This window comes from Bufo bufo, chromosome 2 (genome assembly GCF_905171765.1).
Source record: "Bufo bufo chromosome 2, aBufBuf1.1, whole genome shotgun sequence".
In the NCBI taxonomy this organism is placed as follows: domain Eukaryota; kingdom Metazoa; phylum Chordata; class Amphibia; order Anura; family Bufonidae; genus Bufo; species Bufo bufo.
The window spans coordinates 264,734,714-265,888,146 of record NC_053390.1 but is presented as its reverse complement, the minus strand read 5'-3'; the positions used below and the strand labels follow the sequence as shown (position 1 = coordinate 265,888,146).

Genomic DNA, 1,153,433 nt, shown 5'->3' with positions numbered 1-1,153,433 from the left:
GAAAGCTATCCCACAATAGTAGACAGCATCTGCATACTAGTCGTCTGTCTCCTCATATTCCTCTGGCGCCTGGAAAGCATTGACGACAGAGAGGATGTCTTTCACGGCTAGGTCCTGGCTACTCACTGCTATTAATCTTTTGGCTTCTGCATTCATACCAGCCCCATCAACTTGTTCAGCAGAGACATCTTCCATCTTCTCTGCCTCAGGCGGCACCACAGGGCCACCATCTCCAGACTCATTCTTAACAGGCTCTGGCTTGGATATCTTGGCATCTTTCAGAGGACTCTCCTCTTCAGGTTTTTTTTTTTCCTTTGATTGAGCAAATATGTAATCTCGAGAAGCTCTTGCCTCTAACTCTTCAAGCTGAGTACTCATTTCTTCCACCTGCTGCTCGAGAGTACGCTTAGACTTCTCCAACTCATGGACATTATTCTTGACATCATCCTTTGAGCTCATGAGATCCTCCATCTCTGCTCTACGTTGCTTGTTCAGCCTCTCCAATTCATTTTGAGCCTCATGCACTTCTTCAAGGGCTCTAGCCAGAGAGAGGGCCTTGGTCTCCTTTTCCCGAGCATCAGTCTCCACTCGGTCACGTTCTCCGGCACATCGGGCAGAGATGTTTTTCTCTTCAGCAAGGAGTAGGTCAAACTTCTTCTGTTTCTTCTCCAGGTTAGACACAATTTGCCTTTGATGGTCCAGGTCCACCATCAGATCATCCAACTCTTGCTCTGCATGACATCTGGATCGCTCAGAAGCTGCAAGTTCCTCTTGAAGTTGGAGAATTTTTGCCTCTAATTGTGACTCTAGAACTTTCAGTTCATTCATCTCTTTCTGGGTCTCCTCCTTTGACTCCTTTGAAGCTTTCTTCAGTTTCTCTGTGAAGACAGCTAGTCCCTTCTCTATCATATCTAGGGACCATGTGGAGAGAGAGAGAAATCATCCTCCTGATTGCAGCTGTAGTGACATGTTATGGCATCTATCACTGCCTGGGCATGGGTCTCAGACACTAGGCTGACGTCTCCCCACTTAACTCTCGTCTCGTCAGATATAACTGTTGTCTGGTCGCTACTAGTAACCACCTTAGTTTTGCAGGACCTTGACATGGTAGCTTCACTCTCTGAGTTGCCATCGGTCACAGCACATACGTCACATTTACCGCTCGTGTCATTATTAATCCTGACCTCTAGGGGCACCAATGAGCTAATCCCCACCTAGGACATTTCCTTATTAACCATAGAACACTGGAGAGACTGCACACTCTCCTCTGGTATGTGTGGTACATACGCTAGCCCTGCCACATTTTCTATATTGAGTTCCCCCAGCGGCATTCTCTCAACATTAATCAACACTTCTGCATCCTTTATAATTTTTTTCCTAGGGGTGCTTCTCCCCTGATCACAACCTGCAATGGAAAAGGCATGTCATCATCACCACATAGTTCACATGACATCACATTTTTATTATCCATTTCTGCAAACTTGGCACAATCACTTTGCACCTTATCGGTCTTCAATGGTCATATCACTTAAAGGGGTTGGTACAAGTTCTGCAGGAGGTTCGTCACTAACTGCGGAAGTGGTTCCACTTCCCCCCAACTTACAGAGCAATGGGAAATCACGGCCCAACATTCCCTCATGCATGAGCGTATTTCTACCAGTAAGTCCATAAGTCCCAGTTCCCACTGGAGTCTCCCACTCAGTGAGAACCACTGGATAGTCCTTATTATCCGCATGACTGTCCAGCACATTTATTATTTTACCTGTCTCAGGTTTCACCATCGTGCTACCTCTTACCTGGGCAATCTCTGAGTTTTGCCATCCCAAACCTAGCTTTCGTTAATAGCAATTTATTCAACACAGTAACCTTTTCCCCTGCAGACTCCTGTGGGGGAGCAACCACAACAGGCTTACCCGCCTGTTCAGACACTGCTTTTTTCACATTGTCACATATTTTTGTAGCAGTTTCTCGACTGGGTGTCTTAACACCTATGGGCTCAGCAGGTAGCAACTGCTGCGGGCTCACTGTCACTTTATTTGCTACACAAGTGATAATCGGAATGATTTTACCGAGTGACGTCACGGGTTTGGCATTCACAGGAGATGAGGATAGTCCAGGAATATCTCCAGCATGGTCATCACCCTTCTCCTGGATATTAGGAACCTCCAGCCCTTTGTTCCTGGTCACCTAATCACATGCAGACGCCTCAATGCAGTGGTTGCCACGGGAAATGCCTTGGCCTTGACTCCAGTCTTTTTCCGGATGGTGAGTCACACACTCTGAAGACTGTTCCTTGGGTTCTCCAGCCGCACAACTTGAAGCACTTTCTCCACTCCATAGCTGCCAAAATAGCGGAAAGTCCTTGCCGAGTACAAATTCCACTTTCAGGGTCTCACATTTCAAGAGCTCCCATTGCACAGAGCCATAGTCCGTTATAAAGGTTAGAGACACGGTGGCATCTGTCTCTGGCCCCCACTTTAGAAATTCCAGTACTTCGGGCATAACCCGGGATACTTGTTGGTGGGAATCTAAAGTGACCCACAGCGGGATTCCCCCAATCACCAACTCGCAGGATCTTTCATATGTTTTTTCAGTTCTGCTGTTTAAACGATCATCCTCAGGCTTCCTGACCAAAGGACAATCAGGTGTACACCTTCCCACTTGACGGCATCTCTAGCAGCACTCTCTCTCTGTTGCCGGACAGCTGCATGCTGTCATGGTTGGTTGCTCTTAGCAACAGCATTACAGCATCTTCGCACATCCTCTCTAGGACTCTGTACAGTTGTGTTCAAAATAGCAGTGTGTTTAAAAAAGTGAATAAAGCTCAAACTCCTTCTAATAGCTTTTATTTCCATCCATACACACAAATGCATTGGGAACACTACACATTCTATTCCAAATCAAAACATGAAGAAAAATATATCAAAGTTGTGTTGTTCCTCTAAAAATTTTTTTTAAGAAAAGTGAATGTTAGACTGTTCAAAAAAAATAACAGTGTTTGTATTCTTCTTTAAAAACAAACATTCACTATATAAACTGAAAAATGTTTGAAGATTTTCCTTTCCTTTGAATCACTGAACTAATATTTAGTTGTACAACCACTGTTTCGAGAACTGCTGTCCACCCGTGTTGCATGGAGTCAACCAACTTCTAGCACCTTTGAACAGGTATTCTAGCCCAGGATGATTGGACCACATTTCACAGTTCTTCTCTATTTCTTGGTTTTGCCTCAGAAACTGCATTTTTGATGTCACCCCACAAGTTTTCTATTGGATTAAGATCCGGGGATTGGGCTGACCACTCCATAACACCAATCTTGTTGGTCTGGAACCAAGATGTTGCACGTTTACTGGTGTGTTTGTGGTCGTTGTCTTGTTGGAACACCCATTTCAAGGGCATTTCCTCTTCAGCATAAGGCAGCATGATCTCTTCAAGCTTTCTGATGTATTCAAACTGATCCATGATCCCTGGTATGCGATAAATAGGCCCAACATCATGGTATGAGAAACATCCCCATATCATGATGCTTGCGCCACCATGCTTCACTGTCTTCAGTACTGTGGCTTTAATTCTGTGGTTGGGGGTCGTCTGACAAACTGTCTCCGGCCACTAGACCCAAAAAGAACAATCTTACTTTCATCAATCCACAAAATGTCTCTTTAGGCCAGTCAATGTGCTCTTTGGCAAATTGTAACCTCTTCAGCACATGTCTTTTTTTCAACAGTGGGACTTTGCAGGGGCTTCTTGCAGATAGCTTGGCTTCACATAGGCGTATAACAATACTCACAGGTAACTTTAGACCTTCTTTGATCTTCCTGGAGCTGATTGTTGGCTGAGTCCTTGCCATTTTGGCTATTCTATTTATTTATTTTTATTTATTTTATGCACTTATATAGCGCTACTATATTCCGCAGAGCTTTACAGACATTAGCAACCAACTGTCCCCAATGGGACTCACAATCTAAGGTCCCTATCAGTATGTCTTTGGAGTGCTTCTATCCATTCGAATGGTAGTTTTTTGCTTTCTTCCACATCAGTCAGGTTTTGGTTGCCATTTTAAAGCATTTGTGATAATTTTAGATGAGCAGCCTATCATTTTCTGCACTTCTTTATATGTTTTCCCCTCTCCAATCAACTTTTTAATCAAGGAATGCTGTTCTTCCGAACAATGTCTGGAACAACCCATTTTCCTCTGAATTTCAGAGAGAAATGCACTGTAACCAGCATGTACAACATTTGCTGCCTTCCTTCCTCAAATAAGGGTAATAATTTCCACCTGTTTTTCAAAGAATAAATGACCTCACTCATTGAACTCCACACTGCTAGTGAATTATTTGCCATGTAGAAATATCATTTCTACCAAAAACAGTGATTTATCAGGTTAGTGATGTCTGACTGCTATTATTTTGAACAAAACTGTACACCTTGGCAGGGAACATTAGACCTCCTGAGAGCCGAATCTATCTCCATCTCACTTTGTGCCTGTTGTTTGCCCTTAGCAAAGGCACACATCACCATTTCCTATTGATCTCCAGGAATATCACCAACACCTTGGACCTTTGCAAAGTGTCCACTCAATGTTGAAGACTTTCTCTTCAAGGCCAACTGCAGTTGTGCCTCCAAAGCCTCCCGCTCTGCATCAAAATGCAATAAACCCATCTGTTTGGCCAGGTTTTCCTGCCGTTTTATCTGCCACAATCGTCTGACATATTCTTCGCAGAGAACCATGGCAACAGACTTTTTACCAAACAAGTCCACTTTAATCAGAGACCACAGTCTCGAGGTGTCTCTCTTTAACTAATGACTATTTCAGCATACTTGTTTCTTTTGCACCGCAGACATCACGGTCTTAACAGCAGAGATCTTTAAATTGGGCTTCTGGCCCTTTCAGCTCCAGTACAACATTCAGCAGCTTTCAGCAGCACCTGCTTTTTCTGCCATGCTGTTGCCCCTAGCAACGCTTTGCCTTTTTAGCATGGACAACATCCGAGTGCCCTTTTTGCAAGGACATTTGCTGTTTCCCGCATCCTCCACTAATTGGTAGAAATCGCTTTACTTCAGGGGGCCGTGCTCACAGACTTCTTCACCAGACACCAAGTTTAAGGTCCAAACTTGTGATTTATTATGGCACTTCAGCATCAACAAAACTAAATAAACACCTGCCTGTCTGGGCACTACCTATACAAAATATGTCACTACCTCTCTTTTAGAGCACCATTCACACATGCAAGTCGGTCCGGCTTTACTCAGCCAAATAGTGACCCCTCAGTACTTCTGACTGAGACCACGCAGAGCCTCGGCATGTCTCTTCTTCCAAGTCACTCTCTCCTCCCCCTAACTGACACCCTATATCCCAGTCTGATTATTACAGACCTCACCTGCGATCCTCTCTGGATCAAGGGAACACTCGTCCCAGAAGGGTGTGGATTGTCAGATCCCACTTCCAGTCCTATCTGCCAATCCAACTAAAATCCAGCCCAGAATATACCAAAAACAACTTTGTCTCAGCAACCTACATGCTGTTGAGACTATTGCATCCCGGATTTTAGTTATCCCACCCAGCTGAGGTATCTGAGTGGGATATATACACCTTCCCGCACTGTCCACCTTATCACAATACACTATATAAAAAGACACATATCCACATTTTTCTCAATATCTGACATGAAATCAGAATAAAGCTTTACTGTTTTTGGTCAATTAGGATTACCATAATTATTATTATTTTCAAAATGCCAGAATAATGAGAGAGAATGTTTTAAGGCATTTTTATTACTTTCTGCACTGTCAAAAGTTTACATACACTAAGATTACTATGCCTTTAAACAATTCTGGACTGCCCATATGATGATGTCATGTGTTTGGAAGTTTCTGTTAGGTTTGTTGCCAACATCTGAGTTAATTAGAGACACATCTGTGGATGTATTTAAATGCACACCTGAAACACACTGCTTCTTTGTGTAGCATCATGGAAAGTCTAAAGAAATCAGCCAAGATATCAGGAAGAGAATTGTGGACTTGCACAAGTCTGTCTCAACCTTGGGTGCAATTTCAAGATACCTGAAGGTGCCTCGTTCATCTGTACAAACAATTATACGCAAGTACAAAGAAGATGGGAATGTCCAGCCATCATACTGCTCAGGAAGGAGACGGGTTCTGTGTCCCAGAGATTAACGTGCTTTGGTCCGACATGTACATATCAACCCAAAAACAAAAGCAAAAGACCTTGTGAAGATAATAGCAGAAGCTTGCGTCAATATCCACAGTGAAATAAGTACTGAATCAACATGGGCTGAAAGGCTACTCTTCCAGGAAAAAGCCATTTCTCCAAAAGAAACATAAAAAAGCCAGATTAATGTTTGCAAATGCACACAGGAACAAAGATCTACATTTTTGGAGACATGTCCTGTGGTCTCACAAAACTAAAATTGAACTTTGTGGCCATAATGACCATCATTATGTTTGGAGGAAAAAGGGAGAAGCTTGGAAGCCTAAGAACACCATCCCAACTGTGAAACACAGGGGTGGCAGAATCATGTAGGGTTGTTTTGCTGCAGGAGGGACTGGTGCACTTTACAAAATAGATGGCATCATGAGAAAAGAAGATTATGTGGAAATACTGAAGCAACATCTCAAGACATCAGCCAGGAAGTTAAAGCTTGGGCAGAAAGGGGTCTTCAAAATGGACAATGACCCGAAGCATACTGCCAAACTGGTTACAAGTGGCTGAAGGATAACAAAGTCAATGTTTTGGAGTGGCCATCACAAAGCCCTGATCTCAATCCTATTGAAAATGTGTGGGCAAAGCTGAAAAGGCAGGAGCGAGCAAGGCGACCAACAAACATGGCTCAGTTACACCAAGTTTGTCAGCAAGAATGGGCCCAAATTCCGACCAAATATTGTGAGAAGCTTGTGGAAGGATATCCAAAACGTTTGACCCAAGTCATACAGCTTAAGGGCAATGGTACCAAATATTAATGAAATGTATGTAAACTGTTGACTTTGCAGAAAGTAATAAAAATGTTTTAAATCATTCTCTCTCTCTCTCATTAGTCTGCCATTTGGCAAATAATAATAATTATGGTAATCCTAATTGACCAAAAACAGGAAAGGTTTATTCCGAGTTCATGTTAGATATTGAAAAAAACATGCATATCTGTCTTTTTATATAGTGTATGTAAACTTCTGGTTTCAACTGTATGTATATATATAATCTGTATATATTTGATGTTTTACTGTAATCGTCCTGACCTAGAGAACAAAGTTATCATGTTATTATCAATATTAATATTAATAAATTAGTTAGGTGTACCGAAACATTGTGCCATTAAAAACAAAGTTGTAAAAAAATAAATAAAAAAAGACTTCAAATTGTTATGGCTTTTGGAATGTGACAAAAATATTGCTTGATCACTGTAGTAGCAGTTTGTGCCTGGTGACTATATGGGACCAGTGACAGTACTTACAGCACGTCTAATTAGAAAGACATAGGCAGCCACAACATTCAACATTACAACACCAAAGTTCTGTGTGTAGGCATTAGCTATATTAGCAGAATGAGATGCAGCCAAAAGAGTAGGTAGGACATCTTAATATTCTTCTAGTAGTCCTAATTTAAATAGATCTTCCTTATAATGCCCACCTAAACAAACCCAGTGGGTGAAATAGTATCAGCTTTATAACTCTTAGTTTTGAATGAGGAAAGCTAGCATGTCCCTTATGATAATTAGCATAACAAAGTCTTATTAGCACTCTAAAGGATATCATACCAAACCAGATTTCCCAAAATGAGTGTAGAAGTGTCCCCTCTCAGTGCTACTGATTGGACAGCTTTCTAGACATCTTACATTTAGACCATTTTCTACGCCCCCAAAACAGGCATAGAAAATGATGAATGACACGGGCCTTCTAGCCCACCCCCTTCCCCGCCCACACCCTGCCCACTTTTTTCAACCTGGCATGAGCGGGGAAAAGTCGCAGATTACGACTCAACTAACCATTGCGGCGCAATCTGTACTAGAAATACGCCTTTCACACTTGAAAGCTGGCCAGGTTCTTTAGTCAGCCCAACACTCGTTCAGCCAGCAGCTAATCCTCCTGACACCCTAAACACATACATGTGTGGCTCAGCTAGGGTGCATGTATACCTCTGGCAACAGCTTATCTCCCCTGAGAACAAAAGGACTGGGCATGTTTCAGCTCAATCATTTTTTCCTTTGATATCTACCACTAGGGGGAAGTGGGAAGACCCCTGCATACATTAAATATTTGGCTAGTCGTTCCAAAATCTGAAGGTTCAGCCAACATTTATCTAATGGGTAGTAATGGAAATCTTTTTACCAGTGGCCATAGTTGTGGGTTATCCAGTTTGTTTTGGTCCTCAGCTGTGTCATATGACCAACACTCTCTAGCTGACACAGCATCTTATGAATATAGAAACTGACTTCCTGTCCACACCTAAGATGCTGTGTCATCTGAGAGTCAGAGCTTGTCAAATGACCGATGACCAAAGGGAGTGAGTAACTCACAAATCAAGATTACCTTTAGTACAATTTACATCATGTACCTTTCTAATGGACCAGAGAATAAAAATGTTGGTGGGAGTCTGCTGTTCTTGACAGGTCTCTTTTACAGGTCAGTACCCACTGACTTATTGTGTGTATTCATACATCAGTGTTTTTTTAAAGGACCGTGGATCCGTGGTGACACCACAGAAACATGCCCTATTTTGTCCATGATTACGGATCCCTCATGCACATATATAATAGTTACAGTCTATGCGTCCATGAAAACCATAGATACAACATGGATACCATCTGTGTTTTTTCAGTGTTTTTCACAGAGCATTGGTAGGAGATGCTCTGGAAAACAATTTTCAACCTATATACATGGAATACTGATGACGCATGGAGGGCAAAAAATGGACACACGGACCAAACATGAATTCTTTACTGACATCTTCACAGATGAACCAATGACAATCTTATCACGGATGTCATCATGGACACGGACATATGAATGAGACCTTAGAATTGCATTTCATTCAATAGGAATAATAAAAATGTAAGCCTGGTAGATCCATAAAAATTTAATGGGGAAGGGGAAATAGTTGTAAGTGATCCTTATGGATAATACGATATGCTTTATATCCATTATGGGTCCTGTAAAAATGGAAGTAATGACACCAGTGTTCACTAAGCCTAATAGTTTTTTTGACCACAATCATTCATTAAAGGGGTTATGCAAGATTTGATATTGATGACCTATCCTTAGAATAGGTAATCAGTATTAGATTGGCGAGGGCTTGTTTCCCACCGATCAGCCGGTGAGTGCCGCTGCTCTTCATAGCTTACCAAACACAGCACCATACATTGTATAGTGGATGTGCTTGGTTTTGCAGTGCAGCCGCATTCACTTGAATGGAACCGAGCTACTCTTAAACCAGGTAACCAATGTATGGTGACGTCACTGGCCTAGAAACAGGCCTAAGCGCCCTTGGAGCACTGCAGCCTCTTCCAATAGCTTATCAGCAGGGGTTCTGGGAGTAAGACCCCCAACAATCTAATAATGATGACCTACTCTGAGGATAGATCATCAATATGAAATTCCTGGATAACACCTTTAAGGTGAATTTTTTGTCAATATTACGCATACACAAACATCACCATTAACATCATATTTATTGTTATTTAGTTTGTTGGTAAAACATATACAGATATATACAATATGCATGAATACAGAAGACTGCACTTTACAGATAAAAAAAAAAGAAAGAAAAAGGAAAAAAACTAAAATAACACTCGGTTTTATGAGCTAGTGTCACAGTCTTCCAAACAAGCGTTTAAAAATGAAATTTAACAATAGTCAATAAAAGATTACAGATTGCTTAACACACAGCAGAGTAACATTTCCATATTTTACATGTGCAATAACATTTTAAGAAGAGTTTGCTATGCAGTACTGATTACCAGTGTTTTCCCCCAGTTCCATAAAGCAAATGTTATGAAACATGAATTGCTCTCACATATATTTTAAAGCTGTACTGTTTGTGAGGAGTAATATGTGTTTACATTAAGATTAATCTGCTGCCTATCCTGTCTCCTGAAATGAGGGATTCATTAACCAGAAGTATAAAAAAAATCACTGAAGAAAAACATTCTTGGAGAAATGTCACAATCTGGACCTTTATCTGAATTTAACGTTACATTGGTTCGTTATTGAAATTACATTTTCATTTATAGTATACAAACAGAAAAGTCAGCTAAAGCTGCAAATCAAGTCAAGGTTTTTTTGGCCGTTGCAAATGCTGCAAGGTAGTAATGACCAAAAGTTTGACAGTCATGTATCTGTATTTATATGAAACGTGAGATAATTTTTTTTTTTGTAAAACCGATTGTCAACACTGTTCCTATTATCTAAATGACCACAAACAAGCAGATAAAGGAATAATTATGTAAGGGTCCTAGCAGTTTATTTAAACCAAATGTACGGAACATTTCTCATTGAGGACACAGGGAAATCTGTATTTTAGGGACATATGTGGCTTGTTCTAAAAAAAAAATGACTAACAAAAAAGATGTATATATTTACTTCTGCATCCCACCTTTCCCATATGAACTAACATTATCTGTACTTTTCATAGATCACTTTAAGTCAACTCACAAATCTTTGAAACAGCTAAAATATCTGAAATCTATTTTTGGTCTAAAAACTGTAATATGTTGACAGAAGAGCCTAACACATCTATAAAAACTTTTAAAGAAAAAAAAATACACAACACTGGTGGAGCCTGGAAAATGAGGTCTAAACTCTGATTGGTTGAGGACTGGACAACTTTTTGCCAAAGATTTTAGGGATCCAATGGTCCCTCTGCCACATAAGAAGACACCAGTATTATAAATGAAGGGCATATGGTAGATAGGGGCCCTCTTACATATTTTTTACTGGGGCCTAAGGAGCATCTGGTAACACCTTTGTAAACAACCTGATGAAATACAATAATATTTGCACGGCTAATCACTAGGAAACTGCTCACTAGTGGATTAGAAATGTTATATTTATATACCAAAACCAGATAATTGTTGATCCGTGCTAATGCTATAATTTGATAGTCTCTATTATACTAATATATTTTACCTTTCTATTAGAGCTGTTGCCTCTATATTATTTTATTAAGTCTTTTCTTATTTATTCAAGTCCACCACTTAGGATAGTGAAGGCATTTTTCCAGAACTATGGTAATGTTTTTTTTTTCTTTTCATAAAACATATTTTCAGTTATATATTGATGGGCAGGTATATACTAATGTGTGCATTTTTGCATCTATTTTCCTTACTATATATGTTTAGAACTTTTGTGGCAGTGCTGCACTCTGTGGTGTCTCAAGGAGGCATCCCAGGGTGCAGAATATGTCAATAGTGAGTATACTTCATGCACTGACGTATGCCTCCCTACATGCATGAGGCCCAAATAAAAGTGAATATGGATGAGAAGAAGGACAAAGAACTCTTTACATAACAGCACAAAAAGCTCAAGAACTATGGTCTGAGTTCCAGATATATTTTCATCATAATCTCAAGGTATCAAAATTTTGTTTAGATATTTTGGGAAATAAACCTAAAAATAAAAATGTGTCAAAAATCCAGTCTTTGACACTTAATGCATGGACTACTGCAACCACATACACAAACATGTCATTCATCTTTTGAAATTAGTGGAACATGGGGGGGAGATGAATAATAAGACTTTTTGAAAGTCAGTTTGCAGGAGTCTGCGTTGGTTGATTTGCACCAAAGTTACCAAATGTGGCATGCTGTTTGATAAATTTTTCATATCTTTAAACATGACAGATTTGTCTAAATATGTTACTCCAGTTTTTGCACGCCAACTCTCCAATAGAGTAAGATTTTTAGCAACTTTAAAAAAAAGTTACTGTGAAACTAGTTAACATAGCTAACTATGAACACTTTCCCACCAACTATCAAAACTGGAGTGAGTGGTGCAGGAATGCAAGATGTCACCAAGTGTTTGAAGTAACCCCGAAAAGTTGCAAAGCCCTATTTTGTAACTTTCTGAAGCCAGAATTCAGATGTGCAGATCTTGCTAAATTCCCTCCACAGGGTTTATTTAGATGACTGTCAGTTATACACTGCAGTCTTAAAGGGAACCTGTCACCGGGATTTTGTGTATAGAGCTGAGGACATGGGTTGCTAGATGGCCGCTAGCAACCCATGTCCTCAGCTCTATACACAAAATCCCGGTGACAGGTTCCCTTTAAATGAGGCTTATCGGACTAAAATATTGTCTGTCTATCCTCAAGATAGGCTATAAAGGTTTGAGTGCTGGTCAACATGGGGTTGAGATTCTGGTAAAGAAGAGCTGCTCTGTCTGTGTAAACTTCATTATGCTTATTGGTAGAGGTCTCTATTGGTCCAAACACCACTGATCCAAACATAAATGACCTATCCTAAGGATTCCCACTGATCAACAGCTCATCGTAAGGATAGATCCTTAAAGTTTAAGTTCTGGAAAATCCCTAAAGCATTTTTGCACTCATTACCATTTAATCAAGGGGTATTGCAATGGAAATTTTACCAGGTTGATATTAGTGAAAGAATACTAACATCTGCAAACTAGGATCGTATGCATGACTAATGGCTAAGTGACTACAAAAATGGCAGAAAAAAAATGACACCTTCTAAAAACAGAACTGCGATAAATATATTTCTGAAATCACAGAGACTAATTTTTCTATGGTTGTTTATAGAAAAAATACACTTTATATGGAAATACAATATGCTGACATGTTAAGCTTTGATATTTTTATTTTTTTGGTTTTATTAGCATGTTTATAGTGAGGTTTGCAAGTATAATAGAGTTATAGGCATGTATTTTTATAATACGCATATGTTTCATAGAATAAGGAAGTGGACTTGATGGCCTTAGAGACTGAGATTTTTTTTCTTTGTTGACCTGAATTTGTGTTAATTTCACTGTATACAAAGATGAAGTTCTGCTGTGATAAACCAGAACATCACTTCACTGGCCATGACCAGAATTGTATTCACCCATCTGTTCATCATTTGCATTGACAGTCCACTTAATAAAGAGAATGTCCTGCACTATTAAAGCTGAATTTACATGGACTAATTTTGGGGCCGATTATCAGGAATGAAACTTGCTATGAACGATACTTCCAAATAACAAGCCTGTGTGAATGTGCTGCCGATCATTTGATGAACCAACAAAACACTCATTCATCAGGTGACTTGAACATTGATGCAGCACATGAAATCATTGTTTCTGGGCAGATTGTGCTGTATGAACAGCTATCTTCTGCCTAAAAACAATATATTTGTACGAGCAGCCGTTGCTTGTCTCCATACAGAGAAGGTGACTGCTACATGTAAACACAGCTCTTCACCTCCACTGACGAGCAGCAATTATCAGGAAGGAACGGTTCCTTCTGGTAACTGCTTGCCATGATGGGCTGCCTAAATTCAGCATTAGACTTGGTTGTGGAAAAATTATAGGTTACCACAATTATGGAATTCTGATATGGTGATCTTCCTCTAAAAAAATTACAGGGACTGAAAGTTGCAATGAAATCTTGGCCTTATCACAACATCATAGAGAATGGAGTACACAGGACTGGATGACCGATACACGTAGTTCTCAATAAATCTGACAGCTATATACTTTTCTATGACTGTGTGATTAGGAGTTGTTCTACAAAACATCTGTTCAGCTACACTGTCGTTTTTCAGTACTATTTGGACATTACCAATTGGCAATATACTGTACTACTAAAATCCAGATCAGACAGGAAATGTGTGCACAGCTCTGTCAGTCCATTTAGTAAGTCATCCATGTTATTTAGTCAGGGTCCCCTGCAAATAGAAAGAACCATCTCGCTAGTGCCACCTATTGAAAGAGGTCAACTTTGGAAAATCACAAAAAAAGGCCAAGTCATAAGCTTAGTCATGATACCAATAGCTGTATGTGGTATAGTGTAATACATTAAAAAGCTATCCAAAGTCTCACAATCTGAACAGCTCATTGACAAGAGTTCTGCATGGTTATTTTGCAATGGAGTTCTGTTTGGAGAAGAAACCCTCTGCACAATGGTAGACATAACTGTCCTGTATCTTCTTCCAATGGTTTTGATTTCGGTCTCTTTACTTTCTAACTATAGCCCCTTCTAAACATAGATGCTGCTGACTACTGGACTGCTGTATTTTTAATTTAAGGTAATTCATGACTTCATTAGTCATGTAATGCAACACCCTCTAGCTCCAGAAATACTCAAAGATGTTGAAATGTTTCTTCAGAGACTTCAGGTACTGTCTGTTTTGAGAAGGCATATGTCCACCAAAGTGAAGCAATGGCTGTTTCGAAGTCCTGGGCTGTAAAATACGCCTCAAGATTACATATACTCCAGTCATTACCAACAGAATAGCAAAGTTAAAAGAAGGTGTACATTCTGTTAACCCTCAAAAAACATCAATTTTGGTAATGCAGCAATGACCACTGCATGTGAGAAACAGAGTAGAGTGAAATCATTATTTTGAAGAACTTGATAGAAATACCAGATGAAATAAGATTATACAGTTCCTTTTTTATTAAAGTTAATTTGTTGGCATTAGTTAAGATTCTGCAAATAACAAGTTGTATGGAAATGAATGGTTTTGCTGAACATGGAAAGATCACGAAACCTCAACAAGTAGCCATTAGATGTGTAGCCTGCTGTAGTCCATGACATTCCTAGAAGTGAACACTGTACAGTTCTGCACAATAATATCAAACATATGTAAATGATATTAATGTGAATATTGAAAGCAGACACCAAGTAGTCTTTGTGCAACAAATTCTGTTCATGGTTCGATAGATTCAGGCCTACAAATCAAGCTCACCAAACAAGTACCTTCAAAGGTAGACAACCTGACCAGTCAGGAGTCAGAGACTGATAACCCACTAACATGCCAATGGGAACAAATAAAAAATAAAATATATGCCCATTTGTTAACTTGGATTTTTTAAGCATGGGCTGCAGGAAATTCTTGCATTTTACCTCTATATGCATAAAATATCATCTATGTCATTTATCTTGCAACTAATCACCCAAAAATATAAGCTGGCATATAACCTCATGTGCAAACGAGCTGTGAGCATCCATTTAGAACTTGAGTTAGAGTCCCAGGGGGAAAAATAATAAATAAAACTAAAAAAGGTCACATAACATTTGCTTTGCAGTTAACATAGAGACCACAAAATAATGAAGAGGGTCCTAACAATATTATTTTGTTTCCCATGGATCAGCTGTGGTCTATTATGATACAAAAGATTAAAGGGGTTGTGGAGTGACTTAATATCAATGACCTATCCTCAGGATAGGTTATCAATATCAGATCAGCGGCAGTCCTACTCCCAGCACCCTTGCAGATCAGCTGTTTGAAAGGGTAGCGGCACCTGTGGGTGTCCTGCTTACTCTTCAAAATTATGTGTGAGCTGTTTCCTTTGCACTAGTGGTGCTGTGTAATTACAACCACTAGCAACTGTTACATTGTGTTACCGAGATGAAATGCAGGGAATTTCGAAGACAAGGCAGCGCTCGCACGAGCTGATAATGGGGGGAAGGTGCGAGGAGTCGGACCCTGCCGATGTGATATTGCTGACTTATCCAGAGGATAGGTTATCAATACTAAACCACTGCACAACCCTTTAAAAGAAATGTCAACTTCTTTACAATAGAAATATTTTATGTAGCACTAAAAAATGAAAAACAAAAGTAAATACATATATAATTTTGACATAAAAAAGCCCTTCTCTAGCCCAGATAAACCATACATCAGGTTTACAGAGAAACAGGGAAATGATGTAAATAAAAGTAAGAAAAGTGTGCTGGATGAAGAAGAATTAACACTGGTATCATACTGTGGCAAAAAGATCCAAAAATATGAGGTTTATTTCAAACTAACCCTTGCAAGTCCAAAAGCCACTAAGCAGGTACCAATCTAAAAAAAAATTAGTCCACCTATCATTAGCGGCCTCTTAGGAAAGTAAAAAGAATGCAGGTTTTCTTTCCATTTTTCAAGTTAGGGCAGCAACAAAAGTCCCAAATCTGTTGGAGATATCAGAATGAAGGGATCTCCACGTAGGAACAGGAGTCCTACCCTTTGACTCTCCAATATCATCTGTGCAGTGCACTGAGAGGCACTGCAAATGGCTTCCATTCTGTGCCGCTGCTGAGGTCTTGTTCTGGGGAAGTTCATGGGCTGCAAGATAAAAAATAAAGATATTATTTATAGTTAGTTATAAATGTAAAAAAATCTTCAACATCGCAAAGAACTTACAAAAAACGTTGGCTAACAATGAACCACTGAGAGTCATAGGGTGCTTTTAAAGATCTGTCAGCATTATCAACACTGTCAAACCAAAGATCCTGCCTGACAGGGTCGATCATGCTGAATTAAATGATTCCGCGGTAATCTGTTGAAATCGGTGGCCTCATTGTAGAGAGATAAGCACTTTATGTCATATGCTAATTAGGTGTTTCAAGCACCAAGTGGCAGGCCTAGCTCATCACTACTGCCTTTCCAGCCTAGCCACTACCAGCTATCCTTGAGTGAACTATGCGTGGGCTGGCTGATGCATGGGATTACAGGACCAGGCAGGAAGACAGTGAAGATGCCTGTAATCCCATGCATAAACCAGTGAATGCTGAAACGGCACATGCACTGTTTCAATCTTGGCATCTGGGAAAGTTAGGGAGTGGCTAAGGAGGAAATTTAGTGGTGAAGCGGTGCTCCGAGGTGTTAGGACTGGCTAAGAACACCTATTAGCATATTAAAGTGCATATTTATCTACAACAGGACCACCAGGATGTCTGGTTTAATAAGGTTGATCATGCTGATAGATGCTGTTTAAGGTGATATCCCAGCATAATCATGTTGCATTTACACTGACATTGGAGACATTGTCTCTCTTGCATGCCAATAGTCACCAAAGATGAGAAAAAATCACAACACAATCACATAAGTGATTCCTGGCTTTGGCACAAAAAACTGCACGTGTCATTCCAGCCTAACAGTAATGCAGAATAGTTGCAATCTTCCAAAAAGAAAAAGGATAAGAACAATGAACTGATGGGAGACCACATAGTTTACTTCAACAGCAAGAGTACAGTCCCTTTAAAGGGATAAACCAGACAAAACAGAGGATCTGCTTGATGTAAAGAATCCCAGTGGTGCACTGGGCCAAAAGGACCTGCCAGCTAATCACTTCTTTACTGCAGGCAGATCCTCTGTTTCTGTGTTATAGCTATTCTATATTGTCTTTTAATAAACCACTTTGTTGATATGAATCATGCAATTAGTATGTAATCCTTTTAGCATATTTCCCTTTCATACCAGCACTTTCATTTCTGTTTCAGAGACTCCATTATAGGCCTCTGTTTCAGGTTCCATCAAAAATACAGGACAAAATATTGTAGCGTGACACACTAGCTTATCCAGTAAAATGTCTGCACCTTTACACAGGGCAGTTATTGGAAATTAGCCTTCCCAGGAATGCACCTTTCCAATAATTGCCCCGATTGTCAGCCCATGTCAAGGGGCCTTAAAGCCAAATGTTCCATGAAATATTTATCCAACTCTGAAAAATAAACGCAATGCCCAGTTTCTATATAAAACTCTACTACGGATGCTAACACTCTGTAAACAGTCTGTCCTTGAACATATGTGTTTGTCTATACATGTACATGTAACATGGACCTGCTGCCTACACTGAACTTTATACATGCAAAGCAACCATAGATAGCGCTATACTAAATAAGAGAAATGTTGACAATACCCACTGATTCCAGTGGAACCAGTTGACTATCTTTAGTCTATGGGGGTCTTCTGACTCTCCTCCATCTGTCATTAGATTTGAACATGCCAATCCTTCTGTTTTCTGGCCAGTAGGCCACCACTAGAAGTGTCCAGCCACCGTTTATTCTTTTCTCCTTATTGCAAACACATGCAATGTGTGTGGGGGAGTCAGAAGGAATAGCCACTGGCACATAGCTATTAGTCCATGAACAATCACTCTTCATACACCATGGTCTTTCCAATCTAAATAGTACCACTTACATCATCCCCTGTGCCCTGGGGCTCATAATCTAATTTCTGTATCTCACATAAACTAAGACCAGTTTCAAAGGAAGTCAATTCACTTATCAGTATCCTGACCACTCTTCATTATACATTGGAATAACATGTTTTAATTGTTATAAGTACCTAAATATAATGCAATACAATGACTTGCCTAAGACAAAGGCAATGGAGCCTTGTGTAATTCTTCAAAAACCCATTAGCACGAAAAACAAATTTCTAAGATGTGGAGAAGGTTGGGAGTTAAGTTTTAATACAGGTCAAAAGTAGAACCCAAAAGGGAACTGTGCAGCAGCTATTCTGGTGCATTTGTAGGTTTATGGTTGCCATAAATGCCCTTCCATGATGGGACTCTAATTGTTATCTTTAATGTCTTGTCCAGTTTCACTATGTTGTAAAATATAAGGAAGCTACATAATTACAACTTAGCCTTTCAATATTGCTCAGCGTTTCCAGCAGACACCAGAGTAAATTAAGCAAGATATTTCAGCAGACTTCCTAATGGCATGAACATTAAGGTGACATTTTATCGCTATAGTGAATATAAAGGTATAGCCTGTACAAGAGTAAAAGAACGCATAAAAATATGATGGTGTCATTTTGCTGCATTATATCACGAAAGCCTAATATACTTGGCTAACAAACCTAAAAAATACTGACAGTGTGAAATATATACTTTGCTTCTACCCATCTAGAGAGTTAACTGGGACTGTTTTTACAAATAAAAGTGCTAATCTGAGATACTACCGCAGCACTTGGAGCCATTAAACAGTTAATATATATGTGGGTTTAAAACATTTGTTATCTCAGAGGCAGCAGTGATAAATTCATTTTACCGCATCTTTTAAATATGCATGGCATGTAATGTAGCATGGAACTGCAAAGGGGAAGGGAAGCCGAAGATAACAGCTTTACAGTGAGAGATAGCATAAGTACTTCTGCTTTTCTGCTCCAGTGAACTCAGTGAAATAAGGATTCCAGAAAAACCTTGGGATGTGTACTTCAGTCGTATTTTGTATAACAAGATGAACTTACATGATTATGGTGCCACATAAAAATAGTGAGGCTATGGGAAAAAAAAAAAAGATCTGACGTGCTGAGAATGAGAACAAAAAATAAAAATATACATAATAGATAGATAAAATAATCAGATTAAAGCATAATAATAGAAAAAGTGAATTGCTTAGTAGTTGCATCACGATCAGTATTGCCATCTTACTGGAGCTTTCTATCTATCGCACAGAGGACCCTGATAAGAGATTCCACACCATTAATGGAAGGCGAAGATGAATGTATGTTCTCAATTCTATTATATATGATATTATTTAAGGCGCAATTACATACAAAATACATAGACAAAAAGAGCAGCTATATAAAACGGATAGGAGCATATCATTCTGGATGGAAAACCGTGAGTTAAATACTAATCTACAAAAAATAAAAGTTGTAATCTTTTCAATTCCAGAGGACAGGAAAATTGCCCCAAGTGTCCATTGTTAATCAGAGCATGGATAATCAAGGTGTCACCCTAGCGAGGTGCATCAATCGCAAAGTTAACCCTTGCAGGGTTCCTTTAAAAAAAATTACAAAGAATAGAATTGAATTGTGACACATCCAGGCTCTGTAACAGCATTGTTTTACAATGATGTTAACATCCAACATAAGTTATCTATCCGGTGTACACACCTACCCTGCATTTACCCAACATAAGGGTAAGAGAGAACTGGCTACAAGTAGAGATGGGCAAAGAATCGTTCAAAATTCAATTTGGGTTTGATTCAGAAGAATTGCTCGACTGATTCGATTTGGGTCTCAATTGATTCTACCCAAACCGAAAGTGCTAAAAATGTCACTTATGGTTCATATTTTTCTCCCTTTTTAAAACATTTCTCATTAACTGTTATTTTCCCCCCTCTTTCTCTCTCCCCAACATTCGTACCGATCGAATCACCAAACATTCTGATCCATCTAAAATATTTACAAAATGTGGTTCACATCCGATTTATTAATAATTGATTTGCTCATCTCTAGTATTCATCAAAACAAGTAAAACTCCCAGGGGGAGAGCTATCAAAACTAATGTAAAGGAAAACTGGCTTAGTTGCCCATAGCAACCAATCAGATTTCACCTTCCATTTTCTAAAGGAGCCCTGAAAAATAAAAGGTAGAATATGATTGGTTGCCCTGGGCAACTAAGCCAGTTTTCCTTTACACCAGTTTTGATATCCCCACCCTCCGACTTGTTGCTACATCAGGGCCAGTCTTGGAATCTCACAGTGTGTAGCCGTTAACCCTCAAATGAGGTTTATAATTACGAAAATGTGGTTATTCTGACCAAAAGACCAGAAAAGAAAAAGACGCCCCAAAAGGCATAAGTGGGGGGAATATGAAGATATTTTGTTCATACGACATCCAATGGAACATGATTTTGTTTTCTGTTGGATTTGCTCAGGTTTACTACTGGAGGCACACAGAGGTACACTAGAAGCCCTGTACAAGGTTTGAGCACCGGGTAAGTGGAGTCACTCTGGTTCAGTAATCCAGATGGACATTTAGTTATCTGAGCTGACCGAAGTAAGGTCAGACGCAGATGAGCAGATGTCTAGAAGACATCAGCCGGCCACAAGCTTTCCTAAGAAATGCAGGAAGGTCTCATTGATCTAAGTAGCAGAGCATGAACAATACATACGTCTGTGTACAATGACAAAGAAATGTCCCAACATATTGTCAAAAGTCCTTGTGTGATAATAATCACTTCCAATTGCCTGAAGCAATCCCTATCTCTCCCATTTGTGACCTGATTTTTTTCCCCTCTGCTATGAGATTGAATCCTAGAATCAAGCCATATAGTGTCAGCATTAGCAAATAGTAAAACCTGGCAGGACACAAATAAGCAATTTTACAGTAAGCGGGATGTCACTCATAAGCTGCAGTCTGGCAGTAAAGTAGCATCTAAAAATATTAGTATTATATTGGTTCATAGCTGCCTCCATACAGTATCCCTACAGCAACTGATCATTTGCTAACCTTCACCTGCAACATAACACTTGAGTACTACAGTATATATAGTTAACATATTACATATAGTTACAGAGTTAATATGGTTGAAAAAAGACATCAAGTTCAACCAAGGGATAGGTGGGGACATGGGAGAAGGAAGTGAAAAAATATAGTATATAGTGTATATTGTATCCAGAGTATCTATCTATCTATTATCTATGTATCTATCTATCCATCTCATATCTATCTATCTATCTCCTATCTATCTATCTATCTATCTATTATCTATGTATCTATCTATCCATCTCATATCTATCTATCTATCTATCTATCTATCTATCTAAGAAACAAGATTTGCAGGCAGCACAGCAGAAAATAAGTAAAGAGGGGTGCCAGCAGCTGTAAAGGCGATCCACCAATCATATAACGAATAGGCACTTTGCGGCACTTCCCCAAAAAATGTGTTTATTCACCAAATAGCAGCAACGTTTCAGTCCTCTCAATGGGACCTTTCTCAAGCAGAAACACAATTTTTTTTGGGAAGTGCCATAGAGTTCATTTCCTATCTATCTATCTATCTATCTATCTATCTATCTATCTATCTATCTATCTATCTATCTATCTATGTAATATCTATCTATCTCATATCTATCTATCTATGTAATATCTATCTATCTATCCATCTCATATCTATCTATCTATGTAATATCTATCTATCTATCCATCTCATATCTATCTATCTATCTTATCCATTATTTATCTGTTCTTCCATCCATCTATCTGTCTATCTAAAGTAGCAAAAAGGCAGCACTCCAAAATCAGTAAAAAATGAAGAAAATGCTTTTATTCACCCATGTGGATACACCTATGACTGTCTATCAATCTTCTATGTATCTATCTATCTATCTATCTAGCTATCACAATGCAAAATGTGTTAACTGCAGCAAAGGCATGAAATCTATATGGGAAACACTGCACAAAAAATAATGAACTGGACCAAACATATCTACAGTAATACTGAAATGTCCAGATTTAATAGAGAATAATTGGACACTGCTTGAATAAAGGTAATATGGGCTCGGTGTGACCTTTTTATGCATGATAACCATCTTAGGAAGACTAGAGAAGGGGGTTTAAAGATGCTTCTCTGTCCAGAGCCCTAAAGAGTCACAACCCAGCTCTGTGTGACCATATAAATGGATAATATAAAGGCTGCAACATAGAAAACAGGAAAAGGTCACAGCATATATTCATATGTTACAATATATACAGTGTGTGTGTATATTATATAAGATAGATAGCATTATGCAAACACTGCAGATTCTTTACAATACTTTGAATGCAAAGACAAACACAAAGATTTTTGTTAGCCTTTGTGCACTGTTTTTGTCACAAGAAATCTGAATCAAAGGAGAGGACTTTAGGAAGAGTATTGCCCTGTAAAGGTCTGGTGAAGAATCAGTGCCCTTCTTTCAGCCTGCTCAGAAGATTAAAGTGACAAACAGGAGGTGAGGATCCCTAGAAAGGCTACTTGCCTCGGGGCTTGTCCCTTACACTTCTTCAAAGGCTCTGACAAACCATCAGCTACTGCTCCATGGCTGCCCATACCCTCACACAGCAGGAGACCAGTATGCAACAGCCATCCCCGAGAGGCAGCCAACCGTGAATCCCACTGCTAGAGATCTTGTTAAGGCAACATCAGTTCATTTGGATCATATATCTAGAACAGTTTATCAGGAACCAGCCAGGTCTCAGATAGCAATTAATATGGTTACACTCTCAGCTCCGTTTACTCATTTGCACAAATTACAAACTGCACCGAGAATGAAGCAAGAAGAGTGGTTGATGCCTTTCCACTGCCTTAGGACAGGACACCGCAATATGTCTGAATGGGGGTGGGGTGTTATTTTTTTTGCAAATCTTCAACATGACATTCTGACATATCAGTTTTGGCAGATAAGATTCTAATATTGAATAGATGGCCTTTACAAAGGGTTTTCTCTTAAAAAGGAGTCAATAGAAGATCCCAAATACGATGACTGTGAGTTTATAACTCGCACAATAGAGCCATTGACTAGATGCACAACGCAAGCAAATTCAGTTCTGCAACAGATGTTTACATTTCTAGTTCTCAAAAATAACAGGTTTTTCTCCATTTTCCATAGCATGACAGAAACTCTGGGTAGGATTTAGTTGGAGCGTTGTAACAGGTTCCAGCAAACAAGGTGGTAACAGCAAATAAGCCCTGACACTATATGAGCCTAGGAGTCCATGACAGGAGGACATATTGTGCATGCTATGGAATAGCATCATGACGCAGGGTAGCTCTCGAGGACATGCCTGTTTCATTTTATTGCATTGCTTTCACTGCTATGCTGTGGATTTCATTTGTTGAAATTTCATTCAATACATTGCTGCAAATTCTGTATTTATGCATATATTTTATATCTGACATACGCTAGTCTTAGGAAGCCACATTACCCAGAAAGACTTTTGCAACGGGAGCCATAAAATAAGCACATTGGCAGTGGTACCAGGACAATCACAGGATCAGGTGCCAGCTATGCCAGGAATAAAACCACCATCCCCTTATTGCTGTTTATTTTTGGTTACCTTGAATTATCTCTCAATCGTCTTTAGGGCATCCTTGTAATTTGTAATCCCAGAAGTAGCAAACTCCAGCTAGCAGCTACACAGAACCCTAGCAAATGTTCTTCCCTAAAATTAAAAGGAGTTCAATCAATTTTACCAGTCAGCACAGCAGGAGAAAATATATAACTGTACTTCTACTACCAGCAGAGATTCCTATCACAAATTCATCTTCCCTGATGTGATCTTGAGATGCAGATGTTGTGATATTTTAATCTGACTGTTCAAGGTGATTGTGGTTATTGTAATATAGCTTTATTTCTCTTTCTTACTTTAGCGTGTTATTTGCCTAGCCTACTTGCAGTGGTAAACTCATAACTGACTAAATCATTTTTGTTTTAAATTATGGCCTTTTTGAGGTCAACTTTATCTCAATATCTAAGCTAAAAAAATAACTTTCATAAACGTAAATGGAGCGAGCTGCATCCATGCACATCCATCTCTCCATTCAGTCTATGCCTGTATGCAGTGGCCACTTCACTTAGCTGAATATGGGTCAATGGTTCCCCTGTTATCCTTAGATGGGAACACCACCTTGGAATGAATACCCCTTTAAATAAAAAAATAAAAAACTCTAAAGATTTTATTTTTTGTACAACCAGCAATGTCAAGGCCAACACACCTAACAAAGGTAAAAAAAAAAATGAAAAGTTTTCAATAGGAGAAGCATTCTGGGATTTTATATGGTAGCCCCAGTTTGTAAACTACATGATGGCTAGGGCCGTACAGTGAATCACAGAACTGTCTGCTTTAGTGAGAAATAACAAACTCCATTCCCAGCCACCAGTCCTGAGACTGTGTCACCTGAGAGTAGGTCTCTCTATGCAAGTTTATGAGAGATTCAATCCAAAGCTTCAGGCTGACACCATAGACAATGTTGGGCTAAAAAGTGCTCTTTAATGTTTATTGGTCAGTTGCTTGCAATCCCTTAAACGGCTGGTAATAATACACTAAGCAAAATGTCCATCCATTTTCCCATTTTTCAGCTTTCTTTTCATAGTTTTGATCTAAGCATTAGAGGAACAGCCTTCTGGAGTTCATCGTATCCGATACTACCGTTCCCCGATGAAACCCATTGGCTATAACAGGACCCAGAAGGGATACGGCCTGTTTCTGGTATTAGTGCCAGGGTCCAGGTGGACTGAACCACTGCTTGAAGCAGTATTTGTCGGGCCCAAATCTCAGCACTAATGCCGAAAAGAGGCCAGATCCCCTGCTGGGTCCCATTATAGTCAATGGGGCCTGGCAGTACTCCGGCCCCTTCCAGCTATGCCGGATGCGATGAACTCATTTTAGCACTAGTGTGAAACTATTCTAATTACCGAATTGACTTCTTTGTCAGCATCTGATTGGTTGTGAATAGACATCTTTGGTCAGATATTGGATTGTACAGAAACACTGACAGCCAGTTGTTTTCTAATGTCTGTGCGGCGCTGGTCCATTCTTCACAAAGAGGAAGTTCTAAAGAATGGCCAGGACGAGTAATGGTTAATAGTCTTCTGTGTGCCATTTATCTCCTCTCTGCACTAAGGACATCATACCCTGACTAATGATAAACAAGTGAAGCACAATGGCATCTCCGGTGTCTTAATAATAAAGATCGGTAAAATCTATACGTATCAGACAAGACACGTCAGACATACAAGCCCAAACTTTGTAACATTTCAACGTAAAATTGCACATGAGAACATGATAGAGAGACTGTATCTGGTAACAGCATAAAGAATTACTCCTCAGATAGCATTTCACGCAGGGTCCACATAGGTGTGTATGTCACATCACTCGCTTCACATATATTACATTATAATCCAAGCAGTGTCAACAGGAGGAGTTAACACACATGTGTTATTGTGCTGGTAATGGGCCTAAACTCTCTGCTTAATGATCTGTGTCAAATGTAAGAAGAGATTTTCCTCTATCTGAACCAGCTGCAAAAACAGCTTTTCTGTGCCTCGATACAAAGACACAATAATCTGATGTCTCATAATGTAATACATAATAGTCAATGGCTAAAATAACAGCATATGTACTGTAGCGATAACAGCAACAACAGACACAGCGGGATGGGACAATTAAAATGATGTCTTGTCCCACTAACATGGCCTTCTTCCTAGATAAATACCACGTATTAGCATTCATTTGCAGAAGGATTTAGTAAGCGAGGACGTGTTGTACTGCACTCCACTGGTATTGATCTTCGAGATGTGTATTGAGCACCAGCACTATCCCACAACCTGAGTGCAATAAATTGCCTATACTGGAATAGAAGAGGACTATCTGCTAGGTTTTCATGGAGAATGGATGACTCTTTGTTCTGCTTGAGGAAGCTCTACACCTTCAGAATGCTTATAGCTATTGACTTCCATGTGCCTTCACCCAGTATATACTTAACTGCTTTTGATTTCTGTCTCCCTTAAATTTCAGCCATATCAATTGTATATTGCTGTATGTTTCATTTTCAAAGCATACTCTAAGACGCAATGCAAAAAACGTGGCACAGCTGCGTCCAAGTTAAGGTTGGACATAAGACATCCCACTGACATTGATTCTTTGTAACACATCTGACCACCGTTAAAATCTTTAGGACTCCAGTGTGCGATCCGTGACATTTCAAGGATCTCACCAGCAGTGCATTCTGTTTCATACCGTGAATAATTTCCAACAAGTTGGAAAATCCCTGTAGTTATTAGCAAGGCTTTCAGATGTTTAAAGGTGCTTGTTGCCTACAGCGAATTTCACATGCCAATTTTCACATAAGTGTGGAACTGGGCTTCATATAGATATGAGTAGGAACAAAGAGTTACAATCACAAACTGATTTAGAAAGATTGTTCCTGCTTGAAATCGTTGTATTCTTGTGAATATGGTTATGATCAAGTGTAAATTTTCAGCTAAAAAAACATACTATGGCAAAATTATAGTAAACCAAATTTAAAAACAAAGGACTTTCAAGTAAAAGTTGCAGGAAGGTATATTGAAAGTCTACAAATTTATTTAAGTGATTAGAAACTTGTTTATGGCAGTTACTGACTGATTGATTAAAGGAAGTCTGTCACCAAGAAATTCACTGTTAACCAAGGCATCGGGGGGACATTTATTCCCATATGCCAGTCTTGATCCACTGTGAACATATATATAAATACATTATTCACAGCAGTTAAGTGCACAGAGGGCGGACCCAGGCCACTATGTGCACCCTTGCTCCTCCTGCTTCCTCTTGAAGCCCCTCCCTCCCCTTCTTGATTGACAGGGTTAGGTTCTTGCAGAGTCATCTCACCTGGCCCTGTCAATGAGGAAGGAGAAGAAATTGTGGCAGAGGAAGCAAGAGGGGCAAGGGTACGCCAAGTGGTGTGTGCTCGCCTTAAATGAATTTCCTGGTAGCAGATTCCATTTAATTAGGTAGGTATGTAAATCTCTATATTGCTTATTGCTGATTAATATATTGTTAATATGAAAATTTACACACAATTATGTAAATGAAAACACATAAAACACAATAGAAAATACATAAGCCAAACTCATATGCCTAAAGATTGGTTGTTTATAGCAAGGTCAATCATGATCATCGTTTGAATAAAAGTTGGTGCACATTATCTGAACATATAGGGCAATCTTTTACCTTTTACAATAATTATCTGTACATTTCCTTTGTTCCTAAATACTGAAGCAAAGATCATGTGTTCTCCATCAGCCTCTATGGATTCTCTTCCAACTTTATAATATTCCTTTAACTGTTCAAATGAGCTTTGATTTGAGAGGTCCACGTGCTTGGACCCTACCAGTCCCAAAACTACTACTCATTTCTGGCATTGAGGTGGTCATGTGTTTGGTCATTCATGCTTCTTGAGGAAATTGGTGGTTCCCCTGAAGATCAAGTTGGCATGTTATGACGCTCAGTTCTCTACTTGAGAGGTTTCCACACTGAATTGCTACTCTATGGGATAATTACTAGTGACTATCTCACGGACTATTATTTGGACTCTACGGGTGATTACTTTTTTACATTCTTGCAAAATTTGCTAAATATTTTGCTAAAGCTAACAGAAATGAGAGAATTTGCAACAAACCATTTGCTGTGCCCATGCATGTAGTTACTCTCCAATACAGTCTAGGAGAGATATAGAGATAACTTATGCTATTCATGTATCTACTAAAAGCACTAAAAGGGTGATCAAGTAAGTACGATCACTTATACATCAGGAACCAGTCTAAAGACTATGTGCGTCATTTGTATTTCTGGCGCAAATTTCGGCGCAAAGGTTATTTGCGCAGCAATCTGCGACTTTTCCCTGTTCACGCCAGGTCTAAAAAGGGGGTGGGCGTAGATGGGGAAGGAGATGGGCCGGTAGGTATCATTTTTTATGTGTAACATAGAGCTCGGTGCCTCTTCATAACTTTGGCAGATCCACCGCTAGCGCACAGGGTTATTATATTTGGTGTGAAAATCTCTTTTTGTAACAAATCAGTGAAGAAATGGCTGATTTACATGGAGCGATCACCACTTTGTATGACGTCATAACTTTCAGCATGTTACATTTCAATTGTGATGGCAGCGACTACAGTCAACTGAAAATAATTGCTTTGGGTGATTTGCATGCTATGATTATCATTAGATGTGGTTGTCCCCCAAACTCTATTGTTAAAAACTAATTTCTACATTCGCTTCCTCATCATTAGTGCCGGAACTTATCATTATTACCCAAATTACAGGATAAGACAGCGATGATACCGCAGAGCTGCTCACAAAGCTGATTAGGAACTCATATATCCACATCACTATCTAATGCCAAAGCCCCAGCAGCTTAAAGGCTCCTGCACACTGTGCCATTAAATCTCACATGAGCCCAATCAAACACTCATATAATGCTTTCCCCACATTCACCTTCACATGTTATTGATGAGTTACCATGCGATAATACTTGCTCCTATGGAATAGGCATTGCGTCTTTAGCTACACCCATAATGCGTCACTATACCAAACAAAAAGCGTTCAACACATTTGCATATGTTAATTCATAAAGCGTTGCGCTTCGGTTCACGGTAAATGACACCTCCTCATATTTCAGCCTTCAATATGAAGTCACTGAGCAGGAGGAACGCCGTATAGATCCGATTTTAGTGGTCACAGTACTGTCTCAGTCCATTGCCAGTTTGCTACAATCTCCTCCTAATTGTTTGTTACCGTCATACAAATGTGACCGCAAACTGTTATCTTTACAGACACGAGTATCTTAACAGACATTACTTTTCAATAGATTTTGGATTATTCATCCAATTGAAGCGATTCACAAGTGTCTTAAGGCAGCGACGAATGCTCCCAGTATCATTTAGTATCTATTCTTGGAAGATGATCTGTTTAGCTATTCAGAACATAACTGCAAGGAGGTCACAGACATTTGGTTTTATTGCATTCATTTTATTACTTTTGAATATTAATAACAGCTTGAAAGAGCCATAATGTGATATTATATTTGTTGTTAAAAGGAAAACGGCTTCAGCTTGTAAAACCCAAGCGGTAATAATATGCAGGAAGAGAATCTATCAGGACATTTAACTTTGCATATTATCCAGCCTGCGCAGCTGATGTCTGGCTCGGCTGGGCGGCCGGAGAAGAAACAGTTAAGCTGCAGAACACGTTTCAGGTTTCTCACACTGGGGTAGTAGCTGCCTATGACCTGATCCTCCTCCTTCTGCCTGACCCTTGACATTTCCACTCTGCTTGTCTCCAGCAGACATACACACACTGCTCACAGACAAGGCAGCCAGCAAGAAAAGCTGCTGGAACAAAACAATCTCTCCTAGAAACTACTTCCCGCACATCACTCTAGAAAATCCTGTGGTCAGGAAAGCAGCAGCACCTTTGGGCAGGAGGGGATCAGGAAAGCTGTGAATGTAGATACCCCTCTTTTTAAAGATGTGGTGTTGTTTTGGAAATTTTGTGGCATTCCAGGAATACCAAGTACTAGAAAGTAACCCCCTCCTCCCCCCCCCCCCCCCTTGTCTCAAAGGTCTAACACAAATACAATACAGGTCTAAGAAACGTGATAGAGACTGGATTCATATTTGGATTGCATTTAGCACATACAAAGGGTTGGTTATTTGTGATTTGATATTATTTATTACTAAATGTTTGGGATCAACTCTTTTGTAGATGAAGCGGGTGTAGAGGGGGCTATTACACCCAGCCCCCAATGTTTAGGGGGCCTCTAGCAGTCCAATGTCAAATAAGGGTGAAAAGACATTTGGAGAAAAAGTCACAGAAGAAGTGTGATAGAGGACACTGAATATGGTGGCATGGAGAAATATCAGCAACTAGGTGAGGGGTCCATAGAAATAGTTTACAGGAGAGTAGCTCCGAGCTACATCTCTTCACACTATCCTGAGTGCATCCTACACATTTATTTATGTAGTCATTTTCATCCCAGTAAGAATGCTAAAACAGCAGAAAGAAACAAATAAAATATAGAAGTTCTGACGATGCCTGAAAGGAAACTATAAACTGAAGCTTCCACTTTTAGATCAAAGTATATTATTAACATGCTAGAGGTCTATACGCAGAGAAAGCCACATGCGTGGACCCTGAACGGAGGCACACGGGGCCCCTGCAGCTTCAAATTACAGATCTGTGGGCATTGTGTGTGGCAGCATATGGCGCCTCCATGCGACTTTATATGGTATACGGCATGTGTCGGAACATGCTTTCTACATATATGCTACAAATTGTTTTCTCACAGACTGCATATGAATTTTAAGGAAAAAGAACATCTGTGTTGCTACATATGAAATTAGAGGTACACAGATCAGAAATACGCAAGTATTCCCCAGAAATGATCTGAGGGGGAACAAGGGCGCACAGTAAAAATTGGGGAAAGGTACAAACGGAAATTACTCAAGAGATTTGTGATAGATAGATAGATAGATAATAAATAGAGATAGATAGATAGATAATAGATAGATAGATATGAGGTACATATGGGATGGATGGATAGATAGATAGATAGATAGATAGATAGATAGATAGATAGATAGATAGATAGATAGATAGATAGATAGATAGATAGATAGATATGAAATAGATATATAGATAGATAGATAGATAGATAGATAGATAGATAGATATGAGATAAATATGGGATGGATGGATAGATAGATATGAGATAGATAGATAGATAGATAGATAGATAGATAGATAGATAGATAGATAGATAGATAGATAGATAGATAGATATGAGATAAATGTGGGATGGATAGATAGATAGATAGATAGATAGATAGATAGATAGATAGATATGAGATAGATAGATAGATAGATAGATATGAGATAGATAGATAGATAGATAGATATGAGATAGATAGATAGATAGATAGATAGATAGATAGATAGATAGATATGAGATAAATGTGGGATGGATAGATAGATAGATAGATAGATAGATAGATAGATAGATAGATATGAGATAGATAGATAGATAGATAGATAGATAGATAGATAGATAGATAGATAGATATGAGATAGATAGATAGATAGATTGATAGATAGATAGATATGAGATAAATATGGGATGGATAGATAGATAGATAGATAGATAGATAGATAGATAGATAGATAGATAGATATGAGATAAATGTGGGATGGATAGATAGATAGATAGATATGAAATAGATATATAGATAGATAGATAGATAGATAGATAGATAGATAGATAGATATGAGATAAATATGGGATGGATGGATAGATAGATATGAGATAGATAGATAGATAGATAGATAGATAGATAGATAGATAGATATGAGATGGATAGATAGATAGATAATAAATAGAGATAGATAGATAGATAGATAGATAGATAGATAGATAGATAGATAGATAGATATGAGATAGATAGATAGATAATAGATAGATAGATAGATAGATAGATATGAGATAGATAGATAGATAATAAATAGAGATAGATAGATAATAGATAGATAGATAGATAGATATGAGATAGATAGATAGATAATAGATAATAGATAGATAGATATGAGATGGATAGATAGATAGATAATAAATAGAGATTGATAGATAATAGATAGATAGATAGATAGATAATAAATAGAGATTGATAGATAATAGATAGATAGATAGATAGATAGATAGATAGATAGATAGATAGATATGAAATAGATAGATAGATAGATAGATAGATAGATAGATAGATAGATAGATAGATATGAGATAAATATGGGATGGATAGATAGATAGATAGATAGATAGATAGATAGATAGATAGATAGATAGATATGAGATAAATATGGGATGGATAGATAGATAGATAGATAGATAGATAGATAGATAGATAGATAGATAGATATGAGATAAATATGGGATGGATAGATAGATAGATAGATAGATAGATAGATATGAGATAAATATGGGATGCATGGATAGATAGAAAATAGACAGATTTCTCTCTATACAAATAAATAGTTTTACATGTATTGTATGTAATTTCTATAATGTTAAACGCCTTGCAAAAAAACTTGACACTCGACAGATCACTTCCTAAAACCAGCACAGTAACAATATTATCCCTAGACTCACACATTGAATACAAACAAGGTTTAGCTTGCCAGATGCCGTAGAACTACAAGTACCAGCACATCACCCCAGCAGGCATCTTGCGGCTGTTTGCTCTATTTGGAACAACAAATCACAATGTGCCAGGACCTGTTTATACCATGACAGCTTGAAAACTGGAGGTTTCTTACATGTTCCTTTTAGATGCAAATAATGGTTACTGCAATATGCAATCTGTGATTTCCCTTAGTATTCCCATCATTTCCAAACCCACAGAGAGAGAAAGCGTCTTGCTTCCACTCATCTTTGTATTTACACTCAAAGACAAAGCCATGTCATCCATATGTATGAACGCACATATGCAGAGAAGGCATAGCTCATGCTACAACAATGTCTGCATCTTATGCTGTCTATTTCAGGAAGAAACCTGAAGAGACGCTGTTGTTTGTCTACAGTGAAATCATGTTTTATTCGCCCGTGGTATCATTACCACAGCAATTAAATTACATTCGTTTCTGCATTTAAAAAATGGCCTGGCCTTTTCTGGACATCCATGCTCAGTGCTTCCTGCTTTGCTTACTTACACAAATCCCAGAAAACACAACAGTGCTGCCACCAACCGATAGGCCATCACTGCTAAGTACCTAGCCAAACAAAACATGATGTGCCCCAGCACCTGGCACATGATATGTCCAAGGATTCTACATCTTTACATTATACTTGACAAGTAGTATCTCTGAAGACTTAACATGAGAGCATTATCTCAAGTGCATACTAAATCTCTTGCAATAACAGAGCTTGTGATACACTGTATGAACAAGGCGAGCTGATGTAACTTAGACGCTGATACTCTATAAGACACTTTATGCAGTGCGGGACAGGTTAGAGCCCACCCTAGTACTGAACATCAGTCCAGATCATAAAGTCTACATTTCATCTCATATTTCAACTCTTTCCGGAGTAAGATAAAATCATTTAAATTATCACCAAAATGGAACTAAAAACTGTGTAGTATATTACACTGTAGTATATTAATACCAAACTTCCTGCCTAGGAGGAGTAAAATACTGTCCTGTCTTTAGACAAGTATGGTCCGTACAACAGTCATAGTTCTGTGTTATGCCTGAGACATGCTGATTGGCTGAAACCGGATGACATACAAGAGCCTGCCTTCTAATGTCCTTTTCCGTTAGATGCCTGGCACAGTATAAATCACCAAACTCTGCTCCACTGAGCAGTGTTTGGCCATACATATTAGGCTACTTTCACACTCGGATCAGTCATGGATCTGCACATACGGGTCCGTTCAGATAATACAACCGCATGCATCCGTTCAGAATGGATCCGTTTGTATTATCTTTAACATAGCCAAAACTGATCCGTCTTGAACACCATTGAAAGTCAATAGGGGAAGGATCCGTTTTCTATTGTGCCAGATTGTGTCATTGAAAACGGATCCGTCCCTACTGACTTACATCGTGTGTCAGAACGCTTGGCTCGGTTTCGTCGAACGGACACCGAAACACTGCAAGCAGCATTTTGGTGTCCGCCTCCAAAGCGGAATAGAGACTGAACTGATGCATTCTGATGCATTCTGAGCAGATCCCTTTCCATTCAGAATGCATTAGGGCAAAACTGATCCGTTTTGGACCGCTTGTGAGAGCCCTGAACGGATCTCACAAACGGAAACCAAAACGCCAGTGTGAAAGTAGCCTTAGAAAATTGTCAGTCAAATCCACCAATTTCAACAGCACCAGCCAACCATCTGTTTGTGTATTGAAGCCCATCAACCATTCCCTGATGGCAGATGTTGGGGCAGATAAGGATAGAACAGTTGTATTTTCATTGCTTTAGCTCTGGAGGAGACAAGCCCCTGGCAGCAGTTTCCTAACCTCTCTCCGTTCTATACGCACACATGTTCGGCTGAGTCAGGAAAGATATACAAATATCTATATGGCAAGGTTTCAAATGGTAGAAGTACTGTAGCATGCAGGGGCTTAAAGGGGTTATCCAACCCCTATAATGAACCCCAAAATGCCCGGGCCCCTCATATAGATTATGCTTACCTCACATCGGCACCTGCGTCGCTTCTGAGGCCCCCACAGCCACCACTGCATCTCTCTGTCGCCCAGGTCAAAACATCAAGCAAGGGGGTGCTAGGGAGGCTGGTTCCCGTCGCGGCCTGCTATTGGCTGCCCCCTCCTTGTCAGATGTTTTGATCTGCACGATGGGGGATACAGCGGCGGCCGTGTGGGTATCAGAAGCAACGCGGGTGCCAGGGAGCGAGGTAACCTGTGTGAGGGGCCCAGGTGTTTTGGGGGGCATTATAAGGGTTGGATAACCCCTTTAACTTGATGCTTCTGGGCATTAATGCAAAATCTGAAACAAACCCCTAACCATCATATGCCTATTATTCGGAAGAGGAACCTCTTGGGTCCCCATAGGCTCCAGCTATCCTCAATACCCTTTGTAGTTAAACCAATGGGAGAGTCAATTTTTGAGTTGAAATAATGTATCGGTGATCCCTAACTCATGTCAGCTATTAAATCCTGTCTGACACCCCTTTACCCAAACTTCTCTGCTATTCTACAAATGAAGCACCACAGACACTGTGACCAATTTGTCCTCTATCCCATGGTTCCATGTTTGCATACATATTGGGTATGTTAGAAATACCAGTCAGAAATAAGAAAATTGGAGTTTAAGGGTCAGGGACTGCTTAGTTAAAATAATAATGAAAAAGTGCACGTTCATTGTGAGTCAGTCCACTCTCTAAATCTATCCTCCTGCATCCCAATAATGCACAAATGTTAATAGAATCTTCGACGCTTTTCCAGTTAATTTGGGTCCTTCAGGAGCTCAGATGATGGAAAAATATGCATTGCAATTTAAATACCTCTGGTGAGAAACCTGACACTCTCCTGGGAAAGTGAGGCCATTCTCAGTAATTAATGACCACTACCTGATTTCCATTTATATTAAAGCACCAAATATCAGTGGTGTTTGCATCACCATCCTTCTATGTATTAGGCTGAACCACAGCCGTATGCGGATGGCGGTGTACTGTAAGTCTGCTTCAGAAAAACAATCTAGACATAAGAAGTGCTGCTTTTTTACCTCTTGTTTTATGCTATCTTCCAAGGTATACATCATGAGTAATTGCTGCCATATACCTATGGCAGATGCCTCCAACATATGGGCATAGTTGCATATGTTGGCCATTGACTTCCAATGTGGAAAATGTATACCATATACTGTATGTGTTTAGTACTATGTCCCTCTGTATAGGCAGCCCATGCGTATTTCCAGGTATATACACGGAATTATTCAGCCATATAATGAAAAATACCCCCATATATAAAAAAATAATAGCTAAAATCTTTAGATATCTTCTTCTAATGCTGAACGTGACTTTCACACAAATATTACTTTCCTTCTACTTGTAAAATTTAAAATGCAAATTCAGATCTAAGCCGCCGTCTAGCTGAGGAGAAAGAGCAGATGACGCCTTTGGGTGAATAGAAGACTTTTACCTGTAGCTCGCTGATTAGCTGCAATTGCCCAGCAGTGGCCCAGTCTCATTAGGTCCTTGGCTAAAATCCATGGGCAAAAAGCTCTGAAAAGGTCACAAATAAAGAATTCAGAGCTATTTTTATAGAATGTGGTCGTGCTGCTGACTCAGTCTCATCTCAGAGGTGAATGTTCCTCTGGCTAAGAAGACTGATAGAGTATTACATATGGAAAGAAACTTTTGAGTTGTCTTATAGAAAAATGTACAAGTTTATCTGTGGAACTCAGTAGATTCGGATCGCAATAGTTATAATGTGATGGGCCATTCCAACAGCCTACAGTAATGTGTATGGGGACAGCGAGGTAAAAGGGATCAGGACGGATTTCAACCCATCCAGTCCTATTGTTTACCATGAGACAAAGTACCTGAAGCTACTTATCTCCCTCCTTCCATGGAGAGTTGGAAGGTATTAATGTTTCCAGTTCTTTGTTTCCCTGCAAGATAAGTGATGTATGGCAACCACTTACCTCCTGCTTCCCATTAAAATTTTTGTGGGTGTGTCAATTGTGTTCATGGTGAAGCTGGGCCTGATAAAGCACTATCTATGGTTAGATTTAAGGGTTTATTACATGGGCAGATTTTTTCGCCCGATGATCGCTAACAAGCGTTCGTAATACTGCCACGACTGCCTGATGAACAAGCAAACGCTCGCTCATCCGGCAATCCAGATCATGCTGAAAGATCAGTATTTACCGGCGGCAGATCATGCTGTCTATCTACGATCTGCCGCCGTCATGGGGATGAGAGATGGCTTAGCGATCAGTCCTCCCCATGCTGCGGAGGAGATCGCTGCATGTAATAGCAACTGTCTCCTCCAGTAGCAAGCAGCCGACTGCCGGGAAGAAATAATTCCCTCCCGACAATCGTCTGCCTGATCGGGGTGTCGCCGTTTCACAACCCAGCATGCACAGTAGTTGTAGCATCATCTTCCTAGCCAAGCAATTACAATCTAGTACAAACTGCCATAAATTGTCGATTTGTAAGTGATCTGTCTCCGATGTGATCAGGTATGTTCATGGAGCTTTGTGACCGAGGAGGAAGCCTGAGTTCTTGCGTTAGATTGCCTGAAGGTCATGGTATTTCTTTTACATAACAGGTGCTTACCAATGCAAACTTCTGAGGTGAAACCGGATATTTGTTTTAACAAGCGAGTCTCATCATTACAGTTTAATTAAATATAATGATCTTAACCCCTTCAGGACCGGGCCAATTTCTCTTTTTTCATTTTTTAATTCCCTGCCTTACCAGAGCCATAACTTTTTTATTTTTGTGGGACAAGTTGTGGTTTCTAATGGCGCCAATTACTGCATACGATGTAGTGGGAAGCTGGAAATTTTTTAAAATGCAGTGGAATTATAATAAAAAGCACATTTCCACTAGTTTTATGGGTTTTGTTTCCGATGCGGTAAAACTGACCTTCATTCTCAGTCAGTACGATAACAACGACACCACATTTCTATAATTTTTTTTTTAAGTTTTAATACTGCAAAAAAACTTTAAAAACGCTGCATTGCCATATTACGACCCCCCATAATTTTTTTATTTGTATGTGCACGGAGCTGTGTGAGGGCTCATTTGTTGCAGGACGTTCTGTAGTTTTTATTGATACCATTTTGGAGTGAGTATGACTTTGATTTTTATTCCATTATGCCATTCGCCGTATGGGATAAATATTTTTATATTTTAATAGTATGGGCATTTTCGGACGAGGTGAAGCCTATGATTTTTATATTTTTAAATGTTTATTTTAATTTTGGGGAATGGAAGCACTTTCACAAATATATATATATATATATTTTTTTTTTTCTTTTATACTTTTTAATAGTTCTCCTAGGGAACTTGAAGAAGCAATCATTAGATTGTTTCTCTCGTAGACTCAAATCCATTAATATTGCAGTCTGCGAGCATTTCACTGTTTTTCTATGTTATCTATATAAGTGATATATGTTGTTGTAGTCCTTCCTGTAATTATATACAGATAACTGCAGTAAAGGGATCTGTACAAACCAAGAAGTGACACCTATTATTAGGCTTAGTAACCAGTGCAAAAACTTTAAGGATTTATTTTTTAATACAGATATTAACATGGAAAATTTTAAAAACATCACCAAAAATTCTTTAAAAATAAGTTTAAAATAAAAAAATGATTTACACAAAACGTCATTTTCTAATGATACATTCCCTTTAAAACACTAGTGTAATAAGCTGCTATACAAATACCTTATAAATGAAAAAGTAACGAAATGGAAATGAATCAGCAGTAGGTTCTCATAAGTGACAATGGTTTGTATAAACTATTGGGGTCATTTACTAAATAATATACGCCACATTTATGCCGTATATCTATCACAGATTGCGGCGCAAAGGTTATTTGCACCGCAATATGCAAATTTTTCCTGCTCACGCCAGGTATAGAAAAGTAGGCATAGTGTGGGAAGGGGACGGGCCAGCATGTTCTAAATCGACTTCAGCAAGGACGCTGGCTTACCTTTAGACTGGCAGTAGATGCGCCGAAGTTATGTAGAGGTCAGTACCAGTCTTAATAAATGACCCCTATGTCCATAGTGTGTCACCTCAGTAGGCGGATCCGTGATTTGCTGACCACAAAACAGAGGACTAACGCTGCACATTTTTTCCACAGCATGTGGATGAGATTTCTTAAAATCTCAATCCCATTGTTGCTATGGTAAAACACTGCATATTTTCTGCTCGGAAATCCACAGCATTTAGGCCACATACCTTTAGGCTGGGTTCACTTGTGACTGAAAATCCAGTGGAAAATTCCACTGCTGTTTTTGTCGCGTTTCTGCAAAAACTGCATGTATTACATGCAATTTTTGCCATGGAAAAGCTAGCGGACTTCACCCTTTCCACTGCAAAGGGTGAAATCCTCTGGAGAGATCCGCAGCATAAACTGACATTCTGCAGTTTTCAAATCTGCACCGCAGACTAATTTACACTGTCTTTTTTGTATGCAACGTGTGGGCGAGGATTTGGAGATTCTCCTCCCCTTGGCTGGTACTGTACAATGCTGAGGATTTTCCGCACAAAAACGACAACGGCAAATCCGCAGCTATTTAGGAACACATGTGAACACGGCCTAAGGCTACATGCAAAAAACAGAAGCCGCCCGTGTGCCTTCCGCAATTTGCGGAACGGAACGGGCGGACGTTAATATAAATGCCTATTCTTGTCCGTAAAGTGCGGACAAGAATAGGAAGTTATATTTTTTAAGCGGGGCCGCGGCCCCGTTGAAGTGAATGGGTTCGCATCCGAGCCGCCAAAACGGCAGCTCGGATGCGGACCAAAACAACAGTCGTGTGCATGAGGCCTTAAGGTGCACATATGCATTAGGGAGAACTCAGCTGAAACCGGAGGAAACCGAGAGGGAAAGAAGAAAGAAGCACACTGGATTTAAACAGCTTGATCCTTTGTTCCCACAGGAAATAATCCACTGTCAAAAAGTGTCTGACTATGGTTCATATTTAGTGAAATACACATGAACTCTTTGTCTAGCCACGCAAGCTTATTTATTGAGAAGTCAGGAGAAACAACTCCAAAAAGAACATTCCCTGAAAGACCAAGTAACGCCCATTTTGCCAGTGTCGTCTGAATCAGTTCTAGCCATCTGCTGGATCATTCATCCAGTACAAGAGTCGTAAAATAGTTGCAGCAGAGCTTGTCACTTGTGACATAACAATTTACTACCTGTGGTTTTACATAGGGCTGCAGGTAAACCTACTTCACCATGCACAAATAATTTGATCTCAAATAAATGAAAAACTTAGCTCTGCTACATTAGTACATATACCTGTAAAAACATAAAAAGAAATCAGGGCTTATGAACGTATGGTGCATGTACCTCCATCTACTGATGTAGGAAACACTCCAAGAAGTAATAGTAAAAAAAATACTGCAAATATGTTATTAATAAAGTGGGTGAATGCAAATTTCTATCCGATTCTAGTAAAAACATCCTTTCATTGTTATGCTAATCAATTTGCAGGTTTATCTCAATGTTACACAAACCAAGAACAGGAAATACCAGTTCTGCACAGATGGAAAGGAACAGGATTCACTCCAAATTCAAAAACGTGGAAGTGTTGAATATATTATGAAGAGTAGTAAGCACTAATGATCCATATAGCATTGCCTTACCATAGGTCTGTACTTGATATTTGATTAGACTCAGTAACTACGAAGCAAGTGCATAATTAGCAAATTCCAAACGTACCGTTCTCATCAGAATCAAGTCCTTCACAATCAGGAATGATCCCATTATTACCCTGCAGGACATGACCCTGCCTCCTGCTTCAGCTCTACAGATGCCAGACAGGTGCTAGTTATGGCAGCCTGTATTTTAGTTTGGATTTTCCAAGAGTTTAGTAAATTAAAATATCTGCAGGAAATATATCATAAAAAAACTAACATTATTCACCTCAGACGCTCCAGCGCCATTGCTCTGGTGGTCCCTGATGGTCTATAGTGACGTGCTGATCCAGCACATGACCACTGCAGCCATTCATTGGCCATAGGTGCCATCATCACCGCTGAAGACGGTGACTGGATAGTTGGAAATGGGGTTACGGGGTTTCTCAGAAAGTCATCTTTTCTTAGGTACTGTATAGTTTTGCCAAACAATGTATAGTTGTAGAAATGCATGCTGGCTTCTCCAGAAATCTGCTGATAAATGGTGTGGTCCCAATGACCTACTGATCAAAACATTAAAGGGGTTGTACCAAGTATTAAAGTTATCCCCTATTCACAGGATAGGGAATAACTAACTGATCACTAGGGATGCAACCGCTCGGTCCCCCTCTGATCCCAAGAGCGGGGATCCCATGTCCCATCCTGATGGAACAGCATCCTTTAGCTACATTTATTCTCTTTGGGACTGCCGGAGAAAGCTGAGTACAGTGCTCTCCTAGTTCCACAGAGAATAAATGGAGAGGAAGGGTGGATGTGCGGGGTGCCACTCCATCAGGACAGGGACCCCTCTTCTTGGTATCAGTGGGGTCCTAGCTGTGGGACCCCCAAGGATCAGTTAGTTATTTCTTATCCTGTGGACAAGGGATACCTTCAATACTTTGCACAACTCCTTTAATCTTACAGCTGCATGTATTGTACAAGTACAGTACAGCTAAGTCTACTTTCACACTGGCGTTTTGGTTTCCGTTTGTGAGATCCGTTCAGGGCTCTCACAAGCGGTCCAAAACAGATCAGTTTTGCCCTAATGCATTCTGAATGGAAAGGGATCCGCTCAGAATGTATCAGTTTGCCTCCGTTCCGTCTCCATTCCGCTTTGGAGGTGGACACCAAAATGCTGCTTGCATCTGATGAAACTGAGCCAAACGGATCCGTCCTGACACACAATGTAAGTCAATGGGGACAGATCCATCTTCTCTGACACAATCTGGCACAATAGAAAACGGATCCGTCCTGACACACAATGTAAGTCAATGGAGGACGGATCCGTTTTCACTGACACAATATGGCACAATAGAAAACGGATTCGTCCCCCATTTGACTTTCAATGGTGTTCAAGACGGATCAGTTTTGGCTATGTTACAGATAATACAAACGGATCCGTTCTGAAGGGATGCAGACGGTTGTATTATCTGAACGGATGCGTTTGTGGAGATCCATGATGGATCCGCACCAAACGCGAGTGTGAAAGTAGCCTTAGACATAGATACACATTAGCTACCCTTCTATTGCCTTCCATTTGATAGTGAGAAGATGACATGCAGTCATCAGCACTGAATTATGGATTCTCAGGTCTGCTTGGTACGTCATTTAGTGTTTCTTAGTTGCTGAAGTTCATTGGTTAATGTTTCCTGGGTCTACACTATAGAACTCCTTCCATGCAAAACCACATCTTTCTGTAGACCAAATAAGTAAAACACAAAAAATAAAAATTTCTGATCGCACAGATAATTACTTAGTAGCATGGTTTCAAAAAATTTAGCATTTTTTAAATGTATAATAATTCTTAAGACTAAGAATTTGTTAAATTTGGGAAGTATAGCTGAAGGAGCACTGTTTCTTTCTATGTTCTCATCCACAAAAATGGAAGTAATCCATTGGCATTTATATGCAAGTATCACGTACATTTATCTACCGTAAGTATGCTTTACATATGATGTGGACGATATAACTCCTTATCCATTCAACATAATGGAATTTATTTTTAGGAATATTTCATTTGAGTAGGCATAAGTATTTACAGGGGTTGTCCACTTATGAAAACCAACTTTCATACACCCTAATATGGAATTCAGAATAGATAGAGAGGGGATCCTCTCTTCAGGATCCTCATTTCTTGGTCAGTGCAGAGAGTAGTTAACGAAGAGCATCCCTCTCTCTGCTGGACCTGCCCCGACTTGCATTACACAGACAGCCCACTGATATGAATGGACACTGTGTAATGCTTCATTTCCCCTGTGGGGGTGCTGCAGGAAAACTGAACACTTGCTGCCAGGTTTTCACACAGGTTACAGCTGATTGCTGGGGGGTCCCAGCAGAGGAAGCTCTGTGATCACTTTAATGTCAAGGGACACTATTGACAAGAAGGGATGTTCCAAAGCAGACAACCCCTTAAACGTGTAGCAATTTTGGCTACAACAAATGTAGAAAATTGTGTTTTTGGTTGTCCCAAGCCGTCCTGCCCTTAACTGTTCATGGCAATTTGACCTTAATCTTCTAGAGATTGGTTACTACCGATCTGATGCTTAACCACCCATCTGAAAAGACTTTGTTAGGAAGTGTATTTCTAGCAACCAGGCAGTCAGACATGACTCGTGTGATCAGACATTGGTAGTGCCCATTCCACTTTGAGCTGTGTTTTATCACATTTTTCTAAGTGATAGGCTTATTCAGGAAAGGCTAAATATCTGTGTACACAATGCTGAGTGTGCCCCAAGAAACAACTAACAAATGTACATACCAGAAGGTACAGGCATAGTTTTTTCCATAGAAATGAATACTGAATGCAATTCAGAGGGGGGGGGGGAAACTGTTTGCTTTGGGACTGCACTGTAGGTGCTAGTGATCAATGACGTAGTTTCTTACAAACGGTTGTCAATCAATGGAGCTAATTCATAAAGGAACCGCCATTGAGTTCCCTCAAACAACCTTACACTGGGTTACAGATTAATGGGCTGATTTACTAACAAGATGTGTTTGGCACAGTCATCTGGGTGTGAGTATAACCATCAGATTTTTCTAACCTCTGTAAACTTTTGTGTAAATATATAGGACTATTGGTAGGTCACTTGTCTTACAAAGTCTAGGTCTCCTTTATTATACTAGTGACACTGCATATGCCTTGCAGATATGCAATAACTGTGCTCTCAATATAAGTGCCCCCTTAATGTTAAAGTCCAAACCATGAACATATAATGTCAGAACCTCATAGCTGGTTAGCAGATAATATTCATGAAGTATTTAGCATCGGGTTTAAAGCAGAAAGCATACTTGGATCAGAGATATGCCTGCTAGAGTCATACTGGAGATGTGCTAGAGACAACTTACCATAGGTAAGGGCTAATTAGAATTAAAATGTTCCCAAAAAAAAACTAAGATTATTTTACATTTTAGTGCAATCTAAGGCCCACATTTAAATCAACCCCTGTGCACAAGAAAACTAAAATCCTGAATATGGCCAGGACTAAGTGCAAGATTTAGAGGAACTGTCTTAAATACAATAAATATACCTGATACAAATATCAACATTTTAAGGCAATCTAAGGACCATATTTATCAGAAGACTGGTGTCAAAAGTCGAAAATTTTGAGATGTGCCACAAATATTAAGAGGCGCACACCTATTTCCAGAACAGGGGACCCCTGGACCCCGCCCCAGCTTTTGACGTGGTTGCTGCACAGAAATGGCCGATCTTGCTGTGCTGTGCCTGTAACACCCAAAGAAGTGAATGCTGCTGAACTAACTCCCAAGTTACAGAAATGCCATAAATAACTGAGATCAGAATTTGCTGTTAAATTTGGCTTGAATTTGCCGTTCCCACAAGCAAGTGAAGGAGGAAGGGAGATCTTTTAGCCAGATAGAAAACTGGCCCATACTTTTGAAGCTTTGCTCAACTAAAATGCTCGTGGATTGGGACCCGAGGCAAGCCAACAGGGACTACTGTGTGCAAGGTGAAGTTTATACTATTAGTGATCCCATAATGACAAAGATGGCTTTGCAATTAAAAAAATATAGTGACACCTCTTTTAGACAGCTATTCAAAACTGTATTCAAAAATGGTGTCCTAGAGAGGTGGTCTTTCAGATACATACATTATGACAGCACCTACAAGCTTTCTGCGCCCAGAGAAGCAATGTTCAAGCTACCTGCAAAAATCACTGATCATAGCTAATTTTAGGTGTAGATCATAAGACTGAGGCTCACACTGTAGGTATGGAATTATATGTTATCATGTCTATCATGCACGGCACCTTGTCACAGTCAATGTCACACCTCATCCATATTTGACACTGAAAATGTGTCATTTCTTTACCTATTTACCCAAATATCCAATCTATATGAAGGTGATAAAAACCCAACGAGTGAGGTGTGAGCTGAAAATGTGTCAACAATATCAACTCTTGGTGAGACGTAATTAACTAATAATTCTATACTTTCTGTATATATTAGCAACGTTTATTTGCATAAATGAAAGTTTGAATGCTAATTTTCATTTCGGCAAATTTGCACAGAAATCTCGCAGATACCACAGATGGCCCGAATAATACACACAGTTATCCTGGAGTAAAACTGGTTTCTTTTAGACCTAAACAGACATAAATGCGAAAACAATGGTTCGAACCTCTGGAACGCAGAGATGCATCTGACACAACATAGACATATGGATTGTATTTGATTCCCCACTTTATATTCTATTTTAACTATAATGCTACAGGATTATACATATGGGCCTATTGATTGAGGGGAAGATATTATACATATTCGTAATAAAAATGTAATAGTCATTAAAAAAAAAAGTAAAATATAAATAAATAATGCAGCAACCCCTCTGCCCGTACATGATAATGTCGTACATGATGAAAAAGATGCTTATCCCCTTACTAATAGGAAATATAGCCTGGATCATCATTTAACCACAAAGAAGCAACTGCAGATACACATGCCAATATTGCGCCCCTCTGTTACCCCAATATTACAACCTAATATTTGAGTCTGTGAATATGGATCTATACAAATCATACAATATCATCTGTGACTTTACTTATCGCTCCAGGTAAATAAGTTCACTTTATGAGGGTGTATTCACAAGATGCTGCAGAAATTCCAACGATTCGCACAGTGGTGGAAAAAAAAACAGCCAAAAAAAATGTATGTATTTTTCACTGCAGTAATGGTAAGCCTTTCTGCCACACCAGGTGTGAATACATTCCATCATCTCTGAGGCTTCTGTCCCTGCATTAGAAGGGGGCACCATGCCCACTGGACATGGATATCATTTCCTGCATGAACTAGCCCATGCATTATCTGTAGCATATACTGTATGATCAGAAAACGCACTGCTTTACTAATCCTTTTCTATTCATATCTCATGGTTTCCCTTTGTTTTTTACTGAAATAATTTGTCAAGTAACCTCTTGGAAGGGAAAATGATTGCACTGGAGTAATCACCCTTCTGTGAAAATGTATTGATATAGTCTGCAGATTTACTGTAAAGCTAGGACAGCAGCGGCACAGACAACTGTAACCCCTTGCGCCTGGAGTCCTGAAGGAGCTGCTGCTTTTGCCCTGGTACAGGAGCACTTTTACTGCACTCTATTAGCTCCAGTTTAAGATGCATTAGTGTTTGTCACATGTTGGATGAAACGCAAGCTTCTTCTACTGTGTCACTTTTGTTTTTGACATGCAGCTTTTATTCCTTCCTTGCATCTTGATGCTTAGGAAACCGTTTCAGCACTTGCATTGAGGCATGTGACAGTTTTTTATGTTATTTTAATGGTGCCACCGCTGCCTTTACATGGAGATCGAGATTCAATAGACATCGACATGCGGTACTGAACACCAAACTGACACCTATACAAGAAAAGAAGTCCTATGATAACGTAGTGTGGCCATTTCTCACAGAGTAGGCACGGTGCAACTACACCAATGCCCCGCTATTTAAATCAAGACTTGGTTACTTTGCTGCTTTACTGAACTGCAAAGTCCGAACACATGATGAAATGTCTCAATCTAGTCTTCATTCTTGGAAAGTAGTCGTCTACTGCTTATAGCACTACAGCACATATGCTTGTCTCAATCAGGAAATAAAATACCACTTATTGGGGTGAGTACCCCAAACGATTCCAAATTATCAAAAGAATAGCCCCGTTCGACCTCACTGGAAGCCGTGCCGTTGTGTGTGACTACATCCCAGACAAGCGCTCCACTGCTGCCTGCTGCATTATGTAGAAGGGAGTCACCAGGTCGTCTGTCAGAATGGAGGAGGATCCATTGCTGAAGAGCATCCCAAAAGCTATATGGGCCATGTCATAGGAAGTCTCCATAGTTTCTCCCTAAATACGTTTAGCATAAGACACTAAAATCCACCTGAAAAATAATAATAGCAAGAAAAAAAAGGTACAATCCAGACGCCATAACTATCGATACCCGCCTAGTCTAACAGCACTCATTCCACTGAAAGCAATAACTACTTGAAAATTATTCGATTTTTTTTTTTAAGAGTGTCTGCGTGACTTATAGCAATATAACCTACAAGAGGAATATAGAAACAGCCTCATTGCCGGAAGTGTACATTATGTGTACCGTCATTATACCGGCAAATCTAAAAAGTACTAATAAATCAGGAAATAAGTGAGAAGAAACGAAAAAATAATTACAAATTACACAGTGATGGTTCATGCTCACAAAAAAATTGCTTGAGTACTTTACAGATGAGAAGTGGAGAATCCGATTTTCCTCGAGGAGGGTAAGAAAGCATAATATAAAAAAATGCTGAAGGTGAATAGTATGTGCAGCGTGGAACCATCTCGAGATATGACATTGTAGACCTATTAGGTCTTCATTCAAACGCTCACTCAGGCTATTTACACTATTGACTGGAATAAAGTGGATAATGGTTACCTAATTCTGCATAATAGTCATCCCTAAACTAATGGAAACCAATATGGATTATCAGAAAGACTGGGAAATGGATGATACAGAGAAGGAAGGTCACAAACCCCTCTTTACAACTCATTGTAACTACATAAAGGCAGTAAAAGGCGCAGGTCTGGGTTATACTCCCAAGCAGAAGACTACACAGATGTTACCTTAGGCGTAAGGGAGATTTTCATGTAATGTTTTTATTTTATTTTCACGTTACACAATTTCTTAACAATTTTTCTTCTACTTTTGAGTCAAAGTGGAATAAGTAAAATATATAAATGTAATATTGCACTGTAAGTACTAAAAGATTTCATCCGTGCACTGCTGCTTCTCATACCAGAAAGACACGAGTGTTCCCTATAAAAAAGCTGTATAGGTAGAATATGTATAATTGATTATATTGGGCTATACCATCTCAAAAATAGCTTGATATTAATATAAATTTGAAGCCATTTTAGAAAATGTTGCAGTAAATTATTATAATTTGCCTATTCACACAGTCCTAAAATCAACATTTCATCATCCCAATTTCAAAGGCATGCTCTAAGCATTTGAAATCGTTTTAATTTCAGCTATTTTTCAAAAAATTGTGAAAATAGTCCAGAAGAAAATTTTGCGAATAGACTGTGACGGATGAAACACTTTGTCCATGGGGATTCAAGCTATGAAGCTGCGTAGGAAAAAGGGTCGTCTTGTCTTACTGAAAACGGTCTCCTGTTCAGGTTACGTACAAATTCTTCTTTAACTTCTTTCTGCACCAGGTTATTTGTTTTGTGGGACTTTTTACTGTGACATTATGACATTACAATTGCATTTTAAGAGGTTGATGTCGTCAAAATGCTCTCATATAATGGAACATTTTTTTTCAACTGCTCTCAGCTAATCCTTGACAGCTCATTATACAGCAAAGCAAAGGCTCGGAATATTGAATTTTGACCTCTGCTTTTAATGACGTATAAGTGGGTGGAGAAGTGAGTGAAGAGGAGAAAATATATTCCTATGACAATTACTGGAACTCATGTATAAGGATACCTACCTCTTATGATCTGTCATCTTATCTGGTACTTGATGGTTGCCTGTGTTTTTACATGCAGTGTTATTTCTATAGTATTTATAAGAAGTTAACATTTTTCACCCAAAAAAGAAAAATCATCACAGCCACTTCTGGCTAGAATAAATACATAAAGGTATGACCATACTAGAATAGCAGTAAATACATAGTATATTTTATATATGCCATAATATACTATATTTTATATAGCTGTGCTGCTTTATCTTCTCAAATCAGCCATACCCCATATATAGTGTACCTTCTATATCTGTACAGCAAAATCATAGGGTGTGATTCCATGACAATAGGTGACAGGACCTACTCTAAAAATAAATATACCTATATTAGATAGATAATAGATAGACAGATAGATAAATAGATATGAAGTAGACAGAAATATAGATATTTATGAGAGATAGATAAATAGATATGAAGTAGATAGAAATATAGATATTTATGAGATAGCTATTAGACAAATAGATTGATAAATAGGGGATAGATAGATCGATAGATATTACATAGATAGATCGATATTACATAGATAGATCAATAGATATTACATAGATAGATCGATAGATAGATATTACATAGATTGATAGATATTACATAGATAGATTACCGTAGATAGAGGTATGAGATAGACAGATAATGAAATAGATACTGTAGATTCTATAGATAGATATAGATAGATAAATAGATATAGATAGATAGATAGATATATAGATATAAGATATAGATAGATATAGATATTACATAGATAGATTTCCGTAGATAGATAGAGATATGAGATAGACAGATAATGAAATAGATACTGTAGATTCTATAGATAGATAATAGATAGATATAAGATATAGATAGATAGATAGATAGATAGATAGATAGATAGATAGATAGAACAGATGACATATGTACATTTATGTGACAGACCCTGTAACAATGATAAACTCTACCTGCTATTTGACAGATCTAAGGGGGAGGATCACTCCCAGCAGTCTAGTGCGGCAAGGGATAAGTATTTATTTACAAGCGCCAGTTTTGGAGCTTCTTCAATTATTAATGAATACATCAAAAAATGTCACCTCGCCCATCAAAGTGCTGTGTAAGGAATCCGTTTGGAAGGTTGCTACTCAAGGCCTTACATTCTATGTTATTGTATTTTCAAGAACACACTACATGTACGGAGCAGTAGTAATCCACATCTGTCTCTTAAGGCAAAAAAATAAAAATAAATATTCTTTCAACATTTTTCTCTATTATGTATCCTATTGTTAAATCATAAGCACGATCTATAACAGCCAATAAATATAATAATAGAAAGAAAAAAAACGAAATATATTTCAAACTAGGCCCTGGATGATGAAAATGCATAGGTGTGGTTTTTCTTTCCCTTTCTATCTATTCACAAGAAACAATATGTAAAAATATTCAGCTTCTTTAGTCTTGAAAGTCAATAAATAAAAAGCAATTTAAATTACATTTAACAGCATTTTGGCTAATGACTATAATTTGTCACAGAGTATGCCCTGCCGCTATTGAAATTTAGACATACTTTAATTGCCCGTGGGGTAAGATGGCTAATTATGAAAAAAAAAAGTTTTGCGTGCGCCATCCAGTATGACATAAAAAGATCAGCGCTGAGCTCTTTGAAATGTTCACTGGGAGAATTCTCTGCGTCTGCTCTTTATCAGTGCAATCAGCTCATCTAGATCATTTATTAAAGGACATCAAATCCTTCATGGATGACTATTTTACATGTAAAAGATCTACAAAACCGCTTATTATCCGGGTAGTAAAAGAAGAGCACCCTAATCTGTGACGTAAAATCTATGCAGACTGCAGCCAATAAACTGATACTGATTGAAATCCAATATGAGTGCTGCTAAAAGTTATGGCCGAGGAAATAGCCTGCGTGGAAGGCAGGACGCATGTGGAAAGGGGACTGTTAGGGTTAAGATTTTGGGCCGATTTAGGGAAAGTCACACACAGGAGGCAAATGGCTGAAAATAAAGAGGCAAAATCCACGTGATAATAAACATCCAGAGTAACTTGTATCCATTTCCATCCAGCTCCATTAACACCTGTGTGGTTTTAAGTTACATGTTCCTGCAGAGCAAATGTCAAACCAAGGCATTCGCAGAGACCTTTGGAATTTTAAGGGAAAAAAAAACAAAAAAAAAAAAACATAATGGATTTAACCCTCACACTGCTGGAACCATCCCCCCAACCCAGCTCCAAGACAAAAAAAACAACCATTTCTTTGTGAAGCAGAATGAAGATTTCCTCCATATAAAATTGCCTGAAGGTATTACCTAACGTGTGTCCAAAAGGAAAGAATCAGGAAAAATAGCTCAGGCTATACCGACAATACATTTTATATATATATATATATGTATATATATATGTATATATATATAAAATATTTCATGTTTTTTTTTAAATATTTGAATCCCTCTTCTCAGAGCGGAATTATATGGTGTTAAATTAAAACACGCCACTGAAGTGCAAAGGTTATGGCGGAAGGTTAAACGCTGGTGGCCATTCCCGAAACAGAAGATGGCTTTGAGAAAGAACAGGGAGCAATTGTTGGACACGGCCCGAGCTGAACAATTTGTAAGGACTAAGTAGGGACTAACCTGGTTACTGGTATGAGGTGGATTTTACCACTGCCCTCTTTTGTGTCCCAGTATACCTGACCACAGCCGGTGCCTGGAATCGCTCTGCCGCCATTGGGCTTATTAAATATTAATCAATATTTAGTTCAAATTAATAGCTGGAAAGCAAAAGGGGGAAATAATATTTCATTTCACTGAATATTAATAATTATTATGGTCATTCCAATAGGAATTATTATCATGACACAGATCACCTACATCCCACACACTAGTTCAGTCTCAGTAGGTCCATATTAGACCGTCACATGCCATTAAACACTATGTATACCTGACGGTCACTCTCTCTCTCCTATGGAATAATTCCACTTCAATCACTGGATGTGATGCGCTGCAGCAGCTTTTAATAAAAATATAGCCATTATTATTATAGTTCATGCCTGACGTTTATTGATTTGTGTTGATTGATATTCTACTAAATGTGTGATGTGAAATAAGAAAATCTATCTATGTATATTCACAGCCATCAATGACTCAAGTGGGAGGGGGGCACTGCCATAGGAAGCCCCACTTAATAATCAAGATGAGGGGCCCCGAGCTCACCAATTTAAGAGCAGGGGGGATGATGATGTGCTCCACAGTCTGCTGTGCTATGCATGCTAAGGATTCATTCCTCAAACAGTGGCCCTCCTGAGCTGAGCATTAAACAGGGACAAAGAGGCGACCAGCGGGGGCTTCTATTCATGTTCCAAAACCCAAAGCTGTAAAGCCAACCAAGACCACGGCGATTAAATGATGCACTTTAAACCAGCCAAACTCTCTTTTTAATTCCCCTTAACCTATTCCCTAATATCTTAAGTCTTTTGATCCCCTAATGGTCTTCTTCAGTCGATGCCAGGCTGCAGCCCATCAGCGGCTCTTTAGGAAGCAGACTGGGATTGCCACACTCTTACAATATGGAATGAAGGGCTGCCTATTTAAAGACGAGATTGGATTAAACGCAATGCTTTCCTCGTGAAGCAATCTGAAATGACCAGTCACCAGTCCACACGCAGCCTTGCCAAATCCACTGCCTACAATTCACACCGGGCAAAAAAAAAAGAAACAAACAAACAAACAAAAAAGCAAAGACAATAAACTGGGACATTTGTGAAAATAAAGTTATATTAGATTCCATTTCAAGAACATACAAAATAGATTGATGCAAGAAATAAATACATTACAGAATTTTTTTTTGTTGTCTGAAACCTTGTAGGATTTTTTTTTTTTTTTTAGAATAACAATGCTATTCAACATGAATAAAAATATTCAAATGACACATCCCATAGAATCCAGAAACATCATATTGCACGTGTGCGCACATAGATATGCCCTATATATCAACACACACGCAATTCGACTGTACAATTTACATAGACTTCTGCATGGAGTCTTAACAGAGAGATAAATCATCCAGCGTCTTAGGTGACTAGCAGAAAATGAACATTGGCCCCCAAATAACCTCAAACAATGATGAGTTGTGTGAGTGCAAAGAGACAACCCTGCTACTCAGTGCACGCTATAGGGTGAAGGGCTATATATCTCTTGGAGGTTTTCTAAATTGAACTGTAAACATTGATTACCCTCTGTCCTTGCCCTGCAGGCGGCTCCTATTAATTAACTGATAGCATTTTATCAGGACTAGGATAGGATAGAATAGTTCCTCTTTTGTCTGCAACGAGATGTGGGTGGTGGGAGGAATCCGAGCTGGCACCCTTGTCACTTACCAACCAAGGGTGGTGCAGATCTGGAGGAGATATACAGCTACCTAGTGGTGGCTTCTTAAGTTTTCAGCCTGGTTGTAAATGTGATTGCTAGATGAGGCTGTTTAATGACCTATGTACAGTAAGCAATGCTTGTGCAGACTTTACGGGGGGGATATAAAATTAGAGGGATAATTGGCTGTAATTTATTTGCTGGTCACTGGCAAATGAATTCCGGTTGGCACTTTTCGCCTAAGCATACATACATGATGACAACACTGTAAAGATAGACCTGAAGCAAGGAGTGTATAATTAAATGTATATACCTTCTTTGTTGGTTGGTTGGCTCTTTGATTTATCCCAAGGTGTGATAGATTTGTCATCTTCTTCTCCCTCCATCAATGATTTCTCATTAGGCATGTACCAGGTAGAATTATGCTCTGCCATGAGAGAGTCAAGGTCTATCGTACTCATAGAATTTTTGACATTGTCAGAGCAACAACTGTTCAATTCACTGTCCACATTTTGAGCAGTACAGTCAGTTTTTTTATTCTTCATCCCCAAGGGTTGGTCTTCAGAAATGCTGAACTGCTGTCTCTGAAGTTGTATCTGTGCTTGAAGTATCTCTAGAGGGTGGATCTCATCCTGGGTTGATGTGCTAGTTGGAGTGCGGACCTGTTCCATCCCTGGAGTGCCAGGGTGGCCAGCCCCAGTACTGCTCAACCCATAACTGTCCGGGAGAGAGGTAGTGTTATTTAGCATATTTAGACCCATGGGTTTTTGTCCATTAAGAAGTCCATGTTCATTCCGTTGAATTTTTGGAGACCCTGTTACCAAAGGACAGTTACTTGGTTTAGATATGTTGTTATCTGAACTAGAGGAAACTTCATCTTCATTGCCATATGTAGTGTTGACATCTTCAGAGAAGTCAACATGAGGTGAGCTGCTATCTGATTTAGTCACACTTTGAATGCCACTGTCCAAAGATGACATGAGGTCAGGTTGATCACCAAGTAACAGCTCACCACCTTTAGCCCAAGACGGAGACGTCAGAGGCTTGTCGTGAGGAGTCCCACCGGGCTCTACTGCATTTGCAGACTGGCCCTGTTGCCCTGGGCTGACCACAGCGCCCCCACTGTCTGCAGAATATTTATCAAAATAATTACCTGGGCTCACATGTCCACTGTCTCTTTTTCTCCTACCCCTCCCACGTCCACCACCAGTAACTGGTTTGCCATCATTGCCAGGAGTCACTTCAATATTGTAGTTTGGGGAAAGGCTTGTTTCTCCCTGTGTGGGTTGAGATGCCCCATTTTGCCCTGCAGGTTTGCTGTTGTTATTGGACGTACCAGGCCCCTGATTGGCTTGAGAAGAGGCCCCAGGAAAATATTCAGAACTAGTGCCATTTCCACTACTGTTATTCAGTTCATTCTCTGTTTGACTCAGCTTTCTTTTCCCCTCCGCTTGGCTTTTTTTATTAAATGTTACGTTGAGGTTTGGGGCACCTAAGCTAGCAATCATATTCTGACAGGCTGTGGAAAGGGCAGCTAAACAGCTTTGTCCAAACATATTTTCCTTCGCACTAGTTTTATTGAATGACCCTAGGGACAGCGCCCCTAATTTGCTAGCTGTGGAGCGCTGGCTAGCTTGGAAATCTGACTGGGGTGGGTAGGAACTTGGGGATGAGTTTACTCCTGTTGGATTATGTGGTGTTGACTGTCTATTTGGCCCAACAAATGGAAATCCTGACTGCTGTCCTATACCAGGTGTTGCGAAATCTGGGGGTCCTCTCCTGTCACTTGTAGAACTATTTATGCCCACCCCTCCACCCGGTGACTGCATTTGAGTTAAGTTAGTAATGTTGTTTCCAAACTGAGAGTGCATACTTGGAGAATGCAAGGCCTGAACATGCCCTTCTCCTGCCATCCCCAATGACTCCTGAAGACCCATCCTATTAACACCTGGCCTAAAAAGCATATTTGACCCATTCTGCTGTAAACTAATGTCATGCGATGCAGGGTCTGCAGGGATACTGGACCCACCCATCCTCCTTTGCAGAATATCTCCTGGTGGATGAGGTCCAGGAAACCAAGCATTTTCCTGACCCACATGTGGATTCTGAGGGTCAAAATTTCCAATCCCTCCCCCCTCACGATCAAAGTTAGGCTGCGGCATACTCCCCACTTGACCTCCATGGACAATGCTGCTTTGATTAACATCCCCGTGATGGCCCAATTGCTGCAAATTAGCCTGTCTCATTCTCTGTTGTTGGTTTCTGGAAGCCATTTGTTTAATCATCATTGCTGCATTTTGTCTCTGTTGTATGGATTGGTGATCTGGGCCAGGGTGCTGCAACGCTGGAACAGGGGGGAAGCTTTCTGGCACTTGGGGAGTATAGTCACTTGGGAGTCCAGGATAGGTGGAAGGAGAAAGGTGACTGTCCATGCCAGCATTGTGAATGCTGCTGTTATTCCAGGCAGCACAGTTATCAACAGCATGGTTATTTGGAAAGTCAAACCTGGGCCTTTTGGTAACATTCATGTAAGGGGCATCAAAGTGTTGCAATCTTTGATTTGGAGGTTGCTGAGGAGGTCCCTGCTGCATGTTGAACATTGACTCAGAATAAGGATGCATATTTCTATTCTCCAGTCTTTGAATGGGATACTCAAACTGTGAATGCTGGGTCTGCATTACTGGTCCACTGTCGGGCAGGTTTGGGTTTGAGGTACTGCCTTCAGTCTGCTGCTGCTGCTGCCTGGTAATTGCTGGCGGACAAGAGTTTTGTCTGGCAAGTAAACCTGTCTGCTGCTGCTGTTGTTGTTGCAGGAGGGGATGCCTGGCATTCACTGCAGGCTCCATGCCCACAGGCATTTTTCGAGCACCTCCAAACCTCTCAAAGAATACCCCATGCTGTTGCTGTGGGTGAACCTTAGTCATGCCCACTATCCCAGGAGGTCTTGGCAAAACAGAAGCACCAGGAAAAGAACCGGCAGAAACCTGTCTCCCAGCACCATAATGCCCCTCAGAATCAGAAGGAGAAAACACAGGTACCTCAAAGTGTCCTGCTGGACCATCGCTGGGATAATTGTATTCCAGTGGATCAACACTCCCTTGACTGTGGATCCTCCTTTGTTCCAAACTATGAGTATCAGAAGAGGTGGATGAAGGAAGCCCATGGAAGGAGGCAGCTCGGTTAGGAGATTGGTCTAGGGGAAGGCAGGGAGCAGGGACAGCATGGTTAGAGGCAGTGGAGTTAGGATGTTGAAATTCAGGTAGGTTACCTGTTCTCTGCTGTCCAAAGCCTTCTCCTGCCTGGTTCTCCGCCAACTGTTCATACCCTTCACCAAAGGCTTGTGGATTTCCAAGATTATTGTTGTAACCCATGAGACGACCACCATGCAAACAAGAGGCTGTGGCATCAGGACCACCAAAGTTGCCACTGAAGTGAGGATGATGCTGGTGAGGGTGGCCGTGGTGATGCTGCTGCTGCTGCTGGTTGTTGAAGAACCCATGGACCGGCTGCATGCCACCCGCGTGGATATCTGAGTGCCCCCTGGCATGATACCCATAGGGCTCTCCGTTCATGTTGAGGTTCATGCCCATCATGGAAGGCTCGTTGAGAGGTCCTATGGTGGGGTCCACGGCAGCAGACGACCCCGCGGGGTGGAATGCAGGGCTCTTGAAGTGAGAGCTCATGTTCATGGGCTGAGAGAAGCTCCTGTCTCCTTGGCCGGCGCTTCTGCTATTGATCTGCGGCTCAAACTGCTCCAGCCCAAACATAATTCCAGCCCCGGATCAGGGGGAAGACATGCCAGACGGGTGTGCGGAGGAAGCCGTGTGTGGAGGAGCTCACATGGTGGAGGTGATAGGGCCCGGCCGGAGCTCACCAATAAGCGCGGAGCGACAGTCCCCGCTGCCCTCACTGCTCCCGCATCCAAGTGGCCGCAACTTCCATCCGCGCCGCCCGCATCCTAGCCGCTGCTGAGGCGTCTGAGTCCGGCCGCACTGTGTGTCTCCTCAGCCCCGCACGGCAGCAACAAGTTTTGCATTTCAGAGATGAATCCCTCTCAGCGGCTCCAGCCAATGTCAGCGCGCGGAGGGGGCGGGGCCAAGGCGTTAAGGTGGTCCGACCACAGTACACCTAGACCCCTCGGCTGCCACACAGCGGGCACAGGGCCGTGCCAGTCACGGGAGCACGACGTGGTCTTATTACTACACTTGTCTATAGAGGTGGATAGTTTCATGTCAGAGATATATAATACAGCAGCATGGAGGCACTGGCCGGCTGCAGGCACCCGATAATCCGCAGGGTAGTGTGAACATGTCCAGCACTGGCTGCAGGCACCCGATAATCCGCAGGGATCCGGTGTGTAGTGTGAACACGTCCATTACTGGCTGCATGCACCCGATAATCCGCAGGGATCCCGTGTGTAGTGTGAACACGTCCATTACTGGCTGCAGGCACCCGATAATCCGCAGGGATCCCGTGTGTAGTGTGAACACGTCCATTACTGGCTGCAGGCACCCGATAATCCGCAGGGATCCTGTGTGTAGTGTGAACACGTCCCGCACTGGCTGCAGGCACCCGATAATCCGCAGGGATCCTGTGTGTAGTGTGAACACGTCCAGCACTGGCTGCAGGCACCCGATAATCCGCAGGGATCCTGTGTGTAGTGTGAACACGTCCAGCACTGGCTGCAGGCACCCGATAATCCGCAGGGATCCTGTGTGTAGTGTGAACACGTCCAGCACTGGTCGGCTGCATGCACCCGATAATCCGCGGGGATCCTGTATGTAGTGTGAACACGTCCAGCACTGGCTGCAGGCACCCGATAATCCGCAGGGATCCGGTGTGTAGTGTGAACACGTCCAGCACTGGCTGCAGGCACCCGATAATCCGCGGGATCCTGTGTGTAGTGTGAACACGTCCATTACTGGCTGCAGGCACCCGATAATCCGCACGGATCCCGTGTGTAGTGTGAACACGTCCAGAACTGGCTGCAGGCACCCGATAATCCGCAGGGATCCGGTGTGTAGTGTGAACACGTCCAGCACTGGCTGCAGGCACCCGATAATCCGCAGGGATCCGGTGTGTAGTGTGAACACGTCCAGCACTGGCTGCATGCACCCGATAATCCGCGGGGATCCTGTATGTAGTGTGAACACGTCCAGCACTGGCTGCAGGCACCCGATAATCCGCAGGGATCCGGTGTGTAGTGTGAACACGTCCAGCACTGGCTGCAGGCACCCGATAATCCGCAGGGATCCGGTGTGTAGTGTGAACACGTCCAGCACTGGCCGCCTGCAGGCACCTGATAATCCGCAGGGATCCTGTGTGTAGTGTGAACACGTCCAGCACTGGCTGCAGGCACCCGATAATCCGCAGGGATCCGGTGTGTAGTGTGAACACGTCCAGCACTGGCTGCAGGCACCCGATAATCCGCGGGGATCTTATGTGTAGTGTGAACACGTCCAGCACTGGCCGCCTGCAGGCACCTGATAATCCGCAGGGATCCTGTGTGTAGTGTGAACACGTCCAGCACTGGCTGCAGGCACCCGATAATCCGCGGGGATCCTGTGTGTAGTGTGAACACGTCCAGCACTGGCCGCCTGCAGGCACCCGATAATCCGCAGGGATCCCGTGTGTAGTGTGAACACGTCCAGCACTGGCTGCATGCACCCGATAATCCGCGGGGGTCCTGTGTGTAGTGTGAACACGTCCAGCACTGGCTGCAGGCACCTGATAATCCGCAGGGATCCCATGTGTAGTGTGAACACGTCCAGCACTGGCTGCATGCACCCGATAATCCGCAGGGATCCTGTGTGTAGTGTTAACACGTCCAGCACTGGTCGGCTGCATGCACCCGATAATCCGCGGGGATCCTGTGTGTAGTGTGAACACGTCCAGCACTGGCCGCCTGCAGGCACCCGATAATCCGCAGGGATCCTGTGTGTAGTGTGAACACGTCCAGCACTGGCTGCATGCACCCGATAATCCGCGGGGGTCCTGTGTGTAGTGTGAACACGTCCAGCACTGGCTGCATGCACCCGATAATCCGCAGGGATCCTGTGTGTAGTGTTAACACGTCCAGCACTGGTCGGCTGCATGCACCCGATAATCCGCGGGGATCCTGTATGTAGTGTGAACACGTCCAGCACTGGCTGCATGCACCTGATAATCCGCGGGGATCCGGTGTGTAGTGTGAATACGTCCAGCACTGGCTGCATGCACCCGATAATCCGCGGGGGTCCTGTGTGTAGTGTGAACACGTCCAGCACTGGCTGCATGCACCCGATAATCCGCGGGGGTCCTGTGTGTAGTGTGAACACGTCCAGCACTGGCTGCATGCACCCGATAATCCGCAGGGATCCTGTGTGTAGTGTTAACACGTCCAGCACTGGTCGGCTGCATGCACCCGATAATCCGCGGGGATCCTGTATGTAGTGTGAACACGTCCAGCACTGGCTGCATGCACCTGATAATCCGCGGGGATCCGGTGTGTAGTGTGAATACGTCCAGCACTGGCTGCATGCACCCGATAATCCGCGGGGGTCCTGTGTGTAGTGTGAACACGTCCAGCACTGGCTGCATGCACCCGATAATCCGCGGGGGTCCTGTGTGTAGTGTGAACACGTCCAGCACTGGCTGCATGCACCCGATAATCCGCAGGGATCCTGTGTGTAGTATTAACACGTCCAGCACTGGTCGGCTGCATGCACCCGATAATCCGCGGGGATCCTGTGTGTAGTGTGAACACGTCCAGCACTGGCTGCATGCACCTGATAATCCGCAGGGATCCCATGTGTAGAGTGAACACGTCCAGCACTGGTCGGCTGCAGGCACCCGATAATCCGTGGGGATCCCATGTGTAGAGTGAACACGTCCAGCACTGGCTGCAGGCACCCGATAATCCGCGGGGATCCCATGTGTAGTGTGAACACGTCCAGCACTGGCCGGCTGCAGGCACCCGATAATCCGTGGGGATCCCATGTGTAGAGTGAACACGTCCAGCACTGGCTGCAGGCACCCGATAATCCGCGGGGATCCCATGTGTAGTGTGAACACGTCCGGCACTGCCTGCATGCACCCTATAATCCGCAGGGATCCCGTGTGTAGTGTGAACACGTCTGGCAGCACTACTACATGGAAACGTGTGGGGAGTATACCCTCCATGTAATGAAATCTCCTGAGGAGACAAATCCCAAACTGTAAAGTATTGGGGGAAATATAGAAAAAGCAGATGGCGGAGAAACACGATTAAGTCCTGTCTTCACTCACACCCATCATACTCTCTGTCCTGTCATGTAGATGGATCCAAGAGTGACAGCAGCCAACTACAGTGTACAACCGAATATCTACAGAAACATCGTTATCTATCTATTATCTATTGATCTATCTCATGTCTATCTGTATATTATCTACCTATTTATTTATTTATCTATCTATTATCTATGTATCTATCTCATGTCTATTTGCCTATTTATCTGTATATTATCTATCTGTCTACCTATCATCGGTCCATTTATATCCATATATTACATGGTATATTGTATTTGGAAGTATAGGCTGTATTTGTCTCCACATCATGTGTGTACTCATCAAAAATAGATAATGGTATGCAGGGCCGTAACTATAGGGGAAGCAGGGGAAGCGGCTGCTTTGGGGCCCTGACCCAGAAGGGGCCCATCCAGGAGGAGGAGGACTAAAGGATTTGGTCAGGGCCCCCTCAACAGTATTACACAATGAAATTATATACAGTGACAGTATAGACAATGTAGGAAACGGATGGAACAGCTGCCGGCCCTGGTCTGAGAAAGCCATCTTTACTGGCCACAGGAATGGGGGTGGCATGAAAGGAAGGGGTTGCGAAAAAATTACTGGGGGATGGAGCCCCATTCAAAAATGTGGTGTGGGGCCCAGTCATTTCTAGCTACACCACTGATGGTATGTATATGTTTGTTCACATACCTGTCTATTAGCTATCTATCCATTACACATCTATCTATTATCTATCTATCTATTATCTATCTGTCTATTATCTATCTATATAAATTGACTGAACTCCTATTTATCTATCTATCTCATATCTATCTATCATCTATCTATCTATCTATCATCTATCTATCATCTATCTATTATCTATCTATCTATAATCTATCATCTATCTATTATCTATCATCTATCTATTATCTATCAATTATCTATCTATTATCTATCATCTATCTACACTGCTCAAAAAAATAAAGGGAACACTTAAACAACACAATGTAACTCCAAGTCAATCACACTTCTGTGAAATCAAACTGTCCACTTAGGAAGCAACATTGAGTGACAATCAATTTCACATGCTGTTGTGCAAATGGGATAGACAACAGGTGGAAATTATAGGCAATTAGCAAGACACCCCCAATAAAGGAGTGGTTCTGCAGGTGGTGACCACAGACCACTTCTCAGTTCCTATGCTTCCTGGCTGATGTTTTGGTCACTTTTGAATGCTGCCGATGCTTTCACTCTAGTGGTAGCATGAGACGGAGTCTACAACCCACACAAGTGGCTCAGGTAGTGCAGCTTATCCAGGATGGCACATCAATGCGAGCTGTGGCAAGAAGGTTTGCTGTGTCTGTCAGCGTAGTGTCCAGAGCATGGAGGCACTACCAGGAGACAGGCCAGTACATCAGGAGATGTGGAGGAGGCCGTAGGAGGGCAACAACCCAGCAGCAGGACCACTACCTCCGCCTCTGTGCAAGGAGGAACAGGAGGAGCACTGCCAGAGCCCTGCAAAATGACCTCCAGCAGGCCACAAATGTGCATGTATCTGCTCAAACAGTCAGAAACAGACTCCATGAGGGTGATATGAGGGCCCGACGTCCACAGGTGGGGGTTGTGCTTACAGCCCAACACTGTGCAGGACGTTTGGCATTTGCCAGAAAACACCAAGATTGGCAAATTCGCCACTGGCACCCTATGCTCTTCACAGATGAAAGCAGGTTCACACTGAGCACATGTGACAGACGTGACAGAGTCTGGAGACGCCGTGGAGAACGTTCTGGTGCCTGCAACATCCTCCAGCATGACCGGTTTGGCATTGGGTCAGTAATGGTGTGGGGTGGCATTTCTTTGGAGGGCCGCACAGCCCTCCATGTGCTCACCAGAGGTAGCCTGACTGCCATTAGGTACCGAGATGAGATCCTCAGACCCCTTGTGAGACCATATGCTGGTGCGGTTGGCCCTGGGTTCCTCCTAATACAAGACAATGCTAGACCTCATGTGGCTGGAGTGTGTCAGCAGTTCCTGCAAGACGAAGGCATTGATGCTATGGACTGGCCCACCCGTTCCCCAGACCTGAATCCAATTGAGCACATCTGGGACATCATGTCTCGCTCTATCCACCAACGTCACGTTGCACCACAGACTGTCCAGGAGTTGGCAGATGCTTTAGTCTAGGTCTGGGAGGAGATCCCTCAGGAGACCGTCCGCCACCTCATCAGGAGCATGCACAGGCATTGTAGGGAGGTCATACAGGCACGTGGAGGCCACACACACTACTGAGCCTCATTTTGACTTGTTTTAAGGACATTACATCAAAGTTGGATCAGCCTGTAGTGTGTTTTTCCACTTTAATTTTGAGGGTGACTCCAAATCCAGACCTCCATGGGTTAAAAAATTTGATTTCCATATTTTTTTTTTGTGTGATTTTGTTGTTAGCACATTCAACTATGTAAAGAACAAAGTATTTCAGAAGAATATTTAATTAATTCAGATCTAGGATGTGTTATTTTTGTGTTCCCTTTATTTTTTTGAGCAGTGTATTATCTATCTATAATCTATCATCTATCTATAATCTATCATCTATCTATTATCTATCTATCTATTATCTATCTATAATCTATCATCTATCTATTATCTATCTATCTATAATCTATCTATCTATCAATCTCTCATTATCTATCTATTATCTATCTATCTATAATCTATCATCTATCTATTATCTATCATCTATCTATCTATCTATCATCTATCTATTATCTATCTATCTATTATCTATCTATAATCTATCATCTATCTATTATCTATCTATCATCTATCTATTATCTATCTATAATCTATCATCTATCTATTATCTATCTATCATCTATCTATAATCTATCATCTATCTATCATCTATATATTATCTATCTATCTATAATCTATCATCTATCTATTATCTATCTATAATCTATCTATTATCTATCTATTATCTATCATCTATCTATTATCTATCATCTATCTATCTATTATCTATCTATCTATAATCTATCATCTATCTATTATCTATCATCTATCTATTATCTATCATCTATCTATTATCTATCTATCTATCATCTATCTATTATCTATCATCTATCTATTATCTATCTATCATCTATTTATTATCTATTATCGATCTATATATTATCTATTATCTATCTATTATCTATCTATCTATTATCTATCATCTGTCTATTATCTATCTATTATCTATCTATCGATCTATCATCTATCTATCTCATCTATCTATCTATTATCTATCTATTATCTATTATCTATCTATCTATTATCTATCTATTATCTATCTATATATTATCTATTATCTATCTATCATCTATCTATCATCTATCTATCTATCATCTATCTATCTCATCTATCTATTATCTATCTATCATATATCTATTATCTATCTATTATCTATTATCTATCTATCTATTATCTATCTATTATCTATCTATATATTATCTATTATCTATCTATCATCTATTTATCATTTATCTATCTATCTATCATCTATCTATTGTCTATCTATCTATCTATTATCTATCATCTATCTCATCTATCTATTATCTATCTATCTATCATCTATCTATCTATCTATCTCATCTATCTATTATCTATCTATTATCTATCATCTATCTCATCTATCTAATATCTATCTATCTCATCTATCTATTATCTATCTATCTATCTATTATCTATCTATCATCTATCTCATCTATCTATTATCTATCTATCTATATATTATCTATCTATCATCTATCTATTATATACAGGGAGTGCAGAATTATTAGGCAAGTTGTATTTTTGAGGATTAATTTTATTATTGAACAACAACCATGTTCTCAATGAACCCAAAAAACTCATTAATATCAAAGCTGAATATTTTTGGAAGTAGTTTTTAGTTTGTTTTTAGTTTTAGCTATTTTAGGGGGATATCTGTGTGTGCAGGTGACTATTACTGTGCATAATTATTAGGCAACTTAACAAAAAACAAATATATACCCATTTCAATTATTTATTTTTACCAGTGAAACCAATATAACATCTCAACATTCACAAATATACATTTCTGACATTCAAAAACAAAACAAAAACAAATCAGTGACCAATATAGCCACCTTTCTTTGCAAGGACACTCAAAAGCCTGCCATCCATGGATTCTGTCAGTGTTTTAATCTGTTCACCATCAACATTGCGTGCAGCAGCAACCACAGCCTCCCAGACACTGTTCAGAGAGGTGTACTGTTTTCCCTCCTTGTAAATCTCACATTTGATGATGGACCACAGGTTCTCAATGGGGTTCAGATCAGGTGAACAAGGAGGCCATGTCATTAGATTTTCTTCTTTTATACCCTTTCTTGCCAGCCACGCTGTGGAGTACTTGGACGCGTGTGATGGAGCATTGTCCTGCATGAAAATCATGTTTTTCTTGAAGGATGCAGACTTCTTCCTGTACCACTGCTTGAAGAAGGTGTCTTCCAGAAACTGGCAGTAGGACTGGGAGTTGAGCTTGACTCCATCCTCAACCCGAAAAGGCCCCACAAGTTCATCTTTGATGATACCAGCCCAAACCAGTACTCCACCTCCACCTTGCTGGCGTCTGAGTCGGACTGGAGCTCTCTGCCCTTTACCAATCCAGCCACGGGCCCATCCATCTGGCCCATCAAGACTCACTCTCATTTCATCAGTCCATAAAACCTTAGAAAAATCAGTCTTGAGATATTTCTTGGCCCAGTCTTGACGTTTCAGCTTGTGTGTCTTGTTCAGTGGTGGTCGTCTTTCAGCCTTTCTTACCTTGGCCATGTCTCTTGAGTATTGCACACCTTGTGCTTTTGGGCACTCCAGTGATGTTGCAGCTCTGAAATATGGCCAAACTGGTGGCAAGTGGCATCTTGGCAGCTGCACGCTTGACTTTTCTTGCGACCCTGTTGACTATTTTGAATGAAACGCTTGATTGTTCGATGATCACGCTTCAGAAGCTTTGCAATTTTAAGAGTGCTGCATCCCTCTGCAAGATATCTCACTATTTCTGACTTTTCTGAGCCTGTCAAGTCCTTTTTTTGACCCATTTTGCCAAAGGAAAGGAAGTTGCCTAATAATTATGCACACCTGATATAGGGTGTTGATGTCATTAGACCACACCCCTTCTCATTACAGAGATGCACATCACCTAATATGCTTAATTGGTAGTAGGCTTTCGAGCCTATACAGCTTGGAGTAAGACAACATGCATAAAGAGGATGATGTGGTCAAAATACTCATTTGCCTAATAATTCTGCACGCAGTGTATTCCTATCTATCTATCTATCTATCTATCTATCTATCTAATATCTATCTAATATCTATCTATCATCTATCTATCTATTATCTATCATGTATCTATCTATCACCTATCTATCTATCATCTATCTATTATCTATCATGTATCTATCTATCTATCTATCTATCACCTATCTATCTATCTATCTATCTATCTATCTATCTATCTATCTATACAGGGCCAGGCATACATCTGTAACCCTGTAAAGTCTGATAGAATAAAATAATAATCTGTAATAAATAAAGAATATTCTAAGCCCTGGCATGTGTAAATTAAAGGAGGAGGAAGCCAATTTGTATATTGCAGTAGATTTTAAAAGGATTTTTTTCCCTGCAAGATCTGGATGCTGTGCTGTGATTAAATATTGATTTTATGTAATTAGTTTTCATGTGAACTATCCTCCTTGCTGATGGCTTAGAGATTTCACAAGTAGAAAAGAAATGGATTTGGACATGGAAATTATTACTTTGCAAAGTGACGGGGGAATGGGGACTTGTGATCTGTTTGCCTGGCACAGTTTATGGGATATATATATGAAATGGGATCATTATAAAACTCCGGTGTGATGTCCTGGCAGCGTCAGCACAGAGAATCAGTTACCTATACTAGCTGAGCCACATATAGAGGAGAGGGACATAGGCTGGTGCTTTATGAGGCATCTTTGGAACTTGTTTTCCTTTCACATAAAAAGGCATCAGATCTAAGACTAATTATGAGTAGCCTAAGTCCAAAAGGCTTGGATCTCATTATATGTAACAATGATTTTTTTTTTTAGTTCAAAGTCAGTTCAAGAGGATTTCTTACAAGACTGGTACAATGTGTAACTTAGCTAGTAGGAGGACATTCTTCAGAACAGCCACACTGCCCCCTAGTGGTCACCTCCTCCATTGGCCCCTGTATGGAAAAAAATGCTGGATTGATTAGTACTGTTCATTTTAAAGGAACTTTTCCTTGAATGCTTTATTTTACCATCATAAAGTCATCTCAGCTGCTACATTCCAATAACTTCATCACATTTCTAATGGTTCTGGGTGGGAAGCTTGAATGCAGCATGGTACGTACAGCAAAGATAATCTGTTTCTTCTAGAACTAACACTGGGGGGTTCTCTGGGGAAACACAATCCTTATGAATATTCCAGCAGTGTTTAGACCTTGTGGCCTGCCAGCTAGGAATTACATTCACCATCACATCTAATCGCATTGCCATGGTAGTACATCTATTTGCATAGCTGTAAGGAGGCCAGGCAGCACATATATATATATATATAGATATATATGTTACATTGTTATTATATGAGTGTATCCAGAAGGACAGCACACTATAAACTATTTTAGCACTCCCCTGGCTTCCATGAATGAGGACACTTTTCCTGTCCACTTCTACCACTCGCTCTTTAGTAACAGAATAGCACCAAGAAAGTGATGGTTGCTGAGGAGCCATCAAGGAGCTTCTGACCAATAGTAGCGTTTGCTTATGAAACATTTAATGTGCTCCCTAGTAAGAGGTGCAGCATGAAGCTCCTGGGCCCAAATGCTAAATCTGTAATGTTGCCCATCCCCCCATTCTTTATTTAATACTATTGTCTTCTTATGTGGGAAAGACGCTTTTGGGCCCCTCAAACACAAGCGTCAAGGTATGACTTCAACCGCTGTACCCACATGTGCACAGTCAAACCCCTGCCCCTAGTTATTTGAATGGAGAGCATATGGTATGCCCTTACCTATAGGGCATGAATGACATGTATAACTACAGGCCATACACAACCCCCTCAGTCTCCAGTAAGGGAGGCCGGATTGTTACATGTTTTATATGTAAATGGAGGGTTAAGGGCACTTTCACACTAGCGTTATTCTTTTCCGGAAGTTCCGTCCTAGGGGCTCAATACCGGAAAAGAACTGATCAGTTTTATCCCCATGCATTCTGAATAGAGAGCAATCTGTTCAGGATGTCTTCAGTTCAGTCTTTTTGACTTTTCAGGCCGGAGATAATAACGCAGCATGCTGCGGTTTTATCTCCGTCAAAAATCCCAGAACACTTTCCAGATCCGGCATTTTTTCCCATTGACATGCATTAATGCCGGATTCGGCCCCAAGTGTTCCGGCAAAACTGATCCGTTTTTGCGGTCTGCGCATGCTCATACTGCAAAAAATGTGAAAAAAATAAATGCCGGATCCGTTTTTCCGGATGACATCGGAGAGATGTATACGGCATTTCAATGCATTTGTCACACGGATCAGGATCCTGATCCGTCTGACAAATGCCATCAGTTTGCATACATTTTGACGGATCCGGCAGGCAGTTCCGGCGATGGAACTGTCTGCCGGAATCCTCTGCCCCAAGTGTCAAAGTGCCCTAAGCTTGGAAGTTTTTTTAGTTTTTTCACAAGTGCAGTCCGGGCTTGTAACCGTCTTGATTGCTGTGCAGATAGATAGTGATAGATAGATAGATAGATAGATAGATAGATAGATAGATAGATAGATAGATAGATAGATAGATGATAGATAATAAATTGATAGATAATTATATAAAAAGATACATGATAGATAGATAGATAGATAGATAGATAGATAGATAGATAGATAGATAGATAGATATAAGATATAGATAATAGATTGTTAGATAGATAGATAGATAGATAGATAGATAGATAGATAGATAGATAGATAGATAGATAGATAGAAGATATAAGATATAGATAGATAGATAGATAGATAGATAGATAGATAGATAGATAGATAGATAGATAGATAGATAGATAGATAGATAGATATAAGATATAGATAGATAATAGATTGTTAGATAGATAGATAGATAGATAGATAGATAGATAGATAGATAGATAGATAGATAGATATAAGAGATAGATAGATAGATAGATAGATAGATAGATAGATAGATAGATATAAGATATAGATAGATAATAGATTGTTAGATAGATAGATAGATAGATAGATAGATAGATAGATATAAGATATAGATCGATAGATAGATAGATAGATAGATAGATAGATAGATAGATAGATAGATAGATAGATAGATCCATAGATAGATAGATAAATTAGAGAGAGAGACAGATAGATAGATAATTAAATAGACATCTAGATAGATTATAGATTTATAGACATTTTGATTCTTTTCTACATTATCTTTATTATTGTGTCGCCTGCTCCCCTCTGTATTCTCTGTAGACAGTCATTTCAGGTCAGGGAAATGCTGATTGCAGTATACAATCTCTGCCCCATTCCAGTACGTCTTCTCACACACATACATGTCCATATACGTTTTATTATTTGAGATTTTAGCCAGGCATGGATGATACAGTCTTCAGTGCTGTGATTGCCATGTATAGAACACATTGGCTCCTTTTCTTTCGAGTCCGGGGCCAGTACATCAGTTTACTGTCAGCTCTTATTCCTGGCCATTCTGAAACACAAATTCACAACCCTGCAAGCATTTATATTTTCTGAGCCCTCGGTATACATTATGGAAAATGTTAGTCGTTTGTCTGTGAGATGTCCTCTTATGTGTGTTATTTGACCTAGTCTATGTATGTATAATATATATATATATATCTTTCCTGTATTATTATATATATACAGCATATTACAAGAACTTGCATGAAGCACACAAAGCTCAAGAAAGACCAGTTGTTACAGTAATTCTAAGCTTTTAGGGTACTTTCACACTAGCGTTTTTCTTTTCCGGCGCTGAGTTCCGTCCTAGGGGCTCAAATCCGGAAAAGAGCTGATCAGTTTTATCCTAATGCATTCTGAATGGAGAGTAATCCGTTCAGGATGCATCAGGATGTCTTCAGTTCAGTCTTTTTGACTGATCAGGCTTTTCAGAAAACCGTAACATGTTGTATTTTTACCTCCAGCCAAAAATCCTGAACACTTTGACTGAACGCCGGATCCGGTCTTTTTCCCATTGACTTGCATTAACGCTGGATCCGGCGCCGTGTGTTCAGTCAAACCGGATCCGGCTTTCGCATGTTAAACCCGAAAAATGTAAAAAAAAGTTAAAGTCCATAAATGGCGGATCCGTTTTTTCCAATGCATTTTTTCATTGTTATCAAAATCCTGATCAGGATTCAAATGTAATCCGTTTTCACACGTTTTTCCGGATCCGGCGGGCAGTTCCGGTGTCGGAATTGAACGCCGCATTTAAACAACGCTAGTGTGAAAGTAGCCTAGTGTTAACGTGTAATAACTGAATTTTTTTTTTAACAGATTTGCAGTGAAATATAGACTGTACCACACAGCGTTATTTCTTGCAGGGACAGCAGGTCTCCATTAAAGGAACACTAACATATTTTTGGTCCGCACCCGAGCTGCATTTTTCTGTGCAAATGGGCTTTTACCACCACTGCCGCCACTTTCCAAAAAGGGATCGTGACGGGGTGTGGTGTGGGTGGAGTCATTGGTCCCCACAGATTTATCATCATTTCCACTAGTTTCCTAGCGTAAATGATTATTGAAATCTACACCAGCTATGATCTGAGGGAGATGCGGTCAATCTCTCAGCTGGTCTAGATGGGTTTGTACACTGTATAGCAGCTGTGTAGCTAGAGTGGGCAAGCAAGGCTGAGCGGAAGGGGGCGTCAGACACTTCCATAGGGCACATGCCACCACTGCTTTCCTGCTTCCCGCTCCGGCTCAATGGGGGAGATATATCAAAACTGGTGTAAAGGAAAACTGGTTTAGTTGCCCATAACAACCAATCAGATTCCACCTTTTATTTTTCAGAGCTCCTTTGGAAAATGAAAGGTGGAATCTGATTGGTTGCTATGGGTAACTAAACCAGTTTTCCTTTACACCAGTTTTTATATATCTCCCCCTATGTACCTTCCTCCTTCTCTTTATCTTGGAGGAAGGGCTCCTTCCCCTCTGAGCATCTTTGTCATGATGATCGGTGTGCTGCTGCCATGGAAACCAGATAATTGGCCAGAATACTACGTATAAAGGCCTGATTTCTACACACTTCAGCCAAACCATGGCAATGCTGTCTATTGCAACCACACTTCGACTGGCATTTTTCAAGTGCCGTTTAGAAAGTGAAAGCAGTGATCCGATTGGTGGCTGTGGATAACCCCTCCCCTGTTCATCAGCGCTAGTTTCCATACATAAGGCCAAAATAATTTATACAACAAAATATAATAAAATGACATAGTAAACAGTAGAAAGTACAACGATATTGCCTTGTCTAAAGCAGTACATTGACTGAATATGGCTTGAAGTGACACATTGTGCCCTCGGAGAAGGAGGCCGACATTTCCCAAACATCCTCCCAGAAATGTTCTCGTCAAACACCAGACGGTGTTATTTAAAAGAAGAGCGATTATGTATCGAAAATGCAGGGGGACGGTATAAAATGATGGCTTTCACGTGCTAGCGTTTTAAGAGCGCAGCCTGCACTATAAAACCTAAAATAACTTGATCCTTAACCTGGAAAGTGAGCTGCAGAAGTTTCATTCTATAAACCCCACTGGTTAGAAATTCCTGTTTCGCTGGAATCCATGGTCTCGGATTAGTCATGCTTTGAAAGTTCCAATGAAATAATGGTTTAGAAAAACACAAAAAGGTCGCGCTGTGACCCCTACGCTTAAAGGATATATTCTTAATTGTTACCAATAGGCTTAGATCTGTAGAACTTGCTGAATGGGGAATAATCTGCAGAATTTAACATCACCCTTGAAGCAAGATTCAAACCATGGCTTCAACGTTACGTCAGATTGTCATGAAACGTGATATATTATTTAGAAGTCTGGAGGTTTACAAGCGTTTGTACAGTGCCATGTGGGAATGCATGCTGCACCTTTCTCATATTATTATGATTATTACTAGTATTATTACAAAGTTATGTTCTTCATTTTTGGGTGTCACGGGTTTACGGGTCATTACAAGTTAATTGACTATTACATGTATGTGCTATAAAGAGAATATATGGACGTCATCAGTGAACTTAGTGAAGAAAAAAAAAAAAAATATATATATATATATTAAAAATAATAGTGATACATATCAATATATTATAAACCATGTGAAAATGCCATATTACAACATGTAGCAGAACAAAACCGTATATTATGCATCACACTTCATACAGAAAAATGATAGTACGCCCATACACCCGCTCCCCTGTTCAAACTAGCATCTAGATTAATAGAATTTTATTAGATCAAAGTATGTGTATAGACCAACCTCGTAGAGAAACCAGCACTACATACAATGCAACTGTTCCCTAATGTCTCTCTATCAGCAGATTAGCTTTGGTTTTGGAGATGAAGGTCGCTACGAATACAGGAATAAATGGCCATTCTGACTATGGAGGGAGGAGAGGGTCTGTGCATCAGTTGGTGTCCTACATGTAGTGATTTGGGTAAAAATACATATGTAAGAATTACTAACAGACTAACAACTAACTCTCACTCCTGGATTCTAACACCGCTCTCACAAAAGGCATGGTAAAGGACAAAAAGCCATTGTAAAAAATATCTAAACAATGGATATCTAAGGCCTTGTCCACATTTCAGTTTTTTCCATGGACAGCACACGCACCCATTGATTTCAAAGTGTCTGTTTACACATCAGTACTGACCGTAGGCAAGTTAAAAAAAATCACATGCGCTACTTTAATCTGTGATACGGACCAAACACGCCCACTGAAGTCTATGGGTTCTTGAAAGTCAACATCCATGTTGCGTCCGTTTTTCACTGAAGACTGATAGGAGAGGCTTTGGAAATTAATTTTCAGATGAGCAGCGTCCGTGGATTTTGGATGACACACAATCCAAACACAGATCCTTCACGGATGAAACACGGACACTTTTTCTCACTGAAGTTATACTGACATGGAAATGTGTACAAGGCCTAAAATGCCAGCAAATGAGGGGAAAAAAGCCACAGCCAGTGTATGCTGCCATTGAAAAAAAAAATGCCATATAGACCCTTAAAAAGGAACTGTAAGTGAAATAAAAAACGAATAAAAAAATGCATGTATGGTGTTTACAGCTAACAGCTAATTCCCATTGATTTTACAGCTAACATTTGGAAGTGCTATTAAAAAAATTATGTAAAGAAAAAAAATCTAAATCCACAAAAGTTGACATAAAATGTCAGAAAAGAAAACTGTGTGACAACCAAACCAGCTTGAGCCCTGCAGGTTTGTTTAAATAAGCTTTAATAACAGTTATGTTTCTTAAGGTTTTTTTGTGATATAATATCTAATAAAGAAGGACGGTGAACAGCTACGACAAATGCAGAGGTCTACGGCCAGACCGGGATAATAACTGCACCATTATCCGATCACACAGAGTGTTCGTGACATTAAGGGTGCTTTCACATGTAGCTTATTTTTGTGGCAATTTTCTGCACTTTAAAGTTTTTTACAGTAAAAACAGCAGCTCCAAATGTTAGGCTAAAGCTCTATGGGAAATATGAAGCACAGGCTTTTTATTGCTCTTGTATTTTTGGTTAATTAGATGCCATTTTTTGTCTTTTATGCTCCTTTTTAAAAAAAAATGCAGCATGCTGGAGCTCTTGGCGTTTTTTTTTCAGTTATTTTTACATCTCTCACAGCCATTTACAAAAAAAAGGACCACGGAAAACACGTGTTACGGTACCTAAAAAAAAAATAAAAAAAAGGCAAGCAGTTAGTCTGGCATTTTTTTTTTTACTGGTAAATAAAGTCCAGAAAAATGTGAGTCTGGGGTCTCTGAAGGGGGGTGAAGGGCAGAAGCTTTGCTCTCCACTCAGACAAGCATATGGCCTAGCAGTATTGCGGGGGCTTACCCACACGCTGCTTATATCAAAGAAATTGCAGTGTATTGATTGGAGGGCGTTCAATCGGCGCCCCCCTAGTTTGTGCATTGGCTGCTCACAGTCAGTTTAACGAGGCTGTTTATTTCTGATGTTCAGAGGATCAATAATATGCAAATTATCTGACATAATCTCGCCACTTTGTCCATACTTGACCTTCTCTGAATTATGGCTATATTATAGCTCCTCGCCTCAAAGGGCACACAGTATCACATCCTCTAAAATAATAGGCAAGGCCTTAGGACTCCCAGAGGGATGAAGATTTCTGCTCACTTTATTTTTATAGGAATCCTGCTAAAAGCTCATTGCAAACGCTCTTTTCTGTACTTGTTCATGTCTTTGTCATAGGCTTTCTGATTACAGATCAGGAGCTGTGCTGACATGTACGTGCTTGACAGACATGGCGCACAATATACAGTGAACCGCATCGACAGCATGGTGGTATGTATTTCTTTTATCATCTATTATTTGCTCCTTTTTGGATTATATTATTCAGACATTATCATTTATAACGTTTACTATATGTATTATTATTATCAATACATTTATATTAGGTAATAATAAAAAATATTTAATATTACTTATGTATTGGCTGCATAGGAATTAATACTTTGATGTCGAAATCAAGGAAACACAAAAGACAATGTTGACTACAAAGAACATTTGGCATCTTTTTCCCAAACTCTTTACTTGTTAAATCTTTTACTTATCATTTCCCACTTTTACTACTAAAAACAAAATAAACCCCCTCCTTTACATGCCTTATAATTACTTTCACTTTTAAAATGGAAGAATGAGTGCCTACAGCTTGAGAAGTTGTACTAATTTGAAGGATATTTTGCTGCCATCTTGTGGATAAAAGTGGAAGTGCAGTTGGCTTACACTATGCTTGGTTCCCTTAAAAAATAATGCATGCATAAAATAATGTATTTATGTCATTTTTTTTGTTCCAAAACTATAATTTCGAGAAAGAAATAGAAAGTTCAGCAGCTCTCACCCGCCCCTCCTTCACCTGTGAGCACGGATAACCCGAGTCAGGCCCGGGCGACACAATGCAGAAAAAAGGGTTGAAGGAATCCAGCTTCACTTTGATAAAGGAATCTTTTATTTTGCTTGCGGTAAAATCTCATCCATTAATTACAAAAAATAGTATTAATCTTGTCTACGCGTTTCGGGCTACCAGAGACAATTCCAGCCCTTCCTCATGACACCTCACCTTGTCTCTGGTAGCCCGAAACGCGTAGACAAGATTAATGCTATTTTTTGTAACTAATGGATGAGATTTTACCGCAAGCAAAATAAAAGATTCCTTTATCAAAGTGAAGCTGGATTCCTTCAACCCTTTTTTCTATAATTTCGAAAAGTATCCATACATTTGAATCCATCTTCCATTGTAAAAAAAAAAATCCTTACACTTTAACATATAAATACGTTTTCTTGACCATTACATTTTTTAAAGGCTGTTCCATGATAAACCTGATATCCTGGTAAACCTGACATGTTTTGTCTATTTATGTCCTTCCAATTATCTATGTTCACACAGGCCTTGTGTCACGGGGTTCCGAAGGTGCACTCGGTCCCCCATTGCCCGCAGAACTGTTGCTTAGCTTTTGGAATGAGGTTCTGGGTTTGACCTCATTCCCAGGGCGGCTTTACTAGCTGGGTGGCTCCCTGCTCCTAGTCTGCCTTGAGCGCCGAGCTGATCACTCGGTGCTCGACTGGTTGGTCTGTCGGTCATGTGAAGCTGGCCACGTCACATGACCCTCACTCCCCACTATAAATACAGGCAGCCTGCTGGCTACAGGTTGCCTGTTAATTTCTAGGTTCCTGGCTATTTGTTGGACTACTGAATATTTACCTGATCCTGTTCCCTGACGATCCTCTGCCTGCTCCTCCTGTACTGCGCATCCATCCTGGTATTGTGACCTCGGCTCCCACCTGACTACTCTCTTAGGACTCCTCTTGTACTTCGCTACTCTCCTGGTATTTGACCCCGGCTTCTCCTGACCATTCTTTGCTTAATCCGTTGTACTGCGTAGCTCTCTTGGTTCTGACCCGGTCCGTTCTTGTTCCGTATTTTGTCTTGTCTGTCTTCCCTGCACATATCCTAAGTTAGGAACTGCCGTCCAGTTGTCCCCTGTCATCAGGACTCGTGAGGCAAGTAGGCAGGGCCAGGGGTGAGGGTGGAGCGCAGTGGTCACTACCCTTCCCCCTGTGTGTGTGTGGACATGACTGTTACACCTTGGCCACCATGCTGCAGCTCAGTATCAGGGTGTTGGCAATCTTCTTATAGCCTCAGCCATCTTTCTGTAGAGCTACAATTCTTTTTTTCAGATCCTGGAGAGTTCTTTGCCATGAGGGGCCATGATGAACTCCCAGTGACCAGTATGAGGGAGTGTCAGAGCGATAACACCAAACTTAACACACCTGCTCCCCCTTCACACCTGAGACCTTGTAACACTAACGAGTTACATGACGCTGGGGAGGGAAAATGGCTAATTGGGCACAATTTGACCATTTTCACTTAGGGATCCACTCACTTTTGTTGCCAGCTGCCTGATGCACAAGACCATATGTGTTTTGCAGTCTGTGAATTGCTGATCTGCAATACATGAATACCTTCCGTGTTGCATCTGCATTTTTTCAAGACCCATTGACTTCAGTTGGTTTGTGGTCCATGTATAGCATATATCCATACTTTGTGGCCAAGTATAGCATATATTCTAATTTTTGCAGAACTGACATATGGATGCGGAAAGCACAAAATGCAGACAACAGGCTCATTCAAGTCAATGGGTCCACAAAAAAGAAAACATGGATGGCAGACAGACTGCATCTGTATTTTGCAGCTTTACAGACCGCAAAACGGATATGATCTGTTCGGTGGAATATATTACTACAGACATTCAACTCACTGATGACAAAGACCATAAAACAAGGTCTCTAAATTTTGAAGGGCATCTGTCAGCAGATTTCTACCTATGAAACTGGCTGACCTGTCACATGTGCACTTGGCAGCTGAAGGCATCTGTGTTGGTCCCATGTTCATATGTGCCCGAATTGCTGAGAAAAATTAATTTTTAATATATGCAAATGAGCCTCTAGAAGAAACTGGGGCGTTGCCATTACTCCTAGAGGCTCAGCTTTCTCTTAACTTTACAGTAGTATTTGGACACATTAAGTGGAGATGAACACACTTTGGCCAGGTTCACATCACCGCTTATTTTTTCCGTTCTTCTGATCCATCAAAAGAACAGGAAGAAAAAACAAAATAAAAACGGAGGGAGTAAAAAAAATAAAACGCAAAAATGGAAAATCGCAAGGTCTTAAAGGAAATAATGGGACTTGACCTGCACAGCATTTGATGGGTGTCATACATTTTGTTCATGCTCTGTAAAAGTGTTAAAGGTAACTCAATAGTATTTCATGTAACAAAAAATCTTCAAAAACGTTTCAAATGTTTGCCCCTTTTTCTATTTGTATTAGGTTTAATGTGAAAGAAGTGCGCTGAATAAGATGTGCCAAATATATGAGGAGGCACAGGTGTCTTAATAAATTTGGTGCATTTTCTGGATTTCCATATGACAAGAACTGAAACCTACGTCAGCTAGAAGACAGCTATGATTTACGCCAGTTTCTGGAATACAGTGAATCCAGTGGGCTCTGGTAGATCATGACCCCTCTGCTAAGCACCGCCCATTTCCTCACTGCTTTTAAAAATTGGTGTTCGGCACGTGCCATATTCTGCAACTTTTTACATTGCTATTGACAAATCTCTTCCAATATATCTTCCTTGGGATAGGACTGATGAAAGTGGAGTCACTCTGAGTACATCCGGCAGGGTACGTTAGTGTTGCTGCATAAATTATCAGAATTCAATATCAATCAATAAAAAAATAAAATACGGATGTGAACCTTTTTTGAGGAAATGTGGCATATCAATAAATAGACCTTTCACTTTTGGAACGTTAACAGGTTGACACAGATTTAACAACATTCATGAGTGTTGGCGTATATATTACTTCACATTATAGAACGTATGACAATTATAGTAAGAGCATTAGAGATGAGCAAAGTTTACAAAAATTCCCTGAATTTCACAATGAAATTCGCTTCATATTTACTTCATAATTACTTTTTCATGAAGCGTGTTTCTTTATAAGTACCGGGCGCAATGACGGGGAACAGCAATGTGCAAGTGTTTTAGCATTAGATAGGCCCGGCAATGCTATAAAGTGCACCATTTTACTAAAGCGATCAACTACCACCAGAACAACTGTCTTTCCTGAAGAATTAGGTAGATCAGTGATAAAATCCATGGATAAGTGAGACCATGGTCTGGACGGGATGGGCAATTGAAGTAGAGATCCGGAAGGCCGAGTATCTGTTACCTTAGCGCGTGCACAAGTACTACAGGCTGACACATAGTCCTCAACACACTTATGCAACCCCGGCCACCAGAATCTACGAGAGATGAGGTCAGCAGTGGAGCTGCTCCCAGGACTCCCATAACAAGCCAGGACCATCAAACTCCTCTCCCTCTGGCTTGTCATGCTCAGCTGTCCAGGGTATACACTGTGCCATTTACCACCAGAGCGCCTGGTAGGCATCCTCCAGCCATAGCTCCTGCCATACTCGGTGCTCTAGTTCCTTCACCCACTCCTCCAGGGGCTGCTCTCCCAGGAAGGGCATCCGCAGGGCCACTTGCTTCTGCAATCGCTGCTCTTCACTGGGGAGACTCTCGCCTCGCTGGTATTGTACATTATCCAGGGCCTGGTACCAGATGCCTTTCCCTAATGCATCCCGGCCATCCAGGTCTTCCTCATCGCATGCCACTGCTGGTTCCATCCTGCTGCTGTCAGGGACGCTGTACTGGGACATGCGTTGCCCTCAAATTGTAATTCCAGGGAATGATGTTTCTTTGTAGCTGTCCTTCTGGGCTGTGAGAACGATCCCGCCGCTTGCCACCAATTGTAACGGCATACAAGAGAATACTCCAAACTCCCGAGCGGAATCCTCCCAAGAACGAGACGAGGCTCTGTGTTGAGGGTCAAGCAGTGGTCAGCCAGAACTGTGCGTTTTATTGATCTTATATAACATTGGTACACATCAGTACCACCCACAGGGTTTTGTAAAAACAACCAATAACCACGTACAATACAGTAAAACACTCCGACACAAAATCCTCCCCTCTGCCTGTGATATAATTATGGTACAATGGGTTGATGTAATTATCACAGGCAGGAGAATACACAATGTCCTCTGTCCTGGAGACAACCGAGGAGTAAGTCAATTATCTCTCAGGACAAAGGGAAATTGCCAATACACATTTGGAGACAATAGGACAGACATCACCACTCAAACATACAATGTCCCACCCTTTACAGTACACATAGACATTTAACATATCCCAAAATGGCACGAATTAGACCAGGGGTTCAAAATTTAGTAAAAGTCCTTTGTGAACAAAGGAAGCATGGCTGATGAGAGGGCCCATAATCCTGGGGCAAGAGGCTGGCAACCAGGCCCCTCCAAAACCCAGTGGCGAGGTTAGTTTTGCCACAACCACCCCTTCCGACAGTATAGGACTCGGATTTTCAAAATCACCACCTCCAGGAAAACTACGTGACAAGGCATCTACCTTGACATTCTTAACCCCAGGATGATATATGACAGTGAAACTGAATCTGGTGAAAAACAAAGACCATCTGGCCTGCTTCGGGTTCAGATGTTTAGCCTACTCCAGGTAAGCCAGGTTTTTGTGATCTGTAAACACCGTGATCGGATGAATCTCCCCTTCCAACGCCATTCCTCAAAAGCCAACTTAATGGCCAGTAACTCTCTGTTCCCCACATCATAATTTCTCTCTGCGGAAGAGAGTTTTTTAGAGAAAAAGGCACATGGACGCCATTTACCAGGTGACGGGCCCTGAGCCCACTTCCACAATGAAAGTTTGTGATACTTCCAGCTGCACCAATATAGGGGCAGAAGAGATGCACTCCTTAATCGCAGAAAAGGCTTGCAACGCTGAATCAGACCACACTGAAACATCCGTCACTTTCTTAGTCATGTCAGTTAAGGGTTTTACTATTGTTGAATACATTTTCGTTAATAGTTGCTGAAAACCAAAAACCGCATAAGAGCCTTCAGATATTTGGGTCGATCCCAGTTCAATACAGCACGGACTTTCTCTGGATCCATTCGAAAACCTGAAGATGATAGCAGGTAGCCCAAAAACTGCACCTCGTGTACAGCAAAAACACACTTCTCTAATTTTGCTTACAATTTATTATCTCTTAGGATCTGTAACACCTGTCTAACGTGATCCTGATGAGTCTCCACGTCTGTTGAATAAATTAGTATGTCATCCAAATACACCAAACCTCCCCACCAGGTGATGAAAAATATAATTTACAAATTGCTGGAAAACCGCAGGAACATTGGTAACCCAAAAGGCATGACCAGGTCCTCAAAGTGCCCCTCAGGAGTATTAAAAGCTGTCTTCCATTCATCCCCTTCCTTGATCCTAACCAGATTATATGCCCCTCTTAAGTCCAACTTGGAGAACACCTTGGCACCAACAATCTGGTTAAACAAATCGGGAATCAAAGGAAGAGGGTAAAGATCACGGACAGAAATCCAGACATGGCCGTAGACCTCCATACTTTTTTTTTTAACAAAAAAGAACCCTGCTGCCACTGGAGATTTGGAAGGTCTTATGTGTCCTTTAGCCAAACTCTCGGCAATATACAGTACTTTCTCATGGCCAGTCTTTCAGGTCCAGAAAGGTTATACAATCTAGATTTTGACAACTTAGCTCTGGGAATAAGGTTGATAGGACAATCATATTCCTGATGCGGAGGTAAATCCTGGCATCCAAAAATACATTGGCGAAATCAGATATAAAAGAGGGTAATGTCTTAGTAGTTAAAACAGAAAAATATGTATTCAGACAATTGTCAATGCAATAATCACCCCAATCCAAAATCTGTCTAGCTTGCCAATCGATGGTTGGATTGTGCTTGCTTAACCATGGTAAACCCAGAACCACCGGAGCAGGAAGACCCTCCAACACAAAACATGAGATACATTTTTGATGAAAGTCATCCACTCTTAATCTGATATCATGCACCACTTGAGATAAACACTTCTGAGTTAGAGGTGCAGAATCAATAGCAAAAACGGAAATGTTTTTTTTCTAATGCTTACGGTGACAACCTGTGTATACGGACAAACTGAGCATCAATCAGGTTCACCCCATCCCAACTGTCAATAAACACCTCAATCCCCACAGTTCTTGACTCTAGCGCCACCTCAGCAGTCAGGAGAAATCAGGTACTATCAGTCAAAGACAAATGCACGTTTTCTGACTCTCCTCTCACCCCTCCAAGAGTCAGATGGGAATTAAATGTCCCTCTTTTTTCTTTTTGCCGTTGAATGTGTGGACATACTCTGATAAAAAGTCCCTTCTGTCCGCAGAAAAAACACACTCCCTTCATATTACCAGTATTCTTAGAAGCAGATCCAGGAGTAGCTCCCCGTAATTTCAGACATTAGCTCAGGAGTATCTTCACCCAAAGTGTCAGAGGAGGACGATACAACATGTGATAGTACGTCCTGAGAGTGGGGGCCCCTAGATCTCTCTCTCAGGCATCTATAAATGCGTATATAAAGAGACATAGCAGCCTCCAGAGACACAGGGATTTCATGAAAGGCCAAAGCGTCCTTCAGCCTCTCTGATAACCCTTGACAAAACTGGCTGAAGGGCAGGATTGTTCCACTCCATATCCGTATCCCACCTCCTAAACTCAGAGCAATAAATGTCAGTGGAACGATAACACTGACGAAGGCCGCGCAGCTTGGCTTCAGCTAGAGAGGTCCGATCCGGATAATCATACATAAGACCCAAAGCTTCGAAAAATTTATCTACTGACCGGAGAGACTGCTATCCGGTCAGCAGAGAAAAAGCCCATGACTGCACATCCCCCTTAAACAAGGAAATAACTACACCGACTCGCTGTTTCTCATCCGCAGATGAGTGTGAACGTAGCCAAAAATACAGTTTGCATGCCTCCCTAAACAAAATGAAATGATCACGTGCCCCAGAAAATCTGTCTGGAAGGGCAATTTTAGGCTCCAGATAGGCCTGGTCTTCACCACTACCACCAGGACCAACAGCCTGTGATCTCTGCATCAGCAAGACGGTCCTGCGGAAGTCAGTTACCTCCAAAGATAGCCCTTGCAGCTGACCTGCCAGTGCAGCAATAGGATCCATGGCTGCACACAAACAAAAAAATGATGGTTTAGGCGGTTTATAATCTCACGCTTCGGTGTGGGAGGGAAACACCACACCGAGCATATGAGGGAAGGGGGGGACAGGGAATCAGGCCTGAGAACTAGGGAAGGAAAATGGACACCTCCTAGTGAAAACCCTTATCAAAATCCTGACTGACTACCAGTATGAACAGACCCCAAAGGTAGGTGAGTTCATATGCAAGAATACCTAGAGTTATATCAAGTCGTTTAGGACCCCGGTACTAATGGCAGGGACGAGACTACCTTTTCTTCCAAAAGGATGACGAACAGGAGTCTCCTTCAGGCCTAATACAAACAATAGGGAAATGCAACACAAAGAACCCAAACAAAATACAAAAGGGAAAGGGAAGACTTAACTTCAAAGGAGCAATGGAAGCACCAAGAACTCAGCTGAGATCCAATCACAATCTACTTAAAGGTCCAAACAGAAGCTATAAACCACACAGCATTGTGGGAAAAGCAATTATAAATAGAGAAGTTTAAATGACCCTAATAGCCACACCTGGGGAAAGAAGGTGTGGCAAGCACCAAAAACAACATAGACATCATTTGATCCAAATGGAAAACATGTCAGATCAAACCACGTGTTGCCAGTCTCACCGATCTCCTGCCACCTGTCACCGGAACGTCTGTGTTACTTACACATGCAGACACGTTCAGGACCACAGCACGTGAACACAAGAGAAGTACCTGTACTTGCCTACTACCAATACATCCGAGAGACCGGAACACCATCTCCTTATAGTGTATGGACGCAAGGGAGGGCGACATGTGCACTACATGCTACTTCTTTGGCAGGAGTACCATTCGGTGTACATCCAGAAGGGACACATGTGCAGTTCATCCACACAGATGCCACACGGACCTATAGAACTGATCCTCTCAATGCAGTCTCCAGAAGCATGGTTTGGGTACGTTTGGTGCACTATATCTTTTTCTATGATAACCCCCACTAAATCACAGTATTGTATATAACGTTATCTCTTGTGTATAATATTGACTACACTTGGATGTCACATGATGCATTTTTGAGAGGTGGGGCTGACCCCTTAGGGGTGGACCCTGATCCTCATGATATGTGAATATTATGTATATATATATATGTCATACACTGTTGTATCTCACAATGGTTAAAAAAAACTCACATGAGTCAAAACGAGTCGCATGAATGGTGAATAAACTCTGAAGTAACATTGAAGACATTGAGTGCCGCGGTCATCTCTTAATCTTTTTTATAGCCATACTCATTAACAATACCTTTAGCCATCTATCCACATTAAGGTCCTGATCTATAAGAACAAAGAGATGCGAATTCTACTAAAAACATTACTTTTCCAGGTTTTTTTACTTTTAATATCTTGTTTTCCCAGCTACACTTCAAACATAAAACTGACGGAGAGGTGAGTGGGCATCTGTCAGACAACAGCAGGAACTGGTGAATAAACTTCCTTAAATATAATCTGTCACCAGCGATTTCCGTCTCAAACTGTTTGCATAGACACATACCTGTGGTTCACCTGATTAAGGCCTCATGCACACAACCGTTTTTTTTTAAGGTCCGCAAAAACGGGGTCTGTAGGTCCGTGATCCGTGTCCGTTTTTTCTTCCGTGGGTCTTCCTTGATTTTTGGAGGATCCACGGACATGAAGAAAAAGTTGTTTTGGTGTCCGCCTGGCCGTGCGGAGCCAAACGGATCCGTCCTGACTTACAATGCAAGTCAATGGGGACGGATCCGTTTGACGTTGACACAATATGGTGCAATTGCAAACGGATCCGTCCCCTATTGACTTTCAATGTAAAGTCAGGAGTTAATATACCATAGGATCAGAGTTTTCTCCAATCCGATGGTATATTTTAACTTGAAGCGTCACCCATCACATGACTGCCCCCTGCTGCCTGGCAGCACCCGATCTCTTACAGGGGGCTGTGATCAGCACAATTAACCCCTCAGGTGCTGCACCTGAGGGGTTAATTGTGCGTATTATAGCCCCCTGTAAGAGATCAGGTGCTGCCAGGCAGGAGGGGGCAGACCCCCCTCCCCTGTATTTAACTCATTGGTGGCCAGTGCGGCCCTCCTTCCTCCCTCCCCTGTATTTAACTCATTGGTGGCCAGTGCGGCCCCCCTCCCTCCCTCCCCAGTATTATATTCATTGGTGGCCAGTGTGGCCTCCCCTCTTCCCCCCCTCCTAATTAAAATCACCCCCCCATCATTGGTGGCCAGATCGGCCTCCCCTCTCCCCCCCTCCCTTATTAAAATCACCCCCCCATCATTGGTGGCCAGTGCGGCCTCCCCTCTCCCCCCCCCTAATTAAAATCACCTTCCCCCATCATTGGTGGCAGCGGAGAGTTCAGATCGGAGTCCCAGTTTAATCGCTGGGGCTCCGATCGGTAACCATGGCAACCAGGACGCTACTGCAGTCCTGGTTGCCATGGTTACTTAGCAATTTTAGAAGCATTATACTTACCTTCGCTGTCTGTAACCGGCCGGGCGCTCCTCCTACTGGTAAGTGAAAGGTCTGTGCGGCGCATTGCCTATAGCACAGGCCTGTCAATTACCAGTAGGAGGAGCGCCCGGCCGGTCACAGACATCGCAGGTAAGTAAATGCTTCTAAAAATTGCTAAGTAACCATGGCAACCAGGACTGCAGTAGAGTCCTGGTTGCCATGGTTAGCGATCGGAGCCCCAGCGATTAAACTGGGACTCAGATTGGAACTCTCCGCTGCCACCAATGATGGGGGAAGGTGATTTTAATTAGGGGGGGGAGAGGGGAGGCCGTACTGGCCACCAATGATGAGGGGGGATTTTAATTAGGGAGGGGAAGAGGGGGAGGCCGCACTGGCCACCAATGATGGGGGAAGGTGATTTTAATTAGGTGGGGGGGAGGCTAGGCCGCACTGGCCACCAATGAATATAATACTGGGGAGGGAGGGAGGGGGGCCGCACTGGCCACCAATGAGTTAAATACAGGGGAGGGGGGTCTGCAGGTTAAATACAGGGGAGGGGTTAATTGTGCGGATCACAGCCCCCTGTAAGAGATCGGGTGCTGCCAGGCAGCAGGGGGCAGTCATGTACAAAGTTCTTAGTATATTCTAACTTGAAGCGTCCCCATCATCATGGGGAACGCCTCTGTGTTAGAATATACTGTCGGATTTGAGTTTTCACGAAGTGAAAACTCAGCTCTGAAAAAGCTTTTATGCAAACGGATCTGCGATCCGTCTGTGTGAAAGTAGCCTACGGCCACGGATCACGGACGCAGATGCCAATCTTGTGTGCATCCGTGTTTTTTCACGGACCCATTGACTTGAATGGGTCCGTGAACCGTTGTCCGTCAAAATAATAGGACAGGTAACACGGATCACGCCGCGGATGAACAACGGTGCATTTTCCGAGTTTTCAACGGACCCATTGAAAGTCAATGGGTCCGCAGAAAATCACGGAAAACGGAACAACGGCCACGGATGCACACAACGGTCGTGTGCATGAGGCCTAAAACACGGTTTTTCTATTGCTAATCCGAAGCTCCGTTCCTCAGTTATGATACTTTTTCTTATATGCAAATTAGGCCTTTGGTGCAATTAGGGCATCACCATTGCTCTTGCTGAAACCAAGCACCGCTCCTTTCTGTGGCCAGTCTCTCTCTCAATGCTTCAGCACTGAAGCGAGGAGGGGCTTCCACAGAAAGGAATGGAGCTTGACTGCAAGAAGAGCAATAGTGACACCCGCTGCACCAAAAGCCTAATTTGCATATTAATAAAAATGAAAGAAGAAAAATGGTATCAGTAAAAACTACGAATCGGCTCGCAAAAAATGAGCCCACACATAGCTTTGTAGACATAAATATAAAAGATTTATGTGGGTCAGAATATGGGGATAAAAAGTATTGTTTCAGTATTAAAATAGAAGAAAAAATATATAAATGTGGTATCATTATAATGGTACTTACCCAGAGAATGAAGGCAACAAGCCAGTTTTACCACATAGGAAATTATGGCGGAATAATTTGAATTTTTTTCCAATTCCACCCCACTTGAAATTTTTTCCTAGCTTCCCACTATATTAAATTGTGCCATTAGGAAGTACAACCTGTCCCACAAAAAACAAGCCCTCATACGGCTATGTGAATGGAAAAGTAAAAAAGCTATGGCTCGGGAGGGTTGGGTATAAAAAAAAGGAAACTAGTTCAGAAATATGTACAGTACTCACTAAGCCAACAATACACACTCTGCCCAGACACTGCCAAGATCGCAAGCACTGAACTTTTGATCAGTGCCAAAATCTTACTCTTAACCATTTGGTATAATAAAGACTAAACCTTAAAGTGTAACTGTCATGTTTTCATCAAAAACTCTATTTTAGCATATGCTACTGCTGCTGAAGCATTATGCATAAAGCAATCTTTAGTGTCTTCGCATACCACTGTTTTCCTTGAGCCTTTCCCTTAGTTACGGCTGTTTTGAACCCTTCTTCTCCTCAAGATGGCTTCTCTGCCAGTTCTCTGAGCCCAAAACTGCCTTTCCTCACTTCACATACACACTTGCTGCTATCAGATTGGATTACTGAGAGACACGCCTCCTGTGACGCCTGATGCAGACATGCCGTTTGAAGGACCGCCCCTCTGTCTTCTGTTTACACTTAAGGGAAGACAGACAAGCCATAGCAACGGTCTTTTAAGAGAGCAGTGGAAAGGGACTGAGGACATTAATGAAAGCTGTTATTATGAAGTAATTACAGATCTTTTGGCAATCATTGACAGACTAAGGCTACTTTCACACTAACGTTTTTAATTCCGCTATTGAGATCCGTCATGGGATCTCAATAGCAGTTTTGTCCCCATTCATTGTCAATGGGGACAAAACTGAACTGAACGAAACGGAGTGCACCAGAATTAATTCCGTTCCATTTGGTTGCATCCCCATCGCGGACAGAATACCGCTGAAAGCAGTGTTTTTCTGTCCACGGTGTGGTGCGGAGCAAGACAGATCACACAATGTAAGTCAATAGGGACGGATCTGTTTTCTCTGACACAATAGTGTGTCAATGGTGTTCATGATGGATCCGTCATGGCTATATAAGACATAATACAACCGGATCTGTTCATGACGGATGCATGCGGTTGTATTATTGTAACGGAAGCGTTTTTGCAGATCCATGACGGATCCGCAAAAAACGCTAGTGTAAAAGTAGCCTTACTCAAGTATGCATGCCTAATGCCTCATTCACACGTCAGTGTTTTGTTCAGTGATTTCCATCAGTGATTGTGAGCCAAAACTAGGAGTGGAGCCTCCACAGACATAAGGTATAAGGGAAAGATCTGCACCAGTTCTGTGTTTAGAGCCGCCCCTGGTTTTGGCTCACAATTGCTGATGGAAATCACTGACTGAACACTGAGGTGTGAATGAGGCTTAACTCTAATAAACTAGCAAATAAAAGAAATATGACAGTTACACTTTAAAGCTTTGAGGGCTGAAAAATATACGTGGGGGGCCGTTGGGAGCGCTGATATAGAAGGGGATAATCATGAAGTGACATGAGGTTCACTGGGACGTCCATCACATCCATTCATTTCTATGAGGCTGCATAAAATGCGGACATCCTGTCTACATCCATGCGGCTGAGCTGCCAACTATAGAACATGTACAATTCTCGTCTGTTTTGCAGACAAGAATAGGGATTTTTTTCAATGGGACCCACGAAAAAGTGCGGGATGCAAATGGACCAAAATGGTCGTGTTAAGTTATATCCATTTACAACATGGATAATGACCAACGCACGGCACAACCAGTGTTTGCGTGCCACAGATCTTACTTGCCTGCGCTGCTTTATTACTGGACTATAGATTTCACCCTACTAGTATGCAGAAGACTAAAAACAACAAGTACCAGCAATTCCAGCCGCCATAGCACCCACTGAACACATGTACTAGTAGCATAAATCAGAATGGAGAGAATTACCCAGTCACAATCTATATATATAAAGAAGGACGTATATATGGATGTATGTATATATGTATGTATGTATGTTCCGCGATCACTCAAAAACGCAACCATCGATTTCAACAAAACTTGGTATACACATCCCTTGCTACGTGGAAAGAAATCATGTGGGGGTCACAGCTCTCTAGCACGTACCGTTCCTGAGATATTTCTCAAAAAATGCTGTCGATATCTTTTAACGACACACAAACATTAAGTGAAATAGTTGAAATATACCCGAATGTTAGCGGGTGGCCTGGTGAACCCCCAGAGAGCTGAACCAACTGTACTGCCATGATGACACTGGCACGAGTTCTTAAGGTCAGCACTGAGGTATACTGTAATATGGGATCTACAGAATACAGAGAAGAAACAAACATTTTGTCCATTTTAAAATTCAGCTCTTACACAAGGTGGCGGTGCCCTTGTCTAGAGGATAGGAGCTGCCAGTAAGTATTACATCAAGGGTGAACGAAAACTGACCCAGAAGGACTAATTACACTTCTCGCTGTTATTTCTTCACACATTTTATAAATTCTTTTCAAAGGGAGAATTTCTCTTAAAATAATTCTTTTTCTCCACCCAAACCAGTAGAGCAGAAGCCCTTAGGTCAGAGGGACCAGCACCGTTACATACAGTTCTCTCATTAGCCACGTGAACAGGGAACAGTTAAGTTCATTTCATCCAGCAACCCTGCTGACCATTCAGATCTCAGAATATAATCACTTTAAGGGTCTATTCACACGTCCGTGTGTGTTTTGCGGATCCGCGGATCCGCAAAACACGGACATCGGCGATGTGCGTTCCGCATTTTGCGGACCGCACATCGCCGGCACTTAATAGAAAATGCCTAATCTTGTCCGCAATTCCGGGAACGGAATTGCGGACCCGGAAGTGCGGGTCCGCAATTCCGGATCCGGGCAGCACATCGTGCTGCCCCATAGAAATGAATTGGTCCGCAATTCCAAATCCGAGCAGCAAATGCGGAACGAAATTGCAGACGTGTGAATGGACCCTAAGGCATTCAGCAAAGCTTTTCTGATCAGCTGCACAATATTCTGTAATAAGGTAGCATTTAGATTTTGTCCCTAGTTGGAAGGTTTGTAGGGGCAGCCGAATAAGTCCATAGACAAAAACATAGGGGGACAGTTATCACTGGCGATTGTTTTTTTGTCATTTTTACATTTGTGCTCGGATCGGCTCATGCTGAGAGGATACCCTACCTAAGCCTATACTCCCCCGCCTACTAGAAGCAGCAGAGTTATGCCGGAACTGCTTATTGAAGGGTAGCCTAAAGGGGGCTACCCCAATGATGAGACCTGAAAGAAGGGAGGGCTCCTGGGTGGGTCGAAAGCGTTCGAACCGACAAGTGGGGGCAGGAGGGCCAGGTTTAAATAGTGAACGCCCCGCCTGCCCTCACACAAATGCGGCACTCTTAATTGCCTACCACTTGTGCTCGGATCGGCTCATGCTGAGAGGATACCCTACCTAAGCCTATACTCCCCCGCCTACTAGAAGCAGCAGACTTATGCCGGAACTGCTTATTGAAGGGTAGCCTAAAGGGGACAAAAAGAACCATGCGTAGGAGTGTTGAAAGCTTATAATAACAGAAATTACAACACCAAAACTTGGAAAGCCAGTGACATGTCGTTTTGCGGATCCGGGATATAACGCATGTAACATGCGGAACGCCAGCGACCCAACCGTTCAATAATATGTGCCGGCACCTTATGCATGGACGCCGCGGCTGCAGCGCCAATGCGTAAGGAATGTCCTGTGATCGAGAGGGGATCGACCCCTGACCCTGCCAACCGCACCCGAACGTACCTAAGAAAGGCCGCGGTGGTTAGCCGGGCATTGCCTAGTGCGAGTAGGGGAGAGGATGTCGGCTCGGATTCAATGCTATTGGTCGTGGGGAAGTATCTGACCTCCACCGATTCCCCCGGCCGTGACGTCTTGGATGAGGCCAAGGTGAGCACGTAGATGGACTCGCGCCGGACGAGCTGACCCCTCCGCAAGCACCCGGCCGGCGTGCTGGCGCCCATGAGCTCGCCTGGCCTGAGGAACCCATAGAAGGCCAGATACAAGGCTGTTACTACCAGCGCACTTACCTTTGGGCCGAATGGTTCGCCCTGTAGTTTGCCTATCACCAACCCGAACAAGCGGCCGGTAAAGGCTGACGCACCTGTCGTTTCGCAACAGACACCTTGCGCAAACCCTTCAACGCCGCTTTGATCGGGTGGGCAGAGAAGAGTGACGGTAGGTCCGGATGTAGCATGTACCAATGGTGCAGAATACCTGCCGGTATAGTTAACAGTGCTATAGGACAGGTTTAATTGAGAGTGGCAAAAACCCTGACGAAGCCCAATAGGTGAGTGATAGACCCCCGGCCAGTGGCCGGGTAGGTGTTCTCATATCTCTGAAACAGTCGCCAAGCTGTCTTGTAAGCCCTCAGAGTATTACTGGCCAAGGAATTGGCCATCAGTTTCTTAGCTATGGTGAGATGAGAGACTAGTCCCAGCGCAGCTAGGCCTGGTGAAGAATTTTATATATATTTTTTTTTTTTCCCCCATGCGTGAGAGACTCTAATGGCGGAGTCATCTGTGTAAACCTAAAGCGGAGAAGCCATGCGCGAGAGACTAATGGCGGAGCCATGCGTGAGAGACTAATGGCGGAGTCATATGTGTAAAACTAAAACGGAGAAGCCATGCGTGAGAGACTCAGATTGCGGAGTCATATGTGTAACTAAAACGGAGAAGCCATGCGTGAGAGCCTCTAACGGCGGAGTCATATGTGTAAACCTAAAACGGAGAAGCCATGCGTGAGAGACTCTAACGGCGGAATCATATGTGTAAAACTAACGTGGAGAAGCCATGCGTGAGAGACTCTAATGGCGGAGTCATATGTGTAAGCCTAAACGGAGAAGCCATGCGTGAGAGACTCTAATGGCGGAGTCATCTGTGTAAACCTAAAGCGGAGAAGCCATGCGCGAGAGACTAATGGCGGAGCCATGCGTGAGAGACTCTAATGGCGGAGTCATATGTGTAAAACTAAAACGGAGAAGCCATGCGTGAGAGCCTCTAATGGCGGAGTCGTATGTGTAAAACTAACGCGGAGAAGCCATGCATGAGAGCCTCTAATGGCGGCGTCATATATGTAACCTAAAACGGAAAATCCATGCGTGAGAGACTCTAATGGCGGAGTCATATGTGTAACCTAAAACGGAGAAGCCATGCGTGAGAGATTCTAACGGCGGAGTCATATGTGTAAACCTAAAACGGAGAAGCCATGCGTGAGAGACTCTAACGGCGGAATCATATGTGTAAAACTAACGCGGAGAAGCCATGCGTGAGAGACTCTAATGGCGGAGTCATATGTGTAAGCCTAAACGGAGAAGCCATGCGTGAGAGACTCTAATGGCGGAGTCATCTGTGTAAACCTAAAGCGAAGAAGCCATGCGCGAGAGACTAATGGCGGAGCCATGCGTGAGAGACTCTAATGGCGGAGTCATATGTGTAAAACTAAAACGGAGAAGCCATGCGTGAGAGCCTCTAATGGCGGAGTCGTATGTGTAAAACTAACGCGGAGAAGCCATGCGTGAGAGCCTCTAATGGCGGCGTCATATATGTAACCTAAAACGGAAAAGCCATGCGTGAGAGACTCTAATGGCGGAGTCATATGTGCAACCTAAAACGGAGAAGCCATGCGTGAGAGATTCTAATGGCGGAGTCTTATGTGTAACCTAAAACGGAAAAGCCATGCGTGAGAGACTCTAATGGCGGAGTCATATGTGTAAAACTAACACGGAGAAGCCATGCGTGAGAGACTCTAATGGCGGAGACATATGTGTAAACCTAAAACGGAGAGGCCAAGCGTGAGAGACTCAGATGGCGGAGTCATGTGTGTAAACCTAAAACGGGGAAGCCATGCATGAGAGACTCTAATGGCGGAGTCATATGTGTAACCTAAAATGGAGAAGCCATGCGTGAGAGACTCTAATGGCGGAGTCATATGTGTAACCTAAAATGGAGAAGCCATGCGTGAGAGACTCTAATGGCGGAGTCATATGTGTAACCTAAAACGGAGAAGCCATGCGTGAGAGACTCTAATGGCGGAGTCGTATGTGTAAAACTAACACGGAGAAGCCATGCGTGAGAGACTCAGATGGCGGAGTCATATGTGTAAACCTGAAACGGAGAAGCCATGCGTGAGAGATTCTAATGGCGGAGTCATATGTGTAAACTAAAACGGGAAAGCCATGCGTGAGAGACTCTGATGGCGGAGTCGTATGTGTAAAACTAACACGGAGAAGCCATGCGTGAGAGACTCTAATATATGTGTTAAGGCTGGCCGCAGGCTAGCCTGGATTTGTGGGAGGGGCCGGTACCTGTCTTAAGCAGTCTGGCTCTCCCAGGCAGCCTGGATTTGTGGGAGGGGCCGGTACCTGTCTTAAGCAGTCTGGCTCTCCCAGGCAGCACGTCGGCATTCGGACGTCTGCTACTTCCGGGTGTGACGTCATCAGCAAGTGTCCTGCACGAGTCGGATCTCAGAGAAGCCGGGTGTACCTTTCACTTCAGTCTGCAAACAGATGGGCTTACGGGCGGCCCGGCTGCGTGCGCAAAATGAAGATGGGTCCGCATCCTATCCGCAAAAAAAAATGCAACAGACACGGAAACAAAAAACGTTTGTGTGCATGTAGCCTAAGGCATTACAGACAACATGCAGTGGAATGCAACTTAGGTGGAAGGGAGACCCCTAGTGGCCATTACTTCAGGGTGCGAGCATGTGGATTTCTGCAAGCCCCATTCAGGTGAATAGAACTGATTTTCAGTCACAGAAATTTTTGCCAACTAAGGCCTCATGCACACGGCTGTTGATCGGCTGTTCCGTGCATTGGGGACCGCAATTTGCCATAACCCCCCCTTCATGGATGGAGAAATTTTTGACACGGAGTGGGGCACCAGCGATTGTTTCCTCGTCTCAAAGTGACGGCCTACATCGGGACACTAAGATGGCGGCCGCAGCAGAATGCACTGCACATGTCACTCGGTCCACCTCTCAACCACCACAGAGACCTACCGACACAGTGGAAGATGGCGATGGCACATCGGAGGTACTGAAGGGACTGGGCATCTCTTGCAAAAAAACTTGCGGTGGAGGTAGCAAAGCTATTAACCCCAGATATAAAATCAACCCTAGAGGCTACGGTCTCGGACGCATTAAACCAATTAGAAGCAGATGTGGAGCTGCACTTTAACCAAATAGCTGAACTAGAGCAAAGGATGAGCCAACTGGAGGATGAACTGGAAAGATCCCAGACTCAAGTCCAACACACTTTAAAAACGAACCGGATGCTTCTGGAAAAAGTGGATGACTTGGAGAACCGCTCTAGAAGGAGCAATTTGAGGATAATAGGACTTCTGGAAACCATCCCTCCAGATATGTGCCACAGACATTCCACAGGCACTGGGTATTTCTGACCCCTGCATGGTGGAGAGGGGGCACCATGTTGGTCCACCAAGAACCGCTAAAGGGGCAAAGCCACGTCCCATAATTGTTAAGTACCTAAACTATGCTGATACAGCAAACATTTTGAGCAAATTTAAAAAGGGAACCCCAATAACAATCAGAGGACAGAAAACTCTTTTATTTGGGAACTATTCAGCAGAGGTAATGAAAAAACTTAAAGCTTTCTCAGAAGTCTGCTCTCTGCTGGTCAAAAGGATACAGAAGTTCACTCTGCAATACCCAGCGGTTCTAAAAATATTTAGTGCTGAGGGAAAGACATTTTCCATACGCCAGGGGACGCTATGCACTCTCTGGACGCCCAAGATGGAATCCCAGAATCACCAGGAGGATCACCGCTGTCATCAAGTCGATCACAGGGAGAAGAGATACCTAGAAAATTGCAGAGGATAAGATCCCCAAGGCAACGGAGGAATGGGGAAGAACAAGAAGCACCTAGCGGAGATTGGGACTGAACATTCAGTCTTATTTGACAGTTTATTTGTTGGTTTTGGTTACTTTATAATAGTTTGGATTAGCCAGGAAGAGAGAAGCTAGTAAAACCAAGTCGTAAGGGATGTCCGGGATGGAGGGAGGTATTAGAGCTGGAGAAGGATATATGTGCGGGTGAGGAGGATGATATTATAGGTCTGTTCTACGAGGCTTTCTATTATTACAATATAAGGGCTGGAGATTAGGAGATGAAGATAGGAATTTTTTTGACAGCAGTTAAGAAAGATAGCGAAGTCTCCATAGTTAGATGCGTGAAAAAAGTGAGGTCCAGAAGAATCTAGCTTCGTAGTGGTAGATTATACTTTTTTCTTTTTGGGTTTTTGTTAATGTTTGTGGCGCTGTGGATTCCCCAAATCCTTCAGTTGCTCCCATACCGAAAGTATAGGAGACAATACATTCTAATATGTAGTGTCCCACTAGGTAGGCGTGGGCACTACACAAGGGTCAATTGGGTGACGTGTTACTCCTGCTCACAAGGGACAGAAATATTATATTTAACTATGCATTTAATGTATTTTTCTATGTGTTTTTACATGCAATGTTTCCCCTGTGTTAATGCTTAGCAGGCCTAGCTGGGTGTAATTAGACATCCTAGACACTAGAGGGAGATAGGGAGCCCCTAGTATAAATGTCCAGGCCCAGACAGGGAGGAGTTAGTTCGTAGTCAGGAGTCTGTGAAGACAGAAGTGAGAAGGCACCAGCCAGAGATATGCTGAGGGCCTCCTCCTGACATGCAGCTTGATAGCCCTGGCTGCTAGCTACGTCCAGGAGGCTAGTGAAGAACCCTAGCCTGCCTGCAGATCAAGTGAGCCTCAGTTAGCTCAGAAGATTACCCCAGTAGTAGGAATGGACCTCCTGGGAGAAATCTGCAGCTTCCCTACCAAGCAAGGATAATACAAGTTCAGATAAGTAACCTGATGGGCAGAAGTACTATAAAGTAAAGAGCAAGGGTCAATACTGGAGGAAGGATTTATATACCAAGGATTAAAGCCAGCAATTAGGCATCCAGGCCTTGGGATCCAGCCAGCTAGAATAGCTGAAGGGGATAGAGCAGCATTGCACTGCAAAGCATTAACTGTTTGCCCTCCATGTATCTTGCATGATTAATACCTGCCATTATTGAAAGAAAACCTGCTTGTGGAGTATTGTTTAAGGGACTGCATCATCATTATCAACTGTAATTTGCCTGTACAAAGTTGGATTGTACAGGCAATCCACCCCGGACTCGGCAACTGGTGCCCACCAAACCCGCCCGGGATGTAACTCCTGTGGACCCCGCTCCAATAATCTGCTGGTGGTGTCGGGAGCCTGGCCATGTTCGAGCTGACTGTCCACATCAGGGGGAACCCATGGACATGAACTATGGCTTCCGTCAATCATTGTATGCCAGGAAACTGTGTGCAGTGAGTGCTCCGGAGTCACTGAATCACCTGTGCCAGGTGGAGGTGGGAGAAACTCCAGTGGAGGCTCGGTTGGACTCAGGGAGTCTGGTGACCCTGGTAAGGGCTCCCCTGGTACGGAGTATACTGGCTGTAAAGTCGGAGTCATATGTATACATGGGGACTTAAAAGACTATCCTACTGATATGGTGGCTCTGTCCATGGTTTATGGCCGGTGGACCCACGAGGTGGCTGTCACAACCTGTCTACACTATGAACTTATAATAGGGAGAGACATCCCGGGCTTCCCGGCACCGTGGCCTGTTCCGAGAGTGACTGATACCCATGAGACAGGTGTAACCCTAGCAGAGTGGCCCAGCTCAGGGGGGAGACCAGAACCCTGGGAACCCGAGTCTGAAGGGCCAGCAGTAGGGGTGACCGCCACTTTGGTGGAAGAGGAGGAGACAACCCCGCTAAGTGTAATGGTGGGAGACCTGGAGGACTTGCCGCCAGGTCCTGAGCTGGCAGACCTCAATGTCTCCGGGGATAATTTCGGTACTGCACAACACCGAGATCCAACCCTATCCCGAGCCTGGGAAAATGTATTAATGGTAGATGGTGAACCACAACAACCAGGGACAGAGACAGTGTTCCCCCGTTTTGTCGTTCATCAGGGTATGTTGTATCGTGTAAACCAGCTGCGAGGTGAATCCATTGAACAGTTGGTGGTGCCCCAGGCTTATCGCAAACTCGTGTTAGAGTTAGCCCACCAGCATGTTCTCGGGGGTCATCTGGGAATGCAGAAAACACAGGACCGGATACTACAACGGTTTTACTGGCCCAGTGTGTTTAAGGAGGTGGACGAGTTCTGTAAGTCTTGCCAGACCTGCCAGGCAACTAGCCACCAGCACCTTTTCCGCAGTCCCTTGGTACTTCTCCCGATCATCGAGGTACCGTTTGAGTGAATCGCTATGGACCTAGTAGGCCCAGTATCGAAGTCCACTAGGGACACCAACACATCTTCGTTGTCCTTGATCACGCTACTCGGTACCCGGAGGCGGTGCCACTGCGACATACATCAGCGAAACTTATAGCTAAGGAGCTAATGGAGATGTTCTCCCGAGTGGGGCTACCTAATGAGGTTCTGACTGACCAGGGGACCCCTTTTATGTCCAAGGTAATGAGGGAACTCTGTAAGTTACTGCATATCAGACAGTTACGGACGTCCGTATACCATCCGCAAACGGACGGTCTGGTTAAAAGGTTTAATAAAACTCTAAACGCCATGTTAAAAAGGGTGGTGTGTAAATATGGGAAGGATTGGGACCTTCTTCTGCCCTATCTCATGTTCGCTGTGCGAGAGGTACCCCAGGCTTCTACTGGGTTCTCGCCCTTCGAACTGCTTTATGGCAGGCATCCTCGTGATCTGTTGGACGTAGCCAAAGAGGCGTGGGAACAGCAACCCACTCCGCATAAAAGTGTCCTAGAATATGTTGTCAAGATGCAACAGTGGATAGAGACCGTTTTGCCTCTTGTCAGGGAGCATATGGAGGCCGCTCAGCGAGCCCAGAGTCGGATCTATAATCGGCAGGCTCGGGTCCGGATCTTTAACCCGGGTGATCGGGTTTTGGTTCTGGTACCGACCATGGACAGTAAGTTCCTGCCTAGATGGCAGGAACCCTACAAGGTACGGGAAAAAATTGGAGAGGTAAATTACAAGGTACATCAGCCAGGGAGGCGAAAGCCAGAGCAAATGTACCATGTTAATTTACTAAAACCTTGGAAAGATAGGGACACCTCTACAGAAGACAGCCCGCGGCCGGGCTTGCTAGGGGAAGAGGTTCCGGTTCCGGCTCCTCTGTCTGATGCAAGGGAAGCGGTTGCCACAATAAAAATTGCTGACAGCCTCTCCTCTAAACAGGCTCAGGAGACCAGTGAGTTCGTTAGTCGGAACACGGATGTGTTCTCGGACCTCCCTAGACGTACTTCTGCAATCCAACATGACATTGTCACTGAGCCTCAGGCAAAAGTCCGGTTAAAGCCATACCAGGTACCCGAGGCTCGACGAAAAGCCATCTCGGAGGAAGTGCAGCTAATGCTGCAGCTAGACGTCATTGAGGAGTCTAAAAGTGAGTGGGCCAGTCCTATAGTCTTAATTCCCAAGCCAGACAGGACGTTACGATTTTGTAACGATTTTCGGAAGTTGAACGAAATATCTAAATTCGATGCATATCCCATGCCTCGGGTAGATGAACTTATTGAGAGGTTAGGCCAAGCCAGGTATTTTTCTGTTTTGGACCTCACCAAAGGGTACTGGCAGGTACCCTTGACGGAGGCTGCCAAAGAGAAAACTGCCTTCATTACACCAGAGGGGCTGTAACAATATAATGTATTACCCTTTGGCCTGCATGGCGCCCCCGCCACTTTTCAACGTCTAATGGATATTGTACTTCGTCCACATCGGCGGTACGCCTCGGCCTACCTGGACCATATTATCATTCACAGTACCGACTGGGAAAGTCACCTGCCCAAAGTACAGGCCGTAGTGGACTCCCTTTGAAAGGCGGGACTAACCGCTAGCCCAAAGAAATGTGCGATAGGGTTAGAGGAGACTAAATACCTTGGGTATGTCATTGGGCGCGGAGTCATCATCCCCAAGTAAAACAAAATAGAGGCGATACGGAATTGGCCCCGACCTGTCACCGCTAGACAAGTAAAGTCGTTCCTGGGAATGGTGGGCTATTATATTAGGGTTGTTCCCCATTTTGCCACTTTAGTGGCTCCGTTGACAGGGCTCTTGAAGGGTCGGAAGTCCGTGATAGTCAGCTTTGAGGTCGGCCCTGTGTGGGTCCCCGGTTTTGGTGACGACCGACTTCAAGAGGGAGTTTGTGGTACAGATTGATGCCTCTGAAGTAGGCCTCGGAGCTGTACTCTCTCAGGAAACCAATGGGGAGGAACATCCCGTTGTTTTCCTGAGCCGCAAACTTACCCCAGCCGAGACCCGGTACAGTATAGTGGAGAGAGAGTGCCTGGCCATCAAGTGGTCACTCGAGTCTCTCCGCTATTATCTGTTGGGGAAGAATTTACGTCTGGTGACCGACCACTCCCCTCTCAAGTGGATGAGCCAGGCTAAAGAGAGTAATGCTCGGGTCACCAGGTGGTTCTTGTCTCTACAGAACTTTAAATTCTCCGTGGAACATAGGGCAGGCAGGTTACAGGGAAATGCAGATGCCCTGTCCTGGGTACACTGTCTGGCAAGTGTTCACCCCCTCAGGGTTGAACAAAGGGGGGAGGTATGTAGGAGGGCGCAAGGGTCCATCATTGACGGAAGGTATGTGTCGCCGAGATTCCTAGTCTCGGTGAGATAAGAACTGGTAATTTCGTGTGTCAGCAGCAGCTAGTGCTGGCTGACATTGTTGTTTTACTTAGTATGGCTGTAAAGCCGATCCGGGCCGGTTCTTATTGGGAGCAGCCAAAGAGCAGGGTGGGTGGCTGTTCCCCACGTTTCCAGGCCGGGTTTTGGGCTGGGCTATAAAATCCCACCCAACAGTCTCAGCTATGTGGATTTGATCCTCCATCTGACAGTGGAGCTCGGTCAGGCTCTGCTTTGGGACCTAAACGTTTGGTACCGTGCTGGAGAGCCAAACGCTGGGAATCGGGCACCCTAAAGCCTGCTGGGGATGGCTGTGGACTGCCGTGGATAAATCAGCCTGCCAGGTGACATCTTTGTTCTGTGGACTTTGTGCTGTGTGAATTAACACCAGGACTCTGCAAAGTGTTTGTTTAACTTTTTTCCTTTGGTGTGAATAAACACTGAACTTTTGCTTTACTACCGTGTTCTTGCCTCTGTACTGCGTCTGCTTCCCCTGCCTACCAGAGCAAATCCCTACAGGTCTTATAGATGTGTGGCGCCATTTTAATCCTATGGAGAGAGAGTTTACACATTTCTCCCATTCCCAACAGGCCTGGTCTAGGATTGACTATTTTTTAAGTTCTAATCCTTTGTCACTAAAAATACAGGAGGTTGGGATTAACGATATGGTGATCTCTGGTCATGCCCCGGTTTTAGTACAGTTGATGGAGATGAGACCTAGAGGTCCTTTCAGGATATTTGTCAATGGATGAGGAATTTATTAGGAAACTCCTGGGTTAGTGGTGGGAGTATGCCCAAAACAATGAACAACATACAGTCCTGATCAAAAGTTTAAGACCACTTGAAAAGTGGCAAAAAATCATATTTTACATTGTTGGATCTTAACAAGGTTCCATGTTGAAGCTCTACTTGGAACCTTGTTAAGATCCAACAATGTAAAATATGATTTTTTGCCACTTTTCAAGTGGTCTTAAACTTTTGATCAGGACTGTGAGAAATGGGAGTGAGACAAAACATTTTTTGAGCATTCAATTAATTGAAAATAACGATTAAACTGAAACAGGCTGTTTTTCAGCTGATCCAAATTTTAGGACCACATCTGTGCAAAGATGTGGATTCATTGTCATTTTCTGTCAGGTAGTCACACGTTGTGATGGCAAAGGCAAAAAAACTCTCCCTTTTTGAATGTGGTCAGGTTGTTGAACTGCATAAGCAGGGTCTCTCACAGCGCGCCATCGCTGCTGAGGTGGGACGCAGTAAGACAGTCATTTGGAATTAATGATCCTGAGGGTTATGGAACAAAAAAGTCAAGTGGAAGACCCAAAAAAATTTAAACAGCACTGAGCCGGAGGATCCAATTGGCTGTCCCTCAAGACACTGGACGATCCTCGACCCAAATTAAGGCCCTTATTGGTGCTGACTGCAGCCCCATAACCATCAGACGCCATCTGAGACTGAAGGGCTTCAAAAACAAAAAACGTCTTCAAAAGACCTCGTCTCCTTGAACGCCACAGAAATGCTCGTTTGGACTTTGCAAGAGAGCACCAAACATGGGACATTCAAAGGTGGAAGAAAGTTTTATTCTCTGATGAGAAAAATGTAACCTTGATGGTCCTGATGGTTTCCAACGTTACTGGCATGACAAGCAGATCCCACCTGAGATGTTTTCTACGCGCCACAGTGGAGGGGGCGCCATAATGTTCTGGGGTGCTTTTTCCTTCAGTGGAACAATGGAGCTTCAGGAAGTGCAGGGGCGTCAAACTGCCGCTGGCTATGTCCAGATGTTGCAGAGAGCATTCCTCATGACTGAGGGCCCTCGTCTGTGTGGTAACGACTGGGTTTTTCAACAGGACAACGCTATAGTACACAATGCCCGCAGGACAAGGGACTTCTTCCAGGAGAATAACATCACTCTTTTGGCCCATCCTGCGTGTTCCCCTGATCTAAATCTAATTGAGAACCTTTGGGGATGGATGGCAAGGGAAGTTTACAAAAATGGACAACAGTTCCAGACAGTAGATGGCCTTCGTGCGGCCGTCTTCACCACTTGGAGAAATGTTCCCACTCACCTCATGGAAACGCTTGCATCAAGCATGCCGAAATTTATTTTTGAAGTGATAAACAATAACGGCGGAGCTACTCATTACTGAGTTCATGTTTGGAAGTTAGATTTCTGTTTTGGGGGGTTTAGTTTTTTTTTGGAGGTGTGGTCCTAAACTTTTGATCAGCTGAAAAACAGCCTGGTTCAGTTTATTCGTTGTTTTCATTAAATTGAATGCTCAAAAAATGTTTTGTCTCACTCCCATTTCTTCTTGTTGCATGTTGAAGCTCTACTTGGAAGCTTGTTAAGATCCAGCCATGCTAAATATGATTTTTTGCCATTTTTCAAGTGGTCTTAAACTTTTGATCAGGACTGTATGACAAACCCAGCTCTTTTTTGGGACACTGCAAAGGCTGTGTTGCGTGGTTACATCATATCATACACAACGGCCCTTAAAAGAGAGGCGAGAATTAAAGAGGACCTTTCATGGGTCCAGACATTATAAACTTAGTATCAGGATACGTAGGGCATAGTGCAGAGATCTAACTGCACTTTCTATTTTTTTTATCTGGGCGCAGCTCCGTTCGCTCGATGTGGCCCCCGTTGTATTCTCCTGCCCGGTATGCTAGTTTTAGTCTTTCTCCGTGGGCGTCTCCTTCTCCCTGGTTGTAGCGCTGTCCAATCGCAGTGGAGAGCATCATAGCCAGGGAAAAGGTGAGTTGTTTTTTTTCTCCCTGGCTGTGACGCTCTCTGCTGCGATTGGACAGCTCACAGCCAGGGAGAAGGAGACGCTGATGCGAAAATCAGCATACCAGGCGAGAGAATACGAGGGTTACAGCGTGCGAACGGAGCGGCGCCCAGAAAAAATAGTAAGTGCAGTCAGATCCCTGCACTATGGCCTACATATCCTGATAGTTTATAATGTTTGGACCCATGAAAGGTTCTCTTTAAGTTCCAACGTTTCAACTGAAGCCTTGAAACGATTGCACACGTCTTATTTGCACTGTCCCAAAGAAGAGAATAAAATAAGTTGAGTAACAGCGAAACACAATTTTGATCAGTACTCAGAGAAATTGGAAAAGATTTACTCAGATGGCAGATCGACAGAGTTTTTTAAGTATGGCAATAAAACAGGCAAATTATTAGCCAAGTTAGTGAAGGGACAAAGACCCCAGCAGTTAATGCCCAAACTTAAATCGGCTGAAGGTATTATCCTGGAAGATCCTAGACAAACTCTGCTGGTCTTTAGGCAATATTTTAAAAGATCTCTACACCCAAGGGCGATACGATGCAAGATGGGGTATGATTTTTGGGCTCAGCTAGACCTTCCAAGTGTGGTAGAGGAAGCTTTTGTTAATTTAAATGCCCCAATTACTGATAAAGAGGTGAGCTCGGTCATTAAATCCTTAAATAATGGAAAGGCCCCAGGACCAGATGGATATCCAGCAGAATTCTACAAAGGGTTAGGTAAGGACATCATACCCCCCTTAGGGCTCATTAAGATGGCTGTGTGCTGTCCGCAAAAATGCGGATCAATTTTTTCGTGGACAGTTCAGCATGTACGCAAAAAAAACGGATAGCATTCAGTATTTTTTGCGGACCCACAGACTTCAATGGGGCCATGTCCTGATTTTCACTGACAAGTATAGGACATGTTTCATTTGTTTTGCTGAGCTGTGGAATGGAAAAGGGCCCCATAGAAGTGAATGGGTCAGCATCTAATCCGCAAAAAAAACAGATCTTCATTTTTGCGGACAGCATATGCCCATCTGAATGAGCCCTTAGTGTCACTTTTTTATTCCATACTACAGGGTAAAGCTATCATGCAGTCAGAAAATGAGCCCAATAAAGACCCCACACACCTGAGCTCTTACAGACCAATTTCTTTGATTAATCAAGATCTAAAGATGTTACCACAATTGGTAGGACAATATCAGGTAGGGTTCATAAAAGGAAAATCAGCAGTCACCAATATACGAATGGTCCTAAGCAGTGCAGTATTGGGTGGCCAGGAGGCGGCTTAGGGCACACCCTGGGAGGGGGCGGATAAATTAATCTTTTTTTTTTTTTTTTTTTAATCACTTACTTGTGACATGGGGATGGGGCCAGGGCCGGCCATGGGGGACGACTGAAATGTGACACAATAGGGGGTAATGATGTGATCATGATGTGACAAGAAGGGGGTGATGTGACATGGTTTGGAGGGGGAGAAATGTGACATGGAGGGCTGATGTGACATAGGTGATTTGACATGGAGGGGGGAAAATGTGACAGAGGCCTTAAGCAGGAGAAATGTGACATTGAGGGGGTGAAATGGGACATGGGGGGAGAAATGTGACATGGGGGTGATGTGACAGAGGGATTATATAAAAAGGAGGGGGAGAAATGTGACATGGAGGGGGGGGAATGTGACATGGGGGCATGATGGCTGACATGGGGGCATGATGGTTGACATCGGGGTCGGATCTGAGGTCTGATTAACATTGGGGGTCTGATTGCTGTTCTGACCTGAGGTGTAATGGAAAATATATTTTTCTTATTATCCTCCTTTAAAACCTAGGTGCGTCTTAGAGGGCGAAAAATACGGTCCTCAAACCAGCGATTGTCTGAAGCAGAGAGAAGATACCAGAACCACACAGAGAATAAGCCAGCTTCTGCAGACTGGACCAGGGCCAGGTGAGCTGCGATTGGGGGGGGGGGGGGGGGGGGGGGGGCGCGCCAAAATGTAGCTTCGCTTGTGTTGGCAAAAATCCTTGCACCGGCCCTGTTAGGAGGGGTCATGTAAGAGGCGGGGGCCCGGCTTTATTGGCCTTGGATGCAGAGAAGGCCTTCGATAACTTAATTGGTAGGGAGTGGCTGGGGACGGTTCTGGACCGGATGGGTATTCAGGGATGCTTCCGGACTTTCCTCCAAGGATATATGCAAACCCACAAGCCAGGATCCTCTCCGATCCATCTCCTGTTTGATATAGCACTTAAGCCGTTAGCAATATATTTGTTGAGATCGAGTATATATCAGGGTATAAAGGTAGGTTCCCGGAAAATAAAGTTGACATGCTTTGCAGATGATAATCTGCTGTTCCTAGATACCCCAGCAGATCACTTAAATAAGATCTTAAGTGAATTGGAAAATATAGGGTCATTCACGGGATATAAAATAAATGTAACTAAATGTCAGCTGCTGCCTTTAATGGACAAGAATAGGACATGCTATATTTTTTTTGCGGGGCCACGGAATGGAGCAACGGATGCGGACAGCACACGGAGTGCTGTCCGCATCTTTTGCGGCCCCATTGAAGTGAATGGGTCCGCACCAGAGACGGAAAAACTGCGGCTCGGATGCGGACCCGAACATTGGTCGTGTGCATGAGGCCAAAGATTGACGGCCTTTCTTGTATGAGTATGCCTAGAGAGATAGCTGTCAATCACGGATTAGGACCACCTACTGGACTCCTAATCCCAGAATGAATAGATTGTAAATTGTACTGAATCTCTCCCCACAAAATTGTATATCAAACTGCTCAGTGCCTCCTGTTCCATAACAAGCTGCTGGCAGACCTGACTGCTTCTCCAGTGTGACAGGTTCCCTTTAAGGCTTACTTTACATTTACGGCCTCTATTTAATGCATAGGCTGGGATATATCGTTGAATGGATGCCTTTGACAGACCATAAAGTGACATCAATCACCCATAATTACATATAACAGCCAGTCAAAGGCCTAAAGGAAATTCTTGTGGCATCTGTCTGGCTAATGTAACACTATGGACACGTTTGTGTATGTCAGAAGTTTTCAGGATTCAAGACTAGGGATGAGTGAACCTGAACTGCAAAGTTCGGATACCCAGACCCGGACTTTTTCACTGAAGTCCAGGTGATTTATGAATTACTTTATTATTTTCTGTTATACTTCTATTATGACAGAATGCAAAATGGAATGCCTCTAAAGGTGTCCCTTTTGCATTCCGTCTTAAGTAATGTTATTTTCCGACATGTTATAACGGAAAATAATAAAGTGAAGTTTGGGTCCCCATTGACTGCAATGGAGTTCGAGTTCAGGTCCTGAACCCAAACTTTGACCTGAAGTTTGGCCAAACCCGGTTAACCTGAACTTCCACAGGTTCGCTCATCCCTATTTGAGATTCTAGTGGATCCTCAGTGAAATAAAAACTTGAGAATAGTCTTTGGGCTCATTTACACGAGCGTGTGTGTCCCAGGCCCGTATCGCGGACCACAAACTCTGACTTGAGTGGGTCTGCAATCCGATACGAAGTGGAGGCATGGAACGGAAGCCCACAGAAGCACTATAAAGCACTTCCGTGGTATTTCGGTCCGTGCCTCCATACCGCATAAAAATAGATGATTTGCACCGCAAAAAAATGTTCTATCGCAGATCACGGACACATTCAAGCCAATGGGTCAGCATCTGCAAACTGCATGCAGATTGATGTTGCCCGTGCATTGCGGACTGCTATTTGCAGTCCACAGCACGGGGGGGGAAAAACACAGTCATGTGCATGAGCCCTTTACAAGATTATTAACCAAAATGTGTAAGGAAGGGATTAATTAAAGCGGTGTTCCAGGACGACTCCCGAAAGCCCTGCCGATCAGCTGTATAAACAGGCCATGGTGTTCGGTGAGCACTTGGGCCTCTTCCTAGGTCATGTGACATGTTCATCGGTCACATGGCCTAGGCACAACTCAGTCCCATTCAAGTGAATGAAGCTTAGCACAATACCAAGCACGACCGCTATCAAATGGATGGCGCTCCCAGGAGTTGGACCCCAGCAGATCTCATATTTATGAGCTATCCTGAGGATAGGGTAGGAATAATCCCAGAATACTTCTTGGTGAAACAGACTATGTTATCACATTATACAGAAAATTCTGGAGCCAGCGCTCAGCTATTTTTGACGGCCCCATAGAAAATGAATGGAGGGGGGCTGCGCATGCGCAGTGCGGCACCTTCCTTCACCTCCGGGGCTCCGTTCTCAATAAGTTTAAGAGAAAATTATCAAACAACATGAGACATTTGATAAATGAGGCATAATGTACTCCAAAGCAGTGTTTTATTAACACATCCCACACAAATAATGCAATTTTACTCCAACATGACTGATCAAGACCTCTGCGTGGGTCGAAACAGAATTCTATGTGGGAAGTGTTAATAATACACTTTTATGCCTGTATCAGGAGCCTATCAGCTCCTTAACTATAGGCCTGCAGCGCTGTGAGTACGGGCAGGAGCGCACATTGCTAACTCTTGGCATAGCACATGGGTACTCTGTACCCATGTACTATGCCAGGATTAGCTGAGCGCAACAGGCTCCTGCTTCTGCCTGCTCCGCTAAGCTAAGAGAACTGCATGTCATGGCCCATTCATAAAAATGTACTCCATACACCGCTGAGCTCTCAGGGGTGTACAGAGAACAGTTTTATGCCTCATTCACACATCAGTGTTTGGTCAGTGATTTCGATCAGTGGTTTTGAGCCCAAACCAGGTGTGGCTATAAACACAGAACAGGAGCAGATCTTTACCTTATGTCTGTGGAGGCTCCAATCCTGGTTTTGGCTCAGTTACCGATGAAAATCACTGACGTGTGAACAAGGCTTTAAGCGCACAGTGAATGGTCCGCTTAAGGTATCAAAAATAGAAAATTCATTAATAAAGTATATTCAAGATAGTTTTATTAGGGACAACATATTAAAACTTCATATAAAAAGGTTGTTACTCTTTAAGAAGCTGATAGAGATGGAAAATAACTCATACACCCCTTATAGGGAGAGGCACTACAAATAACATTAAGAAGTCTCTGACTGCCAACCATTTAGTGACGGCTAGTCATATTAACCCCTTCTACTCCAGGTCATTTTTCACCTTCCTTCCCAGGCCTATTTTTGTAAATCTCACATGAGTCACTTTATGTGGTAATAACTTTGGAATAGTTTTACTTAACAGGTTCTGAGATTGTTTACTGGTGACATATTGTACTTCATGTTAGCGGTAAATGTGGGTCAATTCTTTTTCCTTTATTTAAAAAATTCAAACTTTACAGAATATTTTAAAACATTCACAATTTTCTAAATTTGAATGTTTTTACTTTTAAGACAGATAGTAATATCTCATAAAATGGTCATCAGTCAACATTCCCTATGTCTACTTTATGATGGCATCATTTTGTAAAGGTCATTATATTTTTTTAGGACGTTAGAAAGCTTCGATTTTTTTGAAGCAATTTTTCTAATTTTCAATAAAATTTCCAAAACCATTTTTTTTTCAGCACCAATTCAGTTATAAAGTGATTTTGAGGAGCTTATATAATAAAAACCACTCATTTTAGAAACAGCAACCAAATTATTCAAAACTGATGTTACAAGCTTTGTTAAGGCTAGTTTCACACTTGCGGCAGGACGGATCCGACATGCTGTTTAGCATGTCGGATCCGTCCTGTGGCTGTTCGCCGTGCCCCCGCTCCATCCCCATTGACTATAATGGGGATGGGGGCGGAGTTCCGGCGCAGCACGGCGGTGCACGGAGAAAGCCGCCGGACTAAAAAACCTGACATGCAGTAATTTTAGTCCGGCGGCCTTAAGCCGTGCACCGCCGGAGCTCCGCCCCCATCCCCATTATAGTCAATGGGGACGGAGCGGCGGCCCGGGGGCACGGCGAAACAGCCGCAGGACGGATCCGACATGGTGAACAGCCTGTCGGATCCGTCCTGCCGCAAGTGTGAAAATACCCTAACCCAGATGTTAGGTGCTCATGGACACAAATGTATTTTTGGTCCGCATCCTAGCCACAGGAGTTGCGGGTCGGATGCGGACCCATTCACTCCAATAGGGCCGCAAAAGATGTCCATTCCGCGGCCCTGCAGAAAAATAGACCATCCTATTCTTGTCCGTTTTACAAAATGTGGAATACACATGGCCGGTATCTGTGTATTGCTGATCCACAGCAATGGCTGTGTGCATAGCCCTTAAAAAAAATCTGCAAAAAAACTCAATCTTTCTTTATGTTAAACCCTACAACACAGCAAGGGTTAACAGTTAAATAGAACTGCTCTATGGGGACATGGCAGTGGTCAAAAGGGAAGGCGCAACATATGGTTTTTGGAGGGAAGATTTTGTTGAAATGGTTTTTGGGTGCCATGTTGTATTTGAAGAGACCCTGAGGTATCCCTACAGTGAAAACCCCCCCAAAAGTGACCTCATTTTGGAAACCACACCCCTCAAAGAATTTAGTAAGTGTACTAAGCACTTTGACGGAATTTAGAAACACTTGGCTGTGAAAATGAAAAATTTAACTTCTTCCAATAAAATGTTGCATTAGCGACAAATTTTTCATTTCCACAAGGGGTAAAGGGAGAAAAAGCACCCAATAACTTGTTACCCATTTTCTCCTGAATACAGAAACACCAAATATATGGTCATAAACTGCTGTAGGGGCACACCGCAGGACTCATATGGCTTTGACAGTGCATATTTTGATGGATTGGATTACGGGCACCGTGTATTGAACAGTCTCTGGGGTACCAGCACAGCTATTTTCTAACAGCCCAAAAACAACAAAAAACTGAACAGACACGAACAAAAAAATACATTTGTGTGCATGAGCCCTTAGTGACTTAATTTTAGCCTTAATAGGGTTATCCAAGACCTATAAATGCCCCCCCCCCCCCCCAAATGCCCGGCCCCCTCACACAGATTGTATTTACCTCGCTCCTCAGCACACACGCCGCATGAATGAAAACATCCGGCGTGGAGGGGGCTGCCAATAGCAGGCCACAACGGGAATGAGTCTCCCTAGAATCGAGTCGCAGCGGCCCGCTATTGGCTGCCCACCCCCCATCCCAGCCACAGATGTTTTCATCTGTCTGCACGACATGGAGATGCAGAGGCCGTACCGGCATCAGAAGTTATACTGGTGCTAGGAAACCAGGTAAGTACAATCTGTTTGAGGGGCCCTATAGGTTTTAGATAACACCTTTAAGGACGAGTAAAATTTCCCCCTTTCGTGTTCCAGCAGTCATAACTTTGAAATTTTTTCTTCTAAGCTTTTTATTTTGCAGGATTAGTTATAGGTTTTTTTTAGGAACCATTTTGGGGTATATACAATGTTAATTTATTTTTGATATTTATAATTACATTTTGATATTATTTTGTGGAATTTATTTAGTGTTCACTGTGTGGTATAAGTAACATAACTTTATTAGGTGGGTCACTACACTGATGATTATTAGGGATGAGCGAACTTATGGTCCATGGTAGCGGAATCCTTAACGTAATTTTTAGATAACCCGAACTTGAAACACAAGTTCACTCAACACTAATGATTATAGAAATTTGACACTTTTTTTTATTATATTTCTTTCCTCCTGCAGGCTGTCAACTGTCCAACTGCAGACTGAATGGGAGGGGGGCAGCTGCTTTAGCTGCTCATAACTCAGGATACATAGCAGCTAGTGATATGGGAAGATATTGCAGTTAGAAATCAGGATGTAGTGAATGCAGCTGAAAGTGAAAGTAAAAGCAGGTTTTAGTGATGTCCAACGATGATCTCTCATGCTTATGTTGTGCTAATGCTGTCATTTTGGTCTTGAATAAAAGCCTGGAATGGCAGCCAAACCCATGTCTCTAGCTTCTACCAATCAAGTGATATGAGCAGCTAAAGCAGACCACCCCCTCCCGAGCTGGGCTCGGACAGAACAGTTGAGTGCTTCAGCCCAAGCTGAGCTCAAGGAAAACGGTTAGGTGGTTAAAGAGGCCCTGAAAAAAAAAACTAAGTGGCCCCATGTTGTATGCAGGTACTGCCATTTGTGCACTTTACGACCTGCCTGTATTTCCCTGGGGACTTCCTGCAAAAGACTTGCATGTGCCTTGTACAACTTCCTTATAACTCATACTGGGAAAAGGAGTAAAGAACAAGCCTAAGTTCCCATATATGTGTCCAACCACTTTTACCCATGGTTTTCGATGTCATCATTGCAGACATCTGCTGCATCGGTTGTAAAGTCAGATGTCTCCCAGCACCAAACAGAAACTCAAAGTATGCAAATTTTTTCTGTGTGGACCTTTCAGGCTACAGATACCGGACTGGTCCACAAAATTGTCATCAGTAGTTCGGCTGAGGCATGAAAATTATTATATATGTGAACCCAGCCAGAGTTGTCAGGAGCAGAGCTCTGATGGATTTATGCCAGATCCTGCAGCACCACCAGCAACGTGAAGGACTTACACACACTCTGCAGAAGCACAACTTTTTAAAAGATTACTCAGAAAGTTGATTAATTTTACATTTAGGATGCAAATGAACAACAGGGAAAAAAAGAATCAGTGCAATGGTGTCCATAGCCTTTAATAGAGCTGTCCAGGATTTTGATGGCCTATTCTCAGGATAGCCTTATGAGATCAGTGTCAGACCTCCGCCAATCTGCTGTTACCTTGTAGCTCTGGCACCAAAAGTCAGCGACAAAATTATATACAGTTCTATCCAATGTGCAGTGGCCGGTGCTGGTACTAGCAACGGTGCTCCCATTGAGGATAGGGTAAATATCAAAATGATAGACTACCCCTTTAAGTAATTGATACAAATAGATTTAAAATAAAGAGTCCTCATTAAAATGTAGAACAGCTTTCATATTTGGTGATCAAATTTATTGGTTACTTACACTTAATTAACATACTGTTCACACCAGACTGCAATTCTTGACATTTTACATTCATTAAAAGTTCCCCTGAATATTAAAATCTGAACCAAGACTGCAACATTTCCTCATGTTTGACTCTGTAATTCCCACCAGAGGGAAACAATATCTGGATCATGATAATAAGAGCCATCAAGATGTATAGCTTTATGTCTAGAATAATCAGGTCGACCGAGGGGCATTTACTACAGGGCCGTAATGTAAAGGCAAGTGTGAACACACACTACGAGAGTTTAAGGTTGCAGTTCTAGCTAAACCTTTTGTAAAAAAATCTTTCCCATCGCTCCTAAAATATTTCTTTTAGATTTCATTTTAATACCCCAAATGCTAAGCATTCAACATGCTCCATTATAAAAATCTACTGCAGACATATCTACAACCGAACTGTATAACATTATCTTAACCTCTCTCACTCGCACAGTTTAACTTCTAGTGAAGGGTTTTATATATTAAATATTTGTTTTACACATAGAGCTGGAAAGCACAAATAACGTAGAAATGACACAGTATGCATAGATCCAAAACGGCAACATCTGAAATAAGCAACGTCTTTCAACGGTGTGTGTGAGCCTCGTTCCAAGAAAAAGGGGGAATCTAAGGATAGAAGTAGTGAAAGAAGGAACACACACACACACACCGGTGAAAGTGTCTGATGTCTACCAGACACCATCCAGAAAACTACTGGGGAAACGATACACCAGAACCACCAGGTCCTAGCGGATACTCTCACCTGATACATTGTTTCACCAGTACTTTTCTTATATTCTGCTCCATTTAGACAAAAGGGTGGGGGGGACAAGATCCCAGCAAGACAGACACATCTCCCTAAAATAAGCAATACGTCCAAAGTTGGGACGGAGATCAGCAAACCCAATAAAATCCCATCTTGTTCTACAAATTTTGACAAAAAAATGTTACCAATGAAACCAAAGCTATTCCCTGCAATAGCAAATGAAATCTGATAAAAAAAAAAAGAATATATGACCTACAGGGCATTTTGGCTTTAAAGAGGACCTGTTCCCTCTACCGACAGGTCTGTTTTAAATAATGGTCTTCAACATGGAGAATCTTTTCTTGTGCCTCTATGTTCCTCTATTATTCCTGCTCTAAGTCTGACAGTATCCAATCAGTTCCGGCAATATAGACTATATGGGACAAACCCCTAACTGGTAACACCCAGTTGTACCTTTATTCATAGGCAGGAAGGGCACAACATAGCGCAATAAGAATAGATGCTCCTCAATTGCTATGACATGGGGAATTCAAGCAGTTACTAAAATAGATATGTCAAGGGAGGTGATAGGTCCTCTTAAAATCAAAATTTACCCCAACAGTACATAGCTTATACCAGTGCTTCGGAACTATTTGATGACGTTGGCCTCCGCTCCAGTGAGTGTCAGGTAAAAGTTCATTCTAAGCCCAATTATACGCGACGTAATAACAATTCCATCAAATTATTACTATTTGATAAATTCTGTAACAGACCAAAATAGCAGTTTATTTGCCTGACATTGAACTAAAATAATTAAAAGTGGAACAGGTTTTGCAAAAACGATGGCCTGGCTGTCAGGAGTCCGTGCCTTACAATGCTAGTGACATTCATCGGGTTTGTAAACTAGTCATATGCAGTGCACCTTTACGGGTTGTTTTTTTTGCTCATGTCAGGTACAGTACACTTAAGTAGTTGATGCTCAGAGCGTGTTTATATAGCTATAACCCTACAGGTATATAAACACAGATGTAAATGACAATTCTGCATGCGGTTTGGTCAGGTCCGTCTTCATTCGTCATTGGCAGCACTTGTTCCTCTCACTTGACCTTGGTTGCGTAGCTGCATCAGAAAATAATAAAATTAAAAAAAATATTAAAACCATGTGATATGGTGGGGATTAAGACATAATCTTCAAGTAGCATGAGCCCAAAGTTGCAAATTCCCCCTGAATAAGAATATTAAATCAGTGCTTGGGAGAGAGGCGTTTAATACTGGAGCGAGCCATATCACGCTTCAACTCCCACAAGGCAAGCAGATATGCAAGGTGAAGATATGGAAGCCATTACAGAAAATCCAAAGAAACGTGCAGCAATAGACAGAGCAGAAGACTGGGCCAAGTGTTCTGGCATATGAAGTAGTATAGGACCACCACCATATTATGTGACCGCTACTTACTCACAGACCTCAATACTGCCCCCTGTAACTAGACTTGGCTTGTTTAGGTGTCTGCCGCAGATGTACCTCGAACAGGACCCTTCTTACGTATCTAAATGTGGAATGAAATTAAAAGCTGCTCAACAGAAGGAAATCACTGAAAAATAAACACAGATCGATAGGAGAGAGTATAGTCTTCCCATCTATGAGGAGCCCACCACGGAAAACTGGAAGAAGTACACGTGGCCAGGTATGGGCCAAACATGATGCTGTATATGCACGCTGTCTGTATAGGAAAAAAAACTGCTAGTTAGCGGGCAGAGGGAATCAATGTAAGTAATGAACATGCTGCAAATGATAAAATCCACGACATGGTCATTACTTTTTTTCTAAATTCAGATGCATTGCTGGGGGAATTGCTTCACATTTTGTAAAGATTCAGGAGCGGAAATCAGGCCAAAATCAGTAATCAGTATTTTATCCATATGCACCCTCAGCAGCGGTACAAATCTCAGACAGTGGAGCCCACGATGTTTAGTTTAGCCCGGACTCAGACGGCTGTGGTTTACATCCGTGTGCTATCCAGACTACACGCAATGCACATGGACCCATTGAAGTAAATGAGCAAATTCATACCTCCATTTTTTTGAAACATGCACCGTTCTTATCAGTTTTTCATCCAAGACTTAGGCCTCATGCACACCGACCATGTGCCCGCCGTCTGCGGACATGCATGCACAACTTTTTAGTGGTGAGGAGGCACGAACAGAAAACCCACGGGAGTACTCTAGTGCTTCCATTGGCTTCCGATCTGTGCCGTAATAAGGGTACATACCTGTTAGGGGCTGGTGTGCACGAGGCCCTATTCAAGAGAATGGGTCTTGGGGGGGGACCCGGGCACCATGCGGACATCCATGTGCATGAGAATCGGAACCGGCATCCAAATCCAGCCTAAGGCTTCATTCACACGTCCGCAAATGGGTCCGCATCTGTTCCACAATTTTGCGGAACTGGTGCGGACCCATTCATTCTCTATGTGCTCTCCGCATCCGATCTTCCGATCCGCAGCTCCGGAAGAAATAATACAACATGTCCTATTCTTGTCCGCAATTGCGGACCAGAATAGGCATTTCTATGGGGGTGCCGACCGGGTGTATTGCGGATCCACAAATTGCGGACCCGCAATACACTACGGATGTCTGAATGGACCCCAACAGTATACAGCCAGTACTGGATACACTTCTCAGCTGACTGACTCTACTGAATGCTCTCATTCACTGACAGCAAACAAATCTTGAAAATGGTAAGAAAGTATATATCACAAAGTTGTAGAATGTTTCATTTACAGAAAGATTAAAGGAGGTTGTCCCATCAAAATATTCTACATTTTTCAGACCAGGACCTGGATCTAAATACTTTTAATACTTTTGTGACTGAATGTAATTAATAAATTTACTATATCCACTGAGTTAGTTATTCAGCAGGTGGCACATGCTTCAATCCATCCTTCAACTGCAAACAGCCATAACTACTGTTAGAGGCGGAGAAAGGACTGTTTTAGGCTGTGACTGCATATTTTAAAATTGTGTCTGCTGGTTGTAACATCCAACCAGAATGCTGGAAAACATGAAATCTGAAGTCAAGACTCCATCAAGAGGTGGTTGTTCAAGATTAGCAAAACTAAGGCGTAAAATAACAAAATAAGCATGACTTGTCTGTTAAATCGCCCACTGCTGCCATTCCGATCCTCCCCATGGGCTGCTGCAGAAAATGCAGCCAGTCACTGGCCTCAACAGACTCACCCTGTGAAGAAATATTAACAGGCGGTGCTGGAGGAGTGGGCAATCGTCCGGTAATAATGCTTAGTTATTTTACACCATCCCTTTTCGTATCAGAATTGTTGCTAATCTCGGACAATATGCTGATCTAATGCATCCCCTTCCACTTTAGATTTAATCATAATCCTGTGCTTTTCCATAGTAAGGATAGGACCACACAGGACAAAAAAAAAAAAACTTGGATGCGATGTGGATCCTGCAAAATTTTTCCACTGACCTGCGGTGCTGATCTTTGAATCCACAGCATCTCCGTTTCAACCAGGGTGAAATCCACAGTGAAGTTGCATCAACATTTTGCTGTGGATTAGCAGTGTTTGGACCTGGTCTTAAAGTGGTTTCCCCCCTAACACTTATGAGATCGCTTTGGACTAAACTGCTGGGACTCCCATGAGAACGGGTGTCCCTACAGCTAAGCGAATGGAGCTGAACACCAGCAGACTATTCACTTCTATGGGACTGTCGAGTACAGCATTGGCAGTCCCACAGCAGTCAATAGGGAGAGACAGTCACTAGAGCTCATTTCAAATTAGAAAACTATAAGACCCCCTAGCAATTAGACACTTAGGCCCTCATCTGGGGAAAGAGAGAAAACTCATTTAAGCTTAAAGGGCTCTTTCCATCTGGGACATTGAAGGCATATCGCACGGATATACCATCAATGACCGATAGGTGCGGGCCTCATATCTGGGACCCCCGAAGTGAACAGAGCATTCTCCATTCACCGATATGGAGTTGGGGAAAGCATGCCATGCATGCATGTGTGCTCTACTTCACTTTGGGGGCTCCGTTCTGTAGATAGGAGCGGGTCCCAGAGGCCATCTGACATTGATGGCATATTCTAGCAATATGCCACCCATGTCCCAAATGGGCCAACCCTTTAAAGGGGTAAATCTTCCATAGGTTAAGTATAGTACAGCCCCATTCAGAACGATACCACTTCCCCATGGTTTCCCAGCATTCCTGGTGTGCACTTGAAAGAAAATACTGACGAATAAAAGTACAGAAATATTCATAGAAATTCTCACCGCTTCTAACTCTTTCTGTGTTTCATCCTCCATTCGCCTGATGTCTTCCATTGTTAGGTCAATCCATTTGTCAATCCAGCAGAACAACTGACGATGAAAGTTCGTAAATATTCGTTTTTCTTGCTTAAAAAAATATAAAATCCCATAAAGTCAAAATCAGGTTCACAGAATGCAGCGTTCTCTAACTTTAGAACCAGTCAGTCAGCCATCACTCCTAAGTAGGCCTTAGGCAAGTATCTGCCCAGAAAATAGATTCTTGAGACATGTCCAAAAATGACAGCTTTACACCTATCCACGGGACTGGTGATGTGTCTGATTGGTGTACCTCCACCGATCATACAGGGGTTCCGTGTCACCTTTTTGAATGGCGTGATGCTCAAGCATGCACAGTGACCCTATATTGACAGCCTATGGAATTGCTGAAGACATCCAAGTGCTATTGGCTATCTCCAATAGAATGCAATACAGTTTGCATGGAGTGGCAGTGAGCTTGCCCACTCTATTCAAACAAGGGGCATAAGCACTCTTGGTTTTGGGATTGTAAGGGTCCCACACAATCAGATAGTCATCTATCCTGTGGAAAGGTGATAAGCTGTCGTTCTTTGACAACCCCTTTAACCCCTTAAGGACTCAGCCCTATTTCACCTTAAGGACTTGGCCATTTTTTGCAAATCTGACCAGTGTCACTTTAAGTAGTGATAACTTTAAAACGCTTTGACTTATCCAGGCCATTCTGAGAATGTTTTTTCGTCACATATTGTACTTCATGACACTGGTAAAATGAAGTAAAAAAAATTCATTTTTATTTAAAAAAAAATACCAAATTTACCAAAAATGTGTAAAACATTGCAAATTTCCAAGTTTCAATTTCTCTACTTCTATAATACATAGTAATACCTCCAAAAATAGTTATTACTTTACATTCCCCATATGTCTACTTCATGTTTGGATCATTTTGGGAATGATATTTTATTTTTGGGGGATGTTACAAGGCTTAGAAGCAAATCTTGAACTTTTTCAGAAATTTTCAAAAACCCAATTTTTAGGGACCAGTTCAGGTCTGAAGTCACTTTGCGAGGCTTACATAATAGAAACCACCCAAAAATGACCCCATTCTATAAACTACACCCCTCAATGTATTCAAAACTGATTTTACAAACTTTGTTAACCCTTTAGGTGTTCCACAAGAATTAATGGAAAATAGAGATACAATTTCAAAATTTCACTTTTTGGGCAGATTTTACATTTTAATAATTTTTTTCCAGTTACAAAGCAAGGGTTAACAGCCAAACCAAACTCCATATTTATGGCCCCGATTCTGTAGTTTACAGAAACACCCCATATGTGGTCGTAAACTACTGTACGGGCACACAGCAGGGCACAGAAGGAAAGGAATGCCATACGGTTTTTGGAAGGCAGATTTTGCTGGACTGTTTTTTTTTTACACCATGTCCCATTTGAAGCCCCCCTGATGTACCCCTAGAGTAGAAACTCCAAAAAAGTGGCCCCATTTTAGAAACTACGGGATAGGGTGGCAGTATTGTTGGTACTAGTTTAGGGTACATATGATTTTTGGTTGCTCTATATTACACTTTTTGTGAGGCAAGGTAACAAGAAATAGCTGTTTTGGCACCGTTTTTATTTTTTGTTATTTACAACATTCATCTGACAGGTTAGATCATGTGATATTTTTATAGACCAGGTTGTCACGGATGCGGCGATACCTAATATGTATACTTTTTTATTTTATTTATGTAAGTTTTACACAATGATTTCTTTTTTGAAGCAAAAAAAAAAATCATGTTTTAGTGTTTCCATAGTCTGAGAGCCATAATTTTTTGGGCGATTACCTTGGGTAGGGTATGATTTTTGCGGGATGAGATGACTGTTTTATAAGCACTATTTTGGGGTGCGTGTGACTTTTTGATCGCTTGCTATTACACTTTTTGTGATGTAAGGTGACAAAAAATGGTTTATTTAGCACTTTTTTTTATTTTTTACGGTGTTCATCTGAGGGGTTAGGTCATGTGATATTTTTATAGAGCCGGTCGATACGAACGCGGCGATACCTAATATGTATACTTTTTTTTTTATTTATGTAAGTTTTACACAATAACAGCTTTTTGAAAACAAAATAAAATTATGTTTTAGTGTCTCCATATTCTGAGCCATAGTTTTTTTTTTTTTTTGGGCGATTGTCTCAGGTAGGGGCTCATTTTTTGCGGGATGAAGGGACGGTTAGATTGGTACTATTTTGGTGGGCAAACGCATCACGCTGCCTTCCATGTCATCGGGTCCCCCCTACAGCCCCCCATGGGGACCCGATGGCACCACCGCCGCCGCACCAGGTAAAAGCCGCAAACCGCAGGTCTGAATTGACCTGCGGTTTGCAGCAATTGCCGATGCGGGGGGAGGGGGGGGGTCCGTGTCGGCGCATTTAGCCAAGGTGCCTGCTCAATGATTTGAGCAGGTACAGGGTTCCGATCACCGCCCACCTGGCGGCGGTGATCAGAACTATACATGACGTACCGGTACGTCATGGGTCCTTAGGACTTGGGAACCATGCCGTACCGGTACATCATGGGTCCCTAAAGGGGTTAAAAAGGTCCACTCAGACGTCTGTAGTTCAGGTTCCGCATCAGTTCCACAATTTTGTGGGACGGGTGCGGACCAATTCATTTCAATTGGGCTGCAAAAGATGCAGACAGCAAACCTTCTGCTCTCCGCATCTGTAGTTCTGTTCCATAGCCTCGCAAAAAAGATAGAGCTTGTCCTATTCTTGCCCGCAATCGCGGACAAGAATATGCATTTCTATCACAGGCCCGGCCATGTGCGGTCTGCAAAATGCAGAACACACACGGCCGGTATCAAGTGTTTTGCGGATCCGCAAAACACTTGCAGACGTCTAAACGGATCCTAAGACCAAGTCAACCACAGTTTTTCTCAATAGTTTTATATAATGTTACAAACAGCCAACAATACATATTTGCTGCCACAGGAAGGTGAGAAGAAACCAACTGCTGCCAGACCCATTAGGGCTGGACAAGGATTGGGAATGAGGAAGATGAGGAGGTACTTATACCGCACAGTATAGACTCATGCACACAACCGTTGTCTGCCGATGCCCGTATTGCGTCCTTCAAACAGGTCAGCGATATACGGGCACCAGCCGTTTGTGCACCGTATCACAGACACAAACCCATTCACTTGAATTGGTCTGCAATCCGTAAGGTGCGGTGTGGAACAGAGGCACGGAACGCTTCTATGGTTTTCTCTCTATGCCTCCACACCGTAAAAAATAGAACATGGACCCATTCAAGTTGAATGGGTCTGCAATTTGCGATCCCCACTGCACGGAACAGGCGGCACTCGTTCGTGTGCATGAGCCCTATGAATGATACTTGGACTGAAGGATAAAACATAACTGGTATTTGACAAACACCAAAAATCATAATGGTCAAAAATTGTCACAGCATAAAAAAAGCAATGAGTACAACTCTGCATACATTTTCTGTAGGAACAAAACTCAAAAAAAGGGATATTATGGACGTTAGAAATTTACAAAAATAGTCTTCTGTGGTCAACTAGAGAGTCTTACCTTCTGAATAAAATGTTCTACTTTATTTTGAAGTCCCCACCATCTAAACTTAATAGTGACTAGTTTGTAAGCACACATTCGTGGACAGTCCTTTGCGTTTGCCAGTTCTTTCTGTAGATGAAAAGATATTGTTTTTCATTTAATTTTATCAAAATATATAGCTTGGCAAGGGTTAAGGGGTCTTCTAGGAGTACAATACTGATGGCCTAGCTTCAGGATAGGTCATCAATATGAGATCGCTGGCCATCCGACTCCTGGAACCCCCACTGATCAGCTGTTTGAAAGGGTTCTGCAGCCTCCACCTTTCTGCATCCCAAGTACAGCAGCATAAACTGTATAGAGCCTGTCCTTTGTATGGCAGCCCAGGCACCTCACTTCAAATGGGACTGAGCTGCAAGTAAGCCATATCTCTCATTGCAATGTCTATAAAAAGCTTTTTTTTTTTTTTTTCTTTGGGGGGGTAAGGATAGGTAATCAGTATTCAAACTACTCAGTAACCTAAACCCTAAATAAAACCTGCTCCACCAGATGTTGTATGTGAACCTCTGCCTCTCAGTAATCGTCTCTGCTGTTAAGCCCTGACAACACCGTCAAATAGCTATAATGGGGAGAATGGGACACTGACTATATTATAATCACAGATAGCGGAACTAGAAGAAAGAGCAAATTAAAGATGTTCGCCATGTATGTAAGGCAGATCTCAAAGTTAGTGCTATGCCATCTGGTGGCCAAAGAAGGTAATGCAAAATGCTTCAGTGTAAACCATAGGGTTTGTGTAGCGCTCACTTTTCCAAAGCTGAGCTTTATACACAAAACATAAAGGTTGTTCAGCCATGGGCATCTGCCCCGATTCCCTCGGACTGGCCAAGCAAGCAGACTGCCAGGGATAAGCTGCTGTTAGACACCACTGGCAGCCCTCATCTCCTGGAGGTCAAATTATCAAAAGTTTATAGATCTCATAGGACTATTTCCCAACATTCATCCAATATGTATGGTCACCTTAAAGAGGTATTCCCATCTCAGGACTCGATGGCATATCCCTAAGATATACCATCAATGCCAGATAGGTGCAGGTCCCAGGGCCTGCACCTATCTACAGAACGGACGGCATACCCTAGCGATAAAGTTCGAGATGGATACACCCCTTTAAAAGAAAGCTAAAAAGGAAAAAAGACCAGATTGGCCTTCCCTAGTTTTATACAAGAAATTGTGCACTGTACAGATTTCCTATACATGTAAAAACTAGAATTGTAACTGTATTGTGAATCGCCCCCCAACTACCAGTCAAGAGATTTAGAACAACTTCCACTGATTCCAATGGGGAGATTGACCACAAATAGTCATTCATTGCTAGTTTTACGATGTGTTCATTAAGGACATGCATGGGAATCCCCAAAGGCCAAACCCTTACTGGTGCAAATTATCAGTAAATTATTATTATAAAGATTTGATTGATTGACATGGCTGAGGTTGTTACAACGAGAAAATATTATAATAAAATAAAAATGGGCATCACAACAGTTTCATATATGCGTTAAAGGGCAGATCTGTACCTATGACACTGGCTGACCTGTTACATGTGCGCTTGGCAGCTAACGGCATCTGTGTTGGTCTCATGTTCATATGTGCCCACATTACTGAGAAAAATGAAGTTTTAATATATGCAAATGAGCCTCTAGGAGCAACGGGGGTGTTGCCGTTACTCCTAGAGGCTCAGCTCTCTCTGAAACTGCCGCGTCCTTTGCACTTTGCTTGAATTTAGGAGAAGTCAGGGACAGGTGTGATAACGTTTCCACTGCCTGACCCTGTCAAAGAGCAGAGGGCGCAGAAGCTGCAGAGAGCTAAGTCTCTAGGAGTAAAGGCAACGCCCCTGTTGCTCCTAGAGACTTATTTGCATGTATGATAACTTTTTTCTCAGTAATCCGGGCACATACACTGCGTGCAGAATTATTAGGCAAATGAGTATTTTGACCACATCATCCTCTTTATGCATGTTGTCTTACTCCAAGCTGTATAGGCTCGAAAGCCTACTACCAATTAAGCATATTAGGTGATGTGCATCTCTGTAATGAGAAGGGGTGTGGTCTAAGGACATCAACACCCTATATCAGGTGTGCATAATTATTAGGCAACTTCCTTTCCTTTGGCAAAATGGGTCAAAAGAAGGACTTGACAGGCTCAGAAAAGTCAAAAATAGTGAGATATCTTGCAGAGGGATGCAGCACTCTTAAAATTGCAAAGCTTCTGAAGCGTGATCATCGAACAATCAAGCGTTTCATTCAAAATAGTCAACAGGGTCGCAAGAAGCGTGTGGAAAAACCAAGGCGCAAAATAACTGCCCATGAACTGAGAAAAGTCAAGCGTGCAGCTGCCAAGATGCCACTTGCCACCAGTTTGGCCATATTTCAGAGCTGCAACATCACTGGAGTGCCCAAAAGCACAAGGTGTGCAATACTCAGAGACATGGCCAAGGTAAGAAAGGCTGAAAGACGACCACCACTGAACAAGACACACAAGCTGAAACGTCAAGACTGGGCCAAGAAATATCTCAAGACTGATTTTTCTAAGGTTTTATGGACTGATGAAATGAGAGTGAGTCTTGATGGGCCAGATGGATGGGCCCGTGGCTGGATTGGTAAAGGGCAGAGAGCTCCAGTCCGACTCAGACGCCAGCAAGGTGGAGGTGGAGTACTGGTTTGGGCTGGTATCATCAAAGATTAGCTTGTGGGGCCTTTTCGGGTTGAGGATGGAGTCAAGCTCAACTCCCAGTTTCTGGAAGACACCTTCTTCAAGCAGTGGTACAGGAAGAAGTCTGCATCCTTCAAGAAAAACATGATTTTCATGCAGAACAATGCTCCATCACACGTGTCCAAGTACTCCACAGCGTGGCTGGCAAGAAAGGGTATAAAAGAAGAAAATCTAATGACATGGCCTCCTTGTTCACCTGATCTGAACCCCATTGAGAACCTGTGGTCCATCATCAAATGTGAGATTTACAAGGAGGGAAAACAGTACACCTCTCTGAACAGTGTCTGGGAGGCTGTGGTTGCTGCTGCACGCAATGTTGATGGTGAACAGATCAAAACACTGACAGAATCCATGGATGGCAGGCTTTTGAGTGTCCTTGCAAAGAAAGGTGGCTATATTGGTCACGGATTTGTTTTTGTTTTGTTTTTGAATGTCAGAAATGTATATTTGTGAATGTTGAGATGTTATATTGGTTTCACTGGTAAAAATAAATAATTGAAATGGGTATATATTTGTTTTTTGTTAAGTTGCCTAATAATTATGCACAGTAATAGTCATCTGCACACACAGATATCCCCCTAAAATAGCTAAAACTAAAAACTACTTCCAAAAATATTCAGCTTTGATATTTATGAGTTTTTTGGGTTCATTGAGAACATGGTTGTTGTTCAATAATAAAATTAATCCTCAAAAATACAACTTGCCTAATAATTCTGCACTCCCTGTATGAACATGGGACCAACACAGATGTCTTCAGCTGCAACAGGTCAGCCAGTTTCAAAGGTACAAATCTACTGACAGATGCTCTTTAAAGGGGTTGTCTCATCATGGACAATGGGGGCATATCGCTAGGATATACCCCCATTGTCTTATAGATGCGGGTCCTACGGCTGGGACCTGCACCTATATCAAGAACAGAGCACCGCAAGTGAAGGAGGGCTCACTGCGCATGCGCCCTCCATTCATTTTCTATGGGGCCGTGAAAATAGCCGAGCACCATTTCCGTCAGCCCCATAGAAATTAATGGGAGCGGGGGGCGCGCATGCGCGATACACTCCATTTCACTTCTATGGGGAGCCAGCTTGGTGGTGGCCAGACCGGAGTCCTCCAGCCACCACCTTTTGGTTGGACCCGCACCTATAAGAGAATAGGGGCAATATCCTAGCGATATTACCCCATTGTCCATGATGAGACAACCACTTTAAAGCTATCCGACAGGCTGTTTTGGCAGAAGTTCATCATATCCAGCACAGCCGGATACTGCCATTCAGTTGGAGCCCACTGACTATAATGGTACTTGGAGGGGATCCAGACAGACCAAAACTAGCGCAAGCACCGTTTTTTTTGTCCGGCCGAATGCTGGCACTCATGGCGGAAACTGACCAGATCTCAGTCGGGTCTCATTATAGTCAATGGGGTGTGGTGATGCTCCATCCCTATCTGGATATGAACTCAGCAGGCTGTTCCTCTGCTGGATGCCTTTAACGTGTATGTGAAAGTAGCCTTAGAAGTGCTCATGTGTGTAGACTAACCTATTATAAATCACAGTTTACCTTCCAATTAGGTCCCAGAGGTCCTCGATTTGTTTTGAAGGATTCAAATATTGCTGGATCTTCATCAGCTTTGTAATCCTGCAACACACAAACAGTATATGCATGTAATATCCGACAGTACAGTACCACTATCATGTGTCCTAACAGCAGAAAATGTGATAAAAATTAAAAAATAACCATTATTAACCTAGGAAATCCCTGTTGGTCCTGTTGACTTAGTGTGCCGTAACATGTATGTGACTGCTACAGCCAATCACTGGCCTCAGCAGACACATGCCGTACATGCAGGATTCTTTTCTGAAGCGGAAGAGATGGTATGTGGCACATCATTGCTAGAGGGACCACCAAAGCAGCACTGAAATGGTGGGGGATTTACTGTAAATGGGGAGTTATGGTTAGGCTTTTGTATTAACACATTTAAGGATGATAATACACTGTAGGGCTTTGTTCACACATGGGTAGTATTTTTTTGCAGTTTTAAGAACTTTTGTATTTTTTGTAGCGTTTGTTGCACAGGTGTTCTTTGATGCATTATTTTTGCTTAAGAAAAAAAAACACAAGGTCCCGATGTTAGCTGAAAATTCCGGTCATACCAGCATTTGTTAGCTAGGGGTGTTTTTTTTTCCAACTGGTGGCACTGTTTGTTTTTTCCTATATTTTTTTTCAGCCATTTTTGCATCTCAATCAGAATAAAAGGCCATTAAAAAAAGCTATCCAATCATTTGTTTAAAAAAGAAAAAAAAAAAACACCATAAAAATACATGCAGTATGGAAAAGATTGCAAGCAGTTTCCATACACAAAACCGCCAGAGCAAATTCATCTGTGTAAGGCCCCTGGAACTTTAGAAATAAAACTTGGACAACCCCTTTAAAGACAATGTGTCAGCTCTCCGGACAGGTCTGCTTTAGTAAACACTTGTATTCTCCATGAAATAATTTGAGCATCTTTTTCCATAAATCTACGTTGTTGCATTTCTCTCTTATTCCTACTAGAAACGTATGAACGCATTAACAATTGGACGGAACCATTTCCCCTATCACAAGGGGAGTATCCCTACTCCACCTGACAATGGCAGCACTGACTGGACACTGTCGGTGTGCAGTGACAATGCACTCATACATCTGTAGTAGATTAGTCGTTTTTTCTTTCTCTCTCCTTTTTCGTGGGGAACCCCCCCCCCCCCCCCGCCCCCACTGGGGATGTGATAGGCTGGGATTAGAAACGTATTTAGTGATCATAAATTTATGTATTGATTTGAAATAAAATAAATAAAAAGGGGGAGAAACAATAAATTGGTGGTAGGAACAACAGAGGAATTGGAACAGCACAGAGTTCTTTGGAAGGAAGCTGCAGAATTGCTATGGGGAATACAATTACTTTCTAAAACAGACATGTCAGGAGATGTAACAGATCCTCATGAATTAAATGGACTTAAATGGCAGAAGTCAATATAAAGCCTACATCCCAGGAGCCATAATACTGGTGCCATCACTGGTGGGCAGTTTCCTCCGACAACCAATCCACTTCACTGAGAACTCCATAGCAATAAATGCACTTATTTCCATTTAGTTTGCAAAAAAAAAAAAAAAAAAAGCAGAAGAAAAGAGAAAAAAGGACTGTATGATACATGACAGGATTCAGCATAGGAAACCCAATGCACAGCTCCCAAATGAGCAGTGGTGTTGAAGGAGACAGCCTTCTGGCTTAGTTGGCGTGCCATCTCCTTCATGATCCCACAGGGCAGCGGAGCCACTGAAGGCCAGCCTTTGGCTGGTGGTTTGTTCTGGTTGCCACCAGCTGTAGACTTCTCATCTCATTAGGTTAGCTGGGACACTCTGGGGGGATGACAGCTGGAACCCACTCCAGTCTGCGGCTCTGAGGATTACTGGAGGCCAAATTCTGCTGCGCAGTTTCTGCAACCCTTAAACCAGAGCCTCCGCCACATATCACTGCACAGTACAAACTGGTTGAGCTCCTGAAGTAGGTTAAAAAGGCAACAGGCTAGGATGTCAGAAGAGATGAGAACGTCCCCTGTCCGTGGAGGGCCCGAGCAAAGGAAACAACTCATTAGGAAACAAGGGAAATGCAGACATGTCACACTGCTGGCTAAAGAGCTGCTCAGGAAAGCAAAGCAGAGAAAAGGGCTAGAATATTATTTTTATAATGATAGATAGATAGATAGATAGATAGATAGATAGATAGATAGGATAGATAGGATAGATAGGATAGATAGGATAGATAGGATAGATAGGATAGATAGCCTAACTGGGCACCTAATGTACGGTAATTGCGGGCACTCTATCGGGTAACATCTACTAATACTGCAGACGACTTCTTCACTTTCTGGATAAGGCAGTAGGTGATAACAATAATCAGTCTACCATATTAGGTCTCATGGGGCTAATAGAGGTCTCCCTGGCACAGAGACAGGTTTCATTTAGCCTGCAGGGTCTGAAATAGGAATACGTCCATCATGATGTGTGGGACTGGGCATGAAGCCTCGTTTATAGTCCGCAGATTTCCAAATAGTGCTGGAAAGTGTGCAGTCCAATGGTGACAAGTCCTCATACTTATGTGTCAGTAGCAGTCAAAGGGGGAGATTTATCAAAACTGGTGTAAAAGTAAACTGGCTAATTTTCCCATAGCAACCAATCAGATTCTACATTTCATTTTCCAAAGGAGCTCTAAAATATAAAAGGCGTCATTTGATTGGTTGCTATAGGCGATGGTATGTATATGTATATGTAAATGTCTGTCAGACCCTTTAAGTCCTTAATCTGTAACATCTATCACACCAGTTTTGATTAAAATAGTAAAGTGCAAGTGGAAGCAATAATAGGATGGTATTCTAAACACAGCCTAATAGTACAGCTCTGAAAATACATTAGTCATACTGGGTATACTGAAAAAAATTTATAAAGTAGAATACAAAATATATAAGCAAATAATTTATAAAACCAACCAAGATACATAGGCGTGGTGGTCTAATCTGAGGCTGGGACTTTATATCTTGGTTGGCATTATTCATTATTTGCTTATATATTTTGTATTCTACTTTATTCATTTGTTTCAGTATACCCAGTAGGACTAATGTATTTTCAGAGCTGTACTATTAGGCTGTGTTTAGAATACCATCCTATTCTTTCTTGCACTTTACTATTTTTATCCCGCTGTCCAGCCACCACTACTGTGTTGTTTTTAACCTTTTTAATCAGTTAGTGTATGCCAATCGTGTTGCTAATATATGTCAAATAAAAATTTATGGTACAATCATGACGAAAATGTGATTATTGGGCGATTATATTGAACCACATACTTCTATTGGTGTTGCAGTCTTATGTATATGGGTTAGGGCTCATGCACACAAACGTATTTTCTTTCCGTGTCCATCCATTATTATTTTTTTTGCGGACTGTATGCAGAACCATTCATTTAAATAGGTCCGTGTGCGTTCCGTTTCCATATGTCAGTATTTCCGTTCCGCAAAAAAAAAGGACATGTCCTATTATTGTCCACATTACGGACAAGGATAGTACTGTTCTATTAGGGGCCAGCTGTTCCTTTCCGCAAAATATGTAATGCGCACGGACATCATCCATATTTTTTGTGGATCCGTTTTTTTGTGGACCGCAAAATACATAAGGTTGTGTGCATGAGGCCTTAATGTTACCATAGCAGGGGATATAGGTTTGGCGTTTATCTCCAGAACGGGGCTCCTGAAGTGAATATGCAGCATGCTCTCCATTCACGGCTATTGGAGTTCGGAAATAGCTGAGTGAGCGCACTCTTCTGTTTTAGGTTAATAGGGGTAAATGCGAGACCACTGCTATGGAACTGACAAATATCGGAGCCAGTGCTTGGCTATTTTTAGAAGGGTGTAAGCTCACTTCAGGGGCCCCGTTCTGGAGACAGAAGCGGGTCCCAAAGGTGGGACCTGCACCTATCTGACACTTGTGCCATATCCTAGGGATATGCCATCAATGTCAGAGATGAGATAACCTCTTTAAAGGGGATTTCTATGTTGAAAATAGTCTAAAGATTTTTTACTTTTATAAGCCTGTCTGCTTCCCTGATCATTTTAAAAATGGTCCACCCCCTTAGTCATAGTGTGCGCGCAGGACCCTGGAGCCATCTGAACTGTGCCAGCTACTGTGCTGGCAGAAGGAGCCGCTTTACAAGCACATGCAGACTCCTCCTATGTCTGACTCCTGAAGGCTCATCTATATGCTGAACAGGTCTTACTTTTATAACACTATTGATAGGGAACAACTAGGTTTCCTCTGAGATAGAGGATTTAGGTGCAGAAACAGACATATGCATATCAGCTGAAAGTAAGTATCATGTAACCCTGCCAGAATTCTCCAGATCCAGCACTGCCGGATGCAAACTATAAACTATAATGGGGTCCAGCGGAGATCCAGAAGCAATATGGCGAATATGTTGAGAAACGGACGGACAGACAGAAACCACTGCGGTTTGTGGGCAGCCGATTCCCGGCATTCTTTGCCAGAAGTGGCTGCCAGATGACAATGCCAGAGATGTGAAACTAACCTTATCCAACATACCATCTAGTAAAACTGGATTAGTACTGTACTGATGGCCGACCTTTCCAGTGAGAAGGCACATTTCCTTTCTATTATACACAAACTACTGATTAACATCATTGGGGACACTAGCCTTTGTTAATGCACACGTCAGTTTCTTTCCGGCCGCCTCTCGGCACGTTTGCCGTGCTTCCGCCGGAACGCACCTTATTCAATGGGGCCGGAGCGTTAGTCCGGGGGCACGCGTGTACTAGAGGCAGCACAGATTCGACAGGCTGTTTACCCGCCGGAACAGCCTGCCGGAGTTCCTTGCCGCTAGTGCGATTTTCAGGAATATAGTTTTGTACTTCACCTGGCTAATCTCGGAGACTAACATGGGATAGGAACTATTTTAATAATTTTTTACACAACACAGGCTTGAAAATGTCATTTAATTTATGAAAACTGCAGTTCTCATCATGGCCACCAGAGGCCAGCACAGGAGTCCGATAGGAGAAAAAAAAAAGCACTTGCTCTTTAACCCTTCTGCAGACCAAACGTTACCAGCGCCTTATCACTAGTAGTGATGAGGCATTGGACCTCTTTAGACATAGTTCAGGGAATACCTGTGCACACTTACTATGCAGCATTTTCTCCCTCGTTTGCCACTCTACCAGCATCCATACCCATTTCTTTGAAAGGAGGAAAACAGGAGGCAAAGGCAAATAGATTTATTTTATTTTCCATTGGTTATAAGGAGCAGACACATTCCAGAGCGCTGCACACAGGCTGCTACCACAAGCCTGACCAAGCATTCTCAGGTTAAGGCCTCATGCACACGACCGGGGTGTGTTTTGTGGTCCGCAAATCGCGGATCCGCAAAACACGGATGGCGTCCGTGCGTGTTCCGCAAATGCCTATTCATGTCCACAAAGCGCGGACAAGAATAGGACATGTTATATATTTTTTGCGCGGCCACGGAACGGAGCAACGGATGCGGACAGCACACGGAGTGCCGTCCACATCTTTTGCGGCCCCATTGAAGTTAATGGGTCCGCATCCGAGCCGCCAAAACGGCAGCTCGGATGTGGCCCAAAACAACGGCCGTGTGCTTGAGGCCTAACCGGAAGTACATGGAAAGATATAGATATAGATATAGATAGATCTTTTTTCCACCCATGTCCTCCACAGTCTCCCCTTAGAAGAATCTGATGAGCATTGATTTCTCAAGCATACTAACTCCTTTAATATGAATATCTAACATCATGCGGATAAATGCCATACAAACCAGATGACATTACTGACTGTTGGGAGGCCGTCATCTCCTTGTCCTGTGCCCTCTAGTGCCACACACACCTCTCAGCTGCCCTCCTCATCTCAAAGCACTCAGTGATCAGAAGCGAGCGCCAAGTCCCTGCCATCTACAATCCTGTTACTTCTCAGAAGCTTGAATTCAGGATCTTCTATCTTGCTGGGCTAGGCTGTATTCAAAGGGCGCAGTCACACTGCATTTTCTGTGCATGTCAAAGGTACACGTCATGAAGATTTCTTATTGTGTTCCTCTGACATACACCACGGTATAGGTATACAGAGGCATATAAATCGCCCATAGTAACCATGTTAAAAAACAAATGAATACGGGTATACGCATTTCTTACTGGCTGCCTATGTATGGAATAGTGTAGCTGACTATTCTATATGGCAAAGAAATAAATAAAAATCCACTGACATATACTGGCCCGGCACAGGTTAAAAGACACTTTAGGCATCTTTTGCATGAATGGAGGCCTAAGGATACATTTGAGCAGGAGAAATCTTGGTACATATGGCAAAAGTACACTGCAGTGTGAATGCGCCCTAATACGTTCATGGAGGAGAGACACTCCTCTAAGTGTAAGGAAAGAAGTAAAATGATCCTCAACTTCTGTTATTCCTTCCTCATGCATTATAAGTAGGGTTCAGTGAATCGGGTTTCGGATTGCTGTTAAAATTCAAAACCGAACTTTGCTTTGTGCCTCATTAACAAAGCAATTTTACAGTAGGACAGAGCCGATATTCTTAACGTAGTTTAAAAAAATAAATCAGGTTCGGATACAGCAATCCGAACCCAACTCGCTCAACCCGTGTTATAAGAGCATATGACTGTCATCTCAGACACCATGTCATACCATTCTCGCCCATGAAGGGGGTTATGGATGGTCAAACAAATCCTTTAACCTTAACTTTTAATCCAATGAAGGGGCTTAACATTTGTGTTGGCAGATGTTTTGGCATACCCATCATGCCCTAAAGCGAGAGGGAAGGCTCCCAGCCTGGCATGTAATTATATATCCCATGGTAGTACAGTGAGGGTGGGGGCCAGTTCAGTAAATGACTATACAGAGTATTATACAGCGCAATGGTACAATAATTAAAGGGGTTGTCCGGGTTCAGAGCTGAAACCGGACATATCCCCATTTTCACCCAGGCAGACCCCCCCCCCCCCCACTTGAGTATCGGAGCAATTCATGCTCAGATATTCTCTTTTGCCCTGCGCTAAATTGTGCAGGGCAAAGGCACTTTCTGGAGTTCCAGTGACGAACCGGGCTTTCCATAGGGCTGCCAGGTGGAGGATTCCACCCAGCAGTAAGCCCGGTGTAAAACGGCTAGGGCAGCGCTAAAACCCGCCCATCAGAGCCGGTGATGTCACCGAACACACTGCTGGAAGCCTCCGCCCGGCAGTGTTTTATTGTAAATAAGAGCCCATGCCCTGCGCGATCCAGCGCAGGGCAAAGGAGAGCATCGGAGCATTAAATGCTCCGATGCTAACATCAGGGGGGCTGCCTGGGTAAAATTATGGGTATGTCCGGGTTCAGCTCTAAACCCGGACAACACCTTTTAAAAAATAAAAATAAAAAACTTAAAAAGTCCTCAGTTCTTTGACATGAGAATGTCTCTTTAAAAGGAACCTGTCACATCAAGCATTGTGTCTGAGCTGCAGGACCCTTTCACATGATTATTCCACGCGGGTGCAATGCGTGATGCGAACAGATTGCGCCCGCACTGAATCCGGACCCATTCACTTCAGTAGGTCTGTGTACATGAGTGTTGTTTTTTTCATGCATCACTTGTGAGTTGCGTGAAAATCGCAGCATGTCCTATATTCTGCATTTTTCACATTTTCAAGTGCGGATGCAATGCGTTTTTCACGGATGGTTGCTAAGAGATGTTGTTTGTAAACCTTCAGTTTATCACGCGGTTGATAAATGCATCAATGCGCATTGCTACCACGCGATAAAAACTGAACGCAATCGCAGACAAAACTGACTGAACTTGCGTGCGAAATCGCACTTTTTTAAATTGAACACATCCGGACCTAATCCGTCACGCTCGTCTGCAAAGGGCCTTATTGAGCAAGAGGAGCTGAGCAGATTGATATATTGTTTTATAGGAAAAGATTCAGTAAAACATGTATGTTGTTCTGGGCTGTGAAGTCAAGGAGACGGTCCTATCAGTGATTGACAGCTATCCGTGTATACACATGGAGTGAAGGATGTCAGTCACTGATAGGACCGCCCCCTTGATGTCAAAGCCCAGAATGAGTCGGAATATAAATGAATTTAGAACAAAATTATAATGAATCTTTTCCTATAAAGCTATATATCAATCTGCTCAGCTCCTCCTGGTCTATAACGTGCTGCCTGGGGACTATTTTGCATTTTCATGGAGACAGGTGCCCTTTAACAGAAACCTGTCAGATCCCTTATGCTGTTCTATCAGAGAATAATATAGTGTAGTAACAGACAAGCACAGGAGTGAGGAATCTGATGAGATTCAAGAGATAAATGCTCCCCCCTGCCCTCTAGACGCTGATTGACAGTAGTGCATATAGGGACACTTGTCAATCAGTGGCTGGAGGGCAGGGGGAGCCCACATCTCATGAAAGCACACATAAGCTGCTAAATAGTATAAGATCTCCTCCATATGCACTCCATAGCTTCCTGGACCTCTTTGACATGCTGCTGGGAAGGAAGCGCAATCTGCCATTACACCTGAATTTAGGACGCTAGGCTTAAAAGCACCATTTACTTTTCTTCTGGAGTCCACAAGCTCCCCTTTGATCCACATCAGATGAAACTCGAGTTTTAATATATTATTTACAGCAAATCACTTACTGCTGGTTCTACTTGGCTTCTATCTGCAATGTCGATATGGACCACTTCAACAGTCTTCCACACGTTGGGATCTAGACAATGTACCTGCGAGGAGAATCATTAATAGTCTTCTAAATTTGCATAATACTAAACTAAATGATAAGAAGCTTATGACAGATAATAGCAGATACAGTAATCTGGATTTTTGTGGCCCATAACACCACAAAAGTTAGGTTCATACGTACCATCAAATGGTAATAGATGCTTCCATTACTAACAGAATTGGCCACTTTCTTAGAAATATATTTACTTAAAGGGTTTTTTCAGGACTGCACTGTGGCCTCTTCCTCAGTCTGTTAAAGGGGTTATCCGAAACTATAAACTGCCACCCCATATGCTGGGCCCCTCACACAGAATCGCAAGTGACGCTAGGGAGGCTCATCGCCGCCTGCCATTGGCTGCTAAAAACCGCTGGTCACATGACCTTTGTGCAGCTCAGTCCCATTCAGGTGAATAGGATTCAGCTGCAATACCAAGCACAACCACTATACCATGTTTGGCACTGTCTTTGGAATACTATGAAGAGGCCGCAGCCCTTTCAAACTGCAGATCCCCTACCGATCAGAAATGGATGACATGCCCTGAGGATAGGTCAGCAATATCCAACTACCCGAAAGACCTTTAACATATGATACAAAGTCGTAAAAATTTCTAATATACCTATATTGCAACTTCTTGAGCCTAAGATCTGCTGCTGTTCCACCCATAAACAGCCCTCTCTTCACTGCTCATACAGTCAGGTCCATAAATACTGGGACATCAACACAATTCTAACATTTTTGGCTCTATACACCATCACAATGGATTTGAAATGAAACAAACAAGATGTGCTTTAACTGCAGAATGTCAGCTTTAATTTGAGGGTATTTACATCCAAATCAGGAGAACGGTGTAGGAAGTACAACAGTTTGCATATGTGCCTCCCACTTGTTAAGGAACCAAAAGTAATGGGACAGAATAATCATCATAAATCAAACTTTCACTATTTAATACTTGGTTGCAAATCCTTTGCAGTCGATTACAGCCTGAAGTCTGGAACGCATAGACATCACCAGATGCTGGGTTTCATCCCTGGTGATGCTCTGCCAGGCCTCTACTGCAACTGTCTTTAGTTCCTGCTTGTTCTTGGGGCATTTTCCCTTCAGTTTTGTCTTCAGCAAGTGAAATACATGCTCAATCAAATTCAGGTCAGGTGATTGACTTGGCCATTGCAGAACATTCCACTTCTTTCCCTTAAAAAACTTTTTGGGTTGCTTTTGCAGTATGCTTTGGGTCATTGTCCATCTGCACTGTGAAGCGCCGTCCAATGAGTTCTGAAGCATTTGGCTGAATATGAGCAGATAATATTGCCCGAAACAAAAGCAGCAGGATGAATTCTGAAGTGTCAGCAGTCACATCATCAATAAATACAAGAGAACCAATTCCATTGCCAGCCATACATGCCCACGCCATGACATTACCACCACCATGCTTCACTGATGAGGTGGTATGCTTAGGATCATGAGCAGTTCCTTTCCTTCTCCATACTCTTCTCTTCCCAACACACTGGTACAAGTTGATCTTGGTCTCATCTGTGCATAGGATGTTGTTCCAGAACTGTGAAGGCTTTTTTAGATGTTGTTTGGCAAACTCTAATCTGGCCTTCCTGTTTTTGAGGCTCACCAATGGTTTACATCTTGTGGTGAGCCATCTGTATTCACTCTGGTGAAGTCTTCTCTTGATTGTTGACTTTGACACACATACACCTACCTCCTAGAGAGTGTTTTTGATCTGGCCAACTGTTGTGAAGGGCGTTTTCTTCGGTCATCTACCACAGCTGTTTTCCGTGGTCTTCCGGGTCTTTTGGTGTTCCTTCTTTTTAAGACTGTTCCAAACAGTTGTTTTGGCCATGCCTAATGTTTTTGCTATCTCTCTGATGGGTTGTTTTGTTTTTTCAGCCTAATGATGGCTTGCTTCACTGATAGTGACAGCTCCTTGGATCTCATCTTGAGAGTTGACAGCAACAGATTCCAAATGCAAATAGCACACTTGAAATGAACTTTGGACCTTTTATCTACTCATTGTAATTGGGATAATGAGGGAACAACACACACTTGGCCATGGAACAGCTGAGAAGCCAATTGTCCCATTACATTTGGTCCTGTAACACGTGTGAGGCACATATGCAAACTGTTGTAATTCCTACATGGTTCACCTGATTTGGATGTAAATACTCTCAAATTAAAGCTGACAGTCTGCAGTTCAAGCACATCTTGTTCGTTTCATTTCAAATCCATTGTGGTGGTGTATAGAGACAAAAAAGATAGAATTGTGTCGATGTCCGAATATTTATGGACCTGACTATGTCACTTCTCCTCTATGAGACATCATGCCATGGGTGGTTCCCTGACCCTCAAGTCCCTGTCTCAGGGGCTCCCACTCTTTGCTTTCTACAGAGCATGTACTGAATCCCCTGAGTTTATAGTGCAAATTAGTGCTTGCACAACACAAGCTAAATAATGGTGGCACTAAGACACATCTACTGCGCATGCGCCAAATAGGGGGTTTTGGAAACACGTAGTACAAAGCAAATGCTAGGAGTACATACTGAAACACGCACATGTGGGTGAGGTGATTTCCCCCCCGCCCCTCTTTTCAGGGCATAATGTCACATGGACAAGAAGTGACATATGACCAGTAAAGAGAGGGTTCTTTATGGGCAGTACCGCATCTGGAGGTCTCCTAAAAGTGCCTGAATTCCAAATCCTAACTCTGAATCATATGTCTAAAATACATTCATAAGAAACTGGCCAAGCCCTTTAAAGGTGTATTATAGTTTGACAAGATTAACAGGTTAACATCATGTTTCAGAAGAGTACATCTGCAGAAAATAAAACATGAAGGCAGCTATATAAATGCTGACTAGGTGACACATTTCAGGCCTAAATCCGGTCTTTACTCAGAAATAAACTAAAATTGGTGGTGACCCTCATTGCTGCCTTGGAATCTACACAGAGTGGAGACACTAATGGACCCAACACCTGTGGGAGGTGAGCTGACAAGAGTTTCTATATATACCCCCAGATTCTGGCAATCCATGCATTGTATAGACATCTTGGATACAGATGGTTTACATGTGAGGTACAGACATTATGAAACAGGCAAGATACTATATTTGCCCATTGTACAAAGCAAATAACTTACGTTTTCTTGAGTCCCCAAGTCTGGTTTGTGACAAGTCTCAATTTTAATGAAGAAGTCTTCTTTCATGTATTCATTCTAGTAGAGCAAAAATACATAATAAAACACACAAAATTCTGAGGAACTTGAATGAAAGTCGGTTCTGAGCCCAAGTATAAAGGCAGCATTCAATAGTCCAACAATTACATGAATCCTGCATTGTCAGATCTGGAATCTGCAAAAGTGACATTACCATTATATTCAACTGGTATAAGGGCTCATTCACACGGCCGTATGAACGGATCCGCACCAAGGTCTGCGGATCCATTTATTTCTATGGGCCCTCAAAAGATGCACTGATCAGTTATTCCGTACCGCGGAAAAAACAGAACATGTCATATTCTTGTCCGCAATCGCGGACAAGAATAGGCATTTTCTATTATGGTTGCGGCCAGGTGCGGTCCGCAAATTGCGGAACACACATGGCAGGTATCCGTGTTTTTGCGGATCCGCAAAGCACTACGGCCGTCTGAATAGGCCCTAAGGTAGATCAGGGTTGTGTGGGAGGTGCTTGATGGAGGGTAGGTACCCACCTACACTGTACAAAGACGCAAAGCACTCTCCAATTTCAATGAAATAATATTCTTTATTGTAATGCCGCTCTGGTGGTCTCTGTTTACTTATCTGCAGCAATGACACCACATACATACACTTGATAAAGGCTTAAACTAGCCGAAACGTTGTGATTTTTGTACACTGTGCCTTGGAACTTCGCACAATAAAGAAGCTTGGTTGGATATGCTGCTGTGGCCTTCTATTTTCTCTACCACATACATCCACGTGACTGCTTCAGACAACTACTGGCCTCAGCGGTCTCATTTTGTACATGCCATCAGTGCGGCAGTCACATACACATATGGCACGTCATTGATGTAGCAAAGTGAATATAGGGGACCACCAGAGCTGCAGGGGTATTGAACAGGTGAGGTTTTTTTTTACATTTTAAACTTTCCTGCTGTTAGCCCAATTTTTCTAAAACCTGGACAACCCAGTCAACCATTAGTCTCTCTATGTCTTCCTGAAGAATAAATGTATTTTCAGCACCATAATCCAGTACCATGGATGCTAATATAAAAAAAGGGGTATGCAGCATCGGTAGACAGATTTACATCCTAGGCAGGGTGCTGGGTCTCCTTAATAAAGAGACCAGCTGTGTATGGAGACTTTTTAGCCGTGTTCCATGGAGAAAAAAAAAATGCAAAAATGCATCTCCCAGGGAAAGAGGACCATCTCGTTGGCGCCACCAAGGGAAAATAGCCAAATATACATCCGTAGAGAGATGTTTGGGGTGCTTGCCCCTCATCAGTAAAGAGTAGGACTCTGACTGGCTCACTAAATGCAGTTCGACGTACTCATGAGGGGCAAGCATCCCAAAATAGCTGTCTACGGATGGATATTTGGCTTGGCTATTTTACCTTTGACGGCGCAAGTGAAATTGTTCTCTTCGCATATTTTTTTTCCCATGGTGGTTTGCCAAATTTACAAAAATAGTACATAATACAATGGGTGGCCGCCAGCATAATTTGCCAGGATTGTGAAGATGTGTGCAAATGATGTTACCCTTCATCTTTCCCTGCCTGTGACCGACAGTTCTCTCTTTATATACAGCTTTATTATAGTGATAGGGTCACTTTAAAGCAGAGTTCCAAAAATCTTAATTGGGGGTGTTCAACTACAGGAATGCTAAAACAACTTAAAAACATCTCCATTTGAAAAGGTTACAACATCCACAAAAAATACTATACAATAAGTCTAATTCCGTAAACTCACCGTTACAACTGATCCATCAAGCGTAGGATAGCACATGCAGGAAAAATAAGAGGGGGGGGGGGGGAAAGAAAAAAGGATTAGACATGAGAATGGGCACCATAGAATTACACATACAACATTAACCTACTAAAGGCCATGGTCCCACCTTTGTTTTTTTTTTACAGTGGCCAAATAGTGAAATGTTTCATTGATACGATACGAAAATATTGTGCCTAAAAAAACCTCACTATACAACCCCCTCTCCTACGGTAGATTGGGGAGACTGTACACCATTTCCTCCATCCTGCTTTTGGGTCATACATTGAGGGTCCTGCAAAGCAGAGCTAAAGGATATCAGTCACTTGCTTTTGGGCTGCTAAACCACTGGCATGTTCGGCAGACTGCATTCAGCTTTCTAATGATACCACTGAAACTAGGCCATTGTGGGCTTAGTTAGAGAAAGAAGGCATCAGAACTACACCAGCTCACAGACGTCCATCAAAAGTGAAGAGACGAGATGGGACCATGGCAAGCTTGAGTTGAAGTATCAAGAACAACGCCCCTTGAAAGTTTGTTTGCATACAATACGAAGAGGGAATAAAGTGGCTTTTGTTCCAAAGCTATCCATCTGACAAACTACACTAAGACATAATTGGAGACATGATGACCAGGGCTTTGAAGTATTCCGAGTGGTTCAGGGGGCATTATGGTGGTGACAAGTCCCCCTTACAAAGACAAAGCAGATTACTAAGGACATCCCTAGTTCTGAAAGGTAACATGTACTGTGATGCAGTGAAATTTACAGGGATATGCTGTGGGGTTCACATTTCAGCTATTTTCCGTTTTCTTTCGAGTCATAGGAGCAGAAAACTGAAGATGATGTCGGGCCCGATCCAGCACAACACCTACGGCACCCTCAGAACCAAACTACTATATTCACTGCTATAAGAGGTTCATGGGAAAGTTCTAAAATAGTTTAAAGCATAGGCAAACCAGAACCAAGTTATTCTGCTGAGCTATGAATAGATAATATGCTATTAATGCATTCAGAACCCATCTCCACTAGGGAAACCAACTCAGCACCAAAGCGGATCTATATAACCAGAAGTAACAGTACGTGAAGTGTTCAACTTTCTAAATTACAACTGAAAGTCAAAAAGGAAATAACGGATTATACAGGAAATCCAGAAGATGAAGCAGTAGCAGGGTCCAGATCCCAAGGGACACTTAACTCTGCAGGAAAGACACCGATTAAAAGGTCCATAAAACTGCTCATCTGGAACTTGATGGCCTGGAATTACTGCTACCCCCCCCCCCCAAAAAAAGGCACAATACCGAATTAACAGCAATATACCCAAAAGCCTCAGTATCTACAAGGTCAGACATATAAATCACAGTGGAATCACTTTTTTAGGTGTGGTGAATCTCACTATACCTCTGTTATACAATATATTTAATATTTCTCCAAGGTCACATGTAAAATGGAAACTTTAGAACTGGAGCCAGCAAACCTTTCATGGAAAACTAGAAAGATTGCGCAGTTAGATAATACAGTTTATTCTCATTCTCTCTCAGGCACTCTGGGAGAAACGTATTACTATTGTCAGGATCACTATTACTGTGGTGGGCACCGTGGCACAGTATCAGCCTAACACTTATTTTTGGGGGACACTAAGGCGCCATTTGCTGGGTGAAATTATTTTTGAGGGCACTGTGTGTCAATTATTGAAGGAGGCACTAGATGTGTGGTATTAGCATTTCTAGGGGGACTGTTTCTGCAGTATACCATTAAGGCACAGTATTGGGGGTGGCAGGATGGGGTGTTCAGAAGGTGGTAGAAAGATGGAAAACCTAAGATGTCTGTGTGACAAACTCTGCAGAGATGAGACGCAGCTAAAAGACATCATTTTGGAGGTCTGGTCTGAATGGAGAAGATAAGGGAAGAGAACATCTATATCAAAGTGGACTTTTTTTTTATGGAATAGGTGAGTTGTTCTGTAGTCTTCTGTATGTTTGGTAGCGTGGAATATAATTTCAAAGTAATAGTCATCCATCATGGACCCTAATGTGCTGCATGCTGCGCTATTCTTTCTGTCAAATCTGAAGGAACTGCAGACAGAGGCTGAGAACACAGCAGTGTGAGAATGACCTCATTTTGGTAACATTTACCACCGTTTGCTTCCTTGGGGTACTCTGCGTGGACTTCTCACTAGCAGGCATGCGGCATGGAGAGAGGACAGATCAGTGTAATAAACAGATAAAAAGCTCTTCTGATCGAAGATCCAACTTCATAGTCGGCAAATGAAGAAGATAGCAAAATGTGCAAGAAACAAAACATGGCTTACTTGTTTTACAGTAAGGATATGCATTCCAGGCTTTCTCATGGAATACCAAGGATCCCTCTGGAGCAAACATCTTTACGAAGCCGGGGACTTTACTGGAAGAGAAAAGAATCCATCAATTACACCAAGGTCTCCACCTCATTGGACATTTGAAGCAGAATGTAGCTAGCATTTCTCATTAGGGATACTTCCCCATCCATAAATGCGAGGCTTGCACAGGCCTACAACGGTCAATGTCACTAGTGAATTTGGAGTTATTATCTGGAAGGTATGGCATATGATGACACTCTTCAGTGTGGGCACCACTGACCTTTCGACTTAGGCTACTTTCACACTCGCATTTGATGCGGATCCGTCATGGATCTGCACAGATGGATCCGTTCAGATAATACAACCGTCTGCATCCCTTCAGAACGGATCCGTTTGTATTATCTGTAACATAGCAAAGACGGACTCGTCTTGAACACCATTAAAAGTCAACGGGAGACGGATCAGTTTTCTATTGTGTCATAGAAAACAGATCCGTCCCCGTTGACTTACATTGTGTGTCAGAACGGATCAGTTTGGGTCAGTTTCGTCAAACGGACACCAAAATGCTACAGGCAGCGTTTTGGTGTCCGCCTCCAGAGCGGAATGGTGACTGATCGGAGGAAAACTGATGCATTCTGAACGGATCCTTTTCCATTCAAAATGCATTAGGGCAAAACTGATCCGTTTTGGACCGCTTGTGAGAGCCCTGAACAGATCTCACAAACGGAAACCAAAACGCCAGTGTGAAAGTAGCCTAATTTATGAAACCTGCATGGGCGAATATTTACTTCGCTGCCATATATTACCAAAAGCCAATGCAAATGCTTTTGAAAAGGATCTGTCACATCCTTCAGTGAAGGCAGCGCTCTGGTTCCCTCCCCATTGAGAATCGGCACCTGGGACCACCGCCTCGACAGTGCATGGTCTCAATAGTACACAGGGAGCCAAAGAGAAAGCCACTAATGGCTCAGGAACAGGGGGGTGGGGCACTAGGAAGAAAAAGTCATCTGAAAAGCCCTACAGGTCTTCCCCTGTCACGTCCTTAAGGCTTGACCTAGGGGCCACTTAATATGGTGATCTCTATAATGGGGACACCCCTTTGAGAGATATCTGGCTTTCCCTGTGTAGAAGAACCAGAACTGGGGCTCCATGGTTATCTTGCATATTACAGTCAGGTAAAGTCACCTGCCTCTATTGGAGTCTTCTTTGCTGTGAGCCCAAACATGAATGTACAGAATAAATTCTAGCAGTACATGGTGAATATTTCTAATCAAACCGTTAATATTCATTTCTCATCAGATTAGAAGAACATCTTGGTCGTTTGCTTTACACTTCGATAAACTAAGAAATATTCCCACACAATAAGTGTATAACTTAAGGGGGTATTTCAGTTTTATTTTGTATGGCTTTGTTTACACCATTTTCTAATATATTGTATACTTTCTTATATTAGGCAGTCGACCCCCTACATCCACAGCAGAATGCTAAAGTCCATGGATTAGTACTGTGCAATGCATACATGGCATCAGACATGTGACACCCCTGGCATTCAGTAAACAGTGTTACATATGACATACATGTGCTGCTGAACACACAGGACACGGCCATGTTATAACTACATAGGGGTAGTGGTGGGATAATGATTTTTTTTTTAGGTTATTACATCACTGTGTGTATTCACATGGCTGTCTGCTTCTACGTCAGCTGTAACGTGTGATGTCATCTCCTATATCATAAAAGCCCTCTGTGGCTGCGATGTGTCCGTGCGTGTGTGCCGAAGCTAAATGCGCGGCGCTCCTGCCAATAGAATCGCAGCCCACCAGTCTCAGTGCCAGCCCTCTCGGCGACGCCAGTCTCAGTGCCAGCCCTCTCGGCGACGCCAGTCTCAGTGCCAGCCCTCTCGGACACTGCTCAGTGCCACAAGCAACAGCCACCAGTCAGTGCCAGTCATATCACTCATCAGTCAGTGCCACCAGTCACAGTGCTAGCAGTCTCAGCAGCACCAGTCAGTGCCAGTGACTCATATTACAGCCACATATAAGCCAGTATTACAGTAACAGAATATATTACAAAAGTACAAGCCTATATTACTGGGACTTTTTACTAACTATATGCCACCCAAAAAAAAAAAAAAAAAAAAAAAAAAAAGAAGGACATGTCAAGTAGGACAAAAGACACAAACAATGAAATCCTACATAAGCAACTTCTCCTGGAGAAACGGTCAACTCAGCAAGTAAACATCAAAAAAAGAAAGGCTGAAAAACAAAGAGAAAAACGAGCAAATAGATCAATTCAAGAAAAAAAAAATATATATATATTATATATAGCGTCTCAAAAATGCTAAAAGAGAAAGACTCAGAAGAGGAAATAGATCTATACAAGAACTGGAAAATGCGCGTAAAAAAGAAAAAAAAAATCTCTAAGAGAAAGACAAAAACGAGCAAATAGAACAATTGAAGAAAAGGAAAATGAGCGTGAGAAACAAGGCAAACTGTTGCCAAATTCAGACAGAATATTTACAAGAAATGCTGTCTATAAAGAAATTTTTTAGAAAAATTTCAAGACGTAAAAAAATTTATTTTCCTGAATATCTGCTTTAGATATTGTATATTGCAGATTGTTACAAAGTTTTACACTAGGGCAATAATAATTATACTTCCTGTATTGTGATATATACCGTATTTTTCGCTTTATAAGACGCACTTCCCCCCCCCCCCCCCCCCCAAAAGTGCGGGGGGGAAATGGCCGTGCATCTCATAAAGCGGATACTTCTCTGGCCGCTATGCTGCACAGCGAAGTATCAGTGTGGAGGGAGGAGGCGGGGACACTCATGGCGGGGCCCGGTGCAGTGACTCTACTCTAATACACCTGGCCCCGCAGCTGTTAGGTACATTCAATCCGAATGGGTCCGCAATTACTGTACTTACTGTAGTACCTTATGTATAGCATTAATACGGCGCAGACCGCCAGCTCCCTCGGTCATGCGCCGCCTGCCTGTTCATTCATAAAGTGAGATAAGCTTGCAGGCGGGGCATGACCGAGGGAGCTTCCGGTCTGCGCCGTCTTAATGCTATACATAAGGTACTACAGTAAGTACAGTACAGTAATTGCGGACCCATTCGAATTGAATGTACTTAACAGCTGCGGGGCCCAGTGTATAAGGCCTCTTTCACACAGGCGTGTCCGGATGCGTCCCGGTGCATTGCGGCAAACCCGCATGAGTAGGAACGCAATTGCAGTCAGTTTTGATTGCGTTCCGATGTTCAGTTTTTATCGCGCGGGTGCAATGTGCACGCGCGTGATAAAAAACCAACTGTGGTACCCAGACCAATAAATAAATAAATATATATATATATATATATATATATATATATATATATATATATATATATATATATATATATATATATATATATATATATATATATATATATATATATATATATATATATATATTTTAACTCACCTTAATCCACTTGTTCGGCATCTCTTCTGTCTTCATCTGTGAGCAATAGGACCTTTGATGACATCACTACGTTCATCACATGATCCATCACCATGGTGATGAATCATGTGATGAGCGTAGTGATGTCATCAAAGGTCCTATTATTGCTCACAGATAAAGACAGAAGAGATGCCGGCTGCGCGAACAAGTGGATTAAGGAGAGTTAAATTTTATTTATTTTTTTTAACCCCTCCAGACCTATTTTACTATGCATTCTGAATGCTATTATTTTCCCTTATAACCATGTTATAAGGGGAAATAATAATGATCGGGTCCCCATCCCGATCGTCACCTAGCAACCGTGCGTGAAAAATCGCACCGCATCCGCATGCTTGCGATTTTCACGCAACCACATTCATTTCTATGGGGCCTGCGTTACGTGAAAAACGCACAAAGAGGAGCATGCTGCGATTTTCACGCAACGCACAAGTGATGCGTGAAAATCACCGCTCGTGTGCACAGCCCCATAGAAATGAATGGGTCAGGATTCAGTGCGCGTGCAATGAGTTCACATCACACATTGCACCCGCGCGGAATACTCGCTCGTGTGAAAGGGGCCTTAGAGTAGAGTCGACTGATGCATCTGATGCGGGATCTGTAGATGACACTTATGGGGATCTGTGGATGACATAAGTGTCATCCACAGATTCCCCCCCATAACAGTGCGTCATCCACAGAATCCCCCCCATAACAGTGCGTCATCCACAGATTCCCCCCCATAACAGTGCGTCATCCACAGATTCCCCCCCATAACAGTGCGTCATCCACAGAATCCCCCCCATAACAGTGCGTCATCCACAGATTCCCCCCCATAACAGTGCGTCATCCACAGATTCCCCCCCATAACAGTGCGTCATCCACAGATTCCCCCCCATAACAGTGCGTCATCCACAGATTCCCCCCCATAACAGTGCGTCATCCACAGATTCCCCCCCATAACAGTGCGTCATCCACAGATTCCCCCCCATAACAGTGCGTCATCCACAGATTCCCCCCCATAACAGTGCGTCATCCACAGATTCCCCCCCATAACAGTGCGTCATCCACAGAATCCCCCCCATAACAGTGCGTCATCCACAGATTCCCCCCCATAACAGTGCGTCATCCACAGATTCCCCCCCATAACAGTGCGTCATCCACAGATTCCCCCCCATAACAGTGCGTCATCCACAGATTCCCCCCCATAACAGTGCGTCATCCACAGATTCCCCCCCATAACAGTGCGTCATCCACAGATTCCCCCCCCATAACAGTGCGTCATCCACAGATTCCCCCCCATAACAGTGCGTCATCCACAGATTCCCCCCATAACAGTGCGTCATCCACAGATTCCCCCCATAACAGTGCGTCATCCACAGATTCCCCCCCATAACAGTGCATCATCCACAGATTCCCCCCCATAACAGTGCATCATCCACAGATTCCCCCCCATAACAGTGCATCATCCACAGATTCCCCCCCATAACAGTGCATCATTCATAGACCACCATTAGTTCAAAACCTACCAAAAGCACACCTTTTGGTTCAAAATATTTTTTTCTTATTTTTCTCCTCAAAAACCTCGGTGCGTCTTATCAGGTGCGTCTTATAAAGCGAAAAATACGGTACTTTCGATTTTATTTTTATTATTTTAAACAAAAATAAAAATACAATGTGGTCAAATTCCCTTGTTATTTAATATAGACTGTTCCTACAAATGTTTATGTACTACTGTTCTAGCGCCCGTTATTGTAACGGGCTTAAAGGAAAACGGTCACATTTAGACCCTTATTTTTAATTTTCATATATGTAGTTACTAATAACATGATATTCCAGAATCAGTTACTATTAGACTGACTTACCCCATATTTTATAAGATTTAGCCCTTAGCAAACAGTCTGCATAAAACTGCAATTTCACTTTTCAGTTAAGATGGCCGCCACTGCCCTCACCCTGAGGCTAATCCCGCCTGCCCTCACTACCCACAATGCATTGAGCTCCTCACATGCACTAGCCAGTAACAATAGCCCCCGAAACCAGAGCCCTCCCCCCTAAAGGGTTAATCTCCTGCAGCACAAAGGGGTCCCCTTACCACATGTTGCTTTCATTTATACACTGAGCAGATGGCAGATCTCCCTTCCCTGGTGTGCGCTGCTCCAACTCTGCATTCTCCAGCTCTGCTGAGTGAGGGAGCGTCTGCCAAGCGCAGGGACAGGGAGAAGTGCACACAGCCCAGGCACTGTTTTTAGCTGCTGGGTATGACCTGGCTTTAATCATTTACTTACAGTCCCTGGCTGTCAGTAATCTGACCCTGCACGCTGTGTGCTCCGTCCTTCAACAGATAGACAGACCATGCCTAGCAACCCTATTTTAAGCACAGGTAAAAGTAGGCAGTACAGGGAACAAAAATGTGGAATTAAGGGGTAATTGAATACACAGTGAAAAGTTGAAATAGGGCCACCAAGGTGATATTAATCACCACAATCCAATACAAAAAAAAAAAAAAACACGACAGTTATACTTTAATGTCTAGTGTTGTTAATAAAATGTAATACTAAACACCAACATACAATGCTGAGGTGCTGCTGCAGGTAGTAATGCTGAATATACTCCTACTAATAGACTACTATTCACCTTTGTATACCTGAGCTGATGACTGAATGCCAGAGCTCACATGACACATGAATGACACCATGTCTGGTCCTATTCAGCTCACACAGAACAAAAATGGGCCATACCATTTTTTTCTACAGAGAGAAGCTACTGTGCAGATATAATGTCCGCAATTTTAAATACAGGTACATTAGAAACCTGTATGATGTCCTGTTCTCTATAGAAATTAGTGTAATAAAACTAGAATATCTATTTCATCATTTCACGTGTATTTCCACTTAAACACTTTTTGATAAATCACTCGAACAAAAGCAAAGAAAACATAACTGTCTACTATATCTCACAGAGAAAATGGTTCTCTCTCTACTTATCAAACTCCTTTCTGCCCCTCCCCCATCTCCTGCACTGTTCAGTCACTCTGAATTCACATATAAAATCCATCTCCAGAGAGGCGAGAATGGAGTCGAAGTGCTGAAGGTTCTTGTAAGTTTTCTATCGTACCCCAGTGATAGATTCATAGCAACACTGCTTAATACTGCTGTATAGTGCTCTTCATGCTAGGAAGCTGTCTTACATTTAGAGGTGGATCTGCCAAAGTTATGCAGAGGCCGATGCCTCTACATAACTGGGTCAGATCCACCGCCAGTGCAGGGCTTTATTAAGACCGGCGTCTAAAACAATGGTCTTAAATGTGCCCCATATTTTAGCAATGATTTCAGAGTGAATTAAAAGCTTAAAACACAAGGAGAAAGGAGCCTGATAAGTGGAGAAAGAGGCTTTTACCTAAAACATAATATATTACGTTTCTAACCTTTGCTTGTACTATGGAATTATAGAAAGTTGCTCATAATCAGAGGTACTTTTAAAAATGTAAACAAGGCAGTAACCACGCAATTGTGAACTTCTCTTTTTCTAAGACTGTGAGCACCAGGGCTTACCTTTTCAGATGGTAGATTTTATGTGTATACTGGCCTTTTTCTCCATCTTTTTCATATGGTTCATTTTTCAAAACTTCAATTCCTTCACCGCCTCCTGTCTCATTTTTGCTGGCTTCTGCCACTGAATAAAGCTGACCAACTTGATACTGAAAAATACAACACAAAAGGAAATATATAAATGTTATATTATGAATAAATTAAAATACAGCTTTGCTGAATCTTTTCCCATAAAACTATAAATAGTGTTGAGCAAACTTGTGTTTTCAAGTTTGGCGTACAGGTTCGGTTTATCTAAGAATCCAGTTATGGATTCCGTTACCACGGACCATAACGGGATTCTATGACAGCATGCACCACGGAAGCCTATAAGAGGCATTCCGTCATAATGGTAGTCTATGCTGGCCATAGTCTTCTATTATGACGGAATGTAACGCGTGCCGTCGTAGAATTATTTTATGGTCTGTGGTAGCAGAATCCATAATAGGATTCTTAGATAACCTGAACTTGAAAACACAAGTTCGCTCATCCTTAACTATATATCAACCTGCTCAGCTACTCATGCTCTACAACATGATGATGGTCAGACTGCCTATTGTGACACAGCGGGAGGTTTTGTCTGGGAAAACAGGTATTTTCCTCCCAGCACGTGCTGCTGGGCTGATTTACAGCCAGGTGAGGTCAAATACCGGACTTTAAGTGCCGGTCCAGGTTTTGGCAGCACCTGGCTGTCCTTAAATAGGCAGCTGGGCTCAGAAACCAGGTCTCTGTGTTGGGATCTGGGAGCCTTGTATATGGATGAAGGCTTGCCATCTGCTTGGCGTGAAAACAGGTTGGTGCTGCTATCAGCAAGGACTCTGAGGCAGAATTGCCGCATGGTGTGAATTACCACCAACACCGCAAGGTGACTGTTTGATTGTGACTGCTTGTTTTGTCACTTGCCTAAAGTGTGACTAAAACACTGAACTGTTTGATCCAAAGAACTTGTTGTTGCCTCTATACTGCGTCCGCTAATCCTGTCTACCAGAGCAAAACCTCACACTATTCAATGTGACGAGTTCCCTTTAAAGGGGTATTCCGGTTGTTAGAAGTATTCCCCTATCCTGTGAATAGGGGATAACTATTAGATCATTGGAGGTCCTACCGCTGGGACCTCCATCAATCACGAGAATGGGGCCTCACACACCACCTGCAGTGAATGGAGCGGCTGGTCACACATGCATGTGGCCGTTCCATTAATTTCTATGGGAGTTCCGGAGATAATGGAGCGATGTACTCTGCTATCTCTGGGACTCCCATAAAAATGAATGTAGGAGCAGCCGCACGCATATGCGACCGGCCGCTCCGTTCATTTCAGTGGGACTGCAGGGGGTACGCGATTTTGTGATCAGTGAGGGTCTCAGCAGGAGGAGGATAGGGGATAACTTCTAATAACCAGAATACCCCTTTAACTTATCTAATCAGCAGAGAATCTGAATCGTTGCTTGTGTGCAGCTATTTTACCCATGTTTTTCTCATGATATTTTATTTTGATGTGTTGCACATTAGGAAAGATTGCAACATAAACATGAACATAAAACTTTCAAGGCATTTTCAGCCACAAATAATGATAAAGAATGTTATAGCAAAACTAACAATCAAATTGAAGCTATATGGGTTGCAAAGTGCATAACATTATTTTTAAAGGTGTTTTACGAGTGTTTAATAGTAATGATGTATTCTCAGGATAGGTCCTCAGTATCTAATCAGTGGGAGGGTCCAACTCCCCAGCACCAATGCTATGCAGCTTTTTGAAGAGGCCTCGCAACTTACCAAGCAGTGTCACCAACTGGATAGCGTCTGTGCTTGATATTGCAGCTCAACCCCATTCACTTGAGTGGGACTGAGCTGCGCCTAGGCCATGTGACCAATGAACATGACGTCACCGGCCTAGGAAGAGGCTGCGGCCCAAGGAGTTGGACCCCCACTAGTCTGATAGTGACGATAGGTCATCAGTATTAAACATTCAGACAATGCCTTTCGACTAGCCGACAACGGAGTATAAAAGAAAAAGCATAGTCATCTAACCGATCCATCGCCCCACTGGTCTCTGCTTCCTGGTCCATCTCAACATGCAGGAAATGCCTGAGACTGAGCTGGTTATTACCGAATCCAGTGATTGCTTGAGCAGGCATTTTGTGTGTATCGAGATGGACCAGGAACCAGAGCTGGATCGGGGGCGGAGAGGGATGGATGATGTAGGTTTTGTTGTTTTTTTTATGTTTTTTTCTTTTTTTTGTGAGCTGGTCTAAAAGTAATGTTTATTCACTGGTAAACCCTTCCATATATGGGGAGGTCAATGAAAACACAGAATAAACTGTTTAAATAGAAGAGTCCTGAACAAATATGTTCTTCATCTCCATAACCACTAAGATTAAGAGGTTGATGTGTGTTCCCAGAAAGCTCTCACTGCACGGGTCATTCCAAACTAGAGGAGGACCTGTCTACATTCCTGGCATGTCTACATTACTAAATGCTTGCATTTCTCAGGGAATTCTGGAGCATCTGGTATTCAATGTACTCATACTTTCCAGGAGGAATAACAGGAAAATGTGACAGCACATAGTTATAAGAAATGATTGCCCAGCATTGCCATTTCATGGGGAACACAACCATTTAGAAAACATTGTGATTGGTCCCTTTAACAGCATATGGAAATAGATGAAAACTACATGTGACCTGGATCTGAGGGGCAGGAACTTATCTGTAACTCTGTCCATACACTAAGGCTGTTTTAGGTGGCCACATTTCCCAGCCTGGCCGTGGTTGATGTGAGCTGCGCTCACTGTATCATAGTGATGTATGATGCTCGGTTCCAGCCAGACCACAGATCTAATGTCCCCTACTCGCAGCACCCATTTGAATATGGGAAATCAGACCCACAATTGGACTGAAACGCGTAGGTATTTTTTTTACTTTGTCTGTATTAAGTGGGACACCTTTTGCTTTCTGTAGCAGGAACATCCAAGGCCTGTATAATAGGGACAGGGCCACCCTTGTCAGGGGGATTACTCCATATTAGGGTATAATAGCTCCGTAAGGCATACTAGGGAGTGAAACTACCATTTTAGTCCCACTCACAAACTTGGAATACTGGACAAAGACCAAATAGTTCCACTCTATCAACAAGGTGCTGCTAGCTATGCCTTCATGGGGTTTGGTGTATAAACAAATTCCTCTCTTCTACACTGATAGGACCACTTTCTATTATATATGACCCCCTTGGAAAACTGGCATTCTATGTTTTGGGCATCTGGTGTGGCAAGTTGTTTTCACACATGACTTATTTTAATGGTACCGATTAAAAGTTAGGGTTTATAGTATTGATCCATTTTTTTTTCTGTGACTTCTTATTCTCATTAGTAGGGTATAAATATCTTTACGAAATGTCCAAAAATCTGCTTCCAGTGCTCTGATTTAGAGATGGGCAATATATTCTGACACCAGGAATACACAAACCCAGAGTAACAAGCATAATACATATACTGGGGCTTCTGTCCGTTGTAATTAGAGTCAACCTGAATATCATCCAAAAGAAACGCCAAACTTGGGCCAAGAGAACACAATATCCTGCCCCAAAAAGATGAGGCACCCAGCTCGGGCACCATTCTCGTCAACAAAGTGTCAGCAGAACACTGTATATTATCTAAATTAGACCTAAAAACGTAGCCCCATTTGCCCATAGAGTGTGCCAGCGGGTGCCACCTAAGTGCACATGCATTGTCATCAACCAGTGGACAGGGAAATGAGTAAATAAACCAGTAAGACATACCTCTTCTACGGAGCACGGCAAAACTACTCGGCTGAAAAAAACAAAAAACAAACATTGTTAAGAAAGGAAGAAAATCGATGCAGTGAGAGTCCTAATCTGTCTATTCCCAACTACCCAAAAAATCCATTGCACAGACAATATAACTGAAGGACTGTGATGGCTAAGATGGCTCAATGTGGGGTCATCAAAACAGATACTGGAATTTTTACTGATATTGTGCAGATACCATAACTATCAAGTTTATAGTATAAAAATAATTTGCTTAATAATTTAACCACTTCACGACAGACTTTAACCATCTGGGTGATCAGCACAACTCTGCAAGGACGTTCAATAGTTAGCAGCGGTATGCTTATAGTGCAGCTGCGGGAGCAGATACCGCCGTCAACGCTCCCCGTGGATAAGGCAGGAATGTTTTTTCACCATCGCCACCACCTGCATGTATACACAGCACACCATGAGCACTGTATATACAAACCAGGACACTGCAATGCTGCTTCCTGCTCCTAGCCTACAAAACATGTGATTGCTGGGGCCAGGTATCTGTACGAGCTGCAGAGTCTTAGCGGTTGCGGACAAGAATAGGTACTCTCTATATAGCGCCGGCCATGTGCGGTCCGCAAAATGCAGACTGCAGAACACTTACGGTCGTGTGAATGCACCCTTAAATGCTCCCCAAAGATCTTGTATGACCCAACGGGGGAAGAATGTGTAAAAAAAAAAAATATTTACTAAATAAAAATAAATGCATTGTGAATAAAATGAAAAGAAATTTACATAACTGAAAAAAAAAAAAAAAAAAAAAAAAGCCATGAATGACATTTAATTTATAAAAGAAATAAAAAAAATAAAAAACACACACAACAACCACCTGAAAAAGGATCTGGTCAAGAACGGGGGTAAATAGACTGGTCTTGAACTAGTTAAAGCTATTGAGGTGAAGCTTCTCCATACATTGAGGATCGCCAAATTAAAAAATGATGATAGGACACGCTCGGCAGACTCCTTGTGATAATATCTTCTCACCAGCAAGTACCAGCAGTCAGAGAGACATAGAAGATGGACAGCCCCTTGGTCCATCTAGTCCGCCACGTAGTATTACTTCTCTTAGGATAGACGTGTGTTTAGCCCAGGCATGTTCTAGTCACTTACTGGTGATTTCCCAACCATCTGCTGGGAGTTTGTTCCAAGCCTCAACTACTCTTTCAGTGCAAAAATATTTCCTGACATTGGTTCTGACCTCCCCCCCCCCGAATCATTTTTAATTCTCTTCACTTATATGTATCTACCATACAGTGAACCTATTACTAGAGGACTACTCGAGCCAGCAATATACTGACTGGGAGTGCACTAGAGAAGTAGCTCAAGCAAAATATTGCTTCTGCCTTGCTTTACTGTATTCATAAAAGCCTATCAGTGATGACAGCTGTGTATACAACCGTCATTGAGGGAAGGATGTCAGTCACTGATAGGACCACCTACGGGACTTCAAAGCCCAGAATGAGCACAGATACAGCCAGGTCCATAAATATTGGGACATCGACAATTTTAACATTTTTGGCTCTATACACCACCACAATGGATTTAAAATGAAACGAACAAGATGTGATTTAACTGCAGACTGTCAGATTTAATTTGAGGGTATTTACATCCAAATCAGGTGAATGGTGTAGGAATTACAACAGTTTGCATATGTGCCTCCCACTTGTTAAGGAACCAAAAGTAATGGGACAATTGGCATCTCAGCTGTTCCATGGCCAGGTGTGTGTCATTCCCTCATTATCCCAATTACAATGAGCAGATACAAGGTCCAGAGTTCATTTCATTAGGCTGAAAAAACACAACAAACCCATCAGAGAGATAGCAAAAATATAAGGCGTGGCCAAACAACTGTTTGGAATATTCTTAAAAAGAAGGAAAGCACCGGTGAGCTCAGCAACACCAAAAGACCCGGAAGACCACGGAAAACAACTGTGGCGGATGACCAAAGAATTCTTTACCTGGTGAAGAAAACACCCTTCACAACAGTTGGCTAGGTCAAGAACACTCTCCAGGAGGTAAGTATAGGTGTGTCAAAGTAAACAATCAAGAGAAGGAAGGCCAGATTAGAGTTTTCCAAACGACATCTAAAATAGCCTTGACAGTTCTGGAACAACATCCTATGGACAGATGAGACCAAGATCAACTTGTACCAGAGTGATGGGAAGAAAAGAGTATGGAGAAGGAAAGGAACTGCTCATGATCCTAAGCATACCACCTCATCAGTGAAGCATGGTGGTGGTAGTGTCATGGCGTGGGCATGTATGGCTGCCAATGGAACTGGTTCTCTTGTATTTTTTTGATGATGTGACTGCTGACAAAAGCAGCAGGATGAATTCTGAAGTGTTTCGGGCAATATTATCTGCTCATATTCAGCCAAATGCTTCAGAAGTCATTGGACGGCGCTTCACAGTGCAGATGGACAATGACCCAAAGCATACTGCAAAAGTTTAAGGGAAAGAAGTGGAATGGCCAAGTCAATCACCTGACCTGAATCCCATTGAGCATGCATTTCACTTGCTGAAGACAAAACTGAAGGGAAAATGCCCCAAGAACAAGCAGGATCTGAAGACAGGCACAGCATCACCAGGGATGAAACCCAGCATTTGGCGATATCTATGCGTTCCAGACTTCAGGCTGTAATTGACTGCAAAGGATTTGCAACCAAGTATTAAAAAGTGAAAGTTTGATTTAGGATTATTATTCTGTCCCATTACAAGTGGGAGGCACATATATGCAAACTGTTGTAATTCCTACACCATTCTCCTGATTTGGATGTATATACCCTAAAATTAAAGCTAACAGTCTGCAGTTAAAGCACATCTTGTTTGTTTCATTTTAAATCTATTGTGGTGGTGTATAGAGCCAAAAATGTTAGAATTGTGTCGGTGTCCCAATATTTATGGACCCGACTGTATAAATGCATGAATTATACTGAATCTTTTCCCATACAACTTTATATTAAACTGCTCAGCTCATCCTGCTCTATAGCATGCTGTCTGCAGCTCAGACACTGTTCCCTGTTACAGGTTCCCTTTACCAGTATTAACCCTTTAACCACCTCAGCCCCCTAGCTTAAACACCCTTAATGACCAGGCCACTTTTTACACTTCTGCACTACACTACTTTCACCATTTATTGCTCGGTCATACATCTTACCACCCAAATTAATTTTACCTCCTTTTCTTCTCACTAATAGAGCTTTCATTTGGTGGTATTTCATTGCTGCTGACATTTTTACTTTTTTTTATTAATCGAAATTTAACGAAATTTTTGCATAAAAAAAAAAAAGAAGCCATTTTTCACTTTCAGTTGTAATTTTTTTTTTCAAAAAACGACATCCATAAATAAATTTTTCTCTAAATTTATTGTTCTACATGTCTTTGATAAAAAAAATTATGTTTGGGTAAAAAAAAATGGTTTGGGTAAAAGTTATAGCGTTTACAAACTATGGTACAAAAATGTGAATTTCCGCATTTTGAAGCAGCTCTGACTTTCTGAGCACCTGTCATGTTTCCTGAGGTTCTACAATGGCCAGACAGTACAAACACCCCACAAATGACCCCATTTCGGAAAGTAGACACCCTAAGGTATTCGCTGCAAGAGAGGATTCTTTTAAAATGTTCCTATTATGTTCTCTTTCTTACATTCGGAAAAATCTTCTTGTGAGTATATCGCATACATCTGATGCGACAGGTGTCTGAACATACTACACCATAGTGCGTTTTTTTCACAGCATTTTAGGTTTCCATGCATCTGTTGAAAATCTATGATTGAATGTGGTCCATCTAACTGAAGATTTTTCCGAATGTAAGAAAGAGAAAATAGGAACATTTAAAAGAATCCTCTCTTGCAGCGCAATCCTTTCTCCTACCACTTTATCTAACAGACTTTTATCCACATTGTCCTGGGATCTGCAGCGCTTGAGTGGACCTATTTCCTATACAGAGACTTTGTGCTTTTACCCTAAGGTATTCGCTGATGGGCATAGTGAGTTCATAGAACTTTTTATTTTTTGTCACAAGTTAGCGGAAAATTATGTTTGTTTTTTTTTCCATACAAAGTCTCATATTCCACTAACTTGTCACAAAAAATAAAAACTTCCATGAACTCACTATGCCCATCACGAAATACCTTGGGGTGTCTTCTTTCCAAAATGGGGTCACTTGTGGGGTAGTTATACTGCCCTGGCATTTTAGGGGCCCTAATGTGTAGGAAGTAGTTTGAAATCAAAATGTGTAAAAAATGCCCTGTGAAATCCTAAAGGTGCTCTTTGGAATTTGGGCCCCTTTGCCCACCTAGGCTGCAAAAAAGTGTCACACATGTGGTATCGCCGTACTCCGGAGAAGTTGGGCAATGTGTTTTGGGGTGTCATTTTACATATACCCATGCTGGGTGAGAGAAATATCTCGGCAAAAGACAACTTTTCCCATTTTTTTTTATACAAAGTTCGCATTTGACCAAGATATTTCTCTCACCCAGCATGGGTATATGTAAAATGACACCCCAAAACACATTGCCCAACTTCTCCTGAGTACGGCGATACCAGATGTGTGACACTTTTTTGCAGCCTAGATGCGCAAAGGGGCCCAAATTCCTTTTAGGAGGGCATTTTTAGACATTTGGATCCCAGACTTCTTCTCACGCTTTAGGGCCCCTAAAATGCCAGGGCAGTATAAATACCCCACATGTGACCCCATTTTGGAAAGAAGACACCCCAAGGTATTCAATGAGGGGCATGGCGAGTTCATAGAAATTTTTTTTTTTTTTGGCACAGGTTAGCGGAAATTGATTTTTTTTTTTCTCACAAAGTCTCCCTTTCCGCTAACTTGTGACAAAAAATAAAATTTTACATGAACTCGCCATGCCCTTCACAAAATACCTTGAGGTGTCTTCTTTCCAAAATGGGGTCACATGTGGGGTATTTATACTGCCCTGGCATTTTAGGGGCCCTAAAGCGTGAGAAAAAGTCTGGAATATAAAGGTCTAAAATTTTTTTACGCATATGGATTCTGTGAGGGGGCAAAACACATACGGACGTCTGAATGGAGCCTTACAGGGGGGGTGATCACCCCATATAGTCTCCCTGATCACCCCCCTGTCATTGATCACCCCCCTGTAAGGCTCCATTCAGACATCCGTATGTGTTTTGAGGATCCGATCCATGTATCCGTGGACCCGTAAAACACATACGGACGTCTGAATGGAGCCTTACAGGGGGGTGATCAATGACAGGGGGGTGATCAGGGGTTAATAAGTGACAGGGGGGGGTGTAGTGTAGTGTGGTGCTACTTATTACAGAGCTGCCTGTGTCCTCTGGTGGTCGATCCAAGCAAAAGGGACCACCAGAGGACCAGGTAGCAGGTATATTAGACGCTGTTATCAAAACAGCGTCTAATATACCTGTTAGGGGTTAAAAAAAAAAATTGCATCTACAGCCTGCCAGCGAACGATCGCCGCTGGCAGGCTGTAGATCCACTCGCTTACCTGCAGCGCCTGTGTGCGCGCGTTCACAGGAAATCTCGCGTCTCGCTAGATGACGCACGGATGCGTCCAGGAGGAATGAATCGACCGCCGCCAGGACGCATCCGTGCGTTAGGCGGTCGGAAAGGAGTTAAGGACCCTGCCATTTTTCACCTTAAGGACCAGGCAATTTTTTGCAAATCTGACATGTGTCACTTTACGTGGTAATAACTTTAAAACACTTACTTATCCAGGCTGTTCTGAGATTGTTTTTTTGTCACATATTGTACTTCATGACAGTGGTAAAATGGAGTCAAAAAAAAAATTCATTTTTAAATTTATAAAAAAAAAAAAAACATTTACCAAAAATTTGCAAAAATTTTCAAATTACCAGATTTCAATTTCTCTACTTTTATAATAGATAGTAATGACTCCAAAAATAGTTATTACTTTACATTCCCCATATGTCTACTTCATGTTTGGATCATTTTGTGAATGCCATTTTAGAAGTAAATCTTGAAATGTTTCAGAAAATTTCCAAAACCCACTTTTTAAAAGGACCAGTTCAGGTCTGAAGTCACTTTGTGAGGCTTACATAATATAAACCACCCAGAAATGACCCAATTTTAGAAACTACACCCCTCAAGGTATTCAAAACTGATTTTAGAAACTTTGTTAACCCTTTAGGTGTTCCACAAGAATTAATGGAAAAAATGGAGATTAAATAATTTCAGTTTTGACAGATTTTCCATTTTAATCCATTTTTTCCGCTAACAAAGCAAGGGTTAACAGCCAAACAAAATATTTATTGCCCCGATTCTGTAGTTTGCAGAAACACCCCAAATGTGGTCGTAAACTGCTGTATGGGCACACGGCAGGGCGCAGAAGGAAAGGAACGCCATATGGTTTTTGGAAGGCAGGTTTCACTGGGATAATTTTAAGCTGCCATGTCACATTTAAAGACCCCCCTGATGCACCCCTAGAGTAGAAACTAGGGGTGGGCGATATAAACGATATACAATACAATAATCATCAGTTCAGCCGACGATATAGATTTTAGTTATATCGCGATAGATGACCACGGAGTGGTAGTGAAGTGAAGAAGCTTCTCACTCAACGCTCCGTGGCCTCGCAACTCTGCACCTCGCTGCAGGGCGTGCGTTCACACATGGTCAGTGCGCTGGCTGACGCTGTGTGTGACGTCAGGTCCCTCCCAGTGCATGCTGGGAAGAAGGTGTGGCCCGTCTCCTGCGGACTCCATCAGACAGCCGTGCAGGAAAGGTAAGTAGCAGGGGCCCGAATCTACCAGGGGAGGGTGATTGCTATGGCACATGGGGCTGATGGCACTGGCTTGGGGACATGATGGTGGTGGCAATGGCACATGGGGCTGATGGCACTGGCTGGGGGACATGATGGTGGTGGCAATGGCACATGGGGCTGATGGCACTGGCTGGGGGACATGGTGGTGGCAATGGCACATGGGGCTGATGGCACTGGCTGGGGGACATGGTGGTGGCAATGGCACATGGGGCTGATGGCACTGGCTGGGGGACATGATGGTGGTGGCAATGGCACATGGGGCTGATGGCACTGGCTGGGGGACATGATGGTGGTGGCAATGGCACATGGGGCTGATGGCACTGGCTGGGGGACATGATGGTGGTGGCAATGGCACATGGGGCTGATGGCACTGGCTGGGGGACATGATGGTGGTGGCAATGGCACATGGGGCTGATGGCACAGGCTGGGGGACATGATGGTGGTGGCAATGGCACATGGGGCTGATGGCACAGGCTGGGGGACATGATGGTGGTGGCAATGGCACATGGGGCTGATGGCACTGGCTGGGGGACATGATGGTGGTGGCAATGGCACATAGAGCTGATGGCACTGGCTGGGGGACATGATGGTGGTGGCAATGGCACATGGGGCTGATGGCACTTGTTGGGGGACATAATGATGGTCGCAATGGCATGGGGCTGATGGAGTTTTGTAATTTGTATACATACAGATGAAATTATTATATCGCAATATACCGTTATATCGCACATGCTTCAAACTATATTGCGATATAGATTTTTAGGCCATATCGCCCAGCCCTAGTAGAAACTCCAAAAAAAACAACAACTTCATTTTGGAAACTACGGGATAAGGTGGCAGTTTTGTTGGTACTATTTTAGGGTACATATGATTTTTGGTTGCTCTTTATTACACTTTTTGTGAGGCAAGGTAACAAAAAATAGCTGTTTTGGCACAGTTTTTATTTACAGTGTTTATCTGACAGGTTAGATCATGTGGTATTTTTATAGAGCAGGTTGTTACGGATGCGGCAATACCCAATAAAATTATTTTTTTATAGTGTCTCCATATTCTGAAAGCCATAGTTATTTTTTTAATTTTGGGCGACTGTCTTATGTAGGGGCTTATTTTTTCGGTATGAGATGACGATTTGATTGGTACTATTATAGGGTGCATATGACTTTTTGATCGCTTGGTATTACACTCTTTGTGATTTAAGGTGACAAAATGGCTTTTTTCGAAGAAAATTGATGGAATTCACTGATGGAAATGGACGTGGGACTTCAATTTGGATATTTTCTTTTTTTATTTAAAGAAAGTGCATGACCATGTAAACAACGCGTTTCGGGGACAAACAGTCCCCCTTTATCAGGTTAGACCTAACCTGATAAGGGGGACTGTTTGTCCCCGAAACGCATTTACATGGTCATGCGCTTTCTTTAAATAAAAATGTGAATTCGCGCCACTGCAGCAATTCTCTTCGTGACTAACACTCTCTGGAGGACTGGACCCCCTTTCCAGGAGAGACCCTCTCTGCGGCTGCAGTCCTGTGGAATTGGATTTTATTCGTATCTACAATATCGTTATAATACCTCAATTTGTCCGAACGTACTATACTATTGTGCGCCCCTTTTTTTTCCACTCTCTCCCACCACTCCACTTGCGGTCTGAGTGGATTTTAGAGACTTTTTCGACCGCTTGGTATTACACGTTATGTGATGTAAGGTGACAAAAAAAAAAAAAAAAAAACTGCTTTTTTTTTTTACGGTGTTCATCTGAGGAGTTAGGTCATGATTTTTATAGAGCAGGTCAGACGTGGCAATACCTAATATGTATACTTTTTTTTTTTTTAAAGTTTTACACAATAATATTTGTGAAAAGAAAATCATGTTTTAGTGTCTCCATATTCTGAGAGCCATAGTTTATTTTTATTTTTGGGGAGATAGTCTAAGGGCTCTTTCACACTTACGTTGTCCGGATCCGTCGTGTACTCCATTTGCCGGAGGTGCCCGCCGGATCCGTAACAACGCAAGTGAACGGAAAGCATTTGAAGACGGATCCGTCTTCAAAATGCGTTCAGTGTTACTATGGCAGCCAGGACGCTATTAAAGTCCTGGCTGCCATAGTAGTAGTGGGGAGCGGGGGAGCAGTATACTTGCCGTCCGTGCGGCTCCCAGGGCGCTCCAGAATGACGTCAGAGGGCCCCATGCGCATGGATGACGTTATCCATGTGATCACGTCATCCATGCGCGTGGGGCGCCCTGACGTCACTCTGAAGCGCCCTGGGAGCCGCACGGACGGTAAGTATACTGCTCCCCCGCTCCCCACTACACTTTACCATGGCAAACAGGACTTTAGTGTCCTGGGAGCCATGGTAACCATTCAGAAAAAGCTAAACGTCGGATCAGGCAATGCGCCGAAACGACGTTTAGCTTAAGGCCGGATCCGGATTAATGCCTTTCAATGGGCATTAATTCCGGATCCGGCCTTGCGGCAAGTGTTCAGGATTTTTGACCGGAGCAAAAAGCGCAGCATGCTGTGTTCCCGAACTGAAGACATCCTGATGCATCCTGAACGGATTTCTCTCCATTCAGAATGCATGGGGATAATCCTGATCAGGATTCTTCCGGCATAGAGCCCCGACGACGGAACTCTATGCCGGAAAAGAACAACGCAAGTGTGAAAGAGCCCTTAGATAGATTTTGTTTTTGCAGGATGAGTCTTACCGGCAATTCTGTTTCTATGAAATCACCATGATGGCATCACAAGGAGATTGACCCCTGACCTCTGTAGGGGCAGGAACAGAGAAGAGGTTAAATTGCCCCCTCCCACCACCATTCCCCAGTGTTTCATTACTAGAGAGCCTTAAAATAAAGACTAATGCAAATATATGGTATTACTTCATACCAAACATTAAGTTAAGTTAAATTTAAACTAAGGGGAGGGAATCATGTGCCGTCATGGTGATTTCATAGAAACCGAATTACCGGTAAGACCAATTCCGAATTTCCATATCACCACCATGATGGCATCACAAGGAGAACTGAAAAATTACACAACTTGGGGAGAAGGACTTTGCATCCAGAAGACAGGTCGGAAGACCTAGAAAAAAATCTAGTCTATAAATGTTTAATAAACATGTGCACATTGGACCAGGTCGCAGCCCTGCATATCTCGTCCAATGAAGCACCAGCTTTCTCGGCAAAGGAAGATGACACGGCCCTGGTGGAGCGAGCTCTGAGGTTTTCAGGAGGATGCAGACCCTGAAGCATGAAACAAAAAGGAAATGGTATCCTTGATCCATCTAGCAATGGAGGATTTAGAAAACTTCATGCCCCTATTTTTCCCTGCGAACTGGACAAGGTGGTTATCGGTATTCCTGAATTCTTTGGGGACCTCCAAATATTTTAGTACAATGTGTCGGACATCTAGGGTATGGAAATCCCTTTCTTTCTGATTTCTAGGTTGGTTAGAGAAAGCTTGGATCTCACCTAACCTCCTGGCTGAAGTAATTGCAATAAGCTGTCTTGAAAGATAGCAGCTTAAGAGAACAACCTTCTAAGGGTTCAAAGGGGCTCCCAGGTAGGGGTGCGAGATTTTAAAGGTCTTAATCTGGAAGCTGCCCTGAAACAGTTTAATCCACCTATGGCTTGCTAAATCAGTATCAAAGAAGGTACTTAGAGCGGAAACCTGGACCTTAAAAGGTGGAAGGTGTAAGACCCAATTCCAGACCATTTAGCAGGAAATCAAAAAATTTCTGGATACTAGGTTTTCCAAAATTTGGGTTCGTCTCCCCCGACCAGGAACAAATATTTTTCCATATCTTCAAATATATTGTGGAGGTCACTTTTTTCTGCAACATCTCAATGTAGATATAACACTGTCTGAAAGTCCCTGGCGGTTTAATACGGAGATCTCAGGATCCAAGCTGTGAGCTTAAATATCTCTGGATGTTGATGCAGAATTGGACCTTGATTTAAGAAGTCGTTCCTGTGGGGCAGCACCCAAGGATCCACAAGTTAGCTTCTGGAGAAGGGAGAACCAACTCCAACTTTTGGCCAGTAGGGGGTGACTAGAATGACAGTCACTCTTCCCTGGAGGATCTTCTGAATTACCTTCGCAATCAGGGGAAGAGAAGGGAATGCAGAAGCTAACTTCCAGTCCCAAGTTAGGGAAAGAGCATCTATTTTCCAAGGATTGTTCCTTAGGTTCAGAGAACAAAATATTTTTAGTTTTGTATTTCTTCTTGAGGCAAACAGGTCTATTGTTGGAGAGCCCCACCTGTCTTATGTTGAATACTTCTCGATTCAATGACCACTCTGTCTGATCTATTCTTTGCTGGCTGAGATAATCTGCTTCTTGATTTAAGGAGCCCTTTAGATGAATCACCGAGATTGACTTCACCCATCTCTCGGCCCAGGCAAATATTTTCTTTGGTATAAACAATAAATAAAGAGAAAAAATAAATAAATACAATGTCCCTCTGTAAGTATATCGTGCGGAACTCTTGCACTAATTAAAAATCAAATGTTCCACAGCATAGTAGATGCGGTATTATAATTATGCATGTTTTTTTATTGTAATGTCCTTGGCAGATTTCCAATTGCCACTTTTTAGACTGTATGTAGCGGTATTCAACCAGTTAAATTATTACCGTTTGGGTCGGCGGCACCGTTATAATGCAAGGTGTTCCAGCAATACGTCTATATGTGGCTACCTACTCCTTATCAAGTGGGTATCAATTATGGAGTGGTTACTCCACCGCCGTCCGACTCATCCACCTGGTTGTATAGTTGATACAGAAGGTAGTTTGGTAAAGTATATTATTGGCTGCTTACCAGGTCCATCGTTGCCCGCAATGTTTAGTAGTGCATACGTGGCTGTATTGAGCTTCGGGATCTCTTGTGAAGCACCTGTTGATTTTCTTACGTAGGTGCTAGTGCCGGCACTAAACATTCCTTAATATATCTAATAGTATATTTCCATCTTGTTTAGATCGTACCTGTACATTTGTTCAGACCTTATATTATATTGCCGTCAGCATATTGTTTAAAATTCAGCCCCTATACCTATTATATTAATAAGCTAGGTGGTATAGCAGGCAGAGTTATATTCCAGTGAGCACCCTTTTCTGTTATTGTCATATCTTCTTTGAAAGACCTAGAAGTTTATTTGATCTCGTTCCTCCCTAGTGTAGGAGGTACGCAACTGTAGTCACGTTGCCCGATAGCATCTTCACGTGATGATTTCGGAGACCTCGAGGCGGATTTTAGTGTCTCCCAGACGGCTCTCAACTCGCGCAAATTTGAAGACTGGTTGGTTACTACTTTGTCCCGAAAGCTGTCTCCGATTTTTGCTCCCCAACCTGTTCTGCTCGCATCTGCCAGGATCATTATAGAGGGAGATTTGTTCCAAACTACTCCTTTGGATAGATTTTGTGCAACTGTCCACCAGGAGAGATCTTGGGATCTTAGCTGTTTGTCCCATTGTTGTAAGATCTAGACCTGCATGGTGCGATAGTGGGATTAACACCATGCTACTGAAGGAATACAGGAGGTTAAAGAACCCAGTAGGCTCATTGCTTCGCTAATAGAGCAACTCCTTCTCTTTTGGAACCGTTTGATCTTCTGTCTGAGGGCATATATTTTGTCCTGGGGAAGGTAGGTTGTCCATTTCTGAGAGTGCAAGACCACTCCCAGAAATTTTACACTTGTAGAAGGTTGGAGACAGGATTTTCCTGGGTTCATCACCCAACCTAAGTCTGTCAGACGGGATAAAAATATTTTTAAATCGGAAGTTAAATGATCCACTGAGTCACCGATGACCAGAAAGTCACCTAGGTATGGTACTAGAATCAGGTCCTCCTGCCTCAGATGAGCAACCATCTAGACCACTAGTTTGGTGAATACTCTTGGGGCTGAGGAAATCCCGAAAGGCAGTGCTGTGAATTGGTAATGAAGAATTTGACCCTTTGTATCCCTGATCGCAAACCTTAGGAACTTCTGGTAACTGATGAATAGGAACATGATAATATGCCTCTTTTAGATCGACTGTGCACATAACAGACCCTAACTTTATTAGTGGAATGATGGATTTCAGAGATTCCATCCTGAACTTTCTCTATACGATAAATCTGTTTAGACTTTTTAAATTTATGACCGTACGAAAGGAGCCCTCTTTTTTCCTCACAAGGAATAGTGTTTAGTAGAAGCCTTGCTCTCTTTGAGAAAGGGGAACAGGAACTACTACTCCCAGTGTTATCAAATCTCAAACGCCTTGCAATACATTTTCCTGGGATCGCTGGAACCTAAGTTTGTGATCAGGAACTTTTTTGGGGGGACAGAGGAAAACTATTTTGTATCCTGATCTTATAATTTCTAGGGCCCAAGGGTTTGATGTTCTATTTTCCCAGGGAACTAGAAAGTTCTGCAGTCTCCCCCCCTATTCTGGCGTCATTGTCTGTTGCCAGATTTACCTTGAGGAAACCCCTTCCTCTACCCCCCTTTGGGTAGCTCCTGCAACCTAATTTTCCCTTGCCCCTGTAGGACTTGTCCTGAGTAGAATAGGGGTGAAAAGGAAATTTCCTTTTGTATGGCCTATCTTCAGGAAACCCCCGTTTTTTATTGGCCGCTTTCTCCAGAATCTTATCAAGAACTGGCCCGAAAACGTATTCTCCTGAGCAGGGGATAGAGCAAAGCTTCATTTTAGAAGTCTTATCCCCCCGACCAGGATTTCATTCAAAGAGCTCTGCAGGCTGCATTTGATAAGCTCGCATCTCTGGCAGAAAATATAACATTCTGCGGATGCGTCTGCCAAAAAAGCTGTTGCGGATTTTAACAGAGGCATAGAAGCTAGTATTTCCTCCCGTGGAGTTTTATTTCTAATGTGATTTTCTAGCTCCTTCAACCACAGATACATGGATCTAGCTACAGACGAGGCAGCTATATTTGCTTTAAGACTGAACATAGATGCCTCCCATGATTTACGCAAAAGGCTATGTGCTTTTCGTTCCATTGGGTCTCTGAGTTGAGACGCATCTTCAAATGGCAAAGAGGTATTTTTGTTTACTTTAGCCACTTAAACATCAATTTTCGGGGAGGGGGCAATTTAACCTCTTCTGTTCCTGCCCCTACAGAGGTCAATCTCCTTGTGATGCGTCATGATGATTATATTGAAAATGGCTTTTTTGACACTTTCTTTTTTTAACGGTGTTCATCTGAGCGGTTAGGTCATGTGGTATTTTATAGAGCAGGTTGTTACTGATGCATATATACCTAATATGTCTACTTTTCTTTTTTTCCCTATTTTTTACAATTTATTTTTTACTTTATTTTGGGAAAGGGACGCTTTTATTTATTTTTTTAACTTGAAACTTAATTATTATTTTTTTTAAACTTTATTCTTTTAACTTCTTTCTTCACTTTATTTTTTGTCCCACTCTGGGACTTCAACATTACAGGGTCTGATCCCTGCTTCAATGCAGCAGAATACATCTGTGTTGTACTGCATTGCCTATCAGTGTATTACACAGTGTAATACACTGATAGATTGCCTATGAGACCCAGCCTGGTGGCTGGGCCTCAAAGGCCTCCATGCATGCTGGGCCCCAAGGCCTTGGAATGGCTTGGGGCTGCCATGACAACAATCGGGTCTTCGCCACCGCAGCGTGGGGACCCGATGGCTAAGGTAAGGGAGCGCAAACCTCCCATATGCCGCAGCATATGAGGGGTTAATCCACCGGCATCAGTGTTATCACCGATGCTGATGGATCCAGCAGAGATCCAGCTGTCAGTAACAGCCGGATCTCTGCCGCTGAACGCGGCACCGCACGTGGGGGAAGAAAAGGATCGCAGGGCGAGAATGCTCGTCCTGGGGTGCAAAGAACCAGCCCTTTAGGACGAGCATTCTCATCCTGGGTCCTTAAGGAGTTAAGTAGAAGGTGACAACATGCATGTAAGTAAACACTGCACTACAATCTACATTCTATGAATGGGAATGAGGTTTTGATAACCCTGTTCACATGCACCAGAATAAAAATTTTAAAAAAATGTATATAAATTCTACCGTTTTTTGTCAGTGCTGAAAAAAAAAAAGCCATGAGAAAAAAAATAACGTTACTTAATCTTATGGACTCTGTATGGAGAAGGTGATGGACTGTCCACATGTGAGGCAAACTACACGTCTGTGGCTGAAATACAAGCGTCAGCCTGAGGCCTGGTTCACACTGGCGTTACTTGTTCTGGCAGAGAAACAGCCTGCCAGATCCGTAACTACAGAGTACACCCGTACGCTGCCTGAAGTCCGTCCGGCCCCATTCACTATAACGGAGACCGGCGAAGATGCCGAGAGGTGGCCAGATAAAAACCGCTGTAGCGCAGATACTGGACCACAAGAGAGCCCAGCGCCTTTTCCTATAGTGTGCAAGCACGGCCACCACTGCTGGATTACAAGGTGGTCGTAACCATGAATACAAGCAGTGTATAGTCTGATGGAAAAATGAAATCAAGCCAGCGAAAGAAGCAGTATGGACAATGACAGTACATTAGTAAGTGCCTTGTATTAACTTTATCTACATGATAAATACCACTTGCTGAAGTGAAACAACCCCATCTAGTTTCAGGAGGAAACCGGACAAACAGAAGTCGGTATAGGGTGTCTACTCATGCAGGTGGAGATCTGGGGCCATCGCTGACCATTGCGCCCCCATTTAGGTGTGTCCAGGAGACATAACCCTGACAACTGTTATCACAAAGTCTGAAGGGGCCTCACATTCCAATCAAAAGCTCAGTTCTTTAAACATTACCCTTTGGTCAAAGACATTCGAAGTATGTTGACCAAAGCCACCGATTTCAGCTGGACCAGACAACCCTCTAATGTGTAAGGGGTACTCTCCCCCAGATAGCAGAGGTCAGATCCATTTGTTCTCTGCTGCTGGTAATGGCTTCCTCCCCTCTTCCTACTGAGGACACACTGGGCAGGGTTATGGCCGTCCTGAGTTTATAACCAACCTTTAGTTGAATTCACACACAGCAGATTTCTTGCAGAAAGTCCTGCAACTGTCCCTGGAACAGAACCCAACATGGTTGCTGCCAAAACAACCCCATGGAATGACTTTCCAGTCTACACAATGTCAGCAATAAATCTGCAGTGTGTCTGCATATGGGTATAGAATCATTTTAGGAAAGAGCATGCAGCCAGACCCAACTGAAGTCACCACACAGGTGCACAGCGGGGGCAAAGTCTTACATGTCTAATATGCCCATAGAAGGACCAAATAAATGAGTGCCCAAATAAATAAATAAATTGTACTGAAACACATGGTCAACCTCACTTTACAACTCGTGTAATTATGACAAATGTTCATAACTTCCAGTCATTAAACTGGGCCAAAAGTTCAGCGGGACATTTGAAATAGTCCTGGCAGGTGGCACAGTCGTGCCAAGTGGTAACACTTTTGGGTCTTATACTACTGCCAAGAAAAGAGACACCGTGAATCGTGGCGTAGTCATCCAAAGTCAGGAGCGGCTGGGCAGTGCCCTCTCCCTGCATGTAGTCAACACTACTTTTTGGCACTCAACCTGGGACATCTAGGATCTCACACCCCAAACCCTTACCAAAGACGACCAGAGTACTTTTTGACCCCCAACCTGGCACCTCTAGGATCTCAAATTGAAAACCCTCATCAATGATACCCTGACTACTTTATGACCTCTGATCTGGCACCTGTAGGATCTCACTCCCAAATCCCTTACCAATGATACTTTTTGGCCCCCAACCTGGCACTAGGGTCTCACACTGAAAGCCCTTACCAATAATACCCTGATTACTTTATGACCTGATCGGGCACACCTTGGATCTCACACCCAGATAGCCCGAGCACTCAGTATAAGGGTCCACTCACATGGCCATGACTGTTTTGTGGACCCCAAAGGGCCGTGTCCACCCTCCAAGATGCAGCAAAGAATAGGACGTGTCTTCTCTTTTGCTGCATGGACCAGGAAGCTAAACAGACATGGTGGTGTGAATGGACCCCAAGTATTCTGCCCCCGAGAGGCACTGCAGAGAACATATTTCTTTCTATAGAGGAGGGTCCGCTTTCTATAGAGGAGACCAGACCTCCGCATTACAGGGGGATACGCTAATGTCTACTTTTACTTGCTCTTTTTTGGTTCTGCGCAGGAGGCGCACATTGGGTGCTGTAGGGATCGCGCCCAGTTTGTATGTTTTTTGGGAAAGCCTTTCCATTGCGGCCTGATGGAAGTGTGCCTTTTGGAGGGTGGAAGGGCATCCCCTACCATCTGTTAGTGGCAGCTGCCCCATAGTCCTATTTGTGCAGACAGAACGGACTACTTGCCATTAGTGTGCCAGCCCAGAGGTTAAACATGGCAGCATACCACTATGTGATGCCCACAGGCAGGAGCAGACTACAGATGGGTGCACAACACCATGCGACCCCAGCATTGGCCTGGTCCTCCTCATGTAATCTGTGTGACAGGGTAGAGAAGCAGCACTTACGTCACAGAAAGTGCTCCCCAACAAATGACGTCACCGCGAGCACCTACAGCTGGCTGGGGAGGGTGCCATACGGTAAGTACCAGGTCTCTGGTGATGATGCAACCTGCACTGGCCCGGGGAACAGAGCCAGAAAAGCCGGCACCTCCGGCTCCCTGCACGCTGACTAAGGGCTGGGGCCTGCACTACTTATCCTGCCTGATAACGGGCAGTCAGGTGGCTGTAAGCCGACCGCACTGCACCTCCTTGTGTCACGATTCCCGCAGCCCAGCCACGCTCCCACCCGCGCCAGCACTCACAATTCCTTGATCAACACCATCCTCCGCAGAGACCGCCGCAGCTCCTGTGCGGCACCGACGTCACACGACGCTTTCCGGGAGAGGGGACGCCGCGCTAAACCACGCCCCGGAATGTACGGAAACACGCCCACCATCCTGCCTATTGGGTGTAATAAACAGCCTGGTTTTGGAAGCCCCACCTACGGAGCGCTGATTGGCCAGGACGATGACATCTGTCAGAGCGCCGATGTGCGCCAGGTAGATAGTAGCCTGCTTTCCTAGGGATACCGCAGTCCTCGCGACCGATCGGGGCTCCTCCAGGTTGTGTGATGCCTGGATTTAAAGAGACAGTACATCTAAACTCTGCTTTCTCCGTAGAGTGAAGTCACTATAGCTATTTTCTACCTAATGACTCAGTAAACGCAAATTAGTTACTAAGGAAGTGCTTTTTCCACAGGTTTGTATCAAAAAAGTATTTATACAGGGAATGTATTAGATCTAACATTTTTAAAGGGACACTTCCATCAGTTTGTTTTTTTCATTTCAGCAGTACTATGTAGGGTTGCTAACTTTCCCAGCAAAAAATACTGGACAAGTTAAAGGGGTTATCCAACCTGTGAAATGCCGGGGCCCCTCATACACAATGTATTTACTTCGATCTTCGACACCCACGTCTCTTCTGAAGCCCGCATAACCGCCGCTGCATTTCCCCGTCGCACGGGCGAGCCTCCCTAGCATCACCCGCAATCAGGGCCGGATTAACGTAGGGGCGGATGGAGCTGCAGCTCCAGGTCCCTGCATGAAAATAGGCCCAGCAGCCCGCTAGGTTGCCTCGGCCCACTGGCGGATCCAGGGGGGGCAATTGCCCCCCCCCATCGAGCTGGCGGCGCGGCCCTGTTGAAAAGTAGGGGGCGGCAGGGCACAGGGAGATGAGCGCTTCCATTGTGGAAGCGCTCATCTCCATAGTCATCTGTATCGCCGTCCTCAGGACAGCGATACAGATGGCTGTGTTGCGGCAGGGGAGGGAGAGGCTTGTCCCTTCCCTGTGTCTCTAATAGGCTGCCCGCACTAGACCGGAAGCCTATCAGAGGCTGATGCAGGCGGCGCAATGATGTAATCGCGCTGCCTGAGTCGAACAGCACAGGACACAGGCCGGAAGAGGCCTGCATCGCATCGCTGACATGGAGGTCAGTATTAGTGGTTTTTTTTGTTTTTTTTTATATATGTACAAATACAATACTTTTACTGGCACATGATGAGGGGGGCTCTTGTTACTGGCACATGATTGGGGGGGCTCTTGTTACTGGCACATGATTGGGGGGGCTCTTGTTACTGGCACATGATTGGGGGCATCTATGGGGGCACATTTTACTGGCACATTATTGGGGGGCATCTATGCGGGCACTTTTTACTGACACATTATTGGGGGCACTTATTACTGGCACATTATTGGCGGACACTATAGGGGCATCTGCTGAGGCCACAAAGAAGGGGTATTTTATCTGGGGGGCTCTGTACAGTAGCATTTTATACTGGGACACATTATGGTGGGTACTGTGGGGGAGAGGAGTACTATGGGGTCATCTATGAGGGGCACTAAGAAGGGGTATTTTATACTTGCAAATTATGGGGGACACGGAGGGCATCTACTTGGGCACTATATATGGGGCATTTTATACTGGTACATTATGGGGGCACTATATAGGGGTCACTGGGGGCACTATATAGGGGTATTTTATACTGGCACATTATGGGGGCACTATGGGGACATTAGCTCAACTGGGGGCATTACAAGGTGGTATTTTTTACACTGTCACATTATAAGGAGAATTATTTCTACTGGGGGGGCATTATGGTGGGCTTTATTACTCCCCCATGGTATGAGCCCCCTAGTAGCAGCACAAGCCTCTCCCTGCTCTGTGACCCCAATGCCCCTATCCAAATTATTGTTATGAAATCTTTCTCATTAGGATAAAACACAACATTAGCTCCACCGAGCCCCCCAGCCAATTGTTAGGCCTCATGCACACGACCGTTGTGTGCATCCGTGGCCGTTGTGCCGTTTTCCGTTTTTTTTCGCGGACCCATTGACTTTCAATGGGTCCGTGGAAAAATCGGAAAATGCCCCGTTTTGCAGCCGCATCCGTGATCCGTGTTTCCTGTCCGTCAAAAAAAATATGACCTGTCCTATTTTTTTGACGGACAATGGTTCACGGACCCATTCAAGTCAATGGGTCCGTGAAAGAACACGGATGCACACAAGATTGACATCCGCGTCCGTAGGCTACTTTCACACAGACGGATCCGAAGATCCGTCTGTATGAAAGCTTTTTCAGAGCTGAGTTTTCACTTCGTGAAAACTCAAATCCGACAGTATATTCTAACACAGAGGCGTTCCTATAGTGATGGGGACGCTTCTAGTTAGAATATACTGAGAACTGTGTACATGACTGCCCACTGCTGCCTGGCAGCACCCGATCTCTTACAGGGGGCTGTGATCCGCACAATTAACCCTTCAGGTGCTGCACCTGAAGGGGTTAATTGTGCATATCATAGCTCCCTATAAGAGATCAGGGGCTGCCAGGCAGCAGGGGGCAGACCCCCCTCCCTCCCCAGTTTTAATTTCATTGGTGGCCAGTGCGGCCCCCCCGCCCCCCCTCCCTCTATTATATTATTTTCATTGGTGGCACAGTGTGCGGCCCCCCCCCCTCTATTGTATTATCATTGGTGGCCAGTGTGCACCCCCCCGCCCCCCCTCTATTGTATTAATATCATTGGTGGCCAGTGTGCGGCCTCCCCTCTCTCCCCCCCCCCCCCCCCCCCCATCATTGGTGGCAGCGGAGAGTTAGAAGCATCATACTTACCTGCGAGCTGCGATGTCTGCGACCGGCCGGGAGCTCCTCCTACTGGTAAGTGACAGATCATTAAGCAATGCGCCACACAGACCTGTCACTTACCAGTAGGAGGAGCTCCCGGCCGGTCACAGACATCGCAGCTCGCAGGTAAGTATGATGCTTCTAACTCTCCGCTGCCACCAATGATGGGGGGGCGGGGGAGAGGGGAGGCCGCACACTGGCCACCAATGATATTAATACAATAGAGGGGGGGGCCGGGGGGGGCGCACACTGGCCACCAATGATAATACAATAGAGGGAGGGGGGGCCGGGGGTGGTCGCACACTGTGCCACCAATGAAAATAATACAATAGAGGGAGGGGGGGCGAACGCTGTGCCACCAATGAAAATAATACAATAGAGGGAGGGGGGGGCGCACTGGCCACCAATGAAATTAAAACTGGGGAGGGAGGGGGGTCTGCCCCCTGCTGCCTGGCAGCCCCTGATCTCTTATAGGGGGCTATGATATGCACAATTAACCCCTTCAGGTGCAGCACCTGAGGGGTTAATTGTGCGGATCACAGCCCCCTGTAAGAGATCGGGTGCTGCCAGGCAGCAGGGGGCAGTCATGTACACAGTTCTCAGTATATTCTAACTTAAAGCGTCCCCATCACCATGGGAACGCCTCTGTGTTAGAATATACTGTCGGATCTGAGTTTCATGATGTAACTCAAATCCGATGGTATATTCTAACATAGAGGCGTTCCCATGGTGATGGGGACGCTTCAAGTTAAAATATACCATCGGATTGGAGAAAACTCCGATCCTATGGTATATTAACTCCTGGCTTTACATTGAAAGTCAATGGGGGACGGATCCGTTTGAAATTGCACCATATTGTGTCAACGTCAAACGGATCCGTCCCCATTGACTTGCATTGTAATTCAAGACGGATCCGTTTGGCTCCGCACGGCCAGGCGGACACCAAAACGACTGTTTTTTCATGTCCGTGGATCCCCCAAAAATCAACGAAGACCCACGGACGAAAAACGGTCACGGACCAACGGAACCAACGGTCGTGTGCATGAGGCCTTAAAGTGTTGTCCGAGATCCCCAAGGGCCAAGCCGAGTAATTGTAAGTTTTCATGTTAAATATGTTTGTTATACACATATAACATACACTGTGCCACACAATATACAGTATACCTCTACACTGTGCCACACAATATACAGTATACCTCTACACTGTGCCACACAATATACAGTATACCTCTACACTGTGCTCCACAATATACAGTATACCGCTACACTGTGCCACACAATATACAGTATGCCTCTACACTGTGCTCCACAATATACAGTATACCTCTACACTGTGCCACACAATATACAGTATACCTCTACACTGTGCTCCACAATATACAGTATACCTCTACACTGTGTAGTCTGTTCTATAAGCACCATTGTTTTTGCCCTGTGAGTTCATGCCTGCACCTTCTTTGACACACACACATCCCATATGCGCTGTGAATGGGGATTGCGATGCATGTACAGTCTCAGGTTCCTACAGACTTCACATTTGTGTACCGCAATACCCATTCACCCATTCATGGCACATGCGCAGGATCTCAACACGTCGCTGTCAAGTGAGCCGTTGGTGTCAACCAAAGGAGCGGGCGTGACTTCACATGGGAGAGGTATTACGGTCTGGAGGGCACAGAGGACCCCCTACCACACCTCTTTTGACACTCTGGGCCCCCATAAGTGTTTTACTTAAAAAAAAAATTTTTTTAAAGCAAAGTAAAGGCTAAAGAACAGATTCTATAAAGGTATGCAAGGTATCGATACATCAACATCTATTCAGCTATGCTGGTGATTTCATATGCATAAAACATATGAGAGATGCACTTTATTTGTGTTATAAAAAATTGCTCTGCGTTGCGTTTTCGTTTTCTATAAAAAGGCCCATTAAAATCTTCAGCACCAAGCCCATGATGCTCTTAATCCGGCCCTGCCCGCAATGCTAGGGAGGCTTGTCCCCATCGCAACTTGCTATTGGCTTAATACCCCCACACACTGTAGTTATACCCCCTTAGTCATAGGTCCCAACCATCCCAGATCTGGCTGGAGAGGCCCAGTCTTTCACCATCATCCCACTATCCCGGGTGGTTGCCTGCATGTCGATCTATGCCCGCCTCGCCATTAGTAAGAGTGCTCTGCTATTGGCTGATAACAGCCATTAGCAAGAGCGAGGTGAAAGACCACGTCTCCTCATGTGATAGGGTGGCCACATAAAGAAGGACATTGTAGGGCACGCCCCAACTCCACTAAGCCACGCCACCAACTTCACTACAAGACACCCCCCCCCCCCCCCCCCAGTAACATTGTCAGGCAAAAATAGGGGAGAAAAATGACGTGAAGACCTGAAGGTGTGCCTTAATACAGTTCCTATGTTTATGTGTTAAAGACAAAAGCAGAGTTATTTACTGTGACATCATGTTTTGGATGTCATATAACTATTATATTTTGTGTTCACAGAAGCAGAAAAAGATAATATGCCTTTAAGATTCATTTTGTAATGTAAGGTAAGCTCAGTGACACAGCAGAAACAACAGAAAGCATAGTGTTAATCTGTTATTGCTGGGCAGAAGTCTAGACAAATCACAGCCAGCCTCTCACACAACAAGAGTTTTCACCAATCACATCCAGCGTTTGGGAATTCCCCTAGCAGGAGCTGCTGGATTTATTACTCAGCAGAGAGAGGAGCTAAACAGACACACAGTTCCAGTCAGAGTCCAGTTTTATGGGAACAAGAGGCCAAAATAGGTATTTCAAACAGTTATATGATGTTCCTACTGTTAGTATAGTGATTCGAACTGTATACTGAACCAGTTATATGTGTGTTTACTTACAGTTCCACCAAATTGCAAATACAATTGCAAGCTACAAATTGCAAGCATTCAGATTCCATATTGCAATCCAAATTGCATACCATACCAGATCATACTCAACCAATCTGCAAATAGCCACTGCTGATTGCATATTGCACGTGAACTATTAGTTAGACCTCAGATATATCTCTCAGAGAGATCATAAAGTGCTTAAATAACTTAAAGTGAGAGTACAGATACTCAATATATCAACCATTTTGTGTTGAATGACAAGATTGAACAGTTGAACCACCATCTTAATCATACCGCCATTTTATGCTATCTTTTTAACTCGTGTTATGTACATTGGCTATCTGCTGCGGAGGCGGTAGTATTGTATATGAAGAAAAGTTGACGTTAATAAAGAAGTTATTTCAAGCATTTGGTGTGCTTTTTAAACCTACTGTTTCTATAGAACAGCGCTAGAGGAATTACAGAGTAATAGACCGTCTGGTTAGACAAAAAATCTGAGATCTCCAAATTCTTCTAATGCCACAGCGCAAAAGGCACTTTATAGTGCTGCATCTGCCACAGTCTCCTCTTATACCTCCTCCCTGTAATGTCCTCTGATATCACATAATAGCCTGGAAATGCTGGGAGTTGTAGTTTCTTCTCTCATACCTCCTCCTTGTAATGTCCAATAGCAATCTCTTGGAGGTGGCGAGGAAAGGCATTAAAGGGAACCTTTCACCTGGATTTTAGGTATAGAGCTGAGGACATGGGCTGCTAGATTGCCGCTAGCACATCCTCAATATCCATTCCCCATATCTCTCTGTGCTTTTATTGTGTCATAAAAACGATTTTATATATATGTAAATGAGGCAAATTACGTTTCCGGAGCCCAGCCACGCCCACTGTGACGGAGCCCCAGCACCGCCCCGCATACTCGAATCTCCCCAACGTCACAAAGCTAGAGCGCCGTAATCTCGCGATGCGCGAGCTAGTGCATGCACAGTGTCGGCATAGTGTTCCTTCCCTGTGCTGGCATCAGCCTCAGGGAACGAACTGTGCATGCGTTAGCTCGCGCATCGCAAGTTTACGGCGCTCTAGCTTTGTGACGTCGGGGAGCAAGAAGGAGATTCGGAGGAAGCATGGAGGAGACAGGACTCATCTAAGGTTCATTTACATATCTATTAAATAGTGGTTTTTTTTACACAATATAAGCACACAGAGCTATGGGGACTGGGTATTACGGATGTACTAGCGGTGATCTAGCAGCCCATGTCCTCACCTCTATACCCAAAATCCAGGTGACAGGTTCCTTTTAAAGGGAACCTGTCACCGGGATTTTGTGTATAGAGCTGAGGACATGGGTTGCTAGATCACCGCTAGCACATCCGCAATATCCAGTCCCCATAGCTCTCTGTGCTTTTATTGTGTAAAATAACCGATTTTATACATATGCAAATTAACCTGAGATGTGTCCTGTCCCAGAGATGAGTCCAGCGTAAAGTAGCCCAGCACCGCCCCGCATCCTCAGAATCTCCTCCTTGCTCCCCTACGTCAGAAAGCTAGAGCGCTGTAGTCTCGCGATGCTCGAGCTAGTGCATGCGCAGTTCGTTCCCTGAGGCTGATGCCTACACAGGGAAGGAACATTATGACGACACTGCGCATGCGCTAGCTCGCGCATCGTGAGATTACGCGCTCTAGCTTTCTGACATCGGGGAGCAAGGAGGAGATTCTGAGGATGCGGGGCGGTGCTGGGCTCCTTCACGCTGGATTTATCTCAGGGGCAGGACTCATCTCAGGTTAATTTGCATATGTATCAAATCGTTTTTTTTACATAATAAAAGCACACAGAGCTATGGGGACTGGGTATTGCGGATGTGCTAGCAGCCATCTAGCAACCCATGTCCTCAGCTCTATACACAAAATCCCGGTGACAGGTTCCCTTTAAATATCACAGGGAGGCACCAAATTTGAAGAGTAAGGCCTCTTGCACACGACCGTATGGCTTTTTCTGTATTTTGCGGTCCGTTTTTCACGGATTTCTGTTTTTCCTTTTTTTTTTCAGTAGTGTTTCTGTTTCCATTCTGCTTCCGTTCCGTTTTTCCGTTTGGTTTCCGTTTTTTGCAGATCGCAAACGAAAACGTAAGCATGGCATATACAGTATACAGTAATTACATAGAAAAATTAGGCTGGGCATAAAATTTTCAATAGATGGTTACGCAAAAACGCAACGGATACGGAAGACATACGGGTGCATTCCATATCTGTTCCGTTTTTTTTACAGCCCTATTGACTTGAATGGAGCCACGGAACGTGATTTGCTAGCAATAATAGGACAAGTTCTATATTTGAACGGAACGGAAATACGGAAACAGAGTGCATACGGAGTACATAAAAAAAAATTTGTGGACCCATTAAAATAAATGGTTCCATATACAGAACGCAAAAATCGGAACTTAAACAGAAAAAGACCCCGGCCTAAATCAATGATTTATGTGGAGATTTCTAGTGTCATTTGACTAGGGCCTCATGCACACGACCGTTGTTTTGGTCCGCATCCGAGCCGCAGTTTTGGCGGCTCGGATGCGGACCCATTCACATCCGTTACTCCATTCTGTGGTCCGCAAAAAAAATATAACCTGTCCTATTCTTGTCCGTTTTGCGGACAAGAATAGGCAGTTATATTAATGGCGGAACGCACAGGGACGCCATCTGTGTTTTGTGGATCCGCAATTTGCGGATCGGAAAACACACAACGGTCGTGTGCATGAGGCCTAAGGGCTTGTCCACGCGAATGAGACGTATTTTGCGGTCCGCAAAACATGAATGCCGCCTTTGTGCCTTTCCGCAATTTGTGAAACAGAACGGACGGCCCTTTATAGAAATGCCTATTCTTGTCCGCAAAACGGACAAGAATAGGACATGACTCATAATTTTAGCGGGGCCACGGAACAGAGCAACGGATGCGGACAGCACACGGAATGCTGTCCGCATCTTTTGCGGCCCCATTGAAGTGAATGGGTCCGCACTCGAGCCTCAAAAATTGCGGCTCGTATGCGGAACCAAACCATGGTCGTGTGAATGGGCCTTAATGCTTTCAGATCATGGGTGCCTGCTGTGCGTTTCTGCACCTAAGAGCACCAAATTCTAAGCAGGCATATTTCTAAGGGCCCTTGCACACAACTGTATGCCCTCCTAGACATATACGGTCCATTAGCGGGCCATATGTCCCGGAGCGGCATTGATCGTGCTCACGGGAGTACACGGCATCATAGGTTACAATGATTTGATGCAGTTTTGCCACAGATCTGACCCTTTATTAGAAAGGATTGTAATCTGCAGCTAAAACTGCAAACATAATTGACATTCTACAGATTTTGAAATCCGCACAGCAGGTCAATTTCTGCACGGAAAACATCCGCAAAGGGTACAGCGGTTATTGCAAAAAAATTAATGGCACAAAAAGAAATAGACTGTTTTATGATTATTGTAAGTTAATTTTGTGCCATTTTTTGCAATTCCTAAAAATACAAAGGGGGTCATTTATCAAACTGGTGTAAAGTAGAACTGGCTTAGTTCCCCATAGCAACCAATCAGATTCCACCTTTCATTTTTCACAGCTCGTTTGGAAAATGAAAGGTGGAATCTGATTGGTTGCTATGGGGAACTAAGCCAGTTCTACTTTACACCAGTTTAATAAATTTCCCCCAAAATGTCCTGATATGTATAGAAAAAAACTCCCATACAGTGTTCTGGTATATATATATAGATATATCTGTAGATTCTAGTAAATTGTACATCTGAATACATAATACATGGGAAAAATACTGCTGAGGTTTTTAAAGGAAATGTGTCACCACAAATACTGACCCGCCCACTTCCCCACCCACACCACACCCCCTTTTCTCGCCACTTCGGAAAAATGGCATGGGTGGTGAAATGTCGTTAACTTTGCAGCAGAATGGTGTGCGACAAAATCAGCGACTTATATATGCCACAAAAGTTAATACATATGACCCCCTTAGGCCCCTTGCAGACGACCGTTCCTCCCCCCAGCGAGTCCGCAAAGCAGCTCCCAGCCTGACCTCCCAGCACTGACGGGGTCACATATCATTATACTGATTTATGATGCTATGTAACCCTTACAGTTCTGGAATGTATTGGATAACACTAACATAATGCTGCCAGTGTTATCCAATACATTCTAGAACTGTAAGGGTTACATACAGGGCCGTTTCTTGGACCGGGTGGCCGCCCGGGGCGCTGTCAGAAGGGGGGTGCCGGCAGGGCACAGCAGGAGATGAGCGCTGCGCTTGCATTGTGGAAGCACTCACTCATCTCCATAGTCATCTGTATCGCCGTCCTCAGGACGTCGATACAAATGTCTGTGCTGCGGCAGGGGAGGGAGAGGTGTGTCCACTCCCTGTTCCTCTGATAGGCTGCCGGCCTAGTGCTGGCAGCCTATCAGAGGCCGGTGCAGACGGCGCTATGACGTCATCGCGCCGCCTAAACTAGCGAGGGACATAGGCCGGAAGAGGCCTGCCTCGTGTCGCTGGAGGAGGTAAGTATACGTTTTTTAGTTTTTTTTATATATATGTACAAATTACAATACTGGCACATAAGGGGGGCTACTGGCACAGACATAAGGGGGACTACTGGCACATAAGGGGGACTACTGGCACATGATAGGGGGCTACTGGCACATAAGGGGGACTACTGGCACATAAGGGGGACTACTGGCACATAAGGGGGGCTGCTGGCACATAAGGGGGGCTACTGGCACATGATAGGGGGGACTACTGGTACATAAGGAGGACTACTGCCACATAAGGAGGACTACTGGCACATGATAGGGGGGACTACTGGCACATAAGGGGGACTATTGGCACTTAAGGGGAGCTACTGGCACATAAGGGGGCTACTGGCACATGATAGGAGGCTACTGGCACATAAGGGGGACTATTGGCACACAAGGGGGGCTACTGGCACATGATAGGAGGCTACTGGCACATAAGGGGGGGGCTACTGGCACTTGATAGGGGGGCTACTGGCACATGATAGGGGGGCGACTGGCACATAAGGAGGCTACTGGCACATGATAGGGGGGCACTCTGGCTACTTGCACATGATGGTGGGGTGGCTCTTATTACTGGCACATGATTGGGGGGCATCTATGGGGGCTCTTATTACTGGCACATGATTGGGGGCATCTATGGGGGCACTTATTACTGGCACATTATTGGGTGGCACTATAGGGGCATCTACTGAGGCTAAAAAGAAGGGGTATTTTATATGGGGGGCTCTGTATAGGGGCATTTTATACTGGGACACATTGTGGTGGGTCCTATGGGGAAGAGGGGAGAGGAGCACTATGGGGTCATCTACGGGGGCACTAAGAAGGGGTATTTTATATTGGCACATTATGGGAACATTAGCTCAACTGGGGGCATTACAAAGGGGTATGTTTTGCACATTATAAGGAGAATTATTTCTACTGGGGGGGCATTATGGTGGGCTTTATTACTCCCCCATGGTATGACCCCCTAGTAGCAGCACCATCCTCTCCCTGCTCTGCTATCCCTCTGCCCCTTCTCCAAATCCTTATTATGAAATCTTTCTCATTAGGATAAAGCACATCAGCTCCGCCAAGCCCCCGGCCAAAGTGTTGAAGTGGCGTCCGAGATCCCCAAGGGCCAAGCCAAGTAACTGTAAGTTTTCATGTGGAATATGTTTATGTTATACACATATAGCCTACACTGTGCCACACAATATACAATATACCTCTACACTGTGCCACACAGTATACAGTATACCTCTACACTGTGCCACACAATATACAATATACCTCTACACTGTGCCACACAATATACAATATACCTCTACACTGTGCCACACAGTATACAGTATACCTCTACACTGTGCCACACAATATACAGTACACCTCTACACTGTGCCACACAATATACAGTATACCTCTACACTGTGCCACACAATATACAATATACCTCTACACTGTGCCACACAATATACAATATACCTCTACACTGTGCCACACAGTATACAGTATACCTCTACACTGTGCCACACAATATACAGTACACCTCTACACTGTGTAGGGGTTATACTGTTTATTGTACAGCATGGCACAGAGGTTATATTGTCCGGCATGGTGTAACCTCCCTACATTTTATGTACAGTATACAGTAATCCGCCTTGCCATCTATGCTTTGAATCTGGTTTTATATGTTACTTGGTTTTTGTACATTTACTTGCGTGTGCTAGTTGAGACCTGCTGTGATTGGGTTTTAGTTAGTTATTAAATGCTAACATGACAGTTTTTTTGTTTTGCACATTATTGATGATTGTATTTCATGACTACTCTTCTAAGGGTATTGCCTTCCTTTATACTGCAGTTCTCCTGTACCACTCTGCCTGCGACTTTTAGCAGTTTAAGCAGTAATTTATGATTTTCTTTTGCTCTCAATAAATCTTGTGTTAAGCATAAAAAAAATAAAAAAATAAAAATATGGTGAGACGGTTGCAAGTACTCTTCTGATATGATTTCATCAAGCAGTTTTGATGGGGGGGGGGGGGGGGGGAGTGACACTCGCCCTGAGAGAAATTTTACCTAGAAACTGCACTGGTTACATAGCATCATAAATTAGCATAATGATATGTGACCCCGTCAGTGCTGGGAGGTCAGGCCGGGTGCTGCGATGCGGACTCGCTGTGGGCGGAACGCTCGTCTGCAAGGGCCCTTGATGTTAAATACACAGGGGTGTGCTCCAACAGGGAAAAATTTTAATTTTACAATCTAGCCCTGTGATGGCTAACCTCTGGCACTCCAGCTGTGTTAAAACTACTACTCCCAAGATGAACACTTGCTTAGCTGTTCTCAGAACTCCATAGAAATGAATAGAGCATGCTGGGAGTTGTAGTTGTACCACAGCTGGAGTGCCAGAGGTTAGCGGTATATTGTTTATGTGAATACATAATACATGAGAAAAATACTACTGAGGTTTTTAGTAACTGAAAAAATTATTATTATTTTTTTTATCCTTCAGCTCTGTGGCTCAGTGGTTAGAGTCCTTGCCTTCAATGTAGAAGGTTTTAGGTTTTAGACCCTGCAGAGACAAATTGAAACCTAATAAATGTTAAATACACAGGCATGGAATGTCCCAGTAGGGACAAAATGAAGCTTTATAGAAATAAAAAAATTACGATCAAACCATACCCCCTTTTTATCCATGTAAAGTTGGCCAATATTTTTTGTTGGGAACCCTTGAGGGAGCACTACTGTAAGAATGGACTAAGGGGGCATAACTACTTTGTGGAGACACTAAGAGGGCATAACTACTAAGTGGATGGGGGGGATCTGATTCCTGTGCAGAAGGAGATGGTCAAGCATGGTCGTCATCACGCTTGGCTCTCCTGGCCCACCTCCTTCTGCAATTTTACACTAGCTGATTCATTATCTTGAGCGTCTTCTGCGGGGCTACAACCACAGATCTTGTGTCAGAAGACACTTGTTTGTGACCTCAGAAAAGCATTCAATCCCATGTAAGTGATGCTCCAAGCACTAGGGGGAACACTAGGTGGAGACGTTCAGTGAAGCTGCAGTAGCCATTTTGCTAAAGCCGGCGTGTATGATTTTACTCATTTTGTCAGATCTAGTGTCTGATCTAGAGGGCAATCTAATATCATATATTTATTAGAACCTAAGGGGGCATAACTACTGTGTGGGGGAACAAAGTAGGCATAACTTCTGTATGGGGAACTACTGTAAGGGGACACTAAAGGGGAAATTCTACTGTAAGGGGGTATTAAAAGGGGCATTCTACTGTAAAGCGGAACTAAAGGGGTCATTCTACTGTAAGGGGGCACTAAAGGGGCATTCTACTGTAAAGTGGAACTAAAGGGGGCATTCTACTGTAAAGTGGAACTAAAGGGGGCATTCTACTGTAAGAGGGCACTAAAGGGGCATTCTACTGTAAGGGGGCACTAAAGGGGCATTCTACTGTAAAGTGGAACTAAAGGTGGCATTATACTGTAAGGGGGCCCCAAAAGGGCTATTCAACTGTAACGGGACACTAAAAGGTGCATTCTGTTGTCTGGGGCATTAAAAAAGGAATTCTACTGTGTGGGGGCACTAAAGGTGGAATTCTGCCATGTTGGAGCACTATGGGGGCACTAAGTGGACATAATTACTATGTTAAGGCGCTAGGGGGGCATTATACGATGTAGGTGTAAAGATTGACATTGGGCAGAGTTAGAGGCGTAGCTTAGCATAAAAAAATATTCCTTTCTTTGGCTTTGTAAAAGTTGGAAGGTATGCCTTAGTGTCCCCACACACAAAAGAATGCCCCCTTAGAGTCTACCTTATAATACACTGCTCAAAAAAATAAAGGGAACACAAAAATAACACATCCTAGATCTGAATTAATTAAATATTCTTCTGAAATACTTTGTTCTTTACATAGTTTAATGTGCTGACAACAAATTCACACACAAAAAAAAAATGGAAATCAATTTTTTTAACCCATGGAGGTCTGGATTTGGAGTCACCCTCAAAATTAAAGTGGAAAAACACACTACAGGCGGATCCAACTTTGATGTAATGTCCTTAAAACAAGTCAAAATGAGGCTCAGTAGTGTGTGTTGCCTCCACGTGCCTGTATGACCTCCCTACAACGCCTGTGCATGCTCCTGATGAGGTGGCGGACGGTCTCCTGAGGGATCTCCTCCCAGACCTGGACTAAAGCATCTGCCAACTCCTGGACAGTCTGTGGTGCAACGTGACGTTGGTGGATAGAGCGAGACGTGATGTCCCAGATGTGCTCAATTGGATTCAGGTCTGGGGAACGGGCGGGCCAGTCCATAGCATCAATGCCTTCGTCTTGCAGGAACTGCTGACACACTCCAGCCACATGAGGTCTAGCATTGTCTTGCATTAGGAGGAACCCAGGGCCAACCGCACCAGCATCTGGTCTCACAAGGGGTCTGAGGATCTCATCTCAGTACCTAATGGCAGTCAGGCTACCTCTGGCGAGCACATGGAGGGCTGTGCGGCCCTCCAAAGAAATGCCACCCCACACCATTACTGACCCAATGCCAAACCGGTCATGCTGGAGGATGTTGCAGGCAGCAGAACGTTCTCCACGGCGTCTCCAGACTCTGTCACATGTGCTCAGTGTGAACCTGCTTTCATCTGTGAAGAGCACAGGGCGCCAGTGGCGAATTTGCCAATCTTGGTGTTTTCTGGCAAATGCCAAACGTCCTGCACGGTGTTGGGCTGTAAGCACAACCCCCACCTGTGGACGTCGGGCCCTCATATCACCCTCATGGAGTCTGTTTCTGACCGTTTGAGCAAACACATGCACATTTGTGGCCTGCTGGAGGTCATATTGCAGGGCTCTGGCAGTGCTCCTCCTGTTCCTCCTTTCACAAAGGCGGAGGTAGCGGTCCTGCTGCTGGGTTGTTGCCCTCCTACGGCCTCCTCCACATCTCCTAATGTACTGGCCTGTCTCCTGGTAGCGCCTCCATGCTCTGGACACTACGCTGACAGACACAGCAAACCTTCTTGCCACAGCTCGCATTGATGTGCCATCCTGGATAAGCTGCACTACCTGAGCCACTTGTGTGGGTTGTAGACTCCGTCTCATGCTACCACTAGAGTGAAAGCACCGGCACTCCTTTATTGGGGGTGTCTTGCTAATTGCCTATAATTTCCACCTGTTGTCTATCCCATTTGCACAACAGCATGTGAAATTGGACAGTTTGATTTCACAGAAGTGTGATTGACTTGGAGTTACATTGTGTTGTTTAAGTGTTCCCTTTATTTTTTTGAGCAGTGTAGTACAGCCCCCTTAGTTAATGCCCTCCCCCCCTTATAACAGTGAAGTCTGTGAAACACACCCTCAGCAGCAGGTGTGACAAAGTTACGTCATCACTTCTGATGAGCTGAACACGCTCTAATGCCTCAAACACAGAACAGGAGCAGATCTTTACCTTATGTCTGTGGAGGCTCCAATCCTGGAAATCGGGACCTACCTAAGGCCCCTTTCACACAGGTGAGAATTTCTCGCGGGTGCAATGCGTGAGGTGAACGCATTGCACCCGCACTGAATCCGGACCCATTCACTTCAATGGGGCTGTGCAGATGAGTGGTGATTTTCATGCATCACTTGTGCGTTGCATGAAAATCGCAGCATGTTCTATATTCTGCATTTTTCACGCAACGCAGGCCCCATAGAATTGAATGGGTCTGCGTGAAAATCAAGTGCGGATGCGGTGCGATTTTCACGCATAGTTGCTAGGAGCTGATAGGGATGAGCAACTCCGGACCCCATTAAAGTAAATTCACTGTATTATTTTCCCTTATAACATTGCTATAAGGGAAAATAATAGCACTCTTAATACAGAATGCTTACTAAAATGTGGATTTAGGGGCAGCTGGCATAGTCTTCTTGCTTCTTTCAGGACCTGCAAAAGGACCTTTGATGACGTAAACATGTGATGGGCACGGTGACGTCAGCGCAGGTCCTGCTGAATGAAGATAGAAGATTTCGTAATCAAAGGTCCTTTTGCAGGTCCTGAAAGAAGAAGAAAGAAGACGATGTCGGCTGCGCGATCAAGTGGATGAGGTGAGTTAATATATTTTTTTTTTAACCCCTTAATTGACATTTTAGTAATCATTCTATATTAAGAATGCTATTATTTTCCTTTATAACCATGTTATAAGGTAAAATAATAAAATTAATAGAACACCTAACCCAAACCTGAACTTCAGTGAAGAAGTTCGGGTTCGGGTCTGGGTACCACATTCAGGTTTTTTTTTCACGTGCGTGCAAAACGCATTGCACTTGCGCAGAAAAAAGTGAACATCGGAATGCAATCGCAGTCAAAACTGACTAAAATTGCGTGGGCACTCGCGTGGTTTTCGCGCAATGCACACGCAATCGCAGTCAAAACTGACTGAAATTGCGTGCGCAATCGCGCGGTTTTCGCGCAATGCACACGCGACGCATCCGGAACAAATCCGGGATGCCCGTGTGAAAGAGGCCTAAGGCTACTTTCACATTAGCGTTAGCAGGGTCCGCATCTCCCGCCTGTCCCCATTATAGTGAAGGAGGCCGGAGCGGACTTCCGGCAGCACACATGGGCTAGCGTTAGTATGGATCCGGCAGGCTGTTCCCCTGCCTGAACAGCCTGCCGGACCCTGCTAACGCTAATTTTAAAGTAGCCTAAGCCATCCCAGGACCGCGAGACGGCCACCAAAATCTGGATCTGGGACGGTTGAGAGATTTGCATTATGTGATGATGCCTGCATATATATTTCTTATACTCTGAAGTAGCCCAGGACAGCATTTTTCTGTCGTTATGGGCTCATGCACACGGCCATATGTATTTTGCGATCCGCAAAAAACGGATCTGCAGAAAATATGAATGACATCCGTCTGCATTCCGTATTTTGCAAAACGGAACAGCCGGCCCCTAATAGAACAGTACTATCCTTGCCCGTAATGCGGACAATAATAGGACATGTTCTATTTTTTTGAGGAACGAAAATACGGAAACGGAATGCACACGGAGTAACTTCCGTTTTATTTGCAGACCCATTAAAATGAATCGTTCCGCATATGGTCTGCAAAAAAAACAGAAAAGACACGGAAACAAAATAAGTTCGTGTTCATGAGCCCTATAGCAGCACCGGCTACAGCCTAGTAGGGGATAGCAGGGGATCTCTGTAATGGCACCATTCAGGACAATGAAACTTTGGGAGCATGTACAGCATCATGACTTTGGCTAAATGATTACCATAATTCTTAATTTTGTGCTGTCCGCATCCGTTGCTTCGTTCCGTGGCCCTGCAAAAAAAATATAACATGTCCTATTCTTGTCTGTTTTGCGGACAAGAATAGGCATTTCAATTTAACCATATATTGACAGAAATATATGGTTTTCCCATCAAAATAAATAGAGACACAATATTGTTGGGGTTAAATACTCAAGATTCTAGATTGGCAAAAGACAAACGACTTCCCTTTTTATTGACTACATTTAAAGCTAATATTCCAAGACACTGGATGAGCGACAAAGTCCCACAATAAAAGAATGGCTACTGGAAATAAACATGACCAATGGATTTGAAAAAATTAAATGGTCGACCATCGGAAATCATGACAAATATTTGAAGATCTGTTAAATATTTGGATGGATAGGATATTCTTGAAAAATCTTTGAGAAGAGGAATTTATTTCTGAATACATGTGACCAAGTTCATGTTATGTGTTAACATACCCCTGTCCCCTTCCCCCCTTCTTTTTCCCCATTATACTTCCCTCCCTCTTCCCCCTCCTCTCTTTCTTCTATTTCATCTTTGTTTCTTTTCCTTGAGACAACAGGTTCATCTATAGAATCATTTATAGTTGGTAGATTTTCAATAGATATTTACACACTAATGTAGAAGATAGGAAGTAATTATCATATACTTAAAAACTCAGTGTGATAAGGTTATTACGCCTATTTTAGGCACTAACACAGCCTAACTCAATAAAGTTACTAATACCATACAAAGTTTGTATGTTGTTTATATCATATCTAGATCTAAAAGGATTATTATATGTTTATTTAAAGGGCTTCTGTCACCCCACAAAACTCTTTTTTTTTTTTTTGGATAGTTACATTCCTTATAGCGCGATATAGGAGAATATAATCTTATCACTTACTTTCATGCGGCCGTTTCTTTAGAAAACGAAGTTTTATAATATGTAAATCCGGTCTCTACCTGCAAGTAGGGAGTCTACTTGCTGGTAGCCGCAGCAGAAAACCGCCCCCTCGCCGTGTTGATTGACAGGGCCAGCCGTGATCTCCTCCTCCGGCCGGCCCTGTCAGTATTTCAAAAATCACGCGCCTCTGTTCATTCGGCGCAGGCGCTCTGAGATGAGGAGGCTCGTCTCCTCAGAACTCCCTCAGTGCGCCTGCGCCGATGACATCACCGAAAGAGAAGACGTCATCGGCGCAGGCGCACTGAGGAAGTTCTGAGGAGACGAGCCTCCTCATCTCAGAGCGCCTGTGCCGAATGAACAGAGGCGCGCGATTTTTGAAATACTGACAGGGCCGGCCGGAGGAGGAGATCACGGCTGGCCTTGTCAATCAACACGGCGAGGGGGCGGTTTTCTGCTGCGGCTACCAGCAAGTAGACGCCCTACTTGCTGGTAGAGACCGGATTTACATATTATAAAACTTTGTTTTCTAAAGAAACGGCCGCATGAAAGTAAGTGATAAGATTATATTCTCCTATATCGCGCTATAAGGAATCTAACTATCCAAAAAAAAAAAATGAGTTTTGTGGGGTGACAGAAGCCCTTTAAGTTATAAGACTTTACTGATTAGGAGATATAAGCTATCTGTTGAAATCAGGTCAAATAGAATTGTATTTAAAAGGGTATTCAATTGAAAACACATTCTATTGAGAAAAACGACGTAATCTTGATAAGTGACAATGAAAAGATGTTTCTTTATACCCATGTTTTACGCTAATGTTGTAAATTTATTTTCTGAAAAACTCAATAAACTTAAATTTACAAGAATAGGCATTTCTACAATGCGCCGCCCGTTCCGCAAATTGCAGAAGGCATACCGTTTTTTGCAGATCCGCAATTTGTGGACTGCAAAAAACGGCACGGTTGGTCTTTAGCAGATAGAATATCCAACATGTGTTCCTGTACCCTCCTTCTGAGTTCTCTTGTAGTCATGCCAACATAGATTTTTCCACACGGGCATGTTGCGTGTTATATCACTCCAATTGTAGTACAATCGATCTTATGAGTGATTTTATACGTCCTTTGTCCCTTGTCCATCCGTAAGTGAGGGACACTGGATAGGTGATGTGACTGTTAATACGTTTGTTTGCAATTAAATGAGCTATTATATGTGGTTCCTGGTCTACCTGAGGCACTACTGCTATGTACTTTATTAGGCTCTTCGCCTGTGCTGTAGTATCTATTTCCTTCATTTTCTGTTACTAATTTGGGGCAACATTTATATTTGTGTATTTATTTATTTAATTACATTTTCTGCTTCCCCTATATGTATTCATATTTATCGGTCCCCTCCCCCCTGTGTTCCTCTTTTATACTTGTTTTACTCCACCCAATGATGTAAGACTCCATTATATGTGTTTTATTGTGTTGTTCTAATAAAGTATATTTTTTGCTTACATATGGTCGCTTTTTTCTTTGGTGATCTGGGTATGCACATAGTGTCATAGGTTGTGATTTAATCAATATATGTGGCCCTCATAGGTCGTCTGTGTATTTTATTTATTTTTTTATAATAGATAGTAATACCTCCAAAAATAGTTATTACTTTACATTCCCCATGTAGGTTGTGATTTAATCAATATATGTGGCCCTCATAGGTCGCCTGTGTAGTCTTATTTAATTTTTTATAATACATAGTAATACCTCCAAAAATAGTTAATACTTTACATTCCCCATGTCTACTTCATGTTTGGATCATTTTGTAAATTTCCATTTTTTGGGGACTTTAGAAGGCTTAGAAGTTTAGAAGCAAATCTTGAAATTTTCCAGAAAATTACACTCCTCAAGGTATTCAAAACTGATTTTACAAACTTTGTTAGCCCTTTAGATGTTCCACAAGAATTAATGGAAAATGGAGATGAAATTTCAGAATTTCACTTTTTTGGCAGATTTTCTATTTTAATAATTTTTTTTACAGTAACAAAGCAAGGGTTAACCGCCACACAAAACTCAATATTTATTGCCTTGATTCTGTAGTTTACAGAAACACCCCATATGTGGTCATAAACTGCTGTTGGAAACTACGGTATAAGGTGGCAGTTTTGTTGGTACTATTTTAGGGTTCATATCATTTTTAGTTGCTCTATATTACACTTTTTTGTGAGGTAACAAGAAATACTGCAGCTGTTTTGGCACCGTTTTTATTTTTTGTTATTTACAACGTTCATCTGACAGATTAGATCATGTGCTATTTTGATAGAGAAGGTTGTTACAATACCAAATATGACAACTTTTTTGGTTTGTTTTAGTTTAACATAATAAAGCATTTTTTTTTTTTTTTAAGACTTTTTTTAGTGTCTCCACATTCTGAACGCCGTAGTTTTTTTTTTTTTTGGGCGACTGTCCTTTTTAGGGGCTCATTTTTTTCGGTATGAGATGATGGTTTGATTGGTAGTATTTTGTGGTGCATAGGACTTTTGGATCGCTTGGTATTACACTTTTTGTGATATAAGGTGACAAAAAATTGCTTTTTGACACACTTTTTTTTAATGGTGTTCACCTGGAGGGTTAGGTCATGTGATATTTTTGTACAGCATGTTCTTACGGACACGGTGATACGATGTCTATGTTTTTAATTATTTAAGTTTTATACAATATCATTTTTGAAAGAAAAAATAATAATCATGTTTTAGTGTCTCCATAGTCTGAGAGCCCTAGTTTTTTTATGTTTTGGGCGATTGTCTCAGGTAGGGTATCATTTTTGCGGGATAATATGACGGTTTGATTGGCACTATTATGGGGTGCATGACTTTCTGATCGCTTGCTATTACACTTTTTGTGATGTAAGTGACAAAAATGGCTTTTTGACACCGTCTTTTTTTTTTTTTTTTTTTTTTTTTTTACGGTGTTCATCTGAGGAGTTAGGTCATGTGGTATTTTTATAAAGCAGGTTATTAGGAACGCAGCGATACCTAATATGTCAACTTTTTTATTTTTTTGTTACATTTAACACAATAAAAGCATTTTTTTTTTTAAAAATCATGTTTTAGTGTTGTCCATAGTCTGAGAACAATAGCTTTTTCATTTTTTGGGGCGATTGTCTTAGGCAGGGGCTCATTTTTTGCAGGATGAGGTGACTGTTAGATTGGTATGATTTTGGTGGGCATACGCCTTTTTGATCGCTTGATGTTGCACTTTTAGTGGTGTAAGGTGACAAAAAATGTTTTTTTTAGCACAGTTTTTATTTTATTTTTTTGACGGTGTTCACCTGAGGTGTTAGGTCATGTGATATTTTTATAGAGCCAGATCGGACGTGGCAATACCTAATTTGTCTACTTTTCTTTTTTTCCCTATTTAAAAAAAAAAAATTTAACTTTATTTTGGCAAAAGGATGCTTATTTATTTTTTACTTGAAACTATTAATTTTTTTTGTAAAAAGTTTATTATGTTTTTTTACATTTATTTTTTGCCACACTCTGGGACTTCAACTTTTGGGGGTCTGATCTCCTTTACAATGCATCACAATACTTCTGTATTGTGATGCATTGGCTGTAAGTGTATTACACACTGTAATACGCTTACAGCCTGCTTGCCTTTGACATCCAGGGGGCTGGATCTCACAGGCTCTCCCGGAAGACAGCCATGATGCCTAAGGAAGGCATCGACCTACCTTCCCTGCCATTGGGTCCCCGTCACAGCATCACGGGGACCCGATGGAAGCTCCAATCCCCGCACGGACATCACACGTGCTGCAGTCAGAGCTGACCGCGGCACATCAAAGGTTAATACGCCGGCATCGGTGATTTCCCCGATGTAGGCGCATGCAGCAGGGGTCCGGCTATCAGTAACTGCTGGACCCCTGCCACGGATCGGGCGGGCGAGTCTCCTGCACCTGCCTGATCACAGCGCCGGACATCGGCGCCGTACATGTACAGCTCCAGGCATCTACGGGTTATGCCATTTTTCTGGCATAAATAACGTCCTATGTGTTTTTACACAAAAATGAGCAACTTCTGTTTGCAGTTTTCAGCAAATTAGTATAAGTGGTCAAATATTGATGACCTATCCTCAGGATGGTATCAGCAATATGTGATCTGTTGGATCCAACTCCTAGCCTTGGAGCCTCTTCCTGGACCTATATTCATCCGTCACATGGCCTAGTTGCAGATCAGTCCCATTCAAGTGAACAGGACTTGGCTGCAATACCAAGCACTGCCACTATACAATATATGGCGCTGTGCTTGGTAAGCTGTGAGAAGGCTGCAGCACTCACAGGAGCACTGTTTGAACAGCTGATCGGCTAGATTTACTATTAAGCCAGAATATTCCGGCGCACATATAGTACATCATATAGTTCTAGACATATTTTGTCTGCTGTGTGCAACAAGGGGATCAGGTAAAATTGGCCGCCTTTCTCCTCGTGTTTGGGACTTGTTTTGCGAATCTTTCTTTTCTTTCTTTTCTGTACAATGTGAGAGCTGTGTGTGACCCTCTCCGGCCTCCGAAAATCTGCCTCAGTTGCAACACTCAACTTTCTCCAATAAAAGAATTCCAGGAGAAAGTAAGGGAGATGGAGGCTCCTTCTTTAACCAGCTCCCGACCGCCTAACGCAGGGATGCGTCCTGCGGGCGGCCGGGTTATTCCTCGTTGACGCATCGGCGCGTCATCTCGCGAGATGCAAGATTTCCTGTGAACGCGTGCACACAGGAGCGCGCGTTCACAGGATCGGAAGGTAAACGAGCTGATCTACAGCCTGCCAGCGGCGATCATTCGCTGGCAGGCTGTAGATCCGATTTTTTTAACCTCAGAAAGGTATATCAGACGCTGTTTTGTTAACAGCGTCTAATATACCTGGTACCTGGTCCTCTGGTGGTCCCTTTTGCTTGGATCGACCACCAGAGGACACAGGCAGCCCTGTAAGTAGCACCAAGCACCACACTACACTACACCCCCCCCTGTCACTTATTAACCCCTGATCACCCCATATAGACTCCCTGATCACCCCCCTGTCATTGATCACCCCCCTGTAAGGCTCCATTCAGACGTCCATATGTGTTTTGCGGATTCGCGGATCCGCAAAACACGGACACCGCAGAACTATATAGAAAATGCCTTTTCTTGTCCGCAATTGCGGACAAGAATAGGACATGTTCTATATTTTTGCGGAACAGAAGTGCGAACCCGGAAGTGCAGATCCGCAATTCCGGATCCGAGCGGGACAAAGTCTGTCCCCATAGAAATTAATGGGTCCACAATTCCGTTCCGCAAAATGCGGAACAGAATTGCGGACGTGTGAATGGGGCCTAAGGGTCCCTTATCACCGCAAGTTAGTTAGCCACTTGTTAGGTAGTTAGCGCCCACCGCACCGCAGTCACTGATTAGTAGCTGATTAGCGTCATCGCTGTCGCTAATCAGCACTAGTACTATATAGTATCTGTAAGTGATCAAGACTGATCGCAATCAGATCTATATCAGTACATTAGGGTCACCTTAGACTCTACAAAAAACGCAGTGTTCGCCCGATCAGGCCTGATCTTGTGCGCACACTTGCGTTCAGTCCGCCCCACCGCAGTGACAGAAATGGAGAATAGCAGAAACTCCTAATGCTGGCCATACATGTAATGATTGCGGAGACCCTGCCAGGGCAGTACAAACACCCCACAAATGACCCCATTTTGGAAAGAAGACACGCCAAGGTATTCGCTGAGGGGCATATTGAGTCCATGAAAGATTGAACTTTTTGTCACAAGTTAGGCCTAGTTCACACGAACGTTTTTTTTGCGAGTGTACGGGCCGTTTTTTTGTGTTCCGTATACGGTCCGTATACGGAACCATTCATTTCAATGGTTCCGCATTAAAAACGGAATGTGTTCCGTAAGCATTCCGTTTCGGTATTTCCGTTTTTCCGTTCCGTTCAAAGATAGAACATGTCCTATATTTGGCCACAAATCACGTTCCGTGGCTCCATTCAAGTCAATGGGTCCGCAAAAAAACGGAACACATACGGAAATGCATCCGTATGTCTTCCGTATCCGTTCCGTTTTTGCTGAACCATCTATTGAAAATGTTATGCCCAGCCCAATTTTTTCTATGTAACTACTGTATACTGTACATGGCATACGGAAAAACGGAACGGAAAAACGGAAAGGAAACGGAAACACAACGGAAATAAAAAATTGAACAACAGTTCCGTGAAAAACGGACCGCAAAAAACTATAAAAGCCATACGTTCGTGTGAACTAGGCCTTAGCGGAAAGGGAGACTTTGTGAGAAAAATAAATAAATCATTTTCCGCTATTACTTGTGCCAAAAACAAAATATTCTAGGAACTCGCCATTCCCCTCACGGAATACCTTGGGGTGTCTTCTTTCGAAAATGGGGTCACTTGTGAGGTATTTATACTGCCCTGGCATTTTAGGGGCCCTAAAGCGTGAGAAGTAGTTTGGGTCCCCTAAAATGCCAGGGCAGTATAAATACCCCACAAGTGACCCCATTTTGGAAAGAAGACACCCCAAGGTATTTCGTGAGGGGCATGGCGAGTTCATGTAACATTTTATTTTTTGTCACAAGTTAGTGGAATATGAGACTTTGTAAGAAATAAAAAAAAAAAAAAAAAACTTTTTCCGCTAACTTGTGACAAAAAATAAAAACTTCCATGAACTCACTATGCCCATCAGCGAATACCTTAGGGTGTCTACTTTCCGAAATGGGGTCATTTGTGGGGTGTTTCAGGAAACATGACAGGTGCTCAGAAAGTCAAAGTGCGTAAATTAATTTTTTTGCACCATGGTTTGTAAACGCTATAACTTTTACCCAAACAAATAAATATACACTTATTGCATTTTTTTTTATCAAAGACATGTATAACAATAAATTTAGAGAAAAATTTATATAGAAATGTAGTTTTATTTGAAAAATTTTACAACCGAAAGTAAAAAAATTTCATTTTTTTGCTAAATTTCGGTCAATTTCGATTAATAACAAAAAAAAGTTAAAATGTCAGCAGCAATGAAATACCACCAAATGAAAGCTCTATTAGGCTACTTTCACACTAGCGTTCGGGGCTCCGCTTGTGAGTTCCGTTTGAAGGCTCTCACAAGCGGCCCCGAACGGATCCGTACTGCCCCAATGCATTCTGAGTGGATGCGGATCCGCTCAGAATGCATCAGTTTGGCACCGTTTGGCCTCCGCTCCGCTCAGCAGGCGGACACCCGAACGCAGCTTGCAGCGTTTTCGTGTCCGCCTGGCCGTGCGGAGCCAAACGGATCCGTCCAGACTTACAATGCAAGTCAATGGGGACGGATCCGTTTGACATTGACACAATATGGTGCAATTTCAAACGGATCCGTCCCCCATTGACTTTCAATGTAAAGTCAGGATTATACCATCAGATCGGAGTTTTCTCCAATCCGATGGTATATTTTAACTTGAAGCGTCCCCATCACCATGGGAACGCCTCTATGTTAGAATATACCATCGGATTTGAGTTACATCGTGAAACTCAAATCCGACAGTATATTCTAACACAGAGGCGTTCCCATGGTGATGGGGACGCTTCAAGTTAGAATATAATGAGAACTGTGTACATGACTGCCCCCTGCTGCCTGGCAGGTGCTGCCAGGCAGCAGGGGGCAGACCCCCCCCCCCCTCCTGTATTTAACTTATTGGTGGCCAGTGGGGCCCCCCCTCCCTCCCCAGTATTAATTGTAAGCAGTGCGGCCCCCCTCCCTCTATATTCATCGGTGGCCAGTGCGGATATTAAATATGAGCAGTGCGGTCTCCCCCTCCCTCCCTCCCCAGTATTAAATATGAGCAGTGCGGTCTCCCCCTCCCTCCCTCCCCAGTATTAAATATGAGCAGTGTGGTCTCCCCCTCCCTCCCTCCCCAGTATTAAATATGAGCAGTGCGGTCTCCCCCTCCCTCTATTCATTGGTGGCCAGTGCGGATTCAAAGTATTGTGATCAGTGCGGCCTCTCCTCTCGACCCCCCCCCCCCCATCATTGGTGGCAGCGGAGAGTACCGATCGGAGTCCCAGTTTAAATCGCTGGGGCTCCAATCGGTTACCATGGCAGCCAAGACGCTATTGCAGTCTTGGCTGCCATGGTTACTTAGCAACAAATAGCAGCATTATACTTACCTGAAGAGCTGCGATCTATGTGACCGGCCGGGAGCTCCTCCTACTGGTAAGTGACAGGTCTATAGGCAATGCGCCGCACAGACCTGTCACTTTACCAGTAGGAGGAGCTCCCGGCCGGTCACATAGATCGCAGCTCTTCAGGTAAGTATAATGCTGCTATTTGTTGCTAAGTAACCATGGCAGCCAAGACTGCAATAGCGTCTTGGCTGCCATGGTAACCGATCGGAGCCCCAGCGATTTAAACTGGGACTCCGATCGGTACTCTCCGCTGCCACCAATGATGGGGGGGGGGGGTCGAGAGGAGAGGCCGCACTGATCACAATACTTTGAATCCGCACTGGCCACCAATGAATAGAGGGAGGGGGAGGCCGCACTGCTCATATTTAATACTGGGGAGGGAGGGAGGGGGAGACCGCACTGCTCATATTTAATACTGGGGAGGGAGGGAGGGGGAGACCGCACTGCTCATATTTAATACTGGGGAGGGAGGGAGGGGGAGACCGCACTGCTCATATTTAATACTGGGGAGGGAGGGAGGGAGGGAGGGAGGGGGAGACCGCACTGCTCATATTTAATATCCGCACTGGCCACCGATGAATATAGAGGGAGGGGGGCCGCACTGCTTACAATTAATACTGGGGAGGGAGGGGGGGCCGCACTGGCCACCAATAAGTTAAATACAGGAGGGGGGGGGGGGGTCTGCCCCCTGCTGCCTGGAAGCACCTGCCAGGCAGCAGGGGGCAGTCATGTACACAGTTCTCAGTATATTCTAACTTGAAGCGTCCCCATCACCATGGGAACGCTTCTGTGTTTAGAATATACTGTCGGATCTGAGTTTTCCGAAGTGAAAAATCAGATCTGAAATAAACTGTTATGCAAACGGATCCGTTCTGAACGGATGCAAGCGTTTGCATTATAGGAGCGGATCCGTCTGATGAAACATCAGACGGATCCGCTCCGAACGCTAGTGTGAAAGTAGCCTAAGTGAGAAGAAAAGGAGGTAAAATTAATTTGGGTGGTAAATTGCATGACCGAGCAATAAACCGTGAAAGTAGGGTAGGGCAGAATTGTAAAAAGTGGTCTGGTCATTAAGGGGGTTTAAGCTAGGGGGGCTGAAGTGGTTAAAGGGCCAGAGCTGCAGAAATCCAAGACCATTTTATAATAAATAAAGGTTTTTGTGTGTGTTTCTTTAAAAAAAAAGAGTTTTTTTCCCCCCTTAAAAATCTTAAATTCTGCCATTTCTCCTATGCCCCTGTTTTCTATGGGTATCCTTAGGGGTGTATTGAACAGGTACAGGGCTGAACCCTTGAAGCTGTGCTAAGCTGCTGTATCTAATCCTCTCATGAACCAATAAACTCCAGTGAGGAAATTTATTAAAGGGATATTCCCATCGGGTACATTTATGGCATACCGCTAGGATATGCCATAAATGTCAGATAGTTGCAGGTCCCACCTTCGGGACAGGTCCTGAAGTGAACAGAGAGCACCCCATGCATGCAGAGTGTCCTCCCTATTCACTGCTTTGGGACTTCCAAAAATTGTCAAGCAGATGCCCGGTGTTTCTAATCCCATCATATGTGATACTGTTTGCTGAGCTACTGTATCTAATCCTCTCATATATGATACTGTCTGCTGAACTGTCTATCTAATCGTCTCTCAGAGTGCCTCATTCGTAATGGTGCACCCATTAGTTATAGTGCCCTCAATATTTATAATGCCCCCTGTAGTGCCCCTAGTAGTTATACTGTCTCTTGTAGTGCCCCCAGTATTTATAGTGCCCTCCTTTAGTGCCCCCAATAGTTACTGCAAGGATGAAGTGCTAACCCATTATCTGTAGTCTGTATCTTATTACATTCAATATGGCTGCTCTCATGGTGAGACGCTGCTTGTGATGTCATCATTAGAATCCTCGCAGATCACTCACTTACTTGTGGTATCATAATGGGGGCCATGGATCATTTACATATGACGTCATAATGGGCAGTGGGTATAAATTGAGGTGACGCACTGACCCAAGCCTCAGTCTCCCAGGTTGGTGCTCACCATTAGGGGCCTCTGATGAGCAGCACAGGACCAGATCGGTTATGTTTGGACGCTTTTCTCCTTGTGTTTGGTACTGGTTTCGTGATCCTTATTTTCTTTTTTTTCAATACAATGTGAGAGCTTTGTGTGACCCTCTCCGGTCCCCGGAAATCTGCCTGAGGTGAGACAGTCAACCTTCTCCAATAGAAGAATCCCAGGAGAAAGTGAAGAAGGAGCCCCCACCTCCCTTAAAGAACCAGAGCTACAGAAATCCAATACCGTTTTATAATAAATTAAGATTTTTGTGTGTGTTTCTTTAAAAAAAAATATTGTTTTTTTCCCCCCTGAAATCTTAAATTCTGCCATTTCTCCTATGCCTCTGTTTTCTATGAGTATCCTTAGGGGTGTATTGAACAGGTACAGGGATGAACCCTTGAAGCTCTGCTAAGCTGCTATATCTAATCCTCTTATGAACCAATTAACTTAAGTGAGGAAATTTATTAAAGGAATAGTCCCATCTGGGACATTTATGGCATACCACTAGGATAAGCCAAAATGTCAGATAGATGCGAGTCCCACCTTTGGGACAGGCCCTGAAGTGAATGGAGAGCACCCCATGCATGCAGAGTGTCCTCCCTATTCAATGCTATGGGACTTCCAAAAATTGCCAAGCAGGTGCCCTGTGTTTCTAATCCTCTCATATGTGATACTGTCTGCTGACCTGTGCATTGTTTCGAAAGTGTCGTCATTAGTAATGGTGCCCCCATTAGTTATATTGCCCCTTGTAGTGCCCCCAATATTTATAATGCCACCTGTAGTTATACTGTCTCTTGTAGTGCCCCCAGTAATTATAGTGCCCTCCTTTAGTGCCCCCAATAGTAGGGGCAAGGATGAAGTGCTAAGCCATTATCTGTAGTCTGTATCTTATTACATTCAATATGGCTGCTCTCATGGTGAGACGCTGCTTGTGATGTCATCATTAGAATCCTGGCAGATGGCTCACTTACTTGTGGTATCATAATGGGGGCCATGGATCATTTACAGTTGCAAGAAAAAGTATGTGAACCCTTTGAAATGATATAAATTTCTGCACAAATTGGTCATAAAATGTGATCTGATCTTCATCTAAGTCACAACAATAGACAATCACAGTCTGCTTAAACTAATAACACACAAATAATTAAATGTTACCATGTTTTTATTGAACACACCATGTAAACATTCACAGTGCAGGTGGAAAAAGTATGTGAACCCTTGGATTTAATAACTGGTTGAACCTCCTTTGGCAGCAATAACTTCAACTAAACGTTTCCTGTAATTGCAGATCAGACGTGCACAACGGTCAGGAGTAATTCTTGACCATTCCTCTTTACAGAACTGTTTCAGTTCAGCAATATTCTTGGGATGTCTGGTGTGAATCGCTTTCTTGAGGTCATGCCACAGCATCTCAATCGGGTTGAGGTCAGGACTCTGACTGGGCCACTCCAGAAGGCGTATTTTCTTCTGTTTAAGCCATTCAGTTGTTGATTTACTTCTATGCTTTGGGTCGTTGTCCTGTTGCAACACCCATCTTCTGTTGAGCTTCAGCTGATGGACAGATGGCCTTAAGTTCTCCAGTAAAATGTCTTGATTAACTTGGGAATTTATTTTTCCTTCGATGATAGCAATCCGTCCAGGCCCTGACGCAGCAAAGCAGCCCCAAACCATGATGCCCCCACCACCATACTTCACAGTTGGGATGAGGTTTTGATGTTGGTGTGCTGTGCCTCTTTTTCTCCACACATAGTGTTGTGTGTTTCTTCCAAACAACTCAACTTTGGTTTCATCTGTCCACAGAATATTTTGCCAGAACTGCTGTGGTACATCCAGGTGCTCTTGTGCAAACTGTAAACATGCAGCAATGTTTTTTATGGAGAGCAGTGGCTTCCTCTGTGGTATCCTCCCATGAAAATTCATTCTTGTTTAGTGTTTTACGTATCATAGATTCGCATATGCCAGAGACTTTTGTAAGTCTTTAGCTGACACTCTAGGATTCTTCTTCACCTCATTGAGTGGTCTGCGCTGTGCTCTTGCAGTCATCTTTACAGGACGGCCACTCCTAGGGAGAGTAGCAGCAGTGCTGAACTTTCTCCATTTATAGACAATTTGTCTTACCGTGGACTGATGAACAGCAAGGCTTTTGGAGATACTTTTATAACCCTTTCCAGCTTTATGCAAGTCAACAATTCTTAATAGTAGGTCTTCTGAGAGCTCTTTTGTGCGAGGCATCATTCACATCAGGCAATGCTTCTTGTGAAAAGCAAACCCAGAACTAGTGTGTGTTTTTTATAGGGCAGGGCAGCTGTAACCAACACCTCCAATCTCATCTCATTGATTGGACTCCAGTTGGCTGACACCTCACTCCAATTAGCTCTTGGAGATGTCATTAGTCTAGGGGTTCACATACTTTTTCCACCTGCACTGTGAATGTTTACATGGTGTGTTCAATAAAAACATGGTAACATTTAATTCTTTGTGTGTTATTAGTTTAAGCAGACTGTGATTGTCTATTGTTGTGACTTAGATGAAGATCAGATCACATTTTATGACCAATTTGTGCAGAAATCCATATCATTCCAAAGGGTTCACATACTTTTTCTTGCAACTGTACATATGACGTCATAATGGACAGTGGGTATAAATTGAGGTGACTCACTGACCCAAGCCTCAGTCTCCCAGGTTGGTGCTCACCATTAGGGGCCTCTGATGAGCAGCACAGGACCAGATTGGGTAAGTTTGGATGCTTTTCTCCTTGTGTTTGGGACTGGTTTGGGTGATCCTTATTTTCTTTCTTTTCAATACAATATGAGAACTGTGTGTGACCCTTTCCGGTCCCCAGAAATCTGCCTTAGGTGGGACACTCAACCTTCTCCAATGGAAGAATCCCAGGAGAAAGTGAAGGAGCCCCCACCTCCCTTAAAGGACCAGAGCTACAGAAATCCAAGACCATTTTATAATAAATTAAGTTTTTTTGTGTGTGTTTCTTTAAAAAAAAAAAGGATTGTTGTGCTTTTTCCCCCCATAAATTTTAAGTTGTGCCATTTCTTATGCACCCTGTTTTCTATAGGTATCAAGGGGTGTATTGAACAGGTACAGGGCTGAACCCTTGAAGCTCTGCTAAGCTGCTGTATCTAATCCTCTCAAGAACCAATGAACTCTAGTGAGGAAATTTATTAAAGGAATATTCCCATCTGGGACATTTATGGCATACCACTAGGATATGCCATAAATGTCAGATAGATGCGAGTCCCACCTTTGGGACAGGTCCTGAAGTGAACGGAGAGCACCCCATGCATGCAGAGTGTCCTCCCTATTCACTGCTATGGGACTTCCAAAAATTGCCAAGCAGGTGGGCTGTGTTTCTAATCCCATCATTTGGGATAATGTCTGCTGAGCTACTGTATCTGATCCTCTCATATGTGATACTATCTGCTGAAATGTGCATTGTCACGCAGAGTGTCATCATTAGCAATGGTGCCCCTATTAGTTATATTTCTCTTTATAGTGCCCCCAATAATTATAATGCCCCCTGTAGTGCCCTATAGTAGGTATACTTTCTCTTGTAGTGCCCCCAGTATTTATAGTGCCCTCTTTTAGTGCCCCCAATAGTTACTGCAAGGATAAAGTGCTAAGCCATTATTTGTAGTCTATCTTATGTGGCAATGTGAACATTGAGGTGTTGTTTCCCCAGGTTCCAGTCCGGGACTTGAGGCATGCTCATGTCCAGGGATCCTATTTAATCCTGCTACTGGATCTTGGGTGTGGCTCACTCTGGAGAGTCTGTGTGCAGCAGAGGCCTGGGAAGGCTCTGGGTGAGTGGTCTCAGCTGGGCAAGGCTGAGGGACCATGAGGCTGGGAGATAGCCTGGAGTTGGGGGGACTACTGAGCCCCAATCCCCCACAAGAAACAGTGAACTAGAGACAGTGGGCATACTGTGCTCTGTACAGCCAGGAGGCTGTGGGACATTGGCTGACAAAGCCGCACGAGTTCACAGGGTGTGAACTGTGACCTAGGTAAGTCAGGAAACTCTGTGTTAGTTAGAGCCTAGCCGGGCAAGTGTTTGTTATTTTATGTGGATGTCACATGTGTTCGGTGAAGCTGCGACTTCATGATGACCTATATTGGTTGGAGTGTAAAATAAATGTACTGTTTGGACCTGAAACCTGGTGTTCTAAAGTCGTATCTGTGAGAATGACCCCCGAATAAGAGGCGATCCCTTACAATTGGTGTCGGATGCGGGCAGGTGTCCCTGCTGATAAGTAAAAGTGCTGGAAGCCTGCTAGTTTGCAGGAGCAGCGGCTGCTGGAAAACTGCTGGTGTTAATCTGGACATTTTTTTTTTCTGTGGTGCACACTGTGCAGGATTTAAAGGGCCAGAAGCCAGTGAGAGAGACTGACCTGTTTGGAAGGACTGTCAGTTGATATGGGGTGGATGGAGGATTTCACCAAGCAGCTTATGCGGGCCAATCTGAAGGATAGCCAAAGGCAAATGATGTGGCAACAGGAGCAGGAAAAGCTCATGTGCGGGTTGGACAAACAAAGAGACGTCCTAACCCAAGGCGTTTTCCATGGTAAACGCTGTGCGGAGGAATTGGGCAGTGACCTCATGACCAGGAGCCAAGAACTGCAGGTTCTCGGGATGCAGAGGTGGTGTATGCCGTTGCCAAGGGAAACCGACGGGAAGAGAGTGAGATGGAGAGCAGTGCGGCTCTCAAGAGTTCAAGTGTTTTCTGCCAGGGTGTACAGAGTCCGAGAGAGGATGTGCGAAGATGCCGTAATGCTGTTGCTAAGAGCAACCAACCTCGACAGCATGCAGCTGTCCGGTAACAGAGAGAGTGCTGCTGGAGATGTCGCCAAGTGGGAAGGTGTGCACCTGGTTGTCCTATGACCAGGAATCCAAGATGGGAGGTTACCAACATCCTGGAAAAGGATGTCTACTGTGGAGATGGACGTATCGCACGTGAGAGGGACGAACCCGAGGCGACAATGGGTAAGATCGTTCCTGTAATTGCTGGTGTAGCAGGCCACGTGACAGTGAGCACGGCTCTGGAGGTTGGGCATGTTACTGACCGGGGCCCTGGTACCTCAGAGACCGTGAACTGTGGTGTGAGCCGGCGGCAGTTGCTATATGCTGGGCCAGGAGGTGTTGAGACACTGGGACTAGAGACTGCGCCGAAAATGTGCAACATTGTGGTGAATGGCAGTTCAGTCCAGGCGTTTTTGGACACAAGGTGCCAGATGAGCCTGGTACATGCCAGCTTGGTAGCTGGGGACTATGTGCGGAACAATCATGCGGATAGTAAGGACTATCTGGTGGCTCTCACTGAGTGTGAGACTCCAGTGGGAACTGGGACTTATACGTTTGGGGTTGCAAACAAGCTTGCGCATGATGTAGATTTGGGCCGTGATTTCCCCTTGTTTTGGGAGTTGTGGAGTAATGGAGACACTTCTGCAGAGAGTCCAAAAACTCCTGCAGAACTTGTACCTGTCCCTTTAAGTGAACGTGAAGTGCCGAAGAACGTGACCGAGCTGAGGCTGATGCTCGGGAGAAGGAGACCAAGGCCCTCTCCTTGGTTAGAGCCCTTGAAGACGCGCTTGAGGAGCGAGGTGAATGTGAGAGGCTGAATAAGCAACCCAGAGCAGAGATGGAGGATCTCATGAGCTCAAACGATGACGTCGGGAAGAACGTCTATGAGTTGGAGAAGACTAAGCTTGATGGGTTAGAGGCAAGAGCTTCTCGAGATGACAGGTTGGCTCAATCAAAGGAAAATGAGAAACCTGAAGAGGAGCAGCCTTTGAAAGATGCCAAGAAGTCAGAGCCTGTTAAGAATGGGCCTGAAGATGGTGGTACTGCACTGCCGGCCGAGGCAGAGAAGATGGAAGAAGTTTCTTCTGAACAAGTTGATGAAGCTGATGTGGAGGCAGAAGCCAAGAGACTCATGGCAGTGAGTAGCCAGGACCGGGTCATGAAGATGTCCCCTCTGCCGTCAATGCCTTCCAGAAAGCCAGCGGTCTGCTGGGCAAGAAATATGAGGAGACAGACGGCCAGTATACAGATGTTGTCTACTACTGTGAGATGGCTCTCCTAGCGCCTGCCCGAAAGGAGAACAATATCCTGGGTGATCCTCTGGAGGGAATGCCAGAAGAAGAAGAGTCTGATGAGGACCCTGGTGTCTCCAGTACCTCCAACCTTGATGAGAAAGAGGAGGAGGGGTTAAGAATGCAAGTATATGCCGTGTCCGAGAAAGATGAGAAGGTCAACAAAGGGAATGAAGACTCCAAAGGAGACTCAAAGGCTGAAGAAGCTAAGGCCGATGAGTTGGAGTGGGAGAAATTCTCAGATGTACCACAGACCAAAGATAAGGCTGAAGAAGAGTGTGCCGAAGTGGGCAGAGCTACTGAAGAAGCAGAAGACTCTGAAACTGAAGCCAAACCTGAGCTAAACCCTGTGGGGAGTAAAGAAAAAAAGAGAAGTGCTATCTGTTGATAGAAGAGAGAAACAAAGCGAGTGTAAACACCAGGTGACACCAGAGCGGCTAAAGGGTGGTATAAAACTGACCAGCCGGATCTCCAACAAAAGGAGGAGGCGGGAGCTCCCCATGGAAAACGCGGCTGTAAAGGTTGCGGAAGTTAAAGGTTGTGGGCCTAAGAAGAAATCTAGAAAAGAAGTAAGCCAGAAAGCTAAGTTCTCCAGCGAAGAGGAGATGGAGGAGGCCCTTAGACACTGTAGTCTAGGTAGGAAGGCAGTGTTTATGACAAACCAAGCTCTGATGGCCTGGGTCTGGCAAAATAAAGGGAAGCATGTGACGCTGGCCATCTATTCCAGGGGGAACGTTGAGCCGGAAGATGGCAGTATAATGCGGATGCCCTGTCACGAGCATCCAGTTGGTACATGTGTTCACCCCCACAGGTTTGAACAGAGGGGGGATATGTGGCAATGTGAACATTGAGGTGTTGTTTCCCCAGGTTCCAGTCCGGGATTTGAGGCATGCTCATGTCCAGGGATCCTATTTAATCCTGCTACTGGATCTTGGGTGTGGCTCACTCTGGAGAGTCTGTGTGCAGCAGAGGCCTGGGAAGGCTCTGGGTGAGTGGTCTCAGCTGGGCAAGGCTGAGAGACCACGAGGCTGGGAGATAGCCTGGAGTTGGGGGCCTACTGAGCCCCAATCCCCCACAAAAAACAGTGAACTAGAGACAGTGGGCATACTGTGCTCTGTACAGCCAGGAGGCTGTTGGACATTGGCTGACAAAGTGTTTGTTATTTTATGTGGATGTCACATATGTTCGGTAAAGCTGCGACTTTATGATGACCTATATTGGTTGGAGTGTAAAATAAATATACTGTTTGGACCTCAAACCTGGTGTCCTAAAGTCGTATCTGTGAGAATGACCCCCGAATAAGAGGCGATCCCTTACACTTATTACATTCAATATGGCCGCTCTCATGGTGAGACGCTGCTTGTGATGTCATCATTACAATCCTGGTAGATGACTCACTTGTGGTATCATAATGGGGGCCATGGATAATTTACATATGACGTCATAATGGGCAGTGGGTATAAATTGAGGTGACGCACTGACCAAAGCCTCAGTCTCCCAGGTTGGCTCTCACCATTAGGGGCCTCTAATGAGCAGATTGGGTAAGTTTGGACACTTTTCTCCTTGTGTTTGGGACTAGTTTCGCTGATCCTTATTTTCTTTCTTTTCAATACAATGTGAGAGCTTTGTGTGACCCTCTCCGGTCCCCGGAAATCTGCCTGAGGTGCGACACTCAACCTTCTCCAATGGAAGAATCCCAGGAGAAAGTGAAGAAGGAGCCTCCACCTCCCTTAAAGGACCAGAGCTACAGAAATCCAAGACCTTTTTATAATAAATAAAGTTTTAAATTCTGCCATTTATTCTATGCCCCTGTTTTCTATGGGTATCCTTAGGGGTGTATTGAACAGGTACAGGGCTGAACCCTTGAAGCTGTATCTAATCCTCTAATGCAGGGATCAGCAACCTTCGGCACTCCAGCTGTTGTGAAACTACAATTCCCAGCATGCTTCATTCATTTCTATGAGAGTTCTTAGAAGAGCAGAACAAGTATGCATGCTGGGAGTTGTAGTTTCACAACAGCTGGAGTGCCGGAGGTTGCCTACCCCTGCTCTAATGAACTCTAGTGAGGAAATTTATCAAAGGGAATCTGTCACCTAGTTTTACCCTATAGAGCTGCGGACATGCACGGATAGATCTCCGCTAGCATGTCCGCAATATACCTGTCCTATAGGGCTGTGTGGTTTTATTTTGTTTAAAAAATGATTTTATAGATATGCAAATTAGCCAAGTAAGGTGCCCAAGGAGTGGTTACTTACGGTTAAGGAGCCCAGCACCGACCCTGTGAAGGAGCCCAGCACCACCTGCATCCAGGAATCTCCTCCTTGCTCACAAAGTTACAGTGCCGTAATCTCGCAATGCGCAAGCCGGCATATGCGCAGTGCCGGCAAAGTGTTCGTTCCCTTTGCTGGCATCAGCCTCAGTGAACGAACTGCGCATGCACTAGCTCGCGCATCGCGAGAATATGGCACTGTAACTTCGTGAGCAAGGAGATTCCTGGTGCTGGGCTCCTTCACAGGGGGCGCTGCTGGGATCCTTAACCGTAAGTAACCACGCCTTGGGTGGGTTCAGGCGGTGTGGGCGGGCGCGCTATGGATGGCCGAGCGGTTAGCAGAGGGGGGGACTTCATAAAAAAAATGTCCCGAGCAGAGACCCGCTGGATTTTCAATCTTAACAAATTAATACCACTAGGATTGAACTCAGAAATCGAGTTGTTCGTTTTTGAATGAAAGAAAGAAGACATGAAGGGATTAAATGAAGGAGAAAAAAATGAGCCTATATAAGTGGGAACAGGAGGCACCTTGGCTAAATGCAAGGGGGGTCCCGTGACCCCCCCTCCCCCCCGTGTCGGCGATCGCTGCAAACCGCAGGTCAATTCAGACCTGCGGTTTGTGGCTTTTACCTGCGGTTTGCGACGGGCGATCAGCGGTGCCATCGGGTCCCCATGCGGCTGTAGGGGGGACCCGATGGCATGGAAGGCAGCGCGACGCCTAAGGAAGGCATCGCGCTGCCTTCCGGTGACGAGCCTGTGAGATCAAGCCCCCTGGATCTCACAGGCCGGAAGCTGTATGAGTAATACACACAGTATTACTCATACAGCCAATACAGAAGTATTGGAATGCATTGTAAAGGATTAGACCCCCAAAAGTTCAAGTCCCAAAGTGGGACAAAAAATTAAGTGAAAAAATTAAGTTTTCCCCCCAAAAAATTAAAAGTTTCAAGTAAAAATAAACAAAAATGTAATTTCCCCCAAATAAAGTAAAAAAAAATTGGTAAAAAATAGGGGGAAAAAAATATATACATATTAGGTATCGCCGCGTCCGTATTGACTGGCTCTATAAACATATCACATGACCTAACCCCTCAGATGAACACCGTAAAAAATAAAAAAATAAAAACTGTGCTAAAGAAACCATTTTTTTTGTCACCTTATATCACAAAAAGTACAACAGCAAGCGATCAAAAAGGTGTTTGCCCACCAAAATAGTACCAATCTAACCGTCACCTCATCCCGCAAAAAATGAGCCCCTACCTGAGACAATCGCCTGAAAAATAAAAAAACTATGGCTCAGAATATGGAGACACTAAAACATAATTTTTTTTTTTGTTTTAAAAAAGCTGTTATTGTGTAAAACTTACATAAATAAATAAAAAGTATACATATTAGGTATCGCCGCGTCCATATCGACCGGCTCTATAAAAATATCACATAACCTAACCCCTCAGATGAACACCGTAAAAAATAAAAACTGTGCTAAATAAACAATTTTTTGTCACCTTACATCACAAATTACATATTAGGTATCACAGCGTCCATAATAACTTGCTCTATAAAAATATCACATGACCTAACCCCTCAGGTGAATACCGTAAAAAAAATTGTGACGGTGTAAAAAAAGCCATTTTATGTCACCTTACATCATAAAAAGTGTAATAGCAAGCGATCAAAAAGTTACACGCACACCAAAATAGTGCCAATAAAACTGTCATCTCATCCCGCAAAAATCCTACCCTACCCAAGGTAATCGCCCCAAAACTGAAAAAATGATGGCTCTCAGACTATGGAAACACTAAAACTTTTTTATTTTGTTTAACAAAATAAATCATTGTGTAAAACTTACATAAATAAAAAAAAAAGTATACATATTAGGTATCGCCGCATCCGTGACAACCTGGTCAATAAAAATATAACATTATCTAACTTTGAATACCTTGAGGGGTGTAGTTTCTTAGATGGGGTCACTTTTATGGAGTTTCTACTCTAGGGGTGCATCAGGGGGGCTTCAAATGGGACATGGTTTCAAGAAAACCAGTCCTGCAAAACCTGCCTTCCAAAAACCGTATGGCATTCCTTTCCTTCTGTGCCCTGCCGTGTGCCCGCACAGTGGTTTACGACCACATATGGGGTGTTTCTGTAAACTACAGAATCAGGGCCATAAATATTGAGTTTGGTTTGGCTGTTAACCCTTGCTTAGTAACTGGAAAAAAATTATTAAAATGGAAAATCTGCCAAAAAAGTGAAATTTTGAAATTGTATCTCTATTTTCCATTAATTATTGTGGAACACCTAAAGGCCTCTTTCAGACAGGCGTTGCGGGAAAAGGTGCGGGTACGTTGCGGGAACATGCGCGAGTGCATTTTTTCCGCGCGAGTGCAAAACATTGTAATGCGTTTTGCACTCGCGTGAGAAAAATCGCGCATGTTTGGTACCCAAACCCGAACTTCTTCACAGAATTGTATTATTTTCCCTTATAACATGGTTATAAGGGAAAATAATAGCATTCTGAATACAGAATGCATAGTAAAATAGCGCTGGAGGGGTTAAAAAATACAAAAAAATAATTTAACTCCCCTTAATCCACTTGATCGCGCAGCCGGCATCGCTTCTGTCTTCTTTCTTTGCTGTGTGCAGTAACAGGACCTGTGGTGACGTCACTCCGGTCATCACATGGTCCATCACATGATCCATCACCATGGTAAAAGATCATGTGATGACTGGAGTGACGTCACCACAGGTCCTGTTACTGCACAGAGCAAAGAAAGAAGTCAGAAGAGATGCCGGCTGCGCGATCAAGTGGATTAAGGTGAGTTACATTTTTATTTTTAACCCCTCCAGCGCTGTTTTACTATGCATTCTGTATTCAGAATGCTATTATTTTCCCTTATAACCATGTTATAAGGGAAAATAATAATGATCGGGTCTCCATCCCGATCGTCTCCTAGCAACCGTGCATGAAAATCGCACCGCATCCGCACTTGCTTGCGGATGCTTGCGATTTTCACGTAACCCAATTCATTTTTATGGGGCCTGCATTACGTGAAAAACACACAAAAACGCGATTTTCACGCAACGCACAAGTGATGCATGAAAATCACTGCTCATGTGAACAGCCCCATAGAAATGAATGGGTCGGGATTCAGTGCGGGTGCAATGCGTTCAACTCACGCATCGCATCCGCGTGGAATACTCGCCCGTGTGAAAGGGGCCAAAGGGTTAACAAAGTTTGTAAAATCTGTTTTGAATACCTTGAGGGGTGTAGTTTATAGAGTGGGGTAATTTCTGGGTGGTTTCTATTATGTAAGCCTCGCAAAGTGACTTCAGGCCTGAACTGGTCCCTAAAAATTGGGTTTTTGCAAATTTCTGAAAAATTTCAAGATTTGCTTCTAAGCCTTGTAACATCCCAAAAAATAAAATATAATTCCCAAAATGATCCAAACATGAAGTAGACATATAGGGAATGTAAAGTAATAACTATTTTTTGAGGTATTACTATGTATTATAGAATTAGAGAAATTGAAACTTGGAAATTTGCAATTTTTTTACAAATTTTTGGTAAATTTGGTATTTTTTTATAAATAAAAATGAATTTTTCTGACTTCGTTTTACCAGTGTCATGAAGTACAATATGTGATGAAAAAACAATCTCAGAATGGCCTGAATAAGTCAAAGCGTTTTAAAGTTATCAGCACTTAAAGTGACACTGGTCAGATTTACAAAAAATGGCCTGGTCCTTAAGGTGAAATAAGGCTGTGTCCTAAAGGGGTTAAGCAAGAGAATAGGGGAACATATTTATAATATCCGCAGGAAATATGAAGTCCATCCCCTCTCTAGACACTATAAAGAAAAACATGGGGGGAATAGTAATGAAACCACAATCAGTGGTATAGAGATAATTAAAAAAGATAAAAGAGGGGGGAGACTTCATTAAAAAAAAAATGTCCTAAGCAGAGACCCGCTGGATTTTCAATCTTAACACATTAATACTACTAGGATTGAACTCAGAAATCGAGTTGTTCGCTTTTGAATGAAAGATAGAAGAAGACATAAAGAGGTTAAATAAAGGAGAAAAAAATGAGCCTATATAAGTGGGAACAGGAGACTGAGTCGATATCCCTGACGAAGAATAACGTTTTATTCGAAACGCGTTGGCATAATCTTGGTCCTCCTAACTGTACGTAGCTCAAACTGTGACGTCTCACAGCGTTCCGTGTGAGCGCAAGCGAGAAAGCTTTGAACGAGAGCTGTGCCACCACCCGGGGCAAGCTCAGTAAAAGCAACATCATTGGGGCTTAGCCTTCCTTATCCCCTTCATGTCAATGTGAGAGCAAGAGAGAAAACTCTGAAACAGGTAAATAATAATCTGGGAGTTTAAAGCAATTGTATATTGCGTTTTCAAGGCACTGACAACAGTGAAGGCGGGCAGGGAGTGTATCGCGTGGCACCATAGAACAATATATAAGTAAAATGTAAAATTTGCCCAAAAATTTAAATTCTGAAATTTTATCTCCATTTGCCATTAACTCTTGTGGAACACCTAAAGGGTTAACAAAATTTGTAAAATCAGTTTTGAATACCTTGAGGGGTGTAGTTTCTGGGTGGTTTCTATTATGTAAGCCTCACCAAGTGACTTCAGACCTGAACTGGTCCTTCAAAAGTGGGTTTTGGAAAATTTCTGAAAAATTTCTAGATTTGCTTATAAACTTCTAAGCCTTGTAATGTCCCCAAAAAATAAAATGGCATTCCCAAAATGATCCAAACATGAAGTAGACATATGGGGAATGTAAATTAAAAACTATTTTTGGAAGTATTACTATGTATTATAGAAGTAGAGAAATTGAAACTTGGAAATTTGCAAATTTTTCAAAATTTTTGGTAAATTTGGTATTTTTTTTTATAAATAAAAATGAATTTTTTTACTCCATTTTACCAGTGTCATGAAGTACAATATGTGATGAAAAAACAATTTCAGAATGGCCTGGATAAGTAAAAGCTTTTTAAAGTTATTCACACATAAAGTGACACTGGTCAGATTTGCAAAAAATGGCCTGGTCCTTAAGGTGACAATTAGCCCGGTCCTTAAGGGGTTAAAAGGATATTCCCATCTGGGACATTCATGGCATATCGCTAGGATATGCGATAAATGTCAGATAGTTGCAGGTCCCACCTTCAGGACAGGTCCTGAAGTGAACGGAGAGCACCCCATGCATGCAGAGTGTCCTCCCTATTCACTGCTATGGGACTTCCAAAAATTGCCAAGCAGGTGCCCTGTGTTTCTAATCCTATTATATGTGATACTGTCTGCTGATCTACTGTATCTAATCCTCTCATATATGATACTGTCTGCTGAACTGTGTATCTAATTGTCTCTCAGAGTGTCGTCATTAGTAATGGTGCCCCCATTAGTTTTATTGCCCTTTGTAGTTCCCCCAATATTTATAATGCCCCCTGTAGTTATACTGTCTCTTGTAGTGCCCCAATATTTATAGTGCCCTCCTTTAGAGCCCCCATTAGTTATATTGCCCCTTGTAGTGACCCAATATTTATAATGCCCCCTGTAGTGCCCCTAGTAGTTATACTGTCTCTTGTAGTGCCCCCAGTATTTATAATGCCCTCCTTTAGTGCCCCCAATAGTTACTGCAAGGATGAAGTGCTAAGCCATTATCTGCAGTCTGTATCTTATTACATTCAATATGGCCGCTCTCATGGTGAGACGCTGCTTGTGATGTCATCATTAGAATCCTGGCAGATAACTCACTTATTTGTGGTATCATAATGGGGGCCATGGATCATTTACATATGACATCATAATGGGCAGTGGGTATAAATTGAGGTGACGCACTGACCCAAGCCTCAGTCTCCCAGGCTGGCTTTCACCATTAGTGGCCTCTGATGAGCAGCACAGGACCAGATCGGGTAAGTTTGGACACTTTTCTCCTTGTGTTTGGGACTGGTTTGGCTGATCGTTATTTTCTTTCTTTTCAATACAATGTGAGAGATTTGTGTGACCCTCTCCGATCCCCGGAAATCTGCCTGAGGTGAGACAGTCAACCTTCTCCAATGGAAGAATCCCAGGAGAAAGTGAAGAAGGAGCCCCCACCTCCCTTAAAGGACCAGAGCTACAGAAATCCAAGACCGTTTTATAATAAATTAAGGTTTTTGTGTGTGTTTCTTTAAAAAAAAAAAGATTGTTGTGTTTTTATTTCCTTAGATTTTAAGTTGTGCCATTTCTCCTGCGCCCTGTTTTCTATAGGTATCTAGGGGTGTATTGAACAGGTACAGGGCTGAACCCTTGAAGCTGTGCTAAGCTGCTATATCTAATCCGCTCATGAACCAATGAACTCTAGTGAGAAAATGTATTAAAGGAATATTTCTTTCTGGGACATTTATGGCATACCGCTAGGTCCTGAAGTGAATGGAGAGCACCCCATGCATGCAGAGTGTCCTCCCTGTTCACTGCTATGGGACTTCCAAAAATTACCAAGCAGGTGCCCTGTGTTTCTAATCCCATCATTTGTGATACTGTTGCAGTGTCCCACTACGTGATCGTGGGCACCACAAACTTGCTTTATTTTGTTTTATTGTCATATATTATGCCTGTATGCTGTACTTTATCTCATGCCATATTCTCCCATGTCACAATGTGATTCTACATGTAAGATCCTTTACACGGGCCTAGTTAGGGTGCACTACACTAGTTTCTCCACTAGATGGTGTTACAGTGTATATATAGCTTAGCTCAGGCCCAGTTAGGCGGGTTTAGACTAGTTTAGGGTACTTTCACACTTACGGCAGGACGGATCCGACAGGCTGTTCACCCTGTCGGATCCGTCCTTCCGCTATTTCGCCTTGCCGCCGGACCGCCACTCCGTCCCCATTGACTATAATGGGGACGGGGGCGGAGCTCTGGCGCAGTACGGCAGTTCGCGGTGAGAGGCCGCCGGACTAAGAAGTCGGACACTTATAGTCAATGTGGACGGAGCGGCGGTCCGGCGGCACGGCAAAATAGCGGAAGGACGGATCCGACAGGGTGAACAGCCTGTCGGATCCGTTCTGCCACAAGTGTGAAAATAGCCTTAGTTAGTGAGCAGCCATGATGTAGCTGCCTGCTGGAGGGAGGCCTGCTGCCTCTCTGCTCTCTCCCTGTTAGCTCCACAGTCCAGGGTTAAAACCTACAAGATTCAGCCTAGAGGTGAGAAATCTACTTCTACAGCTCACTCCTCCGGGGTGAACAGTGACAAGCTGCAACAGCAAGTATTCAAGGGGATTAGTATATTTTATTCAAGTCAAAGGATAGCAAATGGCCATACTAAAAGGCTTCTCAGGCACCTTTGCAACTAGGTGTAGGACACAGCATCCACCCCTCCAGTTTAAACCCTGAGGACAGATAGGCCAACTGTCGGAAAAGCACTGGAAATAGAGGTTCAAGGATCCTGAAAACCCCCTTTAACCACCTCCGGACCGCCTAACGCAGGATCGCGTTCCGGAGGTGGCAGCCCTGCGCAGAGTCACGCATATATGCGTCATCTCGCGATGGCCGAGATTTCCTGTGAACGCGCGCACACAGGCGCGCGCGCTCACAGGAACGGAAGGTAAGAGAGTTGATCTCCAGCCTGCCAGCGGCGATCGTTCGCTGGCAGGCTGGAGATGTGTTTTTTTTAACCCCTAACAGGTATATTAGACGCTGTTTTGATAACAGCGTCTAATATACCTGCTACCTGGTCCTCTGGTGGTCCCCTTTGTTTGGATCGACCACCAGAGGACACAGGTAGCTCAGTAAAGTAGCACCAAGCACCACTACACTACACTACACCCCCCCCCGTCACTTATTAACCCCTTATTAGCCCCTGATCACCCCTGATCACCCCATATAGACTCCCTGATCACCCCCCTGTCATTGATTACCCCCCTGTCATTGATCAACCCCCTGTAAAGCTCCATTCAGATGTCCGCATGATTTTTACGGATCCACTGATAGATGGATCGGATCCGCAAAACGCATCCGGACGTCTGAATGAAGCCTTACAGGGGCGTGATCAATGACTGTGGTGATCACCCCATATAGACTCCCTGATCACCCCCCTGTCATTGATTACCCCCCTGTCATTGATTACCCCCCTGTAAAGCTCCATTCAGATGTCCGCATGATTTTTACGGATGCACTGATAGATGGATCGGATCCGCAAAACGCATCCGGACGTCTGAATGAAGCCTTACAGGGGCATGATCAATGACTGTGGTGATCACCCCATATAGACTCCCTGATCACCCCCCTGTAAAGCTCCATTCAGATGTCCGCATGATTTTTACGGATGCACTGATAGATGGATCCGATCCGCAAAACGCATCCGGACGTTTGAATGAAGCCTTACAGGGGCATGATCAATGACTGTGGTGATCACCCCATATAGACTCCCTGATCACCCCCCTGTAAAGCTCCATTCAGATGTCCGCATGATTTTTACGGATGCACTGATAGATGGATCCGATCCGCAAAACGCATCCGGACGTCTGAATGAAGCCTTACAGGGGCATGATCAATGACTGTGGTGATCACCCCCCTGTCATTGATTACCCCCCTGTAAAGCTCCATTCAGATGTCCGCATGATTTTTACGGATGCACTGATAGATGGATCGGATCCGCAAAACGCATCCGGACGTCTGAATGAAGCCTTACAGGGGCATGATCAATGACTGTGGTGATCACCCCATATAGACTCCCTGATCACCCCCCTGTAAAGCTCCATTCAGATGTCCGCATGATTTTTACGGATGCACTGATAGATGGATCCGATCCGCAAAACGCATCCGGACGTCTGAATGAAGCCTTACAGGGGCATGATCAATGACTGTGGTGATCACCCCATATAGACTCCCTGATCACCCCCCTGTCATTGATTACACCCCTGTCATTGATCAACCCCCTGTAAAGCTCCATTCAGATGTCCGCATGATTTTTACGGATGCACTGATAGATGGATCCGATCCGCAAAACGCATCCGGACGTCTGAATGAAGCCTTACAGGGGCGTGATCAATGACTGTGGTGATCACCCCATATAGACTCCCTGATCACCCCCCTGTAAAGCTCCATTCAGATGTCCGCATGATTTTTACGGATGCACTGATAGATGGATCCGATCCGCAAAACGCATCCGGACGTCTGAATGAAGCCTTACAGGGGCGTGATCAATGACTGTGGTTATCACCCCATATAGACTCCCTGATCACCCACCTGTCATTGATTACACCCCTGTCATTGATCAACCCCCTGTAAAGCTCCATTCAGATGTCCGCATGATTTTTACGGATGCACTGATAGATGGATCCGATCCGCAAAACGCATCCGGACGTCTGAATGAAGCCTTACAGGGGCATGATCAATGACTGTGGTGATCACCCCATATAGACTCCCTGATCACCCCCCTGTCATTGATTACCCCCCTGTCATTGATCACCACCCCTGTCATTGATCACTCCCCCTGTCATTGATCACTCCCCCTGTCATTGATCACCCTCTGTAAGGCTCCATTCAGACATTTTTTTGGCCCAAGTTAGCGGAATTTTTTTTTTTTTTTCTTACAAAGTCTCATATTCCACTAACTTGTGTCAAAAAATAAAATCTCACATGAACTCACCATACCCCTCACGGAAACCAAATGCGTAAAATTTTTTAGACATTTATATTCCAGACTTCTTCTCACGCTTTAGGGCCCCTAGAATGCCAGGGCAGTATAAATACCCCACATGTGACCCCATTTCGGAAAGAAGACACCCCCAGGTATTCCGTGAGGGCCATATTGAGTCCATGAAAGATTGAAATTTTTGTCCCAAGTTAGCGGAACGGGAGACTTTGTGAGAAAAAAATTAAAAATATCAATTTCCGCTAACTTGTGCCAAAAAAAAAAAATTTCTATGAACTCGCCATGCCCCTCATTGAATACCTTGGGGTGTCTTCTTTCCAAAATGGGGTCACATGTGGGGTATTTATACTGCCCTGGCATTCTAGGGGCCCCAAAGCGTGAGAAGAAGTCTGGTATCCAAATGTCTAAAAATGCCCTCCTAAAAGGAATTTGGGCACCTTTGCGCATCTAGGCTGCAAAAAAGTGTCACACATCTGGTATCGCCGTACTCAGGAGAAGTTGGGGAATGTGTTTTGGGGTGTCATTTTACATATACCCATGCTGGGTGAGAGAAATATCTTGGTCAAATGCCAACTTTGTATAAAAAAATGGGAAAAGTTGTCTTTTGCCAAGATATTTCTCTCACCCAGCAAGGGTATATGTAAAATGACACCCCAAAACACATTCCCCAACTTCTCCTGAATACGGCGATACCACATGTGTGACACTTTTTTGCAGCCTAGGTGGGCAAAGGGGCCCATATTCCAAAGAGCACCTTTAGGATTTCACAGGTCATTTACCTACTTACCACACATTAGGGCCCCTGGAAAATGCCAGGGCAGTATAACTACCCCACAAGTGACCCCATTTTGGAAAGAAGACACCCCAAGGTATTCCGTGAGGGGCATGGCGAGTTCCTAGAATTTTTTATTTTTTGTCACAAGTTAGTGGAAAATGATGATTTTTTTTTTTTTTTTTCATACAAAGTCTCATATTCCACTAACTTGTGACAAAAAATAAAAACTTCCATGAACTCACTATGCCCATCAGCGAATACCTTGGGGTCTCTTCTTTCCAAAATGGGGTCACTTGTGGGGTAGTTATACTGCCCTGGCATTCTAGTGGCCCAAATGTGTGGTAAGGAGTTTGAAATCAAATTCTGTAAAAAATGACCTGTGAAATCCGAAAGGTGCTCTTTGGAATATGGGCCCCTTTGCCCACCTAGGCTGCAAAAAAGTGTCACACATCTGGTATCTCCGTACTCAGGAGAAGGTGGGGAATGTGTTTTGGGGTGTCATTTTACATATACCCATGCTGGGTGAGAGAAATATCTTGGCAAAAGACAACTTTTCCCATTTTTTTATACAAAGTTGGCATTTGACCAAGATATTTATCTCACCCAGCATGGGTATATGTAAAATGACACCCCAAAACACATTCCCCACCTTCTCCTGAGTACGGCAATACCAGATGTGTGACACTTTTTTGCAGCCTAGGTGGGCAAAGGGGCCCATATTCCAAAGAGCACCTTTCGGATTTCACAGGTCATTTTTTACAGAATTTGATTTCAAACTCCTTACCACACATTTGGGCCCCTAGAATGCCAGGGCAGTATAACTACCCCACAAGTGACCCCATTTTGGAAAGAAGAGACCCCAAGGTATTCGCTGATGGGCATAGTGAGTTCATGGAAGTTTTTATTTTTTGTCACAAGTTAGTGGAATATGAGACTTTGTATGAAAAAAATAAATAAAAAAAAAATCATCATTTTCCACTAACTTGTGACAAAAAATAAAAAATTCTAGGAACTTGCCATGCCCCTCACGGAATACCTTGGGGTGTCTTCATTCCAAAATGGGGTCACTTGTGGGGTAGTTATACTGCCCTGGCATTCTAGGGGCCCAAATGTGTGGTAGGGAGTTTGAAATCAAATTCTGTAAAAAATGACCTGTGAAATCCGAAAGGTGCTCTTTGGAATATGGGCCCCTTTGCCCACCTAGGCTGCAAAAAAGTGTCACACATCTGGTATCTCCATACTCAGGAGAAGGTGGGGAATGTGTTTTGGGGTGTCATTTTACATATACCCATGCTGGGTGAGAGAAATATCTTGGCAAAAGACAACTTTTCCCATTTTTTTATACAAAGTTCGCATTTGACCAAGATATTTATCTCACCCAGCATGGGTATATGTAAAAAGACACCCCAAAACACATTCCCCACCTTCCCCTGAGTACGGAGATACCAGATGTGTGACACTTTTTTGCAGCCTAGGTGGGCAAAGGGGCCCATATTCCAAAGAGCACCTTTCGGATTTCACAGGTCATTTTTTACAGAATTTGATTTCAAACTCCTTACCACACATTTGGGCCCCTAAAATGCCAGGGCAGTATAACTACCCCACAAGTGACCCTATTTTGGAAAGAAGAGACCCCAAGGTATTTCGTAATGGGCATAGTGAGTTCATAGAAGTTTTTATTTTTTGTCACAAGTTAGTGGAATATGAGACTTTGTAAGAAAAAAAATCAAAAAAAAAAAATCATCATTTTCCGCTAACTTGTGACAAAAAATAAAAAGTTCTATGAACTCACTATGCCCATCAGCGAATACCTTAGGGTGTGTACTTTCCGAAATGGGGTCATTTGTGGGGTGTTTGTACTGTCTGGCCATTGTAGAACCTCAGGAAACATGACAGGTGCTCAGAAAGTCCGAGCTGCTTCAAAAAGCGGAAATTCACATTTTTGTACCATAGTTTGTAAACGCTATAACTTTTACCCAAACCATTTTTTTTTTACCCAAACATTTTTTTTTTATCAAAGACATGTAGAACAATAAATTTAGAGCAAAATTTCTATATGGATCTCGGTTTTTTTGCAAAATTTTACAACTGAAAGTGAAAAATGTCATTTTTTTGCAAAAAAATCGTTAAATTTCGATTAATAACAAAAAAAGTAAAAATGTCAGCAGCAATGAAATACCACCAAATGAAAGCTCTATTAGTGAGAAGAAAAGGAGGTAAAATTCATTTGGGTGGTAAGTTGCATGACCGAGCAATAAACGGTGAAAGTAGTGTAGGTCAGAAGTGTAAAAAGTGGCCTGGTCTTTCAGGGTGTTTAAGCACTGGGGGCTGAAGTGGTTAATTCAGGTTAGAATAAGGCGAGAATTAATACCAGCCTAAGACTTTTTATACTTTAAAAGCCTAGTCTGAAGCAGTAGCTTTCATATATATATATACAAAAGATAAAGAGCCTGTTTTATCTGAGGACTTACAATATCCTACCCCTGTATGCATGAGACTGTATTTCATATCTGGATGTACTAAAGACTGTATTTCATATCTGGATGCACTAGATATTGTTTCATACTTGGATATAACCGTTACTAGGAGCAACGTTCAGTAAAAGTTATAAGCTGGATTGCACCATCCTTGTCTCAGTCTCCAATTCCTCAGTTAACACTACAGTAAATGGTTGTACCACCATAAAAGGTACTGGCGTCATGACTACAAAGGACCTTGCCATAGGCATATTAATACAGACCATCAAGGGCACCTCGAACCACCATCTGGCCTGTGTCCCTTACACCAGAGTGTTCCCCAGAGAATTCCTGTGCCGTTCTGCCCAGGGACCGTGAGTAACCGTGAGTAACCAGAATTGTATTTACCTCGGCTCACCTATTGCTCACACCTTGACCTCACGTATAATTCCCCTGTCAGTTTGGCATACAGCATAAAAAAATGTTGGCGTCACAAACAGGATTCATTCCTTTGTGCCTTTAATGAACTGTGTGAACAGGATTTGCAAACCCCTGCGCCATTATAGACTGCCTATTGTGAATGAGCCCCAACTGTTTGATTGCTTTATTTGGGCCAAAGGACTGTTTTGGCTACTTAGAGACCGTCTGCATGTATTGCACTACACTTCTACTACAAAACCGCATCTTTAAAACTGCAAAATTGTGGATTTTTTAAAAGTCAATAGCGCTGCTTGCTTTATTTGAATGGACTGTTTTGCACTTAAGGTGGCCGCCTAAAGGACTTGTAATTGTTTGCTACGCCATCACAGTGCAGCCTGGCGGGAAAAACTAAGTCACACCCCCTCTCAAAGTGGGAAAATATTGGCGCCACTGTGTTGAGAAGCGGGAATAGTATCTCTGCCGCGCCATAAACCTCATTTGCATGGACAATATATGCGCTGCCTCCCCTATACTGGAGTACCTAGGGGGCATGCAAGATACAATATGTTGAAGGAGACTGCATCACCGAAGATGGCAGAGAGCGGAGCAACCAGAAAGATTCCAGCACCTAGAGAGCCACAGCCCGGGACAGGATGAGAAATGGGTGAGCCACCTGCCTACTCTCCGAGATCGGAGATGCCGTCCTACCCCTGCCGGCAGCCATGCGACAGCTTTCCCAGGCCGAGTCCTTTGTGGCCTGCTCTGATGGAAGAGATACGCGCCGCTGCGGTGCGCAAGACTACTCAGACAAAAATTTACTTTGAAGAAGTCACCAAAGCCATCCATGAGAACCCTAGAGACTGTCGGCCCCTCCTGGAACGGAGGTTGGGCACTGTTATTACCTTTGACAAGGACCAGGGTTTTGGTTTCATAAAATACCTCACTACTGGCCGCGACCTATATGTGAACAGAAGGTCGGTCAAGCAGAGTTACTTACCGGGGAACATGCATAACCTCCGGGAGGGGGAACAAGCAGAATTCACCCCTGCTGAGGGCCTGAGGGGTCCGTATGCTATGGCGGTGACCCGCCCACGGTCTAAGCCAGAGAATTGAGAGGATCCAGATGACATTTTTCTCCCAGAGACTGAGCCAGAGGTCCAACTTGAGCCTTTCCTGAACCACCTACCAGGAGAAAGCTGCATGTATCGGACCTAATATCTTCTGGCAACCCACAGTATTGGAGAAGCCAGCCAGCCCGTACCCATCGCCAGAGCTTCCTCGTAAGGACAGAACCCTAGAGGACATAGCGAAATGGGAGCAGTTCCACGCTCACCTGGAAGGTATGCGACAAGAGAAGGCGCTTCACACAGCTGCAGAACTTGATGCTTCCCACGGAGCTAACCAACCCAATGTGGAGGAACAGATTGCCAGATTGGAAGCCCATCTGGAAGGCCTGCGCCAGGTCGCTGCGCTCCAAGCAACTCAGCCCCAGCGTGACAGCTGTGACCTAGACTCAACCAAAGAGCCGCAACAGACAGAAGAAAACTGTCAAGACACAGACCTATCCACTAACTCTGCTGCATCAGAGCCTACTACTAGTACTCCCATGGTTCCAATATCTACCAGCGCTGTTCCCAAGATTGCTTCATCTGTGAAGGGACTTTCATATGCCACCGGTCGGGTCTGTTCGCGGAAGATATCTGCACCAAAGCCTGTGGAGCCAGCACAATGGGTAGGTCCCTTTCCAGTTTTATTACCTGCAAGTACAGTTGCGTGGGTTAATCCTATATATAACCCGAATTACTGGCCTCAGTTAAAAGCAGAGCCTGGATTCACCATCCACAATGACCAGGGTGGAATGGACACCTATTTGTAAGTAGGCCTGCTAGGCTAACACCTACACCATGATACAATGCCTTAATGACTGTTCCAGTAGTAGTACAGGCGTCCTTTGTTGCAACAATGTGAACTGCTGCCAGTTCCCTACAGCCCAGTGGCAGTTCCTCAAGTCACTCTGGATACCAATGTCTGCATTGTGCTCTCTTTCAGGATTCCCTGTCGGACAAGACTTTCTTTATCACATTTGTGCCTGTTTTTGTACATGTTTTTCCCTTTAACCCCCCTTTCAGGTTAATTTGGGATTTTGCTATGGACATGTTTTATAATGTTTTAAAGCCATATGCCCAGAAGGACATTTTTTTTGTGATCATTGCACTGAGCGATCTCTTAAAAGTTTTATATGCTAAAAAAATATAAATATATCTGCACTTTGATATATGCCAATACTTATTGGGACTCTTTATTACTTGCCATGGACTTTATTGCTCTTACTTATGATCGTCGCCCATGTTTCCCTGTCAAGCACCGAAAGTGTCAATGCCCATTATTCACCCAGACCAGTGATATATATAGTATATGTGACGTATTTGCCTAGAATGTATTTATAGTACATTGCAAAGTCCACATTTATATTTGCTCTTTTTGGAGGTGATTGTATATGGCGTATGTTTTGGTGTCTTTCAGGTGACCAGATTCCTGTCCTGGATGTGTCGGGGGCAACACATGTTATACAAGAGGGTTATGCAGTGTCCCACTACGTGGCCGTGGGCACCGCAAACTTGTTTTATTTTGTTTTATTGTCATATATTATGCCTGTATGCTGTACTTCATCTCATGTCATATTCTCCCATGTCACAATGTGATTCTACATGTACGATCCTTTACACAGGCCTAGTTAGGGTGCACTAGACTAGTTTCTCCACTAGATGGGGCAGTGTTACAGTGTATATATAGCTTAGCTCAGGCCCAGTTAGGCAGGTTTAGACTAGTTTAGTCAGTGAGCAGCCATGATGTAGCTGCCTGCTGGAGGGAGGTCTCCTGCCTTTCTGCTCTCTCCCTGTTGGCTCCACAGTCCAGGGTTAAAGGGACACTGACAGGCCTTCTGAGCATAATTAGCTCTTTATATGCCCCCCTAGGTCTTATAATAAGTTCCCAATTCATATAAGTATTATCCCTGTGCGCATTATAAAACGTTAAAAATAATCTTTATAATCACCTGTCCTTTCTGCCCAAGGGGCGTTCTTTGTGCCGCATTTGTGCCCAGCCGCGTCCCAACTGCCGGATCCTTAGACACGCCCATCTCATTAGTATTCACTTGGCGCAATGTGATCCCAGCGAGCGAGGGTGCCGGGCGCATGCGCAGGATCTCCGAATGTCGGGGACTGGAAAATACCGCCCAGCGAAGTGAATACTAATGAGATATGCGTGTCTAAGGATCCGGCAGTTGGGACGCGGCTGGGCACAAATGCGGCACAAAGAACGCCCCTTGGGCAGAAAGGACAGGTGATTATAAAGATTATTTTTAACGTTTTATACTGCGCACAGGGATAATACTTATATGAATTGGGAACTTATTATAAGACCTAGGGGGGCATATAAAGAGCTAATTATGCTCAGAAGGCCTGTCAGTGTCCCTTTAAAGCCTACAAGATTCAGCCTAGAGGTGAGAAATCTACTTCTACAGCTCACTCCTCCGGGGTGACCAGTGACAAGCTGCAACTGCAAGTATTCAAGGGGATTAGTATATTTTATTCAAGTCAAAGGATAGCAAATGGCCATACTAAAAGGCTTCCCAGGCACCTTTGCAACTAGGTGTAGGACACAGCTTCCGGCATCCACCCCTCCAGTTTAAACCCTGAGGACAGATAGGCCAACTGTCGGAAAAGCACTGGAAATAGAGGTTCAAGGATCCTGAAAACCACCTTTAATTTATGTTAGAATAAGGCGAGAATTAATACCAGCCTAAGACTTTTTATACTTCAAAAGCCTAGTCTGAAGCAGTAGCTTTCATATATATATACAAAAGATAAAGAGCCTGTTTTATCTGAGGACTTACAATATCCTACCCCTGTATGCATGAGACTGTATTTCATATCTGGATGTACTAAAGACTGTATTTCATATCTGGATGCACTAGATATTGTTTCATACTTGGATATAACCGTTACTGTAGTAGTAACCGTTACTGTAGTAGGGACTGTAGTAGGCGGGGAGAGCGGCGGGGCCGTGCAGGCACTGTACTCTGGCCCCGCAGCTCAGTATGTACTGTATTATAGGTAGTGTTAATCATCAGATCTAAACTAAATAATGATGCACTCCCCCTGCTCCCCATGTGCTTACCGGTACACATGTCATGCTCCTGTAGTAAGCACTAGCAGCTAGCAGGCAGGCTGGGCAGCCGTAACTCACTGAGGTCACGTGCCTGCTCCGCCTACTTCATTCATAAAGTAGGCGGAGCAGGCACGTGACCTCCGTGAGTTACGGCCGCCTGGCCTGCCTGCTAGCTGCTAGTGCTTACTACAGGAGCTTGACATGTACGATACACATGGGGAGCAGGGGGAGCGCATCATTATTCAGTTTAGATCTGATGATTAACACCAGGGCTTTTTTTCTCAGAGAAAAGGTGGCGGAACTCACCCCCCTCCCCTGGCCACGCCCCTACCCAACCCTAGGACCGCCCACTACCCGCCCTAAGACCGCCCCCTACCCACCCACTAGGACCGCCCCCCATACCCACCCCTAGGACCGCCCCCTAAAACCGCCCCTTTAGAGAACAGGGATGCAAGTAAAATTTGGGGGGGCTATAAAAATCCAGCCCAGCAAAGAAACCCCCCAGATGGGGATGGCACTGTTAATGGGGGATCTGGGGATGGCACTGTTAATGGGGGATCTGGGGATGGCACTGTTAATGGGGGAATCTGGGGATGGCACTGTTAATGGGGTGGAGGATCTGGGGATGGCATCCACAGATCCCCCATCCTATAACAGTGCCATCCACAGACCCCCCCACCCCATAACAGTGCCATCCACAGACCCCCCCACCCCATAACAGTGCCATCCACAGACCCCCCCACCCCATAACAGTGCCATCCACAGACCCCCTCACCCCATAATGGTGCCATCCACAGACCCCCCCCCACCCCATAACAGTGCCATCCACAGACCCCCCACCCCATAACAGTGCCATCCACAGACCCCCCCCCCACCCCATAACAGTGCCATCCACAGACCCCCCCCCCCACCCCATAACAGTGCCATCCACAGACCCCCCAACCCCATAACAGTGCCATCCACAGACCCCCCCCACCCCATAACAGTGCCATCCACAGACCCCCCACCCCATAACAGTGCCATCCACAAACCCCCCCCACCCCATAACAGTGCTATCCACAGACCCCCCATCCTATAACAGTGCCATCCACAGACCCCCCCACCCCATAACAGTGCCATCCACAGACCCCCCCACCCCATAACAGTGCCATCCACAGACCCCCCCACCCCATAACAGTGCCATCCACAGACCCCCCCCACCCCATAACAGTGCCATCCACAGACCCCCCCCACCCCATAACAGTGCCATCCACAGACCCCCCCCCACCCCATAACAGTGCCATCCACAGACCCCCCCACCCCATAACAGTGCCATCCACAGACCCCCCCACCCCATAACAGTGCCATCCACAGACCCCCCCCACCCCATAACAGTGTCATCCACAGACCCCCCCCCCCCACCCCTTAACAGTGTCATCCACAGACCCCTCATTGCTGCTCCAGTAGAGACTTATAAAATGTGTAATTAAATGAATAATGATTCATGCTGCCCCCTCAGTAGTATAACTTTCAATATATTGTACTCACAGGGCTACTGTTATCGTAATGCAGGCCGGTCGGGCAGACGAGCGGCAGCGTCACTGCCTGACGTCACGTGCCTGCCCAGCCTACTTCATTCCTAAAGTAGGCTGGGCAGGCACGTGACGTCAGGCAGTGACGCTGCCGCTCGTCTGCCCGGCCGGCCTGCATTACGATAACAGTAGCCCTGTGAGTACAATATATTGAAAGTTATATTACTGAGGGGGCAGCATGAATCATTATTCATTTAATTACACATTTTATAAGTCTCTACTGGAGCTGCGGGGCCGGAGCACAGTGAACGTACCGGCCCCCAGCTCCTCCTCCCAGTCCCTCCCCGCTGATACATCGCAGGCTGCGATGTCAAAAGGTGGCGGAACGCCGTTCCAGTGCGTTCCGCCAGAAAAAAAGCCCTGATTAACACTTCCTATAATACAGTACATACTAAGGCTGCGGGGCCAGAGTACAGTCCCTGCACAGCCCCGCCGCTCTCACCGCCTACTACAGTCCCTCCTCCCTAATACATCGCAGTCTGCGATGTAAATTGCCAACATTCGCCCCATAAGACGTAGGGGCACTTTCCCCCCACATTTGAGGGGGGAAAGTGCGTCTTATGGGGCGAAAAATACGGTATATACAAAAGATAAAGAGCCTGTTTTATCTGAGGACTTACAATATCCTACCCCTGTTTGCATGAGAAACTGTATTTCATATCTGGATGTACTAAAGACTGTATTTTATATCTGGATGTACTAGAGAATGTTTTATACTTGAATATAACCATTACTAGTGCAGCCAGCCAGAACCGCAGGGGCGACACGTGAGGTGCACGGTGGGCCGATGAGAGAAATAGCAGTACAGTTCATCGGTTTACTCACGGTTACCAGAAAGCCTCCCTGGGCTGGCAGCACAGTGTTGAGTAAGACAGCACGAAATCCTCCGGGGCACACTCTGTGGTAGGGAAGCACCAGCCTAGATGGAGGTTGAGGTGCCCTTGATGACGGCGGTGTTTAGGGTGCTTGTGGCGGCTGGGTCCCTTGGTGGTATTTTTCGTGACGCCAGTACCGTTTATGGTGGTACAACCAGTTGTAGTAATATTGAAGAATGGAGTAGACAGTGGTAGGATACAACTCACAACTTTTACTGTAGCTGGTTTTAGTTGCAGCATATACATCCAGACAGAATACAGTCTCTTGATATTTAGAGGAATTCTGTTGATCCACTGTTAATAGGTTTGGCTGGGTTCTGACTCAGGCTGTGGTTCGGTAGTACTCTTTTCGGGTATGCTTAGTCCTATAATTTCTGTATCTTCCAAGCCCTTGAACAGGTAGCTAATCTGTCTTCTATAATTTATGGTGAGGATGCCTGTAGCTAGATTGTCCTCCACCATGTGCAAAGGTGCCCATTAAGCCTTAGGTAGTGGCTGTTATCACCGATGACTCTCTGCTTGGTTTTCTTTCAGGGACGCAACTCTATCCTCTGGTTGTAGGATGAAAGGAACTAAGAGGATCACAGGAGGAAAATGCTCTCCTGCTCCTCATACCTTGGCACTACTACATTGCTGCTTCTGACTTCACCCACTAATCTGTGATGGTTAGTCTTAGCTTGACAAAACCAACTCTACTCTCCTCTCTCATTTCTAGGCCTGACTAAAGTATTTATATAGACTAAGTGCTATCCCCCTCTAGTGGTGGGATGTATAAATTACACCTAACCAGCCTACGAACAGGGATACAACAGGTGATGTAATACAAAATAACATGCAACACAGTAATGCAGTTTTACAGTAATTTTGCAGTTCCCACGTGTCCTGAGTGAGACGCTGCACTAGGAGCAACGTTCAGTAAAAGTTATAAGCTGGATTGCACCATCCTTGTCTCAGTCTCCAATTCCTCAGTTAACACTACAGTAAATGGTTGTACCACCATAAAAGGTACTGGCGTCACAACTACAAGGGACCTTGCCATAGGCATATTAATACAGACCATCAAGGGCACCTCGAACCTCCATCTGGCCTGTGTCCCTTACACCAGAGTGTGCCCCAGAGAATTCCTGTGCCGTTCTCCTCATTACTTGTGCAGGCCTGCCCAGGGACGACATAACCGTGAGTAACCAGAACTGTATTTACCTCGGCCCACCTAATGCTCACACCGTGATCTCACGTATAATTCCCCTGTCGGTCTGGCATACTTCACTGTCTGCTGAGCTACTGTATCTAATTATAAGTGATACTGTCTGCTGAAATGTGCATTGTCTCGCAGAGTGTCGTCATTAGTAATGGTGCCCCCATTAGTTATATTGCCCTTGTAGTGCCCCCAATATTTATAATGCCCCCTGTAGTTATACTGTCTCTTGTAGTGCACCTAGTATTTATAGTGCCCTCATTAGTTATATTGCACCTTGTAGTGCCCCCAATATTTATAATGCCCCCTATAGTGGCCCTAGTAGTTATACTGTCTGTTATAGTTCCCCCAGTATTTATAGTGCCCTCCTTTAGTGCCACCAATAGTTACTGCCAAGATGAAGTGGAAAGCCATTATCTGTAGTCTGTATCTTATTACATTCAATATGGCCGCTCTCATGGTGAGACGCTGCTTGTGATGTCATCATTAGAATCCTGGCAGATCACTCACTTACTTGTGGTATCATAATGGGGGCCATGGATCATTTACATATGACGTCATAATGGGCAGTGGGTATAAATTGAGGTGACGCACTGACCCAAGCCTCAGTCTCCCAGGTTGGCTCTCACCATTAGTGGCCTCTGATGAGCACCACAGGACCAGATTGGGTAAGTTTGGACGCTTTTCTCCTTGTGTTTGGGACTTGTTTCCTGATCTTTATATTCTTTATTTTCAATACAATGTGAGAGATTTGTGTGACCCTCTCCGGTCCCCGGAAATCTGCCTGAGGTGTGACACTCAACCTTCTCCAATGGAAGAATCCCAGGAGAAAGTGAAGGAGCCCCCACCTTCGTTAAAGGACCAGAGCTACAGAAATCCAAGACCGTTTTATAATAAATAAAGGTTTTTGTGTGTGTTTCTTTAAAAAAAAAGATTGTTTTTTCCCCCCCTGAAATCTTAAATTCTGCCATTTCTCCTATGCCCCTGTTTTCTATGGGTATCCTTAGGGGTGTATTGAACAAGTACAGGGCTGAACCCTTGAAGCTGTGCTAAGCTGCTGTATCTAATCCTCTCATGAACCAATGAACTCCAGTAAAGAAATTTATTAAAGGGATATTCCCATCTGGGACATTTATGGCATACCACTAGGATATGCGATAAATGTCAGATAGTTGCAGGTCCCACCTTCGGGACAGGTCCTGAAGTGAACGGAGAGCACCCCATGCATGCAGAGTGTCCTCCCTATTCACTGCTATGGGACTTCCAAAAATTGCCAAGCAGTTGCCCTGTGTTTATAATCCCATCATATGTGATACTGTCTGCTGAGCTACTGTATCTAATCCTCTCATATATGATACTGTCTGCTGAACTGTGTATCTAATCTCAGAATGCCTCATTCGTAATGGTGCACCCATTAGTTATAGTGTCCCCAGTATTTATAATGCCCTCCTTTAGTGCCCCCAATAGTACTAACCCATTATCTGTAGTTTGTACCTTTTTACATTCAATATGGCCGCTCTCATGGTGAGACGCTGCTTGTGATGTCATCATTAGAATCCTGGCAGATGACTCACTTGTGGTATCATGATGGGGGCCATGGATCATTTACATATGATGTCATAATGGGCAGTGGGTATAAATTGAGGTGATGCACTTACCCAAGCCTCAGTCTCCCAGGTTGGCTTTCACCATTAGGGGCCTCTGATGAGCAGCACAGGACCCGATTGGGTAAGTTTGGACGCTTTTCTCCTTGTGTTTGGGACTGGTTTCTCTGATTCTTATTTTCTTTCTTTTCAATGCAATGTGAAAGCTTTGTGTGACCCTCTCCGATCCCAGGAAATCTGCCTGAGGTGCGACACTCAACCTTCTCCAATGTAAGAATCCCAAGAGAAAGTGAAGAAGGAGCCCCCACCTCCCTTAAAGGACCAGAGCTACAGAAATCCAAGACTGTTTTATAATAAATTAAGGTTTTTGTGTGCGTTTCTTTAAAAAAAAAAAGATTGTTGTTTTCCCCCCCCCTTAAATCTTAACTTGTGCCATTTCTCCTGCGCCCTGTTTTCTATAGGTATCAAGGGGTGTATTGAACAGGCACAGGGCTGAACCCTTGAAGCTGTGCTAAGCTGCTGTATCTAATCCTCTCAAGAACCAATGAACTCCAGTAAAGAAATTTATTAAAGAAATATTCCTATCTGGGACATTTATGGCATACCGCTAGGATATGCCATAAATGTCAGATAGATGCGAGTCCCACCTTCTGGACAGGTCCTGAAGTGAACGGAGAGCACCCCATGCATGCAGAGTGTCCTCCCTATTCACTGCTATGGGACTTCTAAAAATTGGCAAGCAGGTGCCCTGTGTTTATAATCCCATCATATGTGATACTGTCTGCTGAGCTACTGTATCTAATCCTCTCATATATGATACTGTCTGCTGAACTGTCTATCTAATCGTCTCTCAGAGTGCCTCATTCGTAATGGTGCACCCATTAGTTATAGTGCCCCAAATATTTATAATGCCCCCTGTAGTGCCCCTAGTAGTTATACTGTCTCTTGTGGTGCCCCCAGTATTTATAGTGCCCTCCTTTAGTGCCCCCAATAGTTAATGCAAGGATGTAGTGCTAACCCATTATCTGTAGTCTGTATCTTATTACATTCAATATGGCCGCTCTCATGGTGAGACGCTGCTTGTGATGTCATCATTAGAATCCTCGCAGATCACTCACTTACTCGTGGTATCATAATGGGGGCCATGGATCATTTACATATGATATCATAATGGGCAGTGGGTATAAATTGAGGTGACGCACTGACCCAAGCCTCAGTCTCCCAGGTTGGCTCTCACCATTAGGGGTCCTCTGATGAGCAGCACAGGACCAGATTGGGTAAGTTTGGACGCTTTTCTCCCTGTGTTAAGAACTTGTTTCTTGATCTTTATATTCTTTCTCTTCAATACAATGTGAGAGCTGTGTGTGACCCTCTCCGGTCCCCGGAAATCTGCCTGAGGTGCGACACTCAACCTTCTCCAATGGAAGAATCCCAGGAGAAAGTGAAGAAGGAGCCCCCACCTCCCTTAAAGGACCAGAGCTACAGAAATCCAAGACCGTTTTATAATAAATAAAGGTTTTTGTGTGTGTTTCTATTAAAAAAAAAAAATAAATGTTTTTTTCCCCCCTGAAATCTTAAATTCTGCCATTTCTCCTATGCCCCTGTTTTCTATGGGTATCCTTAGGAGTGTATTTAACAGGTACAGGGCTAAACCCTTAAAGCTGTGCTAAGCTGCTGTATCTAATCCTCTCATGAACCAATGACCTCCAGTAAGGAAATTTATTAAAGGGATATTCCCATCTGGTACATTTATGGCATACAGCCAGGATATGCCATAAATGTCAGATAGTTGCAGGATTCACCTTCGGGACAGGTCCTGAAGTGAACGGAGAGCACCCCATGCATGCAGAGTGTCCTCCCTATTCACTTCTATGGGACTTCCAAAAATTGCCAAGCAGGTGTCCTGTGTTTATAATCCCATCATATGTGATACTGTCTGCTGAGCTACTGTATCTAATCCTCTCATATATGTTACTGTCTGCTGACCTGTGTATCTAATCGTTTCTCATTCGTAATGGTGCCCCCATTAGTTATTGTGCCCCCAATATTTATATTGCTCGCTATAGTGCCCCTAGTAGTTATAATGTCTCTTGTAGTGCCCCCAGTATTTATAGTGCCCTCCTTTAGTGCCCCCCAATAGTTACTGCAAGGATGATGTGCTATGCCATTACCTGTAGTCTGTGTCTAATTACATTCAATATGGCCGCTCTCATGGTGAGACGCTGCTTGTGATGTCATCATTAGAATCCTGGCAGATCACTCACTTACTCGTGGTATCATAATGGGAGCCATGCATCATTTACATATGACGTCATAATGGGCAGTGGGTATAAATTGAGGTGACGCACTGACCCAAGCCTCAGTCTCCGAGGTTGGCGCTCACCATTAGGGGCCTCTGATGAGCAGCACAGGACCAGATCGGGTAAGTTTGGACGCTTTTCTCCTTGTGTTTGGGACTGGTTTCGGTGATCCTTATTTTCTTTCTTTTCAATACAATGTGAAAGCTTTGTGTGACCCTCTCCGATCCCAGGAAATCTGCCTGAGGTGCGACACTCAACCTTCTCCAATGTAAGAATCCCAAGAGAAAGTGAAGAAGGAGCCCCCACCTCCCTTAAAGGACCAGAGCTACAGAAATCCAAGACTGTTTTATAATAAATTAAGGTTTTTGTGTGCGTTTCTTTAAAAAAAAAAAGATTGTTGTTTTTTCCCCCCCTTAAATCTTAACTTGTGCCATTTCTCCTGCGCCCTGTTTTCTATAGGTATCAAGGGGTGTATTGAACAGGCCCAGGGCTGAACCCTTGAAGCTGTGCTAAGCTGCTGTATCTAATCCTCTCATGAACCAATGAACTCCAGTAAAGAAATTTATTAAAGAAATATTCCTATCTGGGACATTTAATAATGTCAGATAGATGCGAGTCCCACCTTCTACACAGGCCCTGAAGTGAATGAAGAGCACCCTATGCATGCAGAGTGTCCTCCCTATTCACTGCTATGGGACTTCTAAAAATTGGCAAGTCCAATTAATGCCCCCTGTAGTACCCCTAGTAGTTATACTGTCTCTTGTAGTGCCCCCAGTATTTATAGTGCCCTCCTTTAGTGCCCCCAATAGTTAATGCAAGGATGTAGTGCTAACCCATTATCTGTAGCCAGTATCTTATTACATTCAATATGGCTGCTCTCATGGTGAGACGCTGCTTGTGATGTCATCATTAGAATCCTGGCAGATGACTCACTTACTCGTGGTATCATAATAGGGGCCATGGATCATTTACATATGATGTCATAATGGGCAGTGGGTATAAATTGAGGTGACGCACTGACCCAAGCCTCAGTCTCCCAGGTTGGCTCTCACCATTAGGGGTCCTCTGATGAGCAGCACAGGACCAGATTGGGTAAGTTTGGACGCTTTTCTCCTTGTGTTTGGAACTTGTTTCTTGATCTTTATATTCTTTCTCTTCAATACAATGTGAGAGCTGTGTGTGACCCTCTCCGATCCCCGGAAATCTGCCTAAGGTGCGACACTCAACCTTCTCCAATGGAAGAATTCCAGGAGAAAGTGAAGAAGGAACCCCCACCTCTGTTAACACCTTAAGGACACAGCCATATTTCACCTTAAGGACCAGGCCATTTTTTGCAAATCTGACCAGTGTCACTTTAAGTGCTGATAACTTTTAAACGCTTTGACTTATCCAGGCCATTCTGAGATTGTTTTTTCATCACATATTGTACTTTATGACACTGGTAGAATGAAATTTCCAAGTTTCAATTTCTCTACTTCTATAATACATACTAATACCTCCAAAAATAGTTATTACTTTACATTCCCCATATGTCTATTTCATGTTTGGATCATTTTGGGAATGACTTTTTAGTTTTGGGGGACGTTACAAGGCTTAGAAGTTTAGAAGCAAATCCTGAAATCTTTCAGAAATTTTCAAAAACCCAATTTTTAGAGACCAGTTCAGGTCTGAAGTCACTTTGTGAGGCTTAGATAATAGAAACCACCCAAAAATAACCCCATTCTAGAATCTACACTCCTCAACGTATTCAAAACTGATTTTACAAACGTCGTTTACCCTTTAGGTGTTCCACAAGAGTTAATGGCAAATGGAGATAAAATTTCAGAATTTTGATTTGTTGGCAAATTTTCCATTTTAATCCATTCTTTCCAGTAACAAAGCAAGGGTTAACAGCCAAACAAAATGCTTTATTTATTTCCCCGATTCTGTAGTTTGCAGAAACCCCCTATATGTGGCCGTAAACTACTGTACGGGCACACGGTAGGGCGTAGAGGGAAAGGTGTGCCGTGTGGTTTTTGCAAGGCAGATTTTGCTGGACTGGTTTATTTACACCATGTCCCATTTGAAGCCCCCCTGATGCACCCCTAGAGTAGAAACTCCATAAAAGTGACCCCATCTAAGAAACTACACCCCTCAAGGTATTCAAAACTCATTTTACAAACTTTGTTAACCCTTTATGTGTTGCACAAGAGTTATCGGCAAATGGAGATGAAATTTGAGAATTTAAATTTTTGGGCAAATTTTCAATTTTATTCAATTTTTTCCAGTAACAAAGCAAGGGTTAACAGCCAAACAAAATGCTATATTTAGTGCCCCGATTCTGTAGTTTGCAGAAACACCCCATATGTGGCCGTAAACTACTGTACGGGCACATGGTAGGGCGTAGAGGGAAAGGTGCGCCGTATGGTTTTTGGAAGGCAGATTTTGCTGGACTGTTTTATTTACACCATGTCCCATTTGAAGCCCCCCTGATGCACCCCTATAGTAGAAACTCCATAAAAGTGACCCCATCTAAGAAACTACACCCCTCAAGGTATTCAAAACTGATTTTACAAACTTTGTTAACCCTTTAGGTGTTGCACAAGAGTTATTGGCAAATGGAGATGAAATTTGAGAATTAAAATTTTTGGGCAAATTTGCCATTTTAATCAATTTTTTCCACTGGACTGGTTTATTTACACCATGTCCCATTTGAAGCCCCCCTGATGCACCCCTAGAGTAGAAACTCCATAAAAGTGACCCCATTTTGGAAACTACGGGATAAGGTGGCAGTTTTTTTGGGACTATTTTTAGGGTACATCTGATTTTTGGTTTATCTATATTACATTTTTGTGAGGCAAGGTTACCAAAAATAGAAATTCTGAAATTTCATCTCCATTTGCCATAAACTGTTGAGGATCACCTAAAGGGTTAATAAAGTTTGTAAAATCAGTTTTGAATACCTTGAGGGGTGTAGTATCTTAAAAGGGGTCGCTTTTATGGAGTTTCTACCCTAGGGGTGCATCAGGGGGGCTTCAAATGGTACATGGTGCCAAATAAAAAAGGCCATCAAAATCTGCCTTCCAGAAACCATACAGCGTTCCTTTCCTTCTGCGCCCTGCCATTTGGTCATACAGCAGTTTACGACCACATATGGGGTGTTTCTGTAAACTGCAGAATCAGGGTAATAAATATTAAGTTTTGTTTGGCTGTTAACCCTTGCTTTGTTATTGGAAAAAAACGGATTAAAATGGAAAATTTCCCAAAAAATTGGCACCGTTTTTATTTAGTTTTTTTGACCGTGTTTATCTGAGGGGTTAAGTCATGGGGTATTTTTATAGAGAAGATTCTTACAGACGCAGCGATACCTAATAAGTCTACTTTTTATTTATTTATTTATGTTTTACACTATATTATCTTTTTATAAACAAACAAATAATAATTTTTGTATCTCCATAGTCTAAGAGTAATTTTTTTTTTGTTTTTAGCCGATTATCTTAGGTAGGGCCTCATTTTTTGCGGGATGAGAGGACGGTTTTATTAGCACTATTTTTGGGGGCATATGATTTTTTAATCGCTTGCTATTACAATTTTTGTGATGTAAGGTGACAAAAAAAACTTTTTTTTATAGAGCAGATTCTTACGGAAGCGGCAATACCTAATATGTCTACTTTTTTATTTATTTTACTTTTACTAAATAATAATTTTGAAATTTTTTTTTTTAGTTTTAGTGTCTTAAGTCTGAGAACCATAGTTTTTTTATCCGATTGTCAGTGGCTAAATTGGGATAGAAATTCAGTACTCCATGGAAGTGTGGTACTCCCTGAAGCAACCAATAATGCAGAGGCCCGGATGATCGGGGCACGTGTCACACTGAGTAGTGGTGTCCTTCCGTATCCCCCTCCTGTGACACACTCTGCACCTTTTTTGGGTCCGTCCCATCTTTCCAGTATGGGGGACCACACCTGGAAAGTGTTGGCCAGGGACGATCCGGGCGCCTCCAGTTCCAGAGGTACTCCGGCCTGCTCTTTCCCGGTCATAAAAGATCAGGTCCTTGAGGACTGCCTCATAGAACTGAAGGAATGTCCCTGTGTTGCCTGCGCTCTGGGACAGCACAAAAGAGTTGTACAAGGCAACCTGCACCAAGTAGACCGCAACTTTTTTGTACCATGCCCGGGTTTTGCACATGGCGTTATATGGCTTGAGGACTTGATCAGATAGATCAACTCCTCCCATATACTGATTGTTGTCGACGATACAATCGGGCTTGAGGACTGTTGGCGCGGTACCTCGCACAGGGACAGGGGTGATGCCGTTACCATGAATTGTGGACATTACATGGACATCCCTCTTGTCCTTATTTCTGACCAGCAACAGGTTTCCACTGGTAAGGGCACAGGTCTCACCCCTGGGGATAGGTACCTGGAGGAGGTGGGTAGGGAGGCCGCGTTGATTTTTCCGCACGGTCCCACAAGCGGACGTGGATCTGGCGGCGAGGGACTGGAACAAGGGGATACTAGTATAAAAGTTATCCACGTACAGGTGGTAACCCTTATCTAGCAGTGGGTGCATAAGGTCCCACACAAGTATCCCGCTAACACCCAGAGTGGGGGGACATTCTGGGGGTTGAATACGGGAATCTCGCCCCTCGTACACACAAAACTTGTAAGTGTACCCTGAGGTACTCTCACAACCTTTGTACAGCTTCGCGCCATACCTCGCCCGCTTAGAGGGAACATACTGGCGGAAAAGGAGTCTCCCCTTGAAAGCAATGAGAGAGTCATCAACCGCGACCTCCCTTCCAGGTACATAGGCCTGTACAAATTTGGCCCCAAAGTGATCGATGACCGGCCTGATTTTGTACAGGCGGTCATAGGCAGGATCACCTTGGGGGGGACATGCTGCATTATTTGAATAATGCAGGCATTTCCGGATGGCCTTAAACCGGCAGTGTGTCATGGCCGTACTGTAAAGTGGGGTCTGGTAGAGGACGTGCCCACTCCAGTAATGGCTGACACTAGGTTTTTTGACTAGGCCCATGTGCAGCACGAGGCCCCAAAACGTCCTCATCTCGGCTGCACTGACCGGAGTCCAGCCACCGGGCCTAGCCAAAAAGGAGCCCGGGTGTTGAGCAATGAACTGTTTGGCGTACAGGTTCGTCTGCTCCACCCGATTTACAAAGTGGTCACTGAAAAAAACAGTAAAATAGTCGTATTCAGTGAAGCCCACTGTGGAAATATGGATTCCTGGTTGGCCTACAAAATCAGGAATCACGGGCTCATAATGCTCTGGGGTGTTCACCGGCAGGGGGCTCCGGTGGATTTAACTGGTGGGCCGGAAAACTAGTATGAGCCCCAGGGCTGCTCGTACTAGGGTGGACCACAGGGTCCCTAGCATGGCGGTCTCCTTGCTCCGCCTGGCGGCGTCTCCGCCACCTTGGGGCTCATCATCATCGCTAGATGATGAGGAGGACGTGGATGACAAAAGGAAAGTGGGGTCATCCTCGTCCTTACTGGGACTCTCGGACTCGGAGGCAAGCTGGGCGTATGCCTCCTCGGCCGAGAACATCCGACGGGCCATAGGGGAGTGTGTGTGTGCATGCGTGGAAAACTTTATTTGGTGTGCGTGTGTGTGGGGGCACGGGTGTTCGCAAACTCACCCTAAACCTAACAGACAAAAAAAAAAAGACTAACTAAAAAAAGGGCAAAAAAAAGTTGCATTTTTTAATTTTTTTTATTCAAAATTGCTGATCAACCGTCCGATGTTGATCAGCGGTGGGGTGTGCGATGCGCTAACAGTGGCCGGACGCTAAGAGTGCCAGCCACAATCAGCGTACGCACAAAAAAAAGTTGTGGGGGGGGGCAAGCTGCAGCACCCCTGGGGGGTCTAGGGTCACACAGCTGTGCTGTGGACCCCAGACACCCGATTTAGGTTGATACAATCAAAAATTTATTTATTTTTCTTCTCACTAACTTTCCCTAAAATATCCCTGCGTAACCTAACCTTTCTCTAATTACCTGGGTGCTGGGGGTGCTGGGGTACAGATAGGGGTGCTAGGGCACAGATGGGGGTGCTGGCTGGAGATCCGTGCAGCTCTGGCGATCCGACGTGCAGCGCTCCTCTCTCCTCCGCTCCCCAGACACAAAAGGAGGAGGAGAGGAGCTCTGCGGAAATTTGAACCTCCCGCACGCCCAGCCGACCAATGAGAGCGATCCTGAGAGGTGATGTCACCATCACCTCTCAGGATCGCAGGATGGTGATTGGTGGTGTATTATCACACCACCGATCACCATCCTGTTCTGGGTTATCGGGTCCCCAGAGACCCGAATAACCCGGAAATGCAGCAAACCGCAGGTCTGAATTGACCTGCGGTTTGCTGCGATCGCCAACATGGGGGGGTCACAGGACCCCCCCGGCACATTGAGCCAAGGTGCCTGCTCAATGATTTGAGCAGGCACCAGGTTCCGATCACCGCCCACCGGTACATCATGTGTCCTAAAGTACCGGGACAACATGCCGTGTGTTTCTTTAAAAAAAATATATATATATATTTTTTTTTCCCCTGAAATCTTAAATTCTGCCATTTCTCCTATGCCCCTTTTTTTCTATGGGTATCCTTAGGGGTGTATTGAACAGGTACAGAGCTGAACCCTTGAAGCTGTGCTAAGCTGCTATATCTAATCCTCTCATGAACCAATGAACTCCAGTGAGGAAATTTATTAAAGGGATATTCCCATCGGGTACATTTATGGCATAACCTAGGGTATGCCATAAATGTCAGATAGTTGCAGGTCCTACCTTCGGGACAGGTCCTGAAGTGAACGGAGAGCACCCCATGCATGCAGAGTGTCCTCCCTATTCACTGCTATGGGACTTCCAAAAATTGCCAAGCAGGTGCCCTGTGTTTATAATCCCATCATATGTGATACTGTCTGCTGAGCTACTGTATCTAATCCTCTCATATATGATACTGTCTGCTGAACTGTCTATCTAATCGTCTCTCAGAGTGCCTCATTTGTAATGGTGCACCCATTAGTTATAGTGCCCCAAATATTTATAATGCCCCCTCTTGTGCTCGGATCGGCTCATGTAAGAACACACCCTACCTAACTCTACCTAATAGCAGCAGGATTATGCCGGAACTGCTGTAGAAGGGCAGCCTTAAAGGGGGCAACCCTAATATCAAGTGCCCTAAGAAAAAGGTGGGGTTTTTGGTAGGGCTGTAACGCCGACGTACCGCACCTGTGGCTGTGTGCCTGCAGGTATAAATAGGCTGTAGGGCCCCGCCTCCCCTCTCACAAACACGGCAATTGTATTGCCTAACACTTGTGCTCGGATTGGCTCATGTAAGAACACACCCTACCTAACTCTACCTAATAGCAGCAGGATTATGCCGGAACTGCTGTAGAAGGGCAGCCTAAAGGGGCCAAAAATAACAGACCATAGATATAGCAAAGGTATCTTTATGACATATAATTACATAACCAAATCTTGAAAGGCAAGTGACAATTCATGATGAGGATCGGGAATATAACGAGTATAGCAATCAGAACTCTATCGACCCATTTTTTTAATGATATGGACTGGTACGTTATGCTCCGAAGCAACTGAAGCTGCGCCAATACGGAAAGAGTGACCAGTAATATACAAAGGGTTAACTCCTGAATTGGCTAACAATATGCGGATGAACTTGAGGAACGTATTGATATTCAAGGGAGCATCTTCCAACTTGAGCAAGGGGGAATCCGCTGGCTCAGCTTTGATAAACTGCAACCACTGATGCAATACCCTCACCGGGCACCATTTATTACCGCTGGCAAAATACTTGACTGTTACATGTTCCCCCAGCCGGGTCGTCTTGGAGGCTAATAAGGTAAAAATATAGCAAGAGCTACTTCAACGCAGCTGACTCTTGCGTAAGTAATTTAAAGATGTGCTGGCGCAGGAAAACTCACCCGGCCTGAGGAACCCATAGAAAGCCAAGTACATGGCTGTTTAAATTAGTAGGCTGATGTGCCGACCAAACGGTTTATTCTGCAACATGTCTGATAAAGACCTAAACATGCTACCAGTAAAAGGCTGTCGAGTGGGTCGTTTCTTGACGGACACCTTCTGAATACCCTTTAATAAGGCCTTAACGGGATGGGCTGAGAACAGAGACGGTTGGTCGGGATACTGGCAATACCAATAATGTTGAATACTGGCCAGGTACAGTTTAATACCGTAGTGCTATGCGCCAAGTGTAGATGAGAGTGGCAAAAGGCAACAAATGCGAGTATGTAAGTTATAGGCCCCTCTCCCGCAATTGCTAGGCCGTTTTATAAGTCCTAAGGGTATTGGTGGACAATGACTTGGCCATAAGGCTTCTGGCTACAGCAAGATGTGCCCCTAATCCATCAGCAACTGGAAATGATAAGGAGTTGGCGTCGGCAAACGATCTGCACCCGGAAAAACCTGAAAAAAGAGTTGAAGATGAAACCGGGACAGAGCATCCGCTGCAACATTACGCTGCCCACTGATGTGCGTGCAAACAAAGTGAAAATTATGTTGTAAAGACAGGCAAATGAACTTCCTCACAAATGACATTATCTGTTTTGACCCCGATCTACCCTTCATAAGGATGTTAACCACAGACAAAAACAACACTGTACGGTTCCTCCACTGTTTACCCCAAACGTACGCCGCCCCCACTATAGGATAGATTTCAAACGGGGAACACTGAGAGAAGCCTGGGATAGTCGCAATCTCTGGGGGCCAAGAACCAGCAAACCAATGCTTATCATAGATGGCGGCAAAACCTACCGCCGGAGATGCATCTGTGTACACCACCGGGGATTGATTAGAGACCACCGGAATAAAAAGTGAGACTCCATTCCATTGTGACAGAAACCTATCCCACATTAACAAATCCGCAAGGGCCTCCTGATCCAAATAAACTGGACTGTCCTGACTAGGGGCACCAGGGAGCAATACCAGGAGTCTAGAAACATGCCGTGCAATTGGGGTATCTGCACCATTCCGAATGTCGTTTAGGTGCTCACCGATCCGTCTCCGAAATTCTCGGATAGTTTTCCCCACATATTGCATCCCGCATTTACATGTTGCCAAGTACACAATGCCACTGGTTTTGCAATTAATGAAAGATCTGATCGTGTATCGTTTTTGCATGACCGTGCTAGTAAAAATACTTCCTGTTTTGATGACACTATGTGCAACACATCCGCTGCACCGAAATGTGCCCACAGTTCTAGTACCCAACCAGGTAGATGCAGCAGGGGATTGATATAACCCATGCACCAACTTGTCCCGTAGGTTTCTCCCCTGGCGATATGTGATGCTTGGTTCATCACCCACTAAGTGACCCACATCTGGGTCCGATTGTAAAATTCCCCAGAATTGGGTAAGGGTAGCCCGAACGGTCTCATGAGCATCATCAAAGGTTGCAATAATGCGTGCTTTGTCATCGTCTGGTTGTTTTAACCGTGGAACCAATAAAGTATTGCGGTCAGCTGCCAGTGAGTGCTGATGTGCCTTAGCCAATACATGCTGTGGGTACCCTCTCCTCCGAAACCTCTGTTGTAGGTCCTTTGCTGCCACCAAATATTCCGATACCTTGGAGCAATTGCCCCATAACCGCAAATATTGCCCCTTTGGGATGACTTTTTTAAGGGACCCCGGATGGTAACTGTCCCATCGTAGCAGACTATTTGTGGCAGTCTTCTTTCGGAAGAGACGGGTCCCTAGGCATTCCTCCTGGTCCTTAAACACTGTCAAATCAAGAAAGTCAATCTTATCCGCATGGATCTCTGAGGTGAAAAAAAGTCTCATTTATATTCAAAACCTGCACAAATTCATCAAAGTCTGATTTTTCCCCTGACCATAAGATGAACACGTCATCAATAAAACGTAACCATAAATTGACGTGTCATGTCCATCTGACATTATCATCTGTAAAAACAACCTCTCGCTCCCACCAGCCTAGGTAGAGGTTTGCAAACGTTCTGGCACAAGGGCTCCCCATCGCCACCCCCATGAGCTGGTGATAGATCCGACGATAAAAAAGGAACACATTGTTCTCAAGGATGAATTGAAGCAATTGCAGTACGATCTCATTATGTGGCCATAGATGGGTTCCCCGCTGTTTGAGGAAGTCTCCTACAGCCCTACACCCCTTGTCATGGGGTATAGAGCTGTAGAGCGCCTCCACATCCAAACTGGCCAACAAGTTGTGTTCATCAATTTGTATACCCTCTAGCTTCTGTATCACCTCCATTGAGTCACGTATATACGATGGAAGAGATAGCACAAAGGGACGTAAAACCGTATCGACATATGTACTGATGCCATGTGTGTCTGGCGACATCTCAATCCGCCAAGTATAGCGATGATTTACAAATTATGAATCTCTCACAAAGACCCTTAAACATAGCAGAGATGCAGGTGCTTAAAAGGGGCCTTTTATTTGTCCCGACCTGCACATTTGATGAATTTAGATGAGTGAAGGACCTGACCCTGTTTATCAGAAAACTAAAATGGAAAAAATTCTTCTCCACTCATGACAGACAGCAATGTGTCGAATTAGGGATTAATATCGATGAATTACCTGTAAATGCAGGATGCAATATGTGGGGAAAACGATCCGTGAGCACCTAAACGACATTCGGAATGGTGCAGATACCCCAATTGCACGGCATGTTGCTGTAGTCCATAGCAATGAGGTAGATCCAATCCATTTTCAGGGGATTGAGACAGTGAGAAGATCTGTTAGAGGGGGTGAATTTGATAAAAAAAGTGTTGCAAAAAGAGGCGCAATGGACCTTCAGGTTACGGACGGTGCGTCCTGAAGGTCTAAATGAATATATCTCCTTTGCTTGTTTAATTTAATATAGTTCTATCGGATTTAATACGTTGGATTAGCAATACGGGACCACTGTATTCATCATCATGGACCCTATGCAATTTCCGATCGTTTATCACCCCCTTTGAAATATGAATTAGTTTGTCCACCGCCAATCAATCTTATCATGGATCCTCTGGGCATAATTCTGACATCTTGGTATCCCTGTTGTTTTATTTCGGTATTACAGTATGGAACCTGCATATCTTTGGGCTCATGACTTGGGCTCATGTGTCTCAATTCTGCTTGTTCTCTATAAGATTAAGAGCTTGCTCTTAGTACATATGTACCTGCTTGTGGCTTCATAAACCGCTTAAATATTCCTGTTTAAATCTGTGTGTTGACACTTATAACAGATCGTCCCTGGAGTGGGCGGCAGAGAGAGGGATGTGGTGGTTTACTGTGGTAACCGCATTTCTAGCCCCGCTATTGGCTGTCCTGGGGATTGTTTCCGCCCTTTGTGGGAGTGGTCTGGGTAACTTAATCAGCTGTTTCTGGCGCCCGCGTCACGGCCATCCTAGCGCCGAAGCTCCACATGTGAGACAGGCAGCATTGTTTGTTTGTTTGTGTACTGTCTGCCTATGCCCTGAGCTCCTGATGATTCAAAAGAAACACGCAGAGCGCTAATTGGGCGATGTCTAGGCACATACTAATCTAAGCTGCTAGGTGTAGGGCGCTGTGCCGTCCCGGGCACATAATATCTATTAGGGTGACAGTGCTAGGGGTAGTAAATAGGAGCACTTAGGGGTGAAGTCTAAGCTTACACAGTGTGAGTTCAAGTCAGTAGCACTCAGATAGAACACTGTACACAGCATATCTTCCCCTTCCTCTCCCCACATGCAGTCTCTGTCCCCCTAGTGCCAAGTCTTTTTTTTTTTTTCTGTAGGAGCATCACATCACAACTACAGTGGTGGTGGATGCCCAACAGTTGATAGGGACTCTTTACCTTGCAAGCTACATTTTTGGCAATTGGCTGTTGGTCACATTAGGACCACAGGGTCTATTGTTGAGTCAGAGATATTTCCTCCTCACACCCCGCAGCTAGGCATAGGGGGTGTTTCTTTAGGAGGACTCTCTGGCTTACACCCGTTGCCAACCCAACTGTGTGTATAGTTTAGCAAGGATTGTCCTTATTGTGATTAATTTGTATTAGCGATTCAGTCTCTTCCTATTTTAATGTGAAGTAATAAAGTTTAATATTTTAGTATACACATATACAAACGTTATATTCATCAGTGAAAGCCCTCCTTTAATGCCATTAGTTATATTGCCCCTTGTAGTATTTATAATACCCAACTGTCTCTTGTAGTTCCCCCAATATTTATAGTGTCCTCTTTTAGTGCCCCCAATAGTTACTGCCAGGATGAAGTGCTAAGCCATTATCTGTAGTCTGTATCTTATTACATTCAATATGGCCGCTCCCATGGTGAGACGCTGCTTTTGATGTCATCTTTAGAATTCTGGCAGATGACTCACTTACTCATGGTATCATAATGGGGGCCATGGCTTATTTACATATGATGTTATAATCGGGGGTGGGTATAAATTGAGGTGACACACTGACCCCGGCCTCACTCTCCAGGGCTGGCTCTCACAATTAGGCTCCATTCACACGTCCGCAAGTGTGGTCCGCATCCGTTCCGCAATTGTGCGGAACGGGTGCGGACCCATTTATTCTCTATGGGGATGGAATGGATGCGGAGAGCACACAATGTGCTCTCCACATCTGCATTTCCGAAGCACGTCCTGACTCTTGGTAGCGTGAATGAAGTGGTGGAGCAAGCAGGTATGCAAGCTCCCTGTAATACTCGTTTTCTCCTTCCAGCTATGGTGGCGCTAGACTCAAGAATTTTTTTTGTTAAAGTATTCATTGACTGTGGTGCTGGGGTAAACCTTATTGACTTTCTTTTTCTTAAAAATCTGGGTCTAAGTACTTCCACTTTAGAAAGAGAGATTCCGGTTTTTGCAATTGATTCTTCGCCTCTTTCTCAAAGGAGTCTCACTCATATTGATCATGGTATTCAATTAAGGGTGGGTGATTCACATGTTGAGATTATGTCTTGTTTTATCATGAAGGATTTGCCCGCTACTATAGTCTTAGGGTTACCGTGGTTGACAAAACATAACCCAATTATAGATTGGCAAGCAAGACAAATCATTGGTTGGAGTGAATTTTGTTCGGATAATTGTCTTGGCACATCTATCTCTGGTGTGTCCACTACGGCTCTACCTCAGTATCAATCAGATTTTGCGGATGTCTTTTCGGAGGGTGGGGCTCAGGAATTGCCCCCTCATCGTGACTATGATTGTCCAGTTAATCTCATCCCTGGGGCTAAGTTGCCAAAGTCTCGGCTTTACAATCTTTCTCAACCCGAAAGAGGGGTCATGCGGAAGTATATCGCCGAGAGTTTGGCAAAAGGTCATATTAGGCCATCTAAGTCTCCGGTGGCAGTAGGTTTAATCTTTGTAAAGAAAAAGGATGGATCGCTGAGACCTTGTTTGGATTTCCGGGAATTGAACCGTATTATGGTCTGGGATCCGTATCCCCTTCCTTTGATCTCCGACCTTTTTGATCAGATTGTTGGTGCCAAGGTGTTCTCCAAGTTGGATTTGAGAGGGGCCTACAATCTGATCAGAATCAAGGAAGGGGATGAGTGGAAAACGGTCTTCAATACGCACGAGGGTCATTTTGAGAATCTGGTTATGCCTTTTGGGTTGACGAACGCGCCAGCGGTATTTCAGCGATTCGTCAATGACATTTTTCATCATTTGGTGGGGAGGTTCGTGGTAGTTTACTTGGATGACATTTTAATTTACTCTCCCAAACTGAAGACCCATCAGGATCATGTGAGACAGGTTTTGACGATCCTTCGGGAGAATAAATTATATGCCAAATTGGAGAAATGTCTGTTTTCTGTGCAGGAGCTTCCGTTTTTGGGATATCTGCTTTCTGACTCTGGTTTTCGTATGGACCCCGAAAAGGTCCAGGCGGTTCTGGAATGGGACCGACCAGAGAATCAGAAAGCTTTGATGCGGTTTTTGGGGTTTACTAATTATTATAGAAAATTTATTTTGAACTATTCTACCATTGTAAGACCTCTGACTTATATGACTAAGAAGGGCGCCGACGTCTCTGTCTGGTCGGATGAGGCATTGCAGGCCTTTTCGACTATCAAGGAGTGTTTTGCGTCTGCTCCCATTCTGGTGCAGCCCGATGTGTCTCAGCCATTCGTGGTGGAGGTTGATGCATCAGAAGTGGGGGTTGGAGTGGTGCTGTCGCAGGGTTCATCTCCTGGCAAGTGGGTCCCGTGTGCTTTTTTTTCCAAGAAGCTCTCGGTCGCCGAGAAGAATTATGATGTGGGAGATAGAGAGTTGCTGGCCATCAAGTTGGCCTTTGAGGAATGGCGTCACTGGTTGGAGGGGGCTTCTCACCCCGTTACAGTATATACGGATCATAAGAAATTGGCTTACCTGCAATCTGCCAAGTGTCTGAACCCTAGACAGGCCAGATGGTCACTGTTTTTTATCAGGTTCAATTTTGTGGTTACTTTTCGCCCGGGGGTTAAAAACGTCAAGGCAGATGCGTTGTCTCGCAGTTTTCCTGGGGGATGTGATTCAGAGGATCCTGCTCAGATTTTGGCTGATGGCGTGGTGGTCTCCGCTCTGTACCCCGAATTGGAGATGGAGGTGTTGTGAGCCCAGGAGGGGGCTCCTGGTTCTTGTCCCCCAGGGAGGTTGTTTGTTCCTGAAGAACTGCGATACAAGGTATTCAAGTATTCAAGGAACATCACGATACTGTCCTTGCTGGACATCCTGGTGGTAAGTCCACCTGTGACCTTGTGTCCCGGAGGTTTTGGTGGCCCGGGTTACATAAGAGCATTGAGGATTACGTGGCAGCTTGTGAAACCTGTGCACGGTCAAAGGTTGCTCATACTTGACCGGCTGGTTCACTTCTTCCTTTGTCGATTCCGTCTCGTCCTTGGACGCACTTGTCGATGGACTTTATTACAGATCTGCCGAGTTCCTCCGGGAAAACAGTAATTTTGGTGGTAGTTGACCGTTTTAGTAAAATGGCTCACTTTATATCGTTAACTAGTCTGCCTAATGCCAAGATTCTTGCGCAGAATTTTGTTGATAATATTGTGAAATTGCATAGTATTCCTTCGGATGTGGTTTCGGATAGGGGCACGCAGTTTGTCTCCGTGTTTTGGAGGGCATTCTGCTCTCGGCTTGGCATTTAACTTTCGTACTCTTCGGCTTTTCATCCGCAGTCGAATGGACAGACAGAGCGTACTAATCAAAACCTGGAGACCTACTTGAGGTGCTTTGTGGCTGAGAAACAGGAGGACTGGTCCTCATTCTTGTCCCTAGCAGAGTTTGCTTTGAATAACCGTAGGCAGGAGTCCACGGGTAAGTCGCCATTTTTTGGCGCATACGGTTTTCATCCTCAGTTTGGTACCTTTTCTGGGACTAGTTCCTCTGGGATGCCAGAGGAGGAGAGATTTTCTTCTGCCTTGTCTTCTATCTGGCGGAGGATCCAAGTGAATTTGGAGAAGATGGGTGAGAGGTATAAGCGAATGGCTGACAAGAGACGTGTGACTGGTCCGGACCTGTGTGTGGGTGATCTGGTGTGGTTGTCCACTAAAAATATTAGACTGAGAGTGCCATCTTGGAAACTGGGTCCAAGATTTATTGGTCCGTACAAAATATCTGCGGTGATCAATCCAGTAGCGTTTCGGCTGGATCTTCCACAGACTTGGAGGATCCATGATGTGTTCCACAGGTCTTTACTGAAAAAATATGTGAAACCGGTGGAACCATCGCCATTGCCTCCTCCCCCTGTTCTGGTTGATGGAAATTTAGAGTTCAAGATCTCCAGGGTTCTTGACTCTAGAGTTCTTCGGGGTTCCCTTCAGTACCTGGTACACTGGAGGGGATACGGCCCTGAGGAGAGGATGTGGGTTCCGGCGCTGGATGTCAGTGCAAGCCGACTGGTGAGGGATTTTCACAGATCCCACCAAGGTTGGTCCGGGGTGTCCGGAGGTCACCCGTAGAAGGGGGGGTACTGTCATGTCCTGCTCAGACTATGTACGGAGGTCTGCCAGATTAGCAGCACGTGTCTAGTCATTTGTTTTGTTTTGGAGTCGTGCTAGATCCGCCTCCCTTCAGGTGCACTGGGTGGGGTCGTTGGTTTAAATTACTCCCCTCCCAGTGTTCCGTGTGGGTTATAGCTTCTGTCAGGCTGTGGAAGCAAGGAGTAAAGGATTGTCTTTTCCTGCTCAGATAAGATAAGTTGGCTTCTGATTTCTTTGGTTTGCTGTCTAGGCTGTTTGTGTGTCGTCTGTCCCCTCCTGGTTCTAAGGGAGCAGGCTGCCCCATTTCCCCTTTCACCATCTCAGGGATTCTAGGGTATTCTCAGCCCAGGCACGAGGACACATTATTCCCACCTTTAGGGTCTGAATGTGGGCTAAGCAGAATAGGGAGAGCAGTTAGGGATTTGCTAGGAGGTGACCTTATCCCCAGCTTCTCGCCTAGAAAACTTGTTTGTTTAGTTATCTGTGTATCTTATATCCTGTCTGCAGTGACAAATAGGCAGTTCTATGGGGGTGCCGGTCGGGTGTATTGCGGATCCGCAATACACTACGGACGTGTGAATGGACCCTTAGGGGCATCTGATGAGCAGCACAGGACCAGATCGGGTAGGTTTGGCTGCCTTTCTCCTTGTGTTTGTGAATTTTTTGCTGATCTATATTTTCTGTCTTTTCAATACAATTTGAGAGCTGTGTGTCAATCTCTTCGGCCTCCGAAAATCTGCCTGACGTGCAACACTCAACCTTCTCCAATGGAAGAATCCCAGGAGAAAGTGAAGAAGGAGCCTCCACCTCCCTTAACCCCTTTGGGACACAGCCTTATTTCACCTTAAGGACCAGGCCATTTTTTGCAAATCTGACCAGTGTCACTTTAAGTGGTGATAACTTTAAAACGCTTTGACTTATCCAGGCCATTCTGAGATAGTTTTTTCGTCACATATTGTACTTCATGACACTGGTAAAATGAAGTAAAAAAAAATCATCTTTATTTATAAAAAAATATAAAATTTACCAAAAATTTGTAAAAAAATTGCAAATTTCCAAGTTTCAATTTCTCTACTTCTATAATACATAGTAATACCTCCAAAAATACACTGCTCAAAAAAATAAAGGGAACACAAAAATAACACATCCTAGATCTGAATTAATTAAATATTCTTCTGAAATACTTTGTTCTTTACATAGTTCAATGTGCTGACAACAAAATCACACAAAAAAAAAAAATGGAAATCAAATTTTTCAACCCATGGAGGTCTGGATTTGGAGTCACACTCAAAATTAAAGTGGAAAAACACACTACAGGCTGATCCAACTTTGATGTAATGTCCTTAAAACAAGTCAAAATGAGGCTCAGTAGTGTGTGTGGCCTCCACGTGCCTGTATGACCTCCCTACAACGCCTGTGCATGCTCCTGATGAGGTGGCGGACGGTCTCCTGAGGGATCTCCTCCCAGACCTGGACTAAAGCATCTGCCAACTCCTGGACAGTCTGTGGTGCAACTTGACGTTGGTGGATAGAGCGAGACATGATGTCCCAGATGTGCTCAATTGGATTCAGGTCTGGGGAACGGGCGGGCCAGTCCATAGCATCAATGCCTTCATCTTGCAGGAACTGCTGACACACTCCAGCCACATGAGATCTAGCATTGTCTTGCATTAGGAGGAACCCAGGGCCAACCGCACCAGCATATGGTCTCACAAGGGGTCTGAGGATCTCATCTCGGTACCTAATGGCAGCCAGGCTACCTCTGGCGAGCACATTTAGGGCTGTGCGGCCCTCCAAAGAAATGCCACCCCACACCATTACTGACCCAATGCCAAACCGGTCATGCTGGAGGATGTTGCAGGCAGCAGAACGTTCTCCACGGCGTCTCAAGACTCTGTCACGTCTGTCACATGTGCTCAGTGTGAACCTGCTTTCATTTGTGAAGAGCACAGGGCGCTAGTGGCGAATTTGCCAATCTTGGTGTTCTTTGGCAAATGCCAAACGTCCTGCACGGTGTTGGGCTGTAAGCACAACCCCCACCTGTGGACGTCGGGCCCTCATATCACCCTCATGGAGTCTGTTTCTGACCGTTTGAGCAGACACATGCACATTTGTGGCCTGCTGGAGGTCATTTTGCAGGGCTCTGGCAGTGCTCCTCCTGTTCCTCCTTGCACAAAGGCGGAGGTAGTGGTCCTGCTGCTGGGTTGTTGCCCTCCTACGGCCTCCTCCACGTCTCCTGATGTACTGGCCTGTCTCCTGGTAGCGCCTCCATGCTCTAGACACTACGCTGACAGACACAGCAAACCTTCTTGCCACAGCTCGCATTGATGTGCCATCCTGGATAAGCTGCACTACCTGAGCCACTTGTGTGGGTTGTAGACTACGTCTCATGCTACCACTAGAGTGAAAGCACCGCCAGCATTCAAAAGTGACCAAAACATCAGCCAGGAAGCATAGGAACTGAGAATTGGTCTGTGGTCACCACCTGCAGAACCACTCCTTTATTGGAGGTGTCTTGCTAATTGCCTTTAATTTCCACCTGTTGTCTATCCCATTTGCACAACAGCATGTGAAATTGATTGTCACTCAGTGTTGCTTCCTAAGTGGACAGTTTGATTTCACAGAAGTGTGATTGACTTGGAGTTACATTGTGTTGTTTAAGTGTTCCCTTTATTTTTTTGAGCAGTGTAGTTATTACCTTACATTCCCCATATGTCTACTTCATGTTTGGATCATTTTGGGAATGATATTTTATTTTTTGGGGATGTTACAAGGCTTAGAAGTTTAGAAGCAAATCTTGAAATTTTTCAGAAATTTTCAAAAACCCAATTTTTAGGGACCAGTTCAGGTCTGAAGTCACTTTGCGAGGCTTACATAATAGAAACCACCCCAAAATTACCCCATTCTATAAACTACACCCCTCAAGGTATTCAAAACTGATTTTACAAACTTTGTTAACCCTTTAGGTGTTCCACAAGAATTAATGGAAAATAGAGATACAATTTCAAAATTTCCCTTTTTTGGCAGATTTTCCATTTTAATAATTTTTTTCCAGTTACAAAGCAAGAGTTAACAGCCAAACCAAACTCAATATTTATGGCCCTGATTCTGTAGTTTACAGAAACACCCCATATGTGGTCGTAAACCGATGTACGGGCACACGGCAGGGCGCAGAAGGAAAGGAATGCCATACGGTTTTTGGAAGGCAGGTTTTGCTGGACTGTTTTTTTTGACACCATGTCCCATTTGAATCCCTCCTGATGCACCCCTAGAGTAGAAATTCCATAAAAGTGACCCCATCTAAGAAACTACACCCCTCAAGATATACAAAACTGATTTTAAAAACGTCGTTAACCCTTTAGGTGTTCCACAAGAGTTATTGGCAAATGGAGATGAAATTTCAGAATTAAAATTTTATGGCAAATTTTCCATTTTAATCCATTTTTTCCAGTAACAAAGCAAGGGTTAACAGCCAAACAAAACTCAATATTTATGGCCCTGATTCTGTAGTTTACAGAAACACCCCATATGTGGTCGTAAACTGCTGTACGGGCAGACGGCAGGACGCAGAAGGAAAGGAATGCCATACGGTTTTTAGAAGGCAGATTTTGCTGGACTGTTTTTTTTTACACCATGTCCCGTTTGAAGCCCCCCTGATGCACCCCTAAAGTAGAAACTTCAAAAAAGTGACCCCATTTTAGAAACTACAGGATAGGGTGGCAGTATTGTTGGTACTAGTTTAAGGTACATATGATTTTTGGTTGCTCTATATTACACTTTTTGTGAGGCAAGATAACAAGAAATAGCTGTTTTGGCACCGTTTTTATTTTTTGTCATTTACAACATTCATCTGACAGGTTAGATCATGTGATATTTTTATAGACCAGGTTGTCACGGATGCGGCGATACGTAATATGTATAGTTTTTTTAAATAATTTTTTTCAGTTTTTGGGAGATTACCTTGGGTAGGGTATGATTTTTGCGGGATGAGATGACGGTTTTATTGGCACTATTTTGGGGTGCGTGTGACTTTTTGATCGCTTGCTATTACACTTTTTGTGATGTAAGGTGACAAAAAATTGTTTATTTAGCACAGTTTTTATTTTACATTTTTTACTGTGTTTAACTGAGTGGTTAGATCATGTGATATTTTTATAGAGCCGGTCGATACGGACGCCGCAATACCTAATATGTATACTTTTTTTTTATTTATGTAAGTTTTACACAATAATATCATTTTTGAAACAAAAAAAAATCATGTTTTAGTGTCTCCATATTCTGAGAGCCATAGTTTTTTCAGTTTTTTGTCGATTATATTAGGTAGGGTCTCATTTTTTGTGGGATGAGATGACAGTTTTATTGGCACTATTTTGGGGTGCATATGACTTTTTGATCGCTTGCTATTACATTTTTTGTGATGTAAGGTGACAAAAAATTGTTTATTTAGCACAGTTTTTATTTTTTACGGTGTTCATCTGAGGGGTTAAGTCATGTGATATTTTTATAGAGACGGTCGATACGGACGCGGCGATACCTAATATGTATACTTTTTTTTATTCATGTAAGTTTTACACAATAACAAATTTTTTAAAACAAAAAAAATGATGTTTTAGTGTCTCCATATTCTGAGCCATAGTTTGTTTTTTTTTTGAACGATTGTCTCAGGTAAGGGCTCATTTTTTGCGGGATGAGGTGACAGTTAGATTGGTACTATTTTGGTTGGCAAACGCCTTTTTGATCGCTTGCTGTTGTACTTTTTGTGATGTAAGGTGACAAAAAAATTGTTTATTTAGCACAGTTTTTATTTTTTATTTTTTACGGTGTTCATCTGAGGGGTTAGGTCATGTGATATTTTTATAGAGCCGGTCGATACGGACGCGGAGATACCTAATATGTATACTTTTTTTTTATTTATGTAAGTTTTACACAATAACAGCTTTTTTAAAACAAAAAAAATTATGTTTTAGTGTCTCCATATTCTGACCCATAGTTTTTTTATTTTTTGGACGATTGTCTCAGGTAAGGGCTCAATTTTTGAGGGATGAGGTGACGGTTAGATTGGTACTATTTTGGTAGGCAAACGCCTTTTTGATCGCTTGCTGTTGTACTTTTTGTGATGTAAGGTGACCAAAAAATTGTTTATTTAGCACAGTTTTTATTTTTTATTTTTTACGGTGTTCATCTGAGCGGTTAGGTCATGTGATATTTTTATAGAGCCGGTCGATACGGACGCGGCGATACCTAATATGTATACTTTTTTTTCAATTTTTTACCAATTTTTTTTAACTTTATTTGGGGAAAATGACATTTTTGTTTATTTTTACTTGAAACTTTTAATTTTTTGGGGGGAAAACTTTATTTTTTCAACTTTCGTTTTCACTTTATTTTTTGTCCCACTTTGGGACTTGAACTTTTGGGGGTCTAATCCCTTTACAATGCATTCCAATACTTCTGTATTGGAATGCATTGGCTGTATGAGTAATACAGTGTGTATTACTCATACAGCTTCCGGCCTGTGAGATCCAGGAGATTTGAGCAGGCACCTTGTTCCGATCACCGCCGCCCGGTACCGGTACGTCATGTGTCCTTAAGTACCAAGACAACATGCCGTACCGGTACGTCATGTGTCCTTAAGTACCAAGACAACATGCCGTACCGGTACGTCATGTGTACGTCATGTGTCCTGAAAAGGTAAAGGACCAGAGCTACAGAAATCCAAGACGATTTTATAATAAATAAAGTTTTCCATAGGTATCATGTGTGATAGTCTGCAGAGCTGCTGTATCTAATCCAATCATGTGATACTGTCTTCTGAGCTGTGTATCTAATACTCTCCCACAGTGCCCTCATTAGTAAGTGTCCCAAGTATTACAATGACCCCAATAATTCCCTAGTATAGTACCTCCCAATAGTCCACCCACAGTTATATTGTCCTTTGTAGTGCCCCTGGTAGTTATAACAACTCCTTTACTGCCCCATAGCTTTAATGGCCCTTTTATAGTAGTTATAATTTCACCTACAGTGCCCTCAGTAGGTTTTGGGGTGTTCCCAGGGGGCAAGGTTTAGATGACCCAAGTTTACCAGCCAAAATGTTGGTAAGTGTGCTATCTCCATGACTCCAAGGCCAGTAATTGAATCAGAGGCATAGCAGTTACCTGTCAGTGGGCGGAGCACACAGCCAAGCCCCTCCCACAGAGGTGAAAATGTAACACCGGCAGTTAGAAACGATGCGCCATGGAGCCAGATAGACCTGAGGTCATTTTACATCTTTATCCAAGCCATTAGTATCCTGCAGGGAAGTACATGGTGATCATCTAATAGAGGGTTGTGTTGTGCTGGCCATAGTGGGTGCCGTTCTTTTGGATAATTGAGGGGTGGGGGTTCAGGGAGAAGACTGCAACCCTCTTTGGGACAGGACGTGCCCCATGTCCCAAAACGACAGAAATGTTTTTACTACAGAAATAAAAAAATATATTTTTTTATCCAGACTACCCCTATCCACACTCTAGTACATGGATGAGAATCCTGCCAAACCCTAACGCACCAGCTAGAGGCGCTCTGTCCGGATCCTGGTGGAGGGGCCCACACGGAGGTATGTTAGGTAGCATACAAGGAATATATTGCCATGTATTACCAGTCCAGCTGCCCACTGGACTAAGAATAGGAATGTTCTTTTTAGGTTAATGGGAAAATTCTGTTACATAAATGATAATCTGCTTTGACCTTCTCCTGGCACGGAGGCTTATCTGGGTCAGGCTGTGTGACAGATTTAGTGAGACAGGTCACATGACCAGCAACCATTGACCCACAGCCCATGGTTTTAGTGGATGAACCTGTGACTGTGAAGATGTTGCAGCCCAGTCCAATATAAGGGACATTAGCACCTACAGATTTTTGGATATGGTGAAGGTTTCTAGAGGATATCACTCATTCTTATAGAATCATTTTCCTTGTTGATATTATTCAGCTGTAAGGGCTTGTTCACATTTGTGTTAGAAACAGGGCCAGGACATGTTATTTTGGTAGGCAAATTGGGGGATGCAGCTACAGAACAAGCAGACCTTAAGGCTGGGTTCAGACCTGAGCGTCTTTGATATGCGCGTTTAACGCGCGTTTTTGACGCGCGTTTTTGATGAGCGTTTTTTGCAATAGTAAACGTGCGTTTGACGCGCGTTTGTGTGATTGACTGCAATGTCCTATGGCCACAAACGCGCGTCAAAACGCCCCAAAGAAGCTCAAGTACTTGTTTGAGCGTAGGGCGTTTTACAGCGCGTTTTTCAGCGCTGTAAAACGCTCAAGTGAGAACCAGGGCCATAGGGAAGCATTGGTTTTCATGTGTTGAGCGTTTTACAGCGCGTTTGAACGCGCTGTAAAACGCTCACGTGTGAACCCAGCCTAAAGGGGTGTCTCACTTCAGTAATTGGCATTTATCATGTAGAGAAAGTTAATACAAACCACTTACTAATATATTGTTATTATCCATATTGCTTCCTTTGCTGGCTGGATTCATTTTTCCATCACATTATACACTGCTCGTTTCCATGGTTACAGACCACCCTGTAATCGATCAGTGGTGGTCGTGCTTGCACAATATAGGAAAAAACAAAAGCCTATATGCTCTCCCATGGTCCCGGTCACCAGAGAGGCTGATGCTTTTTCCTATAGTGTGCAAGCATGACCGGATTGCAGGGTGGTCTGTAACCATGGAAACTCCTGCACCCATTTTTTATAGGTATATAGGGGTGTATTGCAATTTATTAAAGGGATATTCCCATCTGGGACATTTATGGCATACCACTAGGATATGCCATAAATGTCAGATAGTTGCAGGTCCCACCTTTGGGACAGGTCCTGAAGTGAACGGAGAGCACCCCATGCATGCAGAGTGTCCTCCCTATTCACTTCTATGGGACTTCCAAAAATTGCCAAGCAGATGCCCTGTGTTTATAATCCCATCATATGTGATACTGTCTGGTGAGCTACTGTATCTAATCCTCTCATATGTGATACTGTCTGCTGAGCTACTGTATCTAATCCTCTCATATGTGATACTGTCTGCTGAGCTACTGTATCTAATCCTCTCATATGTGATACTGCCTGCTGAACTGTGCATTGTCTCGCAGAGTGTCGTCATTAGTAATGGTGCCCCCAGTGGTAGCCGTGCTTGCACAATATAGGAAAAAACAAAGGCCTATATGAGCCCCCATGGTCCCAGTCACCAGAGAGGCTGACTCGTTTTCCTATAGTGTGCAAGCACGACTACCACTGATGGATTGCAGGGTGGTCTGTAACCATGGAAACAAGCAGTGTATAATGTAATGGAAAAATGAATCCAGCCAGCAAAGCAGGCAATGTGGATAATAATAATACATTAGTAAGTGCCTTGTATTAACTTTCTCTACATGATAAATGGCACTTACTGAAGTGAGACAACCACTTAAGCAACAAACCCCAGACTCAGGGGCGGATTGGCCATCGACCGTACAAGGACATTTTCCAGTGGGCCAATGCCCAGGGGGCTGTTCTATTAGTTGGCCCTGCTCCAGATGCTCACACACTGTAGTTAGCAGAAGACATTTTATTAGGTGTACATCCAGGGCCGTTTTTAGACAAAGTGTGACCCTGGGCAAAATTGAAAGTGGGGCCCCAAATCCTGAAATATTGGACTAGCAGATTGACAGGACTTTGTAGGCACGGACGGTGGTTGCAACCACAGCAGCTGAGTGTAGAAAGCCACATTATCTCTCTTTAGCCTTTCCACTGTAAACGGCTGATCCGTATGTTCACACAGAGTATTTTCTGTGCTTAAAAAAATCTAATGCAGAATCCGCATCAGTTTTTTTTTATATGTTTTTTTTTTCTAATTTTTAAAACACTTTTTAACCCCTTAAGGACTCGGCCCTATTTCACCTTACGGACTTGGCCATTTTTTGTAAATCTGACCAGTGTCACCTTAAGTGGTGATAACTTTAAAACGCTTTGACTTATCCAAGCCATTCTGAGATTGTTTTTTCGTCACATATTGTACTTCATGACACTGGTAAAATGGAGTAAAAAAAATTCATTTATATTTATAAAAAAATAGCAAATTTACCAAAAATTTGTAAAAAAATAGCAAATTTCCAAGTTTCAATTTCTCTACTTCTATAATGCATAGTAACACCTCCAAAAATAGTTATTACTCTACATTCCCCATATGTCTACTTCATGTTTGGATCATTTTGGGAATGATATTTTATTTTTTGGGGATGTTACAAGGCTTAGAAGTTTAGAAGCAAATCTTAAAATTTTTCTGAAATTTTCAAAAGCCCAATTTTTAGGGACCAGTTCAGGTCTGAAGTCACTTTGCGAGGCTTACATAATAGAAACCACCCAAAAATGACCACATTCTATAAACTACACCCCTCAAGGTATTCAAAACTGATTTTACAAACTTTGTTAACCCTTTAGGTGTTCCACAAGAATTAATGGAAAATACAGATACAATTTCAAAATTTCGGCAGATTTTCCATTTTAACAGCCAAACCAAGCTCAATATTTATGTCCCTGATTCTGTAGTTTACAGAAACACCCCTTATGTGGTCGTAAACTACTGTACGGGCACACGGCATGGCGCAGAAGGAAAGGAATGCCATACGGTTTTTGGAAGGCAGATTTTGCTGGACTGTTTTTTTTTACACCATGTCCCATTTGAAGCTCCCCTAGAGTAGAAACTCCATAAACGTGACCCCATCTAAGAAACTACACCCCTCAAGGTATTCAAAACACATTTTACAAACGTCGTTAACCCTTTAGGTGTTCCACAAGAGTTAATGGCAAATGGAGATAAAATTTCAGAATTCTGATTTGTTGGCAAATTTTCCATTTTAATCCATTCTTTCCAGTAACAAAGCAAGGGTTAACAGCCAAACAAAATGCTTTATTTATTTCCCCGATTCTGTAGTTTGCAGAAACCCCCTATATGTGGCCGTAAACTACTGTACGGGCACACGGTAGGGCGTAGAGGGAAAGGTGTGCCGTGTGGTTTTTGCAAGGCAGATTTTGCTGGACTGGTTTATTTACACCATGTCCCATTTGAAGCCCCCCTGATGCACCCCTAGAGTAGAAACTCCATAAAAGTGACCCCATCTAAGAAACTACACCCCTCAAGGTATTCAAAACTCATTTTACAAACTTTGTTAACCCTTTATGTGTTGCACAAGAGTTATCGGCAAATGGAGATGAAATTTTCCATTTTAACCACTTAAGGACCACAGGTTTATACCCCCCTAAAGACCAGGCCCTTTTTTACAAATCGGCACTCCACAACTTTAGCGGTTTATTGCTCGGTCATGCAACTTACCACCCAAATGAATTTTACCTCCTTTTCTTCTCACTAATAGAGCTTTCATTTGGTGGTATTTCATTGCTGCTGACATTTTTTCTTTTTTTGTTATTAATCGAAATTTAACGATTTTTTTGCAAAAAAATGACATTTTTCACTTTCAGTTGTAAAATTTTGCAAAAAGAAAAACGACATCCATATATAAATTTTGCTCTAAATTTATTGTTCTACATGTCTTTGATTAAAAAAAAATGTTTGGGTAAAAAAAAATGGTTTGGGTAAAAGTTATAGCGTTTACAAACTATGGTACAAAAATGTGAATTTCCGCTTTTTGAAGCAGCTCTGACTTTCTGAGCACCTGTCATGTTTCCTGAGGTTCTACAATGGCCAGACAGTACAAGCACCCCACAAATGACCCCATTTCGGAAAGTAGACACCCTAAGGTATTCGCTGATGGGCATAGTGAGTTCATAGAACTTTTTATTTTTTGTCACAAGTTAGCGGAAAATGATGATTTATTTATTTATTTTTTTCCTTACAAAGTCTCATATTCCACTAACTTGTGACAAAAAATAAAAACTTCCATGAACTCACTATGCCCATCAGCGAATACCTTGGGGTGTCTTCTTTCCAAAATGGGGTCACTTGTGGGGTAGTTATACTGCCCTGGCATTCTAGGGGCCCAAATGTGTGGTAAGGAGTTTGAAATCAAACTCTGTAATAAATGGCCGGTGAAATCCGAAAGGTGCTCTTTGGAATTTGGGCCCCTTTGCCCACCTAGGCTGCAAAAAAGTGTCACACATGTGGTATCTCCGTATTCAGGAGAAGTTGTAGAATGTGTTTTGGGGTGTCATTTTACATATACCCATGCTGGGTGAGATAAAAATCTTGGTCAAATGCCAACTTTGTATAAAAAAATGGGAAAAGTTGTCTTTTGCCAAGATATTTCTCTCACCCAGCATGGGTATATGTAAAATGACACCCCAAAACACATTCCCCAACTTCTCCTGAATACGGAGATACCACATGTGTGACACTTTTTTGCAGCCTAGGTGGGCAAAGGGGCCCATATTCCAAAGAGCACCTTTCGGATTTCACTGGTCATTTTTTACAGAATTTGATTTCAAACTCCTTACCACACATTTGGGCCCCTAGAATGCCAGGGCAGTATAACTACCCCACAAGTGACCCTATTTTGGAAAGAAGACACCCCAAGGTATTCGCTGATGGGCATAGTGAGTTCATGGAAGTTTTTATTTTTTGTCACAAGTTAGTGGAATATGAGACTTTGGAAGGGAAAAAAATAAAAATAAAAAAATCATAATTTTCCGCTAACTTGTGACAAAAAATATAAAATTCTAGGAACTCGCCATGCCCCTCACGGAATACCTTGGGGTGTCTTCTTTCCAAAATGGGCTCACTTGTGGGGTAGTTATACTGCCCTGGCATTTTCCAGGGGCCCTAATGTGTGGTAAGTAGGTAAATGACCTGTGAAATCCTAAAGGTGCTCTTTGGAATGTGGGCCCCTTTGCCCACCTAGGCTGCAAAAAAGTGTCACACATGTGGTATCGCCGTATTCAGGAGAAGTTGGGCAATGTGTTTTGGGGTGTCTTTTTACATATACTCATGCTGGGTGAGAGAAATATCTCGGCAAAAGACAACTTTTCCCATTTTTTTTATACAAAGTTGGCATTTGACCAAGATATTTATCTCACCCAGCATGGGTATATGTAAAATGACACCCCAAAACACATTGCCCAACTTCTCCTGAGTACGGCGATACCACATGTGTGACACTTTTTTGCAGTCTAGATGCGCAAAGGGGCCCATATTCATTTTATGAGGGCATTTTTAGATATTTGGATCCCAGACTTCTTCTCACGCTTTAGGACCCCTAGAATGCCAGGGCAGTATAAATACCCCACATGTGACCCCATTTTGGAAAGAAGACACCCCAAGGTATTCAATGAGGGGCATGGCGAGTTCATAGAAATTTATTTTTTTTGGCACAAGTTAGCAGAAATTGATATATTTTTTTTTTTCTCACAAAGTCTCCCTTTCCGCTAACTTGGGACAAAAATTTCAATCTTTCATGGACTCAATATGCCCCTCACGGAATACCTTGGGGTGTCTTCATTCCGAAATGGGGTCACATGTGGGGTATTTATACTGCCCTGGCATTCTAGGGGCCCTAAAGCGTGAGAAGAAGTCTGGAATATAAATGTCTAAAAAATTTTACGCATTTGGATTCCGTGAGGGGTATGGTGAGTTCATGTGAGATTTTATTTTTTGACACAAGTTAGTGGAATATGAGACTTTGTAAGAAAAAAAAAAATAATTTCCGCTAACTTGGGCCAAAAAAATGTCTGAATGGAGCCTTACAGGGGGGTGATCAATGACAGGGGGTTGATCAATGACAGGGGGGTGATCAGGGAGTCTATATGGGGTGATCACCACAGTCATTGATCACCCCCCTGTAAGGCTCCATTCAGTTGTCCGTATGCGTTTTGCGGATCCGATCCATCTATCAGTGGATCCGTAAAAATCATGCGGACGTCTGAATGGAGCTTTACAGGGGGGTAATCAATGACAGGGGGGTGATCAGGGAGTCTATATGGGGTGATCACCACAGTCATTGATCACTCCCCTGTAAGGTTCCATTCAGACGTCCGTATGCGTTTTGCGGATCCGATCCATCTATCAGTGGATCCGTAAAAATCATGCGGACATCTGAATGGAGATTTACAGGGGGGTGATCAATGACAGGGGGGTAATCAATGACAGGGGGGTGATCAGTGAGTCTATATGGGGTGATCACCACAGTCATTGATCACGCCCCTGTAAGGCTCCATTCAGACGTCCGTATGCGTTTTGCGGATCCGATCCATCTATCAGTGGATCCGTAAAAATCATGCGGACATCTGAATGGAGCTTTACAGGGGGGTGATCAATGACAGGGGGGTAATCAATGACAGGGGGGTGATCAGGGAGTCTATATGGGGTGATCACCACAGTCATTGATCACGCCCCTGTAAGGCTCCATTCAGACGTCCGTATGCGTTTTGCGGATCCGATCCATCTATCAGTGGATCCGTAAAAATCATGCGGACATCTGAATGGAGCTTTACAGGGGGGTGATCAATGACAGGGGGGTAATCAATGACAGGGGGGTGATCAGGGAGTCTATATGGGGTGATCACCACAGTCATTGATCACGCCCCTGTAAGGCTCCATTCAGACGTCCGTATGCGTTTTGCGGATCCGATCCATCTATCAGTGGATCCGTAAAAATCATGCGGACATCTGAATGGAGCTTTACAGGGGGGTGATCAATGACAGGGGGGTAATCAATGACAGGGGGGTGATCAGGGAGTCTATATGGGGTGATCACCACAGTCATTGATCACGCCCCTGTAAGGCTCCATTCAGACGTCCGTATGCGTTTTGCGGATCCGATCCATCTATCAGTGGATCCTTAAAAATCATGCGGACATCTGAATGGAGCTTTACAGGGGGGTGATCAATGACAGGGGGGTAATCAATGACAAGGGGGTGATCAGGGAGTCTATATGGGGTGATCACCACAGTCATTGATCACGCCCCTGTAAGGCTCCATTCAGACGTCCGGATGCGTTTTGCGGATCCGATCCATCTATCAGTGGATCCGTAAAAATCATGCGGACATCTGAATGGAGCTTTACAGGGGGGTGATCAATGACAGGGGGGTAATCAATGACAGGGGGGTGATCAGGGAGTCTATATGGGGTGATCAGGGGTGATCAAGGGTGAATAAGGGGTTAATAAGTGACAGGGGGGGTGTAGTGTAGTGGTGCTTGGTGCAACATATTACTGAGCTACCTGTGTCCTCTGGTGGTCGATCCAAACAAAGGGGACCACCAGAGGACCAGGTAGCAGGTATATTAGACGCTGTTATCAAAACAGCGTCTAATATACCTGTTAGGGGTTAAAAAAATCACATCTCCAGCCTGCCAGCGAACGATCGCCGCTGGCAGGCTGGAGATCCACTCTCTTACCTTCCGTTCTTGTGAGCGCGCGCGCCTGTGTGCGCGCGTTCACAGGAAATCTCGGCTCACGCGAGATGACGCCAATCGGCGTTAGCGTAGCCTGGGGGAGCCGCAGAGATGACGCCTTTCGGCGTTAGCTTAGCGGCAAGTGGTTAATCCATTTTTCCCAGTAACAAAGCAAGGGTTAACAGCCAAACAAAACTCAATATTTATGGCCCTGATTCTGTAGTTTACAGAAACACCCCATATGTGGTCGTAAACAGCTGTACACGCACATGGCAGGGTGCAGAAGGAAAGGAATGCCATACGGTTTTTGGAAGGCAGATTTTGCTGGACTGTTTTTTTTGACACCATGTCCCATTTGAAGCCCCCCTGATGCACCCCTAGAGTAGAAACTAAAAAAAAGTGGCCCCATTTTAGAAACTACGGGATAGGGTGGCAGTATTGTTGGTACTAGTTTAGGGTACATATCACTTTTGGTTGCTCTATATTACCCTTTTTATGAGGCAAGATAACAAGAAATAGCTGTTTTGGCACAGTTTTTATTTTTTGTTATTTACAACATTCATCTGACAGGTTAGATAATGTGATTTTTTTATAGACCAGGTTGTCACGGATGCGGCGATACCTAATATGTATACTTTTTTATTTATGTAAGTTTTATACAATGATTTCTTTTTTGAAGCAAAAAAAATCATGCTTTAGTGTTTCCATAGTCTGAGAGCCATAATTTTTTCAGTTTTTGGGCGATTACCTTGGGTAGGATATGATTTTTGCGGGATGAGATGACGGTTTTATTGGCACTATTTTGGGGTGCGTGTGACTTTTTGATCGCTTGCTATTACACTTTTTGTGATGTAAGGTGACAAAAAATGGTTTATTTAGCACAGTTTTTATTTTTTATTTTTTACTGTGTTCATCTGAGGGGTTAGGTCATGTGATATTTTTATAAAGCCGGTCGATACAAACGCGGTGATACCAAATATGTATACTTTTTTTTATTTATGTAAGTTTTACACAATAACAGCTTTTTTAAAACAAAAAAAATGATGTTTAGATTGGTACTATTTTGGTGGGCAAACGCCTTTTTGATCGCTTGCGGTTGTACTTTTTGTGATGTAAGGTGACAAAAAAATTGTTTATTTAGCACAGTTTTTATTTTTTACGGTGTTCATCTAAGGGGTTAGGTCATGTGATATATTTATAGAGCCGGTCGATACGGACGCGGCGATACCTAATATGTATACTCTTTTCCCCCCTATTTTTTACCAATTTTTTTTTACTTTATTTGGGGAAAATGACATTTTTGTTGATTTTTACTTGAAACTTTTAATTTTTGGGGGGGAAAACTTTATTTTTTCAACTTTTTTTTTCACTTTATTTTTTGTCCCACTTTAGGACTTGAACTTTTGGGGTCTAATCCTTTACAATGCATTCCAATACTTCTGTATTGGAATGCATTGGCTGTATGAGTAATACTGTGTGTATTACTCATACAGCTTCCGGCCTGTGAGATCCAGGGGGCTGAATCTCACAGGCTCGTCACCGGAAGGCAGCGCGATGCCTTCCTTAGACATCGCGCTGCCTTCCATGCCATCAGGTCCCCCCCACAGCCCCATGGGGACCCGATGGCACCACCGCCAGCCGCCGCCCGCACAATAAAAAGCTGCAAACCGCAGGTCTGAATTGACCTGCGATTTGCAACGATTGCCGACACGTGGAGGGTCACGGGACCCCCTTCCCGCGCATTTAGCCTAGGTGCCTGCTCAATGATTTGAGCAGGCACCAGGTTCTGATCACGGCCCGCCGGGCGGCGGTGACCGGAACTATACATGACGTACCGGTACGTCATGGGTCCTTAAGGACTCGGGATCCATGCCGTACCGGTACGTCATGGGTCCCTAAGCGGTTAAAAAAGTGTTCATGACCTCTAAGTAGTTTAAAGATAAGGGTTATTAGGCACAAAGTGAAAGTACCAGTCACACTCAGCTAGAAAAACAGTTAACCCTTTGTGACAGAACAGCTCAATATTTTTAATAAAGGCCAATTGAAAAAAAGATTTTTAGTCAAAAATGAGTAACATGCAATCATAAAAAAAATTGCTTCCGAAGGTGTACATAGCCTTTAAGTTTATATGTGTACAGTGATGTGTCAGCAATGGTGCACACTGGTGAAATGTATGAGACCGCTGATTCACGTTATTTGTTGCACAGCACTGTACAACCTCATATTGAATATATCCAATGAACTGATGTACAGTACCTCCCTTAACAGGGTATTAAACTGTGGTTCAGTGTACAGTAGAGATCACTGCGGTGTGTATGTGTCACAGAGCGCGGTGTAGCTCAGTAATTGTTCAGCACACAGGTAAGGTCACTGAAACGTTCAGGCCTCATACAGCGCCATGCTGCTCAATGTACAGTGGGCACATAAATCTGTGCTGGTATACTGAGTTACACTGTGCTGTGTGAAAAATACAGACAGTATATGGTGCTGTGCACACCGTTACACACAACAGTATTTTTGGTCCACATCCGATATGCATTTTTTGCGGATTGTATGGACACGTTAACTTCAATGGGACCGCAAAAAATGCGGACAGTACACTGTGTACTGTCTGCATCCATATATCTGTTCCGCCATCCTGCAAAAAATATAGAACATGCTCTATTCTTGTCCGTTTTGTGTACACAAAGAGGCATTGTTACAATGGGTCCGGAAAAACAAACAAATGTCACATGGACGTCATTTTCTGAGGGTCCGTGTTTTTCGGACCGCAAAATATATACGATCATGTGCATGCACCCCTAGCGTGCTATACTGCTCTGTAACAAGGGCCCTTGAAAAAGTTGACGGCGAAACGCGCGTCGGGGCACAGTCTGACGGGTTTTGGCAGAATTTTTTGGGTCAGTACGCTAGATTATCTGCTAGATATATGTTATTCTACTATGGCAGTATGTATGCTAATTTCCTGTTGATCCAGGATCGGAAGTCTGATTCTGTGACCATATTATGGGGACAGAGATACATTAGTTGTATGCACTGATTATATTTTCCCATGTGTATTGTTGCACTTGCACTTTATATGAATATACTATTGATTGCCATATACCCGCAGTCTGATTAGGATTTTTAAATGTTCTTAACTGTCTGTGAGGCCAGAAATGGTTATAACTCTGCGAGTACTAATAAAATTGAGTATTATTTGAACTATAACTGATTATGGAGTTATAATTTATTATTTTGAATTTGATCTAAGACCTGTCCTAGGTTGCTAATATAGCTTGTGTGTTTATACAGCTAGACCTGCCAATAACCTTAATACAGTTCCTATGTGTGTGTGTTAAAGACAAAAGCAGAGTTATTTACAGTGACTTCATGTTTGGATGTCATGTAATAGTTATATTTTGTGTTCACAGAAGCAGAAAAGATAGTATGCCTTTAAGATTCATTATATAATGTAAGGTAAGGTCAATGACACAGCAGAAACAGAAAACATAGAGTTAAACTGTTGTTGCTGGGCAGAAATCTTGACCAATCACAGCCAGCCTCACACACAGCAAGAGTTTTGACCAACCACAACCAGCATCACACACAGCCTGTGTGGGGAAATTCCCCTAGCAGGAGCTGCTAGAATCATTACACCAGAGGAGAGGAGCTGAACAGACATTCACTCCACTAAGAGATGTGTTTTATGGAAGCAGAGAGGCCAAAATAGGTATTTAAAACAGTTATATAATGTTCCTACTGTTAATATAGTGATTTGAACTGTATACTGAACTAGTTATATGTGTGTTTACTTACAGTTTCACCAATTGCGAACTACAAAGTTCACATACAAATTACAACCATACAATCATACAATGCAAACAAATTGCATACAAATGCGAACTGCTCATACCAGATCATAAGCAATTGTATAGAGCAAACTGCAAACCAAGTAGAGCAAGTGAACTATTGGTTAACCTCAGATATACCTCTCAGAGAGATCATAAAGTGCTTAAATAACTTAAAGTTAGAGTACAGATACTCAAGAGAGAAATATATCCACCATTTGATGTTGAATGACAAGATTGAACAGTTGAACCACCATCTTATGCATGCCGACATTTTATGATACTTTATTCAACACGTGTTTTGTACATGAACTATATGCTTCGGAGGCGGCAGTTTTATATATGAAGAAAAGTTGAAGTTAATAAAGAAGTTATTTCAAGCATTTGGTGTGCTCTTTAAACCTACTGTTTCCATAGAACGGCGCTAAAAGAATTACGGAGTAATAGACAGTCTGGTTAGACTCAAAGGTCAGAGAATCAAAATTCTTCTAATGCCACAGCGCAAAAGGCACTTCATAGTGCTGCGCCTGCCACAGTGGAACTATTGCCCTCAGAGGGCGAAGTGATAGCGCTCCTCAACTTGCACAGTAAAGAGCGCATTAGAGCAGCAGAGTGCCAGTATATACCGCCGCGCAGCAACTGTTCCCTGAGTGAGCAAACAAAGACACCTGAGCGAAGCTACCATAGAAGCCATAGAATGTGTGCATTAGTCAAACTGCAGACGACTCTTAAAGTGGCAGAACGGCAAAGGCAAAAAAGTCAGAGAAAGACACCAACCCTCCTGCGATCCCTAGAGAGAGAAAGAGACGCATGGGGGGAGGCAAAAGTCCAGATCTAGAGTGCCCGCACCGCTATCCACCAAGAGGCCACTTACTGCAGCCAGCTAGTTTCCCGCCACTAGGCCCAAAGCCTGCAACAGCGTATCCAAGCCAGCGCATTGCAAGTCTGCACAGAGCATTGCAAGTCTGCACAGAGCATCGCAAGTCATCACAGAGCATTGCAAGGCATCACAGAGCATCGCAAGTCATCGCAGAGCATGGCAAGTCAGCGCAGAGCATCGCATCATCAAGAAAAGAAACATCTCCTTTAAGACAGACATTTGTTTCTGCTCTTGAGAGAGAGACTATGATAGGTCCTTAGGGGGAACCACAATCTCAACTGTGACTTCCTTCGCTAGCAGAAGTGCCACCCACATATCAGAGTCCTCAAGTACTTTAGCCAAAAGAAAGGAATAAGCTGAACAACTTGCTGTCAAGAGAGCAGAAATTGAGATGGAAGCTGCCATCGAGGCACAGCGCTATCAAATGGAGGTACAGCACCATCAAATGGAAGCTGGAATGGAGGCAAAAAGAAGTTAAGATTTTAGAAGCCAGACTCAGAGTACACGAAGAGGATATGAATCAGAGTAGTCATAGGTTCAAATCTGTACTAAGTGAAGAGGCAGACTCCTACTTTCCTACATACTCCCAGGAGAATGGAAGGAAATCTCCATCACTTAGTGAGGAAATAAGTCATTATCCTTTCATCCCTTCTCAGAAAGACAAAGAGAGGCCTAGTCCAGTGTTATGAAAAAGGTGTGTGGATTTACCCTCTATCTCTACAAGAAAAGATAAAGAAAGGGACTCACCTAATTAGGAACTAAGTGAGAAAATAGAACAGGATGATTCTATTCCTAGATGTCACGGCAATGCTCAGGAGAGTGTTACAACCATTGTCCCAGCAAGAAAAAAGAGAACAGTCCTAGCTAGACTTCCCATTCCAGAACCTACTGTATTTTCAGGAGACATACTGAAGTTTATAGAGTGGAAGACAAGCTTTGAAATGATGATTGAGCATCATTGCTTCAGTCCAGTTGACAAGTTATTCTACCTTCAGAGATATGTTGGTGGGGAAGCCCCCTGGATCTCACAGGCAGGAAGCTGTATGAGTAATACACACTATATTACTCATACAGCCAATGCATTCCAATACAGAAGTATTGAAATGCATTGTAAAGGGGATCAGACCCCAAAAGTTGAAGTCCCAAAGTGGGACAAAAAAATAAAGTGAAAAAAAAGTTGAAAAAATAAAGTTTCCCCCCCAAAAATTAAAAGTTTCAAGTAAAAAAAAACAACAACAAATGTCATTTCCCCCAAATAAAGTTAAAAAAAATTGTTAAAAGATAGGGGGGAAAAAAAAGTTGACATATTAGGTATCGCCACGTCCGTATCGACCGGCTCTATAAACATATTACATGACCTAACCCCCCTAAAGATGAACACCGTAAAAAATAAAAACTGTGCTAAATAAACCATTTTTTTGTCACCTTACATCACAAAAAGTACAACAGTAAGCGATCAAAAAGGTGTATGCCCACCAAAATAGTACCAATCTAACCATCACCTCATCCTGCAAAAAATTAGCCCCTAACTAAGACAATCGCCCAAAAAGTAAAAAGACTATGGGCCAGATTTATCATTAGCTCAAGTCAGAATAATGGAGTGAAAAAGTTGCAAAAAAATGCGCAAACGCTAAAACTGCGCACAAATTTGCGACTTTTTTCTGCTCTGCACTATGCCCGCCAGTTTTCTGAAAGTGGGCGTGTTTTCTTATGTAAATAAATCTCTAGACAGATTTACTATTGGGACTATTTAAAAAATCGCAAAAAAGTTGCAAAAAAATGCACAATTTCACTCCAGTGAGGACCATGCTTATCTTATGAGACTTTTTAATAGAACATGTGACTTTTTCGTAAAAACGTGCGACTTTTTCGTAAAGATGTGCGACTTTTGTAAGGCTGCTTACTGACGGATAAACTGCTACCGTCAAACCACATTTATTGCAGTCTTAAAGGGCCGATCATAAATCTGACTTGGCTAAAACTGACTTTGGCCATATGTGAAAGTGGAGTGAGCTGTCAGAGTAATGATAAATCTAAAACATCATTTGTTTTGTTTTAAAAAAGCTGTTATTGTGTAAAACTTAAGTAAATTTAAAAAAGTATACAAATTAGGTATCGCCGCGTCCGTAATAACCTGCTATATAAAACTATCACATGATCTAACCCCTCAGGTGAACACAAAAAGTGTAATAGCAAGTGAAATCAAATCAAATCGTCATCTCCTCTCGCAAAAAATTTGACCCTACCTAAGATAATCGCCCAAAAACTAAAAAAACTATGGCTCTAAGACTATGGAAACACTAAAACATGATTCTTATTTTTTTCAAAAATGAAATTATTGTGTAAAATTTACAAAAATACCACATGATCTAACCTGTTGTAAATGTTGTAAATAACAAAAAAAAAAAAAAACGGTGCCAAAACAGCTATTTCTTGTTACCTTGCCTCACAAAAAGTGTAATATAGAGCAACCAAAAATCATATGTACCCTAAACTAGTACCAACAAAACTGCCACCCTATCTCGTAGTTTCTAAAATGGGTCACTTTTTTGGAGTTTCTACTCTAGGGGTGCATCAGGAGGGCTTCAAATGGGACAAAGTGTCAAAAAACCAGTCCAGCAAAATCTGCCTTCCAAAAACCGTATGGCATTCCTTTCCTTCTGCGCCCTGCCGTGTGCCTGTACAGCAGTTTACGACCACATATGGGGTGTTTCTGTAAACTACAGAATTAGGGCCATAAATATTGAGTTTTGTTTGGCTGTTAACCCTTGCTTTGTAACTGGAAAAAAATATTAAAATGAAAAATCTGCCAAAAAAGTGAAATATTGAAATTGTATCTCTATTTTCTATTAATTCTTGTGGAACACCTAAAGGGTTAACAAAGTTTGTAAACTCAGTTTTGAATACCTTGAGGGGTGTAGTTTCTAAAATGGGGTCATGACTTCCGGTTCCGGCGCCAGCATGGTGAGACGCAGCTAACCTCGGCTCCGTGCAGTCAAAACCTCAATAAGCTAAATTCCCCCTACATACTGGACAAAGTTCGGGATAATCGTCACCGCTAGTACAGCGGGAGTTTATGGATCGTTACATCCTAAATATGGGGACGAAAAGCAAATCTAAAGGTAAAAATAAACCTTTGAAAACCGCAGCGCGGGAATGTGAAGGGGAGGAGGAAGACGCTCCCATGCTTGTACAGCGAGAAATAATGGAGGACTGCTCAGAGCCAGATGAGATCGACCTCAAAGGAGACGAGGCAGGCATTGATTATGTGAAGCTGGCGATAGAAGTGGCTAACAGAATATTACCTGACCTGCAGGAATCACTTGCCAACACAGTGGGACATACGCTTCAATCCCTACAGGCAACTGTAGCGGAACACGGGTCAAGGCTAGATAATGCAGAGACTCGTATACAAATCTTGGAGGAATCTTGCTCCGATCTGCGAACGCTGCTGGAGAAAGCAGAAAGAGAAACGGTGTCCATTAAAATGAAAGTGGACGATCTGGAAAATCGCTCACGGAGGAGCAACCTCCGCATTGTGGGATTAAAAGAGTCTATACCAGCCCAAGATTTGATTGCAATATGTGAACAAGAGATACCATCGGCGCTGGGTCTTGAAAATCCATGCAAGGTGGGAAGAGCACACCGTATAGGCCCAGATTTGAGACCAGGTATGGGTCGCAATTTAAAAGTTGCTTCAAATTTGCAGCAAAGACCGAGACCAGTCATAGTGAAGTATCTCGACTTTACGGATAAGACTGCCATACTGCGACAATACAAGCGGCAGGGGTCTACACTTGAAGTCCGAGGCCTGAAAGTGTTGATATTTGGAGACTACTCTATGGAAGTGCAAAAGAAAAGGAGAGAGTTCTCGGGCATTTGTTCTGAGCTTTGTGAGAGGCATACTAGATTTGCGCTATTATACCCAGCACTTCTCAAAATATTCCACTCAGATGGCTCATCGTCTACTTATACGTCAGCAGAAGAGGCAAGAAATCAACTGGGCCTACAGCACCTACCGTTAAGGCCCCCAGGCAGCTATCGACCACCAGAGAAGACAGCTAAGCCCGCGGAGTCTGGAGAAGAAGCAGCTGCGTCACGCATGGACATAAGCGGGGAACCACGAAAATGGCCTGAGCGCTGAAGGCGGTAAATGTACAACAAGAGGCTATGTTCAAAATGTTATAACAGGACATTTAGTTTAATGATTGATCGCATAAGATTATTAAAAGTTCAGATATAGGTTTGAAATAACACTGAGGGATTGACTGACCATGTTGGAAAAAGGTGAAGTCAATAGAGAGTGAGAGGAGGAATATGTTAATGTGTATTGATATAGAAGTTAGTGGGATTATAATTTCAGGCAGGTTGTCATGGAAACTGTTTGGGGCGGGAAGGGGTTTTTGGTTTGTCTGGATGTATACTCATATACTTAGGCCACATCTTTTCCATGCGAGAATAATATAATGAGAGTTATATCATGGAACGTGAAGGGGCTTCGTTCTCCGGCCAAAAGAAATATGATCCTGAAGCATCTGCAAAAATGTAGAGCAGACATTGCACTACTTCAGGAAACCCACTTGGGTGCAGAAGATTTTTTTCGCATGGAGAAAATGTGGGTGGGGAGAGCGATAGGATCCAAATCAGTAAACCGTAAAGGTGGGACATTAATACTTTTTCATAAGAAATTGCAGGCTGACATATTGACGCATGTGACAGATGATGATGGCAGATGGCAAATTGTAACTATGAAATCACCTATAGGAGAGATAGGGTTAATTAATATATATGGCCCAAATGGAGAAAATAAGAAATTCTTTGAAGAGATAGGCACACACCTGAGCACCTTGCAACAACGTAATGTTATAATGGGGGGAGACATGAATACAGTGATGGAAAATAGGGAAGATCGTAGACCGGTTAGGTTAATGAAAAAGATGACAGTGGGGAGAGAAACAGTGTTAGGCCTCATGCACACGACCGTTGTTTTATTTCGTGTCCGTTCCGTTTTTCGTGATTTTCTGCGGACCCATTGACTTTCAATGGGTCCGTTGAAAACTCGGCTAATGCACCGTTTGTCATCCGCGTCCGTGATCCTTGTTTCCAGTCCGTCCAAAAAATATGACCTGTCCTATTTTTTTCACGGACAAGTCAATGGGTCCGTGAAAAATCACGGAGGCACACAAGATTGTCATCCGCGTCCGTGATCCGTGTCCGTTTTTTTCCTATCATTTTCAAGGCAAACTTGACTTAGATTTTTTTTTCACTTTTCGTGTCTGGTGATCCTCCAAAAATCAAGGAAGACACACGGAAACGGATCACAGAACCCCGTTTTGCGGACCGTGAAAAAATACCGTCGTGTGCATGAGGCCTTAGAATGTTTGATGCGAGACCATGACCTCATGGATCCTTGGAGAGCGGCTAATCCTGAAGGGAGAGAATACACTTTCTACTCGGCTCCTAATGATTCATGGTCTCGTATCGATTATCTGTTGGTGTCGGCTTCCCTGTTTTATACGATTGAAAACCCTAAGATTCTTGATATGGTCATATCAGACCATGCCCCAATACAGCTGGATTTCAAAGAGCAAGCGCAAAAAGGATCTGACTACATATGGAGGTTCCCGGCCTTCTTAGGAGAGAGTGATAGCTTCAAGGATCTATTGCGGGGTTGGCACATGGAATTCCAGGAAGACAATGCCCAACATAGTGAAGATCCGACTTTACTATGGGATACGGAGAAAGCAGTATTACGGGGTAGAATAATGACATATGTGCATGCACTAAAGGCAAGAACCAAAAAAAAGCTAGGAGAAATGACTAATAGCCTTAGAGAGACATATTCTGAATTTCTTCAATGCCCGTCTGAACAATCTAAACTAGAATGGTATACAGGAAAGAAAAACTTTGAGTTGTGGTACACCAGATGGGAAGGGATGTATAGCTCACAGAAGGATTCTAAATTATTTAAATATGGGAATAAATCTGGAAGGTTACTAGCGAGACTGTCAAAAGGGCCAAGGAGTCATTTGGTTTCTCCGACGTTGCTAGATGATCAGGGCAAGAATCAGAATAAACCTGAGAAGGTCTTAGAGATCTTCAGGCAATATTACATGAAACTATATTCAGCAGGATATGATGTTCAGCCATCCCTAATCCATTATCTAGATAAGACAGCCATACCAAAACTCCAGGACAGTCAGCTCCTTGAACTTAATAAGCCAATTTCAGTGGAAGAGGTATCCAGAACAATTAAAAATATGCCGTTAGGAAAAGCACCAGGCCACGGGCGGACTGAGAACCCTCAGGGCCCCCGGGCAAAATAAATCAAGGGCCCCCTTACAGGCCCCACCCATGTTCTGCTGCAAGCCCCACCCTTGTCCAGCCTACATGCCCCACCTCCAGCCACACCCTACACAATCTTTAATAAGATTTCAAAGTTAAAGCGACACAAAAGGCACTCAGACCACTTCAGCTCATTGATGTGGTCTGGGTACAGTGTCCCTTTTGCAAATCGAACTGCAATGTTCTAGAGAAACTGCGTTTTTACGTTCCAGCAATAAGTCAGCCTCTAGTCGCTGGCAGCCACCTGAGGGCTTCCTGGATTAAAACAGACCTTTGGTCCGGTATCTGACGCTGGACGTCCTCACACCCTGCATGATGACCTCCAGGGTCAGATTTTTCCCCATAGGAAAGCATTGATTCAATGCTCTCGTATGGGGTGATCTAATCTCAGCGTCCATTAGTGAGCCTCTGTTAGAAGCAGTGTGGGCATAACTACTGTGAAGGGGGCACATATCTGGGCATAACTACTGTGAAAGGGGGGGAGGCCCTTCACAGTAGTTATTAACCCCTTTCAGCAGTCCCTCCTTCAGTGAATGGGGGACTGCCGAAAGGGGTTAATAACTACTGTGAAGGGCCTAGCCGTCTGAGCAACCCCACAGATCATACCCCCACCCACCTTGTACTTGTTCCACTGATCCGCTACTTGCGGGCTACATGGGCATGAGTTTAGTCACTTCGGTGCGCAATCCCATCCTGCGGCGCGTGATCCCGCGAGACCCGTGACCTACAGCGGCGGGTCTTGCGGGATCACGCGCTGCAGGACGGGATTGCGCACCGAAGTGACTGAACTCATTCCCGCGCAGCCCACAAGTAGCGGAACAATTACAAGAGGGGTGGGGAATAGCCAAATTAAAAAATATTTTGAACCAAAAGGTGTTATGGGGGCTCTGTGGATGGCACTGTTATGGGGGCTCTGTGGATGGCACTGTTGTGGGGGCTCTGTGGATGGCACTGTTGTGGGGGCTCTGTGGATGGCACTGTTGTGGGGGCTCTGTGGATGGCACTGTTGTGGGGGCTCTGCGGATGGCACTGTTGTGGGGGCGCTGTGGATGGCACTGTTGTGGGGGCTCTGTGGGTGACACTGTTGTGGGGGGGATCTGTGGGTGACACATATATAGCACCTTATGCTATATATGTGTCATCCACAGATCCCCCCATAACAGTGTCGCTGTGAGTGAATGACCCCCAATACAGGGTCTGGGGGCTGGCATCTGGTGTTGTAATGGCAGCAGGGCCCGGTGCAGTCACTGTATTCTATTACACCGGACCCCGCTCACTGTAATACTAATATTCATATGTGAACAACTTGAAATCCTCTGCGATCCTCTCCCTCTGAGCTCTCTGTACTCACAAACTCAGTAGCAGGCCGGGCGGCCGGGCGGCAGCGCAACTCACTGACGTCACGCGCCTGCTCCTCCCACTTTATGAATGAAGCAGGCGGAGCAGGCGCGTGACGTCAGTGAGTTGCGCTGCCGCCCGGCCTGCACCCCAGTATAGTAAACATTGGTGGCGCAGTGCGTCCCCCCCAACATAATAAACATTGGTGGCGCAGTGCGCCCCCCCTCCCTAGTATAATAAACATATAAACATTGGTGGCGCAGTGCGCCCCCCCCAGCACCCCAGTATAATAAACATTGGTGGCGCAGTGCGCCCCCCCCAACGTAATAAACATTGGTGGCGCAGTGCGTCCCCCCCCAACATAATAAACATTGGTGGGGCAGTGCGCCCCCCTCCCTAGTATAATAAACATATAAACATTGGTGGCGCAGTGCGCCCCCTCCCCCCGGCACCCCAGTATAATAAACATTGGTGGCGCAGTGCGCCCCCCCCTAACGTAATAAACATTGGTGGCGCAGTGCGCCCCCCTCCCTAGTATAATAAATATATAAACATTGGTGGGCAGTACCAATGAGGGTTAAAAAAAAAAAAAAAAACATTGAGTGCGGCGCCCCCCCCCCCCCAGTATAATAAACATTGAGTGCGCCCCCCCTATAATAAACATTGAGTGCGGCCCCCCCCAGTATAATAAACATTGAGTGCGCCCCCCCCAGTATAATAAACATTGAGTGCGCCCCCCCCCCCGTATAATAAACATTGGTGGCGCAGTGGGCAGTGCCAATGAGGGTTAAAATAAATAAATAAAAATTAACTCACCTCCTCCAATTGATCGAGTAGCAGCCTGTCAAAGGACCTGTGGTGACATCACTGTGCTCATCACATGATACATCACATGATCCATCACCATGGTAATGGACCATGTGATGGAGCTCAGTGACGTCACCACAGGTCCTGAAGAAAGAACAGGAGACCGGCAGCTGCGCGATCAATTGGAGGAGGTGAGTTAATTTTTATTTATTTATTTTAACCCTCATTGGCACTGCCCACTGCGCCACCAATGTTTATTATACGGGGGGGGGGCCCGCACTCAATGTTTATTATACTGGGGGGGGGGGGGCGCTGCACTCAATGTTTATTATACTGGGGGGGGGGGCGCCGCACTCAATGTTTATTATACTGGGGGGGGGGCGCCGCACTCAATGTTAATTATACTGGGGGGGGGGCGCACTGCGCCACCAATGAAGATAACTGAGCTGTTAATACAAATACAGGAGGCGGGTGCCGGAATCAAATAGCGGCACCCGACCTCTATGACAGGGAGCTGCAATCAGCGGCAGTTAACCCCTCAGGTGCCGCTCCATGTCATAGAGGTCGGGTGCCGCTATTTGATTCCGGCACCCGCCTCCTGTATTTGTATTAACAGCTCAGTTATCTTCATTGGTGGCGCAGCGGCCACAGCCCCTCCCCCTGTCCCTCTTCTTATTGGCCGCGGCAGCAGCACAGGGGGAGGGAGAGACTCTTTTACTGCGCTGCTGATAAGAAGTGATAGTTCAGCTTCTGTCTGTGCCCGCCGCTGTATTCAGAGCTGCGGCGCGGCTCTAGTCGCAAATGGAGCCCTGGGGGATAACATTAACACATAATGTTATTCTGCGGCGGGCCCCCATCCCGCCCGGGCCCTCGGACCATGCCCGAAGTGCCCGACCGGTCAGTCCGCCCCTGCACCAGGCCCAGGCGGGTATACTGGGGAATTTTATAAATTATTAAAAGACGATATAACTAAAATGCTTGCAGATAGCTTTAATAGGGTGTTGGAGGGGAAAGTCACAAAACTGACTAATAATACAGCATATATACGTCTTTTACCGAAACCTGGGAAGGATTTGCTTTCGCCATCATCCTACAGGCCCATATCTTTAATTAATGTGGATCACAAACTATTCTCTAAAATTATGGCTGATAGATTGGCTAATGAACTACCAAACCTAATTGGACCATCTCAAGTGGGGTTTGTAAAGGGTAGATCTGCAGTGTTCAATATGAGGAGGGTGCTGACTGTTCTGGATTATGTTGCTAGAAGGCCGCAATTAGGTGAGTCGCCCGCACTCCTCACAATAGATGCCGAAAAGGCTTTCGATAATGTGAATTGGGGATGGCTGGCGCAGGTATTGGATGCAATGAATGTCAAAGGAGCGTTCCGAACTTATATAACAGCTTTATACGCAGACCCTAAGGCACAAATAGTTCTGCCAGGTTTTCTTTCCCATTCTTTTCCATTGTTAAAGGGGACAAGACAGGGGTGTCCCCTTTCGCCACTGTTGTTTAGGGCTCTTTCACACTTGCGTTCTTGTCTTCCGGCATAGAGTTCCGTCGTCGGGGCTCTATGCCGGAAGAATCCTGATCAGGATTATCCTAATGCATTCTGAATGGAGAGAAATCCGTTCAGGATGCATCAGGATGTCTTCAGTTCCGGAACGGAACGTTTTTTGGCCGGAGAAAATACCGCAGCATGCTGCGCTTTTTGCTCCGGCCAAAAATCCGGAACACTTGCCGCAAGGCCGGATCCGGAATTAATGCCCATTGGAAGGCATTGATTCGGATCCGGCCTTAAGCTAAACGTCGTTTCGGCGCATTGCCGGAGCCGACATTTAGCTTTTTCAGAGTGGTTACCATGGCTGCCAAGACGCTAAAGTCCTGGCAGCCATGGTAAAGTGTAGCGGGGAGCGGGGGAGCAGCATACTTACCGTCCGTGCGGCTCCCCGGGCGCTCCAGAGTGACGTCAGGGCGCCCCAAGCGCATGGATCATGTGATCACATGGATCACGTCATCCATGCGCATGGGGCGCTCTGACGTCACTCTGGAGCGCCCCGGGAGCCGCACGGACTGTAAGTATACTGCTCCCCCGCTCCCCGCTCCTACTATGGCAACCAGGACTTTAATAGCGTCCTGGGTGCCATAGTAACACTGAACGCATTTGGAAGACGGTTCCATCTTCAAATGCTTTCAGTACACTTGCGTTTTTCCGGATCCGGCGTGTAATTCCGGCAAGTGGAGTACACGCCGGATCCGGACAACGCAAGTGTGAAAGAGGCCTTAACATAGCAATAGAGCCATTAGCCAGATACTTAGAAAAGTCAGGAGTTTTTGAGGGTATAAAGATAGGGTCGAGAGAGGTAAAAGTGTCACTTTTTGCAGACGACATAATTCTGTTCTTGGCAAATCCTTCTAGAGATATTCATCAAATATTTAAAGTGATTGAAGATTTTGGGAAGAATTTAGGTTTTAAAGCTAACATAGATAAATGTGAACTCCTATATATAGGCAACACAATGTGAATACAATAAATCATATGAATAAAATCTTAAAACATCAAAATTATTATGATGCAGCGACCGATGGTACTAGACGTCTTTAGACCTGTGTGGTCGTATTTAATAAATTCAATAGATAATAGTGCCGCCGGTTTCTGCAATGCTGAATGGTATTACTTTCAAGCAACAATTTCCATGTATTAATCCCGAATGTTAAAAATTATCTCAGATATACAAGATTCACTGATATTTGATAAATCGGACAATTCTCAACGGAACAGTGTTCACAATGTTTGCACGCTGTTGGGTAACCAGCGTTAGCAGTCCGTACTTAAAATATGCCTATAGTTCCTCCACGGCACCTTTCCAGAAAGAAACAGTGTAACAATTTCCACAGCTGATACTGTTGCAGGCTACTTGTCCGCTATTTAATTCTCTGATAGTTCTGTTTCCTTATAGAACTACAGCGGTAATTACCGCAATCAATGTTATTTTAGTTGGAAGGATATAGTGCCTCCTGTATATTTCCCACAAGTGTGAGCTTACCTCCGCCTGCGCTTTTACTCGATGGGACGAACAGATAATCCTTTTATGCCGCTCAGTGTGCCGGCGCCCCGGCTGCGGTGTTAGCGTCCCTCGTGTCTCTTAACTGCTACCTCTCACGTGATGTTCCTACGTGATGTGTGCGGCAGCTTGTTTCCCAGCGCTGGCGGGATGACGTATTCACTCTTAGCCAAGAGGTATCCAGGAAGTCCTTTTCCTTATGAAAAAAGTGCACTTTTTGTTCCAAACAAGACTCAGGGTCTTTAGTCCAGGATATTACCTAGATGTTCACCAAACGCGTTTCGGGGAGACGCTGTCCCCTTCCTCAGTGAACTATAGGCATATTTTAAGTACGGACTGCTAACGCTGGTTACCCAACAGCGTGCAAACATTGTGAACACTGTTCCATTGAGAATTGTCCGATTTATCAAATATCAGTGAATCTTGTATATCTGAGATAATTTTTAACATTCGGGATTAATACATGGAAATTGTTGCTTGAAAGTAATACCATTCAGGATTGCAGAAACCGGCGGCACTATTATCTATTGAATTTATTAAATACGACCACACAGGTCTAAAGACGTCTAGTACCATCGGTCGCTGCATCATAATAATTTTGATGTTTTAAGATTTTATTCATATGATTTATTGTATTCACATTGTATTTTATTGAAAATTTATTTGTGACAGGTGACATTATTTTATTCAATAAACCATGTTTATATTCCATATATGAGTGCCAGTCCAATACAATTATCCATTTAGAATTTTCTTTGAGGGGTGTCTCAATTCCTGGACTAGAGCACCTGCCTTGAGGGGACAGAGGTGAGCGGTCCCTTTTTTGATTTATTTCTATATAGGCAACACAACCTCAAAGAATTATTTAACAATGCAAAACAGTCCGGTAATTGTTGCAAAAAAACATATCAAGTATCTAGGTATCAAAATTGGGCCCTCGCCCCATTCTCTATATAATCTCAACTATACACCGTTGATAAAGCAGATCAAACAAGAGCTAGAGAGATGGCAATCACTGCCCTTAACGTTACTAGGTAGATGCCATTTGATAAAAATGGTCAGTGTCCCCAAACTGTTTTATCCAATGCAAACATTGCCCATCTTAACCACTTAAGGACCACAGGTTTATACCCCCCTAAAGACCAGGCCCTTTTTTACAAATCGGCACTCCACAACTTTAGCGGTTTATTGCTCGGTCATGCAACTTACCACCCAAATGAATTTTACCTCCTTTTCTTCTCACTAATAGAGCTTTTATTTGGTGGTATTTCATTGCTGCTGACATTTTTACTTTTTTTGTTATTAATCGAAATTTAACGATTTTTTTGCAAAAAAATGTCATTTTTCACTTTCAGTTGTAAAATATTGCAAAAAAAACGACATCCATATATAAATTTTGCTCTAAATTTATTGTTCTACATGTCTTTGATAAAAAAAAATGTTTGGGTAAAAAAAAAAAATGGTTTGGGTAAAAGTTATAGCGTTTACAAACTATGGTACAAAAATGTGAATTTCCGCTTTTTGAAGCAGCTCTGACTTTCTGAGCACCTGTCATGTTTCCTGAGGTTCTACAATGGCCAGACAGTACAAACACCCCACAAATGACCCCATTTCGGAAAGTAGACACCCTAAGGTATTCGCTGATGGGCATAGTGAGTTCATAGAACTTTTTATTTTTTGTCACAAGTTAGCGGAAAATGATGATTTATTTTTTATTTATTTTTTTCTTACAAAGTCTCATATTCCACTAACTTGTGACAAAAAATAAAAACTTCCATGAACTCACTATGCCCATCAGCGAATACCTTGGGGTGTCTTCTTTCCAAAATGGGGTCACTTGTGGGGTAGTTATACTGCCCTGGCATTCTAGGGGCCCAAATGTGTGGTAAGAAGTTTGAAATCAAATTCTGTAATAAATGGCCGGTGAAATCCGAAAGGTGCTCTTTGGAATTTGGGCCCCTTTGCCCACCTAGGCTGCAAAAAAGTGTCACACATGTGGTATCTCCGTATTCAGGAGAAGTTGGGGAATGTGTTTTGGGGTGTCATTTTACATATACCCATGCTGGGTGAGATAAATATCTTGGTCAAATGCCAACTTTGTATAAAAAAAATGGGAAAAGTTGTCTTTTGCCAAGATATTTCTCTCACCCAGCATGGGTATATGTAAAATGACACCCCAAAACACATTCCCCAACTTCTCCTGAATACGGAGATACCACATGTGTGGCACTTTTTTGCAGCCTAGGTGGGCAAAGGGGCCCATATTCCAAAGAGCACCTTTCGGATTTCACTGGTCATTTTTTACAGAATTTGATTTCAAACTCCTTACCACACATTTGGGCCCCTAGAATGCCAGGGCAGTATAACTACCCCACAAGTGACCCCATTTTGGAAAGAAGACACCCCAAGGTATTTGCTGATGGGCATAGTGAGTTCATGGAAGTTTTTATTTTTTGGCACAAGTTAGTGGAATATGAGACTTTGTAAGAAAAAAATAAATAAATAAAATCATCATTTTCCACTAACTTGTGACAAAAAATAAAAAATTCTAGGAACTCGCCATGCCCCTCACGGAATACCTTGGGGTGTCTTCTTTCCAAAATGGGGTCACTTGTGGGGTAGTTATACTGCCCTGGCATTCTAGGGGCCCAAATGTGTGGTAAGGAGTTTGAAATCAAATTCTGTAAAAAATGGCCGGTGAAATCCGAAAGGTGCTCTTTGGAATGTGAGCCCCTTTGCCCACCTAGGCTGCAAAAAAGTGTCACACATGTGGTATCTCCATATTCAGGAGAAGTTGGGGAATGTGTTTTGGGGTGTCATTTTACATATACCCATGCTGGGTGAGATAAATATCTTGGTCAAATGCCAACTTTGTATAAAAAAATGGGAAAAGTTGTCTTTTGCCAAGATATTTCTCTCACCCAGCATGGGTATATATAAAATGACACCCCAAAACACATTCCCCAACTTCTCCTGAATACGGAGATACCACATGTGTGACACTTTTTTGCAGCCTAGGTGGGCAAAGGGGCCCATATTCCAAAGAGCACCTTTGGGATTTCACTGGTCATTTTTTACAGAATTTGATTTCAAACTCCTTACCACACATTTGGGCCCCTAGAATGCCAGGGCAGTATAACTACCCCACAAGTGACCCCATTTTGGAAAGAAGACACCCCAAGGTATTCGCTGATGGGCATAGTGAGTTCATGGAAGTTTTTATTTTTTGGCACAAGTTAGTGGAATATGAGACTTTGTAAGGGAAAAAAATAAAAATAAAAAAATCATCATTTTCCGCTAACTTGTGACAAAAAATATAAAAGTCTAGGAACTCGCCATGCCCCTCACGGAATACCTTGGGGTGTCTTATTTCCAAAATGGGGTCACTTGTGAGGTAGTTATACTGCCCTGGCATTTTCCAGGGGCCCTAATGTGTGGTAAGTAGGTAAATGACCTGTGAAATCCTAAAGGTGCTCTTTGGAATGTGGGCCCCTTTGCCCACCTAGGCTGCAAAAAAGTGTCACACATGTGGTATCGCCGTATTCAGGAGAAGTTGGGCAATGTGTTTTGGGGTGTCTTTTTACATATACTCATGCTGGGTGAGAGAAATATCTCGGCAAAAGACAACTTTTCCCATTTTTTTATACAAAGTTGGCATTTGACCAAGATATTTATCTCACTCAGCATGGGTATATGTAAAATGACACCCCAAAACACATTGCCCAACTTCTCCTGAGTACGGCGATACCACATGTGTGACACTTTTTTGCAGCCTAGATGCGCAAAGGGGCCCACATTCATTTTATGAGGGCATTTTTAGATATTTGGATCCCAGACTTCTCACGCTTTAGGACCCCTAGAATGCCAGGGCAGTATAAATACCCCACATGTGACCCCATTTTGGAAAGAAGACACCCCAAGGTATTCAATGAGGTGCATGGCGAGTTCATAGAAATTTATTTTTTTTGGCACAAGTTAGCAGAAATTGATATATTTTTTTTTTCTCACAAAGTCTCCCTTTCCGCTAACTTGGGACAAAAATTTCAATCTTTCATGGACTCAATATGCCCCTCACGGAATACCTTGGGGTGTCTTCTTTCCGAAATGGGGTCACATGTGGGGTATTTATACTGCCCTGGCATTCTAGGGGCCCTAAAGCGTGAGAAGAAGTCTGGAATATAAATGTCTAAAAAATTTTACGCATTTGGATTCTGTGAGGGGTATGGTGAGTTCATGTGAGATTTTATTGTTTGACACAAGTTAGTGGAATATGAGACTTTGTAAGAAAAAAAATAATAATTTCCGCTAACTTGGGCCAAAAAAATGTCTGAATGGAGCCTTACAGGGGGGTGATCAATGACAGGAGGGTGATCAATGACAGGGGGGTGATCAGGGAGTCTATATGGGGTGATCACCACAGTCATTGATCACCCCCCTGTAAGGCTCCATTCAGTTGTCCGTATGCGTTTTGCGGATCCGATCCATCTATCAGTGGATCCGTAAAAATCATGCGGACGTCTGAATGGAGCTTTACAGGGGGGTAATCAATGACAGGGGGGTGATCAGGGAGTCTATATGGGGTGATCACCACAGTCATTGATCACGCCCCTGTAAGGCTCCATTCAGACGTCCGTATGCGTTTTGCGGATCCGATCCATCTATCAGTGGATCCGTAAAAATCATGCGGACATCTGAATGGAGCTTTACAGGGGGGTGATCAATGACAGGGGGGTAATCAATGACAGGGGGGTGATCAGGGAGTCTATATGGGGTGATCACCACAGTCATTGATCACGCCCCTGTAAGGCTCCATTCAGACGTCCGAATGCGTTTTGCGGATCCGATCCATCTATCAGTGGATCCGTAAAAATCATGCAGACATCTGAATGGAGCTTTACAGGGGGGTGATCAATGACAGGGGGGTAATCAATGACAGGGGGGTGATCAGGGAGTCTATATGGGGTGATCAAGGGTGAATAAGGGGTTAATAAGTGACAGGGGGGGTGTAGTGGTGCTTGGTGCAACATATTACTGAGCTACCTGTGTCCTCTGGTGGTCGATCCAAACAAAGGGGACCACCAGAGGACCAGGTAGCAGGTATATTAGACGCTGTTATCAAAACAGCGTCTAATATACCTGTTAGGGGTTAAAAAAATCACATCTCCAGCCTGCCAGCGAACGATCGCCGCTGGCAGGCTGGAGATCCACTCTCTTACCTTCCGTTCCTGTGAGCGCGCGCGCCTGTGTGCGCGCGTTCACAGGAAATCTCGGCTCACGCGAGATGACGCCAATCGGCGTTAGCGTAGCCTGGGGGAGCCGCAGAGATGACGCCTTTCGGCGTTAGCTTAGCGGCAAGTGGTTAAATCAGGCACAGGGATATAAAAGAGTTAAACAAAGCATTTTCACAATTTATATGGTCCAAAAAGAGAGCGAGGATAGCCCTACGGAAGTTATATTTGCCAGTAGAAAAGGGAGGAGTCAGTTTCCAAGATCTTAGAAAATACAATTTGGCCAGTCTCTTCCGCCATTGTAGGGATTGGTTGGCAAAGACATCTTATTACTCAAATCTGTTGCTGGAAAAAGAATTAGCCCAGGGATGGGATTTGGGAGCACTTTTACATTCACACCTAGCCTCAAGGACAGCTGATATTAAAAGCTCAATAGTACTGAGGGAGACCATTATTACTTGGAAAGAAGTGAGAAAATTGCACAACTTATCCTTTAGGACTTCCAAATATATGTATTTATGGTCCCATCCAGAATTTGAAGCAGGGAACACTAACAAGTTATTTCAACAATGGAAACAAAAGGGGATTACAACTTTACAACATCTTTTACATGATCAGGAACAAAGGTACCTCACGTTACCAGAGCGAAGTGACAAATATGGTCTCCTTGGTTGACAAGAATTACAATTCTACCAAATAATGCACTTTTGTAAGTCCAGATTAAAACAGATTGCCCCGGAGTGTAAAATAAATGGCCTTGATTCCCCACTCAAACAAATAGGAAATAAGTGGTCATTATCAGACATATATAGACAACTTAGAGACAGTGAAAATGACAAAACGGCTGCAACAATTGGTGGAGGATGGGATAAACTATTAATAAATAAAGGTTGGAGAGAAAGAATAATGATGGGATGGATTAGGACAAGGAGAGCAGTAGTATGTGAGAAATGGAGGGAAACCCAGCTGAAACTAATACATAGGGCAATATACAGTATGCTTTCAACATAAATAACACAAGAAATAAGGAATCCTGGATAAATAAGTGTCCAAAATGTAATCTCCTAAAAGCAGATCTGGATCACGGGATGTGGCTTTGCCCCAAGACACGACAATATTGGGAATGGCTGTTATCTTGGATCAAAGACACTTGGCATATTGAGCTTCCATGTGAACCAGAAGTTGTTTTATTCCATGTATTTCCAGACACAATTCAAGTACCCAAACTAATAGATGGGGTGTTGCTGGTAGTATTGAAATGCTTATTGCAAAAATGGTTAGAGCCACACATTCCCACAAATACGGAGTTCTATAGTCTAATGCGGTATTTCCTGTTAATGGATCAATTAGATGCAGAATCAAATAAAAACAAAAGCTCAACGTTTTTTTTTAAATAAATGGTCGAAGTTTATTGCAAAGCATTTGTCAGTGGAAGAAACACAAACTCTCATGAGTAACTTTAAACACACTGAGTGGTATTTACAGAAAGATATTAGAGGCACTCTAGGTAAATTAAAAGTTTCATAATTATACAAAATGGATTATAGGACATATATTGCTAGACATAAAGCGGAGGTAGTATTGGTATGAGGAAGAGGTACATCCAGACAAGTTGAGGGTTGGGGGGAGGGAGGAGTTTATGTGCTTTTTGTGTTAATTTAAGGCGGTTATTATTTCCCTAGGCATTACTTGTTTCTTGATTTAATGCTTTATATATTGTCATTGTAAGTGAAACATGTGATATGTATATTCTCTTTTGTATACTTATCTGTATGGAAATATTTTTATTATGTATATCCGCTATATGTGGAAAAGAAATAAAAATGTTTTGGAAAAAAAAAAAAAAAATGGGGTCATTTTTGGGTGGTTTCTATTATGTAAGACTCACAAAGTGACTTCAGACCTGAACTGGTCCTTAAAAAGTTTGCTTCTAAAAGCCTTGTAACATCCCCAAAAAATAAAAAATGCCCTTACCTTTTAGAGAACGACCTCGTCTGCCAAATAACAGAAATATTGCCCTAGCAAGATTGAAATGTTTGAAGAAAAGGATGGTAAGAGATCCCAAACTGAAGAATGATTATTTGAAATTCATGGAAGGCATCCTTGAAGAAGGACATGCAGAGAAAGTTAATAATCAGCCTACAGAAGGAGAAATGTGGTACATCCCACATCAAGGTGTCTACCACTCAAAGAAATCAGAAAAGATTAGAGTGGAATTTGATTGCTCAGCAAAGTACGATGGTGTTGCATTAAACGATCATCTACTAAAAGGACCAGGTGTTGCCTGGAGTACTCTGTAGATTCAGAAAGTATCCCGTAGCAGTCATGTGTGACGTTGAAAAGATGTTCCACCAGTTTCATGTAAAAAATGAAGATAGAGACTTCCTGAGGTTTTTATGGTGGGAGGACGAAGATACAGATTCAGAGCCAGCAGAATACAGAATGAAAGTACACTTGTTTGGAGCAGCATCGTCTCCAGGTTGCGCCAATTATGGTATGAATTACCTGGCCAATCAGAATGAAAAGGATTGCCCATCAGCAGAAAATTTTCTAAAGAAAAACTTTCATGTAGATGATTTCTTATAAGTCTTGAGTCCACAGAATCTGCAATCAAACTAGTAAAAGAAAACCAAGAGTTATGCGCAAGAGGAAACCTGCGCCTTCACAAATTCATCTCAAACAACAGAGAGGTACTGGAATCCATCAGTGACTCTGAACGTGCATCAACAGTGAAGAATGTAGATCTCAATTATGATCATCTTCCAGTTCAGAACGTACTTGGATTGGGATGGAATGTAGAGAATGACAAGTTCTTCTTTGAAGTATCTATTGAAGAGAAAGTTGCAACTAGACGCACCATTCTTTCCGCAGTGGCTTCTATATATGATCCATTGGGATTCTTGGCCCCAGTAATCCTCAGAGCAAAATAAATACTACAAGAATTATGCAGACAGAAGTTGGGATGGGACGAGCCCATACCTGAAAATTTGAGGCCAAGGTGGGAGAGTTGGATAAGAGACTTGCAAAACTTGAGAGAAGTTCGGATACCCAGATGTTTTGTACCTCATGATTTCGGAAAGTACAAGAAAATAGAACTTCATCACATAGTTATGGTTATGGTCAGTGCTCCTACATCAGAGTGATAGGAGAAGGAAAGATACACTGGGCCCTGGTTATGGGAAAGGCCAGAGTTGCACCCACCAGTATTGAGACAATACCAAGACTTGAACTGACAGCAGCCGTAGTTTCAGCATCAGTAAGCAAGTTTCTGAGAGAAGAATTGGAATTGAAAATACAGGGTGGGCCATTTATATGGATACACCTTAATAAAATGGGAATGGTTGGTGATATTAACTTCCTGTTTGCGGCACATTAGTATATGTGAGGGGGGAAACTTTTCAAGATGGGTGGTGACCATGGAGGCCATTTTGAAGTCGGCCATTTTGAATCCAACTTTAGTTTTTTCAATAGGAAGAGGGTCATGTGACACATCAAACTTATTGGGAATTTCACAAGAAAAACAATGGTGTGCTTGGTTTTAACGTAACTTTATTCTTTCATGAGTTATTTACAAGTTTCTCTTTGTTCACAGCCATTGACATGTCGCCGAGGTTAACACGTGAGGAGCGGATAGAAATTGTGTTGATGTCTGGTGAACGCAGTAACCGGATCATTGCAGCAGATTTCAATGCAAGACACCCTACGAGACCACCCATCTCCCATGCTACAGTTAGCAAACTGCTTGCTAAGTTTCATGAAACTGGTTCAGTGTTGGATTTGCCAAAATGTGGACGCATGAAATCTGTCTCTAATGAAGAAACATCAGTGGCTGTCCTAGCTTCATTCAGCAAGAGCCCACAGCGTAGCACTCGCCGCATGTCACTGGAGAGTGGCATTAGTCGAACATCCCTTCGGCGGATATTAGCTACTCACAAATGGTACCCTTACAAACTCCAGCTACTGCAGCATCTCAACGAGGATGACCCAGATCGGCGCACACTGAATTTGCTGAATCGGCAAAACAAAAAAAATTGGAACAGGACCCTCAGTTTACGCAGAAGATTTTGTTCAGTGATGAGGCAAACTTTTATGTGAATGGTGAAGTTAACAAACAAAACCACTGCTATTGGTCAGACACTCACCCTCATTGGATGGACCCTCAAGACTTTTGGAACAAAAAAATTTATGGCATGGTGTGGTATATGGGGTACAAAGATAGTGGGGCCATTCTTCCTCAATGGAAACCTCAAGGCCACTGGATATGCAAAATTTCTACATGATGATGTGTTTCCCTCTTTATGCACTGAAGCTGGCACGTTCCCTGAGTTTTTCCAGCAAGATGGTGCACCACCACATTATGGGTGTCAGGTCCGAGCATTCCTAGATGAACAGTTTCCTGGAAAGTGGATTGGTCGTCGTGGGCCAGTTGAATGGCCCCCAAGGTCTCCCGATCTGACCCCCTTAGACTTTTATCTTTGGGGTCATCTGAAGGCAATTGTCTATCCTGTGAAGATACGAGATGTGCAGCACCTGAAACTACGGATACTGGAAGCCTGTGCTAGCATTTCTCCTGCGGTGTTGCTATCAGTATGTGAAGAGTGGGAAAAGAGGGTTGCATTGACAATCCAACACAATGGGCAGCACATTGAACACATTTTATAAGTGGTCAGAAACTTGTAAATAACTCATGAAAGAATAAAGTTACGTTTAAAACCAAGCACACCATTGTTTTTCTTGTGAAATTCCCAATAAGTTTGATGTGTCACATGACCCTCTTCCTATTGAAAAAACAAAAGTTGGATTCAAAATGGCCGACTTCAAAATGTCCGCCATGGTCACCACCCATCTTGATAAGTTTCCCCCCTCACATATACTAATGTGCCACAAACAGGAAGTTAATATCACGAACCATTCCCATTTTATTAAGGTGTATCCATATAAATGGCCCACCCTGTAGATTAATAATATTTTTGGACAGACTAACAAGTTGTCCTAGGATACATAAACAACGAAGCTCGAAGATTCCATATCTTTGTCGCCAACAGAGTTGAGAAAGTTCGGAAATAAATCCAGAACATTGGCATCACACCGACACAAAGCATAACCCAGCAGATCATGCTTCAAGAGGCCTGAATGTAACAGAATTAAAAAATTCAAACTGGTTCACAGGCCTAGAGTTCCTTTGGGAAAAGGAAATCATGCCCAGTAAAGGATACACAGATTTGTCTATGGGTGATCAAGAAGTAAAAGTTGTACAAACATTGAGCACTGCTGCCAAGTGTCAAGATGACATACTTGGAAGACTAGCCAGATGTTCAAAATGGAATACAGTCATAAACCTAGTAGCTGCAATTCAACGTTTGGCAAAGGTAATCAGAAAGAAGGAATTGTTGAATGTATAAGAAAAAATGAAAGCTGAAGAAACAGTCTTAAGACTCATTCAATAGAGATTCTACAGTGAGTTGAAGAGACTTATTCAAGAACCTAAAAGGCTTCCAAACAACCACCCATTGTACAAGCTTATTCTTGTTCTGCAGGATAGTATACTGAAGGTGGGAGGGAGACTGTAAAATGCCTCGTTACCTAGCAGAGTGAAGCATCTAGCAATTCTACCCCAAAACTCTACCTTCACAAAATTGATTATTGATCACTACCACAACATATACTTGTATCAAGGAAGAAGCTTTACCCAAAGCTGTTTGAGAGAAGGTGGTTACTGGATTGTGAAAGGAAACAAAGTTATAGCAAAGTATATAAGTAAATGTGTAGTCTGCAGAAAGGCACGTAGACCTACCGAGGAACAAAGAATGGCAGATTTACTGGCAGATCGTGTAAACCCATCACCACCATTTCTTTATAACAGAATGGATTGTTTTGGCCCATTCATCACCAAACAGAACCGCAAGGAATACAAGAGATATAAACTAATATTTACATGTCTGAGCTGCAGAGCAATTCACCTGGAAATGTTAGAGGATATGTTAACTGACGCATTCATCAACGCCTTGAGATGTTTGAGATGTTTCATAGCCATTAGAGGTACTGTCAGAGAGCTTAGATCTGACCAAGGATCTTATTTTGCCGGAGCAAAGAATTTATTGAAGAAAGCTCTAAAAGAGATCGATAAAGAAAAAGTAACTGAGTATTTGTTAGAGAAACAGTGTGATTTTCATATGAATGCTCCACATGCAAGCCATACAGGAGGAGTTTGGGAAAGACAAATCAGAACTGTAAGAAATGTGTTAAGTTCAGTGTTGAAAAAGAACGCCGGAAGAATAGATTAGGACCCTATTCTATGAAGTAATGTCTATTGTTAACAGTCGTCCACTTCCAGTTAATAACATCAACGATCCAACAAGTTTGGACCCTTTAACTCTCAACCATCTACTTCACCATAAGTCGGATTACATACAGCCACCGCCTGGCAAGTTTACCAAAGAGGATTTATATGCCAAAAGGAGATGGCAAAGAGTTCAATATCTATCAGAACAGTTTTGGAATAGATGGAGGAAAGAGTACTTCGCCAATCTTATGCTAAGAAGTAAATTGCAAACACCCAGAAGAAATGTCCAAGTTGGTGACATAGTGTTAGTGAAAGAAGAAGATTTACCTAGAAGTCAATGGAAATTGGCCAAAGTTCTAGAAGTTCAAAAGGATGAAGACAGTCTAATAAGAAGAGTGTTGTTACAAGTAGGAGACTCAAAACTTGACAAAAAAGGAAAACGTCTCACTACTCCACTTAAGTTGGAACATCCTATACAGAAGTTAGTTGTTCTACTTGAGAGTGATAAAAGACACTTGAGAGTTGAGAACATGATGTAAAATTCCTCAAATTTATGTTTAAGTCCTACCACTAAGAACATAGAATTATAGGTAATTTTGGTGGGAGTGTAGCTGGCCAGCTAAGATCTGTCCTAGGTTGCTAATATAGTGTGTTTATACAGCTAGACCTGCCAATAACCTTAATACAGTTCCTATGTTTGTGTGTTAAAGACAAAAGCAGAGTTATTTACAGTGACTTCATGTTTGGATGTCATATAATAGTTATATTTTGTGTTCACAGAAGCAGAAAAGATAGTATGCCTTTAAGATTCATTATATAATGTAAGGTAAGTTCAATGACACAGCAGAAACAACAGAAAACATAGAGTTAAACTGTTGTTGCTGGGCAGGAGTCTTGACCAATCACAGCCAGCCTCACACACAGCAAGAGTTTTGACCAATTACAGCCAGCCTCACACAGCCTGTGTGGGAAATTCCCCTAGCAGGAGCTGCTAGAATCATTACACCAGAGGAGAGGAGCTGAACAGACATTCACTCCACTAAGAGCTGTGTTTTATAGAAGCAGAGAGGCCAAAATAGGTATTTAAAACAGTTATATAATGTTCCTACTGTTAATATAGTGATTCAAACTGTATACTGAACCAGTTATATGTGTGTTTACTTACAGTTCCACCAATTGCGAACTACAAAGTTCACATACAAATTACAACCATACAATCCAAAAAAATTGCATACAAATGCGAACTGCTCATACCAGATCATAAGCAATTGTATAGAGCAAACTGCAAACCAAGTAGAGCAAGTGAACTATTGGTTAACCTCAGATATACCTCTCAGAGAGATCATAAAGTGCTTAAATAACTAAAATAAATAATAATAAATAATAATAAAATTTATTTATATAGCGCCACAATGTTCTGCAGCGCTTTACAAGTTCATAGGGTTCATATACAAAAAAATAAATTTAATTAAATAATATGATAATGGATAATATGCAATTGAAACACTAGGAGTCAGGGCCCTGCTCGCAAGAGCTTACAATCTATGAGGAATTGGGGGTGACACATAAGGTAGTTTATTGTGATAAGTAGGATTTGAGCCATTATTGAACTGACAGGAGTGGTGCCGGCCGATCTGCTTTGGGTTTGAGACTACTAGAGGATCGAGTTTAGGCCAGAGGAGTTGGAGGGGGGGAGGTTTAGTCTGGGAATAGTCAGTTTAGGTAGCTTGATAAGCCTGCGTGAAAAGATGTGTTTTTAAGGCACGTTTGAAGATGGAAAAGTTGTGGATTGACCTAGTATTCCGGGGCAGAGTATTCCAGAGAGTAGGTGCAGCTCGAGAAAAGTCTTAAAGACGGGAGTGAGAGGTACTTATTATGGAGGTTATTAATCTTAGGTCGCTAACAGAACGGAGAGCACGAGTAGGGTGGTAGATGGAGATGAGGGAGGAGATGTATGGAGGTGCAGCACTGTGGAGAGCTTTGTGGGTGAGGGTGAGATGTTTGAACTGTATTCTGTGGTGGATGGGTAACCAGTGAAGTGACTGGCACAGGCTAGTAGCATCAGTGTAGTGGTTGGATGGATAGATGATCCTGGCTGCAGCATTTAGAACAGACTGAAGGGGGGAGAGTTTAGTGAGAGGGAGACCAATTAGTAATGCATTGCAGTAGTCAAGACGAGAATGAATCAAGGCAACAACAAGTGTTTTTGCCGTTTCCACCGTAAGAAAAGGGCGGATTCTGGCGATATTCTTGAGGTGCAGGCGACAAGAGCATGTAAGGGATTGAATATGGGGAACAAAGGAGAGATCGGAATCAAATGTGGCCCCAAGACAGCGGGCATGTTGCACAGGAGTTATGATAGTGCTGCAGACCGAAATTGAAATATCAAGTTTAGGTGAGTTAGTAGATGGGGGAAAGACAAGAAGTTTAGTTTTTGAGAGGTTCAATTTTAGATACAGAGAGGACATGATGTTAGAGACAGCTGCCAGACAATTACTGGTGTTTTTGGAGTAAAGCAGGGGTGAGGTCAGGGGACGAAGTGTATAGTTGGGTGTCGTCAGCATAGAGATGGTATCGAAAGCCAAATCTACTGATAGTCTGTCTGATGGGGGCTGTATAGATGGAGAAGAGTAGAGGACCTAGTACTGAGCCCTGAGGAACTCCAACATCAAGAGGAAGAGGAGAAGAAGAAGAGCCAGCGAATGAAACACTAAAGGAGCGGCCAGAGAGATAGGAAGAAAACCAAGAGAGAGCAGTGTCCTTAAGGCCAGTTGAGTGGAGCATGGTGAGGAGGAGTTTATGGTCTACAGTATCAAATGCTGGAGAGAGATCCAGCAGAATCAGTAGAGAATAGTCACCATTTCTTTTTGCTGTTATGAGATCGTTAGACACTGTAGTAAGGGCAGTTTCTGTAGAGTGAAGAGGGCGGAAGGCAGACTGTAATGGGTCAAGAAGAGAGTTTGCAGAGAGATAGCTTATTAAGCTAGAGTAGACAAGACGTTCAAGGAGTTTAGAGATGAAGGGGAGGTTAGAAACAGGTCTGTAGTTAGCAGCACAGGTCGGGTCAAGAGATGGTTTCTTTAGTAGTGGGGTGATAATTAAGTGTGTTTGAAAGAGGAGGGAAAGATACCAGAAGAGAGAGAGAGGTTAAAAATTGTAGTTAGGTGAGTGATGACAGCCGGGGAGAGGGACTGGAGGAGGTGTGATGGAATAGGATCACTGCTACAGGTCGTGGGTCGAGAAAAAGAGAAAAGCCTGGAAACTTCTTCCTCTGTTATAGGGTCAAAAAAGGAGAGAGAGCATGTGAAGGAATTGGAGGGAGGAGGATTGAAATTTTTGGGGGACTGGGAGATTATTTCCTGCCGGATACTGCCAATCTTGTCTCTGAAGTAAGTGGCCATGCCATCAGCGCAGATGTCAGTGACAGGTTCTGGAACTTTAGGGCTTAGAAGGGAATGAAAAGTGTAAAAAAGTCGTTTTGGGTTATTTGAGAGTGAGGAGATGAGAGAGGTGAGTACTTTTGTTTGGCAATGTTGAGAGCCGAATTATATGTTTTGAGCATAAATTTATAATAAAGGAAGTCTGCTGATATTCGCAATTTTCTCCATAAGCGTTCTGCACATCTGGAGCAGCGCTGGAGAAAACGTGTTTCAGGTGTGTGCCAGAGTTGCCGTGTTCTGTGTCGAGAGGGTCGGATTGATATTGGAGCGACTTCATCTAGGGTGGTTTTGAGGGTCTGGTTGTAATGATTGGCAGCCAAGTCTGGACAGGGGAGGGAAGTGATTGGGGTAAGAGCTAGTTGTAAGGTGTTAATAAGTTGCTGGCAGTTAATGGAGTGTAGGCTTCTGTAAGTATGAAAAGTAGGATTGTCATGAGAAAAGTGAGAGGTCTTAATGGTAAATGAAAGAAGATTGTGGTCAGAAAGTGGGAAGGATGAGTTACTAAAGTTTGAGACTGAGCAGTGACGGAAGAAGACTAGATAAAGTATATTGCCCTGTTCATGCGTGGCAGAGGAAGTAAGTTGTAATAGGCCAAGAGAGGAAGTTAAAGAGAGAAAGTGAGCGGCTGATGGGGAGATCGGATCATCAATGGGGATATTAACCACCTCAGCCCCCTAGCTTAAACACCCTTAATGACCAGGCCACTTTTTACACTTCTGCACTACACTACTTTCACCGTTTATTGCTCGGTCATGCAACTTACCACCCAAATGAATTTTACCTCATTTTCTTCTCACTAATAGAGCTTTCATTTGGTGGTATTTCATTGCTGCTGACATTTTTACTTTTTTTGTTATTAATCCAAATTTTACGAAATTTTTGCAAAAAAATGACATTTTTCACTTTCAGTTGTAATTTTTTTTAAAAAAAAACGACATCTATATATAAATTTTTCTCTTAATTTATTTTTCTACATGTCTTTGATAAAAAATAAATGTTTGGGTAAAAAAAAAAATGGTTTGGGTAAAAGTTATAGCATTTACAAACTATGGTACAAAAATGTGAATTTCCACTTTTTGAAGCAGCCCTGATTTTCTGAGCACCTGTCAAGTTTCCTGAGGTTCTACAATGCCCAGACAGTAGAAAAACCCCACAAATAACCCCATTTCGGAAAGTAGACACCCTAAGGTATTCGCTGATGGGCATAGTGAGTTCATAGAACTTTTTATTTTTTGTCACAAGTTAGCGGAAAATGATGATTTTTTTTATTTAATTTTTTTCCTTACAAAGTCTCATATTCCACTAACTTGTGACAAAAAATAAAAACTTCCATGAACTCACTATGCCCATCACGAAATACCTTGTGGTGTCTTCTTTCCAAAATGGGGTCACTTGTGGGGTAGTTATACTGCCCTGGCATTTTAGGGGCCCTAATGTGTGGGAAGTAGTTTGAAATCAAAATGTGTAAAAAATGCCCTGTGAAATCCTAAAGGTGCTCTTTGGAATGTGGGCCCCTTTGCCCACCTAGGCTGCAAAAAAGTGTCACACATCTGGTATCGCCGTACTCAGGAGAAGTTGGGGAATGTGTTTTGGGGTGTCATTTTACATATACCCATGCTGGGTGAGATAAATATCTCGGTCAAATGCCAACTTTGTATAAAAAAATGGGAAAAGATGATCACCCCCCCCTGTAAGGCTCCATTCAGACGTCCGTATGTTTTGCGGATCCGATCCATGGATCCGTGGATCCGTAAAACACATACGGACGTCTGAATGGAGCCTTACAGGGGAGTGATCAATGACAGGGGGGTGATCAATGACAGGGGGGTGATCAGGGAGTCTATATGGGGTGATCACCCCCCTGTCATTGATCACCCCCCTGTAAGGCTCCATTCAGAGGTCCGTATGTGTTTTGCGGATCCATGGATCGGATCCGCAAAACACATACGGACGTCTGAATGGAGCCTTACAGGGGGTGATCAATCACAGGGGGATGATCAGGGAGTCTATATGGGGTGATCAAGAACCAATAAAGAATATATGGATCTATGGGTTCCAAATCACAACTCAAGCAACGAAATTTTATACAAAATAACAGATGTTTTATTGGTACAAAATAAAGTTGTGACCACTGGCCACACAGACATTTAAGAACACTTAAAATGCCATACAGATCGCAAATGTGTGGTAGTTACAATAATTATGCATAAAGTGCAAGTGCTAAATTACTTTACAGCAATAAGATAAGTCAGTGCCTATACCAGAGTGTAGTCCTGTCTATGATATAACATCAACAGGTCAACATTGGACCCTAGACTAAATGGACCCAATACTCACACCAATGAATATAAACAAATAGTAAAAAGTTGATGAGGCATACTGACCAAGATCTCTACCACAGCACTAACAGTCCGTGCCCCGACGCGCGTTTCGCCGTCAGCTTTTTCAAGGGGTAATCCTGGCAGGCTGGAGATCCACTCGCTTACCTGCAGTTCCTGTGAACGCGCGCGCTTCTGTGCGCGCGTTCACAGGAAATCTCGCGTCTCGTGAGATGACGCATATATGCGTGACTCTGCCTGGAGCTGCCGCCTCCGGAACGCGATCCTGCGTTAGGTGGTCCAGAGGCGGTTAACTTGCCGCTGAACGTGGCCATATAGTTCAGGGATGCCCTTCTGGGAGAAATATTTCCTTCTGGGGACCTTCCATTGCGTGTGCCAATGGCCACAAATTTTCTAAAGGCCTCCGAGTCCACCAATTTATATGGCAGTAGTTGGCGGGCTAGCAGTTCTGACAAGCCACCAGTCAGCTGTTGGGCAAGAGGATTATCCAGCATTATCATTTTTTTACGCTCGAAAATTTGGGCCACAGAAGCCTGCCTTGTGCCAGATGAACGCAACGACGACACGGTGGAAGGTGGAGGACAAATGGGAGGAGAGAGGAGAAGGAGCAGGATGTGGAGCACCGGGAGTGTGGCTTTGTGGGTTCTGACGGCGTTGCTCCCACTGGGCCGGTGATGGGAGACCAGGTGCCTTCTTAAGGCGGTCGTCCCTAGGTGAGTGTTGGGCTTACATGACTTATGCGTTGATAGCACAGGCTGCAGATGGCAACACTATTTTCAGCAGCTGACACGTTCAAAAAAGCCCACAATGCGGAGCCATGTGCCGGCGTCCTGGGAGCGCAAGATGTGACCGTGCATGGTGAATGGCTTGCTCCAGATACGTTTGCAGTTTGCTTTTTGCCTCCTGTGCACTGCAAGTTCTGCCTGCTTCTCCTCCCTATCTGATGCTCCTTCTCTCCCTCTGAACTCCCCTCCTCTTCTTCTCTTGTGGGCAGCCACGTGACGTCCATCGACACGTCATCATCATCACCTTCACCACCACTGACATTAGAGATCTCGGAGTAGGCAGCAACAGCGGGGACCACCCTCCTTGGGCTGATCTGGGTACTGTTGTCAGACCGCTGGGTGACGGCCATTGCTACCTCTTCTTCCTCATCCGATGCCAAGAATGGCTGCGCATCGGTAAGGTCTGGGAATGGATGGGAAAATAATTCCTCTGACTCGAGTGGAGGGGCTAAGGTGGTGGTGTCTTTGGGGGTGCACACAGCAGAGAGTGAGGAGGGTGCAGATACAGAGGATGAGGAGGGTGCAGAAGCGAAAGGCTGAGTGAGCCACTCAACCAACTCTGGTGTGTCCTTTGACATAATTGCACGCACCTTCTTTAACTTTCCAATTAGGCTCTGGCCTGGTGCTCCCGCCCGACCCCTACCACCCCTGCGGAATGACCTGCCTCTTCCTCTGCCTGTCATTTTCAAAATGACCCTGTGCCAAAGTCCCTAGAGAAGAGCAGTATTTGTGGAAGCTGATATATGGCAGGCCTCAATCAGTTGTTAGTTGAAGCTGGTATATCACCCTCAAGCAGTAATTTTGTGGACGCAGGTATATGGAAAACCTCTATCACTATTTTGTGGAAGCTGATATATGGCAGGCCTCAATCAGTTGTTAGTTGAAGCTGGTATATCACCCTCAAGCAGTAATTTTGTGGACGCAGGTATATAGAAAACCTCAATCACTATTTTGTAAAAGCTGATAGATCGCAGTCCTCAATCAGTATTTTCTGGAAGCATACAAATGCACTATAATATATTTTCTATGTTAGAAAGTATATTATAAGTATATCACACCCCTCTGTGTATCACACCTATCGATAGCACAACGTTATCAGTCCTTAAAGGGACTTTTGTGGCCCTATTAGTTAGCGTTTGGTGTCCCGAAGTTCCTAACAGCCTGTCCCTGCTCCAAAATGCGAACTCTCCCTACACTGGCAAAACACATAATGTAAAATGGCTGCCAGATCGGGTTCTGTTATAGGGTTGGGGGGGAAGGGGGGTGTCCATGTGCTGAAACTTCTAAATTGGCTGTCCTGTCCCACCTGATGGATGTGTCATGGGTCAAAGTTCGGCGCAATGCAAATGAAAATGGCGCGCACGACCATCGCCATTTGTTCGCATGTATGGCGGATCGCGAAGCGCAACGTTCGCCGCAAACTGACCGCCGGGCGAACCGCAAGGCAATCACTAACCCCAAGTACTTAGTCTCCTCTAACCCTATCGCACATTTTTTTGGGTTAGCGGTTAGTCGAGCCTTCCGAAGGGAGTCGACTATAGCCTGCACTTTGGGTAGGTGACTTTCCCAGTCGGTACTGTGGATGATAATATCGCCCAGGTAAGCCGAAGCGTACCGACTATGTCCATAAGCCGTTGAAAAGTGGCCGGGGCACCATGCAGACCAAAAGGTAGCACCTTGTACTGATACAGCCCCTCAGGTGTGATGAAGGCAGCTTTCTCTTTGGCAGCCTCCGTTAAGGGCACCTGCCAGTAATTTTTTGTGAGGTCCAAAACAGAAAAATATTCAGCTTGTCCTAACCTCTCAATAAGCTCATCCACGTGGGGCATGGGATATGCATCAAATTTGGAAATCTCGTTCAGTTTACGAAAATCGTTACAGAACCGTAACGTCCCGTCTGGCTTGGGTATTAAGACTATAGGACTGGCAAACTCACTTTTAGACTCCTCAATGACATCTAGTTGCAGCATTAACTGCACTTCCTCCGAGATGGCTGGTCGCCGAGCCTCGAGTACCCGGTATGGTTTTTACCGGACTTTGGCCTGAGGTTCCGTGACAATGTCATGCTGGATTGTGGAAGTGCGTCCGGGAAAGTCAGAGAACACATCCGTGTTCCGACTAACGAACTCCCTGGCCTCCTCAGCCTGTTTAAAGGAGAGGCTGTCAGCAACGTTTACAGTGGCAACCGCTTCCCTTGCATCAGACATATGGGCCGGAACCTCTTCCCCTAGAAAACCTGGACGCGGGCTGTCTTCCGTAGAGGTCTCCCTATCCTTCCACGGCTTAAGCAAAATAACATGGTAGATCTGTTCCGGCTTTCACAGCCCTGGCTGGTGTACATTGTAGTTCACATCTCCAACTTTCTCGAGTACCTCGTAGGGCCCCTGTCACCTAGCCAGAAACTTGTTGTCCATGGTCGGTACCAGAACCAAAACCCAATCACCCGGGGTAAAGATCCGGACCCGAGCCTGCTGATTATAAACCCGACTCTGGGGTCACTGAGCTGCCTCCATATGCTCACTAACAAGAGGCAACACTGTCTCTATCCATTCTTGCATCTGGGTAACGTACTCAATAACACTTTTATGCAGAGTGGTTTGTTGTTCCCATGCCTCTTTGGCTACATCCAAGAGACCGCAAAGGTGTCTGCCATTTAGCAGTTTGAAGGGCGAGAATCCAGTAGAGGCCTGGGGTACCTCTCGCACTGGGAAAATGAGATAAGGCAGAAGAAGGTCCAAGCTCTTCCCATCTTTAGCCACCACCGTTTTCAACATATTTTTTATGTTTGGTTAAACCTTTCTACCAGACCGTCCGTTTGCGGATGGTAAATGGACGTCCGTAGCTGTTTTATGTGCAGCAACTTACAGAGTTCCCTCTTCACCTTGGACATAAAAGGGGTCCCCTGATCGGTCAAAACCTCTTTAGGTAGTCCTACTCGGAAAAACATATCCATTAACTGCTTAGCTATGAGTTTGGCCGATGTATGTCACAGTGGCACCGCCTCCGGGTATCGAGTGGCATAGTCTAGGATGACTAAGATGTGTTTGTGCCCTCTGGCGGACTTCTGTATGGGGCCTATGAGATCCATAACTATTCTGTCAAATAGTACCTCGATAATCGGGAGAGGAACTAGGGGACTACAGAAATGTGGCTGGGGGCTAGTTATCTGGCAGGTCGGGCAAGACTTACAATACTATTCTAACTCTCTGAATAAGAAAAAAAGTTGTAGTATAAGATCCTCTGTTTTCTTCAACCCCAGGTGACCCCCGAGAATGTGTTGGTGGGCTAGATCTAAGAAGAGTTTACGATAAGCCTTGGGGACCACCAACTGTTCAATATGCTCACCCCGTAGTTGGTTTACCCGATATAGCATACACTGATGAACCACAAAACGGGGAAACACCGACTTGGCCCCAGGTTGTTGTGGTTCACCATCTACTATTAACACATTCTCCCAGGCTCGGGATAGGGTTGGGTCCCGGTGTTGTGCGGTACCAAAATTATCCACAGAGACATTGAGGTCTGCCAATTCAGGACCCGGCGGCAAGTCCTCCACGTCTCCCACCATCACACTCAGCGGGGTTGTCTCCCTCTCTTCCACCGAAGTGGTGGTCACTCCTACCGCTGGCCCTTTGGCCTCGGGTTCCCAGGGTTGTGGTCTTCCCCCTGACCAAGGCCACTCTGCTAGGGTTACCCCTGTCTCGTGGGTATCGGTAATTCTCGAAGCAGGCCACAGTGCCGGGAAGTCTCTCCCTATTATGAGTTCATAATGTAGATTTGTGGCGACAGCCACCTCGTGGGTCCATCTACCGGCCACAGTGGTTAGAGACACCAGCGCGGTGGGGTAGTCTTTTAAGTCTCCGTGGATGCACATCACCCCAACTTTCCGGCCAGTGTACTCAGTGGACTGCACCAGGGTAGCCCTTACTAGGGTCACCAGACTCCCCGAGTCCAGCGGCACAAGTGAGACTCTGGGGTACCTGTTGCACACAGCCTCCTGGCATATAGCGACTGACGGTAGCCATAGTTAGTGTCCATGGGCTCAACCCAATGGGGACAGTCAGCCCTTACATGACCAGGCTCCTGACACCGCCAGCAGACTATCGGAGCCAGGCCCGCCGTGGGTACATCCTGGGCGGGTTTTATCGGCTTAAATCTCCGGGCCGGTGGAGATTTCCAGGGTTTGCCGACCCCCGCCCGACAGAACCCTCCTTTAGATTCCTGGTAGCTTCATAGCGTTCCACCAGGTCCACCATCTCAAGGGCATTGCCAGGAGACACCTGACCGATCCAGTGCTGGAGAGGGTATGGCAAAGCCCTCCAGAACATATCGGCTAACAGATGATCCAGCATAGCAGTGGGACTTAGCACGTCAGGCTGTAGCCATTTTTGCAAGAGGTGAAGTAAGTTATAATACTGGGGTCTTGCAGACTCAGCCGGGTTGAACCCCCACTGATGCACCCGCTGGGCCCGGACCAACACATTCACCCCCAGTCTTGCCAGAATCTCACACTTGACTTTCTGGTAGTTGGCCGCTTGATCGTCCGGCAAGTCGAAATAGACCCTCCTGACGAAGCCGCTGAGGTGAAACGCGCGTCGAGGTCTTGCGCCTAGGGTTCATTATCCTTCTGAGCTTCCATCATGTCTTCAGGTACGTCCTGCGCTAAGTATAGCTAGATACCAGCACATTAGCTATTGCTATATATTTGGACTGCGTCATAGACTGTTTGTGGATATTTTGTATTTAGCCTGCCAGTCTTTGCTGTCTATGATCTTTTAGGACGTTGCTGTGTTATTCACGGACATCGAGGTACATTCCCAAAATTGCATCACATTATTCAGTCCCCTTACGGGGTGGTTATTATCATTAGTGATGCAGACTTGGGTGCCCGTGAGCCACAGCTTCTGACCTGATACCCACCAAGTGCTGTATGCCGTGTGGAGATACATGTGAGCTCAGTTGTGTATATTGCCCTTCGCTTCTCTGTACACTGTTTACCATCTTGCCTTTTTTCTTCATTTTAATATTTGATAATAAATTGATATTTTGGATATATGATCTCCACTTGCTTTTTTGCTATGACATTGCCAGGAGACACCTGACCGATCCAGTGCTGGAGAGGGTATGGCAAAGCCCTCCAGAACATATCGGCTAACAGATGATCCAGCATAGCAGTGGGACTCAGCACGTCAGGCTGTAGGCATTTTTGCAAGAGGTGAAGTAAATTATAATACTGGGGTCTTGCAGGCTCAGCCGGGTTGAACCCCCACTGATGCACACGCTGGGCCTGGACCAACACATTCACCCCCAGTCTTGCCAGAATCTCACCCTTGACTTTCTGGTAGTTGGCCGCTTGATCGTCCGGCAGATAAAAGGCAGTCTTATTGCACTAGACAGAGTGGACTAGTAAGGAGGTAAATGCCAAAGATACAATTATAATCATTCATTCACCACAATCCACAGTGTAGCCAGTCTTAGATTTAGGAATACATAAGGAAAAACATCCACTGGAGAGGTAAGATTGAAGCTGGAAATTTAGGATGGTATTATGAAGAACAAGGAACAAGGAGGTGGAGGAGTAAATCACAAAAAGCAATTGCGGACCGCAAAAAACGGCACAGTCGTGTGCATGAGCCCTTAAGCAGAGTTTAGTGCAGCACAGAGCAAAAAAGCAAAGTAGTTAGGCAAGCCTATCAGTAAAGCAGAGAAAGAGAGAAAGCAGAGTTATTGAATTTGCCTACCAGTTTATGCCAAAGCTTGCTGGAACCAAGACAAAGCCTGCAAATCGTTTGGATGAAAGTTTATTCAAGTAAAGCTGCCGTTAAACTTCACAACAATTCCCATTTTTAATGCTACGAAGCCAAAGCCTGGGGTTCCACTGTATCCAGGTAGGAGTACCGTGACATGTAGAGACATATAGGCCGCACTACACCACTTGGCATTCCAACTAATCCTGTGACGCAATAGGGCCCTGGGGGGGGGGGGGGGGGGGACCTTATCAGGCTTGATGATTGGCAAGTCCTCCACATATACCAATACACATACAAAGGGTGACATATCAAGTATAACAGAGTAAAGAGAAGGAATAACTTGCACCACAGAGCGCCAAAAGCCCTCCAGAGCCGAGCACGACCATGGCATATGCAGCATACCTGCCTCCTCAAACCCCACACTGAGGGCATCTAGAATCCAAGCAGAGTCCTATATCAAATAGGAACTGAGGAGTTTTATAAACCCTGTGAATCAGATACAAGTGTGATAACCTGTGGGCTTCACTGAGTGAGAGCTGTGGGGTCCTCTCTAATATCTCCTCCCTACTTCGTACCAGATAGTCTTTCAGTACTAGATCCAATATAGACTGATAAAGAAGGGAGATAACCCCAGACGAGGACTCCTGCCGGTCTATTAGTCGAACAACTTTGTGAAGAATGCTTATGATGCCGTCATTGTGGTCAGCCTGGAAGGCATGGTGCAACTGCAGATACCTTTAACAATCAGAAGTAGACAAATCATAATCTGGAGCTGCTCAAAGGATTTCAGTACTGTGTTATCAAGAAGCTGATGGACTCTAGTAAGGCCCCTTCGTCACCATCCCCCCATACCCTGCAGTAACCAAAAGTGAAGTGTCCCATATCGAGGTATACTGTGTGAACCCTTGTATACCTTGTACTTTCTTACCCTGTACTGACCCCGTTGGCATATAATTGGTGGTGACAAATGAAAGTGCATTTTTCTTTTTTTGTCTTACAGTCTGTGCACACGCGTACTTAAGCTTTTATCCAGAGTAAAGTGTGGGGGATCTCTCTGGTAGACACTTGGTAGCTGTGCAGGAAGCAGGCACACAGACAGGATAAAGTCCTATTTAAGTGTTTTTATTTCACACTTATATATTTCAACATAAACATAGCCTTAATAAATAGGCTTAAACAAACAAACCCTGCTCGGCTGAGCAAGTACCTAATACAAAAGACAATCCCTGACTATACCTGGGGCCGGCTACCCGGCCCACACGTACAAATGGCAAGTACAGGGTGGGAGATGCAATACCTTCTGTAGTTCAGCAGTCAGCTTTTCTAGGTATGGTCACCCTGCTCAGCTCTACATTGAGCTTTAAATTAGGCCCTAACGACCCATGTGAACCGCAGCTGTGGGCTATGGAAGCCCAGGACTGAAGCCTGGGTGGAGTGAGCATCCCACTACCAACCTCACTCACTCCAGTATAAGCAGGTCCCAGTACGGACAAGAAAAGGCATTTTCTATGAGAGTGCCGGCGATGTGCGGTCCGCAAAATGCGGAATGCACATTGCTGGTGTCCGTGTTTTTTGGAATGGACCCTTATATGGTGTCGTTGTTATATAAATGCACAATATTAGTCCATTGCATCTCTTACATGGAAATAAAAGTATTTTTACATTATGGTTAGTGGTTAGCTTGAGTCTGCCATCTCCATTTTCTTATTCATTTTCAGACCCCCGATGTGCAGTTTTTAGCCTGCTCTTAGTTTTACAGTTATATCTTGGGGCATGTCCCTCTGTGTAATACATATTGGATAATTGGACAATTGTACACAGCTTATGCGATTTTCCCCTGCAAACTGCCTTGCGTGTGCTTTACACCCTATCTACAGCCTATGTCAGCTGGCCTTCTTGTACCCTCTCCACACAGATCTGCCATGTACATCCTCCTGCAGATAGCTCTAAGGCTGGGTTCACACGGGCGTTGCGGGTGATGTGCAGGAACAGATGCGGGTGCGTTGCGGGAAAATGCACGATTTTTCCCCGCGCGTGCAAAACGTTTTAATGCGTTTTGCACGCGCGTGATGGATCATGTGATGGACCTTGTGATGAGCGCAGTGACGTCACCACAGGTCCTTTTCCTCGCAGATCATCAAAGAAGAAGACAGAAGAGAAGCCGGGCAGCACGAACAAGTGGATGAGGTGAGTTAAATATTTTTTTTAACCCCTCCATCCCTATTTTTTTTAACCCCTCCATCCCTGCTGTATTAAGAATGCTATTATTTTCCCTTATAACCATGTTATAAGGGAAAATAATAAAGATCGGGTCCCCATCCCGATCGTCTCCTAGCAACCGTGCGTGAAAATTGCACTGCATCCGCGATTTTCACGCAGCCCCATTTACTTCTATGGGGCCTGCGTTGCGTGAAAAACGCACAATATAGAGCTTGCTGCGATTTTCGCGCAACGCACAAGTGATGCGTGAAAATCACTGCTCATGTGCACAGCCCCATAGAAATGAATGGGTCCGGATTCAGTGCGGGTGCAATGTGTTCACCTCACGCATTGCACCTGCGCGGAAAACTCGCCCGTGTGAAAGGGGCCTAACAGTGAGAGAAGGGAGGGGGAGAGCAGAGAGAGCCATCAAAAATGGGGATAAGACAGAGTTGCTATTTGGACAAACCTATATTCGTAAGTTTAAGAAACATGGGTTAGTACTGGGGTGCAGTGGCGACTCTAGGAACAATATATAGGGGGGGCACAAAGATACCACAGTCAAAAATGGGGGGGCAAAAACAAAATAAGTATATATAAATAAGATTACAAAATACGAGAGAATTGCGGTATGCAGGGATACATTTATAATAAAACAATTTACTTACAAAAGAAGCTATTCAGTCGTCTGCTGTGCTGTCCTCTGCTTGCTTCTGCGGATTCTTTCCCCTTCTTTCTGTCTCTCGTCAGTGCGCAGGCGCACTGTTATGGTGGATCTGTGGAAGACACACTGTTATGGGGGCATCTGTGGATTATTATGCCTCTCATCACTCCCATATCAGCCCCGATGCCTCTCATTAGCCCCCATATCAGCCCTTATGCCTCATTAGCCCCCATTATAAGCCCTTATGCCTCATTAGCCCCCATTATTCTTCTTATTAGCCCCCATTATGCCTCTTATCACCCCCATATCAGCCCCCATGCCTCTCATTAGCCCCCATATCAGCCCTTATGCCTCATTAGCCCCCATTATGCCTCATTAGCCCACATTATGCCTCTTATTAGCCCCCATATGCCTCATTAGCCCCCATATGCCTAATTAGCTCCCATATGCCTCATTATCCCACATTATGCCTCTTATTAGCCCCCATATGCCTCATTAGCTCCCATATGCCTAATTAGCCCCCATTATGTCTCTAATTAGCCCCCATTATGCCTCTTATTAGCCCCCATTATGCCTCTTATTAGCGCCCATATGCCTCTTATTAGCGCCCATATGCCTCATTAGCCCCCATATGCCTCTAATAGTCTAATTAGCCCCCATTGTGTCTCTAATTAGCCCCCATGATGCCTTTCATTAGCCCCCATTATGCATCATTAGCCCCCATATGCATCATTAGCCCCCATATGCCTCATTAGCCCCTATATGCCTCTAATTAGCCCCCACATGCCTCTAATTAGCCCCTATATGCCTCTAATTAGCTCCCATATGCCTCCAATTAGCCCCCATTATGCCTCTCATGATTAGCCCCTATTATGCCCCCAGCAGCCACATTTTTTATAAAATAAAAAAAACACTTACCTCTCCTGCTCCTGGACGCCTGCAATTTTCTCTCTCAGTCGACAGTGCTCTGAACTGGCACACACAGCGTGAGGTCACAGAGCGCCCTCACTCTGTGCGCAGCCCTGCACAGCCGACAGCCGAGGACCAGGGAGTGGTAAGTACAGAGCGTTTACCACTTCCTTGTCCTTCGGTACTAATGAGCGCTTCCATAATGGAAGCGCTCATTAGTATTCACCGGCCTGCTTTGGGGGAAATCAGCAGGGGGGCACCTGGGGGGGCAAAGAATAACATAGGGGAGGCAATTGCCCCCTCACCCCCCTGTAGCGACACCACTACTGGGGTGAAATAGCATAGTACGCAATATGAATCTTGCCCTTTTCAAAAAAAAATTTTTTAAGATTTATATATTTACCAGAATATGTCTCACAAGTCACATTGGGGTTACAAACCTCTTTTTTGCTTAATGTGTCTCTGGTGCTCATTTGAGATTGGAATAGTATGAATGCTGCAGTCTAGTGGATGTTGGCATGTAAGTTCCTATTAGCGGAGTACAGACCAAGGTCATGGAGATAAGTGTGTTGAAGCAGCAATAGTTAACATATCTATATGGGCATTTCCTGGCTCGCACATTTTCTACTAATAACTAATAACACTATGGGCACTATGGTATGTTTGTAACTAGTTTATCGTTTCAATCTGAACCTCTCACTCATCTCCAGGACTCTCTTGAGCTGAACCAGTTCTCTGGAATATGCTACCCCAGACAATTAGGATAATTGCCAACTCCCACAGTATTAGGCGTGCCCTAAAAATACATCTTTTTAGGGTGGCCTATCACATCCCTTAATGTAATTCTTCCTCATTCACTGCCCCCCTTCAACATATTTCCTAAGACATTCTCCTCCAACAGTATCCACCACACCTCATGCACTCAGAAGCATTACAGATACCAGCTGTTGACTGATTCATGCAGCTTTATATCTTCTCCCCTATTTAGTTAAGATGGCTGGACCATTGTACAAAACAAGCATGTGAACAGCATGATGAGGGGGACTGCTTAAATACCTATTCTAATTGAACCAGGAAATGTATTGGGCGATTCATGGATTAAACACCTGTTGTGAATTTTGCCATTAAAGGGCTTTTATACTGCGATTTATGCATACATACTGTAATTAATCATTTTGGTTCAGCAGATTATGTTAAAAACATACTTTTAAAATATGCAAATTACCTTGCTACCAGCAAGTAGGGCGGCTACTTGCTGGTAGCAGCCGCATCCTCCTATCATAATGACGCCCCCTCCGCATGTTGATTGACAGGGCCAGCGGACAGGATCTCTCTCTGCTGGCCCTGTTTGCATTCAAAATCTGGCGCCTGCGCCGTACCTGTCTTCAGTCGGTGTAGGCGCACTGAGAGGAGGACGCTCGCTCGGCCGCTCCTTCCTCAATGCGCCTGCGCCGATGACGTCACATCTACACCCGGCGCAGGCGCACTGAGAGGAGGACGCTTGCTCGGCCGCTCCTTCCTCAATGCGCCTGCGCCGGGTGTAGATGTGACATCATCGGCGCAGGCGCATTGAGGATGGAGCGGCCGAGCGAGCGTCCGCCTCTCAGTGCGCCTGCGCCGACTGAAGACAGGTACGGCGCAGGCGCCAGATTTTGAATGCAAACAGGGCCAGCAGAGAGAGATCCCGTCCGCTGGCCCTGTCAATCAACATGCGGAGGGGGCGTCTTTAGGATAGGAGGATGCGGCTGCTACCAGCAAGTAGCCGCCCTACTTGCTGGTAGCAAGGTAATTTGCATATTTTAAAAGTACGTTTTTAACATAATCTGCTGAACCAAAATGATTAATTACAGTATGTATGCATAAATCGCAGTATAGGGATTATAAGTAACCAAAAAAAAAAAACAGTTTAGTGGGGTGACAGAAGCCCTTTAAACTGCTTGGTAGAGAACAGCAAGTTGTGCAAAAAGTTGTGAAACATTAAACAGTTGGACATGTAAGAAAAACATGGATGGATCCGGACATCCTGACATGTGCATTCAAAAGTTTAGAAAAGGTCACATTAAGTTCACCTGTAAAGGTTAGAGTGCGTTTTAGTTTCATCCTGAAATTTCACCCACAAGCCAAATATCCCAAATATAATTTTTTGTGAGTAGTGTAGTTGTTGTTTGTAGTAGTGTAGTTTGTTGCCATGTAAAGTAGAGCCGGACTGGGGGGCGGTAGCCTTGAGGGGAGGCGACCATGACGGGGGGGTGGTTAGCGAGACCCCCTCTCCTCCTTTCCTTTCCCCCGGGGTGGGGGATTGGTTAATTTGGGCTAGTGGGGGTGGTCAAGGGGTTAAGTGAGGCGAGCAGCAGCCGGTCAGGGGCCATTTTGTGTGACAAACGGACGAGCGCCAGGTCTAAAACTCACCGGCATGGAGGCTTTAATTCAGGAGCTGCGGAGGGCGGCGGAGGAGAGAGGAGAAGAGTGGCTGCAGGAGCGAGTGCAGCAGCTGTTGAGAGGGGAGGCGGAGGTCCCAGCTGTTCCTCCGCCTGTGGCATCCCGGCCGCGGCGGGCCAGGCCGCCGGCGCGCCCCAGCCCTGACATGGCGTCCCCTCGGGCTCAGCGCCGGAAAAGGAGCCCCACCAGGGACCCTTCACGCCGGGGGACAGCTGATACTGGTCCTCCCTGTACCCCCGGGCGTGGGAGGAATCCTAGGATGCGGCGGAGCTCACCTGCAGGCCAGGCCAGGTCTGCCCGGCGGTTGACGCGGCGTTTGGTTTCAGGACCGGGTTCGGCGGCTCCAGCCCACGGATCGGTGGCTGGGGGCCCCCTGCAGAAGAAGGTTGGCGGTCGGTACGGGGCTGCTGTGAGTGTGGAGGCCACCGCCAGCAGGCCCTCGGCGGGAACAGGGAGAGAGGAGGAGGGTGGCTCCGCCTCCTCTGAAGATGGACGAGGGCAGCCTGCCGGCGACGTCCCTGGCTCCAGCGTGGTCAGGGGACACCTGGCTGAAGAAGATCTGAGGAGACCAGAGCGTCAGGATTCAGGATCTGCGGCTGGTGGGGTCACAGCACCCACGCAGCCAGGTGAGGCATCCTGGGGTTCTCTAGTACAGTTGGGGGTTGAGTTAGCTGGTAGGGATGGGGGGTCCCAGTCGGTTGTAGGTGGGGGGTCCCAGCTGGATTTAGGTAGGGGTTTGGGCCAGTTGCTGGGGGGTTTGGCGGGTTTGGTTGCGGGGTTAGGTAGGGGGGGGATGTCCCCGTTACCGGCTTGGGGTGTTGGGGGCCTCGGCGGGGTAGGGGCGGTCGGATCGGGGGCCCCAGAGGCGCGGGCGAGTTCGGTCTCGGTGGAAACGCAGGCGGGGGGTGCCGGGGAGGAAGAGGTGGCAAGGTTGGATGACAGGGCTAAGGGGGAAGTGTATGTCTGTTTTGAGGGACCGTTGGGCGCTCATTTAAAACAGGATTTGAGGGAAAAAATATGGAAAGGGGAGTATGTGGATATTTTTTCCCTGCTCCCCTTGGAAAAATTTAATCTGGATAGGGCGAAACGGGATGAGGGCAAGAAAGAGGAAGAGGAGAGGCGGAGACACAGGCTGATTCCGCGGACGTTTGCCAATTGGTTGCAGGCGTTCGCGATTTTAGCCAGTGTTATCGGGGAAAAAGAGCCGGAGTGCTGCTCCGCGCTTTTTTGTTATCTGGATGCGATAGGTGAAGCGTATAGGGTGTACGGAGGGATTGCGTGGCTGCGGTACGACGAGCAGTTTAGGCAGCGGAAGGCAGTGCGTCCAGGGATCAAATGGGACCACAAAGACATTGCTTTGTGGTTGAAGGTGACAGCGCCAGCTAGGGCCGGGCAGTCCTTTCGGGGGGAATCTAGTGGTGGGGGGCAGTCCGGATTCGCGGTGGCATCCGCAAAGGGGCTGTGCTTCCTTTTTAACGAAGGGAGCTGCAAGTTTGGGGCAAAGTGCAAGTTCAAGCACGAATGCTCTACCTGCGGCGGGTCACACGGAGCCTCGCGTTGTTTCCGGGGAGGTAGGCAGAGAGGTGGGGATGGTTTTGGAAAAGGGGGTGACGCCAGTGCGGCTGGAAAAGATGCGGCCTTACCTCGATAGGTACCCGGATAGGCAGGCGGCGGTTTTGTTGGAAACGGGATTTGCGGAAGGTTTTCGGATTCCGTTTGTTCAGTCAGGGGCTCGTTTGGTTAAGAAGAATTTGCGTTCGGCATTGGAACATCAGGGTGTGGTTACGGATAAGTTGGGGAAGGAGGTTATGTTAGGAAGGATGGCCGGCCCCTTTTCGGAGCCGCCTTTAGCGGACCTGCGCCTGTCTCCGCTGGGGGTGGTCCCGAAGAAGGAGCCCAATAAATTCCGGCTGATTCACCACCTGTCCTTCCCTAGGGGAACGTCGGTCAATGATGGCATAGACCCGGCTTTGTGTTCCGTGGTTTATACGTCATTTGACGCGGCAGTGACATTGGTGAAGCGGCTTGGGAGAGGGGCGCTTATGGCCAAGACGGATATTGAGGCAGCGTTCCGTCTGTTGCCGGTGCATCCGGATTGTTTACATTTGTTGGGGTGTTTTTGGATGGGGGGGTTTTTTGTGGACCGTTGTTTGCCGATGGGTTGCTCCCTGTCGTGTGCGTATTTCGAGGCCTTTAGCTCTTTCTTGGAATGGGCAGTTAGGGATGCGGCAGGTTGTGACTCCGTCATCCATTACCTGGATGACTTCCTGTGTGTGGGCCCAGCGGGTTCGAGGGTTTGTTCAGTTTTGCTGAATACGCTGTGCGGGGTGTTTGGGCGTTTTGGAGTTCCATTGGCGGGGGAGAAGACGGTGGGGCCTACAGGTGAATTGAGTTTTTTGGGGATTGTGATTGATTCAGAGCGGATGGAGTGTAGGCTGCCATTGGATAAATTGGAGGATTTGAGGGAGGAGGTGGCTAGGGCGGGGAGGTTGGAAAAGATAAAGCTTAGGGAACTTCAGTCGCTCCTTGGTAAGCTGAACTTCGCTTGCAGGATCATGCCTATGGGCAGGATCTTTTGCAGGCGATTGGCTGGGGCAACATCAGGGGTGCGGGCCCCACATCATTTCATTAGGTTGGGGCGGGAGTTAAAGGCTGATCTAGCGGTTTGGGGTTCGTTTTTAGTAAAGTATAACGGGAGGTCTTTGTTTATGGGGGAGGTTGTTAATGCAGTGGATTTTGAGTTATTTTCGGATGCGGCTGGGGGGTGCGGGTTCGGTGTGTATTGTGGGGGGCAGTGGTGCGCAGGAGAGTGGCCGGATAGTTGGGTGCACAGGGGTTGGGTACGGAACTTGGCCTTATTGGAACTTTTCCCAATTGTAGCGGCGGTAATGTTGTGGGGTGAGTGTTTCAGGGACAAGAAAGTCCGTTTTCATTGTGACAACTTGGGGGTAGTGCAGGCGATTAACGGTTTGTCGGCCTCATCGCCGTTGGTGGTTAGGTTGTTACAGAGGTTGGTGTTGGAGTGCCTTGTACTCAACGCGTGGGTGGTGGCTGTGCATGTGCCTGGGGTTGACAACTGTATTGCTGATGCCCTCTCTCGTTCACAGTGGGACCGTTTCCGTCAGCTAGCTCCTGGTGCGGCGGAGGTGGGGGTGGAGTGTCCAGCCTTGCTGTGGAACGTTCTGGAGTAGCGGTGGCAGGCCTGATTCGGTCATCTCTGGCACCTGGTACGTGGGAGCGGTATGCAAAGGCCTGGGAATGTTGGGAGCAGTGGATGGGGAGTTTGGGGGTGGGCAATGAGGATTTAGAGATACCGATGTTGTTGTTCATTGGGCATTGCAGGGATGAGGGTTGGTCCGTTTCTAGGATGAATAGTTGTTTGGCGGGACTGGCTTTTGGTTTTAGGCTCAGGAAAGTGACGGACGTGACTAAATCGTTTTTGGTGGCGCGGGCCATTAGGGGTTGGCGGCGGGAGAAGGCAGGGGTGGACTCTCGGCGGCCGGTGTCATTTACGTTGCTGGTTAGAATGGGGGAGCAGTTGGGGGAGGTGTGCAGGTCAGGGGGGGAGGTAAAGTTATTCAGGTTGGCGTTTTCATTGGCGTTTTTTGGGGCGTTGCGGCTGGGTGAATTAGTTAGCCCGACGGTGAGTAGAAAAGGGGGGTTGTTTAGAGATGACGTTGATGTTTGGCCAGATAGGGTTGAATTCGTGATCAGGCGATCCAAGACTGATATGGAAGGAAAAGGGCGGCGGGTGGTTTTGTTTGCAATTCCGGGTTGCTTGATGTGCCCGGTGCGTTGTGCGGAGAATTTCATGGGGGACAAGGTGGGTGAAGGGCTCAATCCGTTATTAGTTCATGATGATGGTTCTTTTCTCTCTCGATTTCAGTTTGTGGCAGTTTTTAGGCGGTGTTTGGCGGGGTTAGGTGTGGGGGAGGTAGGTTTTTCCAGCCATTCATTTAGAATTGGGGCGGCAACAGAGGCAGCTAGATGGGGGTTGGGGGATGAAGTAATAAAAAGGATCGGTAGGTGGGAATCGATTCGTTTTAGGTCATATGTAAGACCTGAAGGTGTGGTTGAATGAAGGGATTTACAGTTGCTTGGTTTGCTTCCTGTTTTCTTGTGTTTTTTTTTTTTTTGTCGTTGCAGGTTCAGATCCAGCGTTGGTTTGGCTGTTGGGTCACTCGTATGTGTGGTGGGGAGCTGCCAGGGCTGCGGTTAGGCCGGACGGTTTGCAGCTTGGGTTGGCTCGTGAAGTGGCGGTGGTAAGGTGGATTGGCAGGAGGGGGATGATGTGGAGTGGGGTTCTTCCGGAGTTCAATAGATTTGTTAGGCAAGACAGGGCGCCTGATGTGTTGGTGCTACATGTAGGGGGGAATGATTTGGGAGCTCGGCCCTTTAGGGAGTTGGTGAGAGACGTTAAATCAGATTTGTTAAAGTTGTGGGTGTTGTATCCGGGTATGATCACAGTATGGTCCGATATTGTGCCGCGGTCGGTCTGGCGAGGTGCTCGGTCGGTGGAGAGTTTGAACAAGGCCCGGGTGAAGGTTAATAGGGCTATTGGGAGGTTTATGGTGAGGAATGGGGGTTTAGCGGTGCGACATAGGGATTTAGAAGGGGGTGTTGGGGGATTTTGGCGGAGTGACGGGGTGCACCTAAACGCCCTGGGTTTGGATATGTGGAGCTTGGCGATACAGGAGGGCATGGAGATTGCGGTACAGGTGTGGAGGGATGCACGGGCTTGAGGGAAGTCAAGCCTGTGCATTTGTGGCGGTGGGAGGTCCTTGGAGTCGGTGTGATTTGATGGTAATGAGGATGGGAGGGCCCTACAGGTGGGGCTGGACTCCCAGGATTGTTGGGTGGACGTGGCGGAACTGTCAGGGTGAGCCATCAGGGGTGCCTCCGAGCTAGTGGTCAACGGCTGGGGGTAAGTTGGCTCACCTCGGCACGGTTTTGGTTTTAGGGCTTCAAGGACCTCCCCCTTCGGAAAAAAGGGACATGTGTTTTTGGTTGGCATTTATGAGGTTACAGTGTTATAATACTTGATATAATATTTTATGTATGTTTGTAATAAATAGGCTGCTGTGGCCAAAATTAATCCAATGAAGCGGTGTCAGTGTCTTTATTGGGGAAGGGAGGGCGGAGGGAGGTAGATGGTTAGAGGTGGGTTGGAGGTATGTTTATAGGGGTCGAGTGGTATTAACCAGTACCTCCGTCAAGTAGAGCCGGACTGGGGGGCGGTAGCCTTGAGGGGAGGCGACCATGACGGGGGGGTGGTTAGCGAGACCCCCTCTCCTCCTTTCCTTTCCCCCGGGGTGGGGGATTGGTTAATTTGGGCTAGTGGGGGTGGTCAAGGGGTTAAGTGAGGCGAGCAGCAGCCGGTCAGGGGCCATTTTGTGTGACAAACGCCCACCCACCCGCCCTGTGAGAAGGTTTTTTTTTTTTAAAGGGATGGAAGATAAGGGGTAAGGGCGAGGTTGAGTAGTGGGGTGCAGTCTGTGGGGAAGAAAGATTGTCACGGCAGTAAGGCGGTGGGAGGTCCTTGGAGTCGGTGTGATTTGATGGTAATGAGGATGGGAGGGCCCTACAGGTGGGGCTGGACTCCCAGGATTGTTGGGTGGACGTGGCGGAACTGTCAGGGTGAGCCATCAGGGGTGCCTCCGAGCTAGTGGTCAACGGCTGGGGGTAAGTTGGCTCACCTCGGCACGGTTTTGGTTTTAGGGCTTCAAGGACCTCCCCCTTCGGAAAAAAGGGACATGTGTTTTTGGTTGGCATTTATGAGGTTACAGTGTTATAATACTTGATATAATATTTTATGTATGTTTGTAATAAATAGGCTGCTGTGGCCAAAATTAATCCAATGAAGCGGTGTCAGTGTCTTTATTGGGGAAGGGAGGGCGGAGGGAGGTAGATGGTTAGAGGTGGGTTGGAGGTATGTTTATAGGGGTCGAGTGGTATTAACCAGTACCTCCGTCATGTATGATTTTGTTTGTACATAAACCCTTTTCTGTACAATACAGAAATAACCCATGCAACAGTGAATGAAGCCACATGCTCCAGTTATTGTATTAGTAGTACTTATTGCGTGAAGCAATCATTTATTTAGGCCTTGTTCCAATGACCATATTTATTTTGTAGCGCCCAAATTGTGATTGTGAATACAGATACTGTCCGCGTTGAATCTCTATCTGTATTGAAGCTGTATACTGTATTTTACTTTTGTGTTCTCAATTCTAAAGTGCTGCGGAATAAGTTTACACTATACTGTACATATAAAGACTAGTGTTGAGCGCGAATATTCGAAAAGCGAATTTTTTTAACGAATATCGCAATTTCGAGATTTCGCGAATATTTCGAATATAGTGCTATATATTCGTAAAAACGAATATTCGTTTTTTTTTTTTAACAAAATTACAGTACACATATAATTGATTGTTTCCCAAAGGTCCAAAAGCTCAGAACTTAGTCACATTGCCGAGAAAGTGATAAAGTTGCGAATCTTCGTAAGGCGATTATATTAGCGCATAGGCGAATATCTGCACTTGTCCCAGAACAGAGGCAAAGGGCTTTGCATTCATATAGTATAGCACCATATTCGCGAATATTTAGAACTTCGAAAATTTCGACTTACGAATATTCGTATTTTTTATTTTAGTTTCCACAGTACAGATTACATTCATCTGTACTCTGTCAACTACTTTCATCACCCCCCAGTGTATCTCGATTGTTTCCCAAAGGTCCAAAAGCTCAGAACTTAGTCACATTGCCGAGAAAGTGATAAAGTTGCGAATCTTCGTAAGGCGATTATATTAGCGCATAGGCGAATATCTGCACTTGTCCCAGAACAGAGGCAAAGGGCTTTGCATTCATATAGTATAGCACCATATTCGCGAATATTTAGAACTTCGAAAATTTCGACTTACGAATATTCGTATTTTTTATTTTAGTTTCCACAGTACAGATTACATTCATCTGTACTCTGTCAACTACTTTCATCACCCCCCACTGTATCTCGATTGTTTCCCAAAGGTCCAAAAGCTCAGAACTTAGTCACATTGCCGAGAAAGTGATAAAGTTGCGAATCTTCGTAAGGCGATTATATTAGCGCATAGGCGAATATCTGCACTTGTCCCAGAACAGAGGCAAAGGGCTTTGCATTCATATAGTATAGCACCATATTCGCGAATATTTAGAACTTCGAAAATTTCGACTTACGAATATTCGTATTTTTTATTTTAGTTTCCACAGTACAGATTACATTCATCTGTACTCTGTCAACTACTTTCATCACCCCCCACTGTATCTCGATTGTTTCCCAAAGGTCCAAAAGCTCAGATCTTAGTCACATTGACGAGAAAGTGATTGAGGCGCGAATATTCGTAATGCGTAATTTTATTAGCGCACATGCGAATATCGGCTCTTCGTGAGGACATTAATCCCTCCCTCATTTTAGATTGTGGGCCAATGAGAAGGAGTCCAACCGGTTAGCAGCATCCCTAGCAACCAATCATAAAGTTGCCCACCCCATTACTATATAAGATTTTGTCACGGCATCCATTTTGTGCAGTTTCATGTGGTGGTGATTGAGAGAGGAGCTTGGAACTGTGCAGTGCTTTGCTTTTTTAAAAGCAAATTACAAATCGAATTGTTTAATCTGATAGTGTTAGATAGGGTAGGTTAGTGTAGCTGATAGGTTAAAGATTAGGGTATAGAGTTAGGAGAAAAATAATAATTTATTTAGGTTAGTGAATAGATTAGTGTAGCTGATAGTTTCTAGTGCAGGGTGCAGTGTAGGGCCTAGTTAGGAGAAATATAATAATTTAGGTTAGTGAATAGTTAGCTGATAGTTTCTAGTGCAGAGTGCAGTGTAGGGCCTAGTTAGGAGAAATATAATAATTTAGGTTAGTGAATAGTTAGCTGATAGTTTCTAGTGCAGAGTGCAGTGTAGGGCCTAGTTAGGAGAAATATAATAATTTAGGTTAGTGAATAGTTAGCTGATAGTTTCTAGTGCAGGGTGCAGTGTAGGGCCTAGTTAGGAGAAATATAATAATTTAGGTTAGTGAATATATTAGTTAGGTGATAGTTTCTAGTGAAGGGTGTAGGTTAGTTATAGTGTAGGCTTTAGTTTTCCTTTATTACTGTTTAGTTTGTGTCGTGTCAGTGTCTACGTCCTTTAGTGTAGTTTATTAGTTTTCCTTTATTACTGTTTAGTTTGTGTCGTGTCAGTGTCTACGTCCTTTAGTGTAGTTTATTAGTTTTCCTTTATTACTGTTTAGTTTGTGTCGTGTCAGTGTCTACGTCCTTTGTTAGTTAAAAAAAAAAAAAGACAAAAAATTTTTTATTCGTTTTAGTGTTTTTCTTTTACTTGTTATTCGGTGTATTGTCCGCGTTGTTTTCTTTATTGTACGACAGTCCCCATCCCAATAAACTTATTCCCAAAATCAAATTATATTATTTAATTTTTCTATAAATTAAAAAAATAAAAATAATGAGGTCTTCACGAACAAGCAGCAGGGGTAGGAGAGTAGTTGGTCCCAGTGCTGGACAGCTGCCAGCACGGGGCCGCTCCTCTACCCACCGAGGTGCGGACGCAGGTGTCAGGGGCGTCCGCCTTATTCGTGAATATTTTGGGACTGGCAGCAGGAGAATTACCTCACAGGATGCCGAGGAAGTTATGTCTCTCGTGGCACAAGGCAGTGCCACAGAGTCCTCTGCCCCGGCTCCGAGCAGCAGCTGCACTTCGTCTCCTGCAGGACCAACCCCCAGCCCCCAAGAATCGTCTCTGCTCCTGTTTGACAGCGACAGTGAAAGGGACATCTTGGGGGAGGTAATGCAGGAGGCTGATTTGCAGTTCAGTCCTGAGGGTCAGGACCTTATGGAAGGGATGGAGGAGGAGATGGAGGGGGTACCACCTGTATGTACCCCAGTGACATCCCTTCCAACAGGTGCGGGCGGTTTCAGCCAGCAAAACCCCACACCTAATCAGACCCAGGTGTCAGCGAGGGGACAGAGGAGCCAGATCAGGGGCCCCACGTCTGCTGTTCGCCTCAGTCCACCACTGGTTGGCCCGGTGTCTGACATATCGGGGGACGAAGAGGAGGGTGATCGAGAATGGGTGCCACCTCCCTTGTCAGGCATCAGCAGCAATGATGAGGAGGAAGGTAGGCACCAGAGGCAAATGGTGCGACAGGTTGCCAGTGAGCCCAGAGTCAGGGGCTCCACTGGTAATGGCAGTAGGAGGAGGCAGCAGCAGCCACCTCCACCTGTCCGCACCGAGCCCGAGCAGGCGCAAGTCAGCACCGCCCCATCTGACAGGAGGGTGGTGCGTAAGTCGCCTGTTTGGGCTTATTTCACCCTGGCACCAGATGATGCCACAATTGGCATTTGTAATCTGTGCCATGCCAGGGTGAGGAGAGGGAGGTCTGCGGCTCGGCTGGGTACCACTGCCCTAACCCAGCACCTGAGAGTCAACCACTGGCGGGAGTGGGAACAGATGCGGGGTGGTCACAGCAGTGGCGCCACCAGCAGTGCGCAGGGGACAGCAGCTCCTGCCACTGTTCTGCAGCCACCCCAACCACTTCCAACAAGGCGTTCCCACTCCCCCGCTCCCTCTCCTAGAGGTACTGGCATCCAGACCTCTGCCTCCACCGCACCCTCCTCTATGCCCTCCACTGCCGTCCAGCGCCAGCCCACGGTTGCTGACCTTTTTGAACGCACCGCGCCCTATGCCCCCGGGGACCGACGCGTGCGTTCACTCAATGGGCTCCTGGCAAGGGTTATCGCCCAACATCTGCTGCCCTTCAATCTTGTGGACAGCAATCCATTCCGGCAGATGTTGGAGCAGGCACAACCCAGATGGCGTGTCCCCAGCCGCCATTTCTTTGCCAGGACTGGCGTCCCTGCCCTACACCAGCACATTGTGCAGAATGTATCCCTGTCGCTGGATCATGCTGTCAGTGACAGGGTGCATCTGACAATGGATGCTTGGACCAGCAGGCATGGGCAGGGACGCTATATCAGTTTTACTGCCCATTGGGTTTCCCTCCGAGGCGCCGGGGAGGGAACGGCGGCATCAGACTTTGTGGTGCCGCCCCGGGGTGTCCAGGGGAGAACTGCTGCTCTCCCCTCACAAGCCACTGTCTCCACTGCTGCTGAGCCCCCCAGCAAGCGTCCCCGAAGCTACGCAAGTGTGGTGCACGTCCGCTGCCAGGCCGTGCTCCAGCTTGTGAGCTTAGGGGAACGGAGACACACTGGACCTGATGTTCTGGCCGCACTACAGGCTCAGGTCCAGAAGTGGCTGACACCCCGAAGGCTCCAGGCAGGTATGGTTGTCTGTGACAACGGCAGCAACCTCCTCGCCGCCCTCCATGCTGGCAGTCTTACCCACGTACCCTGCATGGCACATGTCCTCAACCTAGTTGTGCAGAAGTTCCTCAGAACATACGAAGGGTTGAGTGACATTGTGCTAAGGGTACGGAGGATTGCCAGCCACTTTAGACGCTCCCCAACTGCTGCCGCGTCCCTGTCCAGACTGCAGCGGGACAACAGCCTGCCACCTCACAGGCTGATTGTCGACAGCGTGACGCGGTGGAACTCCACCCTCCACATGCTGGAGAGGTTGTGGGAGCAGCGAAGGGCGGTGAGGGAATACCTGCTGGACCAAGGCACTCCAGGGCCAACCAACCCACTCCCCTACATCACCAATGCGGAGTGGGGGCAGATACAGCAGGTCTGCCACGTGTTGGCCCCATTTGAGCAGGCGACCAAGATGGTCAGCGGGGAGCATGTCGGCCTCAATGACGTGCTCCCCATAGTGTTCCTGCTGGACAGGACACTAGATCGCCTGCTCGAGGCTGGGGAGAGTGCCTTGGTGGAGCAAGAGGAGGCAATGCTTCACCAGGACGAGGAGGAGGAGGAGGAGGAGGACAATGATGATGTGGAAGTCCAGGAGTCTGGGCCTGGTCAGGAGGGAGAGACGGTGTTGGGGGCACCGTTAGTCCGGGGGTGGGGCAGCTCCGACCGGGAGCATCAGCAACAGCAGCAGGAGGACCAAGAGGTCATGGTCCTGGGCATCCATGAAGAGTCACAGCGGGCTGTCCTCTTCCCTATGGCTGCCCACATGCTGCGATGCCTCCGGAGGGACCCCCGGATCAAGAGAATCAAGGAGAGGGAAGATTATTGGTTGGCCACCCTTTTAGACCCTCGCTGCAAGGGGAAACTGGAGCAGTTCATTCCAGCCTGCCGTAGACAGGCCCGGATGGATCAACTGCGGGCCTGTCTGATCAAGCGGCTGGAGCAGGCCAACCCTCGGCCTCACGCTCCAGTTCTCCCCGCCCATCTCACCCAGCAGGTGGCTGGCCCCAGCAGCACCAGCCGAGCAGGTGACCTTATGGGTGAGATGCGGTCGTTCTACCAGTCTGCGCGACCCAGTAGCAGCAGCAGCAGCAGCAGCAGTCACCACCAGCGGCTGGCCCGCATGGTGGCAGACTACATGGGGTCCGTTGGTGCTTCCGACAGCATGAGCACCGACGACCCCATGGAGTACTGGGTTGCCAGGCTGGACACCTGCCGCGAGCTCGCTCAGTATGCGCTGGAGTTACTATCTTGCCCCCCCTCCAGCGTACTGTCTGAGCGGACATTTAGCGCGGCAGGTGGGGTGGTCACGGACAAGCGGACCCGTCTGTCCACAGAGTCAGTGGACAGACTTACATTCATTAAAATGAACGAGTCCTGGATCGGCAGTGACTTCTTGTCCCCCGCTGTCGGTTCAGGCCGTTGAAGGGTCCCTTGTCCATCCCTCTCCTTGTCTCTCCCTCCAAAACTTCGTTTTTTTTAAATGATATATTGATATATTATTAGATTAATTAATTTTCATTATGTAATTTGACTTAAATTGATTGTTACCAATCCAAAAACTAAATTAAATAGACACGCCGCATGCATCGGTAGTCAACAATTTATTCTTTAAAGCATATTGAGTCAGTATCAGAACACTGCGGCTACACAGCCAGCCTAACCGTGTGATGATTCCTACACGCCAGATGTCTTATTTCATTTATGGGCTTACCATGGCCTGTTGATTTCCCATTAAGCAGTACACATTGCTGCTGCCAACTTTGAACCTGCTGCTGACTGACATGTCATATTTCATTTATGGGCTTACCACATGGCCTGTTGATTTCACATTCCGCAGTACACATTGCTGCTGCCAACTTTGAACCTGCTGCTGACTGACATGTCATGGTTCATTTATGGGCTTACCATGGCCTGTTGATTTCCCATTCCGCAGTACACATTGCTGCTGCCAACTTTGAACGTGATGCTGTCTAAAATGTCTTATTTCATTTATGGGCTTACCATGGCCTGTTGATTCCACATTCCGCAGTACACATTGCTGCTGCCAACTTTGAACCTGCTGCTGACTGACATGTCATATTTCATTTATGGGCTTACCACATGGCCTGTTGATTTCCTATTCCGCAGTACACATTGCTGCTGACAACTTTGAACCTGCTGCTGACTGACATGTCATATTTCATTTATGGGCTTACCATGGCCTGTTCATTTCCCATTCCGCAGTACACATTGCTGCTGCCAACTTTGAACGTGATGCTGACTGATATGTCATATTTCATTTATGGGCTTACCACATGGCCTGTTGATTTCACATTCCGCAGTACACATTGCTGCTGCCAACTTTGAACCTGCTGCTGACTGACATGTCATATTTCATTTATGGGCTTACCATGGCCTGTTGATTTCCCATTCCGCAGTACACATTGCTGCTGCCAACTTTGAACGTGATGCTGTCTAAAATGTCTTATTTCATTTATGGTCTTACCATGGCCTGTTGATTTCCCATTAAGCAGTACACATTGCTGCTGCCAACTTTGAACCTGCTGCTGACTGACATGTCATATTTCATTTATGGGCTTACCATGGCCTGTTCATTTCCCATTCCGCAGTACACATTGCTGCTGCCAACTTTGAACGTGATGCTGTCTAAAATGTCTTATTTCATTTATGGGCTTACCATGGCCTGTTGATTCCACATTCCGCAGTACACATTGCTGCTGCCAACTTTGAACCTGCTGCTGACTGACATGTCATATTTCATTTATGGGCTTACCATGGCCTGTTCATTTCCCATTCCGCAGTACACATTGCTGCTGCCAACTTTGAACGTGATGCTGTCTAAAATGTCTTATTTCATTTATGGGCTTACCATGGCCTGTTGATTTCCCATTAAGCAGTACACATTGCTGCTGCCAACTTTGAACCTGCTGCTGACTGACATGTCATATTTCATTTATGGGCTTACCATGGCCTGTTCATTTCCTATTCCGCAGTACACATTGCTGCTGCCAACTTTGAACGTGATGCTGTCTAAAATGTCTTATTTCATTTATGGGCTTACCATGGCCTGTTGATTCCACATTCCGCAGTACACATTGCTGCTGCCAACTTTGAACCTGCTGCTGACTGACATGTCATATTTCATTTATGGGCTTACCATGGCCTGTTCATTTCCCATTCCGCAGTACACATTTCTGCTGCCAACTTTGAACGTGATGCTGTCTAAAATGTCTTATTTCATTTATGGGCTTACCATGGCCTGTTGATTCCACATTCCGCAGTACACATTGCTGCTGCCAACTTTGAACCTGCTGCTGACTGACATGTCATATTTCATTTATGGGCTTACCATGGCCTGTTCATTTCCCATTCCGCAGTACACATTGCTGCTGCCAACTTTGAACGTGATGCTGTCTAAAATGTCTTATTTCATTTATGGGCTTACCATGGCCTGTTGATTCCACATTCCGCAGTACACATTGCTGCTGCCAACTTTGAACCTGCTGCTGACTGACATGTCATATTTCATTTATGGGCTTACCATGGCCTGTTCATTTCCCATTCCGCAGTACACATTGCTGCTGCCAACTTTGAACGTGATGCTGACTGAAATGTCATATTTCATTTATGGGCTTACCACATGGCCTGTTGATTTCACATTCCGCAGTACACATTGCTGCTGCCAACTTTGAACCTGCTGCTGACTGACATGTCATATTTCATTTATGGGCTTACCATGGCCTGTTCATTTCCCATTCCGCAGTACACATTGCTGCTGCCAACTTTGAACGTGATGCTGACTGACATGTCATATTTCATTTATGGGCTTACCACATGGCCTGTTGATTTCACATTCCGCAGTACACATTGCTGCTGCCAACTTTGAACCTGCTGCTGACTGACATGTCATATTTCATTTATGGGCTTACCATGGCCTGTTGATTTCCCATTCCGCAGTACACATTGCTGCTGCCAACTTTGAACGTGATGCTGTCTAAAATGTCTTATTTCATTTATGGGCTTACCATGGCCTGTTGATTTCCCATTAAGCAGTACACATTGCTGCTGCCAACTTTGAACCTGCTGCTGACTGACATGTCATATTTCATTTATGGGCTTACCATGGCCTGTTGATTTCCTATTCCGCAGTACACATTGCTGCTGACAACTTTGAACGTGATGCTGTCTAAAATGTCTTATTTCATTTATGGTCTTACCATGGCCTGTTGATTTCCCATTAAGCAGTACACATTGCTGCTGCCAACTTTGAACCTGCTGCTGACTGACATGTCATATTTCATTTATGGGCTTACCATGGCCTGTTCATTTCCCATTCCGCAGTACACATTGCTGCTGCCAACTTTGAACGTGATGCTGTCTAAAATGTCTTATTTCATTTATGGGCTTACCATGGCCTGTTGATTCCACATTCCGCAGTACACATTGCTGCTGCCAACTTTGAACCTGCTGCTGACTGACATGTCATATTTCATTTATGGGCTTACCATGGCCTGTTCATTTCCCATTCCGCAGTACACATTTCTGCTGCCAACTTTGAACGTGATGCTGTCTAAAATGTCTTATTTCATTTATGGGCTTACCATGGCCTGTTGATTCCACATTCCGCAGTACACATTGCTGCTGCCAACTTTGAACCTGCTGCTGACTGACATGTCATATTTCATTTATTGGCTTACCATGGTCTGTTCATTTCCCATTCCGCAGTACACATTGCTGCTGCCAACTTTGAACGTGATGCTGTCTAAAATGTCTTATTTCATTTATGGGCTTACCATGGCCTGTTGATTTCACATTCCGCAGTACACATTGCTGCTGCCAACTTTGAACCTGCTGCTGACTGACATGTCATATTTCATTTATGGGCTTACCATGGCCTGTTGATTTCACATTCCGCAGTACACATTGCTGCTGCCAACTTTGAACGTGATGCTGACTGACATGTCATATTTCATTTATGGGCTTACCACATGGCCTGTTGATTTCACATTCCGCAGTACACATTGCTGCTGCCAACTTTGAACCTGCTGCTGACTGACATGTCATATTTCATTTATGGGCTTACCATGGCCTGTTCATTTCCCATTCCGCAGTACACATTGCTGCTGCCAACTTTGAACGTGATGCTGACTGACATGTCATATTTCATTTATGGGCTTACCACATGGCCTGTTGATTTCACATTCCGCAGTACACATTGCTGCTGCCAACTTTGAACCTGCTGCTGACTGACATGTCATATTTCATTTATGGGCTTACCATGGCCTGTTGATTTCCCATTCCGCAGTACACATTGCTGCTGCCAACTTTGAACGTGATGCTGTCTAAAATGTCTTATTTCATTTATGGGCTTACCATGGCCTGTTGATTTCCCATTAAGCAGTACACATTGCTGCTGCCAACTTTGAACCTGCTGCTGACTGACATGTCATATTTCATTTATGGGCTTACCATGGCCTGTTGATTTCCTATTCCGCAGTACACATTGCTGCTGACAACTTTGAACGTGATGCTGTCTAAAATGTCTTATTTCATTTATGGGCTTACCATGGCCTGTTGATTTCCCATTAAGCAGTACACATTGCTGCTGCCAACTTTGAACCTGCTGCTGACTGACATGTCATATTTCATTTATGGGCTTACCATGGCCTGTTGATTTCCCATTCCGCAGTACACATTGCTGCTGCCAACTTTGAACGTGATGCTGTCTAAAATGTCTTATTTCATTTATGGGCTTACCATGGCCTGTTGATTTCCCATTAAGCAGTACACATTGCTGCTGCCAACTTTGAACCTGCTGCTGACTGACATGTCATATTTCATTTATGGGCTTACCATGGCCTGTTGATTTCCTATTCCGCAGTACACATTGCTGCTGACAACTTTGAACGTGATGCTGTCTAAAATGTCTTATTTCATTTATGGGCTTACCATGGCCTGTTGATTTCCCATTAAGCAGTACACATTGCTGCTGCCAACTTTGAACCTGCTGCTGACTGACATGTCATATTTCATTTATGGGCTTACCATGGCCTGTTGATTTCCCATTCCTCAGTACACATTGCTGCTGCCAACTTTGAACGTGATGCTGTCTGTCCTGATAAGTTATTCAGAGCTATGTTTAGGCCTTTTACTAGACATTTTCCATCTTCCATCCTGTTGATGCTGCTATTGAATTTGCTGATCAGGCTGATTTTGGTTTAGTCATTACACTACATCATTATATTTAAATGTTGATTATGCATTTCCTACTGAGTTGTGCCAAGTTATGTTTAGACCTTATGCTCAACCATTTCAAACTTCCATCTTGTTGATGCTGCATCTGTCTATCCTGAACATGTAGTTATAATTACTCTTTATTCTTCAATTTTATCATTAAATTATGATGCTGCCTATCCTGCAGGATTAGGCGAAAATAATGTAGACCTTTTACTAGCCTACTACCAATTAAGCATATTAGGTGATGTGCATTTCTGTAATGAGAAGGGGTGTGGTCTAATGACATCAACACCCTATATTAGGTGTGCATAATTATTAGGCAATATCCTTTCGTTTGGCAAAATTGGTCAAAAGAAGGACTTGACAGGCTCAGAAAAGTCAAAAATTGTGAGATATCTTGCAGAGGGATGCAGCACTCTTAAAATTGCAAAGCTTCTGAAGCGTGATCATCGAACAATCAAGCGTTTCATTCAAAATAGTCAACAGGGTTGCAAGAAGCGTGTGGAAAAACCAAGGCGAAAAATAACTGCCCATGAACTGAGAAAAGTCAAGCGTGCAGCTGCCAAGATGCCACTTGCCACCAGTTTGGCCATATTTCAGAGCTGCAACATCATTGGAGTGCCCAAAAGCACAAGGTGTGCAATACTCAGAGACATGGCCAAGGTAAGAAAGGCTGAAAGACGACCACCACTGAACAAGACACACAAGCTGCAACGTCAAGAGTGGGCCAAGAAATATCTCAAGACTGATTTTTTGAAGGTTTTATGGACTGATGAAATGAGAGTGAGTCTTGATGGGCCAGATGGATGGGCCCGTGGCTGGATTGGTAAAGGGCAGAGAGCTCCAGTCCGACTCAGACGCCAGCAAGGTGGAGGTAGAGTACTGGTTTGGGCTGGTATCATCAAAGATGAGCTTGTGGGGCCTTTTCGGGTTGAGGATGGAGTCAAGCTCAACTCCCAGTCCTACTGCCAGTTTCTGGAAGACACCTTCTTCAAGCAGTGGTACAGGAAGAAGTCTGCATCCTTCAAGAAAAACATGATTTTCATGCAGGACAATGCTCCATCACACGCGTCCAAGTACTCCACAGTGTGGCTGGCAAGAAAGGGTATAAAAGAAGAAAATCTAATGACATGGCCTCCTTGTTCCCCTGATCTGAACCCTATTGAGAACCTGTGGTCCATCATCAAATGTGAGATTTACAAGGAGGGAAAACAGTACACCTCTCTGAACAGTGCCTGGGAGGCTGTGGTTGCTGCTGCACGCAATGTTGATGGTGAACAGATCAAAACACTGACAGAATCCATGGATGGCAGGCTTTTGAGTGTCCTTTCAAAGAAAGGTGGCTATATTGGTCACTGATTTGTTTTTGTTTTGTTTTTGAATGTCAGAAATGTATATTTGTGAATGTTGAGATGTTATATTGGTTTCACTGGTAAAAATAAATAATTGAAATGGGTATATATTTGTTTTTTGTTAAGTTGCCTAATAATTATGCACAGTAATAGTCACCTGCACACACAGATATCCCCCTAAAATAGCTAAAACTAAAAACAAACTAAAAACTACTTCCAAAAATATTCAGCTTTGATATTAATGAGTTTTTTGGGTTCATTGAGAACATGGTTGTTGTTCAATAATAAAATTAATCCTCAAAAATACAACTTGCCTAATAATTCTGCACTCCCTGTACAGTCATGATACATAGTGCGTCAGGTAATTATCGGGGACATTACCACAACTTGGCATCTGAGGTACTATATATTTACGTTCTAGTATTCAAACACCCAACGCAGTGGGGTCCTCCGACACAGAATGCAAATGCCTAGATTGTAAGGAATGAAGTGAAGAGCTCCACTCTCCCCACACTTTCTGAAATTTACTTGGGCACTTTCTATGAATATATACCACTTCCTCCATACTCATTGCATGATTCATCAAGGTCTTCCATTGGCCTACCGTGGGAAGTCTTTCCGCCATCCACCTCAGCGCCACCGCCTTCCTAGCTAAGAAAAGAGCCTCCCCCAAGAATATTCTCTGATGATGTGTCCACTGTTCCTCCTCTAATATCCCCAGGATACATATTTTAGGGCTGAATTCTATCGAAACAGGCAACATTGTGGAGAGAATTTCTACAATTTTACCCCAAAAAGCTTGTAGGTATCTGCATGCCAAAAATCAAATACCAGAAATCAGCACTCTCCTCTTGACATCTATGACACCTGCTGCTGTGCATTATCCCCATTTTATACAATCTAAGAGGTGACTAATAGCTCCTATGCAATATGAACAATTGTGTCAGTTTATTATTTACCGATGGGGAGACCTTAGTAGGTACCAACATAGCCTCCTCCCAGTCTTCAGCCTCAAGATTTGGAATATTAGCCTTCAATTTCGCTTCTACCTCCAATGGTTGAAGAATCATGCGATCGCCCAGTAAATGTGTATACAGTATTGAAATAATGCCCTTAGGTCCCTGTCATCTCAGCACCCCTATCAAAGGATATTTAGAAATACTTCGATTCGTCCACCTGAATTGAGCATTCAGGGCGTGCCGTAATTGAAGGTATCTATAAAAGAAAGAATGGGGAAGCTTTTTATCAATTTTATCAGAACCTATACAATCTTCCTCAACCCAGTCAATGTAGTCAGATCTTGAATTCTGCCATGAGCTCCTATTTGGATAAGTCAGGTTTACCGAAATAACCGAGTGAGGCCATTGCGAGTTTGAACAGTCCGTTTACAGCTGATGAGATTGGGGAGGCCCTGAAATCAATGCAACCTAGTAAGGCCCCAGGCCCAGATGGCCTACCAGCCTCATATTATAAGAGATTCCTTCACCTCCTGCATTCTCCCCTTACCAATGCCTTTAATAAATTAAGCTCAGGAGTGCCTCTCCCTAAAGACATGTCTCATGCACACATTACTGTTATCCATAAGGAGGGCAAGGACCCGACTGCTTGCGCCAGTTACCGGCCTATTTCTCTACTTAATGTGGACATTAAGCTCTTCTCAAAAGTTTTAGCCACCCGCCTGACCCCATACCTGACGGACCTTATTCACCTAGATCAGGTGGCTTTCATTCCCTCAAGGGAGGCGAGAGACAACACCACAAAGGTCTTGAACCTGGTACATCTAGCCAAAATTCAACGGTCCAATCTATGTCTCCTGTCCACAGATGCCGAAAAGGCTTTTGACAGGGTAGGTTGGCCTTGGCTATTTGCAGTATTAAACCATGTGGGTGTGGAGGGTTCCTTATTGACGTGGATCCGCTCCTTATACTCCTCTCCCTCGGCAGCCGCAAAGGTTAATGGTGTCCTCTCGCCTCCCTTTGAGATCAGGAATGGTACACGCCAGGCTTGCCCTTTATCTCCTTTAATTTTTATCCTTACCCTAGAACCACTCCTGAGGACTATAAGGAATAACCCGGACATTTCTGGTCTCATGGTAAAGGAAAAGGAGTTTAAGATAGCAGCCTATGCAGACGACTTGTTGTTCATGATAACCAATCCTCAAGTTGCCCTCCCTAACCTAATTGAGGAATTCAAAGTATTCCATAACTTGTCCAATCTTAAAATTAACTTCCAGAAATCGGAAGTGCTTAATGTCTCCATTCCACCGGCTCTAGAAGCCGAACTGGCGGGTTCCTTGCCTTTCCGTTGGGCGACAGGTGCCATTAAATATTCAGGCACAATGATTCCCAGGGATTTGCGTGAGCTTTTCTCCAGGAATTTTACTCCACTCTTGAATAGGATCAGAGATGACCTCAAGAGATGGTCCAAAGGCCTATATACGTGGTTTGGCAGGTGCGCCATTTTCAAAATGAACGTCCTCCCACGCTTAATGTATCTGTTTCAGACCCTTCCTATCCACATTCCGGCCAGTTTCTTCTCTGTTGTACATCGGGATCTCTTTAGATTTCTGTGGGCAGGGAAAAATTCGAGACTATCTAGATCCTTATTACATGTGCCGAAGGAAAGGGGGGGCCTGGGGATCCCTGATCTAAGAAAGTATTATGCAGCCTCTGTTTCAACGTGTGGTAGATTGGTCCCGACACACTCAGTTCAAGCAATGGATCTCAATTGAGCAATTCACATTACGAACTCCTTTGGCCCTCCTTCCATGGACGGATAGGAAGGTCCCTAGTGACCTTTCCTCTCACCCTCTCATAGGTCCTACCTTAGCTCAATTACGTAAGTACCAACAGATATCTACAATCTCCCCTGCACCATCTCCAATGTTCCCTATCCTAGGACATCCGGACTTCCCAGCGGGTTGCTCAGGGGTCCGTTCGCACAGTGGAGGTTGAGTGGTAGGTGTAGGGCACCATTCTTCAGAACTTCTGGCAGATGGCTCACTTACTCTGAACTATTAGGTCTGACAGACCCCTGTCCTCTAGGTCCATGGAGATCAAGGCAGCTACATCATTTCCTTTCTTCTATTCCATCCACTCATGGATATGATAGGGCACTCACTTCTTTTGAAAAAATATGTATAGGTTCCGGCCTATATCGGCACTCTCTCTCAGAATTATACAAGGCATTGGTAACGCCGGGTTCGGACTATCTCCCACCTTACTCAGCAACATGGGCTCAGGACTTGCACAGGGATATTTCCTCCGACCAGTGGCTTAGAATTTTCCAGTTTACTCATAAATCATCCATTGCAAGTAAATATCAGGAGGACAGTTACAAATTACTATCGAGGTGGTATTATGTTCCTACCCGTCTCCGTTGGCTTATCCTCTATGTTGGAGATGTGACGCCGGCGTCGCCTACCAAGGTTCCCTCCTGCATATTTTCTGGCAATGTGACAAAGTTAAACCCTTCTGGGAGGCTGTCCAGAAGGCCCTGGCCTCCATTTTTCCCTTTTCAATCCCTAACACACCAGAGTTTTTCTTACTCTTTCTTTCGGACTTGCCGTTGATATTACTTCAACGATCTTGTCTACGATATCTGGTTATAGCAGCTAGAGCTTGTGTCCCTGCGAGGTGGAAGTCTAGTTCGCCTCCCTCCGTGGGAATGTGGATTCAGAAGGTTAAAGAGATTCGGAGAATGGAGGAACTCACAGCATCTCTGAAAGGTGGTAACAGAGCTTTTGTTGCTATGTGGTCTCCTTGGTTCACCTTTCAGGACTCCGCGGAGTATCGGAATTTGCTGTCTTGAGAGTCTAGACCGGACACTATTGTACACTTCATTTCTCCCCCCCCCCCCTGCTCCCTTAAATCCTTTCCCCCTCAATTCCTCCTTTTGTATCATTTTCTTGTGGCCCCCCTCCTCATACATGTCATTGTCTGTCGAATTTTCTTTTATTTTCATGCCATGGCTACATCTTCCATGGTCTTTTTTTTTTACTTTTGCATGGTTTTTGTTGATGAATCGAGGTGCCTTATTGTCACCATAGGCTGAATATCAAACACAGACTTATGTGTTGTAATTGTATGTGAATTGTTGGATTATGCTTCATGATATCAGTCGGCATGGAACCGACTATTATTTTCTAAAGTATGTGATTCAACATGCAATAATGCTGTTATTTTTGCAAAATAAGAAATAAAGAATTTAAAAAAAAAAAAAGAAAGAATGGGGAATCTGGAATTTCTCCTGTAGTTGCTGCAAAGTCCGCAATACACCCTCATCATATAACTCAGCCAGTGTCAGCACCCCGTATCTTTCCCATGATTCGGCACCCTCCAAGGCCATCAGATGCGGCAACATGAGATTATCCCAAAGCGGAGTTGCATCTGGTAAGTCTACATACGAATTGAATTTGGCTGCTTTCCATACTTGGTTAGCCAATCTATGAGCAGGAAGTAACCTCCTGGGGACTAAACTCGGAGACTCCAGCACAGGCCATAGAGTAGAAAGATTAAGATATTCCCTGAACCAATATTCCGATCCTGGTAGTTCTCCCTGTCTAACCCATGCAGCCACATACTTCAACAGACCTGCCAGATAATATACAAAAAAATCAGGTAAAGCCATTCCCCCCCCTTGTCTTAAACCTCTGTAGTACTTTCTGTGAAAGCTTACTCCTAGCTTTGCCCCACACAAAAGCCGTAACCAGGGAATGCAGCCTATCAAAAAAGGCCTTTGGTACCGGGGCGCATGCGTGCAACCGGAGATACAGACCCTTGGGAAGCAAAATCATTTTTACTAAATTCAGTCTCCCCATCACTGAAATCGGCAATGCCTTCCATGTTTTAAATTTATCAATGAATACGGATTCCATCGGTTCTATATTTCTCGCCACAGAGACGCAAGGGTCCTTTATGATCACAATACCAAGATATTTAAACTAGTCTACTACCGCTAAATTATGTATACACTTCGGCCATCCATGATCCCAAAGAGGCATAATATCTGATTTCGTCCAGTTTATGAGCAAGCCCGAGTATGTGCCAAATTTCTCTATTACCTCAATTGCACTGGGGAGGGTCTGCTCAGGCTCGTCCATAAACAGAAGGAGATCATCTGCGTACAGACCTATTTTCTCCTCTCTATCTCCCTTAGAAATCCCCTTGAAGGACCCATCCTGTCTGATCCGCAACGCTAAATGCTCAATTACCACCGCAAACAAGAGGGGGGAAAGGGGGCAGCCCTGTCTGGTGCCTCTATGCAAAGTAAATGAATCCAATAGGGTACCATTCACTAGTATATTTGCCTTAGGTCTATGTTACAGAATCTCTACCCACCGTATGAACCCCGGCCCAAACCCAAATTCCCTCAGGATCCGCAACAGGAAAGGCCACTCCACAGAGTCAAAGGCCTTGGCCGTGTCAAGTGACGCCAAAGCCCATTCACGACCCTCCGCTACTCCTACCTGAGCAATGACCTGGGCTCTCCTGATATTGTCAGAGGTGGTCCTCCCCGGCATGAACCCTGCCTGATCCTGATGAACTATGGACGTAATTACTTTATTTAAACGGGAAGCTAACAGCCTAGTCAGAATTTTGTAGTCTAAATTAAGCAATGAAATCGGCCTGTAAGAGCCACACGCCGTTGGATCCTTATCCGGCTTTAATATAACAACAATAGTTGCATCATACAAGGTCTCAGGTAGCTGATAGCCCCGATATGACGCAGAGTACAGCCTAAGGAGTTGGGGACTAAGAATTTCACTGTACCTGGAATAAACCTCAATCGGAATCCCATCCCAGCCAGGTGCCTTCCCAGTTGGTATATCATGAATGGCTAACTGGATTTCTTCCAGGCAGATTTTTCTATTTTAATGGTAGTTTCAGTAGTTATCCTTAATTGTTTGGCCCTTTGATTTGTAAGCCTTATACTGTTGCGTTACTATTTCACTGCTACTGTTTAGCCTAATGCAGCCAAGTAATGTGTCTGAAATATAGTAAATTATTCAAATTGAACTGTGGAATTTTTTTTTTCAAGATCATGCAAAGGAGAACCAGCATGGAGCACTTATTAGCCCTAGTAATATGACAAGTATTGAGTATTATTATTTTCATAAAATGGTGTTCATGTTTAATATTTGCGAATGTGCACTATTCATCGTATATTGTCAAGAATTTGATTGGAATATAGATAGAATAAAAACGTTTTTGTTTAATACATTCATGTGGTTTTACGCTTCATTCACCAAAATAATTTATTTTATTTTATTATAAAAATTTTAATTTTGCTTTAATTGGGTTGTTGGCGTCCATGTTGTGGTTCTTACTCTAGCAAGGTGGGGACCGCATGTGGGCTTCAATTTTCAAAAGGTTTTGTGCACTTAACATTGTACAAGACTGATTGATAAACCTAATAAAAGTTTTTTGTTTTATTTATTATTTTAATACGGACTTAGGTTCTAACATGGTGTTGTCGGTTGTCCTGGAAAGGATGCCTGGCTTCCGTGTTGACCTCTCTACATGGTTGGGTGTTACTGGCGTTATACTCATCCGTGTGGTAATCCGGTTTTGTTAATGGAGCGTTATTGCCACATGTATATAGAGATATATACATTTATATGTAATCTTACTTCTTGACAATTATATAATGATTATTTTCACATGCAAGTGTAATATAATTCCAGAATGTAAACTTTCAAAATTAACTGCTGACAGTATAATAATCTTGAAGCCATGTCACCATTTTGTGAGTGATTCTACTCATTGCATCACATGTTGATGTCTTTATTGACGAAGCTATGCTCCGACATGTCCAGTTAAACAAACAGACACTATATCAGATTCATGATAGTTATTTCTTTGTTGACTCGTCAATTGTTTATTTTTATTTTTTTTCAGACACATTTGATCTTTACAATTATAAAAAATAATGGAACTAATATAACTTAAGACAATTTTACTATGCAATATTGTATTATTGAGGTTGATATTTGGATCACAGTATGGATAGTTGGATAATTTATTTTATAATAAGATACTTTTTTAAAAGTATCAATTTATTTTCTGTTAAAATTTGGTTGATACTCTATATATAATACATTTTGAATGTAGATTTGTATTTTGTAATCTAAAGCTTTGTTCAATAATACATTTGAAAGGTAATAGTGTGTTCACACAAAGGTTAATTAATGTGCGTTAAACAATAATTTTCTATTATAAATTACGTTGTTTTTTTAGATAAATGATTTATTGTACAATGTTATATTGGCCTTTTCAAGAACATTTAATAATAATGAACTGTTATAATTTTTTTGTTTTAAATATTTTATTTTTGTTGGACAACAGTGTATATATAAGCGATGAATACACATGCTATAGTTGGGTGTTCAATCTTTTTTTTTAATACTTTTATAATCGGTCTTCCACAGCCCCATCTGTTACAAAATTTTGTCTGCTGCAATATTATAACCTGACACTCTCTATTACTGCTTAGTTATGCCAAACTTTGTGTAGTAATTAGAATGCTACTTTAACTTACCAACTGCATGCTGATCTTGGCCTGATACTTCAGAGTACTATGTAGTCATTATACTCCACCGTTAGCAATGACTGCTTCTATTGTCCTGATCATTGAGAGTTATGTGTAGGCTGTATAATCCACTGTTAATATTTGCCTACTGCGGATTCTGATGCTGTCTGTTCTGATCACGGCGAGTTAGCATTCAGCCTTTTGAAAATCCACATTACCTGCTGCTGCCTGTCCTCCTGAGTTAGGATGAGATATGTTTATGTTTTATACTCGACTTTTAATATCTACCAGCTGCAGATGCTGTCTGTCATGATCATACAGAGTTATGTCAAGATAGTTGTTTGTCCTTTGGTAGCTATGTGAAGTCCTTATACAACACCGTCAGCTGTCCTGATAAAGTTGATTTTTCAATTTACTAATTAACCTAAAATGTTAACTTTACCTACTGCTGCTGTCCAGATGAAGCTGACTTGTATGCCTCAGAATATAACGTTAGCTCTACCTGTTGCTGCTGTCCTGATCAAGTTGATTTGTTATGTATATACCTCATGATACAACACTATAAATACCTGCTGCTGCTGTACATTTAAAGGTGACTTGTAGCCCTCCGAATACGTTAGCTCTACCTGCTGCTGCTGTCTTGATCAAGTTGATTTGTTATGTATATGCCTCATTATACAACACTACCTGTTGCTGCTGTCATGAAAATAATTATTTATGTGTAGGCCTTATACTACACTGTTAAGATGTACCTACTGCTGTTGTCTGTCCGAACCCTGCTGACTTTGAACGTGGACTAAAGGCTCCTTTACTGATAAGACTGCAGTTAAAATTATACAAAAACATAACCTTATAGAAAAATAAGTATGGAATCAATTATGTAGTGTACGGGGACTGTAATGCCCGTCACTACAAAAGTGTCACTTGGTGTGCTGTCGTCCCTCCTTATTTATGCGAAGTTGGTATATGTCAGTTTTATAAAATGTAATGTAATGCTATATATTTCCCTGTTACTGTGAAACTGCATGTACAGGCCTGCTAGGGGTGTCATTCCAGCTTCTAGTCATTAGAGGGAGCTAGAGAGCCCTAGTTTATATAAGGCCCAGTCAGGGAAGGGAAAGAGAGTCTAGAGTTGGAGTTGGAGTCTGTAGTCTAGTCTAACCAGAGATTAGACTATGTCAGAGACAAGTCCAGGCCTGAAGCCTGCAGACCAGGAGAGGGTATTGCAGTCCCTGTAACCGGGTTCCAAATCCAAGGAGAAGGTTCCCCTCCTGAATATATAGATATGCAGAAGCAGGAAGACCACTGTGCAGAAGTTTCTAGAACCTAAGGAAGCTGAGAGGGACAGAGGCAAAGTGCAGAGAAGTAAGAGGTATTCAAAATAACAGAGGAGGTACTCTCTAAAGCTACAACCAAGGATATAAAGCCAGAACTAGGTTATTGGGCCTTGGAGAAGATTTGCTATATTCCAGGATCAGTCAGAGATAGAGTGCAAGCTCCTGTACTGCAAGTCCTGTGTTTAACACTCTGTAATCACCTTGCTTAATCTGTATTGCCTTCATCAACCGTATTGAAAAATCGACTGTATGCTAAGGAACTGCGATTCCGTAAATGTCTCCATGAAACCTACCAAAGTTGGAGTTCTGTTTTAACCTCACGGTGTTCCTCATTTATTCCTGCTATCCGCAAACGGCGTGCCACCGTTTACTTGGCACTGGCGTCACGAACAATTTCTACCATCACCTGCCTATGCAGAGAGTCAGCCGTCTCAGGTTAGTGTTTATTGCAGTACTACACCCAGGAACACTATTACACACAACTTGAGTACGCTGCAATATAACTGAAGAAAACTTTTTTAATAAAAAAAAAAATAAATTATAATAAGTTTAAGGGAAGTTTTGCAGTTCTTCCTGCAGGCCTGTAAGTTCCTTCAGGTCCTCTCCATATTGGTCATGGAATTCCTGAAGCATTTTCTGGGATTTCCGGATGTGGGCTCTGAATTCCATGACCGTTTTCTGATGCCTCTCTTTCATTTTTGCAATTTTTGTTGCAATTTTTTTGATTACTGTTATGAAACACAAAAAATAAATATATCAATTAACAATAAGAGTCATTTATTGAATTTTGTGTAGTATGTAGTTAAAGAGGACCTTTCACCGATTCTTACCCTATGAACTAACTATACAGACATGTAGAGCGGCACCCGGGGATCTCACTGCACTTACTATTATCCCCGGGCGCCGCTCCGTTATCTTGCTATGTCCTCCGGTATCTCCGTTCCCTAAGTTATGGTAGGCGGAGTCTGCCCTTGTTCTTCTGTAGCGCTGGCCAATCGTATTGCAGAGCTCACAGCCTGGGAGAAAATAACCTCCCAGGCTGTGAGCTCTGCGCTGCGATTGGCCAGCGCTAGAGCAGAACAAGGGCAGACTCCGCCTACCATAACTTAGGGACTGGTATCTCCGCCTACTATAACTTAGTGAGCAGAGATACCGGAGGACATAGCAGGAGAACGGAGCGGCGCCCGGGGATAATAGTAAGTGCAGTGAGATCCCCGGGCGCCGCTCTCCATGTCTGTATAGTTAGTTCATATTGTAATAATCGGTGAAAGGTCCTCTTTAAGTGCACATAATTTGAGTGTCATTTTTAAAGTATACCATAATAAATGTAGTTATATATTAGATTATTTAGTGACATTTTAGTATGTTTTAAATTAAATTTGTTGTGTTATATAATATTAGTTTATGTAGATTTTCTGTGGTGATTGGCGGCCATTTTGTGGCTTGCTTGTAAGCCAGCACAAGCTGCCACCAAGTACATTTAACCATCAATAGTGTGGTTATTTTTTGCTATATCCTACATCAGGGTAAAGCTGTCACCAAGTGCATTTAACCATCAATAGTGTGGTTATTTTTTGGCCATATACTACATCAGGGGCAAGTTGAGCCTGTCACCCAGCGCTTTAAAAAATAGGCCTCACATTTATATTAATCAAAATCTGTACTACTTTAGCTGGTCAAGTTATTTTTATTGACCGTAAAAGCACAGTTTTTGTTCTGGGTTGAAAAACAATTCCCAAATTTGCAATTCTCAAAATTAGTGGTTTCTGCTGTATCAGGCCTACTTTAAATATATCCCTAAAAGGGTATATTAGATTCAAGGTGCTGATAGGGTCATTCTGAAAAACTTAAGGGTATACCTGTCACACAGCGCCTAAAAACTATATTCTGCTAAATATGTCATTACTGCTGTGCCTGTATTAGTGTAATACGGTACCTAAATAGATAGCCAGATAGTGTTAGGTGTCTGTAAAAAAAGGCCTGAATTTGAATTCAATACATTGGCCCGAATAATATTTTTCTTATTGTGGTGAACGGTAACAATGAGGAAAACATCTAGTAAGGGACGCGGACGCGGACATGGTCGTGGTGGTGTTAGTGGACCCTCTGGTGCTGGGAGAGGACGTGGCCGTTCTGCCACAGCCACACGTCCTAGTGTACCAGCTACCTCAGGTCCCAGTAGCCGCCAGAATTTACAGGGATATTTGGTGGGGCACAATGCCGTTCTAAGGATGGTAAGGCCTGAGCAGGTACAGGCATTAGTCAATTGGGTGGCCGACAGTGGATCCAGCACGTTCACATTATCTCCCACCCAGTCTTCTGCAGAAAGCGCACAGATGGCGCATGAAAACCAAGCCCATCAGTCTGTCACATCACCCCATGCATATCAGCCTGCTGTGCGACCAAAGTTAAGGGTTTTGTGCACAACTGTTTGTAAATATACATATTCTGTGTAATAGGTTTAAGATTTTTTTAAGATTTAAACACTACAATGTTTTCAAATAAAATAGTTTGTAATTTATAATTTGTTCAAATTATTTTGATTTTTTTAACATTTTAATAGATTAGCGTTGGACCATTAAATCGTTAACAGACTTTATAGAATAAATTTTGATTAAATAGAGGGTGTGTGGTTTCTGAAATGGGGTTATTTATTTGTCGCTGACACTATGTAGGCGACAAAAAGTGACTGCATAACCAAACTGTTATTGAATTATATTTCAGTTAATAAATTATCTAAACATGATATATGCATATGGCGATTGTAAACTTATACATTTATTTAATCTCTATTAATCTATATTGTAGCATCAAGTGATATTTTTATTTTGATTATATAATTTTATTTCTAATATTTTTTTAGATTAGTTACTTTTTGAACAAAGATGCCATTAAAATTTGGACTAAATTTTACCACTGTCATGAAGTAAAATGTGTAATGATAAGATAGAACTATGCCCGTGAAAAGTAAACTCTTTTTAAAGTTATTAGCACAAAAATAGATACCTTTTAATATTTAAGAAAATTTTTTAATTAGCGTTAAAGTAAAAATGGGCATGGGGTACTGAGGGTTAATGTTTCTAAATATGTGATGTATACATAATTACAATGATGTGTGCACATATTTACCCTCCTGGTGCGGGGTGGTGACCAACGCCTGGTCGTCTTCCTCAGGAGCTGGGGTGGGTTCGGCAGATGCCACCTCCACAACATTCCCCACATCAGGTAGGTTGGTGGCACCACCTCTAAAACTGTGGGAGGGGCCAGCCTGCTCATCCTCCTCCTCCTCCTCCCCTGCGGAGACCTCCACCAGATGTAAATCCGCCGTGGTTACACGGCGGCGGGCCTTTGGAACTGGAAGACCTGTAATCACACAACATTTGGATTTAGGCTCAATTTAAACGTCCGTAATGTGTTTTTCTTATCCACCCACACAAAAAAAAAAAAAAGAAAACCGGCAATGTGCGTGACGCATTTTGAAGACCGCACGTCAATGGCAATAATATAATATGACTATTCTTGGCCTCAATTTAGGACAATAATACAAGGATTATTAATATATATCATCCAAAATACAGGAAAAAGTATTTGTTAAAAGGTGTAAATATTATATTTAATGTTCACGTTATAAGATCGGATTGTATTGCGATTGTGGGTGGGGTCTGATCAATCGCACATTGGCCAGTTGAGCTGATATGTACCTGTCTAGTGAAGTGACGGTACGGTATGGGGTGTACAGCTGGTTCGCCTCCCCGTGGTGCACCCTGGGTAACGCTAAATGAACCAGCAAATAATGGCAGGAAGAACTTTTTAGTTTTTCTCCAGACCAATAAGACATAAACTCGAATAAATAGACTATGTGTTTGTATGTGGTATACAGTGTGTGGTAGGAAAATGTATATGCAATGTGCATGTGCTTGATATTTCTTTGCTGCCTATACATACATACATACTTGCTAAATAAAAAGTGCTGTGATGGCAAAACATTACTTATTACAACAATGATGAATATCTAATCAGACATCATAAAAGATGAAGTTATATTTAGTGCAAAAATATATTCGTTCATTTTTTTTAAAGAACTGAAATGTGGACCCAGAAGTGCGGGTCCGCTTTTCTGGAGACGGGACGCACATCGTGCGGCACCCTTAGAGATGAATGGGTCCTCAAGTCAGTTCAGAAAAATAAATTATGAAATTGAGCACTTGTGAATGGGCCCTTAGAGAAACAACTCAGAACTAATAAGAAATGCTAAGTAAGGCTATTTTCACAATAGCAGCAGAGAGCTCTGGAACCTCGGATCCGTCCTGCCGCTAGTTTACGTGTGGCTCAGGAATACCGCTCCGGACCCATTGACTGTAGTGGGAACGGGGCGTCATACCAAGGATACAACGATAAACCATGCTGAGAGGTGCACAGAATAAAACTAGAACATGTCGGCATGGTTTGCAGATGTTCATGCCCAGGAATAACGCCACAATCCCTTGAAAGTCAATGGTGATGGAGCTGTAGTATGGGGCCACACGTACACTAGCGGCAGGACGGATCCGACAAGCTGTTCACATGAGGGAACAGCCTGGCGACGTCCATGCCGCTATTGTGAAACTAACCTAAGTGGGGGATGTATGTAATGTAATGATGGATGGGGACTTTTATTGTAAGGCTCCTTTCACATGAGCAAGTTTTCCGCGCGGGTGCAATGCGTTACGTGAAAGAATAGCACCCACACTGTATCCTGACCCATTCATTTCAATGGATCTGTGTACATGAGCGTTGTTTTTGACGTATCAGTTCTGCGTTGCATGAAAATCCCAGCATTTTCTATATTCTGCGTTTTTCAAGCAGCCCTGGCCCCATAGAAGTGAATGGGGCTGCGTGAAAAACGCATTGCATCCGCAAGCAAGTGGGGGTGTGATCCGTTTTTCAGTGATGGTTGCTAAGAGATGTTGTGTCTAAACCTGCAGTTTTTTATCACGCGCATGAAAAACGCATCAAAACACATTGCACCCGCGTGTAAAAAAACTGAATGCAATCGCAGATTAAACTGAGTCAACTTTATTGCAAAATAGTGCGAGTTTCACTGAACACACCCTGGACGTATCTGGACCTAATCCGTCCGTGTGAAAGGGGCCTAAGGGCTGTTTCACACGAGCGGATGACGTGCGTGACATCCGCAGCGTGAATGACAGCCAAGACCCGATGCGGACAGCAGAAGCACGGAGCAGTAACATGACTGATAATGCTCCGTGCCTCTCTGTGACCTCTTTACTACGAAATCACAGTGAGATAAAGTTGTCACTGTGATTTTGTAGTATAGAGATCACAGAGAGGCACGGAGCATTATCAGTCATGTTAATGCTCCGTGCCTCTGCAGTCTGCATCGGGTCTTGGCTGTCATTCACGGAGCGGATGTCACGCACGGAATCTGCTCGTGTGAAACAGCCCTAATACAGATTGATGATTGCTGTTTATCTAGATATACACACACACATATATTTATTATTATGTGTGTGTGCAAAGTACAAAATCAGCCGGTTACATCATACATCACTACCGCGCTGTGTGGATAAATATATATATACACTCACAGCGAGGGAGAGATGTATGAGGTAAAGGGATGATTTGCTATGTTTCACAACAGGTAAAAAGAAGTAATAATTTGTAACGGGTGATTAAAAAATAAGTACCAGGGCAGACTCTCTCACTGAGCTCTTTGACCCAGTCCGGGTGCCTCCTCTTCAGATCCGACCACTTTTTAACAATTTGCAACTCGTCGTGGGTCCGTCCAAATTTTTTTTTTAAATCCTTGACGACCCCCTCGACGATTGCCCTCTTCTCCGCCTGCTTCCGGGTCCTGTCATATCCCTTCTTCAACATGCGCTGCAGGATAAAGATGCAAACATGTATTACAAAATTTATGAAATACAAGGATTATTAATAAATATCATCCAAAACACAGCAAAAAGTATTTGTTAGAAGGTGGAAATATTATATTTAATGTTAACGTTATAAGATCTGATTGTATTGCGATTGTATGTGGGTGGGGTCTGAGCAATCGGATATTGGCCGGCTGAGCTGATATGTACCTGTCTAATAAGTGACGGTACGATATGGGGTGTACAGCTGGTTCGCCTCCCCGTGGTGCACCCTGGGTAACGCTAAATGAACCAGCAAATAATGGCAGGAAGAAATTTTCAATTCTTCTCCAGACCAATAAGACATGGGGCCAGATTTATCATTAGCTCAAGTCAGAATAATGGAGTGAAAAAGTTGCAAGAAAATGCGCAAACGCTAAAACTGCGCAGTGGGCATGTTTTCTTATGTAGATAAATCTCTAGACAGATTTACTATTGGGACTATTAAAAAAGTTGCTAAAAAAATGCGCTAGTTCACTTTAGTGAGGACCATGCTTATCTTATGAGAGTTTTTAACCACTTTCCGTCCGCCCATAGGATATAAACGTCCTATAGGTGGACCTCTATTTCTGAAACCACGTTTTAAAACGTCCGTTCAGAAAGTGCAGCTGCTGATCGGGTTGCCCGCTGTCAGTGACAGCAGGGCAACCCAGAGAGAAGGCAGGGACAGTGCCCAGGTGTCCTTGCCTTCCAGATCGCTGCAGACACAGCGATCACTAAGCGCTGTGTCTGCAGAGAAGGAAGCGCTGTGCGCTTCCTGTTCCGGCCCAGCGGTCATGTGACCGCCGTGACCGGAGAGTGCAGGAGCTGTGTGAGGTCAGCCCTGCTGTGAGGCTGTACAGCGCAGGATTGCTGCTGTACAGCCTCTATAGGGGTGCATTTCCACTGTAACTGGGGCTACTATGTCAGCCCCAGTTACAGGAGAAATCAACAGTGAAAAAAAAGTTAAGTAAATGTCCCCCAGAGCTCTTGTATGACCTTATGGGGGACGAAAAGTGTAAAATTAAAAATAAATAAATAAAGGGTTGAAAAAATAAAATAAAAAAAAGTTTCACATGTAAAAAAAAAAAAAAAAAAGGCCCCAAATAATGAATACATTTTTTTTTCTAAAAATATAAAAAATAAAATAAAATAGACATATTTGGTATTGCCGCGTCCGTAAAAACCACTCTATAAAAATATCACATGACCTAACCCCTCGGGTGAACACAGTGAAAAAATAAAAAAAAACTGTGTCAAAAATAAATATATTTGTCAACTTGCATCACAAAAGGTGCAACACCAAGTGATCAAAAACGCGTATGTCCCACAAAATGGTACCAATAAAACAGTCACCTTATACCGCAAAAAATGAGCCCCTACATAAGAAAATCTCTCAAAAAATAAAAAAACTATAGCTCTTAGAACATGGAGACACTAAAACATAATTTTTAGGGTTTCAAAAATGCTATTATTGTGTTAAAGTGAAACAAATAAAAAAAAAGTATACATATTAGGTATTGCCGCGTCCGTAAAAACCAGCTCTATAAAAATATCACATGAGCTAACCCCTCAGATGAACACCGTAAAAAAAAAAAAAAAATGTGTCAAAAAAAAATAATTTGCATCACAAAAGGTGCAACACCAAGTGATCAAAAACGCGTATGTCCCAAAAAATGGTACCAATAAAACCGTCACCTCATCCCGCAAAAAATGAGCCCCTACATAAGAAAATCTCTCTCAAAAAAAAAAATATATAGCTCTTAGAACATGGAAACAATAAAACATCATTTTTGCTGTCCATACATACATACATACATACATACATACATACATCTTACAAAGTGCTGTGATGTCAAAACAATACTTATTACAACAATGATGATTATCTAATCAGACATGATTAAAAATAAAGTTAGATTTAGTGCGCATATATAGCCGCATGTTTAATACTATATTCGCGCATGCGCATTTATGCGGATATAATAAACGGATATAATAAACATACTATTGCTTATTACTTAATAATTACAATACTATACAAATATGGTGCGAACATGCGTTCAAAATGTTATGACATGAAGTTTTGTACTTACGGTTAGCAGGAGTTCATCCTCTTCGTCATGAAATTTTGTGCCCACCATTATCTCTTCTCAGGAAGAATCACTCTTAAAATGGAGCTGACGTACTTGCGATAAACCACGCCTATAATGAGCGCGCGCGCGCACGTGCGCATGTGCGCACGCACGTGCGCATGTGCGCAAGCACAATCACAACACACTAACAGGTGGTGTATGTAGCGAATAAGCGACTATATCGAATAGGCAAATTATCTAACAGGCAGCGGTTAGGCGAATATTAGAATATTTGAAAAATGCTATTGACCCTGACGTACTTACGATAAACCACGCCTATAATGCGCGCACGTGCGCGCGAACAATAGCATCACATTATTTTAAGTGGTTAGGTAGCGAATAAAAGAATATAGCGAATAAGCGAATTATCCAGCCAGCTAATAGGCGAATTTTTGAAAAATGCTATTAACCTTGCCGCATTAGTTAAAATATACCATCGGAACTGAGTTTTCACGAACGTATGGAAAAATTAGATCCGATGGTATATTCTAACAACACAGTGAAGTGACGCCTGTAGGATTAGTTAAATGTATCGCATAATATGTATTATCGAATTATCGCATATGCGAAATAATAACGAATTCGAATATTCGCGAATATTTTTCGAATATTATTTCGAATATTCGCGAAATATCGCGAATTCGAATATGGGACATGCCGCTCAACACTAATAAAGACTATATTACACTGGAAGCTTGGTAGACATGTATGTAACATCTCCAGTACTTTGTTCTGCAGCTTTTCTTGCACAATATCGCCCTCTAGTGTTATAGTAAGACAACAGTTTGTTTTATGCTACATTAAAATGTGGAGAGCTGGTAACTGTCAGCCTAGGGGTTATGATATATTAGAATAGTATGGTTGCATATTTACTACTTTATAGATTGGAAGTCAGTTTTTAAGAACAGGCTTCATATGTCCAAAGCAACCCACAAAACCTGGAAAATATAGCACCATCTGCTAACACAGAATTAATAAGAAACCCTAAGGCCATGTTCACATGACCGATTTTTCACAGTGAAACAATCAGTGGTGCAATATGTAGCAGACATATGAAGCTGACCCTCAGGTGGTAGCCTAGGATATAGCATTATGAATGGAAGCCACAGTGCGAGTGTGAACAGAGCCGAAACTGTGCAATTGTTCATAATTATCATAATAGCTGGAAAAATGGAGTAACATGCTGCTGTGCTCTGTGTATGCAAGTTATCACTTTTACATTTCCTGGCCATGGGAGAGATAGGGCAATGAGACTGTAAAACTGCACAGGGCTGAAGGCCAAATACTTTCATACAGGTCACCGAAAACTCTGGTAATGATAGATTTCTCACGGCCAAGTGCTGACACAATCGCACTGAATAGGCCCAGCATTATTGCTCACATATGCTCTACAGTAGAAGTTCCCAACCTGTTGTACATTGTAACCCAACATTCAACTTGAATTACTGGTCAGAAGCCATATCCTACCCAGATATGGAGGAAACAATGAATATGTGGGAATATGCGAGCCCTACTTTTGGTAGAAGAGAGGTGTAACCACTTTAGGGTCTGGACAGCTGTTGAGTGACTAAAGATTGCGGTGTAGCAGGGCTGCCATAGGAATGATGCAACTCGCACATTTGCTGCGACCGCAATCTCATCTGCTACATCAGAACTGTATTATCTGGGCATTTGTCTAATTTATGTGAACGATCGGCCCCTGGAAATCCAGTCATGCTTCCTCCCCCATCAGGTGTACATTGTGATGGCAGAGATGAGTACATAGGTTAAATTAGGAATGATGCGATAGGATTTTCTAATCACTTTATTTGGATCTTGATAATGACTTCATACTGCCAGGTAGAGGAGACTGCAGCACCGTAGAAAAAGACAGGTATGGCTTCAACAATGTTTGAGCATTGGATCAGGTATATGACACATCATATATAGTTTCATGCTTTAATAAACACAGATCACAAAGAAATAGGCCAAATGCCTCTGCAGTTTCAATAAAAAATATGAAATACTTTTTACAAGTTACATATTATATAAAAAGTTTAGTGCTGCCCGGGAAAAAACACTGTTTAATTTACAAAACCAAAGTAGATCAGACACACAGATACAAGGAGCGCAGGTTGTTGGGGCTATCCCACAGGATGCTTCATTTTCGAGGAAGGAAAGTTCTCTTTACCCAAAGTAAAGATCATCTAGACAGTAACTTCATGAAACCCACCAAGACACAAACACAGATGTAATTCAAGGGCTCAGTTCACAAAACGTGCATGCAGCTTCTTAACAAGGGTCTATGTACAGGTTCTTGGGTTCCACTAAACCATGGAAATATCTGCAAACAAGTCTATTGACTGCCCCAATTCTTCTCAAACCATTTGCATAGGGATATGTGACGATAACAGTGTCAGGCTTGTAGCTACAAAGTACAAATACAAAAGTGGCTCTGTAAACTCATCGGCGGCTAAAATATTCAAGGAAAGCAGGGTTCTTGTATTCTAGTTTTGGTATTCTATCTCAGGGGTAGGCAGCTTGTGGCAGAACTAGGGGTCACATAATGCTGAAACGTGTGGTTCTACACTGTTTGACTGCTTTATGTCCTAAGGCAATTAGCGGGTTTTACACATTTCTGCAAGAATTAAAAAAATGAGACCTAAAACCACTGGACTGTGAAAGTGGCAAATGTATGTACTGACAGAGGGAAAACTTCTTGGCTGTGATCAGTGGTATAGTGAGTCTGCTAGATCATCATAAAGTGCATTTATTCTAAGTACATGATACCCAATATTGCAGCCAGGGGTCCACCTTACAGCTCTATTTTCTCATCAGTTTTTTCTTTTCATTTTAATTTTTATTATTTTAGGGGCAACCATCCTGCCTAAGCTGTGAATAGTAGTTCAGAGATATTCTTTACAGTAGCTGCTTAGGCACAAAGAACATGAGAAAATAACAAATTTACTAAGACCAGCTTTTTAAGCTGGTTTTAGTTTCCCCCTTGCGCTGCCTTAAGATTCGTCTAATTTATGATGAGACATGTGCCTTGTCATAAATTAGGCACATTCATGGCAGTCCTTGCGCCTGGCGAAAAGACTACTCCAGCCCCTGGCTGGCGTCGTTTTTCACCACCATTTACACCTGTTAGTAAATTTGGCCCCTCACATGCCCCCGTTCGCTGCCCATCCTGGCATGAAAGGTGTTGTGCAACTAAATATTGTCGCACGGCCATTTAAAAACAGACTCGCAACAATTTTTTTTTCCGAATAAAATACTTACAAGTCCCTTCATAAATGACCTGCATTGACTTTTATGGGAGAATGTTGTAGGCACTCTCTGCAGAGGAAAGGACGATGAGCTGTCCCCATTACCTATTGTCAGAGGTGGATCCTATGTTATCTGCCTCCAATTTTATCAGAGGTGTTATCTTTAACTGTAATCCTGTGATGATAACTAGCTGACTGCTGAGAAGTGATTTCTACAGAATAGGAAGTGTCAGCCTATAATGAGGCTCAGTGGTCAAAGTGAAAACTATAAGGTAGCAGGAATATTATTTAAATATAGTAAGTGACATGGAATGTTATAAAACACCCCAAAAATAAATAATGTATAACATGAAAACTTGAAATAAAATAAAGGTTACTCACCACTCCTGTTCCAACACTTACTAGGTTCCCACTCTGCTCCATGGCTTAGTCTCAACAAGCAGAACAAGTCTGCTCAGTCAGAACAATGGGGACCTGGTAAGCTTCAGAACTGGAGCAGCTGGGTATCAGTGAGGGTATGTTTCCGTCTTTTACTTTTTGATCCCACTCTTAGCCCTTTCTCATAAATTTTGCACCTATGGACAACTCTTCCAACACAGATTTGCTGCAGTGTTTGTCATTTAAACCCAAATGAAATCACAAAACATTTAGGAGGAGATTTATCATGTAGTTTGTGCTAGAAAAGTGGCATTAAATAAATCGCTAACTGTGTGTTTGCAACTTTTTAAATGCAACTTTTTAAAAATACTCGCAAGAGCCATTTTTACTCCACCTTTATATATATTTGTCTGCATTACATTGGTGTGCAGTTTGGCCTAACTTGTTGTCTAGTGACCACACAGATACACTGGGGCAGATTTAATCTTGTCTAAAAGGTTGACAACATTAATTTAGACGCTCTAAAGAAGCTCCAAATTTATCACACATACCTTTCCAAGAATGTGGCCCTGCTGTGAAAGGAGAGCACGCCATGCCCACGCAGCTTTTTTCCATTCATTGCTATTGGACTTGGGCTCAGGTATTTTTGGAAGTCCCATAGCAAAGAATAGCATACTACACATGCACAGTTTTTTCTTGACAGCATGCTTGCTTTGTTATTTTGTGAAGTACCATAGCAGTGAATGGACAAAGCCACGCATGCATGGCATGCTCTCCATTCACAGTGGGGTGCCATTCTTACATAGGAGCAGGTCCTATAGGTGGGACTCAGGCATTTAGCTCTATAACGTAAATATCCAGATAGGACAACCCCTTAGCTACAGTACGTAGGCCGTACCCTTATAGTTATGTTCATACCTGCAGTTACTGGGCATTGTATAGGTGATCATCTAATCCATCTTGCCATCAGACAGAACTGAACAGCTTGATTAGTAGACGACTCCTGTGCTGTTGTGACATATATCTAGTAATAAATAGATGCCAATACTTTGCTTCCCATCCTAAATAACAATGGCTCCTTCCTTACATGGCACTGAAGGTTCATTCTGGTACCTTCTGACTGTAATGGTCCTCTTCACTGATAATTATGATGGTATGTGGACAATGTAAATATGAGTGACTTCTAGTCTATTTTTAGTTATGTACATGTTGATGTTCCTAGCTGTAAATATGACTATATAACAAAATAAGACCTCATTTAAGTCAAGGTATGATGGCAACATCCTACTAATGATATATTAGTGACAGCTGTCTGACAATTATGTGATAGATGATGATATCTTAACTCATATAGTTGATCTGTGCAGGGTATAAAATCTAAAATTCAGGTCATGCACTGAAAAACAATGAGTATAGATATGACCATATAGTCATAACATCCTATAATACAGTGAATTACAATGAGGCTGCCATCCAAACTAGACATAAAACATAACAGCATAGACTAATAAGATGGTCTTGACATTTCAAGTGTCAAAATTTACAAATAAATGTACAAATTTAAGAATTGATTATAGGGATTATAAATAAATAACGGCCTAGGTTTCAGTCCTGTGTTACACAAGGTCTATCGGATACAATTTTATTACCCCTGCTATATGATTATTATTACTAGCATTATTATAGTCTGTACAAACAGATGGGACGTTAGGTACATTTTCATTAAAATCGTGCCTGTAGAGCTCAATGTTATATCCATGATAACCACTGCTTCACATGTAATATTTTAGTCTTTCAGTTATGAAGGCATTCGGACATAAACAATATATAAATGACAATACAGGCTTAAAAGTTGTATAAAAGACATTTTAACACTTTGAAGAAGGAAAAAATCTTCCAGGTGAAAGGAACCTGTACCCATTTCCAGAGGACAGTTTTATGTTGCGTATAGAACCAGGCATGTTGATGGATGATGCTGACTGAGTTATGTTTGCTACATTATTGTTTTCTGTATGTTTATGTCCATTTTGAGGATTTTGCTGTGTGACTTCAGCATGCTTTTTCTGAACACATAATTCCTTTAGTTCAAGATTATCCACAGCCTCTTCTTTTTTGTTATGCCGTGGAGACAAGTTTAATAAACTAAGCACGTCCTTCTTTGAAGTCATTGTTCCAGGAGCTCCACGCAGTATTTTGATAGGACCTGATGTATGCTGAGGGTTATTTGTCCAGAACATCTTGAGATTGTGGATGGCCTTCACCTTCTCATCAATTGCAGCAAGTTTTAATTTATCCAGATCAGGTGCATCAGCAGGGCTGGATCGAGCAGATCCAGCAGAGGAGTATGAAAGAGCTGGAGATGAGGTACTTCCTGCTGGAGACTGGTGACCTGAGCTTGGAGATATGTTTCTTGGAGATCTTGAAATGTGGGAGCTATAAGGAGAGCTAGGGTATTTCAGTTTGAAAGGTGAATCTGAACTTGGAGAAGGTTGGTTACTGTGAAGACTTGCACCTTCTTTTAAGGATGAATCAGAATTTGCAGGACTATTGTATCCTGAGCTCACTTTTTGAAGAGAAGAGCTTCTAGTTGGAGGCTTTGGTTTCACAGTAACAGGAGAAGGCAACCCCTTCTGAACAGGTCTACTAAAAGCACTTGTTTCTGATGACCTGAACATAGAGCTGCCATTTGGAGTTGAAGCACCATCAGGTGAATGATTCACCCTATTCAAGCTGCCACTTCTTTGAAGACGTTCGACTGCAATTAAATGACTTTGAGTCTCCTCCAAGATTTTTTGTGCAAGCTCCTCAGGATTAAGTTTAGGGTTATTATCTTCTTGAGATTTCACAGTACTGTCTGTTTCAGTACTAGATTGGTCTGATTCTCCAGTATCAGAGCTTGCAAGTTTTCCAACTTTTTGGAAAGGTGAATTTGGACTTGAAATCAGAGCAAGTTTAACTGGTGAATTTGGTGTGCTTATGCTACCTTTAGGATTTACAGACACTTGAATTGTTTCCTGAATATTTTCCTTTCTGAGGCTAGGATCTAGGTTTTCTGAGTATGACAAAAGAGGTTCATTACTTATTATAGAAAACCCATCATACTCTTCTTGCTCCTCTTTGCTTAATGACATCTGGGTCTGCGGGGAAGACTGGCCTCTTGTTGAGCTTCTGAGAGAATAAATATTTTTTGGTCTGTCGTGGTCCTGACGTACTTTGTGTTCACCCTCTGCTAAACAGTCTGGCTTAGAGACAAAACTCATTGATGATGCAATAGAACTTAGACTGTATACAGAGATAGCATCTGAAGACATGCTATCTGGACACATTGGAGAGAATGGATGGCCCAGATATCCTTGAGAAATTGGGTTTGAAACCGACTGAGCAGATGCCAGGGATTCAAGCGATGAAGAACTATCAAGGCTAAGGCGTTTTGGAAGCTCAGTGGAATCTGAAATATAGAGAAAGTATACATCAGGACTAAAAATACTCCTTACATATATAATATATTAATGTATTCTAATGCATGGCTTCTCAATCTTTTTGTACAGACGCCTCACCAGACAGAACACGGTGATGCCTGGGCCTGGATCACTGGTTTTAGTCCATGCCAAAATCGTTATAAATTACCTCACGTTATATAAATATTATCCCAATATTACAATAAACACTAAAGCATTTTGTCTTGCTAAACCAGAGACTGGTGCAAAAGAACTGTGATGTACAGTATATAATCACTTTGGTCAATACTGTTTCCCAGGCTATTCTTCATCAACAACTAGAGGATCCTCACCACTTGGGAAACACTGGTCTAATGTGTAATCTATTTTAGGAACCATCAAATAATGATAGAAGATATTGTAGATGTTTTTTTTTTGCTTTCACTGGTACTCTATTATTGCCTAGCTACAAGGATTCTTGGTCTTGGTTACTTGGCTTTACTGTGGCACAAGTTCACCAAGGAGGCCCTCGTTTGGAGCAGACATTGCCCCTTTCCATATATTCATATTTCCCTTTCCATGTTTCCATTCATCTTTTCATTCTATTATACTCACCAAGGGTTTATAGTTTACACCCATACAATAAATGCATTGTAATGCTTCATTATTATTTTCGCAATGATCAGTGATAGATTAGCCCCCTCCCCCAAATCAATTGCACTTTACAGAATAGCTCACACAAAATGTCCAACCCAATATGCTGCACACAGTGGAATAATGATATCATTGAGCCTTTAATTTACTGGAGCATTTTCACATTTATTGAATTATAGCAATAACCTTATTCATTTTCATGCAGTGCAGCAATATAAATCCCTGAATAGTAATCCAGCCTAATCTTCCTTACATAAGCACAAATGATTGTACATAAACTGCACTCGTAAAAAACTTACCAAAGAGAGCTAAAAGAGACTGTAAAGCAAATTGCATTGTCCTTTTGTTGGCCTGTTTGCCAGTTTTCAGTACGACTTCTTCTTGTCCTACTTCACACAAGTCAAAGCCTAGGAGGAATAAACATGCTACCATTAGGGGGACAGGACTCTGACAGGTTGGATTTCAATTCTCCAACCCTTTGTGTTACTCAATGCAAGTGGCAGCTGAGGTGAATGGAAGACATGGATGCTTGGAAAGGACATACCGTATTTTTCGCCCTATAGGACGCACTTTTTCTCCCCAAAAGTGGGGGGGAAATTGCACTGCGTCTTATGAGGCAAATGCTGCAATTTTACACTGATAAATCGATGCCGCGCTGCTGCACAGCGCGGCCGGCGTGTGTATCAGCGGAAGGGAGGAGGGACTCACTAAGTCACGCGCCTGCTCCGCCTACTTTATAAATGAAGCAGGCGGCGCAGGCGCGTGATGTAGTGAGTTACGCTGCCGCCTCCCGCCCGCTCGCCCGGCCTCCTGCCTGCTATGGAAGTTAGTAGTAAGTACCGTACTACAACCTGGATGAATGAATTTACAGTTTAACATTGCCTAAATGATTACTACAGTGAGCGGGGCCCGGTGTAGTAGAATACAGTGATTGCACCGGGCCCCGCTGCCATTACAAAACAAGATGCCGACCCCCACCCCCTGTATTGGGGGTCATTCACTACACAGCGACACTGTTATGGGGGGGGGGGATCTGTGGATGACACATAGCATAAAATGCTATGTGTCATCCACAGACCCCCCCCATAGCAGTGTCATGCCATCCCCAGATGCCCCCATAATAGTGCCATCCCCAGATGCCCCCATAACAGTGCCATCCCCAGATGTCCCCATAACAGTGCCATCCCCAGATGCCCCCATAACAGTGCCATCCCCAGATGCCCCCATAACAGTGTCATCCACAGATGCCCCCATAACAGTGTCATCCACAGATGCCCCATAACAGTGCCATCCACAGACCCCCATAACAGTGCATCATCCACAGATCCCCCATAATAGTGTCACCCACAGACCACCATTAGTTCAAAACCCACCAAAAGCACACCTTTTGGTTAAAAAAAAAATTTCTCTTATTTTCCTCCTCAAAAACCTAGGTGCGTCTTATGGGTCGGTGCGTCTTATATGGCGAAAAATACGGTAAATAAGAATAAATGCAGCACTCCAAGAATAATTTTCAATATTCCATCTTTATTCCAGTAAATAGTTGAAAAAGACCCAAAAGGGGTCGAAACTTCTCTACTGTTTATGGGAATAAAGATGGAAGATTAAAGATTATTTTTGGAGTGTTATGTTTTTATTTTCTTATGGACAATTCTTATCTAGGAACCAGGATTGTTGTCACGTGCACCCATCTATATTTGTAGATAGCCTGATGACATTGAGGACTTGTGCTGCTGGCTTAATTAAGTGGAAAGGATATACAGGCTTTTTAATGGGGGAATTTGGCTGACACCTGGCAGCCACAATATATATTGCACTTACAATAACCTTAAAGTGGTTGTCAGGTTTCCAGTATTGATGACCCATCTTTAGGACAGATCATCAATATCAGATCATCTGGGGTCCAACTCCCGGTACCCCCACGATCAGCTGCTTGAAGAGACAGCAGTGTAACTGAGAATGAAACTGGTATGAGCACCGCGCTGTCTTGACTGTTTACTGTGTTATTACAGCTCCTCTGTCCCATTCACTGAAATGGGAAGGAGCAGTTGTAGTTACACTCTATGCCATTCAAGTTAATGAGACAGAGGAGCTGTAATAACACTGCTTACTGCTGCAATGTCGATGGTGAGCAGGTAAACAGTAAAGAGAGCACTATGTTCTCTTCAAACAGCTGATATTGATAACCTCTCACTATACCTGAGGATAGGTCATCAATATTGGAAACTGGACAACCCCTTAAAGGGGTTCTCCAGTCCCACAATGACATCTGCCCAAAGTACCCCGAACACTGCATATATTTGACCCATAAACCTGTTTTTCATGTCAGCACTTTCCTTCCCCTGTTCTTAGCAGCACTTCATCCAGGCAGGATCTTTACATGCAGAACTTCCTGTTTTCATCAGCTTCCTGTTGGATTTTCTAACCAAACCTAACATGCTTTGCTCTGCAATGTTTCTCAGGACTTACTCTGCCAGTCACATTGTTCCTTCTGCAATAGTCATGCCCTCTACACGTCACCTCTCCATGTTAGCTAGGAGGAAGAAGCCCTGTGAAATATTACAGGGCAAAGCATGTTAGGTTTGGTTAGAAAACCCAACAGGAATCTAATGAAAAAAGGAAGTTCTGCATGTAAAGATCCTGCCTGGATGAAGTGCTGCTAAAAACAGGGGAAGGAAAGTGCTGACATGAAAAACAGGTTTACGGGACAAAAACAGATAAATTTATTATGGTAACGCAGAAACCCTTTATAGGGGCTGTGCAGCCTTTGTTTTAGTGATGTCCTATTCTCACAATAGGTCATCGCTAGCCTATTGGTGGGGGCCCCACGCCTTGCACCCCTTCCTGTCAGCTGTTTAGTGTTGCTCACTTGCTGAAATTTAATGGAGGCAGTGCTGCTGTGATGAGCACTGTTCACAACAAAGTTGACTGTGCTTTGTAGCTCCAGCTCTGGCTTCTGGTGATAGAGCTACACTGAACAGCTGTCAATCAGCTAGTGACGTCTTATCGTGAGGATAGGCCATCACTTAAAAAAAGCTGGACAACCCCTTTTTACATAGTGTAATATTACATTATAAAACTGAAGAAGCATGAGGCGTCTGCATTGTGGCAATGCTATATGTTATTTTAACACTTTTTTACAACATCCGCTGTACATGTACGGTGTATGTGGGGTCTTTAAAGATGGTGCCCACTCTGGAGCGGAGCGAGCGCCATAGCCTCAGGGTGCCTACTGCTTCATACAGCACACACCGAAGCTAATGTCCGCAATCGGTGGTAATGCTGGCCACGGACCTTTAAACCCCTCAGATAAAATGTGACCACAGCGCCTAAGAGGGCTAAAACCCAGAAGCGCGCACTTCTGGGTAAGGAACACCTTCCCCCAGCAGAGATCAGGGAAGAAGTTCCTTTACAGTAATGAGCCTGTACTAGGCTTCCAGGCTCATTACAGTTCAGCAGGTGGCAGCACTGAACTGTAATATAGAAATTTCTGTATAGAATAATGGAGCAAATTCCATCTGATGATTGCAAGTTGGGGTCCAATTGGGGACCTAACAAACAGTAAAAAGTAAAAAAGCTTTGGAAAATATAAAACAATAATAAAATATAAAAATTCAAATCACCCCTGTCCCCAAAATAAAAATAAACAATTAAAAAATAACATTATGGGTGTGTGCTGTGTGCAAAAACACCAATACTATTAAAATATTTTTTTAAAAAGTATGTCATATGCTGAATAGCGTAATGGAAAAATAAATAAAATGGCCAATTCTCCATTTTGTCAACACTTTACTTCCCAAACAAATTGAATAAAATATTATCAAAAAGTCATACATGCCCCAAAATTGTTTTGGCAAAAACTACTGATCGTCCCGCAAAAAATGAGCCTTCACATATCTCTTTAGGCATAACTATAAAAAAGTTATAGGGGTCAGAATACGGCGATGAAAAGAAAAAAAAATTTTTTTCAAAAGTTTTTCTTTTTCAGTATTAAAACACAAGAAAAACTATACATATGTGTATCGCCATAATCGTACTGACCTAATGAATGAACAGCACAAGTTAGTTTTACCGCATAGTGAATGCCGTAAAAACAAAACCCATAATACAGTGGCGGAAATGTTTTTTTTTTTTTTCAATTCCACCCTATTTGGAATTTTTTTTCCAGCTCCCCACTACATTCTATGCCACATTAAATAGTGGCATTAGAAATTACAACTTGTCCCGCAAAAAAGAAGCTCTCATACGGCTAAGTGAACAGAAAAAAAAACAACGCAAAAACGAAAAATCGTTGCATCAGGAAGGTGTTAATGCCCTTTGTATGTTAATGCCTTTGTCTATGACCAGCTTTAGTTGTGATAGTAATGGCTGTTTTCCCATTAACATCATTTATCACATATCCACAGGATAGGGTATATTCCTCTAAGTAAAAAATATTTCATTATGTGTACATTATAGTATTTTGTAATAGAAGTAAAAAAAATATATACCTAAAGCTGCTAAAAATTCATGACACCCAGGCAATCTCCAAAGCTGAACACTGATAGAAACCTGGATGGGGACTGAGGAGAAATCATGGTCTTTTTCTGCCTGCAGCTGAACGAGGACCTGATGCAGCTAAATGGGAAAAAGCACAATTCATTAGACAGCAGTAGTTATCACTGGTTACAAACAGAATAGAATAATTGCACGTTGAACACCTAAATTTCTATTTTTTTCTAGTATGCAGTGTATTGTTTAAACTACAAGATGCACAAGATCAAATGTGACACACGGCTATAGAGTCAACTGGCACCCTCCTGAACCCTCCTCAAGACCACCAGAAGGGTACATAACCATCTAACACTCCCAGTGAGAGTGTCAGGTATTACATACCAAGCTGGGGCAGGTGCCCTCCTGAGTTGAATTGTCACCATCCTCGGGACAGCGACAGGAACTGATGGTATTTTAGGGACATTATTATTACTGGGGGCACAATAAGGGGCTCTCTAGGGGGCATTATTAATACTCGGGCACTAAAAGCACAATTATTATTACTGGTGGCAGTATAGGTGGTATTATTACCCGTATAATTTTTTCTGCAATATAGTATTTGGGGGCATTGGGGAGCACAGCGGGCACAATATTGGGTGTGATAGCAGAAAGGGAATAAATCAAAGATGTGAGGAATTTAAGATGTCTGTTAGTCAACCTCTGCAGAGGTGAGACATGGGTGAAATGATTCATCATGGCAGTCTGGGCCGAATAGGAAAGAGAATGTCTACATCAGAGTAGACATCACTTGATGTAATAGGTAGGTACTACTGTATTCTCCTGTATGTTTATTTGTGCTGAAAGACCAGGCAGGATGCTGAAGGTAGGGCTGACTCGTTGCTGTGGCCTGCATCTCACTTTCTCAGTCCCCTCCTCCATATCTGAGACAGCTGAAGGAAAAGACAGAATGCAGTAGCTAGCACTGCCTACCACAGAGGGGCAGCTTAAGTGTACATATTTTGTGCTGCTGGGGCAGTATTTTGTGCTCCACTATGGTATTTGGATTTGCTAGGCCAGTATTTTGTATCTCACTGTTGTATTAGGTTCTCTTGGAGCAGTATATTGTGTCTCACTGTTGTATTTGGTTCTCTTGGAGCAGTATATTGTGTCTCACTGTTGTATTTGGTTCTCTTGGAGCAGTATATTGTGTCTCACTGTTGTATTTGGTTCTCTTGGAGCAGTATATTGTGCTGCACTGTTGTATTTAGTTGTCTTGGAGCAGTATTTTGTGTCTCACTGTTGTATTAGGTTCTCTTGGAGCAGTATATTGTGTCTCACTGTTGTATTAGGTTCTCTTGGAGCAGTATATTGTGTCTCACTGTAGTATTTGGTTCTCTTGGAGCAGTATTTTGTGTCTCACTGTTGTATTAGGTTCTCTTGGAGCAGTATATTGTGTCTCACTGTTGTATTTGGTTCTCTTGGAGCAGTATATTGTTCTGCACTGTTGTATTAGGTTCTCTTGGAGCAGTATATTGTGCTGCACTATTGTATTTGGTTCTCTTGGAGCAGTATATTGTGTCTCACTGTTGTATTTGGTTCTCTTGGAGCAGTATATTGTGTCTCACTGTTGTATTAGGTTCTCTTGGAGCAGTATATTGTGCTGCACTGTTGTATTTTTTTTCTCTTGGAGCAGTATATTGTGTCTCACTGTTGTATTTGGTTCTCTTGGAGCAGTATATTGTGTCTCACTGTTGTATTTAGTTGTCTTGGAGCAGTATTTTGTGTCTCACTGTTGTATTAGGTTCTCTTGGAGCAGTATATTGTGTCTCACTGTTGTATTTGGTTCTCTTGGAGCAGTATATTGTGTCTCACTGTTGTATTTAGTTGTCTTGGAGCAGTATTTTGTGTCTCACTGTTGTATTAGGTTCTCTTGGAGCAGTATATTGTGTCTCACTGTTGTATTTGGTTCTCTTGGAGCAGTATTTTGTGTCTCACTGTTGTATTTGGTTCTCTTGGAGCAGTATATTGTGCTGCACTGTTGTATTAGGTTCTCTTGGAGCAGTATATTGTGTCTCACTGTTGTATTTGGTTCTCTTGGAGCAGTATATTGGGTTGAACTTTGGTATTTGGTTCTGCCGGGGTAGTATTTTGTGTCTCACTGTTGTATTTGGTTCTCTTGGAGCAGTATATTGTGCTGCACTATTGTATTTGGTTCTCTTGGAGCAGTATATTGTGTCTCACTGTTGTATATGGTTCTGCTGGGGTAGTATTTTGTGTCTTACTGTTGTATATGGTTCTGCTGGGGTAGTATTTTGTGTCTCACTGTTGTATTTGGTTCTCTTGGAGCAGTATTTTGTGTCTCACTGTTGTATTTGGTTCTCTTGGAGCAGTATATTGTGTCTCACTGTTGTATTTGGTTCTCTTCGAGCAGTATATTGTGTCTCACTGTTGTATTTGGTTCTCTTGGAGCAGTATATTGGGTTGAACTTTGGTATTTGGTTCTGCCGGGGTAGTATTTTGTGTCTCACTGTTGTATTTGGTTCTCTTGGAGCAGTATATTGTGCTGCACTATTGTATTTGGTTCTCTTGGAGCAGCATATTGTGTCTCACTGTTGTATATGCTTCTGCTGGGGTAGTATTTTGTGTCTTACTGTTGTATATGGTTCTGCTGGGGTAGTATTTTGTGTCTCACTGTTGTATTTGGTTCTCTTGGAGCAGTATTTTGTGTCTCACTGTTGTATTTGGTTCTCTTGGAGCAGTATATTGTGTCTCACTGTTGTATTAGGTTCTCTTGGAGCAGTATATTGTGTCTCACTGTTGTATTTGGTTCTCTTGGAGCAGTATTTTGTGTCTCACTGTTGTATTTGGTTCTCTTGGAGCAGTATATTGTGTCTCACTGTTGTATTTGGTTCTCTTCGAGCAGTATATTGTGTCTCACTGTTGTATTTGGTTCTCTTGGAGCAGTATATTGTGCTGCACTGTTGTATTTTTTTTCTCTTGGAGCAGTATATTGTGTCTCACTGTTGTATTTGGTTATCTTGGAGCAGTATATTGTGCTGCACTGTTGTATTTGGTTCTCTTGGAGCAGTATATTGTGTCTCACTGTTGTATATGGTTCTGCTGGGGTAGTATTTTGTGTCTCACTGTTGTATTTGGTTCTCTTGGAGCAGTATATTGTGCTGCACTGTTGTATTTAGTTGTCTTGGAGCAGTATATTGTGTCTCACTGTTGTATTTGGTTCTCTTGGAGCAGTATATTGTGTCTCACTGTTGTATTTGGTTCTCTTGGAGCAGTATATTGGGTGGAACTTTGGTATTTGGTTCTGCCGGGGTAGTATATTGTGTCTCACTGTTGTATTAGGTTCTCTTGGAGCAGTATATTGTGATACACTGCGGTATTTAGTTTTGCTGGGGTGATACTTTGTGCAGCACTATGGAATTACTGACCCAGTCTGTGTTGGTCCCACCTACTTGTTTTGACCCCGCCTACAACATGGTGGTTCTTTTTTTTTTTTTTCAGGGTCATTTTAAGTTCCCACACAGCCATACAAGATGGGCACAAATAATTGAATCAGAGCCATATTATGAATCTATACCAAATCCACTTCAAAACTGATACTTCAACTGCAAACCACATTTAGCCAAACTACCTACTAGGACGAATGCTACTGAGGAGCCAAGTATCTAAAGCACAAAGTTATTCTTATGCATTTATTAAAGAAAACAGTTTTAAGAATAAGAAATTAGGACATTTTCTTTACAATTAACTTTCAAAAATGTTGGTCATCATTACAAAATGTACTGATGAATAAGACACGTGCAGGGAAGTAGTGGCACATAATGTAAAATAAAGTAATCCATTTCAGTGTACTTACCATTCCAACCATATTTTTAACAGCCTTCAGAAGCCAGCAGATTACAAGCAGAAAAATAAAGTTAAGCGCAGGAAAAAGAAAAGAGAAAAAGAAGCTTAAAACTCCAGCACAGGTTATAGTGCAACATTTTCATTCATTTCTCAGCATGCTGAGCGAGGTGGTGTTAGCATCACTGCAGACACAGACGTGCATCAGCAACAGGAAGCATCAAGCACCCCATGAATTACTACTACTTCATTTTCTGTCCTGGCGATTTTAAAGGAGAACACTTCTTGAATCTACTGCCACTACTCTACCGCCAACCAGGCCAATTTTATTCATAGAGTAAATGTGCAACAGCGCCATATAGGTTCACGTTCCTAGTGCTTTTCAGAATATATTAAACAGTACAATCATTACCTAAATTTTTTTTTTTTCCTGGATTGTTTTTAACAGATATGCTCATGTAGTTGCTCATGTACTTTTCCCCCATGTCTTTATTTTCAGTTTGGGCTCTCCTAACCCATATTCACCATGTAAACCAATCACTCTGGTTTGTTCACATCCTGTATGTAGATTTTCCTGTTGCTGTATCCAGCCAAACCCATGATGACCTTTTACTTTATAAATCACAACTCCAGCTCCGCCCCTAAAAACACCTATCTACTTTATAGCTCCTCCGACCCAGCTACTTACATAGCCACTCCCCTATCACTGTCCCTACCAAGTTAGTTACATGTCCCACCCAGCTAGTTATATAGACACTCCCCTATCACTGCCCCTAACACCCATCTAGTTTATAGCTCCTCCCACCCAGCTAGTTACATAGACACTCCCCTATCACTGCCCCTAACACCCAGCTAGTTTATACCGCCTCAAACCCAGCTAGTTACATAGACACTCCCCTATCACTGCCCCTAACGCCCAGCTAGTTTATAGCTCCTCCCACCCAGCTAGTAACATAGACACTCGCCTATCACTACCGCTAACACACAGCTAGTTTATAGCTCCTCCCACCAGCTAGTTACATAGACACACAAAAAAAAATTCCACAGAAAAAACTAAGATAAAAACATCCTGCACAATATGATATACAAATGTGCGGATGTCCCTGGCCATATTATTTTAGAAAACCACAGAAATAAGATAATAATGCACTTAGTAAAGTAGATGCAAGCATTATATATGGACAAAGTCCTCACTCTGATATAATAATATCTGAGACACTTAGTCAATATATTTTGATCAAAACACATCTAAGCCCGCCTACCAAGCGCCAAGGTGGTCTCAGGTCAGGCGGGTCCTACGCTAAACCTACCTAAGCTATTGAGCTTCTATGTTCAGGAGCGCAGATGCCGCACATATGGTGTGCTGCTCCTAGTCAACTCCATGTGCATGAAGCAACCAATGGGAGGTGACTAGGAGCAGCACACCATATGTGCGGCGTCTGCGCTCCTGAACATAGAAGCCCAATGGCTTAGGTAGGTTTAGCGTAGGATCCGCCTGACCTGAGACCACCTTGGTGCTTGGTAGGCGGGCTTAGATGTGTTTTGATCAAAATATATTGAATAAGTGTCTCAGATATTATCATATCAGAGTGAGGACTTTGTCCATATATAATGCTTGCATCTACTTTACTAAATGCATTATTATCTTATTTCTGTGCTTTTCTTCAATAATATGGCCAGGGACATCCGCACATTTGTATATCATATCGTGCAGGATGTTTTTATCTTAGTTTTTTCTGTGGATTTTTTTTGTCTATGTAGTATTTGCTTGAGGGAGTGGCACCTTCAAGTGTGAATGCGCACCTATTTTATCTTGGGAGTAGCATTCCTCTGCACTTTTGCCTTCCTATCCAATAGAGCGCCTTGATTAGGGTGGTACATATAGGTGTGCTTACTCCTCCTCCCATTGGTTGCTTCATGCACATGGAGGGGACTAGGAGCAGCACACCATATGTGCGGCGTCTGCGCTCCTGAACATAGAAGCCCAATGGCTTAGGTAGGTTTAGCGTAGGACCCGCCTGACCTGAGACCACCTTGGCGCTTGGTAGGCGGGCTTAGATGTGTTTTGATCAAAATATATTGACTAAGTGTCTCAGATATTATCATATCAGAGTGAGGACTTTGTCCATATATAATGTTTGCATCTACTTTACTAAGTGCATTATTATCTTATTTCTGTGGTTTTCTTACATAGACACTCCCCTATCACCCAGCTAGTTTATAGTTCCTCCCACCAGCTAATTACATAGACACTCCCTTATCACTGTCACTAACAACACCCAGCTATTTAATAGCTCCTCCCACCCAGCTAGTACACAGACACTCCCCTATCACTGCCCCTAACACACAGCTAATTTATAGCTCCTCCCACACAGCTATTTACATAGACACTCCCCTATCACCCAGCTAGTTTATAGCTCCTACCACCAGCTAGTTACATAGACACTCCCCTATCACTGTCACTAACAACACCCAGCTAGTTTATAGCTCCTCCCACCCAGCTAGTTACATAGACACTCCCCTATCACCCAGCTAGTTTATAGCTCCTCCCACCCAGTTAGTTACATAGACACTCCCCTATAACCCAGCTAGTTTATAGCTCTTCCCACCAGCTAGTTACATTGATACTCCGCTATCACTGTCACTAACACCCAGCTAGTTTATAACTCTTCCCACCCAGCTAGGTACATAGACACTCCCCTATCACTACCCCTAACAACACCCAGCTAGTTTATAACTCCTCCCACCCAGCTAGTTACATAGACACTCCCCTATCACTGTCACTAACAACACCCAGCTAGTTTATAGCTCCTCCCACCCAGCTAGTTACATAGACACTCCCCTATCACCCAGCTAGTTTATAGCTCCTCCCACCCAGTTAGTTACATAGACACTCCCCTATAACCCAGCTAGTTTATAGCTCTTCCCACCAGCTAGTTACATTGATACTCCCCTATCACTGTCACTAACACCCAGCTAGTTTATAACTCTTCCCACCCAGCTAGGTACATAGACACTCCCCTATCACTACCCCTAACAACACTCAGCTAGTTTATAACTCCTCCCACCCAGCTAGTTACATAGACACTCCCCTATCACTGCCCCTAACAACACCCAGCTAGTTTATAGCTCCTCCCACCCAGCTAGGTACATAGACACTCCCCTATCATTGCCCCTAACAACACCCAGCTAGTTTATAGCTCCTCCCACCAGCTAGTTATAAAGACACTCCCCTATCACCCAGGGAGTTTATAGCTCCTCCCACCCAGCTAATTACATATACACTCCCCTATCACTGCCCCTAATAACACCCAGCTAGTTTATAACTCCTCCCACCCAGCTAGTTACATATACACTCCCCTATCACCCAGCTAGTTTATAGCTCCTCCCACTCAGCTAGTTACAGAGACACTTCCCTATCACCCAGCTAGTTTATAGCTCCTCCCACCCATCTAGTTACATAGACACTCGCCTATCACTGCCCCTAATAACACCCAGCTAGTTTATAACTCCTCCTACCCAGCTAGTTACATATACACTCCCCTATCACCCATCTAGTTTATAGCTCCTCCCACCCAGCTAGTTACAGAGACACTCCCCTATCACCCAGCTAGTTTATAGCTCCTCCCACCCAGCTAGTTACAGAGACACTCCCCTATCACTGCCCCTAACAACAACCAGCTAGTTTATAGCTCCTCCTACCAGCTAGTTACATAGCCACTCTCTATCATTGCCCCTAACACCCACCTAGTTTATAGCTCCTCCCACTAATTAGTTACATAGACACTCCCTTATCACTGTCCATGTTGCTGATTTGACATGTCCATGGACATCACATCACAGGAAATAAGAAGAGCTGCAATGGTCATTTGAGCACAACCCAGAAAGGAAAATAGGCATAATAAATAAATATATATTACAAAATTGCAGCTGCCTTCGTAAATGTTAAAGCATGTTGATGCAAACTCCTTTAAGCAACTGTAGATGTGTTGTGATGTAATGCAGTAAGAAATGTTTGGTCTCTCCTGCACGATTTCAGTCTTCTCCGAAAAATGTACATTTTCTCTCTATAACATTTCTGAGTGGGTGGTGGTGGCTCTTGCTAGCTGGAGTTGGAGTGTTATACTGTGTGGACGGGGATGCAATCAGCTGCTTCACCCTGCTGCTCCTTCTCCCCTCTCACAGCCTGTGTCTCAGAGAGACTGTAACATGATCACCCCTTCTCTGTCTCTTCAGTTATTGTGTTACTGAGAAAAGACCTTTTTTACTGACTTCATTAGCATCGGGAAGATCCCGTCAGGTACCATGCATGAAAAATCTGCTAGCATGCTGGGAATTTGAATTTCTTATCGCTGTCCTGTGTAACATCAATAGCTAAAAAGAATGTACATACACTCACCTAAAGAATTATTAGGAACACCATACTAATACGGTGTTGGACCCCCTTTTGCCTTCAGAACTGCCTTAATTCTACGTGGCATTGATTCAACAAGGTGCTGATAGCATTCTTTAGAAATGTTGGCCCATATTGATAGGATAGCATCTTGCAGTTGATGGAGATTTGAGGGATGCACATCCAGGGCACGAAGCTCCCGTTCCACCACATCCCAAAGATGCTCTATTGGGTTGAGATCTGGTGACTGTGGGGGCCATCTTAGTACAGTGAACTCATTGTCATGTTCAAGAAACCAATTTGAAATGATTAGAGCTTTGTGACATGGTGCATTATCCTGCTGGAAGTAGCCATCAGAGGATAGATACATGTTCTCATTCTGTTTACGCCAAATTCGGACTCTACCATTTGAATGTCTCAACAGAAATCGAGACTCATCAGACCAGGCAACATTTTTCCAGTCTTCAACAGTCCAATTTTGGTGAGCTCGTGCAAATTGTAGCCTCTTTTTCCTATTTGTAGTGGAGATGAGTGGTACCCGGTGGGGTCTTCTGCTGTTGTAGCCCATCCGCCTCAAGGTTGTGCGTGTTGTGGCTTCACAAATGCTTTGCTGCATACCTCGGTTGTAACGAGTGGTTATTTCAGTCAACGTTGCTCTTCTATCAGCTTGAATCAGTTGGCCCATTCTCCTCTGACATCTAGCATCCACAAGGCATTTTTGCCCACAGGACTGCCGCATACTGGATGTTTTTCCCTTTTCACACCATTCTTTGTAAACCCTAGAAATGGTTGTGCGTGAAAATCCTAGTAACTGAGCAGATTGTGAAATACTCAGACCGGCCCGTCTGGCACCAACAACCATGCCACGCTCAAAATTGCTTAAATCACCTTTCTTTCCCATTCTGACATTCAGTTTAGAGTTCAGGAGATTGTCTTGACCAGGACCACCCCCCTAAATGCATTGAAGTAACTGCCATGTGATTGGTTGACTAGATAATTGCATTAATGAGAAATAGAACAGGTGTTCCTAATAATTCTTTAGGTGAGTGTAGGTTGTTCTGTTAATCCCAAAATCCAAGCCTGAGTAGAACATGCTAAAATCATATGTTTCTGACCAAGCTTGGTGTTGTAAACTGGAGGGACAGGCTCACCAATTCTAACTGGACATTGGAACCCCACTTCTCAGGCAGGAACCGAGAGGGATTTCCGACTACTGATGCAGCTGAACTACAAATTCCAGAGATCCTAATCCAAAGTACTTTCACATGAATCAAGGGGTACCTTTACCTATCAAGATGGCAGGATCACATGACCTTGAGATATCAACCCATGATATCCTCACACTAAAATTGTGAGTAAGGATGAGCTGGATATAATTTGGACATCCAAGCCCCATCTGAAGAACCCCTTTTTGTATTGATATCATTTGGTATACCAATAGCTCCTGCAGATATATTTTCCAGAACTTTTTCTGGCTTTTTATGATTCACTTTAAATATTATTTAAGTGTGGGGACATATTTTAGTGCATATTAATAAAAGTTATAGTTTCATGGGGTAATCATGTATTTTCTGTGGATTCAGATTTAGTGGAAACACTAGGGAATTGCCATCTGAGCCATTCTCTTAAACAGTATATATAAAAGTATTGGGTTGTTTGGGCTGGATTGGTGGAGACCTATGGACATAATAATGGAGCAGATTTACTAATCCTATAGATGGGGTAAGCTTAGCCAGGCTATCGAGACCTGCACCAGATTTATCACAAGGGCTCTGGCTGTGGAGCAGGGATGGACCCTTTTCTCTGACTCTATACCAACTATTGGTTGGCTTACCCTGAAACACATTTTTACACCAGTATTGTGGCACAATTTTGGTGCAAAATGGTGCATCTTAGGTTCTGCTTCTTTTCCACAAGGCTCCATGTCAGAAAAAAGTGTAGAAACCCAAGATGCCTTAAAATTGTGCCACTATTTGATTATTATTATTTTTTTGCAGACACATTAGTAAATCTGGGCCTCTGTTCCTTGTTCCTCGTTCTCATCCTATAATTCGTCTTGCGTGTAGTAAGACTTCATGCACCACCACCATACTGGCCCCACAATCAGACTGTACCTGTCCTTTATGCAGATGATTAGAGCAGAGGAAAGCTATCGTGCAAACAAGTGAGCGCTTCAAGCTGCAAATCTGGTTCCGGTAGTTTGTTTAGACATTCATTGCATTCTTCGGAAAGATCTGCTTTTACTTTAGGACCATGCATGTAAGCCCGTAGCAGAAATCAAGTTAAATAAGACGTGATAGATGGCTATAGACCACTTCAAGCGCATGAGAAACAGAATGGATTATTTATCAAAGCTCATCCATTGCTCACTCTTCATGCTAACCATGCTGACTGCTTTCATGCACTGACGACATTGGCTTCAAGGGTGTTAATATGAGTTATACTGGATTGATAAGTCACAAATATATGGCAATATAGATGCCAGGACGTAGAAAGGGGTCTGACAGCATATCAGAACCACATGGTCCAGCTTGGCAGACCATCCATGTGCACTCCAGTGAGGATGAATCTCTACCACTTGTACGTCTGGCCTCACTTACCCGATTAATCAGCTGTTCTCCGGTTTCTGAAGCAGTGATAAGTTTACAAAGAGCCTGGAGTGCAGCGTGCGGCAACCCTGAGGAAAGGAGAACATTGCTGGGAATGAACTATGATAATCCATACACGTACTGGAACATTAGACAGTGCAATGATAACACCATAAATACTGAGGTGAATATGAGCATCTACTCAAGGAAAAAAGACCTATCCTGCTGCTCAAGTGCTCCCTGTCCATCATGCTTCCCGCTACACATTAGGATACAGTTTCACATTCTTATCTCACATGTAAGAGGAGAAGTCTCCTCTCCTGACATGTCTGTTTCAGTAGATATGTGCATTCCCCATGAAATGAGTCTGGAACGTCCTTCGTTATTCCTCCTGAATATTTAGGAATAAATTGACAAATGGGTGTTACCAGTTGGGGTGTGTTCCTACATAGTGTGACACTTTCAGCTCTAGTCGGACAATGCAAGAATTGTGTAGGGACACACACCTAACTTGTAACAGCCAGTTGTCAACATATTCCTAAAATTCTAGGAAAAATAGAACAAGAGGAACGACACAATGCAGAATTATAAGAAAAGAAGCTGGAGGATCATTATATTATAAGGAAGGCAGGAATTTACGAAGGCACACATCAGGAGAGCTGATGGTCATTTTAAAAGCACGGAGAACATAAAGTGTTCTCACTCCCACATGCATTGTATGTAAAGGCACTCCTGTACGTAGAACTTAAAGGCTTTGAATACCTTTCGGGGAATTTTTTTCAGTATTGCATTGTACTTATTTTGAGCTAAAAATCTTTTTTTCAATCAGTCCTAACCTCAGTATCTGAGGAAAGGGATTTAGGGGTCATTATTTCAGAAGACTTAAAGGTAGGCAGACAATGTCATAGAGTGTCACGGCCACGGTTATGGTCGTGACTCCTTGGGAGTCGCATACAGTTGCCCGCGGTTTTGGTTGTTGTGTCAACCGCAGCTGAGGCATTATGTAGTTGGCCTCGGTGCGGTTGCCGCGGACAACAGCCTTGTGTGCGGTTCCCGGGGAGTTGTGTGTGGATGCACGTTTGTATGTCTGGTGTGCACTGTGTTTTATGTTTGTGTGCGCACGGACATCATTCCCCGCACTGTGGTTACCCGTGGCAACCTTAGGTGGTATTATGTACATGTGGTGGCAGTGTCCCGGCCTTCGGGCTGACTCCCTGGACACGTGCGCCACCCATGTCGTTGCTTGCAGCAACAGCCACAGTGTGTCTTGTGTTTTGGACACTTCTACCTTAAGTGTGTGTTTCCCTTCCCTGGTGCTGGAAGGGTTAACTCCCTTCCCAGTGTGTGTGATGTCACTGGGTGTGTCTGACCGTTTGGGTGTGGCCACTTGGGCCTATAAAGACCCTCTCTCTTGCAGAGCTCAGTAGGTTGCTTCAGCATGCTTGCTGATAGCAGCCTCCTGTGTTTTTCATCAGCCAGTGAGAGCCACCACTGTGGTCATAGTTAAAGTTTGAGTCTAAGTCTTAGTCTATAGTTTAAGTTTAAGTTTATGCTTATGTCTCTTGTATGTCATGTTGTATCTGATGTTTCTGTTGGGACCTTCCTTGTCACTTTGTGCAGTTTACGGTTCTGGATTCCTGTTGCTCAGAGATCCAGTCAGCAAGGCTGTGGCAGGTTGGTGGAACTTCTAGTTCGCCTGCCATACCCGTAAAACTGTTTGTGTTCCCCTTTTTCCCAACAGCTTGGCCAGTGAGACTCCTGCTTCCTCCGCGTCTAGGAGGAGTAGGTCGTCTTACCCTGACTCCTAGCGCAGGGACCGGACGGAGGGTGAGTTAGGGATCCGAGGTTCCTGCGCATGGGTCCTCCTACCTTTAAGGTCGGCCCATGCAGTTAGGAGTTAGGGTCAGGGTAGGGACGCTGTTAGGAGGTGACCTGCTCCCTATCCTGTTCTCCTGGCCGAGTAGGCCAACAGTATCTGGCATTGCACGGCTGAGGATTTCCCCCATCCTCAGCCGTGACATAGAGCAGCAGGAAATGCTAGCAGAATGCTTGGGTGTATAGGGAGAGGCATTACCAGTAGAAAGAGGGAGGTGCTCATGCCGCTCTACAGAGTACTAGTGAGACCTCATTTGGAGTATTGTGCTCCGTACTGGAGACCACATCTCCAGAAGGATATTGATACTTTGGAGAGAGTTCAGAGAAGAGCTACTAAACTGGTACATGGATTGCAGGATAAAACTTACCAGGAAAGATTAAAGGACCTTAACATGTACAGCTTGGAAGAAAGACAAGACAGAGGGGAGATGATAGAAACTTTTAAATACATAAAGGGAATCAACAAGGTAAAAGAGGAGAGAATATTTAAAAGAAGAAAAACTGCTACAAGAGGACATATTTAAAATTAGAGGGGCTAAGGTTTAAAAGTAATATCAGGAAGTATTACTTTACTGAAAGAGTAGTGGATGCATGGAATAGCCTTCCTGCAGAAGTGGTAGCTGCAGATACAGTGAAGGAGTTTAAGCATGCATGGGATAGGCATAAGGCCATCCTTCATATAAGATAAGGCCAGGGGCTATTCATAGTACTCAGTATATTGGGCAGACTAGATGGGCCAAATGGTTCTTATCTGCCGACACATTCTATGTTTCTATGTTAGTCTTTATTGAAAAATATAGAATCCTTTTTTTGTGTACATAGCGGAGATGCTGAAGTAGCAGTCTGTGGATTTTCTGTCAGACCAGGAGCAGACAGGCTCCTTATCTCTGCTTTTTGACCCTATAAATACTCAGTATAGTTCAGTTCTTATCTTACTGATAAGTGTTTAGTAGTTTAGATATAAGGGTTATTAGAAGAGTGACACAAAGTAAAAGGGAAAGTACCAGTCACACAGTTAGAGAAACAGTTAACCCTTTGTGACAGAATGGCTCAATATTTTTAATAAAGGCCAAATGAAAATAGGATTTTTAGCCAAAAATGAGTAAAATGCAATAATAAACAAAAATTGCCTCTGAAGGTGTACATAGCCTTTAAAGCGGACCTGTGAAAATACTGTGTAATCTGCAGGCAGCTGAGAAGTCATGGAGGCAATCTTATCAGTGATAGCTATCTCTGTATGTAGTCATACAGGGCAGGCTGTCAGTTACTGAGTAGGACCACCATCATCATGGGCATACTCAGATCTCATAGGGCCCCATAGAAAAACTTACTATGTGCTCTCTTGCCCCATCCAGTATTTCAGAGTATGTGTGTGTCAATCACTCCCAGGCAATGCAGAAAGCAAAGTATAATGCCCCACATTTCTAATGAATTTATGTATTTTTTTTATTACGCAGAGGACATTTTAATTAAAAACAAATTAACTCCACTTTAGTTGACGTTTCTGTCGGTGAAAATTGGAACAAGTTCTTAAAAAATATGGTGCTCATTCTGAACACCATATTTATCAATGTATATACACCAGACAACTGGCATAAATACATGAAGAAATTTACTGCTTCCTTTCTACTACAAAGCTGGCTGCCTGAAGCCACCACTAGGGGGAGCTTAATACATTTATACAATTACCAAGTTGTAATAATCTCTTTGCATTGAGCTCCCCCTAGTGGTGGGAGATTTTAATGACATTTCAGTTCATGCACTTGCATTGAAAAAGGTTGGATCAGCCTTTTTGTTTTCAGATTTTAACTATTAAGCGACTGTCAGAAACCACAGGTGTGCGCTAACATGAATGCAGCTAAGTGTGTTTCTTTTGCCAGTGGTGACATTACAGAAATGTGTGTAGCCTCAGGCTAAGAGAAGCAGAATATTATATTTCGCATCTTCTTGTGCATTGTGTGTGATAAGAAACAATACATATCCAGTTAAGTGCCTTCACTTTAATGAGATGCAAGCAAGGCTTGGATTGCAGACACATACCGGAGTAACTGGAGGAGAAGGCAGATATCTCTCCAGCTATTTGTCTGACATTACATACAAGAAACATGAGAGAATTCTGTGGTTTCTGCTAAAACAAAGGTCGCTTTGAACTTTCATGACAAGGCTCATGATTATTTTGTTTGGAATATGTTCACTAGTTGAATACTATTACAGGAATCTAGCACCAAGCAGATCAGTTAAAAGTATAGTAGACAGGCAGATTTTCTGCCCGATAATCACTTAAAAGCGTTCCTATGAACACTCGTTAGCCGTCATCCGGCAGTGTAATACTGCCTCCGAGCAAACGCTCATTCATCAGAGAATTCAGATCTTTCAGCATGCTGAAAGATCAGGATTTTGCAGCATCGGCAGATCATACTGTGTAATCATGCTCTGCCCCCCAGCACACCGCTGTCCTGCATGGGGACGAGAGATGGCATTGCTATCGCTCCTCCCCTGGGAGGGAACGCTTCCCTCCCCACAATCGCTTGCAGCATCGGGGTGTCTAATACACCCTTTAGAAATGCTGTAGATGTCACAAAGGGGGAATTTATCAAGCCCTGCATTCCAGAATTCTGGCTTTGTGATTTTTTGGCCTTACTTTCACAAAAAGTTTGCAACCTTTTGCATTTTTACTCCACTCACTCCAGTTTTAAAAAGTGGGTTGGAAAGTGGGTGTGCTTTGATATGTTAGACCAGTTTCACACTGCGGCAGGGAACTCTGGTAGCATGTTCTGGTACTGCAGGATACTAACAACTACCTGCCAGACTCCATTGACTATAATAGGGACCGGCAGAGCTCCGGCTGCTACTCAAAATATGCACACAGCATTTTTTTGTCTGGCCGATTCCCAGCATGAAAAATAAAAAATTTTACCTTGGGATTGCCATATTCTGACCCCTATAACTTTTTTTATAGTTATGTCTATAGAGCTGAGTGGGGGCTCCTTTTTTCAGCGCGATCTGTAGTTTTTATTGATATCATTTTGGAGTGTGTCTGACTTTTTGATCACTTTTTTTGGGGAGGTGAAGCAGCTATAATATGGCGAAATTTGTTTTTTTTTTGTCCGTTGCCATTCATGTTTATTTTTCTTGTTTTTTTCATTTCAATTATGGGTAAAGGGGGTGGTTTGAATTTTTATATGTTTAAAAACTTAACATTTTTTTAAAACTTTTTTATAGTTTTTTTTTGTCACCCACTGCAGATTTGCTATGTTGTTATTGGAGCCCTGCCACCTACAGGCCTTCATAGGAACTACAACTTCAATAGCGTGGGTTTCTTCAGAGAGACTCAGGCTATTGCAATCAACAACTCCTCCAATTGCCATGCGGGGTTGCTGTTCACACCCTGGGAGAGCAGCGCTCCCGGGGACAGCCACCTCATCTGAGGGGTTACATGTCTGCGATAAACGTTATCGACAAGCGCAGACATTAGTCTGAGTTATCTGCAGTTTACAACAAACAGAAACCCAGCAGCTATAGAGATCATGAGTTGGTGTCATCTTAAAAGATCTGACTTTTACAGTACATATACGGTGGTGGTTGGAAAGGGGTTAAATGGGCTCTCCTGGTTTACCTCAGTTCTGTGTATCAGCTAAACTGTGGAAACAAGAGATTTTTAGCAGTACTTCTTCTTCAGTCCCACTGCCAATACTACAATTTCAGCTGTGATCACTTTTGACTGGCTGTAGGCTCTTCCACTGAGGTCCTGACTGGATGTGCTCCACTGTCTTCCTGTTCTGGGCCCAAAACGTACATGCAGCTGAATAGGAAGAAATGGGAGCACATTCACTCAGGAGTTCAGTGGAAGAGGCCACAGCCAGTCAAGCGGTCACGAGATCACAGCCAAGATCAAGGAATTTTTGGTATGACAGAAGGGTAAGTACTGCTGAAACTTTCTCTCTTCCATAGGTTAGCTGATACACATCATTTAGGTAAGGTGCAGAGAACTCGTTTAAAATCTTTGGCCTAAAATACATAATTTCTGGGCCCTTCATTCAGCTGCACCTATTTTCTTTTTAAGAAATGTACAAGCACAGTTTAATAAGGCTCACACATATTTTTATTATACTGTCCCTATTCTTGTATAACTATTGGACATGATCGTATTGCAGCTGTGATTCTTGAAAAACAGGTATAGGAACATCTCCGAAATGCACAATTATATTTTTATCACACTTTTCTAAGCTACCAAGACTGTCCTTGTTTTCTGAAAGTTCAGTTTTTATTAATACTCTCCTGCTGAAGTTATGACAGCTCCTATGTTTTTAGAAATGAAAGTTACCTAAGAGGGACTGCATGGTTGTACTGCACTGCTGAAGTCGATCACCAGGATCAGATGTTGGGAAAAACACTGCTGCAGGAAGACCACTGGCTGGGGGGTCAAGTCGAAATCCTACGGCTGTTAACAGTGACTGCCAGCCTGGTATTCCCCCCACTTTGTTTTCCACACTCTGCTGGGATGTGTACATTGAATTACGTTGTCCATTCTGAATCCTCTGCAAAGACTTTTCCACCTGTAAAGCATGCAATGCAATTAATATGCAGATTGATTATGAAACTTGGCAGCCAACATTACATGTGCCTAAGATACTATCAATATATATAGAAAATCCTGGCATAGGTAACATATGCAAATTACATGTCATGGTCTGATGCTTATTTCCTTAAAGGGGTTGTCCGACATCCATTAAATTTAAAAGCTATGGACAACTTAGGGGCAATTTTTTATGATTGCATTTTACTCATTTTGGGCTAAAAATCATTTTTTCAATTAGGCTTTATTAAAATTTTAAGCTGTTTTTGAGATACAGGGATTAAAAAATCAGTCTGTTTGCAGTGCATTACTTCTTCGTCCCATGTGAAGCCTTATCTCTGATCTCCTGACCTCATAAACACTCACTATAGCTAAACTTATCAAACAGATAAGAATATGGCTCAAATCAGTGTTTATGAGGTCAAGAGATCAAAAATAATTCCACACATGAGCCATCAGCTAATGGGACTGAGAAGTGACACTCTGCAACAGACTGATGTTTACGGTAAAACCTACATCTTAAAAACAGCAGAAATTTTTTAATAAAGACCAAGTTAAAAAATGATTTTTAGCCCAAAAGAATTGCCCTGAATTTGTCCATATCCTATAAGAAGGCGGCTAGACAGTATTTAAAAAACAAAAGAATAAAAAGCACTCACCTTTTGCCAGTCCTGCGCTTTCCCTCCCCACTGGACTGGAAATTAATATGTGCTTCTGATCGGTCACATGCGGTTTGTGCACATCACCGCTGAGGCCATTTACTAGCCACCAGTGGAAACGTGTGTGTGTGTACATCACTTCAGGTCCACCAGGGTTTGGAAATGATGGGGGTGGGAACTGTGGGACTGGCAAAAGGATAGTGCTTTTTTGTTGTTGTTTTAAACAGTGCCCATCTTCTAAATTGTAATGGATGTTGGACAACCCCTTTGATTTGTTTTCACCTAATGAAGGTGAACATGTTAAATGAATTGATCTTACCAGATGTAATAAAACCCTTAGAGCATCTCTTGCTCGGTCGGGGTTCTGGAGGATCTCTGATAGAGCTTGACCAATCAGTGATGATGTACTGTTCAGCTTCACATCACTCCCAATAAGCATGAATCCTGTGTGGTGTAAACAGCCAATGAAGACGAGATTATTTATATTTCATTGTAACATAAAATATTAGCAGATTTTATTTGTTTCTTTTATTTCTTTCATTTTATATAGTTTGTAAACTATTTATGATACACTCATTTCTTTAACCCATAACTTACCAGCTGTAATTATGCCTTTTGGCTGAAATATTAGGGAATCTAAATGATACATAAAACAGAGCTGCACTTTGGTGATAGCATTTGAAAAATTAAAGACATGCATTCCTTTTTCTTTGACCACTGCAAGGGAAATGGAATATTACATGGAAGCCATTCAAAGGAATGGTTGTCCATGTATAACAAGTCCTACTGGAGATTATGAGGACCCACTGAGTCGCTGGTAGATGTGGCGAAGAGCTAAACCAGGGAGCAGAGTCTAGAATTCTGCATTCCTCACCCTTAGCCACCACAAGAAGCATCAACTTTCTCACACCAAATCCCCAAGTCACCACCTCAAAACAGTCACTGTTACCAACAGCTGAGGTGTAGAAGAGAAGTAGACCTCATGTACCAAGGTGGCAGGCAGGAATCAGAGACAGTGCAAGGTATGAGGCAGATTGTGGTAAATGGCAGTCAGTTGGAGGTCAGGGCAGGTGGCAGACGCGTAGACAAAGTCAAATATAGAAGACATAGGCAGCAGGTCTGACCACAGTCACCCCATGATGTTTGTCTGACTGCAGGCCACAGCCTATGCTTTCCAACTAGGTTCTCCTGTACTACCCTTCGGGGGAGCATCTAGCTCCCCGACTCTTATAGGGCCAGTGTGCATGAATCCTAGTTTGCCCCAGCCAATGGCTAGACACTTCAGATTATTAAAGGCACCTTCCACTAGGGGAGGGTGCCTGAGCTTTAGGTTTTCTAGTGTGCTAGTACCAAATTAAGGTGTGCTGTTTTGTTTGTCTGACCCTGTACCGACCTCTACCTGTTAACCGATTCTGACCCTCCGCTGCCTGACCTTAGTCTGTTTAACCTATTGACGCTTTGCTGCATGCCCTGACCTTGGACCAGTTACACGGATTTAAACATAATCTGCCCACCCTGAACTCTGCCTGTTTCCTGACTATATGTATTGCCTGGTGCTTTGCACCAGTGTCTTTGACCCTAGTGGGTCAGCTGGTTACCACAATGAGGCTATTCCAAGAGGTAGTGGCCTGATGGCTCCCCTGCAGTGAAGAACAAATCCCTGTATAGGGGTTAAAGGGTGAGAACCAAAAAGGCGTTAAAGGGATTGCTAGGATAACACCCTTAGGTCTAGTCCAAAGTCAAACCACTTGGTTGGGACAGTGGTTCCACACCCACTGCCCTTAACAGCAGGAATCCTACTGGACCTCATTGCTAAGGCAAAGAGATATAGGAAAGGGTTCTTAAAAAGTTAAGGGCACAAGAGCATTGGCTGAGGTCAGGAACAATTCATGGGTACTAGTTCTTTAAGGGACTGGGAATCGGCACAGTGAGATGGTGCAACGTAACTCCATGTAACACAATAATAGGCTGGGTCCTGCCAGAGTGAGAGTCGCCAGTACTTACTGTGACTTATAGGTTCAGGGACACACACACTCTATGACATACCTATGCCCTAATTGAAAGATAATAAATACATTTGTCACCTCCATCCTCATTCTTGCTCTACTTATAAAACTGTTTGCAGTGTTGACCTATTCATTGTGACACGTCAAAACTGCTGACTGCTGAAGTCGAGGTAAAGCTGCAGCTTCTTAGAATTTCTCCTTGTACTAAAGTACTTGCTGAAAACGACACATCTGCATTTATTAGCCACAAGTGGCAAATTCATGGTCTACAATATGAATAATTAACATGGATACAAATTAAGCTATCCATTCCCTTCTCCAGTAAAAGGCTACATTACATTTATCTGTAATTATTACCACTAAAACATCAAATAGGAAATCTACTTAGTAAACTTCATTATTCCAATGTCCTAGCTTTAGGCTTTTCACTCAATTTCTTCACATAATAAATAGGTTATACTAAAATATTGATCACAACCTTTTCCTTGCCATTATGTGGCACATTGCGCTAAATAATACTGATCAATAATTTAATTTGCTGAACTTTCTGGATTACTGTACAGAGGCAGATTAGTTACTACCACATATGGCGAGCTGTAACAATACTACCGCATGCCCCCCCATCATTGTCTCTACCGTCCTATTGCAGCTATTCAACGAATCAGCAATTAGCTTCACATGAAGAGATATTAGATTATTAAGAGCAAAAGTCTAATTGCTTCCCATTAGAACCTGCCAATAAATCTTACGGCTTCCTATATTATACCTGCTTGCTAGAAAGACTGGTAGAGTGTCTATACAGCTGCCATTGTGGTGTGGTTTCTTCTACTCCCATCTTTATAGGGGTTTTCTGGGCAATAAAATGATTTGGGCAGGCCTCAGAATGATGTAAGAAACATATTCCCCTCTCCAATCCTCCGCCGTTCCCATTCCGATGCTTCTTCCCCTCTCCCCACCCCGCCAGTCTCTATTTCCTGATCCTTCCCAATCACTGCCAGTGACCTGCCTCTACCATTTATTGGCTGAGTAGTCATTTCCGTGTCGAGAGGAACCTTTTGAAGTTGGCACAAAACCACCTTGATTTGCTGGAAAGTAGTGGGGATCATCTTAAAGTTGTGAGTGAGACACCTATATACAACTTTAGCACCTTATGCTGTATGTGCTGCTGCGTGTATGCTGCAATCAGGGCTACAGTTGACAGATATGGACATATAACCCCAGTCTTTAAGGGTAGAGTTTAAATGTGACAAATAAGAAGGAACATCTGATGTTGGAACTGATAGTGACGCCACAATGTGAAGGACATAATTCCCAACACCCAATGTCACACAGTTTCGCTCTCCTAAATGAGCCATACATTGAGTGGGGTAATGTGTTGGGACACATCTCTATGTGACAAACTGAATGCAGTACAGGTTTATGCAGCAGGCAGCATGGAGGGACCTGATACAAGGGGATGCTCTTATCAGTTATCAGATTTAGCATAGTCAGTGAGATATTCAAAAAAAGTGTAGCTGTATAGCGCCACCTGTTGTTTGTTCCTTATATCTCTGTCCACCTCACTGAGTTCCATTCAACAGCCACCAGCCTTCTTTTCTGTTAGAAGGGAAAAGAGCTGCAGCAGAGGGGACATACTCCATCCCTCCTGAGCTGCCAGTTGGAAATACATCTAGAAGACCAATTGGAGAAATTAATAGTGAGAGCTGTGGATCCATGTGAGGTACAGGGCTGGTTCTAGCTTTGTTAGAGATTGTCATATACTAAATAATGTCTGATTTTAATTTTTTACATTAATCTTGTGATAGCCCTCCTACATCTCCTTTTTTGTCTGGGCAATAAGAAAATGACCATACAGAACAAAGACATTTTTAGATTATAATCTGATTTTGTTGCAGATAGTGAACTCAGAAAAAGTGATGACAATTGAAGATATACTGCAAATACAATGTCAAATAGCGAGGCACAGTTACAAATGACATGGATAGCAGATGCTTCCAGTAAAAATGATGTACCGTGTAGACACAAAGTAATTATCATACCTGCCCAGTTTGATGGATGTGAGTATTGCTTACTGCTCTGCACTGTTTTCATTGCCTCTGAGAGGGAAGCGCTTGCTTTCATTCCATTTAAAAGTGATGAGTAAAAAGAATGAACAAACATTTTTGAAGCTGCAACCGGCACAGGCCAAAGAGATACAAGGACACATTGGGCCCCAGCAGCCAGGAAGGCTCGTGTTAAGCCAATAACTCCATCTGCTGTGACTTTGTTGCTGGATTCTTGGTAAGATCCAAGGACTACTAATTTAACAGGAAGCCGAAGATCCAGGACATCTGCTGCTGTCAACAGGAATTCTTGGAGAGGTGGACAGTCTGATATGCTCTCCACATCACTGGCATCATCCTGCATTTGCAATGACTCAGGAATAGTATAAGTGTTGCCAAATGTGCTTTTGTTTGCTCCAGAGCTGTTCTCACTGTTAGGAGTTAGTATCAAAGCTGCGAGTTTCCATGAGATGTGGGTGGCAAAGTGGACACATTCAGCTTGGGAGAGTGCACTCATCACTTTGTCTTTTGTAGCTAAACTGCCAACAAGAGGTTGACACCCCAACAGTTCAGCCACCATGTAGGCCTCTTCTTCTGCTGAGGGCATTGGACCCCACAGCCATCTATCCATCACTGATGGGGGAAGTTTAGGGTTTCCTATGACAGCTGCCATTGAGGTAGAACTTGAGTAGACTGGAGCATTCTTTCTCAAGTGAGACTGCAAAATAAATATACAACAGTATGGTTAAAAAGATGTTACCAAAATAGATGAAAGAAAGCGAATTGAATATTTCCTTTTCAAATCCCATTCTGCCTAGGGCAGATCCCTACCAATGATATCAGGCAGAAGAACATACTTCTGAAAGCAAATGTTTGGGATCTGTATAGGCTTCATATGGAAGGGCACATGCACAATGGTTACATGGTATAGTTGAAAACAGACATATCTTTTAAGTTCATCTGGTGGAAAGGAGAGGATGTACTGTAGTATATTTATAGAGGAGTACAGTATGTCTGTAAGCAGCGTAAGCTTTGTTGATAAGCGTTTGCCATTGGTCCTGTCTTTTATATGGGCATTGAAATGATCAGTTCTTAGCAGCACTTCTACCTGTGCAAACAGAGGACGTGGTTCCAACAAGAAACACCATTCTATCAGAGGAGGGGACTGAACATTTGTTTGCAAGAATGATCATTCATTAAAACCCTTCCTGAAATGCCAATCGACTTCTTATAATGTAAGTGAGAGCTCATGAAAGGAAATTCACCTGCCCATGTGAAATGACCTTTAAAGGGGTTTTCCAAGACTTTTTAACTGATTAACTATCCGATCAGCTGTTTGAGAAGGCACAGGCTCCTGTTTGCGCCACAAACTTCTCTCAGCTTACCGAGCACAATCCCTTACTTTCTATAGCAGCTGTGCTTCATGTGACTGATGAACGTAACATCACTGACATACAGTACAGACCAAAAGTTTGGACACACCTTCTCATTCAAAGAGTTTTCTTTATTTTCATGACTATGAAATTTGTAGATTCACACTGAAGGCATCAAAACTATGAATTAACACATGTGGAATTATATACATAACAAACAAGTGTGAAACAACTGAAAATATGTCATATTCTAGGTTCTTTAAAGTAGCCACCTTTTGCTTTGATTACTGCTTTGCACACTCTTGGCATTCTCTTGATGAGCTTCAAGAGGTAGTCCCCTGAAATGGTTTTCACTTCACAGGTGTGCCCTGTCAGGTTTAATAAGTGGGATTTCTTGCCTTATAAATGGGGTTGGGACCATCAGTTGCGTTGAGGAGAAGTCAGGTGGATACACAGCTGATAGTCCTACTGAATAGACTGTTAGAATTTGTATTATGGCAAGAAAAAAGCAGCTAAGTAAAGAAAAACGAGTGGCCATCATTACTTTAAGAAATGAAGGTCAGTCAGTCAGCCGAAAAATTGGGAAAATTTTGAAAGTAAGGGCTAATTGACCATGAAGGAGAGTGATGGTGTGCTGTGCCAGATGACCTGGCCTCCACAGTCACCGGACCTGAACCCAATTGAGATGGTTTGGGGTGAGCTGGACCGCAGAGTGAAGGCAAAAGGGCCAACAAGTGCTAAGCATCTCTGGGAACTCCTTCAAGACTGTTAGAAGACCATTTCAGGGGACTACCTCTTGAAGCTCATCAAGAGAATGCCAAGAGTGTGCAAAGCAGTAATCAAAGCAAAAGGTGGCTACTTTGAAGAACCTAGAATATTACATATTTTCAGTTGTTTCACACTTTTTTGTTATGTATATAATTCAACATGTGTTAATTCATAGTTTTGATGCCTTCATAGTCATGAAAATAAAGAAAACTCTTTGAATGAGAAGGTGTGTCCAAACTTTTGGTCTGTACTGTAGGTAAAGCTGCGAGAAGGCCCAGCGCTTACAGGAGCCCCCAGGTGGGAGTCCCAGATCAGTTAAGAAGTCTCAGAAAAACCCTTTGATCTTAGTAAGGCAGCTCTGCTGGCATCTAGCTGCCAGGGCGACTGGGCCGGGCTTCCTGGTGCAGGAGCACCAGCCAATCAGAGTTGGCACTGACTTGTCCAGCGTGCTGATGTCATCAGTCATTTGACATCGGATATATTACATGACCAGGTAGTGCGCCCTATTTAAACAGGCAATTAGCTGGCCACAGGATGCCTGTGATTGGTGTCTTCCCCCTAGGATATCCTAGCATTATTCTACTCATTCTGACTCTCCTTGACCTTGATTCTTGTCTTACATTTGGCCCCCTGACATGCCTTCCTGGTTCTGATTCTTGACTTGGTATCATTTCTGATTTAGATTTTCTGAATTACTCTGCTCTCCTGCTATTGATTCCTGCATTTGGTATTGACTCTGATTTATTGGTTCTGATTTGGTTTATCTTGGTCTCTCCTGGTTTGACCCAGCTTGTCTTTTCCGCTTTGATCTTAGTGTGTTCGATGATCTGTGACTAGGTTATTCTTCCTTCCCTTTTAGGCCTCTGCACTTATTTTGTTTTTTTGTTTTCTATTAGGATGTTCATCATACAAGAGATTTGAATTATTCAGATTTTTTAAACAATCTTTAGCCCCACCGGGGAAAATTTTATTGATTCTACCACAGACTGCAATGGCTTATAATTGAAGTCCATGAGGAAATTATCATGGGCCTATTAAGCCCTGCCACAGGCAGGATGTAAAAGGAACTTTACTATGGAATGCCTGGGAGTTTTTTCAAAGCTACTGTCATAGCAGCAGTTTGGTCACATGGCATCTGAAGTGTTAAATATCCATGCTCAGACCATCATGATCATGTACACTGCTTGCGGGTGCCTGTTGTTTAAAACAGCAGTCATCTGCTGACCATGGCATCTGCTCAACACCTAAGCTGGTGCCATCTTTAAAGATCTGCAATAAGATATAACTTTATTGATCAGTCCAGCAATTTAATAGGATTTGGCCAATGTTTCGGTCCAATACCAGGAACTTGTTCACGACCAGGTGAGTAGGCAAGTAGCGTTCATAATGTGGCACTCGTGCTGCTGGTTGTAGTTAGAGTGTTGACCAAAACTCCTTTAATCTTTAAAGATCTGACATCCACTGTACATGTACGGCGAATGTCAGGATAGGGTTAAAGTGAATCTGTCACAGTTTTGACCATGCTAAACTGTTGACAATACTATATAGGGGCTGGGAAGAGAAGCACATATGTTTTGTGGAGCTTTTATTATCAGAGTAGTGTGAATATGAATTTTTTCTGTCACATACTGCTCCTTAAGTGCACTAGAGGCGGAACTTCAATGTGAAGTGCTCTCTGTTTTGAGCTGCTTCATATCATCTCCAATAGTGGCTGTAGTGGTCTCCTGATTGGATGCTACAGCTGTCAGTCAAAGCATGGAAAAAAGTGTCCAGACTGTACTCCAATACACCCTACAATAACACCATCCAGTTGCTTTCTGCAACTAGCAATATTTTTGGTGCCATAAATGCTGCCATTCATGGACAGGAGGAAGTACTAAGCATGTATCAGCAATTTACTGTGGACTGAGGTGAACCAATATTTTTTTACTCTTACCTTGGAATTTATGTTCAGAGATCGGATGGAAGGAACAGCAATCAGACTGAAGCGTTCATAAAGATACTCATTTGATGAGCTTCCTTTTAGGAGAGCAAATGGAATAAGGTACAGTTCTCCCTCCAATACCAGCACCAGTTGTCTGTGTCTCCCCACAGGTCCACTGGAATGCATAAGTCCCTGCAGAGATGAAACATAAAACTTCCAATTACTCCAGCAGATGCTATCTCCATGCAAACACATACTGTAAAGATAACGTTTTAAGCAAAGTTTCATTTTTATCACATACCGTAATTTGTTAATTGCCACAAATGTTTGACTCTGGGAACTTATTAGTACAGTTAAGCAAGGACAAAAAGATAAAATTGCTGTAAAAACTGAAGTTATTCTACAACTGTTTAGTCTTTGATTTCACTAAGGAATTTCAATGTCTATTTGAAGCAGAATAGAGGTAGCAGTGTGTTCCGGGTCATGAACAAATACATAGAGTTCTCCTAGGTTTTCTGGGTGCTACAGTTTATTTCCTACAGTCTAAAACTTTGCTGAAATTTTGGAATTAAAGGGGTTCTCTGGGTAGAATCAATTTTTAGCAAGTGCCCGCCTCTCTAAATATAATATTCATACTTTCCTGCTTCCCGCTGCTCTGATCCTATGCGCTGTGTCTATGTTCCGTTCCTCAAAGTTTTGGCAACCGACACAGCATGAGCATGGTCACAGGCTCTGCTGCAGCCAATGACTGGTTTCAGTGGTGACGTGGTCACAAGAAGCACATCACCAACGAAGCTAGTCATTGGCTGCAGCCGAGCATGTGACCATACAATGCCGGATGTAAACACTGCGGGGAATGGAACATGGACATAGCATAGGCAGTGCGCAGGACCAGACTTACCTGGGGAACAGGTAAGTAGGAATCTTCTGTTTAGAGAGGCAAGCTGCAGCACTTGCTAAAAACTGATTATTCCAGAGAACCCATTTAACACTACAATATGTATGTACATGAAACAGTGAACAAGGAAGACTGTATTCCCCACTAAAATATCTACCTAAAATATATGTATATTATTTAAGTGGCATTCATTCCATGGCGCTGTACATATGATGAGGGGTATACATACATAATACAGACAATTGCACTAAGCATGAACAAGGCGAGTTACAAACTGGTACAGAAAGAGAGAGGGCCTGCAATCTACAAGATTATATATATATATATATATATATATATATATATACAGTACAGACCAAAAGTTTGGACACACCTTCTCATTCAAAGAGTTTTCTTTATTTTCATGACTATGAAGGCATCAAAACTATGAATTAACACATGTGGAATTATATACATAACAAACAAGTGTGAAACAACTGAAAATATGTCATATTCTAGGTTCTTCAAAGTAGCCACCTTTTGCTTTGATTACTGCTTTGCACACTCTTGGCATTCTCTTGATGAGCTTCAAGAGGTAGTCCCCTGAAATGGTCTTCCAACAGTCTTGAAGGAGTTCCCAGAGATGCTTAGCACTTGTTGGCCCTTTTGCCTTCACTCTGCGGTCCAGCTCACCCCAAACCATCTCGATTGGGTTCAGGTCCGGTGACTGTGGAGGCCAGGTCATCTGGCGCAGCACCCCATCACTCTCCTTCATGGTCAAATAGCCCTTACTTTTAAAGTTTTCCCAATTTTTCGGCTGACTGACTGACCTTCATTTCTTAAAGTAATGATGGCCACTCGTTTTTCTTTACTTAGCTGCTTTTTTCTTGCCATAAAATAAATTCTAACAGTCTATTCAGTAGGACTATCAGCTGTGTATCCACCGGACGTCTCCACAACGCAACTGATGGTCCCAACCCCATTTATAAGGCAAGAAATCCCACTTATTAAACCTGACAGGGCACACCTGTGAAGTGAAAACCATTTCAGGGGACTACCTCTTGAAGCTCATCAAGAGAATGCCAAGAGTGTGCAAAGCAGTAATCAAAGCAAAAGGTGGCTACTTTGAAGAACCTAGAATATGACATATTTTCAGTTGTTTCACACTTGTTTGTTATGTATATAATTCCACATGTGTTAATTCATAGTTTTGATGCCTTCAGTGTGAATCTACAATTTTCATAGTCATGAAAATAAAGAAAACTCTTTGAATGAGAAGGTGTGTCCAAACTTTTGGTCTGTACTGTATATATATCATATATATATATATATATATATATACTGTATATACAGAATCAGACACATAAACCTGTGTTTGAATAGCAAGCAATTTCTTTTTCATGTACAGAACTGTAATGAACATTTTAAAGAAACTGCAGGCTGAGATTCACTTGCATAGACAGCCATACATAAGCATGGCCTGATAGTCTAACACATCATATTTAGTGCATTACTGATGCTTTCCCAAGAATTGGACATAATTTACTGGAATCCCCTACTTCTGCTCATTTTGCATCCCAAGCTCACATCAGTGTATGTGCTGCAAACAGAGATTTAGGGTCAGCCATGCTGACATTTAGCTGCCTCAGGAGACTTCATGAGAAACCTCTTCACTTCATTCTGACAAATTGTTTACAAAAACCAATGATTCCTTCAGGGAGGCATCCATAGACCAAAGCCCATGGTGAACTTGCTCACATTCTCCGAAGCGAAATTTACCAGCATTTGCTCAATCTTTCCTTCCCCTGCACAGTATGAGCTGACAAGAAGTATCTTCCCACTACTGGGAAGTGTTCTCCAGAAATATTTTCCTTCTATATTACGTTTGACTTAGTGCTCTCAAAGCATTAGCTCCAGGTAACTTTTAGCAGCTACTGTAAGTCATAGTGACAAGTGCCTAACCACAGTTCCAATTTAGAAGAAACCCCTGAGGTTTGGTATTATGGTTTATGGAAGCTGCATACAAGAGCTGCGCAAATGAAATAACAAAGAACATTTGCATTTCCCTTCTATTTACAGTCATTAAGTAAAATAAAATCCCTAAAATGAAAACCGTCCAAATACATTAATATTAATGAGCGAAAGGGAAAAAGCAAGCAATATTGTATTGTGTTCATATGAGAGGAATATGCAGATATTCATGTAAAGAGGCAAATAGATTTATAGTAGTAATAACATACACAAGTGAGCTGAGCGGAGAAATATGCATACCATTAACTGGAATGCTTAATATACCGTAACTGTCCTCATTATAACATCTGTATTCTTGAGAAAGTCCATCTCAGGTGAAAGGTTCAACAGGCCACAGGAAAAGTTTCTAGTTCTCCTCATTAGTTTTTGTTAAAAAAGAAAAATGAAGAATAAACCAAATAGGATCCTGAACCCAAGACCATAAAGTATGCAAGGAGTCAACCTAAGCCTGGCCCATGTTTGTGTTATGTGGGCCCCACGTCTTCTCTAGCTGCGTGTTCAACTCTTTATCTCTTTATTAGTCACCCCTTTTTTTTTACTTGATTGATGAAAGTATTAATTGGTGGTTGCTTGATGCAAATATGGAGCATCTCAGTAACAGCTCGGATACAAAGCATGAAGCTCTGGACATGTAGGGCCAGGTTAAGGGTTGCGTCTGACCACCATGGTTCTTTAATGAGCTGATTAGATTTTCACATTACTGGTAATATAGTCACAGTGGCTTTCTAGCTGCCTCCAAGTCAGTTGCTCCAATATGCTAATTTAATATAACCACTGAACTTGGTATTTTTTTCTAATCTTCTCTAAACATGTAATGATGGAAGGGTGAATGCATCCTACTCTGTCCTCATGAATTATTCAGTAACTAATTAATTACTACCCAGGCAATTCCGCTGACTGCAGTGTGTGAAATTTTAGTCTTAGATCTGTCATTAGATTCTGTTTAAATACCAAATTTTTCCTACCCATGGGAGTAATTTCCAAAACATAGCTCATATCTGGAAGATATATATATTTTTTTCATAAAATGAATTTATTATGTTTTTTTTTCTTTAGAAAGACAACCTTGACCAAAATGTCTTATTAGAAGTTGCTCATCTTCCAAATGGTTAGAAGGGTAAAGAGCACCTGTCAGCGGGAGCAACCCTATGAAGCAATGAAAACTGTCTAGTAGGGGTGATGCTGCTGTCTAGTAGGGGTGATGCTGCTTTTTTTAAATGCAAATAAGGGCTTCAGTGCACAAATGGCTGTGGCCAGCACTGAAGAGAGAAGATGCTGAGGTGCACTGAGGGGCTAGGGCCTGCCCCTTGGTGCACTGAAGCATTCATTTGCATAAAGAATAATTCTTTATCAGGAACAGATTTTTACAAGGTATCATTTATTTATTTATTTTTTTAAATATCTTTTTATTAAGTTTAAGAGATTCCATACAATGACAAGCAAATTACATATATCAGGCAATTCGAAGGTATAACATTATCCTTCTTTCATCATTGCATTACATCAATCAAAGTATAGTAGAAATCAAGTCAAACAGTACATTCGGAATCTCATTTTCAATTTTCTCCCCCCCCTCCCCCACCCATTAAGCTAGTATATCCCCTGATCTCCTCTTCCCCTCCCCCCAACCCATCTGATGAAGATCCGTTGTCCTGGAAAAGGTATCATTTTATACAGCAGAATTAAACAGTATGCCTGGTTTAATATGGATAAACCTGCTGACAGATGCTCTTTAACATGTACAATATTACCGCATTCCAAGCAGTGTCTATATAAAGTGGCACACCAGGCAAATTTTCATGATTACTACATTCAAGCTACTAGGGTCATGTTAATTCTTTCACTATGGTCCTTCAACTATAGGGTACATTTTTTATGATTACATTTCACTCACTTTGGGCTAAAAATCATTTTTCTAATTGGTCTTTTAAAAAAATGTCAATAGTTTTTGGCCTACAGGGTTAAATTTCAGTGTCTGCAGAGTATCTTGCTCCCAGTTTCACACTGCACCCACTAGATTGCTGCTCTGTGTATATATAGTCCCTATTTCTGAACTCCTGACAGCTCATAAACACTTATTAAAGCCATATTTCTATCAGTTTGGGAGTTTATGAGCTGTCAGGATTCAGTGAGAAACATAAAGCAAGATACTCAAAAGATAGACTGAAACTTAACTTTTTAAATGAAGACTAACTGAAAACATTGTTTTTAATCCCAAAATTAGTAAAAATGAAATCATATAAAAAATTGCTCATAAAGGTTTCATAGGCTTTACGGACCTATAGTTGAAGGAACAAAGCGGAATTAACCTGACCCTGCTGTCCCCGAAACTCTGATAGCAGTGCATTGGAGTTACACAAACTGCATAGCAAGCAAGCTACACTGCTTCCCTAACTTCTATTCACTGCTATGGGACTTAGACAACAAAGCAATGGTCATTCATCTATTTCCATAAGTTGGTCTACCACTGGTCATCGCTTACTCTGGTTAATTGCCACCTTGGCCATGAAAGGCTGAGATGGAACAACCCCTTTAACCATCATAAAGCAACTGAACAGCACTCTCTGCTGTACACTGACTATTCAAAATAAAGGCTCACCATGTCTTATGCCTAGTGCAGGGTCTGATAAGCATTCAAAGTACAGCAAGCAGAAAATCCTTGTGTCATGAAACCAGGCCTATGGCCTAATGCACATATTACGGCTTCACACAACTTCCAAACTATAGAGCCATAATTGTGCACATTAAGGCTTCTATGGGACCCTACTGAACTTAGTAACAGTTGTACCATATAGCAGCACAGGGATTTCCTGATGCTTCCTAGTATGAAGCTATGCAGGACTCCTTGCCCTGCCATACAGCTACCTGCACATTTTACACCAAATTCATACACATTTTTTGCTAAATGGCCCTGCCAAATGTATCATAGGACATACTCTACTATACGCCATTGACAGCAATTATAAAAAGTTAGAATTTTTTTTTTTTTTTACTTGGTTAAAAGGAGAAGTCCGTTTTGCTTGCCCATACAGTTGGGGCTGTCAGACCCATTATTTTGCAATATGTTTGGCCAAATACCTATTGGCAGGTTGGCATCTATGCTGACCGTGCACCACAGAAGTGCGAAATGAACCTAACCTCTTAAATATAAACCGATGGGCATGTGTATTTTTGCTTTTTATTTGACCAGGCAGCTGACATTTTTTCAGTCTGCTCTAAACCTCAAGACATAACTTGATCCCAGGACCTCGGCTATATTCAGGGAAGCCTTATATCTCTCTGTAGAAAATTTCAATGTGCCAGCGCTGCAGTTCTGATCCCCTAAAATGATGATTTGTTTATATCCAAAGCTAAAAAATGGTATGACCAACTCAACAATTTTGCAAAATGAAAGAAATTAATGTTTGGCAATAAGCTCAAGTTGGATGGACTGAGCCGCAGCCTGAAGCACGGTCCCTGCTTACACAGTGAGCTTTACTTGCTTTATTGTGAGAATAATGAAGAATCCTTGACTTGCATTGTCTTCATTTGTTTTTCTTTGTTTCCTCCATAACCACATGAGACATAAATTATATTTTAACTTATATCCTACAGACAATTTTTTTTTTTTTCTTGTTTAGATGTTGGAAGCTTTACAAATGAAGCTTTTTATCCTTGAGGGATGAAGTGGGATTTGATTTAATTTTTTGTGATGTTTCATGTTGTATGCTGTGTGCTTCTTAAAGATGCAGTCAGTGAAAGTGTTGCTCCAATTATGACAGCAAAGGACACAGTGCTTTGAGCAACCATAGTGTAGTTATCACCCAAGGCAAAAATTAAATCAAATACTGGTATGAAGCCAGGGGTACGATAGCGTTTTCTAATGTTCAGTATATGTGGATTAGAGCTCTTAACTATTATATATTAGGTAACTAACACCACTCTTAGATAATTTTAGGATAAAAATTTAAGTGTTGGTGTGTTTTGTCTCTTCAATTTCATATTTCCAAGATGCTAATCTGCGTTTTTACCTTTTTGTTCAGAAAATGAAATAGAAATGTAGTTTTCATCATCTTCTCGACTATCACAAGAACACCATAAGGAAAGTACATCTATGGCTGTGCTGACCATAGGACACCACAATAATAGAAAAACAACTCGGGCATAACCATAAGAAAGACAAAAAAGGGTTAAATATTAGAGCATGTCTAATAAAATAAACTGTGCAAACGTGCAGTCTTTGAGTGTGATCTTCAGGGGCCGATGGGATGTACACTTGACTATATGAATGGCATTGGTATACCTGGGAGCTCTTAATGGCTGGGTCCCACATATCCAGCCTATAGATGCCTCCGATATCCTGTATATAACATGCAAAACAAAATATTCTTTCCATCCCACATTGGTTCAACTGTTTGTGTGGGTGCCAGATGTGTGGCTCTCAGTTCTGCTTCATAGAGGGGCTTCCCTGCTCTGAACCTCCTCTATGATGTTCATATGCTCCAATAGTCATGAGACAACCAGTTTAAAGGGTAGGTTGTCAGTATCTGGATCGGTCATCAGCATCTGATCGGTGAGCGTCTGACAGCCAGGACCCCTGCCAATCAGCTGTTTGAGAAGGCACCGGCGCTCCTATGAGCGCCAAGGCCTTCTCGCAGCTTACCCTAAGCCAGTGATGTCACATTCATCAGTCACATGGCCTAGATGCAGCTCAGCCCATTCAAAAGAATGCGATACCAAGCACAGCCACTATACATTGTACAGAGCTGTGCTTGGTGAGAAGGCCGCGTTGCTCGCAAGAGAGCCAGTGTCTTCTTAAAACAGCTGATTGGCGGAGGTCCTAGGTGTCGTACCCCCACCGATCAGATACTGATGACCTATCCAGAACGTAGGTAATCAGTTATAAAGAATCCTAAAACCTCTTTAATGTAAAATAAGAGAATCACATGGGTGCAGGGCTCAATACTATAGAGAGCTCTAATTATATAGTTACATGTATATTGAGTAGGGCAAACTCTTGTTCTCCTATATGTATATGAAATGTACCATTAGATTAACCCCTTAAGGACACTACCAATTTTCACCTTAAGGACAGAGACAAATTTTGCAAATCTGACATGTGTCACTTTATGTGGTAAAAACTTTGGAACACTTTTACTTATCCAATCAATTCTGAGACTGTTTTCTCATGACACATCGTACTTCATTTTAGTGGTAAATTTGAGTTGGTATGTTCCACCTTTATTTATAAAAAAATTATGAATAATTTTGAAAATACACTATAATACACCACAAAAATACACATCATTTTCTAAATTTGAATTTCTCTGCTTTTAAGAAGGATAGTGATACCCCATAAAATAGCTCATTATTAACATTCCCCATATGTATACTTTAAGTTGGATTCATTTTGTAAATGTCATTTTATTTATTTTGGATATTAAAAGGCTTAGAATTTTAGAAAGAAAATTTCCAAAACACACTTTTTAAGGACTAATTCAGTTGTGAAGTTACTTTGTGGGGCTTATATATATGTTTCATAAGAATTAAAGAAAAATAGTGAAATTTAAAAATGTCACCTTTTTTGGGCAGATTTTCCATTGTAATCTACATTTTCCTGTACAGTACAGACATTTTCTGGGAACCACACATTTGTTTGAGTTGCCATTATTATTTGTTCTATTTTGGGATACATACAACTTTTTGATCACTTTTTAATTAGCTTTTTGGGAAGCAGGATAACCAAAAGGCGGCAATTCCATCACAGCTTTTTGGGTTTTGTTAACAAACACCGTGCAGGAAAAATGACACGTTCTCTACTCTGCTGGTCAGTACAATTATAGAGATACCAATTTTATATAGCTTTTTTTTTTTTTTTACATTTTATCACTTCTACAGAGCATTTTTGAAAAAAAAAATTACAGTTTTCTTGTCGCCATTTTCTGAGAGCCATATTATTTTTTAATTTTGTCCAATTGTCTTGTGTAGGGACTCATTTTTTATGTTTTCATTGGTACAATTTTGGAGTACATAGTACTTTTTCATCATTATTACACTTTTCTTAATCAATTATTTTTTTACGGCATTCATCTGACAGGGTAGATCATGTGATATAAATCCCTAATATGTCTATTTTAATTTTTTTTTTTATGTAGATGGCTTGATTATGGGAATATTATTTTTTTTACTAGAAACTTAATTTTTTATTGTTAAAAAAACAATTTTTTTTACTTTTTTCACTTTTTATTTATGTCCCATTGTGGGACTTCAACATTTCAGGGTCTGATCTCTGTGTCAATGCAGTACAATACATGCTGTATTGTGCTGCATTGACTGTCAGTGTGTTACACTGACAGTTTGCCTATGAGACCCAGCCTGGGGGCTGGGTCTCTTAGGCCTCCATAGCTACTAGGCCCAAAGACCTTTGCAAGGCTTGGGGCTGCTATGGCAAACATCGAGACCCCACCATCAGGGAGCGGTGGAACCAATGGGGTGAGAGAGGGTGTCCCTCCCTCTACGGACCTCCTATATGCCACAGTCAGCATTGATTGCAGCATATAGGGGGTTTAATCTGCTGTATACTCCGGTTTTCTCCCACAACCCAAAGGCATACTGTTAGGGAACTTAGATTGTAAGCCCCATTGGGGAAAGCTTGATGCTAATGTCTGTAAAGCGCGTAAAATAAATGCATAAGTGCGTAAAATAAATAAATAAACCAAATCATATTAAAAAAAACTTTCCCTCAACATAAAAAGTGGGGAAAAAATTGTCAAGTTTTTTCATAGAGAGCATCTGAAAGAAGATATGTTAAGGCGGGATACTTTACTTGCCAAAATGTCCTCTTTCAATAATAAGACTCACCTTTAATGCCACTGACCTACTAAATCATATTCAATAATGTCATAAAGCAGAGTGAAATGAAATAAGGTGTATTCTTCCATAAAGTGCTCTGGATCACTCCTCTGAGTACTGGTTTTAGTATCGAGAACAGAGAACTAATTCCAACATAATATTATACAACTTTAAATGCTTCCCCATAAATCTGAAATGTTCTTTAAAAGCTTTCTCCTCTTAAGCATATGGTAAAGTAACAGTGCCGTAAACATATGTGGCTGGAACTTAAAGCTGCATGAATTTAACATGATCTCATGCATTTTATAATTTCTATTTAGCCAAAACAATCATTCACGTACTTTCTAGATTGCGGTCATCATAATACAGTCCAGGCTATATAAATGTACGGTAACTTTCGAGAAGTACACAGGTGTTAATAACACATACTGTAAGCATAAGGGGAGAGCTCATAGGATGCTGAATGCGTCTTCTAAACCTTCTAAGTGGAGCTACATATGTACGGTACTATAGTGCAGTGTGTCAGGTTTGGGCCAGAAGAGATTTCGACAATGTACATCTCCAGCAGCTTCTTGAATTACTGTGAATTATTGATCCATGTTGATATTACAAATATTGGATGGAGGAAGCAATCTGTTCTTTCCCCCCTGTGGAACATAAATGTTAAATGTTGTACACCGGGGTCTTTTCTTCTCCTGCATCACAATCAATACAAGCATCTAACCAAGGACACAATTACACAACCAGCTGAGCTCTGCCATGCTGGACAGAACTGCTTTCTAGCTGTTTTGTGAAATCTATAGGCAAACCAACAAATGTATTCAGGAACTTGTAAGTACTTTACATAGAAATCCAAATCCATGTGCTTCATTATATTTGTAAGATTATCTGATATGGATGAGGAATGAACTAATGATCAGTGTCAGACTAAGGTTCCTTGGCCCACCACAGGAAATTAATATGGAGTCTCAACTTCTATATCATCAGTAAAGTTTGATAGGTTTTGAATCAACAAAATAGACCCTAGTGGCAAGTGATTGGCTCCAAAGGCAGCAAAATGTGTGTTTTTTTCATGACTCTTTGGCCCTTATGGCATCAGAGCTTGGGCCCACAGGAAACATAGAAACATAGAATGTTTCGGCAGATAAGAACCATTTGGCCCATCTAGTCTGCCCAATATACTGAATACTATGGATAGCCCCCGGCCCTATCTTATATGAAGGATGGCCTTATGCCTATCCCATGCATGCTTAAACCCCTTCACTGTATTTGCAGCTACCACTTCTGCAGGAAGGCTATTCCATGCATCCACTACTCTCTCAGTAAAATAATACTTCCTTATATTACTTTTAAACCTTTGCCCCTCTAATTTAAAACTGTGTCCTCTTGTGGTAGTTTTTCTTCTTTTAAATATGCTCTCTTCCTTTACCGAGTTGATTCCCTTTATGTATTTAAAAGTTTCTATCATATCCCCTCTGTCTCTTCTTTCTTCCAAGCTATACATGTTAAGGTCCTTTAACCTTTCCTGGTAAGTTTTATCCTGCAATCCATGTACTAGTTTAGTAGCTCTTCTCTGAACTCTCTCTAGAGTATCTATATCCTTCTGGAGATATGGCCTCCAGTACTGCGCACAATACTCCAAGTGAGGTTTCACCAGTGTTCTGTACAGCGGCATAAGCACTTCACTCTTTCTACTGCTTATACCTCTCCCTATACCTCTGGTTCTCTGTTGGGCCAGTCCGACCCTGAAGCAGATGATGGGTTCTAGCTAAGCAATGTGACAGACTGTACCAGATTTACCAATAGTTAGAGTAGACAAGGAGTATTCAAATGTGCCAGAATTATTACACTGACTCAGGTTATATGAGAAATCGGGTGCAACTGTAGACTGCTTGTCTAAAAGTCTGAGCCAACTTGTTGTCTTAGTTTCTTTTAGATTTTTACACCAGAAATTTTAGTCCATTTTAGTGGACTACTTTATTGCTAATCCATGTCTTGTGAAACATGCCAAAAGATCCGACTAGATGCAATTTTTTGCACCAAACTGAGCCAAAATTCTGGGCAAAATTTAGGCACCAGTGAATCTAGTCTACGGTTAGTAAAGATGCAGACGACATCCATGTTGTGTCTTCAAGGAGTCCGTGGGCCTATTTTGTGGCCAACAATAGGATATTTTCCATCTTTCTGCGGAATGGAGACAAGGATGTGGATAGCACATGGATGACATCCGTGTGTGGTCAGTTTTGTTTTCAGATTCATAGAAATGAATGGACTCCAATACACTCCAACGATTCCAAAAATTTCTAAGATTTATTCTTCACCGAATGCAGCAACGTTTCGACCACACTGGTCTTTACCAAGCTCACACTTGGTGTGAGCTTGATAAAGACCAGTGTGGTCGAAACGTTGCTGCATTCGGTGAAGAATAAATATTTGAAATTTTTGGAATCATTGGACTGCTGCGGTTTTAATCATCTTATAGAAATGAATGGATCCGTGTGTAATCGGACACGGGTACAAAATACGGTTGTGTGCCTGAGGCCCAAGACTGCATGGATTTTTAATATCAATTGGTAGTAATAGGTCATTCTAGAAATGCAAGAGAAAAGTTAATCAAATACTGACTAAAACACTAATAGTACTGTGGACAAAACCATCAGACACTTCGTAAATTTGCCACAAGTGAATAAAGCATGAATTAATGCAATTTGCAAATAAATTTTTATTTTAAATCTGTCGCCGGTTTTGAAATTCAAGTTGTGCTGCTGCCCATGTGAGCAATGAAGACTCACTGTCTCCTCATTACAACGGGATATACACCCAGGATAATAAGCTCCTGCATCTGAAGTAAATTCCCTACTTCTACCAGTTATCTGGCACGCTTTCAGCATGCATTACTGCCATATTATAAAGCCTATTAATTAAGCATGCCCCCATTTTGAATTTTAGGATACTGGACAGTGCTTTTTAAGTGCACTATGACATTCCCTGGCTCCTCACTAGTGTTCTTATTCAATCTGAAAAAGAAATCAATATGTAAGTGCTAACGCCATTGGGTTAAATGTGGATAGGGATGATTTCACCGGCCACGTACAGTATGTTCATTGTTCTGACAGCATGGCACAAGCACAGATAATCCGTCAGCCCTGAGAACAATGAACTCTGCTGTGTTCCTGTGCTGCCCCCTGCTTACTGGATTGTGCAAGTTTTACAGTGTAGATTATGCTTGTAAGGAGAGCTCTTCGAGTGGATTTACAGTAAGTGGGTAATAAATCTTGCCTTTAACCTCGTGTTTCCTTAGGACAATCTGTTTTCACCCTTTGTTCTTTTTCTTTTCTAGGATACAGAAAAGCACAGACATTGTATATGTGCAAACATTAGGGTTATTGTATATGCTACATACATGAAAAGGTGACATGATGGTTAGACGAATTGATACTGTAGTTAGACAGGGAACTAGTCCTAAAACTGCAATGAAATTCAGTTTTTTTTTTTTTTGTTTAAATATTGGATTAGAAAAAACAGAATTGTCATACAGCATTATCTTGTCCTATCTTGCCAGAATCTGCAAACGTGAACCTAGCCTAAGTGCAGTTATCATCTCCTTAAAGGAGTCTCCCAGGAGTTAATTTCTGATAGGTCTATCCTCAGGATAGGTCATTGATATCTTGAACAATGGGGGTCTGACTCACACCACCCTTAGGTAAGGAGAATCACCTTCATCATTGGTCACATGGACCAGCAGCATTCTCAGTGCCATTCAAGTGAAAGGGCCTGGGCTACAAAACCAAGCACAGCCAGTATAGTATGTACGGCACTGTGCTTGGTATGTTATGAAGAGGCTGCAGTGCTCACCAAAGCACCATGGCCTCTCCAAACAGCTGATTAATGGGGGTGTGGGGAATAGGAACTCCGCCAATCAGATATTGATGACATATCCTGAGGACAGGCCATCGATATTGTACTCTTGGAAAATCCCTTACTACACTGAACAAAAATATAAACGCAAGACTTTCGGTTTTGCTCCCATTTTGCATGATCTGAACTCAAAGATCTGAAACATTTTCTACATACACAAAAGACCCATTACTCTCAAATATTGTTCACAAATCTGTCTAAATCTGTGTTAGTGAGCACTTCTGTTTTGCCAAGATAATCCATCCCACCTCACAGGTGTGGCATATCAAGGTGCTGATTAGACAGCATGAATATTGCACAGGTGTGCCTTAGACTGCCCACAATAAAAGGCCACTCTGAAATGTGCAGTTTGATCACACAGCTCAATGTCACAGATGTCGCAACGTTTGAGGGAGCGTGCAATTGGCATGCTGACTGCAGGAATGTCTACCAGAGCTGTTGCCCGTGCAATGAATGTTCATTTCTCTACCATAAGCTGTCTCCAAAGGTGTTTCAGAGAATTTGGCAGTACATCCAACCGGCCTTACAACCACAGACCACGTGTAACTATAGCTAAGCCCAGGACCTCCACATCCAGCATGTTCACCTCCATGATCGTCTGAGATCAGCCACCTGGACAGCTGCAGCAACAATCGGTTTGCATAACCAAAGAATTTCTGCACAAACTGTCAGAAACCATCTCAGGGAAGCTCATCTGCATGCTCGTCCTCCTCATTGGGGTCTGAACCGGACTGCAGTTCGTTGTCATAACCGACTTGAGTGGGCAAATGCTTACATTCGATAGCGTAGGGCAGATGGCAGACAGCGTGTGCGGAGTCATGTGGGTGAGCGGTTTGCTGACGTCAACGTTGTGTATTGAGTGGCCCATGGTGGCGATGGGGTTATGGTATGCACAGGCGTATGTCATGGACAACGAACACAGGTGTATTTTATTGATGCCATTTTGAATGCACAGAGATACCGTGACGAGATCCTGAGGCCCATTGTTGTGCCATTCATCCGCGACCATCACCTCATGTTGCCTCATAATAATACACAGCCCCATATTCCAAGGATCTGTACACAATTCCTGGAAGCTGAAAACATCCCAGTTCTTGTATGGCCAGCATACTCACTGGACATGTCACCCATTGAGCATGTGTGGGATGCTCTGGATCGGCGTATACGACAGAGTGTTCCAGTTCCTGCCAATATTCTGCAACTTCGCACAGCTACTGAAGAGGAGTGGACCAACATTTCACAGGCCACAATCAACAACCTGATCAACTCTATGCGACAGAGATGTGTTGCACTGCGTGAGGCAAATGGTGGCCACACCAGATACTGACTGGTTTTCTGCCCCCCCCCCCTCCCCCCAGTAAGGCAAAACTGTGCACATTTCAGAGTGGCCTTTTATTGTGGGCAGTCTAAGGCACACCTGTGCAATATTCATGCTGTCTAATCAGCACCTTGATATGCCACACCTGTGAGGTGGGATGGATTATTTCGGCAAAAGAGAAGTGCTCACTGACACAGATTTAGACAGATTTGTGAACAATATTTGAGAGTAATGGGTCTTTTGTGTATGTAGAAAATGTTTCAGATCTTTGAGTTCAGATCATGCAAAATGTGAGCAAAACCAAAAGTGTTGTGTTTATATTTTTGTTCAGTGTACATTCCCTGCAGCTAGGGAGAATTCCAGTGATCCCTACAAACTTAAAAAGACAAAGGCTTCATGTCACACCGTATACTCTATGTTTATATGATTTCTGCACCCAAACTGACAACTGATGTTATCACAACTTCAAAAAATGGCCCTGATCTCAGCTGGTGGCATTAAAAGTACTACATTAATACACATCAATGCAAATTTTCCATTGTAGATTGGTATAATCATCATGTTCTGGTGTGAGCACCTGATGATTATACAGAGATGAGCGGTGCCACATATGGCACTGCTTATTACTTCCTGTACAAAAGATCTGTCATACATCATCTTTGCAGGAAATGCTTTCCTATAACTACCCTGAATTGGTCCCTCTATCTTCAAATAAGAGGCTCTTAAAGGGATGTTCTGACTTTTTAGACTGGTGACTTGTTCTCTGGATAGGTCATCAATATCTGATTGGCAGGGGTACAACACCCAGGACTCCTGCCGATCAGCTGCTTGAGAAGACCGCGGCACTACAGTGAGTTGGGTGCTGGATCCATGATGATCAGATACTAATTACCTATCCTGAGGATAGGTCATCAGTACAGATGGAAAAAAGTAGCTGCAGTATGTCCCCCAGATGCTGTAAAAAAAACAAAAAAAAAAAAAACATGAAGCACACCCCAATTACTTCAGATGTTTGAAAAGGAAGTGTATGAATGCTTCAAGCCTGTGTTTTATATGGTAACAGTACTCCTAAGTGACTTTAAATATTCTTATCAATTATAATTCCTATATATAATGTATATGGTGACTATCATATAGTAAAATTCCAATTTTCTTTAAAGAGGACCTGCAACTACTCCTGACATTTGTACTCCATGTGAAATGACAATTCTGCCTACAAGGGGGCACTAAAACAAGAATACCCTATCTACATGAAATCCTAGTGATAACCTCGCTGAGATTTGCTTTCTGGATAGCAGGATTTCCTAAAGATTCTTCTCTGGCGTGTAAATAGCGAGTCTCTGACAACCTCAAGACAACCAGCAGAGAATGCTGTGGTTTGATTTAGACCTTCCCTGCCACACTATATATCCTTTGGCAGTGAAAAAGGTTAATGCAAGGACAGATAGTGAACATGAGGAAAACAGTGGTGTGAGTGTGGCCCAATAATGGACATTGAGAAGACCTTAAAGAGGTTATCCCGATATCTAAAATATACCCCCAATGCCCGGGCCCCTTGTATGGGTTATACTTACCTGCTCCCCGGCACCCACGTCCCTCCAGATCCCTGCACGGCCGCAGCTGCGTGCAGGCATCCGGAGGGACGCGTGTGCAGGGGAACAGGTAAGTATAACCCATACAAGTGGCCTGGGCATTGGAAAGGGGGATATTTTAGATATCAGATAACCCCTTTAACATTCTGCTGTAGGGAACAGATATCTACTCAGTATCTGCAGTTGCATCTTTTATGTAAGAAAATCTCCCCCTTTTAATTATAAGATACCGTACATATCTGTAATGTGTTACACAAAACAATATAATGTATCTCTTTTGTTACGATTTCAAAGTAAAAAAAAATAGGATACGACTGCAAAGAAACTGCTGGAGACAAGAGGGGGCTGCAGCCAGTAGACACGACTGCATTGTTTTCAGCTGCTCCATTGTGCCCAGGCTCTGTACTGAACACATGTAACGGTCTCTCATGGTCAGTGATGCTGTGGCAAATCATTAAAGTGGTTAATGACACAGAAATGGCTGCCAAACCGCTGCTGGAGAACATGCTTTCATCAATGAGTTACAAGGTACATGAATGCCAAACAACTCATCCAACACGGCCTCGAGGAATTCATATGTTACACTGGGCGGATGGGTAAAGCAGAGACGTAGATGATGGAGGGATGCAGTAATAGAAAGCAATTCTTATTTCTTTCTCTATTTTAATCTACTCAGCTGAGGCCATGAGCCTCATCCTATTGTTCTGTAAGGCTATTATATGTTTTTGATGGCATAGCTGGTTGCGGTGCTCATCGGTAGATTCTTGCCAGTGCACAAGATATTCAGTTGTGATGCTAGTCATCAGATGTAAGCTGACGTAAATCTCTTCAAGGGCTGAGGTAACAACTTATAGGTGGACCCTGCATATTATTAGAATATGTATCCTCTGTAGCAGTGGCGTAACTAGAAATGACTGGGCTCAGCAGTAAATTTTTGAATGCCCCCCCCCCCCTTCTCCAGTCCAAAGCAGCTGCTTCCCCTATCTATGCCCCTGCTCTGTAGGATTTGGTTACCTTCCACTATTTCTAGGGAATACCTAGTGTGGAGTTGGAACTGGCAACAACATCTTTTGCAACGTTTTAAAAAATTGAACTTCATAAATGTGACTTAAAAGTGATCTGCCTGAATAACTTCTCACTTCCCTTCTGAAAGTGGTGTGGGAAAGTGATCCTAATGAAAAGTTGCTAAATTTTGCCCAAAATGTCACACGTGACATCACTTGCGACATTTTTACCCTACAAAACAGGGGTAGTAAGTTTAATAAATGTTCCTCACAGTTTGTATTTTGTGCCCACTACATCATCTATAAATGGTGTTTATCTGGATGCCCTGTAGATGCCCCTGAGATAGCATCAGATTAGATATGTGTGCAGTGAGGCAGTGGCAGTGTGGATTGGTTATAATAGGCATGGTCTACAGTATATAATATAAATGTGGTCCACTTCCTGTGAATTTCCACTATGGACCATCCACAGCTGATTGTAAGTTAATATTTTCGCAGAGACAGGATATCATTCATTAGTTAACTGCGATTATTGGTATTCTTATTGAAAATCCACCATCATGCAGCCCCCATGCCACTAAGAACGCCACATTAGCTTGATGAAAGACATTCAAGTAAGGACCAAAACATTGCAACATTTGTAAATTGCTAATAATGGTGGATTTTCAATAAAAATACTAATAATCACAGTTAACTGAGTGCTGTTCCGTCTCTGTGAAAATATTGGGATACATTGATCGTATGGAGGAAGGGATTAACTAGCAAAAAGCACCAACTTAACCACCTCCGGACCGCTGTACGCAGATTCGCGTTCCGGAGGTGGCAGCGCTGCGCACAATCACGCATATACGCGTCATCTCGCGAGACGCGAGATTTCGCTCAAAGCCGGCCCGCGCATGCGCATCGCGGGCCGGCAAAATTAAAACAACAAGTTCGTCACCAGCCTGCCAGCAACGATCATTGGCTGGCAGGCTGGCGATTTTCAAAAAATCCAATCAAAAGTCATATAACAGATCATATTAGTAAATATGATCTGTTATATGGCTTGTCTGCTCCTGTGCTGGTCCTTTTCGTCGGTTGGATCCAGCACAGGAGCAGACTGAACTGTGAGTACACCAAACACTACACCTTAGCCCCAGATCACCCCCCTGCACCCCAATTAACCCTTTGATCACCCCTTTGATCGCCCGTGTCAATCATTAGTGAAAGGAAAAAAAGTGATCAGTGTAAACTGTCACTTTTTTTTTTTCACTGGTATTGACTGTTAGGTTTTAGGGATAGTTTAGGCCCCTTGGTTAGGTAGTTAGCGTCAGTTAGCGCCCACCCCACCGCAGTCACTTTTATTCGCTGATTAGCGTATCGCTAATCAGCATTTGTACTTTTATAGTATCTGTAAGTGATCAAAACTGATCACGGTCAGATCTATAATAGTATTAGTGTCACCTTAGTTCGCCCTCCACCCAAAACGCAGTGTTTGCCCGATCAGGCCTGATCGGTCGCCCACACGTGCGTTCACCCACGCCCGCCCCACCGCAGTGACAAAAAATATATATTTTTTGATCACTGCACATTCATTTTACACGCGCTGCGGCGATAAAAAAAATCAGTTTTGATATTTTTTATCAACCGCAGCGGCCTCCAGTACTTCGCTAGCCTCCCCTTTGTAAGACAGGCTTGCTTTTTTTCTTGGGTAGTCTCAGGGAATACCCCTAAATTTAGTAGTCCAAAATGTCAAACAGGGGGTATTCTTCTGAAGAGGCCTACAGGATTCTGACCCAGTCGGATGAGGAGTGGGAACCCTCATCTGACGAATCTAGCGGGTCAGAATATGAACCTGTGGAAAGCAGTGGCTCTCTGACCCAAAGTTCGGACGAGGAGGTTGAGGTCCCTGGCAGCACCAGGCGTACCCGGCCCCGTGTCGCTAGACCATAGGTTACGCAGGATCCGCTTCAAGAGCAGCAGAGTGGGGCTGTCGCTGCCGGATCACGTGGTGAGGCATACACCAGCAGCGCAGCCCTCCCTGGACCTAGTACCAGCACTGCCGTACAACATGGTGACGTGGCGAGCACCAGAAAGGCAGTTGAAGCTGGTATGGTGGCACGTGCAGTAGTTACCCCGTCGCAGCCACCGCACAGACAGGCCCGTAGAGCCCCTAGAATCCCTGAGGTGCTGGCAAACCCTGATTGGCAGTCACCAACTTCAGCCACACCTGTAATTCCCCCTTTCACCGCCCAGTCTGGAGTTCGGGTTGAGACGGCTCAAATCGGTTCGGCCCTGGGATTTTTTGAGCTGTTCTTGACTGCGGAGCTCTTGGACTTAGTCGTGGCAGAGACAAACCGGTATGCCACACAATTTATATCCGCCAACCCGGGAAGCTTTTATGCCCAGCCTTTCCGGTGGAAACCAGTCCAAGTTTCCGAACTTAAAATTTTTTTGGGCCTTCTCCTCAACATGGGTCTAACTAAAAAGCATGAATTGCGGTCATATTGGTCCACGCACCCGATTCATCACATGCCCATGTTCTCTGCTGCTATGTCCAGGGCACGATTTGAGGCCATCCTCCGTTTCCTGCATTTTAGCGACAACACCACCTCCCGTCCCAGAGGGCCACCCAGCTTTTGACCGGCTCCACAAAATTCGGCCCCTCATAGACCATTTCAACCAGAAATTTGCAGATTTGTATACCCCCGAGCAAAACATCTGCGTAGACGAGTCCCTAATACATTTTACCGGGCGCCTTGGCTTCAAACAATACATCCCAAGCAAGCGTGCCCGGTATGGGGTCAAATTGTATAAGCTCTGTGAAAGGGCCACAGGCTATACCCACAAATTTCGGATCTATGAGGGAAAAGATCAGACCCTGGAGCCGGTCGGTTGCCCTGACTACCTGGGGAGCAGTGGGAAGACAGTCTGGGACTTGGTGTCACCCTTATTCGGCAAGGGGTACCATCTTTATGTGGACAATTTTTACACAAGTGTGGCCCTCTTTAGGCATTTGTTTCTAGAACGGATTTGCGCCTGTGGCACCGCGCGAACTAGTCGCGTGGGCTTCCCCCAACGGCTTGTAACCACCCGTCTTGCAAGGGGGGAGAGGGCTGCCTTGTGTAACGAAGAACTGCTCGCGGTGAAATGGAGAGACAAGCGTGACGTTTACATGCTCTCCTCCATTCACGCAGACATGACAATCCAAATTGAGCGAGCAACCCGTGTCATGGAAAAGCCCCTCTGTGTCCACGACTATAATGCGCTCATGGGAGGGGTGGACTTCAATGACCAGATGTTGTCTCCGTATTTAGTTTCCCGCAGAACCAGACGCTGGTATAAGAAGGTGTCTGTATATTTAATTCAATTGGCACTGTACAATAGTTTTGTTCTCTACAGTAAGGCTGGGAGAACACGATCCTTCCTCAAATTCCAGGAAGAGATCATCGAGAACCTCCTTTACCCAGGAGGTTCCGTGGCCCCATCCACCAGTGTAGTTAGCCGTCTACACGAGCGACATTTCCCCAGTGTCGTTCCTGGTACCTCAACCCAACCGTCACCCCGAAAAAGATGTCGTGTCTGTAGCAGGAGTGGAATAAGGCGTGACACCCGCTATTTCTGTCCTGACTGTCCTGACCACCCTGCCCTATGCTTTGGTGAGTGTTTCCGGAAGTACCACACACAGGTACACCTAGCATAGGGATTGCATCTCACAGGACAGGCACACAGGGCTATTAGGGCCCTTTTACTCACAGCTGCTGCAAACCTCTCCTTTCACCTGGGATAAAGTGCATAACGTACTTTGCCACATCTTTGGGCGATTTGCGCTTTGCACATTGTCCCATGGGGAAGGAGAGGTTTGTTCTATAAAGGTAAAAAAAAACTAAACAAAAAAAAAATTACCGGTAAGTAAAAAAGTTAAAAAAGTAAAAAAAAAGTTAATATGTTCTGTTCTAAAGTTAATAAAGTTATTGCGTTGCGGCCTGGTTTTTTCTTTTTTTTTTTTTTTTTTTTACCTTTCAGGTGGACCAACCGATCGACTAGCTGCAGCACTGATGTGCATTCGGACAGAAGCATTGCGCTGCTGTCAGATTACACGCAAGTCGGTGTATGCGGCGCTGCAAGACGAGATTTCTCCTCTGCAGTAAAAGATACGTTTTCCGAGGCATATGAGCTGAGGAGGTGGCGGTGTTCATATACTTTGGCAAACACTTTGTATATATAAAAAAAAAAATCCCGGCAATGATTTATTCATCCACATCGATTGATGTGAATGGAGAAATCGGGTTTGCCAGGGCATACGAGCTAAGTGGGTATGGATGTTGGGCGGAGCTCCTATGTCCTGGCAGACGCCTTTCCCCTCCTTTTTCTTTTTTTGGCAGAGATTTTTTCATCCACATTGATCGATGCGAATGAAGAAATCTGTGCCGTTCATTTTTTTCTTTCAGCCCAGAGGCTGAACGGAAAAAAAAAATCTCATTACCTGTATGCTCAATATAAGGAGAATAGCAGAAACTCCTAATGCTGGGCATACATGTAATGATTGCGGAGACCCTCAAATGCCAGGGCAGTACAAACACCCCACAAATAACACCATTTTGGAAAGAAGACACCCCAAGGTATTCGCTGAGGGGCATATTGAGTCCATGAAAGATTGAAATTTTTGTCCCAAGTTAGCGGAAAGGGAGACTTTGTGAGAACAAAATAAAAAAAATCAATTTCCGCTAACTTGTGCCCAAATTTTTTTTTTTCTATGAACTCGCCATGCCCCTCATTGAATACCTTGGGGTGTCTTCTTTCCAAAATGGGGTCACATGTGGGGTATTTATACTGCCCTGGCATTTTAGGGGCCCCAAAGCGTGAGAAGAAGTCTGGTATCCAAATGTCTAAAAATGCCCTCCTAAAAGGAATTTGGGCACCTTTGCCCACCTAGGCTGCAAAAAAGTGTCACACATGTGGTATCTCCGTATTCAGGAGAAGTTGGGGAATATGTTTTGGGGTGTCATTTTACATATACCCATGCTGGGTGAGATAAATATCTTGGTCAAATGCCAACTTTGTATAAAAAAAATGGGAAAAGTTGTCTTTTGCCAAGATATTTCTCTCACCCAGCATGGGTATATGTAAAATGACACCACAAAACATATTCCCCAACTTCTCCTGAATACGGCGATACCACGTGTGACACTTTTTTGCAGCCTAGGTGGGCAAAGGGGCCCACATTCCAAAGAGCACCTTTCGGATTTCACAGGTCATTTACCTACTTACCACACATTAGGGCCCCTGGAAAATGCCAGGGCAGTATAACTACCCCACAAGTGACCCCATTTTGGAAAGAAGACACCCCAAGGTATTCCGTGAGGGGCATGGCAAGTTCCTAGAATTTTTTATTTTTTGTCACAAGTTAGTGGAAAATGATGATTTTTTTTTTTTTTTTTTTTTTCATACAAAGTCTCATATTCCACTAACTTGTGACAAAAAATAAAAACTTCCATGAACTCACTATGCCCATCAGCGAATACCTTGGGGTCTCTTCTTTCCAAAATGGGGTCACTTGTGGGGTAGTTATACTGCCCTGGCATTCTAGGGGCCCAAATGTGTGGTAAGGAGTTTGAAATCAAATTCTGTAAAAAATGGCCTGTGAAATCCGAAAGGTGCTCTTTGGAATATGGGCCCCTTTGCCCACCTAGGCTGCAAAAAAGTGTCACACATCTGGTATCTCTGTATTCAGGAGAAGTTGAGGAATGTGTTTTGGGGTGTCTTTTTACATATACCCATGCTGGGTGAGATAAATATCTTGGTCAAATGCCAACTTTGTATAAAAAAATGGGAAAAGTTGTCTTTTGCCAAGATATTTCTCTCACCCAGCATGGGTATATGTAAAATGACACCCCAAAACACATTCCCCAACTTCTCCTGAGTACGGAGATACCAGATGTGTGACACTTTTTTGCAGCCTAGGTGGGCAAAGGGGCCCATATTCCAAAGAGCACCTTTCGGATTTCACTGGTCAGTTTTTACAGAATTTGATTTCAAACTCCTTACCACACATTTGGGCCCCTAGAATGCCAGGGCAGTATAACTACCCCACAAGTGACCCCATTTTGGAAAGAAGAGACCCCAAGGTATTTCGTGATGGGCATAGTGAGTTCATAGAACTTTTTATTTTTGTCACAAGTTAGTGGAATATGAGACTTTGTAAGAAAAAATAAATAAATAAAAAAATCATCATTTTCCGCTAACTTGTGACAAAAAATAAAAAGTTCTATGAACTCACTATGCCCATCAGCGAATACCTTAGGGTGTCTACTTTCCGAAATGGGGTCATTTGTGGGGTGTTTGTACTGTCTGGGCATTGTAGAACCTCAGGAAACATGACAGGTGCTCAGAAAGTCAGAGCTGCTGCAAAAAGCGGAAATTCACATTTTTGTACCATAGTTTGTAAACGCTATAACTTTTACCCAAACCATTTTTTTTTTTTACCCAAACATTTTTTTTTTATCAAAGACATGTAGAACAATAAATTTAGAGCAAAATTTATATATGGATCTCGTTTTTTTTGCAAAATTTTACAACTGAAAGTGAAAAATGTCATTTTTTTGCAAAAAAATCGTTAAATTTCGATTAATAACAAAAAAAGTAAAAATGTCAGCAGCAATGAAATACCACCAAATGAAAGCTCTATTAGTGAGAAGAAAAGGAGGTAAAATTCATTTGGGTGGTAAGTTGCATGACCGAGCAATAAACGGTGAAAGTAGTGTAGGTCAGAAGTGTAAAAAGTGGCCTGGTCTTTCAGGGTGTTTAAGCACTGGGGGCTGAGGTGCTTAACAAATGCATCTTTATTTCTCACCCAGCGTGCAACGTTTCGACTCAGATGAGTCGTTATCAAGCGCTTGGTGAGAAATAAACACGGATTTGATTTGAGACTTTTTTTTCTGTTTCTGCATCTTGGGGGATCCTAGAGGCCAGGATCTGACACCACAGGCACCGCCACCAATTGGACTTACTGAGACATCTCAACAGGTAGTGCTGTCTTACTATTTTATTTGAAAAGCACCAACTGACATAGGAGTGGGTTAAACAGTGCCATTGCCTCTGTGTGAACGGGACTGAGTGTAATTCAGTAGTGTTAAATAGCAATTTACCTTATATTATGTACTACTGATGTCACTGAAAAAAAAATATATCTTTCTCCATTGACATCAATAAGGGAAAAAAAATTTTATAACAAACTTTATATTTTGTGTTGTGAATTTCATTGCAGATTACTTCTCTTTTAAGACCCACCACATTTGAACCCACATCCCGCTGCACATTGACAGCTTTCTCCCTGTTACGGTGAAGAAAGGGATGCAAATAAACTCTTAACAGCCACCAGATGTAAGGCTGCTATCCTATAAGTCAATGTTTGACCCTTTAAATAGGCCTTGAGACATGACTCAGATATTAAATAAGCCAGCATCTCATCTGCAGACAGCTGCTTTGGGGTGATTGCCCCTCATCGGTGCAGAGCAGAGAGTACTGGCTTAACTGGGTGAGAGGCAGAATTCCAGAGGAGTATGTATGGCCTATAAGTCTCCTCATGCCGACTTAGGTGCTCTCTCTCCCCAAGGAGAGATAGTACCCCCTAAATCCCTGTTACTGTGCATAAGGAAAAAACTATGAATAAGCAACATGGGAGGGTAACATACATATCATGAATACACCTTCCTGCGTAGTGCAGGCTGCAATGATTAAGTAGGGAGTTTATTCAAACCACACACTAATCATAAGTAACAAGCATGGTTGTCACTACTGCATGCTGCTGTCAGAGATGTAGCTGACAGGTTCCCTTTATACTCCTCTTTCACTAACACTAGAATTAAAAGTTGGTGTGATCTATAACCATCATTATTTACCATTGTAAATCATTTTGTGGAAATCTGTACCACCTGTGCATATAAAACTTGGGTGTTATGGATTAGTAAGTGTGAACCCACTGCACAGACTAACCAGTCTGGCTTAGAGCTTACCCTAAGGGTGTTATTCTGGAGCTTCCACGGTTTTCACCCTTTAACCCCTTTACAGGGACCTGGACTTCGCTGCTGGTTAGCAACCAGACCACTACTTCCTGGGATAGTCCCGATATAGGTGGCAGCCGATCCGCTGGGGCCAGTAACTCTGGTGCAAGCATCAGGAGCTCTAGTTATAGAAAATGCACCAAAATTGAAGGAAAACCTGAGATGAGTCAGAGCTTGAAAATATGACTCTTCTCTGGTCACACAAGTAAGATATGACTCTTTTATGTTAATTTGCATATGTATCAAATCGTTTTTTTTACACAATAAAAGCACACAGAGCTATGGGGACTGGGTATTGCGGATGTGCTAGCGGCCATCTAGCAACCCATGTCCTCAGCTCTATACCCAAAATCTAGGTGACAGGTTCCCTTTAAATACAAACTGAACTTGGACTTGAAAGTGTAGGAGCACACAAGAACATGGCATGGCAATAACACCGAATGCAGGAAATAAGGCAGGATAAACAAAGGTAAAACATGATAGGAGAGGGTGCCTTAAATATCCAGGGGCCTTCAGCCATTGGCTGGAGAATGATATGGGAGCGCGCACACTGACCCTAATAGGTCGTAGATGAGTGCACACCCTAAGGGTGCATCAGGCAGGGGCAAAGAGGCAGTAGCATGGAGAGAACACCGGCGACCAAGCAGACCTGGTGGGACAGGGTTGGCATGGACTGCAGACCTAACACTTTGTAATATTCCTTATCAGGGGATCAACTTTAGGCACCCTGCATTTAACCTTTGACCTCGCTGCAGGCTTCTGTAAATGTCCACTCTCCAAACAATCTGTCCTGAGTAATACAATAGGTAGAAGACAGTGAGGAGGGGGATGGAGCTGCAGCTTCCTCTCTCTGTCTGGGATGCTGCATGCTGTAAGAAGGAAGAGGGAGCATTCTGTGTGGCTGATAACACAAAGAACATCTCTGAGGGCCAGTTCACACAGCTTTTGGCACCCATTTTGGAGTGTTTCTGCCTCAAAATCAGCTAAAAAACACCTCAAAACTGCCTCCCATTTTAATAGGAAGCAGCACCTGTTTTTTTTTTCCACCTATAAAATAGAAGCGTTGAAAAAAGAAGCAGCATGCCCAATGTCCATGCAGCTTTGTATTGAGGTGAACACCCATTGATTAAAAAACAAGATGCGTTGAAAAACCGCATAAAAAACGCACAAAAAACACATACAAAAAAAGTCTAAATTGTTGTGTGAACATCCACTTACACTACAGCAGGAAAAGACCATCCATTCATGGACAGAGAAACTAAAATGCACTACATCCAATAAACATCTAAGGCTGCCTAAGGAATGAATTTTAGGTAGTCTTTAACAGTGGTCTATTATATACCATAATGTACCATGAGAATCACATGACTACCTTGCGTCCACTCAGTATACTGTCACAAAAAAAATCCTTTCTATTTAGACATGTTCTTCAATAGTTCCTCAATGGCTGAGCAAATGACGCTGATTCCTAGTAAATTGGCGGATACACGGAAAGTTCTTCTTAAGTATTTGTTACCTTGATTCTAAACATCTGTAACTTAACATTCCATCTCCGGCTGTAAAAGTTACACGTAAAATTCTTTTTGGCACTTCCATATAAAAGATTTGTCCGGAAGCCAGAAATGACCTAGAGAAACATAATTCTAAAATAGCCTTGCCAAGAGCTGGTAGGCAATGGAATGAGTCAAACTATCTAAATGATGGTCCACAACTTCAAAGCTACGATCTAGGCGTGATGATACTGGTTAATCCAGGCAGAAGATAATAATGCTGTAATAAGACTATATTATGTACACAGTTCAGTTTACCTAATTAGAGCAAAACTTTATGAAGATTCCAGAGTTCCACTCAAAAAAAACGTATGTTTCAGGTTTACAGGCTGTAAAAAGAGGGTCTTACAAGGATGTCTCATAGGGGAACGGCACATAGTTTTCTGAGGACAAGCAACGCATTGAATCAAATATGTTACATTAAACTGGGTAAATCAGACACAAGATGCGAGGGGTTATATGCTGGAGTGAAAAAGTGGGATTAACATATACTCTGTGCAAAATGCAGGCAGATTGTCTTTGCAGAAAGAATGGCTGGAAAATTGTGCAATCTGCCAAAATCAACAAGCGAGCCACTCAAAGTAGTAAAAAAAAAGTACATATATATATTCACGGAGATGGAAACATTTTTGCAAAATGAGAGAATGCTGGACAGAATGAGAAATTACAATGTGCAACCACAAGCTAAATTTCTGTGGTTGGGTTAATGAGAAGTACAGAGTGGGAACCAGAAGTGAATTGAAATGGCAGTACATATACGAGATTTACATAATGGCCCTGCCCAATCAGCGTGGCGATTATATTCAAGCAAAAGTGCAAATTTGATATATATATATATAGTCTAAAAGTTCCACAACTAATCAGCCCTGCCCAGGCATGAGATAACAGAGTGGGGTAATGTATAGATCACCATTAGACCCCAAGGCAATGGGAACGCCTTCTTTGTGGCAATAGTTCACGCGCTACCATCTAGCAGTCCTCCAGCTAACTGTGAAGTTTAGTGGTGCAGAAATTCTGGTATTATGCAGTTTTTCATGGTTTGTCTTCTTAAGTTAAATAAATAGAGGGAGATCTTACCACAGTGAAATTCTTGAAAATGTTGTGATTCCAGCTAGAGAGGAGCGAATTTAATATTTTGAAATTCGTTCACGCTTCGTTTGGTGGTAAAAGCAGAATTGCGTTATGGATTACAGGGACCGTAACGGACCATAACGCTATTCTATGACGGAATGCCTCTAAAGGTATTCCGTTATTTATTCCGTCAAAATAGAAGTCTATAGGCTGCAAAACGGATCCTTCTCGTTTCCGTTATGCAGGGGAGTCCTCTCCTGCATAACGGAAACGGGAAGGATCTGTTATGCAGCCTATAGACTTCTATTTTGACGGAATGAATAACGGAATGCCTCTAAAGGCATTCCGTCATAGAATTGCGTTATGGTCTGTGGTAACGGAATCCATAATGCATTCTGCTTTTACCACCAAATGAAGCGTGAACAAATTTCATAACATGAAATTCGCTCATCTCTAGTTCTAGCTTTGGAGCAGCAGTTTTGGAAAGGACCGTTCTTATGCTAGGCCAATCAGGACTAATTTAGTTATCATGGCCTGTGACAGTGTTTCATAAGTGTATGGAAAGCCCACTCAGAATAGAGGCTATTATGGCAGCCATGGGGGTGGGACACTGATTGGGGTGGGGCACTAATGGGATGGGGCACTAATGAGGGTGGGGTATTAATGGGGTGGGTACTGATGAGGGTGGGGTACTAATAAGGTGGAGCACTAATGAGGGTGGGGTACTAATGAGGGTGGGGTATTAATGGGGTGGGGTACTAATGAGGTGGAGCACTAATCAGGGTGGGGTATTAACACCATTAAAGTGTGCACAGACTTGTTCAACAAGCATAAAAGTCTGGGATTATATGCAAACAACAATAATCCTGGATGAAATGTCTCTTGGACCAACTTATCAGACAAAAATAAAACAAAATATTAATATTAATAAATTAACATTTGGTCAGGTATTCATATGTCTTCAGGCTTCACCATACTACACCATTAGGCTCTGTTGACATCATGTCAGAGCCTTCCATTGGAGGAAATGTATATGTCAGTAACATTTCCTGATGTTGGCAATGTATAGGTATACATCACGCATGCAGTTCCAATGTAAAAAACATCTATTTTTCACTGGATGCTTCTGTATGGAACATCCTAACCTACTACGCCTACTCCATACAGTTAAAAAGAACAAGGTATACTGGTCCAGCATATGCGATAAATGACACTCTTTATGCATAAGTTGGGATAATTGAATGCTATGGATATGTTTAATTCTATGGGACAGAAACATTCCAGGCACATACACCAAATGTAGTGTTCATACCTGACAATTTTATTGTTGGTGAACCTCCTTGTAGTTATGAAGGAGAAACAGAAGCAACTATCCTGATAACATGTTCTCTATTCAGAGAGTAACAGCAGTTATCTTTCTTAAAGGGGTTGTCAGAGTTAAAGTAATAATTGTTAAATGGCAGGGAAGGGGTTATAATTACGGTATAAACACCCCTCCACTTCGGTCTTCCCGGTCGTTCACCCTGCTGCAGTAGTGACATGTCCGTATACCACATGTGACCGCTATAGCCAATCTCATAAACCGGTGAGGCCAGTGACAGGCTACAGCAGTCACATGCGGTATATGGGCATGGTGTCACTGCACCGGCGGAGCTGGGGCAAAGGGAGCTGAACTGATAACTATAAGGCTACTTTCACACTTGTGTTTGGGATCAGCAAAAACGCTTCCGTTTCTGATAATACAACCATCTGCATCCGTTGTGAATGTATCCGGTTGTATTATCTTTAAAATAGCCAAGACGGATCCAGCATGAACACCATTAAAAGTCAATGGGGGACAGATCCGTTTTCTATTGTGTCCGAGAAAATGGATCCGGCACCATTGACTTGCATTGCGTTTTGCTAGACATCCCATGCTCTCCAGGAACGTAAGTAAACGGAACAGGATGCACTTTGGTGCACTTCGTTCTGTTCAGTTCAGTTTTGTCCACATTGACAATGAATGGGGACAAGATGGAAGCATTTTTCTCCGGTATTAAGATCCTCTGCCAGATCTCAATACTGGAAAAGGTGAACGCAAGTGTGAAAGTAGCCTAACTTGTGATATTAATTTAACTACTTCCCTACCATTTAGCAATTTGTATTTTAACTTGCACAACCCCTTTAAACAATTCACATAATCCTGTATGCAGCAATACCGATTTCATACCAATTAGAAAAATGTGTGTAATAATTTCTATCCCGCATCTTTATCCTTTATGTGTTGCATGTTTTGATAAATAGGTTGGATGCCTGGCTCCCTCTAGAGTCCATCATGTGTAATGTAGACTAATGCATTCCCTATTTATTAGCTTACAGACAGGCATTTACAATGTCTTTTGTTTCAGGTTTTGAGGCATATAATGTTCATGATACAGAAGAAAGAATTTTTTTTATCTACATTACGATGAGCTGTTCAATTTATGCAAAGAAAGAATATTTAAAGGGAAGAGGTCATCCAAAAAAACGTATTGTTTAAAGGGGTATTCCCATTACAGACAATGGGGGCATATCGCTAGGATATGCCCACATTGTCTGATAGGTGCGGGTCCCACCTCTAGGACCCGCACCTACAATGAGAACAGAGCAGAGAGAGCTGTGGCTGGAGGACCCCGGATTTTCCGGGGTCCGTCCACCACCAAGCGCTGCTCCATGCTGCTCCCATAGAAGTAAATGGGAGCGCACAGCGCATGCGCGGCCCCGGTTCTTATTCATTTCTATGGGGCAGACGAAAATAGCTGAGCCAGCGATCGGCTATAGACGGCGGCCCCATAGAAATGAATGGAGGGCGGCTGCGCATGCGCAGTGCGCCCTCTGTTTATTTCCCTGCTCCGTTCTCATTGTAGGTCCGGGTCCCAGAGGTGGGGGCATATCCTAGTGATATGCCCCCATTGTCTGTGATGGGAATACCCCTTTAAATCAAGGTTTTATCGAAAACATATTTTTTTAAATTGTTCTTTTATTTACATGTCTTTATTTATATTTTAAAAATACATGTAGTTTTCACACTGGCCACTGGCTTAAAATATGTGGGCTGAACTTCCCTACGAACGTTTGTTCCCAACAATCTGGCCGTCTAAAGGTGCAGCCGATCACCCAATAAACGAGCGAAACAAACGTACATTGGATGAAACAGTTATTCGTGCTCCATGCAAGTACATTGGGCAGCAGATCGTGGTGTATAAACCACGTTCTCCTTCCCAAAAACAATGCAGCTGTATGGCTGCGAGCGTTCATCCTCATATTGTGGAGGTGATTGCTGCACCCCTGATAACTGGCTGCTCTTCAGGCCGTGTAAACCCAACTTTCCTGTTCTTTAACAGCAGTCCATAATGGACAGAAGAAGACCTCATTGACTTGTATAGGCATGTCTGTGACCCGTACAGTGGTCAGCAGGGAGCTGATAATCTGTGATATAACCTATTGTGAATGGTGGATTCTGTGTTATCTATACAAAGGTGATATCTGTCATTGTAAGTCTGCCAGTGATGATAATGTGATGGCTGCTAAAAAGTGAACCTGTACAGAATAGGAAGTCTTAACAAATTACTAGGTCTAGTGGTCAGTGCAAAAACTGCCCAGTTTTAGGTATTTTGTTGACCATACTTGACATGGAAAATGAAAACAGATATCAGCAAAAATTCAAAAAATATGTTTGTAACATAAAAAGTGACAAACAATAGATCATTTTCTGATTACATATTCCTTTCAATGTATTATGAAAAATTCTGCAAATTTCTAATATGCGTTGTGTTCCAATTCCTTGCCATTTTCAAGATCTCCGTTATCAGCTACTGAAAATATGAATTCTTTGCATCGATTTGGTAAATAGTCATCACCTATTCCTGATCAGACAGCTGAATGGCCCTGAACAAACTGCACTTCATAGAATTTAACATGATGCATTATTATTTCCTATTTCTTATTGAGTTTCCCACACAATTTTGCTATGTGAAGGGAAAAAAATAAAAGTTCACATATAGCAAAACTCTAACACCTAACAGAACAGAACGCACTTAAACAGAAGGAGTGGGCTCAGGGGTGTAGCTATAGAGGAAGCGGCTGCTTTGGGGCCCACACTCAGGAGGCGCCCAACCAGAAGGAGGACTAAGGCCTCTTTCACACGGGCGAGATTTCCACGCGGGTGCAATGCGGGAGGTGAACACATTGCACCCGCACTGAATCCGGACCCATTCACTTCAATGGGGTTGTGCAGATGAGCGGTGATTTTCACGCATCACTTGTGCGTTGCGTGAAAATCGCTGCATGCTCTATATTGTGCGTTTTCCAAGCAGCGCAGGCCCCATAGAAGTGAATGGGGCTGCGTGAAAATCGGCCTTATGCTCCTGTAATTTGCCCACTGGCTCCTGGTATCGCCCATACGGCTCAGGTAGGAGAGTGTAGGGTCCCGGGCTACTTGAGAAACCTTGTCGTGGTGTCTGGGCTTAGACATGTTCTACACCGTAGGACATGTTGACTAATCTCTCAATTTTAAAATCAGTTTGAGGATTTAGTGAGACTGCAGAGTGCACCTGTGTTTGTTATTGTTTTGTTATATTGTTATATTAATTATGACATCCGCACTTGTTACCTTGTGTAGGATGTCTATTGTGGTACTTGTGGTTCGCCGCGGGCATCCTCCATTGTATGCATTTTGCTGGGGATTGCCATTAGCAACGGGCCACAAGTGCAGGATTTGCTCCCCTATATATATGCACAACTGCATGTGGGTTTGAGCACCTCCTGCTAATGCCAACCTGTCTTCTTAGTTTGTATATATAGATTACTGGAGGTGTATAAACTCCTATTTAAATGTGCCTGTTTTCCATCTACAGGCTACATTTAGGTGCACCTATGAGGCCTGGGACATATCAGCAAGTCTTGAGTGGGACTCACAGACTCCTCCCTCCTCCCATTGCAAGCATGGCCACATGCTGGAGGTAACTGGTGAGTTGTTTGTGAGTCGGCCTTATGCTCCTGTAATTTGCCCACTGGCTCGTGGTATCGCCCATACGGCTCAGGTAGGAGAGTGTAGGGTCCCGGGCTACTTGAGAAACCTTGTCGTGGTGTCCGGGCTTAGACATGTTCTACACCGTAGGACATGTTGACTAATCTCTCAATTTTAAAATCAGTTTGAGGATTTAGTGAGACTGCAGAGTGCACCTGTGTTTGTTATTGTTTTGTTATACTGCGTGAAAATCGCCAGCATCCGCAAGCAAGTGCTGATGCGGTGCGATTTTCACGCACGGTTGCTAGGAGACGATCGGGATGGAGACCCGATCATTATTATTTTCCCTTATAACATGGTTATAAGGGAAAATAATAGCATTCTTAATACAGAGTGCATAGTACAATAGGGCTGGAGGGGTTAAAAAAATTATAATAATAATTTAACTCACCTTGATCCACTTGTTCGCGCAGCCTGGCTTCTCTTCTGTCTTCATCTTTGCTGTGCACAGGAAAAGGACCTGTGGTGACGTTACTGCGCTCATCCCATGGTCCGTCACATGATCCATCACCATGGTAAAAGATCATGTGATAGACCATGTGATGAGCGCAGTGACATCAAAGGTCCTATTCCTCAAAGAAGAAGACAGAAGAGAAGCCGGGCTGCGCGAACAAGAGAATTAAGGCGAGTTAAAATTTATATTTTTTTTTAACCCCTCCAGTCCTATTTTACTACGCATTCTGTATTAAGAATGCTATTATTTTCCCTTATAACCATGTTATAAGGGAAAATAATACAATCTACACAACACCTAACCAAAACCCGAACTTCTGTGAAGAAGTTCGGGTTTGGGTACCAAACATGACGATTTTTCTTCCGCGCGTGCAAAACGCATTACAATGTTTTGCACTCGCGTGGAAAAATCGCGCATGTTCCCGCAACGCAACCGCATCTTTTTCCACAACGCCCGTGTGAAACCAGCCTAAAAGGCACAGCTTTCTTACATTTTTTGACAGAGAGCTCATTTGCATTCCTTTTTCCCAGAGGAGCATTGCCTGGCCTATAAGACTCCTTCCACCTACTAGGTGCTTTTTATAAGGAGAAATAGCAACGTCCCCAGATCTAGATAAGGGCCTCTCATCCAGTTAAGCCAGTTTTCTCTGCTCTGCACTGATAAGGGTCCATTCACACGTCCGTATGTGTTTTGCGGAACCGCACATCGCTGGCACTCTCATAGAAAATGCCTTTTCTTATCCACAATTGCGGACAACAATAGGACATGTTCTATTTTTTTGCGGAACAGAAGTGCGGATCCGGAAGTGCCGATCCGCAAATGCAGATGCGGACAGCACATTCCGGCCCCATTAAAAATTGCGGAACGGATGCAGACCCATTTTGCAGACGCGTGAATGGACCCTAAGGGATAAGGACCTGGCCTAGCTAAAATTTAAAGAGGATCTTTCATCTGTTTAGCCCTAGTCTAATTAGGGTCTTACCTTATAGGGCGCCCCCCCACTGATGTCATCGCACCTTTTTTTTTTTTTTGTCCGCTGTTGTCCCCCGTTGATTTTGGCGCCTTATATTCTAATTAGCCGACTTGGTTATACTAGGTGGAGACTGGAGCGGTTCTCTTCTCCCTGGCTGTGAGCACATCCAATCAGAACGCACCGCTCATAGCCAGTATAACCAAGTCGGCTAATTAGAACGGGGGACAACAGCGGATAAAAAAATAAAATAAAAGTGCGATGACATCAGTGGGGGCCGCCCTATAAGGTAAGACCCTAATTAGACTAGGGTTAAACAGATGAAAGCTCCTCTTTAAAGTTATGTCATAAGGCCTGTTTAAAGGGTCAAACATTGAATTATAGGATATAAGATAGCTACCTCACATCTGGTGACCTTAGAGTCTCAGCTTACTTTTATTTTTTGGAAACGGAGGTAATTTGCATACCCTTAGCACTGTGAACTATAAGAAGATTCCTTACGCCTACTGTGAGCTCTCTATAAGGATGAATAGAAGACACCCATCTTGATTTTTCTGGCTGAGGAATAAAATACAATCAAGACACAACTGAAAAGAGCCTCCTGAGAATGTCATGTTATCATCCGTAACCTTATGTAGTATATTCTTGAAAAAGAAAACTCATATCCTTACCCCTTCCATTGGTGCCAGAAGCAAATCGTAGAGGGCACGAAGAGGTGGCTTACTAGTACATGACTGCTTTCGGGGGAGAGAAGAGGTATTTTCCTTCACAGGTGACACCGGGTTGCTGAACAGGCTGGTCATGCTTTGGCAGCTTCTAAATATAAGCAAGAAAAGAAAAGATAAATGTTCCATCTTTCAGAAATCATGAAAGTATATTAATGTTACTTATACAGCTTATACATATAATGTGCAAGGACAAATGAGTAAAATGTAAGGCAGCGTTCACATCTGCATTAGGAACTCCATCACAACAGCAGATAAACCGAATCCAACAGACATATCAGTCAAATGATGGACACCAATGGCACTCAATATACCCTACTGACAGGAAGAAAATCATGGCTTCCCTGCTCTGATGCCCATACACACGGAAATAGTCTCCCTCACAAATATTGCTTCTATGAGAGAATAGCTGTGTACATCCGAAAGCAACTACATTGTATGACAGCAGGCAGAGGTCATGTAGCTCTTCTTTATGGAGCCGATCAGCTGTCATTCACTTCCATTCAGGCTCTAAGAACACGGTTCTGCCATATCGAAGAGGTCATCTCATAAAATGTCATTATCACCTACCCACAGGATAAGTGATAATTATCACATTGCAGGGGATCCGACTGCTGCACCCCCATAATCTTAAAAATGAGGGGTCTAAGTCCTCTCCTTAGACGGATCAGTTATGCAGCCCATAGACTTCTATTATGACGGAATGAATATCGGAATACCTCTAAAGGCATTCTGTTATACATTCCGTCAAAGAATTGCGTTATGGTCCGTGATAACGGAATCCATAGCGCAATTCACCTTTTACCAGTAAACGAAGCGTGAACGAATTTCATAACCAGAAATTCGCTCATCTCTAATAGCTGCCTGTCTCTAGGTGATGTCATGTTGTTAATAAAGTTTAATGCAAAAAAAAACAAAAAACAACAGATCTGTTTCTAAACAGACACTGACAGCCATGATAAGATGCTGCTGCAGGTGGTAGTAGTAGTGTATAGACTATGGGAGACATTAATCAAAACTGGTGCAAAGGAAAACTGACTTAGTTACCCATAGCAACCAATTAGATCAATCCTTTCATTTTCCAAAGGAGCTCTGAGTTGGAACTTGTTGGTTGCTTTCGGCAACTAAGCCAGTTTTCCTTTGCACCAGTTTTGATAAATCTCCCCCTATATATGCTCTGCTCCTCAGTACACTACTATTCACCTAATAGGTACCTGGGCAGTTAACTGAAAGCCAGGTCACATGATACTTGTGAGGGTCACATGACTGACGCCATGTTTAGTCCTATCCAGCTCTCCTATGGATGCATTTTACAGGACTAAAATGGGGCATACTATTTTCTTTCTTTAGGGACACGCTACTGTATAGATATAATAAAGGTCCGTGAGCAAAATTTTAAATAGATGTAAATTCGAAAATTGTTCAACATCCTGTTCTCTACATAAATAAATGAATAAATGTAATCATTAAAGCCTCTTCCATAAGTAAGTGAATCGTGGAATGTGCTGTCCTTGGCCTCCATGGTCAGCACACGTATCCATTGACTTTAATGCGTGAAACCACAGAAGCATGGCCCATTTTTGTCTCTGATTACGGATCCCTCACGCACATTATAGTCTACAGGTCCATGAAAAACACAGACACAACATGGATGCCATCCGTGTTTGGTCAGTGGTTTTCACGGATTATTGCTAGCAGATGCTCTGGAAAAAAAATTTTGGCCTAGCAATGGAGGGCAAAAAATGGACACACGGACCAAACACGGATCATTCACGGATGAACCACTGTGCATCTTGTCACGGATGTCACCATGGCCACAGACATGAAGGGTATTAGAAGCTTCTGTCCATTCTCTCCAGCATCCATTGAAGCACTTATTGGCAGCAGTATATAAATGACGCATAAACACAAATACATTATGAAATAATCACCCCTGCACAGAGCCTCCAATAAGACTAACAATCGACTACGGTTTTAATTTCGCTCAATGGAACAGTCAGTGTTTTTATGAGAAGTTTCAATTAGGAACATCATGAGAATCTTTATCGGAGTTCTCCTGCCCGCCAGACTGTAAATTTTGCAGGAAGGCTCCGGTAATGTTGGTTGCTATGACGATGTGAAGAGGACAGGACAGAAATGCAGTAAAATGAAGAATAATACATGCATGTTTTCCTATCTTTGCACTTTGAAAAGTTCATTATTGAAATATCGCCTTCCGTATTAAGCCATTACCTGTGCGGCTCTTTTGTGCAAAGTCAGAGTTAATTCTAACTTAACATTTCACTTAATAGCTCATGGCAATCTGTACATGGATAATATTTTTAAGGTATAACGATGTACTTGAGATTTGTAAGGATGAAAATGCTGTGCGACTATTTAATGTGTTTCCTTCTGATTTGTATTCCTTTTTGGCATTTATTATGAACAGTTTCTGGGAATTTATATAAATAGTCACTTCACCAGTAAAACAGCAGAAAGTAAGATACATTGCAATATGCTTCAGAGTGTCTCCAGAACTGAGACCTCAGGGAAAGTGGCTGGATAGAGCGGGTTGTCTTTGATACAGCAGGTCGATGTACTGCATTCATGTCTGCTGTCTCGAGGCACTTGAAGGGCATCTGTCAGCAGATTTGTACCCATGTAGCTGGCTGCCCTGTTGCAGCTGGATACATCTGTGTTGGTCCCATGTTCATATGTGCCCGCATTGCTGAGAAAAACAATGTTTTAATATAAGCAAATGAGCCTCTAGGAGCAATGGAGGCGTTGCCATTACACCTAGAGGCTCAGCTCTCTCTGCAACTGGCACGCCCTCTGCACTTTAGTTGACGGGGCCAAGCAGTGAAAACGTCATCACGCCTCCCTGGCCCTGTCAATGAAAGTGGAGAGGGCGTGGCAGTTGCAGAGAGAGCTGAGCCTCTAGGTGTAATGGCAACGCCTCCATTTCTCCAGGAGGCTCATTTGCATATATTAAAACATTGTTTTTCTCAGCAATGCGGGCACATATGAACATGGGACCAACACAGATGTCTTCAGCTGCCAAGCGCACATAATCAGCTTGTTTCATAGGTACATATCTGCTGACAGATACACTTTAAGCCCCCCGCCCCAACCCCCCAAAAAAACCTTCTGAGACCCTATAATGGATGAAAACGCTTCAGTTTTGTTCCATTTATCGTCAATGGGGACAAAACTGAACTGAATGAAACGGAATGCACCAGAATGCATTCTGTTCCATTCGGTTGCGTCCCCATCGCGGACAGAATAACGCTGCGCAAGCAGCGTTTTTCCGTCCGCGATGTGGCATCACTTGTATGTTGCGTGAAAATCGCAGCATGTTCTATATTCTGCGTTTTTCACGCAACGCAGGCCCCATAGAAGTTAATGGGGCTGCGTGAAAATCTCAAGCATCCGCAAGCAAGTGCGGATGCGGTGCGATTTTTACGCATGGTTCCTAGGAGCTGATAGGGATGAGCAAGCCCGGACACCATTAAAGTTTATTCACTGTATTATTTTCCCTTATAACATGGTTATAAGGGAAAATAATAGCATTCTTAAAACAGAATGCTTACTAAAATAAATAAAAATAACTCACCTTATCCACTTGTTCGTGCAGCCGGCATCGTCTTCTTTCAGGACCTGCAAAAGGACCTTTGATGACGTAATCGCGCTCACCACGTGGTTAGGTCAGCGCAGGTCCTTCTATCTCCATGTTATAAGGTAAAATAATAAAATGAATAGAACACATAACCCAAACCCGAAATTCAGTGAAGAAGTCCGGGTTCGGGTATAGGTACCACATAGGGCTGTTGCGGGTATCGAAATTTCAATTTTTTCGATACTGGGCTGCACTGCTGCGCAGTCTAGTATCACAGAACATGAGCGCACTGCTGGGCGTTCCTTCTCCCTGGCTGTAGCGTTGTCCAATCGCAGTGCAGAACGTCACAGCCAGGAAGAAGGAACGCCCAGGAGAGCAGCTGATGTCTCCTCTCTATTGATCCGATAGTAGTAATTAGCATACGGAGCAGGAGACGGTAACTGGGCCACAGCGGGCGAACGGAGCGGCGCCCAGGAATAATAGTAAGTGCTGGGAGATCCCTGGGCACCGCTCTATGTAGCCTGCTAACTTAACAATGTCCAGACCCATGAAAGGTCGTCTTTAACGTTTAATACAGGAGTCAGGTGCCGGCAGTAGAATCAGGTTAACTGCCGCTGATCTGCTGCTGCACCCGCCTACTGTATTAAAGGTTAATTATCATTGGTGGCGCAGTGCGCCCGCCCCCTTAACCCCCCCAGTATTAAAATCATTGGTGGCAGTGGCCACAGGGTCCCCTCCCCTCCTTCTCATTGGTGACAGTGGCCACAGGGTCCCCTCTCCCCTCCTCATTGGTGGTGCATTGGCAGCTTCTGATCGGAGCTACTGAAGCCCCGGCTACCATAGTCAGCTCCCTGCTGCTGTGTGTACTATGCACAGGGCAGCAGGAAGAGTGTGAGGTCCTATTCACCCTCATAGATCTCTATTAGGGTGAATAGGACAAGGGATGAAAAGATGTTTTATTTTTTTCACGTGGTATCGAATGGTATCGAGTATCGCAATACTTTTTTATGGTATTGAAATCGAATAAAAAATTTGGTAACGCAACAACTCTAGTACCACATTCAGTTTTTTATCACACGCGTCCAAAACGCGCGATAAAATTTGAACGCAAAGCAATCGCAGTCAACACTGACTGAAATTGTGTGCGCACTCGCGTGGACTTCCCGCAGTGCACCCGGGACGCATCTGGAGCAAATACGGGACGCCCGTGTGAAAGAGGCCCATGTGTTTTGTGGTCCGCAAGGGAAAAAACACAGAGCAGGTGCAGATCTTTCCCTTATATCTTATGTCTGTGGAGGCTCAAATCCTGGTTTTGGCTCACAGTCACCGATGGAAATCACTGACCAAACACTGATGTGTGAATGAGGCTTGATACTTGTGGGAGACACCTTAAACCAGCAATACCCAGTTGTCATAACACCCAATTTAGTCATAAATTTCTGAATCATTCTTTTATTGGGTGCACAATTATTTGTATAGTCAGAAGAGCAGACAGGTCCTCCTTAGCCTCCCTATGTCTGAGAGTTTGTTACACTGTATCAGGGTGGTCTTCTGAGAGCTAAATGCAACATCAGCACAAATCCCTCGGATGTCCTGGCCTCCAGACTTACAGCTCTCACATACACTGATATACTGTATCATTCCCTAGGTCAGAAATCTTGAAATTGGTAAGATATGGAATACAAAGCTTTATAACTTTCTACTATGCATTTGGCTGACAGCTCTCTGAGGTGTACGCACACCTTAGAGGGGTTTTCCAAGATTTTTTTTTTTTACTGATGAACGATCCTGAGGATAGATTATCAGTATATGATCGGTGGGGGTCCAACACTGGGATCTCCACCGATCAGCTGTTTTGAGAAGGCACGAGAACTCCTGTGAGTGCTGTGGCCTTCTCTCTGCTCACCAAGCACAGCGCCGTACATTGTATAGTGGTTGTGCTTGGTATTACAGCTCAGCCCTATTCACTTGAAAGGGGCTGAGCTGCTCCTAGGCCACGTGATCGATGAATGTATCGTCACTTGCACTAGGAAAAGCAGAGAGAAGGCTGCCGCGCTACTGGGAGCACCACTGCTTTCTCAAACAACTGATCGGTGGGGGTCCCAGGTGTAGGACCCCTGCTGATCAGATACTGATGACCTATCCAGAGGATAGGTCATTAGTAAAAAAAATCTCGGAAAACCCCTTTAAGGTTTAGGCCGAGTTCACACGAACGTGTGTGACCCGTGCCTGTGCTGCGGCCCGCAAATAGCGGGCCGCAATGCATGATCGCCGGCCGTAGGTCAGCCGCATCGGATCGCGGACCCATTCACTTTAATGGGTCCGCGATCCGGCCGTTCCGCTAAAAGATAGGACTTGTTCTATCTTTTTGTGGAACGGAAGAACGGGACGTAACCCCAGGAGGCACTCCGTAGTGCTTCCGAGGGGTCCCGTCCCGTGCGGCCGTTCCGGATTAGCGGACCCATTGAAGGGAATTCACACGGAACTGTGGCCGTGTATTGCGGCCCGCGATTTGCGGGCCGCAATACGGCCACGGATCACACACGTTTGTGTGAACTTAGCCTTAGGCAGGTAGTGATCGCTCGGTGCCGCTCCTATATTCACTACTTTTCTATTTTCTAATATGATTGATCTGCAGATAAATACCGCTGTGTAAAACAACGGCAAGCGAAGAATACTTTTATAGAAAAACATTTACCAAGGTATTATGAGTGGCTGGCTCTCTCCATAAGTGAGGAAAAGGCCTATTCTCTTTCTTATCTCAATAAAAAGTGCTACAGGATAAGTAATGGTTTCTTTTATCTTGAAAGGAGGTTTTATTGCTTCACTTGCCTCGCTGGTGCTGATACAGCAGCTTCTTTGTCTCTATAGTCAAGTATACTTTTCTGAAACAGCTATTGATTTTCCTGCACAAACCCAGAAGATGGCGAGTTTATTCTCCACTCCTCAAGAGTAAACAAAATGACAAATAAGCACGAATGAATTAAGGAGATTTTTAAAATATCCGAGGATTCGTTGTTACTGGTCATTGGCAAAGGTTTGTATAGTAACATATGGCAAGGGGTCCACTTATATAATTCAATACTGGCTAACTGTATACAGTGCGTCTCTATAGGCAGTGATAGTAGTAGTCGCACTTGGGGGGTTATTTCATACTGTACTCAGTTATATAACGCCAACGTATTTTGCAGTGCTTTACAGACATTAGCATTATGCTGTCCCCAATGGGGCTCACAATCTAAGTTTCCTATCAGTATGACTTTGGAGTGTGAGTGGAAACCGGAGAACCCGGAGGAAACCCACGCAAGCACAGGGAGAACATACAAACTCCATGCAGATGTTCCCCTTGGTCAGATTTGAACCTAGGCCCCAGAGCTACAAGGCACCAGTGCATGGTTTGTTCCAAAATACTATTTAATAGCAGTGATTTCTTGTCCAAGCCATACTAACTGAGAAATGACTAGCGAAACGTCTTCAAGAAGAAAATATACAAGTCCAGTTGCTGTGACTTATTACCACTAATATAGACAGAAGCAGTGTTTCCTTCATATATCAGAAATGTACAGCACCTGACGGATCCCACTGACTATAATGGGATCTGACGGGTTTTCGTCAGGGAGCCCTGCATTTTATTTAGGCTATTTTCACACTAGGGTTAAGAGATCTGGAATTGCCGGATGGTACCTGAATGCACGTCGGCCCCATTAACTATATACTGTATCTCTTAAAAGGGTTATCCAACCCCTATAATGACCCCCCTAATGCCCGGGGCGCTCATATAGGTTATACTTGCCCGCTCCACAGCTCTGATGCCCGCACTACCACCGCTGCATTTCCCCGTCGCACGGATCAAAACATCCAGCGATGGGTGGGATAGCACAGGCTGCAATGGGGACGAGCCTCCCTAGCGTCACCCTGCTATTGACGGCCCACCCATAGCTGGATGTTTTGATCCGTGCAATGGGGAGAAACAGTAGTGGCCATGCGGGGATCAGAAGCAACGCGGGTGCCGGGGAGCAGGATAAGTATAACCTATATGAGGGGCCCGGGCATTAGGGGGGGCTCATTATAGGGGTTGGACAACCCCTTTAAAGCTAGTGTGAAACTAGCCTTAGCGCACCATGTCCAACTCCTAACGGCGCGTCTGAACCTCGGACTGCTGTACTAAAATACCCCTTTTTTGCCCAAAACAGCAAATGTTGAAAATGTTTTCTATCTCTTTTAGAAAAATATTAAAAATAAACAGTGATGGAAAATATTCTTTATGAACCAGTATGTAATATCAGACTACTATTATCACACATCTGACACAACATTGACCTCCAAGCTGGAAAGTGTACGATTAAAATGAAATACGGTAAATGCTGGCAAATGTAATATCTAGCCGAGCGCTAGAAAGAAACTTGGAGCAGTTATCGGAAATGGTTCATACAGTGATGTCTGACAAGCAGAATCTGATGAGATGCATGTGTAGTACCAGTGGGATAATATCCTATCAATGTAATCGAGTTTAGAAGCGGGATAGAAATATATAACCGCTCTAATTCCACAAGTCAAAGGAGGCAGATTAAAGGTTTATCATAAATTGCTGTAATTACTGCGTGGTGCTGAAAGCGTTTTAAATCATGTTATCTTCCAGAAGATGGCACTGCTCAGCTGAATATTGGCCATTAAATAATTAAAGCGGGTCCATCTATTACAGCAGAGCTGATCCGTCTAATCAGGAGAGATTGGTTCATTTTAAAAGAGATGATCACATCATTGTATCCCCGCGTCTATCAGTTTGCCTCACCAAGGATGTTCTTTTATTAGTGCAAATACGTAAGGCCACTATAAGTCCTCACCTCCTCTCGGCTCTCAGCCTGGAGAAGCCGGAGGAGCACACGTGGCATGCATTAGGCTGCAGATGGATGGCACCGCAGCTTTTCGCCTTTTATGTGTCTGTAAATGTGGATAATTGTAGGGGTGCCGTGCCCTGTATTATCAGCAGAGCTGCCTGCTTTCTACCATGCCCATACAAACCATGGAACGCTGCTCTGCCAACTTTTGGCTGCTTGCCTGACTTTGTCGTTTGCATGATGTTGTGTCTGGCAAGTCAGCTGCATTATTGTGCCATGATTGTCAGATGTCCCTAATTTCAGGAACGGGCGCAGGTTTTGTAGATTGTTATTTCCCTAGAAATTTCTGCTTCGCTCTTTCCCTCCTGTCACATACATGTAAAATGACTAATATTCTCATGGTTTCATTACTGTTCTAAGCTCTTTTGACATGCAAAGAGGCATCTCCCAGAGAGAGAGAACCGTCTCACTAGCGCCACCTTCTGGAAAGGGTTTCTTTTGAGTCAATGTTTGACTTTTTAGCAAGCCTTAGAATATGAAAGAGGAAAATAGCCACGCCATATATCCATCCCGAGACAGCTTTTTTGGGGTGCTTGCCCCTCATCAGTAAAGAGCAGGTTCTGGCTGAGTAACATACCTTGGTCACAGATAAGGGAAGGTACGGGTTTTCATTTTTGATAAAAGTTTGCTATGAATGTATGTTTTTGCTACTATAATTGTATAACCAGAATGTTAACAAAATCAGCATATCAGCATTTACACAGGCTGCCAACTGGTTGCTGTAAGCATCTGAAGAGGACAGAGAATGTGGAGGATGTATGGTTAATATAAGGGACTGGCACTGCATAGGGGGCACTGTACCAGCAGTGGCAGCTGTTAGTCCTCTCTCTCATACAGTCCTGTGACCTATCTGCTGCCGAACCACATAATACACACCTCAGATGCTGCATTGTCCTATGCTAATGAGTAAGACAAACCACCCTCCCTCTTCAAAAAGGGGTTGTGCAGCAGCTTCAGTGTTCACTATAAGAAATACATTGATTACTCTTACCGGTATTCCGTTTTCCATGAGCCCATAACAGCACCTGTGAGAGATCCTCCCTCTTCCGGACAGGAAACAGGAACTTTCCAGATCTTTAAAAGGGTCCTCTGTACTCCACTGCTCAGTTTGTGACAAGATTCCTAGGACCGCCAAAACACCTATATACAGTGAAACTTTACACCTCATACATAAATATCTTAAATATATGCCATTCAGCATATCTCCTCTTTAAGATAATTTCTCTGAAACTAAATATATATGTAATTTTTTTAAATTATTTTTTTGGGGGAGGGGAATAATGTAGGTGCTGTCATGGGCTCATGGAAAACAGATTACCGGTAAGAGTAATCAATGTATTTCCATTACGCCCCATGACAGCACCTGTGAGAGATTAGACTAGATAATTTAAGGGTTGGACTACCGCCTGTAGCACCTTTCTCCCAAAGGACAAGTCCTGAGCAGACAATAAGTCAAATCTGTAATGTTTGTAAAACGTGGTCGGACAGCTCCAGGTCGCAGCTCTACAAATTTAGTCAATGGTGGCACACCCCTTCACTGCCCAAGATGATGCCACTGCTCTCGTAGAATGGGCCAAGAATCCCATAGGAACCTGGAGACCTGCCAGAGAATAGGCAAAGCCTATTGTCTTCATAATCCATTTGGCTAAAGTGCGACTTGTAACTTTTAACCCTCTGTTTGGACCCTGGAACTGAACAAAAAGTTGAGAGGCTTTCCTACACTTCCTTGTTGACTCTAAGTATCTACATACACATATTCTCACATCAAGTGTATGAAATGTCTCCTAGTCTTCACTTTTGGGATTTTGACAAAAAGAGGGGAGAACAATTTCCTGGGATCTATGAAAATCCGAGACAACCTTTGGCAGAAAAGCAGGGTCTGGTTGAAACACTATCCTATCTTCCAGTATCAAGGTATAAGGTGGAGAGGCGGATAAGGCGTAAAGCTACCCCACTCGTCTAGCAGATGTAACAGCCACCAGAAATGCAGTCTTGTAAGACAACATTCTCAAGGAAATAGAATCTATGGGCTCAAATGAACTTTTGGTTAACCTAGAAAGTACTATATTAAGATCCCAGGGAGCTGTCTTGACCTTAACAGAAGGGAATAACCTGGATGACGCTTTAATAAACTAGCTAGTAGAGTTTCTACCACTTGTTCTGACAGACCCCTGGCCTTAAAGAACTCCCTCTCAAAATCCAGGCCGTTAAGTGTAAAACTTTCGGATGACATAGAGGGCCCTGATACAGCAAGTCCTCCCTCTCTGGCAGTATCCAGAGATCCGAAAGAGATAGCCTCCTTAACCAGGCAAATCATACTCTTTTCGGCCAGAATGGAGCTACTAAGATCACTGTTGCCTCCTCCTTCCTGATCTTCTGAATTACCCTGGGTAATAGGCCGAGAGGGGGAGAAGCATAAACCAGATCCCTGCCCCAAGGTTGAGACAGGGCATCTATCCCCAGGGACTGATCTGACAAACTGGCGGCATTTCCTGTTTTCTCTGGATGCAAAAAGGTCTATTGTTGGGGACCCCCACAGAGCTTCTATCTGATGAAAGACTTCTTGGTTTAGACACCAGTTTCCTTGACTGAACTCGTGTCTGCTGAGAAAGTCTGCTTGGCAGTTCTCTGAGCCTTTCAAGTATACTGCTGAGAGAGATAGAACCTTCCCCTCCATTAGTTGGAAAATTAAGGACGCTAGATTCAATAGCTGAGGAGATCTTGTCCCCCCTTGTCTGTTAATATAGGCCACTACTATCGTGCTGTCGGATAGAATTTTGACGTGTCTGTCTATCAGAAAGAGAAGACCCTCCCTCAAGGCACACAGTACTGCCCTCAGTTCCCTGAAATTTTGGGATTGTAGACTCTGAGATTTTGACCACTGACCTTGGGAAAACCCCAAAACTGAGTGGGCCCCCCACCCCTTGGGGCTGGCATCTGTTGTATTTATAAATGGATCTTCTTTCACCCATTCTACTTCTTGAATCAAGTTCAGCTCCTTCATCCACCATAAAAGGGAATCCTTTACTGACCTGGGGATTACACATTTGCAGTCTAGGGATAACATTCCCTTGTCCCAATGTGAAAGGATGTATGACTGCAGTATTCTGGATCTGAACTGGGCCCATTTCACCGCTGGTATACATGCCGTCATTCGACCTAAAATGGACATAGCCTCTCTCAGCGTAGATATTCTGGTTCTGCTGAATTTCCTCATCCTCTGTTGTAATGCCTCTGTTTCTTTTCTACTCGAAGAAAGGATTTTTGGGCTAATGAATCTAGTTGAATTCCTAGAAAAATGCAGCGGTAAGCTGGTCTTAGACATGACTTGTCCCAATTTATGAGCCAACCTAGTTTTGTCAGAATCCCCAAGACTTCTTGAATTTGGCTTGCCAGGACATCTGGGGACTGCCCTACCATAAGGAGGTCATCTAGATAAGGAATTATGATAATGTCCGATCTCCTTACTTGTGCCATCACCTCTGGCATTAGTTTTGTGATAATCCAAAGGGGAGCGCTCTGAATTGTAGATGAGCTATCGATTCCCCTATCCCTACTGCCACCCTGACACCATTTTTATAATGAAGGATGTATGGGTACATGGTAGTAGGCGTCTTTTATGTCTATAGAGGCCATCACGCAGTTGGGGAATAGGTGAAGAACTGTTGATATTTATTCCATTCAAAATTTTTGGTATGTTAAATACTGATGGAGCTGTTTTAGATTTATTATTGTCCGATAAGTCCCGTTGCACTTGGGGACAAGGAAGAGAGTCGAATAAAATCCTTCACCTATTTATTCCATGGGAACCGGTATTAGTACCGACTTGGTCAGTAAATTTTTTACTTCTATAAATGCTGCTTGCTTTGGTGACTGTTGATTTAAAGCAGTGATTTTTTTTCTTTTTGGTGGAAGCTTTTTGAAATCTAGGCGGTAACCTTCCTTTATAATATTTTTTATCCAGGCACTTGATGTGATATTTTGCCAGGTTTGATTTGCTACTTCTCCAATCACTACATTTCTTTTGGTCCCCAAAGCCCGTTCTTTTTTCTCCACCCCGAAATGGCTTTCTTTGTTTGGGAAAAGCTGGTACTCGAAATCCCTTTTTTCTATCCGACGACTTGTCCAGTATGTCATCCAATGCTGACCCGAACAAGAAATTTCCCTAGCAAGATAGGGCGCATAATTTAGATTTGGATGCCACATAGAATGTGGCCACATCACCCTTCCATTCCTTCAACCAGAGGGATCTCCTGGCAGAGTTAGATAATGCAGCTGCTCTAGCCAATAACCTTAGTGCATCCGCCGAGGTGTCTGAAATATAATCTACTGCCTTTAGCATGGTAGGTATCGCCTCCAGTAATTGTTCTCTTGGGGTCTTATTCACTATATGTGATTCTAATTTTCCTAACCAGACTTTAAGCGATCTGGCCACTGAGGTCGTTGCGATATTAGGCTTAAAAGACGACGTGGCTGTCTCCCAATTTTTTCTTAGATACGTGTCCGCTCTCTTATCCATCAGATCCTTAAGGAATCCTAGATCTTCAAATGGAAGTGCTGATCTTTTATTCACTTTTGCTACCGGGTCGTCTACCCTAAGGACATCCTGCCAGGCCGCAATTTCTTCATCATTAAATGGGTATTTTCTTTTACCAGCTCTAGGGAAAAAGAACTTTTTATCCGGTTTGTCCCATTCACATTTAACTAGTTCTTTAATGCAATCCTGAATGGGGAATACTCTTGTTTTTCTTGGTCTCAGACTCTCAAACATTACTTCTTGTCTGGATCTAGACTCATTCTCTTCCTCTACCTTCATTGTGGACCTCACTGCTTTTAGTAATAAATCCATATCCTCCACTTTGAACAGTGGCCTCCCCGCAAGATTTTCAGATGAAGAATCCGAGCTTGTAATTGCTCCTTTTTTGGCTACATGCACACGACCGTTCCGTTTTTTTGTGGTCCACAAACACGGATGGCATTCGTGTGCGTTCTGCAATTTGCGGAACGGCACGGACAGCCTTTAATATAACTGCCTATTCTTGTCCGCAAAGCGCAGACAAGAATAGGACATGTTATATTTTTTTGCGGAGCCACTGAACGGAGCAACGGATGCGGACAAGACACGGCGTGCTGCCCGCATCTTTTGCGGCCCCATTGAAGTGAATGGGTCCTCATCCGAACCGCCAAAACTGCGGCTCGGATGTGGACCAAAACAACGGCCGTGTGCATGAGGACTTCCTCTGAATCAGACTCAGTAGTGTCACATTCAATCACCTGAGCTTTACTATGTTTGGACGAGCCTGGAAGTGACTTTTTAAATTGTTCCACAGAGGAACGAATCTCCATTTTTACAAAATACTGAATATTCTGGAGTAAGGATGGGGAATCTTCCACTACCAATTTATCCAGACAGGGTTGACAACAAGCTTTGGGGTAAGAGGGGCTCAATTTTCTTTTGCAAATTCCACATTCTCTGGCTTTAGTCTTGTGCGCAGCTTTTCTTGGGGCCTCCTTAACCTGCATTAACGCATAGCCCATAATCGGTTACCAAAAGGAAAAAATAATCTCCTAAAAAGGAGATAGCAGGGATAACCCCTCTTACCCCCAGGAATACCATGCTGGATTCGGAGTGTAGCTCCTGTCTTTCAGTGTGCTGTTGCATCTCCCCTTCTTCCTGTGTTTTGTGTGCATTCAAAAGGTATGGAAGGAAGATCTGGCCGTCTGGTAAAATCCTGCTGCTGTGCTGCTGCTTCCTTCTATGCTGGCTGGCCGGCGTCCCCTCTTCAAAAAGGTTGCGCATTGCCCGCCATGTTTCTTGGCCCCTCCCCTTCCTGTTCAGGTGGAACGCACGTGTCACTTCCCGTGCGCCCGGAACAGGCCTGCCGTTAACCACGAGAAGAGGACGACTCCTCCCCCCTCTTCGCCGAACTTCGCCGGCCGTAGACCGAAGGGTACGAGATGGCCACCAGGGATCCCCCCATGGCATAATTAAGAGGGAAAGACCGGGCTTTACAGCGGCTCCTAGTGGAGAATTACGCCGTCAGGTACCTTCACTAGGCCTAAGGTAATTACCCCAGAGGTCCTGCAGCCCCCTAATAGACCTGGGAAAGAACCATCCACCTGTTCTACGAACAGGAAACAGGAGGAAACTGAGCAGTGGAGTACAGAGGACCCTTTTAAAGATCTGGGAAGTTCCTGTTTCCTGTCCGGAAGGGGGAGGATCTCTCACAGGTGCTGTCATGGGGTATAATGGAAATAATGTAATCAATATTACAGGGTTTCTCCTGGCTTTTCATATTGATGACCTATTCTCAGGATAGGTCATCAATATCAGATCAGCGGGCGTCCGACACCTGGCAACCCCACCGATCAGCCGTCTCCCTTCTCTCTTCCTGCTCACCTCTGCTATGTCTATGGGACAGCAGCAGTGGAGAGGAAGACAGACGACAGACGGCATGTGTGCACTCTGAGTGCTGTCTCCTCATACAGCTGATCGCGGGGGTGCTGGGTGTCGGACCTCTTTAATACCAAATAAAGGAAAGATAATTCTGTGTTCTATGGTTTAACATGGCAGGGGAACTCCCAGTGACTCGTCACTTAGGATTCACAATGGAAAGTACATTATCCATCTTATTATTGTATGGGAATAATTGAAAAGGCAAAATATTCAAATTTAAAGGGGATGTCCCAACTTATCCGCAGGATAGGGGATAAGTGTCTGATTGGTAGTAGTCTGACAGCTGGAGCCCCCTGACGATCACTAGAATGGGGGCCCATGTTACCCATTTAAATGTAGTGGCAGACATCCATATATGTTCGACTCTATGGGGCTGCGGGAGATAGCCGAGTACAAGCGCTATGGAAAGGGGATAATTTGTTGTTATGGGACAACACCTTTAAGTAATAAATGGCACTTTAGGAATTGTACGGATAGGTTTTGAGTTAAAGGTGATCTAAATTTGAGTTAAATTTGTGGCCGGTCCATATTCATTTAGACTTGAGCTAAATAGCTTAAAATACAGCTTTCTGGTTCTTTTTCTCTATGATGTTGTATGTTGGTTCCCCAATGAACCAACTTGAAGTTGTCCTGCCCAATTCTGCCCCCTGAAATATGCAAATTAAAAATATATATAATGATATATTAAAATACTTTGGAGAATATCTACTAGTTCATGGTTTAGGTTCGCTCAAAGCAAAAATAAGCAACTACAGCAATAAGACAAGAACACATATTGTTCTTATTGGAAATGTGTATATACATAGCGCAGTGCTTATTAAAGAGGAACTCCAGCAGTCCGGAGAAATTGTATCTTCCTCACCATATCCTAGCCCCATCATAATGCTGCTCTACATTTACTCATGAAAAATCTAACCTATTCCCATACTGTAACCAGCTTCTAGCATCCAATACTCCCACTGATTTCCCACAGTAAGATGCAGCATCATTACTTGGTGTCTAGCAGCAATGTAAGGGGGAGAGTTCCCCTGCAGGGAAGGAAATAGACGGCTCTATGGATATGGCTATTTAGCACGTGACTCCATGGGAGAGGAAGGAGCCCCTGATGATAAAAGCAGATCATACAGGATTATGGAGACCTGCAGTTGTCCCCCAACGTATGCATGGACTGTTACAATGCTCAGGTAAAGTCTATTATGTCGACACCCTGAACAACAGCTTCATACATCCTGATTTCAAGCAATTACATTTTCCATGCAATTCCAATCTTTATGATGGACAACAGATGTGAGAACATGCATGCCACCAGATGGGAAAAAGGTACAGAAACAAAAGCATTTCGTTCTCCTGTAGTGACTCGAGAGGTAATAGCAGAGGGCTGACAACACCAGTCCTGGTACCCCCAGTCCCCTCAGTATTTTGTTACAACAGCAGTTTTACATGGCACCGCACATGAACCAGGTGCACACTGCATTTTTTATATTTCAATAAAATGCTTCTGCTAATGGTTTGCATCACAGTTAATGAGGCATTCACATAATGATTACATGTGAGGAAAAAACAGATTACATATTTTTTTCCATATATCACAGTATGATGAATCTCCTGTGATGCTTGTAAACTACAGAATCTATCAGCAGTTTTAACCCTGCTCAACTGCTGACAGCACTAGGTAGGAGCAGAGGATAGCAGGGCAAACATACCTTTTATTATCAGGAGCAGTGTCATTTTACTTTGTCAGGCTCTGCTCCTGCACTTCACTATGAAGTGCTCTCTACATTGTGCTGCTTCCCAACCCGTCCCCTCTGAGTAACAGCTGTAGCATGCAACCAGGAGACCACTACTGCTGCCACTTAGAGAGGAGGGGCTGTGAAGAGGTTCAATGCAGACAGCACTTCACACTTTTTATTTGCAGAATAAAATATCATATACACACTACTCCTGATAAACTCCACAAAAGATATGTTTGTCCTTCTCTCCGCAGCCCCTACCTAGTGCTGGCACCAGTTTTGCATGGTCAAAACTGCAGATAGGCCCTATTTAAAGATTACCGTAAATCCATGTCATGGTGTATTTTGGTACTAAAAATTAGAACTAAGGCAACTTTCACACTGGCGTTTCTGGGTCCGCTTGTGAGATCCGTTTCAGAGCTCTCACAAGCGGCCCAAAACGGATCAGTTAAGCCCCAATGCATTCTGAATGGATAAGGATCCGTTCAGAATGCCTCAATTTGGCTGCGTTTGGTATCTGTTGCGTTTTTTAGACGGTCACTAAAACGCAGCTTGCAGCGTTTTGGAGACTGTCTGACTATGCGGAGCCAAACGGATCAATGGGGACGGATCCGTTTTTCACTGACACAATATGGTGCAATTGAAAACGGATCCGTCCCCAATTGACTTTCAATGTAAGTCAAGACGGATGCGTTTTGACTTAGACTTTTTTTTTTATGAATAATGCAAACGGATGCGTTATGAACGAATACAAGCGTTTGCATTATTAATGCGGATCCGTCTGTGCAGATACAAGACGGATCCGCACCAACCGCGAGTGTGAAAGTATCCTTAGACATCAGTTATACTGCACAGTCAATAAGGAATGTGCAGAATGAATGTCATAATGAAACAGAAATATGCTTGCAAAGGTTGACCACTACTAAGTTTACATGGTTCCATTGTAAGGCTAATATCTAACCAAAAATAAACTGAACTATGTCAAATTGCTAAATGCCATATACTGTAGAATGCTATATCTGAAGAATTACTGGAGCCACTGTTTTTGCTAATTCGTATAAAGTAATATACTAGTATTGTATATAGCAATTTCCTATAGTGCTTTAAAACATTTCAATGAAGAAGCTAGGAGTTAAGACACTTCTTGGGTAAGATGGAAGTGTGAGGTTGAACAACTACTACACTTTGTTATTACATAGATCATAGATTGTAAGCTCTTGCGAGCAGGGCCCTGACTCCTAGTGTTTTAGTTGCATATTATCCAGTTATTTTTGTTTTGTATATGAACCCTATGAACTTGTAAAGCGCTGCGAAATATGGTGGCGCTATATAAATACATTTTATTATTATTATTATTACATGTTCTTCTGTGATACAGGAGAGCCAGTGCAAAGAAATATATAGGCTTATTGACAGACACAAAAAAATAATGCACCCAGAAGGAATTGTTGCCATTGAATGCAAAGAAAAAGGGGTTCAGTCAGCACATCCCAATGCGCAGGTGCACGCTGCCATGGCTGGAAACACAAAGAAAAAAAACACAATGCAACAGCCCTCTGCAAACCAAATAAAGTACAATAATGCCATAGTAATAGAAAGTATTCTGGTGCTAATGCTACGCTTATTTTTTAAAATTTAGATTCTTGGCAAATACATTTTGTACAAAATTATTTGGGCCCGTCTGTCACACGTCAAGGCGGAACGGACGGACATACTGATGCAGACATTCGAGATGGATTTTTCTTCGACTGTCGCGTCGCAGTCGCAGCATGTTGCATGTTGCAGTGCGACACCATAGACTGCCATTATAAAAATTGTCGCGCGATATTGGTGCAACAAAATGGTGCGCGACAAATGTTGCAGTGTAGTTGTGCCCTAACAAGACAAAAACACAGAAATGAAGTGGCAATTCTGGAGGAGCTGCTCAGCCCCTGACACTGTGGCGTGTCTATTTAATGGAGGAGCAGCCCCACCGCATGTGGGGCTGCTCCTCCATTAAATAGACACGCCACAGTGTCAGGGGCTGAGCAGCTCCTCCAGAATTGCCACTTCATTTCTGTGTTTTTGTCTTGTTAGATTTGGGTGTGTTTGGACACTCTGTTGCACCTGGTAACCTCCATCACATGGTCTGGTATAGGTGTGGCTCACGGCCTGGCCTCATTCACATTGCACTGCCACAGTATTCATGCTGGGCCTTTGTGTGGAGGCTTGGCTGTGTGCTGAATTACAACACCCCCAGACTGTGTTCACACCATAGTTAGAGCAGCGGCTAGGACCCTCTGCCATGCTGAGTGACCGTGACGTGGTGCAGTGATGGGCTCTGATATCTTCCTTACTGGAACATATTGGCGGAAGTCTCAGCTTTTAATACCTGCATGTATGACTCCCCTGTTTAGTCAGTAGCATTTCTTGTTGGTGCAAATCCTCTCTTTGTTTCCTGTAGTTGTGCCCTATCTCGCGTGACAAATGTCGTTGTGTAGATCTAGCCTAAATGGAGTCAGCCAATACTCCAGTACAAACTGCAAAGAAAAAGGGGGTCAGTCAGCACATCCCAATGCGCAGGTGCGTAGCATTAGCACCAGAATTTTTTCTATGGCATTATTGTACTTTATTTGGTTTCCAGAGTGCTGCTGCATTGTGTTTTTTTAATTTGTGTTTCTAGCCATGGCAGCATGCACCTGCGCATTGGGATGTGCTGACTGACCATCTTTTAATTTGCAAGTATAAGGCTCTTTTTTTCTTTCGTTTAGGTAGGTACGCAGTATGCCTTCCGTTTCCGTATTTCCTTTTTTTTTGTTCCGTTCAAAGATAGAACATGTCCTATTATTGTCCGCATAACGGACAAGGATAGTACTGTTCTATCAGGGGCCAGCTGTTCAGTTCCACACAAAACAGAACGCACACGGACGTCATCCGTATCCGCAAAATACTGAAAAAGCCATACGGTCGTGTGCAGGAGGCCTATTGCACACGGACGTTTTTTTTTCCCGTTTACTGGACGTTTTTTGCGTTCCGTATACGGTCCGTATACGGAACCATTCATTTCAATGGGTCCGCAAAAAAAACGGAATGTACTCCGTATGCATTCCGTTTCCGTATTTCCGTTTTTCCGTTCTGTTTTAACATAGAACATGTCCTATTATTGCCCGCAAATCACAGTCCGTGGCTCCATTCAAGTCAATGGGTCCGCAAAAAAACGGAACACATAAGGAAATGCATCCGTATGTCTTCCGTTTCCGTTCCGTTTTTTGCTGAACCATCTATTGAAAATGTTATGCCCAGCCCAATTTTATCTATGTAATTACTGTATACTGTATATGCCATACGGAAAAACGGAACGGAAAAACGGAACAGAAACGGAAACAAAAAACGGAACAACGGATCCGTGAAAAACGGATCGCAAAACACTGAAAAAGCCATACGGTCGTGTGCAATAGGCCTAAAGCTGTAGCCTGCTCTCCCTGAACTCACTGGAAGCCTTTTGGCACCAGTAGAGGTATAGAGTGGACTCTCATTGCATTCATTGGAAGCCATTTGGCGCCAGGAGAGGTATAGAATGGGCTCAGCATGCATGTTGGTACCTGCATCCCCTGAATTTAATGAAGGCCATTTTGGCACCAAAAATGATAAAAAGCAGAGTGGACCCAGAATACATGTGGAACCTGCACTTCCCTTATGGCACATAACAGGTAGCATTTAGTGTTAGGTTCCTGTCTTACAGAGATCGCCTTGACGTGTGACGGGCCCAAATATTATTGTACAAAATGTATTTGCCTAGAATCTCCATTTTACAAAATAAGCGTAGCATTAGCACCAGAATATTTTCTATTACTATGGCATTATTGTACTTTTTTTTTTGTGTTGCCATTGAATGACACTTTCTATGTGTGACTGTAATGATGATATATGTGATTACAATATTAGAGTGGAAAGATAAGTTTATTGGGGAAAACTGTACATTTGAAGGGAGGCTCTAGTACCCTGTTTGGCCGCCTCTAGCCTGGATACAAGATGACGGTTGGGAATAGCGGCATACAGGTTCCTTATGGTATCCTGTGGCACATTTGCCTACGGATCTTGTAGGTGGGCCTGTAGATCCTGCACACTCATAGGTTGCCAAAGCTGATGTCCTATCTGATCCCATAAATGCTTGATTGGTGAAAAATCTGGCAACTGGGCAGGCCAAGGAAGTGTTGTAAACTGGCGGAGACATACCTAGGAAACCCTTGCTGTGTGTGGGCGAGCATTTAATGTCCCTTGTATCACTACTAGGGTGACTGACTGTTGTATGTGATGGCTCCCCAGAGCTTCAAACCAGCAGTTGGTGCAGTTTGTCCCTCCACAGTAAAGGCAGAATTGAAGCGCTCACCAGGAGGCCTTCATACTCGAACCGACCGTCATTGGATGCAAAGCAGAACCTGAATTCCTCGCTAAAGACAATATGGTTCCAGTTTGTAGCAGTCTAGGTTTATCTTTCACGACACCACTGCAACAAAGGCAACAGTGGCTGCCTGTCAATGGCAGGACACATAATGGTGCCATGACACCAAATTTCCTTCTGCTAGGTGCCTGGAAATGGTCTAGGTAGAGACAGGGGACTGTAATAAAGATCCCACCTTTGTCTGGATGGTGGACAACAAAACTGTAGGAGCTGCTCATGCCTGTCGGCAGATCAAACAATCCTCTCTACTGGTTGTCTGTCCGGGCCATTTGGAGCCTGTTCACAATGTGTGTGCCCTCATGTAACCACTGCTTCTAACACCTCCTAGCAGCTTGGACAGAACAGCGTAGATGGAGGACAATTTGTGAAAACGACCATCCTGTTTCTCCAATGATGCTCCCCCTCTCAAAGTCTGCCAACTGAGCAAAATGTCTTCAAATGCATGGTAGAGGCATGTCTTGCAGTCAATGATCTCTCACGATAGGTACACTACCCAAAAGTAGCCACTGAGACTTTTTCTTGCTGTAGAGATGGGTTGTTCACACACAGCAGAGGTGATTGCTGTAGCCTACAATTCTGATGACAAGCAGGAAATCTGCTTCCTTCTTTTTTTGTAGTCTTGGGTAGTATAAACAGTCCTCAGACCCTCCAGCAATAGTCTTGGGCATGAGAGGATAGGCATAAAATGCGAATGCAGTCTAAATCAGAAGATTTGGGCACTGTATTCCTATTGCTATATAAACAGTACTCAAAGGTATGATGCCATGATTGATGTAAAAAAATGACATCACATAGTACACGGCAATCTCACTCTAACAAAGCTAGAACCAGCCCTGTACCTCACATGGATCCAGAGATCTCCCCATTCATTGCTCCAGTTGTTCTGCTAGATTTATTTCAGGCGGGCAGCTCAAGGCTGTGTCCTTTCTCAGAGGGTGTGTCTTTCTGCTGCAGCTCTCTCCCTATCACTGCTCAGGGGGAGTGTCTTTCTTCTGCAGCTCTCTCCCTATCACAGGCCAGGGGATGTGTCCTTTCTGCTACAGCTCTCTCCCTATTTCCGTTTAGGGGGCGGGTCCTGTCTCGTGGGGTGTGCAGCTCTCTCCCCGAAACTGTCACAGCTTCTAACATCAGATAGGGCTTATGGTAGTTGGAGGATGGAACTGAGCATGTTTGAACACCTCAGTAGGTGATTGTTTGGATTACTATACAGATTAAACACCAGGGGGCTCCATTATAATGAAATAAATAGGAATATCTCACAACTGGTGAGATAAGTTGTTCATGCTTAATTATAGTAATATAACATTTAATGGTGTCATGACCCCTTTAAAATAAGAAGCAACCAGCAATCCCTAGATGATCAGCAATATAGGCACGTAATGTATTCCACTTACGCTGTCACCAAAATTCCAATAGTCTGGACAGTTTTGAAGAAATATCAGTATAAGATGAGACTGATGGATATCTCTTACAGCGATCTCCAAGCTGACATCACTCTTATTGTATTGCTCTCCTAAGGGCACTTACCGGAAGTCCATTTCACATACAGATTTCCATATCATGGCAGTCAGAACCCAAGCAAGTACAAGTGAGCTCTTTGAGAATCAACCTTGAGGAACCAAATTTAATCCAACATCAATTACTTAAAAAAACAAAACAAGCAAAGCATATAAGGGAAATCCCACAGCTATGTTATCTAAATTCTGATAAGTAATACACATCCCACAAAAAATATATTTTGGATGGAAGCGCTTCATTAGTACCGGAGGACCGGGAAGCGGTGAAGGATCTGTACTCACCGATTCCTGGTCCTCCGCTCGGCTGTCTGCTGTGCAGGGCTGCGCACCATGTGACCTCACTGTGCGCAGCCTTCACAGCTGACAGCCGAGGACCAGGAAGAAGAGAGAGAGCGCTGGTGGTGAAGAGCGGCGGCGTCCAGGAGCAGGAGAGTTAAGTTTTTTGTTTTTTTTTATTTGTGCTGATGGCTAACATGGGGGGGCATGTTGGCTGACATGGGGGGCTAATGGCTGACATGGGGGCATGATGGCTGACATAGGGGGCTGATCTGTGGCTTTTTTTCTTATTATCCTCCTCTAAATCCTATGTGCAGCTTATGGGCTGGTGCGTCTTAGAGGGCGAAGAATACGGTCCTCAAACCAGCGATTTTCTAAAGCAGAGATAAGATCCCAGGGCTACACAGAGGAGAAGCCAGCTGCTGCAGACGGGACCAGGGCCAGGTGAGCTGCGAGGGGGGGGGGACGACAAAATGGAAGCAATCAACCGGCTCAGTCAGCCCGTCTAAATCCACCTATAGTGAACATGAACTGATAACAGCCAGTCCCCAGCCGAAGATGGAGAGATGGGGAGGAATGAGGAACGCGTCTGACTGCAGGAAATCTCCAAAAGCTGCTTTCTGTAGCAGTTTGAAGATATCCAGGTAGACAGAGGTAAAGACAAACTATAGCCTTAGCTGTCATGGCAACCGATGTCTTTGGCGGAAAAAAAGTCCTTCATGTGGGGCTATTTTTACTTAACTTTTCGGCGGAATCCGCAATACAGATGTCAACATGCCCTTACAAGTATGAAATTCAACCCTTGTAAAATGATCCTAAGGGTGCTGAAACATGTTCAGGTTTTTTTATGCAGTTTTTGAACCCCAAACCAGGAATGGATTGAAAAAGTGGAGCAGTTGTATCTGCCCTTAATACTTTCTCTCCTGTTCTGATCCACACCTGATTTGGGGTTCAAAAAATGTTTCAAAAAGCCTGAACGTGTATCAGCACCCTAAAAGAGGACCTTTCAATGGTCCTGACATTACATTATTAGTACCTAGAACTATAGGGCATGATCAGTAGATGTCAATGCGCAAATTTCTTTTTCAGATCTGCTGCTCCATTGGGGCGCTGTGCCCCTCGTTCTCTTTTGCCTGTATGATAATTAATAGCATCGGTACAGGGAAGAGAAGACGGCTGTGTTTCTCAAGGGGCGTCTCCTTCTCCCTGGCAGTCAAAGGTTCTCTTTAAGGCTACTTTCACACTTGCATTTTGTGCGGATCTGTCATGGACGGATCCGTTCAGATAATACAACCGTCTGCATCCGTTCAGAAGGGATCCGTTTGTATTATCTTTAACATTGCCAAGACGGATCCGTCTTGAACACCATTAAAAGTCAATGGAGGACGGATCCGTTTTCTATTGTGCCAGATTGTGTCAGTGAAAACGTTGGCTTAGTTTCATCAGACGGACACAAAAACGTTGCAAGCAGCATTTTGGTGTCTGTCTCCAAAGCGGAATGGAGACTGAACTGATACAAACTGATGCATTCTGAGTGCATTTTCTATTCAGAATGCAGTAGAATGCAAACTGATCCGTTTTGGACCGCTTGGTGAGAGCCCTGAACGGATCTCACAAACGGAAAGCCAAAACGCCAGTGTGAAAGTAACTAACCAGACCATACACATGAGATAACTATCAGATGAGCAATGATTTGGCTCACTGCTATCTCTCCAGATCCTCCCATACATACTGTATGCATTCTTGGACAATCCTGCATATGGAGTGAATCAGGAGAGGGAAGATACCTGTGGCAGCTGCCCATCTCCTGAGACCAAAAGGATCAGGCAGTTAAAAACCAACGTGCCCCATTCTTATGCCTGATGTTGGATTAGAGTCAAGAACCCAATGTCATACACATTAGAACCCACAGAAATCGATAGGTTTGGCCGAAATAGATCTAATATGGATGGCCAGCTTTAGTTGTGAAAGGGAACGGAAACCAAAATGTGTCATGTAGTAATTTAGATCTCCCCAGAAAGTATATTCCCTAGAAACACTGGAAACTCGCATTAGAGAACTGTAAAAGTAGAAATGTACAAGTTATTGAGCTGTAGGATGTAATGGCATGGGGCTTGATGCAAAAACAAATTTCAGCATGTAAACACAATATTCTCCACAGGGGTTCTACATTAAAGGGGCCAGTTTAGAAGTAAGCATTTACAGCCTAGGAAAAGATCAATAGGGAAAGAGTGTTCAGCTGAACAATCTGCTACTGTTACATTAATCTGGCCGGGAATTTCCATTAATCTCAATCACATGGACGGCTTTGGACAATGAGTATTTTGTGTTGACCTTTGTTTGATTAAAATGATATGCAAACTAATAAGAATAATTAGGTTTTATTAAGAGTCTGTGAAGTATTCTGCTTTTGCATGAAGATGAATCATAGGAATAATCCACCCTAGAATGAGATTCCAGACTGTACGGAGATCCATATATACCAGTTACTGGAGATAGGATCACACAGGCCTAGTGCACACGGCCGTGTCAGTATTGTGGTCCACAAACTACTGATTTGATAAATTGGGATACCTTCCTTGTGCAGTCTGCATTATTCTAGAGGCTCTTGCACACGACCGTAGCCGTTTTTGCGGTCCGCAAATTGCGGATCCACAAAACACTGATACCGGCCACGTGCATTCTGCCCCATAATACAACAGCCCTATCCCTGTCCGTAATGCGGACAAGAATAGGACATTTTCTATATTTTTGCCGATGCCACGGAACAGACATATGGATGCGGACGGCACACGTGTGCTGTCCGCATCTTTTGCGGCCCCATTATCATCCGTGTGCTGTCCGCATCCATGTGGCTGACTCTCAAATTATAGAACAGGTCCTATTCTTGTCTGTTTAGCAGAGAATAGGCATTTTTTTTTAATGGGGCCTGCAGAAAGTGCGGGATGCGCACGGACTACATCCGTATTTTGAGGATCCGTGACTTTGCAGTTCCACGGTCTTTGAATGCACTCAAAGACAAAGTTGTGTAATGCCTAGTGCAGGACCTAAGGGGCTCTGCATGAATGGATACCAAAGACGGAATCCATCCTTCAGCCAAGCACTATACATAAATTATTGGGGCAGATTTATCCTAATATTTAGACCGTGCATCAAATTTATCACAGTGATTCTTGCTGGAAGATAAATTTGGCACACCTCATACTATTGGTTGGCTTAGTTTCGCATCAAAATTGTGCAAATAAACTGGCTAAAGAACATAATAAATCTAGTGCACAAGATGTACTCCAGAACTCTGGTGCATTTTGGTTAAATGGAAGTACTTTTACCTGGTGTGTTCCTTTAAGGGCTTTACGCTAAAAATGCTCATAGATGGGAAACTAATGCTCCTACCTGAGGGTTTTTTACATCATTGGACGTGGGGTGAGTGGATGACCACCTGTGGCTGAGATAAGAATGCTTTACTGGGCATATTGAAAGAACTTATCTTATACTTACCATCGGGGCGTAGCTAAAGGCTCATGGGCCCTGGTGCAAGAGTTCAGCTTGGTGCCCCCTCTCCCTCAGTGTTTTGTGGCCAGGGGAAAGGAAGCACATAGCCTTCGTGCTGCCTGAGGCAAAAATTGAAACAGCACCCCCTTCCCCATGCCAAATTCTTGACCTAACCCCTTCCCTCCAGGTAAAGGTGTAACTTGACCAGCATGCACTTTCTATAATACCGGTGTCTTCTTATGCAGCACAAGGGTCTTTGGGCCCCCTCAGGCTACTGGGCCCAGTAGTAGCGACTTCTACCTCTGCACCCCCTACAGCTACGCCCCTGCTTACAATGCTGTAGGAAATATGTATTTGTAAGGACAAATACAAGTGCAACATACCAAATGTCCCTATGGCCTTAACTCAGAGCACATGTTAAGGTAATGATGAATGAACCGTACTTAAATATGATATTCTATCTGTCCGTCAGAGGTAAAATATGTGCAGCCATCTGTAAGCAGTTTGAGTGGTCAAGGGTCACAGATCAGGGCCTCACACCACCCCCATTAATATACCATCCATCACTGGATGTGTAAACCCCCCACAACTTTCCCCTCTGGATTAAGTATGTCTTGTACATTACTGGTGGTATATTGGGAAGGGTGTGAAGTTGTGAAATACTGCAAACAGCACAAGAGACTGGGCGGCTTCCACAATCTGCTGGAGTTGGCACACACAGCGACTTTTCAGGTGTCGCTCATTCATGGACAATCTGACAGTAATTATGTGCGCTAAAACAAGATGCAGGAGTACAAAGCCAACTGATTTGCAAAGAAGACAACTTAGATTTCATGTCTCGCTGAATTTCACAGCCTGGATGCTCATCAATATTAATATAATTAATATTGCAACTTGATCTGTCGTATAAAGTAACATGACAAAAAATTGCCCCTTCACCTTCCTGAGATTAGAGATTCCAAGGTAGTCCATGAAACACAGCACATGTGAGTAACCTAATCCTAACCCACGGTTCCACTTTCCAGGTAATAACGTTTGCTTCATTGCTAGTGAACATTTCAAAATCTAATTAGGTTTACAGTATGTTAATCTGTTCCACTATAAAAGTAATGGCAAAGAAGCAGCACTTACAATAAAGTAGGCTCTTCACCACCTTGCATCCAGCTGAGTCTTCATTTTACATAACACATGCTGGAACACTTGGAAAGTCATAGCATGGGGCACCCGTAAAATAGTAAAAAGAGCAGCTAAACCTTGATTTGATAGGACTTTGTTTTCCATCTTGCATAACGGGAACCAGACGGATCCGTTATGATTCCCATAGACTTCTATTATGACGGATCAAAACAGAATGCCTCTTAAAGGCTTCCATTTTGACTTCCATCTTATGGATTCTGTTATTTTCCGTTATAACCAGGTTATAACGGAAAACAAAAACATAATTCATAACGGTGATGTGAACCCGCCCTTAAAGGGGTTTTCATGGAGTAAAATATTGATTGTTGACTTCTGACACCCCCACTGAACAGCTGTTTGAAGCGACCGTGGTCCTCCGGTGAGTGCAATGGCCTCCTCACAGCATACCTAGCTGTTGTACATTGTATAATGGCTGTAATCCACTTGAATGGGACAGAGCTGCACATAAGGAAGGACCCCACCAATCCAATATTTATGACCTATCCTGAGAATATTTTACTTCAGGAAATCCCCGTTAAGCAATTCTTAACCTCCAAACTTTAAAGATGGTGCCAGTTCAGAAACTTAAAAAAAAGTGTAAAAAAAGTTACATTAAAAAAAAATATTAAAATTAAAATAACCCCCATTTCCCCATATTAAAAATAAAAATAAGTAAACAGTGCAGTAAAATAGTCCATCCCAATATACATGTACTATTAAAATAAATTATGGGGTCAGAATATGGCTATGCAAAAAAAAAAAAAAACGCTGTAAAACCAAAACCCATAAAACTATGTAGTAATTTCATTTTTTCCACAATTCCACCATATTTGGAATTTTTGGATCAGTTACCCATTAACTTTAAATGTATTTAGTGACGGATCAGTTTTTTTCCCATTTTGATTTCACACACCCGCATCCTAACAGAACGGATACACCCTGATGTGCAAAATCAAAATGGATCCGTTTAATTCCGGTATTGAGATCCTCTGCCGGATCTCAATACCGGAATTAACAACGCAAGTGTGAAAGTAGCCTAAATTGGTTAATGAGGTCCTCGAAAAAGAAAAGTAAAAAAGGATGGAATGACTATGTATTTCATAAAAAATCCAAACAGTGATTACACGCCAAAGTGCCTTGCAGCGCTGGGGTCCTAGGTTCGAATCCGACCAAGGACAACATCTGCATGGAGTTTATATGTTCTCCCCGTGTTTGCGTGGGTTTCCTCCGGGTATTGTGGTTTCCTCCCACACTCCAAAGACATACTGACAGGGACCTTAGATTGTGAGCCCCATTGGGGACAGTTGGATGCTAATGTCTGTAAAGCGCTGCGGAATATAGTAGTGCTATATAAGTGCATAAAATAAATAAATAAAGACAAAAGGAGAGCAATAGTTTAAATCTGGACCAAACCAGATGTTCAATTATTGTTTTAAAGGGTTTATCCTGGAAAAGATAATGATGACTTATCCTCAATCAGCTGTTTCAGGAAGCTGCTGCACTCACCGGAGCTCTGGTGAGCGATGCAGGCTTCTGGCAGCTTTCCAAGGACAGCGCCGTACATCATATAGTGGCAGTGCTTGGTACTGCAGTTCAGCTCCATTGACTTGAATGGGGCTGAGCTGCAAGTAGGCCATCTGACCAATGTACAGTGATGTCACTGGCCTAGGAAGAGGGTGTAGCGCTCAAGGCCTCTTCTAACAGCTCATGGGTACCCCCATAGATCTGATACTGATGACCTATTCGGGGGATAAGTAATGATTTCTTTTCCTGGATAACCCCCTTTAACCAAGCACTACAAATAAGCCATTACAGGGAGTGCAGAATTATTAGGCAAGTTGTATTTTTGAGGATTAATTTTATTATTGAACAACAACCATGTTCTCAATGAACCCAAAAAACTCATTAATATCAAAGCTGAATATTTTTGGAAGTAGTTTTTAGTTTGTTTTTAGTTTTAGCTATTTTAGGGGGATATCTGTGTGTGCAGGTGACTATTACTGTGCATAATTATTAGGCAACTTAACAAAAAACAAATATATACCCATTTCAATTAATTATTTTTACCAGTGAAACCAATATAACATCTCAACATTCACAAATATACATTTCTGACATTCAAAAACAAAACAAAAACAAATCAGTGACCAATATAGCCACCTTTCTTTGCAAGGACACTCAAAAGCCTGCCATCCATGGATTCTGTCAGTGTTTTGATCTGTTCACCATCAACATTGCGTGCAGCAGCAACCACAGCCTCCCAGACACTGTTCAGAGAGGTGTACTGTTTTCCCTCCTTGTAAATCTCACATTTGATGATGGACCACAGGTTCTCAATGGGGTTCAGATCAGGTGAACAAGGAGGCCATGTCATTAGATTTTCTTCTTTTATACCCTTTCTAGCCACGCTGTGGAGTACTTGGACGCGTGTGATGGAGCATTGTCCTGCATGAAAATCATGTTTTTCTTGAAAGATGCAGACTTCTTCCTGTACCACTGCTTGAAGAAGGTGTCTTCCAGAAACTGGCAGTAGGACTGGGAGTTGAGCTTGACTCCATCCTCAACCCGAAAAGGCCCCACAAGCTCATCTTTGATGATACCAGCCCAAACCAGTACTCCACCTCCACCTTGCTGGCGTCTGAGTCGGACTGGAGCTCTCTGCCCTTTACCAATCCAGCCACGGGCCCATCCATCTGGCCCATCAAGACTCACTCTCATTTCATCAGTCCATAAAACCTTAGAAAAATCAGTCTTGAGATATTTCTTGGCCCAGTCTTGACGTTTCAGCTTGTGTGTCTTGTTCAGTGGTGGTCGTCTTTCAGCCTTTCTTACCTTGGCCATGTCTCTGAGTATTGCACACCTTGTGCTTTTGGGCACTCCAGTGATGTTGCAGCTCTGAAATATGGCCAAACTGGTGGCAAGTGGCATCTTGGCAGCTGCACGCTTGACTTTTCTCAGTTCATGGGCAGTTATTTTGCGCCTTGGTTTTTCCACACGCTTCTTGCGACCCTGTTGACTATTTTGAATGAAACGCTTGATTGTTCGATGATCACGCTTCAGAAGCTTTGCAATTTTAAGAGTGCTGCATCCCTCTGCAAGATATCTCACTATTTTTGACTTTTCTGAGCCTTTCAAGTCCTTCTTTTGACCCATTTTGCCAAAGGAAAGGAAGTTGCCTAATAATTATGCACACCTGATATAGGGTGTTGATGTCATTAGACCACACCCCTTCTCATTACAGAGATGCACATCACCTAATATGCTTAATTGGTAGTAGGCTTTCGAGCCTATACAGCTTGGAGTAAGACAACATGCATAAAGAGGATGATGTGGTCAAAATACTCATTTGCCTAATAATTCTGCACGCAGTGTATTGGATATTTAAATCCTCACGGCAGACTGCTTGGAAACTAAGCTACCAGAAGCAGAAAGATGATTAGGTAATTCCACATTATATACAGAGCCCAATAATTCTCAGTAAGGGGATCCTGGAAATAATGGGTGATCCACCTTAGCTTTTTCCATTCACATCCTGAGGATTTTACCTGCCAAAATGAACATCCGTCAGCTTAGAGACAGCAGCATGTATACTGTATTATTAGAAAATACATAATAATATGGGATTCATTTAGCTAAACCGACCATTACAACATACTTTACTGCTACAATCTCCCCAAAGGCCGCGACTGCCCTTAAAAGCAAACCAACAAACCCAGATAAATTAGTTTCCCTCGTCATGGCTTCCACGGCGCATATTCTTTGCACCGGTTGCTCTAATTATCTCTTTTAAATGTCACGGAGACCACCCACTGGTTAGACAATATTCTAGTGCATATGCTACGCTATTACAGCAAAATCAAACTTTCAAAGTGGATTCAAAAACCTCTCCATAAGGACACATTGTCTTGCCTAATAAAGCAAGAAGGGCCACTTTACTAATTAAAGAAACAATCTGCTGTAAAATAACACAAAAGAAGTATCAAGAAAGGTATACATTAGAGGGGTTTCTGGGATTTTTAAAAATTGTGATAAAATAATAAAATAACCTGCAACGATGCCAGAGACAGGTGATGTGCTGCGGTGGTCCAGTACATGTACCATATGGCACATTATTGCTGTAGCAAAGCAAACCAAGGCCCCTGGGGAACACAAGGAACACATCAGGGCTGGTATGGCCGGGGATTTAACAGGTGAGTAATGGTTATTTTCTTTTTTGTTTTACCAAATCTTTTCTTCCTTTTTGGTAATTTTTTAAAATCCCTGAAAACCCCTTTAAAGAATCATCCAATATTCCTATGCTTTTCAAGAAGGGCAATATATCATAGCAAAGAACTCCACCAAGGTGCTGACAGCAATGTATCAATTGCTATTTACACTGGTAGACCCCAGAGACTGATCATGTACAGTACTTTATACATCATACTCAAAATGGGATCCCTTCACAAAAAGCATTAGCATACCGTATACAGATGTAGTAGAGTTAACACTTAACTCAAATTTCTTCATTGTGATATCCTGTAACAAAAGCCATTGAAAAGCAACTGAAGGTGTCGGCTTAACACAACTAGTTTAGTTAACACACATGCCTAAAGGGGTTGTCTGGGCTTTTACTATTGATGATCTATCCTCAGGATGGGTCATCAATATCACATCGGCAGGGTCCGACACCCGGCACCCCCGCCGATCAGCTGTATGAGGAGATGATGCACGCAGAGTGCATGTGCCATCTCCCTTCTCTCTTCCTATTTGCTGCTGCTGTCTATGGCAAAGACCAGAGACAGCAGCAGTGGACAGGAAGAGAGAAGGGAGATGGCACATGCACTCTGTGTGCGCCATCTCCTCATACAGCTGATCGGCGGGGGTGCCGGGTGTGATATTGATGACCCACCCTGAGGAGAGATCATCAATAGTAAAAGCCTGGACAACCCCTTTAAGCATGTGTGTTAACTCTACTACATCTGGTACTTCTTTTTGGCAGACTCAGCGAGATGGAAAAGCGTAGTGTACTACGCTTTTGCATCTTTTTTTCCCCCCCTGTTAAACGTGGGGCAAAAACGTGATGTGAACCCATCCTAACTGTATAGCACTCTGGTGAATGTACTCACTATTACACACATTTGCAATGGCATAAGTGAGAAAATTTGAGATCATGGTAGGTGATGGGCGTTCAGATTTTACAGACACATAACCAAAGAGATCATGTAAGCACAGAAGACAGATCCAACGTAGGGTGGGTTCGCACTAGCGTTATGACATTCTGTTATAGGTTCAGTTTATAACGGAATATAACGGAATGCAAAACGGAAGCCTTTAAAGGGAACCTGTCACCTGGATTTTGGGTATAGAGCTGAGGACATGGGTTGCTAGATGGCCGCTAGCACATCCGCAATACCCAGTTCCCATAGCTCTGTGTGCTTTTATTGTGTAAAAAAACCGATTTGATACATAAGCAAATTAACCTGAGATGAGTCAGAGCTTGAAAATATGACTCTTCTCTGGTCACACAAGTAAGATATGACTAGAAACGCTCAGTGAGGGTAGAGGTGACAGGTTCCCTTTAAGAGGCATTCCGTTTTGCTCCGTTCTAATAGAAGTCTATCGGCAAGCATAACGGATCGGTATGGTTTACGTTATGCAGGACGGAAAAAAAAGTCCTTTCGACAGGACTCTGTTTCGGTCCTGCATAACGGAAACCAGACCGATCCGTTATGCTTGCCCATAGACTTCTATTAGGAAGGAGCAAAACGGAATGCCTCTTAAAGGATTCCGTTTTGCATTCCGTTATAAACGGAACCTATAACGGAATGGCATAATGCTAGTGCGAACCCACCCTTAATCCAACATAATTTATGCAATCTGAATAATAGAAATAGTTATACTTTAACATACCAACAATAAAAACGACATGATTTCTATTCTCCAAAGTAAGATAAGCTCTGCTCTACTGCCCGTTGCTGTCCAGAGTCACACATGGCTGGATACTTAGGGACACACATATATCACTGGTCATCCTCTGAGGACTGGTGACATCTGGGAGTATGGGCTATGTGTTTTATGTTTTCGCCTCCTTGTTATTAGAATGTATGTGTGGTCTAGGCGCGCTGACCGTAACTGCTGAATATGCCTTTGTTTTATATATTCACTACTACCTTCATTGCAGTAGGCAGCATTCGGTTAGCTAGAACAGGGAATAGTGCCATGCCAAATCTGGAAATATAAGATATATACCTGATTTTTTTTGTTATTAACTGTATGCTATTCCCTTTAAGTCACACAGCAATATTATTGAGAGAATCAATAGCTAGTTTGGTCATTACTGCAGTTTTTGAACCATGTATCACGTTGCTAAAGGGCACAGTGCTATTTCATTAAATGGATAGCTATACAGCGCACTTTAGATATGACTTTGGGGTTGTTTAGTGCATCCCACTAAAAAGGTGCACCCAGAATAGTTTTTTTTAAAACTAGCAAGTGACATAGCAGTGTGTTTAATTGACTAAGAAACAAAATAGACCATATACGTGTATTAGGTGTATATGTCTATCTTTGCCATACCCTACGTTAAACAATGTGCAGTACTGTCTGTTAGTAGGGTTACGTTCCCATCAGGTTTTTATCCCAAACTCAACATGTATACATGACATATATGTTAAACGGTTGCAGCAGACGGATGCTCTACGGTGGCATCTGCACCATAGCGTTTCATTATAAAAACGTATCTGTGTAATGTATGCTTTTTTTTTGCTGGACTTTGCAGTGTACTATGTGTAGTGTACTATGCTTTTACATCCCTTTTCCCAAAATATATGTTAATATGAAATAGAAGTGCCCAGCGTGTTTCGCAACTAGGCTGTACGTACTTAACAACTAGATATAGATATACCGGTATACAGACATAGGGTCAGATTACAGAGTAACGCTGCTGAAATGTTTCCATATTCTTGCTTGTGCTGCTGGTGACCGCTCTAGGTCAAGAAGCAATAGATCATCTAACATCTAACGTGTTAAGAAAACGTTTGTTGTCAAAGGTTACTTTCATGAAATGGACATAAGTTGTCTCTTTTATGGAGCTCCAGTCACCTGGGAGGCACTTGGATTTCTGCAAGCGCCATTCAGATGAGCAGGACAGTTGCAGAAATTTCTGTACAAAATCTGTCTACCTAAAATGAACTATATTATACCTATATATGGTTATTATATGGTAGGGAAGCACACAGAGCAACTCAGATACAAATCTTGATGCTTAAAAGAAAACAGCTCCATAAATTGTGCCTTCTTTGAAATACCCAAAGGTTCAGGGTAGGTTGTAGTTCTGTCAGAAGGGATAGAGCCAAAAAGTCCAATGAACCATAAAATACTGAACGTGAAGCCATACAGAGGATATTACTCTTTATCCAGTTATTTTCAAAATTGGAAAACATGGTTCCAATCAATAAAATGTCGGTCCATTTCCATCACTATGTCTATATATACACAGTATTCATACACATAGGACGTATGAAAAAGGCAAAGTTTCAGGAACAATATATAAACTTGGAAATAGGAACAAAAAGAAGTGTATCTAAACAGACCAGACAATTCAGTGGAGCGCAGTCCGTCCAACTTCATCAAGGGACTACACGCCACCAGAATGTCAGGTCCCTTTAGATAAATGTTTGCTTGTTCATATTGTCATGTCTACTTTACCATTTGAAGATCTGATATATGCATACACCAAGTCAACAAGACAGAAAAATGGAAGAAGCTACCCCAATGTGTGGTCACTTTAATGGTGCAATGTTTCAATGTAAGCAATGTACCATATACTGGTACCACACCTCAAATAACAGGTGCTCTGTGGAATAATGCTTCAATCCAGCCATGCAAGGAACTTCATGGCATATTCACATGTATATGGTGCAAAAGAATAGTTATTGTTTGGCCATGAATTATAACAAATAGAAGTGAAATTAAATATACTCCAAATGACAGAAGAATAAAACATCCACATTCATTTGAGACTAATGAGCAAAGTTCTGGTACTTTCTGCACCTTCTTCAAGCCATGCCTGGTGAGCATGTGTATCAACATAAGTAGATTCAGTTGCAAGGTAACTGGATGGAGGAGCTTCATCCTCCAGTCACTGGAATATCGGTACAGCCGTGTTTAAATTTAGTGGGCACTAATTATTGGGCACTACTATGAAAGACTAAAGTATGAACAGTGCTGTGCAGGGTTATTTTCTAAACTGTATAGTGCTACCCTTTAGGAACTAACATGTAGGAAATTGAATAAAGCTACAATATAGGTTTTATAAAAATCTGAAGCTAGTACATGGGAAGTGAGTTGGAACTGCCTATAAGTCCCAACAATGTAAATCTTGAAAGACATTTATCGAAGAAATAGAACAGTTTTGACTTGAAAGTGATTATCTAGATCTGTGTTCCTCAACACCAGTCCTCAGGGCCCACCTGTTTTCAGGAATTCCTTAGTAGGGCAGGTGATATAGTTATTGCCAATACATCAGGACTTACCACATTCATGTATATTCATTTTGTGGGATATTCTCAAATCATGACCGGCAGGTGAACCCTGAGGCCTGGAATTGAGGAACACTGATCTACAGGGTGGGCCATTTATATGGCTGGGAATGGTTGGTGATATTAACTTCCTGTTTGTGGCACATTAGTATATGTGAGGGGGGAAAATTTTCAAGATGGGTGGTGACCATGGCGGCCATTTTGAAGTCGGCCATTTTGAATCCAACTTTAGTTTTTTTAATGGGAAGAGGGTCATGTGACACATCAAACTTATTGGGAATTTCACAAGAAAAACAATGGTGTGCTTGGTTTTAACGTAAATTTATTCTTTCATGAGTTATTTACAAGTTTCTCTTTGTTTACAGCCATTGACATGTCGCCGAGGTTAACACGTGAGGAGCGAATAGAAATTGTGTTGATGTCTGGTGAACGCAGTAACCGGGTCATTGCAGCAGATTTCAATGCAAGACACCCTACGAGACCACCCATCTCCCATGCTACAGTTAGCAAACTGCTTGCTAAGTTTCGTGAAACTGGTTCAGTGTTGGATTTGCCAAAATGTGGACGCATGAAATCTGTCTCTAATGAAGAAACATCAGTGGCTGTCCTAGCTTCATTCAGCAAGAGCCCACAGCGTAGCACTCGCCGCATGTCACTGGAGAGTGGCATTAGTCGAACATCCCTTCGGCGGATATTAGCTACTCACAAATGGCACCCTTACAAACTCCAGTTGCTGCAGCATCTCAACGAGGATGACCGAGATCGGCGCACTGAATTTGCAGAATGGGCAAAACAAAAATTGGAACAGGACCCTCAGTTTACCCAGAAGATTTTGTTTAGTGATGAGGCAAACTTTTATGCGAATGGTGAAGTTAACAAACAAAACCACCGCTATTGGTCTGACACTAACCCACATTGGATAGATCCCTCCAAGACTGTTGGAACAAAAAAAATTATGGTATGGTGTGGTATATGGGGTACAAAGATAGTGGGGCCATTCTTCATCAATGGAAACCTCAAGGCCACTGGATATGCAAAATTGCTACATGATGATGTGTTTCCCTCTTTATGCACTGAAGCTGGCACGTTCCCTGAGTTTTTCCAGCAAGATGGTGCACCACCACATTATGGGTGTCAGGTCCGAGCATTCCTAGATGAACAGTTTCCTGGAAAGTGGATTGGTCGTCGTGGGCCAATTGAATGGCCCCCAAGGTCTAAGGATCTGAGCCCCTTAGACTTTTATCTTTGGGGTCATCTGAAGGCAATTGTCTATGCTGTGAAGATACGAGATGTGCAGCACCTGAAACTACGGATACTGGAAGCCTGTGCTAGCATTTCTCCTGCGGTGTTGCTATCAGTGTGTGAAGAGTGGGAGAAGAGGGTTGCATTGACAATCCAACACAATGGGCAGCACATTGAACACATTTTATAAGTGGTCAGAAACTTGTAAATAACTCATGAAAGAATAAAGTTACGTTAAAACCAAGCACACCATTGTTTTTCTTGTGAAATTCCCAATAAGTTTGATTTGTCACATGACCCTCTTCCTATTGAAAAAACAAAAGTTGGATTCAAAATGGCCAACTTCAAAATGGCCACCATGGTCACCACTCATCTTGAAAAGTTTCCGCCCTCACATATACTAATGTGCCACAAACAGGAAGTTAATATCACCAATCATTCCCATTTTATTAAGGTGTATCCATATAAATGGCCCACCCTGTAGATTGAATTCACATTCTGTTTAATTACCATTACCTTAAAAAAATGAATGCAGTGGCTGAGACGCCGCTTTCTCACTCACCCACTCCAGCACTCCAGGTCCTGACCAGGGAAGCTTTGTCCCTCCATGCTGGCTGCAGGCTCCTTGGTAGCCTAGCCTCTCCATCTCCAGAGCACTCCCTCTGGCTCGAAAAGCTCCATCATGCACACGCCCTAATCTTCACCAGCCTATGGCTGGTCACCTTGGGGTACTTTAGCCACTTTCTCCAGTGGGTGGGTGCCTGATAAACAGGTTACCTAGCTTGCTAGTTCCCTGAAAAGGTGCTCTGTGTCCATTTGTTTGTCATGTACCAACTGCCCTATTCCTGGATTCTGACCCTCTGCTGTCTGACCTCTGTATTGACCATTTGCTGCCTGCCCTGGCCTTGGACTGTTTTTCGGATTGCTCGTACTCTACCTGTCCTGACCTTGGCTTGTCCCTGACTACAGTGGTTCCCTATCAATGGAGTTCAGATCCTGGTATATGGGTTAAAGGGTGAAAACCAGTCAAGTGACAGAATAACACTCCTATGATTAGTCAAATCTGTTAGTTGACATAGTGGTTCCACACCATGCCATAACAAATACATTTCAGGGGAAATTTCTCCTCTAGATAAGGCGGAGCTTAATGTTAATTTATAACATTCATGGAGGTTATTCAGTTTAGAAAAAAAGATTGCTTGGGCTAAACTAATTACAACGTACAAATATAAGAATTGACATTGCCATCTTTCTAATGATCGTTTAATACCTAAGCTTATAACCATGTGAAGGGGGCATCCTCGACATCTGGACTAAAGAAGCTTGCACCATCATCACAGATGAAGATTCTTTACTATAAGAGCAGTGGGATTATGGAACTCTCTGCTACAGGATGTTGTTATGGCTGATTCACTGAACAAACTCAAGAAGGGTCTGGATGTATTTTTGTAAGTAATAATCATATGCTATGGGTACTAGATTTCTAGACTTGGGATGTTGATCCAGGGCTTTATTCTGATTGCCATATTTGGACTCGGGAAGGAATTTTCTCTCTAGTAAGGGACTATTGCTATATACTTCATAGGGATTTTGCCTTCCTCTGAATCAACACCATTATACTGTATATTGGACCAAATGGACCTGTGCCTTTTTGCAACCTTGCCAACTTTGTAACCATGTACAACGTGATATAGCATTTATTCACTCTTTATAGAGCCAACAAGGAGCATATCATCCAGAAACCTGATGTTTAGTGGCATTTTAAGAGGCCAAACAGTTGTAACACACATTCAAATAAAAAATACCTGGAAAATGTACAACACAAAGCAGAAGTATTCATCACATACCACACTGCTGACCTAAACATAACATGTTGAGTTTGCATAGAAATTTCTTGTCCACGGGCACTGAAAACCGAAAGCAGGAAACAGAGATAGAGGCTTTATAAATAGACTGTTCACGGATGTTCACGGATATAAATCTGACCTACCTATCAAAAAAAAGAAATTTATGCGTTTGAAAATAGTCAGAAAGTAGGAGCACAGCCTGCGGCTGATATAAATCTTGGTTCCCTGGATAACGCACTGCATTTTAAAGCATTTTCCAAGCCATGCACTTAAAAATCAGGTAACGAGGATAGAAAAATGATGATGTACAGACGCTAAAATCACTCAGCCTGCTGCAAATCCAACTCATCATTACAGAGGTAGCACTGCTTCTCCTTTCACAGGCAGATAAAGAGTTTCTTTTTAACAATCACAAGTGTTCATCTTTCCATGCTGGGAATATTTATGCTGCAGAAACAATATGATCTCTATGAAAATCCAGCAAGGCCTGACAGAAGAAAGACCATGAAAATACATTAAGTTATATGAATTATCACTGAATGGAATGCAGAAGGTTCACTTCATTTTCCTGTATAAATTACAGGTTGTTCTGTGGGGAGACATAGTAAAGTGTTGAGAGTGGTTAAAAAAAATAAAAATCTATACTCATCACCCTCATTGATCCCGTTACGACACATTAGCCTCCGTTTTCTGATATGTTCTCAACATCCATAAAGTTCAGGAAAGACGTACAAAGCCAACCACTAGCCACTGTGGCCACTGATTGGCTGAGCAGACCTTTCCTGACACTTCCTGCGTGCCAAGACTAGACAAGGAAGGAGAAACCAGTAGAGTCGGAAAGAGAGTGGCCAGTGATTGGTGAGTACTGATTATTTTGCATAGCTTCACAACCATTTGAATGGGTTTTCTCATTGTCACACAATTACCTGTCTGCGCTCCTGCAACGAGTCCGCACGCAGTATGGCAGCGGCACAGGCATTTCTCTGTTGCTACGGCAACTAGCTCAGCTCACAGTGCGGCTGCCTGACCTATCAGGGGAAATAGGATGCCGGACCGATCAGGCTCTCTACCGGTGTCACATGCCTCCTGAGGCGGGCTATTTAAACAGGCAGCTGCTGGCCACAGGTGCCTGTGATTGGTTTTCTATGCCTCACTAGCTAGTGTTTGTTCCTCTGGATCACTGAACTTTGCCTGCTGACTTTTACATTGCTTCTTATTACTGATTTTGCCTCTGACATGACCTCCTGGTATTTCACTCTGCTTGTTGTGACCTTGCCTTTGCCTCTGACATTATCTCCTGGTTTCACTTTGCTGTGTATTTGTATCTGATTTTGGATCCTCATCTAGTCCTGGTTTAGCCTGTCTGGTTTTCACCTCTTTCTGTCTCACTACTGTTTTCCCATTTTGGTTTAGGCCCCTGCACTTAGCGAAGAAGGGACTGCCATCCAGTTGTGGGCCGTCACTTAGGATGGATCGTGCAAGTAGGTAGGGGCAGTGGTGTGGGTGGAGCACAGGGCTACACTGTTCCCTACCCTTCCATAACACTCATGACAGACATTAAAGGCATATCACTAGACTTTCCAGCGTGAATGGGCAAATATGATAATCTGTTTAAGTATCCCTAGATCTTGACATTTGTGCTCATACAATACCCTAACAACCTGTGACATACAGAAATACACATTTTCTTGACTCTCGCTGACAAGCAAGAGCAGTAGCGTGGCTCTTTCTTGGATTTTGATAGGAATTTAATAAAAGACCAGGAGAGAATGGGGGTCATCTATAAGAAACTGACATAACTGTTTCCCACTTTTACAGTTTGGCCAACATCTTTTATGCCTGTAATCATGGACACAACTGATGGTATAATAGGGCACCCAAACTGGTGCGTGGGGCCTAATGTACGATTTTATGCAAAGGCTTTTACAGTCAGATTCATACATAAAGTCTAACAGAAAAAATGGTGGCATGGCCCATAGCACGCAATATTACATAAGTATTCTTCCTTTGTATACAAAGGAGTCCATCTCTGTAGCATAGTGCCACAGGGGACTTTATGTGCCATCGTATAGCCGCCTACAGATGGCCCTGGATTCTTTAATGTGAACAGGTGCAGTATTTATGATGCATTTTTCTATCAACAGGTGAAACACGTGTTTGACAAAAACTGCATGAAAAACCAACGCTAAGAACACACGTCTTACTACATTTTTGTTCTTGCGTGGCACACTACCTGTGTCTGTCTACTGCCATGTGAGAATCTGAGAAAGTATCAATGCCAGGTCTAGAACAAAGGGGCAGAAGGTTAGTATTAGTTATGGTGCTGCATTTTAAAAAAAAAAAAAAAACACACTATATATTATAATAAATTGTCATCTATAACATTTCCTCTAATGACAATTATCTTGCACACAGAAAAAATCACTACTATACATATGAATTTGATAGAATTCGTGACTTATTGCAGCGAGCATCCACTTGGATAAATTTGCTTTTCCTAAAGGAAGCGGGATATTAATGGGTGATTGCACAGTGTGTGTTAAGTGAAGGTTTTCATAAGGAAGCGAGTGATAACAGCACTTTTCCATTCTCTACAAATTAAGTGATTAAATAATTATGTGTGAAATATCTCTATGAAGATGTTCACATAATGATGAAACTGCAGGAGATAGGAGCATCCCGCGACACCTGGCTTTCCTCCAGCTAATCTAGTTGTAAGATTCATCAGGAAAATCTAGTCTGCATGGACATAAACACCAGATGTTTGGCAGATGACGTCCAGATACTGTAATTGAATAAACACGGATACTGATTTATCCCAAGAATTGCGAGTAGGATGCCTGCTCCATATCTGCATGGCAAGGTAGAGAAACCCGTCTCAAGCCTCAGTGCAGCTGGGTTAAAGGGAACTTACTGTCTACATCCAATTCCCCCTACAGAATGTACTTGGATCACTTACAGATATATTTGGAAAAGACAAGTATTTGCTCCCATGTATAAGACTATTCATGTATCGTACAACTGTGAGCATGGACTGAATATTGTTGTACACATTAAGGCCGTTTTCACACAGTCAGGCCTCCTGCACACGAACGTGTATGCCCCGTGGTCATGCTGTGGCCCGCAAAATGCAGGCCGCAATGCACAAACACCGACCGTGGGGCAGCCACAGCGGATTGTGGACCCATTCACTTTAATGGGTCCGCGATGCGGCCGTTCCGCAAAAAGATAGGACATGTTCTATCTTTTTGCAGAACGGAAGTACGAGACGAAACCCCACAGAAGCACTCCGTAGTGCTCTCGTAGGGTTCCGTTCTGCACCATTCCGCATTGAAGTGAATGGGTCTGCATCCATTTTAAGGAATGCACACGGAACTGTGCCCGTGTATTGCGGATCCGCAAATGCTGTCCGCATAACGGCCACAGAGCGCACACGTTCGTGTGCAATAGGCCTCAGTGTTTGATTAGTGATTTCCATCAGTGATTGTGACTCACAACCAGGTGCAGCCTCCGTTCCGGATTTTTGCTCACAATCACTGATCGTGTGAAAGTGTCCTTAGCTGGCCATAAACATAGGACACTCAATTGAATGCTGTGTCCTAAATTTTCCAGACACCGCATCTACAATATGCAAAGTGTGGTTCCATGGACCATAACTGAGAGATCCCAAAAAATATTATTTAACTTAAAGCACATAGCACTTAGGCCCTGTATTCTATGGGATGGTTGGTGTCCCAGCCCCCACTATTTGTGAAATACCGGTACTTTAATGGCATATTATAACATAAAATGTGCTTAGACATTTAAATGCATGCATAGAAATGGTTAACAAAGGGATTTATGTAAGCATTAGGCCTCATGCTCAGTTGCACACAGCAAGTTTACAGCTAACTGCAAAGTTTGGTGGATCTGTTATAACGTCCATACAAATGTTTGGTCCGTATGTATTCAATTCCACGTCAAGGTATACATTCTTTTTTCTCTGTCAGATTGCTTACAAATCAGACAGTATATACGTTGTAGCATGCTTAGTCGGGTTTTGTACTATTTATTTATTTTATGCACTTGTATAGCACTACTATATTCCGCAGCACTTTACAGACATTAGCATCCAACTGTCCCCAATGGGGCTCACAATCTAAGGTCCCTATCAGCATGTCTTTGGAGTGTGGGAGGAAACCGGAGTACTTGGAGAAAAGCCACACAAACACGGGGAGAACATACAAACTCCATGCAGATGTTGTCCTTGGCCAGATTCAAACCTAGGACCCCAGCGCTGCTAGGCACCAGTGCTAACCAATGAGCCACGTGCTATGGAGATATTCTTTCCTAGCAGCATGGTACAGCATTATACTGAGGCTGTAGCGTTCTGTATACTGTTGCAAATGCTCCATACATGTGACTCTATTGTATGCATGGGGACTTGGATAAATATAACACCTACATAGAAAGACAGAAACAACTATCCAAATGTATCCAATTTTGACTATATTACAGGGGTTGTCCAGTTTTTCCTCAACCTCTTCTCATATATATCACTGATATAATATAATGATATTACCTGTCCCTTATCTTCAGATCTCAATGCCATTCACATGACCCCATCCATAGCCTGGTGATGTCGCTTCCACCAACTTGCTTCTGCATCTTCATGTTTGTACCTGGTCCTGTCTGCATCCCCATCAATCAGGCATCATCATCAGATCTCCTGCAATATCAGGTGCTTGTGCCAGAACAGGAGATCTGATGATGACGCCTACTCCCTGACCATGTAAAGTGGATAGGCGAAGATGCAGCTATGACCAGGAATTAATATGAGGACACAGAAGCAAGCCAGTGGATGCAACATCACCAAAAGAAACACAGAGGGCTACACAGGGAGTCACGGGACTGGCATCACAATCTAAAGATAAGGACCATACAGGAAATAACACTGTCTTAGGAAATGAAGAGTTGCAAGACAGTGATATAAATATGAGAAACTGTTGAAAAAACTGAACCCCATTAATTATGAGGTATTCTGGTTTAAGCAAATAAATAGCATTCATAACATTTTCCTATAGATTTCCTGTATCAATGAATGTGAATTATCATTCAGTATTGAACTGAAGCCTTGAATGAGTGGTGTGGGTTCAGTAGGACACATTATAACATCTATGTGGACCATGTGGAGGACTGGTTTCCTCCAGATGCTCAGATGTTCTCCACCACATAATACAGAAGACTTAGAAGAGTGTCTTAGATTGTAAGCAGCATCCACATTTCAGTTTTCAAGCAGAGCACTCCCATGATTACAGAAAACGGCCTGCTCGTTTAGCTGATTGAAGATTCTGCAGAGGTTTTTAGATACCACCTATTAAAAAGCCTCCTATAACAGGTTATACTCATGAAAGTTAATAGACCAGAGATCTCCCACATACACACAAACTGCTAAACTAACATCCTCTCAATGGAAGTGGAGCAAACACAACCATCTCATATAAAGCACAATGGTTAATGAGCTCATTGGTTGCTGAGAAGAATCTGGTTCCCTTGGATAGTAAATATCGTACTTCGATGATGACTTGTACAGCCTCTTAAACTGATCCTATGATAAAGTAGTCACAGATTATCATCCAGTGGACATGCTAGTTGCAATCATCAGTTCCATACAAACATTATAAATCCCCTTCAATTCAAATTTGCATGCACATATACCTAAAAATAATTTCTATGAAGCACATTAAAATACACCTTGTAGTAATTCATTAGTGAAAAAGCCATTATCATTAGGCAAGCAGCATCAGAACTGGCAGCGCTAATTGATATTCTAAAGACATCAATTTTTAGTTGATTACTAGATAATATCCTCAAGGTAAAGTGTTACCTTATTACCTACTGTGGAATACCAGCCTTCTGCAGAGTACATACGGTCAGATAGATAGATAGATAGATAGATAGAAATATAATAATGGATGGATAGATATGAGATAGACAGATAGATAGATAGATAGATAGATAGATAGATAATAGATAGGAATAGATAGATAGGAGAGAAAGAGATAGATAATAGATAGGAATAGATAGATAGATATATAGATGAGACAGATGGATGGATAGATAGAAGATAGATAGATAGATAGATAGATAGATAGATAGATAGATAATAGATAGATGAGATAGATGGATGGATAGATAGATAGATAGATATGAGATAGATAGATAGATAGATAGATAGATAGATAGATAGAATCTACATATATGAAGATCGCTTATAGGTGTATTTCCATTTTAACTCCTCATGTTGTGCATGCGTATTAGAGGGGTTGTTCAGACCACAGATATTGATGACTAGGTTTTAGTGAAATGGCCTTTGGATCATAGATCCTAAGGTGATTCGTTCAAAAACTTCGATGTTAATGCTGTTTCTGTACAGCATTAAAATGTATTGGCCAAATTTCATCTCGCTAGAAGTCACGCGAGACTTCGGTGAATTACTACTGTACTACTGGGGGGATGATGTTGTCGCGACGGGAACGAGCCTCCCTAGCATCGCGGGTGACGTAATGAGGCTTATCCCAGTTGCGGCTTGCTATTGGCTGAGACCGTCACCCACCAGCGGCGGCCATGCAAGCATCAGGAGCAACGCTGGTGCTGGGGAGCAGGGTAAGTATAACCTATCTGAGGTGCCTGGGCATTTTAGGGGGCATTATAGGGGTCTTGCACGACTTCAGGCGAGACGAAGCCAATACATTTTAATGCTGTACAGAAACAGCATTAACATGGAAGTTTTTGAACGAATCAACTTCGGATCTATGATCCAAAGGTCGATTCGCTCAAGCGTATTCGCCGCTCCTCTCATGTTCACCTGAATGGGATGAACAGCTGTAATTACACTGCACGGCCGCTACAATACAGACGGTCTGGAAACCAGATCACTGAAAGGTCTTAATAACAGGGTTAGTCTGATATATATGGATTGATCATTTAATACATCCCTAATTTCCTAATTATGCAAATTATCCTACATAAATGAACAGGGTGTGAATTCAATTTTTATTTTATTTTAACTTGGCGAGTGCTGGATGAAACATAATAATTCTCCACCGCATCCTTTGTTCTGGAAAGTGTAAGTTGGATCTGTATTGGCATGAGCGGATTAACCTGTTTGGACATTTCTGTCATGTACAGTGGTTTTCCAAAGACAATGCTGTACTCTTTTTCACTATGCTAAGTTCATTGTACATGTGTAGAAATTCTAGACAATGTAGATTTTATGAACTAGTTTGGTGCAATTTATGGAATCTTTTAGGGTTCATGAGCTTGGGAAAAGATCCATCCAGAGCAGGGTTGCCAAACGTCCAGAAATTTCTGGACAGTCCGTAAAAATAAGTGACTTTTTCCTGTGTTGATGATTTTTTTGAGGCTGGTGGTTCTTGACTAGATTATTTTGGTTGTAATTATCATCATTTTACACCTCACAGTAAAGGCTGGTAATAAGCTCTTATCAGTATATTGAGCTATAGACATGTATGACCTTTAATCTTTATCATCTAATTTGGTTTTCCAATTTGTCCGTAAAAAAAATGTTGGTGTCCGTGATTTTGTGATATTTTGTCCAGAAAAAAGAAAAATTCTGGTTGGCAACACTATTCCAGAGCTGTAGTTCACACATGCAGCCATATAGTGTCTCAAAAAAGAACAGTATATTCCACTAGATGCACTGCTTAAAGTGGCATGTGTTTGAGCAACAATTTTCTTACAGACATTGGTGGACATCTATCAAGACCAGCATTTTCATCACCGGTCTTGATTCCCCCTGCCCAGCCAGAGAACGCGCCAAATTTATGCACAGGCCTCTCATAGATTTGTTGCATCCTCCCACTGGCCGTGTGACAGACTAAATCTACCGCAGCCCCCTACCTGCCATAGATTTCTGTCATAATTCACACCAAAAAATGTTGTGAATGCAGATAACTGTGCCAGGCCTGCTGGCACCACCCCCTATGAAAAGTGGTAAGAAGGGGTAAAAGTTGCAAATTTTGCTGCAGATATAGCGAGTTATGCAACAAAAGTGGAGTAAATATTATGTTTACTGTATTGAAGTTCAATTTTTCTTAACTTCCATTATGAACCAGGCACAAATTCTACAGATTCACCGTAAGGATGGTCCTTGCCCACTGTAATATAAAATATGACAGTGTAGAACAGATTGCCGCTCTATGGATAATTAGATCTGCTCAAAGAAGCCAATTAAGTTCCATGGTGAGTTATGCAGAACTCTCATAATTGTTGCAATAAAGAACAATTTCATAATAATAACATTTGCATTTTATAGAGTGCAGCTTCTCTGTAGCTGCAAAATGTCTCCACTAATTGACTTGCACTGGAAGTCGTATCAGGGGGATAGAGCGGACAAAGCTGACAAAATCCTGCAGGGCCTTATTTAATGGGCAGACCTTTCATGCATGCTACACCTCTTTATGTTAAACCACTTGCATCGCCCCCTACCTGTTGAAGGTATTGTTTCTGTTAACCATCCTTAGGAATCCTGTGGGGTCTGTTACAGAATTCATTTTATTGTTAAGATCTTCGTATTGCTGGTCCATATAATCTCCTGCCTCACTTTCGGTTTCGCTGCTTGCACAAGTCCTAGAGATAAGAAACAGACAATGTTACATCTTAAACATGCTTGACGGGATTTAATTTGCTTTCCTTTTAAGACATGCTGATAGGAAATTATATCACTCTAAGCAATAAAGTCAGAAGGACATTAAAAGTGATAGAGCATCCAATAAACACTGTACATCTGAGTAAGCAATGCATTTTACATCACAAGATCATAGCAAAAAATGTGAATACTGAAGACTATTGGTAGAAAACATAGGGGGTCATTTATTATACTGAAATACGGCTATATTTGGCATATTTCAGGTGCAGATGGCGGCGCAACGGTTAGTTGCGCCACTATTTGTAACTTCTCCCCGCTGACGCCAGGTCTAATATTGTGGACATGTCATGGGTGGGGAAGGGGACAGGCTGTCTCATTCATCATTTTCTATGCCTGTTTTAGGCATAGAAAATGGTCTAAATGTAAGACAGCAAGGAAGCCGTCGGACATTTAGAACTGGCGCTATGGAGAGGTCTGCACGTCTTCATAACTTCGGCAGATCCTCCGCCAGTGCAGTGGTTTGTTAAGACTAGCGTCTAAAAAGCCGGTCTTAATAAATGTCACAAGTAATTTCTTTATTCGTTGTAGCTGATCACCCCTCTTTAATGTCACTAAAAAGAATCTGTCGTCACGACCTCCACCCCATTAGTGTGGATAGCTGAAGAGACACAGATTCCAAACATGTAATTAGATCCACTCCTTTTATATTGAAGGCCTATCCTCAGGGTATCCATCAACATATGATCAGTGGAGGTCCAACACCCTGCACCCCTGCCAATCAGCTGTTCGGGAGTATCTTCAGTGCCATAAGCAAGCGCTGGAACTACATAACTCCAGCCAGGGAATTTTCTGGACAGTCCGTAAAAGTAGATGACTTTTTTCCTGTGTCACTGAAAAAAATATTGATGTGTCCGTGACTAGATTATTTTGGTGGTAATTATCATCATTTTACAGTTCACAGTAAATGCTGGTAAGGAGCTCTTATCAGTATATTGAGCTACAGATATAAATTACTTAGAATTTGTATCATTCATTATGGTTTTCCAATTTGTCCGTAAAAAATGTTGGATGTGAGTGATTTTTGGATAAATTGTTAAAAAAAAAAAAAATATATGGTTGCCAATCCTAGCCATTGTGTGGTTGAATGCCATTAATATTAAAGGACTGGACAACTTCTTTAGGCTGGCTATACATTAATGTCAGCTAAACCCACCGATTTTGGCAGGACTTACCAACCACCTAATGTGTATGGAGGCTTCCTGACTATTCCCAATGGCAAACGGTGGGAGAAATAGGGATCATGCAGTTGATTTTAACATGCCCTATCCTGTTGTCCTTGGGGAGATAACCTCCATCAGAAGAATCTGGTTGCCGTTTACTACCTTGTCCCCTTTCAGAATACATGCATGCTCAGCTGAGGGGCACATGGTGATAGATTCACTTTAAGAAATATATATATATATATATATATATATATATATATATATATATTCAGATAATTGAACTCCATGAAAACAAGTCCTAATATTCTACAGCCCCACTCTGATCACCATTTACAGGCCACTATTACAGCAATCAATCACAGTGATCAAATTGGGACCTATTTTATAAAGGTGACATAGTGATCAGATCTGAACACATTTATTCACATATAGCAAACATTACTATGTACCATACATACTGCACATAAGGTTTATTGTTAAAATATGTCTACTAACTGGGTGCAAGGCAGAATGTTGTATCTGGTAGTAAAGAGCTGAGCTTGTTGTGAGCCTCTACAACATATTTCAAACTTAGCAATGCGGCAGATTGATGAGATCAGCCCCTAATGTGTTCCACAGTACAACATTATAATGTAATTATTGCATAGGTCATCTCTGTGGATATCAACCTGAGAATGGAGACAAGCTGCAAATGTGACAAGTTTCGTGGAGTTTGCTTCTATTTCTTAATCCCAGTGTTCCCATGCAATCTCATAAATTGTAAAAAATGTATGAAGCATACTAAATTATGCATGCAAACAAAAAATATCCTCCTTGCAGCTGCATTATAAATTTCACCAGCGATACACTGTGCTATGAACTGTAACCATTTATGAAAGTCAAGCTATGGAGTGCTGGAAATTAATTCCTATATCACAGGCGGGCATGATGTACAATGCATGGCTGTAACCTTTAGGATGCCTTCACACACAGCAGATTTTTTGCGACTGAAAATCAGTCCCATTCTCCTGAATGGGGCTTGCAGAAATCGGTGCTTGCCGCCAAAACAAACCCATTCAGATGGATGGAACTGATTTTCAGTAGGAGAAATTTCTTCCACATGTGAAGGCCCCTTAAAATTCTGACTGTATGCTAGAGGTGTGACATCCAAAATCTTCAAATCTTACCCATTAGTGTTACTGGTCTTCGGGGTAATAAGATTAATTTAGCAGTACAAGGTCTTAGGCTAGTTTCACATTAGCATTAGACATGTCTTCCCAAAACAGCTTGCTGGAGATGTCTGGATCCGGAATTGTCAGACATTACCTGATACCCGCGGCCCCATTAACTATAATGGGGACTGGAGGAGAACTAGCCAGAACCCGATAAGTATGCCGAGATGAAAACATCTGCGTGGCTCCCCATTCAGAGCTCTTGCATACTCAGCTGAACCGCGTGAATGGGGAGGGTCGAAGGTTGCTGCCAGAGGTGTTAACTTCCCTGAGAATGGATCGGGCATTTCTTTCCCCAACATAGTGTCACGGCCATGGCTATGACCCTGACTCTTCAACCGCATGCGATTGACAACAAAACAAAACCGCTGACAATCACAGGTGAGGGCAGTGGTATTTGCCTCACCTGTGGTTGCCGCTGACAACGCTTGCTTGTGGCAGCTTTCCTGCTGTGCATGCGGTTGCACCTAGCAACCCCTATGTTAGGTGTGTGTGTATTGTATTCCCTGTGTTGTTTGTACGTGTAGTGTGTTGTGTGCACTGACACTTTTCCTGCACTGTGGTTGCCCGTGGCAACGTTTGGCTGTCTGTACATGTGGTGGCAGTGTCCCGGCCTCTGGGCTATTCCCCAGGACACAGTTGCCACCCATGTCGTGGCCAGCGGCAACAACCACAGTGGGTTGCTACTCTTGGACACTTTCCCTTTAATCTTGTGTTTTCCCTTCCCGGGTGTTGGAAGGGTTAACTTCCTTCCCAGTGTGTGTGTGTGTCAGACTGTGGGGTGTGGCTTCCTGGCCTATATAGCCTCACTGTTAGCATGGCTCTGTGGGTTGTTTCAGCCATGCTTGCTGGAGCAGCCGCCTGTGTTTCTATCTGCCAGTGAGAGACACCCCTGTGGTCATAAAGATATTGTCCTTATGTTTATGTCTGCTGTGTGTTGATGTTGTATGTTATGTTCTGTTGGGACCTTTCTATGTGTTTGGTGCAGCTTACGGTTCTGGATTCCTGTTTGCGCAGGGATCCAGTCAGCAAGGCTGTGACAGGTTGGTGGAACTAATAGTTCGCCTGTCATTCCCGTAAGGCTGTATGAGTTCCCCTTTTCCCAACAGCTTGGCCATTGAGACTCCTGCTCCTCCGTGCCTAGGAGGAGTAGGTCGTCTTACCCTGACTCCTAGCGCAGGGACCGGACGGAGGGTGAGTTAGGGATCCGAGGTTCCTGCGCATGGGTCCTCCTACCTTTAAGGTCGGCCCATGCAGTTAGGAGTTAGGGTCAGGGTAGGGTCGCTGTAGGAGGTGACCTGCTCCCTATCCTGTTCTCCTGGCCGAGTAGGCCTACAGCACATGGCAGCGCACGGCTGAGGATTTTCCCCATCCTCAGCCGTGACACATAGGCCTTACGAACCTAGGCTTAATATCCAATAAACATTAGATGGTCAGCATAATCAGACCAGACTTTATCTAATGTGTATGGTCACCTTTTGTAACGCACCTAGTTGATCAGTTAGGATCTCAACTGCGGAAGCAATGGACATGCACTATTATCCCACTGCCCTTGTTCTTGGCTGTGGGATTCGCGGTTACTCAGTATGTACCCCAGGCGTCTCTCTCCGTCTTGGGCGGAGAGTTTGGGGTAACAAAATCATTTACTGCTATCCATCTATTTAGTATTACTGCTGGAGAGGAAGGTCTTCCAGTATTACAGGAGTCACAAGTTAGTATGAGCTTGTGCACAGTTCAGAGTTAGTATCTAGTATGCAATAGGTTCAGGGTTAGTATATAGCATGTCCACAGTTTAGTATATTGTATGCCATAGGTTCAGAGTTAGTATATAGCATGTCCTCAGTTTAGTATATAGTATGCAGTAGGTTCAGAGCATGTCCACAGTTTAGTATATAGTATGCAGTAGGTTCAGAACATGTCCACAGTTTAGTATATACAGGGCCGGATTAAGAGCATCATGGGCCTGGTGCTGAGGATTTTGCTGGGCCTTTTTATGGAACTGCACTCAGTGTCTTAATCATTTGGCGTCTATCTTGGCAACATGGAGGGGGACCACGGGAGGGGGACCCTGAGGGTGGGGGCACCCTCAGGGCACTATAGTGTCAGGAAAACCGCTTTGTTTTCCTGACACTATAGTGATCATTTAACATGACTATGAAGATTACTGTTTTCTAGCTGCTGTGGACTGTGGACAACAGCAGCTAGAAACAGTAATTTTCATAGAGCTGTGTTATGATTTATGGACACAGCACTCAGCATGCTTAGCCAGTCAGATAGAAGGCTGGCTAAGCATGCTGAGAGCTGTGTCTAAATAACATAACACATTAAAGGGATTCTGTCACCAGGTTTCACCCCTGTCAGCTAAACATATGCTGATGTTCAAGGCGTCTTCACGATTCCTAATGTGGGCTTATAAATGTCATCTGTGGGCTTATTTAGCTAAAAAACAGCTTTTACTAACCTGTCAGTCAAACAAATAAGGTGCCCAAGGGGATGTTAATGAATGCAAGGTGTCGGCCGCACCCGCCGCCGTTCGTGCCCAGCGCCGCCTTTCCGGACTTCTGCGCCGCCTCCTAATCCTATGTGCCGCCTCTCGCTCTCCCTCCCTCCCCCCTCCTCCTGCTGTAAGATCTCGCGCATACAGGGGTTGAGCGAAGTGCCGGCGTATGCGCACTTCGCTGTAAGAAGCCAAATGGAGAAGTCTGCACGGGCGCATCAGGCAGAGCCCTGTGCGCAAGCGCGAGATCTTACAGCAGAAGGAGGGGGGAGGGAGGTCGAGCGAGAGGCGGCACAGAGGATTAGGAGGCGGTGCAGAAGTCCGGAAAGGCGGCGCTGGGTGCGGCGGGCATCTTGCACCCATTAACATCCCCTTAGGCACCTTATTTGTTTGACTGACAGGTTAGTAATAGCTGTTTTTTAGCTAAATAAGCCCACAGATGACATTTATAAGCCCACATTAGGAATCGTGAAGACGCCCTGAACATCAGCATATTTTTAGCTGACAGGGGTCAAACCTGGTGACAGAATCCCTTTAAAGAAAATTATTGTTTCTAGCTGCTGTGGACTGTGGACTAGCAGCTAGAAACAGTAATTTCTTTAATGTGTTATGTTATAGAGACTGAGCTCTCAGCATGCTTAGCCAGTCAGTAATTTTCATAGTGCTGTTATGATTTATGGACACAGCTCTCAGCATGCTTAGCCAGCCTTCTATCTGGCTGTGCTTCTTGAGAGTCACAGTCCACAGGCTCAGAAACAGCCAGATAGAAGGCTGGCTAAGCATGCTGAGAGCTGTGTCCATAAATCAGAACAGCACTATGATTGCCCTCCCTTCCAACTGGATGAGTTTATCTGATACCTGCCCTGCTCCAGAAGCTCCTGCTGTCTCACGGGCTGGTGTGGCTGAGCGCTGTGGGCCGTGTGCTGGTCGAAACTGCTGAGTAGGTTGTACACAGCGCAGCGTGCAGGAGGGATAACCGCGGGCGCACTGAGGTCATATCCGGCGGGCCGGCATTACAGGAACCGCACCAGCTGCTCTGACGTCCTGCCGCCGGATATCCTGTGACGTATATCCGGCGACAGGACGTCAGAGCAGCTGGTGCTGTTCCTGTAATGCCGCGGCCCGCCGGATATGACCTCAGTGCACCCGCGGTTATCCCTCCTGCACGCTGCGCTGTGTACAATAGTGATGGGAAGTTCGGATCTTTCAGATTAATCGGTTCATGAATCGGATCTTCGGTTCACTTGCTGAGTCACTGACTGCTGAGCTGACTCGCAAGTGAACCGAAGACTCTAGGTGCCGGTGCGCATGCGCAGATGCTATCCATTCGATTCACTTGCTGCTGCTGACTCAGTCGGCTCTTCAGCTCTCTAATGAGTGAGTCCGGATCAGGAAGAGTGATTGATTATAGTGATAGTGAAGGGAAGCTGAGGCTGACGCCGGACAGGAGGACTCAGGAGCCTTCACTGTGGTGTGCATTGTTGTCTGTTGTGCATTGTTACCCACAGTGACAACAGTCTGACACTGACAGTAGTACAACCAACCAAGTGAAGTGAAATGTGAATGCACGCACAGGGAAAACTATGTGCTGAATTGATAACAGTATTACAGTAACACAGTCACTGGCTGATAATAAAATAGTCCCCACAGTCCCCACTTAACGGAATGCATAAAGGAGATGTGAACCCACCCTTAGTTATATAGCTACTGAATGAGATGCCTTTAACATATATATCTCCTGAGAAGCCAATTTGATCCTAAAGGGTTAATTCAACCTGTAATCTAAACTCTGTGTGATCTGTCACTTCTCTTATCTCTCTGCTCCTGTCAAAGGCGTACATAGAAATCACTGGGCCCCATAGCAAGAATCTAAATTGGGCCCCCATTCCCCTTTTATAGCCCCTCCCACTACCCATTCCAGGCCTCTCTCTTTGTTCCATGAACTATGTTCGCTGCTGTTTTATAATTTATGCCATCAGGGCCGGATTGGCACACAAAAGAGGTATAGTAGATACAGTGTGTACAGATGTATAGTGTATACAGCAGTGTACTGATATGTGAGGAATGTGGTATAATATATGCAGTGTGTTCAGGTATATAGTATATACAGCAGTGTACTGATATATGAGGTATAAATTACAGCTCGTACCTCACATATCAATCCAATACTGTATATACAATATACCTGTACACACCATCTATTACTCCTCGTACCTCACATATCAGTACACTGCTGTATATACTATATATCTATACACACTGCATATATTATACCTTGTACCTCACATATCAGTACACTGCTGTATATACTATATATCTGTACACAGTGCATCTATTATACCTCGTACCTCACATATCAGTACACCACTGTATATACAATATATCTATACACACTGCATATATTATACCTTGTACCTCACATATCAGTACACTGCAATATATATTATATATCTGTACATATTGCATCTATAATACTGTTTAATATATGCATTGTGTGTGTGTGTGTATATATATATATATATATATATATGTGAGGCATACAAGGTATAATACTGTAGATGCAGTGTTTATAGAAATATGTGGTCAGTTATGCATTATAGTCACTGTGTGTGTGAGGTACATGAGGTAGTGGTCACTGTACCTGTCTGAAGTATTATACATGAGTGAGCAATGAGTAAAAACAGGGCATGGAGGGGGGGTAAATGATGAAAAGTGGAGGACCTCCTCTTACCACTCCATTCCAGTCTGTATGGATCAATGCAGAGCTGCTTGTGAACTTCTAATACTTGCTGTTAGGGGTTGAAGGACCTGTGATGATGTCATCACAGGTCCTGGCAGATGTACCTTTCAAACCTAGGAACTACACCATTTTTGGTGCAGTTCCTTTGCTAGATTCTGCAGGACCTGTGATGCTGAAGATGATGTCATCACAGGTCCTGGCAGATGCACTGTTCTAACCTGGGAACTACACTTTACACTGTGCAGTTCCCTTACAGGACCTGTGAAGACTCCCTGTACTACTCAGACGACTCAGAGCTGCTAGTGCTTGCCTTGCCTCAGCTCTGATTGGTTGGTGGGCGGGGAGGGGAGGGGCTGGCAGAAGCAGCTTCCACTCTAGGATCATATTACGCTCCTCCCGAGTCCCTCCCTCAGGCTCCTGCTGCCAGCGTGAGGTGAGCGGCTCTGCATTGTCTGTGTGCTATGTGACGCTGTGTACAACAGAGGACTATTAACCCTCCCGACGGCCTTTTGGCTGGCAGATGGGCCTATTTTATGGTAGGGGCCTGGAGCTGCAGCTCCATCAGCCCCTACGTTAATCCGGCCCTGAGTATATAGTATGCAGTAGGTTCAGAACATGTCCACAGTTTAGTATATAGTATGCAGTAGGTTCAGAGCATGTCCACAGTTTAGTATATAGTATGCAGTAGGTTCAGAGCATGTCCACAGTTTAGTATATAGTATGCAGTAGGTTCAGAGCATGTCCACAGTTTAGTATATAGTATGCAGTAGGTTCAGAGCATGTCCACAGTTTAGTATATAGTATGCAGTAGGTTCAGAGCATGTCCACAGTTTAGTATATAGTATGCAGTAGGTTCAGAGTTGGTTTGGGAGTATCGTCTCACACCAGCAGGAACCACCCCACTCTGAGTTCCAGGGCATTAATCAGAGCAGGTAACAGGCATATACTTGCGGTTAGTTGGTCCTGGCTAGGAAGCCAGCAGTGGGGAAGCCAGTGGCAAGAAGGTAGACAGTCCTTCACGCTGTTGTTAGGGATCCAGGTCTGGATATGTGGACACAGTCCTCAGATACAGTGGAGCTAGCAGGGTGCGCACTCCATTAGTGGAACACCCTGCTTAGCACCTGTCTTCTATTTAAGGGCCGGACGGTAAGTGGGCGGAGTCACAGGACGGCCCAGCAGCCACTGCGTTCCACGCTGGAGCGCAAGCCAGCGTAACAACACAGGCGGTCGCTGCGTTCCACGCTGGAACGCAAGCCAGCGTATCATCGCAGACGGCCGGTGCGTTCCACGCTGGAGCGCAAGTCAGCGTATCGTCACAGGGAGCCGCTGTGATCCAGGCTGTACTGTTACACCTTTAGACTCAGAACTGTGTATGGAACGGAGTCCACCAAATATGCTCAAACTCATCATTTTGACCTTACAACAGAAAGTGAAATCGACCCAGCGATGTCTTCAATGGTAAAACCGTCGTGCACGCATTCTGCACATTTTATTCCGGATACATACATTGAATAAGTACGACTTTGATTTGCATTTCTTCTTGGGCCATTAATTGAATCAATATAATGATCCTTTACAGTACAGCACTTACAATGAACACCAAATGAAGCCTGATTAGTAGTCCAATAGTTATATGTGTTCTATAGATTCCAGGAAGGATTTCTGTGAACATAAGTGACAATCCCGTGGGCAGTTTAATAGAGCCAGTCCAGGTTGTCAAGCTTTAGTCCACTGCACATATTGGTTTCTTAGGTGAGTTGGAACTATTTCAACAGGGATAATACTGCCTTACGACAAGGAGGCTGCTGATCCTCCACAGCGACGAGATATGGATGAAGCAGATACAGATGTTGTAAATAAAACTGTTATGGACAGAAGGACAGAAAAATGTTATGGCCGTATCACTCATTCTGTCCCGTTAGTCTTTACAATGTGTCTGGGATCGTTTTATTCTTGTCATAAAAAGTTATTTGTCTCAGTGGACTGCAATGGGTGTTCCATCCTGGGAACTACTCTGGCCTCAGATAAGGTACTGTATCTGGAACTTGTAGGAACAGGCTGTGATGCGATAGCCTTTTCTAAATCCATTTTTATATGTTTTTTTTTTATGATTACACTGCTTTTAAAGAGTACCTACAACGTTAACAAACTTCTGACAGAGCTCAGCTGAGTGCTTCTTACCATTTGTTTTAACGATCGGAGGGAGCTATGACAGGTCAGTAGTTTGTTACAGTTAGGCTCCATTCACACGTCCGCAATGTGTTTTGCGGATACACGGAGACACGGATCCGCAAAACACGGAAAGCGGCAATGTGCATTCCGCATTTTGCGGACCGCACATTGCCGACATAATAGAATATGCCTGTTCTTGTCCGCAATTGCGGACAAGAATAGGACATGTTCTATTTTTTTGCGGAAACGGAAGCACGGATGCGGAAGTGCGGATCCGCAAATGTGGTTGCGGACAGCACATTCCGTCCCCATAGAGAATGAATGGGTCCGCACCCTTTCCGCAAAATTGCGGAAAGGATGCGGACACATTTTGCGGACGTGTGAATGGAGCCTTATAGGTACTCTTCAAAGGGGTTTTCTGGGAATTTTTTATTGACTACCTATCCTCTGGATACGTCATCAGTATCTTATCTGTGGGGGTCTGACACCCGGGACCCCTACCGATCAGCTGTCTGAGAGAGCACTGGTGCTCACAGTAGGTCATCAGTTAAAAAATCCCAGAAAACCCTTTTAGGGTGCATTTACATCACCGTTTAGCTTCCATTCTTCTAATCCATCAGAAGAAGAGAGAGAGAGAAAAAAAAACAGGATCCAGTAAAAAAACTGATCCTGTTGCATCAGTTGTCATCTGTTTAACGGATGCAGACGGTTGTATTATCAGTAACGGAAGCGTTTTTGCTGAGCCCTGCCAGATCCAGCAGAAGCGCGAGTGTGAAAGCCTAAGCCATTTCCATCTGAGATCCGGTTTTTTTTTAGACGGATAAAAAACGGATCTCAGACGGAAATGGCTCAAATGGATGACAACTGATGCAACAGGATCCTGTTTTCTTTTTCTCTCTCTCTCTTCTTCTGATGGATCAGAAGAACGGAAAGCTAAACGGTTCTTCAAACATTTCTATAGGAATTCAGGACTAGAAATAAATGAATTGATTCTAAACTAATTGGATTAAACACAAATTTTTTAGGAGATAAAAAAAATCATACTTCTCATACAGTGAGAAACAAAATGTAAAAAAATAGTCCTAGAAGACTTGAGAATGTCATACACAAACTTTGAGGCCTATTAGAGCTCTTTCGATTTGGGTAGAACAAATTCAGAACCGATTCGCTTGACCTATTTGACTGAATCAAACCCCAATTGAATTTAGAGCGATTCGCTCACCTCTACCCAGGACCAATCATTAGGCTTTTGTATGGCACATCTGCATTTATTTTGTACGATCTGCGTTCAGGTGAATTTCCTCCAGGTACTCTAGTTTCCTCCAGAAATATGCTGAAAGCTTACTTGGCTTCCTATGAATTTGGCCCTAGGGAGTATTACTGACGGAAATTACCACGACAGGAAAGAAATTTCCCTATTTTGTGTCTACAATTTTTTTTTTTATAATTATTAAATATTTTTCGGACAAACAATACAGGTTGGCAAAGCATTCGGGGTTCAACAGCTGTTAAGAAGATGCTCTCATTGCATGCACAATAGCCCACTCTTCTCCCTCGCCGCGGCCATGAACCGCTACTCCAAAGAAACTGAATTCCCAATGTAAGACAGCTCGAAATATAAATCAAAAGGTCAAATGAATCTTGCAGAGTTCTGTAAGACGGAGTTTCCACCTGATTACCTATAAAAATGAACACTGTTCCCACATCCTACCAAAAAAAACGTCAACCTTCAAATAAATCTTGTTAGTAATTGTTTCTGATCGTAAGTCACTACTTCCCAAATAGACTGAAACAGAAAAATGTAATCTGACCTATTACTAGGCTTCTATTCTGGCTCAGACGAAAGACGGAAAATGCATCTTTCCATAGTCATGACCCCCGCTTGCTTTGTAAATCCACAGTCACATAGACTTGGCCATATTAGACAGCACTAGCAGAACATTAAATTTTAAACTGGGATCTGCAAGTAAATTGAGATGAAACCATGTCATCTGCTAAAGCGTGGCGCTAAAAGCAGGCGCACAAACAATTCTGATTACAGGTCAGTCGTTACAACTGAAATCCAAAAAGAATAGTGATGTTTAATTAATATACAGACTCCGCCAAGCAAAGAAAGGGTCAGTGGAGCATTGCCAGCCACAGCTGAGCATGAAGATTAACTGCATCAGAATGACACATCATTAAAATATAATTTATCTCTGCCAAAAGATAAGAAAGAATAGTTTGTTGGGAGCACGCAACAGACATATGTTAGCCATCAGCCCTTATTATTACTGCTCAGGGGCGGACAGACTGACTGCTGGAGTTTACTTTTATTTTTTCATGTTATTTTTGATTTGTCAAAATCAATCAAAATTACATTCGCATATACGAAGAATATTCTGAGCTCAAGTCGTCACTGTGATGTCTTAAATACAATTCAGAACATTTCCAGAGGAGGCATTGGAAATGTGCTTTTGCATTCCTTCCCTTCCATTTATCTTGACAACTGGAGGTCTACAATTAATGCAATCATTTTCTCTTCTGTCTGTGAAACAAGCAAGCAAGCAATCGCCTAGTTTGTGAATTGAAAGCATGTAAATTATTTGCAAGCATCAATCACGCAGCTGCATATCTCAGAATGGATCCTTGCTATTTGGAGTCAAAGTGACTTTGGGAAGGGAGGTTCACGCCACGTTCTTTTGGCATCTGCAGAATTTCCACTACAGCTATCAATGTGCCCTGGTGAGGTTCAGTTTTGGACTGCTGAAGCGGAAAAGCCTATGTTTATACAGAGGAACTATACAGGAGAATGGGACTGTAGATAAGAGACTTAAGCGTCTTTTCTGACTTATTAAATAAATATTCACAGCTTCCTAAGGCCAAAGTAAAAATCTTCTTACCCATGGAAATATATTACCATATGAAATCATATTTACATGATTAAATATGTAAATATAAATGTGAGGATAGGCGCCCTGTGCTAGTTTTTATGGCCTTGCATCAAAGTGTTAGTCACATAAAAGAAATTATTTTTTTCCCCAACTTTGCATAATGAAATATTTAATATTTTTTTTAACCCTTTCCCTACCTAGCCACTTTTAACCTTAAATCCCAGGCCGATTTTTGCAAATTTTTTCAACAAAATTTCCCAAACCATATTTTTTAAGCACCAATTCAGTTATGAAGTGATTTTTAGAGGCTAATATAATGGAAACCACCCATAAATGAACCCATTTTAGAAACTACACCCATCAAATTATTCAAAACTGATGTTACAAACTTTGTTAACCCTTGAGGTGTTCCACAAGAATAAAAGAAAAATGGAGGTGAAATTTCAAAATGTAATTTTTTTTTCAGATCTTCCATTATTACTGTAACATAGCAAGGGTTAAAAGGAAAATAAATGTCAATATTTGTTACCCTGATTCTGCAGTTTACAACCCCCCCCCCCCCCCCCCCATATGTGCACAAAAAAGGACATATGAGCGCATAGCAGGGTTCAAAAGGGAAGGAGCGCCAGAGGGCTTTTGGAGAACAGATTTTGCAGGAGTGGATTTTGGGAGCTACAGTATGTCGCATATGAAGACACCCTGAGGTACCCCTACAGTGGAAATCCCCAAAAAGTGACCCCATTCTGGAAACTACACCCCTCAAAGAAAATTTCAATCAGTGATTTTGAGCCAAAACCAGGTGCGGCTCTAAACACAGAACAGGAGCAGATCTTTCCCTTATACCTCATGTCTGTGGAGGCTCCAATGCTGGTTTTGGTTCACAATCACTGATGGAAATCACTGACAAAAACACTGACGTGTGACTGAGGCTTTAGGGTAGGGCTACACGACGACATGTGTCGAGCGACAATAAGTCACGCGACACATAGGGCACAGCTACACATGTCGCACCAATGTCGCGCAGCAATTTTTATAATGATAGTGTATGGTGTCTCACTGCAACATGCTGTGACTGCGACAATCGCAGAAAAATCCTTCTTGGATGGATTTTTTGCTACTGTCGTGTCGCAGCACGTTGCATGTCGCAGTGCGACACCGTAGACTATTATTATAAAAATTGCCGCGTGACATTGTTGCGACATCAATGTCGCGTGACACATGTAGCAGTGTAATTGTGCCCTATGTGTCACGCGACACATGTCGTCATGTAGCCCTAGCCTAATCCCCCTTTTGGAACACACCCTGCATAATTTTTGGGTCCTTCCCTTCCTCGCTGTTTGGGGGACTTCACCAGGGAAATGGTGCCCTGGTACAACTCGGGCACCTTAACTTACAGAAGTACTGGGGCCCTCCATTGCTTGGTTTGAAAAAATTATCATCACCCCTTGAAAGTATAGGAATGTTCTTGTTTGGCCTCTAGATCTAAATAGCACAAACGCATTGTAGAGCTTTTTGTACCACACTTTTGTTTTCCGTGTGGCATTGTAGGGCTTCAGAACTTGATCTGAAAGATCAACCGCGCCCATGTTCTTATTGTAGCCCAGGTTGCAGTCTGGCTTGGGGGTAGTGGTTGTGGTACCTCGTACAGCGGCAGGGGAGCTGGTGTTACTGTCAGGCCCGTCTTTAACAAGGGGCAAAAGGGGCAGCTGCCCCGGGCCCAGTTGCTCCTGGGGGGCCCAAGGCAGCTGCCTCTTGAGCCCTGCTAGCCACTGCCCCGGGTGTCAGGCTGTCAGCTACACAGGCGGTGCTGCCATGCCATGCCTGCCGGCACTCCAGGCAACGTACTGTGAGAGCTGTGATTCTCTAGGACCTTAGATGACATCATCACCATGTGACCAGTAACCTAGCAATATTACTGGTCACATGGCTATGAGGTCATCAAGGTCCTTTCTACCAGGAGTGTTGCTGTAGAAGTTTGCCTTAACTGTGGAGCTTTTTTTGTGAAGATTACATCAGAAAAAGGTGACAGGCGCTGTTATGCTAATATACTGTAAACTACTGTGGGGTGCTGTATAGTGTGGGGGCCTGTATACTGTGGGGGGCTGTATACTGGGGGCCTGTATACTGTATACTGTGGGTGCTGTATATTGTGGAGTGCTATACTGCTGTACTGTATACTGTGGGGGGCTGTATACTGTGGGTGCTGTATATTGTGGAGTGCTATACTGCTGTACTGTATACTGTGGGGGGCTGTATACTGTATACTGTGGGTGCTGTATATTGTGGAGTGCTATACTGCTGTACTCTATAGTGTGGGGGGCTGTATAGTGTGGGGTGCTGTATCGTGTATAGTTTGGGGTGCTGTATACGGTGAGGTGCTATACTGCTGTACTGTATAGTGTGAGGTGTTTTATACTGTGGGCTGCTATACTGCTCTACTATATACTGTGGGGTACTGTATAGTGTGGGGTGCTATACTGCATACTGTGTGGTGCTGTATACTGTGGGCTGCTATACTGCTCTACTATATACTGTGGGGTACTGTATAGTGTGGGGTGCTATACTGCATACTGTGTGGTGCTGTATACTATAGGGTGCTATACTGCATACTGTGGGTTGCTGTATACTATAGGGTGCTATACAGCATACTATGGGGTGCTGGGGTGCACTGTAACGCTAGGGTGAGCCGAGCCCTGGTCTCCTTCCTGCAGAGCGGTGCCCACTTCCAGCCTGAGCCCAGCTGCCCAGAGCACTGATCCTGAGCCGCTGGAGTCTTCAGAACTGGAAGTATTTACAGTCATTCACTGTACTCTACCAGATGTGTGGATTTTGTGCGTGTGTGTTGTGGTGGAGGGCGTGATTGCCTGCTAAGGTGTGGGAAGACGGGATCCAGGGGGCCCAAGTAAATTTTTGCCCAGGGTCCAATCAATATTAAAGACGGCCCTGGTTACTGTGAATGGTGGTCAGTAAAAGGACATCCTTCTTGTCCTTGTACTTAACCACCAATGTGTTCTGATTGAGGAGAGCACGGCTTTCTCCTTTTCTTAGAGGTTGCCCCACCAGGGATCTAGGGAGGCCTCTCTGATTTTTGCGTACTGTGCCGCACGCCACAGTACCTCTGGAACATAGGGACTGGAACAGTGGTAGACTGGTGTAGTAATTATCCACGTAGAGATGGTAACCCTTATCCAGCAGTGGGTGCAGTAAGTCCCACACTATCTTCCCACTTACTCCTAGGACGGGGGGGCATTCTGGGGGTTCAATACTGGTGTCCCTCCCTTCATAAACCCGGAACTTGTGGTTGTACCCAGAGCTACTCTCACAGATTTTATAAATTTTTATGCCATACCTTGCCCGCTTGCTAAGCAGGTACTGGCAGAATCTTACCTTCCCTTTGAAAAGTAATAGGGACTCATCTACACAGACATTTTGTTCTGGGGTGTACACTTCAAACAGACGGTCAAATGCGGGGTTATTCTGGGGTGGGCACTGTGCATTATCGTGGTAATGCAAAAACTTCAGTATTGATTGGAATCGATTACAGGCCATGGCATTACTGTAAATTGGAGTGTGGTACAAGACATCCACACTCCAATACTGAGTAGTCTTTGTTTTTTTAACAATGCCCATATGCAGCAAGAGCCCCCAAAATCTCTCATCTCTGCTGCATTTACTGGGGGTCCAACCTAGGGGTCTAGCGTATGGCGATGTGGGGTTCTGAGCAATGAATTGCTGGGTGTATACATTTGTTTGGGTTAGCAGAAAATTTATAAAATCTTCAGAGAAAAAGATTTTAAAAAAATATCAATTTCAGTGAATGGGGACAAATCGGAAGAGTTTTCCTCCGGTATTGAGATCCTATGACGGATCTCAATACCAGAAAGGAGAAACGCAGATGTGAAAGTAGCCTAAGCCAGTTTTCCTTTACACCTGTTTTCATAAATCTCCCCCATGATGTTACTGAATTAGCTGATTTACTAATCCTGTCTAAAATGTATGACCTGTCACTTCTCCTGACAGCTGTTTTAATAACTACTTGCATTCCCCATGGAATAACAAATCTATTATTACCCTATGATTTGACATTTCTTTATTATTCTTGCTAGACGTTATGGATGAATTGCTAGCAGTTTACAATGAAGGTCCAGATGGGTGTTACCAGTTTCAGGGGGTGTCCCTGCACAGTCTGACAATGGCAGCACTGATTGGAGAATATCAGGCTTTGCAGGGACAATTGGTAACTCCCATCTGGACCTTTCTTGCAAACTGCTAGAAATTAATTCATAACTTCTAGCAGGAGTAATAAAGGAATGGCATATTGTAAAGTCATAAGAATAGATAGCTGCTCCTGAATTGTTACATGCAAGTAGCAGAATTTAAAGGTTAATACATCAAAGTAGTTATGAAAACAGACAGGTCAGGAGAAGTTACAGGTTAGCTTATGTCAGCAGGATCAATCCCATTAAACCAGACATACTGCCTGCTAGGGTTGATCCTGCCGACTAAAATGATAGCTGTTTTGTGAAAATCGTTTGTGATATTTCCAAGAGAAAAAAAGCCTTGTATTCTTTATGCCAGGGGTCGGCAACCTTTTTTGTACGGAGCGCCGATTTAAAAAAATAAATAAAAAATCTAAGCTGAAGTGCTTGGTGTGCCAAGCCATAAGGGAAAGTAATATAACACAAATATGTGACATAAACCAGGCATTTACTAGCTATGTCCCAAAATTCTCAACAACACTGCCTGACCTGCACGGCTTAGGGTACTTTCACACTAGCGTTTTTCTTTTCCGGCATTGAGTTACCTCCTAGGGGCTCAATACCGGAAAAAAACTGATAAGTTTTATCCTAATGCGTTCTGAATGGAGAGCAATCCGTTCAGTATGCATAAGGATACATCAGTTCAGTCCCTCTTACGTTTTTTGGCCGGAGAAAATACTGCAGCATGCTGTATTTTTCTCTCTGGCCAAAAATCCTGAACATTAATACTGGCATTAATTTCCTTTGAAATGTATACGTGCCGCATTAAAATTGCCGCATTGACGAATCCTTCCTTCCGGTCAGCGCATGCGCAGACCTTTAAATCTGTGAAAAAAATTAATACCGGATCTGTTTTTCCAGATGACACTGGAGAGACGGATCCGGTATTTCAATGAATTTGTCAGACGGATCTGCCGGAATCTTCTGACGCAAGTGTGAAAGTAGCCTTAAAGAGGTTTGCAACTTTTCAGAAAAATAGATAGTAAAGATTGTCACTGTTCCCTGGAATCCTCCTAAGGGACCAATATATGGGGGACCCCCTTCCACCAACCGTACAGTCGGGCGACAGTGGAGAAGAGCAGCCCTCACTCATTTTAAGTGACTGAGGACTGCCCTCCCCCACCACTGTCCGAAATAAAATCGGTACTCCACATACTGGTGACCCCCACAGAGCTGTACCAATCACACTTAGATCTCACCCCCCCCCCCCCAGACTAATCACATTCCGACCATGCCCACCGTGTATAGATACATCCCAAAGTAGTCATTTTTAGGCTCATCACTCCTTCCTCCAATCCCCCAAAGAAGTTAGAAAGCTGGTTTCCCTTCATAACCAGCCTCCCCTATCCCCCCAGCAATCTTGTTCAGGCTCACCAACCTCCCCCTCCCTAAATCTGGTCACAGTGCTCATTCCCCGTCTCCCTAAGATCACAATCCTGCCCCCCCATCCCAATCTGGTCACATGCTTGTTCCCCCATCTCCCCAAGATCACCTTCCTCCCCCCACCACAAATCTGGCCATATGCTCACCCCTCCCTCCCCAATCTGGTGACATGCTCATCTCCCCAAGCTCACCTTCCTGCCCCCAGTCCCAATCAGGTCACGTGCTGGTTTCCCCATCTCCCCACCCCCAGCATTTCTGGCAGTCCTGGGGAGGTGGAGACGCCCAGCAGCGAGGTACGGTAGAGGACAGCCAGTAGCGTAGCAGAGTGCCACTCTCTGCTATCGTTAGGTTCATTAGCCTAAGGCTAAGTTATTCCCGTTTATGGTCTTTATTATAGCTATATTAAAAGTGTAACAAACAACTCAAAAGAAAAGACACTAAAAATAAAACATGGCCAGTAACTATGCTTCTATCAATCTCTAATTATTGTTAATTCTGAGTTATTGTATAGCTAGTATGGAGATAACTTTAAAGATATTATTAGCATATCCTCTTGGTTACCATAAAGTGGCAGTCAGTTATCCCCATATGATTGTGATTAATTTTGCCACAGAGTCAGTATGCAGATTGTCTGATGCTGACGTGATCAGTGCCGCCGTGTATAGATACATCCAGCACTGCGGTATCCCAGACGATCTACGCTATCCTTCCCAAGGTGGTTTATAATTACCAAATGCCTATAATAGCCTGTATCTAGATTGCCCTATCACCACTGAGCTGGATGATTATATTGTCATTTTTTACTGACTGTCTCCTATAAGCTACACGATTGATTGCTATTAGTCACTGACTGTCTCCTATATACTAGTTTGTCCTGCCTGTGCATGTGCAGGGTGCCTGCAGTGTACACCGCTATTACATGCACCAGTATTGAGCCATATTAAATTAAAATCTAACACGCAGCTCCCCCGACATGTTTCCCCACTACTGTGGCGTCCTCAGGGAAAATGGAGCTACTATCAGCACGAGCGCTAACTAAGACAGGATTTTTAAATCTTAAAGGTGGGTCAGTCCATTTCTTACGCCAATGTGTGATCACCGCTCGTGTGATTTGCAATTTGAAGGGCCAATAGTCTGAGAATACCACATTTCCAACTAAATACTATATAACCAATCCCTCAGGTATGCCGGCACCTGCGCCAGAACTTTCGTTTTCTCTAGCGCAAAAACGGGGCTCTGCGCATGTCCTTGGACTTAGATTCTTTTTCACTCAGAGTGAAACCCTCGCGTGCGCCTGCACCATGACTGGGTTTATTCTAACCGATACCTGCGGAGGCTCTGCGCATGTCCTGGGACTTATATTTTATTCCTCTCGCAGTTCATCCAAACTGCGCATGATTGCTCACTTAGAGTCATTTGGGTGGGCTGTCATGCGCATGCGCCAGAACTTAGATACTTTTCTGGCTTCTCCGAGGAGCTCTGCGCATGTCTTTAAGACTTAGATGCCATTCTATCATTTACAAAGAGCTCTGCGCCTGTCTTTGGACTTAGATGCCATTCCCTCACAGGTAATCCCTCATATACACATGCGTGAGGACTTTAGTTTTAACCAGCGTCTATAAAAGGGAATTCTGCGCATTTCTTAGGACTTATATTGCATTTCCCTTGCTGTTAATCTTAAGTGCGCATGATTTCTCCCCTAGACTCATTTATGTCCAATAAATACTCATGCGTTTGCCCCCAGATGCGGTATTATACATTGGGGCAAAAAAGTATTTAGTCAGCCACCAATTGTGCAAGTTTTCCCACTTAAAAAGATGAGAGAGGCCAGTAATTTTCACCATAAGTATACTTCAACTAAGAGACAGAATAGGGGGAAAGAATACAGGAAATCACATTGTAGGATTTCTAATGAATTAATTGGTAAATTCCTCGGTAAAATAAGTATTTGGTCACCTACAAACAATCAAGATTTCTGGCTCTCACAGACCTGTAACTTGTTCTTTAAGAGGCTCCTCTGTCCTCCACTCGTTACCTGTATTAATGGCACCTGTTTGAACTTGTTATCAGTATAAAAGACACCTGTCTACAACCTCAAACAGTCACACTCCAAACTCCACTATGGTCAAGACCAAAGAGCTGTTGAACGACACCAAAAAAAAAATTGTAGACCTGCACCAGGCTGAGAAGACTGAATCTGCAATAGGCAAGCAGCTTGGGGTGAAGAAATCAACTGTGGGAGCAATTATTAGAAAATGGAAGACATACAAGATCATTGATAATCTCCCTCGATCTGGGGCTCCACGCAAGATCTCACCCCGTGGGGTCAAAATGATCACAAGAATGGTGAGCAAAAATCCCAGAACCACATGGGGGGACCTAGTGAATGACCTGCAGAGAGCTGGAACCAAAGTAACAAAGGCTACCATCAATAACACACTAAGCCGCCAGGGACTCATATCCAGCAGTGCCAGACGTGTCCCCCTGCTTAAGCCAGTACCCGCCCGGGCCCGTCTGAAGTTTGCTAGAGAGCATTTAGATGATCCAGAAGAGGATTGGGAGAATGTCATATGGTCAGATGAAACCAAAGTAGAACTTTTTAGTAAAAACCCAACTTATCGTGTTTGGAGGAGAATGCTGAGTTGCATCCAAAAAACACCATACCTACAGTGAAGCATGGGGGTGGAAACATCATGCTTTGGGGCTGTTTATCTGCAAAGGAACCAGGACAACTGATCTGTGTAAAGGAAATAATGAATGGGGCCATGTATCGTGAGATTTTGAGCAAGGGCATTGAAGATGAAACGTGGCTGGGTCTTTGAGCATGACAATGATCCCAAACACACCACCCGGGCAATGAAGGAGTGGCTTTATAAGAAGCATTTCAAGGTCCTGGAGTGGCCTAGCCAGTCTCCAGATCGCAACCCCATAGAAAACCTTTGGAGGGAGTTGAAAGTCTGTGTTGCCCAGCGACAGCCCCAAAACATCACTGCTCTAGAGGAGATCTGCATGGAGGAATGGGACAAAATACCAACAACAGTGTGTGAAAACCTTGTGAAGACTTACAGAAAACGTTTGACCTCTGTCATTGTCAACAAAGGATATATAACAAAGTATTGAGATGAACTTTTGTTATTGAACAAATACTTATTTTCCACCATAATTTGCAAATAAATTCTTTAAAAATCAGACAATGTGATTTTCTGGATTTTTTTCTCTCATTATGTCTCTCATAGTTGAGGTATACCTATGTGGAAATTACAGGCCTCTCTCATCTTTTTAAGTGGGAGATCTTGCACAATTGGTGGCTGACTAAATACTTTTTTGCCCCACTGTATATGTGGGTTGATGCTTACGCGGTAGAATATTATTTGAGCACTAAAAGTAGAAATTTCAAACAACACAATGGTTTTGTCCTCTCACTTTTACAGTTTATTTTAGAGCACAACTATTTTATATTTCAGGGACACTTTTATAAGCAGATTAATGGGACCGCGATGGGGACCACGTGTGCTCCCACTTATGCAAATCTTTTTTTAGGGTGGTGGGAAGACAAAACTGTTTTCACGGACAAGATGTCGTCATATGTCTGCCACATAGTCTATTGGGGCAGATATATTGACGACATCCTCGTATTATGGGATGGTGGTCATGCACTTTTTCACGAGTTTACTTAAGTACTTAATAATAATGACATAGGGATGAAGTACACCTACGAAATTCAAGATAAGGATATAATAGAAAAGCAAAGGATGAGCACCTAGATACGGAGGTACAAGGGAAACCGACATCCATGAATAATTACCTGCATTGGAATAGCTGGCATCCCCTACCCCTGAAAAGGGGAATCCCTACTGGGCAGTATCTGAGAGCACAACAAAACTGTTCTGATGAGACATCATTTACTAAAGAAAGTGAACAATTGTTGCAAAGATTAAAAAATAGGGGTTACCCTACAGCCCCCTTAAAAAAGGCCTTTAATAGAGAGGAAATGTGGTATTCTCAGACTATTGGCCCTTCAAATTGCAAATCACACGAGCGGTGATCACACATTGGCGGAAGAAATGGACTGACCCACCTTTAAGATTTAAAAATCCTGTCTTAGTTAGCGCTCGTGCTGATAGTAGCTCCATTTCCCTTGAGGACGCCACAGTAGTGGGGAAACATGTCGGGGGAACTGCGTGTTCGATTTTAATTTAATATAGCTCAATACTGGTGCATGTAATAGCGGTGTGCACTGCAGGCACCCTGCACATGCACAGGCAGGACAAACTAGTATATAGGAGACAGTCAGTGACTAATAGCAATCAATCGTGTAGCTTATAGGAGACAGTCAGTAAAAAATGACAATATAATCATCCAGCTCAGTGGTGATAGGGCAATCTAGATACAGGCTATTATAGGCATTTGGTAATTATAAACCACCTTGGGAAGGATAGCGTAGATCGTCTGGGATACCGCAGTGCTGGATGTATCTATACACGGCGGCACTGATCACGTCAGCATCAGACAATCTGCATACTGACTCTGTGACAAAATTAATCACAATCATATGGGGATAACTGACTGCCACTTTATGGTAACCAAGAGGATATGCTAATAATATCTTTAAAGTTATCTCCATACTAGCTATACAATAACTCAGAACTAACAATAATTAGAGATTGATAGAAGCATTCCCTGCCACAGTTACTGGCCATGTTTTATTTTTAAAGTGTCTTTTCTTTTGAGTTGTTTGTTACACTTTTAATATAGCTATAATAAAGACCATAAACGGGAATAACTTAGCCTTAGGCTAATGAACCTAACAATGTCTAATTTCTCCTTCCCCGGTCCATAGGGTCACTAATAGTAATACTCTCTGCTATCGCTTCTCTGTGGAGTCCAGGGCGGGAAACGTGAGGGTCAGGCCTAGCAGACGTGTTGTTCAGAGCTACAGCGCAGCAGTGGGGCATCCAACAAATGGCAACAAGACTGAAGTGCCTTGCCGTCATTTGGTGACAGCTGGCGTGCCAGCAGAAAGCGGTCTGCGTGCCACTTCTGGCACGCGTGCCGCAGGTTGCCGACCCCTGTTTTATGCATATAAGGGCTTCGATGCATGGACGGGCATGGCCAGAACTGGAAAGCTGAGGAGCTGAAGTGCACCTAGGCGCTAGGCCTCACTCCTAAGTGCACTGAAAGACTCATTTGATATGGTATAACCCCTTGAAGAAAATACTCCAAATCATTTTTGGGGTTTCCTATAATCGGTAGTTAGACTTTCGGCTTAGTCAGTGCAGTACTAGTAAAAGAAAAGCACAAAGCATGTGATATGAGGTGACACGTACTGTGCATGCTTCATGAACTGCAAATAACATAAAAAGTAATTTCTTTTAAAAGCAAAGGAACAGTAGGTAATGTAGTGAGTGTGACTGTACAGCATCGCAAGCAAAACAATGCAATACGACCTGACAACACTGCCCACCCTTTAAGCTTTCCATTTTGAGGTTATCACTGCAACACTGATTATGGAGCATTGATACCAGCTTGGGTTTAATCTGCGAAATCTTCTTCAGTTTTCTTAAGTGTTGATAACAACATGGAATCAATGTCTGCTGATGTTATCATTTTAAGAAGTGATGTTAATTCAGCGAACATGATGTTATCGGAGGATGATGATCCTAGCGTGAAAAGTGATGGAGCTATCAGATTCTGCAGGCATATTAAAAAGCAAATGATGATGTTATCAGACAATAGCTAAGATAATAAAAGCTAGCTGAATGGGTGAAGACTGAGGCAACAAAGAGCACGCAGCACTGAGGTGAGATGTGAACTATATAAGAAACCCATTAAAACAAGACATACAGTAAGGAAATTAATACATCAATGGTCCCATCAGACATATGAATACTAGAAGTGGCCTACTGCCTTATTCAGAGATGGATTATCATGGAGGGATTTGAGAAAGACTCTTTTCACACTAATAAGTTCATGCAAACAGGTGTGTACAGTGTCACCTGGTGTCCCTATGGTACCATATTACAGGCCTGTGGCACGTTGTGAACCAGTCTATGGTGCCTCTGTAGACCACTCTAGTCTTCTCTAGACCCAATGTCCCTAGGGGAGAATGGTTCGATAATACATCATGCCAATGTGTTTATTTCATACATTACATATGAATCTGGGAGAAACTATCTCAGAATGCTTCCATTTGAAATTAAGGACAATCAGAAGTGCAGTATGGGCCTTAAAATGTTCATGGGCACCATGACATAGATCCATACAACAAAGATCTTCTATACAGACATGCACATGAACCCTAGAGGGGCCAGTGGATGCCACTGTACTGAGGAGCATTGAGAGGGTTCACATACTTCTGACTTCCCTGCTCGTTCCTCAATTCACATAGCTGTAGGTCTGTTTATTGGGAATGGCACAGATTCCATCAGCACACTGATATCCTAGAAGAGCTACGTGGAATTCATGAGTACAAGTGCAAATACTTCATTATATCATTTAATCTCCTATTGGATGGCCTCCTTATCGTACATCACATGGATCCAGAGAGCTGCTCCACATTCACTGCTCCAATTGCTCTGCTAGATTATCTTCAGGCTGGCTGCTCAGGGGGCATGTCCTTTCTGCTGCAGCTCTCCTCCTGTAACTTCCACAGCTTCTAATAGCACATATGGCTGGTGGCAGTTGAAGTTTTAAACTGAGCATGGTCGACCAGCTCAGTGAAGGGGACAAAAAATAAGTTTTTAATTACATGCAATTACAAAAGTATCTAGACTCAAGTGCTGGTTTGAAAAATGTAGAATATGACACAACATTTAAAAAAAAAATAGTAGAATTACGGATGGTTATGAAACCTAATAGCATAAAAGACAAGTCAAAATAGCTCACAATGTTTCATCTTCATTACGACCCACAAACAAAAAAACTAAAGGAAGATGAAAAAATGAATGGGGAAAAATAAAACTGATACAAAACAAAAATAAGTAGAAAGGGCAGACTGGATATCAGTAGTTTTCCACGAAAGGCCGCTAAATAACACATAAGGGGTGCTCCCTACAATCGCCATCTTATCTACAGCTTTGTAGAGGGAAAAAAGGAATTCTGCCGATGTCGATGTTCACCACCCCTTAACTGGCTGTTGAGCTCTGACAACATGAGTCCAAAACCTTCACAAAGGAAAATGAGGAAGGATGATCGTGGCCCCCATATCAATTCCGCACCAGGAGCTGGCAAGCTCTCTGGAACATGTTACAATAATCTAACCTCAACTTTATCACTACACTCTGAAGGGCTGATAAGAAAAAAACTCATATTATTTGTCTGTCTGGAGGGATCCTCGCTGTTTGATAAGCCATGGCCCTAGAGTATACTAAAATGATTCTGTTCAGTTCCCTGACAATGCACATAAAGGGGGGTGTAGCCTTTCATGATTCCTCTGTTTCTAGGAAGGCTTGCCTCTTACTTATGGCGCAGACGTTGAGAATGACATTTAGGAGGGGTGCATAGAGCAACATGACAGATGATCATTACAGTGCAACAACTAGAACGTGTCAGAAAGCCAAACCCTATGTGCAGTACACAAAGCAAAGAATTATTCCTGTTATAACGCTACCTTCTGCATGGGCAGAGAGAGACGAGATATCATTATAGCCTTTCACATAAAAGCAAGGAAACAATTGACAAAACAAGACAGCAGGGAAAGCAGAGGGAATGCTGGGATATGAGAAAGGATGTGTTAGCGGCAGGGGATATGAGGCGCTGAGGGGGCTTTATAGATCAAAATAACATCAAGAATATACAAGTCACATTTTCTTAAAGAAACACAATAGAATATGAATATAAACATCGAATTATTTTTTTTTTTACTTTAAGATAAATTGGATGGTTCCTCTAGCAGGCGGCAGAAGACGCATCTTCACAAATGACCACTACAGAGACAGTTCTCTTATACAAATGCATTGAATTCTTAAACCCATAAAATGTTTTACAACCTAACAGTGTCTTTCTGTAGGACTTTTCCTGGCCATGAAAATGATCTATTCCCGCTAATTTCCCGGAGCACCCGATGTTACAAACAGTAAAAGCAATTCAAAGTGTAATGAAACGTTCCTGATGGTAACAATAATGCCGGTTGCGCAGTAAAACCCTTAGGTTTGGATTTAGAGAAAAAGTGAGGACTTTGGAGGGAAGCAAGCGCAGCGCCTTAACAGCATGTACATTGCATTTAGATCACTGTCATTTGTAGGAGTGGACTTTATTACGCCACCTACTGATCTGTAAGTACGGTAAATGAAAATTACCTGTTTGTAATTAGAACTTTTCACTAGCAATGCATCTCATGTATTTTTACAGTACAAGACCCTATCATGAAGCAAGAAAGAAGTAAGCGCGTCTTTCTTTCTGGACTGTACAGCTTGTTTAGGGGTTAAAAAAATACAAATGTCAAAAAACTTTTTATTACATGTGATGGAGCGCAACCCCCTCTTCAGACAATAAAGAGATGGATTATAGAAAGGGCAAAAGAGGCAACTGCCTATGGATCTCCACCATCTACGGTCTGTCTTCATACTTTCAGCCCTTTCTAGACAATTTCTTCTAGTAAAATATATATTACTAACAGCTGGAAGTGTTCTCCTTGCAAGGGTGGATTGGCCATACACCTTACAGGGAAAATTCCCGTTGGGCCAATGCCTCAGGTGGTCTCCCAAGCCCTCCTCTCTGCCACTGGCTGGGTACATAATGAGCTATCAGTGGTAATTAATACTGTGAGAGTCAGGTACTCATGTACCCGGCCAGCAACCACACATGTTCTCCTCAATTCAACTATGGCCCTCTGCTCCATATCTTAATCAGAGACAACTGGAGGAGGAGAACAGAAAATGGCAACTACTGATGGCCTCCACAGCTTTTGGGGCAGTGTATTATGCTGCTACTTTTGTTGCCCCCCGCACCCACAACATGGCGCCACTTTTATTTAATTTTTTTCCAGGGCCACTTTAAGTTCCCAGTCTGCCCCTGTCTTCTTGTATGGAGCACTTAGAAGCAGATATACTAAGAATGGTGTTACAAATACTAGTCTTATAAAGTCTGTCGCATGGGCCTCTTAAAGGGATTTTCCAGCAGTAAGACAGTGATGACCTAACCTCAGTGTAGGTATCAATATCTAATAGGTGGGGTTCTGACACCTGGCATCACCACCAATCAGCTGTTTGAAGAGGCTGGTGAGCGCTGTGGCCTCCTCCCAGCATGCTAAGTACAGCACAATACATTCTACAGCGATTGTGCTTGGTAGTGCAGTCCAGGCTCATGCTATTGAATGGGACTCAGCTGTGTTTAGGCCATGTGACCGATGAATGTGATGGCACTTGCCTAAGAACAGCCTGTAGCACTCCCAGCATCTTCTAATAGCTGATCGGAATAGGTGCTAGGAGTTGGACCCCCACCAATTAGATATTGATGACCTATCTTAGAATCAACATTTTACTTCTAGAAAAAAATCTTTCATAAATTTGGCACAGACCTCAAAATAAATCCAGCACATCTCCAGGCAGCCTGCGCACTGGAAATTCAAATCTATACTAGCACTGAACTATCATTTATCATATATAAAATGTTTCAGGCTGTGGGAGACCATACCCCCTCCCACTAAACCTCACCCATTTTTCTCAACATTTTAGAAAACTGACAAGAGAATTGAAAAGGCGCTAATTATGCCACAAAAATGCTACTTTTTACAGCTCAATGGTGGTTTAAAATATTTGATGAAGTAAAAGTCAACTGAATAACAAAAGGTGGAAAGTGTAGATAAAAAGTAGGAAGCCAAACAGTCTATATGTGACCAGGAGGCATCTATTGTGTCTTCTTCACCTCACAGAACTCAGAACAAAAAGATGCAGCAGCACTATGCGGGTGCTAAGATATATGCAAACACTGAATATTTACTATGCATTTACCGTAGTTTGAGGTTTAGATGAGATCAGACCAATCTCAGGTTTGGAGGCGACCTGGTGAACCTACTTCTCTGTGGGCAATAGAAGCCAAGTGAGCTAATCCCCAACTCTTTAGCTAACCACCATTCTCTCAGTTGGTCCCTTAGCTGAAATGGAGGGGATTATGACACAGATGCCTGTTTTCTCTGCAAGATTTCTGCTAAGCTAAATGTTTTAGACCCTTAATAAAAAAAAAAAGAACCCTCCAGAATGACAAAAGTCTGTCAGTGCTTTCTGTTATTTTAGATTCATATGTACATGTAGTGGTCTATTGCACAGATGATGATCCTATAAAGAACCATACAAATGTATATTTGAGATAAATATTAAATGTACACAAATGCAAACTAAGGAGCAGCAGAAAAATATTCATAAAGAGAAAAAAAAAAAATTCTAAAGGGTGTTCCCATCTTGTAATATTATGACATAATGTCTAGATACCTTGTAACTTTATAATCGTAGGGGTCTGACTTTTGAGACCTACAGTATACTGAAAGCAAATAGTCTGCAGTTTCTTCAAAGAGCCACTTATGGCCACCTATGCTGGGATAGCCGGCATTGCTGCATTCAAGTGAATAATGTTATGCTGCGGTTCCCTGTATGGATTCTCTTAACTAGCACTTCCTCCTTTTTAGGGCTCGTTCACACGACCGTATGACTTTTTCAGTGTTTTTCGGGCTGTTTTTAACGGATCCGTCTTTTCATTTTTTGTTTCAGTAGTGTTTCCGGTTCCATTCCGTTTTTTCCGTATGGCATATACAGTATACTGTAATTACATAGAAAAAATTGGTCTGGGCATAAAATTTTCAATAGATGGTTTCACAAAAACGGAACTGATACGGAAGACATACGGAGTACATTCCGTATGTGTTCCGTTATTTTTGCAGACCCATTGACTTGAATGGAGCCAGGGAACGTGATTTGCGGGCAATAATAGGACATATTTTATCTTTGAACGGAACAGAAAAATGTAAATACAGAAACGGAATGCATACAGAGTACACTCCATTTTTTTTTGAGGAACCATTTAAATGAATGGTTCCGTACACGGACCGTATGCGAAATTCAAAAAACGGCCCGTACACGGAATGCAAAAACCGTTCGTGTGAACGAGCCCTTATTCAGTGGATCAGTGGGGGTGCTACAATTAAAACCCCCATTGATAAGAAAGTGATAGCATAGGACAGCAGTAATAGTAAATCATTTTCTATGGTGGGAAAACCTCTTTAAAGGGGTTCTCCAGGAATAATTTTTTTTTTTTATCTAATGCCAGCAGCCTGCCTCTGTAAATAGGAAATTCGTACTTACCTGCTCCCCGCTATACCGCGCTGCTGGCTCCCACATGTACAGGTTCTCAGGTTCAGCGGTGACATGGCCACAAGTGACAGAAAAGGTGCATGTTAAGGGGCTGTTCACACGGCAGACTTTGCCCCTGGAATTGGCCACCAAAATTCTGGAGGCAGCCACGTGTGTTCTGCCCCGTACTGTTTTTCGATGGGAGGCAGTGCTACAGTTCAGGGCCCAGAAGTTAATAGCCAGAACCACGCCAAGAAGGGTCTAAGCAGGAAGCAGGTACGAGGCATCTTAAGTGAAAAACCATTGCAGAAACCACTGTATATGTGTGAACGGACCCTAATACGTTACCCCCGTATTGTCTCATTTGTCAAGGGGTGTGGCTTAGTGGAAAGGGTGTTGTGTAGCTGTAAAGGTGCATGGCTTACATACAGTATATTATGTGCTAAAAACGTTCCAAAAATTGGGAGCATTTCTTGAAGTAAACATCGAGAAAAAATAGGTGGCGTGAAGTTGGACTAGTCAGTTAAAAGATTTATCATCTAGTATCAGGCACTAGGATAAACTGGTGCACTTTAAGACTGTCTGTAAACTTTTACACACTATTAGTAATTCCACCCCATTGAATCAGCTCTTTTGCCTACTCATACCTTCAAGGGCTACCTGAATAAATTAATAGATCAAAGGGGGCAGAGTACACCATTGTTGCAGACAAGAACATATGCATACATCTATATGAATCCCTATGGGAGATATGCAGGAGTTAGAAAAGAGAAGTCAGGCAGCACTGAACACATCCCCTCATTTAAACAGATATAACTAAGAAACATTCAGAGCTATGCTGTAGATATGCAATAAGTGTAGCTGAAGGAAATACAAACAGTCATATGTTATCAGCCATGTCTTACAAAAGCTCAACACTAAATATTTTTACGCATTTCCAAAAAGTTCACAGCAAGTCAATATTCAGTTTGTTATATTAAAAACATACAAATAGAACATTTCTTGAAATAAAAAGAGGGGATGCAAGCATCTACATAGGATTCTGGAAAAGATTATAGTAAGATAGCAATGCAACCATATAAACATTTTCTTAGAGCTTGGCACGCTTGGCAGATTTCAATAAACAGACCAATGCCGAGTTGAAAGACATAATGTGTAACACAAGTAAAAAGCGTGCAGCAAGTTCTGAATAAAGCCATGTATTTTTTGGTTTCTGTAATGTGTTAAGCCCTCCCTGGGAACTGGCATGATTTCGGTTACCCTGTACTCTAACTGATTGACAGACTTGGCCTCTTCAGGGAAAAGCACAGCCAGAAGGGAAGTCAGTGTGTTTGATCAAGCTGTAGACTCTTGAAAGAATGCGCCTTCTTTGATTTTGCATATCTCAACATGGTTTCCTTTCAGCAAGCAAATAAGAACAAAAAGTGTTTCTTTCTTTCCCGGGTATTCAGCTAATTTCTTAAAGTGATATTAGCCACAGACTCTAATGATATTTGCTCATGCTATCATACTACAATGATGTTTTCAGACAATTCTCTTTTTTTAGTGGCAGAAATCCTGTAAGTTTAGAAATCTCTACATTCACATCACTGAACAGCTACATGGGGTATTCATGCTCCAAAACATTCTAAGCCGTCTCAGTCATCCGTATATATCCTGCCTCTGGTTTTCACTTTGGCAATCAGACTTCTCAGGAGGGACTGCTCCAAGTCAGCAGAATAGAAAAGATGGTAGAGGGGGAGGCAGTTTTTGATTTTGCACAAAAATGATAGTTCTGATATTTTGTGGACTAAGAAAGAAGATGTGTACCGTACACGTGAATCTGAGAAAATCTAAGGCCATACAAAAAGTGGAAACACATCAAAGATTAGACATGGACCATGGCAAATAACAAAAACATCAATAGCAAAATAGTTTTTTTTTGGACAATTTTTTATTCCTGAAAAAAAGAGATCAGCTATCACCAACATAAAGTAAGCTACAGTAGCTCCACTGATTACATGGAGGACAAGGGTCAGCCTTAGGTTGAATGGTTCCATGTAGAACCTTCTACTTAAGTCCCCCCTATAGTGGGGAAAAAATCTCATGAATAGAATATTAAAATATGAATGTCTTGGTAACTAAATTAATTGAATGAAGGCTCAGATTTACTAAGGCGTCTGTATCTAGAATTGTTTAAAGAGTGGCACAAATTGTCGCAATTTTGTTGTAATTGGAGTTTCTCCAATTTTTAGACTTGCTCAGGAAAAGGGGGTGCTGCTTAGCAAGAAGGCAATGGGCTCATAGGAAAGAGGACGCAGCCTAATGATGCTTTGCACCAACATTAAAGGGACACTGACAGGCCCAATAAGCATATTTAGGTATATATATGACAGTACAGGTCTTATCAAGTGTATTAAAATCATCTAAGTATCCCCCCTGTCCACCTTATAAATACCGAAAACTAAAGTTTTATAACCTGCTTGTCTCGTCTCCAATCTGCCCAAGGGGCGGCGTTTCATCTCAAAATGCGCCCAGCCAGCCGCTCCCAACTGCCGTTCTGAAGCCCCGTCCAGCTCATCATCATTTACTTCGCTGGGCGGCGGCTACAACTCTCCCCGACTCAAGATCCTGCGCATGTCCAATTCAATCCTCTGGGCACGTCCTCCGTCTAATCTTCAGCGCATGCGCCCGGCCGGGGTCACATCGCGCCTGCACACAGACAGTCTGCGTCTTAGAGGCCGCTGCAGCCTCTGCTTTATGCGCATGCGCCGGGCACTTGAGTCGGGGAGAGTTGTAGCCGCCGCCCAGCGAAGTGAATATTGATGAGCTGGGCTGTCATGTATATACCTAAATATGCTTATTGGGCCTGTCAGTGTCCATTTAAGCCACAATTCTGGCATAGAACTCCATCTCAAATTAAAGCTGGATTTACACGGGCCTGTGTTCCTATGAATGTTCATTCTCTATAATCTACCCATCTAAAGGTGCTGCAGAAGTGATCTGAGGTGCAGACACCTCAATCATAATTCCCAGACAGCAGATTGTGCCGTCTAAACAGTTCTCTGCTGCCCAGGAGCAATGATTTTGTATGGGGACAAGCGACAGCAGAAGCCATCGCTCATCCTCATACTGTGGAGGAGCTCGCTGCATAAACACTCACCTAAAGAATTATTAGGAACACCTGTTCTATTTCTCATTAATGCAATTATCTAGTCAACCAATCACATGGCAGTTGCTTCAATGAATTTCGGGGGGTGGTCCTGGTCAAGACAATCTCCTGAACTCCAAACTGAATGTCATAATGGGAAAGAAAGGTGATTTAAGCAATTTTGAGCGTGGCATGGTTGTTGGTGCCAGACGGGCCGGTCTCAGTATTTCACAATCTGCTCAGTTACTGGGATTTTCACGCACAACCATTTCTAGGGTTTACAAAGAATGGTGAGAAAAGGGAAAAACATCCAGTATGCGGCAGTCCTGTGGGCAAAAATGCCTTGTGGATGCCAGAGGTCAGAGGAGAATGGGCCGACTGATTCAAGCTGATAGAAGAGCAACGTTGACTGAAATAACCACTTGTTACAACCGAGGTATGCAGCAAAGCATTTGTGAAGCCACAACATGCACAACCTTGAGGCGGATGGGCTACAACAGGAGAAGACCCCACCAGGTACCACTCATCTCCACTACAAATAGGAAAAAGAGGCTACAATTTGCACGAGCTCACCAAAATTGGACTGTTGAAGACTGGAAAAATGTTGCCTGGTCTGATGAGTCTCGATTTCTGTTGAGACATTCAAATGGTAGAGTCCGAATTTGGTGTAAACAGAATGAGAACATGTATCCATCCTCTGATGGCTACTTCCAGCAGGATAATGCACCATGTCACAAAGCTCGAATCATTTCAAATTGGTTTCTTGAACATGACAATGAGTTCACTGTACTAAAATGGCCCCCACAGTCACCAGATCTCAACCCAATAGAGCATCTTTGGGATGTGGTGGAACGGGAGCTTCGTGCCCTGGATGTGCATCCCTCAAATCTCCATCAACTGCAAGATGCTATCCTATCAATATGGGCCAACATTTCTAAAGAATGCTATCAGCATAGAATTAAGGCAGTTCTGAAGGCAAAAAGGGGTCCAACACCGTATTAGTATGGTGTTCCTAATAATTCTTTAGGTGAGTGCATATGCAGCCCTTCATCTCCCCTTAATGAGCAGCTGATTGTCGGGAAGGAATGCTTGCTTCCCGACAATCGGCTGCTCCTCGCAGGATCTAAATGTGCCTAAAGCCAACCGATAGTTGATATACAGACTTAGTAAATCTGCCCCTAAGTATTTGGGGGGGCTATTTTGAGAGTATAAAACTCATATCTTGATGTTTAAGGGTCAACCATATAATATCTGGTGACTAAGATGTCCAACGGTGTATGTTCATTGGACTAGGTTGGCTGGTTTGACTGTACAGAAAAGAGGGTGAGTAAAACTAGCCTAACATTTAGTAAAAAGAAAAGGGAAAAAGTCTGGTACCGTGTTAGGCTACTTTCACACTGGCGTTTTGGTTTCCGTTTGTGAGATCCGTTCAGGGCTCTCACAAGCGGTCCAAAACGGATCAGTTTTGCCCTAATTTGCCCTAATTCATTCTGAGTGGATAATGATCCGCTCAGAATGCATCAGTTTGCCTCCATTCCGTCTCCATTCCGCTTTGGAGGCGGACACCAAAACGCTGCAAGCTGTGAAACTGAGCCAAACGTCCTGGCACACAATGTAAGTCAATGGGGACAGATCCATTTTCTATGGCACAATCTGGCACAACAGAAAACGGATCCGACCTCCATTGTCTTTCAATGGTGCTCAAGACGGATCCGTCTTGGCTATGTTAAAGATAATACAAACGGATCCATTCTGAACGGATGCAGACAGTTGTATTATCTAAACGGATCCGTCTATGCAGATCCATGACAGATCCGCACCAAACGCGAGTGTGAAAGTAGCCTTAGCCGATAGAAAACTAGTGCTCTCATTAAGAGAAATACAATAAAAGTATTGCAGGTGTAATACATTTTAATGGCTATAAAAATAGAAGTAATTATGTTACAAAGCGAGATTTCGAGACAACATCAGTCCCTTCATCAGGCGAATGAATGGACATTTGAGAAACAACAGAATATCAAAGATGTTGAGAGTGAGTCCTAAATTATCTTACAGATAAGGGGTGAGAACGTTTTATGGTCATTAAATTGATGTTATCTCAGAGACCTGGTGCCTCCACTATGTTTATAGAAGGCTCTTTAGATCTTATAAAAAGTTATATATATGTAGTTAAGACTGCCGGGCAGCCTGTATTTGTGGGAGGGCTGAGGCCACTCCCCCTTGGCCTTTATAACCTGTGCTAAACTCTCAGACGGGACGTGCAGCCAGGTACTTCCGGGTTACGTTTGCATGCCTGGTTCCCTGCACGTCCCGCACATCCTCGACCGGCTTAGGTAAGTATAAGTTCCGGCCGTGCGTCTCTGCAAGCCTGGTGGGCACAGGTAAGCTGGGGGTTCCGGTGTTGTGGCCGGCGTCGGTTCCGGCCGCTCGCCCTGGGCGTCAGGGTTCTTACCGGTGTCGGGCGCAGGGGGAGCTGGTGGCGGGTCCGGAGCATTTCGGGATCCTGTGTCAGGCCGGATGGCTCAGCCCCGCCCCCTTCGGTCACGTGCTCCGAGAGCGTTCAGCGTTCAACCGCTTGTGTTGCCGGTTGCTAGGCACACACGGCGGCACCTCCCCCCTGCCACGATCGCTCCTGCCATGGGGAGCCTTACACTTCCAGAGGCGTCCTGTCCGGTGAGTAATCCTACCCTCTGTAATCAGAATGCATTAAAATCTTATCTACTGCAGTAGCCCGTTTACTTCCACCCTGTTAGAGGATTTAGAGTTGGTGGGGTCCCCTGTTCAGGATACTCGTTTGGACAATGATCAGATTGCAGACCAGCTGCAGATAGTGTCTCCTGCTGGAGGACCTGTCCTGTCCAGCTAAGGCATGCAACCCAGGCGAGTTTAATGAACAGGGTCTTCCGTCACAGGGAGGGCGGCCCACAGGGGTTCGGTGGATTTAGGATGCCCGGTGGTTGTTAAGAAAAAAATAATAATAATCTTGATTCTTGCTGGTTGTGGTCCTGCTTGCCATCCCTTAGCAGCACTCCATTCATGTGTTATACCTCCTATTACCAGGGCGTTATAGATTATATGAGCCGCCAGAGCTTCTATATATGCGTATGCTGTGATCACTCAATAAGTTAATTTCGCTAGGACATATTCACTGCATTTAAATACTACATCATATTTCAGTGGCTGCGATCTGGTCACATAGCTGACGCTTCACGCCATTCCGCGGACGTCCCTTGCTAAGCAGTAGGTGGTACGTTCTGATATTCCATGCTTCTTTATGTTCTATGTTAGTTTCACAGTGGTGTTATTATGCCCTGATGGGCTTACAGGCTTGCCAGGGGCTTAGTGTTGGTGGGTCGGCACCTGGTGCGACCAGGCAGCATTGTCCGCATGTCACGTTATGTAAGGTACAGCTGCTGTTCATATCCACGTCGGTTTGGGGGGGCCGGTTTTTTGCATGGCACCAGTGGAGGTCAGGCGTCCTTTCACAGTTGCACCATGTGGGCTTACTGTCTTATTTTGTTCCTTCAGGTGTTATGTTGTCAGTCCTCGTTGCACGTCCGTCAAAGCGTTCGTTTGCTATGTCACGTCTGCCGCTGCGGTGGCATGTTGTCTTACCTGGAACTACAGGTTATGTATGTGCGTCACTTTTCGTTACACGTCGGCCTGAAGCGTTTAGGCGCTATGTCACGTCGGCTGCCCGTGGTGGCATGTTGTCCTGCCTGGAACGTCCAGGTTGTTGTACTCGTCAATCCTTTGTGGCACATCGGCTTGAAGCGTTCAGGCAATGTCACGTCTGCCGCTCGCGGTGGCATGTTGTCCTGCCTGGAACGTCCAGGTTGTTGTACTCGTCAATCCTTGTTGCACGTCGCCTTGAAGCGTTCAGGCAATGTCACGTCGGCCGCCCGTGGTGGCATGTTGTCCTGCCTGAAACGTCCAGGTTGTCATATTCGTCAGTCCTCGTCACATGTCTGCTTGAAACGTTCAGGCACCAAAAAAATAAATAAAATAAAATAAAATAAAAAAATTTATGGTGGGGTTCCTCTGACCAGTGCTCTCTTATGATTCTTTTTATTTCACGCGACAGCAACGTTAGGGGGCTTCAGTCTCATCAGGCTTCCTAGAACAAGGCCTCCACCTCCGTCGGTGGGTTTGGGTCCTCTTCTACGGTTCCGGTTCCATTCACGTTCATATCCATACCCAGGTAAGTGGCAGCACGGGCCCAGGGGGCACCATCCACGGTCTTAGGGGCGGGCCATCTCACCCCTGGTAGTGGTCGGGAATCACCCCCCCCCCCACATCACCGGGGTTTCCTCAGCATGCGTTGTCTTCTCTCAGTCTCCTTCCACATAGTTACTAAGGTTTTAGTCCTCAGGTGGTGTCCAGGTTCGTCCTGTCAGTCGGCGCGGCCAACATGTCCCAGGCTTCTGACATCGATGACGCTTCGTCCATCTCCGAGTCCCAGGTTTCCGGTTTGACTGGCCATGGATCCCTCAGGAATTGGACAATTCCGAAGCTGGTCGCGGAATTAAATAGAAGGGGCATTACCCACCCAGCGTCGGCCAGAAAGGCGGAGATGTATAGACTGCTGGTGTCTAATCCGGGACCTTCCAGTGATCAGGCATTGGAACCCACAATTCAGACTTCTTTGGCTCAGTTGCACGCCACAATGGGAAGTCTGGCTGCTTCAGTTGCAGACATCCAGACCAGGGTCATGGAGCTCGAGTCCAGGGCCACCGCTGCCCCACAGCCAGTGGCTCCCGTGGCGACCCCACCATGGCCTCTGGCAGGTTCCCCAGGTATGTCCTTCTCTCCCCCGGCCATTTCCCCAGCTCACTTCGTGGCAGAGAATATCAGGAAGGATATATTGGCTGGAAAGGAAGTCAACCTGGCTTCAATTCTCATAGCGTCGCATGATGCGAATGAGAACAAAACTATTGATTGCGGAGAGGTCTCGGTGGTGTTGAAGTCCAAAGATTCCCGCCTTAATTGGAAGATTTCCATACCCGAGTTCGTTCTCGCTTTCAGCCTGTTTAGGGATGTCATCTGCTCTGCGCTCCCAAATAGGAGGGAGGAGCTTGACTTATATCTCTATCAGGTCACCGATTTAGGCCACAAGTATGGGGGCTCGGCTTTTTACGATTATCATCGTTCCTTCGCGGCCAAAGCAGCAGCCGCTCTTGCGCAATTTCAGTTCTCAACAAATTGGGCTACGCTCGACATGGAGCTCTTCTGCAGACATTTTGCAGGTCTCCGAGCCCCCACTTGTGGCTCATGTCAATCCATCTTTCATGCTACAGAATGGTGCCCCTATGTAGCGGTCTCCCATTCAGATAGAGCCCTTCCGGGCACCTCAGGGGTCCCCAGGGGCTCGGCCCTTATGGATAAGTTCGGTAGACCTATTGTATATTTGGGTCAAAGCCAAATATGCAACAACTTCAATTTCGGTCACTGCATGTTCAGCGGGTGCAGGGCCCTCCATGTTTGCACGGTCTGCTTCCGTGCTCACCCCAGGTCCACATGTCCAAAAAAGTCCTCCAAGCAGCCATGACTGACCGACATAAACGTGGACCTCCTCGGGGTGCTCCTGAAGGGTCATCTTGATCGCCAGTTTGTCACGCATCTGTTAACGGGTCTGTCACATGGGTTCCACACAGGTTTGGTGGCCCTCCCTCAGTCCAACTGGGAGTGTGAGAACCTTCTTTCCGCCAGACGGTATCCGGAGGCAGTGCAAGCGGCAATTGTCTCGGAGTTGGACAAGGGGTTCCTCATCGGCCCCTTCGATTCCATTCCCTTCGATGTTTGGAGGGTCAACCCCATCGGTGTGGTGGCCAAGAAAGATTCCAATAAAAAAAGGCTTATCTATGACCTCTCGGCTCCTCATTCTTTCAATGTGCCCAGAATTAACTCCCTCATACCGCCTGAAGAATTTAATATGAAATACTCTTCAATTGATGAGGCCATACAGTTCATTCTCAAGGCAGGTAGGGGGGCTTGGTTGGTCTCCAAAAGCAGCATTTATCCTGGGATCACGACCACTTCATACTCAGTATTCCTTCTACTAAAACCGCACAGACAGAGCCTCCAACACAGCTGAGGTTTTACCCTTCTCACAATGATTGGTGCCCGATCAAAGCCTGCAGCAGTTATCATTAGGGCTTCAGGCGGCTGCCTCGGTTAGTCCTCTGCTACCATTCAAGGGGGGCCCATTATCAACGTCGCAGTTCATTTCGCATGTTCGCTCATTAGCTGCGGGGTTAGGTTATGATCCAAAAAGCATCTCAGTCCACTCATTTCGCATTGGGGCGGCCTCAGCAGCTTCTAGGCACCAAATACCTCCACATGTCATCAGGAGCATGGGGCGTTGGAGGTCATCTTGTTTCTCCCGTTATGTTCCGAATCCTCAATCGGAAATTCGCAATGCCTTTTGCTCGCTTGCCCTGTAAATCATACAATAAAGTGTTTTGGCAGTATGTTGTGTCTCTATTTTTGGCCCCTTTCAGGCCTACCCTCGTCCTTGGCTCCCGGCATTAACCAGCCATCGGTAAGGTCCGTTAGTACGATCAGGGGCCGTCACCCCGACCACAAATATAAATTTGTACCGTGTTAGCCAGTAAATATAAGATCTTATAGTGTGTCATAAATCCCGGAGACAAATTTAGTCCAGTATTCAAATTCTCAAGCAGTGTTATAAATTTGTATTCCCAAATTCTTCTGGCTCTTTGAGATTTAAAATAACTTTTTAATATGAGAACTTCACACTATAAGATCTAAAGAGTCTTCTATAGACATAGTGGGGGCACCAGGTCTCTGAGATAACATCAATTTAGAGACCATAAAACTTTCTCACCCCTTATCTGTGAGATAATTAAGGACTCATTCTAAAGATCTTTGATATTCTGTTCTGTTGTTTCTCAAATGTCCATTCATTCCACTAAGTCTCTGTTCTTATTGTATATATGTTGCTGTTTCTTCAGACATTCTTGTAGTACTTGTGATGAAGAGACTGACGAAAACTCCAATTGTTGAGGGTCTGACATCCTATACAGTCGTGGCCAAAAGTTTTGAGAATTACATAAATATTGGAAATTGGAAAAGTTGCTGCTTAAGTTTTTATAATAGCAATTTGCATATACTCCAGAATGTTATGAAGAGTGATCAGATGAATTGCATAGTCCTTCTTTGCCATGAAAATTAACTTTATCCCAAAAAAAACTTTCCACTGCATTTCATTGCTGTCATTAAAGGACCTGCTGAGATCATTTCAGTAATCGTCTTGTTAACTCAGGTGAGAATGTTGACGAGCACAAGGCTGGAGATCATTATGTCAGGCTGATTGGGTTAAAATGGCAGACTTGACATGTTAAAAGGAGGGTGATGCTTGAAATCATTGTTCTTCCATTGTTAACCATGGTGACCTGCAAAGAAACGCGTGCAGCCATCATTGCGTTGCATAAAAATGGCTTCACAGGGAAGGATATTGTGGCGTCTAAGATTGCACCTCAATCAACAATTTATAGGATCATCAAGAACTTCAAGGAAAGAGGTTCAATTCTTGTTAAGAAGGCTTCAGGGCGTCCAGGAAAGTCCAGCAAGCGCCAGGATCGTCTCCTAAAGAGGATTCAGCTGCGGGATCGGAGTGCCACCAGTGCAGAGCTTGCTCAGGAATGGCAGCAGGCAGGTGTGAGCGCATCTGCATGCACAGTGAGGAGAAGACTTTTGGAAGATGGCCTGGTGTCAAGAAGGCCAGCAAAGAAGCCACTTCTCTCCAAAAAAAACATCAGGGACAGATTGATCTTCTGCAGAAAGTATGGTGAATGGACTGGGGCAAAGTCATATTCTCCGATGAAGCCTCTTTCCGATTGTTTGGGGCATCTGGAAAAAGGCTTGTCCAGAGAAGAAAAGGTGAGCGCTACCATCAGTCCTGTGTCATGCCAACAGTAAAGCATCCTCAGACCATTCATGTGTGGGGTTGCTTCTTATCCAAGGGAGTAGACTTACTCACAGTTTTGCCCAAAAACACAGCCATGAATAAAGAATGGTACCAAAACACCCTCCAACAGCAACTTCTTCCAACAATCCAACAACAGTTTGGTGAAGAACAATGCATTTTCCAGCACGATGGAGCACCGTGCCATAAGGCAAAAGTGATAACTAAGTGGCTCGGGGACCAAAACGTTGACATTTTGGGTCCATGGCCTGGAAACTCCCCAGATCTTAATCCCATTGAGAACTTGTGGTCAATCCTCAAGAGGCGGGTGGACAAACAAAAACCCACTAATTTTGACAAACTCCACGAAGTGATTATGAAAGAATGGGTTGCTATCAGTCAGGAATTGGCCCAGAAGTTGATTGAGAGCATGCCCAGTCGAATTGCAGAGGTCCTGAAAAAGAAGGGCCAACACTGCAAATACTGACTCTTTGCATAAATGTCATGTAATTGTCGATAAAAGCCTTTGAAACGTATGAAGTGCGTGTAATTATATTTCACTACATCACAGAAACAACTGAAACAAAGATCTAAAAGCAGTTTAGCAGCAAACTTTGTGAAAACTAATATTTGTGTCATTCTCAAAACTTTTGGCCACGACTGTACACTCACGATCAGCTGTTTCCTGCAGCTTCCAATCTTGGAACTAGCACTCTGAATAGGGCAGGAAACACAGCGCTGTTCATAGTGTAGTGGCCATGCTGGGTTACTGCATCTCAGCTCCCACTGAAGGGAATGGGAGCTGAAGTGCAGTTACCCGGCACCACCACTGTACTTTGACCTGTTCCATTCATAGAGGCTGCAGGGAACAGCTGATTGTTGGGTGTGTGGGATTTTGGACCCTTAACAACCAGATATTAATGACCTATACTGAGGATAGGACATCAATTATAGTAAGGCTACTTTCACACTGGCGTTTCTGGGTCCGCTTGTGAGATCTGTTTCAGGGCTCTCACAAGTGGCCCAAAACGGATCAGTTCAGCCCCAATGCATTCTGAATGGATAAGGATCCGTTCAGAATGCATCAATTTGGCTGCGTTTGGTCTCCATTGCGCTTTTGAGGCGGACACCAAAACGCTGCTTGCAGCGTTTTGGTGTCCACGTGATGATGCGGAGCCAAACGGATCTGTCCTGACTTACAATGTAAGTCAATGGGGACGAATCCGTTTTCACTGACACAATATGGTACAATTGAAAACGGATCCGTCCCCTATTGACTTTCAATGTAAGTCAAGACGGATCCGTTTTTTTTAAAATGAATAATGCAAACGGATCCGTTATGAACGGTTACAAGTGTTTTGCATTATGGGTGCGGATCCGTCTGTGCAGATACAAGACGGATCCCCACCAAACGTGAAAGTAGCCTAACCTGGAGAAACACTTTAAAGAAGCCACTTTCCAGTTCTCCGAATGCAGCCAGCAATATAAATAATGTGTATATCTAGATGTATGGGTAATGCGTCCAATACCTTATACTAGATAGAAGTAAAAGGTTTCTATTAACAGATGGCTTTGCATTAATTTCACAATTAAAGAGCTTCATTTCCACATAAAAATATAGACGCCTTTATAAGTCTTGTACTACTAGTTGTATTTGCTTTGTGAGAAGAATGTTGGAGGTGGCTTATTGTGCCCTAGACACCCACTTGCAATCTGTCTCCCAGCAGACGATGATATATATCTAGTGCGCATCTAGCCGACACACTGTATGTGAATCTGGATCAGTCCTGACAATAAAAAAATGTAAATCAGCAATACCAGGGACTTGTCTTTTGACAAGCACCACATGTTCTAGCCCGGGTAAATGACAACACCTTCTCCCTCATAATGACAGAGTGGTTTTAGCAAACAGAAAGGGAAAACAATAAAACATAATATCGTAATGCGGAGAACGCACAAGCAGCCTGTGATCCTGCAGGAATGTACAAGTGGCGTGTGACGACAGTAGAAGTGCAGGCCTGGTGTCATTAAATATAATTGTGCTTGTGTGCAAAGTGCTTTTGTCAGAGGTCTCTTTCAGATCCATGGCTATCTCTTTCCTTGATAAAAATCCCCTGGAGGGAGAGCTCACATAGAAGATGTACCGGCTGTCAGGCTCAAACAGCAAATTATGCCGTTTTTACTGACTTCCCCTGCATGCTGCCTGCTTGCCAAATATATTTTGTTTCTGTTTACACTCTGAAAGGACTCGTCCTGCACATTCTATTGAGGCTGTTGACTTGAAACGGGTTCATTCTGCATTCAGCGGTATTATGGGCTGGAAAACGAGCCGGGCTGAGGACTATTAAAGGGAAGATGAGATTTCCTCCCTGATGAGCCAGCACTTTGCATCATACCATCTTCCAGAACATCCCATGACATAAGTGGATCTTTCTCTTTCATGGACCCAACACAATCAGATTCAATTCATTTAAATGTTTTCCATTGGTAACATAATCTATTCTGCCAGCCTTAACATTTTAATCGATGGACTGCACAATCCTGTAATCCTTATGCATAGGGGGTTGCCCATGATTTAACTAGTTGCTCTCAGGCAAATACAATTGAGATAATTAGACATTATTTACTGTAACTTAGAGTAATTATCATTTTGGCTCTGCTTAGCCGATTCCCATGTTGGGCACATTACCCTGTCCACTCAGGACAGCAGTTAGTAGATCAAAGGAATGCCCTCAGAACGCCCATTCAGTGTCACGGATGGTGTTGCAGAAGACAAGAAGTAACAAATAAAGATCCGACTGACTTGATCCCAAACTAAGGAACAAATGGGTGAGCCCTATAAAAGCCCTAGAGCTCTCCATGACTGCTCAGCCCATGCAAAGATCTTTATGATAGAAATTTGCATGTCCACGTACCTTGACTGAGTGACACCTGCAAACCCTATAATAGTGAGGGGACACGACCACCGGCTCCCTGCACTTAATACGGAGGGAGTCAGGGTCACCTAGAATCAAGCCAACAGGAAAACACAAATACAGAAATAGACTTATCTGAGGAACCAGCAGTAGCAACTTCAAGCAGTGAACACAATCCAGGAAGTAGTATAAACCGCAAAGTGAGGCAGTATGGGAGGGGATATAAAGGGAGGCTATCACTGCTAATAGATGACAGCTGGGAGAGGGAGAAGAGATGTCAAAGCGAAACCAAAACAAAGAACATCATGCAGGAGGTACTGAAGAACGTCTGTCAAAACTTCTCAGAGATCTGGCGGTGACAGTACCCCTCCCTCTACGAGTGGACTCCGGACACTCAGAGCCCACCTTCTCAGGATGGGACCTATGGAACGCCCTGATAAGACGAGTAGCCTTAATGTCCGCCACTGGGACCCACATCCTCTCCACAGGACCATAACCCTCCCAATGAACAAGATGCTGGAGAGAACCACGGATAATACAAGAATCTACAATCCTAGAGACCTGAAATTCAAGATTACCATCAACCACAATCGGAGGAGGAGGCAAAGAGGAGGGTACAGTGGGTTGGACATAAGGTTTTAATAGGGACTTGTGAAAAACATTATAGATCTTCCAAGTCAGAGGAAGATCAAGACAGAAGGCAACGGGATTGATGACGGACAAGATTTTGTAAGGCCCAATAAACTTAGGACCCAACTTCCAGAAGGGAACCTTCAACTTGATATTCTTAGTAGACAACCACACCAGATCACCAACATTCAGGTCCGGACCAGGCACACGTCTCTTATCCGCCACATGCTTATATCTCTCACTCATGCTCTTTAGATTATCCTGAATCTTTTGCCAAATAGATGACAAAGACGAGGAGAATCTCTCCTCATCAGGTAAACCAGAAGACTCCAGAGAATGTCCCAAACTGCGGATGAAACCCATATGCACCAAAAAATGGTGACTTATCAGAGGACTCCTGACGACGGTTATTTAAAGCAAACTCAGCAAGGGACAAAAAAGGAACACCAATCCTCCCGATTCCCCGCCACAAAACAGCGCAGATATGGCTCCAGATTCTGATTGACGCGCTCTGTCTGGCCATTCGACTGCGGGTGGAAAGCAGAGAATGACAACCGAACCCCCAACCGAGAACAGAAAGCCTTCCAGAATCTGGAAACAAACTGCGTGCCCCTATCAGAGACTATGTCTGAAGGAATGCCATGCAATTTGACAATGTGATCAACAAATTTTTGCGCCAGCGTTTTAGCATTGGGCAACCCAGGAAAAGGAATAAAATGCGCCATTTTGCTAAAACGGTCCACCACCACCAGAATCACAGTCTTCCCCGAGGAACGAGGCAAGTCCGTAATGAAGTTCATGGAGAGATGTGTTCAAAGACGGGAAGGAATGGGTAACTGGAGGAGAGGACCTGATGGCCGTGAATGAGGGACTTTGGCACGAGCGCAGGTCTCGCAGGCTGCCACAAAACTCTCAACCGACTTACGAAGAGCTGGCCACCAGAATCTCCAAGCAATGAGATCCACTGTGGCTCTACCCCCAGGGTGCCCAGCAAGGACAGTATTGTGGTGCTCCTTAAAAACCTTATGTCGTAAAGCGAGAGGCACAAACAACCTCCCAGGAGGACAAAGATCAGGAGCCTCTGCCTGGGCTGCCATAACCTCTGCCTCCAATTCAGGATATAGAGCAGAGACAACCACCCCTTCAGCCAAAATGGGACCCGGGTCTTCAAAGTTCCCCCCTCCCGGAAAACAACGTGACAGGGCACCCGCCTTCACATTCTTAACCCCAAGGCGGAACGTGACAACAAAATTAAACCTTGAAAAGAACAAAGACCATCTGGCCTGTCTCGGGTTCAGATGCTTGGCTGACTCCAAGTAGGCCAGATTCTTGTGGTCGGTAAACACGGTAATAGGGTGTCTGGCTCCCTCTAGCCAATGGCGCCATTCCTCAAAAGCTAACTTGATGGCCAACAACTCCCTATCTCCCACATCGTAATTTCTCTCTGCGGAGGAGAGTTTCTTCGAGAAAAAGGCACACGGTCGCCATTTGGCAGGAGAGGGACCCTGAGACAAGACCGCACCCACACCCACCTCAGAAGCATCCACCTCAACAATGAAGGGCAGAGAGACATCAGGTTGTACCAAGATGGGAGCGGAAGCAAAACTCTCTTTGATACTAGAAAAGGCCTTACGCGCATCTACCAACCAGGAGGAAAAATCTACCCCCTTTTTAGTCATATCAGTGAGTGGCTTAACAACAGAGGAATAATTCAAAATGAACTTCCTGTAATAATTGGCAAAACCCAAAAAACGCATCAGCGCCTTCTGATTCTCAGGAAGCTCCCAATTAAGCACAGCGCGGACCTTCTCAGGGTCCATGCGAAAACCAGAAGCGGAGAGAAGAAAACCCAGAATTGAATTTCTGGAACTGCAAACACACATTTTTCCAGTTTAGCGTACAATTTATTCTCCCGCAGAATGAGCAAAACCTGACGTAGGTGGTCCCTATGAGTCTTGAAATCAGGAGAAAAAAATCAAAATGTCATCTAGATACACTAGTACAAATTTCCCCATTAAATGATAAAAAATGCTGTTCACAAAATGTTGGAAGACGGATGGAGCATTCATCAAACCAAAAGGCATAACCAAATTCTCAAAATGGCCCTCAGGGTTATTGAAGGCCGTCTTCCATTCGTCCCCTTCTCTGACCCTGACCAGGTTGTATGCCCCTCTCAAATCCAACTTGGAAAAAACTTTAGCCCCAACAATCTGGTTAAAGAGGTCCGGGATCAGAGGAAGCGGATAAGGGTCACGAATTGTGATACTGTTCAGCTCCCTGAAATCCAGACATGGTCTTAAAGAACCATCTTTTTTCTTAACAAAAAAAAAAGCAGCGGCAACAGGTGACTTCGAGGGTCGTATGTGTCCCTTTCTCAGGCTCTCAGAGATATAAGTACGCATAGCGACCCTTTCAGGTTGGGAGAGATTGTATAAACGAGATTTAGGCAGCTTGGCGCCTGGGATGAGATTAATAGGACAATCGTACTCCCGGTGAGGGGGCAGCTCCTGAACACCACTCTCAGAAAACACAATTCTCTCTGCAAAAGTCACTCCAACCATTTATTTGCTTAGCTTGCCAATCAAGTGCCAAGTTTAGTGAGCCAGGGTAGCCCCAACACTAGAGGAGTAGGTAATCCGCTTAGGACGAAACATGACACATCCTCAACATGAGCATCACCCACAATCAAACGGATATTGTGAACTATGCCCTTTAACGATTTTTGAGAAAGTGGAGTGGAATCAATAGCAAAAACAGGTATGTCCTTTCCCAAAGTGCATACCTGGAAACCATGTGTTATAGCAAATTGATTATCAATGAGATTGACAGCTGCTCCACTATCTACAAAAATCTCACAAACAATATTCTTGCTCTCTAGCGCCACACTGGCAGGTAGGACAAAACGGGAACTACAAGCAAACGGAAAACCTTCAATTTCCGCATCAACTTTGCCAATAGTAACAGATGGAACGTTTTTAGAGGACTTTTTTCTTTTTGTTTCTTTATTACCCTCAAAAAACTCCCTAGAGGGACAAACATTTGCCAAATGATTTATACCTCCACAACAGAAACAAACCCTCCTCTGAGAGCTGAATCCTCTATTGTTAGAGGCAAGCAAACCCAGCTGCATGGGCTCCTGCTCAGAGAGGATTGAGAGAGACTGAGGCTCCTGCGCACTGAATGAGACCACCCCACTGTCCTTGGACTGAGTATGACAGGAAGGAGTGATCTCTGCTCTCTCTCTAAGACGCCTGTCAATACGAACAGCCCGAGACATGGCAGACTCCAAGGAGGTAGGTCTCTCATGAAAGGCAAATGCATCTTTCAATCCCTCTGAAAGACCATGGCAAAATTGACTTCGGAGTGCAACATCATTCCAACCAGTATCAGCTGCCCATCTCCGAAATTCTGAACAGTATATCTCTGTGGACTGTTTACCCTGGCATAAAAGACGCAGTTTAGATTCAGCCAGAGCAATACGATCCGGATCATCATATATCTGACCCAGGGCTACAAAAAATTCATCCACTGGACGGAGGGGCCGTGCCCCCACCGGCAGCGAAAAGGCCCAGGACTGAGCGTTATCCCTGTGCAGCAAGATGATGATCCCCACCATCCGCTCCTCATCATGGGGAAGTAGGCGAAAATGGAGTTTGCAAGCCTCTCTAAAGCGAACAAAATTCTCACTACCCCCGGAGAACGTATCCGGAAGCGAGATTTTAGGCTCAGAACAAATTCCATGAACGCAAGCAGAAACGGTCACCTGAAACTGAGACAGTTTTACGGAGATCTGCTACCTCCAGTGAAAGACCCTGCATGTGGTCAATCAAGGCTGAAACCGGATTCATGCTTAAGACGATTTTGGCGGTTTATAATGTCACGGATGGTGTTGCAGAAAACAAGAAGTAACAAATAAAGATCCGACTGACTTGATCCCAAACTAAAGAACAAATGGGTGAGCCCTATAAAAGCCCTAGAGCTCTCCCTGACTGCTCAGCCCATGCAAAGATCTTTATGATAGAAATTTGCATGTCCACGTACCTTGACTGAGTGACACCTGCAAACCCTATAATAGTGAGGGGACACGACCACCGGCTCCGTGCACTTAATACGGAGGGAGTCAGGGTCACCTAGAATCAAGCCAACAGGAAAACACAAATACAGAAATAGACTTATCTGAGGAACCAGCAGTAGCAACTTCAAGCAGTGAACACAATCCAGGAAGTAGTATAAGCCGCAAAGTGAGGCAGTATGGGAGGGGATATAAAGGGAGGCAATCACTGCTAATAGATGACAGCTGAGAAAGGAAGAGATGTCAAAGCGAAACCAAAACAAAGAACATCATGCAGGAGGTACTGAAGAACGTCTGTCAGAACTTCTCAGAGATCTGGCGGTGACATTCAGTTTAGGAGTCTAGAGGCTGCTCCTACATTCTCAGAGGGTGGGAACAGAGAGCAGCAGGTTTATGGAGAAGATGGGGTCATGTGACCAACATGGTTGTTAAAGGGGTTTTACCATTACCACTCTTTCTGATGATCTGTTCTGTGGATAGGTCATCAGTATCTGATTAGTTGGGGTCCGACACCCAGGACCTCTGCTGAACAGCTGTTTGAGAAGGCACTGCTGCTCCTGTGATCACCTCAGCCTTCTATGGCGGCTGTGTTTGGTATCACAGCTCAGCCCCATTCAACTACTGGTTGGCTTACTTTGAGACAGAATTTTAAACTTCTGGCTCAATTTTTGTGTAACAATGCACATCTTAGGCCATGCGCCTTTCCAACTAAGCTCTGCCCCTTACTTGCACCAAATTTGCCCAAATTGCACAACTCTTTAGAAAGATTCTAGGTGCAGACACGTTTGTAAACCTGGGCCGAAAAGTTTAATCATGGGTATTATGTACTGTTTCATAAAATGGAATTACATAGCATAAACTCTCAACAAAAGGGTGATTTCCAAGAAAAAAATAATGGCATGTGCATATAATCTGAACCATTAGCATACACAGTGCCGTATATTTCAACATCAACATTTGATTGAATATTCACGGTAGGATTGCCAATTTATATTTCTCTCTGTAATAAAACCCTACAGCATGAGCAATGACACACCTCTGTTATAGAAATAGCAAGACACTTCAGATTTATTTTCTGTCTTGTACACAATAGGTTGTATATTCATACACAGGTTGACTATTGTGTGCAAAAATATACAGCGCATTAGTCATTAGCGACAACTGCTAGGCTCCATGAATGCTTAACATAGCTGTCTATGGCTATGCACAATAACATTATTATATAAGGGCTTTATCTGCAAAAAACCCTCCAAGAATGAATAATAGTCACGACAGTCATTTTTACAGTGACCTTGGGTTATAGTCATATAAACTAGTGAAAAGAATAATTCCACTAACAGTTTCCACATAAAGGTAAAGACAACAAGATGTAACCTAACTGGTAGCATTGCACATCTGTTTACATGCTTAGGCTAGTTTCAAACTAGCTTTAAAATCTTCCGGCAGAGGAACAGCCTGCCGGAGTGCAGCATAGCCGGAAAGGACCAAAGCACCACCAGGCCCCATTGACTATAACGGGACCCGGTGGGGATCCAGCCTATTTCCAGCATTAGTGCCGAGATTTGGCCGTACAAAAACAGGTGCTTGCAGCTATTATGCCCTATCAGCCACTGCTGAGCTCTGCCCCCTCCTGCACTGATCACATATTTATTATGCCATCACCGATCCCTTAGTTCTAGCAGTGTTGAAAATTCAGGGCATATCCTGGTTGGTAGTCATTTCTGTTGTGTCTAGAGCTCTCTTGTTCTCTCTTTTATAAGCCCCCCAGTGACCAAGTTACCCTGTTGGGTGACTCCCTCCCCCCAACCTGCTGGGTGGCACCCTAGGCACTGGACCTCAAATGCTTACCTACAAATACAGCCTTACTATTATATCAGCCCACAAGTCTGTTCAGGGCTTTCTGGAATTTAAGTATTGATGACCTATCCTCAAAATAGGTAATCATTTTTTTATGGGGGTCCAACTCCCTGCACCCCTGCTAATTTGCTGTTTGAAGAGGCTGAAGTGCTGAGGTAAATTTTTGCTTGGTGTATAGTATGAAGAGGCAGTCAGCTGTGGCACCTTTAAACAGCAGATCGGCAGGGTTGCTGGGAATCAAACTCCCACCAGTCAGATACTAAAGACCTATCCTGAGGATAGATAATAAATACACTGTATTTAATTTCCAGAAAAAAACCTTTAAAGGGGTTTTCCGAGATTATAATACTGATGACCTACAGTATTCTCAAGATAGGTTATCAGTATCTGGGGGTCCAACACCCAGGATTAGAGATGGCCTTTTGGTTCACCCCACGGCAAACTTTGCGTGTTCGCGATTCGCCGAACATGCGAACATATGCCCGCCATATTCTTTTACATTCTTTTACATTGTGAAGAACTTTGACCATGACACATCCATCAGGTGGTACAGGACAGCCAATTGAGACATTTCAGCACATGGACTACCTGGACTACCTTATAAATAAACCTGATCTGGGTGCCATTTTACATTCAGTGTTTTGCCAGTGTAGGGAGAGGTTGCTGTGTGGAGCAGGGACAGGCTGTTAGGGACACCAAACGCTAGCTAAAAGGGTCACAAAAGTCTTTTTGAGCACTAGTATAGGTGTGCTATCGATATGTGTGATACACAGAGGGGTGCGATATACCTATAATATACTTTTATAATGAGTCAAAAACACATAGATCTATATAGTGATCACCTGGAAGTCAGGGGGCTAGGGGCTTACTACGGCCATTTTTATATAGGGTAAGGTTCCGGACTGGGTCGCTCTTATCAGGGCGGGTGGTCTGTGGTTAGGCTATCAGGGCCAGAATAGTACCCCCCGGTAGGGCTATATCAGGGACAGTTCTTTGCCCACCCTGGCCTTCAATACCACATCATCATCATCTAGCCCAGGGATAGATGGTTTTTGCTTTCCCTCTGGGAGTCATGGATGTGCACTGGAACCCCCCGGATTGTGGTAGGACATATGGTTTCTGATTTGGAGCCGCCGAGCACTTGTTATTGCCTACCACATCTATGCTTTTTGCTTAACTTTAATAATTTAATTTATTTTCATTTTGAGGGATATCTTCCATTCACACGCCCGCAAAATGGGTCCGCATCCGTTCCGCAATTTTGCGGAACGGGTGCAGACCTATTCATTTTCAATGGGGCCGGAATATACTGTCCGCATTTGCGGATCCACATCCGCATTTGCGGATCCGCACTTCCGCATTTGCGGATCCGCACTTCCGCATCCTATTATTGTCCGCAATTGCAGCCAAGATTAGGCATTTTCTATTATAGTGCCGGCGATGTGCGGTCCGCGGAATGCACATTGACGCTGTCCGTGTTTTGAGCATCTGCAAAACACTTACGGACGTGTGAATGGACCCTCATAGTAACATTATTAAAGGTTGCATTTTATCTTTATGTATATTCTAATGGATTGCCTTCCTTGTACAATGTTATAATATACTTTCTATGTTAGAAAGTATATTATAGTGCATTTGTATTGTGCGGCAGTTGTGTGCGGTTCTGCTGCGATACTGCAGGTATATAGAGGGACAAGCGTTATTGGAACAAATAATTTCTACTGGTGTGATATACCAGTCGTCCCCCCAAAAAAACAGATTGAAGCAGGAGTGGTATATACCAATATACTTTCTTTATAGTGCATTTGGGTACTGTATAGTGCATTTGCGCATGCGCGTACGCGAAAATTATATTGCCGATATTTCGCATTGAAAAAAATATTGAATGGAGATCGCAAATTCGAATAATACATCTGGTATGTCACTGTCCATGTTGTGGGACTATTTGTGCACTTCTAGTAATTATTTCTTGGCTGCAAATATGAGCTGAAGGTTTTTCAGGTTCGCCTTAAAATGAATTGGACCCGCCGCAAACTTGCGGTTCGCGAACATTTGATCGCGTTCGCCCCGGCAGATGTTCGTCCATCACTACCCAGGATCCCCGTCGATCATCTGTTTGAGAAGGCACCCTCGCTTCTGTGAGCACCGTGGTCTTCTCGCTGCTTTTGCTAAGCTAGCGATGACATGTTCGTCACATGGCCTAGGCACACATAGAAGTGAATTGGGGCTGAGCACGATACCAAGTACAGCCGTTATACAATGTACGGCACTGTGCCTGGTAAGCATGTAGAAGGCCGCAGCGTTTACAGGAGCGCTGGTGCCTTCTCAAACAGTTGATCGGTGGGGGTCCCGAGTCTCAAACTCCCACGATCAGATACTGATGACGTGTCCTGTGGATAGGTCATCAGTTTTAAAATCTCAGATAACCCTTTTAAATATTAGCAACAGCACAAACAGTTCCAAGCAAAATGTTACATAGTGCACTAAGTTACAGATTTCCGGGTAGCACAGTGGCTTAGTGGTTAGCCTTGTTACTGGTGCCCTGGGTTCAACCCTAACTAAAGACAACATCTGCATGGAGTTATTGAATATGTATGATACTACCATGTACGTGCAGATTTCTTCCCAAACTGCAAATGTATTTCTTCATAGTTCACATTTTATGCTTTCGTGGCTCATATACTGTACCATGTTATGTAATTCAATTCACAAAATGCAGTATACAACAAACCTTGTGTAGTAAGAGTCCACTCCAAGGCTTTCCCGGACATTTGCAATGTGCTGCTCTAGAACGGAACTGCTCGACCCCTGAAAACTCAAACTTCCAGATTCAGCAAAATCACTGGTGTTTTCTAAAGTTGAGTCTCCCAAATAGTATTCGTGAAACTTTAATATTCCTACAAAAAATATCACATTATAATATATATAATGCATATATAATGTACTGTCCACAGATTATTAGCTGCATATAAAATCGATCAGACTTTGAGATACTGTAGGAATATAAGAAATAGGAATACACTATAAAGGTGTATTTACACGGCCAGATCTTTGGGCAGATTATTGGGAACGACTGTTCCTGCGAACGCTCGTTCCCGACAATCTGCCCATCTAAATGTGCTGCCGATCACCCTATGAACGAGCAAAACGGGTGATCCTGTGCATGCACCACCATTCATGACTTCTGGGTAGCAGATTGTGCTGTCTAAACAGCGACCGTGTGCATGGGGCCTAAATCTGTCCAAAAAGTTTTAAAAAGTAGCACTGTCTGATCTGACAGTTCCAGGAGCTTAGAGGACTGTGGAGGATGCACATCCTCCACTAATTTATTGACTGTGTTCCAGGCAGGGCTTCCCTAACATTGCAGGCCCCACAGTTGCCGCTAAGGTTGCTATAGGGGTAGTTACAGCCCTGGCGCTACAGAATATGTTGGTGCCATATAAGCAAAAGAAAAAAACTGTTCAGAATAGTTCAGAAGACTTTTTTGCTAATTTCAATCTAAATAATAAAGTAACTTCAGTCTTACCAGATCCAGGAGCAAGCAACCAGCTGTAAAGATAGCCTGCAGCCAATGAGTAGTAGAGCACCAGGCCTCTTTGACTATTTACAGTCTCCAAGATTTGGTCAATAGTCACAGGGGTGTAAGGGTCAGATTCCTGCTGTCCTGTTTGCCGCTCAACAAGCAGATCCGCAAAAGCCCGTGTCCTTCCTCTTTCCGCCACTGCTAAAGCTTCATCATGATGTCCTGTGATATACATATTGAACATTTATCATGTATTTTGATAGGAATAACAGCTTTATCGTCTCTTCCACTTTAATGCTAGCACATTTTCATCACATTAAGGTGGGCAGTCTCAGGTACATGCTGTATTTATTCCTGTGAAAGGTTTATCGCCTACACCTTTAATGTGTCTTTGGTTATGATGGCTCTTGATGCTTTTCCATTAGCACATCGCTCTTAATGGCTCACGATGAAGGATTTAATTAATAAATGTATCCAGATTCTCTGAGAAACTAAATGACAATTATTAGCACAAACAAAACCACAGACACATATTACACTCTCCGATGCCTTCCTTTTCTGAGACTCAGTTGAGCAGGTTCATTTATATACTGTAGTTCTCCACATCACACCATGTTCAGTGCTTTATTTAATATGGATACACTGTTATATGGATGTTCCATACTTTGTACCTACTGTACTTTCTCAGAATAACAATTTCTACAAATACTGTAGATGCCTGAAGATTTAAAGAAAAGCCCAGCTATAGTAGGGGCTGGAACATCCTGCTATTTGTATGCACTTATGGGCTCAATAAAATAATAGTGATGTAATTCTCTAGGTGCACAGAAAAGACAAGACGAGATCATGCTCATCACCGATGTGATCTTCTGAGACGTCTTTATGACAAATGTCAAGATCACTTTTAATAAAGGCTCATCTTGACTTGGCCAACTAAAAGGACTATTGCTCTGAAGTTGTTAAAGCGTAACTGTCATTGCACAGGACCTTTCAGACAAAGCTGTTGTGTGTAGACATGAGGAATAAAAATATATCTGCCCATTTTATGACTTGCATCCTACCTATTTTACCAGTTTTTCTCTCTGCAGGCTCCATCTCTAATCATCAGTTTTCCCAGACTTCAGCTCCAGAACAGATGAAGACTAGTTACCATGATATCTCCTATACATGAATATAGAGAGACCATCCTGTCCCCCTATCTCTTTGTAACACACTCTCAGAAGCATCTGTAGCATGGTGGACATTATCTAGAAGGACTGAGCAGTATTACTGTGAATCCAATATTTGGATGAGAAAAAACACAACAGCATTAGCTACTAGAGCAAGCAACAGCATCTCTGTGTCTCTGCCTCTGTCTTCATCCAGCAGCTCACTCTTCATTCTCCCACTCTTCTCTCTTTAGGCTTCTACAGGAAGCAAGTTAGGTTTTGTTCACATGTGTGTCAGATTTCAAACAATAATGCAGGTTGCATATTAGGTTTTATGACAGAAACCCAACAGACCCTATAATAGTAAGTTGGTCATGTCCTTTATGCAACGGATCCAGCACTGTTTATTTTTTGTGTTCTGTTCAGATAATGGAGCAGAACAACAGAAACTACAATGCCGATGTGAACAAAGCCTAACCTGCTCCCTCAGCAAGCTGATAGCCTATCTCACCTCTCAAGACAAAGCTGTGAATTCTTAGTAACAGACTGATGCAGGAGTCAGGTGGAGAAAGAGGCATTCTCTCTAGTAAACTATATTACAAAGTTTCTTATATTCACTTTTACCATTTAATTATGCAAAGTTTGTGACATTTCCAATCTGACCTGGGGTTTATCTGAAAGGTATCATCAATTATAAGTTTGGGTCAGGGTATGTTCTAGAGGCAATTTTTAAGAATTTGTTACCATCATGCAATTCAGTCTGCCATTGTGATTTAGGGAACCAAATGGTGTTGTTCTTAACATCTACAGAAGGTAATCTGTATGTGATAATGTAAAGACAGCTGTGGTTTACTTATGCACAGTAGGATAGGTAAGTGCCAGGACAACATGTGTCTGTGACCAAGGAATGCAGCTCTTACCAAGACTGATGAGCACCCGCTGCAGTGCCTGGTATGACGACGTTTGCAGATCAAAGAGGGAGAGCTTGTAGTCAGTGCTGAGCTGCACCTCACGTCGTATTGTTTCAAATAACGCTGAAGCTCTGTAAAGCTGAAACCAGAGAGAACACTTTGCTCATTAAATATCTGACAACCTGTCTTGAAATGTAAGCTTCCTAAGGGGACTGATGCTATTCTGGACATTTCATACCCCTGTAATTAAACTAGAATTATGTGAGCCACTCTGAAGAAAGAGCAGATGCCGTGATATATTTATTTCCAGTATGTGGTATGTTTTCATTTTATGTATATTGATTATCCTACATTTCTGAAACTTGAGTTCCCTACAATAGAATGCAAGCATGTAAAAAGAGAAATTCTCTCTATTTATATTATAGGCATTTTTGTCCATGGAAATATTTGGCAGAGAACTTTGACCATGGTTCAAACAAGCAGGTTGCACTACTTATGGTGTAGTTTTCACAATAATTAACAAAACATTATCTTAGCATCATCCAGCATCACCTAGTGAGTCCAGGACTCTAAGACTAAGGATAGGACATCAATATCAGATTGGTAGAAGTCCATGCTCCAGTGCCACGTCCCTTTCTATGCTTACTAGGGTCAGCTCCATAAATTTGGTAGTTGCATGCCTAGTATTGCAGTTCACTTCTATTCCCTTAAACAGGGTGACCACTTTCTATTTTCACAAATGTGCTGTGAATAGCATTATGTGTCGGTTACCAATAAATTGTTATCAGCAACTCCTTATGTGAAGCTCTGTTAGTACAGTCTTCTCAGGAGAGTACAAGGTGCCCCTGGCCTAAACATGGACACTGATAGAGGGGAATGTGACCCAACATGTTTTTCGGCCTCCTCCCACTGTGCATGCTCTAGTTTCCCATATGCAGTGCTTTTCAATGGTAGCGCCATACAGTCCATGTAGCATACTGTACCAACAAGGGGGTGGCGCTTTACAGAAGACTGTATCAGCACTGAACTGCTGATAACAGTATATTGGAAAGTGGCACATAATGCTATTTACAGTACATTTGTGAAAATAGAGAGTGGCCACCCCCTTTAAGATCTGCACTAGCCGTTTATTGGATGTGCACTTTTTTGTGGTTAAAATAAACATATAAATCCCTGTTCACATGGTAGATTTAGCAAAAGCAAAATCTGACACATACTCAGTGGCATATACCCCTTTGATTTCTGCCTCCGTTTTTTAAATGTAAATGCCATGGACCCACTCACGGTTTAGCCCCACTGAATGACACTAAACTAAAAAAAAATCCATACACTGCGCCAGAAAGGACATTCCCTTTTTTGGCCCGGTAGTGGCTATAAACCGCAGCCGAATGAAGCGTAGCGTGGCCTCCAACTGAAAAAAAGGGAGGCAGATTCAGCCTGGCTGACAGTGGCTTGTCAAAGTGGAATCTGTGCCAAATCCTGCCGGCAAAAGATCTGCCTAAGGTTGGAAAAGTGTTTTGTTTCAAATAATGAAGAAATTAAATGTCTTTTCTGTGTCATTACTATTTTTTTACCAGTATTTGTGCAACCATCTGCATGTTCACAAATGCCGGGTACATGTATACATAATTTGATGTACTGTCTTAATATGAATGGAATGTATTATTTATTGCTGTGTCTCTAATGGTTTATTGCTTTCTCAGATTTAATAGACTAAGGATCTCAAACTATAATAGAAGAAAATGCACAACTGTGTACATGAGCAATAAACACCGCCCCGGACTCAGATGTGCTTAGTGTTTAGTTTGGAGGCCGCAGTAATGATTTATTATGGCAATTATTCCACTATTTGGGTAAGGTTTTGTTTTATCTGGCTTCATAAAGTGCACAAGTATGTGTATGACACTAATGCGCTTCCTTCTATGGATTCCAACGTTTACTACAGGCATGTACACATGGAGACATGGATTTACATGTCTGTCATTAAAAAAACATATATACATTTTTTCGGAAATGTAAAATTGGTGCATCTAGGTACGGACACCTCTGCACAATACTGTGCTTCTACTGTGTACATAAATACTCGTTGCTTTAAAAGGGTTGTCCGGTTTCATGATATTGGTGGTGGTCCATCTCCCAGCACCCCAATCAGCTGTTTGATGTGGCCGCAGCGCTAGTGTGAGTGCTGCATCCCCTTCAGCATTTATCTCCATTCCACAGCCTTCAAACAGCTGATCTGAGGGGGTGCCAGGAATTGGATCTCCACAGATCTGAAATTAGTGACCTATCCTGAAGATACATCAATATCATGAAACCAGACACCCACTTTAACGTGAATTCAAACACAGCAAATTTTTTTCAAACAATTCCTCAGCTGAAAATCATTTCCACTCATCTGGACTGGATTGTTTTGGGAGAGACTAGGATCGGGCATGTTGTATTTCAACTGCCCAATCCTTTTGTTCTTGGAGAGATAACCTGCTGCCAGAGTTGTCTGGTGTCAGCTTTGCATATGTATGGGAGGATCAGGAGAGATAGCAGTGAGCTGAATGAGCTTTCGCCTGACAGTTAAGGCTACTTTCACACTGGCGTTTCTGGGTCCGCTTGTGAGATCCATTTCAGGGTTCTCACAAGCGGCCCAAAACGGATCAGTTTAGCCCCAATGCATTCTGAATGGATAAGGATCCGTTCAGAATGCATCAGTTTGCCTCCGTTCAGCCTCCATTCCGCTCTAGAGGCGGACACCAAAACGCTGCTTGCAGCGTTTGTGTCCGTCTGACGAAACTGAGCCAAACGGATCCGTCCTGACTTACAATGTAAGTCAATGGGGACGGATCCATTTTCACTGACACAATATGGTGCAATTGAAAACGGATCCGCCTCCCATTGTCTTTCAGTGTAAGTCAAAATGGATCCGTTTGCATTATCATGAACAAAAAAACAAAAAAAATATATTGTTTTTTTGTTCATGGTAATGCAAACGGATACAAGCGTTTTCATTATAGGTGAGGATCCGTCTGTACAGATACCAGACGGATCCACACCTAACGCAGGTGTGAAAGTAGCCTAAGGTTGTATTAGACCTGCAGATTAAGCAGCGATTATCTAGACAGAAGTGTTCTTTCCTGGCAATAAGACTGCTGCTATTACATGTAGCGATCTCCTCAACTGTATGGGGAGAAGCAATCATTAAGCCATCGCTCATCGCCATACTGAATCATTGATTGCCAGCACATCATGATTAGATAGCCGATCTGCCTTTCAACAGGTTTATTTTTAAACCTGTTGAAAGATTGGGATTGCCCGATGAACAAGCGTTTGCTCGTTCACCAATCAGCTGTATGAAAAGGCTGCGGCGGTCTGGTGAGCTTAAAAAGCAAAGCGCCATACATTGTATAGCGGATGTGCTTGGTACTGCAGCTCAGCCTCATCCACTCGAATGGGACTGAACTGCGTCTATGCCATGTGACCAACAAATGTGACATCAATGACCTAGGTCTCGGTCTCTTCATAGTGCTGACTGTCAGGGGTGCCAGGAGTTGGACCTCCACTGATCAGATGCTGATGACCTATCTTGTGGAGCAGGACATTGTAGTAAATGGCCATGGGCTTTACTCAAACTGCCAGGGGTCTCAGATATGGCAGGTCTATCGGTTGAATAGTTTAGAATACTACAGGGTGGCCTATGAAAAAGTAGCCCGGATAGTTTTTTTTAAATTACCCACAAGTCACAAAAGATGCTGAAAGTGGTCCCCGTTCACATCTACGCATCTTTGGGCATGTCGGATAATGTTGGCTGATACGGTTTGCAGCTCCTCAGCAGCGATGCTGCGGATAGTGTTTGTGAGGTTTTCCTCGTGTTCATCCAAGGGGTGTGGATTGTTAGCGGACACTTCCTGGTTTAAATTTCCCAACAGATTAAAATCGCATGTGGACGAGTCTGGGGAATGTGGTGGTCATAACTCCTTGCTCACAGTTCGCTCCTCCCTAAACAGTTCATGAACCTGCGCCAGTGAGTTCTGTGAGGTGTGGCATGTTGCCCCATCTTGTTGGGAAAAGCAGGACCTTTTTTTCTTCTGGTGTTAGGCCTGTTTCACACTTGTGTTGTTAATTCCGGTATTGAGACCCGGCAGAGGATCTCAAAACCGGAATTAAACGGATCCATTTTGATTTTGCACATCAGGGTGCATCCGTTCTGTTAGGATGCGGGTGTGTGAAATCAAAAAGGAACAAACCATATCCATCAACAAATACATTGACAGTCAATAGGTGACGGATCCATTTTTTTAGGATCACCGTTGACTTGTTTTTAGTGACGGGTCCAGTTTGATCCGTTTCAAAGACTGGCCACAAAACCGCACCTTGTAGTGGTTTTGTGTCCGGTCACAAAACAGAATGCTGACAGGACGGAAGGCATCCTGAACAGATCTCTTTCTATTCAGAATACATGAGGACTAAACCGATCTCAATACCGGAAAACAACAACGCAAGTGTGAAACCGGCCTTAGTTGGCTGTAAAACTGTTCAGAGATGTCCAGGTAAATTGCGGTATTCACAGTTGGTTTGAAGAAAATTAGGCCCACTATTTGTGTTCCTGACACTGCGCACCAAACGCCAATTTTCTGGTTGTGAAGTGCTGTTTCGTGAGTCAAATGGGGATTTTCAGCAGACCCGTACCTCGTAGTCTGGGAATTTGTGTGACCTGATAAATGAAACCAAGCTTCCACCATCATGAGTGCAGCAATGGGTCCACATGTCTGTCAGCAATGGTAGTCAGCACCATGCACAGTAATTTGGGTATTTAGCTTTGTCAGACTCTTTCAGTTCCTGCACACACCTTATTCGGTTTCAGGTTCAGAGATTTCAGTACTCGCTGACATGTCGTTCATGGTACACCAACCTGCTGAGACAGTCTTCGAGTTGATTTTGGGGGCTACTTGCAATCCATTGGTGAATTTCATGCACCACTTCAGCCGTCCTAATCGATGGAGGCCTCGGTCTACTCATGTTTGCAACAGAGCCAGTTTGATGCCATTTCCTAACCAGACTCTGAATACAACGTTTTGCTAGTGGTTTAGCTCCTGGGTACTTGTCGGCGAAAGCATCTTGCGTTTCCTTAATCGATCTGCTTCGCACATAGCCTTCTACAATCGCTATTCGCTGTTCCAGGGAGAACATCATCTTTCTGACACAATAGGCCACTTTTATCAAACTGAATAATAAATCAGTCTTAGTTGCCCATAGCAACCATTTAGAGCTCAACATTCAGTTCCTACAGGGCTCTGAAAAAATTAAAGCTGAGCTCTGATTGGTTGCAATGGACAACTAGGACAGATTTACTATTAGGCACTTTGATTTAGAGATATTGGAGGCGGGGTACTTTTTCGTGGACCACCCTGTATAAGTAGAGGAAGACGCAGGTTACTATTGTTTGAGTTTTGTTCCATGGAATGATGTTTTCTCTCAAGCATGTGTCTAAACCACACAATGAAATCATATCCATATTCCTCATCCCATGCCTGATACAAGCGCTGACCTGGTGTTGAGCTTCTTCCAAGTTCCCACTCGCCCAAAGCGAAAGTCCAAGGCGATGTCTAATTTTTGCTTCATCCTCTCTGCGGGCCAGCTGTTCTGCTAACCTCAAGCCTTTGTGAAGACAAACAAGCAGAATGTAAGCGAATGCACACATGACCGATCCCTCATTGACACATTAGAGATGGTTAATAAAAGGATCATCTTTCTAACTCTGAGCCAAGTTTTCCTGTTTACCCTGGAGGCCTTCACATAAAATGGTCATTCCATGTTCCTATTCCAAATACATATTTGTTAAGCCGTATACAAGCAAGAGTGTTACTCCCCAATTATTCGGTGTCAGGCCTCGTCAGTGTCATGTCAGTGGTTTGATGCAATTGCATATGTCACTTTTACAGATAAAAAAAAGAAAAGAAAAAGCACAAACAAAAAAACACTTTTGTTTATGAAACATTATGATCTTGTATTTCAACATTTAACTGACATAGTAGAACAATTTAAAGGGAATGTGTCATCAAAAATGGCCTATTAAGTTTTTATTTTCAATTTTTTTTTTATTTTTCAATTTTTAATGATTTTTTTTCCATGTCATTATATATATTTAAATAAAAATCCTAAAATCATGCAGTTTTAAAACTGGTCAATAGGTCTAATAATATGTCAAGAATTCCTATATTTTATAAAATATAAATACAGATATGGAAAATGAAAAAAAAACAAAACACTGAAAATGAAAAAATATATGTTTGATATAAAAATGTGAATTAAAAATAGGTAATTTTCTAGTGACACATTCCCTTAAGAATGAAATATAAAGGGCTTTCTTTTCTATGTGTCTGCTGGACCATAGGCATAAGCAGGGGCATACCTAAGTAAGGCTACTTTCACACTCGCGTTTTGTGCCGATCCGTTTGTATTATCTTTAAAGGGAACCTGTCATGTGGATATTTGATTATAATGTAACTAATTATATACAATCATTAACTACTAAAAAGTACCTTAGATGTATTCACTTACTGGTGTGACAGATGGTTACCTCATAATATACACACAAAGATGCTGCATGCCGCATGCTAATGAGCTGATTGGAGTCCGGCGTGATGTCATTGAGTCCAGCGTATATTTAATTCAGAGCTATAGCCACTCCCCGCCCACCTGCTGCTGGTTCATATGGAAACAAACTGTCATTCAGCAGCAGGTGGGCGGGGAGAGTCAGGAGCTCATGAATATTCATGACTCATCATTATCAGCTGGAGCTTTTCAATACAAGATGTTGGCAGATTGACTGGGTCAATTAAAGAAAGTGACCCAGCATTGTGCTAAGGGAATCAATCACTTATTTATGTTGCCCTTAGTTAGGACACCATAAAACTGGTGACAGGTTCCCTTTAACATAGCCAAGATGTATCCGTCTTGAACACCATTGAAAGTCAATAGGGTACGGATCCGTTTTCTATTGTGCTAGATTGTGTCAGAGAAAACGGATCCGTCCCCATTGGCTTACATAGTGTGCCAGGACGGATCTGTTTGGCTCAGTTTCATCAGACGGACGCAGCGTTTTGGTGTCCGTCTCCAAAGCGGAATGGAGACGGAACGGAGGCTAACTGATACATTCTGAGCGGATCCTTTTCCATTCAGAATGCATTAGAATACAAACTGATCCGTTTTGGACCGCTTGTGAGAGCCCTGAACGGATCTCACAAACGGAAACCAAAACGTGAGTGTGAAAGTAGCCTAAGAAAATAAAAACAGCAGGTATTTCTAATAGCACCATATATATTGGAAAACTTACATGATCGCAAAAAGACACTATGGGGCACATTTATTTTAGACGCCGGTGTAGCGTTACATTACCCTACCTCGTGAGATTTCCCTACCTCCTGACTTCCTGTCGCATCGGAGATGACGTATTGAGGCGTGCCTTAGTTTTTATTATCTGCGCATGCGCAAAAGGCCAACCGCGCTTGCGCACTGGGCCGTAATATTTCCCTACCTCGGCTCCCCGACTCATGAGCAGTGTCCCGGTGTGCTGCTGAAATTGGCACGGCAGAGATTTTCCCTAGACTGGCCTTTTGCGCATGCGCAGATAGTAAAAACTAAGGCACGCCTCCATACGTCATCTCCGATGTGACAGGAAGTCAGGAGGTAGGGAAATCTCACGAGGTAGGGTAATGTAACGCTACACCGGTCTTAATAAAGCCCTAAACTGGCGGTGGATCCACCAAAGTTATGAAGAGGCGCAGGCCTCTCCATAACTTCAGCGTACCCAGTGCCAGTTCTAAATGTCAGATGGCTTCTGATCTGGCTTTCATTTAGACCATTTTCTATGCCTAAAACAGGCGTAGAAAATGGTAAATGAGACGGGCCTGCCGGCCTGAACCATTCCCAGCCCACGCCACTCCCACAATTTTAGACCTGGAGTGAGCGGGGAGAAGTCGCAGATAGCAGCGCAGCAAACTATTCAGAATGCATTAGAATGTGGAATGCACACGGCCACGGATCACACACGTTCGTGTGAACTAGGCCTAAAGCATAGAGGAAGTACAGAGCAGCAGTTAGACCTTATGATGAGACAGGAGGATGGTGTCCGGCTGCCTCACACTCCTGTGCGCTGGTGAAGAGCTACTGTATAGTGTTGAGCGAACTTGTGTTTTATCGAAGTATCCCATTATGGATTCTAAATTCCATTATGGTCCATGGTAGCAGAATCCATAACGGGATACTTCGATAACTCGAACTTTAGACGCCGAACTTAAAACACAAGTTCGCTCAACACTACTACTGTAACAAGCTACTAAGCAGCCAAAATGAAAGAAAATATCCATCTCTAAAGACTTATATTTTTCTTTCAAGACCACTGCCATTTTCTGAATATCATATCGGCTGTGGGATTAAAATATGTATATAGCACAATAAGGTGGTGAACATTCTGACTTACCTTCTTGTAAGTACATTACGGCTTGCGAGTAGTTCTGTAATGCATGGTGAGTCCTTCCTAAACTGCTGTAAGCTAATGTCTTTGCTACCAGGTCATTCATTTCTGCTGCAATGCTCAGGTGCTGCTCCTGATAAACCACGGCTCTCTCAAAGTTCCCCAGAGATTCATAGGTTAGTCCCAGGTTTCCATAAGCCCGAGCTTGGCATGATGGATTGTTGGTTTCTTCTGCTATCTGTAAGTCCAGCTGATGGTACTGTAATGCTGTGTCAAATTCTCCCATCTGCTGATACACTCCACCCAGACCGCAGGCCGCATCACTCTCCAGTATCTGGTCTTTCATTTCTCTGGCAATATTTAATTGGCGTTCTAGACAGGATATTGCTTGCTCATAATTTCCTAGCTGACTGTGCAAATTACCCAGTTCGCCATATGCCTGGGCTTTGTTTGATGTTTCCCCAAGTTCATGAGCGACCACAAGCCTCTTTTCAAAGCAAACAAGTGACTGCTGTAAATTCCCCATGGACCTAGAGTAAATGCAAAATGGGAATAAAGTGTACTTAAGACTTCACCACGAGACAACACGAGCTTATGTCACGCCCCTATGAAATGAAACACTTTACTTTCAAGTTTCTACGTACTGTACACTTATGCCCTCTACTATAGTTCTGTGACATTCAAACAAGCAGTTAAAGGGGTATTGCTACTTCACAAAGGGATGGCGTATCGCTAGGATATGCCAACACTTTATGACTTTTGAGAGACAGACCTCTCGGACCCCCACCAATTCTGGGAATCCTTCACTATTTGAAGTGAATAGGCCCAGATGCATTTGCCAGCACAGCCAGGAGACCAGGCCCACTGCCGTATCAGAAATATTCAAACAATGGGCGCAGTGCTAGACCAGCCCTATGTCCCTTTCATTCTCATGATCAGTGGGGGTCCCAGAAGTCCCCACAATCAGAGAGTGGTGGCATATCATCATGTTGTCAGATGGGGAAACTCCTTTACATAAAGGTCAATTACTGTTTAACTACCTAACTGTTTTGCTAGAGTTCAGCTCGGGCTGTGGGAAAAGTACCTAACTGTTCTGCCCGTGCTGCGCTCGAGCAGGGGGGCTGCTTTAGCTGCTGATATCTCCTGATTGGTGACAAAATGAAAGCATTAGCCCAAAATAAGCAGGAGATATCACTGGTAGAAATCGAGTCGGGAATAATCATGGGTAAAACCTGCTTTTACTTTCACTTTATGCTGCATTCACTGCATTCCCATTACTAACAGTGATATCTTCCCATGTAGTGACGATAGTGCTGTCAGGTATTTTCTAAAAGCTTGGAATGTCAAACAATACAAAGTACATATCTCTAGCTGGTACCAAACCAGAGATATGACCAGCTAAAGCAGCCCCCTTCCCCCTTCAGTCTGGAGGAGGAGGGGGAGCAGTTGCAAAACTGACAGGCTGATGGAGGAAAGGAAAAATTGTAAAAAATATATAGAAATGTGGCGTTATCATTGTATGGACCCACATAATAAAATTATGTTATTATTACCACACAGTGAACATAATGTTAAAATTGCTGTTTCTTTCATCTTTCCCCTAAAAATAAAATAATAAAAGTTATTTAATACACTACAGTACAGTGGGATGCGAAAGTTTGGGCAACCTTGTTAATCATCATGATTTTCCTGTATAAATCGTTGGTTGTTACGATAAAAAATGTCAGTTAAATATATCATATAGGAGACACACACAGTGATATTTGAGAAGTGAAATGAAGTTTATTGGATTTACAGAAAGTGTGCTATAATTGTTTAAACAAAATTAGGCAGGTGCATAAATTTGGGCACTGTTGTCATTTTATTGATTCCAAAACCTTTAGAGCTAATTATTGGAACTCAAATTGGCTTGGTAAGCTCCGTGACCCCTGACCTACATACACAGGTGAATCCAATTATGAGAAAGAGTATTTAAGGGGGTCAATTGTAAGTTTCCCTCCTCTTTTAATTTTCTCTGAAGAGTAGCAACATGGGGGTCTCAAAACAACTCTCAAATGACCTGAAGACAAAGATTGTTCACCATCATGGTTTAGGGGAAGGATACAGAAAGCTGTCTCAGAGATTTCAGCTGTCTGTTTCCACAGTTAGGAACATATTGAGGAAATGGAAGACCACAGGCTCAGTTCAAGTTAAGGCTCGAAGTGGCAGACCAAGAAAAATCTCGGATAGACAGAAGCGACGAATGGTGAGAACAGTCAGAGTCAACCCACAGACCAGCACCAAAGACCTACAACATCATCTTGCTGCAGATGGAGTCACTGGGCATCGTTCAACCATTCGGCGCACTTTACACAAGGAGATGCTGTATACGAGAGTGATGTAGAGGAAGCCTTTTCTCCGCCCACAGCACAGAAAGTGCCGCTTGAGGTGGGCTAAAGCACATTTGGACAAGCCAGCTTCATTTTGGAATAAGGTGCTGTGGACTGATGAAACTAAAATTTAGTTATTTGGCCATAACAAGGGGCGTTATGCATGGAGGAAAAAGAACACAGCACTCCAAGAAAAACACCTGCTACCTACAGTAAAATATGGTGGTGGTTCCATCATGCTGTGGGGCTGTGTGGCCAGTGCAGGGACTGGGAATCTTGTCAAAGTTGAGGGACGCATGGATTCCACTCAGTATCAGCAGATTCTGGAGACCAATGTCCAGGAATCAGTGACAAAGCTGAAGCTGCGCCGGGGCTGGATCTTTCAACAAGACAACGACCCTAAACACTGCTCAAAATCCACTAAGGCATTTATGCAGAGGAACAAGTACAACGTTCTGGAATGGCCATCTCAGTCCCCAGACCTGAATATAATTGAAAATCTGTGGTGTGACTTAAAGAGAGCTGTCCATGCTCGGAAGCCATCAAACCTGAATGAGCTAAAGAGGTTTGGTAAAGAGGAATGGTCCAAAATACCTTCAACCAGAATCCAGACTCTCATTGGAACCTACAGGAAGCGTTTAGAGGCTGTCATTTCTGCAAAAGGAGGATCTACTAAATATTGATTTCATTTCTTTTTTGTGGTGCCCAAATTTATGCACCTGCCTAATTTTGTTTAAACAATTATAGCACACTTTCTGTAAATCTAATAAACTTCATTTCACTTCTCAAATATCACTGTGTGTGTCTCCTATATGATATATTTAACTGACATTTTTTATCGGAACAACCAACGATTTATACAGGAAAATCATGACGATTAACAAGGTTGCCCAAACTTTCGCATCCCACTGTATATATACCCCAAAATGGTTCGTAAAAGAACTACAACTAATCCTGCAAAATAAAAAAAAAATTGAAGAAACAATTAAAAAGTTATGACTGCTGGAACACAAAGGGGGAAAATATTATTGGTCCTTAAGGATAAAATTAACTATGTCACTAAGGGGTTAAAAAGCAATTGTGTCCCCTGAGTTGTGCACCAACAAGATTTACTGCAGACACATATTAAAAATCGAAAAACTCACTAAAAAAAGTGGTCTAAACGGGTGAAAATGCTCCAAACCCAGACACTGTAGCGTGTCTATAACCGGGTGAGCAATTCCTCTGCATGCGGTCCGCAGACAACGGCAATCCCCAGCAAAAAATGCGTACAATGGAGGATGTCGGGGTGGACCGCATGCATCACAAGAACATTTTCACCTGTTTAGGCCAGTGAGTTTTTTATCTTTATGTGTATGGAATGTGCCACTTAATTTTGTTGGTAACGTTCTTTTGCACCTGGTAGCTTCTGTATCACATGGTCTGTTGTGTGTGAGTTGGTTTCTAGCACTGATTCAGACCCTGTTCACACACCACGGGCAGTTGAGTGGTCGGACCCCATGCGTGCTGAGACACCGTGACGTGGTGCATGAGGGGCTCCGATATGTTCCTGACTGGAAGATATTGGCAAAGTTCTCAGCTTTTAACATCGGCATAAGGAATTAGCTAGTATTGTCAGTTGCGTATCATTTTGGTGAATTTTTTGCTGTGATTTTTGTATATTAAAAATCTACAATAAAAAAGTGACTTTTTCAGGAGGGTTTTTCCAATTTTAATGTGACTGTTAGGAGGTTAATCCGGTTGCCCCTAGAGTCAAAATTTTCACCTACCTAAAGTATAGGTGATTAGTATCTAATGGTCGGGCTCCCATTACTTATAATGGCCAAAATGGTGTCACGCTGCATGAAAGGAGTGGTGATCAAGTATGCTTCTAGGAAATAATAGCTCTGTAATCATTAAATCAGCAACATATGGAGATGCAGAAAAGCACAGTAAGGTCCCACGAACCTCTTTAGATGCATGAAGCCGTACATGAGCAAAAGCATCAGTAATGCTTAGAGGAGTCCATGTACATAATACTGGACATAATATGCCCTTCAGTTGTGCATGATACTGGATATTGTCTACTCCTGAACTATATACAACTAGAAATGAGTGAGTCAAGCTGAATTTTGTAAAAATTTTAGGTGAATCAAAATTCTTGGTGATTTGATTTGAGTGATTTTGGAGAGAGAGAGAAAGAGATAGAAAACCTCAGAGTAGCATACACAAATTTTCAGGCAACTTGGTGCACTATCGGTTAAGGCAGAATTGATTCAGACCCAAATGGAATTGGTTGACCGATTCTGCCAAATCAAACCCAAATTCAACTTTGAACAATTTACTCATTTATACAGTGAATTTGGAAAAGTCTTCGGACCCTTTCACTTTTTTCACAATTTGTTATGCTGCAACCTTGTACTAAAAAAAAATACGCTTTCCCCCATCAATGTGCACTGAATACCCTATAATGACAAAGTGAAAACAAAATGTTAGAATTTTTGTGCAAATTAATTAAAAAGGAAAAACTAAAATTTCACATAAACATAATTATTTAGACCATTTGCTTTGACTATTGAAATTTAGCTCTGAGGACTTCCTGCTTCTCATGTTCTTTGAGGTGTTTCTACCCCTTCATTGGACCCCACCTGTGGTAAATTCAGTTGATTGGACATAATTTGAAAAGATAGTCACCTGTCTATATAAGGTCTCACAGCTGATATTGCACATCAGAGCATAAACCAAGCTATGAGGAGAAAAGAACTTCCTGTGGAGGTCAGAGACAGGATTGTGTGGAGGTATGGAACTGAGTACAAAAAACAGTGGCCTCTATAATTCTTAAATGGAAGAAATATTTAACAATAAGGACTCTTCCTAGAGCTGGCTACCCCAACAAACTAAGTAATTGGGGGATAAGGTCCTTGGTAAGAGAGGTGACCAAGGTAGTCACTCTGGCTGAGCTACAAAGATACTGTGTGCACATGGAGGAAACTTTTAGAAGATCAACCATTACTACAGCATACCACCAATCTGCATCTATAATACACTGTACCTCTCACATCAGTACACTGCTGTATATACATGTACACACTGCATATATTATATTGTATAATAGATGCAGTGGGAACAGATATATAGTATATCCAGCAGCTTGCTGATATGTGAGGTATGAGGTATAACATATGCAGTGTATACAGAGATATATCATATATAGCAGTGTACTAATAAGTGAGGTAAGAGGTGTAATTTGTACATCACATATCAGTACACTACTGTATATACTATATATCTGAAAACATTGCATCTATTATACCTCTTACCATGTAGCCATCCGCAACATGGGACCTGTAACGTCACACTCCCTTTTCCCTATTTCATTCTACCTTCTACCTGATGGCTCTCTCCCTCCAACTCCAGCCTCACTGCTCCTGTAATGCAAATCCCAAACAGCGGTGAGACATTTAGACGGGGACAATGCATTTAAATAGCGAAGTTGGGGATGTATTTTGGCCACGCTGGTATCAGATGCTGATGTGAAGGTATTTGAGGAGCTTTATTTTGGTACGTGTTGCTGTTGAGGAGGGGAAAGTATGTCCCTGACCATGTCACGACACATTTTTATTTCCTTTCATGTATTCATGGTTTACATAGGGGCCTGACCAAGTAAAGCAAAATTACCTCAGCAGTGTGCATTGCGCACCATTATTTTTATGCAATATCATATGTGGGCTGGTGGGGTTTGTGTGTCGGGGCTTTTTTTAAATCCCAGTCTACATGCAGTAGCAAGCACAGTTCATGGAGCAGGGGGACGGGCTAGTAAAGGGTAGTGGGAGGGGCTGTAAATGGGGCATGGGGGCCCAATTCAGATTCTTGCTATGGAGCTCAATGATTTCTATTTACACCTCTGCCGTGAACACTGGAGACTGTAATCGCTGCCAAAGGTGCTGCCAAGGTGCTTCAACTAAGTACTGAGTAAAGGATCTGACTACTTACATCCATGCCAAATTGTAGTTTCTCATTTTATAATAAATTTGCAAAAAAAATTTAAATTCTGTTTTCACTTTCTCATTATAAGGTATTGAGTGCAGAATGATGGGGAAAAACTAGATTTTTCTTTTATTTCAGCTCGAGGCCCCAACATAACAAAAAGGCGAAAGAAGTGAAAGGATCTGAAACATAGAACGTGTCGGCAGATAAGAACCATTTGGCCCATCTAGTCTGCCCAATATACTGAATACTATGGATAGCCCCTGGCCCTATCTTATATGAAGGATGGCCTTATGCCTATCCCATGCATGCTTAACCACCTCAGCCCCCAGTGCTTAAACACCCTGAAAGACCAGGCCACTTTTTACACTTCTGACCTACACTACTTTCACCATTTATTGCTCGGTCATGCAACTTACCACCCAAATGAATTTTACCTCCTTTTCTTCTCACTGATAGAGCTTTCATTTGGTGGTATTTCATTGCTGCTGACATTTTTACTTTTTTTGTTATTAATCGAAATTTAACGATTTTTTTGCAAAAAAATGACATTTTTCACTTTCAGTTGTAAAATTTTGCAAAAAAAACGACATCCATATAGAAATTTTGCTCTAAATTTATAGTTCTACATGTCTTTGATAAAAAAAAAATGTTTGGGTAAAAAAAAAATGGTTTGGGTAAAAGTTATAGCGTTTACAAACTATGGTACAAAAATGTGAATTTCCGCTTTTTGAAGCAGCTCTGACTTTCTGAGCACCTGTCATGTTTCCTGAGGTTCTACAATGGCCAGACAGTACAAACACCCCACAAATGACCCCATTTCTGAAAGTACACACCCTAAGGTATTCGCTGATGGGCATAGTGAGTTCATAGAACTTTTTATTTTTTGTCACAAGTTAGCGGAAAATGATGATTTTTTTTTTTTTTTTCTTTTTTCTTACAAAGTCTCATATTCCACTAACTTGTGACAAAAAATAAAAAGTTCTATGAACTCACTATGCCCATCAGCGAATACCTTGGGGTCTCTTCTTTCCAAAATGGGGTCACTTGTGGGGTAGTTATACTGCCCTGGCATTCTAGGGGCCCAAATGTGTGGTAAAGAGTTTGAAATCAAATTCAGTAAAAAATGACGAGTGAAATCCGAAAGGTGCTCTTTGGAATATGGGCCCCTTTGCCCACCTAGGCTGCAAAAAAGTGTCACACATCTGGTATCCCCGTACTCAGGAGAAGTTGAGGAATGTGTTTTGGGGTGTCTTTTTACATATACCCATGCTGGGTGAGATAAATATCTTGGTCAAATGACAACTTTGTATAAAAAAATGGGAAACGTTGTCTTTTGCCAAGATATTTCTCTCACCCAGCATGGGTATATATAAAATGACACCCCAAAACACATTCCCCACCTTCTCCTGAGTACGGAGATACCAGATGTGTGACACTTTTTTGCAGCCTAGGTGGGCAAAGGGGCCCATATTCCAAAGAGCACCTTTCGGATTTCACTCATCATTTTTTACAGAATTTGATTTCTAACTCCTTACCACACATTTGGGCCCCTAGAATGCCAGGGCAGTATAACTACCCCACAAGTGACCCCATTTTGGAAAGAAGACACCCCAAGCTATTCCGTGAGGGGCATGGCGAGTTCCTAGAATTTTTTATTTTTTGTCACAAGTTAGTGGAAAATGATGATTTTTTTTTTTTTTTTTTTTTTTCATACAAAGTCTCATATTCCACTAACTTGTGACAAAAAATAAAAACTTCCATGAACTCACTATGCCCATCAGCGAATACCTTGGGGTCTCTTCTTTCCAAAATGGGGTCACTTGTGGGGTAGTTATACTGCCCTGGCATTCTAGGGGCCCAAATGTGTGGTAAGGAGTTTGAAATCAAATTCTGTAAAAAATGACGAGTGAAATCCGAAAGGTGCTCTTTGGAATATGGGCCCCTTTGCCCACCTAGGCTGCAAAAAAGTGTCACACATCTGGTATCCCCGTACTCAGGAGAAGTTGAGGAATGTGTTTTGGGGTGTCTTTTTACATATACCCATGCTAAGTGAGATAAATATCTTGGTCAAATGACAACTTTGTATAAAAAAATGGGAAAAGTTGTCTTTTGCCAAGATATTTCTCTCACCCAGCATGGGTATATGTAAAATGACACCCCAAAACACATTCCCCACCTTCTCCTGAGTACGGAGATACCAGATGTGTGACACTTTTTTGCAGCCTAGGTGGGCAAAGGGGCCCATATTCCAAAGAGCACCTTTCGGATTTCACTCGTCATTTTTAACAGAATTTGATTTCAAACTCCTTACCACACATTTGGGCCCCTAGAATGCCAGGGCAGTATAACTACCCCACAAGTGACCCCATTTTGGAAAGAAGACACCCCAAGCTATTCCGTGAGGGGCATGGCGAGTTCCTAGAATTTTTTATTTTTTGTCACAAGTTAGTGGAAAATGATGATTTTTTTTTTTTTTTTTTTTTTCATACAAAGTCTCATATTCCACTAACTTGTGACAAAAAATAAAAACTTCCATGAACTCACTATGCCCATCAGCGAATACCTTGGGGTCTCTTCTTTCCAAAATGGGGTCACTTGTGGGGTAGTTATACTGCCCTGGCATTCTAGGGGCCCAAATGTGTGGTAAGGAGTTTGAAATCAAATTCAGTAAAAAATGACGAGTGAAATCCGAAAGGTGCTCTTTGGAATATGGGCCCCTTTGCCCACCTAGGCTGCAAAAAAGTGTCACACATCTGGTATCCCCGTACTCAGGAGAAGTTGAGGAATGTGTTTTGGGGTGTCTTTTTACATATACCCATGCTGGGTGAGATAAATATCTTGGTCAAATGACAACTTTGTATAAAAAAATGGGAAAAGTTGTCTTTTGCCAAGATATTTCTCTCACCCAGCATGGGTATATATAAAATGACACCCCAAAACACATTCCCCACCTTCTCCTGAGTACGGAGATACCAGATGTGTGACACTTTTTTGCAGCCTAGGTGGGCAAAGGGACCCATATTCCAAAGAGCACCTTTTGGATTTCACAGGTCATTTTTTACTGAATTTGATTTCAAACTCCTTACCACACATTTGGGCCCCTAGAATGCCAGGGCAGTATAACTACCCCACAAGTGACCCCATTTTGGAAAGAAGAGACCCCAAGGTATTCGCTGATGGGCATAGTGAGTTCATGGAAATTTTTTTTTTTTGTCACAAGTTAGTGGAATAGGAGACTTTGTATGAAAAAAAAAAAAAAAAAAAAAAAAAAACATCATTTTCCACTAACTTGTGACAAAAAATAAAAAATTCTAGGAACTTGCCATGCCCCTCACGGAATACCTTGGGGTGTCTTCTTTCCAAAATGGGGTCACTTGTGGGGCAGTTATACTGCCCTGGCATTTTCCAGGGGCCCTAATGTCTGGTAAGTAGGTAAATGACCTGTGAAATCTGAAAGGTGCTCTTTGGAATGTGGGCCCCTTTGCCCAGCTAGGCTGCAAAAAAGTGTCACACATCTGGTATCTCCGTACTCAGGAGAAGGTAAGGAATGTGTTTTGGGGTGTCATTTTACATATACCCATGCTGGGTGAGAGAAATATCTTGGCAAAAGACAACTTTTCCCATTTTTTTTATACAAAGTTGGCATTTGACCAAGATATTTATCTCACCCAGCATGGGTATATGTAAAATGACACCCCAAAACATATTCCCCAACTTCTGCTGAATACGGAGATACCACATGTGTGACACTTTTTTGCAGCCTAGGTGGGCAAAGGGGCCCAAATTCCTTTTAGGAGGGCATTTTTAGACATTTGGATACCAGACTTCTTCTCACGCTTTGGGGCCCCTAAAATGCCAGGGCAGTATAAATACCCCACATGTGACCCCATTTTGGAAAGAAGACACCCCAAGGTATTCAATGAGGGGCATGGCGAGTTCATTGAAAAAAAAAAATTTTGGCACAAGTTAGCGGAAATTGATTTTTTGGATTTTGTTCTCACAAAGTCTCCCTTTCCGCTAACTTGGGACAAAAATTTCAATCTTTCATGGACTCAATATGCCCCTCAGCAAATACCTTGGGGTGTCTTCTTTCCAAAATGGTGTTATTTGTGGGGTGTTTGTACTGCCCTGGCATTTGAGGGTCTCCGCAATCATTACATGTATGCCCAGCATTAGGAGTTTCTGCTATTCTCCTTATATTGAGCATACGGGTAATGAGATTTTTTTTTTCCGTTTAGCCTCTGGGCTGAAAGAAAAAAATGAACGGCACAGATTTCTTCATTCGCATCGATCAATGTGGATGAAAAAATCTCTGCCAAAAAAAGAAAAAGGAGGGGAAAGGCGTCTGCCAGGACATAGGAGCTCCGCCCAACATCCATACCCACTTCAGCTCGTATGCCCTGGCAAACCAGATTTCTCCATTCACATCAATCGATGTGGATGAATAAATCATTGCCGGGATTTTTTTTTTTATATATACAAAGTGTTTGCCAAAGTATATGAACACCGCCACCTCCTCAGCTCATATGCCTCGGCAAACATATCTTTTACTGCAGAGGAGAAATCTCGTCTTGCAGCGCCGCATACACCGACTTGCGTGTAATCTGACAGCAGCACAATGCTTCTGTCCGAATGCACATCAGTGCTGCAGCTGGTCGATCGGTTGGTCCACCTGGAAGGTAAAAAAAACAAAACAAAAAAGAAAAAACCAGGCCGCAAAGCAATAACTTTATTAACTTTAGAACAGAACATATTAACTTTTTTAAACTTTTTTAACTTTTTTACTTACCGGTAATTTTTTTTTTGTTTAGTTTTTTTTACCTTTATAGAACAAACCTCTCCTTCCCCATGGGACAATGTGCAAAGCGCAAATCGCCCAAAGATGTGGCGAAGTACGTTATGCACTTTATCCCAGGTGAAAGGAGAGGTTTGCAGCAGCTGAGAGTAAAAGGGCCCTAATAGCCCTGTGTGCCTGTCCTGTGAGATGCAATCCCTATGCTAGGTGTACCTGTGTGTGGTACTTCCGGAAACACTCTCCATAGCATAGGGCAGGGTGGTCAGCACAGTCAGGACAGAAATAGCGGGTGTCACGCCTTATTCCACTCCTGCTACAGACACGACATCTTTTTCGGGGTGACGGTTGGGTTGAGGTACCAGGAACGACACTGGGGAAATGTCGCTCGTGTAGACGGCTAACTACACTGGGGGATGGGGCCACGGAACCTCCTGGGTAAAGGAGGTTCTCGATGATCTCTTCCTGGAATTTGAGGAAAGATCGTGTTCTCCCAGCCTTACTGTAGAGAACAAAACTATTGTACAGCGCCAATTGAATTAAATATACAGACACCTTCTTATACCAGCGTCTGGTTCTGCGGGAAACTAAATACGGAGACAACATCTGGTCATTGAAGTCCACCCCTCCCATGAGCGCATTATAGTCGTGGACACAGAGGGGCTTTTCAATGACACGGGTTGCTCGCTCAATTTGGATTGTCGTGTCTGCGTGAATGGAGGAGAGCATGTAAACGTCACGCTTGTCTCTCCATTTCACCGCGAGCAGTTCTTCGTTACACAAGGCAGCCCTCTGCCCCCTTGCAAGACGGGTGGTTACAAGCCGTTGGGGGAAGCCCACGCGACTAGTTCGCGCGGTGCCACAGGCGCAAATCCGTTCTAGAAACAAATGCCTAAAGAGGGCCACACTTGTGTAAAAATTGTCCACATAAAGATGGTACCCCTTGCCGAATAAGGGTGACACCAAGTCCCAGACTGTCTTCCCACTGCTCCCCAGGTAGTCAGGGCAACCGACCGGCTCCAGGGTCTGATCTTTTCCCTCATAGACACGAAATTTGTGGGTATAGCCTGTGGCCCTTTCACAGAGCTTATACAATTTGACCCCATACCGGGCACGCTTGCTTGGGATGTACTGTTTGAAGCCAAGGCGCCCGGTAAAATGTATTAGGGACTCGTCTACGCAGATGTTTTGCTCGGGGGTATACAAACCTGCAAATTTCTGGTTGAAATGGTCTATGAGGGGCCGAATTTTGTGGAGCCGGTCAAAAGCTGGGTGGCCTCTGGGACGGGAGGTGGTGTTGTCGCTAAAATGCAGGAAACGGAGGATGGCCTCAAATCGTGCCCTGGACATAGCAGCAGAGAACATGGGCATGTGATGAATCGGGTGCGTTGACCAATATGACCGCAATTCATGCTTTTTTGTCAGGCCCATGTTGAGGAGAAGGCCCAAAAAAATTTTAATTTCGGAAACTTGGACTGGTTTCCACCGGAAAGGCTGGGCATAAAAGCTTCCCGGGTTGGCGGATATAAATTGTGTGGCATACTGGTTGGTCTCTGCCACGACTAAGTCCAAGAGCTCCGCAGTCAAGAACAGCTCAAAAAATCCCAGGGCCGAACCGATTTGAGCCGTCTCAACCCGAACTCCAGACTGGGCGGTGAAAGGGGGAACTACAGGTGCGGCTGAAGTTGGTGACTGCCAATCAGGGTTTGCCAGCACCTCAGGGATTCTAGGGGCTCTACGGGCCTGTCTTTGCGGTGGCTGCGACGGGGTAACTAGTGCACGTGCCACCGTACCAGCTTCAACTGCCCTTCTGGTGCTCGCCACGTCACCATGTTGTACGGCAGTGCTGGTACTAGGTCCAGGGAGGGCTGCGCTGCTGGTGTATGCCTCACCACGTGATCCGGCAGCGACAGCCCCACTCTGCTGCTCTTGAAGCGGATCCTGCATAACCTGTGGTCTAGCGACATGGGGCCGGGTACGCCTGGTGCTGCCAGGGACCTCCACCTCCTCGTCCGAACTTTGGGTCAGAGAGCCACTGCTTTCCACAGGTTCATATTCTGACCCGCTAGATTCATCAGATGAGGGTTCCCACTCCTCATCCGACTGGGTCAGAATCCTGTAGGCCTCTTCAGAAGAATACCCCCTGTTTGACATTTTGGACTACTAAATTTAGGGGTATTCCCTGAGACTACCCAAGAAAAAAAGCAAACCTGTCTTACAAAGGGGAGGCTAGCGAAGTACCGGAGGCCGCTGCGGTTGATAAAAAATATCAAAACTGATTTTTTTATCGCCGCAGTGCGTGTAAAATGAATGTGCAGTGATCAAAAAATATATATTTTTTGTCACTGCGGTGGGGCGGGCGTGGGTGAACGCACGTGTGGGCGACCGATCAGGCCTGATCGGGCAAACACTGCGTTTTGGGTGGAGGGCGAGCTAAGGTGACACTAATACTATTATAGATCTGACCGTGATCAGTTTTGATCACTTACAGATACTATAAAAGTACAAATGCTGATTAGCGATACGCTATTCAGCGAATAAAAGTGACTGCGGTGCGGTGGGGTGGGCGCTAACTGACGCTAACTACCTAACCAAGGGGCCTAAACTATCCCTAAAACCTAACAGCCAATACTAGTGAAAAAAAAAAAGTGACAGTTTACACTGATCACTTTTTTTCCTTTCACTGGTGATTGACAGGGGCGATCAAAGGGGTGATCAAAGGGTTAATTGGGGTGCAGGGGGGTGATCTGGGGCTAAGGTGTAGTGTTGGTGCTACTCACAGTTCAGTCTGCTCCTGTGCTGGATCCAACCGACGAAAAGGACCAGCACAGGAGCAGAGAAGCCATATAACAGATCATATTTACTAATATGATCTGTTATATGGCTTGTGATTGGATTTTTTAAAAATCGCCAGCCTGCCAGCCAATGATCGTTGCTGGCAGGCTGGTGACTAACTTGTTCTTTAACTTTTGCCGGCCCGCGATGCGCATGCGCGGGCCGGCTTGGAGCGAAATCTCGCGTCTCGCGAGATGACGCGTATATGCGTGACTGTGCGCAGCGCTGCCACCTCCGGAACGCGAATCTGCGTTAGGCGGTCCGGAGGTGGTTAAACTCCTTCACTGTATTTGCAGCTACCACTTCTGCAGGAAGGCTATTCCATGCATCCACTACTCTCTCAGTAAAGTAATACTTCCTGATATTACTTTTAAACCTTTGCCCCTCTAATTTAAAACTATGTCCTCTTGTAGCAGTTTTTCTTCTTTTAAATGTTCTCTCCTCTTTTACCTTGTTGATTCCCTTTATGTATTTAAAAGTTTCTATCATATCCCCTCTGTCTCGTCTGAAGACTTTCAAAATGCACTGTAACTGTTCATACAGAAACCTTCACTCACCTGTGTCCATTTCCAAGTCCCCTGTATGCTTTGGATTGATCCTGTAGGCGGTTTAAGCTCTGGGCTACAGATAAATACTTTTCATAATATTTTATTGCTTCTTCGTAATCTCCAAGTGCATCATAACAATCTCCCAAATTTCCATATCCACGGCCTCTGTCTAGTATGGAGTCATTTCCACTTAACTGTTGTAACATTGCTAACTGCTGTTCAAAATAGCCGATGGCCTCCTCCATAACATTCATATTCATCTTGGTGATGCCCATATTCCCATACACCTGAGCTTCTATTGCAGGGTCTTTTAGCTTTTGCCCAAGCTCAAGTTGTTCTTCATAGCACTTGAAGGCCATAGTATACTTCTCTAGGGACATATACACTGCAGCAAGGTGACCATGAGCTCTACATTCTCCAGGTAGCTCATTTAATTCTTGGAAGACCTCAAGTTCTTGTGTATGATATCCCAGTGCCTTGTCATATTTCTGTATCATTCTGTAAGCACTGCCTAAAGCAGCATAGGCGCTAGCCTCCAGCCGTCTATCTTTGACTTGATGGGCCAAGCTTAACTGCTGTTCATAAAATTTTATTGCACCATTTATATCTTTCTTAGCGACAAAGATATCACCTAGGTTCCCAAGAGCTCGGAACTTAGCCTGGGAATTATTCAACGACTGTGCCAAAGACAAAAGGTATTTCTGGCACTCCTCTGCTTTATTATAGTTCGTCAGTGCCTTAAAGGCAAGGCCTAAGTTGCAGTATGCCTTGGCCTGGCTTAGTTTGTCATGAAGATCCTTTGCTAGTGCGAGATCTTGTTCATAGTATTTTACAGCTTCCTGGTAATTCCCTAAGCAATAATGGGCATAACCCAGGTTGTGGCACACCTTTCCTTCTCCCTCCATATCTTGTAACTCTGGCGATAGTCTCAAGTACTGTTCATAGAATGGTACAGCCTGCATGTACTCTCCCCGGGAACAATGGAAGTTGCCAAGATTTCCTAGAGCTCGACCTTCACTTTGAATATCTCTTAGCTCCCGAGCAATATTGAGATGGTTTTGGTAGTGCTGCAAAGCTCTGTCGTGGGCACCTAAAGCCTGATATGCCACTGCTAGATTCCCATGAGTGGAGGCTTGAGAAGCTCTGTCGTTGACCTCCATTGATATCTGAAGTTCTTGCCGATGATATTTGACAGCTTGGTCATACATCACCAGGGCATTGTAAGCATTCCCCATGTTGCCGTATGCCCTACCCTGGGCAGCATAATCATTTAATTCCTGGGCGATTGAAAGGTGAGTTTTATGTAATTTCAGTGCAGTTTCAAAGTCTCCTTTCATCTGATGAATTATTCCTGCAATGCAAAGTAACAAAACATTGATATTAACTTAGCATATTTAATTACAAGAGAAATCATTTGTGACATAGTTTTTATATGCAAGAAAAATGTGTAAATGATTCTTTTATGGCTCCCTGGAAACACATTCTGAAAGAACCATTTGTCTTACTCCGGTCGGCTTCATCTAGATGCTTAGCCTTTTTTTTTTTCAATCCAAAGATATATCACATTCACACTTCTTATTTATTTAACATCCCCATGCCTGCACTGTATTGTCTGTCACGTGGGAACTACTACTTCATATGAACTACTGCCTTCATATGCAAGAAAGACTAAGGAGCAGATTATCAAATGGGTTCCATTAATATCACAATGCACTGGATGAATGGCTACCGTAATTGTCCTCTTTCAGTTTTAGTAAATGGCTATTTAATAACGTGAAGCTTACAATGCAGTGTTAATGTGCATTATGCTGCTTTATAAATAGGTAACAGCTGTGTGATATTTGGGTCAATCGGAAATGTGAATTGTGGACTTCTGTTAAAGATGACAACCACTCCTAATACTCTGGACGGCAAAGCAGAGTTCATCTATGGGTAAACTATACACCCACCTCTAACCATAAGAAAACCTTTCAGCTGGCTTAGGCAAATATTACAATCCAATTAGGTGGATTTTTCTACCCTGTCACCGCTGTTGGGAACTAGCTGCTTCCTCATCTCTTGGCTAGATAGATAAGTGTGAAAATGGTTTCTTGTAAGTTCTATGCTTGCTGTATGCAGTCTACTACTATCTCGGTGCTGGATTAGTTAAGGAGCTTAAGTTTACTGTGAGGACTGAAAACTTCACAAAATAAAAAAGTTATTAGGCTAAAGATTTCTCAAGAGTTTCCTATTGGGGCCTCATGAGCATGGTGACACATGGGCTTCACGTAGGTGGCTAAGCCCTTAGGCACACATCAGTGAATTACAGTCATGTGCTATCCATGTTCTCCACGAACAGCATACGTACCCATTGATTTTAAGGTGTGTATTCACACATCTGTGAATTTCCATAGTCCGTGGGGCTGTGATTACTTAACGGACGCATGCCCTATTTTTGTCCATGTATCCCTCACAGCCATTATGATCTATGGGTTAATGAAAAAACACAGATAGCATCCATGTTTCATTGGTGTTGTATGGATCATTGCTAGGAAATGTTCCTAAAATTAATTTTTAGCTGAGGATTGCCTGTGGACTATGGATGACACACAGAGGGCAAAAAATGGACACGCGGACCAAACATGGATCCTTCAAGAACATCTTCACGGACTAATCACTGACCATCTTGTCACTGATGTCATGTGAATGAGGCCTAAATCAGAGATTGCTGTAGCCAGGTAAAGACCTGTACAGCAGGAAAAAGCAACATACTCATATAAAACTTCTATATGAGTGCAGCATGGGGTTTTCAAATCTGCAGTCCACCGGGGCACTTCATGAGTGAGAAGCACTGGTTTAGCATGAAAATTTGTGGACCTCAAAATGGCTATGGTCATGTGAATGCAACCTAAGAACAGATTTCTAACCATGAAGCTGAGAACATCTCAAACCCACACTGATCATCGCTGATCATGAACATACTGTCTTTCCATCATCTTGCTTAGCACATTAGACATATGTAGTAAACTGTTCCTCACGCAAACTGGGCCAAAAGGCATTATTCTTAATCTACACATGAAGCCACTTGAAGACAAAGCCCTACACATATTGTGACACTGTGCAGAATATCCAGGCGGTAGAACATACTTTACATTGGTATTTCACAATACATTCTAATTATGACAGTACACTATACTGCTATCACACGTAAATTGTTTTAGTGTCAATATGTAACAGATTTTGTACTTGAATACCAATTTATGCTTTAAAGGAACTGATCTTCACTCTGATTACAGTTAATCCAGCATCTCACTTGGGAACTATTTAATTACAAATAAATTAAAACCCTTCCACGAAATATAGATAAGAGGAAACACTAATTATACAATGTTAATTAATCTTACACAATATTTTGCCGAATTTCATGAATATTTTCTAGATATAATCTTGGGAAGCTGTTGCTGGTTTGGTAATTTCATCAGTTTCATCAAAGTGTTCAGACAGCAGAGTACAAATAAAAAGCCTTACCTCACCTTTAAAATGTCCCACTGGTCAGTGCCTCTGGTCCCACTGGACCTGCAGTGACCACGAACTGTTCATCAAATCCGTGACCGCTGTAGCCAACCATTTCACCTCAGCAGTGACATGCCCTTTGTGCACAAGTTACCACTGAGGCCAATGATTGGCAGCAGCAGTCACAGAATTGATGAATATGACATCAAGTATAGGCTCAGTGGGCATCAGAGTTGCAGCAAGGCCCAAGGGCACATTCTAAAGGGGAGTACAGTTTTTTACATTTTTCCCTGGCCCCTGCTGTATGTCTCTTGAAATGCTGTAATTAAGAACCCCTTTAACTAAATATATATATACAGTAGTATTGATCTATACATTAGAATATATATATATATATATATATATATATATATTTAGGGGATACATGTACATAATTTGGAAATTACTTCACGTCAGATGCTAATAGAACGGATGATAAAACCCATGTAATATCGCCACGCTTGGGCTTTTTACTTGGATGATATAATCACAGTGTGCGCCTTTAGGAGCTCACAAACGGCAGAAAATTCCACCTCAGATCTTGCTACGAATTCACACAGATTCCGCAACAGAATCCACATACTGATTTTTTTTCTGGTACATATGGATGAGTTTTTAAAACTCATTTCTACATGTATTGTACTGTAAATTGTTGCAGATTTGCAGCACAATATCTTCACCACAAATCCTCAGTGTGTAAATTAAGTGTTATGCCGCATCTTCTTCCATCCCGCCACTATTCTATGCAAAAAATAATCTCACCAGTGACGTTCTTTTGCCGTTTTTGATTCCTTTTTTTCTTGTCTATGTGTTTGTTTGTTTTTGTAAAAATTATATAAATATGTTTTAATTTTGCCAAAAAATGGCAAGTGTAAATGTATCCTAAGAAGGAGACCAGCAGCTGCATGCCCCAGGGTTTGCAATTTAAACCTTTGTTGCTGGAAAATATGGGTGCTGTACCAATTCAGATATAAATTATAAAGGGGTTGGACGCTTTCTGTCTTCCTGCGACCAATGTAAGATGAGTATATGGCAAGTACTACCATAGACTTTGCTTATATTTCGTAATATCCATATTCCATTGTTGGGCAAATCTTCTGTGCTGCCCACGAAGAGAACCTGTCCATAAGATAGCCGCTGATGGAGGGCCATGTGACCAGATGCATTTCCATTAAAATGCATTGTACCTGCACTAAACTGCCAATAGAACAGTGCAGATCGCAGGGGCAGTGTATTTGAATGCAGGAGACATCACAGGAGGTGAATTGTCTTGTCACATGACCCTCCATCCGCAGCACAAAAGACTTGGCAAACAAGGAGGAAAAGCTTATGAAACATAGCAAATGGCACAGAATTTTAACAAAGGCTATATTAGTAAGTGCCATATAATCATCTTACAAGCATATTGGGCAACAGCAGCCAGAAAGTGGCCAACTTTAAATGCAGAGAAAAACAATTGTGCCATCTCTCGCACCAACTACTGTACAGGAGAAGTTATACAGGATGGATGGAAAATAATACAGCAGTGTCTGGGGTAGTCTAGGGTTTTCCAAGGTCTAGGCAGGAGTCAGGAATGGTAACTACAAGACAACTATCCTCACACTGGTAAGGTCAAAGGAGGCTAACTATTATACCCTCATGCTCAAAACCCCTACAAAGCTACAAAGATATGATCCCAGGTCCGATTGTCCAGTATATGCTACTTGAGGATACCTCAGGCAACGTGTTACACATACGGTGCAACTGAAATTTTGTACCAAGCTGTATGTGATCATTAGTACAATCAAATTATATAACCTTTAAGAAGATCTGTGTAGTAAAAATACAAATATACTTTCTTATTTACCGGTATATGTTAATTTATCTCATTAATCTTACCAGGAAACTATAGCTGAAGCATGGAAGACACGGTCAACTGACTTCACAAAAGTTGGAAGGTGGCTCCTTAGTATATAGCAACAAGTTTAACTTTATTCTTTGGGTCAAAAATAGTCATTTTCGGAAGATGCAGTCATCTTACAACCTTGCGACAATATTGATGACTGGTCAACTACCCAGTGCTGACCCTTCTTTATACATCTAAGGTGTCTTCTGTATATACAAGATTGGAAGCAACATAGAATATGACTTTATCATGTTTCTTATCATTTTGCAACTGGTTGCTTGCCTCGCCTATTTTCTAAACATTTAAAATGAAACTAAAGTAGGGAAAATTCTCATGATTATGTATAGTGAGCAGCTGAGTGATACCACCTTCCATATATGAAAGCTGCTGTTTCTCTATAGCTGGGATATTTGTTTCCAGCATACTCATGACCCCTATTTTTGGATAATAGAGAAATGATAGTTCACAGTACCTTATAAAGAAGTATAGGACTTTATAAATCCTTAGAGATGCAAAGTCACCTCTCCAAAAATCCCACTCTGGATAACAGAAGAAACAAACTGATGGTGACAGCATCCATGCAGGTGGAGCAGCTTGTCTGCGTATTGACACCTTCCACACATTAATGGTACATGTCTACCCACTGAGTTCTTCATCAACCATAAGCTTGGTGTGATGTGTTCACGGTGTCAGTAAACATGTAAGCTGCTTCACCTGCGTGGATGCTTTCACCATCATTTTTATTGTTGTGGGAACATCACCTCTGTTTTGGGGTGCTTTGTCTAAAATGGCACCAGGAAGTCATAGTGAACTCTATGTCTTTAGGCATCATGAAAATGACCTATACCTAAGATCACGTTCACATTTCTGCTCATACTTCAAAGCCAATGCATCTCCATCCTGACACTATGAAATAAACCTTGCTAACAAATCACCTGAGGTACCAGATTTTACAGAACAAATCTATCTTTTAGACTGAGAAGACACTTCATCTAGATTCTGAAAGGATTAAAACCTTAAAAATGTGTTATTATGGCAATGAAACGCTGTAAGACAACGCCTGGTGTCCTTTATGACAGCGAGTGGCCATCTTCTCCCCCGATGGCAATGTTCACATCACAAGGAGTTTCTGGCTCCATAATGAAGACGCTGCTCTGACTTTTGTTTCCAGTTAGAAAGTCGATATCTTCACGTATCAAACCATCCTATGATGACTTTAATTTGAATGTCTTTTATAATTTATGGTAAATACTTGGCCTTAAAAAAACATTTCTTTACAGGCTGGTCTCGTATCATGCCATTTAGATTGGCCATAGACGTATTCATTAGCTATTAAAGCTGCAGTAATCCCCTTTACGTTAATGCAGTTTTTCATTAAGCATGAAGATTAATTGAAGCGACTCGACCTTAACAGTGACCAGCAGCGCTTTCCCTCCTCCCCACATATGTTACTGAGAAACCTTTCAAGGGACAACAGAACAATATGGCTGCTTTTGCAAGTCAATACATCTTTACAAAGCCATGATGCTCCTCTGATCGAATTAGAGGACTGCCTGGGAAATTCAATATTTTTATATTGAATTCAGCCATGCTTTATGAATAACAATATATGCCCCCAGGAGATCTCTGAATTCTCAGGCTAGATTTGTGTAGGTTTTGAATATATTATTTGCCTTTGTTTTTTATGAATGTTGATACAGAAATACATATATATATATACAGCTGGTATAATATGAATATGAACTACCTACACAAATCACATCTGCCCATCAAGTTAGATAACTGACATGAGGCAGAACAGAAGGACTATGACTTGAGGGCCCTGGGGCTCTATGCCATGGCCCTCAAATGTCAGGCATTATTCCTTTCGATAAACTGTTTGTAAGTTGACATAAAGGATACAGGTAGAGCAGATCTTTGTAGTCCTTTACAAAATCCTGTGAGATCTTGCAAATTCAGTGGAATAACTATACTCACTTGCAACCAGCCGTATAGTCCAGGGGACCAACATACCCCTCACACCACATTAAGCCCTCTCAGGGCCCAGAACACCAGGTCCTGATGGTGTCTGGTATCAGCAGTAATCACAGTATTCAATGAATCAAGTACTATTTTAAATATACAAAAAAACAGCACTTACTATAAGCATGTTTTTGATTGTTTGGATTGAAAAGATGGTGGCCATGTAGAGGGATGGGTAAAGATGGTGGCCATGTAGAGGGATGGGTAAAGAATGGTGGCCATGTAGAGGGATGGGTAAAGATGGTGGCCATGTAGAGGGATGGGTAAAGAATGGTGGCCATGTAGAGGGATGGGTAAAGATGGTGGCCATGTAGAGGGATGGGTAAAGATGGTGGCCATGTAGAGAGATGGAAGAGCTTTCATTTAGATGCAGTTGCTTGGGTCTTTCATAAAACCTATATTAAATGGGATGGCCATTTTCTGGCTACTGTTGACCAATTTGTATGTAAGATGACTATATGGCAGTTGCTTATACAAGTATATCCTTTGTTGATAGTATGTACCATTTTCTATATTTCATAAGCCATGCCCCTTGTTAGGCAAATCTTCTGCGCTGTCAACATAGAGGTCCTAGCCATAAAATGGCTGCTGATGGAGGGTCATGTGACCAGGCATATCGCCTCCATATGATGTCTCCTGCATTCCAACACACTGCACTAAAATCCCAACAAGCGCAAGTGCAGATGTCAAGTGCAGTGTATTTAAATGGAGGAGACATCACATGGAGGTGATTTGCCTGGTCACATGACCCTCCATCAGTATTTTATGGCGAGGTGGACAGCACAAAAGGCTTGGCAAAAAAGAGGACATACCTAATGAAATACAGAAAATGGTGCAGAATTTCAACAAAGACTATATTAGTAAGTGCCATATAATCAGCTTACAAACACACTGGTCAACAGTAGCCAGAAAGTGGCCAACCCCTTTAATAAGTGAGACCACACTCAGAGCTTGCTCGCAGTGCAGTGAGGCATCATTTTAGGGTATACATTTATTTCCTTTGAACGAGTACAAAACAAAATGCCATGGAATCCAGTTGTGAGTTCCCTGGCTTAGAGTTTCACTTTAAATGCAGGACATGGTGGGTCTTTGGCCCTTTCAGAGGTGTTTGCCATGTTGTGGACATAACAGGGAAAATCTGGAGCACTTATGGTGCAGACACATAAAATGTGAATCAGCTGAAAAAAGGTGCTCCACAGCAAAATCTGTGCAAAAATAAATTCACCCCATACATTTGCTGGAAATCCTGCAGTGGAAATCCACAACATGAATTGACATGCCGTGGATTTGAAATGGATTCCATATGGGTTTTTCCGCAGCGTATAGATGTTATTTTTCATGGCAGAAAGTCTGCAGAGAATTTGTCACATGTAAACATACCTATAATGTTTTCTGACTCCTGACAACAACAGAATCAAATTTCTTTCCATATTTGGTACAGTAATAATAAAAATAGAATAAAAGTCTAAGTGTTAGGCCTCTTTCACACGGGCATCCCGGATTTGCTCCGGATGCGTCGCATGTGCATTGCGGGAAACCCGCGTGAGTAGGCATGCAATTGCAGTCAGTTTTGACTGCGATTGCGTTCCGATGTTCAGTTTTTTCCGCGCGAGTGCAATGCATTTTGCACGCGTGTGAGAAAAAACTGAATGTGGTACCCAGACCCGAACCCGGACTTTTTCACTGAAGTTCGGGTTTTGGTTAGGTGTTCTGTTCATTTTATTAACTCGCCTCATCCAATTGATCACGCAGCTGGCATAGTCTTCTTGCTTCTTCTTTCAGGACCTGCAAAAGGACCTTTGATGACGTGAACGCACTCGCCACGTGGTGAGCGCGGTGACGTCAGCGCAGGTCCTGCTGAATGAAGATAGAATATCTTCATTCAGCAGGACCTGCGCGATCAATTGGATGAGGCGAGTTAATTTTTTTTCATTTTTTAACCCCTCAATCCACATTTTACTTAGCATTCTGTATTAAGAATGCTATTATTTTCCTTTATAACCATGTTATAAGGGAAAATAATAAAATTAATAGAACATCTAACCAAAACCTGAACTTCAGTGGAGAAGTCTGGGTTCGGGTCTGGGTACCACATTCAGTTTTTTCTCACGCGCGTGCAAACCACATTGCACTCGCGTGGAAAAAACTGAACATCGGAACGCAATCACAGACAAAACTGACTGCAATTGCGTGCCTACTCTCCCGGGTTTCCCGCAATGCACATGCGACGCATCCGGAGCAAACCCGGAAACGCCCGTGCGAAAGAGGCCTTAGTTATTAATAACACATGATGAAAATGGAAGCAATCGTGACAGCAACTTTTTTTTGTTGTTTTTGTTTTTGCTTTCTTTCCTGAATCAAAGGAGCAAAATAAAAATCCAACAAAAACCCCAGAACTAGAGTGTGACTTTACACTTTAAAATTTCCTAGATAAAACATACTAGCATCTGTCATCTGTGGTTTTTAGCATAATACAAAATGTGTGAACGTCAGCCTGCAGATGTTGAAAGTAGCATTCATAAAATGACGCATTCCATTTTCAACATCGTATTCTTCATCACAGTGCACAATGCTTCCTGCATATTTTCTGGTTCCCAAGGTCTGTCTTACATATAGCTAGCTCAACACTTCCTTTAGTTTACTATACTGTCTATTGTCATAAGAAAGGTGAAATGCTTTTTTTTTTTTAAATCCTTTAGGCTTCAGTTTATAAACCCAGGAAAGCTTTGTGCTAGAGTATGGAGGCAGTGTGGGTCCATGCTCATACCCTGTGTCCCCCATATGATGCGCCTTACAGATCTGTATCACAGGAGCATCTATCCTCTAGGGTAGAATCTGACATATAAAGCCTTCAAATGAAACTGAAAGGTATACAGAGGTACACGATGGTCCCACAGATGTATAGGGGTGCAGGGGTAACCATTTCACATGGCACACTGAGTGTAATGGAATGCCAGTGAGTACAGAGATAGATATTACATAGTCAGAATCAGCATATTTTCATATAGCAAGCCATTACAGCAGTTTGTGAGAGTAAAACATAGTGGCAGTAGTGTAGTGAACAAAGCAATATAAGCATTAATGAGGTTATCATATTTTTTTTCCATTTTTTATGGGTCCCCTTCCCCCTCATGTGATTAAGCACTTTAACAGTGATAATGTTGAAAATATTCCTACTGGGCGATGCTGCGCTCCCCCATGTAATCAGGTTGCAGGCCCTACCTGGATCACGTGCCGTACATATGGTACGTGATCCTAGCCTGGCTACAACCTGTGATGTACGTGGGTTGCAGATAACCCCTTTAAGTTAAATTGGTATTCTCATCTTAGACATTTATAGCATATCCGCAGTATATACCATAAGTGTCTCATAGGTGCAGGCACCAACCTCATGCCAGGCCATTGGTTGCTGCCTAAAGGATTAAAGATGTAATAGGTATTATAGAAACTGTGTGACATAGCAACATGCTGTAGGTGTCTAAAAGGACAATACCCCTTTGCATGGTATCATTATTAGGATGCTGCTGTTGAATCCCCAGCTTGCCCACGGTTCTTTGTGCTGATGCCAGGTAAATGACTATTCATGAGATTCATATATTGTATTACAGGGAAGGTGCCATATGTGTATGATATATCTGTATTCCTTCATTAATGATATTAAACAGTATTTATGGTGATAGTGATCTTCTCCGGCTGATCTCTGGGATATCATTGTTGCGGTTAATGAAGAGGTTTACTCTCAAGAGGACAAAAGCAATAAAAGTGATATCCTCAGGCTATGCAAATTCTTCCTTACAACACAGGACACATAAATAATGCATTTTTCAACAATGGTTTAATTAACCATGTTTTAATTAACAGGTAAAACCTTAATTTCTATACACAATAGAAGAAATGTGTAGGGTACGTATGAACATGTGGTTTATTTTAAAGAATACACTGTAATTGTCTACTAATTCTGAGTATTTTGGAGGACAACTAACTCTTCAGCTATAGAAGTGATGTTTAGAAGCACCATGTGTGAGGATTGTCTGATTGTGACACCATTTTATTAATTCACTGCTAATTAGAGATGAGTGAATTACTTGAACTTTGTTTTGTGTCCAACTGTAACGACTTGGTTGGCGGCTTTGATTTGGTATTGAATACATTTGACCGGAATTGAAAGTGCTCAGATTGCCCTCAAAAGTCATGTAAGGAGGTATCCTAGGACTGTATACAATCCTACAATCCTTTCCAAGCTCTTTAACTACAAGGCAGCATTAATAAAAGTGAAAGTGCCGGTGACAAATATGGCTGTGGGTAAATGGATGGTACGGGTGGTAATAACACCCGTAACACCAGTGCAGTGTGTTATTAAATTTTATATTCAAATTAGAACATGGTCCACAAATTTATAATTTTTGGTGGCAGATGCCTTTTTTTCTTCAGACTTGTTTAGGCAGGGTGCTGAATCTCCTTAAAAAGACTAGTCCTGTATGGAGACTTACTGGAAGCACTCCATGGCACCTATTGGAAGTGGACTCCTACGAGTCAAGATCCAACTTAACAACCAGCCTTGGGATTTGCCAGGGAAGATAGCCAAGTCAGATCTCCATCCATTGTCCCTCATCAGTATGGAGTAGAATTCTGTCTGGCTCAGTGGGATGTCTTGAAGCGGTTTAGGCAGAGTGCTGAATCTTCTTGAAGAGATCAGCCCTGTATGAAGACTTACTGGAAGTACTCCAGTCCACTTTTAATAGGTGGTGCTGGTGAGATGTTTCTCTTTCTTGGGAGATACCTCTTTGCATCTTCAGATCTGTAAAATGGTGGCCGCCATTTTGAGAGATTCATCCGAATCAAAGTGCAAAAGATACAGATTCTGCTTTAATAAAATGTTTGGGGAAATTCAAGACGAATATAATTAGTTTAGGATCAATTTGCTTATCTCTACTGCTATTCCTTTTAAATGATCCTATAATTCACCAGGTCTACAGCATATTACCTTGAAGAACTCACCCTGAATTGTTCATTTATGTGCCATGTGATAAACCGATTATTCTATTTACCAAAAAAAATTTGCAAATGATCTCCTGACTCACATTGTTTTTTGTAATGTTTCATTTTATATAAAAAGCTAAAGTGTTTCAAATCAAAATTAGAGAAGACAGGGAAAATTGTTTCCAGCACATGGCTTTCTGACCTCCATTGATGTGATTTTCTGAAATGTTTGAATGAAATCTCAGAACAACATATATTTAACACCCCCAATGTATTTCAGGACTATAAGCCTACAATGCTGACAGGGAAATTAGTATTTTCTCAAGGTTATTACAAGTATGTCAGCCAAAATGCTTAACCTGATTGTTCATTTTACAAAATAAGGAAAATATGTTGACATACAAAACAAAAAAAATAAAGGGGTTGTAGACAGGAGCGATAAGTTGCCTTAATGGGACAACCCCCTTAATGAATACTAGAGAATGTCGATGTTGCCCTATCTAGAAAGCTGACAAAATAATCCACTGTACATCAAGACTGTCTAGGTATTAGCATGCGGAGTGCTTACACTGCTGCAACCTGAAGCTTTTGTGCCCCAATGCAAAATCTGTAACAGGGCCCTCAACTCCTATCAAGTGCTAGTTACTTATAATTACGGTGTCTTCTTATAACTACCTATAAAATTGTTCCCTTAGCAAGGGAGATTCGATCCAACTTATTGCCCCACTTATAAAATGTAACTTTTACCAATATACAGTACAGACCAAAAGTTTGGACACACCTTCTCATTCAAAGAGTTTTCTTTATTTTCATGACTATGAAAATTGTAGATTCACACTGAAGGCATCAAAACTATGAATTAACACATGTGGAATTATATACATAACAAACAAGTGTGAAACAACTGAAAATATGTCATATTCTAGGTTCTTCAAAGTAGCCACCTTTTGCTTTGATTACTGCTTTGCACACACTTGGCATTCTCTTGATGAGCTTCAAGAGGTAGTCCCCTGAAATGGTTTTCACTTCACAGGTGTGCCCTTTCAGGTTTAATAAGTGGGATTTCTTGCCTTATAAATGGGGTTGGGACAATCAGTGGCGTTGAGGAGAAGTCAGGTGGATACACAGCTGATAGTCCTACTGAATAGACTGTTAGAATTTGTATTATGGCAAGAAAAAAGCAGCTAAGTAAAGAAAAACGAGTGGCCATCATTACTTTAAGAAATGAAGGTCAGTCAGTCAGCCGAGAAATTGGGAAAACTTTGAAAGTAAGGGCTATTTGACCATGAAGGAGAGTGATGGGGTGCTGCGCCAGATGACCTGGCCTCCACAGTCACCGGACCTGAACCCAATCGAGATGGTTTGGGGTGAGCTGGACTGCAGAGTGAAGGCAAAAGGGCCAACAAGTGCTAAGCATCTCTGGGAACTCCTTCAAGACTGTTGGAAGACCATTTCAGGGGACTACCTCTTGAAGCTGTTCTATCTTTATAATTATTCCCCAAGAGGTATTAGGTGTCCACCAGATTCGCCCGAGATTGAGACACTCACTGTTAAAAGACTAACAGCTAAAGCTCCCTAAACCATGTTTTGTCACCTAACACAGTATCATCAGGAGTATCAGAGCTTTGCTGGCATGCTCGCCCACTGTTAGAGGTTACAAGGGCTCGCCAAGAACATTACTATTGACGTCCACTAATTCGGAATGAGCACCAGAGTGACAGACTTGAAAGCCCAATGCAAGGCAGCCTGCCCCATGACCAGAACACGTGCGCCTACATCAGTCACATGCTGGAGAAAGTCATTACAGTCCTAAGAAACTGAATCCTAAGGCTCAATGATTATACTTATAGGAAGAGACTGGTTATACTGTGTATCTACAATAATTAGACACCAATATTCCACAGTTATGGACATCTTTAGTATACAGTTCATCATTGTTGATGTGTGTTCATTTTATCCATATGTATAATTTGCTATTGGATCATACCATTCGTCCTACAGAGTCACTTAGATCTTCTTTTTATATGGCCCCCTTCATGCACCCAGTCCTGGGTCAACTGCTACCTCTGCACCTCCTGTAGCTATGCCATTGCTTATGGACCTCTAAACCAGATAAAGATCTTTCAGTTTCTTTTAAATCCCCGTAGACTTTAATACATGGAAATATTCTTCATATAAACAGTATATGGTCCAGGATCTTGTATTTTTCATAGAAATACAGCCTTCTGTATGGAAGGTATTGGCCTATGTTAAAATAGTGCCCTGATCTTTTCCCTCTAATCATCATTCATGTTCAATAATTAGAGCATGCCACAATGCTTAGAGTCTAAGTGATCTAATTAAACCTGTATTTCATTGTGTCTACAGCGTCTGAAATTCTCTTTGGGTAAATGCTGGACTGTTTCCAGATTTGTCCATTTGTTTTCAGAAATTGGATTATGACCAGTATCGTACATCTGCTTTGGTCCCTTAAATATAAAGATGAAAAACCACCATCTGCGAATAAAATATTCTGATATGAGAAACGACTACTTTTCAGGGCTAGCATGGTAGTAAAAGTCACAGGTATGTGTTCTATCATACTTTATCATCTATTCCTTAGCATTCTAACCTGCTTTTTGCCCATGATATTGGATGATAAAATGCCTAATTGTCCTGTTTTCAACAAAGCTGAAATTGTAACCTAAAAAATAAGCTGAAACATTAGATGGAAAGTAATAATCCGCTTTTATGAATAGTCACTGCTGCAGTTTTGTACGGCTAAAAAACAGTTGGATTGAAGCATTCAAACAAGATTGCACAGATGGAAAATTAAATCATCTGCCTGTTTGAACAAATCAATGAAGATTATCAGTGTTCAGGAGTACGTGGCTCATGAAAAAGAGGTCGATTATACAGCTGGCAAGAAATGTGTCTGCACAAACCTCTATGGCAAATTCTTCAGTCATGCAAATTTCTCGACTCTCCGATGAAAACAGAATGAATTTATCTGCGTATTTGAGGAAGAAAAAAACTCTACTCTTTCTTAACGGTCCAAAATGTAATTTCTGCAAGCAACTCTATATAGTTTAGTTATGAACGAGGGTTTCATTATTCTAGCCCAGCTGCAATGAGGTTAAAATATATGGTTTATTAGGGGCATCTGTGGCTAGAATGTAGCCGTGGTGCTGAGTAGTACAAGACAGAACATTATTAAGAAGCTTCAGCTGGCTACTCAGAGGATTAAATTGTAGCTGTGGATTATGTTGGTAGAAAGAGTAGGGTCTGACCTGTACATCGGGATAAAGCGGAAAGGTCAAGAGATTTAGCTGGAACAAGCTCATAGGAAATCAATAATGGCTATTGTTAAGTGTTCTTTCAATAGAAAGCTTATGGCATAAAGGTACCTGTAAAATGTATCACACTACGGAAAGGATACTCATTAATGGAAGTGGAAGGTTGTTACAAAGGGAACCAACATTTACTTCTGGATGAATTATATCCACCGATGAGCATTAGAGATGCATCCTGTAGAGGACTATAAAAGACACTGTCCTCAACCTCTCCTAGAGTGACTTCACATAACGTTTTATGCCTCTGTTTGACATATACCTTAAAAAAAGAAAGGAAAAAAAAAGCAGCACACCCCGTTCTTGTATCCTGCACAGTCTGGTAAAAAAGTATAAATTTTTTTTTTCACAATGGAACTCTATGGTGAACGGATGCCACTGTATGGCATCAGACTGAGGCATCCGTTTAACGTATACATTTTTTGTATATGTTAAATAGATTGGAAAAACGTGATGTAAACACAGCCTTATAGACACTAATTACAAGGAAACCTCTGTACATAGGCCCTATAAAACCAAATTTATACTCTGTGGATTTGTTGGGAAATTTCGTACAGTGCAATAATAGATATTGTGACAGGACCAGGGGGAAAGTGGTGGAAGGAGTCTACATTTCACCTAGGTTCCTGTCCTATACGTTCTAAAAAGCAGCCAGGGAATTGACAGCAAGGAAAACTAGGTTTTCTCTTTGCAAGGGTTTTGTTAAAAACCTGGTTAGAAGGGCCTGGCTGCTTGGAGCAGGGAGAGTTGGGTGAGTCCCTGCTCCAATTAGCCACTCCAGGTATTCAGGGTAACTGTGGCTAATCACCTTGGAACCTGAGTGTGCTATAAAAGGGCAAACAGCTCACTAGCTGATCTCTCTGCTCCTGGGAAGAACCCTTATGTGTGAGTAAAAACAACAGTGTGTTTTGTTGATGGAGCTGGGCACAAGGCTCAGTTTCATGTAGTTAGGGACTACTACCTGTCTAGAAGTAGTGGCCAGACGGCCAGGTATTTCATTTGTTTTGAACTGTTTTGTTTAATTCTTTTTCTGCAAAAGTCAATAAAACTGGCTGAGGCCAGTTGCACCATACTTGCTTGGACTGGACTGTGTTTTATGTGCCTATAGCGCCCGTCTATTCCAGGAGACGGCGGTCCCGTGAGCTAATCCCGCTACATATGGTGGAGGCTGCGCTGGCACAAAAATCCAGCAAGTTTTATGTCCTGGGTTAAGTCTGCTGTTCTGAAAAAAACAAACAGTGCAGATATGGAGGAAGTGCTGAAACAGCTGATCCAGGCTAACATACAGCTCCAAAAGGCGAATGCTAACCAGCAGGAAACCAATCGGTTGTTCATGGAGACTACACAAGCTGGTTTCAGAGAACAGCAATCGCTTAATAAAAGTCTGGTGGAGCAGATAGCGGTGCTGGCTGAAAGGCCCCATGTCCAGGAGGAATCCATCTCTGTGGGGAGGAGAGTGCAAGCTTCCCTTCAAAAAATGGTAGCAGGGGATGATGTGGAGACCTACCTCACCATTTTTGAAAGAGCCGCTGAAAGAGAGAAACTCCCAGCCGAACAGTGGGTAGACACCCTTGCTCCTTTCCTGAGTGGGGAGCCACAGAAAGCCTACTATGATTTGAGTGAGCAGGATGCCAGACAGTACCCAAAACTGAAAGCAGAAATTCTCGCTCGCTTGGGTGTAACATCTGCGGTCAGAGCCCAGCGAGTGCACAACTGGACTTTCCAATTGGATAAACCAGCGAGGTCGCAAATGTATGATCTTTTTCACCTGGCTAAAAAATGGCTACAGCCAGAGGTATCTACAGCCACTCAGGTGGTGGAAAGAGTGGTCCTGGACCGGTTTGTTTGTGCTCTACCAGTTCGGATACAGCGCTGTGTGGGACAAGCGGACCCCAGGGATGTGGATCAGCTCGTCGCCCTAGTGGAGCGGTATCTGAACACCGAGGAGTATCTCCAAGACCTCTCTCCTACTTGGCCGGCCCCAGGGAGCCAGAAGTCTACTGATCGCGGTAAGACTGTTCCTAATCTAAAGGGGGCGAGGGAGGGCCGTAAAGTAGGAACTGAGACTGACCTATTAGCCAGACCTCTTAAGCCAGTTAGCCCTAGACAGCCTTGGGCGTTCAAAAGCATTGTTTGCTGGCGATGTCAAGGACTGGGCCACGTGGCTGCCAACTGTCCTTTGGCTGAGCCTATGGAGTGTGACAGTGGGCGGAGGAGGTCATTGTTTGCGGGACCTGCCTACTCTGCCTTGCCGACCCCAGATATGGAGCGACAAACTTGCAGCTTGGTGATTGAAGGACACTCAGTTCAAGCTCTGTTGGACTCTGGTAGTCTAGTGACTCTTGTGCATGGCAGCCTGGTGGACACTAGGAAGCTGCAAAAGAGACAGATGGGGGTCATCTGCATACATGGGGATACAAAAGAGTACCCCACTGCTATAGTCTCTTTTGAAACCCCGTGCGGGAAAGTAACCCATGAAGTGGGGGTTGTAAACAGTCTGTTGCATACTGTCATTGTGGGGTGTGATTTTCCTCTGTTTTGGAAAATGTGGAATATGCTTGATAAGTGTTTAAGTGGGTCTGCTGTAGATCCCATTCCCCTGGCTGAGACTGAAAATGTGCAAACAGTAGGGGTGACCCAGAGTGAAACCGAGAATTTTCCCTTAGCAGTGCTTGCAGGTGATACTGATGATGTCCCGGAAATTGGTCTCCCTGACTTGCCAGTCTCCAATGATAACTTTGGGACAGCTCAACTCAGGGACCCAACATTAACCCACGCATGGCAAAGTGTGAAAGTAGTCAATGGGGTACCTCAAGATACTGGGGTAGAGAAAATATTTCCCCATTTTTCTATAGAGAATGAACTCTTATATAGAGTTGATGAGCAAAATGGGCAGGTTGTGGAGCAACTTGTGGTCCCAAAATCGCATCGCCAAAAGGTGATGGATCTAGCCCATTCACATGTGCTAGGAGGGCACTTGGCTTATGAAAAAACCAAAGACCGGATCTTGCAGAGGTTTTATTGGCCCGGGGTACATAAAGAGATAAAAGAATACTGTGATTCATGCCCAGAGTGTCAATTACACAACCCGGTAGCGACCTTTAGGAGTCCGTTAGTACCACTCCCGATTATTGAAACTCCCTTTGAGAGGATTGCAATGGATTTGGTGGGACCTCTTGTTAAGTCTGCCAGAGGTCACCAATACATTTTGGTTGTCCTTGATTATGCTACCCGCTATCCTGAAGCAATACCTCTAAGGAAAACCTCTGCAAAAGTGATAGCCAAGGAGTTGTTCCAGATGTTTACTAGAGTGGGCATACCTAAAGAAGTACTCACTGACCAGGGGACGCCCTTTATGTCAAAGGTTACAAAAGAGTTGTGTAAACTGTTGAAAATAACTCACTTGCGTACCTCAGTTTATCATCCCCAAACGGATGGGTTAGTTGAAAGGTTCAACAAAACCTTAAAAGGGATGCTCAGAAAAGTGGTGGCACAGGATGGGAAAGACTGGGATTGTCTTTTACCATATCTTATGTTTTCTGTACGGGAGGTGCCTCAAGCATCTACCGGATTTTCTCCGTTCGAGCTAGTGTATGGTCGGCACCCTCGGGGTCTTTTGGATATTGCAAAAGAGACCTGGGAGAGTGAGGCTACACCCTACAAAAGTGTGATTGAACACTTGTCCCAAATGCAGGAAAGGATTGGAAAAGTAATGCCCATTGTAAAAGAACACTTGCTGCAGGCCCAGGAGAGTCAGTCCCGGGTTTACAACAGGTCGGCTAAAGTAAGAAACTTCAACCCTGGGGATAGGGTATTAATCCTTGTCCCCACAGTAGAAAGTAAATTTTTGGCCAAATGGCAAGGACCTTATGAAATAGTTGAGAAGGTCGGAGAGGTGAATTACCGGGTTCACCAACCAGGTAGACGTAAGCCCTACCAAATTTATCATGTGAACCTAATCAAACCCTGGAAGGACCGAGAGGTGTTAGCAGCTTACAGCAGTGGGAAAAAGGAATGTAGCTTTGAGATACCAGAGGTAAAAATTGCAGACACTTTGTCAGGATCTCAAACCCAAGAGGCAAAGGAGTTTGTAATAAAAAATAAAGATGTATTTTCTGAGCTACCTGGTCGAACAGATATAATTGAACATGATATTATAACCGAACCAGGGGTCAGAGTCAACCAAAAGCCTTATAGAATACCTGAGGCTAGACGTAAAGCTGTCTCCCAAGAAGTCCAAACAATGCTTCAGTTAGGGGTTATAGAGGAGTCCCATAGTGACTGGTCTAGTCCTATAGTCTTGGTTCCCAAACCTGATGGCACCATACGTTTCTGTAATGACTTCAGGAAACTGAACACTGTCTCAAAGTTTGATGCTTACCCAATGCCTCGAGTGGATGAGCTGATTGATAGGCTTGGTAATGCTAGGTTCTTTACCACATTAGATCTTACAAAAGGTTACTGGCAAGTACCGTTGACTGAGAGGGCCAAAGAAAAAACTGCTTTTAGTGTCCCTGATGGCCATTTTCAGTATGTAGTCCTTCCCTTTGGTTTGCATGGGGCCCCGGCCACATTTCAGAGGATGATGGACAAAATTTTAAGACCACATCGTAGATACGCAGCTGCCTATTTAGATGATGTGATAATCCATAGCACGGATTGGGAAAGTCATCTACCCAGGGTAGAAGCCGTCCTGAATTCTATTAGGGAAGCAGGGTTAACAGCGAATCCAAAAAAATGTGCCATTGGGCAAGAAGAGGCAAAGTACTTGGGGTACATGATTGGGCGAGGAGTTATAAAACCTCAAATAAACAAAGTGGAAGCCATCCAGAGCTGGCCAAGGCCTTTGAACAAAAAACAAGTCAGAGCATTCCTAGGTTTAACTGGTTATTATAGGCGTTTTATTGAAAATTTTGCCAGCATTGCGAGCCCTTTAACAGACCTTACAAAAGGGAAGGATTCAACCATGGTCAAATGGACCACGGAAGCAGAACAGGCCTTTCAGAACCTGAAGCAGGCTCTATGTGCCCACCCAGTGTTAGTCACACCAGATTTTAAAAAGGAGTTCATTGTGCAAACAGATGCCTCGGATGTTGGTATAGGGGCTGTGTTGTCGCAAGTAAGGGCTGGGGAAGAGCATCCTGTAGTATACCTGAGTAAAAAGTTAAATGAACATGAAAAGAAATACTCCATTGTAGAAAAGGAGTGTTTGGCAGTTAAGTGGGCCATAGAAGCTCTCAGGTATTATTTGGTAGGGAGAACATTCAAACTGGTAACTGACCATGCCCCCCTTAAATGGATGTGCCAAAACCGTGAGAAAAACAGGCGAGTGACCCGATGGTTCATGTCTCTTCAAGATTATAGTTTTACAGTTGAACATAGGCCCGGGCGTCAGCTTGGAAACGCAGATGCCCTGTCCAGGATGTACTGTTTAAGGGCACAGAGTGTTCCTACCCCAAGGTCGAAACAGGGGGGGAGGATATGTGACAGGACCAGGGGGAAAGTGGTGGAAGGAGTCTACATTTCACCTAGGTTCCTGTCCTATACGTTCTAAAAAGCAGCCAGGGAATTGACAGCAAGGAAAACTAGGTTTTCTCTTTGCAAGGGTTTTGTTAAAAACCTGGTTAGAAGGGCCTGGCTGCTTGGAGCAGGGAGAGTTGGGTGGGTCCCTGCTCCAATTAGCCACTCCAGGTATTCAGTGTAACTGTGGCTAATCACCTTGGAACCTGAGTGTGCTATAAAAGGGCAAACAGCTCACTAGCTGATCTCTCTGCTCCTGGGAAGAACCCTGCTGGGTGAGTGAAAAACAACAGTGTGTTTTGTTGATGGAGCTGGGCACAAGGCTCAGTTTCATGTAGTTAGGGACTACTACCTGTCTAGAAGTAGTGGCCAGACGGCCAGGTATTTCATTTGTTTTGAACTGTTTTGTTTAATTCTTTTTCTGCAAAAGTCAATAAAACTGGCTGAGGCCAGTTGCACCATACTTGCTTGGACTGGACTGTGTTTTATGTGCCTATAGCGCCCGTCTATTCCAGGAGACGGCGGTCCCGTGAGCTAATCCCGCTACAATATGAATAGGGTTTTTTGAAAATTCTATTCATACCTACATAGTTTAGGTAAAATCCACAGCTGTTTTTTTTTATATATGTGCTAATATAGTTATTGTATGGTATGCAATAGGTCTCTCAGTAGCACCCCGATTTCCTACAGAATCATTTTTTTTTATTTTTTTTTTATTTAGAAGTGGCATACTCCATCTAATGCAGTATGTACAGAGGTATTCTACCCTAGACCATCAATTTAACACATGGACATGCCAGGTCTTCCAGAGCAGAAGCTACTACTTCTAATGAACCACATATACCTTAGTGTATTGACAGTCTAATGCGTATAGGGAGCTCCCAACTCTCCCCCAACAGATGATGCTGAAGGAGAGAAGGTCTGAGTGAAGTGAATGTTTTCACCTGATCCTTCAGTTCTCCCAGGAGATAAGCCATTGGCAGAACTTTCTGACAGCTTTCTCCCCTCTCCCCATTGAATACACATACACATTCAGCGAAGCCAAACATGTATGTGTGTGGGGGAGTCGGGAAAGATAGTTATTGAATGTGTATGGCCACCCATAGTGTCTTTCCACTCCATCTTAAAAAGGGGAACCTCATAGGGAACATACACAGGGGTTGTCTTTTTGAAATAACCCTCTGAATGCTATATTTCATCCAATAACACTAATTGGTTCTCCAATATTGGGGAGGCAGGTACTCTACACAGACGTTTGACAAGTGAGTACACTGGGACAACAAGAAGATAAGTCCACTAGTGGTCAGAAAAGATCACTATCATCTCTTGTGAGTAATAATGGCACATAAGTATACAATTTCAGTGGAAAAAGAAACCAGTGGCACATAGCTAGGGCCTTTCATTTTCATAGCCATAATTTAATTCTTGGTCATGCAGTGGAGTTACAGTTTGCTATATTGAAGGAACCAAGATACTATCTGAGGACTGGCACTACCTACAATTTGATTGCTCCATGACCATTTTACCAACAAGGTTTTTAACTCACAAATAAACCCTTACAGTAGTCTAAAGCGTGCCATCAACACGGTACAAACCCACATACATAGACAAGGCAGGTACACTGGTTTCTGTAGTGTTGTGTAAATGCTGCACCATACAAACTTTCCTAATAACACAATGGCCCCATGACCTCGGTAAAACACATGAAAAATTTGATTTATCTGTGGGTCACTGAGGGTTCAATTGTTGAATGTTAGGCACCTGTTTAAAGGGCAGCTTCATGAAGGGTCAATATGTTTGGTTTATAACACTAACATTTTAGTCTCCGGAGAGCAGCTATTTTACTTGCACTGAGAAAGGTCAGATTTCTAAAGTCTGGAATTAAGGGTGTAAATAATCCTGAAGTGGAAATCTTTTACCTGACCCACTTAATATCCAGAAAACTGAATTGTAATAGCTAACACAATATATATTCTTTAGTATTTATCTATTAATATTTAATCATATTCATTTTTTCTTTAAATCCAGAAACCAAAGCAGAACACTTTTCTCTGTTATGTCGGCAACACAGGTTGTAAAGATCTGTTACTTTCCACCAGAAATGATTATTTTGTTTCTGTCGTCCATGAAAAGGTGATCATGTCCTGATTACAGCAGTGGGATCATACAAGCAAATTTAGGGCTGAATTATCGGGCCTCCACCTCCCCGTTAACCCCTGCACTTTCCTGACTAGATATAGGATGAAATGTGTATAATCAACAATATAAAAATTTTGGCACACATCCAATCTGCTTTTTATGCAGATCAGACGTGGACCCATTAATTTCCATGGGGCCGCAAAACATGTGGACAGCACATGGCTGTCATCCATGTGTTGTGCGCATCCGTGCAGCCATGCAGCAAATTATAATACCTGTCCGTTTTGCGAACAAGAATAGGCATTTTGACTATGGGGCCTCAATAATGCTATATCCCTCACTAATCGATAACATGAGGAGGCAGAAGTGCTCTGTCTCCTAAGACCCTATCCTCAGCTAGTGAAGGAGGACATCACTGAGGTTTTTTTTTAAATGACACTTTCATTCTACAGTGATTAAGCAGCATGTAGTTATGAAGAGCACCCAGGTCCATAGCACAGCAACATTTCATTCCACAGACAGCCGGGAAAATAAAGTCTTGCATTGAATCAGATGTGGGTGCTGGCTTCAGGCCTGGAAAGAGGACTGTCTGCTAGAAACAACGTGATACCAGCCCCAGGCACATCCTAAGTCTGTGATGGCTTACCTCCAGCACTCCAGTTGTGGTAAAAATACAACTCCCAAGATGCACACTTGCTTGGCTGTTCTTAGAACTCTATAAAAAAAAAGAATGGTGCATGCTGGGAGTCGTAGTTTCACCACAGCTGGAAGGCCGGACGTTAGCCATCACTGTCCTAAGATGTATTTACATCACAATGGACAACCCCCATGGTATCACAACTTTGGCAGGGACCAAAAAAAACTATTTGGTTGTCGTTGCCACAGCATGAACTTGGTGCTTTGATTAAAATCATCAAGGTCCAGAATTCCCTGATTTTGTGGCCATGAAAAAGGCATCTGTTGGCAATGTTTCATTTTCTTCTCCTCCATACATAGGAACACGCATCTATATTTACAGCATACATCGGTGCTGTCTGCATGTATATGGCGGCTCTAGTTAGCAGTGACATATGTCCTGTACTTGGCACTATTGCCTGGGCTCGCCAGGCTTCTCTGCTACGAGTATGCAGGGCCCTTCCCACACAATATTGCTTTATGCTTCACTTCTCCTCAACATAACAAAACAATCCTACGGATAACTTAAAAGACCAATGCACCGCAGAATTAATTCCGTTCCTTGCCGAGAGTCCGCTAAGCCGCTGCTCAAATTGCTTGACACAAATAGCTATTTTCTTACTTCTTTTGTCTTGCTCATGGGGCTCAGATTGGTTAATCAAGCCAGTTCTGGGTTTCCACCTGTGCCGTATTTTAATTGCTGCTTCGCCCAGCTTCACATGCTCCAAATCCCTAACCTCTCCTGCCTGCAGTAAACTGAACTGCGCTCGCCACTAGCTCCTTCACCATGATGAAGAGGCGAAGACTCCTTTGTTCACAAATCTTTATTCAGGAACATAATTGACACAACATAAACGTAATAATAATAACTGCGGCAGTTCAAACGAGTCACATAATACATCAGCTTTTGCTGAATTTCTTTCCCAGTCAAAAATATAATGTATGTTCTTGTGGTCAATTATTGCATCGCGAAGAGCGGCGGCGCTGTAAATGATGGCAACGGCTAATGACACCCGCTGCCGTTTCCTCGTCCATCACACCGTTTTCTTTTTACCTTATCATAAATGTTTCCAGTTTCTGCTGACCTTTCAATAATCCGCACTTAGGTATTGCATTGTTTTCCGCTTAGCAAAATTAATTCAAGAAATATCTTTCTTTGGAATATTGCCTTAGAAGCAGATCTGGTAATATTTCTGCGCTCAGAATAAAATGCCTATTCTCATCAGTGTTCTCTTAAGGGAGACTCCTGTATCAATCTCTGTGCGATAATCAGGTAATATGCCAGGACATTATTTATCCTGTTGGAAGAGACTGTTTTTCAAATTTGCCATTAAAACAGGACCCAACAGGATGCAAAAATGAAGAAAGACCTCACTTTCTGTCCAGTTTTTTGTACAACGGAAGTCAATGGCTGCATTCTCCATTCACAGTTCTGATGGACGCTCTGTTAGGTGCTTCAGTCACAAATTCTATGAAATTCACCAGGAAAAAAAAGCACAATGCTATAATGGACAACATAGGGGATCCCTAACATGCCCCATTAAAGTCAGTGGTGTCCATCAGGTGCTGATGGGGTCAGGTTTTCATTTTTTGTTCCTAGGATGGAGCAGATAGACAAAAATGTGGTTATGTGTGAACTCAGCCTTAAAATATACAGTTTTCTTACCTTAAAAAAAGCACCTTTTCAAAGACTTGTGAAGAGACCAATACATAGTGGTATAGCAGAAGGGAGAGGACTTCCATAGGCACGCATTCATTGAGCATATCAACAAGTCTACATTAAACATAACAGTTAAGGTGCATTCACACCACCGTATGTATTTTGCGGTCCACAAAATGTGATTCTGCAAAAAATACGGATGACGTTTCGTGTGATGTCCGTGTTGCATCCGTTTTTTTTGTGGACTCATTGTAACAATGTCTATTCTTGTCCACAAAACGGACAAGAATGGGACATGTTCTATCTTCATTGTGGGACTGCAGAACGGACATACAGTTGTGGACAGCACACGGTCTGTTGTCTGCATGTTTTGCAGCCCCATGAATGGGTCTGCATCTGATCCACAAAGAATGCGTAATGGATGCAAAGCAAAAATACGGTGGTGTGAATGGGGCCTTAAGCAGAGGTGCAGTCACCATTATAGATCGCTGACCAATGCTATATAACCACATTGGAGATAGCTCCCCTACAGCACAAAGTAATGTGTCACCATTAGGGAAAATGAAGAGCCTGAAGGAAGCCATATGACCACCGTGCTGCGGTGCAGGTCCCATCGGGTGAACATATGAAGATGTTCTCCTCTATTAGCAAAATTTCAAGCATGCCGAAACAAATTTTGAAAGTGATCAACAATAACGGCGGAGCTACTCATTACTGAGTTCAAGTTTGGAAGTTGGATTTCTGTTTTGGGGGGGGTTAGTTTTTTTTTTGGAGGTGTGATCCTAAACTTTTGATTAGCTGAAAAACAGCCTGTTTCCGTTTATTCGTGTTTTCATTAAATTGAATGCTCAAAAAATGTTTTGTCTCACTCCCATTTCTTCTTGTTGCATGTTGAAGCTCTACTTGGAACCTTGTTAAGATTCAGCCATGCTAAATATGATTTTTTTCCATTTTTCAAGTGGTCTTAAACTTTTGATCAGGACTGTAACAACTTTAGCAACTTTTTAAACTTTAAAGGGGTTATGCAAGAATGGAGGGGGGGGGGGCGATTCGTAAACCCACCCACTTGGCTTAACCTGTAAAGGGAGGCTTACTTACCTGCTTCCTGGTGTAGGCTCCCCGCTCGTTCTTGTTCTGGCCTGCTGTATTCAGCATATATGCTGGAAAGCGGAGAACAAAATATGCTACACACAGCATATATGCCGGAAAGTGTCCGGATCTCCATTCACTATAATAGGATCCGTGCACGGTGGTATCTGGCTATGCTCCCGCAAAACCATATTGCTGCAGATGAGTTCACAGCACAGATGTGAACGCGGCCTAAGAGGTCAAACCTAATCCAAGCTGCCTCCTTTCTAATAATCGGCTTCTATGGAAGAGCGTGCCTTCCCATCAGACTGTAGACATATGCTTGTGTGTAAGCTTCAGTATCTGAGCTTAACTGATTCTCCATTTCACATCTAGGAAGCTAATAGAAAGGCCTGACAATGAGGCGGTGGAAGTCTACTACTGGAGAGAGGTTGTAGTTTAGATGAGATTAAGAGCACAAAGAGTGGTATCTCTCGCTGCAGGGATCGGTAATACTCTCTGCTTTCCTTTGATTGCAAGTTTTCACTTAATCTTGTGTTGAGCAACGAGGAAGGTCTGTACAGGAGAATTGAATTCATCATCTCAACATTGACTTTCACAGATGTGTGCCCGTGACAAAGCGGCCCACCTGTCCTATGTAATTAAATCTCACTGATTCCACTTTACATATATTAATATCCCTTACTGATACGCTCATATGAACCGGTGCAATATAGTCATGTGATCATATGAAATAGACGATGTAGAACTATACCCACTCTCTAAAACTGTACCATAGTCAGTGCGAGGCAGCAATTTGGTGGATTCTCCCATATATCATCCAATGTATCAGAAACAAGAATGTTTGCATGAATGAGGCACATAAGGTATATGCAATATCCCTTGTTCTGTTTGAACCTAATTAGAGGCGTTTTCTGGTTTCATAACGAGAGTTTTAATCTGCCCCTTACTATGACATACAAGGCCGTCCACAACCTGTCACCGGATCTCCCGAGACCTTCCTACACACATAATCTCCGCTCCTCACAAAAGACCTCCTCTCCTTTTATGTTCCCACAATCGCCTCCAAGATTTCTCCCGTGCATCTCCATACTCTGGAACCCGCTACCCCATCATATAAGACTCTTACCTACAGTGGAATCCTTCAAAAGAAACCTGAAAACCCACCTCTTCAGACAAGCCTACAACCAGTGACCCTGCTGCCTCTATACCGCCATGACCAGCTTCACCCGCACCTACTGTGTCCTTCTCCCATACCATGTAGATTGTAAGCCCTCACGGGCAGGGCCCTCTCTCCTTCTGTACCAGTCTGTAACTCGTCTTGTTCATGCTTATTATGTATGTATACCCCTCATCATATGTACAGCACCATGGAATGAATGCATTAATAATAAATAATAATAATTTGCCCAGAGTATCCCAGACACTACATCCTTTTGCCTCTGCTGTCCTGATTATACTTCTTAGACCAGTAGTCATTTGTGGGGCTCCCCCTCAAGTGTGTTCAACTGTGTGAATGAGCAGCACAATATTGTATATACCGGAATACCTCATTTTCCTTACACTGTTCTCAGCATCACATCATCCTGTAGGGACGTGACTACTGCAGATGAAACAGTGTGGCAGCGGGACAAGCCCTGAGAAACATTACAGGGTAAAATATGCTGTGTTTGGTTAAAAATAAAATAACATGAAATTCTGCATGCAATCATGCTGCCCAGATGAAATAATGCAAAAAACAAGTAAAGGAAAGTGCCAACATAAAAAAATCAGGTATGTGGGGATAAAAATATACAGTGTTTGGGGTACTCTGGAGAAATAAAAAAAATCTTTATGAAAACCCTTTAAAACTCTCTTATCTGTTTAAATAAATACTTGTATACCCCATCCAATTCCACAGCATGTTGTCTTAGAACTCTGCATTGCTTTGTTCCTCTGTTATTCCTCTGGGATATGTCTGAATATATTGACAGTTAGGTGTTGCCATTGCCCTTAACTACCAGAGTAGCAGGCATGGCAGCTTCTATGAAGCCCAGCAATCAAGGGGGCCATTTCTACTCAGACATTAGGTGAAATTAGTAACCACTGTGGAAGCAGCCCTGTGCATTACCCCTTTAGGCTCCATTCAGACGTCCGTAGCTCATTGCGGATCCGCAATACACCCGTGTGCATTATCCTTATACTGTGACATCACTGTGTTTATTATCCCTGTACTGTGACATCACTGTGTGCATTATGCCTGTACTGTGACATCACTGTGTGCATTATCCTTATACTGTGACATCATTGTGTTTATTATCTTTGTGCTACAACATTATCGTGCACATTCTCCGCATATTATAACACCACTGTGTTTATTATTCCTGTACTGTGACATCATTGTGTGCATTATCCCTGTACTGTGACATCACATTTTTTATTATCTCTGTACGATGACATTATTGTGCACATTACCCCAATATTATGACACCACTGTGTTTATTACTCCTGTACTGTGACATCACTGTGTGCTTTATGCCTGTACTGTGACATCACTGTATTTATTATCTCTGTACTATAACATCCTTGCGTACATTATCCCTGTACTGTGACATCACTGTGTTTATTATCTGTGTGCTATGACATTATTGTGCACATTCTCCCCATATTATGACACCACTGTGTTTATTACTCCTGTACTGTGACATCACTGTATACATTATCATGTGAGATCACTGTACACTTTATCCCACTATTCTGACATCATTGTGAGCATCATCCCCATACTGTTACATCAATGTGAGCATTAACCCTGTACTGTGATATCACTGTGGGCATTATACCTCTACTGTGACACCACTGTGAGCATGATTCCCTTATTGTGACAACACAATGAGCATTGTCCTCTTACTGTGATATCACTGAGAGCATTACTCTGTTACCATGACACCATTTTGGAGACCACAATAATCATTAAAGCGATGGCATAGTGATCGCTCTGCCCCATGCTGCGGAGGAGATCGCTGGATGTAATAGCAACGGTTTTGTCAGCTAGCGAGCAGGGGATTGCTGGGCGGGAACACTTCCCTCCCAACAATCATCAAATTGGGCTGTGTAATACAGGCTTTACACTCTGACACCATCCAATCAGCGTGGACAGTGCCATACTGTATAGAAATACACACCATTGACAAAGGGAAAGCTAAAGCCCATTTGTCTACTATTTACTAGAACAGACATGTCAGAAGAGTTGACAAGTCAGAATACTAACTCGGACACTGTCTTGAAAGACTCTTTTTATTACAAATGAAACATAAACAATGCATAAAATAATTAGAAAGTGCTAAAGTGGTTTTCCCATCTCAGACAATGGGGGCATATTGCTAGGATATGCCCCCATTGTCTGATAGGTGCGCGTCCCAGCTCTGGGACCTGCACCTACAATGAGAACGAAGCGGGTAAACGAATGGAGGGCGCACTGCTCATGCACAGCTGCCCTTCATTCATTTCTGAGGGGGCCGCCGAAAATAGCTGAGCACTGGCTCAGCTATTGACGTCTGCCCCATAGAAATGAATGGGAGCACGGGCCGCGAATGCGCGGTGTGCTCCCATTCACTTCTATAGGAGCAGCGCTTGGTGGTGGACGGACCCTGGAAAATCTGGGGTCCTCCAGCCACAGCGCTTCCCTCTTCGTTCTCATTTTCTATCAGAAAATGGGGGCATAGCCTAGCGATATGCTCCCATTGTCTTAGATGGGAATACCCCTTTAATATCTTTCCAGTCTATAGCTACTAAACTATGCACACAACCTCTAGAACAGGGTTTCTCAACTGTGGTCCTCGGGACCCACCTACCGGTCAGGATTTGAGAATATCCCACAGAATGAATACCTGTGGTAAGTCCTGATGCATGGACACTAATTATATCACCTGCTCAATACTAAGGAAATCCTGAAAACATGACTGGTAGGTGGGACCCGAGGATCGGAGTTGAGAAACCCTGCTCTAGGACCCGCAAAGGGTTTGCAATTACAAAATCTTTTTGCGACAGGCTCAAATGGATTGCATTGTGGGTGCACCTAACAACTTGTGTTGCCCTCATTTGATCTAAATTAATGCATGATTTATTTGTTACAAAGTGTTAAACACCTAAGCACTATATTTCCTTTTGAAACAGCAACTGATGTAAGGGTAAGATCTTCTTTGAAGTATGTCTATTGGCAGCTGGGAGATAAAAGACTGAATGCTACAAAGCAGCTTAAGGGATCTCAAAATGCAGCTCTAATGATTTATATTCTTCATTTCCAAACTCTGTACACAGCAGCACTGAGGGAGCTTCCATGACCAGAAGGACCACTCGCTGGTTTCCCCTGGAACTCAATAGCTTAGCGTTACAGAGAGTCAGACAACCTGTGATTGTAACTTTGCTACCCTGAGTTTGTCGCATTGTCACAAGTGCTACATGCAGGTTCAAAAACTAGAAAGACTAAAGAATACTCACAATTAGGACTGACAGTTTGAGTTCATGTCCTCGAGGTCTAGCTCACCAAGTTACTTTCCAGTCCATATTTAATGTAAAACATGAAAAATAATTATACGACTACACCTAGATGTTGAACTTACGTTGCAATATTACAAGGCTAATAGGCGTATGAGGCATAGAAATGGATCAACCATATAACTTTAGAACGTCATATATTTGGCAATCCAAACAATACATTTGTTAGTCAAAGGTTTCCAAATACACAGATAAACAGAGTCGTACACACTAATAAATAAAATTGTTCTTTCTGTAGAAGATGTTGTTAATCAAGCAAAAATTAGCCAAAGTGGCCATGGTCAGTTAAACGTAAGGCGTACCTGATGTAGACCCAACAATCCATGTGGACTCTATAAGTCCATATCTTGCACTAGACACATGGTAGGGTGGGTTCACATCAGCGTTATGGATTCCGTTATGGCTTTCCGTTATAACATGGCTATAACGGAAATAAACGGAATCCATAAGACGGAAGTCAAAACAGAAGCCTTTAAGAGGCATCTGTTTTGATCCTTCCTAATACAAGTCTATGGGCAGTAGAACGGATCCGTCCTGGTTTACATTATGCAGGTGTCCAGTCCTGCATAACGGAAACGGGACGGATCCGTTATGATTCCCATAGACTTGAATTATGACGGAATGCAAAATGGAAGCCTTTAAAAGGCATTCCGTTTTGCTTTCCGTCATAATAGAAGTCTATGGGAATCGTAACAGATCCGTCCCGTTTCCGTTATGCAGAACGGAAAAAAAAGTTCTGTCGACAGGACTTTGTTTTCCGTCTTGCATAACGGGAACCAGACGGATCGGTTATGATCCCCATAGACTTCTATTATGACGGATCAAAACGGAATGCCTCTTAAAGGCTTCCGTTTTGACTTCCATCTTAGGGATTCTGTTATTTTCCGTTATAACCACGTTATAACGGAAAGCCATAACGCTGATGTGAACCCACCCGTAATGAGTCTAGATCCCTGCTTGTAAGACTAGCCATAGATGTTTCCAAAAGACAACAAATATTCCAGTTTCTTTTTTTTTGCCATTGGAATGATCATTGGGAAAGAGATATACATTAAAAAATATTTCCTAATATTCCCTGTTATATTGTAAAAGTTACAATAAAAATATTTATGAGGTGGGGGATCTGTGGATGGTACTGCTATGGGGTGGGATATCTGTGGATGGCATTGCTATGAGGTGGGGGGATCTGTGGATGGAACTGTTATGGGGGGGATCTGTGGATGACACTGCTATATGTCATCCACAGATCCCCCTCATAACAGTGTCCCCCAATACACCGGCCCTCTGCTCACCGAAGTATTTATAAACGTGAATCCTTATCCTGTTATTAAGTTGAACTAACGCTGCGCTCTCCCATGTTCCCATGTTCCCCTGTATCCCCACAGCACTTACGAACAAGCTTCAATAGCAGGCAGAGCGGACGGCACCAGTAACGTCACTCACTGACGTCGCGCGTCTGCTCCGCCTGCTTCATTCATAAAGTGGGCGGAGCAGGCGCTCGACGTCAGTGAGTGACGTTACTGCTGCCGTCCGCTCTGCCTGCTATTGAAGCTTAAGTAAATGCTATGGGGATACAGGGGAACATGGGAACATGGGAGAGGGCAGCGTTAGTTCAACTTAATAACAGGATAAGGATTCACGTTTATAAATAAAGCACTTACTTAAGCTTCAATAGCAGGCAGAGCGGACGGCAGCAGTAACGTCACTCACTGGCGCCTGCTCCGCCCACTTTATGAATGAAGCAGGCAGAGCAGACGCGCGACGTCAGTGAGTGACGTTACTGGTGCCGTCCGCTCTGCCTGCTATGGAAGCGTAACCAGAGCAATGAATATCTTTGCCGGGCCGCAAAGATATTCATTGCGGGCCGCATGCGGCCCGCGGGCCGCATGTTTGACACCCATGATGTAGATTGTAAGCCCTCACGGGCAGGGCCCTCTCTCCTTCTGCACCAGTTTGTAACTCGTCTTGTTTATGATTAATGCAATTGTCTGTCTTATGTATGTATACCCCTTTTCATATGTACAGCGCTATGGAATGAATGGCGCTTTAATAATAAATAATAATAATAATATAAGTACATATTCTGTACACTTGTTTAGTAGTGATGAGCGGCAAGGGCAATATTCAAATTCGCAATATTTTGCGAATATTTTGTAAAATATTCGTCATAAATTCGCAAATTTGAGATTATATTCTTGATTATGAAAATCGGCAATGTATTATTTGCGTAATGCGCGCAAAATACCGTTATATTTACCGCTTCCGTTTTGACTTCCATCTTAGGGATTCTGTTATTTTCCGTTATAACCACGTTATAACGGAAAGCCATAACGCTGATGTGAACCCACCCGTAATGAGTCTAGATCCCTGCTTGTAAGACTAGCCATAGATGTTTCCAAAAGACAACAAATATTCCAGTTTCTTTTTTTTTGCCATTGGAATGATCATTGGGAAAGAGATATACATTAAAAAATATTTCCTAATATTCCCTGTTATATTGTAAAAGTTACAATAAAAATATAAATAAAAAATATTTCCTACAATATGAAAGTTTTCCAATTATTCATATCATGGACATGAAGAATAAGTGTTCTAAGTAATGGACCAGATTTTCAAAGGTCAAAAACGATTATTTTCACTTCCATAGATAGTATTGTTGACAACCATAAAATAACTTGGATCAACAAGGCTCCGTTCACACCCGTGGCTTTGGTTTATAACAAAAGTTACAACGTTCTACTGGATCCCTCACATGACAGACCCCAATAGCCCCTGACAGACCCCACTCACTCAAAACAGGATAGATAGGGCTGCATACACGCTATTATTGCTATAAAGAACAAAATATCACTTTTTCTGCATCTTAGGCAAGGTTACAATAGAGATGTGCATACGAGGCGCTGACCCCAAACAGTAGACAACTGACATTTTTAACATCTAGGCTCCAACATCTAGGTTCAAACGATCATTTTTAATGGATTGTACCCAGGTGTGCTCCCTGCACCCTCACATTTCTACAAAATGTCATCATTATTCTTTTTGAGGCCAGAATTATTTTTATGTACTGTTGATTTACTATGATACAAAGCCAGCAAAATAAAGCCTGGAGTGATGTGCCCCTGAGAGAAGACACAACTGTGTATCCTACCTTTGAAATATAGGCTAAAACACTTCTATCTTCTTAGTATCAGTTTGCAAAAAAAGGTGTCCTTTCTGGTAATGTGTACTTTACGACTAGCTTGGAAACCTATCCGATAACAATGTGAGAAGCTAATGGAGGGTATAACTGACATTTTGCATGAGAAGATCTTTAAGTAAGATGAGTTCCTACAGGTATTTTGCCAAGATAACACAATGATCAGGAATATGATTCATAAGCAGAATCTGACCACTAAAATGTCACTGTCAACAATTTTGGCTGTAAGTTTTCTTGATGACCTTGCTGTAAGCCCGAGCTTGGATCAACTTGATATCCCAGGCTAAGCTTACAATTGATTTCTGTGTGGTTCACAAACAGTTTATACCAGCTGTACTAAGACTGCCATGTCTTATAATAATTAACCCCTAACAATACAACTGCACAAATACTGTATATTTAGGAAAAGAAACTTGCCTTATGGACTTCTCAAGTGATTGCTAATGCGTGGAACCCATAGCTCCTACCTACACATATATTTTTTAGTTTTTGGTCTTAAACATATATCTAAGTATCTCTTTGAATTAGAGGGGGTTGTCGTATGAAGAAAACCCCTGTCCAAATGCCCTGTGCACTGAAGCAGACCCCACTAAACATGTATGGTCAGCATCACCACCAGCCAAACCTGGACAGATGACAGTGCCCACTGTGTTTGGGAGGACGCATGACTATATATAGTGTTTATCCCAGCCCTAATGCATCTCTTCAACCTATCACTAACCTCTGGTGTCTTCCCCTCTGCTTTTAAACTTTCTACCATTACACCCGTCCTCAAAAAGCCTTCACTTGACCCATCTTCTTTGTCCAGTTATCGCGCCATATCACTTCTTCCGTATGCCTCAAAGCTAATTGAACAACATGTCCATTCTGAACTGTCCTCTCACCTCTCCTCCTGCTCCATCTTTGACCGCCTACAATCTGGCTTCCGACCCCACCACTCGACTGAGACTGCCCTTACCAAACTCACCAAAGACCTACTAACAGCCAAAACCAAAAAACATTACTCTGTCCTCCTTCTCCTTGACCTGTCCTCTGCTTTTGACACTGTCGACCACTCCCTTCTGTTGCAAACTCTCTCATCTCTTGGCATCACTGACCTGGCCCTCTCCTGGATCACATCATACCTCACAGACCGGATGTTTAGCGTCTCCCACTCCCGCACCACCTCCTCGTCTCATTCCCTCTCTGTTGGTGTCCCGCAAGGCTCTGTCCTAGGACCCCTGCTCTTCTCTATCTACACTTTTGGCCTGGGATATCTAATAGAGTCCCATGACTTTCAGTATCACTCTTATGCTGACGACACACAGATCTACCTCTCTGGTCCAGACATCACCACCTTACTATACAGAATCCCACAATGCCTATCTTCCATATCCTCCTTCTTCTCCTCTCGCTTTCTAAAACTTCACATGGATAAAACAGAATTCATCATCTTTCCCCCATCTTGCTCAACCCCCCAACAGACCTATCTATCACGATCAATGGCTGCACACTGTCCCCGGTCAACCAAGTCCGCTGCCTTGGAGTGACCTTGGATTCTGCCCTCTCCTTCCGACCGCACATCCAAGCCCTTTCCACCATCTGCCGCCTCCAACTCAAAAACATCACCCACATCCGCGCTTTCCTTAACTTTGAATCAGCGAAAATGCTTGTACATGCCCTCATCATCTCCCGCCTAGACGACATTCTTCTCTGTGGCCTTCCATTTAGCACTCTTGCACCCCTCCAATCTATCCTCAACTCTGCTGCCTGACTAATCCACCTCCCACTCTGTTACTCCTATGCCTCTCCCCTCTGCCAATCCCTTCACTCGCTCCCCAATGCCCAGCGAATTCAGCTCAAAATACTAACAACTACATACAAGGCCATCCACAACCTGTCCCCTCTCTACATCTCTGAGCTACTTTCCCGATACATCCCCACACGCACTCTCCGATCCTCACAAGACCTACTTCTCTCCTCTCCTCTTATCACCTCTTCCGACAATCGCCTCCAAGATTTCTCCCGTGCATCCCCCATACTCTGGAACTCTCTACCCCAACATATCAGACTCTCACCTACAGTGGAATCCTTCAAAAGAAACCTGAAAACCCACCTCTTCAGACAAGCCTACAACCAGTGACCCTGCTGCCTCTATACCGCCATGACCAGCTTCACCCGCACCTACTGTGTCCTTCTCCCATACCATGTAGATTGTAAGCCCTCACGGGCAGGGCCCTCTCTCCTTCTGCACTAGTTTGTAACTCGTCTTGTTTATAATTAATGCAATTGTCTGTATTATGTATGTATACCCCTTTTCATATGTACAGCGCTATGGAATGAATGGCGCTTTAATAATAAATAATAATAATAATATAAGTACATATTCTGTACACTTGTTTAGTAGTGATGAGTGGCAAGGGCAATATTCAAATTCGCAATATTTTGCAAATATTTTGTAAAATATTCGTCATATATTCGCAAATTTGAGATTATATTCTTGATTACGAAAATCGACAATGTATTATTTGCGTAATGCGCGCAAAATACCGGCATGGGTCACTTATGCTACATTTTTGAAGCTGGTATAAGTTTCCTAAAACTGGAGAAAATGGTTGGCACGGCAGAACATTAGAATAGCTTTATATGCAGATAGAGTGCTCCAATATATTTGCGCTTGCAAATTTTCGGCGATTAATGATGCGCATATTTTTTTCGCAGCACGTCAAACTTGTCACATCACAGCACTAGCATGTATGTATGGACAGCAGAACCTATCACACTGCCTAACACTCTGCACTGGAACCAGCTACACTATTGACCAATCTAACCTACAATGACTATCTCCCCCTAACTATCTGAATTATACACTCACCTAAAGAATTATTAGGAACACCATACTAATACGGTGTTGGACCCCCTTTTGCCTTCAGAACTGCCTTAATTCTACGTGGCATTGATTCAACAAGGTGCTGATAGCATTCTTTAGAAATGTTGGCCCATATTGATAGGATAGCATCTTGCAGTTGATGGAGATTTGAGGGATGCACATCCAGGGCACGAAGCTCCCGTTCCACCACATCCCAAAGATGCTCTATTGGGTTGAGATCTGGTGACTGTGGGGGCCATTTTAGTACAGTGAACTCATTGTCATGTTCAAGAAACCAATTTGAAATGATTCGAGCTTTGTAACATGGTGCATTATCCTGCTGGAAGTAGCCATCAGAGGATGGATACATGTTCTCATTCTGTTTACGCCAAATTCGGACTCTACCATTTGAATGTCTCAACAGAAATCGAGACTCATCAGACCAGGCAACATTTTTCCAGTCTTCAACAGTCCAATTTTGGTCAGCTCGTGCAAATTGTAGCCTCTTTTTCCTATTTGTAGGGGAGATGAGTGGTACCCGGTGGGGTCTTCTGCTGTTGTAGCCCATCCGCCTCAAGGTTGTGCGTGTTGTGGCTTCACAAATGCTTTGCTGCATACCTTGGTTGTAACGAGTGGTTATTTCCGTCAACGTTGCTCTTCTATCAGCTTGAATCAGTCGGCCCATTCTCCTCTGACCTCTAGCATCCACAAGGCATTTTTGCCCACAGGACTGCCGCATACTGGATGTTTTTCCCTTTTCACACCATTCTTTGTAAACCCTAGAAATGGTTGTGGGTGAAAATCCCAGTAACTGAGCAGATTGTGAAATACTCAGACCGGCCCGTCTGGCACCAACAACCATGCCACGCTCAAAATTGCTTAAATCACCTTTCTTTCCCATTCTGACATTCAGTTTGGAGTTCAGGAGATTGTCTTGACCAGGACCACCCCCCTAAATGCATTGAAGCAACTGCCATGTGATTGGTTGACTAGATAATTGCAATAATGAGAAATAGAACAGGTGTTCCTAATAATTCTTTAGGTGAGTGTATATATATATATATATATATATATATAAGTTAACTGTCTAATGTAATACAACAAAGCACAGAGCACAGCAATGACACTGCTGTCTCTTTCATAACTGCAATAAACTTTAGAAAATAGCTGCTGGGGAGGTTCTTATATAGGCAACTTTTCTATTGGTTGCTAGGGATGTTGCTAAGCTGTGACAAAGCCTTCTCATTGGCCCACAAGCTAGAAGAAGGGAGGGATGATCACCTGATGTGTACTGTGTAAAAACAAAACAAAAAACTAATATTGGTCATTATGAATATATAGCACTATATTCCAAATATTCGCGAATTCTCGAAGTGCAGATATTCGCGATAAAAATTTGCTTTTTAAATATTCGCGCTCAACACTATTGTTTAGCCAAGAGTGGGGAACTACTGTTACACATCAACCAAGAGACTCCATACACCTGGAGCCATCCTTCCATCTATACTTATAGGTGGCCACAAGCAAATATATAAGCCAGAGAAGCAGTACTTGCAGTGATTAACGGATGATCAGCCTCGATTCCAAAAGAGGTTGACTTCACAAGTAAAGAAAATGGACAAATTCCATCCACTTATTTATCAATAAATTAACACTTAAACATTTAGGGCAGTCTGACTATTTAAAAATCCTCTTCTGTATCATTTCTCTAAGATGTAAATTAGACCGATTTGCCAAGGTACTTACATTTGTCAAACAGACTCTACCATCTTTGTTTTTCAACTCTCCAGTTAGTGATCACCAGATACTGAGCACCTATCAGTGAAGACCCCAATATTCAATGTAAAGTAAAAATCACAGTATATTGCAAAGGTGAAACCATGCAATAAAGTAGAACCCTAAATAGTAAAAGTTGGAAAACTACACATTACTTGATATTTATGGCGCTATAGATATGCCTCCTATATGACAAGAGATTTGGAGGGAGGGATTTCTGGATGAGACTGACCTTTTCAGGTTATCAGAGTTCAGAAACTGAGCAGAAAGACTTTTAATTATGTGTCTTCCAAAGGTCTATCATGCTGATTTATTCATACAACCAGAAAGCAAACCAGCCACAAACCTTTTTTTTTTTTGTAGGTCGATTGTATTTTAAGAGCCTTCTGTTCAGTTTACTGCATCCTAAGGCAGTTGGGTAGTTTTCTCAGCTTATGACATTATAAATCTTATTTATGTCATGCATTTGGTTCTGTATAATAGCAGAGGTAATGTTTAATGCTTTCATTCTCCTTGCCTTTTCTTGTTTTTTATTTTCCACCCATCACCTACAGCTATAACTACTGTAGCAGCAGGACACACTTTTCAATAAGAAAAATAATTTGCTGTGGAGGAAGAAAATATATGTTCACTATATGACAATATATGGTATCGTTATACCGGGTTTATTATATGGCTTCTCAATTACTGGGAATGCGTTTTTGTTTGAGGTTGTTCTATAACTCCTGTGGTGCTGCAGATTATAAGGGTATAACTTGGCTTAATGAAGTAGGCATACGGAATATTGAAATTGCTACGGCTTCAGAAATAAACCCAGCTAGAACACAGGCAGAAAGAATGTAAAGTGATTGATGCAGTCAGCAGTATTGTGGACTTCTAGTGTCATTTGTGGGTGGTCAGCACAATTAATCACACAGTGCAATGTTTCTGTATTTCACTAATTGTATCCCTTCAGGGGTACAGTTTCTCCCCAAGGAGACTATCAGCTGTCACTGAGAGAGACAACGCTGGAGGTCTCGGTCAAGGACAAACAGTACCACCTGAGAGCTATGTCAAAGGCTTCTCACCCAGCCAACCGCTGCTCCCCGAAACAGCTGTCTACACATGGGCATCTCTTTATTTTGTGGGCATCTATAGTTTGGCTAAAATTTGTAGTTTTGTTTCAAGGCTCTTTCACAGGGTGGACCTTGACTTACCCAGTGGTTTCCTCCAATAGGTGGCACTAAAGAGACAGATCTCTTTATTCTAATTTGCATGAGTATTAACTCATGCCTACGCGATGTAGAAGCTTCTGAGGGCAACAGCTTCAAATGTGTCACTGGGCATGCGCCGAGCCTAGTGACAAATTTAAAGCTATTGCCCTCAGGAGCTTCTACATCGTGCAGGCAGTCCGTGGTACTGCGCCTGCGTGAGATTTCACATAGCGGAGGGGGGCAGCGGCGGCAAAGAGTTCAGGTGTGGGCAGTTACTTATGCTGGAAGAGGCGTGCATGGGCTCTAAAGGAATGCGGGTTGGGCACTGTAGGGGGAGTTACTGGGCTCCAGAGAAGGATAATAACGCCCCTCTGGGCACCTTGGACACTTATTTGCATAACATAAAAAGTGGATTTTATCGCTAATGAAACCATGAAACAAAAAATGAAGACTACGGTAAGAAATAAGGTATTTTAATGTACATGGCCGTACTAACACTTTAATATGTTCAAACCAGGTGACAGATTCCCTTTAAAGTTCAAAGTGTCTGAATATCCAGTTTTTATTAGGATATCTCTGTGGGGACCTCAGCTTTACAGCATAGACTAGTAATGAAAATAAAGATATAAGTATATAGCCGACGTCTTTGCCTGATATAACAAATAGGTCAATATATGGCTAAATGTGGAGGGTCTATTATGTGTTGGATAAATCCCAGTTGCTCCGGAATTCATCTAAATTCAGAACTTTGATGGGAAATCTCAATGTGACTGATTGTTTCCTTTCCACGTTAAAAAAAGAAGGTACCGATCACTGATGAAGGCAGGGGAGATACCAGATTGTAGCAATATCTACCATTGTATGGCTAGTTTTCATTTAATGCCTATGGCAAAAACCTCGGGCTCGCACTGGCAACACCTCAGCGTTTCTTTCCACTAGTAAAAGGAATTGATATGTATTCAAACCTAGAGTGCCTCCAGATATATCTCCTCACAGAGATCTCAGGAGACATATTGTTGAGTGTTTCCTTCTAACCTGAGTGTTATTGCTCTTTAAAGGGAAGATTAAATGGCAATGTAATAGAAATAACTTGCAATACTGTATTTTAGCATATGTTTGTCACAGTGAATGAACCTTTAGTAGGGCTTGAATGAAGCGACAAATTGAAGCACCCTGCTAGCGGCTGCATATGGAAACAATTAATGACGTGCCGTTAATAAATTACCGCTGGCCAGATTAGCACTTTCACTCACCCGGAAAACACAATACTTATGACATTTGTCAAAGATGTCCCGTTCTCCACTGCTATAAAATGACATCAGGTTTCTCTTATATGTACGTTGGGTAAATTCTTGGCTCCACCTGCGGGTCCCAACTATCTCATAATTAAAATGATGTCACTAAAGTAAATGCTTTACACACATACTCAGGCTGTGAACTGGGAGGTGACCTAAATTTCCCAGCACTTGTAACATCCACCACTTCTGACAGTTTGATCGTTTCTGCAGCAATATTTTCTAGATTCATCTGCTTCAGAGCCCATAAAAAAGTAACCAGCCTAGAAGTGTAAGTGGATTACCAGTTTATTGAGGTCTCTAGTGAATACATCTAACCCAGGAATATCACAAGCTGTATCACGTCTGCCCAACTTGTGTAAATGAGGCCAATAGTCTGAAGCTACTGATGAACATTCATGAAGGACTCAGTAGGGGCGGATTTACTAATGCTGGTGTACTTTACTTTGTCTAAGAATATAGACACACTATTAGATAAATGTACTATTCTGGTGCATGGACCTTAATAAATTTGAAGTATCGTAAATTCTCCGCCAGATTTGCGCTAGAAGTCAGTCGATGGGCCAAAAATTTGTCCATGTGCCAAAAATGTCTCTGTGCTCCAAAAAACAAAACCAGTCGAGTCTGTTTACACCCCTCTATAAGTTGCTGTAGTTTAACAGTGCCAAAATGCTGGTGCACAGAGGTGCCTTCCTTTATGGCCTTTCTTGCCCTTTTTGGGCTGAGGAGTTAAAAAAGTGTGTAAAACAGTTGGTATATGTGGTGCAATGCATGCATGCTGCTCTTTTGGCGCAAAATTCACCAAAAAGCTGACGCATTTTCAATAAGAAATTTGCCCCACAATTCTACATACGTTTCCAAATGGGTAGTGAACAATAGCAACTAGTCAAATTTAGTTTGCTTGACTAGTATAAATACTTTTTATTTTGACTAGCTCCCGCGCTCCTATTCATATTTCCAGTGGTGCTGCAGTAACACAGCAATACCGCACCGCTGCTAACACAATTAGTATTCAAGATATATTTCTCTGTTACTGCGCTCCACTTGTTTCCTATACTTATAATGTTCCACCCGGCTACCATCTCAACACCACAGTACAGATCAAAATTCCAGTTGCTCTTAACTATCTCCCCACAGTTGTCTTCCTCTGGGTGACTGTACTTGTCTGCTGTTTACCTCCCAGGGATTCTTTAACTTGCTCAAGAGATCTCAGTATAGTATCAGAGTTGTGCCCCGGCCGGTAGCACTCCTCCTCCCGTGTTGCTGTTCGCGCTCCCGAGCGCACAGTAAGGTCCATGTAACAGGTAACGGGTACCAACTGAGGCCAAAACTGCAATCCAGTGAAATCACTACAATGGGTACCAGGTACCAATTGAGGCCAAAATTGCAATTCAACCCTGCTGGATCACAATTTTGTCCTCAGTTGGTACCCGGTACCTGTTGGGAGCGCAAAGAGCAACACAGGAAGAGTGCCACCGGCCGGGGCACGACTCTGATACTATACCGAGATCTCTTGAGCAAGTTAAAGAATCCTTGGGAGGTAAACAGCAGACAAGTACAGTCACCCGGATATACGCGCAGGAAGACAACTGCGGGGAGATAGGTAAGAGCAACTGGAATATTGATCTGTACTGTGGAGTTGAGATATTGTGCTGGTAGACGGGTGGAACATTATAAGTATAGGAAACAAGTGGAGCGCAGTAACAGAGAAATATATCTAGTACAAATACTTGAATTTATTTAGCGTTGGGATCACAACCTAAAAACATAGTTCACCAACCAAGATTTTAGTCATTTGTATAGCTGCCTCCACAAATTCTAGAGATTACTTGGGCTGGGACCAGTATTATGGCACATTCAGGCGGCCATATGTGTTTTGCGGTGCGCAAAACACAGATACCGGCATGTGTGCATTCTGCATTTTGTGGAACATAACGGCCAGTCCTATGATGAAAATGTCTATTCTTGTCCACAATTGGGGACAAGAATAGGACGTGTTCTATCTTTTTTGCGGGGCCCATTGAAATGAAGTCCGCATCTGTTCCGCAAAATTGGAATGGATGCGGACACATGAATACGGTCGTCTGAATGGGCCCTTAGTGTTTGGAATATGTTGGGAATTAATGCAGTTGTGTGCTTGGCTCTGTTCTTCTAAGTTTTACAAGCCTTGTCTGAGTGTGAATTTGTGGTCTTAAAGGGATAATTTCCATCAAAAGATTTTACCACATATTAACAACCTATATGTGAATATTCTATGTAATTTTGTAAATAAAATAATGGATGGATGGTCTTCAGGATATGATTGTTTGAAGCCACTTCATGTATTCCCCTTCTCCTCCTAGCTCTTTTAACCTCCTCTTTGTTTGGCCTTTAGCACGGCAAAACTTTTTTAGTCAAAATATCACTGTAACCAGAGAGCCCCCCTATATTGACACATTGCACTAATCAGTGGAGCACTATTCTGTAGGCATAGTTATCTACATCTATCAAGAGACCAATAGAGCTGTCATACTGTTACAGGAATTACACACCTACTATCATGAGGATTACCCTTCCCCTCACAGCAGCAGTAAACTGACTATGGATTATGTATCTATATAGGACGTCTTAGGACGTGCTGGCTGCTACAGAAGGACAACATTTTCTCCTTCATTTTAAATGGCATAATACTTCTGGAAAAAAAAAGCAAGTAACAAATGAGTAACAAAAGAAGTTTATACAACGGTCGCGACAACTGCAAGTGAGCGTCAGTAGGGATAAGACTAGTTTCTCTTTAAGATGCCTTCTGTATCTACCAACTGGCTCAGTGTGTTGTGCTTAAAGGGGCTTCCCCATGACAACTTATCCCCTATCCACAGTACACAAGAAAAGTGTCTGATAGGCAGGAGTCTGACCACTGGGGCCCCCGCAGATCACTACAACAGGGGACCATGTTCACCATTTGAATGGAGAGGCAGACAAGCATGAGTGTCCACTGCCCCACTCAAATAGTTAACACAGGCCACCCTGTAGTGATCAGAAGGTGTCCCAGTGGTCAGACCTTCATTACTTATCCTGTGAACATAACATAAGTAGGGATGGACTGGGAACTTAAAGTGGTAGAAGACATAGTCAACAAAATTAGGTGGGGCCAACACAAATAAGCAGAGCCAGCAATACCATTCTGCGGCACAAAATACCTCCCCCAGCAGAGCCAAACCCCACAGTGCACCACAAAGTAAGTCTCCAGCAGCACAAAATACCTCCCCAGATGAAGCCCCACTGTGCTGGCCAGCTCCACGTTCTGTCCTCCTGTTCCAGTTGACTCAGGATGGCAATACAGCTGAATTCAGTAGACAAGTGGATACCTGCAGCTGCCAGCCAGGTAGATAGGTACCTGACGTTCCCAGCTCTAGAGCGTCAGATCATTACTTATTTGGCTGGCAGCCATGAGGAGTGTTCAGGTGGCCCCCTGGGCCTCGGCCCACCGGAACGTTTCCTTGTAGGGTCTATGGCCAGTCCGTTCCTGGGGATAAGTTGTCGTCATATTGCAAACCCTTTAAATGTTTTTTGATTATAAATCATTGTATTGTCTTAGATATTTTATCTCTAACGAATAGACTCAGAAATGCATTAAAGCTGACCGACATTTCCCAGAAATATCAATCTGGACAGCAGGATAATTTTGTTGGTAGGCTGTAATGATCACCAATGTCATTGCTTTCCAATAAATGTACAGGAGTAGTCAAAACACATGCTTGTACTGTGCCCCCCCCCCCCCCCTCCTCCGCCATGACATCTGTTCCTCCTGCCAGCAGCAGAAGATGCTTCCCAGCTGTTTGGCTGACTGCAAGGATCAAGGTCACTGCCTGACCTTTTTACCTTCCCTTATATCTTACTGCATCGTCTCCCTCCTGCTTGCTTACTATGTCTCCTGCACGCCATGATTCACTAACTTATTGCTCTGCTTGGCTGCTAAGAGCGCAGCAATTTCTCCTCTCAACTTCTGGATATAAATGCAAAAAACAGAACTAAAGGAAAAGGTCTCCTTTATGTAAGGAGCATAAGTTATGAGAATCTGTTTCTTCTCTTCCGCTAAGATAGGGTTACATAATATATAACAATATATCTCCTATTACATGTCGGTGGTATACTAAGTCATTGGAGAAAACGGTTCAACTCTATCTATTATTTAGGAGGAAGGGGAGGCACGTGGTCAACATACATATACACAACATGTATATGAACTACAATGTATTTTAAAAGGGTTGTCCCATGAAAAATATTTTACATTTTGCAAACCAGCACCTGGATCTGAATACTTTTGTAATTGCATGTAATGAAAAATGTAGTATAGCCACAGAGTTATTCACTGAAATCTATTTGTATAGCGCCACCTGCTGTTTGGTCTTTTTCTAATTTCTGTGTCCTGCTCACTGAGATGGAAGCACATGTTCAGTTCCATCTTTCAACTGCCACCAACTGCAGTAGAAAGGACACACCCCCTGAGAAAATGCACACCCCCTAAGCTGCCAGCTTGAAATAAATGTAGCAGAGCAATTGGAGCAATGAATGGGGAGATCTCTGGATCCATGTGAGGTACAGGGCTGGTTCTAAGTTTGTAAGAGAGAAACTGTCATGTACTACATGATGTTGGATTTTCATTTTTTACATTAATCATGGGATAACCCCCTTTAATACACCAGATATCATAGAGAATTCACTTCAAAGTACTAACAAATACATACAAGGCCGTCCACAACCTGCCCCCTCCCTACATCTCTGAGCTACTTTCCCAATACATCCCCACACGCACTCTCCGATCCTCACAAGACCTTCTCTCCTCTTATCACCTCTTCCCACAATCGCCTAGAAGATTTCTCCCGTGCATCCCCCATACTCTGGAACTCGCTACCCCAACATATCAGACTCTCACCTACAGTGGAATCCTTCAAAAGAAACCTGAAAACCCACCTCTTCAGACAAGCCTACAACCAGTGACCCTGCTGCCTCTATACCGCCATGACCAGCTTCACCCGCACCTACTGTGTCCTTCTCCCATACCATGTAGCTTGTAAGCCCTCACGGGCAGGGCCCTCTCTCCTTCTGCACCAGTCTGTAACTCGTCTTGTTTATGATTAGTGCAATTGTCTGTATTATGTATGTATACCTCTTCTCATATGTACAGCGCTATGGAATGAATGGCGCTTTAATAATTAATAATAATAATAATAATAATAATAGGGTCCCATAGTAAATCTTAGTAAGACCCCACCAATTTCTAAAGATCTTAGCTATTTATAATCAAATGTATTTACTCCAGACAACTGGCATAAATCTCTCCGATACAGCATGTCTTCTGCTTCTCTTCATAAAGTACAAGATAAAACTATCTGCATGCAGCCACCACTAGAGGGAGCTCAGTGCATAGAAATGTATAAACTTGTGAAACCAGTGAACTCAATGGCTATAAGACTCTTTGCACTGAGCTCCCCTTAGTAGCAGCTGCATCGTAATGCAGTGGATTTAATTCGAGAAGCAAGAGAAGGAGTTCAACATCAAGTCCTATTTCACCATGGGCCCCACATCAGTCATGCGTCAGCAGTTGGGTCTAAATCCAACTGGGTCACCATGTGTTGGAGCTTGTAAGGCAATAAAAAATATAATGTATCCCTCATTTCACTTAATTGGCACCCAATACTCCCCATCTTCCATGCCACATGACAGTGTTGTACTTGGAGTGGGCCACAGCATAGTGCGTACTACATTACATAGCAATCATGCAGTCCTCAGGAACACAACCATATCCGATTTGCGGTCCGCAAACTGTTGATCCACAAAACATGGATCCTGGCCATGTGCACCCCGCACTTTGTGTGGGCCCTACTGTAGAAATGCCTATTTTTTGTCTGCAAAATGGACACAAATAGGTAACGTTCTATCATTTTTGTGGAGCAGACTATTAAAATGAATGGGTCCGCGTCCGATCCTCAAAACATATGTATCAGCTGTAGAAAATAAAAATACAGTTGTGAGCATGAGGCCTTAGTAGTAATGTATTGGTGTGCTTTATGTTACAATCACTACCAAGCATTTTATCTGAAGCCCAATGATGGACTATCATGAAGAGATCACAGAAGTTTACTCATAAAGAAACATCTTCAAGCTTAATGGGGCTGTAATCTATGAAGAATTCTGCTGGTGCCTAAGAACTATCACAGGCAACTACTCATCTGCTTTCTTTAAGGATTAAAGCAGCTGTAAGGCCTTTCCTCTGCCTCTAATATGTAGCTTTCAAGCCTTTCAGACATAAACTCTCTGGAAGACTCTCCTGGACCAGACCCACGTTTTCAAGATAAATCTTCCACTGTGTGTTGTGGGTTCTTCTACTGGTAAACCATGGCGGCACCTAACAATTACAACCATTTGTGCTATCTACAGCTAAGGAAACACTAGCATTCAATACTCTGCACGGGGTAAATCTCTGCTTTTCATTATGGCAGAACATTTAACCCCCTTTTACAAAAAGCACAGACTCATACATTTACATGACCTTTATCCTTCCTTTTTACTATATATTAGCTATATCTTCCATAGTAACACAAATGTACATTTGTGCCAGGAGCTTGCTAAATGGACCAAAGTTAGCTCAATAGGTACCTATATTTGCATCGCTTTATGCTCAGTGGGGGTCTCACCGTTCCTGACAATGAAGAGATGCGGTGCAGACTGAGCGCTGTGGCCAGACACAGTCTTTCTCTGCACCGCGTGCCTGGACCCCTCACTGCCACAGAACCCCTTCTTTCTCACGATTGGTAGGGGTCTCAGAGGTGGAACTTCCACTAAACATTTAGTGATGGCCAGAGGCAGATTAGCCATAGACCTAACAGGGAAATTTCCTGGTGGGCCGATGCCCAGGGGGCCGCCTGGGCCCCCCTCATGGCCGGCCAGTGGAAGTTTTTGGGGATGTATTTTGTAATGGACTGTGTAATTTGGCTCTATTGGGGAGGTATGATGTGCCACAATATGGTATTGTTGGCCCTGCCTTCCATCAGTTTGTACCAAACTACAAAACAGGGCCACTTTTAGTATTTTTTCCAGGGCCACTTTAAGTTCCCAGTCCGCCCCTGGTGATGGCACACCCTAGCGGTATGCCATAAATTTATATAAAAGTAACTAAAAAATTTCATAATAAATTAACTGAAAGAAGTGACTGTTCATATCTTGCAGTATAGATGACGTTCCATTTCTCATGCACTACTCAATTTAGGTGGCAATTTTTTTTCGAGACAAACTTTTCCTTTCATAGATAAAGTTTAACAAGCCGCTGGCTATCCTAGTGATGTTATTAGTGGTGATGGCTTATTTCATGTCCATTCAGGGTCAACAGATGTGAGCTGTTTAATTGAATGTAAGACCAAAAGCTTTTGGTGGCGGAGCCAATTCACTGTTATACACTACCGGCCCCACAGCTGCAACCAGCTTAATTTCCATCAATTATAAGGATCTTCTCAGTATGTTTTCAATGAAAAGTTTTGCCTCAGTAAACTTTCCAAAATAGTGCTAATTTTCTAAAGAACATTGTATCCAGTACTTTTAATGGCAATGTCAGACTTCAGACCTCATAGCCTCATAGATTACATTAAGAGATAGACAGGAACTCATGGAATACGTTTCAATAACCAAGAAATCAATTTCTCGGAAGAAAATGCTTTGTTTTAAAAAAAATAATTAAAAAAGATCTAATTTCAATCATCTAGTATTTCAATTAAAGGGCTTCTGTCACCCCACTAAACTCTTCTTTTTTTTTTTTTGGGGCACTTATAATCCCTATACTGCGATATATCTATACATTATGTTATTAATTATTTTCGTTCAGTAGATAATGCAAAAAACTTACTTTTATAATATGCAAATTACCTGTCTACCAGCAAGTAGGGCGGCTACTTGCTGGTAGCAGAGCAAAAAACCGCCCCCTCCTCCTGTTGATTGACAGGGCCAGCAGCGATCTCCTCCTCCGGCTGGCCCTGTCAGCATTTCAAAAATCGCGCGCCTGTCTTGATTCGGCGCAGGCGCTCTGAGAGAAGGAGGCTCGCCTCCTCAGCACTCCCTCAGTGTGCCTGCGCTGATGACATCTTCTCTTTCGGTGACGTCATTGGCGCAGGCGCACTGAGGGAGTGCTGAGGAGGCGAGCCTCCTTCTCTCAGAGCGCCTGCGCCGAATCAAGCCAGGCGCGTGATTTTTGAAATGCAGACATAGCCAGCCGGAGGAGGAGATCGCTGCTGGCCCTGTCAATAAACAGGAGGAGGGGGCGTTTTTTTCCGGCTGCTACCAGCAAGTAGACGCCCTACTTGCTGGTAGACAGGTAATTTGCATATTATAAAAGTATGTTTTTTGCATTATCTACTGAACGAAAATGATTAATAACATAATGTATAGATATATCGCAGTATAGGGATTATAAGTATCTAAAAAAAAAAAAGAAGAGTTTAGTGGGGTGACAGAAGCCCTTTAAAGTAGAAAAGATTGACCCAAAATAAAACAAAGAACATTTCATGGGCGAACAAAGTGGGCACCGCGTGGGAAGTGTTATATGGACAATCGCTGTGTAGATCTAAAATTAGGTGTACATACAGTATAGACTACAAGGACACACAGACCAATTCACAGGCATCAATAGCTGCTACCACAACAGCCTTTTCTAGGTAGGAAAGATTTCTGTCCGGTTTTGGACCATGGTTGAGGGGATCCATGCAGCCACAAGGTCCTGACAATAGGTAGTAAGGTATGGCACACAATCTGCATTCAGTTTCACCCTAATAGTGTTCAGAGGGCAGAGCTTTGTGCCAGCTAGTCGAGACTTTCCAAACTCCATATAATTTAGGATTAAAGGGGTTGTCTGGCAGGGGAATTTCTTTTCTAAAAGAAAAGGGTGAGACTGGCATAAAAAAAATAAAGATTGATACTCACTCACTAATCTCTTGCGGCTTCTGTTTCAACATTTCCCAGGTCCCCGTCAACGCACAAAAAATGACTGCAGCAGTGGCCCGCCCGTCATTCCCTGTGTGTGGAGGGGAACAAGGAGGCAGTTCTGAAACCCTTTTTTAAAAATAAAAGTAAAAATAAGATTACTGGCCTCAAAACCCCTTTAAAACAGACTGATAGTTGTGCGGTCTGGTGTGGTCTTTGCAATGCTTCCACTCCTAGTAATAGCGCTTACAGTTGACAGTACGCTAGAATGGACCTATTTATTTTCTATCCCTTATAGCATGCCATTATACTCCATATTGGAAATGAAGCAGTTGCTGACACAGGCAGGTTAAAAGTCACTGATCTTGTCTGTTTGCAGTGTTTTTCCAGAGAGAAGCATTTTTTTGTAATGGCTCTGATTGAAATGGCTAAGGCTTCGTTCCAACAGAGGAAAAGACTACTGTATCCAGCATAGCCAGACATGCCCTCCCAAATCCATATTCACTATAATGGGATATGACAAGTATCTGGTAGGTTTACGGCATAAATTCCAGCTTTGAGCTGGACAAATACAGTGGTGGTCGCATGACTGCTTTCTCGGCTGCTCCCAGTTGCATCATTTGTGTAGTGAATGCTCTGAATGCATCCAGTTCATGGGCAAGTAAGGGAGATGTATGTATGTACTCAACACTCACAGGTCATGTTCAGCGCCTGTGCAGAAGAGGACAGCAGAGGACAGAGACAACAACTCACATGACCACCACCATCTATTATGAACATGGACGCTACAAGTTTACATAGGCCATACATGGGCAGTCACCTACTGCATAGCTGGAGATGTATGTCCCACAGCAAACACTTTAGGGGCAGGGGAACAAATACATTCTCACAGCACCATACCATCAGCTATATGCCAGTAATTGAATAGATTGCGCCATCTAAAATTGCTCCAAAGGTATACCAGCTAAACTGACAATATACCAAGGAATAGAGCCTTTTACTTTTGCCTTAGTACTGTATTACTTTCAATCACAAAGAAACATAACAGGCACCCTCTGAACTGTCAGATATGGATAATGCTCCACCATTGTAGCCAAAATTTGACAAGCAAGCAATTTTGGCATATGGGCTAATTAAACATATATCAATGGCTTCAGAGGAAGCCAATTATTAGATATTTTCCAAATCGCCTCGATGCAGTCAAAGACAGTAGAGCAGTAGTTGAGATGCCAGATTATCTGAAGCCATCTGCTTTCCCAATGTTGACAGCATGGAGCTTCTGGTAGAAATCCAGACATCCCTGTTGCACAGGGCTGAAAACTTGCAACACGCATCTAGTCTGTTAACTTCAGCTTTCCGAAACATAGAGCAATATTATGTTTCCCCATGGAGCACTTTAACAGCTGCATGAGGTTTTTTTGCATTCTCAATTCTACAATGCACCAGAGACCAGATTTTAAGCACCATTCCAACTAATCCACTGAAAAATTAACTAAGCTTTAGCTGTTTTTACTGAAAACTTTTCTTACTGAAATGAAACACATTTACCAACTTAGACATCTCAGTGTAAAAGAGCAGTTGTTCTTATTACCCACAGGACAGCAAGCCCATGAAAACATCTATAGTAACCAAAGTGAACCTGAAATTACCTTCTTCCACAACTATCGTCATTTACATCTGACTTCATAGGCCTGTGGTCAAGTAACATATGGAATAGGCTAGCTACATTTTAAAGGGGTTGGATGCAGATATTGATGACCTCTGGCCGTACCCGGGTGCAGCAGTTCAGCCCGCATTCAAGGAAGGATGGGTCATTAAAGGATTATACCCATTCCAGAAATTGATGACATATAGTTATGATATGCCATCAATGTCAGATAGTCTTCCTCCTATCTCCAGAACGGGGACCCTGAAGTAAAGGAGTGTGCACTGCGCTTATGTGGCGTGATCTCCATTCACTGCTATGGGGGTTCTGACAACAGCCAAGTGAAAGAAGTCGGAAGTCCCATAGTGGTGAATAGAGACCACACTGCGCATGCACAGCCACCTCTCCATTCACCACTTTGGGACTACCAGAAACAGCCGAGCCATCGCTCAGCTATTTTCAGAAATCCCATAGAGGCAAATGGAGGGTGGCCACGTTTGGCCTGTTCTGATGTTAGGAGCAGTTCCCAGGGGTGGAACCCACACGTATCTGACAATAATGGAATATCCTAGCGATATGCTATTAATGTCTGAGATGGGAATACCATTTTTATATCTGGAGCCCAGAAAACCCCTTAGTTGTAGTGGTAGATTGTAGCCTTTAAAATTACTTTTTGTTTTTGAACTTTACAACTAAATGTCCTAAATGACCAAAAAGTACTCCATTTACACATTGAGAAGAATCGTTATAAACAAATCATATAGGTGGCCATTTTCCATGTTAAAGGGGCTGTACAATTTAGACAATATAGACCAATAGACTCTGTGGGATGATACAGCAGCAAGTGTTCTTTTCCCCTGCAGAGACCCCACAGGGGAAATGAAGAATTACACAGTGTGCACTGAAATCAATGTGCTGCGAAAGTAATTTGTGGACGCTCTGGGTCCTCCAGGGTAACAACTTGTTGCTCTGGCAAATAGGGTTTGAGGGATCCACCTACACACATACCATTAGCTCTGAATTATCTAGTAGGGTATGTGGAAATCAGTATTCTACAACAGACAACCTTCTTAAAATGTAAAAGTTATTGCACATAAGCACAGAGAAAGCTGACATTATATGAATGTATCTGACAACACGGGAGCCTTCCTTTTACCTGTAGTGTAGACTGAGTACACACTTCTGGTATGCATGCCATACTATAAACGGGAAACTCTGGCTACAAAGTGTTTAGACGTGGTCATGACTAACACTATGTAGTCACTACTAATACTAGGAACAGTCTCGTTAAAGGTGGGGCAAAAGAATTAGCAAGATTTGCCAGGAGAATATTGCTTTCTTTGCGATCTTAATAAGAAGATAGCACCACACAGATAATGCACATCACCGATATAAATGTATTATTAGAGCACTCAGTATTATTTTATTGTCACCTGGCCTAGACCTTTGTATGTAATTTTAGAGTATAGCAATGAGTATGCTGCCACTAACAGTCCATAATGCGGCAGGTCACATTTACATTACCATAAGTCAATGAATACTTGTACCAATGAAGGGTAGCGGCCCAGAAGTTTAAGATCATTTAGTGGAAACATGCACATAAATTCAATACAAATCTGTGAAGAAGAGTTGGGTAGAGCGGCCGAGGCAATCTGTATCACTCAGTCGCCTCTCTTATGTCACAAGCTCAGTAAAGTGGTAGTCTAGTCTCAGGAACTGGCTTTGGCAGGGTCCATGAAAGGTGTGGTTCTGAACTGGTGCCCATCTCCAAAGTTTCATTTAAGTGGCTAATGATTTCAGCTTTTGGTTCCTTCTGAGCTTCTGATGTAGCTAAATGACAATCTGTCACCACACAATGCCTTGTAGGACTAGTACTGCTGAATGCAACAATACTTTTTATTTAGGCACCAACACTTAAAGGGAGTAAAAGACTGTGCTCAGATGCCTACGCCCATGTACGCCTGCTACAACAACGACTTGCCGGACATGGCACAGTGGATTCTTTTTTGCTCCAAATTACACTAAAAAGGCAGCAAATGTGGGCAGAACTTGTGCCAGAATCCAGGCGTGTTCACAATAGTAAATGTGGGCTGTTGTCCTTACATGAGATGCAACTTTTGGTGACTTTAGCTCACACAGTTGGTTTAGGTCTTTGACGTAAGGTCTAGGTTGAACATAGTTGCCGATAACAGCATAGCTACTGCAGCGATGTCACTGTGACTGTTCTTCAATGCTGCTAAGGTATAATGGTTATCAGAATATCTGGCCATGGTCTGACACTGCATTTCAACGTGTAGCACAAAGTGAATAACAATCAATAAGGAATCGTGAACAGACCAGGCACATGTTCAGAGAGCCGGTAAGGAGGTACATGAAGTTCCATGCTACAGCCCAAGGAGCTCCGTATTCTGCTGTAATATTATGGAAGTATTCTCCCCTAGAAGCAATGCGCTTAGAGAAGAATATCTCAGCAATTTAGCGTGTGATGGCAGAATGATAAAGTATAGCATGGCGCTATAGACCTGCAAGGGTGCCTTCTTACAGCTCTGTACAACTCAGAAGACAATAGGAAGATGTAGGGATGTAGCGGAGATAACACACACACTTGGTGAGTTATCACATCTAGTTAATGCGTTATGACTGTCACTATTAACACTGCTGTATCTGTAATATGCAATCTCTATGAAGCCTGAAGAAGGCCTTACACATTACCAAATGTCGGCCAAACCTAGTGACTTTAGCAGGACTATCAAATGGCAGAAGAGGAAGATAAGGGCCAGGCAGTTGGATTTCAACTACTCAATCCTTTTGTTTTTGAGGAGATAAATCTAGAGGTGTCAGCAGCATCTCTGCTCTCTCCAGTCACAACACATACATGCTCAGGCCCGAGCCGAGTGTCCATGTGTATGAGAGGAATCGGGAGAGATAGATGTTGGCTGAAATGGGCTTTGGCCAGCAGTTATCCTATGTTTACACCTTCATTTACAGAATATCAAGTGTAATTCCCTAGGGTCAGATCTGTGTCATGCTATCAGAAGTGGTAAGGTTTGCTTTGTGCTGAACTGAGTAAATGATAAAAGGTAACTCACTTCACCAAGAGAAGTACACGGTTATTACAAATGACATGAATGGAAAGTGATCAGGGTTAAAAAAGTGTAGAAAGCGTCAAAGCAAACAAAACGTTTCCTAAAGAACTACCGTGTAGATGACGTGGCCATACTGTACCTCCAGGACGTATAGGTTTCATATCTAACAACGTTCATCTGAAGGTTCCTCTAGGGAATAAACTACTTCCCTTGATGCACTGCTTTATCCTGAATGCTTTAATATAACTGAAACAAATAATCTAATGAAGACAGGCAACATATGAGGATTTTTTTCATTGACCACAATTTTCTTACTGTTTTATTTTGCAGACATTTAAAGGCTTATTTAACTAAAACATGGCCCGACTTTGACCCTTGACAACAGGGATTGATCCAGTGAAGACATGAAAAAGTAACACAAATTGTAATATCCTTTTCCAGTGAACACAGTTCAGTCTGCCAGATGAAAGCAGCTAAGGTGCGACTGGGGTCATTAACTGGAGAATGAATCTCCTTTATTAATTATTCATTTTTCGTGTGGACTGTATACCCAAGTGACTTACATGATGAAGGAATTTGCTGTTTGATCAATAAAAACGCTTTTAGCTTAAAACTAAATGAAACGTCCAATTACAGGCAGTGTAAAAAATTGGACACTACTGTCACATCAGAATTCCTCTCCTATACACTAAAAATAAACTGCGCCACAAATTGATCAAGTCCTGCACACCAGAGTTCTGGATTCCGAAAGTCACAATTAGGGGCTTTGCAACTTTTTGAGCACTGCGCCTTCCAGAACCACTTACAGATTTGGGGGCTGATTTATCAAGACCTGGGCTTTCTATGTCGTCTTGATACCCCCTGCGCAGCCAGAGGAAGTGCCTAATCCTCCGGCAGTCCGTGCGCCTAGACAAAAATCTATGGTAACTCAGACCTGCGTCAGAAAACTGGCGAAAATGAAGATAAATTTGTCCTGGCTGCGGGCCGCACCCCTTCTCTGCCCTCGCCAAACCCCCTTTCAGAAAACTAGCAAGTGTGGCATATACAAATATAATGTCACCATGGCATATAAAAAGTCACAAGCACGAGGTTTGCAACTTTTTAATGCCATAAATCAGACACAAAGAAGATGAAAATTTGGTTAGATTTCAGTAGATTACCTTTGTGGTATATTTATAAAGTGCAACTTTAAAAAAATTTGCCAAACAAAAAGCCACAACTCTACACCAGGCATCCCCCAGATGTACTTTTACTGAAATAGGTGCAACCACATTACACTTGCACCAAATGTATTATTTTGTGCACCATTTTCCTAAATTTGGGGCAGTTCTCATACAACTCCAATCTAAAAACTAACCTGAAACACACCTACAATGATAAATTCCACCTTGTAATTTTAGAGACATTAACCAACAGGCTATAGTATAACCATCCTTCTATCTATGGTCATGTAGATACATATACATGTAGTTATACTAGAATATCAGCAAGCTTCGTCTTGCTGATATTTCCTACTTACCCTCAGCTCACACCGGAGTTTTCCACCTTCCATTGGGGGTACTGTGGATTTTACCATGAACAATAGGGTGGTCTGCAGTGATATTCCTACCATAAAAAACCTAAACCTGACGAATCCCAAGGTGTACCATCAGGATCTGTCAGGATTCATTGGGATTCTTTGGAAAATGGATCTCTCATAGCCATTATGACTCCTCCTCACCCCATGAATGAGGGACTCAGGAGATGTTCTATTGATCAGCAAGGCAAAGCACTGGTTCCTCCAGTGATCATACATAGGTGATATATTTATTGTTAGCCAACCTCTTTAATTACATTGATAACAGTACACATGTAAAATAAGTTTTATATGACAACTATAAAGTGATTCTCAGGATATATCATCAATATCTTAATGAGATTTCAAACTCCTGTCCCTCTCCACCATCAATCAGCTATTTGAAGGGGCTGCGGTACTCAGACTAGTGCTGCAGCCCCTTCATAGAATACCATACAGCGCTATAAATTGTATAGTGGCTGTGCTTGGTACTGCAGCGCAATCCCATTCAGCTCAATGGGACATCGCAGGCCAAGGAAGAGGCTGCATCACTGCCTGAGCTCCATGGCCCCTTCGAACAGTTGTTCCGTCTCCTACCAATCAGATACTGATGAGCCAGTACCGAGTAGTGGGGAGCAGGTGCTGTAAGTATGCTTGACACCACTGGTCCGGCAGGGAAAGGGGAGAATTAAAAAAATATACACCTTTGGAGGCATTTTATTTTATGACTGCATTTTACACATTTTTGGCTCAAAATAATTTTTTCAATTGATTTTTATTAGAAATATTGAGCTGTCACAAAGGGTTAACTGTTTTTCTAGCTATGTGACTGGTACTTGCACTTTCAGTTTGTGCAGGTCATCTAATAAACTCTCTAAACTCCTAAGAGGTCATAAACCTATTTAAGCCACATTCTTATCGGTAAGATAAGAACTTGGCTTTAATGAGTGTTTATAAGGTCAGAGAGCAGAGATAAGGAGCCCGTCTTTGTTTGTGGTTTTCCCCTACCTTTTGGTATTAGTCCTGAGGGAGTCTCCTGTCCTGACACTATTTCCAGGGACTTTTAGGGTCATATAGGGTCCTAGCTTCCAGCGTATGAACATTCCTACCATCAAGGTCTGTTCATACTTATAGTAGTCAGTGCTCGGCTTAGGGATTCACTAGGTGGCGACCTTTTCCCCTTTCCCTAGTATACAGGCCTAGTACCTTTTTCCTTCCCTCTTGTGGTCGGTGTGGAGTTATCCACCCACAACGCGCCGTGACAACAACATCCCAGAATATGCTGCCAGTATGTAAGCGATAAGAAATAGATACATTTCTGAATTCCTGGGACTCAGACTGAAAAGTGTCTTAGGATCCTTTCTGATTTTGCTATGCAATGTTATGTACCAATTCGTACCTCTTATACTGACAGTGGCTGATGGAGAGCTGGACCTCTCATAAATATGCACAGTGGCGACTGCATCATCAAAATAATAATTACCATTACTGGAACAGCATAGGAGTTGAAGAATAGGCACTAAGTTGTTTAATATTTTCTTCAATTATAAGACAATTTAACTGAAGTAGCTACTTTCATTAACATCAAGGGTTTGGCAGTTCCACCATAATAATATATCCTTTGAATTCACTTAAATTGCTCACTTACAAGAGCCTCTCTCTTCTGGTTAAAGAGGGTACCACATATCAACACTATGACATTTTTTTAGAGAATCAAAACTAACGGTGGCTCAGTGGTTAGCCCTGGTGCCTTGCAGCGCTGGGGTCCTAGGTTTGAATCCGACCAAAAACAACATCTGTATGGAGTTTGTATGTTCTCCCTGTGTTTGTGTGGGTTTCCCACACTCCAAAGACATACTGATACGGAACTTGGATTGTGAGCCCCTTTGGGGACAGAGTGATGATAATGTCTGTAGGAATATAGTAGCGCTATATAAGTGCATAAAATAAATAAATGTCTGGTGAGCCCGTAGTGGGCTTGTGCATGTACTTAGCAGCCGATCTGTACAAGCGGAGCTCGTTCTTCCAAGCTTCACTACCCTCAGTTATGCTGATCAATGGGGTCCTGTGGGTAGGGCCAGACATCTCATACTCTAAAGATAGGCCATGAATAAGAAACCCTTTAAATTACTGTTATGCCCAACAGTTGCCTAAAAGACATAAGGGGAGATTTATCAAGGCCGGTGTTTTCTGCCTATGCTGCCAGAGGATGTGCCTAATCTATGATGAGGCACATCCTCCAGCAGACCATGAGCCTAAACAGAAATCTATGACAGCTCAGAGCTGCTGTAGATTTCTGGCTTCATTTGCACCATAAGTCTGTCTCAGGTGTTGGCCACGTCCCTTTCCCACCTGTGCCACACTCCCTTTTTGAAACGTTTCGAGGGTGGCATTTAAAAGACACAGCTTGCAACTTTTTACAACCACGTTTCCGGCGCAATCCCTCCCCTTATTGTACATTTTTTAAATGGAATAAATGCATAAAAAATATGAATTTAATTTAAAAACTATGCCAAAAAGTCTAACAGAATGTGCGATATTCATTTACAGAAATTACAGAGCAGACAAACCCACATAAACACAAAAATGCTCAGCTCTTCCAAACCCCAATGGAATAATAAGCAGCCAAATAGTCTTGGTCTAAACAAGCTAAACAGAGAAGCGGAGATATTAATAAAAAAAATCTCTGTGCTACTAATATTCCTAGACACGTTTATTATTAAATTTCATGAATACCACAGCATCATTTCGTCAATAGCATGTGGCGGAACCAAATAATATGTAGCACACTTGAATTCAATTTAATAGGAGTCACATTTATAACATGTTTGCTAAGCCCACGCAGAAAAAAATAGATGGCGAAAATGAGGTTTCTATATTGTCGCAGATATTCAAGACTCATCCAGTTGTGCAAATATTATAATGAAATCTGTGATTTTTAATACTGTCAGCAATATATTCTCTACATGCTAGATTCTAGTCAGGCGCAGACAATACCACAAGCAGAAATTCAGGAATTTTCATAATAATAATAATGATAATCTTATTATACATAGAGTCAACATGTTTTCACTGTAGTTATTCATTAGGGAGACTCTCCAATTGCATATATTGTATACTAACCTATGTTATAGCCAGTTGCCTAGCAACAGGCATAGCAATAAGTGGTTACTGTTGCTTTAAACCTTTGTGACTAGCATGGTTACGCACTGGTCTGGAAAGCGGTTGGCACTGTGCTTTAGTGTACCGTATGCCATTGGCCTTCCAGCACTAAGGGGTAACATCTGCATCTTGTTCCGCATGTACCGCACCGTGGTTATAGCAATCTACCTGACACTTTCGGCCTAGCGGGTATGTGTTCTCAACTGGTCCAAATAAATAATCAGTTAATATACTTCTCTGGTTGTGCCTGTGAGAACAAAGGATCAGGCATGTTCATATCTAACACGTTGATCTGGCTTCTTCCATTGGTGGAAAATCGGGACACCCCCATACATGAATGCTGACACCCCCATACATTAATGCACCTTCCCCTTTGGGAGGGCACTTGAGCATAAGTTACAGTATGTCCAGCTAGCCAGTCTCTGCAAAGGTGCATAGTACTGTTTGTTTGCCCTTGTTTGCCTCAGCTTGTTGACTAGATCTGACCCTTTGCTACCTGACCTCTGCTTGTTACTCATATTGACTCTGTGCTGCCTGCCTTGACTTCTGAACTCTTTACCGGACTATATGAACTCTGCCTGCCCTGACCTCTGCTTGTTACTCATGTGCTGCCTGCCTTGACTTCTGAACTCTTTACCAGACTATATGAACTCTGCCTGCCCTGACCTCTGCTTGTTACTCATGTGCTGCCTGCCTTGACTTCTGAACTCTTTACCGGACTATATGAACTCTGCCTGCCCTGACCTCAGCTTGTTTCTGACTATGGTTTCGCATGATCCTTCGGTTTCACTCGACCCCTGAGGGTCAGCAGCCAATGAACAGTGAGTAGCTAAATAACTCCCTTAGTAGTATCCCCAAATCTGTTCAGTGGCACAGTGAATCCACATCCACTTCTGATTCATTAGGGAAGGTGGACTGTACCCACTCAATGTGTTTGTTGGACATTTCTGTATTCTTAATTCTATGACAAGAAGACTATGTAAAACTACTGTGGCACTAAAAGAGAACACCAAAATCTATACTGCATGGGCAAGTCATAGCCATAGCACATGTGTGTTTACTCTCATTGTAATTCAGTCACTTTTTTTCTCATCATGACAATACTTTCTTTCAAACCTTGAAAAAGTCTTGGTAAAACTCAAAAAAATGTCATTACACTTACCTAGGTTGGAAGAAGCCCTACCCTCTGCCGCACGGTCTTTAAGACTTTCAGCAATGGACAGTTGTTGCTCATGATATTGTTTAGCCCTCTCCAAATCCTGCATACAGCGTGCAGCATGACCCAAGCCAGCGTAGGCACGCATCTCAATGGACTTTTCAGATAATTCCTGTGCAAGTTCTAGAACATGGTTGTGGTAGGACATTGCCTTGTCAAAATTTCTCCTGTAGTGAAAGGCACTGCCAAGGTTACTATAGGCCCGGGCCTCTTCCCTCTTGTTCCCAAGGTCCTTTGCGATTTTTAAATGTTGTTCGTGGCATTGAACTGCATTTTCAAAGTCCCCCATTGCAATGTAGACAGCTCCCATGTTCCCTAGTTCTCGTGCTTCAGACAGTTCATCTTTGGATTGTTTAGCCAGTAGAACACATTGCTTGTGGCTAGCCAGTGCATTAGGGTAATCGCCAATTGCAGTGTAGACATGACCCAAGCTGCTTAGGGCAGATGATGCTGCCTGTGAAAATAATAGACCAACGTTTAGTAAAGGAAACATTTATATGCTACAAGCAAATAATATATAGATTTTTTTAATGAGTTGTCCAGAATTAGAATAACTTGTTCTACAGCACTTCTCGCGCCCATAAGCTGTGTCTGCTATTGCAACAAATTTCCATTCAAGTGACCAGAGCTGCACTGCAATAGCAGACACAGGCCAAGGACACCAGACTGGGAAGAATAAAACAAAACCATCTCATGTGACTACATATTTTTGTTAATACAATAAAATGATCCACTTTCTTATTGCACTTGATCATTACATTTGAAAACCAAGGCTATTTGAGAAGCAGATAACGGGTTATGAAATTTTTATATTAAAAAGGTTTTCCGGTCCTTTTATATCAGCGGCCTGTCATCAGTATCTGATCAGCATAGACCGGCCGATCAGCTGTTCAGCCATAGCTCCAGCACTGTTGGCACCAGCGTTGCTTCATTAAAGAATGGCAGGGTGTGGGGTGTTCGACCCCAGCTTGATCAATATAAATAGACTGAAAAACCCCAATAAAGGGAACCTATCATGTTGAATATGGTTTTTGAACCGCAGGCAGCATGTTATAGAGCAGGAGGAGCTGAGTAGATTGAAATATGGTTTTATGGGAAAAGATTCAGTGTAAATTGTATTTCCTTGATTTACATTCCTGATCATTCTGGACTATGAGGTCAAGGAGGAGGTCCTATCAGTGTTTGACGACCTTCTCTCTATGACTGTGTATACGGAGAGAGTTGTCAATCACTGATAGTACCTCCTCCTTGACTTCAAAGCCCAGAATGAGCAGGAACTTTAATGAGTAAATGAGTTTTACTGAATCTTTTCCCACAAAACTAGATATCTATCTGCTTAGCTCCTAATGATCTATACCATGCTGCCTACAGAGTGCACTGCATTTTCAAGGTTCTCTTTAATTCCCAAACTTTTTGTATCAAGCCTCAGTTATCTCCAAGAAAATATTTGAAAATCAAATTTGGGACTTGATGTCCTGAAGAGCACCAACTAACCCTTCCAATACAGGCCATTATAGCCGATTAACCAAATAACCAAGTAAGAAACAGCCAATTCTTTGCTTTCTTGCATTGAATAGCAAAGTTGCCTGGTTGTCCAGCTCTAAACAAAAAAATAAAAATACATTTTTGCCCTTAAATAGAAATGAAATATAAAACCTGCAAAACATTGCTCAACGCAGCGGAAATTTCACCTATTATATCTGCCACCCTATAATTGCATCTTGCCTGATGTTAGGATATAAAGTAATACATTGGATATCTCGCCTGTTCAGTAAAGAATTTAATGTGTAAGATACTGCAGAAATGCCCATAAAAAAGATGAATTTCAGAATGAGAAGATGTCTCCTATGAAAGCTTGCATGGAGAAGATGATCACTCCTGAGTTTGATTATTATTATTAATAAAAGTATAATATTTCTTCCAGAATTATGTTTTATTATACTCCTAATCCATGCCCTGCGAAGAGCTTATCTTGCCTTTTTCATGGTTAACAATAAAAATTAAACACTTAAATTAAACTGAAGTAGTTGAAATTATGCACTTTATGTAGAAGCAATGAAGATGTCTCAAGAAAACGAAAGAGAAATGATTATTCAACATAATATTTTCAACATATGAAATAAAGCCCTCAGTGATGCCTCATGATGGACTCTCAGTGATTTATACCTTACATAGTAACCTCTCGTGGTAGATCAAATGGTCTTATTCTGTTTTTATATTTATGGATATACATCTTTTTGAGGTTGGGTTCCACATGATGATATTAATTATATATTTTATCTTATTTAAAGAGGTTTTCCATGCTCCTGATAGTATGACCTATCGAAGTGGATGGGAGATGAGCTGCAGTAACCTGATATAGCCACTACTACTTTGAATAGAGCTGAGCTTCTGCTCAACAGCTGATTGGTGGGGGTGCGGATGTTGTAGGAAAATGGGGTCTTATATTGTCCTAGTCAGCCATCTTACACCTCTACCTCAAAGACCTTAGCGAAGAAGTAACTTGTTCATTAATGTACAAATTCTAATGTGTCATGTTCATAATAGAAAGTAGAACTTTCAAGGAAACTATTGAAAGGTATTGACTTATTGAAAAGCAAGATGTTCTCTAGACTAAATCATGGCGTCTCAGTAAACCCTTCTTGTATAGGATGTTGATATTTGTGATTGGGCCTAATTTGTGAAAATATTAGGTTTCAATGTTTTATGACCAATATAGTCTTTTAGAGATTATGAGCAAAGAAGAAAATAAGATTAAAGGTTACTGCTATATGACTCCTAAGAGAATGTATTAGATATGCATGTACTGGATGTGATACAACACTTTTATCGAATCAATAGTTACAAAGAATATCACAAGGTGTAGCTTCCCTTACGTATATTAATGTGTTGATGTCATCATGTATATGAATAATAATGTTTTCATGTTGTCATGTAGATGAATGATAATGTATTGATGTCATGTATATATGCACTGCAACAGACTGTGGCATTTTAAGCTATGTTAATGATATGTCTGTGTTATCCTGGGTATAAAAATCTATTGTTTGAGAAAAACATCACTATTCTTCCATTTCAGACCAAACCATTTTACCATCCATTCTACACTTTGCATTCTGTAAGTCTGCCTGCTCTTTTAACCTACCCTGTCATCTGCTTTGCTGCTCATCTCAAATAAAGCATGTAACTTCCTTTCCATCAATAATAGTTTCAAGAGTCTACTTCAGCTGCGGGCAAAGTCTAACAGGTGTCAGACCCTCACCGATAGGATATTAATGACTTATCCTGATTATTAATAACAGGGGTATGCAAAACCCCTTTAAGTCATGCCACAGGCTCCAGGAATTTTATAGAATTCTATATAAGGTAGCTACTTTAATCACATTACTTAAAGGAGTTAGCCGCTTTCTGGCTACTGATGACCAATGTGTATATAACAGGGGTGGCCAACCCGCGGCTCGCGAGCCGCATGCGGCTCATCGGACCTTTACTTGCGGCTCTCAGAGGAGCGCAGACCGCTCTACATATGCGGCTCGCAGAGGGGAGCGGGCCAGGGATGTCGCAGGTTTCAAAATATTAGCAGCACAGGGGAAAAGGAAGAAGAAAGCAGTCCCCTCCTCCCCCTGTGCTGCTGCCGCTGCCACCAATGAGAATGCAGAGGGGAAGAGGAGGGGAGGGGCTGTTTCCACTGCCACCAATGAAGTTATCTCACTCATTTATTCAAATACAGGAGGCGGGTTCTGGCTGCAGAATCATATAGCCCGCACCTGAGGGGTTAAGTGCCGGGGAACGCAGCATAGAGGCCAGGTGTCGGCTATGTGATTCTGCCGGCACCCGCCTCCTGTATCTGTATTAAAGGTTGTCATTGGTGGCGCAGGGCCCCCCCCCCCCCCCCGTTAATACATGCAGGCCTGCGCTCTGACCTGACGCTGTGCACGTCAGGTCACTGTGGAGAGGTCGCCAATCTTCAGAGCAGCGGCAGCAGAGGTAGGATAAGCCTCCTACACAGTTTTATTTTATTAAAATACTGATCTGGGGGTCTTATCTGACATGGGGGTAGTATGAGCTCAGATAAGACCCCCAAATCCTCATCAAACCCACAAAATAAGTCTCCCAGTGCTCACATAAGACACTAAAAATCAGACACCCCATGCTCACATCTCCCCTATGTCAAATAGCCTCTGAGCATGGGGCAGTCATCTGATAATAAGGCGATCATCTGAGCATGGGGCATCATCTGAGCATGGGGTGTCATCTGAGCATGGGGCTGTCATCTGAGCATGGGGCGTCATCTGATAATAAGGCGGTCATCTGAGCATAGGGTGGTCATCTGAGCATGCGGCGTCATCTGATAATAAGGCGGTCATCTGAGCATGGGGCGTCATCTGAGCATGGGGCGTCATCTGAGCATGGGGTGTCATCTGATAATAAGGCGGTCATCTTAACATAGAGTGGTCATCTGAGCATGGGGTGTCATCTGAGCATGGGGTGTCATCTGAGCATGGGGTGTCATCTGAGCATGGGGCGTCATCTGAGCATGGGGCGTCATCTGATAATAAGGCGGTCATCTGAGCATGGGGTGGTCATCTGAGCATGGGGCAATATCTGAGCATAGGGCGGTCATCTGAGCATGGGGTGTCATCTGAGCATGGGGCGGTCATCTGAGCATGGGGCGTCATCTGATAATAAGGCGGTAATCTGAGCATAGGGTGGTCATCTAAGCATGGGGCGTCATCTGATAATAAGGCGGTCATCTGAGCATGGGGCGTCATCTGAGCATGGGGTGTCATCTGAGCATGGGGCGTCATCTGAGCATGGGGCGTCATCTGAGCATGGGGTGTCATCTGATAATAAGGCGGTCATCTTAACATAGGGCGGTCATCTGAGCATGGGGTGTCATCTGAGCATGGGGTGTCATCTGAGCATGGGGTGTCATCTGAGCATGGGGTGTCATCTGAGCATGGGGCGTCATCTGAGCATGGGGCGTCATCTGATAATAAGGCGGTCATCTGAGCATGGGGCATCATCTGAGCATAGGGCGGTCATCTGAGCATGGGGTGTATTCTGAGCATGGGGCGTCATCTAAGCATGGGCGGTCATCTGAGCAAGGGGCGGTCATCTGATAATAAGGCGGTCATCTGAGCATGGGGTGGTCATCTGAGCATGGGGCATCATCTGAGCATAGGGCGGTCATCTGAGCATGGGGTGTCATCTGAGCATGGGGCGTCATCTGAGCATGGGCGGTCATCTGAGCATGAGGGTGTCATCTGAGAAATCTTGAAACACATTGTGAAAAACAAAGATTGCCAGAAGTCTCACTAAAGCTGTCTACACTACAGGTAGGAAAGGTGGTTTAAATGCACTTTTAAAGGTTTGATAACTCAATTGCAGTAATACTGTCGTGTGCACGCATATTTGTGTAAATGGATAGCTTGTGGCTCCTGGCAGTCATACGATTTTTTTTTCTGGCTCTTTGTGTCTGTAAGGTTGGCCACCCCTGGTATATAACATGACAATATGACATTTACTAATAGTTTGCTACATTTTATAAGCCATGTGCCCTTGTTGGACAAATCTTCTGTACCATCTACATAGAGGTCCTGTCCATAAGATGGCAGCTGATGGAGGGTCATGTGATCAGACATATCACTCACTCTCCTCCATTCAGACACACTACACCTGCATTAAACTCCCAAGAGTGCAAGTGCAGATGGCAGGGGCAGCGTATGTAAATTGAGAAGGCTGAGTGATGTGTCTGGAGTTATTTTTGCCTGGTCACATGACCTTCCATTAGCTGCCATTTTATGCACAAGACTTCTCCATGGAGATCATAAAAGACTTGGCCAACAATGGGCATACCTTATGAAAATGGCGCAGTTATCTACAACATCCAATATAGTAATCTTGCATAACATTCACCAACAGTAGCCAGAAAGTGGCCAATCCTTTTAAAGGGGTTATCCGTAATTAATAGTGATGACCCAGGTCGCTGCCAATCAGCCGTTAGAAGAGGCCAGTGCTCTGTGACCTCTTCCTAGGCCATGTGATGCCACCATACATCGGTCACATGGCCTAGTTGCTTCTCAGCCACTAGTTGCAGCCCAGCAATGTATAGTGATGTGCTTGAAAAGCTGCCTGGGGCTGGCTGCACTCACCAGAGCTCTGGTGAGCGTGGCGGCACCCTAAAACAGCTGATTAGCAAGGGTTCCGGGGCTTGGACCTCTCCCGATGTGATGATGATGAACTATCCTGAGGATAGGTTGTCATTATTCATTCCTGGATAACCCCTTTAATGGAATTTCATAGGAATATGGCCAACATGTAAATGATGCTTCCCACATTATGTATAAAAAGTACTACTAAAGACAACTCTGGTGTACTCTAATGTTAATTTCTGTCTGTAAGGTAAAATCATAAAAAAGTCATTAAAAAATACACAAACACATATAATAATCTTTCTCAACAGTGACAGCTATGAGATAATTGGCAAAAGAATGAATGACAATCAACTGTTCCTCAAAATTACTATGACTACAGTAAATGGATGGAGAATCATACAGAAAGACTATCTTAAATGGGTAAAGCAGTCAGGTTATGGAGAGATCAATGGGTCATGGGTCACTAGATACTAATTTGAATATGTATGATTGGCTTTAGGGTAAAACTGGCCATATAGTAAACCTAGTAAAATCAGATGAGCCACTGTTTGTCCAAAAGCCATGCAGGATGACCTCAGCTAAGTGCATGTGTTGTTCCACCTGTCCAACCCTTGGTTCTGCACTGGTAGACGTTGGTAGACAGAAAGCTTTTCCCAATACCAATCAGCTTTTTGGCAAATGTATACAGTATAACAGTGTACTAAATAAGGTCTCATGCACAATACCATATTACTTCTCAGCATTGTATGGATCTGTAATAAGGTATGCATAGATGTATCTCTGTATGCCTCCCATTTCTGAAGATATCATATTGTGGCCTGCTCTACTGGATGTAGAATAGATCGGTACATATAGCTCCCACCAGAGCATTGTCTAGCAAGGCATTGGGTCCCTGCAACTCTGTAGTAGGCTCATACTAGGCGTATAGTTGTACGGCCTCCAGCAAGGGTAGAGTCCTCAAGCAAAGCTGAATACCGCTATAATAATAACGCAAATAAGGATGCATTAGCATAAAGTACAATTAACATTTACTATCCTTTCACATATATTGGGTACTGCAGAAATATTGGTTGTAATTTCCATTTATGAAAGCTGTACAGAAGCATGGAACAATAAAGCACCCAATATTGTCCTCTTGTACACATTTCCCTTCTGCAGAATAAACAATATGCCAAGAAGACACATAGCAGAGTCCTTAGTAGTTAGAGAATGCAATAAATTAAAGCGGCCTGTATAAAACACAGCTCACAATTTTCCGGTATAAATCCTGGTGCACTCGGGTTTTTGGAAAGTAAGAAATTAATAAACAAACAATCTTTCTCTTTAAGAAGGAGTGGTAACAGATTAGCTATAAAAAACAATTTATAGCTAATTAGATACGGAAGTTGGCAAGATACAGTACCTGTACCAGCTTCCGAAATTGAAAAACTACACTGGGTTTCCCTGAGGCAATTTAATTACAACATAAAAGCTGACAAATTGTAATGACTTACAGTGCTGTAAAATCAATATTATTTTTCCTTATTTTGGTGTAAAGTGATAGGCTTCTATTTAAATTAAATTATGGCTGAGCAATTTCCAACCTTGCTGAGAGGCTTACAAATACCTCTCCATTTAGAAGTGGGGACAATCTGGTTAGGCTTTTGGATTTTCAATTTCATTTCACGGTGTTTAGAGCTACAGGGACCTAGAGGTCCTCCCAGATGATAAATTGCGCTGTTTATCAAAATTAAGCTGATATTTCAATCAGTCGACCGTAGAAAATTGATTGTAAAAATGGCCAGTTCCGAAAGCACTGACTAACGACCATCTTTTAGTGCTGTGACCCAAAGGCAAAACGTATTTCGGAACATTAAGACTTTATTAATAAACAGTCATCATTATTATAAACCGTCACCAACTACTTCAACAGCCGTTGATCACAAAGTGGGTGTCTGTTAGGGCTCATGCACATGACCGTATGTATTTTGTGGTGCGCAAAAAAAACGGATCCGCAAAAAATAAGGATGAAGTCCGTGTGCATTCCGTATTTTGCGGAACGGAACAGCTGGCCCCTAATAGAACAGTAATATCCTTGTAATGCGGACAATAATAGGACATGTTGTATTTTTCTGCGGAATGGAAATACGGACATACGGAAACGGATTGCACACGGAGTAACTTCCATTTTTTTTTTAGTACCCATTGAAATGAATGGTTCCGCATACGGTCCGCAAAAAACCCCGGAACGGACAAGTAAAGAAAATATGTTCATGTGCATGAGCCCTAAGGATGATGGCCCCAGAGGGCAATGAGGACCATCATTCATTTAAATGTAGAACATCAATTTTCACATGAGGTGCTATAACTTTCTATACATTCTTTTATAGCAATTAGTATCACACCAAAATCTGAAACAAGGATTCTACAATGAAATTTTACAGTCCTTAAAAGTGATCCATGCAGCTTTTTAACCGGAGGGAAGGTATCCATCATCAAAGTTACACCTAGTCAGTGATCCATAGGGGTCTTCATGAGATCGGCACTTCCATGGCTCAGAAGTTGTCTAGGAACCTGTACAGGAAATAACATTGTGCTTGCCTTTGTGAAGGATTCAATCACATGGACAACCCCTCATGGATCTCTGAACAGTGGGGGCCATGGTAAGGGAGGAAGCTGCAACAGTACGAGGGGAAGAAGCGAGATTATAATACAGTCTCGGCCTCAATATATGTGTGACATTTATGCTGTGAGAGGGGAAGCAGGAGAGAGCAGCGTACACACACAACTCTAACATCTCACCACCCATTAGAAGCCGCCTTTCCAGACATACACATATACAGAAAAAATGTACAGTAACAGAAATAAAGTAGATGGAAGGAAAGTACCCAAAATATGCAGGTTCAAGGGCATCCTTCAGCAGATTTGTACCTATGAAACTGGCTGTCTTGTTGCATGTGCACTTGGCAGCTGAAGACAAAAAACAAGGCAACTGCACTCTACAAACACATATAATATACAGGGTGGGCCATTTATATGGATACACCTTAATAAAATGGGAATGGTTGGTGATATTAACTTCCTGTTTGTGGCACATTAGTATATGTGAGAGGGGAAACTTTTCAAGATGGGTGGTGACCATGGCGGCCATTTTGAAGTTGGCCATTTTGAATCCAACTTTTGTTTTTTCAATAGGAAGAGGGTCATGTGAAACATCACACTTATTGGGAATTTTACACGAAAAACAATGGTGTGCTTGGTTTTAACGTAACTTTATTCTTTCATGAGTTATTTACAAGTTTCTCTTTGTATACAGCCATTGACATGTCGCCAAGGTTAACACGTGAGGAGCGGATAGAAATTGTGTTGATGTCTGGTGAACGCAGTAACCGGGTCATTGCAGCAGATTTCAATGCAAGACACCCTACGAGACCACCTATCTCCCATGCTACAGTTAGCAAACTGCTTGCTAATTTTCGTGAAACTGGTTCAGTGTTGGATTTGTCAAAATGTGGACGCATGAAATCTGTCTCTAATGAAGAAACATCAGTGGCTGTCCTAGCTTCATTCAGCAAGAGCCCACAGCGTAGCACTTGCCGCATGTCACTGGAGAGTGGCATTAGTCGAACATCCCTTTGGCGGATATTAGCTACTCACAAATGGCACCCTTACAAACTCCAGCTACTGCAGCATCTCAACGAGGATGACACAGAATGGGCAAAACAAAAATTGGAACAGGACCCTCAGTTTACGCAGAAGATTTTGTTCAGTGATGAGGCAAACTTTTATGTGAATGGTGAAGTTAACAAACAAAACCACCGCTATTGGTCTAACACTAACCCACATTGGATAGATCCCTCCAAGACTGTTGGAACAAAAAAATTTATGGTATGGTGTGGTATATGGGGTACAAAGATAGTGGGGCCATTCTTCATCAATGGAAACCTCAAGGCCACTGGATATGCGAAATTGCTACATGATGATGTGTTTCCCTCTTTATGCACTGAAGCTGGCACGTTCCCTGAGTTTTTCCAGCAAGATGGTGCACCACCAAATTATGGGTGTCAGGTCCGAGCATTCCTAGATGAACAGTTTCCTGGAAAGTGGATTGGTCGTCGTGGGCCAGTTGAATGGCCCCCAAGGTCTCCCGATCTGACCCCCTTAGAATTTTATCTTTGGGGTCATCTGAATGCAATTGTCTATGCTGTGAAGATACGAGATGTGCAGCACCTGAAACTACGGATACTGGAAGCCTGTGCTAGCATTTCTCCTGCGGTGTTGCTATCAGTGTGTGAAGAGTGGGAGAAGAGGGTTGCATTGACAATCCAACACAATGGGCAGCACATTGAACACATTTTATAAGTGGTCAGAAACTTGTAAATAACTCATGAAAGAATAAAGTTACGTTAAAACCAAGCACACCATTGTTTTTCTTGTGACATTCACAATAAGTTTGATATGTCACATGACCCTCTTCCCATTGAAAAAACAAAAGTTGGATTCAAAATGGCCGACTTCAAAATGGCCGCCATGGTCACCACCCATCTTGAAAAGTTTCCCCCCTCACATATACTAATGTGCCACAAACAGGAAGTTAATATCACCAACCATTCCCATTTTATTAAGGTGTATCCATATAAATGGCCCACCCTGTACAATAATGCCATAGTTGTAAGACGTATTTTGGTGCTAATGCTATGCCTATTTTATAAACATTTTGTACAGATTTATTTGTGCCTGTCCGCTGATGCCAAGGCAATCTCTCTAGGACAGGAACCTAGAACACTTGGCAGCTGAAGGCATCTGTGTTGGTCCCATGTTCATATGTGCTCGCATTGCTGAGAAAAATGAAGGCATACTAAGTGCCTGAATAATTAGTAGTTTTGTTTTGTTTTTTAATCTTTTATACTGGGAATTACAGACTACATGCGCACTTATGGTTTACATAAGTTTGTATTGTGTTTACTTTCTAACTAATGCCTTATAACAAACCTGCTAAATTCTGAAAACGCCATCTGTTTGGGTATACGTTTGGGAGTAGTAGCATGTTAGTTTTTCAATGTAAATTAATGAAACAGTCGAAGTGTCTACCTAAATTCTGTTCAGAAGTAATTGTTAGAAATACCAGTTTAAGCTAAGGTTTAACTCCCATAATGGAGCTTCTACCGTAACTCTATGTCACTAAGCAGAAGTCCATGAACAAAGAACAGAGAGAGGCTCGCCGGCAGTTCTCCTCTGTACTGTGCCTGCGAAGGGTACTGAAGTGCACAGTAATGGCGCAAGACTAGGGGAAGTCATGACGTTTACACTGCCTGGTCCTGTTAATCAAATTGCAGGGGGCATGGGAGCAGCAGGGAGAACAGAGCCTCTAGGTGTAACAGCAACGCCCCCATTGCTCCCAAAGGCTCATTTACATCTATTAAATAAAGCCACTGATAGGGATGGAACAAGACTGCTAGACATGTCGCAGGTCAGCCTGTTTCACTACAATGATTCTAGTGACAGAACCCCTTTAATTCCCATCCACACCCATCCTTTGGTTGATTTTGATGGACATATGTTTTTTTAATGGTAAGATGTAACTATGGAGTATTATCATTGTTTTAATAAATTTCATAAAATGAGTATAGCACTATAGGTCAAGTCAAGCACTCCATTGTGTTGTAGAAATATACAAAGCTCAATTTATTAGAAATATTTGTGCTAGATTAGCTCAAAAGCTTAAGTATAACTGTCGAGCAGATATTTTTTTTCCAGAAAGTCTAAGGAAGATTAATATATTTCACTTCTTTGAAAAGGAAAGGGGTTCTGGATTTAGAACTGGCATTGCATGTATTAAAGGATTTCTGTGTCTTCAAGCACAAAATGGAAAGTATATAGCATGAAATTATTTATAACTAGTGATTGTGTAAGTCAGATGCATTATGTACATTTCATTTATATTCCGTCAGCATACTGGCAAGGATTAAGTGTTACTGTAATGCATTTCACAACAGCCATGCTGTCAAAACTTTTACCATTTCAAATAAAATATTAACCTTGTGTTACATAACATATACAAAAGAGTCACTTGAATTTATATCAAAAGCAGCAAAATCATTTAAAAATGTAGGTTCTGCAGCATGGCATCAAATATTACTTTTTCAACATATAAAGAATCTAGAATTGTGCATAAACAAAGCATTTACTTGCTTTCAGATTTTCCTGTCCTAAAGTCAGGATGTATGAGATGTGAATACAGAGTTGTCCAAGGACAATAGGATAACTGTCTGTCTTGTATTTTTGCACTATACAGTATATTATAAAACAAAAACATTTATAGTAGTAGCACCATTGATAGCACCAATGAATGAAATAAGGACATTCAGCTTGATAGATGAAATATAGTCACATATGCCAATGCATATTCTTAAAGGGAACCTGCCACCTGGATTTTGGGTATAGAGCTGAGGACATGGGTTGCTAGATGGCCGCTAGCACATCCGCAATATCCAGTCCCCATAGCTCTGTGTGCTTTTATTGTGTAAAAAAAACCTGATTTTGTATATACGTAAATTAGGTAAGTAAGAAGCCCATGGAGCTGTTACTAACGTTTCCGGAGCCCAGCCACGCCCACTGTGAAGGAGCCCAGCACCGCCCCGCATACTCCGAATCTCCTCCTTGCTCCCCGACGTCACAAAGCTAGAGCGCCGTAATCTCGCGATGTGCGAGCTAGCGCATGCACAGTTCGTTCCCTGAGGCTGATGCCAGCACAGGGAATCGGTGAGGATCAGACTCCAGGCACTCCAAGGGATCAGCTGTTGTTGCCTCTTTCTATGCCTGTGACTTCAAGCCCATTGGTCACATGGACTTTGTACAGCTTAGGCTTTGTTCACATCACCGTTCAGCCTTTCCATTCTCCTGCCCCATTTAGGGGCAGGAAAACGGAAAGGACGGATTTGGCACATAACTGAGTCGAACGGAGCCCACAGGCCCCATAGACTATAACGGGGTCCGTTAGGTTTCCACTCAGAAGAAGATTTTGGAGCGGAGACAAAAGTTGTGCGCACAGGACTTTTGTCTCCGCTTCAAAAATCTTCTTCTGAGCGGAAACCTAATGGAGCCCATTATAGTCTATGGGGCCCGTGGGCTCAGTTATGTGCCAAATCCATCCTTTCCGCTGAACGGTGATGTGAACGAAGCCTTAGTCGCATTCAAATGAAGGCTGCAGTGGCCCCTTCACACAGCTGATTGGAAGGGATGCTTAGGTTCGGACTCCTACCAACAGGGGTGGATTTGGTACTTAGGCTACTTTCACACCTGCGTTAGGTGTGGATCCGTCTGGTATCTGCACAGACGGATCCGCACCTATAATGTAAACACTTGTATATGTTCAGAACGGATCCGTTTGCATTATTCTTTAAAAAAAAAGTCTAAGTCAAAACGGATCCGTCCTGACTTACATTGAAAGTCAATGGGGGCGGATCCGTTTTCAATTGCACCATATTGTGTCAGTGAAAACGGATCCGTCCCCATCGACTTACATTGTAAGTCAGGACGGATCCGTTTGGCTCCTCATCGCCAGGCGGACACCAAAATGCTGCAAGCAGCGTTTTGGTGTCCGCATCCAGAGCGGAATGGAGATGGAACGGAGCCAAACTGATGCATTCTGAACGTATCCTTATCCATTCAGAATGCATTGGGGCTGAACTGATCCGTTTTAAACCGTTTGTGAGATCCCTGAAATGGATCTCACAAACGGAATTCAAAACGCCAGTGTGAAAGTAGCCTTAAAGTGGCCCTGGAAAAAAAATCTAAATGTGGCCCCATGTTGTAGGCAGGTCCAAATTGACAGAAGGCCGGGCCAATCTAAGTAGGCAGGGCAAACAAAAGTAGGCGTGGCCATCAATACTCTAGTACAGCACAAAATACCGTCCCGGCAGAATCAAATACACAGTGCAGCACAAAATACTGCTACCCCTACCTGCAGCATTCAACAGTATCACCGTCCTGAGCAATACAGATGAACGCAGGAGCGCACTTTCTTCTGCCAGTCAGGTGCATAAGTACCAGCATTAATTAACGCTGAGACCATCAAATTTCTATGTACCGGACTTGTGGCTGTGAGGAGGGATTTGGCGGTCCCCTGCTCATCAGGCCACCGGGAAATTTCCCTGTAGGGGCTATGGCCAGTCCTGCCCCTGCCCACTGTAGGGTCTATGGCCAGTCCTGCCCCTGCCCACTGTAGGGTCTATGGCCAGTCCTGCCCCTGCCCACTGTAGGGTCTATGGCCAGTCCTGCTCCTGCCCACTGTAGGGTCTATGGCCAGTCCTGCCCCTGCCCACTGTAGGGTCTATGGCCAGTCCTGCCCCTGCCCACTTTAGGGTCTATGGCCAGTCCTGCCCCTGCCCACCAATCAGATATTGATGACCTATGTTGAGGATAAATCATCAGTATGTAAAACTCCTTTACAGGGGTTGATTAGTTTAAGAACCTCTTTTTCAAATAAAATATAAGAAAATTATCAATTTTTTTCAACCGTCTAAAAGGTATTTAAACAGCTGACTACAAGTATGCTAACCAATGATAGAGCAGCAGGAATCCATGAGTCCACAAAAACTGTTGGGATAATCCCTTTAATACAATGATCTTTGTTATTTGTAGAGTGTTAAGATTTTTTCCCATTGGAGAATTTCTAGCACATTCTTATGTTGTAAATCTGCCTATATCTATTTGAAATGTCATGCCCTAGGAAATAAACTTTTTTTTGTGGACTACACTATGTCCATCTCTACTTATGCAGCACATTTGCATTAAATCTAAGGTAACTTACTGGATGAGATCAGCTGGACATCTACATGTTACTCTCAAATGACTCTTCAGCAATAAATCATCTGATGTATGGATCATCCATAAATAAGTGATTCCCTATACGATTGTGATTATTAGAGCAAAAAATCTGGAAAACATGCAGGAAAATTTCCAAATGAGTCTGTCAGAAACTGCTAAGAGCATATATTTCAGCTCCAGTTGGTCTGTATTTTAGTGGAAGAAAATTACGCCATAATAATCAGTGCAACCGATTAATAATTCATGAGAACAATTTGGTTAACCTCTGTGTCAATGGAGACAGCAATTAAAGCTGGAATGTGTGAAGGGAAGAAATGTATGCATGTAGCTTTAAAAAGAACATGCTAGCCTAAATTAATAGCGATTATTACAATGAATATTCTAAGTATCTCCATCAGCTAATTTATTAAATCATTTGTAATAAACCATTTCAACTAGAAAACACCTTTACTAGCAGATCTCTCTTTTTTGACTGATTCACTGTTTGTGCACCATGATAGTTAAATCCAAACATTAATATAATTCTGTAAAACGCCACTCTTCTGTAAAAGTATTGTGCCTGGTGTAACAATGTTAGTGCTGTGACAGGTGCTCTTTAAGGCCTTATGCACACAGCCATTGTTGGACGGTGCCTATATTGTGGTCCGCAATATATGAGTGCACCACATCACAGATACGGACCTGTTCACTTGAATGGGTCCACAATCCAGAAGGTGCAGTGCGGTGCATGCACTACTTTTTTGCAGTGCGGACCGTCGGATGCGGATCTTGGACCCCAATCAAGTGAATGGGTCCGCGTCTGCATACGGCGGGCACATGGTCAGTGCCCGTGCATTGTGGACCACAATTTGCGGTCTGCCGCACGGGCACAGGCCAACAACATGGTGTGCATGAGGCCTTAAGGCTATGGACAGCTTTTTATCATTTTCGGCTAAGAATCGTCTTTATGCAAAATTGTTAAAAGTCTCTACAGCTTTAACTTTCACTATATCTGCAGATTATTGTCCATTGCCTCACAGTGAATCTGTCAGGGAGCTGCTCTTATGGCTGGATCTGTAGCCCTTATCTCTGAACTCCTGACACCTCAAAACACTCATTTATGCCATATTCTTATCAGTTTGATAATAATTTACCGGTAGCTATAATGAGTGTTTATAAGCTGTTAGGAGTTCAGAGAGAAGGGCATCTCCCTGACAGATTCATTGTGAGGCAGGGAACAATAGGCTGTAGATGTAGTAAAAGTGAACATTTTAAAAAAATGTTTAATAAAGGACAATTGAAAAAGATTATTTTTAGCCCAAAATGAGTAAAATGCAATGATTAACACAAAAAATAAAAATAAAAAATTGCCCGCAGAGTATCCATAGCCTTTGAGTCTACAAAGAAAATGACTTTCTGCCATGATATTAGCTGACTGCCATACAGACTCATGGTAAACAGCTGATCGCAAACGGCGCTTCTTTTGAAGGGCAACACCCCTTTAAACATTGATAAAGCTGTTCATTTGCCCTACACCTATCAACCTCAGTACCCCATCAACATCAAGATGCACCTTTATCTCAGCTGAATACTTAGGTTATTTCAGAGGATGGGGAGATCTAAAAGGTTGCCATATACAGTGGGATGCGAAAGTTTGGGCAACCTTGTTAATCGTCATGATTTTCCTGTATAAATCGTTGGTTGTTACGATAAAAAATGTCTGTTAAATATATCATATAAGAGACACACACAGTGATATTTGAGAAGTGAAATGAAGTTTATTGGATTTACAGAAAGTGTGCTATAATTGTTTAAACAAAATTAGGCAGGTGCATAAAATTTGGGCACCACAAAAAATAAATGAAATCAATATTTAGTAGATCCTCCTTTTGCAGAAATTACAGCCTCTAAACGCTTCCTGTAGGTTCCAATGAGAGTCTGGATTCAGTCTGAAGGTATTTTGGACCATTCCTCTTTACAAAACATCTTTAGTTCATTCAGGTTTGATGGCTTCCGAGCATGGACAGCTCTCTTTAAGTCACACCACAGATTTTCTATTATATTCAGGTCTGGGGACTGAGATGGCCATTCCAGAACGTTGTACTTGTTCCTCTGCATAAATGCCTTAGTGGATTTTGAGCAGTGTTTAGGGTCGTTGTCTTGTTGAAAGAACCAGCCCCGGCGCAGCTTCAGCTTTGTCACTGATTCCTGGACATTGGTCTCCAGAATCTGCTGATACTGAGTGGAATCCATGCGTCCCTCAACTTTGACAAGATTCCCAGTCCCTGCACTGGCCACACAGCCCCACAGCATGATGGAACCACCACCATATTTACTGTAGGTAGCAGGTGTTTTTCTTGGAATGCTGTGTTCTTTTTCCTCCATGCATAACGCCCCTTGTTATGGCCAAATAACTCAATTTTAGTTTCATCAGTCCACAGCACCTTATTCCAAAATGAAGCTGGCTTGTCCAAATGTGCTTTAGCCCACCTCAAGCGGCACTTTTTGTGCTGTGGGCGGAGAAAAGGCTTCCTCTGCATCACTCTCGCATACAGCATCTCCTTGTGTAAAGTGCGCCGAATGGTTGAACGATGCACAGTGACTCCATCTGCAGCAAGATGATGTTGTAGGTCTTTGGTGCTGGTCTGTGGGTTGACTCTGACTGTTCTCACCATTCGTCGCTTCTGTCTATCCGAGATTTTTCTTGGTCTGCCACTTCGAGCCTTAACTTGAACTGAGCCTGTGGTCTTCCATTTCCTCAATATGTTCCTAACTGTGGAAACAGACAGCTGAAATCTCTGAGACAGCTTTCTGTATCCTTCCCCTAAACCATGATGGTGAACAATCTTTGTCTTCAGGTCATTTGAGAGTTGTTTTGAGACCCCCATGTTGCTACTCTTCAGAGAAAATTAAAAGAGGAGGGAAACTTACAATTGACCCCCTTAAATACTCTTTCCCATAATCGGATTCACCTGTGTATGTAGGTCAGGGGTCACTGAGCTTACCAAGCCAATTTGACTTCCAATAATTAGTTCTAAAGGTTTTGGAATCAATAAAATGACAACAGTGCCCAAATTTATGCACCTGCCTAATTTTGTTTAAACAATTATAGCACACTTTCTGTAAATCCAATAAACTTCATTTCACTTCTCAAATATCACTGTGTGTGTCTCCTATATGATATATTTAACTGACATTTTTTATCGTAACAACCAACGATTTATACAGGAAAATCATGACGATTAACAAGGTTGCCCAAACTTTCGCATCCCACTGTATGTCTGGAACAACATATCCAGTAGAAATGAGAGCTTTGAATTCCTATTTCAGAATTCCTATAGAACAGGTGGCCATGTAAAATGTATGGTTCAGACAATAAATAAAATATTGCAATGACATTCCAAATTCTACTTATTATTTGGCTGGCAGACATCTTTATGCTTGCCCCTGGCAGGTAATAATTCCTGAACCTGAAGGTGACCTCCTGCTTTAGAAAGCTGTATGAATAAAATGGCATGGGAAGAAAATATGGCATTTCTCTTTAAATGAGATTTATCTATGTATAAAAAAAACTCTGAAAAAATAGTGCTATAGTAAGCTTGAGAAAGGCCTAAATGAGCACGGCTAAAATGTTGCATGGGTGAATAAAAGGTCCATACTTCTTCACTGGAACCTTTGGAGTGCTGCCTTTAAAGGGGTTCTGTCACCAGAATTAACCCTATTAAACTGGCTGATATTAGCGATGTGCTAATGTCAGCAGACCCTAACTCTCCTAATCTTATGCTTATGGATGCCCCCGTTACTGCACAATTTTAACTTTGATGATATGCTAATTAGCCTCTAGGAGCAGGGGGGCGTTGCTCCTGCTCCTAGAGGCTCAGTTTGCCCACCTCAAGTCACGCCCTGCCGTCCTTGATTGACAGGGTCAGTCAGCATTCATTTCCTCCTGCCGGTGTCACTACCAGAGCTTGGAGGAGTTCTCACTGCTCTTTTCTCCGCCCCTGTGATGAGCTCTTTACTTTCTGTTTCCTTCCTCCCAGCTGTTCCTCCTGCGTTTGATTTCCCTGCCTTTAAATCACCCCTCCTCCTTTTGTAGTGTGTGGATTATATTTCTCATTTGAGTTGTAGCTCTTGCTTGAGTATCTTCCCTTGTATGCTATCCTTTCACTGGACCTGTGTTCTGCTGCAGCAAGTACTCCGGATATTGCCAGCCTGTCTTTGGATCCGTCTTCACTGCGGCTGCAGCTCCTTCAGCTAAGTGTGCAGACATTGTTGTGTATCTGTGTGTTTTCTGACTGGATCCGAGGCGACCACGGTTCCCTCCATATACTGAGCAGGGCACCGGTGGCCGTGCCCCTTCCACTATTGTAGGGGTTACAGTGGTCATCAGTCTTAGGTTCGCGGGCATGCCTTGTTCCACCATTTGGATCCGGGCATGGGCTTAGCAGCATAGGGAGAGCTTTGAGGGTCTGACAGGGGTCACCCTTTATCCTCCCTAGTTTGGGTCCGGTCAGTAGCTCTATTTTCTGTGCATGCTCTTGTTGCTCACATACAGCCGTGACAGCCGGCCCTGTGCGCTGGGACTGCGTAGGCGCGAGATTCATCCAGCACACAGGGCCGGCAGGAGAAGACGAACGCTGGCTATGTCAATCAAGGACCATTTTGTGAAAGCCATATTTTTATCATTTTTTTTCATGTATGGGCTCATTTTTTGCGGGATGAGGTGAACATATGACTTTCTTAAAAACTTTAAATACCTTTTTTGGGAAGTGAGGTGGGCAAAATTTCTATTCCATCATACTGTAATTTTTATTAATTATTTTTTTATGGCGTTCACCGTGCGGGAAAAGAAACGTGACTCTTTCATAGATCAGGTCGTTATGGACGCGGTGATATCAAACATGTGTAGTATATTTTATTTAATTTTGAATCAATTATAAATGTGCGGCTATAAGAAGAAATTATTATTAAAAAAAATGTATTTAACTTTTTTTCACTTTTTTTGACCCAGAGCCACTTGGTTCTTGAAGATTCAGTGGGTATGATGCCTCTATAATACACTGCAGTACACTATACAGTGTAGTGCAGTGTATTGTGACATTACAGTTCGTTTGATCAGGCTCGGGTTGCCATGGTAACCATCGGGACGCTGCCTCAGCAGTGCAGCTGCCTGATGGGGGAGGGAGCCCCCTCCCTCTGTGAACCCATCAAGCATCGAGTCGCTGCAACGGCACAGCAGCGCCCAGATGGGAGAGGGAGCTCCCTCCCTGTTAACCCTTTCCATACAGCGGTCCCTATGGACAGCGGCATAGAAGGAGTTAAACGGCTGACATCGGTGCCAGCACCGATGTCGGCCGTTTCAAGCAGAGTGTCAGCTGCATGCTGACACTCTGATAACCGCTCAGGCCATCCTGAAAATGGGGGAAGGGTGGGGAGGGGGATCGCTCACCCGCTTGGCCATCCTGAAATGAGGCACATGAGCCGCTGGGGGGGGAGGGTATATATACATTTTATATATATATATATATATATATATATATATATATATATATATATATATATATTAGATCAGGGCTTGACAAATTTCCTTGGAATTAACACCTCTTAAATTAACATATAAAGAAGTCTAGAACCAAACAACATGGTCATTGTTTATTATAAGTGTACTGTGATGTCACTGTGTGCAGCATCTCTTCAGTGTTTATCATTGTACTGTGATGTCACTGTGTGCCGCATCTCCTCAGTGTTTATCATTGTACTGTGACGTCACTGTGTGCAGCATCTCTTCAGTGTTTATCATCAGTGTACTGTGACGTCACTGTATGTATAATCCCTGCGATGTGATGTCACTGTGTGTATAATCCCTGCGCTGTGATGTCACTGGGTATAATCCCTGTGCTGCAGCTGACAGAACTGAGATCCCCTTCCCCAGAATATTTGGTCCGGGCTCATCATTTATCTCATAGGTCTTCTTTTGTAAACTTATTTTGCGACTAGATAAAACTGAAGCAGCGCTGGGTTTGAAGAAAAATGTCGCTCGTTGCCGCCTTTATCCGCCATTCCTGCGAGATCACTGCCCTTCTGCTGTCCCGGATTATTTGTCCTGCCCGGGGGATAATTGAGTCGCTGTTGCCGGCATCTCCGGGGCCGTCCTTGTACCAGGCCGGGATTTGGTTCCAGCTCTTGCCGGATCTACATCCCGTGCTGTGATGGGGAGGGGGTGGGGCTGCGGTCCTGTTTGTCGGAGGGATCTAGGAGTCCTGTGAGTGCGGAGAGGAGACGTCTCATCACCGTAAAGCCTCATGCACACGTCCGTGGAACACGGACCGTGTGACACCGGCCTGGATTTCTTCTGAGTGCAGGAGCGCACGGCGTCATTGGTTGCTATGACGCCGTCCGCTTCCTGCTGCCGCCACAGTACAGTAATACACTGGTACTGTGGCGGCAGCAGGAAGCGCACGGCGTCATAGCAACCAATGACGCCATGCGCTCCTGCACTCAGAAGAAATCCAGGCCGGTCTCACTCGGTCCGTGTTCCACGGACGTGTGCAGGAGGCTTTACGTTGATGAGACGTCTCCTCTCCGGGAAACGCTGGAAGAATCTTCGTACATGAAAACGGAAACCCCGCCGTAGTCACCTGTGCCGCTCCCGGGACATGAGGCGTGCGGTGTAGAGCGCCTAGTGGACAGGTGAGCGCTGCCACGTACATGTCGTGTGTCACTCCACGGCCAGCTGACACTGACAGCCAGCAGGGAGAGGGAGTGATGTCAGTCGGCTTAACCCGTCATGTGCACCGCCTGTCACATTGTTAGCCTCGCGGTCTTAACCCTCCAGTGGCTGCGCCCAGCTGCTGGTGTGCTGGGCCTATTTTCAAGCAGGGGCAAATACCCAGGCGCCAGAACAAAATTCCTGATCGCCATGGCGACCTGGCACCTGGGATTTGTCGAGCCCTGCATTAGATATATATCTACATATTAAACAAGGTTCTGATCCCCACAGTCACGGACTGTGGGGATCACAACCTTAAAGCCGGCATTAGAATCCTCTAGCCAATCAGACTAGCCAATCAGAGAGATCACCAGCCCAGCACCTCCCTCAATGGTCCCAGGCCGGTTAGCTGAGATCCCCACTGAGAAGGCAGAGATGTGTTTTAATCATCCCTCCCTTCCCCATCACTGTATACACAGTGATTAATGAGAGTGTATACAGATCAAGAAGCAGCAATGATGCTTCCTGCTCTTAGTAGAAGCAATTACCTGACTGCTGGGTCCCAGGTAACTGCGCAAGCAGCTGGGACTTAGCAGACTCAAATCAGATCTGTAGCATTGGTCAGGAGGCTTTAATCCTCTTGTATCAGGGGTTAATATGTCAGCCCCAGTTATAAGATAAATCAGTAATAAAAAATGATATGTTAAATGCCCACCAAATGTTTTGTGTGACCTTATGGGGCACAAAGTGTAAAATAAAAAATTAAAATAAAAGAGACAAAAAAAGACCAAGATAAAAATAAGAATACCACCACTAGCCTAGCTTCTAGGCTCATCCCTGCTGAGCCTAAACTATATATCCCATATGAAAGCAACTGTAGCAAAAAGGGGATGTCATTTTAAAGGCACTTTGAAAAACACATTTTCTCTATTTTCTTTTTACATTTTCCCAGGTATAAAACACAGAAAAATACTAAAAACAGAAAATGACTAAAATAAAATGCCATAAAAAAGAAACCCCATGTATCACTGGGAAAAACATATTTGAATAATTTAATGGAAATAAAGAGCTTTTGAAGTCACATGTACAAAGAAAATGGACAATGGGGGAGAGTGCTCTGTTTTTCATATTATACAAAATACAGAAGAAACTCATCAACATGAACTTGATATATATTTTCTTTTCCAAAAAGCAAAATATCAAAAAATAATAAAGCAGATCTCCATTTTTGTTTTATTTACATTACATACTGCATCAAAAGCAAAAACGTAATTGGAAAAGACAGACTATTTAAAGTCAGGCATGTTTATATTGATCTACTTATCCAGTAATCATTGTGTTATAGAAAGTAGATAGATGTGGATCCACTGTGCCAACCAACCAGTTTCACTTTGGGCTACTCCTGAAGGCGTTATTCTGGCGGTGCTCTGGTTTTCACTCTTTATGGCCTGGTGTGGTTGGCTGCTGACCCATGTGGATTAGAGACACTGATGCACTGCACCAAGGGATCAGGCAATACACGTAGTCAGGAAACAGGCAGAGGCCAGAACTGGCAGAGTTTATGTGAAACCGTAAAACAATTCAAAGGGCAAGGCAGGCAGCACAGGATCAGGATCCAAGAATCGGTACACAGGCAAACAGATTATAGCTCTTATACCGAGTCTAGCAAGCTAGAGTGACCTATCAAGATCTGGAAAGACCAATTGCTCAGGCAAGAACTGAAGGAAACAGACAGGTATATATAGAAGCAACTGATTAGCAAGGACAAAGCCATGCAACAGTTCACAGAGTAAAAGAAGGTTAATCCTTGCAGTATCGCAACAGAGGAGATAATGATATAGAATGAACCACCGGGACAACTTGGTGTGCTTGGTGACTGGAAAATGGCGTTACGGGGATTTTCTGCTAGGCCTCTGTGTACATTGCTCAGTTTCTTATTTGAGTTTGTAAATAAGTGATATTTCTACTGTTTAAATGGAAAAAACACGAAAAAATCCATCAAATTCAACCTAGTATATGTGTTTGGTGCAAGGGTATACATGAAGACAAAAAGAAACTCATATGAAGTACAGTCTCACTGCCTTTTATTCCATATATTTCATTTTAAAGGTGCTATTGAAATGGTTTTCTTAACAGCATTTAGAAAGCATTAAGAAAATTGCTTTTAGGCAGCCACATGGCCCATAGACACAATGACCAGGAGGGGACCTCATTCACTTCTATAGGAGAGCTTTCTAGGCATGTTCTGTGACCTGTGCAGAGGTCATTGTACAAGAAAAGAATAGCTAAGCTTTGACAATCACCTATTGTGAATGGTGGATCCTAATTTGTCTATACACAGAGGTGATATGATTACAGGCAGGAATGGCATGACAGATAAGCAGATAACTGTAGTAAAGTGATCTGTACAGACCAAGAAGTGGCACTTATTATTAGGCTTAATGGCCAGTGTAAAATCTGCAGAATTTTATCAGAAAATCTTAAAAGATATGATACATTCCCTCACCCAGAGCCAGACTGCTTGACCAAGGGACTGTAGAGTCCTCCATTGGTCTAAGGCCCTGACAACAGAACCGTCCAGCAGAGTGCTTGATCAAATTAAAGAGGACAGGCGTCTTTTCTATATATCTGGATGAAGAGTCACATCACCTCATTTGGGCTAACGGTAGTCATGTCTGATACGTACTTTATACATTTATGTCGTTGACTAAACAGAACTTACTCTTACGTCACCTACTTCACACAATTCCAAATCTGCACAACCTTCTCACTGTACACCTAGTTTCAGTAAGCCTAGAAAGCTGCATTAAGTGGTTGATCATCAAAAAGTCAGCATAGTAAAGCTGGCCAAACACATGTGAGTTTGACAGAACCAGCTATCTAATGTGTATGGAGGCCTCCTGACTCTCTCTAAACAATGTTGGGGAGATAAGCATAGGGTATTGACATCCATCTCCCCTATCCATGGGGGAGATTTATCAAAACTGTTGTAAAGGAAAACTGGGTTAGTTGCACATAGCAACCAATCAAATTACACCTTTCATTTTTCAGAGCTCCTTTGGAAAGTGAAAGTTGGTTGTTCTCTGGAAGATAAATGGCTGTCAGAGAAGTCTTTTAGTGGCTTTCTCCCTCCCTTCTTTCTACTGAGAACACATGCCAAGGAACTATATGTATGAGGGGATCGGGAGTGATAGCTGTCAGCCATCTTGTGCATATGGCTGTCCTAAGTCTATATGGGAATATATGGCCATACCATCTTCAAGGGTCTGAAATTAACTACATCTGGGGTATTTAAGGAAGGTTCCTTGTAAAGCTACATTATCCTTATTTTCATCCAGGAATGTCTGGAGTTGAAGAGCACTGTAAGGAATTGTCATTAACTAGCAAGATTAGTCACAGGAATTAAGCTGCATTTATTGTAGCTAATACTTTCTTACAAACTTAAACCAGTTGTCTCAAGAAGATAAGCCCTGTCCATATGTCCTATTAGAGAATATGACCATCAAAAACAGGGCTCCTCTGACTGCCATGGCCTGTCATGTAAAACTACACCGCCCTGGCTGGACTCCGACAAAATCAGCTGTTTGCCAGAGGTGTCGGGAGCTGATCGTCCTGCCGGCTGTCTCCGAAGCAATTCTTTAACTTTATTAAAATAAAGCGCAATGTCTTGCCAGGAATTCAGACAGCTAGGATATCTGACATTGCATGTAACCTTGTTATGTACCTCTCTGTAAGCTATAATTCTCCATTACATCAGTCATTTAGCCTCCGACAGCCTAACTGCAATTTCATTTAAAGGTCTTATTATCAGAAAATCTAGAGCACAAAGAACATAATGTCTCCCAGTTGATGACTTTATCCTAAATCTCTTCAGTTTTCATATTTACTTAAAGCTTGCTAGCTTTTACACATTTTTGAATATTATAAAGTCTAGATTAAAGTAAATTGTGTTTAAGTTTTAATGATTCCAAATGACAGAACATTGGCTGGGGTTCGGAGTGGTCAGGTTAGACCGAGAATTATATAAAGCACTCGGTGACATTTTATTGCTTCCAAGTGATTCCTGAAGCAATTAATTTTACAATACCTCATTTTCTCCTTGTTTTGTCATTATCTCACTGAAACTACTTCAGGGACTGAATCCTGCTATTGTCAACACCAGGGACCTTTGTGATCCTGACAAATTTACCTTTGTACATGCAAGTAAATTAAAAAAATACATCAAAACGAGCCTCCTGTGTGTCTGCTAGTAAAAGATTATGCTTTATGTTAAAAGTAGTATTATATTATTTCTTACAGATGCTATTCAAGATGCATCAGTCTCTTCAAAGGGACAACATATAACATACTGTATCCATCACTTGTGCTCAGTATTGCTCTAACATATTCCTCAGTGTAGTACAAAGAAGTTTACATGTCTATGGCAAATTGGATGTGTATCTGTACTAGCGGCAAATCAGAGTATAGACAGCAAACATTTTCAGGAGACCTTCTTCAGGTCTTCTAATTGTCCAGACCTACCTGAGGAAAGCATGGCCTTGGCATAACTTTCCTCTTTTATTTTTACTAGTTGATCCGGTACAGAAATCTGTGGATGACACTGTCATTCAGTGGGTCTAATCCACACCTTTCCATCTTGAATCTGCAAGAATGATGAATATCCTCATTATTCTAATGGAGAGTAGAACGAACAAAAAGTTGAGCACAGGTTTAATAAACAAATCTGCATCAACTCCTTCACATGTAAAAGTAGCTGATTACATATGTCACCAACTAGAATCGCAAGCTTATTTGTTAAGACAGCAGTAACCCTAGGACAGTTAAAGGGAATCTTAGGTACTTGGAGGAAACCCACTATAAATGATCCAACATAATTCTTTCATCAAAAGGTCAACTTCAAAAAATGCATCCCAGCTCTCATACTTTTCAGCCTTACCCAAATATGCTGCCTTTTACATAAATGATCAATGAGACTGGCAAATGTCATGAGACTGGCACATTGGATACAGGCATCTAAAAGATGACTAAAATAAGTTAAAATAACACATGCAGATTGTCCATTGCACAGCCCCCTGAATTCTGGTTCAGGGGTGAGGTATGCCTCTCAGTCAGTCTTCTGAAAAGGACATGTGAGCAATGCTTCTGGGGTAGCCTTTGTCAATGGCTTTCCTCCAACCAGTGCCACTGAGCTGTTCTTTGCCCTCCTTTATTGTCTGTTTATTTTAAAGGGGTTGTCCAGCTTTTATTAAGGGATTACCTGACTGGTGGGGTCTGACACACCACACCCCCACCAATCAGCTGTTCAGCAGTAGCTCCAGCACCGGAAGCAGACAGCCTCTCTTTCCACAGAAGTCAATGTCTGATTCCAGCACCGGAGCTGTTGCCAAACAGCTAATTGGCAGGGGTATTAGAACCCCACTGATCAGCTAGTGATGGACGATCCAAAGGATAGGCTATCACTTAATAAAAGGTGGACAACCTCTTTTTACTGTGGTGAAGAATCGACATGTAAGGCTCTGTTCACACTTGTGTTGTGGTTTACGTTTATGATTTTGCCGTGGTGTCCGTTATGTTAACAGGAAAAATACCAGATTTTTCCAGACAAATAGGAAAGAATCTGTAAATAAATCTCTGATACAAATGTGAACATCGCCTTACAGGTGCTCTTAGTTTGTATTATTTGCTCTTTCCTAAGCAGCTTCAGTTATATTTTTGAAGTAGTTCTTCCCCTTTTGTATTCTTTTGTCTGATCACTGAGATGAACATGTGTTAGGTCTGGCCATTATTTGCCAGAAGTGGAACATATCAGAAGAAACCCTTTCCTCTGTGATCTGCTAACTCAGATAAAAATATGCCTGAGTGCATGCCTGTCTATATTTTCATTGGTTAAAAAACTCCATCAAATCAAAAGTAGTTAATGTAAAAGCAAATACTACTAACAATTATAAAAATATTATTCTTGCACATCTAAAATGCATATATTTATAGGGACATGCTGAACACAGGAATCAGCTCTAGGAGCTGGAAATATTTCAGCTGCATAATTCTTCACTCTCCTGTTCCCCGATTCCCTCGGGGGATGGTTCTGTTGCTCAGGGTATGGTTTAGAGAATATGCCATTAACCCCTATTAAGATCTTTCCCATTTATGTTTTGGCATAATCACAGTGATGTTATGGGAGGTAGAACTGAAAACAGTTGTTTGACCGCAGCTCAAAAAATGTAAGGCTGTATGTTACATCTACAAAATACATGTAAAGCTCCAATGTCTCCCAATTGTCTGTTAAGGTCATACTGAGGACACTTTGCATCAATATAGTTGAAAAGTAAAAAGAAAAATAGAAAAGAAAGAAAAAGGGAAACCAAACTCAAAACTGTATGTGCAAATGTGTATGTAACATAGCCGCAGAAGAGAAAGGCTATGGAAATCCCGTTGCACAGGCTGGGACAGAGGGGTCATGTGATGTGCACAATATATGCTGCACATGTTTAAAAAATATATATTAAGTTATTCTTAACAAAATCCTTTAAAGGGGTTATCCTAGATAAAAAAAAATGTGATAAAAGAAAATAGGCTAAAATTAAAAAATAAAATAAAAACAGCTATTACTGATCTTCTAAATCCCCTGTCGTTCTATCACTGTCACTCCAATGTTCCTTGCTGGACTTGGTTTACTTTGCTGCAGCGATGACATGCTTCACATCCACATTATTGCTTCTGCCACTCCCAGGCCTCCCTGCTAGCATTTACAGTACGTCATCACTGTAGCAAAGTAAACCAGAAGCGACCGGGACCTGGTGACACAGGTGAGTGAAGGTTGTTGTTTTTTTTTTCATTTTACGGTATTCTCTTGGTTCTGACAAGTTTTCAACAATTCTAGACACCCCTCAAATCCACATGTACTAAAAATTGCTGTACTGTACCTGGTGATTAATGGAGGAAATTACCCCGCAGCTGAAGCAGTTATTAAAAATGGTAAGCAAAAATGACATACACTGTATTCAACAAATGATACATTGTAAATACTACACTTACACTTTCCAGTAAATAATAACCAAGCAATGTAAATGTGTGATATACCAGTACATATAAGTACACCGCAGATTTGCTGGATGTGGAGAAATCACAAAGATATTTTAATGGAGACAGAATGTTTCCTTCAGTGAATTATCACTTGTAGTTCTTGTACATAGTTGAAATAGACAGCTTAGCTCAACTTTCCATCTATCAAGTTGACAATTTGCCACCAATTGAAAACTGTCTGTGTTTAAAAGATTGTCTCATTTATCAAATCAATAAGTGTCTTCCTAAATTAAGATTAGCATTAGTTATGGATCAATTACGCTATCATGTCAGGATAGGATGTTACAGTAGCAGAGCATCTGAAAGTATTAAACTTTTAGTGACGTTTGGAGGACCCCAACTCAATGTCTGTGTTTCTGATGCTGAAGTAAAGATCATTATATCTCCAGTACACTTCATATTATGGCTGTGATCACCATTACATATAAAAGGCATAATACTAACCAAATTACAGAGAATATACCGTAAATGATGTGCATTTGTTACATAGCAGAGTCTGTAAAGGATTTGAACAGATCCTGTACAGAAGTAGAAATGATCTGGAGCACTCATCACTATTAGGGTACTTTCACACTTGCATTAGACTTTTCCGGTATTGAGTTCCGTCCTAGGGGCTCAATACTGGAAAAGAACTAATCAGTTTTATCCTAATGCATTCTGAATGGAAAGCAATACGTTTAGTATGCATCAGGATGTCTTCAGTTCAGTCACTGTACGGTTTTTGGACGGAGAAAATACTTCTCCATCCAAAATTCCGGAACACTTGCCGGAATGCCGGATCCGGTATTATTTTACTTTGAAATGCATTAATGCAATGTTCCGGAAAAACTGATCCAGTTTTGCGGTCTGCGCATGAGCAGACCTTTAAAAATGTGAAAAAGATAAATACCGGATCCGTCTACAAATGGTATCTGTTTGCATACAGATTGCCGGAATCCAGCAACGCAAGTGTGAAAGTACCCTTAGAGATAAGTTTAGAGATAAGTTTTGAAAAATTCCATTCAGCAGCTTCACCAAAGTTTGCCAAGAAATTTGATTTGTTCCAAATTAATTTGTCACGAATTGCTAGAAATTTGGTATACCCAGCCCAATCTGACTAATCATATCCTTCCCACTTGGTGGCCCAATCTCAGTGTGCAGGCTTGGAAGTTAAACTGCAGGGAGAGTGCAGGGAGAGCGTAGGAGACTGCTAAACTACAGACGTTACTACAATTTATCGCCATGTACATAACTGTGCAGTGCACCAATATTCAAGTAGTGGCCCCATGACAGAGTGGGGAGGGTGGCAGCATCAGCAGTAACAGTGACAATAGTGGTCCCATGAGAGAGTGGGGAGGGTGGCAGCAGCAGCAGTAACAGTGACAGTGACAATAGTGGCCCCATGAGAGAGTGGGGAGGGTGGCAGCAGCAGCAGTGGTAGTACCAGTGACAATAGTGGCCCCATGACAGAGGCAGAGGGGGGGCAGAAGCAGTAGTGGCAGTAACAGTGACAATAGTGGCCCCATGACAGCGTGGGGAGAGGGGCAGCAGCAGTGACAGTGAAAATAGTGACTCCATGACAGAATGGGAAGGAGGGCAGCAGCAGTGCCATACAGAACAAGATGGTGGCAGATCTCAGTAGTAGCAGAACCCAACAACAGCAGTGTATGCATATCCTTGTAAAATGTAACATGTACATATCATCAGGCCAAGAAGCCCCTTTGTAGGAATGGCGGTAGAGGCATCAGGCGGGTAGCATCAGGCGGATGGCAGCATCAGAATGGTGGCAGCAGTACATGGCCAGAAGTAACGGCCCATTTTGTACAATATTCCAGTGTGCCAGCACACTACAGTGTTATCATTAGTGGAAAAATGATCTATTCTGTTGCATCAGGCACTAGCGTCTGGAAATCCTGGTTGATCCACACCTGATTCATCTTTATGACGGTTAGTCTCTCAACATTTTGGGAGGAAAAGCGAGTTCTCTTAGGGGTAACTATGCATCCGCCGCACTGAACACCTGCTCTGATGCCACACTACTGGCCGGGCAGGAAAGCATGCCCATGGGAAACTTGGCCAGGTTGCAGCCACTCTTCAAGTTTGCATGCCCAGTAGTCCAGGGCATCTTGGATCATGGGTCACAGGGTGCACTCCAAGTATGCCGCCATCTGCTGGCTGAAGTTCTGCTGCATGTCCCACTGCTGCTGGGTGTTTTCTTTAGTAAGTGGCTGAAGAAAACTGCTCTTCAGAGACTCCAGACTTAAGCTGCTGCCTCCCTCCCCCCAGTCATGGCAGTAAAGCATGAGCACAGAGGGTCCCCCCCGCCAGCACAGCATGTCTCTATATTAGTCCATTTTTGCATCCCTCTCAGAAGGTCTAAAAAATGCACCCAGGGTCTAACAATGTGGACAGCCAGTAGTCATCCCTCTGCCGAATCCTGACAATGCGGCTGTTACTACACAAACAAGAAAACATTTGTGCAAGGGACTTGGAGGGCCTCCCTGCCACGGTCTGTCGGGGTCATCTGCGTTGTCTTCGTTGTCGCCCTCCAACTCCTCATGTTCCTCCTGCTCCTCATGTCGTTTGGGCAGATAAACCACCTAGTTGTGTATAAAATTCCTGGGAGTTTATGCCCTCCTCCTCTGCCAGTTCATCCTCCTCAGGGCTAAGGTAGCCGTGAGATGCAGGCACCACGTCTTCTGTCCCCTTGCCAATCAGATTTCTCAGCATTCCCTGCAGGATGTGAAGAAGTGGAATGACATCATTCAATCCCGTAGCCTGTCCATCTGCAGCATTAAGAAATCATTGACTAAATTCCTCTACTTGTACAGGCGTTCTAACTTATGGAACGTGGAGTTCCAACAAGTGGAAATGTCGCATATCAGGCGACGTAGGGGAAGAGAATTTGTATTTGCAGCTCAAGGAGGGCGTCTTTTGCACGGTAAAAGTGGCTGAAGTGCATGCACAGTTTCCTGGACATTTTTAACAGCTCATGCAGTTCAGTGGAAGACTTGAGGAACCGGAGTGACGATGAGATTGAAGACCTGCGCTATGCAGGGCGCATGGGTCATCCCTCCCTAAAGCAAAGCAGACAAAATGTTCTTCCCGTTATCAGTAACCATGGTTCCTATCCCCAGTCGATTTCTTTATTGATTACACGGTGAGGTTCCATTCGGCCAGGCTGTTGAGGTGCAGATCCGTGTGACAAAGCCTAGCTTTTCAAAGGTGATATGCTGGAGGACCACTGTGAACTAACAAGGTAGTTAGAACATGCAGAAATCGGCATGTGTTGACGCAGGGCCTGTTGCTGCGGCTGCTACCGACTTCTAAATGCTACTTGTGCCGGCTACAGCGACATTTTTGCCACTGCCCGTTCCTTTGGAGGGCCCAGGCAACTGTCTGTTGGCCATAGTGTACAGTAAGGCCTCATTCACATTTCCGTGTCAGTATTAGATAGTGAAAAAAGTGTCCTTATTTATTCCGTGAAGAGGTCCGTGAAGGATCCGTGGATGGTCCATGTGTCTGTGTTTACCCTCCGTGTGTCATCCGTAATCCACCTACATTGATCAGCTGAAAATTAATTTTGAGAATTTCTTATCTGTCTTCCGTGAAAAACGGACGCACCATGGATGCTATCCGTGTTGTGTTCGTGATTTCCACAGACCCGCAGACTTTAATGAGCATGTTTGGTCCGCATCACAGACCAAAGTAGTTCATGTCTCATGAACTCAGTAAAAAAATACAGATGTGTGAACAGACACATTCAAATCAATTGGTACGTGTGTTGTCCATGAAAAATGTGGACATCACACGTCTGTGAAAAACGGAAGTGTGGACGAGGCCTAACTGTGTCACTAAAATAACACATTAACTCCGAATGTTGGTGCTCTAGAACGTGATGCACACTGCCATATATTACACCTGCCTTTAATGCTGAGGCACAGTAACTCATGACTAAAATAACGGATTAACTCTGAATGTCAGTGCGCTAGAACGTGATGCACACGGCGATATAAAGCAACTAACTGTATGACTAAAATAATGGATTATCTCAGAATATTGGTGCACTAGAATGGGATTCACGCGGCGTAACACTCTCCCTGCAGTCTCCCTGTGCAGGATGAGGGTTTTATAGGGCTGTGACATCACAGGGGATGGATATCTGCAGATTGGCTGGCTGCACACCATTATGGGTGATCTTACATTCCCGGTCTTCTTACTTTCACTTTGTAACACGTGCAGCTTTCATTTTAGGAAAAACTGATTTGTTACCACAAAGCGCGAGGAAATTCGGATTCGTTGCAAATCAAAGTTTTCCTAAACTTCAGAAAGAATTTCGCTTTGAATGCTTCACTTAACACTAATCACTATTGTATACACTGCGGTATTTAGCATATGGTTATTAAACATTTCAGAATACTATTTACCAACATAAAGGAATTATTACACAGAGAAACCAGAACTAAGGTTTTCGATAAAATAAGATACCAAAAATACACAATTTGAGCCAATATTTGTAAAGTTCATTCTAGTGCTTGTTACATATGAATGGGGAATGTATCATTACAGAAAGTACATTTCATGGCAGACAAAAATAAAAATTTAAGCCATTCTTAATCATATTTGTTAGAGGACATACTTGACAAAAAGCCGATCACAAAATATTCCCTTGCTGTAAAATCCAGCAATCAGCTGTAATTTGCAGGGAAAACTGGCTGCAAGTGTTCAATTTCCCTGCAGTACTATCACAGGGGAAATTTATCCTTAGGCTTCGTGTAGCCGACTGTATTTTCCATCCATCTGCATCTGCACACTAACCCATTCATTTCTATGGGGCCATGCATACATCTGCATATTATAGAACATGTCCTATCCTTGTCCATATTGAGGATGAGTACAGCCCCTTCTATTGATGGGGTTGAGAAAAATGAGGAATGGACACAGAAGATATTTGTATTTTGCAGGCTGCTACAGGGCCGGTAGTGGCAGGGGGCCCAAGGCTGGTATAGCTGTCTGTCATCCAGTACAGCCTGTGCCTCATTCCCCACCGTACTCTCCCCAGCAGAAATGATAGAGCGACATCATCATACCTGCTGGGCTGAATAGAAGGGCATGCGGGCCAAGATCATTCTCTGACCTGTCTAGCAAGTGAACTTTCTCATTTCAGCAGGTGCAATGATGTCACTGCATCACCCTTTCTGGAGAGAGTGGGATATGCTCCATTCATTGGGGGAATGGAGCTAGGTGAGTATTAATGTTTTTTATTCAACCTATACCACAAGGGCTTCACTAATGTGATAGGGGCACTAAGAGGGAGCACTTACTGTGTGGGGGCATTAAGGGAAAAGACTACTGTGAAGAGGGCACTAAAGGAGAACATTACTGCGCGGGTGCCCTAAGGCGGAGGATTACTACATGGGGGGACTACGGGGGAGCACTAATATGCAAAGGCATTAAGGTTGAGCATTACTGTGGGGGCACTAAGGGAGAGTCTTACTGTGTGGAGGCAATAAAGGGAGGGCGCTACTGTGTGGGGGCACTAAAGAGGGGGCGTTACTGTGTGGGGGGCAATGAGGAGGAGCACTAATGTGTCGGGGCACTAAGGGGGCATAACTACTGTGAAGGAGCAATAGGGGGGAATTCTACTGTGTAGAGACAATAAGGGTGAATAAAGACTGTGTGGGAGCACTATGGGGGCATGACTGCTGTGTGGGGGCACTAAGAGAGCCATAACTGCTGTGAAAGAACAGTTAGGGGGCATAACTACAGTGTGGAAACACTAAGGGGGATAAGTACTGTGAGTGGGCAATAAGGGGGGCATTTTACTGTGTGGGGGCACTAAGAGGGCATAACTACTGTGAAAAGACACTAAGGGGGCATAACTACTGTGCGGGGTCACTAAGGGGGCATAATAATGCACAATTCCCTTTTGAAGTATAAAATGGGTTTTCAAAGCCATTTTTAAAACATAATTTCAAGCACTTGCTTACTCTACCATTGAATTAGGCCACAAGGTAGGGTCGTATGGGGCCCAAGGAGTGAAGCCTTGGATTTCTCTCATTATCCAATTGTCTTTGGAGTCTATAGTTTGAGAAATCCCATTCACTGCATTGACAAGGCATGATGTCTGAGCGAGAGCAGCAGATTGGCCGTCAACAATTCACCACATTCTTCCCAGGTGTCCTTTGCAGCAGGACAGGGACAATGAAAATGTACCTGGGAGTACAGAACATCTAAACTTAAGGGGTTAAAGTGCGGCATATGTCATAAAGTGGATGTATCGTTGCTCTCAAATAGAAGAGAAATAATTCTCCCATACAATCACAATCTGGGCTGGTCTCCCAGAACACACTGGAGACTAATGGGATCTAATAGTTTCCAGAAATAATTGCGCATCTCTCTGGGAAGATAGCTGATGCTAGGTGGTATAAAATTCTTCTGTCTGCATATCTTTAAATCATTCATTTTCCCTTTTGGCAGCAACCTGCGGAGTGGATAAATTAATTAAAAGAGAGGCCAGCGGGAGAAGGCTTGGTGCTGAGAGTCCTGAGCTCCTATGCTGTATTCATAAGCTGACATCACTCTGAGCCGGAGATCTGAAGAAACCCTGGCATGAATATATCACCGAGAAAGAGTCTACTTAACCTCCTTCTGCCCCCTATCCCTAAATGGGACTTGTCAATAATGTGACTAGTGCGCAGAGCAGTGCGTGGCTCTCGGAGGCTCCCTTCAGGCCTAACAGAACAGTCAGCGTGCCAGGGGCAAGTCAATTACAAGTGCAAACATCTTGGTTAAACAGATAAGGTAAGGTGTCCCATCATCATAGCAATGCAAATCCGAAGACTTCCTAGGAACTCTGTATATTTGCAGCAAAGCGTCTTACTCGTCTGATGTACTGTTATATTAAACACCATGCAGAGAAACGGTTCATTGTGCACTCATTTTTGGGAAAGAACATGGTAAAAAGCGGGATATGACGGTATTTAGCAAGGAGAAATCTCGTCTGCTTGGGTTTTACTGAAGCAGAAGGTCTTTTTACACAGTGATAACACATTAAGGAACCTCGTAGAAACAGCAGCTGTCAAGCCACAGCCACGTGAATACCACTTGTTGATGTGCCTCATCCGATTTCTCAGTATCCTATCTGTTCTATACTAGGACGAACCGTGCAGACCTCTCTGTCCTAGACCCAGGTTCCTCAAGCTGTACCATATATATTTTAGGGAGTGTGTGCTTTTCATGCTCACTTTGGTCCCCCCTTTTCCATTGTTGTAGGCACAAATACAAATTGTCACTATTACGCCAGTGGGCAGTGTCAGAAGGCTTCCTTTATTAGGAGGATGTAGTGGCAGGGTGCCTCTTTAATTGTAGCTTGCAAAGGCTAAATCTGTAATGGGGGCACTGTTATGGGGGCACTGTGGCAATTGTACGCATGTACAAGACACTACATATTTGCAACTCTCCCATTTCCATAAGTACTAGATTCACTTATCACATTTCTGCACCATTACATTTCACCTGCTGTTATCAAACTGTCTGCGTGAAGCCTCTAGTGCCCCTGCTTTACTTTTGAGGACGGAGTGCACAGAGGTTTCGGACATTTGTGAGTACAAGCCACTTCCAACTAAACAGAAGGAGTTTCGGTGGTTGAAGATGAGGATTGCGGCGTCTGTGGAGGGCGTTATCTCCGTAAAGAAAGGCAATCTACCTGTTCCAAGGAGCGCAGGTCTGTGTATATTACATAAAGGGGTTTGTACTAATGGCACACTGTGTGGATGACAATAAATGGGGTCACTAGGTGGATACAATAGTTTGATTTCAAGTAGCAAACCACGCAAAACTTTTACTGTGACTTGTGCAGGTCTGGGGGATGGCATGCATGACTTGGGGCATGCACTACTCACCCAGACCCCGCACTAGGCATAACATTGTTTCAGTATTACCCAAAAAGACCCTTAAAGGGGTACTTTACCCAAATCTTCTGTTTGTGGAATCAGCGGTGTGATCAAAAAGTAAGTACTGCTGAAACTCTATTCCTGCTACTTTCACACTAGCGTTTTTACTGGATCCGGCAGGGTTCAGCAAAAACGCTTCCGTTACTGATAATACAACCGTCTGCATCCGTTTCGAACGGATCCGGTTGTATTATCTTTAACATAGCCAGGACGGATCCGTCATGAACTCCATTGAAAGTCTATTGTGTTTTCCATTGACTTGCATTGTGGGTCATGCCGGATCAGTTTTGCTCTGCATCCCATGACGGAAAGAAAGCTGCGATTTGCTCTCCGGTATGGGAACGCAATCAAACGGAACAGAATGCATTTTGGAGCACTCTGTTCTGTTCAGTTACATTATGTCACCATTGACAATGAATGGGGACAAAACGGAAGCGTTTTTCTCCGGTATTGAGATCTCAATACCGGAAAAGAGAAACACTAGTGTGAAAGTAAATCCGTAAAAAACAATCAGACTGGCTCACAGTATTTTTGCATTTATTAAAATTAATTTATTGACCCAATACAATGTTACACATGTATTATGTATTACACATTTGCCTACTGAGGAAGGAACTACGGTTCCGAAACGCGTCTAGTGCGAACTAGTGTGAACCTGACCCAGCTAGTGGTGCGTTATTTTTGCTTCTGCTTTCATCTTCTTCTAAAAAGATTTTTTTGCCTTGACCATCTCATCTGGATGCAGTTTGAAAAGGGTGAGCACGATATCAGCCATAACCTCAAGCGGTGCAAGCGGTATAATATCATTATAGTGGACTGACCTATTGGTGCGTTAATATTGACGTCTTTGCCGAATATACCGGCGCGGCTCTCCTACATCAACTTCCGCTACTTCGATCGGTGCAGGTGGATAACATCACCGACCAGCAAACCACTCTCTGGTCGGATCACGTGAGACGCCGCGAAGCACGAGCAGAGTGACTACCTCGTGGCAGGAGGTAGGAAACTAACCGCAATATTAAGCAACATATAGTTGCTGAGACTATCTATTAGCGACCGCTAACGGAATAGTGGCTGAACAATCTATGTTTAGATCAAGGCAAATCAACAGATAAACTATCTGAACACTAGAGATATTCTATCTCAATACGTAGCAGACGGACACCACATAGCAAAACCAGAGGTCATATTTGGAGTACTCCTGTCATTTAGGTATATGCGAGAGCTCCGCATTTAAAGTACCTATTTATATATGCTGTTATGTTGACAATTACCTAGGATATGTATAACATTGTATTGGGTCAATAAATTAATTTTAATAAATGCAAAAATACTGTGAGCCAGTCTGATTGTTTTTTACGGATTTACTTGGTTTTCAGTTGGTAACTGAAAGACTGGGCTCCAGTAGGTTGCTGGTGCAGGTTCTCTATGTTGTTATAGTGTGAAAGTAGCCTTAGCTGTCCACACGGGATGGATACATTGTGGATTCACAGTTGTAGATTCGCAGTGTATTACAGTACCAGCAAAGTGGGTGACATTGTATTAGATGTCCTACACATGCTACTGATTTATTTTCAGCATATTAATATAGGATATATCATATCCACTATGGATTTCATCCTCTGCAATGTAAAAGGTGAACTCAGAGGCAAATATATACCCAAAATCCAAGTAAACATTTGCATGCAGCTCTTCTACACCCAAAGAAGCCTCCTTGTGGCCCTTTAGAGTGGTACAATCTGCCAATATGTCCCCGACATATCGTATTTTCCAGCCGTGCTTGTAGGTGTCAAAATCAGATGGAGAACGATATTTTACAAATAGACATCTCATCTGCTGTATAAAGGTACTTCAGTGACAATGTGCCGTACAAGCAGAATTGAAAATTGCCTAGTGTGGCTGGGCACTGCAGTGTAAATAATATATAATATTGATCATCATATTTGGCCAATTAAAAGGAAATTTACCAATCCTGTCAGTGAGATGGAAGAAGGTCTATTGTCTGTGTAGTTAATGTGGAGACGCAGAGAAACAGGCAATTATTTTTCACAGCAGGTTCTATATCAGGACCTTAGTGGTGGTCGAAGAGATAACCCAAAGTGATTTCAGACAGCTGTCATGTCCCTAACATCCATTAAGTGTCCACATGTCAGATGCAGTAGAACGCTTTTTAAGTGAAAGTGTCTCTTAGAAGAGACCTTTACATATACATGTGAAAAGGCCACTGTCATTTCAGGTTACGGTACGGTACCTGACTTTCCTAATTGCTATCAGCAAACATTACTACTCCAGGGACCATAATGACCATATTCCCAAATCCCTTGATACCTGACGACATATGGACATACAGAGACTGAGTACTATTCCAGACACGAAAGAAGTTCATCTATTGATCAGATTACTGCAGTTGTATACAAAATGTCATCATATCCCACATATCAATAAAATGTGATACCAAACCGTGTAATTGTTATACTTGTATATGGTTTGCGATCTGCTAGGGAACATAACTGCACGCAGACCTGGATTTCTGACAAGCCATACAGGTTAGTTCTAGAATTTGAGCTGCGGCATTTGTGTTATGTTGCTTTATTTTATTTTGTAGTCTACTTTTCAAATTACCTCCTATATTTCTATTTTGGTGGATCCGTCATGGATCTGCAAAAACGCTTCCATTACAATAATACTACCGCATGCATCCGTCATGAACGGATCCGGTTGTATTATGTCTTATATAGCCATGACGGATCCGTCATGAACACTACTGAAAGTCAATGTGGGGCGGATCCGTTTTCTATTGTGTCAGAGAAAACGGATCCGTCCCCATTGACTTACATTGTGAGTCATGACGGATCCGTCTTGCTCCGCACCACATCGCGGACACAAAAACACTGCTTGCAGTGTTATTCTGTCCGCGATGGGAGCGCAACCAAACGGAACGGAATGCATTTTGGTGCATTCCGTTTAGTTCAGTTCAGTTTTGTCCCCATTGACAATGAATGGGGACAAAACAGAAGCGTTTTCTTCCGCTATTGAGATCCTATGACGGATCTCAATAGCGGAATTGAAAACGCTATGTAAAAGTAGCCTTAGGACAAAGTGTGCTTGAATAATACAAATTTATTGAAAGTCATGGACCACCAAATAAATTTGTTGCATCTTTGCCTGTAAATGAAATCTATGCCAGCTATGAACCGGTGTAGACTTGTGCTATAATTGACATTAGTTTCTGGAGTAAATTATAGCAAGTTGGAGGGGATGTAGGAGGCCACGACCCTTCATGCTAGGGCCTGCCCAACTTAAAAGTGGCAAAAACACAAAAAGTTAATTTTTTTAAATGCAAATGATGCCATGCGTGCACTTTTTGCCATCAGTTTTCTAGAGCAAAGATCATGACCTGTCACCTTGTACTTTGACTCAACGTTGTTATATGCACTCCATCACCATTTTGAAAGTACCTTTGCTTATTCTGTGCCTTTTTTAATCTAGAAATGTCAAAGAAGTAAAGAGGCAAATCAATATTCTTAGGATATTCCGAAAATGTGTGACTGGTAGGGTTCCAATCTCCGGCGATTGTCACTGATCTGCAATCCAGTGAGTGCCATGGCCCCCCAATTAGAGATGAGCGAATCGACTTCAGATAAAACATCCAAAGTCGATTCGCATAATACTTCATTTGAATACTGTACTGAGCGAGCGCTCCATACAGTATTAGAATGTATTGGCTCAGATGAGCCGAAGTTATTACTTCGTGAAGACTCGCGGGACTTTGGGTAATAACCACGTGGAAACAAACCCGAGTTCGGGAAATGTTTTTTTACAATACAAATTAATTTATGAAGTTATTGCGTGAAGTCTCGCGAGACTTCGCGAAGCAATAACTTCGGCTCATCGGAGCCAATACATTCTAATACTGTACGGCGCTCCTGTACATCCAAAGTCGATTCACTCATCCCTACCCCCAATGTCTGAATCTTGGCAAAAGAGCAGTTGTGCTTGCTTGGTAGAGTAGCTCAGCTTGTGTAACAGCTTATATCATAAGTCTAGGGCAGGGATGCCCAACCTGTGGCCCACCAGCTGTTGCAAAACTACAGTTTCCAGCATGCCTGGACAGCCTACAGCTATCAGCCTACAGCAGGGCATGATGGGAGTTGTAGTTTTGCAACAGCTGGAGGGCCGCAGGTTGAGCATGCCTGGTCTAGGGCTATATAGCAGTTTTGTGCGCAAAACACATCATATGACTGAGTTGCAAAAAAAATCCAACGTGTGGGTCCCAAAACCAGCCTGTTCACTTTCATTACTTGCGATGCTGGTTGTGTCAGACCACATCTGTGGTCGCAAGATATGTTTTGCTGCCAAAAGTCACCATGTCACCCCAGCTTAAAGAACAATGGTATAAGAAAATATTTGTATGTTAAGGCCTCTTTACACTGCCCGAACATCAGGCAGATCATCACTAACAAGTGTTCACAAGAACGCTTGTTAGCGAGAATCTGACGGTGTAGGGCTAGGGCTACATGACGACATTTGTTGCGCGATATTTTGTCGCAAGACAATTTTTATAATGATAGGCTATGGTGTTGCACTGCGATATGCGACATGCTGCGACTGCGACACGACAGTCACAAAAAAAACATCCAAAATTGAATATTCTGCAACTATCGCGTCGCAGCATGTCGCATGTCGCAGTGCAACACCATAGGCTATCATTATAAAAAATTGTCGCGTGACATTGGTGCGACATCAATGTCGCGAGACACATGTTAAAGTGTAGTTGTGCCCTAAAAGTGCCACAGATTACCCGATAAATGAGCGAAATGCAGGTAATTGGATCTTTCATGTAGTCACCAAAATCATTGTTTGCCAGCAGCAGATCGTGCCATCTAAACAGCCTCTGCTGCCGGCAAACAATGGTTCTGTATGGGGAAGAGCAATGGCATTAGTGATTGCTCCTCCCTACACTGTGGAGGAGATCGCTGCATGTCAAGCTTCCTTCCTGACAAATTGAGCAGTGTAAAGAGGCCTTTAGTATTTCGGGGTGGTTGGAAATAAAGTGTACTGGGCTGAAAAAGCCACACTTCATGAATACTGAATAATTGTCGTTTTCTATCACTCCTTTATAGCTTCTCCATATTATTAGACTAGCAAATGATGTTTGTGCAAATAATGGCATTCAGAGCAATTTAAAGGCAGCTATCCTCACATAACATGGCATTAAATGGGTTGCTCAAGACTGGAAAAAAACGTCTGTTTTTTCATGTTTTTTTTTTATAAATCGCTCCATGTGTGTCTCCATGCATTGGATCCTATGGATCCAACCTGAGGTGCTGTTCTGGAAAAAAAAAAAGGAGTCATTTGGAAAAAATTCATGTGATCACACTATTATTGCTTCAGGGAGGTCAGAGCCCCTTATCAGCATTGTTAATGGGATTCAGAGTAGGGATCACTGACCTGTATACGACGCTGTGCTAAACTTTATGAAAATATAATGGTTTATCTGTTTTGAAAATTGGAACATCACGTTTCCAATCCATCACACATTATCAAAGGACCCCGAGTGCAATGCCGTTCACTAAAGAAGTGGGGTCCATATTCCCCGGTTAGTTAGTACTCATGGTCTATTACTTAGGATATTACATGTGATTAGTATCCTCTTCACAGTGCTGAAGATCCAGAATGTCTAGATTTTGACGCCTTTCATAACAACTGCCATGCTACAGTATACAGAAACACAGCAATTAATATAAGGACCAATCAACTTCAGATCCCCCCCCCCCCCTAAAAAAAAATATGGGAAGTATATAATCAGTGACTGAGGCGAGATTTATTATTCACCTTATTCTGGTGTGTAATGCATTTATTACTCAGTTAACATTTCACAATGTTCCTATTTGGTTTTAACATAATATATGCAAAACAGATGGGCCATATTGGAGCACTTCCCTCAATTGTAAGCCAAGCGCTTTCTCTGTAAATGTAATGTGATTGAAAGCACCAATGAACACGTTTTACATCACCTCTCTACCAGCGCTTTATCTCTCCCTCACAGCTGACATTCCCCTCCTCCTTTGGCATCTGTCACGGTATCATGCTGTGCTTTGCTTCACAGATCTGGCTATTCCTCATGTTTAATGCTTTGCTCTGCCTATTAGGGTAACAGAGATGCTTTCTACAGCAAAAGCTACTGGCACTTATTATGGGATGAAGCGATGGAGAGATAACTCATTCAGACGGCATGAACTAAAGACTTGTGAGTGCAGCATTTAGAGAGTCTGTTGAATCGAGCACCTTCTTAAGTACCAGCTGAGAACCTCACACGTTCCATTTTCAGGACTGTGGGGGGTCTAGTGGGCACTACACCTTCCAATATCACCGGGCAGAGTGGCTTTGTCAGTCAGGCATGTTGTATCTGCGCCAATATCACACTTTTCAGTATTGGATGGCACTTCTATTTATTCGGCTAGTGTCATTGCAAGGTAAAACATTTTGAAGTTTTACATTCACAAACATGTAAAATGTCCCTGATTGTACAATATAGTATCCAGGCCCAAAAAAGACCCAATGAAATCCAAATTGTCACAGATTGCTGGTAATGGGAGATGTAAATCGAGGAGGATATTGGATATTATTTTAATATATATATTGTGGGGATTCTCTCTGGTAGTTGGGATAAGAGAGTGCAGTACAGAGGCAAAGTACAAGTTCGTAATTCAAATGTATGTGTTTATTCACACGTCCAAAAAAAACACTCTTTGCAAGGTTGGTGTTTGTTCACACCGAGTAGAAAGTTTGTGCATATTAAAAAAAAACGTCACCTTTGTCCGCTATTCTGCCTCCAGCAGTCAAAATGCAGGCTTTAGGTGGCCTGCTCTCCCAACACACACTCAGCTTTTCAGGCCAGCACAGGGCTCAGTTCCCACAGCAGCGATTGCCAGAGCTCCTCTGTCAGAGAGAAGTAATCCACTCACAGCTGAAACTGCCGGCTGGGTTTATTATAGGCCAGTCAAGACCCGGCCTGGAACATAGGGAGTAGTCACCCATCCATCACTTTGACTACTCCCAGTATGAGCCGTCCCGGATCAGCTATACAGCCATACTAAAATAGCAAAGTGTCAATCAGCATTAGCTGCTGCTGACACCTGAAAATACCAGCTCTTACTTCACAGAGGCCAGGAATCTTGGTGACACATACCTTCCGTCAACGACGGACCCTTTTGTCTTCCTACAATATATATATATATATATATATATACACTCACCTAAAGAATTATTAGGAACACCATACTAATACGGTGTTGGACCCCCTTTTGCCTTGAGAACTTCCTTAATTCTATGTGGCATTGATTCAACAAGGTGCTGATAGCATTCTTTAGAAATGTTGGCCCATATTGATAGGATAGCATCTTGCAGTTGATGGAGATTTGAGGGATGCACATCCAGGGCACGAAGCTCCCGTTCCACCACATCCCAAAGATGCTCTATTGGGTTGAGATCTGGTGACGGTGGGGGCCATTTTAGTACAGTGAACTCATTGTCATGTTCAAGAAACCAATTTAAAATGATTTGAGCTTTCTGACATGGTGCATTATCCTGCTGGAAGTAGCCATCAGAGGATGGATACATGTTCTCATTCTGTTTACGCCAAATTCGGACTCTACCATTTGAATGTCTCAACAGAAATCGAGACTCATCAGACCAGGCAACATTTTTCCAGTCTTCAACAGTCCAATTTTGATGAGCTCGTGCAAATTGTAGCCTCTTTTTCCTATTTGTAGTGGAGTTGAGTGGTACCCGGTGGGGTCTTCTGCTGTTGTAGCCCATCCGCCTCAAGGTTGTGCGTGTTGTGGCTTCACAAATGCTTTGCTGCATACCTCGGTTGTAACGAGTGGTTATTTCAGTCAACGTTGCTCCACTATCAGCTTGAATCAGTCGGCCCATTCTCCTCTGACCTCTAGCATCCAGAAGGCATTTTTGCCCACAGGACTGCCGCATACTGGATGTTTTTCCCTTTTCACACCATTCTTTGTAAACCCTAGAAATGGTTGTGTGTGAAAATCCCAGTAACTGAGCAGATTGTGAAATACTCAGACCGGCCCGTCTGGCACCAACAACCATGCCACGCTCAAAATTGCTTAAATCACCTTTCTTTCCCATTCTGACATTCAGTTTGGAGTTCAGGAGATTGTCTTGACCAGGACCACACCCCTAAATGCATTGAAGCAACTGCCATATGATTGGTTGACTAGATAATTGCATTAATGAGAAATAGAACAGGTGTTCCTAATAATTCTTTAGGTGAGTGTATATTGTCGTGATCTGTACACAGGTTGGGGTCGGCAATAACAGACTTCAGTAGATACAGCAGGTTGAAAAGTCCAAACGGTTTATTTTCTGGTATGCAGCATAACAAAACAGCATCCAAGTTATAACTTCACTTGGTGGGGTGAAGCTATGGCACCAACATAACAGAACATACAGTAAACAAAAGAAATTAACTCCTGGCAATCTGGGTGCTACCTAGACAAGTCATCTCTATGTCACCAATACATAGCAGTTTACACAGGTCCGGCTTAGACAGATAGCAGGTAAACTAGCTTCCCAGGCTTTCTGACAATCTGAGGCCTCTTTTTTCCCCCCAGTAATGATCCCAGCAGCCACACCTAGAATCACTGCAGGCTAGGGGAAATACCTGTGCTGGAAGAGTGTGGACTGGCAGGTCCCTCTACCAAACCTACCCAACAGTCCAAAAAATCCAGCCCAGAACAGAACCTAAACAAATCTGTCTCAGCACGCACTACACTTTGCTGAAACCACTGCAGCTTTGTTGATTTCCTTTATGTCACCCAGCTGAGGATTCTGGGTAAAGTATACACCCCTTCCAGCACTTCATCATACACACACACAGTATGTATTTAGCCACTGTTAGGTTTTTTTTGTTTTTGTTTCTGTTATTTCAGATTTTACTGTTTTCTTGCATACTGTATCTGACCACCAGCCTTTCCTTCATGGCATTTGTCCCTAAAGAGAAGGTGGTATGAAAAGAAACAGCAAGAGCTCCAGCATACTGCGTTTTTTAAAAGAAGCCAGAAAGACCGAGAACGCCACAAAAATAACAAAACCACAAGTAGCAAAACAAATAAAAATAAAAAAAATAGTTTCATGGCATGTGTTTCCTTTTTCCCCATAGACTTTCAGCTAACATCTGGGGCACGAAAAAAACTCCCCAAAAATGCAAAAGTGCAGAAAACACCAGCGAAGCCCTACATGTGACCCTACCCTTAAAGTCGCCATACAATTTCAGTGGAACCAACTGACCATCTGTGAAAAGGAGTGTACAAAATTTCTCTTGATGGCAGGTTTTGGGAGTAAAAAAGGATCAAGCTCAAGCTGTTGGATATCAACATGCCTAATCCTTTGTTCTCAAGATAAGTCTGACAGTTATTCTTCTCTCCTTTGAATGGGATATGAATCTGTAATCCCAATGCACCGCCACTATAAAGTAGATTGAGTTCAGGTACGTAAACAAAAAAATGATGCAGCAGTTGCACGAGAAACACGGCTCCTTCAAACAGCTGGTGGAGTTGCTGGGAGTCAGACCCTCACCGATCTGATATTCATGACCTATCCCGAGGTCAATATCTTGAAACCTGACAACCTTTTAAGCTTAAGATGTTCAAAGAAAAAGAAGGTAGGGGAAGACTCTAAGGTATAACTCATGACAATACATGGTTCACAAGACCCAACATCTCCAGAGGGTTAAATAGAAATGATCAGCATTATACCAAATGGTATGTGCGCAAGTAAACCAAACCTGTCAGATACCAGTGTAAAATGTGGATAAAACTAAGTCTTGCTCTGTTAAATATATCAACATCTTTATTTTCAGGAAATTCTGAAGTCACACATTTGGCAGGACGATTTCTCAATGTTAACTGTTTGGCCCGAGCTTAGGCAAAAGCAAGCGATATGATGTACATCTTTAAATATATAGTGGCCACCGTGTTCCCAACCGTAAAACATCATGTCCAGACTGGAAAACGAAAGCTTGCAAGATTTAAGTAGATTATGATATACTAGAATGCCAGTGTGCCACCCACCATAAGAGGCTTATGTCCACACTGTAATTAAATAATCTCAGGAACCACAGAGACGGAAGCTGGTACATGAGAACTCCAGGGTATACGTTAATAAACAGGAACAGGGCAAGGTTTATCATAGAAACTGCTGAAGTGAGACCTGTGGAAGGATCTTCTCTCCAAGATGCCTATAAAAAGATTAGAATGTCACTTTGTGGTGTCCTACAAGGATTCATATGACTATAATTGCTGGGATTTTCCTAGTAAACAATAATGATTTGAAGTTATTTTACAAATCAAACCCACATGTGGAGAACCAGGATTTCATACAACTCTGGGCAACCAGCACTTCCAAGAGGGTGTACAGAATGCTGAAGTGACATCTTTTAAGCGGTTGCAAGCAAATATTGGACATGGCATCTCACTAGCAAAGGTACCCTTCACTTACAAAAAGAAAAGCTATTAGTACCCAACACAAAAAAGGCAACTATTTTTTATTCTTTTCTTTCTAACAAATCACTCCAGCACATCAGTTATACCTAATCACTGCCAATATACAATGAACTATGAAATCTTGTCCTGTCCTTAATATGTGCACATATCCCCTCCTATCCCCCTCATTGGTCATGGCAAAGGGAAACCAGATTGCCAAATATGGTATATATTGTGAAAAGATAGCATCAGAAGTTCATTTTATTGAGATACTGTTAGCCTTTTATGACATAGTAGATACAGAATGCTGCCACATTACTCTTAGCAGTAACATATAGCATATAGCCTTATTACAGATATATCTAATACACAAGCTACAAATTATGTTACAGAGAAGTATCTCCAATGCAGTCTAGATATCATGTACTTACCTGTTTGTGCTCCACTATCAAGCGCGGTCTCCAATAACCAGGACCTCCGGTAACCAGGACCACCAGGCCAGGCTGCGGGGTGGTCCGGCCTATCTGGTTTGGCGTCAACATTTCCTGCATACTGACATTACTTAGGCTACTTTCACACTCGCGTTTGGTGCGGATCCGTCATGGATCTGCACAGACGGATCCGATCAGATAATACAAACGCATCCATCCCCATTGACTTACATTGTGTGTCAGAACGGATCCATTTGTCTCAGTTTCGTCAGACGGACAGCAAGACGCTGCAAGCAACGTTTTGGTGTCTGCCTCCAAAGCGGAATGGAGACGGAACGGAGGTAAACTGATGCATTCTGAGCGGATACTTATCAATTCAGAATGCATTAAGGCAAAACTGATCCGTTTTGGACCGCTTGTGAGAGCCCTGAACGGTTCTCAGAAACGGAAACCAAAAGCCAGTGTGAAAGTAGCTTTAGGATCATGTAGCACACTGGTTCTATGTGCTCACCACCGGCATCCCAAACAAGTTATTGCAGAATATTTAAAGGGGTTGTCTGGGTTCAGAGCTGAACCCGGACATACCCTTATTTTCACCCAGGCAGCCCCCCTGATGTTGGCATAGGAGCATCTCATGCTCCGATGCGCTCCCTTGCCCTGCGCTAGATCGCGCAGGGCACAGGCTCTTTTGTCTTCAATAACACACACAGCCGGGCGGAAACTTCCGCCCGACAGTGTGTTCGGTGACGTCACTGGCTCTGATGGGTGGGCTTTAGCGCTGCCCTAGCCGTTTTACTGGCTAGGGCAGCGCTAAATCCCGCCCATCAGTGCCGGTGACGTCACCGGGGTTCCTGGCAGTCCCATAGAGAGCCCCAGTACGTCACCGGATCTCTAAAAAATGCCTTTGCCCTGCTCGATTTAGCGCAGGGCAAAGGAGAGCATCGGAGCATGAACTGCTCCGATGCTCAAGTCAGGGGGCCGTCATGTCCGGGTTTAGCTCTGAACCAGGACAACCCCTTGAAACAAGCAAGCTGCTGGCCACAATTGCCTGTGATTTGTTCCTTACTAGTGTTCTCCATATCTGTGTGAATTCCTGATACTTGATCTGCCGATTACTGCTCTGATATGACATCCTGGTGTTGACCCGGTCAGGTAATTACTCTATCTTGGTCTTGTGTTTTCTGGCTCTGACGGTTATCTCTATTTTGGCTGGTTATTGGGTTTGTCTTTGGTTTCAATTATATCCTGGTTATTACCGTCTGGTTTTGGATTGTGGCTTGTCTAACTTCTCTTTTCTCCTAGGTCCTGCCCCATTCACTTAAGAGTAGGGAGCATCGTTCAGTTGGGGGCTGCAGTTTGGGGCAGATTGTCCAAGTAGGTACAGACAGTAATGTGGCTGGAGACAAGGGGGTGCACTGTTCCCTACTGGATGTGACACTACATACTGCACCATTTCCATTTGTGTGGTTCACATATTTCTGCCCTGGTTGCTTTCCTCTTGTAATGACTATATGTCTACTCCTTACCATTTCCTGTATCGATGGAAGAAGTATTTTATTATCTCACTGTTACAGTTCTTAGTATGAGCCACTGAACAATAGTAAGTATAAAATTTTTTTAAAGATTGTTCATGGAATGTGGGGGATCCTGTTATGGATTTTCCGTTAGGGTCCAGAAGCTTTAATTTACACCTCTTTAATGTGTATTGCAGTGAGAGGATGAGTCTTAGAAAATCGGTCCACATACGATAATAAGAAAATGTAACTGAAGTAGAAAAAAAGGAGCATTTTCCAGCATTGCTGGGAAACAATCCAATATACCTCTTTATTTGGACCAGACAGTAGCAGGGTTTATTTTTAGAGTCATAATGTTAGACCTAGCAGAACAAAGACATGAAGGTGCCAGCCCAGGGGTATTTAATAAAATTCCTTGCCGGTGATGCCATGATTAAACTATAAATCATTGCAGAATTCTAGAATTCTTTCATCAGCGCATGAAGTTACATTATCTAATATGCTGCCGGAGAGTCAAGACATAATATCATTTGATTAGAACAATCACTATAGAATCACTTTCATATGCGTATTTTCCTGACACATCAAATAAAACAAATTCTAATTACACTCGGAGACATGGGTTCAGGAGTAAATTGTAGGAATTGCAGCCTGCAGAATGTGACTGTAGTAGAGAAACTGGATGTTCATTATTTTATTCATATGGGTAATTCGTAGTTTCATTTTTAATTTGTGGTTTTTCTCTAGGGATATTCATGTAGAAAATTTTAAATGCCCATTACTATTTACACATATAGCACCCCTGTCGGGGGAAACTGTCAGAGATGAAAGCACACCAAACATACAAAGGAAAAGAGCAGACAGTTTATCATCATATTCTAATAATTTACCACTTTGATTCCTTTTATTAGTTGCAAAAGCAAGCATAAAATATTTTTATATTTCAAGAGAAGGATGAGTACAAAAGAGACAAAAAATTGCTGATGACATTTTGTGGTGTATAATATTTAAAGGGAATCTGTCACAAGCGACCTCCCTCCATCCTATACAGTGGAGGAGATCGCTGCATGTAATGGCAGGCGAATGCTGGAAAGGAACGCTTCCTTCTCGACAATTGTCAGCTAAATCTTTTAATGGAATACAGCCCTAATGATCTATTTGAGCCAATACCAGGGGGGCTGTCAGGTCTGAGTGAATGGTCAGACTTAGAAGGTTACGAGAGACTGTTTGCTTGGCTAAACATCCAAAGGAGGAAATTAAAGAGTCAGGACAGGCATCAGACTACATAGAGTAACTTCAAAAAAGTATATCCAGAAAACCATCCAACCATTTTTATAAAAAATAAAAATCTAATAGTCACATACTGTATAAGTTGTTAATATGTGAAAAAAAATTATGAACGTTTCCCTATGCAGATAAATGGAAAGGTCCATATTTACTAATCCTATTGATGGCATAAGCATAGACCAGACCAGACCTAGGCTAGACCAGATTTATCACAGGGGCTCAGGCTGGATGACAAACCTGGTGCAGGGATAGACACTTCTCTCTTGCTCTATACCAACTACTGGTTGGCTTACTTTGAGACAGATTTTTATGCCAGAATTGTGGTGCAATTTATTAGGCCCACCTCCTTTCCACAGAGCCCTGTCCTTTTTCGCTAACTCTTTGCCCCTTGTCAAACATATTGAAAAAAAATTAAAGGGGCTCTCGATGTGCCAATTTGCGGCACTTTTTAGGCAGATATTTGGCACAGGCACATTAGTAAATCTGGACCAAAGTCCTGAAATCTAACAGTGTGTGAGGGCAGGTCTTAGTAGATGCCCGTTCTCATGTACTTTCCGCTGTAAATCATGTAAAGCACAGCTATTTGAAAGCTGGAGCCTAAATGTTAATGGTATTCCAGTATCGAAATACAGTATATAAGCACTGTACACCGATACTGCCTTACCAGATGTAATTTATGCATTAGAAATATAAGAGTAAGACCAGTTTGTCTCAGATGTTCAGAAAACAACTCTTATTGATCTGAGCAGGCAATGGCATTTGATTTATCACCACAGCGAGTTATTAAAAGCTTGCTATTCCTATGTCTTTTGGAGACTCAAGCCCTGTACAGCTTTCAGACATATTTTAATGAACTTCTTTATCTTGAAAAGTGAAACTACAAAATCAATTTCAAATAAATTCCGTAGAGCAAGAGTTTTCTGAAGCAGTGAGGGGTAATCGTTCATTTCCTTGTTGCTCTGTTCCTTTTTCCATAAGTCCTCTTGCTGTTTGTACATCCTCGGATATGAGAGACGACCCCAGAGACAGAAAAGCATTTGTGTGTGGTATCTCCTGGCCAAGAATTCAAATGCCACGTCACTTAGTATGTGGGTACTCGATCGCCAGGGGCACCAAAAAAGACATATTCAATCACTTAACTTGTATTTCTATTTTTAAATCCATATGGTGTTCTTATCCTCTAGGACGTGATGCTATGAATTCCATCTCAACTATTTATTTGTGACATTTAGGGAGAATGTTAGTAAAAAGTTGGAATTTGTACTCGTCTAGTGCCAAATGTTCATAGCTGAGGTCTGCAACAGCTGCTCTAGAGCATTCTATAACCTTTACGTATAACACATTCTTATCCTGCTGCAGCCAAGATAGGGCTAAAACTCATACAAAGAAAGCAGCCTTCATATTTTCCATATTTCCTTTCATATTTACCATTCTAAATACATACACTTGTTTGTAACAGGACAAGAATTCAAGGGTAGTAGAAAATAGAAAAATAAGACCTTCATTAGCTAGGTACTAGGTGCCAGGACCCATAGTTTCTCAGCAGAACATCACACTGCCTCCACCAGCTTGCCTGCATCCCATAGTGCATCTTGGCACCATTGCTTCCCCCCACGTAAACTCATCAAAATGTCTAAATTATGTAAAAGGAAATGTGATTCATCAGACCACCTTCATTCATTGTTTAATGGCCCAGATCTGATGCTCACTTGCCCATTGTAGGTGCTGTTAGCAGTTGACAGGTGTCAGTATGGTAAGCTATGGTTGTCAGCTCTGATTGGGCTGCACCTACACAGCGAGCTGTGATGCAGTATGTGGTCTTCCATTTTTCTTTCAGAGCCAGCATTAAGGTATTCAGCAATGTGTACTATTATGTCTGTTCTGTAGGACGGGACTAGGGACTAGGGACTAGGAAATGAACGATTACCCCTCCCCATGAGCATCAATGAGTCTGGGATGTCCCTGCCCAAGTCATCTGTTCACTAGTCTTGTTAAGTACTAACCACTGCATATCAATAACACCCCACCAGACCTGCAGGGGTGAACTTAAAGTGGACCTGGAAAAAAAAACTAAAAAAGTGGCCCCATGTTGTAGACAGGTCCAAATTGCGGGCAACGGAAGTAGGCAGGGCCAGCAATACCACACTGCAGTACAAAATACTACCTCAGTGTAGCACAAAATGCTGCCTAAATTAAAGGGATTGTGCAACAAAAAATATTTTACTGTTTTCAAACCAGCACCTGGATCTGAATACTTTTGTAATTGCATATAATTAAAAATTCAGCATAGCCACTGAGTTATTCAATAAATGTTATCTGTATAGCGCCACCTGCTGTTTGTCCGTCTCACTGCCATGGCTGCACATGCTCAGTTTCATCCTTTATCTGCCTATTGAGCTGTGATAAGGAGAGAACTGCAGTATAATGGACACGCCCCTAGAGCTGCTGCAGAAAATACACTCTCCTTGAGCTGTCAGCTTGATATAAATCTTGCAGAGCAATCAATGGGGAAACCTCTGGATCCATGTGAGGTACAGGGCTGGTTCTAGCTGTGTTAAATAAGGGATTGTCATGTACTATATGATGTCTGATTTAAATTTTTTACATTAGTCATGGGATAACCCCTTTAATTAATGCTGAGAGCTTCAGATCTTTATGTATCTGGAGGGCTGGCAAGAGAAGGGCTTAGGTGGCTCTTTGGGCATTGGCCAAAATTTCCCTGTAGGGTCTATGGCCTGTTTGTCCATGCAGAACTGTCATACTCTGATCCAGTCATCTAGCCATCACAATGTAGCCCTCATCAAAGTTGCTCAGATCCTTACATTTGTCCATTTTACCTGATTCCAACACATCAAGTTCAAGAACTGACTTAACTTGATGTCTAATAAACCATACCCCTTAATAGAGGACATTGTAATAACATAATGAATGTTATTCACCTAACCTTTTAGTTTGCCCTATGGCCACAAGCTGAATCAGCATGAAGTCATCTACGGTACATTGTGTTCACCTTTACAGGACAGAAGTGCTTGCAATGTACAGTAGGAACACAAAAGCTCTTTTTCTACTGATGGGTCTTCTCCCATGGCTGGAGAGGGGAGAATAGGGCAGCCAATTGTTTTTGTTAAATCTCTATGTCCACTGGGACTAGTTATCTAATCCTTCTCCCAGATATGCACTAAGGCAAAAAAATTTGAAGAAAGCCAATGAAAGTAGCGGCATTTGTTTGGTTCTTGAACTTTGCTTTAAAACCAACCAAGTGTTTACATGGGAGACACTTCCCTTATATCATGCCTAGTTTCAGCTTCAGTGAACAGTATGTTCTTAATATCTGTCCTCCTGTCATCTATCAGACCTTTGATAATATCTTGGGAATGTAGTTAAATGTATTGTTTTGCATTATCAATGTCTTTACGCTTTGGTGAACTCATTAAAAGCAGCACGATGGATAACAAATTAAATCTGCCAGTCACGTCCAACATCTTGTAGTAGTCACACAATTTGAATGGCTGATGGGGATTTCTCCTAGTTACTTAGCATAGAGCAAGGGATTTGAAATAATAAAGCATGCAAAACAATAACTGGATATTGGATAAAGGGATATTATTTTTATTTAATTAAATGACAATACATGGCCAAAAGTTTTATGTACAACCAAACATTACAACCAAATGTGCTTGTTCAACATCTCATTCTAAATAATATGGGGTCATTTACTATGCTGCTGTACACCAGAAACTGCCATAAAAAAACCCTGCAGTTTACAATATTTTAGGCACAGATTCAGTTTCTACGCCTCCTTCGTCACTTTATAAAAAGGGGGAATGACAAGCTTTCTGGTGTAAATGGCAGGGTTGGCAACCGTCCAGAAATTTCTGGGCAGTCTGTAAAAATAGATTACTTTTTTCCTGTGTCCGTAAAAAAAGTCGTGTCGTGTCCATGATTTTTTTGAGACTGGTGGTACTTGACTAGATTATTTTGGTGGTAACTATCATAATTTTACTGCTCACAGTAAATGATGGTAAGGAGTTCTTAGGAGCTATAGAGATGTATTACTTATAATCTGAACAATTCATTATGGTTTTCCAAACTGTGAGTAAAAAAAAGTTGGCTCTCCGTGATTTTGGGATAAGTTGTCCAGAAAAAAAGAAAAATTCGAGTTGGCAACCCTGGTAAATGGCTATTGAAATCTTCTCCAGCTGGAGTAAATTTCAATCATAGCAAGGACTACCGGAGAAGTGCTTAATTTATGACGAGACAAGGCATCCTTCAGTGGTATCAAAGACCAGCGTAAAAGGACATTGTTTGATAAATGACCTCCTATGAGTCTGACTGTTGCCATATCAATGACATATGACATTAATATATTATCAGTGTGGGTCCTAAAACTGTATCATTTTCCTTTATAGTAACTAAGAGACCCGCCCCAAGCCATGGGAGTGAATCAGTCCCATTGCTGAAACATATATTGGGGAGGCAGTGCTGCGACACAAATGGTGTGGTGGGTTATAAAGGGGATGTGGCGTGTAAAAGGGGGCATGCTTATGTTCTGACCTCCTGGAGGACTACTTCTGAAAGTTGGCAACTATGGATTTATTACTTTATATGCTGGGTCTTCACAAGTGGTAAAGTAATTGTTAGGCTTGATTAGCAAAACAGCCTTATCTGTCCATCTGATATCCATGTGAGTAATGGAGTACACACAGACCATATACACTCATTAAAGTCAATGGTTCAATTCACACATCTCTTTATTGGCATGGACCAGCTCTTATAATGTACCAGTCTTGTCTGTTTTCCATCTGAGACTCAGGGATGCCAGATGTCCACAAAGAATAACATACATAGTTTTTTTGCAAAATGGCATTCTGAATCAGGTCACAATGCAGTCCAACACTGGTAACACATACAGTATAATGCTCACGCCTTGCAATTTATTATTATTCTACAGCAAGCGGCATCAGGGACCAAGAATGTGAGGGGACATATTGAGGTAGGTAATACTCTATGTAAGCCCAAGTTGAGCTCTCATATAGGCTTAGACATCCTAGTCCTACCCTGTATGTTGAAACATTCTTCAGATTAACTGGCTAACTGTAGATATGGTCCAAGAGAAGTTAAATAGGGTAAATGTGAACAAGGCTCCGGGTCCAGATGGATTACACCCAAGAGTGCTTGAAGAGCTCAGTTTAGTCATTGCTGTGCCCCAGTTTATAATTTTTAAAGATTCTCTAGGTACTGGTACAGTGCCAAGTGATTGATGCAAGGCAAACGTGGTGCCCGTATTCAAAAAAGGATCAAGGTCCTCCACAGGTAATTATAGACCAGTTAGTTTAACTTCTGTTGTAGGAAAAATGTTTGAAGGACTCTTAAGGGACTATATACAGGAGTATGTGACTATAAATAATATTATAAGTGATAACCAGCATGGGTTTACCAAGGACAGAAGTTGTCAGACTAACCTGATTTGTTTTTATGAGGCCTGGACAGAGGGGCGGCTGTGGATGTAGCGTTTCTGGATTTTGCAAAGGCTTTTGATACTGTCCCTCATAGATGCTTAATAGGTAAAGTAAGGTCTATAGGCTTAGAAAGTATAGTTTGTAATTGGATTGAAAACTGGCTAAAGGACCGTGTCCAGAGAGTTGCGGTCAATGATTCCTATTCAGAATGGTCCCAGGTTATAAGTGGTGTACCCCAAGGTTCAGTGCTGGGCCCTTTATTATTTAATTTATTTATTAATGATATTGAGGATGGGATTAATAGCACCATATCTGTTTTTGCAGATGACACTAAGCTGTGTAGAACTGTACAGTCTATGGAAGATGTCCATAAACTACAATCTGACTTGAACACTCTGAGTGATTGGGCATCAACTTGGCAAATGAGATTCAATGTGGACAAATGTAAAGTTATGCATCTTAGTAGTAATAATCTCTGCTTCATATGTCCTAGGTGATGTAGCACTGGGAGAGTTACTTATAGAGAAGGATTTGGGTGTCCTTGTGGATGGTAGATTAAATTACAGCATACAATGTCAATCAGCTGCTTCTAAGGCCACCAGGATATTGTCATGCATTAAACAAGGCATGGACTCGCGGAGCAGGGAAGTAATATTACCACTTTACAAAGCGTTGGTGCAGCCTCATCTGGAATATGCAGTTCAGTTATGGGCACCAGTCCATAGAAAGGACGCTCTGCAGCTGGAAAACGTACAGAGGAGAGCGACTAAACTGATAAGGGGCATGGAGGGTCTGAGTTATGAAGAAAGATTAAAAGAATTGAATTTATTTAGTCTTGAGAAGAGACATCTAAGGGGGGGCATGATTAACCTATACAAATATATAAATGGGCCATACAAAAAATACAGTGAAAAGCTGTTCCATGTAAAATACGCTCAAAAGACAAGGGGGCACTGCCTCCGATTGGAGAGGAAAAAGTCCAGTCTCCGGAAGCGTCAAAGCTTCTTTACTGTAAGAACTGTGAATCTGTGGAATAGACTTCCTCAGGACGTGGTCACAGCAGGAACAGTAGACCGTTTCAAAAAGGGTTTAGACAAATTCTTAAAAGTAAAAAACATTAATGCTTATAAAAACGTGTAGAAATCCTTTTGGGATTCGCATCCCCACCTATCCCTTGGTTGAACTTGTTGGACGTATGTCTTTTTTCAACCGTATTAACTATATGACTATGACACCCACTGGTTTGGTTCCCTTTACTGTCATTTATGACATGTCCTGTATCTAACTCATGTTATTATTGCATCTGTGTTGATTTCTGAACAGTATGTTGGCAACCAACATGGCGCTGAGGGAGAGGGAGAGGTGCCATGATCAACCGCAAGTGAGGCTACATACTTCCCAGTCCTGCGTAGTGACCCACTTTACTTATTAAGATCAATCTAAATTGGTCTAGAAAAACAAAAAACAATCATCTGGCTTCTTGTCAGGCATTTTACTATACACTATGCCAGTGAACAAAATGATAAAATGCTGTAATTGATATACCTCACATGAATAACTATGCAAATGGCTGACACAGAAGACACAAATATTTTCTGCGGACCACTCACTGAAAAGTGATCTATGCATCCATCCTTACACATACAGCTTTCTGCCAATGATTTGGAGATTCTTCAGCTTTAAATAAGCAAATAAAATATGTGGAATGAGACAGGAGATCATGAGAATATTATTCAGAATCTTTGAGTGTGCTGACATATTACACTATTATTTTTTCTTTTCTTTTACTAAGCCTGGATGTGCTGACGATAATGCAGTGAAGCCTCAAATAGGTATTTGTAGCTTAGTGCCTGGGAAACAAAGATTTATGAAATAGAATCTGCCATAGGCTTTTTCTATTATTCTGTGAAAGTCATTATGTCTCATTGTATTGCTGGGGATTTTTTCATATTTTCTACCATATTTCCTTTATAAGACAGCACATTTTATTCACAAACCAACCGAATTTGCCAAGTCTATTAAATCCATGTGTTTGTGCGTGAAGGCATTGCTTGTTTAAACTTTGTGAAATAGAGCTTTTCATAGAATTACATTCAGCAAATTCCCATATTTTATAAGTCAAGTGGTCAAATCTATTTCCAAGTCTTGGAAAAAAAAGACAGGAGAGCAAACAATAGATATTCAACATCTGAAAATGCATGTAAACAAGAAACATGGAGTAGCGGTCTACATTTACCGTACGTAGCGGTCTGTCCTAGCTACATTCTAGCAAAGATCACAAAGGCTATCTTAATACCTTCCCAGAGAACCCCTTTAATGATTGATGTAGAACATGTAAACCAAACATTGTTCAGTACATGGCAATCTCTTTCTAACAAAGCTAGAACCAGCCCTGTACCTCACATGGATCTAGAGCTCCCTCCGTTCATTGCTCCAAACGTTCTGCTAGATTTAGGTCAAGCTCAGGGGACATGCCTTTTCTGCTGTAGCTCTTTCTCTGCAATTGCCACAGCTTCTAACAGAAGATTTGACTGATGGTGGTTGAAAATTTAAACTGAGCATGTGCGACTAACTCAATGAGGTGGACAGAGAAATCTGAAAAAGAACAAAGGGCAGGTGGCGCTATACTAATACATTGTATTGAATAACTCAGTGTCTTAAAGGGAATCTGTCATCAGTTTTATGGTGACCTAACTAAGGGCAACATAAACAAGTGACAGATCCTTGGTCACTTTATTTAATTGACCCATCCGTTTTGCCAAAATCACTAATAATCAGCAGCAGGTGGGCGGGGATATGAATATGGGGATTCATTGACATGTGCTAGAGCTGTTAGGATTTAAAAGTGAGCAACGGGAAAGGGTTAATCCATAAATTGTTCCCCTCCCAAAATGATGCCTTAGATGGTTGCCTAATTTTCAAAATTCCTAGAGTGTCAACATAGAAAATATTTTTAAAATATTTACTCATCTTTATGACGCATCGTTATGACGCACTAAATACAATACATGTACATGAGATTTTTTTTATATTTTAATAGTTTGGACTTTTTGGATGTGGCGATATGTGATAGAAAATATATAAACAATAAATAAATAAACATAAGTAAAATTGGGAAAGTGGGTGATTTATGCTTAATATTTAGTTTTTTAAAAACTTTTTTTTTGTTTACTTTTTATTTCATAACTATTTACCCCCTTAGGGGCTAGAACCTGGGATCTTTTAATCCCTTGTCCTATTCATCCTAATTAGGGTAAATAGGATCTCACACTCTCCTTGCTGCCCTGTGCTCTGTGCAAACAGCAGCAGGTATGTTACCATGGCAGCCAGGGCTTCAGTAGCATCCTGGCTGCCATGGTATCCAATCGGTGCCCCAGGATTACACTGCTGGGGCTCCAATCACAACTGCCACTGCCACCAATGAGAAGAGGACCCTGTGGCCACTGCCACCAATGATTTTAATAGTGGGTGGGTTGAGGGGGGGGGGCGCAGTGCGCCACCAATGTTTTTAATACTGGGGGGGCACACTGTGCCACCAATGATAATTAACCTTTAATACAGGCGGCGGGTGCCGGCAGCAGATCAGCGGCAGTTAACCCCTCAGGTGCCGCACCTGAGGGGTTAACTGCCGCTGATCGCAGCTCCCTGTCAGAGGCAGGGTGCCGGCTATGTGATTCTGCTGCCGGCACCCGCCTCCTGTATTAAAGGTTAAAGAGGACCTTTCATGGGTCCAAACATTGTAAACTAACTATCACGACATGTAGAGCAGCGCCCAGGGATCTCACTGAACTTACTATTATTCCTGGGCGCCGCTCCATTCACCCGCTGTGGCCCTCGGTATATTCTCCAGCTCTGTATGCTAATTGCTAGCATCAGAGCAATGGGGAGGAGACTGCCCTTTTTTCTCAATGGGTGTTCCTTCTCCCTGGATGTAGCGCTGTCCATTCAAAGCGCAGAGCAACACAGCCAGGGAGAAGATGAGTTTTTTTTCCTCCCTGGCTGTGACACTCTGCGCTTTGATTGGACAGCGCTAGCAATTAGCATACAGAGCTGGAGAATATACCGAGGGCCACAGCAGGTGAATGGAGCGGCGCCCAGGAATAATAGTAAGTTCAGTGAGATCCCTGGGCGCCGCTCTACATATCCTGATAGTTAGTTTACAATGTTTGGACCCATGAAAGGTCCTCTACTATCATTGGTGGAGCAGTGTGCCCGCCGTCTCTCTTCTTATTGGAAGCAGCGGCGGCACAGGTGGGAAGAAGAGAGTGACTCCTTCTCCCCTATGCTGCTGAGGGAACATGAGAGTGCTGACAGCAGCGCGCTCATGTTCTCTGATGCTAGGCTGCACAGTAGGGCAGCCTAGTATCGATAAATGTCAAATCCCGGTATCATATCGATACCGGGACAAGGTTTGATTGGGTATCGCTATTTCGATACCCGCAACAACCCTAGTCACATGTTGTTCCAGCCCAACATTATAGTCAATGGAACATTTATTTCATCTACTGAAAAAGTGGACGAAACCAAATACTTTTCTCAGTTGCATCATTTGTTGTTTTACACAATGGAACAGATTAAAAAAATGTAGTCTGAACACAGCATGGTAATGAATCCAATTGGAACGCTATTTAATTGCTTTTTCTTAGTATAAAAACATTCATACAGGAGTAAAATGGAATTCACATCAGTCAGCAGGGAGAGACTCTTGAAGAAAAAGCACGAAAAGGCTAAAAATCTTTTTGCTATGCCAATGACAACAATTTTATATACTTAGGACGACTTGTGGTGGAGATGATGTCACCAGAATTAAACGGCCAATTTCCTACCACCATTTCCAAAAAGGAAATTCAAAAGTTTCAATTTTCACGTTAGTTGGAGATCTGTTTATTGTCAATAACATTCAATTGTTTGCCCAGGAGTCAAGTAACATTATTTTCCATAATTTTTTCCAGGTTGTACACTAATCACTAAGAATCTATTGATTTGAAGTCTTATGTACATGACTGTGTTTTGGCTCCATATCAGCTCCAACCTGGACCAAATCAGGGACCACAGGCTTCATACAGAGGCATACTTAGGTCTGATCTGCAGAAATGCTGCAATCTTTCATAGAATACTATATTACAAAGCCATTATTTCCTAAAGGCACTATGTAGTCTGAAACCTCAAGGACTCTAGGGCAGATATACCAATCCTATAGATGGCATAAACTTAGACAGTCTAGACCTGCACCAGAGTTATCACAGGGGCTCAGGCTGGAGAATAAATGTGGTGCAGGAAGACACTTTTGCATAACTCTATTGGTTGGCATAGTCTAAGACAAAATTTTACACCAGAATTGTGCTACAATTTTGGCGCAAAAAGTTGTTTCTAATTGCAGAAACAAAACTGTGTCACTTTTTGGTGCAATTTACGGCAAAATCTAGGGGCAATGACATTAATAAATGTGGGTCTCTCTCTGCTGCCATACAGATTCCTAGCCATTCAATACGTCATCTCTACCAGCTCTGAAATCTTTAACCACTTCACATCCGGGCCATTTACTCCCTTCCTGATAGATCCTAATTTTGCAAATCTGACAAGTGTCACTTTATGTGGTAATAACTTTGGAACGCTTTTACTTATCCAAGCCATTCTGAGATTGTTTTCTCGTGACACATTGTACTTCATGACAGTGGTAAATTTGAGTCAATATATTTCACCTTTATTTATAAAATAATCCAAAATTTACCAAAAATTTTGAAAAATTTGCAATTGTAAAACAGAAAGTGATACCTCATAAAATATTTATTACTTAACATTCCCCATATGTCTACTTTATGTTGGCATCATTTTGTAGATGTCATTTTATTTTTTTAGGACATTAGAAGGCTTAGAATTTTAGAAGCAATTCTTAAAATTTTAAAGAAGATTACCAAAACCCACTTTTTAAGCACCAGTTCAGGTCTGAAGTCACTTTGTTGGGCTTACATAGTGGAAACCCCCTATAAATGACCCCATTGTAGAAACTACATCCCTCAAGTTACTCAAAACTGATTTTACAAACTTTGTTAACCCTTTAGGTGTTCCACAAGAATTAAAGGAAAATGGAGATTAAATTTCTAAATTTCATTTTTTGGGCAGATTTTCCATTTTAATCCATTTTTTTCTTTAACACATCGAGGGTTAACAGTCAAACAAAACTCAATATTTATTACCTTGATTCTGCGATTTACAGAAACACCCCACATGTGGTCGTAAACTGATGTAAGGGCACACGGCAGGGCGCAGAAGAAAAGGAGCGCTGTATGGTTTTGGAAGGCAGATTTTGCTGAACTGATTTTTAGATGCCATGTCCCATTTGAAGCCCCCCTGATGCACCCTTACAATAGAAACTCCCAAAAAGTGACCCCATTTTGGAAATTAGGGCATAAGGTGCCAGTTTTATTGGTACTATTTTGGGGTACATATGATTTTAATTGCTCTATATTACTTTTTTTGTGAGGCAAGGTAACCAAAAAAAATTTCTGTTTTGGCACTGTTTTTATTTTTTACAACATTCATCTGACAGGGTAGATCATGTGCTATTTTTATAGACCAAGTAGTTACAGACACAATAATATCAAATATGTCTACTTTCTTTTTTTGTTTGTTTCAGTTTTACACAATAATGCATTTAGAAAAAAAAAGGTGTTTTTGTGTCTCCATTTTCTGAACGCCATTTTTTTAAAAAAAAATTCTGCCGATCGTCTTGTGCAGGGTCTCGTTTTTTGCAAGAAGAGTTGACGTTTTTATTGGTATCATTTTTGGGTACATATGATTTTTTGATCATTCATTATTACATTTTATGGTGCAAGGTGACCAAAAAATTGGTTGTTTTAGCACAGTTTTTATTTATTTATTTTTACAGCGTTCATCTGAGGGGTTAGGTCATGTGACATTTTTATAGAGCAGATCGTTACAGATGTGGCAATACCTAATATGTATACTTTTTCTTATTTATTTAAGTTTTACACAATAATAGCATTTTTGAAACAAAAAAAAATGATGTTTTAGTGTCTCCATAGTCAGAGAGCCATAGCTTTTATATTTTTGGACTGATTGTCTTAGTTTAGGTCTAATTTTTTTGCATGATGAGGTGACGGTTTGATTGGTACTATTTTGGGGGGCATACACCTTTTTGATCGCTTGGTATTGCACTTTATGTGATGTTAGGTGACAAAAAATAGCTTTTTTGGCACTGTTTTTTTTTTTTTTTTACGGTGTTCATCTGAGGGGTTAGGTCATGTGATATTTTTATAGAGATGGTTGTTACGGCTGCAGTGATACGTAATATGTCAACTTTTTTTAATTTATTTCACATTAACACAATAATAGCAGTTTTGAAGCAAAAAAAATATATATTTTAGTGTCTCCATTGTCTTAGGTATTTTAGTGACCGATTGTCTTAGGTAGGGTATAATTTTTTGTGGGATGAGGTGACAGTTTGATTGGTACTATTTTGATCACTTGGTGTTGTACTTTTTGTGAAGCTTTTTTTGGCACTGTTTTTATTTTATTTTTTTAACGGTGTTCACCTGAGGGGTTAGATCATGTGATATTTTTATAGAGCTGGTAGTTATGGACGCAGAGATACCTAATATGTATACTTTTTTTCACTTTAACACAACAATAGCATTTTTTAAACCAAAAAATTATGTTTTAATGTCTCCATGTTCTGAGAGCTATAGTTTTTTTAAAAATTTTTGGAGCGATTTTCTTATGTAGGGGCTCATTTATTGCTGGATGAGGCAATGGTCTTATTGGTACAATTTTGTGGGACTATTTTGATCACTTGGATTTGCAGTTTTTATTATGTAAAGTGACAAAAATGTCAAACATGGGCCCTACTGACCCTAACGGTCCCTGCAATATGGTGTCAGAAGGTGGAGACAACCGATTCCTCCACGACGCGGAGGAACGGGAGTCTCCAGCAGGCCTAGCAACAAAGGGGAAGAAAGCAGCCAGCAGTGGACGACACGATCGGTAAGTGTCCAGAGGGAGAAAACACCACTGCCAACAGGACCAACATGGACACCTACCTGACACAGCTGTAACAGGAACTCAAGCCGTCCATGCTGCTACCACTGGATCCTGGAAATGCACATATGCCCAAACACACACACACCAGGCAGGACCCAGCACAAACATCAAACACAGAATCCAGTAAAAACAACCTGGACCACCATGAGGCATGAACCATGGCGGCACCAGGCCGATAAGCTTGTAGTTTCCCCTCCAGGGAACTCCAGGGACCCCCTTCCGGAGGAAAGGACATGCAAAGGATATGTCTGGCATCCATGCTGACCTGAAACACCAAACAGGCCAGACATGAAACACCAAACCAGACATAACAACAAACCCCAAACATAAACCTACACCAAACATACAAAAAAAGGGGTAAGGTAACAGCAACAGACACAAATGGGTGACATCAGAAGACATCAGGTGACATCAATGTCCCATAAGGTGGCCCTCAAGGACTGGGCAGATGTAATAGCACCAGCTCCTCAAGACACTGAAGACAATCTGACCTCAGGCTCACAAGAACGGAACATAAGAGCCATAAGGCCACACCCAGCTCCACCTTACACACTTCTTAACCCTGTGCATACCAGAAAGGAAAGGAAGAAAGCCTTAAAGGGGAAGTCCACACGCATGCTTAACTAACATGTTGCCACCATCATGCGTGGCGAAAGTGTCACGGCGAACTACCACCAAGCCGTGACACACGATTAGCGTGCAGCTGCCATCTCTGAATGGACGTTTCAGAACGTCCATTCAGAGATAAACACCCACCCATAGGACGTTTATATCCTATGGGCGGATGTGAAGTGGTTAACCTATATAGTAGGCATAAACACCATACAACAGAAAAGTGCACAAACTATAACAAGAATAGCTCAAACAAATGCACCAACTAAATATAGTATAAAAACTAGCTTTATTGAAAATATCATAACAAAATTGTAAAAAATATCAAATCCAAGGAATGAATATCCACAGAAAACAGTAGAAAATGCGGATGATGTTAGGACAATGAACAGGTATGGTATATAAGGTAATTTATAGTCAGTGCAAAGTTAACAGATCATATCTGAAGTACAGTCGTGGCCAAAAGTTTTGAGAATTACATAAATATTGGAAATTGGAAAAGTTGCTGCTTAAGTTTTTATAATAGCAATTTGCATATACTCCAGAATGTTATGAAGAGTGATCAGATGAATTGCATAGTCCTTCTTTGCCATGAAAATTAACTTCATCCCAAAAAAACCTTTCCACTGCATTTCATTGCTGTCATTAAAGGACCTGCTGAGATCATTTCAGTAATCGTCTTGTTAACTCAGGTGAAAATGTTGACGAGCACAAGGCTGGAGATCATTATGTCAGGCTGTTTGGGTTAAAATGGCAGACTTGACATGGTAAAAGGAGGGTGATGCTTGAAATCATTGTTCTTCCATTGTTAACCATGGTGACCTGCAAAGAAACGCGTGCAGCCATCATTGCGTTGCATAAAAATGGCTTCACAGGCAAGGATATTGACTACTAAGAATGCACCTCAATCAACAATTTATAGGATCATCAAGAACTTCAAGGAAAGAGGTTAAATTCTTGTTAAGAAGGCTTCAGGGCGTCCAAGAAAGTCCAGCAAGCGCCAGGATCGTCTCCTAAAGAGGATTCAGCTGCGGGATCGGAGTGCCACCAGTGCAGAGCTTGCTCAGGAATGGCAGCAGGCAGGTGTGAGCGCATCTGCACGCACAGTGAGGCGAAGACTTTTGGAAGATGGCCTGGTTTCAAGAAGGGCAGCAAAGAAGCCACTTCTCTCCAAAAAAAACATCAGGGAAAGATTGATCTTCTGCAGAAAGTATGGTAAATGGAATGCTGAGGACTGGGGCAAAGTCATTCTCCGATGAAGCATCTTTCCGATTGTTTTGGGCATCTGGAAAAAGGCTTGTCCGGAGAAGAAAAGGTGAGCGCTACCATCAGTCCTGTGTCATGCCAACAGTAAAGCATCCTGAGACCAGTCATGTGTGGGGTTGCTTCTCATCCAAGGGAGTGGGCTCACTCACAATTTTGCCCAAAAACACAGCCATGAATAAAGAATGGTACCAAAACACCCTTCAACAGCAACTTCTTCCAACAATCCAACAACAGTTTGGTGAAGAACAATGCATTTTCTAGCACGATGGAGCACCGTGCCATAAGGCAAAAGTGATAACTAAGTGGCTCGGGGACCAAAACGTTGACATTTTGGGTCCATAGCCTGGAAACTCCCCAGATCTTAATCCCATTGAGAACTTGTGGTCAATCCTCAAGAGGCGGGTGGACAAACAAAAACCCACTAATTCTGACAAACTCCAAGAAGTGATTATGAAAGAATGGGTTGCTATCAGTCAGGAATTGGCCCAGAAGTTGATTGAGAGCATGCCCAGTCGAATTGCAGAGGTCCTGAAAAAGAAGGGCCAACACTGCAAATACTGACTCTTTGCATAAATGTCATGTAATTGTCGATAAAACGTATGAAGTGCGTGTAATTATATTTCACTACATCACAGAAACAAAGATCTAAAAGCAGTTTAGCAGCAAACTTTGTGAAAACTAATATTTTTGTCAGTCATTCTCAAAACTTTTGGCCACGACTGTACATACTGTATCATAGTGGTATAAATAGAACTGACTGGGCCCCACAGCAAATTTTTGAGGCCCCCTTCCCCTTGAATCTTCTTCACAACCCCCACTCCTGTGGCTAGTCAAGATCGCTCTCTCAGACGAGGCTCGGCAGCAGCTCCGTCCATTTCCTACAGTGTCACTGTATATAATGTCATTGTATAATAGTGTTGGAGGGGACCCTGACAATAAAATCTTTTAATCCTAATCCTTTCTCGGCCCCTTCAGAGTTTGGGCCCCAAAGCAGCCACTTCCCCTATAGCTACGCCCCCGTATCATGTGGTAAGTCATAAAAGACTAAAAACCACATATGGTCTATAAAGTATAGCCATGTAGTAAAAAATAATGAAAGTAAGTACAAAGTAAACAAATTATACCTAGATATGCCACAAACAGCCACAACAGTATATCACATAGTGAACAAAAGAATGAATACAGACCGCAGACCGGCTGACGGTCCAACGCATTTAGCTGTTGGCTTCTTCAGCGGCCAACTATAGTGTTTGCTTGTGGCATATCTAAGTATGATTTGTGTACTTTGTACTTACTCTCATCATTTTTTACTACATGGCTATACTTTATAGACCATATGTGGTTTTTATTCTCTTATGGTTTACCATGTAATCTGTACTTGTGAGCATTAGTGGTATATGAAGGTATGATCTATTAACTTTGCACTTACTATAAATGACATTATTTACCACACCTGTGCATTGCCATAACATCATACACATTTCCTGCTGTTTTGTGTGGATATTAATTCCTTGGATTTTACTTTATTTGGATTTTGCTATGATATTTTCAATAAAGCAATTTTTTTTTATACTACATTCGGCTCTGAAATCTTGTTTGACTGCCTCAATCAAACAAGAGGGGGAGGCAATGAGTGGTGCTATAGCAAAAAATGGTGCACAAAGCTGATGGTGCACCAAAAACCTTATTTGCATAAAAGCAAAAAATAAATAAACATTTCTCAGGATCTCAGGTCTAGATTTTCATGAGAAAGATATGGTTAAGTTTCGGGACACCTACCCTACATAGTGGTATGCTTAATTTTGCAGGAAACAGAGTCCCTTTAAGGATGGATATACATAGTGTACCTATTTTGCGGAATCCTCACCAAAATTCAGTACAATGTCAATGAATAGGGTTTTAACAGACCCCATTCACTTACAAAGTAAGAAGATCTGCAGAGAACTCACAGTATGCTGCAGATTTCTAAATCTGCAGCATGCACCATCTGGAGCAAAATGCCATGGATTTTCATAGCAGATCTTATGCAATGCAATGAGTAAAATCCATAGCTGCAGATTTGTAATCCAGATTAACAGCGTAATTTTATGCTGTGTGTGCACATACCCTAATTGCTAAAGTAATAAGAAATGCTATCTATACTTGCACATTCTTCCATTGCATTAAGAATGGGGGCTACTGCACGTTACTAAGGACCCTGTATAATTAATGGCCTCCATTTAGACGTGAGTGGGTGTTATCTAACTTGCCTCAACTTTTCATAAGTTTCTTTTGTTTTACGTATAAAGCTACATTAATTCATGCTTGCTTTATCACTCCGTTGATGCATGACGGAAAGTGAACTAATTAAAAATGAGGCGGCTGCACAATCCCATCCTTTATAATTATGAACAGCAGACTCAAAGTCTAATAAAGGTCAATAAACCTTCTGTAAAAGAAGGTCTACAAACATCTACATGTGTCACAGAGCTGAGCCATGTCATATAGTGTGTTCTACTGTCAGCAATACCAGGATTCCACAGTAACAATCTGCATATAATACTGAACATCTTTACACTGCTTTTTTTATTTTGTGTTCACCTTTCTTCTCAATTCAAGTTAAAGGGGCTGTCCAGGATTAGAGAAAAAGCAATGGTGCCACATCTGTTTATGGGCTTATTGCGGTTCATCCCTAATCATTTATACCTTCAGTGATAACAAAGAATTGGACATGGTGAAATCCAACACGTTCGATTGTTCCTTCCCCAAGCAATCTGTCCTCTGCACGCCTTAGAGCGTCAGAAGTGATGTGGATGAGAACCTTAAAGGGGTTTTCTGGGACTAAGATATTGATAACCAATCCTCAGGATAGGTCATTAATATCAGATTGGTGGGTGTCTGATATCCAGCACCCTCATCGATCAGATGTTACCTGTTACCTATTTTTAGACTCAGAAAACCCCTTTAAGTAGAAGAGCAGAGGAGTATGGTAATAAATGAGCCCTACTCATCATGCTCATTTGTAGGAGTACAAAAAATGTGGCATTGAGACGTCACAAATATGGTGTTTGGCTTAAAGGGGTTTTCTGGGATTTAAGATATAGATCAACAATATCAGACCAGAAGGGGTCCAACTCCCAGTGCCTCCAGTACTCCAGACCTGGGGAGATTTTGCAATTGCGTGTTATGTAACATTGTAATTTAGTGTTATGTCTTGTTTCTGCCGTGTACTCCAGCAAAGGAAGTATTGTTGGCAGGAACAAGGCTAACCACCCTGTTCCTCCCCTCTTTGTAGGAGTGGGCTGGTTCTGCTTCCTGCCAGGAGGGTGGGTTCGAGTCTAGACAAAGAGGAGATAAGAAGCACATGCGAGAACTACTACTCCAAGGGGCCGTAACTAGGTCTCTTATGAGACCATCACTCCGGGAAGACTGTTCATAGACAAGAACCCTGCTTCCAAAAGAACTTCAGTGTGCAGACAGCACAGTGATTAGCAAAACCACAGCTTGACAGCTCCTGCTGCAGGTGAGGGACTCCGGCTCAGACACCCATCACCTAGACCTCTACCAGGCCAGTTAAACAACAAGCCTGTATCTTACCATGGACAGCTATACCCACAAGTGCCTGCAAGTGCCATTTAATTGCCACATAAGCAACCACCATACCTCATCATCTGGTGACAGAAATTGCACTTTTTACCTACTACTGCTGGATGTACCACAAGTTCTATTTTGAACTAAGTAAAGAAAGACTTTTATACTTTCACTTCTGGCCTTCCTCTTCAAACCACCTTTCCACTGCACCGATCCCCAGAGAGCAACGGCTTGAGGGAGTACATCGTGACACAACATCTCATAAGGGCCACTACCACTCCCATCCTCTGCATTGGTTCCTCAGGGGCTTGCTGCACACCCCTTGCTAATCAGCTGTTTTTGTTGCCCCACTGGAGCAACCAGGCATTGGAACTATACAGCTCAGTCCATGGAGTAGTGGCCATGCCTGGTTACTGCAGTGCTGCTCCCATTCACATGAGTGAGAAGGAGTTGTGTAGTTCCGGTGCCTGGTTCCAGCGGTGGAGGTTGTAAAGACAGCTGATCAGCAGAGGTGGCAGGAGTCAGACTCATGCCAATTTGATATTGATGACCTACGGTATGGTAAGGATATGTCATGAATAAGTAAGTCCCAGTAAACCCCTTTAAGTGTCATGACAAAATCAACATTCTACCGGTATATAAAAGTTTCTCAATGTTTCATGTAGGTTAAGACTATATCCCCTGAGAAGAGAAAACTGAAATAAAAAACATGTCATGATCAACGGCACTTTACAAAACCAAGGAGAGATAAAAGGTGTACAGACAGACTTGCTATAGATTATGAAAAAGCCATGTTTTGTAATAGAATCCTCTAGTTTCCCACACTCATCGGAAGGGATGGGCAGGAATTCCAAATGCTAGATGTAGAAGAAGATGATGTCAAGATTTGTGCAAGCATATTTATATTCGGGGATAGATTGCCTCCTCGGATGGCAGAAAGCAGCTTTGCTGCAGATGTCTCCAGCTTTCAGGACTGCTAATGATTTGCTGCATGCATCAAGCAGTAAAACAGATGACGTTATGTATATCACATATCAATTTAGTCAAATTGAAATGGCTTATTTATTTCCAAAGCATAATTGAGTTAGACTATAAGTGACACAATATCTGCAGATAGTTCTGTATTCTGGGGTCCAGGATACGTGAATTTACAAAGAAAGACATTATCGAATTATGTCCACAGCTTTCAGTGCACAGCTCCATTCACTAGCGGCAGTCCTATTTTCCCTAATGCACAAAAATGGAGGCTTTGGGTGGTTTAATAGGTAGGATGTCAAAACTCCAAACGTGCGGATCAAAAAAGTATGTCTGGTAAATATAAAATGTGAGGTTTAATGTTACTCTGCTGTCTATGGCACAGATCACTGCCCTTCTGTTCCAAAGATCTCTCAGTTGCTAAGAAAAAGGAATTGACCACAAATGAGTAGATGGTCCTTGTGAGGGTAAACGTGCTATTCATCCATACACTTCTCAGATAGACAGCTGGTAAAACAAAGCCAACAGCGACTGGTGCCAAATTTGGACACCAAACATCAATCCTATAGAATAAATGAACCCAAAATTTTTTTGGGGTGTATCATTTGATATAGAGCCAGTCCTTTATTCATCAGGATTCTAATAACTGATAGAAATGAGACTTGGAGCTCCTTCTGGCCATGTGCTACCATCCTACACCTACACCGACAAAGGTGTGCGAATAAAACCACACCACCATTAGGTGGCTTTCTGGGATTACTATGGTTTTTAACAGATATGCTCATGTAGTTTCTTACCTCATGTACATCTTTCCCATGCTTCTTTTCTTTCAGTTTGGACTCTCCTGACCCGTATTCACCATCTAAACAAGTTGCTAATATCCTGTATGAAGAACTTCCTGTTACTGTATCCAACCAAACCCATGATGCACGTCTCCTTAGTCTGCTACCCAGTGAGTTTACATCTTCTCTCACCCAGTTACACATAGACACTCCCCTATCACTGTTGTTGCTGTTTTGACACACCCATGGACATAACATCACAGGAAATAGGAAAGAGCTGCATGGACATGGTCATGTGACCACAGCCCACAATGGAAATTAGGAGCAAAAAAAGTTAAAATAAAAGTTCATAAATGATCATTTTAAAGGAGGTTGATGCAAACCAGAAAACGAAGGCTGCCCATATACACTACTTTAGACAGCAATCCCTACTGATCTCCTGTATACTGTATATGTACACTTGGCCAAAATCATCATGTTCAGATAACTGTCATCATGTATATGGGAACCTTAACTCCATGTAGACACTAAACATAAAAACAGTATGTTTTTTTCTTTTCTTCATTGATCCATTCCCTTTAAAAGGGTGTGTGCAGTGGAGTATTAATTATGACCTATCCTCACGATAGGTCATCAATATCAGAACGGAAGAGGTCCAACTCCCTGCACTCCTGTGATCATCTATTCGATGGCGGTCTTTCTCTTCAAATGTTATCCTGAAAGTCATCTCCTTTGTATTAGTGGCACTGTGTTATTACAACTGCTTCATCCCTTTGAGCGGATGGGATGAGCAGTTGTAATTAGGCTGCACTGCTGACACCCAGCACTCCGCTGATCTGATATTGATGACCTATTCTGAGGATAGGTGATCAATACTACACCACTGCCCAGCCCCTTATATAAATGCCCAACATCAAGTACAGTATTCAATATTCTAATTTCAATATTCACAGAATATATGCATGTATACTAAGCGAGTACCTCTGCTCCAAATCATCCCATATTCCTTCAATTCCTAGTTCATACAAAAGACTAAGATTTCATCTCATGCAATAAAAATACAGGAATCCCATGCTTATGTGTCTAAAAGCCCAACACCTTGAGAGTTCAATTGAGTATTACAGTGGAAAACACTAAGAAATAGGCTGCTCACTGGTCTATGACATATACAAGCCTGGCTGGGCGCAACAAATCAAACTGTGACAAGTGCTGATGTAAAATATAGAGAGAAAAATCTAAGTACTCCCGCGATATATCTTCTTGTGCATTTATAGCATAAAACAAGTCTCTTACCTCTCTTTCCTTCAGTTTCATGGCAAGGACTAGCTGATGTCTGTGGTTCGTAAGTGCCTCCCGGAAGTTTCCTTTGGAAAAGAATGCAGACCCCAGATTCCCATAGGCTCGGCATTCTCCCGTCTGGTCACCTACATTATAATAACATGATAAGGTTACACAGAATACATCTTCATGGTATACAACACTAACGTGTCTGATGTATCAAGCACTTTATCTAAACTGTAACTTGTAAGGTAGTTATTTTTACAAAGAAAATATTTTTTAATATAGAGCATTATAAATAGCCTACAGAGCTACAGCTGCCGATCCCGGTACATAGTAACGCTAAAGATATAGGCGTAATGGGAACAGCAACACAACAGGTGGGGGAAGCGTTTACATCTCAATTTTGTAGCAAAGAAATTAATCAAAAATGAGAAAATCATAATGTAAAGGATTAGAATTATTTCACAAAATTCTAAATTGAGTTATTTTGACTGTCCTTACTCTTCTGAAGCCCCTTTAAACAGTATTTAGGGAAAAAAGCCCTGATACAAGGTTATAAATGGAGTCATCCTCTACAGCTGCTGAAGTATTTTCATCTTAAGGGTTTATTCACATCTAGCTTGATCCTCCCAACCTATACCATCCAAAGAAAGGCTTTGGCATTCGGGGACATATGTTATCCATAGGCTTCCGTGCTGAAACATTTAAAGCCATGGGTTATCCCTCCTTTGCATAGATTAGTAAACTATACTACAATATCTTATGCACCATGAAACAGGTATACTGATGTACACTAGGCACTAGCACAATAGTTCTCAAAAAAGTTCTCAAAATTACAATCTTTTGGTCAGTGTCGGGCTGGGGTGCCGAGGGCCCACCATTAGAATTCATTCTACGGGCCCACTGTACAGCTACATTACCTTCCCCCTACTCAAAAATCCTTAAAACTGCATAAATACACATTTATTTTTAGTAGTAGCCTACTGGCTAGCCTGTGACTCGGACTGTCCTGTCCTGGAGACCCGGTCAGTATCCTGGCTCTTGCCTTGAACATAGATGACTGAGTCTGGGGTATGGGAGTCCCTTTAGTGACTTTGAGAGGGTAAGTCCCTGGCTGGCCTGCCTCTGTGCCTAGAAGTCTTCTCCACCACCCAAGGCATCTACAATAATAAACAGGGTAGACCGTTAAAGAACCTAATATGTTCGCATAGGCTGGTTGAGATGCACAGAATATCTAAATATAGTGCACTCAGTGTACTGTGCCATGTGCCACTTGTGCAGTGGGTGGGGGCACTATGGGTCCACCTGGGGATTCATCTGATCTCTTGTAGGCCAGTCTGAGCCTGGTTTTGGTACTCATCTGGAGAATGGAGCTCTAGGGCTATGTTTAGCATGTATGCTGGGAGCTTTCCAGGCATAACGTGTGAACAGAACCTGACCAGGTTGAAATCTCAATTGCATTGCCTGCAGAAACAACATCGAATGTTCATGTCTGCCATCCACTGGACTGCAAGGCAAGTGCTGTCTGCAGTTTATAGTAACAATATCAGAGTGACTCCATTAATTCCATTGTATTAGAGAACAGATATTTTGCAGTCTAAATGTTGACCCTTTGTGTCATGCTAGTAATGCTCACTTAGGTCAGTGTACACCACATGGCTCCGTTTGACAAAAACATTCGACAGACACGAGCTCTGGCTGAATTTCTTGCTTCATTTTTTCTTCTACACGTTATTGCAAACCTTCAGAAAATGTAGATCTGGCTGAAAATAAAATCTAACATTGCTGACATGGCTCTCGGAGAGCAGGGCTAGAAGCTTTCCTGATCTGGAGTCTCTAGCTGGTTTTAGCATGAGCAGTTTTATAGACTCCAGACGTGTCTCTGTGACAGACGTCAGCACTAACCCATTAAATTGCCATTTAATGGCTACAAACAGCCAAATTGCACTGACTTGGGTCACTGGAGGTTGACATCTCCGCCATGCAAGTTTGTAATACATGGCTTGTAAAACCTATTTACATAACCACACAGCGGAAAGGTGGGATGAATGAGGTTACTAAATGGCGGCAAAATGAAAAATCTGTGAAATGACAAGGCTGCGTCTGTGATTTAACGATGTTGGTATTTGCAGGGCAAGAAGAAAGATTTTCGAATGCCATTTCAATGGACAAATGACTAATGGCCCTTCTACACCAAACTGTAGGCAGCATAAAGCTCTGTTCATATCTCCACTGGAGTCTCCATCGCTGAATCACTAATATATTCCAGAAGAATCGGGGCAGCATGCAGCACTCCATTTTTTGGTAAAATGATGGACACAGTGACAGATCCTGACACACTCCATTATAAGTCATTGGCGTCCTCGGGCTGCATTCTGTCACTGCTTGAATTTGTTTTTTCTGCTCTTACGTTGGAGCATAAACAGGATTCTAATATACAGCTCTTATCTGTAAGACTTCATGGTGGATTTACTGAGGCAGTAATATAATTATCATCATGGCCATTATGAATTGGATTATCATCAATAAAATGATATAATAAAATTATTTGGACCATTAGGCACTGGGTCAAGCTCCAGGCATAATATCTTTTTCACTTCATATACAGTTGGGCCACTATGCTTACAGCGAGCCATCACTAGAATATGTGTATAGTAATAAAATGAATGATTTCACTAATTTTATCTGCTGTACCAGTAAAATGAACTGTGATGCAGGCACGCTATGAAATGAGATATTTAATCATTAAATGTACAATCACCAGTAATTTGGTTTAATTATGTAGGGGCTCTAGCTACCATATAGACAAGCTAGAGATACGTTAAAGTTCTCTTCTAGTTGATGTAAAGTAAGACCTTGGTGTTTTTGGACAGAATGGCATGAACATTTGGAGAGCCCAGATATTAATTTGGATTTTATTCACACATTTTCAATTATTTTAAAAGTATTCTATGTTTGGACAAAACATTAACCTGTTAAAGGGGTTGTCTGAGTGTTTAATACTGATGACCGGATAGGTCAGGAAAGTTCATCAGTACATGACTATTGGGAGTCAGACTCTCGGCACCCTGGCAATTCGCTGTTTGAGGAGGCCCCAGCGCACTGTGGCCTCCTTGCAGCTTACCAAGCAAAGTGCGGACCATTGGATGGAGGCTGTGTTTGGTATTGTAACTGAGCCCCATTGACTTGAATGGGAGGGAGCTAAACCTAGGCCATGTGAACATTGAATGTGAGATCACTGGCTTAGGAAGTAGCTACAGCACTCACCAGAACAGCTGATTGGCAGGGGTGCCGGGAGTCAGCTTCTCCGTGAGAGACGTGGACTTTTCCTAGGCCAGTGACATCACGTATTTCAGTCACGTGGCCTAGGCGTAGCTTAGCACTATTCAAGTGAAAGGTGCTGAACTGTAATACCAAGCACAGCCGCTACAATGGATGGTGCTGTGCCTGGTGAGCTACAATGGAGTGCTACAGCCTCTTCAAACAGCTGACTGGCAGGGGTGCCAAGGCCTGGCCCCCCACCAATCTGATACTGATGACTAGAATAACCTCAACAGCCAATCCTAGGTCCCAAAGACAAGGCAAACAGAATTCACTTCAATTCATTCATACAGGAACTTGTTTATTTCGAAACCAAAGTTATACATCATACTTCATAACAGTCTACGTTTTAGGCTAAATTCATATGTAATGTATTTTTGACATGTGAAGTGTAAGGGTTTATGCAGATTTTCCACACAGATTTTAATGCGGCTTTTGCTGCATCTCCACTACAAATCCGTAAAGCATGTGTTAGGCTACTTTCGCAGTAGCGTTTTAGTTTTCCAGCATTGAGATCCGTCATAGGGTCTCAATACTGGAAAAAACGCTTCCATTTTGTCCCCATTCATTGTCAATGGGGACAAAACTGAACTGAACAGAACAGAATGCTCCAAAATGCATTCCGTTCTGTTCTCATACTGGAGAGCAAACCGCAGCATGTTGTAGTTTGCTTTCCGTCCTGAGATGCAGAGAAAAACGGATCAGTCATGAACCACAATGCAAGTCCATGGGGACGGATCAGTTTTCTCTGATACAATCTGACACAATACAAAACTGATCCGTCCGCCATTGACTTTCAATGCAGTTCATGACAAATCCGTCTTGGCAATGTTAAAGATAATACAATCAGATCCGTTCATAACGGATGCAGATGGTTGTATTATCAGTAACATGGATTTTAACGTGGATTTACCCCTGATCTCACTCTTTGCAAAGCAAAATTTGCACTGAAAATCCACACATGCAATTGACATGCTACAGATTTCAAAATTGGCACCACAGGCCAGAAAATTTCTACTTAGCTGGTACTGGCACAAATATCCTAGCTGAAAATATGTGCATAATACGCACCATGTGCATATACCCTAAGGTGGGTGCAGGTGGGTGAGATCTGGGGACAAATTGCTTCAAAATCTTCAAGTAATACATGCAGATTTTGAGGTTGATTTAGTGCAGAAATGCTGAAAAAAAATGCATTAAAAAAACTGCCAGGTTGCAGCATAACACCGGCATGAATTTGAGTGTATGTTGCAGATTTTCAGATCTGCAGCATGATTCACGTTAAAGGGGTTATCCCATGATTAATGTAAAAAATGAAAATCAAACATCATGTAATAGATACAATGTAAGTCAATGGGGACGGATCCGTTTGAAGTTGACACAGTATGGCTCAATTTTCAAATGGATCCGTCCCCCATTGACTTTCAATGTAAAGTCTGGACGGATCCGTCTGAACTACTTTCACACTTAGGCCTCTTTCACACGGGCGTTGCGGGAAAATGTGCGGGTGCGTTGCGGGAACACCCACGATTTTTCAGCGCGAGTGCAAAACATTATAATGCGTTTTGCACTCGCGTGAGAAAAATCACGCATGTTTGGTACCCAAACCTGAACTTCTTCACAGAAGTTCGGGCTTGGGTTAGGTGTTGTGTAGATGTTATTATTTTCCCTTATAACATGGTTATAGGGGAAAATAATAGCATTCTGAATACAGAATGCTTAGTAGGTGGTCAATTGAGGGTTAAAAGCGAGCTGTGGGCTAAAGGACCTTTGGTGACGTCAGATCACATGCTCCAATCACATGGTCCATCACCGTGGTGATGGACCATGTGATTGGAGCATGTGATCTGACGTCACCACAGGTCCTAGCCGATAGTTCATATTTTGAGAAGTAAAGAAGAGACCGGCAGCTACGCGAACAAGAGGAGAAGGGGAGTTAATTTTTATTTATTTTTTTAACCCTCAATTGATCACCTACTAAGCATTCTGTATTCAGAATGCTATTATTTTCCCTTATAACCATGTTATAAGGGAAAATAATACAGTGAATAGACTGTCACCTAGCAACCATGCGTGAAAATCGCACCGCATCCGCACTTGCTTGCGGATGCTTGCGATTTTCACGCAACCCCATTCACTTCTATGGGGCCTGCGTTGCGTGAAAAACGCAGAATATAGAGCATGCTGCGATTTTCACGCAGCGCATAAGTGATGCGTGAAAATCACCGCTCATCTGAACAGCCCCATAGAAATGAATGGGTTGGTATTCAGTGCGGGTGCAATGCGTTCACCTCACACATCGCATCCGTGCGGAATACTCGCCCGTGTGAAAGGGGCCTTAGAATTTTTTTTTAAACTATAATGCAGACGGATCCGTTCTGAACGGATCCAGACGTCTGCATTATAGGAGCGGATCCGTCTGGGCAGACATCAGACGGACCCGCTCTGAACGCAAGTGTGAAAGTAGCCTAACGGTGACAGCTTCTAACAGTAGATGTAACTGATGGCAGTGGAAGGATGGAAGGATGTGTGACCACCTCAGGGTGTGGACAGAGAAAGGAGGGGGGAAAAACAAACAGCAGATTGTGCTATACCAAATTTTTAAAGACATACATTTACAAAAGTATTCAGATCCAGGTGCTGGTTTGAAAAATGTAGAATATTTTTTGTGGGACAACCCCTTTAAATGCTGCAGATTTCTTCAGAACAACCTATGGACTTCAGCAATTGCAATGCAAATGTGAGCAATTTCTGCACATAATTCAATTTTTTTTGCAGATTTGGGGTGTAGCAAAAATTTCTCATGCACTTGAACATTCCCTCACAAGGCAATGAATCAGATAATGCCCATATTTGCTAGACTGGGATTTGGCAACTTGTGTGAGACGTTAATAAATTTAGTATCACAACAGCTTTACAGGTTATTATCCAAGTAGACAAGGACAAACACATAGTTGATGGCTATACCTAGAGTCTTTGCTACGTCCAAGTCCTGTTGCATATATCCTGTACTTTTTTCTGTGTTCCCAAGAGACCAATAAGCACTGCTCAGAGCAGAGAAAACTGAGCCCCTCAATTTCAGACTGCAAGTCCCAATTTTCAGTGCAGCTTCTAATACAACCACTGAAGCACCATGATGCCCTGCTGTCAGAAGTTCTTGACCAATTACTGAAACTACCACAAAGGGGCTCTTGTCCAGTTTCATCCTCTGAAGTTGCTGATAAGTAGGTTCCAGAGAGTCTAAAACAAATGAAATTCAATTTTATAAATAATTTAACAAATAAAATATAATTTTATAAGTAACAGAATACGCGCAAATAATTAGACACAGAGGCAATGTCTAAATTGGTGCAATTTGGCACATCCACATTTTTTATGACATGCTTGACAAGGCGGTGGGGCTTAGAAGAAAGGGGATGTGTGATTTTTCACCAAAACTGAACCACAATTCTGGTAGAAATTTCAGAGGAAAGTATCTATCCCTGCAGCAGATTTATCCTCCAGCCTGATCCAAGGTGATAACTATGGTGCAGGTCTAGACAGCTGGTCTGAATTCATACCATCTTCAGAAGTTGTAAATCTGGGCCTTTGTGCCAAAATTCAGTTTTTGTATTAAAGTTCACACCACAAATAGTGACTTTTTTGTTTGAAAAGGAGCATGGCAACTTTTATTTGTAGTAAGTTTATTACATTCAACAAAAATATAAACGCAACACTTTCGGTTTTGCTCCCATTTTGCATGAGCTGAACTCAAAGATCTGAAACATTTTCTACATAGACAAAAGACCCATTACGCTCAAATATTGTTCACAAATCTGTCTAAATCTGTGTTAGTGAGCACTTCTCCTTTGCCGAGATAATCCATCCCACCTCACAGGTGTGGCATGTCAAGGTGCTGATTAGACAGCATGAACACTGCACAGGTGTGCCTTAGACTGCCCACAATAAAAGGCCACCCTGAAATGTGCAGTTTGATCACACAGCACAATGCCACAGATGTCACAACGTTTGAGGGAGCATGCAATTGGCATACTGACTGCAGGAATGTCTACCAGAGCTGTTGCATGTGCAATGAATGTTCATTTCTCTACCATAAGACGTCTCCAAAAGCATTTCAGAGAATTTGCCAGTACATCCAACTGGCCTCAAAACTGCAGACCAGGTGTAACCACACCAGCCAAGGACCTCCACATCCAGCATGTTCACCTCCATGATCATCTGAGATCAGCCACCCGGACAGCTGCAGCAACAATTGTTTTTCATAACCAAAGAATTTCTGCACAAACTGGAGGAAACCGTCTCATGGAAGCTCATTTGCATGCTTGTCATCCTCATCGGGGTCTGGACCTGACTGCAGTTCATCATCGTAACCGACTTGAGTGGGCAAATGGTCACATTTGATGGTGTCTGGCACGTTGGAGAGGCGTTCTGTTCACGGATGAGTCCCGGTTTTCACTGTTCAGGGCAGATGGCAGGCAGCGTGTGTGGCGTCGTGTGGGTGAGCGGTTTGCTGACGTCAACGTTGTGGATCGAGTGGCCCATGGTGGCGGTGGGGTTAGGGAATGGGCAGGCGTATGTTATGGACAACGAACACAGGTGCATCTTATTGATGGCATTTTGAATGCACAGAGATACCGTGACAAGATCCTGAGGCCCATTGTTGTACCATTCATCCACGACCATCACCTCATGTTGCCTCATAATAATACACAGCCCCATATTCCAAGGATCTGTACACAATTCCTGGAAGCTGAAAAATCCCAGTTCTTGTATGGCCAGCATACTCACCGGACATGTCACCCATTGAGCATGTTTGGGATGCTCTGGATCGGCGTATACGACAGCGTGTTCCAGTACCTGCCAATATTCTGCAACTTCGCACAGCTATTGAAGAGGAGAAGACCAACATTCCACAGACCACAATCAATAACCTGATCAACTCTATGCGACCGAGATGTGTTGCACTGCGAGAGGCAAATGGTGGCTGGCTGGTTTTTTAACACACCCCCCCCCCCTTCCCCCAGTAAGGTAAAACTGTTCACATTTCAAAGTGACCTTTTAATTGTGGGCAGTCTAAGGCACACCTGTGCAATATTCATGCTGTCTAATCAGCACCTTGATATGGATTATCTCAGCAATGGAAAAGGGATTCACTAACACAGATTTAGACAGATTTGTGAACAATATTTGAGAGTAATGTGTCTTTTGTGTATGTAGAAAATGTTTCAGATCTTTGAGTTCAGCTCATGCAAAATGGGAGCAAAACCAAAAGTGTTAAGTTTTTATTTTTGTTCAGTGTTTTTGCATGTGCCAGTTATCTGTACAAATTAAAGGTCTAATGTACGCCAAATAAAACTTGCTGTAAAAGAATCAAACTTGTAGCCAGATGTGTCAAATTTATCACATAGCGTGCTTCACTGTGATAAATCTGGTACATCTTTAGACTGCCTAGACTAATGCTGGATTTACACAGCCAGATGGAGCAGGCGATAACCTCCAATGTATGGGACCAGTGATGGCTACTGCTATAGCTCATCCTCATACAGAATCATGGTTTCTGGGCAGCAGATCACTGTTTAGACAGTTTCTGCAAGAAAGATTGTTTCACCCAATGAGCGAGCATACTTTCATCGGGTGATCTGCAGCACGGGCAGATTATTGAGAACGAGCATTTATATGAACATTTGTTTCTGACAATTGGGCAGTGTAAATCCAATAGACAGCATTAGCTCATCTCCCTCAGTGTATGCATATTTAAGAATGGCTCTTTCAGGATAGTAATGACACAAACATAATACATAAAATAAAATAAAAAAAATGGAAAATATTGCTGTCTACTCCCAACACTAAATTAAAACCTAACTCATGTTCCCAGACAGCTTTCTATCCAGATTTTTCATAAAGTAAAATGAATGTAAAGCAGGTGAAAATTTACATCTATAAATGTACGATGTGGTCAACTCAACATATTGTGGAGGCCTGAGATGTGGCTCTAGACTTCTAAAAAGGCCCAGACATCACAGCCAGCTAGGGCCAGGTGGTGGTATATAACCCTGGATAAGTGCTCTATAATAACAAGATATCCACCGTCTGCTGGTCAATATCCACCCTCTGACCATATATTGCAACACTATCCAATCTGTTCAGTTCAGTTGATGAAATAGATTAATAAAATATGCTTCCTGGGTCTCCTGGGAGATCCACCAGTTCACTCCTACATCTTTCTCTCTTAACAAACACTATCAATGCGATTTTGAATTACCTAGGTTTGCATATTTTTTAGCAGCTGCTTCACGACCTTTACGATCCTTCAAATCCTTTTGCCTATCCATTCATCAATGGGTAGGCAAAATCAACTAAATATTCAGATTTGAGAAACTTTCTCAAGAGTAGTCATGCATGCCTTCAGAAGCTTCAAGATTAGTGGAGACCATAATCTAACTGAAAAGTGGTATTATTGGTCTTTGTTTTCAAATGATTAAAATGTCACTGCTTGAGAAAACTATAAACTAAAGCTCACGGCTTTTATTGAAATAATTGTAAAAACTGGCATGAAGCATGTAAACTACAATGAGGTATAGTGAGCTAGGGGAATACCACAGATGTTCATTTTTCCATCATATTATACACTGCTCGTATCCAGGGGATAGGACCACCCCACAATCCAGTTGGAAAAAGCGCCATCCTCTATGGTGGCCGGGACTGTGGGTGTGCACATAGGCACACATGCGCAGCAGCTCCTGTCCTGTCCACCTCGTATCTGTTCTGCAGTGGTGGCTGTAACTCTTGAAAACAAGAAGTATAATGTGATAGATAGAATGAATCCAGCCAGCAAAGGAAGCAATATGGACAGTCACATTACATTAGTAAGTGTCTTGTATTAACTTTCTCTACGTGATAAATGTAAATGCCATTTTACTTAAGTGAGACAACCCCTTTAAGTATATAATTTACCTCCTTCCATTATTGGACTACACTCTGAGTGCTGCCAAAGCTACTTCTTATATCCTGGGTTAAAAAACCAGCCTGAATCTACAGAGAAATATCTGATAGTAAATCTTGCATTAACTAATTATTTAAGTTTCTAATAAATAATGGTATCAGATGTTGTTAGTGGTCTGTTTGCAAAGCTGTGTTGTTTTACGTTCATCTGCTCGAGTACTGACTTCTGCCCGTTTTCCCGATTTGACCCTTCGATGCTTGACCTGACTTCAGCCTGATTTCCATTCGGATCCAGAGCTAACTAACCCTATCTCATCCTGTCCTTGACTACAGTTTTGCTTGATCCCTCGGTGCTCTGTGGTGATTTGCTTTGGAAATAGTCCTTGCAAGCATATAGACTGTATATATGAGCAACTGTATGCTTATATATGAACAACTGTATGCCTATACAGCTGCATACAGTGGGGGAAATAATTATTTGACCCCTCACTGATTTTGTAAGTTTGTCCAATGACAAAGAAATGAAAAGTCTCAGAACAGTATCATTTCAATGGTAGGTTTATTGTAACAGTGGCAGATAGCACATCAAAAGGAAAATCGAAAAAATAACTTTAAATAAAAGATAGCAACTGATTTGCATTTCATTGAGTGAAATAAGTATTTGAACCCCTACCAACCATTAAGAGTTCTGGCTCCCACAGAGTGGTTAGACACTTCTACTCAATTAGTCACCCTCATTAAGGACACCTGTCTTAACTAGTCACCTGTATAAAAGACACCTGTCCACAGAATCAATCAATCAAGCAGACTCCAAACTCTCCAACATGGGAAAGACCAAAGAGCTGTCCAAGGATGTCAGAGACAAAATTGTAGACCTGCACAAGGCTGGAATGGGCTACAAAACCATTAGCAAGAAGCTGGGAGAGAAGGTGACAACTGTTGGTGCGATTGTTCGAAAATGGAAGGAGCACAAAATGACCATCAATCGACCTCGCTCTGGGGCTCCACGCAAGATCTCACCTCGTGGGGCGTCAATGGTTCTGAGAAAGGTGAAAAAGCATCCTAGAACTACACGGGAGGAGTTAGTTAATGACCTCAAATTAGCAGGGACCACAGTCACCAAGAAAACCATTGGAAACACATTACACCGCAATGGATTAAAATCCTGCAGGGCTCGCAAGGTCCCCCTGCTCAGGAAGGCACATGTGCAGGCCCGTCTGAAGTTTGCCAATGAACACCTGAATGATTCAGAGAGTGACTGGGAGAAGGTGCTGTGGTCTGATGAGACCAAAATAGAGCTCTTTGGCATTAACTCAACTCGCTGTGTTTGGAGGAAGAAAAATGCTGCCTATGACCCCCAAAACACCGTCCCCACCGTCAAGCATGGGGGTGGAAACATTTTGCTTTGGGGGTGTTTTTCTGCTAAGGGCACAGGACAACTTATTCGCATAAACGGGAAAATGGACGGAGCCATGTATCGTGAAATCCTGAGCGACAACCTCCTTCCCTCTGCCAGGAAACTGAAAATGGGTCGTGGATGGGTGTTCCAGCACGACAATGACCCAAAACATACAGCAAAGGCAACAAAGGAGTGGCTCAAGAAGAAGCACATTAAGGTCATGGAGTGGCCTAGTCAGTCTCCGGACCTTAATCCAATCGAAAACCTATGGAGGGAGCTCAAGCTCAGAGTTGCACAGAGACAGCCTCGAAACCTTAGGGATTTAGAGATGATCTGCAAAGAGGAGTGGACCAACATTCCTCCTAAAATGTGCGCAAACTTGGTCATCAATTACAAGAAACGTTTGACCTCTGTGCTTGCAAACAAGGGTTTTTCCACCAAGTATTAAGTCTTTTTTTGTTAGAGGGTTCAAATACTTATTTCACTCAATGAAATGCAAATCAGTTGCTATCTTTTATTTAAAGGTATTTTTTCGATTTTCCTTTTGATGTGCTATCTGCCACTGTTACAATAAACCTACCATTGAAATGATACTGTTCTGAGACTTTTCATTTCTTTGTCATTGGACAAACTTACAAAATCAGTGAGGGGTCAAATAATTATTTCCCCCACTGTATGTCTGCCATAGACTGACAAAAATATATACCACACAATGCGTTTTTTATAGTTCTACTGAAAAGTGCAGTTGTTGTACTCTGTGAATAGAATCTAGACAGTAAAACAGCCCACACTTACTAGAGATTTATACTCCCTCTCCTAAAGGCAGGGCAATTCCGATAATATTTTATTTCTATTTATTACAGGGTGCTTTCTTAAAGAGGACCTTTCACCGATCCCGACATTGTGAACTAAGTATCATGACATATACAGCGGCGCCCAGGGATCTCACTGCACTTACTATTATCCCTGGGAGCCGCTCCGTTCTCCCGTTATGTCCTCCGGTATGTTCGGGGACTTGGTTATAGTAGGCAGAGTCTGCCCTTGTTCTGCTGGGCGTCTCCTTCTCCTAGGCTGTAGCGCTGGCCAATCGCATCGCAGAGCTCACAGCCTGGGAGAAAAAACCTCCCAGGCTGTGAGCTCTGCGCTGAGATTGGCCAGCGCTACAGCCTAGGAGAAGGAGACGCCCAGCAGAACAAGGGCAGACTCTGCCTACTATAACCAAGTCCCCTAAGTCTCCGCCTACTATAACCAAGTCCCCGAACATACCGGAGGACATAACGGGAGAACGGAGCAGCGCCCAGGGATAATAGTAAGTGCAGTGAGATCCCTGGGCGCCGCTGTATATGTCATGATACTTAGTTCACAATGTCAGGATCGGTGAAAGGTCCTCTTTAATGACCACATGATGGTCTTCTGTCTTCTACGTTTGCCATATTTCCACCATGAATGCCAGTCTAAAGCAAATGGTTTTAATATATTTTTCACCTGCATTTATTCCCATTTCTTTTCCTAAGTTAATACCATATTTTGGACTTACGGTATACAGTTATATAGTGTGATAAAAGAATTGCTTAACTAATGTTGTATTTATTCTTTTAGATGAATGCTTAAGGGAGCAAAGCATGGTCAATGGACACAAAGAGGGCAATTTGTAATGTGGCAACTGCCCTGTTTTATGGGTTTCAATTTCCGGTTGCATTTCAATTATGCTTGCCGCAGATGCTTAAAGACTCCTTTGCTCCTTGAAAGAAACTCTGCAGATCTTAAAGTCTGTCCTCAAAGACCCTTAACAAGCCTTGGCTTCTAAGATATAATAGCTTAATGACACATACAACAGTCAGCATTGCCATGATTTAAAGTCCTCTACCTTCACATAAGCAGAGTTCCCATTAATAACTGACTTGCTAGGGGTCCGTGTGGGCTGCCAAAAAACACCCATGAATCTAGAAATGCACATAAGTGACTTATGTGACAGTTAATAATGGTTCATTCTTCATTACAAGTATGATTGGGTTGGAGGCAAAACACATCAGAAAAGTTCTATTACCAAGCCTAGAAGATCTCCTGATATACATGTACTCGATAAGGATGATTAGTAAGATACTTTTAAAATCCCTTCCCACAGTCCCACTGTTATTTTAAAAAAAGTATCTTGTATGATAAGATTTTAAACCCTGGCTGTATATTGAGCTTACACTATTTAGCAGAACACCACTGAGTATAATTTTGTACATGTATATTTCTGACTATATATCTAGGAGCCTGTGCTAGGCAATCTAATAAGAGTTCCTGAGTATTGAGTCGCTGCACCAAAGGGAAATCAATACTCTGCTGATCTCTTAAGGAAGGCATGTATAACGTCAGCGTGTGTGGAAGCCAGGCAAGTATTAAACCATGATATACACAATAGAACTCATTGTGAAGTACAAGAATAGGTAGATTTTCAAACTGATTCATCTCCAGATCAATACATAATTGAGCCTAGTTTACGTCTTGACCGTTCCTTATTATTATGACTTGGAAGGCATTAGGATGAGGCTATTGTAGTTTATGGTTTAGGATTTACTGTTATAATATAGTTTACAAGTGATTAACAGTGTACAGCAGCTTCTGTTACCGCTGTCCATTATTATATGAACCGTCTGAGCCAAGGAACGTGTAGAATGAGCCCTAGAGGTTTCTTTTTTGTATTATATCCATATTGTAAATATATTGGTCAATCAATAATAGTTGATGGATGCATTGGTGGATAGATAGATAGATAGATAGATAGATAGATAGATAGATAGATAGATAGATATGCACTGGGAATTATTGTACTTCAGGCACCTGCACTGTAGATCACAAACTCTAAATCTGTTGCTGCTTGCAGATTCAAAATATGCAGGCTCAAATACTTCATTCCACCCGGAAATATTTCTCCCCTCTCTCTGTAGCTGCTGGCACTTCCACATCCAGGTGGAAACACGTTGTCAGCACCTACACATTGTGAATATGAGCTGTTTACAAGCAGCAGCAGATCTAGAGTGCAATCACAGAGTTTGTGAGCCACAGTGCAGATGTCAGAAGTACTATATCTATCTACCATATTTTTGGACCATAAGACGCACCTAGGATATAAGAAGGAAAATAAGAAAAATATTTTTCATTAGGCCTCAGAACAGACCCCCACCCAGCAGACACCCATGCCCCATCAGACCTCAGATCAGATTCCCCCAGACATCTATCAGACCTCTGTATCAGACCCCTTTCCTCCTCAGACCTAAGATCAGACCCCCAAGCCCCATCAGACCTCAGGTCAGACCCCTCAAGCCCCATCAGACCTCAGATCAGACCCTCATGAACCTCTGTATCAAACCTCCTATTTCCTCTTCAGATCTCAGATCAGACCCCTATTCCTCCTCAGATCAGACCCCCAAGCTCCATTAGACAAAAAAAATAAATAAATTAACTTATCTTTCATGCTCCAGACTACAATGTAAGCAGTCATTAGCATTCTCACTGTAAGACCCACTACCAATACAACCCCCCCCCCCCCCCTTTTGGAGGAAAAAGTGTGTCTAATAGTCTGAAAAATATGGGTATCTATCAATCTATCTATCCATCAACTATTATTCATCGATCAATAAATTATTGAAGGCAGAAACCCCTGGGCTTATTCTACATGTTCCTTAGCTCAGACGGTTCATATAATAAAGGGCAGCGGTAACAGAAGCTGCTGTACACTGTTAATCACTTGTAAACTATATTATAACAGTAAATCCCAAACCGTAAACTGCAATAGCCTCATCCTAATACCTAGAGTGCAGGCGCCGATTTTGTGAGCCACAGCACAGGCTCCAGAAGCCAGTTTAGGACGAGATGTTTAACAAGACAACCCACTACCATTTGCTATACATGACCTATGTGTTGTGGAGGGACATTTTGGCACAGATTTAATAATGTGTCTGCACCAAATATCTGTCTAAAAAGTGACATAAAGTGGATGCAGATGGGGTTTCTACACTTTCTTCCAACAGGCTCGGCAAGGGATGGGGCTTAGTAGAAAGGGGTGGAGCTTTGTGAGAAAGGGGTAGGCCTAAAATGAACCATTTTCTGCCACAAGTGCACCACAATTCAATCTGTTTCAAAGTAAGCCAACCAATAGTTGGCATAGAGTCAGAGAAAAGTGTCCATCGCTGCTCCACAGCCAGAGCCCCTGTGATAAATGTGGTGCAGGTCTAGACAGCCTGGCTAAGCTTACCCCATCTATAGGATTAGTAAATCTGGGACAGTGTGTTATTCTTCACAATGAATCACAAGACAACGGATAGGCATGCAATGGAAAAAGCAGTGATACAATTTATTGTCTCATAAAAGCTGGATAAACAGATTGCTAGAAGTCAGGGTGATGCCCTAGTTAAAGGTGGTTAAGTGGCATTTGCATCACTGTTAGAGAGACTATGGGGGTCATTTATTAAGACTGGCATTTTATGAGAAAGGCCTACAGGCCCGTCCCCTTACCCGCCCACGCCACGTCCCCTTTTATAAACCTGGCGTGAGCAGAGAAAGGTTGCAGACTGCGGCGCAAATAACCTTTTGCCATAATCTGCACCAGAAATAAACCAAAAATAGGCAAATTTCAGCAAATGACCTCCTATGTCTCTAAAATATGAAGCACAGTACTATACATCAGTCTAGTGCTAGTCTGAACCCGTTGGCCAGCATGCATGATAAATAACCATAAAATGAAAGGAACATGGAAACAAAATAAATAAATGAGCAGAAAAACAAATGATGTTCACAGTGATGAGATGAAGTGTGAAAGTTCACGCTGGCACAAATCAACTCTTTGTAGCCTCATGCTGTCACGGCAAACTTTTTTGGTGGCAGAGATTTATGAGAAAGTACAACATTTAGACCCCAGCACTAAAATCCATGAAATGTCCAAAGAATTAAGCATTGTCTAGTTAGCTTGAATGTCAAAAGTAACATTTATTTTCTTTTCTGATATTAGATGAGTTTTTGGCAGAGCAACACAGAATGGGTTCGAAATATAACAAATGACATCTCTTATAAGCAGCCTGCACTTCATCAAGGAGACAGGAATGAATTAACAGTGGGTCACTTTAGCAACAAGGACAATGAGTCAACCGATGGGTTACAGTTTCCCCTATATTAGCCATGTCTATGAAGGAAAAAACTGTCTAAAATCTAAGATCCTACTAACATCTGTTCTTAAAATCAATCATCGTGTTTTGGTTTGAAGTGGCATTTTCTCTGGTAACCAACATTACAGACCAAGCAACTGATGACCAGGCATTTGTAGGACTACTGACTGCAATTTAGAGGGCAATTCAGCTTTGAGGGATTTCTCCAGTTACAGTCCAATGCTTGCCTGATCGCCTGCATGTGAATGAGTTATGCCATGCTGATACATGACAGGGCACACTGCGTGCTACATTTTCCCTCTTTTAAGTAGCTATGGGTAAGAGTTGTTAAACTCTCACATCAGTGTGATACAGAATGGAAATCAATGGCAACTGTCTTGACTATCAAGCACGGTACAGTAAAAGCAGCCATTAATAATCATTCCCACCCATGTACTGTAGGTGATATACTGTGGAGCAGAAACAAAATCAGAGTGGATACATTAAAGAATTTATGTACAGCTGCATTACAGAAATAATGTATGTTTTCCAAAAGTACAATAAATGAGTCTACTGCTCACCTCTCATTGGGGACTTCATTGCAGCCTCCACCATTCCGAGCAATAGTTGTAAACTCTTGGGATCCTGAGCCAACCCAGATGCAAACGCAGCCAGGGCATCTGCATGGCGACCAAGATACTGAAGGGCAACACCCTGTCTGAAGTATGCCTAGAAAGAAAAAAACAGGCTGTGTCAGCAGATGCAGGAAAAACGTGGAATACAATAATCTTGTAAAATGATTGCAAAGAGTAAATGACAGATAAAATATGATTGGAGAAGGTTTTGCAATATTAGGATCCTGTTATAAACAGTTATTTAACCATTGTGGCCTAATCTAAACTAGTATTAATACACTGCAGTACATGAGTCCTTCAAATAACACATAGTACCAGCACTAGGAAATATCAATTTCTGAAAATGTCATGGGAACCTGTCACAATGAACTTGTAGATTGATCTGTGCAGTAGTAAAAGTACTGTGGGAAAAGACGTATATAACACTTGCATATCTTCTCATTTTAATTTCTGCTCATTCTGGGTTTTAGGAGTCCAGTAGGTGGTCTTTTCATCTGCTTAGCACCTCCTGCTCTTTAACCTGCTGCATTAACATGCCTGCATGTCCAAATCACAAGTTTCCTTTAAAGCGGCTCTCCAGAAATTATTTAAAATGCCGCCATCAATCTGTCCTAGAATGTGACTAGAGGTGCCTCCACTTGCAGAGCTGCCCAGGGTGGTGAGGGATGGGACCTCACTACACACTGCACTCCGGCATCTGCATATACTCCACCAGCGACGGACTGGGACCTTAAACTGGCCCTGGAAAATAAAACTAAAAGTGGCCCTGTGTTGTAGAGGAGTCCAAATTGATAGAAGGTGGGCAACATAAGTAAGCAGGGTCAGCAATACCATAGCACAAAATACGGTCCCATCAGAACCATATACCACAGTGCCACACAATATATTGCCCCAAAAGTTGTCCCTCTGTGGTGGTCATCAATAGTTGCAATTTTCTGTCCTCCACCTCCAGCTCTCTCTGATAACGATATGGAGCAGGATTCTAAGGAGGTGAGGTGTCGCCACAGCAGTTGAATTTAGGAAGGCTTGTGCAGCTGCTGGCTGGGTACATGGGTACCTGATTCTCCCTCTATAAATGACCACTGAGAGCTTATTATGTACCTGGCCAGCAGGAGAGTGGAGGGCTTGCCCATCAGGAAATTTCCCTGTAAGGTCTAGGGCAAATCCGCCCTGTACTCCATATTTTTGAATGTTCCTGTTTGGCTGCTCAGCCTAACTGCATACTGCACAGAGGATTATTACTATTGTACAGCAGCAACTCTGCATAACAATAGATGCTTATGGTGCGATCCTGCTTACGATATTTCATAATGGCTGAGCAGCTCAAAAGGAATGGGAACAGGATGATGCAACCCCTCTCCCCTTTTATGTAAGGCTGTTCAGCCATGATATCATATCATAGGTAGGATCACACGATTACCATTTCCTGTAAAGCAGAGTAACTGATCTACAATAGTAATGGAACAATCCTAGATGCAGTATGCAGTGTGGCTGAGCAGCCTGACATTCACCAATGTGGAGTACAGTGGTCCCTCAAGATACAATGGCCTCAGTATACAATATTTTCAACTTACAATGGTCTTTCGTGGGCAATCGTAAACTGAAACTAGACTCAACATACAATTCCTCAGACTCTGATTCAACCAATCAACATGTTCATTCCTCTGATAGAACCCCTGTATTGAAGTCTAGTAGTGCCTCTTTATACCACAGTGCGGTACTACATGTTCTGTACTGCCATCTGTCTATAGTGAAGTGGTGTAGGTGGTGTACACCCATTTATTAAACAGGCTACATGCAGGGGTGCACCTAGCCTTTCGGCTGCCTGAGGCAAAGACTGAAACTTCCCCCCCCCATGCCAATTTCTTAACCTAAACCCTTTCCCACAATGAAAGCGCTCATTGCCCATGGCCCTTCTGCTGTCCCCCTCTTGCCCCTAACTGGTGATGCCTGAGGCGATCGCCTCACTTGGCCTCATTGGTGGTGGCTACATGTAGCACTTTAGAAGCTTTCATATTTTTCAAATGGGTCATGACAAGAAGAATACATGGGCTTGGCTTGTTAATCAAAGCAGCAAAATGTTTTTATAAAGAATATCCAAGAATATTTTTGGGGTACAATATTTCTAATGACAAAATCCAAATCTTTTTTGGGGGTAAATATGCGAATTCAATCTTACACATCTTTGTCATGAGATGTTTTTAAAGTTGTGATGCAAACCATTCAAATAAATATCAGGTTTTCTAAAACCTGACTATCTGGAACTGCTCATCTACTTGATTTCTATGGAGTGTTTTATCCATTTTAAGAGTCAAATAATTAAATGTTTTGTAATCTGTGCTTGACCTTGACTTGCCTCTCATATGATGGCCTGATACATTTCATTATAGTGGCCCAACAACACAAAACCATTGTCACCCCTTTCCAGCATTATATATGTGAACGTGCGGAGTACTTCTTTTCAGTGTGACATTTATCAGCTCCACCTTCAATCAATAATAGTGCATATAAATTCGGATTGAGCCTCAGGTCAGTTACTATATTTCTATCTTATCAGTGACCTTACTGACACCTACACAGACCATCTCTGCCATCAAAAGGACGTTGGCAGATTCATTTGACACTCTTGCCCTTTCATGGCATCCCATTGAGTGACATCATAAAAGTCTCCCTGTCCTTAATTACTCTGTCCTCTAAGATTTATTTAATACCGTCTATAGCACGATTGTGCTCATTCCTGCCAGTCCTAAGTGATGCATTCATTCCCCCGTCTGTCTGCCAGCAAAGTCTGATCTAATATTTATTCACCGTACAGCGTTCGGTATGAAAAACTAGAACAAATCAATACGCAGAAACCAAAAGTGTAATAACTGCTATGATCCCTCGGTAGCGCTTTATTTGTTCATCTCAGTCGCAACTTTGCAATCAATGTTAAGCAAGCATCTTGAGATTTTGCAGCTTTTATTTCACATATAATATAGAAGAGAGTAAAATTCTAACCAAAAGTAGAAACATACAGTGTAAGTGCGGTTATCAACGGCAGCCCTGGGGGGACCCTGGAGGATCGGCCTGCCAATCAGTGTCACTGTGTCTGATCCAATCGTACTCAGACTAATAAGACACACAGCCAGTGTGGAGAGAGTCAGTAGATATTGCTTTTATATAGCATGAACTAATCAGCTAAGCAAGCATAACGTATGGTGTATATGATGAGTATGGCTGAAATCTCAGCACACAAAGTGATTGAAGACAAAGGGGGTCATTTATCAAACTGGTGTGAAATAGAACTGGCTTAGTTGCCCATCGCAACCAATCAGATTCCTCCTTTTCAGTTTCCAAAGGAGCTGTCCAAAATGAAAGGTTGAATCTGATTGGTTGCTATGGGCAACTAAGCCAGTTCTATTTCACACCAGTTTGATAAATGACCCCCAATATCTTTGCATTACTGATCTGTAAGGCTGTGTCTGATGCTCTGATAAAAGCCTCCATTGCAGAATCCAGACATGCTGCACGTACCACCTGTTTCAATGATGGACACCGTGAGAGAAAATGAACAGGTTCCATTAAAGCCAATGGGGTCCTTGGGCACTGCTGGTGTCATCCATTTAACTGTTGCGCTGCCATCTGCGGCTGAAATACTCCTAATTTGGGTGTATTTCATATTAGTAAATGACCCCCTATATTTCTTAATGTATTCACCCCAGACAACTGGCATAAATACACTGATAACTCGGCATGGTAGCATTCATTTGTGGTTTAAAAAGGGGGACTTAGAAATGGAGCACAGCAGCAAAATTTCCTCTTTGTTAATAATATTCACAGGTTTATACACACAATGTTTTAAGAACCTGAGAAAAGTATGGTGAAATAATAAACTGATTACTTCTTTCTTTTTTCTTTTTCCCTGGAAGACATTTTCTTAGGTGTATGCAATGTGGCAAATATAATCTAAGCGTCATCTGACATATGATATAGCATTTATTAAAAAAAAGAGACCTGGAAGCTCCAGTAGTCGCAGACATGACATCATTAAGTGCCATAACTCTGCTGACGCTCAAAGACCCGGGAGCTATGCACCAATGTGGTATTGATCCTTCATCTCTTTCAGCTCTAGAAGAGATTACACAGATCAACCCAACAATGTGAAAAATGCATCCTATGATAGCTCATGAATAACAACATCTCAATACTCAAGGGCACCAAAAATAATAAATGCTTTACCTCTAATCTCTACACATTAGATGTAGTATTTCTAGTCTATGCAGAAGAACATCTATGACACTAATTCTATTCTGAGAAGATATTTGTGAATGCTGACATTGCTGACATGGTGGCTCAGTGCTTTGCATGTTCTCCTTGTGCTTTTATAGAGGCCCCTTTACACAGGATGACTGAGCAGGCAATTATTGGGAACAAACATTCATTCCCAATAAAGTCTGATCATAGGTGGAAGTGAGAGCAGGATTTACATGCAGCAATCATCTCCTCTATATAGGCATAAACGGAATATTTTCTTTCGATCCTTTTGTTCTTCTGGGAGATAAGCTACCACCAGAGGTGCCTGGCCCTCTCTGAATTGAATGCACATATATGTTCGGCTGAGCTGGTCATGTATGTGTATGGGGGAGCTGGGAAGCAGTCGGTAGAGACAGCTGATCATTTGAATGATAACTCGGCTGCCAGCTATTAAAGGGGTTCTGCACTTTGTTTAAACTGATGATCTATCCTCTGGATAGATCATCAGCTTCTGATCGGCGGGGGTTCGACACCCGGGACCCCCGCCGATCAGCTGTTTGAGAAGGCAGCGGCGCTCTTTACCGCCGGCCCACTGACGTCACGACTAGTATCACTGGCCTGTGCGCGGCTAAGCTTCGTTGCCTTGAATGGAGCTTAGCCGCGCCCAGGCCAGTTGATACAAGTCGTGTCGTCACTCGGCCAGCGGTAAACAGTGAGAAGGCCGCGGCGCTGCTGGAGTGCCGCTGCCTTCTCAAACAGCTGATTGGCGGGGGTCCCGGGTGTTGGACCCCCGCCGATCAGAAGCTGATGATCTATCCAGAGGATAGATCATCAGTTTAAACAAAGTGCAGAACCCCTTTAAATGAGTATGGCCACCTTTAGTCTCATTAGGAAATCAACATACGTTATAGCACTGGCATACTGTGGAGAAGTGGACACCATTAACACCATGCAAAAAATAGCAACAAGAGAATGCCTATGAGAGAGCCTCTGCTTGTCTGTCCTGTTGGGGAAACAAAAACAGATCCTGCAGAGAAGGATCAGGCCTTTTTGACATGCCCGACTTTCCCCTACAACAGATTAAAAAAGTGAGAAGGGTCAGACAGCTGGAATTTGACATGCCCGATTCTTTTCATCTCAGGGAGATAAGCCGAGAGCAGAGGTGTCTGTAAGTGGCTTACTCCCTTCTCTAAAATGTATGGCCAGCTTTAGTCTCATTAGGAAATCAACATACGTTATAGCACTGGCATACTGTGGAGAAGTGGTTAGACCAACCTATAAGAAAAAACTCACATATAATGTGTAGATAACACTGGGGTCTAGTATAATATACTGAGCCAACCCAAAAACAAAACAATAACCCCAAAGAAAAGTGGGAGACACACATATAAAATATATGTAATTTATTAAAACATAATCAAATAACAAATACTATATGAGACATAAGGCACAAGTGTACAGTGGGGGGGGGGGGGGGGGGGGGAGACCTCATATAAGGAGGTCAGATGCAACCTCTCTCCCAAACACCCAACTGGCAGGGAAAAAGAGGTCACAGCCCTAGGTATACATCAGCATGAAAATTGTGAGAACTGTAGGTTCACTCAAAATAACATGTACTGGTATGTATCTTGCATGCACAGAAAGAAAAATGAAAAAAAATTACAAATAGCACAAGGCAAACTAGCCCACCCAAAGACCTGGGATGGCCGCATAAAGTATGCACATCGTCACCTGACGAAGCCTCTCCAGGTGAAACGTACGTCGAGGTGCAGCTTTGGGTCACACGCTCTGGGTCCAGCATATCATGGGTAATACATGTTTGTTGTTTTGCTCAGTTAGTTGTTATTTTTCCTTTTATATTTCTATTACCACTTGGAACTTGGCACACTTGCCTTTGTCTGTATCTTACAGTTCAATGGCTATGTGCATACTTTATGCGGCCATCCCAGGTCTTTGGGTGGGCTAGTTTGCCTTGTGCTATTTGTAAATTTTTTTCATTTTTCTTTCTGTGCATGCAAGATACATACCAGTACATGTTATTTTGAGTGAACCTACAGTTCTCACAATTTTCATGCTGATGTATACCTAGGGCTGTGACCTCTTTTTCCCTGCCAGTTGGGTGTTTGGGAGAGAGGTTGTATCTGACCTCCTTATATGAGGTCTCCCCCCCTCCTGTACACTTGTGCCTTATGTCTCATATAGTATTTGTTATTTGATTATGTCTTAATAAAGTACATATATTTTATATGTGTGTCTCCCACTTTTCTTTGGGGTTATTGGTTTTGTTTTTGGGTTGGCTCATACTGTGGAGAAGTGGACACCATCAACACCATGCAAAAAATAGCAACAAGGGAATGCCTATGAGAGAGCCTCTGCTTGTCTGTCCTGTTGGAGGGAAAAAACAGATCCTGCAGATGAAAGTCCCTATTGAAAACTCATGGATCCATTAATGGACCTGTCTAGAAAGAAATATCAACGGTTTCAGCAAGCTAGTCAACATGGTGTCAAGTGATGGCTAACCTCCGGCACCCCAGCTGTGGTGAAACTACAACTTCCAGCATGCTCCATTCATTTCTATAGAGTTCTGAGAACAGCCAAGCAAGGGGGCATCTTGGGAGTCATAGTTTTACCACAGCTGGAGTGCCGGAGGTTAGCCATCACAGACCTAGTCTACCGTTGGTCATATGCATTAGATTAAAGTATGCCCAATTCTCTCTCTTCGACCACCTAATGGCTGGGAGCTTCCGACTTTCCCCTACAACAGATTTAGGACGAGAGAAGGATCAGGTCTTTTCGACATGCCCGACTTTCCCCTACAACAGATTTAGGAAGAGAGAAGGATCAGGCATTTTCGACATGCCTGACTTTCCCCTACAACAGATTTAGGAAGAGAGAAGGATCGGGCCTTTTCGACATGCCTGACTTTGCCCTACAACAGATTTAGGAAGAGAGAAGGATCAGGCCTTTTCGACATGCCCGACTTTCCCCTACAACAGATTTAAAGAGTGAGTAGGATCAGACAGCTGGAATTCAACATGCCCGATTCTTTTCATCTCAGGGAGATAAGCCGAGAGCAGAGGTGTCTGTAAGTGGCTTACTCCCTTCTCTAAAATGTATGGCCAGCTTTAGACATGAACAGCTGCTACAACAGCACACATCTGTTATCATTATCAGTGAGACCAGCACCCATAGTCTAGTAGGAAAAACTCACAAAACATGGCATTAGTTAAAATCAGAGGTGACACTGCACATTTGTGAGCATAAATATCTAATCTGATTTCCATTAGCAAACAGTGATGGAGGGCAATTTCTAATTAATTGGATAGTAGACGGAATTTATTCCATTAACTGCCATTACTATTGTACAGCTCCCGAGCCAGGAACGCGGCAGCAGTGAGGAATGGGCCAGTAAATTACATTTGCAGTGCTCTGTAATATAAACAAGGACAAGAGAATTTGCTTTGGTTAAACAGATGGACACAAATGAAATATTGCAGCTAATGAAAAGTGATGCGCTATTTGAACTTTGACACACATGGTGGCATTTGCCATATGGAACTGTCGCTGCCTGACATCAAACTCCCACCATGACATAGCACAATATAGGCAAATAAGCTCATGTCACTTTCTATGAGATCTATCAAGTGCCTACAGCAAGGTCCAAGTTCTACAGCAGGAGGACTGAATGATCTAAGTAGACATTCCAGAGATAAAAGAACATCTCAATGTCTTCAGACGTCAGAAGTGTAAGGAAATCCTATACCTGCCTATTGACCAGCCAGCTATTTCTTGTACACGACTATAGAAGTTGCCACAGACATGTCCATTATCATTCTCCTGAATAACTTCATAATTAAATAGGATGAGGACTGAAAGGTCTGAAACATCAGGCATTTCAGCAACTGAGGTCTGAGGTCCAAATCCAGGATATAACTGTTAATACGGTTATCAGGCTTGTTTGTATCAGAAAAAAGATCCCAACCAATGCTTTACGTAAATGTGATGCAACACTCCAAAGACTTACTGATAGGGACCTTTAGATTGTGAGCCCCATTGGGGACAGTTGGATGATAATGTCTGTAAAGCGGAATATAGTAGTGCTATATAAAATGCATAAAATAAATAAATAAATAAACAGTCTACAATACTTAGGCTACTTTCACACTTGCGGCAGGACGGATCCGACATGCTGTTCACCATGTCGGATCTGTCCTGCGGCTATTTCGCCGTGCCGCCGGACCGCCGGTCCGTCCCCATTGACTATAATGGGGGCGGAGCTCCGGCGCAGCACGGCGAAAGGCCGCCGGACTAAAATTACTGCATGTCAGGCTTTTTAGTCCGGCGGCTTTCGCCGTGCACCGCCGTGCTGCGCCAGAGCTCTACCCCCGTCCCCATTATAGTCAATGGGGACGGAGCGGCAGTCCGGCGGCACGGCGAAATAGCCGCAGGACGGATCCGACATGGTGAACAGCATGTCGGATCCGTCCTGCCGCAAGTGTGAAAGTACCCTTAGAAAGCTGCTTTAAAATTGTTCAGCCTCATCACTTACTGATCGGGGAGGTAACAGGAGAAAAAGCTTTCCGAACTTCATAAAACCATACATATGTCGCTGTAACAATCAAACCTAATACGGAGATTAAAGAGGTTGTTCCACGAAAAATCTTCAGCACCAGGATCTCGCAATGCGAATTAACAGGCTCCAGCCATTGCTGCCCCATTAATTTACATGGGGTGGTCCAGAAAGGGTTAATAGGGGCCACTGACCCCGGTGCCCAGTCGCTGGCAGTTGGTCTGTTAGTTAAGGCATATCTGGCCTCCTTGCAGCATGATCCCGCAATCATTGGGGGAAGGGGGACAGTACACCTACACAAGGAAAGTCCTATAAATATATATATATATATATATATATATCGGTCACTGAATAATGCATGTGATTTGGATCCTCTCAAATCCTCCGTAGTACATTCATGGAAAGTGCATGGCACGCTTGAGTAATGCAATTTCTTTTATATAAATGAAATCCATGTACAAGTCCCAGAACACCATAGAATGCAAGTGCAACAACTTCTCAAGTCCCATTTCCAAATACAAAAAGTCCAGACCATAACCTATGTCGATGAACTTTAGTCCATATAGCTGATAGGACGTGGAGGTAGACTGATGACCACATGCTTCACCTAGGTGTCGGGTTTGCCCCCCTTCCTCAGGCACCTATAAATGGACCGTAAATATATACGCGGCTACGCCAGTTTTGCAGACTGGCCTTGTACATTTATGTGATGTGATCCAAAAGGGATTAAAGAACCATTGCACCAGAATACTGTTGTGGCAAATCTGTGCAAATATCAGCCACCTAAGATGTATGATTAAAAGGAGGTTTCCAGGACTTAGATAGGTCATCTGACCCATCATCCCGCTAATCAGCTGATTTTTATTAGCACCGGCACTGGAACTCCACAGCTTCCTCCAGTGGGTAGTGGTCTGAACTGGTTTCTGAATTTAGAATAACATTATAATAATCTTCATCATTGCATGATTGTGTCCATATTTAGTACTCTTAGAAAATGATATGTACTATTACTTTTCAAGGTACAAGTTGTGACTTCTAGGCCTCATGTACGACCGTATCTATTTTGAGGTCCACGAATTGCAGATCCGCAAAACACAGATAACAGGCATGTGCGCCCAGCATTTTCACGTTCTGCAAGTCCTGCCCTATGTAAAAAAGGCCTATTCTTGTCCGCAAATTGGATAAGAATAGGAAATGTTCTATCTTTTTGGCAAGATGGCGGAATGGACATATGGATGCAGACAGCACACACTTTTTGCTGCCCCATTGAAATATGGTCGTGTGCATGGGGCCTAAAAGAAGATAAGAAGGGGGCTTACTACTATAAACTGTATTTCATTAGCTGACCTTGTGAAGGAAGGTAAAAAAAATAGGGCACGTGGCTTTCTGGGTGACTGTCTCCGGCCCAGTATACCCCACCTTTAACTGTTTGCAGGATACCCTGGTTATACAGACTGCCCAGCATGCAGGTTACAGCAACTTAGGCTACTTTCACACTGGCGTTTCTGGGTCCGCTTGTGAGATCCGTTTTAGGGCTCTCACAAGCGGCCCAAAACGGATCAGTTCAGCCCCAATGCATTCTGAATGGATAAAGATCCGTTCAAAATGCATCAATTTGGCTGCGTTTTGGTCTCCGTTACGTTTTTTAGACGGTCACTAAAACGCAGCTTGCAGCGTTTTGGTGACCGTCTGACTATGCGGAGCCAAACGGATCCGTCTAGACTTACAATGTAAGTCAATGGGGACGGATCCGTTTTCACTGACACAATATGGTGCAATTGAAAACAGATCCGTCCCCCATTGACTTTTAATGTAAGTCAAGACGGATCCGTTTTGACTTAGACTTTTTTTTAAATGAATAATGCAAACGGATCCGTTATTAATGGATACCAGCGTTCGCATTATTAATGCGGATCCGTCTGTGCAGATACAAGACGGATCCACACAAAACGCGAGTGTAAAAGTAGCCTTAGACAGCGCCAGCTTGAAAGTCATACTCAAGGGCATAGCTTGTGACGTATTGGCATTTAAATCCTCACTGAAACCACAGATATGCGAGGAAACATTTTTCTTCTAAAAAGAGCAGCAAGCCTGTGGAGCTGATTATAAAAGATGCCGTCACACCAAGTGCACTGTAATATAATGCCTCTCTAGTCTCAAAAAGAAAAGGCAAAGGGGTGACTCTGCGTCATTCTGGGCCATAATCTGCAACCGCCAACACTTAAATAGATCAATGAGTTAAATCTAAATATAAGTAGGTTTTTTTCTATCTTGTATGTTTTCTATTTGTATCTTGAGGGCAGAATTCAAAGCCACCGAAGCCTATTACACTTTCAAAAGATAAGCCTGTGGGTGCTTTCCCATGTTTGTGTTCTGTATTAAAGGGAGGCCGAGGAGTAATTGAATATTTATCATCACTGACCAAAACGGCTACATCAGAGGATTATGCTGATGTTCCAACACTGAAAAAAGCTAATTCTGGGCCACAAAGCTGTACATTTCCATGTTCCCACCAAGTTTCCTTTTCAGCTCCTTGTGATATAAGTAACCTCCTTAAATCAGAAATCTAAAACCTATTAAACCGCAATGTCGCATCCACATAATGGGACATTCAAATATTGAAATAGCATATTCCACTAGGCTCATGCTGTATTAATAAGGCCTCTTTCACACGGGCGTCGCGGGGGAGGGCCGGATGCCTTCAGGGTGCATTGCGGGAAACCCGCGCGAGTAGGCACGCAATTGCAGTCAGTTTTGTCTGCGATTGCGTTCCGATATTCAGTTTTTTTCCACGTGAGTGCAATGCGTTTTGCACGCACGTGATAATAAAACTGAATGTGGTACCCAGACCCGAACCCGGACTTCTTCACTGAAGTTCGGGTTTGGGTTAGGTGTTCTATAGATTTTATTATTTTCTATTATAACATTGGAAAATAATAGCACACTTAATACAGAATGCAAAGTATAAAGTCAATTGACGGTTAAAAAAATAATAAAAACATAACTCACCTCATTCACTTGATCGTGCAGCCGGCATCGTCTTCTTTCTTCTTCTTTCAGGACCTGCAAAAGGACCTTTGACGTAATGGCACTCACCACGTGGTGATGTCAGTGCAGGTCCTGCTGAATGAAGATAGAAGGATCTTCTATCTTCATTCAGCAGGACCTGCGCTGACGTCATCATGCTCACTAAGTGGTGAGCGCGATTACGTCATCAAAGGTCCTTTTGCAGGTCCTGAAAGAAGAAGAAAGAAGACGATGCTGGCTGCATGAACAAGTGGATGAGGGGAGTTAATTTTTTTATTTTTTAACTCCTCAAGGCACATTTTACTATGCATTCTGTATTAAGAATGCTATTATTTTCCCTTATAACAATGTTATAAGGGAAAATAATACAGGAAATAGACTTTAATGGGGTCCGGGGTTGCTCATCCCGATCATCTCCTAGCAACCATGCGTGAAAATCGCACCGCATCCGCACTTGCTTGCGGATGCTTGCGATTTTCACGCAGCCCCATTAATTTCTATGGGGCCTGCGTTGCGTGAAAAACCCAGAATATAGAACATGCGGCGTTTTCCACGCAATGCAGAACTGATGCGTGAAAAAAACCGCTCACGTACACAGACCCATGGAAATGAATGGGTCAGGATTCAGTGCGGGTGCTGCTATGTGTTCACGTCACGCATTGCAACCGCGCGGAAAACTCACTTGTGTGAACGAGGCCTTCCATTTCCTTCACTAAACAGATACATAGCAGTAATAGATTTCACGGATATATATTTCTTTATAAACTTACATTTTTGTGAACTTTATGAGCATTTCCCAAAAATAAAATGGTGAAGAGTCAGGATACCGCATAATGAAAAACTAAGGCTGACTGTAGGATCTCTAGATAATATTTTCATACGATTTTAAATTCATGGAAGCTTGTGTGTAATCATAACTTCTTCCCCAGGGAAAGGAACCCTTTCTTCATAGTCTATTTCATATGTCACAATACTTTTGCATCAATGCCTCACAGGACAGTTCGGTATGTTAGATGTGAGCACAGGGCTGGGATTTAAAATCGATGACCAAGAAAATCTACCTGACCTGCAGTAAAGACCATAATTTATTTCTCTAATTCCCACTAACTAGGCCCAAAAGGGCAAATAAATAGCGGACACCCCAAGATTAACCTATATACACAATGTATCATTCATTAAAAGACACATATAATAGATAATGTAGACAGTTTCTAGCCTTCAGGGAATCATTGGGAATTCATCTACAACATTTCATTATCAGAATATTACTTTAGATTGGAAAAAGCATTATCCAGTCAGCTATGGCTCATTCACACATCAGTATTCGGTCAGTGATTTCTATCAGTGGTTTTGAGCCAAAACCAGGTGCGGCTCTAAACACAGAACAGGAGCAGATCTTATACCTTATGTCTGTGGAGGCTCCAATCCTGGTTTTGGCTCAAAATCACTGATGGAAATCACTGACCGAACACTGACGTGTGAATGAGGCTTTATTGTAATTTTGTTTTCCCTACTGAACCATCATCTCACTAACCAGTAGACAAAAATTGTGAACAAGCCACCTTGGATCATTGCTGTCTAATAGAGATGAGCAAATTGACTGCATAGAATCAAAATTCAACCCATCTTTTTCAAAACAAATTGGGATTCTGTGGAATCAGAAGAGAGAGGGAGGGATTTAGGGGGGACTCAATTAGGTAGAATGGAATCAGACACCCATTTCAGATGAATAGGACCTAAATTGAATTTCCAGGAATTCACTCATCACTACTGTCTATGTTGTTTGACTTGGCGCTTCTAATTCTGCAAGATTTTTTCCTGCACCACCTTTCCTTTTGAGACAGTGATGCTCCATCCTTCTCCCAAGCTGCTACTTATAAGGACTTTTAGTGGAAGCAACTTGAGCACCTAGTAAGGCTAAATTCTCATCTGTGGTGAAGAGTCTGTCAGGAGCGTCCATTGCAGATTCCATAGGGAAGGGGGGGGGGGGGGGGGGGGGGGTGAGACAAAAGACAAACAAATTGCTTTATGGCAGGCTCATGGTCCATAGACACATTGGTCAGGAGGGGACCTTACTGACTTCTATGGGGGAGCTGTGACCTGTGCAGAGGTCATTGTACAAGGGAAGACTAGATAAGCTCTGATAATGACCTATTGTGAATAGGGGACCTTGTCTTATCTGTCATTCTAATCCTGCCTGTAATGATATCACCTCTGTGTATAGATAAGCAGGTAACTGCAGTAAAGAGATCTGTACAGACCAAGAAGTGACAAGATATTCACATGGAAAAAAACTAACATCAAAGATTCTTTAAAAACATGTTAAACATAAAAATGTGATTTAAACAATAGGTCACTTTCTGAAAACATAACACTCACAAAGTCAATAACTGCCACAAGCCTTTGGTCTCATGCACACGGCAGTGTTCCGCGGCCGAGAGCGGTCCGTGGTAACCCGGCCGGGATTCCTGCTGACATTGGTTGCTATGACGCCGTGTGCTTCATGCCGCCGCTGCTGTACAGTGATGTATAGATCATACGAGTGTATCACTGTACAGCAGCGGCGGCATGAAGCGCACGGCGTCATAGCAACCAATGATGCCGAGCGCTCCTGCTGTCAGCAGGAATCCCGGCCGGGTTACCACGGACCGCTCTCGGCCGCGGACCACGGCCGTGTGCATGAGGCCTTTGTCGTAGATATCACCTCTTGCAATATACACGTAGCTGTATGTTCTACATGTACGTTTTGCAGCTCAATGTGTGGCTGCAGTAGTCTAAGGCTAGTTACACACTAGCGCTAAAATGTTTCGGCAGGCTGTTCCGGCAGAGGAGTTCATCATATACGGCATAGCTGGATGCTACCTTTTCCCACAAGAGTCCACTGACTATAATGGGACCTGGCGGCGCTCAGGCCTGTTTCCCCCATTAGTGCCAGAATTTGGTCAGACAAAAAACACTGCTTGGCGGTGCTCTGGCAGTTTACGGGTATGACGGATGCGATGAGCTTCGGAACAGTCAGCCAGAACATTTTAGCGCTAGTGAGAAACTAGCCTTATACTACAGATGGTAACTTTCTGCTGAACATAAGATGCACACTTCCTTGCCTATAGAGTTTTACGACTGCCTTTGAATCCCATGGCATACAGTTGTGCTGAAAAATGCAGTCAACTGCGATTCTTAGTAGAACTGAGGCAAATGACATTTAGATAAAAACACTACAAAAATTACCGTACAGCGGTGTCTCAGGTGGAAATCTGGGTCAGAAAGAGTCCGGGTTTGATTAATGACATTATAGTAAAGGGACGAGTACAGCATCCACGAGGCGCACTGTCGCGCACAGGTGTACTGGGCCTGACACTTTTTAGCTTGGGCTCCGTTGTTTTCAGTGGACAGGGAACAATCAGATGAAGGGCACATAAAATAGTGGTAGACGGCTTATAAAGCGAAAGCTGAATGGAACCGAGGAAACAAATATAATTTTCAGATGTGAATGCAATAATTGCACTTTTAAAGGCACAACTAGGTCTAAGGTAGTTTTCCTCCCCAATTTCCACATAAACTGTTTAAACGTTTTAACCTGGTAAATCCAGGCCAAGATCTCTGAGCTGTGGGATTTATGGAATGTGGACAGGGAGATCAGAAATGTGATTACACAGAAAGTGAATTCATTTTAATGTAAAACACGTGCGACATGTCTATAAATATCTGGGTTAGTAACACTGCTTTCACTGAGGTTCTGTTTTTTTATATCCTTCAAGGCATAAAAAATAAAGTTTCATAGAAACATTACAGTGAAAAACATGGGTGTAAAACGTCCTTGTGTCGTCAGTCGTCGGTTTGAGGCCATCGTACGTGGAAGTACATGACGTTTAGATCGACGTCTCAGCATGTTCTCCAGTCACATGAATGTTTATCCGGCTGCAAATGCGCTTCAATCCGCTCTCCCACATAAATACCAAAATAGGAAATCCAGTCTCTGCTTGATGCATTCTTAATGAGACCAAGAAATTTGAGTCTCTTTCGTTTCAACTGTGTTGGATGTCCCATATTTGGCAACAAAGACAGAAAGGCGCATAATGGAAAAAGTTCTCTGCAGTTCACTTTGTTAGAAAAACTTCCCCAAACACAAACCTAGAACAGCTTTCTGAAAATAAACAGCCCCTTGTAAATAATGGGGTAATGTTTCAGAAGCCGTAACTGCATTTCCAGCAGGATATGTGATCTAATCGGGAAGGCGCATGGATACATGGGTATTGTTTCTAGAGATACACTTGTAGAAACAACAATGACAGCTGTCAATGAGGGTGAGGTGCCATCCAAAAACATATCTGTTAGGCTCCATTCAGACGTCCGCAAATGGGTCCGCATCCGTTCCGCAATATCGGGAACGGGTGCGGACCCATTCATTCTCAATGGGGCAGAACGGGACACTATGTGCTCTCCGCATCTGCATTTCCGGAGCGTGGCCCTGAACTTCCGGGCTTCGGCCCTGAACTTCCGGGACGCGGCTCCGCAAAAAAATAGAACATGTCCTATTCTTGTCCGCAATTGTGGACGAGAATAGGCAGTTCTATGGGGGGTGCCGGCCAGGTGTATTGCGGATCTGCAATTTGCGGATCCGCAATACACCACGGACGTGTGAATGGACCCTATATTGCAACTTTTTGTAAACTAGGACTACTAAATATAACTAATCAAAGCCAATGTAGTGTGCCGTAAACGTGTGGTGGTATGACTGAGTTCCTTTTTGGGGATATCACTGATTGTTCTTAAAAGGGTTATCCCACGGTTAATGTAAAATATGAAAATCCCATATCAAATAGTACATGACAACCTTGTTCTAACAAAGCTATACCCAGCCCTGTATCTTACACGGATCCAGAGATCTCCCCATTCATTGCTCCAAGTGTTCTGCTAAATTTATTTCAAGCTGCCAGCTCAGGGGGCGTGCATTTTCTCGGAGGGTGCGTCCTTTCTACTGCAGCTGTGGAAGCCTCTATCTAAGTCAGGGATGCTCAACCTGCGGCCCTCCAGCTGTTGTAAAACTACAACTCCCAGCATGCCCTAATAGCTGTAGGCTGTCCAGACAAGCTGGGAGTTGTAATTTTGCAACAGCTGGAGGGCCGCAGTTTGGGCATCCCTGATCTAAGTGATTAGGACAGAGAAATTAGAAAAAGAGCAAACAGCAGGTGGCGCTATACAGATAGATTCAGTGGATAACTCAGTGGCTGTACCCAATTTTTTATAATATGCAATTACAAAAGTATTCAGATCCAGGTGCTGGTTTAAAAAATGTAGTGGAACAACCCCTTTAAAGGCTCAAAGTCTGGAGCTGCTCTGATGCAAAGTCCCTATGGCAACACTTCCTTTGCTTAGGAAAATGAAGGCCGCTTTTTTTGTACGTTTGCATCTTTTTCTGTAAAAACGCCAGCGTCAGATGTTAGCTGAAGGTCTATAGAAGGGATGGCCAACCTGAGGCACTCCAGCTGTTGCAAAACTACAACTCTCAGCATGCCCAGACTACCTACAGCTGCAGCAGTGCATGGTGGGAGTTGTAAAAGAAATGTTCAAGAAATACCGCGGCACTCTCTTTTCTTCAGCAATTCAGTGTTTATTCACCAATTCTTAGCGACGTTTCGACCAGTGCGGTCTTTCTCGAGCAATATACAAAGTGAATAAGGTGCAGTATTTAAACCCTTAGGATCCAATCCCATGATGCAATTAGACTCCTCCTCCTTCATTGTAATCTCCCATAACACAACATAAGATGCATTATCATAAAATGATATACATATATAAACGTTGTGTGAAAATGCTTGAACATTTCATTTGCTGTGACGGGGTACTTACAGACACCGCGGGCACCACCACTACATAATCCCACTGTTCTTTTTTCGGGAGTTGTAAAAGGACACCATAAAAGGGTTGTCTAATCCCGTAAAGAAATTTTAATTATGGCCCTGATTATCATAAATAAAAAAATGGCACTCACTTATTCACCGACACTGCGTTCCAGCAATCTTGTCCCCACTGTTTGGGGGACATCCCATCTGTCATCACTGCAGCCATTCACTGGCCTTAGCAGCCAGATGTCACTTGGGGACCCATGACCAGTGATGATGACAGACGGGACGTCACACTTTTGGTCCACAGGGGACCGGAAGCAAGGGGCAATAGAAAAGTGGCTTTTTCCTTTATGCTAATTACTTGAAACTATAATTAATATTGCTTTGGGGGGTGGGACAATCCAACTCCCAGAGTCTGTTTTAGGCATGTTAAACACTTGTGTTCCCTGTGAAATAGCATTTTTTTCTCATTACTTTGAGCTGGGCTGTTTGTCTGTAATTCCGCCTAGAAATGTATGCACAAACTGACAACTGGGTGTGTGACTGGACAGAGAAAGCTCCTTTATAAACCACTCATTCAGGCCTAGTTCACACGAACCTGTTTGATCCGTGGCCGTATTGCGGGCCGCAATACACGGCCACAGTTCCGTGTGCATTCCGCATCACGGATGCGGACCCATTCACTTCAATGGGTCCGCAAATCCGGAATCGCGGAACGGCCGCATGGGAGTGCTTCCGTGGGGTTACGTCCCGTACTTCCGTTCCGCAAAAAGATAGAACATGTCCTATCTTTTAGCGGAACGGGCGGATCACGGACCTATTAAAGTGAATGGGTCCGCGATCCGATGTGGCTGACCTACGGCCGGTGATCGTGCATTGCAGCCCGCTATTTGCGGGCCGCAGCACAGGCACGGGTCACACACGCTCGTGTGAACTCGGCCTCAATCAGAACAATTCCTGCTCATGTGTCCTACTAGGTTCCCTATTTGAAACCCCTCACCTACTTTATATCAATGGCAAGGGCCAAAGTGAAGAACTTCTACCATGGGATCAGTTGATGGGAGCTTCCCATAGCAAAACTAACCGTTTTCCAGGAGTCACAGAAGAATCCCTCATCTTAAAGGGGTTAATGAGACTATTTAGGGTGTCCTCACAAGGGGCAGATTCTGTTGCAGAAAATTTCAGTGACTGAAAATGAGTTCCGTGTATATTTTGCTGGAAGGCGAATAGATTTCTGCAAACCCCATTCACATGAATTGAACTCATTTTCAGTCGCAGAAATTTTCGGGAACAAAATCTGCCTTGTGTGAAGCAACCCTTAAGATTTCCCACTGAATATATATTAGCCATATGTCATGCTTTCTTTGCATCACTAAGCCAAGCCGTGCGGCGATAAAACAACCTTTCTGCACGCCACTGGAACCTCACAATAGCGTCCACGGAAAGTCGCATTCAGATTAGTCGGCCCGCATTTAGCAGTAGTTCCTTTGTTCTAAAACAGGGGAAAATAATCAGAACTCACGCGATTCCTACTAAATCTTCTATTCCGTAAACTGATATTAATGATTGAGAACCAATTACTGGTGTGCAAATTCTCAGAATAATCACTTAAAGCCCCTTAAAGGCAAGGAGGCATGCATGGTATTAAGTGGTCATATGTTGTTCGTAAGCGTGCCAGGAGCTTACTGACATCAGATATAAAAAGTGCCATGGCCGTCAGAAGAAATCAAGCTTTAATAAAATATGGCTAGGCGTCAGGTTTGGATAAAGCAGACATAAATCATGCAGATGTTACATCTACAACATGCCATGGTATTAAGTCCCACTAGTCCTTGGAGGGACTGCACATTGGATGCCATGAATCACCAGGCATCTATTACTGCAAATCAACCTGATGACATTTATCTTGATTAATATTTACGGGCAACGCTACTCCATCTGCCTAAACTTTCTCCCGCACTTTACGGAAACCATGCACACAGCTGCGTTCTGCTCAGAGCGAGATGTGAACTATTTCTGACTGCAGGACTTGGAACCAGACTGATATTAGACTATTTGCTCTGCTATGTTCTTGTGGATAATAAATAAAGCTGAGTCCAAAGACTCGTGGTAATTTGGAACTAATAGGAATTGAATTACGGCAGTAAATATTTACAGAAAGTCTTAGAATGGGATCACAAACCCTCGTTCTTGTACTTCTCAGTATAAATATATGTTAGGATTGCAATGTAGACTCACGCTCGTCCATAATTATTCCTTTTTCTAATATGGGTCTTCATTTTTTACTTGTCATTAACTATCTAACTCAGTGGTGGTCAACCTGACACATTGTGAAGGCCTCAGATGCAGCCACGTATCCCATCAAAGGGCTGCACATCCCACTCTGGCCTCGTTCACATTTTCACATCTGTTTGGTCTATGTGTCCGCTTTTTGCATTCTGTCGTCTGTATTTCACTGCTCAGCTGAAAATGAATTTCCAGAGCATCTCCTATTAGTGGTTAGTGAAACACTCACAGAACCTGGATGTCATCCGTGTTGTTTCAGTGGTTTTTCACGGACCCATAGACTTCAATGGCTTAGAACTCATGCACATGACTGTATGTATTTTGCGGTCTGCAAAAAAAATCCACCAAAAATATGGATGATGTCTGTGTGCATTCTGGATTTTGCAGAACAGAACAACTGGCCCCCAATAGAACAGTCATATCCTTGTCCATAAGGCTACATACACATGGATCCGCAAAAAAAACTAAAAACGGATGACATCCGTTTTTGCGGATTCATTGTAACAATGCCTAAAACGGACAAGAATAGGACATGTTCAATTTTTTTTGCGGGGCTACGGAATGGACATACTGATGCGGACAGCACACGGTATATATCATGGTGCATGTAGCTTAGACACCATGTTCCTTTATAGGGAACATTTCATCTACAGTATAGTAAGCTTCCCTCACTGAGAGCAGTATTTCAGTGGTCTGTCACTTTTGGGCTGGCAATCAGTACTTTTACAGTACTGACACGCTGAACTCTGCAGCGTGCGCCAGCACAGCGAGGAAGATGAGTCCGATGAGACTTGCTGTCACTGCCCTCCACAACCTCCCTACGATGACTTCCAGGTTTCTCTCCTGTTGTGCACAGAAAATAAATCTGTCACTCATCAACCGGAAGCGGGGTTTGGCAAGGCCAGCAAGCCTTAACGGCCTCATCTTCCTCGCTGTGCTGGCGCAGGCTGCAGGATTCGGCATGTCGGTACCGTAAAAGTACTGATTGCCAGCCCAAAAGCGACAGACCTGTGAAATCAGCTGTCACTATACTATGCTGCCCTCAGTGAGAGACGCACAGTGTAGAAGACAGGTTCCCTATGAACTGAGCAAAGGTCAAATAGATACTTGCTACAACTGTAAATCACTGTCCATGATATGCAAGACGTTATTTCAACTGTCCATCAAGGACTGAAAGACATCATAATTGATGACAACAGCAGTTTTACCAAGAACTCAAGGGAATAGAGATTCTGGGTAGCGGTGACTGGCCGCTCCACCTCTCAATTTCCAAAATGTGTCAAGTCCCACTAAAATAAAATGCATCTTTAGCTGTATTTATTATAAAGGGTCACAAGGTATAAAGTATATGTCTCCTACATAGAAAAGATATAGGAATACTAAAACTGTAAGTCATTCCATTCCATGTGTTTGCTATATTATTAACTTTTTAACAAAAGCATGTGATTGGATGCGCCCATAGCACGCACTTAGGAATGCAATAAAACACTTGGTTGCTAGCACTGCACACTATATTCCTAAGGCTCTGCTATCTTGTGGCTTCTAACAGCTTTGCTGAGCTTATGGTCTTTGCATAATTTATGATTCCCCCCAGCTCACTATGGACCTATGTAAATCAAAGCCGTTACGAGCCAAATAACAGGCATTTCATGCATACTTTCTAAGACTGTTTAGAAACTTTGCTCATATAAAGTATAGGATCACGTAATCTAATATGCAGACTCAAGCAGGCACTGTATGTGCTGCATTGTAGGAATACCACGAAGCAAGGAGTAATTGCTTGATGGACAACTTATAGTTACAGGCTAGCTATTCTTGTGATTTATTGCAAAATGCTTTGTTGTTTTAACCCTGATCCTGGTTCTCGAGCCCTGAATGTATCTGGGATTGCAAGTAAAGCTGTCATGTATGGTTAACAGTCTGCCTGGGATTACAAAAAGTGGTGCAAAAAAGTGCTTCTGAAAGGCGGTGTACATGTTGTGCTTGGCCTGTGTCTGCGACTGCAGCTCATCCCCATTAAAATGGATTGGGCTGAACTTTAAAAGGACTTTTATTGGTGTTAAATATTGATAACCAATCCTTAGGATAGAGTCATCAATGTTAAATTGGTGGGGGTCCAACTCACGACACCCCTGCTGATCAGCTGTTAGAAGTGGCTGCAGTGCTTGAGTGACGGCTACGGCGTCTTCCTAGGCGGTGACTTTACATCAATTGTTCCCATGGCCTTTCTGCAGCACAATCCCATTCAAATAAATGGAACTAAGCTGCAGTACCAAGCATAGCCTCTATACAATTGATGGCGCTGTGCCTGGAATATTATGAAGAGAATAGGTCAGCAATATTTAACTCCCGGTAGAAGCACTGTTTTCGGGGAAAAGAGTGAAATAGTACCCCTTTCCCCAAACTGTAGATGGGAAGGATAGAAAGTGTGATATAACAAGATGTTATTACTCTCTATTTAAGGAAGGTGACTGAGGTGAAGTAATCACCTCTCTTCTCAGAACAAGCACCCCTGGAATGGCCAATATAGTGGAATGTTTCATTTTCACATACAGCCTGGATCAACCCGAATCCTTCTCCGAGCTCCAAGTCCAAAAAACTTTAAACCCAACATTATCCAAAGTCCAAAAATACCAATGAAAGCACTTAAGACGGTCTCAGCATGCTGACATCAAAAGTAACACGCATCGAACAGACAACCTGATGGAATGAGAGAGTTTAATAGAGGGTTTATCCAAAGAGCGACATGGTAACAGAAGTAAACTGCAGTTCAAAACGTACACATTCTAGTAAATAGCGTGGATACGGAATAATGAAAAAAATAAGAAGCAAAGCCATCTGTAAGAAACTTATAAAGAAGAAGACACTGAAAATCTCTGCTTCTTGGTCTTCAGAGTAAAAGACAATTCAGGCAGATGTTTCCAATACAGTCTGTGCATTACAATGAGGGAAGTGGCTTGATCGGCTGACACAGGATGTGGGACATCTACTTCCAGTTCTTTTACTATGAGGCCTTTATTGTACAGCAGTTACTCCGTACCCAGAATACAATGTACTGTACATGTCACAGCAATGTAAAGCTATGCAAGCTGTCACTCCATGCTGTCTCACAAATGACATCATGCTGGATACATTGATGTAAAAAAACAACAACAAAGCATTACAAAAAGGATACCATTATGGTTTAAAATGAAGAATACATGAGACCTTTCACCGATCCTGACATTGTGAACTAAGTATCATGACATATACAGCGACGCACAGGGATCTCACTGCACTTACTATTATCCCTGGGCGCCGCTCCGTTCTTCCGTTATGTCCTTCGGTATGTTCGGGGACTTGGTTATAGTAGGCGGAGTCTGCCCTTGTTCTGCTGGGCGTCTCCTTCTCCTAGGCTGTAGTGCTGGCCAATCGCATCGCAGAGCTCACAGCCTGGGAGAAAAAACCTCCCAGGCTGTGAGCTCTGCACTGCGATTGGCCAGCGCTACAGCCTAGGAGAAGGAGACACCCAGCAGAACAAGGGCAGACTCCGCCTACTATAACCAAGTCCCCAAAGTCTCTGCCTACTATAACCAAGTCCCCGAACATACCGGAGGACATAACGGGAGAACGGAGCAGCGCCCAGGGATAATAGTAAGTGCAGTGAGATCCCTGGGCGCCGCTGTATATTTCATGATACTTAGTTCACAGGATCGGTGAAAGGTCCTCTTTAAGGGCGCAGAGGCCCCTCCGTTGTGGATGATCTCTGTAAATCTTCACAATCAAAGCATGATGATGCCTGGGACTCACCAGTGACAAGAATGTAAGATATTACTCAGTTATACTTCTGTCTCCGGAATTTAGTATATCTATAAAATAAGCCAGTTGCACTGCGCCTTGCCCACAAACGGGGGGCTACTCACCAGAGAGGTCCAACTCGTGGTTTGAGAGGCACTAATGCCTCATTCACATCTCAGTGTTCGGTCAGTTATTTCCATCAGGCATTTTGATGCAAAACCAGGTGCGGCTCTAAACACAGAACAGGAGCAGATCTTTACCTTATACCTTATGTCTGTGGAGGCTCCAATCATGGTTTTGGCTCACAATCACTGATGGAAATCACTGACCGAACACTGACGTGTGACTGAGGCTTTACACTATCAAAGGAAGTATAAGGAAAGCACTGTACTGCTCTCTTCTAGGGGCCTTTTACACAAATCAGGCCAATTTTCTGGGATGAATGTTCGTAAAAATGCTCTGGTTTGTGTAAAAGGTGTCGTCTATCACCCGATGAACGAGTAGGTGATTGCGTCGTTCCGCCATATCTGTGCAGCAGATTGTGCTAAACAGAGATCTGCTGACCAGGAACAATGATTTTCGGTAGTGATCTGTTGTATCCATACAGCGGAGATGTAAACGCCGCCCTTATCTCCGCTGATGATCAGGTAATTATCAGGACCATCTGGTTCATTCCCAATAATTGCCTGACACATCTGTCCATGTAAAAACACCTTTAGTCTCCCTATATTACCTGCTATACTATTTAACATACTGGAACTTAATATGAGTGTGCAGCCCCTAAATTCCTATATTTTCATGATCACATACACTGTAACCTTTACTGAGGCATTACATGAAGCTCCTGGGCACCAATGCTGAATCTGCACTGGGGTCAACCAACCATCATTTTATAGACACAGTACTGGTCGTCAGGTCATTGATCTGTTTAGTTGCACCCCGCATTAGAAGTAAAATAGACAAACAGCCAAAAGAGAATCTCCTTTTCTATGAATGTATTGACCCAGATATGTTCTACACAGTAGAGTTTGCAGGCATGTTACATAGTTAATACCTTTGAAAAAAGACATACAGGTGAAACTCAAAAAATTAGAATATCGTGCAAAAGTCCATTTATTTCAGAAATTAAAATTAAAAGGAATTGCAGTAATGCAGCTTAAAATTACAATTTTGTGAAAAGATTCAATATTCTAGGCTCAAAGTGTCACACTCTAGTCAGCTAATTAACCCATACCCCTGAGCAAAGGGGACCTCAAAATTGTGACTTTGGGGTTTCATAAACTGTAAGCCATAATCATCCAAATTATAACAAATGAAGGCTTAAAAATACCTTGCTTTGCATGTAATGAGTCTCATATATTAGGTTCACCTTTTAAGTTGCATTACTGAAATAAATGAACTTTGCACAATATTCAAATTTTTCGAGTTTCACCTGTACGTCCAACAAGTTCAACCAAGGGATAGGTGGGAATGCGAATCCCAGAAGGAATTGAGACGTTTTTATAAGCATTAATGTTTTTTACTTTTAAGAAATCATCTAAACCCTTTTTGAAACGGTCCACTGTTCCTGCTGTGACCACGTCCTGAGGAAGTCTATTCCACAGCTTCACCGTTCTTACAGTAAAGAAGCTTTGATGCTTCCGGAGACTGGACTTTTTCCTCTCCAATCGGAGGCAGTGCCCCCTTGTCTTTTGAGCGTATTTTACATGGAACAGTTTTTCACTGTATTTTTTGTATGGCCCATTTATATATTTGTATAGGTTAATCATGCCCCCCCTTTAGACGTCTCTTCTCGAGACTAAATACATTAAATTCTTTTAATCTTTCTTCATAACTAAGACACGCCATTTCCCTTATCGGTTTAGTCGCTCTCCTCTGCACCCTCTCCAGCTGCAGAGCGTCCTTTCTATGGACTGGTGGCCATAACTGAACTGCATATTCCAGATGAGGCCGCACCAACGCTTTGTAATGTTCTGAAAACATCAAAAGAAACGGATCTCCTTTCAGTCTTGACTTGTATGTAAGGATAATACTATATATGTCAGAGGAGTTGACAGCCAGACACAGAGCGTGTAAGTCGTCTCCACTCCAGCAGTTCGCATCTTGCAGCTCGATAGTGTGAAACTGCTGTGCGTGTGTTTCAGTGTCGCAGTAATGCTCCCTAAGGGGTTGCTTATTACAAAGCCTCCGCTCTCATGTTTTAGTGACCGAGCAAATGGATACTGAGCACATGTGAAGAAAACATTATGCTGGAGCTATGCTGAGGATCTGCAGAAGCTATTTGTGAGCTAGTCAGTGGTGCAATGTGCGAGCCCTATACTCATATTAGCTGATCTTTTATTTATAAGCCAACAAGCCATTTTGCTGGAAGGGATAAAAACAAGAGATAAAAATAAACAGATGTAACAACAAATCCATATAAGCATATTATAACAAAGACAATCACATTGTACCAGAACAAGCAGCACCTATGAGCAGCCAAACAAAGGCGAGCACTGTACACGGGCAATTCGGTCCCTGCAATAGAACGTAATCTGGGGCGAAGGCTTTTCTTTATTGCTACAGATCTTAACGCTTTCCTCAGAATGTCATACTGTCTGATTTATACTTTAATATGTCCTTTGGTCACTTTCTTCAGTTCTGCTTCCCTAGGTCAGGACTTTATAATGACAGCTTTAGCTATTTCACGGCAATTACACCATTACAAGAGGGAAAACAATTCTTCGCTGTAACTGAACGCTTCTATATTCAACATCAGGGGTTTTCTAGTTTGTATCAACATCCTGTAAAATAATCATTTATGAAGGGAGCTGTTATTTTGTCATGTATTTGTTTTCCCTTTATTGCTCCTATCCTCTGTTTTGGCCTGTGGTCACATGACCATGTCCATGCAGCTCTTTCTTATCTCCTGTGATGTCCGTGGGCGTGTCAACAAGAAACGGGGGCAGTGATAGGGGAGTGTCTATGTAACTACCTGGATGAGAGGAGCTATAGACTAGCTGGGCGGTTTTAGGGGCAGTGATAGGGGAGTGTCTATGTAACTAGCTGGTGGGAGGAGCTATAAACTAGCTGGGTGTTATTAGGGGCGATGATAGGGGAGAATCTATGCAACTAGCTGAGTGGGAGGGGCTATAAACTAGCTGGAGGCTGTTATGGGCTGTGATAGGGGAGTATCTATGTAACTAGCTGGGTGGGAGGAGCTATAAACTAGCTGGGTGTTGTTAGGGGCAATGATAGGGGACAGTCTATTTAACTAGATGGGTGGGAGGAGCTATAAACTAGCTGGGTGTCTAAAACGCCGGTCTTAATAAATGACCTCATAAGTGCGTGACAGAATCCCATGGGGGAGATTTATCAAAAGTGGTGCAAAGAAAAACTGACTTAGTTGCCCATAGCAACCAATCAGATTCCACGTTTAATTTTTCAGAGCTCCTCTGGAAAATGAAAGGATCAATCTCAGCACTCCAGATGCCGACCAAAATGGTCGCCAATGCGACTTAGAATTACAAAATGGCGACAAGACTTTGTAGTCTTGTCACCATTTGCGCCTAGACCCTCCGCTTCTCTGCCTCTTTAAGAAATTTCATCCAGCAGACACACGCTGCTGGGTGAAGATCCGCCCGCCCCTCGCGTGGTCACTGCCCATTCACGTGTATTCGCTACCGCTATTGGACGGTTGTGAGTCTGCTCCTGTGTCCTGCTCACTGACTGGCTTGTGAGTGTGTTGGGCGGAACAAGCGTCGCCTGTGTGTTGTCCCAGCTGGCATGCACATAGATCCTGAGAAGGGAACTGCCCATGTTATGTGCTGGGTGTGTGTTTGCTGTGCAAATAAAATTACATGTTCTATGCTGACCAGTCCAGACCAACCTTTATCTTCAAAATGGAACTCCCTCCCTTTCCTCTGTGGGTTTGTTACAATATGTCAGTGTAGCTTGGTGCTGTACTCCTGGTTGAGGGTAAGAGGGGTTGTACCCCAGCGCCTCTTAGTGGCTAAAAGGTTGGAGAGGAGAACATAGCATCCAAATTTAAATTATGTGCCTTAGGGCTCATGCACAAGACCATATGCATTTTGCGGTCTGCAAAAAATAAGGCTGACATCCGTGTGCATTCCCAGCTATATTATATGTATTTTAAATTTGGCGACTAAAAATTTCATTTGGCTCCTAAATTTTTCAGGTTAGGAGCCAATGGCTCCTTGATATTATTTTTTTGTCTGGAGCACTGAATCTGATTGGCTGTTTTCGGCAACTAAGGCCTCTTTCAGACGGGCGTTGCGGGAAAAGGTGCGGGTACGTTGCGGGAACATGCACGATTTTTCCGCGCAAGTGCAAAACATTGTAATGCGTTTTGAACGCGCGTGAGAAAAATCGCGCATGTTTGGTACCCAAACCCGAACTTCTTCACAGAAGTTCGGGCTTGGGATCGGTGTTCTGTAGATTGTATTATTTTCCCTTATAACATGGTTATAAGGGAAAATAATAGCATTCTGAATACAGAATGCATAGTAAAATAGCGATGGAGGGGTTAAAAATATAATAATAATAATTTAACTCACCTTAATCCACTTGATCGCGCAGCCGGCATCTCTTCTGTCTTCTTTCTTTGCTGTGTGCAGGAACAGGACCTGTGGTGACGTCACTCCGGTCATCACATGATCCATCACCATGGTAAAAGATCATGTGATGGATCATGTGATGACCGTAGTGACGTCACCACAGGTCCTGTTCCTGCACACAACAAAGAAAGGAGACAGAAGATATGCCGGCTGCGCGATCAAGTGGATTAAGGTGAGTTAAATTATTTTTATTTATTTTTTAACCCCTCCAGCGCTATTTTACTATGCATTCTGTATTCAGAATGCTATTAGTTTCCCTTATAACCATGTTATAAGGGAAAATAATAATGATTGGGTCTCCATCCTGATTGTCTCCTAGCAACCGTGTGTGAAAATCGCACCGCATCGGCACTTGCTTGGGGCCTGCGTTACGTGAAAAACGCACAAAATTTCTATGGGGCCTGCGTTACGTGAAAAACGCACAAAATAGAGCATGCTGCGATTTTCACGCAACGCACAAGTGATGCGTGAAAATCACCGCTCATGTGAACAGCCCCATAGAAATGAATGGGTCGGGATTCAGTGCGGGTGCAATGCGTTCAACTCACGCATCGCATCCGCGCGGAATACTCGCCCTAAGCCAGTTTTTCTTTGCACCAGTTTTGATAAATCTCTCCCTATGTGTTGTCAACCAGATTAACGTTCAAGGGGCTAATATCTCAGTCTCCTAATGACAGGATACATACAACTCTGCCTCCTTCTGGGCGCTCCCTCCTCTGTTAGGCTACTTTCACACTGGCGTTTTGGCTTTCCGTTTGTGAGATCCGTTCAGGGCTCTCACAAGAAGCCCAAAACAGATCAGTTTTGCCCTAATGTATTCTGAATGGAAAAGGTTCAGCTCAGAATGCATCAGCTTGCCTCCGTTCAGTCTCCATTCTGCTCTAGAGGCGGACACCAAAACGCTGCAAGCAGTGTTTTTCTGTCTGTGATGTGGTGCGGAGCAAGACGGATCCGTCCTGGCACACAATATAAGTCAATGAGGACGGATCCGTTTTCTCTGACACAACAGAAAACGGGTCCGTCCCCCATTGACTTTTAATGGTGTTCAAGACAGATCCGTCATGGCTATAGAAGACATAATACAACCGGATCCGTTCATGACGGATGCATGCGGTTGTATTATTGTAACGGAAGCGTTTTTGCAAAATCCGCAAAAAACACTAGTGTGAAAGTAGCCTTAGTTACCCGTGCAAGATATTTATTTCCAGCTATTAATTTAGTGCCAAACCAGAAAAAAATATATAGTGCAGCAATGGTCATATCACACTGCAAGTGTCCTAAATACTATGTGACAATGACAAAGTCTGGACACAGAGGAGAGGCACAGCTGTGATGGGGTAGTGAAGCCTCGTGATGTAGGAACAAAATACTACGTTTAACCTAATTTAAATGCCAAGTCAGAGTGTGTGTGCATCAATGTGGTAATGTGCTCCCTGTGTGTACAGGCTTTGGGCAAGCACTTTCATCGGGATTTGATCTCCATTATAGCATTGTACTAATGTGTTCTTCATTAACATCCCGATGTGTATGTACACAGAGACCGAGAGCACATCTTAAGGCAGACTCATGTTCCACTCTATTTACAATGGTGATGGCTGATTGTTCATTAATGCTGTAGCAAAGCTGCACATTATTTCCATATCTCCAAATCAAGCCACATAATGCATTTAGCAAAAGTGTGTGATTTAATTAGAAAAAAATGAAAGCTTTTATACTGAACTAATTTGTGGTGAACTAAGCATAAAGATTACTATGTGGCAGAAAATGAGTAGGGATATAAAATAACAATAAAAACAACACAATCATACACATTACATTAAGAAAGAAAAACGTGAGAACAGATATTAAAGAGTTTTGTTGGTAATACAATATTGATGGCGTGTTCTCAGGATAGGCCATCGAAACCTGATCAGCAAATTGAGGATCCTTAAATTGGGGCCTTATTCAGACATAAATCCAGACGCCTAAGACGTTGGACACCTATTTGGTCTGTGTGGTTCATTCACAAGTGGAGTCCAAGCAGCAGGGATCCTTGGAGCATATGGGTGAGCTGGCTATGAAGAATATTCATGTAGGGTTCCAGACCCCCGCTGAACGCATATTGAAGGGCTATCTTGAGGATGTGCCATCAATATTTTAAAGCCCTTTAATAAGAAAACACATCAATATGCATGACACCAATGAGTGAAGTGGTAACTGATTCCCAGGAAGTGCTGCCCGTCATGCAGGCGGTCTAAAGTAGAAATGTTCCTCCTATGCTCCCTCGCTTTCCGGGTAATGACAGGTAGTCCACAGCACAAGATTTCATAAGCCAGGCACTTTGTATCCCAGTTAGCAGAGTTGGATTGTCAAAATATTATACACAGTTTTATATTCTACACAGACTTAGGGAAACCAGTATATCTCTTTAAAAGTGCTTACTGAAACACTACAAAGAGCTGGTAAACTACCTCATACAAACATAGCTAAAATTCATGCACTATCAAATTCCAACAGTCCAACTCGTGCCCTACCCCCATGGAAGATACGCCCTGGCTCATGGAGAAACTCGAGTTGGGCTGTTGGAAATTGATGCTACGTGGATTTCAAATTATATATGAATAAATGCTTTCATGCCCCAAGAGTTATTGCACAATGGCGACTATGTAGACATTACTGAAATCTTATGTGGTGGACTGACAGTTATTCCTGGGAAAAGCACAGGCCTCTTCACTAACTCAGTATATGGCATGCTGATTGAGCACAATAAGTATGAATATATTTGAACTAAAGAAATTGGATACTTTATTATTGCTGCATCTAGCATATATTATCTGTTGTATGTGGGGAATATTGCTAGTGCTTTATGTTTTGCCTAAAGTTTAACTCATTTTATCCTTTCTCCAAGATTTCAGCAATTCTCAAGGAACAGGAGTTTTGGTATTTGTATCCTTGAGTAATGCTCTTAATTCCCCATACCTGTCTGATCATTGAGCAGCACTGCAGCAATCACCTTCTCCTTATGTGGATGAACAATCTCTACTACGATCGCTCATCCCTGTATATATTCCTTGTCTGCGGTCAAAACATTGACCAGTTTACACGGAACTATTTGTTTCCTGGCAAACAATGGTTTTATGTGTCACATGAACGATGCAATCACCCGATGAATGAGCATTCGTCGGGTGTTAGGTGGCTCCTTTACACGGGCAACGTTCAGGAGCAAGCGATTGTTTAAACAATCATCCCCAATAATTTCCCTGATTCTTGGCCTGTGTAAAAGGACATTTAGATAGTAAACTGTTGTGGAATATGTTGGTGCCATATAAAGACTGTTATTCTTATTATTACTGATTAGCGAAGCGAGCTTGGGATGCTACATCTGAAGTCGCCTCGTTCAAAATTTCAGATTAATACTGTATGGAGATCAGTCTCTGTACAGTATGAAAATGTATGGGCTCCGATGAGCTGAAGTTAGTTATTCGCAAAGTCGCGCGTGACTTCGTTGAATAACTTCGGTAATTTATTTATAAAGTGTAAAACCACTTTAAAACTTGAAACCGAACTCGGCTTCGATTCCGAGGTACTAGTTTGAACTGAAGCTGAGTTCGGTTTTAAAGTGGTTTTACACTTTAAAAATCAATCACCAAAGTAAGGCTACGTCTACACGACGACATTTGTCGCGCGACAATTTTTATAATGGCAGTCTATGGTGTCGCACTGCAACATGCAACATGCTGCGACTGCGACGCAACAGTCGCAGAAAATCCATTCGAGATGGATTTTTCTGCGACTGTTGCGTCGCAGTCGCAGCATGTCGCATGTTGCAGTACGACACCATAGACTGCCATTATAAAAACTGCCATTATACAAAATGTTGCGCTACAAATGTTGCAGTGTAGTTGTGCCCTGTCGTGCGACAAATGTCGTCGTGTAGACGTAGCCTTATTCAACGAAGTCACGCGCAACTTTGTGAATAACTAACTTCAGCTCATCGGAGCTCATACATTTTAATACTGTACAGAGACGGATCTCCATACAGTATTAGGCTACTTTCACACTAACGTTTTGGCTTTCCGTTTGTGAGATCCGTCATGGGATCTCACAAGCGGTCCAAAACAGATCAGTTTTGCTGTAATGCATTCTGAATGGAAAAGGATCCGCTCAGAATGCATCAGTATGCCTCCGTTCAGTCTCCATTCCGCTCTGGAGGCGAACACCAAAACGCTGCCTGCAGCGTTTTGCTGTCCCCCTGACAAAGCGGAGCCAAACGGATCCGTCCTGGCGCACAATGTAAGTCAATGGGGACGGATCCGTTTTCTCTGACACAATAGAAAACGGATCCGTCCCCCATTGACTTTCAATGGTGTTCAAGACAGATCCGTCTTGGCTATAGAAGACAAAATACAACCGTATCCGTTCATGACGGATGCATGCAGTTGTATTATTGTAACAGAAGCGTTTTTTGCGGATCCATGACGGATCCGCAAAAAACACAAGTGTGAAAGTAGCCTTTATCCAGCATCCAAAGCTTGCTTCGCTCATCACTAACTATAATAATAAAAAATGTACAAATAGATTGTTCTGTACAGAAGCAGAATAAATTATAATTGCGTACTTCTACATACGTTTGCAATGAAACATTGGTATATTCATTAAGAAACGTAAAAAAAATATAGATAAAGATATATACTAAACAAACTGTTTACCTACTATATACAATACTATCTTGTGCCTTGCTAACGAAAGTCTTAGGCCCCTTGCAGACGAGCATGTCCGGATTAGGTCCGGATGTGTCCTGGTGCATTGCGGCAAACCCGCGCGAGTAGGTACCCAATTTCAGTCAGTTTTGACTGCGATTGCGTTCCGATGTTCAGTTTTTATCACGCGGGTGCAATGTGTTTTGCACGCGCGTGATAAAAAACTGACTGTGGTACCCAGACCCGAACTTCTTCACAGAAGTTCAGGTTTGGGTTAGTTGTAGTGTAGATTGTATTATTTCCCCTTATAACATGGTTATAAGGGAAAATAATAGCATTCTGAATACAGAATGCTTAGTACAATAGGGCTGGAGGGGTTAAAAAATAAAATAATTTAACTCACCTTAATCCACTTGATCGCGCAGCCGGCATCTCTTCTGTCTTCTTCTTTGCTGTGCACTGGAATAGGACCTTTGATGACGTCACTGTGTTCATCACATGGTCCAATCACATGGTTCATCACCATGGTGAGGGACCATGTGATTGGATCATGTGATGTGACGTCACCACAGGTCCTTATCCGGCAGCTCAACATTACAGAAGAAGACAGAGATCCGCAACTACGCAATCAAGTGGACTCGGTGAGTTTATTTTATCTTATTTTTAACCCCTCCATCACTATTTTACTTTGCATTCTGTATTCAGAATGCTATTATTTTCCCTTATAATCATGTTATAAGGGAAAATAATACAGATCGGGTCCCCAGCCAGATTGTCACCTAGCAACCATGCGTGAAAATCGCACTGCATCCGCACTTGCTTGCGGATGCTTGCAATTTTTTTACGCGGCCCCATTCACTTCTATGGGGCCTGCGTTGCGTGAAAAACGCAGAATATAGAGCATGCTGCGATTTTCACGCAACGCACAAGTGATGCGTGAAAATCACAGCTCATGTGCACAGCCCCATAGAAATGAATGGGTCGGTATTCAGTGCGGGTGCAATGCGTTCAACTCACGCATTGCACCCGTGCGGAATACTCGCCCGTGTAAAAGGGGCCTAAGGGTTAACCAACTTAAAATCAATTCTCCTCTTTAAACTGGGGTAATGACTTAAGACTACTTAAACTACTGTAGTTAAAGTGTCGCACAACATCGTACAGCCATTTCCATGCTTTATTGACTTGATGTCCCAATGGGCTTTGTGGGTTTAAACATTATGTCGGGCATACACACAAAAGAAGGAGAAACATTTTATCACAGTATGGAAGGTTGTAATTTGCTGCATTTGTCTTTAATGCTATGTCATTTTTTCCATTTCCATTACTATTATTCATCAGAAAACAGTCCCAGATCTACATAATATAAAGCAGCTAATTAAGGTATTTAAAGCCCGCTGTTAGTCTCATAGGGAGTGGGCAGGTAATTAGAGCATGTGTGATAAATCTGTACAAATATCACGCCGTGAAGTCTCAGCCCAAATCTACATAACTGCTGATGTGACATGGCGAGGAGAGACAGCAACTATTACTAGAGACGAAGCAGCAAAGAGAGGCCTTTAAATGTGGTCGTGTTTCAATGTGATGCTACTTGGCAGATCCTTCATATGTCATATTAAAAAGAGCATCTGCTGTATCACAGTCTACGGTAGTTTTTATCTTAAAGGGGTTGTCCGGGTTCAGAGCTGAAACCGGACACACCTTTATTTTCACCCAGGCAGCACCCCTGATGTTGGCATCGGAGCATCTCATGCTCTGATGCGCTCCCTTGTCCTGTGCTAGATCGCACAGGTCACGGGCTCTTTTGTTTACAATAACACACTGCCAGACAAAAGCTTCCGCCCGACAGTGTGTTCGGTGATGTCACCGGCTCTGATGGGCGTGCTTTAGCGCTGCCCTAGCCGTTTTACTGGCTAGGGCAGCGCTAAAGCCCACCCATCAGTGCCGGTGACGTCACCAGGATTCCTGGCAGCCCCATGGAGAGCCCGGAACTCTTGAAAATGCCTTTGCCTTGCGTGATTTAGCGCAGGGCAAAGGAGAGCATAGAAGCATGAACTGCTCCTATGCTCATGTCAGGGGGGCTGCCTGGGTGAAAATGGAGGTATGTCCAGATTCAGCTCTAAAGCCGGACAACCACTTCTGCTCCTGCAAGTGCCCGGGGCAAGGCTTCACTCTGCAATGAACTAGCTGACCACTGTATTATTTAACCAGGAGACCACGACAGCCGTCACTCAGAGCTGAAGGAAGGGGCTATGAAGCCTCTCAATGCAGAGAGCACATCACAGTGAAACTTCTCCTCCAGTGCACTTGCAGGAGCAGAATCTGGCAGAATAAAAGTTCATATTTACACAATTCTTCATGATAAAAGCTCCACAAAAGGTATATTTGTCCTGCTCTGCCAAGGCACCTAGTGCTGTCAACAGGTTATCATGGGCAAAATTGGTGTCAGATTCCTTTTATCCATTAATTACAGCTGTCTAATGTTTAATTGTACCTTTTTAGAAAAAAATTATATTGTATTGTGTACAATGGGTCCTGCAATTCAGGTTGTCCCACCATGGCAGCTACCTATAGACCACCTCCACACGTTGCAGAATACGTGCGTTTTTTATGAGCAAGTGGCCATTGGGTGGGAGCTTTCCAGACTGTTGATTACCAAAGAGGCCGTGCCGAGAAGGGACACGTCCCTTCTCGGCACAGCTGTGGCTCCGCGATCCTCAGATCTGCCTCCCATTGAGATGTATGGGAGGCAGAGAGAACACGGCCGCCTGCAGGTTTTCGGTGAAATTTCTGAGTGGCTGTCCACGCCAAAATTCCGCTTAAAAAGCTGCCTTGTGAACGTCCCCTTACAGTCATGCACAGGATTGTATGAAAGAGGAGGGGAAATAACTGATCTCTCTCAACTTGTTGGTTCAAAGCAGAGTCTTTCTCAAGATATCGTAATTGACATGATGCAGTAAGGCTGGATTATCACAACTGTGGTGCCCATTTGATATATGCAATGTGAAAATCTCCCATCTTATAAACCATGTCCCCATAGATTTTAAAGGCTAAACATGTGCCAAAAGAGTACTTTTGAAATCAATCTATCTGTTACACTGTACATCAAGATATCACAACCTCATTGAAGTCGACTACAGAAATAGTTAGAAATAGAAATATGTTTTTGTTTTTTTTAACTGGAGCCAATGGCAGAAATATGCATGTGTATAGATATACAGTTCTATAGGTCTGGATGCTGCTGCACTGGAACAAATGAACCCCACCAAACATATGCATCTAGTCTTATACAGGAACGACCAATGCCAATCCATTACACAACACTGTATTTTGACAAAGGAAAGCTCACAAGTAATGCCGCCATCGCCATGGTGATGGATCAAGTGATGGACCATGTGATGAGCGCAGTGACGTCACCAAAGGTCCTTTTCCTCCCAGGTCATCAAAGAAGAAGACAAAAGAGAAGCCAGGCTGCGCGAACAAGTGGATGAGGTGAGTTTAATTATTTATATTTTTTTTGTAACCCCTCCATCCCTATTTTACTGCTATCATTTTCCCTTATAACCATGTTATAAGGGAAAATAATAAAATCTACACAACACCTAACCCAAACCCGAACTTCTGTGAAGAAGTCCGTGTTTGGGTCTGGGTACCAAACATGCCGATTTTTCTCACGCGCGTGCAAAACGCATCAAAACGCTTTGCACTCGCGGGGAAAAATCGTGCATTTTCCAGCAACGCACCCGCATCTTTTCCCGCACGTCACCCGCAACGCCTGTGTAAACCCAGCCTTAGAGTTTGGCAATAGTCTCGTGGACAGCCTACTGGCATATCCGAGAAAGGCACCTCCTTTCCAAGAATTTATTCTTAATATTTCTATAAGATCATCAGATCTCACAATGGCCTGTGTTCAATTATTTGGATTTAAGTTCTGTCCAAAACCAAGACATAACATTTCATAAACACGGTCCATGGACATATCTAGGCCACATCAAAGACATCAGGTTGCTTCTACTGTCTATCTTATTCCTTCTCTAGAATTGTATACTACAGAATAAGCAACAGCTAGCAACTACTGTGACCAATACACGAATAAAACCTGGGACAGCCATATCTAATAATTTGTTACATTATGCTGGGCGAGGAGCCAACACCTTGCCAAGGGGATTGTTGGGCACAAATCTTGGCAGCGTGCCAGAAGCACATGAATTGGAACATGGCCACATACAAAGTAAGAGTTTGCATGCTTCATCACCATTTTACTATGAGCTCTTGTATAAAGACTTTTGAGTCATATCAAAATATCGTTTTTTAGGGCAAAAGAACGCATTATGTAATAAATTGAATTACTGACAGAAGAAACGTCTACAGTATATGAAAAATGTAATGTCTCTTCTATGACCTGATTAATGAAGCCCATGATGTTAACACGAGTGTCTGCTCAGATGAATATACTATGAGAATTGCCCCTAAGTTTGTATACTAACGATTACATGCTAAACGAGTATTAAATATGTAATTTATGCTCTGAAAAATGTTACACAAACACCTTGTAGTCACACCTAAAAGGTCATTTGTATTCCAAATTTTAGATGAAATGTATTCATACAACCCTTGGATACGCTAGATGAGCCGTTCATTAACATGACATCTGACTAATTTATATAATATTTCTATTGTTATCAATAATAATAATCATGGGCTGGCAATCCCAGATAATTAGTTACATAAACAATATGGCTGTTGTAAGCACTAGACGTACCATGAAGAAGAAGTAAAGTTGGCCATACACGTTAGTCTTTATCAGTTGAACCCACCGAGTACATTGGGGTCGTCCGACACTCTAATGTGTGTGGGGACTCGGGAGCTCTCAACTCTTCCCCTACAGATGATGTGGAGACAAGAATCGGATTAAAATATTCATCCTTTTGTTCTCCCGGGAGATAAGCCACCGCCAGAAATGTCTGCAAGTGGTTACACGTGTAGGTGTATTGGCAAGCCTGGAGGGAGTCGGGAGAGATACAGTAGCTGTTGGTCAAATGATTATTGAATGTGTATGGCTGCCTTAAGGCTTCTTTTACTCTGTGTTTCCCCTACACGTTTCCCTATGTTTCGGAACTGCATTCATAGGCTCGCATTATATGACAGCGGTCGAAAGAGTGCTCTTGTGGAAGTCGTGCAGTATATGTCAGGGACACTGTTATTTTACGTTATGTGCTATGCCATACAGCACCAGTAACATAAAATAAAATAGCATATACATTTTTTTAAACATGGGTACCTTTGAGTAATGGAAAACACTAGAAAAATATGATGTGTATTTGCTGTGTTTTTTTCGGTTAGTATGGTGCGTATTTCCTCTTAGATTTAGGCCCAATTCACACGTCCGCAAAAGGGTCCGCACCTGTTCCGCAATTTTGCGGAACGGGTGCGGACCCATTCATTCTCTATGGGCCCGGACGTGAAGCAGAGAGCACACTATGTGCTCTCCGCTTCCACATTTGCGGAGCGCGGCCCCGAACTTCCCGTCCGCAGCTCTGCAAAAGATAGAACATGTCCTATTCTTGTCCGCAGCTTGTCCGAATAGGCAATGTGCAACACACCACGGACGTGTGAATGGACCCTTAGCCCCATTTAATGTGGTTAATAAGCATGAAGGCACCCACCACAGTTTCTGTGTGGAAACTGTCCAAGAATGAACATGTATCAGAGAACTACAGCTCTTCTGCTTCTAAAGAAAGCAATCACACCTGAATCTTGTCTGATTCCTGACTGATGAAACAACCAAAGAGTGTATCCATCATTGATTTAGAATCCAAGAACATCTTTACTGAAGAATGAGGAACTCACTACAATAAACACATTGGAGATGACACCCCGATGCAACGTTGATGCGTTTCGGACAGGCTACACATCCTTAGCCATAACGGAAGAGAACTAGTGCTGCTAACCAGTTAAAATAGGCTGCCCAAACACATGTGCATATACAGTTGTGTTCAAAATTATTCAACCCCCAATGCTGTAAAGGGTTTTAGGGAATTTAGTGTACATTTGTAATTGTGTTCAGAATGAAATCTTACAAGGACTTTTTAAAGAACCAAATGCAACTAAAATGACATCAATTGTTTTTGTAATACAGTATTAAATGTTTTTTTTTGTGATTTCTTCATTGACACAATTATTCAACCCCTTAAAAGACTACCACTCTTAAGAACAGAGGTTCATTCAAGTGTTTTCGATCAGGTATTGAAAACACGTGTGGATGTCAAGGAGCAACAATCAAGCATAATAAGCACCAATTAGGCATATTTAAAAGGACTGTGATACTCAGCTCCTTCTAGACATTTACTGGTGTGTTTACAAACATGGTGAAGTCAAGAGAATGGTCCAGGAAGACAAGAGAAGAGGTGATTTCTCTTCACAGGAAGGGCTATGGCTATAAGAAGATTGCAAAGATGTTAAACATACCAAGAGACACCATAGGAAGCATCATTCGCAAATTCAAGGCAAAGGGCACTGTTGAAACGCTACCTGGTCGTGGCAGAAAGAAGATGCTGACTTCGACTGCTGTGCGCTACCTGAAGCGCAAAGTGGAGAAAAGTCCCCGTGTGACTGCTGAGGAACTGAAAAAAGATTTGTCAGATGTGGGTACTGAAGTTTCAGCTCAGACAATAAGGCGCACACTGCGTAATGAAGGCCTCCATGCCAGAACTCCCAGGAGCACCCCCTTGCTGTCTCCAAAGAATAAGAAGAGTCGACTGCAGTATGCCAAAAGTCATGTGGACAAACCACAAAAGTTTTGGGATAGTGTTCTGTGGACTGATGAAACAAAATTAGAACTGTTTGGGCCCATGGATCAACGCTATGTTTGGAGGAGGAAGAACAAGGCCTATGAAGAAAAGAACACCTTGCCTACTGTGAAGCATGGTGGGGGGTCAATCATGCTTTGGGGCTGTTTTGCTTCTACAGGTACAGGGAAGCTTCAGCGTGTGCAAGGTACCACGAATTCTCTTCAGTACCAGGAGATATTGGATGAAAATGTGATGCAGTCCGTCACAAACCTGAGGCTTGGGAGACGTTGGACCTTTCAACAGGACAATGATCCCAAGCATACCTCCAAGTCCACTAGAGCATGGTTGCAGATTAAAGGCTGGAACATTTTGAAGTGGCCATCAGAGTCACCAGACTTAAATCCGATTGAGAACCTCTGGTGGGACTTAAAGAAAGCAGTTGCAGCGCGCAAGCCTAAGAATGTGACAGAACTGGAGGTTTTTGCCCATGAAGAATGGGCGAAGATACCCGTAGATCGCTGCAAGACACTTGTGTCAAGCTATGCTTCACGTTTAAAATCTGTTATAACTGGAAAAGGATGTTGTACTAAGTACTAAGATTGAATGTCACTTGGGGGTTGAATAAAACTGATAATGATGTGAGCACAGAAAAGACATTTGTGGTTATTTCATTATAAATGTTATGTTATATTTGTCTGACTTACAAGTGCCTCTTTGATTTAATTGTAAACAAGATGACTGAAATGATCAAAATCAATGTCAAACTGGCCAAAACACTCAATTTCAGTGGGGGTTGAATAATTTTGAACACAACTGTAGATAAAAGCTTGACACTGGATTCGCAAACCAAAGAAACACAGACAATATAAAATGTGATAAATAGCAATACCTGCAGTAATCGCTAGTGCTACTGCAATTAAGGGTATTAATCTGTACTATAAAGAGGGATGATGTCCTTATTATCTACCTTGATGAACATGCTCATTTTTTCCTGTGATGCATCCAGTGGGTAATGCCATTCCAATCAATGAACAGTTATGTGACACCTTTATTTTTTTTGCTGATTTCAGTGCAGAGAATGCTCTAAAATCCTCTGCTTAAACCAATGTGAACATACGCTAAGAGCCTAAGAAAAATGTCTAAGAAAAATGAGCAGTGATGGTACTAAAAGGTTTTATTCTCTGAATAAGTAATTCAACATGGTTGAACACAAAAATAATTCTGTCAGTCACATTTATAATATTTTCATAATACTGAAATTGACCAAGACACTGGATAGATATTTTACCATATTTTTTATTTCTTCCCCCCTCAAAAAAGTCATTTTCTATATTCTAGCTAGAGGCTATTTTCATTGATGAGATGAAACATATGTCCACAGATCCCCTTCTGGTTTGTCATGTGTCTCTAATAACACGGCTACTTTTCACACACCTCTGATGCTCACAGTATGTTAAAGAGCTTTCAAAACATCAGTCAGTGCTATCCTCAGGCTAGTTGTCGGCTTCCTACAACTCCCGACAAACATTAGGACCAAAGAAATAGCTCACATATTCATGGCCAATGCTTCATCACTGATACTGATCTACCAATGTTTCAATCAACTGGGGCTGATAGGTCACTAGGTGTGGAATAGGGATCAGCAACCTTCGGCACTCCAGCTGTTGTAAATTGCCTTGAGCACCGCACCAGAATAGCAAAAAAGATAGCAGTGCTGGATTGTTTTGTAATTTTGGAATTGCAACAACTTTCGAGTCATGCTGCAATCCCATTCCGTTCAGCGGCTGCATTGCTACAGGTCTACAATTTACCTTTCCATTTCAGGTTTCTTAACCCTATGTAATATATATGTTTCAACTAGTCTCAAACATTCACATGCTCTAATATATACTGCTGTACTGTCCAGAAAAGTCGCAGACATGCACAAATATACCATGAATGCAAAACAAAATAAAAATCACATGTAACCATATGAAGAACGTACAAACTTCATGGTTCCCTGGTTAAACTTAAAGGGGTTATCCTGGTTCAGGGCTTAACCCGGATATCAGCTGTTCTTTATTCTTTTACTATTTATGATTTGAGCATCAGAGCATTTCCTTGCTCCGATGTTCCCCCTTGCCTTGCACTGCATCGCGCAGCACAAGGTCTGTTTGTTTACTGCCGATGACATACCGGGCTTCACATCACTATTCTAGGGGGAGACTTCCGCCTAGCAGTGAGCCCAGTGATATCACCAGCACAGATAGGTGGTTTAGGCTGTTTTGGAGGCGGGTAGTATGCTAAGTATGCAAAGCCTAGGGCAGCGCTATAGAGCGCCCATCTGTGCCGGTGACGTCACTGGGCTCAAGTCTCCACCTAGCATAGTGATATGAAGCCCGGTATGTCACCGGCAGTAAACAAACAGACCTTGTGCTGCACGATGCAGAATGACAAGGGGGAACATGGGAGCAAGGAAATGCTCTGATGCTCCACTTATATGTAGTCAATAAATAAAGAACAGCTGATATCACCCCTTTAAACTCAATGCATAATGTACAGCAGAATTGTCAACCGATACTCTACTGATGAAGCCATACACAGATGGAAGAGAGATACACAGATGGAAGAGAAGAAGATGATGGTTGCCTGTGAACATGTGCTAAACTGCTTGAATCACTGCAGAAGTCTTTATAATCTCGGGATTTAGGCACTTCCAACTGCAATAATATCAATAACTCATTAAGGTCTTTGTAAGCAATGTGTGAAAACGAGAAAGAGGCATTGCATCATTGTAATAACAGATAACATCACTGCTGATGTCAGTGTATTTTATACCAGGCTGTCCGTCTGTGTGCTAGCACTACCACAGTACGTGTGTGTCCATCCCCCCCAGTCTGCATTAGGGAAGACTCACTGATCTATTTAATTTGTTTTCAAAGCAATCCAGCACACGTCAGAGACCAGGAGAATATGATGTATCAGTGCCCGGAGATCAGGACCAGTGCTAAAAAACTGCCATGGAATTTCCAGAATAAAAAGTCTGATCCATGCACTGACCTTGTCCAGTTTTGATAATTATAATAATAAGGAGGCTTAACTAAAAATACAGCTTTATTAAGAACAGAAAGAGATGCCATACTCTACTACTCAGGGGTCAAACGCCTCACCTCCTGACCCAACATAACGAACGTTACTTTTACCCCTGCTATAGGTTTCATATTGTTCATAACTTAGGTGAACATTCAGCGGCATTCTTGGCTACCTGCACATAATCACTGCACAGTGCCCTTCTTTATACAGACATTTAAAAATGTAAGAAAATCCCTGTCTATGGTAAATCTCCCCACCGCATTCCCATGATCTCATCAGTTATAACGGTGGAATCAATTAAAATATCCCTGTAGATGTTTCCATTCGTTCCTGCTGGCGGGTTGTCATATTGACTTTTCGGGAAAAACCTCTCCTGGTTACAAAACATCCGTGTCCATATTGTCATCCACAAACAGCCGATCCGCTAAATACGAACAACTTCTGTGTGGAATCCACATTTTTCTCACTCCCATCACTAGAAACTTCTTGTCCGCAAAATGGACAAGAATAGGACATGTTCTATCATTTGTGGAACATACAGGTGAGGACAGCACAAAGATGGCATCTGTATGCTTTTTTTTTGGGAAGGGGGGCTCATAGAAATTAATGGGTGCATGAGGCCTTCAAGCGACTGTGAATTTACATAAGAATTTATCAGTAGTCGAAGAATGCTAAGTAAATGTACCTGGTGCCCTCCTATTGAAGTTTTGTGCTATGGATCACCTAATATCGCTGCCAATTCCTCAGACCACTCAAAGCACAGTTGGGTACTTTTATCAAGACTGGCATTCCCATACACCAGCCTGCATCCCCTGTAGTGTAAGACGTGCCTAATATATTAAGAGGCAAATGCCACTAAATTAAGTGCACCTCTGGCACTCCTTGCACTAAAAACTTAAATCTATGCCAGCAGGGGGCTGGCGTAGACTTGAGCTATAACTTGTGCCAGTTTCTGGCATAAGCAATTGTAAATCCAGCAGGCTGCAACAGGCTCTGTCCCTCCTGCTAAGCCCCGCACCTTTTCTTGCCACTTTAGAAAAGTGGCAAAAAGCTCAAATATTTGCAACTTATGGCAGACATACAGTATGGCGTGTGCCATAAATTGTAACTTTTTAATGCCACAAAAGTGGGGCAAACAGGTTAATAAATGCCCCTCACTGAGTTGCGGTAACCTGAGGAACTCTCCCATAATGATGATGTTGGTAATGGGAAGTGCAGAGGAAGATACAGAGCCTGTATGGACACGGCGATGACATCATCAGCACTCATCCACCTGACAAGAGGGGGAGTGTATGGACATGGTAACATCATCATGCATTCACCCCAGGGTGGAGTGTCTCAGACTGCTATGGCACACTGTATTTAGGGTAGGCAGACTGACTGGTAAATCGCCAGCCAAGACACTAAAGAATGAACCTTCAGCTTTGATAGATATGGATAACTGAACTTCAGTGCTTAATTCTTAATACATTCTAATTGGCATACGTGACCCTGCCTTTTCATCAACATGAATACAGCACACAAATCCATAGAAGTCATCCGAATATTTTTGATGTCACTATTGAAGTAGTTTTAATGAGGAAGGCATTTGCCCCAAAAAAATGAAACATTGATTTTCAGATTTACATGAATGCAAATCTATTCCTCTTTGTTGGAGTAAGTAATTGCCATCAGTTTTTTTTCTTTGCTTGAAAGACATTTTTGATACCTTCCCCACTGAGCATTTCTTCTAAGAGTCTCAATTCCCTAAACAGATCAAACATGAAGGTCCCCTCATTAATCAGTCATCTCCAAGGAGTGGAATTCTGCATTTCAATCTCTTCCTATTTACCTTCTTACGTGAATCTTGAAATGTCATGTTAGTTAATGATTCGGTTGGGGTGTTGTAGTTGACTGCAGGGTCAATTAACATAAGGTTTCTTAGGCCCTTATACATGGGCTGATTATTGGGAATAAATGTTTGTACGAACAACTGCCCTGTGTAAATGTGCCATCGTGTGTAAAGGATACGCGATACAGAGTGGGTGGTTGCTGCATGTAAATGCAGCTCTCTGCTCACGATCAGGCAATAATCGGGAATAAACAGTTCCCGATAACTGCCTGTTCAGAAAACTCATGTAAAGGGAGTATTGTCTTATTAATGCTGCATTTTCCAAAAGGGAAACGTAACTCCTCTCTGCACACACTGAATACAAATATCTGCAGTATCTCTCTCTCTTTATATATGGTGAAAATGGAGGAATCCTGTAGATTTTAATGGCTATGTATCAAAAAGCCATTTGTTGTCATCTGTTGTGACAATGGATGGTTTTTCAGACATACAGAAAACACAGCGAGCAACACTTTCCTGTACATAACAAAGAAATGTTTTACACTAATATCATCTGTCACCTCCGATTTTTCATTTGTCTTCCATGTACTTTGACGTTACAAATACGGCGGATGACAACCGATGACAATGGTTCTAAACAAACTAATGAAAAATGATGTGAACTGAAGCACTGGATTTGATTGTTTCACACAAAAATATCTATGAGCGCAGCATAAACAAACAAACCTAAAAAGTCCATTCTATAGATCGGCATCAAAACTGCAGCTTCACTCTTTCCGCCCACATGAAGAGCCCTGCATTGGACATTACAGGACGAGTTTACTATTGGTAGCTGCATTTCTTAATATTTTCTTGTAAGTTAAAAGGGTTTTCCAGGTTACAGATATTGATGGCTTTAGGATAGGACATCAATATCAGATCGGTGGGGGTCCGACACCCAGGCACCTCCACTGCTCAGCTGTTCACGGCAGCCACCGGTGTTAGAACCAACACAGGGAACGGAATCTGAAGCACCTGAATGGGAGCTGAGCTGGAAGAACCCATTCTCTGTGTTAGGGAAAGTTTATGTTGTTGTACATTGTCAAATATTAGAAGCCTTTGCATTACTGGAAATAATTTTCTTAGCACAGAGCCTAGATAAACCATACAGTTTAATATCTATTCACAGTCTTTGCATTGTAACTGTGATTTTTCCATTCATACGAAACATCAAAATCTTTATTTGGATAAATAACTTGTTGTGTCTTTAATAGTGCATTTTAAGCTTATATTTTCCTGTAATTTATAGTTTTTATCATCACGGCAGTGGAGATAATGAATGAAAAGTAATGGGATTCCATTTGTGAGCAGTATGTAACAGCAGGTGTCATCCCATTAATCATACTGTCTAAGAAACATACATGCGCCTTCTACCGTAGGTGAAAGTACATGCTGTCAGCAGATAACTTCGCCAGGCCTATACTGTTCCTTTCATATTTAGACTATTTTATATGCATTTCAAGGCGTTTAGTGAACCTTTCATCACAGCGCAGGTGAATAATGAAAGACTCCAGAGATCCGTGTATTTACACATGGATTTAATTATGCTTCCTTCAATATAAAAAAACATTTCTTAATATCAGAGATACCATCAGCCCAATGGAAAGAAGTGTCAACGTATTAAGAGATGAAATCCCAAAATGGCTGCTCATTCTCACTCACCGTGAGCATAGAATAAAATACTGTGTACGCCATTGACTAAGAACAAATAACCGGTAGAATAAGAAGGTCTGCACTGTAGGTAATTCAAAGATTAAAAATGTAAAAAATATATCACCTTTATACCGGTGGTAAATAAAATATACAGTTCACAATCAATAAAAAGATAAATTCATATACCATTAATTAATGCGGTATGTATTATAGCTCAAATGTGCTCATATATGGCAGAGGTGTTTGGTGTAAATTCTGCTGCCTAGATATTACTGCCTGTAATATCCCAGATAATCAAAATGGATGTGACATCCTATTGTTATCTTTAATGCTGGCCAGTAAAGTGTTAAAAAGTATTAAAATGAGGTATAGTCCGTACACTACTCACTGTTCCGCTTGTGCATAGCGCCACTCCTTGCCTCTGTATTCGGCGTGTACCAGCTTTGAATGCACCTGGGTAGCAGTGTTACAGCAGACTGCTAGCTAGTTGTCTGACCCACTGCTGAGTATAAACCTTTCTAATACCAGCGCTCGCTGGGCTCTTTACAGTAACATGTAGGCGCTGTACTTGCTGGTTGGGCTCTTTACTTCCACTTAACAGTATTATCCAGTGAGTAAATGTGTTTATCACCACTGCAGCAAACAGACACAATCCAAAATCAAACGGTGCACCTCATATTTTCTGAAAGGGGTGTACTTGAACTCCTCCTCAGTAGCATGAATAATATGACATTAGAGATATTAAGAGATACTGTTAATATTACTAAAAGTTTGCCTGACTCGTAAAATGCCATTCTCTTCACACTGAGCTTTTCAATTCTGTACACAGACCAATGTTTTGTTTACCCTTCCCAATTCCTAGAGTCATAATTTACTTTAGGAATTTTATTTTATTTTAATTATACATCTATTTAAAGTATAACTGTCACACTTAGACCCTAATTTCAATTTTCATATATGTAGTTAGTAGTAACATGATATTCCAGAATCAGTTACTATTAGACTGACTTACCCTATATTTAATAAGATTGAGCCCTTAGCAACCAGTCTGCATAAAACTGCAATTTCACTGTTCAGTTAAGATGGCCGCCACTGCCCTCACCCTGAGGCTAATTCCTCCTGCCCTCACTAGCCAGTAACAATAGCCCCCCAAAAGTGTCAGTAACCAGAGCCCTCCCCCCTAAAGGGTTAATATCCTGCAGCACAAAGGGGTCCCCTTACCACATGTTGCTTTCATTTATACACTGAGCAGATGGCAGATCTCCCTTCCCTGGTGTGCGCTGATTCAACTCTGCATTCTCCAGCTCTGCTGAGTGAGGGAGCATCTGCCAAGCGTAGGGACAGGGAGCAGTGCACACAGCCCAGGCACTGTTATCAGCTGCTGGGGATGACCTGGCTTTAATCATTTACTTACAGTCCCTGGCTGTCAGTAATGTGACCCTGCACGCAGCGTCCTCCATCCTTCTATGAAGGACGGACCATGCCTAGCAACCCTATTTTAAGCACAGGTAAAAGTAGGCAGTACAGGGAACAAAAATGTGAAATTAAGGGGTAATTGAATACACAGTGAAAAGTTGAAATAGGGCAACCAAGGAGATATTAATCACCACAATCCAATACTCCCAAAAAAATATATACGACAGTTATACTTTAAATACTAGCATTATTGTCATACCGGTGTAGTTGTAGTAAGCCCCCTTTATGTTGCAGTTTTATAGGTATTATTTTGGGGTACATGTAAGTGTCTCATTTGTGTATACACCTGTTTACTGATCACCACAAATACTGTGTTAAAAGGGTTGCCTCAGCCAATAGCATTTATCATGTAGAGAAAGTAAATACAAGCCACTTACTAATATATTGTTATTATCCATATTGCCTCCTTTGCTGGCTGGATTCATTTTTCCATCACATACGGTTATGACCACCCTGCAGTCCAGCAGCAGTGGTCGTGCTTGCACATTATAGGAAAAAGCATCAACCTATGTGCGCTCCCACAGTCCCGGTCACAGAGAGGCCGGCGCTTTTTCCTATAGTGTGAGAGCATAGCCACAGCTGATGGATTGCAAGGTGGTTATAACCATGGAAACGAGCAGTGTATAATGAGATGGAAAAATGAATCCAGCCAGCAAAGGAAGCAATATGGGTAATAACAATACATTAGTAAGTGGCTTGGATTACCTTTCTCTACATGATAAATGGCACTTCTCATATATTATATGCTATTATACATACCTTTACTTATGATGCTGTTTTAATTTTTTTTACACTAGGTGGTGGGCCCCCATATTATTTTGCTAAGGAGCCTATAAATTATACATATGCCCCTGTATGTGTGCATGGAATGTACAGTATAGTTTTTAAACTTTTCACACTGGCTATTTTGTCAGTTTAGTGGGACGGTGGCATGCCAGCTGGTTGGTGACTAGTCTATGGTTGAGTACAATTTGGGAATTGACCCTTGTAGTCTCCTGACTATAGGTTTTGATTTGCCTGCACTGACTTCTATGTGTTTTATCATATTACTTGTATGACCACGCTTCTGTATGTCAATTCTGGAGTTTCTCTTAGGCAATATCAGCTGAAAGCTATCTCCTGTTGTTACGAGAGATTACTCAGGATATGACTTGGAATCTCCCTGTCCATATCCAAGTGAGCAGTGGGTTAAGGTAATGGTTTCCTATTACTGTACGTATATTGCTAGAAGCATAAACACCAGCATTATAAATCTATCAATCTTGTTGATTTCCAATGACCTGTAAGTGACACTTGTCCTACATGATGATATCACATGTCAAATCCAAGACTCTCACTTGCTTTGAGAGAGGTTAACCAAGTCACTGGACCAAGAGTGTTTCTCTTTTTCATAGAATGTCAGTGGTAACAGACCATCTGTCCGTCACTGTGTCTTTTCACACGTAATTTCACAGACCTATTGAAACTTTAGAAGGGAAGTTGTAAATATAGCTCCTACTGGTCTTTTACTGGTGCCTTTCAAATCTTTATGTTTTATTCTCTCTTTTGTCCACCATCTATTCTAACCATTCAAACCCAAAGATATATCCTCATTGCACCAAGTTCTAATATCTATTCATTGCCTTGACAAACAGTAATTCATTACTTTAAAAGTCCCTTAGCTGAGGTGTCAGGAGGACCCATGGGAGACAGCTTGAAAGCTTTACTGCTGTTCTTGCATCCCAAACCAGCTGTCAGTCAGCTGAGGCCATGCTCCATCTACAATGGAACGAGTGAAGCCCATCAACCTCGACCAGGGAGCAAAGAGCATCCGATTTGAAGAGCTTCAATAGTGCTACTTATTCAGCCACTTATGTTAAAATGTCACAGTACCTAAGGATAAACCATCAAGAAAGTCGTATGAAAAAGTGTCCGATATGATTTAAAGCTTCAATTCCTCCAGATTGCTTGAAGGACAATACAAACACATTACACTTTCCAAATAATTGGACGCTTCTGCTCTAATTAGAATTTGTATGATAAATATAACAGGAAGACTTTTCTTTCAGAGGCATCATAAAAAGTCGGAAGATTCCCACACGAGCAATAAAAGAAAAGGTCTTGGAAGAGATAAAAAGCCTTACCTGTCTCTGGAGAAGATTACTTTATTATCACTCAAATATTGGTACAATTACATTTAGCATTAGATCCCATTGATGTAAATATAAAACTTAACCATGAATAGTTTAGACAAAATCACTATTGAACCTTCTGTATTTACAGCAATAATTCCTTAACTATGTTTTCACATTATCTATATAGAGTGTAAATAATAGCATATAGTATATACACTGCGTGCAGAATTATTAGGCAAATGAGTATTTTGACCACATCATCCTCTTTATGCATGTTGTCTTACTCCAAGCTGTATAGGCTCGAAAGCCTACTACCAATTAAGCATATTAGGTGATGTGCATCTCTGTAATGAGAAGGGGTGTGGTCTAATGACATCAACACCCTATATTAGGTGTGCATAATTATTAGGCAACTTCCTTTCCTTTGGCAAAATGGGTCAAAAGAAGGACTTGACAGGCTCAGAAAAGTCAAAAATAGTGAGATATCTTGCAGAGGGATGCAGCACTCTTAAAATTGCAAAGCTTCTGAAGCGTGATCATCGAACAATCAAGCGTTTCATTCAAAATAGTCAACAGGGTCGCAAGAAGCGTGTGGAAAAACCAAGGCGCAAAATAACTGCCCATGAACTGAGAAAAGTCAAGCGTGCAGCTGCCAAGATGCCACTTGCCACCAGTTTGGCCATATTTCAGAGCTGCAACATCACTGGAGTGCCCAAAAGCACAAGGTGTGCAATACTCAGAGACATGGCCAAGGTAAGAAAGGCTGAAAGACGACCACCACTGAACAAGACACACAAGCTGAAACGTCAAGACTGGGCCAAGAAATATCTCAAGACTGATTTTTCTAAGGTTTTATGGACTGATGAAATGAGAGTGAGTCTTGATGGGCCAGATGGATGGGCCCGTGGCTGGATTGGTAAAGGGCAGAGAGCTCCAGTCCGACTCAGACGCCAGCAAGGTGGAGGTGGAGTACTGGTTTGGGCTGGTATCATCAAAGATGAGCTTGTGGGGCCTTTTCGGGTTGAGGATGGAGTCAAGCTCAACTCCCAGTCCTACTGCCAGTTTCTGGAAGACACCTTCTTCAAGCAGTGGTACAGGAAGAAGTCTGCATCCTTCAAGATAAACATGATTTTCATGCAGGACAATGCTCCATCACACGCGTCCAAGTACTCCACAGCGTGGCTGGCAAGAAAGGGTATAAAAGAAGAAAATCTAATGACATGGCCTCCTTGTTCACCTGATCTGAACCCCATTGAGAACCTGTGGTCCATCATCAAATGTGAGATTTACAAGGAGGGAAAACAGTACACCTCTCTGAACAGTGTCTGGGAGGCTGTGGTTGCTGCTGCACGCAATGTTGATGGTGAACAGATCAAAACACTGACAGAATCCATGGATGGCAGGCTTTTGAGTGTCCTTGCAAAGAAAGGTGGCTATATTGGTCACTGATTTGTTTTTGTTTTGTTTTTGAATGTCAGAAATGTATATTTGTGAATGTTGAGATGTTATATTGGTTTCACTGGTAAAAATAAATAATTTAAATGGGTATATATTTGTTTTTTGTTAAGTTGCCTAATAATTATGCACAGTAATAGTCACCTGCACACACAGATATCCCCCTAAAATAGCTAAAACTAAAAACAAACTAAAAACTACTTCCAAAAATATTCAGCTTTGATATTAATGAGTTTTTTGGGTTCATTGAGAACATGGTTGTTGTTCAATAATAAAATTAATCCTCAAAAATACAACTTGCCTAATAATTCTGCACTCCCTGTATACCGCTGTACTGAGCTGTTCATCATGTCATGTTACAGATAGTTTAGCAGAGTTTACAATGACTTGGCTGCATCACATTTTTTCCTAATGAAATATTGCAATATTCATTATTGACCCTGCCTATGGAGAGTTGCCTTCACGCTCTTGCCCTCCACGCATCCATAACCTGTAAACAGACTGAAGGCTGTTGTTTTACAATACACTGCATTACAATATGGATGGTTTCCATCGCTTGACTACCCATCCTCCCAAGTTAGACAAAATGAAAAGGAAGGCAATCAAAGAGTAGCAGTTTAATGATTTGTGCTCTCTCATTGATGTCTTGCTGCATTTCAATTGTTGAGAGAATCCAGTAAAGCATCTGTCCCTCCCCCTTCGGCATAAAAAAGCTAGAAAGTCTTAATTTTGGCTTGATCTTATTAATAGTACCTGTTATTTTCATAAAAGGCAGACCTTAAAAAGGTGTCACCTGGATTATCTAACAAAGATGGAAAATACAAAGCACTACATGATATTTTATGCCTTTACAGGCTTTACGTCAGTACTCTCTATTGTATAGGGTTTTTTCAGGACACAGCTATTGTATATATACTGTTCCCATGCTGCGTGTCATAGGCTCATACAAGATAAAAAAATCCAGGCAATAATAAAAATTATTGGGCAAAAAATATATGAAGCAGTAGTCCATTATCAAACAGAATGTAACAGCAATCTACAAAGACTGAGTAAGGCTACTTTCACACTTGCGTTCGGAGCGGATCCGTCTGGTGTCTGCACAGACGGATCCGCTCCTATAATGCAAACGATGGGATCCGTTCAGAACGGATCCGTCTGCATTATCTTTCAGAAAAGTCTGAAAGTTAGTCAGACGGATCCGTCCAGACTTTGCATTGAAAGTCAATGGGGGACGGATCCGTTTGAAATTGCACCATATTGTGTCAACTTCAAACGGATCTGTCCCCATTGACTTACATTGTAAGTCTGGACGGATCCGTTTGGCTCCGCAAGGCCAGGCGGACACCCGAACCCTGCAAGCTGCGTTCGGGTGTCCGCCTGCTGAGCGGAACGGAGGCCAAGCGGAGCCAGACTGAGGCATTCTGAGCGGATCCGCATCCACTCAGAATGCATTGGGGCCGTACGGATCCGTTCGGGGCCGCTTGTGAGAGCCTTCAAACGGAACTCACAAGCGGAACTCCGAACGCTAGTGTGAAAGTAGCCTAAATGAACTAAAGCTACATTCAATATATAAATGAAGATGAGGTACTTAGTAAATATGTTGCTAAAAATCATTTGTGCCCATCCACCATGGCAAGGTGACCTCTTTAGGATGGGACCTACTCTATATGATACCTTTTTTTGTGCCAACTGGCCTCAGATGAATTCAGGGAGAGCAGGCTCTACATATATACTGAAGCTACTGTATATGATACTTCTCCTCGTACCAATATGCCACAAATAAATTCAGGGAGAGCGGGCTCCGCATTTATACTAAACCTACACTATATGATACTTCTGTCTCCTTGAGCCAACTGGCCTCAGATGAATTCAGGGAGAGCAGGCTCTGCATACATACTGAACCTGCTCTATATGATACTTCTCCTCATACCAACTGGCCTCAGATGAATTCAGGGACAGCAGGCTCTGCATACATACTGAACCTACTCTATATGATACTTCTACTCGTGCCAACAGGCCACAAATACATTTAGGGGCAGCAGGCTACAGCTATATTCTGCACTAATGAAAATCAGCCCGTGGGAAAGATGGGTTTGTTAGGAGTGCAAAGGGATACTGCAAAAACAAAAGACAAAGTTAGTCAGCACATCCTGTAAAAAGAAGTGAATCCGCAGGTGTACATTGCACTCCTAACAAACTTATCTTTTCCATAGGCCAATTTTAACTACCGCAGTATATAGCTGTAGTCTGCTTCATTTGTGGCCAGCTGGTACAAGGAGAAGTACCATATAGAGTGGCTTCAGTACATACAGTACAGACCAAAAGTTTGGACACACCTTCTCATTCAAAGAGTTTTCTTTATTTTCATGACTATGAAGGCATCAAAACTATGAATTAACACATGTGGAATTATATACATAACAAACAAGTGTGAAACAACTGAAAATATGTCATTTTCTAGGTTCTTCAAAGTAGTCACCTTTTGCTTTGATTACTGCTTTACACACTCTTGGCATTCTCTTGATGAGCTTCAAGAGGTAGTCCCCCGAAATGGTCTTCCAACAGTCTTGAAGGAGTTCCCAGAGATGCTTAGCACTTGTTGGCCCTTTTGCCTTCACTCTGCGGTCCAGCTCACCCCAAACCATCTCGATTGGGTTCAGGTCCGGTGACTGTGGAGGCCAGGTCATCTGGCGCAGCACCCCATCACTCTCCTTCATGGTCAAATAGCCCTTACTTTCAAAGTTTTCCCAATTTTTCGGCTGACTGACTGACCTTCATTTCTTAAAGTAATGATGGCCACTCGTTTTTCTTTACTTAGCTGCTTTTTTCTTGCCATAATACAAATTCTAACAGTCTATTCAGTAGGACTATCAGCTGTGTATCCACCTGACTTCTCCTCAACGCAACTGATTGTCCCAACCCCATTTATAAGGCAAGAAATCCTACTTATTAAACCTGACAGGGCACACCTGTGAAGTGAAAACCATTTCAGGGGACTACCTCTTGAAGCTCATCAAGACAATGCCAAGAGTGTGCAAAGCAGTAATCAAAGCAAAAGGTGGCTACTTTGAAGAACCTAGAATATTACATATTTTCAGTTGTTTCACACTTGTTTGTTATGTATATAACTCCACATGTGTTAATTCATAGTTTTGATGCCTTCAGTGTGAATCTACAATTTTCATAGTCATGAAAATAAAGAAGGTGTGTCCAAACTTTTGGTCTGTACTGTATGTGGAGCCTTCTCACCATGAATTCATTTGTGGCCAGCTGGTACAAGGAGAAGTAGCATATAGAGTAGCTTCAGTACATATGTGGAGCCTTCTCTCCCTGAATTCATTTGTGGCCAGCTGGTACAAGGAGAAGAGCCATATAGAGTAGCTTCAGTATATATGTGGAGCCTGCTCTCCCTGAATTCATTTGAGGCCAGCTGGTACAAGGAGAAGTACCATATAGAGTGGCTTCAGTATATATGTGGAGTCTGCTTTCCCTGAATTCATTTGTGGCCAGCTGGTACAAGGAGAAGTACCATATAGAGTAGCTTCAGTATATATGTGGAGTTTGCTTTCCCTGAATTCATTTGTGGCCAGCTGGTACAAGGAGAAGTACCATATAGAGTGGCTTCAGTACATATGTGGAGCCTGCTCTCCCTGAATTCATTTGTGGCCAGCTGGTACAAGGAGAAGTGCCATATAGAGTAGCTTCAGTATATATGTGGAGCCTGCTCTCCCTGAATTCATTTGAGGCCAGCTGGTACAAGGAGAAGTACCATATAGAGTGTCTTCAGTATATATGTGGAGCCTTCTCACCCTGAATTCATTTGTGGCCAGCTGGTACAAGGAGAAGTACCATATAGAGTGGCTTCAGTATATATGTGGAGTCTGCTTTCCCTGAATTCATTTGTGGCCAGCTGGTACAAGGAGAAGTACCATATAGAGTGGCTTCAGTACATATGTGGAGCCTGCTCTCCCTGAATTCATTTGTGGCCAGCTGGTACAAGGGAAAGTGCCATATAGAGTAGCTTCAGTATATATGTGGAGCCTGCTCTCCCTGAATTCATTTGAGGCCAGCTGGTACAAGGAGAAGTACCATATAGAGTGTCTTCAGTATATATGTGGAGCCTTCTCACCCTGAATTCATTTGTGGCCAGCTGGTACAAGGAGAAGTACCATATGGAGTAGCTTCAATATATATGCGGAGTCTGCTTTCCCTGAATTCATTTGTGGCCAGCTGGTACAAGGAGAAGTGCCATATAGAGTGGCTTCAGTATATATGTGGAGCCTGCTCTCCCTGAATTCATTTGTGGCCAGCTGGTACAAGGAGAAGTATCATATTGAGTGGCTTCAGTACATATGTGGAGCCTTCTCACCCTGAATTCATTTGTGGCCAGCTGGTACAAGGAGAAGTATCATATACAGTGGCTTCAGTACATATGTGGAGCCTGCTTTCCCTGAATTCATTTGTGGCCAGCTGGTACAAGGAGAAGTGCAATATAGAGTAGCTTCAGTACATATGTGGAGCCTGCTCTCCCGGAATTCATTTGTGGCCAGCTGGTACAAGGAGAAGTGCCATATAGAGTAGCTTCAGTACATATGTGGAGCCTGCTCTCCCTGAATTCATTTGTGGCCAGCTGGTACAAGGAGAAGTACCATATAGAGTGTCTTCAGTACATATGTGGAGCCTTCTCACCCTGAATTCATTTCTGGCCAGCTGGTACAAGGAGAAGTGCCATATAGAGTAGCTTCAGTACATATGTGGAGCCTGCTTTCCCTGAATTCATTTGTGGCCAGCTGGTACAAGGAGAAGTGCCATATAGAGTAGCTTCAGTACATATGTGGAGCCTGCTCACCGGAATTCATTTGTGGCCAGCTGGTACAAGGAGAAGTGCCATATAGAGTAGCTTCAGTACATATGTGGAGCCTGCTCTCCCTGAATTCATTTGTGGCCAGCTGGTACAAGGAGAAGTACCATATAGAGTGTCTTCAGTACATATGTGAAGCCTTCTCACCCTGAATTCATTTGAGGCCAGCTGGTACAAGGAGAAGTGCCATATAGAGTAGCTTCAGTACATATGTGGAGCCTGCTCTCCCGGAATTCATTTGTGGCCAGCTGGTACAAGGAGAAGTGCCATATAGAGTAGCTTCAGTACATATGTGGAGCCTTCTCTCCCTGAATTCATTTGAGGCCAGCTGGTACAAGGAGAAGTGCCATATAGAGTAGCTTCAGTACATATGTGGAGCCTTCTCTCCCTGAATTCATTTGAGGCCAGCTTGTACAAGGAGAAGTGCCATATAGAGTAGCTTCAGTACATATGTGGAGCCTTCTCTCCCTGAATTCATTTGTGGCCAGCTGGTACAAGGAGAAGTGCCATATAGAGTAGCTTCAGTACATATGTGGAGCCTTCTCTCCCTGAATTCATTTGAGGCCAGCTTGTACAAGGAGAAGTGCCATATAGAGTAGCTTCAGTACATATGTGGAGCCTGCTCTCCCTGAATTCATTTGTGGCCAGCTGGTACAAGGAGAAGTGCCATATAGAGTAGCTTCAGTACATATGTGGAGCCTTCTCTCCCTGAATTCATTTGAGGCCAGCTGGTACAAGGAGAAGTGCCATATAGAGTAGCTTCAGTACATATGTGGAGCCTTCTCTCCCTGAATTCATTTGAGGCCAGCTTGTACAAGGAGAAGTGCCATATAGAGTAGCTTCAGTACATATGTGGAGCCTTCTCTCCCTGAATTCATTTGTGGCCAGCTGGTACAAGGAGAAGTGCCATATAGAGTAGCTTCAGTACATATGTGGAGCCTTCTCTCCCTGAATTCATTTGAGGCCAGCTTGTACAAGGAGAAGTGCCATATAGAGTAGCTTCAGTACATATGTGGAGCCTTCTCTCCCTGAATTCATTTGAGGCCAGCTTGTACAAGGAGAAGTGCCATATAGAGTAGCTTCAGTACATATGTGGAGCCTGCTCTCCCTGAATTCATTTGTGGCCAGCTGGTACAAGGAGAAGTGCCATATAGAGTGGCTTCAGTATATATGTGGAGCCTGCTCTCCCTGAATTCATTTGTGGCCAGCTGGTACAAGGAGAAGTGCCATATAGAGTGGCTTCAGTATATATGTGGAGCCTGCTCTCCCGGAATTCATTTGTGGCCAGTTGGCACAAGGAAAGGTATCACATGGAGCAGGTTCTCCTCCGTAAGAAGTCACCTTGCCATGGTGGATTGGACCAAATGTTTTTGATCAAAATATATTTGCCAAGTACCTCATATTCATTTATATAGTGAATATAGCATTTGATATATTTGGTGTTTGCATTGTGTTTCGGCTTGTATGGTGACGCACACCTGCACATTCACTTCATTTTCAGGATGTGCTGACTAACTTTGTCTTTTGTTTTTGCAGCTGCCAATTATATTATTATATTATTATGTTAAGAAATGAAAATCAGTCCTCTAATATGGCAATTAAATCCCTGGGTCAATGAAAAATCGCAGCAATATAATACAAATATCTGATAATATTATGTCTATCAAGAAAGACACCCAGACCTCTATATAAAGGGTTGTCTCACCTCTGCAAAAGGTATTTATCATGTAGAGAAAGTTAATACAAGGTACTTACTAATATATTGTCCATATTGTTTCCTTTGCTGGCCTGATTCTTTTATCCATCACATTATACACTGCTCGTTTCCACGGTTATGACCACCCTGCCATCCAGCAGAGGTGGCCGTGGTTGCACTCTATAGGAAAAGGTGCTGACCCATGCGCACTCCCCTGGTTCCAGCTACCAGAGAGGCTGGTGCCTTTTCCTATAGTGTGCAAGCACGGCCACCGCTAATGGATTGCAGGGAGGCTGTAACTATGGAAACAAGCAATGATTAATTTGATGGAAAATTGAATCCATCTAGCAAAGGAGGCAATATGGACAATCACAATACATTAGTAAGTGCCTTGTGTTAACCTTGTCTACATGATAAAAGTAAAAAAAAAACTGGAAAAACATTTTAACACAAATTTAGTAAGATTTCTTGAAAATCATATGACAGTTTGATGAATCTGGTGGAGATAATGGCAAAGTAGCCTAAGCAAAGTTGTTTAAAAAGAAATACCACACATGATCAGTGATGGTCATGATATCCTTCACCACCTGTTCTGGTGTCTTCAGTGGGTTTGGGAAACATTACTTTTGAGGACCTATTAATGGCACACTGATAAAAGACAAAAATTTCATTTCCTTAGATAAATATGATGATTAGAGCATCAAATTCTTCATGTACACAGTAATATTTGAAATGCATCGTAAGCCCAAGACCAAATGTGATTTTAGGACAACTTCGAATGCATGGCTGTAGTCCAGGGAATTTATGGATTTCTGAAAGGCAATAGCTGAGTTGGGGATTGTATTTACGATGTTTTTAAAATTGTATCTTAAAATGTGGTGACTCACATTATTTCTAACATCTTTCAATGAGGAGTTATACGCTGCATGACAACCAAAGACATTTCTTAAAGTTGATCTAGGTAGAGTTTACGTTTTTTTTTTGAGGAGCACAGCCCTGCACTGTGGTAATTTTAATATTCTCTGGTATATTTTGCAATGAAATATTAGCTTTATTTCGGAGACTCAGCAATACCTCATTTCTTGAATAAACTTTTATACAATCTGCCCTGGGTCATATAATTAACTTCAAAAACTGTTCATCGCTGCCATTACAATTTATAACGCAGGAAGGTACAAAACACATGCACTTATGAGGCAGTAAATATCATGCTGTTACAAGAAGGGAGACAGGCCTTGAACACAAGGTCGTGGTTATCAACTTTATTCACTACATTCACTTTATCAGAAACAATGCAAAAACATATATTTCACATCCAAGTTAATTTAAATATGTGAGATTAATGTGTGGAAAGTGTTTCTAATACTAATGAAATTATAGTTCTAGTCTGGTGAAGGCCATTAAGCTCACAAGTGCAAAGGAATTACTGCAGCAGCACAAAGTGAGAGCATAAAATGTAATCTCATAGGGGACAGTTGAACAAGCTGAACCTTCAAAGTGCTACAGAAAAGCACTGCATATATTGGATGCGAATGTGCATGTACAGATGTAGAAGTGCTATCAGAAGATTGCCATAAGGACTATGGATGCATTGGCTGTATTATAGGATAAAAACCATAATATGCCCTTTTTATGCTGCTCTATCGTCTGCAGCCTGCATGTATTCTCATATATTGCAGGCTGCTCAGTGACAATCCTTCAGACAAGTTCCCTACAGCCTCTCTGCCTCCTGAAAACGCATACAGCTGACATCCGTTTTCATTTAAGTTTATTTTTGTTGTTGTTGTAAGGATGTGAGCATTCAATAGAGATAAGGGCTACGGAGAACTCAGAGGATTTTACACTGAATAGGACTGAGTAGCCTGCAATGTATGAAAATACATACATTTTTATTCCTTAATACAGACAATGCAATAAAATGAAATATTTGCCCCAAAGGGCTACAACTACTCCATGTACATGTTAGTACTGTGGCCCCATACACCACTGAAATGCATAATACGGCATACATAGGAGTGATACAGTAAGTGGCCTTACTGTAAATCCATATGCCTCCAACTTCATACAAAAAGAAAGCTTAGCATGCTCCATCAGATTTGGCATTTAGAGAGGTACTCTTATCTAGAAGCATTGCTTCTATGGAAGAATATTTCCATATGCACAGCAAACGAGTGAGCCTTTATGGCAGTATAAGGAGGCCATAGGGCTCCTGACTATACAGTGTACTTTCACATGGGCTCCATGCACATAGCTTTACTATGTGCATGACCTCCTAAAATCACAAGTACAAACTTATGACTGCTCTGCCCCTAAATTTATCGTTATATTTTTTTAAAATTAATTTTATCAGAACAATTCACTGATTTCTGCTATGTTTCAAGATCCCCTAATGTATCATATAATACAGGAGGGTCTCTAACGTGGAGGCTGATGGACAATGGTCACAAAGTGTCATCTCAGCTTCTCAGTAATGATGGAAGGTGAAAGGAAGTGATGCAGCATGTCTCATTATACAATGTCAGTGCATTAAGTAACAGACTAGTGCCTGCAGCAATTATTCCGCTTCCATACCAGCATTGTCTACTTATAATTCTGGACAAATAAGCACCCTCCACAATCTGCTCCCTTCCTGCTCAGATAGAACTGACTTTGCCAACTTTGACCAAACTCCAACCTGTTGAAAGCTCTTAAATGTGTACTGCTCTATACTGGAAATCTACTGTCTCTGAAAGGCTTTACTACATTATTACAGCCAGAAAAGAAATGCAAAGACAAAAGCAGAATGTAAAAAATTGTATGGGATAATTTTTAAGCACAAGGGACAGGCAGTTTTGAAGGAATGAAGTCCAATATGTGCAGAGAAACAAATGATTAATAGCCCTTGATAAACATATACATAATGATTGCCTTCTTGGCATCACGATAGTGTAATTTGTCCAGATAAACAATCGACATACACAATATGAGTGTCTATACATTCCTTGATTGTAAAATGAGTAAATTATCAGAAAAGTCATTTTGTAGCATTAATTCGCTCATAAATCACGTCTTTTTGCCTGGGAAAACCAAGCAAGTTGCTAGACATGAGTTCATGGGGCAGGACAGGTTGAGTTTTTCCTTTCTGAACCTACTGTCTTACAGTCATAAATCTCCCCTGATCTTTTGAAATACCATGCACATTTGGCCTGAGTCAGGATATACACCCGGATCCACCCAAAAACGCATGCTCTAAACTACATGTTCCAAGACAGACTGGAGGCTGCTGCCCATGAGCATCAGGACTAAAGTACCTTTTTGCTCTAGCACCAGAGTAGACAACCTTCACATACAGAGAGCAGCAAGTACACACAGTAATGCTTAATCTTTACAACACCTCCCATATTTTAGAAAATGTGTTCATTTATATTTCCTTTGTTCTCTCTGCTACACGTTTGACCAGTGAAAGTAATGTAAAGAGAAGATGCAAGCTGCATGTGCTCACTCAACAAATACTCCTAATGTAAAATAATATCTGATCAGGAAGTGACCATGACTTATCCAGGTTTTCGTTCTCTCATTATACTTCTACATTATCCTCCTAACCTCATCTTCCATCTTCACCCTGCTTTCTTCCACTAAATGATCTAACTCCTTGGTTTTCTACAGGAGAGCACAGAGCCACATGAAATTCCAAATGAAAAAAGGTTGTCCTTCATAGTTAACTTCTTAAGTGCATCCCAACATATGACAATTGGCATAGGCATTCATAAATAAGGGATTTAAGAAAGAAAAAGCAAATGAAAAAGATGCTTTCAAATATAAATACCTGCTTACCCTTCTGAAAATGCCAGCATTGTATGTGTGTTGGTATATGTACTGTTAATGCTGTATTTCACAATGCATTTGTTTAATGTTGGCCTTAAATGCCAATTTCAATGATCATCTAATGTGTATGGGATCCCCCCAATGGCAGATGACAGGGAAGAAAAAGATCAGGTAGTTTAGATTCCAAATTCCCACTCATTTTTTCTAAAGGTGGCCATACACATTAGACAGAAGTTGGTTGATGGTTCAAGAACATGTGAACAAACATCTGATAATCGATCACTTCCCAGACATGGTCATACACATTTTAGTCCATATTGGCCATTACAGCTGTTTAAATTGACCGCACACATTTAGTGAAACACAGCAAGGATGGAAGATCTTTCAGGGAACGTTCTTTCAAAGACAGATCTTTTGTTCAAGAATAATCTTACTTTGCACAAAAGATCTTTTGTCGCCGACTTCTTTACAAATGATAATGCTCTGTCATTAGTCGGCTAAAACAATCGTTCGTTGTTAAATTTCACCTGACAAATTATTGTTTTGGTTGAAATAGTCAGTTTTGAGCAACTTTAAACTAATGTATATGTATACTTTAAAGGGCTTGTCCCACGAAAAATATTCTATAGTTTTCAAACCAGCACCTGGATCTGAATACTTTTGTAATTGCATGTAATTAAAAGTTTAGCATAGCCACTGAGTTATTCAATAAAAAATATATCTGTATAGCGCCACCTGCTGTTTTTTTTTTCTTATTTCTTTGACCTCCTCACTGAGAAGGCCACACATGCTCAGTTCCATCCTTCCACTGCCTCCTGAGCTGTGATAGGGAGAACATGGACACATCCCCTTAGTTGCAGCAGAAAAGATACTCCCCTTGAGCTGCCAGCTTGATATAAATCTATTACAGCAATGAGTGGGGAGAGCTCTGGTTCTAGCTTTGTTAGAAAGAGGTTCTCATGTACTATAGGATGTCTGATTTTAATTTTTTTACATTAGTCATGGGATAACCCTTTTAATGAAGCAATCCCACAAAAAATGTTTTTCTCTGGTCCATTAGAAAGGTACATGATGTAATCTGTAGTGAAGATAATCTTACCCGTGAGTTATCCCCTCCCTTCTGATTCTCAGCTGTGTCATGTGACCAACACTCTGATCCCCAACTGACACAGGACAGGAAGTCAGTTACTTCTCTATTCATTCCTATGAGACTGACATTGAGGCTCCCATAGGAATACATAGATAAACTGACTTCCTGTCCACATTAGGTGTGGCATGGGACTAACAATAGCTGGGGCCCTCTCCAAGGGCCCCACAGGAGTTGCATGGCTACCTTTATGGTATATAGCCCTTGCCTCTACCATGCTCATGGCTAAATTTGTATTCACTTGGATACTTGATACTGAACAACTGGGTATTTTATAAAAAATTATTTGTTCATGGACCAAAATTATTACAGATTGCCCAAAATTATAATATAACAGGTAGCACTAAATAAATACAACTATTTAGGCACACGACTGTATTTAATTTTTGGTCTGCAAATCGCGGGTCCGCAAAATACACATTTTTCTACTATAACTGGTTATTCTTGTCTGCAAAACGGACAAAAATAGGACATGTTCTAATCTGTGGAACAGCCACACGAAAGCAGACAGCACGCAGATGATATCCACATTTTTTGAGGACCCGTAGAAATTAGTCTGCGTGTGATCTGCAATAAATGTGGATCAGACACGTACCAAAACTCATGCATGAGACCTTGGCATGTTTTACACTGACTGTTGCTGATTACCAGAACACATTTTCAGTGCACAAGGTCACTAAGATACAGATTTTGGCAATGACTGTATAACTTAAAATATGATAAAATCAGAACAGCCAAGAATGTGCCTTTTCATATGGAAAAGTGACCTGGGGGATGTAAAACCACGTCTATGTCCTCCAAGATTTCTCTCTTGTTATTACAATTTAATATAGAAAGTGTTATACACTGAACAGAAGGCCGGCCAGAACTAGCTGTAATTCTACATGCATGGACTATCACAAGTGCTCCCTCTTTGTGGCACCAATAAAAAGGTTTCCAGTGTCAATCATTGTTACCAAGAAGCAGCCGCTCATGGATGTTGGTGAATAAGCTGTCTAATTCCTGAAATGGGATTAATTCTCTCAGAACATAATGAACCATATCAAACTAGATTTCTGATTATGCTTTCCTTGCTCAATGCAAAAGAATCAGAAATTGTGTCTAATAGAACACTGAAAATAACACCATAATTTATCACTTATGATCTCACATTTATCCAACATGTGACTAGATGATTATCTTCGAGTCAGCGTGTAACATGATTACTACAGGTATTCATGCTAAGGTTCCTAATGCAACATTGTAACCTTAAAGGGGTTCTCCTGGCTTCTTAAAAAAAATCCATTATATCTTCAGCCCTGTGGAAGGAGGATTGTTCAGTAAGTACTTACCTGTCCCTAGCTTTGTCAATGCTGACATCATTGCTGCACAAGGAAATGCACAAAGAATGATGTAGTTCCTAGGTTAGATAGGAACATCTACCATGACCTGTGATGACATCATCGTCAGCATCACAGGTCCTGTACATCAAGTAAGGGAACTGCACAGAGCATGGTATAGTTCCCTGGTTAGATAGAAGCTTCTACCAGAACCTGTGATGACATAATCATCATTCCAGATCCTGTATATCTAGTAAAAGGGCTGCACAGTAGAGCATCATCACAAGTCCTTCGACCCCCAACAGAATGGAAGATAAGCTCTCCACTGAGACTAGAATGGAGTGGTAAGAGGTGGTCCTTCATCCTCCTTTCTCTTCATTTGGCCCCCATTCCCTATTTTTACTCAAATCTCAGATAGATAGATAGATAGATAGATAGATAGATAGATACGGATATGTGAGTACAGATATATAGTATATACAGCAGTGTACAGATATGTGAGGTACGAGGTATAATAGATGCAGTGTGTACAGATATATAGTATATACAGCAGGGTAAGGATATGTGATATACGAGCTGTAATTTATACCTCATACCTCACATATCAGTACACTGCTGTATATACTGGCCAGGTACGGGTAGTGGGAGGGGCTATGAATGGAGCAAGGCGGCCCAATTTAGAGTCTTGCTATGTGACCCAGCGACTTCTATTTACGCCCCTGGTAAGTACCTCCTTTCACAGGGCTGAAGATAGAATGTCTTTTTTTAAAAGCCAGGAGAACCTATTTGAAGAGGATCTGTCACTGCACCTGACACATCTGTTTTACTAAATAATTAGCTTCCCCATGCAAAAACAATACTGGAGCATCTTTTCATATAACTCTATGTTGTTTCATTCCTCAGTTATTGCTACTGGAAGCATATTAATATATGCACAGCTTGGTGTTACCAGTGGGCGATGTGTCCTTGCATAGCCTGACATAGTCCAATCACAGGAGCTAGTATAAGACTGTCCAGGGACACACTCCCAACTGTAACACCCAGTTGTAGATTCATCAATAAATGTCTACTAGCAATGAAAAGATGCTCCAGAAATGGGGAATGCAGGTAGATACTAACAGACATGTCAGAAGAGGTTACAGGTCTTCTATAAATGTTGTCTATTGTAGTCTTTTCACCCAACCGAAACCTCACGGCTGGTTGAAGTGTGATCATCTGGGTGGGACAAAATGGAGTTGTTGCTTTACATACAGTGCACTAAAGAAAGTTCAGGGGGATTCAGCAGTTGGTATTCTATGAACACGAACCCCAATAAAGATATCACCTGAAATTCATCAGCTCACAATTTTGGACGTGCAGAATAAATGAAGCTATATTTCAGAGGCCGGTGCTAGGACCTCTAGCTAACGTATGCCTGTGTTTAAATAGACAGGCAATTGTCAGGCAACCAATATCAAACCGCATCTCGGCATCATGTTCAGTTCAAAGGCAGCACATGCCAATTATTAGATCATAAGAGCTACACCTCCAGCTATGGAGAACACTTCAGCCAGCTTGGGCAGTAGCTCATATTTAGCACTGCTGACTTGCAGCCATGGTTTTGATACCGATCTCAGCATTATCTACACAATGTTCCTATCTACTCCCTGCATTCCCATGGGTGCCATCTACACCTTCACACAATTCAAAACCGTACTTGCTGGCCATTTTGTGAAAAAAATAAAAATCTAAAACATCATAAACCTGTGGGCAGTAACATAGGAAGCCACCAGCCCCAGACGCACCTCCATCTGTGCTCTGCTGACTAAGCCTCCTTTATTTCATTACAGAACCCATGTTAACGATGATGAATGTCCTTTTTGTTCTTTGTTAGGATGTACTGTACAAGCCCTCATAGAAAAACTGCAGATGGGGTGTCAAGTAATCGAATTTACCCACTGGCTGTAGGATACCAAGATGGAAACAATATCAATCATCATCAGTAAGAAATGGGTGTGCGCCCATATAAAATACAGATTACGGTGCACTGTCCTGCACTATCCCACACTCTGCACAATGACTGGAAGTCGTTCTCAGCTCTCACGCCATCATGTGTAAACTTCTTCATCATCCAGCAAAGGGTGTTAAGTTTGGGAAGTATCACACACAGACCGCGTGTAAGTCTCCAAAACAAAAAGTTTAAGGCCACCCGCACAAGTACGTGTGAACGCACATCAGATCTGCACGAATTTCCATGTGGACTTATGTGCATTTCTGCAGCATATCTGCACCAAAATCAACCATTTCTAATCACGTATTTTGGTGCGGAATAGATGCGGTTTTACCGCAGATCTAACCCTTCCATTGAAAAGGGTGAAATCTGCTACTGAAACCGTAAACATAATTGCCATGCTGCAGATTTAGAAATCCACAATGCAAGTCAATTTCCGGACAGAAAAAATCTATAAAGTGTAATCCCATACACTTTGCTAGATCCCGCTTGAAAAAAATGAAATATTATCTCGTTCAACTTCAGTCAGATATGTAAATTCTACCTTTTCCTGTCCATATTTTGCCTACAGGTAGACTTCATGCGAGTCTAATAAGCAGCTGTCAATTTTTCTGAGCCAGAAATGTGTTCCCAGCATTGTCACTTTCCTTCCCCCCTTCCCATCGCAGATCACGTGGAACAATAGGCATACAACAAAGGACCTGAACTCTGTGGCCTGTCCCCAGACCTGGTAGAGGTAAAATGGAAAAACCCAGAATAATATAAAAAATATATTATTTTTTTTTGTACATTTCCTAACCGTGTACAGGTTTATTGCACTATGTGTAAATGAATTATACATTAGGCAGGAGGCATCCTGTATGCCCTTTTTTAAATGGTCCAAGCAGACAGGATAGTAATGTGCATGGCCCCTGGTTCATAGAGTATTACAGATCCATAGGCATTTCACTTGACGACACATGGTGCCTTAATGAGCAGTCCTAGAAACAGAGGAGGAGAATATCCCTGTAATGCAACATACTTTGGAAGATGGCACCATTTTTTCCTCAAGGATGTCTAGAAAAATAAAATAAAATTGTGTCCATTTAAATTTGGGGCCACCGAGAGGAAAAAGTAGAAGCCCAATGCAGGCTATAGGTGACAAATGATGGGTCCATACCACATGGATAGCTGTGTAGATTTAAAGGTGAGCGAAGCTGGCCATACACATTCAGTAGCTGTTGGCCAAACGATCATTTGGCTGACAGGTATCTCTCCTGGCTCCTTTGTGACTCCCCCATACACATACATGTTCGGTTCAGACAAGTGTCCCCTGTGACCAATGGACAAAGAGAAGAAAACTGCTGCCAGACACTTCTGGTGGTGGCTTGTCCCCTGGGAGAACAAATGGACTGGGCAAAAATCTTCAGTTTGCCAGATCCTTCTCTCTCCTGACATCATCTGTCAGAGGAAAGTTGGGCGCTACCCACACGCAGGTTGTTCGCCAACCCGCCATTTTGGCCAACAATAAACTAGTGTTTATGGTGGCCTTAAGGCTGGGTTCAACTGTGTTTTTTGCACTACGTTTAGCGTGTATGGCGGTAAAGCTCCTGACATATATGCTAAATGTTACCATATGGCTCCATTAGTCAGAAGAAACCCAAAAGAGTGTCCTCTGCCTGGCTGGGGTATGGATTAGCATTGTAGACTACACTATTCCATTGTGCGTCCAGTAAAAACGTATACATTAGGTGATGGATGCTATTATATGGCATCCATCACAGGCATCCAGTAAACTTTGTGAGCTTTAAATAGTTTTCATGATGTGTCTGTTAAACGGATGCCATTATAATATACGAGTGGCACATGTGTTAAAGGATGCCTAACAGTGGCATACGTGACCCATAAGGCCATAATGGCATCCGTTTAATGGGTACAGCTACATTATGAGCGATGGACGCCGCTGTTAGGCTTCCTAAAAGTATATGTTGGGAGCCTTACCTAGGGTATACATTAAACTGAGGCCAAAAAGGCAATGTGAACATAGCCTAAGGAAAATAACAAGACTGCAGTAATCTAATATAAGACACTCACATTATATATGCAAAGTGCTGATATCCAGCAGCAGTGATGATTCTTAGTCATTTCTATTTCAGCACTAAAGCCTCCGTAAGAGAAAGGAGAAACTGCTGAAATCCATATTTTCTCCTTTGTACATTTGACATGCCGCTGTGCTTTAATAAATGACCATCAGCACATCCAGGCCATTCATATGGCGGCTCGCACTAAATGCTTGATGCGTCTGTGGTCCTCAATGTCTTACTTAAGTAATCCCGGGAGCTCAGGGCTGAAGGAACCACACAAATAAAACACCTGTTTTACAACAATAATGAAACAAAATAGATATTGCCTCTCCGTGATTGCTTGGAAGCTATACTTAAGAGACGAGAGGTACGCCACCATTTTTTATGTCCTTCTGCAGAACAAAGGGCTGTAAGACGTGAATGCGGCTGCTCCTAGTGAAAAATGGCACTTGTCTTGCAGACCAACAGGAGTCATAAAAAATCTATTATGGCTTCAAATATTTATCTCACAATTTTCTTTCTTACGGCACCAACATATTCATCCCCCCAAATAAATGGAAATGTTCAAAGGCAACTTTTTTGGCAGGTTGACATTTTTACTTTTTTTTCTGCCCATGTACTTTGCTTTTATAATATATAACAAAGTCAACACATTATGACACTGGTAGGAATTGCTAGGGGATATGCTGCCGCAGCCGCCTTGTATGAGGACAGATTGAACTAATAATGGTGATGCTTAAAGGTTACAAGTAGGTCATTACTGGCTCCTGGAAATTGTTCACACCACTAGGCTTCCATAGCCCAGTCTAAACACATCTGATCTTATACAATACATGTAACAATACTTAACGATGATTCGCACTGTACTTACTCCTTCTATCCAGATGATGTCCTACTGGGTCCCACAGGCAGCCACAGTGGAGGTCTGATTGGCTATGGGTTATGACAAACTGCAACTTAGCACAAGGGTACTCATGGGGAACCTCTAAGAAATGACACAAGTGTCATCAGAAAATGATCTATTGCTTAAATCAAGTTGCCAAGGCTACTTTCACACTGCCGTTTTGTGCGGATCCGTCATGGATCTGCACCGATAATACAACCGCACGCATCCGTTTGTATTATCTTTAACATCCGTTCAGAAAATACTAGCGTCTGCATCCGTTCAGAACGGATCCGTTTGTATTATCTTTAACATAGCCAAAACGGATCCGTCTTGAACACCATTGAAAGTCAATGGGAGACGGATCAGTTTTCTATTGTGCCATATTGTGTCAGTGAAAACTGATCCGTCCCCATTGACTTACATTGTGTGTCAGGACGGATCCGTTTTCCTCAGTTTCGCAGCTTGCAGCGTTTTGGTGTCCGCCTCCAGAGCGAAATGGTGACTGAACGAAGGCAAACTGATGCATTCTGAGCGGATCCCTTTCCATTCAGAATGAATTAAGGCAAAACTGATCCGTTTTGGACCGCTTGTGAGAGCCCTGAACGGATCTCACAAACGGAAACCAAAACGCCAGTGTGAAAGTAGTCTTAGTATGTTAAAAATATTTGTAAGACTTTTGACACAATTTTAATTTTCTGTGTGAGTATATAACAAAAAATAATAAAAATCATAAACTCTTGTCATTTTGTCATTAACCACTAATCACTAGTTTCACATCTCCAGCAGTTCTGCCAGGTTGTTCCAGCAGAGAACAGCATGCCGGAGTTCTCCGGATCCAGCACTGCCAGATGCAATCAGAATACAAGGCGGCCCCAGTAACTATAATGTGGTCCGGCGGAGATCCGGCCGTTATCAAGCAAAAATGCCAAGCATTGGCGGACAGAAACCGCTACACGCTGCAGTTTGTGGCTGAAGATGACTGCCCTACAGTTATGTTCAGGATATAGAATGAAACTATCTACACTACGAAAATAAAAACAGATTAGGAAAAAAAAATATGCATCACTATTTGATTTTAATTAGTTACAAATATAGGTGATGCAATCCCTTTAACTTGACTTATACTACCATATGTTCACTCATGGGTGTGTGTCTTACCACCGCACTTCCAATACAAAGTAGCTTCTCTCACCTAAATTGAAAAGGGTTTTCCAAGATTTTATAACTGATGACCTATCCAGAGGAAAAACCCTTCAAGTAAAATTAATCTCACATATGAAGGCAGGCCTGGCCTCTACATTCTGTGCAACATTAAAATGTAAATAGGTAGATAGATAATAGACAGCTGATAGACAGACAGATAGATAGATAGATAGATAGATAGATAGATAGATAGATAGATAGATAATAAATAGAGATAGATAGATAATGGATAGATAGATAGATAGATAGATAGATAGATAGATAGATAGATAGATAGATAGATAGATAATAAATAGAGATAGATAGATAATGGATAGATAGATAGATAGATAGATAGATAGATAGACAGATAGATAGATAGATAGATAGATAGATAGATAGATAGATAGATAGATAATAAATAGAGATAGATAGATAATGGATAGATAGATAGATAGATAGATAGATAGATAGATAGATAGATAGATAGATAATGGATGGATAGATAATGGATAGATAGATAGATAATAGATAGATAGATAGATAGATAGATAGATAGATAGATAGATAATGGATAGATAGATAGATAGATAGATAGATAATGGATAGATAGATGTATAGATAGATAGATAGATAGATAGATAGATAATGGATAGATAATAGATAGATAGATAATAATGGATGAATAGATATGAGATAGTAGATAGATAGATAGATAATGGATAGATAGATAGATAGATAATGGATAGATAGATGTATAGATAGATAGATAGAGATAGATAGAGATAGATAGATAGATAGATAGATAGATAATGGATAGATAATAGATAGATAGATGATAATGGATGAATAGATATGAGATAGTAGATAGATAGATAGATAGATAGATAGATAATGGATGGATAGATAATGGATAGATAGATAGATAGATAGATAGATAAATAGATAGATGATAGATAGATAGATAGATAATGGATGGATAGATAGATAGATAGATAGATAGATAGAGAGATAGATAGATAGATAATGGATGGATAGATAATGAATAGATAGATGTATAGATAGATAGATAGATAGATAGATAGATAGATAGATAATGGATAGATAGATAATAGATAGATAGATAATAATGGATGAATAGATAGTAGATAGATAGATAGATAGATAATGGATGGATAGATAATGAATAGATAGATGTATAGATAGATAGATAGATAGATAGATAGATAATGGATAGATAATAGATAGATAGATAATAATGGATGAATAGATATGAGATAGTAGATAGATAGATAGATAGATAGATAGATAGATAATGGATGGATAGATAATGGATAGATAGATAGATAAATAGATAGATGATAGATAGATAGATAAATAGATAGATGATAGATAGATAGATAGATAGATAGATAGATAGATAGATAGATAGATAGAGAGAGAGATAGATAATGGATGGATAGATAGATAGATAGACAGATAGATAGATAGATAGATAGATAGATAGAGATAGATAGATAATGGATAGATCCATTAAAAAGCAGATTCCAATAAGAACTTGCTCTTAAGGGAGTTTACTGACGTTTTTATACTGTTGACCTAACGTCTGAATAGGTAATCAATATCTGATCGGTGGGGTCGACACCCAGGACCCCCGCCAATCATCTGTTTATGAAGCTTACCCGTCAGTGACGTCACTTTCATCGATCACATTGCTTAGGTGCAGCTCAATCCCATTCAAGTGAATAGGTCTGAACTATGATACCTAGCACAGCTGCTATACAATGTAACGTACTGTACACGGTAAACACCAGGTGTCGGACCCCCACTGATCAGATATTGATGACGTATCTTGAGCATAGGTCCTCAGTATGAAAATGTCGGAAAACCCCTTTAATGATGTTCCCAAATACACAATAGGTATATGAGGATAGGTTCAGCAAAGGTGGATTCATTGAAAGGCGACTTAACAACAATATTAACAATGTCAAGATTAATACTTACATGAGTGATTGTTTTAAAAGGATCTCCAAACTGTTAATATCCTTATCCTCTCTCATTAGTGGTATTAGCAAACTTCAAAGATTACTGGGTAAAAAGATTTCATATAAGCAGTTTTCTGATAAATGTCTTTGATGTCTCAGTGTAATCCCCGCCTGTGGTCAGGTGCAAAGAAGGCAACTGGGGTCTTCTAACACCAAGAAAATCTGGATGCTTTCATCTAATGTCTGTGCATTGTGGCCATAGCTCACATATTTATCAGTCTCTGAACCAGTGGCGTACATACAGAAGTAAGGGCCCCATAGCAAGGATCAAACCAGGCCCCCCACACAGGACAGAAGGGTTTCTGCCTAAATCCTTTACAGTGACCCTTGGGCCATTTTTCCACTGCTTCATGTGCTAAAGGTGGTTCCTTTAGAGGGTAGAGTCCTGACCCAGTTTTCACCTCCAGTAGAAGAGGAGATAATCCCAACTAAGGGTCCATTCACACGTCCGTTGTTTCTTTCCTGATCTGTTCCGTTTTTTGCGGAACAGATCTGGACCAGATCTGGACCCATTCATTTTCAATGGGTCCTGAAAAAAAATCAGACATTGAGCTGTCCGATTTTTTTCAGGACCCATTGAAAATGAATGGGTCCAGATCTGTTCCGCAAAAAACGGAACAGATCAGGAAAGAAACAATGGACGTGTGAATGGACCCTAAGACTGGGCCCCCTCTTGCCCTGGGCCCCATAGCAGTTGCATGGTCTGCCGCTATGGTAGTTACGCCCCTGATCTGAACCTATTACATTGCTACATCAGCAGAAATATAGAAGCAAGCAAAAAAAAACCTTACAAATAAAAGAAGCTCATTTGGGCCTGGTCGTATTAAGGTTCTGTCGCACAGCATGTAATTGTCCCCTATAGACTATTGTATCTCTGCATCTCTCTCATTTATATGATGTGTTATAGAGTTATTTTCTGCACTGGACCAACAGTATAACAAAAAGTGACTATGCAGGGTCCGCAAGCAGCCTCATACAAAATGGCCATTTCTTGTAACATGTTCTCATTACTTCTCAAATGTCCATTCATTCCCCCATGTCTCTGTTCTTATTGTATATATATTGCTGTTTCTTCATATATTCTTGTAGTACGCCTGATGAAGGGACTGGTGATGTCTCGAAAGCTCGCTTTGTAACATCATTACTTCTATTTTTTGTTAGCCATCAAAAGGTATCAAACCTGCAGCACTCTTATTTTGTTTCTCTTAGGCCTATTGCACACGACCGTATGGCTTTTTCAGTGTTTTGCGATCCGTTTTTCACGGATCCGTTGTTCCGTTTTTTGTTTCCGTTGTGTTTCCGTTTCTGTTCCGTTTTTCCGTTCCGTTTTTCCGTATGGCATATACAGTATACAGTAATTACATAGATAAAATTGGGCTGGGCATAACATTTTCAATAGATGGTTCAGCAAAAAACGGAACGGAAACGGAAGACATACGGATGCATTTCCGTATGTGTTCCGTTTTTTTGCGGACCCATTGACTTGAATGGAGCCACGGACTGTGATTTGCGGGCAATAATAGGACATGTTCTATGTTAAAACGGAACGGAAAAACGGAAATACGGAAACGGAATGCATACGGAGTACATTCCGTTTTTTTTGCGGAACCATTGAAATGAATGGTTCCGTATACGGAACGCAAAAAACGTCCAGTAAACGGGAAAAAAAAAAAAACGTCCGTGTGCAATAGGCCTTAATGAGAGCACTAAACTAGTTGTCATTTTATATGTTTGTTGTTTCGCCTAATTGTAAAGTGCTAAGATATTGCTAAAAGCTATGTTAATGAAAGGGTTGTGCCACAATGGACATTTAGCATAAATCCGCAGGATAGCACTGAAGGCCTCAGTGCTGGCACCTCCACCCTTTACCCTCACTACACAACCGCAGCGGGAAGGAGTTTGAATGGTGGTCAAGCATGAGCCTTACCACGCCATTCAATGCCCACAGTCAGACATTTATTACAAGCAAAAGAGGTCTAGTCTGTACAGTTATGGTGTCCTGATTACAGACTTTTTGGAATATTTTGGAATATTTTTGTAAGCCCCAGACTTTACATTCTTGAGTGACATCAACATTTGTACATTGCACATATTTAGGGCGAGGCAGTGGTCACATCTTCTAATTCAGTAGAATTAGAATAATTATTATTTCCCAGTTTCTATCTGCTTACTCAGTAGCTGAAGGTCCCACAAATAACGTACATGCTTGTTCTCATATTTATGTTATCCCATAAAGTAGGTGTAATAGCGTTCTCTCCTTACGTGAGAAATCATGATGTCGGATTGCAGCCAGTGCAGACAGTGATTACACCAGTGATGTATGTGAGTATGGCTTACTCATTTATCACATGGATCAGTTATAATGTGCTTTCTTCGTTAAGGGCTATTCACCTTTTCTAATGTTCTTCACCTTAACGGGGCTGAAACAAATAACCCCTCGGCAGCAATACCACAGTAGGAAAATCTGCTGTTAGGTAGGTACACACCTACACCAAACAGTATTTGGTTGGAGTTAAACACAGGTTTCCATAACCCATACATTAATGTGAAGCCCTAATTTTAAAGCTATTTTTCCAGCAAATATTTTCTGTATCCTGAGATAATTGATTCCCTCAGCTAGAGGAGGAATGCAGGACAGCTCGGCAGATATAAATTCCCAGCATTTGTTTTGCATCAGCACACTACAGACCATAGTTTAAAGGGGTTGTCCCACGAATAAATATTCTGCACATGGATCTGAATACTTTTGTAATTGCATGTAATTAGAAATGTAGTATAGCTACTGAGCTATTCACTGAAATGTATCTGTATAGCGCCACCTGCTGTTTGCCATTTGTTTAAATTCTCTGTCCAGCTCAGAGGTTGACACACATGCTCAGTTTCATCCTTCAACTGCCACCAGCTGCAGCAGAAAGGGCACGTCCCCTGAGCTGCCAGCTGAAAAGAAATCTAACAGAACTATATCATCAATGAATGCAAAATCTCTGGACCCACGTAAGGTACAGAACTGGCTCTATGTTTGTAAGGGCTCATGCACACGAACGTGCGGCCGTTTGTTGATGCGGACCCATTGACGTGAATAGGTCTGCGATCCACACCGTTTTATTCTCTCCACACCGTAAAAAATAGAACATGTTCTATTTTTTGCGGTGCGGAAGCACGGACCGAAATCCCACGGAAGAGCATCTGCTCCGCTCCATATATTGCAGAATGCGGACCAATTGAGCATCTGAAATACGGGCATGGGCCACACACGTTCCTGTGCATGAGCCCTTAGAAAGAGATGGTCATGTACTATACAATATCTGATTTTCATCTTTTACGTTACTCATGCAGAAAACCCTTTTAAGTCCATCTGTAGTCTGTGAATGGGACCCGGACCATAGCCTTCCATTAGATTAGGATCCCTCTTCTAGCTATAATTGATGCACAGTATGTTCACCCAGTAACTTGTCAAATTGGAAAACCCAAAAAGTCAGCATTATGCACCCAAACATAAGACAAAAAGGGGGCTTGGCAGCTCACTGTTGTGTGCAATAGTGGCTGAGGTGGTGAGCGCACAGTGCCCTTTAATACCCACTAAAGACAAAATTAATTGAATTATACACAATGACTGGCTCTATGGCTTCCCTAGAATCGAGTGATAATACTAGGCGGTACTATATAGCAATAATTTATTTACAAACAGCAACAATAAGCATAATAACTAATATAATAATGGTAAATTCTATGTTAGTTACTATGTAACACTAAAGTAGCGCCACATGGTACCACCTAGCATTATCACTTGGTTCTGAGGTAGCTAGAGAGATGGTTATTGTGTATAGCCCACTCAACTGGGCAGAATGCCCAAAAGAACAATCTTATGTTTATGGGGACTTCCCCAGTGAACCTGATGGGAAAGGGAGATGTTGGAGAGGTGTCTGGCAGTGGTCAATTCCCCTCCCCCCATTGAAATAAACATGCAAACTCAGCTGAATCATGAGAAATTGCTGTTAGATGAACATTAGGCTTAAAGGGGTTATTCCATGATTATTGTAAAAAATGAAAATCAGACATCATATATTCTATGACAATCTCTTTTTTTGCAAAGCTAGAACCAGCCCTGTACCTCACATGGATCCAGAGATCTCCCCATTCATTGCTCTGCTAGATTTATATCAAGCTGACAGCTCAAGGGCAGTGACTTTTCTGCTAAAGCTCAGGAGGCGTGTTCATGCTCTCCCTATCACAGCTCAGGAGGCGTGTCCATGTTCTCCCTATCACAGCTCAGGAGGCGTGTCCATGTTCTCCCTATCACAGCTCAGGAGGCAGTTGAAGGATGAAACTGAGCATGTGCGGCCTTCTCAGTGAGCAGGACAAAGAAATTTTTTAATTACCTGCAGGTATTCAGATCCAGGAGCTGCTTTGAAAACTGTAGGATATTTTTCGTGGGACAACCCTTTTAAGATGGTTTTCAACATGACTGCTGCTCAACCTCTTGCAGTAATGAGTAGGGATGAGCAAAAAACTTTGTTGTAATACTGTACCTAGTGGTACCTTGGAACCGAACCCGAGTTCGGTACCAAGGTTTTTTCCAGTAATAATTAATTCCTGCAGTTACTACACGGTCTCGCTCATCTGAGCCAATACATCCTAATACTGTACGGAGCAGGTATTAGAACTAAGTTTTTTTGCAAATCGACTTTGGATGTACCGTCCGAAGTCGATTCGCTCATCCCTAGTAATGAGTAATCACGGTGCCTAAAAGGAACAGTGGGTTTTCCAGTATATGAATGGAAGCTGAGCTGTAATACCCCACCATGGCCACTGCATAATGGACAGAACCTTTTGCTTCCAGTTCTATCCAGTTTCCGGTGCAGATAGCTGGTCAAAACAGGGCCGATCTGATATTGACGAACTATCCTGAGGATAGGCCATCAAGATCTAAGTATCCGAAAACCCCTTCAATAAACGACAAGCAATTTTACTTCTCTTACTTTTAGGAAATGTATGAGAAATCTTTAAAGGGACACTGACAGGCCAAATCAGCATATATAGTTAGATATATGACATTACAGGTCTTATAGAGTCTTTTAAAAGCATATAACTATCCCCCCTGTCCACCTTATAAAGAGCGAAATATAAAGTTTTATAACCTGCTTCTGCGGTCAGCAATCTGCCCAAGGGGCGGCGTTTCATGTGAAAATGCGCCCAGCCAGCCTTCCCAACTGCCGTTCTTAAGCCCCGCCCAGCTCATCATTATTCACTTCGCTGGGCGGCGGCTAGAACTCTCCCCAGTTCCGATCCTGCGCCTGCGCAATTCAATCCTCCCGGCATCGTTCATGCCCAATCTTCTGCGCCTGCGCCCCGCCGTGGTTAGATCGCGCATGCGTACACACACCAGCCTGCGTCTTCGAGGCAGCTGCAGCCTCAGCCATGCACTGTTCAGAGCAGCGCTTCAGAGCGCTGCTCACTCACATCATATAAGGGGTTAATTATAGTGCGTCCGACGGCACGGCGGGGCGCAGGCGCAGAAGATTGGGCATGAACGATGCCCGGAGGATTGAATTGCGCAGGCGCAGGATAGGGACTGGGGAGAGTTCTAGCCGCCGCCCAGCGAAGTGAATAATGATGAGCTGGGCGGGGCTTAAGAACGGCAGTTGGGAAGGCTGGCTGGGCGCATTTTCACATGAAACGCCGCCCCTTGGGCAGATTGCTGACCGCAGAAGCAGGTTATAAAACTTTATATTTCGCTCTTTATAAGGTGGACAGGGGGGATAGTTATATGCTTTTAAAAGACTCTATAAGACCTGTAATGTCATATATCTAACTATATATGCTGATTTGGCCTGTCAGTGTCCCTTTAAAACAACAATGTCAATGAAAGATGAGTCACTAAGAGTCCCCAGGACCTGTGTGTAGGGGGATTAAATGGCACATTCGCTGGTAATATTATACACTGGCATTGACCATCCCTCTTTTATCACCTGATAGGACACACGTAAATAGGTCTTATAAAGCAGACAAATTCTTCTCCTTAAAGTTAATCCATGAATTCATTTAAAATGATGTCCCTTCAAAGTCTTTTCTATCAGATGTCCCCTCATGTCAGCACAGAAGAAACACTGAAAGGCTATTAAAGCTTGGCACACAAATATGCTCACTCAATCTAACAAGCCGCTTGGCTATCCTCTGTGAGCGTGCTATGAAATCCCAGTCACTGTCTATGGTCTGGGAGCCATGTGCTATTTACTGCTAGCTGAAAACTTCAATAGTCACTAATCATAGAAGATATTTTATTCCTGATATGGAGTAGTGAAAAAATAAGAAATGAACCATTTCCAGATACCTCTGTGCTATCAGATATTTGTTGATCACATTGAATGGTAAACTTAGAACTACTGGGGGAATTTATCATGAGGGGGATAAGCAGTCAGTTTTCTTCAGTCTGGGTTGCTGTCTTTTGTGCCAAATGTATGTCAATGTTTGATAAATTTGGCGCATCTTGAAACATGTTATAGCTGTTTCTTTACACCTGTTTCTTTTACGTACTTTTTTGTGATTATTACATCTGGCATACACCAAATTAACATAGCTAACCACACCGATCACCGAAGTCCACAGTGATCACAAAAATGTTGCTGCAAAAATGATGACCACCAAAATTTGCAACCTTTTTTATGCCAGAATTCCAGCACAAATGAACTGTTTAATGCCCGCCTATGTGTCCAATGTGTTAAAGTAATGGGGGGGTTTTATTGGGCTGCTTGTTACTAGTAATATACTGTTTCTGCTGTTCTATTCTTCTTTTCTTTTTACTTTTGACCTTGTTTCCAAACTGACCACTTGAATCATCAGTATGTTGTAAGGAAATCTGTCCTGCAACTATGTAGTTACAATATCAGTGTGTCCCTCCCCGAGAACAGCAGTGATCTAAATTAGGCTCTACATACAGTGCGTAAGTACAGTAGTATTGACTTATTTACTCAGGTCAAAAGGTGTCTTATCCTTCCAAACAAGTGACCATAATTGGATTGCTTGGTCTACGAGCAGAGAACACTGCAGAGCTATACACACTTGTCATCCATACCAAGAGATACCTGAGAGAAGCCTATAGCCGTATAAATCAACCAGCACTTCTTCTCTGGGAAGGCTAGCCCACAGTTCCCTTATGGATTCCAGTAGGACAGGCCAATTGCAACAGTCCATAAATGAACACACCAGAGAATTTGCAGAGAACACTTCAGATGTGATTGTCTTCTTCTGATAAGCATTTGTAGTGACCGGAGAATGGGTTCCTCAAAAACAAACAGAATAGTGATGATGATTTTGGAACGTCTTTATTAAATTATTTTCATCTGGACAAAGGGTTACTTTGTCATGCTACTTAAAGGCTGGAAAAGGGAAGTCTGACCACGGTGCATTGATTAAAGGGAATTACACCTATTCCACTGTCTACATTATTGAGCATGATAGTTACTTCTACATTGTAAGTGCTACCAACATTTGTTCATGTCAGGCCTCATTATGCCAATGTTCTTTATCAATACTTTGCTCTAGCCAATTTACACCTGCTGTCTCACCAGGGACCCCATTTAACCTTTTTTCAGCTCTGAACAGAAGAGCTTTCGAAGCTGCATTAAGTAGAGAGACCTCCCTTTTCCAAGGCTTACTGGCAGACATTCAAGCTGTCGCTACCCTGTAAATGACCTCCCGTCTCATATGAAATCCTCAGCCTTTGCTGCGTTACAATGTGAATTCAGGAGTACAAAATTAGAGCAAACACCATTTGGTGTTTTTCAGGACTGATGCTGATCGTACGATATGCAATTATGTTTGGAACACGCAACCCCCACATTAATATCTGGTCACACACAATGCATGGCAATCTACACAAAGCGGTGCTGCGAAGGTAATTTTTCCAATTCTTCATTTAAAGGAGTATTTAGAAAGGCGAGAAATTATGTTTTATAAGGCAACCGCACAGAGTTGTACTGGCACTGAAAGCAGATTTTTATGCTGTCACGCCGTACTATAATTAACACAAAATGAAATAGCGGATAAAAGCACTACATGGTTTGTGTTCTTTCATGTGTTAAACTAATTGTGGAAAGCTCTAGTGACTTAAGTATTTCGAGTAATAATAATTGTTTTGGCACTCTAACCTCTATATTTAATAAAATGACTCCATAGTCTAGCCACCACATAGTGGTGACTCAACCTGTTCACTGATTTCCATTGTTCATCCTTTACAGAGCTTTCTGGACTTAACACTGTCTCCTGTGACTTCAGCTGACCATACACATTAGGTAAATGATAGCCGAACTAACTGGCCCACCATTTAATGTGTACGGGGACTTTTCAGCTCTCTTCCAACGTCAGAAGGCAGGGGAGATAGGAATGGAGCTGCTGGATTTCAACTGCCTGATCATTTCGTTCTCAGGGAGATAAGCCGCTGGCTGAGGTGTCTGGCAGAAGCTTTCTCCCCTCTCTCTGTTCATAATACATACACACTTAGCCACCCAAACATCCTTGGGTATGCAGCGATCAGGAAAAATAACTGTCCCCCGAATACCAATGTGTATAACTGGCATAAGCCTGGTCATACACATATGATAGACGGAGGCAAACATTAATTTGACCTCCAACTATCTCTCTTAACTCCCTTAAGACAGATTTACCCCCCACAATTGTCAGGCAGATTTTCGGGAACAAACGTTACTATAAATACTCTTTCCCGATAATCTACCCATGTAAATGTGGTGTCGATTAACAAGCAAAATGCTCGTTCATAGGGTGAAATGATTTTTCATGCGGCAAATTAAATCATTTCTGGGCATGCTGTCTGAACAGTGATCTGCTTCCCAGAAACAATGAATCTGCATGAGGACGAGCATGAGGTCATATATCTAACTATATATGCTGATTTGGCCTGTCAGTGTCCCTTTAAAGATTTCTCATACATTTCCTAAAAGTAAGAGAAGTAAAATTGCTTGTCGTTTATTGAAGGGGTTTTCGGATACTTAGATCTTGATGGCCTATCCTCAGGATAGTTCGTCAATATCAGATCGGCCCTGTTTTGACCAGCTATCTGCACCGGAAACTGGATAGAACTGGAAGCAAAAGGTTGGCACTAGCCTTTAGACATGCTCAACTGGCCAGGTTTGCGCTAATTTCAATGGGGAGAGGGAAATAAGTCAACTTCAGACCTCTCTGGTAGCAGATTGTTTAGGTTGTGTTCACAGTTGGCGTTAGGCTTTCCGTTCTGATCAGTCAAAAATGAAAAATAGGATCCATTTTAATCCCCATTTGTCTTAATGGGCATCATGTGCTATTTTGCATCAGTTTGTGTCAGGTCCATCAGACTTTAGTTATTTTTGATGGAAGAACAAGCCCAGCCTGATGTAATTTTTCTTTCCTAAAAAGTAACTGAAATCTAACAGAACTGACCCCAACTAGGTTAGAAGGGAAAGCTCAACCGAGAAACAATTGAGTACAATAAAATCCCATGTTCTTAATTTTTCTTTGCCCATCTGTCATTTAGGAACATCAGTAAGGTTTACCGTACATACACATTTGATCGTTGGTCATTTCCACTGAAATTGATATGGGCAGCTTTAAAATGAACAGTATTTACAGTAGCCAATACATAAGAGTTGTTATTTTTTATTGTACCGTGGTCTAGATCTACAGAATGTGTATGGAATAACAGCATAGTTTGACCACCGCTTAACAATCTTCACATAAGGTACTATGCAGAATCCAAACAAAGACTTCATATAGAAAGGCCACAGGAACATATGCATGTAAAATCCATCGGAGCCATTGAGCCTGTAAGTGAGGGAGCGCTTAGAGTAAGTGCAAGACTGCCTTGGATTGATTGAGTTGATCAATAGACGTGGGTATATGTGGATAGAATGGACAGAAATATTTTAGCCTAAGCGGGAAGATAAACTAATGAATGTAAATGCGTATTATATCAGTTCTAGCAAAGTAACTATACATTGGTTCCAGCGAGGCGTTAATGGTAATAGATTTCTGAGAGCACTGTGATACAGTAACACTCCCAGCAAAATCTGATATCTAGATATCACAATGTGATGACTTTGCAGTTTAATACAGTGCCTGGATCCAAGGTAGAAAAGCTGTATAGGCGCATATGATAAAGCGAAAGGGCAGGCAGTGCTTCACGCTGAGGGAAAGGAACGCATGTTTCAGCACTAAATGCAAATCCACATAATCTACCAAGGCACTGCAGATCATTGCTAAACTAGAAGGCCATTTAATTGAAATTTTAGTTCCATTCGCTCCCAGTGCATTACTATACAAGGCTTGAATTAGTATTTGATGATCATAAAGATTCTCAATGTGTCAGCTTCGATTGGATGGATAGAATTAGAATCAGTGTAATAGTTAGTAAGGGTAGATAGTAGCGGCCAAACTACACTGACTTGGGGTCCGCCACGACTAGGCTGTGGGGACTTACCCTAATGGTGTAGGTTAATGAGAATTGAATCTCTTTAAAAAATAAATATTTTAAATGACTAATACAACAGTGGATAAAATCAAAAGTAGGCCTCGTGTACACGACCGTGTCCATATTTTTTGGTCCGCAAAAAAACATCCACAAAATATGGATGGAACTTCCATGTGCATCTCATTTATTTCTCACCCCCATCAATAAAAAGACTATTTTAAAGGGTCGTAAATAGTGGTTTGTCCTTCCAACTGAATAAATCTCAGCTTGTCCTGTAGGATGTCATATTATAGATAGCTTGTAATGGAGAAAATGGCTGCAGTCCCTACAATGCTGTCATATATGTGCAGCCATGCAAGGTCTGTGCATATGGCTTTGATCACTGATGTGGGTGTTCACACTTATTTGGTCAGTTATTTCCATCAGTTATCAGGGCCAGACTGGCCTGCCGGGATACTGGGAAATTTCCCGATAGGCCGGCAGGCCTGAGTGCCGCAAGGCCACGGCCCTGGTGGCAAGTGGGGGCGGCCGGCGGTAGGGCACAGCAGCAGGAGATGAGCGCTTCCATTGTGGAAGCGCTCATCTCCATAGTCATCTGTATCGCCGTCCTCAGGACGGCGATACAGATGTTTATGCTGCGGCAAGGGAGGGAGAGGTGTGTCCCCTCCTGTTCTTCTGATAGGCTGCCGGCCTAGTGCTGGCAGCCTATCAGAGGCCGGTGCAAGCCCGGTGCAAGCCCGGCCCGGCCGCAACTACTAATTGAATAATTCTATTGTCAATTTGTGTGCCTGTGTCTGGAGAGACGGCGCGCCGCCGCCGCAGTAATGTAATTAATAAATTAAAACTAACTGGGCTGGTCCGGAGTCTGGACTGGAGTCAAGTGGAAGGGCCCCCGCCGGGCGCCGACTCACCTGACTGTGCCTGCGCTGCCGCTGCTTGTCTCTTTAAGAGATTCGAGACTGGAGCAGCGGCATGCACGGCACAGGCAGGCACGTCTAGCGTCTGGCTGATGTACGTTGCCACAGGCTCCGCCCCCCCCCCCGTCCTGGATTGAACTTAAGGAGGCATTGAGGCAAGGAGCAAGCAGCAATTAAGCAACAAGCAAGCAAGCGCCATTGGCATTTGGCAGCCAGCCAGCCACAGCCCAGAGCCCAGTCTGACTCTGCCAGCAGCGCCAGGGAAGGCCCGCCGCCCACAGAAGGCAGCCAGCCCACAGCCAAGTTCCAAACTTCCACTGACTGTCTGGTAGGGTCATAATTCATTGGTTATATTGCTTTGTTGTTAATTAAACTTGATCGGATCCATGATCCATACAATTACCAGTGTTTCCCACTCAATGACTTACTTAGTCCGGCACCATCTCACCCGTTCGGGCCGTCCCAGTGTACTACTAGCCCGCCCTGCGGGCTGCGGCCCTGGTTCTGTTTGGAGTCAGTTGGACTGGAGAAATGTGCATTTGGGGGGGGGGGGGCAGTTACTGGTACCCCCCCCAAATGCACATTTCTCCAGTCCAACTGTCCAAACAGAACTAGGGCGGGCTAGTATACTGGCACTGGGGCGGGTGAGATGGTGCCTGGGATGGATCTGACCCAGTTTAATCAACCAACTTACCAGTAACTGCCCCCCCCCCCCCAAATGCACATTTCTCCAGTCCAACTGTCCAAACAGAACCAGGGCGGGCTAGTACACTGGCACGGGTAAGATGGTGCCTGGGATGGATCCGATCCAGTTTAATCAACCAACCTACCAGTAACTGGTTGGTTGATTAAACTGGATCGGATCCATCCAAAGCACCATCTCACCCGTGCCAGTGTACTAGCCCGCATTTGTTTACAATGTGTTTACATGTGAAATATGTTTATGTTTGTAGTTGATCTTTATTATCGATTTTACATTGCAGATTTTTATTTTTTTTGCAGCATATGGGTGAGATTTTATTAATATTTTTATTATTTGGTCGAAAGGCTCATTGGGGGGGAGGGGGGATTGTAACAGGACTGCCGTAGAATATCTAAAATAGCTGGTCAAGCAAAATGTTGCATGCAACAATCATTAAATAGGTGGCCAACAAAAAAGGGGCGGGTCAAATGGCGTGGTAAAACACTGTTTGAGCATGCTGAGAGTTGTAGTTTTGCAACAGTTGGAGGCATTCTGGTTGGGAAAACACTGTGATAATATGAACAATGGGGGTTCTACAAAAGAGCTATCGTGGGGCAAAGTTCATATTCGTGTTTACACACGTGTTTTAAAATGAATGCTTTCTCCTATTATAAACAAGTAAATAATGACGCAATGCTGTGGGGCTGGTATGCAACTTTTTCCAGGGCTGGTTTTTATCCCCAGTCCGGCCCGGTCAGTTATTGTAAGCCAAAACCAGTAGTGAAGCCTACTCAGAGATAAGGTATAAGGGAAAAATCTGCACCTCTTCTGTGCTTTTGACCTCCACCTGGTTTAGGCTCACAGATGGAAATTACTGACCAAATAACTGAAGTGTGAACTCAGCCTTAAAGGGGTTTTCTGACTTATTTATACTGATGATCTATCCTCTGGGGGTCTGACACCCGGGACCCCTGTCAATCAGCTATTTGGGGCTCCTGTGAACACCGCTTCTTTCTCACAGTTTACCCTAGGCCAGTAACATCAGGTTCATCGGTCACATGGCCTAGTTGCAGCTCAGCTCCATTTTAGTGAATGGGGCTGAGCTGCAATACCAAGCACTGCCACTATACAATGTACGGCACTGTGCTTGGTGAGCTGCAAGGAGGCCATCCCACTATGCCCCGCTGTACGCTGATAGCTGTAGACTGTCCGGGCATGATGGGAGTTGTAGTTTTGCAACAGCTGGAGAGCTGCAAGTTGGCCATCCCTGTATCAGATATATGACTTTTTTCAGAAATAGTATTCAATTATACTGAATCATCAGTATCTGATCAGTGGGGGTCCAACACCTGCAACCTCCGCCAATCCACTGTTTGAGGAAGCTGCAGCGCTCACTGGAACTCAGGTGAGCGCTGCAGCTTCCTCAAACAGTGGATTGGCGGAGGTTGCAGGTGTTGGACCCCCACTGATCAGATACTGATGATTCAGTATAATTGAATACTATTTCTGAAAAAAGTCATATATATCTGATACAGGGATGGCCAACCTGCAGCTCTCCAGCTGTTGCAAAACTACAACTCCCATCATGCCCGGACAGTCTACAGCTATCAGCGTACAGCGGGGCATAGTGGGAGTTGTAGTTTTACAACATCTGGAGAGCCGCAGGTTGGCCATGCCTGATCTAATATATAAAGCTGAGTATATATGTGTGTGTGTGTGTGTATGTCCGCTAAAGGAATCCGCACCGTCGCATTTACAATCACAAAATTTGGCACACAGGTACATCAGGTGTCCAGGAAGATTTTAGATCAGGTCTTAGCTATCAAGTACATACCGTTCCTGAGATATTCCCAAAAAAATGCATTAGCTTGATCACATGACCCTTATCAGCCAATAGAAGCTCGCAGGTCTTCCAGTCTCCACATACACAGTTTTACTCCAGGTTTCCATAAGAACCCAGCCATTTATCCTCACTGATGTAGGAGAGCTTTAAAGGAAATCTGTCACCAGGATAATCGCTATTGAAGTAAAGTCATGGCCTAATAGCACTTAGTACCTTTGTTCCAGCAATAGATGTTTTTATCCTCTGAAAATGAGCCAGTAAGGTGCCCAGAGGGGCGTCACTCTTGCAGGAAGGAGCCCAGACACTCCCCCTGCCACAATGTGTCCACCCTCAAAAGACTTAAAACCCGCCCCAGGTCCCACTAAACCACGCCCCTTATCTGGTTATGCTACGCCCCCTCCCACTCCTGAAAGTCTCTGTTAAAGGGGAAGGCTGCTATAAAGGTCAAAGTTAAGGGGGTGGGCTGCTGTGGAGGTCTAATTTTATAGGATAGGGCATGGTGGGGGGGTCAGTGTTAAGGGGTGGGGGGCTGTGGAGGTCACTGTTTTGGAGGCGGGGTGCTGTAGATGCCACTGTTAGGCTACTTTCATACTGGCGTTTTGAATTCCGTTTGTGAGATCCGTTTCAGGGATCTCACAAATGGTTCAAAACGGATCAGTTCAGCCCCAATGCATTCTGAATGGATAAGGATCCGCACAGAATGCATCAGTTTGGCTCCGTTCCGCCTCCATTCCGCTCTGGATGCGGACACCAAAAAGCTGCCTACAGCGTTTTGGTGTCCGCCTGGCGATGCGGAGCCAAACGGATCCATCCTGACTTACAATGTAAGTCAATGGGGACGGATCCGTTTTCACTGACACAATATGGTGCAATTGAAAATGTTTTGACTTAAACTTTTTTTTAAAAGAATAATGCAAACGGATCTATTCTGAACAGATACAAGCGTTTGCATTATAGGTGCGGATCCGTCTGTGCAGATACCAGACGGATCTGCACCTAACGCAGGTATGAAAGTAGCCTTATAGTGGATAGTGTTGATATCTTTTAACGACACAAACAAACCTTAAATGAAATAGATTAAATATACCCGAGCGAAGCAGGGTCCTTCAGCTAGTATATATATATATATAAATGCAGCACTCTCACATATAAAAAAATAAGTAAATTCCTCCCCGTCATTGCGGAGTGTGGCACTACTTACACATGTTTCACACACATGGCCCTTGTCTTATTAATTATGATGATGAACTTGATTATGAATTTGCACCATTTTATTTATTTTTATACAGTTGAATGATCATGGCCTGTGTTATGTGACATAATCATGTACACTGTACTTATGTCCTTGCACTATGTTAGCACTTTATTTCACTGTTATACGTGTAATTATGGTCATTGATTGATTATGATATGCACCTGCACTTTGTATTTATACATGACATGATCACCATCACAAGTTGCTTGAGAAAAGCTCTAGTGTTGAGCCAAAATGTTGTGTCCTGCATGGGTGAATAAAGTGCTGCCTTTTTGCATTTTTGTTTATTTGGGCAATAGTCATGTGTCCCTTTGGGCTTGCACCTCCCTCTTTCGTCTCTCTCCCTCTCTCTCTCTCTCTATATATATATATATATATATATATATATATATATATACACACTCACCTGAAAAATTATTAGGAACACCTGTTCTATTTCTCATTAATGCAATTATCTAGTCAACCAATCACATGGCAGTTGCTTCAATGCATTTAGGGATGTGGTCCTGGTCAAGACAATCTCCTGAACTCCAAACTGAATGTCAGAATGGGAAAGAAAGGTGATTTAAGCTATTTTGAGCGTGGCATGGTTGTTGGTGCCAGACGGGCCGGTCTGAGTATTTCACAATCTGCTCAGTTACTGGGATTTTCACGCACAACCATTTCTAGGGTTTACAAAGAATGGTGTGAAAAGGGAAAAACATCCAGTATGCGGCAGTCCTGTGGGCGAAAATGCCTTGTGGATGCTAGAGGTCAGAGGAGAATGGGCCGACTGATTCAAGCTGATAGAAGAGCAACGTTGACTGAAATAACCACTCGTTACAACCGAGGTATGCAGCAAAGCATTTGTGAAGCCATAACACGCACAACCTTGAGGCAGAGGGGCTACAACAGCAGAAGACCCCACCGGGTACCACTCATCTCCACTACAAATAGGAAAAAGAGGCTACAATTTGCACGAGCTCACCAATATTGGACTGTTGAAGACTGGAAAAATGTTGCCTGGTCTGATGAGTCTCGATTTCTGTTGAGACATTCAAATGGTAGAGTCCGAATTTGGCGTAAACAGAATGAGAACATGTATCCATCCTCTGATGGCTACTTCCAGCAGGATAATGCACCATGTCACAAAGCTCAAATCATTTCAAATTGGTTTCTTGAACATGACAATGAGTTCACTGTACTAAAATGACCCCCACAGTCACCAGATCTCAACCCAATAGAGCATCTTTGGGATGTGGTGGAACGGGAGCTTCGTGCCCTGGATGTGCATCCCTCAAATCTCCATCAACTGCAAGATGCTATCCTATCAATATGGGCCAACATTTCTAAAGAATGCTATCAGCACCTTGTTGAATCAATGCCACATAGAATTAAGGCAGTTCTGAAGGCAAAAGGGGGTCCAACACCGTATTAGTATGGTGTTCCTAATAATTCTTTAGGTGAGTGTATATATATATATATATATATATATATATATACATATATATATAATGTGCTCGGCACAGAAGAGAGCACAATGGAGCATTGATTAAATGAAAATCATAAAAAGCTTTGTACTTGACCAACAGGAAAAGTCACAGCTTGACAGAACACTGTCTGGAGTCCGGGCCAAAGGATGAGAAAACTGTTATTGCAATATAGAAATCTCAGCAGAGAACAAAGACAGGCAGATCACAGCGAACACATTAAAGGGCGTTCTGAGAGACTTCTTAGAGTTTTACTTTTTGTATAACATGCTACTTCTTACTTTTTACATAAAATACAATGTAAAAACACGTTACATATAACAGTCAAGGCTTTACCTGATGCTACATCCAATGTAAACATAACCATGCCATGACACGTGATCCGTGTGATGCTACATCCATGTGGTCACATTTAATAATCAGGTGACTTGTCATTTGGTGTTTTCAATGCCCCACAAAATAGTGCTAAAAGAACTAGATATTTCATTTTCCAGTTTATTTACTAATAAAGAATTAATAAATGTATACATACAAATGTATCTAATTTCCTAAACTTTCATACTGTACTGTTCAAAAACCACACTGTGCCTTAAAAACAGCCTTGTGTGAATGGGATATAAAGGGAGCCTGCGAACAGTGATAAGCCTATATAACCAAGCCCAGTGCCGTATAGGTATTGATCACTACATGGGTGTCCTTGCTCTTTTTACATCCAAGCTCCACTCCTTTTTCAGCTTAGCCTCCACCCATCTGGCTGTTGATTGACAGGCCCAGGCAGTAAGTACATAATCTCGCCTGGCCTTGTATTCTCACACATGCGCCTTTTGTTTTCACATAGACACATGAACAGTACAGTTTTTGTACTGGCAGGGACTCAGGGCTGAACTGATGTGAAAACGACCATCAAAAGTGCAAGAAGACAGGGCGAGGTAAGATTATGTAACTACTGCCTGGCCCAATCATCAAGCTCACACAGCAGGCACAATCATTTCACTTTTCTGGCACAACACAATTCATACATTTTAGAAAAATCTAGTTCAAGGGGGCACAGTTAAACGGGAAAAGGGCATGATCTAAGATGCAGCAAATGCACAAAATTCTGTTGCAGTTTAAACCAACCAACTAGATGTTATGGTGGTGCTCAGTGACCACCGCCATACCGCCACATCTCTCATCTTCCCGTCCCATGTCTCCTGTCTGCAGGCCATAGCCTACTCCTGCCAGCATAGTTCCTGACTCTGTCCCTAGGGCGCGATCTTGTTCCAGATTTATTTCAGCCTATGGCTGGCCATCTGTGGGTATATAAGGAACCTTACCCTGGAGGAAGGTGCCCAAGCTTTAGGTTTCTTAGTTACCAGTAACCAGTGAACGGGTGCTGTTCTGCTGTTCTGTTTGTCTACCTGTGGACCGACCTTTGCCTGTTTACCAACTCTGACCGTCAGCTGCCTGTTCTCACCTTAGGCTGTTTACTGTATTGACCTGCCCTGACCTCGAAAATGTTGCACAGATTCGCACGTACAGTGCCTGGTTTCCTGACCATGAGTATTGCCTGACCCCTCAGTGCCTTGCACCAGTGTCTCTGACCCCCATGGGTCTGCTGCAGCAAAAGCCAGATCCCTGTATAGGGGTTAAAGGGTGAAAACCAGGGGACTTCCATGATAACGCCCTTCGAAGTAAAGCCGGTTAGTTGGCGTAGTGGTTCCACACCCACGGACCGTAACAGTACTGTAATAAATTTGATTTATGTTCAAACTATGTAGTCTAAAGCTCCATTTACATAGAAATATTTCTTGGGCAATATTCGGTAATGAACAAAGCGATCCCGATAATTGCCTGATCATTAGGGTAAAGAAGCTGTGTTAACATGCAGCAATCATCTCCCTGTATGGGGATGAGCAGTCGCTACAGCAATCACTTGTCACCAGACAGTTTCATTGTTGCTGGGCAGCAGTTCCCCATTTATACAGGACCATCTGATGCACAGAAACAATGATTTTAGGTGCCAACCAAAAGACACGATCACCAGATGAATGAGTGTTTGCCCTTTTACACAGGCCAATTATTGGAAGCATTTCTACAAATAATCCCATTAGTCCATGTAAAAGGACCATGGAGGAGACTTAACAAACCCTATATTTGTGACTTTTTAAATGCCACTGCAACTGCATTTTGTTACAAATGCCATGTCTATGTTGTCTTTGCCACTGTCTGGGGGGCAGGGCCAGAGGGCTGGCACATTTTATCTTTTTTTGGGCACCAGTTTTCTAGTGTAGATTTCAGTTTAGGCACATGACCTGCTGGAGGATGTGTTTAATTTAGGATGAGGCCTGCGCCTCGCCATAAGTTAAGCGCATACTCTGGCAGTGTCGGGGATATAAAGACCGGCATAGTCTACATTTTAGACAGGATTAGTAAATCTATCCTGCTGTGTATTACAACACTTCATACATTTTTATTACCTATTGATGAAGCTTTAATTTTATTTTTTTTAACTTAAGGAGTTGTCTCTTTTAGGAAACCCATTTTTAATATCCTACTATTGAATTCTGAGTAATACAGTACCAACTAAGTAGATGAGATTTTAAAAATTTCTTCTACAAAGAGCGAAAATTTTATGCACGTAAATTAAACTGCGGTGTGGATTTTGAAATCTACAGCATGTCAATCCTTTGCGCGAATTTCTATTGCGGATTTTATTCTTTGCAAAGCAAAAAGTGAAATCTGGGACAAATCTGTGATAAAATCGAACACAAAATCGGCATGTAAGGGATACTGTGTATTCTTCTGGGAAACGCAGCAAAATCTGAAGCAAAATATCAGCATCAAATACATTTATACGTGCGGGCAGCCTTAGGCTAACCATACACATCACATACTTGTTTAAGTGCTTGTTCGGTTGAAATCTATCTCTCACGACCTTCCCCTCATCCACGTGTATACTTGGATATGCCGAGCGTGCATGTGTTCTGAACTGCAATTGAGCAACTGTTAGACACGTCTGGCGGGTGGCTTATCTCTTCGAGAACAAAAGGATTGGGCTTAAAGGGGTTGTCAGAATAATTTTTTTGTTCTTTATATGTTTCTAACTAATCAAATGTAACAGCTTTGCCATGCATTTATGCATCTGTAGTTGCTCCTTTCTCAGATTTCAATGAGGGTCACATGACCTGTGATGTCAGCTTCTCTCCCTGCTTTGATAATGATTCGTGCACAAGCCTGAGAGAGCTGTACAAGATGGCACTGCGCTGGCCACACACCCCTGCACTGCCGGCTGCTGCTTATTGCTCTCTCGCTGGATTCTTAACCCCTTCAGCAGCACAGATTCAGGGCTGAAGGCTTTACTGAGTAGCTGCAGGCAGTGAGGAGACAAATGCTGGGGACAGGAGCTGACAGAGGATTTCTGCAGAGCATTGCACAACAGGTAGGAGGAAGATCCTGTGTGTATCAGCAGTGTCATTGTACAGCTGGGACTTGTAGTCCTACACATACAACATGCTGCTGAGTATCCCAGCAGTCAGACATGTCACTCAGGGCAGACTTATTCACTCCCTTTGCAGAGCAGGGGGAGGGGCAGAGATTGTTGTTATTGCAGGTAAACAAAGGGCCAGAAGAGAACCAGGGAAATGAGGAAAAATAGTTTTTTTTACCTAAAACTTGCTTAGCTCAGTTATATATTGCTGCCCATCAGATTTACAGTGCTATATTTTTTTTTTTCATAACTCGGATAACCCCTTTAATGAAATCCAACAGCTCGATTCTGGTTTCCGCTGGTATTGTCTGTGTTTGGCGGCCCCCTTGCAATGGTCGGCTGTTGCTGCTGAAATTGGCTGGTTCGGTTGATATACATTTAATGTGAATAGCCAGAAAACAGTTGTGCACATTTTGTAACATATCTGAACAAGGTCCATGCCTGGACTGTTAATGACACAGATTTCATAGACACACTTAATTGCACAGTGCTGAAAAGCACAAAAACACTGCAGCCAGACTGAGCACAGAGATTGACAAGAATTATAGCATATTAACAGGTGCTGTCAGGAGCTGTTATTCATAATGACTGCAACAATGAGGGAGAAATGGCAACAGCTCTGTTTAATCACTACTTTCAATAATGGATAACTACCACCTGCTGTGTGTTGTGACACGTTTCCGACCGAGTGTGCGCACTCCATGAATTTCACGCAATCTGCATTGTATATGCTGGTGCTAAGACACAATAAAGAACACTGACAGATTTTTGGATTAAAAAGAAATCTCAAATGAATTTCAGTTCCTTCACTGAGCAGCATTGCCAAACACTGGAGATTTCAGTTACTGAAGAGACATAATGCATTTATGAAATTTGAACCATAAAAATGATTTTCTATATTGTTTTTCTTCAGTAAAATCTGTATTTGTGCTTAACCAACTCAGTGGACCATTACCTTCAGTGACAAAACAAACATAACACAACACAGCAATTTATGGAAATATACCCTACCGCAGAAACATGATTTACATGTTACATCCATAGCAAAGTGGTGAACCTGCCGTGCAGTTTGCCTATCTGAAAAAAAGAGTATTTCAAAAACCTGAAATGCTCTCTGTTCTGAAAGCTTCAAGAATTCCACATACTTAAAAGGGTTTTCCAAGATTTTATGACTGATGACCTATCCTTTGTACCTCTGTATCCTTGGGACCCCCACCAATCAGCAGTTTGAGAAGGCACCAGTGCTCCTGTGAGCACAGTGGCCTTCTTGTGCTTACCAACCACAGCGCCGTACACAGTATAGCAGCTGTGCTTAGTATCGCATCTCAGCCCCATTCACTTCTATGGGGCTGAGCTGCTCCTAGGCCACGAGAATGATGAACGTGTCGTCACTGGCCTAGGGAAAGCTAAGAGAAGTCTGCGTCACGCACAGGAGTGCTGGTGCCTTCTCAAAGAGCTGACCTGCGGGGGTCTCGGACCCCACCAATCAGATACTGATGACCTATTCTGAGGATAGGTTATCAGTATATAAGTCTCGGAAAACCCCTTTAAAGTTGTTGAGTCAAGTTTTCAAATCCAAAGTATAGGAGATAACTAAGATCACTGGGGGTCCAACTGCTAGAACCCCTACCTAAGCCAAGAACGAGGATCCCATTACCCTGTCCTGATGGAACGCCATATGTCTTGCTGCTCCATTCATTCTCCATGGGACAGTCGGAGATAGCAGAGTACAGGACTCGGGCTGACAGGGTGACTGGCTCAGCGCAGACATGTCCACAAGCTGCATGTGACACGCTGTACAGTTTACAGTGGTTATGCTTGGTATGACAGCCCAGGCCCATTCACTTGATTGGTCATTTGAGGAATGTGGCATTAGTGGCCTAGGAAACGGCTGCATTGCTCACCTGAGCACCACAGCCTCTTCAAACAACTGACCTGCGGTTGTGCAGGACGTAAGATCCCAACTGATCTGATATTGATGACCTATAACATGGAATGGTCATTAATATTTTACTTTCAGAAAATCGCTTTAAGGTATTTGTAAATGCCCCATCACTGATCTAGGGAAAATAATACAATTTACTATTACTAATAACTTGATTTTCATCTACTATTAGGAAGCAGTTCCAGTTATTTCAAGAGCATGAAACTTTTGGAGATGCAATACTGACATTACTTATAGAATTCTGCAATTAGATCATCTCCATAGCTTATATGCCCATTGTGCATGAAGGGAAATAATATTTGACTTGCTGTGCCAAAACCAATGATTCATGGTAATAGAGTGGAGATTTCTAAGAATTGTTATAAATGATTTGCTGCAACATATAAATATTCTCTAACAAAAACCTGAATTTAAATTTAATTAAATTAGAGGACTGCATCAGAGGTTGAAGCATAAATTGCATCACTAAAACTCACTGGCTCGTAGCAGTCTTCTGCCGTGGTTAAAGGGGTCTTTGCCATAGACAGCAGCAGTCAACAGGAAGAGAGACAGGAGACGACACGTGCGCACTGTGACCGCCTTCTCCTCATACAGCTGATCGGCGGGGGTGCCGGGTGTCGGACCATCGCCAATCTGATATTGATGACCTATCCTGAGGATAGGTTATCAATAGTAAAAGCCCAGACAACCCTTTTAAGACAGATTCTTTGACTACAGAGTCTCAAAGTTTAGAATCTGTAGTCAAATACTTACAACAGCTTCATTAGTGGGACAGCTCAGAACATTAGATTAATATTGATTTCAGCGGGATTGACCAACACCTAATGTGTACAGGGCCTACTAACTTTGTTCCAATGACAAATGTCGGGGAAAAGAAGCATCAAGCTGTTGGATTTCAACATACCCGTTCCTTTTGTTCTCAAGCTACACTGCAACAGAGCTGTCTGGCAGCAGCTTATTCCTCTCTATCCATTCGAAACACATGCACACTGGACTGTCAGCAGAACACCTACCTAAAGTGCATGGCCAGCTTAAAGGTGTTGTTCCATCTGGACATTTATGGAATATCAATAGGATATGCCATAAATGCCTGATAGGTGCAGGTCCCATCTGTTCCTATCTCAAGAATAGTATACTGTTGAGCTTTTTTCTTGCTACAGCACATATGCAATTGTATATCATTATAGTCCCATATTCTGCCATAGATGTTCATTGTAAAAACATATACCTAAAGACCCTAATACAAGATAAGGCAGGTTTGGCCAACAATCTTATGTCTATGTAGAGCTGCCGACTCTTTCCCAATAGATTATGTTGGGGGAGAGAAGGATCACTGACCTTTTTTGCCCTGTCCTTTTGTGCTCCCAGGAGATACGTTGCCACCAGCCAAACTTAACGTGTATATGTACGGGGAAGTCAGGAGATATAGCCGTCAGGAGAATGATCATTCAGCCAGCAGCTATATCATACACAAGATTAACCTTGATGTGGTCTCTGTTTAAACCAGAATGGAACCGATATGTAAGAGTTCTGGTGGCCCGAAGATCATCCATGCATTACATGATTGGCCATTGACCAGTATGTCTGCTCTGGCTTCCCTGGCAACACAGCAGATTGCTTGCGGTTACTGAAGCACGACACATCACCATCAGCTGATCACACAGCACGATTACTTTTTAAAAAGTATATATATATATATATATATATATATATATATACACACACACACACACACAGTGGATATAAAAAGTCTACACACCGCTGTTAAAATGTCAGGTTTCTGTGATGTAAAAAAATTAGACAAAGATAAATCATTTCAGAACTTTATCCACCTTTAATGTAACCTATAAACTGTACCCCTCCATTAAAAAACAAACTGAAATCTTTTAGGTAGAGGGAAGAAAAAATATAAAAATAAAATAATATGGTTGCATAAGTGTGCACACCCTAAACTAATACTTTGTTGAAGCACCTTTTGATTTTATTACAGCACTCAGTCTTTTTGGGTATGAGTCTATCAGCACGGCACATTTTGACTTGGCACATTTCTTTGCAAAAAAACTCCAAATCTGTCAGATTGCAAGGGCATCTCCTCTTCAGATCACCCCACAGATTTTCAATAGGATTCAGGTCTGGGCTCTGGTTGGGCCATTTCAAAACTTTAATCTTCTTCTGGTGAAGCCATTCCTTTGTTGATTTGGATGTATGCTTTGGGTCGTTGTCATGCTGAAAGATGAAGTTCCTCTTCATGTTCAGCTTTCTAACAGAAGCCTGAAGGTTTTGTGCCAATATTGACTGGTATTTGGAACTGTTCATAATTCCCTCTAGCTTAACTAAGGCCCCAGTTCCAGCTGAAGAAAAACAGCCCTAAAGCATGATGCTGCCACCACCATGCTTCACTGTGGGTATTGTGTTCTTTTGGTGATGTGCAGTGTTGTTTTTGCGCCGAACATATCTTCTGGAATTGAAGTTCAACCTTGGTTTAATCAGACCGTAACACCTTTTCCCACATGCTTTTGGGAGACTTCAGATGTGTTTTTGAAAAATGTAGCCTGGATGTTTTTCTTCGCAAGAAAAGGCTTTCGTCTTGCCAATCTACCCCATAGCCCAGACATATGAAGAATACAAGAGATTGTTGTCACATGTACCACACAGCCAGTACTTGCCAGATATTCCTGCAGCTCCTTTAAAGGGGTTCTGCAGTTTGTTTAAACTGATGATCTATCCTCTTGATAGATCATCAGCATCTGATCTGCGGGGGTCCGACACCCGGGACCCCCGCCGATCAGCTGTTTGAGAAGGCAGCGACGCTCCAGCTGCGCCGCGCCCTTCTCACTGTTTACCGCTGGCCCAGTGTCGTCATAACTAGTATCAACTTGCCTGGACGGGGCTAAGCTCGATTCAAGTAAACAGAGCTTAGCCCCGCTCAGGCTAGTTGATACTAGTCGTGACATCACTGGGCCAGCGGTAAACAGTGAGAAGGCCGCGGCGCTGCTGGTGCGCCGCTGCCTTCTTAAACAGCTGATCGGCGGGGGTCCCGGATGTCGGACCCCCGACACTCAGATGCTGATGATCTATCCAGAGGAGAGATCATCAGTTAAAACAAACTGCAGAACCCCTTTAATGTTGCTGTAGGCCTCTTGGTAGCCTCCCAGACCAGTTTTCTTTTCATCAATATTGGAGGGACGTCCAGTTCTTGGTAATGTCACTGTTGTGCCATATTTTCTCCACTTGATGATGACTGTCTTCACTGTGATCCATGGAGTTTCTAATGCCTTGGAAATTCTTTTGTATCCTTCTTCTAACTGATACCTTTTAACAATGAGATTCCTCCGATGCTTTGGAAGCTCTCTGTGGACCATGGCTTTTGCTGTGGGATGCGACTAAGAAAATTTCAGGAAAGACCAACTAGAGCAGCTGAACTTTATTTGGGGTTAATCAGAGGCACTTTAAATGATGGCAGGTGTATGCTGACTCCTATTTAACATGATTTTGAATGTGACTGCTTAATTCTGAACACAGCTACATCCCCAGTTATAAGAGGGTGTGCACACTTATGCAACCACATTATTTTAGTATTTTTTTTTTCTTCCCTCCACCTAAAATATTTTAGTTTGTTTTTCAATTGAGTTGTACAGTTTATAGGTCACATTAAAGGTGAAAAAAGGTCTGAAATTGTTTATCTTTGTCTCATTTTTTTTACAGCACAGAAACCTGACAGGGGTGTGTAGACTTTTTATATCCACTGTATATATATATATATATCAGTATCCAAATGTTAATCTGTGAAACGTACAATATGTCCTCTGGCGGGCCCAAGCTCAGGCACAATAATGGACCCCTAATAAAAGAGGACCTCAAAGGTCAACTTGAGCTGAATAGATATACTGTACTGTGCAATGTGCAGCTGGGCCCACCACCATCTAATCAAGAAACACCAGTGCTCCCTAACAGCTGTATTACACTGGCTGATTTTGTGGCCAATAATCTCTCACGAGTGTTCGCATTAACCCTCGTTAGCTATTATCTTGCAGTGTAATACTACTGCCGATTGTCCAATGAACGAGCAAACGCTTGTTCATCGGGCAATTCTGATTTTCAGGCAGCCTTAAAAATCAGCGCTTGCCGGCGGCAGATCGTACTGTCTAATAGCGATCTGGCACCAGCTAACCACTAGACAGCATGGGGACAAGAGATGGCATAGCGATCGCTCCTCCCCATGCAGAGGAGATCTCTACATGTAATAGCAGCAGTCACCTCTGCTAGCAAGCAATTGCCGGGAAGGAACGCTTTCCTCCTAACAATCGCTTGCTAAATCGACCTGTGTAATACAGGCTTAATGTTTGCATTGCATGTAAATTGCCATTAACTATTGTCATAGGTTGTACTGATACATAACAAGGGGCCCACATATTGTTCCTGCTTTGCAGTCTGTTTCTGATCTAAACAGATATATTCTATTAAATCTTAATGATAAGTCCTGCATGTGCAATGTTAACAAAAATTACTGTGGACGTGCACATGTCCCGCACACACAGAGAGCGGGCCCTTAGAATCATCTCCTATGGTGAGCCCAAGGAACCAGCTGACTCTGGTGTGAATAGAGCCTGAGTTTTATATTACTGAAACCAGTCATTGTGTGCATATTATTAGAAGTGATTCGGAAGTGTGAGAGATCATAGGGAAAACTGTTTTCCCTTCATGTTATTATTACACATCCATGGCAGATGACTCATAGTTTCCTACAAAACTCCTTTGACATTTAAATATGTTACCAAAAATGTCATCAAATAAATAACACAAAATCTTTTTCTAGTTTGCCTTTGAAATGTTAACATGAAACATTAATTTTAGAAAGTAATAATTAGAAATGAAACGTTACGACCCTCAGGCTTGTTCACAGCAACGGGTGTTTGGAGCAATGTCCTATAGTTAATGTTCTGAGATCGGCTTGTCATACATAGCTGCATATAATGTTAAGACCATTACATTATGCAGATAAACTCACAACAGGAGTGCAGTATTCTGACCGTGAAACGCGTTGTACGGACAGACAATTGGCTGCAGATCATTATATATGTCTGAGTACTTTGAAATTCTACTATAACATATTTATGCTATAGTTAACTCTATTATGAATGTCAGATTATTACACCATCTACAAGATTGTGAAAAATTTGAACCGCACTGGAATGTGCCTGAAATCAGACTTCACTTACATACTGTACTGTATATAGGAACACACACTGTACATATAGGGGGATATTTAATATTCATGAAATTACCCAAAGTGGGGAGAATTTCACCAGACTTATCAAAATGGAGAGTGTTGCATGGCAAATTTGGTGAATTTTAGGACTCCATGTCACTGTTAGGATACGGTGTGTTGCAGATTTACGTCACAGGAAAACTCGAATCATATCTACCGATATTCTGCAGCAGCAAAATTCAAATAAACTAATGTAGAAATGATCATGGAAATGCTGCATGGCAAAGGCTGAAATCTGCGGTAGAAATGTGCAATTGAAAATTGACATACAATGGATTTAAAATTCACACTTCAGGTCAAGTTATGTGTGGATATTGTTGCTAAATTTGTCCGCAGTGTGTAGATTTTTTGACATTTTATTCTCTGCTACAGTGATTTTTCCACACAAAATGTCATATTCTACTGCGATTCCACAGTTGAACTCCCACTGTCATCGGTCATGGATCTGCTGTGGATTTCACTGTGGAAATCCACAGCACAAATTGACATGTTGTGGATTAAAAATCAGCACCGCAGGTCAATTTATACCCTCGATTATTAGGCCTCTTTCACACGGGTGTTGCGGGAAAAGGTGCGGGTGCGTTGCAGGAACATGTGTGATTTTTCCGTGCGAGTGCAAAACATTGTCTTGCGTTTTGCACTCGCATGAGAAAAATCGCGCATGTTTGGTACCCAAACCCGAACTTCTTCACAGAAGTTCGGGCTTGGGATCGGTGTTCTGTAGATTGTATTATTTTCCGTAATAACATGGTTAAAAGGGAAAATAATAGCATTCTGAATACAGAATGCATAGTAAAATAGCGCTGGAGGGGTTAAAAAAAATAAATAAATAATTAAACTCACCTTAGTCCACTTGATCGCGCAGCCGGCATCTCTTCTTTCTCCTTCTTTGCTGATTGCAGGAAAAGGACCTGTGGTGACGTCACTCCGGTCATCACATGGTCCATCACATGATCCATCACCATGGTAAAAGATCATGTGATGGATCATGTGATGACCGGAGTGACGTCACCACAGGTCCTTTTCCTGCAATCAGCAAAGAAGGAGAAAGAAGAGATGCCGGCTGCGCGATCAAGTGGATTAAGGTGAGTTTAATTATTATTATAATTTTTTTAACCCCTCCAGCGCTATTTTACTATGCATTCTGTATTCAGAATGCTATTATTTTCCCTTATAACCATGTTCTAAGGGAAAATAATAATGATCGGGTCTCCATCCCGATCGTCTCCTAGCAACCGTGCGTGAAAATCGCACCGCATCCGCACATGCTTGCGGATGCTTGCAATTTTCCCGCAACCCCATTTAATTTCTATGGGGCCTGCGTTACGTCAAAAACGCACAAAGAGGAGCATGCTGCGACTTTCACGCAACGCACAAGTGATGCGTGAAAAAATCACCGCTCGTGTGCACAGCCCCATAGAAATGAATGGGTCATGATTCAGTGCGGGTGCAATGCGTTCAACTCACGCATCGCATCCGCGCGGAATACTCGCCCGTGTGAAAGGGGCCTTATTTTTTGCAGCATGTGGATGAGATTTTTAAAAAAGTCTTCCACCTTGCTTGTACTGTGAAACGCTGCAGATTTTCATACGCAAATACATGTCGGCAAATCTGCAGCATATCTGTCCCATGTGGATGTACCCTTAAAGGGCTTGTGAAAGACACACTCGGCGGGAACTGTAAAAGAAAGATGACTTACCTGCTTCCCAGCACGGGTTTCCCGCTCCTTCTCCTCCAGGCCTGCATTGCTCTGCTGGGCTCCCTTGATGTCAAGATGATTGGCTGCAGTGATATCAAACTGGATGTTGACACTGAGGGAGCCCAGTGGAACATCGCAGGCCTGGAGAAGAAGAAGAAGGGTTGCCAAAACCCTGCATTCTTGCACAACCCCTTTAAGGTTGTTTCACACACAGCATTTTTCGTAAAGGAAAAAAATGCTGTTGTAGTGGCAGTTTTTTTCGGGCCAAACCCCTTCTTCTTCCTGCTGGATCTACTTTTGGCTCCCGCTACAAAGACCATAAAAAATTACAAAAACAACTGTGGTATATTTCTGAAAACACAAAGGGCCCTTTCGCACATCATTTTTCAAATTGTAGAGGTGTAAAAAGTGTTGAAAACACATAAAATTGGCATACATCTTGTACTCTGAATTCTGCCATATGATGCTTCCCTATATAATAATAAATAACTAGCAATACTAAATAATTCTTTGATTTATAGTTTGAAGCACTTCTCATTAAATCAGATTTGTTAATCGTATATTGCTTATAAAAATAACACGTTTAATGACATCGAAATACAAATATTTGCAAATGAACTCAATAAAGACAAAGAATGATGGACAGAGTCCGTTACAAAAAGCTACATGATAGAGTTATTCAAGAGGAATAAAAGAGCTCATTTAAAATGAATGCAGAAGCATACAAAAGAATGCCATACATTGAGAATAATCCCATTTGTCATTAAACATCTTGAAATCAATAGTATAAAACATGCACATCACCCAGCATTGTTATATTAATTCACCGCACATGCTGAGGGTACAGATTACCTTTTCTAAAAATGCAGGCAGTTTTCAAATAAATTACCCTAATGTCAAAACATCTGGGAGACAAAGCAGTTATTTCTCATGCGAGCAGTGAATTACATGAAATTTGTAGGCTTCCCTCTCAATCACATCCCGTTGCCCTGGAGGGAAGTGTCAAAGCAACATCAAGGAAAAAAATATCTTTCAATACATAATGTAGGTATGAAATCAGTGCAACTACACGGAAGGAGCTTGGCCTTCTCGTGCTGATGGAATCTTACATTATATTATTCCGTCTAGTATAATAGTATGCTTACTTATAATGGCCTCTAGGCCACTGGGAATTGATGGAAAATACTGTGACTTTTTCCTTTAAGCTGAAAAATTGCTACACCTCAATACAAACATCTGCGATTAGATGAGAAAATGTAATCTGCTTCTTTCATTTTTAATGGTAGTCTTTATGGACTCTTTGCATACAAGTATTCATTTAAAGGGAATGTGTCATCAGAAAATGATCTACTGTCTAAATCAAGTTTCTAGGTTGTCAATATTTTCCAAGCATTGTTTGTGATGTAATTTTTAAAGAAAAATGTTCATTCTCTGACCTGTTAGAAAAGTACATGATATAAACTGTAGAGAAGGTAATCTTCTTACCAGTGACTGCATTTGTGTGTTATAACCTCCCTTCTGATCCTCAACTGTGCAAAATTACCAACACTCTGACTGTCCAAATAACACAGCATCTTATGTGTGGGCAGGAAGTCTGTTTCTCAATGTATTCCTATGGGAGCCTCAATGTCAGTCTCATAGGAATGAATAGCGAAGAAACTGACTTTCTGTTCTGTGTCAATTGGAGATCAGAGTGTTGGTCACATGTCACAGATGAGGATCAGAAGGGAGACTATCATTCACAAATATAGTCACTGGTAAGCAGATTACCTACACTACTTTTCTAACAGGTCAGAGGATAAAACATTTTTTTTGTGGGAGTGCTACTTTAAGTTTCCATGTCTATATTTAAAAAACATCCTGAAATCCTGCAGTTTTCACACTGAGCATTAAGCCTAAAAATAAGCTAACAATTCTTATTCTGTACAGTTCACTTTTTAGTTATCTCATCATCGCAGGCAGGATCACAATAAAAAACAACTCTGTACACAGGATACACCATTCACAAAAGGTGATGGTCACATCTTATCTACTCACTTCCCTGCATAATGACCTAGAAGATAGAAAACATCTACAGTCTACTTTTTGTTACTTCCTATGGTCCATGTGGTTGCTGTAATCCATATTCCTAAATACTGCTAACGGCAGCTCAGGTGAAATGGCTGCCCCATAATTATGTACAGGAAATTTAATTTAAAAAATCTGATTGTTTATCTAATATATCACACCCTTGACAGTAGCAATGAGAGAAGCGAGCTTCGGATCCTAGAATACTGTATGGAGATTCATCTCCATACAGTATTCAAATATATGGGCTCCTGTGAGTTGAAATGAGTTATCACTCATTCTGTAAATAACTTCAGGATGTGATTTTTCAATTTGAAAACCATTTTAAAACTTGCATCCGAAGTCGGCTTCAGTACTAGCTGGTACCTCGGTACCAAAGCCGACTTTGGATCCAAGTTTTAAAATGGTTTTCAAGTTGAAAAATTAAATCCCGAAGTTATTCACAGTAGTCCCGTGAGACTTCCGTGATAAAGAATTTCCCTCACCGGAGCTCATACATTTTAATGCTGTTTGGATAAGGATCTCCGCACAGCATTAAAATGAAGTTTTGAGTGAATTGACTTTGGATCTTGGACCCAAAGCTCGATTCGCTGATCCCTATTTGACAGGTGTCATTGTCATGAGATACTCAGCATTTAATCTTATGGCTGCTTGGTGTACATTAACTTGAAACGTTTTATTATGACCCGTTCCTGTTCTTCCATGTACCACCCACCTCAAAATAATGCAGACTATAAGGACACAATTGTCCATCACAAGATAATATGATGCTCACTTCTGACTGGCCATACCTTTTAATGAAATTTTAAAAACACTGTAAATGTATTTTAAAGGTGTTGTGCAATGGCTTAATTCTCTATCCCCTATATCCTATCCTCAGCACATTGGTCATCAATATCAGGGAGTTGGTTCAACTGTTTAAAGCAGGGGTGCACATGCGGCCCTTGATACCGTTCTGTGCGGCCCCCAACCATCTGGTAACAGACATGTATGCCTATGTCTTGTGGCTGCTTACATGTATTTCTGCCATTAGATGGGAGTCCTGGAAGTGTAACTAGACATTAATGGTATATAATGTGTGTTCAATATGCCATAAGTACAATATTTCAGTTGTTAATACACCTTTAAATTTTAATTTCGGCCCTCGTCATTGGTTCATTATGGCAATGTGGCCCCCTACCAGGAAACGTTGTGCACCCCTGGTTTAAAGAGATAGGGGCGCTTGTGCACGCACAGCTTCCTCTTCAAAGTTCTCCTTTACAGTGGTGGTGTAGTGTTATTACAACTGCTCCATCCCATGCACTCAAAAGGAATAGAGCAGTTGTAATTACTCTGTGCCACCTCAACAAGGAGATGACATGTAGGTAATACTGAAGCGGAAATAGCATTCACAAGCCTTTCAAATACCTGTTTGGTGGGGGTGCTGGGAGTCGGATGCCTACCAATCTAATATTGATGACCCATGTTGAGGATAGGTCATCAATAGTAAGCCACTGCAAAACTCCTTTAAAGAATCATCAAAATCATTGTAGTAAAACTTGGTAAACCCTCAAACAGTTTACCCACGACCGGTTAAACTTACCGGCCTATAGTTTCCGGGCTCTTTTTACTCCTTTTTGAATATTGGCACCACATTTGCTAAACGCCAATCCTGTGGAACGCTTAAATATCTGAAATAAGGGTCTGTCTATGACATTACTTAATTCTCTTACGTTATGGGGGTGTATGCCATCTGGTCCCGGCGATTTGTCTATTTTACTCTAGCTCTGCCTTCCCTTTCTATGTAAGTTTTTTCTTGGTAAAATGATAGAAGCGTGCTATCGGTGTTCCTATGTCAATACAGCACTAGAAGCCATATGGAAAGCCTCTTCTTTGGTCCTGAGTGAGCAGACTACAGGATGCTTTACGGCACAGTCTGTAGTTTAGATATAGTTAGGTTTTTAGATTCCTGCTGAATATCAAGATTTGTTGGATGTTGTAGACAGCCTTTTAACAAGAGAAAAGTACTCCATCAGGGCATATGAATAATTAACGGAGGACATGCCAGCACTGGATGAGACTCCACTGAAATGAGTGATTTAAAGTTTGTCAAGGACATTATAGGTAATGCAGTGAATGACTACGAGCCATTTTGGCACACTTACTGTTACAATGCAAATTTAAGTAATAACCCGAATACGCATTTAAATTTTTTTCACTCAATTAAATCTACAATGATGCATATGTGATTCCGAAATGTCTTAATATACGGCTTGATGAAACAGCTTTATAAATAGCAGTTTGACTTGGTTTTTAATATGCAAAGCAGCGTACAAGTACAAGTTGCTAAGTCAAGGCTGAGCAGACTGACCATCAGAGAATGGAGCTTTTGTCTAATAGATGGAAATCACAATCACTAGCAATAACAATTAAGTCTGTAAAAAGCAGATTAATTTTCTGGCAAAAAAATCATAATTATAAGTAATTATCTGGGGCTAATGGGAAACTGCACAAGTGTAATTACCAAGGTTTGCATCTCATTATTAGGAAAACCCTATGCATGCCAATGATTTTGTATGTCAATAAGATAGTGAATCCCTTGCTGTAAATATCTCTGCACTGATAAGCTTTTATTGGAGGCAGGTAAAGTCATTTTACGATTTAGAGAGGTGTAACTATAGATATATTGTGAGCACGCCATATGCTAAACACTATATATTCAAAGTTTCATCCAAAGGTGTTCATACACATTCTGCAAAACTAGCCTGAACTCACCGATTTCTGTGAGATTTCATGACAATCTAATGCTTATGGACAGGGGTGGACTGGCCATAGACACTACAGGGAAATTTCCTGGTGGGCTGATACCCACGGCGCCGCTCGAGCTCTCCTTGGGCCGCTGGGTATGTAACAATCTGACACTCTCAGCTCTCAACATTAATTATAGGAGCATGAGGTACTTATGTACCCAGCCGGGTACCACAGATGCCCTCCTGAATTCAACTGTATTACCATTATCAGGATGGTAACACAGTTGTATACTGTATCGGGCACAAAAGCCCATGGCTTTCTGCCCCACCATTCACCCCTCCTGTGGCCTGTACTGCATATGGTATAGCTGAGCCTGCCTACTTGTGTTGTTCCCACCTTCTGTCAATTTGGATGGGCCACTTTTAGTTTTTTTCCAGGGCCACTTTAAGCTGCCCCCTACTTATGTGGGCCTCCTGTTCTCTCCCATGATGGACTGAATTCCAACATGCCTGATCCTTTGTTGCTAGAGGAGATAAACTACAGGCAGAGAGCTCTGGAAGTGGATCATTCCATTCTCCCTACTGAAAGTTCTCAATTGACTCCCACACCCTTTACCATTTTTATTATTACAAACTTTTTGTATTAGGCTTCCCAATAACAAGATCATGACATCTAAAATCAGTTAGGTAGAATATAATATAATAATTATCAGGATGTCCGTCTGATTAGAACTGTGCATATTCGGTCACGAGTTGGATATATGGTTCAGGGCGAAAAATGTTTAATAATTGAGCTGCTTATTCCTTAAAATATTTTAAACATGCATATTTTTGACTAAGTTCAATGTGCCTTACAGTGAAAAATTGTTACAGACTCAAACACACAATGACACCAAAAAAATAAATAATGAATCCAAATTTTAATTATCAATCAAGGATTAAATAAAAAATTAAAAATTAAGCCAGCACAATGATCGGCTGATCACAGCACGTGTAACTTCTCTAACCATGGCAATCAGATTTCATCACTGGGGGAGAGTATTTGCAGGCGCTCATTGTACTGTATGGTTGTGAACAACTGCAGTTTTTGGCCCGGCTGTTAAGAAAATTAATATGTCTATGGCCACTATTAAACCGATTCGCATCAGACTCTTCTCAGTCAACAGAGTGTCAAGGACCTTCACATTGGTCTTCCAATTTCTATAGTACAAGGCTGTCAGGTTATAAAAACATGTCCCCCCAGTATATTCAAGTGTAGTGGGATCAGTTCAGTATCCAAGACCTTCTACAGATCTCCTCTGATCTAAACTTTGCTTCACATATATTTGGAAAAAATACACTTCCCGTATCACTGTCACACCTCCCATGCCCAATGCATCTGTCACTTCTGTAATAACATCTGTCACGGAGCCCGGTCCATGCTTACACCTGTCATCTTCGTAATCCTCACAAAGTGTTAGTTTTCATTAAAGTGTACCTAAACTTATAAATAAACTTTATTTATAACTGTTGTTAATGTGAATAAATGAATTATTCTAATATACTATACTTATGTTTTTTTTTTTGTTTTTTTTTGCTTTTCCTAGTGAAATATGAACCTGAGCAGGGTTGTAACTACCATAGCGGCAGAACATGCGACTGCTATGGGGCCCAGGGCAAGAGGGGGCCCAGTTGGGATCATCCCCTCTTCTACTGGAGAAAACTTGGTCAGGACTCTATCCTCTAGAGCAGGGATGGCCAACCTGCGGCTCTCCAGCTGTTGTAAAACTACAATTCTACAATTCCCATCAAGCCCTGCTGTAGGCTGATAGCTGTAGGCAGTCTTTGCATCCTGGGAGTTGTAGTTTTGCAACAGCTGGAGAGCTGCAGGTTGGCCATCCCTGCTCTAGAGGAACAACTTTTAAAAAATGAAGCAGTGGAAAAAATGGCCCAAGGGTCATTGAAAGGGGTTTAGGCAGAAACCCTTCTCTCCTGTGTGGGGGGCCTGGTTTGATTCTTGCTATGGGGCCCTTACTTCTGTATGTACGCCACTGCACCTGAGGTTCAGGTGCCTATTGGGCTTTAGAATCTGCACTCTGTACAATGCTGTGTACGGGAGTATGGATTCCCCTAGGCCTGCACTGAGTATTGTACAGGCCCGAGCATTGCCTGTACCCCATCTACTAAAGCCTGCCATAGATGTGCTATATCAGGCTTCAGCAGAGCTGGCAAAGGCAGGAGGAGCGATGTGCTATGTGAGCTCTGTTCAGCTCTGCTAATAGCCTGAACCAATGTGTTACACAGCGATATACAAGAGTATGGATTCTAAAGCGCAATAGGCACCTATTTCATAGCAAAAGTAAAAAATAAAATAAAAGTTAATTATATTAGAAAAATTTATTTACTCACATTTACAACTTGTATTATTAAAGTTTATTTATAAGTTTAGGTACACTTTAACCCAGGGATGGGCAAACTGCGGCTCTCCAGCTGTTGTAAAACTACAACTCCCAGTATGCCCAGTCTGCCTACAGCTATCAGCCTACAGTAGGGCATGATGGGATTTGTAGTTCTGCAACAGCTGGAGAGCCGAAGTTTGACCATCCCTGCTTTAACCTGTGGTGGTCATTTAGAAGTATCTATGGATTTCAAAGCGCATACATGACAGCAAATTTATTATATGTGTATCTTAAAACATAATTCAGAAAATTCTGCTGTGCACAGATTGCACAGAGCACCCCATTGTTTATGTTCTATGGGGATCCTGTTCAGTCTCCAATCCCCAGGATGCTGATGTCAGATTTCCTTTAGCATCTGTGCAGGACTGTGTGAGCGAACCTGCTAGGCTTCATCCCTAGTCCCTTAGTAACAAAATATAAATTCTTCTGGGTCTTCTAACTGCCCATAGAGGTGAGAAGATTTTAAAAAAAAAAAATTATTCCACTGGTACGCATTTCAGTGCAGTTTTTAAATGGCAAGAGCCACAGGTTGGAGACCACTCATACACTACGTGAGTATGTGGTTAAGTCATATTACCGTATGAATTACCAATATTTATTTGAGTTGCCTTATGTGACAATCTATTTATAATACAAGCCATGACGTTGTAACTGATCAGTCATAAAATGGGTCCAAACAGTGACCAACAGACCTCACTAATGATGATGGGGCATGTTGGGCTTCTGTCAAGGTTTTTGTCATATATGACAACTAGAGATGAGCGAATCAAAGTTGACGAAGTGGAATTCGATCCGAATTTCAGGAAAAATTCAATTTGCACCGAAGCCGAATTTCATGGCGCTTCGTGGTAACAAATTGCATTTTTTCCTAAAATGGCTGCTGCACGTGTGAGGACATGGAGCAAGGAACTCTGGGAAGGCGGGAATCACCCATAATGCCATGCAGGCAGCTAATCAACAGCCAGCCCTGTGATGTCACGGCCCTATAAATAGCGTCAGCCATCTTAGATTCTGCCATTTACCAGTGGTAGTAGTGCAGGGAGAGACGTCTGCAGGCGCTAGGGACAGTGCTAGGAAAGACTTCATTGTGCAAAACAAAAATATGATTTACAAGTGCAGGGAAAGATTATTCAAGGTCTAGGGAAAGGATAGGGAGGAATCATTCCACAGCATTTATGTAGAACGGGGTTCAGTAGGGGAGGTTACAGTCTAGGTAATAGGAACAATCCTTTTACACCTTGCTGCACTGACTAAGCACCCAAATTGCCATTATACAGCTCTGTAATTCCAGCAAACCGTTCTTGTTATTGGGGTGCAAGTGCTGTTTGATACAGGCATTAACAGGGTTTATTACAAGGAAATATTTATACATCTTATTTGCCCTTGTGCGGTGCAGTTAAATGTTCTAAAGCATTTTTTGGCTTGTATTAGTGGGGGAAAAAAGGGCTTATTAGCTGTTTTGTGGCGAAGTGCGAAAATGACAGCCCTTTTTGCCGTGCATTAGTGGCAAAAGTAAAATATATTTGCCGTTCAGCGGTGCAGTTATATTTTCTAATGCCCTTTTTGTCGTGCATTAGTGGCAAAAGTAAAATATATTTGCCGTTCAGCGGTGCAGTTATATGTTCTAAAGCCTTCTGTGGAGTGTATAAGTGGAAAAAAATAAGGGCCTATTTGCCATTCAGCGGTGAAGTTATATGTTCTAAAGCCCTTTTTGGCGTGTAATAGTGGCAAAATAAACATATATTTGCCATTTAGCAGTGCAGTTATATGTTCAAAAGCCCTTTTTTGCTGTGTATTAGTAGCAAAAGTAAAATATATTTGCCGTTCAGCGGTGCAGTTATATTTTGTAAAGTCCTTTGTGGACGTGTATTAGTGGCAAAAAAAAATGTATATTTGTCATTCTGCAGATATGCGCTTCTTCTTGGCATTAACATCGACCTGGAAGGCTGAGTTCATGCTTGAGTTATTTGGTTAGTTTTGGCCCCATGACTGCCCAAATAAGTGAAGTGTGCAGTGATTCTAAGAGCGACGCCTGTCATCTGCATGTCATAAGGACTCACAGTATTATTTAACTACCACAGCAGACTCCTTATGCGTGTTTCTGCAGGGCACAGTGTTCTACACCACTATAAAGGTTCTCTGCAGCCAGGAAATTGCCGGTTTTTTTTACGCGATTCGCCGCGAATAAATTTGGCGAACCAGCCAAATCGAATTTTTGAAAAATTCACTCATCTCTAATGACAACGATAGCATTGTTTGCTCTTTGGTGTTATGGTGGCTCAGTGGTTAGTACTGGTGCCTTAAAGTGCTGGGGTCCTAGGTTTTAATCTGTCCAGGGACACAAACTGCATGGAGTTTGCTCTCATAGGCTGGGTTCACACGGGCGAGATTTACGCGCGGGTGCAATGCGTGAGATGAACGCATTGCACCCGCACTGAATCCGGACCCATTCACTTCTATAGGACTGTGCAGATGAGCGGTGATTTTCATGCATCACTTGTGCGTTGCGTGAAAATCGCAGCATGCTCTATATTGTGCGTTTATCACGCAATGCAGGCCCCATAGAAGTGAATGGGGCTGCGTAAAAATCGCAAGCATCCGCAAGCAAGTGCAGATGCGGTGCGATTTTCAAGCATGGTTGATAAGATGACAGTCTATTCACTGTATTATTTTCCCTTATAACATGGTTATAAGGGAAAATAATAGCATTCTTTAATACAGAATGCTTAGTAGAAGGTCAATTGAGGGTTAAAAAAAAATATATATTAACTCACCTCCTCCTCCTCTTGATCGCGTAGTTGCCGATCTCTTCTTACTTCTTTAATCATGAGCTGCCGGCTAAAGGACCTGTGGTGATGCACCCGGGGCGCATGCGGAGCCAAAACGTGACGCCCGTGTGAACCCAGCCATATGTTTGTGTGGGTTTTTTCCTGGTACTCCAGTTTCCTCCCACACTTCAAAAACATTCTGATAGGTTAAGATGGTGTTAGATTGTGAACTCCACTGGTGACAGTGAGTGATGTTGGTGATGGCAATCTTTGCAAAGTGCTGGAGAAAATCTTAGTGCTATATAATAAATAAAATAACACTGCACTAATCATGAAAAGTGTTGGAAACCTTAACAGAACTCCCAGTGGAGGCTCTGAATGCAGGTGTGAACACAGCCTAATTCAATTATGTTTTGCAATTACCGCTTAAATTACGTTACAAATCCCAATTCTCAGGTTGATCAAAAATGCTAATACATACGGTAGTTTAGTGAAGAAACACGTATGTAAAACTTCCTATATGATAACCCTGTATCATGGAAACATACAAGTTTATGTTAAACATGTCTTACCTATACATTCTTCCCCTTTTCAGAAATAAATGCTTTTATATTGTAAGTAGTAAAAATGATATTTCAAGATATCTACTACCAAAGTAATGTGAATGTAAGTGTGTTAGGCTTTGTTCTCACTGTGTTCAGCATGTGAACAAAAGTGTCCATTCACTTCTATGGATCCAATGTATGCCAAAAGATTTGAGCTTACATAAATGGAAGTGTTAATAGTTTATTTATGTCAATTAACAAAATGCAAAGTGAATAAATAAAAGAGAAATCTAAATTGAATCAATATTTATTGTGACCCATTTCTTCAGGTACACTTGCAGACAGTTTTTGAAGGTACTTATTCGGGGAGGTTGTTCTAGACATCTAACCACATATCTTCTGTAGATGTAGGCATGCTCTGTCTCTTTATGTCAGGCTTGACGATGTTAAAGAGGACCATTCACTACTCCTGACAGGCCTGTTTTAATAGCTTCATGCATCCCCCATGTAATAACAATTATGGAGCGTCTATTCTTATGGCTGTATGTTGTGCGATTTCTTTATTATTTCTGCTAAAAGTTATGAATCAATTGCTATTAGCCTTCAGTAAGAGTACAGAGGGGAGGTAACCAGTTGGAGGTGTGTACCTGCACAGACTAAAAATGGCAGCACTGATTGGATAGTGTGAGACTGTGCAGGGACACACCCCCAACTGGTTACCACCCCTCTGTACCCTTCCTGCAGACTGCTAGCAATTCATTCATAACTTCTAGTAGAAATAATAAAGGAATGGCACAACGCAGAGTGATAAGAATAGATGCTCCAGAATTGTCATTACATGGGGGATGCATGAAGCTATTAAAACAGACATGTCAGGAGAGGTGACAGGTCCTCTGTAAGATCAGGGCTCTATGGGGCCATATTGTCACTTCCAGGACTCTTTGTTGTACTTTATGCTAAATATAGATCTGGGATGCCTCCCTGCTGTTATTGCATAATGGATAAGTATCTGCCTGCCAAGGTCTTTTGAAGACATAGTGGTCCGCCAAAGAAACTTGGTACAGCAGAGAAAAAACACATCATGCTTACTTCCCTTTGGAATCTGAAGATGTCCAGCAGTGCCATCAGCTCAAACCCAGGTGCATGAATCTACTGTTCGGAGAAGTCTTGCCAGAAGTGTTCTTCATGGAAGAATCGCGGCCAAAAAGCCATACCTTTGATGTAGAAACAAGGCCAAGCAACTCAGCTATGCAGATAAACATAGGAACTGGGGAGCAGAAAAATGGCAGCATGTATTGATGAATCTAAATTTGATATATTTGGCTATAACAGAAGGCAGTTTGTTCACACAAGGGCTGGAGAGTGGTACAATAATAAGTGTCTGCAGGCAACACTGAAGCACAGTGGAGGTTCCTTGTAAGTTTGGGGCTGCATTTTAGAAAATTGAGTTGGGGATTTGGTCAGGATTAATAGTGTCTTCAATGCTAAGAAATACAGGCAGATACTTATCCACCATGCAATGTCATTAGTGAAACATGTGATTGGTTCCAAATTTATTCTACAGCAGGACGCGGACCCCAAAATACAGCCAATCTCATTAAGAACTCTTCAGAATAAAGAAGAACAAGTAGTCCTAGAAGTGATGATATGGCTGCCACAGACTCCTGATCTCAACATCACAAGCCTGTCTGGGATTATATGAAGAGACAGAAGGATCTGAGCAGGCCTAAATCCACAGAAGATCTGTGCTTAGCTCTCCATAATGTTTGGAACAACCTCCCTGCCGAGTTCCTTCAAGGTGCCAGTGTACCTAGAAGGATTGATGCTGTTCTGTGGGTGGTCACATCAAATACTGATCTGATTTAGATTTCTCCCTTGTTCATTCACTTTGCATTATGTTAATTGATAAAAATAAACCATTAACACCTCTATTTTTAAAGCATTCTTACTTTGTAGTATTTTTCCACACCTGCCTAAGACCTTTGCACAGTACTTGTATACAACAAATGTAATCTGCAAACATTATGAACAGAGATATTTCAATTGGTGACATGAGATACATACTTGAAGAAAAGTCTAAACTTTAGAGAGCAGTTATGTAAAGTAAAAAAAGGTTTCTAGAACCCATGTTTACACATTTAATTTATTTAATCAAAAAAATGTATTTATAAAGCCCAGGTTAAGAACCCATACAATATCCGAAATCATAAGTTAATTGTGAATTTATGTACAGAACTTCAATGACATAGATTGGGAATCGACCTTGGGTGAAAACACATCTGTTTCAACCAGCGTGTAGTCTGACCAATCCAAAAGACGACATGAAAAATACATCCAAATTGTTTCAACCAAAGAAACCTTTTAAATATTGAAATTCAAAGACTGGCAGTAAGCTCCCAACTGCTGGCTGGCATGGAAATGGGATATTAAAATGCAACCATTTGGCCCAGATACTGAAATTTCTTATTTTCATTTTTATGATGAAATCCCTTGAAGCAATGCGGTACACATTAAATGTGTCCCTGCAGTCAACCCTTGATCTTTTCTTTTTTCACTTTTATAGAAAAAAAGAGCAACCAGATATTACAATAAACCAAAACAAATTAAACTGGCTTCTAAACCGGACCCTTAACGCTTTCTGCCTGTCCACATCTAACATAGTGCATATTAAATGCTATGACCATGGCACACTAAGATTATCATGCGCCCAGACATCACTGCAGAAGATGATCATGTGCCCAAACATCACTGCAGGTTTTTAGAAAAAAAAACAGCAATGCAATTGAATGGTGTTTGAGGGAAAACACTGAAGTCTGATTATATCTCAGCTCCAAAGACTCACAGTTTGAAGTGAACCATTTACAGTATATTAAAATCTCACACTTTTCCTCCTGTGACAGGCAAGTCAATAAATGACTCGGCAAACAGCAATCTTTGGGGCAGCAGAGATATACTGCATAGCATGGGCTGGCACACAATGGGAACCATGAAGCAATTACTTGGTGCAAACAGTCAGAAAAGTGTGGAGCAGCTATTCTGAGCAAAATGAAATTATGTTTGTACCCAAATGAGCCAAGGCGGACATAGCTCTCATTACATCAAGCCCTCGGAAACGCTGTATGATTAGATTTATATTCATTAAAGGAGTTGTCCGGGTTCAGAGCTGAACCCGAACATATCCTCTTCTTCCTCCACTCAGCCCCTCTGACATGAGCATTTCATGGTCTGATGCTCCCCCTTGCCCTGCGCTGTATTGCGCAGGGCAAGGGCTTTTTGTTTACATTTTTACACTGCTAGGCAGAGGCTTCCACCTAGCAGTGTTCCCGGTGATGTCACCAGCACTGATGGGCGGGCTTTAGCGCTGCCCTAGCCGTTTTACAGGCAAGGGCATCGCTAAAGCCCACCCATTAGTGCTGGTGAAGTCACGAGTTCCCTCCTAGGTGGAAGCTTCTGCCCAGCTTTCCCAAGCATCACCAGAGCTCCAGAAAAAAAGCCTTGTCCTGTGCGATTCAGGGGATTCAGGGCAAGGGAGAGCATCAGAGCATTTCATGCTCATTTAAGTGGGAGAAGAAGGGAATATGTCCAGGTTCAGCTCTGAACCCGGGCAACCCCTTTAAGAATTAAAAGAAACATGTTTATAGATGATCCAGGAAAATTTCTCTATATTAAGGCACTTAGTGTACCTACAGTATGACAGCAAGGCAGTAGGTCCTAGTGGATTTACATTCTCTCTGCAGATAAGGCTACTTTCAAACTCGCGTTTGGTGTGGATTCATCATGGATCTGCACAGATGGATCCGTTCAGATAATACAACCGTCTGCATTCGTCATGAACGGATCCGTTTGTATTATCTGTAACATAGCCAAGACGGATCCGTCTTGAACACCATTGAAAGTCAATGGAGGACAGATCCGTTTTCTATTGTGCCAGATTGATCCGTCCCCATTCACTTACATTAAGTGTCAGAACGGATCCATTTGGCTCAGTTTCGTCAGACGGACAGCAAAACGCTGCAAGCAGCGTTTTGGTGTCCGCCTCCAAAGCGGAATGAAGACTGAACGGAGGAAAACTGATACATTCTGAGTGGATCCTTTTTCATTCAGAATGCATTAGCGCAAAACTGATCCGTTTTGGACCGCTTGTGAGAGCCCTGAACGGATCTCACAAACGGAAAGCCAAAACGCCAATGTGAAAGTAGCCTTAGCAGGATTATGTAATCTGCCCCCTATCCCCATTCTCCGACCTTGGAATATCTTCCTGAAATAATACTCACTGCTCTAAACAAACCTAGTCACTTCATACCTTCTTGTTTTATTACTGGCACCACCAGGAAGCAGGACCTACACATACTTTGCCAAAAACGTCACTAAAAATATGACTCACCCACAAAATGGGTATGAGGTTATAAAAAACAAACTAGGCTAAACCCGCTAATTAATGTCATATAACTTGATTTCTGCAAAGCATTTGACACTGTACCACATAAAAGGTTAGTATATAAAATGAGAATGCTCGGACTGGGGGGAAATGTCTGTATGTGGGTAAGTAACTGGCTCAATGATAGAAAACAGAGGGTGGTTATTAACGGTACATACTCAGATTGGGTCACTGTCACTAGTGGGGTACCTCAGGGGTCAGTATTGGGCCCTATTCTCTTCAATATATTTATTAATAATCTTTTAGAAGGCTTGCACAGTAAAATATCAATTTTTGCAGATAACACTGAAGAGGACAATATACTGCTACAGATGGATCTGGATAGATTAGAGGCTTGGGCAGAGAAGTGGCAGATGACGTTTAACACTGACAAATGTAAGGTAATGTACATGGGTAGGAATAATGCAAGTCACCTGTACATACTAAATGGTAAAACACTGGGTAACACTGACATGGACAAGGACCTAGGAATTTTTGTGAAGAGCAAACTAAGCTGTAGAAACCAGTGTCAGGCGGCTGCTGCCAAGGCCAATAAGATGATGGGCTGCATCAAAAGGGGCATAGATGCCCGTGATAAGAACATAGTCCTACCACTTTACAAATCATTAGTCAGACCACACATGGAGTACTGTGTACAGTTCTGGGCTCCTGTGAACAAAGCAGACATAGCAGAGCTGGAGAGACTTCAGAGGAGGGCAACTAAAGTAATACCTGGAATTGGTGAACTACAGTACCCAGAAAGATTATCAAAATTAGGGTTATTCAGTTTAGAAAAAAGATGACTGAGGGGAGATCTAATTAATATGTATAAATATATCAGGGGTCAGTACAGAGATCTATCCCATCATCTACTTATCCCCAAGACTGTGACGAGGGAACATCCTCTGCGTCTGGAGGAAGGAAGGTTTGTACACAAACATAGAAGAGGATTCTTTACGGTAAGAGCAGTGAGACTATGGAACTCTCTGCCTGAGGAGGTGGTGATGGTGAGTTCACTAAAAGAGTTCAAGAGGGGCCTGGATGTATTTCTGGAGTGTAATATTATTACAGGTTATAGTTATTAGATTTATGGAGAAGGGTTGTTCATCCAGGGAGTAGGTCTGATTGCCTGATTGGAGTATTTTTCCCTAAAATGAGAAAAATTGGCTTGTACACCATTATTTTTTTTTGCCTTCCTCAGGATACATTTTGTAGGATAACAGGCTGAACTTGATGGACGTATGTCTTTTTTCAGCCTTACAAACTATGTTACTATGTTTTGTGTATTACGATGTTCCAACTCCCCAGATAACAGATGTTAAGGGAAGGATTGTGCATGTTGGATTTCAACATTCCTAATCCTATCTGAGCATGGGAATGGCTTACATCCTAAAGCGAGTGTGTTTGCAGGAGTCAGGAGGAATAGTCGGCCACACAGCTATTGAAGGTGTAGTCCACCTTTACTGTGTGAATTTTACTTCTCTCCAAGTCATTTAGGAATATATCCTAGCCTCTATTTTGCCAGGTTTATGACATGCATATGAGTGAGGATTGCTGTTTACATTGATATAGTCAGTCTGTGATGAATGGTTAAACAAATAACATTTTCATGCTTTCTGTGATCTACCACTGGTGACAGCTTAGTACATGTAATGCCTGATTCAAACGTCAGTGTTTGGTCAGTGATTTCCATCAGTGACTGAGCCAAAACCAGGATTGGAGCCTCCACAGACATAAGGTAAAAGGGAAAGATCTGCATCTGTTCTGTGTTCAGAGCCGCTGCTGGTTTTGGCTCAAAATCCCTGATGAAAATCACTGACCAGACTCTGATGTGTGAATGAGACATAAGACTCTATTCACACCACTTTATGGGCTACGTCAGAAGGACATGTTTCTATGGGGCCAATCAATTGCACTTTTAACATATGTTTAAGAGGTTAACGGCTAGGTACTATTGTTTACAGTATTGAAAAGCACAGTCTACCATACTTTTTAATATTAACATATATATTTTTACAAAATGCATGCAGATGAATAGGCATCCAGTTACATATATTTTTTTAAATTCAGTAGTTTACATTTTTTAGTAAGAAACAGCACATGTATTCCCCAAAAGCGAGAATACCGCCTTATAGTAATACCATTAGTGAAAATGCCTTATGGTTTCTTTTTATTTCTTGTCGTAAAGAAGCTAAAGTTTCCACAAATTAATGTTGTTAAAGGGCTTGTCCAGGATTTTCATATTGATGGCCTATCCTCAGGATAGGCCATCAATATCAGATTGGCCGGGGTCCGACACCACACAACCCTCCAATCAACTGTTACCTTGTTGATCTGGTGCCAGAACTACACAGCTCCATCCACTATGTACTGGATGTAGCTGGTAACTGCAGTGCTACTACCATTCCCTTCAATGGGAGCAGCGCTGCAGTTACTGGCTTTGTAAACTACACAATGGAAGGAGCTGTGCAGCAGCTCCAGCACCAAAACCACAAGGACACCTGCCAAAATTATAGGGGTCCGAAAGGTGTTAATCTTCTTTACGCTCTTATGCGGTATCTTTAATATGCTGGTCTTGGGCACGTAGAGGAACAATAAACAATGATGGGTTCAGAGGTAAGTTACTGCTTTGACCGATGAGAAAAATGGAGGCACTGTATGATAACAGCTGTTCCTGCACTGACCTCCGATGATAGAGATTACAGAGCAACTTGTGATCATCCTGTCAAGCTCTATCAATATGGAAATATATTTGGCTGCTTGGCACCAGGGTCTAAGATCTCTAGGGACTGTAGATTATAGGGAACTAAGCCTAAACTACAAGGTTCATAGTGCAACCTTTAGGTGATAACATCATTCAAATATAAACGCTGATATTTCAGGAGGTTCTCAGAAGTGGAGATATAAAAGATCAAGGGTAATGGAGAGTGTTCCAGTACATGATGTAAGGTAAAAGATTGTAATCTCCTTACATTGAGCTCTCCTCATTGTGACTTTAATACATAGGCCAAGGTTCTGAACCTAGGGCAAGATACCAATGTGTGCACAAAGTTAGTTACTAGAACAGTTTTCATGTCTCTCACTGAGCTCAATGACCCACGTCCTTCTAATATATCATAAACCAGGGCACATTATTATATTTTGTTTTTGCTGTCATCATAGACTTATTTACGATAAAAGCACAATAATGGCTAAACATTTTAAAGGGGTTGTCTGAACCCCACCACAATTGCAGTTATGGCCCACAAAAAGGCATTTACCTATTCATCGTCAGTGGTAACATGTCCCCAAGCGGCACACGACCGCTGAGGCCAGTGAATGGCTGCAGGGGTGCACGTGACCACACTTCCAGGTCACAGGGGATGAGACCCTTTCTTTGTGCAGGACATATCGGCCATAACTACAATTGCGGTGGGGGTTGGTCAATTCCTTTACATTTCTTAATAATTAACTTTAATAGGAGCCATACATGACTAGAATGAAATAAGATGTGTGAAAAGCTGCCCATTTTAGTCTCTGAATTAAGACCGCAAGAGCCAAACCTTCTATGATTCTACTGAACCAGACTTAGATCACAATAGGATCCCAATTTCGGTTCAGTAAAACCACGGGAAACAATGTGCCTGTATTATGGCCGTGTGAGAACAGTCTAAAATAAATCTGTAAGTAATTTTATTTCCTGAACAATTACCCTGAATTTTATTCCACCAGATATGTTAATTGGTGACTAAGCTCTTGGGTGGCAATTTAATTACACTTCGTGTCCCGTAATGTATTTCTATCATTAGTGAATACTGGTCAAATATTAGTTAGAAGCTGCTAAGATCAGGTATATTCAAAAACAAAAGAAAAAACATACAAACGACAAAAATAACAAGTCTCTATGGTCAAGAGATAGCTATTTTGTTTTTTCAATTTGCAAGTATGCAGCACCAAGCTCTGACCCTTGATGATCACATTATTTCCATGGACTCAGGTGTACACAGTATGTGAATTTCCCCGAAGCACCTTTTTTTCTTTTAATAGCACTGCAGCTTAACCAGGGTTTGTCGTTTCTATGTCAACCATTGCTCCCCAGTGATCATATAATCGCAATATTAGTACAGAAGCCTGGACAGAAAAGGAGGGGCTTCTCTTGATTACTGTCAGCGGTGATCCTGCAAAGGAGACATGGCCTGGCTGAGCATAACAAGAATACCATACAGGCTTCCCCATGACTGACAAAGACATCACAATAAGTTTTCTAGTAATTAGCAGGATCACATTTTTCTAGCAGGCATGCATTATCACCCCCTAGTTAGGTAACACCTCATTAAAAGTGCTACATTTCTTTTCTCTTAAAAAAAAAAAAGAAGCTATTCAATAAAAGCAGATCTGGCAAGAGACTGGAAAAAATTAATTAGAAGACCCATGTAAAAGAAGGAGTTAATCTACAAAGTCCTTGGTAGATGACTGTAACCTCAGCCTTTTCTGGGGCAGTAGCAATAACAGAGACACGTGGCAATTCACTATGATGAATATGCATGGACCACTGCTCCCTAGAAGTGATAGGAGAAAAGCTCTGGAAATACATAAGCCTGGATGAAGCATATAAGTGGGGACATTATGGTCTTCATCATGAGCACTGGCTAGCTAAAAGACATAGACAAGGTGACCTACCAGAGGAATCAGCTGAACATGAAGACGGAGAATGGGAAACATGATCAATTCAGACTATAAGATGAACAGGAGTTATAGATCTGGCAGCAAGCAATGTCTAGTTTGGGGATATTGGAGAAAGCTTACTGTACAGTATATGTGTGTATGATGTGGAGGAAAGACATTGTCAGCTTGTGACACTGACATGTAGTAAGGTCAGGCTGGTGTTAGAGAAATTACAGTTTGGTGATCTGATGGCTTACAAACATTTTTGGCAGTCTAGGGCTGAATTCAGCGAGGAAGAATGTCCCACCACGCAAGGACCACCCAGTGGTTTGGTTAAGATGCAGGATTTTTTAATTGAGCAAGCGGAACAACGCGTTTCAGGGCTAAAATCCCCTTCTTCAGGTACTAATTACCTGCATACCCATGCAGACAGACGCTACCCGCTTGCCTCTCAGACCCAAGCAATTCATTGAATGAGTCTTGGGGGCAAAGTGGAGCAGAATTCACTTATGTGAATTGACCCATTGGGGAAAATTTATTAATGTATTTACGTCACAATAGTGGAGTAAATAAAGTTGCAGACTGCCATAAGTGCGCCATAATTTGTGGGGCTTTGCGCGGCCTACTGGATTTACTATAACTTTCACCAGAAACTGGCGGAAGTTATAACTGAAGTCTGCTCTCTGCCTCCTAATATATTAGGCGCATCTCATGCCAGTGCAGGAAGATCAAGACTGGCACCCTCACTGACTTTAAAGGGAAGCTGTCACCACATAGCTTGCTATGAAACCATCTTACATGCCAGATGTGTGCTTGTAAAGACATTCTATTGGTTGTTGGTCCTACTCCCATTGGTGGCCCAGCTGGACCTGAGACTCTGCTTCGTTTCCTTCCCAGCCGCACCCTCACCACTTTGATGGAAAGGGTCAAGCAGTTTAGACGTACCCATGCCTGGCCCTGGAGTCTCCCAAAGTCTCAAGATTGCTCATTCACTTCACTGTTCGGCAGAGGCAGTACAGCACAAAAACTCGCCGAATGACGGCTTCTGTGCGGCGCATTTTTTCTTTTTTTTTTGTTGCCCTCATTTTTTTTTACCTGCAACTCTTCATTGTTACAAACAGTCACCACTGAATTTCCTTCCTTGACTAACAATGTTATGCCTTCACAAGTATTTTACAAAGATCTGACTTCCACCATATCAAACCTGGAGTCCCAGGCTATGAGCTGTGCGCTACGATTGGCCAGAGCTGCAGCAAGGGACAACCCTAATACAAAAACTCTGCCCAGTACAACAGAGGGAGCTGCAGACACCGGAGCCTATACCGGGCGAACGGAGCGGCGCCCAGACATACTAGTAAGTGCAGGGGGACCCCTGGGCGCCGCTCTGCCCACTGATATAGTTAGTTTTTAGTTTTTAAACTAGGGAATGGTCCTCTTTAAAATCCTTATTTAACTACTATTCCCTATATAGGGCTCTTACCTTTGTCTGTGGCTTCTTTTCCTTAAAAATCGATCTTTTAAAATATGCAAATCGCTTCACTACCAGCAAGTAGGGCGTCTACTTGCTGGTAGCCGGCGCAAAAAACCGCCCCCCTCCTCCTGTTGATTGACAGGGCCAGCGAGCGCTGTCATCATTTCAAATCCCGTGCCTGTCTTCATTCGGCGCAGGCGCTCTGAGAGAAGGAGGCTCGCCTCCTCAGCACTCCCTCAGTGCGCCTGCGCCGATGACGTCTTCTCTTTCGGTGATGTCATCGGCGCAGGCGCACTGAGGGAGTGCTGAGGAGGCGAGCCTCCTTCTCTCAGAGCGCCTGCGCCAAATGAAGACAGGCGCAGGATTTGAAATGATGACAGGGCCAGCCGGAGGAGGAGAGCGCTCGCTGGCCCTGTCAATCAACAGGAGGAGGGGGCGGATTTTTGCGCCGGCTACCAGCAAGTAGACGCCCTACTTGCTGGTAGTGAAGTGATTTGCCTATTTTAAAAGATCGTTTTTTAAGGAAAATAAGCCACAGACAAAGGAAAGATCCCTATATAGGGAATAGTAGTTAAATAAGGATTTTAACAAGCCCAAAAAAAAAAAAAAAAAGGGTTTTAGGGTGACAGAAGCCCTTTAAAAGGTGAGTATTTTGTAGCTCTTTTGGACCATCATTTCTGTTGTATCATAAGGAGAAACGTATGTAATAAGTAAATTGGATTGATTACTCCCTATACACACAAAGGTCTTTATAAAACACAAAGAACCTGGTAAAAGTGCTGTAGCCTGTCATGCTATAGATGTCCTGTGCTGACAATAAGAAGTTTATGAAGTCTGTAACCTCTATGATCCTTTTTAACTACATGTCATTCAGTACTTCTTCCTCTTCATCACAAGAGCTGTGAAGACAGGCACAAAGCCTCGGTTGTTTGGAATCTCTATAAACAGGCCAGTGTAGGAACAGGATCAGCTTTAATAATGCACAAGTGTTCACTCTATCTCACTCCTTGAAACACGAGGCTACATAAGCGCAGATTATTATACCTTGCCTCTGTGTCATGAATATGTATTGCATTCATGTCTGGCACACCACTGTAGATGGTGGATAGTATGTGTGGTCTGCACATGCAGGTGGAACCTACTGTAGCTTTCACTTCACCATAATTCACATGTTTGCAAAACTAATCTAAAAAGTTGGATATCATTACACATGACGCCGCCAAACCAGACAAGTCACCTGGAAAAACTTATGGAAGATAATGTATCCATATGGATGAGGACACAGTAAATGTAACAAATGTCAATTCTGTTAAACCTATGGTGGACCAAGGAAGAACCCAAAGCCACCATCCATCCCAACTCTGATCTAATACTAGCCTGATGGTATGAAAGTTGCCTGTTTATATCGCAACGATTAACGACAGATGTCCAGCATAGCATGGGGGCTTATGCACAGGGGTAAAAGGCTGACACCCCACAAGTCTGACACCCTCTACATTTTTTTTACGCTAAACCCATGACATTGTCGTCGAGAATCAGGGAACAAATGCAAGCACTGCCAGGTAAGGCTACTTTCACACTAGCGTTTTGGATTTCCGTTTGTGAGATCCGTTCAGGGCTCTCACAAGCGGTCCAAAACAGATCAGTTTTGCCCTAATGCATTCTGAATGGAAAAGGATCCGCTCAGAATGCATCAGTTTGGCTCCGTTCAGTCACCAAGCCACTCTGGAGGCAGACACCAAAACGCTGCCTGCAGCGTTTTGCTGTCCACCTGATAAAGCGGAGCCAAACGATCCGTTTTCTCTGACACAACCTGGCACAATAGAAAACGGATCCGTCCCCCATTGACTTTTAATGGTGTTCAAGACGGATCCGTCATGGCTATAGAAGACATAATACAACCGGATCCGTTCATGACGGAAGCATGCGGTTGTATTATTGTAACGGAAGCGTTTTTGCAGATCCATGACGGATCTGCAAAAAATGCTAGTGTGAAAGAAGTCTAAAGCAAAGGAACACAATACCATGTCAAGAGTTCATCTTTATTGCATTACCTGGAAGAAAGATTTTAGCCTAAGGCCTCATGCACACGACCGTTGTTTTATTCCGTGTCCGTTGTGCCGTTTTTCGTGATTTTCTGCAGACCCATTGACTTTCAATGGGTCCGTTGAAAACTCAGCCAATGCACCGTTTGTCATCCGCGTCCGTGATCCGTGGTTCCAGTCCGTTAAAAAAATATAACAACATGTCCTATTATTTTCACGGAAAACGGTTCGCGGACCCTTTCAAGTCAATGGGACCGCTAAAAAACACGGAGGCACACAAGATTGTCGTCCGCGTCCATTTTTTTCCTATCATTTGCATGGCAAACCTGTCTTAGATTTTTTTTTACTTTCCTTTATGTCTGGTGATCCTCCAAAAATAAAGGAAGACACACGGAAACAAAAACGGATCACGGAACAACGGAACCCCATTTTGCGGAACGGAACACAACAACGGTCGTGTGCATGAGGCCTAAGAGTGTTTCTTCACTTCAGTCGAATGAATGGAGGAAGTCACAAGACATTCTAGATAGTCATGTACTTCCATTATGATGAACTGTAGCTTTGCATAAGTAGAATAGCATAGATGGTGCTTATTACCAACCAACATTCATTAGCTATGGAATTACTAATTCATAAGGCAATTAACCATGCTTGCATTGCATTACTGAAAAATATGTAAATGCCATTTGAAATATCATTCATCAAATCTCATATGAAACATAAGAGTAATAACCGTGTAGCAATGACAGTAGCAACAAGCTGCACGCTATCTTATACCACTGCAGCAGTGGAATCTCTCGCTTTTTCCCTAATTAACAGAGAATCGTGCTACGGATGACTTTTTCTAACCCTTGAAAAAAAAAAAGGCCTTTAATTAATATTACTTTTTTCCGGCAGATTTTCCAGAGGAGAATGAACAGGCCTCTTGAGGTCAGGGGGCTTTATTGCAAAAGGCTGCTATGCAATACACTTCTAGTCAGCAGTAGGAGCCAAGGGCTATTTCATCATCTACAACCTATATTTGTGGTCAGCCTCGATATACTATATCTTTCCACTGCAGGCACAAATCAAAAGAGCATTTCGAAAACGCAGGGGCCACTGATTGCTTTTGCACCACTCACATAGTCGGTTTCAAACCATCATAACACAGAATATGCTTAACAAAGTAAGCATCTTTCAAGCAGACATTTAACCTTTTTTCCAGCGCTGGTATGTAAGCCAAAAGTGTTAGTCATGCTACTATTTGCTTTAGATCTATTAGGAAAACATATGTTCCATTGTTACATCTGCTGCTCGCCCCCCAGTGGGCCCCGGGAGAAACTCTCCAAGAAAAAGACACATTAACTGCTTCAGCTCTTGCCCTTAAAAAAAGAGTTAATAAACACTTCAGCGCTGGATCCCCGTGTATTGTCCTAATGTATAAAGCTGCAGAAAGCCCAAAACACACAAGGGCAACAAAAGTCCTAAACATCCACAAGTAGGCACAGCCACTGCGCAGCCCCTCTTTTATCATGGAGGATTAGTGCACAATAAGAAAGGTCTCTGTGCATTACAGAGGGCACAGTTGGCTCTCCAGAAGGCAGCGCTTTCTTGCTGGGATACGTAAGCAAATAACAGGTTAAGGACGGATTTCCTGTTCGGACACGGGAAGAGGGGTTTTGTCCCTGCTGTAAAATGACTGGACCATTTTGAGTAATGATATGGATTGTGTCTCAAAAGTTTTCTATTCTGTAATTTTTACCGTAAAAAGAAATAGAAGCCAGTGCCGGTAAGAATTACATGTAATCCGCCTCTGATTAGGTCTTCTTACTGTGAGATACTTTGGTAGAAACAGCAGTTGGACGCCCCTTCTCAACCCCTGAGCATAACACGGATTAGACTGATATTACGCAGAAAATTTCACGAGCATAGATTTCCACAAGCAGCGAAATAAAAAATGCACAAAAGTTAACTGCGGGGCTTAGTGCTGCAATGAAAGAATTTGTCATCCATATGTGACAAGTATCTACAACTAAAGCGACACTGCCAGCATAGGAAAGAGAGATGGAGACTGTCTCTTCAGTCCCTCTACTTACCTTCTTCCTGGGCTGCCATTTCATCATATTTGTACGTAAAAAGGTTGAGCATCAAGAGATGTGAGAGATACTTGTAAACGTGGGAATTCTCCAGCCGCTGATAGTCATGCTTCCTGCCCCTTTAAATATGTTGCATATTTACTTTTTTGGAACATAATCGCAAGGAAAAAAAAAACACAAAGAGCAGAAAAAACAAATTCGATTCCAGCCCCGTAAAAGCAAATCCAACGGGGGAAAAAAAATGAAATTAAAAAAAAAATGAGAAAGAAAAGGAGAATCAGCAAAATCAGTTATCTGAAGTAGAAGAACTTGGGGAGAAATAGAAAATCCAATGCTTCATGGTGTTACGAAAAGGTGGCAGAAAAGGGGTTATCTTATTTTTTTTTGTCAATTCTCTTTTGTCATAAATGCTCACATCTGCAATCCAAGATCTGGAAGTGTCCTGTACTCTCAGGCTGCACAGCAGAGATCTGATTTTGTCATGTTGCAAATACCTCTCCGCTTTCTCTCCTTAAAATCCACTATCCTCTGAGTGCTCTGCAGTTACAGGCGAAGGTTTCCAGCCGTCTCCTTGCATCTTTCTCCCCCAAAAAAGTACATTCCAGGATACAGTTCCATAAGAGGAAAAGAAAATCGGGCTCCACTGATGTCTTCAATTTGTAGAAATGTTTCAGGAAAGGTTCTGCGTGAACAATTCACGCGGCTTAATACATTGAAAACAGAAACAAAAACAAATCTCCCAAAAAACAGGGAATTTTACTTGGGAAATGCTGGAAGGAAATCCTGCAACAGCAACAAAATGTACTCCTCTACACTAATGACTTCCTTCCCTTCTAGTATATGCAGAGCCCGCACTGTTCTGTTCAAGACATTGCAGCAGCCTGCAGGGTCTTACTGCTAGTCAGATCAGCTACTACTAGGTACAATATCTGCTTTCATTTACCCTGTGATCCCACTGTGCAAAAGCATACAGATCTGCAGTAGGAAATGTCTGCTTTAACAAAGCAAATAAATTGTTCTTTCCCAAGTAAAATGTGGCTACGCTGAAGCCATACCATAGTGCAAGCGAGTAATTAAGTCTGAGCATGCTAATATTCCTATTACTGCTGACGAAACACCTTACCCAGGGTCTGAAGACATTTATAGCAGGGCACTTTTACCACAAAATGATTAGGAAAGGAACTCAAAATCTTAAGAAAATAAAAATTCCCTGCAATCAGTTATTATATAAATCAATGACACAGTGACATCAGATGCTCATTCCCAAACAGAATCTGGGAAGATGGGAGCCAAATGCAACTGAGAGGTGGCATCGCTGAGGCAGTAGTGATCTGCAAGGGTGCAGGTCTAAACGGGAGCACCTAATGAATCTTTACGTATAATATAGATCAGGCCTGGACAAGCCCACTGCGGTACATGTGAATCCCCCGGTGGGCCCCTAGTCTCCCACCTCCTGCACAAGGGGCACATAACACAGTAGACATACTGCACTACATACATACAGTTGCAAGAAAAAGTATGTGAACCCTTTGGAATTATATGGATTTCTGCACAAATTGGTCATAAAATGTGATCTGATCTTCATCTAAGTCACAACAATAGACAATCACAGTCTGCTTAAACTAATAACACACAAAGAATTAAATGTTACCATGTTTTTATTGAACACACCATGTAAACAATCACAGTGCAGGTAGAAAAAGTATGTGAACCCTTGGATTTAATAACTGGTTGAACCTCCTTTGGCAGCAATAACTTTAACCAAACGTTTCCTGTAGTTGCAGATCAGACGTGCACAACGGTCAGGAGTAATTCTTGACCATTCCTCTTTACAGAACTGTTTCAGTTCAGCAATATTCTTGGGATGTCTGGTGTGAATCGCTTTCTGAAGGTCATGTCCACAGCATCTCAATCGGGTTGAGGTCAGGACTCTGACTGGGCCACTCCAGAAGGCGTATTTTCTTCTGTTCAAGCCATTCTGTTGTTGATTTATTTCTATGCTTTGGGTCGTTGTCCTGTTGCAACACCCATCTTCTGTTGAGCTTCAGCTGGTGGACAGATGGCCTTAAGTTCTCCTGCAAAATGTCTTGATAAACTTGGGAATTCATTTTTCCTTCAATGATGGCAATCCGTCCAGGCCCTAACTCAGCAAAGCAGCCCCAAACCATGATGCCCCCACCACCATACTTCACAGTTGGGACAAGGTTTTGATGTTGGTGTGCTGTGCCTCTTTTTCTCCACACATAGTGTTGTGTGCTTCATCCAAACAACTCAACTTTGGTTTCATATGTCCACAGAATATTTTGCCAGTACTGTTGTGGAACATCCAGGTGCTCTTGTGCAAGCTGTAAACGTGCAGTAATGTTTTTTTTTTTGGACAGCAGTGGCTTCCTCTGTGGTATCCTCCCATAAAATCCATTCTTGTTTAGTGTTTTACGTATCGCAGATTCGCTAACAGGGATGTTAGCATATGCCAGAGACTTTTGTAAGTCTTTAGCTGACACTCTAGGATTCTTCTTCACCTCATTGAGCAGTCTGCGCTGTGCTCTTGCAGTCATCTTTACAGGACGGCCACTCCTAGGGAGAGTAGCAGCAGTGCTGAACTTTCTCCATTTATAGACAATTTGCTTTACCGTGGACTGATGAACAGCAAGGCTTTTGGAGATACTTTTATAACCCTTTCCAGCTTTATGCAAGTCAACAATTCTTAATCGTAGGTCTTCTGAGAGCTCTTTTGTGCGAGGCATCATTCACATCAGGCAATGCTTCTTGTGAAAAGCAAACCCAGAACTGGTGTGTGTTTTTTTATAGGGCAGGGCAGCTGTAACCAACACCTCCAATCTCATCTCATTGATTGGACTCCAGTTGGCTGACACCTTATTCCAATTAGCTCTTGGAGATGTCATTAGTCTAGGGGTTCACATACTTTTTCCACCTGCATTGTGAATGTTTACATGGTGTGTTCAATAAAAACATGGTAACATTTAATTCTTTGTGTGTTATTAGTTTAAGCAGACTGTGATTGTCTATTGTTGTGACTTAGATGAAGATCAGATCACATTTTATGACCAATTTGTGCAGAAATCCATATCATTCCAAAGGGTTCACATACTTTTTCTTGCAACTGTATATTCAATGTACAGCTCCTCTACCAGCCTATGGTTATATGAAAAACTCAATAGATTATTAAAGAAACTCCCCAGTTTATCGTTATAGACAGTATCCTTTCCTCAGGACCTACCTTCTCAAAGTTGCTGCAGGGACCCCAAAATTCAATTATCTGGTGGCATCTTGCGGCTGTGTGAGCAGGTTAAATTTGAATGTATCCGTATGGTGGGCCCTAGGCACCCCAGTCTGACACTGATCTAGATAGATCCGATGATAATGCAAAAAGACTATGCCACCTTTATACGGTATTAAAGTGTTAAAGGGGTTGTCTCTGCAGCAAATGGCATAAAAAAAAAAAAATTAAACAAAAACTCTGATGACACATTCCCTTTAATATGCATTGCCGAGTAACTGCTTAGGTGGAACAGACTTCAACTGGAGTCTGGGCCTTAGGGTCCATTCACACGTCCGTAGTGTATTGCGGATCCGCAATACATCCGGCTGGCACCCCCATAGAACTGCCTATTGTTGTCCACAATTGCGGACAAGAATAGGACATGTTAAATTTTTTTCCGGCGCCGCAGACCAGAAGATCGGGGGCACGCTCCGGAAATGCAGATGCGGACAGCACACTGTGTGCTGTCCGCATCCATTCCTGCCCCATAGAGAATGAATGGGTCCACACCCGTTCCACAGAATTGCGGAACGGGTGCGGACACTTTCACGGACGTGTGAATGGACCCTTAGAGTGAATGCAAATATTCGTAATGACCTGGAATGGAGTATACTTTCATCTGCAAGGGTCTGAAAAGCAGGGCATTTGCGAAAGTAGTTTCTGACATGCCTCTACTTACTTGGAACGGACTCATCCCTTATTAAAGGGTCGTCTCATTAGGCCGACAACTTTTCTTATTGCAGGGGGTCTGCCAGCCTAAACCCCAGGTCAGGGATGGCCAACCTGCGGCCCTCCAGCTGTTGTAAAACTACAGCTCCCACCATGCCCTGCTGTAGACTGATAGTTGTAGACAGTCTGGGCATGCTGGGAGTTGTAGTTTTGCAACAGTTGCCCATCCCTACCCTGCTTTCACCAGAAGAAGCTGTGACCCCACACATTTCCCTTGCAGCAGCCAGTGGTCTACAGGGCACCCATTAATTGAAGGAAATAAAACAATTGTAGATGGGTTTTTTTTGTTGTTTTTTTTGCTTTTTTTATCAGCAAAATGTGACTGCCACAGCCAATCACTGGCCTCAACATTACACTGTTGAGGCCAGTGATTGGCTACCGTGGTCTTGTGCTGTCGACATAAAGTCAGCACTGCAGCTCTTTAAGTAAAGGCCATCATGAAGAACCAGAACAACGGCGCTGGAGCAGTGGACGATTCAACAAATAAGTAATGACTATTTTGTTATTTTACACCATCCCTTGACTGTGCCTCAATTATGGCTGATGTCACACAAGCTCTTTATAAATGAAGTTATTGTCTGTAATTATAATAAATGCCACATCTATCTTTGCCCCTTTTTTCTACTGCAGTCACATTGGCATTTCTGTGTATATCATAGGAGTCTGGATCTACATGGCTGAAAACCAGTCACACTATATTCAGATAAAAGGGGCATAATTGGACAATCTAGTCTGGCAAATGACAGGAAGGCAGAGATACTGCGCAAGTATAAAATATTTACTCTGATACAAGAACCCCTGGTAAGCAATCTCTTTCTATCTGAATGACTGCTTTCACTGTGGATGGATTATAGCACATACCACTGTGTTTTCTTGTCCAGGCACAATCTTTATCACCCTTACCAACCTACTAGCTTCCAAATGAATAATGCAGTAGGAAACGTCTATTGAAATGTGTTGTTTTTTTTTTTACTGCGTTTTTTTTCATAACAGAGAATTTGAACATTATTAATCCATAATACATGCTCTCAAAACTACGGAAGCACAGAAGTTACAACTTCAATATCCAATTTTTAATCTGTTGTACATTTCCAGACAGTTTCTGACATATTTGTATTAAAATTCATGAGAAGTGGTTAATGCACTTCACTACATGCTGACTGTAATGTAGCAATACTCCTTCCCAAAAAAGGTCTATGTTCAAACCTGGTATTTTCAGCTTAATTTACTTTTTTTTTCCCAGCAAGCTGTCATGTAGTAATGTATTTTATATAGACCCATTCACCGGTTTTAGGGTTAGGATAAAATATTTTCAACATACAATGGTCTGTTCTGACCCATCGTAAGTTAAAACTAGACTCAACATACAATGTCTCAGACTCAGATTCAACCACTTGTCTGGTAAAATAGCTGTATTAGTTGCTAGTTAGCAGCTATTCCTGACTGTTATATGTAAGGACTGGTTTTATCTGTCTTAGTTATCTGCTTATTTTTCTTAAATCTTAATTTTCTCTTATCGTGGATGACATCTTGGGGCTTTGGAGCCAATTACTCAATTTACAATGGTTACAATGGTACAATATTAATTGGTTTCCAGGAACCAATTAATATTGTACCACTATATATTGTCGGGATCTGTACTCACAGTTAGGGTCGGCGATGACAGACTTTGTCCACAATAGTATAATGGTCACTTCACCTAGGTACTTCAATACTAACAGGGCGATCCAGCGTCATACAGCCCATAGGTCATGCAGCTTCTAGGCACTGTCTATGAATGAGTCTTTCAGGCATGTATTTATTCCCCCAGTAGTGAGGCCAGCAGCTATACCTGGGTTTCCCTCAGGCTAGGGAAAAGTGGTGTACTGGTGTGGGGAGGGAATGGCAAGTCCCACTACCAACATCTAGACGCCATTTCATAACTACCCTTTGCTGAAACAACCCAGTTTTCTTGGATTCCTTTTATCTCACCCATCTAAGGATTCTGGGTGAGATATACACCCCCTACATGGAAAAATAGAGTACTACTGTATCATTAAAGTGTTATTCCCATCTTATAAAGTGATGAAATAGTATTAACATATGACCACTTTATGATTAGTGGGGCACCACACACTGGGACCCACACTACTCCTGAGAATGAAGAGGACTCAAAGCTGATTTAGTTCTGCATCCCCTTTCCCTGCACAGTGCCTCTCCTAGACACCATCTGTGCATAGGATTCTGTAAAATCCCATTCAATGGAATATACTATTCATTTTTAAGAAGAGAATAACCCTTTAAACGCAGGTTTCAGATAAAACAAAGTCTCTGCCCTCACAAGATCTACCTAACCTTCTCTTTTTATTAAAAAAACAGAAGACTGGTATTTCCACACGCAGAGAAAAGCTCAAAAGAATGTTCCCACAACATGTGAACTTGACCTTAGAAGATGCTCAATATTATTTAAATTAGTGTTTCTTAGTAAAAAAAATGGTGATAGGTAATACACTTTAAATATTGGTACTCTAGAGATGTTTTGGGTGCATCTCAGGCAATTGCTCAATTTTCATGAACTACATGAACTAATGCCAGAACCAATTAATAGTTAGTTTACTTGCCATGGTAACAATGGAGAAAACAATGAAAAGGGATATATGTACATGGTAAAACCCAGGTCCTATGGCCAGATGCCTATGAAGTGTCAGTTCGGCTAGACCCATGGATTGGCAGGGACTTGCAGCCGTAATATGAGTGCAGAAATGCATCCATACTATGCTTCTATATATACAAGTAACCCAGGACTTGCTTCCTCAAAGCATCAATATGTAGGCAGACTGCCTTTTAGTTAAATACAGTACTTGGCGTTAACATAAAATTCTGTATTAGAACAAGCCTTAATAAACAGCCTAGAAGAAAGACTGTTAATTTCTCATATGTCTGTACTGATATATATGATTAATATGAAATATCCTTTTGTATATGCACATTACCCAGGTACAGCTCATGACCCTTATCTGTGCCTACACATTTTTTCCAGTCACAATTTGTTGGCTGTCATAAACACCCATTTCCCGAGTTATGCTTCTTAATATGTTTTCTCCTTTCACTTAAAGACAGAGCATGATTTAACTGATATGGCTGTACAATAGCTAATTATCTATAAAAATAAATTAGAGCACTATATAGCAGTAATTATTGTACAGAAAAACCTGCACTAGGAAATAGATCATAGCTTTGGACTGTCAACTTGAAGTTAGGATCATATTAGTATAATAAGCAATAAAAGCGGAAGGCACTGTCTAGCCAGGAAAAAAACTACTTGTGATGATTTTGTAAAGTGCTATCTGCAATCTCATCTTCATTAAGCACTATAATGTGTACTACAAAATAGCATGGATGCGTTCTTCTGGCTTGGTCTCAAAGCCATAAGCATTATTACCGACACTGAGCCATTAAATAAGCAAATGAAGAATTCTCCGCGGCAAGCTGCAACCTTCATGTGCGAAACAAAACTTACAGCTTGGACAAATACTACTTACTGAGCAGATCAACAATAAAGTTGTATTCCACCTTATCAAGTGATGGCATACTGCTAGGGATACGACTTCTGGGATCCCAACCAATCCTGAAAATGCACGGGACTTAGGGCTGATTTTGAGCTGCCATTCTTTTACTGTATGTTCTTGCACAGGAGAGTAGCTGGCTGTGCAGCTTTAGCCTGTCTCCTCTGCCTCCTGATTGTGATAGGTTTCTACCTCTCAGTTCTTATAAGAAGGAAGCAAGGAAGAGCAGTCTGAAGCAGAATACACTGGAGAGTCTGCACACGGCAAAAACACAGATAGTACAGACAGGAATTGTGAGTTAGGGAATTTTTTTATGCAAAATATCATTTTGTATTTATCTACTATATCACTACACTCCTGTGTCTCTTAAAGGGGTTATCCCATGATTAATATAAAAAAAATGAAAACCAGACATCAAATATTAAAAGGCAGTCTCTTTATAACTAAGCTAGAACCAGCCCTGTACCTAACATTAATCCAGGACTCTGCCTATTCATTGTTCCAGTTCCTCTGCTCCATTTATATGAAGCTGGCAGCACAGGGGGCATATCCTTTCTGCTGCAGCTCAGGGGGCATGTCCTTTCTTCTGTAGCTCTTTCCCTATCACAACTCAGGAGGATGGAATCAAAGGATGGAACTAAGCATGTGCGTCTACCTCAGCAAGGTAGACAAGGAAATATGAAAAAAAAAAAAAAATGAAGAAAAAAAATAAAAATAAAAATGCAGGTGGATATACAAAATTTTAATTTATTTGCAATTACAAAAATATTCAGATGCTGTTTTTTACAAATGCAGAATATTGTTTGTTGGACAACCTCTTTAAGTAAGGAAGAATTTATATTTTCATAAGAACTTCATACACATGGAGAAACACACGCAGGTACAAGGATGGTGAAGCTTGGTGGGGAAGGGAGTTGTCTTGTTACGGCCACAACAGGACATTTTATGCAGTGCATTGGAGACCCAAAATCAGATATTTAGGACATATTGTATTGGCATTTCAAATGTAAGCCTATCCCTTAACCGCCTACGGACCGCCTAACGCAGGATCGCGTCCTGGAGGCGGCAGCTCCAGGCAGAGTCACGCATCTATGCGTCATCTCGCGAGACGTGAGATTTCCTGTGAACGCGCGCACACAGGCGCGCGCGTTCACAGGATCGGAAGGTGAGCGAGTGGATCTACAGCCTGCCAGCGGCGATTGTACGCTGATTTTTTTAACCCCTAACAGGTATATTAGACGCTGTTTTGATAACAGCGTCTAATATACCTGCTACCTGGTCCTCTGGTGGTCCCTTTTGCTTGGATCGACCACCAGAGGACACAGGCAGCTCAGTAATAAGTAGCACCAAACACCACTACACTACACCCCCCTGTCACTTATTAACCCCTTATTAACCCCTGATCACCCCATATAGACTCCCTGATCACCCCCCTGTCATTGATCACCCCCCTGTCATTGATCACCCCCCTGTTAGGCTCCATTCAGACGTCCGTATGTTTTTTACGGATCCACGGATACACGAATCGGATCCGCAAAACACATACGTACGTCTGAATGGAGCCTTACAGGGGGGTGATCAATGACAGGGGGGTGATCACCCCATATAGACTCCCTGATCACCCCCCTGTCATTGATCAACCTCCTGTCATTGATCACCCCCCTGTAAGGCTCCATTCAGACGTCCGTATGTTTTTTACGGATCCACGGATACATGGATCGGATCCGCAAAACACATACAGACGTCTGAATGGAGCCTTACAGGGGGGTGATTAATGACAGGGGGTGATCACCCCATATAGACTCCCTGATCACCCCCCTGTCATTGATGACCCCCCTGTAAGGCTCCATTCAGACGTCCGTATGTTTTTTTTTACGGATCCACGGATACATGGATCGGATCCGCAAAACACATACGGACGTCTAAATGGAGCCTTACAGGGGGGTGATCAATGACAGGGGGGTGATCACCCCATATAGACTCCCTGATCACCCCCCTGTAAGGCTCCATTCAGACGTCCGTATGTTTTTTACGGATCCACGGATACATGGATCGGATCCGCAAAACACATACGGACGTCTGAATGGAGCCTTACAGGGGGGTGATCAATGACATGTGTTTTGGGGTGTCTTTTTACATATACCCATGCTGGGTGAGAGAAATATCTCGGCAAAAGACAACTTTTCCCATTTTTTTTATACAAAGTTGGCATTTGACCGAGATATTTATCTCACCCAGCATGGGTATATGTAAAATGACACCCCAAAACACATTGCCCAACTTCTCCTGAGTACGGCGATACCAGATGTGTGACACTTTTTTGTAGCCTAGGTGGGCTACATTCCAAAGAGCACCTTTCGGATTTCACAGGGCATTTTTTTTACAGATTTTGATTTCAAACTACTTCTCACACATTAGGGCCCCTAAAAGGCCAGGGCAGTATAACTACCCCACAAGTTACCCCATTTTGGAAAGAAGACACCCCAAGGTATTCCGTGAGGGGCATGGCGAGTTCCTAGAATTTTTTATTTTTTGTCACAAGTTAGCGGAAAATGATGATTTTTTTTTTCTTACAAAGTCTCATATTCCACTAACTTGTGACAAAAAAAAAAAAACTTCCATGAACTCACTATGCCCACCACGAAATACCTTGGGGTGTCTTCTTTCCAAAATGGGATCACTTGTGGGGTAGTTATACTGCCCTGGCATTTTAGGGGCACGAATGCTTGAGAAGTAGTTTGGAATCAAAATGTGTAAAAAATGCCCTGTGAAATCCGAAAGGTGCTCTTTGGAATGTGGGCCCCTTTGCCCACCTAGGCTGCAAAAAAGTGTCACACATCTGGTATCGCCGTACTCAGAAGAAGTAGGGCAATGTGTTTTGGGGTGTCTTTTTACATATACCCATGCTGGGTGAGAGAAATATCTCAGCAAAAGACAACTTTTCCCATTTTTTTATACAAAGTTGGCATTTGACCGAGATATTTCTCTCACCCAGCATGGGTATATGTAAAATGACACCCCAAAACACATTGCCCAACTTCTACTGAGTACGGCGATACCAGATGTGTGACACTTTTTTGCAGCCTAGGTGGGCAAAGGGGCCCACATTCCAAAGAGCACCTTTCGGATTTCACAGGGCATTTTTTACAAATTTTGATTTCAAACTACTTCTCACACATTAGGGCCCCTAGAATGCCAGGGCAGTATAACTACCCCACAAGTGACCCCATTTTGGAAAGAAGACACCCCAAGGTATTTCTTGATGGGCATAGTGAGTTCATGGAAGTTTTTATTTTTTGTCAAAAGTTAGTGGAATATGAGACTTTGTAAGGAAAAAAAAATATATATCATTTTCCGCTAACTTGAGACAAAAAATAAAAAGTTCTATGAACTCACTATGCCCATCAGCGAATACCTCAGGGTGTCTACTTTCCGAAATGGGGTTATTTGTGGGGTTTTTCTACTGTCTGGGCATTGTAGAACCTCAGGAAACATGACAGGTGCTCAGAAAGTCAGAGCTGCTTCAAAAAGCAGAAATTCACATTTTTGTACCATAGTTTGTAAACGCTATAACTTTTACCCAAACCATTTTTTTTTACCCAAACATTTTTTTTATCAGACATGTAGAACAATAAATTTAGAGAAAAATTTATATATGGATGTCGTTTTTTTAAAAAAAATTTACAACTGAAAGTGAAAAATTTCATTTTTTTGCAAAAAAATCTGTAAATTTCGATTAATAACAAAAATGTCAGCAGCAATGAAATACCACCAAATGGAAGCTCTATTAGTGAGAAGAAAAGGAGGTAAAATTCATTTGGGTGGTAAGTTGCATGACCGAGCAATAAACGGTGAAAGTAGTGTAGGGCAGAAGTGTAAAAAGTTGCCTGGTCATTAAGGGTGTTTAAGCTAGGGGGGGCTGAGGTGGTTAAAGGGGTTATCTCATGACTAATGTAAAAAATGAAAATCAGACATCATATAGTACGTGACAATCTCTTTCTGATAAAGCTAGAACCAGTCCTGTACCTCACATGGAGCCAGAGATCTCCAGATGAATTGCTCTGCTAGATTTATATCAAGCTGGCAGCTCAGGAGGTGTGTCCATTCTACTGCAGCTCTCTCCCTATCACAGCTCAGGAGGCCGTTGAACGATAAAACTGAGCATGTGCGGCCTTCTTAGTGAATAGGACAAAGAAATAAGAAAAAGAACAAACAGCAGGTGGCGCTATACCGATACAGTTTGTTGAATAACTCAGTGACTATGTAAAATTTTTAGCTATATGCAATTACAAAAGTATTCAGATCCAGGTGCTGGTTTGAACACTGTAGAATATTTTTCGCGCGACAACCCCTTTAAGGTAATAATGTAGTAGATTGTTCACCATTGCTTTACATATAAATAGAGTCTGCATGATGTAATACATTGGTAGCTCTCATATCCTGTATTCCAGAGTGCAGGCATGCTGGGAGTTGTAGTCTTGCAACAGCTGGAGGTACACTGGTTGGGAAACACTGCTGTATTCTAATCCAGTATACTGCCCTGATGCTTGAGGACTATGCTGTCAGAGGAAAACGTCAGTCGAGTGTAAAAAGAAGCGGAAAGTGCAATTGAATGCATAATAATGTAAGTGTCTCTAGATGAATTATGAATGTGGACTAAATATGGATGTAAGGTTTTTAAGACTTTTTTCTATTTTGAATACTGTTTTGCACATGATAACCTCCTAACATATATATGGGATATTATAAAACTGTTATTTCAGTATGTAAAATGTTAGCTGAGCAGACATATAGGAAGCCACATAAATAGATTATGAGTGGACACAGCTCCAGCACACACAACAGGACTTGTCAATTTGGCATTTACTTTTAATGGAAGGTCAATTGGACAGCTCGAGATGCAAACAGTTTATAAATGATAAAAAAGGAATCCAATAAAAGTTAAAATTTCAAGTGACCACTGAAATAAAGATGTGACATGGGTCCTTTTGTCTTCACATACTCATTAGTCATTTAAGCCTATAATCATAGGGATTAAAATGCCTAGTGAAGAAAAGAACAGGTGGCATCCAGAACGTGACCAAAGATAGGATTAAAACAATATTTCATCATTTTAAAAAAATGCAAGAAACACATAGTATGAAAACTCAGCATTTCTCTTGAGTTCTTAGTCATAGCATGCTTTCCTACATTTAATATCATAGTGTTAGTGGTCACATACTGGAGTCTCATGGAAACATTAACTGCACAAGTGCCAACATCATCACAGATGGCAACTACTTAACAAAAACATAACTACAGAGCTGCATCAAGGTAAAAATATCAAACACCAATGTATCAACTTCTACATATGGAGATATCAGTGGACTAAATGTAATAGCAATTGAGTGATATGAAGTATTGACAATCTAGTGTATTGACAATCCCTAGGATAGGTCATAAATATCAGATGGGTGGGGGTCCAACTCCCGTCACGCCTGATTAGTGGTGAGCAAAACTCACTTTAGGTCATAGATCTGAACTTGCTTTGGTCAAAACTTTGTTTGAATTCTGTACGGAGATCCGTCTCTGTACAGCATTCAAATGTATGGGCTCCACGGAGGTGAAATTCATCATCTCCGAAGTCTCGTGACAATTTTAAAACTGGGATCCAAAGTTGGCTTCGGTACCTACTGGTACCTGGGTACTTAAGCCGACTTCAGATCCCAGTTTTAAAATTGATCTCCTATATAGATATGTAATCCACTGGCAGCTAATTGGTACTGTAAGGCCTCATGCACATGACCTTCTCCATTTTATAGCTGGCAGACTGCGGATCCGCAAAATATGGATGTGGTCCATGTGCTGTACACTTTTTTTGCGGACCCATTGACTTGAATAGGTCTGTGGTCTTCATTTGCTGAAATTCTTTCTCTTGTAGAATGTCATACAGATGTGGAAAGCACATGGATGATGGTGTGCTTTCTGCATCTGAATGTCCATTCTGCAAAAAGACAGAACATATTCTACACTTGGCCACAAAATGTGGATCATGGAACCATTGAAGCTAATGTGTCTGCAAAAATGTGAATGCACAACAAATGCAAAGCAGCCAATATCAGTATTTTGCGGATCTGCAACCTGTGGACTGCAAAATACATACAGTCGTGTGCATGAGGCCTATGAGGAATATGTTATCTGAACGGTAATCCTCATGATAATAGTAGTTTTAGAACTAGGATAAACAGTATGAAATCTCTATTGTTCTTTTGATAAGCCTAGATAAAGATGTCCACATAAGAGCAATGTATTGCTTAAAGAGAATCAGCCACCCAGATTATCTACAGAAAAACATGAGTAGTGGTGCAGATATGTCCAGATCAGTATATTTTATTTTTCTACTGTCCCCCAGCCTCCGCTGTCAGCATTCAAAGCTGCCCTGAAATAAATTGTCAGGACTACCGTGCATGCGCACATGTGTCCTCTCCATTACGTTAGAACGGCACAGCAGACTGTGTATTTCAGTGCAGCTTTGAGTGCTGACAGCGAAGTAACCAGGGGTAGGAAAATAAAAAATTGTGATCTGGACTGTATTTCTGCAGTACTACACATTCATTAGTGTAGATCAGGGATCAGCAACCTCCGGCACTCCAGATGTTCTGAAACTACAACTCCCACAATGCTCTATTCACTTCTATGTGAGTTTTGAGAACAGCCGAGCATGTTTGCATGCTGGGAGTTGTAGTTTCACAGCAGCTGGAGTGCCGAAGGTTGCTGATCCCTGGTGTAGATAATGGACATAAATCGGGTGACAGATTCCCTTTAATGCAATTTGTGATACTCTGAGCCACATCAGGGGGCTCTTTCTGGTCGCAGTTGTAGTCTGAATGTAAATATTAAAAGGGTTCTCTGGGAATCTAGACAATGAAAATACTTAAGTATCAGTTTATTATAAATATGTTCCCAAATACCTTTCATTACTTATAATGGCTTATTTTTTCTAAGGATCAATTATCAGGGGAAATAAAATGGCCGCAATCCTATTAGTACACACAAAACCTGTCCTAATCACACAGGAGAACAACACAGAGCAGCGCTGCCTCATCCTCTTCTCTGCTCCGATTGTCAGGGATTATGATCCTGAATACAGCTGATAAGATCTTCAGCTGAATCTCTGTAGGAATGGGGTTCATGAGGAGACATGAAGTACAGAGAGGAAGGACAAGACAGACTGTAGTAATGTGGGTCTGTGGTAATGGAGACTGCATATGAGTGCTGCTGTTGATTAGCCGCATCCCCCCTCCTCTGTACTTGATGTCTCCTTATGAACTCCGTTCCTACAGAGATTCAGCTGAAGATCTTATCATCTGTATTCAGGATCATAATCCCTGACAAGTAGACCAGAGAGGAGGATGAGGCAGTTCGGCTCTGTGTTGTAAAGTAACATGTCCTCCTGTGTGATTAGGACAGGTTTTGTGTGTACTGATTGGGTGGCGACCATTTTATTTCCCCTGATGATTGTTTCCCAGACAAAACGAGCCATTATAACTAATGAAAGGTATTGGGGAATATAATAATAATAAGGTACAATTTGCTTAATTCCCGGAGAACCACTTTACAGTTCTGGGCTCCTGTGAACAAGGCAGCCATAGCAGAGCTGGAGAGGGTCCAGAGGAGGGCAACTAAAGTAATAACTGGAATGGGGCAACTACAGTAGCCTGAAAGATTATCAAAATTCTCTTTAGAAAAAAGACGACTGAGGGGAGATCTAATTACTATGTATAAATATATCAGGGGTCAGTACAGAGATCTATCCCATCATCTATTTATCCACAGGACTGTGCCTGTGACGAGGGGACATCCTCTGCGTCTGGAGGAAAGGTTTGTACAGAAACATAGAAGAGGATTCTTTACGGTAAGAGCAGTGAGACTATGGAACTCTCTGCCTGAGCAGGTGGTGATGGTGAGTACAATAAAGGAATTCAAGAGGGGCCTGGATGTATTTCTGGAGTGTAATAATATTACAGGCTATAGCTACTAGAGAGGGGTCGTTGATCCAGGGAGTTATTCTGATTGCCTGATTGGAGTCGGGAAGGAATTTTTTTATTCCCCTAAAGTGGGGAAAATTGGCTTCTACCTCACATTTTTTTTTTTTGCCTTCCTCTGGATCAACTTGCAGGATAACAGGCCGAACTGGATGGACAAATGTCTTTTTTCGGCCTTATGTACTATGTTACTATGTAACCCCTTTAAGCAAAACAGTCCACCGTGCTAAGAGCTAGAATATACACATACAGGTTGTTAATATGTGACATTTCTTTTCTAGAAAGATCTGCTAAAAGTCTAATTTGTATGGTGGGACAAGGTGAGTGTGACTGAAAGCTGGCCTGTTCAGTCATTTGTTTCTCCCAGAAGTAATTGAACTAAACATCTCAGACTGATCCTTAAATAATGCTGAGGTTTGTATGGCGATCATTCTCCTGGCCACACACATTAGATAAACGTTGACTGAACCGGATCTAGTGTCTATGGAGACTTGACAGGAGTTGTCAGGGGAAAAGGATTGGGCATGCTGGTTTTCATGTCAAATCCTTTGCTCCCACAGGATAATATTCCACAGGTTTCTTACCCTCTGCCCAATAAAACAAGCATGCATGCTCTGCTAGCTCTGCATGTTTATGGTGGAGTTGGTAGAATCAGCCAACAGCTACTGCATGTGCATAGCCAGCTTGAGACTATGGATGCTGATTTTGTTTGTCTTCTTAGGGCATGTTCACATGGCTAAAAAGTCATGTGGATTTCAGTATGTATTCCACACCAAAATACGTGCCCTACTGTTTTGACTGGGAATCCACTTTTGCGCTCACAGGGCTGCAGACTTTTTTGACACAGATTTGAAATCCACATCAGTAATTAAAAGGTCGCTCACTAAAAAGGATTCTCTGCAAAAACTGCAGCGGGTTACCAGATTGAATCCCATCGAGTCCCACTGAATACACAGCACATCAAGCTGCAAATTCACAACACATATCTAAGGGTCAGCCACGGATTTTTGACACAGATTCAGCTGCAGATTACAGGAGCTCTAACCTTGTAACAACTTTATATGTATTTTCATTAACAGTTTAGTCCTTGAGCTGAGTATTGGTACTAAAGTACAGTACAAGCACTAGCTACTAAAGGTACATTACAAGCACTAGCTACTAAAGGTACATTACAAGCACTAGCTACTAAAGGTACAGTACAAATGCTTTCTACTAAAGGTACAGTATAAGCGCTTGCTACTAAAGGTACAGTACAAGAGCTGGCTACTAGCTACTAAAGGTACATACAGTACAAGCACTAGCTACTAAAGGTACAGTACAAGAGCTGGCTACTAGCTACTAAAGGTACATACAGTACAAGCACTAGCTACTAAAGGTACAGTACAAGCGCTAGCTAATAAAGGTACAGTAGAAGTATCTAACTACTAAAGGTACAGTGCAAGCGCTAGCTACTAAAGGTACAATACAAGTATCTAGCTACTAAAGGTACAATACAAGTATTTAGCTACTAAAGGTACAATACAAGTATCTAGCTACTAAAAGTACAGTACAAGTATCTAGCTACTAAAGGTACAGTACAGGCACTAGCTACTAAAGAAAGATACAATACAAGTATCTAGCTACTAAAAGTACAGTACAAGTGTGGCGAAACCAACCTCGCCATTGGGTTTTGGAGAGGCCTGTTTACCAGCCTCTTGCCCTACGACTATGGCCCCGGCACATATTACCCTTCAAGAACAGTGTAACAGAACTATGCCGCATGTCTGGACTGTTAATGGGACCGAACGCGGTCAGCGGTGTATACTAAAGATTCTGTGGAACTAAAATCGGATGCGCAAATACACGAACACCGCTGACCCTTACCTTCTTCCATACGGAACTTTCAGCTCCAGAGACTAAGTCCCGTTCGAAGATGGGACTTAGTCGTTTTTCTGCATGAAATTGACCGACCGCACAGCCCAAATCTATGGAGCTGTTTTGGGCAGGAAATTGTGCTTGCGGTCGGTCATAAAGGACTTCCACTTAACTTTTGATCCGCTGGAGGGATTTGTGTGATTTTTGGAAGTGTTTATATTTGATGTATGCTGAGTTTAAATATGTAATTTTTATGGAGATAGAATGTATGGTTTTAAAGTTATAGAGTATGTTTAAAAACTGTATTTTTACTGTCTGTGATAGTTATGTTAATCCATATTTATATCACAGACCGAACGGAGGATTTTGTGTGTTTGGGTGGTGACTCCTCTCCTGTTGTCTCTCTGTGTGTATTGGCGATGTCCTTTGTCCTGGGAGATAATTGAATTACTTCTCGGTTGTCTCCAGGACAGAGGATATTGTGTATTCGTCTGTCTGTGATGATTGCATCAACCCAGTGTGAGGTAATTCTATCACGGACAGAGGGGAGGATTTTGTGGGGATGTGTTGTAATATATTGATTGGTTGTATTTCAAACCCCTGTGGGCAGTACTATGTTTTTGGTTTGTGAATAAAAGAGGCTGTACGTGAAGTACAGTCAGTTCCTGTTTTAACCCTCAAAGTGAAGTGTCGTCTCATTCTTGGGGGAGGATTTATTGTATGCTGTTCCAGTTTGACTGCTAGGAGTGTAAACCTATTCGTATGGTTCCTATTCAACTGTCTACAGCATTCATATGCTTGAAGAGGATTTATATGCTTCTTCGGTTCGGTGATTGTGGTGTCTGCCAGAGTGCTTGGAACCCTCAGGAAAATGCTAGGAGCATCGTCAACGGAGGTACCCAGTCGGGGTGCCAGGTGATCCGTTACATTGGTGGCAAGCAGTGGGATGGCGTCCTAGTGTGAGGAGAAGCAGCTCGGAGACACCGTCGTGGATTTACTAAATTGAGGGTAACGCTAGTATCCGTACAGCGCCCCTGGCTACAGCAGGATGGAATCGGCTAGTCTTCGAACAGCGTTCCACTACGAGGATGAGGATGACCCGGACTGGAGGGATGCAGTCCGGAAAGGCGTCTGGTATGATGCCCTGGAAAATGCCCAGCGGCGGCGGGGCGAGTGTCTCCCCAGTGAGGAACAGCAGTTGCGGATGGCGAGTGGCCCTGCGAATGCCCTTCTGGGAGGAGAAGCCCCTGAATGAGTGGGTGACAGAACTGGAGAGCCTGGTATGGAAGGAGCTTTGGCTAGATGACGCCTACCAAGCACTCTGGTGGTATGTGATTCGGCACTCCCCCTGGATGGCTGAGCACGACAGACCCGAGGGTGAGAATTATGATGGCCCTGGCCTGTTGTTTGAGGCCTTCGCAGAACCGGAGTTCGGAGATGCTGGAGGGTCCCGGTTCTGGGATATCTATGACTACAGGGAGGCTATGCATGATTGGGCTACAGCGAGAGAGGTGAGACAAGACCTGGCATCTCTAGTGACAAAGGAGTGGGAGCTGGAGCAGGACTACCAATACTTCTTCAGCTCAATTCGGTCCCAATATCCACTGCCAGAGAGCTGGGTGGCAGTCCCAGACCTACAACCCTACAGCTGGGAAGACCCGACTGAAGTATCCCCTGCTTCAGTACCAGCTACAGAGGTAGGAGTCCTCATAGACTGGTCCTGTGAGGAACCATAACAGGCAGGTGGAGACGGGACCGAGGTCTCTCCACCGGGATGCTGGGCAGCTGGCCCAGACCCTCAACAGCAGCCGGAGTTGCTAGGTGTGGACGCAGGTGGTCCTTACTCGCAAATGTTGAGGGACCTCACAGACTGGTCCTGGGAGGACCCACAGATGGGCAGGTGGAGATGGGACCGAGGTCTCTCTACCAGTCCTACAGAGATGCTGGATGGTCGGTCCAGATCTCCAGCATCTCCGCAGGGATACCAGGAGGAGGAGGTAAGCGAGCCCTCCCCTTCCCAGGTACTTCCCAACCGAGTTCTGGGGGCAGGGGATGAGCCTGCGATACCCACTGATCTCTCTCCCCAACCACAGGGGGACAGCACCCTAACTCCGATGGTTGCAGATGGGACCGCGGTCTCTGCACCAGGCCTACCGGGATGCTGGACGGCCGGTTCAGATCCCCCCACCAACCCTGCAGGAATGCCAGGAGGAGGAGGTAAGCGATCCTCCTCTCCACAGCCGATCTGCAACAAGGTCTGGGGATAGGATTCCCTGACCACATCCCAGCGGAAGAGCTGGCATCTGGGCAGAGCGCAGTCGGCCTCTGCCCTCCTCTATCCTCTTCTCCAGAGGCTGACTTTCCACAGGCTACCCCAGTGGAAGAGCTGGCATCTGGGCAGAGCGCAGTCGGCCTCTGCCCACCAAGTAACTACAGCTCCAAGCTGGAGAACCACAAGGAAGCGAGGAGTAGCAGATGCCCACTCAACAGCTGGGGACATACAGAACAGAGCCAGGCCCCAAGATTCAACAGGTCCAGTATTGGGTTGTGGTTGGACTGCCAGACTAACTCAGGTACTGACCGTGAGGTCAGGTATCTGGTTAGTCTTCCCTGGGAGGGGGAGATGTGTGGCGAAACCAACCTCGCCATTGGGTTTTGGAGAGGCCTGTTTACCAGCCTCTTGCCCTACGACTATGGCCCCGGGACATATTACCCTTCAAGAACAGTGTAACAGAACTATGCCGCATGTCTGGACTGTTAATGGGACCGAACGCGGTCAGCGGTGTATATTAAAGATTCTGTGGAACTAAAATCGGATGCGCAAATACACGAACACCGCTGACCCTTACCTTCTTCCATACGGAACTTTCAGCTCCAGAGACTAAGTCCCGTTCGAAGATGGGACTTAGGCCTCTTTCACACTTGCGTTGTCCGGATCCGGCGTGTACTCCACTCGCCGGAATTACACTCCGGATCCGGAAAAACGCAAGTGTACTGAAAGCATTTGAAGACGGAACCGTCTTCAAAATGCTTTCAGTGTTACTATGGCAGCCAGGACGCTATTAAAGTCCTGGTTGCCATAGTAGTAGTGGGGAGCGGGGGAGCAGTGTACTTTACCGTCCGTGCGGCTCCCGGGGCGCTCCAGAATGACGTCAGAGCGCCCCATGCGCATGGATGACGTGGTCCAATGCGATCACATGATCCATGCGCTTGGGGCGCCCTGACGTCACTCTGGAGCGCCCCGGGAGCCGCACGGACGGTAAGTACACTGCTCCCCCGCTCCCCACTACACTTTACCATGGCTGCCAGGACTTTAGCGTCCCGGCAGCCATGGTAACCATTCAGAAAAAGCTAAATGTCGGCTCCGGCAATGCGCCGAAACGACGTTTAGCTTAAGGCCGGATCCGGATCAATGCCTTTCAATGGGCATTAATTCGGGATCCGGCCTTGCGGCAAGTGTTCCGGATTTTTGGCCGGAGCAAAAAGCGCAGCATGCTGCGGTATTTTCTCCGGCCAAAAAAACGTTCCGTTCCGGAACTGAAGACATCCTGATGCATCCTGAACGGATTTCACTCCATTCAGAATGCATGGGGATAATCCTGATCAGGATTCTTCCGGCATAGAGCCCCGACGACGGAACTCTATGCCGGAAGACAAGAACGCAGGTGTGAAAGAGCCCTTAGTCGTTTTTCTGCATGAAATTGACCGACTGCACAGCCCAAATCTATGGAGCTGTTTTGGGCAGGAAATTGTGCTTGCGGTCGGTCATAAAGGACTTCCACTTAACTTTTGATCCGCTGGAGGGATTTGTGTGATTTTTGGAAGTGTTTATATTTGATGTATGCTGAGTTTAATATGTAATTTTATGGAGATGGAATGTATGGTTTAAAGTTATAGAGTAGGTTTTAAAAACTGTATTTTTACTGTCTGTGATAGTTATGTTAATCCATAATTATATCACAGACCGAAGGGAGGATTTTGTGTGTTTGGGTGGTGACTCCTCTCCTGTTGTCTCTCTGTGTGTATTGGCGATGTCCTTTGTCCTGGGAGATAATTGAATTACTTCTCGGTTGTCTCCAGGACAGAGGATATTGTGTATTCGTCTGTCTGTGATGATTGCATCAACCCAGTGTGAGGTAATTCTATCACGGACAGAGGGGAGGATTTTGTGGGGATGTGTTGTAATATATTGATTGGTTGTATTTCAAACCCCTGTGGGCAGTACTATGTTTTTGGTTTGTGAATAAAAGAGGCTGTACGTGAAGTACAGTCAGTTCCTGTTTTAACCCTCAAAGTGAAGTGTCGTCTCATTCTTGGTGGAGGATTTATTGTGTGCTGTTCCAGTTTGACTGCTAGGAGTGTAAACCTATTCGTATGGTTCCTATTCAACTGTCTACAGCATTCATATGCTTGAAGAGGATTTATATGCTTCTTCGGTTCGGTGATTGTGGTGTCTGCCAGAGTGCTTGGAACCCTCAGGAAAACGCTAGGAGCATCGTCAACGGAGGTACCCAGTCGGGGTGCCAGGTGATCCGTTACAACAAGTATCTAGCTACTAAAGGTACAGTACAAGTATCTAGCTACTAAAGGTACAGTACAGGCACTAGCTACTAAAGGTACAGTACAGGCACTAGCTACTAAAGGTACAGTACAAGCGCTAGCTACTAAAAGTACAGTACAAGTATCTAGCTACTAAAGGTACAATACAAGTATCTAGCTACTAAAAGTACAGTACAAGTATCTAGCTATTAAAGGTACAGTACAAGTATCTAGCTACTAAAGGTACAGTACAGGCACTAGCTACTAAAGGTACAGTACAGGCACTAGCTACTAAAGGTACAGTACAAGCGCTAGCTACTAAAGGTACAGTACAAGTATCTAGCTACTAAAGGCACAATACAAGTATCTAGCTACTAAAAGTACAGTACAAGTATCTAGCTACTAAAGGTACAGTACAAGTATCTAGCTACTAGAGGTACAGTACAGGCACTAGCTACTAAAGGTACAGTACAGGCACTAGCTACTAAAGGTACAATACAAGTATCTAGCTACTAAAAGTACAGTATAAGTATCTAGCTACTAAAGGTACAGTACAAGTATCTAGCTACTAAAGGTACAGTACAGGCACTAGCTACTAAAGGTACAGTACAGGCACTAGCTACTAAAGGTACAGTACAAGCGCTAGCTACTAAAGGTACAGTACAAGTATCTAGCTACTAAAGGTACAGTACAGGCACTAGCTACTAAAGGTACAGTACAGGCACTAGCTACTAAAGGTACAGTACAAGCGCTAGCTACTAAAGGTACAGTACAAGTATCTAGCTACTAAAAGTACAGTACAAGTATCTAGCGACTAAAGGTACAGTACAAGTATCTAGCTACTAAAGGTACAGTACAGGCCCTAGCTACTAAAGGTACAGTACAGGCACTAGCTATTAAAGGTACAATACAAGTATCTAGCTACTAAAAGTACAGTACAAGTATCTAGCTACTAAAGGTACAGTACAAGTATCTAGCTACTAAAGGTACAGTACAAGTATCTAGCTACTAAAGGTACAGTACAAGCGCTAGCTACTAAAGGTACAGTACAGGCACTAGCTACTAAAGGTACAGTACAAGCGCTAGCTACTAAAGGTACAGTACAAGTATCTAGCTACTAAAGGTACAGTACAGGCACTAGCTACTAAAGGTACAGTACAAGTATCTAGCTACTAAAGGTACAGTACAGGCACTAGCTACTAAAGGTACAGTACAGGCACTAGCTACTAAAGGTACAGTACAAGCGCTAGCTACTAAAGGTACAGTACAAGTATCTAGCTACTAAAGGTACAGTACAAGCGCTAACTACTAAAGGTACAGTACAGGCACTAGCTACTAAAGGTACAGTACAAGCGCTAGCTACTAAAGGTACAGTACAAGTATCTAGCTACTAAAGGTACAGTACAGGCACTAGCTACTAAAGGGTACAGTACAAGTATCTAGCTACTAAAGGTACAGTACAAGTATCTAACTACTAAAGGTACAGTAAGGCACTAGCTACTAAAGGTACAGTACAAGCGCTAGCTACTAAGGTACAGTACAAGTATCTAGCTACTAAAGGTACAGTACAGCACTAGCTACTAAAGGTACTGTACAAGTATCTAGCTACTAAAGGTACAGTACCCCTTTTGTGTAGTTTCTTCATAGCTAAACTATAAAAATATATATCGGTAATGTATAAAAGGAGTACATTTCAATGTTTTATTCAGACCATCCTGTTTCTGTGACTTTGTTAAAATACTGATGCAAACGTGAATTTTTGCCCACTGCAGCCACTAATTGTATATATTTACATAACTATATGTACAATTCTAATTAACATGATGAATTAGGTTATTGCATTGCATTTTAGTGATCACAGTCAATTTCATATGCAGTTTAATTGTAAATGCCAACATAGTTGATTTAAAGACCGATTTAATGAGAATTCTGCTAATTGTGATGGAAACTAATGGATGAAAATATATGACTTTTAGAGACTGGGAAAATAACTATTATTAGACTCCTAACACAACAGTTCTATACAAACCGACATAACAATACAAGACCTTAAAGGGGTTATTAATAAAGATCTCCCAGAGTGGCCGACCTGTGGTGGAGATCATACTTACCTGGTCTCCACCACTGGGTTCATGGTCTGTCACTCCTGGGCTGGCTCTTCCTGCAGCGCTGAAAACATCCATCAACTGGTGATATGTAACTGCTGCAGCCAAGCACAGGCCGCAGCAGTGACCTTCTGCCCTCTCGTCAAGTGATTAGTTGCCATGGCACAAGTGGCCTGTAATTGGCTGCAGCTATCACTTGTCCCCCTGTTGACAAAGGTTGTTTTCAGGGAGAGGTCGCCGCGGGAGCGACAGACACTGAACCCAGCAGCAGGGACCAGTTAAGTATGATCTCCACCACGGGTCGAACATTCTGGGAGGTCCATATTAATCTTGGATAACCTCTTTAATGCTCCAGTTCTTGAGTTCTGCAAATCCCAGATCACACTCATAAAACAGAAATATATGCCTATCACATATTTAAGATGTTTTCCTGAAACAGAGTTTTATAAAATTTCAGTAGGCCATGTCATGAAACACTACTAGTGGGTATCTACCCACTAAAGCCAACCAATCATGATGCAGTTTTAATCCTGGCCATCCATGTGGAGATGATTGCGTAGTCACAGCATTCAGCAGGTTTCCATTACTCCCATTAATAACAATGGTGAATCCACTTCCACTGGTTGAACTCAGTGGTTTCCAGCAGACCATCTAATGTGCATGTACTCTCTCCTGATGACAGATGTCAAGAGAAAGAAAAAGGTTGGCGTTCAACAACCAAATCCTTTTGTTCTGACAGAAGACAAGCCATGACCACAGGCATCAGGTAGCAGCTTATTCCCCTCTCCGTACTGACAGCCGAGTGTGCATGTGTATTGAATGGTTGGAAGAAATTGCTATCTAAGGTATATGGACAACTTTAAAATCTGTCCATTCTCAGGATTACCGGGGCTCCCAGCAGCCAGGCTGCACTGATCACTGTTTGTCACAAAAGAGTACTTTGTGAAAACCCCTTTAAGACCCCCAAAGCTCCAAATGGTCACAACTGATCACTGTCTCGAAGAACTAATATATTTATAGACCTCAGGCATCAAGGAAAATAAAAATTAGTTTTATTAGCCATTTAAGGTTTTTTCTGGGATCAACATATAGGACAGGCCTTCACTATCAGATCAGTGGGGTCCGACACCCACAACCTACAACCATCAGCTATTAATGGCAGATATCGGTTCCTGAAGTAAACAGCGTTATGGAATTGGAACATCCTAGCTGCATACACTGTGTAGTGGCCATTCTCAGGAACTGCAGCTCAGGTCCCATTTACTTGAATAGGAGCCAAGCTGCAATACTCGAGAACGGCCACTACACAGTATATGAAGCTGGGTTCCAGTTCCAAACACTGTTTACTTCTGGAACCCACAGCTGTTATTAACAACTGATCAGTGGCGGTGCCAGGTGTCAGATACTGATGACCTATCCTAGTCCTGGAAAACATCTTTAAGGGTCCACTAACATGTCCGCATGAAAGGGTCCGCATCCATTCTGCAATTTTGCGGAACAGGTGCGAACCCATTCATTTCAATGGGGCTTTCCGCATCAGTAGTTCCGTTCCGCAGCCCCGCAAAAAAGATAAAGCATGTCCTATTCTTGTCCGCAGCCACGGACAAGAATAGGCATTTCTATCACAGGGCTGGCCACGTCCGCAGAACACTTGCTGACATGTGAATCGACCCTAAGGCAGGGTTCACATGACATTTTTCCCATCCGTTTAAAGTATACAAAAAACGTATATGTTAAATGGTTCCTCAGACTGATGCAGGGCTCCAGATGTTGACCAAAATGGTCGCCAATGTGACTTAGAATTGCTAAATGGCAACAAGACTTTGTAGTCTTGTCGCCATTTGCGCCTAGACCCTCCGCTGCTCTGCCGCTTTCACATTAAACTGACATGGCACGCGCTGCTGTCAGCGCATGCCATGTTCTTCTCAACAGCACAGGGGAGAAGGAGGCAGTCCCTCCCCCCTGCACTGCTGCTGCCGCTGCCACCAATGGGCTGATAGAAGCGAGGAGGAGGGGAGGGGCTGTGGCCACTGCGCCAGCTATGAATATAGTTTATGCTTAATACAAACGCAGGCTGCGCTGCGGGTGCCGGCCATATCCCATACCCGGCACCCAGCCTCTATGACTGCGCGCTGCGATCCGCCGCTATTAACCCCTCAGGTGCTGCACCTGAAGGGTTAATAGCGGCGGATCGCAGCAGGCAGTCCATAGAGGCTGGGTGCCGGGTATGGGATATGGCCGGCACCCGCAGCGCAGCCTGCGTTTGTATTAAGCATAAACTATATTCATTGGTGGCACAGTGTACCAAACCCCCCCCCCCAACCCCAGTATTATAAAGTAGAATCATTGTGGCGCAGTGCGCCCCAACCCCCCCCCCCCCATCAAGTATTATAATCATTGGTGGCAGTGGCAGTTCCGATCGGAGCCCCAGCAGTGTAATCCTGGGGCTCCGATCGGTTACCATGGCAGCCAGGACGCTACTGAAGCCCTGGCTGCCATAGTCGGCTCTCTGCTGCTGTGTGCACAAAGCACAGAGCAGCAGGGAGAGTGCGAAGTCCTATTCACCCTCAAAGATCTCTATCAGGGTGAATAGGACAAGGGATGAAAGATCCCAGGTTCTAGCCCCTAAGGGGGGAAATAGTTAGTAAATAAAAAAAATAATAATAATAAAAAAGGTTAAAAAAACAAACACCTAAATATTAAGTTTAAATCACCCCCTTGCCCAATTTTAGATATAAAATATATAAACAATAAAAAAAAATTACATATCGCCACGCCCGAAAAAGTGCGAACTATTAAAATATTTAAAAATATCTCCTATGCGGTGAACGCCGTAACAGAAAAAACAACAAAAAAAACCCCAAGCAATTTGCCATTTTTTTTGTCACCTTGTCCCGACAAAAATTAGGTTAGGACTGTTCTATTATGGTCCAGACGTTCCATAAAATCTGGAATGCACACGGCTTTTTTGGTGTTTTATTTTTTTCACGTGGTATCGAGTATCGCAATACTTTTTTATGGTATCGAAATAGAGTAAAAATTTTGGTATCGTGACAACCCTAGGTAAGACATATGTGTTTTTCTTTTTACCGTAATTATATGTATTTGAAATGTGGCGACAAAAAATTTAAATTTGGCTCCTAAATTTTTCAGGTTAGGAGCCAATGGCTCCTTGATATATTTTTTTTGTCTGGAGTTCTGTGATGTCATTTGCCGTTCACCAAATGTATACTCTGCAGGATACAAGAACGTGGTGTGCTGCGTTTTTGTATCCATTTTTTTTTCTAACGTATACATCAAATGCATGCATAAAACGTGATATGAACCCAACCTTTTGTGGCACTGAAACATAACTAAAATACCAGGAATAGTTTAGGTGTGGAATCATTTTTAATTTATTAGATTTTCTGTATATACCTATATCTAACACTGATAACTATTGAATATTTTACCTGCTTGTAAACACATTTTACTATACATTTAACATCCCTTTGTCTCCCATCAAGTTAACTGTCTACAAGCTATACGTGTCCTCCTCCTGGACATGTAGACTTCTTCTGTACTGAATATACATGCGCCATACCCATAGACTAGTGTACAGAAATGATATAAGAATAAAGCATCAGTTACTTTCTGAGGATTGCATATATTGTGCTGCAGATCTTTCCAATTAGTTACAAAATGCAGAAGAGAGAAGCGGGATTGAATGTAGATTCTGGATTAGGAAGATTACGGCAGAATTTTTTCACTCAGCATCTTGAGCTGACAGTCAGAATAAGGCAATTAAAATAATAACAAAAGAAAAGCCACATAAAGTAGACAGCTCGTGACCTCTGACTTGTAGGCTTGACCCTCTGGAGGTCGTGATCTAATCCAGAGAGCAGGAACACATGAGACTTCATTTACAGTTGCAATGGAGCAAAAAACACAGCATTCAACTACTGTGACTTCACAACAAGGGCAACAATAGCAATGCCCCTTAGAAGTCACAAGAGAAAAAACAAGCTAAATGATGAATATTGCATTTATATTAAGGGCTCTTATTTCTCATACAGAAGTCACCCTGTATCCATTCACAGAAGTGATAGAAGGATAGAAATAGTACTATAGTGTAATAGCATTACAGAAGAATTTGGAGTACCTGGCAAGGGGAATGGAAAATAATAATATAAGGTTAGGCAATTATTATGTGATAGCTTGTCTACTTTGGGAATTTGGATAAGGCTGATGTCTACAAGGATTTATAAGTAGATAATAAGCTGAACTGTACTAAGTGCCTGCAACTAATGTCAAGACAAATATGGCCATGGGAGAGATTGACACAAAGAAAACAGACCACACATGGGATAAAGTATAACGTTGTGGGTCCCAGGGTAAGACCCAGCAAGGCTGAAGAGGGTTCAGGGGCAGAAACACATTCTATAATGTAAAGGGAATCTGTCACCTGGTTTTATCATTTTAAGCTGTCACCATTGCCATGTTCAAGAAACGACCTTATTTCCTGCAGTGGTCTTCTTTCTTCATTTCGTGTTGTCATTTTGATAAAAAAAAAAGCTCTTTTTCTGTTATGCAAATGAACCTCCAAGGTGCCAGAGGTGCGTTTTTTTTTTCATCTCTGGAGCCCAGTAACGCCCCCCCCTGCAGGTGCTTAGCCTGCCTAATTTGAAGCCCATGCCCTGATCCAGAAATATCCTCCCACAGCCGAGGCAAACGGCGCCGCCCCCTCCGCTACGTCATCTTTAACCCTCCAGATACACCCCGTTTATTCTTCATGTCTGCTGCCGGAGATCTGCGGGGACATTGGAGTAACCACAAAGACTGTCAGTACGAACAACAGGCGGGATTATTTTTCCCTGCTGTAAAACAGAGTGAAGTTACGGTACTACTGCCACAAACAGAGGACCGGAGAGTCCCAAAAGGTAAATGAGGTGTATAAAGATCATGATAGGCATCAAATGAGAGATTCGTTTTAGCTTAGATATAAAGTTTAAGGCCGGTCATATATATATATGAAGATACGGTAGCTGTCAGTTGACTCCCGTTTTTCTGGATGTGCCGTGGAATTCAATATTTTATGTCAGTTGACAGCTATCACTCCCACGCGCCTCACACACATTCCTGCTCTGGAAACAGCTTTTCTCTCAGAGAGCAAAAGGATCGGGTAGGCTGAAATCCAATGTGCCCGATCCTCATCTCAGACATCTGCCATCGCTAATTCAATTAGGAACATTGTTCATTGAACTACTGTTACTCCCATTTTTGCCTTCGCCACCACTCCCCTCTTTCTCCTTGCTTTGAGTGCAGTCGCATGGCTGCTTGTAATTGTTAATCTGCTTCTGCTACAAATGTTGGCCCTCCCACTCTTTGCCTGAATTTAGGTTCCTAGATTACCCGTGAAGGTGTGCTATTCTGATTGTCTGCCCGTGTACCAATCTTCTGCCTGATAATCTGCTGCACGCCTTCTCCTTGGATTAGTTTCATGGAATTGCACAGACTTTGCCTGACCTCACCTCTGCCTGTTTACCAACTACAATCACTGCCTGATCCCTTGGTGCCAGGGGCAGATTGGCCATAGACCTTACAGGGAAATTTCCAGGTGGGCTGATGCTGAGGGGACTGGCCAGTGGAAGTTTTTTGGGGATGTATTTTTGTTCTGATGGGGGCAGTATTTTGTGATGGATTGTAGTATTGGCTCTGTTGGGGTGGTATAATGTTTCACAATAAGCTGTCCCTGCCTTCCATCAATTTGTAATCCAACTACAAAACAGGGTCCACTTTTGGTATTTTTTTCCAGGGCCACTTAAAGTTACCAGTCCGCCCCTGCTTGGTGCTTTGCCCGGCGTGTCTATCCCCTCATGGGTCAGCTGCCAACTAAACCGGGACTATTCAAGAAGTAGCGTCCCGGTGTGTCCCCAGCAGCGAAGGCCAGGTCCCTGTAATCCCGAAGTAAAGGGTGAATACCAGAGGATTACTAAGCTAAAGCCCTTAGGACTAGCCCAAAATCAAACCGGTTAGTTGGTACAGTGCTGTGGTCCACACCCATTGTCTGTTACAGTTTGGAGGCCAAAATCACAGGGTTTTAGCTAATATATATCTAAAGTGTATGGCAATATTACGTCTTAAATCGAAAAATACATTTAAAAGGAAACTAAATTTAGGTCAACGACCATTACAGTTGCCCTTCATCTCTGTTTTATGCATAAAATTTGCTTCCCACATTTTGCAGGGTTGACATCTGGGCTACCATGTAGAAATGTATTCAGGTTGAAACTGAGTGGAAGCTCTGCGTAGTTATTTCAGCCAAGGGTGCCCTTATTTAGATTGGGTTGCTGTAGAGTATGATTAACGTTTTTTCCCAAAAATAAGTGTGGCAGTATGGGAAATGAATGTCTATTTGTAATTTTCTGGCAGGGAGGGTTTTCATATATAGACATACTTCTTTTCTATACCTCAGAAATAAAATGCATGTCACTTATTTAATTTTCTATTGATTAAAATAAAGTCATTTTGTGATTTACAGCAATATGCTGTTCTCTTGTCACCAGACTCCCTTCCCCCAATTCACAAAAGAGAGCTGCAGGTGCACAATTTGATCACTGAGACTGTGCCTAAGGCTGAATACATCGGGATCAATCTTGGGACCTTAGTCCTCACTCCTCAGATTGGGATTTGTTGTACTAATGATGCATTCTGTGTAATGATGAGCGCCATGACTACAGAAAACACACTATATACTCCGTCAATCAGAATAATTACATTTTACAAGGAACCCCCGATACCCACCTAAGTCTGAATACTTAAAGACAATGAAATCTTTCCTGAATAATGTCTGTACCGTGTGTGTTCCAATCCGTTTTTGGGGTTGTATTGTGCCCATACACAAAGGTGAACCATCCAAAGTAATCCCTGCATGCATGGGTGTTGGGGCATTGATTTTTCTTCCTTGATGATGACCATTGAAAATTGTACAGTATTTTAGAGGGCATGTATAGTATATGATGCAAGAGAAATTCGTGGGCAGGAAATCTAATGTAGATAAAGGAGTGGTCTTCTCACAGCGGTAGAAGTCTAGAGTATATAATCTAGCCACTAACATGATTTGGCCACACAAAAATCCCCTAAATACGGTCCTGTTTTTAGTTAGTCCACAATGGCTTCCTTGGTATTTGAATTAAAAATGGTATCCTATACACGTTACAGGATGACAGAGCAATGTATACAGATACTTTCAGAGAAATTAAGCAAAAATGTATACAATGCTTCCTCTTGTGCGGGCATCTGTTGTCCAGGTGGGTGAAGCTATACAGTTCATGTCATACAAGAGTAACAGATCATTTCTATGCTCACACAAATAAGTACAAGCCTTCATGTTATTCCTCCACACAGCTCATGTATTACTGATACATACCAAACACACAATTCTTCTTATGTAGTGGGAGGCACGTCACTGGGGAAATACTCACCATTATTCTACATGGTAACTACTTATCTAATGTATAGAGATTATGTACAGATGTTACAGAAAAGAAAACTAAGGGAGAGCAAGGATTAAAATAAAATATCAAGTACACAGTCTGAGGCATTAAAGTGAAGATTTAGGTCTGATTAACATTGGCTATATAGTCACCAAATGTAAAATCCAGTGTCCTGGAAACATCTTTATTTCCTTCTCTTGCTGTTTTCCTATATTGTTCAGTTTTGTTATGTTATTTTAATAACTATGTTTGTGACTATTTTACAAACATACAGTATAAGCACCATCTCTGTTCCTGGCAGAGACGTCCTATGTATTTGTATATATATATATATATATAAAGAAATTCCTGTAGATATGGTGAAAAAAGTGTCCTTTATTCAGAGGTCACAGCCCTGCCAACTGTGACATGTGAGGACACTTCTTTTCACCATATCTACAGAGTGCCATGGAGTTTTTCTTCGATTTATGCACCCAGGATCAAGGGTTTTGACGCTGGCACCCAAAGCTACATCTTTCAAGAGAGTTGCTGCCTGGATTTGAAATATATATAATTTATTCCCCATGAAAAGTGATGGAAATGGAGATGTGGATGTCCATAATACATTATAAAATATGTACACGTGTGAAAAAAAAGGTAACACCATAAGATTTATAACACTGCAAATGCAAAGAGCCATTTAATAATCAAACATTGTGGCAGATTTACCCCTTAGGGTGCTCTCAGACACACAGGGGGACATTTAAGGCTGGTGATTTAGACACTGGTCTTAATCCCTCTGCGCTGACGGTGGATGTGCCAAAGTTATGTTGAATCATGGCCTCTACATAACTTTGGTGCTTGCTACCACAAGCCGTGCAACATGCTTTAATCTACGCCAGCTCCCTTAGCTGGCGTAGTTTAAGGTAATTTTCCACACCAAAAACTGACGTGGAAAACAATGAATGAGACAGACTTGCCAGCTCAACCTCTTTCCCGCCCACACAATGCCCCCTTTTTTGCCACTTTGAAAAAGGGGCATGAGCGGGTAAAAGTCGCAGATTTTGCCACAAAGCACCCTTGCAATAAAATCTGCAACATAATGCCAAAAATGGCGTAAAAACATTAATAAATGATCCCCACAATCTTTTTTTTTTAAATGCCACTTCAGTTTTTGATGCAGCTAATGTCAATGTGGGTCCAGCAGAAAGGAGAAATCTAAGAACTTCCTTTATATTTTCAATTCCATTTGAATTCATTTCTTGGATTTGCTACAAAAAAAATAAATGCATCAAAACCTCCTGGTATTTTCAGCAGGACTGGATGAAAATGGAATGTGTATGGAGAACTCCCAAATCTCCACCAACAGATGATGTGAGAGAAGGATCAGGTGCAAATTTCAACGTCCAATACTTTGTTCTCCAGGGAGATAATCCATAACCAGAAGTGTATGACTGCGGCTCTTTCCTCTCTCCCCTTTGAGAACACATATATACTTGGCCAAACCGAACATGTATCCGAATGGCTAGGTTCACATCAGCGTCGTGAATCCAGTAGTCTGATCCAGCGGAAGATCAGGCTACTGGAGTTCACCGCACCAGGCATTGCCAGATATCACCATGTACCACCAAAAACCCACTGACTATACAGGGAGTGCAGAATTATTAGGCAAGTTGTATTTTTGAGGATTAATTTTATTATTGAACAACAACCATGTTCTCAATGAACCCAAAAAACTCATTAATATCAAAGCTGAATATTTTTGGAAGTAGTTTTTAGTTGTTTTTAGTTTTAGCTATTTTAGGGGGATATCTGTGTGTGCAGGTGACTATTACTGTGCATAATTATTAGGCAACTTAACAAAAAACAATATATACCCATTTCAATTATTTATTTTTACCAGTGAAACCAATATAACATCTCAACATTCACAAATATACATTTATGACATTCAAAAACAAAACAAAAACAAATCAGTGACCAATATAGCCACCTTTCTTTGCAAGGACACTCAAAAGCCTGCCATCCATGGATTCTGTCAGTGTTTTGATCTGTTCACCATCAACATTGCGTGCAGCAGCAACCACAGCCTCCCAGACACTGTTCAGAGAGGTGTACTGTTTTCCCTCCTTGTAAATCTCACATTTGATGATGTACCACAGGTTCTCAATGGGGTTCAGATCAGGTGAACAAGGAGGCCATGTCATTAGATTTTCTTCTTTTATACCCTTTCTTGCCAGCCACGCTGTGGAGTACTTGGACGAAATGTGATGGAGCATTGTCCTGCATGAAAATCATGTTTTTCTTGAAGGATGCAGACTTCTTCCTGTACCACTGCTTGAAGAAGGTGTCTTCCAGAAACTGGCAGTAGGACTGGGAGTTGAGCTTGACTCCATCCTCAACCCGAAAAGTCCCCACAAGCTCATCTTTGATGATACCAGCCCAAACCAGTACTCCACCTCCACCTTGCTGGCATCAGAGTCGGACTGGAGCTCTCTGCCCTTTACCAATCCAGCCACGGGCCCATCCATCTGGCCCATCAAGATCACTCTCATTTCATCAGTCCATAAAACTTAGAAAAATCAGTCTTGAGATATTTCTTGGCCCAGTCTTGACGTTTCAGCTTGTGTGTCTTGTTCAGTGGTGGTCATCTTTTCAGCCTTATCTTACCCTTGGCCATGTCTCTGGAGTATTGCACACCTTGTGCTTTTGGCACTCCAGTGATGTTGCAGCTCTGAAATATGGCCAAACTGGTGGCAAGTGGCATCTTGGCAGCTGCACGCTTGACTTTTCTCAGTTCATGGGCAGTTATTTTGCGCCTTGGTTTTTCACACGCTTCTTGCGACCCTGTTGGACTATTTTGAATGAAACGCTTGATTGTTCGATGATCACGCTTCAGAAGCTTTGCAATTTTAAGAGTGCTACATCCCTCTGCAAGATATCTCACTATTTTTGACTTTTCTGAGCCTGTCAAGTCCTTCTTTTGACCCATTTTGCCAAAGGAAAGGAAGTTGCCTAATAATTATGCACACCTAATATAGGGTGTTGATGTCATTAGACCACACCCCTTCTCATTACAGATATGCACATCACCTAATATGCTTAATTGGTAGTAGGCTTTCGAGCCTATACAGCTTGGAGTAAGACAACATGCATAAAGAGGATGATGTGGTCAAAATACTCATTTGCCTAATAATTCTGCACTCCCTGTAATGGGATCTGGTGGTGATCCGGCTGGTTTGCGGCATAAATGCCAGCATTTGGGTAGACAGAAAATGTTGTATGCAGTAATTTTGTCCGACCAACAGCTGGCATTTATGCCATTATAGGTGACTGGAACAGTCATTCAGATGTCCTACGGCAGTGAATGTAGCCTATGGGGCAAGTCAAGAGAGACAGCGGTCATCTGAAAGAGCATTCGGCCAATAGCTATTGAAGGTGTATGGGCACCTTAACTCATTACCATTTACTTGATAGCATAATGCTATCACATGGAGCCTGGAAGCAGCCATATTGGAATGGGCATAGACTGACTAGAGTGTTTCTCAATAGGATTAGTGACAGGATGTCCTTAAACAATATATGATCATTGCTTTATCTAACTCCTCCTGTTCGGGGAACTCCAGAAATATTTGGATATATATTTCGTTAGTTAATGATGTTGGCAGCAATTTCAATATGCCTTACTTACATTTACTGACTTTATGTTTACTGTTCATTTAAAGGGCATCTATCAGCAGATTTGTACCTATGAAAGTGGCTGACCTGTTCATATGTGCACTTGGCAGCTGAAGGCATCTGTGTTGGTCCTGTGTTCATATGTGCCTCCATTGCTCAGAAAAATGAAGTTTTAATATATGTAAATAAGCCTCTAGGATGAACGGGGGCGTTGCCATTACTCCTAGAGGCTCTGCTCTCTCTGCAACTGCTGTGCCCTGTGCACTTTGACAGACCAGAAAGGTGTGATGATCAGTGTTCCCTCTAAGCTGTGCGGGTGCAGCAATTATTGTGCCCCCACTCATGTCCGCTCAGCGCCCGCTCACCCTGCCACCGGCAAAATGCCCACACTAAAGATGATGTCTTCAATACGACATGTGCAGCTCAGCGTGGCGCCGCTTACACATATTAGCGCGCTAATGGTGCGGCTCCTCCTTTTTTTTCTGACCGGAAGAGGAGGGGAGGACTGAGCAGGCAGCAGCAGCAGCCAGGCGAGATAACGTGGAGACGGCATCATCTTAGAGCCTGAGGCTAGAGTGGTTTTAGTGTCAGGGTAACCCATTGGTAAAAGCTCAGCAAAGACATCATTTGAACTCATGGGTTTTTACAAGGGCATAATAGACTGCGCAGGAATGTATCCATCTGAGGCTCGGGGTCCAGGGGCCCCCTGGGAGTCTGGGACCCCACAGGCTGCAGCAATATAATACCCTGGGATACCCCAGATCACACAGGGTTGTCAGACATTAAAGGTTTTCTGTCACCTGAAAAATGTCACTGTAGATGGGGGTGCTATAGGTGATGGCACTGTAGATGAAATGTGAGGGGTTAAAGGGTTTCTGTCACCTGAAAAATGGGCATTAAGCTGGCTGACATTAGCAATGTGCTAATGTCAGCTGACCATAGCTATATTAGTGCCATCTCACTGCCTAAAGCCTTTATTGAGAAAAACAAACTTTTATAATATGCTAATTAGCCTCTAGGTGCAGGGGGGGGGGGGGGCGTTGAACCTGCTCCTAGAGGCTCTGTTTGCCCACTTCTTTTCACGCCTTCTTCTCTTGATTGACAGGGCCAGGCAGCGCTGCTCTCCTCCCGCCGGCCGTGTCTGCAGTGTAAATCTCGCGCCGTTCAGTATTCGGCGCAGGCAAAGTGAGGGAAGGACGCTCGGCGGCTGCTGGCTTCCTCACTGCGCCTGCGCCGAATACTGAACGTCGCAAGATTTACACTGCAGACACGGCCGGCGGGAGGAGAGCAGCGCTGCCTGGCCCTGTCAATCAAAAGAAGGGCGTTAAAAGAGGTGGGCAAACTGAGCCTCTAGGAGCAGATTCAATGCCCCCCTGCTCCTAGAGGCTAATTAGCATATTATAAAAGTTTGTTTTTCTTAATAAAGGCTTTAGGCAGTGAGATGGCACTAATATAGCTATGTTCAGCTGACATTAGCACATCACCAGCTTAATACCCATTTTTCAGGTGACAAAAACCCTTTAACCCTTCACACTTCTTAGCTTTTCTTCTTGCGGACTCTTGTTATTTGGTTTAGCTGATACACTCAAGCATGTCCACAGCTGTGGCTGCGTTATATTTACAGCAGGTTACACTTGTTTGTTTCATCCTTTTGGTCCCTGGTGCTGCCCTCCGCTATGATACCCTCACCTAAAGGACCTCCATCTACAGTGTCATCACTTAGAGGACCCTCATCTACAGTGTCATCACCTATAGGACCCTCATCTACAGTGCCCTCACCTATAGGACCCTCATCTACAGTGCCATAACCTATAGCACCCTAATTTACAGTACCATCACCTATAGCACCCTCATGTACAGTGCCATCACCTATAGCACCCTCATTTACAGTGCCATCACCTATAGCACCATCATCTACAGTGCCATCACCTATAGCACCATCAACTACAGTACCATCACCTATAGCACCATCATCTACAGTGCCATCACCTATAGGACCCTCATCTGCAGCGCCATCACCTATAGCACCATCATCTACAGTGCCATCACCTATAGGACCCTCATCTGCAGCGCCATCACCTATACAGTGGCGTATCCAAGCTATGGCAGCCATGGCTAGTGCCATAGGCGCCAAGCGGGGGGGGCGACCAGGGCCGATCCTACACGGGGTGCAGTGGGTGCCCGGGCCCCGCACCCCAGCGCTGCGGCCCTGGTGACAAGTGGGGGCGGCCGCGGCCGGCGGCAGGGCAGAGCAGGAGATGAGCGTCTCCATTGCGGAAGCGCTCATCTCCATAGTCATCTGTATTGCCGTCCTCAGGACGGCAATACAGATGCCTGTCTGTGCTGCGGCAGAGGAGGGAGAGGTGTGTCCCCTCCTGTTCATCTGATAGGCTGCCGGCTTAGTGCTGGCAGCCTATCAGAGGCCGGTGATGGCGCGATGACGTCATCGCGTCGCCTGAGCCGTATAGCGAGGGACACACAGACGGAAGAGGTGGCCTGCATCGCATCGCATTGCTGGAGGTAAGTATAAGTGTATTATTTTTTTTTATTTTTTTATATAGGTACAATACTGGGCTGGCACATGATAAGGGGGGCTACTGGGCTGGCACATAAGGGGGGCTACTGGGCTGGCACATAAGGGGGGACTACTGGGCTGGGCTGGCACATGATAAGGGGGGCTACTGGGCTGGCACATGATAAGGGGGGACTACTGGGCTGGCACATGATAAGGGGGGCTACTGGCACATGATATGGGGGGCTACTGGCACATGATATGGGGGCACTCTGGCTACTGGCACATGATATGGGGGCACTCTGGCTACTGACACATGATATGGGGGGGCTCTGGCTACTGACACATGATATGGGGGGGCTCTGGCTACTGGCACATGATGGTGGGGGGGGGGCTCTGGCTACTGGCACATGATATGGGGGGGGGCTCTGGCTACTGGCACATGATATGGGGGGCTACTGGCACATGATAAGGGGGGCTACTGGCACATGATAAGGGGGGCTACTGGCACATGATAAGGGGGCTACTGGCACATGATAAGGGGGGCTACTGGCACATGATAAGGAGGGCTACTGGCACATAGGGGGGCTACTGGCACATAAGGGGGGCTACTGGCACATGATATGGGGGGGCTCTGGCTACTGGCATATGATATGGGGGGCTCTGGCTACTGGCACATGATGGTGGGGGGGCTCTTATTTCTGGCACATGATTGGGGGCACTCTGGCTACTGGCACATGATATGGGGGGCTCTGGCTACTGACACATGATATGGGGGGGCTCTGGCTACTGACATGATATGGGGGGGCTCTGGCTACTGGCACATGATGGTGGGGGGGCTCTTATTACTGGCACATGATTGGGGGCATCTATGGGGGCACATCTTACTGCAGATTATTGGGGGGCACTATAGGGGCATCTACTGAGGCTAAAAAAGAAGATATTTTATATGGGGGCTCTGTATAGGGGCATTTTATACTGGGACACATTATGGTGGGTACTATGGGGAAGGGGGGGGCACTATGGGGGTCATCTACGGGGGCACTGAGAAGGGGTATTTTATATTGGCACATTATGGGAACATTAGCTCAACTGGGGGCATTACAAATGTTTTGCATATTATAAGGAGAATTATTACTACTGGGGGGGCATTATGGTGGGCTTTATTACTCCCCCATGGTATGACCCCCTAGTAGCAGCACCAGCCTCTCCCTGCTCTGCTATCCCTCTGCCCTTTCTCCAAATCCTTATTATGAAATCTTTCTCATTAGGTTAAAGCACAACATCAGCTCCGCCGAGCCCCCGGCCAAAGTGTTGAAGTGGCGTCCGAGATCCCCAAGGGCCAAGTCAAGTAACTGTAAGTTTTTATGGGGGTTCTACAAAAGAGCTATCGTGTTTTTTTTTTTGTTAAGGTTATCTGAAAGATGGGTTTAAAATATTTTGACAGGGGCGCAGTTTCAGTGCTTGCCATAGGCGCCATTTTCACTAGATACGCCTCTGCACCTATAGCACCCCCATCTACAGTGCCATAACCTATAGCACCCTCATCTACAGTGACATCAGCTATAGCACCCCCACCTACAGTGTCATCACCCATAGCACCTTCATCTACAGTGCAATCACCTATAGCACCCCATCTACAGTGCCATCACCTATAGCATCCCCATCTACCGTGTCATTTAATCTTGCCAGGAACAACAGCGTGATGGCGCTATACATTACCGTGCTAAAACTAATGGCACTATAGATGACTATAGTATACATTATAAGCCCTGCACCATGCTGTACAATATACAGTATAATCCATACACCATGCTGTACAATATACAGTATAACACCTACACTGTGGGGTAATTGTGTATACTGTACGGCATGGTGTATGGATTATACTGTATATTGTACGGCATGGTGCAGGGATTATAATGTATATTGTACAGCATGGTGCAGGTATTATACTATATACTGTACAGCATGGTGTATGAACTATACTGTATATTGTACGGCATGGGGCAGGGATTTTATAATGCATTCTGTACTGCATGGTGTAGGGATTATACTGTATATTGTAGGGCATGGTGTATGGATTAGAATGTATATTACACAGCATGTGTAGGGGTTATACTGTATATTGTACAGCATGGTGTATTAACTATACATTGTACGGCATGGTGCAGGGATTATAATGTATTCAGTACAGCATGGAGCAGAGATTATACTGTATATTACACAGCATGGTGCAGGGATTATACTGTATTGTATGTGATGGTGCAGGGGTTACACTGTATGCTGTTTGATGTGACAATTATCTTAGGTTTCCCTATCGCCCACCTTTGATGGCGCTGTGCCCAGCCCTGAACCGACCCCGCTCAGCAGCTGCCAAGGCTTAGAGGAAACACTGGTGGTGGTGTTTTTACTGCTTGGCCCTGTCAATTAAAGTGGAGAGGGTGCAACAGTTGCAGAGAGAGCTGAGTTTCTACAACTAATGGTAACGCTGCTGTTGCTCATTTGCATATATTAACACATTATTTTTCACAGCAATTTGGGCACATATGAACATGGGACCAACACAGATGTCTTCAGATGCTAAGCGCACATGTAACAGGTCAGTCAGACAGTTTTATAGCTACAAATTGACAGATGCCCTTTAAGTTAATGTAACAGTATTGTAACTTCAAGTAAAGAACCCACAAGGTTACAATAAGGCCAACCAAGAAGAAGAGCAATTCTTTACACTCTCACCCACTGTTTTGTTTCCTATTCAAAGTCCATTTGGACAAGGTTGTCTTTATAAGACAAACCGTTTGTGTTCTGCTGGACAAATCTTCTATTAGGACCAAGGTCTGAATGTGCACCATTCCATATTTTGTTACAAAGTCCTAACATATCGTTCAATTTTTATTTAATATTTGATGGCCTACTTTACATAATATTGAATATTAAAGATGCGCCATCCATCATGCTAAGATATAGTCCAATGAAACCTGACGTGCCAAGAGTTGCCCATTTCTGTCACAGAACAAAAGAGTTATGAGAAAACCAACATTTGATTGAATTCTTACTTAATATGCACCTACTGACTGCAACACTGGGCACCACTTCAGATTTACAGAGAACTTATTACAGGGTAAGTCTTGAATTATTCAGTGCTCATTGAGCCACAATGTTATTTAAAGTCCACTTTGGATGTTGTATCAGAAATCTGTACAAATATCAATCTGAGGTGTTCTGTGCTCCAAGACATGATAATATGTTCTCCTGGATGAGAAGCAGTGTCTCATATTCAAGTGTCTGAATTTCAAATACTTTGTAGCCGACTCATTTATACAGTTAATGACCTGACAACTAGTGGTTTCCATGGCAGGCTTTGCTTTAGATGTTAAAATGTCTCCATAATTGGACAGCTACCTGGTAAATCCATAGTCACTTATTTATACTCAATCAAACTGAAGAATTTAATGTTACATTGATTAGGATGTAGACTTGTTATTTCCAGCGGACTCGTTTATTCCACATACGCTCATTGCCAAGAAAGGGTTTTTGGAATTGAATAAAACTTTTGATGTGTGAATATAAAGATGATATATGTAAGTGATTACAATATTAGAGTGAAAGGTCAAGTTTATTGGGGGAAACTGTACAATTGAAATGAGGTTCTAGGACTCTGTTGGGCCACCTCTTGCCTGGATAGAAGATGAGATGTGGTTCAGCTTGGAGACATACAGGTTCTGTGTGGTATCCTGAAGAACATTTACCCTCAGATGTTACAGTTGGACCTGTAGATCCTGCACACTCATAGGTTGTCAAGCTGACATCCCAGCTGGTCCCATAAATGCTCAACTGACTATAAATCTCACAACCAGGCAGGCCAAGGAGTTGCATTCTGGTGGAGACATTCCTGGGAAACCCTTGCAGTGCGTGGGCGAGCATTACTCTGCTCAAAAATTGAAAATTGCTGTCAAAATTAATATGTGGAGCAAATTACCTTTTCTGCACAAATTCGAATGAACCCGCGTTATATTACAGCTATTTTTGTTTTCAATTAGATCTTCCTTTACCTAATATTAATTTTTATTTTCTTGATTTGGAATAACAACACCATGTAGATTATTTAATGCATTGAAACAGACGTCCGTACGTCCGTTGGCCTAAACACAATTCCATTTATACAACATTAGCAAGAAGCATGGCAGTAAAATTTTCATAAGTGCTCGTAGACAGGAACATAACATAGTGTTTTTATAGTGTTTTTGCTAGTATTACACATATGGATCATTTAGTGTGTGTACTATTACTATATGTTAACAACTGAAATCAAACAATATCATTTGTCTGCAGATGATGTTTCACAGCTATTAGAGAGGTTCTTTTATATGTATTCTCTTACTAGCCAGCCATCAACCGTTTCTGTAGTGCCCTATCAAATGGCCACGTCATCTACAAGTCCGGGCTTGTGTAATGATGAGGCAAATAGGTCACAGCGTGGGTTGTTGTATCATTAAGAAGTATGCCATCCACCTCAGTGTGTAACTCGGTCTTTCTCTTTCGAGGGTCTGAAGCAGCTGAAGACCCATTAGTGTAGCCATGTTTGAGGTTTGCTGACAACTGATACGTGAATTGCGTGTACTAGAACTTTTTATAGTGTTGATGAGTTGCGAAATATCATTTGGAGCACACAAGAACACTCCCTTAACCAGTTGCAGATGTGGACTAGGTCATGTCTGTGAGACACTGAATATTTACAATGAAACAGAACAAAATGTAGACTTTGCCTTCAAACCTATGAGGTAAACCCTATTGTAGTCTGTATAATAACTCACCATAGGAACATAATGTCCATATAAAACGTTTAATGCTTACACATAAAAGCTGCTGAAATAAGAGTACAATTCTTATTGCTGTAACTGGGAGCAAAGAATATAAACTGTATTCCACTCACTGGGACCTTAGGCATATGCTATCTCCATACTAATGATGCTTTGGGAATGCTCTCCCTGTACTCTTCTACATTGTCACCGATCAACTACAGGCAAAGTAGTACTCACAGAATTACTCAGCTGTGTGTGCTCCCTCCATAGAGCCCCGCCCCCTTAACAGTAACCTCCACAGCACCCCCCTTAACAGTGACCTCCACAGCACCCCACTCCCCTAACAGTGACCTCCACAGCACCTGCCCCTTTAACTGTGATCTCCACAGCACCCCGCCACCTTAATAGTGATCTCCACAGCACCCCACTCCCTTAACAGTGATCTCCACAGCACCTTGCGACCTTAATAGTGATCTCCACAGCACCCCGCCACCTTAATAGTGATCTCCACAGCACCCCGCCACCTTAATAGTGATCTCCACAGCACCCCACTCCCTTAACAGTGATCTCCACAGAACCTCGCCACCTTAAGGCCTCTTTCACACGGGCGTTGCTGAAAAATGCGCGGGTGCGTTGCGGGAACACCCGCGATTTTTCCGCGCGAGTGCAATACATTGTAATGCGTTTTGCACTCGCGTGAGAAAAATCGTGCGTGTTTGGTACCCAAACCCGAACTTCTTCACAGAAGTTCGGGCTTGGGATCGGTGTTCTGTAAATAGTATTATTTTACCTTATAACATGGTTATAAGGGAAAATAATAGCATTCTGAATACAGAATGCTAAGTAAAACAGGGCTGGAGGGGGTTAAAAAAAATAAAAAATCATTTAACTCACCTTAATCCACTTGCTCGCGATGCCGGGCATCTCCGTCTGACTCTTTTACTGTCTAGGACCTGTGGAGAGCATTAACTATAGTTTAAGGACCTGGGATGACGTCACTCTGGTCATCACATGGTACGTCACATGATCTTTTACCATGGTGAATCACCATGGTAAAAGATCATGTGACGTACCATGTGATGACCGGAGTGACGTCATCCCAGGTCCTTAAACTATAGTTAATGCTCTCCACAGGTCCTAGACAGTAAAAGAGTCAGACGGAGATGCCGGCTACGCGAGCAAGTGGATAAAGGTGAGTTAAATGACTTTTTATTTTTTTTTAACCCCTCCAGCCCTGTTTTACTATGCATTCTGTATTCAGAATGCTATTATTTTCCCTTATAACCATGTTATAAGGGATAATAATAAGGTTCGGGTCTCCATCCCGATCGTCTCCTAGCAACCGTGCGTGAAAATCGCACCGCATCCGCACTTGCTTGCGGATGCTTGCGATTTTCACGCAACCCCATTCATTTCTATGGGGCCTGCGTTACGTGAAAAACGCACAAAGAGGAGCATGCTGCGATTTTCACGCAACCCCATTCATTTCTATGGGGCCTGCGTTACGTGAAAAACGCACAAAGAGGAGCATGCTGCGATTTTCACGCAACGCAAAAGTGATGCGTGAAAATCACCGCTCGTGTGCACAGCCCCATAGAAATGAATGGGTCAGTATTCAGTGCGGGTGCAATGCGTTCACCTCCCGCATCGCATCCGCGCGGAATACTCGCTCGTGTGAAAGGGGCCTAAGAGTGATCTCCACAGCACCACGCCACCTTAATAGTGATCTCCATAGCACCCTGGCACCTTAATAGTGACCTCCACAGTGCCTTCCCCCCCAAACAGTGACCTCCACAATGCCTTGCCCCCCTAAAGAGTGACCTCCACAGTGCCTCCTTAACAGTGACTTCCACAGTGGTAAAACGGTGTGTGTGTGTGTGTGTGTGTGAGGCCAAGACTAAAAGATCTGCGAGCTTCTATTGGCCAATAAGGGTCATGTGACCGTGTGTATGTCAGGATATAAGTGAAAGACATGCAAGCTTTTATTGGCTAATACGGGTCATGTGATGGTGCCATATTTGCATTTTTGTGAATATCTCAAGAACCATACGTTCTACTGTAGAGAGCGGAGACCTGTCTAAAACCTTTCTAAGCACCTATATGCCAAGTTTCACAGACAGAAATTCATTTTTATAAATTTAAGATATTAGAAGTCACCTTAGACTTTGGTAACCGGTATAACAGCACCTTTTGTGGTTACCGTTTATATGCTGACGTCCCTGATAAAGGCCTAATGAATATATTAGTAAAGCTGCTTTACTAAAAAACAGGGGCATAGTTATTAAAGAGTGCAAGTGTTGAAGGGCCCAATGTTCACTAAACCACTTTAAGGAACATCAGTGTGCATTATCTCTGTAGTGTGACATCACTGCTTGCATTGTCTGTATTATGGAGCGTTTACTTTATCCCTGAGCTGTGACATCATTGTGTGAAATAGCATTTCCCGTGACTTCACAGTGATCATTATTCATGTACAATGACATGAATGGGACTATTGCTCCTGTGTTATTTCACTTTGAGCTGGGGCATCCTTATATTTATTATTTCTGTGCACATATATCATGTTTTATTATCTCTATATATACTGTGATTTTTGTGGTGAGATATCAGTATGCATTATCTAGTTTCTCTGTCTCATCTGTAAGAACTATTCCTGTGCAGTGACATCACTGTGTGCGTTTTCAAGGGTATATGTATATGAGCTGCAGAGATGTCTGAGGTGACACAATGATTCCTGTGCCACATAAAAAGATATACTTGGCACTGTATATAATGTTAGGGGTGCTACCTGTAGTGATCTTCATGGGGCCCAGTATCTTCAGATTCAGCTTCCTCTAACATATGATGGAATTGATGTATTTATTATGTGTACTGCTCATGTTCACTCCATAATCAGAAGCATTTTACTATAAACTGAAGTTAGAAGTGTTGGAAATTAGAACCTCATCTTTGTATGGCTAGGCTGTACCTACAAGACTTCTATACAAAGGGTATGAGTCATGGCATTCTCCCGGTGGCCACATTGGTGTGCAGACATCAATTACCAGTTTTGCCCATTATACAAGCAGAGGAGGCTACTTTCACACCGTCATAGGATCTCAATAGGGAAGGAAAACGCTTCCATTTTGTCCCCATTCATTGTCAATTAGGGCAAAACTGAATTGAAGAGAACAGAGTGCACCAGAATGCATTCCGTTCCGTTTGGTTGCGTTCCCATGATGCACACAAAATCGGAGCAAGAGGGATCCGTCATGACTCACAATGTAATTCAATGGTGATGGATCCGTTTTCTGTGACACAAAAGAAAATGGATCCGTCCCCCATTGACTTACAATGGTTTCAGAGACGGATCTGTCATGGCTATTTTAAAGATAATACAATCTGATCTGTTTCCTAAAATGGTGCAAAAAAAGAGAATATTTAAAGCACTACTAAATAATTCTGTGGTTGAGGAATAAAAAAAGATCAGGCAGGAGCGGCAGCTGATCATTTCTCTTCTGAGCTAATATAACTCCAAGCGATGTCATTCAGTTGAGCCAATTCATTAAGTCTGTGAAATCATATTCTCTGCTTGAAATACTATCCTTGAAGAATAACAGTTTAGCTGGGTTGGCAGGATAACCTTTACCCACTTCATGGGCATACATTATGTCTCGCAAATTACTGCAATCTGACAAACTTGCCTCATAGTTTTTGCTGTGCACACTGGAATAAATCCACCTGCCTATTAGACTAGACTATTGTGTGAGATCCCGGGGTTTTATTCATTTGTCTATATAGCTCTTCACACACTCCTAATGAGCAAGGCCTGGTATTTCAAAAAATTACACGAGAGTGGTATTTCGATGGAGAAAATAGGATATCTGGAGGAGCGCTGTTTGCCTTTGTATAGTAATATTATCAGTGGAGGATTATAATAGGAGCACCAAGCCTCATGGTAGTATTGCACAATTCACATTCTAAAGCTGTTCTTCATGATTTCACATTTTAAGTTATTTTAACTGAGCACAGTATGTAATATGCGTCCTGCAGTACAGAATCCGCGTGTTGCGGCTGCTAGGACTATGCAATGTGTAGTAGTGAGTACATAAAACTGCATGAAAGAGAACCTAGTCCATGTACATACTGAATATACAGATTGATCTACAGATATAAAATGGCTGCATTATTGTGGTGCATACATTATAGTTGGTTAAATTCCTCTTATTGGTGAAATTGCTGAAATTCCCATTTAAAGGGATTTTTCAGGTTGACCTATCCTCAGGACAGGTCATTACTATTCGATCGATGAGGGTCTGACTCTGTGCATCCCTACTGATCCACTGTTTCCGGCGCTGTGAATTTCATCTTAATTTTACAGATAAAAAATGAAGCATGTTTTCCATTTATATGCAAAGAGTTCTGACGTTTATTACATAGTACAGCACCACCTGGTGTTCAAAGTGTATATCAATGTGTACATCCAACTACTGAGCTGAGTGCTGCGGGTCACACATACTCCATTACTGTCCGCACAGTCTGGTCTCTGCATAGCGATTCTCTGTTTATTACAGACAGGCTAATAGCTTTCTTCACTGCAGAGGATCTAATAAAATGATTCTCTTCCCTGCAGAAAGTTATGTCTATTGGCTGTTCTGTAGTGGACAGAGGATCGCTATGCAGAGACGTGGATGTGGGGACAGTGCCTGACCAGCAGCACACAGCTCAGTAGGTGGATGTGCGCATTGCTATACAGCGCGCTGCAGAAATTGTTTATTACACTAAACTACGTCCAATACCTCCCAGTCCCCTTTCTGCCCCCACATAGTAGTTATGCCCCATTTACAATACAATATTCCCTTAGTGCCCACACCCACTAGTTATGCCTCTTTAGTGTTCACTTAATGCTCCCATGGTGCCCTCCACAGAGAAATGATGCTCCCTTAGTGCCCCCACACAGTAGTATTGGCCACTTGGTGCCCCCTCCAAAAGAAAATACTCCCTTAGCGCCTTCACACATCAGTTAAGCCTTCTAAGTGCCCTCTCACGGTAAGAATGACCCCTTAATACCCCCTCTCAATAGTGATACCCACTTAGTGCCTCCTTACAATAGTGCTGCCACCTTAGTGCCCCTCATAATAGTGAAGCCCCCTGTAGTTTAATTAAAGTAATACTCACCTAGCCCCGTTCCCACGAGTCGCGGCTCTGAAGCTGAAGCAGAGACTCTGCTCTTGCTCTGCTTATTGAATCAATTTGCTCATCTCTATTTTTTTATCACAATGTACCATTTTTGTACAAGTTTCTACTCATCAACTTCAACTCGCAATATAAGAAAATTATATTTGTCGTACAATGGACAGGGATTCCTATACTATTTATGTTGGTATTCATATAGGGTGAGTTGAAGGAACAAGTCCTACAAACAGCATCTTTAAATGAATGTGTCCACTCCAGTCACAATGAAAATGAATCCTAAACAGTTTTTGCTGTGTAGAGTGGCCTACAACTGCAACACTGTAGTCCTAGCTCCTCCATGTGTGATTCTGACCCTATGCTAGTACTAGGGTCAAAATATGATATGTGGATAACAGAGTAAGAGTCCAATCAGAGGCTTACAAAACCTCATAGGGCCTCACAGTAAGCGAAATACATGTTAATTAAAAATAGTACTGAAAAAAATCACCTTTGGCCTCTCCTACTTCATCTGACTTCTATGAGCAGCATAGTCTAAACAGCATATTTCTCAAAGTATTTACACCAGACAATTGCCATACATATGTTGATCAATTTCCTCCATACTGCTCTAAATTGCTAAATCTTTTCAGATAATAAATTACCACCACTAGGGGGCATGCACAGGAATTTATACCGTTATCATTGACTGCAATGGAAGCTGTAATAATCTTTGTGCTCTGAGCTCTAACTACTGGTGGCTGCATAAAAATGCAGTGTCCTCATGTCGGGAACAGAAGGGGTGGTTCAGTGCCAGGCCCCCCAGGCCCAGTAGCAGTCGGGTGGTCTGTCTCTGTGGAAGGTACACCAATGAATCCGATTATAAATGTATGAGTAACACTTTTTATCAGCCACAGGACACCAGTTCGTTTTGACATCAATAGCTGAGACTTAACCACGTAACAAGATTACCACTAATCCATCCTTAACCTATTTGAGCACTTCACCGGGTAACAGAATGGTGCCAATTAACAGGAAGCCACCTGAAACACTATGATAATCCTGGCTGTATGATTACTTTGTTCTCTGCCACTCACCCTTTTTACTTTTCTGAAAATATGCGTGTTGGCATTCTGTACTGTCTTCTACTTAATGTGAAGTGCTTCACCTCCTAAAGAGTCATGCACCAAACAACCCCCTACAGGGGAGGACGGACTGTAGTACGAACCCACAGAACACTGACTTTAGTGCCTCCAGAAACACATTCACATTATAGCAGGTAGTGCAGCATGCCACAACTGCTCATCTGTAAGGAAAACCTATGTGTGCCTCCATAACAACTCTAAAGCACATAGTAGACCCTGTACAGCAGGCAAGACAGAATATGGAGCCGTGTACCTCCGTAATATGGCTTTAACTTGAAGAGGCTAAACCTTACGTCTCACAAGTTCATACAGAAGTTGCATACCAATGTATAAAATGGGAGACAGATGCATAGTAGTGTATAGGTTCTGTGTTACAGATTTGTACAACAGGGAGCCATAGGAATCCATGGTGCCATTAGTTTGGGCTGACCTATAGTCTGGCTGAGTATTGTGGTCAGAATACATATTGGGGGAGATTTATCAAAACTGGTGCCAAAAAACCCGTCTTAGTTACCCATAGCAACTCACTGGATTCTACCTTTCATTTGGGAAATGAAAGGCTCACTCTTATTAGTTGCTATGGGCAACTAGGCCAGGTCTGCACCAACTTTGACAAATCTCCCCCATTATGTTTGTCTGAAATCTAATCTTATAACGATTTATCCCGTATCTAATAAATCAGTGGAAGGTCCGTCTGCTGGAAGCACCATAGATCACATGAATGGTGGTCCCCCCATATGAATGGAGCAGTGGTCGAGCATGCCCCTTCATTCAAGCACTATGGGACTTCTGAAGATAGCTGAGTACAGGGCTCTCCTATATCGAGCAGTGCTTGAGCATGCTTAACCATTGCTCCATTCATATTGGGTATACATATGACCTGTCTCCTTGACCTGTCCTCTGCCTTCGACACTGTTGACCACTCCCTTCTGGTGCAAACTCTCTCATCTCTTGGCATCACCGACCTGGCCCTCTTCTGGATCACATCATACCTCACAGACCGGACGTTTAGCGTCTCCCACTCTCGCACCACCTCCTCGTCTCATTCCCTCTCTGTTGGTGTCCCGCAAGGCTCTGTCCTAGGACCCCTCCTCTTCTCTATCTACACCTTTGGCCTGGGACAGCTCATAGAGTCCCATGGCTTTCAGTATCACTCCTACGCTGACGACACACAAATCTACCTCTCTGGTCCAGAAATCACCACCTTACTATCAAGAATCCCACAATGTCTATCTTCTATATCATCCTTCTTCGCCTCTCGCTTTCTAAAACTTAACATGGATAAGACAGAATTCATAATCTTTCCCCCATCTTGTTCAACCCCCTCAACAGACCTATCTATCATGATCAATGGCTGCACACTCTCCCCAGTCAACAAAGTCCGCTGCCTTGGAGTGACCTTGGATTCTGCACTTTCCTTCCGACCGCATATCCAAGCTCTTTCCACCACCTGCCGCCTCCAACTCAAAAACATCTCCCGCATCCGTGCTTTCCTTAACTTTGAATCTGTGAAAATTCTTGTACATGCCCTCATTATCTCTCGCCTAGACTACTGCAACATTCTCCTCTGTGGCCTTCCATCTAGCACTCTCGCACCCCTCCAATCTATCCTCAACTCTGCTGCCCGACTAATCCACCTCTCCCCCTATTACTCCTCTGCCTCTCCCCTCTGCCAATCCCTTCACTGGCTCCCCATTGCCCAGCGAATTCACTTCAAAGTACTAACAAATACATACAAGGCCGTCCATAACCTGTCCCCTCCCTACATCTCTGAGCTACTTTCCAGATACATCCCCACACGCACTCTTCGATCCTCACAAGACCTCCTTCTCTCCTCTCCTCTTATTGCCTCTTCCCACAATCGACTCCAAGATTTCTCCCGTGCATCCCCCATACTCTGGAACTCGCTACCCCAACATATCAGACTCTCACCTACATTGGAATCCTTCAAAAGAAACCTGAAAACCCACCTCTTCAGACAAGCCTACAACCAGTGACCCCGCTGCCTCTATACCGCCATGACCAACTTAACTCGCACCTACTGTGTCCTTCACCCATACCATGTAGATTGTAAGCACTCACGGGCAGGTTCCTCTCTCCTTCTGTACCAGTTTGTAACTCGTCTTGTTTATGATTAGTGCAATTGTCTGTATTATGTATGTGCAACGCTCATCATATGTACAGCGCTATGGAATGAATGGCGCTTTAATAATAAATAATAATAATACAGGACCACTGTTTTCATAATTGGTGGAGGTCTCAGACAGACCCCACCAATCTAACAGTTATCCTCATTTTCTGCTGAAACGTTGCAATCTTTTGTGGTGGAGGTACCTGTCTGAATGGCTTGGAGCTATAATTGGATCCTGCGATGCTGTGTTCTGTTCATGTTTTTGGTTTTTCTGGATTGATAATCTGGTGGCCATGGGTACAGAGAGTTGAAATCCTTTCGTGCTGAGGAGAGCTATAGCAGATACAGTGAACTCAGGCAGGCTGTTCCATACCAGCGCGCTCACTGGATGAACGATGCAGGCTCCCGGCAGCTTTCCAAGCACAGCGCCGTACATTGGATAGCGGTTGTGCTTGGTATTGCAGCTCAGCCCAATAGACTTAAAAGAGGTTGAGCTGCAACTAGGCCACGTGACCAACGTAGAGTGACATCACATGGCCTAGGAAGAGGCCGCAATGCTCATGGAGTTCCGGCCTCTTCTAACAGCTGATCAGCAGTGGTCCCGGGTGTCAGACCCCTACCAATCTGATATTGATGACCTATACAGACGATTTACCGGATAATCCCTTTAATATTTTGTAAAAAGCATTTACCAAATCCATTTGCAGAAGTAAATCCCCAGCTTCTCCAACAACAGGCATAACTACAGATTTGACGCAGATTATTGAGCTATTCAATACACATCCAAATCAATGGAACTTTTTTTTTTTTTTACTGATAGCTATGCTAGGTATGATCTATACAGAAATGCCTCTGTTTAGGGTTTAAGGTAATAATTGCATTAAATTACCATGACTTAACTAATATGCATACGCTATTCCAATCTCTTTCTCCATATTAGTTGACCCCTTGATATTCACAGATCTTATCTTTAATTAAAATGGACCAGTCAAATGAACAAACCACTTTCTGTTAATGCAGGAATATTGATTTGTCTATCTTGATATCTTGCAAAGCATGTTCAGCGAAGATATTTCCTAGGTGTTGCAGTTATTTTGAGAGACATTTCTGTAACTGAAGATCTTCCTACATCCAAATGGGGTTGTTTACGCACTATGTTAATAAGATGCATGGGATGGATTTCAGTCACTAAAATGTCAGCAATTTCTGAAAAGGAAATCTGCCATGTATGAGCATAGCCTTAAGGGCTCGTTCACACGAACGTGTGCTGCCCGTTGCCGTATTGCGGACCGCATTTGCGGATCTGCAATACACGAGCACAATTCCGTGTGCATTCCGCATCACGGATGCAGACCCATTTAGCAGCCACGTAACCCGCATCAAGCAGGATGTTGTCGCAGGGAGACCTGTGGGGCCTGAGAGGAAATGATGGAGCCTGAACCCAGTCTGGGGATCAGTATGATTCCTACTGCAGGTCCAGCCATGATAAGAGGTCTGCAGAAAGGGTCCCCAGGGCTTCCTTAGGGGTTGCCATCAGCATAATTTCTTTATGTGCAAGGGAAATGTTAAAGAATGAACGATTAAAACCAGAGAATCCGCCCCCCGAACTGGTTTACCTGTGCACACGCGGCTCCTCACACTTCATACAGCATTTTATTCTGTATTTCTAAAATTGAATATAAGCTGAAGCAGTGTTCAGTCTGGGAAATAGAATGTCACATGGCGTTATTTCCCGTACTGGTTACTATTGTGTATGATTGCCCTAATGCGATAGCACCTGAATCAGCATAAGAGATGTTGGCAGCCCTGATGCTGTACCTGGGCACTTCCCAGAACGGTGTATAGCCATTTTCTTAAGTTTATGTTTCTGCCTTCAGCTATGAAAAAAGCATTTTACAGATAAAAAATAGTAAATTCCCCTATTTCGCAGATTGTAAAAGGACATAGCAAATGATTCTTACAATACTAAAACAAATGTCAGGAAGAGTAATACTGCTTGGTGTACAGAAAAACACAGCAGAAATCTGGAAAATGTTTCTGAAATTAATTCCAAGATATTAGGTAGACATTATAGATTATCGTTCCCTACTCTACAATGGTTTTGTGCAGCAGCTTCAAGCAGTTTCCTGCCTAAGTCACTAGCTTCCAGTGTTTTGGTTAGACTACTGCACCTAATTTCCCAGTCCTTCCATGGTTGGGTGTACGGTAATTAGAATTTCATACCTTGGGTCCACCTGAGGCTATTCTGGGGTCAAGTCTGACACATACAAGCAGCAGTAAATCGCTATAGGCACTTTTTTTTCACTGGCTGGAACCGGCTCGACATAACCCCATGGTACCATATCAGAGTAGGCTCCAAATGAGCCAAGCCAGTACCGCGAAGGTCACATGACCACACTGCTGATGAGAGATTGGATCAGAGAGAATAGTCACTACGCGGCTATTTGCTACATTGAGGGGATACCACATCCAAAGCTAAAAGCAACTGCCTAAACCAAGTAGAGTACAGCAGGGTAGAGCTGGTGCCAGGTAGTGAATGGGCTAAATGAAGCAGTGTTAAAAAACAAGGATACAAATGTATTCAGGTCACTGAAATAAGAATTTTTTTATATCCTAGTATCTATTATTAATCATCAGTATCAATATAATCATGTTATCCATGTAGGGTTGCCTTTCCACTCTAGGTCTATAGGTATTTAATGAAATCCTCAAACCTTTCCCATCATCACTTATTTAACTTTGTAGGTTACATTCTGCAAACCCAAAGTCAATAAGCCAATATACATGCAACGTCAAGAATATAGACAGGCATACGTCGTGGCACTTCTCCCCAATCAAAGAAATTAATTACTTCCAATCAAATTAAACTGAAAAAGTCAAATGTAGACTTGATTGGTTCTCGGGGGTTAATGCTTCCCTGGTATCCCTAATCTTACACAATAATGCTTGCCTGAAATCTAATATATCCCCAGACAGTATAAATAGCATGACTTGTATTAAAACAGTACCTTCCTCGCCTATACGGATGTTACTAAACAACCAGTGTGGGGGATGAAATATGTACAAATGCTTGCACTTCACATGCCAGCTGGCAATAATATTTCCCAGTACACTGGATGGGAGATGAAGAAGTAAAAGTTGCCATGGAAACTAAATTGATGCATTTGTACAGACAGTCTAATAAAGCTGTGATGGGACTCTTAGATATAAAAAAGAAACTTCCACCATAAAAATCAATCATTGAAAAAAAAAAAAAGAATTTAAAAAGAAAAAAACAAAGCAACTTAGCCTGCCATTAAAGGTGCTGTCTGGCGGGATTATATTTTTATAAAGGGTATAATGGGTTAAAAAAAAAAGAGAAGGAAGCATTCCTCAGCTTACTGATCCATTGCTGCTGCCAATCCATTGCTTACTGGTCCCCATGGATCACCACTTCTTGGTTTTGGCTCAAAACGCAGGAAATGCCTGAAGATGCCTGCTCTGCCATTCATTTTTTTTTTTAATAGTCAGAATGCTTTAAAAAATCTCCCACTGTTTCTTTCTGATACTTCCCCGGTCCCCTGACAGTCTCTGTACTGGCCTGTTCCTCATGAGACCAACCAGTAACGCCATCACCGTATGTAAGTGATTACAATATTAGAAGTTAATTGGGGAAAACTGTACAATTGAAAGGACCCTGTTAATCACCTTTAGCATGGATCCAAGATGAGATAGCTTAGGCATGGAGGAATTCATGTTCTGTATGGCATCCTGGGGAACATTTGCCCGCAGATGTTGGGCGGGGCCTGTAGATCTTGCACACTCGTAGATTGCCGAAGCTGATGTCCCAGCTGGTCCCATAAATGCTTGATTGGTGGGCAGGCTAAGGAAGTGTTGCAATCTGGTGGAGACCTTCCTGGAAAACCCTAAGGGTCCATTCACACGTCCATATGTGTATTGCAGATCCGCAAAACACGGACACTGGCAATGTGCGTTCCGCACTTTGCAGACGGCACATCAACGGCACTCTCGTAGAAAATGCCTTTTCTTGTCCGCAATTGCAATTTTTGCGGAACGAAGTGCGGATCCGCAAATTCCGGATGCGGACAGCACATTTCGGCCCCATTGAAAATGAATGGGTCCGCACGCTGTTCCGCAAAATTGGGTGTGATGGACCCTTACTGTGTGTAGGTGAGCATTATCCTGCTGATAAATGCGAGTTGGAAGCCTCGCCACGACAGGGCAACGCTTTGTGGCTGCAAGATGTCCTACACATACTGCATCGCTGAGCTGTTCCTCGCATCACTACTAGGGATGACGACTGTCGTATACAATGGCTCCTCAGAGCGTCACGGCAGCAGTTGGGGCAGTGTACCACTACCCAGCAAAAGAAGAACTGAAGCCCTCACAAGGAGACCTCTATAATCGAACCCAATCGGTTCCCAAACAGACCCTGGATTCAATGCTAGACTATATGGTTCCAGTCTGTAGCAAGGTTTCTTGTTCCACAACATCACTGCAAATGAGGCAATGGTGGCTAGCTGTCAATGGTAGGATACCTAATAAGCACCATGACACCAAATTGCCTTCTACTTAGTGCCGGTCTGGGTAGAGACAGGGAAGTGTAAAGGTGCCACCCATGTCTGAATATCGGTCAATGAAAGTGTGGGAGCTGCTCATGTTTGTCAGTAGATCAATCAATTCCCTCTCTACTGGTTGTCTGTCTGGGCCACCTGGAGCCTATTCACCATGTGTATGCCCTCATGTAACCACTGCTTCCAACACCTCATAGCAGCTAGGGTCAGTACAGTCTACAGGGCGGGTAATACTTTGAAACAACCATCCTTCTTCTCTCAGTCAATGATGTGCCCCCTCTCAAAGTCTGTCAACTGGCAAAATGTCTTAAGTGCATGTAAAGGCATATGTAGCAAATAAACCAAGAGGGTACATTACCCAAAAGTATCCTCTGGGAGTCTTTTTATAGGGCTGCAGGAGAAGCATTTTTATGCTTTTTTGTGGCATGACCCAGTGTCTAATCAGACCACCTGTAAGAGCACCCGTACATATCTGGCTGAGACATAACTGCATGCCGAAATTTGCAGCAATCTGACATTTCTATCCGGGGTAAGTGTAATTTCCAGCTACAGAGCTGTGTGAGCGCTTGGTTTTATTGGTACAATTCTGAAGTACATACAACGTTTTAATCTTTTTTGTCTAACTGATCAAAAAAATTCAGATTCACGACATATTTCAATAGAAAGATATTTTCAGATATGGCAATACCAATAACCATTACGCTACTTTTAAGCAAAAAAATTTAAAATCTTGCTAAAAATTCCTATGTCTCAGAGTCTGCAGTCCCGTAGTGCCGAAACTCCCATTCTGCATCCTTAAGGGATTCTGTCATGACATTTTAGGCCTATAACCTAAACATATGGCCAGGTCCGTACTAATAACTTGAATCCGAAAACTGTCCTTATTAAATCTGCCTGTGGCTCTATAGCATATAAAACAGGTTTTTTATAACCTGTCATTCACCTACCTAAGGTGCCCAAGGGGGACGTCGCTTCAATACAGTGTGCCTGGGCTGCAACCCATCTCTGTCTGGTGCCCAGCGCCGCTTCCCAGTTGAAATCACCGCCTTCCCTCACCACAACTATGTATGCAGGCACAGCTGTGTGTGTCAGCTATGTATGCAGCAGAGCTGTGGTCACAACTATGTATGGCAGCACAGCTGTGTGTGTCAGCTATGTATGCAGCAGAGCTGTGTCACAACTATGTATGCAGCACAGCTGTGTGTGTCAGCTATGTATGGCAGCAGAGTTGTGTGTCAGCTTTTTCAGCAGCAGTGCATGCAGCAGGTATAATGTGTGTGCTGCAGAGCTGTGTGTGTTAATGTTCGCACTGCTATGCTGTGTGCTTGTTGATAATATGCATACTGCAGATCTGTGTCATCTGCTCTTGCAGCAGAGCTATGTGTGTGCCAGCTGTCTATGCAGCAGTGCTGTGTGTGTATATTATAATGTGTTTGTGTGTATGTATAATGTGTGTGCGCGGGCAAGCTGTGTATAATGAGCACACTGCATTGCTGTGTGTGTCTATAATATGCATACTGCAGAGCTGTGTGTATGTGTCTATATTTGTATTATAAAGAAAAAAATATAAGGGGTTGGGTCAGCACAACCTGCCTGTAGGTGCAGATCACTATGGCGAAATACATTTACAAACGGAAAATGCAAATGTGATCGCACACTACATCCAGCACTCTGCCCTCCATGCTGGATGAGACATTGGTTTATATTTTGGCCAAAGCATAGTAAGCCACTCACCGCGTCAAGGCTGTCTCATGAGTGGTCCCTAACTCTTGTTCCTACCTGTTCATGGGCCATTTGCATTTTCCGTTTGTATATGTATTTCGCCATAGTGATCTGCACCTACAGGCAGGTTGTGCTGACCCAACCCCTTATATTTTTTTCTTTGTAGTATATATTGGAGGCGTGGCGATCTCCTTGGAGTCATTGCACACCTGACAGTTAATCTGTCCTTGAGGCTGGTTTTAAAGTCAGTATAAAACTGAGTCTGCTTGTATAGAACCTACCATTAGCCATCTGGCTCCAGGAGAAGTATATGGAGGGTTCAGCATGCATGTTGGTACTTGCATCCCTGGATCCGATGAAAGCTGTAATGGCACCGGACGGGGTTACAAGCAAAGTGTACTTGGCTTGCATGCTGACCTGCATTCCCTGGATTTTATGTGGCTGTCATGGCCCATGAACAGGTAGGAACAAGAGTTAGGGACCACTCATGAGACAGCCTTGACGCGGTGAGTGGCTTACTATGCTTTGGCCAAAATATAAACCAATGTCTCATCCAGCATGGAGGGCAGAGTGCTGGATGTAGTGTGCGATCACATTTGCATTTTCCGTTTGTATATTTGTATTATGTCACAATAATGGAAAGTAGAAAAAAATAATTATCTTACAGAACAAGCATGGCAGCACACTACAAAGCAATGACAAGAGACAGGTACATTTAATGAGGCGACCATTGCTGTTTATTTCAATTACACATTAAGACCCCCTCCACTTAATAAAACCACCAGTGAAGGTTTAATAGGTAGAAAATATTTTTTCCTAATTATCTGTTGTCTAAACCTGGGGTGCCTCTTATAGCCAGGTAGGGCTTGTAGGTCCAGAAAATAAAATAACGGCATGTTTATTATTTTTATTGTTTATTTTTATATGGAAAATAGGGAAAGAGGGTGAGTGGAATTTTATTTATATTATTTTAAAAAACTCTCCTAGGGGGGATTAGCTCTCCTAGGGGGATTTACTATGGAGATTGTGATATCATCCTATTAAGCCCTGGCTTAAAGGGAACTTCTGGTACTTTTAAACTGATAGGACATCAATATTTGATCAACGGGGTCTGATACCAACACCCTGCCAAACATCCACTATACAATGGATAAAGATGTGTAGTTCTGATGCCTACGTTATCACTATGAGCTACTGTAGAAGAGCTGATCAATGAGGGGTTGGCCCCGGGGCGATCAAATATTGATGACCTATCCTGAGGATGCTTGAGGAAGGCTAAGGTATAGCCGAAACCGTTGCACTTCTGGGTTGCTTGTACTGCTCTTCTTGGATTAAAGCATCATTTGTCAAATTGCTGGATGCTGTCTCTTTTTCTAGATTGGATTTAATGGAGAAGCTTTTGGATACGGCTCTGAGACGCGCATTTAGATTTCAGGACTTCATTTTTTTTGGCGGTACTGTATTTATTTTCTTTATAAACTGAGGATGAACATCAATATAAAATACTTGAAAACCCCTTTAATAGAAAGATTACAATGGTAATAGACATATGAGGAGTTAAATGACTGGTATAGGAGTCAGCTCTAATCTCGGTTGCCATGAGCTGGTATTCAATACTCCTCTTCCACCATTATGATGAAAATATACGTCAAATAATGAGAAGGGGTTAAAGATCAGACAACAAATTATGCATTTCGTTCACTGAAAAGCAACATACATATTACATCTACAAGTATGATTAATATACAGTATTTGCCTTTTGGGATTTTCCCTATAGACCGCCTAATTGTTGAAAAATGTACTTGTTAGGACATGAGACGATGATGAAAAGTGGAGGACCAATCTGGGCAGACAACTGACCTGTGATAATCCATATGAAACATTCAGATATTGGACCTCATGTTCATATTCTAACATGACTTTTCTATGTGGTCCTCACCTGCCGTAACGACTGCAACCCCTGATGGAGAGTATAGAATACGGCAACTGTTCATCAGTAAGAAATAGTTCAACTCAATTCATTACACTACGTAATCAATGTGCTCTATAGCCTATGAAGCCATATTTTTTTGTAGCATTTTGGGTGAATAGGGATGAGCGAATCGACTTCAATTCGCATAAAACTTAGTTCCAATACTTGTACGGAGCGAGCGCTCTGTACAGTATTAGAATGCATTGGCTCCGATGATCAGAAGTTATACCTTTACGAAGTCTCGCGAGACTTCGCATAAAAACGTCATAAATTGAATTTCTACTGTAAAAAAAAAAAACATTTCCTGAACTTTGGTTCGGTTCCAGGTTCCACTTGCAACCGAACCAGAGTTCCGAAATGTTTTTTTTACAGTAGAAATCAATTTATGAAGTTATTTTTACCGCGAAGTCTCGCGAGACCTTCGCAGAGTAATCGGAGCCAATACATTCTAATACTGGACTGGAGCGCTCGCTCCATACAGTATTGAAACATAAGTTTTATGAGAATCGCTCATCCCTAATGGTGAAGTTTTCCAGATTTTTACAAATGTCAATGAAAACTGTAAATCTACATTCAAACACCAGAGGGTGCTAAAGTAAGCGCAATGCAAAAGAACACATCGCCATACAAATCAAGCACAAAAATAATAAAGCACAATCCTTTCGAGATAAATAACCCTAAATCATAAGCAATTCCTTTTTTTTTCTGCTCAATGACTTGTGTGAAATGCTTATTGATGTGCTCCAGCTAGCTAAATGACACAAACTATTAGAGAATGTTTGACTAATATGAATATAAACCTGGAAAATCTTGATACCAGCATACAGCCAATTATCACACTTAATTACTTGTGACTTATTGGGAATGTATTTGCATAGTGTCTAATATGCGTTGGGGATGCTATGCTACAGAATGTGCTTATAATGAAAAAAACTAACATTTATAATAATCGGAAAGATCGGTATTGCAGCGTGCAGACAAGACAAGGTGTGTGCTGCCTGGTTTCATTGACAAAATCTGTCTTTATTTAGTTTTTTTAAATTTACATATTGAGGTCGGCGGGTTCTGACTCCTTGCACCCCCTCCGATAAGCTGCTTGAGGAGACCGCACTGCTCAAGCACAGTGCTGTACATTGTATAGTGGCTGTGCAAGGAGGCTGTCTTATATTTAGAACCAACGACTCTTCATAACTTCGGCGGATACTTCGCCCAGCTATAGGGCTTTATTAGGACCGGCGTCTAAAATGCCCGTCTTCATAAATGTGCCCCATGGTACATGACAATCTCTATCGAGCAAAGCTAGAACCAGTCCTGTACCTGACAAGAATCCAGAACTCACCCCATTCATTACTCCAGTTGCTTTTCTAGATTTAATTTAAGCTGGCCGCTCAGGGGGCATGTCCTTTCTGCTGTAGTTTTCTTCCCGTCATAGCTTCTTAACAGAAGATATGGCTGGTGGCAGCAGAAGGACAGAAATGAAACAGATACGACCACCTCTGCAATGTTACAGAGGTGGACAGAGAAACTAGGAAAAAAACTAACAGCAGGTGGCGCTATATAGATGCATTTTATTGAATAATTTCAAATCGTAGGGATGAGCGAACATGAAGTTTTCAGGTTCGGGTTTAAAATGGTGGATGAATTCACGGAATATACGAATTCTATGACAGAAGCAAAAGGGAAGCCTTTAAGGAGCATTCCGTTTTGAATTCCTTCATAATAGAAGTCTATGGTTTCCGTTAGGAAGGACAGGACTTTGTTTTTGACTATTATGACGGAATGCCTCTTAAAGGCTTTCCTTTTGCCTTCCCTCGCGCTAACGGAATCCATAACGGAATTTATCCACCGCCCGAACCCGAACCTGGAAACGTCAGGTTCACTCATCCCTACTGAGTGGCTATACTAAATTTTAAATTACATGCAATCACAAAAGTTTTTAGATCCAAGTGATGGTTTCAAAAATGTAGAATATTTTTTGTGGGACAACCCCTTTAAGACTATATGCATATTTGGTATGCAGTGCTATTCTTCCATGTAAAAGGATGGGCACCACAGCAGAACCTCGAAGGAATGAAAGTGGGCTTCCTCTACCCCATTGCATAAACAAGTAAAATGTACGGTAACCATTGAGAAAGATGTAAAGCTTAACAGTGATCTAATGTACTGTATAGCATTTTCCAGGTGGGAAAAGGAGAATAAATCTTATATGCAGGTGCTTTATCAATACTACAACAGTCAATTTACCATCCCAGCTAGACTGCCCTAAAGATACAGACTCAGCAAAAAAGCACGTGTGCAAAATAGCACTGACCTAGAAGGTATACAGCTGTTTCTTCCTCATTAGATCCCATTAGCATGGGATAAGGCTGCTGATGCTGTAGCAGGGAGTGGTATGGGGGGGCCATATTCACTTAATGGGCCAACAGTTGGATAACTGGTGAACAGACAAGGAAAATTGTTTGCACAGCTCACCCAGAATTCAGTATGATGCGAAAACTCCTGGTTGTATGAATAGAAGACACGGATGTTTCCCCGGACCAAGGGTTGAGAGTAACTCCAAACAAAAATTGAATTAAATTCAGCGCCTTCTTAAGAGAAAACGTACTTTTACTTAAACAGATAAAAGAGCTTCATGGCATCCTCTGGCAACGCGTTTCGCGCACACAGCCTTTATCACAGCCCACAGCAGGACACTCAGGGGAAAACATGTTTATAAACATGACCAGCCAATGAGACCACGTAAGCTAGGAACATTCCCAGCAACAGTGTTTTTGGTGGAGTGATATTGGCATGTGATAGGCTTAGGGCTACTTAGCGCTTTTATATTCAGCCAGACTGGGGAACTGCTGGAGTTCTGCCCACCCACCCTATTATTTACCGATGTCTGTACAGGCACGGTCTAGCTTTGGTGTCTGTGTAAAAGTCTTCCTCTGTATGGGTGGACTTGTTTCATTCTTGGTATTTAAGCCTGAGCCTATGACTGGGCTTCTCGTTGTGAATTTTACAGCTAGGCCTATAGTGGGCCATGGCAGGTTTAACCTGCACTTACCCAGTGTCATCTTATTTTGTAAGGGGTTTTTAGGTGGGTAATATGGTAAATAATATAATGCAATCAAACAAATCTGAATAGGATTATAATGGATGATTAAACTGTTAGGCCTCTTTCACATGGGCGTCGTGGGTGAGGGCCGGATGCATTCAGGGTGCATTGCTGGAAACCTGCGCGAGTAGGCACGCAATTGCAGTCAGTTTGTTCTTCTATCTTCATTCAGCAGGATCTGGGTGAGCGCGATGACGTCAGCGAAGGTCCTTTTGCAGGTCCTTCAAGAAGAACAAAGAAGAGGAGACCGGCTGCGCGATCAAGTGGATGAGGTGAGTTATGTTTTTATAATTTTTTACTCAATTGACATTGGACTTTTCATTCTGTATTAAAGAATGCCTATTATTTTTCCATTTATAACCATGTTATAATGGAAAATAATAAGTAACTGGGAACCCGGGTCGCTCATGCCTCGTCTCCTTAGCAAACATGCAGGAAAATTGCATCTGCACTTGCTTGCGGATGCAATGCGATTTTCACTCAGCCCTATTCATTTCTATGGGGCCTGCGTTGCGTGAAAAACGCAGAGTATAGAACATGCTGCAATTTTCACACAACGCACAAGTGAAGCGTGAAAAACATTGCTCATGTACACAGACCCATTGAAGTGAATGGGTCCGGATTCAGTGCGGGTGCAATGCGTTCACCTCACGCATTGCACCCTCGCGGAAAACTCACCCGTGTGAAAGGGGCCTTAGTTTGTGAATGGTCTTATTGGGCTACCTGGCAAGCCATCATCTAATTTAGTTTTCTAAAGGAAAAAAAACACAGAAAAACTTTATGTCAATTTAAAAGAGCATATTAGTTTTAAACACATTGCTTTAACCCCATGATAGTTTACAGACTTGCCAACACTTGCACAACATTGGTAGATCGGGAATTAGTAAAGTGAAGACTAAAGGCCAAGAATAGCTGGCCATATCTATATTGTGATAAAACCTCTGCACTCGGCAGAATTGCCCTATAGAAAGGGTACTATGGCCATAGAAAACCTCCAGATATGTATAAGGATAATAGAGCGTGTAGTAACAACCGATCCCTAGCTTCAAGATGTCCATACACCTTTCAAGCATTTGGCCAACTGATATCGTTCTTGAATCCCCAGTACACACACTTGATTTGGGCTGGTCATGTATTGTATTCATTGGGTATTGAGGTGGTGGCTTATCGTCATGGGGAACACAAAAAAAACAAATCAGACGTTGAAATTAAACATTCCCGATTCTTCTCCCCCCTTCCCAACATCATCATCATACACATTACAATGTCAGTCAGTCCCCATCAAAAACAGTAGATATGGATAAAACACTAATGTGCACAGAGGTGTTTAGATTGGCTTATATCTAAAATGTGCCAGTACACAAATATCAGGGTAATACTAATGTACATAGATCTCACATGACAGAAGTTGGTTAGATGGTAGGCCTAAGTACAGCATTTTACACAGTTCTGAAAATACCCTTCAACTAGAGATGTGCAAACTGATTGCAGACAAGTCAAATATGACCTGAATTAAAAATATTAAAAAAACTTGTCAGTTCTGAATTTTGACAATTTAATTTAGGCACATTTCTCAGCCATTTTTCAGATCAGAAGACAGGAAAGATTAAGAGGCAGGCATTTTTAATATGAAAAAAATCCTACAGTGTGTTATTTAACAGACTGTTACCCCCAGCAGTCATGTGTTTACCCATAGCCATATACTGTATGTCGCTCTCTTGGTGTTAGAAAGCTTGAAATGAGTTGCATACAGTCCTAGAAGACCCCAGAAGGTCAACCACTACTTTTCCATGCAATTGGAGCACTTTTGATTCTGGATGCATTTGTTTGGACCAGAATCGAATTGCCCCAACTGCTCATCACAACTTTTATTAAAAAAACAGTATCCGCACACTTCTAATAATCTGTCACTTGAAAACCCTGGCTAGAATCCCATTATGAGACTTTCTGCATAACTGGACTGATATTTAAGCAGCTCTTAAATAAAATAAATAAGAATATGGCTCACGAAGGACAACAAGGCACAAGTGTACATCCCTGGCACTCTGCAGCACAATATTCAGGTTGGTGATCAGATAGAGTAAATGCAAATTTGGATACTTCTAACCTTATTTGATGTTCTGTGACAGGATATTAAAATGAGACGGAGATTTTACATGAGATGATTAAGGATTATTGAGGTATGGAGAAGCAGTCAGATATCTACAATCAGCATTTATTTATATACTGTATATTAACTGATGCGCTCATATTGCACCTGGAGCTTACAATATCATTTCCCTGCCTCAGAAGCTCATGATGATTGTTCTGGATTAGGCCTCTTGCACACGAACGTGTGCGCCCCGTGGCCGCAATGCACGAACACCCACCGTGGGGCAGCCGCAGCGGATCGCGAACCCATTCACTTTAATGGATCTGCGATCCGGCCGTTCCGCAAAAAGATAGGACATGTTCTATCTTTTTGCGGAAAGGGAAGTATGGGATGAAACCCCACGGAAGCACTCCGTAGTGCTTCCGTAGGGTTCCGTACCATTCCGCATCTCCAGATTTGCGGACCCATTGAAGTGAATGGGTCCGCATCCGTGATGCGGAATGCGCACGGAAACGGTGCCCGTGTATTGAAGATCCGCAAATGCGGTCCACAATACGGCCGCGGGGCCCACACGTTTGTGTGAAATAAGCCTTATAGGAGGGAATGTGTGAAGGCAGAGAAGACATCCCAGAACCCGAAGTATCTCATAAAGCAGGAACGGCAGCTATTTTCCCACCTTGGTTACAGCCTGAATTGTATTCCTCTAAGTACATTTGATAAAGGTTATACATTTAGCTCAAAATAGACCTATTAAAGTATAAAATTGACTAAATGTAAAGACATTAAAAGAAAACTACACAGAAAATATGTCAAATAATTTCAATAGGTGAGTTGTATGAGACAATTGCCCACTCATTATGCGTCCATTGTACAGAAGATTGTAACCTATTACAGTCATGCTATGCTGAGATGAAATTGGCTTAGACTCTTCAAGTCATATTGATCCAGTCAAAAGCTAAAGAAAGCAAATTGATGTGTAAAACATTTGTCAATTACACCTAATAATGTGCAGGAGCTCTTTCACCGCCTCAGTAATGGCCAGAAGACATCTAGCCGACTGAATTCTCGACTTCAAAATGGTTTGTATGCTTTGCTGTGAAGAATAAAGATGGATCACTAGAGGATGCTCTCACCATGCCCTGAGGCCAACTGACCAGAGACGTCAGCATGAAAATGTCCCATGTGTTGCTTTCATATCTACTGTAGACAAGTCATCTACTATCATGGGGAACAATCTAGTGGTAGCTACATGTAATCATCTTCTGATGACCACTTTATTCCCCCTCAACATTTTTTAGAGTTTGTTACAGCAGACAGTGAGATTGAGTAAAAGGCTTCTCCAGGAATGATTGAAAATGGCTCAATGTGAATAGAAGCCTCTTAATAAATTAGTCGCATCTCTGGCCCTCCATGTGTCAGAAACTGAAGTCTACATCACTTGCCTTGCCCACTCCGGCTAAGCCCTGCCCTCCTTTCTTACCACTTTAGAAAAGTGGCAAGAAATTCAAAAAGTTGGAAATGATGCTGTGAATATGGCAAGTGCCATCATTTGCAACCTTTTTATGCCACTATTGTAAACACATTGATAAATGACCCCCCCCACCCCCGCCCCCTTTGTTAAATTAGGCACATCTTTGGTCTAGGAATGCTATTCAAGTTTTCCAGATTCCCCCCCCCCAACCAACTGAAGTGACATTGAGACTTTTTGAGACTTTTTTTGTGACAGAGTGAAACTTATTAACCCCTTCATCCACCGTGAAGTACCGATACATCACGGTGGCTGAGGTAATATATGGAGGAGGCTGCAGCAGTGATCCCACTCCATACTGACTGTACAATATAGCAGGTTGGTAAAAAAAATGTCTGTACAACATTTCACATACAAACAATAGAGCTGAGAAATGGGGATCATTCTAGATTAAAGTGGTATTATACTACTATAAATGGAAAAATAGAAGCTCTTTGCTCACATTTTTTGATCAAACGTGTGTCATTTTTTACCAACCATGTTTGCTTGATGGATATGCACCTGTGACTATGAATATGAATGTGCTAGTCTAAATTTTCTTGTAGTATATATTGAGGGTAGCGCCTCTTTTAGACTGAGCAACGCCCATCTGCCTGGGGCTTCTGAGCAGAGTATAAATGTAGCTAGTTCCTACACTGCCCTGAAAATTGTAGGCTTAGGTAAGTCCAAGAGAGGCCTTATCTTAGTATTAGGTACCCATCTGCGGCAGCCACCTTGACGCCTGGTAGATGGACCCGACACACGTTTGATCAAAAATGTTCGCAAAGAGCTTCTATTTTTCCATTTATAGTAGGTATAATACCACTTTAAAGGGCTTATGTCACCCCACTAAAGTCTTTTTTTTTTTTTTTTGGCTACTTATAATTCCTATACTGCGATATATCAATACATAATGTTATTAATCATTTTGGTTCAGTAGTTAATTAAAAAAACTGACTTTTATCATATGCAAATTACCTGTCTACCAGCAAGTAGGGCGGCTACTTGCTGGAAGCAGCCGCATCCTCCTTTCATAATGATGCCCCCTCCTCATGTTGATTGACAGGGCCAGCGAACGCGCTCATTCTCTGGCTGGCCCTGTCTGCATTCAAAATCTGGCGCCTGCACCGTACCCGTCTTCATTCGGCGCAGGCGCACTGAGAGGAGGACGCTCGCTCAGCCACTCCTTCCTCAGTGCGCCTGCGCCGGGTGTAGATGTGACGTCATCGGCGCAGGCGCATTGAGGATGTGTGCGCGCGTTCACAGGAACTGCAGGTAAGCGAGTGGATCTACAACCTGCCAGCGGCGATCGTTCGCTGGCAGGCTGTAGATGCGATTTTTTTAACCCCTAACAGGTATATTAGACACTGTTTTGATAACAGCGTCTAATATACCTGCTAACTGGTCCTCTGATGGTCCCTTTTGCTTGGATCGACCACCAGAGGACACAGGCAGCTCTGTAATAAGTAGCACCAAACACCACACTACCCTACACCCCCCCCCCCCCGTCACTTATTAACCCCTGATCACCCCATATAGACTCCCTGATCATCCCCCTGTCATTGATCACCCCCCTGTCATTGATCACCCCCCTGTAAGCCTCCATTCAGACGTCCGTATGTGTTTTGCGGATCCGATCCATGGATCCGTAAAACACATACGGACGTCTGAATGGAGCCTTACAGGGGGGTGATCAATGACAGGGGGGTGATCACCCATATAGACTCCCTGATCACCCCCCTGTCATTGATCACCCCCCTGTAAGGCTCCATTCAGACGTCCGTATGTGTTTTACGGATCCACGCTCATGTGCACAGCCCCATAGAAATTAATGAGTCCGGATTCAGTGCGGGTGCAATGCGTTCACCTCACGTATTGCACCCGCGTGGAAATCTCGCCCGTGTGAAAGGGGCCTTAGGGTAAATGGGACAAGGGATCAAAACATCCCTCAGGGGATTATTATAAAAGTAGCACAATAAAGACATCATGTCATTTTTAGTGTACATTGAACACCGTGGTGTCAAAAAACCCAAAACCTTGGTGGAAATGTGTAGTTTTTTTTCAATTAAACCCCACAAATAATTTTTCCCCCATTTTCCAATAACAGACATGGTAAATTAAATGGTACCCGTAACCCGTTCGCTACCAGCGCCGTACATGTACTGCGCTGGAGCAATGTGTAAACATGGCGTCCTGCAGTGGGCTTCATGGCCTGCAGGTCTCTGTTGTTGGAAACAGCAGAGACCTGTGACTAATTACTGCGACTCGCTGAAGAGACCCACAGCATTCATGCTGCAATTCTTATTTTTGCCACCAAATAGCAGGACAACATAAGAAATGAGAAATAGACAGTAATAAACTAATTTTAAAAATACATGATTGTTGAAAATCATTACAAAAAATCTAAAAAAATTGTTAAAAAAAAATAGAAAATACAAAACTAAAAATATTTGAATCACCCCCCTTTCCGTATAACAAAAAAATAAATACCTAAATAACAAAAAATATAAACACCATGGGTATCACCGTTACCAAAAATGCCCATACTATTAAAATATAAAAATATTTTTCCAATACGGCGAATGGCGTAACGGAAAAAAAAAGTCCAATTTGCCATTTTTTCATTGCTTCTATTACCCCAAAAATTTTTATAAAATGTGATCAAAAAGTCACAAACTCCAAAATGGTATCAATAAAAACTATAGATTGACCCGCAAAAAATGAGCCCCCACACAGTTCAGTAGATATAACTATAAAAAAGTTATGGGGGTCAGAAAATGGTGATGTAAAAAAAATAAAAAATTCAAATCGTGTGGCGCGCAGATTTTTTTTTCTGCACTAGGCCACGCCTCTAACTCCACCAAAAACATAACTATGCTCCTAATCCCAACCAGTGCTCTTAATGCCTCACATAGTAATTATTCCCCCTTTATGCCACCGAACAGTATTTATGCTCACATTGTGCCCCCTCACAGATTTATGCCTAGCTGTGCCCCCAGTAATATGCGCAGCTGTCCCCCCAGTAATATGTCCAGCTGTCCCCCCAGTAATATGTCCAGCTGTGCCCCCAGTAATATGCCAAGCTGTGCCACCAGTAATATGCCTAGCTGTGCCCCCAGTAATATGCCCAGCTGTGCCCCCAGTAATATGCCCAACTGTGCCCCCAGTAATATGCCCAGCTGTGCCCCCAGTAATATACCCAGCTGTGCCCACAGTAATATGCCCAGCTGTGCCCACAGTAATATGCCCAGCTGTGCCCACAGTAATATGTCCAGCTGTGCCCACAGTAATATGCCCAGCTATGCCCCCAGTAATATGCCCAGCTGTACCCCCAGTAATATGTCCAGCTGTGCCCCCAGTAATATGCCCTGTTATATGCCCCTCACAGAAAGTAAAAAAAAATAAACACATATTTACCTTGTTCCTAGCAGGACATCCGCTGCTCTGGTCTGTGGAGGAGGCGGAGCCGAGGCTGACTGCTGGGCGCTGGGAGGAATGATGGAGCAGGGAGCTGATGCCAGCTCTCTGCTTCATCATAATACACAGGCAACTGTCTCTGCTTCCTATGGAAGCAGGGACAGCGGCCAGAAAGCGGGACATAGCTCCCTGGTACCGGGACAGCGGGACAGCCTCTGCAATCTGGGACTGTCCCGCCGGATCCGGGATGGTTGGGAGGTATGCATATGTGGTATCGCTGTAATTGTACTGACCCAGAGAATGAAGGGCATGGGTCAGTTTTGCCGCAAACGAAACAGTGGGAACAAAACCCATAAAACGGTGTAGGAATTGCATTTGTTTTCCAATTCCACCCCATTTGGAATTTATTTACCGCTTCCCACTACATTATATGCCATAATTAATGGTGTCATTAGAAAGTACAATTTGTCCAGCAAAAAATAAGCCCTCATACAGTTATGTGAACAGAAATATAAAAAAGTTATGGCTTAAGGAAGATAGGGAAGAAAAATGAAAACGCAAAAATGGAAAAACCTTTGGTAGTGAAAGGGTTAAAAATACACACAATCACACAAAAAATAAGCCCTCATATGGCTATATGAGTGAAAAATTAAAAAAGTTATGGCTATTGGAATGTGAGAGGGAAAAAATGAAAATTCAAAACCAAAAATGGGCCTGGTACTTAAGGGGTTAACATAGCTAACCACACTCATTTTCTTACCAATATTTCAAAACTGGAGTTAGTGGCATGAAAAGCAAAATGTTGCAACATTCTGTGCAAGGGACCACAAAAAAAGTGCAAAAACCCTATTTTGTGACTTTTTGAAACAAGAATTCAGGAGTGCAGGGCGTAATAAATTCCCCCCTATAATTTCAAAGATTTATAAAAATAGACTGTTTGCATAGACACATACCTGTAGTCCACCTGATTAAAGTGCTGGTTTTCTTTTGTTGATCCGAGGCTCTTGTTGCAACTTTTTGTGGCCAGCCCCTGCCGCTGCTTTGATTGACAGGACCAGACAGTGGCTAAGCAGTGAGTCCTGTGCCTGCGCCTAAACTCGTAGAAACCTGGCGTATAATAAGATGTGGCCCCGCTCCCTCCCCATCACACCTCCTATTCAGAAAAGTGGTAAAGGCAGTGCAGGGTTGGTGGTTTTTAGAAAGTTGCAAACACAAAGCCAGATTTATCATTACACTTACATCTTACTCCACTTTTACATATGACCAAAGTCACTTTTGGCTAAGGGCTCTTTCACACCTGCGTTGTTGTCTTCCGGCATAGAGTTCCGTCGTCGGGGCTCTATGCCGGAAGAATCCTGATCAGGATTATCCTAATGCATTCTGAATGGAGAGTAATCCGTTCAGGATGCATCAGGATGTCTTCAGCTCCGGAACGGAACGTTTTTTGGCCGGAGAAAATACCGCAGCATGCTGCGCTTTTTGCTCCGGCCAAAAATCCGGAACACTTGCCGCAAGGCCGGATCCGGAATTAATGCCCATTGAAAGGCATCAATCCGGATCCGGCCTTAAGCTAAACGTCGTTTCGGCGCATTGCCGCATCCGACATTTAGCTTTTTCAGAGTGGTTACCATGGCTGCCGGGACGCTAAAGTCCTGGCAGCCATGGTAAAGTGTAGTGGGGAGCGGGGAGCAGTGTACTTACCGTCCGTGCGGCTCCCCGGGCGCTCCATAGTGACGTCAGGGCGCCCCAAGCGCATGGATCACGTGATCACATGGATCACGTCATCCATGCGCATGGGGCGCTCTGACGTCACTCTGGAGCGCCCCGGGAGCCGCACGGACTGTAAGTATACCGCTCCCCCGCTCCCCACTACTACTATGGCAACCAGGACTTTAATAGCGTCCTGGGTGCCATAGTAACACTGAACGCATTTGGAAGACGGTTCCGTCTTCAAATGCTTTCAGTACACTTGCGTTTTTCCGGATCCGGAGTGTAATTCCGGCAAGTGGAGTACATGCCGGATCCGGACAACGCAAGTGTGAAAGAGGCCTTAGTCAGATTTATTAATGGTCCTTTAATACTGTGATAAATGTGATTTGACGGTAGCAGTTTATCCTTCAGTAAGCAGCTTTACAAAAGTCGCATAAGATGAGCATGGTCCTCACTGGAGTGAAACTGCGCAATTTTTTGCGCAGTTTTTTTGTGACTTTTTTAAATTGTCGCAATAGTAAATCTGTCTAGAGATTAATTTACATAAGAAAACACACCCACTTTCAGAAAGGGGCTTTCCGACATTTTGTTACTAATGACCTATCCTCAGGACAGGTTCAGTATCTGATCGGTGGGGGTCCGACACCCGGGACCCCCGCCCACAAGCTGTTTGTGAAGGCACTGGCGGTCGCAGTAGCGCTGCAGCCTTCTCACAACTTTTCCTAGGCCAGTGACGACACGTTCATCAGTCAAATGGCCTAGGCGCAGCTCAGCCCCTTTCACTTCTATGGAGCTGGTACCAGTAGAATTGTAAAATGTACGGCGCTGTGCTTGGTAATCAGGGAGAAGGCCGCTGCGTGTCTTCTCAAACAGCTGATCGTGGGAGTCCCGGGTGTGGGACCCCCACCGATCACATACTGTTTACCTATCCTAGGTAGTGAAATGTCAGAAAACCATTTTATAAGGTAAGGGGAGCTGGTAGACACAAGTAATGGTCACACAAAATATTGATTTCCATCCCTGCAGACTTTATGTTGACAGGTCCAGAGAGAAGTCTCACTCACTGACTGACAGTCCTCCTTTTATCTCATATCGAGATCGCCGTCAGTCACGTGATGTCAGTACAGTAAGCTCCTCATGCACCGGTCTGTCAGCATACTGTACATTTTAGCCGAAACAGGAAACAATGTAGCCGCCAGTTATTGGCGGGATCATACTCGTATGTGAATTCCAACCATAAGAAGACATATCACAGAAGTGAACTTCAAATGTGGAATTTACAAATAAAGTAAAGCAAATGTCCTGCTATGACTACTGGGGGGGAATGAGAAAGGTCAGGCTATGGTGTCTACTTGAGAAAAGGGATGCCCTGCTGAGAAGGTTAGGGAAAGAGGGCGAGAAACAGTTGTCCATGATGGTAGTAGATGCTACTCTGAGGCAGGTAATGGGGAGACTGCAAGGTGGACAATATGAGCTGTTTTGGGGATTGCAATTACAAGCATTACTAGCAGTTAGCATTATTTTTTTACTGGCACCCGTAAACACTAAGGCCTCTTTCAGACGGGCGTTGTGGGGAAATGTGCGGGTGCGTTACGGGAACACCCGCGATTTTTTCCGCGCGAGTGCAAAACATTGTAATGCGTTTTGCACTCGCGTGAGAAAAATCACGCATGTTTGGTACCCAAACCCGAACTTCTTCACAGAAGTTCGGGTTTGGGTTAGGTGTTCTGTAGATTGTATTATTTCCCCTTATAACATAGTTATAAGGGAAAATAGTTATAAGGGAAAATAATAGCATTCTGAATAAGGAATGCTTAGTAAAACATCGCTGGAGGCGTTAAAAAAAAAAAAAAAATTATTATTTAACTCACCTTAGTCCACTTGATCGCGATGCCCGGCATCTCCTTCTGTCTCCTTTACTGAACAGGACCTGTGGTGAGCATTCATTACAGGTCAAGGACCTGTGGTGACGTCACTCTGGTCATCACATGATCCATCACCATGGTAAAAGATCATGTGATGACCGGAGTGACGTCACCACAGGTCCTTGACCAATAATGAATGCTCACCACAGGTCCTGTTCAGTAAAGGAGACAGAAGGAGATGCCGGCATCGCGATCAAGTGGACTAAGGTAAGTTAAATTATAATAATTTTTTTTTAAACCCCTCCAGCGCTATTTTACTATGCATTCTGTATTCAGAATGCTATTATTTTCCCTTATAACCATGTTATAAGGGAAAATAATAATGATCGGGTCTCCATCCCGATCGTCTCCTAGCAACCGTGCGTTAAAATCGCAACGCATCCACACTTGCTTGCGGATGCTTGCGATTTTCACGCAACCCCATTCACTTCTATGGGGCCTGCGTTGAGTGAAAAACGCAGAATATAGAGCATGCTGCGATTTTCACGCAACGCACAAGTGATGCGTGAAAATCACCACTCATGTGAACAGCCCCATAGAAATGAATGGGTCGGTATTCAGTGCGGGTGCAATGCGTTCACCTCACGCATCGCATCCACACGGAATACTCGCCCGTGTGAAAGGGGCCTAATACTTTCCACATGTAATACTGAGGAGCCACCCATCATCTCCAGAAGGTTATGTGTCCTGCTGATTGGTAGTATAGAGTTCCTAGATTACAAAAATCTCATGTGTGGTACTGAGTTCTAGTAAAATTCTTCCAGATGTGTCTATATCCTAAAGTACAGTGCACAGAAGTATTTACATCTGAAACATGCAACAGACATACCTTTGGCCATTTAGGATTCAGCAGTCGTGCTTTAATGGCATCATCTAAAGCTTTCTCATACTGCGCAGTTTTAAGGTAGGCGGCCGACCGGTTACTATACAGTATACAGTTCTGTGGATCAACCTGCAGCGTCTCGCTGTACAGCTCAATGGCCAGCTGAAAGTCTCCATTTTTACAAGCGTCATTGCTCTGACGAACTTTCTCGATAAATTCTTCCTTGCTGAGAATAGAGTTGTCCACCACTTTTCCTCCAAATGCCTTCACAGCAATGGCTGATGACTGTAGTAACAAATAAGAGGAAAGCAGGAATATTAATAACAGCTAAAACCATCTATACAAAGCAAATAATACAGACAATGGCCTCATTTATTAAAAGGACCAGACAAAAAGTGAAGTTGCAGCAACATTTCATCTTCAATTTTTAGAAAATTGGATAGAAAACACAGTCATTTGATTGGCTGCCATTAGCAAAAAAAAATTCTAGTTTATAAGCTTCAATGATAATTCAATTTTAGTTTCATGAGACTGAACCTGGAACACAGCAATGTGAACAAAACCACTCGCATCCTAAAACACAAATGAGGCCTGTTTCCCACTTGCGTTATTAATTCCGGTATTGAGATCCGGCAGAGGAATTAAACGGATACGTTTTGATTTTGCACATCAGGGTGCATCCGTTCCGTTAGGATGCGGTTGTGTGAAATCAAAACAGAAAAAAACAGATCTGCCACTAAATACATTAAAAGTCAATGGGTGACAGATCCGGTTGTTTAGGCTCCTAAAAAAACTGATCTGTCACCATTGACTCACATTGTTTTAAGTGACGGATCCGTTTTTTTCGTTTTTATACCGGACACAAAACCGCAGCTTGCAGCAACATCCTTTGGATGCAAAGCAATAATGACTACACTTGTTTCCTTGGAGGTTATGATGCCTAACAGAAGAAGACAACGATTTCAAGCAACCATTCTTCTCTTCTAATTCAATCAGTATGACAGCGTGATATCAGCTGCCTTGTCCTTCTTTAAAGGGGTTGTCTGGGTTCATAGCTGATCCCAGACACAACCCGATCTGCACTTATTCACCAGGAATGAGTAGAGCATAGGACCATTTCATGCTCAGACGCTCCCCCTTGCAATGCGCTGAATCGCGCAGGGCAAGGGATGTTTGTTTAAATTTGCACACTGCTAGGCGGAGGCTTTTTTTAATTAAGTTAATTTTCATGGCAAGGAATGACTTTGCAGTTAATTGCAATTCATCTGATCACTTTTCCTACCAAACCAGAGATAATGCAAATTGCCACCATGAAAACTGAAGCAGCAAATTTTGTGAAAACCCAAATTTGTGTCAGTCTCAAAATTTTTGACCACAATTGTACAACTGTATGGCATTTGCAATTTTTCTCAAGCCTACTCTGCTGTGTTATTTTTTTTATTTTTTATAAAACTGTCTTCCTAATCGGACAGTTTAGTGCGGCATATTGATGGGATGATTCACATGAACAATCCGAGTGATGACTGACTGGCCACATCTACATAGTGGATGATCAAAATCGGTGTATGGCTAGCTTTAAAGAGGGCCTCTCACCACAAAATACAATGTAATCTGAAAGCACCATGTTAAAGAGCAAAAGAAGCTGAGCAGAGTGAGATATATATTTGCAGGGAAAGATTCCGAAAACCTGAAATTTATATATTTATAAAAAAAAAATACAAAAGATACAAAAATATACATCAACCGGTCAGCTCCTTCTGCTCTATAATATGCTGCCTTCAGACTGTATTGCATTTTGTGGTGGTCCTCTTTAAGCAGGTTGTCGGATGAAAAATATTCTACATTTTTCAAACCACCTACCATTTCTTCTTTTCCTTACTTCTCTGTCCACCTCTGAAGTAGATGCATATGCTTAGTACCATCCTTCAACTACCACTGTCTATACCGCCAATATCAGCAGCGCTGGTTCTTTTTCTGTAACTTTGTTATAAAGAGACTGTAATGTAGTATATGCGGTCTGATTTTCATTTTTTAGATTAATCATGGGATAGCCCCATTAATCCTACATTTCTCAGAACAGAGATGCTTGGAGTTAGGGGTGGGCGATATAGGCGATATGCAATATAAATTTGTGCCACGATATGGATTTTGTGCATATCGACTATATCGCCGGACTGCGATATGATCGCGCTCTCGGCGCGCACCATGTTCTCCTGAGACGGCACAGTGGAGAAGGAGGGAGTCCCTCCCTGCCCACTGTGCGCGGCTGCCGCTGACCACCAATGAGAACAGAGGAGGAGGGGAGGGATTGTGGCCACTGCGCCACCAATGAATGTGCCGGCCATATCCCGGCCCCTATGACTGCACGCTGCGATCCGCCGTAATTGACCCCTAAGTTGAGGGGTTAATCGCACGGATCACAGCGTCCTGTCAGAGGTCGGAAGCCGGGAATGTTCTTCAGTCTCTGCATTGGTGGCATTGGGCAGTTCCGATCGGTTACCATGGCAGCCAGGAGTCACGCTACTGAAGTCTTGGCTGCAATGGTATGTTAGTGAGCAGCATTGTACTCGCGTGCGCCGTGGCCGCCGGTCGCTCCTTCTTCTGTCTGTGCGGCGCATTGCTAATACTTATAGCATAGCAATGCGCCGCACAGACCTATGAGAAGAAGGAGCGTCCGGCGGCCACGGAGCACGTGAGTATAATGCTGCTCACTAACATACCATGGCAGCCAGGACTTCAGTAGCGTCCTGGCTGCCATGGTAACCGATCAGAGCCCCAGCATTACACTGCTGGGACTCCGATCAGAACTGCCCACTGCCACTAATGATGGGGGGTGGAGGGGGACCCTGTGGCCACTGCCACTAATGATTAATACTGGGGAGGGAGGGGTGGGTTTGTGTCACGACCGCTATCCCAGCAGCAGTCGTGTCGCACCAGACGGAGGGGAAGGGGGACCCTTATCTACGGATGGGAAATAGAATGGCCACCCCTGACTAACCCTAAGCTGGCACCTGTCTGCCCTGATACCCTAGACGGGGTGTGAACCCGTGCGGCGAGCAGGATGCCTAAACCCTCAGTCGCCCTAACAAGACTGGACTGGGGAAAGGCCGATGGGAGCGCTAGTCACCATCACTCACGTCTAGGAAAACAACAGGGGAAGACAGCAACAAACAAACAACAGCAGAGATAGACTTATCCAGTCACGAGCAGAGAAGGCGATCCCAAACACGACCGTCCACGCCGGACAAGAGCTCCACAGCAACACCATCAAACGATCTCCTTCAAAGGTCAGAGTAGCACTGGAAGTAAGGACTATATCTGGCAATGACTGCAAGTGAAACTGAAACTAATATAGTATCTGGGAGTGGCAGACAGGACTCACCTGAGAAGGATGCCTACAAACTCCCAGTCAGGACAAAAAGGTTCACAAGGCAAAACCTGGATGACATACCCTGAACCACGGAGCAAACTCACAAGCTATCGCGAGTAGCAAGTCGCTGCGACCTTCTCCTCCCAGACCTGTCTGGATCAGTCACACTCGTGACAGTTTGAGTTACCAGAGGGGGCTGATAAGAGGGAGAGGCTGGGGGGCACATGAGAGGCTGGGGGACTGATCAGAGGCTGGGGGCACATGAGAGGCTGGGGGACGGATCAGGGGCTGGGGGGCGGATCAGGGGCTGGGGGGCACATGAAAGGCTGGGGGGCACATGAGAGACTGGGGGGCACATGAGAGACTGGGGGGCACATGAGAGGCTGGGGGCACATCAGAGGCTGGGGGGCTGATCAGAGGCTGGGGGTTACATGAGAGGCTGGGGGCGGATCATGGGGCTGATGGGCACATGAGAGGCTGGGGGGCACATCAGAGGCTGGCTGCCATGGTCAGCTCCCTGCTGTTGTGTGCACAAAGCACAGGGCAGCAGGGAGATTGTAAAGTCCTATTCACCCTAATAAAGTTCTATTAGGGCGAATATGACAAGGGTTCTAGCCCTTAAGGAGGCTAATAGTTATTAAATAAAACGTTTTTAAAAAAAGTTTAACCCCTTAACCACTTCAGCCCCCCTAGCTTAAACACCCTTAATGACCAGGCCAATTTTTACAATTCTGCACTACACTACTTTCACCGTTTATTGCTCGGTCATGCAACTTACCACCCAAATGAATTTTACCTCCTTTTCTTCTCACTAATAGAGCTTTCATTTGGTGGTATTTCATTGCTGCTGACATTTTTACTTTTTTGTTATTAATCGAAATTTAACGATTTTTTTGCAAAAAAATGAAATTTTTCACTTTCAGTTGTAAAATTTAGCAAAAAAAAAAACGACATCCATATATACATTTTTCTCTAAATTTATTGTTCTACATGTCTTTGATAAAAAAAATGTTTGGGTAAAAAAAAAATGGTTTGGGTAAAAGTTATAGCGTTTACAAACTATGGTACAAAAATGTGAATTTCCACTTTTTGAAGTAGCTCTGACTTTCTGAGCACCTGTCATGTTTCCTGAGGTTCTACAATGCCCAGACAGTACAAACACCCCACAAATGACCCCATTTCGGAAAGTAGACACCCTAAGGTATTCGCTGATGGGCATAGTGAGTTCATAGAACTTTTAATTTTTTGTCACAAGTTAGCGGAAAATGATGATTTTTTTTTCTTACAAAGTCTCATATTCCACTAACTTGTGACAAAAAATAAAAACTTCCATGAACTCACTATGTCCATCACAAAATACCTTGGGGTGTCTTCTTTCCAAAATGGGGTCACTTGTGGGGTAGTTATACTGCCCTGGCATTCTAGGGGCCCTAATGTGTGGTAAGTAGTTTGAAATCAAAATCTGTAAAAAATGGCCGGTGAAATCCTAAAGGTTCTCTTTGGAATGTGGGCCCCTTTGCCCACCTAGGCTGCAAAAAAGTGTCACACATGTGGTATTGCCGTACTCAGGAGAAGTTGGGCAATGTGTTTTGGGGTGTCATTTTACATATACCCATGCTGGGTGAGAGAAATATCTTGGTCAAATGCCAACTTTGTATAAAAAAAAATGGGAAAAGTTGTCTTTTGCCAAGATATTTCTCACACCCAGCATGGGTATATGTAAAATGACACCCCAAAACACATTGCCCAACTTCTCCTGAGTACGGCAATACCCCATGTGTGACACTTTTTTGCAGCCTAGGTGGGCAAAGGGGCCCACATTCCAAAGAGCACCTTTAGGATTTCACCGGCCATTTTTTACAGATTTTGATTTTAAACTACTTACCACACATTAGGGCCCCTAGAATGCCAGGGCAGTATGACTACCCCACAAGTGACCCCATTTTGGAAAGAAGACATCCCAAGGTATTTCGTGATGGGCATAGTGAGTTCATGGAAGTTTTTATTTTTTGTCACAAGTTAGTGGAATATGAGACTTTGTAAGAAAAAAAAAGAATCATCATTTTCCGCTAACTTGTGACAAAAAATAAAAATTTCTAGGAACTCGCCATGCCCCTCACAGAATACCTTGGGGTGTCTTCTTTCCAAAATGGGGTCATTTGTGGGGTAGTTATACTGCCCTGGCATTCTAGGGGCCCTAATGTGTGGTAAGTAGTTTGAAATCAAAATCTGTAAAAAATTGCCGGTGAAATCCTAAAGGTGCTCTTTGGAATGTGGGCCCCTTTGCCCACCTAGGCTGCAAAAAAGTGTCACACATGTGGTATTGCCGTACTCAGGAGAAGTTGGGCAATGTGTTTTGGGGTGTCATTTTACATATACCCATGCTGACGCATATATGCGTGACTCTGCGCAGGGCTGCCGCCTCCAGAACGCGATCCTGCGTTAGGCGGTCTGGAGGCGGTTAAGGACTCAGCCCTATTTCACCTTAAGGACTTGCCCATTTTTTGCAAATCTGACCAGTGTCACTTTAAGTGCTCATAACTTTAAAACGCTTTAACTTATCCAGGCCATTCTGAGATAGTTTTTTCGTCACATATTGTACTTCATGACACTGGTAAAATGAAGTCAAAAATTTCATTTTTATTTATAAACAAATACAAAATTTACCAAAAATTTGTAAAATATTGCAAATTTCTAAGTTTCAAATTCTCTTCTTCTATAATACATAGTAATACCTCCAAAAATAGTTATTACTTTACATTCCCCATATGTCTACTTCATGTTTGGATCATTTTGGGAATGATATTTTATTTTTTGGGGATGTTACAAGGCTTAGAAGTTTAGAAGCAAATCTTGAAATTTTTCAGAAATTTTAAAAAACCCAATTTTAAGGGATCAGTTCAGGTCTGAAGTCACTTTGCGAGGCTTACATAATAGAAACCACCCATTCTAGAAACTACACCCCTCAAGGTATTCAAAACTGCTTTTACAAACGTCGTTAACCCTTTAGGTGTTCCACAAGAATTAATGGAAAATAGAGATACAATTTCAAAATTTCACTTTTTTGGCAGATTTTCCATTTTAATAATTTGTTTCCTGTTACAAAGCAAGGGTTAACAGCCAAACAAAACTGAATATTTATGGCCCTGATCCTGAAGTTTACAGAAACACCCCATATGTGGTCGTAAACCGCTGTATGGGCACACGGCAGGGCGCAGAAGGAAAGGAATGCCATGGCTTTTCGAAGGCAGGTTTTGCTGGAATGTTTTTTTTTACACCATGTCCCATTTGAAGCCCCCCTGATGCACCCCTAGAGTAGAAACTCCATAAAAGTGACCCCATCTAAGAAACTAAACCCCTCAAGGTATTCAAAACTGATTTTATTAACGTCGTTAACCCTTTAGGCGTTCCACAAGAGTTATTGGCAAATGGAGATGAAATTTCAGAATTTCAATTTTTGGGCAAATTTTCAATTTTAATCCATTTTCCCAGGTAACAAAGCAAGGGTTAACAGCCAAACAAAACTCAATATTTATGGCCCTGATTCTGTAGTTTACAGAAACACCCCATATGTGGTCGTAAACAGCTGTATGGGCACACGGCAGGGCGCAGAAGGAAAGGAATGCCATACGGTTTTTGGAAGGCAGACTTTGCTGGACTGTTTTTTTTTTACACCATGTCCCATTTGAAGCCCCCCTGATGCACCCCTAGAGTAGAAACTCCAAAAAAGTGACACCATTTTAGAAACTACGGGATGGCAGTTTTGTTGGTACTAGTTTAGGGTACATATGATTTTTGGTTGCTCTATATTACACTTTTTGTGAGGCAAGGTAACAAGAAATAGCTGTTTTGGCACAGTTTTTATTTTTTGTTATTTACAACATTCATCTGACAGGTTAGATCATGTGATATTTTTATAGACCAGGTTGTCATGGATGCGGCGATACCTAATATGTACACTTTTTATTTATTTATGTAAGTTTTACACAATGATTTCATTTTTGAAGCCAAAAAAATCATGTTTTAGTGTTTCCATAGTCTGAGAGCCATAATTTTTTCAGTTTTTGGGCGATTACTTTGGGTAGGGTATGATTTTTGCGAGATGAGATGACTGTTTTATTGGCACTATTTTGGGGTGCATGTGACTTTTTGATCGCTTGCTATTACACTTTTTGTGATGTAAGGTGACAAAAAAAATGGCTTTTTTTTACACAGTTTTTATTTGAATTTTTTTACGGTATTCACCTGAAGGGTTAGGTCATGTGATATTTTTATAGAGCAAGTTATTACGGACGCTGTGATACCTAATATGTATAAAAAAAAAATATTTATGTAAGTTTTACACAATAATATCATTTTTGAAACAAAAAAAATAATCATGTTTAAGTGTCTCCATATTCTGAGAGCCATAGTTTTTTCAGTTTTTGGGCGATTATCTTAGGTAGGGTCTAATTTTTTGCGGGATGAGATGACTGTTTGATTGGCACTATTTTAGGGTGCATATGACTTTTTGATCGCTTGCTATTACACTTTTTGTGATGTAAGGTGATAAAAAAAAATTTACACCGTTTTTTTTTTTTTACGGTGTTCACCTGAGGGGTTTGGTCATGTGGTATTTTTATAGAGCAGGTTATTACGTACGCAGCAATACCTAATACGTATACTTTTTTTTACTTAAGTTTTACACAATAACAGCATTTTTGAAACAAAAAAAATTATGTTTTAGTGTCAACATATTGTGAGCCATATTTTTTTTCTTTTTGGGCGATTAGATTGGTACTATTTTGGGGGGGTTTATGCCTTTTTGATCGCTTGGTGTTGCACTTTTAGTGATGTAAGCTGGCCAAAAAATGGTCAATACGGACACGGAGATACCTAATATGTATACTTTTATTTTTTTCCCTATTTTTTAGCAATTTTTTTTTACTTTATTTGGGAAAAATGACGTTTTTGTTTATTTTTACTTGAAACTTTTAATTTTTTGGGGGGGAAACTTAATTTTTTAAACATATTTTTTACTTTATTTTTTGTCCCACTTTGGGATTTCAACTTTTGGGTGTCTAATCCCTTTTGCAATGCATTCCAATACTTCTGTATTGGAATGCATTGGCTGTATGAGTAATACACTGTGTATTACTCATACAGCTTCCTGCCTGTGAGATCCAGGGGGCTGGATCTCACAGGCTCATCACCGGAAGGCAGCGCGATTCCTTCCTTAGACATCGCGCTGCCTTCCATGCCATCGGGTCCCCCCTACAGCCGCATGGGGACCCGATGGCACCGCCGATCACCGCCGCAACCGCAGGTAAAAGCCGCAAACCGCAGGTCTGAATTGACCTGCGGTTTGCGGCGATCGCCAACACGGGGGGGTCACAGGACCCCCCCCCCGGCATTGTGACAGGATGCCGGCTGAATGATTTCAGCCGGCATCCTGTCACAATTAACCCGCGCCGCAATCGCGATTTAAACTTAGGACGTCCTGAGTCCTTAAGGATTCGGGAAATATGCCCTAAGTCCTTAAGGGGTTAAACACCCCCCCCCCCCCCCCAAATATAGAAAACAATATATCACGAAATATATTGCATATCGCACATGCTTAAAATTATATCGCAATATACACTGCGTGCAGAATTATTAGGCAAATGAGTATTTTGACTACATCATCCTCTTTATGTATGTTGTCTTACTCCAAGCTGTATAGGCTCGAAAGCCTACTACCAATTAAGCATATTAAGTGATGTGCATCTCTGTAATGAGAAGGGGTGTGGTCTAATGACATCAACACCCTATATTAGGTGTGCATAATTATTAGGCAACTTCCTTTCCTTTGGCAAAATGGGTCAAAAGAAGGACTTGACAGGCTCAGAAAAGTCAAAAATAGTGAGATATCTTGCAGAGGGATGCAGCACTCTTAAAATTGCAAAGCTTCTGAAGCGTGATCATCGAACAATCAAGCGTTTCATTCAAAATAGTCAACAGGGTCGCAAGAAGCGTGTGGAAAAACCAAGGCGCAAAATAACTGCCCATGAACTGAGAAAAGTCAAGCGTGCAGCTGCCAAGATGCCACTTGCCACCAGTTTGGCCATATTTCAGAGCTGCAACATCACTGGAGTGCCTAAAAGCACAAGGTGTGCAATACTCAGAGACATGGCCAAGGTAAGAAAGGCTGAAAGACGACCACCACTGAACAAGACACACAAGCTGAAACGTCAAGACTGGGCCAAGAAATATCTCAAGACTGATTTTTCTAAGGTTTTATGGACTGATGAAATGAGAGTGAGTCTTGATGGGCCAGATGGATGGGCCCGTGGCTGGATTGGTAAAGGGCAGAGAGCTCCAGTCCGACTCAGACGCCAGCAAGGTGGAGGTGGAGTACTGGTTTGGGCTGGTATCATCAAAGATGAGCTTGTGGGGCCTTTTCGGGTTGAGGATGGAGTCAAGCTCAACTCCCAGTCCTACTGCCAGTTTCTGGAAGACACCTTCTTCAAGCAGTGGTACAGGAAGAAGTCTGCATCCTTCAAGAAAAACATGATTTTCATGCAGGACAATGCTCCATCACACGCGTCCAAGTACTCCACAGCGTGGCTGGCAAGAAAGGGTATAAAAGAAGAAAATCTAATGACATGGCCTCCTTGTTCACCTGATCTGAACCCATTGAGAACCTGTGGTCCATCATCAAATGTGAGATTTACAAGGAGGGAAAACAGTACACCTCTCTGAACAGTGTCTGGGAGGCTGTGGTTGCTGCTGCACGCAATGTTGATGGTGAACAGATCAAAACACTGACAGAATCCATGGATGGCAGGCTTTTGAGTGTCCTTGCAAAGAAAGGTGGCTATATTGGTCACTGATTTGTTTTTGTTTTGTTTTTGAATGTCAGAAATGTATATTTGTGAATGTTGAGATGTTATATTGGTTTCACTGGTAAAAATAAATAATTGAAATGGGTATATATTTGTTTTTTGTTACGTTGCCTAATAATTATGCACAGTAATAGTCACCTGCACACACAGATATCCCCCTAAAATAGCTAAAACTAAAAACAAACTAAAAACTACTTCCAAAAATATTCAGCTTTGATATTAATGAGTTTTTTGGGTTCATTGAGAACATGGTTGTTGTTCAATAATAAAATTAATCCTCAAAAATACAACTTGCCTAATAATTCTGCACTCCCTGTAGATTTTAGGCCATATCGCCCACCCCTACTTGGAGTATACAAAAATACCTGTCAATCAAACTTAGTTGGGTAGGGAGAAGCCAGTAGGGAAGCCTACCAGCTAAAACTTCTCAAAGAGCCCTGCGCATTTTAAAACTATGGGGCGTTTTAGACGCCAGTCTTAATAACCCCTATACTGGGCGGTGGATCTGTCGGAGTTATGAAGAGGCGCCTGCTTTTCCATAACTTCGGTGGATCCTCCGCCACTTGTAAATGTAGGAAAGGTTCCGAGCTGTCTTCAATTTGGACCATTTTCTATGCCTAAAACAGGCGTAGAAAATAGTAAATGAGACAGCCTCCTGCCCAAGCTATGTCCCCTTTTTTAGACCTGGGGTGAGAGGGGAGAAGAAGTAATTCTCTGAAATAATGCAGTAATTCGGAGAAGAGCACAGCTCAGTGGAATCAGGGAACCTGTTGGTATTTCATGCTGCCTGTGGATTGGGAAGCATGGACCTTAACCTCTTAAGGACACAGGGCATAGAGGTACGTCCTGGTACTTAAAGACACAGGGCGTACCTGTATTTCCGATCACCGCCGCGCAGCAGCACCTTGGGTCAATGCCGAGGGGGGTCCTGTGACCCCCCCGTATAGGTGATCGCGGCGGATTAACTCCTTCTATGCCGCTACCGCAGCATAGAAGGGGTTTGTGTTTGAGGGAACGCATCGAGTCCCCGCGATGCTGTGGTGGGGACTCGATGTCTCAGAAGGCAGCCCGATGCCGTGCAGAGGCTGCCTAATGCCTTGCACGGCATCGGGACCTGCCTTCTACGGGAGCCGAGGAGATCCAGCCTCAGGCTAGGTCCCCTAGGCAACCTGTCTGTGTACTACTCATTGTAGTACACGAACAGGCAATGCATTACAATACAGATGTATTGTAATGCATTGCAGAGGGGATCAGACCCCCAAAAGTGAACATCAGAAATAAAGTAAAGAAAAAAAAAGTAAAAAAAAATAAAAGTTTTTAAATCAAATTAATAAAGTAATAAAATTAATAAAGTAAAAAAAGAAGAAAAAAAACGCCCCTTTCCCCTTATTTTATAATAAAAAACTGAAAAGAAAACACATATTAGGTATCGCCGCGTCCGTAATGACCGGCTCTACAAATATATCACATGATCCACCCTGTCTGGTAAATACCATAAAAAAATAAAAACTGTGTTAAAAAAATCCATTTTTGTCACCTTATATCACAAAAAGTGCAACACCAAGTGATCAAAAAGGCGTATGCCCCCCAAAATAGTACCAATCTAACCGTCACCTCATCCCGCAAAAAATATGGCTCAGAATATGGAGACACTAAAACATCATTTTTTTGTTTAAAAAAATGCTGGTATTATGTAAAACTTAAGTAAATAAAAAAAAGTATACATATTAGGTATCGCTGCATCCGTAAGAACCTGCTCTATAAAAAAAATCACATGACCTAACCCCTCAGATGAACACCGTGAAAAAAAAAAAGTGAAAAAGAAAAGTGAAAAAAAAAGCAATTTTTTGTCACCTTACATCACAAAAAATGTAGCAGCAAGCGAACAAAAAGTCATACGCACCCCAAAATAGTGCCAATCAAACCGTCATCTCAGCCCGCAAAAATCATACCCTACCCAAGATAGTTGCCCAAAAACTGAAAAAACTACAGGGGGGCTTCAAATGGGACATGGTGTCAAAAAACCAGTCCAGCAAAATCTGCCTTCCAAAAACCGTATGGCATTCCTTTCCTTCTGCGCCCTGCAGTGTGACTGTACAGAAGTTTACGACCACATATGGGGTGTTTCTGTAAACTACAGAATCAGGGCCATAAATATTGAGTTTTGTTTGGCTGTTAACCCTTGCTTTGTAACTGGAAAAAATGGATTCAAATGAAAAATCTGCCAAAAAAGTGAAATTTTGAAATTTTGTCTCTATTTTCTATTAATTCTTGTGGAACACCTAAAGGGTTAACAAAGTTTGTAAAATCAGTTTTGAATACCTTGAGGGGTGTAGTTTGTAAAATGGGGTAATTTTTGTGTGGTTCCTATTATGCAAGCCTCACAAAGTGACTTCAGACTTCGGTCCTGAAAAAGTGGGTCTAAGTGCTTCTAAACTTCTAAGCCTTGTAACATCCCAAAAAAATAAAATGGCATTCCCAAAATGATCCAAACATGAAGTAGACATATGGGGAATGTAAAATAATATCTATTTTTGGAGGTATTACTATCTATTATAAAAGTAGAGAAATTGAAATTTGCAAATTTTTTATTTTTTTGGGTAAATTTGGTATTTTTTATAAATAAATGAAGTCATGAAATACAAAAATGTGACGAAAAAACAATTTCAGAATGGCCTGAATAAGTAAAAGCGTTTTAAAGTTATTCACACTAGTCAGATTTGCAAAAAATGGCCTGGTCCTTAAAGTGAAATATGGCCGGGTCCTTAAGGTGTTCCCAGTGACAGGTTCCCTTTAACATCAGTGGGACAACAGAAATCAATGAAAATGGAATGTATCATTAGAAAATGACCTATTATTTAAATCAAGTTCTTATGTTAAACATATCTTTTTAGAATGTATAGAGATTTTTGTTTAATTTTCCATGTCACTATATTTTTTAAAATACCTAAAGTCATACTTTTGGACTGGCCACTATGCCTAATAATTTGTAGAGACTTCCTGTTTTGTACAGATAAGTTCTCAGCATCACACTATCATCACAGGTAGAATTGCAATAACAGATATCACCTTTGTATATAGATAACACAGGATACACCATTCACAATAGGTGATTATCGCAGCTTATCAGTTCCCTCCTGACCTCTGCACAGATTGCAAAGCATGCCTAGAAAAATCTCCCATATAAGTCAATGAGGTCAACCCCTGCCCCATGGGCCATGTGGCTGCTGTCAAAGAGCAGGAAGTCTTTACATATTTTAGGCCTAGTGGCCTGTAGGAAAACTGAATGATTTTAGGATTTTTTAAAAATAAAAATAGGGACATGGACAACAAAAAAATATTATAAAAAATGCTAAAAAATATTTGTTTAACATAAAAACCTGATTTTAACAATAGGTCATTTTTTTGATGACATATTCCCTTTAAAGGGGTTCTGTGCTTTAGACCAACCCTACTTGTTAGGCCTAGTTCACACGAACGTATGGCTTTTATAGTTTTTTGCGGTCTGTTTTTCATGGATCCGTTGTTCCGTTTTTGAGTTCCGTTGTGTTTCCGTTTCCTTTCCATTTTTCCGTTCCATTTTCCCGTATGGCATATACAGTGTACACTAATTACATAGAAAAAATTGGGCTGGGCATAACATTTTCAATAGATGGTTCAGCAAAAACGGAACGGATACGGAAGACATACGGATGCATTTCCGTATGTGTTCCGTTTTTTTTTGCGGACCCATTGACTTGAATGGAGCCACGGAACGTGATTTGCGGGCAATAATAGGACATGTTCTATCTTTCAACGGAACGGAAAAACGGAAATACGGAAACGGAATGCTTACGGAACACATTCCGTTTTTAATGCGGAACCATTGGAATGAATGGTTCCGTATACGGACCGTATACGGAACACAAAAAAACGGCCCGTACACTCGCAAAAAAAACGATCGTGTGAACTAGGCCTTAGAAGGGTCCCTTGACAATAATCTGATTACAAAATGTTACCTATTCTTCTTTATGGAGTTCTTCTGCCTTTTACCAGTTTAATTTTATGGTAGATTAATTTCTGGTATAAAGTAGATCAATGTCTGACACAATTTGAACTAAAATGTAGTTTATTTCACTTGAAAACTATGATAAAAGCAAAAAACTTTTATATGCTTTAAAACAATAAAATAGAAAATGTACAGTTTCTTTCACAGTAGCATTATATCATTTCTAGCAGATAAAACAGAAATACAAGTGCCCACAGAAGAGCAAAGGTAACAGTTAATAGCTTACAGTTAGCGTTCCCAAAGTAGGGCACTAAATTACAAACAGTGCTTTCATTAGAAAACAGGCAGAATACCAAAGGTGTATGTCATCACTGGTTAGACAAAACTACTACTTAAATTTAAATATAACCCCAAAATAGTAGGCTTTTACTAAAGCACAGGCAAAACAAGACATTTAGGCATGACAAATTTCACTGGAATGCACAAAAGCAAACTTTTATAAGTTTTTTTTTTTCTGTTAATACGTATGTAGTCAGTAAATATTTGAAAAATGAAAAAAAAAAAGTAAAATAAGAGAAATGAAACACTATAGTTATATACTGGAATACCCACCAAGTTAACATTTTCTAACATGCAAGAAATGAAATAAAAAGAAAGCTCTTCTCAGGTTAATGCCTTACCTCTACTTACGGTAATGTTACAGGACAATTCAAATCAGAGCCTAAAAGCGCATGCAGGAAAATGTTATGATCTTCTACGCATTTCAGACAACTTGTCCCTATTCATGACTTGTACTGACCTGCTCATTTTGCTAAAATCAGTACTGAGCAGCTCCAGTGTCCACTCAACACAGAGTACGAGCTGGTAGGTCTTCATACTGTTGAGCTCCGAGATCTCCCTGCCCTCCTGAAGCTGATTACTAGAGCTGTGAATCGAGGACGGGGTAAGAGAGTGCTGGAAGCTCCTGACGACTCCCGAACTTGTGAACTGTACAGAGCTGGAGCTGCGCAATACAGATTTTAGCAAAACAACTGGATCAATTCAATTAAGTGATTCAGCATTTTGCTCATGGCATCTGTCACCAGTTTTAAGCTGCCCTATCTGAGCATCTTGAAAATACTGTAAAATGATAGCTCCAGGCTAGCAGTTTACTGCATATATTTCTATAATAACCTCAATAATAAAACAGTATGCAATAAACTCCTGAGCTCCTCCTAGTGGTAGCTGGAGGCAGCCAGAATTGTATCATTTAACTCTATGAAGAAGATTTATCAAGGCTGGCATTTAATACGCTAATCGTACTAAGAAATGCACTAGAATAAGATGTGCCAAACTTATTAAGAGATGTAGGCCTCCTTAAAAAATTGGCAGTCTGTAGTAGATAAAACAAATAAATAGGTGCATAAATTGGCAAAGACAAACACAATCACATGGAGAGTGCACAAAACACATCGGGACATCAAGTTATAGCACTGCAAGTAGTGGAAAAGGTGGGATGGGGAAACAAGTATAAATAAATACTAAATCCCCCACCTAGATAAAAAACCATGATTCACAACATATACACAATACAGACCCGGCTAGTGGCACATCCAAGATCCTTCTCTTGTCTGGTCTCGTTACCACAAAACGCAAGGAAATTTGGTGTCGCTGCGAAACAAATTTTTCCTGAAATTTGGATCGAAGTCAATTTGTTTGTTTCGATTTGCTGAACACTAGTCTGTAGGCCAGAAAAACGAATTATGTTGGTCCCTTCCGCTAAACCCCACACACATTTTAAAAGTGTAGCATAAAAAGCAACTTGTTCCTAATTTTGTGACTTCAGCCTTTGATGAAATTCATTGTATGTCCGTATGGGGATTTGTAGATCAGTGAGAAAATATTTAGGCTCCGGATGCTATACAGAATACTGGTCTTGAAAATGACATGGTGTTAAAAGCAAGAAATTCACTTTGAGCCCAACTAGATTAGCTAAAAGCCTCTTACCACGGCAGTACAAAACGTGCAGGTCTCTCACTCACAAAACCATACAACATATCATGGACATGGTTAACTGAACACTGGTACATGACAGTATACAAATTCCAACATTACTGAATATCCATTTGACAATGATTACAACCATACAGGGGCATTTTAGGATATTAACATCCATACAATGAAGGGCTGGGGGTGGCAAGTGACCTGGGTGCTGCTGGGGTTGTGGAAAGGAAGGGCCCCCCACCTGGCACAATACAGTATTATTCAAAAGAAAAATTAGGGGTTGTCTCACTTCAGCAAATAATAAGTAGCGTTCTTTCAGAAGGGCTATGAACGAGAAAGAATTAACCCCACCAGAGCGTTTAGCTTGGGGGGAAGCATGGGGGAAATGACACCATAGGTAGTATAAAATTAGGGGTTGTTTATGATCCATGTTTCTTTCCCTTTTTTGTCTTTTCCAGCCCTTTTTCTATTTACAGGTGAATTTACCTCAGAAAGTGTCTTACCTGCAGTCTAGAAGATATCAGCTTCTACAAGTGAAGAGCGCAGCTGATTGGTTGCTGCCCGTTGCTGGGGGAGATTTCCAGCCCTCTGATTTGTTGTTTGTTTAGTGGCGGGAATCTGTTCCCCTTTATATTTCCAGGTTCGGCGGAGCTGGCTCAGATGTGCCTGAAGAACTGACCAGCGTCCCACCCACCCTTCCCTTATTTTCACACTGTGTCACCTGTCGCCGGGCTTTATTAGAGGGGTAGTGTCGCTCAGCTCATGCTGAGTGGATCTTGGTCTTTATATGGTTAATTTATTGTTGGTCTTTTGGTATCGGTTATGATGGTATTTTTAAATTAATTAAATTTATTTAATTTATGGTTGTAAAATATTTTAAGTGACCCTTAATAAAGCTCAGCGGCCATTTCCTCCACTATGTTGTTGGTGTCAATCATTTATTAGTGATTAAGTTATTATTAGAGTGTGTCATTTGCCCCCATGGCCAAAACTATATCTACTTCAACACTGAAACCAACCACTGCATTGGTAGGGCAACAGCATAACTGGCATTGGCGCTAAGCTAGGCCATCCTACTTCACATAGACCAGCACAAGCTGCTGGCAATAGTTAAATCCTGCTCAAGCATGCAAAACCAAAAGCCCAAGCGGCTTACCAAAAGGCCACTATATGAGGCCGAAGTTCAGTCCACCTTCTCCCAAAAGGAACCCAGAGGGGTTTTAGGGCTGCGTCCTGTTGGTCCATCAAGAACAATTCTCAGGAACCCTGTTTGGAGACCAATGGTACATGGTACTGGCAGTTTCCCCTGTGGTCACTGCCTCAGCCATGATAAAGCCCACTAAATTTACTGGAAATTTTTATACTGGCAAGAGCATACACAGTGCCAGGTACACCAAGGGAAGTGTACTGTGTCTTAAAGCAAACGGTTGGTTTTGCATAAAAATGTAAGATTAGCTAGTGAAGAAAGAGATGCAAATGAGCCACCAGGTGTAAGGCAGCTATCCTATAAGTCAATATTCAACCATTTAAATAGGCGTGGAGACATGACTCAGATATTAAATAAGCCAGCATCTCATCTGCAGACAGCTGTTTCAGGGTAATTTCCACTCATCAGAACAGAGCAGAGAGTACTGGCTTAACTATCCTTGGGGAGAAAGGGGCAATCACCCCAAAACAGCTGTCTGCAGATGAGATGCTGGCCTATTTAATATCTGAGTCATGTCTTAAGGCCTATTTAAAGGGTCGAACATTGACTTATAAGATAGCTGCCTTACATCTGGTGGTATTAGAGGCAGAGCTTGTTAACAGCTCATTTGCATCCCTTTCTTCACAGAATTCCAGAGGAGTATGTATGGCCTATAAGTCTCCTCACACCAACTAAGGCACTCTCTCCCCAAGGAGAGATAGTACCCCAAAAAAATTAGCTAGTAATGCATAGTAACTGTACCTGGTGCACTCCTTTCAAATACTGTATTGTGCCACTGATCTACTGATTCCTGGATACCTCTTTTCCCACCTAAGATGGCTACCAGCTTATCAGACTTCTCCTATGTACAAAGTGCAGTGGTAGTCTCAGACAGCCCCCCTGCCCTTGGATGTTCTAGTGATCATAACGGGAGTCATATCAAGAGGTATCCCCATGAAGAATCTATACACAGGATAGGAGATAAATTCAAGAATTCTAGGGGCCCCGCTGATCACTAGTATGGGGATTTCAAATCCCTTTTAACTTCTCTTGGTCAGATACATTTTTCCTGGAAGTAAACAATAACATATCAAATAACTGTCCCTACGCCCCCATCCCCATTTTACATAGTAAAAACATATTACTACAGTGAATTACACATGCCAAGAGAGTTTACATAACATTTTTATGACCAATGCTTCACTGGGAGATACATCTACAATTGGATTAAGAAGGATAATCATGTATAGCCATTCATCCTCACTGTCAAGACCTCTGGAAGTTCAGGAAATCGTTCAAATACTAAGGTTACAGGGGTAAGGCCTGGTGAATTTAACCACAGACCCCAGATTTTATTGAATCTATGTAGACAGTTACATTTCGAATATACACATTTTTCTAAGCGTAGGTGTAGATTTATTTTAGCAATATATTCCACTAGAGTCGGTGTTGACTAAGATTTCCAATGGAATGCAATTAGCTTGCCGGCCAAATATAATATTCAGAGAATAGCTAAGCAATGATTTTCCTGAGAATACTAATAATGAAAGTCTTTGTAGATTAGCTGCATAGACTTTATCTACAAGATTCAATATCATGTGAATCGGGGGCAACTCCACATTCGATGGATCAATCCTGCACCTGGTGCCTGGCATCTATTACGTGGATCCTAAGAGCAGTATCTCATTTTAACTAATCGAATAGGAGTGAATACGGTCTAGATGAAAGATAAACTTGTGATGGTCGATGGGTTTCATTGACGGACACTTGAGAGATATTATGAAGAACTGCCTTGGTCTTCAGTAATTTCCCTCATATCTATCTCCCATACGTCTTCAATGGTCATAGGATGTTGCTATAGGTGAGTCTCTAACACCTACAGTGTAATTAGATCTAAAATAAATGGAGTAAATTGGTATATAATACATTTGGCTAAATATGTGTTAGTTCTAAATATCCCCCCACCTGTAATATATCTCGTGTTTTCCACCATATTGTGTATGGCATGTAATTGTACCAGTTTTAGACTGTCTATCTCCCACATCCCACCCTCTCAAATGCTGTAATTGTGCACCTCGATAATATAACTATAAATTCTGTTGAGCCCGACCCCTATCCTCCTTAGCCTGCTGCGGAATATCCAATTTTATGCTAGGGATCCCATATTTCCATATACAATTATGAAATATGGTAATGACTTTGTGCAAGACGCGTATGGGGATCCAAACTGGTGCATTATGGAGGAGGTACAATAGTTGGGCATGAAGACCAATTTGATGTAATGAGTCGGGCCAATAACAGTGAGTGGAAGCTTACACCATCCCCGTACCGAAATTTAGTTAGTTAAGAATCTCTAACTCCTTTATATTAGCAGATATCTGTACCCCCAGGGATCTGAAGGAGGGTACTATTTGAAAGCGGACATCTCTTAAGGAGGTTGAATGTGGTGTTCCCCTCACAGGTAGTATAACTGAATGTAACCAATTAATAGTGAGCCCTGACAGTCTTCCAAACTCATCAATAGATATAGTCACCCTTACAGACTGAGGTCTCTTATCCAGAATAATACAATATCATCTCCGTATAGGGCTACTGTAGTACTGTACTGTAGTACCCCTGTAAGAAGGAGAACAGGACAGCGGTCAAGCTGCTCCATTCAAAGTCATTAGGGCTGAGGAAGGCAGCCGAGCGGTGTGCTAACCTGTGTCCCAGTTACAGATTGGGGGCATAGGGGCCCCAAACTAGATATTTTCCCTGGATAAAGGAAAGCCTAGACATGCATCTATAATGAATTTACAAAGCCTAGAAGCAATACACTTTTATACTGGAGCCACAAGAACTTACATCCTCTGTTTGTTGTCAGATGTAGGACGAATCTTCTAATGCTTTTTAGAAAATGTTGAAGCTTGGTGGCCTTCCTTTGACTACATCAGGAAAAATAAGAACTGCGCTCCATACTTCATCTCAGAGATCGCAATAACGCCTGTATAAGCATCATAGATGCCTGTGCAGGCCAATTTACTCCCTAAATAAGTCTCACACATATCAATACGTGTTAGACGTTTCCATGCCATTAATGAGCACAGTGCGCACTGTGAACGGTGCAGGCAGCACAGCAATGTCGTCAGTTTGGGCGGGCTGCCAGATAGGGGGTGATATCGTGCCCTGCAACAGGGGGCAGCTGGCGGAAATAATAACTGTACTGTACAAGGAAGGAGGGGTAGCTCCCGGGCTGTTGCTATAACCAGAGAGTAGGGGGAGTGGAGAGCGAACATGGCGGCAGTGGAGCTGAAGTGGATTCCAGAGTGGTGGATAACTACAGCCAAGCCGGTAGGGACATCCAGTTTGACGTGTACTACAAGGTGACAGTCTAGTGTGTATGTATAGATGTGTGTGATGTATGTAGTGCAATGTGTGATGTATGTATAGATGTGTGTGATGTATGTAGTGCAGTGTGTGATGTCTGTAGTGCAATGTGTGATGTATGTAGTGCAGTGTGTGATGTCTGTAGTGCAATGTGATATGTCTGTAGTGCAATGTGATATGTATGTAGTGCAATGTGATATGTATGTAGTGCAATGTGATATGTATGTAGTGCAGTGTGTGATGTCTGTAGTGCAGTGTGTGATGTATGTAGTGCAGTGTGTGATGTCTGTAGTGCAGTGTGTGATGTCTGTAGTGCAGTGTGTGATGTATGTAGTTCAGTGTGTGATGTCTGTAGTGCAGTGTGTGATGTATGTAGTGCAGTGTGTGATGTCTGTGGTGCAGTGTGTGATGTATGTAGTGCAATGTGATATGTATGTAGTGCAATGTGATATGTATGTAGTGCAATGTGATATGTATGTAGTGCAGTGTGTGATGTCTGTAGTGCAGTGTGTGATGTATGTAGTGCAGTGTGTGATGTCTGTAGTGCAGTGTGTGATGTCTGTAGTGCAGTGTGTGATGTATGTAGTGCAGTGTGTGATGTCTGTAGTGCAGTGTGTGATGTATGTAGTGCAGTGTGTGATGTCTGTGGTGCAGTGTGTGATGTATGTAGTGCAATGTGATATGTATGTAGTGCAATGTGATATGTATGTAGTGCAATGTGATATGTATGTAGTGCAGTGTGATGTATGTAGTGCAGTGTGATATGTATGTAGTGCAGTGTGTGATGTATGTAGTGCAGTGTGTGATGTCTGTAGTGCAGTGTGTGATGTCTGTAGTGCAGTGTGTGATGTCTGTAGTGCAGTGTGTGATGTCTGTAGTGCAGTGTGTGATGTATGTAGTGCAGTGTGTGATGTCTGTAGTGCAGTGTGTGTTATGTATGTAGTGCAGTGTGTGATGTCTGTAGTGCAGTGTGTGATGTCTGTAGTGCAGTGTGTGATGTCTGTGGTGCAGTGTGTGATGTATGTAGTGCAGTGTGATGTATGTAGTGCAGTGTGTGATGTACAGTGGGATGCGAAAGTTTGGGCAACCTTGTTAATCGTCATGATTTTCCTGTATAAATCGTTGGTTGTTACGATAAAAAATGTCAGTTAAATATATCACATAGGAGACACACACAGTGATATTTGAGAACAAAATTAGGCAGGTGCATAAATTTGGGCACTGTTGTGATTTTATTGATTCCAAAACCTTTAGAACTAATTATTGGAACTCAAATTGGCTTGGTAAGCTCAGTGACCCCTGACCTACATACACAGGTGAATCCAATTATGAGAAAGAGTATTTAAGGGGGTCAATTGTAAGTTTCCCTCCTCTTTTAATTTTCTCTGAAGAGTAGCAACATGGGGGTCTGAAAACGACTCTCAAATGACCTGAAGACAAAGATTGTTCACCATCATGGTTTAGGGGAAGGATACAGAAAGCTGTCTCAGAGATTTCAGCTGTCTGTTTCCACAGTTAGGAACATATTGAGGAAATGGAAGACCACAGGCTCAGTTCAAGTTAAGGCTCGAAGTGGCAGACCAAGAAAAATCTCGGATAGACAGAAGCGACGAATGGTGAGAACAGTCAGAGTCAACCCACAGACCAGCACCAAAGACCTACAACATCATCTTGCTGCAGATGGAGTCACTGTGCATCGTTCAACCATTCGGCGCACTTTACACAAGGAGATGCTGTATGCGAGAGTGATGCAGAGGAAGCCTTTTCTCCGCCCACAGCACAAAAAGTGCCGCTTGAGGTGGGCTAAAGCACATTTGGACAAGCCAGCTTCATTTTGGAATAAGGTGCTGTGGACTGATGAAACTAAAATTGAGTTATTTGGCCATAACAAGGGGCGTTATGCATGGAGGAAAATGAACACAGCATTCCAAGAAAAACCCCTGCTACCTACAGTAAAATATGGTGGTGGTTTTTTTGGTGACAGGTTCCCTTTAAACAATTATAGCACACTTTCTGTAAATCCAATAAACGTAATTTCACTTCTCAAATATCACTGTGTGTGTCTCCTATATGATATATTTAACTGACATTTTTTATCCTAACAACCAACGATTTATACAGGAAAATCATGACAATTAACAAGGTTGCCCAAACTTTCGCATCCCACTGTATGTAGTGCAGTGTATGATGTCTGTGGTGCAGTGTGATGTCTGTGGTTCAGTGTGTGATGTCTGTGGTTCAGTGTGTGATGTCTGTGGTGCAGTGTGTGATGTCTGTGGTGCAGTGTGTGATGTCTGTGGTGCAGTGTGTGATGTCTGTGGTGCAGTGTGTGATGTCTGTGGTGCAGTGTGTGATGTCTGTGGTGCAGTGTGTGATGTATGTAGTGCAGTGTGTGATGTATATAGTGCAGTGTGTGATGTCTGTGGTGCAGTGTGTGATGTCTGTGGTGCAGTGTGTGATGTCTGTGGTGCAGTGTGTGATGTCTGTGGTGCAGTGTGTGATGTCTGTGGTACAGTGTGTGATGTATGTGGTGCAGTGTGATGTATATAGTGCAGTGTGTGATGTATGTAGTGCAGTGTGTGATGTCTGTGGTGCAGTGTGTGATGTCTGTAGTACAGTGTGTGATGTATGTAGTGCACTGTGTGATGTCTGTGGTGCAGTGTGTGATGTCTGTGGTGCAGTGTGTGATGCCTGTAGTGCAGTGTGTGATGCCTGTAGTGCAGTGTGTGATGCATGTAGTGCAGTGTATGATGTCTGTGGTGCAGTGTGATGTCTGTGGTGCAGTGTGTGATGTCTGTGGTGCAGTGTGTGATGTATGTAGTGCAGTGTGTGATGTCTGTAGTGCAGTGTGTGTGATGTCTGTAGTACAGTGTGTGATGTATGTAGTGCAGTGTGTGATGTCTGTGGTGCAGTGTGTGATGTCTGTGGTGCAGTGTGTGATGTCTGTGGTGCAGTGTGTGATGTCTGTAGTACAGTGTGTGATGTCTGTGGTGCAGTGTGTGATGTATGTAGTGCAGTGTGTGATGTATATAGTGCAGTGTGTGATGTATGTGGTTCAGTGTGTGATGTATGTAGTTCAATGTGTGATGTCTGTGGTGCAGTGTGTGATGTCTGTTGTGCAGTGTGTGATGTATGCAGTGCAGTGTGTGATGTCTGTTGTGCAGTGTGTGATGTATGTAGTGCAGTGTGTGATGTATATAGTGCAGTGTGTGATGTATATAGTGAAGTGTGTGATGTATGTAGTGCAGTGTGTGATGTATGTAGTGCAGTGTGTGATGTATATAGTGCAGTGTGTGATGTATGTAGTTCAATGTGTGATGTCTATAGTGCAGTGTGTGATGCACGTAGTACAATGTGTAATGTATGTAGGGCAGTGTGTGATGTATGTAGTGCAATGTGTGACGTATGTATTGCAGTGTGTGATGTACGTAGTACAATGTGTGATGTATGTAGAGCAGTGTGTAGTGAACGCACAGCAGGATATTATAGTACAGAGAAGATCCACTATACTGGACTGTACATTATCACTTGGTTATAAAAGCCTGCGGTGCATTCACTCCAGACCTCTCGCAGGGGCTTACTATCCCTATCCTGGAGGGCGAGGAGCGATGTTATTTACATGGGACTGTATGTTGGAAAAGTCCGGTCTTTTTGACAGAATCTGTGACAGAGGCCCCGGACGGAATGTGAACAAGCCCTTAGCATTATGTAGACCTATGTATTATTTATTTGTATTACTGCAACTTTCGTACTCCTCACTACGGCATGTGTGATATTTAATTTTTAATATTTAATTGTTGCTTATTATAATACAGTTTACTGAATATTTGGCTAATAATTTAATATAGCTATTAAATTGCTACTTTTTCTTTTTGTTTAGCCTATTGTTAATGACCTACCATCCTCATATGAGAAGCAGCTTTCCATGTGCATCAGTTCACAGTACTGTTACCTATTTTGTATATGATTTCCATAAAACTCTTTGAAGCTAAAATTTAAAATACTGAAGCAAAGAAACAACAGAAGAGAAAATAAAGAAGTAGTCTAAGGCTCTGCGTCTCACATCTGTGTCATGGTTTCCATTACAGACAGAAACCATGATGCAGCTCTGGATCCCCATTGATGGAATTTGCAACGGAGGCTCCTCTTCCCCAAGCCAAAATTCTGATCAAATCCAGCCCATTTCAATTCCTTCCAAATGAATTTAAGAATATGTGTGCGTCTCAGCATTGGCCTGAGGCTTTTTACACATTTCCTTCCAAAATTTAACCCACGGAAATTCTGCACCATCAGGGAAATTCAGACCAAGATTACAGATTAGGATTATTTGTGGTGCAGTCCAGAACAATGGATGTGTATGCCATTTCATACTAGTTTATGGAACGTTCACAAGACCACAGAACTGGACTTCATCAACAAGGAGTAGGGCTGAATGACACAACTATATGAAGCATGTATCACCGCTGACAGGCGATAATGTACAGAAGAACATTGGCCGATAAATGAGAGGCACTGAATGATGATGGCCATGGATGGAGGAGATCAGAGTCTGGCAATAGAAAAAATGGGAGATGTAATGGCGTTGTCAGCGGACGAATGAGATTGAAGGTGCATAAAGATATACTGAACTGACCCTGCTAGGAAAACAACTCAGCAAGGAGACAGACTTCAAAGCTGACAACCATGAAAAGGCAGAGAACTACAAGTCCCAGGATACACTGATGAAATACAACAGACAAGATCTAGGCACTGATTCTGGAAATAAATGCATAAAACATATTTGACACCTTCAATTTTACACTGAACCCATCTATTGATTCGACATCCGCCCCTTCCCAGACCAGATCTGAAAGGCAGAAAAAAAGACCTCTTGGAGGCATTTCAAATTCTCACACTTTTAGATACATGGAGAGAATTTAACCTTTTAGCGAAAAGATATGCCTATTTTTCACTAGCACATCGCCATCGCCATCACTATAGACTAGACTGGATCCTCACTAACTCGATCACACTCCCATATTTATTGTATTCTAGACATTTAATATGTGTATGATCCGATTACGATATGGTTTTAACCAAGCTTGAAGGGGTTGTCCCATCTAGCAATTTCATACTCACCTGCTGCGAGCTGCGCTGTTCGCTTCCTGGTTCCCGTATTATGAGGCTGGGTGGGCTTAGTGAGCTTGATTGAAGGCTTGTCCCGGCCGGGCCGCGCATTGCTGTCTTGAACGTGCACGCCGCCGCGCATGCGCCATGGTGACTTCTTCCTGGCCAGTATAGTACAAAGTCGCAAACGCGCACACCGCCGCGCGTGCGCGGCTCTGTACTATACTGGCCAGGAAGAAGTCACCATGGCGCATGTGCGGCGGCGTGCACATTCAAGGCAGGGATATGCGCGTTTAAGACAGCGATGTGCGGCCCGGCCGGTGTCACCGCCAGATCTCTGAGAAGCTCTGACAGACGTTCTTCAGTACCTTTTACATGATGTTCTTTTGTTTTGGTTTCGCTTTGACATCTCTTCTCCCTCTCCCAGCTGTCAGCTATTAGCAGTGATTGCTTCCCTTTATATCCCCTCCCATACTGCCTCACTTTGCGGTTTATACTACTTCCTGGATTGTGCTCACTGCTAGATGCTGCAACTTCTGGTTCCTCAGATAAGTCTATTCCTTTATTTGTGTTTTCCTGTTGGCTTGATTCTAGGTGACCCTGACTCCCTCCGTATTAAGTGTAGGGAGCCGGTGGTCGTGTCCCTTCACTATAATAGGGTTTTCAAGTGTCACTCAGTCTAGGTACGTGGACATGCAATTTTCTATCAATGAGATCTTTGCATGGGCTGAGCAGTCAGGGAGAGCTCTAGGGCTTTTATAGGCCTCACCCATATGTTCCTTAGTTTGGGATCAAGTCAGTCGGATCTTTATTTTGATTTCTAGTTTTCTGCATCACCATCCGTGACAGCCGGGGGAAGAAAATGTGTTCTACGCAGGCACAGCCCACAAGCAGTGGCCGTATCTAGTGGATACCAGAAGACAACAGTGGGATAGGATTGAAAGATTTTTTTCAAGATAGGTAGGGATTTGCTAAAGGAACATAATTACAAAAATGCTCACAGGCACTTATATAACAAATTTAAAAAGGATCAATGAGATGGGAATACCCCTTTAACCTGGGTCCCAACACCAAAATTACCTATACTTAATGAAGCCTTACTGACGAATCCTGAAATAACCGCCAAAGTTCAAGAAACCCTAAAGGAATATTTTCAGCTAAACGCCTCATCACCCGCTACCCCGGATAACTATTGGCTCACTCATAAACCGGTCATTAGGGGGTTCAAATCTCACAGGCCTCCAGGTTGAAGAAAGAGAAGTCCAAAGCGCAAGATAATTTAGAATACAAGATATCGAAACTCGAACTAGCATACATAAGACACCCCTCCAGATACTTACAAAAAACTATTAGAGACACCAAGCTTGAACTCGATGATCTATTGACACACAAAATCGAACGAGCCATGGCGTGGATGCAAGCCACATATTTTCGACTAGCCAACAAACCTGATAAACTATTAGTACGCAAATTGAGGGAACGACAAACATTAAACATGGTTCACAAAATTCTGATCCGACCGGGATACAACTACTCCAATCCTGATAAAATATATTCCTCCTTCCTCAAATATTATCAAAATTTGTATAAAGCTCAAGCAACACACCCCGACTCCATCTCCCAGTCTTTTTTAGAAAACCTTCACCTACCAACCATATCGAGAGACACATACAATCAATTAAACGCTGAAATTACACAGGAAGAGATAGATTGGGCAATTAAATGTCTCAAACAGGGTAAAGCTCGAGGACCAGACAGGCTGACTGCCAAATATTACAAGAAATTTGCGCATACAATACAATACAATCTACAGAACACCGATCCCAAGCCCGAACTTCTGTGAAGAAGTTCGGGTTTGGGTACCAAACATGCGCGATTTTTCTCACGCGAGTGCAAAACGCATTACAATGTTTTGCACTCGCGCAGAAAAATCGCGGGTGTTCCCGTAACGCACCCGCACATTTTCCCGCGACGCCCGTCTGAAAGAGACCTAAAGGGGTTTTCTGAGACTTTATAACTGATGACCCATCCATTCACTTCTATGGGGCTGAGCTGCGATACCAAGCACAGCCGCTATACAATGTATGGCGCTGTAAGCTGCGAGAAGGCACCAATGCTCACAGGAGCGCCAGTGCCTTCTCAAACAGCCGATCGGCGGGGATCCCGGGTGTCGAACCCCCACTGATCAGATACTGATTACCTATCCAGAGGATAAGTCATCTGGTATATAATATTGGAAAACCCCTTTTTAACCCCTTAAAGGGGTTGTACGGGTTCAAAGCTGAACCCAGACATACCCATATTTTCACCCAGGCAGCCTCCCTGATGTTAGCATAAGAGCATCTCATGCTCCGATGCACTCACTTGCCCTGCACTAGATCGCACAGGGCAAGGGTTCTTTTGTTTGAAATAACACACTGCCGTTCGGAAGCTTCCTCCGGGCAGTGTGTTCGGTGACGTCACCGGCTCTGATGGGCGTGCTTTAGCACTGCCCTAGCCGTTTTACTGGCTAGGGCAGCGCTAAAGCCTGTCCATCAGTGTAGATGACATCACCAGGCTTCCTGGCAGCCCCATGGAGAGCCCGGTTCGTCACCGGAACTCCTGAAAATGCCTTTGCCCTGGCGATTTAGCGCAGGGCATAGGAGAGCATCGGGTGAAAATGGAGGTATGTCCGGGTTCAGCTCTGAACCAGGACAACCCCTTTAATGACCAGCTATTTTTTCTGTTTTTGCCTCTCCCTGTTTAAGCAGCCATAACTTTTTTATTTTGTCAACATGGCTGTATGAGGCTTAGTTTTATGTATGAGAAATTGCATTTTTCATGCTTTTCTAGACTACATATAAATTCCTTTTTTTGCTTTTTTTTGCATTGCAAACATAGAAAAAGCAATTACATATATTTCACACTGAACAGCCTGTTCTGATTATTTCAGTGGTGTGTAGGCTTTTTGCTGTTATGTAAAGTATGCACAATAAAATTTAATTTATGTAAAATAATCACTTATTTTTTGCACGCATTTTTTATTTTTTTATTACATTTATTAAAAATCCCAATAAGAAATTACTGTCTAATAAATGTAATGCTTATAATGTAGTAGCATACACTGGTATGGTGATGCATTATGCTGTGTGTATCTATGACTGCAGTTAGGGCAACACTTGTGTGCTTTAACAGCAGGATTGCTTAACTTAAGGGTCCACTCACACGTCCGCAATTTCGTTCCGCATTTTGCGGAAAGGAATTGCGGACCCATTTATTCCTATGGGGCAGCACGATGTGCTGCCCGGACACGGAATTGCGGACCCGCACTTCCGGGTCCGCAATTCCGTTCCCGAAAAAAATAGAACATGTCCTATTCTTGTCCGCAATTGCGGACAAGAATAGGCATATTCTATAGTGCCGGCAATGTGCGGTCCGCAAAATTGGTGAAACTCCCATAGGCTGCAGGGTTAAATTAGGTTAAAATTACAGACTATTGGAGAAGCGATTAGGCTTGAGCGAGTCGACCTTCAGATCATTGATCCGAAGTCCATTTGTTCCAATACTTTGATCTTAATGCTGTTTCCGTACAGCATTAAAATGTATTGGTTACGTGGAGCCAAAGTGCGTATCGCCTGAAGTCACGCAAGACTTTGGTGAATTACTACTGTATTTATATCTGCGTGTTTAAAAACAATTTAAAATAGCAATCCGAAGTGGGCTTTGGTACTGGCTGTTGTATAGAAACAGCATTATAATCGAAGTATATGAACAAATCAACTTCGGATCTGTGATCTGAAAGTCGATTCGTTCAAGCCTAGAAGCGTTCATATGATCATCACATGTTAAAGGCCCGTAGGGGAACCTGTCAGCACCAAAATGGATCATAAACCGCCAACAGTACCTTGAATCTGTTAACATCAGGCTTCTAATGATGTTCTTGTGTAAGATGTCTGAGGCGCATGATCGCTGTAAAACAACTTTTATTCCCCCGCAGGTCGTATGCAAATGAGGCTTCCTTGCTTCGAGTCTAGGTAAGCACGCCCCCTAACCGTCCCCTCTTTTGTTAGATTGACAGCCAGCAGCGCGGCCGGGATGGCATAGGTCTCGTGCATTCGCACAGTGCGCCGCTGAAATACCCGCTAACAGCGGCAGCCAGAGACAGGATCGCGCCTTACCAAGGAGCACACCGCGCATGCGCGAGACTTATGCGATCCCGGCTACACTGCAGACTGTCAATCTAACAAAAGAGGGGACGGTTAGGAGGCGTGCTTACCTTGACATGAAGCAAGGAAGCTCACGCAAGATTTTATCTGTAGGGGCGTTTCTTAGGCAGGGCTGAGGAGCTTGACTCTTCTCTGGTCACACAAGTAAGATATGACTCTTTATGTTAATTAGCATAAAAGGCCGGAAGTACAAAAATGCATAATACTTATTGAATTTGTCTGCAAATGAAATTAAAAGTGTCATTTCTATGTTTAGGGTAACACAATGAACATTTAGAAACGCTCAGTGAGGATAGCATAGTAGAGGTGACAGGTTCCCTTTAAAATAAGTGTAACAAATTTAATATCTAAATAGATGAAAATATTAAAAAGTTATGCTAGTCAGAATTTTTTCTTTTACATATTAAAATACAAGAAAAACTATAGAAATGTGGTATCGCTGTAATCGTACTGACCAACAGGATGAAGCTGACATGTCAGTTTGATCGCATAGGGAAAGCCATACAAATAAAACCCATAAAACTGGTAGAATAACATTTTTCTTCCCAATTTCACCCCATTTGGAATATTTTCCAGCTTTGCACTACATCGTATTCAATATCCCAAACCTGAAACAAAGCACCCCACCTACTAGGCACCATTTCTAAAACTATGTGGTAGAAGGGCCAGGTTCACTGCAATCTCAGCATTATGCCCTGGTACATGTGTAGCAGATTCACACAGTAAGGCCCCCTGCACACGAACGCGTGCTTCCCGTTGCCGTATTGCGGACCGCATTTGATGCGGAATGGTACGGAACGGAAGCACGGAACGGCACACTACGGAAGCACTACGGAGTGCTGCCGTGGGGTTTCGTCCCGTACTTCCGTTCCGCAAAAAGATAGAACATGTCCTATCTTTTTGCGGAAATGGCCGGATCGCGGACCCATTCAAGTGAATGGGTCAGCGATCCGCTGTGGCTGTCGCACGGACTGTGTTTGTGCATTGCGGCCCGCAGCACGACCACGGGGCGCACACGTTCGTGTGCAGGGGGCCTAAGTAACATCAAGGACAAGATGTGGAAGTCTATGCATAGGTAGACATGCTGCTGACTGAAAAGTCTTCAAACTATTACATTAATTACACAAGGATGAAGGTAGAATAAATAAAAAATTAGACAATACAAGTTCATCCCTCTTGAAAACAGAAAGAGTCTTCCAGAAGAGCAGGGTACAAACATCCCTAAGACCAAATAACTCACCTCAGATTTACTAATATAATCCTTTTTTAATAACATAATCTCTTTTCTAAAGGGCCCACAATAGCGGATTCATAAGCTGGGTGGCCTACTGAAGTGCATGTTCTCCTTTAGTTCTCTGCTAACATTGGATTGGAATTAAAGGGGTTGTCCGTCTCACTTCAGCAAGTGGCATTTATCATGTAGAGAAAGTTAATACAAGGCACTTACTAATGTATTGTCATTGTCCATATTATCTCCTTTGCTGGCTGGATTCATTTTTTCATCACATTATACATCGTTTCCATGGTTACGAGTTACGACCACCCTGCAATCCATCAGTGGTGCTCATGCTTGCACACTACAAGAAAAAATGCCAGCCTCTCTAGTGACCGGGACCGTGGGAGCTCACATAGGCTGGTGCTTTTTTCTATAGTGTACAAGCACGACCACGCTGATGGATTGCAGGGTGGTCATAACCATGGAAACAAGAAGTGTATAATGTGATGGAAAAATGAGTTTAGCAAGCAAAGGAAGCAATTTGGGGCATAACTTAATTTGTGGGGGTCGGGGGGTCAACACAAACATGCTTGAAAACAGCTTCCCATGGTTTGCAACAGGTCACATGGCTCAAGAGGCGGCATTTCACTTCCTCAAGTGTTTTACATGGAGGGTTTTCCCTAGGGAAAACATACGATACTCACTGGAGTGCACATTTTTTTCCTGTTAAAATCGGCGTGCAAAATTGAAAAATGTGTTGAAAAAATGCTATTAACAACTGGATTTCAGATGCCAATTTCTCTTCAAACCAGCCAACAAGAACATACCCTTAGACTCTATTCACACAACCTTTTTTCCATACAGGTGGCGGGCTGGAACATACTGTACAGGAACCATACACTTCTACAGGCAGTAATATGCCAAACATGTTTATATTTAAACATGCGAATATCTATTCCTATTTATTAATTCCTCTTTAAAAATATATATATATCGATTTGTTGCCAACTGAATACATCAACTGGATGCCTAATTTGTGGATCCATAAAAATATATCATGAGACTAATCTTTTAAAGGGACATTTATGACATATTACTGAATGTCATAAGATATGCCATCAATTTCCAAATCTTCCATATCTCAAAAACAAGGTGCCACTGGGAAGGACAGCATGCTGCACATGGCTTTCTGCTTTCACTGCTGTGGGGGCTTCTGAAATAGATGAGTGCTGGCTCAGCTATTTTTGGAATCCCACAGCAGTGGACAGAGAGCACACTGCGCATGTGCAATGTCCTCTCCATTCATTGCTATCAGACACCCTAAAGCAGCTGAGCATGCTAGCTTGACTATTTTGGAAGTCCTATAGAAAACTGCATACAAATGATATACCATGAATGTCCCAGATGGGAATACCCTTTAAATTGGGTCTTTTTGAAGTTATGTTCAAAAGTCAATAGAGAAAAACCTTTAAAAAAATTCCACAACTCCAACATGTTGCATTTAAAAAAATTTAACTAAAAAACTAAAAAGAGAGAGGGCCAATTCACAATGAGTGGATTTCTGCCTCAAAATCATCCTAGAAAAAATTCCTCAAAACAGCCTGCCATTCATTTCACTGGGAAGCAGCACTTTTTATTTTATTTTTTACACGTGTTAAAAAGAAGCAGAATTAGCATTGAGTCTGCTTCAAAAACCTCAAGCTGAAAATTCAGCTTTGTATTGAAGTGGTTTAACCCCTTCAGGACACAGCCTTATTTCACCTTAAAGACCAGGCCATTTTTTGCAAATCTGACCAGTGTCACTTTAAGTGGTGATAACTTTAAAACGCTTTTACTCATCCAGGCCATTCTGAGATAGTTTTTTTCGTCACGTATTGTACTTCAGGACACTGGTAAAATGGAGTAAAAAAAAAAAATCATTTTTATTTATAAAATTAGCAAATTTACAAGTTTCAATTTCTCTACTTCTATAATACATAGTAATACCTACAAAAATAGTTATTACTTTACATTCCCCATATGTCAACTTCATGTTAGGATCATTTTAGGAATGACATTTTATTTTTGGGGGACGTTACAAGGCTTAGAAGTTTAGAAGTAAATCTTGAAATTTCTCAGACATTTTCAAAAACCGACTTTTTAAGGACCAGTTCAGGTCTGAAGTCACTTTGTGAGGCTTACATAATAGAAACCACCCAAAAATTACCCCATTCTAGAAACTACACCCCTCAAGGTATTCAAAACTGATTTTACAACCGTTGTTAACCCTTTAGGTGTTCTACAAGATCTAATGCAAAATAGAGATACAATTTCAAAATTTCACTTTTTTTGGCAGATTTTTCATTTATATATTTTTTTTAATTACAAAGCAAGGGTTAACAGCCAAACAAAACTCAATATTTATGGCCCTGATTCTGTAGTTTACAGAAACACCCCATATGTGGTCGTAAACTACTGTACAGGCACACGGCAGGGCGCAGAAAGAAAGGAATGCCATATGGTTTTTGGAAGGCAGATTTTGCTGGACTGTTTTTTTTTACACCATGTCCCATTTGAAGCCCCCTTGATGCACCCCTAGAGTAGAAACTCCATAAAAGTGACCCCATTTTAGAAACTACGGGATAGGGTGGAAGTTTTGTTGGTACTAGTTTCCGGCGGTGATCGGAAATACACAGGACGTACTGGTACGCCCTGTGTCCTTAAGTACCAAGACAACAGGGCGTACCGGTACGCCCTGTGTCCTGAAGAGGTTAAAAAAGACACTTCAAAAAACTATCACAAACGGGTGAATAAAAAATAACAGATTCCACACTGATCTTTATTCTTTTTTTTTTTTTCAAATTCAGAGAGAGAGAAAGTGAAAAAGAAAAAAATATCTGATCCTCAATACTAAAATGTTGTTAGCAATGCCCACACCACCACCACCACCCCTCCCAAAAAAGCTGCTAAATATTGTGGCCCTGATTTATCATGCTTTTGCTACAAATTTATCATTTAAAAAAGTCACAAAAAGGTTGCACTCTGACTCCAGTAGAAGGGTAGAGTAGAAAAACTGGAGCAGCTTCTCTACACAAAAGTGTTAAGTATAAGACAAATTTATCTAACATGCAACATTTGATAAATGTGACATAAAGTACTCCAACACAGAAGCAAAACTGACCTCAACTATTCCCCTCATGATAAATTCCCCACCAAATGTGAAAGCACCCTTGATGGTCTAAGGGATGCCCAACCTGTGGCCCTCCAGCTGTTTCAAAACTACAACTCCCAGTATGCCTGGACAGCCTACAACTATTAGGGCATCCTGGGAGTTGTAGTTTTGCAACAGCTGGGGGGCCGCAGGTTGAGCATCCATGGTCTAACACATTCACCAGTGGTTTACTGCTGTTTAGTCATAAGAAAAATGAAGACGCCACAGGAGCTGCTGTTTTTTACATTATGACAGAGGTTAGATCAGAGTGACTGCTGGATTTCACAGTGAATGGTATCCAGAAGCCGGCTATATACTGGAATACATGCAGGCTGCAGAATAAAACTGGTTCATAATCAATCATGCTGTCATAAAAACCATTTGTAATCGGCACAGTCTCTAAGCAGCGAGGATTGTTATGATGGAAATGACTATCAGATCCTAAGCAAATTTATATGTTCCTAATAGTAATTTGATAATCATTTGAAAATGAGACACAATCTTATACTTTATAAGTAGTGAACATGTAGATATAATCAACTTTACAGCTAGCTTCTAATCTCTAGCTTGGAAACGCAGACATTCTATAATTGATGATTAAGAGATATATATCTTAATAGATATTTGAGTGTATCAGATAATCTCAGCCGAATGGCTTTACACACAATGGGGAGATGTCTCCATAGAAAAGATGCCGTTAGATTGAAGATTACATTTTCCTATCTTGTAAATGGATTTGATGTGTTGGTAATTCTGAGAGTGCAATCATTCGGATGGAAGTGTGTAATACAAGGCAATGAGTGCCTCATTCTGTGCGCAGAAAGCAGTCAGCAAAGTATATAAAGTAGGTATTAAAACAATAAATCTTGAGAGAGAATTAACTGATCTCTGTTCTGTATGTACACGTATCAGTCATAACATTAAAACCACTGAAAGGTAAGGTGAAGAACAAACTCATCACAATGGCACCAGTTAAAGGGGTTGGCCATTTTCTGGTTATCATTGACCAATGTGTATATACAATGATTATATAGCACTTACAAATATACGGGGAGATTTATCAAAACTGGTGCAAAGGAAAACTGACTTGATTGCCCATAGCAACCAATTGGATTCCACCTTTCATTTTTCAGAGCTCCTCTGTAAATTAAAGGCTCCTTCTGATTGGATGCTATGGCCAACTAAGCCAGTGCTCCTTTGCACCAGTTTTGATAAATCTCCCCACAGTCTGCACTGTTTTCTATAGTATATTTTACTCCCTGGAAAAAGTCTAAGGCGTACCGATACGCCTTAGACTTTTCCCTGCTATTCATCAGCGCAGTGAGCGCTGCTGCTGCCTGAAACAACCAATAACAAGGCTCCTTACAGTAAGGAGCTTTGTTATTGGTCAGTTTGAGCGGGCTGCCGGAGCTTATGGCACACCACTCTGAAGGGAGGAAGGAGGCGCGCGATCCTTATTGGCGGGGTAAGTGGCCTTGCTGTGAAATTTAGTGGGCGTCCCGGATCTGAGCGCCTTGTTTTCCTCTCTAATGATGAGTCTGAAGCGCTCAGCCGAGCGCTGTCTCTCCTCCCTGCTGGGTGTGGTAGTAAAGACGGCCTCAATAGAAGGTCTAGGGGACCGTCTTCACTACGGCGCTCAGCAGTGAGGAAAAGTGTCTGAGCGCTTCAGACTCCTGCTTATAGAAGTCAGCGGGGGTCCCAGCGCTGGACACGCCAACAGGAGACCTCCATACAACCTCCATAACTGACAGACCTGTCACCTGTAGACCTCTACCTATTTCACTTGTCAGCTTTCTTATGAATCCATCAAGGATTTATTGCAGCATGTTCCATCAGACGCTGAACTAGACATATTGTTTGCTATAAGGATTTCTTCTGTAATGCGGAGCCGCATGGCGGCACATGGTGCTACAAGAACTGCATGTGGCCATTTACAGCCTCCAGGACATACAGTCCCTCTGCCAAGTGCATGAAGTCCTCGATATAAAATTGTATAATCCAATAACCACAGCGGTGGTGGCAATTTTGTGGCATGAGATAGGGCAACAGGGTCATGGAAGACGAACTCCCCTTTATAGCAAGATCAAGCATAACAAAATGACAGCCTCTAGATCAGGGATAAGCAACCTCCGGAACTCCAACTGTTCTGAAACTACAACTCCCAGTATCCTCCTTTCACTTCTTTGGGAGTTACAAACTGAGCAAGTGTGCATGCTGGGTGTTGTAGTTTCACAGCAGCGCTGGAGTGCCAAAGGTTGCTGCTCCCTAGATCAGTGGTTATCACTGCGTGATGACATCATCCAGATCCACAACATGTGACTGTGGCGGTGCAAGGTATGTGCCCGGGTCTTTCGCTTGTGCCCTTGGCACCAGCATGCACCACCAACCATTGTACCTGTGTCCTGCTCCGCCAGTGCCTCAGGTCTCTTCAGAGTCTACCAACAGCCCCGGTGGCACCGACATACCCACCTGAGAGCTCATCTACAAGGACGTAACTTTGGAGGGCAGCAATGGCCACGTGATGGATGGCATACCCCAGTGACCAGCGGCACAGAAACAGCAGCAAAAATTAAAGGGATTGTCCCAAGATCAACACTTATTTACCTATCCATACTTGACCCAAAGAACACTAGACCATGGTAACCAAGGTGGGACCCCCCAGCGATCATGTACTTGAAGGGGACTGTAACGGATCTCCTGGCACCCCGACCGGGTACCTCCGTTGATAGTTGCTCCTAGTGCTTCCCGAGGACTCCAAGCACTCCACTTGACACCGTAAGCGCTGCAGACCCCACGAACCGCCGAAGCTTGGTTGAGGTCTCACCGTCTCCTACCCACCCTGGACCTATGACAAGGCTCCAGGCTCCAATGGGTGAACCTCTCCTTAATCCAGAGAGCAGGAACAGCTCTTACAAGTGCTAGTAGTTATGCCAGGGGAGTATAGCAAATCTTCAGCGTATAGCAATCCCCCAGTGTCGATCAGTTACCCAAACACCAGCCTCAACTTGGTAAAGGGTAAAAACAGGAACTCTCTTTATTAGAACACACAAGCATTGATTTATACACATCCTCCAACAAGGTTACCACCCACAGGGTTTTGTAAAAACAGCCAATCACATGCATTTACAGTATTCAAACCTTCCCAGCAATTGTACACAACATCCCCTTCCCTCTGTCTGTAACGCAATCAACAAAATACAATGAGCATTGTCTGAGACGCAATTAACTAACACACTGGCATTGTCTGAGACGCAATCAACAAAATACAATTACCAAACGTAATGGGCTAACTTAATCACTCACAGACAGAAAACACACATTTTTCCCCAAAACACAGAAAACACCAGAAAACCCCACATACCCCCATAATGTATACATCCATGGATAGCTCTGATCTGGGTGAACAACATATCCAAAAATCACCCAGATCCGAGCAGGGGTTCCCGAATTCCATGGAAGTCACATTTGGCCGGCCTGTCTTCTCCTTCAAAGTTAGTATGGGCCATAATCCTGGGGCAGGAGGCTGGCAAACAGCCCCCTCCAAAACACCGTGGCCAGGTTGGTTTCCCCACAGGGACATGTCTGTTTTAGTAACGAATTGCATTTCCCATGCAATAACAATTCTGGGGAGTCAATTCTTGTGACTCTATATTGTACCATTCCTCTATTATTCCCACTAGAACTTATGAACGAATTGCTAGTAGTCTGCAATAAGGGTCCAGCTGGATGTTACCTGCTGACAGCACTGATTGAATAATCGATCTGTGCAGGGAAATCCCATCTGGACCTTCACTGAAAACTGCCAGCAAGTCTTTCATAACTAATAACAGGAAAAACAGAGGAATTGTGCAACATAAGGTCATAAGAATAGATGCTCTAGGATTGTTATTACATGGGGGGGGTGCAAGTAGTTTAATGACAGGTGAGAAATATCGATCTTAGGACAAACCCTTTAAACCTCATAAAATCACTGCAACAGTGACCTCAGTGCTACCGACCCCTCAGCGCAACAGTGACCTCAGTGGTACCGACCCCTCAGCGCAACAGTGACCTCAGTGGTACTGATCCCTCAGCACAACAGTGACCTCAGTGGTGCCGACGCCTCAGCACAACAGTGACCTCAGTGGTGCCGACCCCTCAGCACAACAGTGACCATAGTGGTACCGACCCCTAAGCGCAACAGTGACCTCAGTGGTACCAACCCCTAAGCGCAACAGTGACCTCAGTGGTACCAACCCCTAAGCGCAACAATGACCTCAGCTAAATTTTAAATTGTCTAAATTTGCTATTTATGCATGGAAGACAGTTCTCGAATACTAGTAATGGTTTCCCTGCATAAATAGCAACCCCTTAATGTTATGTAGGCCTTCGTATTAGCTATTTGAATTACTGTAACTTTCGTACTCCTCATCGGCTAAAAATACTCCTCAAAAATGGTAAGAGGAGTAATTTTACTCTTCCAGAAAAAATGTAGCGCGACCTCTGCATGTGACCATGCAAACCGCCTCCATATGATGGCTCCTCCATTCAAACACACTACACCTACAATAAACTCCCAAAAGTACAAGTACAGAGGGCAGTGTATTTGAATAGACATCACATGGTGGTGATTTGCCTGGTCACATGACCCTCCATGAGTAGCCATTTTATGGACAAGACTTCTGTGTGGACAGCAGAAAAGACTTTGTAAATAATGGGGCATACCTTATAAAATATTGAAAAAGGCTATATTACTAAGTGCCATATAATTATCTGACAAACACATTGGTCAAAGTAACCAGAAAGTGGCCAACCCCTTTCAGGGATGGCAGCAAGTGAACACTAAGGGGTCATTTATTAATCTGAAATACGCCAGCTCTAAAATTGTGCGGGTGTGCGGGTCGGCAGGCCTGTCTCATTCATCGTTTTCTATGCATGTTTTAGGGTAGAAAATGGTCTAAATGTAAGACAGCTCAGAAGCACATCAGAAACATTTAGAACTGGCGCTGGATCCACCAAAGTTATTGAGAGGCCTGCACGCCTATAACTTCGGCGGATCCACCGCCAGCTATGGGCCAAAACGGCAGTCTTAATAAACGTGCCCCCAAGTTACTGAAGTTGATGTGTTGGTTAGGGCTGTTTGGGTATCGAAATTCCGATACCCACTCGATACTTTTGTCCCGGTATCGATACGATACCGGGATTTCCATTTTTTCGATACTGGGCTGCGCTCCTGCGCAGTCTAGTATCTCTGAGCTGCTCTCAGTGCGCTCATGTTCCCTCAGCAGCACAGGGGAGAAGGAAGCAGTCTCTCCTTACCCCCTGTGCTGCTGCTGCCACCAATTAACGGAGAGAGGGGCGGAGGAGGGGAGGGCGCACAGCGCCACCAATGATGGTACTTTTCCTGGGTCCGGACTTTAAGTATTAGGCTACACAGAGCGGCGCCCAGGGATGTCCCTGCACTTACTATTATTCCTGGGCGCTGCTCCGTTCGCGAACGGAGCGGCGCCCAGGAATAATAGTAAGTGCTGGGACATCCCTGGGCGCCGCTCTGTGTAGCCTGCTGCTTAACAAAGTCCGAACCCATATAAGGTCATCTTTAACTTTTAATACAGGAGGCAGGTGCCGTCAGCAGAATCGCATAGCCGACATCCTGCCTCTGACAGGGAGCTGTGATCAGCGGCAGTTAACCCCTTAGGTGCGGCACCTGAGGGGTTAACTGCCGCTGATCTGCTGCCAGTACCCGCCTCCTGTATTAAGGGTTAATTATCATTGGTGGTGCAGTGCACCCGCCCCTCTCAACCCCCCCAGTATTATAATCATTGGTGGCAGTGGCCACCGGGTCCCCTCCCCTCCTCCTCATTGGTGGCAGCTTCTGATCAGAGCCCCAGCAGTGTAAGCCTGGGGCTCCGATCGGTTACCATGGCAGCCAGGACACTACTGAAGTCCTGGCTGCCATAGTCAGCTCCCTGCTGCCCTGTGCACAAAGCACAGAGCAGCAGGGACAGTGTAAAGTCCTATTCACCCTAATAGAGCTCTATTAGGGTGAATAGGACAAGGGATTAGAAGATCCCAGGATACTTATTAAATAAACTGTAAAAAAAAAAAAAAAAAAAAAATATTAAGCATAAATCACCCCTTTCCCAATTTTACATATAAAATATCTAAACAATAAATAAATAAACATCGCCACGTCCGAAAAGTCCAAACTATTAAAATATTTTAAAAAATCGCGCGATTCGCCATTTTTTTAAATGCAAAATGCACGTGGCTTTTTTGTTTATTTTTTTTTGCGTGGGATCGAATAATATCGAGTACCGCAATACTTTTTTATGGTATCGAAACCGAATCCAAATTTTGGTATCGCAACAATTCTAATGTTGGTAGATAAGTGCAGGATCTGAGCTATTTTTTAGAATGGTGTGCAAAAACAAAAATAGGGAGAATAGGGCGCCACATGTGCGGTGTCAGTTGTTTGGTATCAGGTTAAAAGGTAAGGATGTGCTTACCAGATGTTGTGAGGAGTCACAACAACTGTAGTTCGCTTGGCTGGTTATTTTGTATCCTGACCAGCAGGCGGTTGTCCTGGGCTGCAGCCGTGGTCCTCTGCGTTTGCTCCAAGGCAATCAGCAGGCGAAGTTGGCCATTATAAAAAAATGGGATAAATTTAAAAAATTGGTTCAGGATCTTTTCAGGCGCTGCCCGGACTTAGATAAATGAAAACTTCACAATCAATGTTTATAATAATAAACAAAGATCTTTATTTGATAATAGTCTACGCGTTTCTGGGGTTGGACTGCTCCCTTGGTCAGGACATAGCCGCATTGTAGGATCCGTTCTTCCGGTCTGCGCATCCGCAGACCTTTAAAGCTGTAAAAAAAAAAATAATTCTGGATGACACCGGAGAGACGGATCCAGTATTTCAATGCATTTGTCAGATGGATCCGCATCCAGATCCGTCTGACAAATGCCATCAGTTTGCGTCCGGATTGCCGGATCTGTGTGAAAGTAGCCTTAGGCCTCATGCACACGACCGTTTTTTTTTGCGGTCCGCAAAACGGATTTCCGTTGTTCCGTGATCCGTGACCGTTTTTTCTTCCGCGGGTCGTCCTTGATTTTTGGAGGATCCACGGACATGAAAAAAAAGTCGTTTTGATGTCCGCCTGGCCGTGCGGAGCCAAATGGATCCGTCCTGACTTACAATGCAAGTCAATGGGGACGGATCCGTTTGAAGTTGACACAATATGGTGCAATTGCAAACGGATCCGTCCCCCATTGACTTTCAATGTAAAGTCAGGAGTCCCTTTTATACCATCGGATCTGAGTTTTCTCCAATCCGATGCTATAAGCAATGCGCCGCACAGACCTTTCACTTACCAGTAGGAGGAGCGCCCGGCCGGTCACAGACATCGCAGGTAAGTATAATGCTTCTAAAATTGCAAAGTAACCATGGCAACCAGGACTGCAGTAGCGTCTTGGCTGCCATGGTAACCGATCGGAGCCCCAGCGATTAAACTGGGACTCCGATCGGAACTCTCCGCTGCCACCAATGGGGGGTCGGTCATTTTAATTAGGGGGGGGGCCGGCCCCACTGGCCATCAATGTGTTAAATATAAGGGAGGGAGGGGGTCTGGCCGCACTGGCCACCAATGTGTTAAATACAAGGGAGGGAGGGGGGGCCAGGCGCACTGGCCACCAATGTGTTAAATACAAGGGAGGGAGGGGGGTTGGCCGCACTGGCCACCAATGAGTTAAATACAGGGGGGGGCAGGGGGGGGGGCTGCCCCCTGCTGCCTGGCAGCACCTGCTGGGCAGCAGGGGGCAGTCATGTACACAGTACTTTTAGTATATTTTAACCTGAAGCGTCCCCATCACCATGGGAACGCCTCTGTGTTAGAATATACTGTCGGATCTGAGTTTTCACGAAGTGAAAAATCAGATCTAAAAAGCTTTTATGCAGACGGATCAGCGGATCCGTCTGTGTGAAAGTAGCCTACGGACAAGGATGACGGACGCGGATGGCAATCTTGTGTGCATCTGTGTTTTTTCACGGACCCATTGACTTGAATGGGTCCGTGAACCGTTGTCCGTCAAAAAAATAGGACAGGTTCTATTTTTTTGACCGACAGGAAACACGGATCAGGGATGCGGCTGCAAAACGGTGCATTTTCCAATTTTTCCACGGAAAAACGGAACAACGGCCGCGGATGCACACAACGGTCGTGTGCATGAGGCCTTACTAGGAGGGACACAGCCGCATGAGAAAAGTCTGATACTAGGAGCATTGAGAATGTCTGATTTTCAGTAAATGTTTATTTATGACTTTTGTCAGTTTCAGTTATTTCAGTGACCATTGTGAGTTTTTCTTACTATTGTCCACGTGTGTATATGACCCAACAGTTTCTCGTCTCTTGTATAGTTTTACATACTACATCTGTAAAGCATCTGACAAAAGTGGTGCTTTTTCATATAACTTTCTCATCTTTTGTTATACAGATATTAAGAAGAAGGTGCTGCAGAAGATGTTATTTGACCGGGATAGGCAGGATTTCAGAGCTGTTCAGTTCATGATTTGCGAGTGTGTTTTCCAGCTACTCTCTTAGAATGACTTTGTGTTTCCAGTGTCAGAGCAGAAGAATTGTAGCTTAGCCAAACACATGGAAATCGTGCATGCTTTCACTGGGTGCCCTAATTAGATCTTCTACAATGAAAGCCTTCCTTTGAAATGCTCATGAAAATAACATATAATTCTAGTGGTCTGAATGATCACTGTCAGGGCTGTCTCATGGTAGTATTGCTTTCCTGATTTGTGATGTCGTGTGCTGTACTCATAGCTGTGTCGTACCAGATTTATTGTATTCTGTTCCATTCTACTGGATGAATACAGTATCAGAAACAATTCATGCAGAGTGCATTCAGTACTGAGCCCCACTGATGGAGTACGAGAATGCCAGAAAGATTTGTATCAAGTGCTTGGAATATTAAAGTTAAAAAATAGGTATTATATTTTGCTTATTTATTCACAAACGGTAGAACTCATTTTAGTACTGTATTTAGGGTACTTTCACACTTGCGGCAGAGGATTCCGTCACGCAGTTCGGACGCAAACTGATGGCATCCTGATCTGTCTGACAAATGCATTGAAATACTGGATCCGTCTCTCCGGTGTCATCCGGAAAAACGGATCCGGTATTAATTTTTTTTTGCATTTTTAAAGGTCTGCGCACTTGGGGCAGGATCCGACATTCCGGCAAGTGTTCAGTATTTTTGGCCGGAGAGAAAACTTCAGCATGCTGCGGTATTTTCTCCGTCCAAAAAACGTAAGAGGGACTAAACTGATGCATACTGAACGGAATAATTTCCATTCAGAATGAATTAGGATAAAACTGATCATTTTTTTCCGGTATTGAGCTCCTGTGACGGAACTCAACACCAGAATACAAAAACGCCACCGGGGGAGCCTCCCCTTGTTACACCGGGGGAGCCTCCCCTTGTTACACCGGGGGAGCCTCCCCTTGTTACACCGGGGGAGCCTCCCCTTGTTACACCGGGGGAGCCTCCCCTTGTTACACCGGGGGAGCCTCCCCTTGTTACACCGGGGGAGCCTCCCCTTGTTACACCGAGGGAGCCTCCCCTTGTTACACCGGGGGAGCCTCCCCTTGTTACACCGGGGGAGCCTCCCCTTGTTACACCGGGGGAGCCTCCCCTTGTTACAGCGGGGGAGCCTCCCCTTGTTACACCGGGGGAGCCTCCCCTTGTTACACCGGGGGAGCCTCCCCTTGTTACACCGGGGGAGCCTCCCCTTGTTACACCGGGGGAGCCTCCCCTTGTTACACCGGGGGAGCCTCCCCTTGTTACACCGGGGGAGCCTCCCCTTGTTACACCGGGGGAGCCTCCACCTCTTACATAAAAACATACAATTTGTTACATAGGGAGACCATCTTCTTCTTACAGATGATAGGGAGGGCCTTCACTTGTTACATAGGGAAAGCCTCCACTTTGACAAAACAAGGCAGCCTAACCTGTGAAGTTATGCACCTTACAGCCCCTGGCAGAATGATTAGTATTTAGGTTTTCTTTCACACAAAAATAGTAAACTTGCTTCACATGAAATATACCTTTTTGCTTCCATATATACTTGTGAGATAAGGCTGTGAACTAGTGGCTAATGTGGACAGTAAATGATATGTACTGCACTGCATTCTTTATAAGTATCACATAAAAAGGCTAATAACTAAGGACCCTGAAGTACAAAAGAAAGCACAGTATGGCATCTTCACAGTGAAAAGCTGCATTTGTGCTATAGCACCCACGCTTATTGATTGGGTCTACTGTATAGAGAAGTTCAGACAGCCCTGAATAATGCTTGCCATAGTATGTGCCTTAATTATGTTGCTCCAGATTGATTCTAAGATAGCTGCATGTTACCGTCTCCCTCCTTCGGGGTGGACCATCTTTCAGGCACACAGTAAAATGAAGAGTATCATAAAAAAGAAATGTATTACCAGTTACTTTCTGTGTGTTCCACAGGATTGGTTTTTGTGTTAGTCATGCTGTTCGTTTATTGCTACTGGAGAAGGACAGGCCAAGCCAGGGCTGTGATACATTAAGAATTAACATTTTTCCACCTCTTTCATTAAAAAGGACTAGAAATTTAAATGGGTTAACCCACCAAAACTATTACTATGCAGGGAATAGGGCATTTCAAATAAGGTATTATTCCAATATACAAGAAATAAAAATAATGTTAGATTTTTATGTACATTATATTTTCCTTTGTGCTGCCCCCTGCTGTCTATTTCGTGGCTGATTTTCTGGTCCTCGTTCTCCTGCATTCAGCGGTGGACCTACTTGATCAGTAGCGTCCCTGCTCCCTTCCTCATCTCAGTACTGATGTAGTGATTTCATTGTGGTCCAGATACCTTTCATTCATTCACCCCTACTTCTAAAATCCTAGAAAGTTATAGCTCCCTAGACAGTGGAGAAGGCAATGGGTGTCGGGCATTACACACCATAGTGCCATTTATTAGTGGAATCGCTGGGGCTGTGTGTCAGGGACTATTTTCTATGCAGGTAAGGAATGGGTTAGCAAGAGGTGAGCTGCTGCCTGCACACAAAAAGGAAAGAGATCAGAGATGCAAAAGGTGGAGCTAAAAAACTGAAAATATGGTTAAAATTACACTGGGAAGTGTTTTTTGAATCGATTCAATTAAAGATGTTTTCCAGGATTTTTACTTTGATGGCCTATCTATAGGATCCTCTTAAGCCACCATAATGTACCCATACATCATGAGCGTGCTGAGGCCTCTCCACATGCAGCAAGTGCTGGCAGTATAATACAACTGACACCCACTAGCAGTGACCAGAAATGGAGATGACTCAGATCCCGGTAATTTCATTCCTCCCCTCCCACCCCCCACCCAGAAGTCACTATCAATAGTTACCGTAGCTTCAGTGGAGTTAGAAAAGAGGCATGGTGCTCCCTCTGTTGTTTGTGTGGAGCCCCCATAGGGCTCAGACCGGTTGGTATGACAGCCTGGGGCCTTGTGAAAGCTTTCTACTGCAGTCTATGGAACATGCATTCAGAAGAATTTTGGTCATGTTCCCCCCCACCAAAAAAAAAACTGAATAAAAAGTTATCAAAAAGTTGCATTCTGTAACCATGGTATGATCAAAGGGGATGTCGCCCTTTGATTGGGTTCTGTGATTTGATCGCGGGCTGGGTACGCCCTCAGCAGGCTGTTAGGGCACACTAGTCTTAGGCTACTTTCCCATCTGCGTTGTTGCTGAATCCATCAGGGGATCAGTAAAAACAAATCTGTTCAATAACACAACCGTCTGCATCCATACAGAACGAAATGAAGACAGCAGTAAAACCACTAAGTCAATGGGCGCCGGATCAGTTTTTTTAGTGTCCAAAAAAACGGATCTGGCACCAGTGACTTAAGGCTTGTTCACACGGCCGTTCCGCACATTGGGGACCGCAACGTGGTCCCTTAATGCACAGGCAACATCCGTGCAGCGGCCGGGAAGGATACAGACCCATTCAACTTGAATGAGTCCGTGATCCGTCTGCACCGCAAAAAAATAGAACATGTTCTATTTTTTGCGGTGCGGAGGCACGGACAGAAACACCACAGAAGCACTCCGTAGTGCTTCCGTGGGGTTCCAATCCGTGCTTCCGTTCCGCATCTCCGTGATTGCAGACCCATTCAAGTGAATGGGTCCGCATCAGTGTATTACGGCAGTGTGCATGAGCCCTTACACTGTGTTTCACGACGGATCCGTCTTGCTCAGTATCCCAAGGCGTACAGAAAAACACTGTGCGTCATGGGAATGCTACAAAATGGAACAGAGTGCATTCTGATGGGAGAAAACAAGCGTTTCACTGCGGCTTTGAGATCCTGTGACGGATCATACAGCAGATGTGAAAGTAGCTTTACCCTAACTGCAGCCTGGACCATAGACACACAGAGAATAATGTATTAGCATACAGAAGTATGCCAATACACTTTAGTATAAAATAGTTGTGGAAGACAGTAATTCCTTCATGGGATTATAGAAAAATGTAATTGAATATTTATACTTGCCCCGCTCGGCGCCACTGCATCTTCCCTTCGCTCAGATCAAAACATTCAGCGACGGGGGGATCAGCCAATAGCAGGCCGTGACGGCAACGAACCTCCCTAGCATCGCGGGTGACGCTACGGATGCTCTTGCGGGGATCAGGAGCGACGTGGGTGCCGTGGAGCAGGGTAAGTATAATCTATATGAGGGGCCCGGGAATTGGGGGGACATGTTTTATAGTTCGGATAACCTCTTTAATAAAAATAATTAATTAAATAGAAGAAAAGCTAGCAGAAATAATAAATATTTTTCATAAAATAAATTTTATGGTGCATACTTTACGTAAATGGAAAAAAAAAATACAGTTATTAGGCTAGGGCTACACGACGACATGTGACACATAGGGCACAACTACACTGCAACATGTGTCGCGTGACATTGATGTCGCACCAATGTCATGCGACAATTTTTATGATACTCTGCGACGCGACAGTCGCAGAAAAATCCTTCTTGGATGGATTTTTTGCTACTGTCGTGTCGCAGCATGTTGCATGTCGCAGTGCGACACCATAGACTATCATTATAAAAATTGTCGCGCAACACATGCCGTCGTGTAGCCCTAGCCTTAGGTATACCCAAAATCGAAATAACCTGAACAACTCTTTAAGGCTACTTTCACATCTGTCTTTTGCTGGATCCGTCAGGGTTCAGCAAAAATGCTTCCGTCATGATAATACAACCATCTGCATCCGTTATGAACAGATCCAGTTGTATTATCTCTAAAATGGCCATGACGGATCCAGCACTAAAACCAAGTCAATGGGGGACGGATCCATTTTCTTTTGTGTCTGTGAAAATACGTCTTGCTCCGCATCCCATGATGGACAGAAAAACGTTGCTTGCTATGGGAAAGCAATTAAACGGAATGGAATGCATTTTGGTGCATTCCTTCTCGTTCAGTTCAGTTTTGGCCGCATTGACAATGAACAGGAATAAAGCGTTTGCCTCCGCTATTTTCTAGATTTGCTGGCTTTTTCTAGATTTGCAAAGCAAAAAAGTATATGTGTGCATTTAAAAAGCACAAAAAAAAAAAAGAAATTTTATACAGTCATGTCAATGGAAAAACAAAAGAGTCATGGCTACTTAAACATGGAGTGGCAAACACTGAACGAAAAAAAATATAAGAAGTGGTCATTAAGGGGTTAAAGCAGTAAAACCTTAAAGAAACTACATAAATTTGGTATCGATATAATCATGCTACACCACAGAATATGTTTGTCATGTCATTTTTAGCACACAATGAATAATGAACGCAAAAATTGCAATTATTTTTTAATTTCACCTCAAAAGGCTGATCGCATACATCTTACCTTTCAGATGCTGTGGTCAAATGTGACCAAGGCATCTGCGCAGACCAGAACCGGAAGTCGTACGCTTCTGGTCCGGTAACAGCGTTCCCCGGCTGAGATCAGGGGACCTGTTACCACGATCTAATTGACGGAAGCCCCAAGCCGGCTTCCGAGTCAATTAGATGTATATATCAATACAGGCCACTAGGTGGCAACCTTGTATTGATATAGTCCAATTGAAGTCTTTAATGATGGCTATTCAGCCATCACTGAATACTATGGGCAATCAAATGATTGCCAGTTATTGTCACCTAAGGTAAGAAGTAAAAAAAGTAATAAAAAAAAAGTAAAAAATATATATTTTTAAAAATATATATAAAAAAAAAAACTAAAAGTTCAAATCACCCCCCTTTCCTTAAAATAAAAATACTTAACCTATAATAAAAATAAACATCATGGACATCGCCGCGTGCGAAAATGCCCATACTATTAAAATATAACAATATTAATGACATGTGGCAAATGGCGTAGCGGGGAAAAAAAATAAAAACTGGCAATTTGCCATTTTTTGTCACTTCAACTACCCAGAAATTTTTTACTAAAAAGTGATCAAAAAGTCGCACACACTTAAAATGGGTATCATTGAAAAGAACATATCGTCCCGCAAAAAATTAGCCCTCACACAGCCCCATACACATAGCTACAAAAAAGTTATAGGGGTCAGAACATGGTTATGAAAAAAAGATTCAGTATTAAAACGCAAGAAAAATTATTCAAGTGTGGTATCGCTGGAACCGTGCTGACCTGGAGAATGAAGATAACAGGTCAATTTTACCGCATAGTGTACAGTGTAAAAAAATAAAAAATAAAAACCTTTATCAGAATTGCATTTTTTCCCAATTCTACCTCATTACCTACTACATGGTATGCAACCGTAAATGTTGCCATTAGAAAGTACAACCTGTCCCTCAAAAAATAGGCCCTCATAAGGCTATGTGAATGGAAAAAGAAAAAAGTTAGGACTATGGGAAGGCGGGGAGTGAAAACCGAAAACGCAAAAATGGAAAATCCCAGGGTCCTGAAGGGTTTAAATGGTGTAATAAAAAAAAAAAAACTTGTCCTGCAAAAAAATCAAGCCCCATATGGATATGTGAATGAAAAATTTTAACAAGTTATGGGTCTTGGAAGGTAGCGAGGAAAAAATGAAAATATAAAAAAGAAAATTGACCTCATGCACTCTCCTGCACTTTGGGGGCCTGTTCAGGAGATAGGTGTGGGTTCCAGAGGTGAGACCTGCACCTATCTGACATTGATGGCACCTCGTAGCAAAATGCCATCAATGTCAGAGATAAATGATCTCAGGAAGAGAGCAAAGTAATCTCATTTTATGACTTTATTGCTCGGGGATGAGATAATCTCAACAGTGTAATCCTCATTAGAATAGTAGGCGGAGCACTAGAATTAAAGCGTTCTCTTGATCGGCTTAGGCTACTTTCACACTAGCGTTTTTATTTTCCGGTATTGAGATCCATCATAGGATCTTAATACCGGAGAAAAACGCTTCTGTTTTGTCCCTATTCATTGTCAATGGGGACAAAATGTAGCTGAGCAGAAAAGAATGCTCCAATAAGCATTCCGTTCCATTTGGTTGCGTTCCCACACCGGAGAGCAAACTGCAGCAAGCTGCGATTTTCTTTCCGTTATGGGATGCGGTGCACAACAGATCTGGCATGACCCTCAATGCAAGTCAATGGGGACGGATCAGTTTTCTCTAAAACAATAGAAAACGGATCCGTCCCCCATTGAATTTTAATGGAGTTCATGATAGATCCATCCTTGCTCTGTTAAAGGGGTTCTCCGTGTTCAGAGCTGAACTCGGACATCCCTCCAGTTTCATCCCGGCAGCCCCCCTGACAGGAGCATCGGAGCAGTTTATGCTCCGATGCTCTCATTTGCCCTGCGCTAAATCGCGCAGGGCAAAGGCATTTTTTGGAGATCCAGTGAAGTAATGGTGCTTTCCATGGGGCTGCCAGGAACCCCAGTGACGTCACCCGCACTGATGGGCGGGATTTAGCACTGCCCTAGCCAGTAAAACGGCTAGGGCAGCGGTAAAGCCCGCCCATCAGAGCCGGTGACGGCACCGAACACACTGCCGGGCGGAAGTTTCCGCCCGGCAGTGTGTTATTGAAAACAAAAGAGCCCATGCCCTGCGTGATTTAGCGCAGGGCAAGGGAGCGCATCGGAGCATGAGATGCTCCAATGCTAGCCTCAGGGAACTGCCTGGGTGAAAATAAGGGTATGTCCGGGTTCACAGCTCTGAACCCGGACAACCCCATTAAAGATAAATATGCAGTAGACAGACAAAGGCTATAACATGAACAGAACTTATATCAATGTACAAGCTATACTCAGCCGCCAGGCAAAGAGATGTATTAAAAACAGTTAAAAGAGCATCTGTCAGCAGATCTGTACCTGGCTGGCTGACCTGTTGGACATGCACTTGGCAGCTGAAGACATCTTTGTTGGTCCCATGTTCATATGTGCCCACATTGCTAAGAAAAACCATGTTTTAAAACATGAAAATGAGCCTCTAGGACACGGATGGCTCCCCAGCTGTTGCAAAACTACAACTCCCAGCATGCCAAGACTGCCTACAGCTATCAGCGTACAGCAGGGCATGGTGGGAGTTGTAGTTTTACAACAACTGGAGAGCCACAGGTTGGCGATCCCTGCTCTAGAACCAACGGGGGCATTGCCATTACTCTGAGAGGCTCTGCTCTGCAACTGCCACGTCCTCTGCACTTTAACTGACAGGATCAGGCAGTCTTGATGACATTTAAACTGCCTGGCTCTGTCAATCAAAGTATGGAGGGAGCAACAGTTGCAGAGAGAGCAGAGCCTCTGGGAATCATGAAGTGCTCTAAAATTTCCTGGTAGATGGCTGCGCTGACTTTGGACTTGATATAACACAGTGGACCAACACCAGCAGATGACATGGATCCCCAAACCATCAGCAACTGTGGGAACTTCACACTGGACCTCAAGCAGCTGGGATAGTGTGTCTCTCCACTCTTCTTCCAGACTCTGGGACCTTGATTTCCAATGAATAATTTACTTCATCTGAAAACTGTACTTTGGACCACTGAGCAACAGTCCAGACCTTTTTCTCCTTAGCCCAGGAAAAACACTTCTAACATTGTCTCTGGGTCATGAGTGGCTTGATACAAGGAATACGACAGCTGGAGCCCATGTCCTGGATACGTCTGTGTGGTGGCTCTTGAAGCACTGACTCCAGTCGCAGTCCGCTTATGTGAATCTTCCCCCAAATTCTAGAATGGTCTTTTTTTGACAATTCTTTCAAGGCTGCTTTTATCCCTGTTACTTGAGCACCTTTTTCCTACCACTCAATTTTCCCATTAACATGTTTGGATACAGCACTCTGTGCACAGCCAGCTTCTTTAGTGATGATGTTTGGAGGCTTACCCTGCTTGTGGAGGTTGCCAATACTGTCTTCTGGATAACTGTCAAGTCAGCAGTCTTCCCACGATTGTGTAGCCTACTGAACCAGACTGAGGGACCATTCAAAGGCTTAAGAATCCTTTGCAGGTGTTTTGTGTTGATTAACTGATGGTGCGTGTGACACCGTGAGTCTACAATATTGAACTATTCCACAATATTCACATTTTCTGAGATTTGGGTTTTCATTAGCTGTAAGCCATAATCGTCAACATTAAAAGAAATAAACTTTTGAAATAGATCACCTTGTATGTAATGAATCCATATAATATATGAGTTTCAGTTTTTGAACTGCATTAGGCCTCTTTCACACTACCGTTTTTTTTTTCCGTTTTGCGGTCCGTTTTTTGCGGTCCGTATACGGTCCGTATACGGAACCATTCATTTCAATGGGTCCGCAAAAAAACGGAATGTGTTCCGTATGCATTCCGTTTCCGTATTTCCGTTTTTCCGTGCCGTGAAAAGATAGAACATGTCCTATGTTTGTCCGCAAATCACGGTCCGTGGCTCAATGCAAGTCAATGGGTCCGCAAAAAAAACTGAACACATACAGAAATGCATCCGTATGTCTTCCGTTTCCGTTCCGTTTTTTGCTGAACCATCTATTGAAAATGTTATGCCCCGCCCAATTTTCTCTATGTAATTACTGTATACTGTATATGGCATACGGAAAAACGGAACGGAAAAACGGAACAGAAACGGAGACACAACGGAACCCAAAAACGGGACAACGGATCCGTGAAAAACGGAACGCAAAACACTGAAATGGACATACTGTAGTGTGAAAGAGGCCTTACTGAAATAAATCAAGTTTTCAATGACATTCTAATCTGCACCTGTAATCAGTGACTGGTCATATCATGGTATGGAGGCAGCAACAGTGAACGAAGGGGGCAACATTTGGGCACAGCAAAGAAAAAAGAATCCACTGTGTTTTTTGCAGCAGTTTTCACTAAACAGTGGCGTTTTAACGCAAGTTTGTGTAAATCACATTACACAAAACGCTCATTCATTGGGTGAAATTATCTTTTGTGTGTGCACCTCAATTATAATTTCTGGGCAGCAAATATTTCTGTGTGAACTGTGATCTGCTGCCCAGAAACATAGAATTTGTATGAGGACGAGCAACAGCAGTAGCCATTGCTCGTCCTCATACAGTGGAAGTGATTGCTGTAGGTAAATACTGCTCTTTACCTCCACTGACGAGAAGATAGTTATCAGGGAGGAACGCTTCCTTTCCGATAATTGTCTGCTCTTCAGTGCTGTGTAAATGCGCTTTAAGTCCTTACTACAGGGGAAAGCACTTTTTTGTTAATTCAAATCCTGTCACCGAAAACGTCTCCCAACTCTCCCCTGACTCATTATGTCAGGGGAGACAAGGATCGGGTAAAATGAATATTTTTGCCCAATTCTTTTGTTCTCCCAGGAGATAAGCCATCCTGGAGCTGTCTGGCAGCGGCTTTCTCTGCTCTCCCCGTAGCATGTGTATGGGGAAGAAGCCAAGAGGGAAACATGAGAGCTAGCTATCAGTTGAACGATCGTTCGGCTGACAGCTATTAAATGTGTATGGGCAACAGCAAACCACCGTTTTATCTGACCAATGACATCGGCAGACCATTATCGTTTGAAAAGAAGTCGGCCATGTTTAATAATTTCATCTGATAGTCGGACAAAAGATATTTAGTTCAAACAAAGGTCATTCGTCGACAAAGTCTTTCTTTGAATGAATGTTCCCCAAAAAAATCTTTTGTCTGTCCCCCAATTTCATTGAATATGGGCAGTGTGACAAACTGTAATGCCCAATATGGATGAAAATTTCTACAATACAATCGTTCACCATCTGATTGTTCAACTGCTGTTCAACCATCAACCAACTTTTATCTAATATGCATGGCCACCTCAAGACTCACCTATAATAACTGTCCACTTTTAGATTTTTTTTTTTCCAGGGCTAATCTAAGTTTCCAATGCATCCCTGGTAACAGGCGTCAGACCCGCACCAATAATCATCCTACAGATAGGCCATCAGTTTTACAGCCCTGAAAAACCATTAAATATCTAAAAACATTAAAATAATTTATAACGGTGAAAGAAATCACAGTGCACTCACATCTGTCTGTATATTTGAACAATTGAATGCTTTTAGATGCAGAATAATAGGCTTGACTTGGAAGGTAAGTCCATCATGATAATGGGACTTGTATGTACATGAAAAGAAGGACATGAAAGCAAAAGCAAGGTCAACAATCAAAGCCAGCGCTAATGAGCCACATAAACAACAAGCACTTAAGGGCATGCGAAAATAAAAAAAAACATACTGACAAAACACAGAGAAAGGGTAGACTATCGTTACATGGCATGCAGCACACACTGAAAAGACCACTGTAACATATTTAGAAGAAAAGGCAAATAAACATGCAGACATGTAAGTGACGCTACACCTTGGGAAATCTTTTATCAGAAATGTTCAGGGTTTGCACACAGTGATCAACTCTAAGGTCTCTTTCACACGGGCTTTGCGGGAAAATGTGCGGGTGCGTTGCGGGAACACCCGCGATTTTTCTGCGCGAGTGCAAAACATTGTAATGCATTTTGCACTCTCGTGAGAAAAATCACGCATGTTTGGTACCCAAACCTGAACTTCTTCACAGAAGTTCGGGTTTGGGTTAGGTGTTGTGTAGATGTTATTATTTTCCCTTATAACATGGTTATAAGGGAAAATAATAGCATTCTGAATACAGAATGCTTAGTAGGTGATCAATTGAGGGTTAAAAAAAAATAAAAAAATTATAACCATGTTATAAGGGAAAATAATACAGTGAATAGACTGTCACCTAGCAACCATGCGTGAAAATCGCACCGCATCCGCACTTGCTTGCGGATGCTTGCGATTTTCACGCAACCCCATTCACTTCTATGGGGCCTGCGTTGCATGAAAAACGCAGAATATAGAGCATGCTGCGATTTTCTCGCAACGCACAAGTGATGCGTGAAAATCACCGCTCATGTGAACAGCCCCATAGAAATGAATGGGTCGGTATTCAGTGCGGGTGCAATGCGTTCAACTCACGCATCACATCCGCACGGAATACTCGCCCGTGTGAAAGGGGCCTAAGGGCTGTATTACACTGGCCGATATTTCGGCTGATAATCGCTAATGAGCGTTTGCATGCCGGCAGCAGATCATGCTTTCTGCTAGCGAACTGCCACCGGCCAACCACTAGACAGAATGGTGTGGAGGAAATCACTGCATGTCTCCACCACTAGTTAGCAAGCGATTGATGGGAGGGAATGCTTCCATCCCCACAATCGTTTGCTGATCTGCCTGTCCAATACAAGATTAAAGCTCATCATACATTTTAGACTGCTGAGTATTTGGCCAACATCTATATCTCCAGACCTCCATGTACATGTATGCTAAGCTTACACCGAAGTTCAGGTTTGGGTTCAAGGTTGTGTAGATGAGCGGTGATTTTCACGCATCACTTTTGCGTTACGTGAAAATCGCAGCATGTTCTATATTGTGCGTTTTTCACGCAACGCAGGCCCCATAGAAGTGAATGGGGTTGCGTGAAAATCGCAAGCATCCGCAAACAAGTGCGGATGCGGTGCGATTTTCACGCACGGTTGCTAGGAGACGATCGGGATGGGGACCCAATCTTTATTATTTTCCATTATAACATGGTTATAAGGGAAAATAATAGCATTCTGAATACAGAATGCATAGTACAATAGGGCTGGAGGGGTTAATTTTTTTTTTTATAATAATTTAACTCACCTTAAAGGGTTTCTACCACTTTGTTTTCCCATAATTAGCTTTCAGACACTAGCGATCTCTGCGTTCTCAAACAGCTGATCGGCGGGGGTCCCGGGTGTCGGAACCCCGCCGATCAGATGCTTATGATCTAACCAGAGGATAGATCATCAGTTTAAAATAACTGCAGAGCCCCTTTAAGTATTTTCATTTTCCTAATTCCCAGAGAACCACTTTAAGGTACAATCCATAACGGACCTGATGTGTGGGTCCACATCCATACTGCATGCTGCGGTATTTTCTCCTGCCAAAATTCCGGAACACTTGCCTGCATTAATTTCTATTGAAATGTATTAATGCCGGATCTGGTACCAAGTGTTCATGAAATTGCCACATTGACGGATCCGGTTTTCCGGTCTGCACATGCGCAGACCTTTAAAAATGTGAAAAAAATAAATACCGGATCCGTGTTACCGAATGCCCCCAGAGAGAAACAAATGATATCCATTTGCATACGGATATCTGAATCCTGCCTGCCGGATTCTTCTAACGCTAGTGTGAAAGTACCATAGGCAGTTTCCATTTAGTACATGCTTATGATGCAGCTGCAGCACCTCCTTGATCTCCATATTGCCAGATTTTACCTATACCTTCCCGTATGTGCTTCAGTATAACAAAAAGAATAACAAATGCATGAAAAAAGGCTGGAAATGGAACAAGCATTAGCACAATTTCATGCTCTCTAAATGAGAAGTCAAAACAAAGTTACTAAATATTAAGTTCATTATAAAATCAGGTTACAGCATAAGTTTCCGCTTGAAAATGGAAACATTGAAAATGAACATATCCGCTGTATGTTTTAGAGAATATGCTACATATGCCATATTAGGGCACGTGCGGTCCTAGATGAGGAGGACGGCTGGCACAAGTCCACAATCAGCATTTACACTGAGGTTTCCTTGACTAAGGACTCATGCACACAACCATTGGCGTTTTTGTGTTCCCCAAATTGCAAGAATAGGACATGTTATATTTTTTTGCACACGGTGTTCTGTCCGCATCTTTTGCCGTCCCAATGAAGTGAATGGGTCCACATCCGACCTGCAAAAAATGCGGATTGGATGCGGACCAAAAATACATTTGTGCGTATGAGCCCTAAAGCAGCAGGAGGCCCTGGAGCTGTACATAATTTTCACCCCTTTCTCAAGAAAAAGGTGGGCCTACAATACATAAAGGGGTTATCCCAAGAAAAGTATTACCACGCAGAGAATAGGCTGTTTCAAATTAACACATTCAGGACATGGCCAATTTGCATTTTTTCTTTTCCGCCTTCCAAGAGCCATAACTTTTTTTTTTTTTACTTTTCATTCACATAGCTATATGACAGTTAATTTTTTTTCTGGAACAAGCTGTATTTTTAATTGCATCATCTAATTTACCAGATCTTGTACTGTAAAATGGGCAAAAAAAAATTTGTAGGGTGAAATTGAAAAAAATTTATACATTTCCACCATTGCTTTTTGGGTTTTGCTTTTATTGCATTCCCTCTGTGCTAATTGTGACATGACAATCTCAAGGTAATTATGAAGATACCAAACTTATATAGTTTTTATTATGTTTTACTACTTAAAAAATAAAAATTCTCTTTGTGCTGCCATATTCTAATACCCATACTTTTTTAATATTTTTGTCTCCTATGTGACAGTTCGTATTGGCATCATTCAGGAGTACAAACAACTTTTTCAGGGGCGTAGCTATAAGGAAGAGGCTCCTTTGGGGCCCAAACCCCGAAAGGGCCCAACCAGCAGGAGGACTAAAAGATTTTATTATCTGGGCCTCAACAGTATTATACAATGACATTATATACAGTGACACTGGAGGAAATGGACGGAGTGGCTGACGGGCCTGAGAGAATAATGGGGGTTGCACGGAAGGAGAGGGTTGTGAAAAGGTTGCTGGGAGAAAGACCTGTTCAAGGTGGGGCCCAGTCATTTCTAGTTACACCACTGAACTTTTTGTTAACATTTTTTTTTCAGTGGGTGAGGTGACCAAAAATGGCAATATGGACAACAAGATTTTTTGGATTGTTTTGGTGTTCAGCATGCATGATAAAAACTTTTATGTATTAATAGTTCGGACATTTTGAGATTGGCAATACCAATTATGTTTAATTATTTTTAATTTGTTTTATTGAATAAATACAATAAAAACAATACTGACAATATCACATACTCGACTCATGTAACCATGACATTGGACAGCACAGGACTTCCAGGGTTACAAAAGCTATACAAAAATCAAAGCAATATAATTGCATGTACAATATCTACGGAAATCCCGGAGTATAAAGTGGTAAGAAGGAATATGGTCGGACATGAATGTCCTGGAGGGTATAGCTGATAAGGTAGGATGAGAGTAGTGAGTAAAGAGGAAGAACACCATAACCTCCAGACCTTAAAGAAAATATTCTTATAGACAGTGGGGTTCATTTACTAACAGTCCGGTTTTTGGAGTAAAAACAAAGTCGCAAGAACCAGTTTTGTGCTTTCTTAGCACCAGTGTGACAATGTTTTATCCCATGCAATACTGGGTAATGGCAGAGGAGGTGTGGGGGCATGGCACCTGCAAATTCACGAAAATTTACAACTGGTGTAAATGATGCTAGAAATCTACTCCAGTCAGACGCATGGGCTGGCAGAGGATGCGCTTAATTTAAAGGGACACTGACAGGCCAAATCAGCATATATAGTTAGATATATGACATTACAGGTCTTATAGAGTCTTTTAAAAGCATATAAGTATCCCCCCTGTCCACCTTATAAAGAGCGAAATATAAAGTTTTATAACCTGCTTGTCCGGTCAGCAATCTGCCCAAGGGGCGGCGTTTCATGTGAAAATGCGCCCAGCCAGCCTTCCCAACTGCCGTTTGAAGCCCCGCCCAGCTCATCATTATTCACTTCGCTGGGCGGCGGCTAGAACTCTCCCCAGTCCCGATCCTGCGCATGGGCAATTCAATCCTCTGGGCATTGTTCATGCCCAATCTTCTGCGCCTGCGCCCCGTCGTGGTTAGATCGCGCATGCGTACACACACAGCCTGCCTGCGTCTTGGAGGCAGCTGCAGCCTCAGCCTCAGCCATGCACTGTTCAGAGCAGCGCTTCAGAGCGCTGCTCACTCACATCGTCAAAGGGGTTAATAGTGCGTCCCAGAGGATTGAATTGCCCATGCGCAGGATCGGGACTGGGGAGAGTTCTAGCCGCCGCCCAGCGAAGTGAATAATGATGAGCTGGGCGGGGCTTAAGAACGGCAGTTGGGAAGGCTGGCTGGGCGCATTTTCACATGAAACGCCGCCCCTTGGGCAGATTGCTGACCGGACAAGCAGGTTATAAAACTTTATATTTCGCTCTTTATAAGGTGGACAGGGGGGATACTTATATGCTTTTAAAAGACTCTATAAGACCTGTAATGTCATATATCTAACTATATATGCTGATTTGGCCTGTCAGTGTCCCTTTAAGATAAGACCTGCACCATGTCATAAATTAGGCATATCCTCTAGCAGTGCAGGAAGTATCAAAAACTATCATAAAACGCCAGTCTTTAATAAATGACCCCCAATATTTTCAGATCTGATGATTGTGTTCACTCTAGTTTTTACCGAGTGAGGAACTTTTATCGCCAATCCTCTATAGAAATGGCTTTATATGCCAGAAAAATAGTCTCTCAACGAAAAATTCTAGTATGTTAGTATGTGGCCTAATCTAAAAGGCCAAACACACAAAGAAAAGGATGAGTATGGAGAGGGAGATTTAGAAATTATGTTAAATTTTTACTTGGTTTTAAATGTAAAATTATGAAAAGGAATGATACCCAGACTGTAATAGTTTACTATGAGATCACTACCCTAAGGCCTCATGCACACGACTGTTGTGTTCATCCGTAGCCGTTGTGCCGCTTTCCGTTTTTTTTCGCGGACCCATCGACTTTCAATGGGTCCGTGAAAAAAATCGGAAAATGCACCGTTTTGCAGCCGCATCCGTGATCCATGTTTCCTGTCCATCAAAAAAATATGACCTGTCCTATTTTTTTGACGGACAACGGTTCACGGACCCATTCAAGTCAATGGGTCCGTGAAAGAACACGGATGAACACAAGATTGGCATCCGCGTCTGTGATCCGTGGCCGTAGGTTACTTTCATACAGATGGATCCGAAGATCCGTCTGCATAAAAGCTTTTTCAGAGATGAGTTTTCACTTCGTGAAAACTCATATCCGACAGTATATTCTAACACAGAGGCGTTCCCATAGTGATGGGGATGCTTCTAGTTAGAATATACTACGAACTGTGTACATGACAGCCCCCTGAGGGGTTAATTGTGCATATCATAGCCCCCTATAAGAGATCAGGGGCTGCCAGGCAGCAGGGGGCAGACCCCCCTCTCTCCCTAGTTTTAATTTCATTGGTGGCCAGTGCGCCCCCCCCCCCCCGGGCCCCCCTCCCTCTATTGTAATATCATTGGTGGCCAGAGTGCGGCCTCCCCCGCCCCCCCCTCCCTCCCTTTATTGTATTATCATTGGTGGCCAGTGTGCGGCCCCCCCTCCCTCCCTCTATTGTATTATCATTGGTGGCCAGTGTGCGGCATCCCCCGGCCCCCTCTCCCTCCCTCTATTGTATTATCATTGGTGGCCAGTATGCGGCCTCCCCGACCCCCCCTCCCTCTCTCCCTCCATCTATTGTATTATCATTGGTGGCCAGTGTGCGGCCCCCCTCTATTGTATTAATATCATTGGTGGCCAGTGTGCGGCATCCCCCGGCCCCCTCTCCCTCCCTCTATTGTATTATCATTGGTGGCAAGTGGGCGGCCTCCCCCGGCCCCCCCTCCATCTCTCCCTCCCTCTATTGTATTATCATTGGTGGCCAGTGTGCGGCCCCCCCCCCCGGCCCCCCTCTATTGTATTAATATCATTGGTGGCCAGTGTGCGGCCTCCCCTCTCCCCCCCCCCCCCCCCGATCATTGGTGGCAGCGGAGATTCCGATCGGAGTCCCAGTTTAGTCGCTCTGGGGCTCCGATCGGTAACCATGGCAACCAGGACGCTACTGCAGGCCTGGTTGCCATGGTTACTTAGCAATATTACAATATTAGAAGCATCATACTTACCTGCTGTGCTGTCTGTGACCGGCCGGGAGCTCCTCCTACGGGTAAGTGACAGATCATTAAGCAATGCGCCGCACAGACCTGTCACTTACCTGCAGTAGCATCCTGGTTGCCATGGTTACCGATCGGAGCCCCAGCGATTAAACTGGGACTCCGATCGGAACTCTCCGCTGCCACCAATGATCGGTAGGAGGGGGGGGAGAGGGGAGGCCGCACACTGGCCACCAATGATATTACAATAGAGGGAGGGAGGGGGGGCCGCACACTGGCCACCAATGATAATACAATAAAGGGAGGGAGGGGGGGCCGGGGGAGGCCGCACACTGGCCACCAATGATATTACAATAGAGGGAGGGAGGGGGGCCGGGGGAAGCCACACACTAGCCACCAATGATAATACAATAGAAGGAGGGAGGGGGGGTGCACACTGGCCACCAATGATAATACAATAGAGAGAGGGGGGGGCCAGGGGTGGGGGCCGCACACTGGCCACCAATGATATTAAAACTGGGGAGGGAGAGGGTTCTACCCCCTGCTGCCTGTCAGCCCCTGATCTCTTGCAGGGGGCTACGATATGCACAATTAATTCCTCAGGTGCAGCACCTGAGGGGTTAATTGTGCGGATCACAGCCCCCTGTAAGAGATCGGGTGCTGCCAGGCAGCAGGGGGCAGTCATGTACACAGTTCGTAGTATATTCTAACTAGAAGTGTCCCCATCACTATGGGAACGCCTCTGTGTTAGAATATACTGTCGGATATGAGTTTCACGATCTAACTCATATCCGACAGTATATTCTAACATAGAGGCGTTCCCATGGTGACGATCCGTCCCCATTGACTTGCATTGTAATTCAGGATGGATCCGTTTGGCTCCGCACGGCCAGGCGGACACCAAAACAACTTTTTTTTCATGTCTGTGGATCCTCCAAAAATCAAGCATGACCCACGGACGAAAAAACGGTCACGGATCACGGACCAACGGAACCCCGTTTTGCGGACCGTGAAAAAATACGGTCGTGTGCATGAGGCCTAACACTAAGGGCTGTTTCACACGAGTGAGTCCATTGCAGGAATCACGCTCCGTGTGTGATTGTGATCCTCCGCTCTGGACTTGCAGGAGCGCACGGCATTATCATGATTTATAATGCTATGTGTCTCTGCTTGAACTTATTTCTACAGAATCATACTGACAGCTTTATGTCACTATGATTCTGTGGAAAAAAGGCCATGCAGAGACACATAGCATTATAAATCATGATAATGCCGTGCGCTCCTGCAAGTCCAGAGGGGAGGATCACACTCACACACGGAGCGTGATTCCCGCAATGGACTCGCTCGTGTGAAGCAGCCCTAAGGGCAGGCACACTACTGAGCATATCACTTCAATCATCAATTGTTGCTCCACCTGTAGTATACCACGACCAGATTCAGAACCTCACTCAGGCTCCACAATTATATCCACATAATCCACTCAGTCGTATTACTCTTAGGGCTCATGCACATGACCGTATATTTTTTGCTGTCAGCGAAAAACGGATCCACAAAAAATACGGATGACATCCGTGTGCATTCTGTATTTTGTGGAACAGAACAGCTGGCCCTATATAGAACAGTACTATCCTTGTCCGTAATGCAGACAATAGGACATTTTAAATTTTTGGGCGGAACAGCAATATGGACATACGGAAACGCAATGCACACAGAATAACTTCCGCTTTTTTTTTTTTGCGGACCCATTGAAGTGAATGGTTCCGCATACGGGCTGCCAAAAAAACGGAACGGATACGGTAAGAAAATAAGTTCGTGTGCATCAGCCCTTATTCAAAAGGCTACTTTCACACTAGCGTTTTGGCTTTCTGTTTGTGAGATCCGTTCAGGGCTCTCACAAGCGGTCAAAAACAGATCATTCTGAATGGAAAAGGATCCGCTCAGAATGCATCAGTTTGCCTCCGATCAGTCTCCATTCCGCTCTGGAGGCAGACACCAAAACGCTGCCTGCAGCATTTTGCTGTCTGCCTGACGAAGCAGAGCCAAAACGGATCCGTTCTGACACACAATGTAAGTCAATGGGGACGGATTTGTTTTCTCTGACACAATCTGGCACAATAGAAAACGGATCCGTCCTGGCACACAATGTAAGGCCTCATGCACACGACCGTTGTGTGCATCCGTGGCCGTTGTGCCGTTTTCCGTTTTTTTTCGCGGACCCATTGACTTTCAATGGGTCCGTGGAAAAATCTGAAAATGCACCGTTTTGCAGCCGCATCCGTGATCCGTGTTTCCTGGCCATCAAAAAAATATGACCTGTCCTATTTTTTTCACGGCCAACGGTTCACGGACCCATTCAAGTCAATGGGTCCGTGAAAGAACACGGATGCACACAAGATTGGCATCCGTGTCCGTGATCCGTGGCCGTAGGTTAGTTTTTATACAGACGGATCCGAAGATCCGTCTGCATAAAAGCTTTTTCAAAGCTGAGTTTTCACTTCGTGAAAACTCAGAACCGACAGTATATTCTAACACAGAAGCGTTCCCATGGTGATGGGGACGCTTCTAGTTAGAATACACTACAAACTGTGTACAAGACTGCCCCCTGCTGCCTGGCAGCACCCGATCTCTTACAGGGGGCCGTGATCAGCACAATTAACCCCTTCAGGTGCCGCACCTGAAGGGGTTAATTGTGCTGATCACGGCCCCCTGTAAGAGATCAGGGCTGCCAGGCAGCAGGGGGCAGACCCTCCCCCCTCCCCAGTTTGAATATCATTGGTGGCCAGTGCGCCCCCCCCCCTCCCTCTATTGTAATAATTTGTTGGTGGCACAGTGTGCGCCCCCCCCTCCCTCCCTCTATTGTAATAATTCGTTGGTGGCACAGTGTGCGCCCCCCATCGGCCCCCCCTCCCTCTATAGCAGTAACAACATTGGTGGCCAGTGTGCGGCCTCCCATCTCCCCCCCCCCCCCCATCATTGGTGGCAGCGGAGTTCCGATCGGAGTCCCAGTTTAATCGCTGGGGCTCCGATCGGTAACCATGGCAACCAGGACGCTACTACAGTCCTGGTTGCCATGGTTACTTAGCATCCCATCCCCCCCCCCCCGATCATTGGTGGCAGCGGGTTACTAGCAATAGTACAATAGTAGAAGATTCATACTTACCAGCTGCTGCGATGTTCGTGTCCGGCCGGGAGCTCCACCTACTGGTAAGTGACAGGTTTGTGCGGCGCATTGCTAAATGAACTGTCACTTACCAGTAGGAGGAGCTCCCGGCCGGAAGCAGACATCGCAGCTCCCAGGTAAGTATAAATCTTTTACTATTGTACTATTGCTAGTAACCCGCTGGGGGGGGGGGGAGATGGGAGGCCGCACACTGGCCACCAATGTTGTTAATGCTATAGAGGGAGGGGGGGCCGATGGGGGGCGCACACTGTACCACCAACGATTTATTACAATAGAGGGAGGAAGGGGGGGGCGCACACTGTGCCACCAACGAATTATTACAATAGAGGGAGGAACGGGGGGGCGGGGGGATGCACACTGTGCCACCAACGATTTATTACAATAGAGGGAGAAAGGGGGGGGGGGCCGCACTGGCCACCAATGATATTCAAACTGGGAGGGGGGGGGTCTACCCCCTGCTGTCTGGCAGCCCTGATCTCTTACAGGGGGATATGATAGTACAATTAACCCCTTCAGGTGCGGCACCTAAGGGGTTAATTGTGCTGATCACGGCCCCCTGTAAGAGATCGGATGCTGCTAGGCAGCAGGGGGCAGTCATGTATACAGTTTGTAGTATATTCTAACTAGAAGCGTCCCCATCACCATGGGAACGCCTCTGTGTTAGAATATACTGTCGGAAATGAGGTTTCACGATCTAACTCATATCCGACAGTATATTCTAACATAGAGGCGTTCCCATGGTGATGGGGACGCTTCAAGTTAAAATATACCATCGGATTGGAGAAAACTCCGATCTGATGGTATAAAAGGGACTCCAGACTTTACATTGAAAGTCAATGGGGACGGATCCGTTTGAAATGGCACCATATTGTGTCAACGTCAAACGGATCCGTCCCCATTGACTTGCATTGTAATTCAGGACGGATCCGTTTGGCTCCGCACGGCCAGGCGGACACCAAAACGACTTTTTTTTCATGTCCGTGGATCCTCCAAAAATCAAGGAAGACCCACGGACGAAAAAACGGTCACGGATCACGGACCTACGGACCCCATTTTTGCGGACCGTGAAAAAAACCGTTCGTGTGCATGAGGCCTTAAGTCAATGGGGACGGATCCGTTTTCTCTGACACAATCTGGCACAATAGAAAACGGATCCGTCCCCCATTGACTTTCAATGGTGTTCATGACAGATCCTTCATGGCTATAGAAGACATAATACAACCGGATCCGTTCATGATGGATGCATGCAGTTGTATTATTGTAACGGAAGCGTTTTTGCAGATAAATGACAGATACGCAAAAAACGCTAGTGTGAAAGTAGCCTTATTCGTGAGGTATAAATAATACTCACTCTTTTGAAGCTTTGCTTGTATTTTTCAGTTCTTTTATTTTTCATATAAATAAATGGAGACACTATGTCCTAAAGGGTTAAATGAAATTTGCAACTTTAAGGTATTTCTATGATCAGCATCTCAGTAACTGGTTTTAAATGCAACATAAATATTTTATGTACATCTGTGAAAACTGAAGCCATCAATGAATATATGTAAATGTGGAAAGAGATGGTATTTAAAGCGAACCTTTCACCTGCATTTCACTTAATAAACTATCAAAAGTACCTTATAGATCATCCTCATTGTGTTATCATACAGTCTTGTCCCGCTTTTCTGCCATGTATATGCATGAAAAAAATCGCCTTATAAAGTCCTCGTCTCCAGCTCCACAAGTCACGATAGAAGTCAAGGGGGTAGCCCTTCCTTCACTCCAGGCTGTAACTCCCCTGCCCTAACCCCGCCTCTATGCAGTCTAATTGACACCCGGCTCAGTCGCCAGGACCGCGCTTGTACAGGCGGCGCATGCGCCGTCGGACTCAAGCGCGATCCTGTAACTGAATCGCGCATGCCCCGGGCGCGTGAGGAAGAGAAGACAGGTAGGCATCGGGGACGGCGCATGCGCGATTCAGTTACAGGATCGCGCTTGAGTCCGACGGCGCATGCGCCGCCTGTACAAGCGCGGTCCTGGCGACTGAGCCGGGTGTCAATTAGACTGCATAGAGGCGGGGTTAGGGCAGGGGAGTTACAGCCTGGAGTGAGGGAAGGGCTACCCCCTTGACTTCTATCGTGACTTGTGGAGCTGGAGAAGAGTACTTTATAAGGCGATTTTTTCATGCATATACATGGCAGAAAAGCGGGACAAGACTGTATGATAATACAATGAGGATGATCTATAAGGTACTTTTGATAGTTTATTAAGTGAAATGCAGGTGAAAGGTTCGCTTTAAAGCGCAAGGGTACAACCCACATGATTAAGGGAGTGTGACCCCCGAAACGTTGCGCTGCATGGGGTAGCAATCAGTTCAGCGCTCTCAGGATTACCATGTATTATAGCGATTTATTTAGGCTACTTTCACACTCGTGTTTTGGACGGATCCGTCATGGATCTGCAAACACGGATCTGTTACAATAATACAACCGCCTGCATCCGTCATGAACGGATCCGTTTGTATTATCTGTAACATAGCCAAGACGGATCCGTCATGAACTCCATTCAAAGTCAGAGGGAGACGGATCTATTTTCTATTGTGCCAGATTGTGTCAGAGAAAACTTTGGCTCCGCTTCGTCAGGCTCCTTTTCCATTCAGAACGCATTAGGGCAAAACTGATCCGTTTTGGACCGCTTGTGACAGCCCTGAACAGATCTCACAAACGGAAACCAAAACGCCAGTGAGAAAGTAGCCCAATATGAAAAATAAAAGGACTGAAAAATACAAGCAAAGCTTCAAAAGAGTGAGTATTAGTTATACCTCACGAATAACTTTTTGAATAAGACTAAGTGAGTGGATTATGTGGACGCTACTGACCATGATAGTCCACCACTGAATGCAGGAGAAGGTGGATCAGAATTCCAGCCACAGAAACAGTAGTGGGCGACACCATTGTGCAAAATGTAATGTACACAAAAAATAATAATCTGAAATTCTGGTCCACCTTCTCCTGCATTCAGTGGTGGACTAACATGCTCTGAGTGTTGGGTAGTGATCTCATAGTGCAGCAGTTGAAGCAGCCCAGACACCTTTGTCTCTGTCTGTAAAACGTACAGATATATAGCTAAAGCTCTCTCTAGAAAGTGGAGAAAGAGGCTGCACATCATAGTGCTATTAATTCCTGTAATCCATGGAGCTGTGTGTGGGGGATTATTTTTGATGTAGAAGGGGGGTTAACAAGAGCTGGGTGCAATGCACTCCTGTGAGATGCAAGTGGTTTATTGTGACATGACATGAGCTGCTGACCACTCACAGAAAGGGAAGAGACAAGTCCTCTGGATGTATGGAGATCCGGACACAACTTGGCAAATATGCCTAGAATCGGCCAGACAGATACTGCCATGCGATGCGATATTTATGAAACCGCGCTGCTTCACATTCTAAAAACTTTAACCTTTGGCGCAATCACCCACATTGTCAGACACCGGACATCAATACTCCCAACATTGATCTTAAACCGTATGATACTCACAAACAGAATAAAATTGCCAGCATATCATAAAACATAATCCGCTCGACCCGAGCACAAGGCTTCGTCAGGGGCGACATCTGAACATTACTCCAGTCTATTTAACTCCAACCCTCCCCCAATCCTAAAAATTTCGGAAATTACATCATAGTACCAACCCAGATATACCTCCTCAATTCCAAACTGCTAACAGGTAAATTAACCCCTTCTTATACCGTTCAATAAATTATATCCAAAAACCCTCAATCATATTAAAACATAAAACCATATACACAAATTATACAATCAGATTAACACAGATGATCATATTCCATATCTATTCTTATTACGGAGGTATTCTTTACCATCCCGCTTTCCATTCATAAAAATTCACATATTCTTCCACCCAATACGGGCAAACTTCCACTCTCAGTCACATGTTCCCATCAGCCAATAAAAGGCCGTACTTATACATACCTCCGCTTCACTGCCTAAGGCCTCATGCACACGACCGTTGTGTGCATCCGTGGCCGTTGTTCCGTTTTCCGTGTTTTTCTGCGGACCCATTGACTTTCAATGGGTCTGTTGAAAACTCTGAAAATGCACCGTTGTTCATCCGCGGCCGTGATCCGTTTTTCCTGTCCGTCAAAAAAATATGACCTGTCCTATTTTTTTGACGGACAACGGTTCACGGACCCATTCAAGTCAATGGGTCCGTGAAAAAACACGGATGCACACAAGATTGGCATCCGCGTCCGTGATCCGTGGCCGGACGCGGAGAGAGGGGAGGCCGCACTGGCCACCAATGAATATAATATTGGGGAGGGAGGGGGTCTGCCCCCTCCTGCCTGGCAGCACCTGATCTCTTACAGGGGGCTATGATACGCACAATTAACCCTTTAGGTTCGGCACCTGAGGGGTTAATTGTGCTGATCACAGCCCCCTGTAAGAGATCGGGTGCTGCCAGGCAGCAGGGGGCAGTCATGTACACAGTTCTCAGTATATTCTAACTTGAAGCGTCCCCATCACTATGGGAACGCCTCTGTGTTAGAATATACTGTCGGATATGAGTTTTCACAAAGTGAAAACTCATATCTGAAAAAGCTTGCCAACGGCCACGGCCAACGGCCACGGGCTCCGATCGGTAACCATGGCAACCAGGATGCTACTGCAGTCCTGGTTGCCATCGTTACTTAGCAATTTTTAGAAGCATTATACTTACCTGCGAGCTGCGATGTCTGTGACCGACCGGCGCTCCTCCTAATGGTATGTGACAGGTCTGTGCTATAAGCAACGCGCCGCACAGACCTTTCACTTACCAGTAGGAGGAGCGCCCGGCCGGTCACAGACATCGCAGCTCGCAGGTAAGTATAATGCTTCTAAAAATTGCTAAGTAACGATGGCAACCAGGACTGCAGTAGCATCCTGGTTGCCATGGTTACCGATCGGAGCCCCAGCGATTAAACTGGGACTCCGATCGGAACTCTCCACTGCCACCAATGATGGGGGAACGTGATTTTAACTAAGGGGGGGGGGGAGATGTGAGGCCGCACTGGCCACCAATGATGGGGGATTCGGAACGTGATTTTAACAAGGAGGGGGTGAGATGTGAGGCCGCACTGGCCACCAACGATGGGGGATTCGGAACGTGATTTTAACTAGGGGGGGTGGGGAGGTGAGGCCGCACTGGCCACCAATGATGGGGGATTCATAACGTGATTTTAACAAGGGGGGGGAGATGTGAGGCCGCACTGGCCACCAATGATGGGGGGATTCGGAACGTGATTTTAACTGGGGGAAGGGAGAGAGGGGAGGCCGCACTGGCCACCAATGAATATAATATTGGGGAGGGAGGGGGTCTGCCCCCTCCTGCCTGGCAGCACCTGATCTCTTACAGGGGGCTATGATACGCACAATTAACCCGTTCAGGTGTCCGCTCACTGAGCGGAGCGGAGGCTGAGCGCTGGCAGGCGGATGCATTCTCAGTGGATCCGCCTCAACTGAGAATGCATTGGGGCCAGACGGATGCGTTCGGGGCCGCTCGTGAGCCCCTTCAAACGGAGCGCACGAGCGGACACCCGAACGCTAGTGTGAAAGTAGCCTAAGTAGAAAAATCCTGCTTCCTGGATGTACCAGTAGGCGCACACAGCTTTCCCACTATTTTGAAGATGGGAGGGGGGAAGGAGAGCATTCCAAAGCACAAGGTACATGTCAATGAGGGGGCTTGATTTTTACCTGCAGGGCTATGTTACGCAAGTTCCATCTTATTTGAAGGACACAGACAGTGTGCTTGAATTGATTAAAAAATTTGGGTCCATGTAAAGAAAATACTTGGTTAGCCACTATGGATGTCACCTCATTGTACACGGTAATCCTGAAAATATTGGGGTTAAAAGCTATTGAAGAAAGACTAAAGAGAGATTCCAACATGTCAGCTTTACAAGTGAATTTTATATTAAAGGGAACCTGTCACCTGGATTTTGTGTAAAGAGCTGAGGACATGGGTTGCTAGATGGCCTAGCACATCCGCAATACCCAGTCCCCATAGCTCTGTGTGCTTTTATTGTGTAAAAAAAACGATCTGATAAATATGCAAATTAACCTGAGATGAGTCAGAGCGTGAAAATATGACTCTTCTCTGGTCAAACAAGTAAGATATGACTCTTTTATGTTAATTTGCATATGTATCAAATCGTTTTTTTTACACAATAAAAGCAGAGAGAGCTATGGGAACTGGATATTGCGGATGTGCTAGCGGCCATCTAGCAACCTATGTCCTCAGCTCTATACCCCAAATCCCGGTGACAGGTTCCCTTTAAGGTGTGTGGAATTTTGCTTGGATCATAACTACTTTTGGTTCGATAATGATTTTTATTTACAGTGCACAGAGACGGCGATGGGGGCGAAATTCACCCCCAGTTTCGCTAACCTGTTCATGGGGTATTGGGAGGAAGAGAACATTAATCCATTTGTATGTAAGAAAATGTGGGGGGGGAGCTGATACTCTGGAAGAGGTTTATAGATGACTGCCTATTAATTTGGGTATGAGAGAGAGGGTTTGGAGCAGTTTATCACTGGGCTGTATGATAATAACTGGAACTTGAATTTCACCAGTAATATTAGTGATTCTACTGTGAACTTTTTAGATCTGTGTATTTACCTGAAGGGAAACATTTTAAAACAAAAACATATTTCAAGGAAACAGATGTGAATGCCTACATTGATACCACTAGCTGCCACTATGATCCGTGGTTAAAGAATATCCCGAAGGGGCAATTTAAAAGATGATCATGGAACTGTACAGAAACAATAGGAAGCAGAGTAAGGTAATACAGGAGAGGTTTTTAGAGAAAGGATATGCTGAGGAAGAACTGGATTTATGTGTAAAAACTATGGAAAAAAATAGGGATATAGTGGAGGTTGGCAAAAAGAATGAAAGGGATTTTCATTTTACATTTATGACACAGTATAAGGCCTATTGCACACGACCGTATGGCTTTTTCAGTGTTTTGCGATCCGTTTTTCACGGATCCGTTGATTCCGTTTTTTGTTTCCGTTGTGTTTCCGTTTCTGTTCCGTTTTTCCGTATGGCATATACAGTATACAGTAATTACATAGATAAAATTGGGCTGGGCATAACATTTTCAATAGATGGTTCAGCAAAAAACGGAACGGAAACGGAAGACATACGGATGCATTTCCGTATGTGTTCCGTTTTTTTGCGGACCCATTGACTTGAATGGAGCCACGGACTGTGATTTGCGGGCAATAATAGGACATGTTCTATGTTAAAACGGAACGGAAAAACGGAAATACGGAAACGGAATGCATATGGAGTACATTCCGTTTTTTTGCGGACCCATTGAAATGAATGGTTCCGTATACGGACCGTATACGGAACGCAAAAAACGGCCAGTAAACGGGGGAAAAAAACGTCCGTGTGCAATAGGCCTAATACTGATGTGGGCTTTCTCAAAAATTCAATTAGGAGGAACTGATCTGTTTTAAAAAATGACCCGGTATTGGGGAATGTAATTCCTGACCGGCCAGATATTGTATATAAGAATAGGTAAACAATTGAGACCGCGCGTTTTTCCTCCTCTTAGAATCCAGGTGTACTCACTCTCACCACACCACGAGAAGACCGGGGTCCATAGACGTCCTTTCTGGATTACGCCCTGTGTGACACCAAACTGCGCTGATAGTGTGAATACCGCTATATGGATCTTATACTAATGCGCTATGATACTCACAAGCGCAAGCAGGTTAAGGCACATCGAATAGAGTCGTCAGGTTTTCTCTCCCTCTATATCCACTCATGCAATCAATGCTCCTAGGAAGAGTGTTGCTTCCATAGTGAAATACCGTCAGTAGATGTATAAAAGGTAATTTTATTATACTCACAAGAGTCAGAATTTACGCATGCATTTAGTACATAGTTCTATTCCGGTAATACAGGATAAGAATACACATAGGTTCACATGGTGCGGCTTTTGCTGTGGATACAAAATTAGGATGACGGGTGATAAACGTAGCTATGAGCAGAAGGTAGAGTCAATGGTTAATGGGCAGGTGTTTAAAGTGAAAGGAGATGCATCTTGTGAGAAAGAGGGGGTTATATACCTCCTGGAATACCCTTGTGGATATCAATAGGTGGTTAGGACGTAAGTAAGGATACAGGAACATATAAGAAATATAAAGAAGGGCCTGACTACACATAGCGTTTCCCTGCATTTAAAACAATTCCATGAGAAAAATCCTAAGGGTTTAAAATTCATGGGGATTGAACTATTTAAAACCTATTGGCGAGGAGGGGACCCTGTGGCACAAATTAATAAGCGCGAGGTGGAATGGATTTACAAGTTAAATACTTTGCAACCAAATGGGATGAATATAGAGTTTGATTTCAAACCATGTTTGATTTAAGAAGTGACATTTTAGTGGTAACGGATATATTTACCAGCTATATTCCACGGTAAGAACGGTTATTGTGGGGGTGGAGTAAAAGTGTGGAAGCTGGCCTTCTAGTAGATGGTGGATGAACGAATAGGGAAAGTCAGTGAGGATTTGTTGGGGTTATGTGCTATTATATGGTAAAATCATATGTAATATGAATGAACTCGTGATGCCGATATTGCCATGATTGAAAGCGAACAAAAATGTGGATTTGATGATATGCTAAATAAGGCAGTGAAGCGGAGGTATGTATTTGATGGGAACATGCGACTGAGAGTGGAAGTTTGCCCGTATTGGGTGGAAGAATATGTGAAGTTTTTATGAATGGGAAGCGGGATGGTAAAGAATACCTCCGTAATAAGAATAGATATGGAATATGATCATCTGTGTTAATCTGATTGTATAATTTGTGTATATGGTTTTATGTTTTAATATGATTGAGGGTTTTTGGATATAATTTATTGAACGGTATAGGAAGGCGATTAGAAAAGGGGTTCATTTACCTGTTAGCAGTTTGGAATGGAGGAGGTATATCTGGGTTGGTACTATGATGTAATTTCCGAATTTTTTTAGGATTGGGGGAGGGTTGGAGTTAAATAGACTCAGCCTGGAGTAATGTTCAGATGTTGCCCCTGACGAAGCCTTGTGCGAAACCCGGGTCGGGCTGTGACGCGGATTATGTTTTATGATATGCTGGCAATTTTATTCTGTTTGTGAGTATAATAAAACCACAGAAATTTTAAACTGTACCGGAGGTATTTCACTATTGTGTGATACTCTACAGAGGAACCCATAGAGGTCCGGTTTAAGATCAATGTTGGGAGTATTGATGTCCGGTGTCTGACAATGTGGGTGATTGCGCCAAAGGATAAAGTATTTCGAATGTGAAGCAGCGCGGTTTCATAAATATCGTATCTCTGTGTGAATATACCCACTTCACTGCTGGGACCTGCAGCGCAAGTATTTAAGCTACGTAATAGGAACAATTTTATTGTGACTTAGATACTGCCGTGCACAGAGGTTTTACTCCGGCTGATTCTCAACATATTCAGAGAGCTGCCGGAACAGACTGCCTGATCTCTAAACTCCAGTGTGAAACTAGCCTAATGCCTCATTCACACCTCAGTATTCGGTCAGTGATTTCCATCAGTGATTGTGAGCCAAAACCAGGTGCGGCTCTAAACACAGAACAGGAGCAGATCTTTTACCTTATGTCTGTGGAGGCTCCAATCCTGGTTTTGGCTCACAATCACTGATGGAAATCACCGACCCAACACTGACGTGTGAATGAGGCTTAATACAGCTAAGAAACAGAACATCCTGTAAAACATATGATGTATGCCAAAAGGACAACTCTTTGTGTGTGTTCATCCCATTTACATACAGTGTTATCCCCATAACAAATTGACTACACAGGTACAATAAACCTATAAATGAATCAAATATTACATTCAGACAAGCCATATAAATAAAGCCTACATAAAAAGCACTTAAAGGGGTATTCCAGTTGGTTAAAAGTTATCCCCTATAGGGGACACTATCAGATCAGTGGGTGTCCTACCGCTGGGATACCCTCCGATCACGAGAACAGGGGCCTCATACCCCCTGCAACTCTTCTGAAAAGAACGGAGCGGTCAGTCGCACATGCGCATGGCCCCTCCATTCTTTTCTACTGGAGGTATGGAGATAGGTGAGCGCCGCTATCTTTGGGACTCCCACAGAAACAAATGGAGCAGCCGCACACATGTGCGACTGGCCACTCTGTTCTTTTCAGGGGAGCTGCAGAGGGTACGGGGCCACAGCAGTAGGACCCCCACCAATCTGATAGTTTAACCAACTGGAGTACCCCATTAACATGTGAATGTTCTGCAAGAAAACTATTGAAAATTATAGACAACAGGTTTACTTGAAGAACTGCTTCAACATATCTCCGCCCAATCCATTGATTAGTGACACAAACACTAGCCAAGTGGTTTGCAGACTGGTGGTGCAGGACGTGATGCCCCACATTTACTAACGTGAGTGCACCTAGATTCTCACATACATTGTGGCAATATATGGCACAATTTGGCACATCTAGGTTAGAGAAAGTATCTGTGCCTAGCCTAATGAAGGGCTGTGGCTTAATGGAAAAGCGTTGTGTTTTTACACAAAATGATGCATGGACTTAGGCCTCATGCACACGACCGTTGTTGTGTTTCGTTCCGCAAAATGGGGTTCCGTTGTTCCTTGATCCGTTTCCGTTTTTGTTTCTGTGTGTCTTCCTCTATTTTTGGAGGATCACCAAACATGAAGGAAAGTAAAAAAAAATATAAGTCAAGTTTGCTTTGCAAATTATAGGAAAAAAACGGACGCGGATGACAATCTTGTGTGCCTTCGCGTTTTTTCACGGACCCATTGACTTGGATGGGTCTGCGAACCGTTATCCGAGAAAAAAATAGGACAGGTCCTATTTTTTTGACGGACTGAAACCACGGATCACGGACACGGATGACAAACGGTGCTTTAGCCGAGTTTTCAAAGTATCCATTGAATGTCAATGGGTCCGCAGAAAATCACGGAAAACGGAACAACGGACACGGAACACAACAACGGTCGTGTGCACAAGGCCTTAGGCTACTTTCACACTAGCGTTTTTACTGGATCTGGCAAGCTTCAGCAAAAACGCTTCCGTTACTGATAATACAACCATCTGAACCTTTATGAACAGATCCGGTTGTATTATATTTAACATAGCCAAGACGGATCCGTCATGAACTCCATTGAAAGTCAATGGAGGACTGATCTGTTTTCTATTGTGTCAGATTGTATCTCCGCATCCCAGGACGGAAAGCAAACTACATGATGTTGCGGTTTGCTCTCCAGTATGGGAACGCAACTAAACGGAATGCATTTTGGAGCATTTTGTTCTGTTTAGTTCAGTTTTGTCCCCATTGACAATGAATGGGGACTAAACTGAAGCGTTTTTTCCGGTATTGAGCGGCTATGACGGATCTCAATACCGGAAAAATAAAACGCTAGTGTGAAAGTAGCCTTATATGTGCCATTAACACCAAACATCGAACACAATTCTAGTGTCAAATATATTTTCCAACTAAGCCAACAAAGAGCTGGTATAGAGTTATGGTGGGTTCACATCACGTTCTATGCCTCTGTTTGTGGTATAAATGTAGCACACTACGTTCTTGTATCCTGCACAGTCTGGTAAAATAACAATGAAATTCTATGGTGAACGAATGCCACTGTATGGTATCAGCCTGAGGCATCCGTTTAACATATGTGTTTTTTGCATACGTTAAACAGATGGGAAAAACGTGATGTGAACCCAGCCGGAGCCCCTGTGATAAATGTGGTGCAGGTCTAGACAGCCTGGCTAAGCTTACTCCATCTATAGGATTAGTAAATCTTCCCCACTAGCCATACAGGCATCGCTGTCATATCACAAGCTTTGATGCACTGGCCCCGGCTGCCATCTAGAACAACACACGGATTTCCTCTAGAAAACTCTAGGACAGGATAATACGTGGACATTGGAATTCAGAGAGTGTTGCACAGAGCAGCAGGTTAGATACAAGTGGTTCCCAAATCATTCACTGGAGAAACGAGATTTATCACTGTAAGATATTCAGATGTTTCTATTTGTTTTCACATCTTAGAAAAGGGAAGGAAGAAATAAGATTAATTCCTCCAGAAGAATGAAGAACAAGCATATAGGAGGCATTTTTTATTTTTACCCTTTGAACTACAATTTGAAAAAAGAATAGGATTACAGAAAAGGATGATATCATTGTTGTGACATTTTATTTTTACTTATTAAAAAACTAAATGTGGGAAATATGGTACGCTTTAATTTTACAATTTTGAATTACAATTTTTTTTAAAAATCCTTCTTTAAATGGGTTTAAATGTTCCGCCATCACAGGTCCTTACTTCTGGTATCTACCGTGGGCGGGACATCTAACAACCAGCTATAAACATGACCACAGAAAAATTACAGATAGGGAGAGAAGGAGCCGTTAACAAGAAGTTTATTACCGGTATGCCATATTACCAGATGCGACAACCACTTTAATATTGAGACTCTACCCTCAGGATAGGTCACTGATATCTGAATGGCAGGAGTCAGTTGCTCTAGTGCAGTTCCAGCATTACAAATAGGTGCCGGAACTACACAGCTCCATCCACTGTGTAGTGGGAGGAGGGGGTTACTGGGGTCTGCTCTCCCTGAATTAATTTGAGTTCAGCTGGCACAAGGAGAGGCATCATATGGAGTAGGTTCAGCATATACACTTTTCACAAAAAGTTAGGGATATTTGGCTTATTGGTGAAATTTCAGGATGAATCTAAAATGCACTCTAACCTTTACAGGTGAACTTATTGTCACCTTTTCTAAACTTTTGAATGCACATGTCCAACTGTTCAATGTTTCAGTATTTTTGCACAACTTGCTGTTCTCTAACAAGGAGCTTAACAGCAAAATTCACAACAGGTGTTTGACCCATGAATCGCCCAATACATTTCCTAGTTCAATTAGAATTGGTATTTAAACAGTCCTCCTCATCATGCTGTTCACATTTTGACATCATGAGACCAAGATGACACCTAACAATTGATCAACAGTACCTCACCATTGAGAGGCTTCAGGAAGGATGTTCTCAGACGGAAGTGGTCCCTGAGCTTAGAGTGTCACAGAGTGTCAGCAGGTTGCAACAGAGATGCAGAGAGACTGGAAGAGTCACAGAAAGGCATAGAAGTGGACACCTTTTGGCCACATTCCACACTGATGACCGTTTCATTGTGAACAATGCCCTGTGGAATCGGAAGATGAATGCCACGCAACTCTAGGCACATTTAAGGGAGGTGAGATGCATCAGTGTGGTCTGTGTGCTAGACGACCTGCAAGGGTACCTGACCACACCACCAGGCACAGGCGTCATTGTCTTCCATAGGCCAGGGATCATCTATGCTGGACGAGGGACCAGTGGCCTTCAGTGCTGTTCACTGATGAAAGACGATTCACGCTAAGCAGAAATGATGGCCACCAACGATATTTGAGTCGTCAAGGAGAGCGCTATGCATCAGACACTGTTGTCACCAGATAAGCCTTTAGTGGCAGGTGTGTCTAGTCAATACAGAACTGCCCTACACTTTGTGAATGGTCCAGTGACAAGTCCATACTCTGTACCTCAGAACCTCAATGACCTGAGGGCCGCCCTTCAAGAAGAGTGGGATGCCATGTCTCAGCAGTCAATAAGTTGACTTATGAACAGTATGAGACTTCGTTGTCAAGCTATAATTGATGCTGAAGGCCACATGACAAGTTGTTGAGACAATGACATTTATTGTGGGGGTATATCCACCACTGGTGTTAGCTTTTGTTTCAATAAATTGTTTGAGATGAGGAAACCATCATTGCTGCTTCTACTTAAATGCCCTACTTTCATGATATATCACTGTAGCGTGAACTTTTTATGTTTTCCATAAATGTTACCCGAAAGCCAAATATCCCAAACTTTTTGTGAGTAGTGTGTGTGGAGCCTGATCTCCTCTAAGGGGGTCTTCCAAGATATTTTTTTACTGATTACCTCTGAACAGGTCATCAGTATCTGATCGGTGGGGGTCCAACACCCGGGACCCCCACCGATCAGCTGTTTGAGAAGGCAGTGGTGCTCCTGTAAGCATTGGGGTCTTCTCTCTGCTTTGCTTAGGGCAGTGACAACACTGTCATCAATCACATTGCCTAGGAGCAGCCCAGCCCCATTCAAGTGAACGGGGCTGAGCACGATATTAAGCACAGCTGCTATACAATGTACGGCGCTGTGCTTGGTGAGCTGTGAGGAGGCAGCAGCGCTCACAGGAGCATTGGTGCCTTCTGAAACAGCTGATCAGTGGGGGTCCCAGGTGTCATACCCCCACGATCACATATTGATGACCTATCCAGAGAACAGTTGAGGCCAGTTGTCACAAGGTCAAGTATCATATAGAGTAGGTTCCAATCCATAAAAAGGTCATCTTGTTGTAGCGGATGGGCACTTTTTAATCACGATATATTTGCTAAGTATGTCATATTCAGTTATACCGTGAATATAGCATTAGTTATATATTCTGTGTTTGTGAGTGCTGTTGCGTTGTGTTTGCTTCTACACAGTACTTTAGGAGGTTCTGTAATTACTGTACAGCAGAGACAGGATTAACTGTTCTGAGGATCCCTCCCAGATAGGGAAAATTGTGAAAAGAAACCGAAAAAAGAAGAAAGATACTTAAAAAAAATAAAAAATTAAGAAAAACAAAGAACCCATAATTATCTCTAGTAACAAGCAGTAATTGTGACTGTGGTCTATGGTGGTCTGGAAAAGATCTCCCACAAACACTTAGTATTGTAAAGATGTTGAAATGACTGGGGCAAATTTATTTTAATAGATGATAATATGATATGTCACAGAATACTTGTGACAATCTTGGAGTAGCTGAAGAAAAGACATTTATCATATAGTCACAGTATACACAGTATTCATGCATTTCTAATAGGGGAACATCCATAAACTGGACCCTCAACCTTTCTGAAGAACAGGAGTCCCATGACCAAAGCTGCACGGCAGTCACAAAGATGGAGGAGCCCGGGACACACATGTGAAGCTTCATGTATTAGGGTACGTTCCCACAGTGGATTCTGATAATCTCAAAATCCACAGTATATCCCACAGCAGAAATTGCTGCTGTTTTATGCTGCGGTTGTTCACTTTGGATGCCGCGGACCAGCCTGCGGCTTAGATCCATTGAATGGAGCTAAACCGTGGGCGGACACCCATCGCGGCTCCAAGCAGGAGCTGTCCACACATTAATGAGGGACATGTTCCTTCTTGGCGCAGTCGCCACCTTAAACTTCTTGCCCACAAACTGCAATGCTGCCTCCCACACAACACATGAATGCCGACAGAATTCCACTGGCAAATTATGCGCTGTGAATGTACCCCTATAGTCACCAGAACTAGCGGAAGATACTACCAAGGAGAAGGAGAAGCAGAGAAGGACTGACCATGCACAGCACAGCGTTCTCTACCATAACACACAATTTACAGAAATAACCTCTAGGAGCTGCAGGAGGTCAAGAAACCCCCAACTGTCATGTGAAGACGCTTGTGAAACCATACTTTCACACTAGCAGTAAGGAAAAGTCCAGCTCACTCAATCAGCGTGGATCACCCGCGTGCACAGAACAGGCAGGTGAGCCTCTGTAGCATAATTCATCAAAAACAAAGTTCCAGCACTCACGTTTTCTTTGGTAGCTAAAATCCTCGTCTTTATTCAGGCAGTAGAAACAATGTACAGGACATGCACCCACTAGAGTAGCAACATTGACGCGTTTCGAACAAAGTTCTTATTCTTAACTGTGAGCAGTGTCTATTCCAGAGATGAAATACTGGACTGGAAACAAATGGTTCCTCCCCCACCTGGGGAGATGGGGGAAGGGATAAGATATATAAGGCACTGTTCACATTGTCAAGCAATGTAGTTGCAAATAGCATCCATCTAAATTAGATGCCTCTATGTAAAAAGTGACAATTCCCATAACCAGCATATAAAATTACATATACAACAAAGTAAGGACTGTCATACATGAGTATATAAACATATACAAATATATAATAGGCAACTCTTATTCCCATATTACCTGTCGAAAAATGGTCAATAGAAATGCATGTTTATTTTTCACGTAAAGACCATTAGGGTGTCTAGTATCTAATTTAAAGATCCAAAAAGCTTCCCTTAATCTAATCAAGCGCTTTAAATCATCTCCTCTTTTTGGTAATTTCACTTTTTCGATAGCATAAACATTTAAATGCTTCACATTTCGTTCATGTTTTTGTATAACATGTCTAGCCGCATTGGATATGTTCACACTAGCAGGATTATTGATGTAATTGAGGTGCTCTCGTGGTACTTGTCCTGTACATTGTTTCTACTGCCTGAATAAAGACGAAGATTTTAGCTACCAAAGAAAACGTGAGTGCTGGAACTTTGTTTTTGATGAATTATGCTACAGAGGCTCACCTGCCTGTTCCGTGCACGCGGGCGATCCACGCTGATTGAGTGAGCTGGACTTTTCCTTACTCCACCCCTAAATCTATTCTTAAGAAAAATAAGAATCCGAATAGAAAACAAATATAAACACAACAGGAGACCCAGGTCAATAAATAATCCCAAAGAGTGAGTTTTTCTTCAGAATTAGATACCGTGGAAACATCTGATGGCTCACAGGATTCATTTCAAGGTCCCCAACAGACTGACATTGAGTATGGGGCGAAACTAAAGGCATCTTATTATAACAAAAATAAAAATACTAATAAAAATCTGAATAGTGAAAACCGGACAATTCTGCTATATCATCAAAAAACCAGTCCGCCGTGCGGGACGAAAACATGCGAATACCTCACACCAGGTCAACACGTCAAGAGAAAAGAATTATATCCAACATCAACCTTCGTTAGATGTATTACATTTATCTGCTGTAGTGTTGACAACTGAACAATAAGAAGTTCAGAAACTGGGTTTGAACTATGTACCATCTGTAAATTTTGATCTATTTTCCACGTTGCTAGATATCAATAAATTCTTAAGACAATTGCGAGACATTTCTGGGATATTGGTACAGATGATGTTGGAGAAGATGTCACTCAGACATGTATAATTAGAGAGGTTGATAATGAATATTGTAATCTATTGTTCAAAGAACAATTGTCTCTGACATGTCTCAGCGATCTCCACCGAGAATCAGATGTTCCGAGTATGGAAATAAATATACAGAAGTTTAAAACTCAGAACCCTGGGTTTTACCCAATTATGTCTCGTACAGCCAATATGGATACCTTCCAGGACATTGTGGAAAGGGATTTGAAAGAAATAGTCACTGCCATGACGGCAACGAACACAATAACTTGTCTATTAGCCAAAAAAAAAGCATTACAGGAATTATCTGATAACAAACGTATTATAATGAAAATGGCAGACAAGGGAGGGTCCGTTGTCGCCCTGGACAGTGACATGTATTGCCAACAGATTAGTAACCTTCTCTCGGATTCTACCACATATCGCATGTTGGACACAGATCCATTAATGCGGTATAGGACAGAATTCTTGGCGGTCTTACGCATGTGCTTTGAACAAGGCCATATCAACCAAAAACAAATTTAACTATTTAAATGTAGAGTCCGTAGTTACTCCTATAATGCACGCCCTTCCTAAAGTCCATAAGGGCCAATTCCCACCTCCTTTACGTCCCATAGTCAGTGGGATTGGATCCCTAACAGAAAGACTAGGTAACTGGTTAGACTGTATCCTGCAACCGCTGGTAAAACGGATCCCAGGTTATGTTAGGGATACCTCGACCATTTTGAGATCTTTCTTTAATATGACCTGGAATAATGGTTACAGATGGCTTACGGGGGGTGTAATATCTTTATATCCTTCGATTCCACATAATGTGGCAATGCTTGCACTTGAATTTCACTTGCATAAATACAGCAGTTTTTCCAAGGAGTTCATTGATTATGTTCTTACTGTGACTCAGTTCTTAATGTCTCACAATTACTTCACTTTTAATTCCAAATATTATGTTCAAATTTCAGGTGTATCAATGGGTGCAAAATACTCACCTTCATTGGCTAACCTTAGGATGTCCTATTGGGAGGAGACATATGTGTATAACACTAATAATCCATTCTCTGAGTATATTGTATGGTATGGCAGGTACATCGACGATCTGCTCCTTATTTGGAGCGGCGATGTACCTGCCATACAGAATTTTATGCAGTATCTCGAGGATAATCCTTATAACTTGCATTTCACTAAGGCCTCCTGCACATGACCGTATGGCTTTTTCAGTATTTTGCGTTCCGTTTTAAACAAATCCGTTGTTCCGTTTTTTGTTTCCGTTGTTCCGTTTTTTGTTTCCGTTCCGTTTTTTCCGTATGGCATATACAGTATACAGTAATTACATAGAAAAAATTGGGCTGGGCATAACATTTTCAATAGATGGTTCCGCAAAAACTGAATGGATACGGAAGACATACGGATGCATTTCTGTATGTTTTCCGTTTTTTTTGCGGACCCATTGACTTGAATGGAGCCACGGAACGAGATTTGCGGGCAATAATAGGAAATGTTCTATCTTTCAACGGAATGGAAAAACGGAAATATACGGAAACGGAATGCATACGGAGGACATTTAGTTTTTTTGCGGAACCATTAAAATGAATGGTTCCGTATACGGACCATATACGGAACGCAAAAAACGGCCCGTAAACGAAAAAAATAAACGTTCGTGTGCAGGAGGCCTTATACTGAGGACCAATACTGTCTTCATTTTCTGGATCTCAAACTCTCTCAGGAATACCAGGACATACAATACAAACGGAAACATTTTGCAAGGTAGTGATGGGAAATACGATTTTACGTGTGGACAGGCACCACCCGGTCCACACGATTAGATCGATCCCTGTGGGCGAGTTCACACGTGCCCATAGAAATTGTAGCACACTTGCGGCTTTTGAAAGGGAAATTCAGATTGTCAAAATGCGGTTAATACAAAGAGCTTATCCTGGGTTGATGATCTCTAGAGGCTTAGCGATCGCCAAAAACAAAACTAGAAAGGAACTGTTGTTACCTTCTCAGAGTCTCTCTCCCCAAAATATAATTAGAAATAAAAAGAGAAATCAAAAGAAATAGAGGGGTAAAAAATAGTGATAACATCAGCAATAAGAACAAAAAGGCAAGTGCAAGTAATAGCTATGATAAAGATACACAAGGTGATCGATATGAAACTAAGGAGGATATGCCCACCCTTGTCTTAACGTATAGCAAGCAGTTTGATATAATACAGCAGACAATCAAAAAATATTTGCCAATATTGTATGATGATAATGTACTTTGCCGCATGTTGAGACGAGGATGTAGGATTGTCTCCAGAAGACCTCGAACTATAGGTAACAACTTAGCCCCTTCTTTTTACACATAACAGGTTAAACAGAGGGATGATACATGGCTCATGTACAAAGGTTTCACCAGGTGTGGCAGCTTCCGCTGCCGCACATGTGATTATGTAGTGAATACGAAAACTTTCCGCAAGGCGAATACTTCTCACATATACCCAATTAAATCTTACATTACCGGTAATTGTAACTCTACTGGGGTTGTATATGTCATTGTGTATGTGGGCTGCACCACGAGAAAATTTTTGGAGCACCTCAACTACATCGACAATCCTGCCAGTGTGAACATATCCAATGCCGCTAGACATTTTATACAAAAACATGAACGAAATGTGAAACATTTTAAAAGCTAAGGCCTCTTTCACACTTGCGTTGTTGGGATCCGGCATGCACTTCCGTTGCCGGAGGTGCCCGCCGGATCCGTAACAACGCAAGTGTACTGAAAGCATTTGAAGACGGAACCGTCTTCCAAATGCTTTCAGTGTTACTATGGCACCCAGGACGCTATTAAAGTCCTGGTTGCCATAGTAGGAGCGGGGAGCAGGGGAGCGGTATACTTACAGTCTGTGCGGCTCCCCGGGCGCTCCAGAATGACGTGATCCATGTGATCACGTGATCCATGCGCTTGGGGCGCCCTGACGTCACTCTGGAGCGCCCGGGGAGTCGCACGGACAGTAAGTATGCCGCTCCCCCGCTCCCCGCTACACTTACCATGGCTGTCAGGACTTTAGCGTCCCGGCAGCCATGGTAACCACTCTGAAAAAGCTAAATGTCGGGTCCGGCAATGCGCCGAAACGACGTTTAGCTTAAGGCCGGGTCCGGATCAATGCCTTTCAATGGGCATTGATCCCGGATCCGGCCTTGCGGCAAGTCTTCAGGATTTTTAGCAGGAGCAAAAAGCGCAGCATGCTGCGGTATTTTCTCCGGCCAAAAAACGTTCCGTACCGGAACTGAAGACATCCTGATGCATCCTGAACAGATTTCTCTCCATTCAGAATGCATTAGGATAATCCTGATCAGTATTCTTCCGGCATAGAGCCCCGACGACGGAACTCTATGCCGGAAGACAATAACGCAGGTGTGAAAGAGCCCTTATGCTATCAAACAAGTGAAATTACCAAAGAGAGGAGGTGATTTAAAGCGCTTGGTTAGATTAAGGGAGGCTTTTTGGATCTTTAAATTAGATACTAAACACCCCAATGGTCTTAATGTGAAAAATGAACTTATGCATTTCTATTGACCATTTTTCGACAGGTAATATATATTTGTATATGTTTATATACTCATGTATGACAGTCCTTACTTTGTTGTATATGTAATTTTTTATGCTGGTTATGGGAATTGTCACTTTTTACATAGAGGCATCTAATTTAGATGGATGCTATTTGCAACTACATTGCTTGACAATGTGAACAGTGCCTTATATATCTTATCCCATCCCCCATCTCCCCAGGTGGGGGTGGAACCATTTGTTTTCAGTCCAGTATTTAATCCCTGGAAAAGACACTGCTCACAGTTAAGAATAATAACTTTGTTCAAAACGCGTCAATGTTGCTACTCTAGTGGGTGCATGTCCGGTTTTATCTCCGGCCAAAAATCGGGAACACTTGCCGGAATGCCGGCATTTTTTTCCATTGGAATGTATTAGTGCCGAATCTGGCATTCCAAATCTGGCATTCAAAATACCGCAATGCCAGATCCGTCCTTCCGGTCTGCGCATGCGCAGACCAAAAAAAAGGGAAAAAAAATAAATGCCGGATCCGTTTTTCCGGATGACATCGGAAAGAGGGATCCGGCATTTCAATGCATTTGTAAGACGGATCAGGATCCTGACCAGTTGGCATACGCTTTGACGGATCCGGAACAAAAACAGCATGAACTTTATCATGGGCAGTGCCTTGACTACATTTTGGCGTAAAGAACCCAAAACGTACTCATTGACATTAACCCTTTCAGCCTCTGAGGTTTTTTATTTTGAGTTTTCATTTTTCACTCCCTACCTTTCCGAGGCCGTAACTTTTTTATTTTTTTCTGTTCTGGTTGACCACGGCTTCTGAGGGGTTAAATGTACGCATAGATTAGTCATAGGTGCCTGCCGTTCAAAGACCCGCCCTGCACTGTACAGCTCTTGGTGGGAAGTGGTTAAACATTAAAGTGTGAAGGCTCTCCAAAAGACCACCCCTTTCTTCTAGACCAGATTATCCATGGCATATTTTCAATCGTCATAGGCACCCTTCACACATGGCCCCTTGTAAAGGTACCCTCAAATGTTTTCTATATTGGCGTTCTCTTTAAGATGAGCAGAGCACCTTTCTGGAAGAAAATATTTCAATATACCCTAAGTGTGGGTGGTCTTCGGCTTACATTACTTCATATATTTGGATATTCACTTGACGTCATAGTAAAATACAAGTTACACTTATCTGCTGCATACAATACTAGGACTGGTGTTACATTCCCCTTATGAATGGGGGGCGTCCCTACACTCTGGTCCGGTCAGTGCTGGCTATGAACACACCCTGTTGACATAGGATAAATTCCCAATAACATTAGGGTATCTTTCCTAGATAAATCTGTGCCACTTAGAACATCACATGATTAGGACACGGTTTTCACTAATGGGACTAAGTTGCTGATTATTTCATATCTGCCCGGTAAGAGTATTTTTTCAGATTTAGGCCTCGTCCACACTTCCGCATCAGTGTCACGTCCGTTAAAAAAATATCCGTGTATCATCCGTGAAGACGTCCATGAAGGATCCGTGATGGGTCCGTGTGTCCGTTTTTTCCCTCCGTGTGTCATCCGTAATTCACAGACGTTGCTCAGCTGAAAATTTATTTTAAGAGCATTTTCTATCAGACTTCCGTGAAAAACAGACGCACCACAGTGCCATCCGTGTTGTGTCGGTGATTTTCACGAACCCATAGACTTCAATGGGCATGCTTAGTCTGCATCATGGATCAAAGTAGTGCATGTCTCCGTGATTTTTTTTTACTGAACCACTGACTGAATTGTGAACAGACACATTTAAAGCAATGGGTACATGTGCTGTGAAAAACGGAAGTGTGGATGAGGCCTTAGTATGGACACCGCACCTACATGAGCACAATCTGCAGAACTTCTGCCTGTAATGTATGTGAATGGGGGTTTTATGACCTGTTCACATGGTCCACAAAAATAATCTATGCAGCATGATGACAGCGACAGATTTTATAATCCTCAGTATGTTTCTTCATTGCTCATGTGCTAAAGACTGCAGATCCACTGAGCTTCCATGGAGCTAGTCCACATGTGAATTTCAGTCTTGGATTTCTCTAAAAACCTTGGTGGCTACTGCAGATGCCGAACAACAGGCAGGTCGGTGGGTCTATGAGACAGTAGGTACTTCATCATCAACAGACATGACTGGGATAATAAATAAGCCAGCATCTCATCTGCAGACAGCTGCTTCAGGATGATTGCCCCTCATCAGTGCAGAGAAGAGAGTACTGGCTTAAAGGGCTTCTGTCACCCCCCATTGTGCAATCATACATGTCCTACCTTTGTCTGTGGCTTACCCCTCAGATGAACACCGTAAAAAATTTAAAATAAAAACTGTGCTAAATAAACCATTTTTTGTCACCTTACATCACAAAAAGTGTAATAGCAAGCGATCAAAAAGTCATATGCACCCCAAAATAGTGCCAATCAAACCGTCATCTCATCCCGCAAAAATTTTGACCCTACCTAAGATAATCGCCCAAAAACTGAAAAAACTATGGCTCTCAGAATATGGAGACACTAAAACATGATTTTTTTTTTGTTTCAAAAATGATATCATTGTGTAAAACTTACATAAATAAATAAAAAGTATACATATTAGGTATCGCCGCGTCCGTATCGACCGGCTCTATAAAAATATCACATGACCTAACCCCTCAGATGAACACCGTAAAAAATTTAAAATAAAAACTGAGCTAAATAAACAATTTTTTGTCACCTTACATCACAAAAAGTGTAATAGCAAGCGATCAAAAAGTCACACGCACCCCAAAATAGTGCCAATAAAACCGTCATCTCATCCCGCAAAAATCATACCCTACCCAAGGTAATTGCCCAAAAACTTAAAAAATTATGGCTCTCAGACTATGGAAACACTAAAACATGATTTTTTTTTGTTTCAAAAAAGAAATCATTGTGTAAAACTTACATAAATAAAAAAAAAGTATACATATTAGGTATCGCCGCATCCGAAACAACCTAGTCTATAAAAATATCACATGATCTAACCTGTAAGATAAATGTTGTAAATAACAAAAAATAAAAACGGTGCCAAAACAGCTATTTCTTGTTACCTTGCCTCACAAAAAGTGTAATATAGAGCAACCAAAAATCATATGTACCCTAAACTAGTACCAACAATACTGCCACCCTATCCCGTAGTTTCTAAAATGGGGTCACTTTTATGGAGTTTCTACTCTAGGGGCGCATCAGGAGGGCTTCAAATGGGACATGGTGTAAAAAAAAAAACTGTCCAGCAAAATCTGCCTTCCAAAAACCGTATGGCATTCCTTTCCTTCTGCGCCCTGCCGTGTGCCCGTACAGCAGTTTACGACCACATATGGGGTGTTTCTGTAAACTACAGAATTAGGGCCATAAATATTGAGTTTTGTTTGGCTGTTAACCCTTGTTTGTTACTGGGGAAAATGGATTAAAATGGAAAATTTGCCAAAAAATTAAAATTCTGAAATTTCATCTCCATTTGCCAATAACTCTTGTGGAACACCTAAAGGGTTAACGACATTTGTAAAATCAGTTTTGAATACCTTGAGGGGTGTAGTTTCTTAGATGGGGTCACTTTTATGGAGTTTCTACTCTAGGGTTGCATCAGGGGGGCTTCAAATGGGACATGGTGTAAAAAAAAAAACAGTCCAGCAAAATCTGCCTTCCAAAAACCGTATGGCATTCCTTTCCTTCTGCGCCCTGCCGTGTGCCCGTACAGTAGTTTACGACCACATATGGGGTGTTTCTGTAAACTACAGAATCAGGGCCATAAATATTGAGTTTGGTTTGGCTGTTAACCCTTGCTTTGTAACTAGAAAAAAATTACTAAAATGGAAAATCTGCCAAAAAAGTGAAATTTTGAAATTGTATCTCTAGTTTCCATTAATTCTTGTGGAACACCTAAAGGGTTAACGATGTTTGTAAAATCAGTTTTGAATACCTTGAGGGGTGTAGTTTCTTAGATGGGGTCACTTTTATGGAGTTTCTACTCTAGGGGTGCATCAGGGGTTTCTATTATGTAAGCTTTGTAAAGTGACTTCAGACCTGAACTGGTCCCTAAAAATTGGGTTTTTGAAAATTTCTTCTAAGCCTTGTAACATCCCCAAAAAATAAAATATCATTCCCAAAATGATCCAAACATGAAGTAGACATATGGGGAATGTAAAGTAATAACTATTTTTGGAGGTATTACTTAAAGAAGTAGAGAAATTGAAACTTGGAAATTTGCAATTTTTTAAAAAAATGGTAAATTTTATATTTTTTTATAAATCAAAATGATTTTTTTTTACTTCATTTTACCAGTGTCATGAAGTAGAATATGTGACGAAAAAACAATCTCAGAACGGCCTGGATAAGTCAAAGTGTTTTAAAGTTATCAGCACTTAAAGTGACACTGGTCAGATTTGCAAAAAAGTCCTTAAGGTGAAATAGGGCTGAGTCCTTAAGGGGTTAACTGGGTGAGAGGGCTGTCAGGATTTGGAGGTACTACTATCTCTCCTTGGGGAGAAGGCGCCTTAAAGGGGTTGTCTCATCATGGACAATGGGGACATATCGCTAGGATATTGTCTGATAGGTGCAGGTCCCACCTCTTAGACCCGCACCTACACCGAGAACGGAGCAGGGAAAGGTGTGGACGGTGGCTCGGCTATTTCTGTTGGCCCTATAGAAATGAATGGGAGCGGTGGCCAGAACCCTCCTGCCACAGCTCTCACCGCTCCGTTCATGGCGTAGGTGCGGGTACCAGAAGTGGGACCCAAACCTATCAGACACTATAACCTAGCGATATGCCCCCATTGTCTGTGATGGGAATACCCCTTTAACTTCTAGCAGGAATAATAAAGGAATGGCAGGAGAGATTAATGTCTTCTTATATTTGCAAATGAGATTTATAATTTCACAAATCATAACCAATCCCCTTCAAGAAAGTGCGGCTGATGTTACACTACACCGCAAATGATGGGATTCTCCTGTGTCCGCCATTTTTCCTGGTGACTGACCTCCATTCCTCCCTCCGGGTTCTAGGAGGACATGGCTGACGCTGAGTGACTTCCCTAGAGCCCCCTTTACACCCACCACCCTCCTTTCTCCCTAACCCACCCCTCATGCCCATGAATGGCCTGTCACTCCAGCCTTTGTTCCATACATCTGTGGGGCACTCCGAGACCCCGTTATTCTATAGGGTTCCTATTGAACATGGGACCTAAACCCGGCTGAACATTTCTACACATATCATACTACAGATGTAGCAGAGTTACTGTCCTAACGCATTACCTAGATGTGTGTAAACTCTGCTACATCTGTACCTATATTATACTCCGCTGTGCCACAACATAAAAAATCATAGTTATAGAAAAGAGCAGCAAGAAGTGAAAGGGAATTTCATACATCAGTACAAATGCAGCCATGTGAGAACCGCAACAGGAGGGAAATGTCCATATGGTGTTACAACCTGTGCCCTCACCACTTGTCAGGCTACTGCCCCTTCTGGCATCCTCTGCCCTCACCCCTCACAGGGTGTGGAGGTGTCACCTGAAGTGTCAGAAACTTTGAGTACTCCTCTCTTCACAGCATGGACTCACAGGAGACCACAAAGAGTTAACCCTTAGCACCCTGCACAGCATTACACAGCACAGAGAGGAGGAGAAGCCAGCAGTGAAATGGTTACATTGTCCCTTATAAAACACTGCCCTAGTGCTGTGTGCCCAAGCTCCTACCATGGCAGCCACATTACCCACACATCCCATAAAACAATGGTGCCTGCCTGAGGGGCTCAGCGCAAAATCAACAAAGAAGTTTGGAGCCTCGTACCCTGTCCTTCCTCTTCATAGCCTGTTGCTCCATTCTTCCTCACACAGCGCTGACAGGGAAAGCCATGGCCGTGGCGCCGAGCTCCTCTCACTCCTACTACAAGTAACGGTTCGCGCTGAGGATTTCCCAGGAAAAGTTCGCCATTTTTTTCACATCCTTTTCTCGTAGCCAAGTCTCCCCCCTTTTTCTCAGGAGGAGGAGGAGGAGGGAGAGGCGGAAAGAGGTTTCAGTTTTCCCTGCAAAGTCAAACAATGAGCTCAGCCCTGCTGGAGTTTAGTTACGTCCTGCATGGAGGACAGGAACCAAGGCAACGGCAGCAGTGCAAAGTGTGAGGAGACCGGGCACTGCCAGGAGCTCCCTGCCGCCCTGCACCTAACCTCTGGGCTCTGCACCTAACCTCTGGGCACTACACCTAACCTCTGGGCACTACACCTAACCTCTGGGCACTACCAGGAGCTCCCTGCCGCCCTGCACCTAACCTCTGGGCAGTCGGCATTACACCTAACCTCTGGGCAATGCACCTAACCTCTGGGCACTGCACCTAACCTCTGGGCTCTGCACCTAACCTCTGGGCAGTGGGCACTGCACCTAACCTCTGGGCTCTGCACCTAACCTCTGGACACTGCACCTAACCTCTGGGCACTGCCAGGAGCTCCCTGCCGCCCTGCACCTAACCTCTGGGCACTGCACCTAACCTCTGGGCAGTGGGCACTGCACCTAACCTCTGGACTCTGCACCTAACCTCTGGGCAGTGGGCACTGCACCTAACCTCTGGGCACTGCACCTAATCTCTGGGCACTGTACCTAACCTCTGGGCACTGCACCTAACCTCTGGGCACTGCACCTAACCTCTGGGCACTGCACCTAACCTCTGGGCACTGTACCTAACCTCTGGGCACTGCAACTAACCTCTGGGCACTGCAACTAACCTCTGGGCACTGCCAGGAGCTCCCTGCCGCCCTGCACTTAACCTCTGGGCTCTGCAACTAACCTCTGGGCACTGCCAGGAGCTCCCTGCCGCCCTGCACCTAACCTCTGGGCACTGCACCTAACCTCTGGGCACTGTCAGGAGCTCCCTGCCGCCCTGCACCTAACCTCTGGGCTCTGCACCTAACCTCTGGACTCTGCACCTAACCTCTGGGCACTGCACCTAACCTCTGGGCACTGCCAGGAGCTCCCTGCCGCCCTGCACCTAACCTCTGGGCTCTGCACCTAACCTCTGGGCTCTGCACCTAACCTCTGGGCACTGCACCTAACCTCTGGGCTCTGCACCTAACCTCTGGGCACTGCCAGGAGCTCCCTGCACCTAACCTCTGGGCTCTGCACCTAACCTCTGGGCCCTGCTCCTAACCTCTGACCCCCCCCCCCCCCCCCCCCCCCCCCCCCAATGTTGGCCACTAAGGGTGGGAAGCTGAGAAGTCCCGTGCCGACCAGCGCTTGCTGGCATGCACTTTTTGACAGACTGTGAGCAGCACAGGGGGAGGTTTGTTATTTTTTCCCCTTTTTTTTGTAATTGTCTCTCCACATCCTGATAGTTGTGACTTTTTTATTTGAGTAGCTTCCGTATTAGGGTACATTCACATGCTGCAGACTTCATTGCAGAAAATCCTACAGAATCTGCAGCGTGTGAAGAGACCCCTATTAGAGCGGCAGGTCGAGCATTCGGTGCTGCAGCAAGGTTCACTCTCTGTGGGACTGCCAGTAATATCTGGACTGTCTCTATGTCAGAGAGTGAACGGATCAGCGGCACGCATGTTACTCTTGCTGCTCCATTTATATGGAGACACGAGAACCCCATTCGCGTGATTGGTGGCGGTCCCATCTTGTTGAATTGCGGAAAAACTCCTTGTCTCACTTCAGTAAGTGCCATTTATCATGTAGAGAAAGTGAATATAAGGCAGTTACTAATGTATTGTTATTATACATGTTGCCTCCTTTATTATACACTGCTCATTTCCATGGTTACGACCATTCTGCAATCCAGCAGTGGTGGTCGTGCTTGCACACTATAGGAACAAGCATTGGGACTGCACATAGGCTAGTGCTTTTTTTCTATAGTGTGCAAGCATGACCACTGCTACTTGATTGCAGGATGGTCGTAACCATGGAAACGGGCAGAGTATATATAATATGAAGGAAAAATTAATCCAGCCAGCAAAGGAGGCAATATGGATAATAGCAATTCATTAGAAGGACGGGTTCACATCATCTTTATGGATTCCGTTTTTGTTTTCCATTATAACATGGTTATAACGGAATCCATAAGATGGAAGCCTTTAAGAAGCATTCCGTTTTGCTTTCCATCATAATAGAAGTCTATGGGAAAGCCTTGCAGATCCCCTTTCCATTATGCAGAACGAAAAAAAAAGTCCTGTCGACAGACGGAAACCAGACAGATCCATTATGATTCCCATAGAATTCTATTTTGACGGATCAAAACGGAATGTCTTTTAAAGGCTTCCGTTTTGACTTCCGTCTTATGGATTCCGTTATTTTCCGTTATAACCATGTTATAACGGAAAACAAAAAACGGAATCCATAACGGTGATGTAAACCCACCCAAGTGCCTTGTATTAACTTTCTCTACGTGATAAATGCCATTTGCTGAAGTGAGACAACCCCTTTAAGTCTAGGGCTACACAGCAACATGTGTCACTGAAAAGTTGCGCAACATTTTCTGTAATGATAGTCAATGGTGTCGCAATGCAATGTGACAGTGGCAAAAATTCAACCAAGTCAGATTTTTTTGGGCACTATCGCATTGCAGCATCTCGCATTGCGACACCTTTGACTGTTATTACAAAAAATGTTATATGACTTTTCAGCGACTGTCGCTGTGCAGCCCTGGCCTATTTAGGATCATGAATCTCACTTTGTAACGGCCTTTACTTTCTAATATACAGGTAGTTTATTTACCTGCGCCGTGCGCATCGGGTCACAGAAGAGCGCGCGGCAGGAAGAGAAGAGAGCTGGATTCTGCAAGCAGCGGCCGGAGCTGGTGAGGTAAGTTGATTTATTTATTTTATTTGCCATGAGCAAGGAAGTCTAAATCGAGGACTGGGGGTCATTCACATTCAGGGATGGGATCTGAGGTCTGAATGGGCGGAAGTTTTAATCATAATGGGGCTGTTAGCTGAGGTCTGGGGGTCATTCACATTTGGGGGTATGATCTGAGGTGTGAATCGGGGGCGGTTTATACATAATGGGTCTGTTATCTGAGGTCTGGAGGTCATTCACATTTGGGGGTCTGATCTGAGGTGTGAATGGGGGGAGGTTTATTCATAATGGGGCTCTTATCTGAGGTCTGGGGGTCATTCACATTCGGGGGTCTGATCTGAGTTTTGAATGATTCACATTGGGGTCTGATCTGTGGTCTTATTGGGGTCTTACTAACATTGGGGGTATGATCTGGCGTCGGATTAAGGGTTTTATTAACATTAGGGTCTGAGCTGAGGTCCGATTGAGGGTCTTATTAATATTGGGGGTTTGATCTGAGGTCTAAATAAAAAAAAAAAAAAATCTTATTCTCCTCCACTAAAACCTAGGTGCGTCTTATGGGCAGGCGTACCTTATAGGGGGAAAAATACGGTATACCTCTGTCGGGAGGTTTTTGCCGCAGGATGGGGTCATTGGGACTGTCGCACACCAGGAGTTCCCTTGGGCAGACAGCACCCTTCTGTCTCTCTCTGCTTGCTGTTGTGGGTGTCGTGGTGATGACATCAGACTTTTTTATACAGGCACATCCATATTGTATCCACATCTACCAAAGGAGATCCCACTGGGCCTCCTGGAAGGTCTTCTGGTCCTGTAAAAGCCCTCAGCCCAGTATGTGATATCTCAAGAGTTGTGGGTTTCATCAAAGCTTTATGATTGTGCTTTAAGAGGGTCCTTTTCGTATTGATGTCAGGGCAAGGAAGCTTCAACCCCCAAATCTGCCAGAAAAAAAATTAGCTTTTTGCAAAAAGTGTCTTTTCTACATATAAGAAGCCTCTGTGTGTTAAGTATACAGAAAATGACTTTACTGAGGGTATATCTAAAGCCTTTAAGTAGTGCATCTTTGGGGGGTTTTGGCAACCCCCTTCACCTTTGGCACACCTGTGAAGGGAAGCATACTTACCTGCTTCCTGGCAGTATCTCCCGACTCCTTCTCTTCCTGGCCTCGTCTTCTCTACTCAGCTTGCAGGATGTAAACTTTTGTTTTCACGCTGCTGCAGCCAATCGTTGCCCACAGCAGTGACACCCCCCTTGCGTCATGTGACCCTTTGACATCACATAAGGGGAGCTAGTCACCTCTGCGGCCATTGATTGACTGCAGCAGCATCAAAATGGAAGTTTATATCCTGGGAGCCAAGTGGAGAAGCCCAGGCTGGGAAGAGAAGGAGTCGGGAGCCAGCGCCAGAAAGCAGGTAAGTATGCCTTCCTTCTCAGGTCTGCCAAAGAGATGGGGTTTGCCAACCCCCTTCCCAAAAGTGCACAACCCCTTTAAAAGGAAGATACATGGGGAAACACTTATAATATTTCCAAGATATTTAGGTAGGTGTAGCTGCTACTTATACAGCCAATCTTTGTCTGTTTGGTTGAGACAGAATCTCATATTTTTTCAGGCACTCCAGTTGAAGATATCCTAGCTTCTATTCCTATTCTCAAGCAAGCTTTACATTTTCTAGCTGATGCTTCTGCAGATCTGTTAAGATTATCTGCCAGGAATGTGGCCTTGTCAAACTCCACTCGTAGAATTTTGTGGCTCCAATCTTGGTTGGGTCATGCTAGTTTCAAGGGACATTCGTGCACCATTCTTAACCACCTCAGCCCCCAGTGCTTAAACACCCTGAAAGACCAGGCCACTTTTTACACTTCTGACCTACACTACTTTCACCGTTTATTGCTCGGTCATGCAACTTACCACCCAAATGAATTTTACCTCCTTTTCTTCTCACTAATAGAGCTTTCATTTGGTGGTATTTCATTGCTGCTGACATTTTTACTTTTTTTGTTATTAATCGAAATTTAACGATTTTTTTGCAAAAAAATGACATTTTTCACTTTCAGTTGTAAAATTTTGCAAAAAAAACGACATCCATATATAAATTTTGCTCTAAATTTATTGTTCTACATGTCTTTGATAAAAAAAAAATGTTTGGGTAAAAAAAAAATGGTTTGGGTAAAAGTTATAGCGTTTACAAACTATGGTACAAAAATGTGAATTTCCGCTTTTTGAAGCAGCTCTGACTTTCTGAGCACCTGTCGTGTTTCCTGAGGTTCTACAATGCCCAGACAGTACAAACACCCCACAAATGACCCCATTTCGGAAAGTACACACCCTAAGGTATTCGCTGATGGGCATAGTGAGTTCATAGAACTTTTTATTTTTTGTCACAAGTTAGCGGAAAATGATGATTTTTTTTTTTTTTTTTCTTACAAAGTCTCATATTCCACTAACTTGTGACAAAAAATAAAAAGTTCTATGAACTCACTATGCCCATCAGCGAATACCTTGGGGTCTCTTCTTTCCAAAATGGGGTCACTTGTGGGGTAGTTATACTGCCCTGGCATTCTAGGGGCCCAAATGTGTGGTAAGGAGTTTGAAATCAAATTCTGTAAAAAATGACCTGTGAAATCCGAAAGGTGCTCTTTGGAATATGGGCCCCTTTGCCCACCTAGGCTGCAAAAAAGTGTCACACATCTGGTATCTCCGTACTCAGGAGAAGGTGGGGAATGTGTTTTGGGGTGTCATTTTATATATACCCATGCTGGGTGAGATAAATATCTTGGCAAAAGACAACTTTTCCCATTTTTTTATACAAAGTTGGCATTTGACCAAGATATTTATCTCACCCAGCATGGGTATATGTAAAAAGACACCCCAAAACACATTCCTCAACTTCTCCTGAGTACGGAGATACCAGATGTGTGACACTTTTTTGCAGCCTAGGTGGGCAAAGGGGCCCATATTCCAAAGAGCACCTTTCGGATTTCACAGGTCATTTTTTACTGAATTTGATTTCAAACTCCTTACCACACATTTGGGCCCCTAGAATGCCAGGGCAGTATAACTACCCCACAAGTGACCCCATTTTGGAAAGAAGACACCCCAAGGTATTCCGTGAGGGGCATGGCGAGTTCCTAGAATTTTTTATTTTTTGTCACAAGTTAGTGGAAAATGATGATTTTTTTTTTTTTTTTTTTTTTTTTCATACAAAGTCTCATATTCCACTAACTTGTGACAAAAAATAAAAACTTCCATGAACTCACTATGCCCATCAGCGAATACCTTGGGGTCTCTTCTTTCCAAAATGGGGTCACTTGTGGGGTAGTTATACTGCCCTGGCATTCTAGGGGCCCAAATATGTGGTAAGGAGTTTGAAATCAAATTCAGTAAAAAATGACCTGTGAAATCCGAAAGGTGCTCTTTGGAATGTGGGCCCCTTTGCCCACCTAGGCTGCAAAAAAGTGTCACACATCTGGTATCTCCGTACTCAGGAGAAGTTGAGGAATGTGTTTTGGGGTGTCTTTTTACATATACCCATGCTGGGTGAGATAAATATCTTGGTCAAATGCCAACTTTGTATAAAAAAATGGGAAAAGTTGTCTTTTGCCAAGATATTTCTCTCACCCAGCATGGGTATATGTAAAATGACACCCCAAAACACATTCCCCACCTTCTCCTGAGTACGGAGATACCAGATGTGTGACACTTTTTTGCAGCCTAGGTGGGCAAAGGGGCCCATATTCCAAAGAGCACCTTTCGGATTTCACAGGTCATTTTTTACAGAATTTGATTTCAAACTCCTTACCACACATTTGGGCCCCTAGAATGCCAGGGCAGTATAACTACCCCACAAGTGACCCCATTTTGGAAAGAAGAGACCCCAAGGTATTCGCTGATGGGCATAGTGAGTTCATGGAAGTTTTTATTTTTTGTCACAAGTTAGTGGAATATGAGACTTTGTATGAAAAAAAATAAAAAATCATCATTTTCCACTAACTTGTGACTAAAAATTCTAGGAACTTGCCATGCCCCTCACGGAATACCTTGGGGTGTCTTCTTTCCAAAATGGGGTCACTTGTGGGGTAGTTATACTGCCCTGGCATTTTACAGGGGCCCTAATGTGTGGTAAGTAGGTAAATGACCTGTGAAATCCGAAAGGTGCTCTTTGGAATGTGGGCCCCTTTGCCCACCTAGGCTGCAAAAAAGTGTCACACATCTGGTATCTCCGTACTCAGGAGAAGGTGGGGAATGTGTTTTGGGGTGTCATTTTACATATACCCATGCTGGGTGAGAGAAATATCTTGGCAAAGACAACTTTTCCCATTTTTTTTATACAAAGTTTGCATTTGACCAAGATATTTATCTCACCCAGCATGGGTATATGTAAAAAGACACCCCAAAACACATTCCTCAACTTCTCCTGAGTACAGAGATACCGGATGTGTGACACTTTTTTGCAGCCTAGGTGGGCAAAGGGGCCCAAATTCCTTTTAGGAGGGCATTTTTAGACATTTGGATACCAGCATTCTTCTTACGCTTTGGGGCCCCTAAAATGCCAGGGCAGTATAACTACCCCACATGTGACCCCATTTTGGAAAGAAGACACCCCAAGGTATTCAATGAGGGGCATGGCGAGTTCATTGAAAAAAAAAATTTTTGGCACAAGTTAGCGGAAATTGATTTTTTTGATTTTGTTCTCACAAAGTCTCCCTTTCCGCTAACTTGGGACAAAAATTTCAATCTTTCATGGACTCAATATGCCCCTCAGCAAATACCTTGGGGTGTCTTCTTTCCAAAATGGTGTTATTTGTGGGGTGTTTGTACTGCCCTGGCATTTGAGGGTCTCCGCAATCATTACATGTATGGCCAGCATTAGGAGTTTCTGCTATTCTCCTTATATTGAGCATACGGGTAATGAGATTTTTTTTTTCCGTTCAGCCTCTGGGCTGAAAGAAAAAAATGAACGCCACAGATTTCTTCATTCGCATCGATCAATGTGGATGAAAAAATCTCTGCCAAAAAAAGAAAAAGGAGGGGAAAGGCGTCTGCCAGGACATAGGAGCTCCGCCCAACATCCATACCCACTTCAGCTCGTATGCCCTGGCAAACCAGATTTCTCCATTCACATCAATCGATGTGGATGAATAAATCATTGCCGGGATTTTTTTTTTTATATATATACAAAGTGTTTGCCAAAGTATATGAACACCGCCACCTCCTCAGCTCATATGCCTCGGCAAACATATCTTTTACTGCAGAGGAGAAATCTCGTCTTGCAGCGCCGCATACACCGACTTGCGTGTAATCTGACAGCAGCGCAATGCTTCTGTCCGAATGCACATCAGTGCTGCAGCTGGTCGATCGGATGGTCCACCTGGAAGGTAAAAAAAACAAAACAAAAAAGAAAAAACCAGGCCGCAAAGCAATAACTTTATTAACTTTAGAACAGAACATATTAACTTTTTTAAACTTTTTTAACTTTTTTACTTACCGGTAATTTTTTTTTTGTTTTGTTTTTTTTACCTTTATAGAACAAACCTCTCCTTCCCCATGGGACAATGTGCAAAGCGCAAATCGCCCAAAGATGTGGCGAAGTACGTTATGCACTTTATCCCAGGTGAAAGGAGAGGTTTGCAGCAGCTGTGAGAGAAAGGGCCCTAATAGCCCTGTGTGCCTGTCCTCGTGAGATGTGATCCCTATGCTAGGTGTACCTGTGTGTGGTACTTCCGGAAACACTCTCCTAAGCATAGGGCAGGGTGGTCCGGACAGTCAGGACAGAAATAGCGGGTGTCACGCCTTATTCCACTCCTGCTACAGACACGACATTTTTTTCGGGGTGGCGGTTGGGTTGAGGTACCAGCAACGACACTGGGGAAATGTCGCTCGTGTAGACGGCTAACTACACTGGTGGATGGGGCCACGGAACCTCCTGGGTAAAGGAGGTTCTCGATGATCTCTTCCTGGAATTTGAGGAAGGATCGTGTTCTCCCAGCCTTACTGTAGAGAACAAAACTATTGTAGAGCGCCAATTGAATTAAATATACAGACACCTTCTTATACCAGCGTCTGGTTCTGCGGGAAACTAAATAGGGAGCCAACATCTGGTCATTGAAGTCCACCCCTCCCATGAGCGCATTATAGTCGTGGACTGAGAGGGGCTTTTCAATGACACGGGTTGCCCTTTGAATTTGTATTGTCGTGTCTGCGTGAATGGAGGAGAGCATGTAAACGTCACGCTTGTCTCTCCATTTCACCGCGAGCAGTTCTTCGTTACACAAGGCAGCCCTCTCCCCCCTTGCAAGACGGGTGGTTACAAGCCGTTGGGGGAAGCCCACGCGACTAGTTCGCGCGGTGCCACAGGCGCAAATCCGTTCTAGAAACAAATGCCTAAAGAGGGCCACACTTGTGTAAAAATTGTCCACATAAAGATGGTACCCCTTGCCGAATAAGGGTGACACCAAGTCCCAGACTGTCTTCCCACTGCTCCCCAGGTAGTCAGGGCAACCGACCGGCTCCAGGGTCTGATCTTTTCCGTCATAGATCCGAAATTTGTGGGTATAGCCTGTGGCCCTTTCACAGAGCTTATACAATTTGACCCCATACCGGGCACGCTTGCTTGGGATGTATTGTTTGAAGCCAAGGCGCCCGGTAAAATGTATTAGGGACTCGTCTACGCAGATGTTTTGCTCAGGGGTATACAAATCTGCAAATTTCTGGTTGAAATGGTCTATGAGGGGCCGAATTTTGTGGAGCCGGTCAAAAGCTGGGTGGCCTCTGGGACGGGAGGTGGTGTTGTCGCTAAAGTGCAGGAAACGCAGGATGGCCTCAAATCGTGTCCTGGACATAGCAGCAGAGAACATGGGCATGTGATGAATTGGGTGCGTTGACCAATATGACCGCAATTCATGCTTTTTTGTCAGGCCCATGTTGAGGAGAAGGCCCAGAAAAATTTTAAGTTCGGAAACTTGGACTGGTTTCCACCGGAAAGGCTGGGCATAAAAGCTTCCCGGGTTTGCGGTTATAAATTGTGTGGCATATTGGTTGGTCTCTGCCACGACTAAGTCCAAGAGCTCCGCAGTCAAGAACAGCTCAAAAAATCCCAGGGCCGTACTGATCTGAGCCGTCTCAACCCGAACTCCAGACTGGGCGGTGAAAGGGGGAACTACTGGTGCGGCTGAAGTTGGTGACTGCCAATCAGGGTTTGCCAGCACCTCAGGGATTCTAGGGGCTCTACGGGCCTGTCTGTGCGGTGGCTGCGACGGGGTAACTAGTGCACGTGCCACCGTACCAGCTTCAACTGCCCTTCTGGTGCTCGCTACTTCACCATGTTGTACGGCAGTGCTGGTACTAGGTCCAGGAAGGGCTGCGCTGCTGGTGTATGCCTCACCACGTGATCCGGCAGCGACAGCCCCACTCTGCTGCTCTTGAAGCGGATCCTGCATAACCTGTGGTCTAGCGACACGGGGCCGGGTACGCCTGGTGCTGCCAGGGACCTCAACCTCCTCGTCCGAACTTTGGGTCAGAGAGCCACTGCTTTCTACAGGTTCATATTCTGACCCGCTAGATTCGTCAGATGAGGGTTCCCACTCCTCATCCGACTGGGTCAGAATCCTGTAGGCCTCTTCAGAAGAATACCCCCTGTTTGACATTTGGACTACTAAATTTAGGGGTATTCCCTGAGACTACCCAAGAAAAAAAGCAAGCCTGTCTTACAAAGGGGAGGCTAGCGAAGTACCGGAGGCCGCTGCGGTTGATAAAAAATATCAAAACTGATTTTTTTATCGCCGCAGAGCGTGTAAAGTGAATGTGCAGTGATCAAAAAATAATAATTTTTTGTCACTGCGGTGGGGCGGGCGTGGGTGAACGCACGTGTGGGCGACCGATCAGGCCTGATCGGGCAAACACTGCGTTTTGGGTGGAGGGCGAACTAAAGTGACACTAATACTATTATAGATCTGACCGGTGGAAAAAGATACTATAAAAGTACAAATGCTGATTAGCGATACGCTAAACAGCGAATAAAAGTGACTGCGGTGCGGTGGGGTGGGCGCTAACTGACGCTAACTACCTAACCAAGGGGCCTAAACTATCCCTAAAACCTAACAGCCAATACTAGTGAAAAAAAAAAGTGTCAGTTTACACTGATCACTTTTTGTCTTTCACTAAGTGATTGACAGGGGGCGATCAAGGGGTTAATTTGGATGATGGGGGTGATGGATGGTGATCAGGGGCTAAGGGCAGTGTTTGGTGTGTACTCACAGTGATGTCTGCTTCTCTGCTGGATCCAACCGACGAAAAGGACCAGCAGAGGAGCAGAGAAGCCATATAACAGATCATATTTACTAATATGATCTGTTATCTGGCTTGTGATTCGATTTTTTAAAAATCAGCAACCTGACAGCGACGATCATTGGCTGGCAGGTTGCTGATGAAATACTCCTCGAACTTTTGCCGGCCCGCGATGCGCGGGCCGGCTGTGACCGAAATCTCGCGTCTCGCGAGAGGACGCGCCGGCGCGTCCAGGAGGAATTAAACAACCACCTCCAGGACGCGTCTGTGCGTACAGCGGTCCGGAGGTGGTTAATGAAGGAGACTATTTATTTGTATCGGAATAAGATGGCATCCTAGACACAAAGCCCCTTCTTTTGGAACTAGAAGCGCAGAAGACCTGGACGTAAAAAAATTGCCTTAAAGGGTTTCTGTCACCCCAATTTTCGCTATTAAACAGGCTGACATTATAGATGTGAAAATGTCACCTGAATTTAACTCTGCATTTCTTTTATTTAAGTAAGCCCCCATTTTCGTGTAATTTTTAACTTTTATTATATGCAAATCGCCCACCTCATTTCCAATCCCTTCTGTCTTGATTGACAGGGCCAGGCCAGCGTTGGTTCTCCTGCTGGCCCCGTCTGCCGTGTAAATCTCGCACCTGCGCTGTCCCCTTCAGTATTCGGCACAGGCGCAGTGAGAAAGCCGGCACTTTATGTGCTGATTACTTTGGAACGCATTTACTTATCCAAGCCGTTCTGAGATTGTTCTCTCGTGACACATTGTACTTCATGACAGTCATAAATTTGAGTCAATATATTACACCTTTATTTATGAAAAAATCCCAAATATACAAATAATTTGGAAAATTCTCTACTTTTAAAGGGTTTCTGTCATGAGAAATAACGTTACGTAGCTGACTGACATTAGCAATGTGCTAATGTCAGCAGTACATAACAGTATGATTTATAATTCTCTGCCTGCCGCCGTTTTCTTAAAATAGAGTTATAAAGCATACTGTTATGTACTGTTGACATTAGCACATCGCTAATGTCAGTCAGCTACATAACGTTATTTCTCATGACAGAAACCCTTTAAGACAGATAGTGATACCTCATAAAATAGTTATCAATCAAAATTCCCCATATGTCTACTTTATGTTCGCATCATTTTGTAAATGTCATTTTATTTTTTAGGACGCTACAAGGCTTCAAATTTTAGAAGCAATTTTTAAAATTTTCACCAAAATTTCCAAAACCATTTTTGTAAGCACCAATTCAGTTATAAAGTGATTTTGAGGGGCTTATGTAATGGAAACCCCCATCATTGACCCCATATTAGAAACGACACCACTCAAATTATTCAAAACTGATGTTCCAGACTTTGTTAACCCTTTATGTGTTCCACAAGAATGAAATGAAAATGGAGGTTAAATTTCACTTTTTTGGTAGATTTTTTATGTTAATCAATTTTTTCTTGCAACACAGCAAGGGTTAACAGCAAAATAAAGCTCAATATGCAGTTTACAGAAATACCCCATATGTGGCGGTACACTGCTCTATGGGCATGTGCCAGTGGTCATAAGGAAAGCAGCACCATATGGATTTTGGAGGCAGAATAGTTTTTAGGCGCCATTTTGTTTTTGAAGACACCCTGAGGTACCGTTACAGTGTCAACCCCCAAAAAGTGACCCCATTCCGGAAACTAGACCCCTCAAGGAGCATTTCAAGGTGTGTAGTGGCTGTGAAAACTGAACTGTAGAAATACATGGCTGTGAAAATGAAAAATTATAATTTTATCCAGAAAAAGTTGCTTTACACCCACATTTTTCACTTTCACAAGGGGTAACCGGACAAAATGCACCCCATATTTTGGTACCGATTTCCCCCTGAATATGGCAACACCCCACATGTTCTCAAAAACAGATTTTTGAGCGCATGGCAGGGTTCAAAAGGGAAGGAGCACCAGAGGACAGATTCTGCAGCATTGGCTTTTTGGAGCTATGTCGCATATGAAGACACCCTGAGATACCCCTGCAGTGGAAACCTCCAAAAAGTGACCCCATTCCAGAAACTAGACCCCTCAAGGAGTATTTCAAGGTGTGTAGTGAGCACTTTGACCCATCAGGAGTTTCACAGAACTAGGAAATACTTGGCTGTGAAAATTAAAAATTAAAGATTTTTCCAGAAAAAGTTGCTTTACACCCACATTTTTCATTTTCACAAGGAGTAACAGGACAAATTGCACCCCACATTTTCTTACCCATTTCCCCCTGAATACGGCAAAATCCCATATATGCTTGTAGCCTGCCGTATGGGCGCATAGCAGGGCTCCAGAAGCAAAGTGCAAAATATGGATTTTGCAGGCTTGAATAAACAGACATGGATTTTTGGTGCCAGGTCGCATGTTAAAAAATTCCTGAGGACCTCAGAAATTAAAAACCCCAAGAATTGACCCCATTTTGGAAAGAGCACCCCTGTACAAACATTTTAAGTGGTGGAAAGGGCACCTTTGACCAAACAGGTGTATTACAGAAATTAATATGTAGTGGTTGGTGAAAAGTGGATATGTAAGCTCTGTGGACAAAATCAGTTATAAGGTGTTAAAATTACAGGGTACATCAAGGATGAAATTATTCATGGATGAGTGATAGATTCTGAAACAATCCTTGATGCACAGGCCAGGTTTTTCAGGGCAGGTTTCGCAATGGTGAATGGTGTCTTTTCTTATCCCCCTTTTGGAACACACGCTGCATCTTTGCTGTTTGGGGGACTTCACCAGGGAAATGTTGCCCTGGTACAACTCGGGCAGGGTAACTTACAGAAGTACTGGGACCCCCCATTGCTTGGTTTGAAAAAATTAGGGCCTTTATCACCACCTCTTAAAATTGCAGTAATGTTCTTGGATGGCCTCTAGATCTAAATAGCACAAACGCATTGTAGAGCTTTTTGTACCACACTTTTGTTTTTCGTGTGGCATTGTAGGGCTTCAGAACTGAAAGATCAAACCCCCCCCCCCATGTGTTTATTGTAGTCCAGGATGCAGTCTGGCTTGGGGACAGTGGTTGTGGTACCTCGTACAGCGGCAGGGGAGCTGGTGTTACTGTGAATGGTGGTCAGTAAAAGGACATCCTTCTTGTCCTTGTACTTAACCGCCAATGTGTTCTGATTGAGGAGAGCACATCTTTCTCCTTTTCTTAGTGGTTGCCCTACCAGGGATCTAGGGAGGCCTCTCTGATTTTTGCGTACTGTGCCACACGCCACAGAACCTCTGGGAGCTAGGGACTGGAACAGTGGTAGACTGGTGTAGTAATTATCCACGTAGAGATGGTAACCCTTATCCAGCAGTGGGTGCAGTAAGTCCCACACTATCTTTCCACTAACTCCTAGGACAGGGGGGCATTCTGGGGGTTTAATCTGGGTGTCCCTCCCTTCGTAAACCCAGAACTTGTGAGTGTACCCAGAGATACTCTCACAGACTTCATACATTTTTATGCCATACCTTGCCCGCTTACTGGGCACGTATTGGCGGATTCTTACCCTCCCTCCCCAAGGGGTCCAACCTTGGGGTCTAGCATATGGTGTTGTGGGGTTCTAGGAAATAAATTGCCTGGCGTATAAATTTGTTTGGGTTACCATCAAATTTATTAAATCTACTAGAGGGTCCCTCATCACCGGATGATGATGATGAGGGGGTAGAGGAGTAGCGGAAAGTGGCAACCTCTTCTCCCTCACTGGCCGACTCAGTATCAGAAGCAAGCATGGTGTATGCCTCTTCAGCTTAGTAAACTCGTTGGGACGGACGAGCCATTTTTATTTTATTGGGGTGTATAGTGTGAAATATGTAAAACTTTATTTAGTGTGGGGTGCGTATGAGGTGCTTTCACACGTGAAGGGGCTTGTAATAAATTAGAAATTAAATTTAGGAGAAAAAAGGGAGAAGGAGAAAAGAATTAGCAAAAAAAAAAGTTTCTTGTGTACAAAAATAAAAGTATCTTCTGCACACACACAAAAAAAAAGCGGTGAAAAATGAGCAGACACGATCAGTAATGGACACTACTGATCGGTGCTCAGGGGTTTCAAAATGCACGCACGCAGATGGTGCGTTCGTGCAAAAACATAAACTGACACTAAACTAACACTAACTGAAATTGATATATATATATATATATATATATATACCTACCACTACCTGCAGGGTTTTATTTCACAGAAAAAAAATGTAAAAAAAAACTACACAAAAAGGTGCTCTGCAGCACGCACACAGTCGCACACATGAGGTCGTGCGTGCAAAAACTGTGGTTAAAAAGTGAACACTGGCTAAAAATGTAACTTATATCTATATATATATATATATATATATATATATATATAGAAATATAGATCTGTATATATATTGTGGGGATTCGCTCTGGTAGGCAGTTTAGCGGACGTGATATAGAGGCAATGGACCAGGTTTTAAATCAATCTTCAGTGTTTATTCACACTCATAACAGAACAGTCCCTTTTCAGGCTTGGTGCTTGTTCACACACAGATAAAACAAAATAACATTCACCTGGTATCATGGGTGTCAGTTCACCCAAAAATCGGCCAATCGCAGCGATCTATGTTGCATGGGGGCAGAAAAACCTCCCTCTGCCCCTTGGGAAGATGGCTGCCTGCCGTCCTGAGCAGCCATCATCACCCGGTCACCGAGCGATTTCGCTCAGGGACCGGGTGAACACAGCGACCTAGCTCTACGGCGCTGGTATTTTAAACCCGGTTCCCAGCGCCGTACAGCTACGGCGCTGGTGTCCTACAAGTTAAAGTATACCAAAAAAAATTCATAAACAGATGCCACAGACGGATGCCATACATATGTTCACTATAGAGTTCTATTGTAAAAAAAAAAGTATACGTTAATGTATATGTTTTTTACTGGACTCTGCAGGAGAGAAAACTGTGGTGTGCTATGCTTTTGTATCCTTTTTTTCCCCAATGTATACGTTAAACAGATGGCAAAAACATGATGCAAACCCACCCTAAGTGTCAGGACATACTACAGGGAGACAAAAGGCAAAACCAGAGAATAACATCAGAGCCAAGGAAGAAACAAATGTAGAGTAATATGCCAAGCAGGGTCAAAACCAGGAGGAGATGCCAGAGCTAAAATCAGCAGTCAGAGGCAAAGTCACTAACAGGCAGAAGCTCAGAAGTCTGGATCCCTGCACCCTTCAGCCCCACTGTCAGCCTGGTTGGTTGCTGTGGTAATGGAGTGATGCCGACGACGCCACATTAATGAGGCTGGACTCTCCACATGAGTGCAGACGGGTAAGTGCATGGCAGATTCCTTTTCAGACCTAACAACACTGTGATGCACATTTTCCATTTGGGAACAGACTAAATTTTTTTCTCCAGGCGTGGCAGAAGATATCTCTCTCTACATGGACCCTGGATAGCATAGACCTTGGTTAAAAGCTGGTATTTCAGTCACTTTTCCCCAACTAGTTTACGATAAACCAACAACTTCCTTGACTGACCTCTCAATAAACCATAGAAATAGAGATTTTTCCTTACTACAAAAAAAAAATAATTCCAGTGCCAATCCCACAACAGGGATCATGATTCTACTCCCCAATATTCATGGTATAAAGTAATGTAAGAAAAGGGCCAAGTCATCCTGGTAATGCCTTACTGGCCCAAGAGGTCCTGGTCCACACTTCTCCTCAGCATGTCTTCAAGAAACTATTGGACTCTTCTCATGGTACCTGATCTCCTTCTGTTGGTACCAGCGGAATATCCCAATGTCTGTCAACTATATTTAACTGCCTGGAGACTGAATGAGCATTGTAAGGTTTATCTAAGGCCTCGTGCACACGACCGTTCCGTTTTTTGCCGTCCGCCATGGAGCCAAAACGGCGGCTCGGATGTGGACCCAAACAACGGTCGTGTGCATGAGGCCTAACAGTTGTTTCCACACTTCTTCAAAGCCAGTGACTTCTGCCATATATCTCAGAACATGGAAGGCTTTTATATCCTTTACTAAGGGAGAATGTGTTCCTTCTGACCCTCCAGATGTGCCTTTGATTTTGGAATTCTTACTGAAAGTACAGATTGCAGCACTTAGTGCTTTTCTGCAGTTCAAGCTAGCTGACTTTCTGCTTATTAAAAGATTTGTTAAATGATCTAAAAGAATAAATTTTTCCTTTAGATGCACTATTCCTCTATGGGACTTTAATTTGGTTTTGTTTACTTTCATGGAAGCCTCATTTGAACCTATTTCTAAGATCCCACTAAGACTGCTTACCTTTAGGAATCTGCTATTAGCTATCACAATGGCTAGAAGAGTAGAAGAGATGCAGGCTTTTTTTTTTTTTTTGCAAAGCCCCTTACTTAACCCTTTCAAGACCGGGTGTTTTTTTTAAATTTTTTATTGTTTTTTACTCCCAGCCCTCCCAAAGCCATAATTTTTTTTATTTTTTTCATTCACATAGCCGTATGAGGGCTTGTTTTTTTTGCAGGACAAGATGCACTTTCTAATGGCACCATTTATGGTTGCATACAATGTGGTGGGAAGCAGGAAAAAAATTCCAAATGGGGTGGAATTATAAAAAAAAAACACCATTACACCACAGTTGTAAGTTGTTTTTTTTTTACACCATTTCCTATGTGATAAAACTGACCTGTTACTTTTATTTTCCGGTTCAGTACAATTACAACGATTCCACATATGTATAGTTTTCTTGTGTTTTAATACTGAGAAAAAATTGTAAACTTTATAAAAATAACTTTTCCTTTGCATTGCCATAATCTGACACCATCACTTTTTTTATTTTTATGTGTATGTATAAGTAAAAATACATAAATAATAAAAAAAATTAACATCATGGGCTTTGCCATGTGTAAAAACACCCGTAGTATTAAAATTCAAAAATATTTATCCCATACAACAAACTGAAAAAAGTCAAAATTGCCATTTTTGGTCACTTCACCTCCAACCAAAAATTTTATAAAAAGTGATCAAAAAGTCATACACACCCCATTAATGAAAAGTACAGATTGTCCTGCAAAATATGAGCTCTCACACAGCTTCAGAGCAAAATATCAGCTCTCACACAGGGGGCTGAATCTCACAGGATCTCCCATGAGGCAGCCACAATGCCTAAGGAAGCCATCGGGCTGTCTTCCCTTCCATCGGGTCCCCGTCACAGCAGCACGGGGACCCGATGGAAGCTCCAATCCCCGCACGGACATCGCACGTGCCGCGGTCAGTGCTGACTGCGGTATATCTAGGGTTAATGCGCCGGCATCAGTGATTTCACCAATGCCGGCACATGCAGCGGGGGTCTGGCTATCAGTGACTGCCAGACCCCTGCCGTGGATCGGGCGGGCGTATCTCATACATATACGGCGCTGGTCCTTAAGTCACGGACATCTGCGCCGTACATGTATGGCACGAGTCCTCTACGGGTTAAAGAGGTTGTGCAGGCCATACGGATACTGTAGGTCATCAATATCACCAACACCCCTGACGATTAATTGTTCGAAGAGGAGGTAGCGCTCCATGAGAACGCTGCTTCCTCTTCACTACACTACACGTCGTCTCCTCTGGAGGGGTGGCGTAGTGTAATTACAAGTACTCGCTCGATTCAAGTGAATGAAGTGAGTACTTGCCATTACACTCCACCACCAAAACTTCTGAGACAACAGTCGGTGTAATGAACAGAAAGCAGAGCTCGCATGGAGCGCCACCTCCTCTTCAGCTGATCAGATATTGATGACCTATCTTGAGGATAGATCATCAATATGCATGGCCTTTAATGTGTGGTTTGGGCAGTCATAGGCCCCCCAGAAGCCTAGGTGGCTGCCCAAAACGCTTTATTATAACAGCCATTAACAATAATCACCAACAGTTTGCGTGAACTTTTGTTCCTGATCCTTGTCTCTCATAAACGCATTCAATGATCAAACAATAATCACTCATCCTTTGATCGCGTCCTTTATGATAAAATAAAAGTCAACATTTGTAGGCAGCACATCTCCTCATGTAAACATGGATGGACTGCCGACAATACTGGACATCTCCATTCAAAGTGTAATGGCACAAAGGAACATAGGAGATGAAGTGACAAATATAAAACAGATCTCGGCAATAACCAAGGGTCAAAACGTAAATCTCAAAAGGTTGTAAGGTCATAGTCTGATTCCTAGACAAAGTAATTTGTGGGAATTCTCCAGAAGTAGTCACATTCTTTACCTCATTGTGTGATCTTATTTCCTTGATAAGAGTCTACTGAAGGAATACTGAATACAGCCTATGCAGAGGACAAAAATAAGTCATTGTGCTCTAAAGCAATCTAACGTGTCCACCCTAAGAGAATATGTTGACACATGTGCTGATACCACAGTTATGGTACATTTCTGGCCCAAGTGGTCTGGTCAGTACATAAATTACAGCTACTAAAATCCTAAAGAAATATCATTGGAAAAAATAATGGAGTTCAATTATACCGGTAAATATTATTTCCCGAGTGTGCTTAGTGGGTACAAGTGGCTGCTCGTGGCCTGTCCATACACACAGCCTTTTGGGATATTTTATATGAACCAGACATTTTTGATAAGCTCTTTGATATATCAATATGGACTTATTTTTATTGTATTCTGTCCTATCTATTATATGGCTGCAGGTAACAGCTGATCGGAGGGATTGCTGAGTGTTACTAATCTGATATTAATGACTTGGTGGGAATGGGACTGCCGTTCTCAGGAGTGCTCCCTGGGTTATACCAACACTCAGGGGTGGACTTAAGCCGGTTCAGCTGCACAGGGGCCCGGCGTGTGAGGGGGGGCCCATTCATACTATTGAGCGCTTCTGCAAGTGCTTACTAGTATCATACTAGTAAGCGCATCCAGAAGCGCTCACTAGTATGCTTCGCTTCCTCCCTGGTCTCCTCCAGCCTGACGCTGTACGCAGTCAGGTCACGTGACTGTGCAGCGCGGGCTGTTGGAGACCAGCAGGGCAGGCACTCACATCAGGACACGGAGAGCAGCGGAGCAGTAGAGGTAAGTTTTAATTATTTATTTGTAGTCTGATGGGGCCCTGGAGGTCTGTCACATCGATATGGGGGGACTGAATGAGCAAATAAGCATATGGGGGTACCTGACTCTGGGGTTCTTGAGCAAGTGACATTTGGGGGCCCTGAATGAGCATATGGGGGGGCTGAATAAATAAACAACTGATATTGGGGGGGTCCTTCTGAGCAGTGATGGTCAGTTTGCAGTGTTCACCAGCGAACACATGTGGGCTGCCATCTTTAGTAAGGTAGACTCACCCCGTCCGGCGATGCACAGGTAAGCCCTTACCTGTGTCGGGAGCCGTTCTGAAATCAAATGCGGTCACCGGGAGCAGGCAGTTCCGAGAACAGCCCGATGAAGGCCCCCGGCGGCTGTTCTCGGAACTGCCTGCTCCCGGTGACTGCATTTGATTTCACACCGGCTCCCGGCACAGGTAAGGGCTTACCTGTGCATCGCCGGACGGGGTGAGTCTACTTTACTAAAGATGGCAGCCCGCATGTGTTCGCTGGCGAACACTGCGAACTGACCATCACTGCTCCTGAGCAACTGATATGGGGGGTTCCTGGGCAACTGACATATGGGGGACCTAAATAAGCAACTGATATGGGAGGTGGGTCCCCCTGAGCAACTGATATGGGTGGGGGTCCTGAGCAAGTGACATATGGGGGGCCTGAATGAGCAACTGATACGGGGGGGTCTGAGCAACTGATATGGGGGCGTGAATGGGCATCTGATATGGGGGGGTCCTGAGCAACAGATATGGGGGCCTATCTGAGCAATTGACATATGGGGGGCTTGAATAAGCAACTGATATGGGAGGGGGGTCCTCCTGAGCAACTGATATGGGGGCCTATCTGAGCAAGTGACATATGGGGGGCCTGCCTATTTTATATACTGGCAGACATGGCGGGCACTATGGAAGGGGAGGAGCACTATGGGGGGCCCTATCTTGTATACTGGCAAACATGGGGGGGCACTATGGGGACCCTATCTTATATACTGGCACACATGGGGGACACTATGAAGAAGGCGGGAAAGGAGCCCTATGGGGGCATCTTCTGGGGCCCTATCCTATATACTGGCAGACATGGGGGTTGTGGCGAAACCAACCTCGCCACTGGGTTTTGGAGAGGACTGGCTGCTGGCCTCTTGCCCCAGGATTATGGGCCATATACTAACTTTTAAACCCCTGAACCTATTCAAGTGAATTTTGGATAGGTTTGTCCCCAAGTTATACTGTTTAAATTGATGTAAGTTATATGTATGGCCAATGTAAACTCACAAAGTTGTAACAATTTATAATAAGTGTAACTTGTCAGCTTGGGAGGAAAATGCTGGGTGTGTTTCTATTGTGCCATTGTCCCATTGTGTGTTTAAATGGTGATGTCTGTTCTGTTGTCCTCACATGTGTATTGGCGATCTCCCTTTTGTCCTCAGAGATAATTGGATTGCTCCTCAGGTTGTCTCGGGGACAGAGAGGAGGAGACCATGATGCATTGTGGGGATATGTTGTATTTGTCCTATGTCACAGTCTTCATTCTGGTCCTCTGGGGGTGTGAACGATTGGTTGCTGTAGTTACATTGTATGTGTTGTAAATTACTGATTGGTTGTATTTCAAACCCCTGTGGGCAGTACTATGTTTGTGGTTTATGAATAAAAGAGGCTGTACGTGAAGTACAGTCAGACCACTGCTTGACCCTCAACACGGAGCCTTGTCTCGTTATTGGGGGGATCCACTGTATGCTGTTAGAGGACCGATTGCCAGAAGTGTAAGCTGATCCCTGTTCGTCTGCTAGCAGCTATTCGTGAGGTTCCAGTTTGGAGTGCTACTTTGTATCCAGTTCGGGACATTTGTGTTCTGCAGTAGCTGGGCCTGTCTCTCAGAAAGGGGCTTATCGCCTGAACGGATTTTAACCCCTTGTCTGCTGAAACGGTCCGTTACATTGGTGGCAAGCAGCGGGATCGTTCCTACAGCCAGAAGGACAGCTACAGGAGACACCATTTTTGTGGATTCTACAATTTAAGGACAACGCATGTCCCAGTACAGCGTCCCTGACAGCAGCAGGATGGAACCAGCAGTGTTATACGAGGAGGAGGACCTGGATAGCCGGGATGCATTGAGGAAAGGCATCTGGTACCAGGCCCTGGATAATCTACAATACCAGCGGGGTGAGAGTCTCCCCAGTGAAGAGCAGCGGTTGCAGAAGCAAGTGGCCCTGCGGATGCCCTTCCTGGGAGAGCAGCCCCTGGAGGAATGGGTGAAGGAACTAGAGCACCGGGTATGGCAGGAGCTATGGCTGGAGGATGCCTACCAGGCGCTTTGGTGGTATATGGCACAGTATATACCCTGGACAGCCGAACATGACAAGCCAGAGGGAGAGGAGTTTTATGGTCCTGGCTTGTTATGGGAGTCCTTTGCAGAGCCTGACTTCGGGAGCCCTGTACAGTCCAGACTTCAGGACATTTTCTATGAGAGGGAGGCTAGGCATGAGTGGGATGACCCCCATGAGGTAGAGCAAGACCTGGCTCACCTAGCAACCCTGGAGTGGGAACTGGAGCAGGACTACCGAGATCTCTTCCACTCCATTGAGAAGGCTCAGCAGGACGGTAAGGTGACAGACCCAGATCCAGACCCATTCAGCTGGGCAGATATTGTAGAGTGTTACTGGGAAGGACCCCAGGTGGCCGGTAGAGATGGGACCGAGGTCTCTCCACCGGTCCTGCAGGGAATTGGGAGCCCAGTCTCCATTCCCCAGCGGCAGTGTGAAGTGCAGGGAGAGGAGAGCAGCGCCCTCCCTCCCCAGCGGCAGGCTGAGTTACAGGGGGCAGAGGTAGTTGTTCCTGCCCCCCAGCAGCAGAGTGATATGCCGGGAAGGCAATGTGAAGTGCAGGGAGAGGAGAGCAGTGTCCTCCCTCCCCAGCGGCAGGCTGAGGTACAGGGGGCAGAGGTAGTTGTTCCTGCCCCCCAGCAGCAGAGTGATATGCCGGGAAGGCAGTGTGAAATGCAGGGAGAGGAGAGCAGCGTCCTCCCTCCCCAGCGGCAGGCGGAGTTACAGGGGGCAGAGACAGTCGGTCCTGTCCCCCAGCGGCAGAGTGTCCAGCAGGTAATAGAGAGCTCAGTCTCCTTTCCCCAGCAACAGGACACTGTATTGGAAGCGGAGACGGTCGGTCGCCCTCCCCAGCGGCCGGAAGTATGTATGGGAGAGGAGCTTGTTACCCCCTCTCCCCAGCGGCAGCTTAACGCACCAGGGGGAGACAGCAAGCCCCACAACAGTGCAGATGGGACCGTGGTCTCTGCACTTACAGCACAGGGGGTAGAGACAGTCGGTCTCCCCCTCCAACAACCAGGCTCCAACCAGGCTTCTTCCGTGGTAGCGCTGGTACCAGGGCAGAGTACCGCTGATACCTGCCCACAAAGCAACCTCCACTCCAAGCCAGGGAGCAACACAGAGACCGAGAGTACCAGCTTCCAACACAACCTTGGTGGACTCACTGGACAGAGACAGGCTACTAAAGTCAACAGGTCCAGTATTTGGTTGTGGGTGGGCTGCCAGACTAACTCAGGTACCGACCAGCGTGAGGTCAGGTATCTGGTTAGTCTTCCCTGGGGGGGGGGAGATGTGTGGCGAAACCAACCTCGCCACTGGGTTTTGGAGAGGACTGGCTGCTGGCCTCTTGCCCCAGGATTATGGGCCATATACTAACTTTTAAACCCCTGAACCTATTCAAGTGAATTTTGGATAGGTTTGTCCCCAAGTTATACTGTTTAAATTGATGTAAGTTATATGTATGGCCAATGTAAACTCACAAAGTTGTAACAATTTATAATAAGTGTAACTTGTCAGCTTGGGAGGAAAATGCTGGGTGTGTTTCTATTGTGCCATTGTCCCATTGTGTGTTTAAATGGTGATGTCTGTTCTGTTGTCCTCACATGTGTATTGGCGATCTCCCTTTGTCCTCAGAGATAATTGGATTGCTCCTCAGGTTGTCTCGGGGACAGAGAGGAGGAGACCATGATGCATTGTGGGGATATGTTGTATTTGTCCTATGTCACAGTCTTCATTCTGGTCCTCTGGGGGTGTGAACGATTGGTTGCTGTAGTTACATTGTATGTGTTGTAAATTACTGATTGGTTGTATTTCAAACCCCTGTGGGCAGTACTATGTTTGTGGTTTATGAATAAAAGAGGCTGTACGTGAAGTACAGTCAGACCACTGCTTGACCCTCAACACGGAGCCTTGTCTCGTTATTGGGGGGATTCACTGTATGCTGTTAGAGGACCGATTGCCAGAAGTGTAAGCTGATTCCTGTTCGTCTGCTAGCAGCTATTCGTGAGGTTCCAGTTTGGAGTGCTACTTTGTATCCAGTTCGGGACGTTGGTGTATCCTGCAGTAGCTGTGCCTGTCTCTCAGAAAGGGGCTTATCGCCTAAACGGATTTTAAACCCTTGTCTGCGGAAACGGTCTGTTACAGGGGTCACTATGGAGAAGGGAGGAGCACTATGGGGGCATCTACTGGGGACCCTATCTTATATACTGGCACACATGGGGGGCACTATGGAGAAGGTGGGAAAAGGAGCCATATGGGGGCATCTTCTGGGGCCCTAACCTATATACTGGCAGACATGGGGGTCACTATGGAGAAGGGAGGAGCACTATGGGGGCATCTACTGGGGACCCTATCTTATATACTAGCACACATGGGGGGCACTATGGAGAAGGGAGGAGCACTATGGGGGCATCTACTGGGGACCCTATCTTATATACTGGCACACATGGGGGACACTATGAAGAAGGCGGGAAAGGAGCCGTATGGGGGCATCTTCTGGGGCCCTATCCTATATACTGGCAGACATGGGGGTCACTATGGAGAAGGGAGGAGCACTATGGGGGCATCTACTGGGGACCCTATCTTATATACTGGCACACATGGGGGGCACTATGGAGAAGGGAGGAGCACTATGGGGGCATCTACTGGGGACCCTATCTTATATACTGGCACACATGGGGGGAACTATGGAGAAGGGAGGAGCACTATGGGGGCATCTACTGGGGACCCTATCTTATATACTGGCACACATGGGGGGCACTATGGAGAAGGGGGGAGAGGAGCACTATTGGGGTCATTATATAGGGGAATTATACTGGCACACATTATGGGGGAATTTTACACTGGCACATTGTCAGGCATGGGGATAAGGGGGGACATTTTCTGCCGGATCAGGTGGCCAGAGCTTAGTGCTGCAGGTGTGAAAGTAGCCTTACCCTGTATGTTTTGTATTGCTATAAGTAATGTTAGGACGGAATAGGTTAGGTTGTGAATTTGGCTTGGGTGGGGGGCAGGCGCATTCTTTGCACAGGGGCCCTCTGCTGTCTGTGTCTGCCCCTGCCAACACTGATCAGTTTATCCCCTATCCAGTGAACAGTGGAAAAATAATAGTAACCAGAATACCCCTTTAAGGGTCCATTCACACGTCCCCAATTTTGTTCCACATTTTGCGGAACGGAATTGCGGACCCATTCATTCCTATGGGGCAGCACAATTGCGGACAAGAACAGGCATATTCTATTAGTGCTGGCAATGTGCAGTCCGCAAAATGCGGAACGCACATTGCCTCTTTCCGTGTTTTGTGGATCCGCAAAACACGTTGCGGACGTGTGAATGGAGCCTTAAGGGGTTGTCCCACGAAAAATATTCTACAGTTTTCAAACCAGCACCTGGATCTCAATTCTTTTGTAATTGCATGGAAATAAAATTTTTGCATAGGCCCTAAAGGTACTTTCACACTAGCGTTATTCTTTTCTGGCATTGAGTTCCATCCTAGGGGCTCAATACCAGAAAATAACTGAACAGTTTTATCCTAATGCATTCTGAATGGAGAGCAATCCGTTCAGGATGCATCAGGATGTCTTCAGTTCAGTCCTTTTGCCTTTTCAGGACAGTGATAATACCGCAGCATGCCTGATCCGGCATTTTTTCCCATTGACATGCGTTAATGCCGGATCCGGCCCTGAGAAAAATGTGAATAAAATAAATGCCGGATCCTTTTTTCCGGATGACAGTGGAGAGACAGATTCTGCATTTCAATGCATTTGTCATACGGATCAAGATCCTGATCCGTCTGACAAATGCCATCAGTTTGCAAACGTTTTGACAGATCCGGCAGGCAGTTCCGGCAACGGAACTGCCTGCCGGAATCCTCTGCCCCAAGTGTGAAAGTACCCTAAGTCATTCAATAAAATGTAGCTGTACAGTGCCACCTGCTGTTTTTTTGGGATAGGGTAGGTCATCAAGTTGTGATAGGGAGAGCACAGACACGCCTCCTGAGCTGCAGCAGAAAAGACACTCCCCTTGAGCTGTCACCGTGATATAAATCTAGCAGAGCAATGAATGGGGAAATCTTTGGATCCATGTGAGGTACAGGGCTGGTTCTAGAAAGAAATTGTCATGTACTATATGATGTCTGATTTTCATTTTTTACATTAGTCATGGGATAACCCCTTTAAGTAATGATAAAAATGTACCCGTATTACGTTGGTAAATACATGAGCAGTATAATAAAAAAAGAGGTGTCTGTGATAGTAAATAGTAGCATTGTACAGTTCACGGTGAATGCTAATGTGTTGATCTACAGACATTTATCTATAGAAATATATAAATTATCATCTTTATAATTTCATTCTCAAGTTTGTCCAATTTTTCAAGTAAATGAAAAAACACTGATGGCAACCATGATCCAAAGTCTTTGACTAAGGCCTCTTGCACACGACCGTGTGTCCCCTGTGGCCGTATTGCGGATCTCGGATACGGACCCATTCACTTGAATGGGTGCACAATCTGGAGATGCGGAACGGAAGCACTACGGAGTGCTTTCGGGGTGTTCCGTTCCGCAAAAAGATAGAACTTGTCCTATCTTTTTGCGGAACGGAGGGATTGCGGACCCTATTCAAGTGAATGGGGCGCGATCCGCATGCAGCTGGGCCACGGTCGGTGCGGTCCGCAGCACGGGCAGCACACGTTCGTGTGCAAGAGGCCTAAGTAATAGTGGCATAGGGGCTTAACCCTTTCTACCCCAGAGGTTTTTTTGTTTTTGCATTTTCATTTTGCGCTCCCTGCCTTCCCAGAGCCATTTGTCTGTTCACATAGCCATATGAGGGCTTGTTTTTTGCAGGACAAGTTGTACTTTCGAACCCCATCATTTAATATTGCATATGATGTAATGGGAAGCGGGAAAAAAATTCTAAATGGGGTGAAATTGAAAAAAAAAAGCTATTCCAACCCCAGTTTTACTGTGTTTTTTTTACGACGTTCAATGTGGGATAAAACTGACCAGTTACTTTTATTCTACAGGTCAGTACGAATCCGGTGATACCTTATATGTATAGTTTTTCTTGCGTTTTGATAAAATAATAAAAAATATAGTTTTATTTTTTCGTCACCATATTTTGACCACTATAACTTTTTTGTGATTATATGTACGGAGCTGTGTGGGGGCAAATTTTTTATGGGGCGATCTGAACTTTTCATTCATACCATTCTGGGGTGTGTATGACTTTTTGATCACTTTTTATTAAAAGTTTTTGTAGAAAATGAAACAACCAAAAGCGCTTTTTTCCGTTTTGCTGTTTGCCGTATGGGGAGTATATTTTTATATTTTATACTATGGGCGTTGTGTATTTTTTAAAAAAATTTATTTATTTTTATTTTGGGAAAAGGCGGGTGATTTGAATTTTATGTTTTTTTTAATTTATTTTTATTTTTAAAAACTTTATATTTTGCACTTTTTTTTTATAGTTCCTATAGGGAAGCATTGGTGTCTATGAGAAAATTGCTAGTTTCCTATGTAGCCCTATTACAGGCAAGGGCTCCATTGGAAATACTATGCAGCAGCCTCCTGTCATTCACAAAGACAGGGGCTGCTGCACACAAGCTCCGGCTCCTCCGATCGCTGCACAGGGGTGCCGGAGCATCACCGGAAGCGAGCGGTGTTTCACGTGCTCAGATGCCGTAGTCATGATTGACCACAGCATTTGAGGGGTTAAATGTCCGCGATCAGCCTTACTGCCGGTTTCGGACATTAGCCGCGGGTGTCTGCTATAAGAAACAGCAGGCCACCCGCAGCTATGGCACCCGCTCTGCTCAGGAGAGGGCGCCATCTTTAAAGACCTGGCCAGCACCGTACTAGTACGGCGCTGGTCGAGAAAGGGTTAAAGAGGACTTGTAACCTCCTTTGACATGTCTGTTTCAGTGAACAGTGCCAAACCTACAATGGAGGCAGACCATGCAGCTGCAGTGGGGCCCGTGGGTAAGGGGCCCCGCTGTACAGGAAAGGTCAGCCCCCTAATTACACTTACATAACTAGCTGAGAAGAGAAGAAGAAATGATGTGGAGAAGGTCCTGTCCTGTCATCATCATGTGACCAGTGCAGGAGATAAAGTGCTCAACAACCTGTGGGATGTCACAATGTGAGGGGCAGGAGGTTCTGTGCTGTGCCTGGAGAAGAGGTTAGTGGTGTCCTGGGATAGCCTAAAATATCCTAGAAACACTGTAGCTCTGTCCTACTGTATCCATGTAATGTTTACTGATGCCCTACAGTAACAGTCTGTACATGCTGGAAGTTCTCTTCTCATAATGTGCTCTGATGCTGCATAATAGCAGTCTGTACATGCTGGGAGTTGTAGTGCTCTGCTCTTTTACCACTCCATTTATTGCCCGCTAATGTTCAGCAACAGGATGGGTTGCGGGGTGTGTGGCTAGCCAGGGATGTGACCGGCCGCTTGTCTGCTGACCTCCTGTGCACTCTCGGCTGTTTATCCTGAAATTTCTGAATCTCCTCACTGCAAAAGTACTTACCCTGCTCCTGGCCTCTTAAGGATCCCTCTGGTACTTGACAGGAACAATACCTCTTCACCATGACTAAGAAAAAGGAGACAAAGGGTGCTGATAAGGATATCTAAGATGGTGTCAGAGCTGCAACTCCTGGGCGCCTGGGCCGCACAGTGGAGGTGCAATGGGAGGCTGTGGCAAAGTTAGAAAAATATGCCCGCTCGACTTCAACACTAGCTGCAAAAGGAGCTCACAAGAAGCAGCTGCCTCCACAAGTTGAGTCAGGCCTGGACTCAGATAATGAGGCAGTCTGTGCCAGAACAGAGGCCATATGTAGCCCCAATAGATACAGCGTCTTGTAGACACGTGGCGCAGAAGTGGATTCAGGGGCCCAGGAATCGGACTCAGAGGAGCCAACCCTTAAAGATTTACTGCATACTATCGCCCGATTTTCTGAAGAATCGAAAGAGGTGATCAGATGGCTGGATCGGCATGAACGCCAGTTGAGAGAAGACAGGAACCGGGAGGATTATGCTAAATAAACAGACTCACATCTAAGCGCAAGTACCATGATCACACATAATGAGACTGAGTGTATGTGGGCATGATTGAGCGGGAGGGTTGTTGTGTAGGGTTAACATGGTATACTGACAGGGTCATGTAAAGGGAGAGTATGGATATAACAGATTACAGCGGAGCATATAGGAATGGATGGCCTTGTTCAAAGGCTTGCCAAGAGACATGCAGGGAGCTTAAGAGTACACAGCTTCATTAATCGTGGTTATATATAAGCATTGTTCTGTTTTGTTGAAATCTGTATAAGGAGCGCCACCCTCTTACTGGTGGGCTAGCTAACCAGTCTTAGCTGACTCTGCCAGCAGGTACTATTTGGTCCCACAGACCTATAACTAGGTGCCTTAGTGGGGGTTGCTGGGAAGATCAGCACTTTAAATTGCCTTTATAGAGGCATGGTTTAGGGACATTATTGGTTTACAACGTGGGGGACTGCAACTATGAGATATGATTTGAGAAGAGGAAAAAGGGTTCCTGGTATTGTAATGTCCCAGAGTGCCATTACCACTCTCTGGCACTTTTCTACTGTCTCTAGCATGTTAACTTATGTCACCAGAATGTATTTTGTGTCACCCCGGAATAATGTGCATATTTATCTTTATGAAACTGGTTATGTTCATGTAATTGCCTGGTCTACCAGCAGATGGCAGCAACATTGGCAAAGTTAGTTTCCCTGGAGAGGAACCTCTCAGTTCCATTTCAGCCCTCTCTAGAGAGGGAGGAGTTTAGTTAGTGAGTAGGTCAGTCTAGCCTACCCCCTCCTGGGGAAAGCTTGTGCTTCGATCCGCAGAGCACTGTCTGCTTTGCTGGGCCTGCAGGCCCTACCTGCCAAAGTCCTTTATGGTTGCTTGTTCCCTCCTGGGCTTGCATTGCCTCCCAAGCTAACAGAGCTTGATGCCAGGACAAGAAGTTCCTAGGACTAAAGTAAGAGACAGACTACAGCTACACTAAGTTCTAGAAGAAGAGGAAAAGTTCCTATTTGCCCCAGCCAAGCATAGCAGAGCTAAGGAAGCTACAGCAGAGCTGAGATTGTTGCAGAAGTGTTTGCCTGCCAACGTTAAGCCAATACCTGCTGATGACCAAGATACCATACCGTTTGGATTACCATTTATGCCAAGTAAAGATGTGTTCAACGTTTATATAAAGTCTGGACTCCATTTATTCTTCTTATTCATCATCCAAGTTCTAATACCCTTTTTGCACTTGCTTCTGACTACACCACGTCTGGGATCCAAGGATATCCAGGTAGGAACACAGTGACACATGTATACACCATTTACAGAGATTTTATGCCACTCTACACCACTCTGGCAATCCTACCCTGGGTACCAACATTACCATCTACAAAGGGGACTCCATGTCCTCGTTGCTTAACCGCAACTGGCGTCACATTTACTTGCTCTATAAGAGGGACATATTTTGTAGAAACCTCCTAAGGAGCAAGGGATCCCCCAGATGCTGGAGGTGGGCCGCTGCACTATAACCCGAGAGCACGACGTATACCTGCCACTGACTCTGTGGAGTTACACGAGGGGTTCATTTATGTTACTATGGGATGTATATGGCTAGTTCGCTGAGGCTTTTGAGCTGGAATGTCAGGGTGTTTAAGGAAGCCAATAAAAGGAGGGCTATTATGGATAGTATGAAACAATACCAACCTCTGATATGTTGCCTTCTAGAAACACAGTTAATGGAGGACCAAACCCACTTACTTGCTCCCCAGTGGGCAAGGCACTGCTATCATGCCACCTACTCTGCCTATGCAATAGGAGAAAGTGTCCTTATCCATAGGAACATAGCATTTGAATGTATATCTAAAAAGATAGATGAGGTGGGGCAATATATATGTCTGCAAGGCAAAATATTTAGGATCCCCTATATTATAGTAGGCATCTATATCCCGTCACCATATTCACCACTGGTGATTAGGAGGGTTCTTTCTTTTCTGGCTGAGTCACCAGACATCCCGGTAATATTACTTGGGGACTTTAACAATGTAATTCACCCGCCTTTAGATAGATTCTGTCCTAATAACCAACCAACACCTGGGGAAATTACCCCATTTGGGAGATAATTGCAGGAGGCCCTCCTGCTGGATTATTGGAGGTTGAGGGACCTGCAGATAAAACAATACTCCTGCTACTCTAGTACTTATGGGTCACTATCCAGGATAGACTTAATACTGGGCAATACCGCGATGGGACAACTAATTCAGGACATACTGCTGCAGCCGGACACTTCCTCTGCCAGTCAGGGGAATGTCAGCTCCAGTAAGCAGGGGACTAGGAGAGCAGGGCAGGCCAGACAGGTGCTGGTAGAGGGAGACTCAATTATTAGGGGTACAGCTAGGGTGATCTGTCACAAAGACCGGCATCGTTGAACGGTGTGTTGTCTTCCTGGCGCTCGAGTTCGACACATCGCGGATCGGGTTGAAAGATTACTGGGAGGGGCTAGAGAAGACCCAGCAGTCATGGTCCATATCGGAGCCAATGACAAAGTTAGAGGCAGGTGGAGCGTTGTCACGGCCATGCCCATGACCGTGACTTCTTTACCGCATGCAGTTGCCTGCGGTTTTGTATGGGTGTTCAACCACGGGTGAGGGCCGCTTGTCTGTGGCCTCACTTGTGGTTGCCGCGGGCAACTAGTGTTGTATTTAGCAGCAGAGCAGCCTGAGCGTCGCTAGGCAGCTTGCTGCCCTGGCATGCGGTCTCACCTGACTTTGTTAGGTGTGTGTGTTGTGTGCACGGTATATTATGTATTGTGTGCACTTCCCCTTTATGTGTCTTTCCCTTCTGTGGTACTGGAAGGGTTAACTTCCTTCCCAGTGTGTGTGTGATGTCACTGGGTGTGTTCAACCCTTGGGTGTGGCCACTTGGGCCTATATAGACCCTCTCTTTAGCAGGGCTCAGGAGGTTACTTCAGTCTTGCTACCTGGAGCAACCTCCTGTGTTTTTCTATCCGCCTGTGAGAGCCACCACTGTGGTCATAAGTTTAAGTTTAGCTAAGTCTGTGTGATGTTTGGTTTATGTTTTCCTGTATTATTCTGTGCTGCCATGTATCTGGGTTCCGGTGTGTGGATGAGTTTGTGCTGACTTCTGTTTGCTATTTGTGGTCTTCAGCTTTCCTGCACACGGATCCAGTCAGCAGGGCTGTGGCAGGTGGCTGGAACTAGTGCAGCACCTGCCATATACATAGGCTTGCATTTGTTCCCCTTTTCCCAACAGCTTGGCCAGTGAGACTCCTGCTCCTCCGTGCCTAGGAGGAGTAGGTGGTCTTACCCTGATTCCTAGCGCAGGGACCGGACGGAGGGTGAGTTAGGGATCCGAGGTTCCTGCGCATGGGTCCTCCTACCTTTAAGGTCGGCCCATGCAGTTAGGAGTTAGGGTCAGGGTAGGGACGCTGTTAGGAGGTGACCTGCTCCCTATCCTGTTCTCCTGGCTGAGCAGCCATAACAGCATCTCGCACGGCTGAGGATTTCCCCCATCCTCAGCCGTGACAAGCGTCCTTAAAAATGATTTTAGGGACTTAGGTCACAAGCTTAGGACAAGGACCTCAAAGGTAGTGTTTTCCGAAATACTACCTGTACCACGAGCCACACAAGAAAGGCAGCGGGAGATTAAGGAGGTTAACAAGTAGCTCAAGAACTGGTGTAGAAAGGAGGGGTTTGGGTTCCTGGAGAACTGGGCCGACTTCTCTATCGGCTACAGGCTCTATCGTAGGGATGGGCTGCACCTCAATGGGGAAGGGGCAGCTGTGTTGGGGGAGAAGATGGCTAGAAGGTTGGAAGAGTGTTTAAACTAGGGACTGGGGGGGGGAGGGTAATTACGTTATAGGATGGGAAGATAGTGCAGATAGAGACCGGGGGCGAGGTAATGGAACTGGGGGAGGAATGGAAGGAGGGACTAGTACAGTTCAGAAGGAAAGGTGTAGGGTAAAAAATATATATAAACCTCTTAATTGTATGTATACTAATGCCAGAAGCCTGACTAATAAAACTGGGGAACTAGAATTAGTGATGTGTGAGGAGGACTATGACATAGTGGGAATAACTGAGACATGGCTGGATGATAGTTATGACTGGGCAGTTAATGTACAGGGTTACAGTCTGTTTAGAAAGGATCGCAAAAACCGGAGAGGGGGAGCGGTCTGCATTTATGTAAAGTCCTATCTAAAGCCCACAGTCCGGGAAGATATAAGTGAGAGACATGAACATCTGGAGTCACTGTGGGTAGAAATACATGGAGGCAAAACAATAATAAAATACTAATAGGAGTTTATTATAAACCGCCTAATATTCCAGAGTCCACAGAAAATCTACTACTAAACGAGATAGACGAGGCTGCAGATCATAATGAGGTCGTTATTATGGGGGACTTCAACTACCCAGATATTGACTGGGAAACTGAAACCTGTACATTTCATAAAGGAAACAGGTTCTTGGCAATAACCAAAGACAATTACCTTTCCCAACTGGTTCAGGACCCGACTAGAGGGACGGCCATACTGGACTTAGTATTAACCAATAGACCTGACAGAACAACAGATGTGCAGGTTGGGGGACACCTGGGAAATAGTGACCATAAAGTAATAACCTTCCAATTATCCTTCAAACGAGCGTTTCTACAGGGAGGAACAAAAATACCAAACTTCAAAAAAGCTAAATTTTGCCAAATAAGAGAGGCTATAGGGCTAACTAACTGGGACGAAGTCCTCACAAATAAAAATACAGCCGCAAAATGGGATATTTTTAAAAGCATCCTAAAATCTAATTGTGAGAGGTACATATCTTATGGGAATAAAAGATTAAGGAACAAGAAAAAATGTGGATAAATAGAAATGTAAAGAAAGCAATAAATGACAAAAAGAAAGCATTTAAGTAAATAAATAAAATATGTAAAAAAACAATAAAAGCAGCCAAACTAGAGACCGAGAGATTAATTGCCAAAGAGAGCAAAATTTACCCTAAAATGTTCTTCAATTATATAAATGGTAAAAAGTATAAATCTGAAGGTGTCGGCCCTCTACAGAGCAATGAGGGGGGAGTTGCAGAGAGAGATGAGGAGATGCAAAGCTATTAAATATTTTTTTCTCCACTGTATTAACTAAGGAAAATAAACTGTCAGATATGCAGAATGTAAAAGTAAATTCCCCATTAAAAGTGCCCTGTCTGACCCAGGAAGAAGTACAGCGGCATCTTAAAAAGATTAAAATAGACAAATCGCCAGGACCGGATGGCATACACCCCCGTAACCTAAGAGAATTAAGGAATGTCATAGCCAGACCCTTATTTCTGATATTTAAGGACTCTATACTGACAGGGAGTGCTCCACGGGATTGGCGCATAGCAAATGTGGTGCCAATATTCAAAAAGGGTCCAAAAACAGAGCCCAGAAACTATAGGCCGGTAAGTTTAACATCTGTCATGGGTAAACAGTTTGAGGGTTTTCTAAGAGATGCTATTTTGGAGTACCTCAATGAAAATAAGCAAATATCCTTATATCAGCATGGCTTTATGAGGGATCGGTCATGTCAAACTAATTTAATCAGTTTCTACAAGGAGGTAAGTTCTAGACTTGACAGCGGCAAATCAATGGATGTCGTATATCTGGACTTCTCCAAAGCATTTGACACTGTACCACATAAAAAGTTAGTATACAGGTTCTTTAAAAAAAATTAGCATATTGTGATAAAGTTCATTATTTTCTGTAATGTACTGATAAACATTAGACTTTCATATATTTTAGATTCATTACACACAGCTGAAGTAGTTCAAGCCTTTTCTTGTTTTAATATTGATGATTTTGGCATACAGCTCATGAAAACCCCAAATTCCTATCTCAAAAAATTAGCATATCATGAAAAGGTTCTCTAAACGAGCTATTAACCTAATCATCTGAATCAACTAATTAACTCTAAACACCTGCAAAAGATTCCTGAGGCTTTTAAAAACTCCCAGCCTGGTTCATTACTCAAAACCGCAATCATGGGTAAGACTGTCGACCTGACTGCTGTCCAGAAGGCCATCATTGACACCCTCAAGCAAGAGGGTAAGACACAGAAAGAAATTTCTGAACGAATAGGCTGTTCCCAGAGTGCTGTATCAAGGCACCTCAGTGGGAAGTCTGTGGGAAGGAAAAAGTGTGGCAGAAAACGCTGCACAATGAGAAGAGGTGACCGGACCCTGAGGAAGATTGTGGAGAAGGACCGATTCCAGACCTTGGGGGACCTGCGGAAGCAGTGGACTGAGTCTGGAGTAGAAACATCCAGAGCCACCGTGTGCAGGAAATGGGCTACAGGTGCCGCATTCCCCAGGTCAAGCCACTTTTGAACCAGAAACAGCGGCAGAAGCGCCTGACCTGGGCTACAGAGAAGCAGCACTGGACTGTTGCTCAGTGGTCCAAAGTACTTTTTTCGGATGAAAGCAAATTTTGCATGTCATTCAAAAATCAAGGTGCCAGAGTCTGGAGGAAGACTGGGGAGAGGGAAATGCCAAAATGCCTGAAGTCCAGTGTCAAGTACCCACAGTCAGTGATGGTCTGGGGTGCCATGTCAGCTGCTGGTGTTGGTCCACTGTGTTTTATCAAGGGCAGGGTCAATGCAGTTAGCTATCAGGAGATTTTGGAGCACTTCATGCTTCCATCTGCTGAAAAGCTTTATGGAGATGAAGATTTCATTTTTCAGCACGACCTGGCACCTGCTCACAGTGCCAAAACCACTGGTAAATGGTTTACTGACCATGGTATTACTGTGCTCAATTGGCCTGCCAACTCTCCTGACCTGAACCCCATAGAGAATCTGTGGGATATTGGGAAGAGAAAGTTGAGAGACGCAAGACCCAACACTCTGGATGAGCTTAAGGCCGCTATCGAAGCATCCTGGGCCTCCATAACACCTCACCAGTGCCACAGGCTGATTGCCTCCATGCCACGCCGCATTGAAGCAGTAATTTCTGCAAAAGGATTCCCGACCAAGTATTGAGTGCATAACTGAACTTAATTATTTGAAGGTTGACTTTTTTTGTATTAAAAACACTTTTCTTTTATTGGTTGGATGAAATATGCTAATTTTTGGAGATAGGAATTTTGGGTTTTCATGAGCTGTATGCCAAAATCATCAATATTAAAACAAGAATAGGCTTGAACTACTTCAGTTGTGTGTAATGAATCTAAAATATATGAAAGTCTAATGTTTATCAGTACATTACAAAAAATAATGAACTTTATCACAATATGCTAATTCTTTTAAAAGAACCTGTATAAAATGAGAATGTTTGGACTGGAAAAAAATATCTGTATATGGGTAAGTAACTGGCTCAGTGATAGAAAACAGAGGGTGGTTATTAATGGTACACACTCAGATTGGGTCACTGTCACTAGTGGGGTACCTCAGGGGTCAGTATTGGGCCCTATTCTCTTCAATATATTTATTAATGATCTTGTAGAAGGCTTGCACAGTAAAATATAATTTTTTGAAGATGACACTAAACTGTGTAAAGTAATTAACACGGAAGAGTACAGTATACTGCTAAAGATGGATCTGGATAGATTGGAGGCTTGGGCAGAGAAGTGGAAGATGAGGTTTAACACTGACAAATGTAAGGTTATGCACATGGTAAGGAATAATGCAAGTCACCAGTACATACTAAATGGTAAAACACTGGGTAACACTGACATGGAAAAGGACCTAGGAATTTTGGTGAACAGCAAACTAAGCTGTAGAAACCCGTGTCAGGCAGCTGCTGCCAAGGCCAATAAGATAATCGGTTGCATCCAAAGGGGCATAGATGCCCGTGAGGATAACATAGTGCTACCACTCTACAAATCATTAGTCAGACCACACATGGAGTACTGTGTACAGTTCTGGTCTCCTGTGAACAAGCCAGACATAGCAGAGCTGGAGAGAGTTCACAGGAGGGCAACTAAAGTAATAACTGGAATGGATGGACTACAGTACCCTGAAAGATTATCAAAATTGGGTTTATTTACTTTAGAAAAAAGACGACTGAGGGGTGATCTAATAACTATGTATAAATATATCAGGGGTCAGTGCAGAGATGTCTCCCATCGTCTATTTATCCCCAGGACTGTGACTGTGACGAGGGGACATCCTCTGTGTCTGGAGGAAAGAAGGTTTGTACACAAACATAGAAGAGGATTCTTTACGGTAAGAGCAGTGAGACTATGGAACTGTCTGTCTGAGGAGGTGGTGATGGTGAGTTCACTAAAAGAGTTCAAGAGGGGCCTGGATATATTTCTGGAGTATAATAATATTACAGGTTATATCTACTAGAGATGAGTCGTTGATCCAGGGAGTTATTCTGATTGGAGTCGGGAGGGAATTTTTTTCCCCTTCCCCAGTTTTTTTTTGCCTCCCTCTGGATCAACTTGCGGGATAGCGGGCTGAACTGGATGGACAGATGTCTTTTTTCAGCCTTAAAAACAATGTTACAGGTTGGGATGAGACACAAAAACCATCATACCTACGAGAATGGGAAAGAGAGCTAAATATAGTTCTCACAGAGCAGGAAACAAAAAAACTCCTGGCATCCTCGCATGGTTTTTCATCATGTGTACGACTTCAGGAAAACCATTTCAATTTGCTCTCCAGGTGTTACAGAACCCCTGAGTTCCTCTTCAAAAGAGGGCTATCTCCTGACCAGCGGTGCTGGAGATGTGGAGGAGGAGTTGGCTCGCTATCCCACATTTGGTGGACGTGCCCCTTAATTACATCACACTGGGAGGGAATAAATGCAGTGATAAAAAAGGTAACAGCTCCTGACTTCAAGATCACAATAGAAATGGTAGTCCTTTCCAAACTAGCCAGCCATTACCTAACGTCAAAGCGAAACCTAGTAACTCACAATATTTCAGCTGCCAAAGCCATCACACCCCTACACTGGCTCGACACTGGCCCACCCTCAGTACAAGAATGGAAGGCGACAGTGAATCAGATATGCCAATTTGAAGAAATGACAAAGCTGGATCAATAGGAGCCACGATAAATTTCTAAAAATATGGCAACCTTGGAAGTCTTTGGAAGACAGCGGGGCTTAAACTAGAATGCATGGTGGGTCGATGGCGGGCACCACTGGCCGTGGCATTTGAAGCACATAATCTACCCCCCCCCCTCAACTTCTTCCCATCTCCCTCTGACCATTCTTTCTCTTCTTTATACCCCCCCTTTTTTTCCGTTAAGTAGCTATTTTTGATAACTCCACCGCTATGCATCTCACTGTGAGCAATAGAGACATGGAATGTCTGAGAAGACCATATCGGTGGATTATATCCTGGTTTGTTTGTTTGACCTTATAGGCAACATGTGATGATTGTGGTAGTTCTTTTTTTGTAACACCAGACACCAGTCATCACGCTAACGTGTTTTTGTATGAAAATCTGAAAATAAAGAATTTACATAAAAAAAACAATGTTACTATGTTACAATATCTTCCCCGTAGAATATCAGACCATTCCCCTGTGCTTGTCACAGACAACTTCCTTCCTCCTGTATTGCAGGGATGAATGGTGTGGAAATTTAACCCATACTGGCTTAATGTGCTGGCGGATGTGACGGGTATAGGAGACAAACTGAAGTAGTTCTTTATACATAATCTCACCTTGGCACCCCAACTCGTAGTTTGGGACACTATGAAGGCTTTCCTACAGGGGATACTAATTGCAGAGGTAAACAAAAAAAGAAACAAGACTAGGGCCAATGTAAAAGGACTCCTACTAGATGTAGAGAGGGCTGAAGCCAGGTATATTGTAAATCCATCTATTGAACAAGAGGAAGAATGTCGAGGAGCACAATGAACGCTTGCTACTGAACGCAAGAAATAAACGTTTCTTTCAGAAACAGACGTATTATGAGGAAGGAGAAAGGAAGAGGAGATTACTGGCTACAATTTCTAAGGCTCAGCAACAATCAGCCTATATAGCTGCTCTCCGCAACCCTGAAGGAGAACATTGTACAGCTCCTGAAAAGGTACTTGAGATTATGCACTTGTTTTATTCCTCCCTGTATAAGTTTAAAACTTCTGCATCTGAAGTGGAGTCCCAGGCGTTTCTCGACCCCCTGAGACTTCATACCATTACTATGGAACAGAGAAATATACTAGATGCCCCTATTACTCTAAAAGAAATGGAGGGTAGTATGTCTAAGAATAAGGCCTTGGGAAAAGATGGATTGCTAACGGCGATAAACCTATTCCTCAATCCTTTTACACCATTTACTAGAGGTTTATAATGAGACCAAAAAGCAGGGTAGATTACTAACCTCCATGAATGAAGCTATAGTGGTGGTACTCCCTAAACTGGGTAAAGACGTCCTAGCAGCGGAGTCCTATAGACCCATATCCCTACTCCAGGTAGATGTTAAAATATTAGCGAAAGTACTGGCAAATCGATTAAACTCAGTAGTTACAGTATGTCGCTTATTCACACTGATCAGGCTGGCTTTATGCCGAACATGTCCACAGCAGTAAATATCCGGCGATTATATTTAAATATTAAGGCTAGCCAGGTCCATGCCTTGATGCGGCCTAAGCATTTGACAGCGTAGAATGGCGATACCTGTGAACAGTGATGGGAAAGATGGGTTTTGGACTTGAGTTTATAGTTTATTAAATGGATACAACTACGCTATGCCTGTCCCACGGCCCGAATATGGGTGAATGGAAGACTCTCAGACTCCTTTCCCTTGCACAGGAGGACTAGACAGGGCTTTCCTCTGTCGCCGCTACTATTTGCGGTGGCGGTGGAATCTCTGGCAGCGGCATTTAGAACAGCAGCAACAGTAAGAGACTTCTAATATGTGTCCTTATCCGAAAAGGTTGCCTTATACGCAGAAGATCTACTACTGTTTTTGGATGAATGAGCTTCTTTTCATACAGAGGCCATGTCGATAATAAACTTTGGTAAGCTGTCTGGCTTGGTCATTAACTGGACAAATTCGGTATAGATGCCGTTGTCTAATAATACAAACAGTGACGTTAAACCCACTGCCTGCAGGGCTACAGGTAGTCACATCTTTTAAATACCTGGGAATTCAGGCGTCGTCCAGGACCCAGGACTTTGGAGAGTTGAATCTTGTCCCTTTGCTGAATAAATTCAGACGCAAGGTACAGGTCTGGACCCGATTGCCCCTCACTCTAGTCGGCCGCACAAATCTACTAAAAATTATTCTCATGCCCTTGCTTCTCTATATATTGCATAATGCCCCGATTTGGATATCACTCCAATTTTTTTATAAAATAAATACGATCTTTAGGGATCTCATCTGGAAGAGGGGAATCCCGCATATAAAACTCACAACGCTGCATTGGCTGAAACGCAGGGGGGACTCACGGTACCAGATCTAAGGATATATTATTTGGCGGCCCAACTACATGAAGTGTTACAGGATTTCCCTGAGGTGGCAGTAAGTGAGGCTCACAGGGTCTCTCAATTATATTTGCTCCATAGAGTATATAGAACCCCGGTAGTGATGAAGAAAATGGGATATCGAGAAGATGACTTGTGTCCAAGATGTGGGGTGCCAAATGCTTATTTAATACACCTCATGTGATACCGTCAACAGCTAAGACGCTGCTGGACAGATGTTTTGGGAGTATTGACCACAGTGTTCCGCATAAAAATAGATTCCTCAGTACTGATATGTATTATGGGTTGTGTGAAAACACTGCCCGTGACACCAGGGAGGAAAGCAGCTATTATACGTATTCTATACCAGGCAAGGAAACTTATTGCATACTATTGGATTGCTTCAAACACCCCAAAGGGGGGGGGGGGGGGGGGGCTGGGATAGGGGCCTGATTTCTTGTATTCCATTGTTTTTCAAGAAAAATGTTTAATAAAGATTATCTGATTTAAAAAAATGTTCAGCAATAGCCTGGACATGATGAGACTTGTAATTCTCTTGTCACTATAATGATGTTCTGCAGCCTCTGGGGTGTATATTAGGCTTTGTTTACATCTGCACTAGTGACTTTCACCGTTCTGCCCTGTCATAGGAGCACAACAATGAAAGCCACTGCAATGCTGGATCTGGCACACCACGGATGACAACAACTGATGGATCCTGCTGACTATGATGAAATCTGTTGGTTTTCCATCATGGAGCCTGTCAGATTGCAAAATATTGTCCAGCATTAATGACCCGATCTGCATTGGAGACCTCTAACTCTGATGTGATCAAAGCCCTAGGCCTCTTTCACACAATCGAGTTTTCCGCGCGGGTGCAAGGCGTGAGGTGAACGCATTGCACCCGCACTGAATCCGGACCCATTCATTTCTATGGGGCTGTGCACATGAGCGGTGATTTTCACGCATCACTTGTGCGTTGCGTGAAAATCGCAGCAAGCAAGTGCGAATGCAGTGCGATTTTCACGCACGGTTGCTAGGAGATCTTTATTATTTTCCCTTATAACATGATTATAAGGGAAAATAATAGCATTCTTAATACAGAATGCTTAGTAAAATAGGGATGTAGGGGTTAAATTTTTTTTTTAAATTTAACTCACCTCATCCACTTGTTATCACAGCCCAGCTTCTCTTCTGTCTTCTTCTTTGATGATCTGTGAGGAAAAGGACCTGTGGTGACGTCACTGCGCCACCATGGTGATGGATCATGTGATGGACCATGTGATGAGCGCAGTGGCGTCACCACAGGTCCTTTTCCTCAAAGAAGAAGAAAGAAGAGAAGCCGGGCTGCGTAAACAAGTGGATGAGGTGAGTAAAAAAAATGTTAATTTTTTTTTACCCCCTCCATCCCTATTTTGCTAAACATTCTGTATTAAGAATGCTATTATTTTCCCTTATAACCATGTTATAAGGGAAAATAATAAAATCTACAGAACACTAAACCCAAACACTTTGCACTCGCAGGGAAAAATTGCACCCGCATATTTTCCCGTGTGAACCCAGCCTTATGTGTTCTGTAGTATCAGATTATCATGTTCTGCAGCAGCTGAGGTCTGTATTATAAGGTTCTGCAGCAGCTGATGTGTGTATTATGAGGTCCTCCAGCAGCTAAGGTGTGTATTATGAGGTCCTCCAGCAGCTAAGGTGTGTATTATGACATTCTGTAGCAGCTGACTTTTGCCCTAATGCTACCTCTGTAACAGGCCACAAACGTACTGTGTCATGCGGGCCCAATTCAGATTCTTGCTATATATCAAAACGATTGTCACAAAATAGGGCAATAATTAATTTTCGTGTCAGTTTTAAAGAGGACCTTTCATCGGTCCAAACATTGTAAGATAACTATCAGGCTGTGTAGAGCGGCACCCCGGGATCTCACTGCACTTACTATCCTTCCGGGGCGCCGCTCTGTTCTCCCGCTATGTCCCCCGGTATTTTCGCTGAATTGGTAACACTAGGAGGAGTCTGCCCTGTTTCTCCCTGGGCATTCCTTCTCCTAGGCTATGGCGCTGTCCAATCGCAGCGCAGAGCTCACAGCCAGGGAGAAAAAAAACTCCCAGGCTGTGAACTCTGCGCTGCGATTGGACAGTGCTACAGCCTGGGAGAAGGAACGCCCAAAAGAAAAAGGTCAGGCTCCTCCCAATGTTACCAAGTCAGCGAAAATACCTGGGGACATAGCGAGAGAACAGAGCGGCGCCCCGGAATAATAGTAAGTGCAGTGAGATCCCAGGGCGCCGCTCTACACAGCCTGATAGTTATTTTGCAATGTTTGAACCGATGAAAGGTCTTCTTTATTATTTAAGAAACAAAAAGCTATAATTTAAAAATGACTTTTTTATAAGAATTAGCGGTTTTCCCAAAATTAAACTTAAAAAAAGGTAAAAAAAACTCTAAAAGAAACATGCTTTCAAAAAGTCCTAAGTGTCAAGTAACATAGTAACATAGTTTATCGGGCTGAAAAAAGACATCTGTCCTTCCAGTTCGGCCTGTTATCCTGCAAAAAAAATCACAAAAATTATTTTCGTAGTCAAACAAATAAAAAAGTTAGGGCGCTAAACCACCACGTGCACAAAATCATGAAAATTTGCCTGGACATTCGGGCCTTTTTTAGGCCTGGTCATGAAAGGGTTAAAAGCCAATTGGAATAGGCTTCAACTTTTCAGGGGTCCCATAGCAGCTGCATGCGTCTGCATCTATGGTACCTTGGTCTTCTGGAGATAATCATGATTGTGCTAAATCCGATCTTCTGTACTATGGTTTTCACGAAAGCAACTACCGGTAAATTAGTCTTTTTCCCCCAAAATATCCATAAATGGATAATAATAAAAAAAAAATCTTATACCCACCTCTTTCTCCTGCGTCGTTCTTTCCTGTGCATTTCCAGTTCTCCTGATGCAGTTTAATTACAACCAGCAACAGTGATGTGTCTGCATAAGGCATGTGGCCACTGCAGCCAATCACTGTCCTCAGCATTCTACCACAGAGAACAGTGATTGTTTGCAACAGTCAGATGCTATACCCTGGAACGTCAGTTTACACATAACCGACACTGTGCTATAGGATACGGCACCAGACAGCTGCAGTAAACCGATGATTGGCTGCAGCAGTCAGTGGCAAACAAACCATGGCAGGAGAAGTGGACCAGCATCGCAGAGAATGGTGCTGAAGAAAGAGTTGAGGATAGCATTGTTTTTTCAAGTCATGTTAGGGCTCGTCCAAGATTTTTAATTATTTCGGACAAAGGCCCCTTTAAACGCTACAGGAGTAAGCATGTTCATTTCAGCTTCAGGTAAACAGGCTAAACTTACTGTACTTATGTCATTACTTTCCCCAGATATGCTGAGCATTGCCGTAACCCACAGGGAATATTAAATTCTTCACATTTTTTGTGAGAACAGCTAATGTATCTACTTTTAATCAAATTGTTTCACTTGGATGTACTATACAATGATACTATTCTCTTTCTCTTCATTTCCTGGGGTTTGAAAATAGGGCATTTTATTTTTCAATCTGTGCAGCTAAATAAATGCTCTTCTTACAGCATTATTTAACCCGTAGTGGACCCGCGCTATACATGTATGGTGCAGATGTTCGTGACTTAAGGACCAGCGCTGTACATGTACGGCGCTGTGATCGGGCGGGTGGAGGAGATGCGCCCGCCCAATCCGCGGCAGGGGTCCGGCAGTCACTGATAGCCGGACCCCTGCTGCATGCGCCGGCATCGGTGACATCACCGATGCCGGCGCATTAACCCTTCAGTAAACCCTTGCTTTGTTACTGAAAAAATTGATTAAAATGGAAAATCTGCCAAAAAAGTGAAATTCGGAAATTTCATCTCTATTTTCCATCAATTCTTATGGAACACCTAAAGGGTTAACAAAGTTTGTAAAATCAGTTTTGTATACCTTGAGGGGTGTAGTTTCTGAAATGGGGTCACTTTTTTAGAGTTTCCACTCTAGGGGTGCATCAGGGGATCTTCAAATGTGACATGGCAGCTTAAAAGTATCCCAGTGAAATCTGCTTTCCAAAACCTAGATGGCGTTCCTTTCCTTCTGCGCAATACCGTGTGCCCGTACAGCAGTTTATGACCACATATGGGGTGTTTATGTAAACTACAGACTCAGGGCCACAAATATAAAGTTTTGTTTGGCTGTTAATCCTTGCTTTGTTGATGTAATGTAAAGTAATAACTTTTTTGGGAGGTATTACTATCTTTTATAAAAGTAGAGAAATTGAAATTTGGAAATTTGCTAATTTCTTTTATAAATAAAAATACTTTTTTTTTACTCAATTTTACCACTGTCATGAAGTACAATATGTGATGAGAATCTCAGAATGGCTTGGATAAGTAAAAGCATTTTAAAGTTATCACCACATAAAGTGACACATGTCAGATTTGCAAAAAATGGCCTGGTCCTTAAGGTGAAAAATGGCAGGATCCTGAAGGGGTTAAAGGCTGCGTACATTTTGCAACCATTTGTTGTGGCTCCAATAGAATTATTCCAAACGAATTAACTTTGCAAAGAAAACTGATTAAAAATATCCACTGCTTTGTGTATACATCTCGTATTCAGACCATTGTGTTTCTGTGGTTACAGACTACTAGCAAACTCTTGTGTAGTCTGATCCTTCACTCATGTTTTAAGGTGCCGATACACCACCAAGACCTGAACGATATGCTTTCTAACTCCCTCATAAATGTGCATGCTTAGCTCAACCAACAGTGCTTGTGTTGTCACTGGGGAGAGGGGAAGTAACCCACCGTCGGACACCTCTGGCAGCAGATTATCTCCCATAAGAAAGATTTGGGAATGTTGAAATTGAAAACTGGCCATACACATTATTATGTTGCCTGAAACTGACAATTTCAGCAGTTTCGGACAGCCATCTAATGTTTATTGCATCGTCTTGAAAGAACAATTTTGGACACATGGCTGGAGAGCCACTTTAAGGTTGCATGCTCTTTTGCAAGGTGCCCTCTAATTTTGTCTTTTTATGTGCTGGTGCTCATTTGTTCTCATCTTAATTTTACTTACTTCAACTATAAAACACTATGTTAGTGCTATGGATTGGGGTGCACCTGCTTTTCATGCCTTAACAGGGTATCCCCATCTACAACATTTAAGGCATATACACAGTGTATGTTTTAAATGCCTGATAGGTGTAGGTCCTACCTATCATGATGATCCAGGTCCTCTGATCCCAATTTGTGATTCACACTAGCCACTTTCCCCTTTTCAGATAATTACTGCAGGTCTGTTGATATACTATAAATGCTAATGATGAAAATACCCCTTTAGGCTCCTGGCAGACGAGCGATACTGATTAGGTCCGGATGCGTTCAGTTAAAAATGCGCAAGTTCATTCAGTTTTAGCTGCGATTGCGTTCAGTTGTTCAGTTTTTATCGCGCGGGTGAGATGCGCTTTGATGCATTTTTCACGCACGTGATAAAAAACTGAAGGTTTACAAACAACATCTCTTAGCAACCATCAGTGAAAAACGCATCGCATCCACACTTGCTTGCGGATGCGATGCTGTTTTCACGCAGCCCCATTCACTTCTATGGGGCCAGCGTTGCGTGAAAAACGCTGAATATAGAACATGCAGCGATTTTCACACAACGCACAAGTGATGCGTGAAAAACAACACATCACGCATTGCACCCGCGCGGAATACTCACTCGTGTGAAAGGGGCCTTAGTGTGATGATTTGACCTTTTTCAAAGCTTAGGAAAAGGATTTACATCTAACATTTACACCTTCTCAAATATATTCTCTTTGCACGGCACTGAAAACAATTTCTAGATGTATAAGAATATGAGAGAATGGATACAATATGTAGCAATATGTAACAGCGGCTGCTGTGCGCCGCTGTTCCCCTGCTTGCCGCCGCGGTCCCGGGCGCCGTGTTCAGCGGTGATCTGCAGCCAGTGCTTCCCATTCACCGCTGCAGTCCTGGGCTCTGTCTGTGTAGGTACTGTTGTTCTGGGATCCACTCCACAATTTCCTCTGAGCCCTGGCCACAGCATGCTTGCTGCTTGTTTCCTGCAGCACTTCCTTAAGGGCCGGCGTGCGTCACTTCCTGTGCTTTATAGATTAGGTCATGTGACCTTGCTGACTAATCCTAGCCCTCTTGCACATATATAAGTGGCTCAGCCCCCTTTCCAGATGCCTCAGTGTCAAGGTCCTTGTGTCCTGCTAAGGTTCCTGATATCCGCTTGTGTTTCTGTGTTCCTGACTCGTACTTGTGCTCCTGGATTCTGCTACCCGTTTGATCCCTGCCTGCTTGCCTTGACTCTCCTGTTGCCGACCCAGATTGCCTGACCTGTACCTGTGCCGCCTGCCCTGAACTTTCGCCTCTGCCTCATCCTTTGGTCCTGCACTGTTGCTCCTGGTAACGACTCAGCCTGCTGACAATGACTGTACCTCTGGTACCTTTCTCAGGTACCTCCTGCTCCGCCTTGACCAGCTGCCTCGTGTGCCTATCCTCCTCAAGAGGTAGCGACCTGGTGTTCCCCTCAGGAAAGTCTATCCCCACCACCAGGGGTACTGTGAAGATCGAGGGGTTCACTTAGACAACACCCTTAGAGGAGGTTTATGACACAATACCCTCTCCAGGTAGTATCTTACCTCTTCAAAAATATGCTATATAGACCCATCTTTTCCTGACAACTGTTGGAGATGTGGAGAGCCTGGAGGCACCTATCTTCATATGTGGTGGTCCTACCCTACTGTAACATCATTTTGGAAAGGCGTACTAGATAAAACAAATAGCATAAGTAACTTATGGCTTTCATTTGAAGCGAGCCAACTGGTTCTACAGCTCTTTCCAACTTCTAGAAGATGTGGGTTTTGGCTAGATATTTATTAGCAGCAGCCCGTCTCCTCGTTTCTAAATACTGGCAGTTCGATAACCCAATATCTTTGGCGGAGTGGACCCAAATTGTTGGTCAGCTCTATAGAGTAGAAGGACTATCGTGCTGGGAGTGTAGGAGCTTGAAAACATTACATAAGATATGGCACCCTTGGGCCACATACAGAGGCTTCCAATGCTGCCCATAGATTCCTTCCTCTTGTCACTGGCTATAAGGTTTATTTTTCTCTACATAGGGTACCCTACTGTTGTGATGCCTTCAACTTACCAATAATGTGATCTTTTTTCTCCCCTCCCCCACTTTCATCCTCCCCTCCCCGTTGAGCTGGTTAAAAGTTTTTGATCACTGTTAATTTTTATTGATAGTTGTGAATGGGTGAATGGGGCGGCACGGTGCATTAGTGGCAGTGCGGATCCGGCAGGCTGTTCACCTGCCGTAACAGCCTGCCGGAGAAGGCTGCCGCTAGTGTGAAAGTAGCCTAAGAGCTCTTTCATACAAGCAGGTTTTCATTAGTAAGTGCCTTGTATTAACTTTCTCTACATGATAAATGCCACTTGCTGAAGTGAGACACCCCTTTAAGCAATTATCCCCTACTGTACATATCTATTTCTGGTCTCTGGGTGGGAATCTACAGAAAGATGTTAATTATCTATTGAATATTAGGATAACTTGCATATTACATGTATTTATTTTTCCAGTAGAAAATCTGATAATATCTGAAGTCTTTGGGGAGTTCTGTGAATACATGAAAAAAAGGACTGGAGGACAGATGGTTTTGCACAGAAATCCAAGCTGACTTGTTGTAGTGCCACATGCCAGTTAGAATCTGTGGCACATTATGTCTTGTAATACATATCATAATTAACACTGAGGTGATGACATCCAAGTTCATCAATAATAATAACATCAGAGATCACCATCTGCTTGTTGCATTAATTAATTGAACAAGATGAAGTTAACATATTCATAATTGTATTTCCTTTATTAAACTGACCCAGTGCCCCCCATATTGACTATTGTAAGAAATACCGTAATTCTGCCATTGAGAATGATGCAGTGGGGAGCAGAATTCATATATTTAACTGGGTTTCTCAGTTTTATCATTTCCCAATGTATCACTTAGACAGGTCTAATAAAGGTGATGGTGGTATAATGGGAGCCAAACCAACATGCTGACTAAAGGAGATCTGGCAATCATCACAGGGCAAGACTACTTATTTGGTTTTTCTAGGAATGGTATAATAATGTCCTTCAGGAACCTGTCCTAGAATGTGACTAAGACAGGTTGCCTCCATTTCTCCAGCTGATTCTGGGTAAGAGGGGATGGGGCCTCAATACTTTGCTCTGGCACCAGCATTCATTTCACACTGCTGAGACGTGCTGTCAGGCTGCTCAGCCTGACAGCCTATGGCCTCTTTCACACGGGCATTGCGGGAAAAGGTTTTTCCGCGCGAGTGCAAAACATTGTAATGCGTTTTGCACTCGCGTGAGAAAAATCGCGCATGTTTGGTACCCAAACCCGAACTTCTTCACAGAAGTTCGGGCTTGGGATCGGTGTTCTGTAGATTGTATTATTTTCCCTTATAACATGGTTATAAGGGAAAATAATAGCATTCTGAATACAGAATGCATAGTAAAATAGCGCTGGAGGGGTTAAAAAAATAATAATTTAACTTACCTTAATCCACTTGCTCGCGCAGCCCGGCATCTCTTCTGTCTTCATCTTAGCTGTATGCAGGAAAATGACCTGTGGTGACGTCACTCCGGTCATCACATGGTCCGTCACATGATCTTTTACCACGGTGATGGACCATGTGATGACTAGAGTGATGTCACCACAGGTTCTTTTCCTGCACACAGCTAAGATGAAGACAGAAGAGATGCCGGGCTGCGCGAGCAAGTGGATTAAGGTGAGTTAAATTATTTTTTTATTTTTTTTAACCTCTCCAGCACTATTTTACTATGCATTCTGTATTCAGAATGCTATTATTTTCCCTTATAACCATGTTATAAGGGAAAATAATAATGATCGGGTCTCCATCCCGATCGTCTCCTAGCAACCGTGCGTGAAAATCGCACCGCATCCGCACTTGCTTGTGGATGCTTGCGATTTTCACGCAGTCCCATTCACTTCTATGGTGCCTGCGTTGCGTGAAAAACGCACAAAATAGAGCTTGCTGCGATTTTCACGCAACGCACAAGTGATGCGTGAAAATCACTGCTCATGTGAACAGCCCCATAGAAATGAATGGGTCCTGATTCAGTGCAGGTGCAATGCGTTCACTTCACGCATTGCACCCGTGCAGAAAACTCGCCCCTGTGAAAGGGGCCTAAGGGTCCATTCACACATCCGCAAAATGGGTCCCAATTTCAATGGGGCCGGAATGTGCTGTCCGCATCCACATTTGCGGATCCGCACTTCCTCATCCGTGCTTCCGTTTCCGCAAAAAAATAGAACATGTCCTATTCTTGTCTGCAATTGCAGACAAGATTAGGCATTTTCTATTATAGTGCCGGCGATGTGCAGTCCGCAAATTGCGGAATGCACATTGCCAATGTCCGTATTTTGCAGATCCGCAATTTTCGGATCCGCAAAACACTTACGGATGTGTGAATGGACCCTTAGTGCGTGCTTGCCTACTAGCATTTCCTCCATATAGAGAAGGTGATGTGAAAATTTCAAGACCTTTTAATGAAAACCCAGAAAGACACCACTTGCTGTAATTAACAAAGATACCAGTTGGAAAAAATGGGCTACATTTCATATTTCAGCTAATATATGGAGTCAGGTGCAGAAAACACAAAAGTGCAGAAAACACCAGCAAAAATCTATCCTTAGGGCTCAAGCATACTGGCTGCAGACTGCAAATAGCGGTCCGCAATGCACGGGCACTGGTCGTGTGCACTCCGTTGGCGGATGCAGACCCATTGACTTGAATAGGTCCCCGATCCTCAACATACGGCCAAAAATAGAACATGTTCTATCTTTTTGCGGTGTGGAGGTACGGACCTGAAAGCCTACGGAAGCAATTAATTGTGCTTCCGTGGTCTTCTGATCCTTGCCTCCGCTCCGCAAAAGATAGGTGAAATCCTATATGTGGTTGTATCTTGTGGATTGTGGACCCATTCAAGCCAATGGGTCGGCATGTGCAGCACGGATTGCACTCGGCCAGTGCCCTATATTGCAGACCCGCCATTTACAGTCCGCAATATGGGCACTGAGCCAGTAAGCTCATGGGCATGAGCCCTTAGGGCACTTTCACACGAGTTTTCTGTACTGATGTGATGTTTATAGAGAATGCACAGCATTCAGACTGAATCAAGACCCATTCATTTCAATGGGTCTGTGCACACATTTTTCATGCATCATCTCTGCATTCAAGAAAAATCGCAGCATTTTCCATATTGTGCGTTTTTCATACAGCGCTGGATCCATAGAAGTGAATGGGTGCAACTGTTATCCAGTTTTACAAATCTATTCTGCAGTGCTAATGCTCGACGCGTTTTCCTTCCGACTTCTGTCGGTAATTCATCAGGAGCATTGATCTAAGTGTCTGGCCAAGACTATACACTGCGACCCTGATGGTGGGTACGCAGCAATCACGCCAGTGCACTTGGTCTAATTGCTGACTATAACGCTGCATGCCTTTGATGGCGTGCGTGCAGCAAACAACGAGCCTCCCGGCACTATAGTGGCTGTGGCGCACGCGAGGTCTGCGCTGATTAAATGGAGATGGCTCCTCCCCTCTCACTGCCAAGCCTCTGACAGGCATCCAATAGGAGTCCAACCGCTCCCACCGGCCACGCCTCCTCCTGCCGTCATCACTTACTTCTGAAAGGCAGCCAATCTGTGCACGACCGCTATGGCCGGCCACGCCTCCTCCTGTCGTCATCCTTCGCAATGGCAGTGGGGAGTAAGTATCTGGTGACGATTGCTAGAGTTCTACCTAAACGGGGACATGGGGCCCATGAGATAGCTCCAGATTTAGATAAAACTGATGTCTATAAATTGGAACAGGTAAAACCATACCTGCCATAGACAGTGACCCACATTAAACAAAAATGTCAGTCACTACCTCTCCTACTAGAAACGTAATGGATCCAATTGGATCCTGTCTCTATGGTCGGCAGGTAGAGGAAGATCACAGGTAGAGGAGACAAATAGGGGGGATGACCATATAGGATAAACGGGAAGGCAGAGGATGTATAAAAAGCACTGCACAGTATAGGGCAACGCTATTCATTCAATAAAACATGCGAATGAAATAGCATCATTCAGACCCTTTGGTTTCACTGTGTTCAGCGTGAAAATCCGCTGCGCTTCTTTTCTGAGGAGGAGTGTGTCTACATCTCCTCCCCTAGGTGGTGGTCACACATGTTCTATCCCCTGAAATTTGAAACAGCCTGTTGTCATGGGGTGATTGGCTGCCACATGTTGCGCAATAGGGGTATCACCATGACTTCTGATCCCCTATGCGTCTCCTAAATTCGCGCTTCGTTTTCCCTACATATTGTAATCCACAAATGCAGGTCGCGAGGTACACCACCCCTACTGTCTTGCAATTAATAAAGGATTTGATGTTGAATCTGTGTCCTGTGGTCGAGCTAGTAAAATATGCACCCTTCAAGATCACTTTGCAGGCTATGCAATTACCACATTTATATGTGCCATTTGGTATATTCGCCACTAGCCAGGTCTCAGTGGTAGGGGAATTGAATGCACTATGGACCACTTTATCCTTTATGTTCCCCCCACGACGATAACCTGAACAGATCCTGACACAATCTGTATCATTCACGTGAAAGAGGCCATAGGCCACCTGCACGCATTGCGGAATATTTACGGTTTTTCCATGCGGATTCCCATGCAGAAAAAAACGCAGTGTAGTGGCCTTAAGCGAACTGCAGACATTGCATGGGAAAAACGACAGCGTATTACATTACCAGCAAAATGTATGAGATTACACAAATCGGATGTATACTTTGGGATTTTTTTCCATGTGGAAATCCCGCCACACGGATTTAAAAATAAATAGCATGTCAATCATGTTTGGGGTTTTACCTGCAGATTTCATCCTTTTCAATGGAACTAGATATTGTAAATTTTGATGCGGATATGCAGCAGAAACGCAGGGAAATTCATGCAAATCTTTAGGCTACTTTCACACCTGCGTTCAGGTGTCCGCTCGTGAGCTCCGTTTGAAGGAGCTCACGAGCGGTCCCCAACGCAGCCGTCCAGCCCTGATGCATTCTCAATGGAGGCGGATCCACTGAGAATGCATCCGCCTGCCAGCGCTCAGCCTCCGCTCCGCTCAGTGAGCGGACACCTGAACGCTGCTTGCAGCGTTCGGGTGTCCGCCTGGCCGTGCGGAGGCGAGCGGATCCGTCCAGACTTATAATGGAAGTCAATGGGGACGGATCCGTTTGAAGATGACACAGTATGGCTCAATTTTCAAACGGATCCGTCCCCCATTGACTTTCAATGTAAAGTCTGAACGGATCCGTTTGCATTATCATAAAAAAAAAAAAAAAAAAATTTTTTTTTTTTTTTTTTTTTTGTTCATGGTTATGCAAACGGATCCGTTCTGAACGGATGCAAGCGTTTGCATTATAGGAGCGGATCCGTCTGTGCAGACACCAGACGGATCCGCTCCTAACGCAAGTGTGAAAGTATGTGCGTTGACCCGCACTCGTGTGCAGGTGGCCTTAGGTTACCTTCACAATGTGCAGATTTGTGTGCAGAAAATCTGTGTGAAATCTGCACCAAAACACACAAAAAATAAATAAATCCGCACAAATTATTGTGTTTTTGGTGTGTTTTGTATGTGTTTTTTGGTCCAGATTTTCATGCAGTTTTTCTGTTTAACCCTTTTGCTACCAGCGCTGTACATGAGCGATGGATAAACATGGGTAAAAATGTCTCCGCTGTTTCAAACAGCAGAGAGCTGCGGCTAATGACCGTGAGCGGCAATAATGCTGATTGCGATATTTACAGCCTTTAGATGCAGTGATCAAGTGTCATCACGGCATCTAAACACTCAAAAATCCGGAAGCGTTTGCTGCGGCCTATGGGGATGCTCGCAATTGACTTATACACTGGGTCTTTCTGGCTTATAAAATAGTCGCAAGTCCCCTTTTTTAACCGACCGTTCAACAATATTTAGTCGCATGGCTGGTTAAAAAAGTGGCCTTGCCCCTATTTAAGGACTAAAATAGTCGCATGTTCCTTAGTAAATGTGCCCCATTCACTTTGCTGCCATTATACAACACTGCAGATTTGTCACACAAAAATCAACAGCAAATCCACAGCTATTCGGTTACATGTGGACATAGCCTTTGGCTGAAAACGCACAGATATTTTCAGATATTCAGCAATACTGTATTTTTAGTGGCATTTTTTGCAACAGCATTTTTGGGAGCGTTTTTTGCAAGCTTAAGATGTTAGCTAAAGGTCTATGGGAAATATGAAATGCAGGACACAAGTGTTTTTTGCTTAATGCCATTTTCTGACTTAACTGGGTGAGAGGCCTAATTCTTCCCAGAATTCCAGAGGAGCACGTATGGCCTATAAGTCTTCTCACGTCGATTAAGGCGCTCTCTCCCCAAGGAGAGATAGTACCCTCCAAATGCTGACTCACCCAGTTGAGCCAGTACTCTCTGCTCTGCACTGATGAGGAGCAATCACCCCAAAGCAGCTGTCTGCAGATGAGATGCTGGCTTATTTAATATTTGAGTCATGTCTCAAGGCCTATTTAAAGGGTCAAAAATTGACTTATATGATAGCTGCCTTAGGCCTCTTTCACACGACCGTATGTATTCTGCTGTGTTTTGCAGTCTGTTTTTCATGGATCTGTTGTTTCCGTTCCATGTTTCTGTAAAAAATTGCAAACGGAAACATAAACAGTAAACACATGGACAAAGTGGGCATGGATCCACAAAAAATGGATGACATATGGATGTGTTCTGTATGCATTTTGTATTTTTTGCTTACCCATTGACTTGAATTGAGCCACAAATCATTATTTGTGGACAATAATAGGACAAGTTCTATCTTTTAGCGGAACGGATAAACGGAAATACGGAAATGGAATGCATACAGAGTAAATTCCATTTTTTTGCAGAAACCACAAAAACTGAAAAAAAGAGGCCTTACATTTGGTGGCATGAGAGGCAGAGCTTGTTAAAAGCTCATTTGCATCCTTTTCTTCCCAGAATTCCAGAGGAGCATGTATGGCCTTTAACCACCTCAGCCCCCAGTGCTTAAACACCCTGAAAGACCAGGCCACTTTTTACACTTCTGACCTACACTACTTTCACCGTTTATTGCTCGGTCATGCAACTTACCACCCAAATGAATTTTACCTCCTTTTCTTCTCACTAATAGAGCTTTCATTTGGTGGTATTTCATTGCTGCTGACATTTTTACTTTTTTTGTTATTAATCGAAATTTAACAATTTTTTTGCAAAAAAATGACATTTTTCACTTTCAGTTGTAAAATTTTGCAAAAAAAAACGAGATCCATATATAAATTTTGCTCTAAATTTATTGTTCTACATGTCTTTGATAAAAAAAAAAATGCTTTGGGTAAAAGTTATAGCGTTTACAAACTATGGTACAAAAATGTGAATTTCCGCTTTTTGAAGCAGCTCTGACTTTCTGAGCACCTGTCATGTTTCCTGAGGTTCTACAATGGCCAGACAGTACAAACACCCCACAAATGACCCCATTTCGGAAAGTACACACCCTAAGGTATTCGCTGATGGGCATAGTGAGTTCATAGAACTTTTTATTTTTTGTCACAAATTAGCGGAAAATGATGATTTTTTTTTTTTCTTACAAAGTCTCATATTCCACTAACTTGTGACAAAAAATAAAAACTTCTATGAACTCACTATGCCCATCACGAAATACCTTGGGGTCTCTTCTTTCCAAAATGGGGTCACTTGTGGGGTAGTTATACTGCCCTGGCATTCTAGGGGCCCAAATGTGTGGTAAGGAGTTTGAAATCAAATTCTGTAAAAAATGACCTGTGAAATCCGAAAGGTGCTCTTTGGAATATGGGCCCCTTTGCCCACCTAGGCTGCAAAAAAGTGTCACACATCTGGTATCTCTGTATTCAGGAGAAGTTGAGGAATGTGTTTTGGGGTGTCATTTTACATATACCCATGCTGGGTGAGATAAATATCTTGGTCAAATGCCAACTTTGTATAAAAAAATGGGAAAAGTTGTCTTTTGCCAAGATATTTCTCTCACCCAGCATAGGTATATGTAAAATGACACCCCAAAACACATTCCCCAACTTCTCCTGAGTACGGAGATACCAGATGTGTGACACTTTTTTGCAGCCTAGGTGGGCAAAGGGGCCCACATTCCAAAGAGCACCTTTCGGATTTCACAGGTCATTTTTTACAGAATTTGATTTCAAACTCCTTACCACACATTTGGGCCCCTAGAATGCCAGGGCAGTATAACTACCCCACAAGTGACCCCATTTTGGAAAGAAGACACCCCAAGGTATTCGCTGATGGGCATAGTGAGTTCATGGAAGTTTTTATTTTTTGTCACAAGTTAGTGGAATATGAGACTTTGTATGAAAAAAAAAAAAAAAAAAATCAGCCTTTTCCACTAACTTGTGACAAAAAATAAAAAATTCTAGGAACTCGCCATGCCCCTCACGGAATACCTTGGGGTGTCTTCTTTCCAAAATGGGGTCACTTGTGGGGTAGTTATACTGCCCTGGCATTTTCCAGGGGCCCTAATGTGTGGTAAGTAGGTAAATGACCTGTGAAATCCTAAAGGTGCTCTTTGGAATATGGGCCCCTTTGCCCACCTAGGCTGCAAAAAAGTGTCACACATGTGGTATCGCCGTATTCAGGAGAAGTTGGGGAATGTGTTTTGGGGTGTCATTTTACATATACCCTTGCTGGGTGAGAGAAATATCTTGGCAAAAGACAACTTTTCCCATTTTTTTATACAAAGTTGGCATTTGACCAAGATATTTCTCTCACCCAGCATGGGTATATGTAAAATGACACCCCAAAACACATTCCCCAACTTCTCCTGAGTACGGCGATACCAGATGTGTGACACTTTTTTGCAGCCTAGATGCGCAAAGGTGCCCAAATTCCTTTTAGGACGGCATTTTTAGACATTTGGATACCAGACTTCTTCTCACGCTTTGGGGCCCCTAGAATGCCAGGGCAGTATAAATACCCCACATGTGACCCCATTTTGGAAAGAAGACACCCCAAGGTATTCAATGAGGGGCATGGCGAGTTCATAGAAATTTTTTTTTTTTGGCACAAGTTAGCGGAAATTGATATTTTTAATTTTTTTCTCACAAAGTCTCCCGTTCCGCTAACTTGGGACAAAAATTTCAATCTTTCATGGACTCAATATGCCCCTCACGGAATACCTGGGGGTGTCTTCTTTCCGAAATGGGGTCACATGTGGGGTATTTATACTGCCCTGGCATTCTAGGGGCCCTAAAGCGTGAGAAGAAGTCTGGAATATAAATGTCTAAAATATTTTACGCATTTGGATTCCGTGAGGGGTATGGTGAGTTCATGTGAGATTTTTATTTTTTGACACAAGTTAGTGGAATATGAGACCTTGTAAGAAAAAAAAAAAAAATTCCGCTAACTTGGGCCAAAAAAATGTCTGAATGGAGCCTTACAGAGGGTGATCAATGACAGGGGGGTGATCAATGACAGGGGGAGTGATCAATGACAGGGGGGTGATCAGGGAGTCTATATGGGGTGATAACCACAGTCATTGATCACGCCCCTGTAAGGCTTCATTCAGACGTTCGTATGCGTTTTGCGGATCCGATCCATCTATCAGTGCATCCGTAAAAATCATGCGGACATCTGAATGGAGCTTTACAGGGGGGTAATCAATGACAGGGGGGTGATCAGGGAGTCTATATGGGGTGATAACCACAGTCATTGATCATGCCCCTGTAAGGCTTCATTCAGACGTCCGGATGCGTTTTGCGGATCCGATCCATCTATCAGTGGATCCGTAAAAATCATGCGGACATCTGAATGGAGCTTTACAGGGGGTTGATCAATGACAGGGGTGTAATCAATGACAGGGGGGTGATCAGGGAGTCTATATGGGGTGATAACCACAGTCATTGATCATGCCCCTATAAGGCTTCATTCAGACGTCCGTATGCGTTTTGCGGATCCGATCCATCTATCAGTGCATCCGTAAAAATCATGCGGACATCTGAATGGAGCTTTACAGGGGGGTAATCAATGACAGGGGGGTGATCAGGGAGTCTATATGGGGTGATAACCACAGTCATTGATCATGCCCCTGTAAGGCTTCATTCAGACGTCCGGATGCGTTTTGCGGATCCGATCCATCTATCAGTGGATCCGTAAAAATCATGCGGACGTCTGAATGGAGCTTTACAGGGGGGTAATCAATGACAGGGGGGTAATCAATGACAGGGAGGTGATCAGGGAGTCTATATGGGGTGATAACCACAGTCATTGATCATGCCCCTATAAGGCTTCATTCAGACGTCCGTATGCGTTTTGCGGATCCGATCCATCTATCAGTGCATCCGTAAAAATCATGCGGACATCTGAATGGAGCTTTACAGGGGGGTAATCAATGACAGGGGGGTGATCAGGGAGTCTATATGGGGTGATAACCACAGTCATTGATCATGCCCCTGTAAGGCTTCCTTCAGACGTCCGGATGCGTTTTGCGGATCCGATCCATCTATCAGTGGATCCGTAAAAATCATGCGGACGTCTGAATGGAGCTTTACAGGGGGGTAATCAATGACAGGGGGGTAATCAATGACAGGGGGGTGATCAGGGAGTCTATATGGGGTGATCACCACAGTCATTGATCACGCCCCTGTAAGGCTTCATCCAGACGTCCGGATGCGTTTTGCGGATCCGATCCATCTATCAGTGGATCCGTAAAAATCATGCGGACGTCTGAATGGAGCTTTACAGGGGGTTGATCAATGACAGGGGGGTAATCAATGACAGGGGGGTGATCAGGGAGTCTATATGGGGTGATCAGGGGTGATCAGGGGCTAATAAGGGGTTAATAAGTGACGGGGGGGGGGGGTGTAGTGTAGTGTAGTGGTGCTTGGTGCTACTTTACTGAGCTACCTGTGTCCTCTGGTGGTCGATCCAAACAAAGGGGACCACCATAAAGACCAGGTAGCAGGTATATTAGACGCTGTTATCAAAACAGCGTCTAATATACCTGTTAGGGGTTAAAAAAAACACATCTCCAGCCTGCCAGCGAACGATCGCCGCTGGCAGGCTGGAGATCAACTCTCTTACCTTCCGTTCCTGTGAGCGCGCGCGCCTGTGTGCGCGCGTTCACAGGAAGTCTCGCGTCTCGCGAGATGACGCATATATGCGTGACTGTGCGCAGCGCTGCCACCTCCGGAACGCGATCCTGCGTTAGGCGGTCCGGAGGTGGTTAAAGGGGTTATCCCATCTTAGACAATGGGGGCATATCGCTAGGATATGCCCCCATTGTCTGATAGGTGCGGGTCCCACCGCTGGGACCCGCACCTACAAGGAGAACGGAGCGGAGAAAGTAGAGGAGGGCGCACTGCGCATGCGCAGCCGCCCTCCGTTCATTTCTATGGAGCCGCTGAAAATAGCCGAGCCCTGGCTCGGCTATTTCCGTCAGCCCCATAGAAATGAATGGGAGCGTTGGCCGCGCATGCGCGGTGCGCTCCCATTCACTTCAATGGGAGAGGCGGGGAGCTGTGCCTGGTGGTGGACGGACCCCAGGAAACCCGGGGTCCTCCAGCCACAACTCTCCCCGGCTCCGTTCTCGTTGTAGGTGCGGGTCCCAGAGGTGGGACCCGCACCTATCAGACAATGGGGGCATATCCTAGCGATATGCCCCCATTGTCTAAGATGGGATAACCCCTTTAAGTCTTCTCACACCGATTAAGGCGCTCTCTCCCCAAGGAGAGATAGTACCCCCCAAAACCAGGCTTAATTCTCTTATATTGCTATAACCAAATTGCAGTGTTCAACATTTTGTAACAATAATCTAATCTCCAGCTTATTTAGCTGTCTCCACAAATAAGGGATGGTACAAAAAGAGGAAATATGATTAAAAAAAATATTACCAGCCAAAAAATAGAAGCTTCAAATTCACATGAAAATGTTTATTTCAGATCTAACCATTTTAACCAAACAATATAAACGATTATGTAGTATAGTATAATGGTAATTTAACTGTGCATGCTATTATATGTTCCAGAGGACATCAAAATAAAGTGCTAAAGGTAGTAAAACTATACAAGTTCGCCATCTGCTGGCTTCTCAGTGCACAGCGATACTCAAGCGCATGCCATTGTTTCGTTGCTCCATAAGAAGGAATTACCTTATAATGTCTTTATTTATTTGTATTAAATTTAGCTGTGCTGAACAATACTTAAAATAAATAATGTTTTGTAAAATACTTGACAAAACATACTGAGTGAATTTTGTTAGGTTTTCTTCAGTCTGTTTTGTTAATGTTGTTTGCCAGAAATTTATCCACATATTGTTTGATAAATTTGCTGCATTTTTAAACATAGCACTTTTGTCTAGAGATGTTTTTAAGCCTCCCCCATACGTGAAATTGATGATTTTTGTGAGTTTTTTAAATAGTCATTAGTGTTGGTTGAGCACCAAAGTGCTCGGGTGCTCGAGTAGAACACCTCGGGATGCTCGGGGGCTCTACTAAGCACCCGAGCACAATGGAAGTCAATGGGAGAACTCGCGCATTAAACCAGGCACCCCCTGCTCTGAAGGGGGGAGGGTGTCTGGTTCATAGGAAAAGGTCAGAAATTGATGGAAACACCACTGAAATGGTTCGGGGACAGCATGTGGAGGATGTCTGGATGCATCTTGGACTCCCAGGTCGTTGCTGGGAACGATGTTGTCCGAGTAGTACACCACTTTTACAGACTGACGCACCAAACCAAAGATAAAATCGATTTTAGAGAAAAAATTGTTAGGAAACATTCTTTCCTGTATATTTTCTGCCAAAAATTACAAGGAACAGGCACTCCAATACACCCATTATTACACATAAAGGAGGGCATCATGCACACCCTTGAAAAAGTATGATTGATGGCCTGCTGGTGACCCTCAAAAACATTAGGAGAAAGGGCCTGCTGGTGACCCTCTAAAACATTAGGGGTGAGGGTCTGCTGCCGAGCTGACAATCTAAAAAATTGTGTGGGCGATGGCCTTCTGCCGAGCTGACCATCTAAAAATTTAGGGGTGAGGGTTTTCTGCTGAGATGACCCTATAAAACATTATGGTTGAGGGCCTGCTGGTGACCCTCAAAAACATTATGGGTGGGCCTGCAGCTGAGCTGACCCTCTAAAACATTAGGAGTGAGGACAGCCTAATAAGCATGTTGATATGATGGAGGAGGAGGACGAGAAAAGGAAGATTGAACGTTATATACCTTTTTTAGTGGTGGAAGGGGTGCATGGGAATACAGTGTATTCAATACACCATAAAAGCCACATTTAGAATGCCTTTGTGTTCAGCCGCTTTCCTCTGGTGGAGTAGAGAAGTCAGGGGCAATCCAGGCCTTGTTCATTTTTATAAGAGTCAATCGGTCAGCATTTTCAGTTGACAGGCGGATGCACTTATCAGTTATTATGCCCCCAGCAGCACTAAATACACTCTCTGACAAAACGCTGGCGGCTGGGCAGGCTAGCACTTCCAAGGCATAGATCGCCAGTTCGTGCCTTGTGTCCAGCTTGGACACCCAATACTTGTTAGGCACACAGGGATCACTGAGGATGATGACATGGTCTGCTACATACTTCTTCACCATCTTCCAAAAATTTTCCCTCCTTGTGACACTAGGCCGCGCATCAGGTTGAGGGTGCTGGCTGGGTGTCATAAAACTGTCCCTGGCCTTGGAGAGTGTTGCCCTGTCTCTGTTGGAATTGCTGTGTGTTCCCCTCATCTCCCCTCCTCGGTTGGCCAAGGAACTACATACTCTGCCACCAGCGTTGTCAGCTGGAAATTTTTGGATAAATTTTTCCACAAAGACTTTCTGGTATTGCACCATTTTGCTTGTCCTCTCCACCACAGGAATGAGAGATGAGAAGTTCTCTTTGTAGCGGGGGTCGAGAAGGGTGAACAACCAGTAGTCAATTTTGGCCAAAATGCGTGCAACGCAAGGGTCACGGGAAAGGCAGCCTAACATAAAGTCAGCCATGTGTGCCAGAGTCCCAACAGACAAGACTTCGCTGTTCTCATCAGGAGGATCACTCTCAATCTCCTCATCCTCTTCCTCCTCTTCTAACCATCCACGCTGAACAGATGGAATAAAACTTCCATGGGTACTACCCTCTGTAGCGGAGGCAACCCTATACTGCTCCTGCTTCTCCTCATCATCCTATTCGCGCTGAGAAGACGAACTAAGGGTGGTCTGGCTATCACCCTGTGTACTTTCTTCCCCCATTTCCATCTCTTCCACATGCAAAGCGTCCGCCTTAATTGTGAGCAGCGAGGGTTTGAGTAGACACTGAAGTGGGATGGTTACGCTGATAATAGCGTTATTGCCGCTCACCATCTGTGTTGATTCCTCAAAGTTGCATGAAACCTCACAGAGGTCAGACATCAATGCCCACTCATCGTTTGTGAATAGCGGAAGCTGACTGAAAAGGCGACGACCATGTTGCAGCTGGTATTCCACTACTGCCCTCTGCTGCTCACAAAGCCTGGCCAACATATGGAACGTCGAGTTCCAGTACGTGCTCACGTCGCACAACAGTCAGTGAGCTGGCAATTGCCAGCGCTGCTGCAGCGTTGCCAGAGTGGCAGAAGCTGTTGATGACTTTCGGAAATGGGCACACATGCGGCGCACCTTCACTAGTAGCTCAGGCAAATTGGGGTAGGTTTTGAGAAACCGCTGAACCCCTAGGTTGAACACGTAGGCTATGCATGGTATGTGTGTGAGCTTGCCGAGCTCCAAGACCGCCACCAAGTTACGGCCATTATCAGACACAACCATGCCTAGTTGTAGGTTGAGTGGCGAGAGCCACAGCTCAGTCTGGTCCCTTATCCCCTGCCACAGCTCTGTGGCGGTGTGCTGTTTGTCACCTAAGCAGATCAGTTTAAGCACGTCCTGTTGCCGCTTCCCCACAGCAGTGCTACACTGCTTCCAGCTACTGACTGATGGCTGACTGGTGCTGCAAGATGATAATTCAGAGGTGGAAGTGGAGGAGGAGGCAGAGCAGGAGAAGTGGGGGTTGCAGCCACTAAAGTAGGTGGCGGCGGAAACCCTGATGGAACTAGGGCCTGCAATCCTTGGCGTCGGAAGGAGATCTGTGAGACACTTGGTTTGATCTGACATGTTATCCTTTTGGATCAAATGACGTCTGTGTTGTTTCTGGTGCTTGCCACGCCTTCTTTCCCCAGGTGTGGCTATTGTGGTTAACTAACCTTCTCTATTTATTGTTGTTTCTCCCACTATCCTATGCGGTTTATAGGTTGGACTTGTGGTTAGCTTGTGTTTGGTTCTCGGCTGAGTTCCTGGTGCTACCAAAGCTTCATTGAAGATAAGTATTTCCTTTCCCTTTTGTATTTTGTTTATATATCTGTGTCTGTTGCCTTTCCCTGTTGTTTGTCATTAGGCCTGAGGGAGACTCCTGTTTGTCCTTTCCTTTGGAGGAACAGGTAGACTCAGTCCTGACATTAGTCCTATAGGGTCCTATAGGATGATATAGGATTCTAGGTATCCAGTGTATGAACTTGCCTATCTTTGGGGCCTGTTCATACTGGTGGTCTGTCAGAACTGGAGTTAGGGTTTTCTCTAGGAGGTGTCCATCTTCCTACCCTAGTTTCCATGCCTTATTCCGGTATCCCCTTTCCCTCCTATGCTCGGTGTGGTATTTTCCTCTAACACACGAGCGTGACATTGTAAACCACCAAAACCGTCATTTTTGCTTGTTTCAGTACAGCCATGGATCATATCGCTGCACTGGCCAGACAGCTGCAGGGGCTGTCTTTGGAGGTAGCTGACTTCCGCACGACTGTCTCGCAGATCCAGAGGCCACAGGCTGCTGGTCCTAGTGGTGGTTACCAGGCCTGTCTCGAGCCTAAAGTTGTCCTGCCAGACAGATTCTCTGGGGAAAGTGGTAATTTCATTTTGTTTAGGGAGGCATGCAAATTGTATTTTAGGCTATGTCCACACTCATCTGGGGATGAGAATCAGAGATTTGGTGTGGCTATTTCGTTGTTTAAGGGGGACGCTCAGTCATGGGCTTTTTCTCTTCCGACCGGATCGCAGTCTCTCCGGTCGGTGGATGAATTTTTCAAAGCTCTGGGTCTCATCTATGATGACCCGGATCGGACCTCCCTGGCCGAGACCATGCTACGTGGCCTTCGTCAGGGAGAGAGTTCTGCTGAGATCTAATGCTCTGAGTTTAGGAGGTGGGCGACGGATACTGAGTGGAACGATCCGCTCTCCGTAGTCAGCTTTGTCAGGGATTATCAGAGAGGCTGAAGGACGCTTTGGCCTTTCATGAGAATCATGAGTCTCTGGAAACCGCTATGTCTCTTGCAGTATGCATTGATAGACACCTGAGAGAGAGTTCTAGGGGAGAGTTCTAGGGGTTCTAGGGGCCTCACTCTCAGGACGTACTATCACATAACGTATCGTCTTCCGCTGACACTTTGGGTTAAGATACTCCTGGGTTTATGTCTGAGGACGAACCCATGCAGTTAGGGGGAGCTACTCCCGGATCCGCTTTTAAGCATTCTGGTCATAGAAAAGGAGTGTTTTTTTTCTGCGGACAGAAAGGACATTTTATTGATGCATGTCCATGCATTCAGCCTCAAAGAGATTAAAAAAAAGGGGATGTTTAATTCCCATCTGACTTTTGGAGGGGTGGGAGGAGAGTTAGAAAATGTGCATTTGTCTTTACCTGGTATACCCCATTTTCTGCTGACTGCTAAGGTGGCACTAGAGTCCAAGACTGTGGGGATTGAAGTGTTTATCGACAGTGGGGCAAGGGTGAACCTGATTGATGCTCAGTTCGTCCGTATGCATGGGTTGTCTCCAAGTGCATTAGAGAAAAACATTTCCATTTTTGCTATTGATTCTGCACCTCTAACTCAGAAGTGTTTATCTCAGATGGTGCATGACATCCGATTAAGAGTGGGAGACTTTCATCAGGAATTAATCTTGTGTTTTGTGTTGGAGGGTCTCCCCACTCTGGTAGTTCTGGGTTTACCGTGGTTAAAGGGTTTCTACTACCAGAATTTGAGATTTTTCGCTGACTGACACTAGCGATCTTCTAGTGTCTGCACTACCTAACAGTGCTCTTGTATCACCTTTGTCTGCTGATGTTAAGCTTAAAAACATACTTTTATTGATATGCAAATGAGCCTCTAGGTGCTATGGGGGTGTCTTTTCAGCACCTAGAGGCTCATTTCTGCCGCCCACCGCGTTCCTCCAGCCCGCCCCGCTCCTCTTGATTGACAGCCAACCTTGCTCCATCTCGAATTCAAGCACCTGCGCCGTGCGCTTCTGTATTCGGCACAGGCGCAGTTACTGTCGGACCGCATGGAAGATGCCGATGCAGCGAGCGGTCCGACAGTAACTGCACCTGCGCATAATGATCCTGCGGCGGCTGGCAGAGGCAAGCTGCTCCACGGGGGATCGCGCCGACAATACCGGATATCCGGCATGCGGTCCACCGTGGAACGCACCAGCCCCGGACCAGCCCACACAGTCTCCTCCTATATCAGAAACCAGGCTGCAGATCCCGCGAGAACTGCGGGGCATAATCACGTGATGCGTTCCACGCCGGAACGCAAGCGGCACTCTGCGGCACGATCTTAAACTGGGATCTTAGCTCATCATGCATGTCGCTATTAAAGGGACCATACATATATATAAACTAAATAGTGCAAATAATGCTTATAGCATAATAATCAATTATATATATTCATACCCATCATAAATAAATAAATAGATAACAAAATTCATATATCACAATTCATATATCACAAAACCCAATAAGATAAATATATAATAAAACCACATGTGATAATACAATACAGATTTCAGTATAAATTTATATATATATATATATATATATATATATACTTCCTAATCACTTGAGCATTATCAATTGCATAATAGTGCAAGTGAAAAAAGAAATAATAGTGATAAAAAATAATAATAAAAGTGAATAAAATGATAGAATAAAATAAAATAAGTGAAAAGTGAAGTGAGGAAGTGATACAAATCCAGTGCCATCATCTACATAGTTGCATTCAGTGAATATAGTATCACCCTATTGATGATATACAGCATACATATATATATATATATATATATATATATATATATAATGTAAGGAAGTATATAGTGATTCGTAAAAATATATGTCCATTCAGTGCAGACAAGACTGCTGCCTCATTTTTATTATTTTGTTATTTCCAAAATGCTATATGTATTCTCCGTTTAAACCCCCCTCCTTGCTGGTGCTCTCCATCACATATAATTCATCTCTTTCATCACCAGGCTTTATCGATCCAAGTATTTTGATATGGTATCGAATATAAACATCCATGCTTAGCAACCCAAGATAACCTAATAACACAGAAAAAGCGTTTTTTTCAAATCACAGTATAAAATTATACATTAAAAAGGTCAAGAAGATCAACACCACTTAGACCTACAGAGGAATTAATTAGTACGAGAAACGAAGGAGAATGTATTTAGACGACTACCCCAAAAATGGTGAAAAGCTTAAAGGGACACTGACAGGCCAAATCAGCATATATAGTTAGATATATGACATTACAGGTCTTATAGAGTCTTTTAAAAGCATATAAGTATCCCCCCTGTCCACCTTATAAAGAGCGGAATATAAAGTTTTATAACCTGCTTGTCCGGTCAGCAATCTGCCCAAGGGGCGGCGTTTCATGTGAAAATGCACCCAGCCAGCCTTCCCAACTGCTGTTCTGAAGCCCCGCCCAGCTCATCAATATTCACTTCGCTGGGCGGCGGCTAGAACTCTCCCCAGTCCCGATCCTGCGCATGGGCAATTCAATCCTCTGGGCATCGTTCATGCCCAATCTTCTGCGCCCCGCCGTGGTTAGATCGCGCATGCGTACACACACAGCCTGCCTGCGTCTTGGAGGCAGCTGCAGCCTCAGCCTCAGCCATGCACTGTTCAGAGCAGCGCTTCAGAGCGCTGCTCACTCACATCGTCAAAGGGGTTAATAGTGCGTCCCAGAGGATTGAATTGCCCATGCGCAGGACGGGACTGGGGAGAGTTCTAGCCGCCGCCCAGCGAAGTGAATAATGATGAGCTGGGCGGGGCTTAAGAACGGCAGTTGGGAAGGCTGGCTGGGCGCATTTTCACATGAAACGCCGCCCCTTGGGCAGATTGCTGACCGGACAAGCAGGTTATAAAACTTTATATTTCGCTCTTTATAAGGTGGACAGGGGGGATACTTATATGCTTTTAAAAGACTCTATAAGACCTGTAATGTCATATATCTAACTATATATGCTGATTTGGCCTGTCAGTGTCCCTTTAAAGCCTCATTCAAGCCAGATGGCATCACAGTATTGAGCTCGAAAATCCATTTCACTTCTTTCTAAGCAAGAACCTTTTTCCAATTACCTCCCCTCCCCTTAAAGATGAAAAAGTTGTGCCGCAGCGTGAAATCAAGCAGATCGAGGATGAGTAAGGCATACTCACTTCGTATGTTAGAGGTCATTAGGTAGTGTGTTGCAGCCAGAATGCCATCCTCATGACGAATGGATGTATAGAGTGCTTCCACGTCACACGTGACCAAAAGCATATCTTCATCTAGTTGTAATCCATCAACTTTCTGTAGCAAGTCACCTGTATCCTATGAAGGGATATGAAGGGAGGCTTTCAACCAATGGTCTAAGAACATGGTCAATCAGCTTGCTGACGGCTTCACACATGTTGTTGTTACCTGAGACTATCGGGCATCCTTGCGGAGTCTTAGCATTTTTGTGGATCTTAGGCAACATATAAAATGTCGCTATAGTTGGATCAATACTAAACAGACACTTCTGTTCTTTAGAATTAATTGTTCCCATATCGGCTGCTTCCTGTAAAATCACACCCAGGTCATCCTGGAACGCAACCAAGGGATTAAAAGTTAATTTCCGGTAGCAATCTGGGTTCCTTAACTGTCTAAAGGCCTCCCGCTCATACATATGGGTTGGCCAGAGGACCACATTACCTCCTTTGTCCGAGGATTTGATTATTAAATTCTCCATTTTGTTAAGTTGTTTCAGTGCAAGACGTTGTCGTCTATTGAGGTTGTCCCCAGATGTAAATTTTTGGACCGACCTCAATTCATCTGTCACAACCTTAACAAAGATATCAATATTGGAGAACAACGATGTAGGAGGAAATCTCTTGGACTTTGGTGTCAATGCTGCTGGTAATCTACTCACCGGTATGTCGTCCGTTTGTTCATCGTGCAGCTCCTCTAAAATACGAATTGCTTCTAATTCCACCGCTGTGAACGTAGTGTCCTCCGTGCCACCCCTATGATACAACTTCTTAAAAATTAAACTTTGTGCGAACATCTGTAAATCCTTCACCGCTGTGAAGAGATTAAATCTGGTTTTGGGAATAAAATTAAGACCCAGGCTCAACACCTCACATTGTTCATCACTCAAAACATGATTGGATAAATTAATTACCTGTAGACGTTGATTGTTAGGATCACCAGTTCCCTGAAATCTCCTTGTTGGGGGGTGACTTCTTGCTGCCTCCTTCCGTTTTCTCCCATACCGTGTGGCATACGGTCTCATATTCTTATCTGAGTTATTCCCCTCATTATCAGTCGAGAAGAGTGATGATACCGATACACTTCTACTGCGTGGTTCAGACTTCTTCTGTTTCCACTTATAGATCCTATTCTGATCCAAATCCTGTAGCTCTCTTTGGAATTTACTGATCTTTCTTTCCTTGATTTGTTTCTCCCATATTTTAAAGGCTTCATCAACCTCACATTTGAACGCCTCCCGTTCATTCTCATTCAATGCTTGATTTAATTGTTCTTCTAAATTTTTCAAATCACTATCCATTTCTGTAAGCATCATATCATTTGTAGTAATGAGAGTCTGCATAAATTACAGGCTTCTTCCCATTTCGTATTGAGTTGTTCTGTACCAAGATTATGGGATGGAAAAACTTGTACTCTCAGGCCACGAGGAATCAGGTTCCTCATGATATACTGCTCAAGTGAAGTTCTATTCCACCAGATTTTCAGGCGTCTATGTGAAAGATTTTTAAATTTCACCTTAATTTCTCGTGAATTCCTCTGTTCCACATCCTGTGAGCGGCAGCTGCCACTATTAAAAATACCTTCTGCCTGGGACTTCCACGAGTCCCAGGCAGAAATTATGGATACTGAATATCTGCAAAGAGAATAAATTCACTTAACAGAAAAACACACACAAATCGCTGAGCGAAAAAACGCCCGATATGTTGCTGTCCTAACTAACTACAAGTAAATACCCAAAACTGGACTCAGAACAGCGTGTAATATAGAATCACAATTTTTTTTATTGGACATACACTTGTATAAAACATATAAATCCATATATATTAGCAGCATTTAATCACACAGGATTGATATCCACAGGTCTGTCACATTATAATACATGTAACTTGCAATAAAACTCCCGGGCTGTGAGAAAAAGATAATAAATCACAGCCCACAGTTAGTATATAAAGTGCATAGTGCCAAAAATTTATAGATAATATATAGGAGATAAATACAGTCAAGATAGATACAGACCAAGACAGTCCTGGATCCCAACACGTGTTTCGCGGTCGCTTTCTCAAGGGATAATGGTGGTGTGTATACACTGATCATATATAGTCTGAAAATTAGGTAACTTGAAAGATATGCTAGTTCATAGTCACTATGAAGGCAAGACTACAGAGAATTTGTTTGGTTTCAAGGGTCCGAAATGGGGCTGTTGTCCTTGTGGAAAATGTGTTGCATGTCCCAATATTGTACGAACAAATACCTTTACAGATTGCACTGGGCGGAAGAATTATGAGATCACGCACACAATATCGTGCACAACAGTGGGGGTGATTTATGTGGCCACCTGTCCCTGTAACTTGTCTTATGTAGGGATGACTTCGAGACAACTGAGACGACGGACAAGAAAGCATATCCTCGGAATTATGGGGGCGAAAGATGAAGAGGACCCCCAGAACTTAAAAACCATCCCACGACACTTCAAGATCTATCATAACAGCGACCCCTCTCTCCTCAAGGTAAAAGGGATTGATAGGGCCCTGATAGGGGGGAGGGGAGGTAATTGGAAAAAGGTTCTTGCTCAGAAAGAAGTGAAATGGATTTTCGAGCTCAATACTGTGATGCCATCTGGCTTGAATGAGGCTTTAAGCTTTTCACCATTTTTGGGGTAGTCGTCTAAATACATTCTCCTTCGTTTCTCGTACTAATTAATTCCTCTGTAGGTCTAAGTGGTGTTGATCTTCTTGACCTTTTTAATGTATAATTTTATACTGTGATTTTAAAAACACTTTTTCTGTGTTATTAGGTTATCTTGGGTTGCTAAGCATGGATGTTTATATTCGATACCATATCAAAATACTTGGATCGATAAAGCCTGGTGATGAAAGAGATGAATTATATGTGATGGAGAGCACCAGCAAGGAGGGGGGTTTAAACTGAGAATACATATAGCGTTTTGGAAATAATAAAATAATAAAAATGAAAAAGGCAGCAGTCTTGTCTGCACTGAATGGACATATATTTTTACGAATCACTATATACTTTATATTATATAAATATATATACACTCACCTAAAGAATTATTAGGAACACCATACTAATACGGTGTTGGACCCCCTTTTGCCTTCAGAACTGCCTTAATTCTACGTGGCATTGATTCCACAAGGTGCTGATAGCATTCTTTAGAAATGTTGGCCCATATTGATAGGATAGCATCTTGCAGTTGATGGAGATTTGAGGGATGCACATCCAGGGCACGAAGCTCCCGTTCCACCACATCCCAAAGATGCTCTATTGGGTTGAGATCTGGTGACTGTGGGGGCCATTTTAGTACAGTGAACTCATTGTCATGTTCAAGAAACCAATTTAAAATGATTTGAGCTTTGTGACATGGTGCATTATCCTGCTGGAAGTAGCCATCAGAGGATGGATACATGTTCTCATTCTGTTTACGCCAAATTCGGACTCTACCATTTGAATGTCTCAAGAGAAATCGAGACTCATCAGACCAGGCAACATTTTTCCAGTCTTCAACAGTCCAATTTTGGTGAGCTCGTGCAAATTGTAGCCTCTTTTTCCTATTTGTAGTGGAGATGAGTGGTACTCGGTGGGGTCTTCTGCTGTTGTAGCCCATCCGCCTCAAGGTTGTGCGTGTTGTGGCTTCACAAATGCTTTGCTGCATACCTCGGTTGTAACGAGTGGTTATTTCAGTCAACGTTGCTCTTCTATCAGCTTGAATCAGTCGGCCCATTCTCCTCTGACCTCTAGCATCCACAAGGCATTTTTGCCCACAGGACTGCCGCATACTGGATGTTTTTCCCTTTTCACACCATTCTTTGTAAACCTTAGAAATGGTTGTGCGTGAAAATCCCAGTAACTGAGCAGATTGGGAAATACTCAGACCGGCCCGTCTGGCACCAACAACCATGCCACGCTCAAAATTGCTTAAATCACCTTTCTTTCCCATTCTGACATTCAGTTTGGAGTTCAGGAGATTGTCTTGACCAGGACCACACCCCTAAATGCATTGAAGCAACTGCCATGTGATTGGTTGACTAGATAATTGCATTAATTGTTGGGCATTTTCATACGTATACAATATTATCTAATGACATTATAATCAAAATGAATGCTCATCTCATTGCCTTTAAGAATAAGATCAGCCTGAACCAAAATTATATTATGTGGCTGAGGAAGCCAAGATCAGTTCATGGCAAGTTCAGTTTATATGAAAAAAAAAAAAATTGTTGAACATAAATGGACATTGTATTTAAAAAGTTATTACTAAAGATATGAGACCATCTGGTAAGGAGTATGCCAACTCCCTAAAACATGTCTGTCTGGAGAGAAAATGGTTACTTGATAAGGAGGTTCAATTTATATATTCATAATTATATTACATATATCTTTGCATGGTATATTTAGTTTACAACATATGTTAATCAATTATTCATATAATGTGTTATCTATGTGTAACAATGTATCGATTTATATATATGTTATACCATGTATTTACCATTTAGAAGGTATTGTAGAAGATACAAAAACAAGTAAGTTTAAGTTAATTGGATTCCAAAACAGTAGTTATTTATGGATGTAGATAAATGAAATGTACAAGTTCCGATGCCAAGCATCAAAGCCGCTACATAAAATTTTCATCAAGTCAACCTATATTTCAAAAAGATAGGAGAAGATAGTCAACTCCAACAAGTCCAGGATATAGGTAATTAAAAGTGTAAGGAAAAGACCTTCCTCAGTGATTTATATGGAAAGGTCAAAGAGTTCCTGAGAACGTATTATTAGATATTTAATTTTAATGCTTAAAAGTTGGGATGTTCACATACAGTACCGCAGTGCCATCTGGAGGCAGATGGACAACATTATATTATTTCACTATTTGTTCTAATACCATATTAGGAGTTGAGATAACGTCATGATGTTATTAGCATACGAATACACCCACCTTACCTGATTGGGAATCCCTAATCTAAAGGGGATGATTCTTAGATAAGGGGGGGAATAATTATTCGTGTGCGGAGTAGCATGAGGGGGTCAAGAGAAAAGAAAGCTAGCTAGTAGAGGAGAAGTTGAGGTGTATCAAGATGGAAGCCATAATGAGATGTGCTATGATGGACCACCCTACTTTCCTAGGAGCAGAAGTGAGATTCCTGCTAGGACTTGGTAAGAGACACAGAAAATGATATTTCATTTTATTAAGACTAATTTGATAGTGTGGGTGAAATTATACCATCTAGATTGGCGAATAAATAAATGATTAAATAAATTAATCATCTCCATATTAAGATGTAGTCTTAGGATATTGTGAGGCTTCATTCTACCTGCAGAAGAATCTAGACTCATAATCTAACAAAGCATTAAATAATTGCTTATATATATATATTGATAGAACATTCTTCGCCAAGCTAAGTGATGGATTCCCACAGGAGAGACTTATTTCAAGTCCCTCCCATTAAGATATGGTCTAGCAAGATCCTAGATCCCTGTTATTTGTCTTAATAATCTTACCAAAGTTATATATGTGAAAATAGTCCAGGATGGGGCGGAAGGATACGGTTATCTCTTCTAAGTTATATCCTTGAATGGATTTGCCCATCTTGAACCCATGTGATGTGTAGTTGGTTAGAGGGGGGCAGAATGTATTTAGCATTCTATAATGATGTCTAGGATTAGACATGCCCATCCTGATATCATGAGGTTTTCTCTGAACAGAAGTAATGTATATAACTTATGTTCATATTTTGATATCCTAACCTAATAATAGCTTGATTATAATGTGACAAGTTATTTCCACTCACATGTATTGTTAAGCTTGTAATGCTTTATAATAACGCTATATATATATATTCATTTGCATGTATCATTGTGTTTATTTACTTATATATGCTTATAACCTTGTAACCAATAAATCAGCATATTTTTTTATAATATCTGTGTATTATTGTATAATGCAGAACTACATTTTATCATTAACGTCATCTCACGTCAAAAAGAACTTATTTATCTGAGGAAATAGTCGGACTCAGATGTGAATTTTATCAATTAGGTTGTCTACAATTCACTAGGTCATGATTTTAAGAATTTATGACAAATTTTATAAATTTTAATTTTTATGGTTAATTATTTTTATGGCCATAATTAATAATTCTTAATTGAATTATTACCCCCCGACATAATGAGAAACTTTTTATTATTTTTTTTTTATCACTATTATTTCTTTTTTCACTTGCACTATTATTTCCTTTTTCACTTATTATGCTCAAGTGATTAGGAAGCATATATATATATAAATTTATACTGAAATCTGTATTGTACACACCGGATTCCAAAAAAGTTGGGACACTAAACAAATTGTGAATAAAAACTGAATGCAATGATGTGGAGATGGCAAATGTCAATATTTTATTTGTAATAGAACGTAGATGACAGATCAAACGTTTAATCCGAGTAAATGTATCATTTTAAAGGAAAAATACGTTGATTCCAATTTTCACGGTGTCAACAAATCCCAAAAAAGTTGGGACAAGTAGCAATAAGAGGCTGGAAAAAGTAAATTTTAGCATAACGAAGAGCTGGAAGACCAATTAACAATAATTAGGTCAATTGGCAACATGATTGGGTATAAAAAGAGCTTCTCAGAGTGGCAGTGTCTCTCAGAAGCCAAGATAGGTAGAGGATCACCAATTCCCACAATGTTGCGCAGAAAGATAGTGGAGCAATATCAGAAAGGTGATACCCTGCGAAAAATTGCAAAGACTTTGCATCTATCATCATCAACTGTGCATAACATCATCCGAAGATTCAGAGAATCTGGAACAATCTCTGTGCGTAAGGGTCAAGGCCGTAAAACCATACTGGGCCCTTAAACGACACTGCACCACAAACAGGAATGCTACTGTAAAGGAAATCACAGAATGGGCTCAGGAATACTTCCAGAAACCATTGTCAGTGAACACAATCCACCGTGCCATCCGCCATTGCCAGCTGAAACTCTACAGTGCAAAGAAGAAGCCATTTCTAAGCAAGATCCACAAGCTCAGGCGTTTTCACTGGGCCAGGGATCATTTAAAATGGAGTGTGGCAAAATGGAAGACTGTACTGTGGTCAGACGAGTCACGATTCGAAGTTCTTTTTGGAAATCTGGGACGCCATGTCATCCGGACCAAAGAGGACAAGGACAACCCAAGTTGTTATCAACGCTCAGTTCAGAAGCCTGCATCTCTGATGGTATGGGGTTGCATGAGTGCGTGTGGCATGGGCAGCTTGCTTGTCTGGAAAGGCACCATCAATGCAGAAAAATATATTCAGGTTCTAGAACAACATATGCTCCCATCCAGACGTCATCTCTTTCAGGGAAGACCCTGCATTTTTCAACAAGATAATGCCAGACCACATTCTGCATCAATCACAACATCATGGCTGCGTAGGAGAAGGATCCGGGTACTGAAATGGCCAGTCTGCAGTCCAGATCTTTCACCTATAGAGAACATTTGGCGCATCATAAAGAGGAAGGTGCAACAAAGAAGGCCCAAGACGATTGAACAGTTAGAGGCCTGTATTAGACAAGAATGGGAGAGCATTCCTATTTCTAAACTTGAGAAACTGGTCTCCTCGGTCCCCAGACGTCTGTTGAGTGTTGTAAGAAGAAGGGGAGATGCCACACAGTGGTGAAAATGGCCTTGTCCCAACTTTTTGGGGATTTGTTGACACCATGAAATTCTGATTCAACATATTTTTCCCTTAAAATGGTACATTTTCTCAGTTTAAACTTTTGTTCTGTGATTTATGATCTATTCTGAATAAAATATTAGAAGTTGGCACCTCCACATCATTGCATTCAGTTTTTATTCTCGATTTGTATAGTGTCCCAACTTTTTTGGATTCCGGTTTGTATTATCACATGTGGTTTTATTATATATTTATCTTATTGGGTTTTGTGATATATGAATTTTGTTATCTATTTATTTATTTATTTATTATGGGTATGAATATATATAATTGAATATTATGCTATATGCATTATTTGCACTATTTAGTTTATATATATGTATGGTCCCTTTAATAGCGACATGCATGATGAGCTGAGATCCCAGTTTAAGATCGTGACGTGATTATGCCCCGCTGTTCTCGCGGGATCTGCGGCCTGGTTTCTGATATAGGAGGAGACTGTGTGGGCTGGTCCGGGGCTGGTGCGTTCCACGGTGGACCGCATGCCGGATATCCGAGCATGCCGGATATGCCTCTGCCAGCCGCCGCAGGATCATTATGCAAGTTGTGGCCATGATTAACTCCCTCTTTGTCTGTTTTATGTCTCCCTTATCCCATATTGTGATATATATGATTAGTACGAATTTTTGAGTGTCCGGACACTGACTGGACCGGAAGTGATCTGGTGCGTTCCAGTGTGGAACGCACCGCACTTCCGTTTCCTGTTCCTGGGCGTCTGTTTGCATCCCATGTGCTCCCAATTTACCTAATTTTCAGACTATATATGATCAGTGTATACACAGCACAATTATCCCTTGAGAAAGCGACCGCGAAACACGTGTTGGGATCCAGGACTGTCTTGGTCTGTATTTATCTCCTATATGTTATCTATAAATTTGTGTCACTATGCACTTTATATACTAACTGTGGGCTGTGATTTATTATCTTTTTCTCACAGCCTGGGAGTTTTATTGCAAGTTACATGTATTATAATGTGACAGACCTGTGGTTATCAATCCTGTGTGAGTAAATGCTGCTAATATGTATGGATTTCTATGTTTTATACAAGTGTATATCCAATAAAAAAAAATTGTGATTCTATATTACACGCTGTTTTGAGTCCAGTTTTGGGTATTTACTTGTAGTTAGTTAGGACAGCATACCGGGCGTTTTTTCGCTCAGCGATTTGGGTGTGTAGTCAAGAAACCTAGTGTCAGGCATTACTGGAGTGGGGACGTCCTCTACCAGGCCCTACTTTACAGTACGGCCATGACACGCTCCTGGTTTGAGGCCATCCGGAAATGCCTGCATTATTCAGATAATGCAGCATGTCCCCCCCAAGGTGATCCTGCCTATGACCGCCTGTACAAAATCCGGCCGGTCATCGATCACTTTGGGGCCAAATTTGTACAGGCCTATGTACCTGGAAGGGAGGTCGCGGTTGATGAGTCTCTCATTGCGTTCAAGGGGAGACTCCTTTTCCACCAGTATATTCCCTCTAAGCGGGCGAGGTATGGCGTGAAGCTGTGCAAACTTTGTGAGAGTACCTCAGGGTACACTTACAATTTTTGTGTGTACGAGGGGCGAGATTCCCGTATTCAACCCCCAGAATGTCCCCCCACTCTGGGTGTTAGCGGGAAACTTGTGTAGGACCTTATGCACCCACTGCTAGATAAGGGTTACCACCTGTACGTGGATAACTTTTATACTAGTATCCCCTTGTTCCAGTCCCTCGCCGCCAAATCCACGTCCGCTTGTGGGACCGGGCGGAAAAATCAACGCGGCCTCCCTACCTACCCCCTCCAGGTACCTATCCCCAGGGGTGAGACCCGTGCCCTTACCACTGGAAACCTGTTTCTGGTCAGATATAAGGACAAGAGGGATGTCCTTGTACTGTCCACAATTCATGGTAACGGCATCACCCCTGTCCCTGTGCGAGGTACCGCAGCAACGGTCCTCAAGCCCGATTGTATTGTCGACTACAATCGGTATATGGGAGGAGTTGATCTCTCTGATCAAGTCCTCAAGCCATATAATGCCATGCGCAAAACCCGGGCATGGTACAAAAAAGTTGCGGTCTACTTGGTACAGGTCTTTTGTGCTGTCCCGGAGCGCTGGCAACACAGGGACATTCCTTCAGTTCTATGAGGCAGTCCTCAAGGCCCTGATTTTTTCTGACCGGGAAAGAGCAGGCCGGAGTACCTCGGGAACTGTAGTCGCCCGGCTCGTCCCTGGCCAACACTTTCCAGGTGTGGTCCCCCATACTGGACAGAATGGACAGACCCCAAAAAAGTGCAGAGTGTGTCACAGGAGGGGGATACAGAAGGACACCACTGCTCAATGTGACACGTGCCCCGATCATCCGGGCCTCTGCATTATTGGTTGCTTCAAGGAGTACCACACTTCCATGGAGTATTAAATTTATATCCAAATTTAGCCACTGACAATCGGATAAAAAACTGGTTCTCAGACTTGAGACACTAAAACAAAAAAAAAAAAAATTCTAAAATATTATATAGTAAAACTAAAATAAATTTAAAAAAGTATACATATTAGGTACCGCCGCGTCTGTAATAATCTGCTCTATAAAAATACACGGTCAAAAAAAGAAAATAAAAAACAGTGAAAAAACTTTTTTTTTTGTCACCTTACATCACAAAAATTGTAATAGCAAGCGACCAAAAAGTCATATGCCCACCAAAATAGTGTCAATAAAATCGTCCTCTCATACCGCAAAAAATGAGCCCCTACCTAAGATAAATGGCTAAAAATTAAAAAAATAATGACTCTTAGACTATAGAGATACTGAAATGTTTTGTTTTTTGTTTATAAAAAGATAATATAGTGTAAAACATAAATAAATAAAAAAAATAAAAAAAGTAGACATATTAGGTATCGCCGCATCTGTAAGAATCTGCTCTATAAAATTACTCCCCCCAACCCCTCAGATGAACACGGTAAAAAAAAACATTTGAAATTTTTTTTGCCTTTTTAATAGTTTTTTTCCAAAAACAAAGTAAGGGTTAACAGCCAAACAAAACTTAATATTTATTACCCTCATACTGCAGTTTACAGAAACACCCCATATGTGGTCGTAAACTGCTGTATGACCAAACTTCAGAGGGCAGAAGGAAAGGAATGCCGTATGGTTTCTGGGAGGCAGATTTTGATGGCCTTTTTTTGGGGGCACCATGTCCCATTTGAAGCCCCCCTGATGCACCCCTAGAGTAAAAACTCCATAAAAGCGACCCCATCTAAGAAACTACACCCCTCAAGGTATCCAAAACTGATTTTACAAACGTCATTAACCCTTTAGGTGTTCCACAAAAGTTATTGGCAAATGGAGATTACATTTCAGAATTTCTATTTCTGGTAACCTTGCCTCACAAAAATGTAATATAGATAAACCAAAAATCATATGTACCCTAAAAATGGTCCCAAAAAAACTGCCACCTTATACCGTAGTTTCCAAAATGGTGTCACTTTTATGGAGTTTCTACTCTAGAGGTGCATCAGGGGGGCTTCAAATGGGACATGGTGTAAATAAACCAGTCCAGCAAAACCTTTCCCTCTACGCCCTACTTTGTGGCCGTACAGTAGTTTACGGCCACATATGGGGTGTTTCTGCAAACTACAGAATCGGGGCAATAAATATAGCATTTTGTTTGGCTGTTAACCCTTGCTTTGTTACTGGAAAAAATGTATTAAAATGAAATTTGAGAATTTCATTTTTTTGGCAAATTTTCCATCTCCATTTGCCAATAACTATTGTGCAACACCTAAAAGGTTAACAAAGTTTGTAAAATCCGTTTTGAATACATTGAGGGGTGTAGTTTCTTAGATGGGGTCACTTTTATGGAGTTTCTACTCTAGGGGTGCATCAGGGGGATATCAAATGGGACATGGTGTGGGGGGCGGAGCCTGACCGTGCTGCATGGCGGCTGCTTGAGAGGAGCGCTCCCGCCAACAAGCTGCTTTCAGCCACATTAGCACTCTAATTCCCGTGCCATGGTCAAGATCCAGCCTAAGCCTGGTGCAGGAGTACTAGCTGGAGGTTTTCTGGAAGAGCAAGAGGAGAACAGAATGGAGAAATTCGTCCACAAGCGTGCGGCACAGCTCCCCATCAGGGAGGACAAGATGGCGCCGAAAGCGCTGAATCGCAGACTGGATGCGGCTCAAGGAGAATGCATTCTGCCCCTGGAGGGAGACGGCCGGCCGCAACATGGGGTGAGTGATTCCAACCCCCTATCTAAGGACTATTTTGATATGGCTCTGCAGAGAGCCCTAGCCCGGATCGCTGCGGACTTGTCATCTATTAAAGTGGATATCCACCATATAGGCAATCGTGTGGAGGCCCTAGAGCAATCGAAGGAAGCACTCTTTTCACAAGCGGCGTCCGTTGCTAAAACCCTGTAGTCCCATAACGAAGCGATCAATACGGCCCTGCTATTAATTGAGGACCAAGAAAATCACAGCCGCCGCAAAAACATCCGTGTGAGAGGCCTTCCAGAGGCCGCGGATAAAGAAAATCTCTTTGCGGCCATGCATGATCTCTTCACTTACCTCCTGGGTGCGGAGCGCGCCAAAAACATCATAGTGGAGAGGGTGCACAGATCCCTCCGTCCCAAGCCTTCTCCGGCGGATAACCCTAGGGACATTATTTGCGGCCTATTAAGTTTTCGGGACACTGACACCATTTTAAACAAAGCCAGAGGACTGGAGGAGGTAAAAATTGCAGACTCCACAGTTCAGCTGTTTCAAGATGTCGCCCCTTCCACTCTCCAAAAAAGAAGAGTGTTGAAGCCCCTTACAGAGGCTCTGCGTGCAGCCAGGATCCCGTACAAGTGGCTTTACCCCTTCGGGGTTCAGGTCACATCTGGAAATAGGCGCATTATAATCCGGTCACCCGAGGACTTACCTGTGCTCTGGAATGCCTTACAGATCCCACCGATCGCCATTCCTTCATGGCTTCCAGTCCAGCATGATGGCACGATCCCGCAACTCCCTACTCCGTGGACCACCGTTGGAAAGCAGAAGCCTAAGAAGCCCAGAACGTCGCGGTTGGACTCTAATGATTGAGGCCCTTTTTATGGTCACTTCAGTTACTTCCTTTTCTACTGGCAGGTCACTGGGTTGAGGTCGGAGGTGTGAGGATGAGGCCCTTTTTTGGTCTCTCTCCTCACCCCTGTCATCCTCTCTCTACACGGTTCCCTTTGACTACTCTCCTGGGCCAGTTTTCGTCCTACACTAATTGGTTATTATGCTTTATAATGCAATGCTTATATATAATAGGCTATATGCTTACTTTATTTCCTCTCTTCCCTCTCCCTCATGTAATTTTCCTATTTAGTGTTGGGTTTGTTTCCCCCCCCCCCCCCCTCCATGTCTCCTCATCCTTTTTCTGTGTTTTCCCTCCCTCCCTCTCTTCTTTTCCTCCCCCTTTCTCTCCTTATTGATTTGCCCCACTTATTTGTCCACATTTTTGCCTCCCCTCCTCACCCTTTGTTGTTGCTGACCTTATCTTTCCCTGCACGGGATTAGACCATTTTCTTACTTGCACTTTATGTGCTTCTGTCTGAAATGCTTGGCAGCTTGGGCAGATCAGGCACTTGCTCCAAACTTATGTGTATTACTGTTCTACATTTTTGTGGCAATGTTTGCCTGTTTCTTTTATTTTCAGTTAAGTTTATCGAGGACATATCTTGCTGGTACGGGCGGTTATCTTGTGTTTTTATGACATGGCGGCCCTGACTATCAATGTAGCCTCGTTCAATGTGAACGGGTGTAACAATCCCATCAAGCGTAGTCGGGTTTTCCAAATACTAAGGAGAAATAAGGCTGACATCATTTTACTCCAAGAAACCCACTTTAGAGTAGGGCATGTTCCTAACTTATCCAGATCCAGCTATTCCAAATGGTTCCATGCGTGTCACTCTAACTCTTCCAGGGGGGTAAGTATTGGGATACATAGGGATGTCCCTCTCACTGATCCCACTGTAGTTGCAGACCCGGAGGGTCGCTATATTTTTCTTAGCTGTAAAATTGGGAATGTGGCGATCACTTTGTGTAACTTATACGCCCCCAACAAGCAAACTGTACCCTGGCTCACCAAGATCATTAGAAATATTTCTGCAATGTATACAGGTATGCTGCTAATTGGCGGTGATCTGAATCTCACTCTTAATCCTATTTTAGATGCATCATCAGGGAGATCAGCTATATCATACCGTGCTCTGGGGAGTCTTCAGGGTCACCTGAGGGACCTCAACCTGTGTGATGCCTGGAGGTCCGTCCATGCAGATGCCAAAGATTTTACCTTTTATTCTAATCCACACAGATCGTATCAGAGGCTCGACTACTTCTTTATCCAGGACAGGTACTTGCAGCAGGTGCATGGGGTAGATATCCACGCTATTACAGTCTCTGATCACGCCCCTATTGTTATGTCCCTGTCACTGCCTGGGGTTGCTTCTAGAGAATGGACATGGAAGCTGAACCCCACGCTTCTTAATACATCCTCACAAATGGATGCTATCTCACGTTCACTTACAGATTATTTCCAGACCAACTCAGTCACAGAGGCATCTCCCGCATCCATATGGGAAGCCCACAAAACTGTTATTAGGGGGGAGTTGATCTCGATTGGTGCCTTCCTGAAGAAGAAGCGTCTTGCGGACATCAACTCCCTTCTATCTAAAATTGCGACACTAGAATGTACACATAAAAGATCGCTGGCTATTCAGGATCATAAGCTCCTTTTATCGTTGAGGAACGAACTAAAAACGCTTTTAAACGCCAAGGCCGCGAATGCTTACTTAAAACTGCGTCATAAACAATATGCCCATGGAGACAAGGGCAACAAGATAATGTCGGCTCTGATTAAAAAACGTAAAGAGCAAACACACATTAGCTCCATGAGGAACACTGCAGGTACTTTAGTTTCTGACACTTCAGAAGTTGCTAAAGCATTCACTGAATATTACTGCTCTTTATATAATATTCGTCAGAGCGAGACCCCTGATATAATAGATTCTAGGTCAAAGAAAGTTGCAGACTTCTTAGATTCTCTCACCTTACCTGCCCTGTCTGAATCAGAAAGGGACTCCTTATTAGCTCCTATCACACTTGAAGAAATTAAGAAAACCCTCTCCTCCATTCCCCAAGGAAAGAGCCCTGGCCCTGACGGGTTTCCGATCACGTACTACAAAAAATTTCTCCCGGTCTTAGGCCCCCAACTTGTTAACTATTTTAACGCTTTGCTTTCCGGTGCTGCCATGAATTCTCAGGCTTTGGAGGCGCATATAGTGGTGCTCCCTAAAGAGGGGAAGGATTTGTCTCTCCCTTCCAGCTATAGGCCCATTTCTCTGCTAAATGCAGACACTAAATTATGGGCAAAGATTCTGGCCCACAGAATAAATCCTTTACTCCAGAGACTGATAGGGGGCGATCAGGCCGGTTTCGTGGGGGGTCGGGAGTGCAGGGACGGTACTTACAGGGTATTACAAGCCATAGAATATTCTTTGACGAGTAACAAGCAGCTCACCCTTCTCAGCACTGATGCCGAGAAGGCATTCGACAGGGTTGATTGGAAGTTTATGGAAGCCACTCTGTACAAATTTGGATTCCCTCCCCATTTTATCCGTGCGGTGCTGTCCCTGTACTCCTCGCCTCACGCGAGGGTTAGAGTCAATGGGGTACTTTCACCCTCCTTTGCCATAGCCAATGGGACCAGGCAGGGTTGCCCCCTCTCTCCTTCCCTTTTCATCCTTTGTCTGGAAACGTTGTTGCAGGCCATCAGACAGGATGATGACATTTCCGGGCTAAAAGTAGGCACGTCGACTCATAAGGTCGCGGCCTTTGCCGATGACATGTTGCTCCTCCTGCCGGATCCAATAAAGGCGTTCCCAGCTATCTTGGGCCTTTTTGAGTCTTTTGGCCATATGTCCAACTTCAAGATCAATCTATCTAAATGCACGGCACTGGGGGTTTGTGTCCCTGATGCAACCATTTCATTGCTGTCACAGGATCATCCCTTTCAATGGTCTTCCAGTGTCACCTACTTAGGGGTGAAGATCTCAGCCCGTATAGATCAGGCCTTCCAATTAAACTATGTCCCTCTCCTTGCTGATATTAAAGAACAATTGAAACATTTAGATATTCCATTTGTCTCTTGGATGGGGCGGAAAAATATAATTAAAACATATATCCTTCCCAAAGTGCTGTTTCTTCTCCAGACTTTACCTATATATTTACCTGACTCTTACTTCCTGGACCTGCGTAGGATTATTTCAGGCTTCATTTGGAGGCGAGCTCGTCCGAGATTGGCATATGACTTGTTAACCCTGCCCAAACACAGAGGTGGCTTTGGCTTGCCAGACATCAAATTATACTATAGGGCTATTCAACTCCGTTTATTGAGTGAATTACTAAACATTAACATTAAAAAATTGGGTTGCCAAATTGCACGCCAATTAACATCTCCTGACGTGCTCGCCCGTCTTTGGACGGTAGATCGTGGTCCTGCGCATTGCATAGATGCACCACCCCTTCTAAAAGGTCTCTTAACAACTTGGAACGTTATAGCCAGGAAGTTTGGGTTTTGCCCTGGTCCCTCGCCCCTTCTCCCCATGCACCTGCTGCCGTACTGCTTATCTTCAAGCTATTCAGATGTCCTGGGGATATGGCCTGCCTTTAACGCATTTGCTGTGGGGGATTTCTTGAGAGACGGGCGGATTGCGTCCTTGGAGGACCTCCGGGCATCACAATTGGCTTTGAGTTGGACCCCTTTGCATTACTCTCATTTTTCATTTATAGGCCAACAGTACCTCGCTAAAGCTAATAGGAATTTTATTCCCTCTTGGTTCGACATTCTAGTAGCCTCGCACAAACCGGTGAGGAAGGTCATTTCGTTTATTTACAACAAACTGTTGCTGGAGGGCGTACCTAGCAGACCGTCCTTCATTGGGAGGTGGGAGCAAGATTTAGGCATTACTTTATCAGATGAGTCTGTCTCTTCACTACTGAGGAACTCTCACGGGTTCTCCAGATGCATCAGAATCCAGGAGAATTCCTTTAAACTGCTGACGAGATGGTACCGCACTCCGGAGGTGCTACATAGGATGGACCCTATCACTTCCCCAGCCTGCTGGAGATGTCACGAAGAAGTTGGCACAGTCTCACATATATGGTGGTCGTGTCGGGGGGTCTCCCAGTTTTGGACCTCGCTTAGTAAGATACTACAGCAAATTTGTCCTTCGGCCCCTCCACTTTCTCCGACTCTGGTTCTTCTCAATGTACCATCAAAGGATTTCCCCTTGCATAAATATTCTCTACTAGCACACATGTTAACGGCTGCCAAACTTTTAATCCCTCTACATTGGCTCTCGACACATACTCCTTCAATTGAGGAATGGACCCAAAAGGTTCACGAGATCTGTAGGTTTGAAGAACTAACCAGTTGGGAGTCCCTCTCACACGACAAATTTAATGATATGTGGGGTCCGTGGTTGAGTTGGTTGGAAACAGAGTCGGGGAACTTGTGTCTTTCTACCGGGGTTTCTGTAAACTCTCCCCCCCCTTAGTAACTACCCATTTGTGCTATACAATCTATATTGTATATCATGCTTGTTCAAATTACCAATGGTCATGTCTCACTCTACATCAGCATACTTTTTTACTGTTCCTAGCCTGCACCACCTCTGTCTTGTGGACTAGGGTGGTTGTGCCTCAGAGGTATCTGACCCTCCTTACACGACACACATACCACTCTTGTTAGGTCCGCCTGACTAGCTTATCTTTATTCATTGCTTGAACATTTATGATAATGTACTTATATTAATATCATTGTACTGCGTATGTCTCCTCGATTGTTGGGCTGTTGCCCGCATTGTTCTTGTCTTTTTTACCATGCTTGCCGTGATAAATAAAGATTTGTTAAAAAAAAAAAAAATGGCCCACGACGGCCCACGATGGGCCCACGATGACCAATCCACTTTCCAGGAAACTGTTCATCTAGGAATGCTCGGACCTGACATCCATAATGTGGTGATGCAGTTGAATGGCCCCCAAGGTCTCCCGATCTGACCCCCTTAGACTTTTATCTTTGGGGTCATCTGAAGGCAATTGTCTATGCTGTGAAGATACGAGATGTGCAGCACCTGAAACTACGGATACTGGAAGCCTGTGCTAGCATTTCTCCTGCGGTGTTGCTATCAGTGTGTGAAAAGTGGGAGAAGAGGGTTGCATTGACAATCCAACACAATGGGCAGCACATTGAACGCATTTTATAAGTGGTCAGAAACTTGTAAATAACTCGTGAAAGAATAAAGTTGCGTTAAAACCAAGCACACCATTGTTTTTCTTGTGACATTCCCAATAAGTTTGATGTGTCACATGACCCTCTTCCTATTTAAAAAAAACAAAAGTTGGATTCAAAATGGCCGACTTCAAAATGGCCGCCATGGTCACCACCCATCTTGAAAAGTTTCCCCCCTCACATATACTAATGTGCCACAAACAGGAAGTTAATATCACCAACCATTCCCATTTTATTAAGGTGTATCCATATAAATGGCCCACCCTGTAGATTGAAATTGCCTTTATGTTCATCATCATCTCAGCACTACTCTGGTTGAGTTGAGAAGTCAGGGGCAATTCAGGCCTTGTTCATTTTTATGAGTAAACCTGTCAGCATTGGCAGTGGACAAGCGGATACGCATATCTGTTATAATGCCACCAGCAGCACTAAATACTCGCTCAGACAAAATGCTGGCGGCAGGGCAGGCCAGCACCTCCAAGGCGTAGAGCGCAAGTTCGTGCCACGTGTCCAGCTTGGACACCAAGTAGTTGAAAGGCACTGAGGGATCATTTAGGACGCTGATACGGTCTGCCATGTATTCCTTCACCATCTTCCAAAACTTTTTCCTCCTTGTATCACTAGGCCGCGCTTCAGGGTGAGGTTTCTGGCGGGGTGTCATGAAAGTGTCCCATGCCTTGGAGAGTGTTGCCCTGCCTTTGTTGGAACTGCTGTGTGTTCCCCTTGTCTTCCTTCCTCGGTTGCCTAAGGAAGTACGGACTCTGACGGCCGTGTTGTCAGATGGAAAATGTTTGAGCAATCTCTCAACAAGTACCTTCTGGTATTGCACTGTTTTACTCGTCCTCTTCACCACAGGAATGAGAGATGAGAAGTTCTCTTTGTAGCGGGGGTCGAAAAGGGTGAACACCCAGTAATCCGTGTTATCTAAAATACGTGTAACGCGAGGGTCACGTGAAAGGCAGCCTAACATGAAGTCAGCCATGTGTGCCAGAGTACCAACAGGCAAGACGTCGATGTCGACATCAGGATGACTCTCCATCTCCTCATCCTCCTCCTCCTCTGCCCATCCATGCTAAACAGATGGAATTAAAGTTACATGAGTACTACCCTCTGTAGCAGAGGCAACTGTCTCCAGCTCCTCCTCTTCATGGTCCAATGCGCACTGAGAAGATAAACTGTGGGTGGTCTGGCTATCACCCTGTGTAATTTCCCCCCTATTTCCTCGTCTGCCACATTCAGAGCATCATTCTTAATTGTGAGCAGCGATCGTTTGAGTAGACACAACAGTGGGATGGTTACGCTGATAATAGCGTTATCGCCACTAACCATCTGTGTGAATTCATTAAAGTTTTTTAAAACCTCACAGAGGTCTGACATCAACGCCCACTCCTCGCTTGTGAATAGTGGCAGTTGACTCGAAAGGCGACGACCATGTTGCAGCTGGTATTCCACCACTGCCCTCTGCTGCTCAAAAAGCCTGGCCAACATGTAGAATGTAGAGTTCCAGCGCGTGCTCACGTCGCACAACAGTCGGTGAGCTGGAAGCAGCAAGCGCTGCTGCAGCATTGACAGACCGTCTGAAGCTGTGGACGACTTGCGGAAATGGGCACACACGCGGCGCGCCTTCACTAGTAGCTCTGGAAAATTGGGGTAGGTTTTGATAAACCGCTGAACCACTAAGTTTATAACGTGGGCTAGGCATTGGATGTGTGTCAGGTTGGCGAGCTCCAAAGCCGCCACCAAGTTACGGCCATTGTCAGACACAACCATGCCTGGTTGTAGGGTGAGTGGCGAGAGCCACAGCTTGGTCTGGTCCCTTATACCCTGCCACAGCTCTGCGGCGGTGTGCTGTTTGTCTCTTAAGCAGATCAGCTTCAGCACGGCCTGTTGACGCTTCCCCACAGCAGTGCTACACTGCTTCCAGCTAGCGACTGATGGCTGACTGCTGCTGGAGGTGGACGAGGCGGCGGAGGAGGAGAAGTGGGGGTTGGAGACAGTAACATAGCTGCTGGCGGAGACCCTGATGGACGTAGGGCCCGCAATCCTGGGCATGGGTAGCACCTGTGCCACCCCAGGGTACGACTCACTCCCGGCCTCCCCAACATTCACCCAGTGTGCGGTCATGGAAATGTAGCGTCGCTGGCCACCAGCACTTGTCCATGTGTCCGTGTAGTACAGTATTGGGTGCAGAACACCACAGATTATGGACACTATATTAGGCCCAGATTATTGGAATCTGCAATAAAGACACTGTTTTCTGATGTAGTACAGTATTGGTTTTATAACACCACAGATTAAGGACACTATATTAGGCCCAGATTATTGGAATCTGCAATACAGACACTGTTTTCTGATGTAGTACAGTATTGGTTACAGAACACCACAGATTATAGACACTATATTAGTGTAATGACCGACGTCACGCACAGGGAGGAAAAAAGGGAAAGCCCTGCAAAAGGGAGAGGGAAAAGTGGTGACCCCTAACTCACCTTGCGGCTGGCACCTGACTGCCCTGACGTCCCTAGACGGGTTCCTCACCCGTGCGGCGATCACGTGCCTAAACCCTGGCTTTCCCTAAAATGAGCCCTAGATAGTGAACGGGCCGGTGGGATCGCTAGTCCGCAACCACTGTCACTAAGAGGGAAACAACAGGGAGAGGACAGACAAAACAGACAAACACATACACCCAGGTGGGCGACCACAATAGACCACAAAGGTCCAACAGGGATCCGGAGGGTAGCGTTCTGGACCAACTACCAGAGAACGCAGCAACACAGCTCCAGAAGGTCAAAATAGATGTCCAGGCAGGAAGCTCTATATCTGGCAACCAGAGAAGTGTGAGAGAGGAATTTAAGGAGGTTTGGGAGTGCTGGACAAGGAACAGCTGAGGAGAAGGAGCTACAGATCCCTGAGGGAGCCAAAAGGGTTTGCAAAGCAAACCCAGAAAGCTACCATAAGGAAAACAGCCCTATCTTAAATAGAGCGTGCAGCCAACCGCTGCGACTTCCTGACCCCGGGTATAACGGAGTCAGGCGTGGTTCTCGATACCCTCGTGACAGTACCCCCCTCTCTACGAGGGGCCTCCGGACACTCAGGACCAGGTCTCTCAGGATGAGAGGCATGAAAAACCCGAACTAGCCTGTCGGCGTTTACCTCAGACGCAGGAACCCACATTCTTTCCTCGGGACCGTAACCTCTCCAATGCACCAGATATTGAAGAGAGCGGCGGACCCGACGATAATTAACAATTTTGGATATCTGAAATTCTAGATTACCATCCACGACAACAGGAGGGGGAGGCAGCGGTGACGGTTCTAGAGGTGGAACATATTTTTTGAGTAACGACTTATGAAAAACATAAGAATTGGGGATGAAAACCATATGCACCAAGAAATGGTGACTTGCCAGTGGATTCCTGACGACGATTATTTATGCCAAACTCAGCTAACGGTAAATATGATGACCACAACTCTTGGTTTTCAGACACAAAACATCTTAGATATGTCTCAAGGTTTTGGTTGGTACGCTCAGTCTGTCCATTCGACTGAGGATGGAAAGCTGAGGAAAAGGACAAGTGTACCACCAAACGGGAACAAAAAGCTTTCCAAAATTTAGAAATAAACTGGGTACCCCGATCCGAAACAACATCGGAGGGGACCCCGTGAAGCTTCACGATTTCACTGACGAATACCTGAGCAAGAGTCTTAGCATTAGGTAGTGCGGGTAACGCAATGAAGTGTACCATTTTGCTAAACCTGTCCACTACTACCAAAATAACTGTTTTACCCGCAGACAAAGGTAAGTCAGTGATAAAATCCATTGACAGATGTGTCCACGGTCTATTGGGAATGACAAGTGGTAATAGAGACCCTGCAGGACGTGTATGTGAAACTTTTGCGCGCACACAGGTAGAACAAGAAGACACAAAATCCAATACATCCTGACGCAACCTTGGCCACCAAAAACGACGAGACAATAGCTCCAAGGTTGCTTTACTACCCGGGTGCCCAGCAAGTGCCGAATTATGATGTTCCTTTAATAATTCGAAACGTAGGTTCAACGGTACAAACAATTTCTCTGAGGGGCAAGAGACCGGGGCGTCCCCCTGGGCCTCTAACACCTTCCCCTCCAAAACAGAGTGTACCGCAGAAACAACCACTCCTCTTTGAAGAATGGGCACCGGATCACTCACATTACCCCCTCCAGGGAAACAACGAGATAGTGCATCAGCCTTGGTGTTCTTTGCCCCAGGACGATAGGTAATCACATAGTTAAACCTGGTAAAAAATAGCGACCACCTAGCTTGTCTAGGGGTGAGACGCTTAGCTGATTCGAGGTACAGAAGATTTTTGTGGTCCGTAATCACAGTGACGGGGTGGACTGCCCCCTCTAAAAAGTGACGCCACTCCTCAAACGCAAGTTTAATAGCTAATAGTTCCCTATTGCCAATATCGTAGTTCTTTTCTGCTGCAGATAGTTTTTTAGAAAAGAAAGCACAAGGACGCCATTTGCCAGGAGACGGACCCTGACAGCACCGCCCCCACTCCCACCTCTGACGCATCGACTTCAACAATAAAAGGCTGAGAGACATCAGGTTGGACTAGTACAGGTGCTGAGGTAAACCTCTCTTTTAGAGAGGAAAAAGCAACTTTAGCGGCGTCAGACCATTTAGAAAAATCAGTCCCCTTCCTAGTCATGTCAGTAAGCGGTTTTACAATAAGTGAATAATTTTTAATGAATTTCCTATAGAAATTCGCGAAGCCCAAGAACCGTTGTAGTGCTTTGAGGTTCTCAGGAAGATCCCAATCTAAAATTTCCTGGACCTTCCTAGGATCCATACGGAAACCTGAAGCAGATAAAAAATAACCTAGGAATTGTATCTCCTGAACGGCGAAGACACATTTTTCAATTTTAGCATATAATTCATTCGTCCGTAGGACCTGCAGTACTTGTCTGACATGCACCTCATGTGTTTTCAGATCAGACGAATAAATTAAAATATCATCTAGGTATATTACCACAAACCTGCCGATTAGATGACTAAAAATGTCATTAACGAAATGTTGAAAGACGGCAGGAGCATTGGTCAGACCGAAAGGCATAACTAGATTTTCATAATGCCCCTCAGGGGTGTTAAACGCTGTCTTCCACTCATCCCCCTCCTTAATACGAATCAGATTGTAGGCCCCCCTAAGATCAAGTTTGGAGAACCCCCTAGCACCCGCAATCTGGTTAAACAGGTCAGGAATGAGAGGAAGAGGGTATGGGTCTCGGATGGTTATCCGATTTAATTCGCGAAAATCTAAGCAAGGACGCAGGCCCCCATCTTTCTTTTTAACGAAGAAAAACCCTGCAGCCACGGGTGAAGAAGAGGGTCTGATGTGTCCCTTAGCCAAGCTCTCGGAGATATAATCTTTCATGGCTTGTCTCTCTGGACCCGAAAGATTATATAACCTGGTCTTGGGTAATTTTGCGCCGGGAATAAGGTTAACCGGGCAATAATAAGGACGATGAGGTGGTAACTTCTGACAACCCTTTTCAGAAAAAACATCCTCAAAATCCGAAATAAATGTAGGTAGGGTAGTTATGGAGGCGACTAAGCAATTGCTATTTAAGCAATTTTCTCTGCACTGCTCACTCCACTCCAATATCTCCCTGGCCTGCCAATCCACTACTGGATTGTGCGCTACCAACCAGGGAAGACCCAGCACTACCGGAGTGGGAAGCCCCTCCAGAACATAACCTGAAAGCATCTCGTTATGGTGGTCCCCTACCCGAAGGTGTAAATTATGAACAATGTGGGTGAGGTTTCTCTGAGACAGTGGAGCAGAATCAATAGTGAATATGGGAATGGGTCTCTGTAACGTACAGAGAGACAAACCCAAAGTGCGGGCAAAATTGGCATCTATCAAATTTACCCCTGCTCCACTGTCTAGAAAGAAAGAAATAGTCTCCGTCTTATCACCAAAAATAATAATTGCTGGCAACACAAATTGCGATGTACGTATGGAGGAAACGTATACCCCCCGGCTGACATCCTCCACACAGCCTGGGGTTAGTAGTTTTTCCGACGGTCTTTTGTTTCTGAGGAAAGAAGGACAGACATTAATGAAATGAACCCTCTCCCCACAAAAAAAACAAACCCCACGCCTACGGCGAGCCTCAGGAGGACGGACCTGACGAGTAGTTCCTCCTAGCTGCATAGGCTCGTCTAAGTCCGTACAGACTAACTGCTGCTTGGGAGGGGTTACCAATTGCTCCGGTTTTTTCAACCTGTCCCTAAGGCGTCTCTCTATACGGATAGAAAGGGACATAACCGCATCAAGGGAAAAGGGGGTCTCATATAATGCAAGCACATCCTTAACCCTTTCGGATAACCCAGAGCAGAACTGACTCCTGAGAGCCGGGTCGTTCCATTGGGTATCCGTAGCCCACCTACGGAATTCAGAGCAATACTCCTCTACCGGCCGCTCTCCTTGTAAGAGTCTACGTAATCTTGATTCAGCCAGTGCGACTCGGTCAGGGTCGTCATATATGAGACCCAAGGCCCCGAAAAACTCATCCACTGACCGAAGAGCCTGGGAATTAGTAGGTAAAGAGAACGCCCAGGACTGCGGGTCCCCCTGCAGCAGGGAAATAACAACCCCCACCCGCTGTTCTTCATTACCAGAGGAGTAAGGGCGCAGTTTAAAATATAACTTACAGGCCTCACGGAATGTCAAAAACTTGTCCCTTCCCCCAGAAAATCTGTCTGGGAGAGGGACCTTGGGTTCCGCAACAACCTGGTTACCAGTAGCAACCGCTGGGCTTGCGGTCAGTTGCAATCGCTGCTGTTGCTGGAGGACCGACGCCTTCAATCCTGCCACCTCCAAAGACAGGCCATGAGATTGTTTGGACAGAGCAGCAATTTGATCCATACTGGATTCTAAGTAGGTAAAAAAAAATGTGTTGTTTTTTTTTCCTACACAAAATAAGGGCCAGATATAATGTAATGACCGACGTCACGCACAGGGAGGAAAAAAGGGAAAGCCCTGCCCAAGGGAGAGGGAAAGGTGGTGACCCCTAACTCACCTTGCTGCTGGCACCTGACTGCCCTGACGTCCCTAGACGGGTTCCTCACCCGTGCGGCGATCACGTGCCTAAACCCTGGCTTTCCCTAAAATGAGCCCTACATAGTGAACGGGCCGGTGGGATCGCTAGTCCGCAACCACTGTCACTAAGAGGGAAACACCAGGGAGAGGACAGACAAAACAGACAAACACATACACCCAGGTGGGCGACCACAATAGACCACAAAGGTCCAACAGGGATCCGGAGGGTAGCGTTCTGGACCAACTACCAGAGAACGCAGCAACACAGCTCCAGAAGGTCAGAATAGATGTCCAGGCAGGAAGCTCTATATCTGGCAACCAGAGAAGTGTGAGAGAGGAATTTAAGGAGGTTTGGGAGTGCTGGACAAGGAACAGCTGATGAGAAGGAGCTACGGATCCCTGAGTGAGCCAAAAGGGTTTGCAAAGCAAACCCAGAAAGCTACCATAAGGAAAACAGCCCTATCTTAAATAGAGCGTGCAGCCAACCGCTGCGACTTCCTGACCCCGGGTATAACGGAGTCAGCCGTGGTTCTCGATACCCTCGTGACAATTAGGCCCAGCTTATTGGAATCTGCAATACAGACATTGTTTTCTGATGTAGTACAGTATTGGGTACAGAACACCACATATTATGGACACTATATTAGACCCAGATTATTGGAATTTGCAATACAGACACTGTTTTCTGATGTAGTACAGTATTGGTTACAGAACACCACAGATTATGGACACTATATTAGTCCCAGATTATTGGAATCTGCTATACAGACACTGTTTTCTGATGTAGTACAGTATTGATTACAGAACACCACATATTATGGACACTATATTAGGCCCAGATTATTGGAATTTGCAATAAAGACACTGATTTCTGATGTAGTACAGTATTGGTTACAGAACACCACAGATTATGGACACTATATCAGGCCCAGATTATTGGAATCTGCAATACAGACACTGTTTTCTGATGTAGTACAGTATTGGTTACAGAACACCACAGATTATGGACACTATATTAGGCCCAGATTATTGGAATTTGCAATACAGACACTGTTTTCGGATGCAGGACAGTATATGTCACAGAACACCACAGATTATGGACACTATATTAGGCCCAGATTATTGGAATTTGTAATACAGACACTGGTCGCAGTATTTTTTACACAAAGCGACAAAATATGGACACTAAATGTGGCCCAGATTATTAAAGACACAGTCTGCGGATGATGTACAGTATATGTCACTAATAGGTATAAAATAAAAATATCTTGCTGCTGTCAAACACACACAGTAGTCCTTAAAAGGACTTTGGTGTCTTTGAAAAGCTTTTGGTAGTAAAAACAGCAAATGTATCTGCCTGCATTATCTGTCCCTTCCTCAGCACTGTCCCTGAGACTGCAGGTAAATAGATTGCTGTTCTAAAACACACACACGTACACAGACACACAAGTGGACCTGGCTATCACGGGTCACAGGTTGGGGGGGTGAAATACTTGGCTTGCCGTCGGTCGGTGGCAACCCACGCTACGCCACTAGGCCATACTCTATTGGGTGATGCATAGCACTGGCAGGGGGTGGGCAGCTCAGGAGGCCAACAGCGTGACCTGCTGCCAGGCTAAGCCTCATTGACACTGCAACACAGCAATAATGCCCACCATACAGCACTGCACCGATATTATGGATTCTATTGGACTTCTGTTATATTTCACAGGAAGAAAAATGCTGCAGTCTACTCTATTCTTGCTGTCATAAATACTGGAAACCCTGAGGGAAATCTAAAAGCACCAGAGCATAATATCTATTGTACGGATGTATGACGTCATGGGGCCAGGGATTTTCTTTATACTTTCTGTCTCTAATCCCAGCAATGAGAGTCGTTTGAGACCGAGTTCAAACTTCAGTTATTTGGTCAATTATTTCCATCAGTTATAGTGAGCCAAAACCAGTAGTGAAGCCTTCTCAGAGATAAGATATAATGCAAACATCTGCACCTCTTCTGTGTTTTTGACCCGCATCTGGTTATGGCTCATAATAACTGATAGTGTGAACTTACACAGGCTGAGGATCAGGCTGTTTATTGAGAACAAATGTTTTTACAAATACTCATTCCTAATAATTGGATCAACAAACAATCACACATCTTTCATTTGGCACCAAAAGTCGTTTGCTGAAAGCACATCACTCTATGTAAAGACGGATGTGCAACCAACAGTCTGTAAACTGAATGGGGGACAGAAGATTCTAACAATCATTTGGTCTCCATTCACTTTGCATCAGGCTATGTCAAACGGCCGTTTAAATTATCTTCAATTGGGCTCATTTAGGGTGTAATTGCCCCATGTAAAAAGATCATTATTCTTTACCATCTGCATGGCTGCCTACAGAAAACAACAGATTCACAAAACTTCACAACAAATATAAATAAGATAGGCTTTATGTATCTTTACATATCAAAAAGAATATTATCTATGTCTTTGATAGTAAGGACAAAACCTGTTTGAAACGCGTGAGTGCTGTTATATGGATTTCATATGATTTATTTATTTTAATGTGTACCAAATAAAGCAACTGTTTTAATTTTATAATTAAGTGCTGGATTTTTCTCCTTTTCTGATCTTATTGATGCTGTATACATATAAAGACAAATTCAGTGCTACCTTACGCACAAGTCTAGTTTGCCTGTTTGGTGCACTCTTGATATTACACACAGAACTCTAAACAGCTAAAATCTAAGGAAAAGAATAAATCTTTGTTATCGCAGGAAAAACAGTGGGAACAATTACACGTTTTAGAAAGAAGATTTATAGTACAAGGCACATTCTAGTAGGAATGCTCTCAGATAGAAACAGAAAAGGATATGGGGATATAAATTTATCACAAAGCTTGACACACTAAAAACAGACCTCAATTTAGCCCAAGGATTTATGTTTATGATCCCTAGGAGGCCTGTCTGCACTGATCTCCTGAGGTCATCACTTGTAAGGAGTAAATACTAATTAAAAGGCCATGGACTATCACTTCTTATCTGAGATGCAATACTGAACATCAGTGCTTTGATCAATCACTTGGCACATTCTACATAAAAAATGTCTTCCACATGGCCCTTGCACAGTCTACAGATGGCCAAAAAGGAAAAGTGTTTGTCTACTATCTATCTATCTATCTATCTATCTATCTATCTATCTATCTATCTATCATAATAATAATAATAATAATAATAATAATAATCTTAACCCCCTTCTACCCTAGGCCTGTTTTCACCTTCCTGCCCAGGTCATTTTTTGCAAATCTGACATGTGTCACTTTATGTGATAATTCTGAGATTGTTTTCTCGTGACACATTGTACTTCATGACAGTGGTAAATTTGAGTCAATATATTTCACATTTATTTATAAAAAAAAATCCAAAATTTACCATAAATTTTGAAAAATTCTCTAATTTTTTAAATTTGAATTTCTCTACTGTTAAGATAGTAAAACCTCATAAAATAGATATTAATCAACATTCCCCATATGTCTATATTTATGTTGGCATCATTTTTTAAATGTCATTTTATTTTTTTAGGCTGTTAGAAAGCTTAGAATTTTAGAAGCAATTTTTCAAACTTTCAAGAAAATTTCCAAAACCATTTTTTAAGCACCAATTCATTTATAAAGTGATTTTGAGGGGCTTACATAATGGAAACCACCCAGTTTAGAAACTACACCCCTCAAATTGTTAAAAACTGATGTTACAAACTGTGTTAACCCTTGAGGTGTGCCACAAGAATTAAAGGAAAATGGAGGGGACATTTTTAATTTTTTTTAAGACGTTTTATATTAACCCCTTCCCAACATAGGATGTAATAGTACATCATGGCGGCAAGTGACTTGCCGCATTTTTACGTACTATTATGTCATGATGATTGGGCGGGCACTGGAGCGTTGCCCACCCTATCACTGCAGGGGCCCAGCAGTTCGATTAACCCCTTCTATGCTGCGGCCAGTGCTGACCGTGGCATAGAAGGTGCATGCAGCAGGTGAGAGAGCCCAACGGGTCCTCGCACTGCTGTGGCAGGGACCCGATGGGTGACAAGGCAGCCCGATGCCATGCACAGGCTGCCCAATGCCTTGCACGGCATAGGGACCTGCCTTCTACCGGGGCCGAGGAGATCCAGCTGGGTCTCCTAGGCAACCTGTTAGTGTATTACTCAGTGTAGTACACTAACAGGCAATGCATTACAATACACATGTATTGTAATGCATTGCAAAGGGGATCAGACCCTCAAAAGTTGAATTCCCTGAGTGTGACAGAAATAAAGTTTTTCAAAAAAGCCAAAAAAGTGTTTTTAATAAAAAAAGAGAAAGTTTCATGTAAAAAAAAGAAATAAACACCCCTTTCCCCTGATTTTATAATAAAAAATAAAAAAAAAGGAAAAAACACACATATCACTGCGTCCGTAAAGACCGACTCTATGAATATATCACATGATCCACCCTGTCCGATAAACACCATAAAAAATATAAAAACTGTGCCAAAAAAAAGCTATTTTTGTCACTTTACATCACAAAAATTGCAATACCAAAAGTATGTCCCCCAAAATAGTGCTAATCAAACCTTCACCTCATCCTGCAAAAAATTAGACCCTACCTAAGATAATCGGTCAAAAAATTTTAAAAAATTGGACTCTCAGACAATGGAGACCCTAAAATATGTGTTAAAGTGAAATAAAAAAAAATAAAAGTAGACATATTGGGTATTACCGCATCGGTAGCGACCTGCTCTATAAAAATATCAAATGACCTAACCCCTCAGGTGAACACCGTAAAAAATAAAAAAATTAAAAGAGCCAAAAAAACAATTTTTTGTCACCTAACATCGCATAAAGTGCAACACCAAGCGATCAAAAAAGCATATGCCCCCCAAAATAGTACCAATAAAACCATCACCTCATCCCGCAAAAAATAAGACAATCGGTCAAAAAATAAAAAAGCTATGGCTCTCAGACTATGAAGACACTAAAACGTCATTTTTCTGGTTTAAAAAATGCTATTATTGTGTAAAACTTAAATAAATAAGAAAAAGTATACATCTTAGGTATTGCCACGTCCATAACAATCTGCTCTATAAAAATGTCACATGACCTAACCACTCAGGTGAACACTGTAAAAATAAAAAAATTAAAACTGCCACCTTGCAGTTTTAATTTTGCAGTGTAATAATGAATGATCAAAAAATCTTATGTACCCAAAAATGATACCAATAAAAACATCAACTCTTCCTTCAAAAAACGAGCCCCTGTACAAGATGATCGGCAGAAAATGTTAAAAAAATAAGGCGTTCAGAAAATGGAGACACATAAACATAATTTATTTTTCAAAAATGCTTAATTATGTAAAACTTAAACAAACAAACAAAGAAAGTAGACATATTTGATACCATTGTGTCCGTAACAACCTGCTCTATAAAAATAGCACATGATCTATCATGTCAGATAAATGTTATAATAAAAATAAAACTGTGCCAAAACAGCCATTTTTTGGTTACCTTGTCTCACAAAAAACTTAATATAGAGCAATTAAAATCATATGTACCCCAAAATAGTGCCAATAATACTGGCACCTTATGTCCTAGTTTTCAAAATGCGGTAACTTTTTGGTAGTTTCTACTATAAGGGTGCATCAGGGGGACTTCAAATGGGACATGGCATCTAAAAACCAGTCCAGCAAAATCTGCCTTCCAAACACCATACGGTGCTGCTTTTCTTCTGCGCCCTGCCGTGTGACCTTACATCAGTTTACGACCACATGTGGGGTGTTTCTGTAAACTACAGAATCAGGGTAATAAATATTGAGTTTTGTTTGGCTGTTAACCCTCGATGTGTTAAAGAAAAAAATGGATTAAAATGGAAAATCTGCCAAAAAAGTGAAATTTTGATATTTTATCTACATTTTCCTTTAATTCTTGTGGAACACCAAGAGGGTTAACAAAGTTTGTAAAATCAGTTTTGAGTAACTTGAGTAGTGTAGTTTCTACAATAGGGTCATTTATGGGGGGTTTCCACTATGTAAACCCCACAAAGTGACTTCAGACCTGAACTGGTCCTTAAAAAGTAAGTTTTGGAAAGTTTTGGAAAAATTTTAAGAATTACTTCTAAAATTCTAAGCCTACTTAACGTACCTAAACAATAAAATAGAATAAAATAAAATAAAAGGACATTCACAAAATGATGCCAACCTTAAGTAGACATATGGGGAATGTTAAGTAATACATATTTTATGAGGTATCACTTTCTGTTTTAAAAGCAGAGAAAATGAAATTTTTTTAAATTTGGGAAATTTGGGCTTTTTTCATAAATAAAGGTATATTGACTCAAATTTTTGAAGTAAAATGTGTCACGAGAAAACAAGGTCAGAATGGCTTGGATAAATAAAAGTGTTCCAAAGCTATTACCACATAAAGTGACACATGTCAGATTTGCAAAAAATGGCCTGGGCATAAGGGCGAAAACTGGCCCGGGGTAGAAGGGGTTAATCTCATTTTTATTTTTTATTTTTGCAACACAGCAAGGGTTAACAGTAAAATAAACCTAAATATGCATTACTCTGATTCTGCAGTTTACAGAAATACCCCATGTGTGCTAGTAAACTGCTGTAGGGGCACATGGCAGGAAGGAGCGCCAAGTGGCTTTTGCATCACAGATTTTGATGGATTGGTTTACGGGCGCCATTGGTTTTTACTTTTTGGCCAACTGTCTTATGTGGGGGTTCATTTTTTGCAGGATGAGGTAACGTTTTCATTGGTACCATTTTGGGGTGCATATGACTTTTTGATCACTCGATATTACGCATTTTGTAAAGCGAGGTGACAAGAAATGACTGTTCTGGGACAGTATTTATTTCTTTATTTTTACAGCGTTCACCTCACAGGGAATATCATGTGATATTTTTATAGAACAGGTTGTTACTGATGCAGCATTACATAATATGTCTATTTATTTTTTTTGTTAAGTTTTGCACAGTAAAAGCGTTTTGAAAAGAATAAAAAAAAATTGTGTTGCTATTTTCTAAGAGCCATAGTTTTTTTATTTTTGGGGCTATTGTCTTTCTGGCTCATTTTTTTGTGGGATGAGATGGCGGTTTCATTGGTATAATTTTGGGATACATTTGGCTTTTTGATCACTTGGTATTACACTTTTTGTGAGGCAAGGTGACATAAAATGGCTATTTTGGCACTGTTTTTATTTATTTTGACAACGTTTACTTGATGGGGTGGATGATAGGGTTGCACCGGTTATCGAATTATCGATACCCAATCGATACTCTTGTACCCGGATTGATTTGATACCGGGATTTGCCTTTTACTGATACTACCTAGTATCAGAGAACATGGCACGCACTGCTCTCTGCGCGTGATATGTTGTCGCCAATAAGAAGAGAGAGGGGAAGAGGAGGAGAGGGGCTGTCACCACTTCGCCACCAATGAAGATAACGTTTAATACAAATACAGGCGGCAGAATCACATAGCTGGCACCTTACCTCTATGACAGGGCGCTGCGATCAGCCGCAGTTAACCCCTCAGGTGCTCTATTTTAAAAAAAAAAAACATCAAAATATTAAGGCCTCATGTACACGGCCGTTGCAGCAATTTGCGGTCCCCAATGCACGGGCAACGTTCGTGCGGCGCCAGGGGCGGATTGAGTCCCATTCAACTTGAATGGGTCCGTGATCCGTCCTCACATGTTCTATTTATTTGAGGTGCGGTGGCATGGACAGAAACACCACAGAAGCACTACAGCTCCGGATTGTGGACCCTTTCAAGTGAATGGGCCCGCATCCGTGAGGGGGGGAGCACATGGCCGGTGCGGGACGCAATACGGCCACGGCCGGGCAACGGCAGTGTGCGTGAGGCCTAAGTTTAAATCACCCCCTTTCCCAATTTTACATATAAAATTTATAAACAATAAATAAACAAATTATTTATTGCCACGTCCGAAAAGTCCAAACTATTAAAATATATTAAATATGTCCTATGCAGTAAACGCCATAACGGGGGGGGGGGGGAAACAGCGCAATTCATAATTTTTTAGTCATCTTGTTCCCCCAAAAAATAGGATAGGACTGTTCTATTATGGGCCGGACGTTCCCTAAAATGCAGAATGCACGTGGCTTTTTTAGTGTTTTATTTTTTTCGCGTGGTATCAAGTGGTATCGAGTATCGCAATGCTTTTTTATGGTATCGAAATCTAATCAAAATTTTGATATTGCAAACCTTATGGATGATGTGATATTTTTATAGAGCCGGTCGATACGAACATGGCGATACCTAATATGTAATAAGTAGTGATGATCTGGCATGCTCGGCCGAACACCTGTTCAGTTCGGCCGGCCGAATGCCACCCCGCACATTTCTTGGCTGCTATGCAGCCAATAAACGTGCAGCTAAGTACTGCCCTCACTGTAATGCCGTAGCCATGTTGGCTGCTGACATTACAGTGATTGGATGGCCAGAACGCGTCATCGGGTGCTATATAGCACCCGATGACGCGTGTTCGGCTCATTCTTAGTCGCTCATTCTTAGTCAGGTAGAGCTATGCTAAGGAAGGGACAGACAGTGTAGGGAGTGAAATAGAAATAATTTTATTAGAAAAACTTTTCAGAGACCCAAAAGTCCTTTGAAGGACTATTGTGTGTGGCAGCAGCAATATATATTTTTAGCGCAACCTGCGCTAAATTGCTAAAACTCAACAGACCCAAAAGTCCATTTTAAGGACTATTGTGTGTGGCAGCACCAATATCTTTTTTTAGTGCAAACTGCGCTAAATAGCTAAAACTTTACAGACCCAAAAGTCCTTCTAAGGACTATTGTGTGTGGCAGCAATATCTATTTTTAGCGCATCCTGCGCTAAATAGCGTACAATACTTAATCTGCTACAGACAGCGACATTAGCTGCGCCACATCTTTAGTGTAAAGTGTGCGCTTTCAAAAAATATCTGACATCCAGTGTACTTTTTCCGTAGACGGTGTCCACTGTGGACAGTGACATTAGCTATGCCACATCTCCTGTGTAAAGTGTGCGCATCCAAAAAATATCTGTGACATATAGTATACTTTTCAATAGACTGTGTCCGCTTCTGACAATGACATAACCAGTGCCATATCTGCAGTGTAACGTGTGCACTGAAAAAATTTATCTGTGACATACAGTGTACTTTTTCCATAGACAGTGTTCGCTGTGGACAGTGACATTACCAGCACCACATCTGCAGTGTAACGTGTGTGCTTCAAAAATGTATCTGTGACATACAGTGTACTTTGTCGATAGACGGTGTCCGCTTCTGACAGTGACATTACCAGGGGCACATCTCCAGTGTAACGTGAGCATTTAAACATTTTATATGTTACATACAGTGTACTTTTTCAATAGACGGTGTCCGCTTCTGACAGTGACATTACCAGGGCTACACCTAAAGTGTAACGTGTGCGCTTCAAAAATGTATCTGTGACATACAGTGTACTTTTTTGCATAGATGCTGCAGACAGTGACATTGCCGGTGGTACCTCTCCTGTATAACGTTTACTCATCCCAAATACCTGTGACATTACCTGTATTTTTTCATTAGCCGCTGGTGACAGCATTGACATTATCTGCGGGATATCTCCTATGTGACGTTTCCACATCCCAAATACCTTTTTAAATTTGTTTGCGCATACACTTCCAAATCCTACTCTACTGCACGTGTGACAGACTTTCAATCATATATAACATTTAATATGAAGAAAGCGAGCAGTAAGGGATGGGGCAGTAGCTGTGATGCTGATTGTGATGCAAAGTCCGTGGCCCTGGGTGCAGTGAAACTGTGCCTGCTGCCAGAGCACAAGAAAAACTATCATTCACGATACCTAGATTCATGTCCCAGTTTGCAGAGCGGTGCAGGACACGACTCTTGAAGTCAGACCAGTGCGACCAGGTGGATTGCAGCAGATAATGCTTCCAGTCGGTTAAGCACCACCCTGTCTTCCACCAAGTCCAGTCTCAGTAGCCAAGAGTCTGCTCAACACAATCCTCACCCTGATCCTCCTTCCTCCCACCATGGAGATTCTGGGCAAACAAGTGATCCCACACTCGGATATTCCAAGGAGCTCTTTTCAGCACCATTCCTTGATTTGTCCCTCTTGCCAAGCACGCTTGAAGGGGGACAGATCTTGTGCCCTGATTCCCAAACTCTTGAGCATCCACAATCACAAGAAGATGACGGTGGAGAACGGCAATTACTGTTTAATGAGGTGGATGATGATGATGATACACAGTTGCCAATAACTCAACGGCAATTACTGTCTCAAGAGGTTGATGAAGAGGATGAGACACAGTTGTCAATCACTGAGGTAGTGGTTAGGTCAACAAGTCAGGAGGGTGAGCAGAGTGAGGAAGTGGAAGAGGAGGTGGTGGACAATTAAGTCACTGACCCAACCTGGGAAGGTGGAAAGCTAAGCAAAGACAGCAGTACAGAGGTGGAGGGATCTGCTGCACCTCAACAGGCTGGAAGAGGCAGTGGGGTGGCAAAAGGGAGAAGGCGGGCCACACCATACAGGTCCGCAACTTTTCCCCGGAGCACACCTTTGCGGAAATCTCCCTTGCCAAGGGGTAGGTGTTCTACAGTCTGGCACTTTTTTGAGGACAGTGCGGACGACAAAAGAATTGTAATTTGCAACCTGTGCCATACAAAAATGAGCAGGGGCGTGAACACTAGCAACCTCACTACCACCAGCATGATCCGCCACATGGCTTCAAAGCACCGTAATAGGCGGGCCGAATGCCTGGGTCCACAATCTGTGTCTGCGGGTCACACCACTGCCTCCTCTTCCGCTGTGTTATGTGCTGGCCAATCCCCTGTCCAAGACACAGGCCCGGATGCCTCCCGCCCTGCACCTGGACCTTCGCAAGCACCATCAGCGACCACATCCACTTCCTTGTCTCAGCGCAGCGTACAAATATCCTTACCCCAGGCATTTGAACGCAAGTGCAGATACCCAGACACCCACCCAAAGGCCATAGCACTAAATACGCAGCTTTCCAATTAACTGGCCCTGGAAATGTTGGCATTTAGGCTTGTGGATACTGAGGCCTTCCGCAGCCTGATGTCGGCGGCCATCCCGCATTACGCAGTCCCCAGCCGCCACTATTTTTCAAGGTGTACAGTACCCGCCATACACCGACATGTGTTCCGTAACATCACACGTGCCCTGACCAACGCAGTTACTGTGAAGGTCCACTTAACCATGGACACATGGACAAGTGCATTCGGCCAGCGATGCTGCATTTCCCTGATGGCACACTGGGTGAATGTTGTGGAGGCCGGGAGCGAGTCGTACCTGGGATGGCACAGGTGCTACCGACGCCAAGGATTGCAGGGCCCTACGTCGATCAGGGTTTCTGCCAGCACATACGTTAGTGGCTCCAACCCCCACTTCTCCTCCTTGCCTCCTCCTCCACTTCCACCTCCGAATTATCCGCGTGCAGCACAAGTCAGTCATCAGTCGGTAGCTGGAAGCAGTGCAGCACTGCAGTGGGGAAGCGGCAACAGGCCATGTTGAAGCTGATATGCTTAGGGGACAAACAGCACACCGCCGCAGAGCTGTGGCAGGGGATAAAAGACCAGACTGAGCTGTGGCTCTTGCAACGCAACCTGGAACCAGGCATGGTTGTGTCTGATAATGGCCGTAACTTGGTGGCGGCTTTGGAGCTCGGCAAGCTCAGACACATCCCATGCCTAGCCCACATCTTAAACTTAGTGGTTCAGCGGTTTCTCAAAACCTACCCCAATTTGCCTGAGCTACTGGTAAAGGTGCGCCACGCGTGTGCCCATTTCCGAAAGTCATCGACAGCTTCAGCCGGTCTGTCAACGCTGCAGCAGGGCTTGTAATTGCCAGCTCACAGGCTGTTGTCGGACATGAGCACGTGCTGGAACTCGACGTTCCACATGTTGGCCAGGCTTTGTGAGCAGCAGAGGGCAGTAGTGGAATACCAGCTGCAACATGGTCGTCGCCTTTCCAGTCAGCTTCCGTTATTCACAAGCGAGGAGTGGGCATGGATGTCTGATCTCTGAGGTTTTAAGAAACTTTGAGGAATCAACACAGATGGTGAGTGGCGATAACGTTATTATCATGGTAACCATCCCACTTCTGTCTCTACTCAAACGCTCGCTGCTCACAATTTAGGACGACGCTTTGCATGTGGAAGAGGTGGAAATGGAAGACATTACGCAGGGTGATAGCTAGACCACCCTCAGTTCGTCTTCTCAGCACGAATTGGACGATGAAGAGGAGGAGGAGGAGCAGGAGACTGTTGCCTCGCTGACGACAGCGAAGTCTTGCCTGTTGGTACTCTGGTACACATGGCTGACTTCATGTTAGGCTGCCTTTCCTGCGACCCGCGCATTATACACATTTTAGACAACACAGATTTCTGGTTGTTCACCCTTCTTGACCCCCGCTACAAAGAGAACTTCTCAACTCTCATTCCTCTGGTGGAGAGGACGAGCAAAACGGTGCAATACCAGAAGATCCTTGTTGAAAAATTGCTCCAAAAATTTCCATCTGACAATGCTGGCTGCAGAGTCCGTACTTCCTTGGCCAAACGAGGAGGGGAGACGAGGGGAACACACAGCAGTTCCAACAGAGGCAGGGCAACACCCAGCCTGGGACAGTTTCATGACACCCCGCCAGCACCCTCACCCTTATGCGCGGCCTAGTGTCACAAGGAGGGAAAAATTTGGGAAGATGGTGAAGGAGTACATAGCAGACCGTGTCAACGTCCTCATTTATCCCTCTGTGCCTTACAACCAGGGCCGGATTAACGTAGGGGCTGATGGAGCTGCAGCTCCAGGCCCCTACCATAAAATAGGCCCATCTGCCAGCCAAAAGGCCGTCGGAGGGTTAAAAGTCCTCTGTTGTACACAGCGCAGCGTCACACAGCACACAGACAATGCAGAGATGCTCACCTCACGCTGGCAGCAGGGAGCCTGAGGGAGGGACTCGGGAGGAGCGTAATATGATCCTAGAGTGGAAGCTGCTTCTGCCAGCCCCGCCCCTCCCCGCCCACCAACCAATCAGAGCTGAGGCAAGGCAGGCACTAGCAGCTCTGAGTCGTCTCAGGTCCTGTAAGGGAAGTGCACAGTGTAAAGTGTAGTTCCCAGGTTAGAACAGTGCATCTGCCAGGACCTGTGATGACATCATCTTCAGCATCACAGGTCCTGCAGAATCTAGCAAAGGAACTGCACCAAAAATGGTGTAGTTCCTAGGTTTGAAAGGTACATCTGCCAGGACCTGTGATGACATCATCACAGGTCCTTCAACCCCTAACAGCAAGTATTAGAAGTTCACAATCAGCTCTGCATTGATCCATACAGACTGGAATGGAGTGGTAAGAGGAGGTTGATGGCGTATAAGTAACTCCATTTTGTCTTATTCAGCCACATGTATTACGATTGCATCAGGCCAGTGCACTATTCTAAGATTTCCATTTGTGTCTTTCTCCCTCTGTAGTATTGAGACCAGATTAGAAAAGGCCCATACATTTGTTTAACCAGCCTTACTTCACAAGGTCATTCTCATGTTTATACCTGAATGATTAACTGTCGCTACTATGAAACATCTATTTCTGTAAGTGCAGAGCTCATGTGTATTCAGGCCATACGATAAGACTAATGCTAACATATGATTGGATGTAATGGGAGGCCAATCCTCCCCTATATTAAGTGTTGGCACGCAGTGAATAAACCAGAATGGATCAGAGAAAGACACGTGTTTTTGGTCTCCATCTAATTCATTCTCTCGGTACCGAATAGGGCTTAATTCAAGCTGATCACCGAAATCTTGTGGGACACATTTAGGCAAAGGGCCTAATTTAGCCTTACAGCTTTTGGCGGCTCGTCCGTGATCGAGAGGGCCATCTTTAGGTACAAGAGACATCAATTGTCTTCTTCGGACCTGGAGGCACTGACCAAAATCTCGACTTAAAGTAAGTTGAACCATCTATTTATGATTTCGGTGAATTGCGGTGTCTGGGGTGTCTGGGGCACACGCAAAAGTTGATTGTAAGAGGCTCCGGGAGTCCATATCGTGAGATATAAAAAGTGCACTATGAATATGAATAATCTGTTCCGGGAACAGAAGGTACAAGCTTGGATTAACTCCTATATATATATATAGTATAAGTATTTTAGAAGTAATAAGATTATCTGTTTGTGTGAGATACTGACCGGGTGGTAAGTGTACGGTCGCATCCCACTGTTATTATCAAATTGATGTATTTTGGGTTAAACTACTGTTAATGTGTAAAATTGTTTGTGTTGTGGAGGACTGCAAGACGCCCCAGTTTTTCGGCTAAGAGTAATCTGTTGACCCGGAAAATTTGAACGCAAGTGGCGGTCCGAAACAACAATAGTCGATAGGGGTCCAAAGAGTATAGAGAGACATTAAGATACGAATCAGCTGATCAGTTGACAGGTCTTGTCGGCGCTATTTCAGTGCAGTACAGCCAGTCCTGACAGCGATTGTCTCACTTACTCTTTGAACTATAAATACTAACATGGGAGGACAAGGGTCTAAAACTAAATTCCCTAAACCCGAACCAGGAGAAACTTGCAAAGTCTATGTAGCCCGTGTTAGTCCAACAAACTATTACCTGATCAACCCGTGGGTAGATAATCTAGCAGGCTGGACTGAGGTAATGGATGCTGCAGATCCATTCCCCAGGGACGGTGATAATAGTATTTATCATATGGATATGGTCAAAGGACTATGTCTAGGTGATAAAACAGCCTGGCCGCATTTCAATGCCGATCCTTCCTGGGACATGGAGTACATGTCCAGGGGTGCGGAACAATGGCTGGAAATAGCCCCCCACTGGTATGATGCAGGTAATAGCAAGAAGAATAAGAATCTAAAAAGTCCCAAAAATGATAGGTCTCTACATGAAATAGAACAGGAGGTAGGCACAAAGAAGAGAAGTCAGAAATCCCCTCCACCTTATAATAAATCCACCCCCACGGCACCTCTGTACCCAGTTCTGACTCAGATTGAGGAAGATGCTGTAACAGCGGTTATACCATTAGAACTAGAAGAAAAATACCGACCCCCCATGCCAACATTTGGAAACATAGCAGAGCGCAGTCTAAATACTGGCACACCACATACTAGTTATACTACACGCAGTACAAGTAGAATGAAAGATGAAACAGAACAGGGTGAATCAAAGGAAGGAGTCCAAGTAATTGCTCCCTTTCTGACAGTAGGACAACACTTAGTAAAAAAGCCCATAGAAATAGAGGATCTCAACAAAATTATAAAGTATTGTCCCAAACCTTCCATAGCCCCACTAGGGACTATTACATACCTAAAAAAGGCCTGTAGAGGGCGCAACTACACACAGGAAGATTTAAGGCTTATCCTGGATGGTATTATAGGAACACACACAACCTGGAATTGGGACAAGGTTAGCTCCATATCTACTATTACACAACGCGGTGATGCTCTAGATTATGTATGTAATACAGAAGTGGGTCAGAAAAGGATATGGGCGGAGATTGAGGAACATATGAATGAGGTATTCAAACAAAAATCTTCATTGCCCGTAGCAGTAGCCTGCAAACAGAAATCTGCTGAGTCGGTCACTGAATTCTGGAAAAGATTCATTGATTGCTGGAAGACTGAGGCGGGGCTACCTGTGCGTGACAATGACAGTTTGATTATCTCCACATTTGTAAACAATCTATCAGATAAATTGATCCTAACTGTGAAACAAAATGTGTCCTCTTGGACTTCAGATACAACTGATGAGTTTGAGAAACATCTCTTTGAAAAAGAAGCAGCAGGATGCTTTGAGATAAGGAAAGCAACATCCCCCACACACGCATATACTAGCAGAGGCAGGGGGAGGAGGGGTGGGAATAATAGCAGACCCTACAATGGAAGACATGACTCATTGCCAAATAATTGTTGTTATAACTGTGGAAAAGAAGGACATTGGGCACGTCAATGCCGCGCACCAAAAAAGGGTAAGGGGAAAGGTCAAGATTACAACACACAGAAACCTGACACTCAGTCACAAAACAACCAACCAAGTCAGATAAACCACAGACAAGGTCCACAGAGTCAGCCCAGATTCCCATTAGATTGGCATCAGCAAAACTCATACTGAGGATGCCCTGAGGGACAAAGCCCCGCTTTCACGCAGGTCACCACACATTGGAAGGACACACCAGTAATTCTACTTAGAGTAGGAGGAAGAAAAGTGGGATTTTTAATAGATAGTGGAGCTACTTCTAGTGTGTTAAACAACTCAATGTACAAAGGGCCTTTAAGGAAGTGTGCGCCCTCTATGGGAATAAATGGGGTACTGACGAGGACATACAGAACAGATTCCTTACCAGTAGAAACCATTGATAGGGAATACATTACAGATCATGCTTTTAGCATCATACCTGAATGTCCTGTGAGCCTTCTGGGAAGAGACTTATTCATTAAGTTAGAATTGCAAATCACTGTTGAGAACAATGGCATCAGTGTAACTCTGATGCTTTGCCCATAATAACCCCCACACCTCTGATCCTTACAAACTTACAAGATCACTCAGAATTAGAGGATATAGACCCATCATTATGGGCAAAGGGGGACTATGACACAGGATTCATTGACTGCACACCATACAAAGCAACCATCAAAGAGGGCAGTACACCTGTATATCAGAAACAATACCCGCTGTCAAAAGAAAAACTTGATGGACTTAGGCCAATGATAAAGGAATTCCTACAAAAGGGAATCCTGGAAGAGGTGATTTCACCCTACAGCACGCCCGTGAATCCAGTGACAAAGGCAGATGGTACTACCCGCTTTGTGCAGGATTTAAGGGCAATAAATAATATCATTGTGCCTATTGCTCCTATTGTCCCAGATGTCACCTCACTTCTTTCTGCAATTCCTGCAGACGCTGTCTATTTCAGTGTGATAGATCTGAAAAATGCTTTCTTTTCTATCCCAGTTGATAAGGCAACCAGACTACTTTTTGCTTTTTCCTTTGATGGACGACAACTGACCTGGTGCAGAATGCCTCAGGGATTTGCTGATTCACCTGTAGTGTACAGCATAGTCCTCCAAGCCACGTTAAAACTATGGTACCCCCCCCCCAAGGCTCTGTGTTGCTGCAATATGTTGATGATTTGTTACTGTGTAGCATGTCAGCGGAGGCCAGCATTCAGGATGGTTTATCACTGTTAAAATGGTTGTCAGGATGTGGTCACAAAGTGGCACTTAAGAAAATGCAATGGTGTAAAATGCAGGTTGAATACTTGGGCTTTGTCCTCACAAAGGGTGAAAGGAGAATCAGCGCAGAAAGAGTCCAGTCTATTGCGGGTTTGGTCGCCCCGCACACCAGGAAAGAAATGTTATCTTTCCTTGGTATGATAAATTACTGTAGACAATGGATTCCTGATTGTTCTTACTACGACAATGTTTTGAGGCAAGCCACTCTGGATGGAAATCCAGATCTGATTAAATGGTCTTCTGAAATGTACAATGCATTTGATTGTCTGAAATGTTCACTCATGTCGAGTCCAGGGCTGGGCCTCCCTGACTATAATATGCCCTTCCACATGTTTGCACGCCAAAATTGTAAAACCATGGCGGGGGTACTGACACAAGAACACGGAGGCAAGTTGCGTCCTTGTGCGTTTTTCTCAAAGGTTATGCCCACCTCTGTCCAGGGGATGCCGGCATGTCTGCGTTCCCTTGCAGCCTGTGCAATGATGGTAGAATTAGCAACTACTTTCACCCTGGGACATTTAACCTTCTTGCACACTACACATGATGTTGTAGGTTTACTCAGAGGTGTACATACACAACACATGTCAGCGCAAAGATTATCTGGATATGAGATCCTGTTGCTCAGTAACCCTTCACTCCAGATTAAATATGCATCCAACATTACAGGACCAGCACCTATTTTGAATGCATTACTAGGGCTGAAAGGAACAGAAGATGCCCTTCCTGACACACATGATTGCCTACAGGTGCTCAATCATGAGACGTCACCCAGGGCTGACTTATCAACTGTTCCCATACCTGATGCACCAGAAGTTTTTGTTGATGGATCATGCTCTCGCCCCACTGATACTATATTCTGTGCAGCATATGCTATTGTTATGCTGCCAGATATAGTCTTGGAAGCAAATCCAATTCCCATCCAGTCTGCACAGGCAGCTGAACTCATTGCACTCACAAGGGCTTGCATACTACACACCAATAAACCTGTCACTATTTACACAGACAGCAGATATGCTCATGGTGTAGTATGGGATCATGGAATGATTTGGCAGAGGAGAGGATTCACTGCAGCAGACGGTAAGAGAATCTCACATGCACAGCTAGTCACGGACCTCTTGGCTGCAATCAGATTGCCTTCAGATTTAGCTATAGTACATTGCAGGGCACACACAAATGGAAAAGACAGAATTTCAAGAGGTAATGCATTTGCAGATAGTGTAGCTAAAGACACAGCCAAGAGTAATCCAAATAGAATGAATCATGACAATTGGGAAATGGCAGTCTTACACCCACCCTCACATGATTTGACACACATGCTAACAGACCTACAAAGGTATGCCACTGAAACAGAGGAGAAGGATTGGTGCTATCCAATCTTGCAGAAAAATCCAAAGTCTGGATTGATCTGCAAGGAGGGGAAGCCTTGCATACCTCAGCATAGTGCATCCATCTTCATTGCACACTTTCACGGTGTAGGACACAACAGCATACAAACCACCCACATGTTGCTGAGCCAAAGTTTTTACATTACTGATAGCAAACAGCTAGTCACAGACTACATACACAGATGTATTACGTGCTTAAGAAACAACCCTAACAACCCACTGAAAATACCTCACCAACACCTTGACTACCCCACTACACCATTCACCCACTTGCAGGTGGATTATACGCATATACCTAAAACAAAAGGGAAACAAGAGTATGCATTAGTGATAGTGGACATGTTCTCAAGGTGGCCAGAAGTCTTCCCTACAAAGGCAGAAGATGCTAAAACTACAGCCAAAATTCTGACTCAGCAAATAATCCCAAGGTGGGGCTGTCCTCTGGTTATTGAATCAGACCAGGGGCCGGCCTTCACCTCAAAACTTAACAAGGAGGTAGCTAGACTGTTACAGGTGGAATGGAAATATCATATTCCGTATCACCCACAAAGCTCAGGCATTGTGGAAAGAATGAACAGGACAGTTAAAGACAAACTCAGGAAGGCCACTGCTGGTACATTTGAAAAATGGAAACAAATCCTACCCATAATACTTGCAGAAATTAGAATGACGCCTAATAAGAAGTTAGGGATTTCACCATTTGAAATTCTCATGGGTAGGCCTTTCCCCACACCATGGGCAAGAAACCCCCTGGTAGTGCAGGAAGGGGACTTGGACCTGATCAGAGAGGAGTATGTTACTAATCTGATCAAAGTCCTCAGTAAAACTGAAGAAAAAGTTGCTTGTAAGTCTCCTTCTCTTTCACAGGAACCAACCCATCCATTCCGGGTAGGCGACCAGGTGATGATCAAGATCTTAAAGAAGGGAAAGGAACCAGGAAGCTTCACCTACGGACCACCCACCGAGGTAGTCGCGATCACCAGAACAGCAGTCCTCACTGAACAGTCACCCACGTGGATCCACGCCACAAGGATTAAGTTGGTGAAGAAAAGAGAGGTACTAACGGGGGCAGACAGCCCTGACCTCCAACGAGGCCCAGAGGTACTAACGGGGGCAGACAGCCTTGACCTCGAAGAAGATACAGAAGGGGTACTAACTGAGGCAGACAGCCTTGACCCTCAACGAGATGACGCAGTTGGGAAATTCCTCGAGATGGCTGAGATGCAGTGCCTTAATAATTGCAATTTTGTGTCTCCTACTTACTGTCCCATGGCTGTGGGACAGACAGATATACTTGAAAACAGAATGCAGAGGGGAAGACAATCTGTGGAAGACAAAGGAGAACTTATGGCTGTACCTGGCCAAAACTCTGAACTTAACTGACTTTTGTCTCCAAACCACTTTATCGGCATCTAACATTTTGGAGACATGTCTGGTAGCAGTCCCCACCCCAGTAGCTGTATGGACGGGGCTCCTACGTTCCCAATGGAATGACACTGATTTGGAGGATCATGATGTTAAATATGGATATGTAAATCCTTATCATGCTTGTTATGACTGTCCTACATATGAGACTCTGCAGAGTAATATGATAGAAATAATTACAGGTCTTGTCACAGCAGCAGAAATATGTTATAACTTCACCTGTGATGAGACACTATTGCCTCCCTGCATACAAGCAAAAATGCAGAATAAGACTAAGCCAAATATTTGTGATAGAGATATAGATAGTTGTAAAAAGATAGTATCAGGAAAAAATATGCAATGTAATATTACTAAAACAGTACCATCCCTAGACAAACATGTACCTCTACCAGCAGGATGGGTATTGGCCTGTGGAAATACTAGTTACACATACATACCGGCCAATATTACAGAGGGACCCTGTACAATAGCTAGGCTGACATTAGCAATGTTACCACTATTCCCAGCAATGCAGACACGACACACGAGAGACACTTCCCTACAGCTACCAGAAAATTGTGATTATAATGTGAATCTCCTCTCTAGATCAGAATATATGAGTTTAGGGATGTCTTTGGTAGGAGTACCAGGGTTGGCCGTATATAACCACAGGACAATATCAAAACTTGCCTGTTTTATGGTAAAACAGATAAATGTCACTAGTGCAATTCTGCAAGATATGCTGCTGGATATACAATCGTATAAAAAGGCTATCTTGCAGAATAGGGCAACTATTGACTATTTATTGCTCCAACATGGTGTAAGATGCTCAGCGTTCGCAGGGATGTGTTGTTTCAATTTATCAGATCACTCCCGTGGTATAAAAGATAAAATAGGCCAACTAGAAGACATGATTAAACATATAAAACAAGATGTTGACCAAGGTTGGTGGGACTGGCTTTTTGGCTGGATACCTGACTTTGGTCAAATAAGATATGTTGTAGGAGTGGCATTTGCCGTGATCGCTGCAATAGTGGGTCTCTGCTGTTGTCTACAGTGTGTGCCCTCCCTTCTGGCCGTATGTAAAAATGTGTCCGAAAGAGGGGTACACTCAACATTCCTCTATACTCCGGTAGAGGTAGAAGAGGCAAACACAACCCCAACAAAGCCTGAGGATTATACTCCTGAAGGGTATATGGAATATCTAAAGGCTTACAAGCAAACAAAGGAAGAGCAGAGAAAGAACCATATAGTTTAAGATAAATATAAGGTTCTAAAGAGAGGATTGATGGCGTATAAGTAACTCCATTTTGTCTTATTCAGCCACATGTATTACGATTGCATCAGGCCAGTGCACTATTCTAAGATTTCCATTTGTGTCTTTCTCCCTCTGTAGTATTGAGACCAGATTAGAAAAGGCCCATACATTTGTTTAACCAGCCTTACTTCACAAGGTCATTCTCATGTTTATACCTGAATGATTAACTGTCGCTACTATGAAACATCTATTTCTGTAAGTGCAGAGCTCATGTGTATTCAGGCCATACGATAAGACTAATGCTAACATATGATTGGATGTAATGGGAGGCCAATCCTCCCCTATATTAAGTGTTGGCACGCAGTGAATAAACCAGAATGGATCAGAGAAAGACACGTGTTTTTGGTCTCCATCTAATTCATTCTCTCGGTACCGAATAGGGCTTAATTCAAGCTGATCACCGAAATCTTGTGGGACACATTTAGGCAAAGGGCCTAATTTAGCCTTACAGAGGTCCTCCACTTTTCATCATTTACCCCCCCTCCATGCCCTGTTTTTACTCATTGCTCACTCATGTATAATACTTCAGACAGGTACAGTGACCACAACCTCATGTAATTCACACACACAGTGACTATAATGCATAACTGACCACATATTTCTATAAACACTGCATCTACAGTATTATACCTTGTATGCCTCACATCTATATATATATATATATATACACACACACACACTGCATATATTAAACAGTATTATAGATGCAATATGTACAGATATATAATATATATTGCAGTGTACTGATATGTGAGGTACAAGGTATAATATATGCAGTGTGTATAGATATATTGTATATACAGCAGTGTACTGATATGTTAGGTACGAGGTATAATAGATGAAGTGTGTACAGGTATATTGTATATACAGTATTGGATTGATATGTGAGGTACGAGCTGTAATTTATACCTCATATATCAGTACACTGCTATATATACTATATACCTGAACACACTGCATATATTATACCACGTTCCTCACATATCAGTACACTACTGTATACACTATACATCTGTACACACTGTATCTATTATGCCTCTTTTGTGTGCCAGGCCTGTTTTGTAATCCCAATCCGGCCCTGGTGGCATAAATTATAAAACAGCAGCGAACATAGTTCATGGAACAAAGAAAGAGGCCTGGAATGGGTAGTGGGAGGGGCTATACAAGGGGAATGGGGGCCCAATTTAGATTCTTGCTATGGGGCCCAGAGAGATAAGAGAAGTGACAGATGACACAGAGTTTAGATTACAGGTTGAATTAACCCTTTAGGATCAAATTGGCTTCTCAGGAGATATATATGTTAAAGGCATCTCATTCAGTAGCTATATAACTAAGGGTGGGTTCACATCTCCTTTATGGATTCCATTAAGTGGGGACTGTGGGGACTATTTTATTATCAGCCAGTGACTGTGTTACTGTAATACTGTTATCAATTCAGCACATAGTTTTCCCTGTGCGTGCATTCACATTTCACTTCACTTGGTTCGTTGTACTACTGTCAGTGTCAGACTGTTGTCACTGTGGGTAACAATGCACAACAGACAACAATGCACACCACAGTGAAGGCTCCTGAGTCCTCCTGTCCGGCGTCAGCCTCAGCTTCCCTTCACTATCACTATAATCAATCACTCTTCCTGATCCTGACTCACTCATTAGCGAGCTGAAGAGCCGACTGAGTCAGCAGCAGCAAGTGAATCGGATGGATAGCATCTGCGCATGCGCACCGGCACCTAGAGTTTTCGGTTCACTTGCGAGTCAGCTCAGCAGTCAGTGACTCAGCAAGTGAACCGAAGATCCGATTCATGAACCGATTCATCTGAAAGATCCGAACTTCCCATCACTACTGAGGTCATATCCGTCCGGCCGCGGCATTACAGGAACAGCACCAGCTGCTCTGACGTCCTGCCGCCGGATATACGTCACAGGATATCCGGCGGCAGGACGTCAGAGCAGCTGGTGCGGTTCCTGTAATGCCGGCCCGCCGGATATGACCTCAGTGCGCCCGCGGTTATCCCTCCTGCACGCTGTGCTGTGTACAACCTACTCAGCAGTTTCGACCAGCACACGGCCCACAGCGCTCAGCCACACCAGCCCGTGAGACAGCAGGAGCTTCTGGAGCAGGGCAGGTATCAGATAAACTCATCCAGTTGGAAGGGAGGGCAATCATAGTGCTGTTATGATTTATGGACACAGCTCTCAGCATGCTTAGCCAGCCTTCTATCTGGCTTTGCATCTTGAGAGTCACAGTCCACAGGCTGTTTCTGAGCCTGTGGACTGTGACTCTCAAGAAGCACAGCCAGATAGAAGGCTGGCTAAGCATGCTGAGAGCTGTGTCCATAAATCATAACAGCACTATGAAAATTACTGACTGGCTAAGCATGCTGAGAGCTCAGTCTAAATAACATAACACATTAAAGAAATTACTGTTTCTAGCTGCTAGTCCACAGCAGCTAGAAACAGTAATTTCTTTAAAGGGATTCTGTCACCAGGTTTGACCCCTGTCAGCTAAAAATATGCTGATGTTCAGGGCGTCTTCCCGATTCCTAATGTGGGCTTATAAATGTCATCTGTGGGCTTATTTAGCTAAAAAAACTGCTTTTACTAACCTGTCAGTCAAACAAATAAGGTGCCTAAGGGGATGTTAATGGGTGCAAGATGCCCGCCGCACCCACCGCCGTTCGTGCCCAGCGCCGCCTTTCCGGACTTCTGCACCGCCTCCTAATCCTCTGTGCCGCCTCTCGCTCTCCCTCCCCCCTTCTTCTGCTGTAAGATCTCACGCTTGCGCACAGGGCTCTGCCTGATGCGCCCGTGCAGACCTCTCCATTTGGCTTCTTACAGCGAAGTGCGCATGCGCCGGCACTTCGCTCAACCCCTGTATGCGCGAGATCTTACAGCAGGAGGAGGGGGAGGGAGGGAGAGCGAGAGGCAGCACAGAGGATTAGGAGGCGCCGCAGAAGTCCGGAAAGGCGGCGCTGGGCACGAACGGCGGCGGGTGCGGCCGACACCTTGCATCCATTAACATCCCCTTGGGCACCTTATTTGTTTGACTGACAGGTTAGTAAAAGCTGTTTTTTAGCTAAATAAGCCCACAGATGACATTTATAAGCCCACATTAGGAATCGTGAAGACGCCCTGAACATCAGCATATTTTTAGCTGACAGGGGTGAAACCTGGTGACAGAATCCCTTTAATGTGTTATGTTATTTAGACACAGCTCTCAGCATGCTTAGCCAGCCTTCTATCTGACTGGCTAAGCATGCTGAGTGCTGTGTCCATAAATCATAACACAGCTCTATGAAAATGACTGTTTCTAGCTGCTGTTGTCCACATTCCACAGCAGCTAGAAAACAGTAATCTTCATAGTCATGTTAAATGATCACTATAGTGTCAGGAAAACAAAGCGGTTTTCCTGACACTATAGTGCCCTGAGGGTGCCCCCACCCTCAGGGTCCCCCTCCCGTGGTCCCCCTCCATGTTGCCAAGATAGACGCCAAATGAAGGGGTAGTTGTAAGAACAAAATACTTTAATGGTATCGATAAAATATATATGTAATTAAGACACTGAGTGCAGTTCCATAAAAAGGCCCAGCAAAATACTCAGCACCAGGCCCATGATGCTCTTAATCCGGCCCTGCTTACAACTACTGGGTGTCCAAGCTGGACACGTGTCATGAACTGGCACTCTACGCCTTGGAGGTGTTGGCCTGCCCTGCCGAAAGCGTTTTGTCCGAGCGGGTATTTAGTGTTGCTGATGGCATTATAACAGATAAGCGTTTCCGCCTGTCAACTGAAAATGCTGACAGGTTGACTCAGATAAAAGTGAACAAGGCCTGAATTGACCATGACTTCTCGACTCCACCAGGGGAAAGCTGATGAACATAAAGGCACTTTAAATGTGTTGTTTATAATGTACTAAATACACTGTATTCCCATGCACCCCTTCCACAAGCAAGGGTATATGGTTGAGTCTTCCTTTTCTCATCCTCCTTCTCCTCTTCCATCTTATCAACATGCTTATTCGTCGCATATAATGTTTTAGAGGGTCAGCTCAGCTGCAGGCCCTCGCATATAATTTTTTAGTGGGTCATCTCACCAGCAGGCCCTCACCTACAATGTTTCACAGGGTCAGCTCACCAGCAGACCCTGGCATATAATTTTTTAGAGGGTCAGCTCACCAGCAGGCCCTCGCATATAATGTTTTACAGGGTCAGCTCACCAGCAGGCCCTCACCTACAATGTTTTACAGGGTCAGCTCACCAGCAGGCCCTAGCATATAATTTTTTAGAGGGTCAGCTTACCAGCAGGCCCTCGCATATAATGTTTTACAGGGTCAGCTCACCAGCAGGCCTTCACCTACAGTTTTTTTTACAGGGTCAGCTCACCTGAAGGCCCTCGCATATCATTTTTTACAGGGTCAGCTCACCAGCAGGCCCTTGCATATAATTTTTTACAGGGTCTGCTCAACAGCAGGCTTTCACCTACAATCTTTTACAGGGTCAGCTCACCTGAAGGCCCTCGCATGTAATTTTTTTAGAGGGTCAGCTCACCAGCAGTCCCTCGCATATAATGTTTTACAGGGTCAGCTCACCAGCAGGCCCTCGCATATAATTTTTTACAGGGTCAGCTCACCAGCAGGCCTTCACCTACAATCTTTTACAGGGTCAGCTCACCTGAAGGCCCTAGCATATATTTTTTAGAGGGTCAGCTTACCAGCAGGCCCGCACCTAAAATGTTTTACAGGGTCAGCTCATCTGCAGGCCCGCACCTTAAATCTTTTAAAGGGTCAGCTCACCAGCAGGTCCTCGCATATAATTTTTTAGAGGGTCAGCTCACCAGCAGGCTTTCACCCACAATCTTTTACATGGTCAGCTCACCTGCAGGCCCTCGCATATAATGTTTTAGAGGGTCAGCTCACCTGCAGGCCCTCACCTACAACCTGTTAGAGGGTCAGCTCACCAGCAGACCCTCGCATACAGGGAGTGCAGAATTATTAGGCAAGTTGTATTTTTGAGGATTAATTTTATTATTGAACAACAACCATGTTCTCAATGAACCCAAAAAACTCATTAATATCAAAGCTGAATATTTTTGGAAGTAGTTTTTAGTTTGTTTTTAGTTTTAGCTATTTTAGGGGGATATCTGTGTGTGCAGGTGACTATTACTGTGCATAATTATTAGGCAACTTAACAAAAAACAAATATATACCCATTTCAATTATTTATTTTTACCAGTGACACCAATATAACATCTCAACATTCACAAATATACATTTCTGACATTCAAAAACAAAACAAAAACAAATCAGTGACCAATATAGCCACCTTTCTTTGCAAGGACACTCAAAAGCCTGCCATCCATGGATTCTGTCAGTGTTTTGATCTGTTCACCATCAACATTGCGTGCAGCAGCAACCACAGCCTCCCAGACACTGTTCAGAGAGGTGTACTGTTTTCCCTCCTTGTAAATCTCACATTTGATGATGGACCACAGGTTCTCAATGGGGTTCAGATCAAGTGAACAAGGAGGCCATGTCATTAGATTTTCTTCTTTTATACCCTTTCTGCCAGCCACGCTGTGGAGTACTTGGACGCGTGTGATGGAGCATTGTCCTGCATGAAAATCATGTTTTTCTTGAAGGATGCAGACTTCTTCCTGTACCACTGCTTGAAGAAGGTGTCTTCCAGAAACTGGCAGTAGGACTGGGAGTTGAGCTTGACTCCATCCTCAACCCGAAAAGGCCCCACAAGCTCATCTTTGATGATACCAGCCCAAACCAGTACTCCACCTCCACCTTGCTGGCGTCTGAGTCGGACTGGAGCTCTCTGCCCTTTACCAATCCAGCCACGGGCCCATCCATGTGGCCCATCAAGACTCACTCTCATTTCATCAGTCCATAAAACCTTAGAAAAATCAGTCTTGAGATATTTCTTGGCCCAGTCTTGACGTTTCAGCTTGTGTGTCTTGTTCAGTGGTGGTCGTCTTTCAGCCTTTCTTACCTTGGCCATGTCTCTGAGTATTGCACACTTTGTGCTTTTGGGCACTCCAGTGATGTTGCAGCTCTGAAATATGGCCAAACTGGTGGCAAGTGGCATCTTGGCAGCTGCACGCTTGACTTTTCTCAGTTCATGGGCAGTTATTTTGCGCCTTGGTTTTTTCACACGCTTCTTGCGACCCTGTTGACTATTTTGAATGAAACGCTTGATTGTTCGATGATCACGCTTCAGAAGCTTTGCAATTTTAAGAGTGCTGCATCCCTCTGCAAGATATCTCACTATTTTTGACTTTTCTGAGCCTGTCAAGTCCTTCTTTTGACCCATTTTGCCAAAGGAAAGGAAGTTGCCTAATAATTATGCACACCTAATATAGGGTGTTGATGTCATTAGACCACACCCCTTCTCATTACAGAGATGCACATCACCTAATATGCTTAATTGGTAGTAGGCTTTTGAGCCTATACAGCTTGGAGTAAGACAACATGCATAAAGAGGATGATGTGGTCAAAATACTCATTTACCTAATAATTCTGCACGCAGTGTATACTTTTTTACAGGGTCAGCTCATCAGCAGGCCATCACCTACAATATTTTACAGGGTCAGCTCACAAGCAGGCCCTTGCATATAATTTTTTACAGGGTCTGCTCACCAGCAGGCCTTCACCTACAATATTTTACAGGGTCAGCTCACCAGCAGTCCCTCGCATATAATTTTTTATAGGGTCAGCTCACCAGAAGGCCCTCGCATATAATTTTTTACAGGGTCAGCTCACCAGCAGGCTCTCACCTACAATATTTTACAGGGTCTGCTCACCAGCAGGCCTTCACCTACAATCTTTTACAGGGTCAGCTCACCTGAAGGCCCTCGCATGTAATTTTTTAGAGGGTCAGCTCACCAGCAGGCCCTCGCATATAATTTTTTACAGGGTCAGCTCACCAGCAGGCCTTCACCTACAATCTTTTACAAGGTCAGCTCACCTGAAGGCCCTAGCATATATTTTTTTAGAGGGTCAGCTCACCAGCAGGCCCGCACCTAAAATGTTTTACAGGGTCAGCTCATCTGCAGGCCCGCACCTAAAATCTTTTACAGGGTCAGCTCACCAGCAGGTCCTCGCATATAATTTTTTAGAGGGTCAGCTCACCAGCAGGCTTTCACCCACAATCTTTTACATGGTCAGCTCACCTGCAGGCCCTCGCATATAATGTTTTAGAGGGTCAGCTCACCTGCAAGCCCTCACCTACAACCTGTTAGAGGGTCAGCTCACCAGCAGACCCTCGCATATACTTTTTTACAGGGTCAGCTCACAAGCAGGCCCTTGTATATAATTTTTTACAGGGTCTGCTCACCAGCAGGCCTTCACCTACAATATTTTACAGGGTCAGCTCACCAGCAGTCCCTCGCATATAATATTTTACAGGGTCTGCTCACCAGCAGGCCTTCACCTACAATCTTTTACAGGGTCAGCTCACCTGAAGGCCCTAGCATATATTTTTTTAGAGGGTCAGCTTACCAGCAGGCCCGCACCTAAAATGTTTTACAGGGTCAGCTCATCTGCAGGCCCGCACCTAAAATCTTTTACAGGGTCAGCTCACCAGCAGGTCCTCGCATATAATTTTTTAGAGGGTCAGCTCACCAGCAGGCCCTTGCATATAATTTTTTACAGGGTCTGCTCAACAGCAGGCCTTCACCTACAATCTTTTACAGGGTCAGCTCACCTGAAGGCCCTCGCATGTAATTTTTTAGAGGGTCAGCTCACCAGCAGTCCCTCGCATATAATGTTTTATAGGGTCAGCTCACCAGCAGGCCCTCGCATATAATGTTTTATAGGGTCAGCTCACCAGCAGGCCCTCGCATATAATTTTTTACAGGGTCAGCTCACCAGCAGGCCCTCACCTACAATATTTTACAGGGTCAGCTCACCAGCAGGCCCTCGCATATAATTTTTTACAGGGTCTGCTCACCTTCACCTACAATCAGCCTTCACCTACAATCTTTTACAGGGTCAGCTCACCTGAAGGCCCTCGCATATACTTTTTTACAGGGTCAGCCCACCAGCAGACCCTCGCACATAATTTTTTACAGGGTCAGCTCATCAGCAGGCCCTCACCTACAATATTTTACAGGGTCAGCTCACCAGCAGGCCCTCGCATATAATTTTTTACAGGGTCTGCTCACCAGCAGGCCTTCACCTACAATCTTCTACAGGGTCAGCTCACCTGAAGGCCCTCGCATACTTTTAAACCTTTGCCCCTCTAATTTAGGACATAGTTTTAAATTAGAGGGGCAAAGGTTTAAAAGTAATATCAGGAAGTATTACTTTACTGAGAGAGTAGTGGATGCATGGAATAGCCTTCCTGCAGAAGTGGTAGCTACAAATACAGTGAAGGAGTTTAAGCATTCATTGGATAGGCATAAGGCTACCCTTCATATAAGATAGGACATTCATAGTATTCAGTATATTGGGCAGACTAGATGGGCCAAATGGTTCTTATCTGCCGACACATTCTATGATCTATGATCTATATAATGTTTTAGAGGGTCAGCTCACCAGCAGGCCCTCACCTACAACCTGTTAGGGGGTCAGCTCACCAGCAGACCCTCGCATATAATTTTTTACAGGGTCAGCTCACCAGCAGGCCCTCACCTACAATATTTTACAGGGTCAGCTCACCAGCAGGCCCGCAACTAAAAATCTTTTATAGGGTCAGCTCAACAGCAGGCCCTTGCATATAATATTTTACAGGGTCAGCTCACCAGCAGGCCCTCGCATATAATGTTTTACAGGGTCAGCTCACCAGCAGGCCCTCGCATATAATTTTTTAGAGGGTCAGCTCACTAGTAGGGTCGCACCTAAAATCTTTTACAGAGTCAGCTCACCTGCAGGCCCGCACCTAAAATCTTTTACAGGGTCAGCTCACCTGCAGGCCCGCACCTAATATATTTTAAAGTGTCAGCTCACCTGCAGGCCCTCACCTAATTACACCTAATAGGTAATTTGAGCACATGCTGCTTTGCTTGGATGTGGTAGCCATAGCCGTTTCTTAGGCTCCCTCTCCGGAGTCGAACCATGATTCCCCGTTACCCACGGTCACCATGGTTTGTGCTGAAAATAACATTGAAAGTTGATAGGGCAGACATCCGAATAGATTGTCGCCGTCACAAGAACGTGCGACCGGCCCCAGGTCATCTAGAGTCACCAAAGCGGCAGCAGGCCCTCGACCCATAATGTTTTAGATGGTCAGATCAGCAGGCCCTTGCTCCAAATGTTTTTGAGGGTCACCAGCAGGCCATCAATCATAATTTTTCCAGGCTGTGCATGATGCCCTTTTTTTTTGTGTAACAAAGGGTGTATTGGAGTGCTGGTTCCTTGTAATTTTTGGCAGCCCTTTCACTTAGTGCATAGGCTTTATGAGTGTAGGACTCCCACGACATGAACAATTGTTTCACAATGTGAATGAGGACCTCTTTATTTGATATACAGGTTGTATCGGAGTGCCTCTTCCTTGTAATTTTTTGCAGCACTTGCACTTTATATACAAGTAAATATACAGGAAAGAATGTTTCCTAACAATTTTTCCTCTAAAATCGATTTTATCTTCTGTTTGGTGCGTATCATTGTCAGTCTGTAAAAGTGGCGTACTACTCTGACAACATTGTTCCCAGCAGCGACCTGGGAGTCCAAGATGGATCCAGACATCCTCCCCATGCTGTTCCTGAACCATTTCGGTGGTGTTTCCATCAATTTCTGACCTTTTCCTATGAACCAGGCACCCTCCCCTCTTCATATGTAAATTCATCAATCTTTGATTCTGGATGAAATTGTGGCCTGGGTGCTAATGTTGTGGTACAGACTGAGGCATCTCCTAGCGGCCCGCAAACCTTTTTCAGCAGTCAAGGCTCTGCCACCTCAGCAGAAGGGAGCTGTGTTTCCTTCACATCATCTAATGGTCCTAATGTTCCTCCTCCTATTCCTCGTCACTAATTTAGCCAGCAATCGATCGCCGAGGCTGTAGCAAAAAGACAGTATGCGTGCACTCATCCAACGGCGCAGAAGCTGAACGTGCTCCTGGCCAAGTTGATGCTTCAGTCCATCTCTTTCCATGTGGTTGACTCTGCAGTCTCAGCCTATACAGGGGGTAGGCTACACTCTCTCTAACTTCCTTCTCCACCCATGCTGCAGTATGTGGGACCATCCCACCTCTCCACAGAGGGGGAGCTAAGCTGGAATAATCCATTCCAGGTCAGATACACTAAACACTAAAATGTACCTGCCAATGTGTTGCTGCCACCTACTGGTAACCAGCCAAATTACATGAGCAATTGCTTTTAACATAGTTTTGTATGCACATTTGTGGAAGACATGAGCAAAATCATATCTGAGGACAGTATAAAGGCTCTTAGAAGATAGTAGCGTGGGGTAGAGGCGTGTAGTAACACAACTCTGGGGTGTTACACTACCACCAGGACCAACAGCCTGTGATCTCTGGATCTGCAAGACGGTCGTGCGGAGGTCAGCTACCTCCAAAGATAGCCCTTGCAGCTGACCTGCCAGTGCAGCAATAGGATCCATGGCTGCACACAAACAAACAAAAAATAACGGTTTTGGCATTTTATAATGTCACACTTCAGTGTGGAAGGAAAACACCACACCGAGCATAGGAGGGAAGAGGGGAACAGGAAATCAGGCCTGAGAACTAGGGAAGGAAAATGGACACCTCCTAGTGAAAACCGTAACCAAATTCCTGATTGACTACCAGTATGAACAGACATCAAAGGTAGGTGATTTCATACGCAGGAATACCTAGAGTCCTATCTACCCTTATAATACCCTGGTACTAATGGCAGGGACGAGACTACCTGTTCCTCCAAAAGGAAGGACGAACAGGAGTCTCCTTCAGGCCTAATACAAACAATAGAGAAATACAACACACAGAACCCAAACAAAATACAAAAGGGAAAGGAAAGACTTAACTTCAAAGGATCAATGGAAGCACCAGGAACTCAGCCGAGATCCAACCACAATCTATCCAAAGGTCCAATAAGAAGCTATAAACCGCACAGCATTGTGGGAGAAGCAGCTATAAATAGAGAAGGTTAAATGACCCTAATAGCCACACCTGAGGGAAAGAAGGTGTGGCAAGCAAGAGAAACAACACAGACGTCATTTGATCCAAACGGAAAACATGTCAGATCAAATCACATGTGGCCAGTCTCACCGATCTCTTGCCACTTGTCGCGTGAACGTCCGTGACAGGTGCCATCAGGGTTAGGAGGTCTAAGGGCCCATAGAGCCTCTAAGTGAGAGTTTGGCGGGCGTCCTAAGATTCCATTAAATATTCTCACGATCGTGGGCAGTAGATTCGCCGGCGTTATTGACTCTGGAAGGCCTCTAATCTGTATATTGTTACGGCGACTACGGTTTTCTATATCGTCTAGATGTTGGTTGTAAAACATAAAGTTGCGCATCGTGAGTTTGGGCCTTATCTTGTAGAGATTGAACAGTTGCAGACAGAGTTGCCTGGTCTTGTGTGACAGAATTAACTCTGGTGTCAAGCGTAGCCAGCTCAGAGCGGACCTGGGAGAATTTACATTTACATTTTTGTAGGATGTTGGTAGCGAAACTGGACAGATCTGCTTTAGAGGGTAGAGAGCAAATAAGGGTATGCAGGTCTGCCATAGGTAGTGGTCTGAAGTCCTCATTAAATAAATCAGCGAAGGGTGGAAGTCTCAAGGCGTGGTGCAGGGGAGATCCCTGAAGGGGCATAGGTGCCGCATAGGTCGTGACCTTGGGACCAAGTGGGGTTGCTCCAGACAACTGCGGATGGTAGTCGTCCCATGAGGATCCAGTGGACCAGCGTGGAGATGCTGCCAAGGAGGGTCCAGGGTAATGGGCAGGGGGGTGAAAGGGTTCTTGTGCAGTGGGAGGGGAAGGGACATGGAGTGTGGATTGGTTAGGGGACCTTTGGTGGTGGTCCAAGGGCTGTCCCTGGAGATGGAGACCAGGGTGTGGCGATGACTGGTCACAGAAGGGCCTCTGGTGGATGTCTGGGTTATTTAGCACTGCAGATGTTTTAGATGTGTGTGCCCTCTGGACCAAAAATAATTAGCTTAAGGCCTTAAAGTAAAGTACACTGAAGTGGCAGGGCTGGTAAGCGTTGGTGCTGAAGCCTGTGTGGAGGGGGTGAGCCCCCTGAACTGAACTGTGGTGCAGCTATGAACAGTGGTGCTGCAGAGGAGTGCAGGGGTTCCGGCAGGTGGAGGGAGGCAAGGCCGGTGTGCACATGTGGAGAGCGAGATTCAGATGCAGCCGGGGAAGTCCAGGTCCGGGCTGTGGAGCCACTCATGGTGCTCAGCAGAGGCAAGTAGGGAGGGCACCGATGCTGAGCGGCGCCTGCATAGTTGTAAAGAGGGGCTCCCGGGCGCTTCAGACAGAGCTTCTGAAGACTGCATGGCCTGGACACCGGTGCCACCTTTAGAGCGGGGCACGATGAAGCGGATTGCCGGGCAAAGAAGCGGGGAAGATCTCCTTGGGAGAACGCCAGGGGAGACAGTGGTTGGGCTCTACCCTTTTTTAATGTCTTGCCCATCAGGAGTGGCTGGTATGAGCGGAATCTCGCCAGGGATACAGCGGAGCTCTAGCACGTCCTCACTCGCTCATGGCTGGCCACGCCCCCCAAAGGGCACTTACATTAAGGCCTAATTCACATGTCTGTATTTTATTCAGTGATTGTAAGCCAAAACCAGGGATGGAGTCTACACAGAGATAAGTTATAATGGAAATATTTGCACCTGTTCTATGTTTTTGACCTGCACCTGGTTTTTGCTCACAAACAAACACTGATCAAAATACCGACGTGCAGACTAGGCCTAGTAGGGAAGATATAATGCTGATGAAAATTAGATGGAAAGAGACGAGAGTGACACTAAGTAAAATTTGGCCTATTCCACTCTCTGAGCTTACATTAGCACAGATTTTGCTGACATCTGGCAACATCATTTAGATGGTCTCAGAACCTGAAATATCTTTTGGTTCAAAGTTACTTACAAACAATGATACTAGAAAGGATTTTTGGTACAATTGGCCCTAAACAGGGTTGTAGCCCCTGTGGGATAGAAACATAGAAACATAGAATGCCCAATATACTGAATACTATGAATAGCCCTTGTCCCTATCTCATATGAAGAATGGCCTTATGCCTATCCCATGCATGCTTGAACTCCTTCACTGTATTTGCAGCTACCACTTTTGCAGGAAGGCTATTCCATGCATCCACTACTCTCTCAGTAAAGTAATACTTCCTGATATTACTTTTAAACCTTTGCCCCCTCTAATTTAAAACTATGTCCTCTTGTAGCAGTTTTTCTTCTTTTAAATACACTGCGTGCAGAATTATTAGGCAAATGAGTATTTTGACCACATCATCCTCTTTATGCATGTTGTCTTACTCCAAGCTGTATAGGCTCAAAAGCCTACTACCAATTAAGCATATTAGGTGATGTGCATCTCTGTAATGAAAAGGGGTGTGGTCTAATGACATCAACATCCTATATTAGGTGTGCATAATTATTAGGCAACTTCCTTTCCTTTGGCAAAATGGGTCAAAAGAAGGACTTGACAGGCTCAGAAAAGTCAAAAATAGTGAGATATCTTGCAGAGGGATGCAGCACTCTTAAAATTGCAAAGCTTCTGAAGCGTGATCATCGAACATTCAAGAGTTTCATTCAAAATAGTCAACAGGGTCGCAAGAAGCGTGTGGAAAAACCAAGGCGCAAAATAACTGCCCATGAACTGAGAAAAGTCAAGCGTGCAGCTGCCAAGATGCCACTTGTCACCAGTTTGGCCATATTTCAGAGCTGCAACATCACTGGAGTGCCCAAAAGCACAAGGTGTGCAATACTCAGAGACATGGCCAAGGTAAGAAAGGCTGAAAGACGACCACCACTGAACCAGACACACAAGCTGAAACGTCAAGACTGGGCCAAGAAATATCTCAAGACTTATTTTTCTAAGGTTTTATGGACTGATGAAATGAGAGTGAGTCTTGATGGGCCAGATGGATGGGCCCGTGGCTGGATTGGTAAAGGGCAGAGAGCTCCAGTCCGACTCAGACACCAGCAAGGTGGAGGTGGAGTACTGGTTTGGGCTGGTATCATCAAAGATGAGCTTGTGGGGCCTTTTCGGGTTGAGGATGGAGTCAAGCTCAACTCCCAGTCCTACTGCCAGTTTCTGGAAGACACCTTCTTCAAGCAGTGGTACAGGAAGAAGTCTGCATCCTTCAAGAAAAACATGATTTTCATGCAGGACAATGCTCCATCACACGCGTCCAAGTACTCCACAGCGTGGCTGGCAAGAAAGGGTATAAAAGAAGAAAATCTAATGACATGGCCTCCTTGTTCACCTGATCTGAACCCCATTGAGAACCTGTGGTCCATCATCAAATGTGAGATTTACAAGGAGGGAAAACAGTACACCTCTCTGAACAGTGTCTGGAAGGCTGTGGTTGCTGCTGCACGCAATGTTGATGGTGAACAGATCAAAACACTGACATAATCCATGGATGGCAGGCTTTTGAGTGTCCTTGCAAAGAAAGGTGGCTATATTGGTCACTGATTTGTTTTTGTTTTGTTTTTGAATGTCAGAAATGTATATTTGTGAATGTTGAGATGTTATATTGGTTTCACTGGTAAAAATAAATAATTGAAATGGGTATATATTTGTTTTTTGTTAAGTTGCCTAATAATTATGCACAGTAATAGTCACCTGCACACACAGATATCCCCCTAAAACAGCTAAAACTAAAAACAAACTAAAAACTACTTCCAAAAATATTCAGCTTTGATATTAATGAGTTTTTTGGGTTCATTGAGAACATGGTTGTTGTTCAATAATAAAATTAATCCTCAAAAATACAACTTGCCTAATAATTCTGCACTCCCTGTATTCTCTCCTCTTTTACCTTGTTGATTCCCTTTATGTATTTAAAAGTTTCTATCATATCCCCTCTGTCTCGTCTTTCTTCCAAGCTATACATGTTAAGGTCCTTTAATCTTTCCTGGTAAGTTTTATCCTGCAATCCATGTACTAGTTTAGTAGCTCTTCTCTGAACTCTCTCCAAAGTATCAATATCCTTCTGGAGATATGGTCTCCAGTACTGCGCACAATACTCCAAATGAGGTCTCACTAGTGCTAGTGCGCTCCCTGGACTTTGTGTGGCTATCATGGCCCATAACAGGTAGGAACTAGTGTTAGGGACCACTCATAGAGGCGACCTTGACGTGGTGAGTGGCTTATTACGCTTTGGCCAAAATGTACACCAATGCCTCATTTAACATCCAGCATAGAGGCAGGGCAGAGTGCTGGTTGCAGAGTGCTATTGCATTTGTGTTTTTGCGTTTGTATGTGTATTTCGCCATAGCGATGTGCATCTGCATACAGGGTTGTGCTGACTGAACCCCCCACATTTTTTTCTTTGTAGTATACTTTGGAGGCGTGGCGATCTCCATGCAGTCATGCACACCTGACCAGTTAGTCTGCCCTGGAGGCTGCTTTTAAAGTCAGTATAAAACTGAGTCTGCTTTTACAGCGCCTACCAGTAGCCATTTGGCTCCAGGAGAAGTACATAGTGGGCTCAGCATGCATGTTGGTACTTGCATCCCTGGATCCGATGAAAGCTGTCATGGCACCGGACGGGGTTAAAAGCAGAGTGTGCCTGGCGTGCATGCTGTGCCTGCGCTCCCTGGACTTTGTGTGGCTATCATGGCCCATAACAGGTAGGAACTAGTGTTAGGGACCACTCATAGAGGCGACCTTGACGTGGTGAGTGCCTTATTACACTTTGGCCAAAATGTACACCAATGCCTCATTCAACATCCAGCATAGAGGCAGGGCAGAGTGCTGGTTGCAGAGTGCTATTGCATTTGTGTTTTTGCATTTTTATGTGTATTTCGCCATAGCGATGTGCACCTGCATACAGGGTTGTGCTGACTGAACCCCCCACATTAATTTCTTGTTTTAGTTTCCTTTTTTCATTTATGTATCTGAAGAATGTCTTATCGCCTTTTTTCACTGACTGAGCTAATTTCTCTTCTGCCTGTGCTTTAGAAGCTCTTATAACTTGTTTGGCCTCTCTCTGCCTAATCTTATAAATTTGCCTGTCATCCTCGTTTTTTTTTTTTATAATTACTAAATGCTATCTTTTTGTTTTTAATAATTTTGGCCACTTCTGCTGAGTACCACAGTGGTCTCTCCCTTTTTTTGCTTTTACTGACAAACCTAATGCAATTATCTGTTGCCTTCAATAGTGCCACTTTTAAGTAGTCCCATTTCTCCTGGACTCCATTGAAACTGTTCCAATCTGATAGGCTCTCGTATACCACTAATCTAATTTTAGAAAAGTCTGTTTTTCTAAAAATCTAAAACTTTTGTTTTTGGGTGGTGTGACTCAGTCACTGTACTTATAGTAAACCACACTGAATTGTGATCACTAGATCCCAAGCTTTCCCATACAGTAATATCAGATACCAAATTCCCATGAGTGAATACTAAATCTAAAATGGCCTCCTTCTGGATGCATATCATGTTCCAACATTGATAACGCCAGTGACTTTTGTGACTCTTCTAGATAGCGGACATATCAGATTTTATTGCATACTACCTGTGCCACAAAAAGGGTGATATATTATGCTACCTGCCATTGAACCATGTGTACGGATAAGGGAACATGTTTGCGATATAGAGGGTGCCAGAGAGGAGACTGATTTAAGTAAACGGAAAATGATTCACAAGCATTTTAATGTTTATCATGGCTGTGGCTCTAAATTGTTTAGAGAAAGAGGTATTGACCATGTTGATCTTGGCCTGCTAGGTGAAAATCTTATGAAGAGGTTATTGCAGTTGGAATATAAGTGGATTTGGAGGCTCTAGTCCGCTCAGTCAAAGGATATCACTGAGACACAGGGGCACATTTACTAAGGGATTTGCGACATTTTTAGACTTAAAAAGTGTCGCAAGTCCCCTTTTCTGTCCGGCTGTGCAACACTATTTTGTTGCAAGGCCAGTTTTGCACTGTGTACGTCAGTTGGGTGTGATAGCGGCAAATTTACTTACATTTTCCAGGCGCTAATGTTAGCTAAAAACTGTGCCAGCCAGGGACTAACATAGTTTTTACTCCAAGTGCACGGACTGCCACAGATGCCCCTAATTTAGGACAAGGCACACACTTCATCATAAATTAGTCGGATCTTATGGCAGCACAGAGGGGGAAACTAAGACTGGCGTAAAAAGACGGCCTTAGGCCTCTTTCACACGGGCGTTGCGGGAAAATGTGCGGGTGCGTTGCGGGAACACCCGCGATTTTTCCGCACGAGTGCAAAACATTGTAATGCGTTTTGCACTCGCATGAGAAAAATCGCGCGTGTTTGGTACCCAAACCCGAACTTCTTCACAGAAGTTCGGGCTTGGGATCGGTGTTCTGTAGATTGTATTATTTTCCCTTATAACATGGTTATAAGGGAAAATAATAGCATTCTGAATACAGAATGCATAGTAAAACATCGCTGGATGGGTTAAAAAAAATAAATAAAATTTAACTCACCTTAGTCCACTTGATCGCGATGTCTTCATCTGATCTCTGTGCAGCAACAGGACCTTTGGTGATGTCATTCCGGTCATCACATGATCGATCACCATGGTAAAAGATCATGTGATGGATCATGTGATGATCGGAGTGATATCACCAAAGGTCCTTTACCTGTAAAATGCTCACCACAGGTCCTGTTCAGCAAAGGAGACAGAAGGAGATGCCGGGCCGCGATCAAGTGGACTAAGGTGAGTTAAATTATTTTTTCTTTTTTTTTAACCCCTCCAGCTATGTTTTACTATGCATTCTGTATTCAGAATGCTATTATTTTCCCTTATAACCATGTTAAAATATTAATAATCCCGATCGTCTCCTAGCAACCGTGCGTGAAAATCGCACCGCATCCGCACTTGCTTGCGAATGCTTGCGATTTTCACGCAACCCCATTCATTTCTATGGGGCCTGCGTTACGTGAAAAACGCACAAAGAGGAGCATGCTGCGATTTTCACGCAACGCACAAGTGATGCGTGAAAATCACCGCTCATGTGAACAGCCCCATAGAAATTAATGGGTCGGTATTCAGTGCAGGTGCAATGCGTTCACCTCCCGCATCGCATCCGCGCGGAATACTCGCTCGTGTGAAAGGGGCCTTAGTAAATATGCCCCACTTGGTTTTGCGGCATTTATCTGATTGCCCTTCTTTTGCACCTGGTTGTCTCTTATTTATGTGTCTAGTGTTACTTTCAATGCTTATTTTATACTATATATACAGTCAGATCCATAAATATTGGGACATTGACACAATTCTAAAATTTTGGGCTCTATACACCACCACAATGAATTTGAAATGAAACGAACAAGATGTGCTTTAACTGCAGACTGTCAGCTTTAATTTGAGGGTATTTACATCCAAATTAGGTAGACGGTGTAGGAATTACAACAGTTTGCATATATGCCTCCCACTTGTTAAGGAACCAAAAGTAATGGGACAATTGGCTTCTCAGCTGTTCCATGGCCAGGTGTGTGTTGTTCCCTCATTATCCCAATTACAATGAGCAGATAAAAGGTCCAGAGTTCATTTCAAGTGTGCTATTTGCATCTGTTGCTGTCAACTCTCAAGATAAGATCCATAGAGCTGTCACTATCAGTGAAGCAAGCCAGCATTAGGATGAAAAAACAAAACAAACCCATCAGAGAGATAGCAAAAACATTAGGCGTGGCCAAAACAACTGATTGGAACATTCGTAAAAAGAAAGAGCGCACCGGTGAGCTCAGCAACACCATAAGACCCAAAAGACCAAGGAAAACAACTGTGTTGGATGACCGAAGAATTCTTTCCCTGGTGAAGAAAACACCCTTCACAACAGTTGGCCAGATCAAAAACACTCTCCAGGAGGTAGGTGTATGTGTGTCAAAGTCAACAATCAAGAGAAGACTTCACTAGAGTGAATACAGAGGGTTCACCACAAGATGTAAACCATTGGTGAGCCTGAAAAACAGGAAGGCCAGATTAGAGTTTGCCAAACGACATTTAAAAAAAGCCTTCACAGTTCTGGAACAACATCCTGTGGACAGATGAGACCAAGATCAACTTGTACCAGAGTGATGGGAAGAGAAGAGTATGGAGAAGGAAAGGAACTGCTCATGATCCTAAGCATACCACCTCATCAGTGAAGCATGGTGGTGGTAGTGTCATGGTGTGGGCATGTATGGCTGCCAATGGAACTGGTTCTCTTGTATTTATTGATGATGTGACTGCTGACAAAAGCAGCAGGATGAATTCTGAAGTGTTTCGGACAATATTATCTGCTCATATTCAGCCAAATGCTTCAGAACTCATTGGACGGCGCTTCACAGTGCAGATGGACAATGACCCAAAGCATACTGCAAAAGCAACCAAAGAGTTTTTTAAGGGAAAGAAGTGGAATGTTATGCAATGGCCAAGTCAGTCACCTGACCTGAATCCGATTCAGCATGTATTTCACTTGCTGAAGACAAAACTGAAGGGAAAATGCCCCAAGAACAAGCAGGAACTAAAGACAGTTGCGGTAGAGGCCTGGCAGAGCATCACCAGGGATGAAACCCAGCGTCTGGTGATGTCTATGCGTTCCAGACTTTAGGCTGTAATTGTCACGGCGAGGAGTGGGGGAAACCCCCCACCGTGCGGTGTCAAAGGAAAAAGGGGATCAGCCTGGCCAAAAGGAGTGATAAGGGAGCAGGTCACCTCCTACCGCGTCCCTAATCCTCTCCCTGACTCCTCACCGTATGAGCGGACCCAGATGGTGGGACGGCTCATACACGGGATACCTAATATCCTGAGTTGCCCTGGAAATCCCTCACATAGGAGCAGGGGAGAGACAACCTGTTCATCCTCAACACGGAGGAACAGGAGTCTCTAACTAAGGCCAGGCTGCAAGCAGAGGGGAACACATACAGCATATGGAGATGGCAGGTAAGTGAAACCAGTAACACACTTACCTGCCACAGACACACTGACTGGAACCCGTGCACCAGTGCTAGTGTCCACACCAACATCAAAGGACACAGCACACACCACGAACCACACAGGGACCCAGGACACTCATAGCTGCAATAAATGTGAAACAGGGGAATGTCTAAAAAACATGCTGGACACCAAACACTACCAGACATGCAACACCAAAAATAGACATACCAACACCCTGATCAAAACCCACTCCATACACAAAGGGACAGGAAGGGAAGGAGACACCGTGATAACATTGATGACCACAAGGGTGGCCCTCACTGGACAGATGGAACAGAGAACCACCAGCATAGACCAAGGCTGGAGGAACACTGGGCTTCAAGCATCCAGCAGAGACTAAATAGCCCAAGCAGCCACACCCACACACACAAAAACCCAGTATTCACAAAACACTAGGAAGGGAATTAATCCTTCCAACACCAGACAAGGGAAGGCTACAACTTAAACGGGAAGTGCACACACAAGCATACTAAACCACATGTTACCACCGGCAACAGCATGCGTGGCAACCATGTCACGGCAATCACCCAGAAGGCCAAGACACTGCCACTGCATGCTCTCACAGCAACACATTGCCGCAGGCAACCGTAAGTGTGGCAACAGTGTCACAGCACAAACCAAAGGCCGTGACAGTAATTGACTGCAAAGGATTTGCAACCAAGTATTAAAAAGTGAAAGTTTGATTTATGATTATTATTCTGTCCCATTACTTTTGGCCCCTTAACAAGTGGGAGGCACATATGCAAACTGTTGTACTTCCTACACCGTTCACCTGATTTGGATGTAAATACCCTCAAATTAAAGCTGACAGTCTGCAGTTAAAGCACATCTTGTTTGTTTCATTTCAAATCCATTGTGGTGGTGTATAGAGCCAAAAATGTTAGAATTGTGTCACTGTCCCAATATTTATGGATCTGACTGTATAATTTGCACTGGATGTATGATTGAGAATTAGGATTGATGACATCTGGAACCTGTCTGTTTAAAGTATGAAGATAGGAAGGCATTGAAGATTCACATTCTTAGTTTCATTTTATTTTTCATTCATTTTTTTTACACAATCATTTATTTCCTGTTTTTTTTACTTGTATTATTTTCTATGCCTTTTTGTTGTTTGTGTTTTACACTATATCATTATTATTTTATACTCTTCACAACATTGCTGCACATTTGCACTTTGTCATTGGTTAAGGCCTCATGCACATGACTGTGTTTTCAGCCCGCATCCGATCAACAGGAAATGCTGATTCATTTCAATGGAGCTGCAAAAGATATGGACAGCACACCGTGTGCTGTCCGTATCCGCACGTCCGTTCTGCGGCCCCACAAAAAAAAAAGATGTCCTATTCTTGTCCAATTTGCGGTATTATAGAAAGTGCTTGCTGGTCCAGTTACACCTCTGGCTGCAGGGAAGGGGTTAGGTCAAGAATTTGGCATGGGGGCAGGTACTGTTTATTTTTGCCTCAGGCAGCGTGAAGGCTATGTGCTTCCCTGCTCCTGGCCACAAAACACTGAGGCAAGGGGGACCCAAGCTGAACTATTGCACCATGGCCCATGAGCTTTTAGTTACGCCCCTTCTCTTGTAATTATGGGTTAGTATTTTTGTGGTCTATTCTTGGTCATTCTTTTTTTTATTTATTTTCTATGACATTTACTTGGTGCAGTATCTACCTCCCCTTAGTAATTAACTAGAGAATATCTTTATTGGTGTTTGAGTATATATTTTCTCATCACCAAAAGACTTGACTTGTGGAGGTATGGGTGTCTTGCGGTATTCACTATATTATTTGGCCATCTTTAGACCTCATAATTGTATAACATATGTTTTCTATATATTTATATAGCTGTAATTTTGTGGATCCTATAATTGCACATGTATTTTTCTTATATACTCAGGGAATGCAGACCTATTTATGCAGTGTTATTCATTTTTATGAATTTTTATTAAATGTTTTTGAAGATATCCTAATAAAGTATTTATTCTTATTAGTATTACTGGACATGTTTTTTTTTTTTTTGCAGGGCCGTGGAATGGACATACGGATGAGGACAGCAGGGCAGATTTATCAAAACTATTGCAACGTTTCACCTTTCATTTTCTGCAGCACCGTTTTGCAGCTAAGAGTAGAGTATTTCTACAGAAGTAAAAAAAATTAATGGTGGCATGTCAGCCGGGTTCCGTGTTTTGCGGATCTGTGTTAAAGTGAATACGGCTCAGCGCGATAGCAAGCACAGCCGGTATACAATGTACAGCACAGTGTTTGGCAAGCACGGAGAAAACTGCAAAGCTCACAGGAGCCTGGTGTTGGACCCCACAAGATACTGATTACCTATCCTGAGTTTTCAAAAATTCGATTTGGACACTTCCCCGGAATTTAAAAAACCCCAAACGATTTGATCAGAATTAATTTGTGACAAAGCACATAAAAAATCCGCTATTTCCCAGCTGCAGGAAGTATGTACAGGTGAAACTCGAAAAATTTGAATATTGTGCAAAGTTCATTTATTTCAGTAATGCAACTTAAAAAGTGAAAGTAATATATGAGATAGACTATTGATATGCAAAGCGAGATATGTCAAGCATTTATTTGTTAAAATTTGGATGATTATAGATTACAGCTTATGAAACCCCAAAGTCACAATTTTGAGGTACCCTTTGCGCAGAAGGTATGGATTAATTAGCTGACTAGAGTGTGACACTTTGAGCCAGAATATTGAACCTTTTCACAAAATTCTAATTTTAAGCTGCATTAATGCAATTCCTTTTAATTTTCATTACTGAAATAAATGGACTTTTGCACGATATTCTAATTTTTCGAGTTTCACCTGTATATCGGTGCACTGTGCATTTCAGAAACATGCATAGCTAGTCCACTGTGGTAGTGAAACAGTTATTGTGTCTCAGTATGACAGGCAGTTGACTTCACTTATTTGGTCATTTACGGGTCAAAAACTGACCAAATAACTCCGCCTTACAGGTCAATGTTGTGCAGTGGCCCAAGATTCTACTATAGAGTGAAAGAGCCCTGTCTTCTACACCACATAGATTGCTAGAGAACCTGTTCTGTTAGACGCGAATACAAGTAGTGTCCCCCTGACAGAGTGGAGAGGGTGTCAGCAGTAAGTTTGTGTTGACGTCACTGTTTATTTTGCCCTTCTTCTGATCCATCACATGAATAAACCCCAAAAAACGGATCCTTTCTTTTGAGAATCTCCCTTCACAAGGTCAGCATTTGGTCAGTAATTGATCAGTATTGTTAAGGCCCAAAAAAATAGGAGTGGATCCAAAACAGAGATGATTGGAATATTTGCACGTCTTCTGTGTTTTGTACACGATACACGATACATGTGTATCGTGTATCGTGTACTTCTGCACATGTCTCTAGTGATGGCACTGCTATCATGTAACCTTAAAAATGAGACAATGTCGTCTGTAATCGGCTCTTAGGTTCCGTCATGGATCTGCAAAAACGGATCCGTTACAATAATACAACCGCATGCATCCCTCATGAACGGATCCGTTTATATTATCTGTAACATAGCCAAGACGGATCCGTCATGAACTCCATTGAAAGTCAATGGGAGACGGATCCGTTTTCTATTGTGCCAGATTGTTTCAGAGAAAACTGATCCATCCTCATTGATTTACATTGTGTACCAGGACAGATCCGTTTGGCTCAGTTTCGCTGATGCATTCTGTGCGGATCCTTTTCAATGCCGGGCAGGAAAGCTTGTCCAGGGCAAACTTGATCAGTTACGGACACAAATCAAGTTTGGCTGCCCAGTAGTCCAGGTGATCTTGGATCTGGGGTGGCAGGGTGCAGTCATAGTATGCCACCACCTGCTGGTTCAGGGTCTGCTCCATGTCCTGCTGCTGATGGTGCTGGGTGGTTTCTTCAGTAGGCGGGTGAAGAAAAGTGCTCATTAGAGACTCCAGACTTAAGTTGCTGCTAATGGAGCTGGTGCTGCTCCTGCTACCCCCCCCCCCCCCCCCCCCCCCCGAGCAGTCTCCTGTCTCCTCTCACTTGTGCAGATAAACCACTCCTTTCTGTATACATTGTTTGTGCGTGAATGTCCTCCTCCTCCTGCTCCGCCAGTTCAGCCCCACAGGTCTCAGGTAGCCGTGAGATGTAGGCACCACATCTCCTGTCCCCTGGCCAGCCAGATTTATCAGCATCTGCTCCGGGACGTGAAGGAGTTCATCCCGTAGTCATGTCGACTGGCAAATAAAGTGGCATCCTCAATAAGCCTGAGCAAACAGCAGGGATCACGCATGAGCTGCCACTGGCTAACGTCAAAGTTACACAGAGTGCCCCTGTCCACTGCATCATCAAGAAATCGTTCACAGCTTTCATTTGCTCATATAGTTGTCCGACATGTGGAGAGTGGTCTTTCAGCGGGTGGAAACATTGCATATGAGGCGATGTTGGGGAACACTATTTTGCCTTTGCAACTCAAGGAGGGCGTGTTTTGTAGTGTAAGAGTGGCTGAAGTGCATGCACAGTTTCCTGCCCATTTTCAAGATGCCTCCTTGATGCAGCGCCGACACAATGGGGGTAATTTATTAAACTGGTGTAAAGTAGAACTGGGTAAGTTGCCCATAGCAACCAATCAGATTACTTCTTTCATTTTCCAAAGGAGCTGTCCAAAATGAAAGGTGGAATCTGATTGATTGCTATGGGCAACTAAGCCAGTTCTACTTTACACCAGTTTGATAAATAACCCCCAATGTTCCTATAGTTCCTATAGTTATCAGACTCTGCAGCTTTCAGAGAACTGATGGCTTGTGCCAAGCCAAGGTGGAGATTCTCAAGCCATCATTACTTTTCAAAAAAGCTGTACCAGCCCCGCACACATATATTGAGCAGAAAGTGGGCCAGTCTTTGAGCCTGTCAGTGTCTGGTAAAGTTCATGGCAGTGTCGACGTGTGGAGCTGTAACTATGGTCAAGGACATTATATGTCCTTTATGGCCCACTGGGTAAATGCGGTTCCTGCCCAGGCACACCAGCAACTTGGCCAGGTGACGATAATGATGCCTCCGCGTTCTCAAGCTGTGAGTCCTGCGCCAATGTCCTACACTGCCTCCTCATCCTCCACCTTATCCTCAGTCTCCACTGCAGGCACAATTCGGAGTGCTTCTCTGGCATACCACCTATGCAGAGCACTGTGGTGTCAGGCTGTTCTGCACCTGGATTGCCTGGGCGAATGGAATCACACTAGTGAAGAACTTCTTCGCATCCTTCAAGAGGAATTCGAATCCTGGCTATCTCATCTATGCCAACTAAAGATCGAAACCATGGTCCACTGAGGAAGGGAGAGTGAATCTACCCGAAACGCGTATGGTGAAACAAGTGATGTACCTGCATTGAAAAGCCTCCGATAATACTGTACAGTCGTGGCCAAAAGTTTTGAGAATTACATAAATATTGGAAATTGGAAAAGTTGCTGCTTAAGTTTTTATAATAGCAATTTGCATATACTCCAGAATGTTATGAAGAGTGATCAAATGAATTGCATAGTCCTTCTTTGCCATGAAAATTAACTTCATCCCCAAAAAAACTTTCCACTGCATTTCATTGCTGTCATTAAAGGACCTGCTGAGATAATTTCAGTAATCGTCTTGTTAACTCAGGTGAGAATGTTGACGAGCACAAGGCTGGAGATCATTATGTCAGGCTGATTGGGTTAAAATGGCAGACTTGACATGTTAAAAGGAGGGTGATGCTTGAAATCATTGTTCTTCCATTGTTAACCATGGTGACCTGCAAAGAAACGCGTGCAGCCATCATTGCGTTGCATAAAAATGGCTTCACAGGCAAGGATATTGTGGCTACTAAGATTGCACCTCAATCAACAATTTATAGGATCATCAAGAACTTCAAGGAAAGAGGTTCAATTCTTGTTAAGAAGGCTTCAGGGCGTCCAAGAAAGTCCAGCAAGCGCCAGGATCGTCTCCTAAAGAGGATTCAGCTGCGGGATCGGAGTGCCACCAGTGCAGAGCTTGCTCAGGAATGGCAGCAGGCAGGTGTGAGCGCATCTGCACGCACAGTGAGGCGAAGACTTTTGGAAGATGGCCTGGTGTCAAGAAGGGCAGCAAAGAAGCCACTTCTCTCCCAAAAAAAAACATCAGGGACAGATTGATCTTCTGCAGAAAGTATGGTGAATGGACTGCTGAGGACTGGGGGAAAGTCATATTCTCCGATGAAGCCTCTTTCCGATTGTTTGGGGCATCTGGAAAAAGGCTTGTCCGGAGAAGAAAAGGTGAGCGCTACCATCAGTCCTGTGTCATGCCAACAGTAAAGCATTCTGAGACCATTCATGTGTGGGTTTGCTTCTCATCCAAGGGTCTGGGCTCACTCACAATTTTGCCTAAAAACACAGCCATGAATAAAGAATGGTACCAAAACACCCTCCAACAGCAACTTCTTCCAACAATCCAACAACAGTTTGGTAAAGAACAATGCATTTTTCAGCACGATGGAGCACCGTGCCATAAGGCAAAAGTGATAACTAAGTGGCTTGGGGACCAAAACGTTGACATTTTGGGTCCATGGCCTGGAAACTCCCCAGATCTTAATCCCATTGAGAACTTGTGGTCAATCCTCAAGAGGCGGGTGGACAAACAAAAACCCACTAATTCTGACAAACTCCAAGAAGTGTTTATGAAATAATGGGTTGCTATCAGTCAGGAATTGGCCCAGAAGTTGATTGAGAGCATGCCCAGTTGAATTGCAGAGGTCCTGAAAAAGAAGGGCCAACACTGCAAATACTGACTCTTTGCATAAATGTCATGTAATTGTCGATAAAAGCCTTTGAAGCGTATGAAGTGCGTGTAATTATATTTCACCACATCACAGAAACAACTGAAACAAAGATCTAAAAGCAGTTTAGCAGCAAACTTTGTGAAAACTAATATTTGTGTCATTCTCAAAACTTTTGGCCACGACTGTATGGCCATACAGAAGAAAATTTCTACAGTAAAGGATTAACTATTCTTATCGTCGAAAGCTGCACCGAAGGAAATTGCGAAACAGAGTGGCAACTCCCGCGATCTTTGGAACTCCCGCGAAATTTAAACCAGCTTGCTGTATGGAGCGACTGAATAAGTCGGCAAATATTTAAAGCTCCATTGAAGCAATAGGGAGACAGCAGACGCTAGACGGTAAGCCAAATATCGATTTAAAGTTTTCTTCGATCCAAAGCTCATATCGACCTTAAAAGGATATGCTATAAGAGACTTCACATTATCAGGATTCCTGTGGACACTTTATGAACATATTGCACTTCCAGTGAATACACCTACAACATTTTCAGTGACATTCAGTTTCCCAAATTGGGATAGAGCTCTAGAAGATAATACCCCCTCTTTCCCAAATAACAGCATATACTTGAAGTTTTTTGGTGTGATATATATTATTGAATTTATCAACACTATTGAGTGGTATCGAATATTCTATCGAATATTTCAACATTGAATTTTCTATCGAATATATTTTTATCGAATATAGTATCGATCATATCTACCACAATATATGTGATTGTAATGTTGTATATTATTGCTACATTGTTCTTAATAATTTTATTACTTGTATTTTATGGGAATTTAATAAATATTTTCTGCACATGTCAATTTGGTTGCCAAGTGTATGAGTGCTCGCTCATTTTCCTATTACTACATTTGCCTTTTAAGAGAGGGTGGGGTGATTCCCTCTATATGAGCTTGCAGCACCATACCTTAACTACTTGCTAGTGAGCCACCACAACCTACCACTATTTTATGTTAAAAGCAATTGTTCATGTAATTTGCCTGGTTACCAGTAGGTGGCAGCAACACATTGGCAGGTACATTTTAGTGTTTAGTGTATCTGAGCTGGAATGGATTATTCCAGCTTAGCTCCCCCTCTGTGGAGAGGTGGGCTGGTCCCACATCCTGCAGCATGGGTGGAGAAGGAAGTTAGAGAGAGTGTAGCCCACCCCCCTGCTAGGGGTAGGGTGTGTGTGTGGAGCTAAGACAGCAAGGACCTAGTCTCGGCTGAGACTTGCCATATACCCAGTCTGAGCACCTTCAGCTCGGCTTGATGAGAAAAAACAGAAACTACAGACCAACTCCACAGTTCCAGGAAGAAAGCATCCCCTGAGAATCCATCTGAGAGATAAGTCCAGTGCCTAGGAGAAGCCTATTCTTCTTCAGCTAGTCTGTCCCATACAGCAGAAGGTACCAGATAAGTGTAGAAGCTAATCCTGCCACAGTTACAGAGCTACCAAGCAGACGTGTTATCCTGCAAGCTCCACATTTAAAGCGGATGTACTCATTCCTGCCAATGATTGCCAAAACCTATTGGGACCAAGAGACCAAAGCTGTGTACCGCTTGGATGCAAGTTAGTTCAAGTAAAGCAACGTTTAAACTTCATCTAAAGGTCTGGACATCATTTCTTATGCAAAATTCCTCTATTACTCCTACTATCACTACACTCAAATTTATTGCAAGTGAGCCAGGAGCCCGGCCGTACCCAGGTAGGAGACACGGTGACACAATTATCAGTATCCTACAGAGACATTATAGACCCAGGGGCGTAACTATAGGGGAAGCAGGGGAAGCGGCTGCTTTGGGGCCCTGACCCAGAAGGGGCCCATCCAGGAGTAGGAGGACTAAAAGATTTTGTCAGGGCCCCCTCAACAGTATTACACAATGAAATTATATACAGTGACAGTATAGACAATGTAGAAAACGGAAGGAACAGCTGCCAGGCCTGGTCTGAGAGAGCGATCTTTACTAGCCACAGGAATGGGGGTGGCATGAAAGGAAGGGGTTGCAAAAAAATTACTGGAGGAGGGGGGCCCCATTCAAAAATTACCTGTGGGGCCCAGTATTTTCTAGCTACACCACTGTATAGACCATTACACCACTCTGGCATTCCTAATCTGGGACATGCATTATAACACCTTGGAAGGGCCCTGGGATAGTACCCTGCGCACGCTGCAATTGGCGTCACGACAAATACAGGATATATTATCCACCTGACCCGGCCACTGCACTAAAAGTGGCCTTCAGCGAACCCATTCCTGGTCACTGCAGTAGTGATGGAGACCAGGCCTATCTGGAGCCTAAAATTGCCCTCCCGGACAGATTTTATTGGGGACGTGATCATTTCATTTTGTTTAGGGAGGCGTGCAAACTGGGGATGAGGAACAGTGAGTCGGAGTGGTTATTTCCTTGCTTAAGGGGGATGCGCAGTCATGGGCTTTTTCAGTAGATGAATTTTTTTAATCTTTGGGTCTTATCTATGATGATCCGGATTGGACCTCTCTAGCCGAAACCAAGCTGCGCTGCCTTCGTCAGAGTGATCGTTCTACTGAGATTTATTGCTCTGAGTTTAGGAGGTGGGCTACGGATATGGAGTGGAATGATCCTGCCCTCCATAGCCAGTTTTGTCAAAGGTTATCAGAGAGGCTGAAGGACGCTTTGGCCTTTCATTAAATCCCAGTGTCTCTGGAGGCTGGTATGTTTCTTGCTATACGCACTGATAGACACCTGAGAGAGAGAGATCTAGGGGCCCCCCACTCTCAGGACTTACTATCACATGTTGTATCGTCCTCCTCTGACACTTTGGGTGAAGTTACTCCTGGGTTTATGACTGGGGATGAACCCATGCAATTAGGGGGAGCTACTCCTGCATCCGCTTTTAAGCATATTGGTAATATTAAGGGAGTGTGTTTTTTCTGCGGACAGAAGGGACATTTTATCAGAGTATGTCCACACATTCAACGGCAAAAAGAAAAAAGAGGGACATTTAATTCCCAACTGACTCTTGGAGGAGTGAGAGGAGAGTCATAAAATGTACATTTGTCTTTGACTGGTAGTACCCGATTTCTCCTGACTGCTGAAGTGGAGCTAGAGTAAAAAACTGTGGGGATTGAGGCTGGGGTGAACCTGATTGATGCTCAGTTCGTCCTTATGCACGGGTTGTCATCGAGTGAATTAGAAAAAAACATTTCTGTTTTTGCTATTGATTCTGCACTTCTCAAGTGGTGCATGATATCAGATTAAGAGTGGGTGACTTTTATCAAGAATTTATCTCGTGTTTTGTGTTGGAGGGTCTCCCTGCTCCAGTGGTTCTGGGTTTACCATGGTTAAGCAAGCACAATCCAACCATCGATTGGCAAACTAGACAGATTTTGGATTGGGGTGATTATTGCATTGACAATTGTCCGAATACATCTTTTTCTGTTTTAAAGCGAACCTTTCACCTGGATTTCACTTAATAAACTATTACCAGTACCTTATAGATTATCCTCATTCTGTTTCAATGCATTCTTGTGCCGCTTCCTGGGATGTATATTCATGAAAAAAACGACTTATAAAGTCCTCGTCTCCAGCTCCTGAAGTCACGCTAGAAGTCAAGGGGGTAGCCCTTCCCTCACTCCAGGCTGTAACTCCCCTGCCCTAACCCCTCCTCTAAGTAGTGTAACTGACACCCGGCTCAGTCGGGCATGCGCATGCGCCGTCCCTGATGCCTGCCTGTCTTCTCTTCCTCACGCGCGATTCAGTTACAGGATCGCGCTTGAGTCCGACGGCGCATGCGCCGCCTGTACAAGCGCGGTCCCGGCGACTGAGCCGGGTATCAGTTACACTGCTTAGAGGAGGGGTTAGGGCAGGGGAGTTACAGCCTGGAGCGAGGGAAGGGCTACCCCCTTGACTTCTAGCGTGACTTCAGGAGCTGGAGACGAGGACTTTATAAGTCGTTTTTTTCATGAATATACATCCCAGGAAAGCGGCACAAGAATGCATTGAAACAAAATGAGAATAATCTATAAGGTACTGGTAATAGTTTATTAAGTGAAATCCAGGTGAAAGGTTCGCTTTAACTACTAAGACATTACCCTCTTTTATATCTGATTTTGCCGATGTATTTTCTGAAAGTGGATGCCAGGATTTACCTCAGCATCGGGAATATGATTGTCCTATCAACCTTATTCCCGGGGATAAATTGCCCAAATCTAGGTTGTATAACCTTTCTGGACTGGAAAGAACGGCCATGAGAGAGTATATTACTGAGAGTTTGGCTAAAGGATACATAAGACCTTTCAAATCTCCAGTGGCAGCAGGGTTTTTCTTTGTTTAAAAAAAAGGACGGAACTCTTAGGCTATGTCTGGATTTCCGTGAACTCAATCGGATTACTGTCCGTGATCCTTACCCTCTTCCTTTGATTCCCGATTTGTTTAACCAGATTGTTGGTGCCAAGGTGTTCTCCATGTTGGACTTAAGGGGGGCATATAATCTGGTTAGGGTCAAGGAAGGGGATGAATGGAAGACAGCTTTTAATACTCCTGAGGGGCGCTTTGAGAACCTGGTCATGCCTTTTGGGTTAACCAATACTCCTGCGGTTTTCCAGCATTTTGTGAATTACATTTTTATCACCTTGTGGGGAGGTTCGTAGTCATGTATTTGGATGACATTCTAATTTATTCTCCAGACATGGAGATACATCAGGATCACGTTAGACAGGTGTTACAGGTCCTAAGAGATAATAAATTGTACGCAAAATTAGATAAGTGTGTTTTTGCTGTACACAAAGTGCAGTTTTTGGGCTACCTGTTGTCATCTTCAGGTTTTTGACTGGATCCAGAGAAAGTCCAACTGGGATCGACCCCAAAATCTGAAGGCTCTTATGCGGTTTTTGGGGTTCACCAACTATTACCAAAAATGTATTCAGAACTATTCGACAATAGTAAAACTGATATGACTAAGAAAGGGACAGATGTTTCAGTGTGGTCTGATTCGGTGTTGCGAGCTTTTTCTGCGATTAAGAAATGCTTCTCTTCTGTCCCTATATTGGTGCAGTTGGATGTATCACAACCTTTCATTGTGGAAGTGGACGCGTCCGAAGTGGGGGTAGGAGCAGTTTTATCGCAGGGCCCGTCACCTGGTGAATGGCGTCCATGTGCCTTTTTATCTAAAAAAAACCCTCTCATCTACAGAGAGAAATTATGATGTGGGGAACAGTGAGTTATTGGCCATTAAGTTGGCTTTTGAGGAATGGCGTCATTGGTTGGAAGGGGCGATTTATCCAATCACGGTGTTCACAGATCACAAAAACCTGGCTTACCTGGAGTCAGCTAAACGACTGAACCCAAGGCAGGCCAGAAGGTGTTTGTTTTTCACCAGATTCGATTTCACTGTCACCTATCATCCTGGGGTTAAGAACATCAAGGCAGATGCCTTGTCACCAGTGGCGTAACTCTAATAGAGACAGACCATGCAGATGCTATGGGGCCCGGCTGTGGAGGAAAGGTCCCGCCCCCTTATTACAATTAGTACAACAGCTTCTGTCTAGGGCCTCTGGCTCCACTTTCCTGCTCCCCTTTACTGCTTCTCCTCTGCAGGCTGTGCTCTGGCTTCTCCCCTCCCCCCAGCAAGGCCCCGATCCTACCATGAGGAGATGCCTCTAGCAGCAGCCTGCACATGTCCACAGGGGCTGCACTGCTGAGGATATGTCTGTTTTTCAGCAGCTACAGCAGGATATGCTGCTGACATCAGAAGCCTCCCCAGTGCTCCCCCACTCTGCTCCTCTTCCATGTCCTGGCACACTGCAGAGTCCTCCTCTGCTGTTATGTAATCCATGTGCAACAGTTGGGACAAAGGAAGGGGGGGGGGGGGGGGGCCTGCTGCACTGCCTGCTGAGGAGAAGATGTCCTCCCATTAATCCTGACTGTCGACCCTGGAGACCTGCTCAGAAGGTAAGTGTGTGCCAGTGTAATATGTGTGTGATAACATATATGTACTGTATTCTGTACATATGTATGTGATATAAGTGTGTGTAATTGTCTAATGTACATGTATATACACTGCGTGCAGAATTATTAGGCAAATGAGTATTTTGACCACATCATCCTCTTTATGCATGTTGTCTTACTCCAAGCTGTATAGGCTCGAAAGCCTACTACCAATTAACCATATTAGGTGATGTGCATCTCTGTAATGAGAAGGGGTGTGGTCTAATGACATCAACACCCTTTCCTTTGGCAAAATGGGTCAAAAGAAGGACTTGACAGGCTCAGAAAAGTCAAAAATAGTGAGATATCTTGCAGAGGGATGCAGCAATCTTAAAATTGCAAAGCTTCTGAAGCGTGATCATCGAACAATCAAGCGTTTCATTCAAAATAGTCAACAGGGTCGCAAGAAGCGTGTGGAAAAACCAAGGCGCAAAATAACTGCCCATGAACTGAGAAAAGTCAAGCGTGCAGCTGCCAAGATGCCACTTGCAACCAGTTTGGCCATATTTCAGAGCTGCAACATCACTGGAGTGCCCAAAAGCACAAGGTGTGCAATACTCAGAGACATGGCCAAGGTAAGAAAGGCTGAAAGACGACCACCACTGAACAAGACACACAAGCTGAAACGTCAAGACTGGGCCAATAAATATCTCAAGACTGATTTTTCTAAGGTTTTATGGACTGATGAAATGAGAGTGAGTCTTGATGGGCCAGATGGATGGGCCCGTGGCTGGATTGGTAAAGGGCAGAGAGCTCCAGTCCGACTCAGACGCCAGCAAGGTGGAGGTGGAGTACTGGTTTGGGCTGGTATCATCAAAGATGAGCTTGTGGGGCCTTTTCAGGTTGAGGATGGAGTCAAGCTCAACTCCCAGTCCTACTGCCAGTTTCTGGAAGACACCTTCTTCAAGCAGTGGTACAGGAAGAAGTCTGCATCCTTCAAGAAAAACATGATTTTCATGCAGGACAATGCTCCATCACACGCGTCCAAGTACTCCACAGCGTGGCTGGCAAGAAAGGGTATAAAAGAAGAAAATCTAATGACATGGCCTCCTTGTTCACCTGATCTGAACCCCATTGAGAACCTGTGGTCCATCATCAAATGTGAGATTTACAAGGAGGGAAAACAGTACACCTCACTGAACAGTGTCTGGGAGGCTGTGGTTGCTGCTGCACGCAATGTTGATGGTGAACAGATCAAAACACTGACAGAATCCATGGATGGCAGGCTTTTGAGTGTCCTTGCAAAGAAAAGTGGCTATATTGGTCACTGATTTGTTTTTGTTTTGTTTTTGAATGTCAGAAATGTATATTTGTGAATGTTGAGATGTTATATTAGTTTCACTGGTAAAAATAAATAATTGAAATGGGTATATATTTGTTTTTTGTTAAGTTGCCTAATAATTATGCACAGTAATAGTCACCTGCACACACAGATATCCCCCTAAAATAGCTAAAACTAAAAACAAACTAAAAACTACTTCCAAAAATATTCAGCTTTGATATTAATGAGTTTTTTGGGTTCATTGAGAACATGGTTGTTGTTCAATAATAAAATTAATCCTCAAAAATACAACTTGCCTAATAATTCTGCACTCCCTGTATGTGAATGACTGAGTAAATGTATATACAGTATGTGTGTGTACTATATGTACAGTATATATGGTGTATGTGTATATATACACATACATACAGATGTAGCAGAGTTAACATACACTTGATGAGTTTTCACATTTAGTTAATGCGTTATGAGTAGTGTTGGGCGAACTTGTGTTTCAAGTTCGGCGTACAAGGTTTGGGTTTTCTATGAAATCTGTAATGGATTCCGCTACCACGGGCCATAACGGAATTCTATGACGGCATGCATCGTGGAAGCCTATAAGAGGCATTACATATGGCATTCAGTCATAATAGAAGTCTATGCTGGCCATGCTATGCAGTCATAGAATTCCGTTATGGTCCATGGTAGCGGAATCTATAACAGGATTCTTAGATAACCTGAATCTTGTACACCAAACTTGAAAATACAAGTTCACGCTTTACTAGTTATGACTGTGAATGTTAAATGGGTTGTCATATTCTCTTCTTCCCCCACTCAGCCCCTCTGATATGAGCATCGGAGCATTTCATGCTCCAATGCTCTCGGTTGCCTTGCGCTGAATTGTGCAGGGCAAGGGCTTTTTCTGCAGACCCGGTGACGTCACCGGATCTCCAGAAAAATTCTCCAGATTCAGTGCGGGGCAAGGGAAATGCTCCGTTGCTCATGTCAAAGGGGCTGAGTGGGGGAAAAGGGGGATCTGTCCGGACAAAATAAAGCCATCTGATTGCTGCACTTTGATGCCGTATTAGTCTTTGTTCACATCTCTGGTGAACGGTATCTGGTAAAGAACTTCCTGCTAGAGTTCACCACATCCACCACTGCTGGATTCTGCCCTTCACCAGTAAAACAGTTTTTGTCAGGCCGAAACCCTGCTGGTAGTCTGCCATAGTCTATGGCAGGAAAGCTCAACCTGCAGCCCTCCAGCTGTTGCAAAACTACAACTCCCAGCATGCCCTAATAGCTTTAGGTTGTCCAGGCATGTTGGCAGTTGTAGTTTTGCAACAGCTGGAGGGTGCTGGTTGGGCATCCCTGGTGAACGGCAGAATCTAGCAATGCTGGATCCTGTGAACTCTGCCAGGATGTTCTCTGTCGGATCAGCCTGCTGGATACAGTCACTTAAGATATTAATGAAGCCTTAGGCCGCGTTCACATGACTGTTCCATTTTCCATTCTTCTGATCCGTCAGAAGAATTGATAAATAAACAAAACACAGATCCTGTATTATAAGCATCCGTTATGCTCATTTTATGCACATTTTGCATCCATTTTAGCCATTTCCGTTTGAGATCTATTTTTTTTATGCAATAAAAAAGGTCTATAAATCACTGCGAAAGGTGCACCACAATGATATGCAACTGACAACCCTGGCTAATCCCTCAAGCTGATGTTAAGAACTGAGACTTTAGCCAATGTATTCCAGTCAGGAACACATCGGAGCCCTTTTGCACTACCGTCAAGGTATCTCAGTGTGGCATGGGTTCCTGCCACTAAACTACCTACAGAGTGTGAACACGGTCTGAGAGGTGCTAAGATACAACTTACAGCCAAGCTCCCACATACCTCCATAGTGAGCTCACTCAGACAGATCAGAAGAATGGAAAACTAACAGTAATGTGCACGCGGGCTTGGACGGTAGTGCTACAGTATATAGTACATTGTACCTACTAATGTCACCCTATGTGTACATGTTGTTTCATAGAAAAAAAAAAACATGTGGTCCGCTGCCGACATCCTCCATTGTATGCATTTTTGCTGGGGATTGCCGTTAGCAACGGATCACATGCGGAGGAATTGCTCCTTCGGTTATAAACACGCTACAGTGTTTGGGGGTTTTGAGCATTTCCTCCCATGTAGGACACTTTATTTCAGTTATTTTTCAAGAAAAAGTTCTACACAAAGTATTTTGTTTTTTTCCATCTAAAATAACGTATCTCAGCCGGAAATGGCTAAAATGGATCCAAAATGTGCATAACTGAGCATAACCGATGCTTAAAATACAGGATCTGTTTTATTGCTTTTTTTTTTCTTCTGACAGATCAGAAGGACGGAAAACTAACAGTAATGTGCACGCGGGCTTGGACGGTAGTTATCAAAAACAGTAGTAATGTGTAATGTAGCACCAATGTACCTACATAAGGCGCTAGCGAGAGGAGGGGCTGGGGTAGAAGGTGGGAACGACCAGGGATGGGTAGTCAGAGGGGCTTGGGAAGGACTATGGGGGCCCAATTCAGATTCCTGCTATGGGGCCCAATGAATTCTATGTACACCCCTGCTTGTCACATAGTTTTCCTGGAGTTAGTGATTTTGAAAATCTGAGTCCTATACTGTCGGAAGGGGTGGTGATATCCGCTCTTTACCCTGACCTAGAGGTGAAGGTGTTAGAGGCCCAGAGAGATGCACTGGATTCTTGTCCCTCTGGGAAACTGTTTGTGCTATCCGAATTGCGTCACAAGGTGTTTGAGGAACATCACTATACGGTTCTTATGGGACTCCCTGGGAGCAGATCCACTTCTGACCTCATCTCTCGTAGATTCTGGTGGCCAGGGTTGCGTAAATGTGTTGAGGACTTTGTGTCAGCCTGTAGTACCTGTGCACACGCTAAGGTGACACATACTCCGCCTTCCGGATCTCTACTTCCATTGCCCATCCCGTCCAGACCATGGTCTCACTTATCCATGGATTTTATCACTGATCTACCTAATTGTTCAGTAAAGACAGTAATTCTGGTGGTAGTTGATCGCTTTAGTAAAATGGTGCACTTTATAGCGTTGCCGGGCCTACCTAATGCTAAAACACTTGAACAAGTGTTTGTTGATAACATTGTAAACTCCATGGCATTCCCTCTGACGTGGTCTCGAATCGTGGGACTCAGTTTGTTTCCAGATTATGGAAAGCGTTCTGTACTCGACTGGGGGTACAACTGTGCTTTTCTTCAGCTTTTCATCCTCAGTCGAACGGACAAACAGAGCGCACTAATCAGAGTCTGGAGACTTTCTTGAGATGTTTTGTCTCTGAGAACCAGGAGGAGTGGTCTTCGTTTTTGTCTTTGGCAGAGTTTGCCATAAATAATCGTAGACAGGAATCCACTGGGAAGTCGCTGTTTTTTGGGGCATATGGGTTTCACCTGCAGTTTGGCACATTTTCGGGTTCAGATACTTCTGGTATCCCTGAAGAGGAAAGTTTTTCATCATCATTGTCATCTATATGGCGGAAAATTCAAGATAACTTGACGAATATGGGCAACAAGTATAAACGTGTGGCTGACAGGAAACATATGAATGGTCTGGACCTAAGAGTGGGTGATTCTGTGTGGCTGTCCACAAGAAACATTAAGTTAAAGGTACCTTCTTGGAAGTTGGGTCCAAGATTTATTGGTCCATATAAGATCACTGCCATTATTAACCCTGTAGCTTTTCATCTTGAACTCCCTCAGACCCTGAAAATTCATAATGTGTTTCATAAATCTTTGTTGAAGAGATATGTTGAACCTTCGTAGCCACCTTCCTTGCCACCCACTCCTGTCATGGTGGACGGTAGTTTGGAACCAACCTAGGCCCTAAGGTCATTAATCTGTCATCTTACCCCCTGACTCCATCTGAAGAAAAAATATTGGACAAAGGACTCAGCTTTGTCCCTACGGCAAAATTTAGTCTGTTCAAAACTATAGTGGATATTAATCTTTTTGTGAGAAAATAAGGTGGTTTAAACATTACTATAACATTGAAAAAAAGCAGAGTTTGGATATGGGGGTCCCGAGAGAAATGGTGGGAGACGTCAGGCTTTTACAAAGTTTGGCGGCTCAAAATATGGCAGAGGTGGGAGAAGGACCATTAAAGAAAAAAAGTACTAAAACACCTCCAGTAGGGGACACAAACTGCATAGATGTTTTCCTGAACTTGGTCACTGCTGATTTTGAAGCAACATACTTACATCACGCCCCTTAAAATTGCACAGTAGAGAAAACAGAGGCCCTCAAGGAGCTTATTGATAACAAAAACATTGTGTTCAAGCCCTCTGACAAAGGGGGAAACACGGTCATTTTAGACACATCTCACTATATAGAAATTTGTGAAACACTATTGGCTACTCCAGGTTGTTATGAAACTCCGACAAGAGATCCCACTAATGAATACAAACAGGAACTTAAAGCCATTTTGAATTCAGCTAAAATCAATAATTTGATTAATCAGGATGAATATGATTTTTTCTTCCCACAGTGCCCCCGCATTGCTACCTTTTATTGCCTGCCGAAGGTATATAAGGGCAGAAAACCGTTAAAAGGGCATCCTATTGTCTCGGGAATTGACAGCCTGAGCCAGAATATAGGCACCTTTGTGGATAAGATATTAGCTCCTTTCGTGTTGTCCCTCCCATCTTATGTAAGGGATACTGGTGAGCTCCTCAAACAGATAGAGGGGATTCACCTTGAAGATTATTGTATATTGGGGAGTATAGATGTAGAGGCACTATACTCCTCAATTCCACATGAGGACGACAATTTGATGCCCACAATACCTTTGTCCTTCAGCTGTTAGAATTTTGATTGACAAGGAATTATTTTTTATTCAACGGCAGAATTTACCACCAGCTCAGGGGCACAGCGATGGGGAGCCAATGTGCCCCATCGTACGCAAATGTGTTCCTGGGATGGTGGGAAAATACACTGGTCTTTGGTGATGATGCCTCGAGACAAACAAATCAGATATTGATGTGGGCACGTTTTACTGACGACGTATTTGTTGTTTGGAAAGGTGAAGAAGAGTCATTTAGTGCATGGGCACAAGGCCTAAATAGGAATGACATGGGTCTTAGATTCACATCTGAAAGCAATACCACACAATTACCTTTTCTTGATATCTGTATCCTCAAAAAACCTAATGGCATATTGGAAACATCAATATTTCGTAAACCAACATCCACAAACTCCTTGTTACGGTGGGAGAGCAGTCACCCCTTCCCATTATGTAAGGGTATCCCACGTGGCCAATACTTGAGAATGCGACGGAACTGCTCTCAGCACTCGGACTTCTTAGAGAAGTCGGCGAATCTGAGAGCTAGATTCCTGGAAAGAGGAATCAACCAGCGTTTCAAGCGGCGAAGGCTCGAGATCGTACATCCTTGCTCAACCCTAAAAGAGCCACAGTGGTAGGGACCTCCAAGGAGAAGCGTGAGATTCGATTTATCAGTACATACAATGAGGCCTCCTCAAGTGTGAGGGAAGTGATTCAAAAACTCTGGCACGTTTTGAGAATGGAGTCTGACATTAGTGAGGTGATCAAAGAACATCTGAGTATCACCTATAGAAGGGGACCGAGCCTTCGTGATCAATTGGTCAAGAGTCACTTTGTGGCAGGGCCAAAACCAGGTACATGGCTAGACAGAAAGGTACGTGGCAACTTTATATGCTCAGGATGTGTGGCATGCAAATTTATGAAATGTAGCAAAACGTTTGTGAGCAGCAACACGGGGAGAACCTATGAGATCAGGGATTTCATCAACTGTAGATCCAAAGGGGTCATTTATAAAATCACTTGCTCCTGCGGTAAGGAGTATATTGGGAAGACATACGGGAGTTGAGGCGGAGGGTGGGAGAGCATTTGGGAGATGTAGCCAACTCCAGGGACACCACGGTCGCATGACATGTCAAGAATGAACATGAGGGCAGGCCTGAGTGCCTCTCATTCATGGGCATAGAGTTGGTTCACAGACCAGTGAGAGGTGGTAACTGGGATCAGAAAATCCTACAACAGGAGGCGAAATGGATTTGCTATCTAAAGACTGTACAGCCCAATGAATTGAATGAACAGCAGAATTTTAGCTGTTTCATTTAACAGGTAGACTGACCAATGTCCGTCGATTATCTCAGTAATCACCAAATAACGGCAATTTCCCCCTTCCATCCACTTCCTCCCCCCTTCCCCCCTCCCTCCCTCCCTCCCTCCCACAGCTCTCCAAGGCCTTCCGGATCCCCAATAGATAGCTTATGTAGCTGACCAATCCGATGCTCAATGTTTTGCTGTGGTCGGGAGGACAAACAGGGCTTAACCCCCTTTGTTACCATACAACTATTTGAGGGTCCAAAAACATCACTCTGTTACCCCTGGTAATAACCAGTAGCCTATGTGTATCCTTGCTAATACACAGTCTTTATTTATATACAACTATTTTAGGATCCAAAAATATTACTCTGTTACCCCTGGTAATAACCATTAGCCTGTGTGTATCCTCTTTAATGTACTGTCCTTATTTACACTGAAATAAGTGTGTAAGGAATTTAGTGGGGCGCAATGTGGCACTAGTAGAAATTGAATAAATGTGCTGGTAAGTTGCCAAATAAGTCTGTTTAGGAGTCCGATTGAAGGCTCTAAGTATCAGTAAACTTACTGTCCTTTATCTGTAACAGCAGGCTCACAGACTGCGGCGCCCCAGTGTGCATCCAGTAACTGGGGACGCCGTAGTCATGAGATGCCATGTGACCCACGGCCCTAGTATCATGTGATCCCGGACTTCTGGCCTGTGGAGTCGCAGGGCTGCGCTCTCCCCACTCGTTTACACCAACGGTGAGACAGCAAGATGTATGGGACACTTCTCATCGTCTGAATACAGTGCGAACACCGTCTGACTGTACAACCTCCTTTAAGTTAGGAGTGGATACGATACCTTATTAGTAAGTAAAGGGCTGCTTAATGGACATTATAACTCTGGTGTTCATTGACTGAATCCTTTTGAGTATGGATAGTAATTGTGGTTGTTTGTCTTTTGTGTTTTTCAGTATAACTTCACTATTACACTCCCCTGATGAGTCCTATGATGAGGACGAAACATGGCATGTAGGGATTAGTGAGGGCAGGCATAGGGAATAGGCCCCTAACTAGGGACAGGTTCCGTACGGGGTCGCCCTTATCTGGGCGGGTGCTCTGTGTCTGCTAGGCAGCCAAATGGAATAGTCCCCTCCTTAGTTTAACTGTGAGGGAACCCAAACTAGGGCTATTAGTTTGTGCTGCGCTGGTGCAACCTAGCACCCGTCCTTATCATCCTCCGCCACTGCACTGAAGGATATCATACACACCGTACATCCATCTGCAATCTACACGTCTGAGGCGGTAGGACTGTACATTACCTTTTTCAATCTACAGTAGTTGGATGGTAGTGGTTCAGTTTAAGTGCTCACTGTTAGTTGGTGTTTTTTAACCACTCTATCTTTTATGGCATATTTAGTAAAAGTTATGTTTTAATGCATTAATATACCCAGTCAACATTGGAAATTGAATAGTTTGGAATTTCAGATCGCCAAGACTATTGACTCTCGAGTTCTCCATAGATCTCTTCAGTATCTTGTTCACTGGAAGGGTTATGGACCAGAGGAGAGGATGTGGGTACCGGCATCTGACGTGAATGTCAGTCATTTGGTGTAAGCTTTTCACAGGTCTCACCCGGATAAGGTCGGTCCCGGGTGTCCGGAGGTCACCCATAGAAGGGGGGAAGGGTACGGTCACCGATGTTCCCGTGACAGGTGGCAGGAGATCGGTGAGAATGGCAATACGTGGTTTGATCTGACATGTTTTACATTTGGATCAAATGACGTTTGTGTTATTTCTGGTGCTTGCCACACATTCTCTCCCCAGGTGTGGCTATTAGGGTCCTTTAACCTTCTCTATTTATAGTTGATTCTCAGACAATGCTGTATGGTTTATAGCTTCTTTTTGGACCTTTGGATAGATTGTGGTTGGATCTCAACTGAGTTCCTGGTGCTTCCTTTGCTCCTTTGAAGTTAAGTATTTCCTCTCCCTTTTGTATTTTGTTTGGGTTCTGTGTGTTGCATTTCCCTATTGTTTGTATTAGGCCTGAAGGAGACTCCTGTTCGTCCTTCCTTTTGGAGGAACAGGTAGCCTCGTCCCTGCCATTAGTACCAGGGTCCTTTAGGGCTAGATAGGACTCCTAGGTATTCCTGCGTATGAACTCACCTACCTTTGGGGTCTGTTCATACTGGTATTCAGTCAGGATTTTGGTTATGGTTTTCACTAGGAGGGGTCCATTTTCCTTCCCTAGCTCTCAGGCCTGATTCCCTGTTCCCCCCTTCCCTTCTATGCTCGGTGTGGTGTTTCCCTCCTACACCGAAGCATGACAGCCTCAAACCAAGAGATATCATTTGCAATTCACTACTACGTCATCAAAGAGCAAATCCTGAACAAAGCTCGGCAATCCTTCCCCATGTCTCATGAAGGGGCCCCCATCACTTTACTGCAGGACCTTTCGTGTCACACTTTGTCACAACAAGATGCCCTACACCCGCTATTGGATCTCCTCAGGGACCTGCCACCAGTCGACCTGGGTACCTGGCCATCATCCTCCCACCTGCTCCAACAACGCTGAGACAACCTCGTTCCTCCAAGTTTGCCAGCACCGAGACCCCTGGACCAATCATGTTAACTCCTCGTGGACGGCAACAGGGACGATCTGCTGGTCCCCAACGAGGATCCCCATCTAACTCCGTCACCTGAAGGACTGCCTGCTGTTCCTGATTAGGACGGATCCTCTCGTCTTTACGTCTTGCACCTCTCTGTTTCTCTTGCTCCCTCTCAGCAGTTGGTGATATTGATTCGACAGTTTATTTTGACAGGTAATGTAGCAGGTCTGCTAATCTCTGGCTGTTACTTTCCCCCAATAGTTTGAGACACTCCCTAGGAGCTGTTCGGACCCTGGTGACTGTCTCCATAGACCTTTTGGTCACACTAGTTACCTACCTCTTGTTTTTTCTTTTTCCTCTTTGGTTGCTTTGCCTTTTTTTCTTAGTCTACTTTCACACTCGCGTTTTGGCTTTCCGTTTGTAAGGTCCATTCAGGGCTCTCACAAGTGGTGCAAAACGGATCAGTTTGCATTCTAATGCATTCTGAATGGAAAAGGATCTGCTCAGAATGCATCAGTTTGCATCAGTTCAGTCTCCATTCCGCTTTGGAGACAAACACCAAAACACTGCTTGCAGCATTTTGGTGTCCATCTGATGAAACTGAGCCAAATGGATCCGTCCTGGCACACAATGTAAGTCAATGGGGACGGATCCGTTTTCACTGACACAATCTGGCACAATAGAAAATGGATCCGCGCTCCATTGACTTTCACTGGTGTTCAAGACGGATCCGACTTGGCTATGTTAAAGATAATACAAACGGATCAGTTCTGAACGGATGCAGAGGGTTGTGTTATCTGAACGGATCCGTCCATGACGGATCCGCACAAAACGCGAGTGTGAAAGTAGCCGAACTTCTCTTATTTTCTTTTATTCCTTTCTTGTTATCTGTTTGTCCTCCCTCCCCTTGTTCCTTCTGTTCTCCCCCCCCCTCACAGATATGACGTTACTCAAGATAGCGTCCTTCAATGCGAAAGGCCTCAACACCCCTGAAAAGAGAGTCCAAGTACTTCACCATTCCCATCGCTAGAAGGTACATATTTTAAGTAGGGTGGTGTTCCTGGTATCCGACATTGGCACTATACAACCTGGCACTTTGCAAATAATCCAGTGAATAAGACAAAGGGATTTGCCATAGCGATCCATAAATCTTTGCCTCACCAGGTGCTAGGCTGTATTGTCGATCCTGAGGCCAGGTACCTGATTCTTTCACTATTGATTGGCTGACAAGAATTTACATTTCTTAATGCTTACGCCCCCAATCAAAATCAGGCCTCCTTTATTCTCGACCTAGTTGATACGGCCCTGCCCCTAATTCGTGGAATGGTCGGATTTTGTAGTGACTTTAATCTTACCCTGGACCCTACGCTTGACAATTCAACTGGACGCGCTTCCCTTCCCTACTCGACCATTAAAAAAGTTAAAAGAGCGCTACTCCAATTACAACTATATGACTCATAGCGCCTCCAACACCCAGCGGATGAAGACTACACTTTTTACTCTGCCCCTCATTCCTCCTATAGCCGAATAGATTCCATTTTGCTTCAACAACCGGCTATCTCGTGGCTGGACTCCACAAATAGGCAATATTCTGTGGTCAGATCATGCCCCCTTATTCTGCTCCTTAAACCTCCCTTTTCTCACCAAACGCAAGTGGACTTGGGGCCTGAATGAACCTGAATGAATCTCCCCTTCTTGACTCGGTATGCGCTGCTGATCTTGCTAGCACTGTAACAAATTTTCTCTCTGATCACAGAGCAGATCCCACTACAATGGGAAGCCTTGAAATGTGTTCTGCGCGGTTCTCATTAAGCATGTCTTCCGTTTCAAGAAGGAGAAAGCACATTCCCTCAAACTTGCATTACAGAAGGTTACCTCTTTGGAGCTTGCCCACAAATTAGCACTCTTAGTGTGTGTGTGTATATATAGAGACAGACTCATTAGCTGGCCTAATTCATTAGCTGCAAGTACTACCTTCAATACTACATTAGGTACAGTGAAGAGATATTGCAGGAGACTGAAGAGATTGAAGAGATACTGCAAGAGATTGGCTTGGAGTTTGCAACTGGCTCATCTGTGTTTTTTTTGCTGACCATTGCTTGAGAAGAGGTAAGGAATTTGGTCAGGTGTTTGCTATTGTGCATTTGCTAATGAGCCTAGCTCACTAAGGTGTTACATTTGTTGCTGGGGAAAGAGCTTGTGAAGGAGTGTGTGTATATATAGAGACAGACTCATTAGCTGGCCTAATTCATTAGCTGCAAGTACTACCTTCAAGTACTACATTAAGTACAGTGAAGAGATATTGCAGGAGACTGAAGAGATTGAAGAGATACTGCAAGAGATTGGCTTGGAGTTTGCAACTGGCTCATCTGTGTTTTTTTTGCTGACCATTGCTTGAGAAGAGGTAAGGAATTTGGTCAGGTGTTTGCTATTGTGCGTTTGCTAATGAGCCTAGCTCACTAAGGTGTTACATTTGTTGCTGGGGGAAGAGCTTGTGAAGGAGTGTGTGTATATATAGAGACAGACTCATTAGCTGGCCTAATTCATTAGCTGCAAGTACTACCTTCAAGTACTACATTAAGTACAGTGAAGAGATATTGCAGGAGACTGAAGAGATTGAAGAGATACTGCAAGAGATTGGCTTGGAGTTTGCAACTGGCTCATCTGTGTTTTTTTTGCTGACCATTGCTTGAGAAGAGGTAAGGAATTTGGTCAGGTGTTTGCTATTGTGCGTTTGCTAATGAGCCTAGCTCACTAAGGTGTTACATTTGTTGCTGGGGGAAGAGCTTGTGAAGGAGTGTGTGTATATATAGAGACAGACTCATTAGCTGGCCTAATTCATTAGCTGCAAGTACTACCTTCAAGTACTACATTAAGTACAGTGAAGAGATATTGCAGGAGACTGAAGAGATTGAAGAGATACTGCAAGAGATTGGCTTGGAGTTTGCAACTGGCTCATCTGTGTTTTTTTTGCTGACCATTGCTTGAGAAGAGGTAAGGAATTTGGTCAGGTGTTTGCTATTGTGCGTTTGCTAATGAGCCTAGCTCACTAAGGTGTTACATTTGTTGCTGGGGGAGGAGCTTGTGAAGGAGTGTGTGTATATATAGAGACAGACTCATTAGCTGGCCTAATTCATTAGCTGCAAGTACTACCTTCAAGTACTACATTAAGTACAGTGAAGAGATATTGCAGGAGACTGAAGAGATTGAAGATATACTGCAAGAGATTGGCTTGGAGTTTGCAACTGGCTCATCTGTGTTTTTTTTGCTGACCATTGCTTGAGAAGAGGTAAGGAATTTGGTCAGGTGTTTGCTATTGTGCATTTGCTAATGAGCCTAGCTCACTAAGGTGTTACATTTGTTGCTGGGGGAAGAGCTTGTGAAGGAGTGTGTGTATATATAGAGACAGACTCATTAGCTGGCCTAATTCATTAGCTGCAAGTACTACCTTCAAGTACTACATTAAGTACAGTGAAGAGATATTGCAGGAGACTGAAGAGATTGAAGAGATACTGCAAGAGATTGGCTTGGAGTTTGCAACTGGCTCATCTGTGTTTTTTTTGCTGACCATTGCTTGAGAAGAGGTAAGGAATTTGGTCAGGTGTTTGCTATTGTGCGTTTGCTAATGAGCCTAGCTCACTAAGGTGTTACATTTGTTGCTGGGGGAAGAGCTTGTGAAGGAGTGTGTGTATATATAGAGACAGACTCATTAGCTGGCCTAATTCATTAGCTGCAAGTACTACCTTCAAGTACTACATTAAGTACAGTGAAGAGATATTGCAGGAGACTGAAGAGATTGAAGAGATACTGCAAGAGATTGGCTTGGAGTTTGCAACTGGCTCATCTGTGTTTTTTTTGCTGACCATTGCTTGAGAAGAGGTAAGGAATTTGGTCAGGTGTTTGCTATTGTGCGTTTGCTAATGAGCCTAGCTCACTAAGGTGTTACATTTGTTGCTGGGGGAGGAGCTTGTGAAGGAGTGTGTGTATATATAGAGACAGACTCATTAGTTGGCCTAATTCAATAGCTGAAAGTACTACCTTCAAGTACTACATTAAGTACAGTGAAGAGATATTGCAGGAGACTGAAGAGATTGAAGAGATACTGCAAGAGATTGGCTTGGAGTTTGCAACTGGCTTATCTGTGTTTTTTTTGCTGACCATTGCTTGAGAAGAGGTAAGGAATTTGGTCAGGTGTTTGCTATTGTGCGTTTGCTAATGAGCCTAGCTCACTAAGGTGTTACATTTGTTGCTGGGGGAAGAGCTTGTGAAGGAGTGTGTGTATATATAGAGACAGACTCATTAGCTGGCCTAATTCATTAGCTGCAAGTACTACCTTCAAGTACTACATTAAGTACAGTGAAGAGATATTGCAGGAGACTGAAGAGATTGAAGAGATACTGCAAGAGATTGGCTTGGAGTTTGCAACTGGCTCATCTGTGTTTTTTTTGCTGACCATTGCTTGAGAAGAGGTAAGGAATTTGGTCAGGTGTTTGCTATTGTGCGTTTGCTAATGAGCCTAGCTCACTAAGGTGTTACATTTGTTGCTGGGGGAAGAGCTTGTGAAGGAGTGTGTGTATATATATAGAGACAGACTCATTAGCTGGCCTAATTCATTAGCTGCAAGTACTACCTTCAAGTACTACATTAAGTACAGTGAAGACATATTGCAGGAGATAGTCAGGAGGTAGGCTGGAAGGTGGAAACAATACAAAAAAAAGGTAAGATTTGTTTGATTTAAATTTACAATTTTTTTATTTCTTTTTTTTCCTCTTTAAAATGGCAGACTTGGTTCAGTGCAGGAATTGTTGTGCATTTATTTCATGTTCCACTCTTTGGAGACTCGGATGCTGTCAGATCTGTAGACAGTTCTCCTTACTGCAGCAGGAAATTGCATTTTTGAAATCTGAGATATTTAAATTATCTGTTAAACAAACTCCAGCTAGGACTGCTGCAATGCCACTGCCACAGAGGACCCCCAGAAATGGCAGATGGGTTACTGTAGGTTCTGGAAGACTTAGAGTGGTGGATAGAAGACATGTCCCACAGTCGGTGGTTCTCCATAATTTATTTGCAGCACTCTCAGAATGTAAGGACAACATGGATATGGACTCAAGCACAGAGGGTGAGAAACCATTGACTCCTATGTCTAATGTATGCAAGACTGCAGCCAAGGACAAAAAAGATAAAGTGAAGTCTCAAAGGAAGCAGCTGTTGCTGGGTGATTCAATCATAAGAAGTGTGGAGCTTAAAGAAAATGGTTTTGTGAGATGTCTCCCTGGGGCTACTGCTAGAAGAGATAGAAGACGTATTATTAATATTGTTAAGCAAGCAAAGCAGGAAGGGGACGTGGATGTTCTTGTCCATCTAGGGACAAATGACCTGGCTTGCAATGAAGTGTCAGGGGTGAAAAAATCTTTTATCACACTTGGTAATGACGTACAGGATTTTCCATCCACCATTTCATTTTCTGAAGTTCTGCCTGTGCATAATGTTCAGAATGATAGGCAGAGGCGCATAAAGGAGTTCAACATATGGCTTGGTAAATGGTGTCAAGAGCAAGGATTTGGCTTTGTTTCTCATGATAGCTCTACTTGGAATAGAAAGGAACTGTACAAAAAAGATGGTTTGCATCTTTCTCTCAAAGGAACAAATGTACTTAGTGAACAACTCCAAGAATTTGCGAAAGAGTATTTAAACTAGGAAGGGGGGGCAAAAGAGTGAAAATAAAAGAGTCCAATTGCCCCCCGAAACAATGCCAGAACAGGTCAGAAGTACAGAGGTTAAGAAATGATAAGCTCAGAGTCCTGTCTACAAATGCTCGCAGTTTAGGTAAAAAAATCAATGAACTTGCGTCAATAATGGCATCTGAGAATGTAGATTTAGTAGCTGTTACGGAGACATGGTTTAATGAAAGAAATGACTGGGACATAACCATACCAGGGTACTCTTTATACAGAAGAGACAGAGAAGGCAAGAAAGGAGGAGGAGTGGCCCTGTATGTGAAAGATAGCATTAAATCTAACCTAATACAAGTTGGTGAGGCCAACATAGAGTCAGTTTGGGTTACGTTGCAGTTTGCTAACCATGCAGTAACTCGTGTAGGTGTGATATATAGACCACCTGGTCAAGTTAAAGAACTAGATGATCTACTAGTTGAAGAAATAGCTAAAATGACAATGAAAGGAGAAGTTATCATTATGGGAGATTTCAATCTTCCAGATATAAACTGGAAAACCAAAATAGCAAGTTCTACCAGGAGTACAGATATTCTAAATTCCCTACTGGGGTTATCTCTACAACAAGTGGTTGAGGAGCCAACCCGGAGGGAGGCCATTTTGGATTTGGTATTCACAAATGGGGATTCGGTATATGATGTCATTGTAGGCGAAACCTTGGGATCTAGTGATCACCAGTCAGTGTGGTTTAATATAAGAACTGTGAAAGAGTCCCACCACACAAAAACAAAAGTTTTAGATTTTAGAAAAACATACTTTTAAAAAATGAAATTTGTCATAAATGAGTCCTTATCAGACTGGAACGGATTACATGGAGTCCAGGAGAAATGGGACTACTTAAAAGGTGCATTATTGAAGGCAACAGACAATTGCATTAGACTTGTCAGTAAAAGCAAAAAAAGGAAGAGACCACTGTGGTACTCAGCAGAAGTGGCCCAAATCATTAAAAATAAAAAGCTAGCATTTTGTAATTATAAAAAAAAACAGCGCAATGAAGATAAGGAAATCTACAAGATTCGGCAGAAAGAGGCCAAGCAAGTTATAAGAACTTCTAAAGCGCAGGCAGAAGAAAAACTAGCTCAGTCTATGAAAAAAGGGGATAAGACATTCTTCAGATATATAAATGAAAAAAGGAAATTAAAACAAGGAATAACTAAATTAAAAACAAAGGACGGAAGGTATGTAGAAGAGAATAAAGGGCTAGCCGACTGCCTTAATGAATACTTCTGTTCAGTTTTTACAAAAGAAAAAGGAGAAGGACCTCCACTAGAAAGGATGACTAATAAATCGTTTGATGCATGTGTCTTTACAGAGGAAGATGTTCTAAGTTTGCTGTCTAAAGTGAAGACAAATAAGTCACAGGGGCCTGATGAGATACACCCAAAATTATTAAAAGAGCTTAGTGGTGAGCTGGCAAAACCGTTAACAGATTTATTTAACCAATCATTAGTAACAGGAGTCGTCCCGGAAGATTGGAAATTGGCAAATGTCGTGCCCATTCACAAGAAAGGTAGTAGGGAGGAATCGAGCAACTATAGACTAGTGAGTCTGACATCAATAGTAGGTAAATTAATGGAAACCCTATTAAAGGATAGGATTGTGGAACATCTAAAATCCCATGGATTGCAAGATGAAAAACAACATGGGTTTACTTCAGGGAGATCATGTCAAACAAATCTTATAGATTTTTTTTGACTGGGTGACTAAAATAATAGACGGTGGAGGTGCAGTAGACATCGCATATCTAGATTTTAGTAAGGCTTTTGACACTGTCCCACATATAAGACTTATCAATAAACTGCAGTCATTGAGCATGGACTCCCATATTGTTGAGTGGATTAGGCAGTGGCTGAGTGACAGACAGCAGAGGGTTGTAGTCAATGGAGAACACTCAAAACAAGGTCATGTTACCAGTGGGGTTCCACAGGGATCTGTACTGGGACCAATTTTGTTTAATATCTTCATAAGTGATATTGCAAAAGGCCTCGATGGTAAGGTTTGTCTTTTTGCTGATGACACAAAGATATGTAACAGGGTTGATGTTCCTGGAAGGAAACGCCAAATGGAAAAGGATTTAGGAAAACTAGAAGAATGGTCAGAACTCTGGCAACTGAAATTTAATGTGGATAAGTGCAAGATAATGCACCTGGGGCGTAAAAACCCAAGGGCAGAATATAGAATATTTGACACAGTCCTGACCTCAGTATATGAGGAAAGGGATTTAGGAGTAATTATTTCAGAAGACTTAAAGGTGGGAAGACAATGTAATAGGGCAGCACGAAATGCCAGCAGAATGCTTGGATGTATAGGGAGAGGTATAAGCAGTAGAAAGAGTGAAGTGCTTATGCCGCTGGACAGAACACTGGTGAGACCTCACTTGGAGTATTGTGCGCAGTACTGGAGGCCATATCTCCAGAAGGATATAGATACTCTAGAGAGAGTTCAGAGAAGAGCTACTAAACTAGTACATGGATTGCAGGATAAAACTTACCAGGAAAGGTTAAAGGACCTTAATATGTATAGCTTGGAAGAAAGAAGAGACAGAGGGGATATGATAGAAACTTTTAAATACATAAAGGGAATCAACTCGGTAAAGGAGGAGAGCATATTTAAAAGAAAAAAAACTACCACAAGAGGACACAGTTTTAAATTAGAGGGGCAAAGGTTTAAAAGTAATATAAGGAAGTATTACTTTACTGAGAGAGTAGTGGATGCATGGAATAGCCTTCCTGCAGAAGTGGTAGCTGCAAATACAGTGAAGGAGTTTAAGCACGCATGGGATAGGCATAAGGCTATCCTTCATATAAGATAGGGCCAGGGACTATTCATAGGATTCAGATATATTGGGCAGACTAGATGGGCCAAATGGTTCTTATCTGCCGACACATTCTATGTTTCTATGTTTCTCCTTGCCAACTCTCCGTGATCCCCAAAATGCACGTTTAGACACTAAGCGCCTCCTGGAGACGTCTTACAAGCGTATGATACAAATATGTCGTAGTAACTTCTATGAATACGGAAACAAGAGTTGGTATTTGCTGGAGAGGGCTCTCAGGGGAAAACTTGCTGTCGCTCACATCCCCACTATCAAAAACTCAGCGGATCGCATGGTACACACCACCACAGATATTTCCTTTTCCTTCCACTCTTTCTACTCTGAGCTATACAATCTACCCCGCTTTTCCCCAGTGCAACTAGAACATACGCCTGAACCCCTCTCTCAGCCCCCAAGTTATCTGAATTGGAGTCTGCTAGTTTAGAAACACCATTAACGGAAGTCAAACTCCAAGCGGTCCTCAAATCCCTACCGGGGGGACAAGAGCCCATAACCCTGACGGGTTCACAGTCGGGTTCTACAAGTCCTTCTCAGCCTCTCTCTCCCCTTTCTTGCTCTGGGTCTTTAATGCAATGTCCCCTGGGCTTCCCTTCCGGGCACAGACCACCAAGGCCCATATTGCAGTCATCCCTAAACCTGGTAAGGACTCGCACTTATGTGCCAGTTATCGTCCTATCTCCCTCCTAAATGTAGATCTTAAAATATTTGCCAAATTACTGGCTAATAGACTGAATGCCTTTCTACCCTCGATCATCCACCCCGACCAGGTGGGGTTCGTGCCGGGGCGGGAGGCTCGGGACAACACCCTGAAAACATTGGATATCAGTCATCATGCAAACAATATTCCCCTCATTATCTTGTCCTTAGACGCTTAGAAAGCCTTTGACCGTATATCCTGGCACTGTATCCACACTGTCCTTTCACAACTGGGTATAGGTCCGAGATTTCTTTAGAAGAATCTCAGTTTGTACCAACAACTCTCAGCACAAGTCAAAATCAATGGCACTCTTTCCCCCTTCCTTTCCCATTCACAATGGGACAAGACAAGGCTGTCCATTGTCTCCTTTGCTTTACGTCTTGGTTATGTATCATCTGATCTCCTCCATATGTGCCAACCCGAACATCTCTGGAGTAAAAATTGGCGATCTTGAATATGAATGTGCGGCTTTCGCGGATGACCTCCTGCTCTATATAACCAATCCCCACACTTCCCTGCCATCTTTGCTCCATGAGATTTCCGGCTTTGGTGACTTGACCAATTTTAAAATCAATATTACTAAGTCTGATGCCCTAAATGTCTCCCTACCCAATGCCTTGGTCTCTTCTCTTAAAACCTTTTTCCTCTTTGCCTGGCCATCAAATGGCATAACATATTTAGGTATAAAAATCACCTCTGACCTGTCGCAACTTTTTAGATTAAACTTCACCCCTCTTCTCCAGCAATTCCAGAAGGACTTGGAGTCGACGGGATTTCTCCTGGTTAGGCAGAATCAGTATTTTGAAGATGACTTTGCTGCCAAAATTACTCTATCTCCTGCAGACCATCCCCCTCCGTATTCCGTGCATATTCTGGTCCCAAATACGCCGATGCTTCACGCAATTTGTATCGTCACCTGGTAAACCACGAATCAATTGGAAAATAATGACCCGTTCTAAACAGACAGTCTCCCAGACTGTTGCCTCTACTACCATTCTACTGCCTATGCCTGGATTTTAGACATGATCCGCATTGGGCAGCACGTTGGCTCAGTGGTTAGCACTGGTGCCTTGCAGCGCTGGGGTCCTAGGTTCAAATCCAAGGGCAACATCTGCATGGAGTTTTTATGTTCTACCTGTGTTTGTGTGGGTTTCCTCCGGGTACTCTGGTTTCCTCCCACACTCTAAAGACATACTGATAGGGACCTTAGATTCTGAGCCCCATTGGGGACAGTTGGATGCTCCCTCTTCTCCCTGCTCTTTAACCTCACACTCTACCTCACCTAAGCTTTCCTTCACGGCTCACCACACATTTGCGATAATAGCATCCATAAACCGCCACACCTCTCTAATTGATCCTTAAGGTCCCCTGGTCCCAATTTCTGACTATCCGCGCTTCCCTCCAGGGTACTCTCCTCGCCCTTTTCTCCAGCGAAAACTCGCCCAATTAGATTTTGCCATGTCCTTTCGGAATCCTCCCTGAAGCCTCTATCTCAATTGTTAGGGACCCCCCCCCCCCCTTTTAACACATAACTCCTTTGAATACTTACAACTCCAGCACTTCTACTCTTCTATGAGTAAGACCCATACATTAAATCGAAACCTCACAACATTCGAACAGATGTGCATAGCCCCCTCAGCAGTATTTAGAAACATATCAACTGTATACAAACTACTAATACATCAACGCTCCTCACACCTCCCTCTTTTTTGTCAGGTCTGGGAGTGTGACATAGGCACACAGTGGAATAGGACCTTATCCCATAAAATGCTGATTTCTACTAAAGCCCAGGAAACGAGCTATAAAATCTTATCCAGATGGTACAGGGTGCCCGCGCTTCTCCACAAATGGTTTCCTACAGTGTCAGATGGCTGTTGGAGATGTCACACAGAGGAGGGTACAATGATCCATATTTGGTGGCATTGTACTGTCCTATGCACCTTTTGGAACTTTGTGCACAAAATAATCAGAGAAGTGACGGGCATCACTGTACAGAACTCCCCTGAAGCTCTTCTATTGTTTGCGCTCAACCTAAATGTCTCAGCCTACAAGAATGCACTTCTGAAATAAATGATTCAGGCAGCAAAAGCAGTTATCCCACGACACTGGAAACCCCCCCCCCCCCCTCCCCCTTCACCGGAGGAATGGTTCGAGGAGATCACTCTATACCAGAGAATGGAGGACCTAATTAGTGTGACACCATTAGAATCCTCACGGTTCTTGAAGACCTGGGGTTTGTGGGACGCGTTCCGCTCATCGCAGATATTCCAGAACATACAGATGTAAACTCTACATATTTAACTCCTAACCCCTCCTTACCTTCCCCCTTCTTACCCCCCTCCTCCCTACTCTCTTTTTGTTTCCTTTTTTATCTCTTTCTTTAAGTTATTTTATCAGATGTTATGTTCCATGTTTCCTTAATTGCCCTCATCCACGTTGTTGCGTGGTTTACTATTTTTAAGCACTGAATGTCATGTGTGCTTTCTCATTCTCATAATACATCTTTATTACAAGTTTGTATCACATGTTACTGAAAAGAATACATTATACTAAAAATCTCAATATAAATTGAATCAGAAAATGTAAGTGCCCTTTTACACAGGTCAATGAACAGATAAAAGAGTGTTCCCAATAGCCCTTTAGCCCTTAGGATACCTGAGGTTTTTTGTTTTCATTTTTCTTCCCTATTTTCCTTGAGCTATAACTTTTTTATATTTCCGGTCACATAGCTGTGTGAGGGCTTATTTTTTGCGGGACAGGTTGAACTTTCTATTGCCACCATTAATTATGGCATAAAATGTAGTGGGAAGCGGTAAAACAATTTCAAATGGGTTGGAATTGGAAAAAAAAAACACAATTCCTCCACCGTTTTATGAGTTTTGTTCCCACGGCGTTTTGTTTATGGCAAAAGTGACCCATGTCCTTCATTTTCTGGGTCAGTACGATTACAACGATACCCCATATGTATAGGTTTTTTATGTCTAAATAGTGTGAAAATAAATGTAAACTTTGATAATTTTTTATTTTTATTTTTTTACATCACCAAATTCTGAGCCCCATAACATTTTTATACTTATGTCTACTGAGCTGTTTAGGAGCTCATTTTTTGTGGAACAATCTGTAGTTTTTCTTGACTTTTTTTATCATATTTTATAAAAAAAAATTGGGTAAGAGAAGCAATGAAAAAATGACAAATTGGCCATTTTGACCCTTTTTTCCATTGCGCCATTTGCCGTATTGGAATTTTTTTTTTTTATAGTATGGGTGTTTTCGGTTGCGATGATACCCATGATGTTTATATTTATTGTTATTTAGGTATTTCTTTTTTAATTATACGGGAAAGGGGGGTGATTTCAACTTTTATATTTTTTACATATTTTTTTAACTTTTGTTATTTTTTGTTATGATTTTGATGCTTATATATGAGTTTAAATAATGTTTTTTAATTTTTGATTTTGTTCAGGGATTTTTAAAATGACATTTAAACTATAAGTTGCTCATTTCTTATCCTGGCCTGCTATCTGGTGGTCAAAATAAGAATTGCATCATGAACACTTAAAGCCTCGTCAGCAAGGCTTACAGTGTGCAGCGCAACTACCGACGCCCACATTAGCCGCACGGGGCACGGTAGGAAGCCTGGAAGCACGAGCTTCTGGGTTTTTGCGCATTTAGATGCCCTGATCTAACTTGATCACGGCATCTAAAGCCGGTAATAAGCCGCAGGTCTCTGCTGTATGAACCAGAAGAGACCTGCCGGCCATGACGCCCGCTGCACGTGCGAGCGGGCACCATGTTTACACATCGCTCCAGCACCGTACATGTACGGCGCTGGTAGCGAACGGGTTAAACAGGGTAGAGATCATCCAAAAATGAGCCTTGTACTCATAAATTTTTCTCTCTTGATGATTCAATTGGTATGAGCCAGTCTTTGCTTCTCTGGGGTATAGTGATAGCTCGCCATTCCAAGCAAAGGTGTACTGTCAATATCTGAGACATTTCCTGAATGTTTGAAGTACCGATTAAAACACCACTGGGACTATGTTAAATAACT

General features: G+C 43.1%; 3 protein-coding genes across 7 annotated transcripts; all 3 read right to left on the bottom strand.

Moving 5' to 3' along the window:
• Positions 1 to 12,280: 12,280 nt before the first annotated feature.
• Positions 12,281 to 56,497, bottom strand: MN1 (MN1 proto-oncogene, transcriptional regulator). 2 transcript variants are annotated; one of them, XR_005776182.1, is made up of 3 exons: positions 52,791 to 56,497; positions 23,766 to 23,870; positions 16,169 to 16,274 (listed from the first exon to the last, which is right to left on the bottom strand). XR_005776182.1 is itself a non-coding variant. In XM_040416543.1 (2 exons), the coding sequence occupies exons 1-2, from the start codon at positions 56,242 to 56,244 to the stop codon at positions 16,090 to 16,092; spliced, it is 3,639 nt and encodes a 1,212-aa protein (XP_040272477.1). In that variant the 5' UTR covers positions 56,245 to 56,497; the 3' UTR covers positions 12,281 to 16,089. The 2 variants fall into 2 exon arrangements, 1 of the variants encoding a protein (XP_040272477.1); XM_040416543.1 differs by lacking the exon at positions 23,766 to 23,870 and having other exon boundaries at positions 12,281 to 16,274.
• A 53,124-nt stretch (positions 56,498 to 109,621) lies between these two features.
• Positions 109,622 to 167,215, bottom strand: PITPNB (phosphatidylinositol transfer protein beta). Of its 3 annotated transcripts, none has more exons than XM_040416541.1 (12): positions 167,114 to 167,215; positions 149,502 to 149,532; positions 145,694 to 145,839; positions 138,632 to 138,723; positions 136,308 to 136,315; positions 134,502 to 134,576; positions 131,280 to 131,363; positions 122,602 to 122,679; positions 118,301 to 118,411; positions 114,703 to 114,825; positions 111,861 to 111,951; positions 109,622 to 111,524 (listed from the first exon to the last, which is right to left on the bottom strand). In XM_040416541.1, the coding sequence occupies exons 1-11, from the start codon at positions 167,131 to 167,133 to the stop codon at positions 111,904 to 111,906; spliced, it is 816 nt and encodes a 271-aa protein (XP_040272475.1). In that variant the 5' UTR covers positions 167,134 to 167,215; the 3' UTR covers positions 109,622 to 111,524; positions 111,861 to 111,903. The 3 variants fall into 3 exon arrangements, with proteins under 3 accessions (XP_040272475.1, XP_040272476.1, XP_040272474.1); XM_040416542.1 differs by having other exon boundaries at positions 111,869 to 111,951; XM_040416540.1 differs by lacking the exon at positions 111,861 to 111,951.
• Positions 167,216 to 343,829: 176,614 nt separating this feature from the next.
• On the bottom strand, positions 343,830 to 983,055 carry TTC28 (tetratricopeptide repeat domain 28). Of its 2 annotated transcripts, XM_040416538.1 has the most exons (22): positions 982,912 to 983,055; positions 892,448 to 892,726; positions 691,927 to 692,074; positions 680,843 to 681,115; positions 674,567 to 674,697; positions 602,084 to 602,591; positions 540,860 to 542,201; positions 526,344 to 526,867; positions 523,410 to 523,519; positions 517,883 to 518,012; positions 515,818 to 516,036; positions 515,023 to 515,188; positions 461,961 to 462,101; positions 414,227 to 414,371; positions 378,863 to 379,042; positions 374,783 to 375,503; positions 371,057 to 371,181; positions 369,827 to 370,058; positions 363,640 to 363,716; positions 352,803 to 352,929; positions 348,612 to 348,719; positions 343,830 to 347,669 (listed from the first exon to the last, which is right to left on the bottom strand). In XM_040416538.1, exons 1-22 carry the CDS (start codon positions 982,942 to 982,944, stop codon positions 346,090 to 346,092), a joined length of 7,299 nt encoding a protein of 2,432 aa, XP_040272472.1. In that variant the 5' UTR covers positions 982,945 to 983,055; the 3' UTR covers positions 343,830 to 346,089. The 2 variants fall into 2 exon arrangements, with proteins under 2 accessions (XP_040272472.1, XP_040272473.1); XM_040416539.1 differs by lacking the exons at positions 892,448 to 892,726; positions 982,912 to 983,055 and adding an exon at positions 818,645 to 819,438.
• Positions 983,056 to 1,153,433: the final 170,378 nt, after the last annotated feature.

Bases quoted from the DNA above. Each gene is read 5' to 3' on its own strand.
- MN1 (XM_040416543.1), bottom strand. From the start codon at position 56,244: ATGTTTGGGCTGGAGCAGTTTGAGCCGCAGATCAATAGCAGAAGCGCC. The intron at 16,275-52,790 runs GTATATACATTT...TTTATCTTGCAG, and splicing joins CCAACCAACCAACAAAGAAG to CCCATGAACTTCCCCAGAAC.
- PITPNB (XM_040416540.1), bottom strand. From the start codon at position 167,133: ATGGTGTTGATCAAGGAATT. The intron at 145,840-149,501 runs GTATGTCTTACT...TGTATTTTTCAG, and splicing joins TGCCGTGCTCCGTAGAAGAG to TATCAAGTTGGTCAGCTTTA. The intron at 114,826-118,300 runs GTAAGACTCTCT...TATTTTTTTAAG, and splicing joins TAGAACATTTTATTCAGAAG to CAAGAAAAACGAATATTTAC.
- TTC28 (XM_040416538.1), bottom strand. From the start codon at position 982,944: ATGGAGCAACAGGCTATGAAGAGGAAGGACAGG. The intron at 692,075-892,447 runs GTATGTCTGTTG...TTTTCTTTCTAG, and splicing joins TGAATCCTAAATGGCCAAAG to GCATACTTCAGACAGGGTGT. The intron at 352,930-363,639 runs GTAAGTGAGGCC...TTTCCCATTTAG, and splicing joins GAGAACAGCTGATTAATCGG to CTGCATCAGGTCCTCGTTCA.